Source organism: Acromyrmex echinatior, chromosome 18, assembly GCF_024713525.1.
Source record: "Acromyrmex echinatior isolate Ae372 chromosome 18, ASM2471352v2, whole genome shotgun sequence".
In the NCBI taxonomy this organism is placed as follows: Eukaryota; Metazoa; Arthropoda; class Insecta; order Hymenoptera; family Formicidae; genus Acromyrmex; species Acromyrmex echinatior.
Window position 1 is genome coordinate 6,041,770 of NC_141869.1, and position 1,086,515 is coordinate 7,128,284.

The following is a 1,086,515-nucleotide window of genomic DNA, read 5'->3' on the forward strand; positions in this document are numbered from 1 at the left end:
ATTTTGTAGAAAAATTATTCGAATTTATGATGTATTTCCATGATGTTTATTGTAATAATTAAATTAATTTACTTCTTTTTCAATTTTAATTTTTAAAGCAATTCTAGTGTTAAGGAAGCTAATTAAACATAATTTCGATAACTATAATAATTATAAAATAACTGGCAAGTAATTAATAATCCTATCAATTTCCAGTAATATGTATATTAAAGTACTCAAAATGCTTTGTAATTTTTTGTAAAAATCATTCAAATTTAAAACGATCTGTTTTCTAAGATTTTTTTGACGTTTGTCGCAACATGTGATGATAAACTTTATCTCTTCAGTTTAATTTTTTTCAACTAAATATATAAATATATAATACATATAGTATAGATTTTAAAAAAAGATGTCCAAGTAATTCTAATATGAACAGGCTACTGTTTGCACAAGCAAATATAATTTCAGATTATAATAATTATGAAGCAACTGACAAAATTAATAATTCTATTAATTTCTGCAATATAACATATAATTCAGACATTTCATATAATTTATATATTTATTTATAAAAATATTTGATATCATATTCTTAAACTTTACACTCGATGGCTTATGTTTCAGAGAGCATCCATCGACCATAAAGAAACGATTTTTTAGCGTATTTATTATGACTCTTGTTTCGCCGATATCCTTGTACTTTGGATTAAATGATAAGATACTTCAAAAGGTATTTTCTGTTTACACGTGATTTAGCTTTTACTATTCTCTATAGATAATTATTTTTATTGTACCTAACAGATAACCATTTGGGAAATATTGGGCCTTCGATGGACGGGTCTAATACAGGCGACTGTGATATCGTTGCTCCTAACGATGATCCTGTTCCTAGGTCCCTTGAGTTTACAGGGATTCAGTGGGCTATGGCGATTGTACACCGGTTGGTATCCGAACTCGACTTGAGAGTCTAATGTGCGTCCATTAATATAGATTAACTTTAATTTCGATTCCAACTTACTCTTCCTTTCCTATTTCTAAAAATTAAAAAAAGTTAAATTGTAAGTTGGGACTAAAATTAAAGTTAATCTGTATTTATGGAAATTGGCATTAACGTATAACAGTTAATAGCTGTACATTTATCATAGAGCCCATGTATTGGCTGGCGAGCGTACAAACTTTAACTTGGTGGAGAAATCAAGTGGTCGCTCCATTATCCGAGGAATGGACCTTTAGGGCTTGCATGTTGCCGTTACTCCTGCAATGCTTCACCCCGACTACTGCCATATTCGTGTGCCCTCTATTCTTCGGGGTGGCTCACTTCCATCATGTAGTGGAGAGAGTAAAGATGGGAATGAGCATCAAACACGCATTGTTTATATCTTGTAAGTTTTAAGGTGAATACTTGGAATTTATGGCTTTTCATTTGATAACACAAGTTAACACAAGTATCGTTCTATTTTTGTTACTCATTGAAGAAATGATGCTTATATCATCAAATGAAAAGCATCTTATAATATCCAATGAACTGAAATAAATTAATTACATTGAATTTAGGTTTTCAGTCTACGTATACGACGTTATTTGGAGCATACGCGGCCTTTCTTTTTGCGAGGACAGGTAGGATCATTTTACTTTTTTTTGTCCTAAAATTATTAGCGAAAAAAGTTTTTCGATTTCATATATTTTTCTTAGGACATTTTGTTGCACCATTTGTTGCGCATTCATTCTGCAATCACATGGGATTTCCTGATCTTTCTGAGATAGCAGCATACAAGAATCCATTGAAAAGAGCTGGATTGATGTGTCTGTTTGTGATCGGTTTGATCGCCTGGTGTTACTTGTTGATGCCGATGACTCATCCATCATTGTTCAATAATAATTTATTCTGGACTAAACACTTTATATGAGACACGTCCGATCTCTAACAAATATTAGGATATAACAAATACTAGGGTTAAATGTTTTTATGCAGAATTTACCGCAATTATTCCACCGATCTTCCGGTTTACACACACATTGTTGTGGAATATTTTATATTTATGTTTAACAAAGAGTACAATACTACTATCTGTCGAAAAATAATGCAGAAATTAACATTACTCTAGACTAATTTTAACTATATATTCGATAGATTTTAACTATAATATTCATATAGCTGTAATTTAACTAATCGTGCAGTTCGGCATTGTTACAAAGTATATCACCGTAGTGCCTGAGAGTTAAATTTTTATAGTGGTGATTACGAATGTTACAACTGTTAGATGAACTTGTTCGCAAAACCAAAATGCGAAGAATCCAGCTCTAATTATTATTTACGAATTGCTGCACATACTTATATGCCGCAACATTATATTATTTCATAACCAATTCGTTAAATGTTATCGATTTTCAGACACAGAGAAAGATTTTTATAAACAAAAATTATAATATAGATTATTATAGAGTTAATGTAACCTACTGAGAAAATTTCTAAAACGATCTTTCTAATCGTCTACTTTTATAACAGTCTCTATGTATAGTGTATATAAGATGTCCATATATATATGGCAGTGATAAATATTCAAACAATAAGTATGCATCTCCATACATATACCAATGGTTTATTTAAATCACAGAAGTAACGCGATTGCGCAATAATATTACTATAAGTTTTATATATGTATATGTACACTGATGAACACGTATACATTATATATGCAATGAAGCTGTAAGTATTTATGTATATAATGAGAGTACAATTCGATCTTTGAATATATGTGTAATCTTTTAATTGCATATATAATGTATACTATTCTTTAACCAAGAAATAAGTAAAATCAACTTCTTAAATAATATTCAGGATATAAAATGTTGATACAATGTTGAAATAATGTTAAATGTTTTACACTCGAAGCAAGATCGCTATATAGAAATTGATATACATATAATGATGACATAATGTTGGTCAACATTACCGATTTACAATGTAAATCTATCAGAATTCGAAACTATTTGGTAATCTTGTTTCGAGAAATTAAAATGATGTGACAAATAACATGATTCCGTGCATGATTCTACGCATCTCGTATTTGATTCATTTTATAACATTGATACAGAATATATAACTGAATATACATATATACATAATATATAAACAAAATGTTTAACTTATATTATCTATCAGTTCTTGATTTTGTCAAATATCTCTTCCTTCCCTTATCTTATTAAACGATATACGAGCCAACATATAAAAGTTTACATCGAACAATATCAGTATCATAAAATCGATCTCTCTTAATAGCCATTTTGCAATAAAACAAATAACAATAAGTAGCAAGAAAAAATATAATTATGAATTTCTAGACATTTATAGAATTTTTTAAACAGTAAATTTTAGAAAAATTTTTGTTATGATGTCAACAACAATATTCTTGTGTATAATATTCAAAAGCGATAGTGATGTTATCAAGCTTTCTTAAAAATAATTTAATAAAACAGTATATATATTTACGCACAAGAGCAAATTTCTCTATTAAAATAATGATTTCAACAATAATGGCTACAGAGTTTATAAATGCAGTCATATCTTTCGTTACGTTATTTTTAAATTGCACTGTTTGAGTAGACAGATAGCAAACTTCGGTCTCATTACACATTGAAAATACAAAGATGGCGATTTAGGAACTATGGCTACAGACTTTTTGATGGTTTATAATAAATAAATAATTAAATAAATGCAGATTCTGTTTGTGTGCATTTTGGCACGACATACCTTGCATCAGGCACATCCTTACGTTTGACTTGGTCCAGGCGTTGATTCTGGATTTTGCGATTGATTGAGAAACAGTACGTTACTTGACTTAATTCTAGGTCCAGCTGCAAGCAAAGAAGGAGACGGACTAATACAAGGCGTTGAGCAGTGGCTGTTGCTTAGATCACATTGATCCAACAACTTCCAAAGTTCTTCTGGCGTAGGTCCACCGGAGGTATCTATTGTAAAAAAGACACGGAGAGATAATAAAAATCTGACAATACATTTTAATTCAATCGACGAAATTAATTACAAAAAGTCTTGTAGAAAATTAATATAAAATTAATATTTATCATAAAGAAATAATCGCAATAATTTATATAGAGGCATTTTTTTCCTCTCTAAAATACAATCTGAATAATAACAAAAATTATTAGAGAATAAATAAAGGAAAAATATAGAATAAACAGAATAAATATAGAATAACATGGAATAAATATAGTTTGTTTGCTTCCTATAGAACATTTCTCTTAAATATATGATTTATGTTAATTTTCTACTTCCTACACTATTTCGTATGTGAGTCATGCTCGCTGATTCCGTTACGTCATACAACGGGAGAGAGTAATGTACCTCGAGTGGCATTGAAAGACGGATCCAATGCCGTTGTGAGATCCCACATTTGAATGGTGCCGTTAGAATGACCAGTGAATATGAAACGTCTGGGCCTTGAGCCCATACGACTAGAACCTTCACACTCGTGTACATAGAATGAGCTTATGATGCTGCCGTCCACCGACTGTATTACGCAAACTCTTTTCCCATTCGACGCTAATCGTACAAATAACTGATCAGTTTCGGGTACGACTTTTTGTACGAATACTTGCTCGTCATCTTGTTCGCCGAATGGTCCTATGATATTTTATTTATATATTAAATAAATCAAAAAGATAAAATTCGCATTTTAAAAGATATTTAATAAAAATAAAAACGCGTTAAAATATACATATATATATATAAAAAGTATTATTTAAAAATAATTTTAAATATAATAAATTATTAAAAAGAATGGTGATAATTTAAGAGCTGCGATATTACAACATACCGAAATCGTTGCCGGCATTATAGCTAACGCATGAGTCAATTGCTTCCAAAGAAACAATTTTGAAGCTTGCCTCTGGCGTCGATCCCGGTTGAGTCGAAATCATTCCGCGGAATCTGGTCACTGCCCAACTTCTGACGTGATTATATTCCGAGCAAACCGATACTAAGTATTTTTCCGAGAGTGTTACCTGTAATATAATTTTTGCACATAAGTTAATATTGTAATTTAATGTACAATATTAATATATTAGGTGTTGGAATTAATTCGTAGCGTTTTACAAGAGATGGGAAGTACTTTCATTAATGTATTTTTTAATGCTCATGTGAAATAAATAACATTCTTTCATTAAAAACGCTACGAATTAATTCCAACACCTAATATAATTCTATTGATACTGAATGTACTTTGGTTACGCTGCTTTGATGCACTGTAAAAGTTTGGAATAGTTGCGGACCGTGGCCAACTGTTTCGGGATGCTGAACGATAACTCTGACACTTCCGGATTTCGTGCCATAGGCGATTTCTATCCAATTTCCGCAGAGACCTATGTTTGGGAATTGATATACTTTAAAAAAATGTGCTACATATTGCATTAATCACCTGATACACTTTAAGAATTAGATTAAATACATCTCTGATCATACATATAATTTTAACACTATTATATCATTAAGATTTTATTAAGATTTTCACTTCAATCTATATTTATCCAATTTAATATTGTATGAAATTTACGGATAAAAAAATTTTAATAGTGTATCAAACGATTAATTACTGATATAATAACTACGATAATGAAACATTTCAAAAATGTAGACGTAACGTGAAGTAATCTTTAAATAACATACATGTTCAAATGAGTACTATTAATAAAAAATAATGTTTATGATGTTTCAAAGCTTACAATGCCTCATGCTGCACATTGCAACAATAAGCAGAAGCCAGTTATAACAAATAATGTGTGTGTATATATATATATATATATATATATATATATATATATATATATATATCTAAAATTAAAATTATATCTTATAATTAAGCAATAACACGATGTGGGCAGTAATTAATGTTATTTAAATTTAATTTTTGCATAGATTTAGTTAAAAAAAAGTAAAAATTACCTATAAATTTGTCACTACCAACGAAAAAAAGTATACAAGCAAAGATACATGTTTTCTATTACCTCCCTTTCCCCTCTCAGATGCTGGCATGGAACATATTACTATGAATAGAAAGAGCAAGCAAGCAGCTAAATCAGATTAACTGAATCCACTGCGTAAAGTATGCGAAAAAATAAAAGAACATCGCGTTAGTACAACTGGACGCATAAGGATAGCAGGGTTGTGTATAAGTTGTGCAATCTAATATCATTTCATAAGTCCCATGTGAATTCGTACTCTCGCACATACAAAAAGACATGTGTTCACATTCATTCTATGAATTATAAAATAAATAATTTTGTCACAGAGACATTTCTATATTTAAGTATTTCTTTTTATATTTTAATACGCAAAAAATATATGACTATGCGCCAGTGTATCGATATAAAATTTAACGCTATCTGGAGAGGAAGAGAGTATTTGCTGTTTAATCGCACGAATCATGTTTGATGCAGTCAACACAAAGATGAAGGCGGATGACGCTTCGTTTTGTACGAGTTGAACGTGAGAAAGCAGAAAGTCTGCTTACATCGACCCATACTTGCCTTGTGCTATTTATCCAGTTGTACGAGAAATGATGAAGCAAAGAATGTAATAATAAACTCTCATTAATATCTTTTAAGGACCAACACATCAAACCTTATAATATTCCTATAATATCTTAATAAATAAAATAGACGCTGGTTAGTAGACGCTGGTAATATAAAAAAACATTTATATTTACACCTATATATATATATGTGATTATTAATGATTTGTTATTGTGTTTAATGTATGCACAGCAATTGAAAAAATGATCCTTGCAAAATGAAGCTGCTGAAATAGTGACGTTTGTTATTACATTCTGCATTAAGCAGCTTTAATAAACAATCTTAATAAAATACGTCACTCGTTCGAATCGGTTTTTAACAAATAGTCCTAGTTGTCTCTAAAGGAAAAAGTTTTTACTTTGGAATTCTAGATTTTTATTATTTAATGACATTCTTACATTAAGATAAGAATAATCATAAAGGAAGACTTACTAGTTTTCGGCGTCAAATACACAGATATCGCAGTTATGGGATCATAACTCGGATCTCGATATAACTCGGTCACGAGTAGGTCGTTATCCTTCATTCGCAAAGGAAATTTTTGCATGTCTGTAATTCATATAGTATTCGAAATATATATAATTGCATCATTCTTTAAAAATTAGCTTGTGATCCAAAAAAATCCATGATCTAAATCCATTAAATATTTTTTTAATGATTTAATTACTTTTAATATTTAAGGTTTTAGAGAATATAATTTTTATACTCTCTCATAACACTCTTCTAATATATAAATTGACAATTTGTACTAAGAATTTTACTTAGAAATATAATATCTTTTTTGCTTACCAATATAATAAATAGAACCATTATTGCAACCTAATAGAAGAAAAGATCCAGCCGTGTCAAATGACAGGATGGGCACTACGTCCTGTATCTGCCAATGATGAGTCATTGCATGCCACACACCGATTTTTCCAGTCGGCGATAACGCAACTAACTGACTGCCAATGAAGAATAAGTATTCTACACGCACATTTAAATTAAATGTGCCCACATTGATTTTGATCCCTTCTTCGGACACACCCCAAAGTCTTACTTGACTGCCATAGGAGATCGCAACCATCTTGCCATCTGCGCCACTTCCCATCTTTGCATTTATCGCCACGCGCTCTATTATGCATTCGATATGCGGACTGGTGAACACGTGTTGCCATCCAGACGAGTCCTTCAGCCGATAGCATGTGATAAAATGCGCGTAAGCGATCACTATCCAGTTGTGATGCGCTTTTATGATTTGTACTCTCAGAGGGTCTACCCATGATGAAACTGCAATTAAGTAATTTTATAAATATTAGAAATGAAAAGCAAAAAAATGGATATCATTTTACAAAAAATGATTCATTGATACTTACCTTGTTGTGATCCAAATATTAAACCAATATCATTTTTATATAATTTATTCAAATCAGCCGAATTGTTCCTAGCATGTCTCAGATCTAAAGATGGTGTGCGAGAATGCGGAAGACCGCGTTGTGGCAATCGGTAATCTAAAGAAGAATTTCTCATATGGGTTCCCAATACCCCTTTATGATTTTGTGACCCTACGGCAAAATAATTATTTGTCAGTTTTAATGTTTTTTATGTTGAGTTATTCGACGCTAATTAAATATTTTAGATATTCATCTATTAACCTTTTACAACTGATGTCAGAATTTGTAAAACTCATTTAATTTATGTTGATTAGAAGATATTAATTAATTCAAGGAATCACAAAGACACCATCAAAAAATATTACATTTCTAAGTAAAATTCTTGGTATAATTTTGACATAATTTCTATAAAAAAAGAATGGACACTCTTTCTCTAAGTTTATTTATAATTAAATATTTAAAAAAGTCATAAATATTGAGCAGTTGTTCCTGTGACTTAATATTTATGTTGTTGTAATTTAAAAAAAAAATATATATATATATATATATTTTTTTTATCATTGTTTTTCACATTTGATTCTCATTGCCCTTTTTACTTTCTAATTATGAACAATAATTCAAATTTGTAAATGTAACATAAAGAATATATTAGAGTAAGTCCAATAAATTCATTGTCAGCTCTGGAGTGTTAATAATAAATCAGTGATAAAATCTATAAATACCGTTAACATTTTGATTAGTAGAGTTAGTGGTTGTCATAGATTGCGAGGTAGAGGGTCCATCGACTCTAGAGTTTGAAGCTGAACTAACTCTAATATGAACTGATACATCACTGACATTTGATGTTACTGCAACAGGTTCTTGAAGTGGTATACCTTTAAATAAACAGAATCATTACATTACATTCTCATATAACAATTTTGCTTTCCCACTTTACGTTTATTACAATATGTGATAAATAATGATTAACACACTTGGAGGTGGTAAGTAACCATAAAACAGTACATCGCCACAAGATGATTGAGTCAAGTCTTCACAGAGTATCAATCGTTTAACTAAGGGAGTGATGCCATAATACTCTGCTTCATGCCTTAAAGTTCGAATATCTATAATTTTCAGATCAATGTCCTTGGTACGAAGATAATTCAATATAACAGAGAACAGCTTTGGATCTCTATCTATAAAAAGTGCACCAGTCTCATCCTTGTGACTGTCGATTCTATTACTTAACAATGCTGTAAAGAAAGAATCCGGGATCCACGTCAGAGTTTGACGAGACGTGGAGAATCTGAAAAGAGAAACGATTTGATGCTGTCAAGACATGTCAAAGATCTAGTAAGAGATTAATGAAAAAATCTAACAAAAGATCCAAGAAGCAGTAAAATATCAAGACAAAAAATGTAAAATAATCTGAAAGATATAAAATCTCTTAATATATAAGTGCAAGAATTAGATTTTACTTAACGGGATCAAGTAAAAACAGATGATAGAAAAACTGATAACTGGCGAAATTAATCTACCTAGTGCCGCCAACGTTCAGATGAACGATATCGCTCACGCCTAGATAAGGCGCAGCCATTCTCAGGGGCTATCGCGTATTTTTATAATGATAACTCATATCCTCGCGAGATCGTCGAGGATGTCACAATTATCACGAACGAAAACAACCCTCTTGACAGTCTTGATTGGTTCTGATAGGTTATGCATGCGTCAGCCTGATTCCACTGCGCATGCACGACTTCGCCCAGTGATTCTCAACCAAGTGTGAAGTGTGAAGTCGGAGCACAATTTATCGATCGTCTACTTACGAGATCGAGAGATCAAAATTTGAATTCAAATTCAAGTCAAAATGTTTAAAAAGAATATATATTTTACATACAGAACAAGCCTATAATACAACTGAACGCGAGAGATTTCTTGCACAAAAATAAAATTACAGGATAAACTTCTTCCGAGGCTTTGTTGTATAAAACAATTTCTCTCTTAAGCTCGGTTCCACCAATATGAGATTAACTTTAATCTCGGTTCAATTTACTCTTTATCTTATTTAATTTAAAAAAATTAGAAAAAATAAACAGTAAGTTAAATAAAGATTAAAGTTAATCTTAAAATAATAAAATTAATAAAATTTAACTATTTGTCACATTTTCTTAAATTTTGCCATTCATAAAGTGGACGTAATTTAAACATTACAAATTTGTATACAGTGTCTTTTCACAAAATCTTCATTGAAGACGCGTAATACTGAACACAATTTTCACAAACTATATTCTCGGAAATAAAACTTCAAACAAAAAAATAAATAAAGTTTATTCTAAACTTATTTTTATAAAAGGAATTACTCCCCATACGGTTTATTATTGATTCATCCTCAACCCGTATAAATCAAACTACTTTAAAAAATTACAAAAATATATTAAACAATATAATAAATAAATGGCTAAAAAGTAAAGACAAAATTATAACAAAACATAAATAATGCGTAAACAAGATATAATTGAAAAGTTATCTTTGTTATTTCTAGCATTATGCAAATAGACGCATCTATAAATTTATATAGTTTATACATTTATGCAATAATATCGTCACATTGAATAGATGCATATTTATTACTCGGTAGAAACTTCGATCGTATAAATAGCCAATAAATCCATATGTATTTATGCATAATTATCAAAGCACAAAAGAAATATATATTTTATTTTCAAAAATCTATTATATTCAATATATTCTTTACATACCTTACTTGTTAGCACAAAAGTATTCTTATGTAATTTTCCTTCTCCTTCACTATTCCATTTATTTTTAACGCAAAGTACAAAACGTTCAATGACGCAGATAGCCCTCTTTCTAGCGCAAAATTCCCCTGTAATAAAATCACTTACGAAGATAGAACTACTTGCTCTCAACTATTACCTTCTTACTTCCTACACGCTTACCATGATTACATAGAATATTCGTAACTACATGTTACTTCCCTAAGTCACTGGCGTAGAATCTAAAATAATCCTTAACCACGCACAGATCAACATTGAAGTTGTCATACGAATAATATTAATCAATTATAAAAATACATGAAAATGATGGAGAAATAGAATATCCGATTTTTATAATAAATAATAAATTATCACACAAAGATTCGCGTAATTTCACGTTAAGAGATGACAATGCATTTTTTTTTTCCCATCGAAAGGGAAACAGGTCGACATCTATGCACGCGAGAAGTTTGCCCCGCCCGTTAGTGGAGAGTTTCGAACTTCGGGCATTATGCCACCTACGAGAATGATATCCGGTTATCTCGTCATTCGTGCGATCGAATCACGAGAATAGAGGGGAAGAAAAGATTGGCACTTTCGAGATTGGCACATAGACTTCTCGCCGGTCAGCGAACGGTGACGGACTTCCGGCTTTTCCGCAGTCACAAAAAGTCACGAGTCGCGATCGCATCATCGTCGAGTCGCATTGATAATGGGTCAAAGAAGAGAAGACAAGAGTACGCGTCAAGTGGAACGTCAAGTGGTACGTCAAGTGTACGCTGATAAAGAATACGACGAGTTAATCAAGCCCGTCATGATAGCTGCTAAATTCGTCTCCTTTTGGCCTTTGGAGAGAGACCATTCAATTAGCGCGGAGGTGTTCAAGACTTGTCATGTGCTCTGGTTCTTTTTCGTAGTATGCAGAATTAATACCTTGCTTAACTCTTCACCGCAATATGAATTTTAACTCTTCCATCAGCAATAGGGGTCTTCGAGAAACAAAGTAAATTTAATTTTTCTTTTAACAATGAATTTTTATCATTCTAGAAGTATTAGATTGTATTTTATTTACAGACCATTTAAATTTATCTACCAAAATTTGCAATTAAAAACCCCAGTTGCCGAAGGAGGTTTAATTAGACGCAACAAAATTTTAAGATAAAGAAAAGAGATTTATTTCTATTAATATATTATATTAGTATTCAATATTTTAATCTTTATAAGTAAAGGACTCTGCACTAATTATATACTGGAAAAAATGATATTATACAATATTATATCAACAGTATTATTTTATTAGGTGTTGGAATTAATTCGTAGCGTTTTACAAGTGATGGGAAGTACTTTCATTAATGTATTTTAATGCTCATGTGAAATAAATAACATTCTTTCATTAAAAACGCTACGAATTAATTCCAACACCTAATAATAAAAAACATTTTATTTTATTATAATATTTATCAAATTTTGTTAATTTATATGATAACACTATTAATTGACAAATACGTCATGCTCTTATTTTAAAAATTTTATTTCATTAATACTGTTATTGTGGATCAAGATTATTTTCAATTAAAATAATGCTGTTTCAATATCATTTTTTGCATTTTAATATAATTTTTTTCCAGTGTATGAAAAATCAGTGAAATGAATTATAGTTTTATATAATATAATATGATGAACAAAAAGGACTTTAATGAATCAACATTTTTAAGCTATCTATGATGTATTAAAATGTATGCTTTATGAGCATAAATGTTATACTTTTGATACATTTTTGTCTTTTCTCTCGTAAACTTTTTACAATTAATAAATAGATTATCACTGAATTCTCTCATGTAATTAATATAAACATTTTGGATCTATTTTTTGAATAATTCAATGTCATTTGCAACATATAGCTCATCTCAATGTGTATCAGCGTGACGGCCGATATAGTTAACAATTTTAACGATTTGGACGAACTGACAGCATGCGCTTTAACGGGCTCCGCACTTTATCTCGCCACGTTACGTCTCATTATCTATACGACCTCTCAAAAAGATATGCTATATGTGGTCGAGATTATGAGAAAGGATTGGACTTGTTCATCTTATGAAGATAGAGTCGTTCTAAAGGAGAAATGCTTTTTTGCATTTCGACTCGCAAAATGCTTTATAATTATGGTAATTGTAACCGTAACTACCTTCTCATGCATACCAATTTTAGAGGTACGTGCACACATATTTAATATTTCTATTGTGACGTACACAGATTGTCTCTAAATACACAAAGATTGTAAGAAAGTCTACTTTTGAATTTAAAAGTAATTTTTCTTAAGATTCAATTCGCGCAATTGAAAAAATTTCTGTTCATATATCTTTTATTTCTAATGCTGAAAATTTAATATGATATTTTCAAGGTTCTTACTCTTCGTAGAATTACAAATTTTCAATTTTATGATAATAAAAGATCTATTTTGAATTAAATATGAAGTGACATTAGAATATCTTTTATATAAAACTTAAAATCTCCCTGAGAGCTCCAGCTTATTGCTTCAAAACTTCGTACTTCTCTCTTTATAACTTTTTAATTGACTCCGTTATTAAATTGTACCTGTGGACCAATTAACTGCAGAAGTTTCTTTAAATCTAACTGCCTATTTTCTTAATAAAACGATGTTTAACGATAAATTTTAACTGCAAGACATTTATAAAACAAACATTCTCAAACGAGAAAAACTACTTTTGCAGATGTCCATTTCATGTTTTGTGAAACGACGGTGATAGATTGACATATGCAACACGTGCGACAGGGCAACGCAAATTGCACGATGATTAACGCTGACATTTGTAGCTTTTCGAAATTCCATTTTTTTCTCTTTTTGTAAGGTACCGTTCTCCCGAAATTGTTTATTATCGCTTCGCAAATGCGTCGGTAGTGCCTTTACACGGGAAATTGTTTTCCGATGGTCGTTTCGCTTTACGAGCCTTTCGAAAACACCTGCACACGTACACGTACGTTACATAGATGTTAATCCCTTCGCCGTATTTATTTTTCCGATACATAGGTAATTAAATTGTTAATAAATTATTAATAATTATAGAAAATTAATTTGAGCCGGGGAGAGGGAAATACGAGACAACACAATAATAATCAATACTGAATAATATAATCTAAAAAGCAAGATCATCACAAACTTCGCAATCAACTATAATTGTTATCAATTATCTTGTTTTTATTTTCGATTAAAACATAATCCTTACACAAACAATAAGAAGATAATTAATTAACTATAAAGAGCGATAAAGAACTGTCCTAAATATTATTTGCTTGACTAGGCATATGTTTTTGGAAGAGAGAAGACATTTCCTTTCCGGGGGTATTTCTTCGTCAATCAATCAGTCACACCCGTCTACGAATGTATCTATGTTTTCAATGTAATGGGTGGCTTTTTTGGAGGTGGCACGATAATCGGCGCGACCAGTTTCAATTTTGTCGCGATAACGCATGGATCAGCGAAATTCGCGGTGCTGCGAAAGAGGCTGGAAGCAATGAATAGCAATGATCCCAATGCTGACAGAGCAATGGCAAACTGCATTAAAGATCATCAAAATGCTATTACGTGAGTATTTATATTACCTGTATTAAGTACAAAAGATCGATTTGATATTAAAAAATGCGAGAAGAAACAATTTTTGAAATAATTCTTTTCTAATAAAATGTAAAATTATTTGAACAGTAGTAATTGATAATTAAACTTATAAAACTACACTATTAAAAAGCATCTTTGCATAAATATATTAGTGTAAAATTTGTCTGTAATACACAAATAACGATTTTGCTGAAATATCTAAAAATTTAGATATAGATCTGAAAATAATTACACAGGAATCTTAAGCATTAAGCAATTAATGCAGCAAAAAGTTTTGACATTTTTATATAATTATTTCGATGATTCAACAAAATTATTTTCAGATTTGTATCTCGAGCTAAATTTTTAGACACTTCAAAAAAATCATTTTTCAGCATATTTCAGGAGGTTATCATAAATTCATCCTAAAATTCCATAACTTTTCTCTGATTTCCAGATAAAATTTTATGATTTTCTCTGATATCTTCAATAATATTTTTAATTTTTTTGTATTTTCGTCTTTTTTTTTTAGAAACCATTGAATATTTTGTTGATAGCAATTTAACATAGCAATGCAAATTACTATTAATGTTACCAATACTATTTGCATATTCCTAAATTGCGTAGATGTGATGTACGCATATAAAACTTCTTTAAAGTCAAGAATTTAAATTTTCCAAAATATCCTGCTTGATTTTTCTCTGATTTTCCTGGTCGTTTTTAATTTTCCTGATATTTTCCTGATTTCCAGTTTTAGACAACACTGTAAATTTACTGTATACGTAATATATAGTAATACAATTCTTGCCATCGTTCTTTGTTTTCTTTGTGCTTCAGTTTCGCAGATGCTCTCGAAAGAATCATAAACATCTTAGCGTTAGGACAATTCGTTATCAGCACCGGTTTGGTTTGCTTCGCGGGATTTCAAATTACTTCGGTGTGTTCGCTTGCTAAAAACGCGTTATAACTAAAAATATTATATTGCAAAATGTTATTCTAGATGATGAAAAACAAGGCACGCTTGATGAAATACTCGATGTTTTTGAACTCCGCTGTCCTGGAGCTTTTCATGTTCAGTTTCAGCGGACACGCGTTAATAGACGAGGCGAGTATTCTATATCTAATTACACATTATTTGATCAAATAAAAACTGAAAGCTCGATAAGCAAATAAATATTTAAATTAATTTTCTAATTATAATTAATCGATTTATTTGGATTGCAAATTGGTTATTATAATGTCTGGCTATTTTTTGCAAAGTAAAACGTCAGCATAAAATTTAGATTAAATTAGCATTATGGCGCAAAATTTATGCATCTTATTATCAGTTCACATTATAATTACGTCATTATATACGTAAATTTTTGTTCGACGTAGATTATTAGATAACGTATCAGATTGCAAGCGTATCGCAATTGCACAAATTTTAACGAGCGATGGAAGACTGAATGCATGATAATCGTATCGACTGATTACCAACGCATATATCTTCATTAGTACATAGTTCGTTGAGCTTACAATCGCCTGTAATTAATTTACGGCCAACGCTTGTAACGAACCAGAGCGATGCCGTGAGCAAGTCGGCTTACTGTAGCTACTGGATCGGTGGCACTTTCGGTCGGAGTCTGCAGATCGTGATGATGCGGTCGAAAGTTCCTTCCAGGATCACCGCCGCGAAGTTCTACAGCATGTCTCTCGAAAGTTTCTCTCAAGTGAGTAGATTATTGTGTCAAACAATAACTAAATTTAATTTTAGGCAATATACTCCAAGACTTAATTACATTATAATTATCTTGTGTATGTTAAAATACAATATTTGATGTTAATGATCTTCTTTAAATCAAAATTTTACGAAAAATAATATCAAATGTATATATGCAAATATATTTTAGGTATTATAAAAGAATTTTATTTAAAAAATATTTAAAAATATTTAATATTTTCTAATAAATAAATTAGTAATTTCAATTAGTTCTTAACTTTTCGCCGGCAATGTCAGATTTTAAAAGCACAATCAGTTTTTTTTATTATGAATTCTAATGAGTTGTGGTAGATAAATTTAAATCTATAAAAAAATTAATAAAATAAAATTTAATTTGATAGTAAAAATTCGCGTTGTTAAAGTTTTCACGGAAAGGATTTTGCTGAAATATCTAAAAATTTAGCTACATACATATCTAAAAATAATTTTGTTAGACCATCAAAATATATCACGAAAAATACTAAAACTGGTTGCTAGAGTGTCAAAACTTTTTACAGCATTGTTCATTATGCTTTAGATTCCTATATAATTATTTTGATGGTCCAACAAATCTATTTTTAGATCCGTATTTAGTTGAATTTTTAAGTAAGTACTTTAAAACAAAATCGTTCTTTCCGCAGTATGTAAACTTTTTCAGAATTCTATACCGTCTGGAATAGTATAAAAATTTATAAGTTCAAAATTTAGGTTACTAATAAAAGGTGCAAAATTAAAACACATATAACACACAAATAAAACACATATATTATAGAATTATATACGAAGAGTTAATTTATAGTAATGTTTAAGTTACATTACGATATACAATATGATAAATAATATTATATAATATTATATTGTAGGTTCTCAGTACGTCTTTCTCCTATATAATGGTTTTGATGACCGCAAGCGAGGAGTAAGAATCAGCACTAGCAATCGTAGCGCTAGCTCTATCTCACAGAGAATATGCTAGTCGATCTGCTAGCCCGAAAATATCATGCGCGGATCAAAGAGGGATTTCGTCTGAAAGTCGGCGCACTCTTAAAATATTATAAAAGACAGATGAAGTACTTCAAAGAAATCGAGATGAAGATCATGCGTGATGAAATGGAATACACATACAAAGGGAACGAGCCGCGATGACCCGAGAGAGCCTTCTTAATGACTGTACGTGCTCTCTGTTAAATATTGAGAGACGTTCCCTTCCTCGCGGGCGAACACAGGCACAGTAAATTACCCTCTGACCCTCTGATTAATTCCCCACCGATAAACTCGCGTTAAGTCGCGGTCGTCACCACCGTGCAACACGGTAACCCAGTAACTCCGTTAAACACCGAGACATGCCGGTGACTATGCCCTCGTTGTACGAAGGGAAAGGGGGGTAACATAATCAACGATACCGCAACAGCAGCAATTTGTCTTTGCTCGTTCCGCCGAGTTCTATTTGCTAAATTACAGGGCGATTCGTAAGTCGCGGCTTGTTCCACAATAGGAGATTTAAATAAAATTAAACGTGCGCATTATTTATGTCAAACTAGCAATTTTGAGTATTATACGCAAAATTCCTTTTGTAATGAGAATCAAACTCCAATAATATCTATTATTATTATTAATTAGCTTCTAATACAGAATCTATTAGATACATCCTCTCTTAGAGTCTTGCAATATTATATTTTTTAAAGATCTTGATCTTTTCTTAAATTTATAAATTAACAAATGTATAAATGTTCAAAATTTTTAGATATTAAGATTCGAGATTATTTTAGATATTTTAATTTTTTTAATTCGTTACGTTTGCTTATGACGTTTTCAACCGTAGCAGGTTTAAATCAACTTGGTTGAATTAATGACATTGCTACTATTGGTTGGCATTATATATATGTTCTAGCAATAATAGAGCACGCAATGTCATTAATTCAATTCAGTTTGGTTCAAACCCGCTACAATGAAAAACACTACTAAATTTTCATATTTTTAGATCTTCGTATGCTTGTGCTTTTGGAGTACTAGATCTTTGAACTCTTAGCTTCGAAGTTTCAAAGTCCTTATATTTTTAGATTCTTAAGCTCTTAAGTACATAGATCTCCAATTCTGACATCCTTGAGCACTCAGCTCCAGCAAGCACTTAAAACTCTCAATTCTCACATTTACAAATCCTTTGTACTCTACAAGCTCGATGTGGCAAGCTGTCCAAAATCGTTTCTTCCAAATCCTAATCATATTTCCCATCTGGCGTTTTATGGAACGCCTTGTACACATAATTCGTGGTGCTCTCTTTTCCGTACTGGTGTCGTCGGAAGCAAGGAATCGGATAACATTCAAAAGCAAAATGGCACAGTGAGTTCGACCGAGGTACTCACTAAACTCGCTCGTTCGTTCACTCGCTCACTCTTGGTGGGGTAAACCACGAAGCGGGATGGTCTTGGGAGCGACTCGAGGGTATTTTCATCGCGGTAGTGCAACACGTGCACCCAATACTACCGGTGCACGCATTCGTCTCGATCACTCTCTGCCAGCTCACGCTACCAAATTTGTGGAGGTCAGCGGATGCATTCGATCTCCGAAAGATGTGATGAATCGCATTAGTGATCGTTTCCGTGCATTCTGTCGTTAACTTTTCACATCCGTGACGACCTGGACTTTTGTGCCTCATCATCGAAAAACATCAGCGAAATGTAGATAGCCGGATGACGCCAACATTATTATTCGCGAGATGGTAATATGGCGAACATCAAAGTGGCCGTACGCGTGAGACCGGTATCTGCTAGGTGAGTATATTTTTTTTGTTTTGATGAGATATTTTATCTTTTCACAAATATATAAATCGCCCGCTAAATAATAACTCAAGGGACATACCAAGTCAAGAGAAAGTCAAAATGATAATTTTTTTTGTTACAAAATTTGACTGTTTATTGCTGTTAAGAATCAAAATAAAGTCATTTTGGTTTTCTTGTTGACTTTTATATGCTTCTTGGGAAGTGCAAGCGTTGAAATTATTTGGAGAATAATTACAATATATCTAATAAATGTTATCTTTATATATCTGCTATTTCAGTTATATTTTCATATAAAGTGTGGTTCTATATTTCTATTGTATAATACACTATAAATAATAAGATTAAAACACGAGATGAGATTGTCATTTTAGAAGTCATTTTTAATTAAAAAAAATACATGTAATGCGATTTCCTGAGGATATTTTAAAGAAAATCTAGTTGAATAAAAGAATAATAAAATAATCACAGATATAATATCGATAACATAAATATCGATATGGTTTCTAGAAGAAATATATCTTGAACTGTGCGTGTTGTCAGTGGAACTGAAAATACTACTCGGTTTGTTTTACACTGAAATTATATATTGAGTTCTCTTCAGTTAATCGATTAAAAAAAATAATAAAAGATGTAACAACTTCCTATTTTGAAAATAAATTAATTTCAATGTAATGTAGTTTAATATGTTGATAATATCGGATAATTGGATTTTTTTGCAAACGCATTTAATAACAGAAAAAATCCAAACATATATGTTTAAAATTATTAAATAAACAGAACAAATTGCATATTCTCTTCTTTTATGCTTTTATGAAGTTCAAAGTATACCAATGTGGGTCAAGGCTTACCTACTGCTTTTTTCATTACCCTTTTCTTGCATTTGCATATAATGTTGGTATATAATGTTTTAAGAAGATGAAGATTAATAGCTATTTTCAAGCATCACCATTACAAATTATTACAATAATAATGCATAGTAAATTATTAATTAAACGAAAAAATTAAGTTGTTCGAATAATAAGAATATCAAAGTAATGCTACTTGGACTTTTTCCCAGCAGGTACCTAATATCTAGTGAAGGTTAAGATTTATGATTGCATTTTGAAAAATAACCATCTCAATTTGTTTTACGCTTCAGACTTCGTAGAATTGTAAATTAAAATAGAAATTGAGACACGAGAGGATTGAAACATTTAAATGTTTTTTTTCCAGATTTTCCCATTTCATGATCTCAAATCTTTTATTATAAAATCTTTAATAAAAAAAATATAGATATGATAGGCTCTTTGAACAATTTAGATATCAGGCCCTTGAGACTATACAAAATTTGATTTATGCATCAAGAAATTTTTACATCTTCGAATTCTCAATTTACGTACTGGTGCACGGCCTCAGTCGGTGCAAACACTTATGAACTCGTTTCTATACTTAGCCTACTAGGGTCGCAGCAAAAAGAGAGAGACGAGCGCGTGCGTTCGTCCGCGAGCAGTAAAGACGACCGAAGCGAAGTCACCGGAAGCGCAGACAAAAGTAATTGAGCGTCGAGAACTTGAGGATCTTCTACGAAGGTTTCTGTCGCAAGTTATTGCGCGTTTATTCGCGTTACAAATCGTAATTAAAGCGTGATTCATTGCGCCGATGTACCCCGTCGCGCTGCATTAGATGAATAATTTAGGAGTGTTAATTGTAGATACCTTCTTTGTATCTCAAGACATTTAGTTGATTCTTAAATATTTTCATAATGTTCTTTATTTACACGCAAATCTTAAATTATCTTTTACGAAAGAACGCCAACTATGCACGAATAATGTAAATAATAATTTTAATAAAGTTTAATTTCTCGAAAAGTTGTTTTGAAATTTTCTAAATCTATCCTTCCATACAAGTGCATGAATCGAATGCAATCGGAATTTAAATTTCAACCGCGGGTGTATTTAAAGGTGTAAAGTGGAGTTTCTCTCACGAAATTCGTTTGTAGCAGGAAATGAATGATTTTGCATGCCGAAGCCTATTATACGTGGTCATGCAAGGAGTGTTTTAAGTTTCGTTGAATTTTATTCATCTAGATATATACACACATATATATATATAGTTTATTTTTTACATGATATATTGCTCGAGTTAATTTTGAGATTGTAGACAAAATCTTCCTTGTGTGTCCGGACGTTGAAAGAAAGATGAAAAGATTTTTTAAAATTAACAGATTATTTGAAGACTTAAATCTTTAATTCTCTAAATTCTTAGATCATAAAATTTTTATATTCTTGGATCTTTTAGATGTGTATTACACGCAATCTCTATATATTTTTAAAGAGAGATCTCCCTTTAATTAAAATTACGTGTTTTAATGTAAAAGAGAATAAGGAGTCAGTTCATAATTAATAATAAGATCCACTTTGAATATGAGACCGAATTTAATTTTGAAACCGAATCTCGCAAATTGTATGCTTACTTCAGTTACCTCACTCTTGCACTGAAGCCTGAACGCCTCAATTTTCTTCGTGGATAAAGAGACGTACTCACTATTTCTCTCGACTAGTCGAGGTCGCTTAATGATTCCGAGAGCGTGTTCAACGCCGAAAATACTTCCATTGACTTAGCGTGGGGTGCGACCGTATGGAATATTGAGAGCGGGACTACGACTTTGTGACGGAGCGCAGAGCGACCTTAGCTTGACAGCTGGCGCATCCGTTTCGTTTATAGTTGCCTCTGCTTGACAGGTATGCGAGAATCGTCTTAACGCGTTAGCATTGTTATTTTCGGCCTATAGCGCCGTGAAATGCGAGAATCGAGAGGGATATGCGTATTTTTTTTTACATCAGTATATGCGTCGGCCAATGCAAGCGCAATGGAGATGGCAAGTCTCAAAAGTATTCCGTAATTCATATAAATCCGTTGAATGTATGTAACAATGATTTATATACTTCTTAAAAGAGCGGTTTATTGATAATGCAGAAATTTTTTTCTCATTTTTATTTTTAATGAGGAAGGTAAATGTATTTTTATTTTTTTTGAAAATTTAAATTTTAAAAGCTTAAATCCACGAATCCAAAAGTATAAAACAGAAAATTCTAAATGCAAAATCTAGGAGTCTAGGAATAAAGATTAAAATGTTTAAGAAATTTAGAATTTAAAAATTTATGAATTCAAATTGTTTTTGTTTCTATTTACAAATTTATTAATTATGGAGAAGAAAAGAAAAATCACTTGAAAAGAAAATTATAATTGAGGCTTAGCAAAAATAATTTTTTGAGGGCTTTTTATGTTCATTTAGTTTGCCAACGACCTCGTTGAAAGCAATCTGTTTCTAGCAAGCTACTCTAAAGTGATTAAAGTGCGAAGACAATAAACAGAGCTGAGATGATTCAATAATCGCCCTTACAGTACCATAAATCCCATAAAAATCTATTTTGCGTATTTTAAAATCTTCTGGATTGAGCCTTATTTTGTCATTAATTTTATGAATTTATAATGTCTTCTTTATATTTCGTTTTTATATTATTTAATATAGAAACTCCTGATATTTTCACCAAATATTTCATTATAAAAAATCCATTTTTATTTCAATTTTTAACGTTATATTAAAGATAACATTGATATTAAATGCATTAATATCAATAAAAAAATGACAGTGCGCATGATAAAAAATGTAAAAAAAAAAACAGATAATCACAATCAACAATATTCATAATGCTCAGTATCATTCGTGTGTTGCATAACAGGGTTGCCACAGAAAATGAATTTTGAAATTCCCTGAATTTTCCAAGTTTCCCAGATAAAAATGGAAAACTTTCCACGAGTAATATAAAATATGTATTAGGTGTTGGAATTAATTCGTAGCGTTTTTAATGAAAGAATGTTATTTATTTCACATGAGCATTAAAAAATACATTAATGAAAGTACTTCCCATCACTTGTAAAACGCTACGAATTAATTCCAACACCTAATAAATTTTTACATTTCGACTCAAGGTTTGTAGGAAAGCTAGTCTATATTATTAAAAACAATAGAAAAAAGCTTAGTAGTATATACAATTTTGGGTGCAAATTCAAGCCAGCAAAAAATAAATTAGTTTTTGAAAAAAGGAATGTAGTTATGATGAAAAAGAGGAATCAAATGAAAATATTAATTTTAATATAATAAAATATAAATTTTAATTATTTTATTAAAATCGTTTAAAGTTTGTGTGAATGTAAACGTATTTGAATATAAACGTCAGATATAATATTTAAAAAATTATAACAATTACTTGGAATAGAAGCAGTTTCAGGGAATTGTGAGCGAAATTCTAGACTTTTTTACATTTTCCCTTGACTTCTCGGTTTTCCAGATTTGTGGCAATCCTGATACATCTCCTTTCATTTCAAAATATGTCTTTTTAAAATTTAGTTTTTTTTTAAAGATACACAGATGAATTGTTTCTTGTCTCTATAACATATTAGTAAGAATTTTGTAACTACACAATGCGAGACGTAGCTTGAAATCGAAACGGAGCGTCCAATATTAGGACAAGAACGTGTCTAACAGGATCACGAAATCCTATTACAGAGTTAAAGCACCGCAATGTTCACCTTCGCGTATATATTACATGCACCGAGGATATCGCGTACATAACGCGGTCCTATCCTGACATGCAAAATGCAGTGTCACACGACACTGACTGACCCGAAAACGCGACCGCCTATGAACCTCACGATGTAAACCTTGATGTCCCCGAGACTTGTTGCATGTCTTCGGAACAGAAGACATTCTTTGAATCTATGAATGTATCTTTTCTAGCAAAGATCCATCTTTAGATCTTTATGGTTTCTCAATGTTTATTTTTTTCATCTAGGATGTATATATTACACGCGTATATGTATATATTTATGTATAATATATGTAAATTTTTCACAGAAAGTATAAATTTTCAATTCTAATCATTTTTTGCAAAGACTATATATTTGATACATCCTTCAATTCCTTGACTGTTTCCTAAACCTTTCAATATTAATTTTACATTCCAAAGTCGTGCAGTGTTTTCTTTAAATAATAATAAAATATTTTCATAATAATTATAATAATTATAATAAGAATAATAATTATATTATAATCACCGTAATAAGATTCCTTCTAATAAAATAACTTAAACGATAATAAATTAATTAATTTAGGGCATTTAGGAATCCGCACTGTAATGATGTCGCGTTTAAATCACTGGACGAACTTCAGTATACTTGAATGTATTTAACATTATTGAGTACAAATATGTTTTGGCTAAATTCTAGCCTTCTTCAACTTGACAATAGAAACGTTTACACACGTGGAAAACTGACTGGCCTGTTCCAGTTTAACATGACTCGCAATCGATAAGATCGTTGTTTAGCAATTTATATCATCGATATTTCTATATTATTCGTTATAGTGGATTTTTATAATTTTGTCTGGAATTTCTGCATACGTGCTTCCTGAGATCTCGATCTCCATGCGACCATCCAACGTATTAATTGGTCATGGATAATAACTAGAAGATAACCAAAAGTTTTCCACGTAAACGTTTCTATTATCAACGATGTCAAGTTGAAGAAGGCTAGAATTTAGTTGAAACTTTACTTGTACTCAATAATGTTAAATACATTCAAATATATTGAGGTTCGTCCAGTGATTTAAGCGCACCGACTATAGCGCGGATTCCTAAAAATGCCCTAAATTAATTTATTTATTAAATAATTATATTCTTCATTATTATTGCAGAATTATTGACATTACATCATTACAAAAACAAAACTCGGATTCTCAAATGTATTTATAATTAAATCGCTTATAAGTTTCTGTGCAAATTTATTAGGTTGGTATGTAGCTAACAATATTATATTGTACCTGTTGCGAAAGTGTTACATGTGTCACAATTATAAATTAACAAAATATTGTTGCGTAAAGCAGATAATTTTTTTATAAAACAGTCGGCTGGTTGCGCGGAATGCTTCGAGAAAATCGGGCAAAGCCCTCTATAGAATAACAAGGGGGATGCATACCCCCGTGAACGCCACGCACGGTCGTATGCATCACCGCTGCTGTCGCTGTCGTTGCCGCCACCGCTTTTCGATGAATCGATTCCGATCCACGAAGCATGAAAAAATGTGCTTGATAAAAAAGGATGAATAAAAAAAAGAATAGGTACGAGAGAGCGAAGTATGTACATACATGCAGACGAGGAAGGCAGAAAAACGATGCCGGCTTCGAAAATGTTGGCAAAGCTGCTTGCAGTGCATGGATGAGTTTATTGACTCGCCCTCGCAAGTATTTTCGGCAATATCACTCGGTTATTTCTCGTTTGATCGTTAGATCGATCGATTTTACGAAATCTTTATAAAATAAATTTTGATAACATTTTTAAAGCTACTACATTATGTTTCGTTTGATCATTTTCATTTACATCCACAAGAAAATAAAGATCAGAAATCTATAAAAATTTCAAGCTTTTCGAAAGCATTTTAAATTCTTAAATTTTGAAATATTTACTCTCAGATTCTTAAATCCTTTTTTATACTTTCTGATTACTGAATTTTTGGACTTTTTCATGTTGTAATTTTTTAGACTTATGTATATAGATTTCTGAATTCTAAGTGCATTACTAATATATATTTTTTATGTGCAGGGAATTAAATTTAACTGGGTCTGCAGTGGTAGTCCGTGCAGAATCGAATGAGATTTCCTTGACGAATTTAAAGGTATCGTCGAGCAAGGTTGGGGACAGTCGCGAAAGAACTCGGAGATATGATTTCGACTACTGCTTCGATTCGTCGGATCCTGAAGCGAAGAATTACGCCACTCAAGCGACGATCTATGAGACACTCGGCCAGTCCATCTTGGATGCCATGTTCTCTGGATACAATTCTTGCTTGATTGCTTACGGACAGAGTGCATCAGGCAAAACCTACACCATGATGGGCACGAAGGTGTATAGTTATGCCGTATTTTATTACAATAATATAATAATAATAAAATTATATTATAATTATAATTTTCAGCTCATTATTTGAACATGAATTATCGTGGAAATTTCATTTTGACATTTTTATTTACATAAATATAATATAAACTGCTTACATGCTATATTAATATAATTTTTAACATTCTTATTAGTTTGAAACTTTAAATAAATTTATTATATACATATATACATAAATTTATTTGACGTAGATTCTCTCATAATAGGACGTATGAATAATTGAGTGTTTTGAACATAACTTATTTTGACTTTGTAATGAGACATGATATGAAACATAAATATGTGCATTAAACAATAATTTATAAATGTATATTATATAAACTATTATAAAATATTATATTGCATACTTAACAAAATATTAATAATATCAATATTAATAATATCAATTTTATTAATAATATTAATAATATTTTGTGTTTTCACATCGTGTCTAATTAAATAATCGATCAGAAAATGTAATTATTAACAGTAGACACTTGTAATTTTATCAGAAAGAAATAAGAAAAGTTTCAAGTCATTATATTATACTAACAAAATTAGCTACATCAAAATAAATTATATCAATAAGTTATTGATTTCTATGTAAAGTATCTCCAAGTTTTATTCAATAATTTTATTCACAGAAATAAGGAAAAAATTGCATTTGCGATTCAAAGCATGTCCTCACTGCCCGCTAAAACACATTTTGCATTTTATGTCTATTTTATCAATGTTATTTTTGTGCAGTGGCATTGCAGAACTCTTTTGCCGTCTGAATAAACCGGTGATGATGTATTTACGGGTCAACGTGCAATGTGCAAATTGTTTCGATTTATCTCGTAATAAATCTGATTGGCACTTTATTTTCATTTTTGTGGGGCATAATAGACCTCCTCCATACATCGTCGACCTGTGCCCCGTTTCGTCGATACGCCGGCGGTATTATTTTCACAAGCAAAGCGCATACTGTGCACGCGCGAGTCGAGAATTACTTTGATTTATCTCGCGTTTTATTAATATATCGCGAAATGTTATTTTTTTTTTATTTTCCGCGCACAATGCGGTAGAGCGGGCGCAATCTATTTGCTTTTATTTCAGTCAGACAGCGTTCCGTTGTCATCAGCGTTGTACCCGCTGACGTTTTCGCAATATCCACGAAAATATTCGTGCATACATGGATCTAAAAGTTTCGACTCGCAGATCCAACAAGGAATTAATTAATTTCACCGAAAAACTTTATTATCTTCTTAACTTTTTATGAAGATCAAATAGATAATAACTGATTCAATTCCTTTGGAAATATATTCTTTTCTTCAGCGATTCGAAATACTTTTATCTGCATTTTACAATCATAAATCTGCAAAATAAAGTTTTTAATGAGGCTGTACTGATACGTTGAAAATATCGATGATAAAATGCTATTGGCTCATTATATTATTGGCAAATATCTGTTTAATTAACAAGCTGTTAATTACTATATTTTCCACAATTCTGATTTTATTAAACATGCGCGAATTGAGCATTGTGCGTAGAGTACCATATCGAAATGTCAATATCAAGTTTTTAAAACATAAAAATTGACAAACATTTAAAATAATATTTAATGAAATTGAGCTGTTTTACTGCTTGACTAAATTAAAAGCTTCCTGTAGGTTCAATTTTTCATACCATGGTTAACAGATTTTACATTTTCATGAATATTTTAGTTACGATTATATAACAAACAAATTTTTTTTTATTCTCTCAAATTTCTCATAACCGATATAAGAGATTGATATTTGAATAAAAATATTGTTCTAATTTATTTATATTATTTATACACAATTTGTACTTACTTTAATATTTACTTTAATACATTTTCACTTTTTCTTAATAATTAATATACTTTTATACACTACTGTTATTGTTCTATCATTAAAATTTTAAATAATTAAAAATTATTCATTTCAGAATACTGTTCTCTATCTTTACATTTCTAAACTTCGACCTCTCATAAAGTTTTTATCTTTCAGTAGTAATCTTTTCCTGAGAACATGCCAAATGTAAAAAAATAGCTTGAAATATCGAATCGTTTCAAATGCAATAAAACTCATTATCACATCTGCACTAACACAATAATTATTATATTAATTTAAAATCTCACTTATCTTACTATTGTATTGGCAAACAAAATAAAATCGGCGGGATAAATTTTCCAAAAAATATTTAGTTTCCATCAACTCAAACGCTCTGGTATAACATCCTCGCAAAACTAGATTTTTTGCATTCTGCATAAACTGAATGCATATTTGAAGTTCAAACAGTATCGATCTGATTATCCGTCGTTTTCCTTTTCCCACTCTGTATATCTTCTTCTCCGTAGCAATCACATTCGCGAAATTATTATATCGCATTGCTTTAATTGGCCGACAAGAGAGAAAGAGACTCGTTGCCGGATCGAATCGACGTTCCATTTCTCGAAAATTTCAAACAGTAAATTGAAACTGTTTTTGCGGAATGGCGTTTAATTAAATTGTATGGCGACTTCCGCAGGCGTATTCGCGCGCGTTTGGGAGATGCATCTGGGTGAGAGGGGATGCATGGTATGAGGGTGAAAAGGTGGGTGGCGGAAAACGAGGGTGGGTGAGCAGACTTTTAAAAGCGCAGCACGTGTTGTGGCTGTACAGCATACTCGTTTGTCGGATTTCAATTATGAAAGGACGCTTCGAGCGCTGGTTAATAATGCATCAAATTTCGAAATTGACAAGACCCCCCTCGTTAAGGTACCACGCGTTGTTTCCGGTCTGAATAGATTTTATTGACTGAACCTTCATTCTTTCCACAGAACAAATTCTCTCGTTTTGTTTCGGCCGTTTGATATCTATGCAGAGAAATGATCGATTGAGATAAACTGTAGCTAATCTAGAAATATTATAATATTCTGGATAAATCTTGTCTTAAATAAAATATTTATTGTTCTATCATATCATATTTTATGTATCATCTTATGTATTATCTTTAGATAATATATCTATATAACAATATTATATTTCTATAACGATAAAAATTATAATTAAATAACGAATATTAAATTCAAATGTTTTCTTCATTTTGAAATTTGCGATAATTTCATCATTATATATAGGATAACTATGCTATACAATATAGTTTACTATTCCACTATACGTATGTATCACGAAATAACCACTAAGTCTTTTACACGTCCTACAGTAATGTAAAATTTATGTAGACTTTAATTTATAGCGTTACTTATTATAGTGACAAATCGATTCAATTCACAATAATTTCATTAATATTAACAGTAAGAAACTGAAATCGTAACACAATACTAATATAATATAAAGACATGTAACAGAATAATTGCGGGAAAATTACCCCCACTCCTTTTATTTTTTCTGACTTCTGCGGGTGTAAATCCCAACGCGGCGTATTTGCCGGAGTTACCCTAATCCGTTTTTATTTTTGCAGGAGGACCCAGGACTGATTCCACGACTCTGTGAAGGAATTTTCTCAAAGATCGAACAGGAGAGTGAGCATGAGAGGATTTATCGAGTGACAGTTAGGTAAATATATTTTTTTTATCTGACAAAAACTTTTTAAACTACTCCGAAAATAAACACGCGAAGTTTTTTAAATCCTGATTTTGAAAGTAGATTTCCCATTTTAATTAACCTCTTGTTATTCGCACAAAAAAGAAATAAAATATAATCGCTTAACGATTCAATTTAATGCCCGCAAATTGTTGTTATTCTAAACAAACGTATCAGAAAATAAAATAATACATCTTTGATTATTTTAATAATCATTAAAAATAAATTAGTACCAATAGATAATATATTTCTTCATTATTACGAAGAAAATTGTAATAATCCTCGATATCCTGATACTGTGGTTAACGCGATAAGAACGAAAATTGCGAGCTATCGATAGAAAACTTTCCGATCGCCACTTAAGATGCTCGAAGTACTCCGATACTTTGTACTAAGTATTCCGAAAGATACTTGCGAATCGCGTTGCACGTGCCTTTCCTTTCGCCACTGGAATTTTGCCGCATCTTACCACAGCTCACAGTTTCGATAAAATCTGCTTGTATCCTTTATTTTCCCTATCACCGGCGCTGCGCGCCAGATTTTCCTTGCAAATATATTAATCTTTTTGCAAGAATCAATTTCTTTATGAACTTCTTCATTTTTCGATTTGTCAAATTTTAAATTACCAATTGCATATATATTATTTATATGTATATGCAATATACAATATATTTTATACAAAAAAATTTAATTAAATATTTCAATATCATCGACAAACATTTTTCGACAGAAATAATTTTCAAAACACACATCATAATTTCAATCCCGTGATTATGATTTGGAAAAAAAAAATGTATAAAATTGATTCGTGTAGCTTGTTCTCTTTAATTGAATATAGAATTATATGTTCATATGTTAATGACTGAAACGATATACATATAATACTTTATCTATATATAATATGATAAGAGATATAATTAACGACAACAACAGTATAATGTTGTTGTCGGTGATTAACATTTATGCTAGATACAATATTGTCGTTATTAGCATATATTTGCAGAATAGTGTATCAATTTAATCACGCTGCAAGGCGAACAGATAGCCTTCGGAATGCCGATAACGTGACCGCCTTGATAACTGTGGGAAAATCAACACCCTCACGTGGGGCCCTTTGCTCGCAAACACCACACGAATACACGTACACGAAATGTGGATACAGAATGATCGAAAAGTCACGAAACTAAAATATATACGTAGTATGATAGTTATTCATTAAAAAAGTGCGTAAAAATTATTATTAACTGTTATTACGATATGTTGTCAAATATATCAAATCAAATGTAATTTAAATATCTCAATATATATATAATATTTTTTAACAGAATATATAAAGATCTCTATTCACATTACCTCTCATAAAACTAGCAGTATTAAAATATGTTGCTATATTCAACAATCGCGACAACTGTAACAATGGAATATTTGATTGCGTGATATATGTGTGTGACACAGGATTGGAAAGCTTCACTTTACAAATTACTTATAAAGTACTCTTTATTACAGAAATTAAGTACAATAAGTTAATTCGGATATTTTATTTTTTATATTAAATTTTATCATTATTTGCTCCAATTTTGTAGTAATTTTTGTACTCAATTTCTATAACAAACATATATAAGATAACCTAAAAAGTAATTTATGTGTAAGTAATTTTCCCAATCTTGATATAACAATATAACATATTCATATATGTTTAATATTGAAGTATGTTATTAGGTGTTGGAATTAATTCGTAGCGTTTTACAAGTGATGGGAAGTACTTTCATTAATGTATTTTTTAATGCTCATGTGAAATAAATAACATTCTTTCATTAAAAAACGCTACGAATTAATTCCAACACCTAATAAAATTACCGTAATAACTATAGATTGTATATACATAAATTTTCGATCATTCTGCATGTCGACCATCAATACTAGCAAAACCATTGATGGCTTCGGTCAAGGCCCGTCAATCGGTGCACTTTTTATCTATTACCATCGATAACTTCAAGTTCATTCCTTTCGTGTCGGCGATTACGACGTCGTTTCGCGCCTAATCGCTATCGCGAATTGCTCCAACACTAGCAAGAATCCTCCCCACAAGTGTAACAATGACAAATTGATACTGCATCGAAACTCTGCGCTGCATGGATCGCAAAAGTCGTTTCGCCGATCTATCGCCGTCGGCATGCGGATTTACTATTTATTCCGCTTTAATCGCTTTTACATCGTTGTCCCGTGTATCGAAATAGTCCGCACTTGCGGGAACAAATCGCTCGCGATAATTGCCAATCGGCAAAAAAATCCGCCGAGACGCAGTGTATCGAAGTTCGTGACGCGAATAAATGGATAGTCCGACTTCGCGTATTTTTGGCAGTCGTTAAACGCGACGCTAGATGAAATCGAGGATTAGTTCGGGAAAAGCTGTAACTGCGTTGGCATAAATTCAATTCCGCAATCATTGATCGTGTTGTGAGCGTATCGAAAAGACAAACTTTGCGACAAGTTGTAGCACGAAGCTTTCGAGTTTTTCGGATGCATGCTCGTTGAATTCAATGAGTTGAACGCCGTAAAATTAATTAGGAAAGAGTTTGAAATTCAAGTATCGGTATTTTAGATTCAAACATTAGAAAATTCAAAAATTTCAGGTTCTCTTTGATGTTCTAAATATGGTGTTCTAAATATTGTAATATTTAATATTATAATATTTTAAAAAACTGTCCTAAAAATTCCTACATTATATATGATTGATAAAAAATGTAAAGATAAACATCCAAAAATAGAGACGCGTACAACGTGTCAGTCAATTATTTATAATTTCTAAGTAATAATAATCGCAATCTTATAGTAAATCTTCTTTCGATGACTCAAGAAAATTTAGGAAGGAAAATACCGTGAGTTAAGTGAAGGGTTGCGATGGGCGATGGTGGAAGGGAGAGACGATAAGCGAGCTTACGAGTCGCGAGGTTTGCAAGCGCGGTCTGTTGGCCTGGATGTGTCTTGCAAGCTCAGTGCCCCGTGACTCGCAATCCTAGACGGACGCAATCTCGCTACAGCCTGGTAAGAATTATGCACCTTGAACATCGAATGTGCACTGTATCGAATTTCCTATGTTTCTTATGTTTCACGTATTTCGACCGAAAAACACGGTAAACTTAGATTCATGGTTCCTCGACTTTCCAAAGCATTCCTAGACCGCTTGGAGTCTGCAATCTTCAGATCCCCGATAAATTCTTAGAATTTGAAACTCTCAAATCTTGAGTTGTGTGGATTCGTGGATCTGCAGAATTTTTATGTACTTCCTAATCTTGGATTCATTGAATTTCTAGCATTTCTAGATTCTCTCATTCCAGAATTGCTTTTCTTATAGAATATGTTTTAAAATTTTCAAAAATTCTAGAGCTTTCAGATCTCGAGATTTTTATGTTCTAAAAAAGTATTGACTTTAGAATATCAAAATCATCGAATTTCAGAATCTCTAATTTCTTAAACTTTTTTTAGTCGTGCTTTTTTTTTCTTTCGCGCGACTCACGGATTGAAGTAATAGTAGCCCGCGGAGTATAATTACGATTGCATGTCATCGAGAAGGGAGGAAGGATCTTTCTTTTCTCATTTCTATAAAATTGTTCTTTTATCACTCTGACATTTCACAAAACAGGGTTTCTAATTTATATCGTATAAAGTACAATATAAGCATCTTGTATATATTAATGTTATAATATATTAACTTTATAATTCGATAAAAATGCAAATTATCAAATACTTATGGAAATAAATAATAGAACATTATGTCGAGACACTTTTTAAAATCACATAAAAAATAAAAAATAAATCGTTTTATTGTTGCCATTATTGCACGCGTATAATTTCACAAATAAATTTTCGCGTTCAATTAATCTCTCTTTCTTTCGACAATTAAGTAAAGCATTTTATCATGCGTATCAACGAGCGGTTAGCGAGATAAAGGATAAATGGAACACTCGATAACGATCGAAAAAAATAGATAAAAGTATTCTTTTTCCTACTTTAATCTTCCTCCTCTCGATAAAATAGTAATAAACGAAAGTAGATATTCTATATGTTTAATAATATAAGTATAAGACAGTAGTAGTCCCTGCATGTCGACAATAATAAATTAAGGAAAAATTCATAATAATTAAAAGAAAGACGGCAATAATTTTGGTGTCGATTTCACACAAGCTTATATATTGGGTTCAATTTGAAAAAGAGAAATCAGTCGCGCCACGTTTCGTTTTGAGGCCGATTCCATCGGCCCATCAGAGGCCGGACGTAAAATCGTTAAGTGGGTCGAGCAAGAAAGTTCGTCCGAGGCATTTCTACTTGCCACCGTCGACTGTTTAGGGGTAAATTAAATTCAGAGGGGCGGGCGACGTAGACAGACATGTTGCAAAAACTTTGGCGCTCGCGTTTCCTATTGAGCGAAATGCTTTTCACTAGGTAATAATGATCGGAGAATGGTTGTGCTTGAAAGAAAGTATCTTCAAATTCTTCTAATATGTACGATCGTTATAAAAATAAATTGTCTACCAAGCTGCGTGTGCCCCAAGTAAGAATAGCGCGTGCTAGTCTAAACGCGAAAGTTTCTTACCGAAACTTTTGCATGTAAATTTTGTAGACATTTATTCGATAGATACGTTGGCATAAAAATATATTTCTCATAGATGTAACCGTATTGTTTCTTGCTACAACGTTGTATCGCAACAATCAAAATTGTTCGCCCCGATATTTCAACGGAATTAATCGTTGCGATAATGGACTGTTCGACACTCGTCGTGTGTAAAATGCGCGGCGCCTCGTAATTGCGATCGATATATCGGCGGTGTTTGTGAAAAATTGGGGACGCGACGAGCTTTCGATTTGAAAAAGAGCCGGAAGTCATAGTGAAATATCACATCGCGGATTAAATGTGTGTTAACAGCAGCACGGCACTGCTCAGCAATCGATTCCGACGCGGATTCATCATTGAAACGTGCATCTATAATCGATGGACGCATTAACCCACTCGAGTCAGCTGCCCAATGTACCCGTCAAGCGTGATTGATCGGATATAAAGCTTCATCCGTAATCATCAAACAATACAGCCCAAGTGAAACGCATCGCGAATGTAACTGACGGATGAGAAATAATGTTGTAGCGATCTGCACGTGGATGTTAATGTTTTTATACTAGAAAGGTAAGATCTATAAGCAGTCGTTAAATCTTCGCAATTAGTTGGCGATTAGTTGGTTAAATTCAAACCAAATTATTTAAGCACTAAAGATCCAGTTTGATCACTTAGGACCTTTATTTCCTACCTGTTGTATATTCACATTATAGTCTTAAAAGGTATTTTGTTTAATATATTTTAATATTTTCTACCTAATTCACGCACAAAATCATCTTTCATCAAAAACAAATAAATGCACGTTCAATTTTTTAATTTTACATTAAACTTTAAAAAAGCTTTTTTGTCCGGCCGTTTTGGGACGCGCAAAAAATGCAGCTACGAAAAAGAATTTCGCGATGTTATTTCGCCCGTATTGGCGAAAGGATACGAGTCGGCTTTGAATTTGCAGCAGCCTGTATCGTCGGATATTAGCGGCGATGGCGCGGTATCACGGTGGTATGATCTCGTGAATCCGAACGATAAAACGCGATGGCGTTTTGCACACAAGCATTCGCGCGATCGGGCATATGTACATACGAAACAAATACCATGTCTGTGATCTGACGAGGCGCAGAAGGTGTTGCACGCAACACGTATAAATAAGCAGCTGTCCCGATATCTATGTCTGCATGCGTGATTTTTTCGAGGGAAACGTTCGAATAATCCGCAGTTTCTATATGTGTGTCAACAAAACCATCAAACGCGTAAAATAAATTCAGAGATAGCCGAATAGTTTTTGAATTGTCTTATACTTATATTACATAAAAGATTTTATGTAATTGAATTTTTAACTTTGCATCAAAGTATACGAATTCTGATTTTTCTACTTTAAATGATGTACTTTAATAATGTAGGAGATTACCAACAGTCTTTAAGTTATCTAATATATTATATAAAAGCTTTTATGTCATTGAATTTTTATATTTTTAATTTTATATCATTAAGATCTTCTCTAATGTATTAGACAACTTAGAAACTGTCGGCAATCGATCTCATTAAAGTAACTGTAAAATTCAGCATTTATAGATTTTCGAAACTTGGGATAAAGAGCAAAGTTGAGAGCAAAATTGAGGCTCTAAACTTTTTTCGTATAGTGCTAGAATTTTATAACAATATTACAAAAATGATTATATAAATTCTGATCTTTTAAAATATTTAAATCGTATGATTTTTTAAGATATTTTCAAATTATCTGAATTTTATAAATCTGATATTTTATTCACGTAACTTTTACAAATATTTTAGATCTGCGATTTTTCGCATTACCATCTGCTTCGAATTTGATCTGGGAGATTGCAAATTGAATCATATTCTGCAAAAGTATCAAAATATTGATATCTATTAAAATATTAATTTAATTCAAACGTTGCAAATCATAATTTATATCTATCAATTTTTAAAATTTATTTTATATCTCGAAGAATTTTATTTTCTCTTGATATGTAAAATCTTGAAATTTGAAAAGAATCATAATAACATTTTGAACCCTTGCGATCTCGATGACGGAACCGATGTGCTCCGTGAGAACGATGAGCTCGACGTGCCGTGAAATGACACGGCGCTGAATATTGGTCTATCCTAAAGGAAGGTCGCAGAACCTCCATTGATATGCGAGACCGAATTTCATGATTCCCGACAACACATGAGCTTGTGCTGTCTATACCGGAATTGAAGATGACGCGCTTGTTCATGAGAAATGTCGATAAATAAAATTCGATCACACGAATTGCTATGCGTCGATCGATTTATCCTTGTCATATGTTTCGTTGTAAAAAGAATTGGAATAGAAAAAAAAGTTTAAAGAACTAAAAAGAAAAGAAAACATGTCAGTTGGCAAAAATGAATAAAGAAAATAAGGAATGGAAAAGAGAACGAAAAAAATAGAAACAGAAAGAGTAAAAAAATTGCTGCCATATGACTTGAAATGTTAATTAATATTAATTAATATTTTTGTTTTTATGATATACATTTTTTAGAGAAACGAAAAAAGTTTGAGATCAGGTAAAGTCGAGAATGTTATAATTAAGAGTGTTTTGCCTATAAAATATTAGCTAAAAGTATTAGCTAAAAAAAATCAATATCGGCCAATATCAATCAAAAAATTTTATCGTAAACACGTCCTAAAATTAACCGCAAAAAGCAAAAATTGTTTGACTTTTAATGATTTATGCAGTGCAATTACCATATTTTGCTACAGTTTTAGATAAATAATTTTCAAACAAACAGATGAATCTCTCTTTCTCTCTTTCTCTCCAAATGAACCTTTGCACAAATATTTATTAAAGTTTTATTAGTTATATGTAATAAATTTGATTTCATTCACTATTTCTTCATGCAAATAAATACTACAAAAAGCGATTTTATATAACAATCAAGGCAAACGTGTGTGGCAATCGTGGCGTAGAATGTAGAACGGCTATTTTTTAAAAGAGCTAAAGAGTTCAAATCCATCCAGAACAAAAATTTGATTTGATCTCTCAGAAGATGGAAAACTATCCAAAGTATATTTGCCATCACCGTTTGAAACCGGCATTATAAACTGTAGATCCCATATATCAATAGGTACATGTATTGATTTCCCAGATTGGAGGTTGAACATTAGCTTAACAATCTTCTAATTCTGAAAAAAATCATTGTTTCGGAACTTCATCTAAAGGAGGCCTAAGTTTGATTTGGACCGTAATGCCCTCGAATGGAGTGGAATGGATTAACACAAACAAAAAAATTATATAATTTTTAAATCAATAAAAGAATTGTGCTCAAATTTTACATAAATACTCAAATGTAATAAAAACAATCTATAAAATTTTTATATATTTATGGTAATCCTTTGAATTGTGCTATATATTGTATTTCCTTAAGTAAGTTGGTCGTTTAAGGATCAATATTTTAAATAAAATAGCAAACAATAATACTAAGTAAAAATTATAAATATAATGTTATCAATGTCATTATGTAATGACAGCCTTTCGCCATTTCATAGCAGGACTAAAGAGGATTGAAGATGATGAAGTAGATGAAAATTAGAGCCATAAAAGCCGATGCTCAAAGTGGAAAATGTCGAAAATGACAATTAATAGAATTAGCGAAGCATTTTCTCGCTGGGGTAAGCTTCTCCTTTCTTTGGAAGTGGCCTTCAGTCCTCTAATCGAATCTGATTTGGCCGTAGGATAAGAATCGAAGAGACAGTTAAAGGATACAATAAAGGCAGAATGGAAAGGGAAAAGTGAGAAAGAGTCAAATGAATTTTATTTTAAGCATCCCATTTGTGGTGCTTAAATAATCAAAAAAACCTATAAATATAAAAGTTATTCGTAATTGCTGATGTAAGTGTTCGCATTTTTATGCCAAATTTTCATGGCTTTTATAAAGAAATCAAAGTATATATTATTTTATAAACACATTAGATTATAATTTTCTCACATTGATATTTGAAAAACAAAACAATTGTTTGTAATTCATAAGAGGAAACAAAAAAGTATGTTATTAAAATTCGTCCTTTCAAATTATGAAACAGATTCTTATTTTGACTATATTGACATTTTTTTAAAATAAAATCGGTTAAAAGGAATGACAAGCTGAATAAAGCTGTAAGATCGCAAAGATTCCTTCCCAAAGCAGCGGCTTTGTTAGATGCGAAACAAATGTATACACATTTATCAGTAACTGCAACTCATTCGCACTTGCTCGAGGAACTAATTAACTACTTTCTGCGAAGGGAAAGCTTTTCCAAGCAGCGATCAGACCGTTTTATCTACGAGCACGCGTCCCGCGCGCACTTTCATTATCACGTACGTGAATGTTTACACAGACAAACATAATAACGGATATACGGGCAACGCACGAAGCGCATGTACCGAAGTGTATCCTGTGAAAGGGGTAGGAGTTTGATACACATGTTTTGTTGCACAATTAATTATATCTATTAGCGAATCGTGCCCACGTCAATAAACGCTCGGTCGAGCGAGGTATAATTAAATTCACGAGCTAACGACAATAGTACCTCTGACGCGTGCTTAAACGTCGATACGTCATAACATACTAATATCGTTTGGAAATTGTCACGTGGCTTGACATTGGTTTCAGGATATCCTGCACATTTTCTCATTATGGAAAATTTGTATCATAACAGATCATAAGCTATCCTATTAAAATAAATAGAATAAAGCTGTACTCTAAATTAAAAGGAAAAATGGTTACAATTATCAAAATTTAACTACAGTTTATAATCATTTTTTGAGATAATTATATATATATATTTATAATTGTTTTAATCATGCAAATATAATTAATAATATGATATTATATAATAAGCAAACACGCTGCTTGAAAATCTTTAACTTTTTCTACATAATACATCTTTTAGTTATTATTATACCACATAAATAATAAAGCGAACTTAAGAAAATAGTTATAATCATTATAATTATGATTACATTTACGGAATAAATATTTATTTATATCTTGATGTTTTACTATATTAATATTTGAAATTATCATAATATAGTACAATTTTTTCATGTTTTAGAGAACTATAAAGATATGGTTATTATTAACATTACAATAGTAATAAAATAAATAAAAATGGAGCTCCTAACTATATTTATTTTATCTATGTATAATTATAGTCTCTAATACCAAACATTTTTCTCTCAATATTCTGTCTATTTTGTTAGATAAACTTTCATTCAATAAAAATTTTAATATTTATTTATATTTTTTAATTAATTTTCTCGTTGTCTATTTTTAAACTTGTACGTATACAATATGCATTTTTCTTTTCCATATCTAAAAATGTTATGAAATACGCGAGTCAACCGTAATTTAATTAGTGGTAAAGAAAACATTGTTCGTAGGCAAATTTGTGCAAAGCAAATGCTAAGGACGAAGATTAAATCGGTTTTATGTATTTTTAGAGAAATTGTATGAAACGGTAGTAATTTTCAATCGATCTGATAATTTCATGTCAAATTGAATCTAATTAGAAATTAATAACAGTAATGCGAACTTCGCTTCATCATCCATTTATAATGTCTAGCAATATAATACTTTGCAAAAAATTTCAAGTTTCTAATTTTATTTTAGATAAAAGTCTGTTTTTTCTAATAATGCATATTAATCTCTCTCAGCAATGAATTGAAATATCTAGAAAAAATTAATTAAGATATATATCTTTCTTTTATGGATACCATACATAACGCAGAGACACAATATGAACATTATATTTTCTGTATTTCTGTAATAATATTTATCCTATGACAAGTTGGACATGCATTGTTTAAAAAATAATGATGTTCGTTCTGTACATGACTGACGTAAAATACGAGTTGAATCGAAAGTTACGTCCTTTTAGATTAAAGTGACATTTCACATCACAAAACTTGACTGTATTTTACTTCTCAATATCAGAAGAAACTATTAAGTGTTGGAATTAATTCGTAGCGTTTTACAAGTGATGGGAAGTACTTTCATTAATATATTTTTTAATGCTCATGTGAAATAAATAACATTCTTTCATTAAAAAACGCTACGAATTAATTCCAACACCTAATATTTAAAAATTTTCTACAGATAATTTTTAATTAATAAATATTGAATATGGTATATATTTTATATCGTATCAATTTTCTCGCTACTAGGAAAAAATCTCAGTTAAATGCATTCTATAAAAATCTCTTGTTTTACATAAATTTCCTTTATCTTTTATAAAATACATTTTTACGAAATTTTGATCTATTATATTTGTTAAAAATTAATGAAAAATTTTATTAAAAAAACCGATTTCATAAGAAAGAATCAAAGTATATATCAGATAAAGTTCTTCAATAAACGCACATATACGTACGTATACGTACACATTTCCTTGAATTACTACGATGATTACTATGTAATTACGAAAAGGACTAATTTATATCATAAAGAAAAAATTTTTCCAGATAATATATTTATAAAAAAATCAAAAGTATTTTCATGTAAAACTAGAGACCGTAAAACTTTTTGAAAATTTTCTATATAGGTTTTTTTTATGTATATACGAGTGTATGTATGTGTTTGTGTATACATGTATGTGTCTGTTCCTCAGGCGGAATGATGCATGCGCTAAATGATGGCCCTCGGCAAATAGAGACGGCCGAATACCGATCGAATTGAATTTGCGATTCAGTCGCGATCGCGTAATGACCAGGGCGGTAATCGAAAACTCGGGGTCGAATTAAAGCTCCGTCGAGTGAGAGAGGGCTAGAGAAAGACGAAGGCACGTAGAGAGTGAACTCTATCGATCAATCAGCCATAAGTAATGCAGAGCTTTTGATGGCTTACCGTTTCATTGCGGACGAAAAGAGCCGACCAGCATGCTATCACATGGAATGCGACTTTAGTTGCATTAAACATCAGCGCCTAATGATGATAATTGTTGATCGATGGTGCACTCAATGGTTGTTTTGGTCCCATGAGGATAACTCCGACACTACGTATACATTGGTTTATCGAATGATTAGAACCGATAGTTTAACATCAATTATCTATGTCCCCATGTTAAAGAAATCGATGATTCTTCCTAAATCGATGTTCATTAGATATTGTCTGTTACTGCATGGAAAGAGCGATTTTGCTGAAGTAGCTAAAAATTTACTCTGTAAATCTGAATCAGGATAATCACTGATTTTTTTTTTTACCCAATTTCTTGGCATTGAGTAATCAGTAAAATTCAACTGAAAAAGAAAGAAAGAAAGCTTCAGCATTATAATTAAAATACCGATATTCGCTAAGTTTTAATATACATGAATTTATATACTAAAGCAAGGCTAAGTTAAGGATTCCACGTTTCATTGATTTTTTAATTGAATTACACTGTGAATTCACTAATTATCAATACATATATAACTGAGATATTCTCTAAATTTGAATTAGTAGATAATCACTGACATCAGTGATTATCTAATTCATATTTAAAGAATAATTAGATACAAAATAATTTTATTAACTAAAATAATGTTCCAGCAAAATAAGCAATACTATAAAAAGTTTAGACATTATTATAACTATAGCGCAAGCATCCTACATGATTATTTTGATAGTTTAATACAATTATTTTCAGATCAGTATCTAACTGAATTTTTATATTGATATATATATATATATATATATATATATATATATATATATATAATTTTAGTAAAACAGTTCTTTTATGCAAGAGATATAATTTAAAAAAAGAAGCGATATAACATACAAGAATAAAAGATTAATATCGGAGGTGGAGTTTTGACTGCTTCCAGCGATGCGCAGTTGGATATAACAATCAAATGTAGCAAATGAATATAATTATGCCTCGCGAATATTGTATGTTAAAAGTATTTCATTACAAACGATCGTAACGCAAAGCCGCGTGACATTTGCGTTTATTCCTCGATTACTACTATGTTATTGATAACATACGAAATTTCTCGTATTTGCATTGTAAATGCATGAACAGAATCATTTTCTGTGTCCGCGAGCTATATCTATATAAAAGAACTAATTGAACAGATGTCATATTGTACGAGATATTATATACGTGGCTCAACAGATACTATTCTGATTTATCCTAAATAATTGGCTTGTTATATCTCAAAGTAGCAAATTGTTTATATTATCATTTACTCATTTATGTAACAGATATTATTCTTTTAATTCCTTTTTTTTTATTTAAACAATGAAAATAAACTATAAAAATATTTAAATCGTATTATTTACAAAGCTAAATCTTATTAAAACGCAATTTTAATTAAATGAACAATTAAAAGAGTAAACGTCGATTACCTACGCTGTTTATCTAGTTTTTAACTAATATAATTATATTAAAAATTCTGTTATTATAAAAAAAAATTTTCCATCAAAATTATGTTGCACCCAAATTCGGTGTGTTACCTAACAACTAAATACGAACGCAAATAGAGCATACAGAAAACGTTAAGTCAGGTCAGTTAACCCTGAGAGATCCCTTTGCAGCCTTTTACACGTAGGGCTATCGAGGGTGATCGGAAGTGTCTTTATCACGAGTATGCTGCTCGTTGAAGCTTATAACTTTCACCTTTATCATTCTCACCACTCGAAGCCGGAAGCCCTTTGTCTCTTTGTATCTTCTCTCGTCTTTCTCTTCGTTTGCTCACCGACGAAGCGATGCGTAAATCATACTTTTAAAATTGTTACTCCCGAAAATATCTTCTTTTTGTCCGTTTAAATGATAATCTTGTTTTATGTGTGTTTATAATTTTTTATTTATTTTGTTCACATATTCTTGATTCTTGACAAATATAATATTAATATTTATTAAAAAAGGATTTTCAATTTCTCAATTTAAATAAGTAAAAAATGGAACATTAAATTGTTAAATTTTCTATAAAAAATTTCTAACTAGTTTATCATAAGAAAAAGCAAGAAAATCAAACAAAAACGTTTTTCACTACAATATATATGAACATTATTATTTATATTACATCTATTATTTATTCCTTTTTGGCCTTCTTTTAATTTTGCTTTTGTAAAGTAAGGAGCCGATTTATATTCACGTTAAAAAAAATTAAAAAATATTTATTTATTATATTTTTATAGTAAAATAAAGAAAATCTACTGCACAAGTAATAACTGAACACACTAATTTTAAGTATTTGAATAATACTACATGTGTGGAAAGAATGATTTTGCTAAAGTATCTAAAAAATTCTCACCTTCATCTACTCACCTTCATCTACTCACCGATCTGAAAATAATTTTATTTTCAAACGGCAAAATAATTATGAGGAGATCTGTATCTAGCTCAATTTTTAGATACTTTAAAAAAATTATTTCTTTCCGTGTAAAATGAAAGAGTGAAAAGCAAGGATTGCACCGCGCGACAGGTAGAGTGTTCAACACAATTCCTTTTCTCGCGATCGACATTACCCATTTTCCAGGCATCAGGGCTGCAAGATCGATTCTCATTCCGATGGCGTAATATTCGTCAGGCACGAGAGAAACGGCGCGGACGGTCGCGTTACATGGCGCAGCGCCGGCTTTCATTTACGCGAAAACTAGTTGCCCCTCGTCTCATTTTCAGTGCTCAGGTGGCAGGGAGAGACGAAGGATACTCGAAAAGTTTAAGGCTGGTAATAAATGACCCTCGGCGCCCCTCGTCCGCCAGGACCTGGCGCGCCAGGATATCATTAATTAACAGTAATTAACGCGCGCGCCGGCCCCTCTCGGCGAAGTTTCCGCCGGCAGTCGCGCGTCTTGTCGATGAGGGATGAAATCCGCACGCGAACTGTCCGACGAATTCGGTGAGCTATAACGTATCGAGGAATATATCGTCGATGAATCCAAGTCATCTATAACGGCTGGAACCGGAGAGAGAATACATATTTCTTCTTAACATCCGTTATAATATCTATCCTATCGCGTTCAGTTAAAATAACGCGTCATATTTCACGAATTTTACGCGAGGCGAATTATCAGAGTCGCAGAGAAATTATTATATACCTGTATGTACATGTGAAAGTACACAAATTTACTTAAATATAAAAATACCTTTCACGCTCGATCAATGTCAATGAGAAATAATGGGCACGGGAAGTAGATCGTCCTGTTAAAGTAAACTAAACAACGAGATGATATTCTGAATGTCGACAAAATTGGACATCATTGATTAGCGATAATGCAATACGGGGCATTAATTTTCATTAACTATCGGATATCGAACTTTGTTACCATGTTGTGTCGGATATTCTCGAAGGAGTCTACACCGCACCGATTTTCCCTTGAGAAATCCAGTATCCTCGATGAGGAGATAACAGCAAGTTTGGAGAGACTTGTGAGTTGTATGTCAAACGAAAATATACAATGCATAATTATCATCAACACTGTTAAATGTATGATGTCAAATTATACATAATTTAAGTTATTTTGAATCACTTCTATATATAGGACGCCTCTACTCAATATATTGTTAATTTAATTAAAACAATTAAGTTAAATAATTAACTCAAGGAAATGTATTAAATTCGACTCAAATTATTATTTATTAACTGCCCCTCTGAGTGCGTTAATATGGACGTTGTTTACTTTGAAATTAATAAATACTACATAAATGGATTGAACATAAATGAATTGAACAAAATGTTATTTAACTCAAGAGATGCTATTGCTCGCTTTGATATCTAATAATGAAAACTGCGCTTTATATTAACTTACATAATTGTATTGGAAATTCTAAATTATTTATTATATTATTGCGACATTACCTTGTTACTATTAATTTATTTTTAATAATTAAAATTTGAATTAAAACGCAAAAAATTTTTCGTTTTCTTAAAAATATGTTCAATATATCTTCTTTTACACCAAGATTGTGAAAAGCGGTAGATCTTTTTTTCGTAGAAAATTTCTCCGCATTTTAAGTAATTTATGTTAACGAAGTTCATTAAAACGTAACACGCTGGTTTCCAGGTAAGAATTAAATTAATTTTAAATAATTTGCTGCCATGTAATAAATTTTAAATTCATCTTTCTCATCTTTAAACTCATCTACGAAAGAATCGTGAAATGCGCATCAATAATGTCAAATCCTCATTGCGTGACGCGAACGATATATTTATCGTTGCGATGCAGAAAGAAATGCACGACGTTGTACATTTCGCGTAATATTCCTCGCAATTTTTACATCTTTCTTGAGGCATTATCGAAAAAAGAAATTCGCGAACGAGAACCTTGGCAATTGGTGAACGTCCAATCCAACGCGGCGACGTAACGATTCTTGTGAATTTCATAGTCGTAACTGCTCTTTGAACTCGAGAAACGTTTCTCGAGAACGAGGCTAGATATCGTAACACAGTATTTCACTTGTCTGCAAATTTTCACTGCAACGTAATTTATGCCATCGTAATGGCCGTTGTTCCGATAAGGGGGTCACATCTTCAGATCAAGGAAAATGAACGACGAAACTTTTTTTTCAAAAAAAAAAAAAAAAACAAGGAATACACCAACGTAGTTGGTCGTAAACAGCTTACAAAGTCGGGCAATCGTACAATTCTTTTAGAGACTATCATTCTCAGAAGAAGACAGAACCTTAAGATACGAGAAAAATAATGGAATTGTAAATAAAAAAAAGAAATGAATTAAATTATCATTAAGAAAAACGGAAGAGAAATGAGAGATAAGGCACGATGTAGTACACAGAAAAAAAAAATAAAAGATTTCTGTTTTAAAATAATGGATGTTAAAATATTATAAGCAACGAAAACGTTACAATTTCTTTTATAATTCAATTTGGCATCGCTGTATAACATTCGTTCAACATTAATCTGGAGAAACTCTTCGTATATTGTCTGTTAAAGAAAATTTGGGCTATTTATCTTATACGTTACAGATATCTTATACGTTCATGATCGAAATATATGTAGTCCAGATGTAAGAATATAAGATGTTTCACTCCTGAGATGCATAGTCGATGATTATAATTACAAAAAAATGTCCAAAATGTTATTAATACAGAAGCTATTAGAAGCTATTAGAAATTTATCACAAAAGAAATTTTACCAAAACTATAATATTTGACCGCCATTATGTGCAATGAAACACCTTGTTCTTTAGTCTTCACACGATGCATGTTTTCCTGGAGTAAATTACTAGAAACTCTATATTTTGTGTGATACAATTCTACTCTCTAAAATTTTTAGAGTGAATTGTCATTCTGAAGAGTGAAATCAGAATCAATTTTCAATCTCATTCTTAGATTGAAAATTGAGCCATTCTTTTTCAAGACTTCTTTATAGTGAGATTCCACTCCAAAGAGAGTAGTAATTTACTAAAACGCAAGCAATCCAGCAGGAAAAAACAGCATCGTGCAGCAGACTTTACATCACGGTGTGGCGTAGATTCGTGGATCGCGTTGCGTTGAAGAATGCAACAAGAGAGAAAGAGAGAGACCGCAAGAGAAAACAAAGGGAGAAGGAAAGAGAGAAACAAACAGGTCTCGGGAAGCAACGAGAGTGTTTCACCTGGCAAACGTGACCGTGTGAGGCCGCGATCGCCGTTAAGCCGATTTACGGGCGCACGTGCGAGAATTCTACGAGCGCAACGGGACGGATAATGACGTTAAGAGGATCCATAGGAGCTTCCGCACTCACGTGTCGTGTATGTGAGATCTCCTCATGTTCGTCTTCGTCTTTGCTTTGTCGCTGCGAGTCACATCATGTTCGCGTGCGTCGTGCCGCTTTGCGCCGCGACGCTACGCGACGCGACGCGCTAGCGACACGTTCCGAAGTGCATCGTGAGATGTATCCACGGCAAGAATCGACGCGTCGCGATTCTCGCGAATAATGTCGCCAATTCAATATAAAACCCCTTTTCCCGATTATTGATAAATAACGAACCGGTGAATTTTTCATGGTAATTTATAATCAGTATCTGAGCTGAAATTTGATTGTGCTAAGAAGACTAAAGGTAGTGTCGATTTGGTGATTATTATAATAATGGTGTTAATTTTGATGGTCTCTACTTATTCTTTTTGCCTCAACATCGTATTGCATATAAATTTTAATTTGTAAAACTCACTTTAGAACATCTTTAATTTATATTAGCATATAATTTGTATGCGTCATATGGCTCTTTTGATCAGTCATGAATCGTAAACTGATGTCAGTTCTCTCAATCAGCTAAACAAATTTTTAGTATAAGTCGTGATTACATATATTATTCTCTTCCCATACTTTATATACATTTTACATTCTAATTAATTATTCTATATATAATTCTTCAATTACTTTATCTATTATATAACATATTATATAACATATAATATTATAAATCACACATCTAAAATGAGCTTAAAAAAATCAATGACACATTTATGAAATATGTAATTTTTTTAAATTAAAAATATTTTTCAAAAGAGTAAGTCATTCTAGTTCATTATTCTATTTATTAGAATATTGGAAAAACATTATTATATAATTAATGTTATTGATGAACATTACTCATAGCTGATCAGAATCGGTGTAATTATTCTCATGCAATAATTGTGATATATATTCTCATCATTTTATATATATAATTATGGAAAAAATATTTATATAAACAATTAAAAAAGGATGTAAGAAAAGCCATAAGAAAGTTCACAAGTGATTATACAATTACAATTTTATAAAACTCCTTTTAAAATTGTACGTATGGATCTGTTTCAGTTATTTGGAGATATATAACGAGAGAGTAAGGGATCTCCTGAAACCGTCGACGAGCACGAGCGGTCTCAGAGTTCGAGAACATCCTCGACTAGGACCTTATGTTCAAGGTACTCCGCTCGTTTACTGTGAAACGTCGCGTATACCGAGGACGACGGCTAAAATTCCTCGAGAGTCTTCTTACTTCAGTGTGTACCTAAGTCTGGGCTATTTGAATCTTCCCCTAATTCGCTCTGCAACCTTCTTTCCCCACATTATAATGTTTCTCTTATTTAATGCATTATTCACTATATTGTTATAGTCCAATATAAAAATAAATGCAGTATATTAAATATTGTATATATTAAATATCGCATTAAATATATTATTAATTTCATGAATAATGTTTGTAACTTTATTTTAAAATTATTCTTTTTGTACGATTATTAAAAAATATGAATTATATCTTTATTAAATTAAAATATTTATTATTTAATATCCATTATAGTCACTATTGTTATCTATATACAAATAAATGTATTTCGATTTTTTAAGCCCTCTAATCTTAAGTCATTGCGAACTTGCACCCTTGAGCTTTCGATCGATTTAACTATTCCCACATTGTAAAATCCTTGAATGGATTGATTCTCGAATCTTGTCATCTTCAAATTCTAGAGTGCTAATATAACTTTTAAATTCCTGGATTCTCAATTTTTCGACATAATTTTCCATCTCGAATATAATCATTTTTTACAAATTTCTGCATCGATTCACGCTAATCTATTCATCATTGTAATCCATTGTAATCTACACGGAGAGAATTATCTTTTAAAATTCGTCCTGAAAATTAATCAAACTCTTATATTTTATTATAGTTTCATTAATGAATGAGAAAAATTTATAAAATTCTTCGAAATACAATGTTGTCTCAGAACTACCATATTTTCAAGATAAACTCTCAGAAAAAATTCTCTCCATATACTTCACAATGAAACTTAAACTGATAGATCTTACAATTGTGATACGAATTAATATGTTTCGCTATCGACAATTCTCTTGACTATCCTCGATCGAACGATTTTTGTTCGTTTTAGGTTTAACACACCATGTAGTTCGCACCCTGGGGTCGTTGATATCATACGTGGAGGAGGGCACGAAGGCCAGAAAGACAGCTTCGACACTTCAGAACCCTAGTAGCAGCCGTAGCCACGCTCTGCTGACGGTCGATCTCTCGCAGGAGACAACCGAGCGTCAGTGTCCCAGCAGCAGTGGTACTTCCTTGTCCTCCAGGAGGCAGGACGCCACTCTGCACGGCGGTAGCAGGTTACACCTAGTCGATCTGGCGGGCAGCGAGAGCGCGGCCACCTGCAGCGGCGTTCATCGACTGAAGGTGAGTCATTTCCTAAAAATAATATCGTCCGCCGGAATATTCGCCAGCTGAATTTCGCGCGATGAAAATCGATATTCGTCCATTTCGCGGATGGATAGAGCTCCGTTATCAATCTCGTCCTGGCCGCCGCGTCGCGCGCTAATAGACTCGCCTAATCGACCGTCGGAGTTACTCGCGAAAGTAACAAGGGTGAAAGACGAGCGCGAGAAAGTGTTGATGCAAATTTAAAACTATTTTTTTATCGAAACGTTTTTATATTGACAAACTGAAGCTACTTGAATTTGTAATTATCAAAATATAAGTGTTTGAAGAGGTTTTATGCATCAGTGATACTTAGCATCTATCTTCATTTTCATCGCGAGTTTTTTGTGATATATGTGTATCGTATGAAAAAATAAATTTATTTTCGAAATGGATTTAGTATATCAGATGAAAAATATCATGTAGATAAAGACAAAATGTTAATGTTCTATGCCTTAATGCACGTGCAATTTTGTCATTGTGATTGATCGATGTTGATGTGATCATGCCTTCTACGATACGGAAAGAATCATCACGACGTAGCAAAAATTTAAGCATCATCGCTAATAGTGTTTCGCGTATGAAAGTAAAAGTATGTGCTTATTATTACGAAAATTCTTTCGTTAAGTTAACAAATTTCATAAGTGCATATATACACTGCTATTATTGACAGATTTGCATTATCAATTAAAAAAATATATAGGACAGTATCAAACTGATTATCGCAATATTTGTCGTATAATTTACTTCGATAGCACATTAAAAGCCAGGGCTCGGTAAAATAACTGATGTGACTTATTTAAAATAAAAAATAAGTTTTAGAAACTAAAATATTAAATAAAAAATAGGTCACAAGAAATTATTTCAAGAAAATATAAAATAAGCAATAAGACTCAAAAATATATTAATTTATTTAAAATATAAAATAACTTTTATTTAAAATAGAAAAATATAAAAATTTAAAATAAGAAATTGCCTTCGAAAATTTATTTAAAATAAAAGACAAATTATTTTTCTATTTTAAATAAAATTATTACATATTTTAAATAAATTAATGTCTTTTTCGGTCTTCCTAGTTTATTTCTATTCTGAAATAAATTTCTTTGTCTCTTTTTTTATTTAATATTTTAGTTTCTAAAACTTATTTTACTTAAAATATAAAATAAGAAATTGTACTTTAAATCAATGTTTCAAATAATAAATACAAAATATTTTAATGATTTTGATTATTTAAATATATAAATATACATTTATGAGTATAACGGTTTTTTTATAACTATAGCCTATAATTAATATTTAATAGTATTAACTCTTTGCGAACCGCAGGTGGAAAATTGAAACATAGGTCATATGTGGGTGTATCTTGTACTCCACACATGCTATACTTCATCATAAATATACTGTAATTTAATTACTCATCGTCACTTTTATTGACGGATCGGTAACATAATTGATATGATTTATTTAAAAATATAAAATAAGTTTCAAAAACTTATTTAAAATATTAAATAAGAAATAGGTTAGAAGAAGTTATTTAAAATAATAAATATTAAATAACGTTTTAATTTTTTTTAAATTTAAAATATATATTTTAAATAAATTTATTTGAGATAAGACCGAGCCCTATTGAAAGCAGATGATTATCGACATTAAAAATTTGTTTTAGGAAACTAAAGATTTTAAATTAATATATTCAATGAAAATATCCAATAAGCTTAATAATTTTAATATTATTTTCGCGTTTTGTTATTGTTCGTAGGAAGGTGCGAATATCAACAAGAGCCTAGTGGCTTTAGGGAACGTGATATCCGCACTCGCTGAGAGAGGCTCAACCGGAAGTAGGCCAGGAAGAAGATACATCCCTTACAGAGACTCTTCGCTTACTTGGCTGCTGAAGGATGCACTCGGCGGAAATGCCACCACCATTATGCTCGCCAGTAAGTGTCTGTCGGTATTTTCCTTTTGATCTTTCCCTTGTCGTCCTCCTAAACTCGTATTCACTCCCTTTTTCAATCTTCGCGATCTTAGAATGTTCCATCGACGTTAAAAGGTTTCCTTCCAGGAATATTCTACTCGTGCAAATCGCGTTTCGCCGTGTGTATTTTCGTGAGAAAATTATGAGTTCACTTTTCCCCTCTTTTGATCTCGAACCCTCCATTTTAATATCCTTTCTGTTGCCAGAATGACGCATCGTTCTCGCGCGCAAAGATTGAAATCCAACGACTAATTCGACATTGCTTAATTGGCCCTTTTAGTACGAAACTTTCGCGTTCAAAGAATTAATTACAATCGGCTGTTGTTAATCGACTGATTTACTTCAGGTTCTTTTGCCTTTTCTCGTTAAAGATTGTTTAACTCGTTCAGACATTTTCCTCCGAATTCAGATGTTTTCCTTTCCATGATCGTCGGATTACGACGAAAAGCCGGCTATTTCTTTCCTTTCTTTGCAGCGGCAATTTCTCATTTTCCCATAAATTCCACTAGTTATTGGAGAAGAAATATTATCGCGAGATTTGTGAAATTATTCCCATTCGCGATAACCCGGGCTGGATGTAATTGGTTTAAATGCTTTTCCAGGCGAGCTAAGACGCGGAGATTAAATTTCAATAGAGCCGAGATAGAGAGACGCGAAAAGCGGTAAATAAGAAATCTGTAGTGAGCTTGCGACAGTAGCTACGTGATCGATCCATCGCCAATATTCTTCGCCCGCAGTATATGGTAGTCGTTATCGAATATAATTTAATATTTTCAATAATATAATATAAAAATTGATGCTTTATATACATATATATGTTTATATAATCGGTTAAAGCATAATGCGATTATAATATAATCACAGATTTAATAAAAAATTATTAAGAGCCAATATGAGCAAGTTAAATTAATACGAACGCTAGCAATGATCGTACAAAATGTTTTCTAAGAATTAATTTAATTAATTAATTCAATTATGGAATAATACTTAAATATGTTCAAATTTTTATGTAAATTTTAGTCATGCATTTTGAATAATATTGTTAAGAGCTTTGTAGAAGGCATGTCAGAAATATTTAGGAACTTAACCCGACTTCTCTAGAGTAAACTGTTCATGACGGATTTATCTAAACATCGCAGCGTCGTCACCTTAGAAGGGTTTCGCCTGGTTATATTCGACTCTCTTTGATTGTATTAATCTGCATAACAGTTTCTCTCGAGGGAATAAATGTTATGCGAACTGAATAGAATATTAAGAAGATCATCGTAAATGACAATTAAATTGCCAATTTAGAACAGGGAAACGCTATTTTCTTGTAGAAACCTATGGTAGTTAGATAAAGCACGTAGAGAAGATTGTGTTACACAGTACTGTAATAGATAAACCCTTATTTGAGCCATATTTTTTTCGAATCAAAATTGATCTTTCTCTTAGATTAAAATCAAATCGGATTCAAATTTAAAATAACAATAAAATACATAACGATAAAATACATAATTTACGGATCTTTACTTTGGAGACGGATATAAATGCTTGAATATATTTTAGGAAAATATTTTCGAATATTTTCCTTAGGTTTATTTTTCTTAGATCAAATTTGTAACACAATTGCGCATTAAAAAATTTTAATTTTTAAGATACGTTATTGTATTTGAAATCATTGGTCTCGGAAAGAAAGGCAAAATCTATACTTTCAATTTAACTGTTTACTTTGATTCGTTGATCGTCGCGATATTTTTATCTTTTCTATCGTTCTGTGATAAACCAACGAAACTGACGTAATTGAGCCGACGGCGTAAAAGAGACGTTAATCAAGGAAAGGCGCGCTCTTCCCTCTTTCGATTAGTCACAATTAATTGTTGAAATGAAAGAGTCGATCGCACGATCTGTATAATTGGCCGGGAAACAACGGAGAGTTTTGCAAATACTTCTAGCCGACCTGGCGACGTGTATAATTAATCGTAGCGGAATATTCCAAACCGCTGATCATCGGCAATTAATTGAATTGCTAATAGCATTTCGGTTTATTATCGGGGAGACGTTTAATATTCAACGGGTCCACATTTGTGATTGAGCGTATAGTGCGTAGATGAATAGACATTACATTATCTCACGGACCGCATACTCTGCCGCCACGATAGTGATAGATTTTATATGTCGATTCCACAGTACGACATCCAGAAAAGTTGCCGTCCGTTTGAAAATTCATTTCAGATTATCGAACTTTCGGCGAGCCGTGAGTTATTTCCGGTTGACTTGTCTACGCGGAGTTTTCATTCCGTACATTTCCTCTCGATTAATTTTCAGACAGACGCCCGTTGTTGCAAGTATCTGATTATCTGTATGTCTACGGATTTATGAATGCAGCAAATCTTATATAGATCTGTTTCCAAAGAGTAAATAACATTGAAAAGAGTTTAGTACTAGCTACCAAATGAAATAATATCAATTAAATGTTTAGTTGATATGATATAATAGTTACTGTTATTAATTACATTAACTAAACATTTAATTGATATTATTTCACCAAACATAGGAAAGTAAAATAATTTTTAGTTGTATTAACTATCATTTAATTGATATCATTTCACATTTACTAAACAGTTGGTAGCTATTATCAAACTCTTTTATCATTAAACAGAATATACATATATATTTCTATATTGAAAGAAAATGCAATCTCTTTAGTGAACGGAAAATATTTCGGATGGTTTCAAAATCTTTGAATAGACAAATAGTATTTTGCGATGTTTCGCAATAGGCACGTTTAGTAGATATTACCTATCATATCAAGCAATCTTCCATTATCGATATCTAATCGCTGATGTACGATTGTACTTAGAATGCAAGTGTGCCGCAACAGCTAGTATTAATCAGGAAATCGCACTGTAACGATTAAATAGTTGTAGTTGGAACGTACAATAATTTTATCATTTATTCTCGATGTTAATACGAGACTTACTATTTTTTTCAGCGATATCTCCAGCCAGCGGAAGTTACAACGAGACCGCGCACACCCTACGATTCGCGCAAAGGGCGCAGAGCGTGGTCAATCGACCAGTGGTCAACGAGGATCCGGTGGAGAGAATTATTCGTGAACTAAGAGCTGAAGTCGCCAGATTGAAATCTTTATTACTGGAAAAGGCAAGAAGCTTACGAATATTTTACTCACATGTTGGAAAATTCGTGTTAAATTTAACATTTCACGTATCTCAAACGTATCTCCACTCAAATTTGTGTTAATTTAAGATAAAATGTAAAAAGGGCAATAGAACATAAAGATTTTTTAATACTAATGTAATTTCGATAAAATATTAATTATTTGCACGTTACACGCATTTTATTTCACAAATATCTCTTGACCCTTTTTTGCAAATTATCTGTAGAGGTGTTATTTTAATCGAATAAAAATTAACACCACTTTCTCGTTTGTCTTGTGACGCGGCTGAAATGAAAAATCGAGCTTGGCGGAAGCGAGGCTGAAAACGCGAAAGGATTTAATCCTCGGCCTGATGTTGATCGAGCGACTTTATAACGTAGCCGGAGATTCGCATGCTGCCGGCAGAAAATATTAATGAGTTTCGAGTAGCGCGCGATCGGTAATAACGCGGCATTATAAAACAAATTTCGCAATTTTGCTCGACATAGAACGCGCGGATCCGCGATAAATAGTAGTCGATTTTTCAGCCGCGTTTTAACTCGCGCGCGAGAGGGTGGTGCAAGTTTATTATCAGGGTTTACCAATACGAGCGGTGCTGTTATATTGTTCGATGTCATTACGCAAATGAGATTCATTGATCGTTTATTTGACACTTATTGAGCGCCCATTGCGAGCGATTGGCCGAACGATTGCTGATAAAATATAGCACGCCGATGTGTTACGCTTAACGAGCGAACAGCGTTTCCATTTCCATCAGGTAGTTTCCATCCTTCATTTCCGCACGTTGCATAATCGCCGATTAATTAAATTCCTCATACTTCGTCCACAATCGCAACTTCGTTGACTATCCACGAGCTTCCGGGTCCGATTTAAATCCGAGATAAAATATTATTCATGGACAATAATAATTTCTTTTGAAAGATAGAATATCATAATTGTAATGTATATTGGAAATGGAAATATTGAAACAAAATCAAGCGCTCCCCTTTTTCGTCAAATATAGAAAGCAATTGTCAATTTAAGTTAATATGATTTAAATACTTAATTTTAAGCATCAATTTAAATATTAATTAATAATTTTTAATTACATATTTTATAATTTTAATAAGAGTGAAAGTTATTGCAAATTTTAATATATGTAGGTATAACAAAAAATTTAAGAGATTATTTCGAATAAAAAATATTCATGGAAAAAGCGTATAATTTGAAGTATGCATAATATGTTGAAAAATTCCCATATATCGAAGCTCGCAGTAACAACGCTGCAACGTTGTAATATTACTACAATATTACTGCAACATTAGAAACGTTGCTGTAATTATCTGTGTTGTATGGATTAGAACTACACAACTTAATAAAATATATATTTCGTTATTTAAATATATTATATATTATATTCATTTTCAGTTTAAATTAAAAGTTATACGAATCTTATTGCAGGATATCGACCAGACTAAAGCGCCGTGTTGCTGCGATAAAGTTCAAAGTTCAAAGGATTCCTCGACGGATCCTCAGTATCGTGAAGAACAAGAATTGGTCAACACTTCACAATTCGAGGAATCCAATCGTAAAAACAAAACTGTACGATCGAAAGATAATAAAAATCTCGATACACTTCCGATAAGAAGATACAATTCCAGTGATAGTGTGACGACTTATGAGACGAACTCTTCAAGAGCTATCAGAAAATTCAACTCTTACGAGCATCTGCAACTTCCGCACCGCTTCATCGGCAATTATAACCAGGCCAAAGTCACTGAATTGAATGATGAAGATGACGAGGTGGTGAACGAGATCAAGGAACCTGTCTTTGTGGATATACCGACGCTGGTGGCTGTATTGATTAAGCCAGACAATAACTTGCAAGAATCATCTGCACAGATCGAGGAAATTTGTTCCGATGAAGTGCAAGAAGATTCGATCGATGCGGATTTTATAGAAGGCAGTAACGAAGATTTCGAGGGATCGGAAAGAATCGACGACGTCGATCCTGATGATTGCAGCAGTTCAACGAATTCGTGCATCTTGAAAGATTCAGAGATCGGTGATCTCCATCAAATTACCTCAAGATGCCCTCCACCAAGTCCGGTATCTGTTGGAAGAAGCAGACCGAGAGGTAAGTTCAGTAAGCAAAATTCGATCGATTTACCTTCGTCCAACTTGAACGTCTCGAAGAAGTTTGGCTCTATCGAAGGAATTAGCAAGAAGAAGGAACCAATTTTTGGCGTCCAGCGATCGCATACGAACTTAGAAAAACGCCCGCTATCCGAACGGAAGAAGCTCAATAATATTCGCGAGATCGATGATCGTAAGGCGAATGTTAAATCGAATAACATCTGGAGAGCGATCGGCAGTAAAGATCATCTGCAGAGAAAGAGTAGCAACGAGTCCGATAAGAGTTTGAAGGACTCCATCAGTGGCAGAACAGGTAGCTATAACAGTATTGGCAGAAAGTCGAGTTTGGAGAGCTTGAAGAGAAAGACCAGCAAGGATAGTAGTTCAAGTAGCTCTAAAGACGAACAGATTTTGATCTCGAGTTTGACACGCGACAAGGTATCACGCAGAAAGAGCTCCTTGGATCAAGAAGCAGCAGCAGCAGCAGCAGCGGCAACAGCGGCGGGCGGTGTAAAGCACACAGCCATTCAGAAAGTGAAACGCGCCGAAATTGTGGCAGCCGTCACAGAAAGACTCTATTCTAGCAGAAAGCACACAGAAGAGACTAATATGGCGAGCAGCAATACATCGGGTATGCGTTCACCACCGGAAGGTATCGATGTGAAGATGCCAAACAGTCTCATAGCGCGATCGCGACTTCAGGAGATTTCGCGAAAGATGCTATTGAGACGACGAAAGATCAATGTTGATACTCAAACGGAAACGGCGTCGACACTGCGCTTCAAGGATACAGCGTGTCTGACGGATCAACCTAAGGTGGTTCTCCAAGACGCAGCGGTTCTCACAGATGATCACGCGGACAGAGATGTCGCGATAGTTGCAATGGATCGTCGATTACCTGTTCTTAGAGTAAAGGACATGGCAACGTTGACGGATCGACGGCCGCCAATTAGCATCTTCCGCTGCAAGGATGCTGAAAGCTTAGCAACCGATCTGGACTTCGATGACTACGAACTCCACTCGCCGCGAAATGATTCTGGTATACTTTCTGACGATGCGCAGAATTACGCCGAGAGTAATCTATCCAGTGCTGATGTGTCTGAACTTTACCCGGAAAGTGGTGACAAAAGAGTACCATGCATGGATAATTCGACCAACACGTTCCTCACATCGCCGGGAAGAAATTCGGCAGTGCAAACGACGGTGCGACGATTGGAAGCAGCGAATCGGCTAAAAGATAATTCGGAGAATAGAAGCTATAGCAGGTGCTGTAGTTTGATTCACGAGCTCAGTCAACATGCACGAACAAATAGTCCCGAGAAGAACGTCATCTCCATATCTCTACCAGAAATGATTAGTATAACTATTGAGAGCACAAATGGTTTAGAGTCAAGAATCGCTGTGATAGACGGTAGTGACGCCGTACAGGAGAAACTGAAACCCATTTACAGTGACAAGGCAGCACAGACGGATAAAGAGATTAAAAATGAAACTGAAGGATCCTTTCTAAAGGATTTTGCAGTCAAATCGACGGCCATTCAGACGGACGGCAGAGTTTTCAGAATCGAGAATATCTTTCAAGATCCAAAGAGCAAAAGCTGCGATGACGCGTCTTCCAATGTGAAGAAAGAGACTGCGATGAAGAAGTCGGTAACTTTTAGAAGTTCCTTAGGCACTTCTTCTGTCATCGAGACAAAAGAGAATAGCACAGAGACGGAATGGAATGGAATATACAATGGTGATGTTTGTCAGGAAACGTGGCCGATTCCGAAAGGTAGTTTAACACAGGCTTTCATCATTAAGAAACGTAGCTACAGTTCGAGTCCTAGAAGACCACACAGATTTGCCGATCATGATCTATGGAAAAACTGGACTCTTCCGTGTCTAGAAAGATTGAAATTTATCGATCATAATAGAGAGATAAAGGCTATGCCACCTTCTACGCAACAAGATCTTAATTTAGAATTAGTTGATAATTTATTTTCTTCTATGATAAACAACGAATGTTCTTTTGTCGATACAATTCCAGAAGATACGGCTCAGAACTCATGTAATCAAGACTCGAAAGACAATTGCAAGAGTTTGAAAAAATCAAAATCTATTTCGATAAAGAATTTATTAAATTATGATCATAATTTTTCAGATGATAGTCTTGATTATGATGACGACAACGTCGCGAAAAAGACAGAGATAAAAACTATGAATGTGCATGACGATAAAAATTATGAGAGCCTTTGTCCTCCGGATGTCGTTGCGCACACGAAGAAAGAAGCTTCGAAATCGATAAATCATGTAAATTCAACCGACGTCGAGTCCTCGATGTCAGTCGAGGTAGACGACGATTTTGATGATATTCAGATAGAATTTCCAAAGAGAAAACCTGATGAAATATCAAAAAAAAATCCATTGCAAGATTACAAGGCGTTGATCCTCGGGACATCATTGCAAGTTGTAGATAGTGATTCCGAAGGAGAAACGAAAATCAAACAGCTTGATGATATTAGCAAGAAAAAAGTATCTTTTTCAAATCCTAGTAGTCTCGAGGAGATAACTGATGTCGTAAATAATCATAAAATTCTGGCACCAAAACAAAATTCAGAAATAGCCTTAAAGCCTATTATAAAGAAAGTGAAGAAGAAGAAGCCGGTTGTGACTGAAAGTTTGGATATCATTCGATCGAATGTCAAAATCGATCAGACTTTACAGCAGAAAAAGATAGAATCGACGAAGAACGAAGAAGTTCTGCCTGCTTTGAAAAAGAAGAATGATTCTAAGAACTCTGAAGAATCCCTTAACGACGAGAAGACGGAATTCTCCAACGAAGATCTTCGCAACGAAATTGTCGAAGATAGTGTCGACAAAGACGCTCATTCTCATACAGCATCGAAGAGAAATATTTTTGAAGAGTATCTGAATGAAGCAATAACTTTCATGCGCAACATGAACTCTATCAACGAGTACATGAGTGCCACAAACATGTTGGAGAACTATGGGAAGCGTCGCAGAAGACGAGGAGGTCGTCGTGGGAATAATTTAAACACGGATAAAGATTATACAGAATTTCGAGGACGCAAAGCGAACCTGAAGGATGACACCGACAAATACTTGCTGCCAGACAATGATGAGATCGTTGCTATCGAATCTTACGTAAAATGTTTGAAAGGCATCGAGAGATTGGAGGCATGCATTGATAATGTCAACAAGCATAACCAGGTCCTTCGAGACAGATATGGCATCGATGTTGAGTCTGCTGGCGCTAAATTCAGTTTAGCGAGTTCCAGTGTAGATTCTAAGGTGTCCAACATCAGCGACGACGCTATCCATCAATGCGAAAACGCAGTTTCCGAAAATGATGCTAAGAATTGCGATGAATCCAATCTTTCCAGGATTTCTTTACCGCTTTTGTCTTCCACTCGAACTGACGTCGCGAAACGATTAACGTTAAATGAGACAAAAAAGTATCAAGCTGTTACTGAGATAGATGAACAGGATCTTGACGACAAGAACAACAATATTACTGAGGATGATCTCGAGCGTAAAATCTTCGATCAACTAATGCGCGCGGCCGATCTTAGTAAATGCTGGAGTCTGAAACAATCCCGACAGGAACGCCCCCGGAAAATATCCGATCTTAGATCGCAAAGCCCGACAACTTACTCCAAGTTACGAGGGACTTTCCAACAGGACGTTCATGGCATCCTTAATTTCGACGAAGTTTCCACCGAGGATTATCTCGACCGCATTCACGGAATCGAGAGTAGCCCCTGGACGTTTAGGAAAACGAAACTATCAGATCGAACGAACGATATTAGTTCGAGGACATCGATCGGTTTTGAAATTGATTCTGAAGCATTTTGCGGCAAATCAATTTCAAAACCGGAAGACAATGGTAATTTGTCAGATATCGAGATGTCGAACAAATCGACGATTTTTCAAACAAAGCATCATGATTATCTAATAGATCCTACAAAATCGATAGAAGCAGGGCCGCCTTATAAAGAAAAGGAGATGGTGCGGAAATCAAAAGATAGTTTAAGAACTGAGTTAATAAACTCCAGATTTGGAGATCCTTTTACTGTGGAATTGAAATATCCTGGTAGCCCAAGAGCAAAATTTTTGGAGCTTTTAAGTGAGAGAAGACGTATCGTAGAAAATAGCAGGAGTACGAATGTATTTTAAGATCACTGAATGATCTTTCTTCTTAAATTGTAAATCTATTTTTCACATATATTTTGTATTTTAACAATTATTAGAGAGAGGGAGAGAGGGAGAGAGAGAGAGAGAGAGAGAAAATAATTATAGTAATCGGTTTAAGTATAGAAATAACTTACAAGAAATTTGTAAATAATGATGTAATATAATATTTGCGCGCGTTTCGTATGCTCTAAAATTTTATCAGCTTTTTAATTTAATAATTTACTTTTAATATGTAATTATAGTAATGACTGTACCAATTTATATGCAAAGTATTAATGGATCTTAACTTCTATAACAATACATATAATATTCAATTTTTACATTTAATACTTAATATTTAATTTTTTGTTATCAGTTTAATATCTGCAAATAGCAAATTTTTCTAAAAATATTAATTTAAAAGCGATTAATACTTTTCACATATTATGATCATACATATAATAATTAAATTAACGATATCTTGTACATAATAAATAATAATATGTATATTATTATTTTCAAATTAATAATGCACGATTCCCAATTCTACAAATTTTTATACAACTTGTATTATAAAAATATCGTAAAATGTTTCAATTAATAATAAGCTAGAGTAACTTAATTTATAAGAATTGTATTTAAAAATCGTTAATTATCTTTATAAAAATATATTAATATTAAATATCATAAGATAAAAATAATTACTGTATCATACATAAATATCATTTAATAAAGATTATTTTATGAAATAATAAATTTAATATTAAATTGTTATTCGTTATGATAAAGAGAAGAATAGCAAATTTTATAATTATTCATTTTTTTCTTTTAATTACTCTTCACTAATTTATTATTACTTCTTACTTATAATTCAATCAACATAAACTTACAAGTTTGTATGCATTTATAATAATTTTATCTTCTTTATGGCACAGTCAATCTTTTTTAATGAGTTTGAAATCAAGATCCAGACGTCCAAATGTATAATAAATTCACCATTATATTTTATTCAGTACAATTCGATTTTATTACCCGGAATAATCTTGCGAAATATGCCACAAATTCGTCGATTATTCGTTATTCGACGACATGTGTAATGTACTGCGAATCTCATCGATAATAATTTTACGAGACAAAGAAACTCGTATTTCGTGTCATGAAACGACAGTTAATAGCCAACGCGAGCCGTGCTGTTTCAGAAAAGAACTGACGCATGTGCCGCGTTTCGTGCAATGTTGAATGTTCCGACGCCGGCAATTGCGATCCTAATAATGTCGAGTAAAGCGAAATGCCGCCAGTAGAGCGACAGCTTACAACGGCTGTTTCATTTTATTGCGTGATAAATCTCCGATATGCGAAAACTCTCAATGCACTCTGATTCTCCTATTGTGTGTCCATTTTCGTTGAACTTCTCATTCAAAAGTAGATTCCATTTATAAAAATAATTTTTGTCTAGTTATTTTATCTCTTCACACTTGTTTTCTTAAATATATATCAAATATTATATTTTTCGAGTAAATAAAGTTGTAACAAAGAAAAAAATGAAATTGAAGATAGCACTAATCTTAATAAACCACGCGAGTGATTCTCATAAAACTAACAAAAGTAAAATAATCATGAATGCAATGCGTATATCAATAATTTTTTTCTGTTTGTTATCAATTGAGAAACATATAATTTTAACAATAGATTTTAAATCATACTGCTATATTATAGCCAAAAAAGACTTATCTTATTTTACTGATTTAATTTTTAGAGTGTTTCTAATCTTATAATATAGTTTTTACAGTTCACGATCAGTCTTCTTTTATGCATGGACCACGTGATCAAACGTCAGGATCGTCGAAAGATTTTCTTACTCCGCAAAAATAATGTGACAGAGAAATGCGCAATGTCATCGAAACACAGAGACCTAAAATTGTATATGAATCGCAAAGAGATGTAGAGGCTGATAATTGCATTTCTAGACCGTCACTTCCTCCACATCGATAAAGACCGATCCGATGCATTATGCGTGCAGCACGTTCTGAAAACTGCCGCCACGTGTCCTGTTTTCTGCTCGTCGTATTTGTCTTTGATGCTGATGCAAGCATAACGAGGCTCGTTTACTCCCGTACATCGTATGTGCAGATAACACGGCAAAGCTAGCAGAAAGACACGCGAGGATCGTAGTAAATTTACGCTAAAGGCGCCTCCAGATATGGTTAGTGTATACACCAACTTTGTATACATTCGCTAAATTGGTCCACATTCAATATGGATAATTATCTATGTCATGTATATATATGATATTTGCTGACGTTGGCGATATCTGGAGGCGCCTTAAGAGACTCGTACACCTTTTTCTATCTCCATTTTGCAATACGTGAGTTTACATTCGTTCACTTTATATTATATGCTCACGGTGTGACATGTCTATACGAATAAATCACGAATTTTCGATTTATTCGTTTGCTATTTTACGAGCGTTGCATCGCGACGTTGCTTCACTGCCAAAAAATGTCGTGAAACGATCATCCGACGGTTCGCAAATATTGCAGATGCATTCACGTATCTCCGTCATGCGTAACTCAAGTGCCGCGTATCTGTGATGAGAAATAAAACTGAAAATGTCTCGTAAACGCTTAAGATGTTCTTACATGTTATATATATGTACGTGTTATACATGCTTGCATATTAACTGTTAATCTATTATATTAATTTATCGGTTGAAAAATCAACTTAATTAATTAATCGTCGAGTTTAACATTTTCGGTTACTAATTTATTCCTATTCAAAAATATCAAAGGGACTTTAGTAAAAACCTATGCAATTATAAAAATCTGCATTCTAATTTGAAGATCTAAGTTGTGGATAAAGATTAAAAAAATATTTAAGAGATTTTAATGAAAATTTAAAATTTGCAGGCCTAAGCTGCGAACAAAAGATAAAAATTTCACATTGCCGGGAAATTAATATTAATTTATCAGATTCTAATTAATTAGTATAAATCGCAATGTTTATTCTTCTCATTAATTTTTTCTCTTGTCATAAATATCACAGGCAGATGAATCAATTATAAAAAGAAGAAACGCAGTTCTAAATAAATCAAGTATATAAATTCTTAAAATCGCCGAGAACAATTTTATAATCGCGCAACGACGCATATAGATAAATCACATGCTTCTCAAGAACCTCTGATTAAAATAAAACAATAAAGAGCGAACGGCCGATGCTCGTTTTGTCACAATGAAGTTATAACATATAAATCCACAATTCAGTCATTCGATCGAATAAAATCCCTGTTGTTGATCCGGAATTTTATGCAACGATACTCGAGCGCTCGCCACGTGGCGCGGCGTCGCCATGCTATTTTTCTCTTGCCGCGTTATACGTGGGCATGATTGGATTTTTGCGTAAGCTCGACCGGCCGTAAACTTCACTTTTAGGAGTCTGATTACGGGAGGAGGAATGGGAGAGTACCGATATTGCGCTAGTTCGCGTCATCGTCGACGAGCTGCATTCCGAATGAAATTCCGACGCGATGCGTGGCGGCGATCAATGACGCGACAATCAATTCGATTAACACATCGCGGTTTTATCAAATAGATCTAGCCTGATCTAGCCGCGAAATCCATAAGTGACTCTATTTCAATTGATGGTCACACATTATTTGATTAAATATTAAACAAAACGATATAGTTGCTTAATACATAATGAAGATATAATGCAATATTTGGGTATAAAATAACATATATAAGGTTTTTTAATGCAATATAATTATTTTGTGTGTTACATAATTACAAAGTAATATAATAATTTTTTTGTCATAATGTAATTCGTAATGCAATATAATTGAAAACAGCGACAAATCTATTTTTGCTGTAATGTATATATATATATATATATATATATATATATATATATATATATATAGTAGCACTGTTTATAATCCATTATTAAAATTATGTTTCTCAATTTTTAATAAATGGGCAAATTTTTGATTTATATTTATGATTATTTTAATTTGAATTCTTATTTTTTATTTTATTATTTTATTATTCAAAATTACGACTTTGCGTCAAATTTTTGTCTAAGCAAATATCAAAACATACTTGTACAATATTCCATTATAGACATAATAATAATCGATATTTTATACGTATAACTTTTTCAATAAGTAAAGTTTTAAAAACTTACATCACTAAATGCGATGTTGTGCTTTTCATTTACATGATAATAATCGTTGTCAAAATGACCTCACTGACGTACAATATAAAGCCACTGCATATACATGCATAATACACGTAAAATACAAGAGTCCATCGATTCCCGAGCACCCTACGAGATGGCAAGAGCGCGAACTGGGCAAAGAGAAGGAGGAGGATGGAAGTTGGCCTGAATTTACAGCATTTAATATTGGCAAAATGAAGTACGACCGCGGGAGGAGAGCGAGTAAGGAGCCGTCGTTTTGCGGCATCGATAAATTCATTTTATTGCCGTGGTTTGTAGGCGGGTGGTCTAACTTCGACCACCGCCCGCCGATGTGCTCGCGCGTATCTATCACGGTCTTTTCCAACGTATCACAAGAGAGAAATCTGAGAGAGAACATGAGGCCTTTTTCCTGCAACCGCAAAATGCTCCCGCGCACTATTGCCCTATGAAGAATGGATGTAAATGTGGATGTAAATTACAATACAAAACAATATCCATTTTTTTGCGGTGCTCCAGGTGGAAATAAATCGCAGAAAAATAACTAAAATCTATCAAATTAATAGAAATTCAAGTTTCTCTCTGTTTGTATTCAGATCTTATATTTAAGACCGTCTTCTTAAGTATTCTTAAGACGAACCAATTAGAAAGCAATATTAGCATCTTAAGACATTACTTAAGGTCTTAAAATAAGATTATGAATACCGGCCTTAATGCCTATTGCACACTGGACGCGATGAGAAATGAGCGATATCCAATAAGAACTTCGCTTTTTATCATCACGTGCAAAAAAGCAGAGTTTTTACGATTCAGAGTTGACACATAATGTAAAAAATTTATTTTTGTTACCTAATACCTTTAAAATAACTAATTTTAATTATATTATTGAAATTTAAAAGTAACACAAAGATATTCAAAATATAGGGCAGAAATTCCTTAAACATGGCGGACTAATCAATGCGCTACTTTATCATATCATGCGACTCTTCATTGGCAAAACTGGAGCGCACTCAGTGCACATTAAAGCCGTTGTATATTAATCTAATCTGGGTATCGATCATGTAACTTTTTTTCTAGGGCGGAAACGTGAAAATTGAAAATTTATTGTATGTATGTATGTATATATTCATACATACATATTATACATAAGAATTTTTACTTTTCATATTTCCACTCTAAAGGAAAAGTTACGTGATCGATACTCTGAATGTAAAAGCGAGATATCTCAATTGATAATTATATATAGTATATTTTATCAAATAGCACGATAAAATGTATTGAGAATTTTGCGATTTAATTCGTTTCTGTATTATCGATTTACAACGGCTCTAATGTGCACTAAGTACGTACCAGTTCTGCCAATGAAAACCGTTATTAGATTTTAGAGGCCACCACCCCCGCCGAACAATTTCATCGGCGATCCTCTTTTCTTTATAAATATATTCACCCTCACCAAAAAAACGGCCTATCATAAATTATAGCGGCTCTTTATAATATATTCATTTTTTTATTTTTTAAATAAAATTTAATTACCCGATCACGAAATTTATTCAAGTACCATTTAATTTGTAATAATTTAATTTTTTAATTTAAAATTATTGTGTTTATCCCTGCCTATATAATCCCTACCTATCCGTATTTTCATTTAGTCGTGCCTATTCGCCTATCTCTACTCGTGTATTTTTACTTAAATTACTTTATAAATGTGTAATAACATCGCTAATACGCGTTAATGATGAATACTGCGTTCAGCAGAGAAAGCAGCTTCGCAAATATAAAATTCTTCAATACGATTGATTCTTGCTTTTGGTTCTTTATGGATTTAAATGTGTAAACTAATCACATTGAAGAATTTTACATCAGTTGTAAAGCTGATTCTTTGCTGAACGCAGCAACTAATGCCTAACTATGTCTTGTCGCGTACTGATAAATTCAGCAGGATAATCTAAACGCAATCATATTAAATAAAAAAGGAATAATTAAAACAGATTCTTAATTTTTAAGATACAATAAAATGAGAATCAAATAATCAAGCTCAAATTTTGTAGATTAAAAACTTTACAAAACTTACATTTGATTATCAGCACTGGCTCTCATTAGCCCTGTTATTTGTTGGTTATTTTTGTATTTTAAATGAACAATATAAAAACTTGCAATATGCGAACAAGTCTATTCAGAGTTTATCTTTATATATCTTTCAAAAACTTAAATTGGTGTTACGGACCAACTTATTTTGTTCAGATTTTCTTCTTTCTTCTGATCAATATTCTGGCTTAATATACCAGAAATCGACAAGGAGAAATACTCCTTTTTGCTATCGACTAATATCGTCGACAATAAGCGTAAGATTTTACGCTTTTGTATGATGCGCGAAACACGAACGCGTCGCGAAGGGGCCATCATATTAATGAAATTAATTAAATATTAATATGAACAATTATCAACAATAATAATTTCATTAATACATGAATAAATTTCGCGTTTATTCTCTATTCGCGTCTATTTAAAATTAAAAATATAAGTATTTAACTAAAAATAAATCTAAATTTAAAAAAAAATCTTTATGTGGGATATTCTCAACGTTTTGATTTTCTGAATCTCGAATATAATGAAATTAGATCAAATTTCATAATGTAAATTTTATAATATAAACAACAAAATTTCAATTTAAAAATAAAATACTGAAAATTATTAAATCAATTACTCTCCGATTAAATTTAAAGCCCACGTACGTTCTTAACGATTCGTTGCTTTCTCATCTTAAAGCATGCAGAGATGAGAAATTCAAATAAATGATGTAAGATCCAAAAGGGATAATTTTCCCTCACATATAATATATCAATAAATATATCTTTTATATTTTGATATTATTATAATAATTTTTTGTATAATTTATTATTTCAAAATTAAATACTTTACGAAAAACTCTGAATATGATTTTAAAGTAATTACGAGATAACATTCTTTTATTTCTTAACAAAATATATATTGGATCTTACATCAAGTTACTACTTTAACTGGTTTAAAATCCAGTTACATATGGATAAGTTATAAAAGTTTAGGCTAAAGTTAGTGCATTTAGATAATTTATAGTAATAATTAATAACTGTAAAATGTATTTTACCGTTTTTATAAAAAAACGAAACCAATAAATTGTATGACTCATGTGCTACATTAAAATATGTGTTATTTCATTAGTAATATATACAAATAAGTGTAAAACGATACAAGAAATATCTTAGAAAATAATATGAAATATACACATATATGTGTATACATGTGTATTGCTTTTTTGCACCAACTTATGTAAAATTTAATCCTAAATGAATATTTAAAAATAGAATAGGTAGGAAGAATAATAAAACAATATTTATTATACTATAACAAACACTTTTCAATATTATGATATTTAGAGATAACAATTTCATTTACTCTATTTGCTTTATGTGTATATTTTTTAATTTCCTATATTTCATATATAGGATCATTTAAAAAAATACAAATATTTGATTATCTTTTATTTTTATGTGATATTATAAATTTTACAGTGCACAATAAATTCCATAAGAAGAAGCATCCAGGATTAAATTTATCCTTATGTTCTAACTTATCCATTTTAAGGCAACGAATGCATGGAATATTATACATACATTTATAGATATATTTTCATTAAATTGATGCATATATGCATCTAGATATATAATATATTAATAAAATTATCACACATCCGTTACCTTAATGAAAACATTAATTCATCACTCACCAATTTGATGCGCAACAGTGGAGTTATATCTGCAACGTCGCTACGATGATTCTATAACAAAGAATATAAAATCTAAATTAAAACAGAGCAGAAAAAAATCAATCAATATTTAAAAAAATATTTACTAAACGTAATTCTCTTGAAAATAATCACATAATTATCAAAATACATAATTTCTACAAGTATGGAATTTTTTAATTTACCATTTAGTTAGATATTTATAAAAATAATTATATACCAAGAAAAAATGTTAAAAAATATATTATGAAATATATATTATTAAATGTATATTATTAAATATATTATTAAATGTTAAAAATATATTATTATATATAATATTATATGTAATATTATATTACATTATATCATATATTATAAAATATATTTTTATATTATACAGGGCGTCTGGAAATAATCACCAAATATTTAGTTCAGAGAATTTTTTCAGAATTTTTTAATACCGTATTTCTCATGTCGGTAAAAAAAAAAAAAAAAAAAAAAAAAAAAAAAAAAAATGCATACCAAAAAATTGATAAAAAATTCTGAAAAAATTGTTAGAATTTTATGAGAAGAAAATAAATGATTTTTGTCTTTTGCAGCTTTTCTATAAAGTTGATAGTATTTGAATAAAAAATTATTCAAGACCAATATTTGGCAATTTTTAGTAATTAATATCTTGTTAACTATTGCGAAAATTGCAAAATGGTAGAAGACTTTTCGACTCAGTTTAGTCTTCTCTACTTGCCCATGAAATATTTGGCGATTATTTCCAGACACCCTATATAATTATATATTACATTATATAATATTATATTATTATATTAGGTGTTGGAATTAATTCGTAGCGTTTTTAATGAAAGAATGTTATTTATTTCACATGAGCATTAAAAAATACATTAATGAAAGTACTTCCCATCACTTGTAAAACGCTACGAATTAATTCCAACACCTAATATAATTATATACAAAAAATGTCAATTTTATATATATATATGTATAAATATATACAATTTTATATAATTTTATACAATTATATATGAAACATTTTTTCCCGGTCATTTCCTAAAAAAAAAATCTTAAAAATACATATTTATATAAAATTTCAAAATTATTTTAAGATAATTTTTTTTCTAATTATCATTTTTAAGTCATTGTAAAATAAAGTGAATAAATAGAAAAAAGATATTGATTTTACAACAGCAAAAAATGATATTTACCGCAAGGTTGCTCCACTGGTGCTCGATGCCTCTCCCAGACCTCCTCCTCCTCTCAGAATTGGGTTGACATCCTCTCGCACTGGACACTCGCGTAAAACACTCGCGAATAGTACACTGTAATCGCGCGCGGAATGTAACTTGAGTCCGATAACTTGAACGGCACTCCCGAAACGCGCGACGCGACGAACCGGCTGCGATTCGTTCGTTCTCAAATAAATCGGCGACGAGGGTACGTTAGCTTCCCCGTTGGATTTTTACACGAAAAGAACGATTTTACTCAATATCTAAAAATTTATCTAGATGTATCATTCAGATAGATCTGAAAATTTTTAGATATTTGAGAAAAACCGTTCTTTTCGTGTAAATGTCCTCTGAGTACTGAGTCCTCCCACCACGTCAAGGTGTACCCGTGAGAGGGAAGGTAATCTGAAAAATGTAAAATATAACTATTATCTACATTACTACGATCGGTTAACTTTTAAAAGCGAATATCACGTCTGTAATTCGTTATCATTGCGAAATAAAGAATTCAGAACATATAAAAAAGTTGAATCTATTACAATGTCTGTAAGATATGATTAGTCAATGGAGTGAGCTAGAGATTAATAAAAAAAGAGATATTTCTTTTATTACTGATAAATAGTTCTAAAATTATGCTCAATTTTTTATCATATTATTAGGTGTTGGAATTAATTCGTAGCGTTTTTTAATGAAAGAATGTTATTTATTTCACATGAGCATTAAAAAATACATTAATGAAAGTACTTCCCATCACTTGTAAAACGCTACGAATTAATTCCAACACCTAATATAAAAAAAAGTTGTGCAAAGACGAAAAATTAATTAAATTATTAATAGTACAATCATATTAAATGTGAAAGTGTATAGGAATGCATGAATTGCGTGATACAGTTTGTAGTATAATTGAGAGTTACACTCAAGCGAGAGGAAAATTTTACGTTATCATGAAATAGTAATAAATTCTGTTTTTCATTGCGTTTTAATTTCAAATGAATGAACCGTACAAAATATGTTCCATGATACATATTATAATTGTCATCTCGATTTTTTTATAAATAATTAAAATTTAACGTGCAAGTTATTAATCGTATATTGACTATTCATAAAGTTTTAACAACGTTTCGTATCATATTTAGCATTCATCGCGATAAAGTTTTAAAAAAAGAAAAATGCGAAGAAGAGCGGCACGCGACACAGCTACCTGCCTGTACGAGTTTCAGCAACGGAATGCGCAGTGACTACGCATTAACATGACGCATTAACGTGACGCGCCAACCGTGCGGCTCGTACCACCTTGTGCATCCCCCCTGCAAGGTCACGCGCCAAACATCTAATTGTCGAAATATTAACGCATATTACGAAGTAAGTAAAATAATATATTTTTAAATTCTTTTAATGTTCTCCGATGAATAAGCCTTGTTGCACGGTTTTTGTTTTATTTCTTAAATTTGTTGCGCATTCACACAGCTCATAAATATCTTAGTTCAATTATGTTACAATAAATAATTATTAATTTGTAATAAATAAAAATTACAAATTTTAAAGGAAAAGAATATTATATATATGAATATATTTTGTATATAATTATTAAGTGTTGGAATTAATTCGTAGCGTTTTACAAGTGATGGGAAGTACTTTCATTAATGTATTTTTTAATGCTCATGTGAAATAAATAACATTCTTTCATTAAAAACGCTACGAATTAATTCCAACACCTAATATATATAATTACATTTGAAATATTTTTATTTTTAATAAAAGATTGACGCCTTGCTGTTTTTATGTTATTTTTAAATTGTTGAATTCTGTCATTCTAAAAATAAAATATTTAATACATATTATTTTAAATAACTACACTTCCGATTTATTTCTTATTTAATATTTCTAATGTTTCCGAAATTTATTTTATATTTTTTATTTTAAACAAGACGTATCAGTTTTTTTTTACTGATATCTACAATTTTATATTTTAAATAAGTTTCCGGAACTTATTTTATATTTTTTATTTTAAAATAAATCATAACAATTATTTTATAGAATCATGATCGGCATTATACGTAAGTTTAAAGAATTTTTGATACACAGAATAATTTGCAATAATAATAGTGTCATAAATTTATTTTTTAGCTGAAGAATTAAATAATGATTAACAAGATATTTAATACTTTTAGCCAGAGAGATATTTAGCGCATTTGTTTCGCAATATTAAGAAAATTTGCAAGTATTTTTACATAAAAGATATATAGAATATTATCAACCTTCATTTAAGTATAAACCATTAAAAAGAATAATGAAAATTAAGACATAATGTTAGAATATCAAAAATATCTCACGCGAATAATTACTAATTACGTTTAAAAGAACCGTGCAAGTAATATAGAATTGAACAGACATACCACAAAGCAAAGCGCGAAATGTACGATGATATCCGTTTCTCGAAATCATGTAAAATAAGTAATTAAATAAACTGTGAATATTTTTCATACGCGATAGTTGAGCATCCGAACGGCGCGATGGCGGCGAAGTGCGAACAGCGAGGGGAGCGCAAACAAGGGAGAACGAGGGGATACGTCATCACTTCGGCATTCGCTCGGCGACTTTGGAGGGGGACGGCAGTAGTACAAACCGTTCCGGGTGTCGCATTATTTCGCGAAAAAATGAGTTATCTACGAACGTGAATTACATAAGGATATTCAATTAGTAAGGTTGCCAAAAACTATACAGTGTGTACTAAGAGTTAAAATAATAGATGACTGCTTTATTTCTTTTATTCAAAATATATATTTTAAATAAAATTGTTTTTAACACGACCGATCCTTGATTGATATAGTTTATTTAAAATAAAAATTTCAAAATATATAAAACGACTTATTTAAAATATAATTGAAAAATAAGTCAGAAGAAATTATTTAAAATAATAAATTTTACATATATGTACATAACATTTTCCTCTTTTTTATTAAAAATATATATTTTAAACATCTTTATTTTTTTAAATACGACCGAGTCCCGGTATATTAGTATATTGATAATTAGACTTTATATATAATGCGAAACAAATTAAAATCCAATCAATATTTCGTCGCGGAATTAATGAAATATTTTCTTTTATATTTTTCAATTTTCTTAGAACTCAGCAGTATAATTTTAGCGGCACAAGTCGATTAATGTGATGGTAATTATACTGTGGTACATCGAAAAATATATTTGATATTTATTTTATAATTTCAAATATTTCGTATCAATTACTTAATGTGTTGACAAAAAGTAAGAGATAAAAAGTGATTTCTTTTTACACAATTGCTCACGTAAAATATTTTCGACATCCCAACACTATATCTCAATTTTTATTGCTCTCTTTGATGATTTAAATAAATATAATTAAATAAATATTAATAATAAGTTATACAATGTTTAAATAAAGATAAATGCAAATATTTTTTTTAAATTATAAAACAATTTGGACTAAATATAACAATGAGTATAAGTAGCATTCATACCCGGGAACAAATATTTTATATACGAACATATTTAATATATAATTATATTGCATATTATAATTGTATATAAAATACGTCAACTTTTTACATAACTATAAATAATTTTATATATTTTTATATATAATAATTATATATAATTATATATGAAACATTTTTTCCGGGTATCCATTTTAGAGATATATAATTTAAATATAATTTACCTATTACTTTTCCCGGATTGAGTAAGACGTAAAAAATGACACACACACAGAAAACATTAAACAATTTAAAAGTAATAATTTAAAAGCTACAATTAAGGCTTTATTAAAAATATTGCGTACATTACCGGATTTCGTATAACAAAAATGATTATAAATTAATAATCGCTTATAATTGTAACACAATTTGAAATATCTAAGATTGTAGATAAGTTGTGTGTAACGGATCCAAGAAATAAAGTAAAAATCATACAGTAAAGCCTATTCATTGCAGAATATTAAAAATGTAACGAGATTAATTATTTTACTTATTTTGCAATATGCGTTACTATTTCGACACTATTTAGATGATCGGCGCGCGACCTTTGGGATTGTTTTGGCGCCGAAGGGGAGCGGAAAAGGTGCGACGCGTCACGTTAATGCGAAGTTATCGCGCAGTCATTCCATTACTGAAGCTCGTACAGGCAGGTAGCAACGTCGCGTGCCGCTCTTCTTCACATTCCTTTTTGAAACGTAATCACGACAAATGCTAGATATAATACGAAACATTGTACTTTATAAATATTCACAATATACAATTACTATATAGCTCGCACGATTAATTATTCATAAAGAAATCAAGATGACAATTATATGTCATGAAACAGATATATCATACGTTTCATTCATTTGAAATTAAAACACGATGGAAAGCAGAATTTATTACTATTTCGAGATAATTACGGACTACAATTATTTTTGTTTAAAATTTTTCTCTCTTGAGTATAATTCTCGATTATGCTCTAAATGAATGAACCATACGAAATATTTGTTCCGTGGTATATTATTGCCATCTCGATCCTTTTATGAATAATTAATCGTGCGAGCGAGTAATCGTATACTGTGAGTATATATAAAATACAACGTTTCGTATTATATCTAATATTTTTTGCGATTACATTTCAAAAAGAAATGACGTTGATTCGACGTTTAATTGATATTCATTTCTTGCTAGGTAATTAACAATTTATTCATAAAGAATAAAATAGACTGTGTTTCTTAAAATTATATGTAAAAAGATGTGTATTAATTACAGAAAATATATCATTTGAAAAAGAAGGAAAAATAAAAAATTCTATTGTTTGGATACTCAAAAAATATTCGTACAGTCGAGAAATTTAGCTTCTAAAATCAGGAATACATGTGAAGTTCGTTTGTTTAGAACAGAATATGTTCATTGTATAAAATTGTTAACTAATGTTTATTTTTTAAAAATAAGATATTTTTTTATACAAAATTTCCTTATACGAATATTTTCTGCTCTCACTGCAGTTTATGTAATTAATAATTTAATTAATTTTTTGTTTTCGTGTACCTTTCGTTATACGATACGTACAAAAAAATTAAGCATATCTTTAGAAATATTTGTCGATAATAAAAAAAATATCAATATTTCACTTTTCTATTAATCTCTAGCTCATCCATTGACTCTAATCATATCTTAGACAGACATAGTAATAAGAGATTCTGCCCTTTTATCTGCTCTGAATTTATTTCGCAATGGTGGCGAATCGACATGTTTTTGATATTTGTTTCTAAAAATCAATAACTGCATAGTAATTAAATATATGTAACTATAGTTGTACAGTACGTTTTTTAGATGACATCTTCCCTCTCACGGGTATACCTTGATGTGAGAGAGCTCAGTACCCGGAGGATTACACGAAAAGAACGATTTTTCTTAAATATCTAAAAATTTTCGAATCTATCTAAACAATATATCTAGATAAATTTTTAGATACTTGAGTAAAATCGTTCTTTTCGTGTAATCCTCCGGGTACTGAGCTCTCTCACATCAAGGTATACCCGTGAGAGGGAAGATGTCATCTAAAAAACGTACTGTACAACTATAGTTACATATATTTAATTACTATGCAGTTATTGATTTTTAGAAACAAATCTAATTAAAAATCTAATGATGGGGAAGCTAACGTACCCTCGTCGCCGATTTACTTGAGAATGAACGAAGCCGGTTCGTCGCGTCGCGCGTTTGCTTTGGGAGTGTCGTTCAAGTTATCAGACTCAAATTATAGTCCACGCGCGATTAGTATACTATTCGCGAGTGTTTTACGCGAGTGTCTAGTGCGAGAGGATGTCAACCCAATTCTGAGAGGAGGAGGAGGTCTGGAAGAGACATCGGGCACCGGTGGAGCAACCTTGCGGTAAGTCATTTTTTGCTATTGTAAAATCAATATCTTTTTTCCATTTATTCGCTTTATTTTACAATGACCTAAAAATGATAATTAAAAAAAAAATTATTTTAAAATTATTTTGAAATTGGTGAGTGATGAATTAATGTTTTCATTGAGGTAACAGATATATGGTAATTTGACTAATATACTATATATCTAAATGCTTATACGCATCAATTTAGTAAAAATATATGGATAAATGTATTTATAACGTTCCATACATCTGTTGCCTTAAAATGGATATGTTATAACAGATTAGGATAAATTTAATCCTGGATATCTCTTTATTATGGAATTTATTGTGCATGCACTTTTAAATTTATAATATCATGTTACACCCAGTTTGAATTATTTTTAGTCATTTTTTATAATTCGCTACTGCTATTACTCCCAATATCTCGTTAATTTAACTGAAATAAGTAAAACTATTTATATACACATGGAAACTATTAAAGATTCAAATTTACTAGTTGTAAATTCATACGTTAATGTGAACAGTTTGATACTAATTGTAAGTCAAACTCAATAATATAATAAGAAATAAATTGATTCGATGTGGTTGTTTTTTTAACATGTTTTACTAAAATCTTGACACACTTCTGTCAATTAAAAACAAAAGATAATAAAATATTCGTATTTTTGATATATATGAAATACAGGAAATTAAAAAATATAAAGAATATACATAAAAAGTAATTAGAGTAAATAAAATTGGTGTCTATAGATGTTATAATATAAAGAAGTGTTTGTTACAAGTATCTATTGTAAGTATCTATTGTTTTATTATTCTTCTTGCCTATCCTATTCTCAAAATTTATTCAGGATTAAATTTTAAGTTGGAGCAGGAAAGCAATATACATGCACACACATATATGCATAATACATATTATTTTCTAAGAAATTCCTATTGATTCATGTTCATTTGTATACTTATTTGTATATATGTTAATAATGAAATAATAAAAAATATTTTAATATACACTTATGTCATACAACTTATTGATCTCGTTTTTTTACAAAGACTTTAAGACTTTTAAGATTATAACTTATTACTATTTACCTCAATGCACTGACTTTAATCTAAATTTTTATAACTTATCTATACGTAGTAAAGATAAACTGAATATTCGAGGGAGTAATTTACTCGCAAATTGCGTTATCTTCTATTTTTTTAATTATTGTTTATTTAAATTACAAAAATAACCAATAAAGAATTTAAAGAATAAGGCTAATGAGAACCAGTGCGAATAATCAAACGCGAATTTTATAAAATAATTATTTATTGAAATAATTTTTTACGCGTCATGCTTAGCACCGAGCTTTAGCGCACTACCATATCTCCAGATAATTTAGGTAGGAATACACGAATAGAGATAGGCGAATAAGCACGAATAAATGAAAATATGAGTAGGTAGGACGAAAAATATGGATAGGTAAGGACTGTATAACTGAGGACAATAAGTACGAATAGATAGGGATAAATAGAATAATTTTAAATTAAAAAATTAAATTGTTACAAATTAAATAACACTTGAATAAATTTTGCGAGCGGGTAATCAAATTTTATTCCGTTCTAGAGAAAAAGTTATATGACAGATATCAAGATTAGATTAATGTACAACGGTTTTAATATGCACTAAATGCGCACTAGTTGTGCCAATAAAAAACATTAGATTCACGATATGATAAATCATCTTAAGTAACGTCTTAAGACCAGTATTCATAGTTTGTTCTTATTTCAAGATCATCTTAAATAATGTCATAAGATGCTAATGCGATCCTCTGATGAGTTCGTGACACCTCAAGACAGAATTTAACACTATCTTGAATATAAAAACTGACTTGAATATAAAGACTATGGATACCGGCCTAAGATAATGCTAATATGACTTTCTGATTAGTTCATGGCATTAGACTGTATTTAGAAATGATCTTAAATATAAGATCTGACTATGAATACAAGCAGAGAGAAATCTGAATCTCTATTAATTTCATAGATTTTACTTATTTCAGCAATTTATTTCCATCAGGAGCATCGCAAAAAAATAGATATTGTTGTGTAGTTACATTCACTTCTTCAGACGGCAATATTGCGCGGGAATATTTTACGGTTGCAGGATCAAGGCCTTCATGTCCTCTTTCAGGTTTCTCTCTGATATCACTCTTTTAAAGACTCATTTTAAACTTGTGTGCGCGATAGCAAGCACTGTTATTTTTTTAAACAATTTCGCAAAAATGGAATTGTTATAAACTTAATTGAGAAAACAAATCGTTCGCGGAAAGAACGATTTTGTTGAAGTATCTAAAAATTTAACCAAATACAAATCTAAAAATAATTTTGTTTGAAGCATCAAAAGAATTATGTAGGATGCTCAAACTGGTCCCTAGAAAACTTTTGTATTGTCAACATTTAAGCGTACTATATAATTATTTTAATGGTCTAACAAAATTATTTTTCATTTATATCTAACTAAATTTTATTATACTTTAGCAAAATTTCTTTCCGTATTCGTTTGTTAATAGTAGCATTATAATCCTTTTATTAGAATCAATTATAAAGAATTAAAAAATTGTTTTGAGAAAAAATTCTACCGATTAATTTTGTAAAGTCATTACAAATCGTTGCCAACTTGTATAAGTTTGCTATAAATATACTTTGCTATAAATACTTATATCGTATTTATAGCAAAGAAAACTCGAAGACGAGTCGTTAAGATTTCTCAAGAAAACTTTAGAATCCTTGTCGAGATGAGGGTTAATACTGCAATAATCCGGACTGTCGGGTTGCAGAATGACTCACCCCTTCGCGGCTCTCTTTCCTTCGTTTTTTAACTAAATCTTAGCGCGCATTGAGAGAGATTCGTTGAATTTATGAGACTTTGGCTTTAAGGTCGAGGAACTCGGCGGGGGATTAGCTTTGTCGAGCAATTCTGTAGACTACAAGCGAATTTTGTGACCGGGGGAAGATACATTTCTGGCAATTAGCCGCTCTCGCAACCGCGAATTTATATATAGATACACAAAGTACTCTAAAAGAAAAAGAATAATACAAAATTAAAACAAATGAAATTAAAATCGATTAAGTTTTATCGAAGATTTAATACAAATTTAATGCTTTATTCGTTTACTTACGCGATCATGTTTGTGCATGTATTATAAATAAATAACAAAAATTTTGTAAAATTTGAACGAAACGTTTTTAATCCGAGAATAGTTCACCTGAGGTATTTTTTTGCATGCCAGCGGCGAAAAAGTGTGAATTGTTGTAAAATATTGTTTTTAATAGTATTGTTTAACATGTATTTTTTTCTTTTTTAATAACTATTCTTTACAAATTTTTCAATATACAATTCCATCAAAATGTATAATAAAAAATCATTGTATTAAAATCTTTATTTTTTAGAAACAATATCGTTATATTTTTCATTCTTTAGAAATACTGTCATAATAAACTACATAACGTGCTTATTCTATTCAATATTTGTTTAATTTTTAACTTTTTTAGTTAAAATTATAATTAAATGCTTATCCATAATATTTTTAAGTATTAATAAATCGGGAGGCAATCAATAATATACAATATATTATTAATAAATAATTTTGAATTGGGGTGTAAATTTCAGGTGATCGTGATACAGAAAAAAAATCAGGTGACTATTCTGGATTAAAGAAACTAAAAAATTAAGCGATATATTTTATCTAAGAACAAAATCAATTTACGTTAATATATAATGCTGCAAATATTTATTCCATCTCTAAGATTCTCTAAGACATACGCTTTTAAATTATTACGCATAGTATTCCGTAAATCATTCCGCAGACACTCTATAAATGCGGAGACACAGTAGCAAGATGGAAGAACCAATTTTGGTAGCAAAAAGAATGAAAAGATTGTACAGAGAGAAAGAAATGCGACGAAATATGAAAGATACAAAGCAAGACGAAGAAAAAGGAAGCGGACATGGCTAGGCGGCAGTTACTTATTAGTTTTTAAGCTGTCTGTGCTTCGCGTCGTCATCGCGAAATTAACGAAAGACAAGTAAACTTCTTTCGAAAGAATGACACAAACGAAGACTATCGGTGGAAGTTGAAGAATCAAAGTCGCAAGATCGGACTTGATATTCCATCAGTGTACAAAAAGTCGCTCTTTTCTCAGAATTTCAATCCTTACATACCGAGTAGAAGCAGCGATTAAGTTTTGAAAGAGATGAAAAATTCATCTTCCAAATGTAAAAGTTAATAAAAATCGAAAGATATTTCGCTCTAAATTATTTTATATAAAATTCAATAATTAATCAAATCAGTAAATATCTCAGTAAAGATTATATTGTAAAAATATAACAGAACTTACCATGCAGTAAGTTGTAGAATGAAACGTCAGAAGCTTGATAAGAGAAGCAGTTGCCATTGTCCTGTAAAAAGATTTGCGAAAATAAAATCTCGAGTGATTAAATGTGTTATAGATTTTCGAAGAAACCCAATATATAATAACATTTTTTACAATCTGCTAATTTTTATCAACTAATTCAATTTTTTTATCTAGAAAGATTCGAAAATCATTAGTTTTTAAACTGAAATAGAAATTGAAGTTTTTAAAAAATTTGATATTTTTCTCATATTTATGAAGAGATAAAAAAAAAAAGGAAATTTATTGTAAAACTAAATGGAACAAAAAAGACTGTTATCAAGCTGACATCAGAACAAGCTTGTACACCAAACATAGATTGTGAAATAAAACTGAATCGAATAAAAACTGTTATCAGGTACTCATATCCAATTTATTGTAAAAGTTAAATTGAATAATAACCTGTTATCAAGCTTGTACCAATCAAACTTACACCAAGTTGATTGTAAAACAAAGACAAATTGAATAAAAAGCTGTTATATAAAATACCACAATTACTTTATACAGTTTGTTTAAACGATCATTACTCGAATGTTGCAAAACTTTCAATTTGTCTATTTTTTTTCGTAAACCGAATTTATTGAAAAAGGATCTCACATATGTTATATCAATTTATATTTTATCTTTTATATATATATATATAAAATCACATATTTTAATAATTATTTTAATAATTATTTTTAAAGGACACACTTTAAATTTTTTTCTCTTTTGTAGCAAATAAATTAATATTATAATTACTTAAAAAAAAAGAGAATAAAACTATATCGAGATTTGTGATCAAAATTCAGTGTATATTGCATTATTGAATAAACTAGATTCAAAATAAATGTTTTATGTTTAAAAGTGAGATTGATATTGAAACATGTAAGTATACATATATAAGTATACATATATAAGTATACATATATAAGTATACATATATAAGTAAATATATAAATATAAGTATTTATTCACCAGTCAATATCTCGTTATTGAAATTCGCCACATCTCAAACGTTCACTCATACGTGACAGGACATTTCCGTCAAGAGAGCACATGTAATCTGTAATTACAATCATGAATTAATGTTCCATGATACCAGAAGCAATATAATTATCATTCGTCAGATATACTCACATAACACCCTTTTTACGGCATTTTGAAAAAAGTACAAGAAATTCGACATCATATATCCATTCTATCATGAGTTTTCTCCAAAATGAGAAAAGTATGAGGCATGGTTGTAGATTAATCCTTAATTCACAGAGGTGATTTTCTGGTCCTTAAATGATTTTTCGGTCCTTTGCTACACACAATAGGTTTGGAATAATTTTCATTATTTTAATAAATATACAAAAATTATTAAATATGATTCTTATAGTATATATTTTAACATCTTTATAGAAAGTATTTGGAAGGTTATGTATTAAAAAAAAAAAAAATATATATATATGTATAAATATTATAACTATTTATTTAATGCTTTTACTGGCAGATCCATAGGGATCATAAAACCATGCTCTCTTCTTTGGAATCTTCTCTTAAAAAATATTGATAGCAAAATGTATATGTGTATATTTTTAATGTTTCTGAAATGCTTAATTACAATTTTAATATTCCAAAAATATTTTTTAAGGAAATCTTGTATATAAAAACACATAAATTTCATTAGATTATATCATTCTTTTTTTATAGTCAGAATATAAGTTAAAATGTTTTATGAATTATACATTTAAATATATAGATACATTTTTTTTATATAATAATTCAAATAATAATTTAATATTTTATCTTTTCAATTCGATCTTGAAAAAAAATTTTGCTTACAGCCAACATTGTTAAATCTATAAGTAATATAGTGTCATATTGAACCCAATTTTAACTGTTCATAACAATTATTTTAGTATAAAATAATGATATATTGAGTAGGAGCAGTGGCGACTTAAATTAAATTAAATTAAATTAGATTAAATTAAATTAATAATTTAACTTAAATTGGGTTAAATTTGACACTGTAGATTTAATATTGAATGGCCCCACACTTTTATAGGTCAGATCGATTAACGACAATGACTACATATAAATATCATAAATCTCATGACTGAATAACGTTTTCCATATTGCATGACACATATATATAGGATGCATTTTATTTGGACCTTATGAGCATAATTCGTCCTTATTTAACATTTGACAAACAAGGATGAAATAACTCCATGAGCGTTATGAGCAATAAATAATGCAGTTCGAATATCGCATACCTCGAAATTCGATGTCACGTTGAATGATGTTAGTTACGTGTTCTTGGAAAAGGTAATCGCATGCCATATTAACAAAGAGCTGCAAGGAGCGTCGGATGATCACAGCAAGTCGAGCGATCGTCTATTCTCAACCTGGCGTCACAACATGGCGACGATCAACAACACGATCTGTTCGTAATGTTTACTGCTCGCTTGCTCGACGGGAGAGTCCTCGGTGTTCTTTCTGCCTTTCCCAATAGATTTCCAACCGACAAAGGCAAATCACAGTATCGTGAACATTAAAAGTCCTTTGGTTTATTATTCGATATCGGCAGAAGGAAGCGGATTGCGCGGGAACTTTTCGCGCGATAACTAATGTATCGCGATACACTCTGAAGTACGTCGCGAATGTGTCGCTTTGTTACCAACATAGGCGTATCCAAACGGGGGGGGGGAGGCAGAGGAGAGGAAAGCGACTCTCTTAAATCTGAAAAAGAACAAAATAATTAAAGTTGTTTAAACGGATACGCTTAATGAGTATTTACAAGAAAAAAATTATTTAATTAATTTTGAAAAAAAAAAGAATTTAGAGATGAAAAAGTTGCATTTTCTGAGAATCCAAAACAGCTAATGTTATAAATCTAAGTTTTCCAGGTCAAAGAATCAATTTATAATTGTAAGAAAAAAATTAAGTAAATTAATAAATGAAATATGTGTGATTTTTCTGCTAGTAATTAATTAAAAATAATATCTCAAGCAGAACAACGTCAAAATGACATTAAAATGAATCGAAAATGATTGAAAAATGACTTTTAATGATCATTTTGTAGTCATTTTGATATCACAATGACTTATTGTCTTGCTTGGGATAAGATAAAAAACGCTTCAACTTTAATTTGACTCCCCTTTCTCTAAACAAAATTCTGACTGTCAATGTGTGGTGTGTTCTATTACTTTACATTCAAGAAGTGCATTATATCAGCAAATAATTCACTATTCAATTAATCAATTTCTTATGAGAGATTTAAGATTCAGACTTTATGATCACTATGATTTCTATTGTAGACTCCACATTATTTTTCCTTGAAGTCCATTGTAAGTATCTTGGATTATTAATATTAATTATATCCAGTTAGGCCCGGCTTTTCATTATCTGGTTAACTTGTAGTTAGGTTTAATCTGATATTTTATTCAATAGGCTTTATTTGTGATGTCATGGATGAAGCATATATTGAATGAAACATCAGATTAATCACAAGTTAATCAGATAATAAAAAACCAGGCCTTAGAGTTATTTTTAATCATTTCTGTAAGGTCGTCACTGCTTGTATTCAATATGACATTAATTTGACTAAAAACAGTGGAATTAAATAGTTTAACTCAAGAAATTAAAGACTAAAATTTAATTTATTACTTACCAAGTTAATGGATAATGGAAGAAATGGATTGATTTACATTTTAATACATATGAAAGCTAAAAATAACAAAGTGTTGTTTAACTCAAGAGATTGGGTTTCATTATTCCTTTGATATCTAACAGAGTGAAACGAGAAAATAACAAAAAGTGAATGATTTACTAGGATATTTACAATTTCATTGTCAACTCTGTCTGTTCACTTTTGTAATTTTCATCTCGTTTCACGATACATAATCGACCCTCTTGTTTTACGTATAATGAATGATAAAGATATAATGATATAATAGTGTTGACAACGTACCTTCCGAATGCATGTCCTATGTCATTAATCATTAATTACACGATAGTCAAATAACCGACAGTATTATTTCACATTGAAATGTAAAATGTAATGTAAAATAATATCGCTCATTTACTCTAATGACTCAAAAAACAAAGCTTTCCAGAAAATGAGTTTGAATGATGTATTTTGAGTCATTAAAATTTTGTTAATATTAAAAATGCAATTTTGCTGCAATAACTATAGTTAGTAAAGGAACAAAAATATTTTCTTTTAAAGTTGTTTTTCTCTTTCTTTTTTATGTTTGTATTTTTTTCTGCAAGTAACTAAAAAATAATAATTTCTGGAACTTTATATCGTTGTAGTAAATGATAGCAGTAGAATTTGTATAGAATTCATATTGTATCATGATAACTGATAACTGGTATTTCAGTGGTTAAAAAGTGTTTGAATGCACGAAGCACGAACAACGAACACGAAAATATTTCCATATTCACTTTATGATACATATTATTTTCCGAGCCACATAAATATAATATATTGCACATTATGTGTGCATTCCATCTGCACATTACGTATTCTGTGTTTTATATGAAATAATGTGTTCAATTTTACGTATTTTTTCGCATATTTTTCAAATCTAAAACATTAATTTATTATTAATCTATTTGTTAAAATTACGTAATGATTCGCTATTTCATTCATTTATTCATAATTGTGATTACACGTCAACCAGAATATTGGATTGATACAAGGATTAGCTTAAATCTGTTATAACGATATTATACGTATGTAATCAAATAAACATCTGTATTTCTACTTTTTTTTCGTGAAAAGTCATATCGACAATATTCAGCTTTAATTTTTTCTGCATATTTTTCGCTTTCATATTAAAAGTAAATTATCTAATATTTCTCCATTTCTATCAATATGGATTAATATTAACTTTATATCCCGATAATGTTGAATTTTAAAGGCACAGATGATTTTTTTCATTATAAATTTTTATAAATAATAAGAGACTATAATTTTTATTGCAATCGTTCAGGGATCGTTTTATTTCTACATTTTTTCATGTATTTTTCTTTGTAGAAACAAAAAATTATAATAATTTTACATTGCCGATAGAGAATTAATCTTTGTTTAACTTAATCTCCGATAAAAAATTTTTCATGCATAAATGTATAAACATTTCATGTATAAACATACATAAATATTCATAAACATACATAATTTTATATGAAATATGTCCATATCTTTCTCTCTCTCTTTTTTGTAAAATTACTTTTTAGTGTAATAGAAATAACAATAGTAATGTGAAAATATAATATTAAAAATAATTAAAAGGATAATTTTCACACTACTTATTTTAGAAAAAATCAAATTTGAAGAAATTAAATTAAGTTTGTAAAAAAATTACTTATGTATAATTATATATAAAATTATGCATAATTGTGTATGAGCAATTTTTTTAACATTTTTTTCGAACTTGTTTTTTTTAAACGAGCAATGCGAAAATCTTTTTAATTATTTTTTACGTTTTCATTACTATTGTTATTCCTATTATACTAAAAAATAATTTTACAAAAAAAAGGGATGTATGGATATATTTCATGATTATACGTGTTTATGAATATTTATGTATGCTTATACATATTTAGATATATTATTTCCAGTTCTAAAAATTAGAAAAAGATAAATAAATTAAACCGAAAAAGATATTAATAAACACAAATGAATTATTGACGTGTGTGTTCGCATTTTCGAAATTGTGACGAGTACATTCGCACATTTACGATTGTATTATTAGACAATTAATGCAAGTATTAATTTAATCGCATCGACAGTATCTTTATTCGCGTAGTGAGTTTAATTGACATTAAACTAAAAGTATCGCCATTTCTCGTGAATTTTCGTTTCATTGATTCGGTTTTGAAATACTTTCGCATTCTTTCACATGGCTGTACAAAAATCACCCAAGCAGAACAAATCATAATAACATTAAAATGATATTAAATTGGAAATGATTGAAAAATGTCTTTTAATAATTATTTTGACATCATTTTGATATCACAACTTGTTGTTCTGCTTCAAATATAAATATAAATGAACGATCGACATGTATTTCACATCCATTATTTGATATGTAAGATAAACAATAGAATAAGACTCGGTTGTTCCACCTTTTGGTAAATTTTACTTATTGGATAAGTAACAAGATTACTCAATTACATGCGCGGATTGTCAGATTTACTTAACAGGTAAAATTTATCAAAAGATGGAACAACCGGCCTTAAGACGATAGAAATATGGTAACAGTTAAGTAACTCACGGTTTAGCGATGCGAAAATACCGCGACCGTTTTTTTGAAAATGTTAACGGTCAATTATCGGCCATGATTATCGCACGACGCAACGTGTGACGTCACGGGTCTATCGTGCGTCAGTTCGCCGGGTGACCCGGTACTGCCTGGCACGCGTTGGTACGTATTTAACGTCTCGCGTCGTTTCGTGTTTCGTGCGTACTTTTTCTGTTCCAAACGAGCCTCGTATGAGAAATAAGTGTTATAGGATTGTCGGGAACATTAAATCTGGCGATAAATGATTGTCGTGGAGCAACGCGTGCAGCCGCGGATCTTTTTTTTGCCAATCGCGAACCGTTGGCTCGTTCGGAGAATCGGAGTGAAGTTGCCGCGGTCTTACTGGTTTCTGTAGTGTATTATTAGGAGTGTCGGGAATGTCGAACGATTATCACGGAGCATAAATTAGTACGTGTGACCGCCAAACGATCCGTATTTCGCGATATCAATTCCGCAGACCGAGTGGCGTTGCTCTGGTCGGACCGTTGGCGCGTCGAAAGTTCTAGAAACGAAGTGAAGTTGCCGCGAAAATTTTCCGAGCGTCTTGAACAAGTCTTTAGTGCATCAGGAGTGTCGAATCTGGTAGTGAGTGATTGTCGTAGCGTAAATTAGCATAAATTTGTATGTGCAGTGGTCAAACGCAATTTGAATTGACCTTGACCTCGCCCTGTTGCGTCGCGTCGGACCGTTGGCGCGTCGAAGCTTCGAGCATCGGCGTGAAGTTGCCGTTGTCTTTCGAATTTCGTAACAACGTATCTCGGATTCGGACGCGTCGGGATTGCCGGGTTCGATAATGAGCGATCGTCGCGAAGCGTAAATCAGCGTGCACGTTAACATTTTTTCGGACATTTGCGATTTTCGGACAGTTACGTCGATCGCGTCGGTTATGTCGGACATTCGTGGCTCGTCGAAGGTTCAAGCGTCGGTATGAAGTGAGCGTCGGTATGAAGTGAGCATCGCTTGTTTGATTTTCACTTGACTCCTTTGTCTGAGAAATGAAAGTCGATACGATCAGAAAAGAAAGGCGAAAACTGTACACGAAGTCGTAAATGGTAAAGATTCTATAATATCTGTGAGTATTACATTGTTGGAATAAGGAACCATCCCCTTCCATAATATTTTGACGCCTTCTGATGACGTAAAGTTTACGTTTTTTCGAATTGCTCAACGTAATTCTCAGAATTGTCAGGAGCATCGAATAAACTCTCGACAGTACGTATTATCAGTCGACAGTACATATTATCGCATGAATCTTTCTATTTTTCACAATATTTCTATTCAACGTCTTTTGACTTTACCGATTTTTTTTGTCAAACATTTTGCATTTATAACAATTGCATTCGTTTCAGAACACTCGTTTAAAAATTGTCACATTTGTGAAAGTCGAGAATACCACTCGGATTGATCGTGAACTAAGTGATAATCCCACGAGTTTGGTCAGCCGTGTGATGTTAAAAGCAGTGGCGGAGTCAACCGATAGCAGCGACGAGACGTAATTATTTTTTTCTATTAGGATAACTTAGTATAATTACTCTCATGCACCTTCGAGCCAACTTGTTCTGAATCATTACTGAATTAATCATTAAATTGTAGTTTTTTTTCTGCTTGAAATCGATATCGGTTTTTCACTTCTTTTTCTTGTAATATATTTTTAATCTAAAGATGTTAATGTTTTATGTTTTTGATAAAGTAAAGAAAATGTTTTATCCGTATTCATGTGCGTTCTTTTAAAGAACGCTGCTCCTATTAATTAATGTGCCTTCAATTTGTGTATATTCGCATTTGATTTATTTTAACAAATAATTGCTAAAACAGATGTAAGCTAATTGTTTAAGTTAATATCGCATAAATCATTATTTGAATTATATTTACAATTTCAATGTAAAATATTCATAACACAACGTTCTCAGCACCAGGGCACATTAATTGGGACAAACTTAAAATCTTGTGATATTATTGGACTTATATTTGTGAGATTTATCTTTTGAAAAATATTTACTATTTTTATTAGTTAAAAAACATTATTTTTGTTTTATTTATCTTTTCTTATTTATTTGTGCTAGTTTTCTTTATAACTTATTTAAATATAAAGACACATTAGAAAGAACAGACACAGTAATAGGGACAGTTATCGTACATAATTAAATTGTTTGCTTATTTGTAATATTTTGATATCATTATAATTATATCATAATAAATATCATAATAATTGGAATTAATCTGTAAACGATTACAAATATTAAATTATACAATTAATGTAATAAAATAATTTATTTGTTGCATTGTAAATCAAGTCATGAAAATAATTAAAATTGATTAAGGTAATTAAAAAATATTTACAATTGCATTATTCTAAATTTTTAAACTAATAATAGCTTTTAATATCATTGTAATAACAGAAATTAATCTTTAAACGATTACAAATGTTAAATTATACATATAAATAATTTAATAAAATAATTTACTTGTTCTATTGTAAATCAAGTCTTGGAAATAATTAATTAAAATAATTAAAAATTATTTATTATTCTGTCAATTGTATTATTCTGAATTTAGCATCTTATTAAAAAGAAAGATTTTACAATGTTTAATCGAATATGACTCACTGAGAAAAAAATTTACTAAATTTTAATAAATATTTTTTTTAATAGTCCTAGCGGAATATTTACTGAATGTAAACACATATTCATTAGGCACGAAAATCATTAGTTTGATTCAGCTATCATTTTTTTATTTATTTAAATATTTATTTACTGTAAGTAAATATTCCGTTAGGACCATTCAAAGAAATACTTATTTATTTAAATTTAATAAAACTTTTTTTTAGTGTAGGTGTACAGAGAGAATGTTATAAAATATAAAAAATATATTTTTTATTAATTATATTAATAATGTGAATAAAAATAGATTTTTCTAATTTAATTTTAATTTTTTAATCATTTAATAAAAATATGTATATCTTAATGAGTGTGCAATTAAAATTCGTATATAATTTTTGTTTGTGATTTTATATAATTATAAAATCTTCAATTTTTTTATAAACTTTATCTAATTGATTTTTTAATGTATATTTAATCACAATTCGATTCTTTCTTCAAATTTTTTCTGTTTTTTTGTAGATGAACCATTACATCGCTCGTCCAGTTTCTCCAGATATTTCAACTCTTAGTGCTTCAAATACTTCAGATACTTCTACTGTGAGTCTTACTTTATATGCAATTATATTTGTGTCGTCATTTGTCTTTGATATCTATTAACGACAATAATTACTCGGCACGCTTCAATTATACATAAAGCGATCCGAATGAACGCTTGGACTGTCGCCCATAATTGACTACTTAATAAGAGTTTTGCTAGAGCGTGGAATGCAGTTTTTGTGTCGAGATCTCTTATTCCTCAGGAAATTTTCACGCGCAAAGTTCTTTCCAGTCCTTAGGAAATTTTCGCGTGCGACTAATGCTGCTTGATTGAAGATGAGAAATCTTCGATATTATCCGTAAATGTTACATGGGAAAAACGATTTTGTTGAAGTATCTAAAAATCTAATTAGATGTAGATCTGAAAATAATTTATTGGCTCATCAAAATAATTATATAAGACGTTTAAGCATAATGAGCAATGCTTTAATTAATAGTAATTTCAATCATTTTTATAGTTATAATAACTAATTATAATCATTTTAGATTGTGAACTACGTACATTTGTTGCTAGAATTATACATGTTTATTATTACTAATATTATAGTTGCTGTACAGTAGTAATAATCCTAATTATAATAATATGTTATTATTAATGTTATTATTAATAATTACAAATGAAAATAAAGGATTCTTAGTATTAAATAATAATAGTAAAAAATAAAGAGCATATAAGAGTCATGTTCTAAAATTTATATATAAAGAAATATATGACCATGTAATTACATATTTAATTAGTCAATTCTAAATATTACAATATACAATACATATTACATTCGGCATCATGATCGTGCCATCTTCAGATATATAAAATGTGCACAGTAACAATGTTGTTAGATATTAAAATTTTATCGCAGAGATTTGTTTTTGTTTGTTCTCTGCACAATTACAATACCGAAACATGTAATATGTATATTGTAATATTTAAAATTGACAAATTAAGTATGTAATTACACGGTCATATATATTTCTCTAAATTTTAAGACCTGACTCTTGTATGCCCTTTACTTTTTGACATTATTATATAATTATGAATATCAAACATTTTTCTCGCAGTGCAGCCAGTTTGAGCGTCCTTTATAATTATTTTAATGATTTAGCAAAACCAGTTTCACACACATATACACACAAGTCTGTATCTAACTAAATTTTAGGCTGTGTTCTAAAATTTACTGTCAGTTCTGAAAATCTATAGTAGTGCACGTAACGTAAACTATAAATTTTATAGTACTGGCAGTAAATTTTGGAATACAGTCTTGGATACTTTAGCAAAACCATTCTTTCTTCATACAGATATCTTACTCTTGACTTGAGTACCTTACTCTTGACTTGAATACCTTACTCTTGACTTGAATCCATACTAGAATAAATTCGTTATAATTTTGATGACTCGTGAAACGATGTAAGTCGTGTGAATTATTTTGAAAAATAACGTAACGTTCCAGGAATGTTCAAACGTTAGGACATCTTTCTTTTTAAACGTTGTTTGGATAGCCGCAGAATCAACATTAGTTTTCGCGAAAACGGTTCGTCAAACATTACACAGATCGCGACCGTTTCCTGCTTTCGCTCGCTTTGAACAGCTAGTCGAGATGAAGCGTTTAAAGCGGATCGCGCAGTTGGTCACTCGCGTGATTTCGCCCCTTTAAGAGTAAGTTTTGGAGATGCATCGGATGCAACTCGTTCGCAGTTAAGAGAGACTGCAGCCCGATGCTCGCAGATCTCTCGGTCGCGTAACGAACGAACGGGCACCTCCTTCGGCGAGGCGCGCGCTGATTCGCGAAATTTATTTGTCGAAAGTTTGCTCGTTAAAAGCGCGAACGGGTACGCGCACGGTTGTTCCAGAGGTCTTACTTGTATACGTTGGATAGTACTTTTCGCGCGTTGCCCTCGTTTCTTTCATGATTTTTTACCCTTTTTCCTCCTCCTCCCCTCACCGTTGCCGGTTGCAACGAACATATCTGCCGGAGAGATAAGCGACGAGAAAAACCGGACCGAAGGTTTCCACGATTCACGCTCCTTCCTTTTGCACTCTTTTAGTGCGAGTGTCTCACTGTTTGTTTCTGCAGTCTTTTAATCCTTAACTGGACGGTGACTCATTTGAAGACGTACGTCGCGTCCGATACGCAGTAATTTATGACTGGTTTGTTCGAAAATGTATATAATAATTTTATAATCCTTTAGAGATCAAAAATGTAATCATATCTTTGCAAAATTTTTTATACATGAATATTGAACATTACAGTACACAAAAAATGTATATTGAAATATAGGATATTAAAGTTACAGTACATATAAAAAAAGAATACATATTAAATATAATATTTTTTATTTTTATTAAACAAATTCGCGAAAAATATATTTTTACATATACATTTTATTTAAAATCCTTTTATGAAAAGGAATGTTGTAAAACTTTTTTAATAAATGAAACATAATATCACTTGCCAGAACATTACTTACCAGAATTGCAATTGTAATACTCATATTTTATGTTCAGTTAAGAATTAAATGCTGCACTTTTAATTCTTTATTCAGCCCTGTAAATATATATGTAAATTAAAATTTGTTATATTTCTTATATTTTTCAACTTTTAAATAAACTTATTAATGTGGTGTTTTTTAAACGTTTGTAATAATAATTTTTGTAGTAAGATGAACAGGGCTGGAAATAATATAATGGACGATGCATTGTAATTATCGATTTTAAACATGTGGCTCGTGAAGAGAAGGGAAAAAGTTTCTTTCGATCGTCTCAGAGTTTTTAATTTTTGTGAGATTAAACATAATTATTTCCGTCGCTTCTTTTTCCCGTCGTCGTGCGACTCCGCATGTAATTAGCAAATGGAAACTAATTCACAGCGTTTCCTTGAAAGGGAGTCCTTCCTTCCTGTCGTTTGTTTCTATTTCTTTCTGCACAGTTCTTGCATTTTTACTTATTTGTCCAAAGTATGATTTACTCGAGACTGTAATTAGCGAAATCTCTCTATGTAGCCCTGTCGAGATTAATACACCCGTGAAAGAAACTTTTTCCTTTCTCGTTCACGATGGAAATTAAGATGCGCGACAAATGTTTGAAGATAAATGGTATTTTTTTTCTTTAAAATCTTGATGGATAGAATACTAATATAATTCGATATAAAAATAAATCTTTTGGCAGTCTATTATTTTATTATAATTATTATTCAATACGAAAAATTAAAACTTTTTTTCTTCATAAAATCATAAAAACTTTTGTAAATATATAGTTGAACTGTTGTTTAAGAATAAACAATTTTATTGTGCTGCTTATAATGGCTCATATAAAAAATATATAATAAATAGTTGCAATGAATTTGTAATATACACGAGCATGGAAAGTTACAGACATTAAGATCGATATACGGTTATATAAAGACTATAGGTTGCACTGTACAACAAAGATAGGGTTATATATACCGCGAATATAGTTTCCAATTTGCCGCTGTATCGTCAATTTACGGCTAATCTGCATTTCTATGGTACTATTTACTCCGTTTGCCTCCTTTGAAGCACATATGTATACATCATTTACAAGTTATCGAATATGTGTACTAGAGAATAGCCAGTAATTTGAAGTTTGAGTAGAGATATTGCTATATTTTCTGCACTTCTCTTGCTGCAAATTGTTTTGAATCGAACAGTAAATGTTTCTTCACTGATAACATTTAATTTGAGAAAAGGATTTTCAATTTAATAATGCAACTATCAACAACTCTTATTCATCTCTATTAATTGAAATTTTAATTTACGATTTAACAAATTTAAGTTATACGATACGTAAAAGTGAAACGAGATATCTGACCACGATGATATTTTTTAATTTATTGTAAATATCGTTAACTATTTGCTATTTGATATTGTTTGCATCATTTGATCCTTCTGTGTCAGATATATATAGAATGGATTAGATGACGAAAATAATATCACGTATTACTGTAAGTAATAAAAGGAACTTTCATTTATATATATTTTCAAAACGTACACGCAGGGAATTTTCTTTTAAAATTTATTCTGAAAATCTGATAGTTGTGGTACAATATAATATTTTAAAGATTTTCATCATGCACTTCAGTAAAATTAATCAAATTTATTTTATACCTTATTATAGTTTTATTAATGAATGAAAGAGATTTACATTAAAATTCTTTGAAATACAATGTTGTCCCACAACTATTATATTTTCAGGCGAAACTCTAAGAAAAAATTCTTTCCGTGTAGGTACCATAAAATCGATTGCTTATTTGCATTTATATAATATTATTTATTGATATTATTTATATAATATTATTTATGATTCTTTTTAAGAAAGCGAATAAAGCACGGGCTCAGCTAAAAATGATCTAAGAGTGAAAAGAGAGAAATGAAAGAGGCAATGAATGGGCGCTTGTTGCTTTGTCTGATATTATATAGCTTACCTTAGATACTTATTGAATATCATTTCTGTTTTACGATATTGAGACTAATGAGGCTGTAGGAAGGAATTTTCAATCCTAGGGATTGGAAAATACATCGTGCTTTTACGAAAATTATTCTCATTTAAAAAAACCAAGCACTTTTTAATACTTTTAGCGATCCCTTTCAAACTTTCATTGCTCGTTCCCTATTTTTCTGTTATGTCGAAATTATTGAATACCGTTATCGTTTCGTATTGCGGAGAATTTATCAGTAGAATAAAAAAATCAACGGAAAAATCGAAATTGTAGGAGCTCGAATTTTCACGTGAAATTGCACAAAGTATCTCGTAACATGTAACAATTGGCGATACCAAATGACTCGATGCAACTTTATTTTATCTAATTAATTATTAGTACTTTACTCTGATATATTATAATGGATTTATGACATTTTAAAATGCTTTATTCGGATTACGAATAATCCAAGCTCGATAGATATCTCAATATACTGTTTTACCAGTGAATTACATCGCTACGAGTATGTATATCATGTCAGTAAGCATCTTTTACTCTCATCACCGTGTTCCATGTAACAAAGTTAATCGTGAGACGGGTTGTAGCGACGACATTCGTGTGAATAAAGCACGAGATCAGTAACGAGCTTAGCGAGCGAAGTGATTTCGGGCACGGAACGATGCCGGATGCCTATCTATGCGGTGTATACCTGCAGTTAAATCCACCTGCCGTGTGCATCCCTTGGCCGGGGGGTTGAAGGGTGAGAGGATTGCAACATGCCCCTTCTGGGCCGTAACAACGGCCACCAGAGCGGCCGTCGTGACGCACGTAACGCACGTAACGCGGCACCAACGCGGGACGACGCGACGCGACGACGTAACGCGGAAAGCTCGACGGCCATGGCTGAATGCTAACGTCCGCATTAATACAAACTAGGCAGCGGGATGTAATTAGTGGCACAGTCTGGCCGCGTCGCGTTATTCTAATGCGCTTGCCAGTTGCCACACTGTTCGCGGACAGACGTCGTGCTTCGTTCTCTTTCGACACGTCCCTAAATGCGGTTGCGATCGAGGTGGAAAAACATGGTGTTTTGGGGGAAATTTCATTAGGACGAAATCACGGAGAGAGAGAGATTTTGGTTTATTTAAAGGTATTTTTTTTAGGGATTATAAGACCTTTGCGCACGTACACCAAACAAGACACTTTCAGTAAAATACTTTAATTGATACTAAAGGAACATAAAAACTTTTTATAAATATAATTTTTAGAGATGTGAAAAAATGTGTACAAAGTTGCAAGAGAACGATTTTATCAAAGTTATAAATTATTTTATAAAATGTTATTTTTTGTTTATCACGATTTTAGGCGAAAAATTTTAAAAAATTTTCAATTTTCCGGCATTCTTTTTATAAATGGTATCTTTATTGATTGAACTTCTAACATAAATAAAAAAAATTCTTTGGAAATGCAAAAAATTATATTTACCAGAAAAATCGGTAATTTTATTTTAAAAAATGTTTGGAACTTTTATAATATTCAATTTATAAATACTTTTAAGACATGTAATTTAAAATAAAAAGGCTTGTCGATGTCTATCCATTTGTGAAATGATCTTGACAAAAATAAAAAATTGATGTTTTTAAAATTATTTATAACTTGTAATAAAATTATTTTTTTCTTATGAGCATTATTTTCTCACAAAATTTCTAAAGATTATGTTTATAAGAAGTTCTTCATGTATCTTTAATCCTCAACAACAAATATAAGTAATTTTACTAGAAATGTCTTTTCGTATGCAAAAAATTTTACCTTAAAAAATTTTCCAAAAATTCTAATTTTTGTTGATATAGAGAGATTATGGTGCTTTGAATGTTTTTATACTGTCATATTTTAGTTTAAATTTAATGTTTTTATTTAAATCTGTCAGAACAATTGTGAAAGAAAGCAGTATTCTAAAATGGATAGAACTAATTATTATAAAAATAATTGTTTAGTTTAATTAATGAAATAGGATCTTTGTGAATGTCACGAAATCTACATAAATCTTCTTGACGTTTTTCAAAGACTATTTCAAGAACATTTAACTGATTCTGACCGAATCTGTAACCGTATAAAACTTATTAATTCTCAAGTTTCTCGCATTCTACGATTCGGAAAATTCAATTTTTTTGGATAGTCGTGCAACGCTGAATCTACGTAAACGAAATAATCGTGGCACGAATTCACGGATGATGGATATAAAGCGGATGGAAGTTACCGTGATACAAAGCAACGGGATAAAAGTTTTGATTGGGACGACGACGAATCGAGTTAGTCACGAGAAATACGTATTTTACAACTGGACTTCTGTCGACGACAAGTCGGCGAGAGAATCCACGCCCGCGATTCTTCGTAAAAACTTGGTCGGCGAGGAAATGCTGTCGTCGAGTTACATTTCTCGCGGCGACGACCCTTCGACGTCTCTTCGACGAGACATCGCGAATTTTTTCGAAAGACGACACGCGACGTCGCGTTTTACGACGCCGGTTTTGATTTCTTGTACGGTCTTCTTGATATTTGGTAAACGCGAAGTTGAGATGTTCTGCGCTTTCATCTGAATCCGGCCGATCGGAACCAGTCGCTTGCGAGCGTTACATTTTATTTTTCCTGTCACTAAGATAACTCCGGAAATTTGCGGAAAGAAATAGTCCGATCTTGGTTTATGATCAATGATAAAAAGGTTTTCGGAAAACTCAAATAATAATTCAAAATAAAAATTTACAATAAAACATTATATGTCATTTTAAACTTAACACTCTAAATTCACACTTAACTCTAAATTTTTCAATATTGTATGATAATATTTGATTGTTAAATTTTAGTAACCATTATTTGCCGAAATAATTAATTTGTTCTATATAAGCGTCGTTTGTCCTATTGAATATATTATTAAGATTTATCTAGTGATTATTATTCATGATACATTAAAAAACGTAGGGACATAACATCGAGTTGTAGGCAGGCAGGCCAGCATCCGGCCTGGTATTAGCTCCGCTAATGAGCGACGTTACCACCTCGTTCGAGTAATCCACGCAGGTGTCTCTACCGCGAAAGATTCGTAGAAGGCAATCACGTTTGACAATCATGTTACAGTCGTGCTCAAAACACTTTCTCTTAAGTCATAAGTGTAATGTAATTTGAGTTAATATTTTTTAAATGTTTTATCTTTGAACGGTTTGACGTTTTTGGAATTTATAAATATTAATTGTTATGCTTTATTAATATTAAGAAGAAAATATTTTGCTAAATTATTAATTGTAATCGTAAAACACGTTTAAAAGAATTATTTTGATAATGATATAAATGTTTAAAAAATTAATACTTGTAAAGAGATATAAAAAGAATAAATTCTCTGTATTTTTATATTAAGATTATAATTTGATAAATAGCAATAAATTAAAGACAGAAAAATTTATGCTATTATTAGTCGCCGGGAAATTTTATAAAATAATTTTGAGATATCTATTGACTATTCAGAAGTTTTTTTGAAAGATTTTGTTATAAATATAACATATATTCAAGTTCTTAGAGTTTTGAATCTTTGGGTCTTTTAAATCTTTTGAATCCATACAGCTTATAAGTAAGTTTCTATACGCGTACCATTTGTCTTAGTGTAAGAAATAAGCCCGGGACAGGAATATACACTAAAGACAAACGTAAGAAAGGAGAAAAAAGCGTCGAGTTGACTGTACGGTTCGCAAAGCAAATAAAACTGAGAGAAACGATCTCAACGTTCGATACCTTCGAGCCACGAAAGAAAAACGTCGTCGAACAAGTCACGTAGAAACACGTCTGTCCGAAGTCGTTCTAATGATCTCGGATGTGGAGACTCGAACGTTATAGTCGTTAAACTTCTCTAACTTAAGACAACTTGCTCCAAGATTATATAATATATATTTCAAATATTTGATATTCGTCATCTGAGGTAATCTGAGAATCATAGATATATCCGAAATAAAAATTTGTTGTGTAATATTCTTGAAATATTTGGGAAAATTCGATATCTTGTTTGTGTTAATATAACGTATTAAATATAACGTATTAAATATTGTAATCAGGATTAGGAAAGTTATTTTACAAATTATTTATAAGTAATTTTATTTAAGAAATTGAATCCAATGAGTTTGGATACTTTATTTTTTATATTATATTTTATCATTATTTGTTTCAATTTTGTATTACTTTTTGTATTAAATTTCTGTATAAACATACAAGGTAATTTAAAAATTTATTAGTAACTTAAAAAGTAACTTTTCCTGATTATAAATATTACAATAGATATTAATTAAAAGGGGAAACGGAAATATTATACATTATTGATATTAAAATAAGATATAAGAGGAAATGGAAATATTATAGGTATGTTATAGATATTAAAATAAAATAAAATAATCGTGGTAACAGATAATGCCAATAAATTTTGCGCGAAATAAACTTTCTTCCGTAAGAAAAATCTTGAGATAGTGTTCGATCATTCAATTAAAATTACATCAAAAGTATTCTTGCATTAAAGGATTTCCATAAATTTCATATAGCGTTGATTATGATCGATCCCAACAGGATATTCATAATTACTCAACGTAAATAATCGGTTGTATGTAATTTAGTTTGCAACGTGAACAACGCGTCACGTCGGAGCATACCATTGTGATATTATGTACACGTAAATTATAATAGATCTAATTAGTGTAATAGAAATTCCGTTATTATGCTATTCGTTGATGTATGACCAATTCGTTGTTTGTGAAAATTGTTGCAAAGCTTTACTTAAAGAATCATAATGATATGCAAACTCTCTCTGCATAAATACGATCGATGTATTTCTGAAAAATAAGATTTATAATTTAGAAACATATTAGTTTTTAGAACCAAAAATTTTAAGATTTACTATATTTAATAATCCAAGAATCTCATACAATCACTGTAAATTATTTCCAAAGCTATTTGCGCGATTGTTGCTTTTTCTACTTCGACAACTCGTAAGAGTTACAATAGTTCGATTCCAGTATCGGTAAACGTTGACGAAGAAAATCTTCGTGGCTTCCCAAATGACCGATGCAATTGACCTTGCAAATGGCGACGATGGCCATCCAATCTAGACCGACACTCTTGTGTGACCTGTAAAGTGGATGAATACGAGGTCGGAAGGATGTCATTCGTATAGCTTCCCGACGGTACTCTGACCGGCTCTCGATTGTTTCGAGTGAGCTCTAGCTACTTTCTTCGAGTGCTGGTTCGATCGAAAATACACCACTACTCGATCTTCTCTCTCAATATCGTATGTTTCTGTCGATCGGTTTATAAATCTTGATCGTGGTAACAGAAATTCATGAGCATGGCTAATTGCCATTCGGGCATACTTCAATTTTGAATTAAAATTAAAATATTTAAAATTGAAATATTTATTAAAATAAAATTAAATTGAATTTAGGTTTTTTTGAAAACATGCTTTTAAATGTTCTGGACCGACGTTTTTGTGTGATCTACAAAGTGGATGAATACGAAGTCGTACTACGAAAATACCTTCAAATTATTCGAATTAATGTACCTTGAGATAATTAAATTTAAATATAATTACAATTATAATCTGACTAATTAATATTAGATAATCCGTTTATGAATCAATTTACAATTATAATCTGCCGATAGTTTACATTAATTTAGTCGGCATTTTCCAAAATCTGAATAAATAATCGTAGTTGTTTCGTTTCTAAATCTATTTTTCTTGTTTTCAACATAATTTCATTTATTTAGAATATTAGAACGAGGTATCTACTCATATCTCTGTTATTGTTTAACAAGCAGACCGTGTAGAGCGCATTTAGCAGTAAGGTGAGGTACGATCCTAATTAAGAGGAATGCTGGCATTACGTTCTGTTCTTACTCGCGGTCGCAGTTGTTCGCCTGAAGAACGACGGGCATTATCTTTAATGAGAAATTGCGTTCAAGCCGGGTGTATCACGAAGAATCTCTGGTGAGTGTACCAGTAGTAACAATTCTCTTGACATTACGTGCCACGCGACACGATGTCAAGAAAATTGTTTTCCCAGTAATAGCGCGGTAATTCGATGTTATCAATTTTATAATAACGTCTTTTGAACAATTTGATCTATTGATCAGAAATTTAAAGCAGAGATGTATTTTAAGTTATAAATTTAGTCAAATATCAATATTGATTGGAATCTTTTATTGGATATTGAAATTAGAAATCTGTAGTAATGTGAACATTTCAAGAATTCTAACAGATGAAATTTATTATTAGCTTTATAATTGATTTAATTTTAAGATAATATTACTTGATTAATGCCTTTCATAAAATGTATTTTAATTAAATTTGTAATTATAATATATATTATGTAATTACGTTGTAAAATCGATACAATTAAGTAGCAACAATAATTTTAATTGTAGTATATACAATAATTTTGATTTAAAATTTGATTGGGAAGTTTATCCTTTTATTTTTTATATTTTAAACGTATTACGGATAAATCTAACTTTTTGAAAAACATCTATTACATTCATGCAAGGCAAATTTATTATAATTAACAAGTTTATTAATTAGCAAGTTCATTAATTAACCGATGTATAAAGAATAGCAATTTACTGTTATTGTAAACGAAGCGTTTCAATGATTAAAATTACACACGCAGTCAAATGTAACTGAGACAAATTAGAGAACACAGTTCTTGCTTCTTCTTGAATCGCATCAAAGTACTTTTTTGATTGAAGAAAAAGTCTCTGTAAAACAGATGTAGCTAAAGGTAACCTTGGCGAACGATGCATGCCAGATGCCATGTCGCTCTGATTTAATAGTCGCCGATGAACGGGTGCTAATAGCCAGCCTTCTTTTTCATCCGAGTGAACACGGTCGCGTCTGGTGGGGTTAGCGCCGGAAGAGAATCAATTACGAGCTTTTAGTCTCGTTAGCGAGGTGACACGCCGGCGCGTCGTTATTCCCTTTAAAGATAGAAAGGTTATTAATAAACGTCACGCGCAGATAGAGCCGTCGTCGTAACGAATGGCGCGAGCGGCATAAATTTCCCGTCTTGAAAATATCGTCCAAGCCACTGGTTGTTGTTGTCGTTCTCGTCGTCGTCATCGTTGTCATCGTCTTCATCTTTGTTCCCAGTATGCTGGGAATAAATTCGCTTTCTCTTTACGCAATCCTTTTATTAAGTGTTAAAGTGATTAAACGCGAGATTTTTTAAAGGTCTCTATATGTATATATAATTTGTCATTTGTAGCATTGTTTAATGTGCAAAATTGCACAAGGTGTGTTTACGTATCGTTCGTGTGAGATCATCTTTGATGTTGAATAGGCACTGAGATAACAGTTTTTTATATTTGTGACTGTAATTACATATTATCATAATTATGGTTATTCCTATTATGTCAGTGATAATAACTATATGTATGGTTCTATCAAATATTTTCAGAAGAATGAAAAGCTATATCGCAAAAAAAATCATTTTGCAAAAAAAAAACATGCAAAAGTGACGTGACTTTTTTCAATAATCGCAAATTTAACGAATTAATAAAGAAGTTAGTTGGATTTATTTTGAATGAGACGAAAATACTGGAGGATTAATAATGTTCGTGGACTCGAAGAATCACCAAAAGAAGGATCACCATTAAAAGGAAGCGAGCAAGATGGGAGAAGGGGAAGATAGGAATGGGAAGCGACGAAGAAATGGAGAGGAAGATGTGATCCTGCGTCTTCTGGAAGATGATGCACGAGCACGCGGGGATGACAGCCACATCCGGTGGTATCCGCGGCGGGATGAGCGTACGCAGAGAAATGCATTTCCCGGGGTTTATTTAACTGTGCCACGTTATACGCCAGATGATAGACCGCCACCAGTGTTTCTTGACTAATGCGCCGTACCCCGCTTCTTATTTCCTCGACGCGCAGTTTTTGTTTTGTATTATTTTATCATAGTGTGGCCGTCCGTCCTCCGGGATCGCGTCGTCCGATTCTAAATAAGTGAGCTAAACGCTCCGCGAGAAAAGTACGAGCGTCATTCAATCACGTTGCGTCGACGAGGAAAATACGATACAATATATTTTACCGCTGTCGCTCGAGTAATTATTCATTCGTTTGATGTGGTAGAAGAAATATGATGCCGTTTTTCGAGTTGTCATATTTATTTGTCGGAATATTACTTTGATTTGCTGTAGACATTAAATTTTTTTCTTATAAATTTGTTCAAAATGCAATAAGTTTTTTTTACAATGAAAATATAACATTTTTATACATGATGAGGTATTATTGAATTCTATTCGCGCGGATTGACATTTTTTATAGAAAAGTAGAAATTAAAAGAATCAAAAATAATCGCAAAAGGAGGAAATAATGTCGATAAAAAAGTTTGAGGCTTTTTGCTAATTATAGGATTATGTTAAAAAATAAAAGATCATTTTATAAATATAAGAATATGATCTATGGGCTTGGACAAAAAATCGGTGACATATTAGTGTACTCGTATAAATGTCAGTGCATTAAAAGGATCGTGATAAAATTATATTCTATAGTTATATAACTGTAGAATATAATTAAGTAATAAGAATTTGCTAGCGTTTACGTCACATCGTGAAAGAGTCATATTCGAGGAAAATAAGAAAAATGTAATTAAATTCGGGACATAATAAAGCTGAATATAGAGACAACAATTTAATAAGAAAATTAGTGCTAAAGAGAGATCAGATCTTTATGACTACCGTCGGACTGCGAATAAAAATGAATAGTGGCGTGGATTAATTCGAAATTCTCGCGAGTGCGAGCGAACGTGCCTCGAGTGTGAGGTAAAAATTTAAATTAAAAGATTTTATGCATGGAAATATGGCAGGTATGAAATAAGACGTGAGAACAATGCGGAAGTTCGCCTGATTGTTGTTATAATACTTCCGACGAACAACGCAATAAAAGTGTCCGCGCTACAGCAAAGAAGATTTTATGCTCGTGCTTCTGATAATTCGTTCGCGGCTGTTTACTTCATGTATGCATCTCGTATCTCGCAATACGTTTCGCATTGCAGTTTCCTCAATAAAATTTATCACGTCCTGGTTTATTACGGTTCAATCTTAGTGACAGAGAAGGAAGACGAGCAAGGAGGATGTGTATTGGCAAACGGATCAGGAAAATCTTGGAAATGTGTGTTCGTTATCTACATTATGGAATATATGTCATTGTTATTCATGTGATGGAATGAATGAATATCGCTGTTATGTGATGGAATAAATATCGGGGAAATGTCATCTTATTTAAGTTTCAACGAACGTCGCATATTGTTTTTCCGTTTTTCACTACTAAAGCATTGTCATTTGTCATTTTTTTGTATAGAATATTAATTATGTACATTAAATTTCATTTAAAAGTTTGTTGAAATTTCGTTGTAATTTGGAAAATTATAACGACGTATTGTCTGGACTGTAATGATATCAATTATTGAGGTTCCTCTATAATTTGAAAATACATTTTGTTCAGGAATAAATTTATAAATACAGATACATTAGTGAAAAAGATATTTAATATCTTTTAATGTAGCTAACTGACTATATTTAATCAAATTAATTTTGTATGGATGAATATATCAATATAATATATTGATATCGACATTCCATCAAAAATTTAATATTACACTGAGATTTACACGCGAATTTGTCACCGAGTTTTTTGTGCGAACTCGTAAATTATATAATTATACTTATAAAATAGATATTTTCTTTTTTAACATAATAGTTCTGTAACTAACAATAGTTTAACGTTTTTTGTTGTTACTGGAGTAATTTGTTAGATATGTTATGTGGTACAGGACAAGAATCTTCATCATTGTTTTATGCGAGATTTTAATTTTCGGTGGCCGATAATATAATCACATTAATGCAATAATTTAAAAAATGCGAATTGCATTTTTTATATACTCCCTCGTTTTCCAATGGATGATAAATGTGATGCACGGTAATGTGTCATTACTAATGCAAAAATGTCCGTTAATTAACGTTGCGCGAAAATCCAGCCGCTTTTCACGATGGTCATTCGCTACGCGATTTTGAAATTTCTGCATTTCCGCGTTGCAACTACAACGAAGATAAATACGATGCGCCATAATAATTCACGTGCGAAGGATTTATCTGTAAGATGATTCGATGGTCGATAACTCCAGTCGGGAGATAGCTGGTGTTGATAAAGTGTGGCAGGGCAGTGCTCGTGCAACACTGTGACATATGTAAATCCACTCATTGTTTATTGTAATAACAATGGTGCGTGTGTGTCATCGTGGTTTACCTCTACAGATTGCTTCAAAATACGTAAAGCTTTTAAATTTAATAATTTATACGTTCAACAGTATGATAATTTATGGATTTATAGATATGTATAGAATCCAGGAATTTTTTAGGATTTAATAGAAATTTTTCACTTTATAGGTGTCTAAATATTTGGAAATCTAGGCATTCGTATACAATAATACGTGTATATGGCAGCAATTTATATAGATTTAATTCAAGTTTATCGAATCAATAAACATTGTTTTACAAATTTATAGACCTTTAAATAGTTTAAATTTATAGATACTTTATAGATATTTCTAGAAATTTGTAGATGTTATAATTGATAGATCTTTAAATATTTTAAATGATTTTTGTGTTAACGAATTTATTTATGAGATAGAGCTTTAGAATTAGATGACGTTTAATGCGTTTATTTAATTTATTTTATTCGTATTCTAACTGTGATTAATATATTTAATCGTCAACGGTCTGCGTTATTTTAATTGTCTCTGTACAACAACGCGAAAACTTTGCTTAATTAAAACGCGGCTTGACATAGCTCGTTCATTATTTTTATGTTTTATATCATCACCGGCGCGAATACTCATCTCATGTTAATTTTACGTTTTGAATAGGACAATGAGATGGAAATCGTAAGTCACTTTCATGTTTGCGTGAAACAATGTATTCACTGCTGTTCATCCGCGTGAGCGCAATCCGTATTCGTGTGTACTTTATTCTTTTCCGTTATACTTCACACTTTCCGAGAATGGCCAAACGTTACGGCCATACGCAAATTTTTCGAATTTACTTCTTAAGTTTACAAGAATAATATTGCAAGGAATACATTTGGTAGAATTATTCACAGATTTTTTTTATTTTGTCGGTTATGTCAGTTATAGTGAATAACTGAAATAATTTTGATGAAAAGCTAATGAAATTTTACATTTTATTTGATTTTAAATAAATGGAGTATCAACTCAAGACTTTGTTACTTTCCAAGATATTAAAATATCAGATGTTAATATATGTATTGTATTATATATATTATACAAATTTCTGTTGTACCATGAAATTTTTATTAGATATTACAAATCATGATTATCTTAGAACTTAGTTTCTTATTATTCTGTAATTCTTATAGAACGATATACTTAAAATTTTCTTATATGGTATGTTCGATGCACTCGCGCCTGCAGGTGCAAGTTGTAACATGCTGTTGCGTGTAATCATGCACACAATGTGCATGTGCAATTTACTGTTGATGGAAGGTAATTTCGCCGACTGATAATCGCGACGATATCCGGCTAGTATAATCCATACAATAAATACAAATGCTTAGCCAACGGAAGATTAATGGTAACTCCGCACTGTTGCTCGCATGCGGACCTCAAGCTTTGTCGCTCTTCAGGAAAATGCACGTACCGTGAAGTGTGTTACCGCGCAATTTTGTTCTCTTTTTGCGGGAAAGAAAAATCTCAGCTTTTATGGCGTGCGAAAAAGATATTATGAGACAAAATTGCTATATCAAGAAAACTTTTATAACTACATACAAAAGAGACATTTAATCATTAAAGAAAATATACTAGAACTATAATACCAGACATATGTATTTAAAAAATGTATTTATTATATTATACATTATGTCCACAGGGAACTGAATCTTGAGATTCGTGACTTAAAATATCACAACAAGAAAGTTTTGAAAAATTGAATAAAAAAATTATTTGTAATATTTTACTTTAAGCAATAGTTTTTGAGATATAAGGGTTTAAATATGGTCAATTATAAACTAGTTTAGACTGCCATCTGCGGCATGTGTTAGTGAATTGTTGGTGAACGCTCACTTCGACATTTACTAGTGATAGTCTAATTGTAGTTTGTTGTATTGGCCATATTTAAATTATTATCTAAACAATTTCTGCTTGCGTATGGCCGTAAAATAAAAAAAACTACAAATAATTTTTTTATTTAATTTTTCCAGGACTTTCTTGTTATGATATTTTAATTCGCGAATGTCACAAAAAATGTTTGCATTCTTTTATCTCAGCAAGTACAATATTATAATAATTACAACAAATTTAGCACTTGTAAAAGATAAGTAGTGTAAATTATATTATGTGAGTTACACTTGTAAAATATAAAATATATTTAGTACCTGAACAAATCCGTCATCTCTGAGCGCGAAAAGAGGAATAAACGTGTGTCGCGCGGATTGTGGATTCGTGTCGCTTGCTCGTAACCGTGGGTCGTTTTTAATACCGCCATTTATGGCGCAGGCAGTAATGGAGCTGTTCAACAAATAATCCGTCCGTCGTATAACACCTGAATACTCGCTTATAGCTCCAATTTACGATAATCTGTGGTCGAGGTGATATTTTTTCACATAGCTAGTGTGCTAATTTCCTAATCCGATTTCTTTTTTGCACGTTACATTTGTTATTATTTAACGTTGCAATGCTTTATATCCTTTAGATGTATCGCAAAATTAATATCGAATTTCGTGTATTTTTTTCATTTCAATTTGTGAAAATGACATAACAAAAATATTTTTATACGTTTATTTGATAGTTGTTTTTTTTTCGATTGTTCTTAGGTATCTGTTTTTTATAGCTGAACTAGTGTACACTTTTGTAACTTAAAATGTGTATACTTGATATTTGACTAAAGTGAGAAAAAAGTTTTAATGCAATTAGTGTACGAATAAAAAACAAACCGTTTTATGCGTTATTGGAAAATGTACATATTTTAACAATTGAATATTTTGAACGATATTTATTTATATTAATTAAATTGATAATTTTAAACTTTTTATTTTATCTATTAAATGCACCACAAAAACATAAAAGTTTAACATGATCGGTTGAATGAGTAGCTTCAAAACTCACATAATTTCGAAAACTAGTGAATTTACAATTTTAATCTTATCAAGATTTTAATTATTTTTCAGTTTTAATCCGACATTATTCTCGTTTATATTGAGTCCAAGACAAACAGACGATAATTACGGCATAACTATTTATACATGTGGTCTGTGTTTCGTGTCGTAATTCACATTGTTAACGTGTGATTTGCGCCAACAGAGCACAATTATAAAATATGAGACAGCGTCGGCCTGAAAAATGCAAGCGTGCGTGTATTCATTTTAACAAGATTGAGTGGCAACGCGCAGCAGAACGACGTGCGCAGACACCGTTTTATGACAAATATACGATTTTAAATTATCCGCATCATTATTAATTATTAGAGTTTCAACCGCTATCGATGTTTAATGTGACTTAATTAATTTGTGATGCCGGCGAGCGACGGACGACCGTCTGGTTAATTAAAACGCGCGAGTAATACGACGCATATTATTTTGTCTCGCAGTCTTGTGGCACGTTTCATTCCTTGTTAATTTCGTGTCCTCTGGACAGAACAACAGGCTGTTGGAGACCGTAAGTCACTTTCGCGTTTTTTCCCGGTTCGCGCGATGTACGGCATAGTTTTAGCGATGTGGTCGGCAGTAGCGGAAATGTATTCTTTGACACATTTGCAGTGCGTATTCTTTCTGTAAAAATTAAGTGACTGTTATAAAGTTATTTGCATGTAAGATTAAAGGACTTTGCCAAATTATGCATCGAGGAAAATTCTGACTAACCTAGTTAAGGAATTAAACAAGTGACACACACACACACACACACACACACACACACACACACACACACACACACACACAAAATGTTGTCTGTTCGGCTAATTTTACGGAGCTTTAACAGAAACTATATTAAGAAATTAGACGCAACTCTTAATTATTTTCTTTTGTCTTATTAAAATAAGAACAATTTTAATACATACATTCTAAAAAATATGGATGTTAAATATAGTTTTTACCGTGTAATTTAATATAAAATCAACATAGTGTGGACTTAATCATGAGTTTTATCAACCATGCTGTCAAATCCACATTCGTGATGTTAAATTCTCATTATAATGGAATTTAATATATTAACATCACAACACAGTGAGAATTATATAAATATTATTAATTGTCTGATATTAAATCCATATTTTTTTAGAATGTACACGACTGAATGTGCAAACTCTTTTCATTGACAAAAGTAAAATTCTAGATATTTTTTTATCTTTTAAATAATTAGATTAGAACTTGATCGATTGAGTCTGCGCATAATTTTTCGGATTTGTTGAAATTAATATAACGCTATTAAAAAAAAAAAAAATTATTTTAGTAGCATTTTAATAGCATTTTTTTTATAGTTCTTATAAAGTTTCTTATAAAAATGAAAAATTAAAAATGAAAATATGGCATGCTAATTTTGGTTTATTAGTGCTTATAAAAATACGGAATTTTTTTTGTTTTATAAAGAACTGTAGAACTATGAAAAGAGAGAGAGTGCTAGTAAAACTATAATTTTTTTTTATTAATAGATATTCTATTAATTTCGCGGATTCACACGCCGAAGCGTCGACAACTTTTGCACCGCAAGTTTTAATGCAAGTTACATTTGCACATCCGCAATGATTCTATAGTTCCTAATAAGTTTCAGAAATAGTTTTATTTATTTAACTACAAAAATAATATTTGAAATTTAAGGTGCTCTGTGAGCATTAAAATTCAAAAAAAAAATTATCATGAAATTTTATAATTTTTTTTTTTTTTGAAGAGTTCTATAATTCTTGATAGATTTTAGCGATAGTTTCCGCCTTTAAGTGTTTTTAAATAAATTTTTAATGTGCGCTGACACCTCACAAGAGTTTTATCATTTTTCTATAGTTCTGCAATAGCATTTTTCTATAGTTCTTCAACGCTTTATAGGTTTTATCGGAAATACTTTCCGCAGATGAGATGATAGAAAGGGGAGGACGGGAGGAGAGAGGGGGGGGGGGTACTTAAATTTAATAATTATTTAAAAATAATTATAAAAGGTCAGAATTTTAGATAAAACCTATAGAAAATAGCGTCAATTCAAATTGAACGTGTGTCGCCCATTCAGTTTATCATTAAATCCTCGTGAGGGTAATGGATTACTAAATGCAGACTCATTAAAAACATACGCGTGACAAAATTTCTTCGCACGACTTAGTGACATGCACCGCGAGGGTTGCAGAATGGAGTTGGTGTTTTATAACTGGCACTCGTTAGTAATTGAGTGCTCCGAGTAGGAAACGCGACGGTCGACATTGTTCACGGAAGGCGTCTGTTCTGCAGTCGGTCGTAAAGTGCGATTCACTTGAAACGGTAGTGTGCAGACTAAAAGACGATTTCAGAGTTTTACGTCTTATAGCAAACATAAATCTTAATATTTAGCAAGCTGCGGTGTAGATGTATACTTTTTAATTGTGTAGAAAAAAGTAATGTAACAAATACAATAATTACATGTAAGCAACATAAATGTAAAATTGACAGTATATTTAACCTGTAAATGATACCTGGATGCAAATTCGTACCAGCATAATTTTCAACTTGTGAGTATTTGAGAAAATTGGTTTTGCTTAAAATGCAGATTTGAATGAACGTTTGTTTTTCGAAAATTCAATATTACCAATCGATTGATTAAAAAATTTTATATTTAAAAACGTTAAGTTTTACTTCAATTTTGTTTTTAATTTTTATCAGAAGATAGGAATCATTAAAAATGCCTGGTGCGAATTCGTACTCAGGTGTTCTTTTTATGGATGCTCGAAAAGGACGTATCTTCCTTACAGATCAAAATTATTTTAAAATATCGAAATTATTTAGAATTGCTTTGAAAATTTTTAATATAAAAAAATTAAAAAATTCCAATTTAGTATTTATAATTATTTTATTTATAAATATTAGGATCGCTAATAAATCAGTAAATGATTTTGTCAGTAAATGATTGTCGTTAGATAGGGAATGCCTGTTGTCGAAACGAGATATCTGTGCGTGTCGGTATTTTTCGGAATACGCTTCTATGAAGAAGCTCCTCTCGATCCTTGGGTTACGTCGGAAGAGGATGAGATCGTGCGCTCAGACAGCCCGGGGAAACATTAGGCTCGGTTTCGGGCTTGGAAATTCGATAAACCTACCTCGTTGCGACTGGCCAATAATTTTGCGGCGATGCTTTCGCGCAGACTTCCGGCGAGTCGCGATATATCAGTCTCGGGGGTCCGGGGCGAGCCGGAACCGGAAACCGTCAATCATAGGACTAAGTTAACGCCGAGTTCTCTCCGCTCGCCGCTCGCGAGTCTGCACACCCCGTGCCATCGTACGAATCGTTTTATGGACCCCAACGTATCCCCATCTTCTCGTTCTGTAACTCAGACTCTCTCTCTTCTAACTCTCTCGTGCCGTCATCCCTCTAAAATATACTTTCTAGAAGCCGAGCATCGATTTTTTCATAAATAACGGCCCACTTGATCGCCCGCCGACCGGTAAATCTCTCGATCTGCTCTCACTCTCATTTAGCCACCTCTTTAGACCGTTTAATAGCGCGACGAAGCGCACGTAGATACAGCGTAAAGCACTTTACGCGACAATGTAGCGGGATTATGTACAGCGAGTACCTCGAAGGGATCCAGCTCACATCGTGTCGGTGGTTTTCAACCCTTTACTAGGGCATTAGCAGATTGTTCTTTCTTGAATAGGGATATGAGGGAGATTCTACCAATGAAATAAGTTTCTACTGCTAGAACGATATATATTATCGTTTTGCTTAATTTTGATTTATATAAATATAATTAATCTCTGTGCTGATAATTCAAATTATACAAAAAAAAAGATTTTACTGAAGTATCTAAAAATTTAGCTAGATACACTCCTGAAAATTATTCTTTTGAAAGAACGGTTTTGTTGAAATATTTAAAGGTTTGGCTGAAAATTACAAGTCTGAAAATTTTATTGAACTATCAAAATAATATTAATAATATAATACTTTCACGGATATTTCTTCAGAAGTGCTAAAGGGTTTGTAGATTATCGCCGTGTTGTAATCCATTGCTAATGCCATTGTTTAGTGAAGCTTGCTGTTCACTTCATCAGGGTGAGGTTCACGAAACGATGGCATTAGTAATGAATTACGACATTTGCAAATCCTTTGGCACCTCTGAATATAATAATATAATATATACACACAAGCTTAAATTGATTGTTAGAATATCAAAATTTGTACAGTATTTTTTATCATGTTTGAATTTCCTACATAATTATTTTCATTCAATTAAATTATTTTAATTAAATTTGTATTTAACTGAATGTTTAAATATTTCTGCAACATCGTACGTTCTCTCTTTCTGTTCGTGATGGCACACGAAACAAGTATTTATAATATTTTGCATTATGCTGTCTGAATTGAATCAATACAGCTATTTTGAGGGGATTAGTATTTCATGATCGTATTTGGAGATATTTATTTACGATAAATAAAAGAATGAGAAGAATGAATTCGGTCATCGCTGCCAAATTCAGCATCGCGAAATTTTTAAGTTTCGTCTGGGGACGCGTTTAACTACGTATCGAATAACGTGCGACGAATAATCATCAAGTTTATCCCCCAGTCTTCGCCCTCGGAAAAGAACAGCGCTGCACAACCTCTACTCTCTCATAACGGGTGAAATTTTACGGACCGTTTTACGCCCGGTCATTAGCGAGATCGGTGGTAGCCTCCGTTTCTCGCTTTTACGAGCAATCCTCGCACTGGCAATCGTTTGAAAAAAAAATAAAACGCCGACGGCACACCGGCGACACGATTGGCTCTTTCGGGTGTTGCGTGCAGCAAATTCTGCCCGGTGAAAACTGCACCAAAAAAAAGAGCTGAAATTGACTGCGATCTCCAAAAAAAATGTGGCGCTCCTTGAATTTATCCGGTTTTAATTCCAACGTTACACCTTAATGCTTTATACACTGTTAAATTCACGTCAAATTATATACTCAATTTGAGTCATTTCTATAGTTCACCATTACTCCTACTCAACATATCGTCAACTAAAACAATTAGTTAAACAATTTAATTGAAGAAACTGTATTAAATTTAATGCAAATTTAGTTTATTATTTATTAAATGTACACGTAATATGGACGTTGTTAAAACTAACCATAAAAATGAATTGATTTACATTTTGACACACATAGAAGTTAAAGTAAAAACAATCGATCGAATTTGATTTTATTTTAGTCTTTAATTAAAGTCTTTAGTGTATTTACATATGCGAAATAATTCAAGTTTCTTTGTACTTAAATTATTCTTTGTACGTAAATTTATGAAAAATTTATTATATCATATTGCTTATTCTGTGTGACAATTAGATATCATCTCTGGAGTAATTTTTTTTTAAATTAATGTAATTAATACTTAATAAAAATTTCGAAATAGGCTTCTCTCTTCCTCTTTCTTCTTTTTCCGCTTTCTCTAAAAATTCGAGATGAAATGGACAAAACGACAATAGTCCTCATACATCACATCGGGATGGCGTGTTATCCGTCAAAAAGTAAAATCTGCCGATCGATTGCTAGCGGCCGATCGCCCGACAACATCCGCATTAATTAATCGTGATGTAACGGGCGTAGCAATTGCGGTCGCGACGAGAACGGCATTTCCGGGTGAGATGTTCCCAAGTGTGCGCACGATGAAATATCACGACGTGTCTCGCATACGTGGCCATTATGCAGATCCCGGGAATCGTAATAACGACAGCTCGGATCGACGGCGCATTTTTATTCCGCGCATTTCCCTTTGCTCTTTTTTTTCCTTTTTTTTTCCTTTTTTTTTTTTTCATCGTGTCTCTGCCGCGCGACGACCAACCGGCTCGTCACGAATCCCGTATTTTTCCGACGTGAGTTACGAGCCGATGCGAACAGTGGTTAAAACCAGCCGGACTCTAATTCTTCCCGGACGTTAACAGCCGCGAAAGGATAGCCACGTACGGACCATGGCGCGCGTGATACAAGGATGGCGCAGGCACATCTATAATTCATGTAATCAATTGGCGAAACCAGCGATAACTTAGCCGCGACTAAACGTTCGGCTTTTACGAGCGCTTTCGCGGGAAAAAGCGCGGTCTCGTTAAGAAAAAGACGCCGATGTAGAGTCCTTGGACGCATCCGTGTTTTCCACACTGCAGTTTCCGAGGATTCTGTGTGAATTCGGAAAACTTTAAGAGCATTAAACTGGCAAAGTTATAAAATTTTCAAGTTAGTCGCATAGTCGTCGTAACTTTACGATCAATTCTTGATGATTATTAGAAATAAAATTGATTGAATAATATAATAATTTTTAAAAAATTTAAAGGGGTAGGGGAGGATATTTAACATGAGAGTCACTTAATTTTTTTAAACGATGATTTAAAGCGTTTTTACACTCTAATTAAAAATTACTACAATTAACTGAATCGATCTAACGCGCTCCAGAATGTCGTCGACAGTTATCTCCTGATTTTCGTAAAAGATCAAGATGCTTGTGACAATATTTCACTTTGACGAGATGTCACGCCTCTCTATGGCAAAAAATCTGTCTCTTACCTTTCGTTCTTTTTCGCGAGCAATAAAAGTTGACTTTCTATTGAAAACTTTTCAGTAGAAAATGGGTCTCCATTGCTCGCTAAAGAAATTGACAATGAACCAAGAGATCAGAAACAGATTTTTCTAGACAAGCGCAATATATCTTGCCAAAGTGAAAATATTATTTCACAAGAATCTCCATTTCTTACGCAGATCAGGACATAAAGTTGGCGGGGGAAGTTTTTACGATACCGATTCGAATAGCAACAACTATATCGAATGCTCTGTAAATTAATCGTATTAATAAAATTGTGATCTGTCAAAAATTAAATGGAGTAAGAAACGTGTAAATAGACACATATATCACTGATATAAGTATAAAAACTGAGAGTACTATTACATAATTCAACGTATTGTCAATAAATAAAAATTGGAAGTAATGCTTAAAAAGATAATAAATACCTTGGCAGAAATATTCATAATCCTTGTATATTAAATTTGTTTTAATCAACATTGTACTAAGACTTCGTATTGAGCTGTTTTGCGAGGTAATAAGTGATCCGTTGTGATTAAAGACTTAGTAACTTTAAAATGAGAAGTGATGAAAAAGCCGAAATATATGGAGATCAAAAAGAAGGGAAGAGGAAAGATAAACTGAAAATAAGATATGGAGAGGGAATACCAATAACACTTAAGAGAGGGGTAATAATTGTATTATAGGAAGATATGAATTAGGTAACGTAATTAAACGGTCCCAAGCTGCCAATCCTTGTCAATCATCTCGTTTATTAATAAAGACATTCTGCCCTGTCTTTGTAGTCGTATGTGTAACTAACAGCTATGATCAACTCTAGAACACGCTACTTGGTCATTTTCGAAGTTTAGTCGATGGCCCATAAAGAGCCAGCTGAAATTACGTGCCGTGACACGGTGGTGGTTGTAACATGTTCAACCCCATCGCATACTGCAAGAGAGAAAGCGGGGGCCGTAACGTCTTCCACGTCCAAACCGCCTCAGTCCTACTACACTTAAAGCGTAATACCCGGCTTGGGAGTACACAGCACGGCGTGCTGGCATAAACTTTACGATGATGAGGGTGGATCGGGCAGAGTCTTCGAAGTCCTGTGGCCAACCTCCTTAACGGCACCTTGTGGCGTTGGTATTCAATACCTCCTTGAAGCTCGTCGATTTTTATATCGTTGCTTTGCGATAATGGGAGAATGTAGCGATTATCGTGGTGACGGTATCAGGATTTGCAAACTTTGGAATATTGGATATGGTCGGAATGTAGTCGGAGGAAGTTTAGCTTACATAGGTACATTCGTATCATAAATGAGCAGAATTAATTAATTTTAATTATTGAACTCTAAATAATTAACTGTTAATATTGATTAGCACTAAGTTAACGTTATTGACGTTAAGTTAGCGTTTTCAAGACTATGAAATAAAACTTAAAAAATATAATTATAATAATAATAAAATAGATAAAATTTAAGTATTCTTTACCATGTTTATTTGCTTCTATTGTGTTTTTGAACTTAGAATTTTGGTGATGTGGTGAGACATGACATTACAGGTTAGAAATTTATTCAGATTGGTTTTATAGAATTAAAAATCCTTTCACATATTTAAAGTATACATCCAAATAAACCCCGGGGGATGTTTAATTTAAATTTAAAAACAGAAAAATTACAAATTTATATAAATGTATAATTTTTTATTTGTTTTGTTTTTAAGTTTAATTTGAGTAATTTCAAGGTTTATTTATTTGTGTACTTCAAACATATAAAAGATTTTTTAATTCGGTGAAGCCAATTTGAAGAAATTTCTAACCTGTAATATTGATAACTCCGTCACGCCAGCATTCTTTACGATTTGATTAAACGTTTCCAAATCAATGGTTATTCGGCAAAGTATATGATCTTGTTAACCGATGAAATTACACCGAAATCCTCTATAGAGAAGGAATCAATGCCCCTCGTCACGGAATGCCCCCGTTTAGGAAGTGTTTATACTCGCGAGAGCGAAGGGGCGCTTTTGCGTTAATCCCAACAATTTCGATGCGCGATTCCGGCGGGAACGAATTCGAGCGCCATTGTTCTGCGTTGCTGGTGCAAAAAAAGAGATATCCGCATTTGCATGAAAATATCCGTGGCCCCAGCGGGCCGTGCACCCTCATCGGGTAAATTCCCGGTCTGGCGTTCGAGTAGGACACCTCTACAATACCGCAAATTTCGCGCGAGAAGGGTTGATGCTTGACAAGAGAAAGGAGTCGGATGAAGGGTCGACGTGTACATGTATACTTAATGGCATCTTCCATTTCAAAATCAGTAACATCCCTGACGATGAAATATCCTGAATAGTCCTTGTTGTGTATTCCGAATAGGTACATACATGAATGCAAACAACGGATGGTAGTCATCTTCATTCGTCAATTTATTTTATTAAGTTTAATTTTAATTTTTAATTTTATACGTGTGACAGATGAAATACGAATTGCAAATTCTTAAACAGTTTATATCTCCGCGAATATTTAACTGCATAATAGAAGTTGAAGGAAATATCGAGTTTTTTCCAAATGGACGCGAGGCTCTTTGTAAAAATTCCGTTTCTTGAAAAGGTGCAACTTTTCTTCCGCCTGAAGTCATTATGCGTTCGGAGAGTTTCGAAATAAATAAAACGGTCGCGCGGCAGATTTGTATCGTTCTTTTAAGTAAGCGTGTTCATTCTAAAGGCGGGTTAAACTTTTCTGATGCACCTTAATTAGGAGCCGCCTTCCTAACGACCGATAAAAAGATCGCTCGCGCGACCGTGGAGATGGGGAAAATTGCACGGCTGTTTTTAAGCTCGTCTTTACTTCGTCTTTACGTGACGTCGAACGCGGCTAAAAGCTTCCACGATGCGGATACTTCGATTTTATAGACCAGGTATGCATAATAGAGAAGGTTATTGGCGAAAGTGGTGCCAGTCATCGACCGTGCACTCTCCGCTCTGCGATGCTTTATTCACGTTGGCGATATGCTCGCTGGTTTTTCCGCCGCTTTAATGGCGACATCAAAATCGGTTCATCTATCCGTGTATCGTGGATGCGAGTTATATCTGGATTGCAGAATAGCGATTTTTCTTTTGTTCCAAAAATTTATTTAATTGATCGCTACATTCAGAAAAAAAGATAGTGATAGTAACTGTAAAAATAACAAGTATTTAGATTTTATATATAAAATTAATATGGTATACATAATTGAATAAACTATTTTATAATTATTGCAATCATAAAATAATATAATTCAATTATTTACATTAGTTTATTCAACTGTGTACAGAACTTGTATAATTGTTATTTTTATAATTGCTATCACTATTGTTTTTCTTTGATGAGTATAGGTATGCTTTCTAATTACAGAACACATACATTAGAATAATATTTAAAAGAAATAGAGCTATGCAATTTTCGACATAAGACATATTAATTTTTTATTATTTATTTATTTATTTCTTTTATTATTAGAATTACAGCGAGTTTTAATTTATTGATCCTTAGATATTCACTAAAATATTTACTAGAATATTCACTAAAATTCTTGCAATTTAACGATAAGCCCTATGACAAACCCTTTCTCTTTTCTTTGAGGATGTAATAATTTTTTTGCGATGCAATTCTTTGCGACTATGGCATAGAACGCCATTCGAGATATTAAAAACGAGAGATGTAGCGAGGTACATGTCGCGAAGAGAAGAACACCGGTCGTTCCTTTTATCATTAATCTTTCGATCGCGACGTGCTTAAGTGGATTTTCGAAGCAGTCCCGCGAAACGGGGTCAATTACGTGAAAACTGCTTTACGTGCCTCGAAGACTTCGTATATTCGACGCGGAAGTTGGGTTGACGCCTTCTGTACTATATCGATCATCAGTTCAACTGGCCACTGCAATGCACCAGTCGGCTCTCAAGCCTCTCTCTCTCTCTCTCTCTCTCTCTCTCTCTCTCTCTCTCTCTCTCTCTCTCTCTTCCTCCCTTCCTCCCCTCTCTCTCTTCAATTTGCATTTCACGATTCCACTACTAACAGATATTCATGTATCCATTTGCATTTCCTCCGCTATCCTCGCTACCCCTATCTTTTTGTTTATTCCTTGTCCCTCCTCAACTTTCTTCTGCGGTTTCGCAAATTGCTTTTTGAGATGCTCAGATTTATATTTATTCGCTTGAGTTATTTAGTGAAATACAGTTACATGTCAGTTGCACAGATCTTAGCAACATGAATTGTAACCTATTGTTGTTTGTTCCCAGATTGAAAAACGAAGAATAGTTTCTTTTTATATCAATAGATTTAATGCAAACAATGCGATGAATAAAAAAATAAGAGAGTTTTAATAGTTAAATTTAAAAAATCAATTTTTCTATATAATGTGTTATTTATCATCTTTATTTATCGGTATTTAAATTATTATTGATAGAGTTTAATTTTTTTATAGATAGCAAGTAAATTAACTAATTAAATGAATTTTGTATATGGCATTACAGTAATTTATATGAATATCGATTTACATCGTATAATAAGTATCATATTGCATGATTAATAATTAAAAATGATCACGTCCTTTCACCATAATTAAAGACAATCTCGGTTGATTACTTTTATTGAAATTTTGCCTTTTTATTGTTTATGTATGTACAGTCGTAATTATAATAGAGCCAAACAAGCTATCGTTTTACGTAGATTCGATTTACATGCCGATATAATGAGGAAGAATTAATTACTCTAATGAACTGCTAGTACCTGTATTCGCGATTAATCATGATACGCGTATAGAACTGACATAATGTGGTAGATGAAGTAGAAACTTGCCGCGTTGGGCAGCCATTGCTAGACGCCTGTTGCCATGATCGCTCATCATACACCCAAATATCAAAGCAAAGCCATATCACGGGGGATTCCTGCTGTATTATTATACCGCTCAAGTTTAGCCCTGCAACTTGTGCGAGATGGTGAACATATCAATAGATTGCTATAGAATCTAAAACGATTTATTCAATTATTAATATCTTACATTTGAAACATTTTGAATTTTTAAAAGAAAATTGTAAAAAAGATTTCTGAAATATTTGGAATTTGAAATCTTTTTTATCCAACGCTAAAAAAATTTTAAAACCCGAAGAAAATAATATTTGAAGAATTTAATTTAATTATTATGTTATTTGAAATTTCTATTTTTTAAAAGCTCCAAGATAGTAAAAACTTTAAAATCTTACGATAGTTAATAAAGTCGGAGGATTTTCACTTTCATAATATTGAAATTCCGAAAGGAGTTCTGACTATATCATAAGTTAGAAGCCTTTAATGATAGCGTCTTTCTAAACAAGGTACTCGCGTTGGATAGATGCACTTGGTATAAACTGTTTGCCGGCAAGGATGGAACCCGGAGGAGACAGAAAGGAAAGGTAGACAAACAATCAGCCTTCTGGACGTTTTCGCGATAGTGTCGAAAGGTCGGATATATCCACTTGCAAGATCGTTTGCGCAGGAAAAGCCGGTAGTTGATGTTAATTCACGAAGTCAACTCGGGTGAATTGTCGAGCCCATTAGTTGCGCAATTTGGAGCTTTTCTCGATATGGAAATGGTCTGTTTACAGGATTACGGTTGATATAGTTTAGCAGTTTGCGCCGAGTAAAGACGTGGTCGAACCGAAATTTCATTCGTGTCGAAATAGTCAGAATTCGTTGAAGGATTCGACCAAGACGAAGGATCTATCCGCGTAATCGCCGCGTTAAGATCCATCGCGAAGCTCTTCGAGGATTTTACGGGCTCGTCCTAGGATTATCAGCTCGTCCTATGGAATTTTTTTGCCATTGCCGCTTGAAATCCCTCGAAGCGTGAGAGGATTATTTAACAGGGATTACGCTGACCGTGTAATGAAGGTCATTTTGCGATTAGCTCTTTTTCTTTTAGTCGCTGGCCTCGTCGCAGGTTATACAATATTTATTTGCTGCAGTTACGAGAAGAGAAAGAGAATACACCTTTAAATTTATGAAGAGTGTTCCTAACTTTTCATGTTCTACGTTATATACGTCCCATGCATGTGAAAGTTACATACATGGCATGGTGGAAGGGAAAAGCACATCCGGAATACCACTCAGTAATTAAATTTAATTAATTAACTTAAAACTTCTCTTGGTTATGACCATGATCCGCTTTTCTACGAACATTAAATACTCTTTCTAAATATTTAATGTTCGCGAAAAAGTTTACATAAGCACCTAAAATTATGTTGCTTCATTTATGTTATTCACGAATATAATTGCAAGAATTGTACATAAAGGGGATATTATTAAACTGTATATTTAGTATAAGGAGCACGTTTTGCTAATATCCATTGTACTAACATTTGGCTGTCTTTATTGAATCAGAAGATAAGTTTATATTTTATTTATTTTAATGTTTAACTCTTTGTCATGAATTATCTGTAATTTTATATCTTTCTTTTAATAATTATTCTAAATATTCTAAATTTTTTTATCAGAAAATCTGTTAATTGTCAATAAGAAATTTTATATAATGAACTTTTAACGCCATTAAATGCCAAGCCTACTTCTTTTAACTTCTTGTTTACGCATTTAATTATTTATGCTCAGTCAAGAATACAGAATTAATACAGAATTAAAAATTTACATTAGTTATATCTTTGTAAGAGATGGAAGAAAAAACAATGAATCAGTTAGGACTTCTGGATAATACTTTTTATTTTTCTTTTCCAAAGCACAAGATTTTTAACTTAATGCGTAGAGTGCTATGGCCACCTGTCTCAAAAGGACAATTCTGTCAATGTGTACTTTCTAAAATCTTTGAAGTGGAATTTAATTCTAAGAACAAAATAATTGAGCCAGTGTTAAAAAAGAGTAGCTCAATTGTTAATTTTTAAGAGTGATAGTTCTCATTCTTTAGAATATAAAATTCCACTTTAAAGATTTTAGAGAATGGAATCCTTAACTGACACAATTTTATATTTTTGTGCGAATTTTGTTATGACACTTCAAGAATCTTATTCTTTAAACAATAAAGAACAGTTTTGCACAAATTTTGTCTCACTTTTACATTACATCGCGGAAGTCTTGTAAAACACGATAGTGAAAGATTATACATTGACGGAAGTGAAATTTTGCATCAGCACCATACACATAACTTAAATTATCTTTGAGATCACATGACTATAAGTAGAGTTCGTAGATCCGATAATGATGTCCTTAGAGCGAACACTGTCTCTAAATAAAGTCATACGCTGATTAGTTCGTTGGATTACGTAGCGGAAATACCTCGCGATTCGCTGACTAGAAATCGGCGAGCTTGGAGTTTCCATTATCGTCGCTGTTCCATCAACGAGATCTATGAAAGCGAGTTTCCCGCATCTGTGTGCCCAGCGGAATATGCGAAGCACTTGATGACATGCATGAAACCCTCGCGTGCTTCTCAATCTCGTCGCGGCGCGCCTCAAGATATTGCTCGGCTCGGCTCGGCGCGGCGCCGCACTGAGACGTCCTCGTTCTGCATGAACCGTAGCTTGATGCAAATCAAGCAATCCTAGGGTAATCAGATCTGGGTTTATTATAGCTTACCAATTTCGCGGTAAGCATCGTGAAGCTTTAAGCGCCTGGGAGAAGATTGGTAGAGGAAACGAGATCTCTACGTTTGGCTCCGTTTCGTCTCTCTCGCTTCTTCTCTTTCTCTTTCTCTTTCCTCTTAATGGACCCGCGTTCACGCGTATTAGCTTTTGTCTTCTCGTCACGTTAAAAGCTTTCACCGTATCGCGAGATTCTCCGATACCACGATCTGATCCATAAAGCTGCAAATTATTATGTTCACCCATTCGTACATCCTGAAGTTCAGAGTACATTAGTTATCTAAGATTTCCCTACAATAAGATTGATAAATTTTTTTATGATTTCTTTAATGGAGTAGCATTCAAATAATTTAAACGATGTAAATTATTAAAAATATTGAAATTCAGATAATTATTTTCTTGTGTGAATAAAAGGCACCTTTATTGAGGCACCTTTGAGCTTTTAAATTAATCGTAGAACAAGAGATTTTTTTATAAAACTATTTTTATTTTAATTTTTATCTCAACAATTTACATTGATTATTATTCCGACCACTTCATTTTACCGTTCTGAAAGAAAAGACGTTTCGAAATTAGCGGCATCGCTTGTAGAGGTAGATGTTTCGATGATAGTCATTAGCCTAGACGAGAGTTAGATCGGTGCTACGTTTCGGTGCGATTGTTTCAACGGTCGCTCGTTTCAAGAGATCCAATCGATATCTCATCGGCATCAAGTCTGTAATTAGAAGTTCTGACCATAGCGTGTGAGGATACGGTCTCGGTCGACTAGAATACTTCAAAGAGATGGTGATTCTCCTTCGTCATAGAGAGCCAGTGCGAACGCACGATAGACGAGTACCTAGTATCATGAGAAAGGACTGCAGGAAAAGGCGGAACGTGTGAGGAGCGTTAAGGCCGTTAAATGGAGTTCGATGTAAGTAAAGGTCTTCTATCCGGTCTTCAAACGGGTAACGTGGTTGTTGGGTAGCTACGTTATAGATTAACTAGACTAGCATTCATTGGAATCTACTCTGGGATCAATAGCTTCGAAGCGAGTCTTATTTGTGAACCACTATAGTAGGTGCATAAATTATGCGAATACATTTATGCATGTGCCTCTCTTACTTCCTCTTTTTTTTTATACAAAATTGATTGTATTAATTATATAATTCTATAAAAATATATTTTAAGAGTAAAATTAACGGATTAAATATGACACGTATAATCATAGGCACCAATTTAGGGGGAGCAGACCATTTTTTGCCTTCCTTCCAATTTTTACCGTTTCGTTTTTTACAATAATAAAAAATTAATTTGCAATTAACAACTGCAAATAATTTCTATAAAATAAAAAAAAAACTGCGACAAAATGTCAGACAGGCTATGAAGAAGAAACAAAATTAAATTTAAATGCTAGGCATTGTTGACGAATTTGTCACTCGAAATAAAATCCGGTGAACAAACTTTTTACTGTAATAGGATAAATTATTAAACTTTCTTTTTTTTTTGTACACATTAAATATTCTGTATATTTTGTTTTACATATAAAAGTGTATAATCTACATATTGCTGTACACTTTCATCCCCTTCAGTAATGTAAAGTATATTAAAAAAAAATCCATTATTTGAAATACTTTCGCCTGCCTTCTTAATATTTTTTCCAATCGGTGCGTTGCATACAATCGGTGTTATAACAATCGGAAGCAGGTTCGTATCGAAAGCGATACGTACGTAAAGGAATTAAGTTGCGTTCCACGAAGTTGTCAGTTGCTGAAGTGGACTGGTTAGTTCCGAGCTAACGACTAATGAAGCGGTGCGGCGCAGCAAAACGAATGCATGGGTTTGCGGTGGCTTCCACTACCGATAGCGAGTATCGCGTGGAGAGTCACAGTATCCCCTCGATTTGAATAATAACGTCTCTCGAACCAATGTATATAGATATATATTTCCTTATAGGAGCGACAATATCTAACACGGAATTTCCAATTAGAGCAACTTTATCGCGGAGAATCGCTAACAAGCTTTGACCGAGAAACCGGGCCGTATCGATTACGCGGAAAGCTTTTCAGAGATTTATGAGTGACGCATCCAGCGTTAAAACTTTACTTTATTACGCCAAGCAATCGTTATTTAATCGCTATTCCCTTATATGTATCTAATTCTGATTCTATCTAATAATTATTTTTTATAATAATATATAAATACAATATTAAACAAAGAGTTTCTGGGACCGTATACGTAAACAACATGAAAAGAAATAAAGGAACCCCTTTAACGATTAATTTTTTTATTTTGAAACGCACATCGATTAAACTATAGTAGTAATATCACAAATTAAATCGCTTAATGATTTACTAATTTGATCCTTATAGACATCTTATAAAAATCTTAATAATGCTGGATAATATATTAAAATCTGTAAATAATTTCACAAAAAAAGTATTTAAAACATAAATATTTGATCACATTTGATTATTATTTTTGTTTATTATATTTAAATTAAAAGAGCTTAAAAATATGTTATTACTTGATTTGTATTATTGAATTGACTATTTTTAATACATTTTATTCTATATATTTATATATCTGCACTGGGAGGAAAATTATTTATTTGACTGAATTGATTTTTGATTGTCTTTATTTTTTCACTGAAGAATATACATATTTAAATCAAATGTAGTATAATATATTTGACTTAAATATATACATTCTTCGAAAGAAATAAAGACGAAATTAATTTAGTCAATGAACAATTTTTTTCTCAATATATAACGCTTATTCCATATCTTACAAGTAGTTCTAATTTTAATTTATTAATAGAATTTTGATATACATCACATCTCGATTATTAAATTTTTTAATATGTTTTTTAAATGTATGTTGTTTATCCGTGTTTAATATTCGATGAGAAAGGATAAAACTACATTTGGGTGCATCGATTTTAAACGTGGCCATGGATAGATTTTTATTTGTTAGCAATACCGATTATTTGCAAAAGATATAAACAACGATTTAGCAAATATGATTTGTATCGTACATAAATCTTGTATTATTTGTTATATTGAATAATATTTGTTATATTGAATAATGAGAAATGATTCGCAATAACTAATCGATTTGTTTTTTTTTTTACTAAATCATTTGTTATCAGGTTATCACTTTTTGTTTTAATAACAAACTCATTTTTCTTAGTGTCAAATAAAAAAATATAAGCGCTTTTCATGTTTTTATTAAGAAAAAATCAGTTAAAATACTATCGCTTGTCGCATTTTGCATCTTGTACATTATAAATAACTCTCGTTATATCGCTGAGAGAAATTTGAAATTGATTGACGCGAGTTTAATGTAAGCTCGTGTAAACTTTATTCCTTGCTCTTTCCCATAATGAGCTCGACGAATTGCGCAATTAAATTCGCGAGAATGTTTCTGCGCGTATATGGAGACGAGAGACGATGAGAAACGCATTTACTCCTATACGCCTGAAGTGTGAAGAAGGATACACTTAAAGGTGGTACATCGATGATGACACACGACAAGGTTGTTTTCTAGGTATAAAGCGAGATCGATGCAGACCACCAGCCTTGTTTTCTGGTTGTGCCCGACGGGCTCTCGCGGGTTTGCTCTTGTAATATCTTATTACACGATCACTGCCTTGCGGATTCATGTTGCGACGTATACAAGTTGCTTCAAATGTTAATATCAATCTCCAAAAGTTAACTTCATTAAAAGATTTTAAACTCTATATTTTAATCGATAAATGATCTAAAATTATTATGATAAAAATGATGAAAGTATTTTGAATTATTTGAGAGATTTTTTATAATATTTTGATAAGATTCGATTTCTTGACAGAAAATTAGGAAGATTATAATATTTATGTTTTTTTTTCTGCAATGTAAAAAAAAATAAGTACGAAATGTTGAACTAGCATAATTAAAGATTAAAGAGAAAATCAATTTATAATTTCTACAATTATTAAAGAGATTTGAAATATTTATTAATTATATTTAATTTATTAATTATATTTAATTTATTAATTATATTTATCTTTTATTGAAAAAATATTAAATTTTAGAAATATTATTCTCGCTTATCTTCGCTATTTCTTTAAGTATAAAGAACATATAACAGTAAAAAATTCAAAGTTGAACACGTGGGTTAATGTTTGTCGAGATTATCGGAGCCGCGTGCATTTCTTACATGGGCGGATCGAGGTGCATATCGTTCCCGCGAGCTTGTACGTTGTGACCGCGTGTACGGAGGACCACCGGCATTCTATATGAAGTTATTATCCTCGTCTTGGTTCTGGTACGACGACGATGACGGTACACGCACACCTCTGCATCAGAGGAGACCTGACGCAAAGCGTGTCGACCTTCTCCCGCTCAACGAACCTGCTTCTCGCGCAAGGGGAAAGAGAAAGAGGCGTAGGCAGCCCTTGAAGTCACGTTCTAGACCAGCCGCGATTGCCGGTATTAATATCTTATTACGGGATTATCGACGTAGGGTTTCGCACGCGGACGATCCGCGACTATGAGCGGGAATCCGTAGAAGAAGGCTGGCGCGACATGCAGATTCGTGAGTTGGTTGGCCTCGACTCAATGGTATTAGGCATCGAATAACCGACTGTCTGTCAATCCTTGTATTATCAGGAAAATCCGGGTATCTGTGACTATGTTACATCGATATCTTGAGACTGATACAAATTATTCGTTTCACGCGAAGATCTGAACGTAGAAGATATGCGATATAGCAATATATAAATTACATCAAATACGAAAACACATAGATATGTTATTTTTATGAAATTTTTTATTATTAAGCTGAGTTATTCCACCTTTCGATAAACTTCAGCTCACTGTTTTATTTTCTTACTCTCCTATGCTCTTACTCTTTTGCTCTTTTGTTTATTTAGTAGGTTATAAATTACCATATAGTTTATCCGAAATTGGAACATCTGGTCCTTAGTATTGTATTGCATTAATCTTGATTGAGAAAAGATTCGTGAACTCTACTTGATATCTGTGAATGTATTTTAACTAGAAAGGTCTCATCTTATTTGTTTTGCCAGGAAAATCCACCAGTCTGTGATCATATTGTTATATCAATGTATGGGTGCTGAAGAGTAATGAATGCTGTTCTGCAAGTTAGATTAAAAAAAAATTATTGGTATCACAGACTATCCATCTATCTTTGTTCTATTGTACTCGTCTAACAATATAGATCTATGTTCATATCATAGTCATTATCTTGCCGGAAAATTGATATCATTGTGCTGTAGAGAATTATATATAGACGGATGATTGCTTGAAGTATTGATATAGAGTATATTATTATACTAGAACTGAATTATGTATTCTGTTCTAGTATAATAAATCAGTTTCCAAATATATGATTCTTGGCTTGGATCATTATAATAAAGCAAAATTAATAAAAATTTTTTGAAATTTTCAGTTCTAATTAATTATATACTTCACATTTCTATACACATAACAATCTTTTTGAAAAATTAATAAAAGTCAATGAATATAGAACAAAATACCTATTTTTTTGTCGATGAGAATTATTAGACTGTAGTAAAGCGATCATATTTTTGTTGTATGCGAATTGTATTGCACATCATAGTAGACATTTAATTTCCGTTCGTTGGTGAGATATTCATTTGTTAAATTTATCATGTGAAATTGTATCCAATTTCAGTTATTTTTTTATCATTTCTAAAGATCGCCACTGCTTCTGCTTAATATGTCGTCAATTTAACTAAAATAGAATTAAACAATTTAGAATTTAACTCAAGAAAGAAAAAAATTTATTAAATTTGACTCAAGTATAGTTGATTATTTACGAAGGACATACATTAATATAGACGTTATTGACATTGAAATTAACCACAGAATGGATTAATTCACATTTTGACACACGTGAAAATTAAAAATAATAAAGTGTTATTTAACTCAAGGGATTAGGTTACTATCGCTCTTCTGATATTTAACACTATTAGTCAACATTTACGAATCGAAGTAAACAGCTCTTTTACCATGAAGTATACCTATTAAATTTTGCGAATGACAACGTCGAGGTCATTTCTCGAAGGGATCGCCGCGATGACGGAGGTTGTTGATCACTGTGAGAACCTCTGCAAGAACCGAGGATACGGCGTGTCGTGGCGGACGGCTGGATGGATGGACGGAACTCGCTCGCTTCGCTCACTCGCCCAGCTCGAAGGGTATTATTAGGACCGGACTCGAACGTAATGACTTAATACTACGAGGCTCTGTTAGTTGCCCTATGCTGGGCAACGTCTACCTATGTGCCCGTATCGACTTCGAGTTCCTTCGCAATAACTCTGTCGAGAAATCGAATCGAAGATGATATACCAGTATTTTGAAAGGAAAGCAGGAGAATTAATGGAAAAGACAGAAGAATTAATGGAAAAAGAAAGAAGCAAGAAGTGAATATACGAGAAAAGGATAAAAGAGAAGATAAAAAGAAAAGAAAGAAAGGAAAGTATGGCTCTTTGGATTAATGAAAGTAGCGGGCACGTACGGTCGAACGTATATTATTCTGAAATAGCTTAAAATATCTCATTTATCTCATACTTAATATGGGTAATATCTGCTACTTGAAAATGAACTTTCGCGCGTTCAAGATTCTTCATGAAAAGAATCGTTACTTATTTCCCGGGGTAGGCAATCCCATATATCTCGTCCGCGCAGCGATGAAATACTTAAAGTTCGGCATTAAAGCGAGACGTTAATTTCATTCGTGGAAAACTGGGTTAAATGTTCGCGCTTTTTTCTTAGTCGGAGCCGAAGAGCGGTTCGTTGCGCGAGTTGGGGATTGTAAGCAGAGTACTTTAGCACGAACACGGTTTAGAAGACCCTTTTTTCTTTCCTGTGCCAAGTCGTCCTTCCCTACTCTTCGCACCGCTCGTGTGTCCTCGGGGCACCGCTCGTCATCCTGTAAATCTGCTGCAAAAGAAAGGAAGAGAGAAAGAGAGAAAGAGAGAGGGGAGAGGGAGAGAGAGAGAGAGAGAAAGAGAAAGAGAGAGTAAAAGAAAAGGACAGCGATCCTGTATCCTCGACGGTCGATGGTACTGCAAAGTACTTTTCGGTTCTGTATTTTTTCCACCGTCCATTTTATGTCCAGTATGCACGTTTTTCATCTGCATTATTTTTGTTTTGGTCCTGGTATACTCTCATTTTTCTCTCGCGGCTCCTCGAGAAATGAAAACGTTGGGAATCGGGAGATAGACGGTTCTATTCCTTCGGGGTCTCACATATGTGAGAGATCGATTCCTCTTCCCGCGAAAGCCGCGCATTTCCTTCAACAATCGCGCGTACACACGCTTGTACAGGGTGATTCTATAAAAATATTATATCGAGTCGAAATATGTAGTAGAAATATGCTCTTTAATGAATTGTTTTCGATTAATGAATATTTCTGTAAATTACGTAAGTAATTTAAGTAATTTTGATTGAAGTTTTTATTAAAATAGAATTGTCTTAATATTTATTGATGCTATCAATTTGTAACATTTTTGAATCACCTTATATGTGAGGCTCTTTTTTTTTCTTCTTTTCTTAACCATACGCTGCATTTTGTATTATATTTGTTTTCTTACACGTATGCTCTTATACCATTTCCTTTTTCTTTCTTGTATCATACATCGTTTCCCGCGGTCGATACTGTATTTGTCGGATAACGATGGGAAGTTATAACTCCTGGAATTAGTATTCTTTGGTATGCTGGCTCTTATTTACACCGTTTATACATCGAAACTTTGAATTACAAAACGAATGTGGTATTTCCGGATAATTCTAGTAAACTAAAAAATTGTACACCATATCCAACAGTTGAAGTCAATAGCTGAAATTCAGCAGTTATATAAAGCAGTAAAAGATCTTTAATTAAATAAATGAAATTATTTTTCTTAATTAAATTCTGTTAATTAATTAGAATTTGTCAATATATCTTGGAAATTATAATTTAATTGCGATTGTCTGTAAAAATTTTATTTGAGGTTTATTGAAAAGTTGTGCATCTTTGTCAATTAATACGCTGTCATTAATTGAACATTCATTAAATATAAAATTACAAGAAAAGGCTTTTTTAATTATTGCTACTTTTAGTTACAGATTTGAGGTTTCGAACAAGAACAAAAGATGATTGTTAAAAAAATTATTTATTGATTGTCTAAATATTATTTGATAACTAAGTCTAAATAACTGGACCTGCAAAAATGCACCGTTAAATCGATTTCCTCCGTTACTCCACGATTTCCTTGATCACAAGGAAATCCACTCTTAATCTTCCCTCGAATTCTTTTTCTTCTTTCACAACCCTATCGGGTTTTTTTCTTCTCTCTCGTTCACGATCGCACAATTTGAGTTCTCGTACGCGAATAATTGCACTTTTTCCTTTTGCTCCGTGCAAACGTTCGATTAACGGCCGATTAGGCTCGTGTGTTTTACGAAGGATCTGCACCGGGCGAGGAGCAGAAAGGATGCTTGATCTTAATTGCACGTGCATTAATTGATCCATGACAGGCCCGTACGCAGGCCGCAGGTGCGCACATAAATTTCTTCCGGATAGTCTCGCAGCTTCCTGCACGTTTCCGCCTGTTATACCGGAAAGGGAATCGCATTTCTCGAATGTTACGCGATTATATTGTGCGGAAATATAAATGAATATTATCATGAATTACATATTGGCGAATATTTTATACTCAGACAATTGGATGAATATTTGCATAAATCGATTTATTATAAATTGCCAATATTCATTGGATTAAATTGATAAGATATTTCGATTTAATTGAGAAATTAAAATTAAATTTATTTTGAATTCATTGACTTTTCAATGAGATTTATATGATTTTTTGTCATTATATAAATGTCTTCAATTGTAATATATTATCCATATTTGATATTTCCTTTTAATAAATTGAGTAAAATTTGTATTTTTTTTATTTTCTATATAACTTTTTTTTTTACTTTTTTAATAATCTATTTATTCGCGTATCACACACAGTAATAATAACCGCATAAAGACAATTGTGTCATGTAATTAATTGCAAGCTGAAATAGATGAATACAAGTATAATTTGACCAATTAAGACCTGACTGTTGATGGTCCGTGACCGTAAATATGTTGAACTCGACCGTCTTTTCTACCTTCTTTCATGGCTTTTTTCTTGGTACATGCTGGGAATAATTCATCGACATGAACGTGCGAGGCGTTGGGTAATTACTTTAATTGCATCCTGCTTGTAATACTGCGATGAAGTTATTAGTTTCACCCGCGAAAGTACTCGCGGCTTGATTTTTTACCGTTATTTTTTTGGCATCGCATAATCGCATGGAATGCGGAAAAATTTCCATAGTGTAAAGATATTTTAATTTAAGTTATCTGATTTTTCAATTTTTAATTATGTAGACAGTAAAATCAAATCGGAATTTTATATGTAACATTTAGGATTTAAACAATTACATTTAATTTACGCAGGACAAAGCCGCTTAGTGCGGGGAACTTAGAACATTCTAACGCTGAATCAGTTCCCCAGTGTAAATCAACATTTTTAACTCGATATAACTTCAGAGTTTGCTTAATCGAATGAGAGGATGTAATTTTAGTAGAAGTGGTGCAACCGGGGAATTAGCAATAAACGAGGTTAATGCTTGTATTAATTTAGGGGTAACATCTGGTTGAAGTTTACAATTTACCTTAAGCAGTCAATTCTAAATAGCCACGTTACCATGTATGAAATATAGTTTATATATCTAAAATCTGAAACTACTAATAAAAATTATTTTAACTTCTTTAACTTGAAACTTTTAGACACTCCTTGTCTAAAAGTTTCTTGGCCTATCATGAAAATATAAGTTTCCAGATTCTATAAAATCTCACATTTTGAAATGATTAAATTTTAATACTGAAATTCTAACTTGAATTTTACAATGATACTTTTAAATCTGTTTAATTTTTAGGTGTGAAACGTATCTTATGTAAACTTAAAAATATATTAAAAATATTTTTTACAATATTATCCTTTCTGCATTTAAAAATCTGATACATGTAATATTTGTATAAGTCAGAGTAGAACGAATTAATTTCCGTATGAGCTAATCTCTCGAGAGGAAGAAATATCTTCTGTAGTGCGCTATAGTTTGTAATTAAAAAAATCAGGTCATAGGTCTTTAACTATTCCACGATGAACCGAAGGTAGCGGTCGTGAGGCTTGAAAATTCTTCGGTCGGCATTGCTTTAAGATGGTTGGTTTTTTGTGTAATTAGCATAATTATCGAGCTGGTTCACGAGCGGATCGATGACGGGCGGAACGAGCGGTGCCCGTAAAATCGGGACTCGCTAATGCGAGCGGATCACAGCTGCGGCCGTGATAAGATCTGCAGTTGCAGCGTAGTTGGAGGACTCGGTCGAAGTCGTCAAAAGTCCAAACGAGCCTCTCGTTTATCCATCAGGCTATCTTGCCTCTGGCCCGGCACTCCGGACTGGCACGCTAATCGCACGAGTCTCTACGACCGGCCATTTTGCTGGGGATTACAGCCATTCCGCGTGGCCGAGAGGAAGATGCGCCTGGATAGGCATCATTCTGTTGGCCAAGCTTTTATTTTAACACTCGTGGCGAAGATGCTTACCGATTAAAATCTGACGACTTAGATTGCGTACCGTAACAAGAATTTTATATTTTGTGATGTACATTAGTAATTGAAAAAGTTTCATACCTTATTTTCTATTTTTTTTATACATATAATGTATGATTAAAATTAATAATATTATCTCTTTCTTAAGAAATTTAGAATGTATTTGTTGTAAAAAAAATTATAATGCCCGGTTTTACACTTGATAATAAATTCTGTCAGCCAATTAAATTCCTGTATTTAATCGGATAAGAAGATTATGCTGATGAGCAATTTGCGTTTAAGCTTAATATTAGGCGACCATCGAAAAATATCGATTTAATAAAGCTATTACGAGATGAAGATTAATTATTCATTTGCAGTTTTATGATATGTGAATAATTTTTTTTTATCTAATTGTAAGTAAGAATATAAATTATATTCTAATATTTAAAATTTATTTTACTTTTTTGGAACATTTATATATTATAGATTATGATCAATATAATTCTTTCACGTTCTTAAAATATGGAAGGATTTATTTGGATTAAGAAAACTTATAATAGTAAATGTTTTCTGATATGTAATACAATATAACTTATGGCAAATTTTGGCAGACATTGCTCGATTTATTTTTGCGGCATATCTACTGATAGCGCATTATTGTTATATAATACAAGGTTGCTGCACTATCATTTTCGATGAGACTCGAGCAGATTAGTTCCGTATATTCTCTCATTAAGACGTGGTCGAATCAAGTATATGAGATACCAAATACGATTATTTCTCACGAACATTTAGCAGTTTTCGCAATTAATTAATATTTATGATTTATTACTCGTGATATTCGCGTATCAATGTGTGACAGCTATTTAGCAAATATCTCGCGCGATTTATTCATTTAAAGTAAGTGATATGGAATAGGATTGTAAATTACATTTCATTCCGATTTTATGAGTGATAATTGTATCTTTAAACGCTTGGATTCAAATATTGAATTTGCATCGTGTTTTAGTTAGTTTTAGTTAATTTTAATTAGAGTTTTATAGATTTTTAAATATAATTTCTTTATTAATTTTGAATTGCAAACATATTAGAATAATAGAATCGTGAGTTGGAATTATGATATAAGCGATAAAAAAGTGACATATACTGATCATTTATTTTTAATATATCTCTTGCGAAAAGTTTATTTCTTCAAACTATATTGCACGCGTAATATTAAATTTTGATTATATTTTTTGAGTGCTGTATTTTTATTAGCTACTTTTATTTTATCAATCACACTGAGAAAAAAATTTGTTCAACCAATTAATATTTAATTATTTGCAGATTTGGTTAATTCAACAAATTTTATTTAATTGAATTTAACTGTAGTCTGCTTAACATTGAACAATTTGTTAAGCAGACTACGGTTGAATTCAATTAAATAAAATTTGTTGAATTAATCAAATCTACAAACAACTAAACGTGTTTAGTTAATTAAACAATTTTTTTTTCAGTGTATCGTATAATATAAAATTAGATAAGTACTATTTTCTTTTGAATTTCTTCATGTTATTTTCGTGTGGCAATACAGTAAGTTATGTATTGCATTAATATTGGGAATATTACGTGAAGTATTATACAATATAATCATCATGTTTTATTAATTAATGTACACGCTATTGTAATTAATCGTATTTTTGCTACTGCTGTGTAAATGCAATGAAGCATGAGGAGGAGGAAAGGGTATCGAACGGGCATGTCGAGAGAAATTATATTTTATTTTAATTTGAGAAAAAGGATCTATTAAAATTTATTAAATGTGCATAATATAGCATTATATAGCATATACTGATATTGAGAATAAAATAATAGAGATATAATATCTATGATAATTCTATTACCTTAAAATAGACAGGTTAGAACAGATCATTATTAATATTAAATTTTGAGATCTAGATAATAATCTATTGTTATGCATATGAGACTGTATATGAGCTTAAAAATAGAATATTATACCAATACATTATGCCAATATATTATTTATTGATTAATTTTAGTGGTTTATTATACGATAGAATTATGATACACAGTTTCCTGAAATTTATAAGATAAACTCGTAACTATAAATAAAAAATGATAGGCGATATTTTATAAAATAAACTTGATAACAAGTAACATACAGTGACTAAGTACTTTTCGCAAAAGAAAAATTGTTTTTAAACCTGATAAAGATATTATCATGTCTTTCAATTTTTCCAAAGTACTTTGCACATAGACAAGATTATTAAAGAATTGTTAAAATCTCGATTAAGAACATCAGGACATGATTCAATTTTGTTATTAAATTATAATTAAGTTCTGACGTTCATTTTCAAATGAATAATTATAAAAATAAGAAAAATGAAAGTAAGGAGTAAATTGATTTAATAATTATAATATAATAGATAATTATATTTATTCTTGTAACGGAAAAATTTATATTTTCTAATTTTCATAGTCTATTTATTTATATTTATTAATCCATCCATCTAATGGCACTACGATCCAAATCGGATCCAGGCTTCCTCTAGATGAAGTTTAGAAACAATTTTTCCGGAATTAGTCTAATGTCCAACCCCTAACGTGGAAGAGAACGATGCATATATATCTACTCTACTAATATATATATAGGACCTAAAGTTTAATGCCAAATCTGAATGGCGCTGATGATCAAAGGTGATCTTAATCATCAGGTGAAGCCATTTTCGGCTCCTTAAACACGAAAAATCGCGTGTGTGAATGCAGGTGGTATTGAACTTGGATCTACAGACAGCCAGTCAATCGCATCGAGCAGCAAGCCACTCGACACCTTATATTTATTAATAACTTGTCTTTCTATTACATATTTTTATTGACTTAATTTATAAATTTGGTATTCTTGGCTAATCTTGATCGCTTATATTTTAAAACCCATTACAGTCTCGACGTTTTTATATTAGAATTACAGTACAATTATTTAATATTTTTCATATATTTTCAATTTCTACGAATTATTTTTTAACGATGGATGTTTACAATAATCCTAACAATACGATATCGATATATAATATTAGGGCAATAAAAGGATTCATTACATTAGTACACGAACGTACATCACGTTCGACTTATTCAAGATTAATCCAAAACTCTTAAGCCTAATTCCCTCAAAATCTCTCAGGACACAGTAATTGTTTACGAATGCTAACAGTTCCAATTCAGTAACGAAACTGCTGAATCGTCGAAATCTCACCCAAACGGAGTTAACCAAACTCCACGTTCGCTCCACATTTGGCGGATTAAACCGATTCTTCCGTGTTGTCGTCGAAGTTGTACTGGCGCAGCGACGCCACGCATATGCGTCGCATTTCATACGATTGCACATCTCACTTTGGAATGGGAGCATACCATGCATCTATTTTACAGTCGTACCGACATAAGCGCTTTCATTATGCCAATGTACTGGGCAGTTTCGGAGTAACCATGCACCTTTGTATACACATACCGCAACGAGAAACTTAATGAGACTACGAATTCATTTAGTTACAATTTGTAAACTAGAAGTTAAATTCCCTTTTGCTTTTCGCTTATTATTATGTCTGGTGATATTAATGCTAATAATATTGTTATTTGCTGATTATAGATTTACGAATTATAGATTTTACAAATAAATTACAGCTAAAAAGATTTTCTCATTGAATAATCTGATATTTTTAAAGTACTCTAGTTGACACACATATAATTGGACATTGGACTAAAGTTTTAGCATAATGCGGCTACTAAAAAGAATTAAGTATTTGATAATACAATTATATAAAATGATATAAATAATTATAATTATTAATATTTATATTAATAAATGTAAATATAATTAGGAATGAAAAATGATCGACACTATTTCTTATAATTCTTGTCAGTAAAAACTATCTTAAGTTCAATATAGTTCAAAGAATATCGAGATTTTTTTATGCGTTTTCTTATTTAAGAGATGATTGTGTACTACAATACGAATATACGTTATCTCGGTGTCAATGTACATATATTATATGTGTACACACAAATTAATATTTTATTGCCATTTTTTTGGCCGTTTTATAATAGAGACTGATATGCTAAATATCTTTATCCAGCATTGTAGTTATAACAATCATCTTATGTCTATTTTTACCAATGTAAATTAACTTTAATCTCGGTTGTGAAATCCTTTTCGATTTCTTAAAAAAAGATGAAAAGTAAGTTAAACCAAGATTAAAGTTAACCTGCAATGGTAGAAACAAATATTAGATATTTAAATTTAAAAATATCTGAATTTTAGATTTATGAAATAGTCGAATTATATATGATTTTTTATTCTAAATCTCTAATCTTAAGCTTGGGAAATTTAAGAGAATATCTTGAATTATCGTTTCACTTAACCCTTTAGATATCGTGTTTCGATTTAGGGCACTGCTTACATTTTTAAAGTCGTACATCGTCTTGGCCATTATCGACGAACGCCTCAACGTTTCTATCGAAGTCTGTAATCTGTCGAGGCGGCGGGGATGAAAAAGTTGGCGGACTTTTATTCTCGCGCTCGCTCGTAGTGACGGTGACGGTGACGGTCGGCCGTTGTTCGCTTAAGTGACGAAGCTTTAAAGACAAGTTAAAGCCTATTTGCCGCTGTCAGATGCCTGCGGTGGTCGCTCGTCGTTTGTGCTTCGGACGAAATGCCGAAGGCGAAACGCCCCGGAAAAGTTGGTTTAATTATCGATAAAACCGTCCGGGCGAATATAAGACGTTAATATAACGGAGTCGCTGCGAGAAGAATGCGAGCAGCCACTCTGCCATCGAGCTTTACGCCTCGCGCGACTCGCTTCATCTCGTCGGTCTCATCTCATCTCATCTTCCCCGACCGTCTCGCCGTGAAACTTCTCGTGGTTTTATATCCTCGACTAGTTTACGTGGCTCTCTTATGGGCATCAGCATCTCGTAAAAAAAACTTCCAGTACACAAACGAATCTTGTATTGACGCTCTTTGATGCGTCGTAAATCTGCTGCATCGTGAGCAAAAGATTTGCTGAGGTATTATTCGAATTAGGCTCTTTTATCAACTATAGAAAGGCTATTGCAAAGAAATTTCGTGTTATACAATCACGAATTTGATTTGCGTAATAGGAATTTTTACTTTCATTATTGTTATAGAGAATGATATCATAAACTGATATTAACAATTTTATAATTACCTCCGATTATTAAAAATAATTATGTTAAATAAACATAGATAACATAGATAACATATATATATACAAGTGTCTCGACTTTATCGAATTTATGTCTTACGTTTTTAATGTTATTAACTAAATAATTTTTATATGCATATAATTATAAGATATAAAGTTAATAATTTAGAAAAATTATAATTATAATCTTATGCAATTATGTAATTGTATGCAAAATTTTTTAAAATTATTAACTTAATCGGAGTTACGTTTAACAAAATCTGAAAAATTTGGTTATTTTGAGTTATCAAATTAGCGTGCATTTTTCGACTAAATTAATAGTTGAATGACATTTTAGAGAATTAATCAAGTCGAGCTCTTAGGAACGATCGCGTCTCTTTTCGCGAGATGAGCCTGCCATCGTAAATCCCGTTGGCGCATATCGACGTGCCCGGATATCGATGATACTCCAGAGAACGACGAGAGGCCGTCGTTGCGTCGAAGTCGGCGGGGCAATAACGCGAATGAAAATAAACCCGGCGCTATACTCGTCTCCGGAGTGTCGTTCGTTCGTTACTCGTGTCTTTTAAATCCCGGTTATGATGGCATATAACGTGCCGGAAATTCGAACCGCGCACTCGGAACGACGACTCATTTCGGGCCTTTATCATCCTTCGCAGAGCCATCATTTTTTCCTCGAGAACGGCGGCATAAAATCGACGACCGACTGAGATCCCTGCGCGAGCATAAAGTTCAGTCTTTCAGATTGCGTTTCATCTTGTGAACGGGTTAGGGATCTTTTCGCGTCGTTTTGCTTAATAACATGGACATCCGGTTCATTTCATCTTATATTATGATGTTTATAATTAAACGTTTTGATTTTGTATGACTCATCTGTAATTTAATCAACGCTAAAATTTTAAACAATTTTTTTTAATTTTCTTTCAAAGTTTTGCACTTTTTAAAATAACTTTTACATTGAGAAAATGTCTGTTTGGATTAATTCGAATTCTTGAAAATGGAACGAAATTTTCCGTTTAAATTTATTAGATTACTGGAATCTAATTGAGATAACTTGATCGATGTGATCTAAATCTTCTGATTCGTTTCCATCTTCTAGAGTTTTATCTGGATTTTTCTCAGTGTAGTAGTCTACGTCGTCATAATCATTTAAATTATTAAAAAAGAAAAATAAAATATGTTACTTTGAAGTCGAGTTAGGCCGTAAAGGGTTAACTATGCGGATCCAGCAAACAGAGGCGATCTCGCGGAAGACCCTTTTAATAATTACAGTTCGCGGGGCGTAAATCATTTCGCCGAAAGCAGGCGTCCCTGCCTCGCTCTGGCTGAACTAAGTGGCCTCCTGGAACGGGAAGGTCTTCATCGCGCCGCAGGATCGCACGGCCCGGCCCGGTTAATGTCTTTATTACCGACGACGACCGGCCGGCTGGACGACCAGCTATATCGCGAGATAGACAGTCGGGAGGAGGCGGAACAAAGATGGGAAAAAATATCGACTTTTTCCCGCGAAACGCCTGTGGGCTAAGCGGCGAATGAAGAACAAAGGAGCAGGAAAAAGATCGTTCTCGAAGATGCGTCTTCGTAAGTGCGACTGATTTCTCGGCTAATTATCGACTTATCTGTGTTATCTTTAAAGTGACGTCCAGCGTCGTGGATAGATGGATACATCAGTAAATTAGCGACTTAATTGATTGCGTGATCCATATGTTGGTGGCTTTGCCGAGCCGCAAATATTTTGATGTACAAGAGTCAGAATGCTTATGTTTCAATCTCGCAGTTAACACAAGTGACTTGTACACTGAAAACATTTTTTTTTATTTTTTGAAATCGCATTAACGGATTTTAAACTTGTTTTATTATTTTTTTATAACATCAAATGTCATTTTTATCATTTTTGTTTCACAGTCTTTAAAAATACAACTCTTTTGGAGAGTTTTAATTTTGATATTTCGCAAAATTATAACATCCGAAATAATTCATCAAGAGTGACATAACTCAAAATATTGTTAATAATTTCTATTTATCTTGATTAGCCAATATGACTAAATTCTAAATAAAACAACTTTTCTTCAAACTTTGATCTCTCAAACTGTCATTCTTAAATTTACCTATAAAAGTCTTCTTTTTATTTACAAAAATTGCACATCTCAAATATGTCACTCTTATTAGGAGACCTCTTTGAAAACCTTAAGAAACACAAGTGCTGTTTGGGTGATAGATTGTAATGTTATTATATTATTTATTTTTGATGATTGATAGAGTAATCTTTATACCTAATTCATTCATAGTAATAGCTCGAAAAGCACGTTTTTTTGATTGTGTTACTTTTGAAATAAGAGAACAACTTAGATCAACAGATCTTAAGAAATTTAATTTTAATTTAATGCATTCGTCTCTGAATTATGAGAGCTCTTCAAGTGTTCTAGGTCCATCTTTTCTAGCTGTCTTATTTTGATAATAACAGTGTGTAGGGTCCTAGGGTTACTTAAAAATACAATTCTCCACAATCACGCAACATCAAGAGATATATATCTAACTCAAAAACGAAATTTCTCGAGCGTTGTCGATCGAGAAGCAAGCCAGTATATGATAGATATAATTTTTTGTACAAACACTGGCAGATTGCAGGCATGCCATTATTAACTCGTGATGGAGGGATAATGACCGTGGCGCCAAGGACCCATTTCTGATTTTTCAGCCTGTGTAGGCTGCCGGCGATTATCACGGCGATTTTCCTATCGTCCATCGATCCTCGATCGATCTATATCCGTGAAATTGGGCAACGGCAGGTGAAATCCGTCTCGATCCATAGGCCAAGTTTTTATTTCCGTCGAAATTCATAAATCCCAATTTACTGTAACTAATTTACGACGGATTTATATTGTTCGGAGATCGCTAAAACCGTGCAACCAACGAACGACGCTAATTAATTTCGGCATGAAAATGCGCGCGCGAGTATTTTAATCCTTTTTCTTTTTCGGAGTAATGTGAATATTTTCGAGCACCAAAATTTTGTTGGGCGTCAGAAAATATTTATGTTATAATTATTCGGTTTATTTCACACGTGTATCTACGCGATTAATAAATAATTCTGTTTTCCTCGCTGGTGCATTTTTGATAACAATAAACACGACGCAGCAACGCGCGACGGAAACGCGAGCGACGTTCGTGGAGATATTACAATCGCCATGTTGATAAAGTTAATAATAATAAAGTAGATTTAAAAAATGCGCTGAAGCAACGCGTAGAGGAATGAAAAGCGGGGAAAATGGAAATAACGTATACTACGCTTCACTAACTTCGCATCGTGAACTGCAAATGAAGCTTCAATACCGCTTTTATTTCCGTCGGTTCTCTTTTCCGTAAACTACGCGAAATTCAATGTTAACGAGCGATTATCCGTGCGCCTCGCATTTTCTATTGGCTTTCGTATCCGAGTCGCGGTTCCGACATGTTCGGTTTCCCATTTCCGTTTCCATGAGTTTCGTTGGGAAGGCCGAATGAAAAAAAAAAGGAAAGGGATGAAGAAGAAAGCTCGAACGTTTTTCTAACCACTCTTGAACGCGCGAATAGTGTTCGGTTTCGCTAATGAGTGGAAAACGCCGTTAATATTAACGCGAAAATCTACTTGTCGAATACTGTCGATTGTTTCGTTAATGAAGCCGGTCGTTAGAGCGTGGCTGCGACCTATCTATTCGGTAATTACCGTATCAACCCGAGAGTAGCGGTTCTCCCTTTTTTCTCTTTATCATTAAAGACTGCTCACTCTCGTCATGATAGGCTTGCCTCGAACGTAATTATAATCGCATGGCAGATCGTCATCGCCAGAAAAAATGTTGAAAAAATCATCTTTGACGGCTTACGTTACTGCGCTCGAGCTGATAAAGAAATTATTATTGCTGCTATTGAGTGCAGTCGAGTGGGAGCTTTTCTTTCTGAGATTAATGTCTTTCCGGAGAAAAGTTCTTACCGACTCCTCCTGTTTTTCACGAAAGCCATTCTCAGTTGTGTCTCTCGAAGTCTTGTAATTATTCCGCGCGGATGACACCTTTCAAGGAGAATAAGAACCTTAATTATTTAACAAATATTTTCCTTCTCTTAGATTGGTCACTTGGGTTTTTTTCTAACAACGACTCTAGAACTGTGTTAGTGACAGCAATCTTTTATCTTATACACAAGTATTAACATCTAGTTCAGGCGTATCCAGAATTTTTTCGGGGAGAGAGTTATTATTCTATTATTATATAAACAGCAATTTTTTGCGTTAATAAAATGATTTTTCGAGTATTTTAGAGCTTAGAATGTTTCCTTCTTGTTCCTGATTTCGAATGGGAAAAATATTATATTAGATTTTGTAAATCATAACTTTTTTTCCCGAAGAAAGTTTAGGCAAAAGTTATTAAAAACGAAATGTGTAATTGTGAATGAAGTATTCATTAATATCTCGCATATATAATTCTATTTTTCAGCTCAAAAACCTCGCGAAAATTTTCCTTACGTGTTAGACATTCATGTCAAAACTCTGACTAATGGAAGTTACAAAAATTAATTACATGATTGTAACAGAGAGAACAAAATGCTTTATGTAGTAACATAGTCAAAAGTAAAGTTAAACTTTTTTATAATTAAAAATGAAAAATCTCATGATCTAGTTATATCTGATGTTTAGAATTGATAAAATTGCGGTGGTATCGCGCTCAAACACCCGCAAGAATTTCCGATGTTCTCTTTTGATTATAATCCCGCGAGTTTCATTCCTGTTATTTTTGCCCTTCACCAATCGTAACGTTAATGAATCATAATAAAGTCAGCAACGGGCACAATTATGGTTAACAACTCGCGTGTATTTCGCACATTTCGTTCTGCATTCTATTCGTGTTTGATGTGCACGCGTTGTATGTGCTTATGTGTACGCGCGTGCGGATTTCAGTTTCAATTATTAGTCGGAGCTGTGCGGGCTGATTATCTACCTGCTCACGCAGGTGCATTACGCGAAGGTAAGCTACTCCCGGTGTGGCCCGAAAATTATGTGCCCGCCGAACTTGTAGCTTCGTATGCGGATTCACCTGCTCGATAATGACTCTATCGAGGCGGTTAGAGGATTCCCGGAGCTGAAGGTATGAGACTTGTCGATTCGACTTTCCGGCGCACCTGTTCGTTCTCTGCTCGTTCTCTGCTCGTTAAGTAGCGTGTTTCTTAGATTTGGGGAATTTGTTAAATTAGAAAATTATACCAGAACGTATATCTTAATTCGAATGTTCTGGGCAAGAAGTCGCCTTTTGTAAAAGCTTTGTACCTACTAATTGAGAACATACTGTTAGATACCAAAGGAACAATAACTCAGTCCTTTGAGTTAAATAACATTTTGTTATTTTTAGTTTTTATGTATATCAAAATGTAAATCAATTCATCTCTGGGATTAATTTCAAAGTAAATATCTTCAAAGTAAATATTAACGCACATCTAGTTATATTATATATTTAGTAAAGAATAAACTAAATTTGGACTAAATATAACATTTCTTGAGTTAAATTGTTTAATTCTATTGTTCTTTAATCCGTTTATTTTTTAAATTATATATTGAGTAGGGGCAGTATGTGCAGCGATTTATAAAAATGATGAAAATAAAAAAAACTAAAATTGGATATAATTTGACATTATGAATTTAACAGAAATCTGTAAAAGAAAATATCGCCACATGTATGTATTACAAATTTCTAATTGTAATTATTACAATTAAATTTGAATAGAATGCAAAATGGGTGTATTACAGTAAAACATATTAGATGGCTTGATTTGCTAATATAATTGATTTATATCGTCTTGAAAGAAAGTTACAACACAACTTTCCACTTTACTATCGAAAAATTTATTACTCTTTCTCTTATATTTCTCTGTTTTCTTTACTGTTTAAAACTAATTCAAAGTTTTTTATTCCGTAACTTGGTCGTGGTCTCACGTTATCTCTTAGGGATTTTCGCGACCTCGAACACGCTTTATTCGGTCGCGCCTAAAAATTGGCGAGAAAACTTCTCGGCGGCCGCCTCCTCATTAGCAGTGCGGCGCGAGCGGCATGAAATTCAATTGAGGAAGTGCCGTCGCTGTCGGAATTTCCCGAGTGATTACCTTAAAGAAGTCAGGAGCCACTCGAGCTATCATTTTGCGAGAGTGTGGCGGACCGAAGCGGAGTGACAGCATAGCAGTCCGCACGCGAAGGAGGATGCGCCTCGATGGGGACGGTGGTGCCAGTGGGATGATGAAGGAAAGGAAGCTCCGGAGGAAATTGAAAAATCCGGGTAAAAAGGACGCAGGCGGGCGTGCGGACTGCGGAGTATTTAATTTAACTTTTTCCTCGTTTTAGCTGCATTTCCAATTTTCCCTCGTCCCGCGGCGGGCCGTAGGTTAAGCTGCGGCTGAGGCGTCGCGACGCCGACGTTCTAGAAAGAGAGAAAAAGAGAAGGCACTCATCCGTGCAAGCGGGAGAACGATACTGGGTATCTGGCGAGTTAGTTATTTTCCCGAGCGAGTGTACGGGGTGGGAAAAAATTGAAGTAGGTTATACAAAGGAGGATAAATTCCTCGGTCGAGCGAGCACCGAGCTGAAGTTACTTTAATCTTAAGCGGCTAATGTGCACCGTGAATAACTTCATTGACTCGTATATTTCGGATTTATTTTGCTATCTCCAATTTTGACTGAAAATTGGATCTGCTTCTCTCTCCCTTCGATTCAAAATAAAGCGAATTCGGTGATGTGTTTTGGAAGAGGAGCATACTTGTGAAAGCGAGTGGTAATTACAAAAATCGATAAATTGAAGAATTAATAAAGCATGAAGAGAGAAAGAGAGAGAGAGAAAATGGAGAAATATTAGATTCGAAAGAAGAGCTGTAGAGTCAGGATAAGAGAGGTGCGCAAATTAGTTAAGTAATATAATAATTTAACTCTTTGCCAGCAATGTTGGATTTTAAAGGGAAATTCACAGACCATTTTTTGATTGAAAATTCTAGTAAATAAATTTAAATCTGTAAAGTGTAAAAAATAAATAAGATACAATCCAATTTCTGTGACAGTAAAAATTCGTTGTTAAAACTTTTACAAGTATTTAAAAATTTTTCAGATTTTTATATAGTTTGGAACAAGATAAAAATTTAAAATTACCGATGTGAACTTAGCGCTCAATTTTATCAAAAATAAAAATGGTCAACGTTTCCGTTTGCGGACGAAGATTAAAAATTTCACATTACTGATGGAGGATTAATGATTAGTCAGCACATTACATAATTTACAAACCTAGCTGATGTTGAGTTAATGTTTGTAAGTTATGTAATGTGCTGACTAATCATTAAATTATATCGTATTACTCAATTAATTTGCGCATTTCTTACTGCACTAACTTCCATCGATCTCCTTCCGAGTACATTTAGTTTTAAAGGAATAAAATTTATTCCGATTTATAAAATGTTTTATTTTTTCAAACACATATTTGAAGAGGTGTATAAAATATGAAAAAGGATATCTGTAGTCTTTCCAAGATTTTTCTACGAAGTGGCTTGAAATTCGTGATCGCAATGTTGTACTCGCGCGGTGCAGCTGCAACCAACAAAAACTTTCCGAAACTCAATACGAACTTTACCCATAAATTCCATATTAATCTACCGTAAACTATAGGTGGAAGTATTATGCGCTATGATGGTCTCTCGTTTAACGAATCCTCTCTGTCGTATCATGCGATGGAACGACATAGATATAATTGAGTCCACTCTGCAACTCTGTCGACTAACGATATTGGCCATATGCCGTGTGCAAATTTATCCGTTATGTAGTTAAATTATAAATTAGTTTTCGAACAATAAGCTACTCTTATCTAATCATTTATATATATTCAATCTTACTATTGTATATATTAATATTGCATATCTACAAACATTGGTGGAATAATTTTTTTATTATTGATTACACAAAGAAAAGTGCGGTTTATCTTTTTATCTCGATATCGTCAATGTTTTTATTTAAATTTTAGTTTATTTTAAATTTTTGATGAATTAAAATAACATCTTTTTGCTATGAATATTCTAGAGATGTTCAGTCAATCAAATTTATGCAAATCTTTTTTTTTTTGGGTCGTACAATACGAATTTTATTTTAATTATCAAATCATCAAATCTTTATCTGTGTACATTTATTCCCGCGATATTCGCCTCTTTTCTTTCTTTGTATTTAAGTATGCTATCTCTCGACACATTGAGTCTACCGTCTAACTATTTGCGAGCGTTTTAATTCTTCGTTATATTGTGACCATGTTTCTAATTTTCCGCTTATCTTATCTGCTGTACATTTTAAGTATATTTTGTCCTTTTTCATATATTTTTAATTCTTTATTATATTGTGATCTATTGCATGAGATGCATTTCTAATTTTCCGTTCATCTTTTCCAATGTCTTTTCCAATTTCATCATCCAAATTGCACTAGTTTTTATCATTAAAAACTTTGCGCGAGTTCCGCAAAAATGTGGTGCGCGACTTTTATCAAATGTTTTAGTAAAAAGCATCCTTGAAGGTTTTAAAAGCGTGACTCGTCTTTCGCAGGGATTCATATACCGAGCGTTCGTTTGTACACGCTACATAATCATCTCACGCGTAACAATTTGTGCGTTGAATACCGAGAGGGTCGTCTCGTCGGAGATGATGCAAATGAGGCATCTGTAAGTGAGTACCACGTATTGCAGAGACTCGACGTGCCTCGCGAGAACGAGAAACGTGTGTGTAACATGGGGGTGGTGGCACTGGATGGAAAATGCCGCGAAACCGGATACGACAGACGGAGGCAGAGCGCCGTGAAATGGAAGCCCGAGCTCAGACACATCATCAATATATGGCGGGAGCTGTCAGTCTGGGGGCCCTTAAACTATGAACAGCACTCTCCCTTCGGAACCGATCCCTCGGGGACCGTCGATATTCCGGATAAAATCCCCTGCGCGCATTTTCGGCTCGCTTAATGCATCACTTTGTCAATGAGAGAATCTGGTCCACCGATGTCACTGTGATTTTCGATCATTCGATCGGTGAGTAAGCCGGTGTCATGCGAAAAGCAAAATGCTTTATGATGGATCATCTCACAGAGAAGCGAATTAAAGCTACCTACAGCAAACGAAATTTTTGTTGCATGCAATCTTGCGCAGTTTGTCGCATGCAGTATTGAGACTTAAAATAGAATACCCAACAATATAACACATATTGTATATGAGTTATATTATTGAGGCTCGGTTTTTCATTTTCTGATTAAGTTATGGTTAGACTAATGCAATATAGTTTAATTTTAATCTAACTAACTTTAGGTTTAACTAACTTTATGTTTTTCCAGTTCTGAGAATTGGAAAAAAATGGAGTAAATTAAAAACTGAGATTAAAGTTAATCTACATTGATAGAAACGGGCATAAATCTGATGGTTTTGTAACCTTTAAAGTTATCACTACAAAACCTTAAGTTAAGCTAGAAAAATAATAATAACATAATTTTTATCTTATTGTCAAATTGAGTGAGGTCAAATCTAAACTACAAGTTTAATCAGAAAATGAAAAACCGAGCCTGAGTGGGAAATTATAACTAACAGTTATGTTACTATTAGTTGGTGTTTGTTGAATTTTTAAATGCAAATATTATGAATATTACTGTTAAAAAAATTTCTTAATTGATACATAAATATGATATATAAATAATTATATTATCTAATAAAAATTATATTTGATATTATATGACGGACTGAAAGATCATATTTAACAAACACAGACGCAATTTGCGAATATGAGCCAACGAGTTTTGTGGTAGAGATGCACTCCCATGGGAAATGAAGACGTATGAGAAAAATGACGCAATTATTACATCTTGGCGAGTTCAAAGACGGGCCGAAAAAGAGACTCTCGGGAACGAAAGGTGTTACGAAGATGATGAATGCGGTTGTGAGGAACAAGTCGCGTATGACAACCCATATGGAGCGCTTGTAGGTACCCTGCGTTTGCGGTTTAAGATAGCGGGAGGCAAGATCAAAAGCCTCTATTACGGCGAGAACGCGAGCGAGGAGGAAGAGATTACGTATAGTAAAATGCGTGCGTTGCGTCTCCTCTAGCTGGTTTTTTTTCCGAAATTGCTCATTCGCGCTGGCGTCGAGGATAAATGAAATTTTCCGTAAATAAACCGACGATGAGCTGAGCGTTTATTCGCGACGATGTGCCGCGAGATTCGCCAACGAGATCAGTTTACCAACGAAAATGCAGACAACGTGAATATTGGAATCTTTATGACACGTACCTTTCCGCGTAACAAAAATAAATGTAAAAGCATAAATTCGTATTGGATTCAAATTATAAGAATTAAGATTTATATTTGAAAAAAATAAGAAAATTATCTTATCAAATGAATTTAATTGAGATTTAAATTATATTTAATATAAATTCTTATATTTAAAATTCATTTTTTTTTTCTTTGAATAACATTTTGCTCCATTCAGATTTTTTCCATACACATGCTCTTTTTCGCAGCCTTGACTTTGTTAGCCTTACTTTTCTTGTCGGTCTTCTCCGCGAATCGGACAAGACCTTCTCCCTCTATTTTCTGACAATATTTACGAGTCTCGCTCGATTTAATCACGATTTATGAGCGCGATTTAGCTGATCTACGATCGCGCGAATCGCGTTAAGTCACCGAACTACAACGACGACGATGACGATGTAGAGATACCGCTTTTCCTCGCCCACTCTTTTTGCCAGAATCCCGAAACAGGCGGGCACCTTTCGAAGTCTTTTTATTTCGACCGCCGTGAAGTCGATCACTAGCCCCCCGTTCCTCGAAATCACGATCCTCTCTGTGTAATCGAGGACGATCATTAATCATTGGTGCATCAGGTGTCTATCGATGATTGACGCGCTAGTAAAACGGCGTCCATGTAAAATAATTAATTCGCTGTTACGGTTGAGATTTTTGCCCCGTCCAAACGATGCTGAAATATATCCTGCTGCTGAGAAGCACGGCTCTTTTGTGGTACCTCCCGTGTAATGTAGATTAAGAGATAGGTAGACGATTATCGGCAATTTAGTCGAACAAACTTTTATTTTAAAAAATTATTTGAGGTAAAAAGGAATTTAATTTGATTTCTATATTGCGGAGTTCTTACAGTTCTTCAATTTAATCTAACTGCCTCGGCTATCAATATAAATTACGGCTAATATCGTAAATTTAAATGGCTTTGTTCCACGTGAATTTTGTTAACCACAATCTATTCAGTTCTTTCAATGAATATAATATCGTAATCGGTATCCTGTATATGGAAGATAACAGCTATAAGAGATTTTGAAAGTGGATTACAAAATTGCGACATCGATTTGCCGAGCGGAAGACAATAATCTCGCAGGAAATCGCCGATCGAGGTGATTGGGAATTCTCCGCGCTTCTTTGTCTGTATACGGAAGTTTCTTATTGCAGCGAGATACGGGAGCTGCTATATAAAATATCGAGATTGAGAGTCTCATCAAGCGCGAAGGCGAGATGGGAAAGTGGTGCGTAATTCATAGTCGTAATTCATAGTCGGCCGGACGAGTAGCTTGTTACAACGAGAGAAGCAGTCGTGCGCTCCTCTCTCGATAATCCTTAATAGTGAAACAGTCTGCGAAAGGAACTTTGCTCCCTGCCGGATGAATCGTCTTGGAAAGGAGCCCGTGCAAATTAACGACGAATGATAATCGCGAATGGACAGCTGACTCTGCTTCGATCTCGCCGTATAAAAAAAATCATCTCCGATGGAGGAGGAGGCGGGACTGGCGCTTTCTATTAAGATCCCTTATTAAAATTATTAATGAATCGCAACTGCTCGCGACGATGGCTCATCAACCTGAGAGTAGACGTCGCGTCGCTTCGCTCGAGAGAGAATGTTTCGCGACGAAAGAAATAAAGTGACGTCGATAAGAGAGTAACAAGAATCGAGGAAAATGCCGAGAAGACGAGGCTCATCTTCTTGAAAATTAAAGTGAAACGATATTGAGCGAAAATGTAAATACGCGAGAATGCGGTTATCGATAAGAATGCAGATATTTAATAAGCTCTTGGAGAAGCTTGGGGAAAGGCAATTATGATGCAAAATAGGATGTAGCTTTTGGCCAAAGGCGCATTTGTTATCATTTTCTTGATTATATGTAAAAGTGGGATTATAATAATTATGCAGATGTTTTATATCCTACGTTTATTTGGAAGTAACAAGATTGAGGATGACCGCCACTGTTTGTTACGACGTGTAACGCCTTCGGGCGATGTAATTATGATTACCTTCGCATCGAATCTCGTTTAGTGAAGCGAGCGTAGTATAGTGTTCTCGACGTGTATCATTGTTGGAGAACAAGATTTGATTTGAAGCAACAATTTCGAGCCCGAGATCTAAATGTTCAAACGCGTTCAGCTTCCGCCTAATCTTAACATGGCCGTTCCTTAACGAGCCGGCTTTCTTTCGGCCGTTTTATAATCGACCATGAAATTACGGGACCCATGAGAGGACGATAAAACATATGTCTTTTTTTCCCCGAGGACAGATGGACGAGAAATGAACCTATGTTTGACCTAAACTAGATTTTACCTGCTTTGATCTCATCAAACACATATGCACATGTATACAAGTTGTTCAAAAATTTAAATTAGATACTGGTATAACAACTTGTATAAACACACATGTATTTATAATATTTTTAGTATCTATATACATTAAAGAGTACTATATTGAAATGTACAAAGCTCTTTCTCTTTCTCTTTCTCTATCTCTTATTAATTTTGATTTTTTTAAAATCGAAACTCACAAACTTATTCTCTTTTGATATCCAAATTTATAAATATTATATTGATAGACGACAAATAGTGACTTTTATAAGAAGATGCTTTTAATGTTTAAGGTTTAATTATACGTTTGAACAAAAAATTGATGTAAAACATGGGGTTCAGATTAGTCTGTTTAATTTTACGGTCGATCTTTCATAATCGGAAGAACAAGAGGATGTTGTAGATCATTCTCGCGGAGTAGTCTACTCGTAGTAATCGACTCCATGTGTTTAAGCGTGTGTGTCATCGTGCGAGGGAAGAGAAAGAGTAAACGGCGCTGGTAATGTATGCATGGTCGCCGCAGGAGATCGCCTTAATGCTTTGGTCAAGTTACTACCCACTCGCATAAGACACCATGGTTATTCGAGTATCATAACTCTTCCCTCTAACCTGTCCGCTATGTAATTACCGACCTTCGATGGAGTTTCTCTGGGTGGAGATCCTGAAGAAGAGTAGCTTAAACTGCATCCCGATGGCAATGGCCGTGTGAAAAACAAACAGACATCAGAGGTGACGATTATATGTCTTTAAAAGGCATAAAAATTTAAGTGAATTAGGTAATTAGAACGACTTGACTTTTATGATAAATGGAATGTTGAGACGTAGTTGAAATCACATACATGTCTTTCGTGAGCACACATAAGCATTTTTTAATTATTATTTTAATATTAATCGCCTGAACTCTTCAAAAACCTATTATAACAACTTCTATACTCTTGCAAAGGAAATTAGAATTGTAATCAAAACTCTCGAGAACTAACGTTGGGATGCTAACTTTACATGTCTTAACTCATGTCAGTTTTTGTAAGAATCTCGTAGATTTAGGGATTTATTAGAGAAGATTGTAGAACCGAGAATCAGCGCAGGATTTTCCAATCTAAGAACTAAGTTTGATAAGTCAGATCTATAAAGGAAAAAATTTGTGGTATCAAGGATAAGCTCTAGTGAAGGCGTGGCCAGATGTCGAACGAAAGATTTATAGATCAAAAGATTATGATATGAGACTAGATTCAAAGATCAATATAGTTCGTATCTAAAAAAAGAAAGATTTGTGAAATCTTATTTATGAAATCGATAATTCAACGGTCTTTAGAAGATTTATAAGAACATTCTTTCTTACACTTTATAATCCATATCACAGGATTAAATATTTTATAAACTTTGAAATTATAACCGACAGCTTTTTTATTATATTTTTGAACAATTTTATTAATTTTTGTCGTCATGTAAATATTCAAAAGTTCAATATGGATAAATATATTACATGTAAAATGGATCTATTTTTATAAAATTCGCAAATATCATTAAACTTAGAATAAAATAAATAATTATATTTTTGATCGAAATAGATCTTGGTGCTTATAATATTCATGCAATGACATACACACACATATATATATACAAAACAAATATATTTTTCAGTTCTACAAACTGCGTATTGATTTGGTTTGTCGAATTTGAAATGCAATTCATAAACTGAAGTTGGAAATAATATCACAAATTGATAGCTAATTTAATAATAATGCTAAAATAAGCATTTTAAAAACCTGTAAATAATTAATTTGAAAAATATGATATCACTTCAGTTAAATATTATAAAAGTTTAACATCATTATGAGCTATTAGTCTGATCAACATTAACGGGAAAGAAATAATGGAACAGAATGCGGATTCATTTACTCTCGCGCAGTAGTGATATAATTTATCGGTCACAGCGAATGATCTTGCGAAGCAAACGTCAGTTTGGACAGACGGCGGAGTGCGTCGCGACGTCGGCGTCGTCAACGTCTGCGGTTTATTTCCTCCGCTCTATCACGCCTCCTTCGATTCCACTTCCGTTTTCTCTCTTTTAGATTTTTTTTTTCTCAGCTTTTGCCGACGCGTCGATCCGGGAATCTCTTCGGCGCTCTCCGCCGTCGCGAGATTTGGAAAATGACGTATCGGGGTCGCCTAAGCCGGCGGATGAGATCGGGATGATAGATGGAGTCTCCTTCGTACGGGTAATTCGATTGCATTATACGTCTAGCTGCGCATTTCGTCTGTATGTATGTATGTGTGTGGGTGTTGCCACCTGTAGGGTGGCCTTCCCACTACCATTTGCTTATTCCGCTACACCCCCGCCGGCGCTCAATTTATCATGAGATTTATATCCCTCGCACTCGGCACATACCCGTTTTGCCTTATCAGTCAATTCTCACAATTTAACTTTTATTCTCCGGAGAATACATTTTCTATATTTTTCAACATTATAATATAATTTCACGCGTATCTTTGATATTATAAATGTCTATGAATCAATCATGAAAAAAAATATGATGTATTTACTATTAGTTCATAATCATGGCAGTAATAATGACAATAACAAGTTATGATAGTAGAGATCAATTACATTGGAATTATGAATATAATAGGTTATTGAATTACTAAAGTCTAGTTTATTAAGTTATTGCAATATTAATATCGACCGTTATTGATATAACAGTACATAATATCAATGCATATTAATATGTTTTCTCATAGATCATATTAATTATAGAATTTCAATTGATTTTTCAAAATTATTTCTTATATTAAAAATCAAAATATGTCATTAATTCAATTGAAACAGTAAAATTAAAATTTTAACTTGAGGAAATATATTAAATTCAGTTTATTATTTATTAAATATAAAATATTATAGACGTTAATATATAGGCGTTATTTACTTCGAAATTAATCACAAAAATAAATTCTTTCACATCTAAAAAAGTATATGTCACGAAATAGATAAAAAACAATTAATTTAAGAAATATAAACTATACTGCATATGCATATTCTAGTAAGTTTTATGTAAGCATACTGTCTGTCAACATGATTCTTGGAGTTGCAGAACGCTTGGCGTGGTCGCGGAGAAGTCCGAAAGTCGATATGGATGAAATCACTTTCTCGGCCGACCATGTTTCAAACAGAACTTCGCGCGAATGTCTGTATCGGAACGACAGGAGAAATATTGCGCGGCGTTAAGTCAAATCGCGTGCTGCGCGAAGTTTACGCTGTGCCGGGGGTGGGTGCAAGCTCCAGTGTTCCGTCGTTATGACGGAATCAGGTCGCGTTCGTCCAAACTTGAAATATCGCTCGTCCGTCTCCGTCGAAGAGTCCGCCACTGCCGTTGCCGCTGCCGCCGCCGCCGCGCCATCGTGAATTTACTTTGCCCACCCGAATGTTTCACCCTCTCTTTCATCTACGAAACTGTTCCGAACGTGTTTCAAGAACTTGCGAATCGCGTAGAGTTACCTCGCTTGCACATTTGAAGTTTGTGCGATTTTCGAGAATTAGAGCATGTGCGCGTGTGAGCGTATCTTGAAAATCGACTCCTCCGCAGCTTCTCCTTTCCTTACATATGTCTTTGGGAACGTGTGGCAAGTTTCTTGAAATTTAAACTCTTCGTGGTATGAATCAGAAGAAATGAGAAAAATAAGGAAGCCATATTCTTTATTCATACTTATTTAATACGGAAAAGATCTTATTTCTCTATTTAATAACATCAATCTAGGAAGTCTTCAATAGTCTTTTGAATCATAGCATACAGAAAAATTTAAGACAGTAAAACGTTAAGCGAATCGGCCAAATGCAATAGAAAGCGTAAGGCAATAAGCAATAGTAAATAAAAAAAATCTTGATTTGTTTACTGCTTACACGGAAAGAATGATTTTGTTGAAATATCTACTCTCTAAATTTTTTGAAGTAAAAAGAGTTAAAACGCTACCACTATTGAAAAAGAATGAAAAATTTGCACTCTTAAATAAGAATAGCAAGCAGATTTTCACTCTTTTTAAATTAATATTTCACATTTTGGCGTGAGATTCACTCCAAAAAAGAAATGAGATTTCTTTCCTTTGGAGAAAATCTTCAAGTTAATAAAGTGCAAATTTTTCGTTCTTTTTCAATAGTGACAGTATTTTATCTTTTTTGAAATGAGATTTCACTCTAAGAAATTTTAAGAGGAAAAATTTAGCTAAAATACAGATCTAAAAATAATTTCGTTGAACTAACTCATAATACTTATGCGGGAAACTCAAGCATGATGAGTAATGTTGCAAAAACTTTGATATTCAAGCAACCAGTTTGAGTATCTTATATAATTACATCAGTTCAACAAAATTATTTTCAAGTCTATAACCAGTTAAATTTTTAGGTACTTTAGCAAAACTGTTTTTTCCGTGTATATCTTACTGCTTACATTTTTTATATGCTAGAGCCTTTAGATAGACTTACACTTCTCGAAAAAATAAATTTTTAATGTAAAGTATATGTATTAATGTGTACGTGACCTAGTTGTTGAACGAAGTGACATTTTAAATATTAAACTTTTAATGGTATGTATGACTCTAAATAAATTTGTCTTATTAAATTTTTATAAACAACGAATTTGTTTAGAGTCATACATAAAAAACTTGATATAAAATTTTTGTCACTTTGTCCAATAATTGAGTCATGTCCAACTAATACATTTATTTTACGTTTCTTCCTTTTCTTGTACAGAAATATCCAAATATCCAAATGTCTATGCTTCTACAGTCAAAAGACATATTCGTAGGAACCGCGTTGCGTCTAATCTTGCTGGTAACTATTCGTGCACAGACGCGAATCATGCGATGTGCCATGGGCTAAGTCAACCCGAACCTACAATCAGAGGACGAACGGCAAAGCATTGCCGATGGTAAGAGGCGGCGACGGAGAACGGGTCGGGCCTGTACGAAAATGCAATTGAATACGAAATTGCAGACCTCTCAAAATTCATGACGATTTATACTTATTGTATTCCCAATGCTATGGGCGTGCATCATGCGCAAGCAGTTCAGAGCCGTTCAACGAACTGCTATATATTAATTACACCGCGTATATAGAAAAAATTCCGTCAAGTTATCTTTGTATCGTTTTTTCTTTCTTTATTTCACTCCATTTGTTTCCATTTTCTTCTGTTTCGATTTCTCTCTTTTTATTCATTCATATTCTTCAATAAATTGAATCGAAATCTGTTAGCATCTTTAAATCTTTTTATTTTGTATCGTATTACCTTCCTCTGTCGATATTAATATTTATGTGCGTACCTAAAGATGCACATATAAAGAGATTAATTTTTTATTGTCTGTCCCTGAAGCAAAAGGCGATATATGAAGTTGCAATTTATTACGAGCGCGTCCAATCGCGAATATTGGTTTGTTGTGGGAGGCTGAAACGCGCGCGCTATCTCGACAACAAACGTCATTGACAATCTCCGAGGACGAAGTTTGGAGATGATCCTCGGGGGCATGAAAATTACCATTCAATAAATGATCCATCGAGTCTCGGGCTCTTTACTAAATCACATCGTGCGGCGACACGCCTCGCGCGCAACCACGCGTACGCGTGACGTATATGAATGCATGGGCGCGGTGAAAGCGATGCACAGGAGGATATACATACATATATTGTATCTCACTTCATTGTCACAAGTGACAAAAGAAAGCATTCAATGGAAATTATGTCGGTCAAAAAATCCTTTTAAAAGCTTTTTAATAAGCTAAATAATTCAGTTGATTTATGAAATTAGCAAAATAATTAAAAGCAAATGTGAACATAAATATGAAAGCCTTGTCCTAATTTTCAGATTTTTCAGACACATTATTCAAATGGAAGAGATTTTACAATAAAATACATATCGAGCCATTTTTTTATTGTATAACTTTGCTTATGTAAAATAAAATGTTAAAATTGCATATAAGATTTTTTTCATTAACGTTGTTCGTAACATAAATATTTCTTGATATAATTCTTAAAAAGATAAAAGTGTAATGAAAAAGCAGTTAAATTTTTAGCAAAATAATTAAAATAAATGTGAACATAAATATGAAAGCCTTGTCCTAATTTTCAGATTTTTCAGACACATTATTCAAATGGAAGAGATTTTACAATAAAATAAATATCGAGCCATTTTTTTATTGTATAACTTTGCTTATGTAAAATAAAATGTTAAAATTGCATATAAGAATTTTTTCATTAACGTTGTACGTAACATAAATATTCCTTGATATAATTCTTAAAAAGATAAAAGTGATAATGAAAAAGCAGTTAAATTTTTTCAGATAGATTGGATTGTTAAGATAGATTTTTTTGGTGCAACATGCGAGCATATATCGTACGCGTACGCCTTCGAATTTGTGCTCACGAGCAATTTATGCACGCGTCGGTTACGCCCAAAGTTTGTTCAGCGACGCATTTCTGCGTGAGAGATCAGTTTATTTACACGCACTGCGCTCGCGAAATTTGAATCATGAAAGTATTGGATAGCAGAACTGATTTAGTGATCAGTGAACATTTCGAAAAATTAGATTACAATATAAACTGAAAAAGAATATAATATTTATATTTTTTGTATACAGTGTTTATTTATTTATAAATTTAAAGCATTTTGAGTGGTTCATGGGTATTTTTTGGTATTTTTTATGCAATTTTCACGATAATTTTTATTCAGAATATGCTTGTTAAAATTAATGCAGTGTAATTCAAATTATTGATGTGCAAAAAATTGGTTAACAATTTGAATATTGACAGTTATAAAAAGGTTTCATAAATATGTGACAAGCAATAAGCATTGAACGAAATATAATTTATTGAATATAAATTTACAAGTTTCATAAAGAAATTTATTAAATTTATATGAAAAACATATAAATATATTTTCATTTGGAGCGAAATTCCATATGAATGTAAGCAAGGCTCCATGATTTTAAAAAGATATTTAGAATTTTTTTAGAAGTATTTTTTTAAAAGTTTGTATTTAATTGGACAAATGCATTAGTGTTGTGTGCTTTTTTTATAAAAAATATTTTTATAAAATATACGTGGGAACGATTTTGGAAGTATCTAAAAATTTAATTAGGTATAAATCTGAAAATAATTTTGTTGAATTATTAAAATAAGTATGTACTTAACCGATTATTCAGCTAGACTATCAAAATTTTTTGCTCTTTATGTTTAAGTTTCATACATTAATTATTTTGATGATCCAACAAAATTATTTTCAGATCTAGCTAAATTTTTAAATATTTCAATAAAATTGTTCTTTGCATTGTGTGTGAATTGTACATATGTATAGTTATTTTAGAATTTTATATTTAATTATTCGCATCTAGATTCGAATTAAAGGTAGGATAAAGTAGGAATGCGTGCAATTATGCAAGGGGCGGTATTTAATATAAAGATTTTGTGGGCGTGAGTTGTCGAAATCTTGAAATCTCTCCGAACGAACGTCGTTCCCGTGAGCTTCGGACGGCGCGAAGGCGTGTCAAACGGAATTCGATAATAATTAATAATCTCGATCGTCGGCCCCGACTCGATCAGGGGTTATCGAGAGCGTCTTGTAAAGCAAATACGATATATCATCCTTTTAAACGAGAGGCGCGGATCAGAGGAACGCTGTTCTCGGAAGTGAGCACATGGAGAATGGCTTACACTTGGTAGAATCAAAAGTTTGTGAAATACGTATCACGCACGACTCATGAAACACGCTTTAAATTGACGTCGCGATACTTTTCTCTCGTATACATCACAATGTGTCACTTAAAAGTTTTATTCTCATGCGTGTAACTTCTTGCAAAAAAACCGAAAACTTGTGGTAGATTATTACGTTTGAGATTTGCATCATTTTATTTATGCGATGTTCTCAACAGCTTATTGAATTAAACAGATATCGTGATTGCAGATATATTTTGTATTAAATTTTGCATTGAGAGAGAGGAAGAGGAATTTGTTAACTTTTATATTTAAAGTAGTATTTACTTTAAAATTTTAAATGTACTTTTTTATGTACATAATTTGTTAATTTTCTAATTTGATACCAATAATATTATTCAAATCAAAGAATTTTCACGATAACTATTTATTACATTTATTACTATTTGATGCTGAAATTTGCGTATCTATGTGCATATCAATGTTCGTTTCTACTAATGTAGATTAACTCTTGGTTTTTAAATCAAAATAGTTAAACTATATTAGTAGAAATGGACATAAGACATATTTCTTGAATATTGAGATTTACATTTTCTTTTGATTGACTTTTTCTTCGAAAACAAAGCATAGGAACCTACGAGAATTAGATATTATTTTGAAATAAAATTTGACTGTGTGTGTTTTATATATAAATATAAAATTTTTTCTCGATAGGATATTAAAATAACTTTGATGGTTTTTCTTTTATTATTATAAAGAAACAGATATTATGTTTGCACCTTTGGAAGGACTTCAATTTTCTTCATGTCGGTCATCTTTCGATTCTTAAGTCTAGTCACGTTATTACCACGAATCACGCTCATTGATGGACGTGCATGTCACGTGTGACCCATAAAACGTCTTCTAAATTGACATCCTATCGTCGCCTTGGCCGTGCGTCGATAGTTCCAGCGAAATTCAACCCGGGCTTTAACAGCACGGACAATACTGCTGGGACAAAAGCCGCCAAGATGAATATCCGTCGGTACACGACATGTACCAGCTACGGCTATGGCAAGACCTGCCTAGCTACGTTCTACCGTGGCGAACATAGATATCAGCTCTCGACAGCGTTAACAGGTTTGAACGGCGAGCATATTCGTTCCTTATAAGAAGCATTTGGCTAACAGGCTCTATCATTTCTACCGATCAGTATTAGCTTATACATCATGGCTTGTATAATAAGCTTTATATTATGATTGCTATTAGCATTATCGAAGATGAATCAAGATATTTTTAAAAAGTTTTAAATACATCCTGGTATATTGAATTAATCGAAGATTCAATAATGATTATCATGAAAGAGGAAAGTAAATGGTAAAAAGAACTATTTTTGGAGAAAAAATTGTCAGAACTGAATATTGATATTTCCATGAAATTTAAAGAAAATCTTAAATATAAAAAATTATTAATATTTAAAGGCCATCCGTGAAATTTTATGGATTGTGACACTTGCTTGAAGTCTTTTTTTTATACGATAAAATTTTTGAATCTAATTAAATGAGAAAAATCCTATGTTTAACTGAAACGGATTTTAGTGCTTAAATACATATTTCTTGTGTGAATTTATATATACATTCTGATTGTATATGTATATATATATATGTATATATATATATATATATATATATAATATATATATATTCTTATATATACATTCTTCGCATATATCGCGCGGCGTTATCTTTTTCAGTTTTAAAACGCCTAAAATTTTTATCAACAACAGTTTACATAGTGAAGAGAATTTCTTCCATTTCTATAGACATTAAAGTCTGTATAGCTATTAACACGTTTCGGCATTTACTAATTAGTAGCAACTACCACTATTTCGCAGATGCATTCCATTGTATCCTTGATTTTTTGTTCTTTTATTTTCGCCCGTTATGAACGCCGGCAAGAAATGAGTGTCAGAATTCGTCAGAGGTGTGGGCTCGCCGATGGGAGATACCACCCGGTAATGGTTTATTTAAATCAGTCGACCGGTCATCCCGGTTGCGTCGGCCGATGAAAAATCTTGTTAGATCGGCGTCCATCGTTTGATAGGGAGACTCCGGTCGGTTAATTGACGATCTCGACATTGGGTGATCGAACCGATAAGATAGGTAACATTGACCCGCCACTGAAATGAGGAGTAAGGAGGAAGATGTTCAAAAGAGAAGGAAGAACAAACGGGATGAAAAAGTGGGATATCGATCTTTGGCGGTATCTATCGATCGGATTCAGTAGTCCTTGCATTTGTTATGAAAGCGAGAGAAAAGGTTTTGTTCGAAGGATATTAATGTTCTTTCTTTTATAGTAGCGTAAGAATTTTTCGATAAGTTTTGTTTTCTAAACTATCTAAAGAAATGATTAAAAATGATTTTATGATTAAAAATCATAAAAATTATTTTTAAAATCTACACAATTTCTAATCTTACTAAACAGTTCTTAAAAAGAACAAAGTTTGTTGAAAAATTTTTTTATAGTATTATAAAAAAAAGAAACATTAATATTCTTCGAAATTGTATAGACTAAAAAATTGATTAGTATAAATGTTGTGCAGATTTTAAAAATGATTTTGACTTAACAAATTATTTTATTTAAGTAATTCATACTCGATATATAAATATAATAATCAATATTTTTATATATTCTTATGAGAGTTTTAACTGATATTTTGATTAAGTGCAATATTTTATCAAAAGTATTAAGGCATTTTAATCGCGACAAAAACAAATATCCGCGTAAGAATAATCGATATTTCGATCAATGTGATACGTAACAGTCACAGCTCCAGCATTTATCCCGTAGTCTGTCCGTCGTATCGGAAGAGGAGAAAGCGGACCGACAAGATGGCGCCTGCGATTTTGATTTACGTGCGACAACAACGCGGCCCCGACGCGGTCCCGCGTGGGCGTCGATGATAAACCGCGAGATAGGTGCACGTGGGTGCATCGGTCGTCGGAAAGTCGAAACGTCTCGCTTCCACCATTTATCACACGCGGAAACGAGGGGATACGGGATCGGTCTTGTTTATGGGAGACGCGGTAATAATACGATTGTGCCGAGCTAATGAATGCGCGCGTGCACACATTAATGCAACTACAGATTATGCATATCCCGAGTATCTGTATCTGCGTGTTCTCTATCTCTTCCTTCCTCCCTCTCTTTCTCTCTCTCTCTCTCTCTCTCTCTCTCTCTCTCTCTCTCTCTCTCTCTCTCTCTCTCTCTCTCTCTCTCTCTATCTGTCACCCTCCACGTCGAACTCTCAGTGAATAATGGCCGCACCGAATGTTACGATCTCTCGCGTGTCATTAATAAAGACGTCCCCGTGCCTTTAACAAAGCCGCGTTCTGCGAATCTGTATCCCGCACTCAACTAATACGAGAGGAGAGTTTCTCACCCACGCGTCGTATGCGAGAAACGTCGGCAACGTTAAGTCATCCGCGAGGTCATTAACGAAGATTTATCACGCCGATGTTCGACGGATTCGGAACGCACTAAAACATGGACGAACTTCTCCGTAGCGGTAATGGGTGTTGAATGACATTATTCGCATATCGAAACTTCCGTGCCGTCTCTTTTAAAATAGGTCGAAATTTTCTCGTGGTGCAACCATCCAATTGTTACAATTTATAGGATTTTGACTGTCTCAATTAAGAAGGGAAGAGAGTGAGATGAGAATTTCTTCTCAGATATCTGTGTCCATGATATCTTTTTATTTTACGCTTTTTAATTCATGTGCCCTGTCGTTACATGCAATTAACAAATCGCGCTAATGAGTGAAGTTCATTGATGCAAAAATCGCGGATGGCGGGACGTACAGTTCGCCCGCGGCTTCGAAGCAGATTGAGTGCGATAATTACGTTACGAGTGCAAATCATGCGGGATTCGCGATTTACTGCCTACGTTTACGGTGCAATTTATACAGTTGAACGTAAATGTGGGGGATTTAATGAATTTGGAATTAGTTACACGCCGTTAGATGGTTGCATACACGTTAGAGGCTTAGTCGCATGCTACGACGTCGTTGACGAATTTTCGCGTCGTTTGTGCTATAAAGCCCCAGCGAGTTGGCGCGGATAGGGTAAATTTAATCTCGCGTAGAGGTAAATATATCGCAAAATACTGCAACAATGAGAAGATTTTCGCGTGTCTGCTGCGAAATGTCTGTATCTCCATGAAATCTCGAATGATTTCGTCAATTAATTATGTATTCGTTGCATTTTTAATCAAGATAATAGCTCGCAATTATTCGATTTTTTGCTGAAAATCTTGTTTTTTTCGTCGAGTATTATTGTTATGTATTATTAGTACCAATGTAGAGAATTGAATGCGAGAATCTGAATCGCGATTTTGTGAAACTTATCGAAAAATTTGAGAAATGATTTAATTTTTTGTTTTTGAATTTTCTTTTATAATTTGCATTTCTCAATGACAAGAAACATGAACAATACAGAGAAATTACTCCACATTTTAATTGTGATTTCCGAGAAAGTACATATAGTATTACTGTTTAATCACTATTCTAAAAGTACGAATCATTCGTTGTAATTTTAAGATGCACAATTTTCATTTAATATTAATCAAAACCCTGAAATTATATAATTGTCTCTTTTACTCTCTGAACTTTTATTGTAAATTTATTTAAAGTATCACGTTTGCAGTCATTTAATTATTTCTCTTTATAAATTTTAATTGTATTAATTTTTATTTTAATTAAAATAAAATACTGGAATTATGTATTCCATCCATTTAAGTCATTCATCTTTTTTAATTAACGTTATGTTATCTTTCCTCGAAGTTTCGGCCATTTGAAAGTAACTACGAAAGAGACACGGCTTTGCGATAAAGATAGTGAAAAGTTTACAACGACACAATCCCTTTAAGTTTACTCATAAAGTTAATATGTTTGTAAAACTCGACTATTTTACGAAACTTAAACACGTTAATAGAAATGTTACTAACATATGTCATTTAAATGGATCAATAAAATTAATTGTGGCTCTTTTTTATGATATAAATATATAACTTTTACAAAAGAACGAAATGTTTTATACACATATATGTGTTTTAATTTTACATTTTAACGCTCCTCTGGCAACATGAATTTTAATTCTTCCATCAGCAATAGAGATCTTCGAGAAACAGCAAATTTTTTATTATTCCGATTTATATAAAAATATGACAAAATTCATTGGATTGTATTTTACTTACTTTACAGATTTAAATCTTTACAAATTTTATCTACCAAAATTTACAATCAAAACATTGATGATGTCTTAAAAATTTCAATGATCAGCAAAGGATTATATTCCATGATTTATCTCTTTGATTCAGGCTCCGAAAATATATCCTTAACAAATGAGCGTGTTCATTTTGGATTGGCTTTCCTAGATTACGAGTCTCCCTCGTATTTAATTGGTATACATAGAAAGCGATTGTATAAAACATTCTACGAAGAGCGAAAGCATGCACTCAGCTGATGAGGCCTGATGATCGGAGGGGTCGAGAATGAATTACGTGCCACCGAATTAATAAACTTTTTTATAAGTACCTATAGGAAAGGAAGGGAGATTGACTGAGATTTACAGATACGACACGACACTTCTCGCAGTCAGCAGAATGATTAGATCACTAGCTCTTTGTTCTTTAGTCGCCTTATTTCATAGCTGACACGTGTCGGCTGTTTTAATTTCTTTGCGTTCTATCAGTGCAATATTTAAAAATAAATATTCGGTAACTTCTATTAAGTCAAACACATATATAACATATTTTTACATATTATAAAAAATTGATTTAATAAAAGGACTAATTAAACGATTAGTGTTATAAGCTTCATATAGACTGCATCAAGATATTACGTTATTTTTATACGCTCTTAAGATTGTTCTCATTTCTCTCTCCTGTTCCATGTCTTCGTCATTGCGATTTGGCACTATTGTAACTGCGGCACATATACATCACATTCTGTAGACAGCAATTGAGATAAAAGGAGCACCCAGTGAAATATCGCACTACCGGCATTATTACTTGTGGTACAACGGTTGAAGTACACGGGGAATGTGTCATTACAATGTTCCATGCATTACGTTTCTTGATAAAACAACGCAGCTGATTGAATCGATAAAGAACAATGGCGCCCGGTAATATAAATCGGGCGCTGCTTTCCCTCGACAGCCAGTGGCATTATATGTTCTAGGTAAAAAAATACGAGATACTGGATACTGGTCGTTGTCTCCGAGACACGAAGGTTTTCACGACATCGCCGCCATTAGTAACGCGAGATACAACTCGTGATCTTAATAAAAGTTAGCTAGTAAAAGCCACTTGGAATTATGTTCTTCGCGTGATGCGAGATGCATAAAATACCTTGGCCCCTTTTCAGATTCGGTCGTGTTATCATAAATAAAATATGATGAAGATGGACAAAAAGAGGTTTCACATTTAACATTAATGTTAAATTTACGATAGATGAAAAATTAGTTATAAATAATACCTTTATTTTGTTTTTGTGTAACTTTATTTTTTAATTATATTCAAGTCAGTGATATCGCAGAACATACGAAAATCTGTTGATCTAAGTTTAGACAATATAGTTGAATTGATTAGGACGTAAAATGATTCGTAAAATGTGAAAAATTCTTTAAATGGAGACGTTATGATTATCTGAATGTGATGATAAAATAGTCCCCCTCCTTTTATATTTTTACATAATCTGATTTTTTAGGACTGTTTGGACTTTCCACGAAATTCATAGGATTCGGAATGTGTTGAGATATATCGATTCATAAGTTTTTGCTTTGAATATGTTCTCCTAATAATAGTTTTGCGTTGATTCTGTCCTAAACATTTATTGAAAGTATTTCTTCTTCGGTATTTCTTATCACAGATATTTCTAAGGATTTCTTAAATTTTCGAATGATAGTAATTATTTCACAATTTCAATATCTATCTAAGAACAAAACTTATTGCAAGTATTAATTGTAATAGAATTTTAATTGAGCCTACATTATCTTTTTCTTTACATTTTGTTACATTGTTTTGATTTGTCTTAGATAAAAGTAATTTTGGGATAAGAAGTGTGATTCACGTATAAATCTACGGTTATCTGTAGTTTATATTTTTTTTTAAATCAACATTATAATCTAAAAAAGAAAAAAAAGCTTTAAGGTTGCATTAACGTCAATCAGTACTAGTCGGTTAAATTTTTATTCCATGAAAATTCCAAGGAAACGAGTTTTGTCATGGTAGAAAAATCGTATTTGATCATTTAATCCCATCTGGGGAAGGACGGCCAATTATATTTATGGGGAACGAAATGTGTGGCGAAAAGTGTAGACAAATGGGAACCGGCGAATGTCCCTTGGCCACGTGTCCATCAGATTTCACGTGTAAACTGGCAGCCAGGACGTTTGAGATTTCGTCCAGAGATATTGTCTCTCCATTCTTGAGTATCCATTCGTAGACTTTTATCTGATGGGACGTATCGATTTTCTACCATGCGATATGTCAAAATATCGATAATCCGCATGAACGGTTCCTCGAGTATGATGCTATTATTATCGGGAAATCTGCTGTCGCTCTTCTTGAGAAAATGGAAACATACGTCTAATGGTACGAGATGAAGTTCATGATACGAAAAATGGAATGTAATGCTATATTAGTAAATACTAACCATTCTAATTCTAGAGAAATAAATTTTAATTTAATTTATTATGAAATATAATTGGAAACGAGTTTGCAACAGAGACAAAGAAGGAGAAAGACTTTTATTGTTTTTTAATAATATTCAGTATAAATTTATTTTATTTTTTATTTTTCATGAATATATAAAAAAAATTAATACGTGTATATTTGTATGTGTGTGATAGTTGAATTTATTTAATTTTTACAAAATTAGAATGTATAAATGTTACAATAGTAAATAATAGTTAGAATTCTAGAGAAATAAATTGTATTTTAATTTATTATGGAATATAGAAAATTTCAAGTTTATAATAGAGAGACGGGAAAAGAAAAAGAAAGAAATATTTTTATATTTTTATTACATCATTTTTATTACATTATTTTATTACATTATTATTTTTATTACATTACAATTCAGTATAAATTCAGCGTAATTTTTTTAATTTTTCACGTACATATGTGTATAAAAAAATTATTACGTGAATATTTGTGATAGATAAATTTTTAGTTTTTAATTTAGTGTTATAATTGTAAAGAGATGTATAATTTTTTTCTACAATATATAATTAAAGTGTTACTAATTTTAAATAGCTCATTTAATAACAGAAATTTTAACCCTTAAATAATTTCATTAAACTGATTTTCTGTTTCTAACGAAAATAGATCCACAATAAACGACAAAATCATTATCGCAGTGCTTTTACTGAGCACTTGCAATTCCGGTTTAAAGATTAGCCCATTACCCGAAATATCGATTATTCGGACATGCTCCATCGTCTTCCATTAATTCGAGTAATCGATTTCCCACGGTGTATTCCCTTGGCAATATCTAGCTACATTGCGGTATGATCACATCGAATATCTCATTAGCTCTCTTGAAAAGAGAATTATCATTTAGGGGATCAAAAGATTTGGAAGAAGATTGAGTTCAGTTCTATTAATCTGCTCAATATATAAAAATTCATCTGTTGTAGGTGATGATCGTCTTCTCTTATGCCGTCAAAGACCATTTCTCGCGCCCTTCGTTTTTCTTTCGTGCGGGTGATCGATCAAAATCACGGAAACGCGTCGACTCTTCCTGGCCGACACCCGGAAGGAATGATAGAGTTGAATATTTATCAGTGAACTCCGCCTCCGCCTATCCGTAGGCACATTGTGACCACGATATCACCAGTCTGGCGTAAAACATCCTATCTGACATGAAAGCCACCCAGCTCCGTTTTACCGTAACACCGTCGTCACCCTTACGCACGCTTATTTTCCCTTTCACTCGCGCGATACCGCGATGAGATACGATCACGAAGGTATAACATAGTATTGTATCCCGTCCCCTATGTGTGTCTAATTTTTTACACCTCGCGCCGAGCCACGAAAGAGAGTTTCAAAAGAACGGTCAGCCCATTCGTGTCGGTTATGTGGTAAACTCTTCTACGTGAGGTCACTCACAAAAGATTACATTGTAGGTACATTTTCTGCGAGATGACGATGCTCGGGAAATGAAAGGAAAAGTTTTAAAGTGCTTTGATGGGATCGCTGTTGTTGAATCGTGACTATTACCGGACGAAAGCTGTGTTTTGAAAATTATTGGACAGCCGCATTTATTGCAGAATATAAGCTATTTCCTGAAAGATAAAAATTCTTTTCGCGTTGGAAGCGTTTCCTGAGTAATTTTATTATTATTAATATATTATTATTGATTATTAAGTAAAATAATTTTATTAAATACTCAAATAAAACATATTTGTACTTAATAATCAATAATAATATATTAATAATAATAAAATATAAAAATTAATATTATACATACTTGAGATTGTAATTTTATGAAAATTTCACGTAATACATTATTCAATTTCATAATTCCCGCAAATGTGCTGCTGCAAACAGCCAAGCTCAATTAATTTAATTTATTTCTGTATAATTATAATCGTAAAAAAAGCGTTACAACAAATATTCCTCACGTTATTTAATCTAGAATATTTGTAATTCTTACAATCGTGAAAACTACGATAATTGTGTTAAAACTCAATATACTTTACTTTACATAATAAACGTTTAAATGAAATATAATAACAATAATCTTTTAAAAAACTAAACTCACAAATACAGACACTTTAAAAAATCACAAAAATTACGAAAAATTGTTCATCTTTTGGACATAATATATTAATATAATTACAAATAACATTTATTCCAGGTGAAAATATCTGTATTTTTTAATCAAATTTTTTAAGTGTTATTAAAATTAAATCTATTTTCCTGTATACGTTTTTATTGTGTCAATTAAAAAATAACGTCCGTAAAAGAAAAACAAGTATTTTAGAATTAACTAAAAAGGGTTCGTGTTGCAGGGTTAAAAGCGTATAATCAATCTTCATTACCAGAAGCACGTTTAGCTCTAAACGGTCATCTACTAATCGCTTAGGACACGTTCCGCATTAGTTGACGGAAGTGTTACGGAATGAACAGTACATTGCCGCGCGGTCGCACCGCGCCAACGATATTGCCGTTTTATTCTGAACTGGCGGAACCGCGGCACCCAGCCACTTCCCGCTCGGGACATACACACACACACATACACACACACACATATTCCTACCTACGTACATGCATGTACATATGACGTATATATTCAGCGGTAAATAGCAAATACGTGCGCGAAGTGCATAGCGACGAGTTATCGCGGTGAACACAATTTCGCCGGCGTTTTCTGTTCGTACGAGCTACAAAGCCGACGTGGCTGGGGAAACGCCGCGAATTCCGTCCATATACCAAATATTTTCATATTCCATTCGCGACTGCTGCTCCATTCTCATCCTCTCTCTCTCTCTCTCTCTCTCTCTCTCTCTCTCTCTCGCTCTCTCTCTCTCTCTCTCACACTTTTATTCTCCCCCTTCCGTCGCACTGTCTTCGTCCTCTCTCTCGCTCTACGGCCGATACCAAAGGGTATTGGGATTTATAAGGAGGAACGAAAACTTCGCCCTTCCTCCTTTCCCTCAGTGGGAGGAGGAAAAGCAATTTAAATTCCGATCGTTCATAAAGCGGAACGTCTCCCTCTCTTTCTCTCACTCTCTTCTTCTCCGCCTCACTATTTTCATCCCCGTGGGCCCCCTCCCTTCCCCCCCTTTACTCTTAAGCTTTCTTTCGCCTCGCGGCTCTTGCCCCCCTCTTTTTCTTCCGCCTTCGTTATTTTGGAACGCGGTTTTTGGTACTTACAAAGAATGAAAACGCGCGAAGAGACCAAAGAGTGTCTTGCGAGAGAGAGTGGAGGTGGGGGGAAGGGGAGGAAAGAGATAGTTTTATTCTAATTCTCGACACACGTTGAAAATAGGTACATTATTGTTATTGTTAGGACATTTATGTTTAAAACCGACATTTCAATAAAAAAAAAAAATATAAGTAAAGACATATATCGTATAGTAATAAATAAATAAAAAAAAATTACTAATCTGTAAAAAATTTAATTACTTTAAATTGTAACTTTGATAATTAAAAAATTCTACATAATAAATCAAAATAAGTTTGTTAGCCTTATTTTCAGACAGTTTTTTTAAACAGTAATTAGCCAGCCTCTTTTTATCAGATTGATGTTTTTGAAGCGTATTTTATAAAAATTCAATGCGACTGATTAAATATTCTCAGACACGAAGCTAGCTTAGAATCTCTGACACGCATTTTTGCAACACTCTACGTACAAGTACGTAGACGACGAAGACGCGCTCTTGAAAATCCGGGGAAATGTATGACACATATGGGTGCATGTAGGTATACACGGTTCCTCTCCCGCTCTTCGCATTCGATGGAAGGATAGAAGAGAATACTGAGGGAGAAAAGCGATTACGGTTATTTCTCGTGGGAGAACACGCGCTCCTCTCCTCCGTCCTCTCTGCTTTGCTGCCGTTGTTGCTAATGGATCACATCTCTGAATTTCCCTGACATTACGTCCCTCATGTAAGATTTAAAGCGGAGTCCGTCTCTCTGCCCATCGAGACTGTGTGAGCTAATCTCTAGAACCCGAACGATAATTCTCCTTCCAGTTTCACTTCCCCATCCTCTACTTCATTCGAGCATATCTAATACACACATAATGTATTGGCAAATGTAGTGTCGTAGAAATCATTACTGTTTCTCCTTCGTGTTTGTGTAATTGGACTGGGTTTTCAAATTTTCAACTCTTTTTAAATTTTTTGAATATTTTTGAGCTTAGGGAGCTGCAACTAATTCAATTTTTCTTACGCCTAAAGAGTTTTAAAGAGTTTACTCAATCTACAATTAATTTCCATAATTATATGAAACATTAATATTTTTGAATCCCCGAGTTTTTCTACTCCGAGTTTTAATATAACTATTCAAATCATGACATATTTTGCATTAATCCTCTCACTCAAAAAAATCTCATTAACGAGATGAATTAATCCATGAAACCCGACCGTTTCGCTCGCATCCCTAGTTTCCCTTTTTTCCGCTTAAGTATATCGCACGTGCGGAAGGATATTCGCTTATTCTTGCACCCTTTTGATACATCTCGCCAATTAACAAAAAATTAATTAAGCCCCACGCAGAACGGCAAATTATGCGGCATTGCTTTTGCGATGATGCGGATGAATAAGAAAAATGGCAAACCCTTAAGGCTGCTTAATTAAAGTCATTTAGACTAACATTTAATTAAGACTGTGAAAAACCAAAATTAGTGGCTTGCACTTTTTTTCGAATTTGCCCAACATTCATGCAATGAACTTCCTCGGTTCTCCAGGATTTAAGGGTGGCAATTGCCTCTGTCCATCAACCTTAAGCTTTACAATCCTAGTGATAACTCTCCCTTTCGTTTAACTTTCTCTCGGTCTCTCGCATTTTCGTACGAGTTATGTTTATGGAGAAAGAAAACAAGGTGTATCATAACATTGCGTATAATAGCAGCAGTAAAATGAGAACAATCAATTAAAAGTTGATAAATCGTGAAAAATCAATTTCTAATTTCTATTAATTTTCGCCGACGAATGTCAATTTCTTTAGGAAATCTAAAAATTTAATTTTTTTCTTATATGTAGCACCGTCTATGCGACTTCATAATTTTTTTATACAGCACGTCGACATCTTGGACTTTTAACTCGTCTAATCTCTGGTTGACAGCGATTGACAGCTGATTTAACATAAACTGTTGGCAACTACATTTTTAGCATTTGTGACCTTATTCTTGATTGGTCAGAGAACATAGCTATTATTATATGATGAGTGCACATACATGGGAATGATACATCTTGTTTTCTTCTACTATAAATATATTCTCTCTTTGAGAGTGAGAAGCCACACATTATATGTTACACTTAATGTAATCATGCTTGCTTCACATTTCTGAGATACGTCGAGTCTTTAGATGAAAATATCGGTACCAACTGAAAGCGGGTCATCGAAGTTCACAAAAATTAATTAAAACGCTCGCCGCAAACTTTACGTCGTTTTGAGGCGTCACTAAAATCCACGGTGCATCTCAAGCTCCTTATGCAGTATTTAATTAAAAACGTTCTCTTCTTCCCGAAGCGACATAGGATTTTTCCTCAAATAACAGTGTTGACGTTGATGAAAGATCACGTTAAAAACTAATTATTCAGTTCCAAAAAAATTTTAATTATGAGATAATCCGCTTGATATTATAAAATTATTTTTAAAAATGAAGCTATCGATTTTGTCTTCAATATCACAATTATCTTAATTGAGAAACTAAAATACGAAACAATGTACGAAATCAAAATCAATACCTTGGTATTATAAAACTCAATGATATAAACTTCTATTAACACGAGACGTACAAAAAGATACTGTAAGACATGTATTATATATGATGCAAGAAAATAATAAAAATTTCTTATTAAAACATCGATCTCGATATTCTGGCGACGAAATATTTCGTGTGAATCCATCTTTCTGTGGCCAATTCCGATAATTGAATTCTCGAGCAATAGATTGCTCCGAATCCACCCTTGGTCATCCCTTCTCACGTGCGATTACGTTTAAATATCGAAAGCGCATATCAGGAACCAAATACTGACGCAGTGAGGAGGGTGGTTCGAACGGGAGGCAAGTTCCCAGATTTGTTTCCCGACGGACGTCGCGCGTTGAGCCGACGGTAAGGCTTGTCGGATTTTCGGCTCTCTCGGGCGACGTCCCGAGGGAGGAAGCCGCCCCGCGTCGTCGGGATGGTGGCGGGCTCGGGACGAGTTTCTGGCACTTTGCAGCTCAGCGTCTGTTGAATATTTGATTGTGAACGCCCCGACCCCGCCGCAACTTCCACATCGGTCGCTTCATGACTCAGTGACTTGACTGAATGATTGACTGGTGCATATCGCGTGAACAAGCTTTCCTTTTCGATTATATAAATTAATAAACGGTTTTGTCGCAAAGCATTTGTTACTTCAAAAAGAAATATGTCTTATATATGTTATGAAACAATAAAAAATTTAAATCTCGAAGTTATTTTCAAACTCTTAAGAGATACGCGCGAGCTGCAAACTTGAACTCTGGAGTGTGTATACCGTTTATTTATTTAATGAAAAAGAAAAAAAAGTATTACATCCTAAACTTTACAAATTGTGTACTTCATAAATACATTGACAGTTTGTATGTTAAAAGCGATAGAATGTTGTAATATCATAAAAAATTTGTGCAATATGATTGAAATTTCTCTTAACGCGATCAGAATTTTATCGCAACCCTTGAATTAAATGGCTAGAATAAATCAGTAAAACACAGTCTTCCACTGCGTCTCCAATAAGCTTCGTCACTGCTCGAAGCTGATTAACTGTAGCCCATGCAAAATGTCCGCGCCACCCTCGCAATGAGACTGATCCTACTTTACCCTCTCGTGCACCCTTCTCAGCCGTCTGTTCTATTCCCTGTCCCGCCGCATCAAGTTCAATGAAACTATACAAACTACGGTAGCGGTGTTCTCAGAGAGATACCGAGTCCACCCCCCTGTCTGCAGGATAGATACGAAAGGGTGGCTGAGAAGTGAAAGGGACTTCACCTACGAGCAGAAAAGGAAACGGAAGCCAGGCATCGAGCTACGAAAAGGTGGCTCCGAAAGACGTGAGAGGCAATAGATAGGAAGACCAGAGGAGGAAGAAGGAGAGAGAAGAAGAAGGAAAGAGGGAACGAGAAGGAGATTGATTAAAACGCTGCGGGAGTTCAGCGTTTTCCTTTCACCATTGATTCCGTTTACTGGTGGCCGCGCTGGCGCCTCTTTCACTTATCTGTCAACACTTACGTCAGCCAAAGCTCTCGAATAATGAGTTCCTCGTTTCAAGTACGATCGCGAACGTAGTTGTGCAGGAATCAGGTGGGTGAGAGAGGGAGAAGAGGTGTAGAGGGCTCGCGCGCGATCGGGAGGTGCCGGTGAGATGAAAAAAGTTTTCTATCGAACCAAAAAGCGGCCTTTATTATCGGCGCCTTTTCCCTACCTCCTTCTTCTTCACGTTCCCATTTCCGTTTAGCGCCGAGTAACGCCGAGTATTTCCATGAGAACTTTTTGACTAACAAACACCCGACGAAGAGAACATCCCGTTTGCTCGGCTTTGTTTGCCCAGCAGGATGCTCCAAGGTGATGAGTTGCTGTCGAACTCACGATTATTGTAAATTGTCGACATATGAAACAGTTTTAACTAACTAATGAAGTAATGATTGGCAAGTCTGAGGATTTTTGTATAGTGACGTATAATTTATTTAGCACTTTTTGAGCGATTTACAAAGATATACACGTATGTTTGTCATACGACACAAAATTGTACGTAAGAAACAAATTTAAATAATATCCAACTAATTAACAAGAAACAATCTATATTAGTTTTTTTTGCGTATAGGATAAAGTAATTAAAATTTAAAATTAAAAAACAAATTATTTAATAATAGTACCAAATTCTTTCTGAACATTTCTTTGCCATTAGATGATCATTTGATTACATCTAGAAAAAGAGAAATTACAAAACTGTAGTATCTCAAAAAATCAAGACATAATAAAAATATATATTTTTTTAGTTACAAATCTTAAATTGAAAATTCGAAAGAAATAAAGATGACTACAATGCTGCGAATTATTATTACACATAATTGACAATTATTGTTGACTGTTATTCGAATGATTATTAGAAAGTTAGCGCAGACGTAGGGGTGTAAATTTTACATGGAGAGAGCCACACGGTCTGCTGAATGTCTGCAACTAGTCGGATCACATACGTATCCCGACCACTTGGTGCACAGCTCAACGACTAGTCTGGTTTGAAATACTCGCGTAGCTAGTCTCGTAAGTACGTAAGTGAATGCATATGTACACGTATGAACATACAAGTACTCTATCCTCATTAACATCTAACTTGCAGCGACTTTCTCCCCTTCTAGGATTTTCCTCGGTTTTATTCACTCGACGAGTTTCCTCTATTCCTCTTATATATCTCAGTCATTGCACTTGCAATGGTTACAACCGAGAAAAAAACCTATATAAAAAAAAAGCTGTTAGTAACTATTTCGATGATTAAGATTTTTTTTGTAATAGTAACATTTAATATATAGAAGCAGAACTGACGATAAAATACATATATGTAATTTGAAATTTGAAATGGAAATTTTCAAATTTTTAAAATACTAACTTTATTTGTGTATGTGTTTAATAACACAGTTTAATGCTATAAAGACTTAATTATATTTTGCAAAAATACTTTATAAATATATGTGTGGATATATTATAATAAATATTAAAATGTACATAAAACATTCATGTAATATAACTATATTAGCATAATTGTTTAAAGATCACGCGAATAAAAGTTAATTAAGTAGATTACAAAATAATAACAAAAATTTTGTGTTTTTATTTTAATTTATATTAAATAAAATTAAAACATATAGATTCATACACTAGGAAGCATTGAATGAAATAGAGAAAGGGGGAGAGGGAGAGAGAGAGAGAGAGAGAGAGAGAGAGAGAGAGAGAGAGAGAGAGAGAGAGAGAGAGAGAGAGAGAGAGAGAGAGAGGAGACGTAAGCAAACATCTAGTCAAACAGGCAATTCCTTTGATTCACTTTCTTGCGATGTCTGGTGGAAAATAACACGATTCTTTTTTCGACGAAAATCGCCAAGTCAGGCAATCACTAGGATGCAATCGAGATTGAAATGGCAACGAAGGTCTCTACGGGTTTTTCAACTTGTGACATTGAGACTCAATCGTAAGAGAAAGATTTCATATAAATCCAGAAAGTGGAAGTGACAAATGTTATCCGAATCCTAATGCAGGATGATTAACTCAAAATCGTTAAAATAAGTCGTATGTAGGTATATGCGATGCATACAAAGTTTTACGCTATAATAAATTAAGAGATATTTTTATTTGTATAAAAATTTCTATTATTAAAATTTAACTTTTTTTCGATAAGAATTATTTTTGTGTGTATTATATTTTCTTACGGGTATATATTTAATCACAACAATTTTAGTATCAAGAGTAAGATAATTAGATACACTGAACATCTTTAATGACGGTTCTTACGAATTTTAATAACTATTATCAAGGTAGAATATATTAACAGCCGATAGTATAGGAAATAAGACATTTTTGGTCCAAGGACGAAAGGAGATCAAAATATAAATTGTCTTGGTTTCATCAACTTGGTTTATTTATCTCTTTTATTAGAAATAAAATCTCTTATCATTGTTTTAGATGTTATAATTACAATTTGCAATTGCATAGCAAAGAGTTTTGAAAGTAATGATACAGGAGCGCGTGCAATTATATTATTTAAGGGCGACCATGCAATAATCGAATAATTTAGATTTTAATTGAGACATCAGAGTTTCGACATATTTATGATAATACAGTGTATATAAATAGTTGTGGATTTTATACAGAAAATAGAATTTAATATTTCAGCTTTGCGAAACAGAGTTTGTTTGACGGAATAAGGTCGATAAAATAAAGTTAGCCAACTGGGAGAGGAAAATACATGTATATGAAAATACAATACAGCGGTCAACAAATTTATTTCACGTTTAGCCCGTTGACAATTTCTCTTTTATCTTGCCGAAATTGAAATCGCAAATATATCCGAGGGTCAAAATGTAGTTTCAATCGCACTACAATCGCGTACAGAAAGGGCTCTTTGTATATATCGTATAGTGCCAGTCAGTTTTAGCGATTTATTTAATTCCCAGAATGTCTGTGCAAATAGTTGAAATATATGCAGTTACAAACATCCCGCGGACACACATAATTGCTTTTCGGCCTATCCATGATAATATACGTAATATTGTGACCTACGTGGAATTTCAGCCTATTACTTATTTAATTATTCACATTGGCCGAACTGCGTGCGCGTTTCTCTATTTGAACGACCTACATCCGAAACGAGTTACTGAATGCTCCGAGCATTGCCATAATTCAAGCGAATTGCAATCGATTACACGGTTAACTAATGATAGTATCTCGATCTGGAAAATTAGAGGCAAATAACAAGAATGACTAATAAAATTGAAAATAAGAGATAAGCGAGAAAATGTAGTCATAACTATCATGCATAATTGGTAATTTGTAATGTACTTGTATATGCGCAATTATGATGCAATTACTCGATTATTTTATGTACGATTTAATCTTTGGCGACAATTTTGTGTCCAATTATACTCGAGTAATCATTCGTTTGTTAACATTCATGAATCGAACATATTTTTCTCATTTATTCTCACATTCTCGAATCATGTTTTTTAACGGGTACAACCTTCTCGATTTCCAACGAATCATCCCCCAATCCGAAACCTACTACGACCGCAACTATGCTTCTTCACTCCTCTTTGCATTCGCTCCCTTTCCCTCGGTGACATCTGGCGACTGGAAATTAGCGTAAAAATTATTCGTCACAGACCGAATTTTTTGGAGTCGGCTTCAACTTCGAGCAGCGCACGGGAAGACGAGGGGAGGCAGACGTGCATTGTGCATTGTCGTCGGATAAACGCGGGATGAAGAGACCGTTCCCTCGGGTGAGGCTTTCCGGTTAGGTCTACCTTTTTGGTTTACCTGCATGGATACGCCGCTCCTATACCGCGCATTCAATGCGCGGGATCCCGGAGGGTGGACCGCGTGTGCGCAAGGAACCGTAAAGCGGTACTAATTTCTCGAGGAGGGGTAAAAAGCGGCCGAGAACCGGCTCTACGCCGCTACGTTGGAAATGAGATTTCCCGAGGAGGATGTCGCCTCCGCACACCGTTGTCACTGCGAGTCCTTAAGATAAAGAACGACCGCACCTGGCTCGTCGCGTTCTTCGGGGGACCCCATTGGGACGGGAAAGTCCCGTGAAAGGGGTGGTAAAAGAGAAGAGAAGAGACGAAGGACCCCCGTGTACCGTCGCGCCGTGTCGCTGTAGAAACGTCCTAATAAAATCAAGCGAATTAATCTAATCTCACGTAGGATCCCTCGGGCCGCGGTACAAAGGACCGGCGCCCCGAGCCGGGTAATTCAATATGATTCGACAAACAGTTTAACGGAGATTACGCCGAGTGTAACTGAGCGGAAGTAATTGGCTCTGCCGTTTCTCCTCGTCCATGTCCTCCTCTCTTCCTCTATCGCGGCATGTCCTCGGAGACACGATTTCTACCTACCGATTATCGCCCAGAGGGACGGCTTATGGCGTAAAAATAGGGGATCGTTTCTACTTCTTTCTCGGAGTGTAATGGAAGCTTAATGGACGCGACGGCGGTCTTTTAGTTGATCCTTTAGTTGTTCATATAACGGAATCAAACTGAGTATTTGTAAAGAAATTCCGAGTTCTTTAAAACTTCCTCGCGCTTTGGAAGCTAAGTAGAAGCTTGTTCGATCGTATAATTTTTTAAATTCGAATTTATATAATGTAGTATAGTAGAAAAACACCTCGGTTAACGCGCAGCATTTCACGTAAAGGAGAATGGGAGAATTACAAACATGGAGTAAATGCTAATGATATTGCAATGCACTAGAGTAGTGATAACTTCTTATTTTTCATATTCAGCGATAGGTAGTATATTTAGTGACACACTATAACACACGATCATAGAAAACACATAGCTGTTTAAGATAAATACATTACATAATTGTTGATTACATTTTTGATATAAGGGAGAATGGGTACAAATATCTGAAAAGTTAAACAAAACCTATTTTTAATTAATTGTAGAGGTCTTTATTCGCAGATTATTTGATTTTAAACTGCAATAATTACATTTAAATATTCTCAATATAAATTATAATTTTAAATTAAAAAACAAAACCTATGCAATATATTGCTTCTACATGCGACGGGAGATTTCACAAGTAATGACAAGAGCTTTGTTTTTTGTTAAAAATTATAATTTTTTTTTAATAATACGTGAATGTTAATTATTATAATTTAAAGCCAAATAACTCGAGTTTCTCTTTTGAGTAAAAAATTTCTGCAATTGATAAATAATCAACTTCATTTAACATTTTTCTTAAATGTTTGCAGTCCTTATTTTCTCTGACATGGTGTTATCCAAAGTAAGACAAATTTAAATTTAGCCTGCAGTTCTTCGAGCTCACCTTGAGAGTTCGAATGAAAATTTGCGAAAACTCATTATCCCGAAAATTATTCGATATCGCGAGTACGTTGTAAAGTAATTTCTAGGCTGCCGCAGGTAGACATTCGCATAATTAGCATCTATGCAAATTGTTCTTCGCTTCATTCTAACGCTGCTTGTCATAGCCCGCGGCTATGTCTTGAGGAAGTTTCCTAATGTGAATGGTGAACAGTAATCTCGGGTGAAATTTCTATTCGACCTATTCGAGTAGGTTGCCTGGTAGTAAACGCGAATTTATTTGCGAATAAACCAACGGCAATTTTGCAAAAGGATGCCACAGTGATTCTAAATATTTCTTCATAAAAATTTCTTCTCAGGAAAAATACTAAAACAGCATACCACTTTGCTACCAGGAGCTACTGCCCTCTAGAAAGCGATATTCTCACTGTAGAGCGCTTGTTTCTCGTCGAGAAACGCACGTTTCAGCTGTGCTTTCTGGAAATTTCACATTTTATTTCACCGAACATGAAAAATTACATATACATAGTAAAATTAAAAAATAGCAATATTAAAAAAAACATTAAAAATCAAAACAAGGGGGCTACGAAAACCAAGCTGGATATTTAATACTAAATTTTTATAAACAATTAATCATATCTAAAACATACTTTTTGACCCTAATCGACTATTTTCAGTGTTAATAAACTAAATTTTTTTTTCAATTTTTAATGAATAATAAGGATCGTCTAAAATACTTGCTTTTGTAAAAATTAATCCATAATTTATTATTCTCTGCAATAAGTGTAGACAAAATCCATAAAGGCGATATCACAATCCATTGTTGTCGTTATTGATAATTAATGTAAACAGGAACAAATTAAAGTCAGCCTAATTTTTTTATCTGTATGTAAATTTTATGCAACCATATAACGCTGTTTGTATGTAGTCTTACAAAAAGTTAAACTAATAGCTATTTTAATTAGTAATACGTCTATCAGTTATGTCGAAATATCATCACAAAAAATTTCTCAAATTTAATATAAATAATCGAGGGATCTTGTAACTAAAGAACTCAGAAAAAAAATATGTAACTTATAAAATCTTTGATAATAGAATAAAATATATAATAAAATAAATGATAGATACGTGGAGCAAAACAAGACGATTGTAATAGCAAATATCAATTTTTATTAGAATTTCAGTTTGATAAGATAAGTTTGATAAGTTATTGCAGTGATAATAATAGTGATAATAATAGTTTTTAATCCGTCGAGGAACACGTTTCATGACGAATAAAATGCAAAAACATCTCAGAAGTGAGAATTCATATTGGTTCTCTTTGACTTCTATAAATTATTCTGCTCATTGACCTTCGTGAGTTAGGTGGTCCCGATTAGAACGCTGTAAATTCTAATCTCTCGACAGGAGGCCGGTTGCTCTTTCCCACTTTATCGTTCCCTGCCGCACCTCCTCTACCTTTTTAATTAGACGTTCCGGCGCTCGAGCAATAAATAAGAACGCGGGAGAAATTCCGGGCGCTAATAAGGAATTTAACTTGGCACTGTAGGTAAATCTTGATGGAGAACACCACGGAGATAGAGCCGAATATTGAGTAGCTAAAGTTTAAGTTGAATACGTTATATTAGACGTGTTTGTGTATCGTCTTATTTTATATATTGTTATTATTTTTATATATTACTATTATTTTTTGTACAATATTTTTATACTATATAAAATTATTATAATTCGAACTTTCTTCGAACTAATTGGAATTTTCTGTACTTTTACTTGAAATTTAACTTGACACTATAGATAAATCTGGTGAAGAACAGCGTAGAGATGAAGTCAAATATTGAGTACATGATAAAATACAAACTGCATATTATATTAAATATATAGCTTTTATATCATTTTATTTTATATTATTTTGTATAATATTTTTTATACTGTATAAAATGATGATAAGTCGCATTTTTTTCAAATTAAAAGAGATTATATAGTGCTGAAACTAAATGGGAATTTCTCTACTTTTACTAATAGACGATAAACGACAGAAACGCATAAATCACGGTGCGAAGAGAAGCGTAAATAGAGATCGTTGCAAAGAGTAAACAGAATATATTAAAAAACGTCCGTGTTGGAAGAAGAGCTGTAAGCGAGACGACGTCTGGATTTATGCGAACCTCTTGCCAAGACATTATAAAGTCGCAACAGGACGATGACGTTCATGGACAGCGAGGAAAAAATCGAAAAGAGAAAGAGATAGAGAGGGGGCGTCGCGGAAGAGGTTGCGGATGCCACAAACGAGGTAGAAATTAATGTGAACTTCAGGGAAGAGCCGGGACAAAGCTCCCAAGGAACGAAGAAGGCCCGGGCGAAAGGGCCGAGGGCAAACTCTCGCAAAGGACGACGATGAAGAGGTAAAGAAGGGGACGAACGTGGTGTGGAGCAGGTGTATGTAGACGAGACTGGAAGTTGGAAGATGGAGGGACTGCGGCGGCAGGCGATGGCGTGGTCGGCTGATTAACTTTTTCGCGTTTTTTGATCCTCATAAATTATGTAGGTACACGACGACGGAAGGTTCGCTGCGGGCGTTAAGGGGCTCGGGTTCTTTCCGGACGAGCGAGATGGAAGGGCGCGAGGAGGGCATGGAAATCCCGCGTATATATTCACGATATATACGATGAGCGAAAAAAGTACGCGCGCATGTTTCATGAGTTCCTCTCATCATGAACTCTCTTGGTTCGTGATCACGCCATGTTTTTAATGCCTTTATAGGTGCTTTGAACTTGCGAGAATCTGTACAGTTTTATCTGTATCAGTTTTATCTGTTTTGAATATTTTTATTGCGTAAAGAAAATTGCATTGCAATTTTGTATTAAATTACGATTCCTTGTACATTGTTATTGTCTTATTATATTGAGAGTTTTCCTATATAATTTAAAAGAAAATTTAATTTCTTTATTTAATGGACTGATTTTCTCTTACCATTATTTTAATGGATGTTCTTTAGTTTTTTCTAAATCTTTTATTATTCTATTATTTATATAGATCAAAAGATTTTACGTTTTTTTATCATTTTTTTACTATTAGTAATCGAAATATTCAAAGCAAGTTACTAGGTACTCTTCTACATTTACACCGTACTAATATATGAAATGTTTGCGTTAAAATTATAAGGGCAAGTGAATAATTTCTTTTTCACCGGGGTGCGTTACTGAATTAACAAGATTTATCCCAAGGGATACTGGTCACGGAATGCACAATGGTCTTTGTACCCTCGTATCCTCTACGACACGTAGGATTGAATTATTTTCTTCTCTTCGTTGTCGCCGCCGTCGTCGTCGACGTCGTCGTTGTCATTGTCGTCCTCGTTGTCGTCACCATCGTCACGACAACCACTCCCCGCGCCATGTAAGCAACGAATTACCCAGAAAACAGAAAACGTCCTGCAGGACGCGACCTGGTTAAAAAAATGAAGCGTTCCAACGGCGGCTTCCAACGTCTCGACTAATTCAATGGTTTCTACACAACGCAAGGCGGCAGCAACACGGATACCTTGCTGTACGAACATCTTTCCGGTAGCGTCGAGGGTGTAGTCGTGTTACAGCAAACTCGTAACTCTGTCGGGAGATACGCGGAGGAGAAGTCAAAGGAATTACGAACGGATTAAATTCTCCTGGACATCTGAATCATGGCAAGCTTGGAATTTTTTAAAAGCAAAACTGTCTTCATTGGTTACTGCTTGCAAATACACGAAGAAATTGATATTTTGGGCATGTAATCAATTGTTAAATTCTCGTATTATCTTAATCGCCATATTTGGAATGCAAATTGAAACATCAAGCAACAGTAAAGCGGACATGTTACGGGATATAAAATTTCCATACGAATGCGCAGATAGTACCGAACGATATTGGATTAGCAAACGCAATCTCATTACATGAAACACTCATTTCATATAAATATCACTCTGTTGCGATCCGTAACAAGGTACAAGTACGATATTTTATGGCGCTATTGGCCTCTTTTTAACGTCAGTAGAAAACGACACATATAACAGGCAGTCTGGTTCTGGGAACCATTTCAAAACGTCTGTATTACGAGCTCCGAGATTTAGTGGTAATATTCAGGATGTCGCGCGAACTTTCTGGCTTTGATCGATACGTCGTTGCCCATATACTTCCAAGATGCAAAAGAGCGATTTATATTTTCTTCGTGAAATGCCATTCGGATCATCTTCGCATGCTGGTTCTTTCGATCTTTGGTCGAAAGATATTCGCGATTCTTACCTTTAAAAGAATTCATAGACACAAAGTTTAAGCGCTTCTTTCTTGTTTAAATCAATGAAAATGTGATACGTTATTATTTATTTGCCACGCCTTCGAAAAATGTGAATTCAATTTTATTAATTTTTAGATATGTATATATACAAAAAATAATGACAAGATAATCCCATTTTTATGTTAATAATGATATTATTTATTTACTATATTAAAAAATATTATTTATTTATTACATTAAAAAAATGTTAATTTAATCTTATTAATTTTTAGATATATTTGAGATTTAATAGCAAGATAATTTAATTTCTTAAAATATCTCTGAGTATTTTGACTAATTAAGAGAGTGGACATTATAGTTTCTGTTAGATATGTGTGAGACTCGTAAAAAAAAAATACTTTTTTCATTAGATCGGCTTATCACTCGATGTGATAAGTTATGCGCGGACGCGTTATCTTTTTAGTATTAATATTTATATGGCCCGCGAGGATACAAGAGTACCGTTTTTGTGCTGCGATACGTCTGACATTCCTGGCCTCCGGGAGTAATAGGCGCGAGAAATATTACCAGAAAAACCGGAGAAACAAATGCACGTGCAAACGAGAAACTTTAAAGACTTTTGTAATAAAAGAGGAAAATCATATCCTATAAAGAAACCAGCGGAAATAATTAAAAAAGGATAGGTAGCTATTTTTACTTACACATTTACCGATTTATAGATACGTGGGTTCGTTAATTAACATTTCATGTTGACTCAAAGAATATCGCATTATTTCCATATGATTAACTGACGAAGCGGAAAGGAAGAGACGTCGAAGTTATCGACACGTCAACGCGAAGTACAAAGTTGGCGGAGTATTCCCCGTATCTAGAACGTTCAATATTCCGTTATAGAAATATGGGATGGTATGTAACTGTTTAAAATTATTATATGGAATACGCGAATACCGCAAATAAATGCGGAAAAGTGGACGGAGGAGACGCCGGCCGCCGGAAGAGAATCGTGATAATTTTGACTGCGTCTGAGTTTGTTCAGTTTCGACTGAGTCCCTAGGAAGCGGCGGTCATACTTTGCCTTTCCATTAACGGCGTCTCGAGTTTCGTAGGACTCACCCTTCTCCATTTGCGAACGATGGGAAATCTTCTGAAAAAATGAAGAAAATACGGCATCATCTTTGTGACTCGATTGGAGTGATCGAATGGAGTGTTTGATAATCGAGTTCCATATCTCAGATATATCTTATCTTCGTTTATCGAGATAATTTAGGTTGGACACTACGGTAAAATATACTCTCTGGGTGAGCATATTATCTCTTGGTAGTTCAATCCTCCATTCTTTGAGCCTTCCTTGGACCATAAATTCTTATGAACATTCTTATATAAACCGCAAGTGTGAGTACTCGACTTTGTCCGGTTTTCATCGGTAATGCGAGTTTTCTGCGTGAGTAACGGATGCTCTTGAGAGGGAGGGAAAAAAGAAACGAAAAAGTGGCGTGCAAGAGAGGAATATTTACGCGGGCTATGCGGAAACGCTAATGCAGGCTCACTCCGATAGCCGGAATAACTCATGTTTACCTGGGCCACGAATCGCACGTCCGACGAGCAAACTTACCGGAAGTTATGCGTTTACTGCTGGAGTTACGTGCATGGGTGCGAGTCGGCTGAGCGTTGCATGTTCGGCCAATCGCTGAAAATACGCGTATCGTATCTCCGTGGAAGGAAAAAATCGAAATGCTTTATCGATCGACAAGACGCTAGTCAGAGGTCGATGATGTACATTTACGCTGAATTTCGCGAACCTCCCGAATGATGTACTCGCGAAGCGATGTTGCCTCGATACTTTTAGAAACTTTTAGGAACTTCTCGTAGCAGTCTTCATTACTTATCTATTGCAATAGCTTAGATAAAATATGAATCATTTATTCGTGTATTTTTTATTCTATGCTATATTCAATTTTATGTATATTTTTATATCGAAGAACGTTGGAACGTTTACATTTATTATAAAGATCGATCGGAGCGAGATCTTTTCTATATTTCTATTTGAAGCAAATAATTTTCACGGATAGAGACAGATAAAAGCGCACAACTTTCCTTTCAAGTTAATGCAGTTTAATTATTTTTCATACGCGATTCATCGCGGGTTATTCATTATGCGTGTAACATCGATGTTAAGCCTGAAGCGTAATGGAAATTCATTAGCAGTGTCGATATTTCAAGCACCGCCCCAAGCTTACATTTATTTATTACAAGAGGCTGATAACTCCAAATGCCGAACCGTGTATCGATATTTATTGTTGTGTATATGCGAACATTGTTTGTCACCGGGAGCTTCGACTTCGCATAAGTCATCAACGCGACACCGCCATCGACGGATTTATCATTCGAGTTATGTGTCATTGTCCTCATGGCGAGGTAGTCGACGACATAATGCCGCGGTACGATATAATGAAAGGAATGTAGGCGCAGCCATTGTAATCCTACCATATACATATACAGTGTATCGCAGGAATCCAATTTTTTTCATTAGTCCAAAGATAACTATTTCTTATGAATAACTTTATTAATTAATTTATTTTTTCCATTGCGATTTTATAATCTTAAATAGTTTAAGAATTCACCTTAAATATAATTTTTATAACAACAGGGCTACATTAATTAATTTGCCTACATCTTGGAATTTTCAGGTGATCGCAACTGAGGTCTTCGTCCATTCCAACTCGGATTCCATCCGAATTCTACTGGCTGCGCGGTGAGTTTGAACCATCTTGTATATAATCTGGCATATACATATATATATACACACACACACACACACACATATATATATACGTCTATGGGATTGCCGAGTCTGTAATTTGACCCGTAATCCTTCCGCTGTCTACATTTGCTTTTGTAAAGCCAGTCGTGAATCAAGTCGAGCCAGGTATATGGATAGTGATAGGCCGCGAACGATATGGCTCTTTTATTTTTGGGCGTGCTGATCGCATGGAATAATAACGACGATTTTAACTGACCGAATTGATCGCTTGAAGAAAAATTGATTCTCTGTTCAATTCAGTTTAGACTCCTCATTTGGGAAACATGACTTAAACGTATAAGTAAAAAAAGTCAATTGCACATGTTATGGAAATGACATGATTATACACATGAATTGAAAAATTTGGTCTTCAAGAAAAAGTTCCAAATGTTAAAATTTAAATCGTCCGAAATTTTAATGAGCCAAGAATACAAAAATATTACATATATATTACATAATCACATATTTATTAAATCTTTTCAAATCCTATTATCAAAATAAATAAAAATTGTCTATCTCGCGAATTCCGTGAGTTATTTGCAATTGAATTTTATATTCTCCCCTTCAATTGTATGGAGAATTTTATTAAAATATACATATAAGTCCGTACTGTCTTCGTACTTGACAAATCCTGGAGGGTAGGTATTCACAACGTTTCGTCGAGTTAGTCATGTAGAGAGCAGCTTCCTTCGAAACAAAAATATACAAAACGTATCAGAGAGACGGAGGGACACGCTCGACGAAATCTCTCGCGGAATAGGACATGCCTGTGCGTGTTTGCTGATCCGGTGTACTCGAGCATGACCATGAAGAGAGGACGCAAAAGCCGGTAGCGCGACAAAAGATACGACAGCTTAAGCTGCTAGGCCCGGAGTCTCGGGAAGGAATCTATGTCTTTGGACACAAATAGTTGTGACAGATGCCGGGTTATGTAAACAGGCCTCGATGATACCGAGCATTGTGTCACCGCGATCCGAGGAGAAAGACACACTCGGTCGACCATTTAAGCGACTACAATAGCCGGGATTTGCGAAATAAGCGGGTACGTAAGCACGTCTTCTCGTCAGGATCGGTCGCCGTTTTGTGGTGTATTCCAAATAGTCTCCTTACGACTGTTGTATTACCTACGTGGTGAGAACACCAATAATATAATATTCAAATAGTCTGATAAAATATTTAAATAATATGATATCGAATCGAATTTGCTAAAAACGATAGAAATAAGAAAGCATAACTCTGGAACTTTTGAAAAAAAAAAAAATTAAACTAAATTAAACCAAATTCTACAAATTTTTTGCAATTTTTGATATTTAAAATCGAATTTTGAATTTATGGGTTTTGTATTTTTTCAAGTTCGTATTTTGAATTAGAAATTTATAATCTTTGATCTAATTAGACTAGGTTAAACAAATAATCAATTTACAATAGATGTATTTTACAAATACTTGTTATATATTTCATGAATACTTGTCATCGAACGCACCCTCTAATAGCTTTCAAATCGCGGGACTGTCCCATGTAATCTCTAAAGCTGTTCAACTATGTCTACCCTAAATGTCTGTCCCGACCCTGAGCTTCACTTTCGCTGTCGAAGGACACATCCATCCGCAGTCTACGCATATTGGAGACATGCAGGCTTCAATCCTCTTCCATCTTTCGTCTCTTCCATCTGAACAATTTTAGAGTCACGACGCTCACGGGAGAATGAGCTTCGCGTGACAATCGCTATCGACTCGCTCGATCTCTCCCGAATATTTTAACCGAAATCGTCTTCACTGACTGTGGAGAATAGAACGTAGAATTTTGGCCCCTCACTTCGCCAAGATAACTTGGAACCTCAGCTTGGTTCACCAATGCGTACGATCCCCAGTATTTGCCCCTCTTCTCTCTTTCTTTGTCTCTCCGAATCTGCGCTATTGAACTACTATTGAATACTTTATTATTCTCCGAAATTGATTACGATTAAAAATTTATGTTTGTGTATGCGAGACTTTATGCAGGAAGAATGATTTTACTGAGATGTCTAAAAATTTTACTACAAATCTGAAAATAATTTTGTTGGACTAGCAAAATACAATAATTATGTAGGATGCTCAAGATGATTGCTAGAATGTCAAAATTTTTTGCAGTGTTGTTTGAATTTTCTACATGATTTTGATTTGGTTCAACAAAATTATTTTCAGATCTGTGTCTGTCTAAATTTTTAGATACTTCAAGAAAATCGTTATTTCCGTGTAAGCATAGAAGATAATAAAGTGATTTTTTATTCTTGGTTGCAATATCTTAACTCTTTTTCTCATAAACACTTGCGATATGCTATCATAGTACTATAGATCATGTTTTATTATCTAGATAAATTCTCAGCCATCTACGATATTAAAGTATGATGAAGGGGGTGGGATCAACGGCTCATTGTGTTTCAAATATAGCTGGACAGGATGAGAGAATGACCGGTTAAACGACCATTTGAACCCGGGAAGGTTTTCGAAAGGGTTAGTCTTTCAGATTTAAATCGGATCTGTGATTCTACGAATACGGATTTGGGCCGGGTGATACGATGTAACTCGCTTCGATACCTGGCCAAAGACGGTTACGGTTGCGACGGGTTCCGATATCATCGTGGACCTCCTGCGGATTAACGTGGGTCAGTGCGGCTATTATTGAGAAATTAATGCGGCTTTCATATGTCTTCCGGTGTCGGACAATTCGGACTCGATTCTCAAGCTGCAGTCAGCGATATGTGACGGTTACGAGCAGTTGTGTATTACGTGACGCTTGGTTAAACGGAGTGAATAAATTTGGAAAAGAAATTTTTGCTTTCATCGTAAGCAAAAATTTACCCTGAGCTATCGAATTCTCTTATAGAGAGGACTCTAGAGTTTTTGATACACAACAAATAGAATCAATTTGATAAAATTAATTAAAAGGATCAAATTTGTACATATTATACATATTATATTTTTTTTAAACTTCATTTTTCGTTGTAATGATGAGATTTATATTTTTTGTTTCACAGTTAATGTATTCTTCGTCTTACAGATCGAACTATTGTGCGTTGCAAATGCCCGATAAAACGAATTACCCTCGCGCGTATTCACAGATGTTTAATCGGTCAGACGGCTGGGCACCCCGCGGGCCCTTTCGAGCGTAATGACCAGCGTTCGAATGTAGCATCCGAAAATTAGTATGGTTTTCGTACGGCGCGATATATACCACGGATGCGCGTTCTCCAATCTGTTCGGGTTAAAAGCCCGCGTCCAGCATCGCCGCAGGCGGTACACGCGGCAATATATCCTTTTACGTTCCGGCGTAGCCACGTGTGTTCTCGAGAAGATCGGGGAATGCCATTGTGGGTCGGACTCACCCGCTCTCTCTCTCTCTCTCTCTCTCTCTCTCTCTCTCTCTCTCTCTCCCTCTTTCTCTTTCTCTGATCACAATGCGCGATTCACGTAACACCGGCATTCATAGTCAAACGTACCTGCGGCATGAGTGAGTGAGCGAGCATCGCGGTTTCCCGCCGTTTCTCGATGTGCGAGTCACGATGTGTATCCTGATGCAACAAACTCCCTTCGGAAGTCTCCTCTCTCTCTCTCTCTCTCTCTCTCTCTCTCTCTCTCTCTCTCTCTCTTTGCCTCCGTCCTCCGCTCTGCCCTTTCGTCGTTCTAACACCTGCAAGAATTCGCACGGTAGGTGGCTGCTACACGGTCATTTATATACATACATCTACTGCATATATTGCATCGCACGCCGACGACTGTCGCGTTTGTATATGTCAGGACTCGGATCCAGGTTGGGATGGCGGTGTCCAGGTCGGGTTCAGGCTGGCTGGTACATGCATATTACAACATCGCGCGCGCTGGGTGACGGCGCTGGGCGGACGCGCAGTGCACCGGGTGCCGTGATTTATCTCGGTTCTCGGTTCACGCTCTCGCCAAAATGACGCTCCTCGGTGGTTTATATTTGGAAAAAAACATGGGTCATCGTCGCGCGCGATGAGGTGTGCGCGCCGGTTTTTATTTCGCTCGTTTTATGAATAATGGATGACGGCGGCGCGGCGGCCCGCGAGCGCATAATCTTCTTTGTGTGTTAATGCGACTGTAATTCTGCGCGCGGTATGCCGATGAACGTCCGGGATGTTTCTACGATTTACAGCGTACCGGTTCAGTTGAAAAGTATTAAAATCTAGGATCCTAACAGTAATGTCTCGTAATCTCGTAATAATGATACAATTTTTTTTTACACGGTTAATACCAAATAGGATTTAAAGTATTGTTATTTAAATAATATAAAATAATAAAAGCAACATCCAAAAATAAATATTGAAATAATTGTATTACACGAAAAGAACAGTTTCGTCAAAGTTTAAAAATTTAGCTAGATGTGTATATGTGAAAATAATTTTATTAAACCATTAAAATAATTATGTAGGTCATTCAAGCTGATTGCTAGAATGTCGAAACTTTTTATAACATTGCTCATTATACTTGAGTCCTACATAATTGTTTTGGTAGTTCATTAAAATTATTTCTAAATCTGTATCCAACTAAATTTTTTACTTCAGCAAAATCGTTCTTTCTATGTAACTGCAAAACAATCAATATTTTTACCAAAAAGTACCCAGAGATTGGATGTAGACTTTAATCGATTATAATTAAAATTTGATGGCAAATTTGATATATTCCCATTATATAAAAAAATATTATATTTCTATATCGCAAAATTAATTAATAAATTCGGCAATTTCTACAATAGCCACTTTATTGATTCTGAATAATCCTCTTCATCTCGGCTAATACTTGCTTTATTTTCTGTGAATTTCCGTATACTACAGCATCTGTTATATTACAGCAATGAAGACGTACATTCGTTGAGTAAATTCGTCGACAGAGTGGTTGCATTGTTTCGACGCGGTTGATGCGCAATGCGAGGATAACAATGGTTTAGGCGGGAACGGTCTGTTTGCCTGGTGGTATTAATTAAAATTGGAGCCCCAAGGTCTTCCGGTTTTCAAGGCATTTCTTCGCTCTTAGGAAGCGGCACGGGTGGCGACGGTTCGCTCTCGTACTGCAAACGCACTCGCGCTCTTTCTCTTTCGACGTCGGCAACAAAGGATTATGGGTAGAACTGTGTTATTCTTCCGCTATGCGGGTCCATTGTGCGCGGACATTTTAATTGAAATCCGAGCTATTTTCATTTTCCGCGGAACGGAGGCTGCGCCGCGCCGTCGGTTTTAATATTAATTGCCGCTTTGATCGTTCGCGATAAAGCGAGCGTTGCTATCTGAATTTTAACGTATACGCGTACACATGCACGTCTAAAATTAATAAATATATATAAGTATGCATCAGCTGAAAATTTGGAAGATAAGTGCGAGTTGCAAATAAATTCGCTTTATGTACATCGTATCTGCATGAAAGCATTTGTGTGAAAAAATCGAGATTAAGATACAAGATACACATATATTAGATGTATTTAACTATGTGGAATGTGATAGAACTCTTGCCATTTGTTCCGTTCATCTCTCGTTTCAATTTGATGCTAATTTGTTTCTATATAGAGAATCCCATTGATTAAATGCCATTTTTTTCTAAAATGTTTTCTAATTTCTATTGACAACACCCAGAGAAAAGGTTGCTTTGATTTAAAGAAATTTTTTTTGCTATACGGTTAAAGAAAAAATTTCTTTGACTTGTGACAAAATTTCGTTGATTTAAACATTATTTTTTTAAATCATCCAAGAAATGACGTTCAAATCAGGATTTCTTGAATTTGAACATAATTTCTTTAAATCAAATAAATTTTTTATATGATTTTAAAAAATAATGTTTAAATAAAAAAAATTTTTTCTTTAACCGTATAGCAAAAAAAAATTTCTTTAAATCGAAGCAACCTTTTCTCTGGATGAAGGTTCTCCTTTTAATTAATAAGATTTATATTTAATTCATCCGATAAGTTCGGACTATTTTAAGATTTGTAAACAATAGAAATGTCATTAGTATAGCGCAGACACCCGATATTCAAGTTATTGTAGCATCACGTTTCTTCCGTTTAACTGCAGTCGACCTAAAAAACGCCACACACTTCCGTAAACCCTGTCCATCTCAACTTAATGGCGACAAAAAGCAAACGTCGCGCAGCTGGAGGTTTCTGCCGAACGAAATCTATGGGGCGCGACGAATATGTTCGGGTCCTGAGGACCCATTTGGGCCCTGAGGAAATCCATGCCGCAGCGAATTCCCGTGCCCTTTCCGCGATTTTAGCGTGAAGACCGCGATCCCGTTCTACTTGTGACCGAACGCGCGGTCGGTCGACACGGAGTTGGACACGGAGCGCCAGTTTTCAATGCGATTAACGCCTGCCTTCGGTCGTCCCTTGCCTCACACCGGGAACAATGACTGAGACCCGTGTTATGCACGCTCTTTGCAATCCGAAGACCGACCTTACCGATGCAAGGCGACGTTGCATTTCTTCGAGGTAATCCAAACCGAGATCTCTCGCAGTGATCTCGCGATCGAATAGATCGACTACCTACCGGTTCTCGAAATCGATCAGGGAGAACGTTCGGAAGGTGTAACGCTTCACAGCGCGAAGAAGATTGTTGGTATTGTTCATCAGAAGTTAATCCATTAACGTCGATTGATGCTGCGTGCCCTCCTTCGTCATTTATTTACGGATAAACGTAGCGTAGTTACGGTGTAATAATACTATTGTGATATTTATTTTACGGAATAATTTAATGGAAATTTAGCGCTGGATATAAATTTTCTTTTCGTGGTGAAATAAAGAGCAATTCTTTTATCAAACAATATAAGTCGCGGTGTATTACTATTGTATAAAGGGATGAAAATGTTATAATTTATCAAAGTCTGCCGTTTAATTTATTCTGAAAAATCAATAAATTGTGGGTTATCATCCTTTAGTTCATTTTAAAAAAACGGAAACTTGCCAGCTATATTCTTTTCACTAATTTTTATAACAATCATCTATCAGTTATTATCTTTTAATTTATCTTTTGTAAAAAGAAAAACTAAATTTTACAGTATTCGCAGCTTATCGATTTTATCATAAATAAAAGCTAATTTTTACTAGAAATAATATTACTAGATGATTAAAGCTTAATTAAAATCATCAACAATTGAGAGAGAAATTACAATTAATAATTAAGAAATAACATTTTTCACTTTTCTTATACTTTATTAGTGAATTACGTTTTGGATAAAAGGAAAACTATAGAATTCTTCATAAATACTTAACCTGACTTTTCTTTGTGTCGATGTTTATTTTTACTCATTTCCGTTTTGGCGTAAACGAGAACCATCATTGATCAAAGAAATCGCAGTCTTGTTGAAATTTTACTTTTGCCTTATTTATCTTATTTATGCGACGGTCAATCGAGGCTAGTCCGTTTTTTGATCAGGACCGGACATTTCGCGTACGTGATCACTCGCGGAGAAGCTTCTGATTTCCAAAGCTTCCACGGAAATTCCCGGTCGCGAGAGGAAGTTTACTTCGGCAAGCGTCGACGGAATGAAATTGCACGGCCGAGGGGGCCCTCACCATTTCGGATTCGGGCACTGAACACGGTACGTGGTTATCGGCGCTTCCAGACCAGTTGGCCGACAACCGCCGATTGTACGTGTACGTATGTGCCACCTAAGTCTTGCAATAAGAACTCGGAATTCACCGATGACACACGTAACGCGGAAATAGATACGGGCAAAGGGTATCGGAGTTGATAGGAGATCGTCTTCGAGCTTGTGATCTCTTTGCGTTCTCTGTAAAAAGATTAACTCATTTTACGAGATAGATTCATCCATTGGCGTTTGACTTCCGACTCATTGCGTGACTTGATCTCATGTTTCTAATAATTTATAAAAGTTGTGTATAGAATTATATTTTCAATATTTTTTATTTAATTTAGAAATTAACAAACAAGGATATTTTTGTCATAATATTTCTATATTATGAAAGGTAATAATTTTCTTATAATGTTTAATATATTATAATATATTAAAGACGAAGAAGATAAAAAAAGATAATCATGGCGTAAGAGGGGGAGGGGACTGTGGTTTTTCTCTATATTTCAAAGAACAAATATAATTAAAAATGATTAGACGGATTATGTTTAATATGAGTATTTGCAAGGAATTAATTTTAGAAATGAAGAAAGATTTGGAGGTGAACGTTATAGAAAAATTTTCTGAGAATCCAAGACGGCTAGTGTCATACATTAAAATTTTTCCAATTCTAAGAATTAGTTACAATTTTAAGAGAAAAAGATTAAGAGAAAGTAAAAGAAAAAGTAAAAGATAAAGTAAATTACGTGTGATTTACTTGCTAGTAATTAAAAACAATAAAACAAAACAAGTCTAATAATCCATATCCCTCTCCTCTCAAGTTTAAAAATTTCAACTCTAATTTAGCCTCCTTCCCCAAACAAAATTCTGGCTACGCCCATAGCGTTAATAATGTTAGGTATCACACAATTTTCGTCTACCTGTCTAGTGCTGCAATCTTGCGGGAAGCCAAAGAAATATCTTTGTTTGGAAGTTGCTTCAATGGTCCACCAACATTGATAGTCGCGTCTCATATTAAAACTATTCTGACACGAATATTTTTACGTCTATCAGTAAAAAAAGAGAATAATTATCTATCATTGACAATATATAATAAACTATGAAATAATAATAAAAGATATGTTAATATTGGTATTATTATCAGGTAATTTAAAAAAGGTAGGAGTATAAGAAAATAATTTATTTCGATCATCTTTTACAAGTCAAAACGTGACATCGTGACAAATGCTTAACGGCGACGTTACGTTTCGCGTGAGTTTCGCACAATGCAATGCGAAAGAGAAACGGGATCGTTTCCGAGAGCCATCACGACGAGACATAAAGGTCGATCTTGTGCACGACCGTGCCATGGCCTACATTGCATTTTGCATTTATAGCGTTTCGTCGTAGTGGACCGACATTCGTCCATTCGGTATGTAATAATGCCGAGCTCTCTTCTTGCTCGTCTTTTTCCTCGTCTTTTTCCTCGGCCTCGTGCACGTTTGTGTGCAATACGCAGCCACTTTCGAGAAACTCGCATTTTCGTCGGCCATTGAATAGCCGCGTCACCCTGCTACAAAACCACATCGCGACGAAATGGGACAGGAATCGAGCGGGCTGACGATCATCACGGGAATACATAAGCGTGCTGTATATTTATGCGTCACAGGGTTTATTTGTCCGCGATTTGCATTTCGTGACACTTTCGATGATTCCTGAGCTTTCGAAATTATCCATATTATTTTTCTGTGAAAGAAAATCAAATATTAAAATAATTGTAAATGGCGAATAGATTCAACCTTTCAAATCTTGTTTTTCTATTGCATACTATTAGATTATTTGAAGCAGTCCTTTGTCGTAATTGCAACTGTCACAGTGAAATCACAATTTTTCCGACTGGAAAAAAAAAGATTTGTTAAAACAACTAAAAATTTCACTGATTTATCAAATATACAATCGTACAAGTAATATACGAAATTAGGTTTTTTATGTTAAAGTAGCAAAATGTGTAGCTGAATAAAATTAGCTATACACTTTGCTACTTTATAAATTTATAGGTAATCACATTTATTGTAAAACATGACAAATTTATTATTTATAATACAACATTATTTATAATACAGCAAAGATAACTTTCTATAAAATCAATCCAAAATATTGATCAAAATTTTTAACAAAATATATTAAAGTGGCGCACACTTTTGCTGCTGTAATAAAGAAAACTTATTACATTAACAGTTTTCATTATAGCAAAGAATTAGCTGAATTAGAGTACTGATAATTGTTTATAGATATAATTTCTTTGTCGAATCATCAAATCTTCTTAGTTATAGATGTTGAACTCGCACAGTAAGCTGTAGCTTTGCTGAACCAACCAATCTATTTTTTTTCATGGAACAGACGAGATACGATTCTATCTAATTTAGCTTCTGCCGGTGTTAATGAAACGCGAACGGCGGCAAATGGCATCGATCGCGAACGAGGATTCCCTGGCCAAGGAAATTATTCCCTTGTACGGCGAATTCCATTAGGCGCACCCTTCGATTAAGCGAACGGATCGATCGACGGCGCAAATATGCTGCGTAAACAACGCTCGGATTTACCTCCCTCTTCAGATGAGGAAATCCACGGGATCCCTTTGAGAAGACCTGTCGACGCCTAGTGCCGCTCGACCGACCAACGCGAGATCAAATTTCCTATTTCGTGACGGCGATCCCTTCGCCGTCGTCGAAGACCGACGGCGATCATCGAAATCGAAACCCCGGATTCGTCGGTCTTGCGGGCACTCATTAATGTCAACAGCTCGCGGGGGCGACCGGCTGTTTGCGTATTTGCGAATATCATGCCTCCCGATGAGATTTGAGATTTGCAATAGTCCTTGCTCGATGGTTTCCGATAAGCAAGATGATCACGATCTTGGACTGCTATCGTAGCCTTAGATAAACAGAAACGATTTATCTTATTTAATTGAAGGAAGAAGCTTTATAATCAACGCAGACTTCTCTGCCCTCTAAAGGGTTTTATCCTTACCCTACCTTTTAAATATCTCGAAAGAGGAACGATTTCTTAAGTAAATACAATCGAAATGATTGAGAGGACTTTAGAAATGTGAATATAAGCTGTACTATAAAAAAAATAGAAATTTTGCAAAAGAAAAAATACTTTTTGTTACAATACTTAATTAATACAATACTTAATTGATGATATTACATTATAGGTATTATATTTACATTTTTTATTATTTACAATTAGTTATAATTAAGAAATTCGTAGGCATACATATTTTACAGTGTTGCTTAAAAAAGTAGAAAAGATTAATTTTACTCCAATCCACATAACACATAAGATCAGTCTTGATTTTCTAGAGTAATCTCGATGAAAGAAAGCAAGCAAGCATGGATATTGCCTTTCTTAGCGCGAATTCTGTGCGACAAGATTCCCGATAAGCAATGTCGTTGACAATGTGACACGACTGTCAGCTAGCTTTTGGCGTTCAGAGAGTTCCTCCTCGTGTGTACACTTGAGACCGCCAATCATGCTGATTGTCCTGATTGTATCCGTGAGCCGTTTGCTCGCCGAGTCCTACTACGTTCCATAATTATATTAGCTTTGAGGGATTGGCATTCAAGGACCTCTCGCGTCCACTGCGCCACTCTCTGCCACCCTCTACTACCTTTCACCCTTCCGCGCATAGTTCATCGGTCGTGTCTGACTCATTAGCGATACTATGTGCAAACAGAACAATTGAAGGAACGCCGACATTCCGAAATTTATTGTGCACTAGTATTTAAATATTGCTACCTATATAACATGGAATATCTAAAAATTTAGCTAAATTCTGCTTAGATATACTGGTCTGAAAATAATTTTTGTTGAACCATAAAAATAATTATGCAGGACGCTCAAACTTACTAGAATATTAAAATTTTTTGCTCATCATACTTGAGGATTCAATATAATTATTAATAATTCAACAAAATTATTTTCAGATTTGTACACTAGAAAAAAATGTTTTGTTCCATAAATCAAAATTTTTGCTGTAATAACAAAAATTTGGTTTCCAATAAAATCATTTTCTATTTCTGATTTTAGATTTAGTATTTATTCAATAAATTTTTTGATGCCTTAACAAAATCATCCTTTTCGTGCATACATTATGCATTAATTATTTTACATTATATATTATGAAAAGAGAGTCAGTATCTTTATACATATAATCTTGATTTTTAGTCATGAATTATCTTTTCGACTTTCTATATTTTTTGCCATAAGTTCTAACATTCAATTGAATTAATAATAATTTCAAACATATTCAAACAGTCGTAATATATGAAAATATAGCTTATCTTATCTTATAAATATCTAATGTCTTATGAATGTTTGATATACATATTGAAACGTCGCGTTCGGTTTTGCATTTCAATTTCGATGAAATATGAAATTAACATTTGTTCGGAGAATCGTAACAACGGAAAGAACTGGGACACACGAAGCGATGTAGCGACACGTGACCGGCACATAAGTTGCTATTTGCCGCTTGTATATACCCAGCGGGCCGATGGGATCTCCTAACACCGAGGACATGGATGGAAATTGGCAATCGTCGGTATATTCTGTTTACAGGTGGACAATAGCGAATAATCAGTTCGCGTAATGGAATAGGTACCGAATTCTCTGCGATGGCTTAAGGGGTGAAAAGGCGATGAGGGAGGAGCAATGAGAAGAAGGGGTGGAAGGGGGGAGCAGATAGACTGCACAGGGTCAGATATGTAACCTGACATATAGATAGACGTAAAGGGCGCGATGCCAAATACGTGTAAGGATCTCGTATGTGCAGGGCATGTTATTACAGCGTGTAATCTCTCCATCCTATCTCGAGTTCGCACGGCCCTTTAGTCTGTAATCGGACCATGAAGGGCGCGGATCGCGACAGTTCGCGCTTGATTGGTTAATATGATTGGTTTGTTTTCCATTTTCTCGATGGAGAAAATGAAAGCGCATACTTGTTGATTTAGGTCTATTTATAGAGTAGAATATCTATATAGTGCAATCGTAGATGAGATTTCTGTAGAAATTGGTTATTATATATATTTGTACATGTTGTATTTCTTTGTATTGAATTGCAATTACTTTCTTTTATTCTTTTATATTCTTTTATTACAAATTTGAGTGTTATAATATTATGATTCGATTATTGTTATATAAATAATATTCGTAAAATTTATTCGTAAAATTACATCTAACTTTGCAAGTGCATGAGAAGAACGATTTTGTTAAAGTATCTAAAAATTTAATTATTAGATATTGATCTGAAAATAATTTTGCTCAATCATCAAAATAATTACGCAGGATGCTTAAATTGATTGATAAGTATCACAGTTTTTGCAGCATTATTCATTATATTGTACAATAAAATAATTTTTAGATCTGTATTTAATTAAACGTCGTTTTGGTTTCTAAGTAACATACGTAGTGTTTCATTATTCAAAAGTTTTATGGAAACCATAATGCTGCGCGTTAAATTCTGTTCAATGATTGTCTCTCAGTGCATCTTTCGACGGAAAGTTTGGCGAGCAACGATGCGAAATGTTCGTCCTCTTTCTTCTTCCTCTTGCTTGAAATAACGAATTAACGTACTTAAGCGAAGAACAGCGCGAGTTCTCATTAGCGACGAGGAGCGCGAGGAGCGGGGGACGAGTAGAGTGCATCAACTTCTTCGGTACGTAAGTTGTCTTCGCGTGCCCTTTTAATTACTGTGGGCGGGGGCGCCGGTGGATGGTGTATCGTACGGGGGCGGGTAAGCGGTACGTGCATTTGCATTTTCCGGAAGGGCCGTTTAGAAGTTACACTCCGCGACGTCGCGTCGCCCGGAAGCGGCAGTGCGGTTATTTAATGAATAAAAGGAGAAACAAGGGGGATCGGTGTTGCGGGGGTAAGATGTGGAATTGTATTTTAATAGAGGCATTACGGAATGTTCACCGTACCTCTCCCCATTTTGTCTCGAAAATACTCGGTCTCTTCTTTTGATATTCTTCTTTATATCCATATCTGAATTTATCTTGATCTTCTTCAGCTTTTGCATCATTTATGATAACGCAAGTCCGTTTCTCTGTCCATCTCCAACGAATTTGAATATTATTTTTTCATTTTAACCCGTTAGATAGAGGTTTATATTAAGTATTTTTATTACTAACTGTATTGTATTGTAATGAAGCCTATTCTACTCTCTTATTTACTTTTTGTTTCATATTCTCTTATAGTCACGGTTGTCAAGCAACATATAATAAGAGAGCATGATATATATGTCGCGAAATATGTGTTTTCATACTACAATGTAAATTGGTATGTATATATTATAAAAATTTATAATACAATATATAAAAGTTAATATAGAGCAAATAATAATAATGGTAATTAATTATTAAAAAAAGATATTAATATAAATAAAAGAAGGAATAAAGATAAATGAAGGCTAATAAATTACGAAGGCTATAAAAAGCTATAAAATATTATTTAAGGATATCTCTTGTTTACAGAAATTCCAGAATAATGTAATAAAACATTTTTACACTGAGAAAAAAAGTCACAATATTCGGAAGCAATATTATTTGTGATGTTTTCTTCTATTGGTTATAAAGAAATTTAATTATGATGGAATGTATATTTGTGTGTAATATATCTTATTTTTTATTAATTGTAAAAAATAAAATAGATGGTTTATTTACTAAGAATAGAAATTTATTTCACTATATTTAAATAAGGATTTATTTCAGTGTAAAATTTTTAATGACAAGTAGAAAATATAAAAAGATCTTTATTCAGTGTTGAATGACGAAATATTTATGTATATGATAGTACTAGATAAATGACATAGTTAAAATATGTATGCGTCATTTTCTTGTTCAAAGAATATGTAATGTGAACGAATAGACAAAATGTTCTTAACATTTCTTTTGAAGTTGGAATTTCTTCATGGTAGAGTAAAGCAAAATCAGTGATGGTTATTAGCAGGAATATCAAGGTTCCATCAGAGAAATAACTGTTGCAAAGGTCCCGCTGCGGCGGCTTGATGCGGGAAATTGCGAGGTTTAATAAGACATTTAAGACGGAAACTTTCATTGAACGAGATACAGAGAAAGAGAGAGAGAAAGAGAAAGACAAGCGCACGTTCGCGAACTCGCTTGCTTGGAAGAAGCTTCTTTTACTGAGGAAACTCTGGGAGAGACGCGCGTGTCCGCGAGTGACGTTCGTGGTATATTTCCTTTGAGACGAACTTTTGACGAGCAAATTCGTGGATGTATCCGTACTCTCGGCGAGCAGATCGGCAAAACTTGCATATCCTTATGTCTAGTCGTCTGAAAGGCGACATGTTTCAGTATCTGTCGTATGCAGTTTAAAGTTTTGCGCTGATTTTTTTAAATTAGAGCTATCTAACATACGTGATTCTTTATAATTGTATGCATCTTTTCGTATATCTTCTGAAATTTGAAGATAATATATTTTTTATATAAAAAATACAGACTTATAAAAGAGAGAATGCGCGAATCATGTGGGTGAATGTCGAGCTCGGAAACGCATGTGAATTTCAACTATTTAAACGCAATTACGCCACCGAGAGCGTGTACCATCGGGAGTTTTGTCGGTAAATACCTTCCTAGGTATTAGCATTAACATCCCGTCGACGAATTTGGCAATTAGAGACACTTTTCCGCACCGTTATAATTACATATGTCGTTTGCCGTTGGTTGAGGTCCAAAACTCTATTCGCAGAAAATTGAACCTTCCCGTCATATCTCCGGGGATGTTAAGGAGTGAATAAGAAATGAAGGAAGATATATGAAGCATGACGAGTAATATCCGTTCTATATAGCGTGCTCGTTGCGGAGTTACTAATTTTTTATGCGACCTACATGTGGTAATATAGCTATTAATTTCAAGTTTAGTATTAGCGCCAATCTTAAGTCTAGATCCACAACCTTGCTTTAAGAGATCATAAACCGTAAGTAATCATATATTGTAAGTGACGATATATAAGAGTTAGGTTTTGCTCAATTCACTTAAGTCTGACGGTTCACTTAAGACTAAAAATTGCGCAAATGCAGTTTAAAGATAGAAAATATAAATGTCATTCAACTCTCTTTCTGCTTATAGCTTAAGGCCTTTAAAGTAAGGTTATTAAGGAACCGAGACTAATTCTTTTTAGAGACATGCGATATACGCTATCCTTCAGCGTGAATTTTATTTGATCTAGCTGACTATAGTTTTTTTCTTATAATACCGAATTTTATATGGGATTTTTTTAAAATAATTAATTTTGAAACATAATAAATGCACTTACTATTATAGATATTAAAATTGTACATTATATACATTATTTAATCGTAAAAAAAGATTTTAAATATCAACGGTCGTATTATGCATTGCAAAATATCGATTTTTTTAAATCATCGAAGTCAAGTTAGTATTTTGATTGGCATATTTTTTTATTTTAGATCATTAATCATAAATATTACATACACGTACATATAATTTTGTAAATGTTCATGTTATACAGAACTGCATTTCTATTATGTGAATTTTTTGAGTAATTTCAAGTCGATTTTTTAATAAAAATGCTGATAGATTAATAGAATGAATTGCCTCATAAAAGATTTTGCTCTTAAAATTGATATTAATGATGAGGAAAAAATGTTGCAGCACGCTGTTGAAAAGCGTTTCTTTTTAAAACGAGAGAATTTATTGCGGAAAAACTGATGATTTTTTTTGCCGAAGACTAGAAATAAAGGGTTAAGTCCCTGTAAAAGCTTCAGGATCAATTCAATTTTTATCTCTGGTCATCCTATCTCTGGGAAGTTTCGCTAGCTCCGGTCGATTTATCGTTCTGCATCGTAACTTTCGTTATCCGTGGATGCCTTGGTATATTTCCGTCGCCTTTTTCCATTCTTTCTCTTTCCTTTAACCGGGAAATACCTATTGTTGCTGAGAAAAACATTTAAGCGTAAGTACATAGGACTTTTAGGATGAAACTTTGATCCACCCTGCGAGTGCCCATAAAGTGACTCGGTCGATGGAATTTCAGCTTTTTCGCGGTCGAACGGGTGTCGCGTAAACATCGGGAAGTGGAGTACGAAAAAAAGAAAGAGAAAGAGCAAGAGAACGGCGAATGTCTGTGGAATTGTGACTTACCGTCGATTTCGTGTCGGAATTGATTTACCGCGATCACCAACGCCGTTGGTTCGAATGGTCCCCGCGATTTACCTTTGTGGGGAAAAATTCCACGGCTGACGACGAATGGAATGCGATTGGTTCGACCTGGTCGGTTTTTATTATCCCCGTCCTAATAGCGAAAGTCGATGAAATACAAAACTTGTGGTGTCGATCGCATGTCGCGCAAAAAGGTAAAACTAATACATAAATACGAATATGATAAGACTAATACATAAATTATTAAATTTTTTATTAACCCTTAGTAGGTACACTAAAAAATCTTTTTTTAGGGGGGAGGGCGAAATGTTGCTCGTAAATGTCTTGTTACAAATTTTAATTTTTATTAAATAAATTAGGCTTCAACATTTTAGTTAAATAACTGTTTGGCAAATAACGTGACAAATCTATTGAAAAGTACTCCTAAATTTTTCTAAATTTTTGAAAGCCTAGAACATTAAAAAGATTTGGGCTGAACAAAAAAAAAACATAAAATATCTATGGAATAAGTAAGAATATGTGTGCCTATATGAAGCTAAGTAATAGTGTAGCATAGCAAACTACTTCATAATTTTACAGTGTTTGTCCGGCCATTCGTTCGTCCGATTATCCATCTGAAATATTTCTCAAAAACGACTTAATTTTTTCAAATTCTGTTTTCGGCAATAGATACTTAAGGACCTTAGCTCCAAGGTAAAGAATGAATCAAATTAGTCGATCATAAGAGGATCAAGATTTTCAGTCAAGGGCAAACCTTAGAAGAGAAGAGGAATTTAAAATAATTTTATAAGAGATTATAATGTAATATCATACTTCTTTTTTAAGTTCTTCCAATAGTTAAAACTTTTTTGTTGAACTATGTACTTACAATTAGTTACATTCATTATTATACATCAGTTTTAAAGGGTTCATTTCAATTCTCTAATAACAGCGCAAAGAGAATTACATTTTTTAATGATGGCTATTTAAATGGTGGATTAATACTCATTCTATTATATAGACTTATATTCTATTATATAGACAAATACTTCATTTTTTAGCTTGTACAATATTTGTGGAATATCGTTATCGTTTACTTTTTATTTGCGATCAGTATCCATTTTAAAAAGAGAAATAATTCTGTAAATAATTAAATGCATAAGCACGCTGATGTAATTTCGATAATATTTTTTAATAGCATTACCGCATTTATACTCATTATTCGCGAGAAGCGTGGGAAATAAAAGACGGTCGTGCTTACAGATCGATATCCGTGTCTATATCGTAGCGGAATCGCTGCGTCGGTTTAATTGAGTGGCCAACCGGTCGGCGCGTGTTCGATTGGAGAAAGGGTTGCTGCGGGAATCGCGGTGGTGTGCGGCATACCGGGAATTGCCCGACTGGGAATTCAATTAATGGCCGCGCGCGTCTTTCGGCCGCGCCGCGCCGCGTTGCACCGCGTTGCACCGCGTTACGTCCGCGATGCATCGGTCTGGTGGTCGGAGCCAGCCTTAAGGGGGGCATGAAGGGAGTTAACGTGTTTCGGTTCGCAGAGTAGCAGGGGGTGCCGCGAATCTTGCAGCTATATCTCGCATAACTATCCGTCCATTTGCGAACAGCCGCATAGGAAAACGATCCGGAAACCGCGCCTCCTTCCGCTGGATTCCGCCGTTTTCTCTGGCAATAAGTTACCAGACAGATCACGCGATCCCGGCATCCCTCGGATGCTGAACGCCCTGCGAATTTCGTTCGGGAGCATAGCGAATGCGTGAGTTTACGATCCCGTAGTACGCACGCAGTCGAGAAATGCTTGATTCGATTTATTGCAGTCGAACTTCTCGAAATTGCAAGCGATGCAGCAAAGTGGAGTTGCCTACCACTTACGCGATTACGAGTTTTCGGTGTTCAAAGCGGTGAACATTCATTCGTTATATAGTAAGAAAGAATACTTTGATTGAGAATAATGTACAATAAAGTTATGCTCCAATAAAGTTTGTTGCTCCAATTTAAATCAGTCGTATTTGACAGATATTTTATTTAATATGAAAATGATCACATCCAATCATGATTGTTTTTTATTATTGATGTATATTTAGAATTTCAGTATATATTTTAGAGTGTTTACTACTTGAAAAAATCTCAAACAATCTGAAATTTACAGAGCATTTTTTTATCTCCGAAAATCAAGGATTCTCAATCAAGGATGAAATTTTATTGGGAAATTTTTGGAATTTTATCGTTAAATTTAAATTCCGTCTCTTTTAAAACATTGTTTCTTTAATCATTTTTTTCTGGGGCAATGCAAAATATTAACAATCAATTAGTAATATATGGCATCCGCGTATATTTATATATATTCTTGTGTGTGTAACTAAATTGTAAAAATAAAAAAATCAAGGTGACAATAGAAGACAATAATACTCTGCAGAATAGAGTAGCTGATATTATTTTGTACTGAGTTTTTTTTATGCACTATCCTACAGATTTCGCGGTTCTAATTTTAGAAAATGATAGATTTTGAAAATGATAGAATTTTCAATATACTTATAATTTATTTACGTTGCTTCCACTTCAATTTATTTTAAAAATTGCATAAAGAATTTCTCTAATCTTACATGGAATTTTCAAAAGACCTCGAAAATCCAGAAAAAAGTTCTCATGGAATTTTTTTTACAAAATTTCAGTAAACAGTTTTCTGATATTTATGTTCGTAACTAGATTGTTTGCAATGCACGAATTTTTATTTCGAAAATGCAATTATATCATGCCAAAATCAAATTAAATTAAATATTTGCAAATTTCTAGAATACATACACGTGAGACTCACGTTAGTCACTAAAGTATTGAACACTATTCGATTTCAGTAGAACTGAAATATTTTTAATAAGTTAAAAATTAGACGAGTATTCCGAGTTTTGAGCAGAACAAGGATAATATCGAATTCTCGATTCCGGCAAACAGAATTGAGGATCTCGAGAGAACAATTTCTCCAATCTTTCGACTCGTTCTTAATGCGCATCTTTATCCCGTGAGAGAAAATATTAGAGATCGGGCAGATGTATGCGACCCGAGAAGATCCTCGTTGATAATCGGCACAAGGCGATCTTCCCTTTATTTTTCTCGATTACGAAAACAATCTCCGTTTATTTTCTATCCCTCTTCTCGAAGCGAATAGCCACGGAATGAAATAATATCGGGATGATATTTAACTTTCCTTCACTGTCAAAATAACGATGATAGATCAACACGAAATCGAGTATAGCATATTCTTTCGCTGCTTAACTAGTTTTCTTATATAATTACTTCGCGTAAGTTTACCGTGGAACAAGAGTTACACGTTTATTTATTTATTTATTTTTTAAACAAAAGGTGTTAAAAACTTGTAAGCAAGCGACGTAAGCTGCTTGATCCAGCTTTTGCTCAAGCTCCGTCGCATTTTTTTGCGGTCAGGACGAAGGATCGCCGTTAATCTAGTTAAAGCGGTCAAACGCCGTCGGAATAAATCAATAATGGAGCTTTCAACTGCGAACGGATAATATTTGCGCCCACTATCTATCCTTCGCTCATCCCCTTTACCATCAACTCGGTGCTCTTATTTCGTCGCGTAACGATGTATTTTGCTGGCAGTACCGTGAGACGAATTTTTCGTTGTTGGAACGATGTTTCGCGACATTGTACAATTTCGAATGAATTACAATGGACGATGAGCGACGCGCTGATAATTGCGGAAGGATGCATACGTGATGGTAATAATAGTAATAATAATAATAATAATAATAATAATAATAATAAATAATTAAGCTTCTGCTGCTCCGACATATCGGTTCTCTCGTTAAAATCCGAATAAATAATTTCTGTTTTATTGACGCGTGGATAAAAGCGCGGCAATTTGTGGCATACTATTGATTTATTTATTAAAATTTTATTTTATCTTCTCCTCTTTGTTTCTCTCTTTCCGTACAGAATTCCATCAATGCTTTAGTAGCACGTATACGCGATACTAAAATACATATTCGTATCATTAACTATGATGTATTATTCGATGCGAAATAATAGGTATTTCATTTATTTTTGAAGATTTCAAACGGGAGAAATCTTACTCCTCATGCTTGAAAAGTCGGGATTACTTTATTAGTCCGTATTAATTTGCGCTTCTTCTATATTGAACGAAATAATTTAACAGTTATTTTTATGAAGTTAACTATTGTATTAATCCTACTGTTCAGATTTACTATACAATTTCTTTTGATTAATATGATTAAAAATTTTTTAAAAAATATTTCACAGAAAAAATATTTTACAACAGACGAAGTTATCGAATACCTGAGAAAAAAATTTTTTGAATAAAATATCAATAAGGAAATAAGTTACATTTTGAGTCAAACAGACATAAATAGACCAACAGGGTTAATTGACTTTAACTTACAGATAGAATTATACTTATCACTATAGGGAATAATATTTGCTTATATCGCAAGTGTTGATGTCGTCTCGGATTTGAGGCTCCTGATCGAACGGCCGCAAGCGAATTTTTATCTGGCGTATAATAAATCGACTTTACGTCTACTCTCGACATAGGAAGAATTTTCCGATTCGAGGAGTCTCGTTCACAATGCCGCGCGCATTTCCAGATAAGAGAATCTTAAGGCCCTTGTCGCACATTGCCCAGGGCTGGTTCGACCGTCGGCCAACATGCCCGCGCGATCTCTGCTCTTAAATCATGCGGAAGAACTCTTTTGCCAGGACTTACGAACCGTCCGATACATTTTAAACGTCGCAAATATCAGCGATTATCGAACAAGAAAGTTTCGCCCAACGGCGAAGCATCCATCGTTTCAATAATGCTCGTCGTCGTCTATAAGTTCGGAACGCGAACAGGGCACAAAGGAAAAAATTCCTGATGAGTACATACATGAATTTATTCAGCGACCCATATGATAAATTTATCGTAGAAAAATTGAACAAAAATCTCAACAGTCGTATATAACTATTTAAATCGCTTAGGATATTCACTCGGGTTCACAAGTCGATTTGAAGTCGATTGATTTTTAGGACCGTTTGGTTTGATATCTACTAGATTTTCTATTGATCTTCGCAAGAAGATTGATATTTTATTGATGCAGCGTTGATAAAATGTCGATCTTTTTTGAAGATCAATAGAAAATGTAGCCGATATCAAATGGTCCGGAAAATCAATTGATATTGATTTGATTTCGATTTATGAACCAGGGCATAGTTGACGTTTATATTTAAAATCGTCTTAGGTACATTGAAAGAAAAGATTGGCTAAAAATGGCATAGCATTTTTAATTGATTGCAGCAACCAATTTCTGGTTGCATTAGCTTATCGAAATCCTATACTGACAATGCGAATAGGCTAACGTAACCAAAAATTGGCTGCTGCAACCACAAATTGGTTGCTACAGCCAATTAAAAATGCTATGCCATATTTTACTAACTAATTTGCTGCAGCAGCCAATATTTTCTTTCAATGTACAGTATTAATAAACTGTCATAAACCAATCATAGAGTCGTATTAACATCTTAAAACATTTCTTTTGAAACTTGAGATAAGAACTGACTATATGTTAGGTATCGAAGGAGCAAAGACAACATATAATATATTTTGTTATTTTTAACTTCCGTATGTGTCAAAATGTAAATTAATCCGTTTTTCTGAGTTTTAAAGTAAAGAACGTCTATATTAATGTATAATATTAATAAATAATAAAATGAATTTGAGTTAAATTTAACTTTATTGTTCTAGTTTAATATCAAGATATTGATAAAATAATGACCTATAAAAAAGATTAATAATAACTCAAATTAGATATAATTTGACATTATGAATTTAGCAGTGAATACTGAATGATTTAAATTACTTAGTTTGATTTAAACTTTATTTATAACAAGTTTTAATGGATTTGTTAAAAGAAATTGATCATTTTTCCGATAATTTTAGTTCGAATTTAGTTTGAAATTAGAGATGCTGCAAGAATAATCTTATTAAATCTCATTTATAGTTACATTTTAATAAATGAAAATTTCTTATGGAAAGATATTATACTTTTATTAATTTAATTTTTTATATGTTGCAATGTTTTTTAGTAATCAAGATTAAAATACCGAACTTTTTTGGATAGATATATTCTCTCATTAGAATGAAGATTTCTTTTTTATTTTATGATATGTCAAATGCATATATTGTTGCATATATTAAAACTTTCGTTTCTAGCATTTGCTAATCATTCGCCGTTTGGCAAATGAAATTACGTTAGCGATCCTTAATGAATATAAATGTCGTTCCTTAGTATCTGGCGGCTGAAATAATATGATTGAGACAGAATGAAGACGAAATGCGAAACTCGCAAAACTCTGATGTAACTTTGAGCGACTCTGCGACGTTATCCATTACGTAAAATAAAAAAAAAAAGAAATAATGAAAAAGTATATAAACGAATTGTTGATAAATCTCAGAAACGTACAGTGGAATCGCTGCGTCCTCGGGATGAGATCTTTGAAATCCTTATTTATACTTCATCGCTTTCTTTGCGGACTATCGCGAGCTCTCGGATTCGTGTTTCTCGGAGTTGCACTCGTTAAACCGAAATCAGTGACTAATCGATTTACGACGATACATTGCTAGCAGCAGTTGCGAGATAATGTAATCCAGGAGCACGATTTTCGCACGCGAGAACATCAGAAAGAAGAAAAATGATAACGACGAACTGCGGCGTTGTTCGAATAGCCGGCACGGCGAGATCGCATTGTTCTCGGTTATTTCGCCACGAAGTTACCCTGAAAATTTCCCCTCGTTTTCTAGTCTGAAGTTAAAAGTAGATTTTCCGGTAATATCTGCTGGAGAAACGGAAGAGAGATCGAAGAGAGACAATTTTCATTCCGCGCGTTTACGCTTTATTAAAAAATAATTCGTCCGCGGAGTCTTTAATATTTTTAGCATGTGTTTAAAAAAAAAATAGTTGGTTTTTATGTTATATTTAGTGTCGATAGATTTGAATTGGTTAGGAATAAACATTCACAAAAATAACGTTTGGAACGGTAAGATAAACACGTGTTATGTAAACCATAAAATATACGAGCGAGCGAAAATTTATGCGGCAACGTCGGCGAATTTTCGTGCAGATCGGTTTCCGGCGAGTGTATTTTTCTCACCGTTGAAAAATCGGTTTCACGTGCAAATTCGGGGAATCCGTCTGCCACAGGGAATGAAGCTTTTTCTTATTTAACCGACACTTCGCGCCCAATATTATATCTTTCGCCGTCGAGGGAGAGATGTGTAGTCGAGTTCGCCCCAAATTGTAGCACCGTATAACAGCGTGTTTTTCCGAAACAAAAAGAACCTGTCTCGCACGCGAACTAAAAATATGTTTGCCTTCAACCTATATATTTTTATGCCGTCGCGAATAACTATCACGTCTTCAGACGATGCAATCTGAACAATGCAGCAGGTGTCTTTACATATGCAGCGCGCGTATTTCTATAGCGGAAACGTGAATCATGCGAAAAATTCGGACGTATAAACAGTCGCAAGGGAGAATGTAGGTTACAAAACCGGGAATCTCTTCGTGAATCCGCGGATTTGTAAAGGCGAGAATATGTGACTCGAGGTATTTATGAAGCAAGGAGAACGAACATTTAGGTCACGTATGTACCTACGGATATACGGTATCAAGTCTTTAAGATCAAGGTGATAGAAAGACGCCAAGGATGTACGACTTTGAAAGATTCGCAGAGCTAACGATATTTTTATATTATGCGTTAATCCATGATATAAGAATACCAATGTAACTGCTATATAATGATGTCTGAATAGGTAATTTGTGGCCAATTTCTGATTGGTCACAAATGTCATTATTACCTTAATTCATTTAATGATTGCGCATTTATAGGAATGTAATGGGCTTTCTACAATAAGTCATTACCTAAGCTATAAATCGTAAATCGTAAGAAATTGACCAACCACAGAATGTATGAAGATTAATCGACTATGATTGGTCAATTTCTTATGACTTAAGACTTAAAGCTTAGGTAATAGTTTATTGTAGAAACACATAAATGCACAAGTATAACGTAGCTAGCAAAATTGTCTGAATTAATGAACATCCAGCATAAAGTCACCATACTGATTTATTTATATAATACGCTCATTGAACTTTCTACAATAACTAACTTTTAAGTTGTAAAAAATTAACCAATCACAGTCGAATGTGAAAAGAATAATCGACTATGATTGGACTATTTTTTACAACTTAAGACTTAGGTGACTTATTGTGAAAAGCTTATTGTGGATTACATCTCCGAGATTCTTACATCAAGCGTTGATCCTTGGATCCAATTGCAAAGCTAAAGAAGCTAACGATCGATGAACGCACACGCGAAACTGTGAAGTGAAAATTTGTGTTTCTTCTTCGCGCAACTGGATCCACGCGGGTCAAATTGAAACAGAGGCGCTCCCTTTTGATGCGCGCTAGCTTTTCCACTTCGATTCTTTTTTTCTCTCACTGACAACTCCAGGCTTAGAGGCAGTCGATGCCCAGGGGATGGTGAATGCACGATGAATACGAGCCTCGAACGCTAGGCGAGTAGCGTTCGAAATAAAAAAAAGTGGCAATGCGCGTTTTATACCGGAATCGAAGTAACCGTTGTCGCGATGTCGGAATGACCTACCTCGCGCTCTCTTTTCTCTTTATCTCTCTTTTTTAACCAGCTCTTCCCGCCGTTCTCGGAGCGAGTTTCATTGGCCGAGCTCGACGCTCTGACGAGCCCTTTGTTCGGCTTGTCATACAGACGCCATTATAGACGTGCACACGCTTCCACTTTCCATTCTCGTTTCTCCGAGCCGCGCACGAGCGTGAATTTGCGCGAAAGGACCATTACACCTCGCGCATCGGTCATGTACACAACCATTTTTTTCGATCAGGGATTTTATTACGTACGAACGTCCTTTTTTGAGTCACGAGCAGGAGCATTCATTCGTTTGCATAACGTTTTGATCGTTTTGCCTTGGCGTTTCTAGTTTTACATTCTAACTTTCGAGAATATTTCAGTTATATACCCGATTCCGTTTTATACCGGTTCTCAAATTTTTTCAAAACTTTTAATTTTATACAAAATTTTGTACAATATTTTTCAATTTTCTTAATGTATATATTGCAACTTTTTTTGTATTGTAATACAAAATTTTGTATTTTAATAGAATTGACTTTTTTTAATTTATGAATATCATAAAGTCGGCATCTTCCGACATTACCTTTTCCTATCTATGCTATGCAATTAGATTTGCAAAAGCTCTTTTCATCTTGACAACGTGTTTGCTAATGACTCTGTGACTCTCATTAACAAGCGACCGTATTTGCGACGGCGAATAAAGCCATGATATGATGGTTTGGCAGACCAAAATCTCGGCGACTTGGTGCGCTCAGGAGAGTACTCTTGCAGGTATACTCTCTATGTTCTATATAGGATAGAGACGTCAGGTTCTCCGGGTCGTTTCCGGACTCGGGTAAGTTCGCTCATTCGCCCGCAGTCCAGTTCCGAAGTCCTTATCTACCTTCCCCGGGAGATAGCCGTACAACTAACGACCGCGGAACTTGGCAAACTTCGCGAACCGCGTCCGTCCGGTTCCGCGACTTCATGGGAAAGCCGCGAGTCCGAGCCGTACAAACGTTTCGAAGATAATAATTGACGCGAGTCTCCGGGATAAATCGGAAGGAAATGAGTTTCGCGTACTAGATTAATCGACGTCGTATTGCTTGTTACTGCAAGTCTCAGTTACAAGTCGAAATAGAAATTAAAATCATTGTCAATAACTGCTATTTTATTACACAGACTGTACTACAGATACAATGATTTGTGCTAAAATAAAAATTTAGCTAGATACAGAGCTGAAAATAATCTTGTTTGATTATCAAAATAATTACGTAGGAATTTCAAGCAGTACTACAAGAAGTTTTGATACTCTGACAACTAGTTCGGGCGTTCTACATAGTAATTTTAATAATGGTCCAAACAAAATTATTATGTCAGATCTGTATCTCTAGATAATTTTTTAAATAAAAATTATTCATTAAAATTATTTTTCTGTATATACTGAAAAAGATACTAAATGTTAATAAATATTTGTTTGAATATTTCTAAGTAAATATTTACTAAATGTAAACATATATTTTATTTGATGCAAAAAAAATCATTAATTTGATTTAAGTATTTTTTTTATTGATATTTTTTTTATAAGTATTGATTTACTGTAAATTTATGTTTACTTAGTACTACTCAAAAAAATATGTATTAAGATTTAATAATTTTTTTTAGTCATTCAACTTCTTTAACTTTGCGTAGATACTCAATTAAGATATCATTAATTATTGCATTGTTTACATGAGAGAAAACAAAATTGAGTAAATATTTATGAATTTACTCAATTTATTTAAAAACTGAGAACTTGATTTTACTTTGTAAAATTCGATTCGCTGCACACTTGTCATTTAATCGTACTCATTTACGATCAATTGTGGCCGAACATTCCAAGTTTTCAATCGCGGCTTTCGAATTTAGGCCGACGAGTCAAGGTGACAATGGTCATTTATTAGACACTAATACCAACGAACGGAAAAGTGAATGCGACCAAGAATCGCTCGACCTATTGCCGTCGTAAAATGGATGCACCCAACGATAGGTGAACGACTTGGGTGACATCACAAGAAGACGCGCCGCGTCGGCGACAGCCGGTCCTTTGGTATCCTTTCTCGTGGCGGCGTACATCACAGGATCACGCGGGGACAAAACACGGCTGACAGGTGCGGAATAACTGAGGGTGAGAACAGCGGTGGTTTTGTCACGTCGCGGGGTTGCTCTATTGACGCCTAAACTGCGCCAACAAACCACGCCGTGGTCGAAAAGCCGAATCGCATCACAAGTGCGTGCGAATGTACTCATGTTGAGTGCGCCATAGATCTGGTACCTGCTGCGAAAATTTGATTGAAAAGAGTGCAGCGGCGCTGAGTATCTGTGAACAAATAATAATAGAGACTACGTTTAGAATGTCAAATATTCACTGCTCAATTTCTTTCTATGAAAGACGTCCTTTGCTTTGATTTCACCCGACGATAATATATCTTCAAAATTACTTTAAAAGAAGGAAAAATAATTTTGCTAAAGTATCTAAAAATAGCTAGATATAAATTTGATAATAATTTTATTGGACCATTAAATAATTAGCAGGATATTTTTATAAGCGTTTTATAATGTCAAGTATGATGAGTAAAAGTTTTGACATTCTAACGTTTAATTTGAGCGTCCTAGATAATTATTTTGATGACCTGACAGAATTATTTTCAGATCTATGTCTAGCTAAATTTTTTAATGTTTTTGTAAAACCGTCCTTTTTATAAAGATTAATTAAACATGATATGTAATATCATCAAATTATACATGATATGTAATATTAAGATGAAATATTTTTAAAGACGCTTTTCATTCTTTTAGACAAATTATTTTAGAAATATTTTAATTAGATGTGTGTGTATTATTTCGAGAAAAATACTTATTTGATTATTCATAAAATTCTGAAGTAATTCGGAATAAAACGTCAACGAAATTTGTTACAACGAATGGTGTTAACTACTACATGGAATCATACGGATTTTTTATTTGTCGGTTTAGATCTAAATCATTACAAATGGCGCCGTTCATACATTCAATCGCTATACGGGCCTCTACGAAAGAGCTTTGTGCTTGTTCGTCGTTTCCGGGGAAAAGGTAGGTCGAACGAGGAATCTTTCTCGCAACGCAGCTCTTGGAGCTCGTGAAAGAGAACGCTCGAGATTTGGCACCGGGACACCAGTCCAAAACTGTTTTCTCTTGAATGGTCTGGATACGTTCGTCGACTTCCGCGATTCAACCGGATATTGACTGTGTCAGTCAGAAAATTTCGATGACCGTAAGAGCGAGATTACACTAGAGATATTTCATCGTATAGTACATTTCATCGTACTTTTTTAGTAATACAAGCGATAAGAATTATTTAAATATTTTATTTAATCTTTATTATTAATTATGTAAACATATGAATTTTAGATTTATTATATCCAATATGATCAGAGCATTTTCGAGATGATTTTTTTCATTGTCCCATCGCTATACAGAAGGACTGGCTTTGCTCAAGTATCTAAAATTCAGTCAGATACAAATTTGAAAATTACTTTGTTGGACCAAAAATTATTATGTAGGACTTAAATTAGTTACTAGAATGTCAAAATATTTTCTAGCATCGCTCATTATGCTTGAGATTTCTACAAAATTATTTTGATGGTCCAATAAAATTATTTTTATATCTAGCTGTATCTAGCTAAATTTTTACACTTCAGTAAAATCGTATAGGTATCAAAATATATATGTGTGAATTATTTTTTTTGAAGATAAATTATACGTATATCTTTATATGTATATCTTTACATTAGTAATTATGTATATCTACAACATTCTCCCTATTTTTTTTAACATAAAACTATTTCGCTTCTTTATTGGAAAATATTTGGGGTCATATTTATTCTGTGCTCTATTAAATCAAGTGTTGTTTTTGTGTACTTGAAAAATAATTCGGTAAAGATACCATTATTAATTTATTAATTTTTAAGTAATATTTAAAATATGTCTATAGAAAGTTTGAAATCTTTTTTTTTGTATTGTTTAACGAATAACGTCTAATCATCAAATGACGTTCTATATATTGTATTAGCGATCTAATATTCCGAAGGCATAATGCGACATTATTCTGTTCACAAGTTGACCAGCGTTTGCCTAGTCAATGGACAGAAAGTGTTGTCAGATCGAATCAGCTACAAAGCAACCCCGAGAGAGATATTGTTTTATCTAGGGGATATTTTCCCTTCTTATATTCATGGACGTGACAGCGAATGTCCTATCATAAAAACGATTATAGTAATGCGTTAAATAAATAATGAAATTTGTCTATATTTTTTTAGAGATACAGCATGAATTAAATTAACGTTTTGTTATTAATTATATTATTTTCTTTATAGCATGTAATATTTTAAAAATTTGCTTGTTAGTTTAATGCAAAAATTGAAAAACGTTAAAAGTTTGATAAATTATGTAGGAATATAGATGTAATACAGATAGTAACACTTAGAAAATATCCTCCCAAATTATTTTCATCTCGTTTTTTCATAATAGTTTTTTTTTATACAGGTAATGCACCTTAATATTCGCGTTATAGTAACAATATTTGCTTTCGTAAATAAACAAGCTAACCACACATGTATGAGGAAAAATGGTAATGACTAAAACCAGGATTTTTTCAATGTTTTTGATACCATGTACTAACAGCAGAACAATAAACTCGAGAAGGTAATTCGAGAGAAGCGCCAAGAAGTTCTGCAATTATTGTAACAACTGTAACAGTATTCCATGGAGAAATTAGGATAAAATTTTTGCTTGGGTGTTGCTTTAACTCTTTTAGAATTTTCATGAGCTTCCGGTTACTGTACGTTTGATTGTACTATATTTGTCGATACAAAGAATTAATCCATTAGTATTAATTTCCTTCTTTTTCAAAATCTGATGAACTTTTAACGGAAGAAAAAAAACTCGTGTAAAATAAAGTTCTATATAAATTTGATATTGTAAATATTAAGTTTTTGAATTTTTGATTATTGAAATAATTATATATAGTCAAATTAATCGAAAGCCATTGATAAGAAAAAGATGAGAGAAGAACTATTTCCCTAAGAATGACATCGGAATTGTTGAGATTAATAAATTAGATATAAATTATTTATTGAATTTTGGTCAAAAATCACATTTTTTTTATTTTTTAATTTACTCTTATATTGATTAATCTAATAAAAAATTTATTGATGATATATTAATTATTTTCATATCACATATATTTTATATTATTTAATTTCTAAAAGTTCATTTATAGTCATCAAATTTTATTGCTATAATTAAATTCGTCTTTCCTTTAATTTTTATATTTCTCTATAAATCGCATAATGTAATTCATATAATATATACAAAGAGTAAAAAACGATAATGTAATTAATATATGAAAATATTTCATTTTTCTAAGGAGTAATTTTCAAATAAAAAGTTAGCATTATTCTTGATTGAACATCTATTGAAACTACGATATGTATGTATATATAGAACCTATTACGAAAATCGACTCCATTGGATATAACGAAGCATTGAATGCAATCAAACGCAATATAACAAACTAATATAACATGACGCAATGATCGACGTCGACGGCGGTAATTATCGCGATATTTCGACACGAATCGTTAATCGCTCGACATTTATCGGTTGTCGCGGCGACACGCTTTTCGTAGAGTGTCCAATATATTGTCGAGCGAGGCAACGCTTCGCGCACTAATTCGCGTTCGTAGAAGGTATATTTCTTATTAATCGTGACGGTCCAGAAATCAATATCTGTATATCAGAATACACTATTATATAATTTTATATAGTCTGAAATAATTAGCTTTATTTTAAATAGCAAGAAGAACCGAAGTATTTAAAATTTTAGACAAATTTGAAAATAATTTTGAACTGTTCAAATAATTTGTAGGATGCTCAAGAATGTTAAAATAAAAAAATTGTACAGCATTGCTTATTATTCTTGAGTTTCCTACATAATTTTCGTCCAACAAAACTTTCAAGTGTATCTAACTAAATTTTTTAATATTTTTGCAAAGTCGTTCTTTCTGTGCATATTTTTAATATAAAGTTTTAATATTATTAGACAATTTTCCGGTTAAACCTACTAAAATTTTAGTTGAAATAACAGAATTCTGATTGATATAATCAGAATCTTTTTTGTCTATTTTCAACCAAACATTTTTCTCAGTGTATAATTAATTAATTATCAGTCTAGTTAAAAAAAAATTTATTATTCTTGATTAACTTTATATTTATGTCAGCTTAATTTTTTTTTTTTTTTTTTTGATAGTAGGTATTATTTGCGGAGGATTAGTATAAGATTTCCTTGACTTTTACGACAATGATAACATCAAGTAACTGATATGAGGGGCCATAATAATGCAAAGATAGGAGCTTTCTAGCTTGTTCTGCATCGTACGCGCTTGTCTACCTCGCATATGACACGCCGAATGAACACGCGGGGCTTAATTAATATGGGTATCGACAGCTTTGTAACGTTCAATAGAAGCTTCAGTTTGCTGGGAACTTGCACGATTAACTACGTTTTGGAGCGATGGATTATCTTTTAGTCGATTAGGCGATTTCCGCGATATATAAAGGAGAGAGAAACTTAAAAAAATTATGTAAATCAACATGTTAAACGATATGTTAGATGTAATGCTCGTTAAAGATTTTATTTATGACGCATTTCATTTTTGATGTTTTTATAACCAAATGTGTATCAAAAATTAATAATGATTGAGGAGAAATACATGAAAAGCAAATTAAAAAAATAACGAAATAATGGCTGTAGGAGTCAGCGCGGGAGATGTGCGCAAATCAACAAAATCGATATCCGTCTCCCGCGCTGACTCCTACAGCCATTATATCGTTATTTGTTGTATTGTTTTCTGGAGTCCTTTATTTATTTTATTTGCAAAATAAAAAATTAATAAATAATGAAATATCAATACATAATAAAAAATATGTGCAGTAGTAAAATTTTATGTAAACTTATATTTGACAAAAGAATGGAAAAAAATAGTCATGTATAAAGCGATGTTCAATAAAGAATTTTAAGATTTTATTGTCAGAAAAGGTCATGTTTAAAAATATTTATAATTTTAATTTTAATGAAAATTGAAATTTAATGAAAATATGTAATTTACAATTAGTATTTAATTATTATGGTATTATATAATTATAGTAATAATAATATGAAGCTAATATATTACATTAACGCTTCAGCCAATAAATAATTTAACGCGAATCTTTTTTAAATTATTATCGATATAAAGAAAATAATGCATATAATATAGTATGATAAATATAAACATTATTAATATAATATTAATGTAAACATTATTATAACGTTAAATGGTATTAATATTAAACAATATTAATATAAACGTTATTTTTCTTCGATGATATTTTTTTAATTATATGAGTTGGTTTTTTCTGCACTTCCGGTTTTAGCCAGAGTAGTTCAATCGATTGTTCCTTTGTACTATATATATTGGAAATATCGGACTCGCGAACGATGCCAAGCGACTGAGCTCCGAAATACCGATGATCATCGGTCCGAGAGTTTAATAGAAGCGACTTGGGGTCGAAGTGAGAGAACGATGGACGTGCGGTGGTAGAGAAGGATCGATGAAGCTTCGAGAGAGGACTTCTGTCCTATTAATATAGTAGACGTACCGAGTCGACGCGAGTATTCTCGCATATGCATATATGTATATCTCTATTGAGTATTCAGGATGAGGTGACGCGTTTGATTGGCGCCTCTGGGATCATTCCGATGGATGAATGGTTCCTCTGCTTTCGTTCGCCGTGTCACATGGCTCGCCGAGAGCTTAAAAAAATTGATTGGCTCTTCAGGATAGCGCATCCTACAGATGCACTCTCTTCCACTTGCATTGTTCTAGGTGGGACCAATTTTCTCTCCTCTTTCTCTCTCTCTCTCTCTCTCTCTCTCTCTCTCTCTCTCTTCCCCCTTTCTCTCCTTCTTCCTTTCTGTTCGCTTCTCTTCCTTCTCATTCTTTTTTCTTCTCATATTTTTTTATAATGATAGAACGTCAGTTTTTATATTTAGAGGTACAGTAAATTATTAAGTAAGTTAAAAAAAATTAGGATGCTACAATATTGAAGCATATACAATAATTTTATAAAAGTTATAAAAATTTGAAAATGGGAGACTTCTGATGTTTATTAAGATTTAAAAATTTAAAACAAAAATGAATCCGTTATAAGAGTCACGGGAAACTCGAATTTTGAGATTTGTGTGTTATCTATTATACTCTAAAAGAAAATATTATAGAAGTTAAAATAAAATATAGCCAAATGATAAGACGCGATTCAAATGCGTGAAAAAATATTTACAAAATTAGGATAGACTGAAAGTTCCATATAATCAAAATTTATTTTGTAGTATATAAGAAGATGAGCAACACACTATAGTTACATGACATTCAAAAAATGTTAAAAAAAGAAAAAATTAAGGTTAAAACTGAATTTGTCTCGTTAAATATTAAACTAAATTAATTTTTTATTAGAAATCAAGAACGATTGGGATGAATTAATTAAAATTTGTGAGAATTTATATTTATTGTAATCGACTTTATCTCATGATACATCCATTTATTATAATGAGATAGATAAAGATTTGATATAAGTTTACCACATTTTATTAAACTAATTTTTTATTGGTATCTATAGAAAAATAGTATGCATATTTAATAGATAAGGATCTGAGTCAATGCATTGAATGCATGGTGAAGTAATTAGCAGGATTAGTTAGTCTGTCAGTAGTTGAGGATCTTAGTCCGTTACCCTTTGAACTATATCCACCTGAATAGCATAACAGATCTAGTTCAGCACGTCAACCTGAGATTGCCCGTGTATGACTATCTATTATCGATGCAAATCAAGACTGTCAGGTCATGTCGATATCCTTCAATATATAATCTACATCTTCAATATTGTTAAGATATTTGATACTTTTGTCTTTTTCGAGAAAATGTCAATGAAATATTAATAAACGGTATTTTAATTACACAATTGTTCCTTTTTAAAGTAAAAATAATCATTGCCATTATTACGATAATGAGCATTAGCCATAAACTATTAATAATAATAGTTTATGTATTATAATATAGATATTTTGTTGATAATAGTTTTATTTATTTTGTTTTTACTAATGGCTTGCAATGTATAACTGAAATTCTATTTATCTTTTTATCTACATAGTTTCATAAATAAGAATTGGAATATAAAAATAATAATTAAAAATTGAATTTATTTAAGAAACGATTGTTTGTATTTTAATTACATCTATATGTCTTGTACAAATTAATTTCTATTGCAAGTTTTCTTTTATAAACAAAACTTCTTGTTGAATGTTGTTGTATCTTTCGACATTTCTTCTCCATTTTCTGTAATGAAGACTGTTGCCATTATTATTATCATTTACATTTTAAGGCTTTCAATTTTGATTCCGATTTAATAAAAGAAAAGTACATTTTGTATTTATAGTAACCGATTATCTGCCTATTGTAGAACTTTGTCTCGCGTTTAATCGAGAAATTCCGTGATGTACAAGCGAACAATTTTTCGCAATGCATTTTGCATTGTTGTGGGTTTTCTTGATTTCGTTCGTAGAGGCAGAGAAAGAATTCGTAAAAATGTCAAGACGCAGGTGCAACGACGGGCCTGTGGAAAAATGCACACGGTTGTCGCACGGACAAGAATATTTGCGGCAAGCAAGCAGTGACCATTATCGTTACCAAGAGTACTGGTCGTCACGCTTGACATTGCTGAATAGAATTAATTCAAATATCCTTGCTGGCGATTTCAAATTGTAATTTGACGTCGAATTAGACGCTGCTTGCTGGAAAAGTCTTCCTTTTTACCATCGCATTTCGTTTGCGACATTGCTAAAAAAAACCTTACGTTCTTGCTCGCAAAGATAGTTACTGCTACAAAATCGTAAAACGTTTAATTACGGTTATATTTCAGAGATGAATATTTCATATTTTAATTATTCTTCATATTTGAATTTTAAATTGCCCATTTTTATTCTATACAAGTAAGAATTTTTGAAGCTATAATTTAAATCTTATTCCTTGGATTTTATATATTTTAATATTTTTGTTTATCAAAATAAATTATTTAGGCTCAATTTAGTTTAACGAGTTGAAGAAGTAGCTTGAAAAACGTAACTTCATAAATTGAGACGGTTCTCGATTATCGGGAACAATGATCACCGCGTAATGGAAGCTCGAAGAGAAAGTTTGTGTTCTATAGCACAACGGTCGTGAGTTGTTAAAAGCGAGGGTTGCGTTCGAGAATCGCCGTCGTAATTAGACTCGTAACCAGGTGTCGCGTTTTGTTCGCCATTGTCGAGATGATTCAACGAACGAGGGGGTGACGCTTCTACCCGTTTCTTTTGCTCCCCGATGGAGGAGCGTCCCCCCATCCTCATTGTCTGTTTTGCATTCAGCGATTTGATCACGCTACGCTAACTCGTCTAACGACCTCGACTCGCCTAACGCTTCGTACCATTAGCGATTTGCGGAATCGCCAATCTCACGGTGACGGCTTTCTCCTTTTCTTCTTTGTCTTGGTCTTGTAGAAAACACGGTCGAAAAGTCGCAGGTGGCACGTTGGTCCTCATGACTCAGGAACTTTCCGCCCCGTGGAAAATACGCATCACTAAATTGGCCAAATTTGTTGAATGCTTGTTGTCGAAGGGAACTACCGATGAATGAATCACCTGGAGTGAAAACTTGCAGATAATCCCCAATAATAACAATAACAGAATACGGGTACGCTTATCCTGTATTTATAACGAGTTTGTAATCCGTATGTCCGCTGACTATTTAATTTAGGATTCTGCCCAGTACCAGCGGTGTCTTTTAATCCTCAACCAGATCTCTCGGTTGTCATCTTCGAGAAGATTTCGTGTTTTCCTCTTAACCATCTTCCTTAACCTTGCCCTTTTCAGAACAATTCTATTATAGATTTGTCATCGTTTTCATTTGGGCTGGCTAACCATAAAGATAAAAAAGTCGTCTTTTGATTTTCTAAAGTGGAAGAAAGTATTGAGAAACGAATCATTATCTTCTGAAACAGAAATTTGTTTTTAAGCTCCTTTTTAATTTGAATTCTTGGTCGGTATATATTTATAGACGATTCTGATATTAAGACTGTCTTGAGTACAGTCTTAAGATGTCATAAACCAATTAGAGAATCGCATTAGCATCTCAAGACATTATTTAAGGTATAGTCTTAAAATAAGAACAGACTATGAATACCAGTCCTAGATGATGTTTGATTTGTAACATTTAATTGCAGCCGCTTGTTACACAATTCTGTTGATTAGAACTCGATTTCCGAAGATTAAGTCCTGCAACTAGCCGACCGGTTCACGCGGAATCGCGGCCGAGAGGATGACCGCGAGAAACACAAACTTATCTCTAGCCGGGATTCGCTTTTCCGAATTCGGTCAGCGGTGTTCCGTCGACCGAGGATTTTCGGTGCGGCGCCGCGCCCGGTCGTCTTTGTGTTGGTGCTTCTGCATTCGTGGCATTCCTCTTTTCAATCCGGCCGATGGCCAACGAAGCCACAACCGCAGCCGGACCACGTTTTCGTGCCGTGGTTGGCGAGAAGCAGAAACAGCAAGAAATAGCTAGGAGTGGAAATGGGTGGGAAAGAGACGAACAGAAACAGGAGGGAGGTGGAGAGAGAGATAGAGAAAGTACGTCACTGGCTTCGTGCACTGCTTTTGCGAGAAAACGAGAACTCCTCTCTTCCTTTGATGTTCGGCATCGGTATCCAGCGAAGCGTAAATCTAATGTTCCTCGAGAGCACTCTCGCACGATTTCGACTAGACTCTCTCGCAAATTGTAACATCATCTTCCGTCGAACTTCCTTTTATCGCTCCGCTTGCTCATGCGTGCGCGCGTATACGCACGCAACTGTGTAAAATCGCGCGGTCCGTTGCGTTCAAAAATTTAAACTCCGAAGAAGAAATATTTCTTCTTGCACATCTCGAAAAGAAAAGATGCATTCTAAGATAGATGATCAGATGCTGGAAATCGCAAACCAATAATGTATAAATGTACGATGTTTTATAAATGTCAGTCACAGACATCGGATGATAAAAATCGCAAGAAATGTATACAGACACATTATTTATATTTATAGAGTTTCATTTTCATTTATCTATTTTTTAAAAAATGTAGGCAAAATTAATAATTTTTTAAATAAGCAAGTATGTATTTTCTTTACCTTAATTGATCCATTGCATTATTCTGTTCATAAAAGTATTAGTTAAGGTACGCGCGATCATAAAAAAATTAATAGTTTACGAGATATTTAATACTTCGTTTCAATATATGTCAGAAAGTATAAAATATTTCGTAAATTGTTTTAATTTTTTGATATCTCTACCTTAATACTATTACATATGTAGAATAATTAGAAGAAAATCATATTATATAAAAAAAATTATATAATTCCATTTAAAAAAAGTAACCTTCATATTTTTTGGCGCCTCCACTTGGAAAAATTATTCCACTTTCGCCGAAATATTTTTTCATATCTTTCACATTTTTTAAGATATTTGTCTGGATAAATTAAAATGGTATAATATTAGCTGTTTAAGTTATGGTGAAATAAGATTATCAAGTAACATATAATATACATTTCAATTGTATGTAACTACGAATTTTGAGACAACGCAACAGCATTCATTATTAATTTTACAAATGTGTTTCATTAAGTATCATCATTTCGGATATTTGGCATTTTTTTTTAGAAATTAATTATAATATATTACGTAATAAAAAATACAAGCGAGTCTCTTGTGCGTACAGAAAAAAATCACTTAGACGATCTTTTGAAAAGTCGCACTCTTGTATCCATTTGTTGGAATTTTCTCCTTTCTCGGATCAAAAACCACACATCGAAGGAAAGCAGAAGCTGACGAGAAAGTCATTTTTCTTCCTCTATGAGGATGTATATATCACTTACTGCGTACAGACCAACCAAATATTGCGGTTCCGCGGGAGAAGCAGCGCCGGTTCTTTGAGGTGTCGACAAGACACCTGGACGTTGTTACAATAGCACCCCGTGGTGTCCTTGTACCTCGATGTGGCTTTCGAATCCAGTTCTGTCCTGCGGCAATTATAAGCTTCCGCTCGGTCGCGCGTATCCTTGTCGCACCCTCTTCTTCTGTCCCGCCGCAGGTTGCTACGTAGTATCCCGCAACCCCTGGGCGGAGTTTCTCGACAACATAATCGTCGACAAGCGCGTGAATCTAACTGAGAATGCATACGAAGAATCTCGACGACATGCCCCTTCGATCGCTCGCGACATTTGGTGTAAAGGTTTTCTTGGCCATCGTCGTAATAATGGCTTTTCCTGTTCAGATTTCTTAAGTGACGGTTATATTGCGATATTGAATACTATATATGTGTAAGGGAAGAGGAATAGTAAAGTAATTGACAAGCAATATAAACGCCAGATGTTTACGAATATGTTTAAATAATATTAAAAAATTTCTTTTACAAAGAATTATTGATTTCTTCTTTCTTTTTCTTTTCTTCTTCGTGATAATTGTAATATATGTATAGCTTAAATATAAGAAAAAAAAATAGATTGCGTTAGTATGATTTTTATGTTAATGTAATTTTATTTAAATAATTTTACTATTTTGTATTTTAATATTTTTTAAACTAAACGCTTATTATGTAATTTAGAGAGGCTTACTTTAGAGAGATGTTACTTTACTGAAAATTGCATTTTTAAGGAATAAATGTTCCCTTTTAGGAACGAAGCGTATAATTTCGCGTAATAGCGTGTAACAAGTGACAAGCGGACGTCTTAACAATGCGGATTAATTGAGATGCGATTAGACACGGCTGAGGTTTCCGATCTCAGTTTCTGACTAACCGGAATCAACGAACTCGGTGAGTGCGTATTCCACTGTTAATCTAGGGATTAAGCGTTTAATCTGCGACTGGGTACGGCGGGCTCGCCGTCTCAACGACTCTTTAACAAGGACCATCCTCTTGTGCTTTGTACTCGCGATAGATCCTTCGAGACGCACAGGAGCATCTGCCAACGCTTAGAAACCCCTTTCGAGTTATTCTCGATTCGGCCGTGTCAATGGAATCACTCGGCCCTTTAAAGGGAGGAAATCCAATTACGTAATATCGTGTCTGCGGTACGCCGAAGAAGCAGCCGCGATCCTTGATGACGGAGTTTCAAACCGAATCGGAGATGAATGAAGGACGTATTGAGAAGAGTGAAGGTAGACGGAGGAGGCGAATATCGGAATAAGACAGACAACAAGGTAAAGAGGAAGGCGAAAAGTAGCAGAAGAAAATTAATGAGTTAGAGAAGAAAAGCGAAGAAGGAAATGCAGCGGTAGAAGTGTGTGAAAGAATGAAGAAAATACGATGCAATAAGTGAAGATAGAAAACAGAAGTGTAGAAAGAAAAAAGTAGAAACAGGATGGAGAAGACAGAATGAAAAAATAAAAAGAAGGAATGGAAAGATACGAAAAAGTAAATAGTACAAAAAGAAGAGCGAAAGAAGAGACTGGAGTTGCAATAAGCAAAGTTGAGAAAAATGATGAAAAAGAAGACGAGACGAGAGAAAGAGAAATAAGAAGTTTTCGAATATTTCTGTCTCTCTAATTTCAAGTACATTTAAGAGAATTTAAATCTTACGCTTATTTAAAGAAGGTTATTTAAAGGAAAGGGGGACACCCTGTATTTCGGAAAGATGAATCCTCACGAGGGAAGACATCGAGAGGGTTTGTCTGGCGAACGCATCAAACATACCGGCGAACATTTCTTCTCGTGCACGAGGGCGGTCTATAGGGGTAGCCAGGTGAAAATAACGCGTATCTCACGCTGTCCTGACTCCATCTGCTCGCACGGTGGAAAGGCGGCGTCGCGAAAATAAAATCTTCGTTCGATCCTAGTCCGTGTCGAGGTGAGGAGGAAGAGGATGGAGAGTCGCCGCGGAAGCGATGTAAAGGTAACGTCGTCGAAGACGTGCGTTCGCCGAAAGTGCCCTAAGAACTTTTCCTTCTCCCTTGCAGACACTGCGTGCATTATCGTCATCGCTTCGTTCAGCCATACTTACTTCGAATTCATACATACGACAGCGATTTCGCGTTATCGGCGCGATAACGCATTCCGTTTTCCGCTAGAGGACTAAGAGAGCCGCAGCCGTTACGGCGTCTCGTTATCGTCGGGCCAACAGCCACTCCTGGAAGTCCTGTTTACGGAGTAACTTCGATATTGCGTTACGGGATGTTGCACTAACGGCGTATATCTCGCCGGGACGTTGTATCTTGTTGGCCCGAGCCACTATCGTGATGCCTTCTTTCAGAGGAATTTCATAGTCATCGCGTCTTATGGAACGTGCGAGGATTAGATCTTTGTAATTTCTTATTCTCAACAACCGTATCCTATTCCACTTTTCTTAGACATGTAATAAATTTCGATGCTTATTTGTCGCAGTTAATCAATTTTGTATCGATTTCTACGTTAATTAGATATTTGTTTGTTTTTTTTTCTGCTCTCTTGTGATTTATTTTAAATGGTCACGATTTCTAGGAAAATGGAAGTCTTATTCTTAGCGCAGTTGCTGATCGATAAACCAATAATTTTTTGTTAGAGGTACAGGAAAGAGGCGGTTGGCGATCGCCTTATTATCGCCTATGAATTCCAAAAGAAAATAATATCTGTGCTTATCTGGTGAGAAGCAATCATATACCGCTATTACAATCGTGTCAGCAAATTATAGATTGCGCCGTGTATCCATTTCACAGCTTAAAACGTGTAATCTAGAATGTTGTACAGCAAAACTGGTGGTGATCGCGTGAAGAAAGAAAGAGGTGTATCTATCGCTTACTTGAAATTTTTTTGTTTTGGTAATTCGTTTTAAAAAAAGAAAAAGAATGCATGTATGCAACTAAAATAAGTTGAATAAGGTGCCGAAAAATATTGTTAATTTTTTTCACATTTGATGCAATATTCAAATTTAATATATGTAATCTAAAACGAGAGATTATTTGAACATTCACATATTTACAATACCACATATTTACAGTACCACTAAAAAATTTCAATAAATACTATTTTTTTTTTCCAAAAAAAGATAACGTAAACTAATCGTTTGCCAAATGCATTTATCTAATGGATGTTGATCTTTTTTATATTTGAACTAAAAAAATGTGTACATACTATATTTTTATTTAGTTTCTATGCAAAGAAACAGAAAAAATAAGGAAATTCAAAACAGACACAGTGAGCAAATATTTAGTTAAAGTTAAAATTGAGTGCAAGCAACATATTCTATGCTACATGTAATCATCGGTTACGTGAAGAGGAGTGGAAAAAATAAATGTACAAAAATAAGTAATAATATGCTAGTAATTAAATGAATACTGATTAATGTTAGTATTAGTTCATTTTGTGATGCAAATTCTGAGAATTCAAATATTATATTTCATTTTTTTTTAATATACAGAAAATATTAATTTATATTATATATAATGTGAAAACAGTTTTTTCGTTTTTATTTTATTATTCTCAAAATTTGATCATGTAATGAATCTTTTGAACAATACTTTAAAATCGAAATCAATGTTTATAAAACGAACCGATATAATATTTTGAAACCGAATTATATTGATTCGTCACCATTTGAATATATCTGTTAGTTCGAGTAAAGATTCAGAAAATTGACGTATACGATTTCAGATATATTTTACCATCATAATATCGATCGTGCTCGATAATAGAAATCGAACTCGGCTACCGAGCGAATCCCACTCTCGATAAACGATCACGTCGATCACCACCGATTTCGCGGTCGTTAACTCGTCGATCGCGCGAGTTCCTTCCGATTATGTCGGCGATAGGCAACGAAGCGGATACACGAGACCACAGCACGATACGAGATGGAACGTAAAGGAAGCGAGCGACGCATAGGAACATTCACGTGGTTGCGCAAAAACATAAACCACCATATACTTATTTCTCTCGACTCCGAAATTGAAAAAGCCAATGGTAGTACGAGACGCAAAGAAAAAAAAAACCACAAGGATAAAAACGAAAATGTGAAATATAATCTCAGTGATACAACTTTGAATATATAAATTTTTAACTGCTTCAATAGAAGTTGTATATAAAATTAAATGATGCGTGTAAAATTAATTAATTAAACAAATTGATCAGTTAATTTTGCACCTGCTTCGAATTGCAGACGTGAAAGGAAGAGAAGCCTTTAACTTTTGAAAGAAGCTACGCACGTTCCGATGCGTATTATCGTTGCATTCATGTCTTCTCGTTTTCGTAACTCCTTCGCTTTTGCCTTCCACCTGGTTCAACCACGACTCATCATGTCGTAACGTTTGCTCGTTTTGTTCGGTATATCCAAAAGGCAGGAGTAACAGAATCTTGCGTGAACCTCCTCGCGCGCTTGAGGAATTAATTTCCTTTGTGAGCTTTCGAGCTGAGCGCTTAGCACGCGGTTGCTCTTCGAGAATGAAGCGTGGCCGATTGTGGGTCGACTGGTTTTACCATCTTACGGCGGGAGAGAAACGCGAGCGAGTAACTTTTAAATACGATTATACAAAGACGATATCTAAGCGGATCATATATATATATCCATTGTAGAACATGAGATTTTTCGATTTCTTGCATCCATAATCAACCGCTGGAAAATCCTATAATAGTAGGTATTAGGACGGCGATTGTAGATTCAGAAAGATTTGAAAGGGAACATTTAATGTGAGAAGATAAAGCATGTATTTCTTCTATTGTTGATAAGTATTTGTATTTTTTAATCTCGATTACGTCTATTTTATTTTATAATGAAATAATGTACACGGAAAGAACGATTTTGATGCTGAGATATCTAAAAATTTAGCTAGATTTGAAAATAATTTTGTTGAATCATGAAAATAGTCACTTTTGGAAAGCAATGCTGCAAAAAGATATTTATAGTAACCAGTTTGAATATTCTACACAATTATTTTCAGATCTGTATTTAAAGAAATATGCTAAACTTTTAGATACCTCAGCAAAACTATAGCAAATTATTCATTCTTTTCGTGTAGAGGATAAAATAAGATTGCCTTAGGTCTTGTATTGTATGCGCCTAGACAATCGTTAAATATTTGCGCGGCGTTGATATTTATTAAGTCTCCACATCGCGCGGCAACGACGATGATCGATTTTGCGCTTCCGTTGCCTAATGAAATATCATCTCGATCCCTCACTGTCCATAATAACACAGTGTATAAGGGATGTAATAAATAAAATGGATGCGGCAAATCTCTGTAACAACGCTTCGCGGGAATACACGCGGGAAAATATTTGACGTCGTAATCGCGATGGCCGGAAACCGCGCGGCCGTTTTAATGAACTTTCGTGGCATCATAAATTTCATAAGCGAAAATATTTGCCTTCCAAACGAATCGCGCCACTGGCTTTTTTTCACGGGCGAATGTTATTTTCCGAAAAGTGTCAACAGAAATTCCGCGGGTGATCTCGCCGGCGAAAATATTTTTCAGCGCGGGAACGATCGCAAGGATTAAGATAGACGAGCTGTACGAGCGCGATCCTCTCTTGCATTATTACTCGTCGCACAATGCAGTTTGTAATGAAAACGCGCTATGTGCAGATCCATAAAAGCGAACGTTAACATTTTCTCCTGCCTTTTAAAGCCGGCGAACGTGCACCGTAAATGTGTAGGAACGTCGATGGAAAAGTTTTACGAATAGATACTCCCTGTATTTTCAAGGGTCATGAATTCAACGTTTCTGCAAAATATTTCGTTATTAAAAATATGTTGAAAGTGATCGTCGAATAAGAGAATCACTAATATTTAAGTATAATAAAGATAATAATACCAGTTAACGTTCGCGATAGTATGACTATGATCGGTATTTATAATATAGCTGGTTTATATTTTAAGGCTATCATAAATAATATCTTATGAAGCTAATATGGCTCTGCGATTGGCTTATGACATCTTAAGATTATATTTGGGATGTCATAAATTAATCACAGAGTTGTATCAACATTTTAATATTTATCATAATATAATATTAAGTATTAAATATAAAAACCAGCTATACGATGGTGCTACTATCTGTCGAGATTAATTGGCTCATGATCTTTTTTGTTTTCACGAAGACTTTCTTCACCAAAATTATTAGATAAGTTCGTTATGATATAATTTACCTAATAATTAATTAATTATCCGAAGGGATCTCATGGTATCTCAGCGTCGTAACTGACTTGGAAATAGGCTGTTATTTCACTACGAAAGGAACAACAAGCGGCGTCTTTCCACGCGACGTACCTCGGAAAAACGAGGAAGAATCCCACGCGGGAAAGAGTGCGATGCGTTTCTGCAGGGGGTATGTAGTTAACCGTAAGCCAGATAATCCTTAAACGGAGCGGTAAGCAGTTTACACGCACAAGAGCTACCGCGGTGCCTCTTGTTGCCGGAGCGTTTTAAAACTCTCCTGGCGTCTACCGCATACGACACGGCGCCGTAATAACGTGTTGATAAAATTTCGTATGCGCGCGGAAGCAAGCAAAACGAAAAAAAATTCGTACGCAAAGATGGCAGATTTTTATGGAAGCCATGCCATTCGTCCGTGTCGTTCGATATCTGAAAATGACGCTCGGAACCGAACCGGGAACATTTTTTATGCAGAAGCAAAATCGATCAATTTCGTTAGTTTAAAAGAAAAGATTTTGAGAATTCTCTATCGTATCGTTTAGCAAATATTTTATATCGTGTGTTCGAGAATTTCGATTTTAATTTCAACGAAAAATATTTGGAAATTATACTTAGTTTTTTTATTTAAATTTCAAAATTTTTATTTCTAAATAGGAAGAGAATGTCACTTTCGACGTTGTACGACTCGGGTTATAATGGTAGTATAGGCAGCAAATTTTCAGACATCTTGCATATTCAAGTAGTGCTACCGAGGTATATTTCAATAAGGCATTCAGGTAAAGCCTCAAGTATTCAAGGTGTGGTTACGGATATGCAATCCGGAGGAGAAGCGACGCGATGCGCCGAAGAAAGTGCGGAGAACGGTATCCGAATTCATGAATGGTGAGGACATTAGTAACGCGTGGCTACCCTCTATGCCGTACTTCTTGGATCTACGGGGTTTGCGAACCCGTATGATAAAATTGCTTAATTTACCATGGAACCCGCCGCCGGCTATGAAACGAGGATGGTAAAAGAGCGAAAAGCGGGAGTGGGCGAAATAGCGGTGCTTATTCGTTCGGCGGAAGTGTTATAAAAATCTCGCGGGATGCTCGTGCACGAATCGTCGGGAAAAGGGAAGGCGGGAGAGATAAATGATAGATACAAATATGACATATTTTTTTAATATTTGAAATTGCATAATTTATCCGTTCTTTTTTTGGAGGATGTTAAAAAAGAGTCGATTTTTGCTCAAAAAGATGTTAGAAGAAGTAAAAGAAATAGTGATGTTTGTAGATATTGACCTCTTCTGGATACGATAAAGTTATTGAAAAGTTTGTAGCATTTGGAGAACACTTTGAAGATTGAGTACGAATATGATGTGTATTTTTCAATCAAATTTTCTTATTTAATTTTTAAAGTGTTTTTCAAATGCCATGATTTTTTTATTAATATTATCAGATTCAGGAGATCGAATTCTATAAAGAACACTATCTCTTTTTTGAACAGAAATTGCCTTCTTTTTAATATTCTCCTTAATTAAATAATAATAATAACTTTATTAAGTGTATACACAACTTATTAGGATGATGAGGTTATTGCGGATCAATTTAAATGCACCGCAAATGGCGAGACGACAGTAATACAGCTGCTACTTTAATTTAGAAACAAAAAGTAAATAAAAAGACACAATGCAAAAACGAAAAATTAAAAATGTATGAATAAAAGGTAGAACATAACGAAAAATAGCAGACCGGAAAACAGAAAGTGCTAATTGCATACTTTTCCACTTCCAGAAATATTTATGAAAATATTTACGAAACTGAATTTTCAAGTTGGATTGTACATTATTTGATTTATTGTATTATATTTTTATTTTCGATTTTCTTTATCTTTCGCAATTGCTTCCGTCGATGTTCGATGTAATACCTATTACTACAAACTCCAATATCGCAACGCTAATGTCACGCGAAGCTGAGAGAAAACATCGGTCTAACGCGCAGGAGGTCATTAGGAACAGATGAGTAATAATGCGTGATGAATTGTGCGCACGCGGCGTGCATTTGTTGCGCGGACGCGGCTGCAGTGTTGGAAGACAAAGTGCGGAAAATGATCTTCATCGCGAGAGAGCGTGCGTTCTCTCAGGCGCCTCCCCCCCCCCCTCCCCATGGATCGAGGTGCCTCAGCTTCACCCTTCAGCAGCGTTCTGCGGTTAAACTTACGATGAAATTTCGCGAATTCCTTTCACCGCGAGAACCTCCGAGGATCGAATCGGCGTAAACCGCTGGCGTGCGGTATCGGGAAGGCATTTATACTCGCTCGACGGTGAGATCCGCGCTCGCGGAATTCAACGCGGATCCGTAATCCGCCGGCGCGGCATGACGAGAGGCAAGGTATATCGGGAAAGCTCGGCTTTATATCTCGTTCGATGCCTTGAGTTTCATGTTCTCCCGTGGCACGATAAATAGAGATTGCATCATCGAGTCCCCGCGAGCGAATCCGTTATTATATTGTTGCAATTGCTGACATATAAATTGGCTGTACGAATTGTAAAAATAGATGCGATGAAAGAATATTAGGAAAATTGAAGAATCTATTTTATATAGAATTTCCCATATAGAAATGCCGTTTTTAATAGCGCCAATGCTTGCCTCAATATATGGTAACCAACTATTGGCCGATACTTGGTACCTTGTTCTGGACCATGTCTGACATATGACTGAGTACCAGTGATTTCCGCAGTTTTTTGTCTGTTATAGATACAGGGTGGGCCATCTATTGGTACGTTTTTAAAAATGCGATCAAATGAGCATACATTGATATTTTTTATTAATTTTTTTTTGTTGTGAAGCTAAAAGTATCCGCGTCAAGAATGAAAAACGATTTCGTTCATGTGGCTCCCTCTACTGGCCTTACAGTATGCCATTCGGTCACCCCAATTATTAATGACATTTTGGACTATTGTTTTTCAAAGCTGGAATTGTCTCACACTTTGGGCCACAGCCTCAATATTCTCGGGTGTGCGCACTGTCCGAGCTCTGGGACCACTTCTGTCATCCACTAACATCCCTTTCTCACGAACTTTCCTCACCAATTTGCGTATAGCTCCTTCGGTGCTCCATATTTCTTTTCAAAATTCGTACAGTTTCGGCGACACAGCACTGACTTTGAAAATAAGTTTTTAAAATTTCAAAACGCTCTTCAAGAGAAAACATATTGTTTCGTGCCGCGGACGGTATGACTAATAAACTGTCAAAATTTCGGGTCTGTAGCTCGTTCGGTGTTGCCATACGACGAAATTCAAAAACGTACCAATAGATGGCCCACCCTATACTTAATTTGTCGTGCAATAGTTATTGAGTCCTTATTATTAATAAATATGTCGAAAAATTGTTACAGACAAAAAAAGTTTCGAAAATTAAAACAATTAAAAATTAACATCAGTGATGAAAATGTATTAATAATATTGAAAAAAATGATAGTGATAATAACAGTGAAATTAATTGACGGTACGAACAATGTAAGTGAGGTTATATTAGATCACAATGGAAAATCCATTTATCACAGTGAATGACAGTGATGACAGTGAACATAGTGAATTATTCTTATTTGACAATGTTAAACAAAGATAAAATGATTCACTGTGTTACACTGTGTCATCTGTGTCTCTTGTTTGAAAGCATTTAAAATAATTGGAATAATCACGGCATTGCATTAAAACCATTATTGATCAAATATTGGCATGATAAGACAACCATTAATGGCCCAACATTGTTTTATCATATTTGGCCAGTATAGTTATCCATTATCGGACTGAAGTTATCATCCCATAGTATTCCCATTAGTGGACCAATCATGGTTGCCATTATCCCGCCAATATAGGCCACCTGGTAACCAATCGGACCAATAGTAAAATCCTATGTGGATTATTTCAACTTTAATTTAAATTGATTTGTATCAAGATTAACAAATTTGATAGCTTAATATATAATTTATAAGTGTAAATTAAACCGATAAGAATAAATTAAATAAAAGAATTAAAGAATCCTTTTTCGGTTGAACGGGTGTTGATACTTTATTTTCAATACAACGTATTTAATTATATTCGATCACAAGAAATTAAATTTATTGAATTATTAAATTTTCTTCTTACATCTTTAAATAATTGTATTTTGAATTCATTCATATTTTATCTCTCACATTTCTGATGTTTGAATCTTTCTAGAAATCTTGCAATGAAATTAAAAATAGCTACAGCACTTATCATCTTTACTTATATAATATTTCACACACAATTTTATTTTAAATGTCTGTTTAAATTTAATGAATGCGTCGAGACGGATTGGTGTCGATGACAAATACCGGAAGTTGTAAGTCGCCGATTGACGACACACTCGCGAATCTTTTGCGCTGGGACCAGATCTGCCTTTGTCGATGCGAGCTTTAAAAGCAACCTGTTGAAAGTTCCGAACTGTGCATGCAGCGTACGACGCGTGTCAGTCGTGGGAGTTTGAATCTGATTTACGTGTGACGCATCATGTACGTGCAAACTTTCAAAAACTTTCGAAAACGATTCCGGCGCAGCTCTCCGCATTTATTATCATAATACCGCATCATGGCATTATCGCTTTTCGGATAATGCTCAACTGCAACTAATCCGCGAGACGCGTTTGCATTTTGCATCCAAATGTCACTGACATCTTCCGGCCATTTATCGTCGTTTAGAAACAGAAAGCATCTTGTTTGATCATCTGTCATTTTTTATTAGTGATATAAAATTATTTTGAAATAATTTTACTGAATTATATTTTATAATAATTTTACTAAGGGCAGTAGATTAAACGCAGAATTTTGTACGAGATTGCGGATTCTTCAAATATATTTGCTATTTATTATCAGAATTTTGCTCTTAATATTGAAAGAATCGTGAGGCAAAGATATTTAAAAAAAGTTTAAATCCCTACAAATAATATGATAACACAGCTTCTAAACTTTTAATAGACGAGAGAAGCAAATGGATTATACAATTGTTAGAATTCTAATGTTACATGTTTGCGAAAACAATCGTGAGAAATCGATGGCACGTATTTGTAGGTATTTGCTACCTAACACTGCATGGAAAATTATGGCAGCTACAAATTTCACTTCCCGGTTCACTTAAGAGCACGGGCGGATAATCGCGTCCGGCGAATTCGAGTGGGCCAACAAATCTCGCTGGCCCGACCATAAAGGCAATCGCACGAACGAGAGATCAGTTCGATTTATATGAACGCCGGTGTTCGATACCCGGTGGACTCGTCCGCCATTAAATCGAGCGTCGCGAGAGATCGCTTTTCAAGCTCGCTCTCCGCTATTTTTCCCTTTCTCACTCGCGGCCGAGAGATTTCGTGGTTAACAAAGGAAGAAATCACCGCGAGACGTGTCCCGATAAATCGCCGTGAAACGGCGAATAGAATGCTATGGCTGAATTCGTACGAATCGTGCCTGTCGATCGCATACGATCGTCGGTCCATCGTGATAATTAGTGGATCAAAGACTCATAGCGAATATCAAAGACGATGAGCTCACAAACGTGCATTTGACAGTCGAGCTATGCTCGAACGAACGGCGTTCATTTCAATGAATTAACTGAAACGTTGCTGATTCGTATACGAGAAAATTACCTGTGTAAGACGGTATAGATATTGAACATTTTTTTCCTTTAGATCATAGGTGTATCCGCGAGGAGTTAAATCTCAAAAATGTACATTTTTTTATATAAAAATAAAATTTTATTTGGATATGTGAAGTAGCATAACAGTCTGTTAATACAAAAAAAATAATGGCTGCAGTTTCAGTAGTACACTCTCTCTCTCTCTCTTTCTCTCTCTCTCTCTCTCTCTCTCTCTCTCTCTCTTTCTCTCTCTCTTCATAGTTCTATAGTTTCTTATGAAAATAAAAGTATTTTGCACAAGATCTCTGAAAAATAGAATATGCATTAAGATATTATTGAGTTCTCCATTTACATTTTGTTTTTAATAAAATATATATCTTGCCTATATATAATATTTCCTTTATACAAGGAAAAAATAAGCAAAAATGAGGAAATATTCAATGTTCTAAAATATATAAAAAAAAATTCATTATCGCAAAAATTTGGCTGTGATAACAGAATTGATAAAAATCCCTTTTTGAAGAAATCTTGGATACGTCTAGATTATAATAAATTGTTTAATAAAATTGTGCAGCGCGATAAATCCTTTGGTAAAAACTCTGATTGCGTGTCATTTTGTTTAGAATTCTGTTTTCAATTTAATTGTCAGTTTAAATGATGATACCTTTTGTAGTAAAGTTGAAAGCTATTATAGAAGTACATGCTCTTTGTATTCGTTTATTTTACTCGATTTAGTTTCCAAAAATGAAACTTTTTCCGTGACATGTGAAAACTCATGAAAGGGAAATAGAGCTCTTGCTGCAAAGTATGACGTGTTTATTTTATTTTTAAAAATTAAACTCCAGAATGCAAAATCCCAGGACAAAGGAAATAGAGTTTGCGGAATAAAAAATAGCACGTTCATATGTCTGCGTTATTCCCAAAAATTAAATTGTTTTCGCAAAATGTACATACAGGAAAAGTAACATGATGGTTTCAAAATAAAACACGGCGTGACTACCTAGTTAATTTTATTTCAAAAATTGAAGCTAGAAGAGTACGATTTAAAAAAAAAGACCAATTCTATTAAGAAATAGTAAAAATTTAGAAATACAATATATTAGCCTATAATGAGTCGCGGTGTTTACTGTATAATTAAATTGAAAAAATAACTGCAATAATTATTGCAGTTGGTAATGCGTAAAACTATTGCATATTATAGACTTTTATAATATAATAATTGTTGCGTTTCATGGATATTCATTTTGCTTCGCGCAGTTTGAGTTTAAAATTTTAATAATAGAATTAGGATCTCTCTGAATCATGCACGATCATAGATCAGTCGCTTTCCTGCAATCGAATCGTGAATTGGCTCACTTGGCTGATCAAACGAGTTCTTGTTCGTTAGCGGAAATTGCTTTGCAAAAAGAGACATTGTTAATTATCGTGGAGCGAATTTGGGCGTCTTGGTACTAATTCTCTCGGTTTACGTTGATCATAATGCATGGAAATAATTTCTACTGTTTAATAATTTTGATAATTAGGTGTTTCATACAATTAATATTTTAAATAGTGTTTGTAAAAAAAAATTGGAATAAAAAATCTTGTGTAATTATAAAAAATATTAAATTAAAAAAATGATTAAATCTAATATTAAATCTGAATTTATGAAGATAAAATTTATTTTTATTTAAAAAATGGAAACTAATTTCTCATTATTATTAAGTTTTACATTTTTATATTTTAAAAGTTATGAAAAAATTGTATCATTTTTTTTTTAATAAGTAAAGATAATGAGTTATTTTTTTGCGGCGGTTTAATTTAATTTTTTCAATTTGTTCTTTTTTATTATAATCTTAAAATACGAAATATACTGATACTTATAGTATATTTATTATCACGATTTCATTTCTCTCGGAACATGTACAAGTTTGGAAGAAAATAAATAATAGATGTTTAATTTGCATTAAATCTGTACCTCTCCGATCAGAACAAAAGTAAACGTTGTTTTATCAATGAATGTTAGATTTAATGGATGACATCAACCCATTTATCAAAGTTAATAAAAATTTGAAATGCAGGAAATTCTCTCTCGACGTACGTTATTTTGTAATGTGTCAAATATTTCACTGCGGTGACGAATTGGTACGATAGTTGATATACATGCAGCACTCGATACTTGGTTTTTGTGGTGCATGTACAACTATTTATTGAAGTTCAGGAATTACACGCAAATAACTCTAATGTGCACTTTTGTTATATGTAACGTAAACTGTAGCCTAGATTTATCTGCATGAAATTCCTGAACATACTCCTGTATACACAAAGTTACTTCAGTATCGTTCGCGTGGTGAATCTCGAACTGATAGGCAACGGCGCGAGTTAAGTATACTGTGTCTATTATTGCTTTGTTATATACGTGATAATTGTGAACAGTCCACGATTATATTAATAAATTAATTAATTAACTTCTAATGATTAAATTTGTAAATGCGTCGAAGTGTATCTATCGGAAACAGATTCGCGATGTATAGATTTGAAGTAGCGATTAAAACAGAAAGAGATTAATCGCTCGAAAATTGTTCGAAATGATCCTTCCTTTCCCCTCAAATTTTTGTATTAACCTAATCTGTTTCAGTCTATTTGACCCAAAATGTAATTTATTTTTTAGTAACAATAAGATTTTATTTATAAACTTTTCTTCAGTATTTGATGATTTCATTGGTTAATATAAGATTTTTTCAATGAAATTTTTTATTTTATTTTTTTTTAGAGCTTTTTAATCGTATTGATCTCCAAACAATACCACCATTAAAATTTTAGCAGACCAGCGGGATTAAGATTTTCGACTCGAATTGCCAAGATGATTCTAAAAAGTAATTCTTCTAAGCTGTAGTTCTTAACAGCTTTAATGATATCATTAAATTGTCGTTGCACAGTTTGTTTACTATATACTATAAAATCTGCGCAATGTAATGATATCATTGCAGTCATTAAAAATTACAGAATAAGCCTCTTAGTAAAATTTGTAAATATTCAGACATCTTATTTTTAAGAATTATCTTATGAGATACTCGTTAGATTATTTTCGCCGTATATATTGTATTTACAAAATACGTGACTATACAGATGTGCGACGATTAGTATATGTGCAATGTCATAAAGTGTGTCATGTACGTTTAAACTGGACTAAAGAACGAGTACACTTCGGAATACGAAGGATGTTAAGGCAAAGAAACCGCAAGGTATCAGGTAATGTCGCGAAATACTCCGACCAGAGTTTTCTCGTGCTTGCTCTCGCCTGTGCGGGATGTCGTCGTCCCTTTGTTAGCGAGCGCTTTTAGTTCCCCTGTCTCCTTTGTGTTCTTTTTTTAACTGTAAAAACTTGTCTTGTTCTTTTTTTTTGTGCGTAAAAGTATCCCGGCTTGATTATTCTGGGGAGGTTGTAAGGTATGACTTCGGCAAGGGATCAGAAGCTTGATCCTTTGATCGGTGCATTAATGGAAGGCTCGCCACGTGTGACCGTCTACGAGAAGAACGATATCGGAGGAAGAGACCTTAATAAAATAAAGAAAGAAGGAAATGAAGAATTTAAAAAGGAAATTTTAAAAGTATAATATTTGAATTAATAATACTTACAAAACAGAAGAACTTGAATTTTTGTTTGCGAAATTGAATTTCGGCTAACATACATATATATAGCTGCTTATATTATTGGATTTTTGTACTGGATAACTCTGATGTAAAAATAAGTGTCGTCGTAGATGTGAGTAAAGTATTTAAAATGAAGAGAAAATACGGCATATATAAATAACACATATTATTTAAACTGAATTTAATTTCTTATTCTGCCGTCAGATTCCTTCAATTGAATGAGTATTGATCTGTGGTCGTTATAAATAATTCGTCCGGCATGTAAATGGCAGCTTCCGAGTGAAGTTCTGTTTCGAGAGAGAATGAGATCAAATAATAAAAGGTCACTAAAATAACATCCGCTTGCATTCTAATTTCAACTGAATTTAATTTTTATTCCAATTTGATCCGTGCGGTTGAAATCGAACGTTGCGAATAATTCGTTGGGGTTATAAGCGGTTCGAAGTGGATGATAGAAGGCGGAAAGAAAAGAGAAAGGGGAATAAAATAGCGAAGCTGTGTAAGATAACACCGTGTTGAAGTAACGATCGCGTTCGTTGCGAACTTTCCTGTATCCTCCTCCTCTCGTGGCTTTCGTCCCTTCGTACCACTATCGCCCTTCGCGTTTCCGGCATCCAAGCGTCAAAGGAGCGCAGCCACTGGCTAATTCGATAATGCATTTTCGGAGGGTGGTTCGGGTGGCGGAAAAGAGAAAGAGGAAGTGAGTGAGAGCTTTGATTCGCCCAGCCTGAGATTACAGAGGAGGAAATCGGAAACCGAATTCCCATGTCGCGTATACTTTCCGACAGATTTAGACGAACGATGCGCTTCGGAAATTCGATTGAATTCGGAAAACACCCACCGACTAGGAAATTATCTATAGATATACTATCATGTCATTTTCGGAGCTGTTCTCGTTGCAGTTTCGGTTACGATGATACACGAATAGAAATAATATATGCAAAGAAATTACATACACATCTTTCAATTTAATTTACATTGAATAATTTCTACATTGCATTATCATTTTTAATACTTTAATTAACATTTCAAAATTAAACTTAAATAAATTTTAAATTATTTTGTAATGTATAAATTAGTCGCAAATGAGCGTGACGATAATGAACGTGTTGACGCGCGCGCGCGCGCGCCTACCTTCGAATATTATTAATTAAAAATAATTTTTTGCAAGCTTCGTTGCCTTTCATATATTCTAATATGATTACAACGTCGTTACACCGACAATCTTGCCTGTGTATTTCATTAAATTCTCAGGACACTCGCGAAGGACGTCGCCACGTGTGCGAATCGAGCTGGATGCAAGTTTCATAAAGCGCGCTTCGTGAAATCGTAATTATTACGAACTACGTTAATTCGCTGCGCTGAAAACGTGGGAAATTACGTGAAGAGAGGAGGATTACCAGAATTTGTAGTCAAGTTGCAAAATTTCATGTTGTCGTTATACAATGAAGATACAGTATATGTATTTATAAGTATGGAGATACTCACAAATTCTAGATTTTTCTTATTTTTTATCAACTTAATAATAAATGTATAAAGGTGACAAAATGTCGTACCATTTAATTATTCAATTTTTAGACTTTGAAAATCAATTTTATACCATTTCTGTACTAATTTTATTAAAAATAAATGTATCACGTATAAACTAAATTATATGACATTTTGTCCGCCACGTAATTTATTTACTTTTCCTACCAACTGATCAATCTATAAAAACCAAAGATAACTAGTCTCACATTCCAAAATATCTCAGAGGAGCAGAGCAAAGTGTTAAGTTTCTGATGATTCCTTCTAACGTCAACGATACTCTTAGAATCGAATTCGTTGAAGGACTCTGTCTTGAATTTTGCATTCCCATTATAATGTGTACGAAATACACGACTTATTTTTTTCCGGATACTCTACGTCCGAAGCAAGCTGTAGAAATCGGAGAAAATGGTCCTCAAGTCGTTCCTTGCGAGCCTAATCCGTATCCGCACATCTCGGATTCACCGCGGCCGAATACGCAGTCGCGCTAGTTAAACCCGATAGTAGCGCCAAAGCTTTGAAACGAGAGATTTTGCGCGTTTATTTGTCATCGATATCCTGGACACTCCATTCCTACCTCTTCTCCGCCCTCTCCTAATGCGGCGTCGGATCCGATAAATCTCTTCTCGTCCGCGATATTGCGTCGGCCGATCCGGAAAAAAGCGCGAATTACACGCGCCAGACGTTCTGTGCTCCGTGCACAAAGACCAACAAATTTTTTTTTTTTTGCGACAATCACCGAAACTGTAAACGTTATCTTCCGATTAATCCGGGAAAAAACGCGGCAGTCGTACAATACGAGCGATATCCGATTTGGTTTTTATTTATGGATTTTTTCCTGCTAAATTGCGGTTGACGTGGATAGAGAATAATCTATTATACAGAAAATTATTTTAGAATTGAAATATATTGAAATTGAGAAATGCGTTGAGAAATCCGATCAGTGACATACGAAAGTTGTCTGTATTGAGAAACTTTGTATACCTAGAGTATCTATTAATTTAAATATAAATCGCATTAAATTAGACGTATAGAATTTTATCAAATACTTCATTTTATTTCCTTCCTACGCGCTGGAGCATTTTCCATCTCAATTGTACGTCTACATTTTTATATGACATTTTACTCAATAATAAACGTAATTTTAACGTTTTACGGATTAACAAACATTAACAGCGAGCGAAAGCACTTGGCGCGCGCGACTACAGGCTCGATAAAGCACACAACGCGACGGCGGCCCGCCGTACCCCTTCCAGAAATTATCTCCATTACCACCCCCGCGACACGCCGACTCACCGAGGTGTGTTTTCTCAGCACATACGCGCGACCACTCCGTTAAGAGGTCGAAGAGGCGGCAGCGACGATAATTTCCAACGGGAATATTTTCCGAGGGATGAAACCGCCCCTAACGCCACGCGTGAGAGGGTACCGAGCGAGTCTTTGCAGCCCCGCACCCCTGCGCTTTCCCTGAACGTTGAACGCGCTCTCTCGTTTCTCTCTCTTACATTTTCCATTATGTCCCGCAAGATTTCCCGCGTCCTCGAGAATCCACCCCCGCCGCGCGTGTAAATTGGCGGCTTTCATCGCGACAAGGTCGACGGGGTTGGCAGAGGACCGAGGCAGGAGAGGGGAATTCGGTTTTAACCTCCCGCCGTCTCTTCCAACAGGTTTAATGGCGCGCCTATGAGGAGGGCGTTAAATTTTGTCACCGAGCACAAAGGGCCAAAGGGTGAGAGCGTATCGTTTAGCGCGCGCCCGAGTGGGTGCCCCTGAAATTTTCGTCCCTTCTCGTCCTCATCTCTCTTCCTCGCCTCTTCGAAGGTTCGTCACTTTAAGCGTTAACGACGTTACTGATAATTACGATTTTGCAAAAGGTGTCTCTCGTGAAAGTCGCGACTCACTTTGCGAATAGATTGGGATTGCTGAGAATTATCGCAAAGGATTATCATCTAATTCATAGTAATAATTGTCAATACAAAATTATCAACACACATTATTACTCCGTTTTATAGTAATAAAATGATTTCTATCTTTAACAAACAGAATTATCGAAAATTTTCAAAATTTATTAGAAAGTTTTAACGCTAGAAATACCAACGTTTTTTTATTTATTAAAACAAAAATAAGCGAATAAATTATAATTACTATAATATACCTGACAAAGAAAGTGAAAAATCAAATATTTCATTAGTAGCTATAAAGAAGATAATTATTGAAAAGTCAAAAAATTTCAGAATTCTATTTTTACACAAGAAATATAAAATATAAATTTAAAAAATAGAAATGAAGCAATATAATTGCTTCTTTTATTTAATATTAAGCGTTATGCAGTCTTACATATTTCTCGCATATTTTTCTAGCAATGGATCGTCTCGTATCGGCATAATGCGCTATTTTGACGCGGTAACGTGAATCAGTTCATCGTTACAAATGTAATATGACCCGAGGAGGAGTACCAAATATATACTGATACATTATTCCTGCGGGTCATGATTACTATAACGTTATCATTCGTAACCAGGTGAAACGAGGTCTGGCTTTGTATACGTTGCCGCGCACAATTTTGCCGACTGTAATTAGCACGTGGTCGCGAGATTGAATGTTCCTCGCGGCGTGAAATTCGTGCAAACCGACTTTGATTAGAGTTTATTACGCGCCGTTTTTACCGCGTCCGTCGTTGTCAATTATCGCATAATATAAAACGGCATGGCGGTGCGCGTGCGGAGCTCTCGTACACGAGTTTACCGCCGTCGGCCAGTCCGAGCAAAATGTTTAATCATTTCCCCGGATTGCCCGGAAACAAACAGGAAATGGAGCGCTCGCATCGTTGATTCGACGCGACTTCTAATGAAATTACGTACATATATATGTCAATGGCACACACGCATCGCGCTTCACCGCGCTGCTTCGTTCGTCAGTTTGCAACTCGAAAATTGCCATTTTTCTGGAATAGAGGGACGCAAAATTCGCCCTGTTATAAAATAAAACCGTAAATAAAAACACTAGTATGAATAAATAACAAAATACGCGAAACAGGACAGCTGACCAATTTTAACTTTTCTCTTTTCGAAAAACAAAAATTCGACTAGATGCTGTTTTTGCATCCATTTAAGTACTTTTAATTACTCTTAATTACATTATTTTTCAAATGAATATTCTACTAAAGTTGAAATTCGCTTCAAGTTACCGTAGATAAAGAATAAAATTCGATTCCCTCCATCTTTCGACGATTAACTCGACAAATAGTCGCTTGATTTTCACTCGTTTGAAAAACTACCGATATTTCGTATTCGATACTGACGAGTCACAGCTCGTATTCTCGGCTTCGACGTGAAATCGAAGTTCCGCTTTTAAGGTCGGCATAATCCCGGAAGCTCCCGGAGTTGGCGTAAATATTTGCCATTCAAAACAGTGGGTGGATTTCGTTTAAATATCGATGACAGCAAGTACCGAAGGGTTCGTCGTGCCGGTCCCGTGAAATATTGACCGATTTTTGTGTATTCGCTGTCGGAATGTGCGGGGAAAATGGTCGGGAAAATGTCGAGAACGCGCAATCGAAAACGCGCGCGACATTTCGTTCGCTCCGAAAATCCGATACAGACCGAGCTCGTTCGTTTAAATAATCTCTACATTGTATTTATCGACGTCGCTTTTTATCGGTCGCGACCGACGCGACGTTACGTTGCTTTTAAAAATCGAGAACTTTTCCCCGATTACAATCGCAAATGCGTACAAAGAGGTCAGAGCTCGATGTGCTTGAAAAATTTATGTCTTGCAATCGATATCTCACGATTATCCCAAGTGCACACTTATAAACAATTTATTTGACAAATTATCCTATCAATAATAAAAATATCACACGATACACACCTATATATAAAAAGTAAAATTGCTCGGTATACAAAATAAATTTAATTAAATGAGACGAGAAACATTATCGCAGATTAAATTTCCATTTACTTAAAAACAGTTTACTCAAAGTTTCGCGATTGTAATTTAATTAAGTAATTTTAATATTGTTACAGAAACGCTTGTTTTTATAACTTTACTCACGCATACAATCCTTGGTCTGAGTAATATAAACTCCAATTACGTTAGCATGGCAGAGTCGTCGGAATACTATAACATAATTTTAAGCTCGCTTTTTTACTTTTGCTAAGTTCACGGTAGCCGAGAAGCTCCCGTCGGAAGGAATAAAATCTCATCAAGAAATTTTGGACGGGTCGAAGCCTAAGCGCTTTCTCTCGTCATAAAAGAGCCATTAACAAATCCGCGTAAGCCGTACCGTATCTGACCGTATCTGACGCACCCCTTTTTGTGAACAAAGAATACCGGGGCACAAATCGCATTTTGCGATCATAGCACTCACAATAAGAGATCGCGGAGTTCTCGCATTTTCACGCTAAATTTGTCCTACGTGACAATGAGAATCGCCTAAACGGCCGCCTTTCTGTCCGTAGAATTCGGCCATTAGACACCATTGACGGATTAACCCCTCCCCTCTATTCTCAGACGTCACCTCTGTCATCCGGAGTCGCCTTAAGTCCTGCCCCGAGGGTGCGGCGATTTTTTGAATATATATTCACGCGCAAAACGGTGACCGTTTAAGGGCGCTATTGTTCGCTCAGTGAGAAATATGACGGCTGCTTTCCCATTCTCTCGTCTTACTCCCGGATGTTCGGCATTTTCTCATCTCTTTCGTATCTCAAATCCCTCGAACATTCCTCTCGTTCGCGTTAATCGCTATTCTCTCATTTCGTTAATTCATAAATGCTATGATATGATCAGTTTGCTATAAAGAACAAGTAAGTTTTTAATGGGAGCATCTTTAACATGTTACCTATAAACGTACAAAAATTGTAAAAACTTGTAATCTTTTCTATTTATTCTACTCTTTATTTTGACTCGCAGCCTCCAATTTCAAACTATTTTTAATTCGTATAAATGCTGGCGAATATATTAAGATTAGATATCATTGATATCATTGATAAGCAGGATTGCCAGAAAAATGGAAATCAAGGAAAAATCAAGGAATTTTGCAAAATTTTCTGAAAAATAAAAATTTTTGATTTTAAAGAAATTTAATATACTTACGTGCATCATACTTATGCTGCTATCAATTGAACAATTAAAAATTCAAGTAGTGTCAGTAACATTAATAGTAATATACATTGTTATATTAAATTGCTCTGTCAACAACACATACTTATTTAATAGAACAATACAATAATCGGGACAAAAAATATATAAAATTCTTTAATATTATTGAAAGTGAGCTAAGAAAAAAATCATAAAATTTTGGCTGGAAATCAGGGAAAATGGAATTTTAGGATGAAGAATTTATGACAATCCTGATAAGTAAATTGAGGAAACGAATTCGACAGTGTAGATTCATCTTCCAGAAAGTCTCGTCGCGCTTCTCCCTGCATTACATTTTACATCAGTCGTTATGTATTTAAGGTAACACGTCCGCGAACGTGCAAATGCACGCGAGAAAATTGCGACGGCACGCAAATGGGAATCGGTCGCGGAAATCGGTCGCTTAACTTGCCGGGGATTGAATGTAAATCGTTACTTTGGCACTCGGCGCGGACGGTACCTGAAGGTGGAAATTCGTGTTTCCGGTCTATGTGCAATCCTTCCCTGCCTCTTTCCAGAACACGTGCATTACCAGCCGCAATAACGTCGCTTGGAAAAATGTAAGAGAGGCGAAATAAAGCAACCGACCAACCGCCGTCGCCTTTCTGCGGCGAAAAATGCGTCGTGCCTGGCAATATGGAAAATAAGAGCGAGTCAGCGGGGTTGAAGTATGGCTGCAAAAGAAACGGCGTACTGCCGAAGGGAAGAAAGGATTGCGATATAACGGTAAGAACGTTCAATCTATGTAGGGCGAGGATGGAGGCGGAGGTGAATGAATAATGAAAAAAACGCAGAGTGTAATAGAATGGATATTTATTTCGAATTAAGATCATACATAACGGTCGAAATCATTTTGCGTATAATAAACGGAGATACGAAGGAGGGTTTTCTTTGTCTACATTTTGTGCAGGCGCTTTTTTCCAACTCTCAAGCTACAGAATGATTACAGTATTAAAAATTTTCCTCACTTGGCACTTCAAAACCGCCTGCAACTCACGCGTACAATACTTGCAGTTGGTAATCCTAAAAACATTGTGTGAGCTGCGAGAAAAGTGCTTTATGATCATCCGCGTATATTCTGCTGCTATATTGTAGGTCGAGTGAGCGAGCGATAAAAAATTTGGCCGCGTTATTCGGAGATTAAGTTGATGCATTATACGAGCGCGCGCCATATACTTCTATCCGCGCGCGAACGGCATTAAATCTCTGCCAGGACGGGGAAAGAGACAGGCGGGGAGCTGCGTTGCCTATTAATGCGGAACAGAAATCCAAACCGATGTGTCTGGAAAAAAGAACGAGAGTGTTGCGAAGCGCCGTGGATACGGGAAACGAAGAGAGACAGAACGATGGAAAGAACGAATGAAGTTACACGACGTGAGAGCGTTGCAGTAATCCCGTTAAAGTTGGAAGGGTGCTATTGTGATTACCGATTCAGAACCAATTTGCAGCTGGATCGGTCTCGGCGTTCTTTCGTACGCGTGTTTTCCCTTGCATTAAGTATCGACGCGATTTATTCGACGAAAAACTGCACGCGTGAAACGTTTCTACCGTATTAGAAAAAAAAACAAGAGTGCGCTTCGAGAGGTAGATATTTTTAATTAACACAATAAAATGATTTCTCAGATTCTCAGAATTTAATAATTGATTTCGAGCAACTGGTAACTGCATTGATCTGCAGTATACGGTTTACGCTTTAATCCTTTTGTACTATTAAATTCAATATAATTTTAATCTTTAATCTTTAATCATTTCCACTGCTCCTATTCAATATGTCATTAATTTAATTAAAACAATTTAGCTCAAGAAAATGTATTAAATTTGACTCAACTTTATTATTTATTTATTATTTACTAAATGCATACATTAATATAGACGTTGTTTATTTTGAAACTAATCACAGAATTGGATTGCATTACATTTTGACACATATGAAGATTAAAAATAACAAAATATTATTTAACTAATTTACCATTATTTTTTTATTTGTAACAGTGCATAATTTTTTATTTTTTTACTACTATGTTTTTCCTCTATAAATGTTTTTTCCTCTAAAAGTGAAAACGAAATAAAATCTGTGCAAAACTGTTCTCTGTTGTTCAAAGGATCAAGTTTTTGAGGTGTCATAATGAAATTTGCACAAAAGTATAAAAAATATTACTGTTTAAAATTTAATTTAGGTACCTAGATATCTATCGACCAAAGGGTTTCAAATATAGAGAGGTTGCTTTTATAATGTATTTTTACTTGTACCTTTTAAGATTCATATTACACTTACGCGAATCTCAGAGATTCTTAAATGCAGCCAAGAACCGGGTGGACGCCGGCCGGTTTGTAAAATGACCGCTTAACTCTGCGGAAATTAGAATTCATTGCGCCGGTCCGAATTAAAGTTGCGAAACTTTTTAATTTCGTAATATGCAAATTAGCCCCTGCGACGCCGCGTAATTAATTCCGGGCGCGCGTTACACACGTATACGCGTGTCGGCCCGGCGCCGGTTTTTTCTTCCGCGAAAAAAGTCGTCCACTGATGAAATTTTTACGCCGCTGACCACCGCCAGGGATAAAAACCCCAAACCTGCGAGAGTTTTCGTTCCTTCCTGTTCAGCCATTTGCAAAAGGATTTTCTCAGGATGCACGCAAAGTATTATGACTATACCACATGTAATATAAACCAGGATTTTGTTTAAAATACAGCTATAACGTTGCAGTGTGTATATAATATTATTTTATAATATTAAATATTCTCTTAATGTAACAAAAACTTTGCACTTGTAATACATTTTTATAATATCAAAATTTATAGTATCATATAATATACAGAATGTTCTGAAATTCGCGAATTAAAGTATCACAGTAAAAAAGTTATTTATATATTTTTAATAGTTTGTAAAATAATAAGGATTATAATATGAACAATTACGGACTACTTTAAACGCTGAAATCCTGTTCAAATAAACGCGCGTTTAAATAGTACCACCCACATGATTCATGGACAGGTGGCCATGAAATAATCTGTAATTGACTTTATTTAAACTCTTATATCTCAAAAATTATTAGTCTTTTGTAATTTTTATATGTATTAGTCCATCTCGTTTGTTAATTATGCAATTAACTCTTTTTAAGAATTATTGATCATCATTGGACACATGTTTTTAACATTATCATACTTTGTGACTTCTCCGGTGAGTTTTATTTTGATTGTAAACGTTTATATAAATAGTCTTAATTGTTCTAAATTTTTTTATATTATTCATAAATTCATGGAAATTTTAACATTCGAGCAGCTGATTGAGAACAATTTCTGTCGGTCAATGTACATCGGAGATGGTTAACTTAACTTACCTTTATTCTTTTTTATCATTTCACTTTACTGCGATTATAATAAATCTGAAGATAACTCGATCAAGAAGCCGAAACATGTAACCGAGATATTTTATTGTTATAAGACATTTCATATGTTATACCATCAAAAATTTTTAGAATAATGATATCGAGAATAAGTATTAGTATATTGACGTGTATTTATTAGGTGTTGGAATTAATTCGTAGCGTTTTTAATGAAAGAATGTTATTTATTTCACATGAGCATTAAAAAATACATTAATGAAAGTACTTCCCATCACTTGTAAAACGCTACGAATTAATTCCAACACCTAATATTAAAGTTTTACTGACTTCTATGTGCCCTTTACTTAATTTTATTTTTATCAAAAATTATTTTTTGAAATCAAAATGTGTACATAATTTTTAATTTTTTGAATACTTTTTTGCTGCAATATTTCGCAAATTTCGGAACGTCCTGTGTGTGTTTCACAATAAGACAAGTAACGTTAGCGTTATTTCGATCCAAAACTCTCAAAAAATTTCTTTTTTTTTGTTATTGATATTTTCTCGCTCATCTTCATCCCGGCTAAAATAATATTTCACGTTTCTCGCCTTACTGTGTCTCTGGCATTGATCAGTCCTTTCCGACGAGCTGTTGAACGTGTACGAGGTACATAGATACATAGGGTGTATACACTTCGATGAATATTATCGATCAACTGGACGCGTTGACGACGGTCACGCGGGGAAACGTCCCAAAACGCTTTTGGGAAGTTCGGTGTCGCCGTTTGCAGAACGCGATAACAACTTTGACGTTATCCTTGCATAGCGAATATAACAGGTACTAAATTGAAGACCCCTGTTTATTCATGAAGAAACATTATAGAGGGACTCATTTAAATTCACGGCGAACGAGGGGTGGCGAATTCGTGTGTATATATATATATATATATGAAAGCTGTCATAACAATCGAAAATATTTTCCTTCTGATACTCGATTCAGTCTCTTTGTCTCACTATTCGATTCCGCAATATCTCCCTCAAGTATCCCTTACAACCAGCCAACCACTCCAATGACTAACGGAGAGAGACAAGACGCATTAGTTTCGAAAGCGTCAGCGCGAGCTGTTTCACCGACATTACGTATGGAGTGCGTAGATAATGTAGACGAGAAAGCTTACGGGTGGCAGGAGAGAGGATGAGGAGAGAAGATAGAGCTTTTCCTTCGTAATATGATCGGTAAGGGTGGGATAGTCGTCGGGAAGCGGCGAAAGGGTCGCTTGCCTGGCTGGTAACATCTTGCGCTGATGTCCCGATACACCATAAATTATTATATTCATATTATATCCCGTCCGATTCGTGTGTCACCCCTGTCGCGATTCCGTCCTGGACGAGGGCTGCTGCGTGCGACATCCCACCGCGTCGCGTCGCGCCGGCGTGTTTCGTTTTTGCGAGAGGATTTATCTCCTGCGGCTCGCACTCGATGGAACTGATCGCGACTACGTGACTACGACTCACCGTCGCCATTATGTGCATTCACGCGACGAGACTGGCGTACGAAATGGTGCCTTTTTGCATGACGCGATGATATGATTGATACGGCTTCGTTCGTGATGGGATAATTAGCGGATGCATCAATAGTTGCTCGATTAATCTTGTTCAAATAAACGCATTAGATTTATTGGTACTAGAAGCGCGCGATTGATTGGTTTAGCAATTTGAACTAGTTCTATTTAATTTAGAAGAAGAAAGAGAAATGGAATGTTTTTTTTTTGATATTTGTAACATTTATTTTTGCCTATTTAATGAATGATGAAGGCTGTTGGAATTCTCGGTTTATTAAAGTGTACAGATATGAATACTTTAGTACTTATAAGAAAACACATGAAATTCTCCTTTAGTTTTGATGAGTTTTTAATATGTTGTAGTCCCTATCAAGCAAAATAAGAGAAAAAGTACTTTTTTATACGTGTTTTTAGAAGATAAAACATTTTTTTGAAAAAATCGGTTAGTTTCTTTTGAAGTGAATATTAATCGAAATTATAAAGAATGGAGAAAATTTTTTAATAAAAATTGAATGATTTCAAGAATATTTAATAATAACAATTAAAAAATTTTTTTAAAAAAAAAAGTTTTTTTGTTCAGTAAGTTATTACATTTAATTATAAATTACGATTCTAAAGTACTCTCTAAATTATCTAACTTTTATTAAAAAATTTTTTTCTATGTTTTCAGTTTCAACGATATTCACTTCGAAAAAAATTAATTGATTTTTGGATGTCTCACCCTCCTTTAAAAATATATATGGGTAAATGCAAAAAAAGTAGCCCTTATTTTGGTCCAGACTACAACACATTAAAAACTCATTAAAATTGGAGGGAAAAATTTCCTGCACACGGAAAAAAACAGCTAAAAACTGATTCAGCAAATCTACAGTCATCATATTCGAACACTCTGCAGTTTTATCGTACAAATTTCCATTTTCATCAGACTCAACAATCATCACCAATAAAGATAAAAATACAATTCCTTTTCTTCATTTTTTTATCATTTAACAGATCAATGAAATCATGTACAAAGTGAACATTTACTTAGTCAATCACGTGGCTTATCTTAGCATGCAAATGAAATTCTTACGAAATTCGTGGAAAGAAAGAGACGGGTGAGAACTCTTCGTTAGACGGATTTCAACGTATCCATGACAAGGTGATTCCTTGATATCGCGCTTGTTAGCTTCGAAATTTCTTAAGTTCCTGCGTTGCTCATTTCCATTTTGTCCTTTCTCTCCGTACATTTTTACCGTCATCGTTCTCGCGACTTCTTTTAGGATTCTCATGAGCTCTCGCAACCCTCATCATTCTGACATCAATGCTCTGAGCATCGCTTTTCTACGTGTACGTACACTCAGCACGTCTATGCGACTCCGATATTATGAACGTGAATGTCCGCCTCAGGCTCTGTCTCCTTGCTGTATTGGATGCAGCTAATATTTTGATCCGAGATACGTGCTCGTGATGCTCAAAGACGTACCTCACGAACGAGGATTACCACCACGGAAACAGAATTAAAAGGCTCGCTCCGAGTCCAAGCAATAGAAAACGCGAGAGGTATTAGTGTCATCAGGTTCCTATTCACATCGTTCGTTCAACGCTAAATGTGGTTTTCATCTTGCTTACTCTACATTTTGCAACAAAAGTAGTTATCTCCGTGAGTCGAATGAATTCGGAAGTCTAGTAGTTGTATGTCATTTTTAGGATGAAGTTATATAAAGAGAATGTTGCTATTGTCACTCAAATCGTTTCTTAGAAATTCGGTCTTAGAAATTCTAGAATTTCAATTTTATAAAATAATTTGATTATCGTGAAACTCAGTTTTAGGAGGTTCTTGTATCGCTGAGTTTGAATGTAGCCTGAAAATGTCGAATTTCAAAAGGGTATAGTAACCTTCAATGAAGGAGGATCTGGTATCACAGGGTTCATAATCAGAGTTTGAAAGGCAGTTTGAAAATCAGTACTGTTTACGTAGCACTGATGAGCTTCATATAAAGCGAAACTGGAAACTTGATGTTACTTTGTAATTAGAAGTTCCCTAAAACCAAATTTTATGATAATCAAATTATTTTTTTAATTTTTGGTCCGCTATATTAGATTTACCATTTTTAATTTTTAATTTTTGGTCCCAATTCGAACAGAACATTATTAAATTATTCTATTAGGTGTTGGAATTAATTCGTAGTGTTTTTTAATGAAAGAATGTTATTTATTTCACATGAGCATTAAAAAATACATTAATGAAAGTATTTCCCATCACTTGTAAAACGCTACGAATTAATTCCAACACCTAATATAAATCTAGTTTCATAAAAATCGAATAGTTTATAAAATAAAAAAGGGATGATTTCAAATAGATTGGCTCGTCCATAGAGGATTAAGGATGTGTATGTTACATCTCAAAACATTACCAAAAATATAAAAATTTCATAGATTGTTGTATTATTACGTCTGAATATCTATAAAATTTTGTGCATAGTTCTCTTATTGATTAAAAAGTTGTTTAATTTTTTTTTTGTTAGTTTGATTTTTATATAAAATATTCATGTTTTAATACTTGTTTATAAATTTGATGACGAAGTAACATTAAAAATTAAATTCAATTTTAAACGTGATTAAACAATAATAAATATTCATGCAAATGTTTATTATTTGAATTCATTTATTTGTTTAAAAGTTATTGACCTCAAATTGCAGAAAAATATGTCACTTTGCTGTATAAAATCATTATAATAGCCAAATTTATTTGTTATTTTGTTTTTGCAGTTGATTTTAGAGCATATTGACGGGCTAATATTCGTTAAAATTATTTTAACGATATTCGTTAAAATTTTTTTAATGATTAGCTTACTTTGACTGATTTTTGACTGATACTTTTAGCTGATATTGTATAGCCAAAATATCGTTAATTAAACATTTTTTAATACTTTTTTCTTTCGATCAAATTCTCAATTCTTAACATGCGCGCATAGTGTTAACAACGTCGATTCGTGGCGTATTTGATATAACGATTTACATCGTCGATCGCCTTATCAAGCGCGCGTGATGAAGCGAATGTGCAGTTCGCGTACAAGGAACTCCTTACAAGTCATTCATCGAGTTCGTTTCTCGCCTCGCACCGATAAATTCGGCTTCTCTACCGCGAAGCTCCGCGAAATTCACCGGCGATCGATCAACGTCGAATGGAAAATGGGCTCGCGTGCCTCGCGACGAAGTTAATAGCGCTTCCCGCCGACGAAGAAATCGTCAAAAAACAAGCGCCGCAGGGCCAGGAGGATGAAGGGAGCTGCACAGGAAGGGAACTCGCCGTTCTCTTCGCCTGCTTCGTTCGCCAGTCAGGGGAAAACGCGAAAACACTCATTAACGTCTTTTGCGCAGTATTTACCGTGCTCGAGTACCGTGCGAGCGGTTCTCTGAAAGCTACAAACACTTACCAGCCCTGCAGTCTTACGTGCAAAATGCGCTGTGCCTTCGATGGGGTTCTTCGTCGGCACAATTTACTGCAACGTGACTATTCACGCGAAAGAAATGCTGAGAATGTATTCTCGGGAATCTAGAGCGATGAAGTTATATGCAGAAAGCTCTTTGATCTGCATGAAACATCGTATTCGAGAATAAAACGTATCCGACGTTCTAGTGGATTTTTCATAATAACGTTTGTTTGTTATGGATATTGCTAATCGTAGTCACGGAAATTATTCATCAGAAATAATCGATACTTATTGTTAGTCGGAAGCATGCTCTTCTCGAGAAATGTATGCAATTATTTATTTGTTACATGTCTCAGGAACATGTATTATTTGAAATATCAAAGACCAAAGCGATTGTAGCATTATAAAGCTGTTGCTCTCTTGGCTTTTCGAAATGCCACATCGGGTTTCAAACGAAATTTCACGTTTGATTAAATTTTCATTAAAGAAACATTATGGAATAAATTAAAGTGTATAGATGAAAGGACTGAATGCAACTTGCATATCAGTCCCAGTGCTTCAATCCTTTCTTGTTCTCAATAATATCGTTGAAACATTAATAACGACCAAATCCTTTCATACGCAATTCTATATCATTCTCCTCGCCGGAAAGTTTGCCGGCTCAAATAGACGCAACCAGCAGGGGGAAAATACGTGGCAAGACGCAAAAAGGGGTTCGGGAAAATTAGGCAGTCTCTGCAAGGGGAGCAGCTCATTCCGAATAACGCCGACGCATTCTCAAAGGAGGCACGAGCAATAAGGTACCACGGGTAAGAGAGACACGTCTGATAATCCTTTTCCTGCTAGGAGACTGTTGCATAATCTTTCGTCCGCCTCCTTCACAGAAAGTCGTTCTGTTTACCATTCTGAGGACGTCTTTAATATATAACGGGCAATTTTCCCACGCCACGCCGTAAACTTCCTCCCAAAAGAAATTGGATGTTGTGGAGTTGAGGGAAGGAAGAACAGCTAAAGACGCGAAGGAAGAAGTAGAGAAAGAAAGGGAGATCTTCCCTGAAAAATAAAAGTCACGGTCGCGATTCAGAACTTCATAATCTCCGTAGACCACGTTTCTCTGTCGATTTCATATACACACGTATGTCGAAAAGGATGATCCCAGGGCTGGATGGAAATCATTTTAATATCTGACCTCGTTGCAACCAACGTCGACCGACCGAAACTTTGCGGCCCTCTTTCCGTTTAGTCCTCTGCTCCTGTTTACCACCGAACGAACTGCCCTCGTTCCCGCCACGTTCTGCGGTAAATGCGCCAGGAAAATGTATGGCGCGTCGTTAACCTCCGTCGAGCTGGCGAGTCAGGTTCGTCGGTTAAGTCGCTGGCAACTTTCGTCTCCTTGTAGTCCCAATTTACCGTGGCAGCTCCTACAAGGAATTATAAGCTGCTGTCATTTTTGTGGAATATAGTGGGAACTCTAGAGAAGTTGGGGGTGATAACATTCGAAAGTTTGCTCAACCAATCCAGAATCAATTCATTTGATCTCTCATAGATCTTAGATGTGCCCAGGTGTACTTGGCAAAAGATCTGTTATATTCTTGAATTATAGTTAATAATGATGACCTTTTTAATCCTGAATTCATACCTGAATGATATTTAAATAGGTCGAGTTTAACGATTTAAACGAATATTTATCACATCTTTTTTTTTTACAGTTAAAATTATTCATTTCAGTACTGATATCATCAAGTTTGATTAACGTACTATCCAGATTTGTCACAATTATTTATTTTCTCTGAAAAGGAGGATACTTTGATTTATGTTCTTTAAACCAAGATTTATGCTTTGGTGGGAAGCTGTAACAGTCATTCTACTTAAGTATTGTTTAATACACGTCGTTATGGCATTTATCTTGCTTATACTTTGGCGTTGAAAATCGCTACGGGGATGCACAGAACGTTAGTTTATACGGGACAGAAATAGGCAGTGGTGCGAGGGGGTTAATACTCTGGAACGCAGGTGTGCGTGAAACATACCGCCTGCGTTTAATTTCTCTGCGTAATACCGCAGTAAAGTAGCTGGACTGTAACGGATTATTATACACGAGTCGTAAGCTGTTGAGAGAATCCCTCATACGCAAATATAATAATAATAATCTGAGAATATAACATGGATAAACGCAACGTATAATTAAAGTGAATTTGATTGAAGCTGCGGATGAACTATCGCTATGAAAACTTTAAGCTTCTTTTACTAAGCTTTTTGCACATTAATCTGCGATTAAATTAATCTAATTGTCAATAATTTTATGAGACAAGTATTGAATTAATTATCATCCTTCTAAACTTTTCTATGAGAAACAATTCAATTTGTAGAAAATATCGCAACGTTACATTATCCGTTATTTTCATTTGTTCCAAAGAATTGTCTTTTTCATACTTTATTTTTCTATTATTTCGCATTATCGACATTACTTCAACACGACGGGAGTAAATTTTGGCGTACTTTCACGGCGTTCGTGCAAGAGACGAGGGGGATTTCGTCTACGTAGACAATGCAGGCTGCATCGCTGTCGGTTGTGGACTTCGTTGACATAGTTCGCATGCCAGCCGCACTTGGGCCGTCGATCCTCCGCCTTTCTTGCAGATACCTACGTCTCTAAGCAGGTTGACGTGCCACAGCCTCATTAGAGACTCTTAGGAACGCGCTCGCGCGCAAGAGACAAACGTCTGCTCGGTCTTTCTCTCTCTTTCTCTCTCTCTCTCTCTCTCTCTCTCTTTCTCGCCGGAAATATTGGGAGGTACGCTCTCGGGATTTAGCACGCAGCTGTTCGTACCATCGACGAGCCTCTAGGATTATCGCGGATAATCTCACTCCCATCGTCTCCCTGGGGACCCCCTGCTGAACCTGGGGAAATATAATGATATAAATACGAACGTCGCGTGCCAAATGATCAGTGCATTTCTCAGAATCTTAATTTCAAGCGACTGATAACACGGTTCCGAAGAATCGTTTTCAGCTTATTATTTGTAAAATAAATAAATGTGTGGGTTATATAAATTTATTCAAAGTATGAGTTATGCTTCGTGTCTAAATTCAAATACACATACGAAAAAAATTTATTAAGTCTTAATATTTCTTTTGAATAGTATTAAGTAAACATTTACTTACAGCAAATAAATATTTACTCAAATAATAACAATTAAATCAAATTATTTTTATATTGATAAATATATGTTTACATTTAGTAAATATCTACTTAGAATTATTCAAATATATATTTATTAAAATTTAATATTTTTTTCAGTATAGATGCAGAGCTGAAAATAATTTTATTGGACTATCAAGTATTCATATAATTAAATAGACATTCAAGTATTTATATATTTAAGTTAAATATACGTGAGTCGTGTAAACAAAATCTAATTTAAAACATGTTATTTGTTTGAATTAATAAATATTTGCTCCACAATCCGTGCCCCCTGCATTCAGTTGAATCAATTAATATTTTTTTAAATCAGTAACTTTTCTCTCGTAGTGTAAAAATGTCAAACCTAATGAGCAATTAAAAAAAATTTTGGCGATTTAGCAACCAGTTTGAAAACCTTGTATAATTATTTTCTTAGTCTAATAAAGTTAATTTTAAGCCAAAATTTTGAATACTTCAACAAATCATTCTTTCCATATATTAAATTATAATTTTATCAACATAATATTCTTGATTAAAATAAAAAAAACATCGCTTTTTAAATATGTATTATATTTCTTTTTAAATGGTTGTTTTAAATTATGTATGATAGTTTTGCTCAAATCACTGATATTGATTATTATTTCGAGATTTGTTCACTTATTGCGTACACTGTCCTGAATAGAGAAACGCTGTTCGATTTTATCGCTCTTATTCGCCATGCTTCTCTGAGATATAGCGGATCAATAATAAATATAGAGCAATCTTTCTAATGTACCGCCGCGGGAGCTTTCTCGCGATCTCAAGCACCGCTGTTTGCGCGATGTACAGCGAAGTGATCGTACTCTCGTAAATTCTATTCAATCGCGCCGTTGCGGGACGAAGAAGAATGCAGCCCGTTTTGTTTTCGCGAGGTTTGGAGGTGGAGTAAAAGCATGTGGAGGATCGATTTGTAGCGTTGCGCCGAGCTGTCGATGGTCAATTCGGGCGTGGATAAATAAACATCTCGAAGAAGGGACGAGAGCAAGCTTTGCTTTGCTGCCACCGAAATATTCTATTCTTCGAGTGGTTTTCCTGAAGAGCGGGCGATTTATCAATCATGAAAGCTTTAAATACTGAATTAACGTTTCATGGATACGTTTCATTTATATATACGTTTTTATTTGACGTAAATAGAGAATTATTAATTATTGGAAAAAAGGAGGGATAAAAAATTTAAAAAAACAAATGCATTTTTTGTAGAATTTTCAGTGGACGAATATGATGGGGTTATAAATGTTGATAATTTCGATTAATTCCAGATTTGTTTCGGTTTAATATAATATTTGTGTGTTATACGAGAAATAAACATTCGTTTTCATGAAACGCCGTTTACGTCGCAATGGAGCACTTCGTTGGGTAAAAACTCGATTAGAAGTTGGAAGTTTGTCAAGACAACGAGTTTAGCGATCGAAAGCAATTCCCTTTAAATCCTTCACAAAGCAAATCGCGCGTCTAATGGATTCTACGTTAATCGTCTTTACCATGTCGTTAACTTGACACGGCGCTCCAGGCGACGCAACGATCATGCCCAGTAAAAGGAGCAATCGATTTTAGGCTCATTAGCAACGCACAACCCCGAGTCAATTACCTCCTTTGTTATCTTATCTGTCGGATCTCGCGGCTAGAGAAGCTGAAAACTACGTTAAATCGGGTTATTGCTTATTCGCATAGTAATTGCTATATTTATAATTAAATGGCAATTGCTTACGATTTCGTCTTTCTAGGAACAAGGTATTTCGTTTCCTTTTTAACTTAACTCTTCTGTGATATGCTGTTTCTGATACACAGCACAATTCTGATAACAAATTGATAATACATAAACTTCAAAATTTTAGAAGCACATCTCACAAGGGAGGACCAAAAGTAGAAACGCGCTTTGAAATGTTGTTTATTGCAAAAGATAATCTTTTGTATTCGTATTAAGAATCTAAAATTCTAGCTTCAGATAGTCTTTTAGGTTTCCAAAAAATAAACATTAAATATCAAAATGCCGTCATCGGATCAATTAATCACCACTTATGTAGCTGGGATAATAGAGTTCAAGAAAAAGAGGAAAAAAGTTCAGTATTACATGGAAAGAATGACTTTGCTAAAATATCTAAAAATTTATAACTATATAGATTTGAAAATCATTTTATTAGATCGTCAAAATAATTGCGTAGGAACCTCAATCATAATGAGCAGCATACAAAAAATTTTGACATTCTAACAACCAGTTTGAACATTTCTTGTGTAATTATTTTTATACATTCCAACAAAATTATCTTCAAAAGTTTCCACTTCCGGTCCTTATCAGCAATTGTTAAATGCAATTTTTAAATGATAAAAAAATGTGTTGAAAAGATTCGTGAAGCAGCAAGTACTCGTAATAATTTTTACATTTTCTGAGTGACTGAAGATCGCAGCATCACGCAAGCTTTTTGGTCGCACCCTCGCTTTTATGGTTATCTACCAATAATCGATTTAACACGTGTCCCGCTGATACTTCGCGGCACACCGCCACCGCACAGAACGCAAGAACACCCGTCGATAAATTCACGCGGCATGGCCTCGCCCCCCTGTCTCGATAAATTATCCCGAGGGATGACAGAGACATTATAATCCGAGGGTCTAATAAAAAGGTTCGGGATTCTCTGTCGTCGGTGCGCCGCGTCGTGTCGTTACTTAGCAATAATTCGCGTCCGCAAGAGAGACTCAGTGAAGCTAGCGGGGATCTGTGGCGAGAAGGGAGAAACCTTGGAAAAATGGAGAGATGAAAGGACGAGGTGTAAGGGAAGGACGCAGAGCGACGCCCTTCAGCGCGCGTGTCGCGTGTATATCGTCGGGAGGAGCCGCGTATCCTGCAGATGCCGATCAGAAGAATTCGGACAAAGCTGCGGAATTACCACAATGGACGCGAGCGCGGCCCACTCGGTTCCCTCTCGGATGATTTATCGGGCACTATTTGTGTGTAATATCGCGAACACAATCGCCGTCGGGGTACATTGATGATCTCCCGGAACAGAGAACGATCCGGGCGATTTTCATGAATTATGTCGAGCCATCGAACGTTCGTTCGAAAGTGACCGCGAAGAACGGAAGAGTCGATAAGATCGATCGTGTCGCTTATGTGCCAACAGCGCCGGGAGATTCTTGGTAGATCCTATTTTTCTCGAAAGATCCAACTTGCGGAAGATGCAAATCGTTTTTGGGACGATAACACTGTTTCGAGACCGATCGTATCCGAGGATCGTACGAAATTGAAACAGCCGAGGAGGTTAGTGCTGTTATCGATTCCTTCCCGGCTGGTTCCGAGATTCTTGGATTTTCTCTTCTGCGACGTACGTTTCTTGTTCGCGAACGACGACGGTGGAAATCGGTCTGGGCAACATGCCCGTGCCACGTGGCGCGTCTTGTAACAGAATTCCTGCCGCTCTACAGCATCGAGCGCGGGCGGGGGAAGTGAGGAGGAGATTTTCTCGAGTTTCAGAATCTAGCTACCGCGCGCCGTACCTTAGCTACCGCTCCTCGGGGACCTCGGGACAGGTGGCTGAAGTCTCAGATGAGACCCCATCCTCCAGGAGGCAGGAAGCGTCTCAGGCGCGTCGGTACGTTCGCTGTTCTCCTTACGTGCGGGGGAACGACTTCCTCGGTAACATGTGGTTGTCATAAAAGCGACGATCATCCCGCAGGAAGTTACCCGGGATCTCGGGGACAAATTCAAGCGCGAGAGCGCATCGCGGAGTTAAATGCAGCTCTGATGACTCCACTAACGTACATTAGCGGTTAGGCGCGTCCTACTTACATGCACGCATATGTACGAGCAACTGCACTTCCGCATTCCCTCTGCAGTATGTAGATCATAACGCTCGATTACGAATTCTACACGGTATAAGCGTTTGCGCATTTTGTAATAATTATTGAATACGAGGGCGTAGCTTAAATTTAAATGCGAACGTCGATAATCCTGTAATGGTTGATTATGTTTCTTGTTTTCTAGTTTCTGATTCTATATCTGGATAAATGCATAGATGAATTCCACGTTAAATACTTTTCTCTTTAATTTGAGAAAAATTAATTGAAATTAAGTAACGTACTTTTTATTAATTAAATATATTGGTGATTTTAAAATTACTTCAATCATATAAGATTTATTTTTATACTTAGTCCTAATTGATATTCGCGGGTCCAGAGGATCCAAACATTCTTTTTTATTACATTGTGAAAAATTATTTATAACAAAAATGTTCTAGTATTAAGTATTTTGGAGGGAATACTAATTAAAATTGGAAAAAATGATTTTGTTGATATTTAAAAATTTAGTTAGATCTGAAAATAATTTTATTGGATTATTAAAAAAGGAACTGAGAGAAAGCACGACAAGGAATGCGCAACGTTGTAAAATATTTGGATATTCTAACAATCAATTTGAGCGTAATATAATTATTTTTAGATCTTTATCTATCTAAATTTTTAGATACTTCAGCAAAATCTTTCTTCCCGTGTTATCACGTTTTTCACAAACGTATGTAGCAGCTAAAAAATGTTGAAACGTACTATCAAAATTTCCAATACCAATCGGATGCAGTTCGTGCGCTGCACGACATAAAGATGTAATTACGTCCGTATCCTTTTGAATAGATCCTTGGTGCAAATTGCGAGTGGTCCCTTTCGATAGCGCAAAGCGGTATCGGATGAAAACTAAATGAAGAGCGCCGCGTTATCTCTATATCAATCCGCTCGTTATCGCCTAGTGGCCGAGAATTACCTCGCACACGCGCTCATTGCAACACGAGACTCGCAATTCTGTCCGCGAAATTAGCCTCGTCATGCCACGCATAATTGTCCCGATGGACTCCCGATGAAAGCCCGTCAGAATTGCACCATTGCGCTCTCCCATAAACGCGAATGCACGTTTTCTCGCGGTGTATTAATAAAGGCCTCGATGAATTGTTCGCCCATTTCGCTACAAATGCATGCACATCAATTCCATCAAACCACGTTGCACCGATAAAGACGCTATATAGACGCCACGCAGCTTCCCGAAAGGCCGAAGCATAGATCGCTTTAGAGGATGCATTAACGGGAACAGTAGCAGAGAATGGTGAATTGCAAACACAGGGAAAGGTTAAATAAAGCCGACGATTATTTATTTATTATAAAAGTCTTTATTCAAAAGATGCTTTAGTTATTTAATTTTAAACTACAGTAATTAACATTTGTATATTATAAATTATATAATTTTAAACAAAAACGAAATTATTGCCGTTCGGAAAGGAATAGATATAATCGATTATTTGTTTTAAAAAGTCTATTATCCTATACAACAAAAAGTTCAAAATTGAGACATAAAACATCTTTTAATAAAATGTTTTTAAGATGTTTTTTTTAGGAGTTTTTAAGACATCGTATGTTTCGTTTTCGAATGTGCGTATTGTTTGGAACTTTTCCACTAATGCAATCGAGATGCAAATAATCTTGTTAATAACTCTTGTCGACATTCAAGACTAAAAAAATCGATTAATTATTTGAATAATTAATTATTAATCGATTATGCCCATAATCAGAAGTACCGTTGTTACATAAAGCAATGCCGAATTGGATTTTGGTTTTCTAAAATTATAGTTTATTTTATATTGATAAATGTTTGTTGTAGTCTAAATTATAATAGCTTTTGAAGAGAAACTTCTATAATTGATAAGTAATCATTGACTTTATTTTACTTTTTCCTTAGATATTTGTAGTTTCCCCATTCTCTTCCGTATACAACTCAATGGTTTACCGTTTAGCCTTAATAATTTGCTTTTAAATTTGTTAATTTTTTCACATTTTTGCTGCATCGCGTATCATGTATATATCTATTTGGAATATAATGAAAATTGCGTATGCGTGGCGTGTGCTTTGTGCTTCTTTATTTTTATCATGATGCATCAAGCATGAAATAATCGATCTCGAATATTAAAAACATGCAATATCGTTGGTACTGCGCAAAGTTTAATCTGCTAATTGAAATTTATACAAAGCATGTGGACCGCGAATATTTTACGGAACTGACTGACAGTGTACAGTCATTAAGTAATTAAATTCTTTATGCACAGCGCTCTAAAAATTTCAAAAAAGTGTTTTGACAAATTAATTTGCGATACAAAAATCCGTTAATTTGCAAATAATTCTTAATGTTCGTTCTCAGATTACGTACGCGATTTTTAGGTGTTGTATTCGTTCGAAAGAAAACATTCTCCTTATAGGATATCATTATCATTTTTCAACCGATCGTCAGGATTGTAATTTAGAATATTGCTGAAAGCTAACGTCGCTCCAGGAAGTGTTAATTGTTCGTAAGTTATTCTTTGGGCTGTGGCACATATGGGAAAGATCATTGGTGCAAGGAAGCACCATGGGACTTTCAACAGCCACGTGCTACGTATTGACCATGTGGTCGAATAAAGCATCTGATGGAGGATCCTGTTATATTTTTTTAGGGAAAAGTCACGAAAAAGTAATCCTCATCAAATAATATTAGGTGTTGGAATTAATTCGTAGCGTTTTACAAGTGATGGGAAGTACTTTCATTAATGTATTTTTTAATGCTCATGTGAAATAAATAACATTCTTTCATTAAAAACGCTACGAATTAATTCTAACACCTAATAATAAAATAATTTAGTTTTGTATTAAATTTTTATAGGAAAAAAAATATGAAATGTTAGTGATTTCTATTAGGTGTTGGAATTAATTCGTAGCGTTTTTAATGAAAGAATGTTATTTATTTCACATGAGCATTAAAAAATACATTAATGAAAGTACTTCCCATCACTTGTAAAACGCTACGAATTAATTCCAACACCTAATAGATTAATTTTTAAATTATGAAAACATAAGGTTTAATATTAATGTTCATTTTATTTTATTCTTGTCTTAAGAGATATGTGAAAATCACAAGGAAAATTGGTATATCTTTTATTTGTTTAATTATGAAAGTATGTTTGATTACTGGTAACAATGAGAAAAGAAATAATAAAAATATTACCATTAAAATTTAGCAATAAACATTTATTACCATAGCTTCTTATTTTTGTTATTTTGATTCTTAATCTATTTTAGCCTTGTTTTTTCTCTTTAACAATAAAAAGTTTTAATGTTATTACTATTTAACAACTAGTAATGAAGAAGAATTATTCGGAACGTTTCTTTCTAAAGTACTTCCTGAATTTTCGAATGTACGAAGGGTTAAATTCGCGTTTTCTCGGCGGAGCGAGAAATAATTACATCGTATCGCAATAAACATGCTCTCGTCGTTTTTCTCTTTTTACCACAGCTCGGAGAAGGAAAGTGGAAATTTTGTCTGATTTAAAGGACGAGATATTCCTGAATATACAGGATATTCACGTACCTAAAGGTTCAAAAAGAAACCACTACTGTTGCTTGAACCAAGCCGCAACGATGACGACGACAAAGCGCACATTGCTGCTACGAAGTAATGGCTTAACGCCTGAAGCTCTCGAAATTCCCGAATAGTTTTCGTCCGTCTTTGCGCTCGCGTGGCGGAATTAGAGTGGCGGGAAGCGATAACCATGGAATTTACGCACGACTAAGAGGCAGCTAATAAACGTTAATTTAACGAAACAGTGGCGCGCCGACTTTCGGCGCCGTTCTCGTCGACGATGTCGGCGGCGGAGGCGGCCTGCGGTACGTAATATCCAAGAGATCTGCGTGTAATTAGCTCGGGAGCTCGAATTAACGAAAGGAAACGAAACGGCTTGCGCATGTGGAAAATACGAACCTCCGCGAAATCGAAATCACCATTTCTCATGGATATTTTCCTTGTATATACGCGATGTATACTTATATGTGAGATTTGTCAAGATTTATCTTCACTTGAAATTATCTGCGAAATTGTGATTCTTCAGGTTGCCATATACCTGGAAAACTGGGAAAAATCAGGGAAATTAAAATTGGTCATGGAAAACCGAGAAAAGTCAGGAAAAATGTAAAAGAAATTGGAATTTTGAACTTTGTTCACAATTTCCTTAAACTACTCTTATTTCAAATAATTTTGATAATTTTTTAAACATTATATCTGATATTTATAGTCAAATACATTCAAAATTCTCTTAAAAACACTTTTAAAAAATTAAAAAAAATAATTAAAATTTGTATTTTATTTAGTAATTTTATTTAATCGCTCTATTTTAATAATATAAGCTTTCTTACAATCGTTGATTTTAAATGTTAAAATTTTTTACATTTTTTTATTATGTTAAAATTTGTATGTTTTATATTAGTCATGGAAATTTTTCATTTTTATCTGAAAAACCTGGAAAAATCGAGGAATTTTAAAATTCATTTTCTGTAGCTACCCTGTTCTTTTTTAAATAGTGCTGATTAAAAATAATATATTAAATAATTTTTTGATCAATCTTCCGATATTAATAATTTCTTAATAAATCTTTCTTAATAAATCTTTACAAAATTAGTGTTTGTTTTTAATTGAAACTATTGTTTCAATCAAACTTTCGCAACGGGATTCTATAAAGATGTCATGCATATTTTAAGTGAATTTTGGTAGATAAATTTAAATTTCTAAAAAATGAATAAAATGTAATTTGATGATATAAAAACTCATTGTTGGAACTTTGAAAAATATATTTGAATTTTTTCAGATTTTTATACGATATATTTCGGAACAATAAAAAATTTGTTGTATTTCTCGAAGACTTCTATTGCTGAAGAAAGAATTATTCATGTTGCCGGAAATTTAAATTTACCCTCTTATGTCTGAGAGGATAAATGATATGATAAAATTTACCACAAACTCACTTTTACATGTTATCGATAAAAACATCTTCGTAATATTTCTTTTGTATTGATATTAGTTTCAAGCGAAGAAGATAACATTGCTACCATCTTTATTATTATAACAAATTTGCGTTTTATCGGAAAACGACTATGTATAATACATATACTAATTTATCATTATTGAGATTTGCGATTACAATAAAGCGGTTGAAATAAATATTTTTTTCCAAGACTTTCAGGAAATTGTGTTGTAATATCAGTGATGGAATTTTATTTACCTCGCAGGAAAGGTATTTCGTAAAAGCGAAATACGGGAATTGCGCAAGAAACTTCATTCTCTCAAGTGATGCGTCTATTTTAAATATAAACGCGAAAATGTTACGCCATTCTGCGTTATTAAGACACTAATGAATGTTTTAAGAGAAAATGCCACAGCGTCTACAATTTATATGTAATCCAACGAAAACAGTTATTCTTATTATTTCTAAAGAAGATGTTAGCGTGCATTTCTCACTACTACATCAGAATATTTGAGGAATCGACCGCGCTATTATCGCGTGATTTTTACGTGACAACAGATTCTGGCGAAATCTATTTATTGTGATAAAAAGTCAGTCGTTTCATGCATTACAGTAAGAAGTTAAACGCACTTTCACCGCTCCTTACGGTTACACGCGAAGCAATGAAATCTACATACTGCCGTAAAACGTCAGTCGATCGGAGAACCACCCACTTCCATGATATTCTCGCGGGAATATTTCCGATCAGTCTCGTTACGAGAAACGGAGAACGTCACTGCAGTGACGCGAACCCTGTTCCGAATTAGATTTACGATATGGCCACAAGGTTCTAGAGAGTTTCACCGTATGCGGTCCTCTCTTTTGCCACGGTGTCAGTAGGGACCAGCGGACCGTTTATGGCCGTCAGGATCGTAAATAGTGCTGCTGCTGTTTGCTCGTTCATCTCGCAGCCTGTTTCGCGCCCACGATCCTAAATCACTCTCGGCCGCTACTTGCATCCGCATGAAGCAACGAATGAACGGTGATTACGAGCGAGGCGATTGTCACGTAGGTACAAAAGGGGTTGACAGCTCATTCGAGGGGTTGTGCAGAGTGGACGAGTCCTGTGGACCGAAGGAGCTTCTTCAGGGACTTACGTTGGGTGTTACGCTATAATCGCTCGCTTGTCGTTCTGTAAGAAAGATGTATTCCCCTTAGAAACTTTAGGAACCTTAGAATAGGAATGGAATTTATAAAAAACGTTCGGTAATTTATGACCATAAATTTTTAATTTCACGTAGCGATGTGGAAGACATAAATATTTTCCGAGGGGGAAAAGAAAGACATAGGTTTATAACGTATATTGAATTTTTTATTATACTTTTTATTAAAGTGATGTCACATGTGGTAACAATGCATGTATATTGTGACTCGATCGATGTCTCTATGACGTGTTAGAGTAAAAAATATGGCTGACTTTATGAGTCTATGTATGTAAAATTTGTTTTCACATTTTATGAGGACAATATTTAACTCGTAGAAGAACACAAAAATGCTTCTATAATAAATATTTCAAAATACAAATAGACTTTCTCTCTCTCTTTCTCTCTCTCTCTCTCTTTTTTCGCAAATCTAGTAACATAATAAAGTTATATTACAATTAAGTTCAGATAAATGCTTGTATTTAACCTGAGAATATCAACCAAAATGTTTTTATACCCCAGTGGTGAAACATATTATCTTTTTTTTAATAACAATTTTTTATGGACCTTTTAATATTCATGAAATTTTGAAACTCAATTTCTTAACATGTTTATTTTTTAGAAGATTAGTAAGTTTATATCTGTAATATTCTCAAATATTACTAATTGTAATTCGAAAAATAATCAATAATATATGTTGTTAATAATAATGATTTTTAATTGGGGTATAAACACACTCCAATTATACTCCAGGTAATCGTTGTTTACATAAAAAAAAAATAAGATAATTCTTCTCCCTGGTTAAATAACATTTTAAGAAATTTGTTTACAAGAAAATTTAATTTCATATTAAGAATTAGCACATATAGATACAATCAAATTTTTTTAAAATAATATATACGGCCATAAATCGACTGTCGATTAATTACGAATTCACATTATAACCATAAAGTATATATATATATATATTTGGGGATGTTTTGTAATTTATTAACTATGTATTTAGAACACATGATTAGGACGTTCATCGAATTATCGATAAAGCAACGTGGAGAGATTTTTATAAACTCTCAGACATACTTCGAGAAATATATTCGCGATTCTGATTCATTTTTGTTTCGGCAGTAGCCACGTAATGTGTTCGCTTCGCGCGACGATCCGAGACGCGAGTTTCGCTACAATGCTCCCTTGATAAATAATGAAATACGCGTGGCTCAGCAAGTCGCATGGGGTGGAGTGAAAAATGTCGAGTGCCCAGCGAAGACCATTCGCGAGCGCTGTGCGCTCAATTCGAATGACGCGAGGGATGACGGGGACCAGTAACTTGCGAGTCACGGCCATCATTTTTCCCCCGAGGTGTGCCGAAAGCCCTCGCGGGGGTAATAAAGGTCTCTGGATGTTGCCGATACAATTTCGACATCCCCGCCACCGAAGTGCCTTTGAGAGACGATCGATGGGCTTTATGTTTGGACTTTGCAAAAATCGATATCTCTCTTGCACGGTGAGAAATAAGAGTCATTTATTATCAATTCTTTCGACTTTGCGATTCTAGTTGAAAGAATCGCGAGTACGAAAAACATATATCTTGTATCTTTTCTTTTATTTCTTCGATTAATATCAAACGACTAAAATTTCGGCGCGCGTATAATATTCCAATTTATAATGTGATTTTAATTGAGCATCACATATATCTTTTCGTGTCGTTTACGTTATGATTATTATACTTTAATTAATTAATTAATTAATTTTTATAATCGACGAAAATATGTATGTACGATGGAGACAAAAATCAGGGAATTAGAAAGTAATGATCTAATATACTTCTAAAAATATTTGAATCCCTTGAAAAAATACTAAAGCGATTAACATTAATACTAATTATATCGCAAATTAATGCCATTCACTCTATATCATACACACTCTGAATGATGATTGTGAATAATTAAAGCCTGCATCATTATCAGTTACGCATTGCGATTCGCGCGAATTTAAATCTGATAAACAAACATGAGGGAGGACCATCGCGTACGATCGAAATGTTGGAGAAAAATAAGTAAATTATGCAGAAATACTCCAGGAATAGAGCGGCAGTAATTAATTCGCGAACATCAAACGATATCGCGGATTACGCATCGCTCCTCTCTTCATGTTTAATTTATGCCATTGCTAAAACGAGATGAACACGCGTTGTCCAATAACAATTAAAATTTTACGTCATCACTCATTAAAATCGTATTGTAATCTTGGTAAATTGCGGTTTGATAAGCAAATGGTGCATTAGTGGTGCAGTATTAAGTATTCAGCCACGGCTATTGTTAATAATAATACATAAATATCTAAATACTTTATCATTTATCTAAATATTTACACTTAGTGCCTAAAAGATTGCAACAATTTCTTTTCGATGAATTTCAGGATGCAGTTTACTTATCGAGTAATTGATTTTTATTTATGGATCCATAAGCAAGAACCAAGAATCGCTTGGGGAGTAGACTCTTCTACTAATTCTCGAAATACAGTTTGTGTTGCTTGCACTTTAATTTATTTTAAAATTGCATTCAGAAATTCTCTAATCTTACCTGAAGTTTTGAATAAAAATATTTGGAAAATCTAGAAATATTCAAGGAATTTTTTTTTACAAAATTTCAGTAGAGTTCCTGTTTCTGCTTAATTAATCACAAAAAACAGAATTCGAAGAAGGTTAAAGAAATGATTGGAATAATAAGCGACAATTCTCTCATCGAGGAAAAATCTCTTTGAAATTTAATAGACTATGCAGCTGCCAATATGTGTATAAATCGCCTATTTTTGTGCATCGCATACATTTTATCTATTACTGATAAATCAGTTCATTAAGATATGATCGTTGATCGAGCGCTGTAAAAGCGACGTTTAAGTATCTCGTCGACATGTTTTACGCGCTAACGCGAATTGCCGGAATGTTCTGTCCGATGGTTGTGCCGAAGTAAATGAGAGCAGGCAAAAAGAGAGAAGGGTCAGAAACGAGCTGTCTGATCATTTGCTTCAGTTCACGTACATTCCGATGCATTAATTTGCATGCCCCGGTTGCGCGGAGGCGGCTTTACATCTGTCTGGATTCGCAAAAGATGTTACTGTCCGATACCAGAATAAGAATTTCTTTCTCATAACAGCTAGAGAAACGATGGAAAAGTATAAGAACATCTCAATTAAATTGAAGAAGGAATTTAACGTTCACACACAACGCACAAGTTGTGCTAATTGTATGGTAGGCTCTAAACTCTAAAGGAACATTGTTAAACCTGTCTGTATTCTATAACTCGTTATGCAGTCGTTATGTGTTCATAACGACTGCATAACGACAGTTGCGAAGTTTTTTTCTACATAAAATATCTGCTCAACTGTCGTTATGAACACATAACGAGTTGCAGAATATAGAGGCTTGTTTAAAGGAACATTATTAGAGAGTAAAAGCAGTTAAAAATTAAGAAATCAAGTTTGAATTCAATCGACATTGCAAACTCCTTTATAATTACATAAGTCAACCTATTTTATAAATTCTCATATGTTGCAACATGGAGAAATGGAGATGATTCCCATCGCTGCGAATCGAGCTTTGGCCCGAACAATCTGATTTTTCCAAGTTCAAGTGTTGTGGAAAGATCAACTCTGTGAGTATCCATGCAAGAGAGAAGTTTTGTGTATTTATTTTAATCCCAAAATGCTTCATTATGGGAACAACACCATAATATATAATATATACTCAATCTAAAATTCGACCGCTTATAATTTTCATAAAAAACCAACATATTCTAAAAAATTTTTTTTTAATCGAAACGCCAGATATTAAGGAACATAACAAGCAAATGTATCTTTAACTTCTATTAACACAAAAGTATAAGCAATGGAAAAAGCAATAAAAAAGCATAAAAAAAATCGATATACAATATATCATCAAAAGGTGTTTAAGGATTAATTTGACACAATCACTAGGTTTACTGCAAGAAGTCTATCTAAAATTGGACATAGAATTAACTAATAATTTTACGTTCTTAAAAATTACATACCGGGTATGTCTTGAGTGTCATACCATATTTTATAGTATATGGCAAAGCAGGAAATACTTTAATTTATGACAATTTTGTCGTTTTCTATCTATTGAGAAACTTTGGATGTAGAATAAGATGCTTATTTCGAAAATATCAAGATTGATCTCGGAAATATTACGGTCATTAAAATGACACGCTGCAGTTTTAGACAGGATTTTCGACGTCGTATTCGCGTCACTTCCAAAATACGTCGCGCGGAAACGATATTTCTTCGACGGCGAAATTGAAGCGTGCATCTTATTAGACGGTCGATTATATGCATCGGCGCTTTCAAATTCCTCGAATGATTTTTCCGTGGAGTTGACTCTCAGCAGTCACCTCTCTCGTGTCGGCGTTCTTCAGCCTCCTTCTGCTCTTTTTTTTTTCTCGTCTTCGTCCTGTCCATAATTGATTCTCAAGCTCGGCATGCCGCTTCTTCGACGAGTTTTTCAAGGTGCAACGGTGCAGAAGCGACGAGAAATCGACGGACGCGATATCAGTTTCGTCCACACTTTGCACTCTTCCATCGTCCTCGCGACCGATTCTATCCCATTCCATCCCTTCCCTTCTCATCATATAATTTTTTTTATCACTTCTGCCGGGCAAATCCCTTTTGCGCGCTACATTTGCTAATAACGAACGATAAATTCGCTTTACGACTGCACTGGCGAGATAGGACGGAAGTGAATTCGCGCTACAGGAAGTGCATCCTGGGACACGATGCATCCTGCCTCCTTCTCCCCGCAGAGCTCCCGTTTCCCTCGTTCAGAGCTTCAAAATAAATCGGCACGCATTTCACTGTAATTTAATTTGCTGTTTCTGATGCTTGTTCTAAGCGAATTAAAACGATGAAATAGCGGAGTTTCTTCCAGAAAGATATATTTAGAAGGACGAAACAATATTTCTACGCAATTATTGCAAGAATAGCGATCGAAACACGACTGAGCTGATAATTTCTTCTGCAATATTAATTTATAAGTTAATGTGCCGGAATAAATACAGTCTTGGTCAAAAATTATTAGTCACCATGTTGTTAATCATTATCTAAAGTTTTAGTTAAAAAATTTATAGCATTTATTATAAATTGTTTTTTGTTTCAAGAACTCTTTAAACTTGTAATGCCGGTAATGAATAATAATACAGATAAAAGAATTTTCAATAAATGAAATAAATATAGACGCTTAATATTTTTTGGCTAAGGCTGTAGATAATGACTAAAAATAATTTTTTTAATAAATGATTAAAGTATTCGTGGAATATTTCTTCTTCACCTAAAATATTATTCACGGCGATTTTTTAAAGTATGGTTCGATTATTTATAAAATCTCACTAAGTATTCAATTATTAAATTATTGCTTCGCCAAAAACAATATTTTTCAAGAAGAAAAATCTGTTTACGGGCTGTTTACGTCGAATAGCGCACAAGCGATCTTTGTTTGGAGCAAATTCTATAAGAAAAAGAAACCGTATAATCGACACACACTGCCGCGGCTTTGCCACGCGAGAAACTACTTGGAGCCAAGTTCTTCGTTGTGGTTCTTTGCCGAAACTTCATCGGCGAAATATAGCGCCGTCGAAAGCGCCAAAGAAATTGCACGCGATGCGAAGTCCGACGTCCGTCGTAGCGATCATCCGTGAAGCTCGAAAAAAGCTAGAAGCATCGTATTAAGCTTAAAGCGAGCAGTTCTCATGTACGGCTTTGGAATTAAATAACTAAAAGGATACTTGTTACACAAAAGATATATTTTGCTCAAGAATAAGTTCTTTTTTATCGCAACTATTTATTTGTAGGTTCGTGTATAAAAGATATTATTTATTTTCATCTCTTCAAAATTTCTGGCAGTATTCCCAGCTTCGCAGTCGCTGATTATTCGAGAACTACTCGGCTATATTTTATTACACGAACATTTAAATAAATTTGATTATCTTTGTGTTGGCTCACAATTACATAAAACTTATTGTAAATAGGAGTAATAAAGATTTTACAATCGTTTATATACAATTAAAAGCTAAACTATGAATCTGAAACATCATGTAGACTTTGCAATGAGATGTCCAGCACTTCTATTTCGTTAATTATCCCTCGAGCACTCCACTTTACATTTTTTTTATTGCTATTTCTTTCGGGAATTTTTTTTCTTTCGCCTTGCCCTTCGTATTTCAGCAAATCCCTCCCCCCTTTTATTTTACGACTGTTTTAACTCACATGTTTCTCTCTCCGCTTCTGAGAGAGAGAGAGAGAGAGAGAGAGAGAGAGAGAATGGCCGAGACAGCGAAGAAAGATTCTAGCACTAGGTTAAGTAAGAACGTTTAAATTCAAACAGCCGTGACGGAGGTGTTCAAGATTAAGGGTCGCTAGACGATCTTTTTTTTCCTCCAGGCTGAGAAACGGGGAATTCCTGGTCGGCTTTATAAATCTTCCGCGCTCTCAAGCCAAGAAACGCGAGGAAGCGGAAAAGGCTTGCGAGATGAAGCTGAGCGATGGAAAGATGAGGGTTTGGGCAGGGAGGTGCGAGCAGTCGGGGCCAAATTGAAATAAACTTACGAGGTTTCTGGAAGGACCGGCGAATAATTCAGACTCTGGCTGCGAAGAGTTGTAAGTTGAGCCAATAAATGTCAGCTTCATAATTCCGCCGGCCATAACGGATACAAGCAACTTTCCTGTTCATATAGACTTTTCTGCTTTTCATCCCTTATCGACACATTGCCGTCATCTCGCGCGCAACGGATCAAAGAAACATGATTAGAACCTCTTCCCCCTCCCCCCCCCTCTCTTTCTCTCTCTCGCTTTCGTTCTTTTTGAAGCATTCATTTTGGGACATTGGCCGAAATAATTATGATAAAATTTGATGAATAAAATTAATTTAGTGAATAAAATTTTTTTACAAAAGGAGAGATTTCTAGAAAAATATTAAAAAACGGTTGTTTTTAATAACTGTAGCAACTTAATTTCTTGCAATATATTTAAATGTCTAATTTTATTTTTTAATCGTTCGAAAATCGCGAATTTCGGAGAATTTTAGAATTGTAAATCCTGTATCTTGTTTGTATTCGTTTCTCGTTCATATTCTCTTCCACACCGAACACGATTATTCCTGCATTCTTCGCGACGAGTGCATCGTAAAGTCGGATGCATTGGAGAGGTAGAATGAGAGAGATAGGATAAGATTGCGAGTGTTCTAAGGAGCGCTATCAGCCTCGGAGATTATTGGCTTTTATCGGAGTTTGTGGCACGAGCCAAGATACTACGTTCCTGTCCTTCATTGTATTTGCGTCCCATTTGGCAGCGCGCTTTCAATTCGACGCGACCGTGCATTTCGCGGATTCTCGATCATTTCCAGGGACTGATTGTCTCTCCTCCGGATGGACCATCGCGATTTTCCGTCGATTTCGGGTCACAGAATCGGGGACGCCGGAAATATAATGCATCGCGCTCGCTCCGTTTGATCGAACTCGGCGCTCGGCACAGTTTCTCGCGAAAATTAAATAACGATAATCTAGAAAGTTTATGGAAATAAAAATACGAGAAAAGAAACTATGGAATAATGTTAGTTATTAATGTAAATTTTTTTTATTGTAACGTAGTAAATCATATAATATAAATTAGGTTTTTGAAGAACTAATTGCACCTAATATCCTAACACTGAAAGAAATATTTAGTATGAATAATCATTATATTGTTGATATGTGAAATTTTACATTTTTGGAGTGAAATTCATTCCAAGAAAGGAGTAAGATTTCTTTTCTTTGAAATGAATTACTCCATTTTCCGAAAAAGGAATGAAAATCTGCCACTCTTATTCAGGAATGCAAATTTTTCACTCTTTCATTAGTGGCAGTATTTTAACTCTTTTGGAGTGAGACTTTGAAATTTAGAGAGCATTTAATCGAATCGAATCAAATATCAGTATACTTTCCATTAATTGAACTTTTATGTTTATCTCCCGTTTCTTATACACTCCATTCGCACACATTTCGTTTTTTGCAATACATGCTCTAATCGTACGGAACATAAAGATCCGCATCTCGGAAACTGCTATCGTACGCGCGCCATTTAACGCTCATCGTTTATACTAATTCACACGAGATCGAGCGGTCGATTACTTGAAGTGGTTAACGGTATTTTCGCTGGAATTATTGTCATCCTTTAACATAGGAAATATCACGAACGCTAGTGAATTGTTCTTTTCTCCTTCCACCGCGGCGTATTAAACATCGGAGTGATCCCGCGTCGTCATTGGCGGGATTTATTTCGCCGTCGGGCAACGAGCGATTAATAGCGGGCGCAGCACTTTTCGCTCGCTGTTAAACGCGCTCGAGCGCTCGCCATATTTCTCATTATTCCCATATATCCAAGGCAAAACAGCCGGTCGAGTGTCGAGCGAGTGATGGATATTCGATTAATTACAGCCGTCATCCCCTACCGCGCGATACTCGCCCCCTTTCGCGTCGCCTTTTTCTCTATGACGCACGAGCACCGCTGATAAAATAGCGAGCTATTTGCGGTCGCTCTTTTCGTTCGGAAACGAAAAAACGACGAGGAAAAAAGGAAATTAACCCACGCATTGGCGCTGCGCCGCGCCGCTCCGCGTCGATCGAGCAAAAATGTTGCGCCGCGGCCGGTAGGGGTGCGAACAACCACCGTTGAAATTAATGGACACTCGATCGCCCGATCTCTACGTCGTGGGCGAGCGTGATCGATAAACGATTGCTAAGCTGATTCTCTTGAGTGGCTTTTCTTGGCAACCTCTCTTGGCGCCGCTTGACACGGCGATTAGATTTTTTTTTTTTTTTATCTATAGTAAGTGATAAAACTCGTTTAGAACTGACAAAAATAGCATATCTCATACCTTTATGTATCTCCTTTGGACTTTTAAATTTTATTAAAGGAAAATGGGAAACCAAAAGAACTAAAATTGATCGTCAAACATACATATATACATATATATTGTCTACATTCATTATATTCTTTTCCAAATTTCCACTATTTACACCGAAAAAAATTTACTAAATCTTAATACATATTCCTTTGAACAATATTAATAAAATATTTACTTACAGTAAGTAAATATTTATTCAATAAAAAATGATAGTTAAATCAAACTGATTTTGTATCAAATAAATATATGTTTATACAATTAATAAATATTTACTTAGAACTATTCAAATAAATATTTATTAAAATTTAGTATTTCTTTCAGTGTATTGATGCGCGCAAAAACAATTTACCAATACTAAGTAATAAAACACACGTTTAGAACTAACAAAAATAACTCTTTCTGTATCGTCTTGTATTTTTTCGACTTCTAAATTTTACTAAAGAAAAATCGAAAGAGAAATCAAAAACCAAAAATTGATCGTCAAATATACATATATAACATACGTAATCTACATTCATTATACTCTTTTCCAAATCTCCACTATTTATCAATGCGCGCAAAAACAATTTGCGCTTCGAAAGCCGAGACAAACGAAACATCCGATATATCGGTGCAACGCGCCACGTTGCGTCGTCGAGAGCCAAAATATCGAGCTTCTCACACGGCCGCACAATTCCACATTAGCGGAACAAATTATCAGCCGTTTAAATATGCGAAATATATTGAACAACGCGAGCTCGCGCGTGGCTGAATATAATTAATAGGGGTATTATTTACCGCCAACGATGCTTTGTTAATGCTAATTATATCCCAACAAGCATCCCCTCTCCCACATCGTTTCTTTTACCGTTTCTCTCTCTCTCTCTCCCTCTCTCTCTCTCCCCCCTTCCCCTCTCTCTATCTCTTTCTTCCGTCGGTCTCTCATCTTGTCGTCACGATCGAGTGAGCAACTGGGATAGTCAACAGGGAGTCCAGAGCAAGCGCCATCAGATATTTATAACGCAAACGTTTACCTCCCAGATTAATAATCCACGCTATCGATGTGGTATGCCTTTCGAGTCTCTCCCATCTCGTTTCCGCGTGAAGATTTGCATAATTGTATTATCATAAGTCACGTGAGAATTAACAATTGGTTCGTGATTCTCATAAAACATTTAATAAAAACAGTTATGAATATTACCAGAAATTTCTTTATGATACACTGGGATAAAATTTCCGATCTCACAGTTAAATCCTCGTTTCAATTTTTGTGACACGAGAGTACTTCCGGTAAATATTCATCTTCACATTGATTAAGTCTTACGATGGACAACGAGCGGTTAGAGTTTTAAACTCGCGATAGCGAACGATTGTATTCGTATCGAAAATATATTCTGAATCCATCCTATCGGTTTATCGATTCTAGCAGGCCTACCTCGCGGTATCGCGTTTATTATTCATCGCCACCCGCCAGCAGTCGAGGGATTTGATTGACATCGAACGGAGCGCGCACCGGTGTGAGCGAGTAAAAATATTTAAGATTTCATTCCCGTAAAAGTTTAAGCTCGCCACTCGCTGTAAAGGTTCATTATTCGCTGCCTGCCTCCGCGGAGAATACGAATCAAGAATACGCGGCGTGCAACCCGTTCGTTCGCTCCTCGCAAAGCAAGCCGTAAGTATAGAACGAGCTTGCGGCGTAGTGGCTCCCACGTGAGATTTCGAGACACGAGTTTTCGAAAAGATGGCACGATAAATATTTCAATGTGGACGAGCAGCCTTTTCCCAGGATAACAGTCTTCCGAGGCCGCTACCTCGGATGCGCGTATAAACGTGTATAAACGCGCAGTCACTTCGTACAACGAGCTCGCCCGTTGCATTATTAATTAACGCCTACTCGCTGTTCCCTTAAAATCTTTCTCTATATCCGGGAGAGATTCAACGAAGTGACGTCCATTTCACCGAATGCAGAATCTTCTTACGGGGTAAATTTCGCCCGTTTAATACCGAAAAACTTCCGTACCGTTCCTTCGTCGCCATGTTAAATATTGCACCTTTCCTCGGTAACTTGGGTCTTTAAACTTCAGGGCTGATTTTTATATTTTTCTAGACTGTACACAAATCTGACAAAATCATCTTGTGTACTTGTAAAAATTTTAACAATGAGTTTTTATTGTTTTACGATTTTACGTTTTACTATCGTACAGGTCAAATTTGTATTTTATTTCATAATCAATTCATAATTAAAATATCGATTGTGACTTCCAACTTGGCCAGTGAAGGATTAATAGCATTATAAGTAAAGATTAATTAATAATTGATTAGTGAAATTTGTAAGTAATTTGAAGAGATTGGCTTTGGGATGATGACTCTCTTTCATGAGCGTGACTTCTAGTTTTATTGTTTAAAAATTATCACTATATTGCTATAGTATTGTTTACAAGAATTGTATCGCTGAAGATGATTCAAAGCCGAAATGTATGAGAATTAAAATTGAATTAAAATTCATTTTATTTGCGCTCTATATAACTATATACTTTTTTTAAGTAAGATGATGTCTCAAAATTTCTTATCTCTTTTTTTCATCTATCTTGATAGTTGATATATAGTTGGCTTCGACAAATACGTGGGATGCTTGTATTGAATTAGGAGCGATTAGGGATAAAGAAGGGCGTGCTTTCGACCCTTCGATCAAGCTTTAGACTTGCAAACAATGTCACGATGCCGGCGATTAATTATTTAACAACGATGCGAGCTATCTGACACGCGTCGACGTCACGTTATCGCCGATGGCTCCTCCGTCATTCTGGGCTCGCGGGTTGAGCTGCGTTAACGCGATAAGTCGAATTCCTCGAACTAATGAGAGGCTGTGCACGCCTCCCGATTAACTTTCGGCGAGCGTCAATATTTCAGAGAGACCACCGCCCGCGGTGCGACGCCTTATCACAACGCCGGGATAATTTACAGGGGCGCTTAATAGAGATTCCCGGGGATCATCGACTGCGCCAATAAATCGCCATAAGGCTGTAAAGACGAAGGACAAAAGCCGAAGAATGAAGAACAAAGAGGAAGAGAGCACGGAAAGGGGGATGTACTTTATTATTCTGAGACAAGTCTTTCGAAAGATAAATGTATATCATATTATATATAGATCTTTAATATAACGCAGGTAATATAAAAATATGAAGCGTAATATGAAGCATAAAATAAAATAACAAGATTTGTAATGTATATATTGACATATACTAAGAAAAATTGTCTGATTGGATTGAACCCTGGAAAATGAAAGAATTAGAATTTTTTGGTTAAATCTACTAAAATTCTAGTTGGGATAATTAGAATTCTGATTGATATAATTATTCTGGTCAAAAAAAAGAATATTAGATTTTATCAGAAATATTGTACCCATTAGAATTCCGATTATCTCTAGAATTATAATAAATTTAACCAGAAAGTTCTGATTCTTCTATTTTCAATCAGAAATTTTTTTCAATGTAACGTTTACGATAATTAACTGATTATGAGATCAAAGATTACGATTAATAAGGCAAACTGATATAATAATTTTGAGGAATGATGCGGAATCAGAATCTAAAATAATCCATAAAAATATTTCATAGAAAACAAGCACAGAGAGAGAAACTGTTTACTCAATATCCTGGAATAAACTTCGTTATATAATACAGAAATAAAATAAAACTATTGCAAAGAGAAACACAATTAAGAGATAGAAAAATTAACAACCGTTTCGATTCGTGATATAACATCTAAATAAAAAGTTATGAAATAAAAATTGTTAAAAATACGGGAAGAGGGAAGGACAGATAAGCGAAGTATCTCGATAATTTCACATCGTATAGGTGCGTTTTTGCGAACTCTGAAAATATGATGGTTGATTTCGGATGGAGGGGAATAGAGAATAGGGGTGTAGCATACTATACCCCTGCATATGACAAAAGCAGAATCGATACAGTTTACCCCGGCACGAGATTAGAAATCGATGGAAAATGCTCGCACAATGGAGAGAAAGCGGTCTCGGGGTTGCATATAGGCGTGTACGTCTGTTTCTACTGTGAAAGTGCGAGGCTTATAATGCAGCGACACATTAATGCATCTAGTGTGCAACCCTCTGCTTTCTGTCGCGTGTCGCGTCTGTTTCGCATGAAAGAAGGGAATTCGGGACGTTCAAATAAACATGGAAGTAAATACTTCCCTTCTTTGTTAACGAAATTATTAACAGCATTAAATGCACTGCCTGTGGATGCTCATTTTCACGGTACTATTAATAATTTATTCACAATTCATGAATAGAATTATTTAGCTAGATATCGATAATTATAGTTTTTGCATTATTTGATAAGCGAAGAATTGTGTAAGAAAAGTTTGATTGATCGTTTTTTCAAAATTAAATTTATCCGTTTGTTAACAATAAATTTGTGAGATTCTAAATCTAAATAATGTCTTAATTAATATTTTACTTTATTGAAGTTTTACCATCACTAAAATATTCAATATCTAATGAAACAGTTTTGAATTTTTTACTCTGAGAATTAAGAGAAGTCACTAATTCGATCAGATTGTTATAAAAAAGAAAAAAATTGCAAGTTAATCGATTAAAGACGGTCAACTAAATCTTACAGATATATGCTGCATATCATTCATAGCGTAAACGTCAGGATGTCACAGGAGAAATTATCGCGATCGCTTCTCGCGGACGGATCGCGCACATTGGACGTGACTCAACTGCCCTTTTACCTTACTGCACAAAGGGCCCGTTGTTCGACGGATATATAATCCCTATACACCGCGTCTATCTTGCCTGTCCTGCCCACTCGGTCCCTGCTGGGCCCACCCCTGCTCGGCGTAGGACTCACACAGCCTCCATTATGCGACACAATCACTAAATTGTTACAATTACAGGCTGCATGGGGCGGGAAAGGACGCCAGCTGCCGCGTCAGCTGACGAATTTGTCGTTTTCTCGTTGACGACGGAAAATTTGCGCCGTTGTAATTAATCTCGCCTGCGCGCAGGAAGTAGCAATCGCGAAAGCACACACCAGTGAAAGTTGCTTAGGAAGGTAATCATGAAGAAGAAATGTACAAATTTGTTATACAATAGCGATAAATTCCATTGTTGTATCGCAATGAATCCTGACTTGCGAAAAATAAAGAAATGAATTGAATTCTTAATTTTCTTCGCTAAATTAAATTATACGATTTTGCTAAAAAAAAACATAATTTAACCCTTCTGTTTATGCATGGATATCTGGGTGTCCGGATATCGAATTTCAAGTAGTAAAAATTTTTATATTTTTGCGTGAAATTCTGTTACGCTTCAAAAACCCCATACTTCGAATAACAAATAACAGTTTGAAAAACATAGACTTTATCTGATTTTTGCTTTTACATTTTTAGCGGAAACCTTGTGAAATACGATAGTAGAAAGGTGGAAAATTGCATTGACACATATTCTACATCTGTATTTACATATCGTACGTTTGCAATTTTCTAATTATAAAAATTATAAAAAATTATATGAATCGGACGGAAGAAACGATAATACTTTTTCAACAAATGATAAAGTGAGAGCTACAATTTTTAAAAGCAAATTAATTTTAGAAGAATTATTCATAATTTTTTTAACTAAAATCATCGTACCTTTTATAAAAAAACTTTTGATTCGAAATAGTCCATTCGATATAATAAACAAAAGAATTGCCAACAAAATGGCGCGTTAGATGGAATTGTCAGGGCGTATTGTCCGATTGGTTTAGGATCGATGCTATTGTTTCGGAGGAAAGTATGACGGAAATGCAAAGTGCCGACAAACGACGAGCGGAGCGAGGCCTCTCGAAACAATGGCGACGCTCGACTGATTGTTGTCGAGCATTCCCATGCACGCCGTCGATGATTTCCGGTGCTCATACCACGGCAGGTTGAGCCGATTCGATTACTATGTCATTCGTGCGGTAAATGCCCGCGGTCGACGCGTTTGTCATTTCGATCCGCCATTCGCCAATCTCACTGCCAATCACACTACAAATCTTTCATAACAGCGAAAGAAAGAAATTATGACGTTATTCGTTAATTTCAACTAGAAAAATTCATGTCGATATTCGTAAAAGAAAAAAACAGGACGTAAAGATTTTTAGTTTCTCGTAGTTCCGGGGATTGTATCAGTATTTGAATTATTGAAAAATTTCTAAATTATTATTTTTCTGAAATCGTAATTGAAATAAACAAGTTTCTTTTACTTTAGACTGATTTTACTTTAATTTTTAAATGAGGTGACCACAGTTCCCTACTTTAAAATCTTGTTTTGAAAAAGAAATATTGTTCAAATACCCAGAAGTTTTAAAAGTTCATTATTTTTACATTCCTCTATTTCGTATAAAAATATAGCTAATTTAAATTTAATTATAAATTAATATAGGCTAGTAAAAAAAATATAACTATAAAGTTAAAATTGTTTTGAGCACCCTATCTACCAACTTGCGTATACTGAGAGAAAGTTTTATATAACACGTGATTTACAAAAACTTTCTTATTTTTTAATTTAAAAATTTTGATTTGAACAATTTTTAAATTAAAAATTAATTTGAAAAAAATTTAATTTGGGATAAGCTCGGCAAGCGAATTTTAAGAATCATGACCTGTTTTGTGATATTCTCATCAAGAAAAATTAATTCAAAATTTCAAATCATATTTTGAAATTATATCGCCGGCATATGTAACATTTATTACGAATATAACAAACGAAATAACGGAAGTTGCATAGTCGACACAAATCAAAATATATTCGTGAGAGTGATCACACAAGGTAGCAATAGTGGTGGTCTGATAGGGATTGCCGGGGGTGTCGTGGAGCGGTATATCTGGACAGTCGAGGCTGGGCTTTACGAGGGTCAAGCATTTTCTAATTAAGCCAGGCTCGGCGCGTAAAACGTTATGGCACCGCTCGAGTGGTATACCCTCGGTATTTCCAAGGCTACACTTTACCCCCCTCGTAACATCGCGACGGGGTTAATTCATTCAGGCTCTCTCAGCTCCGATAAACGTGTGCGATGGCGGCCCGCAGAAATATACGTGTGACATTGTACAACGCTAGTCTCGTCGATGGCACTTATAAGTCCTTATGAAATTAAATTATCTATTTCCACTTCAAACAATAAGATGTATGTTCAGACCTGTATTTATCAAAATATAATATCTATATTTTATATATTTGCTAAATTATATCTTTAAAATTTTATGGAACTTAGTCGATTTTTTACCGACAAAATATTATTTCTAATTACTTCACATTAATTTCATAAAATCAAAATTTCTTTTTTACGATTAAAATACACCATATTTATTTATCTGGCTTTAGTGTATTTTGTGTCTAAAATAGAAAAAAAGATTTTTACATTCATTTTTACCTCAATGGCAACCAGTGCTGTCAACTTATCAGAACATTTACTTCGTAAAAAGTTTATGTAGGTTACATGCATGTACGAAATAAAGGCAGTTTCAGATATAAAATAAAACAATGAATATAGATGAGTTGTTAGAATTAAATTAGAAGTTGAAACAAAGATATTTTAGTATTCTATGAATTTATATGTACGATATTGATGAATAGTGATGTGTTAATATCTCATAGTCAAATCATATGTCAAATTATATGTTTATATTGTAAATAGTACATGTGTAAGTCGCATTTAATCGATAAAATAGGACAGTTCCAGCATCCTCTATAATAAATATATAATATTATAATTATTGTAGATACAATCATACAAAAAACTTTCGAACTGTACAAACCGATAATAACAGTTTTATAAAGCTTTCAACGGTAATTAAAAGAGCCCCTGCTACGTTTAAGATTAATTATACATTCAACACTAATGTCGGCGCATCGCTTGAATTTCGGCATTATACCAGCGCAATTCGTTAAACGGCTTGTAGAAATTTTTTTCGTATTTAACCGATTGAGAGAGACCAATGGCGTAATCTATTATCTATACTGGACTATCGCACATATCTATTGTACTGAACGAATCGATGAGATAACTTGGGTGGGATCCAGCCCATGCGCATGTAATCGAATTACATGTGACAGGTGCGAGTATATCGCCAGTGCGAATGGCTGCGTCGGTTGAAATGATAATGAGCGATGGAAATGTAATGATACCCAAACAGCGTGTTTTAGGGGTGACAGTATTCAGCGAGAGAGTGGAAAACCGTACATGTAGATACGAGTACACACGAATCTGCGTTAATTAGCGAGATTACGGGAAACTATACGCGAATTCAGGAAGGACTAAAAAATTCAGGAAATCGATGAGCATCGATATTTCGTTATCCCCGATACGTACATAAATAGTTTTATCAGTTCTAATTAAAACTGATGTATAAAGAATCTCGTTGAAATTGGAAGTTCTAAAAATTACCTAATTTAATATATTTAAAATGTTTTGTTAAAATAATTACTCTCAAACTCTCATCTCTTGATTTTTTCCCATATCGACTATTTGTAGGTCGACTGTATTTTTTATATCTCAGTTAATATATAAAACCTAATGAAATTCGAATCCTCCGCGTTTGTTTGTACAAAAGATTGCGTGCAAATCTTTCTCCGTGTTCGCTTTCTTGTCGGAGAATTTAATTTCGAGGCTTAGAGGGTACCTCCTGTTTCCGTTATCCCGTTGGGGGGAACGGCAAAATATGGCGCGGAACGATACAAATATATAAAGCCGAGCTCGCAATTTTCCGCGAGATACCGTAGGCGTGCACCCTCCGCGTTTCAGAATCCGCGCCACGCCGCTTTGCGAACGACCGCCCGTAGATCTTTTATTATGACGCAGCATAGGTTCCTGATTGCCCGCCATAAACTTTTTATGTACTCCTCTACATATTAAGAGCGTATTTACCAGCCGCTCGCGAATGCCGCCCCCCACGACACGTCGGGGGCCCCGTGACAGGTTTCCCTGTATTTCGCTCCCCTATTTTTTTTCCCTCTGGAATTCTTTCATCGAAGAAGAAAGACCGAATCTGTATTAGCTCATCGAAAATTCAGAATTTGCTTAGAACTTTTACACGATGCCTTTATAAACATATCGATATATAAAGTTATATAAAAAGCATACGTAATATATTATATTAGGTGTTGGAATTAATTCGTAGCGTTTTACAAGTGATGGGAAGTACTTTCATTAATGTATTTTTTAATGCTCATGTGAAATAAATAACATTCTTTCATTAAAAAACGCTACGAATTAATTCCAACACCTAATAAATAAAATAAAAAATAAAAATTTTTAAGATTTTCTAATGTGACTGTAATTATTATACAATCAAAAGCAACAAAAAATCCTTAGACACATAGATGGTATCAGAATTAAAATATCGCTATGCTATAATTGTAAATTACAGTCATATATAAAGTGTGCTATTTGTGTTTAATATGAAACAAATGTTTGATAAACGATCCAATAAAAGGCTTTATTCTTTTTCCATTTTTCCACAAACCTAAAAATTACTTGTATAATATAAATTCATGTTTCCCTTGAAAATTATTCTACATTTCCATTTACTTTAGAACTGATAATTAATTAAAACTTAATTACTTAATTACTTATTAATAACTTGCTTATTTTCATAAAAAAGCTCTACTTGATTCAATAAGCCAAATGCTTTTACCTTCGCCAAAAAATCTTTCGAGATTAAGAGTGCTGACCGTGAAATAATTTCTAACATATAAAATGATCAGAAATGAGGAAAAGAAAGGATGAATCAAGAAAAAAAAAGATAGTGTGACTGTACATTAAAGCCTATTGGGGTCTAAGGGCGCACGCTCCTAATCGTCCGAGCCCCTCGGTCTCTTTCTCCTAAAAGTGCACCCCCAATTGGCCAGATCTACTTCGATCGGAGCTGAAACTTTCGTACAGGGTGGTAGCCCGGTTACCAAGAAAAACAAACCTAACGTTATTTTTCCCTCGCCAGCCAATCCTCAATCCTTTGTCCACCGTTCATCCCTGCTTCGCTCTCGTCCTCGTCGATCCTGCTTTCCTCCGCTTTTTGCGGAGGGATCATTCAATCGAATTAAATCCTTTGAACTTTATTGGCCCCGGCGGGATGACATCCCGTTAATTACATGTCGAATTCGACCCCGCTTTAGCCGCCACCCCCGCTGCCGCTGCCTTCGCGCCGCGCGCCGCCCTTTCGCGATTCGATAACTTTTGCCGAGAGTCGTTTGTCTCTCACGTCCCTCGTTTTCAACTTTGCGATCCCCCCTCTTCATTCAGGAAACATTCTTAATCGCGTTTAAGTGTTTGCGCGTTTATTTATACGGGATATCCCGGGGACATCACTTTTATCTTTCTTAATCAACTTCAAGCCGATTTTTTTCTCGAGTGGAAATGATTCACCATAAAAAATTACGGGGTTTCAGATTGCGCAAATAAAACCTGCGTAATAGTCGTAATAATCTATCCTCTTGGAGATAATGACTTCGTTAGTATTATCTGAATACTGAATAAATTATTATAATCACCGGAAGAGAGATTATTTGTTATACATTATATTAGCTTTGTTGCATTTATTTGAAATACTGTTGATTATCGATTATTAATATATTAATTATCCAGCTTTATTTAAATAGCGGATTATTTACTCTATCCGAACGAATGGAGATTTATTATTCATTACGAGCAACACTTTCGTGATTATTGCAATACCTGTACCCAGCTCGAAATGCAACTACATCACAATAATCAGTTGGCATACCCTTAGTCAGAGCTATACGAATTTTCAGCGTGTCTGAGAACAATTTTGCAAATGGCGCGAATTTACGAGTAGGATGCATTTTATGCTGCCATCATTGTTTCCCCCTACTGGCTGTATGTTGCAGTAGTGAAATGAACGTCATTTCACTTTGTAAAAATCGAAGATAACGCCCGTCGAGGGAAATTGCGAGACTACATTATATATACCGAGCGGCCAAGATATCGTTTACACTTTGATACGCCTATGTGTCCAAAACGGCTTATCATTGGCGGTTACAAAGTGTATTTAAAAACTGATTTTTAATAAAATACGAAAAACTTCTTTTAAACATTTCGTCGAATTTTTTTTAGATCTCTTCATTGAATCAATTCCAGTGCCATAAATCTTGCTCGAGTTTCAAAAAGCTCTACTCACGGTTGAAGAGGATCACCCTGTATGCAGACGCGCGCGCCCTTAGAGATTCCGAATGCAAGTGCAGCCGCATTCGCGCGTACTTTATTTCGGTCACGTAGCGATACAATCAAACGTTAGGAGGGTGCGTGGAGAGAGCATCGATACAAAAACATCGGGTCCCACTCATCCTTATTTTCGCTCACCCCCTTCATCGCACGGATAAGAGAAACCATCGTAGTCGTTGGAAACTTTTTAGCCGGGGAATCGAGGGATGAATTCCGAGGGAATGGGGAAACTGGAAAAGGAAGGAGAAAGCGGAAGAGAAGAGCCTTTAGAGGCGCGAAAAATTTCAAAGCACGATAGCGTTTCTAACTCTCGCTCTCTCTCTCTCTCTCTCTCTCTCTCTCTCTCTCTCTCTCTCTCTCTCTCTCTCTCTCTCTCTTGATCTAGGAAAAGAGATAGACGCGAAAGAGAGTGGAGTAAACGCCTTCGACTTTACACGCGAGGGAAAACTTTCGTAATATTCCACCGCGTTTTCCCGTTCGACTAATGGCAGCAAAAGTGGCTCGTGCGCACAGTCCGCTATCGAAATTTTCATTTACCACCCCTTTCCAATTCCTAATTTTCTTTCGTTACACACAGAGACAATCGAGAGAGGGCCAAAACTTCCAAAATCGAAAAAAAGGAGCGTCCTCGTTCGCGTCGAATTCCACGGTGATTATCGCATTCTCTTTCTATATGCTCGATTTCATCAAGACAATTCTATCGCACAAGCGAAAAAAATCTTTTCTTGAACATACAGTGAGTGTAAAAAGTGTTTGTACAGATTTTTTAAAGAAGAATCTTATATTTTAAAAAGTGAACACATATAACTAGCAGTTCGTTAACAAAGAATAAAACGTTTACTTTTTTGTAAAAATTGTATTATCTAAAAAGATGTATAATAATTAAAATATTTTAATAATAAGCAAAAATAGAATTGTGTTATTTGGACGCACAAAAAGTATTCGTATAGTCGAGTTTATCTTCTAAAATCACGAACCTTTTTTTTTGTTTACCTTAAGAACATAATTACTGTTAATAAATTACTAATTAATGTTCATTTTTAAAAAAATAGACTTATTTTAACAAAATCTTTCTAGTACGAATAATTTTTGCATTTATTACTATATAAACCAGCCAGAACAAAAACTAAAAAAAAAAAACTTGTACTTACAGTTACTAAGAATTTGCATATCATCAGAATTAATCGCGAAATGAAGAGTTACTCGCAAATTATCGTTGAAATTCTCTTTCTTTTTATCTTCAGCTTTATAACATCAATTTGTACAGTCCCCCACTTTATACAACGTAATGGAGAACGACAATGTTCTTGCAATTTTACGCCAGCGCGAGCTTCTCGCGGCGTTTGCACATTTTCGGAGAGGCTTCTTTTTCTCCTTTCCACGTCGCCTTTCTTATTTCACGCGCGACGGCGTCCCGTCATCGAAAACGCGGATTAAATTAAGCACAGGTGTTAAGAAGGAGAAGAGAAGAGGTAAAACGCATTCTTGGCGTTTTCCGATGCTTTAATCGTCGCGGCGCGCGGCGACGGCGACGAGTTATTACGCACTTGAGCGGCGCCAAGCTGGTTCTCTTCGCCAATTCGAAAGGACGTGTCTAATGTTAAGCCTCTTATACAGAATAATTAAGGGAGGATCGCCCGAGGATGCGATGGTACCGGAAAATAGGGAATATATACCCTTGTCCCGTGTTCGATAAAACAACTGTGGCGTCCAACGCTCGATGTCGTTCCGTCTAAGAGGATTTCGAGATGATTATTGAATGAACGACCGCTAATGCATGCGTGAATAATTTGTTGAAAACGTAAAAACATAATAATATATAATTGATTTTGTGAGAGTTCCATATGCGCTGTACGGGACGTTTTATAAAATGTTAAAATCTCTTCTATTGGACATTAAATATGTATATTTTCAAAAATACGTAACATTATATATATTATAATTAAAATGTATAATCTCTGCTCTATATATATATGCTCTATATATAAAATGCTACACGTATACATGCATGAATAATCGTATAAATAAATCTGTGGAGAAGACATAATCAATTAATTTAACTGTAACTTTGTAGGAATGTAAGGTACTGCAAGTTTGCAATATATTAATATTTAATTAATATTATAACATATACGAACATAATAATCGTAAGCTTATATCATATATTAATTACCGGAAATTAACGATGTATGCGTTAAACATAACATATTTTTACTCATTATTCTGATGGAGCTTTAAAAGAGCCAAAGATCCGTTGGAGGGAACTCCAGAGTCACGTCGGAGTCAACATTAATTTGCAATCCGCACGCATAAATCTCTCGGGGCTTACATTTGTGAGCTTCACGCCTAAGAATCGAGAAGGAAAGAAAAGAGGAAGAGGATGAAATCGGTTTGAAGATCCAGAAGGAGATATTAAAAAACATCGTCGTGTTTACCTCATCAAATTCTCATCCGCTGAGAGTAAAAGAAAATGAGAGAAAGAGAAAATGATGGTAAAAAAAAAAGAAAAATTGAGATGGAAGGAGAAGCGTTGATTTTGTCGTAAGGAAAATCTCTGAAGACTTGCAAAGAGAAATAATTGTATAAAGATAAATGTGCATAAACATAAATGAGAAGAATAATGGAGTCAATCCAGTGCCACAAGGATTCAAGAGTCAGTATAGAAGAAGATTCGAAATTACCGTCCGTCGTGAAATGAAAGTTATGGAAGAACAGAAGAAAGAACGCGAATAGTCGATTGCAAGAGCGAGTTCACGCGAATCGGCGCTTTGGCAGTTATAAATTACGAAATTCATCCCTCGGTTGAGTTGCGTCCTATAATGGCGGCTGAATTCGAAAACTTTTTTCCACAACCGTTGATCTGCGGGACTTCACGGAGACGTCCTCAAGAAGGTAGGAAGACAGCCGTAAAATTTTATGATCGAATCGGAGATAAAGGAAATGGCGAATGCGTGAAAATCATCTCGTTCTCTCGATCGCAATAACGGACCGATGTCGAAGGAATCCCGAGATCATTTTCAGAAATGGCATATCTCGATATCGAGAAAATTAGGTGAGATATTTACATAAGTTTCTAATTGAATGAGTTACATAAAAATGAATAATAATTGACATAAATAAGTAATACATGGAAAAAATGATTTTGCTAAAATATCTAAAAATTTAACTAGGTACAGACAAATACACGAAAAGAATGATTTTGCTAAAATCTAAAAATTTAACTACATTCAGATCAGAAAATAATTTTATTGGACTATCAAAATTATGTAGAATGTTCAAGCAATTATGAGCCAATGCTACAAAAAATTTTAACATTTTAGCCAGCTACACTGAAAAAAATTCCTAAATTTAATTAACATTTTCTTGAATAGTACTAAGTAAACATTTCTTTACTGCAAATAAATATTTATTTAAAAAAAAGAAAATAATACTCAAATCAAATAATATATATTTACATTTAACAAATATTTATTTGCAGTAAGGAAATATTTTCCTAATACTATTTAGGAAATATTTTTTTAATGTACATAATTATTTTGATGATAGTCTAACAAACTATTTTCAGATCTGTATCGAAGTTTTTTAAATATAAGCAAATTGTTCTTTCGATCCATAATTGATTATATTTTATCTCCTTTATTATATAAAATCCCCTTTTATCATCTTCAAGTGAGTATTGAACAATCGATTCGTGTCTAATAGTATTTAATAGTTGACAAAAAAATTTTAATTTGATGAAAAGAAGCGTTGTACCGGTTTAATCTATATTGATTACGAGATACTCGATTGAACCTGTCGAGAAAGAGTAGGCAAGGTATTACCCCGATAAAAGGATGCATGTCGCGCTGCAAGCAACGAGGAAAAAGAACAAACGCCGTGGGACATCATGACGCGAGAGTAAACCGAAAAAAAGAGCGAAGAGCCGTACGAAGAGGAGCTCTTGCAAGATAAATGAACCAGCTGGCGTCCCGTGCGCGTCACGGATGAAGGTTACGCGACCTCTGAATACATTTCCTGCGCACTCCGTATGCATGAATCGATATACTCAACGACTCGATCCTGCGAGCCGCTTCTGAATCGCGCGGCGTTTAGCTTCCGTTCGCCTTTCATGGGACGGAACTTACGATCTCTCAAACGTCGACACGGCACGACTCGCGCCGATTTGTACACCGCGTCTCTCTTCCTCGGTCTTTCTCTTCTTTCTCTCTTTTTCCTCACTTTTTCTTCTCTCCTCACCCGATATCGCGTTACGCGTTTAAATTTATGGGAATACTTCGCAGCAGAATATACAACCAATGTCATTTCGTGACGTAGAAGCAAAAGACTGGTCTCGCATCTTTGTATATGAACTGTCACACTTTCCTTCACAAACTTCAATAGAGCTGGCACACGTTCTATTTGATCTATTTGATGTTTTTAAATAAAGATATGTATTTTTCGAAGAAATGAATTTTTATAAAAAATTTTAATGTGCAAGAAGAGATTGTTTACTTTACGAGCGAGAATAAAGTATTCCGATAAAATTATTGGTAACGTGTATAAACTGTAGCCACTCGGGAGGGATTAGAATCACGATGTAGTAGTCGATTTGCCATGGTTCGTGAAGAGTTAAATTCACTTTAGCCGGTCGATCGACATTTGATATAGCGCGCAATATATATTTAGCGTGCTTCAATACACTTCGCTCTTAAAATAGCAACTCTGGAAAACTTAAAAAGATCGAAAAGCGGGAAAAATGGTATTTTTTAAACTCAGATTTTTTTTTAATTAAAATTAGATCTTCACTTAAAATGAAAATTATATAAGTATACAATTTTTAATACTTTTATTTTAGAAAAAAAATTATAAAAAATGTTTGAAGATTAAGCTTTTCATAATTCTTCAATATACATACGATGAATACTTATAGCTTTGAAGCAAATTTTTCCATTCATACAAAATTCGTTTCCAACACACATTTAGTACTAAATGATTCGTATTCTCACACATTTAATATTAAACACGATCTTCTCCGAGATCTCATGCTCATATTTGATAATAAAAGTCAGGATCAAATGGCTCATTTAGCGTCAAATGTGATTTTCCGATTCTCACGGACGTGAAGCGTACACGATTATCATGATGTTAAAGGAACAAAATTCAGAATTAGATAACTGACCGTATCTCTCTAATTTCCACATCACGTTTACGCCAAACGTTATTTCCGTATTATACGAAGCTGAGAGCTGCATTTACCATTGAAAATTCGTGAGCCTCGCGGCCACATCCGGCGTTATCCGAGTAACCGCATCAAAATAGTTGGATCAAAAACTCGAACCGTATACCTTCCGTCATTCGTCGCAGTGGACGAGCAGACAGCAGTGGTTTTGCGTCGACGATGCAACAAGCAACGAAGCTGCATTCGTCGATGGCGAACGTCAATGGCACACACCGGCAATCTTTCGCGGCCGATTCGCTCCTACCATTCGAGCCAGCCAGCCAGCCAGCCCTTTTAGCTGGACCGGCACTTTTTGCACGGCACCACGATGACAGGACGTTTAACGTACGAGCACAAACGATCAACGACCGTGCACGCACGAGAGCAATGCACCAGGACTCCCCCTTTGTCGGGGCTCCTTTTATTTTCTCGACGATAGGCACCGGCGCGATTCACCGTCGTGATCGAATTAGAACTCCTGTTAACCCACCGTTTCGTCATCTCTCTTTTTCATCTCTACATATAAAGCAGAACTTTTTTGTTTTGTTATAGTCTGCATGAAAATCTAATAAAAAATATAAAGAGAATAATGTGCATGTGTATGTGAGAATGTGTGGTTATACCTTTATTGAATTTAGAACGAATTTCCTTTTCACTCGAGGCAAAAATTTTACTGTTGTTTTTGAATTTTTGTTTTTAATATTTATACGTGAAAATGTTTATTAAAGTAAAATTGAGATGAAACGACAAATTAAACAATTCGACTTTATTTATTTGTATATTCATCTATTTATCTATGTATTATTGAAAAAATTTGTGTAGAATTATTATTAAAAGAATAATTATTAAATACTGAGATCTCTCCTCTCTTCACTTTGACCGAATATAGAATCTTTCTCTTATTTGCGACATTTATTTATCGATTGATTTTCTGCTTATTGCTGTTTATTAATGCAATAAAATTTTTATTTGCATTTGATAGCTGTTTATTTATAAAATGTCGTTTAATTTTTCAAATTACATTTTGAGATAGTGAAAATACAACACATTCAATCAATCAATTATTTAGTAAGTCTACTTGTTATTAATTTTTCTATCAATGCACGAGTATCTATATTAAGTTTTAAATAGTAAAACTTTTTATATTTTTGTGTGAATTTCGTTATGATGCCTCAACAATTTCATCCAAACAACAGAGAATGGTTTTGACTATCTCGTTTTTACTTTTATATTTTCAATGGAAACCTTGTAAGACTCGATAGTGAAAAGATAAAAAATGATCTATTGATAGAAGAGTTAATATTTATCTATGTATTAATAATTGAATTGGAACAAAAGTTCGTAGCGCTGCAAGTTTCAAAATTTAAGTAGCTGTAACTTCGTTAAAAATGAATGAAATTTAAAAATTAAAAAAAATTTTTAAAGTTTAAAATCTTTACTTTCAAAAACTCATTATGTCCTCCGAGTTTTCGTAAGTTCGATAATTTTTACATACATAGAACATTACGAGTTGGACAAAATTGCAAATTTTCTTCTCATTTTGTGAACTCGTCACATATGTCTAAAATAAACTTGCAAAAACTTTCAACTTTCTAACATGAAAGTTTTCCTTTAATTAATTTTTAAATAAAAGAGAGTATTTTGATTTTAATTGCTCGTAATTTCGTTAAAAATTATCGTATATATTGTAATTTAAAAAAATAAAGTCTTAAAATTAAAACTTTGCTTTATCGAATGAATTGCTAATTTTTTCTTTAAAATATGTAAGGTACGTGATATAAATGAAGTAGCGCTACAAATTTTTTTATTCCAGCCTAATACTTAATGATACATATAATTATAGCAAGTATCAGAATTTATCTTCTTCAATATATTTTTGATTTCCCATCTTCCACGTCACATATTTAATATACATATGAAAATAATGAAACGCTGAACGAATATTAAAATAAAAAAATTCTGATCACAGAATGCGGAATGAGTACCAGTCATGTCGTATCCGGCGAATATCTGCATCCGGCTGGGACAGAAGCGGCATCGTTCCTACGTCGCTGCAGGCCGAGCAACAGGGGGCGATCGGTGAGTGTCCTTAATAGTAGCGCCGTGGGTTGACACGTTGAGTTTTGACAGACAGCTCCTGCCGGCACAATGGCGACTGGGATCTATTGTCCGCGCGAAATTATACATGCACGCGAGCTACGCCATACACCCGGTGGAAAACACGCGGTATAGAGCGTACAATAAGCGCGATTTAACCTGCCGGCCCTCTTACTTGTCCTTCGAACGAAGGACTTAATGAAGATGGACGGGTCGTCCTCGAGACGATCTCACCCTTCTCCTTCTTCTCGATCTTTCTATCCGCTCTTATACCCTATTCCTTCCTTCAGGCACTCCTGGTGACACTTCATTTGTGAAAGATCTTCGAATCTATCGCTTGCATTTAGCTTCGTTTTGTGAGATACGCGAGAGGGAAAGATTGAAAGAGAAAAAGATGGGGAGCGTGAAGGGTGATATAAGTGCAGCGATGATGCTGATACCTTTAGCCGAATTGTAACGCCTGCAAATTGTTGACAGGGAGAAAAGAGTTGACAGTAGTAATGTAAAACCGGGTGACTGATTTTCTTTCATTCAAAGTGTGAATGACACATTGGATAGCGAGAAGAAAGATTTCCACATTCTTTCAGCTTCTTAATGCACATATCGACTTTTTTTCTTTCTCTCTCTCTCTTTCTCTCTCTCTCTCTCTCTCTGTTTCTCGTTAGCAATTATAAAGAAACCTTTTCTCAATTGATTTCAAGGCGATTTCGTTTTTTATTTGCTGATCTGATCAGCAAAGTGGTCTTTATATTGAAACATTATATAACAATAGTCGATATTGTCTACAACCTTCTCCAAGAATTCATTACTGCAGCATTTTCCGATAACGATGTGATGTATATAAGGCGATCATTAGGATTGCGTCTGAATTAAACGGTTATTACTTAGCAACAAGTAGGCCGAACAAATACTTGTAGAGGAAATTTGTCAATTTCATTTGAGCCACAAATCAGATTTATGAGTATCATGATTACCATCGAAGGAAAAGAATTAAAAAATTAGAAAGAATTTTTTTAAAATTGTTTTTTAAAAATATTATTAACATGGGGATGAATAAAAATAATGTTATTAGAAAACTTTTACATAACACATTCCTTGTATTTTGAATAGTTCTTGAGATACAACGAAAAAAGCTAAAAACTACTTCATTTATAAAGAGTAATTTTACTCTTTAGAAACATTTTTTTATACCACTTTAATATTTTATAAATTCATTTATTTACGTAACCTATTTGTATTCAAAGTATCATTAAAATCATAGTTTAATAAAATCAGAATTTGAAACTTTTTTTGTATCTGTCTTTATTATGCGGAATCTACGGTGCTCCTGTATATTTTATTCTCTATTGTAGAAGCATTCAAGAAACATGCCTTTCTTTCGGTTAATGCTGGCATTCATAAACCAGCTTGTATAAGGCTAAATGAAATTGACAATCTCTCTTTACAAAATGACGGTTTTTTATTGTCGTATTCGGACGTTTCCTCCCCGGGGCGCGTATCATGTTAAGTAGCAACGATATTCGGAAACGACGGGAGGATCGAAAGGGGTAACGAATGCAAGTTGTCTCCGCGAGGGTTCCCTCCCTCGGAAGGTGTCACTGTTATTGTCACCGTTATTATTGTTACTGGCTGCGCTTTTGTCGCGCGTCGACCTCGTGATACGGCGAGGTGGGAGCGAAAGACGAGACCGGGTCGAAGGGATGTTTAACGAGTGCGGCCACGTTGTAACTCGAGACTGGAGAGCGACGAGGGTTGTTCCGACGTTTTCTCTCTCTTTTTTTTTTCCCCCCCAGCATTCTTTTTTAAAGGCTCAGCGTGAAAGGGAAGAAGAGCGACGTGATCACGATGTGACTTTTGTTACTAACGTCACAAAGGGTGAGACTTTATGGTCAGCGCGATTAAACTACTTCGCAATGGCAAAAATCACCGCTGTGTATACCAGATGACACATTTTCGCTTTCCCATTAATGCCATGTTTAACAAACGATGTTTTTCTCAGACTTTTTATTAGAAAGACTTCTCATCGAGCTGTTAGCTCTTTAATTTTCAACTTCCTTTATATAATCGAGTTTTCTTCGTGAAATCATATCGTATAATATTTTTAAAAAATTATAATGAAAGGAGAAAAGGCGAAAATTTTGAGAAACACAACTTTATAGTTAAATTTCATTTCTTATCTCTCAATTTTGAATTTTCGCGCAATGATTAACAAATTTTCGATATTTAAATGCTCTTATTATGTCATCCGTAATTAAATCCTCAAAATTTTGCGAGTGCCAACGGCAGCTACGGTCCAAACGAGGTTAATTAGGATATCGCTTATCATAAATTGTATGGAGGAAAAAAAGGAGGGGGAGAAGTCGACGTTATCGGGTGGAATGCGTGTTTGCGCGCAATGCAGCGCGAGTGCATTCAAGCTATTGCATTGTGGCGGTGGATCGCTTCGCAGCTTCCGTTAACGATCGGGTTCGCCCCGGTATTTTATTATTCGCGAAATATTCTGCACCGAGGCCGGGTTCATCGACGCCTCTGTTAATTAATTTTTATCGGTCGCTAACGTACATATATATAGCGCGACGCCGCGATCGGAATTCTGCATTATATACCTATCGTTGGGAGAAGAGGGCGATGGGGCCGCATGTGTGGATGCGCATAATAATAAAATCGCACGGGGTTGCGTGCCCCATCGATTGGCAAAATGAGAGTAATCGCTAGTAATTGCGAAAGAGCGAGAGACTTTTTGTTGTCATTGCGGATGAACGAGCCGTTTAGAGCGCACGGATTAATTAATATGGCGCAATTATCAGTTTGGGCAGTCGCGATATTAAAGGATTTTGGACGCGCTTTAATCCTCGAAAGAGAAACCAAATCAAATTTAATCTCAACATCGTCGCTGTTGCTCATTATAAGTGTGCGTTGTTATATGATTTATTCATTTTTTTCGCCCAACGGCGAAAAAATGGATAAATAGAGAACGGCGAATGCGGATATGAAGGAGTATGAACGTGTAGCGTAAAAGTAATACTGAAAAATTATGTAGCAGTAGATTCATATATGCTTTTAATGCATTCATATATAAATATGTTAATAGATTTTTTATCCTTATATAAATAAATATAAAATCTCTCTAAAGGAAGGTTTCTCCTAAAGGAAATGTCACTAGTGAATTCTAATTTTTCTAAGCTACTTTCTTCTAAAGCTACACACATACATATTTTCTTAAACATATAAAAAGATATATACAAAGAAGTATTGACATAGAAGGCGGGAAACCATAAAAGTATAAGAATTTTAGAGAACTTCATTGCCAGAAAATTAAGTTCCTACGTAAACAAGCATGAAAACCTGTTTGGAGGAGAAACATTACAAGATGGATCCGCCTTAAAATTTTTCCAAAACATGAACTTGTATCCGCCTCTCTCTATCTCAAGTTACGTCCGCCTATAGGCACGCGTGTAATTAGCATTGTAAGAGGGAGGAAAAAAAAAAGAAAAACGAGAAACAGGTGCGGTTAATGTCAGTTCGGCGGAGCATTATGCAGAAGAGACTGCCGCGCTGCAGGGCGAGCAAGGCGAGAAGACGTAGGGCGCGCCGCGGCGCCCTTTGTTCAACGCGTGTTCGAGGATCAGCAAGAAAGCGTTCAACTTTTTCGTCCCGCCCCCGCCGTTCGCCCGACGAATATATCGCAGCGTTGGTTTTTTTTATTAGCCCCGTTGTAAAATAAATTAGGGGTGAAATTATAAAGGCGCCCTGCCGTTCCTCTTCAAGTCTCTCCTGTCTCTCCCCTCCCTCCTCCTCCCCTCTCTTCTGTACTTTCGAGAACCTTCACTGACGCGGTTGTAGAATGTATAAGAACAAGGTCGTTTCGACGCGAGAGAAGGAAGCATGGTGGAAGGTTGTTGTTCTCCCTTGATCGTGGGATCTTGCGGCGAAGGCGGGTTCGTAGATACCCTTAATTATTACATTCAAGAAATCCAGGAACCCGCGTAAAAAAGGGTTAGGAACCGGTAAACCCTTGATTTTTGTCACATTTTCTATGTTCGAAGTAAAATAGACGCATGTTCGAATTTTGCAGACAGAATGGAGAAAGATAAAAATTATAAATAAATTATAAATGTATAAAAAACTTAAAAACTAATAGGTATATATATATATATATATATATATATAACATTAGTTATATGTATATATATCACAAAATAATTTCAAATCGAAGAATTAAATCTTACAGTAAATGCACACTTATACATGAAGAATAATTAATACGAAATTAATAAATTATGACAATATATATATTTTTTCGTAACTAGTTTCGCATTATTTTTTAATAGAAATAATCATGGTGCACTCACCAAAATCTCCACAAAAAAGAATGGTTATATTGAAGTATCTGAAAAATTAGATACCTCTGAAATTAATTTTGCTTGGATTATCAAAATAATTATGTAAAAAATATAATTATATAATTATGTATTGATTTAAACTGAATGCTAGAATGTTAAAACTTTTTGCAGTATTGTCAACAATGTTTAAGCGATTTACATCATTATTTTGATTTTAACAAAATTATTTTTAGATTTATATCTAGTTAAATTTTTAGATGAATAGATTAGTAAAACTATTTTTTCCATACACGAAAAGAATGATTTTGCTAAAGTATTTAAAAATTTAGCTAGATCTAAAATAATTTTGATGCACCATACTTTCTAAATTCTTGGAGTAAAATTTCACACTTTTGAAAATTCACTTAAAAAAATTGTAGCGAATAAAAATAATTACTTAAAGCACTTGGTGGCTGGGCGCAATGAATTTTTTGCAACATTACTAATCATGCTTGAGATTCCTACGTCATTTAATTATTTCGATGGTCCAACCAAATTATTTTCTGATCTGTAGCTAAATTTTTAGATATTTCAGCGAAACCGTTCTTTTCGTAACAGAGATTGGCAAGATGCAATTTTATTCTGTCGGTTGGAAGGATATCGCGAGGAATCTTATATCATCCATGGGGACGAGTTCGACACGGCGCTATAAAAAATCGTTCTGCCACGAAAAGAAGTAAGGATGGAAACCATTTCCAGTCTGACGAGAAGTCAGACTCGATAGGATGCGGTACGTCACCGTGCGAGCTCCTTTATTCTACCGCGAGACACCCGTTATACGTCAATGTTGGAACGAGGGTGGGTGGTTAGAAGGGGGACCGCCCTTCGAAAAATCTCATTTCGCCTTCTCTACACCGGGTTAACACCGAAAACACGTGCTGCCGACTTATGAACTTCCATTCTTAATGGTTCATGAAATTGCCTTATATTTCACGTCCGGCAACGCGTACATGGGGCGGAACGGATTTCGAAGGGTCCGTACCTACCGGTGGGGACAATATAATGTGGATTCGACCCCCGTAAAAATTCCAAAATTTTACTATGAGGGCAGTGAGGCTGCATTTCGATGGCGTTTGATCGATATGTGATGAAAATAGAAAAATGAACCGTAGAATATGGAAAGTATCTTCATTTGTCAAAAGAAACGATGTGGTTTACTAGCAGCGATTTATTTTACTGTGTAATACTTATAACATTTATTAATTATTACATATTTCTTTCTTACTTAACTTTTATAGGATGGGAAAGCTACTATAGTGGCGCTGAAACAATATCATATTTTGACGGAATATACAATTAAAAAAAAAGTGAATTATAACAAATTTTATTCATGAAAAGGCTGTAAGATTTAAAAAATAGACCTCCATCCCATAAGATTAATTTCTCCATAAATTATTTCATGTAACGGTATAGCTAGACAACTTTGCTGTCTGTGTCTCCTGTTGCTCGTGGGCTAAATTTAAACGACGCATCCAATAGACAATAGTCGCGATCGCAATAAACAAGCAAAAATTTCGAGGAACACGTACAACACATATCGAACCGGGACGACCGCCGAAAAATGGATTTCAATGGCGCAATAATTTCGACGGCTGGTCGTGCGCGCGTCGAAAGATAATTCAAGGCAAACTAATTTCGCGAATGCGCTGTACGCAGTAAATCCAAAAGGTCAATAAATAATAGCACGATCGTATCTCGACGGGCGGTTTATGAAGTGCCGTTTGTTTACCCGCTAAAGCGCACAACGTCGGGATGAAATGCTACCGTATCTGTTACCGCATACGGCACCACGGTAGACAGCCGCAATTATTTACCGTTTGATTTTTATGCGTATCTTGCTTGTGGCCGCATGTCCCTTTATCGACATTGGCGATCGTTATTATCGCACAGCCCAAAACACGACCGCGAGGATACGATATTGATGCAGGTGATCTCTAATCTGTACAGAAAAGATATCAATCTAAAATTCAATATTTTACGTTCAAAACATAAACGGAATAATTTCTAATTATAATTAAATTAGATTTTTTTTAAATCTTAAATTATTCTAAATCTCCCACTATTTAATTTTTAAATTCCTTTTCGATATATCATCTTTTTTTCATGCTTCTTTTATCGCTTACATCTTTTTTGTTAATAAAGAATATAAAGGTACATATATTTGCTTGGTATGTTATGTTTCTTAATATCTAACGTTTTAATTAAAAAAATTTATATGTTCATTTTTACTTTTCATTAGCAATTTATTCTTCGTTTATTTTTATTCCTCGAACTTCAGAGCAGATTTTTATAATATATTATATTCCGAACTGCATACAAATCTGAAAAAAATTCTTATGAAAAATTTAACAACGAGTTTTTACTATCATTGAAATTAAATTTCACTTCATTTATTATTTACAAATTTAAATTTATGTATTAGAATTTACAATAAAAAAAACTTAGTTATGTTTTTGAATCTAATATTTTCAGGGGATTATAAAAATTATAAGCAATCAAATTGAGTTTGTCATACTTGTGAAACTTTTAACGAGTTTTATATTAATAGAAGTTGAATTGTATTTTATTTAATTTTAATAAATTTAAATTTATGTATCAGAATTTATAATAAAAATTATCTATTTTTAAAATAAATTTGTTTGTTTCTACAGTAAGGCTGTTTAAGAAGAAGAGGGATTAATAATACCTGAAAAAATTTTCGGTAAAACGCGCTTCTCGCAGTAAGAGAAGTATGATGGATAACGTCCAGAAGATCCGAAATTAAAGATTATTTTTGCAAGACACTTTACCTTTCACCGTTCCATCCTTCGCCGATTACCTCAAGCATCTATGGATGCAAGCATCCATCTGTAAAATAGAGGATAACGTACGTCGATCGTTCGTCCCTCAATTTGAATTTAATCGAAAGTCTCTCCCGTTTAGTGTCATCATCAATCACGCCCCGCGTCGATTAATCGCAAACATTGTGTATGCAAAAAGAAAAGTAGGCAAAAGTCAAGGCTTCGAGGTATCGACGCGGCTGCCAATTAGCGTGCGTCTGGCGAATCTCCCGCGTGCGATTCGTATTCCGCCATCGCGTAGAAATTCGCCGCGAGCGAAACTTTGTAACGCTCGTTACCTTCGATTTATTCGCTTTTTCGTCGCTGTCCGCGCGCTCGTCCGCTCAGTTCTCGAAACCGAGAGGACAAAGTTGGCAACGGCCAACTCCGGCCGCATTAAAGCGCGGCTACCGGCTTATTAGTAAAAAGCATGACAAATGATCGCGGTTTAACCCCACCGGCATGGCTTAGCCCAGCCATCCGTGGCGGACCGACTGGCCCCAGTTGGGCCGTACAAGCGAGTGTGCAACACGGCGCGTGCGGTGATATACGACGATTTTTAGTTACGCTTTTATACTGAAATAAATCTACCGGTTAACGCGCGACGCCGATTCTCCAAATTCCCGTAAGCGCGCGCCCGATGCGCAAAACTAGAAGTCGTTGACTGAAGAATGAAATAAGGCTTTCCCAGCATATGCACGTAGCGTGTATAAAAGCTCAAATATACTTAATATAAAATAAAATGGAGATTATAAGATAATCTCGTATCGAAGATACCGCTTAAAAAAAAACATGAGGGTTTTGAGGATAATTAAAAGACAGAATAAATAGATTAAAGTTAAGAGTAAATGAATAGATGAAATATTTGCGAGAAGATTTGTTAAGTACTAATTTCTTCAAAAGGCTCAATCTCGAAGGGAGAAAATTTACAATAAATGGAATATACATTAAAATAGTGAATAAGGCAACAAATTAGCAACAAAAAAAAGCACTAAATGTATGTATATATTTGATTCAATTGTACTGTAATGACTGTGCCAACTTATATAGATGTCGCGTGCGGCAGGATGCAGATGGCCGACTTCTCGTTATCAACGTTAGACCGTTAAGTGATCCTAATGCTCGCGGCTTAATTGCCGCTAATACTGAACCACCATATCTCTCCCTGTCCTCTCCCTTGCCGTCTCGGGCATTGTCATGCACTTTGACTAACGTTTCTGACGCTTACCCTCGACCGTATCCCGTAATGAGGATTACGCCGATGGTCACGCGTATTAATCACCGTCGCTTGATGCGCACTACAACTGAATCGCGCACAATAATGATCGACGACGAATCGGTCGGAAGAGCCGTATGGATTAGCGCGACTGATCATGATTATCAAGACGCGAATGATATTTCAGAATGTATCCCTCTGTCGAATCGGGATTGTTATGGTGAAATTAATTTTGCCTCGTAAAAAGGAAAGCTTTTTTTTTAGAAACAATTTACTTTTCCAGATAGAATACAATATGTTATTTTTACACGAGAAACTAAATAACACACATATTGAAGTCATTTTTTACATTTGGATTTCTAGTGAGTGTAGCACATCCCAAGTGGGAATTCATACAGTAGACCGGTATTGAACCCTGGCGAAATACCAATTCTGTACCGAAAAATGTTTCTTTTTTCAATACTGGATCAGTATTTAAAGAACAATGATATGGTGCTGACCCAATGTGTGGATCAGTATTGAATAGCAGTATTGATCCAGTACATTACCAGTATATTTTCGGTATTTTGCGTCTATACTAAAAATATCCAAAACCAGTGTGTCAGATGTCAGTACTGAAATAACATACTGCCAGTATATTTGCAATATCATATCGGTAGTACAGTAATGTACTATAATAGTACAAGTTTCGACATTGTTACTTACATTGCTATATAAGTAACAATGTTTCTTCGAAAAAAAATTATTGATTGTGTTCTAAAATGGTCCCTAGATATCCAGTACTAGTTGTACAATTATTTTGTATAAGTATTGTATACTCTTTTTGAACAATTTAAATAATCTGAGAGCACAAATAGTCTTCGGACGATTAATAATATTGTGCAGTAATATCGTCTGGCGGCCGCTTTAAAATTAGAAACATGGAAATATTCTGCATTAAGATAGACAATAAGAAAAAAAAGATACTTAAAAAAAAGCCTTTATTATATCTGATATTGTGACGAAGATCGAAGTTTGGTATGAAAATTAGACTGAAAAAATTATCGATTCGATCATAATTATAATTTTTTTCTCGATTATTCAAACGCTGAGAAATCTTCTATTCCGAGATGTATAGTTTAACTGACTTAAGATATAGTGACGAATATATATGGAACATTTCAATCAATTTCATCCTCGTGGAACGAGAATTCCTATACGTCCTCAAATCGATATCCATTCTAACCGCGAAGCGGAGACGAAGGGTTTATAAAGGGAGGATGAGAAGAGGGAAGGACGGTAGCATGAGCAGACGGACGAGATGTGCTTCCTTGTTTGCCCGCGTCCATATCAGGATGTTATTTGTCCTGGATATCTCATGAGACCCGGTGACACTCGATCTCTATGTTCACGATGAGACTTAAACCCGGTTTCTGCGTGCAGGCTCTTTGCGCGAGAATATGCGATGCGTGCTTTTGGGTGCTCCGATTTATGACGTTTCGCAAAAGAAAATCATCGCTGTATTTGGCGGTACTATAATTGCGCTTTTCTTCCGTTTTTTTTGTGTTCTTACAATTAACTATTATTAATTTCAAAATGTTATTAAATTCGAGAAACTATTATAAAAAATTATTAAAAAATAAATATCTATCGGAGACACTATGTCAATAAAAGAGATAGAAATAGTAGGATTAATCTATCCCAAACTTTTATTGCATAAATAGAAAACATATTTAAATACTCTCAGAATGGTAATAATGAATTGAAAAGTGAATATATACATAGATAGATATAAGTGTGCAATTAATTAAATTGTTTCCAAAAATCAGTCTAAAATGATTAATTTATTTAACGTTTAGATTAAATTATGAAGATAAATTTAGTAATGTTAGACCGATTTCTTCGAACAATTTAATTAATTATGCATGTCTATCTGTTACGCTTAGATCAGAAAAGATATCATATATTTTACACATATCTATAATAAATAATTTAATATAATACAATATTAAAAATGATATATAAGAAACACACAGAAATACACTACATTAACAATGCATTATCAAACATATAAGTATTATAAGAGTATCCCTCTTTTTCAAAAATACATTATAAATCTTAATAAAATATCCATGTCCACTGCAATCGATACAAGGTTCGAAAATATTAACAATCAATTCAAAGAAGTTGAAGTGAAAAGGATCTTTATGATTTAAATCAATTTAAGTCAATTTTGTGACTTTGAAGCCTTTTTCTTCCTAGGAGGAATTTCAAGGGGAAGAGACGACGGTTAAATCGAGGATTGTTGGGCCAAAAGGACCAAAATTTTGCGATCGACGCAGCGAAAACCCGGGCTTCGCGCATAGAAGCGCTCTCACTCTTCTCCGGGGTAATATTTAATTTCTTGCCCGACTGATTCCCTCTTCGCCGAACCCTCGGAATGCTCCCCCGAGGACTCAATGTCGCACGGCATCCCGTCGCTGTGATAAAACGCCGAACGCGAAATGCGAACGGCAAGCAGGATGGGGAGGGAGTTACCTTTCCCGCTGAGGTACTTCCATTTTTTTTTCTCCCCGGAAGGGAGCAAGCCAATCTTCTGGCCGTCGGGTTATTTTGCGACGTGACGTATGCGACAGCGAGGCGCGGCTTGATTTGGCGTCCAGCGGCGCGTCGCGACGTCGACACATCGTTTTTTCGCCGCGACGAGTTCTATCGCTCGAGCCAAAGTTGAATAGCACGTATCTACAGAATGGTCGGGAAAATATATTCAAATTTCATTGCCGTTTAATTTACGGATTGATACGTTTGATTCATTGATCAAATATACTCGTAGGAGAATTTTTGCAAGACATTTTGCGTTCGAAATTCAACGTGGAAATTTTTGTAGCAGGCTACAATTCATAAAGTGATCGATCAATTAATTCTTTCTTCTTTTTTACTCTCTTATATACGTGCTTTGCTTTAATTTATCAGCAATTAGTGACCTGCATTATTAGCGTAGTTGTATCAGTCTATCGATTAAAAAAAAGAAACAAATAATTTCATCAAAAAACAATTTCAGCTCCTTTTAGAAACGAGTTTTTTATAAATATCTCGACAGTTAAAAAAAGATTCTATTAAAATAAGATAATTAAGAAAAATTCTATTAAAATAATTTTTATTAATTATTATTAATGATAAAAAATAGGAAGAATTTATAAAAATCAATGAAATTTTTTAGAAAATTTTGAAATGTTTCTGGAAAATGGTTAATTATTGAAAAAAGTTGTCGAAGGAATCGATCGTTCGTTTAGAGAGTTGCGGAGCCAAATGATTATTAAAAAAAATATAATGAAAAATATAATTTTTACGAGATGGACGCCTCATCAGGAGAAGTCTGATCGGAAGATGTAGGTAAACATAACAGTTTCGGTAATATTCCTCGCCTTTCTTCTCTCTTCTCATTCTCTCGCTTTTACCTGCAAGCTCATCTCCATTTTCGTGATTTACGATGTTCGTTCGCTCAGCCATTAATGGACGCATGATTAGCCGGCGCTCCTTGGCCTGCCGAGGGCCACGGATGCCGAATGGTGCAATAAATAGTAGTAGGTGTTAAGGTGTATTTAAATTTAGATTGGTATCGCGTGCGCCACCAAGTTAACGATCCGCGGTCCATCCGATACTAAGTGATCCTAATGTCCGGGCCTAATCGGCACTAATATCGACCGCCATATCTTTCCTGGACATTCTCACTTCTTTTCAGATCCGTGTGAGACTCGTTTACCGAACAACATTCCCGAATAAACGAATGCTAATAAACGACGTCGAAAACTGAGAACCGAGATAACCAGTTATGTTTGAATTTTAATTAATATCTTCAACGATTTCTTGTTTCTCCTGCTAATCTCTAATTTAATAGCGAGGCTATCATAAGCTGTAATGGATGTTACAATAAACGACTTGTCTCGGAATATTTAGCGTCGTTAAGTCGGCCACGCTATCTTTACAATATTAAATTTTCATTGACGTCAAAAAAGACGCTATTGCTGCATAAACTTTTAATGCTTTATTGCAAAAACTTTTCCTCAAAGAAGTTTTAGAATAGAATTTTGCTGAATTTAGTTTTTTTTATAATTAACTGCCTCATAATTAACTTTTTCAGAATGAATATGATTATTGAAATTTTTATTTTTACTTCAATGTATTGTTTTGGATTTTAAGAACCCAATCATTTTTTTTGGGTATTATTATTGAACAATATCATTGTTCAATTAATTTAACAACATTATTGATGCCTTCTCTAAACAATTCAATATGACTCAATATAACTTTCATTCAAGATTGTTACGAGCTTGACGTCTGATTTTAATCTCACATAGTTCATTAGCGACACATATCGATTTGACAAATTTTTTTAATGAGAATCAGTTGATATTTAATCACCAAACAAGTCAAAATTTAATGAAGATAAATTCTGTAAATTTTTAAACTGGATAACATTTTCTTAAGTGGAACAGCTGTCGTTCTATGTCTAATAATGAGCGTGAAAAGAGCGCGTTATAATTAGTTTTTTAGAAGATAGATCACGTGAAACTTGAATAGTCATATGATCAGAAATGACCATTCAAGTTTCACAATCTAGTCAATTTTAATAACGTGATTTATTAACAAAAATAAGCGTCGGTTATTATAAACTGGCACTTGATTGTCTAACAGTACCAACATATCAATATTTTACAAATTGCGCGATATACTTCAAAGAACTTTTGGATGACGTAATAATGTATTGCATAAATTTTCAATATTGCCTCTATAAACAATTAATAATATTGTGCAATATCAAATATTGTTTAATAATATTGATCGCCTATAATAGAAATCGCTTGATATTTAATTTTACCTTTAGGCGATCAATAATTTCGTGTAGTATTAAATATTGTCCAATAATATTGATCGTCTAGTGATCGTTTTGAACATAATGACTGCATTTAGCAGACTTAACAATTGAGTGAACTTTTATTGGTGTGTTCTTCTAACTAGATCATCCATCAGACTTTCAGATCTAGAAGAATACATTAATAGCAGCGAGCGTTGTGCGAGCGTCATTCAACTGTTGAGTCTACTGAATACGGCCATTATCTCTCGTAAATACGCTTATGCACGGTTTTGGCCAAAGGTTTATTGGTTTATCTTTCTCGTGCGACACGTACAAGTCATTAGACGCGAGAGGGTTAAGCGGATTTTTCACTTACAGGGGGATAGGCGGCGAAATCCCGCGAGCGCGAGCGGCTCGGCGCCGTTCAAAGCGAGTCGACAAGGGAGCTTAAGTCGGCGACAGACACGATTCTAATTAAACCGCCGCCTCTCCCGCTCCCCACCCGCCACTCACGTCGTTACGGTTATTGTTGTAATTATCGTCGGCGCGTGCACGACGTACTTGTCTTCGTCGCCGACGCCGCCGCCGTTGCCACTGTTGTTGTTGTAGTTATTGTTTGCCCCGAAACTTCCCAGCCACCCACCGGCGCGGTCCCGGTCTACCACCCAGCCTGTTCCTCCTTCTCCCTTCACCTCTCCCTTCTGCACAACTCCGTAGCCCGCATTCATCCCTCTGCGTTTGCTGTGTGTCTGCCATGAGTTTCGGCTGCACTCGCAACTTCGCGCGGATGCTACGTGTTTCGTTAACTGGGTTTACTGCGCTCGCTCAAGGGGAGGTTAACACCACCCTCTGTTCCTGCACGGGACGATGGTAGTTTCCTCGTTCGCTCCTGGCTTCTAGATACGATTCTTAACACTTTACCCCTATCTCCTGAGGCTTCTGATCTGCTGCAAACAGATTGGGTTGTGTTATTAATTTTAAACGTAATAGTAACAATTCGAGAACTAGAAAATTTTACGTTGAGAAGGGCTATGAGGCAATTTGGCTCGTAGCCCTTCTTAACATACTCTCTTTTAATTTTATTACTTGAATTATATTATATTATGTAAAAAATTTTAGTTATTTTAATTTATTTTAATTTTTTATCAAGATATTTAATATTGAATATTTTTTATACTTTCTGTTTGATATTTTATCGACGAGGAAAAAAAAAACTTGGATAGTTCGAAAAGTTCTCGGCATAACACAGAAATGACTCTACAAATATCAAATTGTTGTAGTTTTTGGCAAGTTTGATTCTACACAGGTTACTGTTAACTTTTCAAACAAATGCATTCATTAGATTTTTTTTGTTTCGGTCGTGTAAGGCAACCAACTTTTGATTCTATTCTGACAATGCACTCGTTCACACTTTTTCAATTGCAGTCGCGAAATTGCATGAATTGCACTTTGAATTGGTTCCGTACGCACCGTATTCATCAGGTTTAATTATATATTCAATGACTTTTTCCTCTTTTCAAACACGAAGAAATAGCTCGCAGGAAAAAGATCTGGCTCAAATATTGAAATAATCGATGAAACTAACGCTTACTTTGAAGACTTAAAGAAATCGTATTATACAGATGGTATAAAAATGTTAGAATATCGTTGAAATAAGTGTATTGAACTGAAAGGGAGCTATGTCGAGAAATTAAAAAAAATGTTAAAAATTATGTATTTTCTTTATTGGGCCAAAAACTGTTTGAACTACCCTCATATATATATATCTGTTTCACAAGCAGTCTTTTGGACAGAAATCTTAAATTGATATCACGGTATGCGATAAGCCTGCGGGAACTCAAAATATAAAAAAGATAAAGTTACTAGAGCATACGTCAAGTTTATGCACGTGGCTTGTCTAACATGATCGCGACTCCAAGCAAATCGAGTTGACGAGTTTGTCAAGTGGTCTCTTTGTTCCAACGAAAGGCGACCGCGTGTGCACCTTGTACGCGGATAGCCGACCTCCTTTTCCCTTGCCGAAGTTATACGATGAGTTTAGTACTTTGACGTAGCACGTAGGAAACATCCTTCGACGTGCACGTCGGCCGCCATACGTCGAATCCACTTAACTGTACGTAGAGTGTCAGAAGTCGTGTACTTTCGTCAAACCGCGTGTATGAAGGATCGAGTTGAACACAAGTGGTTGTATCGATGTCGAAAATATTTTAGGTAATTTTTCAGGTTATAATTGTTTAAAAGATGTCGATGAACGTGGAATGTCTGAAATGTAGAAATAGCGAGATCTCAGTTAAATTATTTTGTTCTCTTATTTCAAAAGTGATACCATTAAAAAAATATAAATTTATTATGAATGAATTAAATAAAGATTATTCTATCAATCATTAAAATTAAATTAATTTAATTTCATAGAGATCGTAATAATTCTAAACAAGACACATTTTATTATATTTTTATAAATAAAAAGGAGAATTTTCTATTGAGAATATTAAAGTTAAGTCAGTTTTGATCGAAGAGGAAGAGTTTGAGGAAGAAATTGTTTTATTTTGAATTTAGTCATTTTAGCAAGGTAAATATAAATTGTTGGTTATATTTTGAGTTAAGTTACTTTTGATTGATTATTCTGGATTTGTTATAATTTTGTAGGATATCAAAATCGTTAATTCAAAGAAGATGATTTTTTTAAATTCTGAAATAAAAATGACACGTACTTTGTTTCTAAAAGACTAAATGACATTTGCTTTTAAAAATATCTCCTTTTTACCGATAATACTTAATTAGTCGATAATTATTTCCTATCAAGTAGTCAAAAATAGTTTTTTATTAAAAAAAAAAACTTAATTTTTCTTATCTCTTGCAATAAGGAAATGATTTCAAAAAATCGGAATTTTAAATTTCGTAGAAATTCAACATTTCTTAAATCTGCGTACGTAAAAAAACAGAGAAAAATAGAAGGAGAAGATACGTGGATATTCTACGATTTTGAGATGTCTATATATTCGCATATACGAAGCTCGTGAAAATCGGAGAGAGATTGCGAGGGTTTTCTTGTGAGTGTCATAAGCGTCGACATCGTGACTCGTTGATGTCGACGATGACAACGACGACGACAGGAACTCGGCGACGTCGACCTGCTTCTTCTTCACGTACTCCGCAAAATTACACGGTAACTTTACAGCACATTTTGACATTACACTAGGCGAAGCTCGTTCGCTCGTTCGCTCGTTCGCGCTACAGGCATACTTTACCGCAGTTTTTTCTCGCCGGCGAAAAGTTTTCCGACGTATTTGTTGGGAAGCATCTCCGTGCGAGGAAAATCATAGTGCGCGTTGCTAGGAAATTATACTGAAACGTCACCGTTCGCGTGAGACGGTATCGTCAAGAAAGTTCGGAGCTACGTTTCCCTTGGAAAAACGAAGCGAATTGCTGCGTTATTCTGTTTTGCGACATTGTTTTAGCACATTGATTTCCTTTTTTTATCGAGGGAGAGTTACTAGTGCAAAAGTTTTAACGGTATTCTTTCATTGACCAGAATTTGCTCGGGAGATTAAGAGCGTATCTCAAAGTTCAGAATTTTATTTATTAAGATTCCAACCACGACCTTTCCAGCATTAACAAAAATAGTGATAAATTTCACAGAAAACAAATACTTTCTGATATTAACATGATATTAATATAATAGTATATTTAATAGTTATATATGACATAATATTATTATAATATTTTCAAGCCATTATGATGTTTAACCCACTTTGTCTGCAATCATATCGTTACTCCCTTCGTCTAGTTTAAGTTTTTTTTTAGGGGCGTCCAAAAAATATGATAAAATTCATGATTACTTTTTAACATCTTTATTACATTACTTCATAGTTTTTTTTAATATGATATTTTAGGAAGAGAAACTGGGCACTCCACTCCTCTCTCTCTCTCTCTCTCTCTCTCTCTCTCTCTCTCTCTCTCCCCCCTTTATTTCCGTGAAATTTTGCTTGTGCCAAAAGAAGCCCAGATTGCAGACAGAAAGTTAAAATTGTATGGGGTATAATACGTATCCTTTGAAACGATACAACTACTTCGAAAAAAAGGCGATTCCTTTTCAATTCGTTTGAGAACGATGAAAATGCGCCGTCGCTAATTTTAACCAACTTTTTTTTCGCCGTGAGGCATCCACGGAGATCGTAGAAAAAAGCTGGAAATTGATTACGGGACTACTTTTAAAGCGGGATTTAAATCGGTGATAAGAGCAAAGGAAATTGCTACGTCTCGCATCTCTTCGCTGAGAAGTTTATCGCCCCGAAGTACATTAACTCCGTATTCTCGTAAGCCTGATTACGCGCGTGTACATCGGTTGGTTTCGTCGATGACGAGCGCCTGCGGGAATCGAAATAACCCTGTTGGATTTTCGTTTAGATTGTCACTCTTTTTTCTCTCCTTTCTGACCGCTCTTACTTTCGACGACTAGCTGCGGTCCCGACCACCGACGGTAGCCGCGAAAGTTTTCGCCACTGTTCCACACCTCGCTGGTCGCCGCACTGGATGGTGTGGTAGAATTCGTTGCGAAAGTTGTTCAGTACAAATACCAATTCGCACTATTAATAATGCGCCCGCTGTGACGAAACTACAAGCGCCAGCGACTTTATTTATGCTTGTGTCTATTATGTGGATTCTATGCGGATTCTATTCTATCGTACACTCAAACGTGCACAGAAAGAATGATCTTGCGGAAGCATCTAAAAATTTAGCTATAGATTTGAAAAGAATTTTGATCATCAAAATAATTACGTAGGAGTTTCATAAAAAGTAACGCTGCAAAATATTTTGACACTCTAGTAAAGTTAATTTGAGCGTCCTACATAATATTTGATGGATTAACAAAATTATTTTCGGATGTTTATCTAGCTAAATTTTTAGACACTCTCTTAAAATGAATCTGAAAGATTTAAATCTCATGAAAGATTTTTAATGGATTTGAGATTTTAAATCATTTTAATTTTTAACAAACATAGAGAAAAATGGAGAATTTTTGAATGTAGCAGTCCGTTAGAAAAAATTTAACTATAATATATAGAGACGCAAATTTGAAAATAATTTAATTGGATTCGTTAAAATATTTATATTATGAAAACTCAAGCATGATGAGTTATGCTATAAAAAAAATTTTTGCTATTCTAACGATCGATTCGAGCGTCCTACATAATTATTTTATCCAATTATTTTCAGATCTCTGTACTCGACTAAATTTTTACATACTAACAAAATAGTTCTTTTCGTAAAGAAAATGTTAAACATGATTGAAGTCCCTAAGACTTTCTGCAGTAACGAGAAGGAAATGATAGTCCAACATTTACAGTAATTCCAAGAGCTTTGAAGTGTACATTTCGGAGTTAATATTCGGTGTTAATATCGCAAAAGACAGGAACGTCGCAATAAGACGCAGGTTCATGCCGGCTGTCCAAAACGCCGTTGGCAAATTCATAATATCCTCTCCCTTCCTTCAATGTAATGACATTCCTGCGGCACGTGGCGACCCGGGGGCACCCATGCTCACCTTATAACACACGTATAACCTGCCGCGAGATCTCGCTGGGTAGTCACGTGGCTGGGATCTCATCAAACTTTCATCCTTCGCGCGAGAAGACACAGCACGCCCGCGGTGCGTCGTTCTCTCTCCTCCTCCCCCTCCCCCTCCTCCTGCTTCAGCCCCCCGTTGCAGCTCGCATTAATGCATCGCCACGGGACATCGCTGGCATATTGCTGTTACTCGTGCCGTTACACTCGGTCCACCGCCTGTCTCCCTCACGTTTATCTCTCCTTCCACCGGCGTCCACGTCCAGGGGCATTAACTATCCATCTCGAAAGGTAATAATTAATTACACGCATAACGCATTTTTTCTACATTAGACGGTGAATATTTTTATTCAACAAATTAATGAACTGATAATTGCAATTGGAAAAGTTGCAGATATATTCAAGCTTGTATTTCCCTGTTGCATTCTCAATTCTAAGATGAGAACAGAGGCGCCTATGAGATGTGTATGCCTTCTCCCCGTCGCGCGAGCGACATTAAACGGGCCCCATAAAAGCCGACGCGCGTCGCACAATACTATGCTTTCGTCGTCGCGGGGGGGCTACCGGTTATTAAAATCGCGGCCAGGATTACGGGATCGGGGACGACATTAAGGACATTAATCACGCGCGTGTAAACGGAGGCCTCTCTCGAGGACGCGTTCCCTTCTCGAAATTGGGGCTCGGACAAGCAGTCCCGACTAACTCACGACTAATTTCTTTTGATTAGGGTCGACCTTCAGCCCGGGGGTGAAAAGCAGCGCCTTTTGTGCACGCGGTTTAATCTCGGAGAAATTGCTATTTATTTATTAATACAATTAACATTGTTCTTTTCTTTCATTTATAATCTCTATATTTTAATCAATGTAACATTTTTAACTAACTGAACCGGCATTCTTGTATTTCGGAGTAAAAGTAAAAATGTATTCACTCGATTCGCGAAGCGATTAATCCGATATGAACAACAAATATAATGATTCGATGCAGCACAGCGAAAAGCATCGATACGAATTAATGTTATCTAATAACAAAGTTCTTCCAGGCGCGGCGGAAGTCATTAAAGCTGCATTCTCATTAAGGAAACGTTACGGAATGTAACCGTGTTATGGAAAATCTATTTCCGTATCCATCTGACAATTTGCATAATTCTACTCGGCTCTCTGATTCACTCTGTAGATTGAAACTGCGTCGCACTTAAGGCAATAGAAATCAATGATCGTATGAACGAACGTTACTTGTATTGCCCGCTTTTCGTTTGCAGTATCGACAAAATATATTTTTTCTTGTAAAATCGTAATTAACGTTTCAATTTTCCTTTGTTATTCCAATTATTTCGTATTATTGATAGGAATTGATACGAGTTGTTCATACAATTCACGTTGATACACAAACGTTGTAACACATTCATGGTGTTATTCGAAAATGTTGATTATTTATACATATAAATCATTCATACAAGGTGTAGCGTACTATTAAAAGAAAATCCCCGGATTTGCCTTTAACAGTACTATGAGCTGAAATAAGAAAAAAATGTTATATAAACAATTCCTTAAATTAAAAAGTTACACAAAGTTTATTATAAGCTTTATTAAAAAGTTACAAAAAATACGAAATGTGTAAAATAAATTTTACTTAGCCAATTTTAAAATACCATCCGCTTATGTTAGTATAAGTTTAATATCGATATTTTTTTAAATTGATATCACCTTTTTCTTTTTTTATATTATAGAACATTTCCTCTATTCTCGAAAAATAAGGTAAAATTATTTATTTCTTACATATTTCACATTTTTATTAGAATTTTTAATAAAGCATTTTAGGACCTACGTTTATATAACATTTTTTTGTTTCAGCTTATAAAACATACTGTGAAAGTTTGTACGAAAAACGCAAGAGCACCCTGTACAGAGTTACACTAACTCCGTTACGAAAAGATTAATGAATATTTCAGGCATGCGATTCGCTACATTAAATTACAATAGAGTCGAAAAGTACAAAAATGTGTTGAACCAGTGTCTTTAGCTAAGTGCTACTTTGTACAACATTACGAGAATGCAAAATTTTTTATCCTACTATCTCGTTAATATATTTAATCTTTTTTCATTATTATTGTTTATCTAAATATCCATCTAAAAATAGCAGCACAAAATTTAACTTAAAAAGTATTTACGTGACAAGATTAAAAATTAGATCAAACACAAAGATTACACTGCTATATCTCAATTACTTTCTAAGGCGATTCCGTATTAAGAACGTATCTTAATTTTCCCCTTGTTTTTCTTGAGCTCATCCCGCAAGATGATTTAATGGCAATGTATCCTCATTTGTGCTTCGTTCATTTGGATACATGCTCGGCATGTACAAGATGTCTTTAGCGTTGAAAACGAGAACTTTTTACATGACATCTGGCGAACGTAGACGTTGCGTGGGCGAGAAATACCGTAGATAGTAGTTGCTTCCAGCTCGCATCGCGTCGAGAATCGTAACGCGACATCTGTTTGGAATGAGCGGGCGAAGGGGTTGAAGGAAAGAGAAGGCGGAAATGCAAAGAGAAACGCGGAAGTAGAGAAAGGGGTGAGAAAGGGGAGTAGTTTTTCGGACGCTCGAAGAGACGCGCTATCAGGGAGCAAGAACACGAAGAGAGAACCGCCCGACATTGCATTATCCAGTCTGAAAGACATTATACTCGCGTTGTGCGCGAGCACGATTGCGCCGGCTCCTTTAACTGGCTCGAGTAGTTTCGACTAGTGGAGTATTCTGCAGACGTGTTTGTACACTTGGCACGACTGCGCAAAAAACAACGATGATCGTTTATTTCAACGCCTGCAGAATAAAGTTGAAAGTTTCAATCCCCTACTGTATAATAGAAATTAAGAAAATTTGTATTTATGATTAAGAACAAATGGATAACTTATTTTGTGATCGAATGCAAATAAGATTTACTTTAAAGATATTGTTTGGACTGTACAATATCAGCTGAAAAATATCAGCCAAAAAGCTAATGTCAGTTTATATCAGCTAAAAGATAAAGAATTGTTGTCATAAATACGTTCTGCAAACAAATAAAACAAATAATTAAGACTATAATTGTTTTATGCAGCAAAAGACCATAATTTGCTGTAGTTTTAAGTAAATGTTTAAACGAGCAAGTAGATGAAATCATGCAAATGAACTTTTGCATGAATCGTTAAAGTTTTATTAGTAAGTATATATAAAAAACTTGATTTAATTTGTAATGCTGCGATCTTAGTAAATTTGCGAATAAGTACTTACTACGAAATGCAATTTTACGTAAGAAGGCAAACGTAAAAATTAATTTATTTTTAATAAGAGAATTATGCTTAAAAATTTTACCCAGACATTTAAACGTATTAATAAAGAACGTCTATGAAATTTTTATGTTTTTGATACTTTGAAATGCTGTGGTTGTATTTATTTATTGTTTTTGTAACATTTATATGAAGATTTATAGAAATAATGGATAACTAGATTTCCGACACTTTAAATAAAAAATATTCTGAGAGTAAAGAGATTCCATCTGCGCAGGATTAATCGCGGTCGGCACGAGGGAGTTTTCGTAGATTTGATTGTAAGAATTTATATCTTCGTTAGCCCCGCAACCATCTTCAAATATTTCTGCTCTAATCCAACCGAGTGCGCGAGGATTAATTCGAACGCGTCGGCTAATTTAATTAACGAGTGCGGCAGGTCGTTTCTGTTCACGTCGAACGAAACGGCATGGAAGATTTGCCCTTTCGCAGAATCATGATTTCGGAATGGTAATCGCGCGTACCTATCTACTGGCGAAAATGTCGATTCAACTAATCCGAGCGAATGACGGAAAGAGAGATAGCGGAAATCGGCAGGGTTTTGGGGCGCAGGATAGACGAGGCAGAGGAAGCTCTGGCAGGATGTGGAGGACCGAAGGACGAGTCGCCAACTGTCGCGGTGCCGGTAGCCTCGTCGGATAATCGCGAGGCTAAACTTTCTCCATAAATCACAAAACGGTCCGCGGATATATACCGTTGCTTCGAGAACGGACGGAAGAAGATGGCGGGTAGAGGTTGGGTGAGATGGTAAGGACTCAAAGTTGAGCGCGGATCGCTAGGAATATAATGGATATTAATGTCCCCGCTATGCTGATTTCGTCCGTGCCGCGCTGCATGTATACGAGAAATACGAAGAAAAGTATATAATCGGCTTATACTCGATATATCCAGCAAATGCAGACGCGAAGATGCGTCTTTCAAGTTTTTCCAAGAGAAACGGCTGTATCAGTGTAGTCCTGATTTAAAAATTAGAGCGCGAATTTAATTTAACTTTCAACTGTTACCTTTGCACTGTTAGATGTCAAAGATAATTCAATCGATTGAGTTAAATAACGTTTTATTATTTTTAACTTTATGTGTGTTAAAATATAAATCAATTCGTTTCTCTGGTTAGTTTCAAAGTAACGTATGCATTTAGTGAATAATAAACTAAATGTGCATCAAATTTAATACACTTTCTTGAATTAAATTCTTGAACGCTTATTTTAATTAAATTAACATTATATTGGGTGGAGGAGTAGAGACTCTAATAGAAAGCCACTTTTGATCTTGTTACGTTTGACAATTTCTGAAAAAGAAAAAGGGAAAAAATAAGAAAATGGTAGAATCGAATGTGAAAGAATAAAAAATAGTAAATCTACGTATCGTCTCTTTTGCAGATTTTTGTTAAAAATTTATATTCTGCATATATTATAAAATCACAAAACTACGGCTTGTGTCCAAACTCTTATTGGGAGGATCTCTAGATAGGAGCAATGGGGGGCGAACTATAAAAATAATTAATGACTCAAATTGGGTATATAATTTAACATTATAAATTTAATAATGAACAAGAAAAATCACTACAATGAAACTGTCATTTTGAAGCAAGGAATGAATTAGAACAAATCTTATTCAAAGAAAAGCTGTATCTTAAAAATAGCTGGATCTTAAAAATATCCTCTAAAGATTAATGAAAAAGAGATGATTAGCAATTAGTAGCGATTAATACTGTTGTATTTTTCTCTTTTCCAGTCATAGATTGATGTTGACTGTTTTCGTTCTCGTTAATGGTGTCAGATCATATCATGGACAAGAGAATCCATGTACTCGATGTAATTTGACATGATAGAGATGATAAAAATTCTTCTCCCTCTGTATTCTAGTCTTCTCTCTTTCTCTCTCGTACGTTTTGTTCTTACTTGCTTCGAATGGCGAGATATCGAACATGGGATCTGCCGATGAACAATGAGATACTGTCGTGTGCAGGGAATCGCGACACGTCCGAAAATGCACGGGGAAATAAGAGCGTAGCGACCGCCGCTAAGGGGTTGCTCTTTCGTTTCTGTCGGGGAAACGCGGAGCGCGCAACCACCCTCACGACACTCGAGGGATGGTTTGTTCCCGCAGGCTATATCAGTTATTTCGCTATTTTCGCCATGGTACCCGATGGGCGTGTCTCCGGTTTTGTTGCTTCTTTTTCGATGGCTCGCTCGCTCGCTCGCGAGAACACGTTATAAGGTGTATGTTGTATCGCGAGAATCATCTCAGTTGTTGTTTCGCTGGACGCGGATGATGATGAGAAAGATGACGACGACGACGATGCAGTACGGAATGCCGTCCGACAACATCTTCGGTAACGAGAAACTACCGTGCTTCTTCTGACGTTTATCTGATTCAATGCGACGTCGTTTACATCGTAGCGGCATTGCGTGTATATATGTGTGTATTATATACATATATATGTATATGTAATGCATAATAAATGTATCGAATCGAAGATGTGGCAAGTATTACTATAATAGTGATATAAAAGTGAGAGTATTGAGATACCGCGGATCAGGTTCGATATTAACTTAGATATCGAAAATAAAAATATACAATGTGATATTTTAAAGGGCCAGTAATAAATAAATAATAAACGTGAATGAAAATTGATTATTTATTTTCAAAATGAATAATCAATCTTTGTTCATCTTTTTATTTCTAAAACAGATATACATTATTAATAAAATGTGAATAATTTATAAGATACGGAATGTGATGTAGCTAAGAAAGATTTGATAAGAAGCTATTAAGGATTTAAGATTTGCATACCGATAAGCCATAGGTTTCAATTGAAAACATTGAAAAGGTTAAGAGAGTCCAAAAGTCAAGATTCAGAATTTGAAATCTAAATGTCGTAAAATTTAAAATTTTAAAATTCTTACGATTGCAGAAGTCCAATGAGTCTTCTAAAGTCTCACAAACTCACGAGTTGAACAATTTCGCAGTCTAACGATCTTGAAATTCATAAAATCGACGTACTTAAGGTCCGAACGCATAATAAAACGCAGGCATCGAAAATCTCATGAATGGCGCATATGCACCCGTTTCGAGATGCGAATTTTTTATTAAAATGTTAGATGGCACAGAAAGAGCGCATGAAAGAACAGTCTCGTCAGCGAATAATGGTATGGTTTCGCGTTTGGTCGAGAATTCCGAAAGATCACAGGAGCGTGTTAGATATGTGGAATTGCGGTAGTTTACCGCGATCTCTTTCTTTCTTTCTCCTCTCCCTTATCTCTCTCGGATGCTCATGGATCGAGTTAGGAGAATGGGCGATCGTGACAATCGTATCGCCCACACTTTCGTTCGCCCTCCGGGTTAACGTTCACCTTCTATTTTCCGCGAAGCGAATTAGGTACGAATAGCGATCTCAGTCGCCTTCAAACCCTTTCCGCAAATGCTCTTGGCGTGGCTCAACTTTGTCTCCGGCTCTAAGCTCGTTCAGGTAATTTTATCGTCCGTCTGCCAGCCAGCTGGCCGGCTTCTGCTCTTTCGTGACAACTAATTTATTTGGTCGCGAGAGCAACCGAAAGAGAGAAAGCGGGGGAGAGATAGAGAGAAAGAAAAGAGAAAAGAGAAGGGTGAGATTGAGACGAAGAGGTAAAACGCAAAGGGTTGCCGCGGGAAATCGATACAGCGCTCTTCCAGATTTTATCCCCTTTCTCCGCCCTCTTGTTCTATCCTCTCTTCTACCCGCTCTTTCTATTTCTCTTTCTCTCGCTCTTTCTCTCTCTTCGTCGTTCCGCCTCAATCGGCGTGGAGAAAAGTTTCCGTACAGACGCTTAGTTACAGCGGCTTCCGCGGATAATCCTTCCGCCAATTTCGCGAAATTATGTTCCACGCGGTCTTAGCTAGGGTTTCAATAAGGCGAAGCGTGGGCTGCGCATGGCCGCGAAGAGCGAAGTTAAGTAACACAATCTGCCCCCTAACTAGATATAATTCCTACGAGTAATTCGTGAGAATTTCGCGATTGCTCGAAAGAGCCGTTATACTTGAAAAAGAATTCCCTGACGAAATATCTTCACTGCTTTCCGCTATATTTCATTTCGTGCACGTGGATTTGTTGTCTTATCGTGAAATGTCGCGGAATTCTTTTTTTAAGATCAATTAGTTCGCCGGGAGAGATGAGAAGCCTTCTACATCGGACTTCCGATAACTGAATTCGGACTTTTGTGGATAATCCTCTTGCCAATTGCGCAAAATTATGTCACTTAGCCTTAACTGAGACTTCAATAGGAAAATGCGACATTGTGAAAGTTTCACAGAGACAAAAGGCCATGGTGCAGTTGCGTCCATTGTTAGAAGTTGCTTAGCAGTCAGAGTTTATATCGAGCGATAGAATTGCCGTAATCGGGTGCGCGAGATCAACTATAAATTCCTCCCGTATAGTGTAATTTGTGAGAATATTGCAATATTTGATAAGCATCGAATCTTTGCAAATTATTTTCCAGTTTTTCGAACAGAGAGAACATAATCGGATTCCAGCGGCTTAGTATTAATAAGCAACGTAATTAATATAAACATGGATTACATCGATATCGCATCATTGCGCGATGTTATTGCCTGCAAATGAATGTGATTAATGCCAAACATAAATCGCATACATTAACGCGGAGTACAATTTTCGGATATATGAACAATTAAGGAAATGAGTAGAAATAGTACAATGTAATACAAATGATAAAAATAAACTAGGTTTTTTTTTACAGAAAGTAAATTTTTATATCACAGCTAAAATATAATGTAGCAATATATTGAATATAATATATTAAGACGGTTTTGATTAATGAGAAACAAACTTAGAAGATTAAAAATTTTAATTTCATAAAGTGAAAATTAATTATATGAGATTGGCGAAAAATTTCCCTTTTCAAAGAAGTTGATTACAACAATCATTCAATTTTTATGATCTACATATAAGAGGCATCGTAATCTAATAAAGTAAATAGTAATAATATGTTCAAAAATAGCAGTTGTTAATTCTGTCATTGAAATTTCAATGCATCACTCAAGATTGCTTCATATTAATTCTATTCGGAATATAATTATTGACGAAAAGCGTCAACTGAAAGATAACTTGATTTGTTTTTGTATAAAAAAAAAATGACGTATTAAGATATCATAGAATGATTCGTTTTATATAAAAATTGTCAAATTAAATCAACTGTCGAATTCATTCGTCGCGATTACAGCATAGCCGTTTGAATCGGCAATCAGACGTTGATGCAGTTTCCTTCGGGAGATTGAAAAGTACTTTGGGAGCCGATTTCAGGAAGTCGTGCGACAGAGATGAGATATCAAAATTGTTTTAAAGTCCCGATCGAGTTGACGAGTCTTTACCGCGTGAGGTCTCGAGAGGCGGATTGAGAAGTCCTATCGAGGACGGCGCGGAGGCGTAAGTTCCACCCTCACAACCCTCGAGACGAGGATCCCGAAGACGCTTCCGTTGACGAAATAGGCTGTATACCCTCGAGCGACTTTCGCCTGTTTCGCCATCCTTGGCAATCCTCTCATTTACGGAAGTTACCACGAATTCCGCGTTCTCTCGTGTCTCTCAGGAGGGACGATGCTTTTCTTTAGTCTGCTGCGAATATTATTTGTCAATAATATTAGCGAGAAAGTACATCGCGCTTTGTTCTTAACCATTGAATTTCCTGCGAAAGAGATAAAGCAGAGTTTGTTAATTAAATCAGGCATTAAATGACTCGTTATTCTAGCGTTGTTACGCTCAAGTAATTTATAATATAATATTTTAATAAGAACACATTCCGACATAGAAATATACTAAGAGAGAATAAAGTACTTTTGCCAATCTAATTTCGAATTCTTCCTTTTGATGCTAATTTATTTGACATTTTCGAGACGCTTGATCATGTCGTCGTTCCTATGTGCGCCGTCAATATAAATTACGGATTTCGTAAATGTGAAAGGGCCGTGTGTACATCTTCCTTATTCATGACGAGGGACGCCCTTCCCGCGTATGTGCTGTGCCGAACTTTCATACGTGTCACCGTTACGACTGTCGAGAGCAAAAGCCAGAGTCGTTCGACGTGGGCGTGGTGCCACACAAGGGCCACACGCTTTATGTTTATGGCACGGCGGCTGCTACACTTCTAATTGCGTGCCACCTCGCCACCAAAACCGCCGATAAGAATCCGGGAACATCGGGACACCTACCTCGCCGTTTCCTGTGTCCCTAAAACGTGCTTTCTATGCAAACGCGGCACTAAAAAGTCGCGCCCTAACTATCCCATTCTCCGTTTATCCAGCAGACCAGGATTTTTTTTTAAACCTGCGTACATCCGAAGAACAGCCGTGGAAAAATATACAATGAAAATTGGGTCGAGTATTGATTCGAATGAAAAAATTCACCGATATATTCGATATTATTTTTAATTCGTTTTTTTTTCCGGAACTCACATATCGTGAATTTGCAAAATTTAATTCGTTAAAAATACGCGAAATAAGATATGTCAATGATTTTAAATAGTTTCGTTCCTTTTTATACGGATATTTATGGAAGATTTTTTTCAAAGTATAATAGAACGATATATAATAAATAAAAAAGGAAAATTTCTTTTGTTCGCAATGATTATCCTATATTCATTGTTGTGGATAAATCTAGGATAACCTTTTTAAACCGTAGTAACAAATTTTAAGCTTGATGGAATATTATTACACTGAGAAAAAAATGTAAAATTTTAATAAATATTTGTTTGAATAATGCCAGTTGGACATTGCTAAATTGATAATGTCAAATTATATCCAATTTGAGTTGTTTTCTGTCATTTTCTATTTACATTTTGATACAGATGAAATTAAAAAATAAAAATATGTTATTTAATTCAAGGGATTGAGTTACCACCATTCCCTTTTATATCGGGAATAACAATAAAATTTATTAAATGTAAACATATATTTATGTGGTATAAGAATCATTAATTTGATTTAACTATTATATTTTTTTATTTAGCAAATATTTATTTTTACAAATAAATGTTACATTTGCTTTTTTTTGTAAACAATTATTTATTAAAATTTAGTATATTTTTCTCTCAGTATATTTTAAGCCCTGAACTGATAATTTTTCAAGCGTAGGTAAGGCTTTGTTTTCTGAAAGAAGCCGTCAATTGTTCCGAGCAACGCTCCTTGATCCTTGTAGAGTAACTTTGAGGTCAGCGTCCGCGTTCGATTTCGCACATCCCGAAGAGAACGAAGGGCGATATTCGAGAAAGGGAACGTCAGGCAAGCGAGCGAGTGGTCGACGGGAGAGGGTGAAAAAGTTGAGAAAGCAACCGAAATCGAGAGGTCAAAGGATGGGGTGATAGCGAAGCGCCAAGGGTTGCTCGAATTCGGAGGAACCTTTTAGTCCCGGCGGGACCACGCCAGAACAGATTATCCGTCCATTATTTTAGGGTAGGCAGCGGTCGAAGAGAGGAGTGAGTGTTGCAGGATAGAAGGTTGATGGGGCCCGCTGCAAAAGCGACGGGGACGATTGGTCTGATGAAAAGCTGCGAGGGGTTAGAGAGGGGGTGAGGATCCTCTTGCAAACCAAAGAACCCGATGCGATAGAAAATCCCCTCGTGATGATCGTGGATCGCGAATGACATTCGCGATTCTTCGCGATTCTTCGCGCGAATTGTCGCCTCGCGACGAGGATAGGAAAGCACACAATTAATACCGTCGGTCCGGCTTTCGAACTCGCGGCTGCGCGCACAGCGCTCCTTCGTCCTTCCTCTCTCTCTCACTCTTTCTCTTTCTCTCTATCTCTCTTGCCCTCTCGTCCTCTAGCCTTCCTCCTCTTTCGCGCACCTACACACCCCCGGGCCTCCACCACCCTCTCACAGCGGCGGGGGTGGCTCTCGTTGCCGCGGTTCCGAGCCTCTCAGTCGCGCCGAGAGCCCGCTTCGCTGCGGGGTGACCTCTCCTCTACCTCGGCGAAGGTGCCTCCTCCGCGCCGGGTTCTCCTCTCGGAGTTCATCGTCGGGTGCTCGCGCGAGCGGACGGCCATTCGGATCGCAAGTTCAACATCCGCGCGAGAATTGAATAATGGCAACAATGCACTCATGGTTGAACAAGTCTTGTGTAGTTGCTTTACAATCCTCCTTCTTGAAGGATCTCGCCGCTCTTCGAGGTTCCATCGAAAATATTCATCGGTAATTTGCGAACCTTGTGAGGAACATCGAGAAACGTAACGAGAGCTTGGAATCGATCTGCTGAGACGTCCCCAGGGCTTCAGTTCATTAAAGTTGATTAAAGTTGACTCGGTGTCGATGGAGACGAATGGAGTACGTTTACATTTACGATTGCGGGACTCAATCAAGAGGAAGTGTACGCATATGTGAAGATTGATACATAACTTGGGTTAGATCGTATAATTAAAAAAATCGTACAATATAAAAAAAGGTGAAAGCGACAGGAACGCATACGTCAGAGAATTCAATATTTCGCCTGTATACGAAGAATTCGTCATCTGAGCGCTCTCGACGTTTTACGTAGAAATAGAAACACAGACGTCGCGAAGAATTCATATTCGAGGGCTTGACATACCGCGTAACGAAATAGGCGTCGCAAAGAGCGTGCGATGCGAGGGCTCGATGTTTCTCTTAGCTACGTGGCGAACAGCGTGAAGTGTATTTTAAGGCTTTAAGATTTCCTGCGCTATCTGCTTCGAGAGGTACCTACACCGTTTTGTTCCGCATATCGTGCACCGGAAATTATCTCGCCACGAAGAGTGCCTAATCGTCTACTCATAATTCACACGATAATGCGATGCTTTTTTAAAGATGACGCTGAATCGTCGCGCATTCGTTGCGATAAATCGTAACTCGGCGTCAGTGATCTCGTAGGAAACTAGCTCTCGAGGCGCATAATCCTCGCGTGCCCTTCGAGACGAGTCTGGATCAGAGAGAAAGGGAGTGACCGATCGATCGCCGTAATAAGGGAGCTTTCCGTAGAGGCGACGGCTTGAAGCACGCCCATCGTGCCGGAAAAAGGGTACCTCTCGCGAAGAAAAGTGGATGGCGACCCTCGTCCTCGCGTTCGATCCTCTCAAGAGTGAGCATCGAGGCGCGTAAGAAGCCTCGTAAGGGACCGTTCTCGAGACAAACCGAGCCCTTTTCATCCGGGAAAATCACGGGCGGACTCGAAGTCAAGTCCTCTCGATTGCTGACGACCTCGAGGAAGCGCGAGGACCCTGTAGGATTAAATCGGCGATGGGAGCGTTGTGGATCGTTTAATATCTGGACTTGCAGCGGCTTTGTTGTACTTTATTCCTCGTCGACGACTGGTGGTCCTCGACGGGCGAGTCTTCGTCATTCTTTGCTTATGTCGACATGGTGGTCCCTATTCTGTTGTGTATCATCGTCTCAGTCATTACCGGTGCTGCGTACGATAGTCTCGAAGCCCATAATTAAGGATACAATTAATGCCCCGCCAATTAAATATAATTAACTCGATGGTTGGAGCGCGGTGGCCACTGTCAGCCAATTAGCGCGTTAACGCCTTATCGATCATTGGCCACCTCGCGGTGCGCCTCGATTCGCCGATCGAGACAATAAGATCGATCGACAGACGTGCAAGGACGTGCAAACAACGGAATAAAATCGAAGAGAGAAAGAAGTAGCTTGAGCATTCGCGAAGAGAACGATAATTTAAGCGAATGGGAACATCCGCTCAGCGAAAAGTTAGATAATCGAGATAACGCGTTTACGAGGTACGATTAACGATCTCTTGAGGTCGATAAACGTGTCGTTGCCTTCGATGAACTCGAGCGCTCTTCAGGAACGCTTTTCCACGTGACTGCTTCCGGTAAAAAGAGGTCAGTCGTTTCTGAAGTCGACTTTTATAGCAATAATATATATATATACGAATTCCGGTGAAAAGGAGGAAGCTCATCGCGAATATCTAGAAGCGTACTATAAGAATAGTTCCTCAAGCTGCGTCCGTCATTGCGTTGAATCAATTTGTCGAGAGGCACTGGATAGGTTTTCTGGACAGAAATATAATTTTTTTTTCTCAAGATCGATTCGTTCCGCGCGACAGTGATCCTCGTCGGACGATCTTTTTACCAATCTTCACTGCCAGAGTTTGAAAGCTGAAGATGCGATTTCTCGCGGTCTAAAAGTCCATCAAGTCGGAAGTCGTCGGGATTCTGGCAAGGCAAACCAGCGAGGAAAACGTCGCGAACAGAAGGAGGAACGGAGAATGCCGACAGGGTGCACGTGACGAACGGGGCTTCCCTCCAGATTCGCACGGTGAGTCTTTCTCTCTATTCCGTCTTCCTAGATAGTACGTGGTTCTGAGCACGATTTGTGCGAAAAATGGAATGGCTTTCACGAGTTTCTGCGTGAGTGGATCGTCACGGCGATGCGGAAATTTCCGTGTGCACGCGCGCGCAAGATTCATCTCCGCAAACTTCCGCCCGAAGGTATTTTCAGCGGCGTGAAAGCTTCCCTACCCTAGGTGGTTTATATTCGCATGCGTGTTGACGTGCTTACGCGAGACAGAGGTGATTGAGGCTCCTGGGTTAGGCGGAGAGTAATTAATGCCGCGACGCATAACGAGACGCGTCTAAGTCGCGGTTCGAGCTGCACGCTATTGACGCAAAGTAACGATTCAAATTAATTTCGTACGTGTACGGAGTCGAGCGTGTGTCAGCATGGTTGTGATAAAGCGTTACTTAGAGCCTTGTGCAGAAGTAAATTTCCTTTTCTTTGCGCTTTATTATGCGCACGGGTAATTTTATAAAAGGCAGCAAATACAATGGAGCACATTTAATTCCCTTAGTTTTTGCTTTATAAATACTCAAAGTGAATACCCGACACTGAATTAAACGAATCCTATTTCTAATTAATGGAAGACACGTACCGTGAGGTTTTCTGATGTGTTTCCCATTTACATTTTCGAAGCTAGCCCGAGGTAAGGACAAAATTGAGCGTTGCAGGCGGGACTATCGATCTCGCACGCAGCCCCGATTAATTATTTCAACGACGATAACCCCACAGGTCGTAGGAAAGCACTCGACTGTCCCTCGGGGGACACCACGGCGGAAGAGCGTAGTATCTCGTAAGGCTCGGCTTTCGCGCGGTTCGTAAAGCCGTGCCACGAACTGGGGGTTGTGTACCACGGAGGTTCAGATTCTACAACGAGGCAATTTCGCCGCACCTGCGTCCGCGGGGGCAAGTCGACCGCGATATTAAGGGTCCCGTGTCCTCGCTCATTACGCCACCTGAGGAAACCGCATCGTATGTTCCGGCTTATCTCCATTAGGCGAACGGGAATTACTCGGCCTGAATCGCGTTTTGTCCATGTAACTCGTTCACGTGTACACTCATACACTCGTACGTTCCTCTCGTTAAAACCGTTCATGTTTAATCTTACTCGGCGCTTGTTCTAAAATCATATCTGAATCTTTGAATTATTCGAAAGTGAAACGTATAATCTATATTTATCTTCAAGACTATGAATAATATGCTTTCATTTATGTTTGTTTTTATTTAAATTTGTGTTATAATGATTAAGGAACATTAATTTTTTATTTATAAAAATGTATATATAGATTGTATTCCAATTCACTGCACTGCTGAAAATCTATAATACACGAAACGTAAACTATATATAGTTAATGACAGTGAATTTTGAAATTCAGCCGTAATAATATATTAATATATACGTCACAATGTTTTTTGCAAAAAAATAAAGATAAAAGTGCGATGCATCGCAAATAGCATGTATGTATTATCACGAAGAGAAAAATTCATATTTCCCTCAAAAGAAACTTCCATAAGGAAATTTATATTTTCGGAATTATCAATTTAAAGAGAGCTAATCTAAAGATTTATTAATTTCTCTCTGTAGATTAATTATTACTACTAGAATTAAAATTATAATTGTGTATCCTCGATTGTAAGATTATTTTTTTGACTTCATCGTAATGTTCTAATTTCTTCGCGGTATATAATATTATATATTTTCTGCAGCATCGCGTTCCGAGCTGAACGAAAGAAGAAAAGTTATTGAGCGACGGCGGACGGTGTCCTAAAAAGCGCTTCTTCTTAACGAGCGGAATCAGCGACAAAGTTCTGAATTATGTTCTAACTTCCGGAGTCGATCTACGTCGTGCTTCACTTCGCGCTGATCGCATTGCATAATGACGACCGCGTTCGCTGAGCAAGCCCCGTAACTTAGACTGATACAAAACGGTAAGTCTTTATCGTCTGATAAAGAACATTTTTGTACCGACCGGAGATCGATGATCGCTCGCTCGTGGCGATGAATCACTTTATTTTCGATTCGAATGTGACATAAAGACGATCGAAACGAGAAATGATCTGTAGATCGGTTTGTCTTTACAAAGTTCCATTTATAACTAAAATAGTTGAGATAACACAAATACATAAATATTTGTTAATAAAAGAGATATTTCTACATACGCAGAAATCTAACAAACAAATATCATGGAATTTTCTGATATTTTAATATCGTTTTATGAAATTTTACGTTACAAAAGTTTTATTCTATTCGATGTCGTTGTAATGAAATTCCATTAAACATTAAGAATTTTTATTTCGTTAAATTTCACAGGCATCATTGATTGTAGAATTAATTAACTTTGGCATCAGATTTTTATTGTTTTATTAACAGGTTTTTCTTCAGATCGAGTTTAGTGAAAATTCCTTTTACGTAACAAGGCGATCTTGTTACATTCAATTTGCTTTGCTTGTATTATCTCCCAAGCCAATCGACATAGCCAGTAGACTCATTACTACTTATTTACTTTTTAATTAAATAATAATTCAAATAAAATAATGATAAGAATAAATGGCCAATTATATTATCTAATAGTTCAGTAAAAGCAATATTTCTTCAAGAGGAACACTTGAGCACTCTCGCTATAAATTCTTGTAAAAAGCGAACTTGAATAATAAGATTCCCCAGTTCGACGATAACTTCGCGTTTACGTAAAACTTGCTCAAGCAAACAAGAACGTGGAATTTTCAATTTATTGAACAAACGCGTACCGTGAGGCTGTTAGTTGTCTATGTTAAGCGACTTATAGCGCGACGAAAATTTGACGTTGCCTTTCAAGATCGGAGTGTATTCGCGTTATTACACACACGACGAGCACCGTGTTTTCGTTTATTGACGGGCAGATAAGCGTGAAAGAATATTGACGTGCCGATGCACTCATTAACGCCTCCCATAGGTAATCGATACTCGGCGTGCGTCCGTCGTTGCCGACGTTGAAAATAAATGCGCGCGTTGCCCCGCGTCCCAAAATGAGCGGTGTCGTAATCAGAGTGTTCGTACGACAGGCAGGAAATAATAAGTCTTCCCAAACGGTCCTGTTTACAAGCTTTTTCACACGGCAATCGGATTTCCCGAGATTGCCGCCTGTTTAACTTCTTACGGTACTTTCCGTCCAGCATTTCGTTTGATCTCATTTAGAAATCATCTCATTTAGAATAGCTTAATGTGAGAGTATGAAGTAACCTTCTTCTCCAGTTACTAAACATTGATTTATATTATAGGGTGTCTCAAAACTGACGATAAATATTTTAAAGACAAATTTTTTGTAGTATTGTAAAATGAAAATGTCAAGACTATTATAGCTTTTCAATTTGAGAAATTCAAAAACTACGAATGAGAAGGTTAGAATTTTGTGCGCTTAGGGATGGCAAGATGATCGAATCGGTATGAAAGTGCTGAATTTTGTTATTGTCAAAGGCTGAAAGTTCGAGAAAGTATATCTGACCATTTGTAATTTTTAAACTCTTCTCATTTGAAAACTATCTTAACCTCGGCATTGTTAGATTTTTGTCTTAAAATATTATAAAGAATTATTATGTCTTCAAACTATTTATTGTCAGTTTTGGGACACCCTATATACTTAAACTTACACTCATCTCGATATTTTTCATGCTATTTCAACAAAGATACTAGTCTTAATTCGCGAATATAAACAGATAAATCAAGTAAAATTGTACATAAAGAATCACGAGCTCTTGTTAATTTTAGAACCGAATTTATTTTTTCACAAGGATTATTTTATAAACTTAGCACAGTAATATATACGTATATTTACCGCTGAGAGACAGCGTCAGTAATTTATCCCGCATTAATCATGTAGCTTATTTATTCTTTGTATATTTTTTCAATACACCTATGTATTTCCAGCGTATTTATAGACAGACGGACGTATTTACCGATACGTAATAATTTCAATAAAAAATTAGTAAGCGCAATAATGCAGTTTATTTACTGATGTATGTATTGGCATTAATCTGCATCAGCGGATTTATACACGATAATCACGAGAATGTGATCCGCGTTCATAAAACGCAATCTCCTATTTTCTCGGATACTACGAGAGGCGACAGGTTTATTCTCTCTTCAGAATTATTTTATATACTTGATGACTTATATACTTGATACAGCTACACACATGCAAACGGTCGAGAGATGCGTGGGAGACGGCGTCTTTAATCCATCACCGGTCGTCCGTTAATCACCTGCAAATCACCGAGGCTTATTTTTCCTCCGTCTACTCTCTCGACACAGCCTCTGTGGCAGGCTGGTTTACGCCCTCCACGTAAATCGTCCCCGGACGAGTTCATGCAACCCGTGAAATAGGAGGTCGGACAGCGCGGTCGGAAACCGCGAGCTCGAAGGGTTGGCTTCTCGCGGTTAAAGACCGTGCGTGTTAATCCAGTCGCTAAGTATTATTTAGTGTCAGCGACACCGGTGACAAGTCGATCTAATTTATATCCCGGCTGGATGGAGGCCCCCAACGTTCGCAGAAATACACACAGCAAGCTAAGTTCGCAAGCCGGGCATTTACGAGCCGCTCTGGACGCTCTGGAGACGTTCCAACTGCGACCAACAACGGCAACGCGAATACACCGGTGCATTCGCGATTTCGATTGAAATAGATTCTGTCCATATATGAATGTCTTGAATAAATTTGCGACATGAAATTTCCGATACGAAAACTTTTAGTGTTCAAAATTTTTCGATATCCGAAATATTCGAGTATTTTTCATTCTGATGACGAACACACTATATATACTGCATATCAATTTCGTTAGAATAATGATTACAATTAAAAAATGATGCCATGAATTTTCAAGGATGTATTATATGTATTTTTTAATAAATGATGAAAAAAATTATGAAAAATTACAGATTTTTTATATTGTATTTTTGAAAATAACACAAGAAGTTTGACGACTATTTAGAATTGGATTATTTCACTAACGTTCCATCAATTTAAGATTGACTTTAATCTCGGTTACTTACTGTTTATCTTTTTTTAATTTTTGTAATTAGAAAGTAAATTGCACCGAGATTAAAGTTAATTTTATATGGCAGAACCGGATCTCTAAGTAGACACATTTTAAAAATATAAACCATAAAATAAAGTGAGAAAATTTAAATTTTCATTTAAACTATAAAATTAGATTGTTCAATACAATAAATATTGAACTGTTTTATTTGAATATAACATTCACAGTTTTATATAAAATGAATAAATCTCCAATTCCAGTTACTTTTTGCAAGGACTGTACATTTGATGATACATTTTTAACTATATAATTATAAAAATTAAAGAATTTTTTAAATAAATTTTGTTATGTTAACAATCTCATTTTGTGGTAAATTTTAGAATAGTCTTTCGCGTAAACTGCATAAACAACATCTGAAAATTTAGATCAGAATGCCAGAAAATGAATCATCCAGGCAGACGCATTATTTCAGTATATCGCTACTACCGAATTTATGCATCTACTCGATTCCGGCCGTTAATATCATTCGTGATTTATCACACATCACGAATGGCGACGATGCCAACATTCACGGCTCATACTTGGCATCAGACGGAATTCTGCACTTCCACTTGCATCGCAAGATTTCTCGCGAAGAAAGGCGAACAGCGAACAGATCGGCTCTTTCGCGGTAATTACGTGTACAGAATTATCGAACGATGCGTCGCCTGGATCGTCGCCAAAATGACTAGGATTTTTGGGAAAACAACGGTGAGGATGACTAACGATTATTACGTATTTATCGCTCGTTACAGCGAGTTACATGTAAACGCGAGAGAGAGAGAGCGTACGCTTAATTAGCTCAGTACAAATGACACGACTATTACGTTTATAATAACGTGCATTATGAGATAATACAAATAATTGCTCGCGCTCGTTAACCCGCACTTGCATCTCGCCGATAAACCACTAGTAACGAATACCTTTATCTCGGATAACGGGAGGCTATGTACTCGGGAGGTATATATTCTCATAATATTAAATTTAATTATGCATATATGACCAATCTATTCCTATAAATAGTGAAACAATTTTCATGTTCTACATTATAGATATTCTTTTATATTAAATTAATGTAATTTATAACTATAAAAAGTTGCAATTCCGACTAATTATAGAGTAGACCAAGGTAAATCGGATCAATTTTTCTTCATTCTGATAAAAAAATAATTAAAAACTAATTTTATTATTAACACATGAAACGCAACTCTAAATTAACCCAATCACGGTTCAAAGTAAATCTAGATTTTTACGAAGGAAGGTTATTATCATAAAAGTAAAATTATTTGTAATTATACATATAATTATGATTATTTATGAAGTCACAAAAATCTAGAACTTCAAAAATCAAATTGAAAAATCAAATTGAAAAAAAAAAGAACTAATGTATCACAAATGGCATAGTCGCGGTTTTAATATTAAGTTTTATTATAAATTTTTAAACTTTGATTTGTTTCATATAATAAAATAATAAACATGATATTTCTTATTACATGACAAAAAAATCAAGAAGAGAGGAATATTCCAATTTGTGCCAAAATGGAAGGGCGAAGTAGATCAGCAGTTTACTAAATCAATTTAATAAACTATATACTGTAAAAATCATTTCTAATTTCTATAAGTTTCAATATACCTTTTCGTTACAAAATCATAAAATCCGTGATTTTTTTTAGATTTTATATGAGAAGTAAAATTTCTTCATTACGATTTTTATAATTTTCCAATTAATATTGAATCACTCGCAAGAACTGTTGTCTAGTATTTCCAGTGTAAAGAAAACACACGAAAGTAATAATAAAAGTAACGATAAAACAGCTTGTTTAAAACAAAAATCAACAAAACGGCAAATGTTATATTAATCTAATTCATCCTGTAATTCGATTTGTCTCAATTTATTTAAACAAATATTATATTCAGATATTAAACACTGTAATTATCTTATATTTAGATAAATATAATAAATAAAATTTTTCTTTATATAAATATATTTAGGTACTGTAATTGTCTCATATTTAAATGATATTATATTTATTATATTTATATAAATATAATAAATAATGTTCTTAAATTTCATTTTTACGAAAACTATTTATTATTACATTTTTTATACAAAATTTAAAATATGTCTGAGATCTATAAATGATCCAGATGTTCTATATAAAAGCCAATTATATAAAGCCGTTTTACGTTATATATTCGTAGATATATAATTAGACTCGAAATATATCGACTGGATTCTAGGATTATTACATAGATCCTTATCCACTCTAACGTATTTTACCCCTTCAACTAGCTCGCTCTCGAGCCGTTGCGGCCAAACTCCCGCACGAGTAGGTATAGCCTTGGAACTGACAAGCAAGCTTCGACGAAGATTTCCTCGTGTTGCGGCTCGAGTGCGTGTCTCACTCGACTCCCGTCTTGTTTGCGCAACGCGGTTACTCGAGGGGACCACCAAGGGTCCAATGCTGCGACATCAATCTTTCGGTCTCTAGAAAGAACAATCTCTGTAAGGCAAAGATCGAGGGACGTGCAGGTATTCTAAATAGATAAATATATTAGGTGTTGGAATTAATTCGTAGCGTTTTTTAATGAAAGAATGTTATTTATTTCACATGAGCATTAAAAAATACATTAATGAAAGTACTTCCCATCACTTGTAAAACGCTACGAATTAATTCCAACACCTAATATATGTCAAGCCTTAGGTAATTTCGTAAATTCCGGAAAACACTAGTAAACTATGTACACTAGGAAAATATTTCATATTTCATTTTGCTTGTAGCATTTCAAGCGAATCTACGTAACATAAGTACTCTTGAAATTATGTGAAGATATCATCTCGCGTTGTAAAGCAAGTGAATTTGATTTATGTGTACTTAAATCAGATGATACATCATAAAGTATATCGTAAAATACTAAACGTCGCCAATGTAAATATTATTATTAGTAGCCTAAAAAATATTAGAGATCCGAAAAATTACACAGTTCATCCCTCTATGTGAAAAAAGGAGAGAGAAACAGAGTCAAGGCTCAACCTCTGCAATCAAACAACGATCTACGCCCCTTAATGACCGAGTGACTGTCGTTGCTCCTTGATTCGTTTCGCGGGGTGTGGCGATTCATTCGCGTTGCGTGGGGTTGAAACAGCTGCGAGTGACACCCCTATGTTGTACCCTGTGTCGCGGTGTTGCTTCCCACCTCTTCTCTTTCTCTCTTTGTCTTTCCTCCTCACAGCCCATCTGAACCCTTGTCGCTCTCTCTTTGTCTCTCTTTCTGTGTCTCGCTCCCGACAGCCCTATACATAATTACCGGGTCTACCACTCGCGTCTGCGAAATTTGCATTATCGAGCTGCCTCTCGTACAACGGGCGGGGTCGAAATCCTGCAACGCGATTATTAAGGAATCAATCACACTCACGCTGGATCTCGTTGACCGAGAGGACTCATTGCGCGAGTACCGTCATCGCCCTCGATTCCCATTGTGCCCGCTAATAGGATTTCAGGCTGTTTCAGCCGGTTACTTCGTCGACGTTATTTCAAGGGATCGAGTAACGAGCCGCGCCCAGTATTTCGGAGACAGGAGAGATTAGCCGCGGAAAATTCAAAGGATCTCCATTTGAACTCACACGTCTGTACTAAAATTTATTCAGCCGCTTCTTACGCATATTGCATGTTTAAACACAAGTTTTGCAATCAAATTATTGATAAATACGTAAGAAGCGATCGATGTATTCTTCATAGATTTTATACTCGCTCAGGATAATAATTATATATGTATATAACTTTTTTTTTAAAAACGGAAACGTGAAAAGTAAAAATTTTATTATTACAATTAATGGAGATTTTTTTATTCTTTACATAGAGAAAAAATTACATGATTGGTAAAATCATTAACGTTTCTCTTAGGTATTTTATTTTAATATATATATATATATATATATATATTGTAATTGTTTTAATAATTGAATTAATTTATTGCAGCTGTTTTTATGTTCGTTTGCACTAATATAGATTACCTTTAAACTTGGTTTAATTTGCTTTTTATCTTTTTCTAGTTTTAAAAATTAGAAAAAGATAAAAAATAAATTAAATCATGCTTGAAGTTCATTTATACTGACACACTGAAAAAAAAGATGTATCAACAGCGCATTTTAATTTAAAATAATTTTGTCAATTCAATAACACCATTAATGAAACGAATACGTTATTCTCTGTTTTAATAATTTAATAAAATTTTATTTGTTTCATTAATATTATTGTTAAATCAACAAGATTATTTTCAATTAAAATAATGCTTGAAACATCATTTTTTTCAGTGTAGAAATGGTTATTAGACTATAAAAATTACACATATAATTTAGCACTGCTCCTCCGGTAAAAAATGAAACAAATAGATTACACTATTATTTACACTATCTAATGGATAAATATATTTTCTGAATAAATATATTTTAAATTGATTATATCAAACATTTCATAACATTCGAGTTATAAAAAATAAATTCTCAGCACATGCGTTTTGTCATCTATTGAGTCGTGCAGCCCAATAAATAATTTTTTATATAGTTTCTCATATAAAGAAACCATTTCTGACTTCTCCGGAAAGCAAGCTTCTTCTACTTTTAGATCGATAGTATTTTTTTTTTATTTATAAGCGTCTATTATTGCCTCTCGATATGTAACCATTAAGCAGGAATATAGGCGGAAACCGGATTCTCGCGCGACACTCTCGAACGCAGCAACAATGCACACAGCAAACGAAACTTTCAGATGGATCCTCTGGTCGGAACATTATTTATTTTACGCTTTTTCCATCCGGCAAACGATCCCAACGCTCGAGAGTCGAACCGCGGAGGCGTCCATTCGCGCGGCGGGATGTTGATCTCTATCGTCCCACCCAGGAGTTATACTCGTAGTATTTATTACACTCAATAAATTTGAATAAGCTGTAGCTTTTTTACATACCATAATTCACAGATAACATCGTGTAATTAGAATTATTTCGCTTTCCTCTTTATACTGACAAATTCTGTCGTTGAGGCTTTTATGCGATCAACGTAACCGCGTACCGTCTACGACTTTTCGAATTTTTCTGTATTTATGAATTCTTTTTCGAGTTTCACAGTTCCGTTTATTTTTCTAACCCGTCAGCTCTTTCTCGAGCGGAAAAAACCGGTCTTTCACGTCACTCTTCATTTTTTCAGCTTTTCGAGCTCCGCACGTCGTGCACCATGCATATGCACGCGGCATATCTCGGCGCGTAGATAAAATCGAATTAAAAGAATAATAATAACGCATTCTGCCTTCGTTTACAGACATTGTGCGCAGGAGAGAGCCGGCATCTGTCGCTTTATGGGGGAGGGGGACTCTCCGCGGTGCGTGTTCCATGGCGGTACTCATATACACCCTTCTCTCGTTTCCCCTTTTCCGATCCACGCCCAAGTGGAGACCGCGCGTGCCGTAAGGGCGGTTCGAACGAAATGAAACTGATATGTATGTAAATCACCTGTATCTCTATGTATGAGAAGCGAAAACGTTACGTATCCGCGCGTACAAAACGCGTTACGTATCGCCGTGACTCGTGTATCGCGACCTCGCGACTTTGCTCGCCTGTAAACGAACGAACTATCGCGAATTTACACGTTCGCCGTATCGCGAATGAAAAATAGCTGCGTTCAGCAGAAAAAGTAGCTTTGAAAATGTTGTAAGATTATTTAGTATGATTTAGTTTGTATATTTGAACCCAGTGAGGAACTATAAGTCCATATGGTAAGAATTTTATACGGAGAGAAAATATGGTAGTCGTGGGACAAAACATTGTATTTTGAAGAATTTTATGTAATTTTCTCTCATTCGTTAATAAAACCATAATAAAATACGAAATAAGTTTGAATAATTTTATTAAAAATGTGTAGTGAAAATCTTTGAAGTAGTTGTGGCCCATATTTTTAAAGTAAATTCTAGGAGAAAATATTCTCTCGCAATATTGTAAAAAAAGACATGTAAAATTACATACATAATATGTGTAAAAATGACACAATTTATAAAATATATAAAATTGTATATTTTTACAAAAATTAGATACTTGATACTTTTATATTTTATAATATTATATAACATAATTATAATGTATTACATTTGCATTTTTATGTTAGTACATAATAATACAGTTAAAGAAAAACTACATAATTCGTTGACGAATTAATATACTTAAATATTTCGATAAACTTATCTTTGTAAATTTACTTCTGCAAATTGCTTAATTATTAAAGAACAATAATTTTCTATGTAAGTTGTGACTTTACGTGTATATAATATAGATCTTTAATAGTGGATCTCTCAAATCTCATTATAGTATGTTGTAATTTTTTACAGCGAATCATATTAAAGAATTAGAAATTTTTCCAATAGTTGCAAAACTACTTTTTCTGCTGAACGCAGTTAATGTAGTTATCCAGTTCGCTTTGGACAATCACGCGAAATAAATCATTTAAAGAGCCGTCAAAGATCAATCGTTTCTTTTTCTTTTAGATTCCAATCTAAAATCTTTGAGGTCGAGAATTCTCTCTGCTTGTTCGACAAAAGCGGAGCGTGTTAGATGCGTCGTTGCTTCATGCTTGTGCAGGGACACGGGATAATTTTTGCGGGAGGTACGTCACCGTTTCCAGTAGATGTTTTGCAAATTCAATATTGCGAATGAAAGATACACCCCGGAGAGTGGACGTATACCACATCGCAATTCAATACGATCAGCGCGACACGCCGATGCAAGCATTCGCGGAATTACTGGTGGTTATTATCAGAGCCGCGATTGTCGTTGTTATTAATCAGTCGTTAACGCTCCCCGATTCGCGTATCGCAATTCATGCCGAATACCTTGCGTGCGTGGTATATGAAAGCGTTTAGCAAAAGCGAGTATGATGAAAGGCGAATGTATAGATTGCAGAACGATATAAATTTTGATATAGAGATTAAAATTTTATTTAGATAATAGAATTGAACTCTGTCTCTTTATATACATGAAAAACATAATAAAGATGCACATGTTCGATGCTTTATTAATTCAGGATATATCAGGTGTATAAGTCACTGCAGAAAAATGGAATTGGAAATTTATATTTTTCGTATAAAAATGAATGTTATATAGGTATATATTGAAACAATTATAATGGGGTCAATATTTATATTTAATAATACAATATATATATTTTATAATTGAAATGGACATTTTCTCATTTTATCTTAATTATTTTTGGAAAACATCTACTTTTTTTATTGAAATAATCCAAGTTCCAAATCACCGCTAAAGTTTTTGTATTACTTTTAAATGTAGTGTGGAAAAATCTAATTTTTTTATTTTGTTAAAAAAAATTAATGTAATCCATCCTGAATGAGTGCGCGCTATTAAAATCCGGAGATCTTTCGTGAAATTGCAAAACGCAATAATATTTCGACGTTTATCGTTATGGTTATTATTCGTTGAATTTCTGTGGAATGCCTGTGAATTTATGCCGGCAAATTTACATTTAACGATGCATCTCGCAGCACAAGGGCTTATTCATTCTATGCATAAGCGTTCGATGTTCACGATGATCATCAAGTGTCAATGACATCACGTCATCTTTATTTATTTCATTTATTTTGCGATAAGATGCAATCATAATCTTTGTGCAAACATCGAGGTTTTCTGAGACCGATTGTCCTGTGTTATCTAACCGCAGAGTGCAGCAACTGTTCCTGGTAGTCGAACGCGTTATCGAGTCGTCTCGTATAATCCATATAGTCTTGATTATCGCAAACGTGCGTGAAGATACGTGATCATCTGAGGTGTAACGTTGTTGCATTGACGTTAATCGTCATCCTTGCTGGACTGACACGAGCTCGCACACAAAAGCAGAGCAATATCGATTGCACGCGACGTCGTACTTGGCAGCTGGCCGTTTCAACTTCTCGATATCGCCGTGTAAACATACGTGTGACTCATAAGAGTAGAAGTATAACAATGTATAGGACATGAAATAAATTTGCCGAATGTGCAGCTGATATTTCAGGTCAGCGTTTTTTCAATTTTTTCCTATTTGCGATATGAGCCAAATTTGTCGAGTTACATTATTAGATGCACACACAGACACACTTCATTCTTCAACATTAGAGATCTTTTGTCAGATAACACTAATGTGACATTTAGAAACGGAAATTCTGAAGTTGCTATCTTTTTATTTTAGTATTTTATTCTAGTGATTTTATTCTAATAATAATATTGCTTTAAATAAGAGAAAACACAATATAATTTTTACAATTGTTAAAATATTTTTTTGCATTACTCGTTTGTACTATTTTAAAAATTTTTTCTTTCTTTTTATTTTTTTTGAAATTTTTGCGACACACCTGGAGACTCTGCAGACATCGGTTGGACAATCCTGTTTTAGACAGATTCTTGATAAATTCGAACATCGAATTTAAATATCGAGATGTTAATAGATTTTAATGAATATATTAAGACTGAGCTTGTAATCGATTATAAAAAACACGGTTTAAATTTTTCGGAGACGTACAAGCAATTGGATAAAGCTCAAAGTTCATTGGTTTTAGTTACTGATCCACTTTTTGTGGAGTCAGATTTTTGTGCCAAAAGAAGAATAATTGGCTTTGTGGGGGATTGCAATAAATAGGGAATTCTAGGCTATAAACAACTTTTCTTCGGATTTCCAGAATAAAATAAGATCGACTTCCCTGGGGCCACGTTTCCCTATGTCGCCAATCGCTGTTTTCTCGCTTACAAGCACTGACTTGCCACTCACCGAAATTACTTTCACGCAATTGAATCCAACTTCGAGCCGCGATGACGCTGTCGCACCGCGAGGGTCGAGACAACGAGCTCTTCAGAGACGCCCTTCGATACACTCGACGCGAAACGAGATTAACCCTACAAATAGCACGCTCGATCCAAGAAGTACGCAGGATTTTCCCCACGTCGGAGTAACTTCGTTTACTCTGCTTTTACGTCGCGTTTTGACACAAATAATTCTTAATTAATCGATATATTTACATTTGTGCTGTAATAATAAATTGCCAAACTTAGCGATATTATCCTTAATAATTTGCAAACCGTCAAAAAATGAAATACTTTACTTATTTCACTGTTTTTTAATACGGACAAAAAAGCTCTCTCACTTTGTCGTCTGGCAAACAGCTTGAATAAACGCCCGTGATTGGATCGGATGTATGCGCATCTGGCTACTAAATAAGGGGTGAGTCCCGGTTTTTTCATCGACTACACGAGCTAGAGATCAAGCTTTCATCCCTTCCCGCCCCTTTGCGAATCTCGAGTCTCAAAAGTGCGCCCTTCCTCGTACATAAATTCAGTCAGCCACCCGCGATTCTCTGCGGCTTCACTCTCCTTCGTTCCCCTCTTTCTTTCGAACTGATTTCCATCATGGGGCACAATGACGTTATGTTACAGCAGCCACTTTATCCTTTTCATGGACTCGATACTAGGGAGTTTTTAGAGAAAAATGGTTTACAGATAATATATCTCTGAGACGTGCAACATACAATTCGATCTAAAAATTACTCTTGTCTCTTTCTCTCTCCGTCTTCTAGTTTTCAAGAATCGAGATAATACAAGGCGTTTTGTAGCATAAAATTTTAGGAATGTTTCCCTCACGAATTTCTGGTTAACTTTCTTCTTCTGTGAAAATTTTAACCGAATTATAATTAGAAAGTTATATAGAACTGTAAAGACCTTCTTTCTCTGTTTCTCTGAGAGTAAACTTGGGGAATGCAAATATATAACAAAATCTTATCCTGCAGTTAATTTCAAGTGGCCTTTATCTAAAAGCATAATGCAGAGCTTACAATTATCATGATAAGAGATGTTTAACATCGCATAAAATGACGTGTAATTGAAGTTCTATATTGTTTCTAAATTTGTATCCAGAAAAAATTGAATTAATCACAGAAGTTTATATTTTCTAAAATTTTATAAAAATAATCATATATATATATATATATATATATATATGTATGTATATAATTAAAAATATCTAATTAAAATATATAATTAAAAATATTAACACTATTATTATAATAAGAATGTCTTCTACTCACGATGAAAAATTTTCAATATAAATTGAAGTATCATTCTTTCGTATAAATTAGAAAACTCATTATTTAAAAATATCAATCGTCATTTTATAAGCGATTGCGTTCTTTCGCTAAAGTCTTCTTAAAGAGAAATATCACGATCGATCGACACAACATTGGATTACCCATCCTTGCGGTCATCCCCTTGAGTTTTTACGCGCGTTCGCCATTTCATTTCTTTCCCCATTTCTACTGGCGGAAAGAGTGAGCAATCTTTGGCGGAAAACAACATGCCGAATAATATATCGACAGTGGGCCAGAGTTGGCGAGAAAGCGAGCAAGGGCGAGATTATCCCGTTATCTATCACTCTGAACACGCCACTTGCTCACAAAATGTGTTACAGGTCCAAATCTACAGTAATAGTACCTACTAACCTACGGAGTAATCAAATAGTGATTACGTAATAATATACTAAAAATGAACACCATAAAATGTGTGTACTACATTACATTTTAAAAGTTTCCTTAGTTACTTATATTTGTGTTTCTTTACATTTATTATATATTTTAAATTCAGACCTCGAATTCCTTTGACTTTTAATTTTTGTTTTAGTTCTTGATCGTTTATTGATTTAATTATATTATTTATTATACTAATTTTAATCTTAATTATGCTTAATTAATTATACTATTCAGTTTGTGTTTGTCCTGAGCATTTTTCCATTTAGTTATAACTATTTGGACATCATTTAATGTTGTATGTTTAATTTTTACAGAATTATAAGCAAACTATTTCCGAATTTATAATGACTTTGTTATATAACTAAAATGGCTATATAGAAAATGGCTTGAAATAGACCGAAATGTATGTTAGCTTAAGCATTGGAATATATGTATATATTAAGTATTATTATATAAGATTATACATTTGATTTATTTTCTAATATTAGCACCGCGCTGATTCTTAACAGTAATTATTTTTTAATTTTATTTAATTACTTACTTCTTTATTCTTAATTCTAAGCGTTATTAATTTGCAGTGATTCTTAAATACATAGTGAATAACTTTTACGTATAGCATACATTATTGTTTTTATTAATCCACAAGTTTGTTAAAATTAAGATCTATCTATTGAAAAGAAGATTTATCTATAAATAATAACTTAATGATGAGATTTTATTTTAATCCTTCGATTTTCGTTATGCTGAATATAAAAGGGAGAATTGAGATCTTAGCGTTCAGGTCGAATAAAGGAAAGCATTATTACATGTTAGCGTTAGAACAGCCGTGACAAGATCGTTACTACGTTGCTTACTGTTACAAGAATAGTTCTCTGAATCGTATCGCGGATTCCGGCGTTCACGGATTCGTACCGCGAGAAGTGTAAATCACATCGTCGTTGTCGTCGCGCACGACGACGGACGTGAAGATTTTTCATCCTGTATTCCGTAAAGCCGTTAGTAGATCGCCGCTAACGCGAGTATCACGCTCGTTTTATCGCCGGCACGTGATTCTTTTGGGAACGGCCTGTAACCGAACATTCGCCACTCGGTCAACGTAGCTTCCGCGTGAGCTTTTACCGAAAGTAAGTCAGAATTACGAAAGAGAGTGAACACGGTGACGTAAACATTTTCTACAATCACTCGCTGTCGAAAGGAAATAATTCACGAAAGTTAACTTAAAGTTTTGTGGCTTCGGTTGTCGTTGTTTTTCGATTATTTTTCCAGAGCTTTTTAAAATAATCTTTTAACACGTCGCGGTTGTATCCGTTATCCTTCCAATGGTAGGATAAACTCATTACAATATTTTACATTGTTGTCGCGCGTATAACTTCTGTTAATCTAATCCTCTTTTGTCAGACAGAGATTCGTATCCTGCGAGAGAGAGAGAGAAAAGGAGAAAGAAAAATCGCAAACAGTAGAGACCCTCCTCGTTCTCGCCTCCGTTTTCTCGAGGGACAGGAAAGTGCGGAGCGAGAGATATCGCAACAGAACTAATCAACGCGAGGCGGGGGCGATTTCTCCGTTGTTCACCCTCGTTCCTCCCCACTGACTCACCGGGAATAAAAAATAGTTCCACGCGATAATATCGCCCGGCGAGAAGATAAAATCCGTTTCCCTGTGTGCCCCTCTTGGAACGGCTTCGCCTCTCCCGAGAGGATTTCGCCGCGTTTTAATCTTGAACTCAAAAATGTTACCGGAGCGCTTCTACATGCGAAATCGAACGTCGAGACACATCGTTGCGATTTGATACGGTAGAATAACGTTCCTTACCCCGTCGCGCTTTGGGATTTAAAGCTGCTTTCGACGAGAAAGCAGTCTCTTCCAAATGGGGAGCAAACGACGGATGAAGCTGCGAGACTAATAATAACGAAGGGATTTTAAGACGGAAAAATATTAATAACAATAATAACCGTATTGAATGCATGCAATAAAGTATGTACATAGTCGAGTAAAAAAGATCCACTGAAAAAAATATTTGGTAAGTGTAACTATTTATTTCGTAGATATATGTCTAACAAAGACTCCTTTACTTTTTTATTTAAAAGTTATGTTATTCTAGCCAAATTTTTAAATAAAAAGGTTGGTCACATATCAACGAAATGAATCTTTCTCTCAATGTACAAAGAATAACTTCTAATTAGATAGCGATGCTCGATCTGGAAAGTTTTCTAGCAAAATATAAAATAATAAAATATATTTTTTTCTATATTTTTTAATACAGCAATGTGCAACCTACAGAGAACCCGCATGCGGCTCACCTGTGAATTTTTTGCGGCTCGCGAGCTTGTAGTTGAGAATATAAAATCATATTTTCTATTTGTTACAAACGAAATAAACATTATGCTGTCAGCAACACAGTTTACCTATTTTTGAAAAATGGCTTCCTGAAAATAATCTTTAAAAAAGGTTGTGTATCATTATTTTAATATATATTGTGTGTGTGTGTGTGTGTGTGTGTGTGTGTGTGTGTGTGTGTGTGTGTGTGTGTGTGCCGAATACAATTGAATCTCACAAAGAACCTTTCTTTTTCGCATAAAGCGTCGCAATTAACTCGATCGTCCGAGCATCGCCCATTGCTCTGGGGAAGAGACAAATTTGTATCTTTGTAATAAGCTCATCCGGTCCGAATTAATGACCGCTGTAAATCGCATAAGTATATACTATGCCCTTTAACATTAGCGCATTGCGCTCGTGTGTACGCTCACGCGAATCATCGTTACTACCGGATAAACCACCGGGCAAACTCTACGCTAGTCGTGCATAATTAATTCGGGGCGCGATTCATGCGAGCGCATACGCATTGAACCGATCGTGCGATCGATACGATCGGGGCACGCCGCTTCTAGCATACTCCTCGGCTTCGTAGATACAATATTCAAATCCCTCGATTAGCGAGTGACGTAAACTAGGTCATGGGACTACTGTCTAAGGTGTACTAATGTAATTAATGTATTTAGTACTTACTAATGCAGCGCATTGGTAATTAGACGAGCGTGGCAACTGGGTCGTCCCGTATTTAAGTACATCACCATCGTCCTTCTTCGCTCTCCCAATGTAAACACCACTCTCTTCCTTTCGAAAGCACTAAGCTTGTCACCGGAGTAAAAAGTTAAGACTCTAATGAATTAATGAGCGCCATGTTAATAGATCCATGTTAATCTATTCCACGTTGGCAAGTCCTGTTCATGTTACGCGCTCCCTTTCCAGAGTCACGCCCGAAGTTACGCCATTGAGTTTTTTTTTATAACATATTTTTCAGACGTATCTTCTACACTGAGAGAAAAGTTTTTGATAAACAGTTATAATTTTACAATAGTCACTTTAAACAGCAGAATTAGAAACTCATAGAAATACTATTGATTAAAAAAAAAGATTATTATACTGAAGAAAAATTTTTGGTATTTGTGACTATAATTGCAGAATAAAATATTGCGGTTAGAGCTCCGTTTTCACAGTTATTACTATAATTATAATGTTAGTAATAATAATTATATTTATAGTTCTGTACTATATACTACATAGACCTATAAATATATAATTATTAATAACGTTATATCAGTAATAATTATAAAAATCGAGTTCTTAATCGTAATATTTTACCACACATCAATAGTCACAAACACCAAAAATTTTTCTCTCGATATTATTTTTCAATTATTAATATTTCAATTAGTTTCTAACTCTGTTGTTGTTTGATAATCAAAATACTATTTGTACAAAAATATATGGATTATTTCAAAGTCTCTTTTTTTTATTACACAATAAAAGTTTGTTTATTGCAAAAGATTGAATAAAAATTGTTTTAAATTGCTAATTTGAGTATTGTATAATCGGGAAAACTCGGTCGAATCACGCGAAATAGGGGCACTCTTTGGATAAAGTGATTTTTTATTAGTACTTGACTAGCCAAATGAAGCGGGTCGAAAGTTTCGGGTCCACTCGATGCTCCTTCGTCACAATTCTCACTTTGAACCAGCCGCTCTCGCTCCCGATTCTGCACTCGTGCTCCATCATTCACACGCTAATTCATGACTCAGTCGAATAATTAATCAAGTTCATTCGCATCGTCCGTGGTTTCATTCGGTTGATCGCAGTTTGACCTCTGTGACTGTGTCCTAACCATGAATTTGTAATATTAACCTAACAGAGTATCCTACAACATTCATGGTCAAGAGTTAACCGAATAATATGCGCGATTGAAATTAACGTGCAGATAAGCATATACAAAATCGAGAAATTTTTTGCATAATAATAACTTTCACCGTACATCATTCTTTATTCTTTATTAAAAATATCTCGTGTTAATACCAGTTATTGAGCTAATAAATATTCTCGTGTGGACGGAATGAACGATACAATTAATATTTAATGTTTAATATAATTAATAATTAATATTTAATAAAAATTTATTGCCGTATACGAACAAGTAATAATTGCAGCAACGAATATATTAATTATTGCAACAGATTGTTGTGTCGCTATTATATCATAAGCACTCGCGACTTTCACCGCAGTAATTCTAATATACAGTTCATGTTATGTACGATACAGTGCGAGCAATGCAAGCTAACCGCATCGCATGCGAACGACGAGAATGAACTCCGACGTCAGTAAGATTGTTTTAGGGATCCTCAGGCATCAGCTGCTGTTTGTTAAACATCGCTCAAGCTGTCATCGTGACTGCAGTGGGTGCTGTTCGAGCACGCATCGTATGTACCGCGCATCCAAGAACTTGTGTTAAAACTTGTGTGTTTCCGACATCAAAGCTTGCCCCCTGCATAATAAATGTACTTGCTTAAATCTTATTTCGTTTTAACATCGAATGCAGTTCCCATACGCGAATCATACACGAATTGATCGACGCTCTTTTCACTCATGAATTTTCTGTAGATAGCAATCTTTTTTTCTGCTGTACGAAAAGAACGGTTTAGTTGAAGCATCTAAAAATTTAGCTGGGTACAGATCTGAAAATAATTTTGTTGAACTATTAAAATAGTTAGGTATGTAGGTTGCTCAACTAGGGTTGTCAAAACTTTTCGTAGCTCATCAAGCTTGAGTTTTTTACGTAATGAGATATAATTCAACAAAATTATTTTAGATCTGTATATACTCATTTTTAGATACTTCAGTAAAATCGTTATTTTCATGTAGCAATAAAAAAACGGATAGTTTTAAACGAATAAGATTAAATAAATTAGAGATAAGAAATGGACCGTTAATAGTAATTTTTTTTTGTTTATTTTTACTTGTATATTAAAACAGAATTGTATTCATACCTAAAATTAACATAAGAAATTCAAGAATGAAAAAAACAAATCTTCTTTCTTAAAGAATTGATATAAAATGAATTGATTAGTCCAGAAATGAACGAAACTGCCATAATTTTGTATTAAATTTACGAATATATTTAATTGATTAGATGAAGATCGATTGATAGAAGCTTCATTAAAGGATATTTACGAAGTACTCTTTATTTCTAGAACGTCTCTTTTCTTTTGCCCATTCCGTCCGATGCAAACCTCTTAATCTACGATTAAATCCGTGACAAGGACTTATCGGCGCTAATGAGGCGGTAACGAGAAAAATCTCGAACCCGAGATTATCGCGATCGCCAACCGTATAATGTTATGGATTGTTACTAACGGCACACTCTTTTTCATCGAGTCGATTTTTTTTTTATTAAGAACCCGTCGCGAGCGGGAATTACTTTTGTCTCCGTAATTGGTGCGCGAACGGCTCGTAAGTTTTATGTTATCGACAGTTACTAATGATCCCTACCACTTCTATTCACTTGCCTTTTTACATTGTCATTGCAAATATAAATTTTTCTAGAGAGTACTTCGATACGATCTGAGACATAATTAAATTGTGATTGCGATCTTACAAAGATTACAAGAAAAAAATATGTTTTTAATACGCATCTTATATATCTTTTTGCTGTTTTACTTTATCAATTGCATCCAAAAACGATTTTGCTGAAAAATCTAAAAATTTATTATACAGATCTGAAAATAATTTTATTAGACCATAAAAATTTTTAGATAGGATGCTTAATTAAACTGATTATTAAAATGTCACAATTTTTCGTTTATATAAATGGAACTTTTTCATTATTTATTATATTGTAATTCTCCACGTAAATAAGAACACAGTAAATATATTGTGCTGTTTAGCTTGTAAACGTGTTATGTTCACCACAGTTTATCGATACCTCCGTACTTTCAACAAAAGCCACAAATAGATTATGTTAATTTATCTATGATCGCAAATTCATAGGATATTCGCGTCCCCATATACAGTCTCCTTGGAAATTCTACAGAATATTGAAATATAAATCGTACTCCTCAAATATTGATATAATCGCGATGTAAGGTGGTCTCACTCTCTGCTATTTCTTTTTGTCGGAGGAATTGTCGAATACTTCGAAAACGATCCTCATCATTGGTCTCTGAAGTGACTGGGTAAATCCATTAATATAGTCGTGATCTTAATCGCTGTCCCTCGTATCGTTCGGTCGGTTTAACTATCTCGTTCATCGCGTTCGTTCACGCCGTCGACGCTGAAACGATGAATCGATGGCACCTCCTGCGGGATCGTGAAATTTAATCGGTCGAAAAGTTCTTAACGGCCTTTCGAGACTTTAACTGTCGGAGGCTGTCGTGATAGATCCGATCAGATGAAACGCCAATAAAGTGAATGAGGAAAGAGAAGCTCCGGTAAGTCAATTGCGTCTTCATTCTTTAACACCTCGAAGATTGGACGCAAAAATTATTTCGTCTTACCACTTATCTCTCTCCTTGTAGATGACATTTTCTATCTTGCAAATTGATCTCTTCATGGGTAACAGTGTTGATTAATCGAAAATATTTAAAATTACAAGAAGAAGAACAAAATGTAACAATTAAGAAATATTTAAATAATGGATATTATTAATCCTTCAAGAATCGGAGCTTTCTAATAAAATAATAATTTATAGAAGATTTCATTTTTTAAGAATTTTTTGGAGTTATTAAATTCGATTTTCTGACTTGAGAATTTTAAAATTTAAATTTAAAAAAATAATCTGGCTTTTTTGTGAAATTCGATATTAAGAGGTTCTTGATATCACTGAATTTGAATGTAACCTGAAAATATTGAATTTCAGAAGGGTAGTAACCTGCAATGAAGCAGGATCTAGTGTCACAGGGCTTACAATTCGAGTTTTGAAAATCAGTTTGGAAATCAGCCTATTAACTGTTTGCATGGCATTGATGAGCTTTAAATAAAATGAAGCTAAAAACTTGATATTATATATATTTTATATATAAATAAAATTAAAAATTAAAAAATTTTTTTAAATTAAAAATTTTTTTAAATCGAGTTTTATGATAATCAGATTTTTAAAAATTTTGTCCGTCGTATTAGACTGCCATTTTTTATTTTTGACTTCAGATTTAAATAAAGGATTATTAAAACATTCTGACATGCCAACTTTCATAAAAATAGAGCGAGCAGTTTACTACAAAATAAAAGGGGTAAAATAAAAGGGGGAGTAAACTCAAACGGATCTACAAAAGATTAAGAATATTTATGTTCGCAAAAGTATTCGATGTGTGCGATTACCCTTTTTACAAGTGGCAGAGATCCTAACTGTCCTATTAAGTAACAATGTTAACTTGGACATTTCGTAATAAAATACATGTAAACCGCCCCTCCTACCTTCGAGTTGGCAACACAAGTATCGCACGCGGAATCTGCCGTGTGTGTGTAACTAAAGTTAGGCTCGACCGCATCTGCCGACATTATTTTACAAATATTTATACACGCGTGGCCTGATATATTTAGTCGTCGACATAGTTGGTGCTGTAGAATCGCGGAATGACGCCGGGCAATAATTTCCCCGCGACGTGGTGGTATTTTTAGCAGGGATCCCGACTTTTTCCCAGTACCTCTCTTCGTCCGTCGACGCCACTTACCGGCTTCTCGTTTTTCGTCGCCTGGTGCTCATACGCGCGTTCGTCTGTCTGACATCGCGCGTCGACTAAATAATTATGATAATTGCGCCAGCCGCCGCGTCGCGATGGTTGAGATTTTATCTCGATATGTCTGATTCCGCGCGTTATCGGTATAATTACAAATGTTCTCCGCGCCGGGTGAGATTTTGCGAGCGAGGATTGCGAATTAGTATCCGATTATTAATTGTCACCGAGACGGTGAAGGTAGACGCAATCAAATAACAAAGTATATCACTTTATGGTAGAATTGAGAGAGAGAGAAGCGAGCTAATTGCGAATATAATCAAACAATTTTTAAAAAGATTGAATGTGAGCAATAAGCGAAAAATAAAACTCTGAAAATCTTTCCAGAAATAGGTGATAAGAACACATTTTTATAAGAATCATTTATAATATTAGGTGTTGGAATTAATTCGTAGCGTTTTACAAGTGATGGGAAGTACTTTCATTAATGTATTTTTTAATGCTCATGTGAAATAAATAACATTCTTTCATTAAAAAACGCTACGAATTAATTCCAACACCTAATAGTTATATAAATTTTAACAAGATGCCTCTCAGCTTGAAGAGTTACAGGATATTACAGTGTATTTTTTAAAAAATTTCTGAAGATAAATTAATTATAAATGAATTCAGTGTTTTTGTTTGAGAATGTTACTAGGAATAGTTATGTTGAAGTATTTAAGAATTTAGCAAGCTACAGATCTGAAAATAATTTTATTGGACTCCCTATTATAGTATACCTATTTTTTTTAAAAAGATATCTGAGAAGATATCAACTAAAAATGAATTCAGTGTTTTCGTTTTATGAAAATCCTAAGTACGTATAGAATGGTTTTGTTAAAGTGTTTAAAAACTTAGCAAAACCCGAAAATAATTTTATTGGACTATAAAAATAATTATATAGGTTATGATTTTTTTCAACGGTCCAACAAAATTATTTTCGGATATATCTAGCTAAATGCTTAAATACTTCAGCAAAATTGTTCTTTCCGTGTTCATTTCATGTTATTAGTAATTCTAACGAGAAGCTTGCGATATGAGATAAAGATCAGAAAAGTGGCGATCGGCGAGATGAGTTTTATTTAAATGACGTGAAACTAATTGACTATCCTAGCGCATTAATAGATTTCCGGGTATCCTAAGAAGTTCTATGATTTTTTTCTAAGTGTATTAATAATGCTGCACTTACAATACTCTAATTAAAGTACTCTCCCCGAGAAATTGCAGGCGTCCTAAATTATTTTACATACGTGTGACTGAATCGTGTGGCAGCCGAAGCGACGTCACGCCGCGTGCATAGGAAAGACATGAGCTATACATCGTCGTGTCTAGCTGCACTCGCCGTCTTTGGCCATCGCTTTCATCGTAGGCGTGTATACTCATTAATAATTTATGTCTCCCAGTAACCGTTACGTGTACCGGACGTGCCGTGTCCTAGCCTTACCTTCGCGAATGCCTCGGCGCGCATTGGTGTACACGAATTTCAGATGAGTGTTTAAGCCAAGCTCGTAATTCTTTACCTACAACCGTAGAAGAACGAACGTGGACAACGTTTGATTTACCATTCCTTTTTTCCGTTTTATTCTTTTTCCCTTCGCAAGAACGATATTCTGCTACTCGCCTAAAGTAGACCGAAATTTGCATATTGTTTGCAAACTGGTCATCGTTTGTTGAATTAAGTTGACGAATATCGTCCTGGGTGTATCATCGAAATGAAATTTGTTTAATTGTAGATCGCCTTGGATCTGAAAATTGATGAAATGTTCTAAACATAATTACTTAATTTTAACAGCGAATATTTTTTAATTAACTCAAAATCGACTGTCTTCTACTAAAATACAATACATAAAATAAAGTCATTCTCAAAATTTAGAATTATTTCATGAGAAGAAATCACGTAATTTTTGTTATAAATTTTAATTAATTGAATTAATTGAATTAATTACGTAATTAATTAATATATTTCTTTTAACTTCGCATATCTAAATGTAAGAAAAATAAATTGAAATTATATAATTAATTTTAAATCGTGATCAACAAAAAGATAGAATTGTACGAGAACAAATTTTAGAAGAAGATCCGAAGAATGTGTACGTTTATATATCATCTTTACTGACTCTCTGTGAGATGCAACATATTCTTCTACATTAACATCGAGGATAAATTGAAGGGGCTTCTACGCTCTTGTACATAGTTTTGCACCCTTCGTATGCACGCGCGTACTTGGCGCGACGCGCATCTACTTTAACAACTCACACCCTCGACCCTCACGCACAAACGGCTCTTCGCACCTACCCCTTCGAGATTGTTCGAGATCCTCTTAGCTCTCGAATAACGATCGCACGTGAGTGGAAGCCATGCGTGCGCCCGATAGTCGTGGCGAGCTTCGCGAAGTCTCGAGAATCACTTTATGCCGCTTAAGCCCTTTTATCGCGTCGCTGTCACTCTGCTTTTCTTTCTCCATTCAAATTTGTCTACGCTATTTCTCACTAGTTTAAAATTATAATTTGAAACAATTTAGACACGTTTGAACACACAAAAATAATCTATTTTTATGCGACAAAAAGAATTTGTGTGATTTCTCTCCCTTTTATAAAAATGTTAATTTGAGAAATTTGATAATTAATAGTTCTTGATTGCAGTATTAAATTATTTAAAACAAGTAGACGAATATACGTAGACAAGTAGAAATTTTATTTTAATTGAAATCTTATTTTACTTACTGAAGATAATGGAAAGAATGATTTTGTTGAAATATCTAAAAATTTAGTTATAGATATAAATCTGAAAATAATTTTGCTCGGACTTGAAAATAAATATGTAGAACGCTTAAATTGGTTGCTGAAATATTAAACTTTTTGTATCATCAACATTCAAACGTTCTATATAATTATTTTGATAGTCCAATAAAATTATTTTCAGATCTATTATAGATTTATCTAAAATTTTAGATATACTTTAGCAGAACTGTCCTTTTTATGTAAGTATTAATATGTAAAAATAGGATATATATTTTTGTATATTTGTTAGAGAACGCTATGAAAACATGTTCCCGATTTCTACGTCTCTAATATCGAGGTCATGAATCGATATCGTTTTTCGATCAACGTGAACGTTTCTTTAGTTGAAACCGGAATATCACCGGCAGCTGACATCTTCCTCGCTCCGCGAAAGTTCATAGCATAAGAACCCAAGAACGGGGATGGGACTTCTCTTTGCAGAAAAAGACTCGCGCTGAGTTCTACCTTAAGACTTCAGGAAAAACGCGGGAAACTCATTGGAAGCCTGAAATTTTAATACCTCTTGGAAATTTTTCCGAGCTCCTAAGGCAGACTTTTCCAATCCTGCAAGTGTCAAATCAAAACTTGCAACTCGTTCACTTGAATCTTTCGTGTACGTCGCACATTCTTTATGTATATTAAACTTTCATGTTGCATAAAATGCATATTCCGAATCGTAATATGATAAGTAATGAAGATTACAAAAAAGATTTGAGGAGAAAAATCTATCATATGATATCATTTAGTGCAAATATTTTTGACAAAATTTATACAACATTATTACAATTTTTTTTTGAAAAATTTTATAACATTATAAATTCTTATTCTAGACACAAATATGAGTCCTATTAATGATTTAATAAAAATACATGAAGATTGCGATCTTTTGCTGCGATCGCTCGATTGATCGAAAGGATCCTGCGAAGTTTTTTGCAGTCGAATAAAGTTGGCACGGATGGCGAAGCCGACGGAGAATAGGGAATACTCTTTGTTCGAATTTAATCCCTGCTTTGCAACGCGGAAGAGAGAAACCTTCGAAGACTTTAAATTTCGACTTTACTGAAGCGCGGTGGGTCGAGTCGAGAGCACGAACTTTCGCACTCTTCGAACATTTTAATCTTACAGAAATAATTATAGCAATCCCTGTGCATAATCGTATTTATCAGTATTATGTATACTTAATTAAATTAATATATGTATATATATATATATAAATTTAATTAGATACAGATTTGAAAATAATTTTATTAAATTGTATAAAATAATCTTATTGAATGAGAGATTAAAATAAATATATAGAGAACTCAAGGATAACAATGATGTAAAAAATTTTTATATTCTAGTAATCAGTTTGAGTGTTCTACATAATTATTTTGATGGTCCAAAATTATTTTGTAATATGTATCTAGCTAAATTTTTACACTGATTGTGAGTGAAAAACATTTATGACTAAATTGTATGATAAAATAACTGCTGCGATGTTAGTAAATAATAATCATTTATAATTCTCTCAAACATGAAAATTGTACTGTAAATTATAATAATTTTAAATATTAATATACGTAGAAAATATCAAGTTTTTTTTTTTAAATAAAATAAACATTTTTATTTAGTAAATACAATTATAATTACTATAAACATAATTATTGTATAACTATTTGCTTAAATTTATTTACTATTTATGTGATAATAACAATAAGTGAAAGATATGAAAAAATTAAAGATTTTCGAGCAATGTGTGTGATTATTATTAAAACAATTATAAATATATAGTTATCCCAAAAAACGACTATACATAAATTATAATTAAATATCATGGTAATTACAATCATTTTTTTTTATAGTGTAAATTTTAGCAAAACTCCATTTTTTGTGTATTTATTATGGGAAAGCAGATTCCAAACCTATCAAAGAATGTGATCAAATTGAAGCGATATGCATCATCGAATGAAGCGAAAAGTTTCATATTTTGCCAAAGTCAAGTTCACCTGCCGTTCAAATATCGTTGAATGCGTAAGTTTTCAATTAATCAGATAAACGTTTTCAGATTCGCGAAAGAACGGAACAGTACATACATTGTAGTGACGAAATTGTTCATTACGAAATTGTTTTCGTCGCACAAACGCGATCGTATCGCTCGGGGCCGTTTTCACGTTGAACTATCAAAGTCTCTCTCGCCGAACTCACCTCTCTCCTCACAAAATCGAATGGCGGAGTAATTAATATAAAAACATAGACGTCGAGAAAATGTTCGATGGATCGGTTAACGCAGCTGCGCCATGTTCCTTCGTTGCAAGAACTGATTTACGGATAGTCGTGCGCATCTGCAAACACGCGCACTCTTTTTATTTATCATTCTCTCCCTCAACCCTTCTCTCTCCCATTCTGAGAGTTCTCGAATCCTTCCTCTCTATCTATCTCGATAAATATCTCTAATGACTCCGTTTTTCGAACTGGCGCGAACATATTACCCGCGTCGAGCGTAGTAGAACAACCATTTGTCTATTTTCCAGAAAAATGGAAGAATTGTTTCGCGGAAATTTTAGATATTCGAGAAGATTTTAGAGAACCTCCGTCGATCGATCGATTCCGTAAGCAATTCAATCATCGTTCTTGTGCGATGTACCAGATCGATTAGCGAAATCGCGAACGCGAATTATCCGCAAAGGGGGGGAGGGAATGGGGAATTGATGTGTCGCTGCATTCCCGCTATCAACGCGCAATCAATCTAATGCACGGACGGCGAATATCGTCATCGTTATGCCGATGACAATGACCGGCCGCGTACAGAGCGACGTGAACTCGTGCATGTCGCGTTTGTACTCGGCTGTGACCACCGCGTCAGGATCCGCTTCATGAAAGCAATTCCACGTGCGTACCTGTCCAATCAAGATACCGGGGAGCGATTTCGCTCGGTGATCATACAGCGCCGACCATATTTTATCTCCCGTGCGACGTAATTGATTATCGTATGGCTGAAAACGCCCAGTGCCTCGTTTTAATTGTCTCTCTCGATTGCCGCGGGGAAAACGGTTTTCATCTTTCGTATTGCGTTGCAGACTAAAAATTACAATCGAATATAACGTTTCGAATTCATTACCGTTTCGATGAGGCGCGTGAATTGCAATCGTTTGGCGTTTCAATAAATTACAACGAATCCGACTGTTCAGCGTTTACGAATTTAATGATACCATTAACTTGCTATTTAAATATTTTATTAATAATTATATCGTGGAATTTCTACATTGAGAAAAATTTCTGATTGAAAATGAACGAACCAGTAGATTCTGATTATATATCAATCAGAATTTTAGTTGAGATAACCAGATCTAATTATGATGACAAAAATTCTGATTGATGTGATTAAGATCTACTAATTCAATCATTTTTAATCGGAAAGTTTTTCTCAGTTTATTTGTTAAGTATAATTAAGTACAAATTTTCAATTTTTTATCGACAAATAATCGGCGCGCAATTAGTTTGAATTGGAAATTATATAAATTCACAAAAGAAATAAGTAGAATTAGATACGAACAACCACCTTGACCAAAAAGAGCTTTTTTCACTTATACAAAAAAAAGCAATTTTGTTAAAGAATCTAAAGATTTAATTAGATATAGATCTGAAAATAATTTTACTGGATCAAAATAATTAGGTAGGATGACAAAATTGATTTCTAGAATATCACAATATTTTGCAGCATTGCTCATCATGCTTATGATTCCTACAAAATTATTTTGATGGTCCAACAAAATTTTTTTTGAGATCTGTATCTAGCTAAATTTTGATTCTTCAGCAAAATTGTTGTTTCCGTGTACGCGTATATCATCTTTTAATTTACGAATATTAAGTAGCTTTATTTGCTGTTAAAGATGCATATGTTTGACCAAGATTTTAGACCGGATTTAGTAATCCGGAAACGCTTTTCGCAGCTAGATACGTGACGTGTATCGTCCATACGCAGTTAAGCCTTTCCATCGGGCGGAACCATTTTTTTTCGCGTCGCGTTGGAATTAGTCCGGATATTTTTTTTGCGTCGTTCGCGAAAACGAGGATGCGGAAAATCGACCGAGTTTCGGATTCGAGGCCTCGGGCGGAACCATCCGATGCATCGAGCCGCGGCGAGCTTGATTTTTGTCAAGTGCAACGACTGCAAATAGAAACCCTCGGGCGTTGAAATCTGCCGCGATACTGGAAGGAGGAATAGCTATATAGTCGTCGCTATGTCCTTCCGGCTCTATTAATAGCGGTTTTATTACAGTAAAAAAATTCAGCAAGCCGATGTATTTTTACCTGTCAGCTATACCTACGCAATCGACTGAATGAAAAACCTTTCACAATAAAATGCGCAATCGATATAGTGCTTCAAGTAGAGGCACCGCAACCTTTGAATAATTTAAATCCATATTAATAAAGTTAATCGTTGCCAGCTTTCTTTCGATTCAATGACGACTGCTACAAGTTTATTGTATTTTAACGACATAATTATTATTGATGTCTACTTAAACTGAAAATCGTTGTTATTGTATACAATAGTTGATCGAAAAAAGCTAAATTTATTTTACTGCTTAATACGATTAGATACATCAAGTAAAGCATAATACGATTCTTGGTTATTTCCTTTATCAGTGCATAATTTTTTACTTTTTCTCTATCATGTTCCACAAGATTCCCGCTAAAAATGTAAAAACGAGATAAAATCTGTAAAAAACTGTTCTTTATTATTTAAAAGGATTTTTGAGACATTATAATGAAATTTGCACAAAATCTAAAAATTTTTACTGTTTAAAATTTGATACAAGTATCCGGCTACCCAAACAGTGATAGATCAATTTCGAGAAAAGCACAAAAAAAAACAGGAACAAAATGTTTAACAAGTTACGTTCTCTTCAAATAATTCAAACAGCAATCGGTCGATTCGGAAAAATAGTTTGAAATCTTCATGTGACATCAAGAGTGCATCGCCGTTGCTATTCGCGCAAAAGCCCACGAACGAGCCGCAGCTACGATGAATCATCGAGCAGAGCGGCGAGATGAGACGGGATGGAAACTAAATTGTAGCCTCGGCTCTGCGAGCTATCGCACTGCACAGACCGAGGTGCATCGAACTGCAGTCGCATGTGAAAACTATGTTGGCGTTCGGCAATGCACGTCGATTAGCCCGCCGGCGTTGCAGTTCCACTATAGAGAGATGTTCAACCGAGAAATACATTTCGTACACACCCGCATACGTGTGTTAACATTCGTGCACAATATGTACAGCGGCGCTTACAGCCGACAAAACGAGAATATTTTTCATTATGTAACAGACAGATGTTTTTTCTCGTGAATAATTTATGTCTGAATCTACCGACATACATTTTCGAAGATGAGATTTGTTTTTTCTCTCGCTTCTCGAGTGTAATTAATAAATTGCTGCTTGCGCGTTAAAGAGAAATTTTATCAATCCTCCGATGATAATTGAAATTTTTTAAGGCACCATCGATATCGTAAAATTGTGAATTTTGATAGAAAAAAAAAATCTGAATCTAAATTTAATCTGTAAAAAATAAGTAAAATACAATCCATACTTCTGCGACAATAAAAATTCGTTGTTAAAACTTTTATAAATATATCAGATTTTGTTTCTATTTTTATGTAATTCGGAACAATAAAAAATTTTCTGTTTCTCGAAAACTTTTATTACTAGAATTAAAAGGAAGAATTAAAATTCATGTTGCTGTTGGAGGTTAAGTTTCATTTCAAATATATTCTTTTTCCTTATACAGTATTTTTATCATTTAATTATTTCTTACTTTACTTTATACGCTGAAAAAATATTTACTAAATTTTAATAAATATTTGTTCGAGTATTAACTAAATATTTATTAAGTGTAAACATATATTTATTTGATACAAGACTATTATTATTCGACTTAAATATAACTTTTTTAATGAGTAAATATTTATTTATATACTGTAAGTAAATATTTAGTTAATGCTATTCAAACAAATATTTATTAAAATTTAGTAATTTTTTTTCAGCGTAAGCATTATACATCATGATGAGAAAATATGATTGGAGAGAAGCACTATCGGATATTAAAGAAGCAATGGTAACCTAATCTCTTGAGTTAAATAACATTTTGTTATTTTGAACTTTCATATATGCCAAAATGTAAATTAATCCATTTCTGTAGTTACTTCCAAAGAAAACAACGTTTATATTAACGTATGCACTTGGAGAATAATAAACTAAATTTGAGTCAAATTTAATATATTTTTTTAATTAAATTGTTTTAGTAAAATTACATATTGAGTCGGAGCTGTGACGACCTCTACAGATGTGATTAAAAATTTAAATTCAGTAATTTGACATGAATTTAACAAACAGAGAAAGAAGCACTTTAATTTCTTTTTGCAGTAAAAATTTTAAAACAATTTTATCGAACTTCTAACGAACGAATTTCTAATACTGTGAATGATAAAGGTCTGCGGCATTGAATTTCCGCTAACAGAAAAATCGATTCCGAATTCGTCAAAGAATCCGCGACTGAAAGGACACTCGATACAGACACCCTGTGTATGTTTGATTGTTCATCGACAAATACCGTGTGCATCGTGCGTACGCACGCTTTTGTACACTCGCACGCACACGGTCGCGCGAGGAAACTGCAAGCAACTGCATGCAAATAACGCACAAACGCGTTCACACAACATTCGCAAGCATATACATGGGTGGATACGTTATCTATGTATGACAAAGGGTTTCGCTCGCAAAATCCGACTGCATCGGAGGATGCTTTCGTTTTTTTTTCTCCTCTTCTCATCATTCAGCAAATTTAACGCGGACGGATTACGAGATTTGAGAGCGTTTCGCGATCGTGCGAAACAAATGGCGGGGAACACGACTGTTTGTTTACGATAAACAGAAATATCGCCCCCAGTTCGTCGGCTTCAACGTGACATACGCACATGGCTTAAACTGTTTGTAATTGGAGTGACGAGTGTCGAAATTTTGGCCCCCGACCAGTGCGGCGCCCGAAAATTTCCGGTCTTGCAAATAGCGCGTCGGAGAGATTTATCCACGTGGCCGCGTTTTGACGTTTTTCAGGTAGGATTCCACCGCGAGCCAGGGATGGTTAAAAACAAGCTCTTCGATTTTTTCAATACGTGCGATTAATGTATTTTGTCAAACACTGTGTCGACGCACAGGTAAACAGAGAATTAATTTCTTTGATTTCAGAAATATCATAAAAACATTTAACTGTTCGCCTCTTTCATCACTGTTATCAGTGTACGTGATGGAAGGATTGAAAAGCGTAATTAGTGATGAAGTTAATCACTAACGAAACGGCGAGATTAGATGGTGTTAAACCAATGAAAACTGTAATTTTTGAACTTTGTACGTTGCATCGCTGCTGTCGCGTCCATTTCACGCGATGATCTCCAGTTAATAGTTGTGTATACGTCGAAAGCGCAAAGTAATGAAATTAATTTATTAATTTGTCCAGGGCGAAGAGAGAGAGAGAGAGAGAGCTGGATTAGTCCATAGTCGATCCGCGATTTGAGCGAAACGCCAACCCCGAGGGTCGTCCACAATTCCGCGGAACTGGAGCTCACCTTTCGCGAGAGTTCGCGTTTGTGTGGCGGAGGTGACGGAGCGGTTAATCCGCCGGTAAAACTAATTACGGCGACGTACTCATCCGTACCATTTATTACTTCGTACCTACCGAGACCGATGACGCATGTGAATCGTCGTCGCGATTTATCGAACGCACGATTTCGCGCGCGTGGCAACCCCATCCCGGCGGTTCGTTATTGTTTTCTCTCGTTTTGCCACCGACAGCTTTTCGACATCGACTCGCATACCTCGCGATTCCGCGACCAACCGCATATCCGGCTAAATGCTTCGCGTTCCACGTCTCGTCCCCTCTTTGTTTATTTCGGACAATTTGCATATGGCGGCAATTTAACTTGGGGATTTCCCGCTATTGGTAGTCTGATTTATTCGCTCGCCCAACAGTATATGCTCAGTTAAAATCAACAATTTCCTTTGCAAAAAAGCAAAATTATTTTTATTATTAAATACTATAAAATAAGAAAATTATTGGTCTTTTCTTTGCTTATTTATGTTACATGAAGAAATATCATAGAAGAATCATATTTTTGAAAAATATGAATACAAATCGTTTGAAAGGAAAATACACTCAGAAAAAAATTTACTAAATCTTAATATTTTGTTTAATATAGTCCTAAACATGTTTCTTTTAGCAAATAAATATTTATTTAACAAAGAATTAAATCAAATTAATGATTTTTGTATCAAATATAAATATTCAGTTAGTATTATTTACTGAAAATAAAATCTGATAACTTCCAAATGTTGAGTAAAATAATTTTAATCAAATGTTTGGTTAATATCATCAAAATTAATTGTCTACACTAGAAAAAAGTTTGGTAATAGCTACATATTTGGTATACTGAATGTTAAGTAAAATAATTTCAATGAAATATTCGGTAAATTTAACTAAAAATAATTTTACTTTTCTAAATATTTAGTGATTTTTATAATTAATTCTTTAGGCACACAAAATCATGCAGCGATTATTACCGGCTCTGAATCTTCCTCATGGTACTGTGATTTTTTTTTCATGCTCTTAAGGATTAAATAATATATTATTATGTTTGATAATACTTACTTAATTAAAAAAAGTAAATTATGTTATGGTAATTTAACCGAACATTTGATTGAAATTATTTTACTCGATATTAGCTACTATCAGACTCCTTTTCAATGCAATTTTATATTTTTTATTATTAATCACGTTTTGAAATTTATTAGCTTTTCTTCGTTTCTGATTCACAGCGCTATTTTTCATCTCTTTTTCGTGATTTTAAATTCAATACAAGCCAAATGTAACATTATCTTTTGTAATAAACGATTTATTATGTTTTGTTTCTATATTAAAAAAAAATTTTATTGAAAATGAACAAAAGATTTTGACGATATTAATCAGAATTTTGATTGTCTCAATTAAAATTGTAATAAATTCTGATTTATTATCTATCTTCAACCAGAATTTTGTTTATTTTAATTAATGTAACCAGATTCTTTTCCCAGTGTACTTTTATCTCAATCTTTTTACGCAAATATACTGTAACCACTTTTAAGTGCCAAAATCAAGTGTCTCTATTGTACGGCATCGTCTTTACAGAACTACATGTATTTTTATTTTGTCCAGCTGTGCATGAGGAAGAGAGATAAATCCGGTGCAGAATATGAAGAGCGCATAAATCCACGGTTTAGAACAAAGAGTCTTGCAAGCTCTGTTTGCGCGCGTGAACTCCGTTAGGAAAACTTGACGCTTGAATGCGAACGATGTTTGTCGAGCGTTCGCACATTTTTTTTTTATTTTTTTCGTCTTTCCAACCGTGTTTTACTACGGCCATTTCCTTCTATCCTCGTTCTCTACAAAATATATGATTTCGTTGCGTTGAAGATCACATATAGTCGTTAAACATTTTATTTATTAATCCGTCCGAAATTTACAACGTTCAATATTTTCGTAATTAACTTTTTATTTAAATATTTGGTATAATAAGTTTATGTATATTATTATACTGGACCAGTAAAAAAAATGGAAAGATAGGATATACAAAAATAGGAAATCGTATTAATATCAAACATTATAAAACAAAATTGGTAAAATTTCTGCGAGTTTTATTGGAAGGATTCATTTTACCGGGAAATGATTTTCGGACACCCTTTGTGAGTTTAGAAGAACATCCTACGGCCGTTACTTGTTCCACCCTCGCATGTTTAACGGCGCGAGACGGCGATTTCTCTGTAAAGCTTCTTTTCGTGCGAAGTAACGAAACGCCATCCGGTCTTTCTATTTCCCTTATTTTTTTCATGTCTTCTCGTTTGTTTCTTGGCTCCAAAAAGTACAAATAAATATACGAGATAGCGGTGCGAGTAGTAGTCCTTAGAGGGATGAGGGCTAACGATTGGTTTAAGTACTAGTCGTTTCTCCGACAATAGGGTGTTTAGTGTCCCCCTCCTAACCAGACTCCATTTTCTATCCGGGCTTCCAAATTGGATTCCTATTTCTCCAAATCGAAAAAAGAAATCTCTCTCCGAATCGAAAGATCCTCTTCAACAGTACTTGCGTGTTCCTTTTTCCCTTTGTACTTTTCGCCCCTTCGACATTGCCCCTTTTCCATTTCGATCCCCGCTTTGGCTCCATTCATCTCGATACGTTATTACGCATTACGACTATTTCTTACGATTCAATCAATTTCATCCACGTTCTTTGTACTCGATCCGATCTATTATTCTTTACTTAAGATCCACTGAATGTTACAATCCGACTTAACGTCGAGAGCTGTTATGCACGATGTCTTTATTTTACTATATATCAAAGCATTGTCCCAATAATGTTAATCTAGGGTGTTAGAAAAGCTTAGTTCAGCATTTATACATATATATGAAGATAAGATTATTTTCAGAAAGAGATCCCTAATTGAAGCGATTTAATAAATGTTTTAATCTGATCGAAATCTGATCTATTTTTAAAAAGATAGATCAGATTCTCTTTCTCTTCTCTCTCTAAAATAAAACTATATATGAAAAATTTATAAATTATTTATAGCACCGAACAGTTGTGCAACATTCAGTATACAATAAACAAAATAAAGTATTTAACGTTCTCTATAAAATAAGTATCGAAATTCTATATTTACTCTATTTCTGACTTCCGCTTGTATTTTTCCCATGTTGTTTGCAAACAATTTGCATATCGTATCGAATTAGAGCGCAGAGAATAGTATACGTCATCAGACATTAATTGTCCTTGTTTGTGTACCGTCCAGTGGATAGTCTCGTCGAGGTGGTCTCCTGTGGCGTAAACGCACAGGACCCTAACTCGTCAGCTTCCACCCGCTCGCGAATGGAATTCCGCCCCTCCTTCCTCCCCCTATGACATTCAGGAAGACGCGGGAGAGTTGGAGACGGACCGGAGAGTTCTGATTCCCCAATTTGCAAGCGGGGACGTACTACCTCAGGGCACTATCGCGAGTTGCCGCCACAGCACGCCGGGATTCCACGGTTAATTTAGGTGTTGCGCTTCCTGAGGGAGTCGTCGACTACCACTCGCCGCGTTCTTCCAACCCTCGGGCCATCCCCAATGCCGAGGGGGACGATATCGTCACCGTCGCAACGCGGCGGACTCTTTTTCAAGTTTCCTACTGGTTCGACAAATCACTGCGAAGCTACCTTATCATTCAATTTCGTGCGTAATTCTCATGTGCACAGTCTCACAAAAGATGTGAACACAAAGTAGAGAGATAATCGTATTAAAAACTAGATTACATTTTATTGCATGTTAGAGTGTTGGCAAGCAGTTTTTAGTCTCGTCTATTTTTTTCTTCTTTTTTGTTCGCAGTGTATAACAATAGAAAAATTATATTTTAATTATTATATTTTAAAAAATATTTTGAATTTTTCTCTTTTGGTAGGATTTTTAATTCAGTGAAATGTTATTTGAAGACGAGGACATCCTTGTTAAAGCAAGAATGAAGTCAGTCTTTAAAATTAAGTAATTTTATTTTAATTTTAAGAATCAACTACTTATTTTTATGTTAATTTTATTTTTTTTCCTTTTCTTGGAAATGTAGATTTTTTTTATTTAAATGTAGAGTTATATATACGAAAACTGGTTAACCCGACATTCAGAATTAAAACAGAGTATATAAAATATAATTTCTTTTAAGCAGACATTTTCAGTGTTTTGGATAAATATAAATTCTAATTCATAATAAAAGAACAATACGAAATTTTGCAGCTATTTGTAGCTTTGAAAATTATCAATTGCGGATCGTTTTGTCTATACCCTCTCTCTCTCTCTCACTCTCTCTCTCTTCGAAATATTATCCGTTCGTGTATTATTACGAATGACACGAAAGAGACACGGTATTATTTGCATGAGTGTACGTTATTCAACAATAGATGTAGCTGAAATGCACCATTATCTGAATATAAACCTGCCTGACAGGATATCTGAAACACGATATAATATCTAATAATGCAGCATGATCTAATTGGAGTAATTGACTGTTGTCATAATTTTCAGATAAAGGTTACGTCATTAAACATAATACCATCAGTTTCAAATTGAAAGGATGGGCGGAATAAAGGCAAAATTTTACTTAGGCCTTTTTTTCTAGCAATTAGCTTTTTTAATTTTTTTTTAATATTGATTGTAATAGAGAAGATTTATAACTTCTTAAAGACATTACATAAATTTATTTAATATTGTATCTATTTATGTGTAACAAAAAAAGTAGCAAGTTATTTTAATTTTTATTAATATCAAGATTTTGCAATTAGGTCTTTATTCCGCCCATCCCCTCAATTATAAATAATACTGTTCAATTTCTGATAAGTATAAAAAAATGGAATAGTTCTCTCTCTCTCTCTCTCTCTCTCTCTCTCTCTCTCTCTCTCCCGATTCTGTACATAAATATTCAAATCATAATATTTTTTTTTAATTCACAAAATATTTTTTTAAGGTAAAAGATCAAATACGTTTATATTCTTAAAATTTTTTTTGCGTGATTTATTTGCTCCGACGTAATTAGTCACACAATTTCCAAGACGACGCGACGGACGGGTAATAGAACGAAGGCTCCACGATGTGTTCGCGTAATGATGGTGATCGATCCCGGTCAGAGAAGCCCGCGTGAGAGAGGATTCCTTGTTGACTGCTTAGAAGTCTATAAATACCGAGTCGAGTATCTTAAATGCAATCTTCCAGCATAGCTTTACCCTCGCAGAGCTTCCGCGCAGCTTTCAGGGCGGCGCGGACCCCCCGCAGGCTCCGGTCGTGTTTGCCCTTAAGTGGCACGAGAAACCCGCTTCTGCCAGGGTTCGCCCCGGAGATTCTTATGAGCGATCCGTGTCGTCGAAATGGGACTGCCATTCTTCGACGATCTTCCCGCCACGTCGGTGACGTTACTTCGCTCTCATTCGATCAGCCAGAAGATGCTCGACAATAACGAGGATCCCTTTACGGCATTCCCGTCGAGTTACGATCAAGTTTCTCGCTTTCAAAGGGAGAGTTGCATCTCCCTTCGTCGTTCGGGCTAACGCGATGAAATGAATAAAGTGCTGCGTCGCGAGCTGCGCATAGTATCGTGTCTCGAGTATCATCGACGACGTATCATATTAAATGTTAATTGATAGTTTGAAGTGTCGGTAACAAATCTTATCGGGATGTGATGCTGATGTAATAAACTATGTAAAGTAAACTCTCTTCGAAGGGAAGACATTGACCTTTCTTACAAGGAGTGGCACTGAAGTGTCGCTCTTCGATTTGATAAGCTTTGAATGTTTTTTTTTTTTTTTTTTTTTTAAATAAGAGGTACATATTTTTTTATACATTCGCATTTTTAAGAGGTGAAACATCCTTTAGGAAAACAGTTATTCTATTTTGAAGCAAATATTGTTGAAACTGTGAGAGATGGAAAAATGTTTGAAATAAAAGTTAAATGGTTTCAAGAGTACTTTATAATAATAATTTTAAAAAGTTTGTTTGGATAAAAAAAACATTTTTTTTTATAAGAAAATGATTAAAAAATATTTAAAAAATATAATAATTACGTACTCTTAAAACTATTCAATTTTTATTTTAAACATTTTTTCTATCTCTTATAGGTTCAACAATATTCACTTTAAAATAAGAATAATCGATTTTTTTTTCTAAGGAATGTTTCACCCTTTAAAAATGTGAATGGGTATGTATAAAAAAAATACTGTGTCGTTATTTTTGTGTAGAATACAATATATTAAAAGTTTATCAAAAAAGAGAAAAATACTTCAATATCTTTTCTTGTTAGTTTCATTAAGCGATGATATGCTTCTTCTGCATACTTCTTTATTGTCTTCTTTTCCTTCTTCTTCAATGGTATTGGATTTCTAATCATCATGATTATATAATATCATGTTTTCTTTATTATTTGTAAACAAATAAGTATACAACTTTAATAATAATATTCAGTTTTAATTTAATACTTATAAACAATGTAAAAACTCGAGAACAATTGAAAGAAATAATTTCATTTGTCGTGATATGAATAATAAATCACGTTGAAAAAAATATGGATGGAACATGTATTTATTTTTCAGAAGTTTTATTTTTATCTCTAGAAATATTATAAGAAGCAAATTATATGGAGAAGCATATCAATAGTTTTCATATTGAAAATAATAGATTGTAAGATTAAAATGTTAGAAATTTAAATAGCGATTTAAATTTTAAAGAAATAAATGAATATTAAAATTTTGTCGAGTTTAGTTTTTATCAAGAGAATTGTAATTTCTTAACATTTCGAATGTTGAAAAATTGAACAAAAAATATGATTTCAAATTAATTGATGGCTAAGAAAACATTTCAAAGAATATTAGCGAAAAATGCAGGATTTGTTGGACTTTCTGTATATCACGTTGTAAAGTCGTTTTGTGCGCGCGTTTCTGCAAGACTTCCTAATGACTCGGGACTGTCACGACGACACCAACGACTTCGCGTTCATTAACCGTAGCAACCGCCATGCCAGCCGATCTGCTCTTTCCGTTGATGCGTCTCGGGCCTTAACGCGGTCGCATTATTGCAGACTCGTGTTTTCAGCGGCCACACACGCGGATGCCACGCGTGAGTTTCTCGCCCTGAACATTGCCACCATCAGTGTGGACCACGGAATTTCTCTGGTCTATCCATTGTCTCGAAATTATTTTCCCAGAATCATTCGTACGAATTACACATACGTGACTACGTGTGTATAAATCAGACGTTAAAGAATTTAACTAACAAAGTTAATTAACATTGTTATTCGTATAATAGATTTGATTGAAAATATTGGAAAATTATATTTTATTTTTTTATCCATAAAAAGCGTTGTTTTTTTTTAGATTAATAATCACGAACAAAATTATTTATTGAATTTTTAATTGTATAATGATAACAAGATTAAATTTATGAAATCGAGAAGTAAATACAATAGAATTTTATTGAAATATTTAAGCTAAAATAAATCTTTTTCTGGAATCGATATTTAATTCAGATGTAATTTCATTTGTGATAATTTATTGTGTAATTCAGTTTTTTTTTTATAATAGAAGGGAATAAATTTAAAAATATCCACACATAAAAAAATGCTTTTTATATTGAGAAATTACTTTACAATCCAATTAATATACTTAGACATATATCGGCTAATTAAGAAAATTCATAAAGAGATTAGAGCATACAAATAATTATAAGATTTTGTTTTTTCTGGCATAGTGATGACGACACGTACTATCGAACGAAAAAAAATGATTATTAGCGAAAGAATCATCGTTTTGAATTAGTCGATTATAGTCATCAAATATTTTTTCGCGTTTATTTTGCATCCTTCTCGTTGGAATTCTCGTTGTTCGCGATACTCGAGATTCTCTTCGCTCTCGACGAGGTCAAAATTATCCCTCTCGTACCGTCTCGAAGCAATGTGATGTTTGTCTTTTATCGCATCTTGTTGCGTCGCGATGCCGAGTGTTCGCTGAACTCGATTTAAAACTGTTACTTTTCATTTTAATTTGTGACAACTAAACTCGTATTTAAATCTGAACATTCATTCTATTATTGTTTTGCGACTTTTGATTATCACAATTATAATTAACTTCAAATAAGATAAGGAAGTATTTTGTTCAAATATTTTTATTTTCCAAAATTGCATATCATTGCATTTCTCATCTATTTACTTGAAATTGTATGCTATTTCATGTAAAAGTTATGTATGTATATCAATTTCTCTCTTATAAATTTATTTTTTTGTCACTGCGTATAAATTGTAAATTAGCGTGACTTACGTAATTCTCTCTGTACTAGTATTGTCTTGATAAATGATTATAATAAAAATATAAATAAATAAATAACAATTATAAAAATAAATTTTAAAAAATTAAGTGTTTAAATTAATAGCATTTTAAATAAATGTATTCCGATCATTAGTAGAATTATATAACTGATTGCAAAAAAAATTGCGAGGATTGATCTTTTAATTATTTTTATTGTTTTAATTGCACGTGAAATTCTAGCTGTTGCAGCAATTATTTGTAAAATTCTATTGAATTAATACGGATTGAAAATTTTATTTCTGTTATAACTATTTCATGCTGTTGTATTTCAACCGATGTGTTGTATCAAACAATGATTGTAACGACGCAACGCGTGCAGTGTATTTGTAACGGTACGTAACAATGCAATGAACTCTATCATATACATTCGGCAAATTTGCATTGATCGTGCGTACGGAGGATAAATGCATCATCTGGAATTGGCTTCGTTCGCTCGTCGACGCCTACGATCGTCGGCGATAATGAGAACCGGAACCCTCATGCAAATCTTCCATTTCCGGCTCAAAACGGCAATCGCAAGGAATTAAGCGATACTATAAAATGACTACTGACTCGAGAATGAGAGAGATTACATTGTGATTCTTGTAATACTGTCTAGCTAACAATTTGCGAGCATCTATGTTGTCAACTGGATTTCGTATAGATGCGCATCTTCTGTAATATTTAAATATATGTAAATATTTACACGAGATATTGAAGATTTATTTCTCAAAGTAACGTAAAATATTACTTCAGAGGAATGCCGCACACATGCACCGTACATTTTTGATAATATTTAATATTAACTCACATAGTATGGAACATTCCGGCAATATTACAGCAGTGTTGTTGCAATATTGCTGAAACGTTCCACGCTGCCTGAGAAATATATCAAGAGAAATCTGAAAAATATTTATATATTGTTAAATATTATATTTGTATATAATTTCGTCATATAATTTAAACTTAGGTTCTTTTTTAAATGTAAAAAATAAAGTTCTTTTTCTTATGTATTATATGCACTACGTAATACTACAACGTAGTCTTTCCTTCCATTGAAAGCGTTAAGAGGTCGTAATTACGCTTGCTACTCTCCCACACTTATCATTATCATTTTATCGCTTGTACATGTCTCACTTTTATCTTCAATCCTCGTTTCACTTCGTAATCCTCAATTACCTTTCAAGAAGAGATGATCTCAAGATAGTTCAAAAGCCAACGGATAAATGGAATCGCGAGCTGAAGGCAACGAGAACACAGATGAGACATAGATGAGACGATCCTTTAAGAATTTCAATAATTGCACATTTCATTCGGATAATGTTATTGGTTTCTTTTTTTGCTTTTTTTGCTTTTTTTGCTAAATCCCCGGAGAATTCGCTGCAGGTGTAATTCATACATGGAATTATCTTTCGAAAAAGCTATAGTGAAATAGGCCGCATAATACTTGCGCCGGTTTCGTCGGAATATAGCGTTTCACATAAAACACGACAGAGATGCGGGGTGGGAGAGTGAGCAGAGAAGAAGGAGGGATTGCTGGATGCACCGGAAGCTGTGCCGTAACGATACTTTACGTCGTGAAGCGGCTTGCGTCCTCACCGCCACGCCCCCGTAAGAGAGACTTTAATATCCTGTCCTTTGATACCCTTAAAACTCGTCGCGTTCAAACTCGAGATATCTGCACGTACGATCCAATTCCCTGAATAGAGCGACTGAAACGAATGGGTGGTAACTGGCTAGACATAGCTACGTGCCAGTCTCTCATGTGTGGCTTGCCGAGAAGGATGTTCCAGAATGTCGAACTCCCACTCGGAGGATGTTCCACTATGCTTCGATGACAAATGGTTGACGCGAAAAAGATAATGAAGAATTACATTATCGTCAGAAAGTTTAAGACCAAGGATCTGTATGTTATTATGTTTTTAAAGATTAATATTGCTTAAAAGAATCAGATTTTACTTATTACATTTTGATAATTTGATCCATAAATTACACAGAAAGAATGATTTTGCTGAAGTATCTAAAAATTTGACTAGATACAGATTTGAAAATCATTTTGTTAGAGCATTAAAATAATTACTAAGAAATTTCAAGCATGCTGATAGTGCAACAAAACTATTCGTATACTATTCAATATACAAATTTATTATGTATATTATTTTAAAAAATCATTGTATAAGAATTCATTTCATCTATGATAGAAAAGTTGTTTTTTTTTATCTTACTATTTTGACATAATTAGTTAGTTCTAAATTTTTTCACGTGTGATTCTAGAGATTCTCGTTAATCTGTATTAATTAAGTTTTTTGAAAATATTTGAATCAAATTATCAATTTATGTAGTACTTGCATAACAGTTCACGTACATGTGTATTAATTATTATGTATAATTATTATGTATTATTATATATAATTACTATGTATATTTTTCTTGAAAGTATTATCAAAAAGTCTTACTATCAAAATATTGATCGCGTTAAATATCAGACAGGATGAGAAACAAGTGATGTTGAAACCTTTAGTAAATTAATTTAGTGTTTAAGCACGCGAATGTGCCATTATTATTGAAAGAAAAGTAAGGTAAAGAGGTAGTTTACTAATCAACGAGGGAGATTTCGCGTGCGACCAGGCTGCAAGTTAAAGTGTTATTCAATCCTCTGAAGGATTCGGGATTTAGGTCAGTTCTTTCGTGCCGAGTTCGATGCACTCGTTTCTGCAAACCATCTTAGTTTCAGTATTTTCTTTGGACGGACTCCAATGCGCTGGGCGATTCGCGGAAGATGATATAAAAAGGAAGATTCGTTCCGTTGATGATATCGTTTGCGCTACTTTGGGATACATTTCGTGCGGATCGAGTAAAGTGGCGGTCGACGTGTCTCGTTGATTGAAAGTATCGGTTTAAGTGCGAGGAATCGAACGCAGCTCCGTAAACGCAATGTCGTGTTTATATGATCGGTTAAAGTTTGAATTTGAAAATTGCTTTCGAACGAAGAAAATCTCTGTGACAAAAGTAAATTCATCCAAATTACGATTTACCGAATTAAATGGAAAATATCTACGCTAGAGGAGCAATCTTAACATTTTGTTTTAGAAGCTGAGACTTAATTCTTTCGCTCTGCTCATTAAGAATTGAAAAAAACTTTGAACTAATTTTAAATGTTTTAATATAACAATAAAATTAAATAGTCATAAAGATATGAGATATAATAATAATAAAGATACAAATTATATATTCATTTACTACACAGAGACATAAATAAAAAAATTTTTTACTTGCTTGCAGAATAGACATTTAAAAAAAAAGAATGTATTTGAAAAAAATATACGTCTATTTCTATGCAATAAATTATTACATCAAAATTGCAATTCAAAATATTAATGATTAGAATTATTCAAAATATTGAAATTCATTTTCTAATAAACTTTGTTTTTTTTTAAATTGTGTTGTATCGCAGTAAATGAGCGATATGCTTGCTTATCTATAATATGAGCATAATTGATTCCCTTCTCAAACTTTAATTAATTTAAGGGAAACTTTTTTCAAGTTCAAGTGAATAATATTGTTTTAGAAAAAAATATTTCTCTTTCGGCTTTTTGGTGATTGCAGCAGAGGCGACGAAGTCCCAGTTATTCGCGGCTCATCGAAGTTCCTCTCACTCTCTCTATCGTAGAGGCGATAAATTCCGATTGTCGGCAGGGTGAAAAACATCCCGGAGCGCCGTCGGGCGAAACTCGTATATTTTTTTCTTTTCCTAGACGAAACGTGAGAAGGTAGACAAGCGGTCAGACGTTGTTGTACCCGCTGGAAAATCACCTTGCAGAGGCCTTGGGTGACACGACCCGGGCGGGAGTGGTGCGAAGTTGGTAGTCTGGCTAACTCGCGGCAGTAGGGGGTTCGACCGACGTAGAGCGGCGAAGGGCGGCAGCACCCTTTGTCGGCCGACGGTAGCATTGTTTCCAGCGGCCATAAATTGTCTCCTGCCTCGCTAGGCCCGCACTTCCTTCCTTCCTTCCTTCCTTCCTTTCCCCGAGCTCGCAGACGCGCCTATGGCTGCCTTCTCGATCTTCCTTACCGCCTATTCCCGACCAAGCCCCCGATCCACCCTACGACAAGGATAGCATTGGTCGCAACGGCAACTCCCTTCATCCCTGGAACTATCATGGTCGGTGGTTTCGACCTGACCATCATTGTTTGCGCCAAGAAACACGTAAGCGCCTCATATGCGGGCACTGCCATTTTGTCTCTCGGAAACTCTACTATATTTAAGTTATGTCGGAAATGGATGACATCTATTTGCTTTTTGTAGAAGATAATCTTCCCTCTCATGGGGGGATCTTAATCTTCTGGTCCAAATAATCTACCACAAAAGTGTAAAGACAAAAGAAGTGATATAACATGTAGTTGCAATAAGTTTATGCGTCTTGTTCAAAATTCCCCAAAATTTTTACACTTAAAACAAGATAAATATATTTTCGGGCATTGAACAAAGAAAAAGCAAGGATTCTAAATGCAAAACAACGCGTACAATCAACGCGAACGGACCTAATATTACAATTAGAGGAGCACATTTACTATAATTTAATAAAGACCGTAGCATTTCCTTTCAAATGTCTTTTGAGACGATTGACGTGAGATGTAGGTAATACGGTAAAAAATGCACAACCATATTCTACGTTATATTATCGGAAGTAAAGAGCAGTGAATTCTACAATGAATTCTACATTTTATACATTTTTTCCGTCAAACTTTTACTGCATTAAATATATCGGTTATACTATGTAACTCTGTTGCTTTATGGATTTTGTCGTAAAATGTGTCACGATAAAAGCAATGTCTCGAGAAATGCGACATGACCAGAGACGTAGCCACGCATTGCTTTGTTGCTGTCTTTGCCGGCGCCATTTTCTTGAACTACCGATCATCCCTTAGGTGACGTGGTCTCCCAGCGAGCTTTCATGTATGCTTCCTTCTTCGAGCCGTACTATGGTACGTCTGTCCTTGTCCGGCATCTCCCCTTGAGGCCAACTTATCGACTTCGAAACAATATCTTCGACCTCAGGGAGAATGCCGCGTTCGTGTCATTTATATCGTTTATGCGTCTGAGCGTTTCGGAACGGCGGTGTGGCTGAGCTCATATAATACTGTCACAAAGAAATGAATAGAAATGGATAGAATAGACGAGTGAGTAATTTCACAAATAATTTGTACACTTCTAAAGAAATAGACACATCTTGAATAACGATTTATAAACTGTGGACCTGTAGAATTATATGTGGATCCTCAAATTATGACACTTCTGAGTTTTTAATTTGTAATATTAAACCGTTAATTTTTCTTGGAATTTTAAAAAAAGTTAATAAAAAATTAATATTTATCGTTGAACGTAAATCTTTGATTACACATTTTATAGCACATTGATATTCGTGTTTTTTTTTATTCTATCGTATTTGTGCTTGGATTCATATGTTAAACCACTCCTTTCGTGATTTTATAATCTTATACTGGTCCTATAATTTTTCCGTTGATATCACGATTCACTGATCTGAAGCGTGAAAAGTTGGACCGTCGCGATTAGGCCCCTCTTTGAACATAAAGCGAGAAGGGATGTGCGGGAGCAAACACAATGTATAACGCTGATAATGCGCGACTGTTCGCGCCCCGTGGATGCTTTATCTGAGATTTCCGCATTTGCAATAGCGAACTACCATAAAGAAGCGTGTTTGCACAGGGGAGCAAATGCGGCAGGAGAGGTTGCGGGATTGCGGACTTAAATCCGAAGGGGTACGGCGCGCGTACTTTTTCCTTTTAACGTTACACTCGACTTGGCCCTCGGGGGAGTTCCAGTCGCAAGATAATATCTCTCTCGACGATCGTGCCTCCATACGGATGCCGCGAGCGGAGTCCCGTCATTAATTCGATACCTCGCACGCGAAATACGTCCAGCCAAAAAGATAAAACTATTTCTCATGTGACAAAAACGTCGATTTTATTGATGTTCGAAATATTACCGGAACAATTTCAGTTGGTCTCCGTTCTCCAGTTCAATCGCGTGAGATACATCAGTTTGCGAAGCTTCAAAAAAAATCTGGACTTGGTGTATTTGTACAGAAAAGGTTTGCTGATAAAATAAATCAATTGAACTATTGAAATAATTCTTTCTATAGAATCCACTCATCGGATGAAAATTCGAAAATGTGAAAAGTTTTTAGAATTTTCTTCCAATTAAAAATTCCGAAATTGATTTTCCGATCATTGCTCCAAGTTGTAATGAATATTTTCTTCAGTCTGCTATCCTAAGAATATATCAGATGTTTGCAAAAAATAATTCAAATTGGAAATTTATTCTTTTTATGAAATGCTTTACCTGCTTCCATACAAAAATGAATGACCTTATTGAATTGTTTATATACACATAAAACAGTTCAATAAGATCAACATTTATAAATAAATAAATAAAAAAATATTTAATTAAATTAATAAAAAAATATATATTAAATTAATAAAAAAATATTTTACAATATAATTTCATAATAAATTAAACAAAAATTTTTTAATTTCATTTGAATTATTTTCTTAAAAAAAAAACATGTCTACTTCTTATTGAAATAATTTTTTATCTAGATTCTAAATTGCCAATTTTTTTGTTTCAAATTTTTTATTTTCAAATATAAGATAAAAGAATCTAAAGTAAAAAAATGTTTTCATAATTTTTTCCTTTTATTAAATCAAAAATTGTATAATACATCTTTAAAATAGTAGAGAGCAAATTCTTAAAAATTTTTGAAAATTGAAAACATAAATACGTTTGTAATCATAAATTAGAACATTTGTTTTCTTACGACTAGGCGGTTAAGAGACCGGCAGAATTCTTGGGCCAAGCAACCGTTGAAAATGTACGATGATCCATTTCCGAGCACATCGACTCTCCGACGGATTGCAATTGCATCTTCCTGGTGCGCACGACGACGACGACGGCAATGGCACCGTGTTAGAGACTTTGGTTGGCATCAGTCCAATCGCATGGATTATTAGATTCGCCCCCCCGAGTACACGTCAATCGATGCTTTTCAATATTGCGATTCACCGTTTTATCTCCCTTTTATGTTTCGTACAAGTAATCCATTATTTTTCTCAAGCACATTCCTCTCTCGCTTTGAAATCATTAATCTTTCGCTGATTCTTCGCAGCGAATAATCTAGCGGTATCATTGTCGTAAAGAATCTCATGTTTTCGTATTTTTATTCACTCCCAAAATTTTTAAATTACTATTCTTTCAACAAGTATACGTATATATGTATTCCATATTCGAATATCGTATTGTAACTATTGAACAATTTGTATGTTTAGATAAGTATATCATATCTAAAATTTAACCAGGATATTTAAAGTTTATATCTTGGTAATATTGTAGATAAATATCTAAGGATTAGTTTGCTATTAATGGTCGTTGAAATAAATTTCAGACGTATCTAAATTTTTTTACACGAGCCAAGCACACATACCGTGATGCGCACAATCTAATCTCTACAACGGTCGATTAACTCCAAACGGTTAATCTCCAATTGTGTATCATCTCTACGAGGGCGTTCAATTTTGGCTAACGTCGTGGAATGGGAAGTGAAAGTTGCGCTTGTTTTCGCCGCGTCGAAAAACTCACAGAGTATGAGCGTAAATATTCGCTGGCGTCGGTGCAAAAAAACAGAGATAATGGATTTTCAATTTTAGTACTTCCGTTCGAACGCGGGGCGGGGGAGAAGAATGCCACTACTAACACACAGAAAAAAGTTGCATCCACCAATGTAACCCCACCCGCGAGGAATAATATCTCTCGTTTGGATTTTCATCTTTCTCTCAGTAACCCATGTGTTCATTTCCTTCTACTCTTATCCCGAACAACAGTAAAAGAAGACTCTAAATTTGCGCGCACTCGATATTTCCGAAGGATACAAAACGATAAAAGAAAAAAAAAATGGAAAAGGATAAAATGCATTTATATTAATTAAGCAGGTCAGCAAAGTAGTAGACATTAATAATTAAAATTTTTATACAGATCTAATTGAAAACGTAAATAGCATCTAGTAAAAGAAATGAGAGAGAGAGATATTCTCAGAAAGTACTCTCTAAATTTCGTGGAATTTAGAAAAATGGATTTTATTCGAAGAGATTGAAAATTGATCCAGTCTTGAAAAAAAGAGTAAAACACTACTATTCTTGTTTAAGAATGGCAGATTTTCACTCTTTTTAGAATGAGATTTACTCTTTTGGAATGAGAATCACTCCAAAGGAAAAATCTCAATCCCTTTTTTGGAGTAAAATTTTATCTACCCTGGTATTACACACCAAAAAAGGGATGGAGAATTCACTCCTTTGGAGTGAATCTCATTCTAAAAGAGTAAATTCTAAAATCTCACTTCAAAAAGAATAAAAATCTACCACTCTTGAACAAGAGTGACATTATTTTTATTCTTTTTTCAAGACTGGCTCAACTTTCGATCTCTTCGAGTGAGATTTGACTCCACGAGAAGCGTTTAAAGAGGCAAAATGAAATAAAATGCAAAATAAGTATGAAATTTAAATGCATTAATTAATTAAAAATAAAGAAAGTTAGATTGACAAACGAATAGACTAGATAAGATCGTAGAATATCTTAGATCTCGGTAAAGATGAGAAACGTATTATTTAATTTATCAAGTAAAATACATTATCTCCCTTCGGGAACTTGCATAATTTATAGTCCTACATTCACGCGTGAAATGTTTGGCTGTACGCAAACAGGGAGTTTGCATCATGCAAACGTTTCCTCGGGTAAACAGCCGCTTTACACCATGCGGAAATTGCTAACACCATTATTCATAGCAAATTGATGTAAAATGCAACTGCAGCGGAGCGTCATTTCTCGTTTAACTTTGAAAGCACGCTGAAACTTCATGAAACTATGTATTATTACCACGGCAATTAATAGAGATTCAATTGTGTAACATCACTAAAAGTACATTAAGAATACATAAAACGGGCTAATTTTTTACTTTTGAAAATGTTTAACACACGAAATTATCAAAACAATATAACTTGTCCTTTTATGTTTATGATAACTTTTTGATGTTAAACGATTCTCTAATTACACTTCAGTTTAAACGTGGACTCAAAAGGAAGATTGATTCTCAAATTTGTGAAAAAACTTGGTTGAAATATATCGACGGATCTTCTAAACGTTCGCGGATCCATCTCTGTCCACAAATTTTGTTCCGCGTCGTAAACACGCACCGACGTGTTCTATGGATAGTCACGATAACTTCTGCCTTCTCGTAAACGTTTCTCCCTCCTTCCTCCCTCCACCTGAAAACTTTCTGAAAGCCGTACTGGAGTTCGGCGTTGAAAATCAAGCGACGGTATTTCATCCCGCATCAACGCGACGCAGCATAGTGCACGTTTCGTTTTGCAAATGATCATTGGTATACACGAATGTGTGCATAAGTAGGGGGGATGGAGGGGGGAGGAATAGGAGAAGTAGGGAGATAGTAATTATGGGCCTGGATTACACATTGGGAGTTTAGGTGAACCTCATTGTATGATCAACCCTGTATACACGTAAATAATGCAGAACAAGCCCGCAAAAATGGTCTCAGAAATGGTGATGACAGCAAATCTTGAAATAAACTGAAGTTATCTTTCAATAAAAATTGAAAATGAAGTAGTATAAATTTTAATTACTATTTTTTTCTATATTAACATTTCAAAATTATTTTATCTAATTTAATTCTAACTTTACACTAATTATTTATTTTTCGTATACATGGTTACGATAGGAGTAACAGGAGTTTAGAAAATTCTCTCCCCTCTCCCACCCTCCCGCTATCATTTTTTCAGTGCTTGAAAAAATTACTGTATTGTGATTAATTTTTTTTATCAATCGTAAATAAATTACAAATACGTCACTATTTACTCAGGAATAAAGATTATAATTACCCGTAATTGTTCCTTTATTTACTAATTTTACCAATAATAATTTCATTGAGATTTTCGAGACCTCGGTGAAGTGTGTATTAATTAGAGTTAGTGATAATAAATGTTTTGTAACGATTTTATTCTAAAATAGAATTCGAGAACTGATACCTCACTTAAGTAGGGTATAGAATGACGTTAAAGTTTAACTTTCACGTGTTAAAATTTTGATGTCTATTTCACTCTTTGTTTACAATCGCTGTTAGAAATTCCGTCAAAGCTCCTTCTCTGAGATTTATCATTATTTTATCGACTGACTTTACTGATGACTGAAGTAAATCGGGGGTTGTTACTTCGTGACTGTTATTAGAGGGTCTTTATGCGACGAAGCGTCTTCCACATTGAAGTTGTTTCCTGCGGCGGGATTCTACCGATTCTACGGAAGGATCTCGCTCGCAACTTACTAATTGAAAGCTCCCGGTAGAGACAGAGAGAGAGAAAGAGAGAGAGAGAGAGAGAGAGAGAGAAGGGAGCTTCTCTCCAGGCCAGTAATTGTCTTCCAGGTGGCAAAGAAAGCCTTCCTTCTCTCAACTCCTCTCGATTCACGTTCTCCTTTTTTCCGGTTCTTTGCCAGCAAAGAGATCTTTCGTCGCAGAGCGGAGGACGAGTGTAAACTCTTCTCCTGAATCTTTTCACGGATTCTTTGACCGAATTGTCTTGATTTGCGCGCGCAAAACAATTGACTGGCACCGGTAAAACCACTGCGTTTACACGACAGTAGAATCAGCGGAACGATGGTGAATTCAAAGAGTCGAATGGCCGCATCTCTACGACTGTAATTTCGCGATTATTTCGTCGAGAAGCGAACAAATACGAGTTGAGAAAGGAGAAATTCTTTTCAGTTTTCAATCGGTAACTTCTCTTCTCATTGTGGTATTCTAATTCCTACGAGGATTTTTCGAACTTATAGAGATTCGTCTTTTTATATATCTTCATGTAAAATCGATCTTAATCAGTGAACTTTACAGTATATACTGGAGTGAACTATCAAGGGAGAATCTCAATTCCTAAGAGCTAGATGATGATACTCTGATGCAAAGATTGTACTGTTCTTCTTCTCTTTGTCAAGAAAAAATTCGCTGATTGATTAATATTGTTTTACTGCTATAAGTTGGAAAACTGTTTGAAATTCCCAACCTCCGAAGCTTTTTATTCTCGATTTCACTGCACTTGTGGCGGAAGATTGAAAAGGCAAGAAGCAGAAGAAGAAGCAGAAGAAATCGTCACTCGCGGAATCGCACGATCTATCTTGAAGGGAATCCAGCCGACTTTTCATTGATCCTTTGACGCCGACATGGTAGGGTGCAAGTTTACTTCTCGCATGGGTGACGTTACTTGAAAAATTCACCGCAAAACTTTTTCTCTCTCATGGAAGGAGAGGTGTAGGAGGACGTACTTAAAGTGCCGTTAGGTGCCGTGAAAACGATGCCGAAGTGAGCTTCCGTAAAATCCTTGGTGAAAGGAAGGGCCCACGTGCGTATTTGTGCGTGCATTTGATCGTGAATGAAAGTAGCATTGTAACAGCTGAACTATAAAAACTGATTGGAATGTATTTTAAACAATTTTTGCAATCTCCTTCAATATTAGATCCTCCAATATTAGCTCTACTGTTTCTTGTTGACTTTGAATTTCGGTTGTTAATTAAACAGAGAACTTATGTTAGTTGATTTATGACGACAGAAGCTACTTTAACAATGTAACTTCTGTGCGGAACGATACGATAACGACACCCTATGAAATTCAAGTGAATGTCAAATGTAGAATTAATCCAATTGTTTTGACATATCTTTTCTCTTCTCTTCCATCGCGTGGTACGAGGAGCTAATTTCAATTTCAAATTCTGTTGAACTGACAGTAAAGTAGTCTTTACCTCCGAATAGTTAAAGGGTAAAGTTTTAAGTTTTCATTTTCGGAGTAATCGAAATTGCTAAAACGATTTTTAATTTAAAATGACTTAAGGAGGTTACAGGGACAACGTTTCCGCAATGCAACGATCTGTTATTATTTATTGCATGCTATATTTGGAACTGAGATACGAGCTTCGAAATTTTCGAGATATTGCAAATATAAGAGCATTCGAAAAGATATTCGCGTGCCATCGAAGTGACCATTTGCGGATTTAGAACGCATTTTATTGAGTTAAAGGGAGTGGGCGAATTTATATGCCTGTCTATAAGTACACCCGGCTGTGTGTGCTCTATTTTGGATGCACTATTTCTCAACGACATGCGCAACATCTCCTCTCTCGCGTTGATGAATGCGCGAGAACGTGCGCGCATTGCTACAAACTATTACGAGATGGCGAGCAAATCCTTGTAGAAACTAGTGAACGGAAATAGGACTGCGGAGGTGGGTTAATACGATCCTTTAAATGAAAACATCTCGTTCCTCGCACTTTCTGCGTACATCCGCGAATGAGATTTCTAGAGATTTGCGTGCAGAAAAGAAGGAAAGAAAAGAAATTTCGGTTATCATTGTAAAAGGATCTTTTCAATCGATATAATTGATAGATTTTAAAGGATTACATTTTACATTTTAATTCTGTTATATGTAACGATCTATTGTGCGGTATAAATCTGAGTTTTAATTAATTAGTTAAAAGAAATAATCCTATTTCCGGTCCAAGCGGATTTTGGTACTTATAATATTTAATACAATATTTATAATTTAGTAATATATTTAATATTTATATTAAATATTTATATTAAATATATTTATGCAAATTTTTGTAAATATATTTTTTAATTTTGTAATCTGCACATCAATTTGGTTTGTTGGATTTGAAACGCAATCGCGAACTGAAGCTGAAATATTAATTGAATTGATCATTCAATTTAATAATGACGCTAATGAGCACGATGGTGATAATTAGTCTTAATTGATACGTATTAATTTTTTCTATGGCAAAATGAAATATCTTGATTATATTATTCATTAATAATCGCTTTCAATCTGTTAAACTTTTTTTCTAAAACAATTTTCTAGAGGAGTTTCTGCTGGTTCGCAATATATTCACAATATGCTAAACAATAGACTAATATTTTACATACAAAGTGGAACTTGGCAGACCAAAAACCAGTCTATTCAGACTTATGAGACTGCCCTAAATTTTTTAGGTCTATGTAGAAATCTATTGAGAGAAACGAGAGAAGCACGGAGGTGGAAGAACGATGGCAAACTTGGCTAAAAAAACTTGGCGGAAAGTAAGGGTGGAGGTGGAGGCAAACGGAAGCGGAGATGGAGTGCAATGACAAAAGTGCAGTCATCATTCCCAAAGAGTACAAGTCGTGCTCGCTTTAGGAACTTGCTCGATCTTCCTTCGCTTGTCTTGTAATTTCGCGAGGATAATGCTCTCAGAAAATAGTAGACACGAGAAAGTTGGCGAAAATCGTGCCGCTCGAAAGAGCCGATATCATAAAATAGAACGGAAAAAGACGCAATTTGCAAGATCAATAAGAAATAACGCTTCCAAAGAGGAGAGTCAAACTTTAAGTACTGCTGTAAGCGTATCAAAGTCCCTTATTATTCGGATATTCTCCATTATTCCGCTTGAAATCCTTCGAAACAGATCGAACGCATTTGAGCAGCGTTTTATATAACACAGTGTGTTATAAAAAACTCTTTGCCTCTCTTCTATAAGGAAATAAAATTTATATTTCTAACTTTTTACAGAAATTCTATTAAATTGTCATAAAATCGCAAATGAACGTTTTTTGAAATAGATTAAAAATATTTGAAGAATTATTTTATATAATATAATATTTTTTAAATGAAGGAGAAGAAGTCATTTATATTAATAAATACATTATACTTATCTATTTCGCAAATTTTTCGGATTATACAGTTTCGATTTTGATGAAATTGCCGATGACGAAGAGGAATTTCAAGAAAGATTCCTCAGAAAGTATGAGGCTCTCTTTATGTTTGAAGGAGAAAATCCCCGGAAAATTCCAGAGAACGGGTTGAAAGACGCTCGCAAATGTTGCACTCTTTTGTGCGTTTTAACGACGAACCATGTATAGACGACATTCTTGCCTAATTGATCCCGTTTATCGAGCCATCATGGCGAATGAATTCTTTGAGAGGGAATTCGACGGGGGCTTCAAATCTCAAGGCATCGCGTCGTGTCGCGCCGTATCCAAGCCATCGATCGCGCATAGATGAAAAAGTTTTGACGGGATTAAAGTTCGCTTACATGGTACATAGTGAAATTCCGTCAAACTAGCGAAGCGTGAGCTTTGTAAACTGGATTTCGGGACTGATAAAAAAAGTCTGATCTTTACTTATCGAGTAAAATCGTTAGCATATATGACAGGCCGCGCGTGAAATATTGAATATTTTTCTATTAAGACAATCGTTTAGCTTTCGTCGATCAACAAAATGACAAAATTGATATTTTTAAAACGTAATGTTCTTAATCTATTCATATCCACAACACTGAAAACAATATGTGGTTGAATTAATTTGAATAACAAAGAATGTGAGAGTTTTCAGGTTACATCTACTAGAATTCTAGTTAAAATAACCGAAATTCTGATTGATATAATTACAATCTTCTGATTTATCTATCTGTTTTTAAGATATTTTTCTAGTGCAAGTTTTGACAAGCTGTTAGCTTGGTTTTCTTTTTTATTTTTTCCTATTATTGGACAATTTTCTCACAGGAACACTGACGTGTCAATCCCGGAGCAGTGACACGATTTACAATAATACGAATAATGATGTCATTTTTATAAATTTTTCTTGTAATATTATCTTTTTTGCTAAATATATTTATCGATACGAAATGAAACTTGACGTGATATTTTCCGATATTTCTTTATATTGAAAAGCTCTTTCTAGTTTGAGAGAAAATTCGGTATTGAATCGTAAGTCACTACTGCAAATTAAACATCAGTCGTATGTTAACGCTAAGCTAAATGCAATTTGCATTTTGATGAACATTTAGAGAGAGAGAGAGAGAGAGAGAGAGAGAGAGAGAGAGAGAGAGAGAACATGCAGAATTCAACTCTATTTTCCTCCTCTTTACCGATCTTGTTCAACGCGGTTAAGCCGGAAGCTCTTAATTAACGCCCCTTTCACGAGGCATTAAACGTATCTTTCGCTTTGAGAGCGTCACACAGCAACGTCGATTCGATACTTCGAGTCTGCCAGGTAGGAAGCTCGATGTTTCGCGCTCAAAGAGTGCGCTACACTGATAAGGTGATGTAAAGCCAATCTCTTTCGCATGAAATGACAGCGTCGATTGCTACAGCACGATACGCCCGCAGCCCCCGCCTAATTAGAGTTTCGTTCGCTCGCAAAACGTATCGGCCTTCCCCTAATTAGAAAGGTACAACCCATCCCGTTGATACCAGCCTCGTTTTGATCTCATTCTCGAATGCGGGTGCGATTATGTCATGGTACAGCTCAATCGACGAAATATACTCGTGATAAGATAGCAATTCATTGGATTAAAAGAGACATTAATGGATTATTAACTGCTCTCTGTATGATCTTTACTGATGAAAATGAGAATATTCCATGTGCAAAATAACCTGATAATACAATTTAATTCTAGATTAATTGTATGATGCATTCAGAACGACTTAAAGCTTAAAAATGATGGAATTAATAATATAAATTTAAAACAAATAATATAAAGAAAGGATGTATTCGTAAATTTGTAAAACTTGTAAAAATTTGTAAACTTTTAAAATTTTTAAAAAATCGTAATTTTTATTTTTTTAATTAACATAATTTCTATGTAATTTACTTTATAATACATTACAATATAATGTAAGAATTATAAGAATGAATATATATGTGTATTGATTGTCAGTTTTTTGCATTTGATTTACACGGGCAAATACATAGATTTAAAGAACGAAAATTAAAATTGGATGTTTCAATTTTTACAGAATTTTGATTTGAGTCTTTTTAGAGAAGTGAGTAAATTACGGAATTACATGAGCAGCGTATATGAGTATTCGGTTCAATGTAATGCAGTGAATGTTCGGTAATGCACCCATTAATTGGGTTACCTTTGGAAGGCTAGGTCACAGCCGCTAGGTTCGCATATATGGAATGCGAACACTTCTGGTTTAACAGCCGCGTATCCGCATTATCGGCCCATCTAGGGCGAAAATCGAATTCGTGCCTCGTATTAGCCGGTCGACGAAAGCTGGCAACATGAGGAGAACATCGATCGTCGATTTGCGTTCTAATATTGTCAGTCGTCTTATGTAAGCTTCACAACATTGTTTTTGAGTTTATGCATATATTTCGATATGACTTGGATCTCAACGCACTAAAAAGAATTGATTGAATTAATCTGAAATAATATAATCCGTAATAATATAACAACTAAACTGATGAAATATGATTAATAATTTTAGTTAAAATAATCGGACAAAATTGATTGCGTTCTAGAAAAATAAAAAAATTTTTGATTAAGTACGAAATTATTTAATTAAGATAACAAGAAATTCTGTTTAATTCTTTTTCAACCATTTACGTTAATCAAATTATCTTTTATTGCTCTTTTTTCTTTTATAATGGTAATAACTGGATATGTGGGTATTATTATAATATACCCAATCAATCAAAATTTAAATCTGTGTTCTGATTGTATATCAAAATATTTGATTGTAATAATCAAAAGTTCTGTTTACTTCTATCAAAATTTGCTCAACAAACATATTTTGTTATCATCCAATCATGATTGTTTTTTTTTTAATACACGTTTTAAGATTTAATATGCGCTGCATATAGTTTAGAGATATATTATATTCAATTTTTGAATTAATAAATTTATACATTTTATATAAAATATACTTTTACACATGTTTTATATATTTATATATATTTGCGCTCTGTGTTTTTTAATAAATAAAGACAGCTTTTAATTTATGCAGTTATTATTTAAAGGAAGTAGAGATTAATCAAAGGCATCCCTGATGCGCAGTGCGACAAACTGCAAATAATATTTTATTAATTCATCACTGCACCGTTTATTGAACGTTTTCGCAGCAAAGATTAAAAAGTTTACAACATTTAACCGCGAAGAGACCGCTAAGAGTTCTCGGTTAAACAGACTCGGTTTACCGCGTCTATTTATTTTAAGCACCCATGAATGAATATTTAAACGTCGAAGCCTCGTGATTTCTAATATGAATCTTTATCTTTTTCACGTTTGCAGCTTTTTGCAGCCGTTATCTCGGCCCCAGTGTATCCCGAACTTTCTGTCTCTCTCTCTTTCCTCTTTTTCTCTCTTTCTCTTTTCTCCTCACTCGCGCGTCACGAGATCAAATATTAAAATCTCGGCGGTAAGAAGCATCCTGGTTTTACAGCCGCGAGGGGTTGCAGCGTCCGCTCCCGTTGCAACATTCATGAAGGGGAATACCTCTCAAAAAGTCAACGACGTCGATCCCTGCGCTCGTTCCGTTCCCGCCGCAATGCGCCCACTTTTTACATATAATTTTTATTGCCCCAGCTATACATCTCACGAGCGAGATAAATGCGCGTAAAACGGTTATCCTTGATAATTTTATGCTGTACAAACTAACGCTGCATCTTTGTACCGGATAATTCTCTTAATAGATGTTTTTGTATTACGTAAATAAAATAAAAGATGGAAATGCCGAGAACGGTATATATATATATATTGTATAAGTAATACAAATATTTATCGTATCTTTTACGATATAATGCCGCGAGCGAATTTTATCACGATTATCTTTTCAAGTTCATATCGTCTACTTGAAATCCTTCCCGCAGCGAGTATCGGAGGGGATTCTGGATTTCTTCATCGCTGACAGAAATGGAAGAAGCTACGATCTGACTCGAATTTTCGCTGAGCCACTTTTGCATCGTTATAGCCTGCATCGCTGCTTTATATTTACGGTGCCACGCTCAGACGGTGAGAATGTAGAAACAGAGGAGAAACGAGCACGAGGGCAGAAGACGGTTTAGTAGACAGGCAGACATAATCCCCTGTCACGCCGCAGATAATCTTGCTCGTTTCCTCTCATCCCCTTCCATTTCTTCGACCCCTTTCTTCGTGCGCCGCGTGTGTGCTGTTCTTCACAAGTATGTGTCATGGAAATGTCAATAGTGTGGAAGGTGATATTCGTGCATCTAGTATTATGCACGCACGCATACGTAAGCACGTCTACGCGAGTGATGCATATTCATAAGATTTTTCAACGATACGGTTTAAAGTCGGCTTGGACGGTGTACTCACATTGTGCGACTCCTGTTTACATTACGTAATGCTAAATACTGTGACGACAAATAATGTCCATTTACTGTTAAGTTATAATTGCTACCGTATGACGTCTTCTGAAGAATGATAAATAGCCTTGTTTTTAAAGAAGATTATTGTGAACAAAATGTAAAAAAAAACTCAACTAATTATATATTTTAACATATGATCTAATATGGCCTACTTGATGAGTACTCTAAATTCTTTGGAGTGAAATCTCACTCTAAAAAGTGAAAATTCTGTCACTTTTGAAAAAGAAAGGCAGAATTTTTAATCTTTAAAGATAAGATTTTATTCTTTAGAGTGAGATCCTATATTGAAAAAAAATTTACGAAGTTTTAATAAATATTTGTTTAAATAATATCAATGGGATATTTGCGTACAGTAAATAAATATTTGTTCAATTAAAAAAAATACTTAACTTTAACTTATTAAAATTTAATTTTAAATTATAAATTTATTTATTGAAATATTGTAAATTTTTTTTAGTGTAACCCAAAGAATTAGAGAGTAAGTAATTTACACGAACAGTTAAAATCTCCTACACTTATTTTGAATCTGATTACCAGTTTTCAATATTGGATTTAACAAAAATCGCAACGCATAAAATGGGTCATATTGGATAGTTACTGTAATCAAATATACGAAAGAATAAAAATATGGAAAACTGAAGTGAAAAAAATTGATGCTTTAATGTGCAATGAACAGAAACATTTACAATTGCATCGAGATGATATTATAAAAACGTGCGAAAATTTCGCGTTAGTGTCATACCCGAGTGATATTTGTAGCAGCGCATGAATGATAGACATATATGATATAATAGACTGCGTGAATTAAAATAAAAAAAAACTCGTATCACATAGCGAGTCGTATATGAATTGTTCATATACGTGACGACGTTTGAAAATCATCCCGTCTCTAAATAGGTCTTTGAAATGTGACGTGAAGCACTCGCCACGTGTCATTCATGACTCCCACATGAGCACTTATCATAATAATACGCCGAGTTGCGTGGCTCACCATGTCGAGATATTATGCGGCAATAAATCTTTTCGCCTCTCCTTTCGCACGTGGCGACAACAGCGACTGTATCTTTTTCTCTCTTTTCCTCTTTTTGTCTTCTTCCTCTCATTTCTTTCTTCTTTTTCTGATTGGTTGATTTATCAATTATCAACGGGAAGTAGATAGTCAAAGAGAATTTATATTTCTCTGATTTAATTTTAAACTTAATTTATACAAAGTAATTTCAAAGCAATTAATGTACAGTAATTTCATTTTAATAATTTTAACTTTAAAAGTACTGTAATTATATATACTTTCAAATTATTGTCATTGTCTCATTAATTTTTCGAGCTAAAATGTATTTGTATAAATCCCTTTTGATTCAGTAAAATTGTGATTATTGCCATTTAATTCCAATTATATGGATCGCTCTCTGTACTTTCTTCTTTAGCTTACTATTTTACCTTCTTTATCAATTATCTTCGAAATCCTTTTATAGATATTTAAATAAAATTTTAGTAATATATGCTTAACATAATTTAATATAACTCTTAAGTACATTTCTCTTTTAAGTATTATTATGTTTTATTATTTTTAATTATCATACATGCACCTTACTGTATTCTGCTTTATTTTTGCCCAAAATCACTAACAGTATTTTATACATTTATCTCTTTGTCTCTTTTAATTTTATTTCTTTCTTTTTTATACGAGCATTGCGCGAATTCTAATTATATTTTTCTTTTTTAGTGTAGATTAATGTTCAAACGGTTTGCTTTTTTATTTTGTGCAGTTAAGGGATTACCAAATCCCTCAGTAAATATATGTGTTCTCATCCTCTCTCTCTCTCTTTCTCTCTCTCTCTCTCTCTCTCTCTCTCTCTCTCTCTCTCTCTCTCTCTCTTCTGCCTCCTTCTCTCTTTCTCTTTACGATCTACGGATGTCCCTCGTCACTTCGGACACGCGACTCACCGCGATTGCTTTAACGGGCTCGTTAAGCCAACGACTATCGGCTTTACGATCCGTCCACATGCCTTCCGGCTTCCAGCATCGTTCATACACCTAATCCCAGTCACACAGAGAATCTTTACAACCGTGTACCTGCTGCAGGTAGAAACTTGATTCGATATTAACGTCCCATTTTGAGATAGTTCTACATTATAAGCCTACAATCAGTTTTAACCAGCGATGAAAGAAAATACGATGGAAATTAATTTGAAACGTCGGATTACGATCGCGATTTATAGAAAGAAGTGTCGATGGATGACTAACGCGATTGTAATAATAAATGTATGCGGTTAACGATGCAAATTTTTGAAAGCTTTATAAAGTGATGCAAGAAATCTGAATGCAGAAATCTATTGCTTCGTACAAGATTTTGCATACACTAATTATTTCTGCGGGAGATTTCTCTTTTCCACATAATTGCATGAAATTTTTCAATAAATTGAATTCCCGAAGTTTATTACGCGATTCTCGAATTCGTACGACTCGCCGAGTGAAATTCTCTCTCTTTCTCCCTCGTGTGCGTTTTGTAAATTTGCAGCGCGAGAAGTTACGTTTTCCACGAGGCCGTTGCTGCATCGATCGGGGCTTTTCATTCGACCGCGCGTATCGAGTACATTTATACGTTATAAAGCGGGTAATATCGTTTCGCAATATGAGCGGCGACGAGCGTGGTAGAAAAATACGCGCGCGTGTGGACGCGCTATTATTCCAGGGAAGGGGCAACGAAGCCCGTTAAAAACTCGCCGTTCATAACTCCGACCCTTTGCGCCGACAAAGTTAACAATTTTAATGGAATATTAAAGAAATTAACGTAAAATGGGCTTTTCATACGCGGGAATAGGTGATTCATTAGCTACGTGCGCATACGCGGTACTGCGTACACTAAATCCCGAATGAGGTGATTTTAGCTCGTATTCCGAGCGCGAAAAATGTAGGTACATCGAGAGGCAAGATTGCATTTCTTTCAAAACCCCAGGAACCTTTTACTTCGGTCATGTTATAGCAGTTGAATTTCAATAAATTTAGTAAAAATTCTATTCCACGAATCTTATTTTTCACGTTGAATTTTTCTTTGCAATCATCTTTTTCTTGAGAAATTGTGTTTATTTTATGACAAATTTAAATAAATTGATCTGTCAGGAACAGTTTTGATTTTATTTAGGTTTACTCCTTAAGAAAAGATTTTATTTTTAAATGAAATGTTCTCCAGAAACCCATCGATATTGGAATAAATATGCATGTATATGAATGCTTACCAGGAATAGTCACTTAATTTTTTTTCTACGTAAATGATCACCTAGAATATTTTTACATCCTAATTAAAAATCACTATTAATGGATATTGTTCAAAAATTACTCTTGTCAACAACATCTTGTATTATTGATTTCTGATTTATAAATATTTGAGAATATTATGGATATAGATTTACTCATAATTTTCTAAAAAAAAAAAAGTAATAATGCAAAAATTAAACAAATATTACAAACGAAATAAGCAAACATTAAGTAACTTATTGTGACAGTATCTTTAAAAAATGAAGATATTAATTAATAGAATTTTTTATTACGGGTTTTTGATGTAATTACATATTTTAATTACATATTTGTAAACAACGTCATTAGAGAAGAAAGTAAAAAGTTATTTATATATATAGAAAGAAAGAAATTATATTAAATATTTCTCCTTCATCCATTTTATAATTTATATTATTTTTCTGCTAGGGTATCAAAATGTCTTGGGCGACTATTTATGGATTAATCAATACATTTGTGTACAAAGTATTTCGATAATACTTATCATTTATAATTTCATTTTTTAATTACACGGAAATCTATTTTTCTAAAGTTTTTTTTTTAACATTTACTTGTCAGTCATAGATAGATACAAAGCATGATATTACTCTTCTAGGAAATTTTCCAGACAACATGAGACACTTTGCTCGCTAGTCGACACGCGTTAATCATACGTGACGCTTGATGACAGTTGAGAGGATGAGAATTACGGGATTCTCGCTGCCTTGTTAACGTCTTTCAGTGCACTTGTAAAACGAGGCGAGACGTGTCGTCCGCAGCTCGCGAGACCACGTTAACGCAGCCGGACAAGGATATTCGCTCGAGCTCCTGCGGAACGTTGGTATACTCTCGGACATGCGACATCCAGTTGGACGAGGCATTAGCGCTCTCGTGGCCGGCTACGTCCGCGGAATGCGAGAGTGCACTCTAGTCCCTGACCGCAGGGTGCTAGGCAGCGGTGCAATTATACGGTGTACCATAGCCGCCACTCCTTTCGTTCACGGTGATATCGCTTGACCGGTTCGAAATAAAGAGTATCAAATATAAACAATCTTTGAGTATAATAAACGATCAAAAATCGTAGATATTCACTGTTTAAATAATAAACTAAATTTGAATTAAATGTCATACATTTTTTTCTTAAATTCGTCCACGGTGATATCGCTTGACCGGTTCGAAATAAAGAGTATCAAATATAAACAATCTTTGAGTATAATAAACGATCAAAAATCGTAGATATTCACTGTTTAAATAATAAACTAAATTTGAATTAAATGTCATACATTTTTTTCTTAAATTCGTCCACGGTGATATCGCTTGACCGGTTCGAAATAAAGAGTATCAAATATAAACAATTTTTGAGTATAATAAACGACCAAAAATCGTAGATATTCACTGTTTAAATAATAAACTAAATTTGAATTAAATGTCATACATTTTTTTCTTAAATTCGTCCACGGTGATATCGCTTGACCGGTTCGAAATAAAGAGTATCAAATATAAACAATTTTTGAGTATAATAAACGATCAAAAATCGTAGATATTCACTGTTTAAATAATAAACTAAATTTGAATTAAATGTCATACATTTTTTTCTTAAATTCGTCCACGGTGATATCGCTTGACCGGTTCGAAATAAAGAGTATCAAATATAAACAATTTTTGAGTATAATAAACGATCAAAAATCGTAGATATTCACTGTTTAAATAATAAACTAAATTTGAATCAAATGTCATACATTTTTTTCTTAAATTGTGTGACTCTATTGTTTTAGTAAAATTAACGACATATTGAATAGGAGCAGTGGTGACCTATAGAGATGATTAAAAATGATCAAATTAAGAATAATTTGTCATTATGAATTTAACAGTGTTGATAAACAAAGATATGAAAATTAAAATGCGTATACTTTCAATTTTCGATTAATTTCAAATATCTATTTTAGAATTAAATTATTGTTGACATTTTAATTTTCGATAAAGTTAAAAATAAGAATTTTTAACTGTCAATTAGTTGAATTATTTTTGAAGGATTCACACTGAGCATTTATTTACGAGGAGTCACCAAAATATCTCGATATTCAGCGATATAGAAGAGTCCCATGAGGTTTCCGTTTTCCTATGAAAAATCGCGTATTACTCGAAGTTTTTAGAAGCAGAAAGGCGGCCTATGAAGAATCGAGCCTGCAGAGGTTCCAATTCCTCGAAAGATGGAAGAGCAAGGCGAGATTTCATTGGGAGAGTCGACGTATACCTTCCCTCACCTATGCTTACCAATCTCTCTATTTCCCGTTCTTTTCCGGGATTCGGGTTCAGGGAGGAGGACTCGTGTTCACCAGCATCGAAGCGAAACTAGAAAGCGACTCGATGTCTTCCCGGCTACGGCGGAATTCACGGAAGGGCGGAGGAACGCAATTCCCTTAGGAATCCGTCGTGCGTATACATTTTCACGGAAGCGGCGGAAATATTACGCGGCAACAAATAAGAATATATATCGCGTCTTTGGCGTGAGGAGTGCAGTAAGCGCGTGACATTTTCTTCTCTGTTCCCGAGCGGGAGACAACGAGCAGAGTAGTTTGCGAAAATTTGGGAATTCGAGCTCCGGATGAAGCTCTCGTTGCGATCACAAAAGAGTCCGCCAATTTTTCTCTGCACGACTCATAATTCAGCGGATTCGAAAGGTGCTATAAATGCTCTCTAAGTGATTCATTCATATGCCTTTCATGATATACTATCTCTGGAAAATTTACCGAGCCGTGTATCATTCTGTATTTCTTGCTGACTTTTCGCATCTCATTTCTTAACTCACGTGATTTCAAGTTTTCTTTTCCGAACTATTCTGATCATGAATCTTTTAATCCCACATTTATATGTAAAAGTGAAAAAAGCTTTTTGCTTCTTCATTGATTTATTATCGTTTTTTGATTTATTCGTATAAGCGGTATAAGTAAAATTTTATTATTGCAAATAAAATTAATATTTTTAAGGCTTCCACGATTATTTACTTCAAAGATGCCAGAGTTTGCTGATTATCGCCATGTCATAATTCATTGCTAATGTAAATACAATTTTTTTAAGCATTTCATTCCTAGTCTTGATACAAAAAAAAAGCGTGATATTCTTTTAGATCTTTTAGGAGATCTTCTTAAATTAGATAAGACACTTCGCTAACATTAATAATTAATTTAGTCTATATAATATGATCATCAAATTTACGTCTGTTTCTATTATTTTAACAATACTGACGCAATTTAGAAACTATGCGATATATAGTGCGAAGGTGATTCAACATTAGTAAGTTTGTACCTTATACTTTTTCTTTACCAAGCAAAACCCTAGACCCATTCCTTCTTATGGTGTCGCAGTTTTCGAAGCGACGAGTGAAGATGACTCGCCAGAAATATCCAAGAATGTCGACGTTGTCAAACTACGGTCCGCATGCCAGTTTACGTAATACTAATTACTTACGGGAAAACGTTAACGCACGACCCTGTTTCTTCTGGAAATTCTTCGTCTAACGAAGCTTAATTAGTCGGATCATTAGCCGCGGCGCGTTTAGGGAACGTTAAATCCTCGATACGCCTGTCTCTAAATTTACTTCGCGAACAGCTTCTTGGCGATCTTCTCTCTTTTAATTGCCCTTCTTAGCGCGACGTGAAATTGCGAATGAGCACGCCAATGAGCAATTAATGATACAAATATTTAGAATCTTATCGATCACATCGTTAATATTTATATCGGTTTTAGCGTCGCGCGATGTCTATGAAACATTTATCGGTCTTCGGTTCTACGATCGCGCGACTCATTAATAAATCTCGCTTAGCAGTAGACTCTAGTCCACTCGTAGTGTTTATTAATCCGCTCGCCATTATTACGGGCGCGTCCTCTCTCGTGCAGTGCGCCCATATAGTGGTTATTACTATCCTATCGACCCTCATTCGAGCTAATGGCCCGCGCTGTAAATTACACGGGCCGGCACTTAGGTTACCGTCGATAAAAGTACATTATTCTTTACATTAACCTTAATCGAGCATCCCTTGCGATTTATTAGATCCTAAATGCCATTTCCGGATGTTCGCATAAATCATGTTTGTTATTTATCCCAGGGCCGAGTGTTACATTATAATTATTAGCGTGACTTTTTTTTGTGTCGGTTATCATTATATATATTATTATATATTGCAAAGACAAAGAATTAATAAACTTGTGAATAGGAAAGAGAAGGCTTCTCAAGCCAATTCTTCGTGTATTAAATGATTCTTTTACCTAAATGAAATATCGATTTGTGCGAGAGAAGAATTTTCTCGAATATTAATTTTTTCTATACACACACACACATACACACACACACACACACACACACACACACACACACATATAAAGCACAAATATTAGTTTTCCATCTAATGATTTGAGCTGATCCTCCATAAACTCGGTTTGTCGCAATATCTAACTAATGCAGGATATTAGTGTTTAATTATGTTCCTAGCTGCTCATGACGTATAATGCTGTTTTCGTTGAGATTTACATGATTATTACGTATAGTGAATATTTAATACCACGGAATAATCCCGTTATAATATCACAAATATTCATTTCATATCGTAATAGTCATTTGCTTAGTGATGATTCGTCGACTTCTAGCTAACGCATGCATTTATGTACCTCATTACATTCAACTGTAAAAGATTTCATTCCTATCAACTATCGAGTTCCATTCATCCTAATGATGGAATATAAGGTATCGTCGATCGGATCGCGGCGATAGGATCACGCGATTGGATTGGTAGTGAACCGGGATAATCGCTCGGCGCCTTCGCAGCAGTTTTCAGCTCCGCGTTTTCGGCCACGTCATCGTGCCGCATTTAGGATTAATTGCGTTGTTGCGGCACAGAGAAAACGATGAGATCGGTTCGATTCGGTGGCGTGAGGCTGACGGCGGCGAAATAGGTGGTCAAAAGGTGAGCGAGAACGGTCTTTCGATCCAGAAGGGGGTTGTCGAACGATTTGGTACGGCGCGGTAGCGGCAACCGACTGATCTGATTATGTTAATGCATATCGAGCTCTCTCGATTGATAATTGCATTTGGGGATCGCATAGAGAGCCAGAACAGCATTTCGCCGGCCTAGGTAGGCTCCCGTGAGTAATTATCTATGCTAAACGCTTGGCTTGTTAATTGCTCCAGAGTGGCGCGTCCACCTGCAGTCGAATGTATCGTCCACTTGCAGGCTCTTTTCTAGAGAAAACAACAATGTAGCGGCTGCATCTCTTCAATCAAGCCTACTTTTATCATTCGCGAAGAATTATTCGAAATTGGTGACAAATTTATCATTTTAATATATTGAATATCTTCAAGACCGAACATTAAATTGAATACCTATTTTTATTTTAATTGCATTCAATATATGAAACTTCAGAAATTTAAAAATCATAAAAAAACGCCTGATAAGATTTTTATTATTAAGGAATTATCATCAAATTTGCATCAAATTATTTGCATCATCGAATCCTTCACTTGCAGCTCCTTTTTTTAGAGAAAACAATGATTATACATTTCTTCGATCAAGTTTCTTTTTATCATTCCGAAATGCTTCAGAATTAATTTAATGATAAATTTGTCGTTTATTAATATCTCTTCATGATTAAATATTAAATTATTTTAATTATTATAATATTCTACTGCAATATTTTAATTGTAATATATATTTTTAATATTTAATTAGACACATCTAACATATTTAATTTTAAAGATTCAAAAATCATGAGAACGTCGAGAAAGATTTTTATTGTTGAAGAATCGTCGTCAATTAATCGAAAATGATTGGCTTGCGAGGTTCCGTTGTGCGGGAAATTGGACGAATTGAAAGCGATTCGAGCATTTAATTGGTTGTCATTGGAAGAGAAGCGTAAAATTTATTAACATTTTTTACGGTATCATCTGCCGAATAGTATTTAAACGTTGGCTTTAACAGCATGAACGAAAATTACGGGACACCTCGCATAATAAGCCGGAAGGGCGCAAATAGTGAGGCGCAATTGGGCGCAACGGCATACAGCGCTTTATCACTCGCGTCGTGAAAATTACAGTAATCACCGCTAATTCGACTGTTTAATTAGTCACCGACTGGAGAAGTAAACTATAAAACTGTACGTCCATATGTGCGCGCCATTTACTCTATTACGGAGCGTAATACATTTGCTTGAATTTTAATTTAAAATTCTGTACGGATAATCCGTGATAATTTATCGAAGATCATTTTCGCGATTTCGTATATCGTCAATTTGAGCGCGTAAAATATCTCATTAGATTATATCTCGCACGACTCATTATAAAATCCTAATTAGTTACGGGGAGATAATTAGTAACCATCAAGACTAAAAGTAAAAATTAAATATGGAAAAGAGTTAATGTATTACATACAAGCACATATAATTTCTGTTTATTTTAATTTCATTGTAATTTGTTATACAAAAGGCAGATATATCTGTCAAGATATTCACTGTTATAAATATCTATAGTGTCAAATTTAATCTAATTTAAATCGCCATTACTCCTACTAAATATATCGTTATTTTAGACTAAAACAATGGATAAAATTGGTACTGTAGTGTCAAATTGGCACTGTATAATAATTTAATTGTGTTAGTATCAAATATTGTTAGTATATAATAAATATTGTTTTAGTATAAAATAACGATATATTTAATAGGAGCAGTGGTCAAATTTAACTTAAATTAAATTAAATTTGACACTTTATGGATTGAGCACTGATATTTACATTTGCTTCACTGCACATGCTTACTATTACGTTTGAATTGAATTTTTCAAAAAGTTTATTCGGCTTTTCGATATACACAACATTCATTTTTATGAAATCGGGCAGAGAACTCTCGTAGAAGGGCGCTATAAAACCGTGATGTAAATGCGGAGAAAAACGATCGTTTCGAACATACGCGTGCGAGCACGTGCAACCGTCGACCGCGGAAACCGCTCTGTTTTTCCAATTCCGAGTTTGACTCGCGCATTAATTCGCCCTCCGTACACAATTCTTTTACCGCCGCCACGCGGCTTCGTCGCCGATTCTGAATGCAAAACCCGCGCGAATCGAAGCAATCAGCGGGTGGCGATGTTTGCGCAGTTAGGTTCGACAACAATCCTCGCGCGTTGTTTCAGCGTGTTCTTCCTGCCGTATTTTCTCCCTATTTTATGCCTTCCTCTTTTTCTCCCTCATATACACGCGCATGCATATAGATCGTATCAAAAGTTGCGCAGTAAATCCAGGTTTCTTCGGGAATTCGAAGCCAATTTATCAATTATCTGCACGTGCCAAATATATTACTTGTTATTAAATTCCACGTTTGTGAGAAGAAAATATTCGCGTTGAAAATTAAAGCTATATATTTCAATAAAGTCTGTTTCAAATTAATTGATATTTCATTTCAATTCTGATGTTTAATTCGCAAACGTTGTCTCATTATACAAACTTTACATTTCTTGAGCGATTAACGCGGCGAAATTGAAACAAACGATATTTTCTTCCACTATCCTATCTTCGTCTATCCCAGCTTTTGATACATTCTGTAGGCTAGCTTTATATATATATATATATATTTTTTTTTGTCGTCTCTTCGCACAGCCACGTAGAATCTGTTGTTGCGAACTGTTTAGCTGAATCAATCTCTCGCCCGCACGCGAGCTCTCGTTCGTCCACCCTGTGCACGTGGGAGGAAATAATTAAAAGTTAGTGTTTGCTAAACGAAAGCAATCGGTTGCCCATCAGCGGCAACAAGCGAATTCAATTATAAACCCCGATTCGCCCCGCGGGGCCACGCTATTTTTTTTCTTCTCTCCCAGGTCAACTCGTCCAACCAGTGACATGGACGTCAACCGACACGTCTAAAGACGAAGGGCTATCGAGAGAATTTGCGCGCGCAAGGGGTTGCTCCTGACCTATCGCCCTGCTACGCCTGTCTATCCGGCAGATTTAATTGGAAGTCCACGTGACAATGGCTACCCTTTTCCGCCACCTTATCCATCACCTCTCGATTTTCCCGATTTCATCTCGAAGGAAACGAGACTCCGAATCCTGAATTTCTCGTACGATATTCAGCGATCATTCAGGTCGACCCAAACTGATCTTTACTGGATGAAGATTATCGGAAAATTTTTCCTGCCACCGCCTTTCGTCCCGCGAGAATCAAGACTGAGGGATTTAATCTCTGCTGGATCGAGTAGATCTTTAATCTTCAACCAGCGACACAAAAAGAAACGCGGTCGTCATAGACGTCGGGGAGATTAAAAGTCACGGCGTTGGAATCGGTCTTCGTTTTCTTAGATGCGGGTCAATATTCCGCGGATCACTTCGTTATCGGTGGTAACTACTCCCTTTCTTACATCCCGCCGCGATCATATTTCCAATTAGAGAGAGAATTAACTTTTAATCCGTGCAAAATGATCGCGCCAGAAAAAAGCCTCCGTCGTTGAATAGTGTTTTATTGATTGCCGCGCGATATCTTGACGGATAAAATTCTCATTAACCTAGAATTATCAACTTCGTGAAATCGCGAAGTTAAAAGCAGTTAAGGAGTTAAAGCGTGGCGCTGACTGAAACTGGGACTTTACACGATGCGCACGAAAGAAGAGATCTGTGACGAGTTTGGGATCAGTTTTTGCCGAGCGACAATTTTATTAGTGCTCTACTTGTGAATTATTTAGCATTAAAGATATTAACGAATCTGAACGAGTTGAATTTTAAAATCACGTCGTTTAGCTTGTTATACAATTTCCATCCAAGCGCAGGTGAAAATCAAATTGCACGAATTTTCCACGTGAGCGAAGTGAAAAAAGGAGATTCGTTCCCGTCGCGATAAAAATCACTTTTTCACTGGAAAGAAGGATTGGAATAAAGTGAGAAGAGATAAAAAATACATTGGACAAAACATGGCGCGTGCCACCGATCTATCACCGCAAAATCTGGAAATCCTACTGGATGAGGGTAGCGCCAGGAGGATCAAAGGACACGTCCAATTATCGGCTGTCACAAAGTACTCGAGAGTAATGGTGCAAGTGCAAGCGAGCTTTCTCCTTGCCTCCATCGGACTCAACTTCGACCTGGATCACCAGGATTTTCGTCCTTTCTCGTCGTCCGACAGTGACGAACGACGGCGAGCTAGAAGCCATGAGATCGCTAAAAAATGGGAAGTTTGTCACGTTAATACCGATCTAATTTAGCGCCGTGTAACATTGATTTAGTATGACTTGAGTTTTATATTATTGGTATAATATTCTTTCCTCTTTTACGATTTTTCTTCAATTAAATTGATTTAATGCTTTTGGTATAAAAAGGATCAAGTTTATATTTTATTGAAAAGATATAGATATTCCCTTAATCCGGGAATAGTCACCTCATTTTCTTTACGTAAATCATCACCTAGAATATTTTTATGTCCTTCACAATTAAAATTATTATTAATAACAACATGTATATTATTGTTTTCCGATTTATTGGCATTGGAGAATATTGAAAACATGTTACAGATTTATACAGATTTAATACAATTTTCGGAAAAAAGTAAATAGAAATCAAAATATTAAACCAACAAATATTAAACCAACATTAAAACAATTATTAAGCTTATGACAGCACTTCTAAAAAAAAAACAAAGATTTTAATTAATATTTTATTATTACGCTTTTTTATTACGGGTTTTCGGATGGAAATGCATAGTTATTAAAAATGAAAGAAAGTATGTCCAAAAATATGTCAAAAAAAAAAAGAAAAGAAAACAGTGGTATTCATTTTAAAACAATTTACATTTTTTCGACATGGCTGTAAAACACCTCATCATGTGATTATTTCCGAGCTAATATAAATTTTGACTTACTTTACGAATTAACCATTATGTGCGATTTTATTCATGATTAATAACATTAATTTATAAATACATTTTGTTATAATTAAAAATATTTGAAATTTGCACTTATGGTATATGTACGCATGCATACTTTTTCCCGTACGAAAATTGTCCGAATGTAATTGTTGCTTGTTAGCGAGGTTGTGCGTACTCGTAAAAACGTCTACCACAATATTGGATCACACAATAACATTATACTTTCAAAAGGGCCGCATGCAAAATTCATTGACACAACCGCGTCCGTTGACGAGTGACTCGATTATTCAATTTTCGCCGAGCACTTTTTCGTCGAGTCGCCGAGGGGCCGGCGAATGAATCGCCGATTGCAGTTTAAAACCATTTACATTCGCCTGTGGTCCATGAACGACCCGTAAATACCAAATATGTTCCATTTATTGCTTACAAAATTCGCTGAATGGACATTCAGAAAACGTGCTCTCACGCGCGCATCGACGATGCGTGCACGCACTTTCAGTCAATAGGAACGATGATGAGCAGCATGATGACTAAAATGCTCAATGAATTGCTCTATTATTGATGGACCGAAAAAATAAAATCACGATGTCAGACAGATGTCGATTTTTTACGGCATCGTAAACGAACTGCGAGTTTCATACGCTGATAAAATAATGAAACGATCACGAAGCAATGAATTACATCGGACATTTACGGACAGTGAAATTGCTGGATTTATATAGGAACTAAATTACGTATGCCTGAGTAATTGAAGAGATTAACTTTTGCAGTATTATATTTAATAAAGAGAAATAAAAATTGATTTTACAAGCGCTATAAAATCGTATGAAAATCCTAGAGAGACGCAATAAACATAAAAATTCGTGTTTAATAAAAAAATTGGTGGCATAAAGAATTATTCCTTTCAAAATTCAAAATTCACCGAGAGTTTAACGAACGTCTGTAATTGCTGCGATCTTAACGACCGCTGTTGAAATGGAGCCTCTAATCTTGGCGAGGATCATTAACGAGATCGAAATAAGCGCGATTTCTTCCCTCCCTCGTAAAGAAGCTTTATGCTAGGCGAGAGTCGGTGCGAGATTTAAACGCTAGCACGTGACGGCGTCAAAGGGGTTTACCTGGCGTGAGATGGAGATGGAACAAAGGCTTTCCCTGGCACGTGTGCAACGTGCGCGAGATCCTATCGTTATGCAACCGACTCCGGGGCGCGTAGGTGGGTAGGTAGATAGGTAAGAGATGGTTCCTACTCGGGTTGAAGGCAGGCCACGAAGCGGGCGAAGTAACGAGAGCCGTAGATCAGGCTCAAGTCTTCCGTCGCGCTCTTTCTTTCAGGGATTCCGTCGAAGCACCGCAGAATTATAGACTCTTTCGATGGCGCGTGGAGAGAGAATAGCTAGTGTCGTATAGAGAGAGAGAGCTGTCCTTCCAATATACCACTCGTTCTTTCGGAGAAGTTCTGCTAAAACGTAGTTTCATCGACCGACAGAATAACGATGCGCTTCCCGAACACTGTTACCGCTAATTGAATCCATATCGATTTACCGTGCAGGATTCTGTGGGTTGCTTTGTATTAATTACATTAATACAAAGCATATTAATATAATTATTTTTGCGTAATACTTTATCGGTATTACTATGCGAGAAATTTAACCGCGGCATAATTAATAAGCTCTTTAACGTGAACATTATAGAAGTTTAATAGAGCTTATGTTTTAATCCTGCTAATCAAATTTATTATAAATGATCATATCATTTGGGTCACGTGATTAAAAAGCTCTAAAAGATAAAAAAAAATTTCAGAGAAAAGTCCTATATTAACTAAGTCATCAAATAGAGAAAAGAAGTTTTTATATAAAATATATTGTTAAAAGAGATGTAAATTAGATTTTGGATCAAATAGATTCGAACAGACCCAGCAGAGTTAAGTGAATAATGTTTTTAATAAAAACTGTTAAATGAATAATCCACCGAATTTGCGCAAACAAATGTATAACTAAAGTTCGATGGAAATATAAAAAGAAGAAAAAGGTGGACAACGAAACGTGTTTGTGTTGCGTGTTAACGCTATCGGCGACTCATCGATAAAGAGAACAGGATCTTTACGATTCGTCGTTGATCGTCACTGTTTCATTAACGCTCAAATAGAAGCTGCGCTATTTTATCTTTTTTTTTTATTCCATCCGCTCTCGCGACACCCCCAACAGCTACCGTAAAATCGTGAAAGAGACGTTTTCCAATCTCGGTCTTCAAAGAGTCCGATAAACTCTAGTTATTTTCCCCTGCTTCAATCGCGTGGCGTTCGAGAGCACTCTCCTTCCCTTTGCCGGCAACCTCGTTTATTCTCTCGAAATCATCGGACACCGATTCTTTCCTGATTGTTTATCGAAGGTGAAAATACCGCACAATAAAGGAACTGTGCTATTTCTATAGTAACTCTTTTCTCGTTTGAGATATGTGTTTGCCAAATTGTATCTTGCTTCTTATTTTGCTGTAATTCGATTACGTGACTGTATTTATTCTGATAGTGCTAACAGAAATTCAATTTTATCTCTTACATAACATCTTAATATACTTCAGTTTACTGTAACTTAATCTAATATTCGACGTATGTATATTTGACCACATTTTGAATACTCAAGTTTCTCGATTCTTTATTTTAAGAAATTTGTTTCAACAATTGATTATTGGCTTACTTCATTTTACTGCGATAATTTTTACCAGAATTATTACTAAACCTGTAGCTAATTTTAACGTATATAATTTTAATCGATTCCGAAGAAGACTTCAAAAAAAGTTGAAATGTTTATTTTTTTACTTTAATTATATATATATATACACACACACAGTGATTCGCATTAATATTCGGACATCATAATAATAGAGAATTAATATTATTTTTGAAATATAGTTTTTATAGGATTAAGAAATTTACGGTTTTTTAGTCATTGGAAATGCTCATTATAGAATACTCATTGTAAAAAACATTAATTTTCTTTATTTAACTAATGTAGTTTTCAATGTAAAAAATATTGAATAAGTTAATCCTGTAATTTTAGAATTCGGACACTCATTATATTTTATATTTACTGACCCTCGGAAATCAAGTTAGTTTATTCCTTACTTGTTTGTTCACACCGTGAAGTAAGTTATACAAAATGTCTGACTTATTTTATATTGAATTGAGTTAATCTAATTTTTCTAAGATCACACAAGTGAAAATGGGAAATAAAGGCAAAAACAGCTCATTTGATAAACGCCAACTTGTTATTTTTTATTATGAAAAAGACAAATCATATTAAGAAATTGATAAATTAATAAATTTGAATAAGAGTATGATAACAGATTGTAAAAAGATATGTTCGTGAAGATCGCATTGAATCAATACCTCAGAAAGGACATCCAAAATTACTTGACTCACGGAATAAACGTAAAATTATTATGAAAATAAAAATTAAATCCTAGATTAAGTGCTACAAAATTGAATTCAGAATTATACGAAGAAACTAACAAGAAGGTACATACTGATATAGTTTGTCAGTTTTTTTAAAAGAAAGTGCTTACAACGGTAGAGTTGCTCGTAAAAAGTCGTTCATAAATGAAGCGAATCGGAAAAAAAGATTAATTTTCGCCAAGGAATTTATTTCTAAAAAACAAATATGGTGGAATGATGTAATATTCGCTGATGAGAGCAAATTAATAAAAAGTGCTAATAATATGAATATACGAAGTAATTTTAAATTTTATCAAGACAATGATCCAAAACATAAGTCACGAATAGTACAAGAATATTTATTATACAACTGTTCAAAAGTATTACATTCTCCACCACAGTCACCAGATTTAAATCCCATAGAAAATTTATAGAATTTATTAGATCGTAACATTCGGATTACGCCTATAAGATTAAAAGAACTAAAATTACGATTAAAAGAGGAACGGACGCGCATTACATCAGATTATTTAACAAAAATTATTTCTAACATACCTAAACGTTTGCATGTTATTAAACAAAAAGATTATTCAACAAAATATTAAAATTATTATCATTTCGTTTATAAATATTTATATTATTATATCTTCAGTGTCCAAATATTTTTGCGATGCCAGAATTAAGCAAAATTCTGTCTATAATTTAATATATACGAAACTGTATTATATAAATAGTAATTATAGAAATAAAATTTATATTTCTAATAACTATAATGAATTTTTCATTTTAAAACAAAAGCCATAAATTTCTTACTCCAACAAAAATTATGTTTAGAAGGTAATAATTTCTAAAGTATTATGATGATTCTAAAGTATCCGAATATTAATGCGAGTCATTGTGTCTCCTAAGTTAATAAACTTTACATACACATTGTTCGCAATTACCACTACGTTGGCATTATCATTACATTTTCTATCTTTATAACGTTAGAATAATTTTTTATATATAAATAGAATCGACAGCTGCTTGTCTAGGACACATTTCGTTTTCGAAAGGGGCTGCTTTTTCGCAAATTCAATGCATTTCTCTGTTTTGGCGAGAATCATGGGGAATCGTAGGGCGATGTCGCTTAATTTTAGCGCCGGTTCCGATGGGGACGACGAATGGCGGCCTGTGATCTCGACGGGACATATATATTTTCGAGTCGACGGGATGCGTCGACTGCGCGGCAGCGAGCCACGACGCCACGCGTCCACGCCGAAATCACTCGGCACGTCGTTGGGATGCCATCGAGACGCATGAAATTCGCCCTCCACTGCGCCACTGTTACCCCCTAATCTCTTAACGAGCTGCGTGAAACTCGCCCCGTACGAGTGATCTATGTTTGCATCGCAAAAACACTTATTTTTATTCAAACACAATAAAATTTGAGTCAAGCTATGTTTTAATGCTATAGTTGAATAATAACGTTAAATTACAAAGTGGAAATGTTACAGTAATATAAAATATATAATCTGACAGATGTTTCGACCTTTACTGGATTATCCTTAGTGCTGTACAATAAGATAAAAGATAAAAGATGAATATATAATATATAATTATATTAATGATCGCAGATAACGTTTTGTATAACTCCAATTAAGGCTACATTTTTTATATAACTCCTTTCAGTATTATTAATATTAAAACCTAATTTAACTCAGAGCTTTTAATTTTATTGTTTGAATTCACTGAGTTTCTACATTAATTTGATTTATTTTTATAATTTAAAAATAAAAATATTGATTTTTGCAATAAACTGATACATTAAATAAAAGTCTAATTAAAAAGACTTTAAGTTCTTAAAGGATTAAAACATAGATGAATAAGAGAGTAAGTTTAGTGATTAAAACTCATGATGATTGTTAAATGTTCCTGAAATATTTATAATCGCATAAAAAAGTATGAGAAATAATTATATTTCTTTTTTAATAAATAAAAATTTGAATTGTTAATGAATTTTGGAACTCATTAGAAAAATATAAAAGGCCTTGATTAGAATTCAGGTTTGCATTTTTAATGAAAAGTCGAAAAAATGAGAAGAGATTGGATGCAAAATCATTTCAGAATTTTCGAAAGTGTCGGCTTATCATTTATGGTCAGCTTATTAAGTGATCGCATGCAATCGTGAAATAAAGCACTTGCACGTAAATGATACTTAAGCAGGATGTTTCTTTCGCATCGTGCGTGTTTAGGACACGCGTCAGCGCCTTGGAATACAAATATGCGTTATCGGCACAAGCCGGTAGTCGAAACGTTGATGTCATAGCGCGACATGCGAAGCAGCTAACTATGTTTGAAATATGGCTGCGATGAGACTTTCTCGGCAGATACGCGCATAACGTTTAGAATTCACGACGGCAATGTACAAATTCACGAATGTAAGAGACTCGTAAACAAGGTGTTGGTTGAAATGTGACTGAATTGTGTGACATATCCTTCAACTATGCAGTGTGATTTACGATAACGATATTACGTCCGTTATTTTGTGGATCTTCTATTTATAAACATATTTATGAAGCATTTATTAGATGCTATTTTTATGTAATAACATTCTATTCTCTGATATAAAAAGCTTTGTGTAGATATAATCCTATATTAACGAAATATTAAATGAGATCTTTTGACTCTTTTTGAGCACTTTGTAGTTGACCCAGTTTCTTCCTAGATAATAGCACACTCTCTTATGTAATATATTTCTCTCTCTCTCTCTCTCTCTCTTTCTCTCTCTCTCTCTCTCTCTCTTTCTCTCTCTCTCTCTCTCTCTCTCTCTCCGATACTCTTGAAGAAATAAGAGCTATCATTATTTTCCACGGATGGATGAAGGTACGCTATTGTGCCGGGAAGAGAAATATAATGCTGAAATGAACTCACCACGTCACGGTAACAAGCGGAATTCTAAGCAGTAAAGGTTCGCAATAAAGCAAGTAGCTTCTCGAGAGTACACTACGGACAGGACTTTATTTATCGGAGGTTGTATCGCAAAGCACGAACTTCTTGCTACGCGCATTCGTGACCGGAGTATCAATTTCTTATTCGACGATAATTTGCGATCTATCAAAAAAAAGAAAGAAGCCAGATCTTATTTCGCGCTCTGTTGATAGAATTACTAAAAGGATTAACTCTAAGAATGAAATTACAGGACACTTATTAAGTATCTATAAAACAGTATCTCGATAAAATAGTATCTCGTACGTTTTCGAAAAAATCTATATGAAGAATATAAATAATAGATTTCAATTTCTACAGTTTAAAGTACAAAATAGAGATTATTACGAAATTTAATTTTATCCTTGGCAATAATTAGTGAGTTGATTACGAAAAGATTGTGGAAAGAATGTTAACGATGCTTTGTATAAAGTATGTGGAAGTTACTATTCAATGTCGAGAATAATTAACACTTCATGCGAAGAAAGAAGGGCAGAAGTGTTAATTCTTCAGGGTAAGTAAAGGGAAAATGTAGAGAATGCGGATCGCGTTAACAAGCACTGCAAAGAGTTCATGGTGAAACAATCCCCGTTGACTGTCGCACGACTCTCTGTCTCTCTTATTTATCGAAAGACTCTCGCGGCGGATACATGCGAAGTTCCAACGGGGCGTGCCGTCGTATCAATCTCTCCAGCCGTTGTCTTTGATCTGCTAAAATAGCTGCCGTGCGCTCGGCTTGCTGTCGTCGGTTGGGGATTTAGCGTGGTTCGTGTTAGGTCGAGGAGGTTCTGCCCGATTAAATTCAAGCCGGAAAAAGAAGAGGACGAACGAAAAGAACGAGGGAAGGGGGGAGTAACGAAAGAAAAAAAGATGGTGAATGCATAAAAAACAAGTTCACTATAAGGGTTCGTACAAAATTTACAGAATTGCACAAGTACAGTAGTAACTATAAAGTAAGAGGAATAAAACATATATTTACGTACACAATTGTATATCTTAAAATATAAAAAACTTATAGTATAAAAGTTATTACGGTAATTGCTATGAAAAATAAATAATAGAAATAATAAGAATAAAGTAGGAAGTAAGGAAAATAATGAGCTGTATAGTGGCATTTATAAAACGAAGATGGGATGAGAGAAAAATAGAAGGTATGTATTGAAAGGCTCGAGCATCTAGTTATTAAAGATAAGAGAGAGAGTCTCGATATTCCTGGAAATTATTTAGATTGCATTATTTATTTCCAAACGATGTTTTTCTCGAGCTCTTCGATTGATTGTTGTTTTCTTTTTGAGAACGAAGGATAACGAATATAAAATAAATGAATGATTAAATTTTTGTCAATTAAGTGTTACATATATTACTTTTAAGATTTTATCATCTAAATAAGGGAGTTTGTTAGTATATTTTATATTAAAAAAATAGTGTCACATTTCCATCCCTTTTTTCACAACAAGGCAAACAGCAACGCGAATCCATCCTCCGCTCACTCTCGTCGCTTACAATCTCAAAAAAGCAATTTGAAGACGCCACTCATTGTCAGATCGTTCGATCAAAATCCAATTTTTTCCTCACAAAAAGACTGCTTCCAGCTGTTACTCGAGCCCTTCTCCCGGCTGCTCGGATACAACCTGGAACACGCCTCGTCAGGATCTACAAAGGTGAAGAAGGGATACCGCTGAAGAGAAGGCGGATCAGGACAAAGCCTGTGCAGGCAGACGACAGCCACGAAGACGAAAAAGAAAAGATAAGGGCGACAAGGGATGAGAGAGAGGGACGCATCGTTCTGACGGACTTAGGTCGATGCAATTTTCGCGAGGATCCATTAAGGCGCTGGGCGCAATTAGTGGGTGCCTTAACAAGGCCATTGTCGCGCCCAGCGTTTCGTCCTGCCATCCTATCTCTTGCCTTACCTCCCACGAATCGTCCCTCTCTGGTCTTACGATTTTACTTGCGAATTTAATTTGCCTTTTTCCTAGCCTGTCCCCGAAACAGCCGTCAAAGGGGTGGCGGCTTCCAGGCCGCGCCTAGAGGGTTATCGGCCTCGGGCCGCATCGGGTTTCATTAAGAGCATTGTACGCGGGGAGAAGGGGAGAATGGAGTACTCGTCACGCGGCAGGCAGGTCCGAGAGGGGGTGAGGGGAGGTTGTCTCGTCGGTACAAACAACCTTCGTCAGGCGGAGGCAGGCTGGATTCGATACTCTACCGTTGGCAAGCGGTAATTTTCTCTGTTTACCCCATTGTTAGCGTGCGCGTGCAGAACACAACGTTGCATTAGGCTTTGCTCCATTTGTGCATTCGCTACTTGCGCGCTCGATAATAATTGCAATATGCCGATTTAATACGTAGATTGCTCCAATTACGAGAGCGTATTAATAATTGAATTTTCTAAAATTTTCACAACGTAGTTTGTTTTTCTAAAAAAAAATCTTTTACACCCTTTATAATAGAAAGTTCTACTTCAAAACAGAATTCGAGTTCTTCCGCTCAATTGTAATTTCTACGGCAGCAATTGCAATTTCCGAAAGCAAGTTGTTTTCATTGGAAGTACCAAAGTACCGAACTATGTAATAACGATTTAAGTACACGAATTGCTGGAGAGAGAGTCAGTGTTGAAGCGTATATACACGGGCAATAAACGTCCATGTTGCAAGCACAGAAAGAGTCGATTAATCGGCCCGATTAATGCCGCATGGTTACCATGAAATTCGAGCGAGCGTGCGCCACTCGCGCGTTAATTGCGACCCGGACGAAATTTCGTCAAAGCGGATCGTTATTATAAGGGCGTTAATTCAGGGCCCGGTGAGTGCTGGAGAGCGCGTTGTTGCGCGAACGAACTAGGCTGGGTCGCGCGCAAGTGCGCCACTTGATTAATTCAATTAAAACGCGCGTCCGCCCGCTCGCGCCAGTACGGCGGCCGGTATTTCGCGCGAATAATTAATCTTAACGCGAAATTACTACCGGAGGAGGCCGCGCGGTGATTGTCCGGATGAAGTGCCGTCGGTGCGGTTCATAATTATGCGTTTCTGGTCGTTTTGTACCGCCGCCCCGGCGGCGGTGAGAACGGGCTGCTTGAAAACGAATTAAGCGACGCCTAGCGTGCATCTAGTACGCGCCAGTACTCGCGAAAAAGGAAAAAGGAAAAAGGAATCGCGTGCGAGTTTTACAGTGGCGTTGTTATTCAAGTAATATATCCCTCGGCTTATATGGGATGACGATGCGAAACGAGATACGGAGCGTCAAAAGCACGCAATTATTCCTATTAAAAAAGAGGAATATTATGAAAGAATAATTAAAAAAAGAGGGATAACTCTTGATTTCAACTTCAATCATTTAAAGAGCTTGATTTTCGATATCGTCTCAATGTTTTTCGTTTTATGATAATCTTTAGATAATTGATAATTAGTCGATCGACTTAATTGAGAATTAAATCGAAAGATACATAATAGATCCCGTTAACGAAATTAAATTACGAAAATTATATTACGAAAATTTAACCGCCGTGAAATTATATCGCTTACACTGTAAGCGAGATCTCTGAAATGGGTGTCCGACAGAATTCGAGCATCTCGCATCTCGGTGGCGGACTCGGCGATTTTAATTACAGCCGACGATCCGCGTTACCTTTTCTATGAGCTCGCTCGCTATTAATCTCGCGATACGAGAGCCAGGGCGGCACCGAATTTATTAATCGCGACGAGAAGAGGCGTCCTTATAAGCGTCGATGTTGTGGTTAGCGCGTGAAACGCGGTCGAACGATAAATCAGATTTACGAGCGTCCGCTCGCTCACTCGCGTCCCGAAATTATTATCCACAGCTACGATCCCAGCCGCCAGATAAAAACGCGAGCGCTAATTATTTCGGGCTACGTCCTACGTCGTGTTCTCCATTTGTTCGTCGCTCGTGACTTATCGACGGCGATGTAAAGCCGGATCCAGATCGAGCAAACCAGTACCGTTCGCACGCTCACTGAAGCAAATTGATCATTCGTGTTCGTTCGCGTTCGTTTGCTGCGTTGTTCGCGCACGATTTCATTCATTTCACAATGTAGAGTGCAATGTGCATTGCCTTGCTCTATATATATATAGTTTTTTTTTTTTAAATTTCTGTGACGAACCCACAGAATTAACTTCGCTCGGCGAATATTTCACGACGACAGAGAGCGCGATCAGCAGTTGGCGCACGTACTTTCCGGACGTTTGAATAGCGAACAGAGATCCTTTTTTACGGTCAACTTTGTCGTTTTAGCGAATTTGTTATGACGAATGGAGATGAGAGAGTTCGGGCTCCCCCGGGTTTAAATTGAGGAAAAGAATAGACCATAAAGAGCAACGAAATAAAGCGAGGAGCGTTTCGCGAAACATTCGTGAGAATTCACGTTGAAGATATAGGTTGTAAGAATTATAGCTTGGTAAGAAAAAAAAAAAAAATTCGTTAGGCAACTCCGTTTGCAACTGCAATTACAAGGTTCGCGGGGACTGTTTCTTCAGCTGCCGTTCACGAGGATAAAACGACGAAAGTACGCAAACAGATGAAAGATTCACTCTAATGCCATTCTTTTTTCCGCTCTCTCGTTTAACGAAACATGTGGGGAATGCGTTATATGAGCATGCTAAAAAAAGTGCGGCTTTGTGTCGTTCATTAGCGAGAATATAAAGCTTGGTGGAGTGTACTAGAGTGCGGCGAAATTTAAGATTATTCTTTGGTTAATTGCAAGTGGACTGCATTAAAAGAAATTAAATATTGAAATGATATCTTTGATTTTCAACATTGAATTATAACTCTGATTTTTTTTTTAAATTATTTTTATGATGTATTGTTATTAGTTTTTGTATCAAGTATATATACCCAGATTTTTAATAAAAAAAATATCACTTATGAGATAATATTCTCTATTATTATTTTATCTGTATGTAAAAAATTTTTCATATTTTTCCATTTCAATGAAGTTATTATTATTATTATTAAATACCAAGAATTATATAAACATACGAAAAAATACATACACAGATATATGTATGTATACAAATAATAATTACTTGTTTCAAATATTTCAAAAGTTCATATATCCGTAAATCTATCACAAGTTTATCACAAACATATTCAAAGTACATTCTGAATCTTAGTTCAATATTTCAATCAATTTTATAATATTTTTCAAAAGAAAAAAAATTCTTATTTTAAGTATATAATAATGAGTTTTTCTAAAATTTTATAAATAAAATAAATATATTTTAAATGTATTATCAAGAAAATATTTTTTGTTAAAAATAAAATACTTGGAAGGAAGAAAGTAAATTGAGTAATCACTTTTCTTAGCAATAGAAAGATATTTTTCCGTGTGAACCATTGTGAAGAAAAATGGTGTTCTTTTTGCTAAAAAATTACACAGACTGCAGATTGGTGCAAAGATCGATATGTGAACTAAAACGAGCTATGAAACACACGGGATGGTCATATTCTGTATAATGTATCGTGTTCGCAATTTATGTCGAATGTTCCCCGTGAGTCAGACCAAGTCTGCTTCATAGCGATGAGAGCTGACCGTTCCCATTAATGGATTTGACAAGATTGAATTATAGACCACGCCACCGTCCGTCTGTCCGTCGTCGGCAATACGTTGTGAAGCGGGGCCTGAGGGGTCCCGTGTATACCAACGGCCCATTCGAAAGTAATGAACCAAGGGGACTGACACACAATTTGAGTGAACACACGCGACCGCTGCCGATAATTGCACAGCGCGTCGGAAATTTCGTGTCGATTTATCGCCCAGTCGCGGAAAAAGCGAATTCGATGGCAACAAGAGGAGTGCAGGGTGACGACGGGACGTCGGCGTCGGTCGGCGTCGGTTGGCGTCGATCGGTCAGGGGAGAGGTGGCGATAATGAAACGGCAGAGTTTATTACCGGCGACTTCCTTCGAAGAGTATATAGAAGAGTATATACGACGATCCTTAGTGTCCGTCTGAGACTTCCGCTGAAATGACCATTTCGACGGATTACCAATCTAATCGAATGTTTGCCGCAAAAGGTTTATTGTGGTTCTCTTTAGCTCTATCTTATTCTCTTTTAGTAATAAAGCCGAAATCGAGAAAAATTGTATTATAGCAAAAATCACGTTAATACGTGACGATATAAATAGAATTTTGATATAAATATAATTTTTATGGATCTTTGAATTTATTACTTGGTCCTTAAAGCATAAAATTGCGAATTGTTTAAAAGAAAATTTATTAAAAATAATTATATATATATATATATATATTGTGTATGAGATAATTCATATTATATGTAATAAATCGTTTAGAAAATTTTCTCTTAATTAGTGTATAATGTACGTTTTTTAATCTTGAATAATATATCTATCTTTAATGTGATTTTTGTATTCTTTGTTTCAGGTAAGAATTAAATCTATGACTAGAACGTGTCGGGCGATCAACAAGTCATTACACATGTATGTTATATAAGTATTTAATTTATTAACACATAATCTTAGAAGAAAAAATTTCATTCTCTAAATCAAAATAATAATAATCTAAAAAGATACGAAATGTACGAATGTACGATAGGATAATATTTTAACGAGACGCAAGTATGAACATTACAACGACTTCATTCACAAAAAAAAAAATCAGGAAAACGCAACCACGCTCAAATAGACCGTTGTTTTTCTGGCGTCTGAATATACATGAGTAGTACGATCGCGTAAACTAACAGAGAGCGCAAAATAGCCTCGGGAAGAGTAGAATCTCTCTCGGTAATTACGGACGTCGTGACTAATTTCTCAGAGAGAATTAGGACAGCTGGAATTTTCCTTAAGAGAATGAGATCCGAAGTGAGACGTTCGGTGGCAGTATTTCAGTTACTTTCATTAGACCCTCGATGGAAAGGGGAAGGAAAAAAGCAAAGAAGCCGAGATCTAATGGGAATAGGACTTTGACCCCAATTGGCCTCAAACAATTTGCCTAAAGCCCGGTCCGCTCAGTATTTTCCGACTATTCCACTATTTGATCGTAACGTTCCTCGTACGAGGATAAAAACTTGGATAAAAAGACAGATATTTGATCATAGGCGAAGCGACTACAATTTATTTTAATTCTTAAAATAAATGCAATCGAATTTAAAAATTGAAAGATATTAAATTTTGTCTAAAAAAATTAATTATATATTAAAAAGTTAATATGTAATATTCAAATAAGCTATACATAGATATTATGTTTTAATATTTGTCAATAGAAAAATTTTTAAGAACATTATTTTAAAATAATTAAGGTTTATTTGAATCTATTTTAATTATTTTAAAATATTTTTCAAAAATTTTCAATTAACAAATGTTAAAACATAATATCTATCTTACTCATTACTGAATAACACCACACTACGAGAATAACAGATATTTGAATATGGCATACCTAATCTAATTTAATGACTTACTTTTATAAAAATGAAATATTATAAACAATTTGTTTCAAACGAAATGCCAAACATCAAGAAATACCACCAAGAAAATATATCTAGCTTTATTAATAAAAAAGTTACGAGCAATGTCGAAGAAGGCAGAAGCATTCGAAAAGCATTAGAAAAAAAAGTTGGATACGCCATACGAAAAGTCGTTTAAGAATTAAGAAGTTAAGATAGTTACGAGGGCTTTGGTCTCCAAAATGAATATTAGGGGCGAATCGAAAACTTTTCTCGAACTGCTGTTACCCCTAGCTACCCCTAAATTCGGCGTCCATAACTTTCTTGTGTTTCTACTCCACCCTTTATTCTCAAGAGACGTAAGTTTCGAGTTTCGCATTAAAACCGACCGTACACGCAGGTCGGCGTAAAAATTGCCGTGAGATCGGATCGAAGGGAGAGATCGGAGGGAAAAACTTTACTTTTCCATTTCCGGGTGCGGGTAACCGGAAACGCGCGCAGATACGGCAGTCTTGGGCGTACGAATGAACTTACGAACACGCCGAGACCCCCGCACGCGATAATAATGCCCTTAAATTGGGGTACCAATGGCGCAAAGCTCGGGTGTCTGTGTGTACGCGCGCGGCGCAATGCACGAAAGTTCTGTCTTTTATTATCCTACTAAGATTACATGTTCTCGCGCGAACTTGCAAGCTTAACCGTAAAGGAAGTCGTATTCGCTCCGCCGAGAAGTAGATTTCGCTCGGTCGACTCATCTAACTGCAGTTGCGGATCCGTTCGGCTCTGTTTGCAGTATTTCGGGGCTTTCGAAGAAGCTGCAGCCCCCGCCGAGTGTTACCGAATAGGTCGAGTCTATTAAGGAGAGCGATAGTAACATCAGGTTGAAAATTAGACTTTAACATTTCCCAGCGGTAATGCTTGTTTCTGAGTTAATGTTCTACACATTGACTATGTACATCCGTGATAACGAGATAATAAAAACTACGATTGAAAATTGATTAAAAACTTTACCGATCTAAAATATATCACATTAATTCGTTGTTGAATAAAGTGACGAACCAGTCATTTCTTTATTTAAAGAAACGGAACAAGAATTTACAAAGATTCCCCAATTAATACATTTGTTGATCCTTCCTTTTCCTTTTCCTGCAAGATAATTTTATTACATCGTAAACTCAAGCATTAAAAATTTTATTATAACAAAACAATCCGTTTCTGTACTCTATTTCTCGCCTAAGGGCGTTGAAAAATATTAACACTTTTTAAATGATGGAACATACGCGATCGTGATTGAATCGATATTTCGACCGAGATTGCCAACATTCGCGGTCGTGTATATGAACGTACGGCAGCTTATTATTGTTTGATTACCCTACAGGAGTTTGTGATATTTCGTAAACAAGCAAAGGGTTGCGACGAGATTGGATAGCAAACGTGTTGTTTAACCGAACAACAGCTTACGTATAAAGTGATTGCATGTCTCAGCTGTGAACTATGCACGTGTATCCACGCGTACTGCTACATAAAGCGAAATCTGACTCATCGCATGTTGAGGGATCTTAACTACTTCATTTGTTCTGCATCAATATACCGAAAGTAACGTCAAACAGAGCTTAATTTAAAAGCGCTATTATGATTGTTAAATCATTATTTTCTGAATATATATTACAGTATCAGTGCGCTTCTCGCCCTGATGAAGTGAACAGCAAGATTCACGAAACGTTGGCAATGGATAACTCGCAAACCTTCTGGTAACCGTCTTTTATATATTTGTCAAAGCTTTTTCAATCTATTGTAGCTATTTTTATTACTTGTGAATATAAATTTTTTTATTGCACCATATATGTGAAATCTTTATACATTTTTAAAAATGTCTGTAAGTGAATTCAACATCCCATATGGATTTAACACTCGCATGATGTCTATATAATTCTCATTGTGTGTTGGTGTTAATATCAACACCAATATATGTAGATTTCAAATCTCTGACGTTTATATCAACACCATCATAGTGTGAATTTAAAATATGGTGTTAAATCCATATGATATTGGTGTTAATATTAACATCAATACAATGAGAATTATAGACTATTTTTTAGATTGTATATCTTCAAATAAAATTGAAACAATTATAAAATAAAAATATTTTCTGCATACCTTTTTCTAGATCATTTTAATTTCTTTTGGTCTGCAATGAACGGAAGATGTATTTCGATGGTACATTATATATCTAATTTGTTTATTTTCTTAAAAATCCATTTTCTGCCTCGTATACCAAAATAATCTTTATCCTGTTCCCTCTATTTCCTCAGAAGGAAATTTCAATCGAAACGCTTGCTATCCAACCATCTAGGATGGAATTCAACTTCTCGCGGCCCTTACCAAACGTACGGTTCCGTCTATCGGCCATGCACGTTTTCTATTTCGCGTACAGTAAACAGCTCTAAATAGAAATCACCTATCCCACACGATATCGAGATGCGATATACGGAATGGCAGGCTAAACCGACTAGCGCACAGCTGCTTGAGACGTTTCCGCCTTGCAGTGACTGCAAAGTTATACTTTACGCAGGAGTTACTAGAGCGATGAGGGTTCCCGGTCGGGTTGGCAACCAGCGAAAGGACCTCTGTCCCGAAGAACTTCCGTATGCTATATCGAACAAGCGAGAATCCATCCGTCCCACGACTATCACATCTCCGCACGAATTTAGAGAGAGAGAGAGAGGAGTTCTCTTTTTCCGTTTATACCAGCATCGAGTCGACGTATCAAGGATGAGATATATCGGCTGCGTTTTGACGATGCATTTTCACAACGTACTAGGAAAATTCGCACATGCTGAGCGTGGAGGTATTGATACAGAAGGAAGTTATGAAAGACACGCGATTCATTGTGTATATGCGAATAACGTTTTCAAATATCGTAAAAATGGAAATTCTTACGAATAAGTTCCGTGCTGTATTTTACATATTTCCATATTGTCACGAAATGCTTTTCAAAAAAGTATTTATCCTAATTTCAATCCTTATGGAATTTTTAACAATGAACCGGATCACTTCTGAAATTTTTTTTACGATTAAGATTTTCTAAATTTCAACGTAAATCAATTTTGCTCGAGAGGTACTTTTAAGGATTTATAATGATTGTAAATTCAATAACAAAGCGTGTAAGAAATGATTGCAAGGAAGTTAGATGAAGGAAACTTACGAGAGAATCTCTGGTAACAAGTAACAGAAACTAATCACCACGGGGATCATTATCGTTTCTTCGCTTTATGGACAATGACCAGTGGATTTAAGGTCGCATGGCACTCGGTTGGGTAGTAGAACATAAAGCTCGCTACACATCTTGTATCTGCACTATCTACGGACTAGTACGCCACGATTAATCCTCTAACCCAAATTACTTTCAACTTGATAAGAAAAAACACATTGCCTCTTCATTTATCTAATGGAACCGGAATCCATCACCCCGAAGTAATGGATCATCCTGTCTATTAACTACAAACATAACAGAATGAAAAGAGAATGGCTCTCTTAATTAATTCTATAGTACATTGAAAAAATACGAAATTTTAATTAATTATTTGCTTGAACAACATACGAATTAAATATTTAATAAATATAAATTATGTTTATTTGGTACAAAGATCATTAATTAGATTTAAATATAATTTCTTTTTATCACATAAATATTTATTAAAATAATATATATTTGTATTTATAAATATTTATTTATCTTATTTAAAATATTTTTTTCTTTGTGTACATATACATTGAGACAAAAGTTTCGTTAGAATGACCAAATTTTGATTAGAATAATACAATTTTAAAATGAAAAAATTTTTGTTACATGTCAACAAAATAAATTTCTCTTTGTGTAACCGTAATGTACTTATTATTAAAGTACTTTATTAATATCGAAAACGTGCTCACGGAAATCGAAAGCTAAGCGATGAAAATATTCTTTTTTGGCTCCACAAACATCATGCGATAAAAGTGATCTTTCTTTATTCACTTGTAATAATAAGCACTCTGGGACAGCGGTACAAGCAATGTAATCGACAAAGGTCCGCGGTTGAGTTTGCTAACTACGCGGACACTCGCAGAAAACGTACTGGTTTACACGTGTAAACACGCGCGCGCATAGGACCCGGTTGGGTCGTAAGACGTGCACAAGGATAACCAGAGCGAAGGAGTCGACTGGCTGCTGTTTCTCTCGGTCGTTGCGGTTAGGGGAAACACGAGTACTGTTCATCCAGCCGCGACCCGCTTCCTTCTGTCGCTCTCTCTCTTTCTCTTTCTCTCGTTCTCCTTGAGCATCCTATTCCCTTTTGTACGGGAACCATACTTTGACGTGAATTAAATACCTCGGAGACGGTTATGTGGCATCACAACCTTGCGTTTGCTCGCGCGAACAAGTTCTTTTTCGTCCAAGTCTCTTTTCCCTCGTTTTCGTCGCGCATCAACGCATCACGGAAAGCAGCTGAGCACTCGCTTCTGCCGTCGTCGCCGTCGTCGTGAAATAGTTATAACGCTCGTTTCCCAGTCCACAGGGCAAACGGAATCTCGATGTAACCGCGGCGAAATGCAATTAACCCCCCAGTATCATAACCCGATTACTCCCTTACCTCTTTTACGCGCGATGCTCCGGAACTGGCCTTTCCTTTGAGTAACGTGCACTTATGCCTCGCGAAAACTTCATCTTCTTTCGTAATTTCGAATTTTCGGAGTTAACTCTATACTATACCGTTATTAAAGATCGTGAATTACTACAGTGCAGTTTTCTAACGTAAATTTTAATCTAGAATTATTATTTATATTGCCGTTTCTCGTCTTTCACGTCGCAGCGTACGAAACGACAAAGAAGGTCATTTATTTAATATTAGAACAGAGAAATGTGTGTGGTGATTCTGTCATTTTTTAGCAACAAAAATACAAAACGTCACAAAAAGACTGGAAGAGTCCAGTTAGATGTTAGATCATTCCTGTCTGCTTCATTCATGCCAATCAAATCATTCCTTAGCCCATTAATGTAAGATTAACTTTAATCTCGGTTTGATTTACTCTTTTCTTTTTCTAATTCTTAAAATAAAAAAAGATAAAGAGTAAATTAAATCGAGATTAATTCCTAGAATTAGAAAAAGATAAATAGTAAGTTAGACCGAGATTAAAGTTAATCTTATACTTTGATGCAATCGGGCCTAAATAGTGCAACGTAGCACACTAATTTATAATTTCACAATGTTGACCCAACTTTTTAAAATTCTATTGTTTTCGGCAATAGATACCTGAGGACTTTAATTCCATCGAGGTAAAATATGAATCAGTTGACTGTAAAAGGAGCAACGGTCAATGAGATTTTCAATAATATAGGGAAAAGGAGTTTAAAATGTTAATTTTTGTAATATATCATATTCCAACATTTTTAATGAAGTTCTTCCAATAATTACAGGTTTTCGCACTACTTAAGCCCGTTTTCATAATACATGGTTACTTAAAAATTCGTTCATGAATTTCTTGATAACCTTTATTCTTTAAGGTGACAATGTATTGTGAAAACGAGCCTTAGTTGCATACGTTGTAAAGAATTTATCTGTCATCGTTTCTCTCATTCGATAATAAATTCGGAGTTATTTTGTTGCAATATAAATCTATTCTCACTCTCATCTTTCGTACTTGTCGTAAATAGTTTATCTCCTTGTTTCGTACGACACTCTGGATTGACCTCGTGTTCGCCCTCGTATCTATAGTTTTTGTGCCACAGCGTGACGAGTCGACCTGTCGTAAAGCTCGCGTCATAAATGTATCGTGAAAAGTGGAAACGAAAATAGTTTTGACACATCGTTAACTGTTGACTGAGCGCACACACGCCGCGTAAAAGCCTCGTCGGCGTATAACCTCGACTTATAACTTATAAGAAGCGTCCTGGCCGGCCGCCAGGTCCATTCGCCGATGGCTGCTACCAGATTTATGTTTGAGTAATATCCGCTTCGCTCGCCACGCATACGCGAATAGGGATCAGACGGGTCTACCGTTTTTGAAATAAAGGACGCACTTCCGAGAGCGATTGACATCTAATTCTCGCACGTTTAGATAAAAATATTCGAAAAGAATTATTTTCCTGATGTATTTTAAAATTTGATGTAGATACAGATCTGAAAATAATTTTGTTTTGGATCATCAAAATATTTACTCATAGGAATCTCGAATATGATATCCAATACTATAAAAAGTTTTGGTATCCTAGCAATCAGAATGACCTACATAATTATTTTGATAGTTTAACAAAATTATTTCAAATCTATATCTAGCTTTTTCAGATATTTCAGTAAAACCGTTTCTATAACAAATGTAAAATAATGTATATTATAAATTATCTATAATATATATCTCTTAAATGTGATACATATATTAATAATTTAATCTTCTAGCTGATTCTAGCGTGAAAATAACAACAAATGGATAGCAGAGTTAAAATATGAGGTGAATAGCCGAAATATATTTTTTTTCTCAATCAACTTCTCCCCGATCGCGGAATAGGATACGATGATATTCTCTGCGTTTCTTCGAATTCGCGAGGAAAAATTTTGCCGAGCGTACCGAGTTTCCACGTGCGGCAAAAAGGATCGGGCCCTTAAGCCAAATCGAAGGAACCAGTTCGAGCGTGAACGAAGAAGTTCCGGGTTCTGCCTTCTGGCTCAAAGCTACCTCTCCGCTACTCGCGCAGCTTCCACTTGAACGATAGATAGGACGGCTTGTTACACTGATTTACTTACAGGACCAGTACTTGGTTCGTTACCTGTCCTCGAGACTCTGTAATATTATAAGGAAGTCGACATGTATGTGGATATAGGTATACGGTAAGTTTGCCGCGGGGTCGAAATTTCACACGTGAGTATGTTTGCAGCGCTTCCCGGAAACCGGTGAGAAAATGAACTTACCGGCAAATTGAAACGTCAAATTCATTTTGCCCAGAACTTGTTATCACTGGATATTTCTGGGAACGGATATAGGTTTCTAAACAAAATTCTGTTCCGAGAGAGAGAGAAAGAGAGAAAACGCCGGTCCATTTTTATTCAGTTGATGACATGCGCACTATTTTTCCACGTCGTTATATTTAATTTCCTATTTAATTCTGAATTATATATGTGACGATTGTGGACAAGGACTCAGAAATGTTTTAAATATCAGAAAATATTTCTCATATGAAGATATGGTTTATGAAAGATATAACTGAAATAGTTTTTCAAAACATTTACGTTAAATACAATCTCTCTTATTTAGATCCAAACTGGTCCAAAATATAAATATAATAAAAAAAGTTTTAATATAATTTAATATAATTTTATCTAAATTACGTGTCACTAATATTATAAAAAAAATGTTACATATTCTAAATATAATTCCATTCATTTTTGTTTTTTTCTAGATTTTATCTTAATGTAATACATATTACTGTAATACATATACCGTAATAATACATATTAATATGTATCATGGTAATAATTGATATTTTTTTACGATTAATAAATCTTTTGTTTGAATAATTTGCTTTCAAAATAACTTATATTCCAGTAATATAAAATAATGATTTGAGAGAGAGAGAGAGAGAGAGAGAGAGAGAGAGAGAGAGAGAGAGAGAGAGAGAGAGAGAGAGAGAGAGAATAAAATAATATTTATATATTCTTTCATTATTATTTCGCATTTATTCTCCGTAAATCAACCAGTAGTATAACTTGGACGGTTCTCGAGGTTTGCTCAAGCGGTCCATTATCTCCTTGCAAAGTAAAAGCGGGCGTGTTGCATTTCTAGAGGCAGCGTTGCTATACCTTGCTGCAGCAATACGCCGGAAAGGGCCGGCGGCAGCGACGGAGGTGGTGTAAAATGTGAGCCCATAACTATCCGGCTCGGTATATCCTTCGGTAACGTTATCTATCCCCGCGGTTAAGCCAGACGCAGACGTAACGGCGTTCCTTCGCCGGCGGTCGACCTAATCCGCAAATCCCGGGACACGTCCCGATCCATTGCCCCGGATATCCCTCACGCCGGTGGAAGTTGCCGCCGGCAGCTTGCGGTAAAAGCTCGGCCGAACCTATCTCATAGTTATTGATACAACCCTGACTCTTCCTCGGACGCAAGGGAGGAAGTCTCCAACAGTTTCGTGGCTGATGTGAACTTGACAACGATAACGATGTGTCTTGCATCGTTGAGTTAGGAGGTCCACACCTCTCGGTAGTACGCTTTACACGCTTGCTTTGTATCTCCTTTCTCGGTATGGAACAGGAATACGTGCTTGTTTCATCTCAAGCGTGGAAAATGCAACTACAAAGAAGTGCACTCGAAGTAACAGACTGGCGAAAATAACGTAGAGATGAAAGAAACACTCTTTTTCTGAGGAAGTAATTACCGAAATGTAAAGCGCACATGTGCCATCCTCTTTCTTAAAAATACATATAGATATAATTTAAACGTCAATTAAATAAATAAAAAAAATTGTACTTATAGATATAAATCGTTTTATTAACAAGATTGTCTTTGTGGCATGTAATTTGCGCATAGCAAATTAATTTCAAATTAACAGAACTCAAACTAAGAAAATTTAAGATAATATATATTTGCTTTCGTGCAGTTCCCAAGATCCACGATGTACTCTGTACGAGTATGTACTTACTTACCGTAGTCGCAGTCGCGAGTTCCGGAAGCGGATCACGAGGGTAAACACACGTGCGTAAAATTAAAGAACTTTTAATTAACCTCAGTCGCGCTCGAGACACCGTGTGTAATCTCTCCTTTCGTTTTTCCTTCGCGTAACGGACGGTTCGCAGACTTCGATTAATGCGCGTATAAGGAACACGCGTAACACGAGGACTTTCGTCCTCCGAGGCGAAATACTCGCGGATCCTTATCGCGGAAGTTCCTAAGCGCGATATTCGACTAAATAACTTGTGATCTCGAAGACGGTGCTCGAAGAAGTGCCGTGAGCACCATCGGGATACCAGATATACGTTACTTACTACACACCGGAATGAGTTTCGCTAAGCGAGCGAACGAACTTTGCGAATCGATTTTATCAGGTGCCATTCGTCGATGAGATTAATCGATGGAAATGCCGTAAAGAGAACAGCGTCGCGGTTATTAGCCCGGCAAGTCGGCTTAATGGCATACCTAACCCGAGTACTCGACTCCCTCGCAACTATAAGGCACGTTCCGCCCTTCCGCGTTCTCTCATCCTACCTCTGTGTTGCTCAACCTCTCCTCCTCGCCTCTCGTTGTCCTCACGGAACTGGTGAATTTGCAATTCTGATAAAGCAAGTGCACTCGTAGAACACAAGCGAAAGCGCCGATGTTCAGCATACATCTATACATCGGTCAATATTGTCGCACGATATTGTTATCCACAACTTTCCTTTAATGTCCCTTGATATCCAAATTTTATGCACACATAATGTTAAGTCTCTTTTTATGTATTCGACACTTAGCTAGATTATTATGAAACTTTCGTAATAAGTTATTTACAGTGCAATAAGTTAAGTACAGTGTGTTTAAGATGTTAATATCATTACGACGATTAATATAGTTTTGATTATTTTAATTTTGATTTAAGCGTTGCAAATCCAACAGTAAGCGGCACGCAGTTTACTAACTGAGAGATATATTTAGGAATTACACATAAAAAAATATTAAGCACAATGATCTTGATAGTATTCGCTTTTTCTTTACTTGTTTAAATTATTATGAAATGTTATATGAATACATTTTAATTTTGAGAGAAAGAACTTAATTTTTTATACTAATACATTTTTATCTTGTATAAAATCATAGACTATAAATAAATAAATGCAAAAATATATAAAATAATTATTGTTATCCTACTTTTTTCTTAATACAGAAATTTGATTTATGCAAAGAAAGATTATTAATTTTTTCAAATAATGCTAAATAATACATTTACAAAAATAAACATCTTTTTTTAACGAGGAACTAAATATATTCGTTTGTTTTAAAAAGACGAATATATTTAGTTTCTCGTTAGCAATGAAAGTCGAAACATCGTGCACTATAATATTTATCGTACGGACAGTAACGATACGTTCACGTTGTCTCTACGGTTGTAACTTTGTCGTTTAGAAGATACATGTTGTGAAATTATTTGGACGGTCGAAGAAGCGAGCGCAGAAGATTAAGACACGGAACAATTGGAGAAACTCTTCAGATGCTATATTGGGCGAAACATAATGTACAGAATAACCGGGGTTCCGATTAAAAACGTCCCCCCCGAGACTGAATGGGAAGAGGATGGTTTAAATTAATATTCTACTGAACTCAAACAAGCGCATAGGAATTCTCTTTGGACGCACCAAGGAATTCGTCGCGGCTGTCTCGAGGGTCTCATTAAGAGATTTCGACTGGATCAAGATAGGCTCCGGTAATTGCAGTTTTTGGCATTAATTAGTATCTACAGCAGACAAGCTTTCGCGAGAGTTACTTATTTTGTCAACGCCGTCAGCCTCCGTATCGGCTTACCTCAAACGCATTCAATATGATAGCAGGGAAGTTAAGATCCTTTCATTTTAAATCTTCATTAATTTACATTCTCAACTTATTTATTATCAAAGAATATATTCAAATTTAATTACTTCCATCAAAATATCCTCAGATTTTCACGATTATTAAAGACTTATTAGCGATGCTAATATATGTATCACATAAAAATATATGTCGCAAAAAAAACTTGCATATTAAACGTAAACAATTTAATTTGATGATGCATTTTGCAATTTTATAGACGAGTTTAATTGAATTCTCAGCGAAATGCGAGATTAAATATGAGTCATTTGGTTTCAAAATTACACGGATCGTATGTATAAAAGATGATGGATTTTCATGTTATGCGCATATATACTCCAAGGAAATTTATTAAAAACCGAAAACATAATAATATATTATTTCAAGAATTTTGATACGATGATTATACATGCGTAACGTTTATCTCCAAAATTTCGAGTAATCTCGTTCCATCAGAAGGGGTGCATCTCTTTGTTAGTACGCCACTCGTTTAGTAAATGAGTACCGTGATTTTTATGCGTGGCGCATTGAGATTCGTCGGAGGACGAGGATTCTCCGTCCAACAGGGTCCTCCGAACGCGAAGGACGCAAAAAGGGAAGCGTCGCACGCGCCCTGTACTTACTCGAGTGCCGCAGTCTAATCAGTCGGCGGCGAATCGATGGGTTTAATTAAGAAAACGTCTTATGGCGCGCGCGGGCCCGGTTGTATAAAGCCCGAATGTACACGACGGTACGCGTGCTGAGATACGTGTGTGTTTTTGTGTATATGTGTGCGTGTGTGTGTGTGTGTGTGTGTGTGTGTGTGTGTGTGTGTGTGTCTGCACAGGTGCGGTCGCAACCTTTACATGTGCATCGAGTTTCGACGCACCCAGACGTGGCGCAAACTCGGTGCTCATTCTGGTTGCTTTGCTAAGTACCTATCGACCTCCGCCAATGTTCCACAGCTCTTCGTAAGGTAGCTCCCATCTTGCCACTTTAGTTTATGGTATTTTCACTTGCATAGAATGCTCAGAATTACTTAGAATGCCTCGTGTATTTTATTGTCAATATTAAATATAAATTAATTTTTAAAGACTCTTAATGATACGAAATGGCTGGATATAACAGGGCAATAGGAGTCAAGTTATTGACGATATTATTTGTCATTAAAAACGATTTTGCTGAAATATCTAAAAATGTAGATACAGATCTGCAATTTTGTTGGACCATCAAAATAATTATATAGGAAACTTGAGCTTGATGAGCAAAAGTTTCGATATTTTTGCAACTAACTTGAGTGTCCTACATTGTTAAAAATGTTATGAAATTTAATGTAATTTTAAGTTACACAAGTACATTAAATTTAATGCATTTTGTAACTCAAAAATATATTTGTGTACATGTGCACGTGTGTACTTTCCATAAAATTTTATATGAATGTGCATGAAATTTAATGTATACGAACATTAAATTTAAGTTACTTGTAACTTCATTTTCATAAACAACATTAAATATTGTTAATGTACTTGCTTGAAATTTGTTTACATTACATATAACAGAGGCAAATGTACTTTTTTTAATAGTGCAATTTTACATATGGATATGAACATATTTCTATTAATCAGACTATCAAAATAATTAATGAATTTTTTTACATCTGTACGTAACTAAATTTTTAGATATTTCAAAATCGAAATACGATTGTTTCTGTGTAATATTTATATTTTATTTACTATTTTGAGCTACAACTTGATCAATCTCACTTTTACCGAAAATAAGCAGCTTGTACTACTAAAAGATACGATATTAAAATATCGATCGTGAACGCTATTATCTAATATATTATCTAAAAATATCTCTCTCACTCTTTCTCTACTTTATCATATCGTGACCCTAATTTTACCCTCGAGAAAGCGAACGAATAAACTTCGCCCTACGAATTACATTAAGACAGGCATGAAGCCTTCACGGAACTCCGACTGGGACTGATTTGATGCGACAGGACAGCGGATTGAGCTGTTAGATTGGATCCTACCGATCCCATCTCGATAGGAAGCCGACTGGCTATTAACACGCCGTCGATCGACTGTATATGCGAGCGAGAAGAGGCGCGTGCATGCACACGCACGCGTGCGTGAAGTCGATCCCATGACTGCCGTCTGTTTTCCCACGAATGTTATGCGTAGCACGGCGAAGACGAAGAGAGAAACCCGCGGAGGGTTAATCCGCTTAGATCTCGTCCAACACGCAACGTGCAGCATTTCTTTCTCTTAAACACCGACACGCAATCACGCGGCGCGACACGGCACGCGTACGCGGCGAACCACCATCGGCCGCGGTGGAAATCGTGGAAAATTGTGATTTGCACGCCCGTCACACGCCATTTTCGGTCGATGATTCATCGAGGAATATAAAAGGAGGAGAGCAAGAGAGAAAGATATGGAGGGGGCTAATTTCGAGGCACTCTCGGGATATGAGAAAATACGTATTATCGGTGATGAATGGTATGTGTACCATGTATGGCCACAGAATGTGATCTCAGTAATTGATTCGGCGCACTATTAGGGGTTCTTTAATTATATCGACAGGATTGTCTGGGACCAAGATATTTTATTCTGGAACAATATGGTTCTTACAGTTAGGGGTATAAATTGTGCAGGAGATTTTTAATATTGTCAAAATTAATCAACTTTTCTTGTATTTCATCTATCGTTAACAAGCTTGTATATCGTTAAAATAAATATTTCGATAATTAGCCTGGTGTGTCGAATTCCCCGAATTTTTAATTAACCTTTGCAACCCACCGGCCTTTTGTACGCGCAGAATGCGACACCGTAATGGTTCAACACGCCTGTGACACCAGCGTTCGTTCGTTCGTTAGAGTCGATCCATTGAGAATTTCGTTAATTAAAAATTATTATTTCAGCCGCGTTTGGAACGGGGGCAACGGATGGAACACTTCGGTGCGGTCGCCATGCCGCCGGTGTATGATCGTCAAATATTTTTCGAGGGAGAGCGTTATTAGTGGACTTCAATATCCTGCACAACCGGTGCCTTCGGGCTGTTCTGCGCAGTTTGATGCCGGATATGAGCAACCAATGTCACGACCCTGATAGGCGCGATATGAGCCGAACTTTCAACCATTTCAACAGCTGTCGCCTACTTAGGGAGGTTATCCGAGTTAATCGACTTTTCGAAAATTCATCTATAGTCGATCACTTTTTCTCCCCACGTGTATATTTTCAGAATTCGCTGATGTGAAATTGATGCTCGAGAGATTCGTATTTCTTTCTCATAAGTGACGCTATAAGGATCAGCTGTTTGAATTTTTCTTCGAAACTAATACTAACAGAAACGTGAGGGTCGTGGAAAATTTGGAGATAAAAAAACAGCGTAATGTGGAAACTAAATAAAATTTACAGTAAACAATAAGCAGAATTTGTTGTGGATTCAAGGCTAATATTCCCACTCTCTGCAATACACAAGAGCTACAAACTCGAAAGCTGCCAATATGTTTCATATCATATAATGCTAAAATAATCAGATCATGGTTGTGTTGAACACGCCATATCGTGCCCACTAATTATATGGTACATGTTAATTACGTATAATTTCTCCGTATTTACCAATCTCATGATAAGCCGGCCCCATTGCGCTTTCCACCCAATCAAATTGTGTTCCTGCTTACAATACTGTCCATGCCAGAGATTCTCAATCGTACGCTGGACATTGCGACGCATAAAACATAACGCATAAAAACATGATGCTAAATTTCGTTTTGCCAAAACTATTATTAATAATAGTATTTTCATGTATTTTTTGAAAATATGAAAAATAAATCATGAAGAATTTCTTGATTAACCGTGCGTTTCTTAATCATGCGTCTCGATTACGCGCAATAAAAAGACGCAATAAACCCCTACAGTTAATTATATATCCATTAATTATTATTCTTACTTCCAAATGCAGAAATGACAGACAATCGTTGACAGTACGGTCGATTGAGAACTTTCACGCGGCATGATTGGCGCATGCGTTTCGAAATTAAGAGTCGTTAGTTGGATAACTATCGACTGACAAAATAGCCAACCACCGCATGCGTATTGCGTACAGGAAGTGGGTCGGCAACGGTGCGAAGCAGCGGGACCCGCGTTTCCGGTCGATCACAGGGCCCGACGTAAATATTGTATGTTACGCCAAAACGCGCGTGTATTGGATCTATCTACTTACGTGCGTGTGTATATCTATACCAGGAAGGGGAAGGGGCAGGGCACGCCTTTGCGTTTGACGCGTCGGTTCACGTCGCGCCTGGGCGGCCGGTTTATATCGACACTGATGTCTCAATTAGAAGCAGCTGGCATCTGCCCCTTCTCCGGAAGAGGGCCCGTCTGGTTCCCGCGCGCGAACCCGGAGTGCCCATTAAGGGAGTTCTTCCTTAACCCTATGATTTCGTTCGCCCTCCCGCGGAGCCCTGTAATTAGCGATCGAGTATCGATGTTAGTATGCGGCGCATCGAAGACGAAGGTAGAAGAGAAAAAAAGTAATCCAAGGGAGGATGTATTGGACGTCCATCGTGCCGGTGCGAGTGAAATCAAAGAGAAGACGCGATGTTGGAAGACCGAAGTTGCAATTAACATCGCTGGACTCGCAGCTTGCCGTAAAAAAGAAAAATTGTGAGGTAGTTTATACTATTTTACCTTGGAATATATCGAATTTTTATTGTATTATATTCTTTTATATATTTGCGCACTGGAAAAATTACTGAATTTTATTCAATATCTGTTTGAATATTACTATCGAAATATTTATTAAATGTAAATATATATCTTTTTAAGTATAACTTTTTTACTTTGAATAAATTAAAATTACTGTAAGTAAATATTTCATTGATATAATATTATTCAAACAAATATTTAATAAAATTCAGTAAATTTTGTTTTCAGTGTGTGTATGTCGTAAATTATAAGGGATGTAAGTTTACATTCTAAATAATAAGATAAACATCCCAATGATCAGACATTTACACAAAACTTTTATTTGTTTATTTTATTATTAATCTGAAATGCTTTTTTTAAATATAGTATTATAATTTAATTGTATTCTTTAAATATAATTATATTAGGTGTTGGAATTAATTCGTAGCGTTTTTTAATGAAAGAATGTTATTTATTTCACATGAGCATTAAAAAATACATTAATGAAAGTACTTCCCATCACTTGTAAAACGCTACGAATTAATTCCAACACCTAATAATTAAATTATAATATTGTAATTAAAAAAAAAGCATTTGAGATTAATAATAATAAATTTTTTGTAAATGTTGCCGGCACAGATACATATCCAGTCGCTGAGACTTTCATCTTATTATTTGTTATTGGAGGTTTTAATGTAATACATAAAAGTCGCGAAGGAGGAAAATGAATGTCATGGAAAAAGAGCAAACGCGTGTGGGAACAATAGCGTCCTCGCAAAATTTACAAGCATTCGAGTAGCGCGAAAGGCGAGCTTTCGCCACGGCAGTAAAGAATTTATTCGGCTCGTTTGTCTAACACGAGAGAGGCTCGCGTGTCAAGAATAATCAGCAACGATAAAACGTCAATAAAACTTCGCAGTTCTACCACCGATTAAAACGGTTATTACGTGCTCGGCCGACGAAAGACTCACGATACAGCGAAATACGGCATCGCTGCTGCTTGTATTATGCAGACTGCTGTATACGCAATAAGTATAATTATAGGAGTTGCGTTCACAGTACGGTTGTTTTAAAAATAACGTCGATTGAGAAACCGAATTATTATTCGTACACAGCAATGAAAAAAAATTTGCACCTTTTCTGGGATAAAAATTTGAAGGACTTTCTTTAGACGCCTATTATTCTACATTTTGCAATTGCACTCTCATACGAAAAGAATACTCTAGTCTCTAAATTCTTTGAAGTGGAATCTCACTTTAAAGAGTGAAAATTGAGCTAGTGGCTCAGTTTTGAACCTTCAAGAATGAGATTTATTCTAAAAGTTTTAAAGAGTAGAGATCTCTATTCTCTAATCTGTTTTTTTCTGTATATTTAGAAACTCTAGTCTCTAATCAGAATCTGGTCATGAGATAATAATTTATGATTGTCCGACCTTTTTCATTAAATTATTTTTTTTCTTTAGTCAGAGATAATTTACATACACTTATCTTTGAACATATTTTTTTCTCATATCATTACAGGGCGAGATAAAACATCTTTTCTCTTTTGCAGAGTGAGATAAAACATATCCTCACTCGTACAATTTTAACGAAAAATGTCGGACCCCTTTTGATGACCTGACTCTAATTATCTGGAAGATTTCTAAGAAAGAGAAGAGTTTCGCTAAAGTATCTAAAAGTATCTAAAGATTTAACTGGATCTGAAAATAATTTTGTTGGATTATCAAATTAATTATGTAGAATGCTCAAACTGGTTGTTAAAATGTCAAAACTTTTTACAGCATTGCTTGAGTTTCTTACACATTTATTTGGATGGTCCAACAAAATTATTTTCTGTATCTCTCTATATCTAAACTTTTTAATACTTCAGCAAAATCATTCTTTTTAAATAAATATATAATGATCAAATAATAATGGAAAATTTCATTTTTGAAATCGCACAGCTAACGATTCTCAAAATATTTTATTCGCATTTGAGATTATCGTCGTTACGCTGAATAAGTTAGAAATTCTGAAATTTTCTGGACCACCACGATATCATTTATATAACACTTAGAATAACACTTAGGATATTAAATATGAATAACGTGCCGATTCTGATTGCAATCAAGAGCAGATCCGTTGTGCAATTTGCGAAATTATTTCCGAACGTTACATTGACCGCACGTAGCAGATATGATGGAGCGTGGGAGAGGGCGGAAACTAATGGAAGAGGAGAAGAGGACCGACGACTGGTGCGGTCGCGACCGCCGGAGTTGGACCGAAATGCAAAGCCGCTAATCTGATTCGGAGGCTCACGGAAGGCGGTGTAGCTTTTGGCCCCGTGTGGCCCGGTGTGGCACGCGGATTCCCGTCAATTATACATTATAAACAGTCATAAATATGCAAACGGTGGTGGTGTTCGCCGGTGGTGAGGCGATTGCGGCCGTCGCGACGCGGGCGTCTCCCACGCGGATTTGCAGCTTCGCTTTCTGAGCTTCCACGTAAAAGCCGAAGCGCGATCATGAGAGAGCCGTAAGCCCGTATCTTGATACACCTAATACCATCTAAACAGAAACCTCTGACTGCTACATTCGAAAATCCTTAAATCTAATTCATGCGGATTTCTTCGGTGGATTTCAAATCAGTTACTTTTCAGCAAAAATTTGCGGAACAAGTTAAATATTTTTTTAATAAATCAAAATTGGATTCTGAAGAAGCTGTAGATCCACTTGAATTGTCTGCAAATATCAAACTTTTGTTAAGTGTACGAAGTATGTTTGAGGCAAACGAAATCAAGATTGAATCTAGATAGAGAAACTAGGCATCAGGAGACTTCATCAGGAGACATATGGATGTAAGACGTTAAGAGAATTAATCTCGATAACGGGACTTTAATCGTGTGGATACTCCTCGCTTCTGTATTCCAATCAGCTTATCCGGATAAACGCGTCAGACAAGCAAATGCATCTACAGCTTGAGATTGTGCATCCTCCCATTCACATGAGAAAATACATATGGCAATCACGTATTAACCGATGAGAGAGACATTACTTTCCCGCTGAGTACATCGACTATTCAATAATTAAACGCAATCTCTTTCCATTTGTACTTTGTTGTTTCTAAACAAATGTCCTCAAGAAATCTATGCACGCTTCGAAACAAATTATCTTTAATTTCTGATGCAATTTGCCTGCTAATGTGTTGTTTCTAACATTTTTATTACGTCGTAATGATGCGCCGCGACTAGACTAACAAAAATATACGCGAGACACTTTATTGTTCATGAAAGTTACCGTGCATTTGCAATTAGTCCAGTTTTTTTGCATAATTTATATTATTAAAAACGTCATAATACCATCATCGTTTTCTTTTTTTAATAATATTATTAATTTTATCTGTAACCTGGCAAATAAACTATTATTTATCATTATTTTGATGACAACAAATAACGTCAGCTTGTTTGCTGGATCACTCGCACATGTTTTGTAAAAGATTCTGATCTTAATTCGAAATCTTGAAAAAAGGAAGTAGATTACAGCTGACCCTCGAACCGTACGTTCGTTTTTATGTCCTTACGGTTATCCCAACTGAAAACCTGGATGAACGGCGTATCTACCGAGAGAAGATCATGGAATTCGGATCAGTTTTCGCTATCTCGCGAAACGATACACGCGATTTCGCCATCGTCCACGCGAATCCGCGCAATTACGGGGCGCTCGCGAGAGAAGCTCGAATGCGACGGACAGTTTCAGCTGTGTGGTCACAAATGGCTAATTTTCTCGTTAGCGACGATGCTCGTGTCCAACACGATTTTCCCTCGGTGGGTCCGTGTTGCAACCGGTCGTTTTAGAACTGCTTACACGACGCTTACGCGAGAAGAAAGTTTAGCTGACGTTGCCGGAGGTGTTCTTTGACGATTTTTATCTCTGCGAAATGCGGAAAACAATCCGAGTGTACAATCCGAGGAAATTAATTTTACTCCAAGGCAATTTAGAATCGAACTAATAGAGGAATATTTCTTTTTAAAGAAGAAATATGTGACTTCAAATTTGTATATTGTTATTTCCGTATTATAATTATTTTTATATCTACGAGAGCAGGTTATTTTTTAATTAATTTTATACATTAATATTAGATTCTCTAGATCTTTTAGAAAGTTGAGAAAATTTCGTAAAGGTTTTACACACTTGAGAAGTTGAGAAAACTTTTGTAGTATCTTTACGAGTTTAATGTTAAATTTCTCTCTATGTGAAGAAAATGTATGTTCCATCTAATATCTCTAATGTCCTTGCGGAGAAAATTTTGTTATATAATTTTTCTACAATTTTTTCATCATCCTTAGGGATTTTTTTCGTAAATAAGATAAAGCTATCAATTTATCTATCGAGACAACTTTAGTCCCTCCTTGCGGATTTACGACCCATCGTTTTGCACCGAATGATTCCGTTGGGAAAACGAGTGATCGGGAACGCCAGTACGTGCGTGCAATAATGTGAACTTGAGGTGGAACGATTAACCAACTTTGCGGCCAATTGCCAACTTTACTCCAAATTTACTTTGAGGATTAACAGACGTGTTTGCGTTTCTTGTATTTTATTTACTTTTCAAATCAGAAGTTTTCAAAATTTATTTTTCCACAGATCTTTTTTTTTCTTCTCTCTCTCTCTCTCTCTCTCTCTCTCTCTATCTAATCATTCTAATCTTTCTTTCGTTTTAATATGATTAATGAAAATTAGGTTTTATATATATATATATATATATATATATATATATATATATTAATGATACAGTGTATGTGTGTGTATGGAATGAGAGAGAGAGAGAGAGAGAGAATATGTCTAGCTTTTAATTATTACATTATACAATATATCAAGAAACTTTAAACTAATTATAACATAAAATTAACAATAAGTACGTGTAAAATAAATGCTAAAGAAAACTTAATTTTTTTAATAATTTGAGAATCATAATGGACGAACTAGAAAATTCCGATTATCACAATTAAAATTTTAGTAGTTTAACCAGAAAATTCTGATTCATCCATTTTTAACCAAAATTCTAATTATTCCAACCAGACATTTTTGTCCGTGTATTTATTTTCACAATCTTACAGAATTTTTTATTATTTAGTTTTTCAAATCATTTCGACGGCTTTGAGGTCAAGTCGTCTTGTTATGTCGCCTGCAATCATTTTACTCAGCAAGCTAGTACATCAAAGTTAAACGCTAAACTGGTTACGGGGATACGTCATCGGTTAGCCAGTAAAAGATCGAGATGTCGGTATATCCAGAAAGGGTTAAGTTTCTCAAGAGATCACTCGTCTCGAAAGGGCCACTTTTACCTTGATCTTAATCATGGATCATCGGGATTTCAAAGAGATCGAACACACGCGAGATTTCGAACGGAAGAGTCGATCAAACGGGATGGCCGGACGAATTATAGCCAGCTCGGTAGTCTGGTAAAGGGGTGATGCTGCCCTTTGCCGAGGGCGACATCGAGATGTTCCCTCTGATCTTGCCCGGCAACGATTGATAAGTGGATAAAGAGGCTCGAGGAAACGGAGTGTCTCGAAAGTTCGGTTAGGTTAAAGAGACAGGTTGACAGGAAGGAAAAACGAAGAAGATATAGGGTTCGCACAAATGTCGACGATCGCACCCCTGCGAGGCTCGTTAAGCATTGACAGAAAGTTGCGAACATAAGCAACAAGTTCGCGTTCTCGCTGTTTGCTCGCTTAATGCGTTCCGAAAATTTACTCGTAAACAGAGATTTGCATAAAGGAGCAACAATTTCCTCGCACAAAGGCGTTTGCTGTTTCTCGTGACTCAAATTCACACTAAATGCAATAATCATAGGATAAAAATGAAATAATAATTATAAATTCTCAAGCTTCCCATAACAATTAAGCTACATAGTTGCAAATTTTGCAAATTGCATGTTTTGTAAATTTTTGGTATAACTATAAGTTGTAATGTAAAGATATTATAATTTAAGATTGAAATTGTTTAAGTAAAATATTTCAGTGAAATTAAAAATTGAAGTCTAAAAATAGTAAAAATAATTTTTTAGAAATTTAATAAAGAAATTTTTCTGATGATCTCTCAAATTATATCATTAAAACTATTGTTACTGTAACTTGTACGACGTGGAGACGAAGTCAGACTTTTGTTTACGACTTCCTGCCTTTGACACTTTTGTAAAACTGGTGTCAAAAGAATCTCTATCCACTACGACAAAAATGCAATCCGACATATAGAAGGGCCGCGAAAAAATGTGCGGTCGTTCGCGACATTCCCTTCAAAATTTCCGCGACGAGCGCCGGAAAATTCAGACGCTGTCGGAAGCGAGAAAGCGGACGAATTCCGGAGATCCTGGCGGAACGAAATTTTCTGACGTCTCTCGTCTCTCTTTGTTGTTCGGCCTTTTGTTCCGGCCCGATGGAAATGTTGGCCGGCGACCAAATTGCGTAACTCTCGCGAGAGTGTCGCGGAAGGTTGAGTCGGTTGAAGTTCGAAGGAGCAAAACCTCGGAGAAGGGACTGAAGGGAAGAGATACGACGTAGACGACGGGGGCGGTGCCGGGTAGTGTTTGGACTCCGTGGAGAATATGGAGGGTATGAGAGAGGGTGCTGGATGGATCGGCGTCAAAGTGAGGCAACCTGATGTATATGCATGCTACTCTCGGGTCAGCGGGATGGCCTGAATTACCATAAACATGCTAGATAGTAGGCTAACTGCCGTTGTTCCCGTCTCCGACCTGCTATCACCCTCGCATCCACTCGGTCGGTTTACCCCCTTCGATTTGGCAGAGCTATAGTGCATTTCTGTCTCTTGTCTTGGTATGCAAGCGAACGTTTCGTGCCCCTTTGTGCTCGCTTTATGACATTATCGATACGATGAAGACATTTATAAACGATAAAATATAAACAGTAGTTGATTCGATCTTGAATCGCGCTCCTTTTAATTACGAATATTATGTAAATCTTTAAAATCATAAATTTAAAGCATACTAAAAATATTTGCCAATATAATGAAAAGAAAATTACACTGAGAAAAATGTACTAAATTTTAATAAATATTTTTTTTAATAGTTCCATCTGAATCATTTACAGTATATACAGATAAATATTTATATCAATAAAAAATAATTGTTAATCAAATTAATGTATCAAATAAATATATCTTTAGTAAATGTTTAGTTGGTACAATTCGAATAATTGATTTATTAAAATTTAGTTTTTTTCAGTATATATATATATATATATATATATAAATACACATGATAAAAAATACGTGATAAGAATAATATATAAAAATATTATATAAATATTATAGAAAAATATCGCATTAATTTTGAAAACGTTGTCACTTATTATGAAAAAAATATAAAGGTAAATGTAAAAAATATATATGCATGTTTGAAAAATTTTGCTTCATCATAGCAATAGTAATAGCACGAAAGGACGTTATATTTTTTACAGGGAAACTTGATCGTAATTTTATCGAGAGAATACATCCGTATCTAGACTTCTAGAGAGAATACATTTGGTTGCGAAACAGGAGAAAAGGAGGAGGCGACTTTGATGTTCGCTTTGCACAGTGAATTTACTGATGTGTTATTTCGCAAATAGCTCGCTATTTGTCATGGCTCCGAAACTCGATTCGCACTCTCATATCGCGCCCAACTTCGTGTATCTAACACACGAGTGTCTTATTTATTTCCTAGTCATGTCGCGTGAGTTTAGCGCTTTCATCGCTTGTAAGGTGTTTTTGTCATAAAATTAATCTTTTGCCAGATTATTTATTTCGGCTAATCGTTTACAGTTAATTTTGCGGGACATTCGAGTGATGAAATTAAATTTCTTATGTAGAAATTATAGTCGTTATAAAGAATTCCAAGTTTATTATGATATACATCGTGAAAACGAACGTAGTTATAATTTTAAAACGTATAAAAAGAAGAGCATATAAGAAACTACAGTACAAGTTATAGTTTGTAATATTTAATTATTATTACATTAATTAAAACATTAAACGTTTCGGCCACAATCTGGCCATCTTCAGTAATTCAATAATATTCTTAAAACGCAGAGTTACATCTAGTTGACATTAAATTCAACCGTCGTGTGTTGTAATTATATAAACGTATTCTTTTCTATGTGAAGATGCTTCATACAATAATGTTACAACGCCAATTGTCATATCACGAAAAGTGTAGAACAAGAATTTCCAGATTCTAATTTAAAACAAATTTGTATATCATTAATATCTTCTAATCGGAATATAAAGGAATAGAATCGTTACCTGTTTTACAGCAAAAAGATTAATGATGAATCTCAAGTACATCCTTGCAATTAGAAATTTGTCGTGACATTGTGTGTTGTTATTTGTCATATCATATATTTTACCACTATTTATATATATGAGTCAACAGTTTAGAAAGAGTTAGTCTAGAATTATTTATTAAAAGAGAGAGAGATTTTTCTTAAGAAGAGGAAAATAAACATCAGGCAAACCTTCCGTGTCACTTTGCTGATACCTCTTGTTTGGCTTTTTATATGTATCATTTCAGAAATTTTTCTTTTCATTAAGAATTTTAAACACAGAACAATCATTAATGAAAAGAAGAATTTCTGAAATGATACATATAAAAAGCCAAATAAGAGGTATCAATAAGCAAAGTGACATGGAAGATTTGCCTGATGTTTATTTTCCTCTTCTTAAGAAAGATCTCTCTTTCTTTTAATAAATAATTCTAGAACTTTCTAAACTGTTGATTTATATGTATAAATAGTGGTAAAATATATGATATGACAATAACAACACACAATGTCACGACAAATTTCTAATTGTGCAAAGGATGTTGCATGCTTGAGATTCATCATTAATTTTTTTGCTGTAAAACAGGTAACGATTCTATTCCTTTATATTCCGATTAGAAGATATTAATGATATACAAATTTGTTTTAAATTAGAATCTGGAAATTCTTGTTCTACACTTTTCGTGATATGACAATTGGCGTTGTAACATTATTGTATGAAGCATCTTCACATAGAAAAGAACACGTTTATATAATTACAACACACGACGGTTGAATTTAATGTCAACTAGATGTAACTCTGCGTTTTAAGAATATTATTGAATTACTGAAGATGGCCAGATTGTGGCCGAAACGTTTAATGTTTTAATTAATGTAATAATAATTAAATATCACAAACTATAACTTGTACTGTAGTTTCTTATATGCTCTTCTTTTTATACGTTTTATTATGATAGTAAATGAGCTTTGCCTAATAAACAAACGCGAGAGAAGGTTGATGAATAGGTATTCTAAAGCAAGCTTTTAAATATAATTATATTTTAAATTATTACAGCAAAATACATTTTTAGAAAGAATCTTCCTTTTCTCACATTGATACAAATTCTTTGCACAATTTCAAATAGATTTTTCTTTATATAATTCTCTATATTATTTTCATAATTTATATTATTATATCTTTTTGGTTTGCAACATTATCAGCTAATCTCTTTTTAGAATTTTAATATTTTTCATAATTCTCTTCGTTTGCAATTCGAATTTTTTTGACATAAGGGAATTTTATTATAAAATTTCACTGAAATAAAAAAAAGTGAAATTTGATTTCCTTTTTTAAAATATCTTGTTAAAAAACTATATGATAATGTAATAGAGATGTTGAAAAAAAATAATCTTGAATTTTTACAAGTCTATAATATAATATTTTTTAAAAGTCTATAATAGTAAAAGAATTTGAGCTGGACGAATAGTTAATTCTTAATTTAATGGTAAAATTCTTAATTTAGAGAATTATATTATATTATACATATTATAGAGAATTATATTATATATATATATATATATATATATATATATATATATATACATATGTATAGAGAGAGAATTATATTATACATATAATATAATACATATATTATTAAGAAACCTCCTGTCTCTTCCTCTCATATTTTTTTCACATAAATACGAAATATGTTACATAATTATACTATTCCATACCTTTTTAAGTCTTGTTAGCTTAAAGACAGATGTAAGAATAAGGGACAGCTACTCTCATATCCAATCATCTTCTTATTGTTAGTCCACAAAAACATGAAACACAGAAACACAAGAAATGCAACATTTTATTCACTGAAAATCACTCTGACAATAAGACTGATGGTAAATTCGGTCACTCAAAAAAAATTATACTGGATTAATACACATTAAATGCATTACTTTATATAAAATATCTAGATGTAGTAATATAACTTAATAAACTTTAATAATGAAATAATACATGTTTATTCTATTAAACAACGTGACAATTATATTACCATTCCGTATTTAATTATTTAAAGTATTTATACAGTGAGAGCAAAAAGTATTCGTACAAGGAAATTTATTATAGAAAAAGCCTTATTTGTAGAAAATAAATATAATTAACAATTTTATACATTGAATACATTCTGTTCTAATATAAACAAATAAGCTTAGCATGTATTTCTGATTTTAGAAGCTTAATTTCTCGCCTGTACTTTTTGAGCATTCAAACAATTTATAATTTTCATTTATTTTTCGGATGATATATTTGGTATAATTAATACATATCATTTTGGTATAATTTTAAGAAACAGTCTATTTTATTCTTTATGAATAAATTATTAATTATCCAACAAGAAAGGGTCGTTAATTAAACGTCGAATTGATGTTAAAATCATCGAATTTATATCGATTCGATACCAATTTGATGACTCATTTCTCGCTGGATAATATTAACTTTTTAAAAATAAAACTTTTTTAAAAAATATTTTCTCTGTACGAATACTTTTTGTACTCACTGTATGTTTGTATAAAAGCACATATAAATATTTTAAATAATTAAATATCTAATATTGATATTGTTATGTTATTTAATAGAATATACATATATTACTTCATTGTTAGTTGATTTTATTAAATAACGTAACAATATTATTAGATATTTAAAATATTTATACGCTTTTATAAAAGCGTATAAATATTTTAAACAATTAAATATGTACCTAATAATAATATTGAGTTAATTAATATATAGAATATACATGTATTATTTCATTGTTAAAGTTAATTACCTATATTACGCTACTGCATACTTTAAACGTATATGTTGCTAATTTTATATTTAGATACATATTCAGCTGCTATAACAGTTTTTAGTATGCTTAAGAGGATTATTCCTTAACTCTTAACGACTGTAACTGTAGCATTACAGTGTCGTCACGCAGCTTTTTTAACTATGTACAAAACTTGCACGATGACACGCCATGTAATACTACAATTCTAGTCGTTAAGAGTTACAGAATAAGATCCTTAATCTAGTGTAATGCGAATAATCGAGTTCGCTATGAAGAAACGTAGAATATTTCAACTTACATTTTTTTGGGAACGCCACAAATATTCAACTGGCACGGAGCAATTGTTTTTGCGTGTCGTCACGCTGTGTCCGTAAACAAGGTCACCGGCCGGCCGACGTGTGGCGCTGCGTACTTAACTACGTATGTGTTCGTTCGTGTGGCGCTGCGTACTTAACTACGTATGTATTCGTGCGGCGAGGCTCGAGCGGTGCGGAATTCCTGCGACGTTCCTGCGTATTTTATCACATTATTATTTCGCGTAACGCGATCGCGACAATGAACATCAAGTCTTGATGACTCTGTCGAAACGTTCGTATTTTCCGTGTGTCTCCTTATCTTTTGAAAACTTTCTGATAAAACTGACCGAGAGAAACTTGTCTCGTACGTTAACGTTCGCTTTACAATTATTTTAGTACTAGAAATAAAAGTGTGACACACACACGGGATGAGAATTATATGAATTAGCGTCTCGTCGACATTTTCGTCGGGTAATTATATATCTTTGATATTCTTGCTCTCAATTTATAAATAAAAATTGTGCTATTCTTGAGTTCAAAGTAAGACTCGATCGCGTATGAGCAATCTATGTAACGAGAAAAGCCGTGATATATAATTTTTCTTTTGAATAATACGCGTGTCTCGCGAAATTCGAGATGTATTACGCATTCAGTGCTGAATCAGGCCAGGTATTATTGGACGTCCCGTCGCGTTTCGATTAATTCGCCATTAATTCAGTTTTACCGACCGCATTAGGATAATGTCTTATTAATCGCGGCATCGATCTGAAGTTGGCGAGCTGCTTGAAGTTCACTTCGCGTCGTTCGCAGTTAGTAACGAAGGGTCGCTGGTGTGGAACGGATCGGCTCCGCGTCAACCGTCGTCGTGACGACTTTAACATGATAAGTATCATTCAAATGAAGTCTTTTGTATTTCAATATTTGTCAATCGCGTGGTATAAATTCGATACGTGCATATCTATGTGTTTCCGAAACGCATATCTCGCGATAACAGAAGTAATTCATCATGCGAACGGAAAACGACGATCATATTCTCCATTCTTCCGATATTTGTGCTCGAAATATTTCACGATGCTTGTCGTATAACTTTCATTCGCGTACGTACATCTATTTCGTGTATTATAATACATGTAATAAAGATACAGTAAGCGTATGCTGTTTGCCATTCAAAGCGCGAAAAGTGCACGGAAATGCGGTTAGAAGCAACAGGTGTAGGCGTCGCGTCGCCGCGGCGAGTAGCGCCTGAAGTTGACCGCGTGATTTTTCGACTCCGTCCGCCATGTTGTAGATTCGTTCGTCGCGTCCGTTGCGCCGCATCGAACGTCGCAGTTGCGAGTTCTGATAGTACAATCGCAATTTTCTCGCGTTTATTCCGTCGTTACGTCGCGCTATCGCGTTGTCGGGAGTGCCGCACGATCGTCTTTTGGTAATTAGTGCGCGTTTAATTAACCGCGCTCGCGAATGAGTGTTGTGCGAGTGCATTCGACGAAATCTGAGAGGAGGAAGAGGCCCGGGGAGGCATCGGGCGTCAACGGAACAACCGCGGAGTGAGTATTCATTCTTTTGTTTGTCATTTCTTACTTGTGGAATTAATCGCATTTATTTTTGCGACAATCACGAATATTAGATAATTTACATAAAAGATAATCTTTTATTTAAGGATGTATTAGGTATCCAATTTTAGCCACTACTTTGTACAGATATATAGTATCTGTACAAAGTAGTGGCTAGATTTGGAAATTTATTCTTTTCATGTAAAAATGAATATTATATATGCATGGAACATTTCAATAAGTACCAATATTTATTTTAGATAACGATACAATTTTATAGTTTGAATGAAAATTTTTTTATTTTTTTAAATTATTTTTTTAAAAAACGTATCTATTTTTTATTGAAATAATTTTCGATCTAGGTTCTAAATTACAGCTAAATTTTTTTTATTACTTTTTAAATATAGAATATATTTCAAGAAAAATCTACAACTTTTCATAATTTTTTCATTTTGTTCAAAAATATGTAATACATCCTAAAATGTATCAAATTGTATGAAAGCTCATACTTGAGAATTTTTGGAAAATTATATACATGTATATATAATTAATTTTATAAATTCAAATGTTTAATATCAAAATATTAAACATTTGAATTATAAAATAATTATAATAATTATAAAATAAAATTTTGTATAAAATAATTATATATACATATATATATATATAATTTTTGTCAAACATAATTTAATGTGTACAATAATAATATTTAAAAAAAATATTAATTATTTTAGCCAACTCTAATTTGGAATATATTTATGATTTATAGGCGATGTTTTGCAACTCCGTTGCTGCGCATTGTATTGGTGAGTCTAATTGTTAATTTTTTTCTAAGGTAGGGAATCTACGAAGATCATATTGGATAAATTAGAAAAATATATGTATAAATGAAACACTTCGTAGATTCATTCTCTTGAAATGGATGGACTAGAATTAAGTTAAAATAAACATTTTTCTTAGAAATCCTTTACAATTATTCATTGATTTATTATGCTTATAACATAATGAATTATAATTATTGATTGAACTTATTCTAATTCTAATCTTCAATAAATTCAAATCTTTTGTAGTCTATCCATTGATATTTATAGATTGTTAATTGTCTTTATATCATTTGAAATAAATTTAAATAAAACATGAATGACAATAAATTTCGTCGTGATGTAAAAGAATTCATTATTAAAAAATTTCATTTCAATTAATTCGCTTAATTCGTAGTTGCTATTTCACTTACTTTATAAAATGCAAATGCAAATTTGCAGCAAATATAATCGAATCATGAGCTCTACATTGACCGCATTGTAATCACGTTTCGCATGCAATACAAATATAACTAAACAATTCCTATTAATGAAATTATGCAAACAACGATAATAGACTAACTGCAAATTATCTCGTAATTGTATTTAAATAGGCATCTTATCGCGATATCGACTAGGCCAATAAATTCATGTTGATGCGCTTTTGAAAATCGCATCTTTCACTCAATTAGTACAAATTTTTTTTTACAAACTTTGTTTTATATTATTGCTCGTGTAGCGACTCTAATCGTTTCTGAGGAAAATAATGTTTCTAATAAATTATGGATATTTTATTTATTGTACCTGTAAAGTGTGACTGATTGAAATCAAAACTAAAAAAATAACAAAATTTTTAAATAAAATATTTAAAAAAAGTTAAAAAAAATTGCAATGTTTTATGCGAATACAAAAACATATTGCGAAAATTATCTACTTTTTCGGAGATTTGTTAATATTAATATATTGCATCTAAAATATGAATTTTTTTTATAATAAAAAATTATTTATTATTATACAAAGTTATTACGTGAAAAAATAAAGAATATATCTTAAATTATTTTTAATAAAATATATTTAATTTTTAAAAAATTGATGTATCCTCGTACAAAAGCCACGCATATCACTATATATTTTAAGTTCTTTTAAATATTAAAAAATTTTAATATTCCACCATATATTAAAGAAGAAGCTTAGATTTAATATGCAGCTTGTATCAAACATCTGTGTTGTATTTGTTCTTATCATATTTCTTGGGTCATCGTACCTTTTATTAAACTTTCTTTATCATCAGTCATTCTTTTTAAAAATAAAAGAAGAAATAGGAATTTCGTGAAAAATTTCGCTTCTGAAAAATATTGCTGTCTTATTGCTAGTTTAACTCAACTCTTAGCTCACATAATTGGATCGTTGTGTTCCGCGCATATTTTTCTTTGAAATACTAGGAACATTTAAGTAATTAAGGTCTCTATCTTTTTTTAAATATTTTTTAGAAATATTAAAGTATATGTAATTAATAATTTTAGAAATTCCCGTTTATTGTCCCATTTATATTTGCAAAAGTAATGAAAATTAACCCAAGACACGAACGTTGTAGAATTTTAATTTCATATGGACCTTACAGAAATAGTAATTAAATTAATATTAACCCATTTATTACTGAAAAACAGTAATTAATTACTTATTTAGAGTATTAAAAGTATTAAACAGTAATAATTTTCAAATTTAAAATAAATAATTAATTATTGTCTTTCAGTATTGACTACCATTAGATGTCGTAAGAGGATCTATCATGTGTAAAAAAAAATCATCGTGTATTAACTGTTAATTCGTTCCTAAAATTGTGTTATCTAAAAATTCTGTCATTTTTCTCAAGCGAAATAATTTTTAATTGTTAAATATTTATTCCATTATGTAAGGTTCTCGGAAACAGTTTACTGTTATTTGAGTGTCAAGAGATTCTCCTCGAGGATCCGATCATACCGATACTTGAATGCGATTAATTGCAGGAGAGAGATTACGAAATCGCTGGAGGGTAGTTAACATTACGCTGTAGGCACGCTGGTGCAATCCGATCTTGACAATAAACGGGAATTTCTGACCAATTAGAATGCGGTATGCTGCTGATGATCGGATAACACCGCGTCTACCTGTCAGAATCTCGAGACTGCATTCTGTCTGTTCCGCGGTCACTATGCCGAGGTTTAGGGAACATCAGAAACCAGGTATAGGAATACAACAATTATTGGAGACTAGCAAACATCGGTTATATATACAATAATGTTATCAAACTCGCGGTAAAGTTAAGAAGTACAATATAATTATACTATTATATTATGTATATGAATATTCGACTAATTAACTTGTTAGTTTGATAAAATAATTTCATGGCTCGATTTAAATAATATAGAATAGAAATCTGAGTAGCTTCGCACTTTTTTTCCTCCATTTGCGTCTGCGTATATACTGAAAAGAATGTTTGATCGACTGGTCCGATTTTTTGCCTAACTGTTCGATAAAATTCTATTAAAAATTCGAGTAGCAAGAGAGCTGTACTCCACGAGATTAAACCGTGCCAAGGGAGTTGAAGCACGAGACAACTTTATCGGGAATGGACGAGGGAGGGGAAAGTGAAAGAGTAGATTTACCGAAGGTTCAATTATCCGTGCGCGCGTTATCCCAGTCTCTTTTTTTCGGTGCCGCGGATTTACACCGTGCTGGACAAAAGCTCCTCGGTCTCGGGCTTATCTGCGACGGATAAAAAGGCGGTTATCTCCGCACACGCGCTGCACGGGACCGCATCGAGATTTCAGATAACGTTTTAATAGGATTAGGAGGCGATCGTACCCGCGGTCGTCCTTCCAAATGGGCTTGTCCTTTGCACAGTAACAACCTTCAGCTTTTTAGACGATAAAGGGTTCCTCGTTGCACGTGATTTTTTTCGAACTTTTGACTTTTGAGATCACAATTTTGTGTAAAAGCATAAGTATTTTTTTTTTTTTTTACAAATAGCTAACATATACATATTCTAATTTTGAAAACAAAATTACAAAAGAAGGAGCAACATAAGATGTAGTGTCGTAAAAATGTATAATATAATTACGTTTATTACTGAATCAAAATTTTTAATTATAAAACTAAGAAGCTATTTTTTTTTTATTTACAAATTTTTGAAACTCAACGTATTTACATAATGAAAGCTAGAGTGCGAATAAAACAATTTTTTAAATCGCGTAAAATTTTACTCAATTAAAATATTAAATATTCAAAATGTAAAACACTTTTAATAATATTAATGATATTAAAAGTGATAATATTATTACGAAATAATTAGCATTTATTTTATAATATCCATAAAGTATCTAATTTAAAAAAGTGGCTATATTGTATTATACTTATGAAGTACTTATTGCATTACATTATGCAAATTATTCAAAAGTCCCACTTCGTTTCGTTTTAATTCTACCTTAAACGCTTGGCGCGTGAACGACTTTCCTGTGATTCTATCTCGAGGAAGATGGAAGTCACGTCGCGAAAACATGGAGTTCCGGGCCACTTCGTGAAGCATATTTCAACGAAACGCGGAAGCGAACGATTCGAGGATATTCAGCGTACAGTGGATTCCCGAGTGGGTCAGAAAGGGAACTTGGAGGAATGCAATTTTCCTCGGGTGCACTTTGAAGACCCCCGCGTCGTTTGGCCGATGAACCTCCTCGTCAAGCTCGCTTAGGGACCAAGGGGGCATGATCGATACATTGCTTTCTCGCGGTCGCAATAGCGCTGTTGCAGCCAGCATGCTGTTATCGATCGTATCACTCTTAGTCCCTTGCAAAAACGAATTTCCGGAATCTGCGGAATCTTTAATCTCGATGGAGTCTCAATCTCGACCGTGACGTCCGCATGACTTATGCAACGCGCGGAATTATGAAATATATGTTTAGAAAAATGTTGGTGGAGTTTATTATTGACTTGTTCGAACGTTGAACATATATATCCCTCGATTCCCTTTGATTCTCTAATCTAAAATAAAAAGTGAGAACCGTAATAAAATTAAATTTATTGCTAGAAAGTATTTGCTAAAAAGTATTTGCGATTTCGGATAAAAAAACATCAATTTATAATAATTATGATTACTTATAATAAATAAAAAAAATGCATTATATAAAAATAATTTATTGATTAAATTTATGTCTATGATTTATTCGATAAAAATGCAAGAATCCCATTTTTATAAGAAACAATTAATGGGATAAATTATTTTTACATAATACATTTTTTTATTTAAGTAACCACTGTAAATTGACGTTTATTATCCGAAATTGCAAGTACTTAATTTTTAGCAATTAAATATAAATACGGACAGGAATAACAAATTCATGACTAGGCCATTATTTAGCTTATTGAAAAGGGCGGGATAGACGATAGAAACGAAATCATTAGTCTCGAAATTATTTAAGAATTAAATTAGCAAATGAAAACATTGACTGTATGTAACCTTTAGAAGAAAATCCAGCAGAAAAGGCTAAAGAAATAAAATAGTTGACTTGCGCGAGAGAAAACTTAAAGAAAAAAGACAAGAAATATAGGATGATGAAGAAGAAGGAACGGACGACAGGATGAGGTTCGCGACTGTAAAGTGTCCTTGGAAGTAAGGTGACCCCAGTTAGAAAAAGTAAAAAAGAAAAATATGGTACGAGAGTGAGGGAAGAAGCGAGAAAGATAGAAAGAGGCTGAAAGAACGGAGATCTGATATCTGCTCGCGAAGAGAGAGACCGGGAACTTTTAAAAGTTATTTAAATTAAATAGACTGCGGAGTGCGCGGAAAGGAAAATGCGAGAGGTAGAGGGCAACACGAGGAACGAGATAAGGGTTGATTGCGAGAAGGTAAACCCGGCGAGACGTGGGAGAGTAGCCTCGACGGTATTGATAGCGACAACACACCCGGATGAAAAATAAGCGACGCCTCGCCTTTAGAAGGAAAGACGGAGGATGAAAAGGTGTCTTCAACCCCCTTCTTTCCCTACCCTTTAACGGCTCTATACCCGCAGGGCGCAAATACGCAGGAAGGCCCTTCGGAGAGACACGGGTGGTGGTTCTCCCTTCGCAGTTACTATCTCGTTTCGTTCTTTTCGATCCCTCGCGAAAAGTGTAAAGGGAAGGAGGCAAGAAGGATACGCGGGGAAGTCCGATAATAACTCCCCTTAATGCTTTTTTACTAGCACATCCTTCCCAGATGGGAGCGGCCATTAATATTCGTAAAACTGCCGTTTTCGGTGGCGTTTCGTTCGACGTTTTATATGGAATCACGAAAAAATTAGGGCTCTTTGAGAATTGTTCGTCCTACGTGAATTTTCGTAACACGCCTCAGCGGACACGTACGATATAAAGTTTATCAATTGCGGTAAAACAATGAAAAATTATAAATTTTTGTCAATCTTCTATAAATCGGAAATTTTGAATAATGTTAGCTTGAATATACGAGAAGAATTGCGTTTCATCAAAATGCATAGAAATGAAGAAATTGCGCTATTAATTCCATAATATTAAATTATATCTTAAATTTAAGATATTTTTAATTATTTTTATATTTTACAATTGCTCCTATTTAATTATGTCATTAATTTAATTAAAATATTTAGAAAATTTAATACATTTTTTGCACATTAAATTAATTCCATTATTTTAATTCCATTAATTAATTTAATGTGCAAAAAATGTATTAAATTTTATTCAAATTTTGTTTATATACTAAATGCATATATATATTAATAGGGCCGACATTTACTTTGAAACTAATCATAGAAATGGATTATTTATATTTTAACATACATGAAAGTTCAAAATAATAAAATGTTATTTTTAATTCAAGAGATTAGATTACCATTGTTCCTTTGACATCTAATAGTGTGAGTCTATTTTTGTATGAGAATATTTTTTTTAATTTTAAAAAATTTTTTAAATCTTTATGTGTGTATAATATTATATAACTGCAGTATAATATTATAATTTATACATATATTATTGATACACTGAAAGAAAAATGTTCGGTATTTGTAATTATAATTACATATATTACTTATACAATTATGATTATTACTATAATATTCTTAATAATAATTATGTATAGTTCTAAAAACAAATGTATATAGCAACTTAAATTGACTATAATTATATATTATAACCAAAAAAATTATTGAAATTAAAAACGATTCAAATGATTAGGTATCAAATTATAGTATTTTGAGAGAATCATTTTTATTTAATTTCACACACCCATAGTTATATAATTATAATTAAAGTCATTTTAGGTTGTCAACTATATTTGTTATTGCTAGAACTGTACATATAGTGACTATTACTAATATTATAGCAATAATAATCACAATTATAGTAATATATAGTTATAATAATATTTTTCTCTCACTGTACATTTTTCCATAGAAGGCAAACTTAAGAATGAAATTAGAAAAGTTTACTCCAAAATCACTCAGCGGTAATGCAGATTTTCATAATCACGCAACTTTTTATTATTCACTGATCGATCCTTGCGCCTGATTCGATTCATAAACCTCACAACTTCCCACAGCGTATTAAGCGAAAAGTCTTCTCGACGCTTCTTGTAGCACCGTGATGGAGGACCAAAGATCGCTTTATCGTCGCGATTTCCACAAACTTCGCGGAGTAATATCTATAAGGTCGCACCGAGGCTCGCGACGAGATTTATCAGGTGCCTCGTAAAACCTTCATTACGACCGAACTTCGTTATCCGCGTCTCCCGTCTTCTCACGAAGGATCACGCCAAACGAATTGTGAGTGTTTGCTTATCTGAGTGACCTGATCGATCGATCGATCCTAAACTCATGCCCGAGTCCGAGAACAAGCGCAGCATTAAATTCCCGATAAAAGCAGAAAGCGATCCGCACATCTTGCTGCATCCTGCAAGGCTTCAAAGAGCTACGATTACATCGGAGTTTCGACGAAGATGACGGACAGGCTACCCCGAAACTTTGGCATTGTTTTATCTTTCATGTCTTTTCATCTTGGGAAGCTCTCTCATACTTGTTATTAGTCCTTTGCGGATGACGTAAAATGAATGAACTTTATCGATAACAAAAACGAGATCTTACATGACTGTGAACGTAATTTTATATGTCTTTTGATGGTTTCTGGCCATAAACGAGAATCTTTAGAAGAAGAACGGAATATTTTAATCACTTTTAAAAATATTTGTTCTAAAATGAATAACTCAATGAATAACCTAATAAATTGATATAATTTAAAGAATTGCATATACTTTTTATCTAGTAATCTCGTTATTATCAGTTATATTTTTTTTATAACAGTATTTTTTTTATTGAATTATTTAATTATTATATTATTCCTCGAGATATATCAAATATTCTCACAGAAGAATTTTAACTTAAAATTAAGAGTAATCTTGTTTCTTCTTTGATCATTTTAAGATATGACGATATAATTTTTTATTTGCTTGAACATTCCCATCATGACTCCATCTGGCATCGAGGATGTACCGGATAAAGAAAAAGTGATGAGTCTAAGAGAGGTTCTCGTGCGACCGTCTCGATAAACTTGACAAAGATACCGTCGTGTTGGTCACAGATGCACTTCTTGGTGCACACGTTCGTTAACTCGCTGAGGTTATTGTGACAATTAACATGGTACTACTCATTCTGTAGGTCTAGTTTTGTTATATTGGTGTATATTGGTTCTTTTCATTGCGATGGCAATTAACTACTATGTGACTAACTAACATCTGACTTGAACGGTCGTTGACTCTTTAAGCGAATTTCTGTCGTATCTGTATGTCTAGTAACAGTATGTTTCTTTGCCTCTATCCCATGAAATAATTTATTATTACACGAAAATGATAGAACTTGAATTCTTAAATTCTTCTTGTTTGAAATAAATTTATTTTTAAGATTGGGGGAGGGGGATACCTATGAAGACAAATAATTTTCATATTTATGTATGACAGTAGTTTCCTCTTCGTGAATTTATTTTTTTAAATTTTTTTAATTTAAAATAACAGACTTCAAATAATTTTCATTTCTTAAGGTAACGAAAGGACGCTGAATTAGAACTTTGCTCGAGTTATATTGTAATTTCTGTTTAAATGCATGGAAGAAATGACAGCCGCTAATAATATACTGAATACGAATAACAGGAATAATCGTGATAATAGAGAGGAGAGAGAGAGAGAGAGAGATGAATAGGGAAAAGAGGGTGTACATATCTGAACACATATTCAACCGTTTTCTGCTATATACATTAGCTCTTGTACTATCTTAGTGGTAGCAACTATTCTGCTGGTAAATGTTGGAAGATAGCAAAATTTAATTGTAGGAAGCAATCTGGCTTTACTGCCTTTTAAATAGCATCAATTTAGCAGATAATTAAATATAATATTAGGATGGCGTTAAAACTGGATTCATCAGGTCTTGGGTTATTCATTATTATTATTATTATTATTATTATTATTTGCCCTACATTGTAAAACTGAAATTAGTTCTGCACTTTTGCTGTTTGCGATGACTCGTAGCTCGTTTCGTGTATATGATCACAACATAAAACGATGTGATCAAATAAGGTTGAAGATTATTTATTTATAATTGAATAATAATACTGTTTGGAAAAAAATTTATATAAAAACATGTGAATCTGATAACTGGAATATATGTATTATGGATGATGAAATTATTTAAAAAATTTCACACTTCACGTAAAATAAAATTTTTTTAATTCTACCGTTATATAATGAATAAATATTAGAGATCTTTAGAAATTATATATAATGTATAAATTGCTGTAAAGATTTCTAATATTCACATTTATTTAATTATATTAAAATAATCCCATTTTATTCACAAGATATATTAATTAAATTAAAATAAAAATTTAATTTAATTAAGATAAAAAAATTGATTACTCAAATTTCTTACTAAAAATCATAACTTATTATTATTATTTTATATTCTCATACAGTAGCTCAGTAGCTTAAATGTATTGAGACATTTCATTGCCAAAATAAACTCGATGGTAATCAGGCATTGATCGTTAGTTTCCTCGATGTCACCAAATGAAAGGGCAAGTGCGAAACGCGCTTGGTACAGTTCGACGCATCGGGCTATCTCTACACCGAAGGGGATGCAGAATGTCAGGAGGGTTAGCGAGAGGGATCGGTGGGGTAGCAGGGCGTAATTTATGGCGCAAGTTTTGATATACTGCGCGTTTAGGGTGGAACTTTAAAATATTAAAATAGCCGTGGCGATACGATGGAGGCTCGAACCGCGACGGGAGATTTATCATGCGACGAGAGATACCGGCCCGTGTGTATACCGGGTGCGACACAACAGTGCGACACGTCTCTCCTGCGACCGCGAGATTCGCCGCTCTCTGTCCGACCCCGTCGTTGTACGTGTCATGAATATATCGACCGATTTAACATCAATTTCCGCAATACGATTTCGAATTGAGCATCTCTGTACATCGGCAGATACCTCAGCGCTCTGCGTTTTCGATCCGTGGAACTTGGATTATACATACATTATTAGGCTAAGATACTGTTTAGATGAAAATGTGCGAAAAACAAATTGCGCACGTCGTATTATCTCGATGGCAATTTATATTGTCATAAATATTAAAAATAGTAATAGTGCAAAAATTCGAGGCTCGTCATAATTTTATGGCGACAGTAATAATATTACATGAAAAAATAAAAGTATTTTAATTTATGTAGTTTTTCCACTAATGAAAATATATTGTAAGAAATGTGTTATTTCTGATCTTGTTCCACAAATACAAAAAAAAATAGAAGTTTGACATGTTATTTTTTAATATAGAACAATACAGATTTTCTAGAAGATATTAAAATTTTATATATTTAAATATATGACATTTTAGTAAAGTAAACAATATTAAGTGGAATTTAATAAAATAGTTAACTAACCATGCTGTTGAGACTTTCACTATACGTACATGAATGACTATAGGGAATATCCTACTGGATTCGGTTGATCGCGGAAGCAAAGGATTATTGGCGAGCATAAAATCACGATATTTCGAAGCATTTATACACCATGCGGAACGAACGCGTACAAAAAGTCATTCGTTCAGTTTCGGAACATGCAATCGATAATCGCCGGCGATAAGTCACATGAATCACGTGTCGGGGTACTCGTTTCAACCCAAGTGCCACGGTCTTCATTATGTGCGCCCTCCGCAGTCGATAATAGATCAAGGAAAAAAAGAAGAGAGAGAGAAAAAAAAACAGCCGCCATCGAGGGGTTGACCACCCCGAAACGCATCGGCGCATCACAACGGCGGCATGTGGGGCCGCATATGGCGCGTGGCTTCCCATTGTTAAGGTCGCGGCTTACCTAACTGACTTTATGGTCGACCGTATTTTCAGGATGAATCCAGGGTAGCTGCCCTAGTTGGGGGTGCGGGCCAAGTACGCAGGTGTCACGGATCGATAATTATATCGTTCGATATTTTCAACCTTCATTCATCGGAAAAGTGGAGTATAAATTTCCTTTGCGTCTCATATTTTAAAATCTAAATTAAATGTATTAAATAAATAATAGGAGAGATAGAGATAAAAAAAAATGGGATACCAAAGTTTTCAATTTCAATGAGAAACATTTTTCGATTTTAATGTCTTCGCGCATTCAATGTCACGCGATGCGATACGTCCGTGTGAATCGCGTTTGTGCGGGACGATTTATACGTTAAATAATGATTTTCATTAAATTCAGCTTTGACGGATACGCGTCGCGGGACGATCAGGCAGGAGAGTACGGATGTCGCGTTTGTGTCCGAGATAAAACATTCAGCGTTTTATATTGCTATCGGAAAAACATGGGGGAGGGGGAGGAGGGAGGGGAAGGGGACAAGCGTCAAGCGCGTGTCCGTCGCTCACTTTTTGTACATTTCTGCAATTAAAACGATCGATTAACGTATCGTGCTCATTCACCATGTTCGCACGATCACGATGATTCCGGGTGCCGCGATATTCATTTTAAACGGGAATCACAGGGATAAGCCGGTACTAACGTGAAAATGTGACGTGGATGCATTCAACCGCGTATTGTGTTGAGCTGATCGAGAGTGCAAGCCGATTACTTGTTTTCATAAAGCCAACAGAGGTTTATGCATATTAATAATAATTAAATGTTGATTAAAAAAGAGGTTTTGGAGGACGGGTATATAAATAAAATTTATGGTCCTCTTTATGGTCCAATGCTCTCTGTATAATCTATGAGAAATGTATAGAGAATTATCTATAATAATGCGAAATTTTAAATAGTTTCTGTTTTCAATGAAAATTTACAAAACAAAATTAATATTATAAATATTGAATGTAATGAAAAACCGATACTATTTCCAACATTTTGAAAGAAAATTCTGGAAGGAAGGCATTCATTTTATACGCAGAAGTTACTCATCAAATTTGCACAAGATAAACGGGAGTAATCTGAGATTTCCAAAAGCCAATCTTTCAGGGAAAGTTATTGGGAAAAGTTTTCATGTTATCGAAAGTTGTTCAACGTTGAACGAACGGAAATGCTAGTCGATCGACTGCCAATTAAACGCGCTCGTCGATACCGTTACATAATAATCCCCTTGTCAGGCAGGAGTTCAATGGGAGTCGATTAAACTTTAAACACGGTGATCCATGACTCGATTATGATCATCGTTCGTTAATTAAACCACACGACGCCCTGGGGCCGCGCGCTTTGTCGAAGTTAACTTTTAATCCCATTGAAATCCTACGTTGTCCAAATAACAGAATTCCATTGCTGTGCAAATTACGTTATTAATCATTGAAAGAACATCATCCCGGCCCTAGTAGACTTGGCCTTGTCTTCAATTAATTATACGTAATATTCTCTAATTAAAGCATTATTTTTAACGGGCTCAAGTTTAGGATTATTATTTAGAGAGCTAAAATTCAGAAATATTGCAAATTAAAGATTTATACGCAGTTGTTGGAATTTAAAATCGTCTAAATTTATTAAGTAATCAGTTATTTTTTATATACTAGAGATAAACTAAGATCGTAAAAGAAATTTTGATATTTCAGAAAAGACAACAAAATCGTTTTATTTAAAATTATAACATGAGAGAGAGAGAGAGAGAGAGAGAGAGAGAGAGAGAGAGAGAGAGAGAGAGAGAGAGAGAGAGATGAAGAAAACAAGGAAATTGTATAATAATAATACTTTTGTTGATAATATATAATATATATTTCTTATAATCCGCAGCTGTGCTATTCTTCTATATCTTTCGATTTATCGCAAATATTTCAAATCGCACTCTCAAACTCTCGCCGTTGATACGTCGCAATACGAAATACACAGGCGGTCGCGATGCCTCGCCGCCGAATGGATGTTGTTTCGAGCGTTTCGGGCAATGCTCGCACTGGATCGAAATTCGCGTAAATCAAAGCGCCGCGAAATTCGAGCCGCCCGTATATTACGTTGGAAAACTGTTCCCGTTTCCAGGGGAATTCGATTTATCGCTTTCGGCCGCGCATTACTATCGGGCAGTACGAGATGCAGTAGCCGTAGCCGCAGCATATCGCGTTCGCATATCCATGGAAAAGTTTTTCAACTAGCGGACGCCGTGTTGCCTCGCGTCGCGTCGCGAGGAATGAACCGTGAAAGCCGGGAAAGTATATGAATGCTAAAGGCCCTCCGCGATTCACCGGGCAGGTACTCTACTCGGCATAGCAATCAGCAATTCTTTTGAAAAGGCGGGAAACTGGGACGCGGGACATTTAAATTATGCATTTCTTGCTGACGAGGACGAGTCGCGGAAGCTGGAACTTTGAGAGAAAGATAGAAAGGAAGGAGAGAAGAACGCGAGGCTGCGAGAAATCGTGCTTGCATAAAACGCAATGCATGAATCGATAGAATTCACAGACAGTATATGATTTCTGCAATGAATTGCACATATGTTCATATTTTAATAATTAAACGCTTAATCCGATGTTATAAGATCAAAGTGGAGCTTTTATGAGCTTCATTAATTAATAATGCCACTCTTTTATATTCTCTTACATTCTGTAACATCAAATACTTTATGCCTGTTATTCTTGTTTTCATAATTATTAAACGTATTTTTATATTTTGCATTTGTCATATTATCCTTGTTTTTATAATTGTTAAACGTATTTTTCGTAGAATTTTGAAGACTGAGAAACATAGTGTATTTTGAGTTATTCGTTCTTTCATGAAAGAATCATGGGACAGTTAGAAATTTCGATAGCTAGGGCGCAGTAGAAGGAAAAGAGCGAAAAATCGTGTTTTCGCAAAGCGAAAATATACGAATCGATAGACGTCATCGTCTTGTGTTCAATTTCCCGCAGGAACAGTCATTCAATGTGTATCCCTGATGCGTATCGAGTATTGTGGTGTAGAAAACACCGAGCCTTTGATTGCATACGTGCAGGTCTTTTATCGACTGCATACCGTTGCGGTAATGCGTTTACCTCGTTATACCGAATTTTTCGCTCCATCGTCGTCCAGAAGTTCAAACGCAAATAGAAACTCGCGATTGAAAGATCAAAGGGTGGAAATGGAAAAGCAAGAATGTAATTAACCATCGATGAGTATAGTCTGAAATCTTTTCTCTCCGCTTCCTTTTATTCGATTTTACATGTAGTTTTCATGCATTATACGCGCAAAGAGGAAGAGGAAAAAAGGAAACTTTTTAAGTTAAATCTTTTGATCTTGCGTCTTAATAATAATTCAATTTTTGAATATTCGCACATAAGAAAGTGAAAATAAATGACGAGATAACGCGATAAAGCTATAAATTGACTGATTATTTATTCATCTATCCATCGATAAGCATTGCGCAAACGATAAATCTGCGTCGATCCGCGTACAGTATGATTCATCATACAGTTATCGAATAATGTATATTTTGTTGAGAATTCATGTATTTATAACTTTTTAATTTTGTTTAATTATCCTTATGATGCAGGATTCAAATCCATCTTCTCTTTTCCAACAATTTTTTTAAGTAAGAATCTTACTACTTCTATTTTCAACAAAATATCATCAAACTCTCTCTTCTTCTTTCTTTTAAAATTTAAATAAATAGCCTTCTATTATGTTTTCTTTTCGATTTAGAAATTAATAAAATATCGGTTTTAATTATGAACATTAATTTTGATGTTGTTTATATTTTTCAATATAATACTTAATTTATGACTAATAATATATAAAAGTATCAAATATTTTGATATTACACTATTATAAGTATAGTTTCACGAACTTTAGTTCTTTCGAAGAATTTGTGAGCATGACTATATACAGCAGCAGAGAGATGGACTGTTTATCCAACTATCTGTCTATCTTGCTCGCGCCCAATTAATTATTCCTAATCAAGCACGTTTGCAGACTGCCTGTTCACAATTCAATAATGTCATGATATCGCGTTTCAATACGTGAATATCGAGAACTGAAAATTGGTGCAGCGTGCGCATCATCGATCCTCAAATGATCGCTAATGCATTCATCGTGTGATGGTCTCCTGTAAGAGTAGCTTTTCATATAATGATCTCTATATCGTTTGTGCACCTGCTGTGCAATATCCATTTAAATCGCAAACACGCTACATTAACTATTTCGAAATCTCTTTTTAGGAAAGATCTAATCTTTTTGTCGGGGATTTTTAGAAGATTGTAAATATTAAGAAATTTTTAAAGAACTTTTAAGTGATTTACGTTATGCACAATCATCAAGGAATAGTGTTAAATTCTAGAATCTGTCTGAACAGTTGTCATGAACCGTGTGAATTCACCTTTAAACGAAATAATTCGCATAATTCGCATAATTCGCATAATTTATCGGTCGATTCAACGCGATCGCCGGATGCAGGAAATGCGTGTCTGCGCACAATCCGAGCGCGATCGGGCGCGCGAGAATGTGCGCTTAGCTGTGCGCAAATATGCCGGATACGCTCTCGGGAAATTTTATTTCTCGGTCGCAGATGCTTGTAGAGATACGCCGTTGATGTATGTCCTGTGCATTGCATTTCTGTCGTATATATATATATATGATTGGAAGGAACGATTGACTGTATGAGCCGCGTAAATAATGAATGAAAAAGCATATTGTGATACATAACGGTGCAATAAATGAAGACTGATATAAAGGCTGTAAATTCGTAAGAAATTTCACTTTGTCGAAAAAAAAACTCAGATAGTGTCGCGTTCTTCCATTTTTTTAGAGATTAGATGTATAAAAATGAAGACTACTCGAGGTTTTGTGAAATGTATTAAAAGTATATTCCTTTCATATTTTAGAATTTTATAATTTTAAGCGTTTTATTAGGAAGTGCTTACAAAAAATTTAAATTTTAATACATATTTCTTCGAATAGTTAGAAATTTCTTTAATATATAATATTTATATTTTACTTATAATTTATCTATTTACTTTTAACTTTTTTTTAAAAACAAATGTTTATTTCCATTAAAAAGCATTGGATGTATGATTTGGTGTTTTTTTTTAAATAAATCATACATAAATATTACAGCAAAAACATCAAGCTGGAATATTAATAATAATTGTACTTTACAATAATTCTGGAGAAAATATTAATCTGTTTGTTTGTGATAAACGCATGAATTATATGATAAAATACTAATTATTTATTCAAAAATTTATTATACATAAGTACAGAGTAAAATACGTTATTTATTAATATTATGAGTAAACAATGTTACGTATTAAGAAGCTTTTTAGAGAAAAGCATACCTGAAATCGATACACTCGATACGGCGAAACACCGTCAACGAAATGGACGACGTTTTAAGGTTTTCTACTTCGCGTAGAACTTTGCTTCGTAGCAAAAGAAAAAAAAAAGGAACTAAAAGTAGCTTATGCTTTAAGAAACAGAGAATTCCGAAGACAAATCGTCAGGCGGACGGAAACCCGATACAGCCCGCGGTAACGTTGAAAGCGGGGAACTGGTAACAAAAGATAAAGCGGGGGATGATGGAAGACAATGCCACAAAAAGGAACCGACAAATCAAGCAGGAGAAACAAGTCAAAGTCTTAGCTGACGCGTATCGAAAAAGTGCCAAGAACAAAGACACGTAATTTTATACAACGTACGTTTCATAAAGAATTAATTAAGATAAAAATATAATTAATTAAATTTTTATTATCGTAATTTTTGTAGACTTGCGACTTTTTAATACATGTTTAATAATGCTATAATTTAATTATGACATAAAAATGTATCTCAGACAAGAAATATGCTTTATATTTAATTTAATAAGTTTTGTTTAATTAATAGAATCATTTAATATGAACATTAAATCGTAAATTACAGGAAGTGCAAAGAGCTTTGTTTGAAATTTGTTAGCATTTCAAAATTAAATTTTATGAATATCGCTAGGTATTGTTTTTTTCTTCTATTTATTTACAACAGTAAACATAAAACTTTAAAATAATTTATAGTAATTAATTTTTATTTATTTATATAACTATTATTAAATATATATTCAAAATTTGGAATGCTCCAATTTATTATAGGAAATTATAATTTTTAAAGTGATATAGATATATTAAATTGAAAATAAAAGATTTAATTGAGCGTTTAATATTATAATTCAAATGTCTAAATAATATTTATGAGCCATTAATGACACAGACATTAAATTAGCCATTATTTATTATAATTATATTTATAACTTATTAAATGCATATTTAGTGATGTAGAATCCGCAATTTCGCAGGATATGCTTTTGGATCCTATGTATATCCCGAGATTAATTCATTTGTTGCCATAATCTGGTTAGCCAACGCGAATGGATTAACAATGTATGAGCATTTCTAAATTTATGTTAAGCTGGCATTTAGAACAAAGGTTTTCTAAACTTTCCAATCTTACACTCACCATTTCCTGAAATAACTAGATTTTACATTGAGAATATAAATATGCATCTACAATTTAATAAGATTTTAATTAAATTTTTTAATCAATTAATAACTTAAGAAAGAAAGAAATATTTATTGCATATATTTTTATTTTTGAGTATCTATTGTTTAACTCTCTTACTCAAAAATATTAAATAAAATTCTTCAAAAATATTTTGAATAAAAGAATTAAACGATAGATATCTAAAAATAAAAATGTACAATATGTAGCAAAAAATATTTTTTTTTTAATTTTAATTTTAAAAAATGTGGAAGAACACTAAGTTATTCTACTGATTCTACAAGTTAAAAGTAAGTAATTGAAAAAATTTGGCACTTTTAGAGAGATAGCTTTTGTAGTAAGTTATCGAAAGAACGTATGTATTAAAGAGCGGTGTGCAATTATCGATAATTGAAATTATTATTAGCTGTAGCGCTTGAGCGAACGACGCTGGCGATTAATTCGATTATCGTTTCCTTCCGTTCTGACGGTCGAGGAGCCGCTCTAAATCGAGGTCGCTTTCAGCAAAACAAGGCAGTACGCGAAAATTAGATTTACGAGCCGGATAACTATGGGAAAATCTGAAATTTATAAGCAATGAAAGTAATGATTATGTTTGTCCGCGCAATATCGGTAACCATATTAGAATCGATAAGAATAATAACCAGGAACAGTCAATACGTAAAAATTTGTGGAAATTGAGAAAAGAACGAAATGAATAAATAACATGTTTTATATATATTTATTCTGTAAACAATTTTTTATGAATTCAAGAATAGAATATAATGGGAAGTAGGAGGCTGCGTTAATGTTTAACATATTCTTGAATTTATTAAACATTGAGTCTTATATAATTATAATTATTGTTAATTTTTTATAAAAACAATTTTCTGCAAAGGATTTTCCTCCTATTTCACATATGATTCATTAATAATGCAATGATTTTGATTTTTTCTTGTTGTTTCACTCGATGCTATATATTTTTTATTTCGATCAATCTATTCGATGAAATATGAGAAAGAAAGATCCTCATCTCGAAGAACTTAAATTACGTATTTAACTACAACACGATGCTTTATGTAAGGAAGTTGTTTCGTAGACAAAAAAACTTTAATAACGTCATTAAGATATTATTTCTCATTATATGAAAACTTTCACTCATTTCCGAATTATTTAAATCAGCAATAATATTGTGACATTGTATTTATTTATATTTAAGATAATTATTACGCTCTGGTGATTTCCTCTTAACGAGTTTACTCAGCAACTATTTCTTTACACAAGATGTTTAATTTGATATGAACTGAATTCGTTTCTAATGCATCTTCATGTTGTTATCTTTTCTACTTGATGTACGATATTCGATAAAGTTTGTAATCAACAGTAAGATTGCTTTTTGTAAAAAATATTTGTAGTCAAACTTTCCTCAAGAAGTAGAACAGACTATCTTACATAGATTTTCTCTCAAGATTGTTAAATCTATTTACAACTTTGGAATCTAATAAAAATTGCAAATATTCGAGATGATGTAATATCATATTTTCGAGATACCGCGTATAAATTTTTGTTAAAGGAAAGTCAGCTTCAATATATACGTTGGAAAGTATCTTATCAATTATGTCACGCTCCATCGAACACTTCGTAAACTTTCGCGTATTGCGTCGAAAGCTTGTTCGGCATTTCTCCGTAAACTATCGGCACACGCAAACGAATAGTGCTCGTCACACTAGAAGGAAGATTCACTAATAATAGCTTTATAAGTGCCTGGATATTTAATTCATCACGCGCTGTCATTGAGCTGGCCGTCGCAGGCACGTTCCACAAACAGATACGCTCGGATGGCGCGATACATATGCAGTGAATACGTGCATAAAAGTGCGCCTTGCCATCTCCATTCGAATAGGCCGGTATAATTTTCATAATACCTAAGAAGGAACAATCCCACTTTACCATCTCAATACTGCTCGGCTACTTCGCGGCACCTGCGCGCCTCACGAACGTTCACTCGAGCAGCAATTACCGCATAAATTATTCCGTTATACCGGAACAGAACGTTCGCCTTGTCACTATCACTTCCGCAGACCTCGTATCTCGAAAACTGATTACGAGCACTTTATTGATTCATGTGTCGCCGAAAATGTTGTTTTATAAACGAGAGCGAATTCAATTGATGCACGAAACCAACGGTTTTATCGAAATATCTGAAAAATTAGCTAGACATCCCAGATAACACAAAAAGAATTCAATCGCATGTCATCAATTCCGAGTTCATTTTCAGAATTGTTATCAGAAAAAGAATTCTTTTTGTGTCTGAAAATGAATTCTAAATTGATGATATAGCAACTGAAAACTCTTTTTGAATTCTTTTTGAACTCTCTGTGCTATCTGGAATAAATCTGAAAATAATTTTATTCGAACTATTAAAATAATTATTTAGGATGCTATCAAGTTGATTGCTATTATAGAATACTAAAATTTTGTGTAACATTGCTCATGTTAAATTTCCCGCGTAATTATTTTGATGGTTTTAACAGAATTATTTTTTGTACCTATAGCTATTATAAATATTTAAATATTTCAGCAAAATCATTCTTTCGCGTAAATCAAAATGTGTTGAAATAAAACTGTCATATATGGTAGTGGCTGAATTTGTAATGTAACAATATTGATTCGGTGAGAGATTGGTTTGGCTCCATTAATCGTTCGCTTTTTTATTCTCGATATTAAATATATACCCTACTGCATATCAACATTCTAACCGTGACATGAATACAATTGGCAATCGGCGACATCGCGAATCATCTTGGGATGACCTAATAGAGACTCGTGGAACGTTGAGGTTCTAGAATTCCGAATCGACGATATCAGGCCTGTCGCCGCCGGCTCCGTTCGATGCTCGGTCGCAAGGCAATCGATAGCTCTCGAATGCCTCGACGCCTTGCCTTGGGGCAGTAGCGAGGCGAACGGAAACTCGACTTCGTATCCGGCGAAACTTATATTATATCGATAATTCAGTAGCGGAAGGCGGCCGCTGACCGGTCTTCCCGCTCACGGCGTAGTTCGCTCGAGACTTCTTGTGTATGCGTTCGCCACCCACGTGGGTGGCTCGGGGCGAGACGAGGTAGGTAGGTAGATACTTCCCAGGTAGGTGTGCGGGTTGAGATTTCGGTTCGCCGATATAATCGATAGTTACTTGCTTACCGGTACCGGTCTTCGGGGACTACTGGCGCGGAGCCAGTCCGGTGGTAGAGGAGGAGACGGTATCAATGAGCCGAGATTCCGGTTGCGGAACGATACCATAAAAGATTCCTGTCACGATAGACTCTGACTTTAAATCGATGGACTCGGGTGCGATTAAAATGAGAATTGATGCCGATCGAAATGAATCAAAGAGAAACTGAGAACGAAATCATGCCAAAAAATATTAATCCGGAAATAGTCACCTGATTTTTTTTTTACGTAAACATGGGATATTTTTACATCGCAATTAAAATTACGAGTATTAATATTAACAACATATTATATGTTATTGATTGTTTTTCGGTTTGTTAATATTTGAGAATACAATATGAATTTAATAACAATTTTCTGGAAGAAGTAAGTAGAAATTAAATAAATATTAAACGAAATAGGCACGTTAAGTAGTTTATTACGATAGAATTTTTAAAATTTTTATTATGGGTTTTTGATGGATTTCCATATTTTTAAATGCTTATAAAGAGTAGTTATTAAAAAAGAAAGAAAATAATAAAAATTTGTTTAAATCTGAGGACTCTTCTGTTATTTTCAAAGAGACATAAAAAACGAGGGCAATTAGAAGTCGACGCAATGGAACCGAGCGCAGTAATAATCTTTTATATATCAAAAATATTTTTTTAATGTGTCACATTACAGTAACACCGACGAGAAGGAAAATATGTTAAACAATATCTATACGAAACAATATTTCATACTTTACAATAATTCACACTTTTTCGCCGTTGAGGTAATTATATTTTAAAAACACCTAGTGATTATTCTTGGGTTAAAAAACAAGTTAATTTTTTTTACTCCTTTGACGCATACGGCACAAATATTTATCATCTATATTCAACTACCTCATCCACGATTTTTAATGATAAATTATGTGTGATAATATCATTACACACTGCAATAACATATCGCTGCAGTTAATTTCAATCGTGTCAGGCTTTTGTCATCGCGTTGTCGTGCTGAACAATGATATACATATATCATAGGCATTTAGTGCTGTTAATAATACACATTAACTCATGCTGCTATGTTCACCATGCAGTGTGCGTAACCAAACTGAGAATAAAGGAAGAAAATGAATTTCCAACCACATTATATGTCATGACATTGTGCGCGCGAGTGCGCGCTCTCGGGTTTCCCACACAATCCGCGCGGTTCTCGCGCTCTCACGAGCCTTGATTAAAATATGGCACAGAATCGCGCTCGACGGTAATGCGGGCAACCAAAGCGAAATTTTGCCACGGCATCCACTATTGCGCTCGCTTCCCGCGCCAACCGGTTGCAAACATTCCGCTCTTCGACACTCGATAAATGCCGGTGATATCGTGATTAAATGGCTCGTCTATGATTAATGCGAACCCGCTCTGGTCTCATAAACAATCATTAAAGATTACCGAAATTATGTATTAGATAAGCATATAGTAATACGTTCATTTCTGCTTCCACATACATATTTTATGATTCCAACGATCGTTGATCGAATGTGTCAGGCATTGGCGGATTCAGAAATTTGTCAAGGGCTGCCTTTGGTGCGCCATAAGTGAAATTTTTTTTTGAGTGAAATATGAAAAGATATGATATTAAATTATCATTTAAATTATTACATTGACAAAGTATTATTGAAATGTTATAATTCACAAAACATTTTAAAATTGTATTGATATATTAATATAAAAAAAGAATAATATAATGGAATTTATGTTTTTTATATTTATGAGTTTCTAAATTAAAATATATTTTTGAAATATCAAAATTGTGATTAAGCATTTCAGAAACATTACAAATATTATATTTTCTTATAAATTAATTATAATTTTTAAAAAAGGAGACTCTAAGGGGGGAATCATCCCTCCTCATAGATCCGCCAATAGTTAGGTTTACAAACGTTTATTCTGATTTTTAAATCTGTAATAACACGTAAATAATAAAATTTAATATAATCCTATAATCTTCGAGCTACTTTATAATCCACCAAGCCGATTAGTGTATAAATTAAATAGCAATTATCGCGAACGGCGTTTCCTCGTCAAAGACAGCGCCTGCAAGCGCGGTTTTCGACGTCGTGTCAACCATTCGACTTTGGGGCAGCCGGTATTCGCGGTTGCGGTCTGGACGTCGCGACGCACCACGTCCTATGCCATGTTGCGACGCGTCACACGCACAGACACGTGCGTAGACCAGCGATGATCTCGACGGAGCTTGTCGGGTCTGCACCCGACACTCTGCACGTGCTGCGCTTTCCCACGTATGTCAGGTCGCGTGTCCGACGGCTTAACGGCAACGGGGTGCCGTATCCCGAACACGGTTACGTGCGGAATCGACACGACGCGTCGCTCAGCGTTACTATTAATACCATCACCGCTTTGTCGTTCCGCAAATTCGTGGCATCGAATGCATGCGAATTGCTCGACATGTAGTGAAGTAGAGAATTATTTGAGCAATGCACATAGACAATTTGTATCATTTATGATAAAATTGCAATCAATTATTTACAGGTTTTAAAATCTAATTAACTTTATTAAAATGGACGATCAATGTAATTTGAAATATTAAATAGCAGTTTATAAAACTGAAGTAATATACTTGCAAAAAGTATATTATTTTAGTTATAATATATTTGCATTTAGTGTTAAACACTAAGATTTGACTGAAAATAGGATTATTTCTATTTTAATTAATCTCTTATAAAATCTAGAGCAGAATTATACTTCTTATTTTAAGTACATATTTTTACATCAGGCAACATCTAAGAATCAAGACATATATGTATATATAGAGCGAAATGTATAAAATTAATATTTTGTCTTATAAATTTCGTCATAATTTATCGATTACATAAATAGAACACAAAATCTTCTGATGAAATAAAAAAATATTAGACAAACTTGTGAAATAATTTTATCAATAAATAATTCTCATTAGCTATCTAGCATTTGTCTATACATGGAAAATCGTAATTTTTGCATGTAGAAAGTAGATCTACAGAGTAAAGTTGTAGTACAGAGTGTTATTCTATCGTTTACATATTTTGAAGCTTCGAGTACATTGACCTTAAAGGGATACGAGTTGAAAGTGAGATGAATCGATGAGTACCGGGTGTGATTCTAATGAGCAGCGAAAGTGTATCGAAACACCTGTCAAAACCAATATTTGTTTAGTAACCATTCCACTGTTTGTTTCCCTTCGAAATGCTTTCACTCAACAAGGCCTACGATTATTTATTCGGACATCACGCTCGATATGATGATATTTGAAGTTGCAATACAATGTTTTATATTTTAATAATTAAAATTAATAACGACGGTATGATTAAGAAAAATATCTTCTTTTCGCTCAAAATCAATCTATACACAAAATTGTGATAAAAACATTACATATAATATAATAATATAAAACTTGTTCTTGATATTATTATAATGATAACTTCAAATTAGAACAATTAATGTTTTATGTCTCGAAACAAAAATGAAATAATAAATAACATTGATTTTTTTTTAGTACGTATGTCAAAATTCGCGATTCAAAATATAATATAGCAAAAAACATCTTAAAGAATTAAATAAGAAAATATATTCTGGGATAATTTTTTAATAAAAAGTAACAAGAGAGCCACAATCTTCTTTATGGAATTCCAGCTTTCGGATCGATTTTTTTTAATTATTACACGTGCGATGACTTAATTAAAATGTTATACGCGTCCTTTCCTCTTCTCTATCGATATATATCTCTGGCAAAACCACGAAGGGCGCGATGCGAAATGCGTGACTGGAAGGCGAAAGTCCGTCGAAGCACCTGTCAAGCCCATTGTCCACTTGACGCACCCTCCTTTCGGATTCGCGTCGGTTATCTGCGCCGGTGACATTTCAATCAAGCCGACATGCGAATCCATCTCCCACTCGCAGATATTAGCATGGCGGCTATAATTTTATTCTATTGTCCGAATAACAATGAGAGGTGGACGCAATGTAGATGGCGATGCGAGATCATGAAAGACGCGCATCCTCGTGCGCATTTTTGCACCATCAAGGCGGAAATTTTTCACTTAATGTGCTGATTAGTACCCAGATTCTTTCTTGTCATCCTTGAGTTCAAGTATTTTTTTATCTTTCTTATGGAGTTTGTCAAATAATAAAAACTATCAAGATAATTTTAAATTCTGAAATTAGAATTACGAGTACAATGTCGAATTTTCAATCGAAAAAAAGAGAAATAAAAAGTGTGTTAGAAAAATTCAGATTAAAGTTTTAAACTTTATGAGAGTTCTACGAAGAGTATTTACTGAAATAAATTAACAATAAATAGTAATGCAATTAATTGTAACTTTATAAATATAAAAAAGTTAATTATGAAAAAAAAAATAGTTAAGATGAATTTTAAGAAAAATTATTACGCATAACTTAATCAAAAATTTGTGTATTTCACAAATTTCACATTTGTGCTGGCAGTTTTTGGAAAAATTCTTGCAATTTTGAGCGATATTTTAAAATATCGATCGCGGGACGATGAGAATATCACTTTATTCCGCTCTCTTCGTTTTTCCTGCTTTGACTTCACGCCAAGATTCCGCTCTTCGCCCTTTCTCGTAGGATTAGCTGTGTACTCGCATTCGCGCTTGCACTCGCACTGACTAGACTACCGTACAATTTACGATTGAAACTCCGTTCGACCGCAGAAAGGGCAGAGACAGAAAGAGAGAATGAGAGGAAGAAGAAACAAGAGTAAAAAAAGGACAGCTCGGTCACAGCAAAAAAACGACGATGGAAAATGGCGCCGTTGTCGTCACGAAAGATGAAAAGGAAGGAGGCATTGCTCGTAAAATTTGGCATCTGGCATAACCAGACTCAGCCTCCGGGTCCTCCCATCTCTACTCTTCTGAAGCCATGCAGTTTGCTTCTTACGCTCCGACAGGCTCGGAATAGGTTTTCTCGGAGTAGAGGAACGTCCTCCACGGGAATCCGAGTTCCGGTGTTCCGCGCTGTCTAACGTCAAGTGGTGCTGGACGAACGTCTTTATACGCCTCTCTTCTGCTCTCGTTTTGTCTCTTTTGCTTCCTCTCCTCGACGAAAGTACACAGCCAAAAAGAGAGAATTCTGAGCTGACGACAGTTCATAAAGTTCATATAATTTACCTCTTAAGATACATTGTAGAATTTCAGAGTCACTTATGTAACATTTTTGTTTGTATAACTTGTAAGTCAAATAATAGATAGATGATTTTTTAGTGAGTCTTCCTAGTTTCTACAAATTTGTAATATTCTCTATACAATAATAATTTGATAAAATATTTTTTAATAACAGAGTGTAACGTATGTATATACATTATTCTCAATTAATATCAATCGTAATATTAGATAATTAATTTAATTTAAAAATTACATAATAATTGATCAATCAATTGTAAAATAAATATAATGTAATAATTTATGGAATGAATTATTGACTGGATATTCGTCTTGCTGGGATGGTGTGCAAAAAACCGAAGATAATTCCGCGAAATTCATAGAAGTTAATAGAGACGTAACGATTTTACGATCCGCTATCGAGATTTAGGAGTCGCGATTAAGGCGCGATATCTCGGGCCGGGCCTGCGAGGAAAATACTTAAGAACGCAATAAAGTGGTTTATACCTCTCTTGGAAGCTGGCGTCGAGTCAGTGAGTTAGAGCAGGATCGCAGCTCCTTAAAAGCGGTCAGATTTCAAACAAAATTGCTTTTTCCGACAGCTCGGGCGCCAATTTAAGTCTTCGCAGTTCACTAACGATTCCGGCGGTAAAAAAGAAGAGTTTGAACGGGTTGAACGCGGAAGAAAGCACGGAGAGAACTTATATTATTTAGTGCATAATATGCATACATTTGATGCGCTGTATCTGTATTTATGATTAATGATAATTTTTTGATGATAATTTTTTTTACTTGCAAGAGATTCTTTCTTTGAAAAAAATGTGGAAAGAAAATATAATTACGAAATTTAAGAGGAATGAAAAAATTAATCCGGGAGAAAATAAATGGATAACATAATAGGTATTATATTTTAATTAAAAGCTCTAAATTAATTTGAAGAAGCCACGATTTTAACAAACGCACATAATATGAAGCTCTTTTTCTTATAAAAACATTATACTTAAAAAATAAAATTAGTGGTTAAACTGATGATTTTTAAGAAACTCGTTTTTTTTTTCTAATAAAAGTGATAAAATAAAATATTTATTGACTGCGTCATACGAATGTTACAATTTGTAATTGCATTTTAATAGTAATCCGCTCGAAGCTTTTAGCAAACACATTGGCCTGTAAATTTTAATTACTTAACATGTATCGTAATGGGAGAATAAATATGCAAGTTAACCGTTACAAAAACGATGAGGTCATTTAGGCGTGGACATTACGTTGTCGAATTTTTGCAAAAAAATACCGATTGAAGATTATACGGCTGTAAATATACGTTGTCGAATAATTTAAGCGGTCATAACGGCGGTCACAAATAATTGATTTAATTGGCAGCGGTTATCCATATCTGTGTTTTTTAAAGTGCATTTGGACATTTATGCGTGTATAAATGGAGGAAATCGTGCACTTTGTACGTATGATAGCGCGATACACAGTTGAGTACATATAACCGATTGCACATGAATGTTCATGCGCGCGAACGAGCACATAAACACGTCCTTATGTATTTTATGCGTTTACGACTAGCAACTTCGGGCGATATTCAATGTTATTGATGTAACTCGTAATTTCGAATAACCTCTCTGTATTCTATCGACTTGACTATATCGATTTCTCTTCGTATGAAAGCAAGCTACCATATAATGTGAGAATTTACTTCTGCAAAGTTATCGGTCGTTGAATAGCACTATATTATATCGCAAGTCACATTTGCCTATCGACAAGAAGCGTAAATAATATTCTCGAAGTTCAAAAATTTTGCATACATTTACAGAGTGCTTTTTCAATCAAAAATACTTGTTAGGTGTGAAGAGATTTTTATTACAAAGCGACACTCAACGTGTTTGCATAAAAGATTTGATATTACTCTGTAAATCCTTTTGCAATAATATGTGGTCGAAAAAGCTTAAAAAGGGAATATACGCTACGTGTTTGCTAAAGCGCCTTGTAACTTGATTTTATAAATAGAAATACCGAGCAAAAAATTATTTGTCAAACGATTTTATAAAAGTTTACTTTTTAGGGGAAAATCGGGGTTTTTATTGAGTATATTTATAGATAAAAAGAGGATTAAAGAGATATATTTAATTTTCCATCGACAATATGTAATTTTGCACCTTCAGTCAACGTTTTAGGTCTTTGAACTTAGTGCAGATTTTTTTGTATTATCCCGGACTGAATAAAAATCTGAAAATATTCTTTTATATTTTGCGAAAGCTTTTATAAAGCTTTTTTATTATTATTATAGAAATCACATTATATTTTACTTTTTTATTTACTTTTTATTTATATTTATCTATACGAGAATTCCTAGTTAAAAAATTGATTGGGCTTTCAAAATCCCATATTGCCGATGGAGAGTCAATATTTAATTTAATTTAATTTTATCTTTATTACATTTGCACGACATAATAAAATCACAAAAATAAGTGACATAAAGAAATATAAAAGAAATATCAAATACTCTCTAAATCTAAATGAGTGGATAGTTAATTACCCAATGGCATACTTGGCACTGAATAATTAGTGAGGTTCAACTAAAAAAGGAAGAATGTTTGAGCATTATATAATTAAAATGATATATTTGCACGTTAATTTAAATCTTCTAATATTATATTATTCGTTGAATTTATGAACTATTAGGTGTTGGAATTAATTCGTAGCGTTTTTTAATGAAAGAATGTTATTTATTTCACATGAGCATTAAAAAATACATTAATGAAAGTACTTCCCATCACTTGTAAAACGCTACGAATTAATTCCAACACCTAATACAAACAAGATTAAAACAAGGTTAACTAGATTTCCGATTATTATTAATACGTGGAGAGCTGACTGACAGCCTATACTCAGCCCCACGACAAATTTTTTTTAGTTAAACGAAATGAATGCTAAAATAGCGCATTATTATATAATTTATTCATTATATGATTTGGTTAAGTAGGGAGGGGACAGCTAGGCAGACGTGACAAAGTCGAATATTTAAAAGTACTTCTACAGTAGTAAAAGAATTGTTAGTTCAAGTAAATTATGATTTGAGTGCTGTTGTAATTTCGTGAATTTCATTGAATATGCGAATACCGTTCCGAAGAGACATCGATATAGGGCTATACCGCTGGCATCCCCTCGCATTCTGCATTGTGGAATGACGATGACAGCGACGACGACGATGATGCCATCACCGTCGCACCATCTCGTTAATAACGGGTCCCATTGCGGTGATGAAACGACCGCAATAATTGATGCCACTCGAAACGATTCGATTGAACACGGCCCGAACGTACGCGAGAGCGATGCCATTCGCATCAATTCGATTTTTGGTTAATAGCCGCTCAAGTAGCCCCTAAGTGTTCATGAGATTCGTGTGATTTCTCGCAACATGATCGATCGATTTTAGGAGGGTGTGATTGATAGCACGATTAAAAAATGTAATGAGTTGAATAGAAAGTAATTTTCTCTCAGAAATATTTATACTTGTAAAATCTCACGAGATAGCATATATTTATATATATTTTTGAAATATTGTTTTGAAATTAATCTTTATTTTGAAACTAAAAGGGAGTCTGATTAAAACAGATTAATATTGCAATGAAATCCACTAATACGATGTTACGTGACGACAGCGAGGTCTCATTAAATTTACCTTGAGCTTTTTCATCGAAACAAGTATAATTTAATATTTATTCTTAATTTTTATTTCAACTGGTTGTATATATTTCAAGGTTGTATATATTCTGTAATGCCCACGACGAGGTATTCGATTTCTTCGAGTTTTCTCACGATAAATTATTTGAGGTTGCATTCCGCCGCAGGGATGTACCGGCACTCTCTCCAGCAGATTCGTATTCGATAGACTCTCAAAGCGCGATTGCGAGATCGAAGCTCGCGATGTGAACGCGATTACGTGGTGTGCGACGTTGCACAAAACGCGGACGAAGAACGCGAGCCTAGGAAACTCTTCGCAGCTTTCTTAAGTCCTCCTCAAGGATCGAAAGAAGTTCTGGAAAAGAGGATCAAACTTTGGTGGAGTGGAAGTAATTTTTTCATGATTTAATATTTTAAAAATATTTATACATATAACAGGACATAGGAATTTATTTTGACAACAATGAATATACATGTATATTCTTCAATAAAAAGTAGGAAAATGTATATAGATAATCAATTTTTTAAAAGATAAAATCGTCAATTAAATGGCGAAGGGAAGAAAACTTTTAAAATGATATATAAATTTAAACTACAATAGAAAAAGTCGGGATGACAGACATAATAATAACGTAAAGGTATATAAATCGATGTAGAGATAGAAACCACATGCGATTTTTCTTGAAATTTGGTGTTCGATCAGGCGAAGACACTCCGTAGATGCACTATTTTCAGTGCAATATCTCGCGGCAGTGAACATAGGTATGTTGTTCCTGAACGAAGAACGTGTGGCGAAGTCGAAGAAGGAGCTCGGCGTGGTGACGGTGGGACAGGGATGGCGATGGTACCTGGGCTATACTATGTAACCCAGGCACGGCTTGGTGGGAAATGGTCCGTGAGGCTCGAACGTGTATCTCGGGCCACGTATTCCCGCAAGCACGGCTTACGTACACTTACACACTTGCCCAACAACTGATAGCTCGCTATTCCCCGCATCGACCTCGTACACAACCACCAATTTCGCATCTTCCCCCACATGTGCGATATTTGCGATACAATCGAGGCTCGTAAGCGAAAAATATTACGGTTGAAACTTATGAATTTTACACAAACAATTGCTGGTTTTAATTTCACGCATTGAGGATATTGTGAAAAAATGCCTCTTTTATGTTTTAGAAATTTTGATGTGTAGAAAACATATAAAAAATATTATACGTATATGTTACATGCGATTTTTTGCAGAATTTTTTAGATAAATGAATAGAAAATATTGAAATATTTAATACTTGGACAATAAATTTTATAGATCTAATACACATAGATTTCGATATGAATGATGATTTTTTTAGTGAAAATTCTATATGTAGAACTAAATTGATTACAATCTTATAACTACACATATTATATATGTGTAAATATCTGCTTTTAATAAAAGAAACTATTTAATATTATTTTTTATTACTTTGACAGAGAAGATGTTTTAAAATTTTTATCAATTGATAAACATTGCTTAGTATTTTTCAATGTATTAGCAGCTTGGAAAGAACAATTTTACTGAAGTATTCAAAAATTTAGGGGTAGATACAGATCTGGAAATAATTTTGTTGGGTCATCAAAATAATTATGTAGAAAACTCAAGCGTGATGAGCAATGCTGTAAAAAGTTTTGACATTCTGGCAACCAGTTTTAGCATCCTACATAATTATTTTGATAGTCTAACAAAGTTGTTTTCAGATCTGTACCTAGCTAAATTTTTAAATACCTTGGCAAAACTGTTTTTTCCATATGAAAATTAAAATTACGTTAGGCATAATTAATGGCCGAGTTTTGAGATCTATCCTTTTCAAAAGGATGTTTAGTGAATAGTGAGGAAGGGAGAGAAAGTTACAGTGGAAAAATCAAGTTCTTCGAGTGGCCAGTACAAAGAAAGAGAGCGGCGGTTCTTGAGCAAAGAGGGTCCTCCTTATTCGAGCGGCACATTTCCCATGGAAGGAGCTATAATAACGCCGTTCTTAAGGGATGCATTTACTCGGATAACACTGTAAAGGGAGCAACCCGGTGAACACGATGAAGAGTAACGAAGCGGCACGATGTAAAAATCGAGGAAAAAAATCCGGTCATTTCTTTCGCTTCGCAGAAGTACAAGGCGATCAATCGAGCTTTTTTTCGCGAAATTAAATACTTTGAACGTAATTTGTAGCACGTAATTAGTGGTTACTGGCCGAATCTTGGAGATATTCTTGTTTTCTAATAATTTATTTATATGTTGATCAAAAGCTGCAACTATTATATTTATTATTTCTGTACCAATCAAATTTAATTATATATTCTTTTAGTATTTATATTTGCTTTTAAAATGGAGCATTTAGATTTGCAAACATTCAAAAATTATAGTATTAGGTGTTGGAATTAATTCGTAGCGTTTTTTAATGAAAGAATGTTATTTATTTCACATGAGCATTAAAAAATACATTAATGAAAGTACTTCCCATCACTTGTAAAACGCTACGAATTAATTCCAACACCTAATAAATTATAATAGTACCTTAAAATATTTAGTCGAATTTAAAAATTTAATAATATAGTAATAATAAATTTAATAGCACATTTAAAATACATTATACAATTATAATTGTATTTAAATGATCATAAGAATACTTTCAAAAACTGATTAATTTATTATTACTTTTATTTTTTTTTTAATTTATTACTACTCTAAATTATTTATGCGAAATATATAGCGCGAACGAGTGATCATAGATACCTATCTTGTACATCCGATCGCGTACCGTAAATACTAAAACAGCAAAAGTACCTTAGCGTATCGATCGAAAGTCCTTTCAAAGAATTTCTCGAGCCGGTCGAGCACAACCGGAAGCATGATAAACCGTTCGTCTTGAATTCTTCTTCCTCGCGAGCATCTTAATGGCAGTGTACTCAAACGTGCTTTCCCTGCTAAAGCAGCTCGAAACAGAACGCGATCGCATAAGAGGATCGATCGCGAAACGTTATTAAATGAGAAAGATGTTGATCCTTAAAACGAATGAAGAAATGCCATCCATTGCCGTCGTTTCGAGCGCAGTTAGACCGGCTCAAGTTAATGACACAACCTTTTACTCAACTAAGAATTTGCTCCAAGCTCAGAAATTAAATGTATCGCTTGTTATTGCAGGATTATTCGTACACTGTAAAAAATAAAATGTTAATTTTGACTTAAAAACATAATGAATTTTCTGAGACATACAAAAATGTTGAAATTAATATTTTACTTTTTATAATGTATGAGTAATACTTTGAAATGAATGAATAATACTTTAAAAATGAAAAGTAAACTTTACAATACACTTTATAATTAATAATTAAAAATATAATTAGACAATTAAAAATATTTAATTAAAAATTAAATTTCATTATTTTATATAACTAAAAGTTATATATTATAAATTTATCTACATTTATCTACATATCTACGTATTTCTTTGAATTTAAAAAAAAAGTGAGATGAAACTTCGTCGCTCAAATTTTTCTGAGACTAATTAAAATGATACGTAAACTATAAACGTGTAACGCGCCATTCGAAATGCTAGAGAATCATAAAATAATAAAGAAAAGGAATTTTTTGTATGTGTATATATATATATATATATATATATATATATATATATAGGGTATTCATGAACTGGTACAACCAAGAAGAGAGCGATTTCACATGAAAAAATAAGTCGAAAATATAGAATAACATTTTTTAATTGAGTTTAATTGATAAATTAACATATCAAAGAAAGCATTTATAGAAATTTCTTTCGAAGAGCAAAATTATGTATTCAACAAAGTGAACATTTTTAACATTTATAAAATTATAATAAAAGATATTATGCGTGAGTAATCTGTTTTTATTATGTATTCGCGTTCTCGATTATCCAGAACAATAATAAATACAAATAAAGATAAAAATCCACAACGAAACATAATTAAGTACATTCGGTGAATATTTAAAATCGATTTGAAACAAAGTCTCAAGTAAAAAAAAATTATTTTACGTTTTAATTCATTTTTTCATAATATGATAATCACTCGTTTCCTATTGTACTGATTTAAGAACACTGTGTGTATACATGTATACATGTATAGATATACATTTCTTAGATTTCTGAAAAATTCCAGCAGTGTCCACGTTCGGTGTACTTGCGTCACAGCCGTATTCTGTAACTATTTCAATTTTCCGCTCGTCGTGCTCCTTCGTGCGACTCGAAAGTCCCGTGGAGATATCACAGCGGAAGAGACCTGGTGTACGTGTTTGGTCGCGTGCACGTGTATACGTGTGTATGTGCAGAGCACCCGCGTTGCACGGCACCCTCTTTGGCCGCACTCGTCGTTTATTCGATATCTCGCGTTTCCCTTTCCTCTCTTACACACATATCCCGTTTCCGTTCTTCCTCCTTCTTCGTTGCAGCAGCCAAGCGCGACATGCACATGCACGCGTGCGTGCACATTCGTGCGTGTGTTTGAGCGAAAGCGGTGTGCTCGACTTGTCGCGGTTCCCTGCCGATGCATGCAAATCCTGTCTCCAAACTTAGTAAGTGCACACGCGAGTGTATTACGGACGAAGGCGAAGGAGGATGAAGGAGTCAGGGGAAAGGGGTCAGAAGGGGCGATAAATTGTGGATCGAGTCGTGGAACTGTTACGGGATCGCGTAGACGTCTGCGAAATTGTGGCTGCCACGATATTGACACTTCCGCACCGACATCTAATGTCCCATGAAAATCTCGTTAGCTCCGCGGTACGGAGATTATCGGTAATGTCGTATGTTTATTCAACATTACATCCGGGAAATAATTACCGTGGATTTACAAGGGACATTTGAGCGATGGCGTTGTATTGAATGGGCGTCTTCGCCCGCGATTCTTAAAAAACAGTGTATATCCTACATTGATTCTGAGCTCGGCTTATCCTCGAAGATTCTAATAACTGTTCGTATAATTTTATTCAAGAAAGAGAGAGAAGAAAAGCGAGAAATTTTATGCGAACGCATTCAAGCTGTAATCACGCAATTTCTGTTGGTTTATAACGATAGAGATTAGACTTAATAAGCTCCCCTTTCTCTGAATGCTTTAATAAGCAATCGTTGGTCGCTCGCGCGAGTTAAAATCGTGTACCACGACGATCATTGTGGGTATATATAATATAAATCAGTTCGGAAACTTCATATCTGATTTGACACACCATCTCGCGACTCGTGACTTCAGTCAAGTGGATATTCCCGCGCGTCACGCGATGTCTCGCGAATGTAAATGGCAAGAACAATGGCGCAGACAGCGTTGAAGGTAATCCGCAATGCGTACAGAAGCTTCACCGTATGCTTACACGTTAAATGTGGAACGAGAACGTGGTTCTTAGTATTCCGCTTATATATGAAAGACCTAAGTTTATATAGCTTTACCGTCGTGAAGAAAGAGAGAAAAAGAGAGAGAGGGAGATTTTCAGAACCGTCCACGTAAAATATTCTCGTACGATCTCTTTGCGGAAGAAATAATATTTTCCATGTCGATGCCATCATCGTCTTTCGATTGACCGACTTCGACATCGCACGAAAGTGTTGCCTCTATCGTGAAGATTTTCATTCTTCCGCATTTCCGCGCAACGTAGGCTGTACAAAAAGGAAGGGATGAAAAATGTTCAGAACACAAATCTCTCAAGAACACGCATCTCTCGAGAACATTTATTTATAGTTATATTTATGGTATATTAATTACATTTATATCTATCTAATTATATAGATGGTTCTATTTAATTACATTTATTTATGCTGGCCGAAATGAGATGTGTCATCATTCATCATATTATTTACTTTGGTTTAAATAGTTTCTTTAAATTTATTTTTGTGACGTTCGGATATTTGTTATATGTATGTAGTACTGAGAAATATATGTTGATACGATCGCTCCAATTATTGCGAATTTAGGCTCTTAATTGCTCGTTTTTTCATTTATTATTTAATTTTTATCTCAGGAGTCCAACTTTAATTATTCTTCGTTACATTTATACGTACGAATTTTAATTTAATCATCTCTTTATGAAAAATTAAATAAGGATTTTTAATATTATTTTCAATATTATTGGCTATTTGAAAAAATGAATTTAATTTTAAAAGTGTAGAATTTTTTTGGCTTATTTTTTTTTTATTAATCATACATATATATTTACATTGTATTTCTGTACATATTACATATTCAATATTATACATTCAATCACAACGCATAACGTACATTTTATCCACTCGCTTAAGCTTTCGTATAACTCCCTATAAACTTGTAGTTATTTCATGTATAAAGCTTTATCTTGCAGAAATTAATCACGACATAACAATTTAACCGATTTTGCTGTATTTAGCGTAATACTTCTCATATTGAATGCCGCTTGGCTTTTACAACAACAATGAAAACTGTCCTGTCGCGAAATGCTCGACGTCTAAATAATTAACTTAAACGCGACACAAAGTACCGGTTTACATAAATAAGCGCAGACGCGCGTCGGTCGGTTTTAATCGTGCGTCAGGATCGGCTCACTAAAAGTAATTTGCGCCGATTAGTCGGAAATCCAATTTACATTTAACGTAAAACGGGGATTCCGCGAATTCTCGACGACCGACAACTGATGCGTTTCGCACGCGGCGGAACAAGGAAAGTTGTTAAGGTAGAAAGCTTCCGTGAAAGATAGTATCGTACTTCTGCGCGAACAATTCTAAACCGTAATGGACCCGAATTTATGTAGATAATTGGACAAGCCAGAAATAGAGTCTTATTAATGAAATCTAATATTATATTTATTACGTAATATACAGGATGGCATCAAATTTCGGCCCCATCCATCCTGAGCAGGTAGAGCAGACTAAATTGAGTCGAAAAGTCTTTTACCATTTTGCAGTTTGCATAACAGTTAACGAGATATTAACGTCCTCTCTACTACCTGTATAAACGAATAAAATAATCTTCATTAATTGAGATCATCGTGGCTTCCCTGTGCATAAAATTTTTTTGTCGTTTTTGTTTTTATTTAATGTGATCAAATTATCCATCTGTATTGTTTTATTTTATATAGAATAACATATCATGATTGTTTTCCGGTACTGTTGCATGTGCATTACACGTATCGTGTTTCGATGATAATCTATTCGCATATTAAATAAACTGCAAAAATGCACGGCGCTTTGCACGATAAGCTTATAGGCGATGTAGAATCGAATCGTTTGTTTCGAGAACGGCGTAAATCAATTTTCAAAAATTTCTAAAATATTAAAAATGGTTACGCCTCAGTGTATATTGAATATCGGAAATCAATAATACGTTGTATATTTTTCGACGAATATTTAAAATTAATATTTATTGAAATATAAAAAGTAGCAAAAAAAAAACAATTTATATTCGGGAGATCTTATTTTTCAATTAATTGCAGACGAAAATTTCTTTTATTTAAATTATTTTTATTTAAATTTGTGAGAATTAACAAAAAATTATTTCGAAATCATTGAACAATTCTCTCCGGTTTCTTTTCAACAATTTAACAATAAATAGATGAAAGTCAAAAATCTTTCTCTCTCTTTCTCTCGCACTTTAGAGGAAGTGTACCGAGTGAACACTGAAGAAACTACTTCTTAGCGAACAAGCGAACAGAGGAGTTAGTGGAGGAAGTTGAAGTGAGTTAGTGAAATAGTTTCTAATTTAAAATCCGATTCGCCCTCCATTTCCATTCATTCGCTGTTACTATACGTCCAAAACTTGTATGACCTCGGTTGGCGCTTAAATTCACAATGTTTCCAAATCGAATTTTCACTCCTTTCGGAAACTTACTGAATTGATTCGAGGAACGCATTAAGTTTATTATACATATATTGTACATCTTTATTTATTTATATTCGTATATTACATAATTCTTCTTTAGCCTGTAATATCTCCCATTATTCTTAGAATTACGGCCATAAACCAAAGACTTACGTAACTTTTGCAAATGTTTTTTAAAAGATTGGTTACGAGCGCAGCTGCGAAAGCACAATTTCACACGGCGGAATCATTATTCTCGCGCGAGATTTTATTAGTATTAAAACCGGAGTTCGTGCTTGAACGTTTGCGCAGCCGATTCGCGAGCGAAATGCTTCGCCCAAAATAAGCCTCGTAAAGCGTCCTAGCTTTTATTCTAGCCTTTAACCCTCCGATGCACTCCGGGAATAAAAATGGCCCAACACGCCGCGTATAATTTCGCTTATCGCACATATAAATTTTAAAAATACTCGCTCCCTTTTATTTTATTCTATGCCAATCGAATTACATTCCACGAGCATTTCTGGAAAAGATGCATTTATTATTATACAGTATTACGTTACGTCAAATTTTTAAACAACATAAAAATTGAATGAAAATTGGATATTGTATCAGAGAGAATTAACTCCGATGAATAATATGTCGCGGAAACCACAAAAATATATCGCTTGAAGAGTGAATGTTCAGATTTGGAAAATCGATTGTCAGGTCGACAGTCGATTTCCGCAGACAGATTATTTTGGAAACCGTTTATTATATTATTTGTGCGGTATTGTATCTACAATTAGAGTTGTCATTTCCATTCTAAATTCGTTGATCATGATTTAAATAAATAAATTGAATTTTCACGTATCTCGTCTCTGGTATAATATAACTTAATTTATAGACATAACTTTATATATATAATTTTATATAATTGTACAAAGAAAAATAAGAAAGAACTGTTTAATTTGTTACATTTTCATTCATTTCAGTATTTTTATTTTGATGATTTCACTGATTTAATTTTGCTGAGATTTTTATGTTGGCCAAGACGTACGGAGCGCAATTGACCGTCAACTCTTTAACTATCAACCGTATGAATGTAATTGTGCAATGCACGACAGCACGTGGAGATAACAAAACATTTCTGTTATGAAGTTTTACTACTCTACGACCACTCTGCGTAATTACGCTATCAAGAGCGCAGTCGTTTCGCGTCAATCAAAAAGCACACGGAAAACCGTGGTAAGCTTGGCTTTAGTAACTTTTACGCGCCAGTGTTTTCTCCGACGCGGGAGAAACGACGAGGTTTATCGGAATACGTTCGTTTTAAGCGCGAGAAATCGGCGAGCCATGGCCGATCTTTACATAAAAATGTCGAATTCCGCTTGCACAGCGCGCTGATTCCATTCGCTTGTCTACTAAATGCTGCGTTTGTGTTCTCTCCGCGTTTGGCGCTCTGTTCTTCTCTCTTCCTCTCTTTCGTTCTCATTCCGCACGCGCTTGCGGGGTTTACAATCTCTGTAACGATTTCCATTCAGTAACGATCCGCCGCAGACGGCAAATCCCGAGAGGCGCTTCGCGAGACCAAACTCTCCTCTCGTAAAAATGATCTGCGCGAATCCGTGGAACATGCGGGAAACCGCCGCGTCTCCATTCATTTTCTGTGATGAAGGGAGCGCATGGTATTCGCTTTAAAAAATAAAAAAATAAAAAGTTTTACTATTCTAGCATTGTGAAAATTTGCGAGACTTTAAACAAACAGCATTACTCTTATTTAATTTCAAAACGTCATTACATACGCTGATTACATTAAAGTTCGGAGTTGTATTAAGCTGGAACGGTGTATTAAAGCTAGAAATGGACAGCATTTATGCGTGTAAACATTTACGTGCAAACATTTTGCCGCGTTGTGAATATCAGATCTTTCTAATTTCAAAATGCACGTGCTACGAATTTTTCCACAATCCCCTCCTGCATACCTTTTTTTTTTGTAATTATGCAAATACAATGCATTGTCAATTATATTTGAGATTAAACTTCCTAGCTTTGAAACACCACAGCTGACTGAGAATTATGCTCGTCGAGCATAATTTTACATTTACACATATCGCGAGATAAGAGTTTTCTGTTCTGTTGCTTGAAATCTCTAAATATTTTTATACTTAAAATAATATAAATGTATATTCGAACGTTGAAGAGAAAGAAAACGAATACATGCGGAACACACCAAATAAAGAGAATGATTTTATTTTGACGTCGTGAAAGTCAAAATGATTTTTGGTTACAAAATTTGACTATTTATTGACGTTAAGGATCAAAATAAAGTCACTTTGATTGTTTGTTGACCTTTATGTGTTTCTTGAAGCTGAATGCAAAAAGTGCAAGCAACGCGAACAAACCTAATCCGTACATTAAAAAAAAAAAAGAAAGAAGAAAATCCCAACAAGTAACAACGAGATATTTCGCAGTCTCGCTTATTCGAACAAATAAAAAGCACCATGTCGCTTTTGTCGCACAAAGCGAGAGAAAGGGCGAGAGAAGCAGCAGGGTAAGAAAGGGACGTCAGCAACCGAGGGGTGTCTCGGTAAGGTGGGATGGCAAGCGGGGGTGAGAAGAAGAACAAGACGGTGCGGATCTCCCTTGGCCGCGCCTTTTCCCCCCTCCTGGGGGAAATCACATGCTTCTCGGTTTTATGAGTACCTCCCCCAGCCCCTGGCCCCATCGTTGACCCGCGGGAAAGTCTTTCCCGTCTTGCATCCCCTTCTCCCCTGGAACAGCTAGAAGCACGTTACTTCTTTCTGCCTTTCACTCCTTCTTGGAAGGTTCCTCTCTTTCTTTTGGACGCCGTCCTGCGCGCCTCCCTCGGGATTCCGCGCCGGTCGATCCTTTTGTCTTTCTTTCCGGGTTATACCGGCGATATGCTCGGATGTTTGAGATCTCTCTTGAACACCTTTTCTCCGCTTTCATCGCAAATTCGATGGGCGCGATGTGGACGCACTTTTTATGCTCTTGAGATTCGCTCGGATGCGCGCGATTATCTTCAGCGACTATTAACCTTCGCGATTTCACGCGTGACGGAAAATATCGACCATAAAGATTCAAAGAGAGAATCATGAAATTGCTCGACCTCTCATATTCAATCTTACATATTTGCGCGAAAATTTTTGGAATAGCTTTTTCACATTCATATTTATTTCTCATAAAAATTACGAAGTGTAATTAAATATGTCTGCTGCGATATATTAAAGGATATTTACGGCGGAAGAATTCGTTCGTTGTAGCGGGCTACTTGAGCTCATTAAAATTCCGCGCGGCGGAGAAATTAATTTAGTAGCGGTATTAATTAGCGCATTATTGTACCGTTACAACGTTTCCCCACTGTCAGTCCATTCGCTGTTTTACGAATGCTCTTCGGGAAAATACGATGAAAATAAAATAGCGACAGAAAACACGAAACGACATCCATAATGAGGCAACGCTTCGACATTACGACGGAAATACATTTAAAGCGTTAATTACTCCTACCATCGAAAGATCAGATTTGAGCTAGACGGAAGTATTGGTGGAGTGTTTGAGAGACGATTTTATCGGAATCCTCCGTGGAGCTCTCATTCACTTCCAGAGAAAAAAAGATTTTGAAAATAAAAAATTTTTTTTATTGTTGATAACTTGATTTTAAGAGGCTAAAGGACTTATTCTCTTTTCTTTCTTTGCTTTCACGTTTCATCCAGAATTATATGACATTGAGAAAGTTTTTTTATGGAATAATTTTATTACTTTTACGACTTAAAGGTTCACATGTCTATACGAAGAAGCAGTTCTCGTACAGTAAAATTGAATGAGAGAATATCTTTATCATAATTTCATTTCGCTGAACTTTATGGATAATAAAGTATGGATAATAAAGATGTAATAAAATGTACATCTCTATTGTTTCGTCCAATTCAATCAATGTCATGAAAATTAGAGCTTGCTAATATTTTTCATATTCAAGAACATATAAGTTAAATTAAATAGTTATTAAATGTTATTAAATAAGCATCAAAGAGTCATTAAATGCCACTTTCAATAGAAGAGCAATTTGATTTGGTGCTCACTATTTTACTATTTCGTAAAAATATTTCACCCATCTCTTTTTCCTGTCATATAGAATTTTGATTTTGATTTCCACGTATAATCATTAATATTTATTCTATATTTGCGAATAATTTCCTCGTTCATCACATTTGAATGTGTCGGAGGACGCATTCCTGAGATCTTGTCCGAACATCTGGGGCCCACTAAGTCGCCAAAGTTACGCGACGTCGGCGTCGGCGTCGGCGTCGCGCGCGTCGCCGGAGACTAAGTCGTTGCAGCGAGTTAACTCGAGATAATTAAGGTGACTATTAATCACGGCATTTGAACGCGGGGGCAATTAGTCCTTACATCGCCAGCATTCTCCCGGCATTCTTATCACGTAGGTAATATAAGGGCAACGGCGGTGAGACGCATCTCACGAGTGTCTTGCTTAGGCGTCGCGTCGTGAACAAGCGCGTAATTTACACTGAAACTGAATTAGCAAAACTACTATCGTGGCAGACTGCGTGACAGTTAATAGTTCCATAATCCAAGCCGCGTTTTGCGCCAAGTTTGCTCAACGTCGTTAGTTTGCGCAATCCGTTTCTACAGTATACATGCACATTATCTACGTCTATATATTTTTATCTATTACTCTTTAAATCTGAATTAGTGGATACTGGGACTAATTACCCAATGGAATTGAACTAAAAAAAGAAAGGAAGTTTGAGCATTATATAATTAAAATACCATTATTTGCACGTTAAATTCAATCTTCCAAATGCCACATTCATTGAATTTATGCATTAAAACAAGGTTAGTCAGGTCATATAATAATAAAGGTTACCTGGATCAGAGATATCACATTTCATTCACTGATTACCAGTGGCATACTTGGCACTGATATCAGTTCCAATTATGTCACTGGTAATCTGTGAATTCACAGTGAAATTCAACTTAAAAAAATCAATGAAATGTGGAATACCTAATTTTAGCCAACTTTGCTCTCTAAAAGTGAGAGAATTAATGTATTATTACTGGAAAACAGGAAATATTTATCGACTATTACATAGTTAATGACTGATTCACTCTATAAAATATTTAAATGAATAAATTCAATGTGTATGGAACTGACGTTCAAAAATATCAGTATTTTCATTATATAACTCAAATTTTCTTTCATTTTTAGTTGAATTTCACTGATTCAGATTTAGAGAGACGTGCGCTGTTAAATCTAATCTATTACGTATACAAACCGCAACTATTCTCTGACAATTTTTTTACATACAAATCAGTTCAGTCGTGTCACATGTAAAACAGATTTTTCAATAGAAAATATTTTGTTTCGTCAAACTTTTGTAAATAAATATTGTTTCGTTGTTAAAAATGATAATATAGAAATTATCAGCGAGAACGAATGTTGCTTGGAGCAGAAAACTAGATTTGCAGAATTTAGAAGATCTATGCGAGAGCTAAATTCTTCCTCGAGAAGGGAATGGCAAGATCAAATACAGCATCGATTTTGTGAGCTGTTTGTTAATGCGCTTTAAAATAGGACAATCGTGGCAGAAACTTCTTACAAAACTCCGTACGATATTTCTCGAGAATCAAACGTATTCGCACATACATTGTGAAGACAGCCACGGAGCGGAAGTGACGAAGAAGGGGTCGAAGATGGTAGTGGAAGCCGCGGGAGTTGCATACCTACGTGTACCTACTCCATCTTCGGCGAGGCGTAGAGATCGACGGCTGGAATATCGATTGACTACCGTATCCGCGGGATTCCGCTTCTCTTTTCCACCCTCCTCGCGATCTCGCAACTACTTTCGAGATTCTTCGATCGTATATGTTAGTCGTTCACCATTTCCATGTGCGCCGCACATCCCCGATATCACCTGCACCCTCCGACATCCCGGTGCTATTATCACCTCCTCCCTTAGACCTCTGCTGCACCTACTTGCCATTACATCTTTTTACATAGCTCGCCAATAGATCGAATCCGCTCGGAAGCGTTCAAGTTGTTATGTCTCTCTCGTGATAGCGCTCTCTGTCTCCTCCCGATACATTTTGCGCGTAATAAATCGAATCGGGAGTCTCTTTATTTCTCCGAGGATATCACTATTAGAGTAATTGTCCCTATTATTGTATCTGTCCTTGTTAGTATGCTTTTGTATCTAAAGAAGCGATAAAGAAAATTAGAAATACAAATAAATAAGAAAAGATTTTTTTTTTATTATTAAATTAAGTTATTAACATTTACGATATCAAAGATAATATTATATTCTACGTATTTTGTAACTCTCTGTTATAGTAAAAATTTTTCGGAAGATATCATATCACAATTTACAGGAATTTATTTGAGTTGAGTAATACCGTAAGATTTTAAGCATTGTAGTATGAATGTAATTGTCATTGAAATTGTAAGTATAATTAAAATAATGATTTATGTAATATTAGCTCACAAACAATTTACATTTTATATCTGTTTTAGTAACTATATGTTAAAATAAGTCAAATACGAATAGCCACACAAATTGGGGGCATATTGATATATAGAAATAAAAACATTTTCTTTTTTTTTTTACCAAAACCATTATAAAATTATTAGTATATTTTTAGATTTCAAGCAGATAAAATTAAAGCTATAATAATATTTAATAATTAATTTAGTAATGAACAAGTTGGTTTAAAGGCACATTAATAAAGTTACTCTATATACATGTCGACATTGCCGATTGCCAATTAGTAACGATGTGGTTTGTGACGTAATCGATCGTGTTATCATACACATATTCTAGAAGCGAAAAGAAAGATGCAAAGTAAATTTATTCTGGTTTTGCGTCTATTCTCATCGCGTCACGTGCTGATATTTTAGACCTACGTGCGAACTTTGGCGCGATTTTTTCCGACAACGGATCTCATGCTTTTAGATACGATTCATCCGATATTGTAACACGATCGCAAGAGCGCGGAACGAACACTCATACGCCGAAAATAAATCTACGAGGAGCGATAAAAAAATTGCAATATTCGCGCGGGGCATTTCGCTCGAGTCCATTAGGAATTTTAATTGAGGATCCTTTTCTCTCTCTCTCTCTCTCTCTCTCTCTCTCTCTCTCTCTCTCTCTCTCTCTCTCTCTCTCTCTTGATTTGACTCGCTCGAAATTCCATGTAACGTGTGGTTACGTTGTGCCATCGAACGCATTTAAATCGCATTTTCGTCAGCATATACGTGCCTATTGTGTTTTTGTAATCAAAGTAACCGGCTTGAACAAAGGCAGGAGATGGAAAGTCTGGCTATCCCCAAAATTCGTGGCAATTCTATTCCGTGTAAATTCGATTATAGCCACGGTAATTAGATACCGCATATCGCATTCCGAACGTTGTTCATTAATCATATGGAAAATGTGCGAGATTCAATCGTAGAATTGTTCTCTGTAATATATTTGAGAGTAGTATGAATTTAATCCCTTACTTGGTCATATTATTTTCAAACAGATCAAAAAATAATATACAGAAATAAGTAATAACAGAAAAAAACAAAATATGGAACAAATTAAAAACATTTTTCACCATTTTTGGTTACACTCTAAATTATATATAATCTTTTAATAAAAAGTCCTTTCACAGTTTTCGTATAACAAAATTTTAATGGAACATATAATCAATATATACGTATATAGATATTTGAATTTTTGCAGAGTCGATTTTAAATTTGCTAGAAAAAATTATTCACTGTTGCCAGACTTCTCTATTTTAATTCACGTTTGCGTGTCATAATGTGTTTACAAAAGCTTTGCACGTTTGCACCACGCATTATCATTTATTCCTGTATTAAGAAAAACTTTAATGAATAAATTCGCGATAATATTTGGCCTCACATATTCATGTTATGCAAAACACTCCCGTCCGGTCGAGAAAACCATGAATAATAATGCGATAACGAATGCTCGCTATATAACATCTGCCTCTCTGTAAAAACAATATCAGTTAGAACGCGTTGTACATATTATATGCAGGATCTCCAAAGTCAAAAATTTTCTCGTGATGCATAATCGGTCATAGGTTCTCCATTAAAATCGAATTCTCTCTTTCTATAAGGAAAATGGTCGACTATGTTACGAAAATCAATTTAAAAGAAAATGAATTTTTTAATGTTAGATAGAAAAAATTGTATAATAATATATATAAAATATATGTTGCAAAATATATCAAATATTATATACGTATACGTTGCAACGCGCTTCCTATAAACGTGAGAGAAACGAATTTCCTAAACACTCTATACATATATGTGATCTCGCAGCTCGGCTAAAAATATTTTCCCAACGCTTTACATCGGAGATACTTGCCGAGCGATATTTTTCGAAGCTCGCGACTTTTGCGAGAGTCTTTTCAATACGTGTGCACATAAAGTGTTCAATCACTCCCAAGTCTGCATCCCCTGCATTTCAGCATGCGTGCCACTCTGGTAAAAGCGTAACACACGCCAACTCCGACCGAAGCAATTTACAGAATCTCATCCTGTTTATCGAGTTGCACGCGCCTGTAACGCTATAGATATCACCAAGATGCGCGATCTGGATATTACGTGCCGGTAACGAGTTTATATTGAATGTACGTTGATCGCTTCAAAAAGTGCATCTAAAGTTGCAAGTTATGAGTTACGTCACTCTATCCTGCGACCGTATCCACGCGCTCTGAATTTATCTTGATCCTCGAGAAAATGCTATAAAATGTGTGCCAAGGCTCAATGAGAACGGTACATTGACTTTGCGATGAGTTTACGATGAGTTTACAATGAGTTTACGATGAACTTGCTCGGGCTATAGATAAAGGAAGTCAAAGTACACGAGTTAAATTGTAGCAAATAGGACAAGCCAGGTTGTTGCAGCTTTTCGTTATACTACAAAAGGAGAAACGATATACCGAGAGAGAGAGAGAGAGAGAGAGAGATTTAAGATTTTTTTAAAATTTGATGTAATTTTAATAATACGATTGATGCATATGAACAACAATCCAAAAATAAAAGCTAATCCTCTTTGATGTAGATGCGTGCGTGCCATGTAAACGAAACTTTTACGGGTTTGTCATGTTTCATCTTTCCTGATATCTCCATGACGAGACCGGACGAAGAGTTATGTCATATTGGTTTTCGATTTTCGATAACACGGACTTGCACACATCTTTGTTAAGAATAATACACGCAAGAGACATATCTTATCGCATTGACCGATACAGCGCTACATATATGTAGCCTAACTGATCTAATTTTCTGAAGCTTCTAATGTGATTGAAATCTTTTGCAGAGATTGTTGTCTTCATAAAATAACTTTTATTTTTCTAGATTATAATTTCTATTTATGTTTTTATTGCATTAATTTGGCAACGATATTTATCTCATGTATAAATTATAAATGTATCGTAATCTTTGAGAGAATTGATATTAAGATCTGTTCATGTTGCTTGCACTTTTTGCATTTCAGAATCCTCGCTTTTTCTTTCTTCAACGCTCGAATATATATCTTGTTTTAAGTTCAAAAATTTTATAGGACAATTTCAAACAACGCGAACAGATCTTAAGTGATATTTTGTCTCTTGTTACAGCTAGAATGTAATAGAAGTCTGAACTATATGCGTTTATTCTATGATCACACACAGACTTCCCAAGTTTCCGCTAACGACAAAAGTGCGGAACAGTGAATTGTTTTACTTCGCGTGTAAATTTATCGTCTGCGATTTTACATTCATCGTACGAGCAGTTTCCAATCCCGCCACTGTCGACAAATGGAATTACGATGGCGCAGGGGGTTGAATTCGGATCAGAATAAAATCAGAAAACCCTCCGTGATTTTTCTTTTAGAAGGATTCGGTCGTTAAATTTCGACAGAAAGGAAGATTTTATCGTGGAATTTGATCCTAAAAGGTTGCTCGTGATCATTTACATTCAATAATGTGCTGTTTGATGTTAAAATTGAAGGAACAGCTTCTTCGGAATAAAATTAAATTAATTTGTGCATCCATTTAATGCAATTGTTTAATGTGCATCGTTTCATACATGATTATCATTTAAAGCTGATCAACATTTAAGATATGATCAAAATCCAAAATAATAGCGATGCAATTCTTCTATGAAATTTTATGTATGTACAGTAGAATAATTTAAAGAATGTGTAAACATATTTTAGAGCAAGAGAAAAGGCAGAAGAAAATATAGATTATAGCGATACATATAGGTATGTTAAAATTTTCAAAAAGGATAATTTAAAAAATTTTATTCTACTTCTTAAACTAAACGAAAAGATCAATTTCAAATTAATTAAAAAAAGCGTATAAACGATAGCTTTTGCTTAAATTCAACTAAGAACATTTGTATGATTTCCATAACGCAGTGGATTTAAAATCACAGAAAGAAAATGAGCGTTTCTTCCTGATAACATTCGCGGGATGAATTATGAACGACAAGAGAGAACAGCGTGCTTCGAATCGCTTAGGATATTGTCTCTTACATCTCATACTTTCTTTCTTTTTCTACTCTCCCGCCGTGTCTTGTCAGCCTTTTTTTTTCTCAGAATCTTACAGCTCAATAGGATTATCTCGTAGAACTTGCTGCTTTTTTTCTTATCGAATAATCAATATCGCCCGCAGGCGTTTTCACCTGACTGGCATCTCCGAGTAGGAGCGATGCTCAGCGATGTTTCGTGATTTAAGTTTAAGTAGAAAAGACTTCAGAAAAGAGCAAAGCGTACAATCAGACAACCCTTCATTTGTATAGTGACAATAGTTACATATACACGGTGTAATGTGGAGAGAAATCGAAATTCTTGATATATTCCTTGTTTTAATGCTGCTTTTAATACTTAAAATCGAATATTTTATTATCATCCATGTCTTATTGAATTGTATTTCATCATGAAAATGTTTAACATTAAAATATTAATCTTAAGATAAAAATTGCAGCACTAATAAAATATAACCTTGCTAGTTTAGTTTGAATCTATTTGACCTCTATTTATAACCTAAAACGTGATTTATTTTTTAATAATATTTTATTTAAGAACTTTTTTTCTAGTATTTGATTGACTTTGTCTATTAACATAAGATTCTTTTTTTGTGAAAATTTATTTTAATCGTATAGTAAATTTTAACAGTTCAACAAAGTTAATAAGGCATTTTTACAAGCGTTAATTTGAGAAATTAAGTATTAATTTGTTCATATGAATCGAAATCTAACATAGATTTTTCAGAAAATTTAAAATGTTTCTTTAATGACAATTAGGAAATTCTTTCAAAGAAGATAAGAAACAGATTATATGTACAATAAATATATAATCGAATTGGTTTTATCAATTAAAGAAATTGAATATTATATTTATATTCAAGCTAAAATTCTAATCAAGAAAAGATGATCACGATTTAATATCAATTTATTCTGAACTTTTCTCTCTCTCTCAAAATAACTTTCATCAATATCCTTATCACACGTAATTTCGTTTGTTCGCCTTCGAGGATCGCTGGATTTACAAATCGTATTCGTGAAAGAACTTTCTTTTCTCACCCTTGGTTGAAACCAAGCGGGAAAGAAAGCACACAGAAAGACGCGGCATTATTTACAAAGGTTGCGCCGGGACTCGAATTGAAAATCGTTCGTGTCTGTCTTGTTTCGTTCCTGCTCGTAATCGATGCGTACTTTTCGTCGTCTCCGTGAAGGAACCCCTCGGCATTATCGAGGGTGGTGAGTTTTAGGCAAAAGGCGCGTTTTACCTCCGACTCCCTTCAACTTTCGGCCCTTCTCTCGAACGACAACGTACATAACTCAAGCGTGCTTGAAAGTTTTACGATACCTTGGTCCATGAGGATGAGGGACACAAGCTGTGTAACGGGAGGGAGTCAGAAGGAGACTAACCGGAGAAGTGCAGGAAAGGCCGATGTGCGTAGGCATGGGAAATTATTTATAAAGCCTTCTTCCAGACGAATTTTAGATCGCACGAAATCTCACGTTATGATATATGCTATAAATGTAAAGTCTTATGTCTTCTCGTTCGATACTCTCTAAAATTTCATATGCTCATGGAGAAAAATTTATGATAATCGTTAATCATATTGGATGGGAAGATATAGGATTTCTATGATCTTTGAGAGATGATTACGAATATTAGAGGGAATTGTGATATCATGAAAGAGAGGAAAGAGAGGAAAGTGGTGAAATGCACATTTTCAATGCATCGATAGTTCCGTGTAAATAGAAGTGTGTGATTAACGTTCATTATGTAATCATCTGAATAATATTACATTATTCGGCAATAGTTATTCTGCTCTGTGCATCATGTGGGTGATGTGATTGTTGCATGGGGTCAATGATCGAATAACTGAACTTGCATATTAATCATTATGAAATAGCTGGCGGGGTTTAATTATTTTAATGGTAGTAATATAACATGGTGGCAAAATACATGATATTATATTAATTATTATATGTTTATAAAATTTATTAACATTATATATATATATGTATATACGAGAAGAACGCGAAGACAACATATGAAGAGAATAATTAATATTTATCTAAATTTATTTATTATTTATCAAAAAGAGGCGCGCGGAAAGGGGTTTAACAGCGAAGTTAAACAAACTTACGAACTAATTAATAATCAATGAAAAACCAATTAACCCTCTCTCGAAAATCCCCATGTAATTTCACTGTCTATTATTATTGGCCACATTAATTCATTATCGGCGAAACTGGTTACAGCCGCAAATGAGTTCGCGAGCCGCAAACTCGCTTGGCTTGCTGAACCCATGAATAATCAACGAAAAAGTATCTAGTTTTCTTTTTCAATTTTGCACGTATAATGTTGTTATCAGAGTCGCTTTTAAAACCGCTCTTCAACGTAGACCGGCCCCGGACGTGATCGTAAGAACTTGAGAACCGCACGAGAAGTTGCATGACAACGCGCTCTCCTGTACGGGAGGGCTTCTTTTAATTCTATCGTATTTCCCGGGGCGCATCACACCGGAAGTTGTTTCAAATGCGCCGCGCGAAGAATTACCAAACCTCGCGGAGCAACCCTCTTTGAGTAGCTGTTTAGAGCAGCCCACAATTTTTCTTCCGTTTTCCCAGCCGTTTTCGCGAGGGGCCGACGAAGATACGACGCCGACCAATTTCCTCCTTCTCGCGGCTTAGCTCGTTTTTCATTCTAGTCGATACAGTTGAGTTCTTTCACAAGATGAACAGGTAACGAGTACCTGTCGTATACCGCATGATTGCCTTCGGTCTCACATTCACGTACCGGCGCGGCGTTCACGTAGGCGCAGGACTATACTCGCGTGCTACGAGGACGATCGAGCGAACGACGTTCGTGCCTTGCCGGATGGTCGGACACTCGGCGAAGAGATGACAAGTGTAGGCAGCTCGAGGTAAATTCCCGGATCCGCATGTGGTGCACGTACCGGTTTGATATTCGCAATATGGCGGATCGCTGTGCACACTTCTTTCGTCGTCTACTTTTGCGAAAACTACCCATGAAGAAATATCACGTGACGTCGCTCGAGTTTTGCGAGTAAAACTCAATAATTTGTTGCAAAACGAAACGTATTTCTTTTAATAAATTTCATTGTTCTGTATAATGCTTTATAAAAGATTCAGCTGAGGATGATTTGGAGGAAGCCGAAATGTACGATTTTTTTATTGGGTGCAACTACGAAGTAAACGTATTCTTTATTTATTCTCTAAATTCTTTGGAGTGGAATCTGAATCTCACTTTGAAAAGTGAAAATTGAGCCAGTCTTGAATAAGGTAGCTCAATTTTCAATCTTTAAGTGATAAGTCACACTCTAAAAATTCTAGAGAGTATAAAAATCCTTTGCACTAATCGCTCTTTAATCTTTTTCTTTTCAATTTTTCTTTTTTGTTTTAATAATTATTGAATCAGCTTAAGAATAAATATTTGATCACGATTCGCGAAGAAAAAGCCAACTTCTTAGTTTATGGTCGATAAGAATTGTAGGTAGAGCCTCTGATATATACATTACATGTATCTTTGTTAAATGAAGGGTTTAGTAAAAGGACTATCGAGCATTAAATCACCTGTTCGAAGATGCACTAATACCCGAACCCGTAATTTTCATTAAATTGCGGGTATGGAGGATGCACTTCCGTCGATGCGTCACATAATGTGTTAGTGTTAACAGACCGTTACGTTTCGCCTGTTGCACAATGTAACATCAGAATAACTGTGCGCACGTGATCTCGCGAGCGAACGTCGCGGCAGGTGTGTGCGATTCGTGTTTCAAATTCGAAAATTACAATTGAGTGCGTAATAGCGATGTTCGCTGTTACGTGCATCGCTCTCGAGTGTGCAATCGATCAAACGTCGATTTCGCTAACCACGCTCGACTTGGAGGCCAATTGTGTATCCGCTTTTGCGAAAGTTCACGCAAGTTAAATGTGCGATCAAGATCGCTAAATGGATTGCTGCTATAGATCTGAATATTAAATGTACGTAGAACAGTTTTACATGCGCTGAAGAATCTAAAAATTTTAGTCAAATAGATCTGGAAATAATTTTGTTGGATCATTAAAATAATTATAGCTTAAATCTTAATAATAATGTTACAAGTTTTATTATTCCAAATCAATTTGAATGTTTTACATAAGTCTTTTGATTGGCCAAACAAAATTATTTCTAAATCTGATCGTATCTATATTTTGTTGAATTTTTCGATTTACTTTGGTTTCCGTGTATATTTAATATTCTAATGGGTTTTTGAAAACTGATATCAATGCATTTCGAGGTTTGTCGCACAGTTCTCGTTTATTTCGTTATTTCTACCATTATTTTGTATTACTACGCGATATCACGAGTTGATTTCTTTCGAACTTATTATTAAGAGCTGTAATTATTTTTCGCGTGTGAAGGCGATCAGTATGCATTTGTGAGATACATTCGATTTACATAATTTTAGTATAGCTATTGGTAGTTACATGGCACGCGATTGGTCAAATCTCTTTTCAGAATTCAGTTTAACCAATTACAGTGAAATGAGGTTCAATTTGCAATTTTTACGGGCCAGTCGTGTCGAAGAAAAGAGTGTATTGTAACTTTCATTAAGATTCAGATCCGCGGGAGTATATACGTATCTGTGTGTGGCATAGCGTTTTATCCAATATTCCATTTGTGTGGGCGGCGCTTTGACTTTGAAACGCCACGAAAGCTGACCGCAACCGATCGATGTACCAGGCTCTCCCCTGAAAGGGAAGCATGATCAAAGCGCCGTAAACGCTTGTAAGCGCGCATCAGAAATCACGCCTTCCACGTAATGTCAACCGTCGAATGCTATTTCGTTGCTGCCACCGGGCATTTCGCAGAAGTAGAGAATACCGTGTCGACGTAAACCGAAATGAAAACGCACGCACGCGACCGTAAGCCGCATAACGACTTTACGTCAGCAATGTAATTTTGCGTAATTGATCGTCGTCGTTATCGAGCGAATTTGACCGCGTTAAGTATGATCGAGACAATTGAGGTACCTGTATTGAATCGCGCGAAATTACGTAGAATTTTAGCAACGTAATGCGACCGTCATTTTGCATTCATCGTCGTTGCGTAAACCTCAAATTTCCGGTTTATAAATTTTCCTGTTAACAAGTAGGTGCTCTCGCTTCATCACGTTATTGGTTTCTCTCTAAATTCTTTGGAGTGAAATCTCATTCTAAAGAGTGAAAATTGAGCCAGTCTTAAAAAAGAGTGGCTCAATTTTTAATCTTTAAGAATGAGATTTTACTCTAAAAGAATTTTATAGAATGCATTCAACAGGAAAAGCAGCTTTGTAACTAATGTAAAAATTCTTTAACATGACTAGTCTTATCCTTAGTTTCTCTCTGGGTCTAAATGTATAAACTATTACAAACAAATCATGTTAAAGAATTTTAAAATAGTTACAAAGCTACTTTCTGCTAAGCACAGCCATTGTATGCATTAGATGATTCAATTTCTACGAGACCAATTTCTTAGAGACCAAGTTTTCTAATATCACTTGAAAAAATGGAGTTTCTTTCAGTCTACATGGTGATGAAATTCGATAATCATTTACCCTTTCGACATGACCGATTGGTTTGTAACTAACTCGCGTTAAAAGTGCCGAGAAGCAAACGGCTCGCCCGGCTTCGCGGCGATCCCACGTCCCATAATGAAACATTGGAACGCAATTATATTTCTCATTTCCATCGGCGAGGATCTCCCTCAATAAATACGCAAACAGCCAATAACAGCTTTATCGGGAGAATTCAGAGCCGGCGGCAGCAGTGATGGTGGTGAACGAGTGAGTCGACAGCAGGTAGCGCCGTAATGGAACTTCGTAAAACCGATTCGGAGGATCTCCCTCGGGCGAATTGCACCGGTGCAGTGCACACCGATGCGCCCGACCGCAGCTTCTGCTCGTCTCGTCGACCGACCATCGGCATCGCCCCACGTCTTATGGTTGCATTTTAAAGTTGCAACTCGGTCAGCGCGCATCGCGGTTAACCGAATGCTCTTCGCTCCTGAACTCGTGAATCGTATCTGTATTTTCCAATTGAAGTAGATATATTATTCTGCGAATTTTAATCCGATTTCCGGAAAACGTTAAGTGTGCACATTGATCGCTTCCTGAAGATATTTTTCTGAAGAAAGCAATTCAGAGACGTTACGCAATGCAATTGCAATGTTCACAAAACGTTGGCATTTGATAGGCTTCCTACAATAAGCTTTTATCTGAGCTTTAAGTCTTAAGAATAAGAAATTGACCAATCATTGTCGATTATTCTTCTCACGTTTGACTGTGATGAGTCAATTTCTTACTTAAAGCTTAATTTATTGTAAAATACCCATAACAATGTATCAAGATATGAATCAGCTAAACCGCAAACCGCGTAGCGCTCTCTCTCTCTCTCTCTCTCTCTCTCTCTCTCTCTCTCTCTCTCTCTCTCTCTCTTCTTTGAGTAATTTAAATTACTTCCTTCAAGAAAATTTCTTCAAGAAGCGATCAATGTAAGAGTATCTTAATAGTAGATAATTACAATCGCATGGCTTTTTTCGAGAAAATGCCTGTGGAAGCTTTAAAAGTATTAATTTAAATCATATATTGCTTCCTTAAATTTCACGTCAAGAATCAATGGACAGATTTCAAACAATAGGATGTAGAAGCTACAATCGGAGAGTTCGTTAATTCGGGATAAAGCCTCGCGCACTACATCTCCGGTAAAACGATGCGCTTCGAGAGTGGACGAAGGACAAGGACGATGTAAATGAAACTACGCGTTTAGAGCGAACTTTCGAGAGGGAAAGGAGACAAGAGGAGACGCAAGCAAGAACACGCGCGCGCACGAAGGCGGGAAGTGACAGGACAGAGTCGACGAGAGGACGCGAGGGATGAGGAATAGAGGTAGGGGGTTGTAAGTTCGTTGCGAAAATGAAATTACCGCACCGTGAAAGCAGCGCTTTGCATGAAATCACGCCATAGCAAGGCAAGGTGAGCAAGGTAGAGAGAGAGAGACAGAGAGAGAACGAGTCGGAGCGATGGCATTTCAGACTCTATTCTCCTCCTTGTCCTCTCCAGTCTTCCCAAAGCAATTCCTCCCAACCCCCCTCTAAATAAGTGAATTTTCACATGTACTTCTCCTGGAGCTTTGCGTTTCCCCAGGGGTACACCTGCCACGCAACACGACAAAGAGCGCGACTTCGCGGATTCAACCGTCTGTTTTCTTGGGGCCAAGATTGAAGAACAGGCATTGACTTTCTCGCCGATTGTCTTGCTTTCCAAACATCACATTGACGTGCTAACATCATTCATTGAGATTGTAGATAAATCCTTGATGTACGATAACTCAATTATTGATTAGAAAAATAAAAGAAAAATATAATTTTGTAAATTTAAATAATTTTAAATATTTTAAGTTTTTTAATTCATTAATCAGTGTTGTGTCAAGTCTGTGGAACTCATAAAAAAATTTAAATTATATAAATTAAAATTATAAAAATACATACGTCACAAAAAAATAAGACCTTTCTTCAATAAGGGAATTGCCAGGGAAGAGCCAATTCTTTATATTTCTCTCCGAATATTATACAGCAAATTTGTATACATTTTTAAAAATATTTTTGTAGCTTTTGTGAATATAATATCGCGGGCAAAAACTTTACATTTTATATTTTCCAATTTGCAAGAAGTTTGTTGGTCTCATCCAAGAAAAACGAGCCTCTTCCCTTCCCTCTGTCTCGCATAGTAAAGCCTGTGATAAGGGTCGCGCCGGAAACAGCAGTTAGACACTGAGGGGGTTGAAACACCCGGGACGATGGAGCGAGGAAGAGAGGGAATGAGAGAGTTTGTTAGCAAGTTTTATAGACTATCAGTCGACTCGTTAAGCGGCAACTAGGCGACTCCTTTCCGTCCGCGTTATTTCCATTCGCACCCCCTTCTCCTCTCCCTCCGGCACTCGACGAACGACGTTAGACAGACCGTTGTCGACCTAGTCGGCACGTTACCCGCTTATCCCGCGAGAACAACTCTCCTCTTCCTCTCAAGCTCGTTGGTGGCGGCCGTATGCTAATGCCGGCGGCATTAGCACGCCGCGGAAACTATGCGAAACAAACAACCGAGAAATTCCGTCCAATGGCGCGTCCCCATCCCTGTGTTGAGCACTTGCAATAACTCTCGAGTGAAACGTAGGATAACGCAGCCACTCGGTTTGGGGAGCCGTTATATTTAACCCTTTCTCTCACGTGGTAATTTGGTCGACTGTTACAGAAAGACAAAATAAAACGCGCCAATTATAAGGTGAAAGGAATGTTTTATTACGATATAATTGCCAAGACATCATCTTGGAGTATTTAGAGTAATATTAAAAATCTTCTGTTAGTGCTGCATTATAATAATAATGAAGGTACTTATGTCTACTTTAAAGTGCCAACAAAAGGCATCGCTAGATAATTACGTTATTAAGAAATTACGTTTAAAAAACGCTGTATAACGTGGTACAGTTAGAAGTAATTATTTTATTAATTTTTCCAAGAAAAATAATAGCGAAAAGCTTTATGAGTCGTCATTAAGTGAGCGTTTATGTATTCAAAATGAAAGGAACAAACTCCCGCGTCTACATGTTATTCTCTTCACAAAAATTCCTTCTGAATGAAGCTATTTTCTTCTGCTTTGTTGCAAATAGTCGAGATCAGAGGTGAGCGGTACATCTCGTCGGATTTCGACTGGCGGACAATGGTGCGACCGGCATAATGAAAATTAATCGCCCTTGTAGAACGTCATTGTGAGATGGCGGAATCCTCCTCCTACCGGAATGACTTTTCTCTCTTTCTCCACACATACACAGACGCACACACCACCCACACACACATACACACCCCCATTTTCTCCTTCCGTCAAGATGAATCACGCGCCAACCCCGGTTACGAGGTAGGAAGAAAAAAGGCGAGAGGCGAGATCGCTGGGAACAATATTCCTTGCAAATGGATACAAACGAGGTGATTGGCCCGGGCCAATCCATCACGACGCGCTTTGCTTTTTTACCCCCTTAGTCGGCCGCGTGGCTTATTCTAGTCTCTCTCTCTCTCTCTCTCTCTCTCTCTCTCTCTCTCTCTCTCTCTCTCTCTCTCTCTCTCTCTCTTTCTCTCTCTCTCTCTCTCTCTCACATACACATTCATATACCCCCCTTTTTCGCGATAGAAGAAAACTTACCCGAAGTAAAATATATTCATGTGTAGAGTTAACTGATAAACAAGCTCCGAGTACAGCACAAAGTATATTTTTTCGTACGCCAATACGTCATACATGCATTAGGCATTACATGACGTGTTTCAAAAATATAAGAATTATAATCGAGTTGATTTTATTTTGACAAAGCTTTGCTTAACTTTCAATTCGAATTGTAGATATTAATTTCACAATTGTACATATCGTAGCATTAATATTCATCAGTTATGTGAATATAATTTTATATCATTAATTTAATTTAATTTATTACGTATGTATAAATTTTATATGAGAGAGTTATAAGAAAATATGAACACGTAAATGATTAAGACGCGTTAACAAGGTATTGTACTATTATAATGCCTATCAGGTAACTTAAAGCGAATTCGATTGGACGCACTCGCAGTTCGCATGTTCGCATGGGTGAACATTAAAACCGTCGTACTCAAATTGATGTAAAGATGTGTTTAATTAAATAAATAGAAACGAATTAAATCACGAAATCCTTAATATATACTTTATTGTGTTGTTTGATAAAATATGTATTTTGTAATTCAAAATACAATATTTGCATTTCACTTTTATACTTATATTAATTGGAATATATTATACAACTGCTTTAATATGCACCAATGCACACTAGTACATCCAACTGAAATTCGCTATTAGATGAACATGTGGAACGGAGAGAAAAGAAAAAATAATTATACAGAAAAGTTTTTTGAAATTTATTATATATGTATACATACATATGTATACATACTCCCTAAATCTGAATCAGTAAAATTCAACAGAAAAAAAGAAAGGAAGTTTCAGCATTATATAATTAAAATACCGATATTTGCACGTTAGTTCTAATATTACATAGCTACAATACAATTAATACACTAAAGCAAGGTTAACTAGACTAGAGATTCCGCGTTTCATTGATTATTTTAAATTTCACTGTGAATTCACTGATTAAAATTAATAAATAGTCGGACTCTCTCTTTCGAGATTTAAATGGCAATGAAATAAACGGGCAAGTGAAAGTACAATTTTTTTACGCAGTAATTCGTACGTTGCAAATGAAATATTATTGTTAAAAATGTTCAAAATTATCGGGTCGACACGTTTCCATGGAGCTTGAATATTCTATGTAAAAATTATTAATTGTTGGAATTTTGTCCTGAAACGTCGTATAATAATCATAATCTAGCTTAAAAGAAACGGAAACTCGATAGATGTAATATTCAATGGCATCTGATACTTTAGAGGAAGTTATGTCGTACTGGAATGTGAAGTTAGCACGGCATTTCTTTATTTTTTTTTTATATTAAAAATGAAGAACATTTTATTATTTTTGAAAGAACAGTAGAACAATGAAAAGTGCTACCGAAACAATAATTATTTTTTGAAAAATATTAAAATGCAGTGCTAACTTCACAGATATGGACGTCTTGTCCATAAAAATCATCTCCTATAGTAACCAGCGTCTATTTCATTGATTATTCATAGTGGCATAATTGAGATTGATATCAGTAATTAGCCAATGATTCAGATTCAAAGAATATATGTTACGAATAAATTCTGTTCTACTTAAAGATTAGTTGACGAAAGTAAAGAAAGATGATTACACATTCCGGGAGGCCATTAACTCTTTCGTCAGCTGCAGGTTACGATTGTATCGTACGGTGGATAGATACAGTCACACATGGAGTATCGTCACGCATTGCAGTCGCAACGCGACACACTGCGCGACCGTTGCCGGAATGAAGGTGCAGATGTTGACGGAAACGTTCGTTCGTTCGCTTTTCAGAAGCGAAAAATTGTATCACGCGAACGCCGCGGCCGCGGCCGCGACACAACGACATGCCAATCGGTAACGATGTCACTGCACTTTTAATAGCCGTTTTTACGAGCTGCCTTTTAACGTGACACGGACGCCACGTGCGTGTATGCCATCAAACGCGAAACGACCGGCGAATTGCGCGTTTGCGACATGCAATTTTCTTTAAAAGCGGTGGTCGATTGTGAATTCATCAAAGAATACGTCGTCTGCAAAAATGGCTTTTTAGATGGGTTTTCTACAAAATAGGATTCCTATGAAATTCTAGCTTTCACTTGAAAAAAGTTTGATGAAGCCAAACTTGATCAGTGTATGAAAATTTGATGTATTTCGAAAAATTTGATGTTTTTTTGTAAAAAAAAGTCAACAATTAAAATAAACAAGAGAATCTTTCCAATTTAGATGATTAATGATACTTTATTTGAAAGACATTGGTATTCTTTAAATTCTTGGAACCTTACTGTATAAAAAATAAAAATTAAGTCAATCTCGAAAAAGAGTGATTGAATTTTCAATCTTTAAGAGCGATGTTTCACTTTATAGAGTGTAAAATTTACTCTAAAAGTTTTAGCGAGCAAGGAACAATTTTCTCTCGGAGATTCTGGAACATAATCTGTATATCTTTATTATTGATTATTTTTTTCCAATTCTACCATTTATTATCGCAAAAATATTTCCTGAGAGTACTAGAAACGATATTACCTCTGTACTTTTCGAGTAAATAGCTAATATTGGCTATTCTTAGAGTACATATGAAGAGGGATGTGCGAAAAAGAGAAAGAAACTCATACTCTGCGCCATATTCGAGTTAATCCCCGATGTAGATGCAATCGCTGAAAGCTGAAAAGGATATCGTCAACGTGAATGGTACGGTGAGTCTCTTCGAGCGGGATTTCCGAAGTCAATTCGCATAATCCCGTACGGCCGGTGCACCCGTGGGACACGTCGTAATGCTACGGGAGATGCGTCGTATATGTATGACCGAGAAGGTCATACATACCATATCGGAGGACGCATCGTAGTACCATTATGCCATCGCGTTACTGCGGATCGAGGACATATAAAATCTGCGCGGTCTTATGTCGGATGGCCATCTCGTAACGCGTCACAGGCGATCTCGCAGCATCATAAAGGATTCGCGTCTCCGTTTCCTTTCCGGAGCTATTCCGGAACTGCCGATGTTTATCCCTGATACTTTCACGCTCGTGTATTCGCCTGGAATATCACCGACACACCGGCGCGATTCGCCGTCGTTTAATATTAAATTGAGCGCCAGATGCGACCAGGAGTGGCAGACTTCTAATAATAACGAGTAAAAGCGAGGGCCAAGTAAACTTCATTGTAGCGCAGATTAACTAATCTACATTATTTACGCGCACAGTCTGATAATTTAATTTTACCTGCTGATAAGAATAAGAATATTACTAATTAATAATAAATATTATAATGAAAAATGAAATTAATAATTATTTTAAAGAAGTTACGCAGTTTATTTTCGTGTCTTGATACATTGTTAAATACCAACGTTGCCTTCGTCGTGATGAAAAGAATTGCAGTGTTCACGAAGCACGTATTTAACGATATATTACATTCGTACTTCCTAAATTCTTTGGATTCTCATTATGAATCTTATTCCAAAGAATTTAGGGAGTAAACCGTGTAACATCTTTGAAAAAAAATCCCAAAATATCCTTAAATATATTAACAGTTATTTCTTCGTTTGTAATTTTTCTTGTAATTTTTCTCGTAAGTCGGTCAATTCATTTCCGTGTTTTCTTTTTGTTTTCTCCTGCAATGGTTTACTTCTCCGAAGAACTATTTGAATATTTACTTCATTTCCACAACAATGTCGTGCGGGGAAATCGAGATACGTATGATATTCGCCTGGGCTTGCGATTTACGAGACGTGCAACGAGCTGCGCTGCTGCAGAGGCTGAAATGTTCTCCGTGTCGCGAAACACACGTCCGCATCCGGAATGCAAGATAGAATGCATCCACCGGACTACGTCTAGTACCTTGTGCAATATCGGAGACGAAAACGCGGGATTTACGGCACTGGTTGCTGCATGGTAACGATACCACTCTCCGTGATTACACGACAGCCATTACTTTCGGGAATTCGAAAGTATTTTTCCGTTTCATGACGAGTTATCCACTGACGAGTTATCGCAGTCATTAGGGACTTTGGATTATCTAATAAGAAATATCGGTATAGATTTAGATAGGAAGAACTCTGCACATTCTAAAAAATATAGGTATGATTTAATACTATAAGTGTTAAGTATATAATTTTCATTGTGTTGATATAAACTCCAACGTGATGCGCAGAAAGAACGATTTTGCTGAAGTATCTAAAAATTTAATTAGATATAGATCTGAAAATAAATTTTGTTGGACTATAATAATAATTATGTAGCTTAAATTGATTGCTAGAATATCAAATTTTTAGCCGCATTGCTCATCATGTTCGAATTTTCTGCACAAATATTTTAATGGACTAACAAAATTATTGTCAAATCTGTATCTAGCTAAATCTACTAAATTTTTAGATATTCCAGCAAAATCTTTCTGTGTGGATTTAACATAATGGACGTGAATTTAATGTCATAGATTATATTTTTAACCATGGTGTTAAATTCACATTATATTGGTGTTTACATAAATATATCAACATGATAAAAATTATATTTAATATCATAATATTAAATCTACACCCATATTGTTGAGAGTGTCGCATTCTCTCTATAACAGATCTAAATAAAATTTTTTTTTCAAGAGCACTTCCCACACTGCGTGCATTCCGTAGAAATTCTAAAATATTCTTTCGCAAATGTATACGTTTCCTGAAAAGTTTGTGCAGCGATGTGTTAAGCGCATTTGTGCACAGCCCTTCGCCACGTCGTCGTCGAGGTGTACGTCCTATTCTGCACGCAAACAACGACGACATCGACTACGAATGATGGTGCCAACACCACTACCATTGTCACGTCCACGACGACAACTCGGCGGCCATCGCACCGTGTTACCCGCGAATTTACCGTGCTGCACATCCTTCGTGATGCATTCTCCGCGTAGAACCTCGTCTCGTCGACATACGGACAGAACGCTAACCACTAACCGCGTCTTTCGCCTCCCTCGAAATTTCCTTCCTCCCTCTCTCTCTCTCTCTCTCCCCCCCCCCTCTCTCTCTCGCTCGCTCATGCATTGTCCACCAGTCGTCTCGTTCTTCCTTTCGGAAGAACTCACTCGCTCACGGCGTAGCCGGAGGTATGTGATATTTCAACGAGTTACCCGCGAAGCATGGCATCTCATTTACATACATTAAGGAATAGATCGCTGTCAAGCGAACGGACGAGCGAAGAATCGAGAGAGAGAGAGAGAGAGAGAGAGAGAGAGAGAGAGAGAGAGAGAGAGAGAGAATAGAATTTGTTGCATGTCATAGTATTCTCTCGGAATATTGTACGTTATTTTATTATTTGTAAATAATTGACAATAATATGAAAGGAAATCGAGCATTATAAAAAAAAACAAAAATAAAAAATATATGAAACATTAAATATTTAATTATAAAAAAATACACAATCGTTATACGAAGATAGACGGAAAATATGTTGTGACGTTGTATATCGATCTCCATGCGAAATAATAAATCGATAAAGAATATCAATTCGTAGAAGTATAAATATTTTCGACGCCCAGGAATAAATATCACATAGTATCTGTAGCATTTTGGACAAAAAATTTGTTGTGCATATGAGCGCGAGATATTTATCTAGTGATGTATAGCTGTCGCGTGTATGTGCAGAGAAATTTGGTGAATCCCACGCGCCCGCGGTTTGCAGACTTTTATACTCATTGGTAGCTGACGCGTCGCAAATATTAGTTCTGAACATATATTGGCTTTTAGCGATCACCCGATGTAACATCGATAGCATCACTTGTCAAGTATCGACGAATTAGTAAATAATTCCTGCACATTCGAGAGACTCAATAGATACTTCGAAATGTAACTGATGTCGCTAAATTGAAATAAAATTCAACAGTTTTGAGAGGTATCATCTAAAATTGACAATTATTATTGAAGACTATAATTTGTTCTTGTTATTAATAAATATATATAATTTCGTGATAAATTCCTAACAAAAATCGTACCCTTGATCATAATTGCTTTCAAATTTTCTTAAATATGTAATATATTGTGTATACACACACACACACACACACACACATTTAACTACTGAATATATTCATCTATTAATTTTATATATATTATATATAATATATGAGTATGGATGTATGTATATATAATGCCAAAGAAAATTTATATACTTGTATAATTTAAATTAAACGAGAGTAAGATTGAAATTATTTTACGTTAAATGCACTGGATCAGATTTTCCGCGTGAAGAAATATTCGGTCTAGCGTGCCACGGCTCTTCAAGATACGGCATGCTTTGCATAATCGGTGCGTAAGGCTTTCACTCGTGGAAGAGTTAAACCAGGAAGGGCCTATCCGCATTAACGAAGTTAATGTTGCGCTTAGAGTGCGAAAATAGCAAGACATCGCGTTACTATCTCCGGGAAGAAAGGCATGTCTAAGTCACTTTCATTGTCGACATGAATTGTTTATGACATTCTTTAAAGTGAATTTTAGATCGCGATATCAAGCCCTTTTTTAATCTTTTTAGCAAAGAGAAATTTTTAATCACATATTGCATCTTTAATGAATAAGAGTCTTAACTTTTTAAAATTGTATTTATCTTTGAATTAGATTAAATTAAAAATATATTTCTAAATATATCTCGTTCCACACACATCATGCGGTACTTTAATAATATGTATATTAATCAGACAAAAAAACTCTTATATGAAATTCTTATATCAAAATTATAATAATTCTTGAGCTGTACACATAAGCTTATAATATTATAAATATTAAATTCGAAGAACTTGTTACAAGATTAGTTGGGATTGCATAGAGTTCGTGAATCGAGGCTCATAATTACATTTATATGCGTTTAAAGGGTCATTTATTACAATTTTTACGATTTAATAATTTGTATAGTGGTGAATTATTTTGCATTGAGAAGGCAGAGAATACTTAATTCATGCAGGTAAGAATTATAATTCATGCAAAAGATAACCCTGAAAAATGTAAAGTAATGTGCTAGAATTCTAGTAAATTTTATGACAAGTACATATAGAGACAAGCAACCACTTATGTAAAATTTACTTTTCTGATAAATGAACGATCATCGTATAGCCATAATATAAAGTACTTTTACATTTCGTAAAGTAAATTTTGAAAGTTGTTTGAGCATATAGTCTTGAAAGTAATATGATTTACTTTACTGTAGAAGATAATAATCATTCGAATGGATTTATTATAATTGTAATGTACTTTTTACTTTACATCGATTTTATTTTATTATTACTACTATTTTCAGGCAAGCTTGTCATAAATTCAATAGAAATAGCCAAAATTATTTTTACTAATCTTGTAACGTTAAAATTATTTAACTATTTTTTTCTTTGTAATATATGATCGTTTGTAACAAATCAATTTGGATGCTAATAACATATTTGAAAAGCATGTATATATATATATATATATATATTATATATATATTATATATATATTTATATATATATATATATAGTAAGAATATTTATATATTTCGTAATTTCGTAACGTATTGTCACGCAGCGTTCGCCAATTGTATTCACTGCGTATATAAATTGTCGTGTTACGTCATTCGTCTGACGAAACTCGAGCGAGTAGGCAACGGTAATGTCGCTCCGCGTATCGTCGTGTCATTATCTCTTGTATCGTAAACGCGACAAGTATCAGACGACGCCAACGGCGATTATTCCTTATGAACAATTTGCGATTGTCAGTTTATTCAACTGATTAACTTCTTGCATGCGACTGCAATGACTTATGAATATATCGAAGCGACATCGCTTTTGTCGAAGCAGGTATCTCACGGGTAGAAACAGAAGCGTCAGGCGAGATAGGAATTATGAATCATATTTTGTGATATTTATAGGTTATTTGATACTTGGATTCGGATATAGTTCAAATCACACGTTTTCAATTCGATATTCTTGCTCGCGATTCTCGAATTCGGAGTAACACGCAGATTGAGTGATCCACGTAATGGAAAGCTCTGATATGTTGATCGTTTGTAAATAATACGTGTGTCATGAAATTTGAGATGTTATGCACATCCAATACTGAATTCGGATCATGTATATATTCCGGCCAGTTGCTTCTCGATTAATTCACCGTTAATTCACTTAACCGCATTGGGATGAAGATTCTATTAATTGCAGTCAGATTGAAATTGTTGACACTTTGGATTTTTTAATTGATAACGCAGGACATCGATAACGTTGAACGAATCAACTTCACATCGATCAATGTCGCAACTCGTTTAATTTGATTAGTTTTTCTTAAAATACGCATCTCTCTCTCTCTCTCTCTCTCTCTCTCTCTCTCTCTTTCTCTCTCTCGCGAGATTTATTCCATTGTAATTTATCATGCAAAAGCGATCAATAGAATGCCAGTTATATTTTCGAACATAGTTATAGTTCGAAATGTTTTACCTGTAGATATTTATCTGTAATTTTAATTTAGATATTATATATATATGTGTGTGTGTGTGTGTGTGTGTGTGTGTGTGTGTGTGTGTATGTATTTATTCATTTATATCATAATACATGTAAAACATACATAAAGGTCGTATGTTATTTGCTATTGAAAGTGCAAAAAATGGGTGAAAGTGCGGTTAGAAGCAACAGGTAATAGTACGCCGCAAATGGCAAAGTTCGCTGTGCGATTTTTCAATTTCCTTCAGCATATAAGATTTGTTCGATGCACTAGTTTTGGTAAGTCGAACGGATCACAGCTTTATTTACGTATTTTTTTTTTATATTGTTTGTATCATAACATAATATATCAAAGTGCATATGCAATTAATGTCGAGAATATCATGCAAATCCTTATAGAAATTTAATAAGGTGGAAGGTAATAATTAAATTGTTTTAAGTATTAAAAGTATTGTTCAATACTTTTAATTCTCAAAATAAGTAATTAATTGCTATTTTGCATTATTCATCAATATTTGATTTCTGTGAGGGAAGTTCATTTTTTTATATTTCGTGTGCATAATTAACCGCGTTTTTGCGAGTGAATATTATGTAAGTGCATGAAGGAACCTAGAAAAAGGAAAAACATTGTGAAAGCGAAAAAGGTTTAGAAAGCATTAAATATCGATGAAGCATCTATAAAGTGAATAAAAAAATTATCATTTATTCATTAGATATTTATTATTTGTGAAATTAATTGTGAATGTTGTGAAAAGAACATATTTAATTAATTTATAGTATTAAAAAATTGTGTATATTAAATAAAGCAGCAAATGTTAACAAAAATAATAAATTCCAAGAAATCAATTTAATCCAACTTAGATGGCCGTAAAAATCAATATCACATTCGAGCTGCGACATTCAAATGAAAAGTTGATTTAAATGCATATTTCAATGCGCAGAACTCACATATTATTGACTTTAATTGTTTTTCAAATTGCTTGCCATTCAAAAACCATTGTGACTAATTTTTGTATTTGAATTTTGCGATTCTCTCTCTCTCTTTCTCTTTCTCTCTTTATAAAATACTAGTTGTTAAATATATTATATGATGATTGCGAAACTTTACATAAAAATTAAAATGGATATAATACGGATAAAAAAATTAGATTGTAATAATTAAAATTTAAATTTAAATTCAAATTTTCGAAAAAATATAACAGATGCCTCGTATTTCTATTTTCGCGATAAGTATATGAGTTGTGTAGAAAAATCGTGTACATTTGAACATTCAACAACCTAGAAATGCAAACGGGGATTAAGATGGTACGTACGAAGCGTTGTTCTCTCCGTCTGCGGCGATGAACCCTCCTCTAAATATGCGCCCCGTATGCCGCGCACATAAGACAGAATCACGCGGGGGCGGGAAACAAGAGAGAGGGTCGCGTTTCGATTAAACTTCTCAGACAGAATCGGGAATTATCGTCGTCGCGTGACGGTCGCTGAGAATAATTCCGACGCCCGCGACGCGACGTTCCACGCGGAGGGCAATAAGCGGAATTTCCGTCGTATTACGAGCCGCCGTAATGGATCGAGCCGATGAGCGGTTACGACCGTTTTCGAATAGAAGGCGCAGCCGGTCTCCCCATCTCGGAAGGGTTGAAATTGTTCCCGACTGACTGTTGTAAATTGTGCGCCTAAACTGCACGGTATCCGGTTTATGCGCCATAGGTCGTAGTACTTTGATATGAGTACTTCGTTGATAATATGTTAGTCTCAGGACATTAATAGAATTGGAGAAGGACAAAGGGTTTTAACCCTTTAATGTTATTGTACTGCGAAGATAATGTAGTGTCATAGATTGAATATTTGAAATAGATCGAATATTCTTTAGACACTTAATCTTTCTTCAACGAAAATTCCACGATAAAATAAAAATTTTTATATTTTAAAGTTAAGTTTTCTTGATGATCTTATAATTTTAACTGTAATAGAATCGATAGAATATTTATTCTTTTTTTTTTTTACTTTAATTTAATTCAGTTCGGTTTCTTTATTTTTTTAAGTTTAAGTAATTGAAAATTTATTTCACACTTTCCAGGCGATATCACGAGTGTCCTACTTTCAGTAAATCGATATAAATTGATAATACATTTTCTAAACCGTGTAATTCATGTTTTCATCGCTTTTTAGAGCTACGAAGGTTACAATACACTATGACAAATTGTCGCGGACAATTTGTTACGGCAAGCGTGAAAATTACATTCAAAAAAGAAGAAAAGGAATTGTTGAGGCATTAAATTCCAGTTAAAATTACCTGTGCATCGGACCACACCTGCGAAAGTTCTTGCGAGACGTCGATCGATCGTGTGAAGTATGACACGAATTTCATGTGAATTACGAATACACTTGGAAATTAACATTTCCGCAGTTTTCTCTTGTGCTCGCCCTTTATATTTTCTGTGCGCATTTTTCCAATTCCGCTACGTACAAATGTCGAGAAATATGCTCATTTGCGTTTCACGCCGCTATGCAAACTCGCTATTTTTCCCGCGACTTAAGTTACTTTTTCTCAACCCGAAAGTTTTGTCAGAAATATTATTCCGACGTGATGCTCGGCATAACTATGTAATGAAAAATCAATGAGGAACTAAATGTTATTTTTTAAATGTTAAAATTTTTATATTTTCAGTCAATTTAAATTTATTATTTTATTCACATCATCAATCTCTACTTTTGATTACTGTAGATACGTATATTTATGTGCATTTTAACTATCTTGGCACATAATTTATATTTTCTAATTAGGGTAATTCCGGCAAATACGCCGCGCTGGAATTTATGCCTTAGAAGTCAGAAAAAATAGAAAGAGTGAGGATAATTTTCTTGTAACTATTCTGGATACGAAATATAAATATTTCGGATTTCCAATATTTTTTTCATAATAGTAGACAGTATAAAATTTTTATTGATGTTCGTTTAATTTAAACATAAATAATATTTAATAAATTAAGTTTTTGATAGGTGCGGCGTATATACCGAAGTTACCCTACACATGTAATTTGGAAATTCAAAGAATAAATTCAACGCAAGTTTTCATATGAATTCTTTTACGAAATTTTCCTGCATCATTATTTTATTCTCAGTTTAATTCCTCGAGGAAAAGTTTTTTTGTTACGCGGAATGCGAGAAAATTAAACGAAGATATTTCGACTCTAGACGGTTAAAAAAATGAACGGTAAAATGCAGCAGGCGTGAAAATTACAGTTTACTCCCCTGAAGAACATCGATATTTGCCGACGCAAGAGCCAATTCGACAGGACATTTTGTACGAAAAAAAAGCAGCGTGTCCCTCGTCGAAATTTCCATGCCCCTAATTTATAGTAGAGCTAACCCCATTCCTTTTTGTCGCGCCACCCCCTTTGGCACGTTCTCTCGGGCGATAGTTTTCGTTGCTTCCCCCACCTCCCCCGAGGATTAAAATAACATCGTGCGTGCCGAATCGGCAACGAACGGAAATGAAAAGGCAGACGAATTAAAAATTAACGATCTGGCATACGTCACGCTTCGTAGGAATCCACAGGATTAAATGTAGGGTTGTCGGGGAAAAAGCATAGGAGTCGAAAAGAGAAACTCGTGCCAACGGGGGAAGGGAATAATTGAAATTTTTAATACCATCTTTCTCTCTCTTGAAAATATGAGTATTCAATTTATTCTTTTTTTTTGTGTCATTTTCATTTCCAATTAATGCTACGTTTTATGTTATACTTTCATGAAATATTTTACTATTTTGCGAGATATTAAGCATTTCCACTCTCAAATCGTTCAACAGAAGCTCTAATTATATTAAAAAAAAAAAAGGTAAATATTTAACCCGTACTTGTGTAAATCCAGCTTTATTTACTTATCGTTAGCGGTAGATTTGCTTAAATGGCTGTCACGTCAGAAAATTAGTACCCAGCGTATCTACTCTCCTTTCTTCATGGCATCCTGAAATTGCGGCGTCGATAAAAACTGACTCGTGTATTCCGTGAGGAGCCGTGCTTTATATTGCCGCGAGGTACGAGAATAAATCGCTTAAGACGCAGAAGCAAATTTCGCTCCTTAAACTGGACGCGCGTCTTTCAGACACGAGCAAATTTCCACGATTGAATGCGAGGCATCTTTGATCTTCCCGAGAAACTCGTTATAATTCACTGCCTGGTAATTTGCTCGCGTCGAGTTTAAAGTACGAGCATGAAAGTAAACGCAATATTTTCATGTTGGATCGAGAATAGCATGGAAATTAGAGAAATTCAATCTCAACGATAATTATTTTGCAGTATAACATTATCTTGATAACAACTTCATTTAATACAAACATGTAATATTTACTTTAACAACGTACTTTATGATATAAATTTAATAGCATATGCTCTTTAATACTTGCTCGTAATATAATCTATTTTAATATCATTGTTGTATTATTACCCTGCTTGCCATTTTTACTTAAAAATCCTACTATTAAACACGCGATATTGTACGAAGCGTTCTCAACCTACGACCGGAGACCTTTTTCACTCGATTTCCTTCTCCTTCTCCCCCCCCCCTCCCCTCTCTCTTTCTCACTTACCCATTCACTTTCTATCCCTCTCATACACACACTCTCTCTCCCAAGGGAGAGATGGTTGAATTCGGGTATTCGCGGGAAGGAGACTTTCATTGGAACGAGCCAGCAGCGACCGTTACCGCGTCCGACTGCGCATAGATATGTATATGTGAGAGAGAGAGAGAGCTCGAAGTGAGCAGAGAGCGGAATGCGCATATGAAATTTACAGCCGCTATAGCGTAGGAAATGCGCCGTCGGCCACTCTCCGCTCTTCCGCACCCCCGAGCCTATATCGCCTTTGCATCCCTCTCTGCATCTCGTTTCGCCGCGTCTTCTCTCAGTTTCGTGAGAAGCTTCAAGTCCTTGATATATATGTTCCTTTATCGAGACACCGCGCGTTTATTAAATTTTTAATATTTGACAAATATTTCATTTGAAAAATAAAATTTTTATCTATTTCTAAAAATTCGTCCGCTCTCGCTATGGTATTAGCGTCTAGAAAATATTCATTCGCGTTGTAATCTTTCTGCGTTACGTGCGCGAATATATAAAACGAATAAAACGATATTACGTTTCTGTTAGAAATTTCCGCTAATGAAATTTTCGTGGAAAGCCGCGCGAGTTTCTAATATTCCTTTATCGGGTCATCCTGTGTACCAGAGTTTTACCGCAGTGAAATTACTTCTGAAAATTATGATATTTTCGCATTGCTAATATCTTTCCTCTCCTACACGTAAATAAATGTCTAAACAAAGGTGTAATATTTTGTTAGAAATTCTCATTAATACTTTCGTCGGAAGTGTGATATCACCGTTTTATCGCGGCCGTATTATTCTCATAAAGCTATCGTAAAGATTTGTATCTGTTTATCGTGGCGCCATTATAATTAAACAAGCATTTAAACCTACATCCAATTATATGCACAGAGGAGAGACTCGAGCAAATATTTCCTTAATTAATTTTAAGAGATAAATAAAGAGCCGAGCAAACATTTCTTTAGAAATTACCGCTAATGAAACAGCTTTTCTTAAGACAGATTTATCTGATCACAGAATATTAAGTTACCCTGGCATGTCCGCTTTAGATCTAATTACAATCCGCGTTTTATCATTTCAAAAATAAGCAATTGCTATTTTATATCTTCCTTTTCTTCCCTGCGGCTTTCGCCTCGGTATTTTCCTCAACATCCCATTTGAAAGACGCTCCCACGCACACACGCGTACCTACATACATGCATACACACATACACACATTTCCACATTCGCATATGAGACGCGAGGACACGTAAATGCCGGTTTTACAGGAAAGCAAGGCGCCGACGAAGTGTCGGCAGGTACCAGCGCAAGCTGTACAAATGGCCGCATCCTGTCGACGTCTGAGGGAGGATAACTGATTTGAAATGCGAAATAGTAGCGAAATGCGCGCCGAGCAGTTCATCTCGCATCAACGTTTCGCGTATGAATATAATAAACGCATACATCCATATTCCCGCACCGCGACCTGATCAAATATAACGTATAATAATTGCATCGCTTAAATTCAGATTATATCATTGAATTGGTAATCTCAAGGTAAAGGGAGGAAACTTCTCTTGCCTACTTGAAAGTTCTTTCAAAAGTGAAAATCGCTGTCTGACTGCGACGAAGATCACAGTCACGTGTGCGAGTCTATTTTTTTAAATAAAATCCTAAAAGCCGATTGTCTCGGAATTATACAAAGTATACAATTCTTTGGGCGGTATTCATAGTCCGTTCTTATTTATTTTAAGATCGTCTTGAGTAATCGTTATGATCGTCTTAAGATGCTATTACGGCCCTCTAATTGGCTTTTGACATTCTGAAACTATACTTAAGACAATCTTAAATGTAAGAATCGAATATGAATATCGGTCAATATATCTTTTTTTATTATAATATTTATTATAATATAGTATGTTTTGAGAATATCTTTTCAAGTATTGAAATATGTGGAGAAAGAAGTATCGATTAGAGCGTGATACGACGTTAATCCCGCACCAATGAGAGCGAAGCGGGCTGCATTAACGAACAAAGAACGTGGCGGAAGAGGGAGTTTGAAGATTTCTCGCCGACAAGAAGGGAAGAACATCTCGGCACCTCGTAACCCGCGAGAAAGTCAATTGACTCCCGAGGGATTGAGGGATTTACGGCAAAGACAAGCAGCATCGTAAAAGCCGCGAGGCACAGCGATGTCGTAAAAGAAGAGTTTTAATATCCCTTGTGGACTCCACAGGCGCTACTAAAGGTGTATTTATACAGCTCGCTTCTAATAATCGTGCTGAAGGAATTTAATTGAAAGCAAACACATTCAATAAGCATGTACTGGAAAAAAATTACTAAATCTTAATACATATTTCTTTAAACAGTACTAAGTAAACATTTACTTAATGCAAATAAATTACTTACTCAATAAAATTTGATAATTAAACCAGAATAATTTTTGTATCAAATAAATATACAGTTACATTTAATAAATATTTATTTTGAACTATTCAAACGAATAATTATTAAAATTTAGTATCTTTTTAGAATGGTTTTTCAGACACGTCAAAAATAAAAAGAATTAAATTTAGAATTTAGCTTAGGTAAAAAAAATGTAATTTGCTTTATCATTAGATTTATATAACCTTCAATTTTTAAGACAAAAATTTATGGACTTAATATGATTATTTGACAAAATAATTATAATGTTTTTAGATTATTTTTAATAATAGTATATTTGCAAGATCCTACCTTCTTTCCTCCTTTTCTTATTCGAAATGATTATCAAAAGCGAACCATGTAGATTCACTTTAAACTCTTCGTATTCTTCGTGAGCGAATTCATTTCTCCGGAATGATAGACAAAAGCGGAAAGAAAGGCGGGTGAAAAATCAATTTCCCGCACTCCTGAAGGAATGCGAAAGCAAGTTGCATAAAATATCGACGCTGATAGAGGGACCATGGTAAGGGCAATTTCTTGCGTGCCACGCAACCATTAAGAGAATATTCATGACAAAAGTTAAAAATATATTCTACATCTTAGCCAGAGGACGAGTTTTTGTTTGAAGTAAAATGAATTTGTGTCATAGATTTCTTATATTACAATCTTACATGAAAAATGCAGTCATAAATTTTTTTATCAATTCTCACAGAATATAAATTTTATTACGGTATAAGAAAAACTACATCATTCGTACAGTAATAGTAAGACGCAATCGCTTCGGTAAGACGGGAGGAAGTATTTTTGCGATACCGTTGCCACGAAAAATGTACTTGTAATACACATGACATTTATACTTACGAATGAGGTAAAAGTTCTTCGTATAAGCATAAAGTATCTGAAAGAAATAAAAATTTCATGATTCGCGCGGCGAGTAAAACACGGAGCGCCGAAATAAAAATCGCGTACTCCGCGGCCTGCGAAATAAAAACCGCTTCTAAGTGTTACTATTATAGCAGTCGCCTCCCCTCAGGCCATATGAAACAGTAAACCGTGGCTTCAGCGAATACGATATCCGCTTTTAGTGCCACGAAAACAGGAGCTCACCGAAAAGTCACGACAAATGAAAATTCATCTCTCCGATATGATCCCGTCTGTTTATCCGGTTTCAGTCGAAAATTACGGCCCACTCCGATAAACCGATCTGTGAAAAATGTCTCGATTATTTGAGAGAAACTCACATATAATATTCCGCGATTGCGAATCCGTGATCATAAATCTCCAGTTTTCCAATATTCGGAAAATGTCAATGATGTGTAAATCAGTAGATACCCTCTGGAGTGAGAAAATGATCCACGTTGCTTCATAATTTAAAGACAAAATATAAAATAGATATTTTAATATAAATTTGAGAAATAATTTTAATAGGTTTGTACGATTTGAAAATAATGGAAAAGCTTTGTGTGCATTTTACACTCGATATATTTTCTCAAAGACTCAGATGTTACAGGATATAATAATAACGAATATATTGTAATATAATATATCATTCCTCCTTTTTTTTTTTGCGAAGTGAGAAAGCGTTTACGAGACTCTTTTGCCGGCACGTACTGATCGAGAAGGAAATCGAAAATCGCAAGATGCCGGCGAGATCGATTCGTAGGACTTCTACCATGTCGAGGAAAACTCTTCCTTCGATGCTTAGACATTTTACGAGATCTTACTGCACGCTCGAGTTTTACGCGTCTTTTCTATCGCATCCCAGATTATTCCCGACGTAGGCGATGCGCGTCCAGGAATTACATACATCCTCTACTTCATATCGGTACGTCCGAAGAATTATATTCTTCGTCTCGCGTAAATGTAAAAATCCACATGAAACTTTCATTCATGGCCTCATTTGCCCCAATATCGTTGCCCTCCGGCACGTCTCAACAAATCATATTTCATTCAAAATACGATATTCCTTTCGTGATAGCAATTTTTATCATTTTTTTCTTTTTCTGTACCGAATATTATTTATTAAGGGTATTTTATTTATTAAGGAGAAAAATAAGTTGAAATATACAGGTATGTATCGACGTACTGCGAATTCTTGAAAAAGTTAAATAGACTCGAAATTTCTCTAATCATAAACAAACTGTTTAGATAGTTAGACATTGATGTTACTTTTTATACTTTTGTTTTTACAGCATACTAATTAATATGCTTTTGATCTTAAAGTTTCCAAGATTAATTTCCTTCATTTTTTTTTAGAATAGTTCACTCTTTACAGAACAATTCTAAGAAAAGAACAATTTTACTTAAATATTTAAAAAGTTGGATATATAGATAGAAATCAAAAAATGATTTTATTGGAAGTATTTTTGAAAAACTTTATTTTAAAAAAGTAAACATTAATTAATTTATTAATAAAAGTAAAATAGATTGTATATTTCTCAAAATTATATTATTATCTAAAAAGATGTGTAATAATTAAAATATATTACCTTAAAGATAAATGAAAATAAAAGATTGTGTTATTTTGGACTGTATACGAAAGTATTTGTGTACAGTCGAAAAATTTAGTTTCTAAGATCAGAAAAACGCGCGAAGCTTTTTTTATTTATATTATGACAGAACATATTCATTGTTTATAAAATTGCTAATTAATATTTTCTACAAACAAGGCTTATTCTATAACAATTTCCCTTGTATGAATATTTTTTGTACTGTATGTAGGAAACTCAAACTGAATTATGAGTAATGCTGCAAAAGTTTTGATGTTCTAGCAACCAGCTTGTGAATCCTATATAATTATTTTAATAGTCCGACAAAATTATTTTCAAAACTGTATCCAGCTAAACTTTTAAACATTTCAGCAAAACGTTCTTTTCGGGTACAAATCAATACTATTTTCAATAAAAAAAAAAAAAAACCTCTTAAAAACACATTTTAGACATATTAAGACTAACTGTTTCTAAGATAAGATCATTTATATATAACGACGTAGCGATGACGGACGTATTTTTTTGACAGCTCGTGCTCACATGACATGTAAGGGCAAGAGCTGTAAATGCGTCGACGACATCGCGGCGCCCGCTTTTCGCTTCTCCCGTGCACACATCGACAGCTTCTCGGCGAGGCGTTTTACGGCGAGGAGTGTGCTAGGTGCCATCTAAATATAATGTCGTAAGTCTGCTCTGACTTGACAAGACAGTGACACGGCTGGTGTAGCGACGGTCGAAAGCCGTGCAAGGCTGACGGCCTGTCTTGGCTGACGCCGGGGCTAATGCGTTGTCACGAGTCGCACGTGTGCTGCTTTTCTGCTCGTCTCGAGATGCGTGTATTATTCACGCATCTCGATGTTCCGTTTCTGTTTTCTCCTTTCTTGCGCCCGTGTTGCTTACGGTATCGCGATGAATCCGGCGATTAGTCGCCTCTGAATGTGGCGCCCGTCCGGAAATTGACCGACAATCCGTTTAAATCGGATCGCGCGCCTAGTTACGGCTCCATAAACAAACCGGAAGACACACCGCCTTTCTTTTTCAAGGCGGCTTTCGTCCCTGCTCGGAAATTTATTTTTAATACGAGCGCGCTTAATGCAGCCCGACGTAATACACGTCAAAATATTTTTACGTGAAATTGTGTCACAAAAATTTCCCGCTTGACGGTTATACGGGGAATTTATTGTAAAAACTTCGGAGTGCCTGATTTCTCGAAAGCTAAACCAATTTTATAACTTTTGATCCCGTTCTCCTTATCGTTTAAAACTATATAATGTACTTTTGTAAAAAGAAAAACTTCTCACAGTTCTTTTCGGGGCGATTGCGATTTCAGCATTGAGATTTTCGTAAGGACTCGCATAAAATTTGTTCTACTTTACTCTAGTAGCCTGCCAAGCTTCGTTAAAATTGTGAAAGAAAGGTTCGAAACGAGAACATTCTTTGATAGTATTATAATAAGAAGGCATGTCGCGATAACCTACCTGCCCGTAACAGTTCTCATTCGCGTAACGAAGGCACAATGCGGCCAGGAGGTCCGTCTTTCTTCGTAATATCAAGCGGGCGTAACCATGCTCGGGGACAAATTCGAAACTTTCCGGAACTACTTTCTGCATGTTATCGAGTTCGAGGAAGCGTAAAGCAGGAAACGCCTTCTTAAGAGCATTTTTCTTACGTAGCGGAAAATGAGTTGAAAACTTATGTGAAGCCGGGGCTATCCCGCGGAGATAATAAAGCGGTGCCCTGGAAACTTGCTCGGGCGGCGTTCCCTATCCCCGGCGAATCAGCTCTAAAACCAACAAACGGTGCCCGTGAGCAGCCCGGCAAAACCCGCTGAAGCGGTTAACGAACGAAACTTGCGCGACATACCGGCGACGCGACATCCATAATTGAAGTCACGTGTACGGGAATGCCTCTGTCGTGCGACGCGACTTCTACGCACCGTCGACGAATATTCCCTCTTCGTTACTGTCTTCACATTATAATTGAATCGACAAGTCAGAGCGGTAAATTTCACGCATTTTTTTCACGCAACGAAGGAAATTTTCCTTCCTGAGAGATCCAAAGGTGTGTTTCAGTATATTTTTCACGCTTCTAAAACTGTTGAAAAACTGCTGAACACTTTTATACTTGATGGAACCTGTCAATTCTTGGAAGATTCGCAAATTAATTTTTTTTAGCGATAATAAGGACGATGGGAAGAGATATTAGAATTGAGAGGGGTTACGCGAGATTTACGCGTTGCGGACGATATTAATGAACGACAAGATATCCCGGCGTCATCGTTCGTCACGTCAGCGACTATCGGAACGCGCCACCACGCAAACCCAGGCGCGTCATCCTCGAATAATTTGTCACGGCACGAGCAATAATTCAGGAACGACCTCCCTCCGATCCCTCACACGGTTGTTGGCTTAAACCAGCAATAATAGCTGGCCATTTGTCAACGAGGGCCACGCGCGCAAATCTAACACGGTATAGAGAAGAGATCCTTCCTCGTTGGAAGTGAGAGCGCGATGAGAAGCCCAATTCTTGCTGCTCCACTTTCGAAAGTCTAGGAAGCAAAACCGGAGCAAGGAAAACAGGAAACAGGAAAAGTTGGCCAACTGTAAACTGTCGCGAGAGAGGAAGAAACCCAGACTTGGACTTTCCGCGCTCGAGAAAAGAGCAGCGGTGATGCGAAATTGAATTAACGTCCCGGGAGGCTGCCTTATTACGCGTCCTTGTACTTGCAATTAAAATTATAACTGTAATTAAATCGATAACACATTCAAGCGTAATCAAAACGGTGTGACCGCTGAAAACACGTTTATCAAAATCTGTAGAGTTTCATCGATTGATTAACTATTTCTATACATTTAGTTAATAAATGAATCAGTCTATCTACGCAAAGTATTTTTTTTTTCTGTAGTATCGTGCATGCATTTGTCTATGTAGTACTAATTTCAATATAATCATTTTTAATAAATTAAATTTAATACCGCAGTGCCATCAAATGTATCCATTTCGAAATCACATACTGTATAAATTTCGATATTTTTGATCTGGTCAAAGAGAATTCATGGATAAAAGGACATCTTTATAACATATTGCATATTATATGTATTTACAATTGCAACAATTTCAATTTTATTGAATTACATTAAACTAATGAAAATTTAACATTGCTTTAACATCATACATACAGTCATAAAATTAATTGTTTGAACTGTTATTTGAATGATAAACATTATAATTTTACGTCCACAACTGATAGTTTATATTTATATTTAGATAACTTAGTTGTACATTGAAAAAATGTATTAACTTTTAATAAATATTTGTTTAAATAGTACTAACTAAATATTTAGTAAATATAAATACATTCAAGTATATAAATACATTTAATTGGTACAAGAACCATTAATTTGATTCAAGTATCACTTTTATTGAGTAAATATTTATTCACTGCAAGTAAATGTTTAGTTCTTATTTAAACAAATATTTATTAAAATTTAATAAATTTTTTTCAGAGTGAAAATCTATCAATGTCATAATACGTGGAACCACAATTTTTGATACCTAAAAAAGTAGTTTATGAAGAAATCGATATAATTGCGCACTGTCCGACAATTATAGTTTCGTAATTATAAACTTCGAAACATCTTACTTAAATTGAGTGTGAAATCTTAGATAAAACGAGTAAATGATATTTTTATGATGCATACGTGCATACACCCTACAATTAATATATAATATTAATTTCAGTTCTATTAAATTTTGAAAGTAGAATATTTAAATTTAAATTCTATAATAATCTTCCCAAAAGTTTAAATATGAAGTGGCGTAACGTTAAACGTATGTATTTCGAGATTATTTTTTTACATTATGGTTACAAAAACGCAGCGAGAAAATTATGAGAGGAGTGAATATATGAGGATGGTGAAGCTGCAGCATGCAAAATTCGTAAATACTTGCGATAGCTCCGTTCTAACCCTTTCCTTTTACGATATAATGTCAATGAGAACTTATTTTTGCCTCAATAGGCATATAGAATATATTCTTCTATGTGACTACCGACTGATTTACCAGATGGATTTCGAACATTCTGGAACTCTCAAAAAGAAAAGACACAGGATTGTATTGTAGGGGCTCGTAAACCTCTGTTGGATAGGGTCTTCTTTATCTTTGCAATTGACCACATTATTTTCGAGTCACCTCGCGCGATGCGAAGAACCGGATGAGTTGAGTATATGACTAGCAAAATGAAAAGAAAATCGAATGAGTTATGATTCGCACTCTGAATCTACCTCAAGCAAACCCATATGTCTTTCTGGTCAAACTGTCGTAACTCCTTTGCGATTTTCACTCCGCATTTCGCCTTTTGAATTTCATGCTCTCGATCGTTGACATTCATATCTTAGTGCATCTTAATTTAGATGTATTAGCAAGCTCAGCTTAGTCTTTGAATATATATAGAAAAAACGATTCGTTGGTCTAAAAATTTGAACAGATATAGATTTGAAAATAACTTTAGTGGATCACAATTATGTAGAACACTGAAGTATATAATGATCAGTGCTGCAAAAAATTTTGACATATTGAACATCCTTCATAATTATTTTGATGGCGACAAAATTATTTTTAGATCTGTATCTACCTAAATTTTTAAATGCTTCAACAAAATCGTTTTTTTCCATTTAATTTTCTTATATTTTATTTTATTTTGATATGAAACATCTCCTATTTTTATAGAAAAATGACTAAATTTGTCTATTTATATATTTCCAATTTATTTAGATTTAAATATTTTGATTTTTTTTTAATATTTCTTTCACAAAAATGATATTGCAACAACAATTTAATCTCCCATTATTTAGAACTTTATTTGTCGTATCATGTGACAAGATCACGCGATTGGTACCAATTCCGTGATTCTTATGCATATCCTCAATCGTTCTCTCTTTCTCTTTTTCTCGGTTCCGCTTGCTTTTTCCTAGTGTTATCGTTACTGTTTGTTTCGACTAGAGCTACAACTAGGTATCTTCGCAAGCTGTAGTATTTTGTTTCGAAACTTCTCATCAACTTCGATTTTCTCCTTCCGCGAATCCCTTCAACGAACAGAGAGCGCACTTCCTCTCAACCCGATACTGAACATCATCATCCTCACCGGAGTTTAGAAGCAACTAAATCGCAACTGCATCGTGAAGAAGCGATCTGGCTGACCTTCCGCTCGACCTATTTTCCACGCAAAGTCCACTGGGAAATCGGGTATTGTCAGAAGTTTCTTCGAATCTTTTTCCCTATTGATGCTACCTTTAATTTTTCGGGCGTGCACGAAATAAACTATTCTTTTAGCTCTCGAAAAATGTCTTAACATGAAACAATACAAATCAGAAACAGATTGAAAGAATTCTATCTCTGAAGAGATTCCAAAATTGTACTTTCTAAATCTAAATCAGTGGATAATCTCTCTGATATCAGTTCCAATACCATTAGATAATCAGTGAATTTACAGTGAAATTCAACTGAAAAAGAATCAATAAAACATGGAATTCCTAACCTAACCAATCCGGCTTTATTGTAAATTCAATATATATGGTATTGGAACAGACGTGCAAATATCGGTATTTTAATTATATAATACTCAAACTCTCTTTCTTTTTCAGTTAAAAAATCCATTGACCAAGTATGTCACTGGGTAATCAGATTATCCACTGATCTAGATTTACAGAGTATTCAGGAAAATGAAAATATTGACAAATCCTTATTTTAAAACCGTCTTAAGAGGAATGTCTTTGCTAATACAGTCCTCTGATTGGTTTATTACATCTTAAGACTGTACTTGAGACAATCTCAAATATAAGAATCGACTATGAACTACTTATACGCTACATGGTACATAGCGCACGGATTAAAAATGTCCGAAACGAAACTCGGTCGGTTTCATGACACTGTCGCAACGAGCGAGCCGGACGGACGGCCGGAGATAGTTAATCTTTATCACGGGAACAGCTGTGTCGCAGTTCTCACCGCATAGATGTCAGTTAAGATCCAGGGTGCGGGGGTGCCGTCGCGTTATGTCCGCGTTACCGCGATCGCAGCCGCTTGATAAGGTATGCACATAGAAAAGCGAGGCCGCTGCCCTCGGATACGCAACTTTCGCGCGCTCGTACATCACCGGACTCTGGAAGCGGAGGCGACCAGGGAAAGAATTTACAAGCCGAAACGCGCCGCATTCTTTACCACCGCGGTCCCGCGAAGTTTCGTTTCGTCGTGAATATCACGACAGCGTGCCAGCACGAGATAAAGTCTAAAGTACGACTTGCGGTTGCGACTCCGCCGAGTTCGTTATTCAGCAACGATATGACACTCGATAAACCGTCGTGAGAGAGAGCATGAGCGATTATCGCGGATGATAATTTCGCCCCTTGTTTAATTTCGCGCGAAAAACAATAGTTAGCACGAACAATCGGTTAAGTACTGCGATTTAACCGAAGTCTGAATTTTTTATTTTCAAAGTTATTTGGTTAAATTACTTTTTTGTCTACCGTTTTTGTAAAGTAATTAATTATAAAAGCTTAATTTTTTAACAAGTGAAGTTTATTCACTATTTACATGTTTATTATTACTCTCGCGGAAAATAATATCAGGTTTTTGTTTGAATAAAAATGTTTTCTTGTTAAATAATAATAAAGGTTCCTTTTTTTTGTTAAATAATAAAATATAAATTATATTGGGTGTGCAATGTGAATTAAATGCGAACGTACATTTGTACATTAGCGAATACAAAAGAGGACAAGGAAATTCTATCTCATTCGGTGAAATCGGCGGAATTCTGAGGGGCAACGACGAGACGTGTACTTGCTTTGCCTTCTGCCGGCTGCTCACCGTCAACCTCCGGTAGATGAACAGAACAAATACTCGGAGTAATTTACAGCAGTGTTTGCTTGAAAATTCATGCCGGACCGCGCCGCGCCGCGGAACAAATGTGCTCGGAGTAATTTATACCCGTTTACTTAAAAATTCCATTAGTCCGACGACGTCCGTCACGTGTGGCATGAAAACCTCGTCGGTGTTTGTTTGTTTTGATTAATTAAATTCCATAAGAGAGGAAGAGAAAAATTCACAAATATCCAACCAATATGATTATTAGTTCGTAAGCATTCTAATGTTCTTTTAGCCACCAAGTTTTTATTCCGCGAAATATCGATAATTCTAAAATCTTGGTAAAAAAATTAACTTTTGAAAATTACTCTTATAATGTGACATTCTTAATATTCAATTGTTAAGATAAAATGTGGATGAAAATCTTGGTAACCGAGATACTAAAAAAAAATGAACTTTTTATAATAATTGTTTTGATTTGATATCAGTGTTATAAGAAATTTGCTATCAAATTAACTTGTCATCATTTTTTTTAAATTCGTATCATAAATGTAACCGCTATTTCACTATAAAATTTAGATAATCTGTCTCTTTCTCTCTGTTAATTCTAAAAAAAAAAGAAAGGCGCCAGAAGTAATTTTTAAAACGTGTTCGTAATTCGACGAAGAGACATTACTCCAACGTGCCATGTAAATTCGCTCCGAGGGTGGTGACGGGTGGGAAAAGGGCGATGAAAAGCGCCGAAAGGGCACGATGGGTGGGAGAGAAGTGAAAAGGGAAACTTGACGCGCGCAAGGCCGCGTACTGTACCGATGCGGACGTGCCTTTTATTACCGCATGCATTTAAATACAAAGAGACCTGGTTCGTCGACGACACGCACGCTACTTCTATGGAATTTGTCGGATATTCCTGAGGGAAGCTGCGTGACGCGCGACCACCCTCTCCTGTATGGGGGGGATGCACTTTGTGCACACAGTCCCGTTCGTCCTCTTTCTATCTTTTTTTCGCCAGCGACAGTACGCGCGACATTTCTCTCTATTTATATCATTTTTTTTTTATATTCTTGCAGGTGAGTATCACAGACGAGATTCAACCAGCGGAGAAGCGGCTCTTTCGTTACTCACACTGCACAGATTCAAAGAGACCAGACGCCCGCTTGACTCGCGCCAAACACGAAGGAAAGCCTTGCCGAGACGATTTACACTGGCGAACGTAATAGTGAGTCGAGATTCACGATATTAAAAAAAAAATAGGATATGAAAAATTAAATAGGATAAAGCAGGTTATTTGAATGGGTTAACAAAAATTTTTTAATTATATAAGAAATTGAAGTTCCGTAAGTGTATTGAATTAAAAATACAGAATATTGGTGCAGTAGAATATGTTTTGTATATTTGATTGAATACACTTTGTGACAGATTACCCCCCGCTCCCCAATTCGTATACGAGAAGATTGAGCTAAATTATGATTTGTGATTTGCGAATGAAAAAAAAAATAGATATTTTAAAGATCACATCTCTGAAAAAAATATACTTCGGCTAAGACTTTTAATTAGAAATTACTTTGCAATAGAATAATATCCCTTCGATCTACCCTACTTGGCGATTCTTCGTGTGTTTCAATTTATTCGTCTCGTACTCCGGATCCAATAAAGTACATCCAGTATAAACACCAATAAGTCGGATCCTTAACGGTTTCTCGCGACGAAAGTAAAGGAATCGTAACGACTTGTACGCTCGTTTCTACCTTCTCTTATCTTGTTCCGGCAAAGACGCGAGATAGTCGACCGGAAGACGAGGAAATGGCGAGAAAAGGATCGCGAGTTGGGGCAGCAATTACCAGCGAGTTCTCCTTGAGTTTATATCAGGTGTCAAACCATTAACTCGTCGCGATGCCGCTTCGATTCCTTTCGCGCTGATACAGCTCGACTGTTTCTTCTCGTTCGTGAATCGTCACGAACGGAACTCGACGAGGTCCACTGAATAAATAATTTCTGAGTGAGGAAAGGTCGATGAACTACTAATCGCGAAGACTATTTCGAGGAATATCGATCGTGCTCGTTGATTGAATGTTAAGTGTACAATAATTTATAGAATGTCTCTTGATGAATATTATTTGGGATCGGAATCTTACGTTTTTCTAGCAATCCACTGAATTAGATATCAAAGAAATAATCCAATCCCTTGAATTAAATAACATTTTGTTATTTTTAACTTTTGCATATATCAAAATATAAATTAATCTATTTCTGTTAGTTTCAAATATCTCTATTATGCATTTAGTAAATAATAAATTAAATTTGAGCCAAGTTCAATTTTTTTTAGTTACAAGTTTAACTTTATTGTTTTAATTAAATTAACGATACATTGAATAGGAGCAGTAGTGTCTAAATGAATTAAAAAGAATTCAAATTAAGTGTATAACTTAACATTAATGAATTTAACAATGAGAAATAATTGTTTATTCGTATCAAAAATGAAAAAGAAAACAAATTTGTAGAGAATCGCATAACCATTTGCCAGATTTTCTTTGGGCAAATTCGAAAGTTTTAAGTTTACTTTGTCACTATAACTGAAGCATTTCGATCGTAGCAAAAGCGAGAGAATCCTAGGCACGATCGGTGAATTCGCAAATATATCTCCACCGACGATAATGGAATCACGTAACCGTCCCTTGGCGTCTTCGCGTCCTCGGGGTGCGACCCTGCAAGTAAGTACCGGACTGCGGTACCACGTGGTCGTAGGATGCTGGAACGAGTAATGTGATCTCGCAAGCCTCTTCTCGTAACGCAGTTAGCATGGCAGGGTCAACTCGCTAGTGACTCTAATAATTCGTGCTGCTTGTAATACGAGCTAGTCGCACAGGTCGCAGGTACATCAGTCGTCTCAGGGGTGATCAATCTGTTTTAGTAACAGCTGAAATATCACTTTCATTTAAGAGTTTCTTTGCGTACACATATTATTATTATCTAACAGGATTATAGAAGAAGAATTTTTATTATGATTTTATATTTTATATTATTCCGACATTTTTTTAATAATATTTCTTATTATTAAATAAGAAATATACTAAAAGATACCGGATAAAATTATCATACGGTATAATATCTATACTATTTCAACATTAAGATATAATTCATGTCTACATAAAAAACATTTCATTCTTATTATTATACATAGCAAATTATTAAAAAATCCTAGGAACGCGTATATCTAATTAATTTGATTTTCATGTCCGCTTTTTATTCGAAATTATTTTTAATTCACTAAATCAAGACATAATTCTTTTATCATTTAGCATAAAATATATTTGAATGAATATATCTGATTTTTGACTCATATCTTTTAAATAATAGTATCTTTTTGTTTTGTTTTGTTTTAAACAAATAAAATTTGGTCAGATGTACAAATATTTTGTATCCATTAGAAAGATACGAGCGAAGTCGGTTGACCACCCTCGGGCCACTCCATTTATCCACCTCTCGCGTGTTCTCACGTTCTTATCGCCCACACCGCATGATCCACCCATGATGACCTTGCCGTGAATCACTAATGTAGATCTCCGAAACAGTCGTACAAACTTGAATATGTTTTGCTTTAAATGTAGTAATTTTCTTAATAAATTATTTGACAAATTATCTAAAATAAAAAATAAAGGAACGAAGAGTTTCTATTATAAGAAACAGAATCTCGGACTGAATTTGGAACAATTGTTGATATTAAAATAAATAATAAAAAATCCAGTAATAGGCTTTGAACATTTACAAAGTTCGCTCTATTCGCAACAATTGCATTGATTGCCTGTATCGAAAATCAATATCTAAATTATCTCTTGTGCCGTGGAAAAAGAGATCACCGTGCTAACTTTGTTGAAGAAATTTGATCATTGAAATTTGATGTCGCGCTAGTGATGTCCTATATATATACTCCGTTTATTAGACACCCCAGTTACTTGGTCGCAGACAGGTGGGCACTTTAATGGAGTACATATGTACTCTATCTACCGCCTCTGTTTCCATCTCTTGGAGAAGACGCTCCTCTTGGTCACCGCGACGTCCCGGGCGCGATAGTTCTGAGATACGCTTAAGACTTAATTGAATTCCGACCACCGGCAACTTGAAGTTGCCCAGTCCGCCTTGCCGGGATAGGTAGATGGTCGCCCTTACCTAAATCACATCGCCATTTACCGGAAGCGAGGAGAGGAACGCGCGCTCTCTCCGTCTGTCTCTTTCTCTGTCTCTCTCTTTCACGATCAATGAATCAAACGCAGCGGCGGTAGCGGCGTCGTTCTTCTCGCAAAACGAATGGAGATCAATGGCGACGTGACCTAAATTTTTTTCACCATCAACGTGGCGATTTATTCGCGGCCCTTTCTCGTGCGCGATAGCTTCCCGTGCGGAAATTCGCAGTAACGAATTGCGGGTAATTGCACCGCCGGCGTATTTCATTGTGATCGAATCGAATTGCATCGTAATATCGATGCGTGTCATCAGGCAATGGCTGTAATTATCCCTCTTGATATTTGTAAAAACAAATGATTGATACTTGTAAAAAAATATATCGCTCTTTTACTTCAAAAGTGATACTAAAAAAACGTGAATTTCGAATTATTACGATGAATAAGTTAAATAAATCATTAATCATGAAAAGTAAACTAACACTACAAAAAAATTGTTAAAACGTCACAGTTCAAAATACGTAACTTAAAAAATAATCATCAAAATTATCACAACACAAAGAAACATAACACAATATATGATTTTTTAAAGATTGTAAAACAAAAATGACAAAAATGACATCAAGTTAAGAATATTTTCTTTCTTTTGCTAATATTTGATCACTCGATTTTCTGTAAAATTAAGAAAAATAGTTTTCTTTTTTCTAATAAGCTTAGTAACTAAAATAGTTTTTTGAAATAAGCGATACAATCATAAAATATAAAAAATGCAGAGTGAATAATCGACAATGACGTTCCTTCAAATAAGAATGTTCCCGATTTCGACAAATTCGAATCAATAGTCCATTTTCAATATCTTTTATTTTGTAATATTCAGGAGACTATCTAATGCATTCACTCCATATCGATCAATCTTGCAACTTTAAGATCAGTCTAACATCATTACAGTCATCTCATCCTTCCGAGTATTAAAAGCTACCCACGCGAGGGAGTCGCTCTGTGACGGATGTGCGATTCGAAAAAAAGATTTCTTTCTCTGTGCTAACGTTTTCGCACGCGAAGATCGATCAGCGTCGGTTGTCAGAATGCCAAGTCAATGCTTCTCTTTCTTCTTCCATCGTCCTCCTTTACTCCGAAACGAATCCCTCGTGAATGTAAAGGAGGGTGTGTGTAACGAATGATCCACTAAGAAAATTCTCGCGACTTCTTCGGGGATCTTTTTTTTCAAAATTGCTGATCGACCCGGAGGGAGAGATTCGGTCGATTCGAGACTTTGCCGGAGCAAGGAAAAGGATAGATGAAGGGTGAGAATCCCTTCTTTTGAAACACCTCCCTCGACTACCCGCGTGACTTTTCTTCGTTTCCTCGTCCTCACGCGACATCTTGCATTCATCCCGGCAATAAATACTGAAAACAACTCTGGCGGCAGAGTGTCTAGTCCTTGGATAGAAACGCGAGAAATTTTGCTCATTAGCAATGTCTTGTAAGAAGACGAGTGGGTTTGATGATGCTGCCACTCGCAAAGTTTTCGAAATTGCGTTCTGACAGACGCTGCGAATGAATGCGTTAGTCTGAAAATAAATATGTCTGCAGGGATCATTATTGGAAAACAGAGTATACAATGAACACATAAATATATTTTTCGTAATATTGTGTGTATATTATAATAGTGTTATTGCTAAATTAATATTCATTAATTATTTACCTATAAATAGGATGTCAAAGATAAGGTGAAGAATAGGAATGAAAATTTTCTTATGTCTAAATAAATACGTAGTTCTAAATAGTAGTTACAAAATACTTTATGTATTTTTATTTATATACATATTGAAGAGAGAAGAAAAAAATAAATTTAAGTTTACACATATTTTTTAAATTATTTTAATAATAATAATTATAATTAATAATAATTATTATAATTGCAAAATTGTTTAAGATTAAGAATTAAACATTGTTTAACATTGAGAATTAAATGGTGAAGTCAGTTTTTATAATATTTATAATGAAGAAAATAATTTTTTTATAAAATCTATAGTTATGCAAGGAGAGATAATATTAAGAAGAAAAAAACGATTAAAAATTAGATTTGTTTTGAGAATCGATGAATGCGTAACAAATTATAACTAATGATAGAAGCGGTGATTCAGCAAAGTATACAATAAAGAGGGTGTCTTACAACATTTCAAATCCAGGACCAACCCTTCGAGTTATACGGCTCGATATATCAATTGATTATCGATGAGTCAAGATTGATGACGGGAAAATTTATTTCCATGTTTGTGTATGTATGTGGGTGTGTGGGTGTGTAATGTCTCGCTATCTAGCGATTTACCGTCTTCAGCAGAATGCATTTGCATAAATCCCGAACGTTACTAAATCAGACCTCACGCGACCCGATTTATTCTCGTTAACTTCTTTGTTTCATGATCTTCTAGAATAATATATCGATCTGAAGGAGACACAAATAAAATTATTAACACATACAAAGCTGTACACACAGCATATAGTTCAAATCATTATCTTATAACATTTAACATTTTTCTAATTATGTGAATTAATCCTTTATCGCAGAATGGACTTTAAAATGTTGAACTTTAACGCTTTTTTTTTAGTGTGCATTCCTGTAGATGAATCTAAAAAATGAATAACATACAATTCAACTTCTATGATAGTAAAAATTCGTTATTAAAGCTTTCACAAGTATGTAAGAATGTTCTCAGATTTTTATACAGTTTGGAACATAATATAAAAATTTGCAGTGAAGTTTGAAAATCCAGATTGCGAACGAAAGGTGAAAATTTTGCATTGCCAACAAAGAGATAATATAAGTTAAAAAATTTCACGTAGTTTTTGTCATACTTGTTATGTTTCGTGTTTTATATTTACTTGTTTTATTTATGATTAACTTTTTTTCATACTCACGTATGCTTTCATATGCGTTCCATTATTATGATTTATTATTAGAATCCATAACAATCAACATGACGAATCGTAATTAATTATACTTTAGAAAAAAAGGAAGAAGAATGATGGTAAACAATTGTCTTATTTATAAAACAATGAACACTCTTCATTAGCTACTATCAATTATTACTGTTTACTTCGTATTCTTCCTTAAGTGCACACACACACATACACACACATCGATACACGCAATATTGTCATCTATCCAATATCGGAAGGAACAGCAGGTACCAGTCACCTGCGTTTCTTCCATCTTCTTCTTAACGACCTTCCGCGAAAGAATAATACAAATCCTAGGGGATACTTCGGGGTTTACGAGCAACCACCCTCGACCACCCGCTTGTTCTCTTTCTCGGTTTTTCCGTGCTTCTTTCCAGCAGTTTCCGGAACTCGGTCTTCTTTTCTTTCTGAGCATGGCCAACCAAGATTCGATTGTGTTTTTATTTACCCTCCCTCCCCTCCTGTGGACTTGGAGATATGTGGAGGACTGGTGGTAAGAACTAACTTGGATACTCTTATTGCGGTGATATCTTTACCCTCATCTTCGCCGTCACACGCGTCCTAGAAAAGCACTATCCTAAGCACGCTATAAAGTCCACACGCTGCGACGTCGGCTAATCACCGCCGGCTCGTAAGAAACCCGCGGGATAACGCCTTAATAACGCAATTCGCCGTGACTTTATTGCCGGGACAGACGCGAGAATTTATAACGAACTTCTTATTCCCCGAGCAATCACCAGACAAAAGTGGAGAAGTGCGCTTTTCTCAGAGGATCCCCAACGTCAACGAAAATTTTCCATCGTCTCCTATATAGAGGAACACTGAAATGAAGGAGAGGAAAATCTTAATAAAAAATAATCATGATAATAATCGTAAAAACTTGCTAGCTTGGATATTTGTAATAATATAATTTATTACATATTATATTACTTATATATTAACATCTCCCCCTGCGATTGCTATTAGTAGATAAATATAAATATCTAGAAAGTAAATGAAAAGTCTCTTTTTCTTTTTATAAAATAATTTCTTGACGAATAGGCTTACAAAGATAAGGTTATTTTATTTCTTCAAGATTGCCCAGTTTAAGGCTGAGCGACACAACTAAACGCTAGTAATTCTCTTTGCTTCTTCGGGCGAACATCCACCGGCGATGGATGAAAGATGGCAGGACAGGGTGCATTCTTATCGCGATATCTGCTTTGGCCTTACAAGCCCCTAAATGAGTTTCGGCGAGTTGTAAAGACAGGACGAAACGTCGGCTCGCGATAGCAAACGAGGCTAATCTTGAGCGAAGATACGTTTACACGCGCACAGGATAAGGATGAAATGGGCCATAGGCAGCTGTTCCATTGAGAATGTTCGTTACATGATCCTTGTCCGTAGGACAGAAGGATCTATCGCGCGTTTTACGACGCGTTCGAGGACAGGATGCGACGCTAATTACCGTCACTGGCGTGCTAGCAAATAAATATCCATTATAGTCTTAAGTGAAACGAATGTTCTGTTAGAGTTTTACGGGTCTCGTTTGTGATAAACGTATGAGGTGAGCTCGTCTAAGCGAACTGTCGATGAGTGTCCATGACGAAGTATTGAATGTGTCAAAGCCAATATCTCCCACAGGAAATCGAATCGAAATGAAGAAAGTTTAAGTGCTGAAGCTAGTATACACTTAATCAGCTACTAACTATGTCTCTTCTATTTTAGAAATTAATTTTATTTATCGGTGAAAAAACATTATTTTGAAAAACGAATTTATAGTATCTTATAAAGCGTACATAAGATAATAATTGATTATTAAAAGTAAGAGAATAATTAATTTCTTAATTAAATAAATAAGAAAGTGTCAAACACATTTGAGATTAGATAATAGTGCCTAATAATACTTTATGTAACTTTAAATACATCTTTCAATTTAAACTTCACGCCGATTACTGTTGGATTTGCAACAAAATTATAAACTGAAATAATAAGTTACATTGATCATCGATTTGATAATAATACTATTAAATTGTTCGTTAATAATACTATTAAAACTAAATCTTTAAAGAACTTACTGTGAAAAATATTGTCTCAACCAGGATTTAAAAAAGGAGCAAAAAGTATGTTTGAATAATTTAGAACAATGGAAACTCTTCAGCATCCAGTGTACTTAAAAAAAAATCAAGATCTATATTCTGAAGAAACATTCTGTGTTTATCAATCACCGTCATCGTCTTTTCTCCACAGCTAAAGTTGTTATCGACAGCGATTCCTTCGACGTGATTTCCAAACGAGGCGACGACGCGACGAGCATGTTAGGGTATCACTCTAAAATCCACCGAGTGGCCAGAAGGAGATCGGTTGTTCGCGAAAGGGGTTGAGATACAAGTCCGATAAGTGAGAGGCGTCGAGGAACGGAACAGAAGGAGGAGGAGAAGGATTATCTGGACGAAAGTCCTACGCTTGAGGAGTCTCGCGGGACGTCCAACTCGGACTCGAAAAACGGACCGAGGGAAGAAAGAAAGGAATAAGACTCCACGACACCGTTCGAGAAAGCGACGACACCTCGAACTCGCTCGAGGGGAACTATTCCTAGTTTAAGATTCCCCAGCACGGACGTTCTTGGAAATACTTGGAAAAAGACAGATAAGTAGAGAGAAAGAGAGAAGGATGTGGACAAAATAGAAAAAGAATCGCTGATAGATTACGAGGATATACCGTCTCTACGAGGTCGAGAGATCGTCCAGATCAAAGAAAATCTCGTTTAGCGTCGCGTCGTTCAGAGTTAGACGTTAGGATTTTTTTATTCTAACTTTCGCGTTTTTGCTCGAATGTTATTTTTCAAGTTATTTTTCATATTTATATATGCATATATTTTTAACAAGATAAAGATCGCTCAGAAAACCAAACATAGTTCGTCAGTAAGTCATTTATTTGCGAATATCTAATCGTTGTACTACGTTATACACCGAGAAACAAGTCGCAAATTGCAAAATTCCATATCGAAAGTCACAACAATTGATCGCAAGTTGCGACCAAGATAGTAAGATATCTCCTCTCTTGCGGAATCATCTCCTTTTGTCCTTTTGTCGCCTCGACTCTTAATTGAGCGATCATTGTAACTATATTGGCGCCAATATCTTTGTGACACACGAATATGCCCGCGCCGCGGAATTCAGCGCGCGAGGTACATTCTAAGGATGAACGCCGACGAGGACATTGGCAACGGGCGCCAAGGGAAGTTAACTTGACACGGCATCTTAAGAGGGCAGAGAGGGTCGATCGATGCCCGCATTGTTTCACTGCGGCCTTGCGACGACGAACCCCTCCTCCCCCCTCCTCTCTCTCTCTCTCTCTCCGGAAGATCGTTCTCTTCTTTCCGCCCATCACCGTCGTTCTCTTCTCTCGTGAGAGACGCAGTGGCGATGAGAAGGGCAGAAGAGGTGCAGACGATGTTGCTGAGGCAGCATCCGCACTCTCATTCGTTGGCGATGCACTCGGTTGCACTCATATGCACCACGTTGCAGATCTTCGAGTATCGCCTCGAATATCATCGCCTGTACCACGCAAATATCTTGCAGATTCTCATGACGAAGACGAGACGCGGTTAAATGATGAGCTAAATTAAACCTGAGCTTCTAAGATTGACTCCTAACAAACTTATTCGAACCTCTTATATTTAAAGAAATCTCATTCATATTTTAATGATTAATGAAGATAAAATAGTAAATGTGATAAATGATTCGTGACCAATTAAAGAATTTTAGAAGTGAATTAAAATGAAAGATTAAATATAATCATCTTGCAAGTCAATCTTATTCCGAGAAATAAAGTTTTGTGAAATTCATTTTATGGAGCGATAGTAATATGTTTTTTTACCTTTTATCGGACGAGAAGTAAAACTTGATTGCTTCTATATAAAAGGAACTGAGCGCTAAATTCGTGCTTTATTTTAAGTCGCTGGCAAATTGATTTTTATTGTGGATATTTTATCTGGAATTTTTAAATTAAGAATTTCATTACATCACATACTGTAAAAATTACCTTACAATACTAGCGCCATACAATTGATTATTGTCATGATACAAAGTCAGCGTTATAATTTTATCGTGCATGTTTATCAAATTTAAGGGCACCATTCAATTTGAATTGTCCCGTTGATTATAATAATACAATAATTGTTGACAAAACTGGTCGAGCAAAAGCAATGCTAAATTTGATATCAAAGGTGCGCGCCTTCAATGATTGAAAGCAACTTCGAAAACAAGCTTATTCGATGGTCGCCATCGATCAATTAATTTCGAAATATGATGCGAGAACGCGACGTGAATATTTTCATCGTCGAGTGCACAGCTCTTTCTGTTTTTCTTCAACAAAAAATGAGTGGAAACGAGCAATTAAAATCGCATCGATCGGGCTCGCGCGGACTCGGCGGAGCGACGTTTCTCCTAAAAGCGATATTCGCCGAGAAATTATGCTCCAGCGCCATTGCGCGGATCGAGCTGCACCGAGATATGCGACACGAAGTGACCGTAAATTAATGTCACTTAAAACTCACCTCACGATGTGTCTGCACTAATTGCACATTTCAAAACTCATTTTTGCGCTCCCATTATTCGCCGGCGTATTATTTATATGATTTATTATTTGTACCACTTGCCAGCCCTCCCCGCGATCTATTCATGTTAATCATAATTCACCATTGCAGCATTGACTTCGTTATCGCGTGTGTTATTCATAGGTCACATAACTTATTTACATGGGCATCACGATTGATGCTTTCACGATTAACGAAAATCCAATGCGCCATTGCGATTTATGATAGATAACATGAATTTTTAACAATAGAGACGACAAAACTGAAAAAAAAGTATTGAATTAATGATTGTAACTTTAAAGAATCCCTAAATTAACGTGTGATTCATCATTTTACCTATCTCTCTTTTTTTAAATCGTTTTTCAGAAAAAATTCTCAAATATTTTATCCATGTTGTTGATATTAACTAAAATGTCGAAAGTCTCAAGTAATTCCACTGTGCGGTTGTAATTATACTACGATGAATGTACGAGTAATGCGCTCGTTAACGGAGAAAACACCGGAAGTACCGGCGCTTTTATGCACACGTATGTTGTAAGCGGGATTAAACCGCGAGCTTTAAGCCCCTGTCTTTACCATAATACCGCCCCCGAAAGTCTGCCTTTGCTCGTCGGAGGGCTCTAACGCGATTTCGGAGCTTGAAGCCGAACACATCGGCTTGGTGGAGTTGCAAGCTGCGTCATAAGCGAGCTTCATTGGTGGTCCAATGACACAGAGAGAGGCGAAGGCAGATTAGTATTTCGTGACTCCCGCATGCAGCCGGCATTGCATTTAATCGCTACCGCTAATACGACTGACGTTTGTAAGTACGTAGTTTCTCGTAAAATTCGAAACAACGCACGCGCGTCATTGACTTGCCATAAATGAACTTTCCACATCGCTTAATTATCACTGCGATATAAATTCGTAATTAAACGAAATTCCGTGCGTATCCACCCTCCACAAAGGTTCATTCGTAATGTATCTTTTCACTATGCTATAACGAGCAAATCGCTCGAATAAATTGGATAAAATTAATTTCTTCGCTAAAGCAAGATCTACATTGAGTTTCAAAGCGCAAACTTAAGTTTTAAGCCCTAATGTTCATTTCTACAAATGTAGATTAATTTTAATCTCGGTTTAATTTACTCTTCATTTTTTTCTAATTTTTATAGAGAAAGATAGAAAGTTAAATCGAGATTAAATTTAATCTACATTGATAAAAACGGATGTTAAATCGTAAGAAATTGATCATAGACAATTGTTCTCTTTACATTCAATTGTAATCGGTCAATTTCTTACGGCTTAGAGCTTAAAGTATAAGATATAAAATCTCATTGTAGATGCCGCTTAATATGAATATAAAAAATAAAAGTTAAACTTACACTTTACGGAATAACTAAACTATCTAACACAGGAATGATAAGAAATAATAAATGTTTTCCACTTTATCATCAAATGTTATTTCCTTCACAAATTACATTACGCTTCCGTAATATTGTTAAAAACGTAGCTCAAAAATATTAATTTGAAATACAAATGTTTCAAATCTTTTAATTCTGCTTAAAACCTTATTCTCATAGCAACAATTTATCTAACCATTTCGTGATCTCAGTTCAGAATTTTCATAAGTTTCCAAGACATACCCTCGCCATCGAACCGCATCGCGATTCGCAGCCCAAGTTGAGATCAGAAAGTCACGTAAATTGGCCCGTTTAACGGACCGAACGCAGAAATACTCGAGGCGCCCATTAGCTTGCGAACTTGCGGCATCTTGCGTGGCACTCGAAAATAGAGCGATGTCAGGAAAGAGAGGATAGTATAAGAAAAAAAAAAAAAGAAAGAGAAGAGAAAAGAACGATTCGATCTTCCGTGTGGTGAGACGACGAGGCGTTCGTTAGTTCCGGAAAATTCATCTCCACTTCGCACAATTAAGCGCCGATACGCTCGCTAGGTTGTTTTGTTCGTTAACTGGTTTGTTTTTTTCGTCAAGATAAATCAAACCGATATTTTGTGTTCACTTACGAATTACGCGAGTGCTGCTCTTCTCGATGGGATTCGAAGATACAAATGTAAAGTAAACGTTTTGTTCCAAATGAACTCAATATTAGGTTTTAGAAAATTATGTGATTTGAAAGGTAATGAGAAGAATCAGAAAAATAAGTAAGATTAGTAAAATATATAATTATTTATTCTGAAAACATTATAAAGCTTTTAAAATTCTGTAAAAAGGGATATCATTGTATTAGTTGATGTTATTTTATGGGATAGATATGTTATCAATAGTAGAATAAAGATCAGTCACCGATATGTTCTAACAAATACAATGTAAATATAGTTCAACGACACGATCTCAAAAAGAGATTTTATTTTATTATTAAAAAGTATTTAAATTTTAATATAAAATATTTTAATTTCAATTTTTTTTAATCGTTTATAAATATAAATTTACAAATCTAGACGAAATGTTTTGCAGAATGTATCCTTCAATTTATATTTTTAAATAATTAAAAAATTCACTTTGAATATATGATCTATACATTTTATATATTATATGTATATATTATACGTATATTATAGTATATATTTTTTCCAAAACCGATTTACAATTTTTAGGTTTTGTTACCTTTAATAATATATATTTTCATTAAACTAGTTTAAAAAATTAATTTTATACTGAATTTGTAAAATAAATACGAAGAATACATTAAATGAAATTCAAAAGTAAATATTACTGTAAATCAAGTGAACTATTTTGCACACAATTATCGCTCGAATATAAATTTTATAAACACATTTTTTTTAGGGGGGAGGAGAGGAATTGAATTTCTTTGGAAGAAGAGTCGCATGTACATAAAATTACGATATATACTACCGTAAAATATACTGCAGCGAGTAATATATTTGATAAGGCGCATCGAAATTACCGCACTCGAAGTCGCATCGTGCATCGCGTGTAGTCAGCGATGACCGCGTTGCATACGACGTTCTCTGGCGTGCAGCCGTATCGCGACCTATCTCTTCTTCGTATCTGGCTTTTTCTGTGCGTTCTAATTGTTCCGCCCACGACGTTATCAGACCACCACGTTGACGTTCCGTGTATCTCGTGGATGCCGGAACAAGATCTCGCGGACCGCGTAATCCTCCATAAATTATACTATCTCCATCCATCAATCTGCAGAGCTCTGCAACTTCCGAAATAGCGTATCCTACATATCTGCGTTTCTCGCTCGAAATGCACGTGTCTTTAGCCTGAAGAGAAACTCGAGTCGTTTAACTTTTGCTTTTTCAACAGAGATTTTTATGAACTGAACCACGTAAAGAGATAATAATATAACCGATATTTACATATCTTTGGAGATTTATACTTTTAATAAATTCTTAAAATTTTTGAGACTTTTATGTCGAACGTTTGATGACACTTGGATGAATTTTTATATGTTCGCGAATTTGTACTGCTACCGTAAAAGTACAATGCGGTTTGTTCGCATCGAAAACGAGAATTACTTTCGGAAATGCGATCAAAATATATGGCGCAATATCTCGTACATAAAGACAACTCATCTATGCGAGATCGTGACGATGATTCTTCCCAGAATATTATAGGCACAAAATCGCTCGTTACAATAAATTCCGCCACGCCGATGTTTGTTGTTCTCCCGATAATAATTCGCGTTTTTCGCGAGTACTTTTACTGACTATATATATATATATATACGTATGCAGACATGCGTGTGAATAAAAAGAGATAGAGAGAGAAAGGAGAGGCGACACGTGCAGGATAGGGATGTATGCTCCACGTTGTAGGGCTTTTATGTCATATAATGGTCTCACATCGCGTCGTCAGGTAGCTGCATTCGACAATCGGAAGCAACGACATAAAGTTTATTACGGGACACGACTCAGCTGTATATCGCGTAAAATGAATCTCCAATAATCCTCCGCGATATCTCGTTGAACGATAGGCGCGCAGCGATGGCATCGAACATCTCGTGCGAGGTTTTGAACTAATAAGCACTTGAATGAACGAGAAGTCATACGGTTTCATCGATCTTCCGCATTTCCCTTAGACAAACATACACGAATTTCTACAGTAACAAACAAAATTATACAGTCAAATTTTCTACACTTTTTATGAATAAAAAAATCCGACTTCAAATCGGTCAAACTTTAATCGACAACTTGATAGATGAAGGGAACAGGACAGCTAGTACAGCATATAAAATGACTAACACATGACAGTACTCTGACAGAATAATCTTGATATTCATTTTTCACAGTGCACGAATAAAATATCAATCCGTCAAAAGCATGAAAAATCGATAAGGTATCAAAGTGTAATCAAACCGATGGAGAGGCGTCAAATACGAACACGTAGTAATGCCTCTTTTATTTTGTTGTCAATCATGCTATATATATATAAATATTTGGTACAACAAACGTCAAATGCTTCGCGTAAGTATTCATTGAAACGGATTCGATTTCAGTTCCTATATAACTATGAATTAAATCAAGCGAATGGAGACTCGTCTTGTTCGAATTCTCGTGAGACTCGTGATATTAACATGAAATATGTTATCGATAGTTCTAGAACTAGTGTCTATTTGCTTTGTTCGAAAATTGCAAGTAGGTTTGAAGGCCATCGCTACTGCCGATATGTATTTGTGTGTATGTGTGTGTGTGTATGTGCACTTTATATATTGTGCATTTGTTGCTATACACATCGGTTATGGGTCGTAAAGCACCGATGTGAATCTGAATCGTGTTCACTGTTTTCAATAACTTCGCGACGGTGATTCCGCTATAAACTGGGTCACAGGCGAACAAAGTTATATGGAGAATTTCCAAAGACGCGACAGATCTTTATACGTATATTTCTCGAAAATGCGCCACTCTTATTCAACAAAAATTACGGCTTGGAAATCGGATTTCTTACCGCGAAATCGACTTGTCGCGAAAATCTATAATCCAAATATTCGACGAGAGAGAGAGAGAGAGAGAGAGAGAATGAAAAGTCAAGGTTCGCAATTTTGAAGAGATACTCGCAGAGATCTCAAGAAAACATTACTGAAGGAACAACTTAGAGATTCAATCATATTCTTACACGTAAATTTACAACCGTTAAATCCCTTTAACGTTTACGCCGTTAAATCCCTTTGCTTACGGCAATTGCTAGTCGCGTAGTAACGGTAGCGCTCATCAACTTTTTAAACCAAAGTGATCGCCGTGTTGCAGTCTTCTCAACGTCAAGCTTGACCGCAACTCTTTGCGGATCATTCTCTTATTTACACGTCGGCCGCGCCGCGGAACTTCGTTAACCCCGTTAACTCGCGGCAAACTTCTGACACGGACAGGGATCCTTCGGTGGCACGTGAGGGGAGCTCGTGTCATCCCTCAGGCGTTCTCCTGTTTCCCGTTTAATGAATCCGGATACAGGCCGATCCGATCGCTCGCCGGAGGAACGTCAGCTTGTCGGTCGATCTGCTAACCGGAGTCTGATCCACCAATTACGACTGTCCGACTCCACGTGGTCGCGGTTTCTCTCCATTTTCCCGCATCCGGCTGGATTAACGTCGACGGCGATCAGCGGTGCCTATGCGTCCGAACGCATATCGATGGAAGTGTCGATCAACGGCGCCTGAACTTCGAATCGATCCGAACGGGAACTCTCCTGCTTGCTTAACTCGTGTCCAACTGTCGAAGCTGACGGCAAATTTATCGGTTCTCCACGAAGTCTTTGTGTCAAGCATGATTTGGGACGATATTCGGCTACCCGAATTGATTTCGCGGACTCATAAGCGACGCGTGACGGCGTTACATCCTGGATCGAAGATGATTAATTAAAATGATTAATATTCGTGGCTTTCCATACAAAGATCCTCAACATGAGATATCCGTAGAATATTTCTTTCGAATCTCGCAGTGTGAGAATACACTGGAAGCGTACAAAATCCTTTCCATGCGTGATAGACTGTGAGTAGTGTGAGTGGAGGTAGCGCTAGAATTGCAGCCCCCAATAAAGCTCTAAATTTCATGGTTTAGAAATGAAGTAGTAGTGAACCATCTTCATTTTGTACGTTTAAAACCGCGCGCTGTTATAAGGTTCCAATGTAGATGAGCTGTATAATTTGGGAAAATAAGTCGGAGGCATCTAATCCTTCCTATCCGGCGAAACATTGCAAAAAAAATCGAATCTCGCGATTTCAATTGATTTGAAAACGCGAATATATCGATGTAAAACCAGATCTCCAGATTAAGCCAGCCGTACTGGCAATACCGTTGCACTCATTGATTTATCAGAAAAAAACAATTTTGCACAACTAAAACTACTGTAAAATTTTTTAATATATGATTGATCTCGCCCTTAGTTCCTCACTGAATTTAAATGGTATAAACCAATTATATTACAGAAGTTTTACAATCGTTGTAAAGTTGCTTTTTCTACTGAATGCAGCCATTGAGACGAGTTTACAGTTTATTCGTGCTTGCTAGTTTGGATCCAATATTAGATATCTGACAGCTACTTTGCAAATTATTTGGTAGAAGCCGACAGTTATGTGCTAAGTTCATGACTAACCACATTTATTAGTCACCGGACGAATTCAACATAACGCGTTTGGCGTAACGTGTTTGCGTATAACACCGACGTGTGGAATGGCGACGATCGATATCGGGCAATCGAGTCCGCCGTCTGTCGGTGGTTAACGGGGACGTGGAGCGTAGACCTCGCAGCTCCACCGGTTCCCGGTGGGATACGCCTTTGGTGATATATCGAATTATTGTCTAACCGGTAAATGTTATTGCCGGCGCAAACGGTAATCGACGGATTAGCATCGACTATTATCGTAATAACCGATATTGTCGGAAAAGCGAATGCGCATATACGATAAACGCGCGCTTTCATGCTATTGGTCTTATACCGCAGTAGTCACGTAAATTATTTGTATAATATATCACAAGCACTTAATCGATCGCATGCATTCCTTCTATTGTATTATTCAGGTGCTAATATAGCCTTTAATTAAATGTTCTGGATTTTTTTTTCTTCTTCTTTTGCGTTTTATAATTACGTTATAAAGAAAGCCATTTCTTTTCGACGGAATATAGCGAATTCATTTTTTAAAATATTTTCCATATTAAAATTGCAAATCGAGCAACAACTTATTCAAACACGCAATTTAAATTAAACACAATTTTTGTTAAAAATTTATTAAATAAAAATCAATTTTTGTAAATAAAGTTGTGCATGTAAATTTATAAAAATCGTAATATAAGTTTATTAATTTTGTTTCTCCAATTTTATTTCCTTCACAATTTAATTAAACGTAACGTTTGTATTTTAGTCAATAAAAAAGAATTTTCGTTATCAGGATTTATTTTGAAATTTTTTAGAATCGTAATTGATTTAACATTTACTAAATTCAAAGAGCACCCGTATGACCTACCTTGTCTGATCTGATGTTGTCAAGGATAGGCAACATCAGTCGTATGACGCTTCATTGTCAAGTACTCGCTCTTCTGAGGAGGTCGATCGACGCGGTCTCGTCGTTTCTCGGGGGGATGAATGCGACGCGACAGACGATGTCGAGCCGCATACATCGCATCGCTACGAGATCGTCGAGGGAGGTCGACGATGGCGTCTCGTTGACGTGGCCGCGTCGCGCGAGATATTCGCGATGCCTGACGGATGGAGCATCCATCACGGGATAATATCGTTCTCTCCTTCGCGCACGGAGATGGCGAGAGGTGGTCGGGAATTGGTGCATCGGGCGCGTGCACTCAACGACCGCTCGCCATCGAGATGCACGTAGCGTGCGTGGCTGCGTGCAGCTCGACGCTCGCACGTCAATTGCAGGAGACAGCCATCAATAGCCTGTACCTCGTGATGCATCGCTCCCGTGCGCGCTTCGTGATTTGTGCTCGTCTCTCTCATCACGGTATATACGTGCGTAGACGCACTTTTCCCGGCCGATGTCGGCGTATGCGTGTGTACGTCGATCTCTGAATAGATCGTGCCGATGGAGCGTGAGGGAGTTTGTCGAAGAGAATGCAGAATGCACGTGAAGGCATTAGGCGGGAGAAAATATCGAAGATCGGCGCTACCGGACGAACGATTGAACAAACGGGGATGCGAGTGATTTGTTGTCGATAAAACGTCAGTCCGGGAATTATTTAAGATATCTCGTATCCGAGAGATTCGCCGCGGCGATCTGATGATGGATTTAAATGCGAAACTTTCATAGCTTAATCTTGAGTTTTATAGTTTTATGTTTGAATTATTTTACGACGCGAACTCCATTTATCTATTAAACATGAAATTCCACTCTATTCATAATCGTAAATTTAACTCGCATCAATTTTCAACTTCTTTCTTTACGTAGTTTTCTTCGAATCATTGGATTAATGTCAGTCAATTGTCAAACTAAAAAATTTTTAAGATACTTCTTACTTGCATTATGCATTGAATTTAAATGCAATGCTTTTCCGATGTAAGTATAAATTCATATTACATTTACCTTTTATTTCATTATCATAAATGTGTTAAATTGTCATCTTTCGATAAGAGATGTATTGTTGATACTATCTCAGGATTTTCTACTTTTTCCTCAATAAGAGATAAAACAATTTAACATATTTATGACAATGAAATGAAATCAAGTCATAAATCATTAATAAATATCGAGTTTCTCATCTCAAAAGATTCTAATTTTTTATTTATTTTATTCTTAATATTGGACATAAAAATATCAAGTTTTTTAAATTATTATAAAAAATAGGATTTGCAAACATTACAAAATTAGTAATTATTAAGTAATTTATATATTATTTTTAAACGTATAAATTATTTTAAAGAATTATAATTCTGGACGGAAAAATCGGTTTTACTGAAGTATATAAAAATTTAGATATGAAAATAATTTTTATTGGCTTATTAAAATAATCATGTAAAACCGCTTAAATGTTATTGATAATACTGCAAAAAGTTTCAATATTCTAGCATTCAGCTTGAACATCCTATATAATTATTTTAATCCGAGTTGTCACAAAATTGGAAATCAAAGAAATCAGGGAATTAGCAGAGAAATCAAAAACGATTAAAGAAATTAGAGAAAAGTTAGAGAACTTTACAAAACTTTGTAAAAAATTAAAATTATTGGCTTTAAAAAAGTTTAATACATATCAGACCTATAGTTTTGCAATATTATCAACTTAATAATTAAAAATGCAAACAATATTAATATTAATATTGTTGTTAACAATATTAATTTACATTACTATGTTAAATTAATCTTTCAACAAAATATTTGACGGTTTCCAAATCAGAACGAAAATACAAAAAATTTTGAAATCTTATTAAAGTTAAAGAAATATTCATAAAATTTTGTTTCGACATTAAGGAAAAATAATGGAATTTTAGGATAAGGAATTTATTTATGACAGTCCTGTAATAATCCAAACAAAATTATTTTCAGACCTACATTTAATTAAATTTTTAGACACTTCATCAAAATCAGTTTTTCTCCAAATCGTGTCGATGAAAGAAAATTTTCAACGAGAATAGAACGATGGTGATAATTCAATTCTCTTCTTTTGATCTTATCGAAAGATTTTATACGGATAATTCATAATGGCTGTTCGCGTACGAAATTCGAAAAATCAACACAATTCGTTACGATGTATTGATAACAAAGAAACCAATAGTAACGATAGCTACCGATAGCACTCAAATGCGCTCGCGGAAAGCACAGCGATACGCGGATTCGTAAGAGTGATACACTGGCACGATTCTTAACTCGGTGTGTTACAAACACCGGATGGAAAAATTTGCCATTATCATAGAAATGGCGGGCAAACTCCATTGGGAGATAATAAAAGAAGAATTAGAACGAGCGCGAGGTACATTTCCATAATTCGATGACGTCCGCGCGCGTATTCGCGACAACAAGGCGAAACCTTGACGCTCAACGTCGACGGTAAATTACATGCGGCGATACCGGAGGCATTCGAGACGCACACTTCTATTTTATAAGCATTCTCATGGCTTTTTATTTCTGTCGGGCAAAATTACAACATTGTTCGACCGAAGCTGTACAATTTAACTTGTATATCAGAAATCAAAAATTGTTCACCACACACACAGACTGATGGTCGTTAGCTTAATAATTTTACCATTCTGCTTTTATTATTTATTGAAACCTTTTCATACGAAGCTACGATAATATTCGAAGATTTAGTAGGGATATAATAGATGAATATTATTGACCAAGAAATTTTTTCATTACATTTGACTGAATATTTTTCTCAATTGAAACATTTACTTCTATTTATTTATTCTTTAAATTCTTTTAAAGTGGAAGCTTCTAAAGAGCGAAAATTGAGCCAGTCTTAAAAAAAGAGTCGCTCAATTTTCAATCTTTAAAAGTCAGATTCGTTTTTCAGAGTGAGATTCGCTCTGAAACTTTTAGAGAGTACGCATCTGCATATATTATTTACAGAAAAGTACTGATATTAAATTGCTCGAATAATCGTTGACATCAAATGTAACTCTTGGATCGGAAGCTCCTCCAATCCTCGAAAATATAATCGTGGACAATCCGAGGGACCTTCGGCGAGCCGATAAGCAGCGAATGCACTCAAGGGGGGTAGAGGAGGAGGCCCCATTAAAAGACGGCCGACGAGGAGTAATACGTGAGTCGAATAGTCTGACGAGCGGATGAAAGGGCTTCTTCCGATAAAATCGGCACGTTCCGAGAGAGAGAGAAGAGTTTCAAAAGCGCTTCCCATTTGACGCGAGATACTACACCGAGATATCTATACGGCCGAGAATCGGAGGAACGAAAGGGGTAGGCGATATCCTCTCCTCCCTCCCTCATCCCCTTCTCGTGAGGTATCGAAACTGAGAAGGTACTTCGTATTGCCCCGTTCAAACTCTCTTTCAAGAGGGACTTTTCATGCCTGCTCTCCCTCGGGAATCGAACGCTCCACCGGATTTATTATACTATCTAGTAGCATAATAAATCGATCTCTCCTGTTCGTAGCATTGATTACCGCGTAAATATTATTCAGAGATTTGCAAAAGTGACGTAAGATTATCCGGAAACTACTTAATAGAGAATTTTTCTATCGCGACGATAAAACAAATAAATTTACTATAATTTCAAATGAAAAGAAATGTGACGCTTCTTTTTAAAAAAAAAATGTGATTTTATTAGAAAGGATTATGTACAATGAATTTTTAATATTTAAAATTAATAACTCAATAATTACATTTTGGATCAAGGTATTGAATAAATAAAGTGCACTTGAATTTTGTTCAATCACAAGAGTTCATTAATTATTATTGATGTCTGGACATTTTTCAACGTTTCAAGGAAACAAATTGGTCAATTCTTAAGAATAATAATGAAAATTAACTTGAGAAAATAACTGTTGATCTAACAAACGTTTTCCATAATAATTTCATAGATTCCTTAACTTAGAAACCAAGAAGCATTCCAACATTTTTAAGAATTCAAGATAAGAGAATTTGCAAGATTCTGTTACAATTGAAACGATCTTGAAAACAGTATTTGCCCAAGAAAAATACCTTGTTAACAATGGCAGCGTAATTATACTCCTAATCGATATCGGAGCAGTGCATTTATAATGGTAGTTGGAGGCTCACATTCGTGCCGCAAACATGATGAATTTTTATCCTGCTGGAAAATTTAGTGCAACGTCTTTCGCTTCAGACGCAAAGGAAAGAAAAAGAATAGAGGTGGTGGAGGAAGAAAACAATTCCTGACGTTTCTACGAATATCCATCTCTTTCTACCTCAAGTCCAGCCGTACGCGATACCTCTCGGGAGAATCTCCCAAGTTTTTTCTCCGCTAGTGTGAAGTGAAATGTGTGTGCCACGTCTATTCAGTTGTATAACTACTTTGTCAATTCTAGCGCGATCGTCGAACAATCGTGTAACTCGATAAAGGTACAATTAACCGGTGAGCGGATTGAACGCTCGAAAATTGTCAAAGGTGATTCGTACTAAAATCTCGTTCGTTAATACTTCTATTTATACTGCATTCGTGTTAATTGTACTGATGAAAATCCAACCCAGTTATATACGTTTAATGTAATGTCAATTTTCTACGAGTTAATAGATCAACCTTTCGATGAAGAGGTGCACACTATTATTAAATTTTATTTGTCAGTAATTTAGATACCGTGTAAAATGTCATTGAGAACAAAGTAAAATAGCGTATATAGCAACGCCAATAATGTTGAGATAATTATTTTTATCCACAGAGAGAGATATATAAATTGTGTGCATTAATTAAATTTTATACGGGAAAATGGAACTGCGAACACATAAAAAAAATTAAATAAACGATGATTTATCGATTAATAAAAGTCTCTATTTAAAAGATATTGTAATCATTTGGCTTTAAACAACTGCAATAATTAGCATTCACAACATGTCAATATAAACTATAATTTAATTTAAACAAAAAACAAAACTTTCTGAAATTATCCGCCGCTACGCAGGGCAATGCCGAATTGAATTTAAAATTATAATTTATATTAATAATATATAAATATTAATTAACTATGTATATTAAACCCAATATTCTTAGATTAAAATTCTTCTATAATTTATAAATAATCATCGATTTTATTTAATTTTTCCTTTAGATATTCGCAATTCCCCATTCTCCTGTACACCAAATGAAACCATATAATCAGGAGACACGGTAGTGTATCGGAGTAAGCTAGTATTTACCTTAAATGGCATATGCATGGTAATATGTATAGTGTGGCACTAACAGTAAGTGTATATCAGCGAACTATCACTAATAGATATGAGAAATGAACCAAGAAATGAATGGTCATCTCTACTCTAATATGCTGCAATAACATCGTTTGTTCACCCTGTATTCCTCATTTTCTCTAGATTAGTTCTACATAATATAATATTATTTTAAATAACATTCATATAAAAATAAATGTTATTTAGAATAATATTACATTATGTAGAACTTTCGAAATGAAATTCTAATCATAGAATAGCGCCATAGGAGGCTACTGTTTATTCCCGGTGAAGAGTTCTGTGTGTATTTTTTCTGCGTGTAAAATATTAAATCGCCTATCAGTCACACTGTTCCCCGAAGACACCGTTAAGCAGACACCAGCAAATCCCAGAAACGCTCCCACGAAGGGAAGGAAGCGCCGCGCGGTCCAGCGTTCTCCGCGTATCCATCTTCATCTTGGTTCTGCCTCGGATGCCAAGGTAAGATGGTCCTCGAGGGAATCCCTAAGATCTTCCTCTCTCCACCTCCTGCACTCCGTCTCTTACGATCTCTCCAGGAAGCGATGTCGCTTCTGTCTCGAGCCGTGTAACCAGTCATTTAATAGCTACTGCACGCGGAAGCACATTATACGCCGTTGCGTATTATATGACGGGGGCCGGAATACACAACGGTTTTCAGCTTCAAAAATGGTTACATGCAGAGAGGAGCACATGTGCAGCGAAACAACGGCATACCGAGAACGTACGTCATCTCTCCTTTTCACGCCAGCGACGTCTTTTAGCGAGAATAAGTGGCTAACTCTCCTAACTTCTTCGAAACTCTTCCTCCGATTTCATTAATTACATTATATTCTTAATTTTAAGACAAGCCTGTCCAAAACTTAACTCGCGAACTAAATTTTTCTCCCATCTCTCCATCGTCTTGTTGAGCGGGATAAAAAAAACAAAAAGGGATTGATGTCAGAGCAACCAGTCAAGTGAGCAGAGCTCTAGCGTTTTTTTCTTTTTACTTTCTTTGTTTCACTCAAGGAGACGATGAAGAAGGGGAGGGGTTTAACTCGCGAGCTAAGTTTTCGACAGGCCTGATCTAAGAATAAGTTTTTTGAGATTCTTTTGTCTAATGAATTTTTTCTCGCTTCATCTTCACCCTTACATGTCTACATCCTTACATGTCTATTTTTTTAATTGGCTTTAATTTTCATGACGGAATATTCCTGAGACTATTTGAGATGTAAAAAAATATTGAGTCATTCATGATAACTGACATAATATAGGTAATTCGCTTCGGGTCCCGATGCTTATGAAAAGACTACTTTGCGTAGCACAAGATGCTGCAAGCCTCTTGCTTGTTAGGTATTCCATAAAGGTGTCTGCACGCAACGTGGTACTCATGTACGCGCAATAGGTAGTCACGATCTTTCGTCGGAAGATGCAGGGCCGGTTTAATCTCTGAATAATCTGATGTAGACAGTATCATTACTATCGTCATTTGTTCATATACTAGCTGCCTTAACACCATTCCCTTTAAATGTTTCAATAGTTTTACTGTTACATGCGAAATCTATGTCTGAAATTTATGTCCGTATGATGTAAACAATAATGCCGATATAATTAGACGAATCTATTTAAACATCACACCGTATGCGTGGCCGACCCCCGAAAATAGCCACACGGTGTGTGGTCTGTAACGAAAGCAACGAAGGTTTTTTTAGCACCTTCACTCCTTCACTTCATTCAGAGATGTATTATTAAAGAAAACAATGTTAACCAATTAACGCGTATTAAATTTGGAAAACTTTAACTCTGTTCTTACAAAAGAATAGATATTCCGAAAATTAATGCAGTCGAATCGTGAGTCCGTTAAACTCTCCTACTTTGCATGCTGAGTCACGCTATCGCAACATCTACTGCAATATTAATCCGATCCTGGCGAAACCACCGTAAAAATCAGAACAGGCCACTTGTGCCGAAGAAGTTACGCTCGCAACATTGGTGATCCTTAAATATGAACATCCGTTAGTGAGACGAACGTTTATGGCTCCCAACGCTGTTGCAATCTGCCGCTTATGCTTCCGGTACGCTTTCGTACAATGTCGTTCGTGATACCTTCATATAACGCGCAAAGTTTCTATTACAATGTTCAGAATGCGGGAGATTTAGAATGTAATTCAATTTTTAGGAAAAGACTTTCTAATCTTTATTCGAACAAGCTTTTACCCTAGAAAGGAAATAGCATTGCGTTTTAATTAAGATAGTGCGTTTAACCTTTGCACAGAGTTGCTACAAAACTGGAAGTCAGGGAGATCAAAGAATTGTTAAAGAAATATAAAACGGCCAAGGAAATGAAGGAATTTTGCAAAATTTCCTAAAAAAATCAAAATTCTTGTGAAACTGTGAAATTTTAAATATAGATGTCAGCCTTCTGTTATTTCTGATGAACTAAAAAAAAAAGCAAGGAAAAGAAAAGATGCAATAATTAATGAAACATTTTTTTTAATCCAAATTCAGAGAGCGATAATTTTTGATTCTATAGAAAATAATGAGTGATTCGCCATTCGATCAGGATAGAGACGTTAACAGTATAAACATTCGAAACGAGCGCCCTTTGATGAACGCATTGACGGCGCGACCACCGATAGAATCGAAAACCCTGTACCCTTCTGTTTACGGTGACATTGCACGTGCATCGCGTTCATCGCCACGGTTGGGCGATCCACGTGGGCGATTCGGTCGATGCCAAATTCGATTAGTCGACGACAATGAGCGCTGATGATCCCTCGTCTCGACGCGAGTAGCACAATGGTTGCAACATTGCCGTCGCTAGCTCGTGTATTACACGAGGGTAAAATCGTACTTCGGGGGGATGTGTAGCCCGAGTGATAGAGGGATGGAAGGGTCATAAAAATCCGCAGCATATGTCCCCAAGCTCGAGGACATTGCTGTCCGTCTCGTGGAATCATTGTCAGCGTCCACCTGATCTCCTTCTGTCCTATAATTCTGTCCTGTGCGTACAATGCGTGCAAACGCACTCGGCGTGATATTCTGATCAATGCACGATGCAAACTGAGAATTATTGTACTTGAATAATCATAAAATAGAATGAAAGTAATAACATTATTTATCCGCTGAATCGAAATAAAAATTTAACATTTGACAGGAACTTTTATATAGAATTCTCAATATTTTTTACTAAATCTATAGAAAAAAATGAAATGTATTCATTTGTCTAAACAATTGTGTTATACATTGGAAGAATTTCTTTTTAATAAAATTTTTAAGAAAAATACATTTCATTTTCTTTATGATAGAAATTATTGTAAAGATGAGCGCGATTGAAGAAACTATCGAAAGAACGTACGTATTAAATAATGACTTCCTTGCGTGCTTCAAACAATTGAAAGAAATCGTTAGAGATAGACATTTGCAAGATGTGGGTCAAAAACAGATACATTGCTTCCTCCATCAAAAAAATATGTACAATTTTTTTCTTGTTTCCTTCGCGAAAGATATAATTGCAACAGATGCTTCCATTTTCTTTAGTCGCAAGATATATGTGAGGTTAAAAACGAATATATGTAATTTCAAAAGTTCCTTCCTTCATCAAAAAAATTACGTACAATGTTTTAGTAATTATAATTGTTTTCTGCATGAAAGATATAATTGCGACAGATTCTTAGATTTCCTTTAAATAAAAATAAATCTAAATAAAGGGCACATAAGAGTCAAAAAATCAATAAAACTTGATTAAAAATATGTAACTATAATAATACAGATTCTCGATATCGTTCCTCTAAAAATCTTGATGATATAACATATAAAATATCTCAGGACAATAAAATATCTCGATGAGAATCATAGCAAACAATAATTACATGTTTCGGCTTCATCGAGTCATCCTCAGATTTACTACAATAACAGTCGCAATTCGTAGTAGATGAGTGAAATGATAATACCAAGTAAAGATAAGTTAAGTTAACAATCTCCGATGGATTGTACGTTGACAGACAGAATTCGTCGATCAGCTGATTGGGAACAATTTTTGTCTGTCAACGTACAATCCATTCGGAGATCGTTAACTTAACTTATCTTTACTATTATTACAGTAAATCTGAAGATGGCTCGATCAAGAAGTCGAAACATATAATTATTATTTGTCTAAATCGATATTTTATTATTCTGAGATATTTTACATCAAGATTTTTAGAGGAATAATATCGAAAATTTGTATTACTATAGTTACATGTTTTCAGTCAAGTTTTATTGGTTTTTTGACTTTACATACTTTTCTTAGATTTCTTTTTATTTGATAACAAGAGTCTTTATATAATTTCATATTTGGAATTTCCTTTAAAGTCAAGATATAACGGTAACAGCCGCGGATTAAAAAGTACCGTAAGTATGTCTGGCAGAAGTTTCTTTCAAGTGCAATCGCACGTAGGTAACTATAACGCGATACTTGTCGTGCACGTGTTCGCTCGCACGCGCGTATTTCTCGACGGAGCGTAGACATCGGGTATAGATTGTGCGTACATACGTATTGTGCGCGCGTACATTCGTAGCTGCGTTTGTGTGCTATCGAAGCGGATACACGCGGAGGGGAAACAGATGTCCTTTCGCACATTAACATGCATGGCCGTGCCGGACCGATACCCACTCGATCAATTGGCATAATTAATTACACGCTGCTGTACGGGGGTCGGGCAGTTCAGAATCGACGCTCGTTCGAGCGAAAACGCGGATAACCCACTTACGTTCCGTCGAGCGAATGTTCGCCGATTTCGGTCTGTCGTACATACACTCGCCGCTATGATCGTGGAAACGATATTGTTTATCCCGTTCCACACTAACGATAATAACTCTCGAATGACTTCATTGAAGAGCTCAAAAAAGCGAGAACGAAAATTAGGATTTTAATTGTGATATGCAGTCTCTATCGTAGCATGTCGTTATTTGCATATTTAATTGACAAAATTTGAGAATTCTGTTAATATATACATCTAATAATTACTCCGGGAATAGTTCTGGAATGTTTTTATACCGCAATGGAAAAAAAATATAATAAATGGTTATAAAATATTATTTTGTATGGATATTGTAACATATATTTTCTTTCATTTTAATAACTATTTTTACGAACCTTTGAATGTGCAATTCCATCGAAAAGCCGCATTAAAAAAGCATTATTAATTAATATCTTTATTCTTTTGGAAATATCGTCATAATAAGCTATATATATATATGATATGCTTATAACGTTTAATATTTCTTTGTTTTTTACTTTTTTCAAAAAATTGTAATTAATTCATAATATTCTCAAATATTAATAAATCGCAAAACAATAGTATATAATACAATATACATTGTTAATAATAGTGAATTAATTGTGATTTTAATTGGGGTATAAAAGCACTCCGGGTGATTGTTTAATCACCTGGAGTGTTTTTGTACCCCAATTAAAAATAATTAAGTGACTATTCTCTCGAGTTAAAATTTTTTTAATTGCGTGGCTGAAAGAACGCACTTTTAAACGATGCATAATTTTCATTTAGCACATTCGGATTAACTATTAATTTTTTTCAAATTATTTCTAGTACTAAATATATCGATAATTTTAATTTTGAAATTAGAGTTCTATATAAATTGAAGTTAATATTAAGTCAATTTTATTAAGTTAATCAGCGTTGCGTTTGAAATTCCTTCGGATTCCAATCTCATGATTCAAAATTTTCCTTTTCTGATCAGAAAGAAAAAGCGTGTGATCTGAGATGTTCGAACGTATCAGACCATCAAATAATTTTACAGCTAGTGTGCTATACTTTTGGGGAGACACTTGTCATTTATAGCGACATAAAATTCGACTCGCTTCAGATGCGGCGATATAATCCAATCGTGAGCACGTGCCGATGAGCCGAACTCGAAGAGCGATGTTGTTTCCACGTTTCCGGAAGTTCGCGTCGTCTCTCTCGCACTCTCGCAAGGCAGTGCCTTCACACTTTCGAAAGTTGGTCGAACGATTTGTAACCACCACGCGACGCACTTTCGGATGCCGGTTACGGATCCTCATCGTCGTAAAATCCGGCTCTTCGTCGCGAACAATCCGGTCTCCTTCCATCGCCGGAGACATTACCGACACGCTGTACATTCCGCACCATCTGACGAGCCGGAAATCGTGATCCTGACGATCATTTGAATAAAGCGATCGGTGCAGCTCCTCCGAAGAGAGTCGCAAGTTAGAGACGGACGATCATTGATTCTCCTTAATGTTCTCGCTCCGATTGCCGAACTCCTACGTTAACGTTAGCGGCGACAGGCAGCCGGAAGCCGACCGTCCTAAGTAGGTCGAGGCACGCGAGGGAATCTGGAGATAACGGCTGAAAATTAAGAAGGAAGAAAGAGACGGCTCGCGATATTGGCTCGCGAAAGAAATATCGCTTAGATATCGGGCCGAATCAAATCGATATCTCGTTGGAGCCCCTCCCGCAGATTCTCGTTAGAAAAATAGTGCACTACTTCCGCTTGAACGTTATTGAAGAATTATGCGTTAACTCTTCCAAGCTTCCGGATAACAATCATCTGTTTAAATTCTTAGGTGGTTTCAGTTAAAAACTAGGACGAGGTCTAATTTGATTGGTTTTTCTCTTACGTCAATTTATCTATTCTACTCCATATTTATGATGATCTCTTAATTATTTATGTTTAAGTCCAGTTATGCTTTTTATTATGTCGGAAATTATTATTATATATATATATATGATTCTCTTGATATTCTGTGCATTATATATATTAATTTTATAATATTACATTATTAACTTTTAGGATGCTAGAAAGCTACTATAATGGAAACAATATCTGATTTTGAAGCAAAAAATACAATATGAAATGAAGAATTATAACGAATCTTATTTAAAGAAAAGCTATAAGATTTAAACAATGGATCTCTGTCCTCTAAAGATTAAGAGAAAAATTAGATTATATGAAAAATTAAAATATAATTTTTTTTTAAGTGTTTAGTACATAATTTCAGCTTAGAATAATTGTATCTCGGTGAAAATTAAGAAAAATCTTTTGAAATTTAAAAACGACAATGTGTACCTATTAGACATGTTATTTTTGAATAGAAGGAAGAATAGAAACAGGACTAATGTTTTTTCGTTCGACGTCGCAATGGCGTAACGATTCGCGGAATAAGCGGAAGTATAGTGAGACCAAAGTTCGGTTTGCGTGCCGTAGATAATGCATAAGAATGCGATTTGAGGAAGTATGCAATGAAATTACAGTGCGATTGCCGCGCGATATAATTTTCGAAGTAGATCGCTGTAGAAGGACGTTGAAAGAATAAACTCGTCGGCCGTGGTGGTTAGCAGATATCGCGCAGTTGCACAACGACTATTAACACCGTTATCCTTCTTTAATCCAGACGGTCGCAGTTCGACGACGCTCGCGAAACCAAACGGGTCACGTAAAGCATTTCGCCCTAGCCGGTTAACAGATTTTCAGAAGTAGTTAAGCGCGTTCTGGGAATTTTGAGACGGGTGTAATTTCGCGCTGCTTTTACGTTTCACAAATATGAAACTGATAAAAAAGAAAAAAGTATTGTGTAATTGGATGCACGCCACTTCCGAACAATTTTCAAGCCGTTTTCTCAAAATTCAATATTCTCGCAACGTAACCGGAGTGAGATCACTTAGTACTTACTTGTCACTGCACTGAGATAAGTGGCTTCATTGGAAAATGAACAAATCAGAATTCCAATTATTATTAATAATTATATCAATTAGAATTTTAGTAGATTTAACCATTTAATCAGAAAATTTTCTGATTAAATCTACTAAAAGTCTAGTTGAGATAACTGAAATTCTGATTGATTTAATCAGAATTTTCTGATTTTTATCCTTTTTCGACGAACTCATTTTTCTCGATATAGTTATCTAATTATTGCGACAAATATTTTCACATGCCTTGCTGGTCGAATTGACATAACGTCTATTCTGAGAGGGACTTCCAAGTCACAAATTCTAGTCGAGGGATATTTTTGTAATAACTTTTTTGCAGATTTCTCGATTGTATTCTGATATTCACTGCTAGTTCTAGAAATCTATAGTACATGTAACGCTATAAATTTTCAGTGTCACTGACAGTGAATATCAAAACGCAGTTTTTTAAAGTGCTCATTAGCATCATTATCATATTGACGATTAATCTAATTTGAAATCTTGCGTTTCAAACCCAACAAATCGAATCGGTTTAAACTGAAAAATGTATTTCCAAAAATTTGTACCTAAATATTATTAAAAACCAAGATTAGAGCTTGGACTATAAATAAGATTATTTCTCTTAATTAAGATTTCTTATGTTGTCAATAATAATACGATGATTATTTCATTCTTGCGTAGACCGCATTTCTGGAAAACGGAGTGCATTCAAACTGTCTATCGTTAGACGTAACCCGCGGAAGTTTCATGGAAATGTGCGCGCAAACGCATGCATACATCATTCCATTCTAGCGTGTAGGGAAAAGCGAGGTGAGCATGAATACGTAATACTCGGTAGGTTGGCGATTCGAAAGGTCGCTGGCCGCAAATAGTTTCCTTTGAAGATTTCCTATGACCGACGTACAATGACGTCATATTTGCATTCGTCATAGAATATGCTATCGTCATTGAGACGTCATAGAGCGCGGCATCGTCATAGGTCATAATGGTCGCGATCGATTACGTCAGAGTTATATACGTCGTGGCTATTACGTGGCTATCAATGAGGAAATGGGAAATATCGCGACGAAGAATCGTCGGTAATTTCAGGAAATATTTCACCATCAATTGTGCATCGTACTGTTACCGTGACGTCTCTTTTTAATATAATTTATAATTATTTAAGCGGTTAAAATAAAATGGAGAATGAGTAATTAATAATTCTCTTTGTGAATGGACGTGTTTATTTAAATCCTAATTAGTTATTCGCGATGCCTGCTTAATTATATGTTATTCGACTGTAATGGATCTGTCATTACATTGTAAAAATTCGAACTCGAGATGCAGACGGGATATCGATGAGAACACACGTTACCTACCCGTTCTTTTGTGACAATGCTTGTTCGCGTGGAACGTTTCATTCACTGAATGTACAATAATGTCGAAGAATGGAAATAAATTTGCAGAAGACCGACGGATGTCGGTACACATATTGATGTTTGGAAACATTTATATTAAGGGAACAGTTCGATAATCGTTGTACTGGCTTTCGTATAACTTTGTATAATTGAGATAATTGGTTATTTTAAAACGCCATCTGAAAAAAATACTTTTATTTATTTACATTTGTGTAATTCATAGACATAAACTTTTCTTAAGCAAACTTATGTTTAATAATATTGTTTACTTGGCGAATTTGTTTAAATAAATGTTATTTTTAGCTGATTTCCATTAGTTTATCTTTGTAAATATGTTAAAAAATGAGAACAAATTAGCTAAATAAATGATGAATTTTATTTTATATTCAATTTTTTTTTTGACTTCACAAGTACGTGAACAGAAATTGAATTTCTATGAATCTTGTTTGTTATATTTAATGATAGAAAGTTATCACTCGGTGACATCTTCCTTAAAAAAGTATTATCTCTTCAAATTGATAAAAAAATATTAATCTGCGATAATGACTCATATTGTCATTTGAAATTCTTAACGTATGTTCACATCAAAATTTAACATACTTATATAATCGAAGCTTTATTCTATTAAACTTCTTAATCTATAATTTTTTACGCAACAAGTTCTGTAAGTTAACTCTTAAGCCCTTTTCAAGTCATTATTATTTGATCGGAAAATCCATGAACGAAAGAAAACGTAATGAATTTAAACTGTAGACAACTCTGAACGTTTCAACTTGAACGCAAAACGGTTGCATGATTTCCAGCAGGGAGTGCCTAGCAGATTTTATGAGAGCTAAGAGTACAGGCACAGCTGCAGAATAAGAAGGGGTGAAACGATGGGAGGAATCAACCCCCCCGTATTTCGCGATCGTGCCGTTCAAGGGAGGAAGCCCGCGTTTCGTCGTCCAATGGCTGTCGGATAAGGCAAACCGACGCTCGTTATCCACACGCGATTTCTTTTCCGTGAACCTCCTATCGCGAAATCGACGTTTATCGTGCCATTTTTTTTCTTTTTGCCTCCATCCGACTAACGACGGCGACTCGACGATATGTATATACGAACGTAACCCGGAACTAATTACTGAACGTAATAATCGTGATCGGTCGACTGGTGGATAAATTCAAATTCTGGGAATTATGATGGAAAAAAATGGGTAACCACACACGGTGGATAGGTGGCCAGTGGTTGGTCTTAGGGGCGGTTCGACGCATGCCGGGTAAGCGTTGTCGAATTATCACGTCTTTAGCATCAGCGACATGACGCTGTTTAAACGGTGATATATTTACATAACTGCTTTTCGTTTATCATGATTTCGATTAAAACTGTTTTGCTAAGTAACAAGTGAACTTGACCATAAGAACCTCGTAATAGAATCTAGTTTACTCATTTAGTAGAAAATATTCGATTAAACATATTTTACATAATTTTCTCAACATTAAAAAGATACGAGATAAAATTAGAAAAATCGTAAGTCTATGAAAAGTATATAAAGTTATAAAAATTATAATAATTATAATCTCTTCCATACAAACCAAAATCTTTTTTTAGCTCATTACCTTTTAAGCTACAAATACACGAAAATTCACTTGAGAATTTTTCTCCTGAAAAGGAGAGATGACTTGACAGTAAAGAGGTTAATCCATTTCCCAATAATGCAATGAATTTGATTGAAATTACTGACACTCTCCGTTGAATCATTAAGCCAATTTAAAATATCGCCTTTTTTCCTCTCAGTTATCTGAATATTGAAATCTCAGCCTCCCTTCTTTTTCCTGACTAACTTTTTTCTTTTTTTTCAATGACTTGATCGCGAGTTGGGTTCCACGTGGGCGGCCCAAGTGAAGTACCGCGTTGGGTACGAGGACAGTGAGCCTCCACATTGGAGTCAATTGGCTCCTTGAAGTGGTCAGCCATCGCTCGTACGGAGTGACTCGTCAGGTACGCGCCATAAGGTCCCTCTTGTTTCCCTCTCGTTGCGTCTGCGAGCGGCGCAGACTTCTGGGAACACCGGTGCATGATCGACGATCTCAGACAGCCCCGTTATTGTTTCCATCGCGTCAAAAATACCTCGCCCGAGCACGCCATTATCTTCGCGGCCGATGCACGCGCGTCCACCCCACTGCACTGTCGGCGAGACGTCTCGTCCCGCCTCGTACTCGTCACGGAACATAAGCGCAGTGAATATCTCGCGGGGATCGGATAGTTGTGTCTAGGAATAAACGCGAATTCCGAAGTTGCTGTGAGTTGCTGTGTCTAATTATGATTTTTTTATGACAAAAGAATTCCCGCTTTGAAAAATGTACATCAGTAGTATTCGACTTGTATATCTAGACGTTTTAAATAATTAATTGCATTAAAATTTTTCTGCAATTTTGCGTTGCATTGAATATAATATTTAACGCTCAGCATCATGAATGTAACTTCCGTTAATAACAATAGGGATCTTTGAGCAAATTTTTTATTATTCCGGGTACAAAAGTTTGAAAAAAATCTGGTATATTTGTCAAAGCTTTAACAATAAATGTTTACCATTATAAAAGTTGAATTGTATTTTACCTATTTTTAACAGATTTAAATTTATTTACCAAAATCTACGGTCAAAATATCGATGCCTTTAAAGACCTCAGTTGCCGATGAAGGATTAAAAAATAATAATTAGAAAGAAAAAAGGATTGTTTAAGAGTTAAACGTGATTCTTAATATAAAAAATATAACGATTAACATTTAAAATTATAATTTTAACGTTTCGTTTTAATTTTGAGTTATCTTCAGTAGTTTTACAATATATGAGTAATATTGCAATATATATTATTAAAACTATATTAATATATATTAGGTGTTGGAATTAATTCGTAGCGTTTTACAAGTGATGGGAAGTACTTTCATTAATGTATTTTTTAATGCTCATGTGAAATAAATAATTCTTTCATTAAAAAACGCTACGAATTAATTCCAACACCTAATATATTGTAAAATATATTATTAAAAATATATTAATACATTTTAAAACTGCTGAAGATGGCTCGAAATTAAACCGAAACGCTTAAATTATGCATCTTTAATAAACTGTATTAATCGTTATATTTTATGAATTAGAATCGTAATTGACTCTTACTAGTCCTTTCTAATTATTGTTTTTTTTTTATTTAAAAATCCTCTTAATCTTTTATTAAATACTTATGCTTTCAAGACACTTAAAATGAATAGATGAATTTATTTTATCATTTAACACATTTACTTTCTTAACAAATTAATTTTTACTAATTTTTCTCACAATTTATTTTTTCTCGGATAACTAAGACAACTCTGATGTGATTAGCGAACGTGACGTGTGAACGTTTATACTTATTAATATAATGAATAGCAGGAATATGAAATTTTAAAAAAGACGACTAATCTTTGCTCAACGACGCTATTTCGCGAAACCAAGCAATATCTTGGATTCTCTGATTGTTACGGCGAGGTGGAAGTCAAGCGAATAAAGGATGACTAGAAGGCGGAAGGAAAAAAGACTACAAGGAATATTATTGCCCCTCTCTCTCTCTCTCTCTCTCTCTCTCTCTCTCTGTAACCTTTCATTCCATATATAGAAGTCAGCGACAGAACTGACCTAGTCAATGCATTCTAGTGAAAAGCGTAGCACATGATCGTGTCTTTGGTTTTTCTCTCGAGTTTCCGCTGAGCGAGACTATATAGTGTTCGCGATAAAAGGAACTCCTTGAACAGGTCTCGCGTAATAGGTCTGTATGTAGGTCTGTCGTCTGGTGTAACTCTGTATCTTGGTCTTGTCGAGCTTTCAGGCAAACTGAATTCTTGAGCTCGAAGACTTTTAAATCTCTTCGGTTCATTCGATTTAACTGCAACGTTCTCGATAACAATATCAAGTAAAATTTCCATTTATACGTCACAGTTTGTATGCTAAAATATATATACTCTCGTAGCGTTTTACACAGTCCCTCTCTATTGTATTCGTGTACTCTCGACCATCGCGCGGTCGAGAACTGCGGTCGGAAACGAACCGCGCGCGTTCAGCTTTGGCGACGCGCGGGAAAACAATTGGTAGCCACGGAAAACTTGGCTTGTCTTAACTGCCAAGAGCCAGCGTGCGGCTTTTACCGCCATCGACCCCGTTCTACGGGCCTGCAGACACGACCGACCTCCTCTACCTCCGACAGAGCGTGATACCAAGGAGATGAAGGGGAGGAAGGGGAATTCTGTCGCTTTGTTCACCGTGCCGTCTCCATTGCTCCTTTTTCCTCCCCTGGTAGCCGTCCACGACATTTCGACAATGGAAACTGCACAAGCGAGGTCGCTCTTCTCTCACTCGACCTCGTTCAGGACGAGACTCTCGAATCTGCTCCCGACCAGCCTGCCGCCAGTTCCGCCGTGCTCTTCTCTCATCTTTCCGCTTCTCCCTCTTCCCCCCCCCTCTCTCTCTCTCTCTCTCTTTTTCTCTTCATCTCTCTTCTTACCCTTATTCATCGTCGACATGCTCTGTTCTCTGTGTCGATCGAGGCGGCATTGAACATTTTATATTCTTCCTCTGCTCTCACTTCCATTTTCCTTCGCCACGCGAAATCGCGAACTCGGGACGGACGTCGCAGTCGTTTTCCTAGCATTTTGTCGTTAATTCTTTCGGTTTTCATGGTGGCAGGCTTCTAGCTTTTACGGTAATTGCGGCAGGATTTGAACGTCGTCGTTTCAATGAGGAAAGATTTAGCTGATTGTTAGCATTGTTGTTAAAAATCTTGATCTTTTATGTTTTATACTGTTTTATATTTACACTTAAAAAAAGAGATTTTGTGTGCAAAAATAGTTACATTTTTCTCTTTTCTTTCTTATTTTGCATTTTTTATTGCAGAACTTTATTTTGTATATTGTATTTTAAAAGGTAATACAGGGCTGAATCGATTAAACTGAAACGATAACAGCTCGAAAAAAAGAATAAATTTATATCCGTGCACGATACCTATCGCGTTGTGTCGAACTTTTTTTTGAATATCTTCAGCAATATATGGCGAATAGCATATAAATTTTTTTGGTTTTAGATCAACAACAGTGCACACAGGGGCATCTATATGGAAATTTGTACTACAAATTACAACAGTTTCCACGGCATTTTCGTGAATACGGATGCACGTTTAACTTTGTTTTTGTGTTTTGTTGCGATGATGAAATCATTCGAGAAAATTAATATAATCTGCGTGTTGACGATTTAGCTGTCACGTTGAAAATTTTTTACGTTCTCTATATTCGAAAAGTGGAAAAACAAACATTTTATTCCGTAATAAAAATTGGAGCATAACTTTATTGTACACTGTAAAAAAAGTATGTAAAATTCATAAATAACATGTGTAAAAATTACACAATTTATAGCAGAAATATCTAAAATTGTATGTTTTTATAAAAATGAGTACTGTTACTTCTAATTGTGTAAATAAATTTTTATATTAAACAAAAAATTACAATAACTATTATATTTTTATATTTTTTACGTAAAATACAAATTTTTGTAATATATTTATAATATATTACAGTAATATTACACAACATGTCATATTTATATTTTTATGTTTCTATATAACGTAAGAAAAATAACATTCAAAAGAGAAAATTTTACGATAATTTAGCTTAAGAAAAATTGTCTGCGAATTTGTTAGCGATTTATTACGTCAATATTTCTATAAACTTAAATTGTAAATTTACTTTTGCAAATTGTTTAATTACTATATAATTAATAACTATATAAGGAAGATATTAAATTTATTTGTAACTTGTAGGTTTATTTTCAAGTGTATAAATATACACTTTTAATAGTGAAACCCAAAATTATCTACAATTGTTGTAATTTTGCATGTAATTTTTTGCAGTGTATTGTCGAGTACATTAATCGTGCCCATGTTCTTAAATAGATTGTTAAAGATATAATTCAAAACGTAGAAAAAATAGGATTATCACGCTGAAGTGTTGGATGTATTAGGTGTTGGAATTAATTCGTAGCGTTTTACAAGTGATGGGAAGTACTTTCATTAATGTATTTTTTAATGCTCATGTGAAATAAATAACATTCTTTCATTAAAAAACGCTACGAATTAATTCCAACACCTAATATAATAATAATAAAATTATTAACACGAGGGATTGTTTTTCCTCATGTTTGCCTATTTTATGGCAATTCTATATTTTTTTAATACAATTTCATTAGCAAGCATTCTTGCATTGTAATCTAGCGTAATGCCTAATGAATAAACATTCATGTATTACATCTAAAATAATCAGTGTAACGTAATCACATGACATTCTCGTGATATTTTTCTACATGTTTATCGCATTTTGCGCGAGTGTCTGGCAAAGTTACAAGCATCGTTCTCTAGCACGACTCACGCCGAAAGCGACCGTATTTACATGCAAAAAATGCATCTAAAAAGATTCCAACGCCCCTCTCGTCATCCTCGCAATAAAACAGCGATATAAATTACATATCCTATCTCGCGTTTCAAACGCCGCATCTCCCACCGTCGTTTTCGCTCAAGTTTTCATCTGCGATATAAAGCCGGTATATATATATATATATATATATATTTATATTTATATATATATATATATATATATATATATATATATATATATATATATATATATAGACGCATTTTTTTCTCCTCGCTTTGTACGCATTCATCGCGACCTCGCGGAATGTGTCCGTAAATCCGCCGGATGAAAATAATTACAGACGGTTTATGCAGTTAAAAAACCACTGACGCATACTTTAGCGATGGTTTCTTCGTATCGTTTGAAGTTAATTTTCCTCTCAGCGAAATTCAGCGGAGTTTTTTTTTTCCCCCGTCGGCAATTAAATACGGCGGATAATCGAGAGAGCTCCGGATCAAAATTTCATCGATAGAAAACTCACTTAGGATTAATAAAGAATTGTTCGATGCTTTCCCTTTATACGATACAAAGCTGATTTTACCTTCGCGAGAATCATGCGCGTATAATCGCGCATCGAGCTGTGTACGTGTCGCATGTTTCAAGCGATTCCGCGATATCCGTCATTAAAATCCGGTATCTGTCATTAAAGCGCAGTTGCCTCGTTAACGAAATTATCCAAGATGTCCCAATGGTGCGCGATATTCCGTGTAATTTCATTAACCATTCCATCCAACTAGGAGAGGCAGAGAGGGAGAGCCTCTCGGGCAGACCAGCGGCTCTAGCTGGTCGATGCCAACAATCGGCGGCTTTCCGATGCGCGATAAATAATCGCGACGTGTCGTCGCACTCGTCAGCCGTCACACGGAGTACATTTTGGCGTGACACAGCCGCATCATGTCGCGTGACACGCATCACGGCCGTGACATTCTCTCTCTCTCTCTCTCTCTCTTTCCTCCCTCACTCCATCCTCTCCCGCCTCCTCTCACTTTCTCTTCTCTCTTGTACCTGCTCTCTGTTTGCATCGACAGCATGCACCGACCGAACGACCACCATTGTTCCATGCCCTCGTACGTCGTCAAATCTTGTCAGCTTAATTATAGACAGACATCGTACGCGGGACGCTTGTCGTTAAGCCGTGCCATCTCGCGTGTTCCTGTACGCGTGGAATCACGCACCGTGCAATCTGCAATTGACACGGCTTTCAGGGGGCATCGGAATCGACTGATCCAAGTAGACCTCGACGGAAGCGTACTCGAGATCGACCTTCATTCAGCCGAGAAACGTAAAAACGCTCGGATGAGACCGGTCCACACGGAAGCTGACAACATTTACGTAGATCGCGAATCTTTTGGATTATATTTCCCGTAAAATATTTTCCCGAGATGATAATTTCATTTCTTGAATGAATGCGTTTCTTAATTAAGTAGTTTTTCCATTCATAAATTGTATTTCGAAAATTATATATAGTCCAAAGTGTCATGTAAAAAAGGTGTCACAAAAAAGAAAGATATTCTAACCATCTATACACTTTTTACGTAATTATCCTTTTCTGATGGTGCGATTTGAACTGACCGTGTGAGTTTCATTGGACTCATATACACGAAGACTGGAAGTGGGTGAAAAGAAAAGTTGATACGATCATAGAAAGATCCCGATACTATCGCGCAAAAAGTCATCCACGGTATTATTTTGCGAGCAGCGGAGAGAGAAGGGAATAGATGAGAATAACCGGGAGAGAACGAGATTATCAAGTTCAGTAGTTCGAGAACACCGATTCATGTTCCGGATCTCGAGTTTCCTCGAGGTCGCGCTAATTAACAGATTCCGAGTTGCCTCGAAGTGGCGCCCTTCATTGATACCAGCAGCCAGGCAAGAACAAAGCTGAGAAGAAAGTTTGTAGACTGTACCAAAGGACAAAGGCCTATCTTTAACCTTAAACGAAAAAAAAAAAGTCTCCGAAATTAATACAAATCCGACGTAGTAAATTAGTGCATTAACCAAATTGCAACGTTTTATAAGTAATTTATTTGTTTTTTTTTTTTTTTACATAAAAGAATATTTTTACGCTGAATAATATTAATCTTTTCTCTCTCTCTCTCTCTCTTCCTCTTTTGAAACTCTCGCCATTTCATAAAATTTATTCGACGTCATATTCGATTCACAGTCGAGTTCTGGAATGGTTCAGTCTCGTATACACCTGAAGATTGATGACACGCACAAATCCTTTTTTTCATCTGACAACCTCAATTATTGTGTAATATTTTATTGCTGTTGCTTTGAATCTTTAACGTGAAATCTGGTATATTGCTGCGGAGAGATTTGCAGGCGAGGGGATTAATCGTACTTTATGAACACTGCACATTGGAACAACTGTCGCGCGCATTCGGTACGATCCACCGTGCCACATTCCGACGCTATTTATTCATATGCTGCAAATAAAACACGATAGCGATTGACCGACGCGCGCGCGCGCGTCAAATTTTGTATGATGAAGATGAAAAGTGACGACAGCTAATTTCATGATTCCCTGATTAATCCCCCCGTCAAAATCCATCCGTGTGATGGACAGCTATAGTATATCGGTGACACAGAGAAAAAAGTTTCGAGAAATATGATACGCATGTTCCATCACATTCGATGAATATGATTTATACTCTACTCCGTGCATCGTTAGTTCTAATGTTGAACGACGAAATTAATACGACTGTTACAAAAAAAAAAGAGAGATGCGCTCAACTCATACTTGAAATTTTATTACCAACTTTTCTTCTAATTATTATTTACATTTATAATGTCGAGATGCTGCTGGATGTTATCGCAACTTGAAGCTTATCATTATATTTGGTGACGGAATGCTTAACATCAGAAAGGATTTCGTGTAATGTTTCCCGACACGGCGGGGGATTAAAATATTAAACGCCGGCAACACGAGGAGACAGTTTTCAACGTTGTCGTGCTGGTACGTGTCGTCGTACGACAGAGGAGAATTTGCCGACGGCAAAAATAGCCCGAGTACGGCCGAGAGGGATAGATCGGTGTGAAGAAAGCGCCGGTGATGGCGATGGAAACTGGAGCGAGGAAGTGAGAGGAAGAAGCTCGATCGCGCGTAATAACGAGCACGATGGGAACGAAGACCAGACACACGCGAGAAAGCTATTGATGGAGATAGATGGTAGATTAGCTTTGATTTGTTACACGTCTCATCGTTATAACATAGAAGAGAAGCTTAGAAGAGGAGCGGAGAATAAATAATTTAATACAGAAATTATTGAAATATGTTAATGATAAAAGTAATCGGACTAATTGTTTTCGAGGGAAACTTATATGGAAAGAATGATTTTGCTTAAATATCTGAAAGTATAGATATAATTTTGTTGAGGATCATTAAGACAATTATTGAGTAATAAATATTATTAGTAGGAAATTCAAATATAATGAGAAATAATGCTGCAAAAAGTTTTGATAATCTAGCAATCAGTTCTTTGAGCGTTTCCTACGTAATAATTGAAAATTATTTTCAGTTCTGTATGTAGCTAAATTTTTAGATATTTAAACGAAATCCTTCCTTCAGTGTACATTTCTGTTAAACACAATTTATCCGATTACTTTTTAATCATCGTTAACGCTTGAACAATTTTTTAATTGTATTATTTATTTCCCACTTCTCTTCTGTCACTTCTTTTTAGACACTTCAAAATCGTCCTTTCATCGTGTAACAAAATGTTATGAGATGTTCATAGAGTCGTATGTAATTTTTATGCCGACGAGAAAATGTTTAAACTGAGTTAAGTAACGAATTTATATTCTTGGATAAAACCTAATCTACGCTGAGATCTGGAACTGGAAGATGTGTGTGAGTCTTAAACTGTTAATCCATGAATCTGGTAAGACGCTTTGTTGAACAGACACGAGACTGTGTCTTTCGAGAGGGTATCACTGGAGATGAGGGAGTAGCGAGAGAGATACCGGACCAGTTTGCGCGTGGACAGAGAAACGTTTAAATTGCATGGAAAAGGACGGGTATCGTGTTGTATACGCGACACGCTCTGATGTGGCTGCGACAGCTGGACGGCTCCCGTCTTCTGGTTTCTGAACGCCACATCCTCGTTCTCTGTACAGGGTGTTACCGGACGATTGTATAACGAGAATATTTCTTGTTGACAGTATCCGGAGTTTTCACTGATGAGAACTACAATAAGTTAATTTGAGAGGCACTGGAATCCGTTTTAAGTAAGAATTTGCAAATTTTAATTCATGTTCTATTGTAAATATATTTTATTCCGACAGTTTAAAGATTCATTTAAATATTTATCTGAGGATCTAAATACTCCAATATAGAGACATTAATCTTCAAAGATTTAACACACGGGACCCCGTAAATTTTATGGATTTAAAATTAAAAAGTTTTTTTTATTTATATTTTAATTACACTTAATTTTGTATTTCTCGTTTTTTTCCTTCCATTTAATCCTCGATTCTGAGCCCTCAATAATTTCCCACGAATGAATCCTCTTTTTAAATCAACGCTGAAAACGAGGCTGAAATCCGTCCAAAAATATATCGCCGACAAAAATATGCGTATTTTTAGAGCACCCCGTATAGATCGCTTTGCTTCTCTCGGTTGTGCCGCGTGTTCCGCGAGCAGGCTAAAACACAATCGTTTGTATCAGTGAACTCGTAACTGTCTGCCTCCGTCGTAGTGATTTACGTACTACCGTGTTATAGATATGGAAGGCAGGAGGGAGAGAAAGAGCGCCAGCACGTGGTCGCCTTCGGCTTAACAGCGACTTAATCTTATTTCCCGTCCAGCATCGTGCCGAGAGTGGGCGATGCAACGACGTCGCTTCGCGATTACGCGGTGACACCGATTGTCGAGCAAAGCTGAAATCAAGTTTCCTACAAATCAAGCTCGTTCGAGGCACCGTCAGTCGTGTCTTAAACTTAGGAATACTGCAAGGAAAGTACAGTGTTGCTAAAGTATCTAAAAATTTAGATAGTTTTTACTTTTTCTATGGAAAAAACGAGTTTTACGAAATATCTAAAAACTTGGCTAGATACAGATTCGAAAATAATTTTGTTATATTATTATAATAATTATGTAAAACGATCGAGCTTGCTAAAAAGTCAAAACTTTTTGCTACTTTTTGCACTATTTATTATATTTAAGCGTCCTACATAATTATTTTGATTGTTTAACAAGATTATTTTTAGATCTGTATCTAGCGAAATTTTTAGATATTTCGTAAAAATCGTTTTTTCCATAGAAAAAAATAAAAACAGTACGTTACAGTTGAAATCGAATATACAATAGAATTTGTGACGAAAAATAAAAGTTTTATTCTCTCATTGATCAAAACTATAAATGCTTTTATACTTTGTTACAGAAATGATAATAGTGAATTGAAAAGAGTAGGTACATATATAAATGATATAAATTGAAATTGAAAGATAGAAGTGTATCGCTCGTGCAGAATACATCAACAAACCTGCATTTCAAGAAAGAAAAATGAAAATTGGAAACTTAAGAACGCATCTTAAACGCTCGTAACTCGTCCTTTGATGCAAAAGAAAAAGTGCAAAGTAACAAAACTGAGAGGAAAATGATTCATGCGAAACTCTTTATCTTTTATATATAAGAACGCTTATGTAAGCACTTCTTTGTATTATGTTAAAATATTTCTTTGACACACTTATATAAATAACGATAAAATATTCAATTCGAAAAATATGATGAAGAAATAGCTCTATTTAAGTTGAGTACAACCTGAGTCGTAAGAGTAGAGTGGATTAAACGAGTTCTCATTGAGTTGCAAAATTATCCGTATATCGTCCGGCGTTCATGCTTGTGGTTCATAAATCTACTTTGAGCACGGTGAGATGCGCTCATAATTTCGTTCCAGGAACGACGTCGTTGTCGTCGTCGTCGTCGTCGTCGTCGTCGTCGTCGTCGTCTCGCGAAAAGAGACATCTCATGGTTCCAACACCGTCACGGTTCCCGAGCCGGCAAACTCTTCGCCGACGGCAAACCTCGTTGCTTAACAGAGACGTCTCGATTCGCCTGGCGAAACCGTGAAAATCGCCGTACGTGCTCGTGAGACGACAAAAAGAAACGACGAGAGAGCGACTTGTGCTCCGAGGCAATGTTGCCTCAGTCGGATGAGTTGTGCGTTTCAATTCGCGAAACTTTACTCCGCGAGCAGATTCGTCGGAGGAGCCTCGGGTTAATCAAAATAACCTCGATGAGATTTCGCAACTCATCACGTGATTTAAAACCTTGCCAGAGACCTTTTATTTGTCTTGCATTACTGCGAAAAATTGAATTTTTTCTTATTCGCATAAATATGTATAATACAATATGAAATATATAGATTTGTTTTTTTTTATTCCTACACTATAGACTGTACTCTCTCGTTTTCGTCAAATATCAAACATAAAAGCCCATCTCACTTTAAGTTCCAAAAGTATGCATTATAATACACTTCGGCTACAGAAAACAGATCTAATATGAATAAAATTTAACGTTTGATTCATCGCCTCATTTAGAATCTCCGAAATTTTTAGAATTTTTTTACCTCTCAGATGATGTGCCATTTTTATACGGAACTTTCGAATTCCATCGGTGCAACAGCCTCGATTCTCCGCGATTAATAACCACTCTGTACTAATTATAGCCCCTCCGAAAGCGTTGACCATATTACACGCTTGCCGAACGAGTCGACGTCCTGGTAGACACGCCAAGGAACATCCGTCGCTGCAACGTCGACACTAAACGGACGTAACGTTGATTTATGAACGCGCTCGCGACTTCACTCGTACAATCTAATCGCGACGATTTTCGGCCCACCGGTAAGGGCTTCGACGACGATGCGATACTCTGAAGATCTGTGAGGAAACGAGAAGGAGACTCCCGGCGTGACTCCCGAGACGGAATCATTAATCCTTCTAATTGCCACTCTAGAGTCACGCCGCAAAGCGAGCGCGTTTTTCTTCTGGATTCCGCTCTTCTCCTCCGTCTCTCCCCCCGTTTCTCTCACATCGAATCTTCTTCAGCCCCCTGGAATTCGAGCTTGAGCTTTTCTTCAACATCGCATTGCTTCTTGCGTTGCTTTTCGGTCGAGGGAACGCGAGTCGAGCCGTGAGACGAACGAATTGACGACGATTGTCGGGGACCGAAGATAAACCATGTCTTCTTCAGGGTCCAGGGGGAGGCTGGAGAGAGGGGAGAAAATTGAGAGCAAACTTGCACCGGAAAAAGGAACCAGGCGTCTGGCTGCGACTCGGTAACACACACTCGGTCGACAGATGTAGGATTGTTTATTTGATTAGCGGAATCATTAATCAAGAGAACTGCGACCTACCCTGAAGAGAAACGCGTTCGATCGTCGTTGTTCCTCGTTTACGAAATGAAGATGAACGCACCGGTGCCGATTAGGGTGCGTTGCTCGACACAGTTATCGATCGAACGGTAGTAATAAGGATATGTTGCAAGGATCTAATACGGGATAAATTTAGGCTAGTTTAGGTATTGTTATTTGCCAAAAAGTAAGATATATATTCATGCGTTAAATCTTTTATATACTTGTTTCCACCAATGCAGATTAATTTTAATTTTGATCCTACTTACCTTTCATCTTTTTCTAATTCTTAGAACTAGATAGAAAAAGATGAAGAGTAAATTGAATGTAATAAAAACATTTTATTTGTGTGTTGTAAACAGTCCACTCAATTTTTTGTATTGGATTTTTAACACATTTTGTTAATTAAATATTATGCTGTTTAAATATTTTTTGTGTTAAATTGTTATTCAACATTTCTTAGTGTCAAAGTAATACAATTTATGAGTAAATGAATGAATAATATAAAAATAATGTGTTTCAAATTTTAAGATGAATGAATAAAATAATTTAATACACATAAATTAATTTTATTGAAACAAAAATATGCTTCCATATTTGTTTAGAAATTGTGTTAGTATTACTCTTTTGTTTATTTTTTAAATAATATCTATGTTACCTTTTAACATATTCATCTTATGTTAAATTAACACATAAATTTGAGTGGACTGTTTAGGACACCTGAAATGTGTTACATTTAACATAAATTTTAGAATGTATATTAACTCTAATCTTCATTCAACTCTTCATTTTTTTTTATTCTTAGAACTAGAAAAAGGTGAAGAACAAGTTGAACCGAGATTAAAATTAATCTTCATTGAGAGAAACTATCATATATGTGCGTTACATAATCATATGATTAGGCAAGAAATAATCCGAAAAATCAAGAAGTCTGAAGAGGTAACATCGGAGAGACCGTATCGTGTAAACTTATTAAATCAAGGATTTGATCAAGATTCATAAATTCAAGATTCCAAAAGATTAACATTCTGCTATTTGAGATCACAAAAATTCATCGAAGAGATCATAGAACGATCCATAAATTTTTCAACTCAAGAATCCCGTATTCGGAAGACATATGGTTACAAAAATATCCAGAGTGTTAAATATTTATATTTTGCTGAAATTCCAGTGGAACAACGATGTACACATAGAACGGAAGATTTACGTTCCCAAAACTGCAACTGGAGTAAACGGAGAGGAGGTGACGTGCGTTTCTCCTTTTCTCGCTTCTCCACGTTTCTTTCCACCTCCCGAGGACAAACAACGAACGAAGCGCGTAGAGCAGAATGAAAATTTGACTAAAGAGGACGAAATTCGTGATCGATTTCTGCCCGTGAGAATAATCCCCGATCATCAGTCAAACGCGTCGAGCGTATCGTTACTGTCGGCACACGCGATGTGTCGCGCGCGACTGATTGTGAGTCGCGTTTCCTCTCGGCGAGGATCGGCGCAGGCGAGGTCGACGATTCTCTATGGCGTGGACTCCGTGATTTATCTATTTGTCCCGCGAAAACACAAGCAGAAATGTCAAACGCGACGGTACGCGCGTGGTCCGCCTGGCAAACGACAGCGTGCATATCCGCGCGACCTGGATTCTCGGAGCTGGCCACCAACATTCGACCGCAACAGATTCAAATTCCCGAATCCGAAAGCGGATCTGCGGACGATATCTGCGCGTGATACGCTCGTCGCTTTCGCTCCCGCGTGACTGCCGCGATCATGGCGCGACTTTTCGCGGTGGAGCATGAGCCGCAGACTACTCGCAATTTTCAATCAAAGCGAAGTCACAAGATACGCTCGCGGCATTGTGGTTGAACGTATTGGGGTATCAACATTTCGTATTTAATACTGAGACACAAAATTCGGGCATGGTAGTGTTTTAGCTAACTTTAATTCGTGTTAATTTCATATCGATAATCTAGAATGGCGATATTGAATGAAACATGTGTGAATTCTATTTATTTGTGAATGATCTTCATTCAAACACAGTAAAAAATATTTCGTATTTGTGTTGGAAACGATTCACTTAAGTCCTAAGTTAAAACTTGATGTTGAATTTGTTCTTAACATATTCGAGTATATATTAATGTTAAACTGATATTCAATATTTCTAATATTTCTCAGTATCAAAGTAATATAATTTATGAGTACCTAAATTGAATAAATAACATAAAAATAATCTCGTTTAAAACGTAAATTCTAAGACGAATGAATAAAATATGGGTTAATTTAACATATCATAAATGTTAATTTTATTTTTAAAAAAATATGCTTCTATGGTTTGTTCACAAACATATCATTATTATTATTATATTTTTTTGTGTTTATTTGTTTAAATAATATTTTATTTTCTAACACATTCATCTTGTATTAAATTAACACATAAATTTGACTGATCTGTTTAGGACACGTAATGTGTTAAATTTAACATAAATTCTCCAACGATATAATACATGTTTTGTATAATAATTAGATATTATTTTATCATATTTTGATAGATAAAATATCTTACACGCATTGGCTTACGCTTCCAGCTCTGCGGTTGATCATGAATTGATCGGAATATTAACATTTCGCATTTAATGTTGAGACACAAAATTCATTTGATATTATTATACAATATTTTAGTTAGTTTTGATTCGTATTAACTTCGTATCGATAATCTAGAATGGTGATATCGAGTGAAACACGAATCCTGTTTACTTGCGAGTGATCTCCAATAATTTTGTATAATAATTAGATATTATTTTATTATATTATTCTAGTAGAGAGAGAAAATAACTGCACATGTGGGCAGAACGTGGCTTTCATCGATAAATGAGCCGCTTGTATTTCTGAAATTCTATAGTAGATATATGTAACGTATATGCACGTTAATATCATTATAAACACATTCAGAATACAGGCGCTGCATAAAAGAAAAAATTATATTTCTTATTTGAGTTACATGGATAATTCACAAATTCAAATTTAAATTAATATAAAAATAAAAATAATTTTATGTGTGGCTCCAAGAATAAATCAACTACAAGTAATATGTAGCCTATGTATGAATCTTCGCGATTGTTGGTGCGTAAATAAGATATCCATGAAGCAATAAAAGAGGACGTGCATTCTACTTGGCGCTCACAACACTTGTAAGTGTTATTTGTCCTTGTTTAATATTTGATAAACAAGAATAAAATGATTCCATGAGTGTTGCGAGTGTTAAGTGGACTACACTTAATACAATTCACAAACAGTTGGAATGTACTTAACCAACGAAGTTAAATGCGAAACGTTTCCGATTCTCTGAATATGAAGTCTCCTCAGTGTAGAAAAGTATTATACATGAAAGCTAAAGGATATCGGATATAAGTACCCTGCTTCATACATAGATAAAAAAAAATAGGAGATAAAAGGCAAGAGGAAGGGTAGAAAGAGAGCTCATGTATCAAAATGATGAATAAAATTGAAATAAATTAGAATCCAGAAATTTTAGTATTACCTTGCAAATTAAATTTAAATCATCTCATTAAATATACTTGTGTTCGAAAGATATCTGTAATTCTGTCTTTATGTTTCGTATATTTTTAACAGCAACGAAACATAGTTTGCATGGAAATAAAATTTAATACACCCTAGTTCTCGACGAGCATTCGATACGATCAATTCGCGTTAAAAGATAGATGTAACGAGTGTACGCGAAATGGAAAATACTTCTACAATACGCGGCCGCAGAATGCCGTTGGAATTACCAAACCGCCGTTAATAACTGCGGCAGTGTGCGGCTGTTACCCGGAAGATGGACGAACGATTCTCCTCGTCATCCGACGGGTTATTACGGCAGTTTACGCGCGCCAATGATCTCGCGACGCAGATAAAGTCCGACGTCCATGATTGGGGGAACGCTGATTGCCTTTTCGGTGGTCATTCGCGGAAATTTAACGGGATTGCCGATGGTCCAGATCGATGTGCATCGAGTTTATTTGCGTATAGTAACGAATATACAGGCATGTTTTTATTAAATACAATATGACATACAGATAAATCATCTTCCCTTCCCTTTAATAATAGATGATCTCGACAAAATTGAAATTGGTTTCTTTGCGACGAAGATCGTTGGGCTGGATGATTCAGCGTTATTGAAATTGAGAGAAAAAAAGGATCTTATTACTAATATTATGCGTCAATTTGAAGTCACATGGTTTAGTAAATTATCGTTGTTACACTTCAAGTCTGAAAATTATAATGATGGATATATGTTTTTTTAAACATATTTTCTTAAAAATCTATGTTTTTTAGAAAAATAATATCTTGTACATATCTATATAAATTATAATTATACGATTTTATATAAAATCGCGAAACAATTTATTCACAATTTATATATTTTAATTCATGAATTTAGTTTATTTAGTCATTTCGAAATTCGCAAACATATACAAATTATTCACAGTAAACTGTCAACACACGGCGTAATTTCACAGATTAGAATTTTCCTCGTTTTCCGAATTAATAACGTTTACCTAATAAAATCATGCTTTTTAATTAAAATTAAACGAGATCTAACAATAAGTTTAACGATATCTAACGTATATTAAATGACAGGATTTCGATCACTCGACTGCGAGGTCTGGATTCGTCAGGCTATTTACGCTTCCGAACATCGTGCTCGGAATTCCAAAGATCGCGCGTGTCGCCAAGAAACGGATCATCTCGGCAGTTACAAGCGTGTTCCGGGCCCGAAGACGACGAGCTCGTCAGCGGACAGGTATTTCGGGCTGCTGCATAATTGAACAAGACATTCACCGGAGCACTCTACATTTGCCTGATTGGGTTCAACCGCATTACTTTAAGATCTCGTCGCTAATCCTGAAAGAAACTTTCTTTCCAGATTTTCGCACCCATGTTCTTTAATGAAATTGTTCCTTTGGCACTATTACAGCGATTAAATAATTTCGAGTTTTCGAAAGAATAAATTACACGTCGATTATTATATTGTATACATATATATATTGTTAAAATTAATTTAAGTCGCCACCGTTCCTACTAAATATATCATATTTTATATTGTATTAAGTTTAATCATTATTTTAGTATAAAATAACGATATATTTAGTAGAAGCATTTAAATTTGACATTATAAATTTAATAATGTACACTCAGAGAAACAGATATACTAGTGGTAGCAACTATAAAAGTGACAGTTATACAAGTTTTATATGTAGAATTAATGCATATAGTTGAATAAACTATTTTATAATTATTGTAACTATTAAATAGTTTATTTAATTATGTACATTAGTTCATTCAACTATATACACTGATTCTGTTTATTAAACTTGAGTAATTGTCACCTTTATAATTGCTGACACTATGCTTTTTTCTGGGTATACAATCTACATAATTTAAAGATGTAAATGTTGCAACATTAAGATAATTATAATCGTATGATACGCAATTTTGCGAAATTCTAGATTTTTCGAATTTTTAGACACCAGTCTTAAATGTCGGGCGTATTGAAGTTTCTTTTGAGTATTCTAGCCGCAGGCTTATAATCGTTGGCATTAAATCATAGATCGGTGTGGAATCATAAATCCAGTTTGAAACATAAATCAGAAAGGTAAAACTTTTGTACTCTTTGTATTGCAAAAATCCATTCATTTTAAGATTCTGAGACCTCGAATTTTTTAATTTCGAAAAATCGCGAATTTCCGGTCGTTTGGTCTTTCGCGTACAAGGACGATCCTCGAGTGGGATTCGGGAAAAATATCCATGTACAGAACTGTGTGTTGTGCAAAACTGCGTAGAGAAGCAGCGGGAAGCGGAAAAGAAAGAAAAGAAAAAAAAAAGAAACCAGCCGCGGACCAGACACAAAGAGCCGTTGCGTCGGTAGTTAACGAGTCGTCCAGTGCCTTTCCTTAGCTTTCGGGTACGCGCGAAAGCTCGAGCTCTCGCGAGCGTTTTTCCTCTAAGACTCGACAAGCAAGTCCTCTTCCTCCTCCTTCCTCTCCCCCTCCCCCCTCGTGCAAGTAGCGAATCGGCAGGAAGAGAGGATACGAGGGCGAGGATAGAACGGACCGTGGCGGGAAGGAGCGGCTCGGTTCTGAGTCTGGGGCTTATATATCTGCCGGAACTAATTGTCCCATAATTCACTCTGTCCGGCGGCAACGTTGCTCGTCCGCTTATCCGCGACCGTTTCTTCTTCCTCTTCGGCTTCGTCGTCGTTCCCCGCCGACCGTCGCTTGGCGTCTACTTCGCGTTTTGTTGCAGACTCGAGAAAAAAAAAAAGATACGCACGATCAATATGAATATTTATTCAATACTCGTCGATATCCTCCAACGTTTGGAGGATATCTCAAAACTATAGATCTATTTTCTGTAGCTAGTATAAATTTTTAGAACTTAAAGTGAGATAGATGTACGTTTGATATTTCGTGAAAGCGAGAAAGAGAATTTTAGTACAGTCTAGTAGAAATAAAAAAACAGACCTATTGTGTCTTGAGACGGTTCTTTATCTTTAATTTCTTCAGGTCATCATGTAAGGTCATCAATAATTGTACATGATAGATACACTTTAGAAAAAAAGTTTTACTTAGAAACTAAATTAGATACATAATTATGTTAGTTTTCAACGTGCGGAGTTGTTTCTTTTAAACAAATGTAAAATACTTCTCTTAAATTTCCGGAATATTTTGACACTGAAAGTAGCTTTCAAGAGATTATCCGTTTATAAAAGCCCACTAGACTTGAAGAGTTTACTAAGCCAGTCTGGTCAGTGTCAGTAGTTACGGTAATTACTCTGAAGGCCTTCACACGAAAGCCTCCACCAGCGATTATATTTCGCATTACATTTGAAATCTCCAACGCTGCAGCTTATCTGTACAATGTGGTAAGTGAGAACATATCACATACGAAAATTATTAAGCTCTTCATTCTATTACATCCAAAATCCGCGATATAAACGTATCTACCTAATCCGGAAGCGCAGTCGTCACTCCAGTAAAGGAGGGATGGATTATACGATCTAGGACGACTGAACTTCGTCGCACAGGATGGATGAAGTCCGCGACATACTTCGCGAAGCGAACGATTAACCCCGATGATGCATTCACTCGTTAGCCTTCATTGGTGCTTCTTATCGTCGACCGATCGACGGAGTTCCCGTGACTTTTTGCGAGAAGCCACTGGCGACGCTTCGGTTTTGCGAGATCGCGTTGGACTTCCTGAACGTTAATGCACTTTGCGTTCAGGCAGTGGCATACGCGGTTCCTGTCGATCCCGAACTTTTGGAGCACTTTTCGTCCTCCAAATGGTTTCGGATTTTTTATCGCTCGCTTTCTCACATTTTTCTTCTATGAAACCGGCGTACTACGAAGTCGTCACGTTTAAATTAAGCTTATTGATTTGAGAGTCTATCGAAATTCTAAATTACTTTCTGTTTCATTTAATATAATAGTTTGTTAATGTATTAATAATTAATTTTTTTATTTCTTGCATTTCTTAATTTTTCTTTACACGTGATTGTATTATGTAAATATCGATGAACTGGATCTTGAAATAGAGAGAAATGACGATATGTTCAGATGAAACTATTTCATTTATCTCTTAATAGAAAGATGTATAAAAAGTAACTTTATTCATTATTTCGTATTGTTTTTTATAAATAAAATTGTAAAATTATACACGTTAAATGAATTACTTAACTTAAATAATTTTTTAATGGATAAATACTACAAAGTTAGTACGATAACTGTACAGTTTGGCAAATTTTTAGTTTATCGAATAACAGTGAGAGCAATTTAGGGTACCAGATGTATTTCTACACATTTCACAAGTTACAAAATTGAATTTACTGATGCAAACGGCTGATATAAGCGGCCGATACACTGAATGCGAAAGTTTAAATAATGTTTTCGGTTGGTGAAATAGCATCATCCCATTGGAGCCTCGGGAGTTATTTTCGTTCGCTTTCAAGCTGACGCGACGAGCGTTATTACATCCACGAACGCGGCAAGCAACGTGTTCCGACAGAGCAACGAAAATCCAATTCATGAATTCGCGCTTCCGGCGATCACGGGAGTACCAAGAGATTGACGATACTAAGCGTAAATAAGATGCGTGTAACGCACGATTAAATCTACCAGCATTCTCTGTGCAGTGCACTTCCTCTTCGAAACTTGTCTATAAAAATCAATTGACTGGGATTCTTTAAAGTTCTACTTTTATTATTATTTTCGTTCTCTGTTAGATTTCAAGCACTCAGAGGAAATCGACAATGTACACTCTGAGAAAAAATTTTTTTCAAGTTTAATAAATATTTATTCAAATAGTGTCAACTGAAATTTATTTACAGCAAATAAATATTTACTCAATAAAAAAAATAAATCAAATTAATGATTTTGTACCAAACAAATATATCTTTAAATATTTAGTAAATATTTAGTTGACGCTATTCAAACAAATGAATTATTTAGTATATTTTTAGTGCAACAATATGATGACACTAATAATAAATTCCCTAATGATTATAAGATAACTCTTATACGCAACATAATTAAAATTTTATAAAAACATATTCTAAAGTTTAAATATTTGGAAGTAATTTTTTTTCCGTTGTAAAAATATTCATAAATATTTGAAATACTCGCGAATTCTATATATTTCGAGTTACTGTCAGTAGGAAATGATAAAGCTTTAATATAAATCCACGGATTCATTAAAATATTTAAAATGATAAAATGTATTGTAATTTATATTTTTCACGGTAGAATTTCTTGTCGAAATATTAATATTGCCGCAAGATGTTCCTTCGTTCGGGAGAAACGCGCCCGACGTTCTTCAGGGTTAGTCCCCGTTATGATGGAAGGCGCGTCCGTGACTTTCCGACTTCTCGGCGAAGTTTTCGCGGCGCGCGGGAGGAATAGACGTCGCTCATCATTCAGTCGAGACATATGAATAACGCACAAGTTCGCTCGTGGACACAAGGCACGAAGCGGAGAAGCCGAACATAACGGAAAGGGGACCGGGAACAGTGTACGTAGGCTACGGTTTCATACATAAATAAACGACGGCTGGACGGAGTTTCAGTTTGTGCTGCGGTACTTTCCGCGGGGAGAGTGCCAGCCAGACAACCCTTCACGGGGGATGGCTCGGCGCCCGGCGTGCCGCACCCCTGAAAACTATAACAACGACAACGACCATGCAGTCGTTTGTCCTACCATCACGAAATTCACTTTTGTCTGCCTTTTCGCATACATTCAATTGTGAGATGGTTATAATTATTGCATCGTATGCATCTTTCTTTATTTAGGCAAAGCATCGTTCCGTCTTCAATTGAAAAGCTTCATCGATTATTTATATATCGTTGCCTTACTTTAAAAGTAAGACAGCTCAAAAAAATTAGATTTCTTAGAAAAGGGAAAAAATTATTTTTGAACTTTGACAGAAAATTATTAACTAATTAAATAATGTTGGCAAAAAGAAGTTCTTAACGTGATCAAATCATGTCATTTTTATCATTTTTGCAAGCCTTAAAAAAATCACCCTTTTTGAAATGTTTTGATGATTTTTTATGAAGTTGTGTCAGTCCATTTTTTTCAGTTGTGTCACTTTTAAAGTAAGGGACGATATGAGTTTTATATATTATATCATACTTTTTATTTTCAGTTTTTTAAATATAGAAGACGATAAATGATGATAATTCAGCTAGAAATGAAATTAATCAACGTTGAAATTAATCCTAGGTAATCTCCGTCGTCATGTCCGTTCATTTTTGAGCACCGCTATGCGTTGCCGATCGGTTTATTTCACCTCATGGGAAATATTTTAAACACAGCTCGGTCATATCATGTGCAATGCACACATTCTGACACTAGTAAATCCCATAAGACAATATTTAACAATTCGCACGCACACCCTTCTCTCGACGTATACTCTTTATCATTCAACACCAATTGTCGTGATGTGTGATTAAAAAATCCTCACGATGATATAAACGCGCGTTACACGGTGTGTTCCATCGCGAACTTCTCGTAGGGTACATACCCGCTCTCTTCAAGCCCTCCAGCGTTTCCCAACGCCGCCGCATTATTGTCATTTCGTGACCGCATTCACATCCCTCGTGTACATAATATCCCGGAAGTGCATCCATGCCGCGCGTTTACATCACAGTGTATTTTACGGTACACGTTAGACCGCTGATAGAGTGAGCTAGACAGAGGACTCCCATGTGTGACGTAAAGGCAAAATTCGTTGCTTTCTCGAAGACATATATATGACACATGATTAAGAATGCCAAATTTTCAAAATTGATGCTAATATCAAAATCATTGATTTATTATGTAGCTCCTAACAAAACATTAGAGTAAGATTGTACATCAAACGATATATATAATTGGTAATCGAAATTACTATTATATAGAAGATACAAATATTAATAGATACAAATATTTCGATTTCCAAAATAAGCATCATCAAGCTAAGTTTCTTATGGTTATTACATCTATATTTTGGACGTCGAGGACGTCAATTAGATTAGTTTCATATAAACGTGTAAATTAATAAATAAACATATATTTAAGTGTGCCTATTTTATACACAGAGAGTATAATGTATTATTTTTACACGGAAGTCATACATATATATCGAAGCGACTTTTCATAGTTGGATTTGCAGCGAATGAACACAGTCACTACATTTAATTTTACAATTAATCTGTATTCAGAAACTTACGTGTCGCCCGATGATTACTAGCGTTATCGCTCGCGCCACGTGTGTCTCAGACACAAACTATGGTATAATGTCAGATTAGTAGAGGTTATAGAAGTTTAACAGATGCCCACCATTACGTTACTTATGCGCATTGATTTAATAGAAGCAGAGACTTGTACTAAAAGGGCTGACTTGGAGAACAACTAGATTAACGTGCGACCTTTCATCCGCAGGCTCGTTTCGTCTAATTCGCGGTTTCGTCGAATCTTCAGAAGTCACGAATAGTAGTGGGAATTAATGTTCGCAAACATGCAGCACGTTTATCTACCCCTCTCGCCGAGCTCTAACATTAATTGAAGTTACCCTCGAGTAATGTCGGTATTACACTAGTTAGCGATTGAAAATTGCGTCTGCGTTCGCGATTGCGTCTTTTGACTAATCAGAAAGGAAGAAGCTTTGACTAGCAGATTTCTTTTTAATTGGTCATAACACAAACGCGAATGCAGACACAATCGCTAGTGTGATACGGACATAACGTAGCAGTGAGACAGAGTTCGCGATGGTTTCTTCACGAACGAGCTCAGGAGCAGCTACAGATTATGCGAGATAGAAGTTTGCATGTGAAGCACCCAAAACGATTTAACGCCATGTACCATTTCTTAAGAACACATTGCTGTATAATGAGACGTGCAATTTTTCTTCTAAGATCTACTTTCTTCTCGAAAAATTTTTAAGGGCTATGAGAGAATTTAAAATACATGTACCAAAAAATAAATGTAGAAATATGTGAAAAGAAGAAAAGAGGGAACAATATGTAATAAACGTTAAATAAATATAAATTTTATTTTAAATTCTACTTACAATTAGTGAATATTTCAACTCACCACACAAATTTCCTTCAGCCAAATTATTAGCAAAATTAAATAAATTACGAAATATAAAAGATGAATAAAATTTTCGAAAATAAAATATACAGAAAGCACGAAGACAAAGAATGAAAATCGTAAGAGCCAAGTCTAAGTAAAATACACACAATAATAGAACAAACTAATAAAGTTAACAAAAATATTATGTCAAAAAAAATATATATATATGTACACCTAATGTATAAATGTATTATCTACTCTTTTTTTTTAAACTTAACAATGAATTTATATAATGTTATTAATATAAATTTATAATTTAAATTATTAACTTTGTCACTTTAGTATTAATTTAATGCTGGAGCGAGAATTGACTAGCTTTATCCAACAGCTAGTGGCTTATACATGCAATCACTTCATTTTCAATAATTGTTGTTCAATAATTGTTGTTTTGGATGTAATAAATAAATATTAATCAATGTAAATATTATTAAAATAAAAAAAAACATTATCGATTATTATTATTGAGAAAAACAGACAAATTTGCATACGTAAACAAAAGGTTTGCTCTCTTTCGCGTAGACTCTCGCGGGCGTGCTGCGACATTAGCATTTCAAGTGGCGTGTCGCACAGTCCATTGAATATTAGCATCTCACATTGTTATTATAATATAATTCGGTGCGGATACGTTGGCGTTTAATGGAACCGAAAGCCGCGCCATTCTCTCGGCAGCAGTCAGTCCGTTTCGCCGAAGACAATAGAATTTAACGTTCGCTCCTCGGCGCCGTCTGCCTATCTTACGGGATTTCCGGTCCAAGTGATTCGCTCGTATTATCGCGCGAAGTCTACACTTCGCGTAAGTACACGCATGTGCGTTTTCTCTTTCCCGCGCGCAAATCCCCGGGGTGCTTTTGTATCGATGCATACACTTTGCAGTTAATTCGTGCACCACCCCTTTTTGTATACAGCAGCGTAGATCTCGTTACGATTATTTGCAAAGATATTTCGTATATTATAATGCACAATGAAAATTGTTTAATAGTTGTGACTATAAAAAATAATAGGAAAATTATTTTGAGCAAATAATTAGGTACAAAATAAAATTACTAATATTTTTTGAAATTAATTTTTTAGTAAATACTAGTTTTTATTTTTTGACCTAATTATTTGTTCATCGTTGACCTTCCTATTACATTTTATTGAGAAAAATTTGAGCTTGAAAATTGATATTATTTTTATTATACAATTGCGTAATAAAATAAAATTATGACTATAGAAGCTTCACTTTTTTTATTATTAATGCTTAATAGTAAGTAATATTGATAGTTGAGTAATAATGATTATTATTAACCATTATTATATTTGTAATTTTATCAAAATATATATGGTTGACACCGAAAATGATTATAAATCATAATAAATCATTTTCTTCCTTTCAGTGCGAATATAAAAAAACACTATTATGTTCCTTGACTTTGAAATCGAATTGAGCCTCTCATGTAGAAGTTATTGTTTTGCGAATCGATTTTGCCTCAACTATTACATTATCCAGTTTTTTGGTTAGTTCAGAACTGGTATTAATGTGAGAGATGGGAGTTTTCGTGAATTAAACTACGAAAGGGATATGCGATTTATCGATTACGCCGCATACGCCGGTCGGTTTAATCCTCGCTCATTAGAGAACTTCCGCAGAACGCTGCGATAATTCACAACTGATCGCGAAGCATGGCGTAAACCACTCAGGAGTAATTAAGAACTGCATCCTATTAAACGAGAGGAATAAAATGTGGGAGCTTGGTGAGATAAAAACAAAACTTTTCACGAAGCGACGAAGTCTCCCGTCGACGACGGGAACAGCGAGATGCATTTGAAAACACTTTCAGGGCGATCGGCGAGAAGATGGTTGGGCGGCTTGCGGATTACAGTTTCAAAGTCGTCGAGGCGTGAATAAATTCGTCCCATGCCGCTCTCGATAAGGAGCTTTCCACGAAACTGGCTTCATCACGTCGATGCTCATCGCCTCCCGCTTTTTTTCCCCGTCTCACACCGCTCGCTCATCTCGCCGTCGAATTGTATCGAATAATACGTCGTCTAAGCCACCACCGCGCCGTCGCGTTCCCTCCCGACGCTGGAAAATCGCGAACAACTAACTCGATTAATCGAACCCCGTCTGTCCCTCACCCCGCTCACGCCTGACTGAATTCTTCCGGTCGCATTATTCCCGAGGAACATCCGGTGTGCCGCGCTATCGGGATTCGCGCCAGCAGGACGCTGGGAAAAACTCTGGGAAAAGAAGGGAATGGACGCGGAGTTCTCGCCGTCGTCGTTGCCGTTGCCGTTGCGAGATAATGTTGAAGCATTATTAAAATTTACATCCTTTGTGGTGCAAATTTTTTCCGAACTTTTCCGAGGGCCACACGCGCACGTCGTCATGACTGAAATACCGGGCCGCTTAACTAAAGAAGAGTTAACACAGGATTTAAATACACCGCGGATTGACGCGAACAATTTCTCGTTAAACGTGAGAGCGATATTATGAAATTCATAAAAGTTACACCACTTGCCGTGATAATCTATTATATACAATGGTGATAATATATTACGTACAATGGTGTCGCTCATAAACGTAATTGAACGCCGCCGAAGTTGGTACTTGATTTCTCCTTAAATTTGCGATTACACAGTTATGGAAAAATTTTTAGTTGAAATTAGATTAGAGATTTTCATAAAGAAAAAAAGAAATACTTTTAAAAATTATACACTTTAATTATATAACACTTTATTTATTTTTAACATTACAAACATTTCTCTTTAATTCGAAAATTTTTTAAGTTTTAAAGCACACCAAAATTAATACTTTTTTACTTCAAAGCTGTGTGCGATTTAAAAGACTGCAAAATTGAAACGAAACGGATTATATGTTACTTTAATATATATAATTGTGCATTTTATTATATAATTTTGTAATTTATAATTTTGTATCATATTTATTACATTTAGGTATATAAAGAATCTAGATTAATAAGCGCGACTAAATAATATTCTGTATGGAGCAAAAGCCGTTTATCGCGTCTATCGCAATTAGCGTAATATGGCAGTATTGACCGTGTAATTATGCCAATCACTAATTCCGTGATCGTAACCGACGAAGGAACGTGATAAGCGAATCAAGCTGCCGAGTCAAGCACAGAGCGGACTGTCGTTGAAAACCGTGCCATCTGGCAAACCGGTTAGCCTCTGATTCTTATATACTTGTCTGCCGCCTCATGAAGACATTAACACGCGAAACCGACAATTACGAGCTAGACAATCGGACACGGGAAAGAATTCAGCACAGTCGTGTTAACGCAGCGACTTGCGACACGCGATGATGCCGGACACGCGAATAGTGCCAGCTATTTCTAGGAACTGGTGGTTTTGTGGATTTTTGATTGCTCACGGACCACCTTCTCATCAGATCGAGCGAGAATGTTGTAAATTCGTTTTTATTCCATGAGTTTAGTACCTGGCAAACCGGTTAGCCTCCGGTCTCGGCAGATCCTTGGAATCGTCAAATATATAATGGTGCTAGATCGAATCTGTATATCCTTGCAGGTTTCGAGGAAACATAATCAACACAGGAATTCGTGGTTTCGCCAAGACCTTTCAAGTTGTTGTCTTAATCATTCGTACCTTTTGAGATATTAATGACTGTGTTTGCGCAGAATTTTAACTTGCACACAGATGCTCGTCATGAAATAATAGAGCTAGATCGAATCTGCATATCTTTCGTTCCGAAAAGATATGATTAAGAGAGAAATTCTTGGTTTCGCCAAGACCTTTCACATTGTTGTCTTAATCATTCGTACCATCGAATTTTCAGATATTAATGGCTGTTTTTGCTTAGAATTTGAACTTGTATACAAATGCTCGCAAGCGTTTATCTGTAGTATATTCCTTTCAGGAAAAATTCCACGAGAATCGGTATTTCGATTCTGGGCGCTTCGGCAGCAGATAAATTAAATGTTCGGATTCGACGACGATTACGTGAAAATGAAACTGTCGGTTTAGCAGCGCAAAGTGGCGGTTCGCCGGTCCGACGGAATTTTTCAGTTTTCAATTTTTGACAGAGTTTTCCACGCGCAGTTTTATTGCGAAATGAGGCTATTGGATCGCTTACCGCGCGAAGCACGTCGCGTCGAGTCGAGTCGCGTCGCGTTCCGCGAAATTTTTTTCGGGAAATCGCGAAATCGGTAGTTCATTGGTTGTGATCGATCGAACGGAACTTTTTAGCTTTTAATTAAACGCCGACAGATCGGGGTCGTTAGCGCAGAGAATTCCGCAACGAGAATTTCGATACGGATCGCGCGTGAAAAAACCCCGCCCCGTTTGTTTCCCGGAAAAATCTCATCGCGATTTTTTATAGTTCGGTACGTTGATCTTCCATTTCACGTTTCCATTTCATGTTTTTATCGCGAAAAGCTGTTGCAACAGCTCTATTACTTGTGTGCCGACAAATAATTAAAAGTACGCAAATAGAATCCGTTGCGCCAGTCTATTTGGAATAAAAGGGTAAAATCTTCGACAGCGTCGAATGGTCGAAATTGCGTTTTGTGCAATGGCGCACGGTGATTGTCAAAGTACTGAGTGTTGAAAATTTTCAGGGCGGGAATATTACAACGTCGAGAGGAAAATGTGTCCCCTTCACACGCGATAATCTCATTCGTCACATAATAACGAGCCTTTAAAGCGTCCCAAAACTTGATTTACAGCTCTCACCGAGGGACGCACCCTCCGAATTAATGTGCAACCTATTGTAATATTCGTCTTTATCAAGAAAACTACCGTCGTGATATTTTTTTTCTTTAACAAAAAAAAATACATACATTTTTTAAACTAGAATTTTTGCTTTAATTTTTATTTATTTAAAATTCAACATATGTATATATTTCTCTTTCATTTTTTATTCATTTACCTATCTTTCTCTCGCTACAATGTACTCTCTCATCATCGAAACAATGCGATGAAGAGCTCTCTGTTGAAGTGCGTGCGAAATCACGATGTTATCGGTTACTGCGAATGTTAAATCTTCATGTACATACATACTTTAAACAGCAGAATCTAAAGATACGAGCGCTTAGGCCGGAATTCATAGTCGATTCTTATATTTGAGGCTATCTTACAGTTTTGCGTCGTCTATAATTATGAGGAGTAATCTTATCGTTAGTGTAAGAAGTAAGACTAAAATAAGTGTACCAGTTAGTGGACATGAACCAGTTATTGGATAAACTGATAAAACATTCCAAATATTAAGCTTTTAATGATATATACGATTTTAAATTTTAAATAAATTCATTACTAAATTTTTATAAACAACAAATTTATTTGGAGTTGTCATTTATCATTAAAAGCTTAATGGTTCAAATTTTGTACCACTTTATTTAATGAATTGGATTATATCCACTAACTAGTACATTTACCTTAAGAAATTGACCAATCACAGTCGATTATTTTTTTCACATTTCACTGTAATTGGTCGATTTCTTACTTTCCTTATACTAAGCTAATTCCGTATATAGATGACTCATTAAGATATTATAAATCAGACTAATAAGGCTGTATTAGCATCTTAAGACATTACTTAAGACATTACTTAAGACAGTTTTAAAATGAAAACGGAGTATAAATACTACCCTTAGTATACCCTTTTATATTCCAAGGATTAATCTACTTCGATCGGGCTGGACTGGTCGCGTGATTCGGGTGTTAACCACGTCGGTGGTTTTCGGGCCAGGATTGGTGCGATTCGGTTGAGTCACGAGAGAAGCACGGCGGCAGGTCCAGGGAAACAGGCAGAAACGGGGAAAGGGCGCAAAAAGCACGTGCGGAGTGGTGGAGGTGCGGGTGGCAGCGACCGCGGACGGAGGACGACGCTTGCGGCAAAAAACGGCTCTCGGCTTTATTGGCCGACCGGAACGCGATACACCGACCCGACCGACTCTCTGTCCACCCCGGGACGAGATAATCACTTAATTACGCCCGATGCCGGCCGTCGTCCGCACGCGATCCTTCCCGAAAGGATAATAAAAAGAAGTCGCCGGTGCACCCGCTGATGGTGTTCGTTCCCTATATACGTGGTGTATCGAATCAATCAATACGTATCGTCGGATCGAAATCAATATGTCGGTCGCGTGATGATTCCAGAACGTATGAAAATTTATATTGAACGATTGGGTTTTAATTAGCAAGTTTTAAGGGAGTTATCCTCGATCGAAAGTGCTTTAATTATACGAACTTATATGAAGTGGAAATAATGTATTTTGGTTTTCATCTTGATAAGCGATTTTAACTTGCAGCTTAATCGAAAATGACAAATATTTTGATAAGTTCAAGAATCTCTCGGACACCCTATATAGAATCCGATTCGGGGAAAACGCGTGAAGTTCTGAAGGCACCTTTAACAGATATGCGTTGCGTGTTGTATCGTGTGACCACGCCTGCGAACGAAATCACGCGATGACCATAAACGTCAACGGTTGGCGACATTACGAATGTATGACAAGGACAAAAAATTTCCTAAAGATAGAAGGAGAAAGAGTGGGAGAGAGAGAGAAAGCGAAGACTCGCGATATGAAAATCCATCGAATGGAAGAAATCCGCTGTCGACACTCAACGGAAACTCAACTCAAACTCTAAACTCAGCCAACGTTAAATCCAACATAGGATAGTCTCGACCGCGATAAAATATCCAAATATCGTCAGGAAAATCTCCTCTCGCCGAATCGTCTCAATTAAATCCGCCTTGCGGGTGATCGACGATAGCCATATTCAGCATCAATGCTCGCTCGAGAGAGAAGATCCTTCTTGTGAACGATCCACCCATCGGTGTGAGCTTCCTTCCGTTAGATGGGCAGCAGGTTGATCGTGTTGCCACCATGGATGATAGTGAGAGCGAGAATGGGTAGACGACTAGCATGAGCTTCTCTGCAGGAAGCGAAGCAAGAGGAGAGAGATCTGAAATGACAAAGAGAGAAGGGAAAGAGAGGAGGAGAGAAAGAGAGAGAGAGATAGAGAGAGAGAGAGAAAGGGAAAGAAAGAGGACATCCAAGAGGGAACTCGTACGCCAGCCATATGTCACGGCGACCTTACGTAGGTATCCTCGACGTATCTTATCTTCCGCGCTTATAGCCGCGAGCGTAATCCAAGCGGAAGACAAACGCGCACGAAATAAAATCCGGACCGGTTCCACGGGACTTCCTTACTCTCCTTTACGTCACGCGCACTGGCAAGCCAAGGAAGCATGATGCTCGCCTCCCGTTTCCCTACATCCTCGGGAGAGAAGGAGGCCATAAGCTCGACGTTTTCCCGGAAGCGAGCACGCGTTTTTCCTGTATTATGAGAGAAAGCTCCGTGTCGCGCCATGACATCGTCGCCGTGACATTATCTCGGAAAATCGAAGATTGTCTCGCTAAAGCAGAAGGTGTTTCGATTAGTCAGCGCGAAAAGCGGAAGTAACTTCGCTCTAATTTAACGTATGAGAACTCTTGCGAAAAGAGTGTCTTGCTGCAATTAAATATGTTGCAAAAGGGTGAAATTTTGCAAAAACCGAAACGCGGAGCGGAAAACTGCGGCTGACATTGATTTAATCTCGCGCGGCGTTTTCCGCGCGGGATATTTTGTAAAGTTTTGAAAAAGAGCATTTCGCTGGATGTTTTAATGACTCACGCACTTCCAACGCACGCGCGCGCCTACCGAAAATTTCAGCGAAATAACCGCAGAATGTACCTTTCGGACCGTGTCGGAAATCCGAGTCGTTTCAAAATAAACTATCGAGATGGAGATTGCTATGGAGATTTCTGGGACGTTGAACCACGTCTTGAAAATCCTGACATTAGGCGATTTAACGTGGACCATTTAGAATTTTCCGGCATTGCTATAAATTATTCGAAAGCAAATCTTACCGGCGTGGTTACGCGAACCCGCAATCGAGGTGGTCGGGCAGGGCGGGGGGAAAATCTGGAAAGTCACGTCCCGACATTCTCGAAGTCCTGATTGCCCGGTCAACCCGGGAACTCGAGGAGGAGGTCGTAAAGAAAAGGTCGCGCGACTAACCTCGCGCACGAGACCGCGAGCTCTTCCGGAATTTAGGATCCCGGCCTTTCGTCGTCGTTCACGACCTCCCGAAATACGACAGTACGACGTTTAATCTGAAGACGTGCGTGAAATAATATTCGAACTGGTTCCAGACGAGTTTGCTACCTGCTCTCTGGGGATGATCGAGACGAGATGAGTAGCAAGTAGTCGAGTGCGTTTCTGTCTGAATCTCGATATTTTTGCCAAAACCACAGATCCCAATTTAATTAACAAAGCACATTTGGTATAATGTAAAATTACATATAAATACACTGTTAGATAATTACGGAGCAATGGTGACTCAGTCCCTTGAATTAAATAACATTTTGTTTTTGGATTTTCATGTATATCAAAATATGAATTCATCCATTTCTATAGTTAGTTTCAAAGTAAACAACATCTATATTAATATATGCACTTAGTAAATGATAATCTGAATTTGGATTTAATTTAATACATTTTCTTGAGTCCTGTTGTTTAACTTCATTGTTTTAGTTCAGTTAAATTAACGACTTTCGTTTAATTTAACTAAAACAATGAAGTTAAACAATTTAATTCAAGAAAATGTATTAAATTTAATTAAAATTTAGTTTATTGCTAAGTTAGAGCAAATTTATAGAAATAATTCAAAATAATTCAAGTGGATACATGGATTCATTTAAAAGTTATGTTGTCTTAACCACAAAATTTTGATTAGGATAATACAATTTTTAAAATAAAAAAGTAAAAAAGTTTTTATTAGTCTTATATCAACGAAATAAATGATTATAGATACCAAACATTTTTCTCAGTGTATAATTTGATATTATGAATTTAATAGTATATAATACAAAGAAATATATAGATACTCTAGTAATAACATTCCGTGATATGAACACAATATAGAACAACCGACTCAAGATTTTTACTTAAATAAAAAAATATCAAGGAAAGCTCAAGGCATGTAACGTAAATTCAGCTTTGCAGCCGGGACTCACTCGTGTTCTAGTTTTCCGAGGAGGGTCCGATATGGCGGTACTCAAAGACCGTTGGTCCAAAATGTGACACAAAGACGAATGGCGGATTATTATGGAAATTGTCCGGCTTTGTGTCGTGGGCACGGGCTTATGCCGCATGAGGCCACGCGAGAGGTTCAAACATCCTTTCAACTTATCTTATAAAGGGACAGCGAGAGAGAAAGAGGGGCGCCCTACTATTTTCGCTCTAGAACAATCCCTCACTATGGGAAATGGCCGAAAGAGATACGTATCCTTTACCGCACTATGCGTCACACACGCGTGTGAGAAATGCGCAACGCGCGTTTCTCCTTTTCCGGCCGCGAGATCGAGAGGCGCGACTCGTCGCTCGTTAACGACCGTGAAATCTAAATCGAATGGAACAAATGGCACGTACTCTCAGACAAACGACCAACGCTAAATGGACATTTTTCTTAAAATGCATAAATAATAAATGCTCACAAAATTGACAAAGGATTAGCGTACAACGATGGCAAATATGAGTTAGGCGCGCGGTAATAAATTAATAAGAAATTAATTAGTTCAAAATAATAGATAATAATTAGATGTTTCATCTTTCTCTTTAAGCTATCTTTAAACCGTCTCTCTTAGAAGAATATGTAACTTCGTTGGTTTTTATAAGACTCAGTACAAAATATGATTTCTTTAATGAAATATTCAGAAAGTGAACGTAAATAAATGAACATACAACTTATTATTACAGAGACCATTTAGACTTAAGGCGCTATCACGGAGTCAGCATATGTATCTTCTGTCTTTCTCTATCTATCTACTCCTCCTGCTCTGGCAATGTGAATGCAACGCGTTACAGCGGATGTCGTCGTTGAAAGCGGACAGACCGGCCGGAGATTAGAAATTTTTGCAGTAAAAGTGGAACGTACTTGGCGCAACTAGTTTGCTTGCAAACGGGAAGTGGTTGTCGCAACTACAGCCAACTCGAGAGAATGCAATCGCGAAATGCAATCGTATTCAGATCTCTGTCTTAATAAAAAAAATGAGGAGTCTATTTCAAATAAAAACGTTATATCGTATTGCTTAACAATTTGAAAATAGACAATGGAAAATTATTCGCTTAAATTCAGTTTACGGAATTAGATTTCGGAATTACACGCCGACCTAAATAGGAAATGAAGGCGAAATTAGAAGAAAAGACGAAAACATGGGTTACCTCTCGGAGAGTTGATCCGGTGGCAATCGTGCTCGCATACGATTCACGTATCCATCGTAAAGGTGGACGGTGGAAACGAAGAAAATTAGAAATATCCGGACAGCGAGGATCCGGATGCGTCACTGGAAACGTGCTCCTCGCTCTAGTCGCGGCATTATCGTTACACGTGCATCTGTGTGTATATACGTGGCACTGCTCACTCGGATCACTCGTGCACGTTTCACGTGCAATGGGAATAGCGAAGGTGGTACTCCTCTATTTCATTTTTCACCTATCTCCTCCTTCCGTGCGTGACATTTCCCGGCGGCGTCGATACGTCGCGTCGATCGTGTCGAGAGCTGAGGTGTGATTTAATTAAATACGACGATATCGGGCGAAATTGGTGATTACCGCCGGCGTCGACCGCGAAATCTATCGAGAAATTAAAGACGGACGCGGCGACGGGATTGATTACGGCTCGTCTCTGGGGAATGTACGTGACGTGGACATGCAGACGTACGGCTGAAATTTTTTGACGTTATTTCGATGATCGAGTCACACGACGAGAAAGAGAGAAACAGTGAGAAACGTAATATGTAACGAAATATAAAATTAAAAATGGTGTTAAATATAGCAAAGCAAGAAATATCGTGAGACATTCTCGAAGTATCAAGTCAAAAAAAAGTCAAAATGATAAATTTTTATTATAAATTTGACTGTTCATTAAGAATTAATACAAAGTCATTTTGTTAATATAAAGTCATCATCTTGCGTTGTGGTGTATATCGTTAAGAAATTTGTTGTTTTGAAGTCATTTTGATTTTTTTTTATTTTTATGTTCTTTGGGCGATAAAGGACTGATAACGGGATAGTTCTATCGTATATATCTTTCCATTTTTCGCAAAAAAAAAGAAAAATAAATAAAATGGAGTTCCTAATGATTATTCAGAATCAGAAAAAAAGTTAAGAGAAGATTGGGCAGTCAAATTGTTAAATAGTATCTTAGGTTTTTTTTGCGAGAAATCGAATAAATACAGTTTTATTCTGTAATAAGCATTCGTCACCTGTCTGCTAAGAATAAACGTCTCTGAAAAACTCATCGCGCGGCGATACGATCAGCCTCTGAACGAAGAGATCTGAAATCTTCATATTTCTTGAACTAAACAAGCGGACCGCGGGATGTTCCTTGATTTATCGCGATGATGAGTCTCCATTGTTCGACGCATCCAAGTAAAACGGGCGGCGGAAGTTTCGAGGCTTCATGTACATGGGCGTTAAATGGAGGCAGAATAACTTTGACGCGCGAGAGGAAGGGGGTTGACGGCCACGTGGACGGAGAACAAAACCCCCCGCGAACCTAATTCCGGTGTCGACGTAATCGCACGGCTGGCGAGGCAACAATAACAGGGTTGCCGTCTCACCCGTGATTTCGGCAGGTGATGGAAGAGGAGGGAGAAATTATGGGTTATCGTTCGCGAGACGAGATGATCGAGTCTGCCGAAGGATAATAGCAGTGCAACCAACCATTCTCGAACGATGCTTGAAGCCCCGCAGATGACGTTTGAGGATTATAATAACTTTTTGTCGCGAGCACCAGACACTCGAAAGAGAGATCGAGATCATTGTAATGATTTGGGTTGATTCTCAGAGGATGCGGAATGTCATATCTTCAAAAAAAAAAAAAAAGTTTAATTTTAACAATAAAATCTTCCACGAAGACGATAATGATTGAAAATTTCTTCCCGAAGTACTATCTTTACTTTATTCTCAGCATTAAACATCTTAATATTTAAAACGTGGAAAATCTTCCCAGTCGACATAATTAAAAATAACATAACATGAGTGTTACAATTTTATACTCTTAGCAATATAAATATAATATGACATATGATGTTACATAATAATTACATTGTTAAGTACGAAATTATAATATTAAGGTTTGTTTGTGCAGCACCTTCGCTTTCTCTCCTTTCAACGACCAAAAATATAAATTTATTCTGCTTCAAGTGTAAAAACTTTTAAGGATTTTAAACAACGTGAAAAAACCTAGTTGTGTCACTTTTAGTATCAACTGATTTTACGATCTTACAATCATTTTCGTTGACCAGCGCAAATTATTTCTGATAATCCTTAATGCATTAAGATTGCTCTGAATAATCAAACCAGTTTAATATTACTGTTAAATTACATAGTTATCATGATTTATGCCGTACGATCCCATTACAACTTCTCGTATCGCATATACAGTCGCAAAAAGGAATGGCCGGCATCAATGCGCCGGGTTTATTCCAGTCGCGGAGTAAATTCAAGCGCATTAATAAAACCCTGAATAAGCAAAAGGTAAGGTCGTCGGGGCACATAAAGATAATATAGCGCTTACGAAAGGGCCGGCGTACGCAATATGCACGTAGTGGACGAGTCGTGTCCACGGAAAGAAAGGGGCCGTACGTGTCGGTTAAAAGCTCGTCGACCCTCCTATAGTAGTAGAAAATCGAGTCCTCCCGACCGGCTCTTCCAGGCTCTCTCTCTCTCCTCTCCTCCCCCCCTCCTCTCTCTCTCTCTCTCTCTCTCGTACATACATATGGTACGTATGGACGTTATTCTCGTACGCGGGAGAATTTCTGTTGACGGCGCTTCGTCGCGATAACTCGATTACGCTATCGCGTAGAACGCGGCCTACCGAAGCTACGACATGCGCTGCTTTAAACACGAACAGTGCTAAACGAAAGCCAAACCTGGATATTTTCGGATCCCGTGCTAAAGGCTTCACGCGAAAAGCGATTCAGAATAAGGTCTTTGGAATGAAAAAAAGCGACGCGCAGATGCATTAAACGTGGACGAATACTCCACTATTGTTACATTCGGATAATAATAACGTAGTATGTGTATCGCTACAAAATTGCAGAAGTACGTGCTCCCGGAAAGGATGCGATAAATTGCACGTTTTCTTCAAATAATCTGTTAAATAAAAAAATCTTAAGTGACTTTAAACTTTGCGAAAAATGTATGCTGTTTATATGGTAAAGTACTTGTTCTGGATTTACATAGTTGCTATATAGATGTCCCCAAGATCTCAGGTATCCTGAAGAAGATAGTAAAATTTCTGAGTTTTCTCAACATTCCCTTGCACGCTTCAGTTAGAGAATATCTTTCATAAATCCTTACATAAAATTTGCATATTTTTGTATTCTTTACTTTATCCTTCACAAGATCTCCTCGCGACTCCGACTTAATATTAAGATGTCCATACGTTTCCTTCAACGATCTGCTCTCGATCGTTCGGAATTCACAAAAGCGAAGCGAACGGTCTAACGTTCCGAGGGACGACTCGGGTTGCGCGTCTCGTATTCGGGAGGACTAACGAGACTCCGACTTCAATTCCGAGACTAGGTACACGCGAAGATCTTTTCCAGGCCGAGGTGTGCTTACGACGTCTCCGGAATCGATCTTGCTCCCTCTCCTTCTTCCTGCTCTCCCGTCTCGGATATAAAACCCTTTCTCGACACTGAGGTCCAAAACGAAGAAATCGAGGGACGCATTCCACTTCCCGTGAACGATATCGTTTTCAGAAACCGGGACCGATCCCTGCGTCATCCGGGACAACGCTAATAGAGACGCCAAGGAAAGGGACAGTGATTATATTCTCGGCTACCTGCGCGTATATGTTTTTGTACACGCGCGCGCGATGGTGTGTGCGTTTCAGCTTCCAACGACGTCGGCGGTTAGCTAAACCTTTGTTCCAGCAGGTACACTCCGCAAGTCCGTCCATCGTTTCTCTTTAGTCAGGTGTGCGCGCTTCTCCGACCAGCAATGCCTCTTCCCTCGCTCTTGTTCTCTCTCTTTCTCTCTTTCTCTTTCACTACCCCCTTCTCTCTTCCTCTCTCCCGAGAGGAAGAGGACCCTCCATGGCGAACAAGCTGCCTGTGAGACCATTACAGAGGACTTCGCGGACGCTCTCTCGAGATGGAAGCTATCTTGGGGAATGACGGACAACAACGGGCGATTATACCTGTTAGCTCGCCGCCGCTGCGATGATTATGCGGCGCTACATCTTGCACACACATACACACAAACACACACATACGCGTGCACACACATCATGACCAGTTAGAGTCGTAATAGAGCCCCGATTACCTCGCGCGGGATAGTCGCTGGATCAAACGATGAAATATCGCCCCAGCTTAGACCGTTCGATCGTAATCGCATTATTAATCGGTCCACGCAATCCGAAGCACGGATTAAATGGTAAAATATCGCTCGTTCAAATTACGTTTGATTAGGGCTATCGTAATTAATATAGGTGAGCGAAGTAATTGCCGGAATAATTAACTCACGCGTTACAGCTTTCCGCAAATGTTGGCGATAAATAATGAAGGATTACCCTTGGACATTTATTATTGTTTAATTAATCTCCGTATTATTTAGCTTTTGCTTCTCAATCTGTATTTTTCAGATGCTTAAATACTAGTTAAATTGTAATCACATCGCGTCTCAAATTTTGATTAATAAATCCTTGACATTTCGAAATACTAGGCTACGGGTTTACAACTTTGTCTAATTAATATATTTTGTAACTCTCTCTCTCTCTCTCTCTCTCTAAATCATTAATAACTAAGCTTCGACTTGGGACTTCTCGCTGTTGTGATATTATCAAATAAATTCATCACGTTTCAATAAAAAAGATCTGGACCTTCGTCAAGTCGTTTTTCCATTGTTTTTGTTTTTCTCCTTTAAAAACCTTGTATAGTTAGCCTAGCATCCTTTGAAAGGTCCAATTATAAAGAACCATGACATTTTCGCGGCTTCGGGAAACGAAAGACAAGTGAAAGAAGCGTGGCAGAAGCTGACAACAGCTGGGGAAAGGTAGGAGAATTCAAGCTGAGAGCATAATGAGCGGGCAAGTAATGAAGACCGCTCAATCTACCTTCTCTCGCACGCGGTCTTTCCCAAAGGGCATACTCGCACTCCCTTAACTCCGATGCTCGCCGCTAATCCGTTTAATCTCGACATAATTAATCACCGTGACGCTTTAATAATTCTTTGACCTACGCATTATCCAGTGAAATCCGAAGAAATAGAAATACGACGAGCCAGAGGTCCAAAGGATTTACGTATATAGAAATTCCAGAATCAAGCAGCTTATAGGATTTAGGAAAAAAAAAACGAAGCGAAGACAGAGATTTTAAGATTTCCTAAACCGCATGACAACCGGCTTGTTCGTTCAAATATCATGACATCAGAAAATCTGAGAGATATTTCGAATAATTCTAAAACGTGCACCTTCTCGAGAAATTCGAGAGCTTCACGAATTAACAGTCGGAACATTACATTATACGTGCACACAAATCATATCGAGAGCCACGTCAATCCGACAAATCTTTCGAGTAGGCATCATTTGCATTTTTCGTGACAGAAAATCTGAGTTGCTGTTTGCCAACGCATTCATTCGATGCGTCGACGGTATTATCGATCGCTCTTCTCAGTTTCTGAGTTGCCAGGTGCTTTCGATTTTTTTTTCCGTCCCTTCAAAACGACCATCAACGAGGACGATCCTCGTCGCAGTGACAGTTTGCAGAGGATTTTCCATGGGGTGGCTTTATCCCTGCGCTCACGTGGACCCTCGATACTTTTGGGGACGTGTTTGTGGACTGACCCCTCCCACACTCTAAATGCACTCCGCGATGTTTGCACTCGCGGGATCCATTGTGGGCCCTTGCGATGATTTTCTGTTTAGGCAAATACGGGCGCTTGGAAAACACTCAAGAGAAAGTACAGCACTTCGTACCACACAGTTTTGTGACATGTAAACTACAGCTTGATTCTCTCCTACAATATTTTCTATGTACCTGCGTAAGGTGTATCTCAAGTTCTTAATGTTCTAACGAAACATAATATTTGAAAATAATGTATTTGATCAAAGAGAATACATTCGGTTTCGATCTAGGAAGAGATGGAATACAGACGGCTTTTCGAAATGTGATCTAAATGGAAATGCAGCTCCAATTTGCAGTAAAATTGCATTCGATGCATTATACAGCGTATAATCGATTTTGTTTTAAAGGATCATAGAGAAAAAAGATTTGTCCATGTTAACAAAAATTTTACGTTATTTATTATATCTTGCGATTGGCGTCTTCGCTTCGACGAAGTTACGTCGAAGAGGATATAAAAGCGGCTCGACCAAACTGCATACCTGACCGCCAATTATTCCCGCATCTCATCCAACTGCTCCTTCCAACGTCTTCCTCTCCCATCCTTCTCTTCCTTCCCAACCTAACCCGTAGTTCTCGGTGTTTTAATGGACCACCTCAGTCCAAAACATTGGAAGGATAATTCAGATATCATCCCTCCGATAGCTCCGATTCCCAAGCAATCCAGATGAACGAGGAAGATCGACCCATGTCGACGCACAACACGCGGGGTTGCCCCGGGGACTCGCGTGCCAACTGACGTCTACCAAAGCGGGCCAGATTATAAACCTGCGATTATACTGACCGACCCCGAACAGCCGGGCGAAGCGCAGAAAAACAGGGTTCCAAAAGGTGGTCGAAGAAAAAAAGATCTTTAGTGAACAATACTATTTGAGTGCATCGATAGAAAATAATGATAATAAGAGATATGTGCGCGAGATTATGGATAATTGAAGATCGGATTGATAATAAAACAGAAAGAGAAAATTGGATCAATTGATATTACGAGTTTATTACGATAAAATACCGTATTTTCAATTGAAAAACAAATTTCATTTCATTCAAAAGAATCACAGGAAATGCACAAGGGAATCACGAATTTTCAATTTAATTATTAAATTTTCTTATCGATTATCGAACTATTGGTGTTATCTCTCGGCATACAAAAATTATACAAAATTTGTTCTTGACAGGAACAGATTTTTATGAGCTGACGTGTGACGCTTTTTTCCATCGGGGACACCTCTCGTATGTGTCTCCTCTCCTCTCAACTCATTGAAAGTGCAAATGGCGATCATCGGTCACACCACCAGAGACAGCATTCCAGCTAAATTCAGGTACAAAGAGCGACGGAGAAGAGTGCGAGTGGGAGGATAAGGGCCAAGTGGAGTGTGCTCGTGAAGTTCTTCCTGCTGGGAGTCCCGAAGCCTCGAAGATCAGAGCCGTGCCGAGGGATTAAAGCGTTAAGAGCGCCGATTACACTCACGACGAGGCGTGAAGCCTCGCACCAGATCGATCTTCAGGGATTTCTTCCGTAGCATAGCGATCAAGTGCATAGCAGGAAGGCCTGAAAACAAAACCTCGTAACTCGTTCATTTTATTCGGGTAACGAAAAAACGAGACTTTAAAAAGTAATTATTATTGTATTGTATAAAATATTTTTAAAAGGCTGGAATCATTGCTTGTTAATAGCATCATAACCTTAAAATAGAAATTAAATATAAATGTATATGATATAAATGTAATACAAAAATAATATTGATTGTTAATATTGACAAACAATGGCTAATATTAGAAAGCTATTAAAAAAAAATATCATTAAAACGGTTACTATTGAAATAAAATTAATTATAAAAATTCACAGGACTTTAATTACGTATCTGCATAGAAAGAACGGTTTCAAATTTAGCTAAATACAGATTTGAAAATAATTTTATCGGACCATCAAAATATTTATGTAGGACACTTAAATGATGGTGGCAAAAAATTTCAACATTCTAGTAATTACATAATTATTTTGATGATTCAAAAAAATATTATTTTTACGACCTTGCTAAATTTTTAGATATTTTAGCAAAACTATTTTTTTCCGTGTATATATTTGCTGTATCATAATGATTTATTGTAATATTTGGCTACAAGTCTAACTAAGAACTTTACTCTAAGTTGATTTTAAATTACTTCGATAAATTTATCCTAACCAAGAAAGTGAGAAAACTTCTTCCTCTTCCCTTCTCTCTCTCTCTCTCTCTCTCTCTCTCTCTCTCTCTCTCTCTCTCTCTCTCTCTCTCTTTCACGAGCGATTGAGACGTGAATTCACATCGGGACGGCAAAGTGCGTGAATCGCGTCGGACGGGAGAGTCCCGCGGCAGGATTTACTGCTTTGTTAAGTTTCCAAATAAGCCAGCACGCGAGCACTCGCAGCTCAACGAGAACGATGGTTCACGAATGCGTTAGGCGTGCAAGAACGATGGTTCAATTAAGGATGTACTGTCGGTTACTCTTGTGTCGAGTATAATCCCTCCCGGCATCGTCTCTCGAAACTCATCTTTCTCTCTCTCTCTCTCTCTCTCTCTCTCTCTCTCTCTCTTTCTCTTCTGTACGCTGGCACTGTGAAAACTTCACGGCCATCTCTTCTCCGGTTCGAGGAAAACTTCCGTTGTTTCCCTCGCTGCGCGAAATGCTGCCGGAAATCTCGAATTACCGAGGCGTTTTACGTTAAGAGCGCCGGCCATTTTATTCTGAGATAGGGATACACGAGGCGGCTTTACCCCTTCTTTGGGATATTAGGAAATGGAATAGGCCAGTGGCATGTCAAGTTTTGGTACCAGCCAGAAAAAAATTAAGGCGCGTCTTTAACGTCCGAACACGATGAAATAGAGGAAATGGGGAACGTATAAATTAAGTTGTCGAGAATAATTATATAGACACAGCCTTCGATCGCGTTAAGGAAACAAAAGGAAGAAAATTTAGGATATAATTCGATTTATGACTTGGAATTTATAACTCGATTAAATAACTTACACTGACATTTATTTAATGTAATATATTAAATATTATATTAAATTTAAATTAGATATAAATTTAAATACACACAGAAAAATACATACTGTAATAAGGTAACAGTTACTTAATCATATATGTATGCTTATTTCAAATATTAAAAAAGATCATATATCCGAAAATCTATCATAAATTCATCGCAAGCATCAAATTTATTCAAAATATATTCCTAGTAAGTTTAATACCTTAATCAGGATTAGTAAATTGAAACAATTTCAATTTGCTTATCATATAAAAACGCTTCTTGATCAATTTTGTAGTATTTTTCAAAGTAAATTCTTTTGAGTATACAATAATGAGTTTTCTAAAAATAGGTATATTTTAAATAAGTATATTTTAAGATTAGAAAATATTCTTTACAAAAATAAGTATATATTTTAAGATTGATATATTTTGATTGGTATATTTGATTGGTATATTTTAAGATATTTTAAATAAGTATATTTTAAGATTAGAAAATATTCTTTAAAAAAAACATCTTTAGATTGATTATAAATTATGTTGTATATAAAAATTTTAAGCATTAAAACTCTAACTTGGTTCGCTATATTTTGATTTTTAATTTTTCTTTACTCTAAAGATAATTTAAAAAGATTGCTTACTAAAAGAAAAATGATAAATTGAGTAATCACTTTTCTTATCAATAGAATGATATTTTTCTGTGTGTATCCAATTTTGGAATATTTAAATTATCATGAAAAATAGAAATGCTCGCTCGTCTTCAAGTTATCATACGTTATTGTACTAATGTAACATTCTTTTTTTACTCTTCTCATATATTTTACTACGGTTCTAGCCTCTTTGTTGTTCATTTATACTGTGCTCTACATTCGCAAAAAAAATGTTTCCTAACCGGAAACAGAAGAATTCCTTGACGAAGTCGTGTCCACCCACAGTGGACATTTGATCGTCCCTTCGAGATAGTACGACATGATGCTATACCGGAGGTCTCCCAAGAACGCTCTTCTTGGAAGGTCGCACTCATCACCCACGTGGCGAGACTGCTGAAAAAAGGATACGCGAATGAACTCCGCGACATTGTTCCCGCATCGACGCCCCGCGGCGGCTCTCATCGCCATTCTGGCATCTTCCGCGCGGCCGTCGTCAACAGTCGAGTCCTGACTTGACGGATTTATGCGTTTATGGTCGCACCCTGAGTCCACGGGTGGCTAATTGGCGGCACCATGAAGCCCATGAGTCAAAAAAAAAACGGAATGAGAGAGAAACGTTGAAGTAGAAGAAACGAGACAAAAAGTAGGAAACAAGGATTCGGCAGTTATGTACATTTATGTTATTTTCTTTACGAAGGTTATGTTGTTTTCTTTGCGAAGAATAGGTTGTCATGATAATTAAGTGTAATTTTCCAAATATATTATTTAGGGGGGCTATTTTATGGGAGGATCAATCCATGTTTTTACCTTTTACTGACGTTGTGGGAAATTACGTTAAGTGTATTGTGTATTTTATAACTGATGAATAATAAAAAGATGTTTTTTCAAACTCTACCTTTATTGACCAATTGAAGTCGACAAATGATGATGATAATATTATGTCATTAATGAAATTTCCTTAACCCTTTAAAGTAAATTGAGTTTTTTTTTTTACAAATACATTTTTAAACGAATTTCTATTTTTCTTTGTTTTCGAAATTTTAAATTTTTCACTTAATTTTACATAATAATTACCACCTCTTTCCCTTACGATTTTCAAAACATCTTATATAATCGATTGACTACTGATATGTCGTTAAAATCTCACATAATCTCTTAACATACATTTTCATACCGTTAACGCCCAGTTCCGATATCTTTCGTGCGATTACATTTGTCACACAAACTTATCAAAGCAAAACAGCCCGCAGAATTTCGACCAACCGTGCGGACGAGATGTCGGGTATCTCTTTTACGGGGGAAAAAAAAAGGAACAAGCGCACTCGTGTGCCCGGCGAAATCGGTGGAAGATACCGGCGGAGAAAGACACTACCCTCATTTTTCCTCTTCGTTCGCATACCCGACAGACCCGACATTCGTCATAAGGGCCACTTCATATTGCGCGCCGGGATGAATTACAGTCGCGGGAGTCGACGGTGCATTCTACGGGCGAATTCGCCGTTTTTTTTGTCTGTCCGTAAAACACCGTCGCGCAATTCCCGAATCCGGCTTTTTAAATTCTCACGGACGGGTGTATAGCATCGAAATGTATACAAGCGGTGCCGAAAATAACAGCGCTCGCTCGAAATACCGCAGCGTTTCCGACATGAGAAACGTTATCGCCATTCCATGTATGCGTCGCGATAACTTGAATTGCCCTATGAGAATAATAGAGACGTATAGAGAGAGTTAATGGCAAACTATAGAAAACGTAACTTTGAATTTCTAACAATAGTTGATTTTTCGTAATGTAAGTTTCTACATTAAATGGATTAGTAAACCTGAAGTCAATAGATATATTGGGTCATTTAAAAAGTATCCGCGGTTTTTCCATTCAAAAATTGAACAAAAAACCGCGGATACTTTTTAAATGACCTAATATAAAGGCTGCTTTCCAACAAGAAATACAGTATAACACGATGATTATTTCATGTTTGTTTCACATTAACGAACAATAAGGCTGTAATAATTCATTGTCATCTCTTGCTGGAAAGTACCTAAAGTAAGTACCTAAAGTCAGTCTATCCGCCATTTTGCCTTAAAACATGACAACACTCAAAACTGAGTTCAATTATCAGGTTAATTGTATTTAAGTACAGATAAGGTACACAAAGTGAGCATTATATGACGCTAATTTGGCTCAAAATGTTTAAATTGCGCTGCTTTATGTATCTAGCGACTTTGATCAAACTCGAACAAAAGTGTCCTGTCGTTTTTCCTGACGTAACTACAATCGTACAATATATAAATGTATATAAGATATAGGATTAAAAATATTTTAAGATAAACAACGACAAATCAATTTTTATTTTAAAATTATTACAACTGTGTAATATAATATCCCTCGCATTTTTGTCGATATTTTAACGAAGAATATCGATTATTCAAACTCCAATTAGATTACGCATTCCTCGTAACGAGCATAATACAATTTCTTTCTATTCTTGATCATGAAACAAGAACAGGCATTTCAATCCCTAACGAAGGTAACGCGCGCAAACATTCGGTCGGGAATCGCAGATTCTCGCAACGTTAAAACAAACCCCCGGAGTATTTACTCCCGAAGGGCGCGAATAAAACTGCTAAACCGTCGCCTAGCCGGCGGCGGGTGTAACAAAAAGCTCGCGATTTATTAAGTTTCCGGCGGGTGCGTAGCGTGCAGAGAAAAAGAGACAGTATCGAAAGAGAAAAAAAGAGAAGGTAAAAAAAAAAAAGAAGGAGCGAGTCAGCGAAAGCGGCTGCTGCGTGCGACGGATCTGGCGATAAATCCGCGCTGCGTTTCAAGGCTTCGGGGTTTCATCGGGAGTCTCAGAAATTTATAAACCATCTCTCTCCCCCTTCTCCACCCTCTCGGGACATGTATGCATGCGTACGTACGTGAGTATGCAGAACCGCCGCCGCCGCCGTCGATCGTAACTATGAATTCCGGCTGATTTTTCCATCCCTCCCTCACCCTTCTCGCATTTCACTCTTCCCTCTGTCTCTCCCGCGTGCCGTCCTCCTCGTGTATGGAGTGACGACCTCTGGCAGCCGTAGGTATCCGCAATTTATTCCCGGACGATAAATCATCGTCCACCTACGCCGGCGACTTCTTTTTGCACCATAAATCAGTGAACCGAGACTCTCCTGTACGTAGACACCTGCGACGCAGGGGGTGCGGACCAGGTGAGGGGCACGCACCAGGTCAAAGGGTGGCGTTTAATTCGTGTCCGACGTCGTCGGCACGATCGCCAAGTGTGTCTATATAAAGACGAATGTCGTCGGATACGTTTATTGCTTTTATTAATTTTTAACACGCAAATAATCAATGATGACGAATGAGTCCGGCTCTCTCGGGATGTAAATTTAGATAGAGCAAGGTAACAAATTTATATTTAGAAGCGGGAGATTCATTCTCGTTTGTTCGTTATGTGTCACTTTACATTAAGTACCTTGACTATCTATATCTAAAGATACGAAGAATATCTTGAAACCACCGGATATCCTCTTGATATTCTCGTTCTTTAATGAGATTAAATAAATATTATCTTTGGCTCTTATAGGTACGATTAAATAAATATTATTTCTGGTTCACATAAAATTTAAGCATAATTTTAAAAATCATTCGATTAGTTAACAGAAAATTTATCGTGATTATTACTTGTTATTAGGGTCGGTTTCATCATCTCTGATTAGTTTGATCGCTTGATTATATTTAACACTGTTACATTTATAATGTCAAATTATATCTAGTTATTTTTATACGTCACCACTACTTCTATCAATATCGTTAATTTAACTAAAACAATAGAGTTTAATAAATTAATTTAAGAAAATGTATTAAATTTGAGACTAACATTTAATTTATTATTTACTAATTTGTAAGTGCATACCTTAATATGGATGTTGTTTACTTTGAAGCTAATCATAGAAAAAGGATTGACTTACGTTTTAACAAACATGGAAGTTAAAAATAAAAAAATATTATTTCACTCAAGGAATTAGGTTATCATTGCTCCTTTAATCTTAATATCTTAATTATCTTAAATATCTTACCAGTAAAGTACTATCAATTTAGAACTAATCATATTATTTTACTTTCCTTGTCTATTGTCAGCAAATTAAAATTTATTTACGTAAATTGTAATACTTTTTATTAATAATTAAGTTTAATTAAAATAATTAAGAAATTAAATTAGGGAGTTTTAAAATTGGCAATTCTTAAATATAATCGGTCGTAGAAGCTAATCGGAGATGGTGAAATCAACTCTCTTGGTCGCGCAGTTCATCGACTGATAACGTTTCGATAATTCACGTTGTAGCAAACTCTATTCGAGCAGGGAGGGAAACGTGAAAGGATCGACATGAAACATCGAAAAGTATCGGTAAATCGGACTGGGCGACGATGGTTGGCATCAAAAAAAGCTTTGGCCGGAAGGGAGGGTCCTGACAAGGCAGGAGAGAGAGAGAGAGTTCTCGCCTGAATAAATCGAAAAAGATTTACATGCGGCTCGTTTGGCACATCGTGTCGAAACGCGCCGCGAGACGTGCGTCAATGCTTCTGTCGGCCAGTTTTACGTGAAGGTCGTGGTTTGGATGCGACTCGTTGAAATTGCAGTGACGTTTCAGACTTGATTGTGATATCTACAACTATGGTATTTCCATAAATCGTAACACCATCAGTTAAGATATATTTTTATTTCGGAGTTACTTCCTTTCCATTAAAACATATTTCGTGAAACTCAATTTCATAAAAAAATCGAAATAAATTATTTTTGCTACCAACTTATGATTTATTATTCGGGATTATTTTCGGCAAAGAGAAAACTTGTTCAAAATGGAGAGAATATCGAAGTTTATAATATCAGTATGTTTGCTTGGGATATCGCTCTGATATAGCTATTTCAACAAGTTTTGTGAGGAAGATACGTGTCTCTCTTTATCCTATAGAGATATTTTGAAGTAGATTAAATAAAGCTGCAAGATGTGTGTCAACGAATCGAAGATTACGCGTGTTTACCCATTGATGATGCATCATCGCTCGCATGCAGATAGTAGTTTATATGACTTTTTTTTTCAATAATTTAAAACTTAAAAACTCAATATTCTTTGCTTGTACCATATAAAATAATTTCATTGAAACGATTTTTTTATTTTGCATATTACTTCGTAAATGTTTATTATTAAGAATTCATATAACATTATAATCACATCACAAGTAAATTCGTAAGATCGTATAATTTAGATTTAATACCACTTGATATAATGTTAAATTTTAATAAATAAAAATATGAAAAATAATGAATATTCGAGAACGAATTAGATGATTCTGAGACAATATAGGCATCAACGAATTCTCTTATTGGTTCCATATTTAACAATTTGGGAATGAGATTTGTATCTTACAATTTTAACTTGTTTGTCACGAATCGTAGATTTGAGTCGAGGATTTTCGATAGGACGTCCCATTTTTTTCCAACGAAAGAGTCCTACCCGCTTAGAATATGTACATTAACGGCGACTAACTTGCGAAAGGCTACGAAAAGTATACTCGCGCCAGGATAGTACACAGACGACGAGGATGTTTAACAAACACTCGGGAAATTCGCTGCATCACCTTACGGGGCAGCCGTCGGCAAACAAGGCACGCCTCGAGTGCTTCCAAAAAAGCTTTTGGCGCCTACGTTAGGCGCCATCAATGTACCTTCACTCCCTCAGGGAAAAAGAGGGATTATCTTGTTTTTAAACAGCACCACCATTATCTCGCATTATTCTTTTCCATCCAGCGTTTACGACCGGCGTTAGTTTCCCGAATTATCGCACTATCGCTTTTAACGAAGCTATTTCTTATGGCTCTTTAGTGATTTCTCAAAATTTTTGGTGGTTTCTCAAAAGAACAATAGGCAATAAAACGTCATTTACACGTCTAGATTGTAATATATATAGTTGTAATCTAATCATACCCACTTTTACTACATATTTTTTTCTAATCATATGTTCCTTATATACGTAAGTTTTTTAATCTTTAAAAGGATGAGGCTATTTCTAGAATTTTATAGCTTTTCTTGAATAAGATTGTTATAATTTCGTTAATCATTGTTTCGTTGTATTCCTTGTCTCAAAATATGACACTGTTTCAGCGCCATTATAATGACTTTGCTATAAAGATTAACATTCATCATTTAAATATTCATCATCATCCAATTTTTTTATCTGAAATTTCTCAATTCATATAATTCCACATTTCTCTCCATTTTATTCCAATCCCCTTTTTTATAGATCTTTAAATCACATTCATTTTTTATCCCGATTTTGCGTTCCATATACAGAAAGAATAGTTTGCTGAGGTGTTTAAAAATTTAGCTATAGATACGAATTTGAAAATAATTTTATTTGGACCATCAAAATAATTATGTAAAACGCTCAAACTAGTTACTAAAATATTAAAACTTTTTGCAGTATTGTTATCAATTAAACGTTCGACATAATTATCTCGATGGTCCACACAAAATTATTTTTAAATCTACACCTGCCTGAATGTTTAGATATTTCAGCAAAAGCGTTTCTTCCGTGTAATTTTCCTATCGCTAAAATGAAAAAAGCCACAAAATGTATTTCCACAAACTTTCGATTGATTATCGATAAAATAAATACACGGGCGAACGTTGATCGAACCCACCCACAATTTGGCCGCGAACTTCTAATTCTCGAATCGACCGTTCTCGAACTAATTCCTACATGTTTTCACACCGCTCGTACGGGATCAAGCAAATTGCCGGCGTCGAATCCGTCGATTCTCGTCCATGGCACAGCGGCCGATAGTTTCATAAACATCGTGGGAGCTTTTTCGAGCATACATGGACCAGGAATATCCCTCGGGAAATGCCGACACGCGGACGAGAGCGGCAGCAATGGCGATCTGACACGACGTAGTAATATTTGCAGTCGGCCTGGCCCGGGGTCGCGCCGTTGACATCGACGCCCGGTATCACCGACAACACTCGGGTACCCCGTCGTTTCATCAACCACACCTGCGGTCGTGCGATATCTATGACGGAATTTTTATCTCCATCGACATTTCCTCGTTACCGAGGAAAACATGTCGGCACAGCGAACGAAACAACGGCAGGGACGCATCGAGCGATAATATTTTCGCGTGATTATCCCGTTATTAATATCGATAACGTCCAAGAACGATGGATTTATCGACATATATTTATCGAGTGACGAGGAGATAAAGGACTTCCAAATTGAAAGATATAACTCGTTAGATTGTCGGAAAAATGATGTATCCAAACTAGAAATATATTCACTGTTAAATGTTAATCCTGCTGCTCTGTTTAGATTTGAGTATTTTTAATTTATAATACAATATAAAATGTAATTTATTTTTTTACTGATGTTATATTTGAAAACTTTTCTTGTTTTTTGTGATTTTATCTGTTAATGTTTATGTGAAAATTTTTTATTTTTCAAAACTTTTTAATTTGATCTAAATAATATAATTGTACGTAGTAAATTGTAACAGAACAGCAAAGTTAAGGGATCGAGTTTAAATCAATTCCTTAAATTAAATAATATTTTTTTAGTGATAACTAATCAAGTGGACTCTTAAAATTCAAATAAATTAATCGTAAAATATGTTTTTATTTTTAACTTCCAAATGTGTCAAAATATATTAATTTCATACAAAGCGTGTGGTTAAAAAAATAAGCACATTTAATAAACCCATGCATTTCTGTGGTCAAATTGTTTATTGTTAGTTACAAAGTACAATGTTCATAATAACGTATGCACTTGGTAAATAATAATAAACTAAATTTGAGTCAAATTGATATATTTCTTGAGTTAAATTGTGTAAGTCCATTGTTTTAGTTACATTAACGATATTCAGTATAGGAACAATAGCGATCTATAGAAATAACAGAAATAACTCAAATTGGGTATAATTTGTCATTATGAATTTAATAGTACATTTAGTAACAAATGATACTCGATCGGTATTTCAACAATGTTTCATTTTATTTTCCACCGTTTCATTTTTGACCGATATAACGGCGAGGGTGGTGAGAAACTTTCGCGACCGCGACTACAGAAGAGTGGGGCGGTATAGATTTTTTTATACGTTTCAAGTGCCGGAAGTTTTCAGCGCGATTTAGCTGGAGTTCGGGGGCGTCCGCGGGTTCGAAAGTTGGAGAAAATTTCTCATCGGGCTCTTCGCGTTGCCAGAGCGGATCCATTAAACCGGAGCATAACTTCCGACCTGCGGCATTCTTAGCACGCTCACAGGATACTTCACATGTGCCAACAAAGCTCCTAAGTTACCCACACGTTCTCCAGGCATGTCTTCGAGAACAACGGGTCGAGAGTATCGACCTGACGCGCCAACGCGTCGATATTTGCAGCCGACTGCCTCCTCTTTCTCTTTTCCTATTCATATCCATCCATCCTTCTATAGTTTTCTACCTACTATACGCCCACTTTACTCGATTCCATTGAATTTATTAAGTATTTAACAATCTGACATGCATCGAATGTATCTACTTGTAATACTTATCCTTTAATATATCTGAAATAATATTTAATCAATCGGAAGTTTACGAAAATACTCTACAACTCTTCATTTCAATGACACAAGTATGTTATCTTCTTTGTATTTTTCTGTGACATTTATTCTGTCTGAACCACATAATTATTCATGATGTCCATCGTCTGGTTACTTAATATTAATAAACATCTATCTTCTTTTTGTGATTGCATCTAAACATTCAATGGTAACCACACCGACGTGACATAATTCGTTAGCATGTCATCGTAACTATTTCTGTGAATCGTCAACTTGTTCGTGAAGCCTGCCTCTATTCGGTCGGGCTCGCTTTGACATTGTGTCCAGCATTGTCCACTCTCCTGTACGCGCGGCTTAGTCTGTTCCGAGGGACGATTTGATCCCAAACTGCTTGGTAAATACATCTCTTCGCCTCCGCCCCCTCCCTTCCTCCCTCCTTTCCAAGAATCTCTCATCCCGAAGACCCGTCTTCGGCCTCGTTTGACGAAGTTTTCAATGCCGCCAACCAGCAGGAGGAGCAGCCCGACCGGTCTCGTCCTACATATATATATATATGTGTATATTCTCCTCCCTTTTTCCAATCCTCTACCCTGCAAAACGCGGTCCTCCAAATACTCGTCCGCGGTATTTGCGGATATCCGCCGATAGTTTCGCAATACCAGTCGCGGATTGGGAAGGGGTTGACGCCGGGAGCAACGAGGGACCAGCAAAAGGGACGACAGCGGGTGGAAGACCAGGGTACGGTCGGTCGTATGGTGCAGAAGAGGGGAGTAAACAACGGAACCCCCTCTCTCTCTCACACGGGGCGCCTGCAATTCGATCCTCAAAGCCCACCGAGTAAATACAGCAACGACGATGGTGGTGGCGGCGATGGGAAACGGCAGGGTTTGAGGGGACGAGGAGTGGCAGCGTTTAATTAATTCCATCCACCGCGTCGTTACGATTGTATAACACAGCCGGTAACCCCCGTTCGTTCGTTTTTACCGTTCCCCGCGTCGCGAAGCGGCACGGCCGTTCGTTCGGTTTCTGGGGAAAGGAGAGAGGGGTGAAAACGTGTGCACGGTAGTTGCCGGATGGAATAACGAAAAGATTGTGATAGTCTGGGGAGACGTTTCCTAGCTTTAAAGGGATGCTAGCGCGATTCTCTCTGGAATTACCAGAGATTACAATGCGCCTAAAATTTTCGAATTGGGTTCACGGATTGCAAATTTTTTTTTTTACAAAATTAAAGTACGCACAAGCAGAAAATCCGAGTGAGCCAATTTCACAAGAAAATCGAATAAAAATTTAAAAATTTATTTTTGGATCATGTAACTGTCATCTAAGATTAAAGTTTGCTTGACATAAAAGTTTTATCAATTAATAGAGAGAAAACATCTTATTGTTGTCAAAAAATGGATCTTAGTGCTTAATAATTCTATAAATGCAATTTTTTACAAATATATTATTTAGTTTTATAAATTGCGTGCTGATTTGTCGAATTTGAAACTCGATCGCAAACCGAAGCTAAAATTAATATTTCAAATTAGATTGATCGTCTAGTATTTAATTATGATGTTAGTAAGCATCTTAAAAATCTGTAAATAATTTAATTGCGAAAAATATTACCTTAGCCGAAGTTTGAACCTGGAATTTCTGATTTTTTCTGAAACAGGCGTTATACAATTCGATCATCGAGGCATGTATAAAGTTTTACAGTTCATACGAATAACATAAACGGATTTCGGATTACTTGTCCGAACGAACAATACTGAGTTTGTAAAATTGAAAGTATAGAAAAATATATTAGCTTGAACGTAATTTATGTGTATACATATGTATGTTTAGCAAAGATTCAAAATGGTAAATAGAGTAGTAATTATGTCTAGCAGTAGGTGCTCGATTTTGCAAGAGATGACGTTACAATATGTTAGATAAGGACAGATGTACTTGATTGAGCAAAACGATAATGTAAGAAATAAATTAAAAATATCTACATTTTAATTTGGAATTTAAAAAAGTCTGTACTATCGACAACCGATCAAATTCGGCCATCGCGTTAACATCCCCTTAATCCTTGACTTCCTGTAAATTAACAATAAAAAAATAAAATAAATTCGAATAATAATAAGCAGCTTACGATAATCAGCGCATAATTTTCCAAATGAATAAACATTAGCGAAGATTATGTTATTAATAGATTATTAATGTATTAATGTAATTTTTATACAAATATGTATGAATAATTATAATTTGTGAGAGATGCAAATAGGACATATACATATCAACAATTTTTGATAAAATCACATATGCATTTTTTGAAGAGTCCCTCGAAAAAGAATGAGACAACACCGAGATTGTGATATTATGCAGGGAAAGTAGGTCACGTATAAAAAAAGCTAATAATTATGGAAATAGCATGCATTATAGACGAGATACTCGTACAGGACGAGGTGTCCTAGAGGTCCTCATATGTGAACACATTTGTTTTTGCACGTTAAATACAAAGGTGGATTATGCGTTAAAGGATGGGACATTTTCAAAAAGGACTTCGTACTCCGCTATTACGTGAATTTTATTTTGTACAATTTTCCGCGCTTTGATTTAGAATACGTCACGCCTACAATAATGAATTCCATTGCAGCGTTATATCTCGTTTCCATTGTGTTGATGAATTATCTTATAGGTTGCATTCAACTGGAATTGCGTTAGCGTTTGTAGAAATTAAATGAAAGATGGAAGGAGATTTTTCCTTCTGTTCTGATGTATATTATTCTCAAATCGCGCAAGCGAGACGAACCCTGAGACGAACAATAAAATAAATTCCTTCGAATGTTTGTTCGCAACTCGTTCCGCAAACGTCTCGCAACTCTGAGGTGAGAATTGCTTTTCCCGCTCTCTTGTGTGCAAGCGAGAAGGGAGAACACGATCGCGCGAAATCGAAAAAATGAAAACTATGAAAAATCGTATCATATGGCGTGGGGGGATAAAATTCTTCCCTCACAATTCTTTATTCTTCTCAAGAGTAATGGTCATTCTGACACGTTTCTGCTCTGACACGTCTCGCCGACGGGAGATCCCCGTAATATTACGGACGCGTCGAAGGCTCGGGCACGTTCCTGGTCTTCCGAGCGCGCCGAGGATATCCGTCCACGTGCTGCATATCCAGAGCATATCCCCTACGTTCGTTCTTCTCTCCACCTTCATTCCTCTCGCTGTCTCGCGAGAGCTAAATGACCCACATACGTCGAATTATGGTCCCGCGAGTTCCGCGGGAATCGGAATCCACGGATTTCCGCCGTGTCGATAAGAAGACGGACGTTCCGTTACCTCGTCCATCTAATCCGACTTACCACGATTGAGGTGCCGGTCTGATAAGCGGTCTTCAGATAAGAAAAGCGTACTTTGTATAGCAGTCGCCTAACTCCGCGTGAAAATGTTGAGATTCCGAGAGACACGAATCTCGATAAATCAATATCGATAATTAGAGAACGAATAGAATATATATATTTATTTATAAAATAGGACAATAACTTCTCATTGTATAAGAATACACGCGAAATTAAATAAAAAGACCAATTCTGTGACATAAAATATCTGATCTTTAATCATAGAATGCTATCGAATATTGAATGATATATACAAGTATTATTATTAATAAATTTTATGTACAAGGAAATAGGTCACTCTTAATTAATATAACACAATATTTATAATATAGACCTATATAAAACAAATAACCTAATTTATTAATATAAAAGGAAAGAAAGATTAAGCATTCTATTAAATTTAATCTTGAAATAATATAAAGCATGTAATCCAAGTATGTATATTCTTCATTTAAATAAAATATGGAATAACATAACCTACTTAAAAATTGGAATCACTTACCACGCGCTCTGTTAGACCGTTACAATACTGATGACAGGAAGTTCAAACTGATATGTAAAATGGACAGAATTTTTAAAAGCTAACTTGTTCCAGCTTTTAGTATAGCAGATTAAACTCCTAATGGCCACTAAAGGCATACTCGCTCACTTGTACATAAAATTTATGTATCGATAGCGTTTGAGGATTAAAATCATGGACTATTCTCTTTTCTTTTTCTATTTCCAACACATAGAGAAAAATATTTATTTTAATAGATTTTAATATCCTGCGACTTATTATCATAAAAATGAATAAATAGACAAAAAGAAAATCCAATATATTATTACATAATAATAACCTGTTATTTCAAGATTACAAATTCATCGCTAAACAATTTTCTATAGGTGCATTTTAAATGACCCACGTTTTGCAGAGTAATTACAACGCGTACCGAGACGCAAGGTGATCATTATCGGTTACGTGATCCGTTATGCACCGCGGGCTTGAAAGTGCAACGTGGCGCAATCGATATCACTTAGCAAACGGTGGGTTCTTTTACGGTCTTTCGTGCAAAGGAATCCGCACGGGTGATGCGGAAAAACTTTCCTGAAAGATTAGGCGAGGTGGCGTCAAACGCAGCCAGTCGATTAGGTTTCCCTTGGGAGTCGTTGTCTTTCGACGATCGATCGTTCCCGGATTCGACGACCAGGAGATGATTGTCGTAACAGGAAGGCGCATGGAAATGATGCGATTCGCTGTGTCATAGGATTAGTGCGTTTTCCCGCGACGACGTGAGTTCCCCTGTTTGAACTGGTATTCGTCTGATACTCGCGTCTATAATGTAAAACGTCGCCATCGTCGCATCTCGTGAAATTCACAGTACCCGCTTACTGTCTCTTATTTACAGACTCCTGCGACAAAACGCACTCTGTCGTTTCTTACTTATGGCTTCGTCTCATTGTGCGAGTCCAACGGTGCGTAATCGTCGCAAGCTAGATGTAAACTCGCGCGTTCGCTTAAGGACTTCAGCATAAAGATGGTAACTGAGTTGTGAAACGTGAGTCATAGTCGTAAGTCAACGCACAATGTTTTGGTCAATCTATAACTACGACTTACGTTCCACGACTTAGTTACAACAATCTTTGTGCTGAGGTCCCAAGCCATAACCACAGTAGATTACACGATTGTGATCAATGATTGACGATTATTTTTCAACCAATTAGAGCAAAACAGTCACTGATTGCTTTGCTCTAATTGATTGAAAAGTAATCGTCTCTCTCTCTCTCTCAATCACCAATCACAATCTTTTTTTTCACAATCAAAAACAATTATTTATTTATAATTAATTATTACACTTAATTATTCACTTAAAATTATTAATAATTACAATTATTTTGAAAAGTCAAACATTTTAAAATCTTCTATCTTTTATACAAGAAATATTAGCTTAAACAATAAAAATGATTAATAACGATGCAAAAAAACTGCTCCCTTTATATTTCTAGTGATAATTGCTTTTGTATTAAATTTTTAGCAAGTATTACGACAAAATAATGTTGCTATAATGAATATTATTCGGTTATATATTGTCTTTTGATCATCTCGTGTAATTTTTTATTCATACTATAGTAAGTTGAGTTATAGATCTTATATTTAATAATGAAACTTTAAAGCGATGTTAATCGCATAAATATGTGAAATATCCTTCTGTATACACGTAATGTCCTGTCACGATTGAGAGGGCACCACTATGCAGGCAGGTATAATGATCCTTCAAATATATAATGCCTCTGAAGGACACCAAACTGGATCGACCATGAAACGTGATACACAGAAAATTAATCCCAACCCAAGTATATAGCTTAGAGACTTTTTTTTCCACAAAAAAAAGTCAAATTCACGCGATACCTTAGTAAATGAAATTTGTAATTTTTATAATTCGATTGTTTGATATATAATTCGATTCTCTTTCAATTTTATATGAATTAAAAGAAAAACAAGTACATAGATTTAGAAAAGTGTAAGAAAAAAGTCTTTAGAAAATTGCAGAATTTTACGATATTTGATTACCTTTATAACATCAAATTTAGAAGAGAAATTTGTTTATGTTTTATACTTGTACACGCATGAAATAAATAATACGTTACGTTAGATAATTTATTATCGATCGAAAACTGCTAAATAAATATTCCACTGTGAAGACGATAAAAATTAGTAAATATTTTCATATAAGTCAAATCCAACAATCAAGAGATCATCGGTATAACAACGGGTCTTCCTAGACCCCGAAACCCAAGAGGACGAATCGGAGCAGCGTACAAATTCGAGCTCTCCATCCCCTCGTCCGCCCCTCTCCTGGAGTACATGTGCGTCGAGAGGACGGGACCGCCCGTTCCCCTCACCCTGTATCCCTTTTGCCCTCCCGTGGGTTTTGTGTCCGGCACCCTTGTGAAAGGAGTCCGCCACACGCATCCGAAGAAAGAAGAGGAATCGGTCGACTCAGAATAGGGGCGCGGAGAGGGGATCGCCAACGCAATGGTACATGGTGGGGTGGTCTCTTGTAGGGTAGGGTGAGTCGTGACGGTCTTGGTGGGAGCCAGCGACCGAGCTCGAAGCGACGGACGATCGTACGGAGCAACAGTGTGCCGCGCGCGGCCATGAAGCGACGGTCGTTTCAACAACAAGAGAGATAATAAGGGAGAGAGAGTAGAGTGTTTGTGTGACGACAGGCAACAATAAAGTCAAGAATCTAGAACGATCTAGAAAAGTTTCAATCGCAAACTGACTTGGGTCGAGGTGAAGTTTCGGAGCACCTCGATGGATTCTGCAACACCATCATTGATTGGAGTAACACAGTGAAATAAAACAAGAAGTAGCATCTTATCGGTCAATGTTTCTCGTGTTAAACCTAGTAAGTGAGAATTTGGCAGAGATCTTCGTCACCTCGCCTGGAATTAGGGCAAATATTTCGCGCGGCGAAAAGAAACGGGAAGTGCCGAGGAGGTTTCGATATACGTCGCGGGAAGTGAACGTGAAAATTGAGTGATAGGGGGAAATAGGGCGGTGGTATATTGGCGAGAAAAAGGGAAAGAGGAAGAGGAGTCTCGTTTGCCGCCGGTCGAGTGCGAAAATTCGTGATCGTGAGTGAATGGATCTCACCGACGAGACTCGCGGTTGCCGATATCTCAAGCTAGAAAATTCAACCTGGTAGCTCGCCCCGATTAGATTTTCCACGTCTCGCCGTAGTAAAAGAGAGAAGTTGTCCTTCCGATCCGCTCCAGACAATCCGGCGAATTTCGCCAATTCCGTCGCGAACGTGAGAAATCGACTCGGTTGTGAGTAAACTCGTTCGAGATCATCCACCTCCGGACGGATCTTTCAAATCCTCTCGGAGCAAGTAGAAAGGTACAGCAACAAGGTGAATCGCAAGATCCGTGCGATGAAAACTGACGAGTGAAAAACCACGTTCGACGTGCCTTCGACGATTACGTTGCTCATCTCAGGATAAAAGGAAACGCAGTCGAAGTGCTTCGCGAGTGCGTTTGACTTGGAGAGAGTTCTGTCGCGAGTAACCGTATGATTTCTACCCCGTCTTTCCGCGGCAAGCGAGAAAGTACCCGACGCTTTGCCGCCGGTCGGAGTTTACTGACCTCAGCAGTACGGAGTTGGCGACTGCCCTTCGCGACGACGAAGGGAGGCGACTAGACGGCCCTTTGTGCCGACTTCAAGAGTGTCTCGCAACACTGCAAACAGGGCGGAATTACCTTTCTCGGAGCTGCATATGGCTGCCGCATGCGGCTTTTTAGATTTCCCTCTATCGTCTGCGAAGACTCATCATCAGCTACATCATCTTCGTACCGCACGTCTTCGTGCTGCGTCATCAACTTTGCGAAGCGATTTCACGTGTGAGGATCGACGAGTGAAATATCGCCGAGTGAAGTGTCGTGCGATTTTCCTCTGCAATCTGTGCCCTTAGTGTTATCAGCAAAGTAGTTTGTGTGACAACGAGGGAGAGGGTTGCAACGACTTGCAACTCTGTCACGCCGTTCGCGAAAAAGTGTTTCGCGCGAGCGGAATCAAGTGCAAGGAAAATCGTCCGCGGCAGAGATGCGCTCGTAGCGAATCGACGACTTCGTCACTGCAGTCGGAGCCGGATTTCTAAGGTAAGTGACGCACGTTTACCATGTCGTCGTCGTCGTCATTGTTGCTTGGAGACAACGAAGGCTGATACCGTGGCTTATCTCGAAAGTGAAACATATCGGACTTTGATAAAGATCAGCTTGTGTTCTCGTCGATAAACGAGGAATCCCCACGAAAGAAAATAGAGCAGGTAATTGACTCGAGAATACAACTCGACAAAAATAGAAAGTACAAAAGAATACTTGTAAAAAAAGTGGAAGATGTTCGACGTGTCTTTGGTGTCTTTGACTGTGAATAATATTGGGGGGAAAAAAACGTGAAATTGCCTGAAAATTTTAAGAATGTATAACGTAAAAAATTCAGGGTTAATGCGCAAAAAAGTAATCGCGGTACTTGTAAAAGACATGAATTTTTAACAGCGATGTAACGAAGAATTTTTTAATTCTATTATAGTTCGAATAATAATGAGAGTAAAAGAGAATGAGATTACGTGTTTAACGGTACAGTGCCGGCCAGTCCATTCAAATAAAATGCAAACTGAAACTTTCGAAAGGTCAGTAACTGCAATTCTCGGGATAAAGGTATCTGGAAACGAACGTTCGTAATTGGTACAGGTTCGTTTTCATTGAGGACATGTGGTTTGGATTGAGAGAGTTTTTTGTTTTAATGAAAAGCAATAAAAAACGAGGAATTAAAAATATCTTTTTGCGAGTGCGAATAACGCGTGCATCACGTGGCGAGTTTTGGAGCGTGAAGAACGCGCACCATTTTTTCGGGTCCTCCTTCGACCGACCATCGTTACTGTGTTCCTTTTTCGCGCAACCCGGCGCAAAGAGGATTACCTCGAATCCGCTCCTAAAAGCATCTCGACGAGCGACGATTTCCATCGCGAGGGGCCTCACCTCGCGCGGATGAATGACCCATTCCGCGTGGATTATCGCGCGATCGATCGCGGATTTGCGACATTTCGTGCTGCGAGATCCTTCTAGACTAACGACCTTTTCTTTGTTGATAATAATTTATTTGTCGTAATAATTTAGATTGAAAATACTTCTCCAGAATCCAGAATATGCATTAGAATGACATATTGCTCAGAAAAGAATTAATACAATTGAATGAAAGTAATAATCATGCATAGAATGAGAAGATTTTACATTTAAAAATTTAGCTAGATACAGATATAAAATAATTTCGCTGGATCATCAAAATATTACAATTATGTAGGACACTGAAGTTGGTAGAATGTCAAAACTTTTTGCAACATTGCTCATTAATTAAACTTTAACCTAATGTTTTTGATAGTTGAACAAAATTGTTTTCAGATCTGTAGCTACTTAAAGTTTTAGATACTTTAGTAAAATTATTCTTTCCGAGTGGATTTCATTTCAAAACTTTTAATTCTTTAAAATAATATAATATTATTTATATATATATAGAATTTGTCAATATTATGATTTTGTTAATGTTATGATTATCTTCGGATTTCGTATCACAATTTAATTGATTTAAATAGCAATTTGATCAGATATTATATTTAAACTACAAATTTAATTTAAACTACTAACAAAGTTTTTTTTTACATTCTAGCAACCATTTTGAGCGTCTTAATTATTTTGATAGTCCAACTAAATTATTTTCAAATTTGTATCTAGCTAAATTTTTTAATGCTTCGATAAAACCCATTCTTTCCATGTAATAGTAAAAAATTAATGTTTAAGAAAATAATAAGTGCTTTTGAGACATGCTCTCGGTTTACTCGACATTGCGGACTTGACAAAAATCTTAGATTTCAGCTGTTTCGGGAAGGTGTGCTTTCCCGAGGGAAAATCCAGGACAGGCGATAAAATTTTACTACCGCTCGAGCTGCTGAGAATATCGGCGAACCGAGGTTTTAACGCATCGTGGTCGCGACTTTCGCATGTACTTGCACTTTTCATCGACTGCGCGTCTTGGAGCATCTTGCGAAAGCATCTCGACGATTGGGAGGAATTTAGAATCGGGAGCGTCTCGTCGTTCTGGAAAATTCAATAAAGTTGGAATCTTATCGTAAATTCACGTGAAATACACGTTACATTTTCACGAGAAACTGTCGTTTTTGCGAGCCACGTGTTACATCATGCACATTACGCATCTCGTACAACGAGGTCCGATTCTGTTCCCTTCCGTTAATTCCACGAGAGTGCATTCTCCGTCATAGAAATTTTTCTCATCGACCTCGTGAAGGCCACCCATGCCACGTTCCGACTTCAACCGATTCCAATCGCCCGACTTCTTGTTATTTTCTTGAGTGCATTTGAGCGACAAGGATTTTTCCTCGACGACGAGTTCAGCCATCTCACCATAGCCTTTCCGAAAATAGTGAAAATTTCAGGTTACGCTCGACTTGTGCTGCGCAACTTGCGCTTCTTGTTTTCCAAGCACATCGAGTGACAGGATCTTTGTTGTGAATTAGTTCCACTTCAATTCTCTATTCCGAAAGAGAATATTTTTAAAATACCTGCGTTCTCTGTCGATTGACATCACGGTTTATTATTTTTTTAACTATTTTGATGTTTTTTTTTCATCAAAAGATTGACACTGAGAAAAATGGTTTGATTGAAAACGGACAAATCAGAAGATTCAGACTAAATCAATCAAAATTCCGGTTATTTCAATTAGAATTTAAGACAATTTTCTGATTAAATTTTTAATTTCTGATTTAAGTTTTCTCAGTGCAGTTTCTTACAAGGTGATACGAAATATTATTGTCAAATCATTTCCCTTATATATATCACATTTATTTTTAGCAAAATTAGTATAAAACTACTATAGAATTATTAAAGCCTGAAAAAATTGGATAATATATCGAATAAATAAATAATTAAATAATAATATGATATTTTGTATGCCACCGCGTATTATATATATATATAAAATATGTGGAAACCCGTAAAAATCGCTACGCAAGTCCTCGATTGAGTCAAGTTGTGGCTTCTTGTTATTTTCTCAAGTGCATTCCGACTGAATTTTACGTCTCGACACGAGTTTCCCAATACAAGTATCATAATACAAGTATCAAACTGCGCGTTTGAAATCCGCGAAAATCTCCATGGACGTTACAACTTCAATCGAATAAATATCGCTTATTTTATGTATATATATTTTTTTTTAATGTATATTATATATATAATATAGTGTCTCACAATATATATGCGATATTATTTTTAAAATATTATTTCATCATAATTAAAATAATTTTTTTAGATTCTTATAGCATTCAAGTAGCATTTTTATAGATTTTTTGTGATTTAGAATATATAGGTATATAAAATTCTAGTTATAACTGTAATAAATTTAACATATATAAAATAAGATAAAATTAAAAACTCTTTAAATAATCATAAGAATAACTTCAAATATCAACAATGTATAATAGCAAAATTGTGTTGTTCTGCACACATTAATCGTTATGTCTGAGATTTATCTACTTTTTATTTATTTTTCATAAATAAAATAATAATTTATGTTTTTATTCCTTTAAATGATACACGATTCTCGCAGAGTTCCTTGATGATCTTTTTGGAGTCTCATATAGCGTTCCATTCTCGCGACAGGTTGATCGAATCAGCAAGACTGGAATTTTTTCGCGGTAAACGTAACACGATAGCTCTACGCTACGTCCAGATCCAATACCGTGCCAGACACTAGAAAGAAAAAGGGAGAAGCGTAGAGAATGCCGGTATGATCTGACGACTAAAAAAATGTAGGAAAGTAGAGAGAAAAATGGAGTAGCGTACGGATAGTGAGAATGATGAAAGTAATCGTAAACTTCACGAAAAGATAGAAACATGAAAAATTAATTTCGCCCTTCTAAATAACAGAATGTCACATCGGTGATTTCGAGAAAGAAAGTCAAATCGCGATCTAGCTTGTCAAGAATTAATAACGTCACGCGATGAAAGAGCGGAAGTTAATTAGCCGAGTTCGCACTTCGCCGAGCTCGGATTTCTTTTCTAGCAATACAGAAAGAAACGGCGTATCTTTCTTCGCGCGAAGAACGCGACTCTATTCTTGGATTAAAGAGAGTTACGACGCAAACGTACTCAGCCAGAAGGGTGGGTGATCTCGGGATTAATCTCGTCGTGGCGGCGAAGGAATCCCGGATCCGGGAGTTTATAACTGCGACTGACAGTTATTAGAGACAGTTATGGGGGTGTCCTTCGGCGAAAATGCGAGCATGTCCCGCGGTCTCCTTATTCGCGGCACTTACTTTATTTCAGTCCTCTCGAACGTGATATCGAGTCAGTGTCCTCATAGAGATAAAGTGCACGTTCTCGTGTAGAAAATTACTATCCTCTCTGTGCCCAACGCTGTCGGTGCCAAAAGCGATTTAGTCAACGACGCCGGAATCATCCTGATACCTCCTGACGGCCAACGAGCGGATTGAAAACAACATTGTTCGCTCGATCGTTATTATTCTGTCAGAAAATCCTGGAAGAAATGGCACGCCTTGACGAACGTATATCGGACGGAACGTCCTTAAGCTAAACACGCTGAATGAATTTTTGTCGAACGAGATATTCGTCTATTGTGTTTCTTTTTTTGCACGGTTCTGAAGAATTATATACAGTCCTGGCCAAAAATATTTAGACACCTTGTAACTATTAGGTGTTGGAATTAATTCGTAGCGTTTTTAAATGAAAGAATGTTATTTATTTCACATGAGCATTAAAAAATACATTAATGAAAGTACTTCCCATCACTTGTAAAACGCTACGAATTAATTCCAACACCTAATATTATTTGAAGTTCTAGTTAAAAAATGTGATACGAATTTAGACCGAGGAGAATAAATATAATTAAATACGAAAATTCCTATGTTCAGTCGAAGGATCTTAGTGCTTAGATATTTCTGTGTGAATTTATATATATATATATATATATATATATATATAATATCTGATATCGCCGAAATCTTTTTCAGTCTTGAAATGCCATCATGCAGGACCAGAGTAATAATATTATTTTGTTAAATTGACAAGCAATTTAATAATTTGTTAATAGACATATTTATAAGAATATTAATAGTTAGATGTTAATGAAAATTTTAAAATCTGCGAATAATTTATTGCGAAAAATATTGCCTTAGGTCAAGCTTTGAACCTGGAACTTCCCATTTTCCGGGCTTTAGTTTAAAAAGTTGATTTATGACATTTGTTGTAAATTATTCCTTATTTCAAGAACTCTTTGAACTTATGCATAATGTCGATAACTGCAATAGATGATAATACAGATAAAAGAATTCCAAATAAATGAACAAAATATAGGTGCCTAATATTTTTGGCCAATGGACTGTACATTGTAAAATATTTAAATTTGAAGAATTGATATATTATAATTATTATAAATGTCGACACATAACGTCGAAAACTTTTTCTTACACAAAATCGATAGTTTTTTGGAAATTCTAAATTGCAATTATGTCCCAAAAGCAGAAATACGTCATATAAAAAACTACATTTCTGTAATCGCGAAAATAATTCACTGATTCAGAGGTTAAATGAATCTCATTCTAACCTGATATGATAGAAAGAGAAATCTATATTTAAACCTGCGACGTTATTCTACTTCTATCTCCAAGCCGCGGAATAATACGAATGGCTTTAATTATAAACTACACAACTGAGTAGTCAGTAAGTTTATGTCTATTCCAACATCGTATAAGACTGGCGTGATAGAAACGAGAAATATTTAGTTAATCAATCAGAGCAAAATTCATATACAAAAAAGCTGCCGAGAACGTACGTGCGTATATTGGAATTTTAACTTTTATTTTTCCAGAAAATAACCACATGAAAAAAAATTGCTAAAGCTAGATGCAATCTCATCGAAAAAGTTTGCTAATATTTATAATTCTGTATACAAACTGAAATTGCTCAAAATGGGTTATTTTACTTGCTGTCGTTATAAGCTCGAAAACATTGCGAAAAAAAAAACGATATCGAAATTGCGCAAAAAAATTATTTTATTATATTTTTTGTTTTTAAAGTAGAAAAATTACACTAATATTTCGAGAACATTTCGAGAATATGTGTTTTTATACAAAGTATTATTTCGAGAAGGACAAATGGTATGTATTGACAATTGGTATGTATTAAAATTAAAAGAAATTCTTCACGTGGTTGGAGTAGATGAAACGAAAGTGTGGCAACTCGGCACGAGATGGAGACACAAGCCGATGCACAAAGATGCGTTTGCATCTCTTCGCGCTCTAAAGAAACGTAAAAGAAAACTTCCCTCAAAAAAGTTGTTTCATAAATTTTTACAAATTATTCTGTTAGTTTCTATAAAATGTATTTATGAAAAGTTATTTTACATAAAGCTGTTAATACATCGTTTGATTACACAGTTTCGTGGTATATTTTTATTTTACAAAAGAAATATAATTAAGCATGAAGAACCATCTTGTTGGACTGTGACTTTTTCACTTACTTGTGTTTATATTTCGTATTATAAAATATCAACTAAAACGAAGACCTCTCTTTATTTCATCATCACTTTATTTAACTAATTGATCTAATATTTTCCGGGACACCCAGTATAGCGTGTTAAGGTTCTGCTAATTCACGTCTACTCGGATTAATGTACGTACGGACGAAATTGCTGAAATTTCCCGTATATTCGCTATACCGCGTAATTCACTGCGAATTTCATGCCAGCTATTTCTGCATTTATATACCGTATACCGTAGTCGAACAGGGCTGTATCAAGAAGGATCTAGCCATGTAACCGACACGTGAAATACGACGATAGAGGAGAATATAACTCTTTCTCACTATCTTATTTTATCTTGCATATACGATATTTTGAATCTACAGTCATTTATGTAATTTTGAAAATTATATATCTCTCGTACATCGAAGGGGAATATAAGATCGTTATTATCAAAACTCAAGTAACGGCTGATTTTTATCAGATATGCATGAATTTTTATAAAGAAGAAATAATTGAATATAAAGTAACGAAATATAATAATTCAATTGAATAATATTTCTACATTGAGAATCGAGAACACTCGCTGATTACATTTCATCGCTTCCGCTAATTTTCTTTCGAATATCTAGAATTTATGTATTGTATTTATTAAAACCTTTCCTCGCTGAGTAGAAACGGAATTAGAATAAACAGTTTTCAGTGGAAACTGAAAACTGTTTATTCTAATTTCGAATGATTCCGCGTCGTTTCGTTCCTGTGGCTGGTGAAATGTTGCGGACTTCCTCGTCGCGGCGATTCCACTTAAACCGAGTTTACGACGGACGGGAGCCAGCAACGTTTACCCGATGGACATACGAGCTCGGGCTTTATCACTCGTTAAGCCCATCGCGATTAGTGTCCCCGGTCCGGCTGGTCGTCCGCTCGCTTTTCCTCCTCTTCCTTCTCTTCCTAGACTAGAGGAAGTACTTTTACGACCGGGGTGGAGAGAGAGTCCGCGAATAATGGGCGATTCCTGGACGACAGCGAGACGCGTTTCGGGTAACCGGAAGTTCCGATACGAGCGCGCGTTAATGCGATGTCGCGCGTGATAAAAGTTCTTCATCTCTCGTCGCACGCCTCACGTTTCATGGACTCGTATTCGCGCTTATTATCGAGATATAGCGTGTCGAAAATGTAGAATAAACGATATAATTATTCACTGAGAGAAATGAGCTGTTTGTTATACGAATAAAAAAGGGATGATAAATATGTGATGATTTGATTGGAAAATGAATCGATCAGTTATTATTGCGAATAATTTCTCATTATCCGTTAATGTAACAAATAATACACGATTTACGATATAAATCAAAATAATTAGTTTACTAATTTTATTACTAGCTAATAAAAGACTATCAAAAAATAGGTGAGATTTTACATAAATTGCTTCTATTACTTATAAATGATTGGAATAGCAGACTAGCAGCAAATCGCAACAAATTAAATCAATATAATTTGTTGTCTACAAATTATTGTTAAAGTTACTGGTGTATGGCTTGTTAAATTAACAGACTCCTTTTTCTTCGTGTTGATCACCTAAATAATATTGTATGTTATTTTCCTGCAATTTTTATGCGCTTTCTGATATAAAAACAGAGAAAATAACTGAAATTCTTTATGCATGTACGCATTTTTTTATTAATGCACTGCAAATTCTCAATCTCTGAGACTAAATTAAATCGCAAATACATTTAATTCATTTTTATTTTTAACGTATACGCAGATTTTCGACAAGTTTGAAGATAAATAAAAAAATTCTTATTACAAGGTCTGTTCGTGTTTACATTTTTTGTATTTTAGAGAATTTTTCTTTATTTTCTCTCTTTTCAATGCTTGAATACATTTATCTCGTTTTAAGTAAAAATTTCGGAAGATTACAACGTGAACAAACTTATAGATAGAGAAAACTAATTTTATATCCAGTGAAAAGTATCGAAATTCAATGAAAAAAATCGAAAACGTTGTTTCCATATTTGTTACATTCTTTTGCGAAATGTAACTCAACTTTACATGGTCCAAAACAGTCTCGTTATTTATGTATCCATGAAATCACAAGGTTGCTAATGCCCGTCGAGGCGTACTAAGATTAGCAAAGACCAAGATTGCCTTCACTGAGATCACGTCGGTGTCCTTGGCATCCCTTAGCGGCGTGCTCGCTATCCTGTTAGCGTAGCATGCAAGCTTGCCAAAATCGTTTCCATTAAGGGGAGAGACTTCGGCTTAATAAAGCACCGGTGAGAAACTCGAGATACGAGTGCGTGCAAAAGCTCTCCCCGCGGATTTACAGGGGTAAAAGTAAGAAGGAGAGGCAGCGATGGTGGCTGAAGAACTTACGGGGGTGACTTGCCGGCGTCTTGAGGGTGACGGAGTTTTAGGTATCCCGTTACCTTCCCTTTCGACGCCGGCGGCAGCTCGAATTAAACGATCTCCGGAAGGAGTTCGTAACTTCTAACCATTGCGGGGAAGAGGATGGAGGGCAACTCGATCGAGATCTCGCCTTGACGAGAGGGTGGCTTACGATCCGACGTGGTTGTTATTACCGACGGTTACAGCACTGTCATATGTGTTTAATGACGACTCTAGAGAGTCACTAGAAACTGTAGAAAATTTAAATTAATATGCTTATTAATTCTTAAGTTTATAATAACTACGCTTATTAGAATCGTGAATCGCAAAATGTTTTTTTCGATTTTGCTTTGTTTTTCCAGTAAAACGTTCAATGCGAGAACGAGAATTAATACATATCACGTGAATGAAATAGTTTGCAGGGGATACATCTAACGGAGAGATTGAAAGAACCCTCGTGGAATTTCGATAACGACGAGGGTGCCAACTTTGTTTCTACACTTTCGCGAGACCTTCGACCGAAACATGTCGTCCCTATTCATTCTTCGAGGTTTCTATCTGGTAATTGTGGGGTTTGTGATGGAAGTATCGACGCTCCCGTAAGGGACGATCCGATAAGATTGCCAAAATATTTCGATTGCCCTCCACGCAAAATTTGTGGAGTTAGAAAAATGACTCGTATACAACTGAAGTAACAAAAATTATTGGAAAAATTATGATAAAAAAAGATTGAATAAACATTAGAATTTGTGACTATTTAAACTCATTTAATTAAATTGCAGAATTTCTATAATAATTTTTTGATTGTCCCTTCGAATGATTATTCTTTCAAAATTGGATTTTTGTTTGTTGCATCAACAATCCTCTCGATTTCGTTACATTGTCCAGATGTTCGTAAACGCAAAGTCCGGACCGGATCGAATATGAATCGGTACTTCGAACGACCTATCGAAATTTGAATCTGAATGGCCGACCATTCGACTGCGCTAGGTGCTGTTCCTCGTTTCACATGAGATACAAAATCCGGCAACACGTTTTACCAGCGACGTAAATAATTGCGGTCATTAAACCTTTATCCCGAGTCATTTTTCAAGTGAACTTTTTTTTCGTGAGATGGTCTTTGTGCTAAATTTTAATTCTTCGAAAAAAATGGTCGCGACAGAAAAAATAAATATTCGACTGAGAGAAACAAGAGAGTGAGTTAATAATCGCTTTCGACAGAATGCGCAAACGACGCTATTGTGGAAAACAAAATGGACTGAACTGATAACGACGGAAACGAGAAGCAATTTCTATGTAAAAAAAAGAATAATAGACAATTTCAGTATTTCGCGAATTTCAGCATTTCCGATTTTCGATTTATGTGAAATTCGATGTTCTGATAATTTCGAATAATTAAGTTTTAACGTGAAACGACAATTCGTAATCTGGAGTTTTAAGCGTTTCTAAAAAAGCAAAAAAAAATCGTTACTATTTCATCTATCTTGTGCTAATTTTTCCAAATAAAATTTATACAGAAATTAATATATATCTGCGTTTGAATATATAACATATTATATATGCATCATCATCAAACATTTAAACGAGATAAATGAAAAGAACTGAATTTAATCAAATGAACAGAAAGATAACCATTAATTTAATATTTCAGAATTTAGTCCAAAATTCAGATTATGTTAAATGTTGTATCAATTAGTTTGCAAGTTATTTGATCGACAAATTCGATGAAATTCTGCTTCGTCAACTGTATCGATTTCATGTGTATCCTTTCGATTTTGTGTCGGTTGAAAACCTTTGATTTAAACAATTCAATGGACATTACGAAACGCTTGCTATATGAAAAGAGAAATCGCCCGTCGAGGTAGTTGCGCGAGAAAGAAAATGAAGAAGAAGACGAAGGATCTTCGTCGGCCGCGGTGGCGGTGGTTTCCGTCAAACGCGTTTTCAACGCTGGACGCCGGAAGTGCTTCTTCTTCCTGGCGGCAGTGACGTGCGGCCAGAAGAAAAGCGCTGGAAATAGAGGGAAAAAGTCATTTAGACGGCACGCATCCCTACCACACCGTAGAGACGTTATCGGGGATAGAGCTTGAGTGGGTGGATCGTGGAGAGAGGTGGATCATTCCTTGGAGAAGACCCCACCGGGTGCAGACGTTATTTCTAGATCGCGAAAACTTTTAATAGCTTTCTGATAGCTTATTGGCTGGGCTTGTAAATAATTTCATATCTCATATCGCGTTGAGCTTTCCTGACTCTTCTCCCTTCTTATATCTTTCCGATCTCGCTATCATTGACCTTTTGGTAGCCCTGAAACTTTAAGGTTAAGATTCATAAAGTGGTTCGTAAAATATGTCGATCAATATCGTGAATGTCATATTTCATTCTTCCTTGCTTGATATATGTATAGAATCATTCGAAATGTCGACACAGAAAGAATGGTTCTAATAAATATTTTAAACACACTCTAAATAATAAATTTGAAAATAATTTTGTTGATCTATCAAAATAATTATGTGAGACACTCAAGCTGGTTGTTAGAATATCAACATTTTTTATAATATTGCTCAAATTTCTTACATATTTTGATGATCTAATAAAATTTTTTTTTAATGTGTATCTAATTAAATTTTAAATTACTAATCATGCTATAATTTCATTTATTTTGTTTGGTTCCTATTGTTGTTTTCAAGTTGAGAGTCCATGTCAAAGTTAAAATTTTTGGAGGTAAATCTTAGATAGAATATTTTATATTTTTTAAATATTCCAAAATCATTCTTTTCATATTTTTTATAAAATTTGCCATTAATTTTAATGAGCAATATACATTATTTTTCTACATTTATTGCAATTAATTTTGTTCATAATTTAATGACGTCAACTAAGATTTTTGTAAAAACTTGACTACAAATATTGCTAACTATGCTATACTCTCATTCGCCTTGTTTCTATTGTTATTTTTAATTTCGAAAATCCACAAAAAAAAAGTTATATTTCAAAGTTACATTTTTAAAAAGTTTAAATCTTACAATTAGATATTTCAGATTTTTTAAATATTTCAATAACCAACATCATTCTTCCCATGTATTTTTCATAAAATTTGCCATTAATTTTAATGATCATTAAACATTATTGTTCTACATTTATTACGATCAATTAATTCATAATTAATGACGTCAACTGAAATTTTTGTAAGGAACAGCTTGACTATAAATTAAAATGTCTTTTCTAAATTTCATCCCTCGTAAAAGATCCTGTATTCGATACATCTTATTCATCTCTGACACGTATATCGCGAGCCATCCGATCGTTTAAATGCGACTCATAGGTGTAGGCGCGAAACATACGATAATAAAGTCAGCCGTGATGCCGAATTGCGTCGTGAAAAGACGCGCGCGTAAATTCGTCGCGTTTAACGATCCGTATATCTGCGAAGGCATCGGGAAACGGCGAACACCTACGTGCTATAATTTTCGCGCGTAACGCACGTGCGTGGCCGGGGAAAATCCTCGCCGTAAATATAATATGAGCGCGAGCGAGCGCATAAAGATGCGTGTTGGTGTCGCACACGTTTTAATTCCTTCAACCATAAACGCCGAAAGATTCACTCTCCCTGTTACACACGGACATTTATTAATATTTATGCCCGTTTTCAACGAGACGTCTCTTCGACCTAGCGCTTCTTTTTATCGCATGCTATATTCTCATGCATGATTTGCCAGGAAACGAGTACTGATCATGGAATTAGTTCACTAAATTTAAAAAAAAAGAGCGTTTTAATTCCCAAAAAAGGTAACATCTACAGAAAGTGAATGTTCGTACACTGATTTGGTACTATATTTGATTTTCAATCATTTTAACTGGCATTAAATCTCGCAGATTATTCTTTCTCTAGCCTGCTTAGGCCAGATTTTTCATTTCCTGATTAACTTGTGATTAGACTTTACTTCACTTAACCGGATAATTATTTTTTAAGGTCTCTTATTTTCTCATTAGACTTAACCTGATGATAATGTAAAAATCATGTTTTTTTTTTCACCTATGATTAATAACTAAACTAAAAAACTTAAAACTTTCTCTATAACCATCAGTTTAGTTAAACATGGCTAGAAAAATACAAGATCTAACCACAAGCTAATAAAAAAAATGAATAATCGGGCTTTATTCTAATTTATTATAATTTAACTAACTGTTAGAATAATTTTATTAACTGTTAGAAAATTCATGAAAAGATATTGAATTAGTATCGATGATCACAGAAATCATTATCGGTATCGCTCATGACATGGAAAGTAGTACCTTAAAACAACGTCGAGGCTGACGATTTTTTTTTTTTTTTGTTAACTCTTGTCTTTCCCGTTCTCCGTCGCCCACGATACCGATCGCGAACGGTGCTCACTTGGTGCGTATCCTATTTCCAGTCGCGCGAACAAATATCGCGGAGTCGTTTGCGTCGGTGTGGTCCACCAGGTTGAAGTCGGACTAACCGGCTAGCCTCGAGGCCGCAAACGAGCCGCGCGAAGGAGAAGGAGAAGGAAGACGCATTCCTTGGTCCTTCTCTGTAGGAACGCCTCGAGCTAAGGGCGCGGAGAGTTTTCGTGGGGCGGAGGGAAGATTAACATAGAGATGAGGTCGCCTTGAGTCTTTTCCGCGAGAGTTATGTTCTCATGATCCTCGACGTCTCTTCGTCTCCCATCTACCTGGTGTACTATAGCCACATATCTACACGAAGATTGTACCAATCCTCTGATCTCGATAACAAGTAGGGACGTTGATATTTATTATCTATTTGGACAATAGAAAATCGAAGTTTCTCATTTTTCGAGATTCAATGGATACAAATATCCAAATGGAATATGGAATTTAATATTTTGGTTATTTTGGATGTTGATGTATGTTATATATTTATTCAACGAAATATTCGACTTGTTTATCTGATGTTGATATCAGGAAAGAAATAAAGTTACGATAAAGATCCAGAGAGAATCGACTAGGGTTCATTCATAGAAATAAATCCTCATTAATGCAAGTCAACAGCTGCGGAACACTGTATACGTGTAAGAGAACGAGACATATATATATATACTAAGATTATATATACTTCAGGACTTATTATACAGAAAATGAAGCGCATATGTTATGTAGCGCGCTGCATTACGCTGCATAAACCGTTAGCTCGTCATATTCCTCTCAGTGCGGGCTCATTGTGGCGACCATGTTTAGGTAAAACAGACCTGAAGGGTTGACAATCATAAGTGCAGAACAATCAAAAACTCTCGCAAATCAGATGTGTGTATACATTATATTATATAATAAAACGCATAAATGTAATTGCGTAAATATAAGTATGATTCATGGAAAAGATAAATAAGAAGTTATAATTCAATTGTAATGTATGATATAATAATGAGAGATTCATTATTAAAGCAATTTTCAATGATAGTGATGTAACTGTTAAAACAATAACAATTAAATTAATTACCGAACTGGAATTATAATTCTAAATTAAATTTTAACGTTTTTTAAATTTCCAATGTAAAATTAAGTGTGAAATAAAGGATTTTGCGTTAAATGATATTTAACGAAGAATTCTGCATATGATGAATGTATTAATTGTTTAAATAATTAATTACTAATTATCACGAGTTACGCGTATCAGTCGATCGAAAATTCTGCAAAATATCTGGAAAGAGATACAAGCATGCAGTGATAATTCTAATAATTTGTAATTCAAAGCTTTGCATTATCAAACCGTGAATTAACTTCCTCTATTAAATATATGGTTTTATAATGTTGATGAATAACACAATTTGTGCGTGACTCATTAAAAAGACTTTATTCATTATGTATAATAAATGCAATTTTATATATATATAAAATTATCATTTTCATTTAACCAGTAATTTTGAGAATTGCCAAAAATTAAAAAAAGAAACGAACTAAAGAAAAATTTTCAGCATATGTTTTGGATTTCAAATAAATTTATTTCATTTTAAATAAATTTCAAAACGCCGAGTTTAGAATAAGTTTAGAATAATGTATTAAAAGTTACGAATAATATATTAAAAATTAATATATTATTCGTTCTTGCTATTGTTACAGTCGAACCATATTGTTTCGCGTTTCTACATTTTATATTCCAAGTGGTTCCCTTAACGTGTCGTAGTTTACGAAAGGGATGGCGCGTAACGTCGCAGCATGCTCATCGGGGCCTTTGTGAAACGTCGTTTCAATTCCCACCCCCTTGCTTCATCTCCCAACCCGCACTCGCTCCGAAGTTACCGGAATGGTACACGCGTGATTGTATCACTGCTGATTGCATTACCGTTCTGCCGGCTGTTTGCAAACTGCAGTAATAACCTGCACTGATGCATTAGGTATACGCGCAACGGTGTAGATACTCGTACTATACTACCTCCTCCCTCATCCCTTCCTTCGCCCGGATCTTTCTCCCTTCGGCTCTCGCTCCTTGCTCCTGTATTAGTAGGGCTCGTGTCACTTAACTGGGAGATACGAGCCGAATGAGTGAAGCTAATGTTGATATAATGCGACAACTAGCCGCTTGGTTCGTTTCGCGCTGCCGCACACCGGAAATGGTAACGCACAGTCACTGGTACGTGGGAAGGTAAAGCCACATCCACGCGCCTTTTTAATTAGACACGTGTCTAGGAACGCAGCGAAATGATCTTTGTTTGTATTCCGTTTGTAAAGACCAACGTCATATCTCACGCTCGTGTAACTCATTATTAGATATATCCGCGTACATTATTATTTCGAGTGTTATCTCGACTGTCGCTTGAAAGGATCGGAAATCCTTCTTGTGAAAGGATTAGAGGTTGAATAAAGGAATAAAAGAAATAATATAATTGTCTTATTTCTAGAAAACTATACGGCAAATCGAATTTACGCCAATAAATGCAGAGCTTACAAATGCAGATGTATGTAACGCAATTATATTTTCTATGTAACTTCTCTTTTGCAATTGAATTCTTTGTACGTTACTTTCAATACTCTTCAATTAGTTTAGATTTGATTCGCTTCCGAAATACGACTTACTATTTCTACCAATGTAGTTAACTTTAATCTCGGTTTAATCCTTTTCTAATTCTTAGAAAAAGATGAAAAGTAAGTTAAACCAAGATTAAAGTCATCTACAGTGCCAGGAAAGGGTAATAGAAAAATAATCGGAAGTCCAATTTTTTTGTATCAGCACTGAACAGTACACTAAATATTGGGAAATGTCTCAGGAAATGTTTTCATTTGAAAGAAAAAAAAGTTTACATTTCTTACTTTGCTTCGAAAATATTTCGAAAATGCGAATCGCACTCACGGGAGTGGCAAGCAGGAAAAAATAGAGCAGATCTTTTTTGAAGCGAAATTATTCATACGTCGTTTCGGTCTGAGGAATCTCCATCTTTCTCCTCCTCTTCTCAGTCTTCTCTGCCGCTAATGACTGTATTTGCCCAATTACCGCCGGCGGCGGCAACGTGACGGCGAAGTCATTTGGGCTCATTATTTTGGCGAAAGATGGCGAACAGGAGGAATTAACGCCGCTCTTCGTTCCGGCAAGATTTTTTTTTTTTTTTTTTTTTTCGTTTCGGCATGTCTCTACGCTGTTTCCTCCCTCCCTTCTCTCTCTTTAAGATTCTGTCGAATCGGCTGAAGTACTGCTCTCAAATTCCACGTGTTCTCGATAAAAGTTTGTTTCGTGTATCTTCGGTGTCGCCGAGCGGGTTAACGTCCAATTAAAGGAGTTCCTCGTTAGCGCAACGCGAGCGAGTAGTAACGACGATGACGACGACGACGACAGTTCCCTTCTCCAGAGGCACCCGCTGAAATCTGTTGACACTCGTATCTGCTGCTGCTGGTAGTTGGAACTCCCTGTTCCTCTGTCTCTTTCTTCTCCCTCTTGCATTATGTCTTTCAATGTGCGAGTATTATTATATCCGCGGGCAAATGGAAAACTCTAACAGTGACGTCTGTAAGACTCATTGCCAAGTATAATAAACATTAAGAAAGGGTATGGCTATGAATATTATAAGTAATTGTTAACAGTATATTATTTCAAAAACTTGTACTTTTTTAAAATATATTATACACATTATATACAAATATATAATATGATAATATATACTGTAGTATATTATATTATATTAGGTGTTGGAATTAATTCGTAGCGTTTTTAATGAAAGAATGTTATTTATTTCACATGAGCATTAAAAAATACATTAATGAAAGTACTTCCCATCTCTTGTAAAACGCTACGAATTAATTCCAACACCTAATAATATATTGTTAAGTCTAGACAGCTAATTCCATGTTTATGGATATGCACACAAGTCTTCCTCTGTTTTATTTATGATGTATTGTATATATTTATTATTTCATTTACACTTATGTCTTTCTGTTCAAATTACACTTCAATAATAATATTATTATTATTATAGTCAAATAATATGTCAAAAAGCTCAATAAAAATAATATAAGAATATAAAAGAGGGCTACGAGCCTATTAGTTCTCTCTTGTATTCTTATATTATTATTATTATTATATGTACTAATATATATATATATATATATATATATATAATCTATATATTATATTATTGTATATAATTATTCTGATATATAAAAACTATTTAATATCTAAAAATTAATCATAAATAGTTTTGATATTATGAACAAGTATATGATAAGTTGTTATGTTTTACATCGTCAATATCAAGCTGTATTATGTATATAACAATTCACATTAAATTGGCTCGAAATAGGATTCATTTATCTTATTTATGTATAATTGAATTCTTAGAAACATAGGTGAATTATAACGCGACTCATATTCATACTATTCCAAAAATCTGAGAGATTAAAAGTTCGAGAGAGACTCTCTCTCTCTCTCTCTCTCTTTCTCTCTTCTTCTTCTTTCCCATGATAAAAACACGATTAACTCCAGATATACATTTCGCGGAAGTCAGGCCCGACTGAATTATTGCTGCGGGAGGAAAAGTCCGGAGTTATTTCCCTCGACACGCTCGCCGCTTGAAAATTTGCAGCCGACGACGTCGCCATATCGGACGTCACGGCGCGATAATGTAATTATAATTATTAACGCGACGGCCGAAGTTTCCGCTTTAGAGAGCGAGACGGCTCGCGCTCGAATTCGCTATAAGTTGAATTCGCGCATTTCAATTTTCGAGGAGATCTCTCGAGAAGATGTATCCGCGTTCACGTAACTTCGTTTGAAAAAAGTAACTATTAATAAATGTATTTTAATAGAACTGTTGGATAAGGTATTTCTGAAGGAATAACGTCATCGATGATATTGAACGTCACGATAGGATGATGCGACGAGATCTCAGGAAGATTTAATGAAGAGGAAATTGCATGTTTTGAGTATTTGATGTTTATCATGTCACGAATACGCAAATGAATATCGATGACAAATAAGGATTGATGAATCTTATAAATTACCTTGCCGATTTTCCTCTGGAATCGAACTGTTTAGCTTCGTAGAAAGATGTAGCGCATTTCCTCGGAGATTCGCACAACAGTTCCGCGTTACCACATCGCGAAATCCGCGTTTTTTCTTTTTTCTTTTTTTTTTTTTTCTTATTAAGCGATTACCGAGCCGAAATTTCGCAAGGGCGAAACTGGATTAACGCGAAACTCCCCCGCCGCAACGTTTTCAGCGGCGTTCGAGGTTAGTTCCGGGGCTAATCTGATTACTTAACGTCGGAACTTAACAAGAGCGCCGACGAAGTTTCCTCGATGCCTCTCCCCTCTCGCCAGCCACCCCCCCTCTCCTCCCGCGGGATTAAAATGACTTAATTTAAACTTCGTAACGCCGACACGGACGCCGCGCAAAACGACAATCCGGCGATTTTATCCTTCGCAAAGCCACCCGCGCCGCCCGCATTTAATGCAAGCTAATTCGGCCCTCTGTATAAAGCTGCATAAAGAGGACCCACCTCTTGCCAAGTCCTTTGCTTCCGCTTCTTCGAAGTGATTACGAGGTTTGCTCTCTTCCTGGAGAACACCTTCCTTGGTCCCTCCTTTGGAAGCTGAAGAAATCCGTTCGCTTAAAATGTTCTTTCTCAATTTTACGGGGCTTAAATTGGCCCGCAGCAAATTATTCTCTCAGTTCTTTTCGGAAATTCTCTGTACCTACTATCGAAAACGGCACTTGTCTATGTAACTATAATCTCTCGTCTTAATTTCAACACTTTTTCTACGCTGCAATTTTTCTTTTTTTACAATCGACAATGCAGAAATGTTATAAATTAACCATAACACACAAAATGTCACATCATGTTTAATTGGAATAAACCGTTTGGACTAATATTATGTTACTTTAAATCTGAATCAGTGAATAATTACAATTCACAGTACGATACTGAGTACCTCGCTTGGTACTGAAGTAATAATCAGTGAAATTCAACTTGAAAAAGAAAGGAACTTTAAGCATTATATAATTAAAATATCGATATTTGCACGTCAATTTCAGTATAATATATTAAATTTATACATTAAAGCATTACATTCCATGTTTCATTGATTCTTCATGTTGGATGCTGATCCAGTTAATTTATATATACATGTACATCCCTATATTATAGAAAACCAGAGATTCGTTATGGAAGAATGTGATCTGATTGGATAATTTTTGTCGACCATCGTTATATCCGAAACAGGACGGAAAAGGAAGAAACCCCGCGGTTACAACATGAAAAAATTGTAAGCGTCCGAAGTGGTTTGCGGTGTCGCGCGATGATCATAACTTCCCATTGCCTTTTGCAGACCTGTACAAGACGAGAAAAAAAAAAAGTGTCGGCTGCCAAGCCGAAAAGCTTGCACCGGAGGAAATGATAAATATCGGTGCGCGAGTACGTGACTGGGTCATTCGTGGATTTTTCAGGACGGTGAAAGAGAGTGCAATGGGTGTCGCGTCCGGACGACGAGGAGGCTTTATCGTGACAAATGGCTGCGGGACGAAAATTTGCCTAATTAAAACGTGGCACGGTCAACAGCCGCGTACTCCGTATACGGTAGAAAGGGATTAATTCTCCTCCCGCGTCGTTGGTACGACGGAATTTAACCCTTACTCGCCGCGCGCAATCTGGGATCAACGTGTTTTTATTTCAAAAAAGAGACGGAGAGAACGAGAGAGAAATTACCAGATTGGATTTGTTCGTTTGTTCATTTCCTTCGTATTGCTTAAAATATCACTCTCTATGTCTCTTTCCTTTTTTTTCTTCTCTCCCTCTCTCTCCCTCTCTCTCTCTCTCTCTCTCTCTCTCTCTCTCTCTCTGTCTCTCTTCATTTGGCGTGAAATAGATTTATTCATCTCTCTCAATTCAGAATTTTTTAATCTTAAACTTGTTTTAAGTGCGCAAAAACAATTCTAGGCTAGGTATTCATCTCGATATTCATAATCCGTTTTTATCTTAAGACCATTTCAAGTCATGTCATAAGATAATAATACTCTGACTGATGACATTTCAAGATGGTCCTAAATATAAAAACCGACTATAAATATCGGCCCTAATCTCTTGGGATTTAAGATTTATTGACACGATATGCTATTTCCACGACAAAATATAGATTAGCTTGATCGTATCATCCCTGACAATTTACTTCGAATCAAAGGAAGGGCCCTCCAAGTAAACCTCGCGCATTTAATACAATCGATCATGCACCAATAATTGCAACCGCGCCGTTTCCCGTCTCGCCGGGCCGTTTCTTCTAACTCGATAGCTTCTCGAGGACTCGGACGAGGTCCAATTGGTGAAGAACGCCGTTCGATAAATCCCTCGACAATTCTGGCGCGCCGAAAAGAGCCGCAGCCAATCCCATCCCCCAACAGTCGATTCGCTCGCTCGGCCATTCGGAAAAAGCATCCCAACCACTTTGCGGTGTCCCCCTTGGTTTACTCGTTTTTTTGCTCTTTCCTTTCTGCCCGCATGCTTATCCTTTTCTCTCTCGTTGTTACTCGCAAGCTCGAGGGTTACTGTGCTTGCAACCAATGTGACTTTTGACTCACGCGACGATTGTATCGATTCCGCTTGTTCAATTCAAAATTTTATATTCTCTCTACAGGATTCAATTACATTTAAAATTTATACATTTATATTTAAATTATATTTAAAATCATATTCCGGCGGAATCCAAATGTGCATTAATAATTTCGAGTATTTACATTTCTATTGAATAAATAAAAATATATATATATATACCGTTTAATTAATTTTTGACTCGTAAAAATTAATCGTATGCGGTTGAATATTGTTACGATTTTCGTCGATTTTGTGTGTTGCTTTGCAATGTTATGGCGCATTTTGTGTTCTGATAAATAATCTAAAGCATGAAAGAAGTTTTCCATGAAAATGCGCATGCGATAATTAATTATATAACTTTATAAATCCCTAGTTTGTTACGAGCATCCCACTCTTTCCTGCTCTGTTTTATTTAAATTAATACTACACTGGACTGGCAGCAATTAATACGAAACTGAACAATTTAATTTGAAACTCTGTTTCTACTTGTGATTCATCATACCGTTCCGAGTATTATCTTCCACTTCATCTTCACTTCAAAGTACGACAACCACACTCGCGTAATTTTACGGGTGTGCGTTTCTCCATTTCGCCTTAACCATTGGATTCATCTTAATTAAATCAAAAATACATCTAAATGAAACGTCAAGTTCGAGACAAAAAAAGTAATGTTTTATCACCGGACATCTTTTTCGCCGAGTTCTAAACTGAAATAAATTATTTTAGCTTATAGTTTTTTTTATATTATTCTCTTAAACGAAGAACATTTTGATATTATTCTCTTTCTCTTTTAATAATTAAAAAAGTATAAAATATTTCCTACTCATTTTCATCAAGTATCAATTTTTTTATCACTCTGTTTTTTTTTTCTAAAAAAAGAAGTAATTTAACTTTTCCTATCATACACAATTTTAAATTATTATCACCGTCGCGAAGGATAATCGGAAATTCATGAAAAAATAGTTCAATTCTCAAAAACGACGGTCGGGTTGCATCTACATACAGCAGGCCCTACAGCATTTGCGCGTAATAACTGCGATTCGATCGTGCGAGCTCGCACACAAACGACGCGATCGAGAGAGGCTAGGCATTCCGGAAAATTCTCTCTGGAAGAAACGAATGTCGATTGACGTGCGCGGGTGGGAATTAAATAAAAATCACGCGAATCGTAGATTTGGACCACGCGCACCCGGAAACGAGATGAGCACCGAGCTCGCCTGTTCGCTCGGCTGGTCTCTGCATGCGAATGAGGGAAACGTGCGGTGCGGGGACGAAGGGTGGAAGGGACACGAAAGGAGAACACCTCGAGGGTGGGAAGGGTTACAGTTCCTCGTCGCCGAAGCCAAGTCGAGCCAAGAAACGGAACGGAAGGAAGACTGCATTTATTAAACTGAGCGCAGACGTGCACATCACCCCTCTTCTTCGGCTCTCTACATCCCCCGTCTTCGTTCGTCTTTCACCCCGCGGAAACTACGGGCTTTCGCGCTCGAGCAATCCCTCCCCCACACCTCGACTTCTCCTCTCGCCACTCTTTTCTTCAACCCTCCTACTGTTCGTAATTCCTGGCCGCCGCTACTACCCTCCCTGGAATGAGGTCGGTATGTGTAAAATAGTGCCCCGATACGCTCTTCATCACCGAGTCGCTTCTTCGCCGTCCGCTTTATTTCTTCCTCTCGCTTTCTTTCGCTTGTCCCTTTTATCTCCACTTTACTCTCTATCTTCCGCTCTTTCTCTCGAACGTGTTTCTTCTGGCTATTGTCAATAGTTGCCGCTTTGCTCGAATTTTTCGCACATTTCCGTTTCCCTTGATCTTCTTCGTGTCATTCTTCTCGAATAACGTTACACTTTTTTTTTACAATTTTTTCCCCTATATTTTGTATGCTCCTTTTTTTGTCATATTTCGCAATCTTTTTATTTTTCGCTCTTATTTTTCTCTTGTCCCATTTTTTTCCCTTCGGATCTTTTTACCTCGACTCACTTTTACCACCCCTTCTCGGACTATTTATGGTTTTTCAATTTGCTTCGGTGCTTTCTTCTTTTTACCTTTATCCCTCCCTCCAAGAATCCGTCTCTATGTACCGCTTTTCTGGAGCAAATGTCATGCACTAACACGATTGAAATGCGAGTGGTCCGACTGTGCTCGGTATTTAGGTTTGTACCACATTCACCGACGAGAATTATCATCGGTGAAAGCCGCCGGAAGTATCGATCGGTCGGGCGATCGTGGATGACGAATATGCGCCGGGCGTATCGCACCCCCGTGCTGTTTCTCTCTTTCCCTCCTCTCATACTCTCGCTGTCTATCTCTCTCTATTTGTGCGACGTATACTGGTGGCACTGCGTCGCGTGTGGGGGAAACGAGACAATTAATCAACCGACACAATCGCGCACCTACTCGCGCGACTCGCTCGAGCCCCGTGACTGATTCATTATGAGACCTTAATTAAGTCCCCGGACATTAGCATACCGACCACGCGGCAACCCCCTCTCTTGCCGCCGCTGTGCTTCTCTTATCATCTACCCTTCGCTCGTCTGTATTCTTTCGGTACGATGCACGGTGTTTGATCTTCTGGAATTCGCGAAACTGGATCAGCTTGACCCTCGACAGGAGCAAAAAAACGATCTTAATCGAAATAATTATTCACGGAAGGTACTCTCGGCAAATTATACGTCCAATTGTAAGAATTCTAGACTGGTTAATAATATGATTAGAAGAGAGTTCTGTTAAATTAATCATTCCGTTACAATCTCTATCGCGGAGACTAAAATGTTTTAAATGAGTTTGATGCGCAATTCAGAATAAATCTCTTGTCAGCCAATTACAAATTTGCATTTTACAAATGAAGAAAAAGTACGTCCACGAGAGCGAAAGGTTTGAAAATGAGCGCAGGTGTGTCCGTCTGGGGTAGTTTTATCTTATCACGTGCTGGATGGCTGAGCCTTCCGACGCGAGAATTCTTTATTGGGCAGTTAGACACCACTGATAAAAACGCGCCGTTTTGCCGCTCATACTAATGAAATTTTTTCAGACAGATTTTTTTTCATCGTGAGAGCTGTTAAAAGTCAACTATTATTTCAAAGTCTACTAAATTTAATCCCAATCGATATTTGCAGATCCAATGAACCCGGACATTTTTTCACCTACGTTGTGAATGATTGTTTATAATAAATTTTCCATGACTTCACATAATTTTCTTTTTCAGATTTTGATCTTCATAATGAAAAAAAAATTGTTATATTAACTTTAAACAAAGATATTGATTTAAATTATACTAGACTCGCGAATATCATCAAGAAAATTTTCGAGCTAATACTGATTAAAGTTAAAAATCCGTATTAATATTTATGGCTCCAATTGCGTCAGATGGTACAATCCAAATTTCGCGTCGGTCGAAATTTTCTCGCGAAAAAAGAAAGGCATTTTCTTTCCTCCCGCATTTCCGATTAACGAGTCTCCGTCAATAAGATTAATCGGTGATCTTTTAATTTTTCAGCACGCTGAGGTGGAGGATGGAGGAGCTGGAGACGCTGGAGAGCACGGAGTGCCCGGAGTGCCCCGGGCCACCCCCTGAGTTCCGGTTGCCGCCGCCCCCTCGACCGCCCTTCCTCACCGAGGGCACCTTCTGCTCGGAGTCACCCCTCGCCGAGCTCGAAGACTGCGTTGCTATCCCGGTAAGTCCGACCTTTCGATCTTTTCTCTTGATTCTTCTAAGCAATTCGATTTACTGTGCAGCACTGATAAGGAATGATTATATTTCCCTTGTCCGTGGAAATTTTTCATTCACTTTTCAGCACGATCGCAATCGCAGGAATTACTTGTAAAATGATAGGGAACCGTTAGTTGAATGTTTGAATGATTTTCTCAGAAATCGAAGAAAGAAGATTAATTAACTTCAAAAGTATTAATCAGTTAAAGCGGTAATACATTTTATTACGTTTTATCTAGTATAAATATTAAAATAATATCTCAATTACATATAATATGTACTGACATAAATATTTTACATTACGCTAAGTACATGATTTACGAAAACATTCTTTTTAATTTAAAAATTGTTGTTCTACAATCTAATTAAAAATTCGGTTATTCTAATCAAATTTTGATTCGAACAACAAAATTGAAAAATTAAAGTGTAAGAAAATTTTTTTGTAAGTCACATATGTATCATGTAAAACATTTTTCTCAGTATATCTGTAATCGCCATTGCGATATGCGTGCGAATTGTTTCGATGTAGAGCGCGGCCTTTACTCGATGTTACTATACGTTATTTCCGAGGAAATATCCGTGTGTTCGATAGTTCGATATGCGCGCAGTCGGTGACCCGTACTAATCTGCAAATCGCCTTTGCCTAGCGTTCGTCGAACGACGTATTCGGTAATTCCCCGACGCGACTCGCTACTTCACGTCCGTAACTAACTCTGTAATTCAGTCTTCTTTCCACGGCTTACATCGATCTTCCGTACGGTCGATTCTGTGCTCCCGAGACGCGGTGCAATGTACGGGAGGGTTGCCGCTTTTACCGTTCGCTACCCATTCGAGGAATATTTGCGCGCCACGTTCACTGTATTCGCGAGAGCAGCCGGAATTCGAAGATCGATGGTCGGAAGTTACAGCGGCTCGAATCGCGAACTTCGCTCGAGTTTCGCGATTATTAAAATGCCACGCGAAAAAAAATGGCGAAAAGTTCGAGGGGGTTCAACCTCGGGTATACTTAATCGCGCGGAAAAATTATTACGCGACGTAGATCCTCCCCCGGGAAGATGCCAATCTATTTAGTTCGTTCCTGGATGTAATCCAACAAATTAGTTGCGTGCTCAGAATTATAATCATCGCAATTATCTACTCTAATTGAATATGCATCATACAGACGAAGTCGACATCAATCGCAAAATATCAATGATTATATTATTCAAGAGAATATCAGTAAATCAAATATACATGACATTTGCAATGAATAGCTTTTATCGATGAATTTACCTTGAATTTGGTGACCCATTTCAAGCGTGGCCAAGACGCACGCTGTTCGCGATTTCGAAGTGTTAAATTCTTCTAATTATCTAACACGCTCCCGTTCTTCTCTCTGCTGAAAAAAAAAAAAAAAATCAACATTAGGCGAATACTTGAGTGAGACTCCTGCACGTCTCGTAAAAAATTCGCTGCCGAGTACCGGGCATTTAATTGCAAGTACAATCGAGAAAGACTTCGTTCTTTCCCCGCGTAGGAGATAAATTGGATATCCTGCTGTTATCTCTTTGATCCGCCAAATGCGCGCAAGAACTGTCTTGAATAATAGAGTATCATGGAGAAATAGATGGCAGAGGAAAAAAGAGTGGGAGGGACAAAAAGAGGTGGTGCCCTGGAACAGCCAAGGGGAAAGGTTGAAGTTAATGTAAAATACATAAACGGAGTACTCGAGCAATTAAAGCAATCAGCATTCGCCGAGATTTTTCCGTCTTATCAAAGTGCCTTTTCCTGCGTCACCGCCCTTTTTAATCTTCCCAGTATCAGCATGATTCGCATAATATGTAACAGCCTGTATTTCTTTGGTAATTTATTGCTCGTCACGCTAGAAAGCTTTTATTGAGCTTTCATTTGGATGTTGTTTCGAGATATTGTTACGTTCCAATAGCGCGGATGTAAATGTCTAGTTTATTCTTTACAAGCTCTAGTAATTTGTCGATCATATTCGCGTGCACGGCACTAGCGTTAATTAATTACAATAACTGTGATAATAATAATAATAATAACAGGCATCGATGTGCAGCACGACTATGATTTCGACTTTTTATTGGAAGATAAATAGAGCATGTCGGCGGACACACGTCGAGCGCGATTAACTCTTATTTCATTTTACATCTGCTAATGGATTACACTGCGCGAATGCGCGGTATAAACGTTCAGTTATTATCGCAAGTGTTTCCATATGAAGCTTTCAGATGTAACGCGAGTGAGATACCGAGTTGGAGGATTAAGATGAGCGAAAAAAATATTGAAACTCTATACATCCTGTAGATTAGATTCCATGGCTCTAACATTTTCTTACACTCTTAATCCTGTATCGCGTAGTACTTCCATAAATTCGAGGTACCAATTTTTTAATGAAAATGACATTTCGAATTATACACTAATAGGAGATTTTTTTTATTATCGTATGTATTTTTTTTCTCGATATATTAGCACGAGATACGAAATACACGAGATAATAATGAACACGTAATTATTTGAAGGTGAACTTGCGGTACTTTTCTTTTAGAGATGTAAAGTAAAGCTTATTCTACAATTGCGTAAGTTATAAGTGGTTGAATTGATTAATCACAGTCGAATATGAGGAAAATATTCAACTGTAGTTGATCTATTCTTATTACAATTAAACCACTTACAATTATGCTTCCGCATTTGTAGAATAGGCTTTAAACAAATGATAATTGACAACAATCTAACTATTTATATGTTATTGGTTATCATGATTATATAAATAAAGTATCGGTATTAGGTTTAGATGGATGATTGTAAATTTTTTTTCTCACAATGGAGAATTTCTGATTTCGTACTATTTATTATTTTCCCTCTTATATTTGGTGCTTATATCTCTTGTAATTTACGAAAGATTTTTATTTCAATGTATATCTTCAATTTTTGATGATATAAAAAGAGTGTGGGTGTTTCACATTGTAACTCGTTGTACAATTTCCTTTGTTCATCAGCGTGATCTATAAGGCACAACCGAAGGTGTGAACGAAGCATCGCGAATAAGGAAAAGAATTCCAATTAAAATGCGCCCCACGCAATTCTCTCGCTGGCCAATATTTTTCCCGGCTACTTCTCTTTAAGTATGATAACTCAATGAGAAGTATTGCTGTAAATTTTAACATCTTGTCGTTGCAATAATTGCATTGCGTTAGATAATTAAGTATAACTGATTGCTGCAACTATGAAGAATTTAATAATAATGTAAAATAATAATTTAACATTTTTTTGGATGCGAATAAAATAAACGTGAAATATATATAAGAGATACGCACAGAATACTACACGAAATGAGAACGATTTTGAATCTAAAAATTTAACTAGATTTAGATCTGAAAATAATTTGATTGGATCATCAAAATAATTTAAAATGCTTATACTAGTTGCTAGAATGTTGAAACTTCTTGCAATACTTGTATTATCAATATTTAAGTTATACAGTAATTATTTTTAATCCAACAAAATTATTTTCAGATCTGGACTTAAATTTTTAGATATTTCAACAAAACTGTTTCTTTCGTAAAAATCTCACATTCTTTCCTTTAAACTGGAGAATCAAATTCACGAGAGAAACGTTTGAAAACTGTATCCTTAGTTTTCTGTTCTGTTAAAAATGATCTCATTAGATCACGAGAGAACGATCTCGCCAGAGTTTTCCAAACAAGAATCGAAAGTGAAAGTGCAATCGCGAAAATCCGGCAAGTCGAGCTTACAAAACGGAGCAGCTTTCTTGACAGCACAATTGCCATACACATAATAATCGCTCGCGCGTTACATCTTACCGTTGGTTAAATCGAGCGCAAATAAAAAGAGCGACACCCGACGCAGCTGGCGTTAAAAGTGAGCGGGTGGTAAGAATAATCGTCGCGACCGATGTAAATAGAGGGAGGTCACCGGACGGATGGGCGACACGAGAGAGCGTAGTTTTGGTATTGTCTTCAGCGGATGGTCGGCCTGTAGAAAAAAAAGAAAGAAGAGAGAAAGAAAAGGGGCGTATTTAACTCCGAGACGAGCACCGGGCACCGTTTCTCTTCCTTCGTCTTCTTCTTCTTTGGATCCTCCTGATCCTCTCGTCTCTCTCGCGACGCTAAAAACAACGTACGGCTATTAATAGGGAAACATATGTCTCCCGACCTTGTTGCACGCCACTCGACCCATTATCACCGCGCGATTTTACATCATTACAGATAATTGGAGACACGCCGTTTTCCGCGCTCCTCCAGGCGTCTCGATGAGAAGATATATTTCAGGAAGTTAACACCGCGTGACCCGAGATCCGATAGAGTCAATCACGTCTCTCTACAGTTTATACCGTTAGCCGTTGCATTCACAGGATACATTCGGTATCAAATGCAATCGATATTTTTAAAGCACATGAACGACTTTGTTAAAAATATAAAAATTTAGTTGAATAATAAATCTGAAAACAATTTTTTTAGACTATTAAAACAATTATAGAGAAAACGCTTAGACTGCTATTTAAAGCTTTTAGCAGTATTGCTCATCACATGTTCGAATTTCCTACATAATTATTTTAATAGTCCAACAAAATTATTTTCAGATTTATCTATATCTAAATTTTTAATAAAATCTTATACTTTAATAAAATCTTTTCTTTCTATGCAAAATAATTGAAATAATTGAAATAAATGTCTTCATATCAAAACAACGTACTTGTACTTTATTGTTAACAAGATATATATATATATATCGATAGATATATATCGCTTAGCATTATTATATCATTTAAATTGTGGTATAGCTAAACGCTGCAGTATTGATCATTCATGGACGCAGAATTACGGTTGATTAATATCGCTGACGCCACAGAATAGAGAACATCCTCTCAGAAATTCATTGAGATGAAATTAATTCGAAGTTGCAGTCGGAGGTACTGCTGTTCATAGTTTTGCTCGTCATTAAGTCGCGACCTAATAAAGATCGTGGTCAGTACTAGCATCGTCTGCAACGTGTTGACGAATTATTTTGACGTCAAGCCTGTACCACGACCGTAATCGAAATTAATTGCCTGCCGGATAATAAAGGCTCCATTTCCCACAGTATCGCATCTCGTGAAACGGCAGGAGACGTCGGCGTGCAATAAATACAAACAGCGCGCGGGGACCCAATTGTTAATTATTTTCCATTGTCGCCGCTGAGTAATGGCGTAATGTGAAACAACCGACTCGTGGCTCAGTTGTCGTGTTTAATTTAATAACATCGTCCGTCGTGGCCTTTCTCAATTCTGCACTTTACTCCTCCTGTGGAACTGTGACGATGGGTCTATTGGACTCACTCAGTATATAAATCCCTTTGTCAAAAATATTAGTATTCATTCCCTTTATACGAGTTGCCATTTTGGTTCCTTGAAATTAATTAGTGCCTTTTAATTAACATAAATTCAGGTCTTACAGATTCAGCATTTGTGTTAGAAATTTTGACGTCAGCTTCAAAGGATTGAAACGAGACCGCAAAGTCATGTGAATCGAGCACGCGATTTAACATGCATCTAATTCACGAAACATCTTTGAAGCTTGTGAGTCTCTCATATTTTCAATTAATCAAATCTCTACTTAATCAAATCTCACCGTTTATCTCCTTTATCCATTTCGTGGAGCTGTCGCAGTATTTAGGGGCTTAATGTATCGAGTATTCTCCGTAACGTGGTGCGCTTCACAGGTTCAACGTCGTCGACGGATTAACGTGGAATGAACGACGCGTCGTTTATTCTGATGCACAATGCAGAGGCAAGGCGTTGTGCGTGGCAAATGCACACGTAGGACGACGACGCGTCGCACCGCGTCGCACAAATCCTCGCTGGTTTCCACGAGGAAAGCGCCCTTTTCCTCCCCCACTGGTGGTTTTTGCGCACTCTCGTGTCCGGCTTTACGGGGCGTTAAATGCATCGGGTAAGTCCTTAATTGAATTCTCGCCCCCACGGTCGTTCCTCGCTCCTCGTCCTCTTTGCGTTTTCCAGCGATAAAGGTCGGAAACGCAGTGAGCATTCTGTCCATCCGCGGTTCTCGAAATTGGGGTGACAATGAAGACAATTTCGTAAATGAATCTCTCGTGAATTTCATACTTTATAATCACAGAATCCCTCTTCGCAAAAACTCTCACTATTTCTCTCGCGAAAAACGCATTTTTGCGCACTTTTCGCATTTTCCCTGGAAAAATACTTTTCTCAGAATGGCCGTAAATTTTCTTAAATAATCGCACTATAATCGTTTTTCTTCCGAGAAATATGTATCTACTTTTCGAAGAGTGTTACGTTGCGACACTCGGATGAGCGTTTGCGTTTATGTGACGCACATAAAAGTGCATCAAATGCGTTTTGCGGACGACGTACATTTATTACGTGTGCGGAAGAATGCGCGGAAGGTCATTTACGAGCCATTCTTACGAGCGAGGGAAAAAACGCGCACGAAAGTGTGGCTTGCGAGACGGAAGAAAATAGTGACAGAGAGACCAAGCGAAATAACAAGCACAGAAATTGTCTTCGACGAAGAGGAGAGAAGTAGGGAAATATTAGTCCACTATGTAAAGCCAAAGCCGAGAGAGAGGGAGAGAGAGAGAGAGAAAGAGAATAACCCTCTTTGTGAAGAGCTAAATTTTTTTCTTGCACATCCTCCCCGTCCCGCGGAAATTCTGTTCCGCGGAGAAACAGTCGTTTCGCGCTGCACGAAAGTCGTGTTACTTTAATTCCCGTCAGATTATCTCGACTCTCGTTCGCTGGACTCTCTTATCGCGCGGCTGTTCTTGAGATCATAGAACTAGACGCGACGGTAGCGGCAGTTGCATTTAATCCGACATGAAATTTCCACGTAAGTTGCGTTCCGAGTGATTTTTAATCTCCTCGTTATCTTTCCTTCTCTCGCACCTCAAAAAGGGCAAAAAGCAGGAGCCGCGCTTCGCGAAATCCATTCTTGAATCTTAATCGAGATATAATTGTACCGCTTCAGGGCTGTATTTGCCGGCTGAGAATCTCCTCTATCCTCTCTACGTTTTCGCTCTTCACTTCCGATTCACTCTTCTGCTCTGTTTTCTTCTTCCGAATCCGCAACATATGCAAAAATGAATCTTTCTGTGAAATCGAATATATCTCTTGAGGTTGGCAAGATAGTCGCATTATAATACGACTATTACACACAAAAAAACAAAAGATTTTGCTGAAGCATTAAAAAATTTAAAGGTAGATGCAAATCTGAAAATTTTGTTGGACTAAAAATAATTATATAGGAAACTCATAAAAGTATAAAGAGCAATGCTTAAAAAGTTTGACATATATTCTAGCAATCAGCTTGAGCGTCCTACATAATTAAAAGATTTATTTTCAGATTAGTTACATTATTAGATATTTCAGACAAAATCATTCAGTTCTTTTTCTGGATAAATTTAAAAAAATCAATCAATTCTTGATTCATTTTCAATTCCTGCCTGGTCCAATCTGCCGAAAATACATATTTAAATTTTTACATTTCAATTATTTACGCGATACTAAATTTGTTTTCAATAAGATTCAAATTCGTTTTTTAATTAAGATGCTCTTATACATATATAAGTACTTCAGTTTATCATCAAAGTAGTTCTAAAATATTTTCCGAGGTAAACTATGATATCTATAGAGACCATCTTGTTAAAAAGCAAATTTACCGCAATTTCAGTTGTTTAATTTCATTTATCTAAATATTTTTGAAACAACATATCTAGTTTTGTCTATAGAGAAACGAATTTTAATTGGCCGATAGTTGTAAATAACTCTGCTTAACTTGATTTTTATTTCTATATTGCGAATGTATTTCGGTCCTCTAATACTTAATAGTTTATTTATTGCGAAAGTAACTTGGCTGAAATGGCACAAAGCGAGTATTCCATTTCATGTTCAAGCAGAATTATAAGCTTCGGATTATTATCCAAAATACATCCACTATCTTTCTCGATTTCCCACCCCTGGTATGAACAAATCCGCTTTACAAGACTTTAATATATATCTTTCAGAATTTATTTGTTTCATTAATATACGAACGGAAATATTTTACGGAGAAATTTTATTTTAACTACATTTACTTATATCTTATTTCACGCCATCGCTTATTAATCTGGAAATCAAGGCAGGGTTGGACGCCGTCATTTATCACGGACAATTCGCTCGTACTTTCGAGACGCAAATTAATTTGCATGCACCGCGCGCCGCGACTACTCGTTCACTTTTCTCATCTCGATCCTTCGGGCTGCTGCACCGCAGTTCCGTTTCCGCGTCAGGGTAGGGGCGGTATTCGCGATACGTTCGTGCTTATAGGATTGGTAATTTAGCAACGTAATTTTCTTCCCGTCCCCGTTTTCCACGTTGTGCGAAAACTCCCGGTTACCGCGAGATGCAAGTGTTGCACCCCGCGGGAAACGACGAAGAAATCTGCGCGGCATATATTTCCGCTAGCGGAAACGCGCGCACACACACACACACGCACGCGCGCGCGAACGATTGTTTCAACGATGGTACCGCCGTTCTGAATTTTGCTTTTACCTCGGCGACGACGAAAGTTTGGATTAAGTCGACGGTATAATGCGACGAGCGCGGGCAATTGGACAAGTTTGGATTTGAATTATAGCCGCTGTGAGATTGCGAAAACCATCCGGCGTTCTCACCTCTTCTCTCTTCTCGCCTCCGGCTAAAGGTGGCAAGAGATATATTCTAAGATGTTAAAAAAAAATGAATGTACACGCGAGTTTCCAAAATGAATCAAAAACCACGTTAGAATCCTGGCTGAGGCAATATTTTTCGCGATAAATTGAATTATTTACAGTTCTTGAGATGCTTAGATTAGCTTCAAATTATTAATATCTTTCTAAGATGCTTATCAGCATCAAAAATTATTAAATCGCTTGTCAATTTAGTACGTTATATTATTATTCTAATTCTGTAATCTTCATGATTACGTTTTAAGACCAAAAAAGATTTTGACGCGCGGTTTGCAGAATTGGAAATTCACTCTAAAATATTTAAGCACTAAATTTGTTTTATCTTAAGATCCGCTTTGACTGAATATAATAAATTTAGTTCTCTTTATTTATGAATCAACGTTCAAGTCAGAGAATACTAACGCGATTTAGCTATTATTGTTATAATTATTAAATATGCACGATTGCATGAATTTATAACTTGGAAAATATTGCCTCGTGTTAATTTTTAAATCGACGGCTAATCTAATTCGATTGTTTTTAAATTTAGTAAAAGCAAAGTGAACTATAAGATGCATTAAGGAATAGTAATCATAAGTTCTCAAGTACTGCCGTTTAAAATTGCAAATGTCGGACATAAAGCTGCGAAAAGCCTTTCTCCGATTCCAATACAAGATTCCCCGTCAGGAGGGAAAGAAAGGAGGAGGAATAAGACTGAATGGCTAAGGAGATGACGGGCAAAGAAGCGAACGGTCAAGCCTTTTTACGCCGAGCGAAGTCTCTTTATTACGCGAGGGAATCCGCTTTGTTTTCGCCGACGCCTCGAGAGTCGCGAAAAAGAGAATCGTGGACGCCGGAAAAAAGAAAGGAGAAAAGGGAGAAAGAAGGAGAGAAGCGAAAAGAAATGCGAGAGGAATGCCACTCGCGCTCTCGCAGTCTCGACGGAACTTCGCGCGTCTTGATGGGAATTGGAGAACTGAAAAATGAGCAGAAAACAGGATGGCAAAAATAGCGGAAAAGGCAACTCGCATCATGTTGGTGTATTCGATAGGATACAGGAAAGAATTTGTTTCCCGCTACTTTAGAGAATGCTTTCATGCTGACATGAAAGAGGTGCATTCGATCACCGGAACGAAAAATCAATGTCGTGCGATCATTCTGTTTGAATCGAAAACTGACGCAAGGTATTATAAAACTAGGAACTATAGTATCAGAACTTTATCGCACGTTAAGAGAAAAATATTTGGTATCTGTGTGACTGTATAATTACGTGACAAAGTAATTACTCTCTAAACTTTTAGAATGAAAGTTCATTCTAAAGAGTGAAAGCACTCTTAAAGATTGAAAATTGAATTACTCTTTTTTGAAGACTGGCTCAATTTTCCTCTTTAGAGTGAGATTTCACTCTAAAGAATTTAGAGTGGAATATGATTAGGGGAGTTTTATTTTTGTTGTACTTATTACTGCTGTAATGTTAATAATAATTACATTCATAGTTTTACCGACAAAATATTGTTGGCAGCAAAAATGATTACAAATTATAGTTACATTATAGTCATTACAATCATTTTTTTCTCTCTGTGTGAGGAATTTATATTCAAATCTTCAGAAAAATTAATTTGTAATGTTAATCGTGATTTACATGAAGTATAAATTATTATTCAAAATTATACTCCGGAAATTCACTTCGGAACGCTTGAATGACAAAATTACGCGGATATACACTCGCGAATTTTTCAATCACGTCGATATAATATTAATATTATACTCAATGTCCATCGGAGTGCACGAGATAAAGCCGAGATGATCGCGCCTGATAAACCAATGCAATTCCGATTTCAATAATAATAACCATGCTGCATTAAGCGAACATTCCATGGCTATTGCACTCGTTCGATATCATGATAATAACGTAATAACGAGACGTGCGCTAACAAATGTATCCTTTGATCTGTTCTCCAGAAACGGAGAAGCGCGGAGAATTCTCTACGCTCTTTTGCGCCTCGTTTTACCATTTCGCCATGCCGTTTCGCCGTATATGGCAAATGGGATTCGAGCTGACATGCCGCGTGACCTGCGTGCTTTTGTTCTCGTTTAGCATACTATACCAGGCTACGATTTATTTTCCCTTGCCACCGCGATACTTTTCCGCATCGCGAATACACCGCAACGGCGGCGTATCATGGTCGTCGACGAGAGGATTCTTTGGTGTCTGCCCTTGGTATCCTCCCTTCCTTTAGCTGATTTGCGTCTTTTGATACCGGCAAATAGCGGCGAGTTACAACCGCGTTCCCTCGTTGATCTCGTTCACCAGGAATTCTAGTGTACGATAATCGCGCCTTTCTGGGACTTTAACGGGATGCAAGTAACGACGTACAATTTTGCAATCATCCTCAAAGTATTCGATCGTTTCCCGCGCGTGATGATAAACACGATCGTGAAAATTTTATGCTGGTAGAAGCTTATAAAAACATCTGCGCGGTTATGCATAAAAAAATATACCTGTAAGAGAGTGAAAAATTTAAACTTGTTTTTTTTTTACTCGATAAAAGAACATACTTTACTAGATACGGAATTTATCTTCATAAAAATATAATTTGACGCTTTATTTTCGAAATAATTAGCATTCGCGACTGCGCAATCGAAAATCGATATTATCTGAACTGTAAAAGTCGATAACAGGAAACAGAGCGGTGGTTGACTGCACGGAATAATTTTGTTGAAGTAACTAAAAATTCAGTTAGATGCAGATTTGAAAAGAATTTTGTTGAACCATAAAAATAATTATGTAGGACGCTCAAGTTGATTGCTAGAATGTCAAAACTTTTTTGCAGCATTGCTTATCATGCTTGAATGTCCTATATAATTATTTGAATATTCCAACAAAATTATTTTCAGATCTGCGTGTGTATCTAGTTAAATTTTTTAATGCTTCAGTAAAATTGTATTTCGCGTGCCTATTCGCTTATAAAAAATTATCATTATAATTCAACACATATTCGTGTTAAAATTTTAGCTGATGTCCAGAATACTCAGAAGGAACAGTTTTGTTGCAAAGATATTTAAACATTTAGCTGAAAATAATTTTACTGTACTAAAATAATTATGTAAGGTGCTCAAGCTGGTTACTAAAACTTCTTGTCAAAACTTCTTGCAGCATTACTCATTATGCTTGAACATCCTCCATAATTATTTTGATGGTCCAACAAAATTATTTCCTGATCTGTATCTAGTTAAACTTTTTTAGATAATTTTAATAAAATCGTTCTTTTCGAGATTCTTTCCATATAATTATCAAAATGCTCTACAATTAGAGTATGGGACACTATAAATATTTTCCATTTGGTGATATAAGTCGGCTCAAGTATCGTTCTATCTTTATTATCCTAAAAAATGATAGACTTAATACTTGTGTTGACTTGTGTCACTAAGAGAAAAGCACCCTCTATGTAAGAGGGAAAAAATCTAAATCGGAGATTCAGATTCCATGGTGTCGCCGGCGTTGTGACGTGCTTTTCGTGTCATCGTTCCCTGAATAAGCGTAGCTAGGTCTGTCATCTGATTATAATTAGACTCCAGAACGACGGGCGCGTGGAATCGTGCAACAGAAGCCAGACGTTGGGAAGCGGAGCACATCGTGTTGGCAGGCTGTTTACACAACGGGCTTCCATGGAACAAGCGCGTGAAAACTTTCACGACCTTGCTGCGAACTCCGTCAGTGTCGTCCTCATCATCTTCATCGTCGTCGTCGTCATCGTCGAAAGCTCAGTGTAAAGCCATGACCCGGCTTCTCTCTCGCGATCCGCCACAATGGCGGCAAACGAGCTTGGATGAAGTCAACTATCCTTTCTCCTTTCCCTCTTGCGGCGTTCCTCCGATCATCATAAGCAACATTGTCGATCTAATGGACTTAGAAAACAGACTGACTATCGTACATACATATTGACGCTTTTTTGTGCCTTTCGTGCAATTACTTTCATAAATCTTATTTTACTATATAAAATACAGTTCGATAATTACTTGATGATATAACTTGATGATTATGTATAATAATAGAAAGAAAAGATAATTTTGTTTTACATATTAATTGTGGCTATCTACGCAGAATATAAATTAATATAAAAACTTCTTTTGTAGTAACAATCACACACACGTTTTATTTCATTTCGAATAATAAATTATCTTGATTATAATTTTTTTTTTTTTATTTTAAAAACTGCAATCTTGAGAAACGAAACAAAAACGACGATTATCGTTCATTCGAACTGCTTTATATCTCACGAATGAAATTTGTCTGAATGCGTGTACTAGTTAACGATTTGTGTCACTTCCGGAGGGAAGTCAAACTCGAGCTAATTGCAAACCAACAAAGCACCGCGGAGTTCCAACTCGATTTTCGCGATGCACGTCTCCAATGGCGATTAAAGTTGACTTCCAAGTTTTACGACGACCTCGTTCGCGATGGCAGAAGTTAAAGCCCTGTCCGCAAAATATTATTGCGCCGGCCGTCGCGCGAGAGAGCTATCGAAATTAATTCTATAGCGAATTAAATTACACTCGGTCAGTTAAACATCCCGGCTATGTTTCATTACGACCATAACGCAAGTTAATTGCCCTCGATTATTCATATGTATGAATGAACCGCGTTTACCCTTCGCTGCACTACCATTACGAGCATTAAGAACGTATTTAGTTATTAAAGTAACTCATACCAGAATTAATGTTGCATAATTATTCTATCTCGCGAATAATTCTAATGTGGAATTATAAGATTAGCGTATTACGATGCATATATTATTTCCTTGCAATTTCTTTCCTCGTTAAGATATTTTATGGCATGGAGTCACCGTTCTCATTTCTAACTTGATTTTTATGACGTCGAAACGACTATCTCTACGTATATTTACATGTAAAGGAATTGTCGAATCGTTTAATTCATTATTAATGTTGATACTGGTTAGTGTAGTATTGACCCGGTTTCATAGTGTTCTTTATAGCGTAGAAATGTTATTCTCACGATACCGTAGTTACGAATGTTTACGGGAGCTTTACGATTTCTCTCCCACGCGAAAGGGATTGATGCAGCCGGATTGGGTTCGATGTTTACGCGTATCCGGAATAATCAAGGGTGAGGCTGGAAGACATTAACGAGGGCGTTGGAAAACCTCAAACGTCATCTCTATCATCCCGATTCTCTTCTCTTCATAAGCACTTTTCCCTCTCATTTCAATATACGTGGTTAATCGTCACTCGGGAAAATGAGTATGGAAAAGTACGCGACTTTAAATCCGGAAGTTGAGATCCATTACAAACCGGACGAGCTATATCGAATGGTCGGTTGATTAGTTCCATATTTTTATTCTATTAGTAAATCTTTTAGTATGAAATTGTTTATTGGTGAGGAGGATAAAATAATTTTTGAAAGCTTTTAAAATTCGACGTTAAATATTTTATCATAGTCTCTGAATTAATATCTGGATAAATTGAAAACATGAGAACATTAAGAGAAAGAAACTTCGGTGAAACTCCTTTATAGATTCGCGTCTTCAGATTTTAACGAGCGAAGAAATCCTACGATTTTGCAGGATACTTTTGGCAATTATCTTGTTTACCGAATGGAAGATAAATATGAAGTTTGATCGAAAGCGATGACTAGAATTTGGAACGATCGTCGCGAAAGAGAGTCTAATGTTTGACAATGTCCGGACAGTTCCTACCCGGCAATAAGAACAAATCACTTGGAAGTTCGAGACGAAGATCGAGCGATCGTCGTCGATCCTCCGTGAATTATATAAAACCCCTCTGAGGCGGCTTCGAAGGGACATTATCGGAAAGCCATTAATTAGCATTCAAGGTTCACTGCATGCAAGGTCGTTTTGCCAAGAGGATACGGATGAGGGCGAAGGTCGTCGAGGAAGAACCATCTCTCTCGTCGCGAGGGATACTTTCAACTCTTCCGCCCCCGCGGAGTACTTAATTAACCGCACCGTAATTAATGATGCATCGCCCTCCTAATCCTTCTCGTGTTCTCACGCATATTTTTAAAAGCGCATTCACGCAAAAATTTTCATAATTAACATTCAAGGTACGATGCAAAAAAGATCCGTAGCGAAAATAGTTTAATAATCCGTTTAATAATAACTAATCTGCAATATTGATATTAATAAAGTTTAACGATAATTTGAGATATTCTTTTAAGAGTTATCCTTATCGAGTTGTGTTTTAACCCTTCACTACAATCACTTTTTTCACTTCCTCCATCTGCAATTTCGATCTTTTTTGTCCAGTTCAAGTTTTTTTTACTGTTTTAGATTTTCAAAATAAAATGTAAAAAAATTCAAAATTTACTTTTCAGTATCTCTATTACAATTACATTATCAAATAGTTTTTAAAGCTCAAATGATATAATCATTATTTAAAAAATAAAAATTTATGAATATCTTATTTAAAAGTAAAGATATATAAATAGTAAAATAAATTTAAAAAATATATGAATAATATAAAATAAATACATAAATTCAAATTTGAACAAAAAAATGAGGAAAAATGTAAATTTACTTAAAGATGTATAATTTACAATTAGCAATAAGGAGGCCGAACTCTGCTCTCCTTTATTTCGGAGAAATTTGAAAGTGAAATTTCGCTTATTCTAAAAAAAGGCTCAGATTGCAGACAGAGGATCAAAGTAATACATCTATCCATAATATGAGACGTTCTCGTCTATAAATACGAGTAATATTCCCGCGTAGCATCCGATTATATCGCATATATTCTAATACGCGAATCTTTGATCACGTTCACGCTACGCGTTCGGCTTTACTTGCAAGATGTCATTAACGTTACACGGCATTTAACGACATCATTAACTCCTAATGAACACAAACTTTAACGACGTTACACTCTATCATTGTTAATTTTACAAGAATCCGAATGCGAATTTGACTGGTTTGTCGCATTTCTAAATTACATGTAAGGGTATTAACGGATTTTAATAAAAAATAATCATAAAATAAATGTACAAAAGAATGATTTTGCTTAAGTATTTAAAAAGTTAAAACTTGTAGAGTAAATCTCTATAGAGTGAAATCTCACTCCTAAGGATTGAAAACTGTGCTATTATTTTCAAAACTGATTTAATTTTCACACTTGAGAATAAGATTTTATTTCAATGAATTTAGGAAACAATTAAAAATACAGATCTGAAAATATATAATTTTGTTGGACTATCAAAATAATTATGTGGAAGCTTAAACATAATGAACAATGCTGCAAAAAAGTTTGATATTAGTTTTAGCAGCTTGAGCGTCCAACATAATTAATACTTCGATGAAATTATTTTCAAATTGTATCTATCTAAATTTTTTAATACTTCCAGTAAAATCGTTCATTCCCTGTAGTATATAATTGGTGTTTGCCAAAAGGGATAAACTACCCTCCCTACTTTATTACATTCATAAAAGAGACGATGGGGAACTGAATTTCTAAAATTAGTTCCAATATGAAATCATTGAGATTATATTATTACAACGTGTAACGAACTCTCAGGGGGCCACGTCATCTGACGAGACTTCAAAGAGAAAATTTAAAGGGTTAAGTTTCGCTTATATTCTCTTCGGAGAAAGGCACGTGGCGTGTCTACGGGTATCTTCACAAGGAGAGAAGCATCCATATCCTCCGCGCATCATGCCGGGGGACATTGACGGGATTCGATATTCGATGACGGGTTCGTATCCCGCGGCATAACGCGGGAGATACATCCCTTGATTGGCTGCTGTCAAGGGCGGCTTCCACAGAGGCGTGAAACAATATCACGAGAATGGCAAGGACAAAGAGGAGCCGGCGGACGCATTCGTCTTAATTTTCCAGCCGGTAGCACGCATAGAGCCTCGGCTTTTTTCCCTCATCTTCTCCGCCCCCTATTGATGTAATATCTAATTCTCGGAGGGGTTTGCGGTGAATGAAGCGAATACGCCGAAAACAAGAATTGCCGATTCGAGGCGGTCGTGCGAGATTTAACGTCGGTTCTCCGCAAATCTACTTGTGTACAAAGTAAAGATTCGAAGAGACAGAAATAAATTCGAAAGGAAATACCTGAAGAGAGTATATTCGAACGGAAACCTTTATTATATGTATATCTTTTGTTATATATTTTGAATAACACATATTCAAAATTGATACAATTTCACATCGATCTTTCTCACAAACAAGAATTATTGCATTATGTTAAGAATGTATCCCAATTAAAAATCTGAAACGATATTCACACATATATGTAATTTACGTAATAAATATCCGAAAACGCGAGAATTTCGCGAAAGCGACGTAAGACACGTGTAATGCACAAACGTATATACTTTTACTTTTTTTTTTTTTTACGGTACATGCAGTCCGACAATTGGAAGGCAGAACGTTACGACAGTTTTTCGTGCGGATATATCTCTCGAGAGAAGATAAACTCTCGACGCAAACTCTCGGATAACGACTGCAGTCGCGCGAGCGAGGAGTTGGGGAAATGGTGACGAAGAGAAATAGAGAAGGAGATAGAGATCCTCAGAGTACTCTGCCTAGCATATCCACGTGATAGTCACTCATAGTCTTCAACTGAGCGTGCCCGATCCTGCTGCTTGAACTTCCACACCGTTCTCCTACACAAACCGCCGATATAACTATGAGAACGGCGGCTCGAGAGCGCTAAATTATTCAGAAACGACGCGATTCCCGCGCTTGTCGACGACCTTCTGCGCTCACGAGATTACCCGGAGCTTTCACGGTAGACATGGGCAGCCTCTTAAGAGCTTTCGACGAATCCTCGTCATGTGAACAAGCGGATGATGATGATAATGATGTCGTATTGATAATAACAACAAGTACATATGTTTTCTTAACTGTAATTACGTACAAAGTTGTCAAGTTTCATCAATCGATACAAAAAAATGAATTTATTAAAAAAATTGGTTAGTAATTATAATCGCAATCCCTGAGTAATCATATAAGAATAGGATTGCCATAAATTCCTTATCCTAAAATTCCAGACAAAATTTTATGATTTTTCCCGACTTTCAATAAAATTTTGAAATATTTTGGATTTTCGTCTCGAGTTGAAAAACATTAAATATTTCGTTGACAAAGCAATATAATAGAGCAATGTAAATTACTATTAGTGCTCTGTTGATACTGCTTGCATTTAATTGTTATAAGTTGGTAATATTCTAAAGGTGCTCAAACTTTTGAAAAATTTTTATTTTTCGGACAATTTTGAAAAATTCTCTTGAAAAAAAGACCTTTTTTATTTTCCTAACCATTTTCAATTTTCTTGAATTCCAGTCTTGTGGCAACTCTGAAGAAAGCTTCGTAATCTATTACAACAGCAATTGCAAGAAAAATACGTAATTAACGTAGAGGAAAATTTACGAGATATAGTAGATATACTGTGTGAGTTGTTGCAATTAAGGATCTTTGGGAACTCATAGGACTTCGGAGTGTGCTATCTCCAAGATTAAGAAACTACGGTGAAAATAAATCGTAGCCGATCCAAGATTCTTTCACGGCACGAATCCTTCGAGTCCTTAATCGGATACGCGGCGGAATCACCGGAGATTGATTTCTCTTCCGTTCTCAATCTATGGGATCACCGATCATACTCGGGCAAGGTCGACGTAGCGGCTTATTTATTACAGATAATCCTAGAATTGAATTCGGCGGAACGAGAGGAATCTTTCTTTCGTCTCGTTGCGGAGTAGCACCCTTGTTTCACGGTATAAGGATTTACTTAGAGAAAAGAAGTAGAATCGGAAGAACGAGAAACTGGTCCGATGATTGGAAAGAAACCTTTTTTAACCCTTCAGACCCTTCGAAAGAATAAAAGCTCACTCTACAGCTCTCTTTTTAGTTCGACACTTTCATTGTTCTCTAGTCTTTTCTTCTCCGTCACGAATGTAAATATCTAAATTATTGTGTCCTTCGTTACAATTATTATCTAAATTTTGTGTAACTTTTACAAGGATACGTTCCTGCATTTATATATCTTTATTTTAACTGCACACGTCCGTTTTTTTAAACGATTGTGTCTTTCATCAAAAGCTTTAGTATATTGTATTTCCAACAGCACACCGAATATACGTAACGAAAATACATGCCAAATCCCTGCGTGCATCCCATAGCCATCATTCCTTTCGATCGAGGAAGGCATGCGTTTTCCCGCTTTCCGCATTGGTGGAGGTATCGTAAAGCTTCGTCGTGTCTAAGCAAATTTTATGGCAGGATTTCGCGTGTTGGCGTTATAGCGCGAGGCTGAACGAAGCGACGATCGTTCGAAGTAAACCGAAGAGACGGCGAAATATCTGTATTGAATGATCGACATTTTCGTTTCACTTTGGTAGCAATTTAGGTATTTTATTTAGTTTATACTTAAACGCTCCGGTTATTAATTTAGTAACCACGCGAATTGATCAATGTATATTAATGAGAAAATTCAACGTAACAAGACCAGTTTTAATATTTAATAAACGACAGAAAAATATGTATGGATTATTTGTTAAAAGTTTTGCAATAATTCAACGGTAGCAAAATATTCAGTCTCTAAATAAATGTCTATTAAACATATCGCTATTTTTTCTATCGTGTTAAACTGCAACTCTTCACGTTCGAGTGCATATTCCAATATTTTTATGAGCAGTAACAAAAAATCATCACTATGCAAATGTAAACGAGAGGAAGAGTGAGAGGGGAAGGGGAGTAGCACGATGAACAAAATAACAGCATACGCTTGATAAATCTTTTATTACGATGTACAATTTATCGTTTGGGCTTTCCCGTCTTGCGATTTATTGCAGGAATTTATCGTGGAGATTCGGGCTGGTCCCCGAAAATTGCTACGATTTCAGAGGAGGTCAATTCGAACGGCTCGTCAGTGTAAGCCTCTTAATTTCGCCCGGAAACAATCGAAAACCACCGACCGCCATCAAAACGTCGAACTCAATCATTTTCCTCGCCCCATCTCGGACGCAATAAAACCACATCGCGGGGGATGAGTCGTTCGCGGGAGGTGGCAGGACGAACTTGCAATGGTCGTATTTTAATCCTTGACGACATTTAATTTTTGCATTGCATTGAACTTTAAATTATTGACTGACAAAATAGAAGGTATTCATGATTCCCATCGGTTTTCAATCGCATTTATACTCGATTGAAAATCGATGCTTGACGAACTTCGTATATACGCTGTTGTGGTTTAAAATCTTCAATTTTCCGCGTGTATTGCTGTTAATAATTGCGTGATAATTCAATCGTACCGTTGTCTAGTTTCAGAGAGGTAGAAAAAAGGAACCTTTTCAATTAGAATCTAATGATGCGGAGAGATCGGCATTTCGGCTGCGTCGAAATATATTGCCGCTCGTATGCGTTCCCGGAGAATGAACGCGTCGATAGAACTCGCAGCGTGTACATTCCAAATTTGATCGCCGAAAGTGGACCATTATTGGTATTGCAACCGCGCGTTTCAATATTGTGCCGCCGCGATTAAATGTTTAACATCAAACGGCAAATAAAATATTGAACGTCGTACCGTCTGATCGAATGAAAATATTCCGCAGCTCTCCCTTAGAAATGTATTTCGACGTTCAAACAACGTGTGTTGTTAATAAATAAATAAGCACAAAATACAGGGCCCGAAGGTATAATCCTCCGGCGGATTGTCGAGCTAATCAAAAATTAATTTACACCCATTACGCGGTCCTGATTATTACATCATATGATTTTCGAATGACAGTTCGCGGATTCGTCAAATACAAGCCAGTAATTATCGCATTTACAATTAATGGTAAAATAGTGATTATAAAATTAATAAGTTTAATATATACACTTATTATACAAAGAATCATATCCATCTTCTCTGATATCTAATTGAAAATTACATTAAAACCATATATCCGTTACTCACCGCATATATAGACGAGCGCAGTTAATAATTAACTGAAACCTTCCTGTCCCTCGTCATTTCTCGAAATCAATTGCAAACCGCAATACTTTCCTCCTGAACGCGCCGCACCACAGGGGTGATTCGCACCCCCGCAGAACGCAGAACGACAATCAGGCTCGACGGAGATGGTGTGGGGTTGCGTGCTGCGTGGGTGTATTTAATGACATAAAGAGCAGCGTTCCGCACACGCGTTAATATCCGTCGTCCGTTCCGTCCGAGAGAGAACGATCGTCCCTCGTATTGCTATAGTCCGCCTAAAATCCGCCCGCTCTCCCTCGACGGTGGAAGTTACACGGTAAAGCCTTCGTCAACCCTTCCCGGTCGCGTGGCGGCGACGGCCCCCTGCGGGTGGCGAATTGTTTTTGATATTCGAAACGGAACGAATCCCGGCACGTCGCGCTTCGCCAAGCGAACAGCGCGAAACGAACTCGAGCAATTCACCCCTTTTTCTCCATTCCCCTTTTCTGTTCGTTTCTTTCGTGAAGTTACGCGGGGTAGATGTATCGAACATGGGACGCTGATAGTGACGCTGATTGGCGGAGGCTTTCAGCAAAATTATTAGACAGGCGGTAGAAGAGAGAAAAAGAAAAGGTAAAATATACGACGTAGGTATTAAAGATTTGAAATATAATAGAAAAGTGTGATAAATCGAGTGTTTTAAGAAAAAGTTCAACATTTGTAAATGTTGAACGATAAATTGCGCGCACGACGATCAATATAATAATAAATTACGCAATCAATGTACCATAAAGATTGATATATGATTATATAAGAGATGGGAGATTAATATAATTATAAAGAAATATACCACATATTTTTTCTAGCATCGATATTAATTTTTGCTGAGACTGCAAACCTATTTTGCTTTTGAGTTTCATATTTCGATTTTCGTATTTCATTCTTCCTTTTTCTCTTCTACGAATGAATTGTACATTTTTTACGCTTCAAATATCTGTACATAGAGATGTTCTTAACCCAGATTTTTCGGCGCGCAAATAAATTGAATGATTATGAACAACGAAGGCGTGATTCCACCACGGAACAAAGCTGACGAGGCAGGAAATTAAAAAAAAAAAAAAAATTTACACGGGGAAAGTGTACCATCGAGAGCTAACGCCGACACGAAATACGGTACGAAAGATTGAATCTCGCGTCGGTCGGTGAAACGGCGCTCGCGTAAAAGAAATAAATGCAGAATGAAATTCTCATTTAAAAAAATTTGTTACGGAACCACGCGCGCATGGAATTAGGTGACTGTAATATTTTCCAATTTGCCTTCGTGCAATATTTACGGGCGCATAAATGAATCGCTCCCGTAAATCAATTTGTATCTCAACGAAAAATGTCATGAGCGCCGCGTATTACCGCATTAAATGATATCATTATATCGACATTGACGTCAATCTTATCATTAATTATATCTCGTCACTATTCAATCCCGATGAGAATCGAGCCCATTAATTGCACGGTTTCGTCGGTTTAATGAGGTTGTACGATTTTTATACTACTTATTGAATTGTCATTTTCAATAGACATGATGGACGCGAAAATGAAATATCTGTTTATTAGATCACCGTAAGTTGCACACTCTCGCGTGCTTTAATAATAATTTTTAATTTCAAATTTAAAAACCATATTTTTTTATTCCGGATGTTTCTCTCGGAGTATAATTTTATATTCGTTCACAAAAGAGTATAAGGATAAAATGTAAAAATGAAACCATTTAAATTATAGAACCTAATAAAATACTAACAATTTTACTGTTGCATTTAGTTAAACTTGCCATATTATTAGATAATAAGCAACAAAACAAATAACATTTAACACTACAATGCACGTAATACTGAACGCGAATATTGTTTGTATTATGGTCCATACATTTTGCTGCGATTGTAACGAGCAACTAGTACACCTCACTAGGTTACTGGATTACAATCAATCACGGTCTGATAACGAGCAACACTACTCCCAAGTGCGTTTCGAAAAGCGAAGACAAATGCATCTCTCTAATGCTTCATCCTGCTGCGCACCTCGTGCCCTTTTCGTCGTCATAGGCCAACTAAAGAAGAAATTATATAACGCCCTTTGCACTTCTCTCTCTTTTCCCCTCAATGATATTCTTGCCGCAAAAGTATCTTCCGTGATGCTTAGCATAAAACGCAACTCTACACTATAACGTGAACTATAAAATACTTTACCACATTCTCTCTCTACGAACAACTGCGGTCCCCAATTCATCATGTATATATATATATATATATATATATATATATATATAAAATTATACTATATACGAGCTTAGCTGAGATTTTTTTTATTTAGTCTAATAATTTAATTTCCGGAACGAGAATTTTTTCAAATTTATAATAGAGATTATATTTTTTCAAATAAGAATTATTAAAACTTATAAAAAATACATCGTTTATGAGATATATTTGGTATTTCAAATATCAGCTTCTGTAGCGAGAACAAGCTAAATTAGAACGGAGCGATCAATACGAGAATCGTACGAGGATCATTACTCTTCCGTTTTCATATCGTTCTGTCATCCTTACGAAACCGTAGGATTCGCGACTAAAAGCAACGCCTGGCATTCCGTCAATTCCATGGCAGTGGGTTAGTGGCCCGTATAACCAATCGCACAGTAACTCGCGTTAAGTCACACTCTCAGGTGCGAGGTTTCGGCGTGCGAAGACAAATGTGCTTCACCCTCCTCGTACAAGTCCTCCTTTCACCCCCTCTTCGTGCTCGGGGTTGGAAAATTACGTGTTGCGCGTAACGAACATTAAAGCCAGTAACATTGTTCACGTGGGATTAGAGCTAAAACCGCGAGATCTCATTCTCTACGGAACGGAGGACCCCGCTGTAGATTTCTTCCACGTTTCCTCCTCAGTAGATGTCGGCCGATTCGTTTCGCAACGGATGAATTTTCGTGATAAATCGACTTCGAAATTTATTACTAACCTCTGAGAAAAGGAAAGGAAAATATTGTAGGATATAATTTCTTTTTTGTTGTAAAAAAAAAGTGATATAATTCCGATATCCTTAAATACGTATTTATCAAGAAATATGTATAGAAATATGTGAATAAAATATCTCGTCGAAAGTAAAATCGTGCAAAAGTAATTTATGAAGATGAAAAAGTAAGGGAAATGAAGGAGAGAGATATTCGCGCTGTTACATGCCAAGCGAAGGCGTGAATCATCATAGATTCCTTCGATAGAATTATTCTGGCTTTCACGAGGCCGGATATCATTAGACTCACGGCGAATGACGCCTTGATCTAGTGATTACGAATGCAGAATGGGATGATTTGCATGACGTCGAATTTAATGTAAATCAATCGCATCAGCTCCAGATCGAATTGCGCATATAGGTGGTCAAATGATATCCCTTTCCTCGTCAAATGATAACGTTATGACGTGAAGAAAGAATGCTGTGAAATTATTCTTAGAAAATTATTCTAATATTTCTATCTTTGCATTAAAAATATAATGATATTAATATTTATAAAATATTGAATATTTATATTGAAAATAAAATTATTTTGAAAAGGAGCTTCGTTGAGATGTTCTTATAAAATAATTTAAAAAATTTATATTTATGAGTCTTGAAGAATATTATACTTGGTTTTATTTCTTGGAAAAAAACATTTTTTTGGAGAACGGTAACATGAAAGGAGTCTCTCGTGGAATTAAAGGGGAATGATTCACAGATGCTACCCTTTCCCTTAGTGATACCTGAGCGGTCGTCAAAGGCATCATTAGGAAGAAAAGGGCGCTGCGATATTCTCCCCTTAAAATCTGTAGGATGGTAGACATTACGATCGAGGGAAAACCGAATTTTCGGTAAAATTGCATTGAAGATTCGTTCCATCTCGAGTGGACGTCCGTTCTTAAAGAGTTTTTTATGAAACCCGGAAACAGACAAAATTGCACCATTTGCTATTTGAGAAGCCGCTTCCAACTGTCGGTGTCTATTTTGTGGCAAATAGAAAAACGAGACAGATTATTTTTTACTGTATCTTTCGTCGGAAATTTATTGCCCAGAGAAAATGGAACTTTCAGAGCATCAAGAAAGGCATTCCAGGGATAATTCCATCGATATTCATATTTTCAGGAGATTATCTACACATTTTGTTTGACATTTCGCGCGCAGTTATGCTGCGGGTAAGCAAACAGATCGACTGACTAATATGCATCCCCGTTCACGCCCACGCTCGCACGTATCACGTCGCATTAATTACGCACGTTATTCGCATCCGACATGTCGGATCGCGGATAAGGAACTTTTCATCGAATCTCTGTAGGTGGAGCACGTGGGCGTCGGTGGGCGTTCTTCGATAATAAATGTAATCCGAGGAGGGAAAAGGCGGTGAGGAATCCTTTCCTCACCATTCTTTTCTCTTTTTCTCTTTTCAAGGCGAGTCCTCGCCTGGATTCCTTCCGCACGAATTCTCTTTGGCATCCTCGCGACATCCGAGAAGCCGCCAAAGGGATCATTAGGGACAGCGAAGAGGGACGTGATCCACCACTCTCAGGTGTATGCACCGTCTTTAATTCTGCGGCCACTCCCGAAGTATAAAATTCGAGATCGGCTGTAGAACATTCCTAAGTTACATGCTAAGAGTACCTTTGGAATTGTCATCATTCTTTTCTCAAGACAATGTATCGAAGAATAATCCAAAGGAAATGTATGATAAATGTTCTTCAGATCTTTAATGATACCTCTTTAAAGTCGATATTTCCTTATTGAAAAACATTTATGTTTATAAAGAGAAAGAATTCAGTCTTTAAGAGTCGCATTCATAGTCGTGATTCAACCTGAGATTCAATTCAGGCTAAGTTTCAATCAATCTTTTATTTCAAAAACGTTTCTCAAATCACGATTTAATGAATTCGATTGATTCAAACTTTGGTTCAAACTTAGTTCGCCTGAAATAAGAATCAATCGTGAATCGATTTACAACTACGAATACGAACTTTAAACCGTTTAACATTAAACGCTCCAAATGATTTAATGATTTCACTAATCAAGTGATTTCGGTGATTTAATCTTCTTTTTCCTTTAATCTCAATTGAATTTTAATTTCATTTTAATTGTTTATTTACAAATCTTGCCAAGAAACAGCCTTTTTTGACAAACGCATAAGTTGCACCAGTCTGTCAGACTTTGGAATACTAGAGGAGTAATCTATGAACCCGAGGGAAACACCTTTCACCTCCATCCGGAAGAGGACGAGACCAACCCGATATCATCTCCCTCTCTTTCCTGCTTTTTTCTCTTGCTTTTCTGCCTCCGGATTTTTCATTCTACGACGGATCCGAGCGATAAAACGCGCGCCGAAATCGGCACGTTCGGCCAGAAATTGGAAGGATCCTCCATTCTGTCGGGCTTCGACACGATGTAGGATTTACCGTCCAAAGGGAATAAGGATCGCGCCGAGAGTCCTTCTCGTTTCGTTCTGTACGGCAGCTCGTCGTTACACATTCATCGTTTTGCGCAAGGAATTTCTCTCAAAAATTTCCTTCTAAGATAACATTTAAGTACGAATTAAAAATTGGATAAATCTTATCTTCGATCTTCTACTCTTTATTAAAGTGTAAAATTAATTTAATAATCGAAACGTAATCACGGCGTGTTTACTATCTCAATTATTTAAAGAATCATTACAAATACGTACATAAATAATACGTAGATACGGTCCAGTATTTCTATCGTGATGGTGATCTATTTCGATTTGAGTCTGAAAATTGCGGTGAAAAGGGTCGATTTTAGGTGGAATTCAGCCAGCACGGCCGATCGTAATCGGAGAAAGTTGCCGATGATTCACGTTAAGCGCCGAGCTAACTCGAGTTATCCACTTACGCATGAATTAGGCGAGCCCACTGGGACGCGTTAAAGGGAAACCACGTCGAGAAACCGCACACCTTCTCTAACCTTCTGGGAGGGGAAAGTTCCTTCGTGTCCTCATCATCATTCGGTCGGAGAGAGATCTCGTTGCCGGGAACTTTCAGGACTAATCGTTATCACCATCCGGTTGTCTGCTATCACTTTTCACCTCCTTCTCCTCCTCCCCCTCTTCTATTCTATAGAAATGACTGATTCATTGTACGTGTACTCGACCGGATGTGTTTCCCTACCAATTTCCTCATAATCACGTTCCTTGAACCCTTTTCTTCCCTTGTCTTCCTTTTATCTCTCCTTAGGGTGCCTGAAGGTCGAGGACCTCCTCCTGCGGCGAAAATGCATTCTCAAGCTTGGTAACTCGACTTAAGTAAAGGTTAAATAGGATTTACTCGTTCATGGAAATACAAATGTTACTAAGAGCGTTACGAAATATTGACAGAATGTAGCTGTCCGATACGCATATTAATTCAATGAATACAAATATTAGTTACCATTAATATAATGCTGTCGTCTCCTAAAAAAACGAGAATTCCCATTGGACTTTAATTCGAAGTAGAACTCGAACTTTTTGTATAAGAATCGTCCATTTAATTTCTATGCGTACCTTCTTCTTTTATTTGAAAGAAGTAATTCATGTATGAAAACGTCAAGATTCTTCTCCGGAAAGAGATCGAAGTACTACCACTTCTTCGTGAAGAAAGAGCTCGGGGCGATGTCGAGTTCAACCGCATCATCTCCTTGCTCCTTTTCCGCACTCCTTCAGGCGATCGATTCGATCGGGTGAGGGCGACCGGTTGCAAGCAACTGAGCGATGCGATTGATCGAGTTACGGGGGCGACTCAGAGATCCACGATCTCGTTTGAAATCCGGAGACGGGGAACGTGGATTCGCTTTTACGCGGAAAAATCTGTGTCATTCGTTTAACGGAGCCGCGCACTGGCATCCGGCTTTTCCACGGGATTGCAACGTGCGATTCGATTCGCTCCGTAGGCGAATTAATTTTATCCTTCGCTTATCAAGTTGCACGCGCGCTTTAAGACGATTCTCTCCGGAAGAGTGCTCCGGAAGAGTGAAGCTCAGCTTTCCAAGAAACTCTGAACGTTGTTGATAGCAGAGTAGCCGCTTTCATTATCTTCTTGTGTCCCTTCGTACGGTCCGAGAAATTTATTCCCTAGAGGTATATATATATATAATATTGAGAGTTTGTTTCTTTTAATTCGAGCAAACTAATTAAAATGTTTCCATTTACGAAATTAATACGACCCATTTCCAGTTCGATATTATATAATAATCGCAACAATAATGATGCATTGAAGATTTGTCAATCATTGAGTGCTACAAAAAAATTTTGACATTTTAACAACTAACTTTTGACGTCCTACGTAATTATTTGAGGATCTAAAAAAATTATTTTTAAATCTGTATCTAGCTAAATTTTTAGATATTTAAACAAAACCGTCCTTTCTATGTAAACTACAATAATTCGTCTATTTTTAAGTGTAGAACAATCAGTCTGCCTCGAGAATTAACGTCTATTCGCTTTGTTTCTAAATTATAATTTTTTTCTTACTATTTTCTAATAAAAAAAACCGATCGAATAAAGTATAATATGATTATAAATAAATGATCCGAATATGATAAATTATGATTGTGGAAATCAATTTATTCTTTTCGCGTATAAGGATTTACATGTTACATCAAAAGGATTATCATAGAGGTATTTCGTTGATATCAGCCGTGGATTCCTTGATCCATATTGTCGCATTCTGATAGTACGCATTACATCATACATCAGGGAATACGAATCCGTTTCCGATCGTGTTGCAAAGGAACGTCACGGCCGGCCAGCATCCGTTTTATTGGTTACCATTGGTCTCGATCGTGCGCGTTCCAGTGCATTGACTCGCCATCGACAAAATTCGACCGTCCCGGCAACGTCGTTATGCTCGACCACCGCCGTTGATACGTCCGCCATGGAAATTATCGCGACTATGGCGAATACCGGCATGTGCTTAACAGAGCTTAACTGAGCTTACGACCGGCCTCTCAAAGACCTCGATACTACGAAAACGTATCGCTTCCACGAAAATTCTAAATCCTCATTCAGTGCACGTTGGGATTTTATGCGTTCCGACACCGCCTGCTGATTGCAATTAAGAATTTTTTTTATTCTTCCTCTTTTCTGTAATTCTATTTGCGGTCGAATACGAGACTTTCTATGAAGAAAATAACGTGTACTTTGTCATAAAATAAAATAATAGTGATATGTTTGCTTTATAAATAAACTTTTACAAATTAATAAGAATTATAAGTAATTCATAAAAGAATTGTGTAGATGTTAATTGATTCAAATTTCAAAATTATTAGTTATTTGTATAGCTAATAAATTTGAAGTAATTAATTATAATCTTTTGAAACTCTTCAAGTAATTATAATAAAAATACCTATTTTATTAATAAAAAATAAAGAAATGAAAGAAACATATGCAATCATCAGATTTACGAAATGTAATCAATGATGCATTGTATAATTGAGATACACGCATATCGATCGTGATCCCGATTGGACCGTTGATTGCGCAAACGGCAAGGTCCCGTAACGAATCGTTGTACACACTATGGGCACGAATTCTCTGTCCCTCTGGCGCTAGAATAACGCATGCAAATCCCTGAACAAATGCGTAATTAACGTGTCCTAAACTATCGTGAACCAGTTACGGTAAAGTGCTTGTCAACAGAGAGTAGAAAAGAGAAGAGAACGATGTAGGAAGAGTGTAAAATAAAATTTGTATTCCTAATAATGTTCTAGGTAATCCAATTTTTTTTTAATTTTGCTCTGAAGAAGAGAATTAGTTGCATGATCTAGTCGGTTATCTTCGAGGATGAACTTAGGTGAAAATTTGTTAGTGATATATCGGCGATATCATTGGAAATGATTAAAGAAAAGATGGAAAATGGAAAATACGATCGAGAATCATAAATAAGGAAAAGGAAAGAGAGAGAAAGGGAGTTAAATCAACGAGATGATTTTCGATTCAACTCTCAACATTCCGCCACCCTTCTCCCTCGTGCATTTCTATCTGTCTCGTAGTCTCATCTCCTGCTATTGTTGCCCCCCCGCGGTTTATGCTAATGCCGTGCCACTGAATTTAACGTCTCGCGTGTACGCTCGTTTGCGTTTTGTGCGTCAGACGCGGATACGCCCACGTGCGTATGAACACCCTGTGGGGGTCGCTTGCAATTGAACCACGGGGGTGAATATTTGAATCAATAATATATCGTGGACATTATAATTGTAGCAGGACATTGTTAGACATTATTGTTATATCAGTCATTGTTTAATGTAGCGACGATGCAATTACCATTATTTCGTTATTCAAAGAGTATACAGGAATACGAAAATATATTTAACATTAAACAGTTTTCCTATTTTCTGTTAACCGTATATTTCTATGCAGTTTTTTAATATCTTGATATTATAAATTTTTCATTGAAAAAAATTCCAGTTGAAAATGGACGAATCAGAATTTTTCTGATAAAATTTATTAGAATTTTAATCGAGATAATTCCGGAATTTTGGTTGATACAATGAGATTTTGGTAAAATCTATTAGAATTCTTATTTTTACAGGAATAATTATATCAATCAGAATTTTATTATCTCGACTAAAATTTTAGTAGATTTAATCAGAAAATTCTGATTCGACTATTTTCAATCAGAATTACTTATTTAATCCAACCAGACCACTTTTCCCAGTGTTTCTTTGTGTATTTTTTATATACACAAATAGAAAAATAAAAAATATACTCTTTCCAGATTAATATTTCTACACAATTTACCATTTTTTTGCTAACAAGCATCCCGAATAGTGAAACAAAGGTATAATCTATAGAGAACATCTCTCTCTATCTCTATCTGTTTTTGCATCCCCAAAGTATTCAATTCATAACGCGACGTGTATTATTCCTGCGCGCACACGCGTACATATATGCATATATACGTATTCGGAAACATATACCTTCGGTAATATAATATGTATACATGTTTCCCTGCACTCAGGCCGCGAGATCGCATTACGTGATATCGATTGTATCCAGTGCGAAGCGAAGGGGAGCATCCTTTTTCTACTTCTCCCATTCAACTCCACTGTCTGTCTCTTCCCTGCGTCATCCCCCTTGTTTTATGCACGCTCGAGCTTCGTTAGCGGCCGCACGCTAATTAATCGAAACGTTGCTTGATCAAGATGCCAAACGATACTTCGTTGTAGCACGCGGATTAAAAGAATGGAGGAGGAGAGAGGGCAACTCCAAAACTCATCCGATCACAAGCGAGGCATCTTCGGTCCACCAACAAGATCGGCTTCTTCAGGTATCACTGCACTCGTATATATTGTATCCACCCCCGTCGCGGTCGATTATGTGTACAAACCTCTGGAGAGAACCTTGTTCGAAAATCTGAGATTATCTAGAGTTTCTAACAAGACAGGCGCTCGCAATTTCTTTATCACTAATATCATTTTTAATAGAATAATCGTTTTTAATAGAATAGAACAATTAATCACAGCACTGCAATAACTCAATCAAAGTTATATTTAAAAATTGGATATTTATTTCCTAGGTGTTTCAGTTGACAGGTCTTCTGCTTCAATGAGAATAAATAAGAACGATACGGGGAACTCAAGATTAATTCGGCGTACGTCACGTTTCACGCTGAAGAAACATTTTTACATTCGCGAACGAGCTTACTGTGAATTACGCATCGGCGAGCCGATAGCGCGCGCGATGAACGAACCGTTGAAAACGGTCCTTTTTTTTCCTTTTCTTTTTTTCTATTCCATGAGACGAGCAATTTCAACGGGAGCAGATGACGTCTATCCAATAATGCACACATCGCCTAGCTGGCCGGCCGAAGCGCGATAGGCGACCGGCGGCGCCGAAGAACAGTAGCCGCTCACCGATCCATAAACAATCCCGCGATGTTATCGCTTCTCCACTCTCGTGCACGACAGCGAAGGGAATCCTCGAACGAGGATCGATCGATCCTCGCGCCATTCTGTCGCTACACGGTTGTGTGCGTACACGCGTCGAACGAACTCCGTTTAATTGATATATCGTTGTCTGATCGGAGAACGCTATCTCTCAACTTTCATCTGATGGTACACCGGCAAAAATATACACGCAACATCGAGTACATTTCGCAAATAGTCGAAGTTACCTTCACGAGTCGCGGAGAATAGGAAAAACAGAGGTTTCTCTCGATTCCTTAGCGCTAAACATCTTGTTATCACTCGTCGCGATCGCAGAATATCTACTTTAACTCTCCACCTGCAATCATATTTGCCCGATGAGAGAACGTTATCTCTCAACTTCATCTGATCTTGTGTGGAAATTTATCCGAGAATTCCATACTTTAATACTGGCCCTACATGGCATTACTGAAGCGTCCAAAGCAAAGGTTTGTCAAACTCGCACCCATTTAGGGTATAGTTAGGATAGTTTAACTTAAGTTTCTTAGTCACGGCCCGTGCAGAGCCTAGTTTGGATTCCACTTTTTCCCCAAGTATAATAGTTATACTTAAGTTTGCCCAGTTGCAGCCCATATAAGGCTCAATTTTCTCAAATTTTCTCTGATAATAGTTTAATTTATATAGGATATCCTATAATTATGCCTTAAATGGGCTCGAGTCTTATAAATTTCGCATAAAAATTGGTTAATGCTAATTTTATAAAGTAATATTATTTCTACTTAAGAAAATAAAAAAAAAAGTCAAATTTTAAACGTCTCAAATTCACGAGAAAAGAAACTAATTGGACATCCTATACAGATGTATGGAAACTCGAAGATCCGAACCTAAATACACTGTCGTGTATCCCTTTGCCGTCGCTGCTATCCGCTTCCGCAATCAGGGAACTTTCACCCTCTCTTATGATGCAGTTCCGTTCGATTACGACCGTTGTTACGTTCATTGCGCTACACGCGCAGGGCTTTCCACAAGGAACCCATTAATTGGATCTGGTGTCGGGTTACTCGAGCTTCGATTCGCCCTATGTTCCGCCGTGTAAATCCGGAAGCTCGTATGCGTTGTACCGACTTTGGCGGTGTCGCTCTTCCCTGTTCGCGAAATACAACGTTCACAAAACGTCCACGGAAAATACAACGTTGAATACAAAAATTCCAATTTCATAAAGCCGTCTCTCTCACGCATCATTTAGTATTCGTAAATCTATTTTAAATAACGGGCAGACTAATTTACGACGTCCAAAAATTCACTTTTTGTCCTTAAGAGAAATCGCAAAATTAATTTAAATCCACAATATCGCGAACAAGAAGTCGCACATGTACATAAATTAATTTATGACGTGATGAATTATTCGATAATTGCTCTGTTTAATCTCGTGAGCGTGATTGTGATCACGTAATTTACCAAAAACGCATCTAGAATATTATTCATTCTCGAGTACGTTTTACCGCGGGCGGAGTGGGGAGTATCGTGGTGAACCGCATGCAGCTGCAAGTGCAACCACATTGTGCGTCACTGACACGGTGCATCGCGCGATACGTTTTCTCTTCGCAGCGGCAGAGTGATATTCGGTGACTTTTCCACTTCTCTTCTCCACTATTTTCCGTTACCTCTCACGTAGAAATCCCTCCGCTCTCAATTTTCAAGAATTCGAGCACGAATTTTGTTTCTCTTTCTTGCCTTTTCCGGAGTCTATCTTCCTGGTGAGAATGACATAATACATCACGGCATGCTATCGGTATTTATTTTCCGAATTCTACCGCGCCAGGAAAATGGGGAAGGGAAAGATGAAGAGAGGTGATCACTTAGAGGAAGGGGGATTCTCTTACTGACGCTGGTCTCTCAACTGAATCCATTAGCCAACGCCATTAATATCACGGTAATGATGAGCGATGAGCCACCGCGCGGAGGACGAAGCGGATCAGAAGAGGACGAAATACTTTCGGATAACGTTAAGAGAGAAGGAGAGAGAGAGAGAGAGAGAAGGAGTAAGCAAAAAAAAAGGGAAAGATGACTAGGTAGACAGATAGGTAGATCGATAGACAGATAAATAGGTAGATGTATGTTACGTTACGATAAAAAAGAAAAATCTTTTCTTATAAAATCAGCATAACAAATGGATAAAAAATAATTAAATTAAATTAGTAGATAATAACTAACTGTGAGGGAATAGTTATTAAGTGCAGAATTATATGCAGATTATATGCAGAACTATAACCAACAATTTTCTTTATCAAGATTATCAAGATACGTAAGATTAGGCGATAGGCGAGCGTGGTATATAGCAACATAATAGTATCGAGCAACATAATAAGACAGTAAAATTTTTAATGGAAGCGTAAAGACTTTTACGTTCGTTGCATAAGCGGGCAAATTTCAATGCCAATTCAAATTTTAATTAAAATTTAAATTCGCAGAAAAAGAAAAAGAAAGAGAGTAAGCACGGTAGAGGCAAAAGGGCACTAACACGTCTGCACTTCCACAATCGTTGCCATATAGGTGGCACGTATATTATATACGTGCTTACAGGGGCTTTGATAAATGCTGCTTTACTTGGCCCACTGCCAAATAGCATGCCGCACAATGTATCTCATCGCTCGTGTATTCCTCATCGCGCCTTTCATGAGACGAGATACGCTCGTGTCGCGGTGTATTAAACCTTCACACACGCTAAATATTATCGGTTAGCGACGATTAAAAGCCGGCTATTATAGCGCTTCAATTATTTAATATCACGAGAGTTGCCAAAGATAATCCGAGATTTTTTTCTCGTTTCGAGAAGGTGTGTATGTTATTAAAGGCATGTATGTTCGTAAAAATAAATAATAAATCTTATAATTCCTCTAATGATTCATATGTATCATTAAATATTGATCCTGAGACAAATAGAAATTTTCTTTCCGTCACTTTTCAATTAACTGACAATCCGTCTCGCAAATTATTTGCGATACTTCGTCGAAGGACCAAATTAAGGTTCAACTTTCGCTCCCAGCCAAGAGAAATAATTAAGCGCTCTTTCATAACGATCATTACTCAGACTCGTTCATTCATCATTCGACCTCGCATTGAATATGTTCATCTTGGCGAACTCTAATGTTACGAATGAGTTTTATGAACCTTGCAAACTTCCAATTGAGCAAAGAAAATGTTTTCAAGGATGAGATCCTTCCTTCAGATGAGGAAGTTTCTGTCCACGTGGCCTTTGGTAGATATTGCCTCCCTTTATGACGTTCCAAATAACGTAGCAAGTTATCTATCTCATTCCGCACCGTTTATTGTATTCCGTGTCCCTTTTTAGCAAGAGACTTATCAGTATGTGTTTAACCAATCCTCCAACCAACTAGCACTCAACCATGCCTCTTTCAAGGTGTCGCCAGGTAAATGAGAATCTCGATCTTACAATGCTTCTCGATCGATACGTCGAGGGACCGAGAATGGAAACGGTGGCGGATCCGATCTGACTGATCGGAAGTATCTTTCAGTCCCGAGAACCCCCATCCTTTTTCCATGAAAATCACTTTCCCTTTTTCGCAAGCGGCCCACGTAACACACTGAGGAGCCCACCCCTCTCCCTCAATGCGCTCCCTTTCCTTTCCTTGCGTTCATCATACCCGGCACGTGTGCCCGGGCACTTCCCGGCGTACCTACGTGCCTCTTATGAAGAATCCAGTCACAATGGTGGAGGGGTTGGAGATTCCGATACGAATTTCCGGCGTTCCGCTACGCCACCGTCGCCGATATCGAATATACCCAGTTCGAGAAACGAGGAATTTCAGCCGCGAAATTCTCCACCTCCTGTGCCTCCTTTACCCTCCATACCTCTACCTCCCCGCGCAGAGACGTAAATGAGGGTTACGGTATTTCGCGTGGTTATCGATATGAAGGATTCACGATTGATCCCCCGGATCGGCCCTTTCGCAATCCTCCCTCCTTCTGCGTCATAACTACCTCGAACGAGATCATCCGGGTATCAAGGCTGGAAGTCTTCTTACAGGATATCGAGAAAAATGAATTTTTAAATCATTAATCTTTTATAAAACTCCGGGAAATTAATTCTTGAATTTTTTATAAGAGTTTAATTGAACCGTTTTAAGTTTCTATTGAACTATATCAGGTTTTCGTCGTTACACAGAAAAGACGGTTTTGTATCTAAAATTTTAGCTAGATGAAAATTTGAAAATAATTATGTAGGATGCTCAAACTGGTTGCTAGAATATCTAAACTTTGCAATAATTATTTTAATGGTTCAACAAAATTATTTTCAAATTTGCATCTGGCTAAATTTTTAGAATTGTTCTTTCCTTGTATGCATTCCTTGTATGTGAAATGACTCACGTTAATTATAAATTATTTTGAGAAATTAATATGTGGAGATCGTGACTACAAAAAAAAACTCACCAACATTTCTTTGTAAAAGCATTAAGTTATTTTCCCTGTAAATATAGATATGGTTTAATGCTTGGCTCAACTATGGCTGAGCAGTCTTGGCGCTTTAAATATTAAATGCCACAAATATAAAGATAGCGATAAATAATACTACGTATACAGGAATAAACTAGAAATAAAAGCGGAGGTGTGTAAGTAATAATTCATGTTGTTGCGCAAATGGCGGTTAACGTGCAGGTTTCCCTTCATGTTCAGAGTAAAAGCACATCTTCACGACGATGGCAGCACAAAGCTGCTCGCTGTCTCGATTAAGTCTGTCGGAATGAACGAATGAAGCTGTTTCCACGGCAATTAATTCGCCTCTTCCGGTATTATCGCACCCGCGACGGCCGCATAATTACACAACGGCGTCGCATAATACCATACTGCGCGATGCCCTTTTTGCAACTCTCTTCGGTGAGAAAATGAGAAAATTTATATCCGCGATCTCATTATCGGTCATTGCCGACGAAACCAGTTTTCCCAGTTACCTTAAAGTGTCGAAATCCATTCGACAAACACAAAATAGATAATTAAAAATTCGACATAAAACTATTCTCACAACTATTGTATGATTCTACAAGGAAAAAATGATTTTGTTAAAAGTATCTAAAAGTTTAACTAGATACAGATTTGAAAATAATTTTATTGAACCATTAAAATAATTATGTAGGACGCTCGAGCTAATTGCTAAAATATTAAAATTATTTGCAGCATTTCTCATTATGCTTGAGTTTCCTACATAATTATTTTAATAGCTCAAAATTATTTTCAGATCTGTATCTACTCAATTTTTAGATATTTCAGCAAAATTCTTTCCACAATATAAATATCCGTGCCATATATTGCAATACGTTCGATAAAATAAGCAAGTCTTCATAAACAACTTGTATAATAATATTGTTTACAAAATAGACATTTGTAAATATTTTTAAGCTACTCGAATATGCTCTAACGATGATTCTCTCTTTTCAGATGATCGACGCCTCCTATCATACAAACCCGTCGTTGCAAAGCACTGCCCTAATCATCACCTGCGCGGTGGTCCTTCTACTAATGGCCGCGATTGTATCCGTCGTTTTCTGGAAGTAAGTAGATTTCTCTGTTATTGTTTTCTTTTACCAGACGATATCATACAATACCAACAAGTATGACGATACGATAAAAATCTCTGCAGCGAAGTCCTCGAGCTGCCAATGGTCGTTTCTCACAATAAAACGACCGTTTCTTTCATGCTGTGACATCGTGCAGCCTCGTGTTTTCGAGATTCGAGGTCATTCAGCATGCAACCGTATTTTAAGGAATTGAGAGCACAGGCCACCTTCGGATTCTTACGCGACTCGTAGAAATAAAAAGGGACGACCACATGGGGAGCGAATAAGGGCGAGGTTGTGTGAGGATATGAGAGAGAGCGTTACCGATTGCTCCAAAATTAACCAAAAATAGAACAACGAGCTAGGACGAGGAAACGAACGTTTGAGCATCCGTCGGTTTGTTCTCGACAGCGCCCCGGTTGTTCTGCCTCCTCGTACTGGACGATGATCTATAGCGCGGTAAGCCGCACCAAGGGGGAGCTTTAGGTCTACTCGGAAAATGTTACGTCACGGGTACCGTAGTCGATGGTCAAAATGTCAGATATCGATTTTTGATTTAGTGAAGTCTCTGTTTCCTTCAAGAATGCACTCATTCTGTCAAAAATCTGTTTCTTTCAAAAATGCACTCATTCTGTCAAAAATAATATAGTGGTCCGTTTGAATAGCATTCTGTAATATGTTACTTTACATTTTGCAATTATTGTTAGAAGATTTAAAGTTTGCTCCCTAAATATTTCTTTCAAGAAATGCACTCATTCTGTCAAAAGTAATATAGTGGTCTGTTTGAATAGCATTCTGTAATATGTTACTTTATAATTTTTGCAATTATTGTTAGAAAGATTTAAAGCTTGCTCCTTAAATATTTCTTTCAAAAATGCATTCATTCTGTCAAAAATACTATAGTAGTCTGTTTGAATAGCATTATATATTATGTTACTTTACAATTTTTGCAATTATTATTAGAAAGATTAAAATCTTGCTTCCTAAATGTCGAATAGGACAGTTTTGCTAAATATTTTTCTTGTACATATATTTGTTTTATTGTATGGGAAGAACAATTTTATTGAAGTATCTAAAAATTTAACTAGATACAGATATGAAAATAATTTTGTTAGACCATCAAAATAATTATGTAAGAATGCTAGAATGTCAACTTTTTGTAGCATTGTTCATCAATGTTGATATTACTACGTAATTATTTTAATGATTTAATGAACAAAATTGTCTTCAGATCTGTATCTATAACTAAATTTCAGATACTTCAACAAAATCGTTCTTTCTATACAATAAATCAGTATGTATACGTTAAATATGTACAAGAAAATAGATACTTGACTAAATGAATCGGTCTTAAGAAATCTAAAAACAGTTCTCACAGAATTTTCACATAGTTACAGTGGGTTTACGTAGTCAATTGAGTTTTTATGATACGATTATGTAATTTTCCCACTTTTCTGTTAGTGAGCGAAACGATCGAGAGCACGTTGCTGAGATGAGAGCGTTGCTCTTGAGCGTATCCTAAATTACCCGAAAATGGAGCACCCGAAGACGCGGTGAGAAAGCCTGCCACTTTAATTAATACCTAACCGTGTTTCCGACAGCCTGTGGCTCTGGTTCCCATATCGTGCACCTAGATCTAGGTCGCGGTGAGATTAGATGATGACTTCGTAATTAACGAGGATGCCATCTTGCGCTTTCGCGAAAAAAAAAGGCGACCGCGCGTAATATCGTTATATATAACAATTAGTGAAGATGACGTTGCATAATAAATAAAACGCCACGGTTATTTCTCCATTTGAATTTTCGCCTGGAATTTTTATCTGTGTCATCTTGAGATACAAGCAGCGAGGAAGGAAATAGGGTGACGTCGTCGCACTAATGGGCCCTAAATTAGCCAAAAACAAAGCTTCCCCTGGTTTCACCACTACTACAGTCTGCCGCAGACAACGTTGGTTCTTGCTTGCAGTACCGCGTGCTGATCTACAAACAACCATAGTAATTTATTTAGAGCACAGCGGTAGCCAAGAACTTTTCGACCGTTCTCTCCCGAAATTTTAGAAATTCGCACGATATGTTTCGCTCCTTTCATTCTTTCAGACACAGGATTTTTCTCGTCGCTCGTCCTTTGAAAATTTTAGAAATTGGAGCGTACTTTTCTTCTTTGCAAATACATGACACTTTAGAAATATATGAGGCAACTTAGAAATCGTCTCACGAGCATTTCGACCTTTGCCATAGAGTCTCAACGAGAGAACAGTACGCCTAATTGGCATTCCAATGACTCCTAAATTAAAGCAGAAATAGGCCATTCCTGAAATGGGCGTACGCCCAGGCGCTGTTACGTACCGCCGACAGCGGAACAACGCGCCAGTAATTTGTGACACGGTGGCTCATGCTAGTCGGCACGGTTTCGTGGATCCGCGGGACATGGGAAAATACATTTACCGACGTCCGGGGTGGCTTACTTGGGAGATTTACGGACACAGCCGCAGGCGAAAGCTCCGTTGCGCCGCCGTTGTCGCACGTTGATTGGACGCGCGGTAAAAAATGGAGCGGCTCGATAAGACGAATAGGAGATGCGTGGAGAAGTTGACAATTCGAAGGGCGGGACTTTCCTACACGCTTTCAAATGCTATACTTTTTCGTATGAGAAACCACGCAATTTTCACAATTGTGAACTTCTTTGCCGAACCAGCTTGTCGTTCTTTTCAATTCTCTCTAATAAATTCAAACGACAGAAGCTCATTCTTCATTTAATCTTGAACAGAATAAGAAAACAGTGTGTCGCAATTCTTTGTAAAAGCAAAAAGGTTCTAAAGATCTATACAAGGAATTTGCGAAACGGAGATAACATCAGCGACGTGAAATTTCCTGTGCATGGACGAAGACACGGGATGTCCGTCCAATCATATCGGTTAATATTTGCCTTGCACGCTCCACTTGTAATCTTAAACACATCTCTCGCCTAACTGGTTCCGTCCGACCGTCCGCGTCATCCGATCTCTGGATCATTCGAACGGATTGTTAACCCACGATTAACTCTCCGCTAATGAGCAGTGAATCCGCGTCTCTCGTGGTCCTATCTGATGATCGATCGGTGAACATCGGACTAGAAAGCACCGGTCAAGAGGACAATTTTGGGCAGCACAGTGCCTCGCATTCACGACTGAACGGTTCTATGGCAGCGACTCTCGAAGGCACACTCGTCGTGACAACGGTGGCCCTGTTTTCGCGCGTTTTATCGTAATGCCTGGTCATTATCGACACAACCACGCCGCTAGTATCTCAAGTGTTACTGGTTCCCCATATTTGCGCTTTGTGGATGGTTATCGTAAGTACGACTCATGCTGAACACTCGTACGCCAGAGCGAATTAGGATCGACCACAATAAAATTAGACAACTGATAGAGGGGAGTGTCAAGTACTTTCTTTAGTTACAAGTTGCTCATGAAAATGGCATTATAAAGCGTCAGTCTTTATGTTATGTAGAATATCGATCATATTTGTTTAATTTACTCAAAAAAATAGAAGAGAAACATCGAGATTTTCATTCTGATATTTTTTAAAAAGAGATAGTCCCTAAAATAATTTTAAAAAAAGTATATATATCTTGGTTTTAAATAAGTAAAAGCTTTAGGTGGAGATTTGAAAGGTGGAGTAGTTATATATAAATATACATATATATATATATATATATATATATATATATATATGTATATAATTGATAATTTTAAGAATATATCGAATATATTCTTTAAAAAATTAAAAATATTAAATATATTGCTCTCTTTTATAGATTTTTTTTCAATTATTAAGAATATAGAACTGAAGCCAATAATCGATTTCCATATCGTTCCCATGCAAGTTCCCATGTTGCGAAAAATCGACGGAGTTTCTTTACCATTCGGGACAATCGTGACTCTGTTTTCGCGTTTATCGTAATGGCTATGGTCCATTATCGAGCGTGACGTCTCGAGTGTTGCGGCGTCTCGTGGCTCGTTGCTTTGTGGGTGGCATTTCGGCCTCCTTTTCTCGGCATTTCTCTGCGCTGTTTCACACGCTCTCGCGGTTCCTCTCTGTCCTCGTGTCGTTTGGTCGTTGATTCTCCATATTATTGCGGATCTCTCTCGGTGCTTGTTCCTACGAGGCGCAGAACCGTAACCATTATTCCTGAGTGAAAGCGATTTAAGTTTAAGATTAAGCGATCTAAATTTAAGACGACAGTCTCTTTTACGAGGTCTTTATTTAAAGTGGAATTTTTTTGTATAAGAAAATTTCTACATAGAGAAATTAATTACGAACTTGTAGATCTTGTATTAAATATATTTTTTTATCTCATCTTGTTTATATTTTTTTACGTACATAAAGAATGCGAAAATATAAATTTAATTCATCGTTACTTGATGGATTAATACCAGAATAATTTAATTTATAGCATTGTTATACGTTATGATAATTTTATTTTGCTTTTATTAATTAATTAAATAAATTTATTAATTACCTATATATGTATACGATATTTTATATTTAGATAGGAAGGCAATAAATCTAATTTTTCGCCGTAAGACTCAGCAACTTTAGCTACGGTACTGCGCACACAATCAGAACGCAGAGAACCGACACGGCCGCGTGTAGTTTGTATGCTAATCAGAGTCGTGTTCTCTTCCCATCCGTACATCCTCACCACTATCTTCGTCCACCATTGCAGTACTATCGTCAATTCTATTTTCTATCCTGTCTTAACTTCGCGCATTTACACTCTTGTTCAGTGCCGCGTTTAGCACCGAATGCGGCTATCCGATCCCGAGTTTTATTTAAAGATACTGAGATCATGTGGCGTTCGACGTAATCGAAAAACGAAAAGCGAATGGTCACATTTATCGTCGAATGTATGCAAATGCAACTCCTAACCACCTCTCGCTGTTGAATGATACAGTATTGTTGTTGATAAATTTACATACAAGGAAATAGGTCACTTTCAATTAATATAAATAATACAAATTTCATATATTTCATACTTTTGATAACAAAATATTTATGACCTAAATTTTTATAAATACAAATAACCTAATTAATTTAAAAGGAAAGAAAAGATAAGCACATTATGATGATGAGCACATTATAAAATATGTCCAGTTGTTTCTCTTCATATACTTAAATAAAATGTGTAATAGAACAAAATATTGTAATAACAAAACTGTTTAAAAATCAAAATTACTTACTTATGTTCTTTGTTATAATATTGATGACTAAAGAGTCTAAAGTTATATACGTAATGGAGTAAATTTTTAAAAGCTTGTCGGTTATCCTAGCTTTTAGCATGGCAGATTGGACTTCTTAATGGCCACTAAGGCATAGCTTAGTGCTCAATGATCTCGCTCACTTATACGTAAAATTTACATACTGATATTACAGTCTAGGATTAACTCTAAAAGTAACTCTTCAGAATCAGTATTATTTTTCTATGACACAGTCATCATCGTAAAAATATTTAAAAACTATTTTGAATAAAAAAAGATACTCGTAAAATGGCACGTTTCAAAGCCGCGTATGTCAAACAGAATGTAATTTGGTAAAACTGGGAAACCCGGTTTATCAACATTTTCCTGCGTAGAATAACGTCACCCACTGCGGAGTAAATCGGAAGAGACGAATTGCGGAGAGAAAGAGAGAGAAAACGGAAACGAACGCGGGCGCCCGTTTCTCTCGTGAGTGCTTCCTCGCCGGCTCTTTTCCCGTTTCCTCCATTTCCCGGCCGCCTTACTATGCTTTGTCTCCATAAGCCACATTCGGGTCACCGGCACGACGAGGTTGCTTTAACGATCTGCATTGCATGAGCGTTTCGCCCTCTGGTACTCCGTTCGTCTATCTTTATGGAGAATGTCGGTGTCAAACTGAGAACGTGAGAGATTTTCAGCGACGTGAGAAATTTTTAAAATGTTTAAAAGGAAACAATACTATAACCACAAAAAATAATACAAGAATCTTAAATTGCGAATTTCAAACATCAATTACATTAAAACATAATAAAAATTTAATTAAAAATTTTTTTTCAAGAAAGAAACAAAATTTTTTTGTAAAATATAAGGAACTGAATCTGGTGTCTCATTTTGGTAACTCTTGTACTTCAATCGAATTTATTTAATACATGTATTGTTTCTTAAATATTGAATATAAATAATGTTAAAAAAAATGAAGAACGTCTATTTAAAAGGAAGAAAATTAATTCAAATTTCGAAGTCCAAAATTGTATCTCATAAATTCCGAATATCGTGTTTAATATTCATTAAAGACGAAAGCAAAGATATTAAATAGGAGAATGAAAGCTGATAAATTTGGCAACCGTTGTTTTCTTTGAAGAATCCTTCTCTCCTCTCTTATCTCATCCTTTCAATTCTTTTCCGCGACACAGGTCCAGATCCGTATATGACGGTTGACAAACAAACCCTGGTTATTTTTATATAACAAACAAACGAATCGGACGATCGGCTTTACCTTGTTTATGCCTTCAGTTCGTTCCCAGGAAATCCGATAGCTGTTTCTCAAGTAACGTTGAGTTTCAACGAAATTGCAACGTCGCAATGACGATGACAAGTAAACATGTAATAGCAATATAATAAACAAGCGAATTAAAAAGCCGCGAAATCAGGTCAATGTAAAATTGAATTCTTAATTCGCGAAATCATAGCCTGATACTAAAACTTTTAAATCCCTTTGCATTCTTTTTTTTTTTCTTCTAAAGAATTAAATAGAATTCTCCTGTTGAAACAGGAGGGGAATTATAACGAAACAACCGGAAATTAAAGAGTTAAAATTTCAGTATCAAAGAAAGTAAAATATCGTACCGGAAACGCTCTCTTTTAACTAGAAAAAAGATCGACCGAATTAAGTTCCTTCAGTCGTATATTTTCTTTTTTTTTTTCTTAATTTTATCTTTTCTTACAGTGATAGTAAGTTTCGCTCTTATCACTTGATGTTACTTATATCTCTTTTTTAACCTGTTCGGGCTCTTTATACTCTCCATAGCTAAATATGCTTTTGTATGTGGATTGCACAAATAGTAAATAACATAATACAATATACAATATTTCCCACGGGGAATTTTCACAAAGCACATTCACATATATGACTATATGGAAAACAGCAATTAGATAAAGTGGATGCAGCCTCGCGCTACACTTAGACCGTCACTACTTTGACACAACGTGCGCCTTTCTTCGTCTACGTCTTCGCCATTGCAGTCATTGCTTGTTAACACCGCGTCTCCGGGTGTCTTAAAAAATATATACGACCGGTTCTCCTTTTCCCTGACATCCCTTTCCCTCCCTTTCGCGACACGACAAGACATCGGCAAGAAGGGTGCGCACAAGAAAATCGCGGGATGCACTTACGGATATTACTGGGAACACCGACGGGAAGATTGCCAGACATGGCTGCTGGGGATCATTAGAATTAAACCTTCGCGTGTAGCAAAAGGGTGGCACGAAGGCGTGAAATTTAAGTGCGGATCTACGAAATCTCAAGTATATGTACATACAACGGAGATAATTCAACACTTAGAGATTGAATTTTATTACAATTTTATAGATTAATAAGATATTTAACTTAAAATTGTATAGACATCATCTTATTATAAAAATTTGTAGAATATCCCCTCTTAAAATTATGAAAGAATTGTTACGACATTCGTAAAAATTCCATGAAGATATTTCTTGATATACATATATATTTAAGCAAGAGAGAAGATAAAGAACCTAGGATTTACTTAAGCTTAATCTGAAAAGAGAAAATTCTGTCTGATTTTGAGAGAGAAAGAATTATTTCTCTTCTCTCACATACACACACATACAATCTCAGTCCGTTCTTTAATTTTGCAACGAATGAAACTTATGAGAGCTTTCGGTCAGTTCAAGGACAATAACGTTCTTGAATAGAATCTCCGTGGAACGTCTTCGTGAATAAATCTCTTTCGACTTCGCACACCTCGGACACAGGGATCGCTGTCGTTTTAATTTTGCATTCGCTGGCGCGCAGGTGAAACCAACAACAATACGACATAGCGAAGTAGCTCTGATACCAAAGAAAAATAATGCGGCAAGGCAAGACCTGCAAGATAAATCGAACATCGCTCGAGAATGCTCGCTTCGTTGAATATCTTGTGATAATACCCGTAAAAGCTCTTTCCTCCTTTAAAATATTTGACGTCGTTGCTCCATATATAAGTAATTCACTGTTACTGATTCTTTTCCTAAAGTAATGCAGCGTAGAAAATTACTTTATCATTTCACAGTAATTTAATCGACCGTTCGTCCAATTGTCCATCTGTAAAGTTTTTTCGAAAACAGCTTGATTTTTTTAAATTCCATTTTCGGCAATAGATACCCAAGGACATTAGTTCAATCGAAACAAAATACAAGTCAAACCAGTTGATTGTAGAAAGGTTAAAGTCAATAGCTTCAGCAGAAAAAAAACAGTTTTGCAATTGCTGTAAAATTCTTTAATATGTTTGATCTATACAATTAAAAATTCAGTTAGAAACTAAGGCAAAATTACATTATTGAATTGTACAACACTTGCAAAGCTTTATTTACTGGGCGCAGCCATTGAGATTTTCAATAAAGGGCAAACGGCTTAATTTTTTTAAATTCTAGTTCGCTGTGATACTTTACTATTACAGATTTTTTACGGTTATTGATTAGCTTATTTTAGAGACACTCTTGTGCAATACCCTCGCGAGTAATCAGGATCCTATTGTATGTGGCGACTGAGGAACGGCTGGTGCAACACTTTGCAATGCGTTGCATGCGATATCGCTTGCATTATATGCGCCGCTGCAATTTCTGCGATTCGACGAATTATCGGGGGTGCGACGCTGGCGATGCGAGGACAGGGATGCGATACGAGGAGAGCGCGAGAGGGCACACAGCCACTGATTCACGTTCGTTGTTTCTACATACGTAGTCAGAAGGGACAGTCCGGCCCGGTCTATGGATAATTTAACTCACAGTGTGGGTCTGAATGGGTTATAATTGGTGATGACAGGTCATCAGGCGACGGTAGGCATTCACCTTACCAAGAGAGGAAGAGAGAGAGAGAGAGAGAGAGAGAGAGAGAGAGAGAGAGAGAGAGAGACGAGAGAGAACGTTTTCGAGAACACATATACTGTTAAATATCAAAGGAGCAATGATAATAAATTATTTTTTTTCAGTTCAATAACATTTTGTTTAGTTTTCACTGTCATAGGTGTCAAAATGTAAACTAATTCATTTCTGTGGTTAATTTCAAAGTAAATAACGTCCATGTTAATGTATATACACTTAATAGATAATAAACTAAATTTCAGTCAAATTTAACGCATTTTCTCGAATTAAATTCTTTAATTTTATTTTTAATTAAATTAATTAAAATGATTATTATTAATAAAAATTAACATGTTGAATAGGAGCAATGACGACCTATATAGATGTGATTGAAAATAACTTAAATTGCATATAATTTGATATTATAAATTAATTTAACAATGTCACGAGTCCTTTGCAAGCATTGACGGAATCTTCCAATGACACTTCCCGTGATGCAACTTGACACGATGACGTGCACACAAATTGCGAGCTTTCGATCATTCATACTTATAAACTTTTAGATTTTTTTTAACGTGAATTCTCTCTCCTCGCCAAGGAACTTTTCGAATCGTCGATCCTTCGAATTTTCGAGTTTTACAGAGTTGCTAAGCTTGCGAGGTTTTTAATGATATTCCGACTCGCGAGCTTACGTGAGACTCGTCAGACCGATGTGGATGATCGCAGCTTACGAGTTTAATGAGATACAGAATATAAGTGGCTGGTAGATACGTTCTTCAATTTGCGCGAGACTTAAGCTCCTTTACGAAGATCTCGCGCATAATATGAATACTAATCGATCCTCCGGTCCGGGGCAGCTCCGCACGCGCAGTCTTTATTCCACTAAATGAATGATCCTCGAGCTTTTCCGTCCGAGAAGTTCTTTTTACTCAGATCGATGAAATCTAACTTTTAACAAGCCGTATTGTCGCGCGTATTCTTCGATTAAAAAAAATCCTTCACGTATAAAATAAATATCTGTATGCGTACTTATAAATGGTTAGTCGAGATATTCGTTTAATCTGGAAAACGTTCGTTCGATATATCTTTAAATCTATAAAAATAATAAACATCGCTCGCTTAGTCGCATGAATAAGATCATCCAAGCATGATTTTTCAATCTCGAGCATCTTTTCGTTACGAACGTCATGCTAAAAAGTTGAGAATGAAAACAACATTTGTGTATCTCCGAAAGCATAGAAATATGATGAGTAAATAACGTAAATATCCTTCCTTTCTCTTACTCATTATTTTTACTTCGTATAAAAAGAAGAAAGATTTTGCTGAAGTATCTAAAAATTTAAACAGTTAGAGATCTGAAAATACTTTTGTTGAACTATTAGAATAATTATATAGGAAATTCAAATATGATGAACAATATTGTAAACCGTTTTAACATTCTATGTAGCAACCAATTTGCGTGTCCTACATAATTCTTTTGATAATGCAACAAAATTATTTTCAGATCTACATTTAGCAAAATTTTTAAATACTACAGCAAAATCGTTCTTTCCACTTTCACACTCAAAAATACACGCACACACACACACACACACATACACACACGTAGGCGAACGTATGATGATTCTATCTCGCAGTGAAGAGGATCGAACGAGGGCCCGACATACCATCGTTCGTGATCGGTTCGATTCAATTACGAAAGTACGAGGCTGCTGCATTGCAACGCGGGATAGACGCACGGTGCGTCTTTCACGAGATGCACCAATTCGCATCCGGCTGTGTCCCGACGTGATGCAGCATGCATGTCGGCTATGCCACTGGTTTTGGCGAACGTTGAATACGCCAACTGTCCCGCCGTCGTTTCGGCAGTGATATACTCGCGGACGCGACCTAAGAGGAGAATAATAAAGGGAATCCTGCAGGAGGTGGGTAGTACGAGAGGGTGCGTTACAGTGTTTCTCATTTATGTAGAATTGATCATCAAGGATAGTTAAATAGACTCATAATGGCAAATAATAATCACTCATATTTCTTACTTTTGTATCTTTGTATCTTCCAACTATTAAAATTCAAGAGCCTCAGAATGCTTACGGTCAAGCATTTTTTTTAGATTTTTATACCTTTGAGCCTTCAAAGATTCTTTCTCTGATTCTTCAGATTAGATAGGACTTTCAGATCCTTGCATTTTCTATTCTTTGCACTCCACAAACGTCTTTGAATCGTTTCGATCTAAAGGTATTTCAATTTTTATACTTTCAAGAGTTCTCAGATTTTAAAATTCTTGAGACTTGAAAAAAGCTTTGTAGTTTTAAACCTTCGATCGTAAAATTTTTAATTTTGCATAAGCTTAAATTGTATCGTCGAATCCGCAGATGTCGAAACTTTAAGGGTTATTCTACAATGCGACACAAGTCGAGCGCAAGCATCGACATATACAATAGTATTGGATGGAACATGCGGCGAATTTTCTTTTATCTTTCATCTTGGCGGACCTAGAAAGAGGAAAGTAGATATGTAGGTATACGAGATTCTCTTTCTACTGTTGTCCTATTGGTCAAATTTAGGAAGGAGAACCACACCCACACAGTAGCGTATTCTTTCAAGTCTGTAAGAGCCTGCTCAATGGAACAAATATTAGAAATAGGAATATAATATTAAAATTTCAAATTCTCTATCCGAAATTACAACGAAAATAATACATGATTTCTGATAAGTTAGAGTTTTAATTTTTATTCTTATTCTTAATATTTCCAGTGCTACACTTATAATTGATGTAATCATCAGCGAATATTTACCATTTTTCGAAATAATAATACACCGATTTACTTTTAAAGATTGTAATTTCTGAAATGCATTTCAATCTACAGAAATCATAAGTGAGAATCAGTATATTATTACTGAAAAATATTCGCTAATGATTACAATTATGTAACACTAAAGCCACTGATTCACTTTTAGAAGTTACGAGGTTGTAACAACATTGACGACAGCCTTGGGTATGCTTGTGTGTGAGTGACTTATAAAGTGACACATTGTAAAATACCCTTAACACGACGTTCTATATTTTGACATATATGCCTAGACTAACGTCAGATAAACCCACGTAATTAGAATCACGTCGGAGAGGAAATTGAGAAACCCTGTTCAAGAGATAATGCGTATCGCACGAAATGCGACCGTTATCGCAGTCGCATTCCATTGTACTCTCGCAGACAGTGTTATTACCCTAACCGTCCATAATTACGTCATCGTTATTGTCCTCACGCATGTATCCCCATAAATGCCACGAACCCTTGGCGCCCTGTGGTCCCTTCCATGTGACTCCTCCCCGCCCCTCTCTCTAACGCTTCCTTCCTGCCTACGTACCGTCGTCAGATTCGCGATATTCGTACAAGCAACTATGCACTAACGTCGGTTCGCCAACTAACACGCGCCGCACGTGGACACGCGGCGCGATGCGTCACCGTTTACCTGTATCTACATAGCACTGAGTACCTGAATACCGCAATACACGCGTATGTGCGGGTAACACACACGCACTAAGAGATTCCTATGCGTCTCCACACTCACGTTTCCATTTTACTCGTACACGAACACGCGCTATCGCACTGCACGGTCGTGTACTGACGGCTTGATGCACCCACGTGCATTAATAACCCTAGCCAGCTCGTAACGTTCATGTTAAACTACTCGTACAAACTGGAAATAATTCTATGTCAAAATGCAACGGGATAAAATAAAATACGTAATTTACGTAATTTAATGAGATCTCGTAAGCGCTTTTCCTTTAAAAGATACTTCGTTCCAAAGATCTCTTTAATTTTAGTTTGGCTACTGATATGAAATTAATAGCTGTACTTGGAAATTTAATTCTCGATTAAATATCGAGAGATTATAAACGCCGATAACATCAACGATTAAATGTTCTCTAAAAATACACTTGACATTTCCTCTCTTGAAATTTGACTGTACACGCCACTCCTCGGATCAACTCTGTGGCAGCCTCTACAACGAGATCGCGCGCACACGTGCGAATATACGCACGCAATACGTGAGCGTACGCACAGCGGCACGCAGGTCGATTAATCGGTATACATGCGGGCTAATGTAACGTTGCGCGCCAGTTATGTTACCATGTTACGTCGGGTATGCCGACCACACACTCCGAGTACGCAACCAAGGGCTGAGTTGGAGAACCGGCGGAGGTGAACATTCCTGATAGCGAGAGAGAGAGAGAGTGTGTGTGTGTGTGTGTGTGTGTATGTGTTGTGCACCTGACGGCCACGAATTCGCTACCTGCGTATTAGACTGCATTTCGCAAATTATTGACGCAATCCTGGGTTCAAGACTCCTCCTTTGCGACCCCTTTCCCATATTCTCCTCTCTGAACTGGACACAATGCGTTCTATCAGGATGGCATGAAGTCAGGAGCATCTTCCGGAATCTCGGATAGATTCCATCGAAGAGAATTGTTTTGGAATCTTTTTCTATTTCTTTCTCCTACTCTTTTCCTCTCTTCCTTAACGAATGCCTCCTGTCTAACGTATTATTCCGCCATTTCTAAATTATTATGCACTGTTGGCTCTTTTTAGGGTTACTCCATGGTCTGATAGACTGAAAGGCTTCGAGAGTCATTGAGGCTGGTTCTCCGGAAAGATAGACAGAGGAATAACGAGAAAATTGTAAAAAGTGCGAATAGTTGTCAGTCGTTATTCACGTTTCATTATTAATATTCAGAAATTGACGTACTTATAACTTTTATTTATTTATGCATGAATTCTCAGTGTAACTTGGATATCTCGTGGAAATTGTAAAATATCGCGAAACAATGTTACATGTTATGAAAGGATAAAAATGCAGAAAAAAAGAAGAAATAGAGGAGATGTGTTATTAAAACGTTCTTTTAATTAATTGCAATGCGTTTCTAATACGATTAATTACAAAATACAATTAAAAGAAAAACACAATTTCTCATATGTACATTTGCAATAGCAAATAAATCCGCCGCGTGCCGCAAATGTGAAAGCATATTCCCATGCACTTGCGTGACGTGCACTCGTTTAAAATAACGAGGAACCGCGGAATTAAAAAAGAGACGAGAAAAAACGCAAGAGAACGACAGATGCACCACAGCGTTTGAGTTTTATAAATGAAATTATGCTAACTACACTGAAGGAGGCTCGAATTTCTCCATAATCAGGCCAATAGGATTTCATCTAATGCTTTGTTCATCGTCTCTCCCTCTCTCTCTCTCTCTCTCTCTCTCTCTCTCTCTCTCTCTCTCTCTCTCTCTCTCTCTCTCTCGCGTTCTTCACATCTTATATCTCCCTTGATAGGCTGCGGAAAGTGAAAATTGCTCGTCCGTGTTCAGAATAATCTAATGCAATCGGAGCTTACATTTGAGCGAACGTAAGCTGCGATTGCATTAGATTGTTTCAGTGAACTTCGCGCCCGACGTAGGATTAATTCGTTACAAGTGGTTACAAGGAATCGGTTGCGCGAGTTTCGCACGTACATCAAATTCTGTGTAGCGAGCGAGATGCTTAATTTGAGAGCGAATTGTGGATTAAAATAGAATATGATATTAAAAGAACCTCGAATATTGCGATCGTATGATTCTTCATAATAATAAAATATTATAATTTTAATAAAAATAATAATTGCAATCTTATAATTTCTGATATCTTTTATTGTAGATCAGTTAATATATAAAGTTATCATATCTCGATGCGCGTGGATTATTCTTTTATTTTATTCACTTTATAATAGTAATTTTATTAATTTTCCGCTGGCAATATTTGACTTTATTATATTCCGAAAATGCGGATATTGTATTCTCACGGACAGAAAAGCAAACAATTAACGTTTTACCTCATCTCTTTTGTTTTCCATTCAGTAAACGTTCTGCTTGTTACACAGAGCTCGATGTTTAAACGCGAATATTTTCCCACGAAAGCCACGTGAGCATTAATGCCAGAATTCAAATAAATTAAGACGCAAAGTGACGGCTGACGGTTCACGAGGCTCTTAATCACCATCGTCGTTTAATTACTCTCTCACATAGCAATAACGTGGACTCCACTGACCTCATTTTCTCAAAACATCATCATCCGGAGTATGGCAACCAGGGCGAACTAATGACGGGGAAAGACCATCACTCGGGGACCGATTGCTCTCCCTTATTGAGCCTCTAAATCGCCCTTACGATCTATACGACGACACCGATGAATCACCATCTATCGTGAAATGTCACGTTTATTAACTTTTCGCATTTAAGATGACTTTCGTCATTATCGACAGTCTTTTTGTGTCTTAACCTTTTTAATATAATATAATCTAATAACAAGTGTTGATGTCATTCATAGAATTTTACACGAATTCAAGCTATTTTTAAGACGCATGTTTAACTTTAGGAAAAAAAAACAGATTGAAGCCGTCGCTCTGCGAAAAAATCGATTTTAATTAGATGAAGAATTCGCTGTTGAAAGACATATCGATGGTGATATCGCGGACTCGCTTAGTTTGATCGGTCCATGCGATAAATGAATTCGCGCCGCGCGCGTGGAGTACGAAAATTTAATTTCCCGCGCGTAGAACATAATCCTTGCTTAGGAAATTGGCTGCTCAATCGCGCTCCTCCGGCTTCATCCCATCCACCCCCGCGATCTTTTGTTGAGCGGCACACGAGAAGCGGTCCCGATGCGAGACGCGGGATTTGCTGCTGCTGATCCGACCGGCCACGCGAAATAAAATAAAACGGATATTAAAACTTGGGCGAGAGCTAATTTCCTCGCGTTTCCCCTCTCTTCTTCTACTCTCCCCTTCTTCCCTGCACTTTTATTCTCTTATCACCGAGTTAAACCATCTATCGAACGAACGGCTCCTGAATATTCAGCGATGATGAGCAGATGCGACGAGAAAGAGAGGAGATGGGAGAAAGGCGATGCATGAATAGGCGACAAAATCAAGTTCGGAATTCGAATTTGACGAATGACAGTCATGTTCGAATCAGATTAAAGTCTGCTAGGATGCTAGTGTGACACTTTTAAAATGCGAACTCGCTTTCAGATCCTGTGACCGACATGCTTACGTGCAAAGACGTAATGCAAATAAATAAAATCTCTAATTAATTAGAACGGGACGTATTTGTTATTTATCAAATAGTAAACACTTTTGTGAACGTTAAAAAATTATCGACTGATATTTCCCATATTAAACAGAAATTAATTTAAATGTTGTCACTTATATACCGTAGAGTTAAGATAAATATGATCCTTCTTATATCATGTTCTTATATCTTGTAAGCAAACCAATATTGAATTATTGCATAATTACCTTCTTATAACGAGAGAATAATATTATTCTGAAATCTAAGATCATACGAAAATATGCCATGCTTCGTGCATGCTTTATTACATCCTGTACTTTACGTTCAGACAAATTGATCGTTCTACCTCCGAGGTACCAATAAAACTTTATATTCCGACGAGCGTAATTATTTCCCCTCGCTCCATTGGAAAATACAAGTTTGTTCAATGCCATCATTATGGGCTCATATAGCGTTCCAAGATGGAGGACTGGTGTGAGATCGATCGATCGGTGCATACAAAGTATCTCGAGGTAACGATCTCGAGGAAAATCGACAGCGACCCGTTAGAACGACATTAATGTCCGGCGTCAAAGGAAAGAGCCTCTTCATCTATATGTTTACCAAAGTACAATGCACCTACCCGAATGTTGCAAATCTTATCGTGAGACATGGCGAAACTATGAAGACGCCTTCGTCTTCTCCAACCATCTTTGAAGTCATTATGACATGCAACAACCTTCTTTATGTTTGGATGTTTTTCTCTTCCCCCCCCCCCTCTCTCGTTCTTGCCGCAAAGATCCTACTGGATAGCCAAACGGTTAACGTCCCGTTTCACTTACTAACCCTTTATATTATTCTGCTGGTACTTGCATTTAACAGTCACCTCCGTTCTCTTCTCCTCCTCTTGCTACTGGTGGTTGATCCACCATCTCTCAATATTGCGAATGGGATTAGTTACACATGATTATGCAGCGAAACGTGTTCCATCAACGACATCCATCGGGCTTCCACAAGATTCCAAACACGGATACTCCTAGCACTATTATACACTAAACAAGAATATAAAATTTCTCAAAAAATTTTAAAACTCATATCTTTAATAAAGGAGATATAATAAATCGGATGATTTTTATACTTGTTCATGTATTTTTATATATTTGTCTTACAATATATAACTATATATTTTAAATTTTCAAAGTAAAAACAGATAAAAGAGATAAAAATATAACAGATAAATCAGAGATTTTAAGTAAACAGTAGATTTAGATAAAGAACAATTTTAGGTAAAGATTTTATTTGTTCATAATTTTATTTCAGTAAAAGAGCATTACGTCATTGGTTAGCAGATATTATAAGTTTGCATAAAACTGTTTTTCGAGGCTTAATTCATATAGGTTTCCTTATATAGGTTTCGTGGCGCGATCTCCTTTAACCCTTTCTCTAATTTACTATTTAACAATTTAACAACAAGCATCATGTCCGAAAAACACTAACAAACAAGAAACAAAAGACTCCCTTATATTCTGGAAAGCTCCCTGAGAGAGTTTGCTTGCTTTCCCTTGTGAACGTTCGCTCATTAGGCAAATCTCACCCTCCCAGCTCATCCCAAAAAAGGCGTTCGTGCCTCTCTTCGACCTTAGCATACAAATTTATTCGTAAACTTCCACAATTTAAATGTCCGCGGTGTTTCAATCAAGGGGAGTAGCCATTCTCTATCCCCGCTCTTTCCACGCGCGTATAAACAATCTGGATTAGTTTTCCTTTCTTCAATCTTTTATCAGCCCCCCCCCCCTCTCTCTCTTTCTCTCTCTCTCTGTATTCCCATTACTTCTCTCTTGCGTCCCCCATAATTGAGATATCAACTTTCCTGTTGTGCGTCAAATATCAAGTCTCATTTTCATGCCACAACCAGTTTAGAAAATGAAAGAGGACATCCGAGAAGGGCGCGAGAAAAGGCGGGCTCATGCGGCTCCTTAAGAACTTCGGAACAGCTTCGGAACTCGTTTGGAGACCTGTGATCCCTGTCCCGCTAGCCCAGTATTTCGTAACCCATAATTATATTTGCTCATTAACCTTCCCCGTCTCTGCTATTTTCGTTCTTCCAGGTTGTTTCCTCAGAGTTTCCATGAGGGAAGTTGCCTCCGGGCACTTACAAAAGCGAATCTAGGGAATTTTCAAAGGATAATCTTCAAAATTAGAGATAAATCCCTAAAAGAGTTCTCTTGTAATTACTATTCAAATTTCCCACAATTTACATTTTTTGATAATATTTTGACTTTTTTTTTCAGAAATAATGTTAACAAGTTTTTTTATGGGTAATTTATTTTAAATATTTTTTATCATTTTTAATATATAAAATCTTTCCTCCCTCCTTTCTCTCGTAATTAATCACGGTAATTAACTGGAATACTTGAAATGAAATGAAACACGTTTTTTATATCCCTATTTTTAATGCGCCACTTAAAAAGGCAAATGCAGAAATGAAAGAGTTTTGTAAATTACCGTCGCGCGCGCTAATGCCGCGTTACATATTTGTCGGATTTCCAACTCGAGATTGCCAGCTTTACAGAGCATAACTTACGTATCATACAGGATAGCTGTTAACGTCTCCTAGAGAACCATCCTGGCAAATGGAAACTCTGACTGAACCGAAACTACATCGCTGCAGTAGTTCCAGATTCGCGCGCGAATTAATGCGAAATCTCGAAATTGTTTAAACTTACTTATGTAAATAAAATTCGCGAAATTCTCGCCCTTGTTTCCGTTCCGATAAATGATTTCGATAAACGCCCATACCTTTCGCTGGGAAAATTTATTGATATTTTACGTGACATTTTATTCGTGCGGCATAATCTACAGAATTTAATTACATTCAAAGCTTCGCAAAAACATATTAATATATTTTTTTTTGTTAAAATCGACAGAAAAATATTAATTTTTTTCTTCCTCCTATCCAATCATATGTTTCGCTAAATTTGCGTTTTCATGGATTAGTTTAAATTATCTACACCTTGTTAATTCTCTCTGCTGAATTGTCTCCAATTGCAGAGCGAGAGCTTTCTGGTTGGCGTTCGGTTAACATTGCGCAATCGAGTCGCGACAGATTAGGCAATGGATAGCGTATTAATTATATTGTTAGCGGACGATCCGAAGCTCGGCTCGACCGCGGCGGTTTTTCTGGCGGTCTCGCGTCCGGACAGTGCAAATTTGCGGACGAAACCGCATGTTATTGGTCGCCAACGCACTGCTTGCTCGTGGATATCTAGCATAAACTTGTCGGCGACATTTCGGCCATACACACATTCAGAATTTGTGTAATGCTACTGAGGGCATTGAGGCGCGTGCAAAATTCGCATATGCACCAAAATATTTTTTCTTCGAATATTTATTCTTCGCCATTTTCCGTGCAGTAACATATTTTTTTTTCTACACGTTCTAAGAAAATATATAAATAACAGTTTTTTTATTGATTACTCGATGCTGCACGTTTTGACATTTTTGCTGTACTTACAGCGAATTTATGGATAACATGAGATTGCATTTTTTTTCCTATACAACTATTCAGACTCTTCGTGTAGATGAATAAAACATGTATTTTATTCTATTTTATCAATTTATACAGCTTCTTGCTATTACATCCCGTGAAAAAATTGCACAATAAATCCGACGATCAAAACTGTCCTTCGTATAAATAATTACCGTACTAAAAAGCCTGTCTTTCGGGAAATATAAGAAGCGATAAGACGATGATCCTATTTTATTGGGACATAACCGACGTGCCGACGAAGGAACACACCGCAATTTCGTTGTAGTGGTGGACTAAAACATCGGCACCTTCTATTGAGCCAGCTTGTTCCTGCGAAGGTTAAACTGCTTTGGCTGGCAAGTACCTACCCGCCGTCAATCGCACCCTTATGCTCGTTACCCTGAAAAAATTGTGGGCCATAAAGGTCTTCCTCATCTGTTTCACGCCGGTCGCCAGTGCAAGGCTATCGATCGACTAGGGATGCGACCAGCCCCGAATACCCGCATATTTTAAGCGCGCGTCATGCACACGCTCCTTGCACAGATTCGACGGTTCTTAAAAACCACTCGACATACCTTTGCCCCGCGGATTTGCGTTTTTCTACGGGCGAATTTTCGTTACCGTTCTCTACCACCGAATCACAATTTGCATAATAACGAACGCGACGACAGGAAGAAAATAATAAAAAAAAAAAAAAACCGAATAGAGAAAGGAAAAATGAAATGGGGAGCAAGAGAGGAATCTCCTGATATCTATCTTCCATTTCGAAATTCAAAGAATGATATGTATGAGATGTGCATTCGTAACGCATCAAAATGCTTCGCGGCGAGGTGCAGACATCCACGTGTATCAAAAGCACATCAACCATGGTATGCTGCACTCTTAAGCGTTAAATAAGAAAACGGCGAACGTGCTCAAAGTCATACAGATCGCTCGCAGACGATGCGCTTTGTAGTTCTAGTTCCCGGATATTGGAAATGGGAAGTGTTGCGCATCACGGAAATTCGGATATCCTGAGTATCGCGCACGCGTATCGCTGGAATAAATCATTTTTTTTTTTTCGTAACCATAAACCCGTCCTATAGATAGGAGCTCGCGTACGTGGTCGTAAAGGGTTTTGGAGTGAGCTCGTTCACGAAAGGACTGCTACCCCGGGCTACAGAGATCGGGTAAGGATCGATGAGGACCTCAACGGGGCCGTCACTGATAACCGGTCGCTCGCATGACCGAACCGGAATAATGCTCGCTGTATGCTAAACCTCGCTGATAAGCGCGCGTCGGCCCCTACGGTGCGATAGCAGCAAAACAATATTCCTCTCCCTGCGTAGAGATACAAGATAAATTCGGTTTTACATCAAGCTATCAAATGAATGTACCAAACAGATTTCGGAATGATGCTCGTAATGATGATACTCTTGGTAACAGCAATGGATATTTTTGACGACAGTATTTACCTTCGATATTAACTAGGGGGCTTATCGATTGCTACAAACTCTATTTACGTCCAACTTCACATCCATATCCATTTTTACTCTCTATTCTATTTTTAAAAATTCGATATAACTGATACAGTCATGGTTCTTCCCAAAGAGGATGGTCCCTAATATACGTATTTTTAAATAAAGATATTCTGGGAGACAGAAAGAAAGAGAGATAAAGAATAAATTTGAAACGATAAAAGAACAAAAAGGTCGCGGCGATATTTTCCTGTTCTCCGATAGAAGAATCTCAAGTTTCTACATATAAAAAATTTTTCTCTATTATATCTAATATTTAAAGTTCTCACGTAAAATAAAAAATTTGTTTCTATTAGATCTACTATTTGAAATCTTCACGTATAAAAAATTTATCTCTGTTAGCTCTAACATTTTTTTAAACACGGTTAGTGAGGTTGGGAAGTTTATTGAGACGATGGATATATCTAATGCGCATTGTTATGCAAAATTTGTAGTTTCGAGGAACTCACGAGAGATTCGGGCGCGTGCGCGCACGTGAGAACGACGAGTAAACTTCGAGATCCTAGGTGTTTCAGGTTCTAGCTTTATGATCGGCCTCAAACCTTTGGTGCACGTACACATGAGTATCGGATGTGACCCTCCGGTATACGAAAGCTCGCTAATCCGCTCCTAAACATCCCCACACTGTTCTCAAATCCGCCATAATCTTAAACTTGCTGATTTAAGATTATAAAGTCACTGTATTTGCAGCAGAGAATAATGAAAGGTTTACGGAATAATAAAGAAGGCAGTTATTCTTGGAACAATTAAGTATCTTGATGTTGTTGAAAAATAAATTTAAGAGCTTATCCTTTGAATTTTCATGTTGTCAAATTATTGTTATAAAAAGTCATATACTCAAATACGAGAGTAAATCAAATATATACGGCATATTTTTTTATCATCTATTGAACGAGAATAAAAATATAAAGAATATAAATTCCCTGCTACATTTTTGCCAGCGGATAAGGAGTTTGGCGATCGCATTTTCATAAAAAGTAGTAGATTGTGTATGCAGTTAACTGCGCACAATTCTTCTTTCAGCGACCCAAATAAATGATAATCACATGGAAAGATTTGTCTCAAATGTCTGCCATTATCATTTGTTTGGTCCACTAAAAGAATTGGGAGAATTCGAAGACGATGCCAGTATAGAGAAATTCGTGCGCAAAACTAAATTAATGTAGCAGGGAACTATGTAAAAAAATAATTTGTTTTCTTTATATTTTTATTTTCGTCCAATAAATAATAAAAGTTTCCCGTTTATGTTCGATTTACCCTCGTATATAATAAAATTTAATAGAATAGATTATAAGTCTTTTATAAAAATATAGAATAACAAATGTAATTAAAATAGATACCTATTATTAAAAGCAAATGATAAAAATAATGAATAGGAAATAAATCCTAACAAAATAAGATATATATTCATATTTCACAAAAATATAACAATGCATCAATATAATAAAAATGAATGAATTTCAAGATCAGTAACTAATAAAGTTAACACGTGTTCATATTTAACACTTTATTTACTTTTACCGATTATCGACGTTCTATCACTCGTATTATTCTCGCACCAATGATGTATCAAAAGCGCATTCGGATGACTGGCAGATCGATGCACCGTCCCTTATCTATGCCACACAAAGATATGTGTGAGCCGGAAAAGTCAGAGGAAACAGGGAGAAATGTCACGAACGAGCGACGGAGAGCGCGGATGGGGAATGGTAGTTAATTAGTCCGAGTTAAAAGCTCGACTTAAATGACCTATTCAGCGCTTAGCATCGAGTGAATTCACTTTGGTGCTCCCTCGACTCCACCCGCTCGAGGAAGATCCCGAGGACTACTGCATCGCACACGCCGTCTACGTTATCCCGTATCTTGCAGACTTAGGCCACTTTTATAACGGAAACCCGTCGTATCGTGCAGTCGCACGTTAAGCAAATTGAAGTAAAAAAAAAACGATATCTTTTCTACGAGTTATTCAAAAGATATATATATATATATATAAAGAACTTTCTCGTAGGAATGCGAACATTTACAATTTTCTCGAAATCTTTTTAAATAAGAAAAATACTTCTGAAGAAGTAATATTTTTATGAAGTTAGTAACTTAAACTTTCTTCCAATTTTTCTTCTCGGGATTTCTTTTGCGCCTTTAATTCATTCGAGAAATTAGTTTAATTCCTTCAGTATACTTTTGGAAATCGATAAGGACGTGAACATGGCTTGAATCGTTTCCTGCGTTACCACCCGAGCTTTTTTTCAATCTTCGTCGCACTTCGACGACCATTGCTGTTCCCCGTATCATCATGACTAAATAAAATCTATTAGGAAATGGAATAGGGCGCGGCGAACAGTTGTGAGTGTAATGAAAAATCTTTACGATGACGAAGCACAGAGGAGAGAATTGACGTTGCAGACGCAAATGCGATATCGACAGTGATGTAAAACAGTAAAATCAGAAGGGTGTAGTTCCGCTCCAACAGAACACTTAAATTTGATTTATATCTGATTTGAGAATTTAGTGAGGTGTATAGCAAGTGCTTCGAGAAATCAAATTTTCGCCATTTCTAAGAAGTATCACGTCTGCTATCGAATAATGTGCACATTTGTATGCAAACGTAATACTACAAATCTACTTTTAAGTTGTCCGCGAATATTTACACAATGCCCCTAAAGTCGAAACTTTATACGTGAGTACAGTTACGAAGCGGAATTCATATTCAACGATCTGATAATAGATCAGTATTTACACCTACCTTTCCCTCGTATCGTTTCGCTCTTTGTTCCCTTTTCGATTTAAAAGACGCGGATCTCTCCTTTTTCTCAACTTCATCTCGACCTACTGCTGAAAGTGCAGTGGGAGTTGTTAACCTTAGCTTGTGGTTTAATTACACGGGCAAATATTATCGAACTGACGGAGTTAATTAGATAATTAAAACTTGAAGGGTAAACTACTTTGCGAGCCGAGCGACGCCCTGGTCTTTGAATATACATGAACATATACAGGCAGATACCATCGGTGTGTACGTTGAAAGATGCAAGACGGAGGATCGCTAACTGAAAATCCTCCATGTTTGAAAATATAATTATAAAGAAAAATCGCAATAGAAATTTTATTTTCGTAATATTCTCTATTTAGCAATGAATCTATCCACAGAATATATTTGAAAATTGTAAAAAAAATTACAAGTTTTATAAAATAAATATAAGAATATGATTTTATGACGGAAAATTTTTATTTTATAAAACAATGTTAGTAATATAACTCATAATTAACTGCTAAAGAAATATTTCACAAAATTACACATATTTTTACTTTCAAAAAATATTTTCATTTATCAGAACTCTTGTGAATTCCTTGTTTTTCTGAGAAAATTGAATATTTAATTTAGTGGTCTATGAAAATCTGAAAATGGTTAAAGTTTAATTTCTGTGAAGTTAGCATTTTTTATCTTTAAAAAAAAAATTGTTGTTACAGTTCTTAATGTATCTCTTAAGAGTTTTAAAGTGCCTTAATAAAATTAAATATAAAAAGTATTATAATATAAAAACTTACTGATGTATTCCAAAAGTTACAGTGGAGGATACTAATATTCTTTAATTACTCAACGCAATATTCCGTGATGAACTTATAGGATTAAATAAATTACACGTAATTTCTCTCGTGATTTACGACTATGTGGCGTCAACTGTACGTTGACGAAGAAATCCCTTTAAAAAGGAGGAATTCTAGCGGCCGGAGATCAGCGGCCGTATGTTTCCGGCATCATTATCTCCGGTCGGCAGAACTCTCGGGACCCTCGTCAGAGTCGGCGTTTATATCGCGAATCCTCTCTCGGATAAGTGAATCCCTACAGTCGGACGAGCCGAGTTTAAACGCTTTAGCGCGATCTGCGATTAGTGGAGAAGATGACTGTGACTGTGATGGACAGGTCAGCGATGTGCATGTATCGCCTTCAAGGCTCTGCGTCGTGCGAAATTTCACAGTTAACGCTCAGCAGACCACCAGTTTTCTCTGAATTATAGAATTTACACGAAGGAGTAGTATAATATTTTTTATTTTTCCTCCACACTCTTGAAATCTGTTTTATCGTGTCCAGAAAGAGTGTGCTTACAGTGCGAAATGTTAAAATATACATGAAAAAAACTGTCCATCTCGATGACTACACCAGGTCTATCTCAAAACTTTATGAACGATGAACTACCTATAATAATGATAAGACTGAATCAGGTTAAAAATAAATTTATTGATATCGGAGCATATCGATACAAAAATGAAACTCTATCGTGGTGATGAAAATGTCATGCAGTCAATAAAGAACAAGAACGAACAATCTAGAACTGCGCGTGCAATCAGATTGATAAATTCGACATCTTCAACACGACTATCTGCTCTCTAATTTTTTAAATTTATTTCGCTACCTTTTTAAGATGAATTTCAAAAGACACGATGTTTATGTTTTGATTTAACAGCGCAAATATGGCTACTTGCATATATTAGATTTAATATAATTCAGAATTAGATTCCGCGCAAGATGCAACGCTAATTCAAAGTGAGAGTATGGACCAATTTACGCGCGTATTACAGATGTGTATTTGCACAATCGCGCAGATACCGGCCAAGAAGCAATCACGACCGCGTTATTATGCGCTCGTCGAGCATATGTTAATTCGCGTAGGAGATGATGAATGCAGCGAGGAACTGGCAGATATACCGGGTATCTTGAAATTATCGTATGTCCTGTCTCTAATATTGAATATTAAATTTAAATTAAATCTTTATATATTTTTATATATTAAATAAAATCCTTTTAAAACTAAAAATATCATTATTTCCATTTAATCTTCTGATTACAAAAAAAAATGTCGGTGTTAATACGTGATGAATTTTATTATTATCTAATTGCTCAATAATTATTCAATAATTGCCGATAGTTTTATAGTATATTATAATATTTTTATAGTAATTTAATATTTTTATCGATGAAAACGTCAATAAATGTCGTAAAATGATCAGAGGGTGAAAGATATGACGATCCCAGGACACCCTATATACATATAAAACGATGCTGATAGGCAAACGCAGTGCCCGATTCATTAAAGTTTACATCGAGGAAAGCTCTCGAGCGCGCCCACAGCAAAGCGCCTGCCTGTACAAACAATTGCAACGAGCTCCCAACTAATCTGGTGTGTCGACGGAGGCTGGTCGACGGCGGGGAGAAGAGAAATGGGAGAGTGGGAGATGAGAGCAAAGTAGAATATCAACATCCTCGTCCAACTTGAGGAATTTGCTGGAAGTTTTCCGAGATGGTGTTTCGAATGAAACCAGAAGCAACATATCCACAGAATCGTCCCGACTGACCGAATTTAACGTACGCGTGTCTATGAATTTGCAAGAGTTATGCGAAAGGAAGAGGATATTCTAAAGAAAATTCCTTCCATTATCCTCTTATAAAACGTAAAGTTTCATTTATATCCATTATCCAGCTTAATCGTGCAGAAACAGATTCATTATTATTTTGAGAATAAGAAAATTCAAATTTAGAATGACTAATATTCATTTCTACTTTCTCTTAACGTAGATTAACTTTAATTCTCGGTTCAATTCGCTCTTTGTCCTTTTTTAATTCTAAGAATTAGAAAAAAATGAAGACTAAGTTGATACGAGATTAAGATTAATCTATATTGGTAGAAACGGACATAAATATCACAATGGTGTAACGAATTTTGATTTTCACCAATCTCGTACAACTTTTTGCTCTTTAATAAGACTTTTGTATTCCTTTTATATTCTTTAATAAGATCGTTGTCTAATATCATTGTTCCTTTTCTGTTGCAGGCACAAGCGGAAAGTGCAAAACCTGCTGCCGTGTAAGAGCGCAGCGGGCGCGGCGGCAGTCGCCGGACGGGGTCGCGTGCTGCCAGACGGCCAGCCGCATCCGGGCCCCGGCATCGGCGGCGGCGGCGCCGGTGGCGCTGTTCTTTACGAGGACCTGCAGGATCATGCGGTGTCGCATTCGCAGCTGCACAATCACCTGCCGACGAGTCACGGCCAGGCGCCGACGATCGAGGTACGAAATTCCGAAGCCCACCCGCGGGTCACCCCGCTGCCACGCGAACCACCGCTGCTACCTGCACGCAGGGAAACGAGACCGCCGCCGCAGCCGCATCATCTCGACTATCTCGACTATCGCGACCCCAGGTCGATACTACGTGTCCAGGACAAGCCGTCGCGGGCGGTCCTGGGCGGCTACCGGACGCCGCGCGCCCTTTTAGCCAAGTCGCAGGGGGTACCCCTGTCGATCACCGCCACCGCCCAGTCGTCCGCTGCTCGACTTCCGGGCGGTACTGGCGCGAATAGTCCATTATTATTGCGGAACGAAAGCAACCTCCTGCGAGACAGCCACCTGCTGCTAGCTACGCAGAACGCCTTGATCACGAGCCAGCGGCCTCCCTCACCTCCTACTCCACCCTCACCTATGCTTTCCCGCGGAGAATTTCCATCGTGTCGAAACCTCGATGTCAGCTTGACCGCCGATGGCTATTCGGCCGACCGCGAGTTACCGCGAGTTACCGCGAGACCCCGTGATTCCGGTATCCCCATCACTCCCACCCATCGACCTGGACTGCGCGCCTCTCCCGCTCGAACGCCGTCGAGCCCAAACGGGTCGGCGAGCCTCGTTGCGGTACCGAGGCTCACGGTCCGAGAGGAAGACCGCAGGCGGCTCTCGGTAGACTCCGAGGGTTATTCCTATATAGATTTCAAAGACTCGGATCTAGAATCCACGAGATACAGTCGTACAGAGATCGCGAATCCTCCCATCAACAGCAGGCGGCTGTTGCGATCGATGACTTTGAGATCGAGCTCGATCGATTCTGACGGTTACTCGTACATCATCGATTACAGCAGAAGGGCGCCCGGCGCCGCCAAGAGGCTCGTCGCCGACGGCACCGAGGAGGAGGTCTGTCCGCTCTGCACCATGCAGCAGATACACCACCTCCTCAGTCAGCCAGAAGACGTCTACTTGCACATCCAGAACACGTGACACGTGCCATCCTGGCCGTCGGTTGACAGTCTCGTGGCGGCGTAGGGGCACAGTCGGTTCTAGAGATCCTCAAGTAAGAAATTAGACACCCTACCTTTGATCTAGCATATTTTTCAGTATCTGCTTAAGGTAAAATGAGATATCCACGCATCTCATTCTATCTTAAGTGGGTCCTGAAAAATATGGCGGATCAGGCAGAAACGAACACAGTTGTCTAAACGATGTCCAATCCCTTACGTGAGGATCTCTAGCCGGTTCTATCCCAAGGAGGTTCAATCCTAAACGCGTAACCCGAGGCGGAAGCTCCAACATATCTTCATGAGTATCGCGCGTCGACCAAGGGTCGACCGAGCGACATTCGATTACCGAGCGTCGTGGGCTATCTTCCTGTTCCGCGGCCGTGATGTGACACGACGTGAAGTGACGTGACGTGACATGACGTGACGCGACATGAGGCGACGCGACGCGATAGCGTAGCGTGAAAGGGACGCAGCTGCGTCTCTGTAAGGTTATCGTCGTAGATTATCTGGCGCCCTGCGGATTCCGGCGAACGGACGGAGACCACCAGGTATTCCATTGACATTGACACTAAGGCTGTGTGTGCTTCGTGATTCGAACTTTGTTTCCTCTGCAAGAGTGTGTGCTGCCGATTTCTAATTTAACATTTAGTTTGTAATCTTTCTCGTAAGCTTTAATATACCGTAGTTCTGAAGCAATCACGAGACAAAGGGGCTTTAATAAATTGCGATAAGCATAACGGTCAGTATTTGCACATTCAATTTTTATACAGATTTCTAGTAAATGCTAGAAATGAAAATGCTAACAGTTTAAGTTATTTGAATACTGATTAATTTAGCTTAACGCTATTTATTAACGTTAGTTTTGGGCTCTTAGCTGAGAAAGTTCTGAGAAATTCAGATCACACGATGCTTCCTCACTGGCCTCGAAAAGATTGTAGCTAGTTTTTTCACATTTCTAGAGAAATGGTAGTTAGAAAAGAAAAGCTATTCTATATGCACTATGCTTAAAAAATGGATTCACTATTACATAATTATACGATGACTAATTGCTAAAGGAAAGCGTCTTGTAATCCGAATGTCAGAAGAAGATATTAAAATACTTGAAGACAATCGTGATAATTGTTCGAATGCTTATTCCTGAAAGAAAGAAGTACAATACACTACTTTATACACACGATAACAGAAATAAGCATTTATTCTCGTCATTTATCGATGCATCCAAATCTCTCGCAGAGGAAACCGTTCTCGTATAAATTATTCTCGCGTACAGAGGAGAAACTTCTATTGATTTATTATTGATTACTTTGTCAATTTTCAATGTTCGAGTCACGTGAGCTTTCACTCATCAATGGGTGTCCGTTTGTTCGTTCATTCGTTCGTTCGTTGCCGCCGCTCGACGCGGAGACGCCAGGACGGGCTAGTCAGTATTTATTTTGTTACTTCGGAGCCGTGCCCGCGCAACCCCTAACAAACTAACAAATCGGAGGAACGCTTGACGTGTAAGAGAAAGGAAAACGAGAAAGCGTGACGCGAAGGAAAACAGGGCAGACGCGCGGGGCCTTATTCGACGGTTGTGCAGGCACGGCGGCCGGGCGCACTCTATGGTTGTAAATAGATTAGAGATTAGACCCGTAAATTTTGTAAATAGTACCTACCGAGAAACGATATATAGACAGGATATATATATATAGATATTATAAAGAATATAGATATTATAAAAAGGAAAAAGAGGATACCCGCGAGAATCCATCAGAGCATCGCGAAAAAAGAGAGAGCTTGATTTCCCGATTTGTAAATTAGCATTATCATTATAACTGCGAATAAGGGGCACCACTATTATTGTCGCCGTCTTTAGTACTATTACGATTATTACGATTATTATTAGTCTATTATTATTATTACCGTTATTTATTACGCACCTCGCCGGACGGTTGGCAACGGTGTCCTGTAAATAACGTCGCGAGCTCGACGAGGCGAAGAGCGAAACGACGGTCTTGTGTATATCTTGAGTTAATGGAAGAAAGAGAGAATTTGGAGGAGAGACTTGAGAAAAATAAAATTACTTTGCTGAAAAATTTGACGAGGAGTGGTTATTGACCCGGTCCACAATCCTGTCCCATCCTGTCGCATCCCTTCACGACACGGCTACAATCAATAAAAGATCACGGATTATTCTAAGTAAGCATCTCTCGAGATCGGAAAGAAACTCGGAAGCGCATACGCGCGACCAAGAGAGAAAAATAGACGCCATGTTTTTTCTCGCGTACCAAAATCGTCTCCCGATACACAATGATAATACGTGGACACGGAATAACCACTTCTGTGTTCAAACTTTTTCTTCTACTGTCTGACTAAAGATATGCAACGGCCTACATCGCTCATTCGATTACAGTAGTATTCTGGTATTTTTCGTATTAATTGAATAAGTTTGTTAGATGAAAGGTCATCTTTTTTATCGATTTAGGATTTCCCGTGTAAACAAAAAAAAGGAACGAAAATTCAATGGACCAAAGTTCTGACCAACATTAACGCGAGTTTCGGTGATGAATTCTCACACAAATGAGAAAAGATGGGAAAAGAAAGTAGAACAGGTCCACACAGGATAGAAGAAACGGATGGGAGGTCAAAAAAGGAGAATGAAGGTGGCTTCTGAAGGGAAGGTGGGCAAGCAGAGGGTAAGAGATTGACGCGTCACCATTGTGCCACGTCACCTTTGCTCCCCAAGAGCGATTGCCATCTCTCGTGGACGAATAGATCTCTAATTTCGCAAATGGAGCCGAGCAAGTATCCAACGACACGACGCGACGCGGCGCGTCGCGGTGCAGCGCGGCGCGTGAATCTTTTTCTTCTCTTACTTTCTGTTCTCGGCACAGGCCAAGAGTAATTTAATTGCTGAATGGTTGGCAAACAATGGTGCATATATCTCATGTCCCTCTTTTCGTCTCCGCACGAAGCGCAACAGAACAACTGTTACTAGTAGAAGAAAAAGTGATAATTTGGACCATACTTAAAAATCTATTATAATTAACATGAATTTTAATTCTTCTATCAGTAATAAAAAGTCTTCGAAATTTTTCAGTATTCTATCTTATATATAAAAATTTGAAAAAATTCTGGTATACTTGTCAGAATTTCAACAACGAGTTTTTATCATCATAAAAGTTAGATTATATTTTATTTATTTTTTACAGATTTAAATTTATCCAAAATTTACAATTAAAATAGTGTTTTTTTAAAGATCCCAGTTGACGAAGCTTAATATCATTTCTTAAAAGATTTTTTTACTAATTTGTTCTTAGAGAGAGATGACTAAAGTTGTGAAAACAGTTGCTGTCACGTCTGGTGTGACCTTTTTGTTGACAATTGATGTTTACGAGGTTTTATATAAAAGTCCTTTCGCATTATTTTTAATGCCAAATTTAACGTGATTTAAAGTAGTTTTTTAAATAACAAATTTTGTGTGTGTTCTAATTCTTAAAGTGCTATTTTTTTATTTTGAGAAAATAAGCTTGAATAATTATATTTTTGCCGGGACATAATTAAATGTAAATTTTGTCAATGTTCTATATTCAGACCACTAATAAATGGATAATGTAGGCTTCACAATTTTTTACAAAAACATTGCAGAACGTTATTTTTCGTTAAAAAAATCTTGATAGTTATAATTTTAAAATGATTTTAAGTCTTTAGAGGTAAAAGGGAAAAGTGCTTATAGTGAACATTCCTAGTCGAGATAAAGTCGCAAGAGTATTAAAAGAATGTATACTCATGAAAAGAAACTTTTGAATATGACAATATCTCATTATATTCAGAATTTTTTATGAATTCAAGCTATTTGGACTTCATGTCCTAATAGAATTGAAGTATCATATTCTGTAAAAATATGGAGAGAATCCATTTTCCATCACGTTCAGATAGTCATTATAATCTCTTTTTATTTAAACAATTTTTTCCATTTTATAAATTATGTTTATTATTTCAAGTGTATTGTATATCTAAACTTAGATTAGTAAATTTGCGATATCATTGGCTTGAATATAACTAAAAAATATAAAATAACAAAAAACAAGATAAGAGACCATGTTATCACCTTTTCTCTACCATTGATCGATGCTCGAAAATCTCAACAATCACACGTCGCTGATTCCGACTTACGTGGCTCTCTCTTTTCGCACCGTGAGATAGCTGACGCGACAGCTTGTTGATTCGCTAACAAACAAACAACATAAATATTTGAAAGACACGGAAAGAAGGCAACTTATGATTTTCGAAGGAAAACAGCAAGAATAATAAAAAAACACGGAGAACATAATGCTCCGATCTTGAGTTTCGTCATGAAAAGACTCGAGAAATGTCTTGATGCTTCGTTTTCATTGATATCCATTTTTGTCACATTCGCGATTTTTTCGATAAAAGGAGTTTAAAATATTTTACTTCTTATCAAGATAAAAAGGAATTTATATGAGATAAATTAAATTTTAATTTCCAATTCTATCACGTTGAAACGAATATAAAGAACGAAAAAGAGAAATCACTAAAGTCATAAGTCTTGGATTTAAAAAAATAAATAAAAAAATTCGGATATATATATCTATAAATGAAAGGATCTGCAGATAGGCTGGTACACCCTGTATATTTTCCAAGATCTGGATTTCATCGAATAGAAGTAAGAACTGAAGGGAAGTAAAAAGTATTCTCCCACTGAATAATGGCACGGATTTTCTTTAAAAATCCCAAAGTGGAACAAGAGACTTCATTGTTTCAATTAAAAGTTGATATCTGATTCTATTCTACTATATATGCAAAAAATTAGTGAAATTAGAACTTCCTTCTCAGGTAATAAAATTCGATGATCTCGACAACGTGTCAATTACATTGCACTTTTATTTAGCGCTTTTGCAGAAAGCTTTTTATCGTGATCTTTCTGAATTGGGTGACAGCTTGTCGATTTACAAATATGAAGTCGAATCAGGCTTAAATATTTGAATGTCAGCGAATCAAAAGAATTTGGTAGATCAGAAAATCCCGACAGTAACGTGTCTCCAATTTACCGACCATTCTGTGTTGTACGTTTCTTTGAAAGAAGTTCCTTTTCTCTAAAAACTTCCTCTTGAAGCGAGCGCTCGGAAAGAGGTCAAGTAAAACTCAAATATTTGAATATTATTAAATTGTTCGCGTCTGTCGAAATCACATATGTAATGACATTTTCAAAACGTCCGTTTGTCGTTTAAATGATTCAGCTTCAAACATATGCCACAATTATCTCTGCATATATACATAAGAAGAGAATAAAAGAGAATGCTCTTAAATATTGCAGACATTATAGACTTCAATTATTATATATTCTTACTGAAAAAATTGTGCTAATAGAATTGCATTTATAACTTTTAAGAAATTACATTAAAATTTATAATCTATTGCAACTTTAGATTCTTACATTGAGACAGAAAAGAAACTTTTCTCTTTACATATTTAATTTTTTCTCTAATTTATGTATTATTCGATAAACTTAGTAAAATTAATTAATTACTATTGAAACACATTTTCTCTTTTGAGCAATCGCATCGATTCTTTAACTTTTATTTATTCGATATGGTATTTGATCCTCGTTAAACTAGAAAATTCATTAAGAATCTCGAATGACGATAAGAAAATTTTCGTGTTCCCCGTGCAGTTTGAATACAAGCTGTGTTACCAAAGTTACATGCGTGATAAGGAAATTACAGGGATCGTTTTGACTACGAAAGTGTATTACGGAGTTAGAATCGTGACGTGTGGGGGTGTTTCGCGCGCGTTCATTCGACGACGACTAGGCCGTAATTATTTCGTCCAGGTTTCTTTTTACCATTATCGATCCCGTCATAAATCTCACTATGCCGCACCGGATAAGCCGCTAGACGGCCAATCCACTGACGAAAGTCTATCGATCTAACATCCACCTGTTGTCAGCTCGATTACGCGCGTCGGTGCCGCGTCGTTAGCCTGGGACGTTGGTATCTGCAAAGCAGTAGCGACATAACGATGGAGGAGCGAGAGGTAAGGGCTGGCTACCCGGACTTAGAACCTAATGCAATTGGCGCAGTAACTAACAATTAGCGGGTTACGGTAACGGGATACAGTCACGACATATTGGCACATGTATATATACGAGTATATATACATATATTGTGTGTATATATATATATATATATATATATATATATATATATATATATACAGTATAATATCTATACGTGCAGGTACACACAACCAGCGAGCTCCATATTATGCGTGGTATGTAGGACGCCAGAGTCAGTGATTGCTCCGCTTGAGTTTACAGACATTATGTATTCGAAATGATATGTCAAGAAGCATTAGATATGGAATTAGGATGCAGATGAGATTATACATTTTAGATATTTGAGAGGAACGTTGTCTATTTCGTTACAATTGGATAAAAAGAAATAATTGAATGGAAAAATAGCACAAATATACCTAAAAAATGGATTTTTTTTTAATTATTGTGAATATTTCTCGTATCCAATTTTTCGACGCTTTTAATGTGTTATTAATTCCGAATATCTGTAAACTCGTTTTCCTTCGAAAAACACGTTTCTCTGATGAATGAAACTCCACCTGGTGAAGTACCGAATTTTTCGATTGAAATTAATTCAAGAAAGTTCCTGATTATTTATGTCGCGAACTTTTGCCGTTAGGTGGAAAGACGAGGCGAGCCCTCGTCTCCCTTTTATGTCGGCTAAGGCACTTTAAGTATGCACTGTTGCCGACGTCCAAGAGATCTAAGTTTAGCGAGGTGCCGGCCGCCTGAGGGGGCTGTGGGATCATTAAAGCGATCAACTTTTCAAAGGCCCCCGCGAGCACCAGCCCAGCCATTATGGGGGACGTATAACAGACATAGAATTTTAATCCTGGCGAAAGAAGGAAACGAGGAAGAAGAAAGAGGATAAGTCGGTCGCATTTTTACACGTTCCGCTTCTTTGACCAAGTAAAACTCGCATCAGGTACCGTAAAATCATTAGGATAATCAGGTTCGCACACGCCAATGAAACTGGCCGAATATCGAATTCTTAGCCGGAAGATTGAAAATTCTCCGAACGTGTGGAACTCTGCCAACTCTAATAACTCGCCTAAAAATGCGGCAGTGCTTTTACGAGAGCTGAACTGAGGTCTGCCTTCTGTTCCTGGTAAATGCGAGATTATTTTATCCCCTGCCGAGTATCCCAAAATGAAATTGCAGGAAATAAGAAATTTAATATTAAAACTGAAATAGAGGCGTAATCACAAGTTTAAAAAAATTACGTAAAATAAATGATGAAAAAGTTTACACATTAAAAAGTTAATATGACCGAGTATGACACGTTTCACGACAATTCCGACCTCGTTTATTTGTTCTATCTTAAAAAATTTGATTACTCGCCTAGAGAGGAAGTCTTCTTGCCATTTTGCACCGTTTAGATGAGCTATGAGCGGAAGTTTGATTCAGGAAACCTGGCTCCGCCTTCATTCTATCTCGAGCTCGCGCTAATGGTGCCTAACTCAATTCCAAGAGGTCGAAGGTTGGACACGCGACTTGGCGAACTCGTAACTCGACTTTCGAAAGAGCCGACTCTATTTCTCGTGAGAGGACATTTAAGTAAAAATTATCTTGTCAATGGAACAAAGTAAAAATTGTGAAAATTATATTTCAGTATATATACATGCTACAGTAATTTAGTTCAAATACGCTAAATAGTATTTTATAGATGCCAAAAAAAGTTTAAATTTAAATATTAACACATTCACAAGTAAAGACAATATTAAAAAAAAAAACAATTATATTTTTATATTTTAGAATAAAAAACACTAAATATAACTAGCTTAGTGTTTAATAGTATTTGTATGTGAATTTTTTAAAATATTTTCCACTTCGTTGTTTGAAGAATTGGAAAATGTTTTGGAAGATGTTATGGCTGTACAATATCGGCTAAAAAATTTTTGTCATAATACGCTCAATTGACCAACTTCAAAAAACAAAATAAATAATTTTACTTATAATAGCTTTATACTGTGAAATGACTATATTTTGCTGCAGGCAAACGATTTTTAAACGAGTAAATGGATCCAAATAAACTTTTGCACGAATATTTATTAAAATTTGTTAGTATATATAAAGTTTGATTTAATTTGTAATGCTATGATCTCATTAAATTTGTAAATAAATATTGCAAAACGCAATTTACATAAGAATTAAGGCAAACAAAAAATTAAATTAAAAAACTTTGCTCCAATTTTACAGATATTCAGACATAATAATAGAATAATCTATGAAATTGTTATATTTTTTTATAATACTTTAAGTGTGATAATGATTGAGAGATGATACATACATCCTTAAAAATTCATATACAAATATATTAGGCATCAATCTAACCTCGATCGTTTTTTTATTTATTTGATTTATTCATAGCGTCTAGTTCAACTTATTATTTATTAAAATTATATACATCATACTTGTATAATTCCGCGATTTAGTATACTACAATATTTCTTTTCGCAGGCAGATAAATATCGACAAATTTACGATCAATAAAACAACAATAAATTTTTATGTTCGGTACTAAATATATGGATTAAAGAGCGAAAAAGTGAGTAAGCGCTCAAAAAATCGTAGACGCCCGGTTGACAGTTTTCACAAATTAAACACAATAATGAATCTTAAATGCCCTTTTAAGATCGCCGGCACTTGCCAGTGGAAATGAGGGATCCTTTTTTTTGTGAACGATAGCACCGCCTTGAGAAATTCAATGGCAGGGCATATAAAAAACGTGTCGGTTTCCTTTACCCTAATCGTCTGCACGCGGGACCACCGAGCAGCTAACTTGATTCTGACAATTTGTACACTCATTCGAGTCCCATCTTACGAACACTCGATTGCGTCCCAGATAGAAGACCGGATTACAGATATTTGTACTCAAGAGCTACGAGAGTCGTTAAAAAAATCGTAAGCATTTCCGCAACATGTCCGAAAGAGACACAAAATGCCAGAAATTAAACTGAGATAGTTTAAATTCCCCTGCAAAATTAGATATAATTAACTTTTATTACATCTCCTCGGAAAAATATTGAATTTATATTTGGATTTAAATTTTATTTGAATTATATACGAAAACTCTTCTAACTTTAATCTCAATATACTCTTTAGTAGTGAACAAACAAAGAATATATGTATATAAACATACATAGCAAAACACGAATCTGGTGCAATATATTGGTAAATTGAGAATATTTCAATATGTTTTCGCATCCCACGATTGTTGCAACATAATACGCTAACCGATAGCGTGCGCAAAATAGTATTTTATTCGGGTTATACGCGCGTGGTATCTACATAAAACTGTGTTTCGTGATATTTCTGTACACAATGAAACTGTGCAATCGATTGGCCTCGTAGACTGGATGCAACTCGACAGAATGCATTTATCCATTATTTTTCCGATGTTTTGTAAAATCGACGACGACGTTCGACCTTTCGGCCCACGCTACTATATATCAATGCTTTTAGTATACAGAAGGATCTTTCACGCGTTCGTCATATCATCGTCGCGACTCGCGACAGATCTCGTGAGAAATATGGAAAACAGACACGTATGTATATATACCGACACATCCGATCGGATCCATTTGTCCATCCGGCCGAGGAGCAGGCGGCAGGAAACGCGACTCGCGCAATTCGGGAGATATAATTTTAGATAGAAACGTAGACCGCGTACCACCCTCGCACGAACCTGATACTCCCACTCGCTATCAGCGATGTTTCAACCCCCGTACGGGATAGAATTTACGTCACGCGTCGCGATCGTCCCATTTTACGCGAGACTACATTACGATTCGTTTGAGATAAAAAGTATCCTCGTAAAAGAGGCAACATTATAAATTAATGTTCGCGAAGAGATCTGGCGGAAAACCACGTGGGTGGTTTCCTGTAGATAAGAATATCGAGATTATCGAGGAAAAATTTAACTCGGACGTGTCAAGGAGATATGTCGAAATGAATATAAGTCGCGCGTGGGATATACCTGTGGAAATCTTTCAATCGTTTCAATTAATCTATTCTTGATATTGGTTTCTTCTTTCTAAATGCAACCTTTTCAGGACATTTTTTTAATTTAGCCTTAATCTTCCGTCCGCAATCGTACTCTTATTCCCTCCATTTGCAATCTAGATTTTTGTCCAGACCAAGTTCTTTTACTATTCTACGTGAAAAAAAAAATTTAAGATTAATACTTTTCAATATCTTTGTTACATTATCAAAAAGATTTTTAATTCAAATGTTAAAGCCTTTATTTAATAAAAATTGAATTTCAATAAAAATGAAAATGAAATTTGAAAATAAGATTTCGTTTATTACTCCAAAAATTTGGCAGACGTTAAGAGGGTTAGGATATAATAAGTCAAACTGAAATAACGTCGGATTTTCGCCGAGAAATGTATTCGATATATATCGTACGGGAAATTGAGCTCTTCGAAATTAGACCGGTTTCAATTACCATGCGTATGGTATCCGATGGGATCACAGGACATTATGAGCCCCCGGACGAGTGAGAGTGATAGCGAGATAGATTGGGGATCACAGTGCGTCATTTGCGCCCGTTAACGCGACACCTCGACCGAACTGGAGAGCTGGTGGCAGACTTTCAACTCGGAAACCAACACAGGACATGGATCCCACCGCTACGGAGACCGGAAACCGTTTGCGGCAGGGTTACGACGACACACGAGGCCATTACAAAGACGAGGCAAAGGGATTAAATCGAATCCTCGATTATGTCGCGTATCTGTTACGCTTCTCCCTGCTGTCCATTGGACGTTTCGATTAACCCTCGTGTTGTGATATTTCGGACAAAGATATTCCGGAAAGAAAACTCTTCCATCTAGCGTCTTTTCGAGATAGATAATGAAGAATCTAACGCATCAATAATTGGGAAAATATAATTTGGCAAGAATCATAGACATTTTTTATTACAGAAGATTCAAAATTTGATCAAATTCGTCTTGTTCATCGAAAAGTGCCAATAGAAATGAGATTAGCTATTGAGATAAATGTCCCTATCTCTTTCCTTCTCTCTCTCTCTCTCTCTTTTGCGCGGCTTTCCTTATTATCCCGCTGTGATGTATAAGCTGCTTGCCAATTTAGGGATTAACTTTCAACACCCTCGCTTTTCCGGTGATCGAGTCAGCGTTTCCGAGACTGAAATCCCAACGCGAGTGACGAAGGGCGAGAATTCCAAAGGGAAGGAGAGGTAGAGGAACGAGTTAATCGTCGACCGGAAAACACGGAGGCTGAAAGAGTGTTAAGGTTCTCGTCTGGTACCCGTGCCAGTCATCCCTCAAGTTTCTTCTAGCTATTCTCCTTCCATCTACTCTCTCCCCCCGTTGTACCCCATCCTCTGCATCCCTTTCCTTTATTCGCTAATTGTTTTCCAACGTTGTCGTAAACAAGTCGCCGTTCCTAAAGAGTCTCGTAAAACAAACGTGGAAACGCGAACCTCGGCTCGTTTGTAACAAGTTGACCTATTTTAGTCACAACTCGGGACTAATTACCTTTCAACCCCGCGGAGCGATGAAGAAAATGGCGGCGGTCTTAATTCTCAATCGGAGTACAATTTATTATATTGCGATAGAATTGAGATTGATTGAATGTGAAATTAATCACAGTGTTCCTTTTAATTATTCATGGCCAAAGCTTCTAATACTTGCGTCACCCGTTATACTTCACATATACTATACTATACGAAAAATGTAAGTAACAGTTACAAGATATTATTCAATAACACAAAAAGTGCAACGTTTAGAAATATTACGACATTATTTTCCGCGTCACGTCGTCCGTACCCTTTTTCTCTAACTTATACTTTTGTTATCACGACGCAGATGCTGGACGTTAAGGATGGCGGAAGAGGGGTGTTCGTCTGCAGTAGCCCCGGTCCTGATCCTTACACATCGCAGGACCTTTATAATCCTGTCTACGAGGAGCTCAGCAACGGTAAGTGCCGATAATCGATGTTTACTTTGGCCGGCTTTGTCCGGGCGTCTCCTTTTACGCGTCGCAGTTTTTTTACGGAAAAAATCTCGGCGGAAAATCCTGAGAGTAACAATGCGACAGTGCAGAAGGAAAAGTCAAAATTTTCACGAAATTATTTGATTTTAAAAAGATGAATTCAACGAGAAATCGAATTTACCGCAAGATTGTTTTAGATTTTATTTTATTGAATTTTCATCGGTTGAAAAATAATAAAATAATTCTTTTGTTTTCCTAGATAAAAGATAATCTTAGCAAAAGATTATCTATAGGAAATAAAAAGAAATAAATCTTATTATTTTTCGACTGGACCAGCCAAAACTTTATAAAGATAAAATCTAAAACCAGTTATTGAAGTTACGCGGGAAGAACGATATTGTTGAAATATATAAAAATTTAAATAGATTAATTAGATACAGATCTGCAAATAATTTTTTGGACCGTCAAAATAATTATGTAGGAAACAAGTGTGATGAGCATGCTGCAAAAACTTTTAATATTCTAGCAATCAGCTTGAGCGTTCTACATCATTATTTTAATAGTTACAACAAAATTATTTTTAGATTTTTAGATTCAGTAAAACGATTCTTTTCATACACTGAGAAAAAAAGTTAGTTGTTAACTAAATGCATTCAATTCGTAATGATTATTTAATTCAAGTATTCGTATATTTAGATTCACAAAATCTAATTTAAAATAGATTATTTCTTTGAATTAATAAATATTTGCTTGACAGCCCGTGACCAGTTTAGTTGAATCAACTAATATTTTTTTGAAAGAGCAACTTTTTTCTCAGTGTATACTTTAAAAAAGAACACTTATATATAATAAAACATTATTACATAAATAATACCATTAATAAATTTTAATAAATTAAATCTTAAGCACATTTTCATGCGACTTTTATAATAATCGACGAAACGATACGAATATTTCGCGAGATCATCAAGCTATCCCGTTGCCTTCTCGATGAAACCCTAACGTTCCCATGCAAACGCAAATCACGCACTCTCCTTTTAGATGAGACTCGCCTCTGAAGACGCTGGGGAGTATCCTCGGGGTCGAACATGTCCGCGGGAAACGCATAGGTACGGCACGAGTATATGAGTTTTCGAAACGGTGTGTCCGTCTGTCGGTTGGCTTAATACACGATTAACATGCGGCTGCGTTAAACTAGCGTTAAATCCCATCGACTAACGCGCGCTTTGCGAGACTTCCTCTTATGTATTCCCCCCCCCCCTTTTTTTATTTGTTCCTGGTAACTACGGGACTGCATTTATCAGAATAATCCGGCAGATTCGCGTGCATCGCGATTTACGAGAAAGTCTGCGGCGTGGGAGATTTATGAGGCAAAAAAAGAGTCGATGGAACTTTTTAAGGACGTTGGTACGAAGGATTTTGGAAGCGAGAATCTGCGTGTCGCAGAAGTTCCGGTCTGCGGAGTTCAATGAGTTCGCGAGATTGAAAATGTGCGAAAAAGAAAGATGGGATTTACGTGAATAGAAATCTATAAAATTGAAAAAGGATAAATCTCTAGAGAGTGAAAAATGAGAAATAGGATGGAAATATATATAAGGGCACAAGAAGCACATAAATTTTTAAATTATCGAGAAAGTTAATGAAGATCTTTGTGATCTGAATGAAAGCACAAAATTCACATGTGAGATCTGTGCTCTGCAAGAGCAAATCTACATGATTTCTAAGTAATTTTCATACTTTTAAAATCCTGACTCAATATTTATTAAGAATTTACAGGAGCAGATATCTAACATCTAAAAATATACATATATATTATATATATATACTTAAGAATCAAGGAACTTAAAAAAATAAAGATCAACAAAACGTACAATTCACGATACTAATATATCTTTCTCATAAAGATGTAATCAAAGTGTGAGTTTATTCAACAAACGAAAATCTGATAAACGCAGTTTTACGTTGCATCTTCTCGTCTGTTTTTCTCTCATAATTTCTTTAAAATCGTTTCTCCTCCCTTTCTTTTTCTCTTTCTCTCTTCCTCTCTTTCCCTCCGCTCTTCTTCGCCGTCGTGTATTTTACCGAAGGAAGATAAGCATGACACGACCTCTGACTTATACTTCCCATTAGTTGGACGGCTAATTAGTATGGTGATGAGGCTTTCGACGTTTGACGAGGACCTGGTAATCGAATATACATGCTGCACCGCGTGCATTAGTCGTAACCACAAGCTCGGCCCGCGTATATACGCTATGTACGCATCATCTTTCTCCAGTTTCGAAACAAGAGAGAACGTCGATCTCGAAGAGGGTGGTCCTGTCCCTTATGGGCTTGTAAAAAATGCCAGAGAATTTAACGGATCTACTCGGCGATCACTCGTCGACGAGGAGGATAACTCGCGCGTTACAAAATTCATGGAACTGATCAAATTGAACCCTGCCAAAACAAATTGCTTCTTCTTGACAGGATAATTTCCAGTTGCGAAAAATACTTTTAATAATTGTCAAAATAATGTTCGAAATATATATTCTTTCATATCTTCCAAAACATTCAACCTCTTACTTATTTCCCGATAATCTATAATGTTATTTTATATAATATATGTATAGTATAAAAATATTATTTTATTACGCACTTTATATCAAATTGATATACACATATTTTAAGACTTATATTTTAAAACTATATAAATTATTGTGTATAAAGATTAGATTTATTTAGTCACACAACAGCTCGAGCTGTTATTATTGGTTAGCACATATCGTGTTATTTTTGCAATCGTGAAATCGGAGATGACGGAAATTGCAGAAAATCCGAGATACGTCTCGATCAACGTCGAACAATGTCGATTAACAAGCTTTCCTCCTATCCTCGATGGAAGCAACGGAGGATATTTCGAGAGGACACTCGTCCGAGACGACGTAGAATATCTCAAGTGGTTTAATGGTCAACGAAGTGCGGACTTAATGTTGAAAGTGGAGCCAGTCCGATAACACCTTCAATCTGTTGAAGAATAATTTGGCGCGGTACATCCCGTCTATCCCGCCTCGTTTTCGATCGAGCCCTCCGATCGCGTATCTTCCGCTCCTGCCGTGAGATAAAAATTAATTGGACGAGCTCGTTCAATTTCTCGCGGCGACCGATTTCAGCCGCTGCGCGCGGCAGCATATTCCGGTTCCGTTTCGAAATATCCGTTTTACACTGCGATTATTTATACGATGTTTCCTTTTTTTAACGTGCGTATACACGCCCCGTTGTGTCGTTAGTATTGATCGCGGCTCAACTACGACATTTCGGTGGAATAACGTGAGGCAATTAATGGAGAAGCGAAGCGAGTTTCGTGTTGCCGAATCGACGAAGCGAAATTTCAACGCAAAGCTGAATTTGAAGATCAGCTAAATAGATCGTGGGTTACTCTATTTACATTCAACGGTGAAATCTTTAATTGTTACAATGCGTTTCTTATCCTAAATCAATTTTGTCCTGAAACTTCATTGTCCAGATTGTCCGTAAATCGAATAAAATCCTTCGCTCCGTAATCAAAGAGACAAATCCATTTTCTTCGTTGATATATAGTGGAATGGAATGGAATTGCGATTGTTGCTCACATGAAACTTTACGAGACGTTCTTTATTGGATAATTATGCTTCTTACAAAATAAAAAAATCAAATTATGAATATTATTAAGACAAAGATAAGTTTTAATGAAAAATAAAATTTAATAATTCTTTTAAGAGTAAAAGTAATTTTAATTTTAGAACGCTGTTGATAAATAAATTTTATGTACAAGTGAGCGAGATTATTAAACACTATACTTTCATTATGATTATTGTGGAAATAAGCTTTTCACAAAATTTATATGTCAATTTGACGTCCCAAGTGATCAGTGTGTATAACAAAGCGTATAAGTGATACAATTTTTAAACAGTTTTGTTATTACATATTTTATTTAAATATTATAAAGAGAACATATATATATATATAATTGAACTACATACTTTATATAATTTCAAAATTGATAGTACACTTATATTGTTTCTTCCTTTTTAAGTTAATAATTAAATTATTTATGTTTATCAAAGTCTAGATTATAAATATTTTGTCGTCAAAGTATGAAAAACTTGAAAAACTTGAAAAATAAAAGTATGAAAAACTTGTGTACGTTAATTAAGAGTAGCCTTATTTTCTTGTAAATTTACATATCGATAGCACTATTATATCACTAATCAATATTGACAGTGTTTTGAAGTTAATCAACTATTAATATTTTTATTTTAAAAAAAGATTAAATATATTATAAAATTGTGTATAACAGTTAAAATTTATATTGAGATCTAATAATATCAAAATAATTAATATAGCGTACGTATAATATTTATAGGTGCACAAGAAAGTTGAGTATAAATTATTTGAGCTGCAAAAATCAATAACATATAAGATCGATGAACCACTCGGAATTGTGATATTATTAATCAAATGACATACGATTTAAAAACTATTAATACCATAATACAATCTTTACAAGAAACAATTATTAAATCGCGAGAAACAAAATTTACATGAAGACCATACCTATATTCCTTACATTACCATACCTAGTTCCTTACATTAATCCTATTAATCCATATCATATCTCGAACTCATTTCACCTGAATTTCTCAACAGAAGTGTGACTACAAATACAAATCTATATTTCGCAACCTTCTCTTAAACATATCTTTCTAAATAATTTACCTTCCCAGAAGCTAATTATCCATCTGATTAATTTCCACCGCGCCTTTGCCAAGGAATACTCTCGTTTTCTTGCGTCCAATTAACCTTCTCTGATTATCTCAGACAGACTTTATTCGCGATTAATCAACATCCCGTCTCGCTAAGAGTGAAATCCTGCTCTTATCCTTGTAATCATCATCATACCGTTATGTTAAGCTCTTAAACGAATTTCAATTCCCGCAGGGGACCATCCGGAGACGGACGAGGAGAGCGAGTTGAATGCTCGCAATCGTCTACATCATCATCACCATCATCACCGTCACCATCACCGTACGTCCAGCGCGTCCAAACCAGCGAGCGAGGATGAATTCGCCGAGGACGAGCTGTCGGTGGGTGAGCCATCGGAAGCAAGGATGCTCACTTCGAGCGGCCCCACCTGGGGTACGTGCCCGGCTGGTGGTAGACCACCGCGCGAACGACGCGGCCGCAGCCCCAGGAGTCTCGATCGACGCAGACGAGACAAGAATCACGACATGGGCGAATTCCACGAGGGCATGCTGCTGGACGCGTTGCTTCAACTCTATCCTAGCGTCGCAGGCAAGTCTATCGAATTATAAAAGACTCTACAGGGTGCATTCGGGGAGACGTTATTAGCGCTATTCGTGTTATTCTATCTTCATCGTTTATTAAATGTAAAACAAGGAAAAGACAATAAATAACAGTAATAGTGTCTCTCCGAACGCATCCATGATATAATAGATATAGAGAGCCAAGAATCCTATGATCATAATATTTGCTGATTAGCTTGGAGTGAAAATTTTATTTTACTTATTTTATATCTAATGATAAGTTTTATGTTTAACAATAAAGATAGCATAACATAATACACTGCCAATTCAAGTGTGTAAAAAATCAATATACATATGTAATTTACTTTCCCGTAAAAATAATAGATACTATAAACGTTTAAATGTATAAATCCATATTTATATACAGTATGTTATTTTTATACAGGAAACATTTACACACATATATTGAAGTTACTTTTTACACTCTTGGATTTGTAGTGTAATCGATGTGTCATTCTATCTTTGTCATTTATTAGACGTAACAAGGATAAAATATGATTTTTCCAGCCAAATATCACGATCACGTAATTTTTAGCGCATTTCCGTTAAACTGTTATAAGATCTCTAACAACGATATTTTGATAGAAAAATGAAAAGATAGTTGTGTAAACGTATATAAAAAGGATGATAGAGAAAGAAGATAGACTATGAAGATATTTCCCAAAAAAATTAATTCTGCTCAAAAGGTTTTTCATAGTTGTAGTGCGCGCTAAACCAATATCTCTAAACTAACAATGATGTTTGCTTATCCGCTCCGTAATTGTTTACTGTTCTTACGTTATTGGTCGGCGACACATCGGCCTCTTGACTCGTTGGTGCTGCTTTTTTTCCTTATTTCTTGAACTCTCCGGCAACGTTTTTCTACCTGCTCTTCGAAGAACTGTTTGCTATTTGAATGTTTACCTAGAGTGCGTAGCTTCTTTACACAATCGAGTAATATAACGTTTTTAAGTTCTGGATTCCTTGAAACCTGTCGCAATATATCTACGTATAGATTCTTCTTCTCTTTACTTACTTAATGAAATTGAGTCAAATTTGATAAACTTGAATCAAAACTTTTCGAATATAATGCACTCTTTTATATCAAAAGTAATCTCTCGTCCTTTTTCTATCTTCAATTCCTATATCAATTTCCTATTTTGATTTCCTATCTCGATTTCCCAACTCGATTTCTGTGTTAACTTTTCAACTTTGTTACAGCATTCTAGATATGTAAATGCATCTCCGAGTTCCTACTGATTCAAATCTCCGGTTTCAGGCGTGGCCGGTACGCGAACGGGCAACGGCAGTACCCAGCGTCAGCAGTCCGTCCCGTCGGTGGCGCACAGGTTACCGTACTTCGTGCCACCCTTGCCGGCTGCACAGGCTCCACGGCTCGAGGAGAACCCTTACGAGAGCGTGCCGGTGCTGGGCCCCCTGCATCGTTACTCTAGCCAGAACAGGAGCAACAAGGAGCGTTCGCGCAACGGCAAATCCGGCAACGACAAGTACAAGTACCTGTCATCGCAGCAACAATACAGCGGCGACTATTATGGTCTGCAGGGCCAGTCCGATGTCACGACGCCGCTCTACACCCAGGTGGGCGGCGAGTACTCAGACACGTACTCGCAGCCAACCGATCGGCTGTTCGGTGACGATAAGTACAGCCAGCCAGTGTATTACACGAACTCAACCCGAGACTCGGCGTGCGATCAAGTAACCAATGCCGGTCGATTGTATCAGGGCCAACCTGACAGCAGTTTCGGTAGCGACAGCGGTTACAGTCATCACACGTCTGGTACCACTGGTACCACTGGTACCAGCGGCACTCGCGGCAGCAATTCCCGGACGAATCATCGCAGGGATAAGCAACGAAATTCCCATCACTCGCATCATTCTGCGGATTACATTGTGTCCTAATGGAGGACCGATCGCGACGTCTCTGAGAGCTCTCTTAAAAATATGCTCTCGCTAACAAGAGAAAAAGAGAGACAGAGAGACAGGATGAGACCTCGTTTCCGTCATATTATTGTCGCGATAGAATGATGATATCTATCATGCACGTTCGTTAATGGAGAAAACGGCTGATGCCGATTCGGCTGTGCTGAACTGCTGTATTTTGATACTTCGACGTCCACAGTTAAGAGTCAATAAAGGTATTCTTATCGCTTCGGCGTATCAAGTTGCGACGATCATGTTGAGCGATTTGATCGTCGAAGCGATGAGGAAACTCGCGAGCAAGTGACAATTCGGACTTGACGAGAGAAACATAGTGATCTGTTAGTGATTTATACATGTAGCTGACACGCAAGACTATCTAACAAATTTATTTGTAATCCAATGAGACTCAGGCTGGTACCAAAGGACGCTAACGATTACTTTTACCTTTTTAGTCTACAATCCTTTGTAATTTATATACGTAGAGAAAGAGCGTTAACCGCGGAACGAGCGGACTTTGTTCTCGTCGTGATATCGTCGCCTGTAAATCGTGCGACTACCAATCGCGAGAATACGCAGAAACAGTGTTAAAATTATCTAGGCGATTCCATCGTTCTTTCAAGCAATTCACAGTTTTGTAGACTGACAAACGTGTGAAATGTTCAAAGTCGAAACCCGCAAAGTCGAAACAAAAATTTGCAAATCTGCCTATTATAAGATGAAATTTGATTTGTTTTAAAACTGACATCGAGAATCGTTAAATCCGAAATCTAAGACATCAAGAATGCGATATTTTTAGACCAAATAACGAGGTTATTTAAAATGAATGGCGCAAATTACGAAATAAGCGGGTATCGATTACGGAATTATGGCGTTTTTTCCCTTCAGATTAACCGCCAATCCACTGCCAATCCTATCCTAAATGGTCGGACATGTGCAGCCGACCAGCAAGTTTCGTACAAACTTTGATATGACATGTAATTTTTGTCTCGCCCTCGGAAAAAAACGGATCCGATCATATGGTAAGGAACGTTAGATAGTATCACGCGGTTGTCTAGTCCGATAATAATCACTTTTCATACCAACGACGCTTTAAAGAGTCTTGTCAATGTGGCACTCATGCACGCTGATGATAATCTTGTAACAATAAATGCACAGTAAACGCTGAATTCTCAAATTATTTGTAAACAGAAAAACAGAACGATATATGCTGAAATTTAATCGCCAGTTAAATTATGACAAAAGCATTATGCTGTTCTTTATCATTCTCAAAAAATTATGAAATTATTTTAAAAAGATATAATAGAAACAACTTATTTATAAACAATGTATTGTTTATGAACTGTTATATAATATAAACTAATGTAAGCAATATTTTAAATTACAATAAATACATTCCTGAACTTTTTAAATTTGCAAGAAGTGTTGCACGATTTCGATACAATAAAATATATAATAATATATTTTATCGAAGCAGAGTATTATTAGTGATTCAGCCAAGTAAAATAAAGTAAAAAATTCAATTTTATTTTCAAATATGAATTCTCTTTCTACTATTGTTTACTTCTGCATAGATAATAAAACGACGCGAGATAAAGCGAAATAAAGCAGGTTGTTTTAATTAGGTTTCAACATACACAATACGATTTCGGGAATCGTAGATGCCACACGTATTACTAATATCATCGCTACACTGCCGTTAAATGTATATACATATACATTCGCGCTTCCACGACTGGAAATTTTTGGGTGCGCGCGAGCCTTTTATTTTTATAATCCCATCGCGGAAATGTAAAACTATAACAGTCGCTCGATAAAAATAAGGGAGTAAATTTTATTTCCGAGGAGAGAATCTACCTTTTCTTGCTCTGAAAAAACTTTCCAATGAAGCCGCGAATTTTCGTTCGTGATACTTCTCATAACTTCGTTCCTTCTAAAATCAAAGATTCCTGACTGCAAAAATCTTCTTTCCCAATCCGGTAATACGCTTTCTAGATCGCGAATGGTGTACTTCCAAAATAGAAACCGAAGGCGAGGCACCATAATCGCACTAATGAAGTCTCGCTGTTATCAATAATGTAACAGTGACCGCGTGTTAGAAAATTCATGAGTCGCAATTGCGGCATGCTCGTAACTCCTGCTCCATTCCAAATCGCCATTTTGGCGTATGTTAGCTTTATTGTAGACAAAGACTCAACGAAGCAACTCCGCGAATGGCCCAAATTACCCACGTGCATTATTAAGTACATTATTATCGCGATCGGGTCCGTTATATCGAGCGCCTTTACAAACAATTCTTGATCGGTAGTCGCACGTGGACGACTTGCGAGCTCGCAGATTGTGACAAACCAACGTTGATTTATTCCTCAGGATGTTACTTCGTCCCGTTAAATTATTGATGAATGCAAAATCATTTTGGATTATGTCGTTCCAATTTTTACTCAAAGAACGAAACGCCTTTCAAGAATTGCAGTAAATCTAGTCACAAAACATACATGTTAGACAAATTGAAAAATATTGTGATGTAGACATACGTTTCTTTTTTTTTACGTCGGAACGAAGTGACTACCGGAGGTGCAGGACAGTTCAAGCTTTTGGTACACTGCGAAATAGACCAAAGCGAGAACGAGACGCGAAAGAGTGAGAGGGAAAGTGTTCGTGCTAGAATGTACAGGCGCACGTTAGTACACCGTAAAAATACCGCTATCCCTTATATACATACCGCATGTAAGAAAGTAAACGGTAATCGACGAGCAGTGTACATAGAGAACCGGGAGGAGGTAATCCACCCGTGTGTAGCATAGCTGTACCATAACGTTACCGAAATCTTTTCCCGTGCGCGTACAAGAACGAGAAAAAAAGATTGAAATTTAATATATATATAAAAAAAAAGCTATGTATAGAGGGAGAGAGGCGCGAGAGAAGAGATTATAAATACGAATATAATTTTTAAATTATTTGTAATGGCAGACGCACGTCGCAACCATGGCGATGAAGATAGGAAAAGGAGGAGAATTCATTGTATCTTTCCTTTTCGGAGCGAGAGGGACGAATCGCAGGAAATAGGTGTTTAAAGGAGGCCCTTAGAATTTTCTGAAGCCTCCCTCTCGCTTCTCGAAATAGTGCACGCTCTCTTTTTAGACGCGCCTAGACGCGAATACCTCAACACAAAGAAATAATCGCTCTGTTGTAAATATAATTTTATATGTACGAGCCGGCGAGATTACGGTAGTTTGCACGATTGACAACAATGGGCCGATTCAAGATTGCCGCAAACATTAAGATTCCTGAAATGACGATTGAAAATGTAAACTCAGCTCTCGTTCATCGAACGTGTTTCTACTGGAATTTGTAGTTTGTTCGTATTTTAAGATTGTCTTAAGTAATATCTTAAGGTGTTAATATGATTTTGTAATTAGCCTATAACATCTTAAGACTACTTAATACGATCTTAAATATAAGGACCGATAAAAATATGAATATCAGCCTATCTTCGTATCATTAAATCGTTAAATAAATTATTTTGAAATACGAGTCAACGAGAATGTTGCGACTGAAGCAATTATTATTGCACCAGGTCATTCGATTCGTTAAAACACATTTACGATAGCTTGAACTCTCCAATACTTTCATTGCTATTAATTTAGAAGAATGAATATTTAAAGCCTGGTTGTTAAAAAATTTTGTATAAAGTAAAGGTGTTATTGGCAATTTTAAATTTTCTATATTAAAATGTTTCCACGTTAAAATCGGCCCTACGAGTATCGAAATATATCGTTTAATGATAATTCGCGCAAATCGAAAATCACGCGGCGCAACAACAATTTGTGTTTTTATACGGAACAAATCGATATGCGCGAGTTTGCATTATACTCGGGAAATTGGTGGATCGCGCAACGCTGCTGTTAATGTTATGCCAATCTAACGCTCCCGAAAGTCGTGCTCTCGATCTTAAATTATTCTAGATTCTAGATGATACAGTATAGCACCAGCAATAACAGTTCGAATAATCGAAATATCCTTTTCAATTCTTTATTTTTATTATCGTTCTTCTTGAGTAAGTTGAATGTGCACCGCGTTTCCTCACTTTTATTAGCACAATTAAAGTGATTCATCAATTTATCGTTGATTATTTTCTTGCGTCCTTCGGACTTCACAAATTACAAAAGATTTCAGCAAACAAGCTAAATTAGTTGGGAAAGTGCGAAATAATCGAATAATTCTATACTGATTTAATTTCAAACAAGGGAAAGTTATTTCTTTCTCCGACATGATCTTTGACTTTCCTGCGATAAACTACGAGCAGCTTACCAGTATTATTTAATTATTTCGTTTATTAATGAATTAACGAATCGTAACGAAGCGACTTCGCAAATTACGTTATAACGCTCTTCGGAGCACCTTCGAAGAAAAACTCGCATCCGAATCAGGAGCGAAATTTCTGATTAACTAATTAGCTCGATTTCTTAAATTAGACTAAGGCAGCTCTCATCGTTCCTCAGGAAGTGTATATTCGAGCAGAATAAAATAATATTAAATTGCGAGAGCATGACTGACTAGAGCGCGAGAGCGAAAGCGGGAGAATGAAGGTGTACAGTGTGTACTTATTAGGACGAGAATCACGCACGATCAAAAAGAAAACACTGCATACAATCAAAGTGCGCACACGATGCGAAAATATTAGGCGATTCGAAGATCGAGAAAGATCAATAGAAATGTGTAGGAAAAAGAAAACGAAAGGCGGATCGAGCTTTTGTTTCTTTTTGCGTTCATGTTAATTGAATGTTTTGCGTTGTTGTTTTATCTTCTTTTATGCATAGCTTGTATAATACGTAACAACGGAAATCTAAGTTATTCTTGTTCTTATTTTTAATGGGGAAGCTCGAAAACCCCGATCGAGCGCGGGATCTTCGTTACGAAGATCACGATTAATCGTTGCATATCGAATGTAGTGAGTGAGCGAAGTGCAAAACGAACCATGCGTGATCCGAATGTATGCAAAATATATGTCGATAATAGGATAACAAGAATGTGATAGAATGCGTTCATAAATTGTTTTTCATAAACTAATATTTGATTCGCACACTTACAAGGTGTTCGACATTGAATATATCGAATTAAATTCTCCGAGAAAGTGTAAAATTCATTTAAGATCAGTTAAAATTAATTTTCTTAATTGTCCATACAAAATTAAATTCAACAAATATATAAATTGGTAACGTTGGCGCTTTATATTGAATTATAAATATCAGGATCTTGTATAAAAATTGCAGAAAGAGAGGAGGTATCAAGCATGAGTCGTTTAGCGTATGCGTCGAAGTGTTTGATTTATAAATTCGTCGTCTTTTGTTCGCCGTCACAATGTTTTATTGTTATTGCGTACTATGCGCGAGGATAGCGAGCTTTAGCTCCAAACATGAGTGAGAGAGAGAGAAAAAGAGAGAGAGAGAGAGAGAGAGAGAGAGAGAGAGAGAGAGAAAGAGAGAAGGAGAGAGAGAGGAAGGATGACGGGAAAAGAAGAGACGGGAGAAAAGAGAGAAATAAAAAAGAGAATGCACGAACGAAAGTTAGAAATAGAGAACGTTTCCTTACCTTTCGAAACGCGTATACGATTCGCGAGATTATTATTATTTATTGTTGCGTTTTGTATGAGGGGACAGAGGATCACTTTCCCCTGTCGCTTTTCCTCAGCAGTCCCCCTCCCCCTGTCCCGTTTTGGTACCGTCGTTTCTTAGCGGCGGTTTTAGCGCTGTAGGCAGAACAGAGGACACAATAACATAGGCACTAGAGTACCTCAAGAGGAGGTAACAAGTAGCATCTCTTTGAAAGTTAGCTCGCACGGGCGTTCCGCCCTTTCGTCGCGCCGGGGATGCTCAAAAATGACGACACATGTATTCCAACACGTGTTCTAGAAACGCACATTTAACGGTAACAAGATGTGGCCTTTCGGATCCCATCTCACGAGATTTATTTCGTGTCGAAACAATTTTAATTTTAGAAGATAAAATACACAAAATTATACAATCGTACTTTGCGCTAAATATATCTAAAGTAGATTGTCCAAAATTTGCTCGCGAAGAGAAGCTATACGCTTTTCTTTCTTCATCGTTTCGTTGCGAGATAAAGAGTAAATATAAAGATTAGATGTTAGAGCTCTATCTAATGCTATTGCTGACTATCTGTTTAGTGCCTATCCTTTTTATTTGTGAATCAATGAGATGATGGAGAAGTGGGAGTTAAGTTTTGGACAGACTTGAAATCCTATAGCATAGATGCGCCAAGAGTCATGATTTTATGTCTAATAGGCTTTCTACCATAAGTAATTATTTAAATTTGAAGTCTTAAGTCGTACGAAATTAACCAATAATCTACTATTCTTCTCACATTTGACTGATTGATCGATTTCTTACGGTTTATGACTTAAGCTTAAATGATGACTTATTGTAGAAAGCCTTTAAGGGCAGGAGCATAGATTCTTGCATAACGCATAACACTTAAAGCATAAGAAAATCATTTAATCACAGTCTTTTATTTTATGAAAAGAAATGAAACTCTCCCGTCTTAATGAATAATAAAAATAGAAAGAGACACACTATAATCAATAGGGCGCTATAGAGCCCTAGATTTGACCTGAGTATTTCGTCACTGTTCTCATTAAATTTCCAAACAGCGCATACTGACATACAAGTCCGATTGTTTAATTCTTTTCTGAATAATACATCAAATGTGGCATATATATATATATATATATGTGTATATATATTTATATATATTATTAGTTAAACAAAAAATTAAAAAATATTCAAGTTATTTAATACTTATTCACAAAACACAAACTAACAATAACATTACATTAATATTAAAATTTCTCATTCAACAATGTAATATAACATGTTGTACACAACAGTTACATTGTTGAGTAGGAAATTATAATATTGGTGTAATGTCACTATTAATTTTTCTTCTGCGGATTAAGCAATACTGGATGTTGCATAATTTGATCTCAAATTTATTTGTTCAACGGAAATAGCGGCCAGAAATCACATCGTATTGAAAACGTTAAAAGTGCTATTTGAACACGCTCGTTTTACATCTCATTTCGACACGGATTAAATCTCCGTTTGGTCCGATTTAACTTCTCCAACAATTCAGTTCGAATTACTAGTCGAGGGTTAGCGCGAACGACCTGGTCAACGCGAAACCCTATTCGGTGAAGTTCGGTCGAACTACTGTAATCCAATCGATATACGGGTATTCGGTATCAATAGCCCTGAGCGTCCCACAAATTCCACCGTCCATAGTAGACCTGTTCTTTTCACCTGAACTTCTTGCACGGTTCATCTTTGCTCTTTCTCTCTCCATGTTGGAAAGAAGAAAAAGAGAAAAAATTAACGGCAAAAAGTTCAGCTAAAAATTACAGATCTAATAAATCGAGGTGTCGATCCTTGATAAGGAAGATCCTTAAGGAAAATTGAGGAAAATCCTCGCAAAAGATTGGCTCTCAAGTTCGACGGCGGCGACGAAAAGGCGGAGCACCAGCTCGCAGAACAGGGTAACTAGCTCTAACACCTATCTCTTACGTCAGCTAAGGAACAAGAAAGCTCTGTCACACTCGTTCACGTCACGGTATCACACCGCCGCGATCTAGCATTTTTAATCAGGAAATGTCTAGGCGGCAATCTCGAGACACTATCACACACCTTCGTACTAATAAACGATTTACTATTCGATTTCATTGCGACGTCTATCATTATTTTCACCTGATCATAACTGCACCCCTGTAGCAAGTTGAAATCCTAACGAATTTTTATCACTTTCTAATTTATTAATTTGCCAAAAAATATCCATTTTATTTAGATAAATATTTGGATAAATATATTCTTTACAACTTTTATATTAATATTTTAAAAATACTATTCGATTTATTATTAATCATATTCACTGTGAATGTTTTGAAAAAATAGATCAGTGCTAAGTATTTTATTATTACTTAATATATGCTATTAAAATTAATATTTAGGTCTAATCTAGAATATTTGGTAGTATTTCATGTTTAATCTTTTAAGAAACATATAATTTAAAAATTATAATTATAATGATAATTTAATTTATATACAAATTACAAATTACTATTAGAGATTTATATATTAATTGCATGTTATATAGACATTTTAAAGATCTGTTTCTTTCCATGATATTTTACATGCAAGCATAATAATCTATATTTCATTATCATGATCTATATTTCATTATCATGACGAGAAAAGCGAATTGACAGATCATTGAACAGAATAATAAGATAGGTAAGTTAACAAAAAAATAAAAAGTGTCTCAAATTGCAGCAGCGTTCAAAACAATTAATATTTAAAAAAATAATCGCGGAATTTTATTCTTTAAATTAATATTTTACAAAAAGTTTCATAATTTTTGAAACTATATATTTTTCTCTAAATTGGTATAAAATCTGCTAAATAAAGATTCTTTTGTTCCAAGTAATTAAAATAATTAAAATAATTAAAATTCTTCAGACTGGTAATTAACAATATTCAAATTATAATTACAAACAAATTCCAAATTTATTAATTATACATTTAGAATCACATTTGTATAGATTTTTAATTACTTTATTTATTAACTATTAGTAAATAATTATTTTAATTATTTTACTTAAAGTACAAAATTAAATCTTTATTTATCAGATTTTATAAAAATTTAAAAGAAAATATATAGTGTGTTTCAAACAATTAAAAAATATTTTAAATCTATAAATATAAAACTTAAATTATGATAAATTTAGGCTGCAAATATCTTCCCAAAATAATAATTTTAATAAAACTGCATTATAATAACGATACAAAATTGTATATTGTTGAAATAAACAACCAACAGAGAAATCACAGTAACAAATAATTATCTTTTTAATAAGCTGTAAATTACTTACTTCGCAATTATTTCAACTGAGTCTCTCTCTAACTTCCTCCAGGTTTCTTACTTCTACATGGCGGATTTTTCATATAAGAATTTCGGCAGCAATACAGGGATCACATCAAAATCCATCAAAATGTTTACCACTGCTTTCGGTACTTTCGTACGCGCATTCGCGAAACGTTAATCATGCATGATCGTTGCTAATCATCACAATTATACAATAATCGCGGGCATTTTATGCTCCAATATTAATTGTTCGTAATACACATTCATCGAAATTAAAAATACGCGGAAAGAAGTATCACGCGAAATGATGAGCGATCTTTTGACAATCCGTGGATCGCGACGCGACTCGTTACAGTGCGACGCACGAATCCAAGATGGAGTTCATAAATTGCGCGGCCAACTTCATGCACCAGCTGAGTGAACTGAGGCGCGCGACGATGATGTTCTAGCTGCACTTATGTGCACTTTTATACACTTTCATACGTTTTGACTAAAAAATAATACAAGTTTGTGCTTGTCAGAGCAATTATTATCTTACATTATAATATTAATAAAATAAATCTTATATGAAATATAGAATTGAGAATATATTCATGGAATAGATTATCGAAAAATATATACTACTCGTCGCTCATGACTGGCGAGATATATGAAACTTCAGTGGAACATAATCGTTGCGAAACACATCACCGATATACGAACGCAAAATTTATACTATGAAACTGATAAATATTAATTTATGTAGCTTATTATGGGATTACTCACTAATTATTGAACACGTCGCGACGCCAGTTGCTTTTGTATCGATCTGTTCTGACGTTTCGCTAAATGCCTAAATTATATATAAGAAAATAATTTGTGTTTTTAAAATAAATAATTTGTATTTCCAAAGCAGAGAATTTTTAAAATTTATATAAAAAGAAATAATGCTCATTCAAATACAAATTAGCACATAATATTGCACTCGCAAACGCGTTCCGGATATTTTAATGTTTTTCGTAGAAAACAAGCATTATTAGCGGACAATGTGCATATCGATTCTTGCGTGGGTATCGCAACTTTACAGCTACTTCTAGTATTACTGAAAGATCCCACGCCTTTAATCAGAAATGGCGAGCGAATAAATTTAAATCAATAAATGAAATTGCTGAAAAATTCGAAGTACAAGATAAATTAACATCAATAAGAAAATAATTTTTTTGTAATCCAAATTAATTTCGATAAATGGGCTGTCATCGTACATTTCACGCTTCGTCTCGTGGATTGTTCAGCTTGAAAGTAATGATTAATTCTATTCGATTAAAACGGGAAGTCTTAATGGCAATATCGAACATCGCATCTAACAAACACATCCAATCCGATGAAAAACAATAAACGCAAACTCAATGTTCGTAACGCGTAGGTTACTGTTTCAAAATTGTTGTCCTATTTGTATGCGAATTTCCGATATTTATCGAATTTACACGTTACACGGTCAACACCGAGTGTTTCTGCAAACTCGTACACTGAATCCAGTTTAATTACACGATTGCGAGCGCTCTTAAATCGTGGTCATTACTTTGCACGCGCTCGCATCATTCGTGAACGCTTGCAAATATGAAATCTGGTTGTTTGATCGATCAATAAAACTCATCGCACCAGCTCGAGGTATCGTGATTTCCTTCCCTCCTTCCCTTCTGCCTCTGTGTCCATGGATGCATCGCTAATAATTAAACATGATGACGAGGGATGACGTTGTTTTAATCCTCTCATTATACCCACAAGGACAGTGATCACCGCTAACCGAGGTTATTTATCAAGAGACAAGTCAATTACAAGAGAGAGAGAGAGAGAGAGAGAGAGAGAGAAAGAGGAAAAGTGCATTATCGAGTATCCGTATAGGGTGCGAAATGAAAACAATATTTCGATAATATCACAGACCTGTATACCTGCCTGAATTCACATAACGAGTCTACCCTTGTTAGACAACAACGAATGCAAATTCAGTAAATTGGGACAGGATGAAAGGATGCAACTTCGACGGATTTCATCATAAATTAACTTTGCTTTGAATTGTGATACTCTTCTCACGTTTCAAACTTATTAAGAGATGCAAATATTAACCAGATTAAAAAATCATCTACAATTCTTTTGTATTCAACAGAATATTTCCAGTTTTCTATGCATTGCATAGAAAAAGAAACAGAAGAAAGAAACAAAAAATGCAGACAATTGAATTAATGAATAATACTGTGCGTTATGTCTTCGCAAAAATTACTTTGTTATACATAATGCCAATTCTCGTGTTTTGCGAGCACGAAATGATTAAACAATATTCAATAATTAATTACTTACAATAGAATTATTACAATAGAATTTGACCGCTGCATAATGGCACACTAGATACCATTAATGCAACTCACAATTATGTATGATCCATAAAACATGCGAAATTTATGTTATTATCATAAATTATTACAATATAGAACAATTTTTATATGAGATAATTATATTGACTGAGCAATTAAACTAAAAAGAGTATAAGTTAAAAAAAATATTACGTTCCAAAAAAATATTTATCTAGAATTATGTTTTTATAATTTTTTTTTTTTTAATATATCAAGTGCGTATAATATAACCTTTATAAAAAGTGATTGGAATTGGAAAATTATAATTTCCATATAAAAATTAATGTTATATATAATACATATAAAACATTTTAATAAGATCAATACTTATTTAACAATATTTTATAGATTAAATAAAAATTTTTTTAATTTTAACAACATGTTTTTAAAAACACATGTCTACTTATTCAAATAATTTTTCTCCAAATTCTAAATCGCTGCCAAATTTATATTACTTTCACATACAATTTAGAAGAATCTGTAATTTTTTCATAGTATTTTATTTTGTTACAAAATATATATAATACATTCTTAACTCTATAATCCCATTCCAAACTATCCCGATCAAATGGAATTTACTTAATCATTTTGCAAAGAAGATACACCTTCAAATAAAGGTATTTGTGATTAAAAATTTAAATCTACATGCGTAGACCATGGCGATAAAAAATTGATAACTCGATTTACAAATTCTATCTCAAAAAAAAAAAAAAATTTGATAGCAACTTAATATTTAAAAAATACAGACTTGTTATTTTAACATATTTTTTAACTGAATTTTATAAGTATCTAAAAATGATTCTGAAAACGAAAATATTTTATATATAATTATATAAAATTACAATACATATAATTTTATATAAATAGACATATTTTATATACAATTGTATTGTAATATAATATTATATATACATATATATAAAATTATCTCATATATAATATTATTATCATATATAAAATTATAATAATTATTAGGTGTTGGAATTAATTCGTAGCGTTTTTAATGAAAGAATGTTATTTATTTCACATGAGCATTAAAAAATACATTAATGAAAGTACTTCCCATCACTTGTAAAACGCTACGAATTAATTCCAACACCTAATATATATAAAATCTGTCCATTTATATATATAATTATATATAATTTTATATAATTTTATTTAATTATATAAAAATATTTTTCCCAGGATTAGTGAAAAAAAATTAATAAAATTTTGTAACTGTTAAGCATAAACAATGATTATAAAAATAAATATTATTAGATGTTGGAATTAATTCGTAGCGTTTTTTAATGAAAGAATGTTATTTATTTCACATGAGCATTAAAAAATACATTAATGAAAGTACTTCCCATCACTTGTAAAACGCTACGAATTAATTCCAACACCTAATAATTTAAACGCTCGTGATATTTTTTGCTGAAATATTAATTTGGGATGTTATTATAATAAACAATGTTATATATTTCTCTTCTTATGTGAATAATTACAATTGAGAATTACGGAACTATATTTACTGATAAGTGTATTCGGATATGAAAGGTTTTTTGCACCTTCAGAACAGATTTATTAGTAAACTATATTAACTTTCAGTAAATTTATATATTAGCTGCGTTTTAAAGAAAAAGCAGCTTTGCAACTGTTGTAAAATTCTTCAAGATTCATAAAAATCACATCGTTCACACGATCACATCATTCATGTATGTGTAAAAATCTTATTATTGTAATATTAATGTTAATTAATGAAAAAACATTTAATAAGACGAATAAATTCTTATCTCAGAATATTATATTTAATTGATTTCATGATTAAACTTAAAAAAATTATATTGCCGTAGTCGTTAACTTATTGTCGAATTGTCATTGGTTTCAGAGAATATCAAAAAAACCCTTAATTAATTAATTGATTAATTTCAGCTCTCCAACGAGAATTCCTAGATTCAATGAAGCACCGAAATAGGCTCGAATGAATGCTACGCAAGCATAACTTTTTACGTTAAAAATCATTACTCTTCATCGGTACGAATTACATTTATATGTCTATTACTTGCTAGGAACAGCCACGATCAAGCCCCAATTATCGTATTTATGAACATGAAAATAATGCAGTTTTTGCATTAACTTTTAATGATTTAATACGAAACATAATTTAAGAATTCGATTAATAAATATTTAATATTATATACTTCACGAGTTTCATCATAAAAGCAAGATAAAATATTAACATATTTAATACGAAACATAATTTAAGAATTCAGTTAATAAATATTTAATATTATATGCTTCACGAGTTTTTATGATGAAACTCGTGAAGTATATAATATTAAATATTTATTAATCGAATTCTCAAATTATGTTTCGTATTAAAAGTTAATGCAAAAACTGCGTTATTTTCATAAAATCGAAATAAAATAAGATGTTTTGCAAATTCTATAACAAGCTCTAATATAAAATTTGGGACTTCGCAAAAATATATTAAATTTACTTGTATCACATCGTGATATCTAAGACATGAATGTTAATTTCGTGAACAAAAATTGTATACACATACCGTCATTGTCTTCAATTAATTATTATACATGCCATATGAATTATAACTTTTAATACGGAATTTTAAATAAAGTATTTCCCGAATTTTTATTAACAATCTTTTGGTAACAAAAATATTTTTAAACCTTCCAAAACGAAATTTTAAATGCGCATCGATCTTTGTCTTATTAATTCGAATTAATCCGATTACATAATAAACATTATTTGCAACTATTATTACATAAATTACAATTACAATATATAGTATTTCCAATTATATTATTATATATAAATAACACAATAATATATATACAATTATTATTACATAAATTACAAATAGAATACATAACATTTACAAAAATATGTAATATTTTGTCTCTAAGAATTAATTTAAAATTAATAATATAATTTTTAAATTGTTATTATTATTAAAAATATAATAACAAATGCAATTATATATTATTATTATATTTTATATAATAATAAATAATTTAATATTTAATACAATAATAATAAATATATTGATATATTTATAATTATTATATATAAGTTATTATTATTTTGTGTATCTATAATAGAATCTTTTCAAGTATGTATCTATAATAGATTCTTTTTATTTTTCAACTCAAATTATTGACATATCAAACTCCTACCTGACCGAATCCCTACTTATCCGTATTCCAGTCTATATTCCTACTTGCCCATATTTTTTTCCATTTACCTACCTACCTGCATATTTCAACTTAATAAAAAAAAATCTTGAATTAAAATCGTGACGCGATATGCGACTTACTAAGGGAACCGATTTGTTGGTTAATCCAGCAAAATAGCTGAAATCTACTCGAGCGATAAATCTAAGAGTCAGAGTTTCAAATATACGCGCACGATTAGAATATAAATTGTATCTTTTCAGTCTCGTATATATGAGAAAATAGAGGAAAATATAGAGAAAATCAAACAAATAAATAAATAATAATTTTGTACATTATCTTATACTCCATGTGATCAAAATTGATCACTTACCTTGTTTCTTCAGGCCAGATTGGACTTATCTTTCGTCACATCTGATCATAGATTGATCGCATTTCAATTAAAAATCGATAAGACAAAAATATCTCCTTGCTGTTATTATTATTGCCGACAGACAATATTACGTTTGATTCGTGTATAGTATATACGCGAGAAGATCGTACCGAAAAATTTAAACTGATAAAAAATTATTTAAAAAGAATATTGACAATAATCGTAAATTGTACAAAACTGAAGATATGTTCACAAATTTCATTACTTGCATGAGAATTTTGATCGAATATTTCTGCACGGCACGCGTTGTTTAAACTTAAAATTTTATTTAAGTTTAAAAAAACTTTTGTCGTATTATATGTGTATTGATGCCGTCTTAAACAAAAAACTTTACATATTTCGCGTAAAATTGAAATTTATAATATTAATAATATTCTAATGATCAAAAATCGATAAATAAAAAAGTAATAGAAAATTTGACGACAGTGAAGATATAATGCATGTTTATATATAAGCACCTCCAAAGCATATCAAGTAAAATACACAAAACAAAATAAATGACATGAAATCCGAAAAAACTAAACATACGATATTATAATTAATTATGTGCTGCTACGAATAACGTACATATATTAGGTGTTGGAATTAATTCGTAGCGTTTTACAAGTGATGGGAAGTACTTTCATTAATGTATTTTTTAATGCTCATGTGAAATAAATAACATTCTTTCATTAAAAACGGTACGAATTAATTCCAACACCTAATATAATTATAAGATTACCGATATAAATATGTTTTACTATTTCTCATTTCATATTCAGATTACTTTTAATATAAATTAAATTTTAACATAAATTAAAATAAGTTACATGTAAAATCATAATTATGAACAAGAAAGAACTGTTGAATGAAACCAGTGAACCAAGGTGTTATTCATATTTCCAGTATATTAAAATATACTCTAGAATACAGATAGCTTGAAGTTATAAGATAAGGAGAAATAAGTCACAATCAAGTATACCATTAAACGTATTATATTGATGACGAATATTCAAACATACTATTATTTACTGTGTGTAGTCTGCAGTTACATAACATATTAAATTTGTAGTAATTGAACCAACCATGAACAAAAGACGTTAATAAAACTATTGATAACAGAATTTAGAAAGAATAATTCAATCACCAAATCGCTTTTTAAATCTCACAAATGTAATTATCAAAGCATAAAAAAATAAGAAACGATCAAGGTCAATAAATGAACGAATTACCACTTCCGATCCATAACAATGACCAAGACGAATATTGATAACAGATATTCGTGATAGAAATATTCTAATTCAAATAACTCCTATTTTTTTTTTCGTAAAAAATTTCCTCATTAATAATTCAACAACTTTAAAAAAATTAATAATCATCAACCAATATTGAAATTATTGATATACGGAATTCGGATCTCATGAATGAAAAGTTGAATTTAATCAAGGATCCTTCATTTTCAACGAAGCGTTAGAAATTGCGTATCTCAATAAAAGTCATTACGAGAGAGAGAGAGAGAGAGAGAGAGAGACCGACCCCACAAATATTTTCTTCAGATTTTCCTTTCATCAATGTATTACTAGATATCAGCAAAAATAACCTTAAAAATCCGAATTTATATAAAACAAAATTTTATATTGAATTAATTTCTCTCCCACATAATATTTAAATATTATACAAATGTTTTACAAAAATATTACCACGTTTCTTCAATAATTGCATTTATCTATAAGATATATAAATTATACTAAATCTTCATTTTATCCACGATCTCTGTCTGCTATTTGAATTTCGCGATTCATAGCTAAGAGATTTTTTTATAACGCTCCACCTATAGGGTTCCCTTTGATTATCATTCTTTACTTCGCTTTCATCAATTTTCCTTTCGATAAATTTTTTCAACGTCTCGCGAATCACTATATATTCTTGTTGCAGATCCTTCATGACAAGTGCAAACGACAGTTCGAATTGCACGACACGCAATGTAACTGACGATTCAACGGCTACGATCAACGCAACGGATGTGGAACCGACAGTGAGATCGTTGCGAATACGGCCGAATTCTCGTATCACGTTTTACGCGCGTCTAACGCCGACGAGGCCTTCATAACCACGATACTCTGCGAACCACAATAGTTGTGTCACAACAAGTGCGTAAATCGCTCGGCTGATAGACGCGACGTGAGGCAATCCTACTTTCTGGGGCGGTATTGCCCACATCCCTCGTGCAATAATCGTGGTTAATTCGGCTTATCGGCTTGCTAGACGCTAGTCTTACGAATCAAGCTCAGCAGACCGGTAAACGTGGCAAGAATTGGACATGAATTGCAATGATCACGCTACTCGGACCGTATCTCGTATTTATACAACGTTTATGTAAAACCCGGAAATGTTTCGGAAAAAACGCACCGTTTATTCAATAAAATTCAAATTTATTCAATTTAATAAATTTTATTGCATGTGCCATGAGGAAACTGCAATAGAGATGTTAAATGACACATGAAAAATTAAAGAAAATTTATAAAAGAAATAAAATATTGAGAGATCCGAGATGGTGGAGCTATTTTAGAAGGAAGGTGAATAAAGAAATGTGTGACGGGAAAGGAGAAAAGAATAATTCTTGAAAAATTACGTGAATCGACGTTTTACGATGTATGTATTAGAATTGCTTTTTATAATTTTATATTTAATTTCGGTTATCATTTTTCAATTTCATCTTGAATGCATATTAAATGTGGCATTAAAACATATTAATTTAAACTAAATGTAATAAATTTAATAAATTTTTTATGATAAGTAATATACCTAGGTATTTTTTTACATTTTTATCTTCATGTCACGCTATATGCAAACGCTGTTGTGACTTGCTTTGTAAGTATTTCTATATAATATTTAACATAATAGTATAACAGTTATTTACATTTATATAAAAATCTCTCTGTATTACCATGACACCGATCACTTTGTCCATGAACATATTACACACGTTATTAAAATAAGTTTCCATTTTCTATCTAATTTTTGAAAAATGTGTGTAAACTCGACATAATTATGAAGTTATTTCTAACGCAGTTATTTTATTTAAAAAATTTCTTAATTATGTAATTCAGAATTTAGCGGTTTATATTAGTTTTACAATAATCTTAAATTATTCCTAGAACTCTTGTGTTTGCACAATATTTATATGAAATAGAAATGACTGCAAAGATACAATGAAAAAGGAATGGCAATAAAATTAAATCATCATAGACCCAGTGTATTATGATTATATTTATAGCATCATCTAGATAATTCTATTTGTTTTAAGATGTTTCATAAATAAATCTGTGAAAATCTTTGTACTCATTGCGCTAATAATAATTTCATCATATTGACACTCCATCATTATTTTAAATTATATATACATTATATACTTGTTATCGTTTTAATATACTGAAAATGGCCCAGTTTTGACTGAAACGTTTATATTAGATCATTTAAAAAGTATCCGCGGTTTTTTCATTCAAAAATTGAACAAAAAACCGCGGATACTTTTTAAATGACCTAATAACTTATTATTTATATATGTACATTTAAATATAACTACTGCGCGAAAAAACTCTGTATTGTGACTTATAAGTTCCTTATCAATTACATTTATATCATTGTTATATCATTTATATCTAGTTGTAATATGCATTATATGAAAGTGTCTTTTTTATAGACAAATTTTAATGGAACCGTTAATATAATTGGAAAAGTTCTTATGTTGCGCGACGTAACTTATGGGATTTTATGTCAATTATTTTGCTTTACTTTTAAATTTATTTTATCAATCAATCAAATGAATAAGTTAGAAACTATTAAAATTGATGCTGTGTGTTCAAGAATTAATTATTTATAGTCATATATAGCATTGCATTTTATATGTATGTGTATATATGTATATACATATACATATGTAAAATAAGATTAGTCAGTCGTTGTATAACATTATTATACTTTTTTTATAAAGAAAGACAATTTTTTTATTTGCATTCAAAAGATATTTTTGAAAATATACATAACATGTTTTTTTTTGCACCAATTTATATCATATTTAATTTTGGATATTTGGAAACGGGATTAAGGAAAATAAATGCGTAACTTGTTTAATTACAGGTTTGCTATATCAAAATATAATCTTTATTTTTGTTATATATATATATATATATATATATATATATTGAATATGAAAATATCCTATAATACAATTTTTTTAAAAGATATTTGTGGAAATTTTTGTATTTTAAAATTCATATTTTGTTTATACGAAAATTTATCTTTTTTACTTCATTATTTATTTCATCAATTTTAATTTAAAAATCAATTATTTCAATAATTTTTTTATATCTATCAAACTTATTTTTATTGAAATGCAGTTTTGTATAAATATTTTTTTTATTTATATTGCCAATAAAGGAAATTTTGTTGAATATTCTTTTGAATTAAAAAATTTAATCGTTTCTAATATATGTGAATCATATAATATTATAATTTAATAAAATTAATTTATGTTCTCTTACTTTGATTTTATTAATACTATATTTATAACACTAATTCATCATTAAATTCTATTTCATTTTTTTTTATGTGTATACTTATGTGAATACCCGGGAAAAAAAAAATATATATATATATATATATATATATATATAAAATTATATAAATATAACACAATTATATAATTATATATAATTGTATTATATTTATATAATTATATATAAAATATGTTAATTTTTTATATAATTTTATATAATTATATATGAAATATTTTTTTCCTATAAACATAATAGTCTCAAGCACAATAACACCAAGACCAAGTTGAGAAATAACAATAGACAAATCCAAAATTAAATATGTATCATAATTGTTTATAGCCAATCCATTTTAAAGTAACGGATTTATAAAATATTATATTTATTTCTAATATAATGATGGATGCTACATTTTTCATAAATTCGTTACCTGATAAAATCTTTGTCACTCACCGACTGATGCGCAGCAGTGAAGTTATCAACTACATGGCTACATAGTTCTGTAACATACAAACACAAGATCCAAATTAAAATAATGTTGAAAATAATTAATAATTCAAAAAATAATTTTTATACACATTGAATTTTTCAATTATATATCTAAAAATTGAAAAAATAATTATACATTTTCTCAAAATTGTCTTCATGAAAATAAATTTCCATAATACTTTAGATTAATTCTTTTTCTTCAATTATTATTTTTAGTCATCGAAATAAAACAATCTAATGGGAAGAAATGATTTATTTTTTATTCAAGTAAGTAATAAGCTTATTTACCGCAAACTTGGTCCATCAAAACTCATTGTTTTTCCTAAGCCTCCTCCTTCTTTTCCTCCTCCTCCTCACAGAATTGTCAAGCCTGCTTCCCGTCTCTCTTCTCTTCCCATTGCTTACTTTGTCACATGTAGATGTGACATGTAGGTGTGTACAGTATCTAGTTGAAATAAATCATTTGTTAAAATTAAATGTAGTTGCAAATAATTACTAAAGATGTGCTCTGTTTTGTACAATACTTGTAAGTATCATTTGTCCTATTTAATATTTGATAGATAAGGCTGAACATGCTTACAACATATGAAAGTGAAAGCGGAACGCACCCTAAATATTATGTGACCAGGTCATATCTTGTTCGTATTGTCAATATTATGATATATGATATATAATTCATGTTGCAACAGCAAAAAAAAAAAGAAAATTTGTCATGTTTAATACTTGCAATATTTTACAAATAAAATTTGAACATTGGAATGCATCTAAAAATAGTGAAAAATTTCTGGACAGTTGACTTTACGCATCAAAGACTATTCGGCTGCACAAGTATTGTTAAATACGTGCTTAAACGAATTATCAATATAAAATTAACATAAATTTTGCTTACCAATTCAATAAGTCGCTACGCCATTCATTTCGAGCCGACCATCTCGTATTCGCCGCATTCTGCAAATAAAACATAAATAAATTACTGTATCGAAATGATTTCGTCTCTCGCGTGATCAATTTCACACGCCAAGAGCGACATGGTGGCAATCCGCGTCCTTCTCTTATAATTTGTAAGTGAATATTGAATCTGTAATTGCGCGAACACTAAGTGTTGCAATAAAGAACAAATACAAGATTAATATAAATTTCAATTATCATTTGATCGATGTCATTTGATCTCGTCTCTTAATTATATTTGCGTTTCATTTACAGATCGAGATGTGTAAATGAATCGTTGTTGTAATTAAGATGACGAGACAGCTTCGTTTTTGCACGGTTAACTTTGGCGTACCAACATCGACGCGAACGTTACGGCGTAATGCACTTCTCATTCTTGGCATCGCATTCATGAATTTTCCGTCTATATGAATTTTCGAGATATATTTGATATATTTGAAAATATTATAATATACGAAAATATTATAATATACGCTTGTCTTTTATGATTATTATTTCCGTATTGCAGATTGATATTCGAAAATCTCATTGTGAATTATTCAAGTGATATATTTTCGGCGAATAAGTTTTACAAAATACGTGTTCGAATGGATTATTAATATGCGATTACTAAATCTATAGTCGATAGTTAAATATCGCGTATAAAAATATACATTCAAGTTATATATTCAGGTATTATATAGGTTTTAATTACCATATTTGATCGCGCACTTTCACTCTGAGAGCCAGTCCGTTCCGCCGTGTCATCCCCTATCCGTCGCATTTCGCGAATAAAATGTGAATGCGATCGAAATGGGAAAGCGGCGTCGTTTTCCATGTGCGGTCAACTTCACGCGTAAGAAGCGACACGAAACGCGATGACACGACGCGACATTGCGCGTTTTGATTTTCGATCGAACGAGTATGCGAGAAATATATTTTCAATCGAATAATCAGTATGCTATTCTAGAATTTGCAATACGCGATATTTACACTGTTACGAGAAGTAAAGGTTAAAGTTAATTATTGATTACCTTAGTAAAGAAATCCGATGAAACAATGAACGATCCTTCATGCCGTTTCTCGTCGTTTTATATTCTAAGAGATCCTGTTATTACTTGCCAGCAAAGATTAGAATATGCAGAAAAAGTCACAATCGATTCGAAAGCAGGGTTGCGAACTTTTCCAACGTTAAAATGACAGGACATACCCCGTCCCCTGCTCGAGTCGCAAAAGCGCGAGATCGCGAATTACGCGATATTTATATGAGCCGTCAAACGGCGAACCCCACCACTCGCACGCCAGCCAATGAGCGCGATGCCTCGCTGCGGATGCTTATTGGCTCGCGCTAGCTTCCGAATATGGTATATAAACGCTACGCGCAAGAAGTTTCAGTCTTTTTCGGAACTTGGGGCCATGCGCTTCATGGAGATAGAGAAATTTGTACGCATTCGGCAATCGCTTTTAGCGATGTTAGCATGTATTCAGTACATAGTTTATATTACGTACTGTAGAATTTCAAACATAAAAGAATGTTTTGAATACGCATTAGAAATTATATTTTTTCTAAAAATTAAAAACTAATTAGAATAAATAAATGAAGGCTACTGAAAAAAATTATATGAAAGAAAAATTGAACTTGTAAAATAATAAGCAATTATAAATTGTGAATCATTTAAACACCGCGCAAGTATAGAAATGTACTTATTACTTAAAGTTCTATAATAAAATTTTAAATCAAAATATTAATATAGCAATGCTACTCCACTGAGTTTTATTTTATTGTTAGGTATTAAATATATTATGATAATAATTATTACGCTCACTTATATATGAAATGAAAACGACATTATGTTTTAATACATGCGGTGTTGGAAAAAGAACTTAACGAAATTATATCGACGGCAGAGAAAAACCTGAGAGAGGGCATATTGTCGTGTAGTTAACATCCACTTCTTCAGAGGACGGTAGTGCGCGGCAGCATTTTGCAGTTACAGATTTTGGGCCGTCATGTCCTCCCTCAGGTTTCTCTCTGATCGAATTGTCAAGCGCATGCGAACGCTGGCGAAAACGTTCCAAGCGCAAGTAGGAGGCGTAGAAACAAGCTTGCGTCAACATTGTTTACTTTGGTTCGTTTTTCATCAAACGCGTGTTACGGCTCGTGACGTACACAGTGAGAGAATTATTTCATCTTAAATTATTCGACGAATTTTCGTTGATCGCGTGCTGAACACGTGGTCATCTTTTTCATCAGCATGGAGTCTAGTAACTCGATGCCGCCAGAAATGGATTCTCCCGGCGAGGACATTATTCTGATGGAGACTGTAAAGAATATGGTGTCGCATGAAGGGCGCAATGAAGCAGAGGGAACCGAGGAGGACTTCTTCCTAATATCGCAGGATCAGGCTGTGCAATATCCCGAAGGGAACATCGAGGAAACGATGTCTCACAGGCATCAGACGGAGGTCACATTGGCGTGGATGCATCTCTGCAGGATATGCGCTAACGCGAGCGATCGTATGATATCAATCTTTGAGGGCGAGGGAGCGCAGCATGACTTGATCAGTAAAATACTCAAGTACTTGCCGATACACGTGTGTACAATAAACGTCGAGTTTCAGTTCAAGTAATTCGATAAACAATTCGTTGGTCATTTGCTTATTGTTTTTCACAGGTAACCGAAAGCGACACTTTACCATTGCAATTGTGTGAACGTTGCGCAAACGTTCTGATGGCTTGGCATGAATTAAATGAGGGGTGTCTAAACGCGGAGAGGAAGCTACTGGAAATGCAAGATTCGCACCTACAAAATAAACAAGAGGTAAAAAATGCATAAGAAGATTTAAGAATCTCTGATTAAGATTTCGAAACTGATTAGCAAGATAGTTAACTATTCACGAGGAAAAATGAATTAACTGGATTTCTAGTTGAGATAATCAAAATTTTCTAGTTAAATCTTCTTTCTAAAATTCTAATAGACTTAACCAGAATTCTAGTTGATTTAATCAGATATTTTTCTCTGTATTCTGAGAGTTCAAAAATAAATAATAACATTTGTTTGAACCAGAAATTGTAAAATACACACAAAAGTATTATTAGGCAACAAGACTCACTTTGACTTCATATGATTTCTTTTGCTTATTTGTGTTTAAAATAACAAGGTAAAGGATTTATATTGCTACTTGTCTTTTTAGAATTTAAATGTATACTTCTTTTTTTTTTGAAAAATTTAACTCTTCACTTACACTCTGTCATTGCATTATGTTCATGGAGCTTCTTTAATTTACTAATCCTGACTAATTTTACATCTTACTTTAGAAAACATGTTTTTCTGTTATAGATATGCTTAATTTTATTCTATTTTTCTGTATCCATTTTTTCCTCATGTTACTTGCTCTTAAGATTGTAATCAATTTTTTTGTAATTTTTGTTTTTTCATTATCAACTATACGATATTCTAATTTTATGTTTGCAGTATTACAATCCTTCTTTGGATAATTTAGAAGTTACTGCGCCTATGTTTACAACAGCCAGCACGACCATTGCGTCTAATATTACGACTGATATTACGTCTAATATTACGGATCCACTAGTAAGTGTGATTAAACTAAAAAATAATCCTTTTGAATCAGAAACATAAGAAATTTAATTAGAACGTCTTATTACAGCCAAGTCAGCAGGACGATGACAAAAGTGGAGGTTGCAGTATCGAAAAAATTAATAAATCTGACAGGTAATGATCTCATATATTTTCATAATTTGTTAACTAAACAAAAAGAGCACGAAATTCTCTTTCTCGTTACCTGTTCCTCAATTATGTGAACGTTTGCTCATGGTCATCGTATTTTTAGCACATAGATCATAGAATATTAGAAATATAATGCGAATAATATGTATGCAAGTGTCACATAGAGCTTGTTAAACATTTTCCGTGTATCTTATGAAAAGATGAAGACTGTTCGACATCGACTACATACGAGCAATCGTGATACGCGTCATAACGAACTGTGAAACTTCGCTGAGCCACTTTTTATAAGAAAACATAAAAACTGAACAATTTGTCGGCGTTGGATATGCCAAGAACATTTTTGCTACAACTTAACGAAAGATTTTGAGCAAAGCATAGAAAGAGAGAGGTAACGCGCCGTAACAGCCGGGGTGGTTGGCTTTAGCGATTACCTAGAAAAAAAAACGAGCGGCTGTGACAGCCGATTCGAAATCGCAATCCTCCATTGCATCGTGCCGCGCAATCGCAAAACCTGGAGTCAAGTTTCGGCTATTTTGCAGGTCGTGCGGCGTCCGGACACCATTAAAAGTGTCCCCGGACACGCCGAAAGCATTTTGGAAGCCATACAGGAAACGGTCCCAGCCGAGAATCCGCAACCTGACAAAGCCGAACGCGACTGTCGAGGATTCCGACTCGGTCTGGATCGCCGTCATGGACACGGCGCACGATCAACCATCTACCGTGTCTGAACAGCCGGAGAGTGTCTGTCGAAACGATCAGTTGCCTGTCGAAGTGAAGGGAGAACCTGTTTCGATGCACCATTCTATAAAAAATTCTGATCTCGAGGACAACAACGAGGTGAAGAAAAGCGAGAGAGATCACATTTCTTCTGACGACAATTCGATGCATTTGATACTTGATAATGAAAAGGATAGTAAAGATCTGTGCAAGATTCTTGGAAAAACGTCGCATAAAGAGAATACATTCCAATGCGCCGAATGTGGTAGATGCTTCAAGCTGAAGGACTCATATTTACGACACATGAGAATCCACAAGGATGAGCGACCGTTTACTTGTCACGTGTGCGGCAAACAGTTCCGTGATTCTGGAGGACTGACCAGGCACCTCAAAGATGTGCATGCGAAGGTGAAGAATTTTGTATGCGACCTATGCGGCAGATCGTTCGCGTCCAAGGCGACGCGAGACGATCACCGACGTACTCACACCGGTGAACGACCGTATATTTGCGATTCATGCGGGAAGACCTTTAAATCCAAAGCATCCTTGTACATTCACAGCAAACTACACACTGACGTGTTCCCGCACACGTGTTCATACTGCAGCAAGCGATTCCGTCGGCGGCAGGAAGTGCTGGCCCACGTGACCACGCACACCGGCGAGAAGAATCATGTGTGCGACGTGTGTGAGAGGAAATTCCGGGTCAAATCCGAACTCGCGCGGCACAAACTTATTCATTCTGATAATAAGCCGTTTGTCTGCGTTCATTGCGGTCTCGCTTTTCGGCAGAAGCGCTACCTGAACAATCATATTAAGAGCCGGCACAACGAATCTCTGCGAGTGTCCTAACGATAAGGAACGTTAGAAATTTAAGCCGAAAGAGTATCGTGGCCCTTTCCTTCTCTCTGCTTCTCTCTATGTAGAGGCCTTTCGCGCCTTCGACGAAACCGATTCAAATCTGCCGCCTTTGTTGTTTTTCCAGGTGCGAGCTGGCAAAGGAGAGATCTTTCACGACATACCATTCCTCGTGTAATGCTGCACTGTGGACAAGTAATGCCACGATAAAGTATGAAAGCAATCCGATGAGAAGCATGACGCTGATTGCTAAAGAAATTTCGAAAAGAGAAACACGCAATTTGTCGGATAATTGCACTGCAGAAAAATATGTCGAGAAAACGGACTCAAATACTTCAAGAGATCAAGAAAGAAATGAATTGACAATTCTACAGTCAACGAGTAAATCTGTGAAGAAGAGTTATACTTGCAATAACTGCCAATGTGTCTTTAAAAGAAAACACCATCTTATCCGCCATATGACAGACTGCAAATATCACGATTCAGCCAAAGGAGATTCGTCAAGAACGCATAGTAAAGTAACAGAAAAGAAAAAGAAGACCGACTACGGTATGATAAAAAAGAAAAACCGGTTAGTAGAAGATATTAAGAGCACAAGCGACAATGATGAGACTTGCTTTCCATCAGTAAAACCATTGAAAAAACAATTCAGAACTTATCCATGCAACTATTGCGAGCATACCGCGCAGAAAAAGAAACTGTTAAAAATTCATCTAACGGAGGCACACCCTGAGGTCGTAAATAGAAGTCGGAAGTCCTTTGTGGCCACAGAAACAGTGCTTCGCGCACGGATAGAGCACGACGGTAAGATTTACTATCATTGCAGTGAATGTGGCAAGAATCTGAATTCACCGTACACCTTCTACTGGCACTTGCGCATCCACACGGGCGAACGACTATTTACTTGCCACCTATGTGGTAAACGGTTCCGCGTGAATCAAGGTCTGACACGACATTTGAAAGACACTCACGCTGGCATCAAGAACGTACCATGCGATCTGTGCGGGCGCATGTTCTCGACGCGGCGCAACGTCGAGGATCACAGACGCATTCATACCGGTGAGCGGCCATACGTCTGCAACGTCTGCGGCAAAACGTTCAAGCAGAAGGCCTCCTTGTTCGTGCATAATCGTACGCATTCGGACGTATTCCCATTTAAATGCAGTTACTGTGGTCAGACCTTCCGCACGCGACCGCCATTGATGGTGCACATTACTAAGCACACTGGTGAGAAGCCGCACGCGTGCGATGTGTGCGGTCGTTGCTTTCGCATCAAGTATGAGCTGAAGCGACACCGATTGATTCATTCCGATGAGAAACCCTGGCGCTGTACCGATTGCAGTCTCTCGTTCCGCCAAAAGCGCTACTTAGTTAATCATAAGAAGCTCAATCACGAGCCACCACGAAGTTTGGCTGCCCCCCAAGTAACGGGCTGACTCTCTTTTCAGATGTATGCATCGAATGTCGAAAGACGAATCGGAGAAACTCAACTCGCCAAGGAACGAAGAGTCTGAAGAATACGTTAATGTCGGAAAAGCTCAATCGGTATCCAGCAAGAAATGTCTGTCATCGACGCATCTTAGCGATTTTGACGAGAAATTGGAAAGATACAATTCGGCAAATTCTCCGAACAACTCTGAACAAACGCAGAAACCTCAAGAGAAACATACGACGAATTCCCAAGAATGTACAAAACAATCAAAACAATTATTGAAACCACACGTCAAATTAATTCGCTCGAAAACGACGAAGGGTGACGAAAGTGCTTCTCACAAGTGTGAGGAGTGCGGAAAAATTCTTTCCACATCGTATAATCTGCTAATTCATCATAACATTCACGCTGGCGTACGGCCGTACATTTGTTCCATTTGCAACAAGAGTTTTCGATCAGCATCTGGTCTGAACAGGCACGTGCGCGACGTCCACGACGGCGTTAAAAATTTCGCCTGCGATATTTGCGGCCGTCATCTTGCCTCGAAAGCATCGAGAGACGAGCACAGGCGCACTCACTCCAGTGAGAGGCCTCACGTGTGCGAGACTTGCGGCAAATCCTTCAAGCAGAAGGCGTCCCTGCATGTGCACCGACTCTATCATTCCCAGATCCTGCCATATCATTGTGTTCTGTGCGACCGTGGTTTCAGAAGAAAACAGGAATTGGACAAGCACGCGATTTGGCACTCTGATCGAAAGCCGTATGCCTGCGATATCTGTGGCGAGCGTTTCCGCAGCAAAGGTTGCATCACCCGTCATCAACGCACTCATACCAATCAACGCTTGTATGGTTGCGTAATCTGCGGCGCCAAATTTACTCAGGAGCGATATCTGAAGAGACACTGTGGCAATTTACATACGGCTGTACGCACATAAAAGACAAGATGCAGGATTTATTTTTGGACGAATGAAATTGTGGAACATTTGCCGATTGTTAAACTTGATGCCATCAATACACCAGCTATTAATCCTTCGAATACTTTAAAATTAGATGAGAAAAAGAAGAACTAAACAATCCTTTATCTTACAAAAAAATCATTCGTATTGATTTCATTATATTTTCTGTATCGAATCGAAGGGAGTTTTATGCATTAAAGAAAAAAAAATCACAGAGATTGCTTTTCTTGGTTAAAATAATTTCAAATTTATTGACAAGATTATGATAAAAATCATAAAAATAAATAAATAAAATAAGAGATTAAATATTACTAAGCAAGAAGTATTTGAAATAACTGAGAAGCGATATTCTTTGAAATCCTGCATAAAAAGAATTTAATATCTGACAATTCTCGAGATCATCAAATAATACAAAAAGAAGCTGAGCAAAGGAAACTGTAAGTAAATTTCGTAAGATATATCTTGTAATTATTAAAGGAAACTGATAAATATATATCGTGTTAAATTTTAAAAAAATCGAAAATTTTTAATTTCAATGCACATTGTCTACAAATAAATTTTTTTTTTTCACGAACTTTATGATTTTGTAATATAAATATATATGAAATTAACTAAAAGAATATTTATTAAATATTATTTGTTTAAATAACTTAAATACTTTAATCTCACACACACACACACACACACACATACTATATATAAAATAATGATATGATAAAAATATATGCTTGTTAACAAAAATGGTTACTTTTTTATTTTTACAGATTAAAAAATGAAGTCATCACACACGATCGAAAAATCGCCCACAATTATTGCCAACGAGTGTATAAGAAGGGAGAACAGAGAAATAAAATCAATCCAATCCAAACTAAAACGTCCAATGTAATCGATGAAAATTCAGAAAATATTTTTTCTCCTGCAGATAATATCGATAACGATATATTAACCAAATGTTCGTCTTCCACAAATACATTATCTACAATGTCCTCCTCAGATAACTTGACAAATGACAATAAGAAGAAGAGTATGGAAGATGAAGGTTCTAATTCTACTAGTCAGATGCGAACAAATTACGCGAAAGAGACAACATCAAACGAGGCTACGCGACAGAATCTTATAGCGGAAGTAAACGAGTCCAATGAATATCTAGAGAAAAACGTCAAACAATCCAAATCCAAAAAAGTTGTGTGCACCAGTCCGTCGATAGTTTGCAAATTTTGTAACAAGAAGTTCCGTTCGCGCAAAAATCACTGGGCTCACGTACGCACACACTCGGGTGAGAAATCGTATACGTGCCACATCTGTGGGAAGCAATTTGTTCAGGGTGGTAGTCTATATTATCATCTGAAACACGTGCATGACGGCGTGAAGAATCACACCTGTGATATATGTGGTCGCAGCTTTGCCATGAAGACTGCCATGGAGGACCACCGACGTATCCATACTGGTGAACGCCCGTATGTGTGCCACACGTGTGGCAAGACGTTCAAGACCAAAGCATCCCTCTATATACACAGTAAGATCCATACAGACGAGTTCCCGCACAAGTGTACTTATTGCGCGAAAAAGTTCCGTTGGAGACAACAAATGCTGGGTCATTTGACAGTACACACAGGTGAGAAGAATCATACGTGCGACGTATGCGGTAAGGGTTTTGGCGTAAAGAACGATCTAACCAGACACAAACGCGTCCACTCCGAAGAGAAACCGTATACGTGTCAGAAATGCGGTATCAGTTTCGGTCAGAAACGTTATCTCAAAAGTCATGAACGCTTAAAGTTAGGGACGTGCGGGTACTCGCAAAGTGAACTTCGAGACTTGTGTGAAAATCGTATCGAGTCTGATTAGTGTCATCGAATAAGTTAGGGTCGGAAATAAACAAAATTTAGTTAATATAAATGTTCCTGATATTAAACACTTTAAGTTGTTCAAAAGGTCTATGATAATGTCTAAGTACTTATACAAATGTATTTAAGATACAGACAGGGTAGTTCGTTATTAATGTTACAATTGAAAGGATAATTCTAAATGGAAAAATATAAAATAAAATTACACCTAAAATGTAAACCTAAAATAGAATTTTTTAATATAAAATCTTGTTTTTAATTAAATATTCTGTTTTAAATTTGAATAACTTGTAATAGTAATTTTCTATAATAGTCAATTATATGAATAATTAGTACTTGTAATTATTAAAATAATTATAAATGAGCAATTATGAGTATTGATTAATTGGTAAAAAATAAAATAAAATTATAACATATGATATCCGTACATATATAATATATAAAATATATATGTGTATATATATATATATATATATATATATATATATATATATATATATAATAAAATACGTATATATAAATACGGATATGTATAAATTGTAATAATTATTTTATAAATATTATTAATTATATGATTTAATCTATAATATCTTGAATTTCAAACACTTTTTTCAATGTTTGGGAAGAATATTTATATATAACTTTTTGACATATTTTTCTTCAAGTAAAATTATCCTTTTCCTATTTGTATCTATAATATATTATTGTATCTATAATAATGAGGAATGTAATATACAGCATGTGTGTGTATGCGTGTGTGTGAATATATTTTTCATGAATATTATTTTTAAACATACGCTAGTAATACTTAATGATGCGATGCAATGTAATGCAAAAATTTAATAGATAAGGATATTTTGAAATTTCATAAATGTCCATAAATCAAAACCAAATTTTTAATCGTAAATAAAATGCGAGAATGTTAGACGTGTGTCTTACATGTGTATTACATTAATCTTATAAAAAAATTGATATTTAGAAAAAAATTATTCTGAAATAGATAGGTATTATTTATACTGATGTTAATTTTGACATTATAGTTTTACTTTCCGCATTATATTATAGAATCAATTCTATTATACATATATATATATATATATATATATATATATATATATATATATATGACGTGTGATATTTTAAAATAGATCTTTTTCCGTATTTTTCCGTATTTTTTCCCATATAATCAAGTATTAAGTAGATCATAATAAAGAGAGGGAGACAGAGAGAGTGTGTGTGCGTGAAAGAAAAAAAGATAAGTATATTACATGTAAAATAAAAAACATTCCTATATATATATATATATATATATATATATATATATATATATATATGTATATGTAAAAAATTTTGTAAGTGAAAAATGACTAAAAAACGAAAGTCTATAGCTTACTTTTGCCAAGAACCAATGTGTTAAAAAAATTTTTTACAATATACTATATGTTTACTTTTTAATAAAATATTAAAAAATCATTGTTTTATTTAAATAATCTCTTAAATAACTCAACGAGAGATTTACCCCTCTTTATAGGAGGCGATATATATAGTAGACAAAGTAAGATATCTAGAATCGTAAATACGACACGCTTGGATCTGGGCTTAGAAAATTGAACGGGTAAAATAATTTTAACGTCCTCACTTTGCTGGCTATGACTCATATGTACGAAGGGAAGTATCTGTCTCTTTGAACTGTATATATATATATAGGGCGGTACTTTAGCAGTTTTCCAATTAACGCTTACAATGCTTGTGGCATCATTTTATCCTTGTTGTTTATATATAAATATTAAAGAGGGACAAATGATACTCGCGAGTATTGAGCAAAAATGGAATGCACTTTTTGCAGTTCAAAAAGAAAATAGTAACAAACCTTCAATATATCAGTAGAAACTTTTTGAAATTAATATTGATGAATACGAAAAAGCTTATAATAAAAAATACGTAGATATTGAAATGTACATATAATACAATTATTAATTATTATATTTCAATTTAGCAGATTAAATGAATAATGTGATTCTTCAAATAAGATACAAATTTTTATATTTTAAATTACTACTAGATTATTATATTAAATTAAAAATAGACATGTACATTATATAAATATGTATATAAATATAAAAGTTTTTAAATAAGAATTGACTGCAGAGAAAAAAATCAGAGATTAATTTTTCTTAAAAATAAATAGATTAAATATTTTTTACAATATTTTTATCTCCTAATTAAATATTAAAAATGTGCTTAATTTTGATAATCTTTAACCAACTAAGATATTTATTTGTGTATATAGCTTAAACAAAAAACAATTGTGTATATAGCTTAAATAAATTGTTTTGATACTTCGATATTTGCACATTTCTGCAATCATACTTACATCACTCACAATCAGTGATTACAAATTTACTATAGGTTTATCTAACAATAGCATCTGAAGAAGCAATACAAAGTTTGGATACATATAAACAGGATTTGTTGTTTATTATTAAATGTTTAGATGAGATTCAGACAAAACTCGTATACATTCATCGGTCAAATATCGGTCTAATACAACAGAATTCCTCATACTAAGTACGTGCTGTGATATTGTTCTTATCGATTTTTTGAATCTGCAAAATTCAAATTACCTGAGATTTTACATATGAATTAGTACGATTTCGATACAACCTGTAAAAAAGTGCGAGAAACAAAATACCGAAAATTATAAAACTACTTGTTAACAACAATTTTTTCAAAAGGAATTGAATCATCGCCATCATCATGGGTGCCATCTTATCAAAGAAAAGAGAAAGCAAAGATAATCGTCCGTATTTTATTCCATATCGGATCATCTGCTACAAATGTAACGTTCACTTTAAAACAAAGATATGTTTGGATGAACACATGCAAAAAGTCCATGACGAAACATCTTACATATGTGATTATTGCAATTCAATCAGCAGGACTTGGTTAATGTTCCAACAGCATACTTCTATATTTCACAAGGACGTGGCCTTTTGTGCTTATTGCTATAAAGCGTATACCGAGCAATCAAATTTATTTCTGCACTGGAAAACGCATGGTAAGAACAGATATCTTTGTCCGTGCAAATAATTCTTATGTATCGAAAAGAATCGTATAAAGAATTTGCAATTTTTGTATAAATGTTTGCAGAACCGTTCGAGTGCAAGATATGTGACGATACGTTTGTTACTTCACAGAGTTTGAGGGAACATCGTATTGCATTACATCAGAATGTACCATTCCAACGAATGTTTTTCCAACGTTTTAGAAGATCAGAATAAATTAGAAGATGCACGACAGACGCTTTCATTAATTTTTGCCTATGTGTAATTACATTCAGAAATTTATGGATACATCGATAATGACTTTTTATTCAGGAAGAAAATATTGTAAGATATACTGTTAAAAAAACAAAAATTTGCTTCCGTTACGTAAGCAAATTTCAAGCAGATACATTATTAGAAATACTCTTAAATTTCATTAAATTTTAAGTTACACAATTTGAATTTAATTTCATGGCATTACATTAAATTTAATATATTTATAACTAAAAAGTATATTTGTGTACATATACATAAAATTTCATAAAATGACATGTACATGTTCATTACATTCAAGTAATTACTGTAACTTAATTTTCAGTTAAAACATTCATTATTTTTAATTTTATTCATAATCACGAACTTCTTTTATATGTAAAGGAAGCTCATGGTTACATTTCTAATAGTGTACATTAAAAATATTTAATGTTGTCAATGAAAATGAAGTTATAAATAACTTAAATTTAATGTTTACTTATGTTAAATTTCATGCAAATCTAAAATTTAATAAAAAATGTACTGTAAACGTTGTAAAATTTTATGAAAAAGTAAAACTAAATTTTGTGTACATGTACACAAATACTTTTCAGTTGCAGATACATTAAATTTCATTTAGCGTCATAAAATTGAATTTAATTTAATTTAAAAGTACATTTAATTTCATATAACATTTTTAACAGTATTTTTTAAATATAATATGTTTTATAGATATTGAATTGTCTTAATTCATAATGACTTGGCATAACTTAATAGCCTAACTCACAATAGTTTAAAAAAATATAACGTTTATTTTTATTCTCGATTCTATTAGATCTTAGCATTAGGTTCTAATATGATAAATTTAAAGAAAAATCCATTTTCATATATTCGTAAAAATTTGTAAATAAAAGATTGATCAAAGTCGAAAGATTTGAAATTAATTCTTTTTAAAAACAAATAAATTTTAAATACTTTCCAAAACACATTAGCGTCTTCTTATCTTTATTAATATTTGTGTCCTATTTCTTTTTATATATAAATACTTACAAAATTTATAAGAATGAATCCAGCACGCGAAAGACTCATCGTGTGTAATAAAGGTGTGAAAAACCATGGTGCATATTAAAGATTAATTTTATGCATAACTAATATTTAATGATATCTGCTTCAATTTATACTTTCGAATTTATCATTGTCCGAATGAACTTCATTGTTTCCCGTAATTTTTTAAGTGTTAATTCAGTCAAGATTTAACAAATAATGAACTTTCAATAAAATCGACTGTAACATCATCACTAACACGTGTGAAAAATTTGTATATATAATTTCGAAAGTTCGCATAGAAAACGTTATAGTTGGAACAACCTTGCACGCGTACGTAATACATCGAAAACTATTTATAAATGAAACACCGCCATCGTATTATTGCTCGAAATAAGTTACCCAACATGCGACGTCCACACTTCTGATGATGTTTGCGTACACAGTGTCCAGAAAGAAACGTGTTTTAATGTCATATTTTTCAAATAGATTTATAATCTTAACAAACGATCTTGTCATCCTAAATGATTTCTTCAATTTAAAGATATTGATAATTATAATCAGCCTTTTTCTTTGATAATCCTGTTTCAGGTTACCTTGCATTAAAAATTTCTCGCCGCAATATTTAAAAAAAAAATTAACATTTTAACTGTAGAATATTTTTACCTAAATGGTGAATAATAAATTGGATAAATTTCTAAAATTCTCATTAAGCAAAAGCCGGACTCGATTAGAAAATGAACTCTGTTATATTGTTTTTTTTTTCCTCTTTTCCCTTTCACTTCCTTATTTTCCTCCACACAAAAGAACGGAGATGAGAACAGCGCGCACGCTCTTCACGCAAGAATAAAATAAACGAGACGTCAAAGAGGCGGACTGTAAAATATATCTGTGGGGTCCCACGCAATTTGGCGACGGCGAAGACAGCGGAAAACGGTCAGCTCTATCGTCTTCACGATCAAAACTCGCCGTGAGATTTTCCTACATGGTGACAAAGTGTGGTCCAAGTGGACGTATCGCACGAAATCTACAAAGATTTATCGTCAATTTAATAATCTTGTTATCCAGATAATGTGATTACTATATTGGTGATTTAATTAACAGATTTAATTAGCAGAAGTGGATTGTTTTCGCGATTCGCCATATGATTGAAACTTTCACGAAAATAGTATACGGAGAAATATCTTGTATATTACAAGAGTTTTTGTTGATTTAATAAATTTAGGATTTAAAATAAAGTTTGCGTAATTGTGATTTATGTTTCGTGCACACATTTAATCTAGAAATGCACGAATGTGAATTCGTTGGGTTTGTATAAGAAAAATCTAGGTCGAGCTTTCATATTTTAAAGCTGTCCAATATGTGGCTATACAAAAAGAAGAATTTAATCTGACAAATACGTACAACACGATAAAGGATGATAGGAGGAATCTGTCAGTAATACTTTTGAACAGATTTCTACAAAGAACACCCCGCGAGGATGCAGCGAGTCCTTAGTCTTCAAATGACTCGCAATATTGGCGAGTCCAGTGAATACGTGACGAAACGATTGTGTTTCTCGTTTCTCTTCTCGGTTGGTTTCCTATGTCTCCTATGCGGTTTTCTGCTGGGCCGCTTCACCGTTGAGAGATCGTTGGAGGCCCAGGCACAAAAGATGCGAAGTGAATTAGCCGGAAATGGTCTCCAAAACACAGAGTATCTTCAGGAAATACTGCTCCAGGAATTGGAAAGAGCGTCACTCGACTATGATCGCACGACGTATGGTGTCTTAATATCTTATCATTTTTATTATTATATATGACAATATATCTGAATATATTCTCATTTATATACGACAATATATCAGAATATAATACCATATGGTAGATTAATCTTTATGAAAAAATTCCATGAGAAAATTATCGAATTAAATTCTTTATTAATAAATGTTCGTTATTTTCAATTAGAAATAGACAGACGTCAGATGAAGATATGCGACGCATAAGTGGGCTCTTTTCCAACTTATCACTCATTCATAAAGTGTACAACCATGCACCATGCATTCATGCGACTGTCCGCGGTTCACGAGAACCAGGTGAGTCCTTAATGTTTTAGTTATATTTATTTGGATAAAAAATGAAGAGTTTACTATCGACTTTTAAACAGTTTCAAAATAACTTTTTATTCCATTTAATATATTCGCAAATCATTTTGCAATTACATTTTCAATTACATTTACATGCAATTCATAAACAGTCACATGAAATAATCTTTAATCTTTTTATAAACGAGTGATCCTACTTAAGAATCATTTACCTCCTTTTATTTTGTAAACTAATCTTTCTATTTTTATGAAACTTGACCTATAATATGGAATAATTTGATAATATTTTCGCTTTATTTTAAGCCCATCAATACTGCACAAAGTTAAGTATTGGTCCATTTCCAAATGGACCTCCAAACTAATTATATTATGAATCCTGTAAACTCCTTCATTGCAGATCATCACCTTTTCAACATTTTCAGGCTACATTTAAACGCAGCATCCAAGAACTTTTTAAAATTAAGTTTTACTAAGTTTCAACTAAGATATGATCAGATTATTATTGTTTTTATTTTGAAATGGAAATTTTAGAATTCTGAAGCTAGAATGAAATTCAATGATTTTGAAAATCTTTAAAAAATAAATTCTTCTTTAAATTTTTCTTTGTTAGAAAGTTCCCATCCTCAAAGGGTAATCATGTTTCGAATAGGCCGGCCTCGGAAGTTACTTGATACCCGAGACACTATCTTCTAATTTTATTATTGCATATATTTACTTAAAGAAAAACAATCTTTTATCTCTTCTCTCGTCTTCTATCGCATAGGACTTTCATTTATTCTACTGAATTGTTTCAGATAGATATGTTATCTTATCCGTTAATGAAGACGGTATAACATTAGCTCTGGAATTGGCGCAAGTTCTAGACAAAATATGTTCAGGGCACAATTGGCGACCACGACGAAGTTTAATCTTTTGCATGTCTTTTACATCTTCGGATATTTGCCCACAAGCTCTGCCTACATTTATATGGCGAAGAGCTGTAGCTTACGTGACGGTGCACGGTCGTTTTATGCGAGGTTTACTCGAATTTTTATTACTTCCGTGTTATGAACATTATATAGGAAACACAAATATAAAGAATTATCTGATTTCAGCTAACAATCACGCAGTTTTATTCGGATCAGATATTATGCGATCCATAGCTGTCGAAGCAATCAGGACAATACCCGGCGATAATAACTGGACATATCTCGAACACGAAGTATTCGGTCCCCGCCTTTCTCTAGATATTCCGCAAGTGATATTTTCGTTCGTAAGTAGCCTCATTTCATGCAAAGCTCTTTCAGAATTCCATCAATTCATGTTGCATTTATTTTTAATTTAATAACATGTATTGCTATATTTTAGATTCTAAATTAAGATTTGAACAATTTTATTATTAAAGTATCTGCTTAAGACTTGTAAATATTTTATGAAATGTCTATTTGATTAATAATATTAAGAAAAAATTTCTATGCTTTTATCTCTTTTTTTTATGCAGAATGATAACAGCCCTGCGAACAATCATCACAATCAAAATTCCCAACTACACGACATAACTCTGGCTCAGATGGTTGGCCAAACTATATGGCGACTGTCCGAATGTACAGTTACTCAATGGAAACCTAAATATTTTAACGAAACCGTTAATGAAATATTGGCGTCTATTAACACTAGCAGATTTCAAAACGCAAAGGGTATTTTTTATTTCTTTTAATTTCATTAATTTCCAACAGGAGTGTTAAAGTCTGAATTAATCATTGTTTTTCTACATTACACCTTCAGAGAAACTGAAGAAAACATTAAGAATATTGCTCACAGCCGTGGAAGAGCTTAATGCAGAAATCAACATGACAGATGATATCCAGTAAGTATAGTAAACTCAGAATTAATTAATGATCAATTAATTAACAAACTTAATAATATCTGTATGAAACCAATGACGCGGATATCACAGAAATTACTAAAATTAAAATTATTGAGAAAATTGTCTCATATAACTTACCAAGATAATATGATTATATTTTAATACGACGAAATATTTTAGGATGCTGCATATGAGGATATGGAATGATCTGCTTCTGGACCTGGATAAGGCGCTTCTGTGTCCTGATAAAATCGATTCGCATTCCAGAACTGATCTAGTGCCGTTTCGGAAATTGTCGCACGATTCTATTAGTGAATCTACCATATTAGCTTATCTCGACCAGATGACGAAATGTTATGAGGACGCTATAGAAATTCTGCAAGAGAGATAGGACAAAAAAGAGAACCTTCTCTCTCGAGAAGAAAGATTTCAGAAAATACATATTATAGATTGCAAGACATCTGCTTCTTGATGTGACAATATACATTTTTCATGAATTGCTCAGTCTCAATTGTTTTCTACGCAAAGCAACATAAATGACAAAACGAGAATTAGTGAGTATAAAGAGTCTATAGCTCATTTTTATAAATAGTACATGAAAATCGTTTTGGCATTTCCTTTGCTTTATCTTATTTCATTATTGTTCAGCTAAGGACAATTACAATTTTACAGTTGAATGTAAATAAAATATATATTTCTATCTCTCTGTAAAAATTTACAAAAGTAACATATAACATAATACTTATTTTTATACGTATAGCTAACATATGCTTTCGCTATCACATTTTATACTTTTTTGGAACTACTATAAAACTTTGTGGAATTTATATATATATTCGTAATATATATATTTCGTATAATATATATATATTCGTAATTTGTATCCCATATGTAAAAAATATTAGATTCTCTTCAAATTAAATATTAAATTAAATAAAACTTAGCTTTTAAATATATATAATATACTAATTTAGAAGAGTTAAATGTAATTCATATACATTTATGCTCATGTAACATTACTTTAGCTTTAAATCGTAAAGCTATTTATCTGACAATGAAAATGTTACATATTCATTTCCACATTAAATAATCCAATCATGACGTAAAATAGATCGGGATGCGAACAACATCAAATCTGTATTCAGACTTTCCTGATTTATGTCAATTTCATCGTATCCCTCCTATACCATATCTTATTTCTTTTTCAAACTGTGATGCATCGAGAGTACCCTCTATCGCCTCACAATTCGGATTGAAGACAGAATAAGCGCTGGGTTCGCCGCGTCGTTTCGGCCCAGATCTGGTGTTCAAGCAGATAAAGATCAGAGCTGACAGTATGAAGTAGACAGCACCAAACTCGTACTCCAATGCAATCATATATAACGTGGCCCATAACAGAAAGTATAATAAATAGATTACTCGTTTTAACACTGTACTTTGCGATTCCTGCGTGTTGTCCTCCTCTTGAACGTCGACCTCCTGGACATCCTCTTCGACATCCACAGACTGTTTGCACAGTTTAACCTAGAAACAAAGGACGAAATTTATATTCCTTCTTCATCTAAACATCTTTTAAAACTTCCCGCAACTTTCTTTATTTTTTTCCCTCATAAATGTCAACCGCAAAATATAACCTCACCTGCTCCTCCTTCATCGATTCTTCAAATTTCTCGATTCTGATTTCACGATTCCATGAAAATATATTTCTCATTATGTTCTTGATCGATTCCATCATTTCCTGTCTGCGCTTCTTGCGTCTATACGCCTCCAATCTCTCCTTCACCGTCATCACGATTATTTTGAATTCATCACGATGATGCTTGACACATCAGGTGTTTACAATTGCTACCTGCTATCAATCTGCCATTGTTAGCAATAGTGGTATGTGGCAAACGCGCTGAAATCGACTGAATCGATTTCGAGATATCGATACCTCAGTCAAGTTCTGATCGAGAAATCGAAAAATTAAATTTCAATTTCTCTAATCAGAGATAGCCGAAGTTATGTTGCCGAGGCGAGTGTTGGTCAGACAAAGAGAAAATTGAGCACGAGACTACACGAACGTATCTCTGACATCAAAAAGAATACAGGTTCTCCTACTGTCATAACTGATCATCGAATCAATTTTGATCATAATTTCAAATGGAATGATGTGAGAATTTTGGACTGCGAATCTTCTTACAATAAGAGATTGGTGAAATGATTCATATTAAAAGACAGAAACAAGGCCATAATAGACAAAACGATACCGAATCTTTACCCGATACTTATTCACAGATCATCCAGTCTCTTTCTCCCTCTTGATTGCTTTCCCTTCCCTATCCTTCTCTTCTCTCCCTACTTTCTCTCCCTTCCACTTTATTCTTTCCTTCTTATTATTTTTTTCCCCCTTCCCTTTCTAGTTTTCCATTTCAACCTTCTTGTCTTTATATGTCGTACTTTATATCTTAGCTTCTTAGAGAGACGATCAATTTCGATTCCATTCGCATTGCCTAATCTATAATACATCATTTCGACACACACATAAGGTATTTATTATGAATTTATTTGTTCTAAACTCATCATACATATACAATGCATGTTGGCAATTTACTCTTTTTTTCTTATGTGCTTGTCTTATAATATCAAAGATAATTTTTGCCTCTTTCTTTTAATTTTGACTTATTAGGTGTTGGAATTAATTCGTAGCGTTTTTAATGAAAGAATGTTATTTATTTCACATGAGCATTAAAAAATACATTAATGAAAGTACTTCCCATCACTTGTAAAACGCTACGAATTAATTCCAAACACCTAATATTATTTACGACTTATTTGTACTTTCCTTTTTACTGTTTGCGACTCGATTCGTACTTTTCTTATTATTCTTATTATTTTTATTTACTTCTACCGTTAATTTATTATTACAATTTATACTTGCTAACAGAAACATGTTCGTCCTTATACACACATACGGTTCGGAGGAGCACATTTTTGTCAACTATAATCGTTTGTTTGATTTCCTCTCAATTTGGAGCGAGCTTTATAGTTAATTTGCGTCCGAATGCGAATTTTACTTGATCTCTTATGTTTTTTATCTACGTTATAACTCTATTGTTAATTACCGTTGTTAATTTATTTTGTCACACTAATTTATTTGTCACATTGAAAATGATCCAACTAGGATCGAAACGTTTGTTTTGTTCACCTTCTGATTGTCAAATTATATTTTACGTTTTTAATTTATGACATAGTTTTATTTCAAAAAAATTTTTTTAACTACTCATACAGTTTGTCAATTTATGTTTTAGGCTCGTAGCCCTTTTTCCTTTTTACTTATTTTGATTTATTGAGCCTTATTATTTTTATAATTTTTCCGTATCTTTCATATTTTACGAAATACTCGACCCTATGTTCGATATTACGTTTGAAATTTTTTCTGTATATAATAATATATTATATTATATTATATTATATTGTTATATTATTATATATATTATATTATTTATTATATTTTTAATTATTAATTATTATTATATAACATAATAACATAATATCAAACTTTGAAAATTAATTTCCAAATTCATAATATTAATTAAGATGAAATAAACTAATAATTATAATATAAAATAAATAACTTTCAAGGCTTCAAGTTATTCGTTTCAGCTTCTTCTTGGCCATAATATTCGTTCTTTTTTAAAATGCGTTCCAAATGCATTCACAATGTTCGCGAATGTTATTTGTTTTTGTTTAACATTTAATAAACAACAAGAATGATATGATTTCAAAAAATGTTTGACCCATTTAAAAGTTATTATACCACGAATATTTGTTCCGATTTACGTATAAAGCGCATAAATATAGATCATACATACATTTATGAATTAACACATCAGACGCATCAACTGCCTCAAATCGGAATAAAAGCAATCAATGCACTAAAAGAATTGCTAAGAATTTATAGTATAAACAATACAATCTAAGAAATTCTCAAAACAATTCCAATACACTCATTGATTAAATCGAAACGACTTTTTATGTATAGTTTACATGTATAGTTCACATGCTTGATACGTAACTCCGAATGTTGCTTCCCCCAGGAGAAGCAAAATTTTTTTATAATTATAAATAAAAAAACAATGAAAACTTAATAATCATATGCATCTTTACAAGATGCTTAATGTATCGCAGTTATATTTAATGATTATAAAATAATGTTATTGCCGAAAAAAATTATTTGTTTAAAAAGATCATTAAAAAAATATCGTAAATCAATGAGGGAAAAAGAAAAGAAACTAATACCTTGAAAACATTTAACAAATCGAATGATATTTAATAAAGTTTAAGGACTTCTATATTTAAAAAATTAAGCAAATTAAAATAAATTGACATATGCTTTTTTATACATAATAATTTATAGATAATTTGATCATTTCTTTGTAAATACTTTATCTTATTTTATAATAATAAAAATCCATATTGTTTAATCTGATGAAATACTGAATATACAGAAAGAACAAACAAATAAATGCAATTTTTTCCACTTAATATGGTAAATTCTATTATAAGCAGAAAGAAAAATAACATGGGATGTATTCATTATCTTACAATTAACAGCAACGTTACGTCGTCATTTATTTCTAGTTGTTTGTCATCGTCTGTTAACTGTGTTATTGGAAGATAAATATCTCACATATCGTCACAATCATAAAGTCACAGCTAAAAATTTGTCTCTCTTTGTAATTCTCCTTGGGAGAAGGGCTTGGGATTGGCACGTTATAATAGTGTATGTATAAGACTGAATTACTGTCGAATAAGCTGCTAACAGATGATAACAAGTGACGTGGTAAGTTTCCTTCTTATTCATCTATTTTTATTCTATTTAACCATGAACAAGAATTGAAAAAAAAAATACAAAGATAACCACAAAACTGGCTCTTATTTATTAAGATCAATTTCATTAAGATCAATCTAAATACAAAATTAGAACTTTTGATAAATAATTAAGGATTATAGATATTTTTTTTAATCAAACACAATCAAAGACAACATTCGCAGACAATAAAAATTGAAGATAATAATTCATAAAAAATAATATAAATCTTTCAAAAATTTAAGAAATGAAAAATATTCATTTTATTGTCTGTTTTTATCAACGTACGTTTAGTTTTTTTAGTTCAATTTACTCTTGATTTTTTCTTTAGTTCTTACAAATCTACTTAGATTAACTTTAATCTTTGTTTAATTTACTCTCCATCTTTTTCTAAAAACTAGAAAAAATAAAAAGTAAGTTGAACTAAGATTGAAGTTAATTTGTATTGGTAGAAACAGACATAACTACAGTTGTATACCAATTCCTGACGTCAGTGCAAACAAGATCATGCGACACCAGTCGGTCTTGCAATCAGTCTCATAGAAGTCATCGAAACGGCTGCACGTGCGTTATGTCATCGCCTAGTAGGTCAGAAAATGTTTGTGATAACGATAATAATGGTAGAAACATAGAAAGTATTAGAAGAAACGTCACCGGCAGGATGGCCAATGATAACGAGCAGGAAGGTCGCGTTCTGGTGCTTTACACGGGTGGTACGATAGGAATGATAAGAAATGAACAAGGAGGTGATTATTTCATGAAATTTAAGAATTACCTTAGATGTAGATTTCGAAGAAATCATGAAATCTTGCGCCGTAAAATTTTTATCACCATAAATTTCAGACACAGCTAAGCTTTACATACGAATGTTCTTCTTCATTTTTTATGAAATCCCATCCGATCTCGAGGAATCTCCGATTTTGTACATCCTTATTTTTCTCTCGTTTCACAGCTCACGCAACTTATGGATTTTTAGTGTCTTTCGTCCACAGATCGTTGGTAGAATATATTCGTATAACTTAATTTTTAATGATAAATGGATTCCAATGAAGATTTTAGATCCAAAGAATGATTTATGTAATTTGTCTTGGATCTCTGGTTTTATCTTTGCTACAGAATTTTCGAATATAAATCAAAAGAAAATTATAAACATAATACAATTAAAGCTCCAAATGTGATGACAAATAAATTAGAATAATAAATTTAAAATAATGTCATAATTATCTCCATCTTTATTATACTTTGCTGACAACAACAAAATGACTGTTTTCTGTAGCACTGGTGCCATTAGCCAATGCATTTATAAAAAACCTACGGAAATATCCACAATTGTATGATCGAGAGTATGCCGAGAAAAGATTTGGGGCGATGGGACCGCTAGTTTTGCCGTAAGTGTTTAACGTTTAATATTATTTGCAGATATTATAATTACCCATACAACAATGATTTCTATAAACTCGTTTTATCAATTAAATTTTTGTTGGAATTTTAACTTTGAACTTTCACTCGTGAGAAAAAAATCGGATATTAAATAAATCATTTAAATTGTTTCCAAAAATATAATTCCTTAATAAAATTAGTATTTATAATTAATATACTTATATTTAAGATTGTCTTGGAATAAGAATGAATTATAAATACTAAGACCTTTTTATTATTTTTAAGTTGAATATAACAATTTTTATGACAAGATCAATCACTCGATTTATTGTAAAAGATAAGTAATTAAGCAGCATTGGTTTTGAAAATTGAAAGTTTCTTCTGTGCCAGTTTTTTTCAATCCGATTATTTTCCGTAGGGAAACATAAACTGTAAAAATTCTACCCAATTTGCGGAAGAACCGGTTCCTCGCGTACCATTTCGCTTTCTCTTGCGCAATGTTAAAAGTGTTTTCCTCTTAATCTTACAGCGTGACTGCAACTGACAATCGTCGGGTTGTTTACAACGTATTCGAATACTCGAATCTCTGCGATTCCAGTAATATGACCATGGATGGTTGGATTCGCATTGCTAACGATATTAAGGTATGTTAATTCAGACATAAAGATAGAGCAACTTAAAGAAAATACGTTGCTCTCTTATTTAAATTTTTTAATTCAATGTATTTTTTTAAAACAATAAGTTCTTAAATTACGCAATTTTAGACACAAATGAAGATGTATATACAATATATTATATATCAAGCGATTCACGTTCGATACTTTTAAATAATTAATCTAATCCAGTTAATCTAATCTTACTCGAGTTAAAATCTAATCCTCAAGTTACAAGGAAAGATTACAAGGAAACTTGCAACCAAAGCTGTCTACGTGTTTAATAAAATTGAAGCATACTCGAAAATAAATTAAATTATGGTAAGGCCATTCTCAGAGCTTTTCTTTTGTAGGAATCTTACGAGCGCTTCGACGGATTCGTAGTCCTTCACGGCACCGATACTCTCAGTTACACTGCATCCGCTCTTTCTTTCATGCTCGAGGCTCTGGGCAAGACTGTCATCCTAACCGGTTCACAAGTACCGATTTTTGACACGAGGAGCGACGGTCTGGACAACTTCCTCGCGTCTCTTGTAATTGCGGCGAATTACAATATACCTGAAGTATGCGTGTTCTTCGGTACAAACTTGTTGCGCGGCAATCGGACGAGCAAGGCGTCTGCAACATCATTCGAAGCATTCCAGTCACCAAATTTTTCACCTCTCGCTATGGCGAACGTCAAGATTGAAGGTTGCTACATAGATTCAAGACAATAATATAATTTTCTTGAGATTTTTCTAAAGTTTTAGTGAACATTAATTTTATTTATGAGAAATTAAATCATAATTTGAAATATATATATATATATATATATATATATATAATTAAATTATTATACATAATAATCTATTATTAAGCATTGCCTATTATCAATTGTTTGCAGATGCATTCAAAAAAGAAGTGTTCAATTTTAAGATATTCAAATATCTCCGTTTTTTGAACTTACTTAAAAATATCGTAGTCTTAAACTTTTTTAATAAACAAAACAGTATGTGTATTTGGATTTAAAATACTAAAACGTTTAAAATTACAATATCTTTTATTATAAATTACAATATCTTTTATTAAAACGTTTTGCAAAGATGTTTTAAACATAAACATTTTAAACATCGCACTTCTTACAGTGTGCTATAAATATTAACATTTTTTTTTCTCTAAGAAAAAATCTAACTTGATTAACACAATTTACGAGACACATTCTAAAGAATTCAAGACTAATATTCCTTCGTAGTGGACTATCGTTTGATTTTTCGTCCCTGTACTATGGAAAAGTTCTACGTACACGCGTCACTCAATCGAAACGTAGGCCTGCTCCGATTATTTCCCAGTATCACTTCCGACCTGGTTAAGGTGTTTCTTCAACCACCCATCGAAGGAGTCGTGCTACAATCCTACGGTTTGGGGAACATCCCGACAAATCGTGATGATATCATCCAAGAACTTAGCGCAGCGACAAAGCGCGGTGTGATTATTGTGAATATCACACAATGTACGACTGGGTGTGTCTCGGATACGTACGAGGCTGGAAAATTGCTCCAAAAAGCTGGTACCGTACAAATAAAAATACTGATTCAAAAGAGGATTAATCATTTAAACATATAGAGATCTCTTACCTAAATAGCTTAAATAATACTGAAACTTCCTCGAGATTATTAGCAATCTTAATTCTTTCCATTAAATCTTAAATCTCTCCATTAAATTTTATCTTTCTCTTTTCAGTAAAATTACAGATTAAGATTGTAGAAAATGTTACGGAAAACTTGCGTAATAAAGCGCGAGTTATAAACATAAATATTTTCTTATGTTACAATATAATGTTACGTATTCTACTTCAGATAAATTTTATTTTAAGTTGCGATAACGTTACGTATTCTACTTAAGATAAATTTTATTTTAAGCTGCGATAGCGTTACGTATTCTACTTAAGATAAATTTTATTTTAAGACTCACAATAATTCGCTATCAATGCGCAGGTGTGATATCGGGCTTTGACATGACACCGGAGGCCGCGTTGACGAAACTCGCGTACGTCTTATCGAAGAAGGATTGGGATACGGAAACTAAGCGACAAATGATGCAAACGAATTTACGGGGCGAACTGACCGCCGGTCGACCGCCTACAATACAGGATTGGGACTTAGTGGAAGCTGTCGCTAGCTCTTTGAGATTATCCTCAACAGTAGAACTTCAGGAATTGGGGTCGATCCTGTTTCCAGCTATGCTGAACGCCGCAGTAGTGAGACGCGATGTTGTGAAACTCGAGTCTTTAAGAGGATACGTCAGTAATCTTCAATATTTAAAATTTTACGTTACTGATAATTATTATCTCTTTCAATAAGCAACAAAAGTTGATAGCCTCTGAAGAATATTATAAAAAATTAAACATCTTTAAGAATCGTTCGCTCTTTTCCATCACAATGTGTTTCCAGTAATCGGGAATGGATTAAAATGAATTGAAATTTTTACACGTATTTTAAATCCATTGAATTCAGTTGTGTGAATGGTAAAAAACTTTTTTTCATTTAGATTCAATTGGATTCAGTTAGATTCAGTTGGCTTAAAAAACTGCATTTCTTATTTAGAATTTTGAATTAAAAAATATTCACAATGCATAGAAAAAGCTAATATTAGTTTTAGATTGAAAGGCATAGAAATGCGTTTCATGTATTTCTGTAATAATAAAAATGCATTTGGATTGAAAAGAATTTATTTTAATGTTCGCGAATGTGAATGTAAAATAAAAATCTAAATCCATGTCAAGCCATTTCAATTCATTCTTGTTTACTGAGTTGCATTCGTGACAAAATAGTATAGTGTGACATTAACTGAAGGATTAGTTTTCTATCGTTGAGAATCTTAAAATTAAAGATTAAAATAGATTTATATTAATAAAAATATTAGGCTTTGAAAATATATGTCATTAATAAGCTAATTACACTAATTATATACGGCAATATAATATAAAAATAATATACATTTGCAGCGTATTACGGATGAGTTTCTGAATTATTTACTAATTAGTTTATTATTCTAATCGGCTTTTTCTATTTAGGGCGCGGATATCTCGCAAGCAAACGCAGATGGTCGAACGGCTTTACACATAGCCTGCTGCGAAGGAGATTTAAAAGTCGTGCGACGTCTTTTAAAAATGGGTGCGAATGTTCACATTAAGGATCGTTTTGATCGCACGCCTCTCACTGACGCAATTGAATACGATTATCATGAGGTGAGACTGTTCTCCAGAAATTAAATCTGAATTCCAATCCTATCATATATCTTTATACATATTATAAACAAATTTTAAATACTTGATTGAAATCATAAAATAAATTGTTAAAGAGAATCTTGATGATCTCACAAGAAGATCAAGTAGTGTATACGAAGGAGGATTTTGCCCAACTTTAAATATGTTTTAATATTCTCACTATCTTCTACTAATTCACGAGTAAGTGGCACAACGCAATATTTAAATATTTGCGAGAAGTTTGCATCGAAAGTTTCTGTGCTTTTTTTAATACTAATAAACTTTTTTACAAAATTATAAGTAAATTTAAATAATTAGATATTTAAATAAATAATTAGACAATGTATATAATAGAAAAATTATTATCTTATAATCATAACATTATTTAAAAGCCTGCAACCATATAATATTAATAATATTAATTCACGACTCAATTAAAAATTTCAAAACTTTAAATACAAATTTTTCGAGAATACTTAAATATCGTGCCACTTATCCATAAATAGTGAGTAAAACATACCTTAAAGTTAAGTGAAATCCATGTGTGCATTATGTACTTGGCGCTTCTCTTGTTATATCATCTTTACCGAAAGGTATCTTGTTTTAATTAGCGGACTAAGATTCCATGATCAAAATATCATTATTGAAAGTGCGTTTTATGATTTTCTAGATCATCAGGATATTACTGCAATGTGGAGCACATCTTCATGGCGATGCTGTGCTGATCAGCGAGAAGATGTGCATGGCCGCGACCGCAGGAAACACGAAGCGTCTGCAGTCGTACCTGCTGGCTGGTGCTGATCTGTCGCAAAAGAATTTTTCTGGACGCACGCCACTGCATTTCGCTGCTCTTCATGATCGCACGGAAGCGATTGAGTTCCTGTTAGATCATGGCGCAGATCCGCATTGCCTCGATATGCTGGGACAAACCGCGATGGATCTCGCAGAGGCTACGCGAGCTGCGACAGCCGCGCGTTTGTTAGCGTCTTTCAAGCAGAATGCCGACCACGATGACGACAAAATTACAGCGTGAATACAAAATCTTGTACTGCTTGTCTACATTTTAGATTCGAGTGTACATTGCTCTAACTTTAAACAAGACTTAAACTTTTTTCTCTCTCTTTCTGTCTCTCTTGGCTTGAGAGAGAGAGAGAGAGAGAGAGAGAGAGAGAGAGAGAGAGAGTTTTAAGCCTTTAAAGTTAAAGTAATATTATAGTGTAATCGGGCTTTAATTATCTAAATCCGGAAATAATTTTTTCAAAGGGATTCAGAGTAAAATATTTCGACTGACTGTTGATTTGTTCTACCTGATTCTTCCGATTTAAAATATATATAATTTATTGGTTATGCTTTATTGCTTATAGTTTATTGCTTATCATATTGTAAGCGAAAAAAATTATTTAACTAGCTTGAATGAGGTCGATGCAGTCGAGTTTTAAAGATTGAAAAGTACGTGACAGGATTTTGGAAAGGGATAGACGCGTCATACGTGATCTGCGCAATAACATTTTTACTATATACTATCGAAATTGGTAAATTTATAATTTATAAAATAAATATGTTTATAGAATTAAATGTATTTTACAATAAAATTTATAAGTATATAAACATATATATTTTTGATGATTATAAATAAAAAGCCAACGATTCTCGGGAATTTCTCGGGAACTAAATTTTCTATCTAAGAATCCTTAGAATTTTAGAGTCCTCAAATCTTCTGTATTATAATTTTGTGTCTTATTTTAATAATATTTGTACGATTTCATTATTTAAAATATAATATCAATAATAAAATAATAATCCTATATAATAACTTTAATTAATAACAGCATGTGATCGTTTGAATTAATATTCATTACTTACATTATAATTTAATTAGAATATTAGAGCATTTATACGCTTCTTTGTATTAAATATATTTATTATATATTTTTAAAATAGTTTTTATCTTGTACGTAAAAAATAATCTACTGCTATTATTTATTTGCTGTGCTGATGACTAATTTTCTCCAATTTTTTGAAAAGTTCGAATTTTTATATTTTGGAGGACATCACGCAGAAAAATTTAATGTAAGCAAATCCCTTTAATTTACCTGCGTTGTCACGAAGAAATCGTTTATTTTAAATGAAACTTTTAAATAAATTAAATGAAACTGATAAATGAGAATAAATTAAATATGACATCAAACTATATGTTTGTCAAAATAACAGTGGTTTCTAACAATTTGCGTAAAAGCAAAAGTGAAAGCGCCATCATCTAAATATGCGACGAGGTTTCTCTTAAGCGCGACGAAATTTCACACCTCGTGCATCAGAATAATGAAGATCAGCCATCCTGATGTAACTCATTCGTTACACTGTGAATGATTTCAAAATTGAACGTGAAACAGATTTGCCAGGTTAGAGGGTGCAAAATTTTCACAAAATCATTCTCGACGCGTCGTTCGCTTCGGCAAAAAGAAGATATGTGATAATAAAAGACTACTCAAACACTGTCTCGCGATTAATAATACCTTATTTACAATTTACAATTGCGAACATCATAGCATCAAATTACGCCGATTTGCGCCATCATACTTTTAAGAATGTTCGGCGTCACAAAGCATTCCTTGTAGATGCGACTACAGTCGTGGTGCCCTTCTCGACCTACTCTGATAGCTTCCTGAAGGACTGTGCCATTTGTGAATTCCTTAAACCACTTGTGACTGTTTGAGATAATTAAAATAAATTCATATAATTAGAATTCAATTCCTTATGTAACCAATTAAAGAATTTTTCCGCATATATTCATTCATTTGATTCAATAATCTTTATATATAATTTTTCTTGATTAAATAGTTAATGTGCTTTGTTATAAATTTTAATGTCTTTGTAATTGGGCAAAGAGTAATATACGAGTGTAATTCTCAACGATTATTAAGAAAAAAAAAAAAATTTTTACTCTTACTTTAATCGTTATTTAATTGTAATGTATTTTCAATATGAATGTTATTAATTAGTTATCTTACTCTTAACATATCACTTGTCCAGTTTATTTCTTTAATGTCTTTCCCTCCAAATTTAGCAGAGTTTATTACATATATATCCTATTAACTTGATTGAATTATTAATGTAGTGAATACTCATTAAATAAGCAAATAAATTTTTCTATCTAAAATAATATTATTATTTAGTTAATTCTAAATTAAAATAGTGGTTAAAAATCTCAAAAATATTTTATATATTAATAGTTGTTAATTACTTATTGTTATAAAAAAATAATATTAAAAATTAATCGTACCTTGATAATCCATCGATAATCTTATCGGTACTCGAAGGATTATCGGAATGACTCGCCTCGGAAACGATGGTGCAAACAATACGCTGGACGCAGGGTGCGATGTATCGATTGCTAAACACAATTTCGTTTATCGTATCTCCCATTTGCGACCATTGCGAGTCGAGACCTGACACAGAAATTCACACTCCAGGTAATTCAAGAATGTTTACAATAAATTTATTATCTTAACACAGAGCAGTGAATAGGAATGAAACTCGTACTTCGATATTGCATTCCCGGGCCTGGCTTTGATAAGAGGGGCACCACCAAAGTGAGAATGGCTGTTAGCACGCCAGCGATTGACAATCCTTTCGTGTTAACGTTAAGCAGTGGTAACACTTCGCCATTCTCGCTCACGTGATTCATCGGTATCGTGAAGAAGGGTACCGATATATCCCAAGTGATCTGAAAAATTCAAACAGGAAGATCTCTCGAACGATTTGAAATCGAATTCTTCAAAAATGACTCGAAATTAAAGGAAAACCGTTCAATTATATTGTACAATAAGATTAATTCTCGTGGAATTTACGTGTTTTAAAAATTTCCACTCAATCAACTTCGATATACTCACATCGACTTCTCCACCTTTAGTGTCAAACGAGATGAATTGCGGCTTTTGGCCATTAAGATTCATGAACGTCCGTGAATTGCCGTCGCCAATTACTCGCACGAAGAACAGCGCGAAGGGTAGAAGAATCAGAGCGACCGAATCCGTTGGTGTGGCCCTCATGTTTAAAGTCTCTTTAAGAATAATTGAAGTTAGGAACAGTTGAAGATAAAACGTTGACACTTGCTTTATCGGATTCTCGATATCCTCGACTTTCTGCCGTCCGCGAAGTAATGAGATGCATTTGTGCTACCCAAGTGCTTTTCAACGTTCCAGTGCAGCAGACCCCCACTAATTTGTCCCGTTCGTAACAGGCTCGTCTGCCCCTATCAAAACAGGAAATACCGATTTCTCGCGACGGAATTAACGAACTCAAACGGCGAAATCCAGAATAATGTATTATTAATTACTGTTGCATTTGGCGAGTTTCGCTTTTACATTTTGCCGCGCATCGCGGGAGAGATAAAGGAACCCAATAATTATGGACTTCTCGTGACTTATTATAAACATAATTTTTCATCTGCAAAAAAAGGAGCGAATGTGACGACGAGTCAATTAGAATTATAGACTCGGCCAGCTGTAACTTTCAGTGAATTTCCCGGGGCACCGTCTAGAACCGACTTCTCCGTCAAACTCGAAACGGGGAAGAACGCGACACGCGAGCTTCGCGAAAGGTGACTTTGATTCGCGCTCTGGCTTCTTCCCGCGCGATTTTTGTAGCGAACATGCAACGTATAGATGGAATTTCTTTCCGAGAAATTTCCGGAAGAATTCCGATATATGATCTCATAGCGTGAACTCTGCTACTTACATACGCTTTCGCGGTTTCTTGCATTTAAATCCTTAATCCTACTTTCGATCTTTCGTTTGGTCACTTCTTAATTTGTATCTCTTTGATTTTATCGACTAATCGTCGATTTTTATATAAATCTGTTTAATATTCTTTTCCCCACATGGAAAAAATGTAGGAAAGTAATATGAGCTAATAAGGACAAACACTCACTTATGAAAATTTATTTTACTTCTCTGATGAATGAACGATCATCATATAATAAGGCTATATTATAAGATACTTTTTACATTTTGTAAAATAAATTTTGAGAGTTGTATTCATGCGTACAATTTTGAGAATAGTATGATTTACTTTATTGTAAGATAATGATCAGTTGAACGGATTTACAATAATTATATTTTTTACCTTACACCTCTGATATTTTTACTTTCAGAACAAGTAAAGTTTGTCATAAGTTCGACAAAGATAGTCAGAATATTTTTATTAATCCAGTAAGGTAAAAATTATTCAACCACTTTTCTTCGCATTTTTTTACTAACTTACTGAATTAAAATTTTTTTTTTACGAACTCTACAAATTTTAAATGTAAAATTTTAAACTTGTCTATTATATGTGCTTTCTATCGATTTATTTTTATTTCTTTTTTTTGCAAATTGGGATCATTCGGAGCGTAAATTATGTTAATATTATTCTGTTTAATCGCGCACATTAACGATTATTAAAAAATTTAATTTCATCTTTCCAAATCAAATTGCATCATATGGTTCTTTGGAAACGTAATCAAAATTAGTTACGTAAACAATTAGGTAGATGCAAGTCATAACTACCCCAAAGTTCCACACATTTCGTAACGCGCTACAGAAAGTCGTAACATGGACAAGATCACTTCAGCCGCGAGAAGACGGAGATTGAAATCGCAAAATTTCCCATGTCAAAAGTCAGTGAACATCTTAAGAGAACATTGTTGACGGCCGGCCATTATTTCAGCCTCAGAATTTCAAACGGAGTAACCTGATGACAACGTGGTTGCAGTCGTTGTAGAAGAAGAAGAAGAAACGGCCTTCTCTTCGCCCGCGACGACGAAGGCGACGACAAGGAGACGTCATGCACCACAAAGACCTAACAATGAAAGCGAAACCGGGACTTCAATTATCATCCACGACTTGTGTTCAGACGACCAGAGCGACTATATATGACTGAAAGCAGACATCACACAGTCAGTCCGTGACACTGAATCACCATATCTCATCCTAGGATATATCTCAGTTCCACGTTGTATCTTAAAGAATTCGCTTTTCCTTTATCGAAGGTATTTACTTGATCCACTTTAAATAATTATGTTCATATTTGCCCGATATATGTCACGAGAAAGTCTTCGGAAAATTGTTACCTTGATTCATCGTAACGCAATGTTCGCAAAGTATTCTAAAAGATCTATGACATATTTTAGAAATTTAGTTATTCATCTAACTGTAAATAATAAAACTGTCGACTCAAACATTTAATTTTTGATAGTATTTAAATAATATTTTTAGCTTTACAAAAAGATATGTTTTTTGTTGTGAAATATTGTAGAGTACCATATTCGTACAATATTTATTAAAACACGTAAATACTGTCAACATTTAATTTATTATAATATATTAATATATTAATATGATATGCGTGTTAATCCATTGGTTCACCGAGAAAAATGTTCAGTTGGATTAAAATTCTTAAAATAGACGAATCGGAATTTTCTGAATAAATCTGCTAGAATTCTAGAATTGAAGTAATCGAAATTCAGATTAATATAATCTTCTAATGTGTCTGTTTTTAACCAGATATTTTTCTCAGTATTTATTTTAAGTTTTTTCTCAGATGACATTTTGTATCTCGCGAAGTTTAACCGTGACAATAATTAGCTGCTTCGCCATTCTGGTCAATTGCAGTCCGAAGTTCGATGATGGAGGGTAAGTCTCATTTTAACGATTAAATTTTTAATAATACAAGGAATTTGTATTTAATATCTTTTTACAATATGTTCAACATTTCTTCCCAAATGTCACAGAAGTGCAAATGACGCTTAAAAGGCATTCAAAAAAGGTTTAAAAATTAAAAAGTATTTAGATATCTAAAGAGAAAATTAATGTAATTTTTTATCGTTAAAATATCTGTGTTATATATCTGTCTTTGTACGATAGTTTTGTGCCGAGTTCTATCAGCTACATGGAAAAGCAGGCGAAAGCACAGGATCAAGTAGCCATGCCGTCTCAGATTAAACAGCACGACGAAGCGTCGAAACGCGAACCCGAGACGAACGACATTGCAGATCGTAGCCAAGAGGCACGATTTGGTTTCACCAATGTCGGAAGTACAGGGAGCGTAAGTATTCTTCTCGATCGAGTTTCTTTTCCCATTTCTTTTTCACATTTTATTATAGATATCTATTCTTTTGGGACATAGTGCCACACTTCGTCTTTATCTCTTATTTCTACAATTTCTTTTCCCTCTTATTTCTTTTCCATCTCCTATTTCTATCTATCTCCTATAAAATTTTAGAAAATTTTCTCTAAAGTATCGTCGCACTCGATATTACTTTATCTTATTATTTTCGATAATAATTGAAGTCAATTAATCGGAAACTCAAAGTGGCGTGTGATTTAATTAAATTTACGTAATCAACTAAATCCGAATCAGGGTTACGGCGTATCACCTTATGCGCCGGCGAAAATAGATCTTGGAGGACTTCTCTTGGGAGCTATCATAGGCGTGGGATCGATTCTCATCATCCCAAAGCTGCTCTATATCCTGTCGGGAACTTATGGTGCTTATGCGAGAAGTAAGTATTATATCCATTTATAAAATCCATGATATAGAAACGTATTCTTCTACCATGATAAAATCTATATATATATTGACTAAATCCCGCTGTTTATTTTATTTGTTTTTAAATTTACAAAACTCAAATTTCACAGATCTCTTCCTCATGAAGCTTAACGTTTTTTCATGACCGAAACATTAATAATTTCCGCGCTGTAAACCACTAAAGAATCTCTCAGAATATTAGTTGACGTGATTTTTCAACTTCCATTCAACTTGATGGATTTCTGATTCGAAACTTGATCAAATAAAATATGCAAAAATTTTAAACAATGTCATCCCTCTTTCTTTCTTCAATTTTCGTTAATTTCAAATTTCGCAAGAAATTTTCCGTGAACATTCCGTTCCTATAGTATCCATAAAATACCTACTAATATAGTATATCAATCCAACGCAGGCGAAGATAATGGCTTCACGCAGACTCTGACGAGAATCGATGATATCCTGGCTCGCCATGGCATCGACACGACCTCGTGCATGCAACGTGCGATATGTACCTACTCGCAACAGGCGGCCACCGCAGTCGGCGACGAGGACGAGAACAACGGGAACGAGAAAGACCAGAAGGTAACATCCTTTGAGAAGATGGTGAACACAATCACCAGCAACCAGGTGTTCCGCACAGCTATGCAGGGCACGGCGATCGAGGAAGCGGTGGAAGCCGGAAGAAAGGGCAGAAACTGTTCAAGATCGTATCCACACTGCGGCTTCTCGATGGAGACCATGCTGTCGCTGTTGGCTAACGTCATCGCGACGGTGAACGCGCGCGTCGCGACGCCCACTGATTCCTCGTTGTAAAATTGCTTATGTAATTTTTTTTACTCTTCAGAGAAAGACGATTATAATTTAAATAGCAGATTAAATCATGGAAAAAGAAAAGAAGCGCGTAAAAAATAAGCTCGCTGTATCTTGCGTATACTACACTATGTGTGACAAAGAAAGAGGCAAGATAAGAGTTTAACAATTTAACAGGCAATAGATACGTAGAATTATTTATCATGAGCGGTGAAAGTCTCGGTAGCTTTTGCAGTATTTTAATTGAATTCGTACAACGATAGCTTCATCTTTATTTCGTCGAGAATTACATTTGTGTGTGTCGGGTGTCTGTATGTATATTTACAAATTAACAAAAAAGTGAAACCTCGGCGCAACCCCCGTGCTCTCACGTGCGCTCAGCGTGACACGCTCTTCTTTCTCTCTTCGGCTACACATAGAAAATGTTATATAGTCTAATACGGCTTTCACATTGAAGAAAATAGAATCGACCAGAGTCGCGATACGGTCGTAGGCGCATTGCGCTTAATACGTGTCAACAATCAGTACAGGCACTGCCCATGACGATGTCGTATGTACTTACATGTTTATACAACATTCTCCCCGGACAACACAGCACGCATACACAGGCGCGAGGATGAATCGGAAAGTAAAGACACGATGGTTTCCCTACTTATTTCACTCTTCCGGCTTGTCACGGTGCAAGGCAACTTGAAAAAATGACTCCGTTTCAAGCATTATCTACCTATACGTTATCGCCTAGAAAGTTAAATCGCATAATAAAAAGAGAGAACATTTGAATTATTTATCTAGAAGGTTTGGAAAAATTCACAAATTAATGCAAAAGTTAAGGTAACAGGTTTTAAATTTATCCTTTTTTTAACACGTCCTACAGAAGACGTGCTTTAAGTAGAAGAATATAATTTCTATATGTATTACAGATACGTTAGTTGTTAGTTATAAAATATAAGAGACGTGTATCTTTACTTTTTCATTCACTTTCGCGTATTATTTTCGGAGCAGGACGTTCGTGTACGAGGTATTGATTCCTAGGAAAAAAGGACTCGTTCTTAAAAGATACATTTCTACCCTCGGATTGTCTTCACTAGTAAATGAAGGTTAAATTATTTTCATATTTAATCCGAAGAAAGATAAATATTGAATACCTTCTACACAAGGGAAGGTAACAATGAGGAATGTATACTTAATTATTGAATATGGTATGCTCTTATAAAACGCGTCTATCGTCAAAATGACGTCAGGAAATCGATCGATACGTAATACTTAAAAATTAATAGTATGACAACAATAGTGCTACAACAATGTGTTATTATTAAAAGACTAAAGATAGCGAAGAACGTTCGTGTGAATAAAAAAGCACCATTCGCACGAAGATATCCTTTCCTTTCCTTCATCACGTTTCCAACATTTTACATAGAATTGGTCCTTGCAAACAGGTCGCGACTGAATCAATAAAGTATAGCGATACATTTCTGTATTCGTGCGATTAATATAGATTTTTCGGAATGTCGATGTGCATTTCGAAAATTCTTCTTGGAACAATTTTATAAAATTCAACGTTAATTTCAGCAATAATTTATATTCTCTATCGATATTTTCGCACACTCTCAAACTTTAATATTTACATTCACTAGGGATTTTTTTTCTATCGAGAGTTTAGTGAAGAACGAAAATATCTTAATGTCGATGTTACTTTCTTTGGAATTTCCTTATTAGTTATTAAAATGAGCAAGAATTTCTTTCACGGACGACTTAACTTGATTTAATACTGTCGTTGAATTTATGTTGTCGCATTTTTATTGCTAAATGTGTATTATTGATAAATCTCTCGAGTTAATTCCGTTTCTTCGGAATACTCTCGATATATCTATATACTACTGATACTTTTTTTAGAAGAATAATATCTCTTATATATACATATATATATATATAATATATGCGTAAGAGCGTCATATTCGATCGATCGAACAACTTTGTTACGAAGCGAATCACGAGTATATGCGATAAAGATGAGAAATAAACTTTATAAGAAAAAGAAGGATATAATTTTGATCTCTCTCTCTCTCTCTCTCTCTCTCTCTCTCTCTCTCTCTCTCACTCTTTCTCACTCTCTCTAACAATAAGTTTTAATCTATTAAGATAATTCTAATAATAAAATGCATATTGAATATATATAATTAAATCGATATAAAATTATAAATAAATACTTCTTTTTTAAACTATCTTCAATATATGATAACATATCTTTGCATGCAAGATGCTATAATTAAAACTGGTGCTTGTGATTCCTGTCGTACAAAAGCCGATTCGTCGATGATATCTATCTGTGTTTGTATTGTAATAATTTCCCTGATGTCTTTGGTTACCTACTATCACATCTCTTAACTGTCTCTATACTATCTTCGGTCTCCTTAAAACTCTCCTGGATACGTACGCGGCACTTTGACCATTACTTCATGTACTTGCGCTTCGGCAGAAGTAGAATAACCCCTATGGCCACGCAGATATGCCACAGACTATGAATGAGATAATAATTCCTGCGCGTTTGCAGGAACGCGTAACAAACAAGACCCAGAGTAACGAGAAGAACTCCGGCCGGGAAGTAGATGGTCCTAGAAACAGAAATATCTTGTGCTGCAATAAAGCAGGAAGAATATAAAATGCAAAGAAACATACAACTTCGGTCGCGTCATGAAAAGATAATACTCCTGACTTTACTCCATTATTTCGACATTGTCTTATTATGAATTTATAGATACATTCCCAAATAGCCTGCAGAGACAGATTTTGGACACAGTATATGCTATCAATTTCTGATGATAGAAAGGAACAAATTTCACACAGTCTGTAATATTTAACTCAACAAATGCTAGAAATAGGATAAAGCTTGCTGCCAGTTTACTGTCAGAGTGTCCGCACACGTAGATCCTTACATTCGGTTTCTACTATAAATCTACTGATATAGTATATCAGTAGATTTTGTCGACAGACAAGACCTGAGCTTAATGCAGATAGAACAGTCGACATTAATAAAATAAAATCTATAGATTAGTTATGTTACTTTTAGTTAATGTTGACTGGGAGATTGCTATGGATGCTGCAGTGGGAATTTAATTGAATTTACTGCCAATTTGCCAACAAACTATTAGCATTTTGCTAACTGAATTACAATGATCTATTCTATCTAATTATCTCCATTATAGAAAATTTTGATTTTTTTTTATCAAGCAGTCATTTTATTATATAATATTTCTAAGATAAAAATTAAATTTTTTCTCAAAGTTTTTCTTTCTTACCTATACGGACGCGAGGGATATCTGATGGTGCGCTTTCTCTTGCATCTAAGCCCCCAAGACAGCCCGATTAAGGCGGAACCAGTGACGGCTGGCAGTAGGAACACCCAAAGTGCCGTACGGTCCATCTCGGCGCCCATCGCGAGTACAATCGCACCAGCCACTTGACAGAAAGCGGTCAATCGTGGCCCGAATGACGCCATCGCCACTAAGGTCACCCAGATAGCGAGCAACGCATTGAAGAAGTCGCAGAATTGTAGCACACTTAATCGCATGATGCACATACTGTAGACCTCCTCGCCGGCTTCGCATGCGTGATAGAACGTGGAGAAGAACATGACCGCGACGTAGGCGACTGCTTCAGTGAAGTATTCGCGTTTTACAGCAACGTAGATCGAGCCAAGGAAAGCGAAGTTACTGAAGGTGAGGGCGAGCAGTTGCAGAAGTATTCCGCTGGTGCTGAGAACGTACGTGTTGTCCGCACAATCGAAGCCGCGATAGCCGCCTGTGCAGTAGCACGCCGAGAAGACGAAGCCGCCGCTCATGTAGTGCATGCACTTGCCACGATGTCCGCAACGACCCTCGATGCACGGCGATGACGATACGATGCTCTCCACCCGGACGGCGGGGCAGCGCGGCAGACAGTCACACGTTTCGCACACGACGTCGCCTTGCAAACAGGTGCGACTGCAGGAACAGGAGCTGGTGCTGATATTGATATTGGCACCGTTGAGCGTTTTTTCCTCCGCTCCTTCCTTTTCCTCCTCGGGGCAGAAGACGCGAAGGCTAACGTACCAGGTACCTGCCTCGGGGAAGGGCACGTGCATGTAAGCCGGTTCAGTCGCATTCACGTACATGTCCGCCGTCGTGAGACTCCGCGCGCGGACGCAACCACCGCCAGAAGTGATGTTCGTGTAGTACCCTAAAGAATTTCAAAGGAACGGAGAGGATAAAATGATGTGTAGTGAAGAGACTCTAGAAATTAATCTTAATAAATTTTAATTTTATATAAACTGTGCATGCTCTACTTTTTTATATTATTATATATTAAAAACAAAGATATTTGCAAAATAAGATATATTATTATACATAAGCGCGACTGATAATCTAAGTTTAACTTCAAACTATACTCGTTGAAGAAAGTACCGAATTTTCTATTTTAATCTTAAAAGAAATTACTTTATTAGAGGTAACTTTAAGACACAAGAACCAACCTAAGGAAACACAGGCCACGAGGACAATGTTCTTTTTGTACTTCTCCTCCACGTCGATCAGCTTGAAGCCAAGAGTGACCGTGCCGCCGACATCGTACACCCGACCGATCTCGAAACTAAGGACGGAAAGAGCCTCGGCGGTTACATTAAAGGGTTGGGGCTTCGTGTCATTGCCAAGCAGGTGTTCGTAGTCGAAGAGGAAAAACTCAGGGAAGGATTTTCGCGACAGCACCACCGGCGTCACCTGATCGATTCCGATATCTGTTTGATGGCTCATTGGCAGTTGCATCGTCACATTCGACGCATTTCCTGATAATAGACGAAGGGTTACAAAGTGGAAGTTGTCTACGTAAGGCTTGAAGGGTAGCGACATTGCCGTAGAATTGAGCAGGCCATCGGCGAGATTATCCTCCGCCGTGACGTAGACGACAATGTTACAATCTTCGCCGCAAGACGACTTCAAGAACAGGCTCAGTTCCTCGAGACCGACGTCCGGTACAAGATATTGTACTATCGCTGTGTCGGAGGTCTCATCTAGCTGCACCTTATATTCAATCTCAGAATCTACTAATGACGTCGTAGCTGGCATCTCCACGAACATTTCAGCGTCCATTATGGTCTCACAGGATGCACTGAGACCTGCGAACAGCAGTTTCTCGTTATCTTAAAGAAGCTGGCAAAATCCGGCTCCGTTTCTTTAAGTTTTGCAAAAATAAAATAATAATAATAGTAACTTTATATATATTTATGTGCAATAATATAAAAGAAAAGAAATTATACAGCAAAAAAGAAAAATGAGAAAAGAGATGCATAATGAAAAAGTGAGGTATCAGCAATAATATTGTCTAAGATCTGAATTTGAACGTAATTTGTGTAAAATAAAATGTAAACTAAAGTGGAATTAAATCACAATCTAAATTAAAAGTAGAAGTCACTTTTACTTATAGATATCAAAAAACGATATCGCTTTCAAGAAAATATTTTTAAGAAATATTTCTACTATTTCAAAAACATTGTTGTTATTAAAAATTATCGGACAAAACACGAATGTTTATTAAAATACTATGCAATTAGCCAATATATTAGATAATATAATTTTATTTTATTCTTAATTTTTTATTTATTAAAGAAAACGTAATAAATTGCGTTTTTCTCTACCTTGCTGTTTGATCTTTCCGTCTTCAGGATCGGTCCAGGAGCGAAAAGCGATCGCGTACCAATCGCCCGCCGATGGAGCCTCTATCTTGATTATATATTGCTCGCCGTCACTCTGCATCTCTAGACTGTATTGTCGCCGACGTTTCTTCTTCTCTATCAGCTTTGCAGCCACCTTTGATCCATCCGGACAGACAAATGGTAAACTGGCGGATTTTAGATATAATGAAATGTTGAGCGGTGTACATCTACCTATCCCGCCAGTTTTTTCTTCTTTTGCTGTGAATCTGAAGCACGACAAAATATATATCTTCATAAAAGACACTTAAGAAAACGTAGATAACAGAACATTTTACTTCAATGAAAAGTAAATCAAGGAAAAAAAATAAGATGTATAAGATACATTAAATGATTTCATTAAAATATATATGTGTGTAAGATGATATTAGAATATATGTATGAAATTCAGAGATATAAATTTTTAAGGTTGCTTCCATTCCAAAATTGAAGAGAACTAATGAGGATAAATAATATTTGTAGACAAATAGTGAAGAAAAACAAAATTCTGCTGCTGCACGGAAAGAAGAATTTACTAAAGTATCTAAAAATTGTCCTATCACAGAGAGAATTTTTTTTTAGAGTTTAATACTATATTTTTTACTACCATAATTTCAGGGTAAATTTTAAGAGAAAATTCTTTCCGTGTAGATATAGACCTGAAAATAATTTACTTGGACCATTAAAATAATTATGTAGGAATCTCAAGCAACATTGCAAAAAGTTTTAACATTCTAGTAACCAGTTGGAATATTCATAATTATTTTGTGGTCCAACAAAATTATTTAGATCTGCATCTAGCTAAATTTTTAGATACTTCAGCAAAATCTCAACTGCGTGTAATATATCCTCGAATTGCACGTGTTAAATACAAGAAGAGTAAGTTTTTTCTCTAAAAAACGCAAAACATAAAAAATTTCTTTATTATCTTCAAAAATTTTTACATTTTACGTTTCCGCTATAAGGAAAAAATTACATAATCGTTACCTTAATTTCGAAAAAGACCCTATCGATTCTTTCTCGGTTAGATACGTACTTGAAGGCAACCGCGACGGTACGTTCGGGCACATTGAAGTGGATGATCGAGATGTGACGGTAGGCGTAATAATCTACCAAAACATTGCTTGGTTGTTGGGCGATCTTCTCCAACTTGCCACATAGCCCCTGCTGGGCTGCAAGTGTCCATGCCAATAGCACGGCTAAAGCGCTTTCTCGCATATTCCGATGTCTTGCTACATAAGGAAGGTGTCCGTCCGATTGAAAAAGTTGCTGCGAGAGAGAAGAAATGCAAAATGCATTGTCAAAGAACAAATTTTCTCATTTCCTTTTTTGTATGATTTAAAACAAAAATCATTTTCGATAGAATTAACTCAATGTGACATTATTAAAGTATATTTTATTATTATTTGCGTATCAATTACCGCGACAACTTCTATTTCACATTCTTTAATTTGTCTTTAATTTGTTAAAAACTACCTTAATTGCGATAGCTTATATGATAGCTTATAAGTTTTTTATCAGGAATAGTGCTATGATTAGTGGGAGCTTTTTAAGATACACTCTGTATATTTATGTATTTCTTTTACAATTGAATTAACGTTATACAGAAAAATGTTAGTAGCGTTAAGTGGATTTTTTCGCATTTAATCTTCGTGCATGCTTTGTATAAAAAAGAAATAATATATTGTCGAATTGTTATTGAATTGATAGGTACTGAACATTTTGTGAACGCGCAATAATTTCATTTCACAATCGATAAACGGCAAAACTAGGAAATTCGATAATCACTATAGAAACTATCTTCAACTGCAAGCTAGGCAGACTCTCTTTGTTCAGTTTTTATTCTAACATTAGTTTCATCATACGATCGTGGCAATTGCATCACTGTTAGCTGTAAAGAATTCTAAAAGGACTCCAAGTAAAATCCACTTATTTTTGCAATAATAAGAATTTGAAAGTCTTTCGGCGAAAGTTTCATTTTACGTAAGACGTATCACGATAAAATATTGTGCCATTTTTTAAATTTTTGAGGAGAAAAACAAAATTTATTTTCTTGAAAAGTGTGCTGATTCTGAGAATCAATTTAATAATAAAATAATTAATAAGCTAAAAAAAAGCCAAAAAAATGCGGATATTGATGCGCAATATCGATTTATTAAAAGAACATATTTACATAATTAACAAACTAAGAATAGCAAACATTTTAATCAAATTTTTGGTCCTTCCCTTTGTTTTTATTTCAAACACATAGTTTTTATTAATAATCGCGTTAAAATCGTTCCACAGATTATTATTAACAGGCTGATGTTCGCAATGGTCATCTCTGCCGACTGATCACTGTTTGTAACCATCCAATGGACTTGTGTTGACATCTGTTTTGTTGCGGTAACAAGAAAAAATTTTTAACGTGTTTTCAGATTGACTACGTATAATTATTTTAATTCGTGACGAAAAATATTAGAATTGTTTTATTGTTAAATTGTTTTATTGTTAACAATAACAAGGATAAAAAATTCTTGAAACATTTGCTATTCTTAATCTGTTAATTATGTAAGTGTCCTTTTAATAAATCGATTGCACGTCAATATCCGCATGGGCTCATCTTGGCTTATTAATTATTTCATTATTTTTTTATTATCACTTCAAAAATTCTACGATCAATTAAACGTAAATAAAAAAATATGAGCAATCAGTTTTTGCAAAAATTTTTAATTAAGCAGTCCTAATTTTTCAAAAATCTATTGAAGTTGGAATGTCTCTTATCACATAAATGTCTCTCCCTAATTGTTTAATTCAATATTTCAAACCATTTTAAGGTTTCAATAGCTCTGATTCATGACAATTCCGTTTCCATCATTTACATCCTTCTGATGTTGAGCTTTCAATCAATAACTATAGATAGAAAATATTTTCCTGCATTTCTGCTTATAAATAAAAGTATTTTTTGCTCCACATCGCACGAGAGATAATTTCAATAAATCTCTGTGAAAAAGACATGTGATCTTCACGAGATTCATTCAACCATTACTTAAATGGAGTTTCACGGCGTTTCTTCGTAAGTGATCCAACTGCCTTCTTGCATCTGACGGATGAATTTTATATAATTCATTTAAGAGATTGAAGGAGCAGTAGATTTATATATGGTATGCACCGCCAAGTAGGTCAGATTCCATTGTTAATTCACACTTCCTGCGGTTGACAGTGCAAGAAGCAACAAGCTGTCCGCATGCTTATCATCGAAGAAACGCGTGAATGACGTTAATGTTGAGCGTCGCAAACGATTTCTTTTAATCCTTTGTTCCCGAGATTATTTTATATTCTTGAGATCCCGCATTATGAATCCTTCCGTGTAACACGGAAACCCTGTGATTTAATTACCATGAGTTATGTGGCGGAAAATTAAAGTCGCGGGATTACGAGAATTGCAGATTTAATTTAAATTCGCAAAAATCCAGAGTTGATAAATTTTCGTAGAAAATCAAGAGGAAACAGAAGCTTTTTGTTGCTCATCTCTAATTATTTACAATCGGCGATTGTTCATAGTGTAAAATAATTACCGTTATACATGTAAAAAATTAACAAAATATTTAAAAGCTTTTTAAATCAACTCTGTGTATATAAATAAAAGTCTCAAATTAAATTTTAATGTAACGTAAAATGCGCGTAATGTTCAGAGGTGAACAGATTTATCTTTCTCCTTTTTTTCCAACATAGAAAAAAGGAGAAAGATAAATCGTACAAGAAATTTAGTTAAAAGGAATAAACTTTTGAAAACTAGACTTTTCTTTCGACCATATTACGTGACTCATAATCGCTCGATAAGATATGTCGATGAATCGACAATTGCGGAGCCGTACTGAGAGTCGCTAAATGACAGCTGTGCATATCACGGATTAATTAATCCAAACTATTCAAGCTCCACCAGCCGAAGCTATTGAATAAAACATCGACAATTGATAATCGATATCGGTAAAAACAAGATCGGTTATCGATATTCCACTTATCTATCCGTATATTCACTTATTGTCGTTTCGGGATGACGTAACTAACAATAAGTAATCTACAATTATACTTCCATAGAGAGCAATGTCAAAAGATCGAAGATACATCCGAGTATCTTCAAACGTTTTTAGTGATTGAAGCGAATTATTCGATTGTTATTTTATTATCAGCTGTTTGAAGAGAAAATTTAAATAATACAAGAATTCAAATTTGAAAAGAGACTGAAATTAAAATAATACGAGAAATCGAATAAAAAAATTGGAAGAAACTGACAGAATTATGAAAATAATTTTTAATATTATTGAATAATGATAATTTGATAAATTAAAATTCTAAAAATTTTAAGCTTTTTCTATCTTCTGCATGTATTTTTTATTATAAAATAAAATGAAAGTCATATAATTATAAAGTGAAGACTTATACTTTATTAGCAAGATTATCGTATAAAGTATAACAAGAAATATATATATATATATATATATATATATATATATATATATACTTGTTATACCTTAATCAATAATTAAGCGTAAAAATAAACGTAAAATAAACGAGATTAAAAAAAAGATTTTTCAAATTTAGAATAATTGATTATTCGAAGAAAATGCATTTAAAAAACTGACGAAATTTTTCTCTCTAAAAAATTTAATTCTTAATATTATTCAAAACTATGAAATAAAAACTTAAAGAGTTATTTTTTCATATTGATCTTTGTTTTACAATAAAATAATCATAATATTATTTCGTTTCTAATGTATTTTATCATGTTTTAACCTATAATCGTTAAAACGAGATCGAATCTGGCGATTAGAATATAGCGCAAGCTGTTGAATAAGATTAAATCTACAAACTTACCTTTTCACGAAGCGTATTTAGGTTTATTTAAAAAAATATACATATACGCGTTCCGCGTCTGCTGACGCAAGAATATTATAGGCACAATTTCTTTTATAATATCTTATCAACAGTAATTGTGCGCATTATATACACAATGTTCAAGATAATCGCGTTTTTTTCGTTTCACTCGCCTCGTGCACGATACGCTCTCGATGCGTCGACGCGACGCCTTGCGCAAGTTGTCGTCGCGACGCTCACGAGGTTCGCGAGGAGAGGAGCACCGTGTCTGACAGTGAAAGCTCTTCACCTGGATGTGGTCCAGCCGTGACGTGATTCCAGCAACAAGTGCTTACGCACGAGCGATCGCAATCGCTCTATTTAAACGGAGCAAATCATATCTCTCCGCGCGGCGAAGTCACTGATAATTTCGCGAGCGATTTTGTTATCCCTACCTATTTTCGCGAGCCCGCAATATGTCGAGCACGAGCGGCCGCCAACGCGCCGCTGATTGCAGCATCCGCTGATCCACCGCGACGCTGGACACCGACCACGTCCGGACGACTGTCTTGCGACGGGCCGCCGGCGCGGGGAAGCGCGCACTGACCGAGTATCCGAGAGCGCGTCTCGCCCTGTCCCTCGGTATCGTCGTCATCGGAGGTGGTGGAGGCGGTGACGGCGGCGATACCGCAAAGGGCGATGCGGTACGCCTGCGTTCAATCTTTAATAGTGGTAGCAAAAGCTCGCGCGCGCGCGATAAGCTCGTGCGATATAGCTTTTAAGCGCGGAGCCTTTAAATTTGACGAAACGAGCCTTTTAGCGCGCGCGGCCACCAAGCTCAAACCTGGAGAAGAATTCAAGAATTCAAAATATTATACATTATTTTATTCTGGTTGTTCGCCGAATGTTAAACAAAAATAAAGTGATACCTGAGTGTTTCCTGAATGTTGAATGAAATTTCTGAATATAGCACAGGAAGAATCTTCGAAGGAGAAGCCTTCAAGTTCGAAGCTACTCATCGTGAAGTTTTCAAGCTTATGATGCACTTTTGTGGATTTTTTTTCTAATACTAAGCTTTCGAATTATACCTCGTTTCCAGCTTTTCCGTGGAAATTCTCTTGATCTTGAAGCTATCTTTCTTCAGCAAAAGCTTACACTTTACTGAAGTAAAAAACACAGCCTTGCCTGTCGGCTACCCACGCGCTTTCGTCATCGATAAAAATGTGTAAGTGTATACGCACATACGCGTTCTCTCCGATGTGATGTATCATTTCAATGTGTATATGGTCACTTCTATTGACCCGCATATCTCCACGATAATTCTATAATTTTATGTGATCATTTAACGACTGACATCCGGCTAGATTTTCGCGAATTACGATTATCGTCTTATGTCCATTTCTATCAATGTAGATTTATAATAATTTCAATTTAATTATTTTTTTCTAAAAAATAGAAAAAGATAAAAAATAAGTAAACCAAAATTAAAGTTAATCTACATTGACATAATTAGACATTAAAACGAAGTTTCACAGAGACAGTTGGAGATAACGCATGTAGTATATTCATGGCAAACAATGGCCAATATGTGACCGAAAGTGGGCATGGTGGAAGCTTATCTCACAGCAAATGTGCCTATATATACGTTCTGTATACAGAATTATATTATCGTTGCAATGTATTACGATATAAATGGATGATATATTGCGGCAGGGTGATATTATCGCTAAGAGTATGCTGGGCACGTACAAAACATCACAGGACAATGTACCCGGTTGTAATATCAAAAAACAAATACATAGAGCATAGTTTTATTTTAGAGAGATATGTCGTATTGTTCTTCGCAAATATATCTTTGGAAAAAATTGCAAAGGAACCCATTTTCGACGGAATGACTATGGCACGAGTGAAATACTCAAGTTACAACATCGTTTCACTATCAAACTACTTTAATATTGTACGAATGGATTATAAAAAATATAAAACATTGTAAAAACTACATACAATTTGTAGAAAATATAAATAATATAAATAAGATAAGCATTTCCAATATCTCAGTCATTGTCAACGATTTAAGTTAATATTCTTATATACATACAATGTTAGTTGTGTATACACATACAGTATAAAATAGTATAAAATATACTCTGTCATTAATTGCACAGTAAAACAAGTATATGTATAAAATACTTTGCGTTGTGTTTAAGTCAGATTTTAAAATTCCCAAGATTCCATCCATCTTAAAGAATGCATCGAGCTGTCGGGATCCATGGCAGACGGACCGTCCATTCCATAAGCCAATGGCGAGAACAGATAAAAGCTGTAATTTAAATTAAAAATATAAAATTTGATCAAATTAATCTCTCGATATCATTTCTTAAAAATTTCTATAAAAATTCGAAAGAGTTCTAATTTTTAAAAATATGTATTAAACATTATTTCATTGTGAAATTAGAATTGAATGAAAGGCAACCTTTACCTGTAAACAGTACCGGAGATTACAATTCCTAACATGACATGATAAAACATATTTCCCACTTTGCCGGGTAACAGCAGCAGGAAGCTCTCAATGACGTGATTCAATGTAATCCCGGTCAGCATGGAACTGTACAGTAACGCCGGGAAATAATGGTGAAAGTACAGTACCCTGGTCATCGCCCAAAAAGGTGCATAATGCAAGATCCATCCGAGGAAAAGCCACTTGCCAGCATGCGTTATTTTGCTCCGCTGTTTGAACATGATAGCATCGTCGATACAGCCCCGTTGCTCACGCACGGAAGCGTGGACGTAAAGAACTATAAATATTACAAGAAAAACTATGTTCCCCCACCAAATGATAGGATTGCCGAGTAGATATATCCTTTGATTGTTCCCGGAAAAGAATTGCCCCTACAAAGAAAAGGGATTTTTTTTTTCAAGATTTGCCTTCAAAATGACGATTGTATTAGCAAATAATAGTATATAAATTAATTTACTCTATAATTTATAGGCCACTGCCACGGTCGTGAGGACACCTCTCCTTCCTTTACTTTTAGATCCGAATTGCCTTGCAACATCACGGCATGCGATTCCAGAAATCTATCAAGGAATCCTGGCGCGTACACGCGGAAACTGACATTTGGTACTAACAAAAAACAGTACAGTGTTATACATCGCTTTAATTATTAATGATAAATTCAATGGCTTGTATCACTCGCTTACATTTGGCGTATTGATTGTCCTCGATGTTCCATAATCCATTTTTATCTCTCATATTAGGATTACAAGAAATCTCTTGCTGGCTGTACCCCCTAGATAAATTAAAAGTTGATCGTACAATAGAAAATTTTATTCTACGCGAAAGATTTAAATTTAATGTAATTTTTATCGCTACCAACCATTTCGGTAACGTTTTGCCGCTACATGTTAACACACAATGATGAAGATAATGCACGAACTTTAATTTACTTGTCACTGTCTCAACCACGTCGCCATCTCTTCCGTTCGTTATCAATATTTTCCAAACGTCGTTAGCATCGCCCGTACCGTTCTATGAGACAAATAGGAAATACGCTTGATAAAACCGAAAGCAATGCCACAATCACGTTGGAATCTTTCTTTACTTACTTCTCCATATCCGGTAACTTGATAATGTTTTTTTGATATTGGTGCAATCTCCTTGTGCGAATGTAAATTCCGTCTCGTCGTAATGTGCTCCAGACGCACGAGGTCGCCGTGTTTAACCAATTCTGGTTCTGGCGGTATCACATCCGTGTCGAATTTCTTCACTAGCCATAGATTGTTATCGTCTTTGTGAGAATAGGTCGTGATCTGTAATCAGATACGTACGTCAAATACTAGGAACTTAGTTTCACTTAATGTCGCCCACTCAAATCATTCTATCATATGCGTTTTCCATCTTTTCCAGATGAAGTAAGATATATATATATATATATCATTTATTTCAATACCTGACAAATTATAAATCTACATCTTTTATATAAATTCATTTTTATATTTTTACTTTTCTTTATGTTACTTTGTACTAAATGTAAGTACTTGTATATACATATAACAACCTGTTGCTGTCTGGCGCCGATTCCTTCAGGATATAAATGCCAATGAGAATGCAAGTAACCACCACCTGTGCGATGATTTTTTAACGTAATAGTAGCACCATACGCCAATTGCCGTGGCATCGTCGCGTTATACAACGAATTTCCACGTAATAACGATTGAAATTCGGAACTGTAGAAGCCATCGCCACTACCACTAAGCATAACAATGTTTATTTGTAAATTAAACATTAGTTTGTACACATAATTGTAACTTAAATTATACAGGACATTCTAAGAAATAAGAAAAAATTAACATAAAATTTATATAAAAATATTTGACATTAATAGTAACAGACTATGCTCTGTAAATTGATGCAATAATTCTTACCTTTTATTTAAAACGGAAAGATGAATATAAAAAAATAGCATGTAAAGTAAAATCGGTAATAGGATGAGGCAAAAGCATCTTGCTAACAAATGTTTCCCCACATAAGACTGCAAAAAGCAAAATCAAAATTGTTCTTTGGAAACTTATAATCGTCCATTCTCTCAATCTCATATTAATTATTAAATTAAAAGTAAACTTATTAATTACCTCATTAATCATGTCAATTAAAATGCAAAGCATTGCACTATTTACGACATTACATAAGTTTAATACTAGAAGATATAATAATTAATTATTTATTTTGAGTATTAGAAGCACTGAGCAATACTTTTAATATTCAAAGTAATTCAGTACTATTTGTCAGTATTAAATTGGCTAGTATTAAGCTGTATTTCTTCTATAAGAGTAAAAGTATTGATATTGAATTCTCGTGAAATGACTTACAATAGGCTTAGACAAATCACCCAATTCTCGCCAGAGTTCGTACACGGTGTAAAGACCCACAAGCAGAACAACAAAGAGTCCGACGAATTTTACACTGATTGTGCACGCAAGTGAAGCTCCGGTGAATGATAACCACAACCACCAGGATCTTGTGAACGGTCGATCTCGAAATGATGATACACGCGCCATGCCCCATGTCGCACACATCATAAAACATAACAATATGGGATCTAGCAGAATGTACTGATTCAATGTCAACAATCCTACGTCTGCAAAGAAAAATGAATCATTTTGTTAATTTGACAAAATTCAAGATTATCTATATCGCAAGAACATTACAATTTACCACATAAGATGAAAAAGGCAGCAAGTGCAGATGCGCAAATTGACTTAGTAAGATCCCATACAATAAGATATGATAGAGGGACAGTGGATGCACCCAGAATTGTACAGAACTAAGCCAGAAAAATTTCTGATTAAATCTTTGCAGCTTTAATGCTTCCGATAAATTTTCTAAATCCTTTGATAGATCTTGTTTTATTTTAATTGAAAAAAGCTTGCTCAACTTACAATTCTCATGCCAATGTAATTAATATTTTCAAATTTATCTCCTGGTTTTTCAAAAGCAAATGTCCCATCATAACCCGTCATATATCCCGACAAAGCAATGAGCATCTAAAAATAGAATATAAAATATTTTTAGTCTCATGTGATAGTTATATTTTTTCTAGAGAAAATGTATAGAATTTTCTTTGAGAAACCTACCTTTCCTAAAGGTGGATGCACGTCAAAGAAAAACGTCCTATTTATGTACCAACTGCCCATTTTGCCAAAATGTGTTTCGTCCCAACTGAAAGAAGTTTCTAAGAACTTTCTCTTAAAAAAAAGCTTAAATAAGAAATATATATTTTTTAATAAAAATCCTTGATTTCTCTTACCATACATGTTGAGGTTCTGTAACTTTATAAAATCTAGTGATTAAGGTAAATACAGTTATACCTCCAAACAGGAGCCACCAGTCTCTATAAACATAAAACCAACTTGTAATTATGTTGCAATATCTTACTTATTTCATGCTAATTTATCACATTAAAGAATAATATTTTCTTTTTTTTTTGCAATAATTATTATATTCTGTAATTATTACTAGTAAAGAATTTTCTTTATAGAAAAAAGAACAGAAATATAAAACATAATTTATAGAAATATTTTTGTCGAGGATAAAATGAAAAAAAACCTAGTATCTCCAGCATTTTAATAATTTTTATATACTGTAATAAGAAAAAAATAATTAATTGAAAAGCAAACAGAATCGTGAGATGCATATGAGATGCATTAAAAAGTATATACAATCAAGATAACCACATAATTTTGATAAAATTATAATTATACATACGTCCCACTTTCTTCCTTTTCGTTCGTTTTCGAAGTCGTCGCATTTTTCAATTTGCAAGCGGTGTCTTGGGTACCGCTTCTCATATTTTGCTTCGTTATTATTTACTTGACAAGTAAAGTTGTGAAATACGTTACTGCATTTGGAGTGAAATAATTACGTATAAACAATAGTGGACGGCCAAATATACGATCTACTGAATTATACTGCAGCAATTATTAATTTGAGCGTTCAAACAAATATTCATTATTCCACATTCAACACTCCGTTATGCGACACGTCAAATCTGCTGTCAGAGGACAGAGCTATGATACACGAGGCAATAAAATCCCGTATATTTGGGGAGGAGAAGGTTTAGAAATTATGGCGCCCCCCTGCTGTGACACAGTCAACAAAATGGAACTAACTATCAAAACTTGTCGGTAATATCAATGAATTTTTGCAATACCATGATTCTATTACAGAGTATCAATCATGAAACTTTTTTCCTAGGATGAAAAATGAAAAGGGAAAAATTTTTTCATTAACTTCAATGGTTAAAATTTTCACTTTCCATCCTAGGGATAAAGTTTCATAATTGATGCCCTGATCACATCAGTAATACAGTTTCCTGTCAGATCGAGCGTGCAATAGACCTGTTCTTTTTAGCTGAACTTTTGCACCAGTTCATCTTTCTTTTTCTTCTTTCCTGCTGGAGAGAAAAGGAAGAAAGATGAACCAGTGCAAAAGTTCAGCCAAAAAGAATAGGCCTACTGTCACGTGCGGTGTATCACGTGCACGAGAATGCGGATCACGGATCCGCAAATAGAATAGAGGTTACGGGAAGAAATGTGGGACGGAACCGAAAGAAAAGGGTCATCTTCCTTTTTTTTTCCTCGTCGGAGCGAACAATAATAGACTCGGTCATGGGCAAGTCTCTCCAAGTCTCTCGCGATCTCTCGTAGGTCGCCACGTGGGTGGAACTTCTCAATTGAGAACTCTTAAATCTGGCATTTTGTCTCTGTCTTATTTTCTATTATATCCGAACGTTACAGAATATGGCCCGTATTCAGAACGCGTTTTTATCGATAAAAGCGCGCTTTTATCTCTGAAATTCTATAGTATGCGTAACGTAAATTATAGCATGTTAACGTGCTACATCATTGTAAGCGCGTTCTGAATACGAGCCTATATATTTAATATTAACAAATAGAACTTTTATATCTCCGATTTATTACGGAATTAATCAGGAAGTGTAATTTTATCCTATTTTTTCTTTTTGATGAAACAGTATTTTATTAAAGAACTTTCTTCTATTCTTGGAGAAAATCATAAATATCCTCGAAGCAGCTATAATTCACTTTCCTTCTGTAATACAATAAATTAATCACGAATACTGTGTGTTGTGGACAGAAAATATCATATGAGACAATACAGTTCTAAAACAATTCATTTAAAAGAACTCACTAATTGCATGTAAGAGCGGATATCCAAAGTTTAGAGCATATGTTAGGAATTATTTAGTATTTGCAATCTTCCCGTTCTCTTTAAATACCAAATACTTAGACAGCCACGAGACATGCGCTGGTACAGCAGGAAAAGCGAAATGTGGTGAAATGTAAGAATTCCGGGAAACTTAAGAAAACGAAAACGGAGAGGTGCGGCGGCGCGCCTTGTTATGGACGCCACCGCGTTATGCGGCATAACGCGGTGGGGATAAAATCCCGAAATATCGTTTCGAGAACGAAAAACTTGAGATGAGACACTGCGTCGATCGTCACCGGCGAGGTTCGCGTCCGAGCGCGCGGAAACGAATTCTCTTTATCTCCGTTGAGAAACACGGTAAGAACACCCTTCTCATCGCTCTGCTTCCTTCTTTCCATTCGTCGATTTGTACTCCGATTTGTAGTCACCTGTCAAAGCAGGCAGTAGAGCAGGATGCATGATTGTTTGATAGACTTTCTTTCCACTACAGCGGTTTGTAATATTCACAATTGTAATGGTACGTACACGTGTATTCGCAGCTGCATCCATATCCAAGATATATTTATAAATATATGAGACAGGACATATATCAGATTTAAATGCAGCTGAAAAAAAGAAAGAGAGATATGTACTATGTAGAATCATAAGCTGTCATTTCATTGTTGTATCGTAAGCTCGTGTAGTTCATTTTTGTATTAGAGTGTATTTTTAGATATGACAGGTGGGTATATGTGTGTCAAACGAGATGCGATTGAGGAAAATCAAGTAAATATATACTAGAATAAAGTTTGAGATTTTTACACAATATAGTAATTAATAAAAGCAATAGTAATAATCTAAAAAAAAGATATTTATTTCTATATAATAATAGAAAACTAGAAGTAGAAAACATGATCATACTGATAATTAAATGAAATAGAGATTTGAATAAGATTTACACTTGAATGCAAAGAGATTTAGGATAATTATATACATGAAAAAATAGTAATACTTCAAGTATACATACACCAGTAATTGTAATAAATACTATTACTATTAGAAATATATTAATTGTGTGTGTGTGTGTGTGTATATATATATGTATTACTATTTATATAGTTATATATATATATATATATATAACTATATAAATAGTAATATATATATTTAAAGACACTTTTCAATATTTTTTACAAATTCAACAATCTAATTGATCCGACTTTGAAGTATCTAATAATATCCAATTTTGCAGGCAGATATGACGGAAAGTGACGTTAAGTACGTAGTGATACCTCTTCACCATCGGCCTGACTTGATTAAAGACTGTTGTAAGTTGCTTAATTCTGAATGGCCTCGAAGTGAAACTGCACGGTGTGTTATTTTTCTTCTTGGTTTCAAAGATTAAGGAAAATAATGAAGATACATCGACAAAACTGATTTTCATATCATTATATTACAGAATGAAATCTCTAAGTGTGTCTTGTGACGATTTTCCCACATGTTTAGTTTTAATTAATGGCGAAAACAAGGTTCTCGGGCACTGCAAAATATCTCTGGTGGCTAGATCGAAAATTAGCTGTTTCATAGAGTCTGGTAAGCAGAAATAGTAGTAATTTATTTTAATGGATATACATCAATAGAATTAACAAGTAGAATAATTGAAAACATATATGTTAATAAATCAAAAAAGATAAATCATAATAATACTACATATCTGCAATATTTCAGTTGTAATCGATTATCGATGTAGATCTAAAGGATTAGGGTCTAGACTGTTGCGTGGCGTGGAGGAGTATGTCGCAAAAAGAGGCCTGAAGAACATCTACCTAAAGACAGATGGTCAGGAAATGTTTTACTATAAAAACGGATACAAGGTGTGCGATCCATTTAAAGCGTATGGCATTAATGATATCATAACTGCCAGTCCACCTCTCGGTAGGACCAGATTCAAGGAGCGAAATGGCGATCAGTCCGCCGAACAATTGCCACCGCCGCCTCCGCCACCCCCGATGCCAGCCTTTCAATTGTCAAAGTTTTTCGACATGCGAATGCTGTCTCAAAAAACACACATGGTCAAGAAATTATGATACTGGTATTATATTAAATTTTAGAGTATGCTCTACTCGCACTGAAAACGAGAGCTTTCACAAAATTAGATACTTACAGAAAAACGAACTCAATTTTTTTTATTTAAATAGAATAAAATGAGAGAATAGACAATTTAGCACATTGCAACTTAACGAAGAACTTGAACTCTTCTATTTAGGAAATTATTAGTCATGTAAATATATCATGTAAATAATTTTTTCAAACATGAAATCATTCGTTTGAAATCATTCGCGAATAAACATGCATTTGTCTTTTCAGCTCGAAGTATTAGATACTTCAAATTTTAAGCCTATATTCTTGAATCTATGTACGAAAATCTATAATATACATAACGTATACTATAATATTATCGTATGCGATATTTTTCGAGAATAAAGCTTCTGTTCTTATTATAAGCTGCAAAGTAGAGTGCCGTAGACTTATTTTTCTAACTTTACATTTGTAATTCTAATTTATATATGAAGGTTCGACAAGCAGATTCATTGTTTTTTAGCGCCATTTCTCTCGTCTAGATTACATCTTTATTGTAAATATTCCTTCTTCATTCGTTGTATTCTAGCGGCAGAACATGATCTTTTTCCATCCAACACGTACAATTCGAGCCAGTTGCATAACTTATCAAACGTAATAACAATTTATATAAATATATATATTTATTTTTCCACTAGAAAAAAATACATGCATCTTATTATTTTTACATTCCTACCATTTCTCGCATCATGACACGGTCGCAATGCCACAGATCTTTTGATAATAATTAGGATTCTCAAGACATTCGACAAGAAACGCACCCAGGTCATATTTGGAGATTACTCGTCCAGGTGAAGAATCGAATGTGACAGTGTATCTGGACTTTGGTGTCTCTGAAGAGAAAAACAATATCTCAAGATTATTACATACTTTATCTCTTATTATGTAAGCATACCTGTAATGTGCGGTGGAAATATCGCTATCCATTTTAAATCGCTTGATTTGATCAAGTCGAACATGCGCTGATGATCTTCAGTTACACTTCTAAATATAGTAGGCACTGCTTCAAGTTTGAAGAATAAAAATGCTGAAAGTTTAGGCAATGAACATTAGAAAAGAGTATTGCATATACAATAAAGTTAAATATTTAGAAGAGAAGTCCCAAATAACAAGAAGTTCGAAATGTGTCAGAAGTATCAAAAGGATATTTTTTTCATTAGCAAAATTATACACAATAATATATTTCTACATTAAGTCTGTTCTTTGTGATTGAACTAGTGTACATTCATATTTAAAATGAGAGATAGATATATTTAAAGTATGACAAAAGTGAGATAGAAAGGGCAGTCTAGTGCAATAAAAAATAAGCCTTATAATAATTAATATTAGGTGTTGGAATTAATTCGTAGCGTTTTACAAGTGATGGGAAGTACTTTCATTAATGTATTTTTTAATGCTCATGTGAAATAAATGACATTTTTTCATTAAAAAACGCTACGAATTAATTCCAACACCTAATAGTTTTGGCAGGTATTTAATATCTTTGCTTTTACAACATATTACAATACCTGATAGGCATATAGACACCAATTCAACATTATGTGCTTTCATGGCTTCTATTATATTCTTCATGCCTTGAGACATTACAGTAGTACGACCTTAAAGTAGCATAAAATGAATAAGTAGAATATATTATGAAACAACGAAAAAATATATACATATCTATTAAAAAATATATATGTGTTGCTTACGCAAGTCTGTCCTGGTACCAAGTATTACCACAACGGCATCTCTATCAGCTACCGCATTTGCAACCTCTTTTGCATTAGTAACATCTCCTTCAATTAGTTCAACTTTATTTCTAAGATCTTCAGGAACCTTGTCCTTGTCTCTTACAAAAGCTCTCACCTCCAGACCTAAATAATAGAGATAATCGAGAAAATATCTATATGTATAATACTCGATTTGAATATCACAGATAAAAAAGAATTAATTTATTATGCACAAAAAATTACAAAATCATATACACAATAATTATATGTCACGAGTACACTTTGATAGGAGGAAATATTAATTATATCATTTAATGAACTCTGATTTTTAATTATAAAAAGTAGATCTATAAAATAAATTTATATAACTCATAATTATATATTCTAAATTATTTATGATTACTGATCTTTTAAATTGTGATCTCGAGTGACAGAACGAGAAACTTTTTAACAACAACTACATGTAATATGTATAGGTTCGTTCTTTGTAGCTGAACTTTTTGTACTTTCTATTCTTCCTCTTCTTTTCTATCTAACGTTTAATTATATATATTCGCCCCGTTTCAAGTGCGAAAGGTGTAATGTGGTGCAAATGCGAAGAGCACGCAGCACATTGTTGGTTGGAAAAAAATACATAATAAAAAAAATACAATAATAGCGCATATAAACAGCAGAATTACCATTTTCCACGGCGGTTCTCAGAGAACAAAGACCGGTGTTTCCAGTGCCGCCAAATAACACGATTCGTTTCTTCAGATTCATCTTGCAGCTGAGCTCGTGATGCGCGTTATGAAACTACGTGATTATATCTGCCTTGCGAGGATGACGCATCATTTATCTTTTTCTCGTTTTTTAACAAGCTCTATTAGAAGAGAATCGACGATGCGTCGCCAGTACTGTCATGAGTACTGATTATACTGATAACATGATGCAATGATTAATAAATAGCGATATTTTTTTTCGCAATATTAGCCTATTATGTAAGGTTTAATGCATAATGTAAGAAGATAAAATTGTCGACAAAGTCTTGTTTTCTTACATCATGCATTAAAGTGCATTTTAATAATTATTAAATATGCAGCCTCTTTCAGAGATGTATAACGTGAATAGAATAATATATTCAGCAAAAACATGTTAGATAGTAAATGTTTATTCTAATGATGTTTCTTTGTACAGAAGTGTATTTTAATTGTTATCATACTTATTATCACGATAATAATTTAAAAATTTAACCGTTTCTTATGTAATATCATTTGTTTTTTAATATCAGCCTAAATATTTAGACAATATTTTAACAATATTGTGTATTATAATTATAATATAAATAACAATTAACACTATCATTTTTATTGGCAAAATAAAAACTAAATGATTATAATTTACAACAAATTAACTGAATGTCTGAGTTAAATTTAAATTTTCCAATATTTTTATAGTAAAAGTATATTATTTATAAAATAATAGATATAAAGTTACAATTCTATCTTATCAATTAAATTTCCAAACTGACCGTTTTAGTTTAATAAAAATGTCCTCTACTTGTTTATTTTGTACATATATAGTGATTTTTACTTATGATCGAGATATTTAAATTTTCCTTGCATAAATTTTTCTCTTATTATAAAATTACCTTATCTTGTTTTATATAAAATGTATTATAAAATTGGGAAATGATTAATACACATATATATAAACCCAATGCTAAAAGAATGGTTTTATTCTATTTTCTCTTTTTGCTAGATACAAATATTAATAAGCATTTTTTTTTTATGGAAATATGTAGCATATACATATAGAACATAACAAATATTATAATTACAATATATATAATATAAATCTAATTTTTTAAATATACTTTCTTGCAATTAATAGAATAGAATATATGCAATTATATTGTACATACCTTATCATTAATGTAAGTACAATATATAATTATACAATATATTATATATATTAAAGTCCTAGAAAATCAGAGATACAATATTTGAGTCGGTTAAATTCAGTGAACTTTCAGTAATATACTAAAACCATTAGGGCTTTAAACATATTAATATGTTCAGATTCCAACTCGAATGCTACCTAGATATCCATTCTTGTTATTTTCCGAATGTTAAATAAGGATAACAAGTATAACCTTCGGGGATCACGGGAATCTGAAGGTCATAACAAGGTGTAAGGAGTGTCTCAATTATTATAATAGATCAATGCCGAGATTTTATTATTAACTTCTTTTTGTTAAATTTTTTTATCTTTCTAAACGCTATTTTTTTTAACTTTAATTAACACGCGCGGGTTGGTGAAGTAAAGGGCAACAACCAAGTTGAAAATCAGAGGAAATGTGCAACTAAATCTCAGCATTGTACTAGATAATGATACTCTGATGCAAAGACTATATTTCCAAGCAGAACAACAAGTTATAATATTAAAATGTCAAAATGACTGCAAAATATCATTTACAATTCATTTTAACGTCATTTTAACATTTTGACGTTAAAATGATGACGTTACCGTGACTTGTTATTCTAGTTAGGTTGTACTTTCTTTTTTTATCGATCAAATATAAAATAAGAATACACGCAATAGCATTATATACTAAGTTTGTCAACTTTCCACGTTCATTTTTTAGCACTATACGAGCACCTATCACACAATCACTGAGCTTTTCCAAACTAATCTTTTAATGTTTAAGATTTTATAGAAAAAAAAATATTAGCGTCTAAACAGATAAAAAAATTTAAAAAGAAAAAGTTAATATAAAATTTAAAAGTAACTACATTAATTTAAAACATAATTTATTTAAAATTAATTAAATTAAGCTAAATATACATTATTAACTTTTTAACTTCTATTTGACATTAAACTTATTATATAACTAGTTACTATCTTGCATATATCGTTTTTATCAGATTATATAGAAACAATACTACTAGAAGACAAAATATGCGCACCTCCATCTACAGGCAATGTCACCCCTGTCATAAAACTAGCATCGTCACTTGCTAGAAATGTAATGGCCTTCGCGACTTCCGAAGTATCACCATTTCTTCCTAGAGCATGTACCTTTTTAAACTGCTCGAAAAAGTTTTTAAGCTGTTCTTGATTCATTCCAGAGTTTCGAAAGATGTCTGTTTCTATGACGCCAGGATTTACGGCATTCACTCGCACCTATTTTTACATTTAAAATAATATGACGCAAAATAATACTTAAAACTCTCATTGTTGAAAAAAAAAAGAAACAGTCATTATTATCCCTATACGCACCTGTTGTGATGCCAATTCTAAAGCAATGCAACGCGTAAATTGGTCTAAAGCCGCCTTACTCATGTAATATGCCAGAAAACCTACTCCTGGTCGTAATCCAGCTAAGCTAGAAACGTTTACAATGTTGCCTTTCGTTTTGATTAAATGTGCCACTGCTAGTGCTGTCAATTGGAATACCGAACGAACGTTTACGTTCATAACACTGAAAACAGATTTACGTTAAAAATACGTTTTCATATCTATGTGTTTTCAAATAGAGAATATAATTTATCAATATTCATACATGTTTATACATATAAACAAGTTACTTATTAGTACATACTTATCAAACTTTTCCAAGCTTGTGGTCTCTATACCACCAGGTTCCCAAATTCCAGCATTATTGATTAAAACATCTAATTTGCCATAGCGCTTGATTGTCGAGTCGATGATATTTTTCACGTCGTTCTTATTGGCTAGATTTCCCGTTACAATGAACGGCTTGGATTGCCCACATTGTTCGGCTACTTTTTCTAAATTGTGTTTATTACGTCCTGTTATCGACAATGATGCACCAAGTTGAGCAAAGTGAATAGCTGTTTCAGCTCCAATTCCTGAACTGGCCCCTGTTATTAGAACAACTTTTCCCGCAAAAGACATCTAAAATAGATAACATTTTTCAAACTAGATGTATTCAATAGCGTATCGCTCATCAAGCGACTAGTTATAGCAGTAAAATGTTGATTCTTATATAAATCCAATTAATCACATTAAATTACTACGTTATGTCATATAATCTAAGACATTAAAAATGTAGTATCAAAATTTGTCATACATAAACATGTATAAATGTTCATAAATATATATAATTATATATATTATGAAATATGTCCATACATATTCATCCTTTTTTCTTTTGTAAAATTACTTTTTAGTATAATAGAAATAATAATGTGAAAACATTAAAAATAATTAAAAAAGTAATTTTCACTATTTATTTTAGAAAAAATCAAGTTTGAAGAAACGTAAAAAAATTACTTATGTATAATTATATATAAAATTATGCATAATTATGTAGGAGCAATATTTTTACATTTTTCCAAATTTGTTTTTTTCTGAAACAAACAATGCAAAAATTATTCCTTTAATTATTTTTTATGTTTTCACATTACTATTATTATTTCTATTACACTAAAAAGTAATTTTACAAAAGAAAAAGAGAAGGATGTATGAACGTGTAAGTTTTTCGAAAGGAAGAAAAAAGAAAAGAGACATTTGAAGGCATGACATTTATTGTTCCGAATTATGTAAAACAATGATTTATATTTTAAAAAGATAATATTATAAATACTTACTGTGATATTTACAATGATATTGAATGATTTACAAAATACACATGCAACTCAGATAATTTCAATAAACGCGAAATACGTTTGTAATAGCGAGATGCAATAACGAGATGTCTTTAACACATTGATGATAAGCAAACGTTATAAACCAACATGATTAAATTGACGCTTATATACTGATCCCTACTCTTTTTTTGCTAATAAAGAACGGTATAAAGTTCGTTCATGTCATAACACTTTATTTTTGCTGTAAGATACGTTTTAAATTATCTATATCCTTGTACATAATTAATAATAATATTAATAATTAATTATAATTCAAAAACATGATAAAAAGTCATTAATGTGAAAATAACTCCAAAATGATTGTCAAAATTAAGTTATTTTTCGATCAATTGCGATTTATTTTAATGTCATTTTAACATTATATTATAACCTGTTTTGCTTGGAAAATTTTCTCTTTTGTAATTATACGCTATGTAAATGTAATTATACGATGGAAAATTTTAAACTTGCTTTATTGAGAATAAATTAATTAGATTTTTATTTACTATTTCTTAATATATTTCATCATATCAAAGATAAAAACAAATTACTATAAGAATTCTATCTTAATGATTAAATTCGCTTTCAATAAACTCAATAAAGAATAAAAAAAACGATAGAAGAAAACGACATTTCTTTCGGAATATTATTGTATAAAATGATAAATTACAATAAAATATGAAAAAATATATGGGTTCTATTACGAGCAAAACTACGCACCGTAATACCCGGTACAAAATTTTTTATGCATAAATATGTATAAATATGTATAAACATAAATCAATATTATACGCATAAATATTTATCAGGAATGTTCAGGAAAAAATGTATAGAAAAACTTTATGTTAAAAATGTGACGTTAACAAAAGTGACATAACTCTCGAAATTTAAACATCAAAATTATATAAATAACAGCACTAAATATGCAGTTCTAATTGCGAAATGAAAAATCTTGTATACAGCAATGTTACATATATGTAGGGGAATTATTACATTATGTAATGAACACTATGTAAAATTTATTTACTTTGTTGAAGGCCAGAATTTAATCGAAACATTCGACGATTGTACACGATATATATATGCGATATATATGATACATATAAACGTATTTTGTAATTGGTTATAATTTAAAACTTTGTATCTCTAAAACTAACATTTAAAATAAAAATATACAAATAGCTTTACCACTAAAACTTAATTTTTGAGATTCCTTGCTGTAGTATTTTGAGTAACGAATTTTGGAACATCCCATGCACTTTATGACTGATATTTATAGTCCGTTGTTTGTTTCGCACTAAAAATTCAATTTTACATAAAATAAAAAAAAAATAAGAAAAACAATCTCCAATGGCCTAAATCTTGACAAATTTTAATATCCAAAAATGTAAAAAATGAATGTGGTTATAATTTCAAAAATATATGAAAAGAAAGAGCATAAAGAACCACAGCACAAGATGTAGTTAGTGATATTTAATTATTCTTGCATTACGAATTACAATAAAAAACATTAAACGTTTCGGCCACAATCTGGCCATCTTCAGTAAAATTAATAATATTCTTAAGACGCAGAGTTACATCAAGTTGGAATCAAATTCAACCCTCGTGTGTTATAATTGCAAAAAACGTGTTTGCATCAAATAATTAATCTCAGTGGATGACCTTCTTTATGAATTTTTGACAGTCCGTAAGATCTCGGAAGTTCGCAATCAGAAACATATAATTTTTTGTATATGCTTGGGTCAATGTACCCCTTATTTTTCCAATTTTTTAATAAATTCCTAATTTCTAAATTTATCTTATTTGTAGGATCTTTATCTATTACCTTATATGTCGTCTGATCGTTAAGAATTTCATATATTTTTTCCGATAATTTTCACGATTCATGATTACTGTGGTGTTTCCTTTGTCCGCTTTCGTGATTAACATCTCAAGATTCTCTGAGATGAATCGTTTAAGACTTGAGGATGTAGGATGTCTCATTTCTGACCGATTTGCAAATATCCTCGTCAGCTTTAAACAAATTATGTTCAACGTGTTTAATGAACTCACATGTAATTCGTTCTTTATTCGTTAAATTATTAGATAAATTAAAATGCTGACCCAATTGTAAAACTATTTTAGCTTTACTTGGAATGTCAACCTCACTCAGATTAATGAGCCATTTCTCGTTGGTATTTGAGATATCAAATTTTGTATTAAAGCTACTAGGATCGATCTTGATATTGTATCTTCCTCTTCTAAAGAAAGATCTCCCTCGCACTTAATAAACAATTCTAAAACTTTCTAAACTATTTGGCTCATGGATATAAATAGCCGAAAAATATGATAAAAATGCGATACGACCAATAACAACACATAGTGTCACGACAAATTTTTATCTGTGAAATGAGTATACTTGTAATTCATCGATTATTTTGCTGTAAAACAGGTAATGTTTCCTTTGTTTTATACTCCGTTTTTAAAAAAGATATTAATAATTAAATAAATTATTGTAAATTAGAATCTGGAAATTCTCGTTCTACACTTTTTACTACATGACTTCTGACGTTCTAACATTATTATATGAAGCAGCGTCGCTTTGATGCAAACACGTTTTTTGCAATTATAACACACGAGGGTTGAATTTGATTCCAACTTGATGTAACTCTGCGTCTTAAGAATATTATTAATTTTACTGAAGATGGCCAGATTGTGGCCGAAACGTTTAATGTTTTTTATTGTAATTCGTAATGCAAGAATAATTAAATATCACTAACTACATCTTGTGCTGTAGTTCTTTATGCTCTTTTTTTTCATATATTTTTAATATGCAAATCTGAACAACAAAAGATTTTAAATTCTGAATTCAAAAGATTTTAATCGTCATATGACGTCCCTTATATATGAATATACATAAAAAGATATGTATACCATGTATTGATTAGAAATTTAGATAAATGATATAATAAGATTTTTAGAAGACAATGGAGGCCTTACATTTAGACTTCTATACTGGAATTTGGTTTCATATTTGAGGGTTACTAAGTTTCTGAAATCCGCTAATTTTTCACGCTTGAAGAAAAAATCGCAATGAACGAATAACGAAAATAAAAAGAACAATTTTACTAATTTTAATAATTTTATATTTTATTTTTATATTTATCTTGATACCTGATACATATATATTAATAAAACATATTTCATTTTTTGTTTGATATATTGTGTAATAATATATTTTGTAAATACTACAACATAAAATTTTCTGATCTCAATTATTGACAATATTTCGAGAAAACGTATGTTTAGTATATGGACGCTTTAAAAATTCTAAAAATTATTAGTGTCTATTTAAATTTTGCGCTCTTCCAAATTTTGCGCCCTATGTTATAGCTATATCACTTTAGTGCATCGCAACACCTTCGGGAGGCACAACATGCCAACCTCCATCTACAAGCAATGTCACCCCTGTTATAAAACTAGCACCGTCACTTGCTAGAAATGCAATGGTTTTTGCGATTTCCGAAGAGTCGCCGTTTCTTTCTAAAGCATGCATCCCTTTCCATTGCTCGAAATGGTTTTTAAGCTGTTCTTGGGTCATTCCAGAGTTCCGAAGGATATTTGTTGGTACAGCGCCAGGATTTACAGCATTCACACGTACCTATCGTATTTTAAAAATAATAATACGACGCGTAAATTAATATTTATAATCTTATTATTGAAAAAAGAAAATAGCCATTATATTTACACGCACCTGTCGTGATGCCAATTCTAAAGCAACGCAACGTGTAAATTGATCCAGAGCTGCCTTACTCATGCAATATGGCAGATTATTCCTTAGTGGTCGTAATCCACCTATACTTGAAACATTTACAATGTTGCCTTTCGTTTTGACTAAATGTGGTATTGCCAGAGCTGTCAATTGGAATACCGAGCGAACGTTTACGTTCATAATACTAAAAACAAATTTATGTTGAAATAACGTTTTTGTGAAGTTAATATATTTTCAAAATAGAATAATTTATTAATATCCATACATGTTTACACATATTATTGAGTTGTAACAAGTTTATTATTTGCCGATAAATTCTTTGAATTAATGCACGTGGTGTCATGGTGGAATTAATCCACCATATGCACGACGCAATAGATTAAAGTGAAACGTATATTTGTTTAACTTGATCAAATTATTATACCATGTGCAGTTCCAAAGTGTAACTGAGAGTAACTAAATCTTTATAAAAGACAGATGACATGATAAGTTGATAATATATATAAATACTTGAAACTTATTACATACTTGTCGTATTGTTTCAAGCTTGTAGTTTCTATATTACCGAATTCTACAATTCCAGCATTATTAACTAAAACATCTAATTTGCCATAATGCTTGATTGTCGAGTCGATAATATTTTTCACATCATTCTCATTGGCTAGATCTCCCGTTATAATAAACGGTTTAAGTTGTCCACATTGTTCGGCTATTTTTTCTAAATTATGTTTATTACGTCCTGTTATCGACAACGATGCACCAAGTTGAGCAAAGTGAATAGCTGTTTCAGCTCCAATTCCTGAACTGGCCCCTGTTATCAAAATAACCTTTCCCGTAAAAAACATCTAAAATAGATAAGATTCTTTAGACTGATGTATCAAGTAGTATCACCACTCCTCAAGCAACCATAAGTAAATTAAATCCGATTACATTGAATTGCTACATTATATTATATAATTTAAGATACTAATATTACGAATCTAATGTAATTATTATGTAGTTAATGGAATTATATTTGCATTTGCAAAGATAAATTGTTCCTTTTAAAGGGATTAGGTTTTGTGAAAAGAAAAGAAATCAAAATATGTAGAATTAAAACACCGATTATTCTTTCGAATAATGTAAAATAATGTGTAAAAATTTGTGTTTAATAAATGTAGAATTACTTACTATGGTAGTACAATGATATTAAATAATGTTCACAAAACGGCGAAACTTATAATTTCAAGCGATACGAAACGCAATATTACATTTATAAGAGCGAAACCCGTATTGTAACGATGTATATATGTACATATATATATATATATATATATATATATATATATAAAAGCACGATAAAAGTACGATAATGTGATATTGACGCCAGTTTATATATTTTTCCGTCCCACTCTTCTTTTCCAGAACGATAACACGTTCATTTGATCGTGAATTTATAACAGATCGTGAAACATTCCCCATCTTAGCATATTTTAAATCATCTGTCCATGCATATAATAATTAATAATTATTATTATTTAAGCAATTAAAAAAATCATGTTAATATAAAATAGCTCCAATGATTGTCAAGATTAACTTACTTTTCGATTAATTAGGATACATTTAATTTCATTTTGACGTAATCGCGTAATCTGTTCTGCTTAGAAAGTTTTCTCATTTGTAATTATACGGTATGTATATACGGAATTATAAAATTACATTTTCTTTGATCTCAGTTATTGACAATATTTCAAGAAAATGTATATTTAGTATACATGAACGCTTTAAAAATTATTGGTGTCTATTTAAATTTTGCGCCCTATATTATAATATACCATTTTAATGTATCGCAACACCCTCGGGGGGCACAATATGCCAACCTCCATCTACAAGCAATGTCACCCCTGTCATAAAACTAGCATCGTCACTTGCTAGAAATGCAATGGTTTTTGCGATTTCCAAAGAGTCGCCGTTTCTTGCTAAAGCATGCATCCCTTTCAACTGTTCATAACGGATTTTAATTTGTTCTTGGCTCAGTCCAGTGTTCTGGAAGATATTTGTTTGTACAGCACCAGGATTTACAGCATTCACACGCACCTATATTTTAAAAATAATAATATAACGCACTAATTATTATTTATATATATCTATTGTTAAAAAAAGAAAACAGCCATTATCCTGTTTACACGCACCTGTCGTGATGCCAATTCTAAAGCAACGCAACGCGTAAATTGATCCAGAGCCGCCTTACTCATGCAATATGACAAATGATTCCTCAGAGGTCGTAATCCAGCCACGCTTGAAACATTTACAATGTTGCCTTTCGTTTTGCTTAAATGTGGTACTGCTAGTGCTGTCAATTGAAATACCGAGCGAACATTTACGTTCATAATACTGAAAATAAATTTATGTTGAAAATATCTCTACTGAAAAAAATCATGTCACAACGTTACATGATGAAATCATGTAATTAAAATATGTAAATCACGTTACGGATTGTTTCAAATTAGGGATTTTTTTAAATATAATTTGAAAAATTACATGATTTTACAAATAATTTTATCCATTATGTTATTTTATAATTATTGAATTTTAAAGAATTAAATGATAGAAATAGAAGAAAAAAGAATATATTTTATCATATGATTTTTCTAAATACGTAATTTTAAAATCACGTATTGATTTGGAATAATCTGTTACGTAATTTACATAATTTTAATTACATGATTTCATCATGCAATTTTGTGACCTGACCTTTTTCAATCCAAATGTTTTTATAAAGCATTAATATATTTTTAAACTGGAATACAGTTTATTAATATCTGTACGTGTTTATCAATATCTGTGGTTACACATATTATCGAGTTATCACATCGTTTATCATTTATCGATAAATTCTCTGAACTGGAATTAATCTACCACATACAAGATGCAATGAATTGAAGTGAATTAAATATATAATTATTTCACTTGATCAACTTATTGCGCATCGATTTCCAGTTCAGAGTATAACTCAGAGTTTTTCGATAGGACAGACAATATAATAAGTTGATAATATATGTAAAGACTTGAAACTTATTACATACTTGTCGTATTGTTCCAAGCTCGGAGTTTCTATATTACCGAATCCTACAATTCCAGCGTTATTAACTAAAACATCTAATTTGCCATAATGCTTGATCGTCGAGTCGATAATATTTTTCACATCATTCTCATTGGCTAAATCTCCAGTTACAATAAACGGCTTGGATTTTCCACATTGTTCGGCTACCTTTTCTAAATTGTGTTTATTACGTCCTGTTATCGACAATGATGCACCAAGTTGAGCAAAGTGAATAGCTGTTTCAGCTCCAATTCCTGAACTGGCCCCTGTTATCAGAACAACTTTTCCCGCAAAAGACATCTAAAATAGATAAGATTCTTCAGACTGGATGTATCAAGTAGCGCATCGCTCAAGCATCCATAAGTAAATTAAATCCGATCATATTAAACTGCTACATTACGTCATATAATCTAAGACACTAATATTACTATCTAATGTAATTATTATGTAGTTAATGGAACTATATTTGCATTTGCAAATATAAATTGTTCCTTTTAAAGGAATTAGGTTTTGTGAAAAGAAAAGAAAAAAAAATAGAATTAAGACCAGTTATCTTTTCGAATTATGTACAACAATAGTGGTTTGTGTTTATCAAATGTACAATTACTTACTGTGATAGTACAACAATATTGAATGATGTTTACAAAACGGTAAAACTTATAATCTCATCAAGCGATACGAAGCGCAATATTACATTTATGAGAGTGAAATCCATAATATAACGGCATATATATATAAGCAAACACTGTATGATAATGTGACAGCGCTAGTTTACATATTTATATCTGTCCCACCCTTCTATTCCGGAATGATATCAGTTTTAATAAGTCATGACTTTGTAACAGATCGCAAAACATTTCCTGTTGCAACATATACATATACATTTTATACTTGCATATAATTGATAATAATTATTATTCAAGTAGTTCAGAAAGCGTAATTAATGCAGCATGTTATATCCTTAGCCTGTCTGTCTATCCGAAAACATTGGTAGTTATTAACTACTTGACGTAACATGTATAAGTCGGTATTCATAATCGATTCTTATTATATTCTTGAGATTGACTTAATAAGTATCTTATGAAACGCTAATATATAGGTTGTCTCAAATTTCACAAAATTCTAAAAAATTAAGTAAAATATTATTTATAAATTTTTATTTTAAGTAGTAATTTTTTAAATGATAAGAATTTAAACATGGCTATTGTAATTGTCGATTATGTTTAGATGGCTATCTTCTGTCTCTGATGAGTCACTTGTAATAATATTAATTAAAAAAAAAGTCCTTCAGCAAGCTCGCAAATGCGAGATCTATGCGGCAGGCAATCAGAATCAACTATTGATGCTTTTGATTGAGTGTTGCAATCACTCTTGCGACTTTAAAACGATTTCGCGAACGCATTGTGAATCAGCATAATCACTCATAAGTGATTCTTTAAACGTAGTTTGTAATTGATCGTATTTAAATATCGTTTGTATCTCTAAAACTAATACTTGAAATAAAAATATACAAATAATTCTTTTTCAGAAATTTTATTTTTCGAAAAATTTCTTGCTACAGTATTTTGAGTTACAAATTTTGAAATATTTCATATGTATTGCAGCTTTATGGCTGATATATATGTAGTTCGTTATATATTTTGCATTAAAATTCCATTTTTATGAAAAATGAAAATAAGAGGAATCTCCAATGGCCTTGATCTTAACAAATGTTTATATCCAGGTCATGATTCTGAACAACATTCAAAAGATTTTAATCATCGATTGGGTAACCTTAGATAATGATAACGACAGTGGTACTATGGCATTCAAGCCTCATAACTCGAAAAATACTTAATGAAAACATATGATGATACAGTATTTTGAAAAACTCTCAAAATAAGCTACAAAAATAAGCAAAAATTGGGATTTCCATTTTAAAAAATAGATGTGATCTTGTCGTAACCTTGGCGACGCCAAGATCAAACTGATAAGACCGATAGACAGACCTCTTTAAATCCTACAATTATTATCTAAAACATTGTTTCATGAAACTTATATTTTTCGACATTATTTCGGAAGCCTGGTATTCTTTTCTATATATATATATATGTACATGTGTATGTATATATATGACATACATAATATATACATAAAAAAATATGTATTGTTTAGAAGTTTAGATAAAAAGATAAAAAGATAAAAAGATTTTTATATCTAAGACTTGAAAGCGTTACGGTCTTAGACGCCCTACACTGAAATTTGCTTTCGAGTCTCAATTAGAAGATCACTAAATTTCTATAACACAAATCCGATAATTTTGTAAATTTGAGCCCACTACAATGAACGAATAACCAAAAAATAAAAGAAAAATTTCACTAATTTTAATAATTTTATCTTTTATTTTTATATTCATCTTGATATCATGGATATATTAATAAAACATTTATTTCATCCTTTCTTTCGTAATAATATATTGTATAATTATGACAATGTATATTTTCTTATCTTAGCTTTTGAAAATATTTCGGGAAAACGAATTTTTTAGTGTTCGTGGACACTCTAAAGATTACTTGTATCTATTTAAATTTTGCTTCTCCAAATTTTTCTGTATGTTGGAGTGTACATTTTATTGCCTGGTAATATTTAGATTCGATTGAGCAGACGTAGCATGCCAACCTCCATCTACAGGCATTGTCACCCCTGTCATAAAACTAGCATCGTCACTTGCTAGAAATGCAATAGTTTTTGCGATTTCCAAAGTGTCGCCGATTCTTCCTAAAGCATGCCCTTCTTTCAACTGCTCCAACAAGATTTTAATCTGTTCTTGGGTTAGTCCAGTGTTCCGAAGGATATTTGTTGATACAGCACCAGGATTTACGGAATTCACACGCACCTATATCATATTTTCAAAATAATATTTATTGCTATTGTTGAAAAAAAAAACAGCCATTATCCTTACACGCACCTGTCGTGATGCCAATTCTAAAGCAACGCAACGCGTAAATTGATCCAGAGCCGCCTTGCTCATGCAATATGACAGATTATTCTTCAGTGGTCTTAATCCAGCCACGCTTGAAACATTTACAATGTTGCCTTTCGTTTTGATTAAATGTGGCACTGCTAGTGTAGTCAATTGAAGTACTGATCGAACATTTACTTTGAAAATACTGTAAACACATTTACATAAAACACACGTTTTTGTTATATCAGTATGTTTTCAAAATAAAACAGAATTTATCAATATACATACATGTTTATACATACTATCAACTTATTATTACATACTTGTCATACTGTTCTAAGCTTGCAGTTTCTATACTACCGAATTCTGTAATTGCAGCGTTATTAACTAAAACATCTATTTTGCCGTAATGCTTGATCGTCGAGTCGATAATATTTTTCACATCATTCTCATTGGCTAGATCTCCCGTTACACTAAACGGTTTAGGTTGTCCACATTGTTCGGCTACCTTTTCTAAATTGTATTTATTACGTCCTGTTATCGACAATGATGCACCAAGTTGAGCAAAGTGAATAGCTGTTTCAGCTCCAATTCCTGAACTGGCCCCTGTTATCAGAACAACTTTTCCCGCAAAAGACATCTAAAATATATAAGATTCTTCAGACTGGATGTATCAAGTAGCGCACCACTCCTCAAGCATAAGTAAATTAAATCCGATCATATCAAATTGCTACATTATGTCATATAATCTAAGACACTAATATTACGAATATAATGTAATTATTATGTAGCTAATGGAACTATATTTGTATTTGCAAATATAAATTGTTCCTTTTAAAAAGATTAGACTTTGTGAAAAGAAAAAAAAATCAAAGTATGTAAAATTAAAACACCGGTTATTCTTTGGAATAATGTAAAACAATGTGTAAAAATTTGTGTTTAATAAATGTAGAATTACTTACTATGGTAGTACAATGAATAAAAAATGATACTGAACAATGTTCACAAAACGGCGAAACTTACAATTTCATCAAGCGAAACGCAATATTACATTTATAAGAACGAAATCCGTATTGTAACGGTATATATATTTACATATACATATATATATATATATATATATATATATACATATATAAGAGCAAACACGTACGATAATGTGATATCGACGTTAGTTTATATATTTATCTATCCCATCCCCTCCCCCCTTTCTATTCCGGAACGATAATGTTCATTTAATAGTGATTTTATATTAGGTTTTTTGTTCAATTTTTGAATGAAAAAACCGCGGATACTTTTTAAATGACCCAATAACAGATCATGAACCATTTCCCATTTTATCATATTTTAAATCATCTGTCCTCGCAAATAATAATTAATAATTATTATTATTTAGGCAGTTAAAAAAGTCATATTAATATAAAATAGCTCCAATTATTGTCAAGATTAAGTTACCTTTCGATCAATTAGGATACATTTAATATCATTTTGACGTTATCACGTAATCTGTTCTGCTTAGAAAATTTTCTCTTTTGTAATTACACAGTATATATATATATATATATATATGGAATTATACGATGAATCACTCTGAGCTTCCATTATTGAGAATGAATTAATTTGATTTTGATTTATTACTTCTCAATATATTTCATCAAAAACCAAAGAGAACAACAAATTACTATAAAAATAATATTCTAATGATTAAATCTGTATTCAATAAAATCAATAAAGAATAAAAGGAAAAGAAAGAAATGATATTTGTTTCGGAATATAATTATATAAAATAATAAATTACGTTAAAAAACGATAAAATTACCTTGAAAATAATATCACTTTCTCCTTTTTTTTCAATATTTTTAAAAATATGGTTACATAACAGCAATCGAAATGTTGTGTACATATATAAATTCTAATAAATAATAGAATACCGTGAGATATTTGTAGAATAAGAATACGTTTACACATCATCATTAATCGGGTTTAATAACAGAGATAAACAAATTTTCATATGACATGAATGTTTCCAATATATTCGATGCTGTAAGAATTGCGACAATATGCTATTGATTTTATCAATAATAGAGCGCAATTGATGCAACATGCTATATTTAGCCTGTCTGTCTATCCGGAAACATTGGTCATTATTAACTACTTGATGTGGCATGTATAAATTGATATTCGGTTCTTAATAAATAATATCTTATAAAATGCTAATATTTAGATTGTCTCAAATTACGAAAATACAGTAGCAAGGAAGTTTTAAAAAAATTAAGTAAAAAATTATTTGTAAATTTTTATTTCAAATAGTAATTTTTTAAATAATAAGATTTTTTAAATAATTTTTTAAATATAGCCATTGCAATTATAGACTACATTTAGATGGTCTGTTCATGAGTCGCGAATGTAATAATATTAATTAAAAAAAAGCTACTTCAACGCGCTTACTAATGCGAGATCTATGTAGGCAATCAACTGTTGATGCTTCTGACTGGCTATTGCAATCACTTTTGCGACTTTACAATGATTTCGCGAACACATTGTAATCCAGCACAATCACAAGTGACTATTTAAACGTAGTTTGTAATTGGTCGTATTTAAACTCTTGCATCTCTAAAATTAATGCTTGAAATAAAAATATACAAATAACTTTTTTTCGGAAACTTAATTTCTCTAAAAATTTCTTGTTATAGTATTTTGAGTTACGAATTTTGGGACATCTCGAGCATTGCTTCATGATTGATATTTATAGTCCGTTGTTTGCATTAAAAATTCATTTTTACGTAAAATAACAAAAAAAAAAGAAAAATAATCTTAACAAATGTTAATGTAAATTAATGATTCTGAACAACATTTAAAAGTTTTTAATCGTCGATCGGACACCTTGAATAATGCTAACGCCAGTGGGAGCGTAACTTTAAAGTTTTATAACTCGAAAAATACATAATGAAAAAATATGTTGATTTAGTGTTTTGAAGAGCTCTCAAAATAAGCTACAAAAATATGGGGATTTCCATTTAAAAATAAATGTAGCCCGATCTTGGCAACGTTACCCAAGGTTAAACTGATAAGACTGGTAGATCTTTTTAAACCTTACAACTTTATCTGAAACAATTTTTTTATAAAACATATTTTTCGAGATATATCTCGATCCTGCTATTTTTTCCTCACCCAGTATGTATAGGTATATATACTTTTAATATATGTATATACATAAAAAAATATGTACATACCACGTATTGATTAGAAATTTAGATAAATGATATAAGATTTTTAGAAGACAATAGAAGCTTTACGCTGTCTTAGACGCTCTACACTGGAATTTGCTTTCATGCTTCAATTAGAGGATTGCTAAGTTCTTAACACTAATCCGTTAATTTTTTAATTTCGATGAGCCCACAACGAATGAACAATCAAAAAATAAAAGAAAAATTTCATTAGTTTTAATAATTTTATCTTTTATTTTTGTATTCATCTTGATGTCATGGATATATTAATAAAACATATTTTATACTTTCTTTTGTAATAATTATATATTGTGTAATTATTAGAATGTAAAATTACATTTTCTGATCTTAGCTTTTGAAAATATTTTCAGAAAACGTATGTTTTAGTGTTCATGGACACTCTAAAAATTACTTATATCTATTTCAATTTTGCACTTCTCCAAATTTCTCTACATTGGAGCGTACATTTTATTGCCTCGCAACATCTAGATTTAAGCAGACATAACATGCCAACCTCCATCTACAGGCATTGTCACCCCTGTAATAAAACTAGCATCGTCACTTGCTAGAAATGCAATGGTTTTTGCGATTTCCAAAGTGTCACCATTTCTTTCTAAAGCATGCATCCCTTTCGATTGCTCGAAAACGGTTTTAACTTGTTCTTGGATCAGTCCAGAATTCCGAAGGATATTTGTTGGTACAGCGCCAGGATTTACGGAATTCACACGCACCTATATCGTATTTTCAAAATAATATTTATTGCTATTGTTGAAAAAAGAAAACAGCCATTATCCTTACACGCACCTGTCGTGATGCAATTCTAAAGCAACGCAACGCGTAAATTGATCCAGAGCCGCCTTACTCATGCAATATGGCAGATTATTCTTAAGTGGTCGTAATCCAGTCACGCTTGAAACATTTATAATGTTGCCTTTCGTTTTGATTAAATATGGCACTGCTAGTGTAGTCAATTGAAATACTGACCGAATATTTACATTGAAAATACTGTAAACACATTTACATAAAAAACACATTTTTGTTATATCAGTATGTTTTCAAAATAAAATAGATTTTATCAATATTCATACATGTTTATATAATACATACTATCTATATATAACTTATCATTACATACTTGTACTGTTCTAAGCTTGGAGTTTCTGTACTACATAATTCTACAATTGCAGCGTTATTAACTAAAACATCTAATTTGCCATAATGCTTGATCGTCGATAATATTTTTCACATCATTCTCATTGGCTAAATCTCCTGTGATAATAAACGATTTAAGTTGTCCACATTGTTCGGCTACTTTGTGTTTATTACGCCCTGTTATCGATAGCAATGCACCAAGCTGAGCAAAGTGTTTAGCTGTTTCAGCTCCAATTCCTGAACTGGCTCCTGTTATCAGAATAACTTTTCCCGTAAAAGACATCTAAAATAAATAAGATTTTTCATAGTGGATGTATTCAGTAATACACCGTTCATTAAGTTATAAGTAAAAATTAAATCCGATCACTTTAAATTACATTATGTCATATAATCCAAGACAGTGATAATACGAGAATCTAATCTAATTATTATGTAACTAATTTATATTTGCATTTGCAAATATAAATTAGCAAAAATATATATATAATTTTTTTTAGAGAGATTAAGTTTTTTGAGAAGAAGACAAAAAGAGATATATAAAATTAAAGCACATGTCGATTATTGTTTCAAATTATGTAAAACAATGCAGTTTGTGTTTAACAAATGTATAAATATTTACTGAGGTAGTACAATTGCAGCGGTAATATTTCGATATTGAATAATAACAAAATGGCGAAAGTTATAATCTCGAGCGATATAAAATGCAATATCATATTTGTGATGGCAAAGTCTGTAATGCAGCGGTATAATATGTAAGCAAATATTATATAATAATATGATATTGACGCTAATTTTACTTATTCTACTCTCTTTTATTCTCCAACAATAATACACGTTCATTTAATCATGACTTTACAACAGATCGTACAACATTTTACAAGATTGTCTTGAAATGATATATTGCTTCCTATCGTTATCTTTATTTTTTTATCTTTATTTGCTGTTATAATATATAAATTTCTATATATGTTGCAATGAGATAATGTGAAATCTGTAGACTAAGATTACGTTGCACATTTGTAATCATCATCATTAATCGGATCTAATAATATAAATAGTTATTGACTGCGTTCAGAAGAGAAAACTGACATTTTACATCAGTATATTACAGTTATTGACAGCGTCTATTTTATCTGGCAAAATCGGATAAACTGGATAATCAAATTTTATCCAGAAATTATTTCAACCTTAACAAAGAGATTGAAAAAGTAAAATCTAATTGTTTAAGTTATATTGTTATATATTATATGTGTTAATTAATATTTAAATATTAATAAAAAAATATGTAGTTTTTTTATATATTGGTCAAATGTACATATAAAAGAATATTTAAAAAATTTAAATTTTTAATATGTATTATAATTATGTCTATCCAAATTATAGAAAATGACTTTTTCATAATCCGGCCAGATAGTTGAACGATCCGATAAGGAGCACCTATCATGAAACAAGTTGAAATTAATTCCAATCGGAATCCATTCCGAATAATTCCATAATATCGAGTATGTAACTTTTTCCTTAGGGTGGAAACATGAAAAATGAAATTTTTTGTATGTATGTGTGTATATGTACATACTTACATACATCAAAATACATAAAAATCACTTTCACATTTCCGCTTTAGAAAAAAAGTTACATAATAGATACTCTGATGGCCGCACGGATTATAAAATATCGATCGAACATATAGAGGCCGGATATCCGTTGCATGTTTAGATCAGAAATATCATATTATTTAGATAATATTATAATCACATTTATCTAAAATATTATATTAAAATATTGATGAATATTTCACATAAAATCAATATTTCAAAATTTATCAAAGTTTATCTAATGTTTCTTGCTTACTCTAACGTTTCTTGGTTACGTCATGTGTTCTAAGGTAGTAATATTATAAATTTAATGTTATTGGTTGCGTAAAGCGCATGATGCGCACGACATATCATTATTTATTCTTGTTGCTCATCAAATATTAAATAAGGATAAAATAGACATCATGCGCATCGTACGTTTTATAGAACTCGCAGCCATTATAGCTAATAATATTATATTTGTATTTGCAAATATTGATTTAATTATGTAACAATAGTAAATTGTGTTTAAAAAAAATATATAAATACTTACCATAGTAAAAACGATATTGAACGATTCACAAAATTTATAATTTCGAGCGAAAAAAGATACAATATTGTATTTGTAATAGATGCGTATCAGTGCATGATAACTAAACACGCTATACCATAAATGCATAACTTAAATTGGCACTTTACATACTTATAAGACATATCCCACTCCTTTATTTAAAAACAATAAGACGCTCATTTAGTCACGATTAAATTATAACAGATGACAAAACGTTTCCTGTTGTAAGATATATTTTGAATTGTCTATCATTAATGCGCATATAATTAATAATTATAGCCCAAGCAGAAGAAAACATCAAAGCAGTTCGCAATAAAAAATTTTTTATATAAGAATATACATATATATATATATATATATATATATATGCATATATGTGAATATAATATATATATATGTATAATATATATATGTATATATATATATATATACATATTATTGTATATGTAAATTATGTATGTAAAATTATGTACGATATAAATATAATATATACATAAAATATGTCCATATAATAAAATATGTCTCTTTCTTTTGTAAAGTTATTGTTTGATACACAGAAAAAAATAATAATAATGAATTAAATGATATCCCGGGAAATAATAGAATATTTGACAATAATGAAACATTAACATATTCTTACCATATTTTATATATTGGGTCATCTAAAAAGTATCCGCGGTACTTTGTCACTAGATATATGACCATCAACATACATCTAGTGACAAAAAACCGCGGATACTTTTTAGATGACCCAATACATGCACTAAAGATATATTCACACAACTTACATAACCGTATAAACGTGTGCATAGAGAAAATTATCCAATCGCATTTCTCCTATAAAGACGCACGTAAAATTTGATAAGCGGGAAGCACAGACTCTTGCATACACGTTATGCATAAGAAAATCTACCAATCGAAGTTCTCCGTTTTTTTTTTCTATGAAATAAAGAACTCTGATTAGTTCGATTTCTTATACCTCATGTGTTATGCGTTATGCAAGAGTTTGTGCTCTCCGCTATAAGATAATTTTCGTTGTGCATACGTTTATACGGCAATACAAGTTTGTATGGATATGTGTGGATTAAGTTTAACTTTTGTCGCGCGATAGAAATTATATATCTATTATTTCCAAACAACCGAGGCGTTGATTGGATATTGCACCAACTTCCACCACGCAGCAAACGTCCTGTGTGCAGAAGCCAAAGAACTAGATCCGCCATTTTCTATCCAATTAGAACCTATGCCAATGGGCGAGTTTAAGACAGCAAAGCGGCTAGGTATACTTATCGAGCGGATGAATATGATTGATTCTTATTTGTGAATCCAACCAATCATTTAATTGCTCAACGAACAGACCTAGTCACTTTGTCGATTTGAATGCGCCCATTGACTGCATTCGGCGAACTTCTTAGAGCATATAGACATGGAAGGAGCCTATGTCTCCTGTGACTCAAATGTGTGTTCAAGATGCATGTGAGAGAGAAAGATTACATGGAACTTTCGTCCTCTATGCGTCCATGTGTCAACGATGCAGACACTGGCCTAGTTTCCATTGAGCATTCTAAACTACAATTGAGCATTCCCCTGTCGTTCGACTGTAACGGGACTGTAGTTGATTGGTTCTTACATTCTGATCCAGTTTAAACGCTTGGTGAAAACTAGGCCATTATACAATAGTTAGTATAATATGTTACGTTACAATATAATTATTATCAGCATTTTAAAGCATGCGCAGGGAGAACGAATGTTCCTAGTATATATTCATCTTTTTTACACTCATTTTCTTATATATCTTTCTCTCTCACACGCATCTTGGAAACAATTGAACGACAATGCTCCCTCCATGTTTATATGCTCTAAGGCGAACTCAATAGTTGAGTGAGCGCTTATTATTATTGGTGTTATTATTATTCTTTTAGATCATCCAATCAGCAGTTTAGACTTGGAAGAATACATTAATAGCAGGAAGCACTCACTCAACTCGAGTTGAACGCGCCCATTGGCTCCTTTTAGGCAAATATTACATTTGTCATACAACAAATTTTTCAAGCGTGTTATTTGCTACAAAATACAGAGGATCTCGGATCTCTTTGTCCTGTAGCCAATCAACAGACTTGAAAAATTTGACATATAACAAAAAACGAACGCATGTAATATTGGCTGCGAAGATTCGATAACTTCTTTATCCTGTAGCCAATCGCAGGCTTGAAAAATTTATCGTACGACAAATATACAATAAATCAGCCTTAAGCCTAATCTAACTAGCATTTCCACCTAGCACTTGTTACGTGTATTAACTAGTAACTTTCTATTAAATTATATCAAGAAACTCACTAGAGAGTCGATTATGTATCTTGGGCTATGTTCTAAAACTTCCTTTCCGAGGAAGATTTTACTCTATATATTATAATATGTATTATGTGTACTATATATTTCCTATAAGTAAAATTTTCTTCGGAAAGGAAGTTTTGGAACGTAGCCTTAAAATGAGATAAAAATTACAAAAGTAAAAAAAAAAACACTAAAATATTCATAATTGAATTAGTCAAAACCTAGTAATCGTTGCTCACTTTTGTAATTTTCATCTCATTTCAAAAACACTCAACACAGATTGAGCAATTTAGAGCTAAGAGTAATTTCTTATATATAAGGCCGTGGTGCAATTTATGTTGATAATGTTTATGAGCATCATTTGTCTTCGTTTAATATTTGACAAACAACAAGGATGAAATGATTTTTAAGCGTTGTGAGCGTAAATCGGACCACGGCCTAATACATATATGTATAATATTTATATTTTATATTTAAATTATATTTAATACATACTCAATCCTGCTCACCACACCTAGCTCTGAAATCCACCATCCTCCTCTCTTAAGCGTGGGTGAAGGACTGATCTTAGTCGCCATCTTAGTCGCCTAGTTCTGGCTTTCAATGGCTGCGTTCAGCGGACTCAAAAGTTGAGTCTGAATTATTAACTATAAGGCTGCTTTTTCATACTGACGCTTGACGCTCATTTTAGCGTCAAAAATTGACGAATATCAAACATTAATGGCTTAGTTTCCACCAAGGATTTAAACTTCATATTTTGATCCGGTATAAACCCTCGGTGGAAACTAGGCCAATTTTGATCACGTGACCTGTTTGACGCTCGAATTGAGCGTCGAACGTCAAAGCTGAACTCATTTAGCGTTTTTGATCAGACTTGAAAAATTTGTCATACAACAAAAAACGGATGCATGTAATATTGGTCTAAGAATACAAGGTGCCTATTGTGCATAACAATACTGGAAACAATCAAATTTTATAAACTAGGCCACTAGGCCTTGTGGTTTCTATAGAGCACTATAATACAGGTTCGCATCCACCATTTTTAGTCCTTTCCCCTCTCTTTGTTCTCTTTTCAATCTTCTTGATTTAGCGACAGAGTGGAGAAAGAGCAAGGGATTGAGGAAAGGAGCAAGAGAGTGAAAAAAAGACTAAAAATGGCGGATGCAAATACTCATATTATAATGCCTATATATCTCTGTTCACCCTCATCCTTCTTATCTACGCACAATTCATGCTAGCGCTCATAATCGCGTGCGCGCGCATGAGCCGCCATTTTGTCACGTTTTATTTCTACGCGCATCCCCCACCAGGATTGAAAACAAGCGAAGGTCGACGCTGCTCGTCGTGATCGGGGACTCAGCGCATTTTGGTTAGGTTACGGACTGCGTTGTTACGTCTAGGATTTCGAAATAGTAAGTAGAACCGTTCCGTAGCCGTTGTGTTCGTTTCCACGTCCGCGTCTCGCCGGTTATGCTCGGCGTGTCGTCCGCGCGGCGACGCTGCGCCTCTGCTTGAGCTCCGCGCGCGCGGTGTGTTTCACTTTCTCACGGAAGAGAAAGAGAGAGAAAGAGAGAGTGAGTGAGAGAAAAAGATCTTCTTAAAGGCGAAAGGCGGCCTTGCTTGGAAGTTAGATGTTCGCGGCCGGATGGCTTAAGCATCGTCACTTGGATAGCGTTGATACCGTTGTCGTTATCGTCGCCGCCACTACCGCTCGTCGCGCCACTCGACACTCCTCGTCCGGCGTCACGACGCCACCGTCATTCCTCGTCGACGCCACGTTACGAGGAATGCAGCACGTTCTGTTTTCATTATAACCTCTAACGCTCGCTATAACCTATATAATTATAACCTCAGACCCGTGTCAAGACACGACCCGACGCCGATCGACCGAGTTTGGGCCGATCGCGCTGCTGATTCCACGCGATTATCGTTTGTCTTGTAACCGACGAAGACTTGGTCGGTGGAGGGGGGAGGAAGAGGGGAACCTCAGTTTGCCGATAATTATTCGCCGTAGTATGTTGCTCGTAATATCATGACGCGTTCCCGTTGTGCTTCTCGGAAGGGATACGCGAACGTCGTTCACGTATCTACGCCGTAAACTGCCTTATGGCGGCTCGCCGCATGATGTAACCTCCGATTCGCAGAGGATCACTCGCGTGGAATCGTAATCTCGAGACAGATCGCCTTAATCACCTTGTGAGTTCTCGTAATGTCGAGCCATTTTGCAATAAAAACGTGCAATTTGCGAATATTGAACAATAAATGAATTCTCGTCGATCGTGTAGCTGCAACAGGTTTGTGAATCTAGCGTCCCATTCATCTGACTTGAATTCGCGAGATCAATCGTACGATTTATATGTAATGACATTCTAGAGCCATGCAAGCAGGCTTTCTTACTGTTTTTTTATGTTTCCTGTGATTTCAGTGATGAAATAATTTAAAGGCCAAATAAAATGGATGTTGCCGGAGATTTGAATCTACAATGGGTAGGAGACGTAGAGCTCCACGAGGAAGTAATATGCGGCCTGGAGGCACAACTGGTCGCATCAGAGGAAGAAGTGATTGGTGCTTGCGAGGAAGTGGCAGTGGAGGAAACCGTCGAATCCGTTCCTGACATAGTACCTACCACTGAAACTGAGATACTCATGGTACCTCAATCCAATGATATGGAATCGATCTATATAGTACCACAAGATCAGGGGCATGACTATCTGAATATACAAGTCACTGAAGAAGTAATAGCCGACAATTGGGACAGATCTGGTCCAGATGATGGGTAAGTTTCAATATACAATATATATATGAAAGATGTGTTCTTTAGATTTTAGACTTTTTACTTCATTCTTTATATATATATATATATATATATATATATGTATATATATATTAGGTGCGCAACTAAGTTCTCGCTGTTATTTTGATGCATTTTCATCAAAATAACATATAACAGCGAGAACTTAGTTGCGCACCTAATATATATAATGGATGTATCCAAAAGCATAATCGTTCACTGAACGATCAGTGAGTGGTCATGTTTTTGAATGCACTTATTAAGACAGAAAGAAAGAAAGAAAGAAAAAAGTTGTAGAGAATTCTGTGCAAGAGATTCACCTAAAAAAAATAGACCTTTTGTCGTTGCATTGGATCACAATAAAATTTTCTATCTACTTCAAATGTAAATCAAGTTTCTTTTAACTCTAAGTGTATATTAGTTTAGCCATAAAGAAGAGACTTAAAATAATCCACTTCCCTTTAATAAAGTCTTGTTATGCTTAAACTTTTTACTGTTTTAATCTAAATAATATTTTTGTATTTTTGTGCGTATCTGTAAATTGAAAAATTATTCTTTGATTCTTTCATAGTTTGCCTACTATGAATAAATTATTTTTTTTTAAAGAGTGGAGATTCCAGAGGCCAAGGTGACTAATGAAAATCTCCTGGAGTACGATGACATGGAAATACCATTGCCGATTGATCAGGATTCTTATTCTAATGCTCGGCCATATCCATGTGATTACTGTAGTCGCAGGTTCCGAAAGAAAGCAAATTTGATGAACCACATTGTGGCACATCAGACAGATCGGCCGTATGGTTGTAATCTATGTGGATCACGCTATGTACGCAAGTGCGACTTGAATAATCATCTAAAAGTCCATGCATATGCACCATCATCACAAGATGGTCTCGAGGACGACCTAAATGATGAGGACTCATTAGTTGCGGAAGAGGACGTGACGACTGGTGGCAATAAAGGCAGGCGCAAAAAGGTGCAATCAAGTGCACCGCGCAAACGGAAGAACAACACCGCCGCTGGTGCGCTGAAACGCAATTTCGAAGAAGTCAAGATAGAGATGGGCAAGTATGTGTATGAACCAGACAATGCTTACAAGGACACATTATTCTACGAGGACGAGCTGACTGATGGTTATTCTGCACGCAGCGGCAATTATGCATCTAGCTCGAAGTGGCAGATGGAGGAGATGTCTTCTACAGGCAGGCAACAGCAGCAGCAACAACAGCAGCAGCAGCAGCAATGGCCTATCACCGATCCAACAAAGCCATATGTTTGTCAGACTTGTGGCATTGGCTTTGCTAGAGAGAAGGCATTGGCATCACATGCTCGCATTCATGGTGGTGATAGTCCGTTTGAATGTACTTCATGTGGTGATATGTTTTGGGATATCAACAGTATGCGGGAACATGTGCGTATCAAGCATGGCGGAACCATCTCCCAAATATCTGATGCAGAGGAATATGAGAATGATGCCACTTACACAGGCGATAACGAGAGGATCGGCGAGTTTTATTGCAATACCTGTGCAGTACCGTTCCATCGTTTGGATTTACTTAAACGCCATCAGAAGTAAGTATTTTAAATTTGCACAGAGTATTCTAAAACTTGTCTCAATGAACGTAAATGTTTAGATTATATTATCCAAATATAATGATATTTTTAAAAGTAAAATGTTTCAATTCTGAATATGGTACAATTTTGAATGAAATAAAATTTGAATCCAATTTTTAAAGTCCAAGTTTGATTTTTTTCTGTTAGGTATCTCCTTCTGTATAATAATATCAGGATTTCAAACTTGAACCTCGAAAATTAGATTCAGATCTTATTTAATTCAGAATTGTATTATGTACGAAAATATTGTTTTACCCTAATTGAAAGTTTATAAATTTCATAAACATAAAATGTTATTTTTGATTATGGAATATATTGGGTGCATTCCGTTTTCATATTCATACGTTGTAAAAAGCAGTTAATCCTTGTTCATCAAATATTAAATAAAGACAAATGATACTTATAAGCACTGTAAGCGCAAAACAGAACCTGACCTATTATCGTGGATGTGATATTTGAAAATTTGTTTATGTGAAGTTTAATATCATACGTAGAATTCACTTGAAGCCAGAGATTACAGTAGAGTCCAGTCAGCATCACATGTGCAATGTTTGTGGAGAAGAGTTTGAGGAGGCTCTAGCACTGTTAGCACACGCGGAACTTCATGCTTCAAGGTATTTCCGACTTTTATTAATTTACTATTAATAATCAATATTGCAGAATCAGTAATATTCAATTTTGCGAATTTATAATAATATTTTGTCAACATAATTTACTGCTCGAGCTAGAATTGGTAGAAGAAATATGTAACAATAATATTGATTGTATATGAAGCGATTTCGTTTCTTTGAATTGAATAAATTTCAAATGCATTTATAGAGCATATGTATACTTATTTAATAATTTATTTAAAACAAGATCTCCTAGTCGTCGTTGCCTATTATGTGGAGCAAGATGCCGTGATGAAGCAGAAGTCGCGGAGCATATGCGACAGAATCATGCTGATGATGCACCGCCAAATACATGTACATTGTGTGGAAAGACGTGCAAAGACAAACGCAGTTTATTGAAGCATTCGTGGATACATAACGTCGATAAGACCTTCGGTTGTACAAAGTGCACAAAACGCTTCCACAATAAAGCTCGATTACGAAGGTATAAATGAAATAATATAAATAAATTTTAGCTTTGCAGATTATGCATGTTATATCATCAAAATATATACATTAGAATATTTTATTTATTATGATTTCTTTGCTAAAAATATAGCTCTTTTATTTTTCATAGAATTGTTTTATTTCATCGAAAATATATTGTGTTACAGACATATGGTATCACATCGCAACAAAATGGTAGCATGTGACGAATGTGGTGAAGAATTTCCTGATGGACGCGCTCTCGTAAGCCATCGTCATTCACATAATAGGGAATTAGGTGGCCGTTCTTTCCCCTGTCGTGAGTGCGGGAAAACCTTTGGTAGTCGCAGTTCACAGCAGATTCATATACGTATTCACACCGGCGAAAGGCCCTATGGTTGTCGATTCTGTTGGAAGGCTTTCGCAGACGGCGGTACCTTGAGGAAACATGAGCGCATCCATACTGGCGAGAAACCGTATGGATGTGCGATTTGTCCTCGGGCATTTAATCAAAGAGTGAGTTGATTGTTATAATGTACGAATAATGAATATGCATTAGTTAAAAAAAAAATAGTAAGGCATATTGCATAAACTATAAGTATCTTCTCTTTTATGGAACTTTTCATGTCAATGATTTGAAAAATGAGTTTAGTTAACTATATTGTTCCAAACCAAAATAAATTATAATTTAGCAGCTATACATATAAAATATAGCTGTTTAGTACAATTTTAAAGCAGAGATAATGAAACTGTTCTAAAAATTATATATTTTCCTTTTTTGATTATCAACTTAAAATAAAATTTATTTTTTCTACAGGTGGTTCTCCGAGAACATGTGCGTGCTCATCATTCCGGTCCGGATCCAAAATGCGTGGGCAGTGCAGAACCGTATTTGTGTAAGGTATGTGGCGATTCATTCAGCACTTCCGAAGAGGTAGTAGCACATATAGTGCAGCATTGCGATGATAATACTGCGTTGAAACGCCAGCCACAGACTGGACCGCGCAAGTATAAGAGAAGACGCAAAGCAAAGCCTCTTGAGACGAATACAATGGTACGTAGAAATGAGTTCACGTACGACATGATAGAAGGTAGTGGTGCTACCGGTACTGGTAGTGGTAATATTGGCAGTGGTGGTGGCGGTGGCACTGGCACTGGCGGTTCTGATTCGGAAGACAACACGAAGCGGAAACTTGGCAAGAAGAACAAGCAACATCGATCGAACGTCGAGGAAGGCTATCAGAATGTATTAAAAAGTTTTGAAAGCTCTCTACAGAATATAAACTCTATTGTGAGTAACTCCAAGTTGAATGCATCCAAATCGAAGGTCTCAAAGAAGAAGTTGCGCAAAGAAGAAAAGAAGCAGGAAACGCAAACATCGAATCAGTCAGGCCGGCCAAAGATGATACACACACAGAAGACGCGGGTGCCGGTAGAAGTGGGTAGTGATGGCGCGAAAAAGGGCCAGAAGACAAAGACGATGGTGACCCGAACGCCAAAGGTAATGCCGAATGAGCACAAGTCTGGCATTTTTCCGGGTGGTGAGCGGAATCGGCCACGCACAAAGAATGTCAGTTATCACATTGAGGGTAAATCACAGCTCATACCGGCAACGTTCTCGACGAAATCAAAGGAGAGTATGTCTACGATGTCGACACAGCAATTACTGGCGAATGTCAAGCAGGAGCCAAGCCACGTGCAAAAGGCCACAGGTGACAGTCACAGGAATAACAATGGTAACATTTTAACTCTTGGTAAAATTCAGGAGTCATCAAACAAGAAAAAGTCAATTACTACTAAGAGGACCAAGAGGCAGAAGCACCCAATAAAGCAGGAATTGAATACGTTGATAGTAACGGAAGAGCAACAGCAGCAACAAGAACAGCAACAGCAGCAACAACAACATCCGCAGCAGCAACAGCAGCAGCAGCAGCAGCAGCAGCAGCAGCAGCAGTTGTTACAATTACGTAATAATAATAATAACAATAACAATATCATGGAGATCAGTGACGATCAGGTACAACTGATGGAGCACGCAGTGGACGGTAGCAATCTGGAAGTAGCTTTTGAGGCAAGTGTCGTTACTGCTCAAGAAGACGAGGAAGAGAGCATATTGCCACACAGCACCGCGCATGAGATGGACAACGGAGCAAGAGATAACAACGTTAAGCTTAGTGTCAAAGTGGAGTCTGCGCCGCCGAGGATGCTCGCTATACATAGTGTTATTGCGTCAGTAGATGATGTCCCGGAAACGATAATACCGGACAGGGTGGAGTATACGTGCGAGATGTGTGCCGCGGTGTTTTCCAGCCGTGCCGAATTATTGGTGCACGTGCCGATACACATTTGATTTAATAATTTGTCCGAGCCGAAGAACGGCGCGGAGGTTTGTTCTACTTTAGTATATTTGTTTAAACGAATCGCATAATTATTTATCACGGATGAGATTTGTTGTTTTACAAGGGAAAAAGTGACGATTGTTAAAGCCTCTCTTATCATCACCGCTATCTCATCACTCTTTTCCTTCTTATTGTATTCTTCGATTCTCTATCAAGCATCACAAAATTCCATCGACTACATATAACTTCTTTAGTTGCAATTTGTTTTTAACATGTTTCGCATATTAATGGATTTATTGAACATCTTTTAATTCGATTAGTATCACTTGAGAATTATTTCAGAAACTTTATATTATACTGTAGACTCAAGTTTCATTTTTTTTTTAATATATAATATATACGGATAAATAATCGAAATTGTGTTGATAACAGGATGGATATTACAATATATGTATATATATATATATATAATATATAATTGAAATTTGTATTGAAATATAACATTGATAAAATTGTAGTTTTCGAGAAAGTACTGTGATGGATGTTGGATCGAAGAAGAAAATACATATAAACACAATTTTTTATGTATTCATTACAATATGAACATTATGAAAATAAAATGGAGAAAACAGATCTTAAATTAAACATTGATTATACTCCATAATACACTATATTTTAACGTTATTTTTTTTATTATTATAATTTAATTTTAAGCATTACACATAGAAAAACTTAAAACATAAAACCTAAAACTTAAACCTAAAACATAAAACTTAAAACATAAGACCTAAGCAATAAGGAAATCAACATGTTGGATTCGCTATTTCTTAGGCTTCAAGAGGATGTAAACCGTAAGCTATAAATTGTAAGTGACGATATATCGGCCACAGAACTTATGTTTTTAGGCCGTAAGAATTGGATTTTGCTCAATTTGCTTAAGTCTAACGGTTAAAGCCTGAGGACAGTTTAAAGACAGAAATTATTGTCTTAATCTCTTTTCACTTATAACTTAAGGTCTCTTAAAGCAAGATTGTGGACTGAGACTTATGATATTACGGTTTGTACGATATATGATTGAGATCTGGTCGATTCACTTACTTGAGTCTTAAGTTTTTCTATGTGCCATGGCTTTTAATCCATGGAGTTTTTTATTTTTGGATTACTGAATTGATCGAACGAAGGCAAAGAGTAAAGTGTTGAATTACTATGCGATCTTTATTTTAGTATTTGTTAGTTGCAATCAATATATATGATTAACATCTATGTGACATAAAATCTTTATTGTAAACGTTTGTTATTCTATTAATCCAGTTTTTCCAATTTTTGTTTTTTCAAAAAGAGAAAACGGGATTTAAAGAGGATATTTATTGTGTCAAAACGAAACAAGCATTGAAACGAGTATTGAATACAATACGAATTTTAAATGATAATATGTGAATGCTTAAAAAACATTGGAATTAATGATGATTATAAAAATCGTCATAGACGACTTGAATAGTTTCAAGAAAGAAAGATTAACTGTACACATAATATTTGTAAAACACTGCACGTAGTAGGATATTTTTGTGTGAATGTTAATTTCTATGTAATGATTCATAGCGAATTCGATTGCACATTAAAGCTGTCGTATACAGATTAACATAAAAATGTGTATTTAATTAATATAGATATAGAAACGGATAAAACCGTGAAATCCTTACTTTATTGTGCTGTTAGGTAAAATATGTATTTCATAATTCGAAATATTTGCACTTTTACACTCAGAAAAAATCAGTATACAACGGTTTTAATATACAGTGTGCATTAGTGCATCAAATCAAATTCGCTATTAGTATATATGTTTCGCGAGTGGTCACATAATCATCTCTCTCAATCAATTTGAGATGCGACATAGTTATACATATAATTTTACAAGCAAACAAAAAGAGAGAGAACCAATTATGATATAAACACTGTCTCGAATACTAAGCAATCTACCGCGATACACCGACGGTCCTGTAAAAATGGATTTCTGTTGGATCTGCACGTCAGATTTTACAAAATTAATGACTATGTTCTTGTACATATATTAGTTATATTCTTAAGTTGGCTTTTTTGGTATCATATATAGAAAAAAGAATATATATATATTGTGTGTGTGTGTGTGTGTGTGTGTGTATGGTGTGTTATATATATATATTACATTATGTATTATATATAATATATGTACGCGTATATGCAATATATATACATATATACATATATATATATATATTCAAAATTGTAAAATATGGAAAAGTAAAAAATGCCACATTAATATGGCTGTTACATTCGACGTATAATAAATGACTATTGTTATTTCTATTACGTGGCTGAGAGTTATGAGTTTTATCTAATTCACATCTTTTTTTTTCATACATATAGCGATTATATAACGCATAAGGAAGAGATCTCATTTAAGTTTCTATAAAATAGACACATTAAAAAGAAGTGTATGTATTGATATAATATTATGAGAGATTTATACATTTTGTGTTTCTTTTTTAAATCTTCTCGAAGACGTGTATTTCTCTGTATACTTCTCACTACATTGTATAAATATTCGTACATTTTTCATATATAAGTTATGAATTAACGTCATTGATCGTTAATTGAAAACACTCGGCGGTTTACATATAAAAAATTACACAATTCTAAAATTATATAATTCACGAATAATTGTGATGTATGAAATATTATTCTTCAGATTTATTTAAATCTTTTTTACGAGATGATTATGACAAGATGGAGATTAGATTCAGTACTTCTGTCGTCTTTCTAATTTTTCAAAAACCTATATTTGGATAACATTATTCTAATAGTAATTTTTTTTATTGTATCGTGTATTTGAAGTATTAATTATCGAAAACTGATCTCGTTTTTATATCACACAATACAGATAACTAGCGTTGATAGAGTGATAGAGAGAGGAGAGAGAAAATGGGACAGAAAGAGAGAGCAACGCACATTGTGTAATATGCTGTAGTAGAACAATTGTTGCCGAATGTTTAGGAAAAAGAAAGAAACACTTGAATGTATCCTCCTTAGCTTGACGTTGATACGTATTTTAGACAACTGTATTTATATCTCCACGATGTTGATTAAGGCAATCAATCAAAAAAAAAATTGAAAAAAGTAAAAAAGGTAAAATGACAAAAAAAAAGAAACGAGCGCGTGTTCTATTTTTGTATAACCAAAACGTATTTTGAATACGATAAAAATTTTCACATTCTCAAAATGCGCGTTTTTTCGCAGTAAGATGTACATTTTATTGTTTAATACTGTGATGTGACAAAATCGGCGGCGTGCAGTGCCTACCCAGAACTTCATTTCTATAGAGGGGAAGGAGGAAGGAAAAAAAGTGAAAGAAAGAAAGAGAACATAGGATTTTCAAGAGAACGAGAGATTCTGTTGATTAAGAAAATATTGGCGAAAGGAATCTTGAATATCGTGAGATTGGACGAGACCGCATCGTTAAAAGAAAGCTTCACATTGTAGTGAAAACAAGAAAAATCGATTTACAAAATCACTATACAATTTTGCCACTTTATCGTCTGCTAAGGATATTTTCTTTTCCATTTTTTTAATCTTTCTTTTAATCGAATAAGTCCTAAAATCTGTGATGAGTGTTGAATAAATCATTAAAGAAATCTGAAGAAGTCGTAAAAGATGGTAAAAAGACTAATCTAATCGGCGCGATTTTATCCAATCTTTACGATCTCTTTCGAGAGGTGCTTATTTGTTTGTAGCATTTTCTATCGCATGCATACACGCTGCACGACAAGGTTAACACAACTTCCTTTTAGCAATACTATAGATTTATATATATATATATATATATATATATATATATATATATATATTATGTATGATGCGAAACAGCCGCTCTGTGCAAGGGAAAAAGGCGAGTTATTATAATAAAGGCGTTTTTTCGTTATCTAATCAGAAGCTATCACAATTAAGGCTATCTTCGTCTTCAAGGATCTGAAGATGAAAATAACCTTAGCCGTAGTTGCTTCTGATTGCTTCCTAACGAAAAAATGCCATAACTTGAGGTGCCCTTCACTTGTACAGTTGCAAGAATTACGCTTTAGGGACGAAAATCATATGACCAATGTAAAATAAAAAAAATATCGGAAAAATATATATGTAAATATATACATATATTTACATACACGTATACACAGGAAGTAGTTAATGCGAGAGTTGGACGAATAAATCGTACGATTTTCGCCCTTCTGTGTAAAAAAACTACTATGTGATAACATTCATGTGTCACATCGCTACGGATTTATCCAAACCTCGATTGGATGTTTATTCAAATAAATTGATATATATCGTAAGGCGATTAAGCGCAAATGCGATTACATCAAGAGACTAAGATGTGCATCGGTTGTAGACGATGCAAGCGAAATGAAGAGAAAAATGTAGGTTGCAGCGAGAAAGAGTAGAGTAGAGCAAAGCGAAATGAAGTAACGTTATATATGTGAAGTATATATGTACACACATACCTTTTTCAAGCTCGAGAAGCCACCCGTACATAATGTAAGTAATTGTGCAACTTCTCTTTAATTATAAGGCAGAACGTAGAATAAGATTAATCATAGGGTATAATAAAATATTGTATGATGAAGATTTCACATAGTTCGAAAGAGGGAAAAAGATGGTAAGAGTAGCGAGTGTTTATGTACGAGAGAGGAAGAGAAAGTGTGTGGGTATATAAGAGAGAAAGATGTATATGTCTTATGTTATATTTACCATTCGAAAAGTGTAAACTAAATCCTAAAGTATATATATATATATATATATATATATATATATATATATGTTATATATATTATATATAGATTTATAAGCACACTGTCAAAAGCAAAAAGAGGTAGATCCATTATCCAGCGACATTAATAGGACTGATGCGCAACCACGCGCTTTTGTCAGGGACTACAGTAGACGAAAAAATATCCAATGTAAATAATTATATATTACTTTTTCGATATACATATATATATATATATATACATATATATGTATATATATGAGATATAGCGATTTACTCTGTTAATGTAGTTGTATCTTTTTTTCCCATTGAATAAATCATCGATAGATATTATATATACATGTATAAACGAGTTATACACGTGTATTTCTCTTGCTATCCAATTATCACCTATGTATATATTTGCACGCATAAATTCGTGAAATTGATTATATATTATTATTATTATTATTATTATTATTGGTATCATCGTTACTGTTACTATGACTTATATGTTTACTTTTATTATTATCCACATCAAGATTTTAGATAATCTAGATGATTGATGTTCATTATATCTTATTTTAAGCAATATTAAGAAGAGATAAAAAAAAATCATTTATAATCGAATATCGAATACTTATTAATCGGTTTTTCAAATGTGTTTTTCAATGATACCAGAAATTTGTTTTAATAAAAAATCGAACAGATAAATGTTCATTGATCTTAATATTATCGTTGAAAATTTATTTATATTTAGCGTCTTAATTTTACTAGTTTTTGATTTTTTTAAAAATATTTTAGAAATATTTAAAAATTATATTTTTTAAATATTTTAAAAATTAAATTAGCTCTTAACAATTCTCGCTTGCGTCTATTACGAAATTCGCCCGAATGATTGTTTCATTGGCTAAGGAATGAAATCGCAGATCGCGTAGATTTCCTTCTCGAAACCCATGCAGACAACGGAGGAGATGATGAGGATCGCACCGGTTAGACTGGTCGACGTGGGCTTCTCGCCGAACAGGTAAACCTGGATCAGATAGGCCAGGATGATATCTAGCGATCTGGTGACCGACACCTTACCCGCACCCTCAATCTTAAGCGCCTTTGTGACCAACACCTGACCGGTAAGGCCAGTCAACGCCACCAGCAGGATCTGGCTCCAGGTGAACCAATCGTGTGGTAGTCGAAACTTGTGGAGCTCATGACTGATACCGTGTCCGGACACCGTGAAGTAAAAGAACACGGCAGAGGCGAACGACCAACACGATAGATTTAATACCAGGATGGAGTAATGTATCTCCGAACACTTTCTCATGACGACGATGTTGAGCGCCGTGAAGAGAGTGGCCAGGATGGCACACAGATATCCCATAAGATTATAACTCTCGGCACGATGCATCTGGAAGAGAAAAATCATTCTCAAGGATTGGAGAACGAAGACTATGGTGAGCGATTTTTTCGAAATCATTATTTGAATTTAATAATAAAAGAACAAGAGCATTTTTTTTTAAACAAAGAATTTGTATATTTGTATAATTTTATTTGACCCTTTGTACGAATTCTTTGTAATTTGAATGACATTTCAGATTATCAATTATTAATATCGCTCTACATAATGAATGAAATTTACTCAGCTTTGTCTGTTGTGCTCGCCCTCGTCAAATTAATTTAAGTCAAATTTGTATTCAGTGATAAAAATTAGATTACCTGGAATAAAAAAGGTGGTCTGGCAACGAGGACAACGCCTGTCAGGAGCGTGCAGACTACCAGTATGCGCAGAACACCGCAAGGTTCTTTTAGGAAGAGGAAAGATAGCGCGATGACGATCACCGGTGAACTGAATATGATCGTGGTAGCATCACCTAAAGGTAATTCTCGAAAGCTATAATACAGCAACGAGAGGGTCATACCACCTACTAGGCCCTGGAAAAAAGAAAAAAAAATGTAAATTATTATAGTGGCGTAGCGATCGCATAAAAAACAGAATTTTTCGTTCTAAAAAATGCTCTTTAAATTATTTGTATTGATGATAGTAGTACATGAAAAGAGTTTATATATTAAAGAATGTGAGCTTTGTTTTATTATCCCTTAATTTTTCTGAAGGGTTTAGCTTTACTAATGCATGTGAACGCAGATATTGCAAATGAATAATATTCGTCGCCGACTTTCCGGCTTAATGCAATTAACATGATACACGGTGTAGAAAAACTGTGGACATAGATATATCCTGCAGATAAGCTCATGCTCATTTACATGCGTAATAATCAGATAAGAAGAGAGTGACTAGTTTTGTAATGACCGACATTTTTCTCATGAAGATAGATTGAGTAATACTAATTATGTTACAAAATTAAAAATTTCAGATCCAGACATCTTAATAAACCCAGAGACTGCATTGTCTTTGCAGATGATTGTATTCGGACGTGCAAACTTTACCTGAAAATGTATGAGTATTCTTTGGCCGGAAGGACCGAAAAGATTGCTGGATGATCTGCAGGCCACGACAGCCATTGCTAGGATCTGCATCAAGGCGCGAATGGCCAGCAAAATCATGGGGTCTACGTTGCGAATCGCTTTGACTAAGGCGGAACTGATGGTGAAGAAAGTGCCTGATATAAACGCCAGGAACACCCCATACCACTTGGTGCCGTCCCGATAGGTTTCGCTATTGTTGGCAAACTGCTCAGTGTAATGATAGGCTGGGTGGATGCTGTTGTAAGAAGCTGTGGACTCTATGCTGAACTTCATCGCGGTATGTATACTGAAACTACTGAAGCGAGAATACACGAAGATGACTGATACTACGTAGTTCAAGCATTACTGTCATCGTCCACTCGTTGACACATCTGCGATTCTGTCTGTCCGCAATTAGCATAACTTAGACGACCAACGGATTATTGCGGATTAATGACGTTAGGAAGATTCGGATGAGTGGAGCGACGACCGTGAGGATAAGAGACTTGCCGATAAAAGAATACACGCTGATAAAAGAATAAAGAGATTGCTTTTTGGAATACACAGAAGAGAGTTGCAAACGTGATTATCCAATTGAGAACGGGATATATATATTTGATCGAAGTCATCTTTATTCGATTGCAATTTTTCAAAGTAATCAAATTAAAAACAATTTTTTTTAGATATGTTAATAACTGACGTGTTTTATTGCTGATTAACATTTGTTTTATTTATGATTAAAATCAATTTATTCCATAAATAACAATTAAACTTTTGTCTTTTATTAGTGTAAAGATATAAATTAATCATGATAGAGAAAAATATTTTCTCTATAATAGAGATTATAATAGAGATTACCCAGCAAACGAGAATAGATTAAAATGGATTGAAATTTTTTTCCATCTGCATATTTTAAATAGCGAATATTTTTTTGATTTAATTGGATTCAATTGGATTTAATTAGATTTAATTGGATGCGATTGAATTAAAAAATTGTATTTGCTATTTAAAATTTTGAATTGAATAGTATTCAATGTGTTTGTGTCCAGAAAAGCTAATATTATTTTTAGATTGAAAAGCACAGAAATATGCTCCATGCAATTCCTATAAATGAATAAAAATATATAAAATTGAAAAATATTCATTTTAACATTCGTGAATCAATACTTTTGAAAATCTGAATCCATTTCAATCCATTCTCATTTGCTGGGGAATCAATAAAAATAAAAATTGCTTGAAAAAAACATGGAAAATACGAGAAATATAATCCAAGATACAAAAAAAGAGAAATTTAAAAATGATAAAATTATAAAATAAAAAATGTCACAATTACAACAACATATATAGTCATATATATAGGACAATTGCTCCAGTACGTCTTAGAAAATTCATCATTAGAGCCCGGATTATCTGTCATATCGATTCGAATTGACCATAGTGCGTTCCTTACTGCCATTCGCCCAAAGTCACATCGGTAATTCTCAGAACTTTAATCCAGGCTCTACTCTCATCATTGGTATTAAAACTTTTTAAAATATGATAAAGCAAATAGTCTAACGTCATTAATGCTCTTGTTAATTTCTTAAACAAGCAAAGTTTAGCATTTCATGAAATACAGGTGCGGGATTAATACAATAGAGCTTCGTTGCTGGAGAAAAATATCCTAAATACTCCGTATTACTATTATCCGGTTCAGTTTCATGATAATACCCGCCGTCGGCGTTAGACTTAACATGGACGTGCGTTCGGTTAAAGTAAGTACCCTGGAAAGTATCAGTATTATTACGAATAATTCACGACATATTATTTTGAAGCTTATAGACATCAATATTATTTTTTTGAGTGGCATTACTTTGTATCTGTCTGCGCTAACAAACGTGGCAAATGCTACCATAGGCGAAGTTTGAACTTCCCTATATTTAATGCAATAATGCATATGATTTTTCATTGTTATCGGAATTCTCCAATTATTTTTTATGTTATGATATATCGTTTTCCCGTTTTTTACTATGAATGTACCGCCGAAACCTGTAAGATCAAAAAATTCATTTGTCTTTTATTTAACGACAAGCTTAATTAATATATCTCTGTGAATTTCTTCTGGTAATGACTAGAAAAGAATAGATAATTATATGTTCAGAGATTCTCTTCCTTTTTTTATAAATTTTGAATACAAAAACAAGAGACACGTATAAAATAAATACAAGGGACGATTTTATAAGCATTTTTTTAGCACAACTAAATATTGAAATAATTTCTCGTAGCTAATATCTTTTTTCTTAGCGACTATTATGTCAGAATTGTCAAGTACATGGATAAATTTAGACAGAGATGTCATAGCATTTAATGTATAGTTATACATTTAGATTTTTTAAAATTCATATTTGTCGAAATAAAAAATTACATACTTTTTAATTTCAGCTATCCAACAACATATATAGTCTTAAAGCTAATTAAATTTGGAGGAACATAGTCTTACATAATATTTCTTTATACATATGTGAATAGTTTACTTCTTACTCATGATTTTTGAAAATTTTGAAAATCGTTTAACTGCGTGCTGCAGTGCAAATATAAAGTCACGACCTGTGCGATGCTTAACATGTACTTTAAGAACTTGTTCTCGCAAACCTTTGCTGACGAAGAAGTTCCCGTATATATTGCAATAAGGATTAGGATCAGTTAAGGATTCCAATACAAATTTTTTCTGTGGCATTTCTATATACGCGAAGTTACTTTTATTTTTGACTGTGGTCATTTCATTCTCTGCTGGTGAGAATGACGCATTCATAATCAGCTACAAAATAATGTTCGTGAGAAATGATTATAAAACAACAAAATCAAATAACAGGTTTAAAGTAGAAACAAAATTGAAAATATTAATTTAATAAGAATAGCTAAGATATAAATTAAAGAAAACACAGAAATTAATGTGTTTAATGTTTCATGGAAATATAAGCAGTACATACTTCGCCTAATGTATTTGACTGCTTTATTTGACCTCCTCCGATGATCAAATTATCATTTAGAATACGATCAAGTTTTTGTAAGATATTTGTGAAGTAAATTTTACTTTTGAAGATTTTATCTTCTGTTAGTAATGGAAAAAGATTCGAGATACCACCGATATCTAAAAGTATTGTATCACCGCATAATCCTATACATATACATATATTATATTTTATTTTACAGAAAATATTAAGGTGCAATATGCATATTATTGAGCCGAAATTCTTCAAGAGAAACAACAAACAACTTCAGTGATTCCTTTATGGATATATTCAGCTCACGATTCGAAGTTCGAAGTTATGCTCGAATTTAGGTACATCTTTATAGATACACAATAAATCTCTCACCTGGTGCTGCGAGATTGAAAGGTTCCTGAGTCAAATCAGGACAATCCACCCATTCGACTGTAATTTCTTCAAAATCTGAACACAACTCATTCTGCAAAACTATTATCATAAAAAAATATATAATAATTTTATTGAAGTACAAATAACAAAAAAGTATAGGAAATCAACATTACATGATATCGTGCTCTTCATATATAATTTACATTAATAATCTACAATTATATTATGTGTATACCTGTAGCTAGTTCAGTTTGTTTAGGTACATCCAAATTTATTGGTATTAGTTTCATAATATACAATCTATAATTTATATAAAGTAGAAAATTTGTATGTATACTGGTAATCGAAATATTTAAGTGAACCAATTATAATCGTGTGTTTAATTCAGTATTGTTCAGAAAAATAGTCACACTGCATACATATATAATTTATTAAAGTATATTTCGCGTATATTCTAATACGACGAAAGAAATGAGTCACATGTTAAATATTTAATACATCATTTATCAATTTATATAATGCAATTAACTCTCACTAAACATATATTGCGATACGATATAATTATGAGTGATATAATTATAATCTGCTTAAGTTCTGATTATATTATATTAATATAGATAATGAAGTGGTTTTTTTTAAACCGCAGAATCATAATAATCACATAAAACACTTTGATAACCGTAATCTTAAAACATGAGAAACAGAAAAAGACAAAATAAAAATATAAGATCATAACAGTCATCGATCAACATTAATAATAATATTTCGGAACAATAATATTATGAAATTTGAAACAATTTTGAGAGATCTTAAATTAATTTTGAATTTGTCGAATTGATGAAATTTTATATTAGATTTGTTTTATGTATGTAAATAGAAAATTAGTTAAGAGTAGTATCTAAACAGAAGGCATCGTGAATTTTATACAATTGCAATCTGCTAAAAAGATCTGCTAAGAGTCGACATAATGAATTTTATCTTATTTTCTATGAATATTTACTTTATTTGTTGTTAAAATCAATTTTTTACACATAGATTAGAATGTCATGTTACATTTGTTATATTATAAAAATATAAATTAAAATTCTTAAAACTTATCAAAATTGAAGCAAGACAATTTTATTAGAATATATTTCTTTATAGTTTATACGTAAATAATTTATCCATGAGTTACGAATCAATTTTACAAGGAAATAGGATTAACTGCATATTTATTTATTAAAATCATATTTATTTTTATGTTTATTTCTTAATCATAAAGAGGAATGTTAAAATATAAATTCGTATAAATTCTAACAAAATATATTATCAACTCAATTAAATTTGTTTAAATTCTATCAAAATATATTATTTTCTTTTGGTGTTCTTTTGCAGCAATTTCAATGGTATAAAAGTGATTTTATAAAATCCAACTTGTAATAATATACATATACATATAACAATATATACAAGGTTAATCTTTCCCAAACTGTAATTTATTGGGCGGTTGATCGACACGATAAAGCGTAGCTGCCACATTGAAGTAGCCTTCGTATTCGATCGTATCTGGCGTTGTATCAATATGATAATGTCCACCCAATCTGTTCTCATCAAAAGCACTATGAAAATGCTGGACCCTGAGATCTAAATCCTGAAAGACAGAAACAACGAGTATTTTAATTCACAATAAAAGAAATGAATAATGGTTTAACATCAATTTATAGACTGTTACTATTATAGTTTGAAGATAATTTTTTCTTATCATACGTATTGAATGTCTCTAAAGCTTACTGTTTCGGCGCTAACAAATGTGCCAACAGCTATCAGAGGAGTCTTCATATCGTAGAAACGTAACCAGTTATTAAGCTGGGTCTCGCTAGTCAATGGAGTATCCGAAAAGGCTGGCATAATATGCTGCTTTACTTTTCCATTCCTTACTTCGAACATGCCACCTAAACCTAAGCTTACAGATATTCGACAATCAGTCAAGTAATGAATTGTTTAACTTTATTATATACGATAGTTCGTGATAGACTTACCTACGAGCTTATCCTCATAATGTTTTGTCAATGCTTTTTGCATACACGATATGAAGTCCAAGTTGCCTGTACGTTTTTTAGCGCGCACCTTTATAACTTTCCCCGGTTTGCCTTCGCACACATACAGATTAGCCAACAATGCAAAAGTTGTTTCATCCTCATTAGCAACTATCCGTTCAAGTATGCACTCTCCATTAGACTTATTTACAAATGCATAATGCGTTCCATTTGCCACTCCCATGCCAAGTCTATATCCTGGCGAGACTTTGTCGTTTACTATGTTCAACTTCATAATAAGCTGAAATAAATATTGTACATATTTACTTTCTCTTTCTTTTAAATTAGAGCAGATTATTCATTCCATTAAGATAATTTAATTACTAATACATACTTCACAATTGCAACCTGTATGTGGCCAAGGTCCAGCTCCTGCGCCAATGACAAGAGTATCATAATTGTAATTTATCTGTCGTAGCAACGACTTAACGTCATAAAATTTGTCTGTTTGGACAGTTGGTAGAAGATATGCTGGACCACCAACTTCCAAAAGAATCGGATTACCACACAAACCTGAAGGAATAAAAAATATGAGATTTGGAGAAAGATCAAGTGTATCTTATACCTGTTGTTTTTCTTATACCTTCTCGATAAAAATTATAAGGCCATCCATTAAAATTAGGACAATCAGCTATCTCGACAGTAGCCTCCGCAAAATTTGCAGTCAATCCTCCTGCTAGGACTATGATAAAAATATTATATAATTATTGCCAGCTGTGATTTCTTATTGCGAGTTCAGAACACTTTATTATTACCATTCATTAGCTCGTCGAGAGGCGGTTGATGCAATGTTCTTGGTGTGATGTTTATTTTGGATGGATCCAGAGGTTCCACGTTTCGATTCATCTTAGAAATCAGTATATTAGCACACAGCAAAAGAATAGCTAAGAATGATGTTGCTGAAAATTGCGCATAATATATATTCGGTTTGTGATAGTGTTATCTAATCACCGGATATCTTGTTTTCTTTCGTAATTTGTAAGATTTCTCAGTCTTCTGAAAAAAGAAACAAATACATGGTCAGGGTATATCAACACAACTTGCATAGGCTGTGGTCAAAGTCTCGCTACAAATGCTTTGAAGCATTTGAGGGACCAATTAGAAGAAAGAATTTTACAAACTGAGTAATTAAAAAACGCTTCAAAGCGTTTGCAGCATCGTTGACCGTACCCTAAGTCGGTATTCATAATCGATTCTTAAATTCAAGCAGTCTTAAGTCATAATCTTAACGAACCAATCAGAGAGCCGCATTAGTGTCTTAAGACATTACTTAAAATAGTCTTGGAATAAGAATCGACTATGAATACTGGCCTTAAATATTAATTTATTATCTCCAGTATTGAAAAGTGGACAATGTACCCTAAGAAAAGTGGACGTTGCTATGTAATTTACATTCACTTTGTCAGAGGACAGTAGTGTGCGGCAGCATTTTGCGTTTACAGGTTTTGGACTGTCACATCCCTTCTCAGGTTTCTCTTTTTGTGTATTAAGAGTTAAATAAAGTTATTTAAAGAATATATTTTAAATAAAAAATATAAAAAGTTATTTAGTATTTATTATTTTACAATGGTAGTTTTACAATAACTACAACTTATTTCTTATTTAGTATTTTAAATAAGCTTCTTGAATCTATTTTACATTTTTTATTTTAAATAACTCGTATCAGTTTTTCGATTCCTACGGTTTTATATTTCAAATAAATTTATGAAACTTATTTTATATTTTTTATTTTAAATAAATCGTAACAGTTATTTTATGGCCGAACCGGCATATATACGTAAGTTTAAAGAATTGTTGTAATACAGAATAATTTACAGCAATAATAGTGTCATAAATTTATTTTTTAGTTAAAAAATTATATAATAATTAATAAGACAATATTTAATACTTTTAACCAAAGCTGTATTGAGAGTAACTTGTTTCGCAATGTTAAGAAAATTTGCATGTATCTTTATGTACAGAATGTAATTATCAACTTTTATTTAAATATGAATCATTTAAAAGAATAATAAAAATTGAGACATAATGTTGGAATATCAAAAATATTCCACGCACGCACGCGAACAATTATTAATTACGTTTACAGAGAAGAGAGAACAGCAAATAATATAGGATTGAACAAGTGCTAGAGATGCCACAAAGTAAAGCATAAAATAATGTACGATAATACCCGTTTGTCAAAATTATTCAAAATACGAATAATTGATTAAACGTGAATATTTTTCGTTGAGTATTCGAACGGCGAACAATGAGGGGTGGGGGCGCGCGGCGAAAAGCGAGGAGAAGCGTGGTGGTTGACTACGTCAGCACTTCGGCATTCGCTCGACGACCTTAGAAGGGGACGGTAGTGATACGAGTCGCTCCGAGTGTCGCATTAATCTACGAAAATCTTTTCGAACGCGAATTACCTACGTAACTTTTAGAAATGAATATCAAAAGACTGTCAATTCGCCACCATTGTAAAATAAATTCAGAGCTGTAGATAAAAGGACTGAATCTCTTATTATTGGAAGATATGATTAGAATCAATGGAATGAGCTAGAGATTAATAAAAAAGAGAAATATTTCTTTTATTAATATAAATAAATAATTTCAAAGTTACACTCAATTTTTTATTATATCACGAAAGATGTACGAAGACGAAAAATTAATTAAATTATTAATAACACAAACTATATTAAATGTGAAAGTGTATAGGAATCGCATGAATTGCGTTATTTAGATGAGAGTATTTATTAACGTTGGATTTTGATTCGTGTAGTGATATCGTTCAAAGAATAATCAAGAGTTATACTCAAATGAGAGAAAAATTTTACGTTAAGCAAAAATAATTGTCGTCTGTAATTATCGCGAAATAGTAATAAATTCCGTTTTCTGTCTATCGTAAGATTGCCTAAAACTAAAGTGTATACTAAGAAATAAGTAAGAAATCATTTAAAATAATAAATTTTAAATAACTCTTAAAGAATTTTTGACATCCCGATTTAACATTATATCTCAATTTTTATTGCTCTCTTTGATGATTTACAAATAAAAATTAATAATATGTCATACATTCTTTAAATGAAGATAGATGCAAAAATTGATTTAATTATGAAACAATTTCGACTAAATAAAATAATACATATAAATAGCATGCACATATATTTAAAGATATGTAATTTAAATACAATTTACCTATTATTTTTCCCTGTATTAAGAATGCGGAATAAGACGAAAATGAGAATACAATTCAAAGTAACAAAAAGCTACAATATGAAATATCTGAAAATAAGAATCTCATTTTTATACCGTACATGTGAGAACACATGAAATGAATCTAAGATTCATGAGCTGTGTACGTGTGCAATGAATCGTGCAATAAAGCCTATTTATTGGAGAATATTAAAAATGTAACAAACAGATTATTTTATTCGTTTTGTAATATACGTTAATATTTCAATAGTTAAATGATCGGCGCGCAACCTTGAGGTGTGTTTTGACGCGGAAGGGCGGGCAGGCGGGTAGACGGCGCGTCATGTTTACGCGTAGTTATCGCGCAGTTATTCTCTTAACAAAGCTCGTACAGACAGGTAATTGTATTGCGTGCCGCTTTTCTTCACATTTTTTTGTAAATCTTATCGCGAGGAATGCCAAATATAATACGAAACATTGTATTTTATGAATACGATTACTCAGTATACGATTACTAATTGGCACGTTAAATTTTAATTATCTATAAAAGGATCGAGATAACAATCGTGTATCGGAACAGATACTTCGTACAGTTCAATCATTTGGAATCAAAATGCGGTAGAAAAATAGAATTTATTACTATTTCGCGATAATTATAGACGACAATTATTTTTGTTTAACATAAAATTTTTCTCTCGCTTGAATATAATTCGATTATTTTTCATACGGTATCATACGAGTCATAAAAAAAATCTTAATAAATACTCTCAAGTAAATAACGCAATTCTTGCTTTTACAATTAATATAGTTTGTGTAATTAATAATTTAATTAATTTTTTGTTTTTGTGCACCTTTCGTTATACAGTACGTATAAAAAATTAAGCATAATTTTGTCGATAATAAAAGAAATATTTCTCATTTTTATTAATCTCTAGCTTATTCCATTGATTCTAATTATATCTTACATTGTAATAAGAGATTCAGCCCTTTTATCTGCTCTGAATTTATTTCGCAATGGTGACGAATTGACGCATGCTTGATATTTATTTCTAAAAGTTAATCGATAATTACATAGTAATATGTATAATTATAATATGCATATTATGTTTTTCAGATGACATCTTCCCTCTCACGGGTACACCTTGACGTGGTGAGGGGGCTCAGTACCCGGATATACACGAAAAGAACGATTTTTCTCGAGTATCTAAACATTTTCGATCTATCCGAATGATATATCTAGATAAATTTTTAGATATTGAGTAAAATCGTTTTCTTCATGTAAAAATCCGACAGGGAAGCTAACGTACCCTCGTCCGCCGATTTAATTGAAAGTGAACGAACCGCAGCCGGTTCGTCGCGTCGCGCGTTTGCTTCGGGAGTGCCGTCAAAGTTATCGGACTAATGGACTTTTAACAAAACCCATTCGAATGGCATTCTAGTTCGACGATGAAATTACATCTTCGATGTTTCGACAGGAAAGCGGAACTCTCATTGAGACGTTGCTTAAGTGGTCACGGTCACTGCAACGCTCTCACGCCAAGTGCCCGGGCACGAGATGATGCCGGCCGCGTAATGTCACGCACTTCGTCATGGTGCTGTGTTCGCGCGGTTAGCAACTACGTGTTGCTGTCGGCTGATTGAGGAACACGCTCTGCCTGCCGACAAAGGGTTCGGCCCTTAGCGGTAAGAAACAATCGATTGGCTCGGATTCGTCTCTGGGCCTGTATTCTGTAACCCGGATTATGCAGTCGTTACGAGCACATAACGATTGCATAACGAGTTACAGAATTCCGCCCTGGTGGGTCGCTCAAAAAGGAGTTGTATAACTCTGGTCAGGGCGCTCATTTCTCTGCGTTTATCTACCAGCATCTAAATGATTCTCGCGTTTAATATGACTCAGTCAGAGCCTAGCTCTAGTAGTCTTGTAAAAGGCTAGCTCGTGACGAGGGGTTGGAACCCATTTCTTGAATTATCTAGATTGTTAGACAATCGGCGATGGTACCAACTTTACTCTTATTAGAGGAGCTTGTCACGTCTACCAGTCTCTTGGCATCGCTCGTGGTACAGCACCACTTGTGTCCCACTAGAACTAGCAGTTAGGGCGTATGACTGAGTCAATGTTAAACGTGATGTAGGCGTAAACCAGAGGTGACGGACTCGATACGATCGATTTCGTCTTCTTTCGTGTGGGGCTTAATCCTTGTTTGGCGTTTACCGTGTGTTTTGCAAGTATTCGTCGACGTGTGGTGTTAATTCCACCGATCGAAATAGCAATCCTGTCATGGGTTTTGAAAACGTGGAGTGCCGCAGTGTCGCGCGAAAGACTTTTATAAATGAATAGTCCGCGCGCGATTATAGTACATTATTCGCGAGTGTTTTACGCGAGTGTCCTGTGCGAGAGGATGTCAACCCGATTCTGAGAGGAGGAGGAGGTCTAGGAGAGGCATCGAGCACCGGCGGAGCAACCTTGCGGTAAATATTTTTTGCTTATGTAAAATCAATATCTTTCTTCTATTTATTCTGGAGTCGTTTTATTTTACAATGATTTAAAAATGATTTAAAAATGATTTTAAAAATGATAATTAGAAAAAGGATTATGTTGAAATTATTTTGAAATTTCATATATACGAATTTTTAAGATTTGTTTTAAAAAACGTATAATTATTTTATAAACATCTAACTTAATGTTAAATTGAAAAATTCGATGCTTATAAAAATTATACATTTTGAAAATTATATGATTATTTTAAGAGAACTTTTTTTTTTTTTTTTAAATATTGTTTGTGTTCTTTATAGTTTGTATTCTTTATAATTCATATTTTATATTTTTATGTTACAGAATCATCGTAGCGACGTTGCAGAACTCCGCTGTTGCGCGTCGGGTTGGTGAGTGACAAATTAATGTTTTTATTGAGATAACGGATGTGTGGTAATTTTATTAATACAATAATATTATATATCTATAAATGCATATATGTATTAATTTAATAAAAACATATGGATAAATATATGTATAGCATTCCATACATCCGTTGTCTTAAAATGGATAAGTTAGAACAGATTAGGATAAACTTAATCCTGGACGCCTTCTTATTACTGAATATATTGTACATGCACTGTTTTTATAATGTGACATTACACATACCCAGTTTGAGTTATTTCTACATTGAAAGAAAAGATTGGCTGCTGCAGCAAATTAGATGGTAAAATATGGCATAGCATTTTTAATTGGCTACTTCAGCCAAATTTTAGTTGCTGCAATTAATTTTTGGTTGTGTTAGCCTATCCGCAATGTCAGTAGGATTTCGATTGGCTAATGCAACCAAAAATTGGCTGTTGCAATCAATTAAAAATGCTATGCCATATTTTACCATTTAATTTGCTGCAGCCAATCTTTTCAGTGTAATTATTCCTATATGCCGCCACTGTTTTTATACAATATCTTGTTAATTTAACTATAAGAATAAAGTAAAAACTCAGGAAGAGTATTTAATTTAGTTGAAATTTTTTTTACTAATTGTAAATTTGTATGTTAATGTGAACGCTTTGATACGAAGTAACTCAAGCTCGGTTTGATACTAAATAATTTAAGCTCAAAAATATAATAAAAAATAGGTTGTTCCGATGGTCATGTTTTATACAATATTAAATTACTCGGAAAAAAATATTTTATATATAATTATATAAAATTATATAAAATTTCATATAATTTTATATAATTGTATATATAAATGAATATACAATGAATTATATACAATTATATATAAAATATGTCCATTTATACAATAAAATAAAAAATAATAAAAGTTCGGATGAGGCTAATGCCCATTTATATGCAATTATAAAAAATATATATATATTTTTATATAATTATATATAAAATATTCTTTCCCGGGAATACATCTTGATATGCTTGGAAATAAAAATAAAAAAGAATAAAATGTTTGTTTTTGAATTTTTAAATATTTGAAATACATAAAATAAAAAAATATAAAGTTTATATAAAATAATAATTAGAATGAATGAAATATTATCTATGAATATTATAACACGAAAATGCGTTTGTTACAGTGTAACAAACAAATATTATTTTATTAATTTTCCTATCTATCCTATTCCTAAATATTCATTTAGGATTAAGTTTTATACAAGTTGATGCAGAAAAGCAATATCTGCATACACATATATGTATAATGTATATTGTTTTTTAAAAAATTCCTTTTATTGTTTTACACTTATTTGTATATACATGTTACTGATGAAATAACAACGAAAATTTTAATGTGATGTATATAATTTATTGATCTCGTTTTTATGTAAAAAACATTTTATGTTTATTAATTGTTGTTTATTTCAATGCACTGACTTTAGCCTGATCTTTTATAACTTATCCATATGTAATAACTGGATTTTATACCAGTTTAAAGTAGTAATGATGTAAGATCCAAAATATATATTTTACCAAGAAATAGAAAAATTTTATCTTATAATTATTTTAAAATCGCGTTCAAAGTTTTGCATAACTTAAAATACTTAATTTTGAAATAATAAATTATAGAAAAGATGATTCTAATACAAAATACCATAGAAATATATTTATTGACGTGAGGGAAAATTATCCCTTTCGGATCTTACATCATTCATCTGAATTTTTCATCTCCGCATACTTTGAGATGAGATTCAGCAACGAATCGTTCGAATCGTTAAAAATACATGGGGCTTGAATTTTAGTAATCGATTTAGTAATTGTCTGTTATTTACTTTTACATTAAAGTTTTGTTGATTACATTATAAAGTTTATATTAGGAAATTTATCCTAATTTTAATATTCGAGATTATCAAAATGTTATTAACGTAAAGATTTTTTAAATTTAAATATATTTTTAATCGAATACTTATATTTTTAATTTTGAATAAACGCGAATAGAGAATAAACGCGACATCGATTCGTATATTAATTGATAATTGTTTATATTAATATTTAGTTAATTTCATTAATTTTATTAATTTCATTAATTTTATTAATTTCATTAATATTATGGCCCCTTCGCGACGTGTTCGCGTTTCGCGCATCGTATGAAAGCGTAAAATCTTACGCTTATTGCCGGCATGATAGCCGGCAGCAGTCGGCAGCAAAAAGGAGTATTTCTCCTTGTTGCCGATTTCTGGCATATGAAGCCAGAATATTGGCCAGGAACAACAAAAGGTGAGTTCAATCTGGCCAGAAGAAAGAAGAGAATGTATACAAGGTAGGTTGGTGTGTAACATCAATCTAAGTTTTTAAAAGGTAAACTGAATATTCGGGAGGGTAACTTACTCGCAAATTGCGAGTTCTTATTATATTTTTTAAATTATTGCTTATTTAAAACACAAAAAAAAACAACAAACAGGGTTAATGAGAGTCAGTACAGATAATCAAGCGCAAATTTTGTAGATTAAAAAAATCTTACTTAATTATCTGCGCTGACTCTCATTAGCCCTATTACTTGTTTTTTTTGTATTTTAAAGATTGAAAGCCTATTTTAATTATTACTGTTTATTACTTATTTATTATTAGTACACTGAAAAAAGGATTTGCTATTGCAGCAAATTAGATGGTAAAATATGGCATAGCATTTTTAATTGATTACAACAGTCAATTTTTGACTGTGTTAATCTATCGAAATCCTATACTGACATTGCGGATAGGCTAACGCAACCAAAAATTGGCTGCTGCAACCAAAAATTGGCAGCTACAGCCAATTAAAAATGCTATGCCATATTTTACCATCTAATTTGTTGCAGCTAATCTTTTTTTTTCAGTGTATGATCGCGATTAGTATAATCGCGATTCATCTTGTTGAATTTATTAATATGCAATAAGACATGATTAGACATTGGCTGCATTCAGCGGAAAAAGCAGCTTTGCAACTATTGTAAAATTCTCCAATATGATTGGTTTATATTTAAATTCATAAGGAATCAAAGCAAGAATCAATCGTATTAAAAAATTTTACAACAATTGAAAAGCTATTTTCTCTGATGAATGCAGCCATTAACGTATTATTCGCAATTGTTGCACATTTATGAAGTAGCTAATGTAGGTAGGAATACACGGGTGGAGATAGGTATACCCGAATAGGCAAATAAATGAAAATACGGGTAGGTAGGACAATAAATATGGAGAGGTAGGGATGGTATAGTTAGGACGATAAATATGGACAGGTAGGAATAAACACATCTATGTATGTACAATACTTGATAATTGGAAAGGAGGAATTGAAAATTTTAAATTAATTTTAAGTTTTATTTAATTAACGAAGATTGGAGTCAAGAATAACATGGGTAAGTTGTAACACTTATATAAAAAAACGGTATAAACAAAATATGCAAGTGTAAGGAAGAAATACAATAATATATTATAAACTAATAAATATATTATAAACTTCTATCTCTTTCTTATGTTTTATATTTTGTTTATAACATTTTTATATAAGTGTTACAACTTACCTGTGTTATTTTCGATCCCAGTCTCCTCTATCAGCATCCCGTTCTAATTATCAAATATGAAGATAAAATAAATTAATTTCAAATTTTATTGAATTTTCAGCTACCCTGAAATTAAAATTTTTTTTTATAAAATTTTATACACGTACAAATTTTGTAACGCGTTAATATTATAATTAATTATATTGTAAATAAATGTATATATACTTATAATAGTATTATAATATAGATACGTATTAGGTGTTGGAATTAATTCGTAGCGTTTTTAATGAAAGAATGTTATTTATTTCACATGAGCATTAAAAAATACATTAATGAAAGTACTTCCCATCACTTGTAAAACGCTACGAATTAATTCCAACACCTAATAATATCAAATTTATGTAAACTCTATGTCCAGATAAATGCATCATATATACTTACTTTCATAATTTGCACAACGATTATTAATAAGTTATACATTTACTGGAATATATATCCGTATTGAATATCTATTCAATACAGATTGCGTTTATCTCGTCATAGTAAATCAAATTGTTGTGTAATTAATGTAAATTATATGAAATCGACGAAACATATAATAGTAAAAATTATTGATTTTTTTAAATTTATTAATTCGATAAGTTTGATAAATATTTAATTTTGAAACCTTTTTAAATTTGGATTTTATTTTGAATATTAAAAAGTCATTAATAAAAATGTTAAGTAACTTATAATTAAAAAAATGGTTTAAAATAATCGTCTATTTTTCTTCATATTTATTAGTTACAAATTTATTAAATAAGTCATAAAGATTGGAGCTTTGACTGAAGCATTGATTAAATATTAACTTCTTACTTGGTTTTTAACATTTACATTTTTAACATTACAGAATTATAAGTATATGTTATAATAATCAATTTATTATATGTAAGGCCTCATCGCTGTCTCTCGCGTTAGATGGACGCCAGTGATTGCGTAGTTTGTATTGATAAAAAGTTGAAGTTTATTTTCATTGTGGAGAGTTATTCTTCGTCGCTTTTCGTGAAGTCTAGTTTGATGTCTTTTCGGAGATTCTTGTAAAGGATTGGAATTAATCCCGCGTTTCCTTATCTACAAGTTCTGGAAGTAATAATTTTGTTAATGAGTCAATGACAATTGCTATATATTTTGAAGTCAAGTTACTAAATTAATTCAGTATATTTTAGCATACAATTTTCGTCGCCTTCTTTGTTTTATTAAATGTTCTCCCACTAATAATAATAATGATAGTATTATTACTGTTTTAATTTAACAATAGGAATTTAGTATTATATGATTAAAATATGAATAATGATTATTTGTTTAAATTATTAAGTAAATAAATTTAACTTTAAGATATAATTTAAGTTTAAAAAATTTGCTTATTTTTTTATGATTGCTTTAACAAAAATATGGTTACGAATGTATATATTTAATTTTCTAATTGTTAAAATCATTTTTAGGTATTGGACATCCCATCATTCCAGAATATTATTAATTATTAATTTATATGTATACATATATATACTTTTCTATGATAAAATACATGTAGATATTATGAGATATCATATTTAACAAATTTTGATCATTGTCGATTTAGATAATTTTTACAAAATACTTTATATCGTTTTAATAATGTTATCGATTATATGAATTTAATTAAAAATGTGTGGGTACAAAAAATTTGAGATAAGTCGAATGGGTACCCTCATATTAACGGAATATTAGTAATTAAAATTTTTTAAAAATACAAAATACAAATAAGCATTTATTAAACTTTATATAATAAATTTTTCAGTATAAATGTTCTTTAAAATTCCGTTATTATCGGGTTCGGCTTATCTCGAACAGTTGGTACCCGAGAAACTTTGGTACCCATACATATAAAAAAATTACAATACGCATGTATTTTATTATTATTAAATATATTCCTTCGTAACCACTATTCCATAAGGAAATCATTCAATTCGTTTATTTTTAATAAGAGATGATTTTTAATGATGTGTGGCAGAACATTTTCTCGCGAATTTTATATTAGATATGTGATAAAAATGATAATTGTAATTGACATGCTATCAAAATTATTACTATCATAAGTGATCTGGAAGATTCACACCCTTCTGTAACAAGATCGCTGGTATTTGATGGATTGTTTTTTTTCTTTGCGATTGGATCTTGTGAATTTGACGTAGAATCGGAATATACATTGCGTTTACTCTCCACTATGAAGATTGTTCTTCTTTATATTAACTCACATACCACAAGGTGGAAGAATCCTGATATGAACAATTTATTGGGATAGTTATTTTGAACGCGATGAAAGTACTGTCGTAAATATATTAATGACTTTTTATTAATAAGTTATAAGTTTATTAAACATTGGTTTAGAAAAATTTGTATTATCGTATGTTTTTTCGACGTTTTCATATAATACCGTATTACTAAAATTTGTTAATTATGCTCCTATATTATCATTTTTATTATAGTTTGGACAGCGTTTATAATTGTATTGTAAACAATTATTAGGTGTTGGAATTAATTCGTAGCGTTTTTTAATGAAAGAATGTTATTTATTTCACATGAGCATTAAAAAATACATTAATGAAAGTACTTCCCATCACATGTAAAACGCTACGAATTAATTCCAACACCTAATATTATAATTGTAGTATTGAATTGTATAAAGAATTATAATAAAAGTTAATATAAACAAAATTATTGTGTAATATGATTAGTAAAATACAATAAAATAGACATAAAAATAAAAAAATAAATTAAAACTATACTTACTTGCAAAAATAGGCTATTAAATTTATTAGTAGCTCATTTTTTTTACGGGTGAGTATACTTACAAAGAAAAGAGGACCGCCGATAAAATCGGCGGGGGTGGTGGAGGGCCTCTAGCTCGTTTTTGCTAAATTAAATCTTAATTTAATGATATGATTGAAAAGTTTGAAATGTATTCAAAGACTCTATAATTGCTAATGATTATAGAGATTTTGGAATATACTTACATTATAATGTAATAATGTAATCTAATAATTATATTTGGTAAAAACGGGCTAAAAATTTGCATAAAAAATATAACTTCGTAATTCCATTTTTATGCAGACGCGTATTATAAGACAAAATTCGCTAAATTAACTTGTTTGAATATTCAATTTCATTTATTAAAATTCAACAACTGTTATTATGTATAGTAGAAGATGTCAAATTAAAATTTTCATTCAAGGACCTATTAATAAACACATTGTATTATTAAAAGATGTGTTAAATAAAAATATAAAGATTCTTATGGTAAAATCGGAATTCGAATTTTCTTGAATTATATAAATTTTGTGTTGTGATAGGCATACATTTTGTATACGAGATATCTTATATTATAAGCAAAATGTATAAACAAAAATGTTGTACAAATATTGGGTCATTAAAAAAGTATCCGCGGTTTTTTGTTCAATTTTTGAATGAAAAAACCGCGGATACTTTTTGGGGGTGGTGGAGGGCCTCTATAAGTTGATTCGTTTTTATTTATTTAAATTTTCTTTACAACTTTAAATTAAATGTAGTTTTTTTTACAATTAGAATTCCAACTTTATTCTACTAAATATTTAAATATATTTGCAAATTGTATACGTGCGTGCGTGCGTGCGTACATGAGAAACATCATATGAGGAGCAAAAGAAGTGAGATTTAATTTCACTTCTTTTTTGGAGTAAGATTTCACTACTTTAAGGTGAAATTTTATTCAAAAAGTGACAATTATCACTCTTTTTCAAGAAGTGAAATATTTTCATTTTTCTCCAAAAATTGTCGTATTTTTACTCTCTTTAAGTGAGATTTCACTCAAAGAAATTTAGAGAGGAAATCCTAATTTTTTCCAAATCAGCAAATAACAGTTTTAAAATGTTTATAAATATTATTATATTAGGTGTTGGAATTAATTCGTAGCGTTTTTTAATGAAAGAATGTTATTTATTTCACATGAGCATTAAAAAATACATTAATGAAAGTACTTCCCATCACTTGTAAAACGCTACGAATTAATTCCAACACCTAATAATTTTTTTAAAATTTTTTTAAATTAAAATTTTGTATAATTTGTCATAAAAATGACATTCATTAATATATTTATTTTCCATCTGTTATTTATTTGAAATAATAATTTAAAGAAAAAATATTTATTTCATTGAAAAAATATTATTCATTTGATATTCGTTTAACATTAATTTAATATTTTACATTAATTAATTAGTAAACAGTACGCGTTACCATTGCTATTTTTCTTGACTCAATGCTCGCCACTGCGCAATGCTGCGGAAACTGCACATACAGAAACTATAAATTTCCAATAATATTTTATCGTACATGTATGGTACAAACATGTACACATGAAGGAGGGGAAAGAAATAAAAATGTATAAAGCATGTTCATAAAAATATCCGCTTTATGTTTTCAACTTTTCGTGTCCCATTCGATATATACGACACAATTATAATAACAAATATAACCAAGGCCGTTTATCTTTCAACATCTTTTGGAACTTTCAACTAGTTTTTAGGAATAGACATGACCCTGAATGTAACGACAATGACGACAATACTGTATATTATATTAAGTACCGCAGTAAGTCGCGGATCTACATTTCCAGCGATCTGTGATTCTAAACGATTAATATTCCTAGAGAGATCTCTTCTCAAAGAAAATTCGATTTACATATACAACTCGATTTAAATATGTTATGTACGAATTTACAAATATATTAATATTTAACAAAATAATGAATATAAATATTAAAAATAAAAAGCAAATTAAAAACATTTTATATAGTTTAAGAAGAGTGATAATCCTAATACAATAGCATCGCATAATATCGCGAGAGGACACATATTGTTAAGTTTATTGCACCGTTATTTATAATTCGGTTGCTTATCTAAGAATAAGATTACAAATCGCGCGATAGAAAAGTATTCCCATTGTTCGCAAGTTGGGATTCTCATATCAAGAAAATATTCAGCGCATGTGTCATGGGAAAAGAAGAAAATGGAAATGTTTCTCTAAATGCCTACATAAAACCGACTACAAAATTAAGACGCATCAAAAAAGCATTCGTATCTTTGCTCGCATTCTTTGCGTTAGAGTAACATTGCGCAATATCGTGGAACGTTAAGATGAGCAATTATCCTAATAGAAATGATCATGTCTCACCATGTCTCACTAAGAAAAAAAAGAAAAGATATCAAAAAACAAAAAATGTCTCACTAATGTTGGATTGGTAGACAATGGAAGAAAATTCCAGAAAGAGAAATCCACAATTTAGTGAAATGATTAATTGAAATGATTGATTAAATCATTAAAATATTATGGTGGAAGAAACCCAGATGTACGTTCTTCTTAAGACAAATTTCGTATGGTTCTGTTCAGACGTGGCCATATTTAAAATATTTGCGCCGCGATAATTCCATAAATAACATATTGAAATATTAAAATGAGTATGTAGATAATACACTCGCAACAATAATCTGTTCTTTTTAGTTAAAGTTTTTGTACGATTTCTTTCTTTGCACTTATCTTTCTTTCTTTGCACTTATCTTTCTTTCTTTCTTTTCTTTCCACATTGGAGAGAAAAAGAAAAAAGATGAATCGTGTAAGAAGTTTAGTTAAAAAGAAGAGGTCTATCATCCAAAAGTTAAGTTTCATTGCGCTCTTATTGGCGATATTCTCATTCCTGCTAATGAAAGAAAATTTTTAATTGCGCCTGTTTAAACGTACGAAAATTAATTCAGATAGACCTAGATTAATGTTACCAGATGCTCACTGGCCATCCTCCACTTTTTTCAGTTGCCTATACATATATGCCGAACAAAAGCGAGATTATATTTTTTTCATAACTCTATTTTCTGAACTAAACGGCAAAAAATTTTTTCACAACATCCATTTCATACTCTTTCATCACATGTTCATTTTTTATTAACATTTTATTAGTTTAGGCTCTACAAAAATAAATGTGACATTTTCATGAACTTTGTATAAGAAGTGCAGTTTTTAATTGCTTGTGTCCCAATAATGTGGTCAATCTCATTATAATTGCACAAGCGTGCCAAAATCTTCTAGTACAATATATTTCAATTTCAAGAAATTCTGACTGTTTTTAATTCGCGATTGTACTATCTTAATTAATAAAAATATATAAAAATTATTTCCGAAAGAAAAAAACGTTAGTATTCAAAGGAAAAAAAATTTGTGAAAAAGAAAATGTCAATGTTAAAAATGGTACATATGAAATTAATACATTTTTACTTACATATCATATACATGAAAATAACATATTCTATACAATGTCTAGTATATATATATGTATTAGGTGTTGGAATTAATTCGTAGCGTTTTTTAATGAAAGAATGTTATTTATTTCACATGAGCATTAAAAAATACATTAATGAAAGTACTTCCCATCTCTTGTAAAACGCTACGAATTAATTCCAACACCTAATAGAACACATCTATTCCGCTCATTTTGATGTAGCAGCATATAAAAGAGCATTTGTGGATGCAATCATTTTTAGCTGTTCATTGCAAAAAAGGGGACTAAAGTCTAACACAGTTCCACGCTGAATTTAATATCAACCAGTGAAAGTATGTAAGTAGCTTCATCAGTATTCAAGAGTGTATTATATACGGTTTATTGCAGCGTCATATTTTTTCGTGCAGCAAGCATTACACAATATGTTATTAATTAAAAAAATTTTTTTATACATTCGTAATTTCTTCCACCATGTAAAATATAAAGCATTTCAATGGTGAACGTGAACTTCATCTATCTGCGATTATTTATCACGTATACAACACATATATTGACATATGTATATTAGATTATTCAAAAATTAATGAAAGATTAACTTTTTAATAGTAAAAAGAGCTTTCATTTGGAAATAATAGCCTTTTATTTTTTTATATATTTTTCCTGGAGTCCAAAATATTATTAACACTGACGCATTTTTCACTAGAACTCGATGAATTTTTTACAGTTGACATAAAATGAAATATACATGAATCAACATTATAAAACTATTATATTTTTAGCTCATATTAAACAGTCATTGTCGTCTTTCACTCGCCATTCGAACTGCTATTATATATCAAACCAAGTGACGATTGAGAGCCGCCATTCGAGTGCAAAGGCTTAAAAGCAGAAGTTTTTTTTAAACGATGAACTTTTTATTAAAAAGTGAATACATTTAATTTGCACATTTTTAATAACTTCGTTATTTTATTTAATCATCGACTAGATAATCCTAATGAAAAAAAATTCTTATAGTATCTCATAATATTTTTAAAAATTTGTCATTTTTAATTTATAAAAATTTCTGAAAAAGATGTTGAATGTTGTTAAGCAACATATTTAATAATCTTATTCATATTTTTTTGAACAATCTAGTACATTTGCAGATATAAAGGTATTTTCTTCCTCTTCTTTCTTTTTTGAGAAATATAAAATAGATTTAAGAATAGAAAATACGCACACACGCGCGCACGCACGCGCGCACGCACGCGCGCACACACACACACTCTCTCTCTCTCTCTCTCTCTCTTCATATTTACTTCCCTTATTTTATCTATCATCGTATTCCTTTCAAATGTAGCCTCGACGATTCACAAATCGTAGGCGCATTCGTCATAATGTAGTCTATCACGATTTATCCTTAGTCGTATTCACGAGAAGACTTATGGAAAAGAGCATGCCGCTCCTCCTCAGTAGATGGGACTTTTGAAATCGCGGACCTCACTGCTCTCGGCATTTTGCTCACTGTACTGAAGTCTCTGTTGATTCCATTACCCCCGGAAATTCTAAAAAAGAAACCAATATATTAAAAGAATTTCAAAGGGAAAAAATTAAGCAAGTATTCATAGTACAAAATAGTCATTAAAAATCTAAATAAGATAGTCTTTAAAATATAACATTTTGCTGCATTCGTTTGATTGTTGAATTCGTTAAATCTTTTATTTTCGATGTTAACATGCATTAACTTGATATATTTTATATATAAATATGCTGTATACAGTAAAGCTTGTAGTTTCTTTTCTTGAAAAACATAAAAAACAAAGGGATAAGAATTTATGTGTAACAGATTAATTTGATACATACACGACATCGGTCTTGTCGTCTTCGTCATCTGGTTCTATGTCGTCGCTCGGTACTGTGAAATACGTATTTGCGGACGCTGGTCGAAATTTATAACCTGTCAAAACGAAAAATGCGTAGGTTGCCATTTCCCGGAAGGTTTCGTCCAACCATTGATAATCAAAACGCACCGTAATCTATAAAAGAAAGACTGTTATCGAAATATCCAAATACGGTTTGTGATTCGCAATTATTATAGGATTAATATACACAAATCATCATAAATCACAAAATCGCGTACCTTGAGTATGTACATTATAATACGAGTGAAGTATATGTAGAAGACTATCATAATGTAGAAATGTTTGAATAGCATGAGCTTGCGCAAGTTCATCGCCGCTTTATCATTCGTGCGAGCGACCTCCTCTAAGTGCCTAATACTCCACACTACCGGAAATAGAATTGCACCACAACACACCAAATCGATGAGTATAAACATGTCTCGTGAAGTTTCGCGACGTAAATTACCTACGTCGCTTTCCTCAATTATTATTTCAGCCACATTTGCCAACACCTGTAGAGAAACACATTTCTGTTACTATATCATTAGTCTATATCAGTTACTATATCATACATCAGACGATTACATGTGCAATTTGCATTTTCTTAGCTTTCGATATTCAATACCTTGAAAATAAAAAGAAAATATAAGTTTTTGAAGCTTCTACAAATACTTTCTACAAATACAGGAACTACGCGTTTTATATGGATTATCTTCATGTTCAAATCCATTATTAAAATGTCTAAATTATTAGAGGATTTTTTTAACAATAGACACAGAGATAAAAATGAAATGAGTTCTGTATAAAAAAGAAATATTTTAAAATTTTGTTAAACTAATTTATTCCAAGTTTTTGGAAGAACGAAGTTTGTATTTACATTTTTCAAGGTTAATGTTAATGATTTTAATTTTAATCAAAATATGTTGCTAAAAAAAAACAATTGATTTTTATAAAAGATTGATTCCAATTGATCTTTTTACTGATGCAGAAAAATTTATTTAAACTATAAATAAATAAAAGACAGCGATGTTTACTTGCAATGGTATGACCAACATGAAGAGTTTCTTTTCCTTGTCTGAGAGAATGTGCTTTATAAAGTTCCATCCCGTACCAATAAGCACAATAGTAATAAAGAGAACGGCGCCTTTGAGCAGATGAGTAATGTAGTATAAAATCGCCCACGCCTCGACATGCTCACCCTTAGTTTGGATAAAGTGGTAATTTATACCATGGAACAGCAATGAGAAAGACTTCAGGTACACCAGGACAGCCATTAAGTAGTGAATTTTAAATACAGAATGCCTGAATATCACGAAAGTAACATTTACATTCTGTTCAACTCTGTTCTACTAATGTCTCGCATATCTATGTCATTTCTCTTACTTGCTTTTATTAAGAATAAACACCCAGAAGCAGCCAGACAAGAAGAAAAGTAGCGCCATCGTAAAGTATAGAGCTGGCAACGGCATTTCACCGGCGCTGAGGAAGTTGTCGTTATTAGTCTCTGCTATTTCCACCTATGAGAGAAATGTTTCTTCATCGTGACGAACGATCGTCCAATCTCTAATTGTTTTCTTAGATAATCTTACCGTGAAATCTACGAGTAGTGGTTCCTTGTTATTATCGTAATTCTGACAGTTATGAAAATAGAGATTGTACAGGCCCTCTTCATCCTCATTGGCGACATACATAACGAGGCTCGTATTATACGATCTCTCGCCCGTGGACGTCGTCTCCATCGTCATCGGTAATCTGAGACGGGAGCACGCGTTGCTATCCGACCTCAGCCTCTGGTCAACGCCATGAACAACGGCCTTCTCGACCACTGATAGAAAAATCACAAGTTATATTAAAAATAATATTTATATTAAAAATAATATTTTACTGTGAAATAATACAAGTATTTTTTTTAAGCATACAGTTTAACATTTCAAGAATTAATTTTTGAGAAGTCATTTTATAAAGGAAAGTTCATATGAATATGTATATGAGCACAAAAAGTCTGATTTAAAAAATCCAAGGTGTTAAAAATTCTATGAAATTATCGTTTTTTTCTTAACTACAGTTTTTAAATGAAAAGAACGAAGTTGCTACGCTGCTATAATATTCTACTAAAATGTTCTATGCTATCTGCGAATTATTATATAAAAATACAATTTTACATATTATTTATAACTAATATAAAAAAGGAAATTCAAGTCAAGGCGATATATGTCCTCTTTATATGAATTTTTTATTCGCGCATCGCCTTATTATTATATTTGTCTTTTTAGTTTAATTTATTTTATATTGAAAATTTTTATTTAACAATAAGTTCTTGAAAAAAAGGATTGAAAGACTCAACTGACAGGTGGAACAGTCTCATGTTATTGCTTGGATGAGTCAGCATGTTCGCGAATGACAATTAAGATGAGATGTTGCCGATGATAGATGTATTAATGTAAGCGCAAAAGAGACAGTTACCTAACCGAACCTTTCAAAATACTTGAGTTTCACGTTATTTATAAGATCGGGGACGAGTTGCGTTAATTATAGCATCTCTCATCTTTGGCGGTGTTCGATCATCGATGTCGTCTCGTGACCGCATGATGCTCATTGATCATCGTTAAAAGCATCCATCCGAATAATGCGCGGAATATGCACCTCGAATATCGTAAATTCACTTATCATATAAAATATCTCTTCAAATTATATAATTTATATTTATAAATTATGTAGTTTATATTTATACGAAATATTTCTTTAAGTATTTCTCTAATATTTTAGGAATCGATTTCTGAGATTATTTCATGAAAAATTTATATAAATATATATGGTCTCAAAGATCTTGTTTCAGAGAAAATCCTAATGTCAAAAGTCTTATAAAGCTATTCTTCTTTTTTAGCTGTTAAACAATAAGAGAAATTTTTAAAAATTATTAGGTGTTGGAATTAATTCGTAGCGTTTTTTAATGAAAGAATGTTATTTATTTCACATGAGCATTAAAAAATACATTAATGAAAGTACTTCCCATCACTTGTAAAACGCTACGAATTAATTCCAACACCTAATATTAAATATAGATAAAGTGTATTATCTTCATTTTTTTTGTTTATAATCGTTGTTTGATCAAAAAAATTTGGAACAATAATGTACTACACTTAAATCTTATTTCGACGCTATTAACATTTTATAAAACGGCTATATATAAAAAAATAAAGGTATTCTGCCTATTTACTGGTTCAACTGAAAAAAACTCTTTTCGTTTAAAAAATAAAAAAAAATAATTTCATATAATTTTTAACCCTTTTATCTCTAAGATTTTTGAAACCATCATATACAAATTTTTCTTCATGAAGTGACTTCCTAAGAAGTCAAGTTCTAAAATATTAAATAATATTTAATGAGCTTTCTACAATAAATCATTAATGTCTTATGACTTAAAACTTAGGTGATCACTATTGTAGAAAATCCAAGAAATACTCTGCATTAGTTTACTTTATTAGTACTTTATTAATACTTTATTATTATTTTACTTTATTAGTATATTGATTCAAGATATCGTACTCTTTGTGCGTTGTTTGGCCTCTTTGCAAACATTCTTAAACATAATATAATAATAAAATTATAATAATTATATATTTAAGGTTTTTCTTTCATTTATAATATTGCATTATTTTTAAATATGCGCGTCGTAATATTGTGGAATGATAATAATCAATTGCTGTGTCTCAAAATGAAATTGTCAGGATAATAATTGCTGTATGGCAAATGTATGTCTCATCATATCTTTCAGGATCATAAGCCAAGTCTCCAGTTTGCACCTGTTGTACCCGTTGCAGTTTACATTTCTAATGTTGGGCGGTGGGGAAGTGTCGAAAATATCTGGCAAATGCCGTGATGGTTTATTTTCGATGTACACCACACGAATTGCTGATAACATTTACCAGACCTCGTTTTTGCGTATGTCCTGGATAGGATTTCATTGCTCTATTCATAGCAAATACTAATGGCACTTGGATCGAAATTTTTCAAGGCAAATCGCATATAAGATCAATCCGTGGATTGTGTAACGCGTGGAAATGAGATATTTGTTGTAATTTATCTTTCTTTTCATATAATTACCATGTTTTTAAAAGCATATGCCAAATGTTGCAAGCCTAATGCATATGTGACACATATTGTGCAACATTTTCAAGTATAAACGTAGCTTGCATCATATTACAAGTGAGAAATATTATCGGATTGACATGAAAAATCGATGAGACGCAGACGCGACACGTGTATGTTCCGACATTTGTTAGCGATATTTACTCTTGCGCTGACATGCCACATCATGCATAGCTTTAGCTGCCGCGTGAAGGGGTGGAAATAACTTCGCACGCAATCTAATACATAATGCGACTCACCGTGCGACGTATTCCGTTTTCTCCGTGGGAAAAGCGCGGTATCGCTGAATCTCGCCGACAGCGAACTTCTCTTTGTTCGATACATTAACACCGCACTGAGATCCCTGTAAATGTGCGCCGCATGCACATTGTTACTGCAGTTCACCTGCATCCTGCAGCATTGAAATCGAATTACAAATCTCAAAAAGTGTTACTCTTCTTGTATTTCAAAGCGTATTAAAATGTCTTCGTATATGTGTTCGCTTTCATAGGTTTCCATATAAAAATAACATTATACTACATACAAAAATTTACATATTTAAAAGTGTAGTATACATACGTTAAGTTTTTCAAGTCCATGGTAAAATATATAATCGAGCTGTCATCTTTCTGTTCTGTCCTGAGGTTCGAAACATTTTGCAGCAAGCATCCGTCCAAATGATTGTGCACGTATGGATTGATGGCATCGATGAGCGTTCGACCCAAGCTGAATCCGAACTGCGAACAAAACAAAAATGCCATTCATATCAATCTCATGATTTTACAATCATTTATTGTGTTAATAGAACAATGACACATCTCAGAATTAGCAATTTTTCAATAGAATATTTTTTAAAATTCTTTGAATTGAAACAACGTTTTAATTACATAGACGCCAACTTAGGAGAGGCAGAGCACTTTTCGCCCGCTTTCCCCATTTAAGTTATTTTTAGTCCTCCTAAATAATTTTTACAAAAGGTTCTTTTTAACTACTGCAAATAATTTCTGCTATCTAAACTGCAGAAAACATTAGTCAGAAAACATTAGTGATAGGGTAAGATCGCTCAAAAAAAGTATGCATGCACTATTTAAGAATACACATCTGGAGACATGATAGTGTGTCAGCTAAACAAGCGCAGCGATTTGTTTGAGTTTTATGGCGTAACTATTAGACCGCAGCAGCTGTAACTCACACAGAACATGCCTTTTTGGTTAGCCAATTTGTGGTTAGCCAATAAAAGATCAACGCGTTAATCTATGGGCGAGCTTTTGGGGTTTGAGTTCTAGGGCGTCGAATAAGTGCCAGGGGGATGCCACAATTTAAAAAATGAAAAGAATTATTAAGTTATTTAAACAAACGCATTTGTAACTTTACGATTTAGTAAAATATTATCATTGAATAATCGATCAATAGCAACTATCGTTATTAATATGCGTGTATACTTGGCGTATGCATTTTCTCATAATAACAATTTAATAATAACATTACAATTTTTCATGAAAGTCGATTTCCTTTCATTATTTAAAAAATGCTAATTTTTGCGTTACTTTTCCAACGCAACATTGTACTTGATTTTTTTATTTTGCTAAAAAGATAACGCGTTCTCTATTATATTTTAATAAAGCGATGTATAAATAAAGTTATAAAATTAGAAGTAGATAAAAAACAAGGATTTTTCGCACAAAGAATAGATAACATGATGGTTCAAATAAGGATTACCGCTTCGGAGATAATAAATCAATGACAACATGAAGTACGAAAGAAGTGACAGGTTTCATATGGCAGTTTACGCTCTGTGCTACAAGCCTGAACAAGTCACTCATGAGTCTAACAAGGCGATGATACATCCGCATACTCGCGCACTTATTTATAAACGCGGGTGGCTCTCCTCGTGAGTGCGGAAGACAGAAACAGGTGTCTGTTGCTGTACAACAGAGCGATGTATCGCATTGTTGCAAAGTCACTATCTCTCAATTAAAATTTAAAGCTTAAAGTTACTAATATATATATATTAGTAACTTTAAGCTTTAATTGAGAGATAGACTTGAGCTTTAATTAACTTTGAGCTTTAATTAGCGATAATTTTCCGTTATAATATTATTATATATTATATAATATTATTATATTATGACGGAAAATTATCGCTAATTCTGAGACAATATTGCAAGACATCAAAATTAAAAGAGCTATGTCAGGATTGATTTCCTTACATTTCACAGAACAATTCTTCCCTGGCGGAAAAGCTTTTATGAAAAACTAATTGAAACAAGATTTTAGACATTACTAGTTTTTCATAGAATATAAAATTTTTAAGATCTCGTCTCAATCTTTCTTTACTAATTAAGTAATTTTTCTTTACTTTCTCATACAAATTTTTTTTCTTGGCCAGGGTTGTTTCTCTAATAATTTCTTAAAAAAGCATTGCCTTGAAAATTTCTTGCAAATTTTTTGAAATCCAAATGACTGCACAATGTACCGCAGACGCACAGAAATGTATGCGTATATAGTTTGCGGAAATTACAGGCCGATTATTATTAGCAACTTACCACGGCCTTGCTCGCGCTTTCCGGTGTCAGCTTTTTGTTGACGTCCGCCGGCTCGAACTTGAAGTTCATGAGATTCACGGTCAGAATGCCGCCTTTGTAGAAGCCAAATGTGCTCAGGGTGATGTAGTGCCTGCCGTCCTTCTGAAATACGAATGATACTTCCGTGAGCGAGAACGAGTATGCATTTTGGCAAGAATGAGAAGGGAGAGCGAGAGAATCAAAGAATCATTCTTCGGCAGAGGATCTGAAAAAGAACAGATATGTGCGAAGGGTCCGACGACTCGTACGTCGACATTTTTCGGCTTTCCTCTTTATGGGAAAACCTCTGGAAATTTTTCCTAGGCACATACTACGTAATCGCACAAATTAGAGTAATTCGTAACAGTGTACATTGCGATTGTCCACATTCAGAGAAAAAAATGTAAGTGACAACTGTTTAAGTGACAATTGTACAAATTTTGTATATATAGAATCAATGTACATATATATAATTGAATGAACTATTTTATAGTTATTGAAACTAGGTCTGGTGATTTGCTTCGAAGGTTTCGAAGCAAACATTCAAACTTCGAAACTACGATCTTTAAAGCTTTGAAGTATCGAAATTATAATAATTAATTTAATGTGATGAATAGTAATACATTTTCGTTAAAAATATACGAATATATTTACGAATATATATTTGTTATTTTCTATTGGCACAAATATATTTTTCGAAGATTTAAATTTTTTCAGTGAAGCTTCAATCTTCAAAATTGTCAAAATTAAGTAATAACCCTAATTGCAAAAATAAAATAGTTTGTTCGATTATGCACACTAATTTTACATATAAATCTTGTCAAGAGTAAAATAATTTGTTATTTGAAGGAATTCTCTGCATTTAAAGAAAAACAGTGGCAGTAACTATAAGGGCTTTTTTTATTTTATACAAATTTTATATGTAAAATTAATGTGCACACACATAATATTTCTAAATAAACTGTTTTATAGATGTAGTTATTTTAAAATAGTATGTTTAACTAGAATTAATGTATATGTGTGTACATTAATTCTATATAATAATATATAAAACTTATGAAGAAAAAATTGTCACTTTTATATAGTCACTATAATTTTCTCAATTGAGTGCATATAATTGATGGCAGATAATTCTTTTTAGAACTATCCCAGATAAAAAACTTCAAGTCAGCTTGCTATCTAGTGATTGTTGTTTGAAGGAATTCTATTTATTCAGAAAAACAAGTGGTAGCCATTATGAATAACATACGATAACAATTTTTTGTATAAGCATATACATAGAATTAATGTACATAGTTATAAACAAATTATTTTAATTGTAATAATTATATAAAATACTTTGTTTAACTAATGTATGTGCATTAATTCTGTATATATATATAAAATTTGTACATAGTTATCATGTGTTTCTTTGAGACAGACGATTTCTTCTATAATTATCCTAGACAAAAAATGTCAGCTTTGCTAGTCTCAGACAATCTTCATGTCAGCTTATCTTCATGTTCGGATTCTTGTTTGGATCCTCTGCACTCAGAGAAAAAAAAATATATAGTAACTATAAAGATGACAATTCTATACAAGTTTTATACGTAAAATTAAATGTACACATACAGTTAAACAAATTATTTTATAGTATTGCATATAATGGTTTTATTATATAATAGTTTGTTTAACTATAAATAATATGTGCATCAATTCTATATACATATAAAAATTTGTATAGTTGTCACTTTCATAGTTGCTACCACTATGTTTTTTTTTGAGTGCAAAGGATGTCTTCTAAAACCCAGACAAAAAACGTCAGCTTATGCTACCTAAGATGATTCTTCCTTTGAAAAGAACCATTGCATAAGCATCAGTCAGATGTGTCTATCAGCTGTCTAGCGTCAGTTACAACCGCACAGTTGATAAATCCGACAATCATGACGTAAACTACATCAGCGTAATAACGCGTTGCGTTTCGGAATTATCGACGCGCGCACGATATTGTCGATGACACCGTTCGTTTCGACGGCTTTGTGGCCGTCGTTTTATATGTGTGTATCGCAATGTCCTTCGATTTTCCCGTCGCAGGACCTATTTTGCATCGCGCGTAAAAATTGCCCACTCATCAATAAAGTGACACTCGATAAACTCGTAGACACGTTTCGAAGCCCGTGCGTGTCACCTTCTTTCTCCAAGTAGCAATCAAGGCGCATGATAACGATAATGACGGACGGCGCCGTCTGGAAGACGTAACCAACCCGTATGTCCAGCTTGTGGATCCTCGCGCTTGCCACGGCCACCAGCAGCAGAAGTGACAGGCAAACGCGCGCCAGGACAACCGCGCTTGACCGCTGCATTTTCTTTTCTCGGCTCTTCTCGCTGCCGCACCGTCGATTACTACACCGGGTGTCACATCACAAGGGAGGACGTCGCGCGCCGCGTTAGAAAATCCTCTTCGCCTTTGCTCGTCGATACGCGAGCAGGAACTGAGGTGGTTCAGGCAATCTCGGTTGACTGGACTGGTACGACCGGAACCATCGGACTGGACCGCTGATACTTTGCGTGATCCGCAGTGTTACAGTCAAACAGAACAACTAAAAATCATGATGACATTATAATATTCAAATGGCTCCAAAGTGATTATAAAAAGTCACTTTTCGATCAATCGGGATTTATTTTAATTCATTTTGTCGTTATTGTGATGACTTGTTGTTCTACTTGGAGTAAAACGAAGGAACATGTGAATCGGACCGCGTGCGCCTGAATTTTAATTAGGCCCAGCGCGCTACTCTGGCTGGTCAAGAAAAACGTCAAACAATTTTTCTTTTCTTTTTTTTTACGCGAATCCTGTTGTCGTATCGTGGACTACGTTCCGATTTTCATTGCCTGTACTGAAAATCTATAGTATACGTTACGTACACTATAGATTTTCAATACTGGCATGAATATCGAACGTAGCCTCGGTTTCATTGTGTCCGCCAGGGCCGGCCTGTTAAACATTTTTTTCAGAATTTTTATACGAATTGAACATGTTTTCGAAAATATTGAGAAAGTCTACAGCCTTTCTTAGAATTTTGTATATATGTCAATTCTGAAATATTCTAAAATTTCTGAGATTTCTTATTCTATTTATATTTTTTGAAAAAAAATTACATTAAACTTTTTTTTTAGAATCAATAGAGAAAACGATTCAATAGTTCAATAAATTAAATAAAATGAGATTACGAACTACTTTGAATGTTTTGTAAGATTTTTTTATAAACAACAAAATTCAAACAGATGTTTCGACCTCCATCGGGTTATTCTCGATGTTAAAAATTTTTTTTAAACTTTTTAATATTTTATCGGAAATTTTAGAATAAAAAACTTTAGAAATCTAAAAATGTTTCAGTGTTCATATTTGATAAGAATTCTAGAAAAGATGCAGACTTCGACATTTATTCTGAAGTGTTCCAATTTGTATATAAACAAATTAAGAAATTATTTATATAAACAATTAAGAAATTTTCTAGAAAATTATAAAATTATTTAAAAATTTCTAAACATTTTTGAAATTTATATAAAAATTTTGAAAAATTTTGAAAAATTTTAATATGAAAAATTTTAATATGAAAAATTTTCATCGGGGAGACGGCGACGCCCTGTAGCTTATTCTTTCTTCTTCGGGCATGTTTGCTTTACAGTTTACACCTTTCGGTCCGCGAGTGTAGATAATACAATGTAGTGTAGCTTGAAAAAAACAGATACGTTTGATCTTTCCAAGTTTGCACTTTAATTTTTACATTACAAAAAAAATCTAAAGGCTGTGAGAAAAGATAAGTGTAATTTGATAATTGGGCGAGGAACTTTCAATAATTTTGTCATTCATGATAACTCGAAGTGATAGATATTAGATGGACTAGATCGCTAGCGTCGCGTATCCATATTTTGAACATAAATAGGCTACTAGGCTATGCTGGCTAGGACGCTCGACGAAGGAAGTGATCTAGGACGATTGGAGTTTTTGTGACTACAACCATATGTCAGCTGATCGACTCACACTTAATTCAGTTGCGGTACTTGCGATAGTTGCGTTTGGAATTCGAGTTTCGAGTTGAAAAAGCGTTTCCTCACTCATCCCGAGTCTTAATTTATTTATACGTTGATAACCAAGTGTGATATCCTAATTCTCGAGTACTTTTGCTCAATTTTGCTCAACTCAAGGTAAAAATGAAATCAGATAAATTCTTTGATTAAAGATCTCTCGGAATGTTCCGATTTGTGGGGCAAAAACGAGGGGCACAGATAAATGTAAACGTGTTATTATAGTTTATAGGTTATTTCTTATTGTCATATGTCTTTCTCGCAGGAAACCTTAGATCTTCTTCGAAATATTATGGAGGAGGATAAAGATTTCAAAAATATTTGGAAAGTTTATCGTTCATCTGAGACAGAACGAGTTAGATCAAATACTTTACCTGTATTGTTACCATCCAATAACCAATCGTTGAAAAACGACACGAGCGACAATTCACATGCTTTAATCAGACCATACAGTTGCGAACTGTATGGGAGCAACAAAGAATTAAGGTATTTTTTTTATTTGATAATTGTGCATGGAGGAATCAGCCCCCATAACCTTGACTTTGATATATATTGTTATGACTGAGTAACCTCCAACATGTTTTAGCTATCATTCGTTATTCATTAAAAAATTAGCAAAACAATTTTGATAAGTAAAAGGTAATTTTTAAACACAAAGTATATATTTTATTATATGTTTTTCATATATTCTGCTATATAATTTACATGATACTCTTCTTTTATGTCAAAATGGTATAAAGATATTTTATACAAAGTGAGAGCCATCTAACGCTTCTTTCCTGCCAAGAAGTGTTTGACTTAATTGTTGACATAAAATTGACAATATAAATGTGTCTTTAATATTTTGTAAGTAGAGGGAAATGTGAGATAAAGTCAAGAAAGATAAATATGTTTATATACATATATATGTGTATATACATACGTTAAGCTAAATATGTGTAATTTTATATATGTATAAATATTTCATATTTATAAAACTTATTTTATTAATAATTTTTTAACAAATAATGAGCGATTACTAAAATTTGTTAGAGGTCACTTAAATCTGCGGCATACGATATGGCATGCTTATTTTCCTGTTGAATTGCTAGCTGGATTAGAATCTTGACACCGTATTGGCTGCGATGCTGTTAGTGCCAGTATCAGCCAATACGATAATAAGATTCTAATCCAGCAGAAAAACAAGCATCGTGTGCCACAAATTTTAGAGACATGATTTTGAGAACATATGTTAAGATAAGGTCATTGGGACTTCTCCCATACACAATTATTGCTGTGGTAATACATATCGAATTCATAAAATGAATGCTGAATTCAATTTGAACATGACACATGTAATCAATATGACTTATAGATATAATGCCGAATGGATAATAAAATATTATTTGCAGCATAAGATTCCAAGATAGGATGTTGAAAGTTAACAGTGACCGTGTGAATACATGGATTTTTCCACACTACAATCATGGTATTGAAAACCTAAACTGGAGCATGCAATGTAATTCAGGATCGTTTATAAGAAACACTACATCAATGAAAGATCAGTTGGAAGATATGGAAGTTGATTCAGCGAGTCAATCAACAGAAGAATATACTATATGTCAACCAGAAGAGGCTGGTACAATTAAATCTGTTATTTTTTCAAAGAAGACTAGTTTGCGCCCAAAATTGAAAATAAAATCTGAGAAACAAAAACCTGAGAAGAGACAGGGCTCAAATCCTGTGAACGAAGACAATATAACACCTACGAAAAAATGGAAGGATGATGATGTATTAGACAATCTCCATCCAATTGCTCCGTCTGATTCTTCTGCCATTTCTACTGCTAATAGCTGCGACAAACGCGAAGATTCTCAAGCTAAACGTCTACTGAAAAAGAACTTTTTCTTCTGCAAACGTTCTATGTTTTTACTATTATTATCTACGATACTCGTGACTTTTATCTCGGTGTACTTGTATGAAAATCAGGAGACTCGCAAGCATAGCAATGATTTTGCGAATGCCGTTGTTGAATTGAAGGAACGGATTTATGGTCACAACAACTTGCAGAAACTCTGTGAATATCTTCAGAGTGATGTACCCTCCTTCAAAGTGATAGTCCTCTTTGGTGATACAGGCGTCGGTAAATCATACACGGTAGATATTATAAGAAGGAATTTCCCGCGAAAGTATGCTATTCGTCAGTATTTCCCGCCATTGGAAGCCGTGAACGACATCAACGTTCCTCTCTTATATCCGAATCTAATTATCCTGGAAAATTTGAAAAAACACGATTTGACGGACTTTGTAAACTTTCTAGAGGCCCGTCGAGACACGTATAAGAATCACTTCGTGACCGTACTGGCCATTTTCAACTTCGAAGATTTAAATAACCTCGAGATACGAATAAGAAATCGGCTTTACGATGCAGCCGTAATAAAAAACGCTTTTCTCAACAAAAGTATCGAAGTTGAAATTTTTTTCTATGAGTCTTTGAACGAGAATGCTTTAGAGGGTTGCATTATAGATGCGATCAAAGAGAGCAAGTTGACGCTCAACGAAAAACAATTTGATCTTGTTAAAGAGAATCTGTTGATACATCAGGCTGGTTGTAAAAGGGCCTACAGGTATGTTCAGCTGATCGGTAGGCAACATGAATGAATGTAAAAATTGATCGATAGAATTCCTTATAAAGACGAAATGAAAAGACTGATGAAATCATTATGTATTTTATGACTGACATAACAAATATCTGACTTCGACGCGCATTTTTTTGTATATATACTTTATGTAATTGTTTCAATTACTATATGAGTACTTTCCAATTGCTTAACACAAATGTACACATATTTTAACACAAATGTACACAGGAGTAAAATGTAGCATTGTGACGACTCAATTAGAACAAATGCGTCGCTGTACATGATTTAAGTATAAAATTAGGTTAAAGATAATTTTTTTCACCTGTATTGAATGAAGGCCATTATCTTCCAATCTTATTTAGTGATTAGTAATATGTAATTGTCACAAAAATACAAGCTTACATAATCGACTAGTAGCTTTTGGACTGAGTACAGATATGTGTCAATGACGATAATTAGAACTTTGTGTCGCCGTGTTCACGAAAGTGTGTAATGATTTTACAATTGGAAAGCACTTTATGTATTGTGATAATCTTAAGACCTAATAAGTAGTTCTTATTGAGCGAATATATTTTCTGAATGTAAATATTTTTTAAAACGCATTTTCGCTTTGATTAATTAAATGATTGTCGACCTTCTCGCCGATTTTTCGTTAAAGGACAATTTTGATAATTTATGGAAAGAGATCGAGCAGCCAATTTCATTAGTGAAAGCCAGCTTGGACACGAATATGACGTTCACGGTCTATGGACTTGAACGCATGATGAAATTTTCATGTGCATTACTTCCGGATTGTGAATATTGAAGATTCGAGCAGTAATTTTTGCAGGCGATATCGAATCACTTACGTTCGATGAAACGCGTAATCTACTCGTAGTTTCGCACGATTGAGCGAACTCATATGGTTTAAGATTTCCAATACACGACATATACGACATATAAAATGTCGCGGACTTTGAAACTTTCTTTCTGTATTGCATTTGGACTCATAATAATTTGTAAGCGATATTACGTATGTTAACTAATGACACATTATACCCAAAGTATGAATGTTACGTTATTACTACTGATCACTCTTGTGCAATCAAAAAGTCGCTCGATTGTATTTCTAGGTAGGTAAGTAAAATTTTTCCAAGATGTGAAAGAAAGAATTTCTTATCGATTACATAAAATAGTCGTGCGGTCGAGTTGCCGCTATGAATGTTTCGAAGCATTATTCGATTGGTCAATTAGTAAAATTCTTTCTTCCGAATGGTCAATCAAATGCTTCAAAGCATTCGTAGTGGCAACTCGACCGCACCCATAGACATCATTCTATCTCTACTTAGGAATAAGTGAGGGAAGAATTAAGTGTCAAATCTTGAAAAAGATTATTAAGAATATTTTATTTTTAAGTTACAAATTTGATGATGATGAGTCAGAATGTGGTCAGAATTGCAGTCAGTGCCTTTAATTAACTATTCTCATCTTAGGATAGACGTCTTTTAGAGGTACATTAAACTTGCTACTTGTATTTTTGGGAACTATTTTGCTCAATCTATTTATATTTCAATTTATAGTAATTAGATTATGTAGATTTACATTATGGACAAATTATAGAGTTTTCGTTTTATACTTATGACTTTTAAATATTAATTTATGAAAAATAAATAATTCAACTAGAACATTGATTATACATATAGCGAAAAGGATTTCTTTAGATTGATAAGAAAAATTATAATAATATGAAATAATATAATAATATATAATGATAAGAAAAAATATAATAATTATAAATTATAATATTATTATAATATAATATAATATATTATTATTATGTTATATATTATTGTATTACATATTATTATATTATAATAATTATTATAATTAAATAATATAATAAAAAAAAATTTAATATTTCTTTGTAAATAAAAGTTTTCAAGCAAAGAAATAAGAGAGATCGGAGAAAACGTTAAAAATACGGAATTGGTAGTAATTTTGAGCGACTCTATTCATATAGTTAGTAATTCTCTTAGATGTTACAAGTTGTGGTCGACTGATGGACGCGGAAGTAAGTTGAATATTTTGTAAACGACTTTGTACACATTAGCATTTACCAGTGCTTTTCTAATATACAGGATTATTTAATCATCAAGATGCAATCTTAATCTTCATTACAGCCCATTTCTTTTTCCCTTAATTAAGCCATTATGTGATTTTCTTGTGACGCAACTTAAAAAGAGGGATCAATCAGTTAAAATTTTTATTTTGTGACGTTACGTCTGCAGGATAAAAAAAAGTATCTCTCATTTGCTTCTTACGTGCACCGATGAGATGTGACGCAACTAGTCAGAAGTTACGTCCGTCTTTTAACACGCAAAACTATGTGTATTACATGATTACATCGTAGGACTTACAATTCGCCCTCTTTACATCACTTCCCCGAATGTCTCGTGACGGGAAATAGAAAGTTCATATACGTATTTGTATATATTTATGAAAATCGATTAGTTTATTATAGCAATCCTTCGATGCTCTTTCCCCCTTCCTTGGAAAACGCGAAACTCCAAGGGAACCTGGAGAACATTTCCTGTTTGTCGGAATGAAGTTAATTTTTGTTTGACTCATCTTTTTTAACGATTAAGCTAAAGGCTTGTGGCGACACAGACATCCTGTGCGTACACGTGACTGCTAAGGTGTCACCGAAGATAAACGCGAAGATTAACGCGAATTCGAACCAACAATTTTCAGCTTGGTTACCTAGCGTCATTCCTTACATCCGTTTTGACGACATCGGATAATGTTTGCTTCTCCCGATTCGAGGATGTTTTACGCAATGACGTTATCAAATTAATTAGCGTTATGAACTCTTTCTGTAGAGAGACAAAATTAAGTTAACTTTCTTCGAACATACATACACTCTCTCTGTCTCTCTTTAAAAAAAAAGTGGTTGTATTTGCCATACTTAATTATAATTTATAGTAATTTTTGCCAACTATATTTTTTTGTTAGAACTTTTAATATGTATAATTATTATTATTAACACACACTATAGCAGTAATAATTATAAAAATACAGTTCCTATTCCGTAATTATGTAATCCCAGTACAGATAGTACAGATTTATGATAAATATTCGTAAATATTTAGTAGGTATTATTTAACTTTATTCGAAAACATTATCTAATATTTATACTAAATATAAATTAATATTTTTTAGTTGAACTATAATGTTTTATTAAATATATTTTTTTCATAGCATTTACATAATGTGTACTATAAATATTTCATATTTATGATTTAATAAATATAAATATTTATGATTTAAGATAAAAATATTTACAAAATATTAAAAATAAATCTTACAAATAATTTTATATAAAATTTTTATATAAAATTTATTTAATAAATCTTACAAATACTTTTGTAAATGTTTTGTAAATATATTGTATGCTATCTAAGATTATTTAGACAGATCAAAAAATAATAAGTTCAAGATGACATCAAGAAGCCATTTCAAAAAAATCGCTTAAAAATTATAATGTCAAGAATTTACATAAAATTATCATAAAAAAAAGTGTATCAAATGATATTATTATGATGTTTCTTAAAATGACTTCTACTTGCTGTTATCTTAATCTTATTACATGATATTGTGTGCTATAGTCAAATACAATTTTTTCTAAGTGTAATGACTGCGTCAATTGTACCCCATCAAATTTACTGCTCATGCAAACATAAATTGGGCAATTCACCAGTTAATTTTTTTTAAGCCGTTTGTATAAGCTGTATATCTTATTCTACATTTTTTTTCTAGTTTTATTTTTTTTAATTATCCTTTTCAAAATTATTTATGTGCTGCTATTATTGTTACATCTTTTATAATTATTGTATTATTTTGTTATATTATTTTATATGATATGCAAATTGAATAAATTCACAAAAAATATTATTATATACGATGATCGAATATCACTTTGATTGAATATAGCGTTTTTCACTCGTGTGTTTTATTTCATCAGTCGATTTTTATTTAACATCAGTGTTGGAATCTATCGAGATAAAAGTATCTGATACAGTATCTTATAGATACTTTAGTTGTATCTAAATACCTAGATTCTTATAGGCAAGATACTTGTACCTGTACCTGGATATTTTTTGTATAATATCTTTTAGGTTTAGGTACAATACATAATTTATTTTTACTTATTATGTTATTATATTAGAAACTTAATATTTGATTATTATATAAATTATCGTTTTTCTCTAATTCTCAACGTTGTGCAAGTATTTTATCATCTAAGTAATTTTGGTTTTTACTATTTAGTGAATGATTCTCAAAGAATCTCATAGAAAAAGGCAAATGTTACATTTGTCGTATAACAAAGCATTTCAAGCCTATTGATTGGCTGCAAGAAAGAAAAATTGTCGAATCTCTCTATCTTATATACCCAAAGAAATATTTTACCGATAAGCGGAAAATTCTTAGCATTTCCTCTAAGCAGAAAAATGTTACATGAATCAGGAGTGTGTATTTATAATACGTATTCATCTATAAAAATGAGGACACATAAGCTATGATTAAAAATAAATTCTTCTATAAAAATTCTATTACAATAACTCGAATAATCTTTTGAAATAAGCCCTGATGAAAATAAAAATAGGATCGTAAATTGAATGTAATGGGAAAGTAACAGAAGCGTAAACGAAACTTTTAGGAGGTGAAAATTGAAACATCAAAATGTAAAAGAAATGTAAATGCTTCTTTTACATTTCATTGTTTCAATTTTCGTCTTCTAGAAGTTTTGTTTACGTTTCTGTTACTCTCCTATTACATTCAACTTACGCTCTGATTTTTATTTTCATCAGAGAGAGGATGTACAAGATACTAGCGGCATGCTTATTTGTTAGCAGAAGATTGTCATTTACGTTCTATCGTGCATATTCAGATATTCTTTCATTGATATGCAAGATATTTTTTTATTAAGAGGATTCCTAAAAAAATATTAAAAAATTTTTCATGCATGAATATGTATAAACATACATGACACGCATAAATATTCATAAATGTGTATAATTATATATAATTATATATAATTATATGTCCATACATGTTTATATATCCTTCTTTTTTTATAAAATTACTTTTTAGTGTAATAGAAACAATAATAGTAATGTGAAAACATAAAAAATAATTAAAGAGATAATTTTCGCATTGTTTGTTATAGAAAAAAAAAAGTTTGGAAAAATGTAAAAAAAAATTGCTCATATATAAAAATTGCTCATAATTATGTATAATTTTATACATAAGTATATGTAAGTACATAATTATACGTAAGTAATTTTTTTACATTTCTATAAACTTGATTTTTTTCTAAAACAAATAGTGCGAAAATTACCTTTTTAATTATTTTTAATTGTTTTCATTAGTATTATTATTTTTATTATAAAAGGCAATTTTACAAAAGAAAAAAAGATACATGAATATGTATGGACATTTCATATAATTATATATGTTTATGAATATTATGCGCGTATATTTATACATATTCATAAAAAATTTGTTATCAAGTTGCAATTTAAAATTCAGCACTTTATGATTATATGAAATTTCTTTATTTTATAAAGTATTTTCTTGAGATTGTATATAAATGAAAAATCCTCTGACATTAACATGCTAAATGACAGAATTTTTTTTTGTGTACTCAATGAACTTAAAACTTTGTCGTACGACAGGGGCTAATATATTCATTCCATCCAAAGACTAATATTTATCCGTTTTACGCTTTTCAAGCCTGTTGATTGGCTGCAGGATAAAGAGGTTTTCGAATCTTTTTGGTCTATAGCCAATTAATATGCTTGAAAAATTTCGTACAAATGTAATATCAGCTTTAAAAGAGTGGCAAATTGGTCATGCAACGTGTACTCCTCTTTAGATCGATTTCAAACATAAAGTGTTATAACCTATTATGAACAGAAAAATTGTAATTTGTCGTGTTAGTAATTGTTTTGTAATCTCTACCATTGGAAATTAAAAGTTGAACTAAGTTTTCTTAGTCTGTACATTTTTAACATTGTAAGTCGGAAATTAAACTAAGTTTTTTTTACTTATTCATATCTTTATCATATCTTTATCAGGACTTTTAAATTTTTATTTTGAATAGAGATCAAGCAAACAACTTTAAAGATTCAAATAAAAACAAAAAATAAGATATTTTATAAAATACATGACGTGCATAGCGATGACGTATGTACAATTATAATTTTCATTATTCAAATATTTTTGTATGTATTACATAAATAATAGTTTCATATAAAATACAATTTGTTTACGCAGCTTGTTGTTTTCTTTTTCCGTTCTTTTCTCTTTTTTTTTTGTTAGAAGTATAAAATATATCTAAATTTTTCAGGTACTTCTATACTGTATCTGTATTTATACCCAGATAATTTTTGAAAATTATATCTATATTTGTAACTAAATATTTTTCCCACACAATATCTATATCTGTACCTTTCGAACGGTAATACATTATTTTTTCGTTATTAATGTCTTCTTTGTGCTTTACTATTTAATTAATTTATATTATCTATATTTGATATTATTATCTATATTTGAATTGTCAGCTATTAATTTGCAGTTTCTTTTAATATACCACTTTAGCCTTAGCTTTCCAACTTATTGTAATTATAGCTTTCAGGTTTAGGTTTAGATTTCAAGCAGCATTAAATGGTTAAACTTCGTTTATTGTATGTGCAACTTTATATATTGTGTCTTTGCTGTATCACATTTTCTGTAATTATTTTCATTAATATTCTTTAATTACAGTTATTATTATTATTATTATTTTAACATCTAATATCCTTTAATTATAGTTATTATTACTGTTATGTTAACATTTCCTATTTTATATATTAACGAACAACATCACTGCATCACGTTAATACGCCATAGGTTGCATTCTGCTACGCGAAACATATATAGTTATCACAATTAGAGTAAATGAACTTTATAAAAATTTTCCTTGTATCAGATTCACCTTCAACTAACCGGTTGAACCGGATGTCGAGTCAGCTAGAAGATGATCGGCATCCGGACTAACTCGAATATACAGTCGGGGATTGTTATGAAATTGATAGAGCCGCATTCTATACATGTATACTATTTAAGTATCTATAAAAGAGGGTAGAAAGCAAGCATAGTCTGCGAGTTCACATTCGACGGAGCTTAAACGGGAAAGTTGGATTACGTTTGATTCTCCATGCGTTAGGAACAAAGGCGAGGTCACCTTCTTGTACTCTGAAGGATTCGCGGGTCTCCGCGAGGACACACTCGTTCGCGATTGGAAAAGAGGTGTGGAGGAAGGGCAACGGGCTGGAAATTATAAAAGAGCCATTGACCAGCAAGAGTGGGGCAGTCGCTTCCAAGTGTGCACCTGGAGCTCGACAATCGGAGTACGTTCATATAATCATATAGGATAAGTGCTTAAGACATAGATCCTCATCGCTTCGGTTTCGCGCGCGGTTCCTCAAGAGGTAGATTGAGTAAGCGTGAAAATAGGACTTTTTTTATTAATTTATATAATTTTAATTAAATACTTACTTAGCATATCTTATTTTTAATCATTTGTGTGAAATTGGTTTATTTTTTCTTATAGTAATCATTAAGACAATCAAAATATGCATATGGCATGATTTTTGTTTGATTAAAAAAGAAATAAACTATGATAAAACATATAAATTTGTTTCATATTATACATTTTGAGTTTTATATGTTACAGCATATTTTGCATATTTCACACGCAAGAGCATATTTTTGCATATTTCGCCCATACGTGCACAATATTTATATATTTTTTTTATTTTTATTGTATTCATCATTGTATTTCTCATCGTGTTTTAATTTAAATTTATAATTAGTTTTTCCTGATGTAACAATAAATAGGATTTCTGAAATCAGTTGTTAATCAGAAATATGCTACATCATATTTTATATTTTTGAAAAAGGAATTGATTAGATAAATGATTCCTACACGCCGCAATGTATTGCGCAGTGATGTCAGAGAAATCACAAAGAGAAAAAGATTTCGCGCTTTTACGTTCAATCTTCTATATTTCTGTGTCATACAATACATAACATCAAAGATTCTCTCTCTCTCTCTCTTTAGAGTCACTATAATAAATAATATGTATTTGTTTAATTTTAATGCCGTAAGACTAATTACATTTTTTTTTAATGTAAACAAATTCTATCAAATTTATTTTACTTTGTTATTATAAATAAAATTAATAATTTGAAAATTTGTGCGATAAAAAATAATTTCTAAATGTATATTTTCCTTTCTTTAGAGCATTTTTTTCAATTTCACAGAGCATATTTTAGGAGTTTAAAAAGAGATTTTTACAGCATAATTTGTTTTGATTCCCTTAGTAATCGTTGTTTTTCAGTGTCTACATTTTTTTATCTTTTTTAATTATAAAATAAATATTAGGAAATCATAAAAAATTTAAATTTGGAAATGGAAATAGTATAGACAAGATTTTTATTTTAATTTGTCTTATCAGAATATGATACACTTTAATTTAATAACTAAAATACTTGATGCATGATTTCCTGTTCTAAAGATAATGGAAAGATAAAATTTAAATCGATAAAAATTTATAGAGTATATAAAAATTTTAGGAATACATATATATTATAATTTATACAGTAATCAATTATGTTCTCAAGAATCAAAGATCAGTCATCAAGATGTCTGTGTTTCAGTTTTATAATTTTACTTACAAAAAGAAGAACATAAAACCACAGCACAAAATATTGTTTTTAAATCATTACATTAATAAAAAATTTTCTTTAGACGTTCGGCCACAATCTGGCCATTTTTTAATTTGAATCTAGAAATTTTTATTTTACATAATTTACAATATGGTAATTGGCGCTGACTATGTTTCATAACCTTTACAAGATAAATATGTATACATAAATAATTTATGCATATTTCTATTTTTGACGGCTTTATTAAATTTAATGATCAGATTTATATAAATTCTGCGTTTTACTGATATTTGTTCTTTTATGAAGATGGCCTTGTGATTGTGACTGAAACATCTAAAGAAAAATTTTTTATTAATGTAATGATTTATTAAATATCACAAACAATATCTTGTGTTGTAGTTTTTCTTCTTTTTGTAAGTTTTGATTTATAAACCATATTTGTTATAATTATATATTTACGATTTTATATTAGCGTTTTAATCCTACATTACTCAAGTGAGATGTAATATATATATATATATATATATATATATATATATATATATATATATATACATGTATAGCTTAAAGATGTACTAAATTTGCCAAGTAAAACTTATTTATTGAATGAGTACTATACTATTTCACAATTAAAGAACTTCTTTATCTAAAAGATACACTGTATCAACGTTTATTTTGTCATAATTTATTTAAAAAAACAATAAAATTAAGATAATGGTTGCGTTTGGAAACGTTGCGACGCGTCGCTCGGATGCTTCCGATGCCTCGGATTCATCATCTGTCCTTGTTTAACATTTAATGTTAAATAAGGACAGATGATGAGTTCGAGGCATCGGAGGCATTCGAGCAACGTTTCCGAACGCAGCCAATGTTGAAATAAAGTATATCTCATTATGGGTAATTACTTTAAAAAGAATTGCGCGAATATCGTAATGCATAATAAATTACACACAAATTTGTTATTGCGAATATTCCGATAATTAGAGCTTTTCTTTTATTGAAAAATTAATAAATTATACGTTTGAAATATCAATATTAATATTTTATTAGTTAAATCATTTTTAATATTTAAATCACAAATTACATCACGCTTAAGGGTTGAAATTTACAATTATACGGCGACAACATAATGACATTGTCTGTGACGTCAGCGATAAGCTTTCCAATCACGTTCGCCAGAATAATTTGTCGAATCGATTAACGTTGCGTGAATTTTAATTGCACAATGATCTTCGGAGTAATCCATCCTTGTCTCATCCTTGGTCATAAAGGCCGACGCTAAAGGTTGAAAATGGAACGCAAATAGTCATTTTTGATTGCAAAATAATATTTTAAATTCGGGTTCAAAGAGTGCGAGATATTTATCTTGCTTATTTAATGGACTACAACAAAATTAACTGATCGTAAAAATCGTGACATAATTATCGTAATATATGAAAATAAGTATATAATATTACATGATCATCATGCTGTAATAATGAGCGGTAAAATCTTCTCTCGTGCAACGACATAAAAACGAAAGGATAGATATCGACGTGATGTAATCGACGTAATCGACGTAACTTAGTCTCATATAAAAAAAAAGCTCTTACGTGCGCGACCGACAACGCTTGAGAGATGAAAGCTCGCGAGTAGTACGTGATAAGTGGCACTTTCTACGCGGAAGAAGATAGTATACCTTTAACCGGCTCTATCATAATTACAGTATGCTTTGTGCGTGTGTCGTGATTACGTTCATCGCCGTAAGACGGACACGGATATAGCATAGAGCAAGATACGTATCCAGAGACATGATAGTATCTCGACACTAATGTTCCTATTATTCGACGATGGCTACTTTTCTCTTCTTTCTTTTTATTAATAGTTTTCTTGAAACCTGACATGCATCTTATAGATGCATTCACCTGCTCTTATCGGTAAATCTTTTTATTTTTGACTCTACAAAACTTGACGTTCTACAAGCGATGACATAACTTTACAGATGTTACGTATGCTTTATATTATTTTTGTGGGTCCAGTTACGCTTGCAATATGTAAAGACAGTATTGCAACAAAGTTATACAACCTTAATTACCCTCGCTCTAATATACGGAGATCCATGATTGAAGAAATAGAAGTGAGTGGTCCAGACGAGAAAACAAGCAATCTATCTCTTTCAATAATAAACGCAACTTAGAGAAGAGAAAGTGAATAGTTAATTTTATGGTGAAATGATTCTTGCGCTACATAAAAAGACAGTGTTCCAATTTTGTATGGATGTCTTATTCTCCACTGAAAAAAATATTTTAGTTACACTAACAAGACCCTCAAATTAAAAATAATAAACATAATATCCTAAGCAGAACACAAGTTGTCATAACATCAAAGTGATATTTAATGGCAAAATGATTAATAGAAGTTATCTTACAATCAATAACATTCATTTTAATGTCATTTTAATGTTATCGTGACTTGTTATTCTGCTTGGGATGAAATTTTACGTTTAACAACGTAATTGTTATATGTAATACATGTGTTGTATTGCATTTATATTGTTGAATGTGAGATGATAACATTAATGTTATGTTATTTTAATTGATATTTATGATTGGGAAGTACAAATAAAATTCGTTTATAGATCATACAATCAGAATTTTAATTACCGTAACTGAATTTGTGGGTATATCTCGATTAAAATGTTTAATAGATTTAATTATCTAATCTGCAACTTTTGATTAAATTTATGAGATTTCCAACCTATGCAGTCAGATCTTTCTTCCGTACAGATAGCACACAGAATCATAATAAGAGCGAGATAACATCAAGTAGAAGTTATTTTTAAAATTATAATAATTATTTGATATATATATATATATATATATATATATAATATATACATTTGATGTTATTTTTTTTAATAAATTATTAAAATGACAATGACTTTAAAAGTTTTTTTAGTTAAAAAATTAATTATTTTAAGAAAAAAATTATAATAATGTCATCAAAATTATATTAGGTGCGCAACTAAGTTCTCGCTGTTATTTTGATGCATTTTCATCAAAATAACAGCGAGAACTTAGTTGCGCACCTAATAATAATGTACATTTTTGATGATGATTTTGTAATAAATATGGCAATGATTTTTAAATGATCTTTTTAGTTAAAAAAGTTAATTAAAAAAGTTAATTAAAAATTTCAATCATTGTCATATCAAGAATTTATATAAAATCATCATCAAAAGTGAATTAAATCATTATGATTTTTCTTAAAATGATTTCAACTTGATGTTATCTTTTCTATTAAAATTTATATCTATATTATAATTGTGTCCTGAATAGCTTTTTCGCTTCGTGTCGCAAGAGAAAAATGGGATTGTCCATCACCGCAATAACGCTTGAAACAACAATTGTGAGACAGGAATAATAAAATTAATGTGACAAGATGGTAATGACACATCTCCCACGGGAGTCGCGCGCCAGCAGTTTGTTTCGGTGAACAAAGATAGGTGAACAAAGATAGGTGAACAACCGGTAATTGCATAATCGGAGAAAGTTATTGCGAAACAGGTCGGTGCATACTATAAACGCCCTGACTTAAGCACGTGGCTCAAGCGCGATGGTACCACGCTAATCGTTATGTCATAAACTGACGAAAGGTCCGAGACTTCTCGTCCAATCGGCTGACGACGCAACCGATCCGCTCCTTTCCAACGAAGTGAAAGAAACGAGCACATTTCTTCCGGACACCTTCGCCATTGAACAGAAACTGTGTTAGCCGGTCACCAAACGGTATCGTTTGGCGTCTCGGAAAAAAGTGAAAACACGCCGTACCGCGCATAATTAAATTGAAAATTATTACAAGAAGATAATAAATAAGAATAAATATTCTCGTTAAGTAGGTAATAACACCCAACGCGCAAAATTCCGAAAGAGGAATCGTGTATTTTATTGGGAAATATAATTTGCATATGACAAACATACTTACAGCATAAATTAGCATAGCAAAAATTCAAATTTTTTTTTATGAATATATAAATTTTAAGACTGTGATTTTTAAGTTTTATTTCTTTTATCGTCGTATTTTTTCGCAAAGATTTTCAAAAAGATAAAACAAATAACGTGAGAAAAATGAAAAAGATATCTGTTTAATTAAAAATTCAAATTTTACATATTTTTAGCAAAAATTCAAATTTTACATATTTTTAATTAAACAGATATCTTTTTCATTTTTCTCACGTTATTTGTTTTATCTTTTTGAAAATCTTTGCGAAAAAAATACGACGATAAAAGAAGTAAAACTTAAAAATCACAGTCTTAAAATTTGTTATATATTCATAAAAAATTTTAAGACTGATTTTTAAGTTTTACTTCTTTTATCGTCGTATTTTTTTCGCAAAGATTTTCAAAAAGATAAAACAAATAACGTGAGAAAAATAAAAAAGATATCTGTTTAAAAATATGTAAAATTTGAATTTTTGCTATGCTAATTTATGCTGTAAGTATGTTTGTCGTATGCAAATTATATTTCTCAATAAAATACACGATTCCTTTTTCGGAATTTGCGCGTGTTATTACTTAACGAGAATATTCTTATTATTCTTAATATTTATTCTTATTTATTATCTTCCTGTAATAATTTTCAATTATATAAATATAATAAAAATTTAATAAAAATATCAACAATATTTCCAGGTGTCTGTAAATAAATCATTAACGTCTTTCGAACAAAAGCAAGATGGGAGCAGTCGAATGGGTAGCCGATGAGGACACTTATGAATGCCCTCTCTCAATAGAAACTCAGAAGATAGCGAAAGAGGAGCTCAGAGAGGACAAAAACACCAGAGATCAGGCTCTCGAACAGATGCGCAATTGGATCAAAATGAATCCGCGCATTCAAAATTGTCGTCTCGGTGAGGCTATATCATCAAATGGCAATCAACGCGAATATTAGCGTAAAGATAAATTATCCTTGTCAATTTACCTTGGAAAAAGAACTTGTAAAAAACACAGTAATTTGACTAAAAATCCAATTAAATATCTAATATTCAACTAATATCCAATTAAAAATATGATTACATTGATAATAACTAATTGCATAAGTCCGTAAGTGGCCATAATCGCTCCACGATTTTGTAAGATTATAGGGGTAATTTTATAGATATTTTAACAAGCACTCTCGAACCTGAAATTGCACATGATATGTATCAATAGTGTGGCTAATTTGTTATCTTTTATTAGATGCACGATTTTTACTAAAATTCTTGCGATGCAAGAAATTCAATGTCCCGATGGCTCAGGAGGCTACTGAAAGATACTTGCTGCTTCGCCAGGTGTATCAACAAGCATTCCATGCATTGGATTTCACAGAACCGAATATGGAGGAGTTACTATCACTGGGGTATTTTTATGTTATTTTTATGTTATTTTATGATATTGTTTTATTAATCATAGAATTCTCCAATAAACAAAATTTCAACAATGTTATTAGAATGATGTTTTTAAAAAATAATTGAATAATGTATTAAAATAAGCTCTAATATGTGAATAACAATTCAAATATATATATCGTGAGAAACTATCGGAGCTTAATTAACGTGTGTTAAATATACTCTGTTCAATTCATTATTTGTTATATATATTTATGCTAATTATGCAATTGTAAATTATTAATATAATTATAATTGATTAATATAATTATTAATATAATTATTAATATAATTATTATAATTGATCCACGTTTTTCAACTCGTTTTCAACAAGAGAGGAATAGTACATTTAATGCAAAGAAAATACATTTATCTATACCAGTGATGTGTTCGAGCTGCTAAAATGGAGTAGAGAAATATAAAAATTTGATGATATTTACTGATGCTGCTCGGTGTAGAGAAAAACATATGAAATAAAAGAAATGGAAATAAAATAATTATCTACACTTGTGTACCAACAATTGCGTGTGATTCTCAAAATATATATGTTCACTCTTATCTTAATTTATTAGTTTAATTAAGAGAGTCTAAGAATTTTTTAAATATAATTTGGTTCGTTGTTGTTTCGACATTCTGTATTACATTATAATTTATTTATTTGAAATAATATTATTAAAATATTTTTTTAATATTTAAAAAATATTTATAAAATGTTATATAAGAACATGCATAAAAAATTCATATAAAATTAATGGCGTTCACTAATTAGTTTTCTCTGCTAAACGCAGCCAATATTTTAAAATGTTATTTTAAGTTTTTTATTTACTAGACCATTTTACAATCTCTTCTTTTAGATATCTCTTTGCTGCACCCGGCCGTGATGCAAAAGGTCGTCGTGTTATAATCGCTAGACCAGGTATATGTTTGTACTTTATATTATATTGTACTTTATATGTACAGAACGCTGAATGTTATTACATAAATGTTATTATATAAATTTAATAGTAAAGTAAAATAACAGATATAAAATATTGAAAATATTCGGAATTTTGCACTTCTCCCGTTAATTTGTTTATTTCAATGAAATACTATTTATTACGTAATTATTTTACAAAAACTGTAAAACAGTTTAAAAGTGCATAAAAAGCTATACATAATAATTTTGTATGTTTCTCTTCGTCACGTTTATTGATTCGTATATGTAATTCGTTCGTATATGTAATTTCCGTCCAAGGCGTATTTGATCCTCACAAATACACGAATGTGGACATGTGCAAGATCCATGCTATCACTTACGAAACGTTAATGGAAGATGAGGAGAGTCAAGTGCATGGCTATGTTCATTTCACCGATGGTGCCGGTGTTAGTTTCCCTCATTTGACACTATTTACTCCCAAAGAAGCAGTGCGCATCGTAAAAAACGGCGAGGTGAGATAAAATATATGTAATCGTAAATATATTAAATTGACATAAGTTTAATGAATGAAATCAAATAGATAATAAATTTAATAATGGAGTATCTTTTAATCCAAGCTTATTATTTTCTAATTCTTCTAATTCTAATTTTCTAGTATTACTGTAAATTTACTTAAATATTTTTAAGTCAAATATAGACGTTTAAATATTTGCGTAACAATCTTCTCATTTAAAGTTTAATCCATTTTTAAATCTTGTCTAAAATTCTTTATTATTTGCTTCATTTGATTACTTAGGATAATATTTTTTTACAAATAATTACAGATAATTATGTCTCTTTTATTTCTGATATATATCTTATTTAACCAACAAAACTATTATGTTTGATTTCCGCAAAAATGTTTCATTTTCTTCATTGAAATATAATTGATTCAGTTGTGAGTTTAGATGATGCCATGCAACAAAATTTCAGAATTTTTCAAAACATAAGACATAAAAACCAGTTTTACATCTTTTGTCTATTACGAAATTGATTTAAGTTAAAAGATTTTTAAGAACCTATTTAAAAAGAATAAAATAAAGCTTATTTATGAAGAGTTGAGTTATGAAGAATATAAATGGATTTCTACTAACAAATTATTGAAACAGTATTTTTTCTGCTATACTGCAGATCAATTTGGAAATATACGTTTGCATAAGTATTTTATTGTTTAACTAAAAAATACTTTACCTTCTAGAAAAAGACTTCTAAAAAAATATAAAAAAAGTTTACAAATGGAATCAAATTTTATTCGCTCTCACTAGTTTGCAGCAAAAATATTATTTTGAACTAGATAAGGTATTTTTTATACATAGATTTGAATGTTAAAAACGATGCCACAAAGTCAAATTTCTTTAGGACATCCAGGTTTCCAAAATAATTAATCTTAATAAAAAAAATGATTTCTTTTTAAGCAACATTTGATTTTTTTTTGTAAGAAATTATAATAACTGTATATTTTTAAATAGTTTTTGATTAATGTAAATGCTGATAATTATAGAAGAAATTTTATCTTCGTAGAGACAAATTATCACCGATTCGAAAAATGCACGTTACTTCATTATTCTTTCTTATAAATATATTCCATTGTTATGTATTTTAAATTTCACATTTATAATGTGTATAATTACACATAAAATCAGAAATGATAAAATTATATAAACTAGAAATTTAATGTAAATGTGGTTCTTCATCTATTAAATGTTTGAGAATGTATATGTAGCTTGCATGCAGATTTTAATGTTTTAAACTATTTATATAAATATATTAAACAAAATAATATAATATTAAGGGGACCGGAAAGTAATGTCGTTTGTCGCATGTCGATATTCGTTTGTCATTTATCAGCTCATTGTGTACTTCAAAGTCGTACCAAAGACATTTAAAAAAAATCGACATTACTTTCCGGTCTTCCTGATATATGAATATATATAAATTAAAGTTCTAACTAAAATGATAGAGTATAATGACAATATAAGAAACTACTTTTTGTATTTCATCTATGTTTTGAAGCAGAAAATGTTTTAAGGCAAAAAATTGCTTTTGTTGTTCGTTCGCGCGATTATCGTAATTTTGAAGAAAAAATTGTGTAATGTGTATACTAAAATAATAATGGTAACGATAATAATAACAATTCGTTTTTAGCGCACTGTACCGATGAGACATAAAGAAATCTATGGGATCAACTCACATCCCTCAGTAAAATTTGCCTTGGATTTCGGGATGTCATTGATTTCCGAAAAGATCAGAAATCGCGTGAAGATTTATACGAGCCTCGAGGATGCTATTAATCACAAACTCGATGTCACTATGCTGCCTAAGGAATATGGCGGTACTATCCCTATGAAAGAGATGATCGGTAATTCATTTTCATATTGTATTCTTTGAGCATTATACGTCGTGTTGTTTCATGTTTCATCGTAGAAAAAGATAATAAAGTAATTAAATCCTCTTTTTCAATGCAGATCTATGGCGGAAAGAATTATTGGCATCGAAACCAATATTACTGAACAACGATAAAATGAATGTCTGTCTTGAACTGTACTCGGAGAAAGCGCGAGAAGGTGCGGTCTCGGCATTGAAACAAGGATTCGGCTGTTCCAGCGTGGGATCCAATGATACTACGATGTGCGGTATAAGTGGCTCCTTTAGAAAACTCGAAGTCGATTAATATCTTAAATGTTCTTTACTTATAAATACATTTTCTACTTAGAGATAAGCAGCACGGGATCATGATATAGATTTTGGAAATCGCACAGACTTTTAGATTAGCCTTGGTATCAAGAAAACATAATTTTATTTTTGTATTATGTAGATAATAATGTGCAATATAATATAACTGATGAGTATTATTTAGAATCGCACTATATATCGGATATTGTACATAACTTTTCATTAAGATTTTACAATTAATACAACAGAGAAAATACAACAGAAAAACATCATTAATTTTTGGCATATTCGTAAGATATTTGACAGGAACTTTTATGAGGAAATCCATTTGCCAATTATTTTACGAATCTTTGCTCTAGCTGCTTTCAAATTGTCCGGATCCGTGGTTACATCGCTATATAAATCACGACAGTGTGAAGATCCTTTAAAATAATCCACTATTATATTATCTTCTTATATTTAAAAAAAAATGCAGAGTTTTAATGTTTCTCAGTATGTTGCATAATTACCATTAATGACAATAGCGGGTGAAAAGGCATTTAGATCTTGGAGCACCGATAACGGATGCCATGGATCGCTATTTCCATTTGTGAAAATGACGTTTCGTAAATCCGGTAATTTTCCTCCGTACATTATATTCGTCCTTCTCACATGTGAATCCAGTATCTTTTTATTATGACTAAAATTGAGTTTAGCGTTTCTCACTTTGAAAATAATTCAATACTTTATTCAATACTTCGACTAACTATAATTAAGTAATCATAAGTTCGATAATAAATTATTTGATATTTAAAGAAATCTATATTCTTTATGAAGATATATTTTGTATCACGTACAATATTTGTACAAATTATGAACATGGAAATAAATGACACTTGAGAAGGAAAATATTAGGTCGCTATTTTTTAAGTACTTACTAATCGCCATACAAATCGGTACACAAATTGATGAAATAATTTAGGGGAAACAGCTTTCCAAAGATTGATTTATTTGAGTTTGTCGTTTGATAGTAACCATATTCCGTGCAGGTCTGATGATACCACTGTCTCACTGTATAATAAACATCATCTTGTTGTACAATACGTGTCATATATGATGTGCAATTTAATTTATCTTGTTAGCTATTTCAACTCACTGATACTCGTGGCTGCCGGCGAATCCCACGAAATCTCTCGATATGTCTTTAGAAAATTATTATAATTTACATCGTTACACTTTTTCTGATTCGAAAAGATACGCGCGAGTCTCTGTAGGGGGCTGCCTAAATGCTTAGCTGTCATTTTATTACACAATGCCGCAATTCCTGTTTCGCTATTCTCGATTTTATTATACTGAACGACTCCGGCAAATATCTAAAGTTCAAATAAAAATGAATAGAAACAGATGAAGCAATATCTTCAATTATTCACGTACCTCTGACAGCGTATTCATGAAGTAACCAAGATCACTAGAAGACCTTACGTCAGGCACGTGACATAATCTAAACTCGATATTAATAAAAAAAAAATAAAAAATAAAAAAAATAATAAAAAATTAATAATAATAAAAAATTATGATTTCTGATTATTATAAATTATTTGTCCTCTTTACTTTATTGTCCGAGCGCAAATTAGGTATTAACTAACAAATAGCACGTGGATTCCAAATCATGTTTAAGCTTACTTGAAGAGAAGTTTAAGTTTTTGTGGACCGGCTCGCATGGCTAATAATTCCTCTACCGATGCGAATGCAGTTTTAACAGATTCAATGCACGTTTTACTGTATTTGCCGAGTGCATCTGTCACGACCTCGTAATATTCTATGAAATCAAGTAATTTTAGTAATATTTTTAGGGATTATCAGTCGATCAAATAATTTACCATAAAAATCAGCCTTTGCCCGAACCGGAGCACTGCTGGCTAAGGCTCCCTGTGAAAAATATTTTTCTCTAATTTACCAATTCTTTTCCATCTTTAAGATATAAGTATATAAATAAGAAAATAATATGAACAATACTTGGATGAGATGGGGGTATTTGAGGCGTGCCCACGCCGCCATATTTCCAGCATAAGAGCCACCAACTACTATTACGATACTCTTTTCTAAGTTCTTTTCCTTTTTCTTCGTGTCAATAAAATAAGCAAGATCGGCAAGTGCCTGGTCGGCGTTTAAGTATTGTAAATTCTCTGTGCTAATGTCTCTAAATTTGTATCGTGCAATATTAATTTAAAAGATCGGTTTTAAATGTCAAACGATAAAGAACTCTCATAGCAAAAAAGTCACATTTATATTACAATAGACTTATTATAAGTCAGGGAATAAAAATAACTACTGTAATTATCGTTAGGTAATTATTTATCTTGTTATTTAGTTATCTTGTAATAACAATTTGATAATGATGTTGCGAATTTTTTATGATGACAATGTAACACCAGAGTTGGAATAATTATATTTTTCGCAATAAAATTGTTTACAGATTTTAATATATTATATTATTTAGCATTATTAAGATCGTTTCTAAGATGCTTATGAGCTTTGAATTATTAAATTACTATAGTCAATTTAACTTGCGATATTATTGCGGTATAGTTGTTCAGTGGAATTTGTGTTTCAAGACCAAAAAATCATTTTAACCCATAATTTAAAGGATTACATATGTACATAGTATATAAATTTACATAGAATTATACAAGCACTTAAGATCCATCAACTAGATCGTTAAAAAGCATTTACCTCTTATTGATTGTGTACTCACATTTATAATTTGATATTCTTAGTTTAATATAGTCAATAATCACTTATAATGGATTAGAAAGACCATTCATTACTGAAAAAAATAACTCAATTTGTAAATTGTCATTTTTTAAATAATTTTTTAGTAACTTGTAATGTTATTTATTACTTTTTTTCAATAAATAACGCGTAGTGACTTTCCTAATCTTAGCGTAACCTCAGCGTTTAGATATTCATCACAGTCATAAAAATTGCAAGCTTTTTGAGCAACGATGATAATTACCATCGACCAAGTGCGATTGTCGCGATGATTGAAATGATCGAGAGGCTGAGTGATCCAACTTTCAACTATATTCGTGCCTACATTTTTTGTTAATGATTCTGGCTCCTCCAAACCTTTAAAAGTAAATCCTCGAAAACCTACCCCGTTGACGAGGGGATGGACTGAGCATAGAACGAACAATATTTTTAATGCGATCATAATCCGTTTTTCGTTCACAATTGTATAACATCATTATTAAATTATTATTATAAAAAGTAACTGTAAAAGCAACGGAAAAGTAACTCCTTTATTTCCTGCTACAATCACGGATAAATTGTGATATAATGAGATTATCAAAAAATCACAATGATATTACTGTGATATTACGTATTAATCTGTGAATATCACTTAATCTGTGAGTATCACAGCATGGGAGTGTCGCAATGAAGTGCAATTTTTATCACAGCTTCATAACGATATCACACATGTGACAAAGCAGAAATTTACACGTCACTATGACTCTGCTATGATGTCACACCGTTAAACTTGTGACAAAATAGATATTCGCATGTCACCATGACTTTACTGTGACGTTACCGTGACCTTTTTTGCTATGGGGAAAGTGCTACGGATTACATACTTCGTTGGTCTGCTCTGTCCATAGAACCGATGTTCGGTGTAATACATCAAACCGTGGTATTTTACGCCGAGTTCGTACATCAGTCCACCTTGCAAAAATCCATTCGTTATCTCCCATTCTCCGCCGATCATGATCAGTATAGGGCCATTTTTCTTCAGAAATGCGGAATTTTCTTTGTAACGCTATACAACAATCGATTAGTGTTAATAAAAAAAATAAATGTTTTAAATAAAACAAGCTTTTTGAGCAACGATGATAATTACCATCGACCAAGTGCGATTGTCGCGATGATTGAAATGATCGAGAGGCTGAGTGATCCAACTTTCAACTATATTCGTGCCTACATTTTTTGTTAATGATTCTGGCTCCTCCAAACCTTTAAAAGTAAATCCTCGAAAACCTACCCCGTTGACGAGGGGATGGACTGAGCATAGAACGAACAATATTTTTAATGCGATCATAATCCGTTTTTCGTTCACAATTGTATAACAGAGAAAGTTTCATATACTTTAAAGTACACTAGATTAACGCTGAAATGCGACTGATTATTACTTGTCACTTCTTTTAGTTATGGCTAACAGTACAAATCGATACGATATCTTTCATTAATGATCGATAACGCTGACACTTTATTGCATTAGCTACTCTTAGAAGAAACGGGAAATATTCCGATAATAAGAAACAGCAAAAATGATAATTGAAGAATGTCTATCGACTAGAATGTGCTATTGCTTGAGGCACAGATATTTGTATATATCTTTATCGCACGATAAAAGGTATCATTTTAGCTAAATACACAACTTACGTAACGTATAGCAAAACAATTGAATTTAAGCAGAAACTATTCTGAAATTAAATAAAAAGCATAAGTATTCGACAAAGAATTTGTGAACACAACTTTTAACATCGGCGTTTAATGCAACTAAATTTTGTATGAATTTTGTAGTCATTCTGCATTTGTGAGATCTTATCCTTTTTAATTAATTAATTTTATTAAAGATAAAGATATTATATGTTTATACAAACATCAAATATTTGTTATCAAATAAGAAAGAATATTTCAATTATCCCTTTAAAGCAGGTCAGATATCGAAATGCGATTAAAATATCTGCCGTTTCTTTTCATAATCACGTATGATATTTTCCATCAACATTGATAATATGGTCATTTATTGCAATATTTTTACAATTAGAAGAAATGCGAAACAATACTTTGATTAAATATGCGAAGAAGAATAATCTGATCTGATGATTATGGAATGGAAAATTATATAGTTTTAAGATTCAAACATGATTGCCAACACGGAAAAGTCTTTATCGCGCGATAATAGGAATGATTAAATATTATTTATATGTTTCAAACAAAAATATCTAATCTACGTAACTTCATCTACATTGGACATTCTTGTGTACATTGGGCAGACAAAACTGAATCGGTCGGGTAAGATCACCTTGGGATTACAAACATTTGACTCATTGCAGAATGCATAAGCTTTGAATGTTTTTTCGGGTATGTGTTTATATTTTTGCCTGTCGGATCTACATGTATTTCTTCTGATGTTCTCGCGCGCGCGAATGCTTTCTTCTAATAACTTTCATGACTGCTTCTTATCTTTCTTTCGTAATTTGTTTAGAAGGGTCATCCTCAGATTCATCTTTTTAATTTTGATGTTTGTAATTGTTATGATTCAATTAATAATATTCCATTTATGACATTTTAATTTAAAACTTTCTATACTTCTATCTGCATGATTTTTTATGTCATTTTTTATGTCATTATATCGTGCGGGAATTATTGCGAGTGTTCCTTTTTTGTAGAATGAGAATATTTTGTCTTCAAACTTGTCTTGCAATCCAAATTCAGTCATAAGTGATTTGGATAATCACCTCCATTTGCGATTTTTTTTATTATCTTGATCGAATTCTTTCTATTTTGATTTACTTTTAACAAACAAATGAAAAATATTAAATAATGGTAAAAAAGCTTTTATCAATTTATTTTAAATTTATTTTTTGCTTTATTATACTACATAATTCTTATTTTTTCGCAATATTATTTTCTGATGAGAATAAAAATCAGAATGTAAATCAAATATAAAGGAGATTAACAAAAACATATAAATAAAATTTCAGGAGAACATAAATGCAAAGAAGGAAATATAAAAGAAGCATTTTAAGAAGCAAATATTTCTTTTATGATTTAATTTACGTTAAATAAAATGAAATTTACGTTTTTATCATTGTCTCTTTATGGATTGAATTTACAATCCGATTTTTATTTTCGTCAAAATTATTCATATTTTTATATATAGCTTTTTATATGTATATAGCATAAATAAAGTAACACAAACCTATGTTTGTTTAGCTTGTCAATCAATTGCTTTTTTCCTATTAGAAATTTTTGATGTCATACTTATTGTGCAGAATTTTAGAGATGTGAAGGTAATTGCATTTTTCATTGCTCTTTGGACAATTGGTTAGACTGCAGACAACGGATCTCAAGGATTTCACATTGATGAACTTACAAACGAGCGGCTTGCCATTGTAGCAACGTCCCTTCAGATTTTTCCAAGCTTTAGCCGCTGCTCTTTTTGTATCATACTGAACGTACAAATTTGCGCGCCAATGTTTCTTATTCCTCCAATAACACTTAAGGGTCTTAATCTCGCCGAATGACTTGAGTTTAGTTATTATGTTATCATAGAATTTGCAAAAGTAATGCCACATTCCTGAATTTTTGAATTCGAGTGCTACATTAGTGTTGCTTTCCATCGGGTTTTTCTCGACAGAAAAGTTGAAATATAATCCTATTATCAAGATCACGTTGCTCAGAAAGATTTCACGATGATTTTTAGAACACTTGTTTTTATGCCTGAAATCAATTACGGATGAATACATTTTGGAAATCAAAATAAAAATTTAATTTTATATTAATAATTGAAGTTGATTTTAAGTAAGATGTTTCGTTTTCTTAAATTTTAATTTATTTTGATTTAGTTTCATTTAATGCAAAAACTCTTAACACAATTTTTTAATTTTTAAGTGGAAAATTTTTTTGCAAAACATATGACGAAAAGAGTTAATTAAATCACTTAAATATATTAAAATTTTTAATATTGTTATAAATGACAAATCATTATAATGACAAATCGTGAATATCTCTACACTAACCGGCAAACACCTGTTAATTCAAAAGATGGGCAAAGTTTCTTGGTAGAACGACTGTCTACGATTCGGCGTAAACCTTCGGGCGTTTTCACTCCATCAATATAATCGTTGATATCCTTCTGTAACTGTTTGCTTTTACGAAATTGCTCCTCGCGTTTTTTTTTTATCTCCTCTATCAGAGATTCGCGTTTTGTCTTTTTTTTAGAATTCTTCTTTTCATGTTTTTTATACTTTTTTCTCGATTTTGAAAGAATTGTAATCTTTCTTTGTTTTTGGAGCAATTGCCATTTTTTTTGTTTTTTTATCTGCATAATTAAATAAGAGACAGTACTCAATTATTTAAATTATAAGCTTACTCATTTATTTGAAACTCATAGAAAACAATTTTTTTTCATATCCATATAAATTCCAATTATGATATTTTATGAAGGAAATTAACTTAAAAAGTAAAACAAATTTGAAAAATTTAAAATATACGTTATGTAATAAATATACGTTTATGTACATTTGATTAAAGTAAGATAAGTAGATCTTTGTGAAAGGAAACAATTATATAAGCACTGATTTCTCTTTGCCACCTGTTGTTACTAACACAAATGCTTTATACAATATTTATTTTATAAATATATATTATTTGTTTCATTTTAAAAAAATTACAATTTTTAATTATAGTATAGATTTATTCAAAGTATAAATTTATGATTGATTCAAAGAATAATTAAACGTACAATTAATATTACACGATAACTAATTATCAAAGCAATTAATATTCAATATTTACTTATTTTTATTTACAATAAATATTTCGTAACATTTATAATAAATATTTATGATGGTGCAAACTAAATCACAAAAATATTCACAAAATATTTAAAATAAATCATAAATATTTACAAATTTTTTATAAATATTTTATAAATATTTTATAAATATTATATACATTCTGAAATACGTTACTATATAATATTAATTGCTTTAACAATTGGATATCATGTAATATTTATTACATCTATGCTTTGTCCAAGCTAACATACGGAAATATTCAAAAGGAGCTTTTATTAAATCTTATAAGTGAATTTTATTTAATAGAAAGTAATAGAAAGTTAATTATTAAAATGTTAGAATTTGAACATGAAAAATATATGAAAAAAATTAAATTAAGGTTAATAATTTTTTTGCTAAAAAATAAATTTAAAATAGCTTTTTACTTCTTCTTTTAGCCAGTCTAATTCTGTGAGAAACCGTCTCATCCGTTTGTAAAGTTTCTCCATCGCAATGAGACGTTTTTCCTTATGAATGGGATTTGTCGAAAGACATTCTTCCATCCTCGCACTCTTTCAGGAGCAATAGCAAATATGATCAATGTCCGATACACATAAAAACAATTTCTATTGAAATTAACCGGCGATCCGATATCTGATAATGAGGGAGAGAATAATGTATCTCTATTTTATTCCTTACCCTTTTAGCTTAATGAAATATACCAGAATTAAAAAATTTTTTTGTTCGAATGCGTGCAATTTAAGCAAAATATATTCTAGAATTAAAAGAATATATTTAACAAGAATTTAATAAAGTAGTTTTTAATTTTGTATTTCAAGGACTTTACTTCTTTATTAACTTTATTAAACATAAGAGATTGTAGCATAAAAATCGTCGATTTTATCTCCAATCGAAAAATAAAATTTGTTTAGTTTAGATTAACAGATTACGTGGTGTAATTAAATTTCCATAAATATAAAGGGAATATATTTACTTCATATATATTTATAAAATTAAACATCCCTTTCTATTAATGTTTCAAAAAAATAGTCTAGTAATAGTGTAGTTTATATGATAAATTGTTCAAATTGTGACGTAACATATTATTATATTGGATTATTGAGATCAGAGTACTCAGAGTACTTTATTAAGGAACAAAATTGATGTGCTCAGAAATAATATTAGAAGAAATCAAATGGCCGTTTCGATTGGATCAAATTTTAGATAAAAAAATTATCTAAACAAACACTTAATCTCTGAATAAGTGATATATTTAAAGAGGCGAAGCAAAGCATTAAATTTTTAGAGCGCGACACAGTTCTATTAGATCATATTTATTTTAATTTGATTTGTCAGTAGTGGATTATGAGTTTTCCAATTTTTGTTATTGTTTCCTCTTATTCTATTATTTCTTCCTTGACTATAGACAAATTAATTGTAGAGGAAAAAAATCCTTATTTATGTACAATGTTCGAATCTTTGCGTCAAAACGTACGTTATATGATATATCTTGGAAAACGTAATCTCTCTTTTTCCTTTGTAAGTTTTTTTAGCAATTTTTTAAATTTGTATTTAGTTTCTGTAATTTTATTTTAAGAAAAATTTTATCACTTTGACTACAATATGGTTAATTTAGTAATTTTTTAGTAAATATTAATTAGACTCTAAACAGTTATAAATTTTGGCGAATTTCTAATCAGTTTTTAACTGAGCCTTCCCAACAATTTTCTTTGAGAGATGATAAATGTCTCTTGCGCCCTAACCAGAGAAAGCATGTGAAGGCACAGTTTCCGCATTTGTAAAGAAAAAATGTGGTTGTTCTAGTATGAATTCCAACAATATCACTATAATGTATGGCATAAGCGACTTTTTTAAAAATTTCGAAATTTATTCACATTTCAAATGTTCATTTCACAAAAAAATACGAGATGGTCAATTTTCGTTAAATTAACTTTGCACTTTTTTTAATGAGTATTTCAATTGTATAAAAGGATTTTATAATCTATAAGTCTATTTGGAAAACTTCCTAACCTGTGGTATCGATAATTCTGTCACTTTAGAATTCCTTGAACTTTTTAAGGGCAAGTGTTGCAAATTTGCAATGTTTACCTTAAAATTAAATTTGAAATAAATTCGGGATAAATTCGAGATCTCTGCAAATTATAGTTATACTTAAGAATTGAAGCTGGAAATATATAGCATTGAATACTGAAACATAGTACTTCTACCTACCAGAAAGTTATACATCGGAATATATCGATAGTGTAAATATCGATAGAGTCTTTACAATAACAAGTTATTTTTTTTAAAGCAAAAGTAAAGAAAAAATTTTTTTTATTAACAAGACGAAAGGAAATATAATACATAAAGAGAACGTAATTTTATTATATTTTATAATTTATATTATTATATTTTGCATATTGTATTTTGTAGATACTCTGGCAAAAATAAATCGAAGCAATCGAATGTAAGAGTATACTCTTTAAAACTTTTAAAATTATTACTCTGAAGTGAAATCTCTCTTAATTGAAAATTGAGCTATCCTTTTTAGTCTTTTTTCAAACTGACTTAATTTTCACTTTTCCACTCATTTTTCCATTCAAAAAAATTTAGATAGTAGAATAATAAAAACATCAACGAAACTTCTAGGAGGCAAAAATTAAGACAATAGAAAAAATGATTGATAACGGGTGTATATGTACATACATATTGGAAAATTCGGCAAGTACTTTTATGAAGAAATCTATTTATCATTTACGTCGCGAATCTTTGCTCTATAGCTTCTAAAGGTAATAATATCATTATAAATTACCAGATGATAAAATCTGGTTATCTGATTATTCGGTAGTAATAAATGTCGCATTATCCGGTTATTTGATAAATTTATTATCCAGTACATCTTTATACATATGTATCGATATTATATTAGGTGTTGGAATTAATTCGTAGCGTTTTTAATGAAAGAATGTTATTTATTTCACATGAGCATTAAAAAATACATTAATGAAAGTACTTCCCATCACTTGTAAAACGCTACGAATTAATTCCAACACCTAATACAATACATGATCGTTAAGTTACGACACACAGTGCACGTGTGTTTTCCTACTGGATTGCTTTTAGAAAATTATTAAAAATTCTACATTCTGGTACAATTCTAATAGTTTACTAAAACGCAAGCAATTCAGATCATTTTGATAAAAAAATGTATCGTGTGCCTCTGGCTTAGACATATGTTGCATTAAATATGTATATATATTTTGTCTAACAATAAGGTAACATTTCAAAATTATAAAAAGAATATTATTAAATTCTATAAGTGAATTTTATCGTTTCGTTATAATGATAATTGATTATTAAGATATTAGAGAAAACTGTGAAAGAAAATTAAAAACCAATAAAAAATTTGTAGTTAAAAAAGTATGTAATTTGTTAAATGAAATTTTTAGCACGTAATATACAAAAGGCACATTTATCACGATTATATGAGATAATATTTGATTAGATCAACTCATTACAATATCGTTAAATTATTAAATGATAGCGTACGCATAACATATGCATGCTATCATTTAATAATTCAACGACATTATAATGAGTTGATCTAATCAAGTATTATCTCATAAAATCGTGATGAATACCTTTTGCATATTACGTGACTTTCAACTTGGCATCTAATAGTTAGTACTTGAAATTGCAACAGTTACGATCATGGTTGATATACAAAACGCTTTTCGACCTTTGATCTTAGTTGTTTTTATTCTTGGTTTAGGAAATTTAAGATATCCCCTCAATTATTTGAGATATCGCTTAAGTGTCTTTTACATAATAATGGTATGGAGTTTCTATGCCTTTGCATTTCATATTATGATAAAGAAATTTTCGCCAATAAGTATATTTAATAATTCTTTGACTTTTATAACGATAAGTACAAATATTCTTGTGACGATAATATCTGTAACTATTACCGGTCGCAAACACCAGGTATATTTTTTATTCATAAATATGAAATTTTAATTTAATACATACATAAGGCACAATAATATTACTTGTGATTTTGGAATTAATTTTATTTTTATTTATTTAGAAAAGTCAAATTTAATTAAAATTTGAACTAAACACAAATCTAATTTTACATTCACGTCTTATGTTTTTAAAAAAATTTTATTTATAAATATTAATTTTTAGAGAAGAAGTTTTACAAAATGTTAATTAAGAAATTTTGTATTCAATCTATCAGATAATATAAAAAGTTTTAACAAAATTTTTATTAATTGATACGATAAGATTTTAGATCAATGAAAATAAATTTAATTAATTCTTATATTAGCATCCAAGAAGAATTTTAACGTTGTTCACATTCAAGTATCTACAATATTCGAATTCCTTGAATAAATGCATTGATGGGAAACTTGATTTTTTAAGATTATATTCAATTTTCAAGGTAGAAGAGGTGCTAAAAGATCTCTTCATACAGAGTGTGACTAATATAAGGTAACAAACTTCGGAGCCGAACTCTCCACATTAAACATGAAAAAAAATCATATGAACATATATCCGCAAACTCACTGTTACTCAAAATGTTTATTAATGAAGGAAAATAAAAAATTAATATTTATTATTATTTAATATAATCTATTTTCAATTTTTAATTATAACAATGTTTGAAGTGTCTCCCATTTAATTTAATACATATTTCGATATTATATTTGAATTTAATACACGTCGGATTATGGACTGTCGCACTTTTTCAAAGATCCCAGGGCAGTTGTGAATGATATTATAAACATTAAAGATGCATTGGCGTAATATATTTTTATTGGCGATCGAAACTTCATAAACTAAGTAAAAATAAAATCTAAAGAGGATAAGAATCTTAGAGGTTGAGGGATTATACATAATATACTTAAACATTTTGAGTTACATCTCAATAACAATGTATTTGCGAACGTACGTTTATATGAACTCTTTTTTCATATTTTGTTGTGGGAAATTTGGTTTCGAAATGTGTTATCTTATTTTAGTTACACTCTTTATAGTCGTCGGATTGATGCAATTATTATTTTTGTATGAGTCGAATTTGACGCGCGTATTGGTTTGAAGTGAACATTTATATTAGATATTTTGTGTGTGTGTGTGTGTGTGATTTTTTTCTATAAGATACTATTTGGGCATACTATAAGATCTATTTTGACTGAATATAAAAATTCTCTTATTTAATGAGATTTATTCTTATCAAAATTAGTGCTTTATTATTAAATATATTATTACGTATATACGTATTTTTGGTATATTGTTATACGAATAATATGATTTATGTATTCTTTTGTCAATAATATCTTCAGAAAATCCATATGTGTATAAAAAAACTTTGTCTTGTGGATGATACATTGGAAAAACTTGGGACACCTAAGGAATATCACACAATTAAAAAATTGATAAGATTAATATTAATTATATATTTCATAATGATTCTCATATTATTTACTACCGATTCTATTTGGAATATAGAAAAGCACAACAATATAAATGCCATGATTATTAGTCTCATTGTGGGATATCCTTTTTATGTCAACACTATCGCAGATATAACAGTTGCGTGTTTTCTAAGGTTTGTAAACTATTATTTGTTTAAAGCTATTATTAATAAACATTATTAATACTTTTGATTTCCATAGTACTTTCAATATAGGAGTTACTCGTTTCGCTGGGTTTCTTTCCGTATCTAAATCCATTATACGAGAATGTCAGTTTCATGAACATTGCAGTTCATTTTATTAGAAAACATTTCTCGCCCCGGATATGGAGATAATCCCCAAAACGAATAGCTCTTGAATAAACACTATTGTTAAAAATTCAATAATTTTTGTAGATTTTAATTATAGCTAGATTTAGCCAAATTTAAAAATTAAATGTATTATATTAAATGTGTATATCTTGAAATTAATTAAATTATTTCATAATGATGTCATATATATGTCACCAATTATTTGATAATTTAATAAAATAAAAATTTTTAATTGATTACGTAAATTCATAAGTTTGTGATTACTATTTATATAAATTTATAAAATTTTAATTGTAAGTAAAAAAAAGAATTTGAAAAATATTTCATTTTTTTATTCTATTGTGTTCAAAAAAATACTATTTAAAAACTTTTTAAAATATTTTTTTAATAAAAAATCACAGATATATTGGTACCAGAGTAGATGAAATAAATGGCTATATTGAACAACTATCAGACATAGAAGAGTATGGGCTGAGATGCAAGTGGAAAAAGTCTCTTATTATTCGCTATTATGTTCGTAGTGCAGAGAATCGCAAGCATGTATTATGGATTGTAATGTAAATTGATAGATACTAAAATGTTACAGAAATATTAAGAAGGCAATATTTCATAAAAAGAGAAAGTTATTATATTAGCTATCATAAATGTATAAGTATCGCCATTTTCCATATTCTGTCTAATATAATGTCACACACAGCATTAATTTAATGGCAGTTTTGTATTTGTCTATAAGCTATTAAATTTTTTAGTTGTAATTTACATATCGAATACACATTAATTTTATATTATTTTAACAAAATTTTATGTAAATCCATCTTCGAAAATTATTTACGTACAAAAAAGAAAAGGAATTCTAAATTAGAAGTTTTAATATAATTTAAATTTCTTCGTTTAATTTATATTGTTGAAAGACTTTTACTATTGAATTAAATTTTTAACAAAATTTGAATCTATTATATAATATGTTACGTATCTATACGTTACATATTTTTGCAGTAATAATCAAAGTAAAATTATTTCTACGAAATTGCATTGCTCAGTTTAAATAAATAAAAACTTTTATAACTATTTATGCTAATATAAATTATCTATTTATAATTGTGTAATTTTTATTAATTTTCATAGATCTAGAGATCTAATGATCGTCGATTCATTCAGAATTTTATACACATAGAATATTGTCTAATACCTATATGGGGGTCCCAAAAGTATTCTATTTCTGCCTATATATTTGCCCTTGGTTTTCTACAAAACGGGCAGAAAGAGAGAGGGGGGGAGAGGGGGGAGGGAGGGAGAGAGAGAGAGAGAGAGAGAGAGAGAGAGATGCCCAAAAACAAACATATAGGCAGAAGTGAAATACTTTTGGGACACATTTCGTTTTGTAATAATTTCGTAATAAATGTATATTTATTTATTAAATAATATTGTTCTAGGCACCTTCATTCGGAACTTTATCGAATATCTCGTGAAGTGAACGATTTATTCGGAACACAATTTACGTTGCAGATGTTAGCTTACTTCATTATTTTTGTTACAACATTTTATGTTCAATACCATATAGTACTGTGCCTAACACAAAGATATACGACTGATTTAACTGCATTGAAATTTATTCTTTCCACTGACATGTGGAACATAGTACTTTTAACAAAGTTTATATCAATGAATTACATTTGCGAAAGTGTTTCTGCCAAGGTAAACTAATTTTTATATATTATAAAAGGAAAATGTTCTGACAAAAGTAGAAATTAGGATATTTCTTTCTCTTTTCGCTTTTCTTCTCTCTCTCTCTTTCTCTCTCTCTCTCTCTCTCTTCCTCTTTCTCCAAGATGACTTAAAACTTTTTTTTTAGAAAATATAAATAAAAATTGATAAAAAGATTAAATACTGTAAAAATAATCGAATTGTTAGATAAAAAAAGCATAAAAAGAAGTCAACGCTGGCTCTTTTTAACAAAATTATTCTGTTGTTATTCAAATCATTTAAATACAAATATTTCGATCTCATTATTAAGTAATGGTTGAAATCCATTTTAGTTACGGATTTATTCTTGTACGCTTTATTACATTCCCAGCTACAAGTAATTGATCGATCAATATTGAATTAACGTCAATCGATGTTGAATGAATATCGAATTGACATCGAGTGACATTGAATCAGCATCGATTTGACGTTGATCAACCATTTCTGACTGAGTTGGAAAACTAGCTTACTGCCAACGTCTACTGCCTCTATTATTACTGTTTATTGTAGACAATGCTTAATGCATGATCTATAATGGGCAGTAGCAGTAGTGAATTAAAGAATAGGTGTAAAAGTCGACAATCATAATTGAATATGAGAAAAATAATCAATTATGATTGGTCGATTTCTACGCCTACTCCTTAATCCACTACTGTTACCCATTGTAGACCATGCATTAAATTTCCTTACTGCTTACGTTTTACTAGCTTACGTTTTTGTCTGTAAAATATTTTGTTTATAAAATTTAATGCGTCGTCTACAACACACGGAGTAAAAAGTAAGAGTAATACATTGATGATATAAAAGTTGATGATTATTCTTCTCACATTCGACTCTGATTAATTTTATCTTACTCTTACTTCTTAGTCCGTGTATTGTAGACAACATATATAACTGAGACGATAGATCATGTTAGGCTACTATTGGAGTTTCCCCAACATAGTATGAGCACACACTTTGCACATGTGATTTTGGCTTAATTATTTGGATCTATGCGATTATTGATAGATATACAATTATTATAAATTTTAAAATTATAAATAACATAATGAACTTTATATTATTTCAGCTGCAAGAAACTAAAGCTTTGATACATAAATTAACAGATCTCAAACGCTTTCCGGAAACGCGTAAAGAGGTGAAATACATTTTTTAATACTTTTCTATATGTAAATAATTTTTAAATAATTTTATATATCATAGTACTTTCTGACAAGAATTATATTATATTATAGATTTATCAGTTTCTTTTGCAAATGATACTTCAGCCATTGGAATTCCGTGGAATGAACGTGTTCCATTTTGGCTATAAATTCATTAATAAGGTTAATTTTTATAATCTTTAAAATTATTCACATCTATATAAGTTTATACAGAAAAAACGATTTTGCTGAAATACCTAAAAATTTAGCTTAATACAAAATAACAGTAGGATCTCATTATTTTGTATTAATTTGCCTACAGTATCGTTTGCTTACATCACTTTTACCGATAATTTGTTTGCGCACTAAAATTATTTAGTGCGCAAACAATTCGATTGGCTACATACACTTTTACGCATAAATAAAAATTTCAAAGAAGTTACTCTCTGTACATATTATTTATTGCAAAGAATATTGCTAAGACTTTGGTCTAAAGGTTTACAACGCTTGTACGGAATTAGAGATCCTAATTCGATTCCTGATCAAGGTAATAGTGTTCGTAATAGTTTCACAGGTTTTAAAATGTATATAATTATAAATATGGAAAGATTATTAATACTTTAAATGGATTGTGTTGAAAGTCCGATAGTAACAAAGCGTAATTATATTTTTTAGATAAATTAATAATTAATAATTAGACAAATTCATTTAAAAAATATGTATATGTATTAGTTTAATTAGTTTAACTTTGACCATTATGTGGCACTTTTTGTATTTAAGAAAAATAATTCTGTTAAACCGTTAAAATAATTATGTAGAAAATTTCGGCATAATGAACAATAAAAAAATTTGTTGTTCTAGCAACCAGCTTCAGCGTTCTACATAATTATTTGATAGTTCAAAATTATTTTTTAGATTAGTGAGGGAGACTGAAGCTTATGTGTTGGCATAAGAGGCAAATTAGCATTGCGTTCCATATTATGTATTTGTGATAAAGGAAACAATGGAAAAATTACTGCAAAATATTTTTTTTACGACATAGATGTTTCTCTCTAAGTTTCATTTAAATCAAACAAGTATTATGATTAAAATTGGATGGGATGCGATTGGATTGGATGGGATTGGCTTATATCGTAAGAAAAGATTAGATTAACTCACACGCACGTGTGAACATTTAATTACAATTTAATTCTGACCAAATATTTTATATTTATAATATATTTTTATATTAAAATGAGGTAGAATTAAAATAATTTACATTTATTTTTCTGTAACAATATTTAATTTGCTATTTGATCATTACAAAATAATTTTGAAAGATATAATTTTTACTAAAAAGTACATATCTACTATCTAATTTTCATTTCTATTACTTTTCTATTATATTTTTGTTAATTTAATATAATTTATTTTAGAGGCAATTTATACTGTGATATGTACCAATTTATCCCACATATCGGGTTAACTACAATGCAGCATGTCCGTATTTCATTTATTGTAAAGAAACTATATAGTGTATAGAACCATTACTGATATGAAAATGTAGAGAAAAGGTTCTCTCCATCATATTGATATATTTTAATCATAATAATTAATTGTTTAAAAAATTAATGTCAAAATTGTGAAAACTGTGTCAACGAGATCTCCCTTATCGAGTTAAATTTTTTAATATTTTAGCAAAACCATTCTTTCTGTGTAATAATAATTTATCATTTATATAATCAATGAGTAAGAAAAATTATAGTAACGATATTTATAATTTGTGCTTTTTTCTAGTTTTTTATCTGGATACTTAGCGTTATTGTTTTTATATTACAAATGGATACTTCTCCTATGTCTCAATTACCAAAGTCTAACGGAATTAATGAAACATGTTTGAAATATATATAGAAAAGAAATATATATTTATATCTTCCGTATATTATTGTATTTTTGTAACTTATTTATAAATTTAATTAATATAAAAATAAATTTTATATATAATTATTAACTAAATATTTATTTAGTTTATCCATGTATATCACCTAAATACTTTTATTCATTTCAATTTATTTACACATTTTTTATGAATACATATCACATTAGCAAAAAATTATCTTGAATCGGATATAGGTGTTTCTTATAGAATATAGACTATTATATGTTGAAAATGCTATTGCAAGCCAAAAAATTCTAGTAGTAATTCAAGTTTTCGAACTAATTAAGATTTAATGTTTAAAAAATAGTTTTTATGACGATATTTAATATATTTTTGTAAAGATTAATATTATCTTGAAATTCTGATTAAACGCATCAGATAACAAGTTGTTGTTATTTGCGGTCAATTGGACATGAAAATGATATTAAAGATTGCTATTTTAACATTAGAATGACGACAAATAATGTCAGCTTGTTACCTGAGAGGCAATGAATGTGTTATTTATCCTTTATAAAATCTCTTTTATAAATCTTTTATACATTTTACGTTTTAACCATATTGTGAAGGATTAAAGTACATGATTTTCCTAAGATAACATGTTTTCAGCTTAATGTTGAAATTTAATATATACAATTTTTATTGTAGTTTTTGGCTTTTTAGCCTTTTATAGTCGGCTTTTTGGCTTTTGATTTTTTGGCAGTTTTTCCACAATTTAAAAAAAATAAAGTTCGAATACTTTTTGATCACAGTAGATCAAACTTTTTTAAATGTGTGTTTTTTTTTAGATATTCAAAGTAGGGTAATTAAAATGAGACATCCTGTTATATATCTGTTATATATTGTATATACAGGGTGATTCAAAATAACCTTTTATCCTTAAAGAGACATATTCCTGGCCATATTCTGAGACGACTTTTTCTTTGGCAAAAATTTGTCCAAAGCTTAGTTTTAGGAGGGAGGCTCTCACTGCATCGCAACTGTAATCACGTGAATACGTTTCCATGACATTAGATTTAATTTATTGAGATGACTCAAAACATTTTATAAAAACTTTTCACGTTATTTCAGTAAGTTTTGCGCAATTTATTTTCAGCGCTGACTCCTAATGCCCTCGATAAATATATTTTTTATATATGATTATATATGATTATATATGAAACATTTTTTCCCCGGGGCTGCATAATAAATATACAAGAAATGTGCAAAATGCAATTCAAAAGAAAGTGCAAATACTTCGAATACGAATCGATTATCTCAATTGTGCTATGTAATTATTTAAAGATATTTGCTATATAATTAGATATATTCCATTATAGTAATGAATGTATTATAACGTTTGCAGAATATCAGTTTTGCAATTTGGAAACTTTAACAGTTAGCACATGAAATTGCGAGAGTCATCATCATGATGAATAGTACAGAAAAAGCATTAAGTCCTGTTTTCTTAATTACTTTTTTTTTGGGTCTTGGGATTCTCAAATATCCTTCCGACCAATTAAAGTATCGCTTGAGTCTTTTCTATATATTTATTGTGTGGAGTGTTTATACTTACGCGTTATATTATGCAATAGACCAGTTTTCAATAAAAATTGTATTTAATAGTTTAATACATTTCTTTATAGTAATAGTAAATTTGCTTGTGGCACTGATGTCCATAATCATCTCTATCTACAAACGCGAGGTATATATTTTATATATGTTTTATTTGTAAACGTTATTGTTTTAATACTAGTGTATCTAAAATAGAACAAATAATGTCCAATATCATCGCAAGAATATCATTTTCTAACATGAAACAAATAAACTTTATTATTTATTTAGAAATGTGATAAAATAAAGCCATAATTATATTGAATTAGATTTTATACATTAATGTTTACTTGTATAGAATCTAAAGCTTATGAACAGTAAAATTTTATTTAAATATTTTTATATTATATAAGCTATCGTAATTTATATTTTAATAAAATTTTTATTATATACATCGTACTTACTTCAGAACGTGCGTATATACAAAGAGCAAACCAAAATTTTGGTATGGTCTGCGAGAAACCCATATCAATTTTTTTCCAAGAAAAAAGAAAGAAAGATGTTTATATGTTGATTTTACTCTATTTATTCATCAATCTTTAGAAATTAATATCTTGTTTACTATTATGAAAATTGCAAAATGATAGAGGACTTTTCGATTTAATTTAGTCCGCTCTATCTATATAGCATTTGGTCAAAATTTACCGGATATTCTGTATATAAAATATTTTTGTCCGGGAATTTGTCGTATAAAATTGGAATTTATTCAATATTTTGTCATTCTTTCAATATTTTGTTTTCATTTCTTAACTAAGTAATAAAAAACTTTTTAACATTATAACTTATGCTTCCTTAAATTCCTTAAATATTATTGAATCTCAAAGCTTCAAAATAAAAAAAAAGTTTAAAAATATTAATTTGAATTGAAGTTACAGCCATTGAAGTTACAATCAAATTTACAATGAGCCTTCCATACTTATGGTGTGTTTTCGGAATTTTTCAGAAAGTGTGTGTTTTAGAATTAAAATCACGTATATATCTTATTTATTAATAAGAACAGATCTCACAGTTTTAAAAATTCTATTATTTTTAGAAATATCGAGAATATATACAAAAGTTCAATCACATGGATGATACATTGGAAAAACTTGGAATATCGAAAGACTATTCTAGAATGCAAAATTTCGTAAGACTGACTTTGATTACATGGTTTTTAATAGTCAGCACATCATGGATTTTCGATTCCTTACAATTAATTTCAGTATATGATATAAAAGCCATACTTATTCCTAGTGTTTTAAATTATGCTGTATACATTAACACCATCACAGATATAACGTTTGTACTACTTTTAAGGTTTGTAAATTTTATTGCAATACAATCATATTATTTTATAGTATTAATTTTAATAGCATAATATTAAGGCTAATTTAAATTTTTAGCGTCTCAAAATAAGTATATATTGTATTAAAGTATAATATAATAATAGACAAAATGGCATATGGGAGTCAAACGCTCAATTATCTAATTCTCAGCATTTCATGTAGTCCTTTCACAGGGTTAAGCAATCATATGTAAGCGATGGGATGATTGTAAATGATAGTAATTCATTATTATTTATTATTAACTGCTTCTTACATATTTATTGGGGATCTAAAGATGGCTCAAAACAGAAGTCGAAACATGTAATTAATTTTTTGCGTTATGGTTATATTAAATGTTATTTCGTATTATTTAATATTTAGAAAGTTTTTCATTTGCGCAATAATTATCGCACTTGATTCCTATATGCTATTTTAACTATGATTTTATTATATGATAAGGAGCCGTTTGTTTATATTAAAATTAAATTATAATGTAACAAAATAGGTTTAACTACTTTATATTAATACTCCATTCTGTAAACACGTATTAATCTGCTATTATATATTATATTAAATTCGAATTATTTACTCTAATACGTATGCATAAACTCGGAAATTTGTAATATCTTTATATTTTTACAAAATTGTAAAATTTTAAGCAGAAAAAAAATTTTTTAATTTCTACTTAGCTATATGCGTATGTAAGGATTTAATTACGTTTTTTTTAAATATTTTTTAAATTTCAGATATATTGGTATTAAACTGGATAAAATAAATAATCATATTGTACAAATATCAGAAATGGAGGACTATGAATTAAGATGTAAATCGAAAAAGATTTTTATTGTTAATAGCCACAATGTCCGTCGTGCTAAGAATCACAAACGTTTATTATGGATCGTAATGTAAATTATTATTAATTTTCTTATTTATAATATAAAAATTCTTGTCTTAATAAATATTCATTTCTTGTTTATAATATTTATAGTATAAAGATAAATAAAAATATAACAAATATTTTATAAAATACAAATATAATAAAAAAAATAATTTAAAATATAAGGTAAATAAGAGGAATCATTAATTGACACTTAATAATTAATTAATTAATACCTGTTTTAATACTTTGTTGAGAAAAAGATTAAAGTATTTAATAATTAATAATAATTAATAATAAAAAGATAAAGACGTTGGAATAAAATTGCCTTTTAAATTTATTTTTGAAGTTAATATTTGTAAACATATCAATTATTAGTTTTATTATCAATTATTAGTCTTGCATTTTTTGTAGTGGTGTGATTTTTAAAACTTGATAACTTTTTATAAAAAATTTCAACTTAATATATATATATATATAATAAATGTAAGATATTCTACAATAAACCTTCTTTTATATATAATAATTATCCTATCTAAAAATTCATAATAAACAATTAATTCATAATTACATTATGTTATAGCTATATGAATTGATTAAAAATTAGCATCAGTTGTACCTAATTTTTCAAAATTGTTAGCATGCACAAAACAAGATGTAACCTTAAATTTTTGTCTACATTAATCATTTCTTATTTCTTTCATATTTTTATATCTAAACATTTCATCACATCAAAACAATATAAAACATTTTGAAGAGGTACAATATAGACTACCAGTACATCTTCAGCAACTGTCTCCTATAATATATTCTAGAAATAAAAGATTAATATAAGTACATTATTATTAAAAATATAAGTATATTTTTAATAAGTATGTCAGCGTTTTTGTATATTAAGATGTATTTCTTTTTAGACATCTCCATTTGGAACTTTGCCGAACAGCTCGCGATATAAATGGCTACTTCGGAATACAAATGACTTTGCAGATGATATCTTGTTTCATTATTTTAATTGAAATGTTTTATCTTCAATACTGCATAATATTCCATTGGAAACTAATATACAAAAATAATGCAATATTAATAATAATGATTAATAGCTACGGATGGTTTACCTTTTATTTAATTAAGCTCATATCATTGAATTATATATGCGAAAGTGTTAGTACTAAGGTAAATATTTTCAGTAATAATTCAGAATTGTAAAATAGATAATTCAAAATATTAAAATAGATCAGATCATGCTTATAATAAAAAACGTTGCATAACATAATAAATAATATAACTGTCAATTTTCCTAAAAGATAAACAATTGTAAATGATAAAACAAACTTTCATCAAAAGATAAATTTTAGACATAAAATAAAAAAATTAAACAATTTCTCTTTTATGTAAAAATGTTAATTTATTATTAAAGTAATGGTAATTAGACCAATTTATCGATAATAAAGTTTTTTCAGAATTTTTGTGTTTTTTTATGGGTAACTTGATAAAAATCTTTGAATAACTCTGATATAATAACATAATCTATTGGATTTGGGGGACATCCAAAAATATAAATATAATCTGCTTATTTTAAATAAGATATTTGTAAAAGCTCAAATTAGAAGACATCGCACCAATGACTTCGACCCTTACATATGTTGTCAAGATTATGGCCTTGAATAATCTTCAACACATATTAGCCATCGCTCATTATTCGTTAAATAATTATTAACAAAAAAAAAATTAAAAAATAACGTCTTATTTCTGCTACATACAATGTTAAAAATTATCTCAAACTTTTTCCCTCCTTGCACAATAATTTTTTAGGCGAAGCAGGGTCTGTTCTTGCTTACGGGCATTCGACTTTCCACGCAAAATAATAGCGTTTTCTCTTGGGATACACTGGGCGCTGCCTCTCATCGCATCAATTGCGTGTAAGCGCTACATTCACAGCTACACTACATTAGAGTGTACACCATGGTGTACATTATTATTACGCTAAAACCCTGTTCCCACTTGATTATCATTTTCAAATTTTAAATGTCACACTGACTCTACATCATCCTTTTAAGACGATGTAACAAAATCCTACTTTGTGCATAAAATTTGCACTACACCGTAGCCACAGAAACACGATACACCAAATGAGTTCGCTTACTACCATGGAAAGACAATATACCCCACATAGGAGTGTATCGTCCATCTCCTGCATAGGAGTATACGACTTTTTTAATGCAAAATTAGGTTTATATTACACCCTTCCCTCTTTCCATGAAACATTCGACGCGAAGCGAAGACTATCCCATTCCTCTTTTTTACAGAGCGTAATGACTTTTTATTGGAAAACAGTGGATGATAAGTCCTTATTTCGCATGATAAGTCGGCGACATTCCTAGGTAGGAAGTATGGGATGGACTTCGCTTTGCATAAAAAGTTGGATGCCCCTTAGCAGGGGTGGATGTGGGGTGAACATTGCTTAATGTAGAAAATATAGATCATATCTTTAACAATATATGTCAAGGTTAAGATTATCATGGTCTCCTAATTAAAGTTTTACCAAATTATTTAAAATAGGTTTCATATTTTTGGATCACCCTCGGTTAATTATCACTATCAAAATAACAACAAAGATTTCTTTTACATAATAAATATCAAGATTTTCAAGATTATCACAAAAATCATAATTCTGAAAAGGTCTTATTATCGATAATTACCAAAGTAATTATTATAAATGTAAAATAACATAATTAACCATTTCAGGCGCAAAAAACCAAGGAAGTTATTCATAAACTAACAAATTTTAATTCTTTTGTTGAGATACGCGAAGAGGTAAAATAAATTTTCTATACAAATATATCTAAATAATCTTTATATTTAAGTAAAAATTATATACGTCATGCAACGCCAATTGTCATGTAACGCAGATTTATCAGTTTGCTTTGCAAACATCACTGCAACCGTTGAAGTTTAGTGGATTGGGTTTATTTTATTTTGGCTACGATTTTATTCGTAAGGTTAATCTTTGACATCATTAATATTTTTATGTTTAGTATGTTGCAAAACTTTTCTAACAATAATGTTTCTTACATATTTTCTTTTAGTTTTTCATGTGGATGATTACCGCTATTATTTTCATGGCGCAAATGGATTTTACTCCTATAGGGTCCCATTTCATAGATAGTATAATACAAACACGCACACACACACATTATAATAAGTCCTCCAGTGTTATACATTTTTATAAATACATATGATAACTTCTGAGACCAGTGTTTGTACTTATTTATGAGGAAAGAAATAAATCTTCTATCAAAACTTTACGTAATCAAAATTGTTTGTGTAAAAATCAAATTTTGGTTTATTTATTTTAGAGTTTTATATAATGCTATGAATATATACTATTTTATATAACTGTATAATGAATATACAAGAAATGTGCAAAATACAATTCAAAAGCAAGTGCAAATATTTCGTATACGAATCAATTATTTCAATTGTGTTATTTAATTATTTAAAGACATTTGCGATATAAATAGATATAATCATTCCATTATAGTGATAACCGTAATGTTTGCAGACTATTAACTTTGCAACTTGGAAGCTCTAACAGTTAGCACATAAAAGTGTAAGAGCCACCATTATGATCGATAACATAAAGAAAACGTTAAGTCCTGTTTTCTTAATTACTTTTTTTTTGGGTCTTGGGATTTTCAAATATCCTTCAAACCAATTGAAGTATCGCTTGAGTCTTTTCTATATATTTATTGTGTGGAGTGTTTATACTTACGTATTATATTATATAATAGACCAGTTTTCAATAAAAATTCTATTTAATAGTTTAATGAATTTCTTTGTGACAATAGTAAATTTGCTTGTGGCACTGATATCCATAATCATCTCTATCTGCAAACACGAGGTATAAATTTTATTTGTAAATGTTATTAGGTGTTGGAATTAATTCGTAGCGTTTTACAAGTGATGGGAAGTACTTTCATTAATGTATTTTTTGCTCATGTGAAATAAATAACATTCTTTCATTAAAAACGCTACGAATTAATTCCAACACCTAATATTATTTTAAAACTAGTGTGATATCTAAAATAGAATAAATAATGTCCAATATCATCGCGAGAATGTTATTTTCTAATATGAAACAAATTAACTTTATTATTTATTAAGAAATTTAATAAAATAAAGCCTTATATTATTGAATTATATGGTAATTATACGTATTAGAAGCGAACTTACAAATTTCAATGATTTTAACGTACGTTGTCAAGATCATGTTCCTGAGTCACCTCCGACAGATTTTAGTTATCGGTCATCATTCGTTTCAAGATTATTAATAAAAAAATTTTTTTTAAATATCTGATTTCTGCTATATATAACATTAAGAACTGCATCATATGTCTCTTTGGAATGTTTTATATTGAAAAACGGCACGTAAAGTATATGCGTGGAGGCACGTACTGCCATACTTTATATCGCGGTACAAGGATTACCCCACCTTCTCTTCTTTCTAAAGATGAACTTTTCTTCGCATGGAAAGTCGTACGCCTTTAGGCAGAGGAAAGAGGTGGAGTGAAATTCGCTTCACGTGGAAAGTCATTACGCAGGGGAGTGTATGGGATAATTTTTAATATTGTATGTGGCAGAAATAAAAAGTCATTTTTAACTTTTTTTTATTTATAATTCTTTAACGAATAATGACCGATAGCTAAAACCTATTGGAAGTCACACTTAGGGTCATGATCTTGATGACATACATCAAACTCAAGGTCATCGGGACGGGCTGTCTTCAGTATATTTACCTATTTAATTTTTGATATATTATAAAAACATATTCTGTACATATTTCATGTAAGCATTATTCGAAAACATTAAAACACAGACTAAATACAATTTTAAATAGCATTTATGGTAAATATAAATAAATTTTTTAAATAAATGTTTTTTACTTGGATTATAATTTTTTGTTAAATATTTTCATAACATTTACTACAGTATGTAATAAGTATTTCATAATTGTATATAATAAATATATGATCTGTGCAAGAGGTATGTATCTCCATCTTTAATTTAGATAAAAGAAATATTATATCTTTTTCAAATTATCTTAATATGTAGCATGTATCTCTCAGTATAAGATTTAAAAACATCTTTCTTATAAGCCGGATATTTTTATATTTAATGTTCTCAGATCAGGATTCGCAATTTTATCAAGAATTCATAATTTTGAGCATTGACTTGATGTATGTTATCACTATTATCTTCTTTTATCCATCATTTAAAAAAGGAAATACTTTCAATACTGAAATACTTTTATATTTAAAAGCTAAATCTAAAGAATTACACATAGAATTAAAGAATTACACAAAATCATTTACAAAATTTAAAATTATTATTAAAAATATATCTAAGAAATATTTTGTAAAAATATTTTTTATAAATATTGTGTGCTGTGTCTGGGTTTCCATCCGTCAATTATACATCTCAAAACACAATATAAATGTTTTACAATGTGACTCAGCAATATGTCAACAGCACACATGCAGCAAATTATCTATTGTGCAAATTATTTCTATTAAAGAAGATACATAAGATTAACATTATATAATTGCAGTTTCATCTTTAATAACATAAAATTTAATAACTTGATGTACAATAAATATAACATAATACTTTAATGTTGTTGTATATATATTTATCTGAAAAACACATTTGCAACGAAAGAAATAAATCTTAAATGTCTAAAAGTGAATATTAAAAATACGCCACATTCACTTTGTTTAATAATTATGTACTTTGAAGAATTTTAAATATCACATATTGAAAAGTACTAAATGTTTCAATTTTCAACATTTAAAGCTTTTTTTTACTACAATGGGCCTTTCAGACTCATAGTATGTGTTTTCGGAATTTTTCAAAGTGTGTGTTCTAGGCTTAAAAGTATCATGTATATATCTTATTTATACTTATAAATTATTATCATGTATATCTCTTATTTATATTTATAAATTACTATCATGTATATATCTTATTTATACTCGTACTTATTAATAAGAAGACCTTGCAATTTTACAAATTCTATTTCTTTCAGAAATATCGAGAATATATACAAAAATTTAATCACGTGGATGATACATTGGAAAAACTCGGAATATCAAAAGAATATTGTAGAATGCAAAATTTCACAAGACTGATTTTAATTGTGTGGTCTGTGTTAAGTTGCATGGCATGGATTTACGATTTCTTTACCTTATTAGCACAGTACAATGATATAAAAACCATACTTATTTATTACGTTTTGAATTATTTTACATACATTAACACTATCACAGATATAACGTTTATCCTACTTTTAAGGTTTGTAAATCTTATCGTGATATACAAAATTATTTCATAGTGCATAATAGTAATTCGTTCCATAAACAAGTATTGATTAATCTGCTTATATATTAAATTCGAATTACTCAGGCTAACACGAACTCGGAATATTTACAAAATTGTGAAATTTTAAGCAGAAAAAAATGTTTGTGTTCTTACTTTGCTATATTTGTATATAAGAGTTTACGATTTTTCTGAATATTTTTTAAATTCCAGACATATCAGTATTAGATTGGATAAAATAAATGATCATATTGCACAAATATCAGAAATGGAGGACTATGAATTAAGATGCAAATGGAAAAAGTTTCTTGTTGTTAATAGCCACAATGCTAAGAATCACAAGCATGTGTTATGGATCGTAATGTAAATTATTATTAATTTTCTTATTTATAATATAAAAATTTCTTGTTTATAATAGTAATCTTATTTATAATACATAGAAAATAAAAATATAAAAAATATTTTATAATATAAAAATGATTTAAAATATAAGTAATAAAAAGAATCTTTTAATTAATAATTAATTAATAATATCTAATAATTAATTAATATCTATTTTAATATTTTAATAAGAAAAAGATTAAGTATTTAATAATTACTACTAATTAATACTAATTAATAATAAAAAGATAAAGATGCTGAAATAAAATTGCCTTTCGAGGCTGTCAGTATGTCTTTAGTAAATCTATTCTATAATGTATTCTAGAAATAAAAAATTAATAAATAGAAATGTGTTATTAATTATTATGTTTGCTTATTATTTTGTATTTTTTTAGACATCTCCATTTGGAACTTTGCCGAACAGCTCACGATATAAATGACTACTTCGGAATACAAATGACTTTGCAGATGATATCTTATTTTATTATTTTAATTGGAATGTTTCATTTTCAATACTGCATAATATTCCATTGGAAACTAATATACAAAAATAATGTAGTAAAAATAATAATTGCTAGCTACTGGTGGTTTACCTTCTATTTAATTAAGCTCATATCATTGAATTATATATGCGAAAGTGTTAGTACTAAGGTAAATATTTTCAGTAATGATTCAGAATTGTAAAATAGATCCGATCATGCTTATGATATTGTATATAATATTGCATAACATAATAAATGACATAATATCAATTTTCTTAAAAGATAAATAATTACAAATAATAAAACAAATTTTCATAGAAAAATAAATTTTAGATATAAAAGAAGTTTTCTTTTATGTGAAAATGTAAATTTATTATTAAAAGTAATTAGACCATTATCGATAATAAAGCTTTTTCGGAATTTTTGTATTTTTTTGTGTAATTTTGATAAAAATCTTTGAATAACTCCGATATAATAACAGTCTATTAGATCTTGGAAACGTCCAAAAATATAGATAAAAATCTACTTATTTTAAATAAGGTATTTGTAAAAGCTCAAATTAGAAGCACCGACCTTGACCTTCACATATGTTGTTCAAGATTATGCCCTTGAATAATTTCCAACACATATTAGCCGTCGCTCGTTATTCGTTAAACAATTATTAACAAAAAAAGATTGAAAAACAACATCTTATTTCTTACATACAATGTTAAAAATTATCCCAAATCCTCCCCTTCTTGTATAATGATTTTTCAGACGAAGCGGATTCCGTCCTCGCTTACGAGCATCCAACGTTTCACATAAACTAATGCCCGTGTCACTATGTATTGGAGGTTAATGATTGCAAATTAAGGATTAGAATTCGATCAATCAAATAGTTTTAATTTTAATCCGTTTCGTTCTAATTGGCTGAATTGTAATTCTCGATTTGTGCAATCCTCAGTCTCCAATGCGTAGTGTGACACGGGCATAAGATTCATCCCACATCTTCTGCATAGGGATGTACGACTTTTAATGCAAAACATTCATTTTACATTCCTCTATGTTTAAAAATATTCGACTTTCTATGCGAAGCGAAGTCTACTCCTTCGTTTTTTTTATATGACATGTCAACTTTCTATGGAAAGATAGTGAACCTTGTTTCGCATGACAAGTTCGAACGTTTCCTAGGCAGGAAGGAAGTGTGGGATGGATCTCGCTTTACATGGAAAGTTGGATGCTCCTTGGTAGGGGTGTATGTAGGGTGAATATTGCTTAGCGTAGAAAATATAAGTCATACCTTTAACAATATATGGTTAAGATTATCATGGTTTCCTAATTTAAACTTTTACCAAATTATTTAAAATAGATTTCATGTTTTTGGATCACTCTCGGTTAATTATCGCTATCAAAATAACAACAAAAATTTCTTTTACATAATAAATATTATCAAGATTATCAAAAATCATAATTCTGAAAAAGTCTTATTGTCGATAATTACTAAAGTAATTATTATAAATGTAAAATAACATAATTAATCATTTCAGGCGCAAAAAACCAAGGAAATTATTCATAAACTAACAAATTTAAATTCTTTTACTGAGGTACGCGAAGAGGTAAAATAAATTTTCTATACAAATATATCTAAATAATCTTTATATTTAAGTAAAAATTGTATATCATGTAACGCAGATTTATCAGTTTGTTTTACAAACATCACTGCAACCGTTGAAGTTTAGTGGATTGGGTCTATTTTATTTCGGCTACGATTTTATTCGTGAGGTTAATCTTTAACATCATTAATATTTTTATGTGGAAGTTTAGTAAGTTACAAAACTTGTTCAACAGTAATATTTTATATATATTTTTCTTTTAGTTCTTCGTATGGATGATCACTGTTATTATTTTCATGGCGCAAATGGATTTTTCTCCTATATTCTTCCGAAATTTAAACATTAATAATATAACATATTATGACAAACTAAACATATTATGACTAACTACTATAACACATAATACATTAATACATTATTATATTACTTTGCCATCTTGATAAGTAAATTACGGCTGTTCGCGCTTTACGTGCTTGCTCTTATTGCCTATGCGTTCATGTCCGTGCGTTGAGTGATGTAGCAGCGGTTTTTGATTTTGTACGTTAAGTAGACCGTTTTTTCGGTTCGTTTCCTTCTGTATGGCGATATACAATACATGGAAGTATTCAGTAAGATTCTTGCCTCCCAGTCAATCTCTAAGTAAACCTCATAAATCAAGAGGAACACATCAAAGGTAGCCACAAGGCTAAATAAGAAAATTTGCGTGCACATATGCAAAGGATCTCAAGATCTATCACAAACAACAGCTATAATTGAGACTTTTGTCAGCTTCGTATATTAGTACATGACATCGGTTTGCGACATACGCATAATTATGTAACTATTGACTATTTTAGAACAGGCTTATATATCCACTGATTCTGATTTCTCTATTAGTTTAGGAATTTCCTCCCCAAAAAAATCTTATTTAAATAACTTCTATCTGACATAATAGATTATTTATAATGATTGCTTTTTTATTATATCGTGACATTGCTGAAAATACATATTCGATTAATTGTAGCCTTTTTGAAAAGCTTGGGTCTTGAGATTGATGCGAAATATGGCTATTATAGAAAAAAAGAGTAATTTATAGTTATTATATCTTTTCCACTGTTATTATGTCTTTTAAACCAAAAAAAGAAAAAAAAACAAATGTATTTTTTTAAAAAATTCGAAACGAAAGAGATCGTTTTTAAAGAAAGAAAGAGAGAGGGACAGGGAGGAATAAAAAAAGTACTGACATCGCGTCGCTAGAATCTTTTGATTTGCGTCATTCCTAATATTGATGGTTCGAAAGATATTTGAGAATTTCGAGATCAAAACAAAATAATTAAAAAAAATAAGACTTATCTTTTTCTATACTACATCGATCATGATAGTGACTCTCGCAATTTCATGTGCTAACTAGAATTTGCAAGTTGCAAAGTTGATATTCTGCAAACGTTATGTTCATCATTACAATGAAATAATTATATCTGATTAAATCACAAATGGCTTTAAATCATTAAGTAGAACAGTTGAAATAATCGATCGTATGCAAATTATTACTTGCACTTATTTTGAATTGCATTTTGCACATAGTAATAATAAATTTGTTTGTGACAATGATGGAATGACTTTGCAGATGATATCTTGTTTCATTATTTTAAATGGAATATTTCATCTTCAATTCCACATAATATTATATTGGAAACAAATATACAAAAATAATAGAGCACTAAAAATAATGATTTCTAGCTATGTGTGGTTTATCATTTATTTAAATAAGCTTATATTATTAAACCATATGTACGAAAGTGTTGGTACCAAGGTAAATATTTTTAATATTATTCAGAACTGTGGAAAATTAAAATAGATCCGATTATTCTTATAATTAAAAAGTTGCATAACATAATAAATAATATAATTCTCAATTTCTCTAGAAGATTAATAATAGCAAACAATAAAACAGACATTTATAGAAAGATAAATTTTAGTCATAAAATAAAAAAAAAATAATTTTTTAAGTTATTCTCTGATTAATAGATTCATTGTATTATGAAGTAAGTTTATAAAAAAGTTAAACAATATATATAACTCTAATGTAATGATGTATAAATTATTTTTTGACCTTGATAAATTAGCTGCATGTTGGCCAAATGAATAATCGTATGTCCAATGGACATACGATGTCAGTTTACATTAGAAACGATAATGAAGAGTATGGTGAATTGCATAGAACAAGCTATACATCCTTTGTTCCTAATATGTCATGTTTTCGGTTTAGGCACCTATAATACTCCAAAACCTTATTTGAATACATTATATAATGTGACAGTGTGGTGCGCTTACAGTTACCTTTTTTATTATACAGTGTTTGCTGTTAAAGCAGAAAAATGATTTTTAGCAACTTCTACTTTAATCAATAATGGGACTAACTTACTTGTCACTATTACATCTGTTATTATGAGTTTACATCAACATAAGGTATGTATATATATATATATATATATATATATATATATATATATATATATATATATATATATATATGAGGAGCAGACTATCAAAATGCGTTCAAAATTTGTATTTTTCAGGAAATGAGAAAAAAAGAAATTCCGCACACAAGAACTTTGTTCACTTTACAGAAAATAACATATGTTAATTAGTAGGATGTGAAATATTAAATTATTAATTAACAAAATTGCTAAACAATTGCTAAAAATGTTAAATAAATGCATTTTGTTTATTTCTAGTTAAAAAACATAATGCACTTTAAAATATCTATGTTTTTTCAACATATAAATTAATGATGAAATAACGCTTTCTTAACATCTCAGAGTAGCTCATAATATGAGTCTTTCAACACTGAACACTACGCCATCTCTAATTAAAAAAATGAAATTTTTGACAAAACGCATTTGGAAAGTCTGTTTCTCATATATTCAATGCTTAAATTAACTTACTTAAATCAATTCTGTAATTCCTAATAATAAAAATACAGATAGGGTAAGATGTGGTATTATGAACACTTTAAGGAAACATTTTCATATATCTAGCATATAAAAAAATTAATAAAAAAATCTTGTGCATACAATTTGACAAATTTAATGATGTTTTATATATTTTGGTATTGAAATTGATTATTTTTAGTGTAAATGTTGAAATAGTGGCGGATGTTCTTATTACTCACCCAGTGTTCATATCCTCTAGATAGGATATATGAGCATACAAAATTTTTTGTAAGAAATTTTGCAGAAATGAAAGATTAAGATATATGTATATCTATATATATATAACATTTTATTAAAATAAACATTTAACATGTCAATATAAATAAGTGTTAGCAGAAAAATATAAGCAATAAAAAAATAACTGATTACTAATAATATCTGATTAATTAATATGATAAATTTTCGAAGTACATAAACTTAATTCAAACATTGCAGCATATTGGAATGTCACGAAAACAGATGTATCTTTTTACAACAACTTTTTGATACTACTAATCATCGCAGAAATATAAAGAGTGCTCATCTTAACTGTAGTGCTCATAATATCCAATCCTACCTTATATATAAATATAATGTTACGTAAATACAACAATAAATAAATAAATATATATTCTTATCTAATATTGTTCAGAGATTGCAAAAATTCATAAAGAGACTTGCTGCTGTAGATGATACATTAGAAGAATTGGGCACTCTTAAAATATATCGAAAATTGCATATACGTATAAAAAAAATATTAATTGGATGGCTGGTGTGTACTCAAATAGCAAATATAAGTGACATGATATGGTTTTCCCATAATGTAGGGAGTTCATGGTGCATGATCACGCCTTGTATTGCGAATCATATTCAATATGTCAACATGTTCGTGGATTTAATATTTACAACTTGTCTGTGGTTTGTATATTACTTAAAACATTTGTAAATAAACAACATATTAAATCATCAATATCTATTTTGAAAATAAGTAATTATTATAATGTAAATACTTTTTTAGAAAACTAATATTTTTAAATAAAAGTAATTTAATGGCAAATATATAATCCGTATATAATTTTGAAATTAAAATAATATTTAACACAATATTTTCATAAATTTAAATTAATTCTTATTTGAAGTCTAGATATATATATATATATATATATATATATATATATATATATAAATAACAAATTTATACATACTTATATATATATACTTTTGAAGTTATAACTCTTATTCATCATAAATTTCAAAATTATAAAATTTTTCTTTTGCAGGTATATACCAAATTTGATAAGTTAAATGAACGTATAAGGTACTTGTTATTAAGAGAAGAACATGGTATAAGATACATACAGAGAAAAATAGTAGTGCCTATTCATCAATATATCATGTGTATTAATAATTACAAGCGCGTATTTTGGATCATAATGTAAATCAATATACAAATGTACTTGGATTGAGTACACAGGCCCACAAAAAAAAGTACCCTGTGCTGGGGTGGAGACCCAGTCTTATGTATTTTGAATCGCTGAATACGAATCTGACATTAAAATAGGCAATCCAAAGCAAATTTTTAATCTAATAAGAGTAAAAAAATGGGTCAAAAATGGGAAAAAATGGATCATTTTTTCGCTTTAGATTGAAAATTTACTCTGGATGGTTCTATTGATGCATTCAGATTCGTATTCAGCGACTCAAAAAATACATAAGAATAGCTGGTCTTTACCCCAGCACAGGATATTTTTTTGTTGGGCTTGTGTTATTGTTACTATTATTGAATAGATCTTGGTCTGTATAAATGTGCCTATACAGCACATTTTATCAGAAAAGCATTCGCGGAACGTCCTTAAAAGACATTCGCAAAGGACATAGGTATTTATTGTCCTCTGAATATTTTTAAAACGTTCCTTGAAAGTCTGTGTTTTAGGGGACTGCATTTAAAATTTGGCGGAAAATTAATTTTATTAATTAATACACAATCTATTTAGATAAAAGGTTATTTTTTAAAATTAATATTTTTTATATTTTTATTAACAATTTATATGTTTTGATATTTTTATGTAGACATCTCCATTTGGAATTATGCCAACTTACTCGCGAATTAAACGCAATATTTGAAATACAGATAACTATGATAATAATAACTTGTTTGACATATATAACAAGAATGTTTCGTCATATCTTTATACGTATAACAGCAAACGATAATTTCTTATCACTAACAGATTGGATTAACATTAATATTTGGTTGCTTTTATATGTAACTAGAGTTTTTTACTTAAATTATGTCTGCGAGAGTGTTAGTGCTAAGGTAAATCTATATATAATTTTAAATATACACCCCCGCAGCTAAAAGTTTGGAAACATTTTTGTTTCTTTTCGCGTTATATAAAAAAATTAAATGTCTCGATAAAAAAATTGCAAATAAGTTTTTGATCATGCATCTTAAAGCGCAATGGTTACTTTAAATCTGCATTTGAATTTTGTTCCTAAATTATATAAAACAGAAAATTGATATTTTTTTGCAATACTGCTTTACTTTGAAGCGTTACAGTTTAGTAAAACACGATCGGAAAAAATTTAATATAAAAACATTTTTAAGTAGGCTCTCTTAAATTGCTTTTAAAAAAAATTGACTTGCTAATTTTTTGCAAACATGTCGAATTTTTTCATTATGTAAAATGTTATGGAACTTTTTTAAAATTGATAGTCGGTGAAAGTTTCTTATTAATTTTGAAAAAATTTATATGTGATCAAATAAATTAAACTAAAAGTACACTAAAACTAACATGTTGTTCTCCCCTCCTTTTTTTAGAAAAAGTATATACAATAAATAAAATATTACATAAAAGAAGTTTTCAATTTTATGTAATTTACAAACAAAATGTCATAGAAATAAAGTTTGAATTCAAATTTAAAGCTTTATTTTTGAGCTTTAAAATGCGTGGTTAAAAACTCACTACAATTTTTTTTACATCGAGATATATAATTTTTTATGAAAGACAAAAAATCCAAAGTATCTCTAAAAACTTAAAAACATTAATTTTCAAAACTTTTGGTTCAGAGTGTATATGTGTATACAATATGTTTATGCATATATGACAAATTATTAATTTTAGTCTAATGAAATGAATACGATGATTCATCGATTGACTGATGTTCCTCAATATATTGGCATTCGCAACGAGGTAAAATAAATTTTAATAATATCTATGAGATAACTGGAATAAATTATTTAAATTTAAGTAACAACCATTTTATGCAGATTTACCAGTTTACACTACAAATAATACATCATTCATTAAAATTGTCTGGACTAGGTCTCTTCGATTTTGGCAATGACTTCTTGCGAAAAGTTCGTTTCTATATTTATACTTTTATCTTTTATTAAATTTTAAACATTTTCATTTTTATATTTTACATTCGTTATCAAACTGTATACTATACTTAGATAAATTTTTTTTTATTTTATGACATATTTGAATGAAAATATAAATCTACGTATAAAAAACCGGCCTAAATATTATCTTTATTTTTTATCAAAACTATTAAAATTTACTCAACACTATTTCCTTCAGATTACCATGACAATTATGACGATTTTGATTATCATAATCCAAATGCCTGCAGCATCTAAAACTTTTAAGGGCTTTTAAAAATATGATAAAGTTTATATCCCGAAGAGATAGGGTAAAAGCAAGGAATATAAAACTTGATAAATTTTATAAAAATATTGTTTTAATAATTGCAAACACACACACACACACACACAAACACGCACACACATCGAACGTAAAATATTTTACAATAAATCTTTTTATATAATAATGTATAATACGTATTGTATAATAAAAAAAAATCCTTCCATTTAAAAATACATTATAAATAATTACATTATGTTTTCAGCAATATAAGTTAATTAAACATTAATTAAATATTAATTGTTTAATTTTTTTGCTGTAAAACAGGTAATGATTCTATTTCTTTATATTAATGACGACTAGAAGATATTAATGATATATAATTTTATTTAAATTAGAATCTGGAAATTCTTGTTCTACACTTTTCTTGATATGACAACTGGCGTTGTAACATTATTGTATGAAGCATCTTCACATAGAAAAGAACATGTTTATTTAATTACAACACCCGACTGTTGAATTTAATGTCAATTAGATGTAACTCTGCATTTTAAGAGTATTATTGAATTACTGAAGATAGCCAGATTGTGGCCGAAACGTTTAATGTTTTAATTAATAATAATTAAATCTATGTAATAATAATTAAATATCACAAATTATATTCTTCTTTTTATATGTTTTAAAATTATAACCACGTTAGTTTTCAAGATATATATTAATTGAATCTACTTTTTTAAAATGTCGTTAGCACGCTCAAATCAAAATGTAACTTGTTAAATTTTTATCTATATTATTAATTTTTATCTATATTATTTATATTATTTATATTATCTATATTATTTTTATCTATATTATTCATTTCTTATTTATTTCGTATTTTTATTACTAAAAATATTGCTTATATTGAAAAATAATATAAAACATTTTAATGAGATTTAGACTATACCTTCAGCAAGTTTCCCCCCAAAATGTATTTTAGAAATATAAGATTAATAAATATAAATATATTTTTAATAATTACATTTATTTATTACGTAATTTTTTTTGCTTTATTCGGAACTTTGCCGAACAGCTTGAGACATAAATGACTACGTTGAAGTACAAATGATTTGCAGATGATATCTTATTTCATTATTTTAATTGGAATGTTTTATTTTCAATTCCACATACATTAGAAACAAATATAAAATAATAATACAGTACTAAAAATAATGATTTTTATCTATCGGTGTGATTTATTATTTATTTAATTAAGATTATATTATTGAATCACATGTGCGAAAATGTTAGTACCAAGGTAAATATTTTTAGTATTAATTCAAAATTGTAGAACATAAAAATAGATCCAATCATTCCAACTATTCTTATGATTAAAAAGTTGCATTAACATAATAAATAATGTAATCCTCAATTTCTTTAGATTAATCATAGCAAACAATAAAACAGACATTTATAAAAAAATAAATTTTAGCCATAAAATACAAAATTAAGTAATTTCTCTAGATTATTCTCTAGATTATTCTCTAGATTAATTATGTCATGTTTACATAAAAGTTCAACAATATATATATATAATGCTAATGTATTGATGTATAAATTATTCTGTAGTCTCGATGAATTAACTGTATGTTGTAAATGAAGTCCAATGGACATACGATGTCAGTTTACATTAGGATAATGATGAGTATGGTGAATTCCATAGAACAAGCTATACGTCCTTTGTTTCTAATATGTCATGTTCTCGGTCTAGGCGTCTATAATACTCCAAAACCTTATTTGGGTACATTATACAATGTGACAGTGTGGTGTGCTTACAGTTGCCTTTTTTATTATACTGTGTTTGCTGTTAAAATAGAAAAATGGTATCTAGCCTCTTTCTCTTTGATTATTAATGGGATTAATTTACTTGTCATTATAACATCTATTATTACGAGTTTATATCAACATAAGGTATATATATTCAACGCTTAAATTAATTTATATTAGTCGGTTAATTTATTATAATTCTTTATAATAAAAACGTAGATAATAAAAACATAGCATAGGATGGGATGAGCACCTCAAGAAAACAATTTTGATATATCTAGTATATTAAAGAATAAAAAATCTTATTCATACAATTTTATGTGCAGACAGATTTATTGATGTTTTATGTATTTTAGTATTGAAATTGAATATTTTAATGCAAATGTTGAAATGATGGCGGGTGCTTTTATTACTTGCCCAGTGTTCATATTACCTTCTGGTAGGATGTATGAGCGCAGGAAATTTTTTGTAAAATTCATTTCCAGGATTAAAGTATAATAGTCACTTAACACTTGATTTTGAAGTAAATGCCAAAAACGACAAAAAATTTCGAAAATGAAATCCTAAGAAAAATTTTTTATAACATTAGATTGTGGCTTAATATTAATTTATAAATATTACATTGAACAAAATATTTTATCTCAATAGAGTAGGGGAAATAGAATTTAGAGAAAAACGTAAGAAATAGAAAAATAACTTGCTTAATTAATATAAAAAATTTTCAAAGTAACATAAACTTATTGTTAGTACAGTGTTTATATAATGTCCACACATTACCTGCAGTGGATATAATGCCTAATCCTGTCTTATATAAATATAACTTGTACGTAAACAACTTACAAAAAATAAATATACATATATATTTTTATCTAATATTGTTCAGAAATGGCGAAAATTCATAAAGAGACTTGCTGCTGTAGATGATACATTAGAAGAGTTAGGCACACTTAAAATATATCGAAAATTGCATATACGTATAAAAAGAATATTGATTGGATGGCTGGTGTTTACTCAAATGGCAAATATAAGTGAAATGATCTGGTTTTCTTGTAAAATAGAGAATTCATGGCACATGCCTTATATTGCAAATCATCTTCAAAATGCCATATTTATGGATTTAGTATTTACAACTTGTCTGTGGTTTGTATATTATTTAAAATATTTGCATACACTACATATTAATCAATATCTGTTTCGAAGATATAAGTATTACCATAAATATTTTTTAGAAAACTAATATTTTTTAATAAAGTAATTTAATGATAGATATATAATTCAAATATAATTTTTTCAAACTAAAATAATATTTAATACAACATTTTTGTAAATTTAAATTAATCGTTCTTATTTAAAGACTAGATATATATAACAAATTTATATATTTTTTTAAGTTATCTGTAGCTTATTCACCATAAATTTTAAAATTGTAAAATTTTTCTTTGCAGGTATATTGGCACCAGATTTGATAAGTTAAATGAACATATAAGATACTTATTGTTGAGAGAAGAACATGGTATAAAATATATACGAAGGAAAATAGTAGTGTCTATTCATATCATGTGTATTAATATTTACAAGCGCTTATTTTGGATCATAATGTAAATCAGTACACAAATGTATTTGGATAGATTATTATTTGGATAGATTATTATTATTATTATTGGATAGATTTTGATTGGATCTAGCATTGTATAAAAGCACCCCATACAGAGTACTTTATCATAGAGATATTTTAAGAACGTTCTTAAAAGACATTCAGAGGACATAGGTATTGTCCTCTGAATATTTTTAAGACATTTCGTAAAAGTTTTAGGGGACTGCGTTTAAAATTTTGCAGAAATTTAAAATTTAATTAGTTAATATAATCCATTTAGATAAAATATTATTTTTTTAATTTATTGTTTTTTATGCTTTTATTAACAATTTATATATTTTGACATTTTTATGTAGGCATCTTCATTTGGAATTATGTCAACTCGCTCGCGAATTAAATACAATATTCGAAATACAGATAACTATGTTAATAATAGTTTATATGACATATATGACAAGAATATTTCGTTATATCTATATATGTGTAACAACAAATTATAACTTCTCGCTAACAGATTGGATTAATATTAATATTTGGCTGCTCTTATATGTAACTAGAGTTTTTTACTTAAATTATGTCTGCGAAAGTGTTAGTGCTAAGGTGAATTCACACACATACATAATTTAAATATACATCCCCTTCTCCGCCGCGGTCAAAAGTTTGGAAATATTTTTGTTTTTTTGTATTTTATAAAAAATTAAACGTCTTGATAAAAAAAATCGTAGAGACGTTTTTAACATTTAATATTAAACAAGAACAGATAATTAATCTGAAGCATTGGAGACATCCAAGCGATGTTTCTAAACGCAGCCTGTGTATATAGTATAAACTTTTTTAAAATTGAAGAAAAATAAAAAAATTTTTTAAAAACTTATACGAATCAAGCATACTATTAACATTTTTCCTTTATAAAATATAAATAATAGGGAGCATACAGCCACAACGATAGAACGTTAAAACGAAAGTCATATATTTAAAATTATTATATAAAAACGTAGACGTTTCGATCAAGATTTAACCATCATCAGTACATCAAGATAACAAATAAAGAAATACGAATTAAATATAGTATGCTATATACCAAATCTTGTATTACCACATCTGCTAGAATTGGAAAGAGAGGAGATCCTATGAGACCGAATATTTGTTCGTAAATTTCATCATTAAATTTAAAAAAAGTCGACTTTAGAATAATTGCTATTTTAAACTCGTAGAACGGTATTATCGTGTTGTTGCATATCCCATCTTTCCAAGGCATTTTTTAAAGCTAAATCGTTAGGAATATTTGAATACATAGAAGTGATATCAAATGATACAATTTGATAATTTTCTTGTAATGGGATACCATTTAATTAATTTTTTAAACAAGATCGAAAATGTTTTTAACATAATTAAAATTTTTTTTAATGCTTTTATCAATAATGTCTTTCTATTTGTTATCTTGATATTGTTTTATCTTGATACTGTTTTATCTTTTTGACTCTAGCGATTTTTGCTTAATTAATTAATTTTTTATATTTCTTTACTTGTCATCTTGATGTACTGATGATGGTCAAATCTTGACCGAAACATCTTTTTATATGATTTTAAATAAATAAATTATATGACGTATTATATATATTCGATAATCTTTCTATGTCGCTTTGCTTATTTATACCATCAATTTATTTTTTAATAAATATCTTTCCGAAATTATTTTTTTTTAAATAGATAGTTCCGTATCTAAAACATGGATATTACACCAACCTAATTTATTGTTCATTAACAATTTTATGTAATTTAGAAACAAAATATCAAAAAAAAATTTAAACGCAGATTTAAAGAATATCTTTATCTTTGAGTTTTAAAATGCGTAGTCAAAAACTTCTTTATGATTTTTCTTAACGATATATAATTTTTTATGAAAAAAGAAAAAATCGGAAGAGTTTCCAAAAACTTAAAAAAAATATTAATTTTCAAAACTTTTGGCTGGGAGTGTATATATGTGTATAATATGTTTATGCATATATGATATGTTTATACATATATGACAAATTATTAATTTTAGTCTAATGAAATGAATACGATGATTCATCGATTGACTGATGTTCCTCAATATATTGGCATTCGCAACGAGGTAAAATAAATTTTAATAATATCTATGAGACAATTGGAATAAATTATTTAAATTTAAGTAACAATCACTTTATGCAGATTTACCAGTTTACATTACAAATAATACATCATCCATTAAAATTGTCTGGACTAGGTCTCTTCAATTTTGGCAATGACTTCTTACGAAAAGTTCGTTTCTATATTTATATTTTTATCTTTTATTATTATTATTAGCTGTTGGAATTAATTCGTAGCGTTTTACAAGTGATGGGAAGTACTTTCATTAATGTATTTTTTAATGCTCATGTGAAATAAATAACATTCTTTCATTAAAAACGCTACGAATTAATTCCAATACCTAATATTTATACATTTTCATTTTTATATTTTGCACTAAATTACATTTGTTATTAAATCGTTTATTATACTTAGATAAAATTTTGATTTTATTGTACGACATATTTGAATGAAAATATAAATCCACATACAAAAAAAATATTATCTAAGCGGCCTAAATATTATCTTTATTTATTTTTTATCAAAATTATCGCCATATTAAAATTTACTCAACACTATTTCTTTCAGATTACTATAACAATTGTGACAATTTTAATTATCATAATCCAAACGCCTATGCGCTTCCACGCGTATGAAATTTTAAAAGCTTAAATATAAGCTAATAAATAATAAAGCTAATATCTTGAAGAGAGAATAGGATACAGGACTGTGGATGAAAACTGTCATTTGCAAATTAAAAAGATATTTTCTTATTTTATTAACATTTTTCGAATATAGTGAATCGCAATATTATGTTGCTATTAGTGCACAAATTCCTTAAATTTTAATTATTAATATTTGTCAAATGATTCATTGTAGATGCATATTGTTTCCTAATGACATGAAAATAGAATTAGAATTTTATTTAAGTTAAACAATAATATTGTATATGTAAAAATAATTACAAATTATTTATTTCTCAGCGCTATCTAAAAAAAGCCTATCATAAAATTTTATTGTAAATCTTTCAGCAAATTCTTGCGTGGTGGTAAATTATAATTTGTTAATAAAATATTGTACTATTTAATAGAAGTGTGAGTAAACAATTTTAACAATTATATTGAAGTCACTATCTTTTTATTAATCAAGAAACCACAATACTACATATCAAAATACTCCGGTTGTGCATGACAGTTTTACAATGAATTATAATCTATGAAGAATTACTTAAAAAGATGACTTGAACTTGCACAATAATCTGACAATTACGACATTTTACCTTTAGACACTTTCGAACAGAATGACAATCTGGTAGATGCTGTTATTACGTCCAAACCTTTGGAAATTTAATTTAGGATTTAATTGAATAAACAAATAATGAAAATGATGAGAGTATGGAACGCTCTTTGTTTCGCAGGTTTTCGCACAGAGACTAATATCCCGAGTCGAATGCACTTTTTATCGCTCCGGAATATATGTTAATGTCCCATAGGGACCTATTTTCGATGAGCAATGCGATTGTCAGTCCAAATTTCGAATCAGGGAACTTAATCCTTATCACTCGGAACTGGAACATGTGCAATCTTTGCAAAGCAAGGGTGGTGAGATCTTTAAATTGAGAGAGAGAGAGAGAGAGAGAGAGAGAGAGATTTAAATTAATAAACAATGAAATTTATTATTAACAGTTTATTGTCAGTTAAGAATATTCACAATAATGTAGCAAATGAATTGTTTGGAAATGATTAATTGACATCAAGCATTTATATTTTACGCATTATAAAAAAGGTGGTATGTAACGACGTTGATCGATTATATATTACCTACGTTTATAAAGGAATTATATAATTCATGATACTATAATGCATAATACATTAATCCACTATGTCATTCTGTCATCTTGACAAGTAAATTACGACAGCTAAGTGAAGCTTGTGTCAGCTTCATATACGACATCAGTTTACGACACGAACAATAATAGAAATAACCATATAACTTTATTGAATATCATAGACTGTACATTTCATAGGCTGTACATCCACTAATTCTGACTTCTCTATTGGCTTAGAAATTTTCTTCCCAAAAAGATCTTATTTAAATGACTTCTACCTGACATTATGAATTACTTACGGTTCCCTTCTATTATATCGTGACATTGCTTAATAGACATTCGATTAATTTATAGTTGCAGCTTTTTATGAAAAGCTTGAGTCTTGGGATAGATAAAAAATATAACTTCGAGAAAAACGTATTTTTGTAAAGTTTTGCTATGGTATTATAAGTAGAAAAAAAAGAGTTTATTTAAAAAAAGAATTTATTTATTGTTGCCCACTGTTATTACATCTTTTAAACTAAAAAAAGAACAACAAAACGTATTTTTCAAAAAAACTCGAGACGGAAATTAAGAGACCATTATTAAAGAAAGAAAGAAAATGAGAGAAAGACGGGGGATTATTAATTTTTTTTATTTAAAATAAAAAACAAACAAAAAAATACTATAATTGAAAATATAAAGTTAATAAAAGGAATCATTAGGCGATATCATAGATTAATTGTGTCATCAAGTAAGTACACAAAAAAATTCATCAATTCATATGTATAACGCTAATGTAGTGATGTATAAATTATTCTGTAATCAATAAAAAATTAGTTGTATGTTAGCCAAATGAAGTCGAATAGACATACGATGTCAGTTTACATTAGGAACGATAATGATGAATATGATAAATTCCATAGAACAAGCTGTACGTCCTTTGCTCCTAATATATCATATTCTTGGTCTAGGCGTCTATACTTCAAAACCTTATTTGAGTACATTATACAATGTGACAGTGTGGTGCGCTTATGGTTACCTTTTTTATTATACAATGTTCGCTGTTAAAGCAGAAAAATGGTTACTAGCAACTTCTACTATAATCACTAATGGGACTAACTTACTTGTCACTATTACATCTGTTATTATGAATTTACATCAATATAAGGTATATATATATATATATATATATATATACATATATATATTCAACGCTTAAATTAGCTTACTTAAGTCGCTATTGTAATTTTTTATAATAAAAATACAGTTACAATATATAAATATAATTTTCGCGTAAATACAACAATAAATAAATAAATTATGTATTCTTGTCTAATATTATTCAGAGATTGCGAAAATTCATAAAAAGACTTGCTGCTGTAGATGATACATTAGAAGAATTAGGGACTCTTAAAATATATAGAAAATTGCATATACATATAAAAAGAACATTAATTGGATGGCTGGTATACACTCAAATGATGAATATAAGTGACATAAGATGGTTTTGTGACTACATAGGTGGTCAGTGGTGTATGATCATACCTTATATTGCAAATCATATTCAATTTGTCAACATTTTTGTGGATTTAGTATTTACATCTTATTTGTGGTTTGTATATTATTTAAAATATCTGTATAAAAAACAAGTTAAAAGAAAAAAGGCTACGAGTCCTTTTATTTTTACGAGAAAATTTTACGTATAAAATTGGCAGATAAGTAAAAAAATGTCTTAATAAATTACTTAAGAACTTTAATAACATGCCTGCTAATGAAATGTTTCGATCACGATCGGATCATGTTATCAATGTTTACAAAATATGTCTAAACGATAGAAAACATAACATAAATTCGATCGAAAATATATTTCGCATTATATAACTATATATTGTTGGTATCAATAAATTAAGATGAATCTTCGTCTTGTTAGTTAAAATAAACAGTAATATACATAAAATACGTACATTACAGAAAAGTAATATTTTTAATAAAAGTAATTTAATAGATACAATCTATATAATTTTAAAACTGAAATAAAATTGAATACAATATTTTTATATATTTAAATTAATTATTCTTGTTTAAAGACTAAATATATGTAACGAATTTATATGTATATACTTTTAAAGTGTAGCATATTCACCATAAATTTTAAATCTTTCCTTTGCAGGTATATTGACACCAGATTTGATAAGTTAAATGAACATATGAGATACTTCTTGTTGAGAGAGGAACATGTTGTAAAATATATGCAGAGAGAAATAGTAAAGCCTACTCATCGTTATATCATGTGTATTGATTACAAGCCGATGTTTTGGATAATAATGTAAATCAGTACACAAATGCACTTGAATAGATTACTATTACTATTATTGAATAGATTTTGGTCTGATCTATAGCTATATAAAAACACTCCCTATAGCGTACAGAGACATTCGGGAACATCCTTAAAAGATATTCAGAAGACATAGATATTGTCCTCTGAACATTTTTAAGACATCCTTTGAAAGTCTATATTGTAGGAATTTTTAAAATTTGACATAGAGTTAATTAGTTAATATAATCCATTTAGATAAAACACTATATTCTAATTTATTCTTCTTTATATTCTTATTTACAATTTATACGTTTTGATTTTTTTATGTAGGCATCTCCATTTAGAATTATGTCAACTTGCTCGTGAATTAAATGCAATATTTAAAATACAGATAACTATGTTAATAATAGCTTATTTGATGTATGTGATAAGAGAATTTCGTTATATTTTTGTACATATGACAACATATGATAACTTCTCGCTAGCTGATTGGATTAACATTAATTTTTGGCTGTTCTTATATGTAATTAGACTTTTTTGCTTAAATTATCTGTGCGAAAGTGTTAGTGCAAAGGTAAATCCATACATATTTTTAAATATACTTCTCCCCCCGTAGCCAAAAGTTTAGAAACATTTTTATTTTTTTTCGAGTTTTATAAAAAATTAAATATATCGATAAACAAATCGAGGAATTCCGACTATGCATTTTAAAGCACAAAGTTAGTTAAAGCTTTAAATCTGCGTTTGAATGTTTTTTGTGATATTTTGTTCCTAAATTACATATAATTAAAAATTGTTATTTTTTTCAATATTTTCATGTTTCTTTGAAACGCTTCATTTATAAAAAAAAAAGAAAAAATTCAAAAGAATAAAGCTTTACTTTTAGCCTCTAAATGCGCGATCAAAAAAATTTGTATGATTTTTTTTCACCAAGATATATAATTTTTCATGAAAAACAAAAAAATTGGAAGTGTATCCAGAATTTCAAAAAAATATCAATTTCCAAAACTATTGGCTGGGGATGTATATATTTATTTGGTTATTTATATATGACAAATTATTAATTTTAGTCTAATGAAATGAATACAATAATTCATCGATTAACAGATGTTCCTCAATATGTTAGTATTCGCAGCGAGGTAAAATAAATTCAATAATATCTATTAGACAACTGAAGTAAATTATTTAAACTTAAATAACAATCACTTTGCAGATTTACCAATTTACACTACAAATAATACATCATCCACTAAAGTTATCTGGACTCTTCGATTTGGGCAATGACTTCTTGCGAAAAGTTCGTTTCTATATTTATACTTTTACCTTATATTAAATATTTTCATTTTTATATTTTGCACTAAATTACATTCAAACCGTATATTATACTTAGATAAATTTTTTTTATTTTATGGTATTAAAATGAGAATACAAATCTACATATAAAAATTCAGTTTAAAATATTATATTTATTTATTTCTTATCAAAACTATTACCATATTAAAATTTAATCAACACTATTTCTTCCAGATTTCCGTGACAATTGTGACGATTTTAATTATCATAATACAAATACCGAACTCATCTAAAGGCACTTTTAACGGTTTATAAAAATATTATTTGCAAATCAAAAATATATTTTCTCATTTTATTGACATTTTTCGAATATAACGAATCGCAATTTAATAGTGCGCAAATCCTTAAATTTTAAAATATTCCTTAATTATTAATATTTGTTAAATGATTAATTATAAATACATATTGTTTCTTGGTGATACAAAAATAGAATTAGGATTTTATTTAAGTTAAGGAATAATGTATGTATGCAACAGTAATTATCAATTATTTACTTCTCAGCATTATCCATTTAAAAAAACAATCCTGTCATAAAATTGTAAATCTTTCAGCAAATCTTTGCGTAGTAGTAAAATTTATAATTTGTTAATAAAATATTGTACTATTCATCAGAAGTGTATTGTGAGTAAATATAATAATTTTAGCAATCACATCGAAGTTACAATTTTTGAATTGTATTAAGAAACTACAACATGACAGCCTTACAATGTTCATATAATTATTTGGAAAAAGTCTAAGTTGCACAATCTGACAACATTTTACTTTTGAAAAATTAATATATGTATGTATTCTCTTATAAAATTTGCGATTTGAATAACTAATTTATTATTAAATTAAAGTATTTAATTACATTGTGTTAATGTAATATACATATATTATATGTAATGTATTATATATATAATCATGAATTTATTACCTTAATTTTTATCGTTCATATATCTATATTCGTATAAATTAAATTGAACCTTCTTTAAATATTCATTTATTACTTTCCGATTAGTTAATTATGTAACATACAAAAATGAATTCTTTTATTCAGAATACATTAATTAATCATAAAATATTATTAATTATAAAAATATGTTCATCTAAAAATTAGTCATTTAATTAAAAAAACTATTAATTGCAAAAATTACATATATCGTTATTTAATCAAGGAACGTCCAAGCCGGAAACACTTGCTGTAACATTATGTTATTATTCTTATCGACATAATAGTGTTATCAAATAGGACAGAAAAATTTGTCAATATATATAACGCTAATGCATTGATGTATAAATTATTCTGTGTTATTCTAGGCCACAAAACATTAGCTGTATATTGAAGTTCGGTTGACATACGATGTCAGTTTACATTGGGAATGATAATGATGAGTATGAATTCCATAGAACAAGCTATACGTCCTTTGTTCCTGATGTATCATATTCTTGGTCTAGGCGTCTATACTTCAAAACCTTATTTGAGTACATTATACAATGTGATAGTGTGGTGCGCTTACAGTTACCTTTTTTATTATTCAGTGTTCGCTTTCAATGCAGAAAAATGGTTTTTAGCATCTTCTACTTTAATCTGTAATGGGATTAACTTACTTGTCAGTATTACATCTATTATTATGAGTTTACGTCAATATAAGGTACATATATATTCAATGCTTAAATTAGATTACTTAAATCAAAAAGTTAATAATTTTGAGATTCATTGGGCTAATCATTACATAGCTAATGGCAATTGGATAAAGAAAAATTAACTAAATTGTCGGGAATCATTAACTTGGAATTTGCGTTATTTATGTAACTTTGATTTATATGATACATTGATAAGGATCCTAATTGAAGACCTGAAACGTATATTTTATTCGTTCTATTACATTCACATGAAAATAAAGAATTTTCTGTGCATCTGAACAGCTGATGTAGGGCTGCACTGATGGGCTTTTTTACATTTAGATTCTTTCGAATTTCATTTTATATATGTGATTATTTAAGTCGCTATTGTAATTCTTTATAATAAAAATACAATTATATAAATATAATTTTGGCGTAAATACAACTAACAATAAATAAATAAATTATATATTCTTGTCTAATATTATTCAGAGATTGCGAAAATTCATAAAAAGACTTGCTGATGTAGATGATACATTAGAAGAGTTAGGCACTCTTAGAATATATCGAAAGTTGCAAATACGAATAAAAAGAACATTAATTGGATGGTTGGTGTGTACTCAAATGGTAAATATAAGCGACATGACATGGTTTTATGAGAATATAGGGAATTCATGGTGCATGATGATCATACCTTATATTACGAATCATATTCAAAATGCCAACATGTTTGTGGATTTAGTATTTACAACTTGTTTATGGTTTGTATAAAATTTAAAATATTTGTATATACTACAAATTAATTAATATCTGTTTTAGAAATAAGTTATTAATATAAATATTTAAAAAAAAACTAATATTTTTTTAATAAAGTAATTTAATGGTAGATATAACACAGATACAATTTTGAAACTCAAAATTTAATACATTTTTATAAATTTCAATTAATTATTCTTATTTAAAACTGAATATATGTAACAAATTTATATATACTTTTAAAGTTATCTGTAGTTAAATCACCATCAATTTTAAAATTGTGAAATTTTTCTTTTGTAGGTATATTGGTACTAGATTTGATAAGTTAAATGAACACATGAGATACTTGTTGTTGAGAGAAGAACATAGTGTAAAATATGTGCACAGAGAAATAGTAGTGCCTACTCATCGATCTATCATGTGTATTAATAATTACAAGCGTGTATTTTGGATCATAATGTAAATCAATACACAAATGTATTTAGATAGATTACTATTATTGGATATAAATTTTGGTTTGATCTAGCATTGTACAAAAGTGTCCCATATAGCATACTTTATGAGAAAAACATTCTGGGAACGTCCATAAAAAACTCTTAGGAGACATATGATAAATATGCCATCAATGGACCGAAGCAACTGACGGACCGGTTTAAATATTTTTGTTATTGTACATGCTCGTGCCATATGTGGTAGAGGAAATATAAACTAGTAAAGAAATAGTCGCTATGTTAATTATATTCACATAAGCGCAGCAAAGACACTGCAATTTCGCAAGATTTTTTATCATTTTGATCTTGTTTTTCTCGATTTTGCAAAGATTATGGAAACTATTTAATGGAAATATATTTTATTAATCTCTATAATCCATTAAAGTTAAATATACGTACGTTTTAAAACAGGATATTCTTTATTTTTGGCAACTATTTACATTTAGACATAGTATTGTAGATAATATTTATATTTAGCATAGTATTGTAGATAATATATAGATTATGTGATGTATAATTGTTTAATATTCGATTTTCAGGTCAATTTTTGGTCAAATGATGGATAACCAGTAGTCCATCTATAGCAACATAATCCAATAATCACAAAAAATAAAATAATAAAATAAATTTTAGTCTCACAAGATGAATACATTTTTTTTCAAAAATAATATTTTCATAGCAAAAGATTTTCGAAAGTATATGCACTGTACAATTTGTTTTTCGGCATAAAAATAGATTTCTTATAAATTAATGAGCTTAGGAGATCCATTGATAGCGTACTTACCCTAAGTGTCCTCTCGACATTTTTAAAACATAACTTGAAAGTCTGTTGTAATGGACTACGTTTAAAATTTGGCAGAAATTTGAGATTTAATTAATTAATATAATCCATTTAAATAGAACATTATTTTTTTAGTTTATTATTTTTTATGCTCTTATTAATAATTTATATATTTTGACACTTTTAGACATCTCCATTTGGAATTATGTCAACTTGCTCGAGAATTAAACGCAATATTTGAAATACAGATAACTATATTAACAATAGCTTATTTGACATATGTGACAAGAGATATTCGTTATATATTTATACGTATAATATCAAAGGATGACTTCATATCGCTAGCAGATTGGATTAATCTTAATATCTGGTTGTTTTATTATGTAATTAGAATTTTTTATTTGAATTATATTTGCGAGAATGTGAGTGTTAAGGTAAATCCACACATACATAATTTTACATAATTTTAAATATTCACCTCCCCCCCGCGGTCATAGTTTGGAAACATTTTTGTTTTTTCGCATTTTACCAAAAATTAAATATCTCGATAAAAAAATAGTAGAAAAATTTTCGACTACCCATTTTAAAGCGCAAGTTGAAGCTTTAAATCTATGTTTGAATTTTTTTCTGAGATATTTTGTTTCTACATTATACAAAATGGAAAATTTTTACAATTTTATTACCTTTCTTAGATGCATTACGGTTTGGTGAAATATAATCCGATAAAATTTAATATAAAAGTATTTTAAAGTAGACTTCTTAAGTTTTAAAACGCTTTTAGAAAAAAATTAATACGCTTATTTTTCGCAAAGATGTCGATTTTTTTTATTATAGAATTTTATAGTGTATATAAACTTTTTTTTAAAATGGACAGTTGGAAAAAATTTTTTTTAATTTTGGAAGAATTGGTACAAATTAAGCACATTATAATTAACATTTTTTCTTTTTTGTTTTTATTTTAGATAAACTAAGTTTACACAATAAGATTTATACAATGAAATAATTCAGAATCTTTGCCGAAAATCATCGTTATTATATCATCGTTTCTAAATAGCATTTTAAACTTTCAAAAACCTATTTTAAATTTTTTCCAATCAATAATTTCACTGAACTAGAGTGCTTCGAGAAAATAAAAATATTGGAAAAATAATAATTTTCTATTTTATGTAACTTAGAAACAAAATTTCATAGAAAAAAATTTAAATACACATTTAAATTTAAAGTCTTGTCTTTGAGCTTTAATCAAGAAATCTTTTACGATTTTTTTTTATTGAAGTATGTAATTCTTTGTGAAAAACGAAAAAATCGAAATGTTTCCAAAACTTCAAAGAATATTAATTTTCAAAACTTTGGTATATGTCCATATATTTATTTTGAATATTTATATATGACAAATTATTGATTTTAGTCTAACGAAATGAATACAATTATTCGTCGATTAACAGATGTTTCTCAATATGTTGGTATTCACAATGAGGTAAAATAAATTCAATAACTAAATTCAATATTTATGAGATGCTTAAAGTGAATTACTTAAACTTAAATAACAACTATTCTATGCAGATTTACCAGTTTACACTACAAATAATACATCATCCCCTGAAATTGTCTGGACTAGGTTTTTTCGATTATGGCAATGACTTCTTGCGAAAAGTTTGTTTCCGTATTTATACTTCTAAATTTTAGTAAATGTTTTGATTTTTATATTTTACTAAATTACATTTGTTATCAAACGCTTATCACAGCTTAAAATAAAATTTTGATTTTATTTTATGGCATACTTGTATAAAAATTTATATTTACATATAAAAAAATATTATTTTTATTTATTTTTTATCAAAATTATTGCTATATTAAAATTTAATCAACACTATTTCTTTCAGATTATCGTGACAATTATGACGATTTTGATTATCATAATTCAAATGCCTGGAACATCTAAATCTTTTAAAGGCTTTTAAAAATATGATAAAATTTATATCTCGAAGAGATAGGGTAAAAGTAAGGAATATAAAGCTTTATAAATTTTATAAAATTACATCGAAGTTATAATTTTTTAACTGTATTAAGAAACTGTATTAAGTTAAAAACTACAACTTCAGCGCATGACAGCCTTACAATAGATTGTTCCTTACATGGAGTTATAATTACTTGGAAAAATAATCTAACAAGGGAACAAAAGTAAAATGTCGTAATTGTCAAATTGTGCAACTTATAAGGGAACACAATCAAGTGGATCTCTTCGATTCAAATGAGCTTTTAGTATGTTATTTTATGGACAAAAATAGGAAAAATGTATTTTTTTATATGTGCGAAGTCGCATGTTAAGAGGATGAAATCCTCCCTTGAAAAAAATCGGTTTTTTTCTTTCAGATTGAATATCGTCAAAACTGTGAAAGATAGAGAAAAATGTTTTAAATAAAAATTGAATAGTTGCAAGAGTACTTTATAACTATAGTAAAAAAAATTTATTTATTAGGTGTTGGAATTAATTCGTAGCGTTTTACAAGAGATGGGAAGTACTTTCATTAATGTATTTTTTAATGCTCATGTGAAATAAATAACATTCTTTCATTAAAAACGCTACGAATTAATTCCAACACCTATATGTATAACGCTATTTAATCAAGGAATGTACCCAAGCTGGAAATATTTGCAATAACATTTCGTTATTATTCTTATTGACATAATAGTGCCATCAAATAGGATCATAAAAAAATTCGTCAATATATATAATCTCTAATGTATTGATGTATAAATTATTCTGTCATTCTAGGCCACGAAACATTAGCTGTATATTGACCTAATGAAGTCCAATAGACATACGATGTCAGTTTACATTGGGAACAATAACGATGAGTATGATGAATTCCATAGAACAAGTTGTACATCCTTTGTTTCTGATATGTCATATTCTTGGTTTAGGCGTCTATACTTCAAAACCTTATTTGAGTACATTATACAACCTGACAGTGTGGTGCGCTTACAGTTATCTTTTTTATTATACGGTGTTCGCTGTCAATATACAAAAATTGTTTTTATCATCTTCTACTTTAATTTGTAATGGTATTAACTTACTTGTCAGTATTACATCTATTATTATGAGTTTACGTCAATATAAGGTACATATACATATATTCAACGGTCAAATTAATTTATTGAGGTCTGTTAATTTTTATTATTACTACTTATTGTAATTCTTATTGTAATTCTTTATAATAAAAATATAGTTAAATAAATATAATTTTGGTGTAAATACAACTTACAATAAATAAATAAATTATGTATTCTTGTCTAATATTATTCAGAGATTGCGAAAATTTATAAAGAGACTTGCTGATGTAGATGACACATTAGAAGAGTTAGGCACACTTAAAATATATCAAAAGTTGCATAAACGAATAAAAAGAACATTAATTGGATGGTTGGTGTATAGTCAAATGGTAAATATAAGCGACGTGACATGGATTTATTACAATATAGAGAATTCATGGTGCATGATCACGCCTTTTGTAACGAATCATATTCAAAATGCCAACATGTTTGTGGATTTAGTATTTACAACTTGTTTATGGTTTGTATAAAATTTCAATATATGTATACTACATATTAATTAATATCTGTTTTAGTAGTAAGTTATTATCATAAATATTTTTTAGAAAACTAATAATTTTTTTAACAAAGTAATTTAATGATAGATATAATACAGATACAATTTTGAAACTAAAATAAAATTTAATACAATATTTTTATAAATTTAAATTAATTATTCTTTTTTAAAACTGGATATAACAAATTTATATATACTTTTAAAGTTATCTGTAGCTTAGTTACCATAAATTTTAAAATTGTGAAATCTTTCTTTTGTAGGTATATTGGTACGAGATTTGATAAGTTAAATGAACACTTAAGATACTTGTTATTGAGAGAACAACATGGTATAAGAAAAAAATGGAGAAAAATAGTAGTGCCTCATCGATATATCATGTGTATTAATAATTACAAACGCAGATTTTGGATTATAATGTAAATCAGTAACACAAACGTACTTGAATATATTATTATTACTATTATTGGATAGATTTTGATCGGATCTAGCATTCAATAAAAACATTGTATAAAAACGTCCCATACAGTGAACTTTATCACAGAGACATTCTAGGAACGTCCTTAAAAAACATTTAGAGGACATAGGTATTGTCTTCTGGACATTTTTAAGACGCCCCTTGAAAGTCTAAGTTATAGGGGATTGCGTTTAAAATTTGGCAGAAATTTGAGATTTAATTAGTTAATATAATCCATTTAGATAGAACATTATATTTTAATTTATTTTTATGGTGTTATAACAATTTATATATTTTGACACTTTTATGTAGACATCTCCATTTGGAATTATGCCAACTTGCTCGTGAATTAAACGCAATATTTGAAGCACAGATAACTATATTAACAATAGCTTATTTGACATATGTGACAAGAGAAATTTGTTATGTGTTTACACGTATAATTTCAAAGGACTTTATATCGCTAGCAGAATGGATTAACACTAATATTTGGTTGTTTTATTATGCAACTAGAATTTTTTACTTAAATTATGTCTGCAATAATGTTAGTGTTAAGGTAAATATACACACACATACATAATTTTAAATATTCACCCCCCCCCCATCCTGCGGTTTGGAAATATTTTTGTTTTTTTGCATTTTATCAAAATTATCTTGATAAAAAAATAGTAGAGAAGTTTTTGACCACCCATTTTAAGCGCAAGTTAAAGCTTTAAATCTGCGAATTTTTTTCTGAGACATTTTGTTTCTACATTATGCAAAATTGAAAATTTATATTTTTTTACAATATTATCTTACTTTGATGCACTATGGTTTGATGAAACATGACAAAATTTAATATAAAAGTATTTTAAAGTAGACTTTTTAAATTTTAAAACTTTTAGAACAAAATTAGTATTTATTTTTCGTGCTTATTTTTTGCAAAGATGTCGAAATTTTTTATTCTATAGAATTTTATAGTGTATATAAACTTTTTTTAAAAATTGACAGTTAGAAAAATTTTTTTTAATTTTAAAAAAATTTGTTCAAATTAAGCGCATATTAATATAAACACATTATAATTAACATTTTTCCCTTTTTGTTTTTATTTTAGATAAACTAAGTTTACACAATAAGATTTATACAATAAAGTAATTCAGAATTTTTATGGAAAATTATTATATCATCGTTTCAAAATAGCATTTTAAAGTTTAAAAAGCTTCTGTAAATTTTTTCCAATCACAATTTCATTAAACTAGAGCGCTCCGAGGAAACTAAAATATTGCAAAAATAATTTTTCATTTTATGTAACTTCAGAAAAAAAATTTCAGAAAAATATTTAAATGAAAAATATTTAAATGCACATTTAAAGCCTTGTCTTTTAGCTTTAAAATGCGTGGTCAGGAATTCCTTTATGATTTTTTTTTATTGAGATATGTAATTTTCTTTGTGAAAAACAAAAAAATCGAAGTGTTTCCAAAATTTCAAAGAATATCAATTTCCAAAACTTTGATATATATGTCCATGTATTTATTTGATTATTTATATATGACAAATTATCGATTTTAGTCTAACGAAATGAATACTATAATTCATCGATTAACAGATGTTCCTCAATATGTTGGTATTCGCAACGAGGTAAAATAAATTCAATAATATTTATGAGTGAATTCATGAAATGAATTACTTAAACTTAAATAACAATCATTCTATGCAGATTTACCAGTTTACACTACAAATAATACATCATCCACTAAAATTGTCTGGACTAGGTTTTTTCGATTTTGGCAATGACTTCTTGCGAAAAGTTTGTTTCTGTATTTATACTTCTAAATTTTATTAAATATTTTATTAAATATTTTTATTTTTATATTTTACATTAAATTACGTTCGTTATCAAATGCCTTATAACTACTTAGATAAAATTTTGATTTTATTTTATGGCATACTAGAATGAAAATTTATATCTACATATAAAAAAACCTGTATTTATTTATTTCTAAAAAGTATTATCTTTATTTATGTCTTATCAAAACTGTTGCTATATTAAAATTTAATCAATACAATTTCTTTCAGATTACCATGACAATTGTGACGATTGTAATTATCATAATCCAAATGCACACATCTAAAAACGCTTTTAAGGGCTATTGATGTAGGATCGAGTTAACCTTTAATACACACTTTGGTTCATTCGTGTACTGCACATTTTTTTTCTTTGAAATATACTGAGTACATCTGGTCAAATACCGATCTCTTTTCTATTCCTAAGAAAATATTTGGCATCAAGAGAACAAGTTTTCTGCGTTATCGATCTCAATTCGTGCGTCTTTAACTAGAATAATTCTGAAGTTCACTTCTGGATTTGAAATGACACATCGCGTGTATAAAGTGAACATTTTTGTAACTAAAAAATTTTTTTTTCTGTATTTTAAATTAATTCCCGTTTGTATTGCAAAAATACAAACATAAATACTAACTTAATATTTTATTACATAGCATTAATCTATTATATATATTATATGTGCAATATATATTATATTATTATGAACTTATCTTAACTTCTATGTTTATATATTGTTCATATATGTATATATTAAATTGTATCTTTTAAATATTTGTTGATTACTTTCATTAGTTAATTATATAACATATAAAAATAAATTTCTTTATTTACAATATCAATTAATCATAGAATATTATTGATAATAAAAGTATATCAATTTAAAAATTAATCCATATTTATTAAAAATATACGTATATCACTATTTAATCTCTATCACAATTTTAATAACAAGTTTAATACGGAATTAAATATTTTAATCAAGGAATGTACCCAAGGTTGAAATATTTGCAGTAATATTTGTTATTATTGTTAGGCGACATTATAGATTAACTGTGTCATCAAATAAGTTTATAGAAAAGAATTCAACACTACATATAATGCTAATGAATTGATGTATAAATTATTCTGTGGCTTCGATAAATTAGCTGTATGTTGGCCAAATGAAATCCAATAGACATACGATGTCAGTTTACTTTAAGAACGATAATGAGTATAATGGATTCCATAGAACAAGTTATACGTCCTTTGTTCCTGACGTGGCATATTCTTGGTCTTGGTTTTTATACTTCAAAACCTTATTTGAGTACATTATACAATGTGACAGTGTGGTGCGCTTACATTTATCTTTTTTATTATATAGCGTTCGCTGTTAAAACAGAAAAATGGTTATTCGCAACTTCTACTTTAATTTGTAATGGTATTAACTTACTTGTTAGTATTACATCTATTATTATGAGTTTACGTCACTATAAGGTACATATACTCATATTCAACGCTCAAATTAATTTCTTTAGATCTGTTAATTTTTATTATTACTACTTATTGTAATTCTTATTGTAATTCTTTATAATAAAAATATAATTAAATAAATATTAGGTGTTGGAATTAATTCGTAGCGTTTTTTAATGAAAGAATGTTATTTATTTCACATGAGCATTAAAAAATACATTAATGAAAGTACTTCCCATCACTTGTAAAACGCTACGAATTAATTCCAACACCTAATATAATTTTTACGTAAATAAGATTTGCAATAAAAGTATAAATTATGTATTTTTGCCCAATATTGTTTAGCGATTGCAAAAATTCATAAAGAGACTTACTGCTGTAGATAATACATTAGAAGAGTTAGGCACTCTTAAAATATATCGAAAGTTGCATATACGTATAAAAACAACATTAATTGGATGGCTGGTGTGTACTCAAATAGCAAATATAAGTGATTCGACATGGTTTTGTATCAATTTTGAGAGTGAATGGTGCAGAATCATGCCTTTTGTAACGAATCATATTCAAAATGTCAACATATTTGTGGATTTAGTATTTACTACTTGTTTATGGTTTGTATATTATTTAAAATATTTATATTTACGTATTAATTAATATTTGTTTTTGAGATGCATTATTATTATAAAAAATTATTTTTTATAAAAATAATATTTTTTAATAAAAGTATTAGGTATTGGAATTAATTCGTAGCGTTTTTTAATGAAAGAATGTTATTTATTTCACATGAGCATTAAAAAATACATTAATGAAAGTACTTCCCATCACTTGTAAAACGCTACGAATTAATTCCAACACCTAATAATTTAATGGCAAATATCATCCACATATAATTTTGAAAATAAAATTTAATACAATATTTTTATAAATTTAAAATAATTATTCTTATTTAAAACTAGATAAATGTAACAAATTTATTTATACTTATTTAAAATTAGATATATGTAATAAATTAATATATATACTTTTAAAGTTATCTGTAGCTTATTCACCATCAATTTTAAAATTGTGAAATCTTTCTTTTGTAGGTATATCGGTACTAGATTTGATAAGTTAAATGAACACATGAGATACTTGTTGTTGAGAGAAGAACATGGTATAAAAAATATACAGAGAAAAATGATAGTGCCTACTCATCGATATATCATGTGTATTAATAATTACAAACGTGTATTTTGGATCATAATGTAAATCAGTAACTCAAATGTACTTGAATATATTATTATTATTATTATTGGATAGATTTTGATCGGATCTAGCATTCAATAAAAGCATTGTATAAAAACGCCCCATACAATGAACTTTATCACAGAGACATTCTAGGAACGTCCTTAAAAAACACAAACAGAGGACATAGATATTGTCCTCTGAACATTTTTAAGACGCCCCTTGAAAGTCTGAGTTAGGGGCTGCGTTTCAAATTTGGCAAAAATTTGAGATTTAATTATTAGGTGTATGACTTTGCTCATTCGGTTTTCGTATAGATGGCTTTAGCGGTAAGTGGTGATCGAAATAAATAGATCATAGACGTCACACAATAAACTTGGGAATCTGTCAACATAATCTAAAAAGAAACATTAGTCGATTTGTGTCTGCATCATAATGTTATTCTCGATTGAAAATGTCAGTTTACGAGCCAAATTTGCGGGAGGTTTTAATTTTCTGCTTCAATATGAAGAAATCTGCGGCTGAGGCTCATCGAATGCTTTCAAATATTTATGGTGAAGCCGCTATTAGTGAAAGAACGTGTCATAAGTGGTTTCAACACTTCAAGAACGGTGATTTTCACGTCGAAGACCAGCATAGCGGTGGAAGAGAGAAGATTTTCGAAGAATTGAAGGCATTACTTGATTAAGACTCTTGTCAAAATTAAAAAGAATTGGCACGATCGTTAGGAGTGACTTAATCAGCCATTTCAAAACGTCTCAAAGCCATGGGAATGATTCAGAAGCAAGGAAATTGGGTGCCGTACGAGTTGAAGCCGAGAGATGTTGAACGACGTTTGTTTGCTTGTGAACAGCTGCTTGAAAGGCAAAGACGGAAGGGCTTTCTGCATCGCATTGTGACGAAAAATGGGTTCATTACGATAATCCCAAGCGCAGAAAATCATGGGGAGTTCCCGGCCATGCTTCCACGTCGACGGCCAAACCGAATATTCACGGCTCCAAGATCATGCTCTGTATTTGGTGGGACCAGCTCGGCGTAGTATATTATGAGCTGTTAAAACCGACTGAAACAATCACAGGCGATCAGTATCGAACGCAATTGATGCGTTTGAGTCGAGCATTGAAAGACAAACGGCCGCAATACAACGAGAGACACGATAAAGTGATTTTGCAGCATGACAATGCTCGACCCCATGTTGCGAAAGTGGTCAAGACATACTTGGAAACGTTGAAATGGGAAGTCCTACCCCACCCGCCGTATTCTCCAGACGTTGCTTCCTCTGACTATCACTTGTTTCGATCAATGGCACACGACTTGGCTGACCAGCACTTCCGGTCTTATGAAGAAGTAAAAAATTGGATCGATTCGTGGATCGCCTCAAAAGATGACTAGTTTTTTCGACGCGGGATTCGTATGCTGCCCGAAAGATGGGAAAAAGTAGTGGCCAGCGATGGACAATACTTTGAATCATAAATGTATAACCAGTTTTTTACAATAAACCCTCGAATTTCGGAAAAAAACCGCATGAGCAAAGTCATACGCCTTATAGTTAATATAATCCATTTAGATAGAACATTATTTTTTTAATTTATTATTTTTTCTGCTTTTATTAACAATTTATATATTTTGATATATATTTATGTAGACATCTCCATTTGGAATTATGCCAACTTACTCGTGAATTAAACACAATATTTGAAATACAGATAACTATATTAACAACAGCTTATGTGACATATGTGATAAGAGCATTTCGTTATATCTTTATACGTATAATAGTAAACAATAACTTCGACATAATAGATTTTATTAACTTTAATTGTTGGTTGCTCTTATATGGAACTAGACTTTTTTGCTTAAATTATGTGTGCGAAACTGTTAGTGCCAAGGTAAATTCACATATTATTTTAAATGTACACACTCTGCGACCAGACATTTGGAAATATTTTTGTTTTTTTTCGCGTTTTACAAAAAATTAAATATCTCAATTAAAAAAATTCTAAAGAAGTTTTCGATCACGCATTTTATAAAGTTAAAAAGTTAGGGCTTTAAATTTACAGTTTGATGAAACATGATCGGATAAAATTTACTCTAAAAATATTTTAAAGTAGACTTTCTAAATTTTAAAATGTTTCTAGAAAAAAATTGGTACGATAATTTTTTGCAAAAATGTCAAATTTTTTTATTGTGTAAAATTTTGTATATATTTTTTAAAATTGATAGTTGGGGAAAGTTTTTGAAAAATTTTGTAAAATATTTATACAAGTCAAGCACATTATATTATAACTAATATTTTTCTCTTTTTTTTTAGAGAGAGTAAGTTTACACAATAAAATTTATGTAATAAATAACTGTGTAAAAAACCTTATATTAACTTTTCTAAATAGTATTTTAAAACTTAGAAAACCTAAATTTTATCCAATGATAATTTCACTGAACTAGAGCGCTTCAAAGAGACAAAAATAAAAAATAACAATTTTCACTTTTTTGTAATTTAGAAACAAAAGATTATAGAAAAAAAATTAAGATTTAATAAATTTTAGATTTAAAGCTTTATCTTTTAAAGCCTTAGCTTTAAAATGCATGGTCAAAAACTTTTTAAAAAAATATCCAAAATCAATTTTCAAAATTCTTGACTAGAAATGTTTATGTATATATATTTATTTGATTATTTATATATGATAAATTATTAATTTTAGTCTAACAAAATGAATACAATAATTCATCGATTAACAGATGTTCCTCAATATATTGGCATTCACAAGGAGGTAAAAAAAATTTTAATAATATCTATGAGACAACTGAAGTAAATTATTTAAAATTAAATAATCATTCTATGCAGATTTACCAATTTACACTGCGAATAATACATCATCCACTGAAATTGTCTGGACTAGGTCTTTTCAATTTTGGCAATGACTTCTTGCGAAAAGTTCGTTTCTATATTTATACTTTTATATTTTATTAAATATTTTTATTTTTATATTTTACATCAAATTACATTCTTCATGAAACGCTTATTATTTAAATGTTATTATTTAAATAAAACTTTGGTTCTATTTTATGGTATATTAGAATAAAAATATAAATTTACGTACAAAAAAACTAGTCTAAAATATTACATATTTTTATTTTTTATGAAAACTATTGCTATATTAAAATTTAATCACTATTTCTTTCAGATTAGCGTGACAATTGTGACAATTTTAATTATCCTAATCCAAATGCCTGGCACATCTAAACGCTCTTTTAAAGGCTTTTAAAGGATTTAAAAGTACATTAGTTAACCTTAATACACAATTTTGGATCATTCGAGTCCTGCGTTTTTTTCTTTAAAATATAATACTAGAGTATCTGGTCAAATACCGGTTATTTAAAAAAAAAAAGTTTGGCATCTAGAGAACAAGTTTTGTGCGCGTTGTCGGCCTCATTTCGTGCGTATACTTGAACTTCGAATTTCACCTCCGAGTCACAAATGACTCATCGTGTGTATAGTATACTTTTTTGTAACTCAAAAAATTTTCATTTTTTTTCTTTGTTTTCAATTAATTCTTGTTTGTATTGTCGGAATATTTGGTAAATTGTTTAAAAAAGAATTTAATTCTGGAACAACATATTATTCCTTACTAAACACGATGATTTTTGGTCTAGTATTAAATATTGTCTGTAATATTATATATTATGTTGTCTGTAATGTTATAAAAACATTTTAATAAATTATAAGTTTTTTTATTACAATAACAATAATAAAATTGTTTGTATGTTTAATGTATATTGTTTAAAATGTAAATGCAATATATATCTATTCTACAAAATTGAAGATAAAATATCTTCAATTTAGAGAACCATTCATGCATATTAAAAAAATATTATTTTCAGGTTACTAAATAACTAAATTTTATGGACAGCTGACATTTGAACTGTTGGAACATGTGTGTTGATTTGCGATAACTGCAGTTTTGTTACCCCAATAATTGAGAATGGATTAAAATGAATTGATATTAAGTATTTTAAGTACATTAAATACAATTAATAAAAAAAAAATTGTTATTTAATTTAATTCAATTGGATCAATAAACTACATTTCTTATTCAGAATTTTGAATTGAAAAATATTTACAATGCACAAAACAAGTCGATATTATTTTTACATTGCACGGCATAGAAATATGCTTTATGCAATAAATGAATAAAGATGCACTCGAATTGGAAAGGATTTATTTTAACATTCGCGAATACATATTTCTGAAAATCTGAATTTCTATTTCCATTCATTCTTGTTTACTAGGACGCATACGCTCCAATAAACTTATACAAGCGGCCTGCGTTGTAGGAAAAATGTTTGTGGGAAAAATGATAATAAGTACAAAGTAAAGATATTGATAAATAATTTGAAAAAAATTATTAATTAATTTATTGTCATCAATATATATATGTATATATATATATATATATATATATATATATATATATACATATATATTGCAGGCATATATTCTGTAACTCTTAACACAAAATTTCGTTACCATTATAATGCCGTTGCACAGTTCTTTTATTATGGCAAAAAAGCTGTGCAGCGACTTATAACAAAACTTGAGTTATTTACAAAATAGGTCTGCTAGCGTTTTCCTTTAAAAGAATTAGAGTAGAAACGGAGCTATTCCATCAGTTTTAATTTTAAAGTAATATGAAAAAAAAATTTAAGATGGCAATATCTCTTTGCAGTGATGTACTTATAATTACAATATTATGATTGCTTCTTGAATATACAAGCACTATCTTTAAATAATCAATATATGCTGTTTAAAAACATAAATATTATTATGAAAAATGGATGAAAAAGCCCCGCTATACTCTATTTATTACTAAAATGAAAAATATTGATAGAAAAGATTATTTTTTTATTTATTCGATTATCGTCATATTCGTAGCTTCAATAAAATTATCTCTTCTGCTTATATATTACATTAAAATTAAACTTGATTCATTTTTACAGCCTGCATAAACTTTGGATCTTTTTGGAAGGGAACATTTAAGGAACATCTATTCTGTAACTTTTAATATCTTTAATAACTGTAACTATAACGTTACAGTCCTTAAGAGTTACAAAATAGGCTCCTTACTTCTTACATCTAGACATTTTTTTCTTTCAAATCTACATCACTTCTGATATTTTCGACCTTCGACTTCGAATATTTTTGCTTTTAACGGCTTTTCACAACCGATTATCATTTTTCAAAAGATTTCTTCTTCTTCTTTTAGAAGGGCGATCATTGAACGTATCTTCTTTATTTTCATCTTTATTCTCATGGATCCTTTTACGATGCGAATGATAGTGATGTTTCTTTCTAGATGATATTTTAATTTTAGAACTTTTTACAGTTGATTTTGAATTCTTTCTCTGTCTTTTATCGTGCGTGAATCTCTGCGATTGTTTCCTTTTTGTAGAATGAGAACATTTTATCTCTTTCATGCGATCCAATTCAGTCTCGGGAGATTCGGACCATCTCCAGTTGCGATCTTTTTCGCTATCATCTCGATCAGATTCTTCCCATTTAGATTTACTTCTGAAAAAACAAATGAAAAAGAATTAAATAATAATAGAAACTTTTATCACACACAATTCATTTTTAATCTACTTTATTACATCGCATTGACTTATTTTTTTATAATATATTATCTCGCGAAAATGAAGGTTAAATCAGTTTAATTTAGGGCAAAATAATAAACACAAATAGAAACTTTTAGGAAGTATATAAATTTGAATTGCAAAATATAAAAAAAATATTTTAAATAATAAAATTACGTTATGAATCTTTCTTTTCACTAGAATTATTTTGCATCGTGTTAAATAAGTCAAAAACCTTATTGGCAAAACAATTTTATCTTTATGATACAAAATGCAATAAAAATAATTATTTTGTCTATATATAGGACACGTTTTTGATTGTATAGTAGTGTGGGATAAATAGTAGCACAAACCTATGTTCGCTTCGTTTGCTATCATTCGAATTGTTTTTTTCCCGTCGAGGACTTTTGATGTCGTATTTATTGTGCGGATTTCGAAAAGTGTGAAGAAAATTACAGAATTTACTGCCTTTCGGACATTTGTTTATGCCGCAGACGGCACCTCTCCAAGATGTGAAGTTAACGAATTCGCAGTTGAGTTGTTTTCCGGCATACCAGCGTCCTTTTAGGTTTCTCCAAGCTCTAGCTGCTTCTCTCTCCGTGTAATATTCAACGTACACATTACCGCGTAAGTGAATCTCCTTGTTGCAGCAACATTTAAGGGTCTTAATCCTGCCGAACGATTCCAGTTCAGTTATTACGTCTTCATAGAACTCGTAAAAGTGATGCAACGTTTCTGATCTCTCGAATTCGAGTGCTACATCAGTGTCATATTCCGCTAAGTTTTTCTCGAGAGAGAAATGTGAATAGAATCCGGGTATTAAAATTACTCTGCTTAAAAAGAATTTACGATGATTCTTGGAACACGCATTTCCATACCTAAGGGCATTAAAAATCAATTACACAGAAATATAAATTTTAAAAACAAAAATAAAAATACAATTTTAACTAAAGTTGATTTCAGTTTGAATAAAACGTTTCAATCCTAAATCTAACTTATTTCGATTGAATTCAATTCAATTTTAATTTAATTTAATACAAATTAATTTTTAACAATTTTTTAATAGCATCAAATGAAATAATTTTGAAGTTTAAAAAAGATATGGCATTCTTATATCAATATATTCAGTCATTCATCTATATTTACTAGTAATTCATATCAATATATTCATAAAAAATATTGAAATTTGAATATATTCAATATACTCAGAATTTTAATATTGTTAAAAATGAAATAAGATTAAGAAATTATGATATTATAATATTGTGAATATCTCTATCTATACTAACCGGCAAACACCTGTTTTCGAAAAAAAGGGACAGAGTTCCTTGGTAGGTTGATTGTCGACGATTTCGCGTAAAACTTCAGGCGTTTTCACTCCATTGTCGATATAATCATTAATCTCCTTCTGTAGTTGTTCCTGTTTACGAAGTTGTTCCTCTTGTTTCTTCTTTTCCTCGTCTTTTTTCTTTAAAATTGCTATACGTTTTGCCTCAAATTCTTTACGAATCTTCGTCTCCTGCTCAAGTTTCTCTTGTTCTTCCTTTGCTTTTTGTTTCTGAAGTTCTTGCCATTTTTTCTGCGCTTTTATCTGAACAATCAAGAGACAATAATCAAATATTTGAATTATAAATTTAAAGCAATAATTTATTTCAAAATCGCGTATAAAAACAATTTTTTTTTATCTTAATAAATAATCTTTCTGTTATATTTCTTATGGAAGAATATAATTTAGGAAGCAGAACAAAATTTGGAAAATAATGAAATAATAATTATATATAATCAAAATATTTTTACTTATATTCATTGATAAGACAGAATTTTATGTAAAAAGACAATTAGATGTTTTTTCTTCGCTACCTAATTTATATATATGTGTATGTATATGTATATATATATAAATATATATATATATATAGAGAGAGAGAGAGAGAGAGAGAGAGAGAGAGAGAGAGAGAGAGAGACATTATTACTTCACTAATTTTATTTTGTTTTATTTTAACTTAATATGTTGAAAATATAAATGTTTTACTATTTGGTAATTTTTATACACAATTTAAATAATGAATAAATATATAATGTATTATTATATATCAATAATCAATTGCACCGACGAAACTATTCAAAAACAACCCTGAGCAAATTTTCCCAAAAAGAGCCCCAAGAGTAATTGAAAAACGGTGACATTATTTGATATAAATTTGCAATTATTAATATAAATATTTGGCTAACACATTTAAATTAAATTTATAATTTTTTATTATATAAATGCTCTATAAGTATAAAAAATATTTAAATACATATACATGTCTACGAAATTAATAAATTATAAATTAATTAAGTAATTAATTATTAGTTTCTTAATCACCTACGCTATTGCAAAAAAATTAAGATTCGTATTTTCTCCATATTAACATTTCAAATTACAAAAAGAAATTTCGTTAAATTTTTTAAATAAGCTATTATAAAAAAATTTTTTTATCAAGAAATAAATGCAATAATGTAATATTTTGAATATAACATTATTGCATTTATTTCTTATATCTTGATAAAAAAATTAAAGAAATCAATAAAAAAATTCCTAAGAAAATATATAATTATAATACACTGTACAAGTATATTTACTTCTTCTTCCAGCCAAAACCTTTCTCTTTCTGCATGTTTTTCTTGTTCTCGCGCTTCTTTTTCTTTCTCTTGTTTCTCTTTTTCCGCGCAAAATTGCATATATTCCATATTGTTTTCCAGTGCTGCCCTCAAGCGTTCTTCATTGGCGTCACGTTCTTGTGCCATTATCTGTCGTTTACGCTTGCGACGCTCTTTCTTCACAATGCGACGCCACTCCTTATGACTGAGCTTTGTTTCTTGTTTTGAATATTCTTCCATCCTCGCGTATCCTCGGAAACAGTGGCAAGGTTGGCAGGTATTGTCAATAACGTACGAAACACTCAAAAATAATCACATTGAAATGAGCTGCCGGTCAACTGTTAGCATCGATGTATGACTATGTCCGACGCCATATTGATTTCCGAACAACTGCGTGATGCAATGCTGTGATATGATCGTCGGTATACAAAATCTTTGAAATAGAAAAATGCTAATTATGTGGAAGCTGCAAAATATTATTTGTGATATCAACATTTAGTGCAACACTGATTTTTTTAAAATTCTATATTAATTTTATATTTTGAGGATCATACTTTAAATTTTATTAAAGATGAATTTATTATGTTTTTATACATTGTTAAGTGTTATTATTATCAAGATTATTTGATAATATATATTATATTACTTACGTATTATTAAATAAAACAATATAATTTTTATAATATAATATAATGTATTTGTAAAATAAGTATATCATCTGTAGATAATGTTACTATTTCACCAAAAGATGGAGACACCATGACCATTCTCGTGCGCAGATATCGGCAGAATGGAATATCAATAGAAAATTAATCGCGTCAAAAAAATGAGATTTTTAAATATTTTATAAGAGCGTGTAATAAATTTAATATCAAGCAATATTTTAAATATTAAATGTACTATTATATACATAATATTAAATTATATTCTTGAAATATTAATAAATGACTAGATGTCAACTATTCATAATGATTATGGCTATTAAGAAAATAACATCGTTTAATTCGTTATTGTAATATTATATAAATATAAAATTCTGAGAATTTTATATTTATATATATTTATATTTATATTTTAATAATTCCACGAATATCAAAAGACTAATATGTAAGGATATTATGTAAAGTGGACATGTAATACCAAAAAAATATGCCTTAAAAAATATATAATCTCGAAACATAATATTATTTAATTTTTAATAATATTCGTGTAATATTTTACGAATATTTTATGTTTGTATAGTTAAAACTGGTATACATAATCGATTCTTATACTTGAAAAACCGTCTTAAGCATATAATTTAAATTGTCATAATCCAATCACAGAGTCATATTAGCGTCTTGTCTACAATACACGGAATAGAAATAAAAGTAAGAAATTGAATCACAGTTCGATTATTCTTCTTATGTTCGATTGTGATTGATCAATTTCTTACTTTTACTTCGTACTGCTTATATTATAGACACATAATAAGACATTATTTAAAATTGTTTTGAAATAAGACAATGAATACTTTATGAATCGTTCTCCGAAAATTTTTGTGCTAGCTCACTTAATGTGTTTTACGAAATAAATAATTATAGGACAATGTCTTGATTCATCATTATGCTAAAAATGTATTGAAATAGGTATATTTTAAATCAAATAAATTTATTCATTGAACTGTAGTTTACTGACATAAAAGCATATTATTTTAATAAACACAATTTTACACATATAATGTCTTCTGCAGACAGGGCAACTTCCTCATTTACATTGACATTATTTACATCAAGCACTTAATATGCGTATTAATCAGTAACTTTCTATAAAATTATTTTAATTTTTTAATTTCGGCGTACAAATGTATACACGATATGACTATTTAATTAATTATCTAGATGCATAATGTACCAACTTAGTACACTATTCTTTAAATGTATTGTCGAAATTAAGATAATTTAATAGAATGTTACTATTTAGAACACGTATCAAGTGCTCAGTAAACTAGAACATTAATTCCTTACACTTTTATTTTCCTGTTCGATCATTTTCAGAATAATTATTAAAGAACATCGCCTTTGCATTTGATCTACTCTTTTATTGTTTCGGCAATTTTTTATATCTATTCATATTTTATGTAATCATAAGAAAAGGAAATAATTTTTACATTATTACTTTTACGTGCAATATGCAACTAATAAAGTTTTTGCAACTGACTTTGATTACGAGTTTTCACAGTTCTATAGCAATTAGAACTTTAAGTTTAAATACGAAATGTTTTAGGATCTGAAAGATTTAAATAGAATATTGATATATAATAGAATATTGATATTTTGTCGAGCCTTGATATTTTATCTTAATAGTTTCATCTGTTGAGTGATACGTTCAAGATGATCTGACGCACTTTTAGGAATGTTTGATAAGTTCATTATTTTTTCTCCAATCGAATCAGAACTCTAGAAATACATCTATAAATACGTTCTTTGATAAATAAATTTTTCGATAAAATAAAATTTAATTATTTAAAAAATCGATTTTTTATTTGTTATCCTGGTACGTCCTTTTAAATAACTCAAATTACCAAATATGTTATTTTTGCAATAAAATTAAGCGTTTTTTCTGTAATATTATACAAGAATTTTATTTCATTATTTATTGTATGAAATATAATACACGATTGATTTTATTGGTGATCAGCGAGTTCAACATTTTAAACATTTTAAAAAGATTATTTATTAAAACATAGTATGATATAAAATATATCGTAATTAAATGATACAACTGCTGTTACTAACAATGCAATTGTAAGTTTTATAAATTAATAAATGTTTACTCAATTTGCTTTTATGTTTTCCTTCCAGCAATTGGTGGATTATTTCCTTATTAGGAATATATACATTTCTGCTTGCTACGTCCCTGAATTGATACCGTTATACCTGGCGGAGCGTTGAACCAGAAACCGGTGCAGTGGAACCACGACCGTCATTTCACGATATACCACTGACAGGTGTACCTGAGTCCAAAAACAGTAAAAAGTTATTTGCGTGTAAACTTTTATTTTGCCTGTGAAGATGTGTAAATGACGACGACACGGTAGGACATGTAATTCTTCGCGTAGAATTTCATAATATCTCCGATCAGGACAAGTTGTCCACGCGATTAATCGATAGTGATTCAAAATGGGTATTTTGTGACCTGTTGCTTTAAAAGATAACATGGAAAGAGCGAAAGAAAATGGATTGGGCGTGCATGATCCGGGGTACAAAAGTGTTAAAACTAAGTTCTGGGCTTATTTTTTCTGGTTGTTCGGTGGACTCTTCGGAGCACATCATATGTACCTCGGCAGAGACGATCAGGCATTCGTGTACATCAGTACATTCGGCGGTTATATAGGTTGCGGTTTTCTCAGGGACATTTATAGGATACCTGCGTACGTGGCTGATGCGAATAACGACCCGGCGTTTATCGAGGATTTTAAACGAAAAGTCAGAGCTAATCGAAAGGTAAATAAATACTCGTTTAGAATCCACAGACTAGCATTAGCCAGTGACGTCGCTAGTCTTGAAATATACTTCTTAACATCAACCTTACACTACGATTGATGTCATTACTTAACTTGTTCTGCATTGCTGTTATTCGAAGAATTGATGACGTTGCGCATTATATGATAATCACGTACATCATACAATAATCACATAAATGTTGAATCGCAATTTACTCGCTGACACGTACAGTAATTAAGGATGTAAATGGAAATTGGCAAAATAAATGCGATCCGCGGCGGACGCTTTGTAAACCGATGACGAAATCGAATTTATTATTATTTTTTTTTTACAGCCGCCGTTTTCCGCAGTGCGATTTGCGGCGCAAGCTGCGGTTGCTTACTTATGGGCCGAACTGTTCAACAGTGCGATCCCACAGGAGGAAGTGTACGGTATTAATTTCAGATATCTGCTGATTTTAGTACCGGCTGTGATCGCGTTAGGTAAGAATAGTATATTAGAAACGAAAAAAAAAGTTCATTTCACTATTATCACGCGCGTTTTCTTATCGCGCGTTTGTTACAAGTCGGTTATTTCGAATGATAATATTTTAAGGTCGCAATATGTGACGTATGTCATTGGTTAAAAATAATCGCTAATGATAAATAGAAAACTCGACACTAAATCTGTTTTTATCTGTTTTCTAACGAGTTCTTTTTTAGAATACTATATCTTAAATTTTTTCAATGAGTCTTTTTTATTTAATTTAAATAGAATTCAGATTTTCTTTGAAAAAAATTACGGAAAAAAATATATAAATGGACGTATTATATATATATATATATATATTAGGTGTTGGAATTAATTCGTAGCGTTTTTTAATGAAAGAATGTTATTTATTTCACATGAGCATTAAAAAATACATTAATGAAAGTACTTCCCATCACTTGTAAAACGCTACGAATTAATTCCAACACCTAATATATATATATATATAAATAATTGTATATAAAATATGTTAATTTTTTACATAATTATATATGAAACATTTTTTCCCGGGTATTTTCTTAGAATATCGCATTATTATTGTATAAGTATTAATAATTAAATTATAATATATATAAAATATATATAAAATAATTATATTTATATAAATTATTATAAATATATTTGTTATTTATATCTATATAAATAATATATAAATAAATTTTAAAGAAGTAAATTAAATTATATTTATATTTAATTATATAAATTTATATATTTATAAATAGATTTATATTTAAATATTATTTATGTAATATATATATATATATTTATATACATATATGTATATACATCTATATACAGAGTATATAGATGTATATACTTAAGTAAATAAAATAATTTAAAGTGTAAAATCATTCGTATTATGCAAACAACAATTAAATATCAATAATCGAGCCAATAAAAGTTTCTAGATTAAATGTAATGAGTAGGATTTATTTGTTATTATTATTATAGGATTATCTGAATATGTATAATGTATTGTTATTTATATAAAAGTAATATTAAATTATATGTATATAAATAATTAGAAAACAGAAATTTTATTAGAAAGAAATATTTTGCTAAAATATATAAAAATTTAGTTAGATAATAATTTATTAGACTGAAAGTAATTTTTTGGATTATTAAAATAATTATTCAAAAATCTCAAGCATGATGAGCAATATTTCAAAAAATTTTGATATTTTAGCAATCAGTTTGAACTCTCTAAAATCTTTAGAGTGGAATTTAATTCTAAAGAGTGACAATTGTTAGTGATGAAAAAGAGTGACTCAATTGTCAATTTTTAGGAATCAGATTTTACTCTTTAGAGTTAGATTCCAGTATAAAAATTTTAGAAAGTACATAATTATTTTGATGATTTAACAAAATCATTTTCAGATCTGTATTTAACTAAATTTTTAGATACTTCAAAATCTCTTTTCCATGTAGAAATATAAATATTTTACAAAAGGCTTTATTTATTTATTAATACTTTAATAGGTGTATGGACGGTCGGAAACATTGGGAGAGAACAAGGTTCGATATGGATAGCTCTTGTTACAGCTTATCTATTTTACCCGACCTTATATTACATCGCCGACGATACCATGTGGATCTTCCTCATGGTGGTTACCTCGAGTCTCAGTTTCGACACCTTCAGCAAGCAATGGCGGCTGAAACCGAAAAAGAAAAGAAGCTTCTTCCGGCGTATAGTCTGCTTAGGCTTAGCTCTCATGCTCTACTTCGCTGTAATCGGTAGCTACTTATATTTCAATGCGGTTATCACAGATAGCGAAGGCGAGGAGATTAAGCTGTCGGAAGCGGTGCAACACTTCCTCACTTCGCCAATTTGGACAGATCTCAAGGTGGTCTACGATAAATCTTTTGAATTTTTAACTCTCCAAAGTGAATGATGGACCTATTGAACTCACTCAATTATATTTTTATCCGCAAATTTCAATTATTATTATTAAAATAAGTTTATTGTTAGTATTTACTCTTTTTTATACAAGTCATGTCACTTTGATTCCTTGCAACTGATTAGTACCTTTTAATCAACATAAATTAAATGGATCTCATAATAAAAATCAATAGATCCAGCGTACAGATTTTGGCTCTGGAGGATAAGCAGTAAATTTTTTGAGATTTAAGAGATCTCTTTCATGTGCTGACATTCTTAATTCTACAGGCGAGTTTGGAGGCTACGTGGAACCAGGCGAGACATCAAGGCTTCTGGGCAACGTGGGCGCAACTGGTAGACCTCACGGATCCTCGAGGCGAGATAAATGCTTACAAGGTCGGCTGTTTATAAAATTTTATTAGATTTGAAATTCAAATTTACAAAGAAATAACTTAAAAATGTATCAGGTGATATAGTCTCTACAAAAGCGAGTAAAATGAGGAATTTATATTTTTCGTATAAAAGTTGATGTTTATATACATATTGTTTATATACATATGAAATAATTCAATAAGATCAATATTTTTATTTTATAATACAATTTTATAGTTTAAATAAAATTTTCTCATTTTTATTTTAATTTTTTTTTTTTTAATGTTACTTTTTATTAAATTTTTTTTATCCAAGCTTGCCGCCAAACTTTTTTGTATTACCTTTATATTATTTTCACACACAAATACAATATGGAAAAATTTGTAATTCTTTTATAATATTTTCATAATTTTTTGTTTCAAAAATACGCGTAAGAAATCTTTAATATTTTTTCTATTTTTTCATATTCCGCAGGTCCTGGGTCTTTCACAAACCGCTTCACAAAACGAAGTCACGGTACGATGGAGAAGTCTATCCAGGGACAATCATCCTGACAAAGTTAAAGGTTCAGAGGAGGAAAGGCGCAAGGCTCAAGAAAAATTCATGGAAATCCAACAGGCGTATGAAATCCTGTCTCAGGCGAAGAATCGCCGGCAACGACGAAATCGTCGTTCTGAAAAATGAGCGTACTTTTGATTCGAAGGATCAATAAAAAACAAAGACTCGACAAAAGAATCTCCAAATATACCAATCTCTGTGCATAATCAAAAGACAGTAACTGATTAATAAGACATTTATTTAAACAACCATCTGACAGTAACTGCATCGATATAAAATCTTGTACGTAAAACGCGTGTATTATAAGTTAAGAGGAGGCCTGCGACACATTAATCGCAAGTCCATTTGATTATCTTTAACACTTTAATCGGTAAGAAACCTCTGAAGCTTCGCTTCGGCGCGTGCTTCAAGTTAAGCTCATATCAGATTAGAGATTAAGATTGAATTTAAATTTGATCAATCAAAGCAAAGTTCTAAACTCGATATAATTCTCTTTCTTCTAATCGATTAAAGCCCAATCCAATCGTAATTCCAATTTCTAGTCTGATACGAGTATTACACATTCACGTTTCCTGGAAAAAATTGAGATTCCATTTACCGAGGTCGGTGGGAAGGAGGTAACTTTCAGTATCACGATTAACGCGATCTCTCGATTGTAACTTTGCGATCTTCTGTAAACCGCGTTTGCGCGTGCACAGCACCTTGTTTCGTCACATCTCGCGCGCAATCCATTATAAGTCTAAACTAAAAATAAGATTCGACCGTTCCGAATGTTTATGCGTCCGGCCATGGCGGCGGTTTACATCGAAAACAATCTCAAGTACGAGGACTATAAACATAACTTCAACGGCAGCTGCCGACTGGATCGTGGTTGAATCGGAAACGATCGAAGTTTCGAAGGTCCTCCCTTTTGATCTCGCGAAACGTCCTCTCGGGTGAAATGCATCGCTAATATTTCTTGGCGAGGTAAAAAACGAACAACCTACGATCTACTTGAGGGACCGCGGCTCCGAACGATCGGCCAGGTTACAGGCAACAGCGGAATCGGCAAATGATAATATGCAAATGATCTCAAATGGATCATAAATACTCTGTCCGTCTCGCTGCTTTATGTCAAACAGACTCGATTAAACCTTTCAATCTCCGCTCGCGTGTGTTCAATGCCAAACGGACGACTAAACGCGGCCCATAATTTTAATCGCGAAAGCTTTACATTCGACTACTTGCTCTTCTTCTTCGACCGTGGCGGCTTTGCCATGGAGTTTTCGATCTTATCCGTAAAATTTGTCCCGTACTTTTCAGACGTTTTCTCCAGGAAATCCTGCTGCGAAACCAACGTCACCCTGAAAAATAGCACAAATTTTTATTTTCTCTTTTGAGTTTACATTTACTTTAGAATTAAAATTATCAAATAAACACGCGATTTAAAGAAAATATCCAATCAATATTTTAATGTTGTCTACTTCTTCTTAAAGCTGCTTGTAATTTTCTACTAAACGTCAAAAACATTGCAAAGTTTGCATTCATTGACAAATGTGATTACAAAGTATTGATCGGCATGACTCAGAAAGTTTTAGTTCCTTGACGAAGGTCGCACCTTAATTGGGGCACGCTCAACGGTCGCAGAAGACTTTTCACAACAGGTGACGGCTTCGGTAAAGCCGGACTGCTCGCGCACAGAGCCGCACTGGTGAGCTGCGACACCAGAGAGAAGGTTCGATCAGGACTGGAGGTGGTGCGGAAGACTTTTCTTATTTTCGACTTTAGTCCCGAGGGTTGCGGCAGAGACGTTGAAGGTATAGGCGTCACCTGGCATAGTTTGTAAGGATTACGTCTTCCAAAATCCGAAAGAAATCCGATCAAGAGGAGATTTGACATATCGGACTATTTACCTTTCCTTGTAATACTTTCGCAGCGAGCTCGGGCTCGCTACCCCAACGACAAGACGTCGTTCTCTCTAACAGACGATGTCTCGCGAATCTCTCAATCATCTCGGCGCACACATACCTGCCGCAAAACCTCGCCCATTGCTCAGCTCTTAGGCCTCTACCGTGATCACGTAGTGTGGGATTTGCACCTAGGAATTCACGAAAATAATTCTCAGGCGGCGAAATATTTTGCGATGCTTTGTAATCATATTTTTATAATATCATAAAATGAGGTAACTTTTTATTTTAATATTGCCCAGAAGGCATGTATATCAAAATCAGAGTATAAAATATTCAAAAATATTCTAAAGACGATTTAAATTAAAACTTCTTATCCTGATGATGAACATGAGTGCTTTTAAGACATTTTTTTTTAATTAAGCCAAAGTTACCCCATTTTACGATTAAAAACATTTGATTTTTATTAATTGAATGTTATGGATTTATTATTTTACATTAATATTTATGTTTACTGTATTTTATTTTATTATATTATATATTATATTAGATCATATTTAGATCATATCATCTAACGTTATTATTTAAAGTAAATTAGAATTAATTATAAGATTATATTGAATCACTTACTTGTGTGCCAGCTATGCAGATTTATTATCTTACAGATTATTATACTCGGAGTAAATTAGACTTATTAATTAATTATAGTCTGCACTGAATTACTTACTTACCGGCGAATAAGAGAATCTTCGCGCATTTGGTTCTACCTTGAAGGGCGGCTTTCATGAGCGGCGTGAAGCCCAAGGTATTTCTAGCGTCTACCTCGATATCCGGACATCTCTCCAGAAGGATGTTGAGGCATTCGGTCTGTCCTGTCCACAGATACGTAACAGAGACCACTGTACTGACATCATCGGTACTGATTTTATTCGCGTGCGAGACCTCATATATTTCATAACTCGTGATGTTTTGGCTCGGAACGTTTTTCAGCACGCGTCATCACATAGTTGCGCGTTTATTGCAAGAGGCGCTTCGATGTTCTCCGCTATTTTCAGCGATTGTGCCACGGTGCAATGGTATCCCCGTGCCACGTCGGTGCGAAAAATCCGCCGGCAGATTTGGTATTAGGCATATTTTCAATACTTTCCAATGGCTCTTATCGCTATTCCTTGCACATTATCCCCAAAAATATAATGGAATCATAGAATCTTGGAGGACGTTTGACAGACAACAGATTACTTGACGCCGATTAAATAAGCCGTTTCTCTTTTCTAAATATGCTTTCCGTATATTTTTCAAATTAATATTATATTTTTATTAATATTATATTTTTCTATGCTGTATTAAAAGAATATGTACAGTAAAAAATTAGCATTACGAAATGAAAAGAAAAGGTACAGATCTAATAATCATTTACTTCTAATATAACTGCTTGTTATTTCTTACTTTATTTGAGCCTTTAAACGCCATGAGTTATAAACTTAAATAAGTATCTCTTAAACTTTACCCTGTTATTTTTTATATTCATGATTAATCCGCGACTGTGATGGATGTATATAGTTATTTTGCAGCCATATAGCCGTTGGCCACTTACTGAGGGGGGATGATTATGTGATGAAAAAAAGTAGAAGTAAACATTAACGCCACTTACCGAAGAGGAATGATTATGTGATGAAAAAAAGCAGAAGTAAATATTAACGTAAATTACGTTCTAAACCATTCCCGGTATTTTTAAGATTCCTATAAAAACTATAACACTACTTTAACTTCAAAAACTTTAACTCCTATTCATCGCTACGTTTATGCCATAAGATTGATGCAACACTTATTCTTGTCATTTTCTCTATGAATAAACGCAGCCATCCTACTCTTGCATCTCGCCAGATTCATTTTTGGAACATTGGTTATAAATTGCCAAAGATGATAGTCAGAGTTCCGGAAAAAGAGAGAAAGAAGCGTAAGAGAAAAACGTTTCTTTAAGCTATTTCTAGAGATGCTTGAAATTATTTGTAGAGATGTTAAACTATTCAAATATGAATCAAATGAAATCAGATAAATATTTGAATCTCCATAATTTAAATCTCAACTCGAAAATTTCGAATCTAAAAAGTATGAATATGAATATATTGACAATTTTATAAAATCATATTTCTAGTTAATAATTATTATAAAATAATACATCATATATGTACAATCAATATTATTTTTTACGTTTAGAAATGTTTTAATTATCTATACATTAAAATTCAATTTAATAATAATTATGTTATTAATTAAAAGTTATATTTCAACGATTCGATTTAATTAGATTCGGATGTGTCGATTTAGTTCAATTCGGATTCGAGCAAAGAAATGAAATTCAATTTTAAATAATCACTAAATAATTAAAACATTTAAGATCTGCTTCTCGAACGAAAATAGGAATTCTTTATACTTAATGAGAACAATTGAATTCTATTCGGTGTCAAAAAAAGATTCGCATATCTTTAAATATTTTACTACTCAAACAGTGTCTAAAGTACTTTAATGCAATATCTCATACTGTATTTGCAACGATATTATTATACTTAACCATACGATTCCGAAATATTTTTGAAATCGAATTCTGGAAAATCGCAGGATCAAACGGATTGATTTCCGCAATACGTCAATGACATTTTCCCGGTATCTCGTATACGTTTCACGTAATTACAGTAACTTGATATTCAAATGACATAATCGATCACTCACCAGCCTGAGCGGCAAAATGGAGCGGTGTATTACCCTCATTGTCAGGCAAATTCGGGTCCACACCTTCAAAAGAGAGCGCCAGCTCAAGCATCGCCGCTGCACCGTTCCCAGCCATGTAACTTATGGCCGTCTGCAATGGTAAACAAATAATTCCCGGGCTAGTTTGAGTCAAAAGCACGCCCGATTATGTAAACTCGTGTTTCGAGCGGGAAACATTATTCATCCCTCTACCCCCTTCTCCCCCCACCCAACATCAATGTCTCTTGTACGGCGTTTAACTGTGACATGAAAATCCACGCAATTCCATGGCACACAATCGCAGATTTAATTCGCTAAATCGACACTGATGACTAAACATGGAAAGACTAAACACGAATTTTAATTTTACATGGAAAGGACGATTTTGCTGAAATTTAGCTAGATCTGAAAATAATTTTATTAGACCAAAATTATTATATACGAAATTATTATATATTGTAATTATATAAGAAATTCAAGATTGATGGGCAAGATGTATAGTAAAAAAATATTTTGCAATTATGTTTTTGCAAACTGGTTTTTGTTAAAACTTTTGTGTTGAATCTTCGATATATCCAAGTTTAGTTTTTAATATTAAAATAGCACAATTTATGAATAAAACAAATAATATTAAAGTGATATACTTTGATAAGTAAATTCTAAGTCATATAAATAATATATGCTAATTTAACATCTTATAAATATCAATTTCTCTAAAAAAAAAATGCTCCCACAATTTGCTTACAAATTGTGGAAGTGTTACATTTTATGTATTAATTTTTATATACATTACATAATATTTGCGTTACTTTTTATATATTTATTTTGTGTTAAATTAATATAAAAATTTGGGTGGACCATTTGAGACACGTGAAATGTATTAAAATATTAAATTAAACATAAATTTTCCAATTATGGGCTGCAAAAAATTTTGATATTTTAGCTTGAGTGTTTTATATAATTATTTTAATAGTCAAATAAAAATTATTTTTATTTAGCTAAATTTTGAGATACTCCAAACCGTTCTTTGCATGTAGGATTTGCTAATTTCCATTGATCTAAGCTAACTAGATAAAAAATTGTTCTGATCGAGAAAATGATCCTCCTCTTATTGAATCGCTATAACATATCCCTTATATGAATTGTTAATCGGATTTATCTTTGAATACCGCGCTTCGCCTATTGTTGTTACACTCGACTGACATATAAATATGTTGAAAAGGGAATGAATATCGTGTTTTATATCGCGATTGTTGAGAAGTACATATGACACCTCGTAGGAAGACGTTCTCATTCTGCCATTGTTTGCTGCCTCCACAGACACCGAGATGCACAATGGACTATCCGTTAAGAATCAATTTATTAAGTGGCTATTGACGTTTGAACGTTATTGCTTTACTTGCGTCAGCATGTGCCGGTATATACAAACAGGCGTTGAAACACGGACTGCGCCAACAAACGCTCGGAAGAAGACGCGTTTGCCTTGAAGACGACGCGCGAACTGTAAATCGGTAAACACGAGTTCTATTTTGTTCGTTTTGAATGAAACAGAACACGTGGTTTAAACACTTATTTCACATTTTCCTCAATAAAATGTTTGAGGAAAATCAGAATATCTTTATATTCTTGCAGATTGTATACTTTGCTAACGTCAGTAATACTAAATATAATAGAATAATAAGATTAAAAATAAATATAAACATAACAATAATATTTTGTACCGAGTTTTATCATCAATTATGGTTTGCCTAAATAATTCAAATTTAATTTGAACTATTAAAGATTAAAATTCAAATTTAATTTGACATATTAAAGATTAAATCGAAAAATGCTACTTAATTCTGTTACAACTCGAGTGAAAAGAAATTCTCGTGAGACAACATTTGTGATATTTAATAATATTTTTAAGGATTTGTGATATTTTGAATTTATGAAGATATCTGAAAAAAAAAATATATATATATACTTAAAAATTTATCAGATTTTACAAGGTTTTTTTACGGAAGTTATAAAATGAGAAATCTTAGAATACTTCAGACTTCACTTGAAAAATTCTAGATAAACTTTCTCAGCATTACAGAAAAGTTCCAATTCGTATAAAAAAAGTCTGAGAAATCTTTAAAAGTTTTTAAACTCAGAAAATCTAAAATCTATATGAAAAAAAATTTTCAAAAATTATTTAAAGAACCTAAGAAAAATGTAGAACAGTAATGAGCAACTTCAAGTCATTATCTCTAACGTTTTATTTTTACACATAACATGTTAACCTCGCGCGAATTCTTTACTCCGCAGCCTCGCTGAATCATCGTCCGCGTTTGTCCGAGCTGATGTCACTTAAGGAAATCGCACATTTTTCCGTCAGGGTTGATTCGTAACCGATCGTTTTAAGCCAGACGATTCGCATAATCGAGCTCAATTCCTCGGCCTTATGTACGTGCGATCGTCTCTCTCGTGTGCAGCCTTGAAGAGCGGCGACGTTACCGAGGGCCTCGGGATTATCCATCACGATTACATGGGACATCTACGTTAAGTTTCCGTTCGTCCTGGCCTTAGTGCGGCGTTCACCACGATTCCACGTAGGACGACCGCATTTCTATCTACGGAAGAAGAGACGGAGCGAACCGACTTTAATTGCAACGCGACACTGCTGCATTTGGAATGCGGTCGCAGACTCCCATGTGGGATCGAGATTAACGTGTTTTCGTATCGATCCTGACGCGGGAAAGCGGCGGTCTATTTGGAAGAGACGAGCGTGTCTGAGACACCAAATTGCGCAGCTTCAACAAAGCGCAAAGTTAACAATGTCCTCCTTTTCGAAAGAGCTGTTGACGATTTTGTCCTGAGCATGAATCGTTTGATAGTAATGAACGCGAGTCATCATCGCTGGACGTTAAACTTGTCGTATCATGAATATTCTTCGAGATGACGGTAATTACAACGTCTAGTTATACCGTTTCACGAACTCCTGTCACTCATCGCGCTTTTACTGCCGGCACGGTTGCCTTTTCATATCTAAAACGCGACATTGTATGTATGAAATAAGTTTGTTTTTCCTTCGTTCAATCTTCATTTCATTGCGCTTTAATTGAAAGATGGCATGATTCTCTTTACATGAAGATTTATAGATACATGGATACAAAACCATCTTATAATATTATAGTATTTAAAGTATTTTACGTCTATTCACTAATAAGCTAAATTTTACTCTTAATTTCATAATGCCAAATTGTACCCAATTTAAGTTATTTTTAATCATTTTTATAGAGATCTTACTCAATATATCACTAATTCAACTAAAATAAAATAATTTAATTAAAATGATATCAAATAATTTAACTAAAAAATGTATTAAATTAAATTGAAATAAGTGCATACGTTAATACAAACAAAACCGTTTCAAGCTGTGTAATATCTTAATGTTAATATGGCTCTGTGATTGGTTTATGACATTTTATGACTGTACTTAAAATGAGTCTTAAGTATGAAAATCTATGAATAACGATCTTATTAAATTTACTAAACATCTTTAATTTATGTATATAAAGTACGTGCTACAAAGAAAATTGTTATCGAAAAGAATTACAATTCCCTATCTGCTAAGAGATATCTTCCAATAGTTTCTCGAGCGATATCATATACGTACATTTCCTCTGGGAACGCAACCCATCTTATTCCTCCCGGAGAGCAATTTTACACCCGGCTTGTTGCAAAAGTGAGCAGAGTTGGACGCCCGACAGGCAATTCGGTACTTTTCCATGAGACTACATGAGTACGTGTACGAGGGGATCGCATGTCAACGCTAATGAAAGTACCATGAGCATGGAATTTTTGCCGACCTCTGACGAACTGTGATGGTCGAATCCGTTTCGTCGGATCGATTCTCCGCTGCTTAATCTACGCGCTGGCCGGAAAACTGCCTGGTATAATTATACATAGTTATACAGTTTCATCAGCAATTAGAAAAGTTCTCCTCACGCTAGTTACGCCGATTATCTGATCGAGGTGCACCGTAGAACGAAATAGCACGAAACACAGCCAAAAATTTTCTTTAGGGCCAAATAATAATTTACGTAGAATGATAAAAAAATCACAGTGTTGTTTACTCTTGCTCTAAGCTATTCATGAATACAATGTATATAAAATTAAATGGTATTAGTGTTTTATTTTTTGCGATGTAATAATGAACATTCTTAATTAGCAAGCTCTTTATATATACACTCTAAAAAATATAGGTGTTAAATATAATTCTCATCGTGTTAGCGTAGATATAAATATCGACGTAATATATTATATATTGGGTCATTTAAAAAGTATCCGCGGTTTTTTCATTCAAAAATTGAACAAAAAACCGCGGATACTTTTTAAATGACCTAATATATATATGACTTTTAAACGTGATAAATTTACACCATGTTTATATCAACATTAACACGGAAGAATTATATAAATATCATATAATGTTAAATCCATATGCCCATATTTTTTATTCATATTTTTTAGAGTGAAAGATTTTTAAGTGAATTGTGTTATTCGCTTTAACCTCATTTCATCTGACGGCTGACGAAAAGAACAGAGTGATGAGTGAAAATAGTAATAAAATCTCGAAACTTTACGCTTCTGTTAACTCCCAACCGTCTGCAATCAATCGTCGAGGATCCGCAGAGGGTTGTTGTAGTTGTATATATTTTTGCATAACTCGCGAGAAACGAAACTCTCTCTCTCTCTCACTCCTTGGAATCACCGGAATCACAGTCGGGCAATTTAAAAATAGATCCATTCGAAGGCGAAATTTGTTTCCTGCCGTCGCGCGCGACTCGCTCGCCCTTAATTGCACTTTCATCGATCGCGAATCTCGCGCTGTTAATTACAAATCGCCACCGGCTTTCCAATCCGTCGGATTCGTTTAGTGTGAGCCATTTCGCCTAAACGACCATCACTCGTTCCCAGGTTGCAGTTTCGAAAGAACTTCGAACTAGAGCAGTCAATTCGAATTTGTAAAATAATTTGTAATTATTTGAGTCAATCATTAAATGTATATTTAGTAATTGCTCGTATATTTTTTTAGTCTGCACATCGAATTAGAAAAAGATGATTGGGAGTAATTTTATGTTACACAATCTTATTTTTTAGAGTTTCGTTCTACTCGTATGGGCTGATAATCGTACTTTATGCTAATTTCTGAAACTAATAAGAAAAAGCTTTAGTGAGTTCCACTCATCCTTTAGTATAGTATCACAAAAATATGTGTTCCTGTTACGAGTTAGTAACATAAGCATTCATAATAATAACTCGAAAATCACGCTTTTTTAGTATCATTTTTTAAGGGAGCAATGTTTCTTCTGTGCTTTTTCTTTCCGTGAAATCGCAAATTTTAATACTATTTCGACACTATTAAATTTTTTACAATTTTATAAGGCACACATTTTTCATAGAAGCACGCAAACACATCACGTCGATAGAATAAACGACAAAGAATATTGTAAAGCAATTTTTAAGTTACGAAGTGCAATGGCAATTAGAGACTAATTCAATTAATTAGAAACTTTTGTACTCACCCTGCCGCTACTGTCGACCACGTTGACATCCATGCCTTTCAGACCTACTTTCCGAGCCTGTGTGACGATTTCCTTGAGACCAGTATCGTCAGCCTCTCTGGCGGCCCTCAAAAGGGCCGTAGGGCCCCCAGAGGGTATTTCCCACGAGGGCGGCACTTTTGATTTGATCGTCTCTTTGCGTACGTGATCTGCAAGATTTACATTTGCCTTATGTATAATACTTTTCTGTTACTTTTTTATTATTTCAAAGCTAATTACTAATTATGAACAAATTATATTAGATTAATTGCGCAATTATAACTATCTAATATATCAGAATTTATTATTGGATACTGTGTAAGTTCATATGATAGACTACGCTTGTTGAAATTGGCAAACTGTTTCAAATTTTATGGTCATAAATTACAAGTTTTAAAGCTTGTGATATTTTTAAAACGAACTCTTTCGACATTAATCTTTAATACGATGGGTCATTCATGTTCCGTGCATTTCTTTTCTTTGAAATATTAGGAGCATCTGGCTAAGCAATAGTCTCTGTCCTTTTGCTAAAAAAGTTTAATATCTAAAAGACAGGTTTTTGATGTGTTGCCGACTTATGCATTCACATTATGAATGAATCATCGTGTGTAGAGTGAGTACTTTTCTATAGCAAATTTTTATTTTTTTTTTATTTTTAACTAATTCTTTTATATTGCAAGAATTTCATAAACTATTAAAAAGAACATTGAAATTTAAATGACAATTTTTTACTAAAACGTTGAACATTTCTATTATCAATTTAGAATAAAGAATATATATATATATATATATATATATATATATATATATATATATAATATAGGACTCCTAATAATTATAAAAATATAATACAAATTTAAAAAACAGATTTAAAGGGGCTACTTTGGAATCAGCACGGTAAGAAGTGCGCAATCTACACTTATATAATTATTAATAGTGTGTATTCATTAATAAACGTGTATTAAAAAATGTTAGTTTGAACGTTTCGGTTATCGGTTTTAGCCATCTTCAACAAATACATAATTAATATATTAATAAAAAATATCAGAATATCTTCTATCCAGTCGGAAAGCGAGAAAAGCACAAACATCGTACAAAGAAGTTGCCTGTTTTCTTGGTTAAGTGATTGCGTTCTAATAAAGTTATTAAAAGTTAAAATTACGTAAAGTTAACATTAAAATTGTACAAAGAAAGTGCTTACCTCAATCCCATATAACACTGCAGTTAAATATATTACAATATTGAGTAAATGAAAAAGATATAAAACATATTATGATGAAACTTAAAAATCGTCAAGATGTATCGAATGTTCTTAACTGTTGTCTAAGAATATAATAAACAAGATGTTTTTAAGATACTGAAAGGACATAGAACGATGTTGTCATTGTGTAAGTTAAATCTAACTTTATTTACATTTATTAAGAATGTCATTATATGTTCGATCTAAGTCATCTATGTCTTTTTAAAGATTGAGACCATTTGTTTGTCATTTCTATTATATTTGCGTCAAATATTACAAATAATATTAAGAAAAACATTATAAGTACAATATTTTTCTAATTTGTTGAAAGTTTTTTATTGAAATATCGATAATAAAATACATTGTTAAAAATGTGAGTGCAATATACTAAATCAAAGTTTTAAATTTTTATATTAAAAAATACATTCTTTTTATTTTATCGACTGTAATCACTTATAAAATTTAGATGCAATTTTTGTTTAATACATAACTTTACAAATACTTTCAAAAGTATATTTAAAGTATATTTAAAGTATATTTTATATAGAAAGAATTATCTAATAATTTTTATACACTTATAAAAGTAATGACAATTGAAAATTAACAATTAACGGAACAATCATGTGTAATAAAGGACTAGAAAATCATTGTGCGTACTAAGAGTTAAATTACTCAAACATCAACTTCATGAAATAAAAAATAATATGCTTTTTGATAAATTTGTGTCCACAATTTGTTAAATATCAATATTTGTTGAAAATTTTATATTGATCCGAAATGTATCTTCAGATTTCAATATGAAATAAGCGGTTATCGAGATGTAAACGTTCTTCTTATCAGTTAAAACATTTTATCAGTAATGTCACACGTTGGAATCAATTTATCGGTGTTAATATCTAAATGACGTACATGTCAACGCGAAAAGTTTATGCACATAACAAATCATTAGCAAACAATCTCTTGCGTAAAAGCAACAATTCAAATATTTCGTATCACATTTGGTACATAAAGTATTATTGGATTTTAGATAGCTTGTAATTTTTCTTTTATTTCAAAAATAGCAAAAGGCTATAAATTTTTATTTAACTTTCCTTCGACATTGGATTTTAAAGTCAACACAGTCGATTTTTTATCGTAAATTCTGATGAACAAAAAATCTGTAAATATAAATAAAATGCAATCCAACTTCTATAATAATAAAACTTCAATGTTAAAGTTTTCACAAGTATGTAAGAAATTTTTCAGATTTTTAATTCGAATAAAGTATAAAAAATTGCATTACGAAGTTCAAAGACTCGGTTATAAACAAAGAATGAAACTTCCACATTGCTGATAAAAGATTAGCTATATTTATTAAAACAGATATTTTAATTACAATTAGTAAAAACTAAGTAATATAATATTGTACTAAAATTTGCGAAATTGCCATAGAGCAAATGTCACAAGACGCGCAGAACTCACCTTGAAGTACACCTTTGCGATATACTTTGGCTTCGTGAACGGCAGACTTCCGGTACGGCGCGCGTTTCTCCTCGAAGCTGGTGTCGGAGCTGAAGGAAACCGATTTCTTTACTCCGACACCCTTCTTCTTGAAGCTCGTAGATAACGTCTGGACACTAGGTGACGGCCGCAGAGCACACAGTTCTGCGTCGTCGTCGTTAGTCAGAACCGAGAAGTATCCCTTCAGATCGGTATATCTCGAGGAGCCGCGAAGCTCGTAGCCATCCGACGAAGTTCTGAGGAACTTGGTCAACTCGTCGTCCGGCGAATTCCTCTCGGCGAGTTTGCTGGAGGGATGATGATGCGATAGACTCGCCAGGAAGGCGGAAGACCTCTTCAGAATTCCCTCCTCCGGTACTCGTTGCAACGTTCTTTCTCTTACTGGAAGACCTGCGGAGTCACGGCTCTATATTTGGCCGGTGTTACTTCCTAAGACGTTTCGCGCCGCGGCGTCCTCAGCAGTCTGCAGTTGCAGGCTTAAATAGATGTATTTAGCGGCGCGCGGACGCTCGTAGATTGCCATAAAATATTTCGCGCAAGTAAACATATCGTGGAACAGATCGCGTGAGCACATAGAACTTTGCGCGGCGTTATTAAGATCGATGTGAACCGAAAGTGAATATTTATTTCGTTTCGTTTCTAGCCTGAGCCGACAAGTCGCAACGCGTGCATAACGAACGAGTTTTAGAAAATTAAATTGTATAAATAGAAAAATGTCCCCTTTTACTTTGAAACAATTATTGGATTTCGGTAAGAGATTAGCCAACCAGAACAAGTCATGTTAACGTCAAAGTGACGTTAAAATAAATTGGAAATGATTGAAAAATGACTTTTAATTATTTTGGAGTCATTTTGACATCATTTTGCTATCATAATGACTTGTTGTTGCTAGAGTATAATTAATTTGATTTGTCTTTTATCGAATAGAATGTTTTCATTAATTTTTAATCAGTTTGTTTCCGTTTAGTCTCGTGCTCGAAAACGAGTTGACCGTGTTGAGACTGTTATGAAAAGGTTCTGTGTAACTCGTAGTTTAATTTGCAATTCTAATCAGAAACTACGAGATATGATTTTCGTTAGATATTGTTGTTTCGTCAGTGGTAGCCCGTGGGGCGAAAGAGGTGAAAATATAAATTATCACGGGATGCACGTCAGCATCGTCATTTCAATGGCCAAGTAGTCATTAGAGGGATACAGATAGTAAGGAAATTAACTTTTCTGTCGAAAATAATTTCGTTTCCTGGCTTTTGGCGTATACTTAGAATAGCTGATGACGATAATCTCTCCTTCCAAATCGAATAAAAGGAATGTTAACTACGCTTCAGGTATCCAGAAAAATGTAAATGAACTGAGCACAAATTTGCCAAATATCGAATAAATTAAGATGCTAGTAGCATCCAATCAACAATCTAATTTAATTTGGGATGAAATTATTATTATTTTAGTTTGATTGTATTGCAAGTAATCGACGCGTATTCATATATATGAGATAAGTTTGTTTAAAATACAGTGAATGCCAAAAGTGTTTGTACAGAGAAATTTTTTATAAAAAAGTCTTATTTGTAAAAAGTAAACATTAATTAGCAATTTTACACAGTGAATATGTTCTGTTCTACTAAACAAATGATGAGCTTCGCATGTGTTCTGATTTTAGGAGCTAAAATTCTCGACTGCAGCTACTTTTTGTGCATCCAAATAATATCATTTTTAATTTTTCTCTTATTTTTAAGATAATATATTTCATTTAGTCATTACACATCTCTTTGGCACAATAATTTTGAAAAATATACAGTCTATTTTATTCTTTATATGAATAAATTGCTAATTATCCAATAAGGACAATAAGAAATAACCATCATTAGGCGTCGAATTGAATTGGTGTCGAAATCTTCGATATCTATTAAACATCAATTTGATAAATCATTTCTTGCTAGATAATGTTTTTTTTTTTAAATAAAGCTTTTGTAAAAAATATTTCTCTGTACAAATACTTTTTGCACTCACTGTATATAGATGTATTATTCCAACGTCTAACTTTAACCGTACATAATCGGCGCTTTTCTTAGTCGATGTATTCATACCTATAATCAGTTCTAAGCTTAATACTGTCAAAGTCATAAAAAAAAATCGCGCAACAATTAGTATTTGTTAAAAGTCTTGAACAAGTATCGACACTCATTAATTGGAGTTTCTCTTGTAAACAAAATAGTAGTTATATTTCGATTAAAAAAATGAATATAAAACAGATTAATAAATAATAATAAGCGACGATAATTTTCGTTGCAAGTGTATCAGTATTTGTTAAATAACTTGAATTTTTCTTCTAAAAAAAATTAGCAATTACATTTCGATAAAAATATAAAATAGATTACTAAATAATAAACGATGTGTAAATTTCATTGATAAGTTTAGAAATTATGCAACATACCTTCCTTCAAATCCTTAGGCACTGAAGTAGACTTGATTATACCTCGCTGGATGCTCCTTGAGACGCCTGATCTCGTCGAATTTTTGGACACGTCTTTCGGCTTCCTCGACTCCTCTTCTGTGACGAGGATGCCACTCCGAGCGGACTCTTCCTTGGAGTGGAGTCTTCCGTTTACGATTGACGACGTTCGTCTCTTGGTGGTGACGCTGGTCGTCGTCGTTTCACTCGTGGCACGGTTATTTCGAGCAAGTTCGCCCCTAGAGGCGACGATGCTGTAGTTGTTAACCACGCAGTAGGCAGTACTCGATGATGTACATTTCGCGCGTCTGCGTGGGTCGCTTTCTTGCCACCTGGCCTGCTCCTCGAAGATCCGTCGGACTTTCTGCCGAACGTACGAAATTAGTCTCGAGGGAAAACCAAAATTCACATATCGATCGATGTCTAGTTCAAATCGTACTCTGTCGTCGATTATCCGTAAATTCAATAATTTGTCCAATCATTTTTATTTTTATTTATCATCGCCTGAGATTCTAAAGCTTTATTTAAGAATAAAATTATATTTCTGAGTTTTTAAGTTTAAGTTTTTAAAAAATATATCTAAAAATATATCTCTCTAGTTTTATAGAATTTTAACTTTTGTAATAGTAAATTTCGAGTAAAAAATGTTATTTTAATTGAAAACTAGTGACGCACAATTTTAAAAAATCTATTATTAAATATATATATATATTTTTTATTTAATTTAATTTATTGCATATATATTAAAGAATTACATCCAGGAAAATACATATATGTTCGTATATCTAATTTATATCTTCTCCAAATTATCAATAAAGAATCATCTCTCGGTCGAACGCGCTCAGAATCTCCTCGCACTATAATGATGAATGCTATATTTATGAATCACGAGTGTCACGAGCGACGGAGACATGAGCAATGGAGACTCCAAATTCACAACATCAATTTATTCATTCACATCACGAGTCCGAATACCGTTACCGACATCGAAAAAAATGATTAACGAATTACACGCACTTCGAAAAGGAGTTCTCTTCTGGCGAGATCTCTGACGTTTTTCGATCACGTCGATACAATCGCTGGATCCGTTCCAGTCGCACGGTCTTCCTCGGAAAGCGACTCGTGCCTTCCTGACGGTCTCGCAAGACGTACACGCGGGAAAATTCTAACCGGCTCTCTTTAAATGCGCTATTTATACGTCAGTTAAGCTCTCACGTCGGTCGGTACCTCGTATGTGTACTTACACACACGAGTTATTAAGGTACGAATACGAGAGCCACACTCACGTTTTCCTTATACGTTCACAAATGTCTTCGTGTAGAGTGTCCATTACGCATTTACACGTTTTCGCCACTTCCAAGAAACCTCGTGAAAGATAATTAATAAAAAATTTCAATTTATAAACCGCAGAGCAATTTTGATTGATCTAGTAGACGGTTTAAAGATATACGCAAATTGATAGGTGGAGTGCTCAGAACATCAAACAAAAAGGTTTTCAATTTTGTTATTATATTTTTTTATTGATATATTATATTATAGTTAATTTTTAAGCAGGTGAGTGGTGCTCAGAACACCCGAAACAAATTTTATTTTTTTTTTAATAATATGCACAGAATTATAAATTTATATTATTTACATTTTTATGAGATAGAAGCATGTAAAAATAATTAACTTTAAAATCTTGGGCAATTCTTTTTATTTTCTTTTTCTAAAACAAAGTTTTTAACATAATTATGCGTAGAATGTTGTAGCCTACCTATTTAAAGATTAAATTTACATTATAACTTCATGAGATAAAGGAATATAAAAATGATGAACTGTAAGATTTCTGAACATCGATTACGATAATACTTTTTATTTCCTTTTACTAGAACAGTTTTTATACAAGGTTTTAAAGAAAACTATACCTGGGGTGTTCTGATCATTCCATCTACTCACAAAAGTTAAACTTTGGAATTCTCTTTAACCATGGAGAATATTTTCAAAATTAAATCCCAACTAAACGCACAACTTTTATGAATGTCCAAAATAAACACTAAACTAAATGAAGTCTTTGATCTATCTTTAGTAACTGTCTATCTTTAATAGCTGATAATTGTGTGAATTTTTATATAAATCATTTAAATTTATTATTAACCCTTCAGAGCTGACGCCAAACCTACAACAGTTACTAATACTGAATTCATAAGATCTATTTAATCTATGTTAATTAAAAGACACTTATTAATTTCAGGGAACTCGAACTAATATAAAAACAATAAATATTAAGTATTTTAATCAAATTAAATTAAATTTGCTGATATAAAGAAAATTGATTTGATATTTTTTATAAAGACATTTATAATTAAGTGAGATTAATAGACACACCGTTAGCTTTAGAAGAGGTTAAATAATGCTAGTTATATTTATTTGCTAATAAAACAGAATAGTGAGAAAAAGAAATTTTCTTCTTGACAATGTCATAATAGTATTGTCGCTCTTTACATCGTTGCACGTTAGATATATGTATTTAAGCACCGAAAGCTCACCAAAACTGGAGTAACTTACTTCGGAAGCGAGATCTAGATCGCTTCACTTGAAGACGCCGTAGCGAAGTCTATCTTATTGTACGCGTCGCGTGTATACCATACAAACTCCTGTCAACCGTGCGCGGCAACTTCGTTTTTTTTTTTTCGCTGAATAATCACAATGTTGCGTCTAACTTCGAGAACGTTGAATGCGCGAGAGTCCGATATCACGCGACGACGCGACACTTTGCGGAGGAGTCGCGCGTCCCGCGAGATAGACTACCGCTCTTCGCTCTCCCGAGGCCGCGAGACGTCGCGCGACCGACCCGTCGACGTGATACGCGTCGACGTAATGAAAACGAAGATGCACAACGAATGAAAGAGAGAGAGAGAAGCTTACTTGCTGAGTGGTGGTCGGTTGTACAGTGGAGACAACGACATTGTTGTCGCTCCTATTGGTAACGCCGTCGGTGACCATGGACGTGGTGGTAGTTTCATTGCTCGTCGTATGCTTCACCCTATGACCACCTACCATCGTCGAAGGTCGAGACTCCGTGATAGGCTGGAAGAAGCTACTTTTCGCAATTCCGCTTTATGGTTCTGAATAGTAATTCGATCTCGACGCAGCGAGAATCGAAGTCAATGTAAAATGGAAGAGGAATATAAGAACGAATTTTTGCCAAGGTATTTAAAGATTTAGGTTGATAGTGATTTAAGGATAATTTTGCTGACCCATCAAAATAATTATGTCCTAGCAAATAAGTTGATGTTATTTACGATCATTTTGACAAAAACGTTAAAGAAGATAATTTTAAATCCAAGTTTTGAAATTCTAACAATTAACTTGTCCTACATAGTTATTTTGATAGTCTAACAAAATTATTTTTCTGTTGTATTCTGTATATTTATCTAAATTTTTAGGTATTAGGTTAAAACAAAAGTTTATTGTTATTTCATTTGTATTATGTCTACATGTTTTTTTTTTTATAAAAAATTTGGCAATTATATTACTTGATAAAGCAATGTTTTAATTTTAAGAATCGGCTTTTTTTTATTACAACACAATTTTTAACGAAATTATGAACAATCAAAATCAAAATAAATGCTTCTTTTTAATTAGTCCGTATATAACTCAATAATAAAAAATCTTAGGAACATTTTTACAAAATAATTTTGTAGCAAAAACTTTAAGCTTTCAGATAGTCAAAATTTTTTATAAGTTTTTTGAACATATGATGAATCCAAAAACAGAAAAAAAATTTTTTCCCGTTTTGTCCAACTCCAATAATTTTGTATGTACAAAAAATATCAAATTCATTGAAATTCAAAAGACATAGTGACTTTCTAAAAGCAGAAAATTTAAGCTCTAAATTCTTTTTAATTTAAATTTTATTTATTTTTATTATAACAAAGTTTAAGCCGCTTAAATTGGAAAATTTGTAGCGCTATAAACTTTTGTTTCAACCCAATATTTAAGGCAAAATTGTTCTTTCCATGAAAAAAACTTCGATATAATTACGAGGAATTTATTTTCAAATTACTTACTTTTCCTTTCTTTTCGTTTCTAGGTTCGTCACGATTACGATATCATCATGAAATTCAACTAGAGAAAGGAAGAGTGTTCTATTAATAAAGGATCAATAGACAAACCATTCTTTAGAGATTCTTTTCCCGGTCGAAATTTACGCTTGACCGAGAAATCAAATAGTAAGAGGCGCAGAGGCTGTAATATAAATTAAAACGCACTCACTGGGAAACACTTTTATCACCGGGAACTCGAATCAGTTCTCCTGTCAAACGAACGTCGTGATTTCCGCTGAAGCGCGCGCTGGAATCGCTTCTTCAACCTACATTTCTTTTTATTGTTCCACGATTCATCGATACATACACTGAAAATTATGAGGAACACGTGACAAAGCTCGATCGGGAAATTTTATTATCCTAATCTGTTACATGTTCTGTTCTAGATTGAATTAATGTCTACTGTTAGATATTTTAGCTTAATTATATTTTATCTCTCCTCTAATACATTTTTATATAATTCTGTTACATTATTTTTCAAATGTCTTATTATCTTATTTGATAACTATATTATTATACATTGTAATTCTAATAAATATTTTAAGTTACATAAATATATCGCACCCTTGTTTCAAAAGTGGAACAATTCAAAATAATATGTTTCTTAGAAAAGAGGGAAAACTATTTTTCAAGTTAATAGACAATTATTAATTAATTAAATAATATCGGCAAAAGGAATATATTCTTAACATAATCAAATATTATTTTTGTCATTTTTGTTCAACATTTGTTCACTTAAAAAAACTACATGTTAATTTTGAAGTTTTTTTTAGCTACTCTTTTTATAAGCTACAATGTTTTGACGATTTTTTATAAAAGTTAAATTCACGTTTGATTATTAGAGTAAAGTTTATCTATCTTATTCATGATAATAATTCAAAAATCATATGTTTTTATTTGTATCACTTTTGAAGTAAAAGAACGATCATATTTAATTATACTTGTGAGCTCTTTGAGAGATTGTTCCAGAATAGATAGCTTCCGAAAGAAGGAATTTCTCTTTTCATACTCTTTTAGGATTTCTAATCAACCAAATGCTACAATTCTTCCGACGAGAGCACGTTTCGTGAATTGAATTGCTCCTCTCTTTTTTTCCTTCGTACTCGCTGGCGGGTCGTTAACTTCATGGTCGGCGGAAATTACTCTCCAAATCCGAGGCGAAAAGCGAGCGAGGCGATTCCGACGGTAAATCTAACTCTTCAACGGTGTACCCGTATAAAATCACGCTTTCATCTTTCGAACACGCGGTTATTCCGGCGCCGTAGCAGCGCACGATATTATCCTGTCATCGTATAGCTTTTGGCTGTTCGCCAATATTTTGAACTTTCCAAGGTACACCGGTTTATCGATCTCCTTCGACATTTTCGGAGATACTTCGAACGAGAAAGATGTGTGAACAAAGGAGAAGTTTTAACGAAAGCTGTGTTCAAAATTCTTTCAGCAATATTTTAAAGAATTTTTTTTCAATTTTTTTTCTTTTAGAGATTTTCTACAATAAGCCGTTACTTAAGCCTTAAGTCTTCAGCCGTAAAATTGATAGAGTAAGATGAATAAAATAAGTATTCTAAGTTAATTTAATGGTTTGTAGATAGAAGAAGTAGAGGGATCAAATAAAGAGAATAAATTTATTCTCATTTTCAGTAATTTATGGATTTATTTAAGTATGAGAAATTTTTTTCATTAAGTAAATAAGTAGGCGGTAGAAAAAAAAGTTAATGAATAATTAATAATAATATAATTAAAAAGATTAATATTAAAATTCATATTACAGGATTAATACAATTGTGATTCGAGATATCTTCCATTACAGAGATTTCTCATAAAGAGATCTCGCTTCACTATCGATTATAAAAAAAAGAACTTCTTGTAAAAAAAGATGTTTCAAATGTACATAGAAACTGCTTGACATTCAATACAGTGGACATACTTTCGATTCAGAATTGACAGCTAACAGTAATAAATATATAGACATTTAAATAAATATGCTGTATTGTCAATATATCAGATAAAATATCATACAATTGTTGAATCGAAATTAACATATATAAATGTAAAAGATTAAGGGGTGATTTTATCATATTGCATTGCAAATTGTAGTTACTGCAATATTATAATGTCAATATAAATTGTAATATTATATACTGGGTGGGTAACTATTAGAAAATGGTTCGAAAAATAAGCCAAAATTATAATATTATGTGCAAACCCTTTGGATCTTTAAAGAAGATATCCGCGAAAGCTTCAAAAGTATTATTATTATTATTATTGTTATTATTATTAGAGGATCCTTTCTCTTGTTTTAATTAAATATAAAAGGCTTGCGAACAAATAACGCAATAATATTTATCCTAAAGATCATTTAACTCTAAATTGTCAAGCACGGTTCTCAATAACCGGCAACAATTACGAGTGGCTCATCGGAACAGAATTCGTGTGAGAGAGCAATGATAATTGCAATGATAATAATACGTTCAATGAAATAAGAGACCTCGAGATTTCGCCTCGTTATGTGAGTTAAACAAAACTGACACGAGCCGACTACAATAAATGGGTACCAAAGTTATCGTCCCAGTTTTCGAATTTTCGTCGCTCGATTTCGCAGTGTTTGCTCTCTCTCTTTCCCTCTGAATAGACTGTTTCATATCCAAACAATTGCGTCGCTCTGTGAAAAGCTTCCGTCGGTGTCGGCACGAGCATACCGTATGGAACTATATCGGATGCTGTAAAATACGGCGTTCGTGCATTTATCCCACGCGGGGGATGATCGGTCTGCTGCTGGATGATCAATGTCCGGAAGAACGATCGCCGTTTGTCACAGAGACCAGAGAGGAAAAAAAGAAGCTTTCTTCTCGTCACGGATAACAAATTTTACGTGGGACACTTTCCTGAGGTTTTTCGTTTATGCGGACGATCCCTACATTCGGCAATCGCGCCGTCGCGTCGTATCGCGTTGTATGATAAGAGTATGACTGATTAATCAAAGCGACAGAACATTATCGCGACGGAGTATTAGTCGTAAGTGTCACATCTCGCCAGCTTGCGGCTAGAATTTCAATGATATGACGTCAGGTCGGAATTACCACGTTCCATCGGTGATAACACGCATCTTGAGTGAATAAACTCGTGTTTGCATAAAGTATCATTTAATCCCACATTTGCAAGACAAATATCGCAGATTTGAAAAATTATTCTTTACACAGCGTATATCATGCAAACTTTTTTTTTCCTTTTCTAATTATAGCTTTTAAAATAGCTTTGTTAGTACCTATACATTTTTCATCGATTACTAAATCTGACGTACACGGGAAGAACGATTTTGCTGAAATATCTAAAAATTTAAGTAGATGCAGTTCTAGAAATAATTTTGTTTGGACAATCAAAATGATTATGTAGGAAATTCAAGTATAGATGAGCAATGCAAAAAGTTTTGACATTCTAGTAATCAGCTTCAGCTTCCTATATAATTATTGTGATAATCCAATAAAATTATTTTCAGATCTAGCTAAATAATTTTAAATACTGTAACAAAATCGTTTTTTCTGTATATAAGACATGCAAAGTTTGAGCAATAATGTAAACCTTTCTCTCTCCCCGGCAAAATGAATATTTCAAATTACCAGAAACGGAGAGTGGGGTGCGTTCTCAGACGCATCATGAGTGCACTTACGAATTAACAAGGCTCGCATAAGGAATATCCATTTAATGCTCCACGAGAGGCCGGCTCTCAACCTCAGATTCGATATCGAGATCGATATCTTGCTCGATGCGTGTAACGCGTTGATTTATAAACGCTAAGCGCGTCGTTTAGGATGCCGTAACTCGATCGAGAGGAACGTCAGTGATCAGCGCCAAGCGGAAGCTCTGTTAGATTGACTTTTAGTTGTGCGTGCTTTCTGACATTGATTGACTGTATTGCATGAGAACCCGTCGTTCTGGCAGCCACTACGTTATGGCATACGTAACGTCTACTCGAAAACCGTTCAAGTCTTATCTATCATTAACCGTTCCCGTTGGCGTCTCGTGAAAGACGCGAAATAGTTAAACCATTTCATTTTTAACACGACGTTGTTATGTTCATTTGGTACATATGTAGAATTTCCCAGAACTTTATTAAGAGAGGAAATCTGTTTAAATAAATAAAATTTAAATAAGATATTTAATCTTATATTATTTGCGTAGGATTTTTTAACATAATTATGTGTGTGTTTTAACATAATTACGTGATGTGTTTTCTCACATCCCAACATTATATTTCAATTTTTATTATTTCTTTTTTATTGCTTCTTTTTTCTTATTTATAATTAAATAAAAATTAATAATATTTAATAAGACAGTTCTTGGAATATCGTTAATATCAAGAAATCGTAAAAACAATACTGCTAGACACATTTAAAATTCTTAACGCTTTTTTAATAATGAATTGTCATCTGACTTTTAATTTTTAACTCCACACTTTTAACAATTCACTAGACTTCTATTTTTTAACTTAATAGGATTTTCGCCTTTGTAACCAATGAATCTGTTATTAACAGCGAAAGGCTAAATACATCATGCAAATAATAAAGAATTAAATTTAGAATAAATTGATTAAAATTGTATATAAAAGACGTTACGTCAGAGAGGCTTATAGATGTTTTAAAGAAATTTTGAACTGTTTTAATAGCTTTAGAAAAGATATGATACCAACCTAACATTAAAAAAACGATCAAAAAGATAATCATGTTTCAGGAGAAAGATATAGAGCAACACTTATGCGGAATGCATCGTGTAAAATGTCATTTGGATTAAGAGTGACATTTATGAGTAGATAAGACTGTATTTGATGGGGATCGAGAAATGGATGAGGAACGTGTGCCAAATGATAGAGCGAGGGCACCGATAAGAGCGTCAGGAGGGTGAGGTGCACAAGAACCAAGCACGCAAGCTTCTAATCGCCTCGTCTCGAAAAGACGCGACGCTTTTCGTGCCAAGGTCGGCACCCTCGACGAATTCGGAGCGAACTCGAGCGCAGAGACACGGGCTCTTTTTCTTCATTATTTAAAAAAGTTTCTCGGTGAAAATCATTAAGCCGTAGCAACGAGACACAGAGAAATGAGGCGCTCTTTTTTTAAACTTTTTAAACTCACGCGATTTCCGCGAACTATCTGTCTCAGGGGTAATAAAAAAAAATAATTTGTTAAGTACTAGATGAATTAGTACGTTGCACTCGTAATTCTTGTGACATTCAACAGAACGAGAACACGGGAAGATCTCTCTATGTTGTGAAAAAAGTACTTTTATAATTTAATGTAAATTTAATCATGTCGTTTGCCTGTATATATAAAACGTGACATTTATTATTTGTAGTATTTTAATTTTACTATTGTAATTACATTAGAAAGAGTTTAAAATTAATTCTTTTTATATTAAGAACATAAATTACACCACTATTTCTCTAGGTAATATTATTATTTTATTGGAATAAAATTATCATTACAATGCGAAACAGAACAAAAATTTATCTATTATGTCTCTTAATTTATTATTTATACATTGTTTTTGGTTATCACACATCTTATAATGAAAAAAATATAAAAAAAATAAGGAGAAGTGATTTTAAATATTATTTAAGTAAGTTTCGTGCTTAAAAATGCAGCTAATATTAATTAAATTCAGATTTTGACGAGCAAATTCCGACACACACACACACACACACACACACACACACACACAACACCGTAGCGAGCATGAAAGAAAGTATAATTTTCTAAAACGCGATATGACATATTAAGATTCCGCACGTGCCTATTCATCGAGGTTACTAATAAATGTTAATAAGTCTCATGCGATGTTATCATACTGAAATAATAGTGACATTCATTTCAGAGTCACGTGCATGGTCGTGTCGTTGACATTTTCAAGATGCGATCGTAATCTCGGGAAGCCAGTTCCGCGATTCGTCACGATTTTAATACTAATAAATACATGTGTGTGTTTCACGGAAAAGACATGCATATTACTAACCGGTTTAAATCTGATCGTAGACGGTGTGATAGCCAAGAAGCTGGAATCCGTGAGCGTTCCGCTCAAGACCATGACCGTGATCGCTCACGTTGTAATTTGCTCTTCCGGAACACTGAAATCAGTTGAATTTTTCATTCCGTCTAATTTAACAGTTATTTATACTTCATTACAAAGCTTTCTAGAGCTTTATTACAGAAATAATTTTCAAAAATATTTTTCTGTTTCAGATAATCTACTTTAAATGTATAATATATATATATGTAACGACACATAATCAATATCTTTAATATATAATTGAGTAAATATCTTTAATCAAATTGTATTGCGTTGTTTTGTGTCAAATTAATGTAAATGTATTTAATCGTATATATATCTAATTGTATAATAAGATATATATTGGATGGCAGTATACGATTAATTAATATTAATATGGTGATTATAAGTAACAATTTATTGGCAATATATTAGTTAAACATTGGGGATATATTGAGTTAAAATTGAGCTCATATTTAATTTTAATAATAACAATATTGTACATTGTATTATTAAGGTAAATTCTAAAACATTTTGTTTGTGAAAAGTGCAAGTGAATTTCTAACTTACGGCGATTGATAAAAGAAGATGCAAAATTCTTTTACGTAAAATTTAGAACCTCATAATATAAATCGCATATATTGTACAAAAATTTGCCAAAAATTTTCGCTTCCAAATGACCTGTTGCTATAATCGAAAGTTAATCATATATTAATATGATTAACTAATATATTAATATTATAATATTTATTATTTATTATAGTTTATGAAACAAAAAATTTGTTATGACGTATAAATGCATAATAGTCTAGTATTACCATATTTGATACAATTGTATCAAATTTGGTATGTTTTGTAACTATATTGGTAATCTGGTATTATATACATTTAAAAAAAGACAGTGACAATTTGATACAATTTCTGATATAATATTTTAAAAAATTAATGTTTACAATCTAAATACAAAAACAATATCAATTATAGGAAAGTATTACTATATTTTTTCTATTTTATCGACTATTTGACTCTATTTCAATTATAGAAATTCTAAGTTAATCAATTCTAAATTTATCAATTAAATGATTAATTGATTTAAAATTTTATCAGCTTCATATGCAGCAGAATATATATATATATATATTTAAAAGAAAAGACGAAAGAGAAAAAGAAAAGATTATACATTTTGTTGATACAAAATATTTTTTATTCCTTGCAATAAGACAGAAAAAACTCGCTGAAATAATTAAAGTATAATTGAAAATGACTTTTTTACGCTTACAGGCTTGAACTTAAATATTATTCACACTCGTTGATGTGTAGATATTGTAATTGCAACCGAAACTCAAAGCGAACTCTACCGTGAGAAAATTTAACATGACCTTTCGACTCGGACTAATCTCGTGGTTTGCGCCTCTGGGTCATGGTCTGAAACGTGATTTCGAGTATCTACACTCAAGCTGTATACACAAGAGTGTACTACGCCATGAGTGTTCTAAATCCGTATCACGTAATTAGGCGCCTTAGATGCGAGTCAGTCTCGTATTCTTCACGCGACTACTCCGTGTGCAAAGTTATAAAACGTTATCTCGAGTTCTTATCACATGTAATAACGGAAACTTTATTATGCAAAACTGTTTTATCATTTACAAATACATTAAGTGTTAAAAAATCAAATAAAAAGTGATATATATTTAAAATGCATTGATCTCCGGTGCGGAAACTCGGATCTCCTGAGAATAAACAAGGTACTCTATTTTTGCAACGTCGTGGCAGCAATCGAGATCGTCGGGGTGAACAGATGTACGGCATAGCCTAAATCTGTTACCTTTGCGCAACCGGTGTCTTCTATTCTTGAATTACGATCGAAACGCGATCCTCGCGGGGGCACTCTTCGGAAACAAGACGACGGCGACGAACTTTGCGGCACGAATCGTACCACATTTGCGCTGAACGATATCGAAACGCGCGCGAATCGAGCCTATAGTTTCCACCACCGGCCGACTTCCCCGAATCGTTCGCTCGTCAAGGGGTTGATTGGCTACTGGGCCAAAGTTTAAATTGCACCCTCGCGTCGAAAGTCTCACGAGGGCTAGCTGGAGGCCTCTGTTATCACGCAGGCGCGAATTTTAGCCAGGTGTTACGATGCCGCGCTGATGGAAAATTAGAATGTGCATCCGCGCGAATTTGAGGAGGCGCGCGTCGCATTCCCAGATACATGCAAAACCTCGCGGCGGAATTTTAATTACATCGCGATTTATGGCGATGTTCGCGTATACCTAATCTGTATACACATATTGAGACGCGCGCGCGGATTCGTGATTGATTAAAACGGGCAACATTTCATTTGGCAGGAAAACAAAGAAGCTGTTCTAACAACGAATTTAGATCGATGTAATCTTGGCGAACTTAATTTTAGCTCCACGGAAAAAATAAATTTCCCGTCAATATGCGTTTTTTTTCCACGAATAAGAGCTGGAGGATTATTTTTGTATATCAAATTCGAAATCTGAAATCGCGATTATATCTACCCCATGACGTCACAGAAATTTATTTCTCTTTCTTTAATGGACGGAAATTTTATTTTTTGCTTTTCTAACGTTTTCTTTAAATATTCCTGCATTTTGACTTGTTTAATTATTATATAATCACAGAATTCTGTTTCTGTTAAGCCAATTTCTAGTAATACGATACGTCGGCGAGAAATCGATAGCAACAAAAAGATTTTGCTAAAGAAATTTAAGAATTTATAATTAGAAATCTGAAAATAATTTTCTTGGACTATCAAATTAAATAATTATGTAGAATAATATTCGAGCACAATGATAATCCTGTAAAAAGCTTTAATAATCATAATAACCAATTTGAGCGTCCTATCCCAACAAACAGGCTAACTTTATTTGTCATCATTTTGACATCAAAATGACGTATTTAACGTCATTTGATATCAAAACGACCTATAATATAATGACAATTAAATCACATTAATCACATCGTTCTGACATCAAAATAACATCAAATATCATTAGCTTATTTGCTAGGATATAATTATTTCGATTGGTCCAACAAAATTATTTTAAATCTGTATCGAGCTAAATTTTTAGAAATTTCAAAACTGTTTGTTCTGCTGCAGAAATTATGGCTTCAGATCCGAAATTGTACATGGCGAGACAGAATTAATCTCTTCAGTTATTTTCTTCTTTTTCATTCTATATTTACGTCGCAGCACGCGGTCGCCACATTGCAATAGGTGCACGTGCTCGCGGCTCCGTCTGATGATTCAAGATCAATTTGCTGAGAAAAACGTTTGGTATAAATAACCATTTATTTTTTTTTATATGTGACTTGCAATAACTTTTTAAAATTTTAATTGAAAAATTTCTTGTTTTAATTAAAATTTGATTAGAATAATGGTATATTGGAGAATCAAAAATTTTGATTAGAACAAAATTTTTTAATTAAAAAGTAAGAAAATATTTGTAGGTCACATATACAAAACATTTCTCTCAATGTAAAACCTACTATAATTAAAAATATAACACCTATAACCTCCTTATAACTCCTCCTCCTCCCTCATATTCGTTTTCACTTTGCAATTTTTTCAAGATTGCAGGTTAATTAAGACTGTTATAAGAACTTTTGACGTTAAACGGAAACTTGTCTATGAGAAACGTAACTTGTTTTAAACACATAATAAACCCAAGTATTGTAATTTTTCTCCTGAATCATGATTGCACGCCAGCGACGTTATCACACTTGATCAAGTGCAACAGCTGAGCAAATCGATTTAAAGGTATTAGTCAGGGAGACTAATGCTTTTATTGTTTCACTGTGAAAACCATACAAACTTTTTGACCATACAAACTAGGTGTGCCTTGTGATATCTTTATCAATTTTATTTTATCTACACTGAAAGGTGTATGGTGTATTACATTAAAAGCAAAAATGAAATGAAACGAAAACTTGTCATGCTTTCGCTAGTTCAGGTTTTTTTTTTCAAAACCATCATTTTTTTGAAAAAACTGTTGATGCTTTATACTAAACAATTAGTAGAACCATTTCCCAATGTACGCCAATCCCAAAATTGGGCTTACCCAGAATTATCAATTTTCTGGCTAAATGCCGGTAGTAGCCATCAGTGTCATCGTTAACCAGAAATGTCGGGTGACAAGCATTTACATAACGTTGCTCGACTGGGACGTCCGTGCGATTGATGATTCGCCTATTAACGTCGAGACGATGCCCCAGATCACGCTTGATCTACCGCTACGGGCGATTGCGTCGTGGAAATATAACTCGCACATACAAGTATAACGCCCGTAATTCGCGCGAACGGTGGTCACTTCCGAATTATTGTCGTTCATTGTACCTGGCCGTACTAAAATGATCTGGAGACAGCACTGCGGCTTCATGTGGAAACGAGGTATCGGGCTAGTGAGGAGCGCTTATGCTATTTTTGCCGATCGTTTTTAGGATCGAGCTCTATTAACAAAAGATGACCAATGAAAAGCGAGCGTATGCCGATGATCGGACAATAGTACACGACGAACTAAGAAAAAGACAATATACACGACAGAGAGATTTAAATATCGTATTGCCCGCCATTCATGCAGCATAAATTTGGTCCAATGAATTTGCGCGGGATTTTAAATTTTGATCACCAGACCGCGAATGACGTGTCGTCAAGTCACAATAGGCGAAGATAATTTTATGCCTTGCCGCAAGGTAACAGTAAATGTCACTGAACAGTTTATCAGTGGTTTTGGAATTTTTTGTAAGTAAGTTCTGGATTATATTCGTGAAATTTCTGACAGTCAATTTTTAACAGTAAATGTATCACAGTAAATGTAACAGTATATCACTAAATTTATTGCTAGCGGTTTTAAAATTTTTTGTAAGTAAGTTTTAATTATCATATGTCTAAATGGAAACTTATGAAAATATTTTTAAAGAGAACGAAAGAAACAGACACTTTATATAGTGTATCATGAATTTTAATTTAATATTTTTAATAGTCAATTTTTTTTATCAGTAAATGTAATTGAACATTTTGCTAGTGGTTTTAGAATCTTTTATATACATATTAAGTTTTAAATATCATTCGTGGAAACGAAACTTTTGTCAGTATTTTTAACGAAAGCGAAAGAGATAAATGCTTAATATAACCCAGCAGTGTATCATAAATTTTAATTTAATATTTTTTTTTAATAGTCAATTTTTAACATAATAGTAAATCACTGAACACTTTCCCAGTTTTGAAACTTTTTATAAGTTTTAAATGTCATTCGTAGAAACGAAACTTTTGAAAGATATTTTTAACTTTGTTAAATTTAATTATAATTTAAATTAAAATAGACATTTATATAATTTAAATTAAAATAAATATTTTTAAAGTAAAATTCAATATTTTTAATAATAGTTCCGATAAATTTGAAATTAATTACACAGAGTACAGTTGAAAATTTTAATTGTTACGATTTTATGGAATAATTTTTTGGAATAAACGTTGAGTTGGTTCGTTTGTAGATGAAATTTCTAAAAATCTAAAATTACAATCATAAAACTCGCAAATATAGAGAAATATAGCTCACTCCTTAATTTTCATAAAATGAAATGTTGTACAATAAACATAATGTTTAATGAACGAAATTTTTGGCTTTTCTCACGAGTTTTGATTCGAGGCATCGCAGTTGTCGCGGCTATTTTTGCCAATTTCGTGTATGTTAAAATCAAACGGATACACGAAAACCGCAGGCAAGATGATAGACAACAGTAACGAATCGTAAAACGAGGCATGCGATCTGAAATTGCATTACGTGTGAAGTAACACGGCGATTTATGCATGCGAAAAGTTGGCCGAGAAATTCTGAAATCTCAGCGGCATGTATGTATGTACATGAACGCGAACTGCTGCACGCACGCGAACGTCGTGTCCGAGAATCAATATTTGCAGACGCTTCCAATAAAGGAGCTCGTAATTTCGAGAGGAAGTCGTTGGCGCGAAGAGCAAAGTGGTTTCCGTGCCTGCTCGTGACGGGCTATTAGGAGTTCTCTGGTTAAATGTAAGTTGCAGTTTTGACACGAATGTTCATTACGTTCCTCGGTGCCTTTTGACAAAAAGAAAATCAATACGATACATTAATTAATTCTAGAATGATCGAGGGAATCAGAAACTGTTAACAAGAGAACATTTCTAATCGATAAGAAAGCTCTTTGACATTCTCTCGCGCTACAGATTTTTTATTAATTTGAAACTATCTCGAATGGTCTAAAAACACTTGACTATCAAAATAATTGACTCAATGATTCCATTAAGCAATTGTAGCTTTTTTTTTTTTATTTTAAGACAAGACGAGAATGAGATATTGAAGCGCTCCGTCTTCGGCAAACTGTGTCACAATGCGTTTCGGAAAATCTACGACACCAACTGTGCCTAGGCCACTTATTTTTATACAAAACTTCGTATCTGTGTGATTTTTTTCAGGTCAGCTCGTTTGACACTGACCTTGGAAGTAATGAACGCAGAAAGAAACTGCTATGCGAAATTAAGGCACGTGAAACACGTCAGCTGTCTATCAACGAGCTCGCACGAAGGCGTTCTCTGTTTTATTCAGCATGCGCGAAGCTTCTCGGAAGATTATTTTTCTCAGTATGATATTTCAAAGATGGTTCTCTCATACTTATGATTTGCTTGAATGATTAGAAGAGACGTCATAAGAAGATTTCTGCAACACGTTTTCTGCTACAGCATATTACGTATGTTACATGTATAACAATGTGTGAATTAATGTTAATTACAAATAATTAAATTATCTTCTTCAATTAAATTACTTTAATTAGAGTGTAAAAGAGGATGGGTTATCTTAATTGCACATTCAAAGTTTAATGATATATTTCAATAACATGCAGAGTTTACATCAAGGGTGAGTTATGTAACGTCAACTCGATAGAGCGTATAGCTTTTTTTCTTTCATTGGCATTCCATTGTCATGGAAAAGAATAAAATAAAATAGTAATATTGTGGTAATGCTGACCGAGTGGAAAATACAGTAAATACAGTGGAGCGATCATTTCGGTCGCATTCTAGGTACAATACTTATTTGGCAACAATTAACAACAATCGAGATCAAAGATCATCCACGTAGTGATTCTCCCAGCTTTGACAAAGCTTCCAGAGCAACCTCGGCACAAGTACCATTTTATGAGTGTTGATCCCAAGGTATATGCGAGATTCTCATGGTCTCAAAACTGGAATTTCACACAACGCACAGTGGGGTATTTGTCATGATTTAGGCGGCCAAAAGTCAATTTTTTAAAACTTATTCCAAATTAAAATTAAAGACTACTTGAGAAAGCTGAAGAGTTAGAAAATAAATTGACTACCTAATGTTCGTAATTAATAAACGTAAATAAGCGATCAGTCCAGTAGTCGAATCCTATCGTTATTTTCTTGAGCAAATTTTAATAAAGAGAATATTAATACATATAAGTAGGTCTTCTGGGTGTTTCTCAATAATTTTTTATTTTAATAAAAAAATGAAAGTTTCCACTTCACGATTTCATAAAAATCAGCCGCAGAATAACGCGGTTGTCCATGTAACATAGCCAATATAAGTTTATTGAAGTATTAAATAAGAATTTCTTGACCTCTCGTGTGTTTATTTCTGATTTCAATTATTTGAATTTTATTTTAGAGTCACTGTGTGTCAAAATGATAACTCGATAAAAGTTGTTCAACTGATGCAACAGATGCAAAATTTACCAAACCTAACAAAAAATTAGAATTTTTAGAAAATTATCTGTTAACTTAAATTATTTAGACGAACAAATAAAGAAGATAGAGCATAAAAAAATTATAACGAAACTAAAAAACTAAAATAAAAAAACAAAACAAATTAAAATTTTTAAAAATTAAACTAATTAAATCGAAATTTTTTAACTTAATAATAAGATTTAATAATAATAATAATAATATTTTTTACTTAATTAAATAAGATTTAAAAAAAAATAAGATTTGATACATATATAGCCTGTAAAAATTAAACTATATTTTTATATAGAAAAAGTATTTCCTACAGCTTAAAATACAATGAATTAATAAAACGACATTTCAGTCCACTTAAATTATAAAAATAATTTAGGCCTAAATTGGTCAAATACTCAATTGTGCGACGTGTCGATAGGACGTACAGAAGAGATTCGCGATGAGATCGGAGATCGCGAAGAATACGAGATCTCCCGCCGCTGGTGAAACTTTTGGCAGTAAGGGTTCTAATTGTAAGATTAAAAATGCGCGGAGTGTCGCTAAAACGTTTAATAGATCCGGAAAACAAGAATTGTGGAATTTGAAACGACTTTAAACCACTTGGAGCGTATCATCGAGATTACTTCAACATTTCATACTTAGCTATTTAATCTAGTCGAGGAGAAGCGCGTTGCGTTCCTTTCGCGATCGATAAATCGTCACTTACGAATCAGCAACGATCATCGTCGACGAACACACGGCATCCGATAATAGAAAATTTTATTTAATTCGTTTTTCAAAACGGATAAAGACTCGCGAACGCTCGAGGTACGAAATTTCTCTACGAGTGTAAAGGCGCGATAACGTTCTAGGTGGTAAATTGCAATTCGGTGAGACAATAGACGAGAAATATACGTTCTTCGCGGGGAAGCAGAATTAAAGTGTCGTCGAGCGTCGCGAGAAACGCTCGATCTCGTCAAATCGCAACGAATAGTCGCGCGTCTCTAACAACGAAACCCTTCTCTTCCGGCTGTTTTGTTCCTCGAACTTTAAAGATCATTTTATTGAACCCACGAGGCTGGTACCCAAAGCGGCTCAGATTCCACTCGATGGATTGCGTTGATTAGTTGCTCGAATGTCATGGAAAGGTCAGCGTTCACAATCACCTCGTCGAAAAGGTGAGAATACAAGAACTCTATTCTTTCCGCACTGTGCAGGATCTCGTGGAATTCTTCGTCCTGCAATAGCATATGAGATTAATGATAAAATACAATCCTGAACTTATTCTCTTAAACTGCAAAGATGTTTATTGTTAACCTTTCGGAACTGACGACAAAATGTAACACAGTTATTTCTGCTGGATCTGTGAGACTTATTTAATTTATGTTGACTAGACAATAATTAATTTTAAAAAACTAAAATAACATAAATTTAATTAAATACGAAAATTCTTATATTCGGTTAAAGTATCTGAATTTAAAATATGTTCTTAATAAATAGCTTAAACATAATTATTCAAGAATAAACTGTTTAAAAATAGATAAATAGAAGAATACTAAATTAATATGCAAATATTAATTAAATATTAATATGCTCTGAAATGCTCTTTTTGAAGGCGGCTCATAGTGCTTAAATATTTCTTGTGTGCATTTACATATATATCTGATTCTGCATATTACGCGCTGAAATCTTTTTCGGGCTTGAAACGATATCATAAACAGAACCAGAATAATAGTATCACTTTATTAAATTGACAAGCAATTTAATAATTTTTAATGCTAATAAGCATCTAGTAAGGATATTCAATTTGATGTTAATCATCTTAAAAATCATCTTAAAAACTGGCAATGATTTTATTGCGAAAAATATTATCCTAAAATGACATGACTCGTATAAAGAGTTAAATATTAGAATATGGTTAACAAAAAGATAACAATAAGTAATACTTTCAGTGCCATATCACGAATACTTAGGTGTCGCATAACATTCATAAGAATTCATTTATGACGATTTTATCCAATTAAGAATGATTTTATTAAGTGTAAGTGTTTCAAACATTAAAAAACATTAAATATAAATTATATTAAGATAATAAAATATTAAAATAATATATTAAATTCATTAAGCTCAATGTAAAACATCAGCATAGCAGTCAGAATAGATTTAAAAAAGAATCAAGTTATGAAATCAAGTTAGAAAATGGTTGTGATTTTTTTGTCACAACCCGTGTAAATACAAATTTCCAACCATACCGTGAAGCCTCGAGAATTACTCTCGTCAAAGGTCGATCTCGCTCGTGCTTCGTTTCTAGTATCTTTTAGCACTTCGAACGTCGGTGGTTTCACATATATGACGTATGGCCTCAATTGCGGTGTCCTTAGCATCTTGAGGGCTTGATAGTGAGGACTTAAGAGACACACGTATCCGGCGTTCACGAGCGAGCTGACGCTCTCGGAACTGGTACCATATAAATTTCCCTTATACTCGCCATACTCGATGAACTTTCCAGCCTCGATGTCCTCCTCCATTTTCTCCCGAGTCATGAAGTGGTACTCTTTGCCGTTTATTTCACCTAGTCGCGGTGGCCTAGACGTGTCTGATAAAAGAATTATTTCGTTTAAAAAGAATACTAGATTAATAAATTAATTGGATATTTCCTACACTTTACAATTATTTGTAAATTAACTTTTTTGATAGATTTACTAAACACTTTTTATTTTGATTCTCTTATTTCTCAAATTACTTTTATCTCGTGCTTTATTCATCGTTGATTTAATTTTCTCATTACAGTTTTCTCATTTCTTAGATCTATTGGAGATAATATATATAATTTTTCCACTTTTAATTATGTCATAATATTTATGAATTTAATCGTTCTCTTAATCTTAAACTTTTAATTAGTTACGCAAAGTCACATTAGTTACGCGATCCCTGTTCATTTTATTTAACGACATAATCGAGTATTTCCGCATGATTAACTAAAGGTTAAGCTAATCTCTCCCTTCTTATTTTAAGAGTAGCTGTGAGTTTCTTGGTAAACTTACAAGGAACAGGAGTCTTGTACTTTTCGGTATCAGTCGCTATGAGCCGCCTCTTCAACTCGTTCCTACCGACTCCCGGTGGTCCAATGAGAACCACTGGCCGATACAGGCCCGGCCTGGGGTAGAGTTTCGCGACCTCTTCGTAGGTCGGTACCTCTTCCCGGTCGAAGTCGTCGTTCTCTGCAGCGTCATACATGATTTTTTTAGTTTTAGTTCCCTGCAAGTTGCACTTTGTAGGCGAGGCGTGCAAAGAGGTACTGGGACGGGGGCACAATGCGGGCAAAGGCACTGGAACAGAACACAAGCCTAACCGACGGTTAGGTCGTCAGGCCATCCATTTGTTAAAGAAGCGCAGCCGAGATTAGCTTACTGAATTAACGGGTAACCACCTCGGACACAAATCTACCGCGCACTCAACTGACTGATCCTAAAGTGTACTTAAGGTGGTCACTAACGAACTTAATTCATTATGCAACATTGCTACGCCAAAATCAGCGGTAAGCTTTAATACAATATCAGCCTTCAAACAGAGCATTCTCGGAGCATATTGGTATTTTACACATTAATTTAGTAATAATTATGTTTAAATTATTTATGAAGGAAATAATTTTGATTTTGAGAAAAAAGATAACATTCGGTACTTTTTTTTATGTACTTGACGTATATATGTATATGTATGTATGTCATGTTTCAATATTGGCATTTCGCATGTTATGTATTTTCAAAAAGTTTAAATTAATTCTGGAAATGTATTTTAAAAAACATAAAATTCTCCAATCAATATACTCCAAGCATCTATTGACATCTATTTCAGTAATAATTGCAGATTTCGTGCAACATTGATCGATATATATCTGCCGCTAAATATATATGTATAAACATCAAGAATATGAAAACACTCGACAATTATATGACTCGATGAAATGAATGATTGCGAAATAAGATCAAGACAAGCGAGTTATTCAATTCAACAAACCCATTGACATACTTATATTGTCTTCTTCTGATTTCTCCTTCTCTTTCTCCTTCCTTTCAAGAAGAATTCTACGTTCTTGAAGAGCTCTGCTGGGGATCAAACCTGCTCTCATATTTCTATCACCTTCTCGCCTGGCTTGCCACCTATATTTATAACCAGCATCATTATAATTAATATTAAGTAAAAATGTGTAAAGACACAAATGAGTGAAAAAGGTTATATTCGATCAAAGCCATTATAATTCGCCGTAAATGTATAGATTACACTAACAATAAGTAATGAAAAACCTACATAATGAGCTTATATAAAATTCACAATGAAATATTCAAGCACTAATTGTAAGATCATTGCTCAGTTTATATCATAGGCTTTACATTATTTAATTATTCACATATCACTTATGATATTTTGCATTTAGATTATATGACAAATATCTTACCAATAAGCGTCATCTTGACTGACAATATGCAGAACGTCACCCTTGACAAAATCTAATCCGGCTTCTTTACAGGGAATGTAAGGGTCGTCGGCAGCCACATACGAAAAATGTGCTTTGACGCGAACCTAAAGTTATACATATTTAATTTATATTTGCAATATAGATTTGTTCTATCAAAGATCTGTCAGAGATTTATTGTGTTATTGCGATTATTACCTTGCTTTCCCTGATTCCACTTTTGCTATCCGCGGGTACTATTTTAAAAGTGATTGTCCCTTCTGAATTTTGCTGAAAAAAAATTAAATTACGTAAGAATTTTTAATAATGACGCTCTGTTTATTTAAAAATCAAAACAGGTACTCAAATATTGTATCTTATTATATCAGTAATGAACGTTTAAGTAGAAACTTCAAAATTTCGCATGGTCTCTTTAAAATAACAAATTGAATATACAGTATATTATGTATTATTATTTTATAAAATAACAAATGTAAAAATAATCCAAGTTATCTTGAAAACTTCATTGAAATACACTACTGCTTAAGCTGGGAGCTTCTCAAATTTAATCAGTTTTATTTATTAACATTGTAAATGAATAAAAATTTGTTTCTATAAATTTTATTCCAATAGTGTACATAAAAAAATTGATGTTTTTAATAAAATAATTATATTTAAAAAATCTTATGCTTTTATATGTAAAAATTACAGTTTTACTATTTAAACTTTTGAGCGGTAGTTGTGCCTCTTATACTACTTTTATTTGCCGTATTTGCTAATGACGAGATAAGAAAATGTTTAGCCTACCAAAATGTGTAAAACAAAACTAGGTGTCTTTCCCTCGACGCTGATACCGTTGACTTCACAGACCTCGTCACCGACGTGAATGAGTCCGGACCGGTCGGCTGCGCCGCCGTGCATTATCCGTGCGATTACAATCTTGCCGGTGATTTCGCAGGTTTTTATGGTCGCCCCCTAATGTCAAGATGTAAAATCTAGTATTGTCATTGCGTTGTATGTATTTCGCGCGCGAACGCGCACTAGGGAGTGCCTTCTATCACTTCTTAAAAAAAAATGGATAAAAATAAAAGTCTTCGTAAAGAAAGGCAGACGCGATATTAAAATCGGCATGCGCCCGACGATTTTTTCATGGCACAATCGATCAATTGAAATCGTCGAAATTGTGCAACACAAAAATAGACGAGCACAGGGCGCACCGATAACATGAATATCCAAAGGATATCGTAAGGTTATCTGAAATGATTTGATTTTTCAGTTATCAATTATTTGTAACGAATCTTTTAAAATCTCCTTTGAAGATTCATATTATTTAGAGTACTTTCTGTTCTCTGTGCATTTCCCGAGATAAACGGAAATAGGCATTTTAAATAATTTGCAAAATAAATGTAACGAAGGTCAAATCGCATCTCGAGAAACACGTACCGCGAAATGCAGTTACCGGTGATATTTAATTGTGATTGCTCGAAGAAAAAAGATAAATTTTATTTAATATCTCGTTGTATTCGTGTTTCTTTGACCACGATCTTATATTTATTTAATGCTTTGCATATAACAAACTTGTATTTCTTATATATTTTCAAAAATATGAAATTACAACAAATAGTGAGTTTTATTTCTATTTTCATTTATATCTTTGAATTTTATACGATTAAATTTTATTTACACAGAATATTTAATTCAAGCATATTTTTTTCAAAACGAGCTTTTATCAAAAGGCAACTCCATTTCAAGATGCATCAAATACAGTCATGCAGGACAATAACAACAAATACAGTGATACAACAGATTTTATTTACAAAGCAAAAGAACAACTCAAACAAGACACAATGCAATGAAGACGCAACAAAGGCAATCAACCAAATCAACAAACTTGTGCAAGGAAGGAAAGGACATAACAACGCTTAATTTATAGATGAATTTATATCCTGTGATCGCAGTTGCGATAACGAAGAAGAAGGAAAGGATTGATTAGAGATCTACGTTGAAGCAGGGATTGAAACCGGTTTAAGTCGGATTGATCTTTGTTTAATCCAGATTGTTCCGAATACTCGTAATTTCCGTTGCCGCTCCTCGCCCGGCTTACGACAACGGAAGTTGGCACGCGATAAAGTTCTACCAGTTTCGATCCCGACGCTAAAGTGAGCGGTGAAAACGAAAAGAATGACGGCTGAGGTACAGGGCAGTTTCGTACGACGTAAAGTCAGGTGTTCATCACAGGTGCTCAGCACATGTTCTACGGCATTCAGGCGACTTACCACGATCGGTTCAACGCCGGCGTCGCCCTTCGAAGCAAGTTTGACGATGAAAGAAACACGTGATTACTTGGTTACTTTTTCTTCGCACTCGTGAGGCTACTCGTTATACACTCGGAGGATTCTCTCAGTATCCAAGTTACGATACTATACGTGACTCGCCTGTCTACGCCGATACTGGGGAGCGTTTTACGCGTCTCATGCAAGTCGACGCGAATGTACAACCATGTGTGGGCGGAAAAACGAATCTTTAACGCTCTTGCAAAAAAAAGTAAACTACTTTTGACAAATTTCCCCCCTCCCTTCCCCTCCCTACGGCTTCTTAAAAAACACAAACGCGTACATTACACTCGAATTGCTACTACTTAATTGACAATTAAGCAATTTTCCATCTCTCCCTCTTACGCTATTGCTCACACTCTTGGGTTAATTGAGTAAAAGACGCTTAGAAAAACATTGTTATTACAAATGCCGACCCAACGATCGATACGACGTACCAGGGGCTCGTTCGATTTCACTAGCTGGACGATCTTCACCGTTTCCTCATCCTCGTCTACTTCCAATGGAATATCCGGCAGCCTTGGATAGTAGTCCTTTTGCGCCACCGCATCATGAGCACAGAGGAGACCCTTCGGTGAAGAAAATTGTTTTAGAATACACTCTCAGAAATATTCATTTCTTTATAGAATTATTAAATTGCAAATAATAAAATGAATTGACATTTGCAAAGAAAATTTGCAAAAAAAATATTTCTTATTTCAAAAGTCACACAATCCAAAAAGATTACTTAAAAAAAAAAGAGGGAAAACTATTTTTCAACTTATAACGGAAAATTATAAATTAATCAAATAATATCGGCAAAAAGTATATATACTTTTAGAAGTACGATAAATGTTATTTTTGTCATTTTCGTTTGATAAACCTTAAAAAAAAAATCTTTTAAATCATCTTTTTTAAAAACTATAAGCTGTGATAATTTCAATATCCTATAAAATTATAACAAATTCAGAATGATTTATCAAAAATGATTCAAAATATCACCAACAGTTTACTTATCTTGACTAAATTCAAAATAAAACAATTTCTTCTTCAAACTTCGATCAAAATAGTCTTAACTCGAAATATTTTTAATAGAAGATTTTTGTTTTTATTAATAAAACAACACACAACATTAACTTAACGAACAAAATATATTCTATATATTATTATTAATTACCTGGATGTGTGGTTTCTGCAACAAGTGGAATAACTCTTTGCAATCGGACGAGACGTGCGTTTTGGTCGACAACAGATCGAGAACTTCGACATCGATGTCCATCGAATTTGAGAGCACGGGAAAGAATTTATCATCCTTAACATTGTTGAGGATTTTATTATGAACGTTCACCAAGGCGTTCAGTTCTTTGGACTGCAGCAGCTCACTGAGAAATCCAAATTCCTCCTCGGTACAGCTGGGTATCTCCGACTTGTTCTCCTGCAGCGAGTTCAGCAACTTGGACAACGCTGGAATAAATGAACAGATTAAATCTGAGATACAATTGAAAAGCACAAGCAATAGAAATAGTTTGAAATCTATTATTCCCTTGTTTCTATTGGCTGTGCTTTTCAATTGTGCTTCAGGCTTCAGATTCGATTATCTGATAAAAATATTGAAAATTCGCTGAAAATATTGAAAATGACGCAGTTAAATCCGACCTCCGTGTTAAAATGATTTATAAAATTAATTAAAATGGCGATTAAATTTTGAAAAATTATTGTTTCTTCATTTAAGTCCGCTTCTTTTATTATCTTTCGCTTTATATGAACTTCAGCGTAAAGTATATTTGCGCGTATTATTAGAATCGAATAGCGCTAATTACGTTCTCCATATTTAAATGCGGAAGTACTAAAATTGGAAACGGTGTAACGAACTCTTATCTCTTTTCTACATAAATCTATAATTATTTTAATTCAAAGGCACAAGGATTTCTTGTTTATGCATTTATGCGCCGATCGATGTCATCGATATCGGATTCATTTTTAAACGGATCACTCGTTCGAAATCTCATTTTCATTCAAGCAAATTGGAACACGCGGAAATGTGCGCGGTAGCGAATTGGAATATCGGCACACCAGCGTTTTATCAGAAGACCCCCCGTTATTACTCGTACAGTTTATTTACTCTGCTTTACCCTCGCTCTATATTTATAACGTACCACGCTCGTGCCCGACACGCAACGTTTTATTAATACGTCTTTGAAGAGTATTCAGTCGCGTATTGGATTATGCTCCGTAACTTGCTCCAGTAACTCTCTCTCTCTCTCTCTCTCTCTCTCTCTCTCTCTCTCTCATCACCTCTCACTTATACGGAAACAACGAGGGAGGTCTTATCGACACGCCGCCGCCACCACAACAATAGGTCAACTTCGTCGAAAACACCCTCGCCGCGCGAAGCACCACCATCTTATTATCTCGCTGCGCAGTACGATTGTGTTAAGGGTGAAACGTAAAAACACGTGACGACAACATCCCCGACGACGCTCCGAATCATTCGGAACTAAGTTTCCAAAGGTGTCCAAAGCAACGTATCTCGACCTGCCGTCCGTCGACTTACCGGGGTCCCAGTTAACGTTTTCCATGACGACCGCCGCTGTCATAATTCGCACTTGGCCCGGGCGTGTCGCCGCGTTTTCGAGGCGAGGACGACGTGAGCGTAGCGACGCTCGGCGTTCGTTTAAGCGACAGGTATCAGAGACGGCGATAGCGGGATCCGGGTCGGCGTATTTCTGTCGGGGTCGCGCGCTGCGCCGTCGCCGCCGCGTCGACGGCCCTCCCGGCGACGATGCTGTTCTGCTGCTGCTGCCGCTTCCTAGCGTCAACGTGTCGCGTTCGCGCTGTCTGGAGTGTCGTTATCATAGCGAGAATAATCCGTTACGTAAGCAGCCTGTCACTCGACACGGGGTAGGATGACCGCCACCGGATTGGCCTGCCGTCCCTGCCCCGTGCGATTCCTCGGTATAGTACGCTATCCTCTCTTTCTCTCTCTCTCTCTCTCTCTCTCTCTTCCTCTTTCTCCCTCCCTCTCTCTCTTACTTGCTCCTTCGATCTCTCTCCCTCGCGTTCTCTACGTACGAAAGCTGCTCCGAAATCCGACGCACTCTCCGAAGATGCACTTTCACGCGTTCACGACTGAGAAACCCCTTTCTCGTGCACTAGTGCACCCCCGCTTGCACGTTCTTCACGTTTCTCCGACGCGGCAGCCGCGGCACCGGTGCCATGTTGAGAGGCGCCGCGGACAATACGCTCCGCGCACCCTTCGTTGGCCTCTGCTCCGTTTCCGACTTGCCCGACGACAGCCTGATATCGTTCCTTCTCGCTCTCCCTGCTGCTTGCGCGGGTAACGAAAAAGAGATGGACGATTCTCGTCGAAACTCGACCCTATCTTTGTATTCACACAGGGACGGCATTGGTCGAAAATCATATGGTCATCTCGAAACTGCATCCTACGATGCCAAACAGATTTCTTTCCTAGTTTGAATTTATTGTATTGTTAAATACTAAAGGAACAGTGGTGCATCCAATCTCTTGAGTTAAATAACATTTTGTTATTTTTATATTAGATTTATTTTGCATTGAGAAGGATCGAAAATGTTGGTTAAAACGTCGGTACAGTAAGAATTTTTTAATATAATAAATATTATTTACGCACTGACAACTGCACTCTTAATTGTCTTCTTTAATTCTTTTTATTAGATTTATTCTTAGAATATTTTTCATATTGTTATATTCTGTTATTTTAATTTTCACGTGTGACAAAATGTAAATCAATTCATTTGTGATTGAATTGCTAATTTCAAAATAAACAACGTTTCTATATTAAGTATGCACTTCGCAAATAATAATTTGAGTCAAATTTATATATATTTTTAGTTAAATTGTTTGACTTCATTGTTTCAATTAAATTAACAATATATTGATTGGGAGTAAATCTATAGAAATGATTAAAAATAACTCAAATTGAATATAATTTGATATCACAAATAGTATATAAATATAATAGTAATAAGTTTGAAAAATTAACGATATTTTTTTAACGTCTTTGGTGTATGAAAAAACTTTTGTGTGGTGTATTTATAAGAAATAAAAATCTCAACACAAAAATCTCAAACGAATAATGCACTTAAAATCGCGTGATTGATTATGATACTCACAACAAAATGTGCTCTATGTATGTATACAAAGTACTAAACAAAATACAGAAATTAAAAAAATACAGATTAAATTGGTTGAATTATTTAAACAGAGAACTTTTTGTGTGAAACGTTGGATGTATTTGTTTCAATAATTTTGTTAAAAATATATAAAAATTTTAAGAAAAATAAAAATAGATTATTGAAAAAAAATTCTTCAAATTATTGAATATATAATTTTATATAATTTTATTATATAATTATATACCTATAAAACATTTTTTCCTTTATAATTTAAATGAAAATCTCATCATTTTATCTTAATTATTTTTAAAAATCATTTCTACTTCTTATCGAAATAAAACTTTTGATATTTTTAATAACACTTTAATAATAATAACGACTTCAGTAATACTTTCGATCCTGATTCTAAATCGCCACTAATTATTTTTTTATTGCTTTCAAATATAGTATAGAAAAAAATCTATAATTTTTTTCGTTTCGTTAAAAAATATTCAATACATTCTTAAATATGGAATGTTCATGAAGAACATAAAATGTATTTGAATTAATAATTTCGTTTATGATCAATACAAAAATATTTATTAAAAAAACTGTTAATTAAACAATGTAAACTGTTTAAAACTGCTTAAAATAAACTCGCGTGATCGATCAGATAATAATTAGAGCGGAATGCTACTACTCCATTCCAGGAAAAAATGTTTTATATATAATTATATAAAATTATATATAATTATATATAAAATATCTGTTTCCGGTATGTAAGAAGTTTTAATAAAAAGTACATATAAAAAATATATTTAGAAATTACAAATGCAAGATAAGACAGAATCAGTTTCTTAAAACGCAGAACGATAGTATAGAGCATAAGTTGTATATATTCGAATTAATTAATAGTCTTCTCTATTCATAAAAGAATACATATATTTGCGAATTTGATCTCGAATTTAAGTTTTACAGAATTATATAGTCGTATCGGATATGTGGCGCCATCTATCAATGATTTGCAAAACATAATGCAATGCAGCGTTAGCCGATAATAAACAATATTGCATTATATTAATCATATTAATTAATGTATCAATAAATTAAACTATCTGATTACGTCTGATCGCATCAGCTCCATTGTGCTGATGGAGGCTGCGGAATTCTATTCGAGATATAATCTAAAATATCTCGTTTATTCTTCATCCTTTGTCTAGAGAAGAGACATCGTTATGTACATACAACAAAACTTATTGTCTACAAGCTCATTTTTTTTCTTCATTTCATGAATGAAAATGTAAAAATATCGACGCGATATTTTACAAATGAATAAGCGAAGCCTCCAAGAATCGCGAATTCTGCACGCGCGCGTTTTCGTCAATGTTGAAAATCGCACATAACGCTTTTTCTCGACGACGGAGAAGCGACGAGAGGAACAGAGAAGGACAGGGCGAGCTCTTTCCTCCTCCTCCTCCCGCACCGAGTCGCCACGCAAGTCGCAACACAGTGCGGCATCGCGACGACGACGGCGCCGCGCCGCGCCGCGCCGCGTCGCGGCGCCACCGTCGCCGTGTGTACATGCAGTTGTCTGTAAGCGAAACGTCTCGCCGCACGCCTCCCGCGGGCCGCCGTACTTCTCATTTGATTTCCCGCGGAGTTTTCGCGCGGCGAATCGCGCCGCGCTGCTTCACACGGCCCGCCGATCCGTGCCGGTCTCCCGAGTTTCGGTAAGCTCGCCGGTTTCACTTTACTTTCCGCGCGAACCCGCCGTGTAGCGTTTGACATGGCGTGTGTTTGACATACGCGCGCGCGCGCGCGCGCCTTCTGATTTTCGCGACGTTTTCCAGCGTGTGCGCGCGCGCGCGCGCACGCACGCAACTCGTCGATGCCCGTCTCTGGACACGCGTACGACGACGCCTTCGTCGTCGTCGTCGTCGTCATCGCGACGGCCGATCTAGACGGACGCCGACAACGAAAAAAAAATCACGGCGATCCGCCGACGCGGCACACGTTGGTGCGACCGGGCGATCCACAAGTGGTTGGTTGCGTCGAGGTGCGCGCGCGTGCGCACGAGCGTCCGCGGATGTGGGTGTAAAGGAATGCGTGCGTGCGTGCGTGCGTGCGTGCGTGTGTGTGTGTGTGTGTGTGTGTGTGTGTATGAGGCGTATGTGTGCGTGTGAGGCGACGACGAAACGTCACGTCGCGACGCAGGTCGCGCCGCGACGCGACGTTCCCGAGAGGATCGGTCACCAGTCCGGAGCACAGGGCCGCAGCTAGATTGTTTTCGCAGAGCATGTATTGTCAAGATTCGAAGAAATCTTTGTGTTGGAAAAATCAGATGCCGGTTCCGCTGGTTTTGATCTCGAAAGCGATCTTAACGTTTCGTCTTCGTGAATATTTCTGTGCGAAGGACCGAGTGTTATTTTCTACCTGAACCTAGAATATCCAGATGAATGAACGATCGAATCGGCTGATGTTTGTTGTGTTTATGTTAGGCCTTAGATTATTATTAATCTTGTTTATGTCAGCTATGTCCATTAAATTATTATCACCTATGTTTGAAAATTATTAAGCTCTGTTAGATACGATGAATAGATCAGGTAACTACATGTGCTTACAATTAGCTGCCCGAGTCACGAAGGTGTATGATAATATCTCGCTAAAAGAATAATTTTAATTTTTTTAATGCGAGATATTGTAGTTCTTCGTGACTCGTATAGCTTAATTTTTTATATTGAGAAAAAGAGAGAAAATCGCTACATTTCTTTCACTCAATTCGTGTAATTTAAAAGTACTTCAATTATATTTCACACATTATTTAACACAAGCATTGAAATGTAAATTTCAGTTTGTTATAAACAATTTTCGTACAAGTTTTTGAAAGGACATAAATATTTCTGTGCGAAGAATTTTGTTACTTTTTTATTTTCAAGCTTATCGAAAACAAAGTTGCGTTTAATTTTTTAAACTTTTCAAGTCTTTCTTCTAAGATTTTTACGGATGTATTACACATATTTTCAAAATAATAAAAGATTACTGATTAGTCTACATAGAAAAAATGATTTTGCTGAAGTATCAAAAAATTTAGCTAAATACTTTGAAAATAATTTTATTAGATCATAAAAATAATTATAATAATACTGCAAAAAATTTTAAAATTCTAACAATTAAAGTGTCCAATATAATTATTTTAATGGTCCAAATAAAATTATTTTCAAATTTGTATCTAGCTAAATTTTTATATATTTTCGTTTTTTTTTTTGTAGATTGTTTTTTGGCATTCCGGTTGGCAAACCGGTTTTTTGGCATTCCAAAGTAATACAAAAAATTTTGCAACGGTTTACATCCTGATCAAAAATTATTTCAATGTAAGGAATATTTTTCTATTTTTGCTCTAATAGAAATATAAAATATATATTATAAACAATAACAAAAATTTCATTTTTGAATATACATACTTCAGTATTGAAGATTTATGTACTTTCGTTACAATCCAGAAATTAGTTCTGTCAATAAACAGGATTTATTTATTTGTTTATTCACAGAAAACTCATCTCTGCATCGCAATGAAACTTTACATAAACCATTTTGAATACTTAAATAAGTAGTTATACAAAAAAAAAAAGATTTTTGTCATTACATATTTTTAAATTATAATAATGAAGATTAACAAATAAAGTAAACTGTGTTGCTCAGTAAAAATAAGATATTATAAACATAACTTTTATATGTGTATAGCTTTATTTAAAGTATAAATATCAATACATTTATAAAAATTGGTGTAATATATCCTTAAAGAAGAAAACAAATCAAGTTTAGAAACGAAGCTGCAAGGCTCCGAAAATATTTTCCTTTTACAGCAACTGTTTCCTTCCTTTTGTACGACGATGCTGTAATGGCTGTAATGTAATATGTGACATTTGTAAATAAATTGTATCCATCCCGACGATCGATAAGGCGTTGATTATTGTTGATTACTCGCTCGAAAAAACATCCCCTCGAACTTTCCCGCATTTTTATTTACAAAGTTCTTTTTCCATTGTTGCAGACGTCTCCTCGCACATTTTCGCACCTCCCACTTCTTTTTCACTCATCGTTTTGGTAAGCCCGATATATTTTATTTATTTTCTCCTTCAATATTACCCGTATTGTTTTTTTTTTCGATTTGTTTACTAGCTTAGTCATATATTTCACGCTTATCTTTTATCAACGATCGCTTGTTTTGTACGTCTGAACATATTTTCTCTGATATGTATTTCGTATCGATGAGAAAACAGTGAATCGATTGCAACAGTTTGATCGCCTGCGTTACCGTATAACGTCAGAATCAGAAATGCAGCTCGTGTTGCAGCTGAAAGATGTCGCCATCGGTTCCATACTAACACGCACGTTATTCTCTCGACTTCCGTTCCGCGTTCGAGAATCAAAAGCATTTGTTGGAAAGTCGGAACCGCTTTATAATTAATTCGTTTTGTAGATAATACAATTATTGATAATTCCAATCGATTTCCAGCATTTATTATTTACACGTCGTAATATTAAGCGACGTCGTCGTAGCAGAGTCAGCTGAATCGGTAAGAATAATTGCGGAATTTTACGGAATTAGTAGAACAAATTAAAAAAAAAAAACTCGATAAAATTAATAGATTGACCAAAGTTTTTGCACGACGAGTGTGATAATATTAAATTTGCAAAGCGCGTTACGACGGCGAGGATCGTACCGTACCGGCGATATATCGAAAGAGAGATGACACTTTCAAACGGTATGGCAAATCAAATTTATACGCAAAACACGACTCATTGTTAAAAATGCGCCGTCCGTTTCCGGCGTTGCTATAGAAAATATCGCGATATTAAAATCCAAACAAAAATATCGACGTTCGTCGACCGTACGGAACGGAAGGTTCATTCGTACGTCGCGAATAAAGGGTGCATTCTACCCGGCCCTTTCTGTCCGGTAGGAGGAAGAGGAACGACGGACGAAAAATAAAATTCCGCGAACACGGTCGCGTGAAAAATTAAATCGCGTTTATACGGTGTCGCGTTATTTCATCGCGGACGAGCGCGGCGCGTATCGAGATCTGGGCAAACATTTTTGGCGCCCTTTCAGGCGAATTAGCAGAAACGGCTGCGACTTTTTCCGCGTCCGCGTCGTCGGAAATATTTCACGAAAATTTTTCCACCGCGGAAGACAGTCTCCACCCGAGACCGTCGAACATTTCACTCTCGCGAGATACAACGAAGGGGGGGGGGGCAAAAGGGGGGTGACAGCGCGGGGCACGCGAAGGGGGTTGGGGCACGTGTCAGGCGAGTGTTTTACTAGCCTTAATTTCGTGTGCTTTCGTAGCCAATATGTCGGGGCAGTAAATTCTAAACTTTCCGCTCGGCTTCGCGTTTCGGCATCGCGCGTTTTTGCGATCGCGGTTTTAACGACCCCCCTACTACCCTATCGCCCACGCGGATCGCCTCCGTTTCGTGAACCACTACCACCCCCTCTTCGCCCTTTCGACTAACGGAGGTCCTAGGAAAAGTTGCCGGATATTAATTTTGTAAATAACGAACTTCCGGCGTCGACGAGAAACTTTACCCGTTCCCTCCTGTCGTTTCGTCCCTCTCCCTCTCGTCGCGAGCCCCCGCTTTGCGGGGGCGGAAAGGAGGTCCGCGCGCTGTATCGTTATAACTACGAGAGCGTATCTCACGGGCGAGTCACGGAAATTTTTCCTCGGCGAGACTCAGGCGAGGCGGCACTTGCAAAACAATTACGAATCGTCGCTATTTCCTTGCCGCCATTGTATGGCCGGGGCCCGTGAAAGGAAGGCCGAACTTTGAAATTCATTGCGCGCCATTGTGCGCGGCCGCTCTTATTTCGGCACGAAAGGGGTGACGAGGGATGGGGAGGGAGCGCGTACGACGCACTAAAAATGAATAAGACAGGGCGATTAAATATTCGCCGAGCGCCCGGTACAAAAATTCACCTCGGCCCCGCACACATACATACATACATACATACATACATACATACATACATACATACATACATACATACATACATACATACATACATACATACATATATACATACATACATACATACGTACATACATACATACATACATACATACATACATACATACATACATACATACGTACGTACATACATACATACATACATACATACATACATACATACATACATACATACGTACATACATACATACATACATACATACAATACGTAGTAGCACACATACACACGTATTAAATAGAGAAAGGGGAGAAAGAACGCGGCAGGAGGGGGAGGGGAAGAGAGAGGAGAGCGAGAAAGAGAGCGAGAGAGCTGTGTGAATCGATTGAACCAACATAAACGTGGTGGAGGACTAATAAAAAAAAAACAGTAATTTACTTACTAAAACATAAAGCCACGTCCGTGGCCGGCGAAGGAAGGCAAACACATTAAACATTTAGAGGGCATAATAACCCGCGGCATACGTAATACGGCTGGCGCCCTTTTCACGATAGCCATGAATAATGTACACACGCCAAGGTATGACGTAGGCTCGCGCGCTAGACTTGTGTGTATTTCACGGCGAGGTAGATCGACCGGGCTATTTCCAATAACCGGCACTGCGCGCCGGCAACGCTATCGCGCTATCGGGCTATCGGGCTATCGGGCTATCGGTCTCGCCTCGCGCTCGCTCGGCGAGCGTAAGACCATCGCGAGATGGCAGAGGGACGGGGACACCCCGCACCATCGCACCGGAGCCCCCTTTGTATCCGCTTCCGTCCCCGTCGATTGTCGTCCACGCTCGTTCATCGTTGCCGCTCGCGCCACTTCGCCCTATCTGTTTTACACGAGTTAGCTCTCGAAATTGAGTTATCAGACAGACAGACCAGTTGTTAATAGGGTCGTGGAGAGCTAAATGTGTCGCGAGCTAAAAACTCGACTGACTTACTTTCGCTTGTTGGAATTCCCCCCCCTGATTTTCCCCATCACTAGGAGGCATCCGAAAGAACAGCCTACGCGTTGCACTGCGACAAAGGTACCTCTGTGATGAAAGGATTTCAGATCCAGAGTGAAATAAAATAATGTATAATATTTCTTACAGATTTTCCTACTACTTAATACTTTTACATATGAATTTTTCTGAATAATTTAATTACTTTATGAAAAAATAGTCCTTTTATCTCTTCGCCTCGAATAACAAGAATAATAGCATGATAGTATAAGGTAACTGCACGGAATATGATCTACTTGCTGTTTGTAAGTATAGTGGACAGTTAAATCTTTACTGCACCCATATAAATGTTGAAAATGTCATATTGTCAATTAATGTTTATAAATTTGTCCTATTTTGAATCCGACCATTAGTTTTTAATGTTGAACTTAGCAAAAATTATAACAATTAGGTTATATTGAGTAGCTCGTTATCATCAAACTTTGGAAAAGTACAAGAAAGTGATCTTTGCACTTACTATTCTAGACGGTGTTATGTTTGATAGATAAAACACACCGATGGGAAATTATCTCGCGTCGAGAGATTTCTGAATAATCACAGCGTAAATGCGCGCAATTTGAAATAATCGGTTAATACCGGCGAACTCGCGAGATGCATACCGAAGATTAGGTTGATGATTAGCGTGTACAAGTTGTACAAGTTGTCGCGAATTACTAGCGCGGATTACCGGAAGGGTTACGGCGATTGTACATCGTATCGACGCGGCGCGACGTGCGTGCGACAATGGCAAAGTAATGAAGTTCGCATTCCAGGCTATCTGGAGCGTAGAATGACAAAACAATAAATCGCTTATCGCCCAGGGTGGCCAGTGGGTGCTCGCGTGCCGTCTCTGCCTCGCCTTCGGTCGTTCCTCGCCAGCGACGTAAAGCGACTCGCCGCGTAATTCACGTAGACGCAACACGCCGCGATAAGAGTTCTGCCGCCGTTCAAAGCCTCACGAGCGTAAATCCCCTCTGAGACGTACGATCTGCAAGAAAATTAAATTTCACGCAGTCGAGCCTCTCTCTTTTTCTCTCTCTCTCTCTCTCTCTTTCTCCCTTTCAATGTTCTGCAAGCTAGAGAAGTTCTAGAAAAGGAACCCTTTGTTATTATTCGTGGAACACCTTTGTCTTATAAATTTACTAAATTTATAAATGATATTTATGAATGGTATTTATACACATTATTATTTAGCATTAACTGTTTCATATAATTTAAAAAAAAATTGTATTTATCTTGAACACTCTAAAAAATATGGATGTGTGAATTTAATACCATGGAGGTGTTAAATATAATTCACACCCTATTGAGGTAGATATAAACACCAAGTATTGAATTCATGTTTGGTGTTTATCAACTTCAATTCAACATAGTAAAAATTTACGAGTCGAAAAAAAGACTCTAAATGATCATGCTAGATCTTTTAGTGCTTAATTTCATGAATTTTTTTTTATTCGTATCCAATTCTGCAAACTGCGCGCCGAATTTAATTTTTAGTCTTGAAACGCAATCCTGAACTAAAGCAGTAATGTCACAAATTGAATTGACAGCAATTTAATAATATTGATGTTAATAATATTTTTCGCAATGAATTATTTACAGATTTTATGCTTATCAACATCGTGTTATTAACATCTTCTAAGATGCCTATGAGCATCAATTATTAAATTGTCAATTTAATTTGAGATATTACTGCTTTAGTTCTGTTAGGATTGTCTTTCGAGACTGAAAATGAAATTCGGCGCGCAATTTGCAGGATAGAACATGTAGTATATAAATTTACACGGAATTATTTAAGCATTAAGGGTCCAACTTGACCGTTTAGGACCTTTTATTTCCTATTTGTTGTGCATTCACGCTCTTAAAAGATACTGTAATTAATATAATAAAAATTATAAAATTATAAAAATTATATATAAACACTATGACATATTAATTTTACACCTACGTTTTTTAAAGTAAAGGATATATATACTGGAAAAAATTTCTGGTTGAAAATGGACGAACCAGAAAAGACATTCCGATCATATCAATTAGAATTAGAATTTATCTCAACTAGAATTATAATAGATTTATTCAGAAAACTTTTAACAACAATTTTTATTGCTATAATAGAAACCATACTGTATTTTATTTATTTTTACATATTAAAATCTGAGTAAGAGTTTTGAGAGAAAACGTGATATTGACTGCGCCTTAAAAGGCATAAAATGATCCTGAAGGATTAATACAACTAGACTCTTTTTCCAGTGTAGAATATTTTATCATTTTTTATTTAATTATAAATCATGAAGAGAACAATGAAAATTGAGATAATGTTGGGGTGTCAGAAACTCCCAACACGAGTAATCGCATAAAAAAAGATACCGATGTAGGATTGACGAAAACATCGGATTTTTAATGAATCTTACATTAGATAATTTGCGACTTTTTAAGTAATTTGACATCTAGATATCTAAGTGTACAATTTAATTACCGTCTGAAAAAAATTGTTCGCTATCGTCCGTATCGGATCGGGAAGCGAAGGCGACTCGTTCTACTTCTGCGATATGCCAATTGTAGTGAGCATTGTGAGCTTAACAGGATTAACACCGCAGTCTCGGCTAAAATGCGTGAAGAAGGAAGAAAGGGTTTGCGGTAATGTCGGCATGTCGGTGCCTCGCATTATTCATCAGCGTCCAGTCACATTACTCATAAGTCATTCATTTTATCTGGCGTCCAGTTTTTGCCAATCGTAATGGTACTTTTATATCTTTACAACTCTGCCATTCTATATATCTAAAAAATACGGTGTCTTTATATTTTTATCTGAGAAGCGATCTCTTATATGCATAAATGTTGCAAAATCATATTTATTAGAAGAAGTGCTAATGGCAAATGCTGGCATTACAGTCGATTCACGAACGATTTAATTAGACATGATGATTTTCTTATCTACGTAAAAGCATGGAGGAATCGCGACGTGTCATGCTGAATATACAATAGTCATAACTATTAGGTAATATTGATGAAAGCAAAGTTCCCAAAATTATAGCCGATCGATAGATTTAAGAGCTAATTTCATTAGGTCCGATGATTTTCTCATTTCTATAAAAGCGTGGAGAAATTAATTCATGTGTCACATTAAAATATATACAATAATCATATCTATCAGAAAATTCTAACAAAAGTGGAGTTTCCAAAATTATAGTCAACCAATTAACGATTTAATCAGGAGCGAGATTATTTTCTCATTCGTAAAGGCATGAGGTAATCTCGACATGTGATACTAAAATATACATAATTATATAGACATATATAGAGAGGGTCTACGAATGCCTTGGTCAATTAGGAATGGTCAATCGATTTTTCCTCAAAGAAGTAAAGTAGTACAGGGAACATCTTTAAGATACATACCTATATCAAAGTATTCTAATCATGTAAAATTTACAAAACCATCGTCGACTGACTGATGACTTAATTATAGCGATTAATTATTATTTTTGTCGGTGAAAAGCAAGATCGAATTCAGCAGATTCGCCGAGGGCTTTAAAAAGCTTCAAGATTTCCGCGCAATTAAGAATATTTATTTCCCGCGGACGGTGCTGATCGTTCGTATGAAGACAAACGCGGGAAAAACAGCTTGCGATGTTTCCGGCGACGGACAATACGAGCGGAATTCTTCGGACGTTCAACAAATGCGGCGGGGGCCGCCGCGTATTATTCAAAATCATTGTGAGTACCGACGCTGTTGATAAAATATACCGCGGTGCAGCTCGTGGAAACAGGCCGCGATAAGGATAACTAAGGAAACGAATGGAGGCTCGCGCGGCCGATAAGAACCGCGTGATTTAATCCGGAACGAGTTTACTGTTCGTGAAATGAAATGAAAAAAGGTAAAGGGAGAAAAGAAAAGAAACGCGGCCGCACGTAAATGAATTGCAAATGGTAGCGAATGCTCGTTTGCAGCCGCTGTAATTATGTGCATCGAATGGCTTCGTGTTTGTAAAGTCGATCTGCGAATTTCGAAATTACTAGAGACATCGCGTCGTGGGCGTGTATACTCAAACTTCCGTTTCGAGATCTGATTATAGGATATTGAAATCAAAAAGATATAATATGCATTACCGCTCAAAAGTTTCAGTTTATGAAAATTTCATAATATAAAAAATACAACATTAATACAGTTTATATTAGTTTTTAAAAATTTATTATTACTTTAAAATTTATTTTCATTAAAACTGGAAAAAATAATTATTGAATTTTTTACTTCTCAAAGCCCATTCTTCTTGGGCTTTGATAACAAAGCTAAATTCCTGGCACTTCATCAATAAGTTTATCTTGTTTTAATCAAAGCGACTTGTGTCAATGTAACTTGACGCTCAATTTCTGCGAGAACATGTTTACATATCCACTCTTTCAAATGTTTGTCAATATCCAGCGTAAAATTTAAAATCGATATTTCTTTCAACTGATATACATTTGTCCATTTAAGAAATTTACTTATAATTTCCGTTTATTTTTCAATATAATTATTTTTCAATTTACTTTATTGAATATTTCCGTGATCAAAAATAAGAAAGTATCTATATTATAATATTATAATTTCATATTTTATATATGAAAAATGGAATTATTAGCAAAAATATAAGGCATGCTGAAACCTTTGTGAACGATAGTATATATTGATCGTTCGCAACAATAAACGCAATTAAAAAAACAAAGTTTTTCAGAAAATAAATTTGCATGTTTTAAATCATCAAAATTTTGTAATTTAATTTTGAAATGTAATTTTGGTGTGATAATCGATTATAGAGGAGTATAATGTTTCTTTTAAGTTTTTTATATTTCTGTTTTTTTTTTACAAGCAACTAAAAATAGCAATTTTTTAGTCATATATTGTTATAGCAAATGAGCGATATACATACTTTAATATATAAGGGTGTGTATATTTAACATGCGATGTAATATAATTTTCATAGTTGATATAAATATTAATATGATGAGAATTGTATAAACATCACATGATGTTAAATCGGCACTCATGTTTTTAGAATGTATATATTAATCTTAATCATAGAATGCAATACGTAAATTTTACATACAAATGAATGAGATCATTGAGTGCTAAACTTCAGTAGTCATCAGGATCTGTTAAAGTTAAAAGTTAGAAAATAAAGTGTAAATAAGCTTTCAAAAATGCTATGCTAGTTTAGACTCGTTGGTGTCGTCAGTATCGTAATAGAGAGAAAACACACACAGTAAACAAACTACACATACTCCATATTTCAAAATTGAATTTAATAGTGTGCTTATTCTTTCTTTCTTTATAAATGAATAATTTGGTTATTTGATTTGTAAAAGTTTAGATTATAAATATTTTGTCATTAAAAGTGTGAAATGTAAGAAAAACTCGTTCTACGAGTTTTATTTAATTAAGGGTGATCTATTTTCTTGGTTGTTTGAAAATTTATGTATCGATAACTACATTACTCAATAATGATATTGTTCTGAGGTTAAGAAATATATATTATAATATATATATAATATATTTCTAAGACAAAGTTAATATTATAATACAATAACTACAGCCTGTTGAAGAATTGGTCATAAAATTAATACGAGACTGCTTCGCTGCTTTGTGTATAATAACGACTACAACTATAAAATTGACGGGGCAATCTCGCAAATTTCTCTCGAATACCAATAGTTTACATCGTCATTATTCGCCGCTAATTGTATTTTCCGGATAATCCGGATTTGCACTGATTGACGTTAGAGTTGGAGTATAAATTTACCGAAAAAGCCAGGGGTATCATTGCCGGTCGCGTACTCTCGCGCGATCATTTTGACACGATCTCCTATATATACATTTTGCCCCGTGGTGTCGTCGCCGAAAACGTCGCGCCCTGGGCGCCAGATTCGCTGATGAGGGGGCATCCGGCTAGCAAACCTGGATCCACAATCCGAAAAGCAGGGCAGAACGAGAGCGAGCGTGGTGCCCGATAAATCGCCGTCCTGGTCCTAGGGGGGACTGCGCGGGGAGGATTAGGGGAAGCAGGCGGATATCGTCATAAAGGCCAGCTCAAAAGTCAATCAAGCGGGCCGAATTACGTCGAAAAGCGTGGCGGGGGTGCGAGAGCGTGGGTGCTCGCGAGCGCTCGCGAGCACCGATATACAACAAAATGAAAGCTATCAGAGGTGACAATCCGCGGACGACAAATCAGCGTGTATATTTAATGCCCGTGGTGCCACCCCCGTCCCCGGAAAAGCCCCCGACGTGGAACAGTTTTCCCTCTCTTTCCCTCTCGCTCTCTATCCTTCTATACATCGATGTCTCTCTTCTCTATCTATATCTGCTCGTCTCTCCCGCTCTCGGTTTCTCCCCCCCCATCACCTTCTCTCTCTATCTTTCCCTCTCATTCTCTCTGTTTATCACGCCTCATCTCTCTCATCCCCCTTCTATATCACCTACCCCTACGCTCTCGCTCCCACGTCATCACGTTGTTGCTCTCGGATATGTCACTATGCTACCGACATAACCAACCCGCCGCTCTCTTCTCTCTCTCTCTCTCTCTCTGTCTCTCTTTGTATTCCTCTTCTTCTCGCGCATTCACTCGTTCGGCCGTCCTCTTCGCCGCACTTCCCCGCCGCGTTATTTGCAACGTGTATCCCCGCTCGCGCATCCCCGCGATCTAGCGCAATCAGTGCTATTATATTAATATTTATGCCAACCCCTTCCCCCTTTTCTCTCGTCTCGTCACATTCTCTCGCGTTTTCTCTCGCTCTTACCATCACTGATGCCTCGCGGCGGAAAAGCCAATCGAAAACAAATCCACTGAACACCCATTCCTCTAAACTGCTCGACATTTCCGCTTGTTGATCCTCATAGATCGAAAGATATATTGACGGATCTGAAGAATAAATCGACCATGATGACAGTGTATTTTCTTTATGGTCGATTATGATCCATCCTATTTTCGTTAGAATGCAATCTAGCTCTAAAGAATGTATTAAGAACCACATAATAATGATGAATAATGATTTTTTTTTTTTTTTTACTAAATTTAGGAGAAAGATTTATGTTTTTGATGAAGACTATATAATACTGTAATTTATAAATGATACACGTTTCTAAGAATTTTAGCTATGAATTAATTTTTTAGACATATACATAGGGAAGAAATGAGAACGAGCGATGTTGTAACGTTATTATATAAATTTATAGATATGCAATATTATTGCAATTGTAATCCTGTATTATCGATGTAATGTTGCCATATGAATGTACGTCACGGCATAAGATCATATAATATCATAGTGGCATGCAGGCAATAACAATTATACGCGAATACTAATTAAAATTATTGAAATTTATTGAAATTACCATGTTGCCATGCGACATAAGAAACGTTCATGCGGCACAAAGCACTCGTATTAGCTTGCGACATTACTTAAAATTACCAGGTTGCGCTCTTGATAGATAGCGGCAATTATACGGGTTGTCCCAGGTTCGCTGTCTGCCCCTTTAATAATAGATTCGTCGAACTTGCAGTCAATGCTCTTGCTGTGAATTTAAAACTTGCGAAGACAATAAATTTCATATTTAGGTACGTCACATGATCCTCTCGGTCCTTTCGTAAAGTAACAAGATAAACGAGAAACAAGTAACATTTTTTTTTATGTTTAAATTGCGAAGGCTCAAGTTTGAGATATTTAATTAAAATTCAAGGCCAACGATATAAACGCGCATTTCTCCGTTTATGCTAATTGCTCGCGATCTTGAAAAAAGAGATAGTAAATTTGAATCGACTGTATCTACATGCATGAGGTACTATAGCAATATTTAACGCTGAAAACGAAATAGCAGAGTACTCACCGGCAATCAAATTGTGAAATTGTAGGAGTTTCACGATGACGTTTCGCGAAATGAGTAGGTAATCTCACGGGAAAATCAGAGCGGCGATTTGAGCGTGAGATCGAAGATCGAATGGATTGCCTTTCGAGAAAGATGATTTTCGCTTCGGCGGATGATTAGAAAAGTGTCGGGGAACTAATATTTTTATCTCTCGATAATATTTTATATAATATATTCATTAGCCTTGCTCGGAGACGACCCATTTACGCCGTATGTAAATGTATGCGCGATAGATTCGATTGTATGTAAATAGTAATAGGAACTCCGGTCCTTTGCATAACACTGGGCGTTAACACACTTCTAGCTTTCCACGCGCGAAGACGATTATTATTTGATTTACATAAAAAGCGAGGACGCGTTTTTCATTGGCGTAGAGAGATTGCCGAGAAGCGATGAGAGAGGCGCCTTCCCGGCTGTAACGCTGTAATGCTACAACAGTAACTACAAAAACGACCGGAAGCTTCTACGTGATATTCATAGAGTTTCGTGATCTAAGATTAGAATAATGCTTTCAATAATGTAACCCATATTATTTGCGATCTGTTATTAACACAGAATATTTCTGTTGCTAATTTTTGCAATTAATTCCTGTTATTAGCAGAGAAATATTAACATAAAAATCGATTGGTTTATATTTTCTTAAAATATATAATCTTCTATTTTAAATTGTTTGAAGGAGTTTCGTGCTCGTTTATTTTGCTCTTTTAATCTAATTTACAAGAATTCTCACGTTTCCAAATTAAATAATTTTATAATCCTGCTGTACCTTTAAATTTTCTAAAAGATAACTCAGCTTGAAATTTGTAAATACGCTGTAACGAGTTTAATTTTACACAATTCTCATATTAAATAGAAAATAGTTCATTATGAATTAAATAGTGCTTTCTCGTAAAAGCATTAGGTACATAATTTTCTTCAATTACATACTCCGCCTTATTGAAAATGACATAAACGCAACTTGAAATAGAGAGCTCTCGAATTATTAAGGCATAATATCATATCCAATCCTTACGGCTCAATTGATCCGTTAAGAAGGTTCACGATGTCGGTTTACGAGCGATTACGCATTTCTCGAGCCTGTCGAGCTTCAGTCGAGCCGACGTGCCGCGAAACCGCGACAACTTTCTCACTGCCGAATCGAATTCATTCGAGATACTCAGAGGCGGATCCCCGCATCCGCGCCCCACGAGATTAAAGAGCTCACGTGATCCCGAAGCTTTCTCCCGGATGGAAAATTTGCGATTTGCCCGACAGATGCGCCACTCGAACACCCCGCGGGCGGGTTTTTCTAAATTTCCTATTGGTCAACTAGATCGGGGATAGATGTTGTAATCGGCTCTCTTAACCGAGTAATCGCTTTTTATCTCTGGGGCCTGCCGGCACGACCACCCCCGGCGCCACCACCCATCGTGCTTTTCACCCCTCGATGTTAGTGCCATGGCAGGGAAGCCCGCGCCGCTCGATGTAAGCCAGGAACACCCTTCGGCACTTTGCCGACTAATATTTATTGCCGTGCTACGGATACAGTTTGTTTTAGCGATTGCAGATTCACACTGTCGCCCATTCTTCGTTTTTTATCCTCTTCCAAACAAAATAAAGAATAAAATGAAAAAGTTTTTGAAGGATAACTTTGTGAGAATTATACGTGTAAAGCAGTCTCTCTCTCTCTCTCTCTCTCTCTCTCTCTCTTTTTCTCTATGTATACTAACTACAAACATCTATTTTTTTATTCTCGTTTATTTTATTTAAATATACTTTTTATCGCTACAGTTAATCGCGATCAAAATTTACATTTCAATTTCGCACCTTTGTTTGAATATTTATATTAAATTGATGATAATATTGATTAAACAAACTTTAACATATTTATTATATTTTATTGAACTTTGATACATCAATATAATTTTGACATATCAATGATATATCAATATTGTTTTGCTAATAATTGTATCTATATATTACTGTTACAATAATATTTATCGCATGAAATGCAATTTATTGGCAATTCTATGATTTGGACGAAGCGTAACTTGAACTGACGAAAGTCAGTATAATTTTCGGGACACTTGTTCTCTAATTTGTCTGGGACTCGTTGATGTTTTGAATGCCGATTGCAAGCTCTATCCTGAGTGTCGACCCCCAGCTGAGCAAAAAATCAGTGCCTACTGCGAATTGCAGGTTAGATTTCGACGGGCGGCGACGGGGCGCAGCCGTCGATCGAAATCGCATTTCCGGAGGTACGAATTGGCTGCCCGGGGTGCCTGCTGTCCCGTTTGGTGCTCTCGGACCTACTGAAATTCGATTGAGCACGTTGTTAGAAGGATAACCGTGAATTTCGTGGCACGCGCACGACATACGCGCCCCAAACGACTCGTGTGGGATTTGATGCAATAGAATCTAGAAAGCGGAGCAGTTGCCTCTAATATTGGTCAAATTTCCCCAACTATTTGCCTACTGTTATTTATTCACGGTATTGCGTTAATTGCGATACTCATAGTGATACGAGTGATCATTCATAAATTCGAGTTGTTATAATAGTTTTATTAAGAAATGTTTTTTAATATTCTTGTACACTCTGTCTTATAGTAATTGAAGAGTTTCTCACAAGAATCAAATAAGTCTATTTTTTTTTAATCTGAATTACGACGTTAATTGTTGTGTAATCGTGAATAATTTTGTTCTGACCAAAATCAAGTAGAAAAGAGGAAATATAAGAATTTAACATTTTTAAAGGTTTTTATTAAAGCAATTTATAAAATTTTGTAAATTAGACGCGTGAAAAAATTATTGCTTTATATTTATATATACAATTATATTGATATTTATTGCTTCATATTTTAAATATTATTTCCTTCTTTACTTTTGCCATTATTAATATTATAAAAAAAGATAAATGTAAAATATTATAGGTGAAATAGGTAATAATATAAAATTTCCGCAGAAAATAAGTTCAGACAGAGATTTTACATTTTTTTTAATAACCTTTAAAATATTAATTAAAGTCTACAACTTTGTTTTTATACCTATTATATGTCCGGAGAAAAATTACCATATTTATATCATATAATGGACGATTTAAAAATGAGAACTTTTATCCTGAAAATTTAACTTTTTAGAATTTTGTTTAATTTTTATGAAAAAATTCTTCAATTGTTTTGAGAGTACAAGTTACTCAAAAATTACAGGAGTTTTGGAATTTTTTCTGTTTTTTTTTTTTATATTGAATTAAAATGATCACTTATTTGTTTTTTCCCACATTAAAATTGCATAAACATTGCATTAGAATCGTAGCGTTTTAATAATTAAAATATTCATGAGAAGACATTAAAGAAGTAGATACATTTTTTTGTTGAAGTTTCAACGTTAGTTTCGACGAGTTAAAAGAAAGTGTTTGTACTATAGATTTTTATAATAATGCTGCAGTTGTGCCATAAAACAGAATCATTTCTATATCTCGGGAAAAGTGCAAAGATCGAAGAAAGAACTTTCCTCGCGTGATCATCCGAAAGCAGTCCAGCGAGACATTCCTCGACCCCTAGCTTAACTCCTTGACCCGCGAATCGCCGTCTATACCAGTAAAAAGAGAAAAAAGTTATCGGTGGAACGAGAAGCGAGAAGGAAGAGAGGAGGTCGCGCAAAACCGCGAGCGGTCGATCGTGGCCGAACATTTCTCGCGGAACGTTCTGAACGATCTCTCTCTCACGATTTCTCCCTGTGGAGGAGGATCGGCGCGCTCGTTGACCGGCACACGGTAATTCGTACATGATCGTATACGATAAATACGCGAGAAGGAAAGAGCGGCTACTCTTCTAGGTGCTCTCACGAAGCAGAAGACACAGTCCTCCTTCCTCCTCGTTCTCCACGAATCACGAATCACCGGCATCATCGCCGCGGACGATCGGCAACCGATAACGATGCAACGGCGTCGAGGCGCAGACCGCGGGCCATAGAATTATGCATTATGCCGAATGCACTCGATAAGCAGTATGATCGGCTCGAATGGCGCGGCGCGGCGGCAGCGGGCTACCAAGAGGGCGAATGGCGATGAAGAGCCGGGAAGGGAACGATAGGCGGAGGCTGTCGATGGTAGATGATTCTCGTGATTTCATGATCCGATATATCGAGGGAGAATCGGAGGAGGAAGGTGGGGAACCGGTAACGAGCCGATCGTGACTCGCCGCTTTCGTACGGTAGCTTATTCGCGAGAGCTGTTGCGGCAACCGGCGCGAGCGGGATTCGCTGTCCCATTGGCGGATAGCCTTCCCTCGAAGAGCGCCGAGATAGACAGTGAAAGAAAGAGAGAGAGAGAGAGAGAGAGAGAGCTAGACAGAGTAGAGAACTACCACTTTATTGCAGCCACTTATCGAATCGGTTCACCTCCAAATCGGCCCAGCGATTTAGTCGGTTAGAGATGTACACGCGCGAACAGACAAAGACGGTGAGAAAGAAGGAGGAGACGGAGAGGATGGAAAACATTACACGAAAGTGTAACGTTAAAATAATATGCTCTTTCGATGGGAATATCTCTTCGTGCTCCTGAATTTATTTTAACCGATATTATTTTCTACTTACATTACTAATGTTCTTTTATCAATTCTCGTCATTTTTTTATTTTTTTAAAGATAGAATATTAATCATGTAATTAGACAGAGTCAATTAATGACAACAATAAATTAGAAGAATTAATTAATAATATGTCATAAAAGAACTATAAGAGAAAGTCATACAATAGAATGGAATTTAATATAGCCTTAGTCATAATACAAAGCACTTTCAATTTTTGCATTTTTTTTTTTGTAAAAGGAGATTAATAAAAGCCAAAAGAGGACTAACAAATTATTAAAATTGTCATAAAAATAAATTTTGCTTTTCAATAAAACTGTCTTTTAATTTATTTGTTGTCAAATATAAAAAATGCTTACCTCAATTTGTGAGAGTGTTTTATATTTATGGCGAAAGCTACAGAAACCTTAAGATAAATTTCTAAAATAATTATTGATGACGATTTGCTCTAACGAGATCGTTTTTCGCACTCCTTGAATAATTTCGTTCGAGTCCCTTCTGATTTTTCTTTTATGTCATTATAATCTGCTCGTACGTACACAGATGCGATGCACCCCCTCGTTTTCTTTTCTCTCTGTTTACACGCCGTACGGTGCCAACGTGAAGCAGGGTCGATACCGGCGATCGATCGTGACATACGCATAAGGGGATGGAAGAGCCACGGTGGACGGACGGTGGCACGACGAAGGAACGAGTCCGATCAACCAAGCAATCAACCAACCGAACGACCGACTGACTGACTGACTAACTAGCGGGGAAGTTTATCGAGTCGATATCAAGTGAAAAAGAATATGCTAACGACGCCGGCGTAAATAAGGATCCTCGTCGGAGGATTTGGTACTATTAACGGGGGTGATTCTTGTTAAGTCTCGAGACGAGGAGACTCATCTCTCGTTAAGTCTCCTCGTCGAGCCTTCGAGGGGGCCGCTAATCACCCGTGTCTCTTGATGCAAGCTAGATTGCTCTCGGCCGGCGCTTGTACTTTCCCAGTTGTGGAATTCTATCGTAATACTGCTTAAGACCGATACATTGATTGCCTAATGCCCGTTTCTATCAATGTACTTTAATTTTAATCTTGGTTCAACTAACTCTTCATTTCTCTTTTTCTAGTTCCAAGAATTAAAAACTAGAAAAATAGAAGAGAACGTTTTATTGTTGGATAATATTATGCATTTTTCAAATCAAAATATGATTATGACTCTAGCTTGAAAAAAATACATGAATCTTCATCTTTCTTCAAATTTCATAACGCTGATTTTTGTATTCTTTACTTTAAGCAATAGGTTAGAGCATTTATTAATGAATTAATAATGTCATAATTGACGATTTAATTGTATTAGTCACAGACGTGATTTTATTTAATATTAGAAATATTAAATATCGAGAGTATTTTTGGATAATCTGTTGCCACACGAATCACTACGCATCGCACATTTAATTTATCACGGTAATTTTCATTTCTGATCTTTTTCAAATACTGTAATTATCTTTAAATTATGTACTGAGAAGGAGAAATAAGGATCGAAACGTAAACTCTCTATTTATACACTCTCTATAAATTCACTATTGTATGTACCATTTAGTGTCGACTCTTATTGGCACGATTTTACGATTTACTTTCTCTACAGAACAGTGTGATTGTTTTATATTTCAAAAGATTATGAAATTTGTTGACGTATCGATAATCATATCCTTTATAATGAGATATTCATGTTTTCATCACTTTCTTTATTTCCATAAATATTTCATAACAATTTATTTACTTAGTTCTTTTAATATAAGAAGCGATGACTTTCAGTGTTAACGATCGGGCGGAAGGTACGATTTAGATAAATTAATCGATAATAATGAGCGTCGATATTAGTAATTAATGTTCGTAATTCGATAACGAAGATAGGTCCACGATCAAAGCACACGGGCACTCGTTCTAATCTCCGTGCGCGACCGACGTTTTAATCATGTCGTCCGATATATAGCGCATAGGGCATTCGTATTAACCAAACTTCAATCTACGCCCTAACGCCGAATTATCGAATAATATAACGTATTAGCGTGATCCTCGGTCGTGCGGGTATTAATAAATTAATATCGAAGGCACAGGGCGCGTTCGCGCTCGCCCTCGTTACGCATTCCTCTCGTTGTGCGATCGAAATTGTAATCTTGTCCAATAAATTGAGGCTCCTGCCTCTTCCCCCTCTCCTCCCCTCCCCCAATGGCATTAGCTCTTAGCCTAGTCATCACTATTAATTTTAATTATAAAGGTATCGTAAATTGTAGTAAAGGAAGGTATAAACTGTGTTTTATACAAGCGTTTTATGTACGCGCAAAATATCAAGCGCAGAGCTCTTTTAATGGATCGTATAAATATATTTTCCGAAGCAGATATGGAAAATTAACGCCGTTAACCCTACATTACTCGCGCGGTTTTGTTTTTAATGTAATTACTTACGTGGAATGTTTCTGACACCTCAGTATTTATATCTCAGTTTTTCATTGTTCTCTCTTTAATGACTGATTTACAATTAAATAAATATCGATGATATTTTATATATTCTTTAAATAAAGAGATAAATGCAAAAAATTTTTTAATTGTGAAAAATTTGCGCTAAATATAATAATAAATAGTAGTAAATAGCATTCATGCATTCAGCTAATTTATAAGGCTAGAATATTTTGAACGTCCCGCGTATTTAATAAAAGTTAAAAGAAAACTAGACAAATTCTGACAGTGCGACGTTCATTCACAAGTTCCACTTTGCACTTTGTGCTTTGCTTCTTTTTCATTAAAGATATAGTTCACAGACACAAATAATAATACTAGGTAAAGTGCGGTCATGATATCGTGACGTAACACAGGCTACAGGTCATTGAATAATGCTTTGCATTTTGTCGCTTGAGACATCACTCAATAAATTTATACAGCATTGTTAGTTGGACTTATTCCGATCAAATTCTGATATAACGCAGAGGTACAACAAGGTCAAGTTTACCTGTTTCTTGTCTTAATTATCTTTGCTAATTTCTCCTAAGGACGCAGTTCCGTTCATATTTAACCAAAGACATTCGCGGCCTATTTATTAATTAAGATAAGTATTACGAGCGTTAATTATCACGTATTATATTTCTTCGAATAAAATCGCAATCTCAATTATTTTATAAAAGTGAATATATGATTAGTCAAGTTTATCAAGATCAAAGTAATTGACACTTATATTTTTCTCATTAATTTCTCATTACACTATAATTCCAAATATGGTAATGTTATGAGAGAAAATAGATTTGAAGCATTGTCCAGTTTGTTGGACTTTAGCACTTAATGATCTCATCAATAACCGTGCGTTTCTAGCGTTGTAATAGTCGCATATTAATCAATTCGTCTATAAACCGTTGCTAGATGACGAGAGAGTAACGCAACGTCGCGTTATGCTTTATCGGCGGTCCGTTAACAAATTAATGCACCGTGCGATCCTCCTCTCTCTCTCTCTCTCCCCTCGTCTCTCGCCGCCCCCAGGATCGCCATTCCCCAGTTCCGGTTTAATGAGTCGTCCAGTATACGCATTAAAATCCCTAATTCTTATTCATCCGCCTCCGTGGATCTCCACAATTCGGGATCTCGCAACAAACCGACGATTGTTTCTTCTAGATCGGCCGCGGTTGATGATACGTTACGCAGAGGAGAGGGTTGCAGACTTGGCGGGAGGAAGAGAGGAGGAGGGGAGAGGGGGGGGGTGGAGTAGGAAATCGGATCGCATGTCTACCACGAATCTTTCCGCCATCTTGCGGGAATTCTTTCCATGGCAGCGAGCGACGAGCGGCGAAAACCGAGCTCTGCGATTACATTCCCTTATAAATATGCAAATATGGCGGCACGGTGCACGGCGTTGGGGAGGGTAGGAGTCCGGGACGATAGCAGAGGAAAGAGAGAGAGAGAGAGAGAGAGAGAGAGAGAGAGAGAGAAAGAACGCGAGATTGAAGGAGAAAGACGGAGGGGTCCTTGGGCCTCTTCGTGGTAGGGGACGGGCGAGAAGGGGGGCCCCGGCTCTCTTTCTCTTCGCAAAAATAGAGTCTCGCGGTAATAATTATTGATTAGGTATTCGTGACCGACTCGACCATTGCTAGAACCGGTACGGTGCATAAGGCGGGCTAAGTGCACCCGGCTCGATCTCCATCCACCACGGCGTCCCCCTTCGTCACTCTCCCTTCATCCCTATCTCCCGTCCCTCTTGTCGTGCCCACCCTCGTTTATTCTCCCTTCTTGCGCACCCACACTCGCCTGGTCTTCACATGTCGTGTCCGTACACGACATCCGCGATGGAGATGTCTCGGGGATTTATCGGCCCTCGCCGTAAACGAACGAAATCTCCATTCCGTGTAACGCCGTCTTATCGTGCGCGAAGATGCTCGCGCGGCGAAACTTACTCGGGAGAGAGAAAAGCTTAAAGGCGACGGTGGCTGGCTGACTGGCTACTGAAAGATCCCTGCTTTTATACGTCTCGCTGCCACCGCCTCCTGATGGCTACAAAAACTTTATTTTCCTACGTGCTCTGCGATTCCGCAGACTTCCTCCGCAATACGAGAGGCTGCTAACTTCCCTATATCCCGTTTATGTCGCGCGTCTTCCGCAAAAATGACGAGAAAGAGTAGAATCATTTACTCGAACCTTCCAAGCTGATCGTAATCGTAATAATTATGATCGATAGTAGAATAAATGAATAATTATTTAACTTGGTCCCTACTAGGGTAACGGGTCTGTTAGACTTGTCATAAAAAATAGCAATTGCAATTACTTCTTAGATTTTTAACTCTTCTACTAATTTCGTAATCTGTATAATATTGAAATATTACGGATTGTAATCTTACAGTTGATCGATTACAATGTCACATTAAATATAATTAGCATTCCATTATTTCTGTACTGATGTGAGTATAAATACGAGACGTCTAATCTGAGATGTCTGAGAGCTAGGATTTATCGGGAGATCTCGACGTTGGGGAATTAGAGAACGATCAGATCGCCGAAGATCGGCTACTGCACTGCCGATAATGCATCGATGCGCCCAGGACGACCCGAAGGTACGAATAATAAAATCGGCCGGGTAAAGACTGGTAGCCGGATTCCAGGCGGGCCCTTATCCGAAACCCAGAATTATCAAAATTACCGACGCGGCGTAAGGGCAAGGAGGCGCGCAAACGGCGCATTATGATCGGGCGTGTTTCTGCGCGAAATCATCTTTCTTCCTAGAATCAAAATGCGCGGGGTTCGATACGCTTCGCGTGATTTCTTTAGAGTAGAGAGATAAGTATATACGTAGCGCGCAGGAGCGTATGTGCGCTGGTTTTATATAAACGCCGCTATTATTATTTAATTATACACGACCGCCGGCCATAATTTTTACTTAGCGCTCTTGATAATCTCTTTAATTCCGCGATTCCGTCTATTATCCGTACCATTTTATGGATCCTTGAAACTTGCATAAGCATTCCAAAACTATTGTTTTTAACGGAAATCTGCACAATTACCCGCAATACTTTAGAATTATACATTTCTACATAGTTTTCAAATATCTTCCTGTCGCATATTTTTTTTTTTTTTTTTTTTTTTTTTCCTTAAATCGTTCGAATCTCGTGTCGAGTTTCGGGGCACTCCGTTCTTGGAAGAGATTCAAACTGTTCTAATTTCGAACCCCGGTTCAATCACCCGCAGTCGATTGACCGGACCTCGCATCGTTCGGAACCGAATAACGAATCATATATAGAGGAATGCGCCGCGGGAAGGCACGGTAAGTGCACGCGGCATTATCATTCACCCTGCCTATTATCCATACACCGGCACCATCGACGAACCAACCCCTAACGCTGGCTTGCTCGGCAGTCCCCTACCTCGCGTTCGACGAGATGGAAATTTAGCGGAATCATTCGCGATTTACGATGGGGTGAAACGCACCGCCGCGCCGCCCGCGTGCACTTACTTCGGTTTATACGCGAGCAAGATGAACAGCGTTATCCGTCGGTCGGTCCCTCGACAATGACATAACAGACATTGCAGCGCATTCGCGAGCGAGGATGATCGTGCCGTATTTCGAAATAGCCCTGTAATAATAATGATCGTTATTATTAACGTAACGCCGTATCCATTGTGACGTTATAATAATATAATGATCACCGTTGCGATATAATTATATAGGATGATTCTCGGTCGCTGTTTCTGAAATGGATAATGCTTGCTGAAAATGATTACGTGCGCGATGTACATATATATATGTATAAATATATATATATATATATATATATATATATGTGTGTATATTTACACCTATATATACATAAGCCTTGGTCATAAGTCAAGTATAAAGCATTCTCAATTTATTGCATTTTCTTGGAAAAGATGATTATAAAAGCCAAAGGAGAACTAACAAAATATTAAAATTGTTATAAAAATAAACATTATTTTTCAATAAAATTGTCTTTTAATTTACTTTTCATTAAATATGAAGTGTTTAGATACCTCAATTTGTAGGGATCCTTTTATGCTTATAATCAAGGCTGTATGTATATATATATATGTATATATATATATATACATGTACAGAGTATTTGTGAACTAGTAGAATTGGGAAAGAGATTTTACATGAAAAAATAAATGAAAAACGTAAAATAAAACTTTTCATATAAAGCTTTGTTTTCGAGAAAATCGGTTTTAAATATTTGCTGGGTACGTGTGCACTTAACTATATCTCGACTTAATGGATCTCGCTGTAGACTATTATCTCTGCTCATGTTTCTATTTTATATTATTGTACTGTGTAATCGAGAATAAACAATAAAAACACGGTATTTACACATGATAAACTTATTACTTTTTTGTTAATTATTGTCCATTTTTTTAATTAAATGTCCATTCTATCGAATACACAATTCTACTTTTCGAGGTTTTGTATGAACGTTTTTTAACGTGTTTGGTGCTTTATTAATTTGTCAATTAAATCCATATCTGGTGAATCGAGTTTTTCGAAAACAAAGCCTTATATGAAAAAATGTTATTCTACGTTTTCGACTTATTTTTCGTGTAGAAGTCTCTTTCTGATTATATCATCAGGATTATTCACATCCTTTTACATTGTGGATTATGTGGATGTCGATGCGTAACAACAATGTGGCAGCAGCAAAGAACCGAATAAATGGAAATAGATATGAATTGGAGAGGCAGCTTCGAGCAATTGTCGAAAATTGTTCAAAAATTCAGCTCGTGCACTTTAAAACTTAGTTATGATATGTTTCTAAATCCGATCTCGATACGGCGTTTTAACGTGTATGATCTGAAACTTGAACGATATTGTTTAAAATTTAAGACATTACAAATTTATGACGCTGCTTCTAACTGCAAAGACTGTGTATATTCCCCGTCTCTTAAACTTTTCCACAACTTATTCTTTCTATTTATTATTTAGAAAGTAATTAGTTTTGCGATTTAGTTGCTTAAGAGTCGTTTATTTTATAGAATAATAATAAACGCTTCCATTTTTTTCCTTTCTCTGCCTCTCTGCCATCGTTTAAATAACGTCGGGTTTTCGGCCACGATAAAATATGCGGATCACGCGTGCTCTCTCACCTCTCGTTGGGATCTTTGCCCGGCGGAAGAACTTCGCTCTTGCGTGGAGAAATTTGAATATTTTCGCGAGAAGCGCGTAACGCGAGAGAATCGATACGCGCCGCGTACGCTTACGCTGCGTATCACGTAGTGATAATCGACGCGGGCCGATGTCGGCAGGAACGAGTCCGCGTACTTCCTCGTAGAATAACAGACGCGGATGAGCGTTCTCTCATAACACTCGCCGTGCGAATATTATCGCTCGCCCTCGACGCACCGGTGCGGCTCGCTCGATCAGCTCTATGCGCGTACCTCGCCGGCAACAAATAACTCGCCGCTTCGGCCGATCCGCCGCCGGATCGCTCGAATTATCTGAAATTACAACAGCTGCCCGCGGAGCAATAACAATCGCGATAGGAGCACTCGGAGACGAGGACGCTGCATCGGGGTGTGGTGTTCCTTTCCGGTCAGTAAAGAAAAACGATGATAGGAGTGTATGAACGAGAGGAGTTTTTTAGCACACGCAATATTTATCGTTTTTTAAAATATTATAAATTTTAAGAATAAAAATGCGTAAATAGCGACGGAAAATAATAATTTACCGCTAATAATTTATTTTCTTGAATAAGTCAAAGCGCCAAATATGGTTGAAATTGAATTTTACTGACTAATAATATTTCTATGTAAATTTTTAAATACATCTTACAATTAAATTTCGCGCCGATTACTGTTGGACTCGAAACACAATCATAAACTGAAACTGAAATAATAATATCACAAATTAAATGGATCGTTAATTTAACTCGTAATAAAAACACATTTTTTTGCAAAACTAAAGGAACATATATTTGGAACCCACTAAAATTTTTTATTAATTTTAAGAGAAGTTTTAAAATATTTAGCTACATAAAAAAAGTTGCGTCTGAACTTAGCATAAATATAGTACGATAATTAGTCTACATAAATAGAACAAAATAAGATTGTATATTTACACTGAAAGAAATGTACTTACTAAATTTTAATAAATCATTTATTTGAATAATATAATTAAATATTTACTATATATAAAGATATTTATTTAGTACAGGAATTACATTAATTTAAATATCAAATTTTTTGAATAAATATTTATTTACTGTATAGGTATATTTAATTTGTACTATTTAAATAAATATCTATTAAAATTTATTACATTTTTTCAGTATAAAATTATTTCAAATATTATTACACTATTTAAAAATTAGAAAAATGTTCTAGGATCATCAGGAGAGCCATATAGTTCCAGTTACGGGTTAGTAATAATGCTAATAAGCATCTTAAAACTATAAAGTTTATTTAACTGAAAGATATATTTAAAAATTTAAAAAAATATTATTAGCCACCAAAATCCAACTTGAATCGTATTTAACGCTTCTTACTTATTTGTGTTATTCACACATTGTGATCTAGTTTAACTTATTATAAGTAATTTTCCATTCAAATTTAAATTGTTCTCAATAGAGATTTGATTCTCAGTTCTAGATTTAGAAATTCGAAATATGCATGATGTATTCACAATGAATATACGAAATCCCCATTTTCATCGACACCTTTAATTATCGCGTCTCGTCGAGCGAGGACTCGACAGTGGAGAGTGAATTCAAACCTCGTCGATATTGCTACTTCGTCATCAATGAGACGTTCTGCCTCCTTTCTTTCCGTATATATGTACACAATGTAAAGAGGCCAAACGTGTAAATTATTGTAACCGCACGGTTTCACCGGATAAACTGTAAAGTACGCCCCGACCACGCTGCCGCGGGGCCGTTTATTTTATTACATACTTCGTGGCTGTATGCGAAGCACAAACACAACGGTAAATCACACATATCGCCGGGATGGCTGTTAAATTTAATTTACGCGCGTATTTGTGCATACGACTTTATATTTCCCATTAGCGGGATAAACTGACCTAATTCGCGCAGACCTCGTCGTGCACGACCGTATGTGTGTCTATGTATGCATACACTTGGTAAAAACAAGAAGGTAAGAAAAAGAACAGTAAAGGTGGAAGATATACGTATATGTATGTAGAATATGACCCCCAAAAATTATTAATACTGAACAGTGGACTGCAAGCTATAACCATATATACAAATGCTCTGGATGGAAAACAACGGAAGTTTTACAATACGGACATTTGTTTTCCAAACTTCCTAGATACATTAAATTAGTCAAGCGAAATTATTTTTCGATTAATAGCAGTACCTACGCGGAAAGAATGGATTTTGCCGATGAATTTTGCTATGTAAAAATAAAGATAGTCTAGATCTGAAAATAATTTTGTTCTGTGTATGGACCATCAAAATAATTAAAAAATCTCAAGCATGATAAGCAATGCTGCAAAAAATTTTGATTCTCTTATTCATTCTGGCAACCAGTTTGAGCGTTCTAAGTAATTATTTCGATAATCCAAACAAAATTATTTTTATATTTATACGTAGCTAAATTTGTAAATACTTGAGCAAAATTCTCTTTTTTATAGACATGCACCTAGACGGAGATAAAAATTTTTGTGAAAGGTCGCTTCCGTAAGTGTTTTCACGCCACCGCTCTTTATTCTAATCCATCATCGTGCTTCCGCTCGAGAAAACGCGAGACGTCGAGTGAAGACGCTCGTTCGCGCTATCTTTACGATTTCTGAATTGCGGTGTCGCGCGTGCCTCGCACGCGGAATCGCTGACTAGAGAACGCGTGCTTCAGATTTTAGAGCTGCGAATTTTATCGGGGCCGCGCGCCGATAAGCCGAACGACGCTGTATACTTGTAAAGCGATTTCAGATAACCGCGGGTATCGTGCCGCGCGTAATAGTGTCGCGAATACGATTACGATTGTTGCATAATCACCCTGTGAAATATTGCATCGATCGGACTTATTTACCAGCGACTTTTCAAACGACAGACATGACGGAACATGCGTGTCGACATTTGTATAATTTGTTAAAGGATACCTACATCGAAAATCTTCGTTTTATTAACCTCGCGCAATTAACTCTCTTAACCCGAGGCATTGGTGTTCGAGATACAACGGTAATTTGTAAGCGGTTCAATTATGCAAAATGTTTATCTTTATCTATACATTTATTTTTATCTCTTTAAGCTATTAAGTAAATGAGACCCATTTTTGCATACACTTGCTACTCTTGTTAGAACAAAATGACTCGCGGGACGATTTTAGACGTGCATATTTTTATAGTAAATATTATAGTACTATAATTTTTTTCTGGAGGTTCTGTCTAAGAATTAAATCTCGCGATGCACATAGAATAGAGCATCATTTAAGAAGATATTTTAATAATAATAATAACTTAATTGAGTCGCAATAAAATAAACTTGTGCAAAAGAGGATCAGTTTAAAGTTGCACTACAATTTAAAGTTGCGCTACAAAAAGCAAGCAACAGTGTTGTTTATAAACCTAAATCTAAAGCTAAACTAAACTTGAAACATAAACTAAAAGAAAATAATAAGAAATATTATTGCTATCGATAAACTAAATTTATATAGTGATGTAATGTATTACCTTTTTTCAAAAGAGTGACAACTTAAAGAATGTGATTTTCGAGTTATTATCATGAATGAGTTAGGTAAAGATTACTTTGCCAATCAAAAGTAAATTAACTTAACTTTACAGTCCACCAAGTAGCACTTGTGTCGTTCTTAAAGTCTTCAAAGAGGTTAATACTTTCTACAAGACACATTTTGAGTTGTGTCGGTTTTATAAATAAAAAAACTTTTCTACAGAGAACATTTAGAATTAAGACGATTTTGATAATTGAAGTTTGAAACTATTTTATTTTGAATTTAGTCAATTTAACTGATTAAAGTAAATATAAGTTATTGGCGATATTTCGGGTCATGTCACTTTTGATGAATTATTCCGAATTTGTTGGGATTTTATATAAAATTGTTACTATTCAAAAAAAGTAATTTTGTAAAAATTGTGAAACGAAAATGATAAAAATGATCGTGTCTCTAAAAGTATTCTTTGATTAATCAATAATTTTCTATTAAGTTGAAAAATAGTTCTTTTCGTTTTCTGAAAAACTTAATTCTTTGTGTCACTTTTGAAATAAAGGAATAATATGATAAAGTGATTTGAGTACGAAGTGAAATAAATAAAATAATAAAATAACTGTATGAAATAATACAGCATCAAAATAATAATAAAGAAAAATACAACATAAAATTACATAGACAGTAAAACTGTAGAGAATATATTTTATGTGTTTGACAAATATCTTAATTTTTAATATACGGTACATTCCACATAGCTTTATCCACAGATTGCTCAATTGGTATTAATAGCACGCAATTGAGATGAAAAGACACGTATTGGAACGTCCTGCATTTCTCGCTGTGCGATCAGACCTAAACATGTGCATAATTGCGTCGCGCAATTGCGCCTTTTGTCGAAACGCGTCGGTCACTCACTCGTAAAAGTAATTCGACAACGTCAATTAGCCGCTGGCCAAAGATTTCGGGGGTGGTTAGAACGCCCGGAGAACGCGAAGGGCGAAGGAGAGCGGGGAAAGGGTGCGCAAAGTGCCGAGTAATTAGTTTACATCGTGCGACTCGCGCAAACCCCCGGCGCTGCTTGTTGATTAAATGCCGCCGCCGGTAGCCATCGTTGTCGCGCGCACGTGCGCGATTAGATGCAGCTCGATCGACCTAGCTGCATTTCCTAGCCTTTGCTCTGCCGATAGAAATTGGCAGGTTAAACGTCGACAAAAGCAACAGTCCGGTTTATTGAAACCGCGTTAATGTCTCTGAATGATGCCTCTTTCACACAATCGACTCAAAGAAAGTCTACTGATGGGTGTATTGCTATTTCAGTTACTGACGTGTAACGCAATTCCAGAGAAATAATATTCAACAAATTGGTCTATTAATATTGGCGCGTTAATTTTCCTACGACTACCAAGTATTTCATTTATCAGTCAATGTCTCATTCATTTAGCAATGTTATTCTTCAGAAATTATTATTCATGTCCGAGGGAAAAGACAGAGAGATAGGTAGACAGATGAAGGCGGTTATTAATATTCTACCTCTATAATAATAAAAAAAATAATAAGTGAAAGAAGAAAATGAAAAAGAAAAGAAGCGGTAATAAAATAATAATAGAAAATAATAGAAAATAAAATTTAAAAAATACTAAAATGTAAATATAAATAGACTTATGAACCAGAATTGAAATTATGAACAAAAAATTAATAATATTAATAATATTAAAATAGAACGTCTCAATACAAATAAGTGAAGAGGTCCATTTTCGGTCAAGGAGGATCTTGGCGTCCAATAATGTTATTGTGAATTGAACAGTTTACAAATATATGATAATAACATAAAGTACAGGCAATAGGAGTCAACGCTGGTTATAATTAGCGCAATTCTTTTTAATATTAAATATATAAACCTTGACCTTAAACGTTTCCACTCATGGTTTGAGTCTTCATCAGCAATCTTTCCCCCTAACGATTGGATTATTGCATTACAAAATAATATCTCCAACGTTTTTCCTCTCAAAAAAATTGATAACCAGCTAATTGATAACCAGTATTGACTCCTATCGCCTGTATGTTATTATCATATATTTCTAAACTGTTCAATTAAAGGAGTCTATGAAAAACTTATTAGTTTTGTGTTAGTTTATAATTTCATTGTTATTGTATGAATTTTTATGATTTAAGTTTAAACTGTACACCGATTATTTGTCTTGAAACATAATCTTAGACTGAAGCCGAAGAACGTGATGTCATAAATTAAATTGACAAGCAATTTAACATTACCGATGCTAATGAGCATCATTAAAACATTAATGACAATTAAAGTGTCGCTTAAAGCGTGACAATTGAAAGTCATACAAAGTAGTCAAAGTATTATATAAATTTCCTATTCTTCTTCTTTCCTCTTTTTTTCTTTCTCCTTAAAATAAGAGCCAACTCCAAAGTTTTCGCGAGCCGTAATATGCGAGATATAAGAGAGCCCGCCGGAGGAAAACAAGACGTTTTATTTTCACGCATGTACGACCAGCTTTGCGTGTCATTTTCTCACTCTCTGGGAGGAATGCGACTTTTGCGCGCGCAAACACCATGACTTCTCTTTCTCTATATCCACCGTGAAATTGACTTCAAAGAGTTTCCGGATGGTGCGAAAGGTCCATCATTTTCCACCCCTCGCGGAAGCCGGGGCACCAGTGCACGCGTATATACAGGGTGTCCTAGACAGTGCGCATTTTTTTATAATTCTGTCATTGATTTTTTTTTTCGATTGAATTTCACGAGATATCGATTTTTTTAACTTGAAAATTAATATTAAACGTTTCATTGCCGTTCGTAGACGGCAATAAATTTAGCAACCTCGTCGCAAATATGACAATTCGAACAAATTTGTTTCCATGTTCAATCATTAAGGAAGAAATGATTCGACTATTGATATCTCGTTTTTAAAACTCGCGAAAAACGATCGATATAGAATATAATCACCGAAATAGAGCGCGGGGACAGCGTGCAAGGTTGAATAAAAGGCGAAATTTCGGAGCAAAGAATTTTATGAAGCTTGCTTATTACATCTCGTAAAATACCTTTATGGGACGGTATACGCTGTATCGTCCGGGGCACCTTGTATAACGCATATATATTCATATATACATATAGAAAAGGGTGCGAACGGACGAGCGGGAATGGGCGGGGCTGCAGATGCATTGCCGTGTGCATGCCGGGCTTTCTAATCAGGCATAGTACTTCTCGGAACGCATCCGCCTATATTCAATCAGTCGGGTTATAAATTTTCCCGGTGGAAACCGTCGAATATATACATATATGTCCGGTTCGACGAACCATCGAGAGTCTTATTCGCTGTGTCTGCACGTACGTCCGTGGATTTTTCCGCATAAATACTTGGTCTCGCGTGCGGTCTCGATCGCTCTCGTCGCGCCCGATTGTCGCAAAAAGACACGGGACCGTCCACGGTAATCGGCGCGCGAGTAATGATACACCTGGGCCACGACGCAGAAGCAAGTGTACTGCAAGAAAATACACGAAGATTCCTATAATTTGCTGCCGTCGTTGAACTGATCTCATTCCCGTCCCGCGCTGCGAATTCTTCAAAAGACATTCGCAAATCTGTGCGTATCGCGATGCGTACGCGTGCAAATAGCACACCCTGTATAAGTATACCGTACAGCCTGCTGGATGCAATGGAGATATTCAGTGGATGGCCATTCATTGGATATTCCGATGGCTCGCGGCATTTTCTGCGAACTTGTTCATTATTATTGTTAACTTAGGCGAATTTAAACCTACATAAATTGATGAAAATCATAGGAATACAAATCGAAACAATTTATCATTCGCGCAAGGTGGGAAACGAAAAGAAACCTCATTCCAGGGATGAAAACATTAAAACTGTGGAAACAATCTAATTATTCTGTTACCTTTGTTACAACGTAGAATGTCTGGAATTATGGTCTTTATGGTAAGCATAAACATATTGTTCCGAGCCTCACACGGTTTTTCCCTCGTGCGCAGCTCATCGTGTTACTGCCCGGGGCCCTTCATTTCATTCCACATTTTCCGAGTAATTACTGAATGACAATTGAAGGGAGTTACGGCTGTTTCATCCTCTCGCCGGGAAAGGTGGGGCGATACGATCGAATTGTAAGACGGCGCGTAGCGTTACTATTTGCACACACGACGCCGCGCTGTGTACATAATATTTCTACGCCGCGAAGCGGAGTACGTGGAACTGGCTGCATTATTCAGCGACAGTCAAAGCTTAGTTACGTGCATTATGATTGCATAACTGTAAAACGGTCGCGTTACGAGCGCGATTCTTGGGCGAAAAATTCGCACGTGAATCACAGTGCCGGCCGGCCGACCCAGGAGAGGGAGGGGGGATACCTAACGTAAATTTAATTAAATTCTATGGAACGGCGAACGGTTAGAAAAAAAAAAGCACCCACGTCATTAGCCGTTCGGTATAACTTTGCCGCAAAAGTACTGTTTCTGTGAATGTCGGTCTCTAGGTGTAAAGGGGCAGCGCGTAAACGGTTGGTCGGTCGCTCGGTCGGTCGGTCTGTCGGTCGGTCGTTGCAACCCGCTTTGCAACCCGCTTTGCAACCCGCGATTCCAACGCCTCGTCCAGCGTCCTTTCAAACACGGCACGGCACAGCACGGCACGGCACGGCACGGGAGGTGAGCAGTGCGGCTTGTTTTCCACCCTTAGTTATAACCGCCTATGACGTTCCCATGGCATAAACAAAGCGCAACCGCCAATTCCGAAGATGAAATATTATAAGTAATAACATATATCTATACCGGGGCAGAAAGCCGGTGCTCTCTCGCTCCGCCGTACCTCTCGCGCCGCCTTCGAGACGAGAACGGGATAATAACACGGCACTAAACTATACCGGGGCCATGGATACACCGTATACCTACATGTAATTGTATAATTATTATTAATGATATCGGGTCTCTTACCGCGGCTTAAACGCGCCAGAGAGATATCCGATCGAACGACGCTTATACTTACTTACGGCTAACTTATACCCGCGTATTTCCTCGCGCCTGCCTTCTCTCTCTATCTCTCTCCCTTTTCCGCTTTCGTATGTGCGTGCTCCAAATGGCGGTTGTCAACCTCTTCGATTCCCAAAGAACGAAAGCCGACTAGTGTGTCAGTCTATCATTTCGTTCCGGACTCGGAAACATTTCTATGTAGTGTTCTCTTAAGTATTTCCGCCAAAATTTCGCAAATTCCGCAAATACTACAGAAATGTTTTGCGTACGCATTTTGATGATTGCTGTTCGCAAAAATAGGATTACGATAAATTTGGAAAAGCGACGGAGAGGAAATGGAGAACGATAAAGTTACATTTGCTGCAACAGAGAGATATAAAATAAGAGATTAAATTGTTACTTTCACAAGCGAGGTTACATAGGAGGCGTTGGCAGAGAGAATTTTTTTTAAACGACGGAAGTAATCAAGCTTTAACGAACATTTCGATCAAACAAATGGGAATTCGTGAGGCAAGCTGTCCTCGTATTTCGAACTGACAACCATTGAAGCGTTGAACTTCGCGAGCCGCGAAGACGTCCAGTAATTCGCGGCGTTATTTATTACGTCGATGGTAATTTTTCGATCGAGGCAGGCGGTCGATCTATCGGACGATGATAAATGGCCCGTTGCAAGTTCGGGCTGAGAGAAACGGCTAATGCCAGGCGGAGAATCGAGACTGTTAAACGCGAGAACGCGTGATTCCTCTCGTGAGTCTTTATCGTGAGTGGCGAATTTATTCTTCGTCTCCCGCAATAAACTGGCTCTTACGTAAGTTTGTCGTTTCATTTTCAAGAAGAATAGCTTCTGTTTTCGGAATAGAAAGTATCGGCCAATTCCAGAATGGCGTATGGAAGATATTCCGCTGTATGGAAGAACTTGCGTAATCCTTGGCGATTGTTATCGATTCCTCTCGTTTTGCATTGGTTCACTCGAAAAAAATAGTTTATTTTCATCTTCACATACGAGGACAGTTAACCCTCCTGAGTTGACACCAAAACACAGTTCCTCATTCTTAAAACAATGTCAAATTATATACAATTTGAGTTATTTTTAATTATTTCTGTAAATTTTCACTGCTCTTACTCAATACATCATTAATTTAACTAATGCAATATAGTAAACAATTTGACTCAAGGAAACACGTATTAAATTTTAACTCAAACTTAGTTCATTATTTATTAAGTACATACATTAATATGGACGTTGTCTTAATACGTACTTTGAAACTAATCATACATTGTTAGATATCAAAGGAGAGCAATGATAACCTAATCCTTTGAAATAAATAACATTTTGTTCTTTTTTAACTTTCGTATTAAAATGTAAATCGATCCATTCGTGGTTAGCGTCGACGTAACCAACGTTCATATTAACGTCCTTAATCAATAATAAACTAAAGTTGAGTTAAATTTAATATACTTTCTTGAGTTGGATTATACTTAACTCTATTGTTTTAAGTTAAATTAAGAACATATTGACTAAACATTTGAATAAAAATGGTGACAATCTATAGAAATGATTAAAAATAATTCAAATTGATTACAATTTGACATTATGATTTTAACAATGCAGAAATGGATTTATCTATCTTTTGACACACATAGAAGTGATAAAATAATAAAATTGTCATTCAAGGGATTGGGTTATCACTCTTCTTTGATATCTAACAGTATTGACGCTGAGTCTGTAAGACCACGTTTTATTTATGTTCATTAAAAGGCACTAATTAATTTAAAGGGACCAAAATGACACAGAAAATAAATGCTAAGTGAATTGTAATGAGAGAATAATCCAAATTTGCAGACGTAACGCAAAGAAATTGAATTATTTGACATTTTTGACAAAGAGATTTATAAGTGGGTACAACAGATTCACGTTGGCACGAAAGATTAACAATGGGGAGATAAAAATATGAAAAATCACGGCTCGATAAGAAAGCGACTTTAGCGAAATCTTTCCTGAGATGCGTTCACTTGCAAGCGATTATGTGCGTTAAACGACGACTCACCGAAAGTTTGTAACGACTTGGCAACGAGTTTAGCCACGCGATCGAAGAAGAGATGAATTAATTCCCGCTTTGTAATGGCAAACATTGCTCGGACGTGTCGTGCGAGGAGGACGGAAGACGGGGAGAGTACACGACGTGGCGCGCGGCGGATGAGGGAGATGAAGAAGAAGGAGACGAAGAAGTCGGACGCGCGGAATATTAAGAGCTCATTAACATAAGGGGACAGAAGCGTGCGTGTCCTCCGCGATCGTGACGACGTTATCGATTGTCGCCGTGGGTCCTAAGTACGAGCACGTTGCGCGTGTAACAAACGCACCCACGAACCCACGACGATGAGGTGGACGAGGTTAAAGACACGCGTCGTGTAACGGCCGCGTGGTAGGGGGAGAGACGTTGCCGAGGATAAAGAGAGTCACGCGTGAAAAAGAATGGACGAGAAAGGATGACGACGACGACGACGACGACGACGACCGGCCGAAGAGGCTCGAACAAGGTTTGGGGGTAAGGAGGGTTCTGCGGGTGCCTCCCTCTCCTCCCTCTCCCCTTCCCGTAACAAGAAGTCGCGGCATTGTCAACCGCGGGACCTGTACGGCGCGTTTACTGGTAACCGTAACTGTACACCTGCATTCCGATCTTCTGAATAATGCCGGAATAATACTCCGTGCAAAGAAAAAGGAGGTACGGGCATACCTTGGACGGCCGAGGCCACGGGGAGCGTCAGCCGACGTTTTCACGCGTTTACTCGTCCATGCGTGTGTATGTTTGCCTTTACGAGTTCTTGGAAGTAATTGTATGAGTAATATGATGTATAGTATATAAAAGAGAAAAGAATTGTTCTCGATGTTAAAGAATTGAAATTATATGTCACTGTAAAGTCTACATTTGAAATTTAAATTATTTAAAAAAAAAATGTTAAATTATTTTAAATAGATGAATTTTTTAACCTAATCGGTATTCATTCCGAAATTTCTTTAATTGATATTCGTGAGTGCATTGTACTTTAAATTAATGCTTAATATTATGTGAGATTTTAAAAAAAACCTGTTTGTCATGAAACAATTTTTTACAACGTAGTTGAAAAATATTTAGGAACGAATTACCGATTAGAGTAAAAAAGTATAGAAGGATATAAAATATGAAAATTATAAGTATGGAATTATATAAATGAAATGTTAGCAGTGGGTTAAAAATGTGGTATTAAAATGATTTGCCGTCTTAAATTCTCAATATAGAAAATATACAAATGGACAAACGTTTCGATAGATCCAACGCGTCCGCATCGTCCGGTTTCTTCTCCACCTAAGGGGTCTTAGACATAAGAGATGGACGGTAGTCCATCTCCACGACTCACGTACCCAAAGCATAAGGCCCAGAAGGAAGGCCCATTCTCAAGCGAGAGAGACTGCGGGTGCATTACGTGGCGATGGCTTTCCATGGCATTCGACTAATTCCAGGCTCGAAACGTTCCATTAAAGATTCAGCATGTAATTGCGTGCGATCGTAGGAGATCACTCTCTTGGTCCTCGCCCGTACCGTCCACCACCTTTCTCCTCCCCCTCCCCCCCCCCCTCTCTCTCGTCCCCAAGCCAGACGTGCCGGAGTGCCCAAGGAATTATCATCGAACCGAATGATCGCGCGTAACCGTCGTACGTGAGGCAATCAGAGGATCGCTCGGCGGAAAATCCGTCCTAATGATCCCTCACCCACCCCAGCCCGGTGGTCTGTCTACCCTGATCTGTCGCTAAGAGTTGTTTTAAACCTTCGCCGCATACTCTCGGGTCTCGCACGATTCGCATTTAAATGCTAAACACACTGTCGGATCGGGATGGAGTGGCGTATCGAAACGAAATAAACCGCAGACTTTACGTTTAATTCATGTTTTCGTCGGAACTATTATTTTTCTATTAAGCAAAGAACAAAGAAGCGATGTATGTTCAATTCGTAGGAGCACAGACTTTGTGACGCAAAAGAAATATATGGAATAGTTAAAATTTTCTGTTAGTAGTGTTAGAAATATAGTGTTGGAAAAATTTTTTAAATTTTTAATTATATAAGAAATTGTAAGATTTGCACTTAGCATAACTATAATGTGATTATTATAGGCCTATATAAATAGCAGAAAACTGTGAAAAATAATTGATTGTGAATCTCATAAAATTATTCCAAACCAACTGTACTCTTTAAAAATTAGAAAAATATCTCAGAATCTCTCTCATCAGGATTTATATGTTCCAATTATGTGTGAAAAAAACAAGGTGACGTTATTAAATTCTAAAAGAATATTTCGTACAATTTTTATTGTTGGAGTATGATGTGTGGAGCATCATGTTGAAAAATTTTCTGGAAATAAGAAATCTTTTACACTTTATTTAACTTTCCTTCTTATTACTAAAAAGATTATAATACGTTAAGTAATCCAATTATTTGGTATAACTGGATAGTCCACGCTGCAGCACAGCGTCATTGGCCATTACTCACATTGCGGAACTTTATATTAATTATTACGACGGGACGCAGTTCAAGCAATGAAAATCCGTCGAGGTTTCCGCTACTCTAGCGATTTAGAGCGAATCTTCTCTCCGTCCTTCTCTCTTCTCACGCGCTGTTCCGTCGAGCTGCTCCGGTACGAGCGAGAGCGACTTTCCGAAATTCGAAATTCTCGACGAGAACCGAGCGATAAAGCGGACCGTTTCCAGCGGGCACTTAGATACCGCAATTTGCTAGATGGTCGCCCAGGGCGACCCATCCACTCCGGCAACCTTTGCTTTGTGTCTCCGGCGGACAGGACAGCAGGGGAATTCGATTTAACTACCACGTGTCCAGAGACGCCACGTATACGTGTGCACGTTTCTCGGTGTACCCTTCTGATCTACAGGGTGCGTGCGAATTTCGGGAACACGTTACTCTGGACAATCTCGAAATCGTCTTGGATTATCGTATCGCAGAGATGTCATCTCTACAGCGCGAATCGCCATTCTTTCACTGATACAACCAACTGCATCGTAGAAAAAATTCCGATTCAATTTAGGGTTAACCATTTCAATCCGTCAACCCACCGTGGCGATCGTGGTTTCTGAGGTCACGGTAGTTCTGCTACGGACAGTTCCACAGTCGGCCACCCGGTACACCGTTTCGGTGCATCGCGCCGGACAAAGGACAGGTATGCATATGCACCGCGTCCCTCGTCTATCCGCCATGGAAATGCAATGTAATTTAATGCGGGACGTTTGACGTCGGTTCTCGATGTCTTTGCGGCCGCAACATTATATGTATATACATATATTCCGTCCCAGCGACATAAACGATAAAGAGGTTTCGTCCCGGGACCGCTCCTCGTTCCGCGCCTTACGGGCGATTTACAAAGGGTAAGGACAGTCGAAATTACGTTCGACCGTATCGAAAAAGGGAAAAGCAGCGCATGGAATACAAGCGTAAGAGGCTTTTGTGAGGGTCGCTCCAAGAGTATGAATAGCCCAACGAATTTGTGAAACTGCATTTTAAAAATCTTCTTAGAAATTGCAATACGTGAAATTAATGTATTATTATTATTACGCGAATAATACATCAATTTCATAGCGAACTGATTGTTCTTCTCTCGTAGTTAAATACATCATTGTATCGAGAGAAAAATGTTCGGCGATAAATAAAATTATTAGAACTTTCGGAATTTAAACTTTTAATAAAAGAATGTTTACAATCAATATTTACAATCAGGGCAAAATAAATCTACTTCTTGATTGCGATTTCATAAAAATTAATAACAATCAAGTTTTTATGGATGTAATCAACAAATAAATTTATTTTACACCGTTAATTTTTTGTGCATCAATTCCTGCGTTTTATTTTCCATTGCTTTATGAAAAGTATTTGATGTTTGTGACTATAATTGCTGGTAAATTAATCATAGTTAGGAGCTCCATTTTTTATAATTATTTTATACTGTTAATATAATAATTATACTTATAGTTTTACTACACTGTGTGAGATATAAAAGGAGAAATGGTAATCTATTCCCTTAAGTTAAATAACATTTGATTTTAACTTCCATGTGTCAAAATGTAAATTAATCTATTTCTATGATTAAATTTCTTAATTTTAAAATAAACAACGTCCAGTGTTAACGTATACAAGTAAATACTTAAATCAAATTTAATACATTATTTTCCTCAGTTAAATTATTTAACTGTATTATTTTATTACATTAACAACATATTAAATAGTGATCAGTCTATAAAAATGAGAAAAAATACGCAAATTATATAGTTGATATCGAAAGTAATTATAAATTGTAGTTACATCATTGCAACTATTTTTTTTTCTTCCAGTGCAACTTTTTGTGCAGATGTCGAATTATAGACGTCAAAATAGATCGTTATATTTACGATACGAATATAAAGGATATTATTTCCTCTTTGCTCTACATATTTCCACATAGATGAATTATACATTTACAAATTATTAAAACAAAAACTCTTTTTCTTTAGAATATCTTAATTATATTTAAACAAATTGTTTATGGGATAATTTGATGTTCTCTCTCAGAGTCTCTGGGTACCTTTACAGAAAAACAGCGCGATAATCGGAATTATAGAGAATCTTTCCCGCGGGAGAATAAAAGATATGCATAATCTTTTGCGGAACGATACCGAAGGGAATTTCTCGCGAGGGGATTCTCGTTCTCGAAGTAAGTCATCGAGCACGCGAGCCGATTACGAACTCGGCCGAGCCCGATTCCTTTTCGTGGTGAATGTTTTCCTCCATCCCCGACGTCCGACGTCCGACGCCCGACGCTCGACGCTCGACGCCGCCGAGCAACTTATAAAATATCATCAATCTTCCCGACTTTCGGTACCGGCGGACGCGGTCCGCAACGTGTGTTTACGGCGCATCGCGCGCGTCCGTTTAGGCGTGATTTATCGCGGCGGATTATCGGAATGCCAGAAATACCGTATCATTATCCCGCGCGTTCGCGCTCTCGCTTCGTTCGCGCGCGTACGCGGAGAATTTACAACCAGAGGATATCGAGCGAACTCTCGATCGTGACGGATTATCCTGCGTGCCAGAGATCGATCCTGTTCCTCGCGTTATCTTGCAATCTGCCTCTCCCAATGTGGTCCGAGATCGTCGTTCTAGAACACAAAATATATACCGCGCCATTTATCTATTTTCTCTTCAATTTTGCCTCCCTATTTCGCGTCAGTTCCCAGTTGCTCATAGGCGCAAACGTACAGCAAAGGTAGCTCCTTCCTCTCTCTCTCTTCTCCTCTCCTCTCTTTTTTAACGCGGTAATTAACCCTTTGCTTCCTCCCCCCTCCCCTCCCCCCTTTCTCTCTCTCTCTCCCGCATTCGGACCATTTGCCGTGAAACAGCCAGTCGGCCAATTATTTCTGAAGGGCGTTTAAATATTGCAGCTGGTTTTCGCGGGCGGACGGCGAGCGCACCGCCGCCCTGGCAAATTTACGATTTCTATAAAATTTCTAAGGTTATTACGATGAAATTTTTACGGCCGCCCTTTTTAAAACATCTCTTTGTGCTACGCTCTATGTACGCGCGTGTGCGTGCTCATAGGTGCACGCGTGTGTACGCCGCAAGCTCAGCTCGTCGACGTTACTGCATTCTACCGCGAATCGCCAGGGAGGCTGCCGGGGTGGGCGAGCAACGAGGGATTGGGATCGCCACAAAAGTTAATTTGCAATTTTAATATCCCACTTTTTATTCCGACAAAGTCGGTTGGCAGCCGTACGGGGATTTAATGAAACGAGAAGGTTACGTTGCTCGCGGCCGACCGACGCGGTGTTACACTGTGTATAAGTATCGTCGCAATTGTCTCGTTACAGTCAACAATGCAACCGCAACTGACCCAGAATTCGTGTGTCCGGACTTTATTGAATGCGCTGGCGAATCAAAACGCGTGATCGCGGAAACGCGTCCAATGTTCCTGCCACGGAGACTTCACCACGTTGATAATTATTAAGAACGGTGCTTTCGTAAAATGGATATCACTCCTAATTATTACTTGATGCTATAGTTTAGACGAAGACCAGTCGTTAACCATGTACAGTTATTCAATTATAGTCGTAGTTATATAAGTCCAGTTAGAGTTACCCAACTATAGTTTTTAACTCTAGTTACTTGCGATCGAGTTTTGTACACCAAAGTCTATTACGTTGTACAAAAGTATTTTTTATTACATGCATTGATGAAGTTATCAATTGGACTAACAGGCCTATTAACTCTTTACTATCTTCCTTTGAGTATCCAAGATATTCGACTTATATAAATTCGCTAAATGTATAAATGCTATTTGTAGACATTATTAAATTTAGCATAAATTGTTTCACATTTAAAAGAATTATTTGCATTTATCTAAGAATATCAATTGTTATTTAATTTTAAATTATCAAAGAGAGAAATTGAGATAAAAGGTTGAATTGTCAGAAACATCCTACGCGAGTAATTACATATTTAATTTAAAAAACCACGCGAGTAATTTAAGATTAAAGTAATGTGATGTTACGTTAAATGCGTTACCGGAAGATCGAATTTATACATTCTTTACGCTCGCAAAGCATAATATGTATTGTCGCGAATAATAATCAATGTTACGTCCGATCGATAATAGAAGTGTCTCGATTCGGAAATCGAGTCTGGTAGGCTTCTAGAAGCGGAGTCTCTTTATCGCGATGTGAAGACTCGATTAACCTCCTTACGTCATTTACTAAACCATTGCGCTTACAATAGTACGGAGTTACATTATTTATCATCTACCATTCCTTATAGATGAGATAATACTATAACAAGAAGCGGTAAAAATTGCAACGCTTCGTCTCTAGAAGTTAATAAAAGATGAGATTTTGTACGACGTCCAGTCTCCCCTTCTTGATATTGTCAATTCTGACATCGAGAGTTTTATTTTTCATCAAACGCATCAATATTTAATCGTTATAAAGGTAAATTCTTCTAAAAGCAACGTTACGCAATTTTAATTTTTAATCAATTGTTAATATTTAAAAGGAGAGCTGAATCTTTACATACATTACTATGTGATTTCGGATTTATAAATTAACTGTCGATATTTAACTATTTATACAGAAAGTAAAAAAGTATGCAAGTATAGCTTAACCGCTCCGATTACGTCATAATGTTTAAAAAATTATAAATGTGTATAATAAAATGAGACAATTTATATAATGCTGAGATATATTTAAATTCTTGAAATATATAAAATATACTCGTAGCGAAAGATCGTCCGAAGGAATGAATTTCGATCATGGAATTCGGAACTCGGTTCTCTGAATGGGATTTCGGATTCGTGGTTTCCTCTCGAGATACCTCTTCTCCATCCCCGCCGCGTCGTGTGGTCTCCCTCGGCCTCTCGACCCTTGCTTTGGCTCCCTCGACGGAGTAGGTATGAGGCCACCTTTTCCACGGGCGCACAGTGAACGCGCGCGTATCGATTCGTGGCCGCAGGTGAGAGACCGATGATTATATCGATCGAGTCTTAGTTCCGCGGACGGACGGCAAGGGCGGGGGGGAAGGTAATTTCGATATTCGGCGTTTCGGTACCCGGTAGCATGATCGGCGTAGCCCTTATGCGCGCGCTGTTTGGACGGTGGCGGCCTCGGGGCACTGATATTACCTACCCCCGTGATCAGCGCCTACATCGAAAATCACGGCGAGCGAGCGAGCGAGCGAGAGAGAGGGAGAGAACGAGGGGCAAACGGAGCGCGCGCGCGCGCGCGAGAGAGAGAGAGAGAGAGAAGGGACATTTTACTCCTGAAACGTCGAAGTCGACATTTTTTGCGTCTAGCCGATTGTAAGTGTAGGGTGTAGACTCCTTACGTCGACCGGGAGGAGGAGGTGGACTGGCTGAAGGGGGATAGAATCGCGAGCTACCTATCGAGTATATACGCGGACCGAGAAATTCGGAATCTCGCCAAAAAGGGGCGAAAAACGTCGGAAATTGCACGCTTCGAATGCAAATTCGCTCTTACCGTTCCCTTCCTTCCTTCTTGTTTCCTGTTGCACCTCCCTCCTCCTCCTCTTTTGCTAAAATACCGGGTCCCCCTTTTATTGAGCGTTGATTCGATTTTTGGATTCTCGGGATCTCCTTCGATCTTCAAGGTCGGGCAGCAGTTAAGAATAAACGCCCGCGATATACTCGAGGGATGTGAATTCACGCTGATGAATAACGTCCAACGAAGCTGAGTTACGTCCACATCATACGTTCGACCGATTCCCTTTCCCCTTTTTCATGAAAGAAATACATGCACGCAGATATCATTTATTATTAGATCACGCGTTTCGAGGATGGTTCCCGGAGGAATCAAACCGCTCTCAATTAATGTACCGTGCGACCTGTTTGATCAACAAGTTCGAAAATGCAAGCCGGCGTTACGCATCGGTCGCTGAAATAACCTATTCGCATGGCATCATTAACATAACTCGACTTTTTCGCGGTGCCCCGGTTTCATCGTGTTAGTCGGCATATATAATATGAGCGCGATTTGGCGGAGTCAGATGATGAGGGTGGACGGAACGGCTCGGGGGCAAGGGACGAAGGGGATGGTCGAGTGTACAAATACACGCGGTGTATATACTTCGCCCCGTATATATTCGTTCAATCGTGGGCACGCCGAGAGAGAGCAGGTAACGCAACAAGTGGCGGTTTTCACGGGTTTTCCCGGGGATGAAACGCGCGCGGTCGGGCCGGTGGTGGAGTCCCACGCCACTTCCACTTCCACGGCGGCGAAACCGCCACCACCGTCGCCGCCGCCGCTGCCGCCGTTCTCCCTCCCCCCTCCTCCCTCCTTCCCGTCCACGCCGCGCCGTACCCATGCCACCCCTTAACGGCCACAAAGCTTCTGTCCGGAATTTAAGGGTGGAAGCCCTTACGGCGTGGCGGCGGCGGCGCCGTCGGCGGCAACCTCCGTCCCTTCGCCTGCGTCACGGATTGAGATAGGTCGAGCTGCCACGGTCAAGGCTCTCGACCTCTCGCGATTAGGGGCTGCGGAAAGGATGGAGAGAAAGAGGGTGAGAAAAGAGAGAGGACTGCGACTGATTTTAAAGGGGTCGTACCGTATCTACTTGCGCATCGCGCGGCACTCGTTTCCCTCTCGTCCGTTTTCTTCTTTCGCACTCAAAGCCTCGCGGTATCGTCATGGATCCAATAATATGCTTCCTTCGTGTTTCGTATTGGATTAAAGCCGATGTAATGTTTCGGCGATGTTGTTTGAAAAAAGAAAAAAATAATGTATTAAAATATTATTCATATATTTTTGTGTGGTATGATAATATAATAAATAATTCTGTATGAATGAATTATAGTATTTTGCATTACAACATTATTTATATTTAAGTTTTATATAGGAAACTTGGGTATGGTCGTACAAAAAGATGATCATAGGCTGTAATTTCTCTTAACTTAAGTGTACGTTTCTTATATTTCTTTAATCACATGTGACATCGTTAATCGCGATAGTGTAGCAATAAGAGGGTGGAAGTGTTGTAGGAGCGATAAGACTTACAATTATTTCTGTTTTATTATTGGAGAAATTTATTCCTTCATCCTGAGACGGCAGAAGACGTCTCTCTAGTTTCTACTTAGGACGATCAGTCGTACGGTTATGAATGTGAAATGGTTCGTTGCCGATTATAGTTTTCTCGGACGTGGAGCAGTATACATTTCCGAGTTTAGCGCAACACCGCTGGAAACCATTATTTGAAATCGGCCGACGCGATTGGCCGGCACGAAGGCACGGAGAGCGGTTCGCATGATTAAGATCATCCAATGATTCCTTCTCTATAATGATAGGCTCTGGCATATGCCCGCTCCCGCTTCCCGACTGGTGGGGAAGGCAAGTAGAGAGGAGAGAGAGAGGCATTATGCGAGATTGCTAAAAAGAATCTTATGCTAATGAAAATGCCCCGTTCCGCCCTTTTCTTCTCTTTCTCTCTTTCTTCCTTTTCTAGACTCCTTCACCGGCTTGTCTGAATGTCAAAACGTCGTCGTCGTCGTCGTCGTCGTCGTCGTCGTCGTCGTCGTCGTCGTCGTCGAGGATCGACTGATGATTTTTTTTCTTGTCGTCGTGCTCGTTGATCATTACGGGAAACGCTTCAGGCCGCGCAAATGCAAACGTGTAGTATGTGAAATTGAATGTATCGTAACATGCCATAGAGGCAAAATGTAAGGATGCAAAGCCGACTACGTTATACATGATAATATTTTAAAATCGAATATGTTACACACGGATAAAAACGGAGATCTAAACAATGTAAAGTAAACAAGAATATATTTTTCCCGTATTCTAAAATAACGAAAGTTAAAAAGTGTATGAAACTATAACTTTATAATACGGAATAACGTCCTTTTCATTAAAAATAAGTAGGGAGGGAAAATAATGTTTAAGTGAAAATAAATCTAGAAATGTTCAACACAGATGAGTGAAGAGGACCATGTTCGGTCACGGTGAACTTTTTGCCTAATAATATATATATATGTAAATTTGTACAATTTACAATTTAAATAAATTGCGCACAATTGTACATATATTATATATTTGTCGATCTTGAAACAGTCTTAGAGTAAAGTATAATATCACACATTAAATACACAAACAATTTAATATTATTGATGTTGATAAACATCTTTAAAATACTAAAAAATATTTATTTATGAATTTCAATAATTTCAGAGTAAATTCAATAATTTATTGCGGAAAATATCATCTCGGGATTTGAACTTGAATCTTGCGAATTCCAATTTGACTACCGAGACATGTAATAATATTAACCATAATAACCAATACGTATATGTAGGAAAAACGACATAAATATATAATACGATATTAAGTGAAAATGGACCGAGAAATGTTCAACACGAGGAGGGAAAAGTTATTCTGCGAAATAGAATGCATCGTATTGCCCAAGTTAGTTGAAAATACTCTGAAATTTATAAAGTGGCGAAAGAAATACGACAACACGGACTTGAAGCGGCAGTAATCGAAAATAACGGGAACACGCAAACGTCGGAAACGCAAAGTTATTAATATTATCAGTATTAGTAAGTTATTACTATCCAGACGATCGCTGCGTCTAATGAACGTTCCGCGATTTCCATCAGGGACAGGACAAGTCGTTCATCAAGGACGAGAACACGATTCCCATTCAATGTATGTATAAAGTAATAAGGGAGGACGACTGGAGAGGAAAGAGAGGGAGGGAAAGAGAAAGAGAAGCGGAGCCAAACGAAGAACGAAAGAAGGAAAGGAAGAAACAGCAAACTACACGGACTCGGATAAATGGCCTTTCTTATTATTTTCATTACGGTTATAATGAAGTATTAATGGCGAGGCGGTCGGACGAGTCGGTGGACTGTGCAGGAACAGGCGGGGTGAAAGGCGGGGAGAGAAGAATGGGAGACGAACGACCGACGCAGGCGGACGGAGATGGACGGACGGATTGAAAAAAACCATTTAGCAACTGGCCATTATAATAATACGTGATTCGTTTATCTCGGTACAGTCGCGGCCGGACTGATTACCATTCTCCCTCTGGATCACCATGGGAGATCCCACGTTTCTCCAGAGAGAAAGAGAGAGAGAAGGAGAGACGATAGAGCCTGGCATCGACTCGCTCGATCCACGCTCGTCATTTCCGGTTTTCTAATCGTTGTCCGTATCCGCCGTACGGTTGCTTGCACACACGGATGCACTTTTGCGCCCATACGAATGGACAGACTGAACAGACGGACGAACGGACGAACTCAAGCACGTACGGACGATTTTGCATTTCCCCGCGACGGTGCATGTAATCCGCGACCACCCATACGGCTACGACTTAATATTTCGCGTATCCCAAAGGGATCCCTTTTGCCCCCTGCATGTGCTCTCTCGGTCGTTCTCGGTTCGAGAGGGATCGCCCAGAGAAGCTCGCCTCTCGCGTTCTTCGCGACGTTCTTTCACGAGGAGAACTCGTCGCTGCCCTCGCCGAGGGGGTTCCGGACAATGAAGAAATATATAATATATATATGTTACATCGCGAATAGGGCAGAGGGGGGACATGACTCGTGTCACGGCCGTATATACGTAGCGACCCGTTCCGTGCCGGGAAGCACGCTCGCGGAAGCGCAGCACACGGCTGCTTTCGCGGACTGTACGATAATACAACGGGATGGATACCTCAGCATTACAATATGAACTCGGTCCGCCTCGGTCACGTTCGCCTGACGATTGTGTGCGCGCGTCGTGTATGCGTACAAGCCGTGTATGCGTGCGTGTGTGTGGTCCACCTCCGATTCCTTCCCGCCGTGTATCCCCTCGTTCTTTCTTTTTTACTACTTTCCCTCTTAACCGATGTTCTCGTTCTCTTCTTTTCATTTCTTCATTTGGTTTTGCTGCACGTAAAATGATAGAAATTCATTATCTATTACGCCTGGCATCCGTGAGCGACGAAATCGTGGTTGGTTGGTCTCATTTTAGTCTGAGATTTCAAGAAAAATCATAAAATCGCTCTCCCCGGAATGTAAAAAATACTCCCGTTCTACGAGAATTCAAAAGCTGATCGCAGTGATGTCCTTTAATTTTCATCATCGACTACCATGTTAAATTCATAATGTCAAAAATTATACGCAATTTCAGTTATTTTTAATTCGTTTCTATGAGTCTATTGCCTCCACTCCGATACGTTGGTAATTTAATTAAAACAATGGAGAACAATTTATATAATTTAAGTAAATGAAATTTATTAAATTTGACTCAAATTTAGTTTATTATTTACTAAGTGCACATGTTAATATGGACGTTGTTTATTTTGAAATTAACCGCAGAGATGGATTTATTTACAATTTGACACACATGAAAGTTAAAATTTTATTTGTTTATGCGGTTGAACGTAACTACTCAAACACCTTTCTATTAATGCATGATTTTTCTACCCCCTTTTTTACTACCGTCGTCTTTTCACATGAGGGTTCCCTAAAAAAATATAAAAGTGGAAGCGGGATAAAGTCTGTGCAAAATTGTTTCTTTGCTGTTTAAAGGATGAGGCGATTTCCAAGGCGTCATAAGTTGCATTAAAAAATTCGCACAAAAATATAAAAATTTTTACTGTCCGAAAATTTGATATGAATCCCCGGGTATCCCCATGCATTGAGAGGAGGTTAATTGAACCGCTGTAAACGCATATATTATAATGCAAATTCTCGAGAAACAACGGCATAATGCTATTTTCTCTACGCGGCTTTGAAGCTAGTATAACAACGCAGAAATAGCCGCGCGTGAAATTATGAAGACATTAGAAAAACAATCGTTGTGAAGCGGAACAGTCCGTTATCAGTGCGGGGAAAGAAAAAAATAGACGTGACGTCCTAATGAACGGCGACGGACTCACTAATGTCTTCCCCTTCTCCGCTCGTGAATCCACCGAGGGATAGAACCATAGAACGTACGAGGTTTCTCCCGGGTTTTCCAGCGCCCGTCACGGGCGTCTTTACACGCAGGAAGAGGAAACGAGACCTTGGCCGGCGGGACAGGCATAAATTTTTCTCTTCCCCGGTGAAGTGCGTGCCTTGAAATTTACATAAGACGCACGCCGTACCGTATCATTGCGGGAGTCCGGGGCTGGCCGGGACGCATCGCTCGCTCTAATGACCGAGCGTTCAAGGATATTTACCTTTAATATTATAGAATCCCGGCCTCTTTTTTCTCTCTTTCTCTCCCTCCCCCTCTTCCCCCCCCCCTCTCTCTTTCTCTTTCTTTCTCTTTGGCAGATCGGTGCGGGCGAGCGAGCGTCCACGGTTTGTTGGCCGTTTTCAATACGCGCAATTGGAAACCGCGCAATTTTCGCGGTGATTGCCGTGCGGCGACCGAGGACACGCCTTTTTAAGCAGCCGCTGCGTAAACACGCTCGTGTGCTATCTGCACGCTTATGCTTATATGGCGGAATCGCAACGCAACGCCGCGGCACGATCGATCGACCGGCGAAGGAGGATCTCGTAAATTACCGCTGAGATACGCGTGCGCTTCAAGTAAAACCGCTGCTGTTTGCTAGAAGTGGAGAGATACTAACAATCTCGGGAGTCGGTGGCGGATTAAAACGGATGAATAAAATGCTACCGTTCTATTACCATTAAAATTCGAGAGGGCCAGCAGAGAATCTCGTTTATTAATAAACATTAAAAATGCTGCATAATTGCGCGGATTAATTGCAAGATTTAATCATCGGGATATTTAATGTGCTTAAGAAAGAATAATGATAGTTTGCGATTAAATTTTTATCGAGGTAACGTTGATCTTAAATTCACCATGGTCGAGAAAGGAGAATGATTTTCTAAGATGCACGCTCTATCGTTTCCTTACGCAACTTAAAAAATTTAATTTTCAAGAAAAGGGGAAAAATTACTTTTTAACTTGACAGAATATTATTGATTAATACAATAATATCGACAAAATTAATATATATTAATGTATATATCTTATTTCTCTTAATATGATCAAATGTTATTTTTGTTATTTTTTTTCTTAAAAAAAAATTACCCTTTTTTAATAGTGATAATTTTGATGAATTTTTTAAATCACTTTTTGAATTATGATAATTTTTTATGAGGTTAAGTTAGTTTTGATGGTTAATTAAATAATATCGACAAAAAGAATATATATTTTTACTTTCCTTAATATAATCTAATGTCATTTTTTTAATTTTTGTTCCATAATCCTTAAAAAAAAATCACCTTTTCTGAGTTATGACACTTTTTATAAATTTTAGTTTGTATATTTTTGATAGATATTATTTAGCTCATTCATAGTAACAATACGAAAATTATGATTTTGTAATTGTGTCACTTTTGAAGTAAAGAATGATATATATATATATATATTGTGAAGATGAATGTTTTAAAAAAACGAAATACGAAGTTTTTATTAACTCATCCTATGTATGTGTACACACACACACACACACACACACACACACACACACACACACACACACACACACACACACATACACGCACAAACTTCATAAGTCTTTATAAGTCAATCAGAAATGGAATTTGTATCCTTAACTTGATGATAGACATTTCGAGTCAAAGGTGGACGCAGTAAAATTAAACGCATAAAAAAATGGACATATTATCATAAATTAAGAATGCAATATTATAATTATTGCACAATAATAAAGCAAATGTCTTACCCAACCTTGAGAACGGTTGTCTACAATTCGAATATTCATAAGTATCATTGCGCAAACATATTGTCAATGTATAAATTCTATTCCGTCGATTCAATATAAATCATTAAATGCGCTTATAACGCATTTATGATTAATGCAGGTCGTAACCCACTATCGTGCTTAAAACATAAAACAACATTTATGCTATTATCTGTGTAAATAACGCCGAGTAATTTCCGTCATTAATTCAATATATAGTTTATCCTATAGTTTGTCGCGTAAAATATTTTAATAATATTCTCTCCAATCAATTTCGATTAGTTCTTTCCTCGGTGGAAAATTTTGCAAAACCTATTCTATTACCCTATTAGAACATTCGATATTCAATATTCTTCGATGTAAATCGTCGTATTTTTCATTGTCGAGTTCTAAACACTTCTTTTATCTTCAACTTAGTTGTATTAAGTCTATTTTCTATGGTCGAACTATGTACTGTACACTTTTGAAAATTGAGGTAGGTACATACTTGACATTTAACGGAAGCGAGAAAGTTCTAATACAATCTAGTGTAGGAATAAAAAATAGACTTATTATGTTAAACATTACATCTTGTTTATGTTTCATTATATGCGCATATAATTTTTTCTTTTTCGCATATATAAATCTTGTGTACGTGCGAAATATATTAAATTATTTTAAATTAAATAAAAAATCATGCATGTACTGAGAGAAAATTATTTGATATTTGTGTTTAATTGCACGGTAAAATAATTACACTGAGAAAAAAATATAGGGTAACTCTGATATTTACGCCGCAGAAGTCAGGAAAAATAGAAGAAGCGAGGGTAATGTGCACGCAACCATTCTGTTATATACCTTTATGTTATATTAGTATTGTATTATAATTTCAGTTCCCTACTATATTAATATTAATAAAATTATTGTCAGTTCGTGAATTGATTTATCAGTGTAGTGAATAGCGCAATCAAATATCATAATCCACATAAAATGATTATTATAGAAATTGCAAAAAGCTTAATGTAATATCCATTTACACTTATGTGTAAAGGGATAAAGAATGGAGTACAGCAAAATACAAGTGCTTAGCTCTTATATTCTTTGTTTAGCTTGAATTCTTGTATATTTCACCTGTTTGGGATACACGGTATTTTTAGCGGACAAGATTTGTGATCAAAGCATACAAAGTGCGCAGATTGGATTCAGACATTCAGTACACTAAATGCAATAAATGCATTACATAAAATACGTACCTCATGTCATAACACTTGTAAAAGTAATTATTATCTATTACTTCGTGTATGTATATATATATATATATATATATATATATATATATATATATATATAGATAATATACACATTTATCATTCTTATTCCTTAATAAAATTTTGTAAACGTATATTATAAATTATTGTGTCATTTTACGTTTTATTTATATTTGTAAATTTGTCATGAGCCGTACATCCCATTCTTTCCCTCTATGAATAGCTGTATATCTCACCCCTATGGAATATACAGCAAAAATGCAAGGATTTCAAAAAGTTCTGTTTTTAATACAAAAAAGAAGCATTTCGAATTTCTGATATTTTTTTCATAATAATAGATAGTGCAAAGTTTTTACTGTTTTAGTTTATTTACCTTATGTATACCTTATATAAACATAATAAATAATACTTAATCAATTAAGTTCTCGTTGCGGCGTATATATCGGAGTTGCCCTACTAAATTTTAATAAATATTTGGATAGTACTTGCTGAATATTTATTAAATATAAACATATATTTATTTGATTTAGCTATAATTTTTTTATTTAATAAATATTTATTTATCATAAGTAAATATTAAGTTACTACTATTTAAACAAATATTTATTAAAATTTAGTACATTTTTCTCAATATAAAAATTCCATTTTCATAACTATTACTGTTATAATATTAGTAATAATAATTACATTTATAATTCTATCAAAGAAATACATAATTAGCATCGAAAATGATTATAAATTATAATTAAATTATGATGATTGTAACAATTTTGTCTCAGCGTATAACATACTAATCCCTCTTACAATTAATATATGATTTTGTATTAATTTTGTACATACTTAGTTCTAATCAATCATTAATTCCAAAATTAATTATTAAGACACTGAAAAATGAAACTATCGCGAGCTAATTGGTATTCGTTTTCTCTACAGGCAAGTCCATAAGAGAATTTAGCATTGAAGTATTTTCCAATGTGGGTGAGATGTCTCGTAGAGTTATCTTTAGCTGTCCCAACGTTCGGCCGGCCGTTCCCGATATTCTCACCGTTATTCTTTGATGTATTATTGATCATCGCCACGGTGACGGTGCTTTTTGCCCTTCGGAGCGGAGACGCCGTTGGCGTTCACGCCGTTCGCATCACATCACCTCGTCTCGCTTCGCTTCGCCTCGCCTCGCCTCGCCTCGCCTCGCCTCGCCTCGCCTCGCCTCGCCTCGCCTCGCCTCGTACCGAAACGCGCGGAAAATCGAAACTTGATGAAGATTTACGCGAACGAAGACAGATCGGCTGCTACGGGAATTTAATCGCCTAATGACAGCCTGCCGCCCGCTGACACACCGTGATTGGCGGCTGTGCACTTCTTCTGCGAGTATCATCCCCTTTCTCTTTCTCTTTCTCTTTCTCTATCTCCCTCTCTTCCTCGTCGCTTTCCTGCCCGGCATCGCATGCTTGTAATTGCCCGGTGTTTCCGTGTCTGTTCGTGAACAGTCTGGAAAACGAATAGAAACGTCTTACTGTCGCCTCCCAGCGACTGCTAAATACGCTAAATGCGCCGAGTGAGGTGTAACAAGGGCGTTTCGGCCACAGTAACGTCATACACCTGTAACAAGAAAATTTTTGAATAATGCTAGCGTATGATAAAATACTTTTGTCACTTCTTTTATGATGCAGCCACCGTCATCTTCGATCTTGCGTCAGGGTAATAAAAATAATTTCATTAAGTATTCCGAGTATACCATAATTATGTGAAGATCTATAAATATCTAAGATTATTATCTACAATTTATATAAGTTTTAATACATCTACATAGTCATTGCCATAATTTTTTTTTAATAATGGATTTATTTTATAATTAAAATACACAGCAACGTAAAATATTTACTCGTTCTACTAAATTGATCAGTAACAAAATAAAAATGATTATAACTATTAGAAATAGCTACTTTTTGCTTTTACAATTTTTTTTCAAATTCTAACAGTATGTAAAACTCTGTGTTAAGTGAATCAATTTTTTTTTCAAATCTTGATATTTCAGTAAATTTAAGATAAGCCTTTTCCTCTAAAATTTATGTGAAAATGCTTGCCCTAAGTCTTATCGAAATATTAAATTTTGATAAAGGTTTCACAGCAGCATCGAGACTCTGCGTGCTGTGAGAATTTTAAGTCCAACTATTTGAAGAAGTTTATGAAGTTAAAAGTGGACATTTAATAGTTATGATTTACATGTTGTTATTTTGATCGATTCGATAGAAACGATCGAATCTCTCTGAGCTCCACAGAGTACAATAATAGGGACAAATAAAATCTTGCGATATTACTGGATTCACATAAATTCCTTTAAATGGTGATACTTATCTTTCAGAAAATGTTTATTATATTTTATATTTTAAAAATAGAATATTACCTTTGGGATCGTATAAATTTATAATTTAACTTAACAAAAATACTTGTTCTTCATTTGTACTAATTTTCTTTATGGCTTATTTAAATACAAAGATACACTAATAGGGACAGACACAATAATAAGAACAATTACCCTGTATATATACTGCAGTTTTTTGTACTTCAATCATATCCATTATGAATCATAGATTATGATCTCTTTTACCGAGTTTGTCATTTCTCGACCTTTGATGATCCTCCTCGATAACTCAGAACCAGGTGATCTCCCAGCTTTGACAGAGACTCGAGGGGACTTAGCAATAGAACAAGGGATATGATAAAAGGGAGGAAGAAAGGCCTGTAAACACGACGTAGTTATGGATTAAAACACAGCACTCGGCCGAGTAACGCTGCTGTGATCCGCGCGTGCAACCCCTCTCGCAAATAATACCGACGAATTATGCCTATAAGTCTGCGCGAATGTGCGTGACGTGTCCGGGGGCGGACGAGGAGCTGCCGAGGGTGACCCTCCGACAATGTCGATCCGTCCAATCGCGACGCGCCGCCAAATGGAAACCCAAAAGTTTTGCAACTCGTATATCGGAAGCTTGTCCACTATGTGCAACGCATGTACATACACACACGCATACACACACACACGCACGCACACATATATATATATATACACACACACGATGCACATGGAAACGGCGGCGGTTACACGCGCACGTGGTCGCACGCCGCTCACCCTGCGCGAAGTGTTTTGGTAATATTTACACGACAAACAATATCCCGCGGGATAGAATCGTCGGGGTTTTATAATCCGTGATAGGAAAATTACGGTCCGCGCGGACCCGAAGCTGCGCGCAACGCCGCGCATCGACACGTCTCACCGAGTCGAACCGGTTCGTGCCAATTCGATTGACGCCGCGTGGAATGAAAATGAATCTTACGCATTAAAATCGCGTGAGAATTACCCGAGCACGGGAAATTGCAATATCGTTTTACAAGCCTAATCGATATATGAACGATAATATGAATTATTAATTTTTAATATCTTAATTTATTGCGCAGGTACAAAATTTATATGGAAAGGGAGAAAAAAGTTGTACGCGAAAAATTGTTCAAGTACCAGCAAGATGTAACGTTTTTAATTCTTGTGAAGAATCAAAGTATTCTGATAAAGTAACTTATGTTGAAGATGTTTTCTAAGGATTTCCGCTGAATTCGATTTTGATCTCCTAGAATTTTAAAATTATAATTAAAAAAAAATCTGATTATAGAAAATCTCGATTTTAGGAGATTTTTGATATTGTTGAATTTGAATAAAAATCGACTTTTGAAAGAATAATAAGAGGAGGATCATAATCTAGAAGAAAAATCTAGTGTCACAGAGTTCATAATTAGAATTTAAGAATCAGTTTGAAAATCAGTACTAATTGTTTGCATTGCACTGATGAGCTCGAGGATGAGCTGCAAATAGAGCGAAACTAATAGAGAGAAACTTGATATTTTAAAAATCTCGCAATTAAAAATTCTCTAAAACCTATTTACGATGTGTGTCATAGTCATTATTTTTTTTAATTTCTGTTTACCATTTTAAATTCACTATTTTGAATTTTTTATTTTTGATCTCAGATTCGGATAAAACATTATCAATTAGTCCCATGAGTCACGTTTCATAAAAATCGAGCGAACAGTTTACAAACTAAAAGAGAGTGATACTAAATGAGATCGCCTGTCCACAAAGGGTTAATGTAATTGATAGTTAAAAATATAAGTGTTTGTGATTCTTTAATCTGGCAATAAAAAAAAGCACCATGTATACTCATGTAAAAAAATATTGATTTTTAAAATCTACATATTCTAAATCCACAAGTCACACGCAAAACTTTTTTCGAGGAAAAAACTGATGGAAAAATTTTGATTAGAGTGAAATTTTATTAAATTTTAGTAATTTTTCTTTTCTTTTATTATCACTTTTACATAACATACACACATACGTCTCAGAAATGTTTTACTGCGATGCAGTTATTTCTGTAGGTGCGAAGTAGTTTCTTTTAATAGTACATTGTTGCTTACAAATAAAATAACATTCTCTTCTCTAAAGAGAATATTCAGTTGTGACAATAGCCATGCTTTCATAAAGTATTCTCCTCACATTCTTTTTATAAAGGCTGTCTTTCTGTCGTAGCTAACGTTTAATAGTAAATTCTTTGATATATTTAGATCCACATTTCCTAAGGCTTCATAATTTATTTATCTATTATATTTTTATAATAAATGAATATTATTATATTATTATTATTATTAGACGCTTTGTTCATATTATTATACTTTTATTTTTATAATTACGAAATTATAAATTAAAAATCAAATTAAAAGGTTGATTTTATCAGCTGTACATTGGAACAGGTGTTTCAATATTTTTTGTCGAGAAAAAGTTATTAATCCAGAGAATTGACAAGAAAATCCGGCATAATAAAAGTAATGCGACAAAAAAAGTGGGACAATATAGAAGCTCCGTTCGATTTATGGAACCGCAAGCGTGAACCGTTGCACGATGCATCGTGTGCGTGTTCTCGTAAGCGACACATCGAATCCTCGCGAGCCGAATTTCGATGGGTGAAGAGCGGACTAGTACACTAGCTTCGAGTGAGGGGTGTATGCACCCGGTAACCTAGTGTCGTGACCCACCATTGGAAGCGCTGAAGCTCTCCCGTGTTTGCGATTGATTCGTTCGTCAACCCCTCGGTTTTTCATTCTCGGCCCTTGGGGCGCGCCTTTCGCTGCCTCTTTCCAACTCTCTCTCTCTCTCTCTCTCTCTCTCTCTCTCTCTCTCTTCCTTTCTCGAATGCTATTACAGTGTCGGTCGTGGAAACGTAGTTATAGCACTCGATGAAGCCGTAAAAAGCCTCCGTGAACTGGCTAAGAATTTTTATGAGACACTTGCGAGCGGGTCTCATCTCGTTTGCGAGTAATAACCCTTCCCGACCTGACGAAATGAGTAAGGTCTGCTAATCGGTAATAAAACGTAGGCCTTGCTTTGAGAAACTTTTTTTTATAACTTGTAGATTTTTTTTAGAAACTATCGTATAAACTTTAAAGTACCTTATGATAATGAAAAATATTTTTTTATTCTCAAAAAGTTATGCAGTTAAATTTTAAAATTACAATTTTACGGTTGTATAAGAAATTCATTAATACGTTTCGTTTCAATATTTTGTATACTTTACGATGTTAAAGCGATAGCAAAAAAGATATGCGAAGAATTAAATTTGGCTCAATAGTTTATTGTTGTACAGGGCAATGATTGAAGCCTATAAAGTTAATCTACTCGTATCATTTATTTATCTGATATTTATTAGAATATTGTTCATACAATTTGAGATAGACAATCTGAGGCTGAAATTAAAAAGAAACGAAAACAAAACCTGTTCTTCATGATATCCCATTCAATTACCTTCGGCGATCCATCCAAGATTGACGATGGCGTGGCACGATAAGAAAAAAGAGGAACAGCCGCATTTTTCAATACGAAATGCTGATCGCGAACGTTCGATCTCTCGCTTGCAGCGGAAGAGGCTGAAAGTACGTACGCATATACATACGTACGTTTCGTATCGTTTCGTATAATGAATTGGTCCTCGATTTATGGACGATCCAGGGGATTCCCTCTAACGCGCAGATAGAGTTACTCGTTTCGCGTAGGTGAGTTTGTTTCGATCGAGAGGAAAATAATTTAAGCATCGCGAAGCCGGTAATTAATCCGCGGGTCGGCGGGGGTCGCGGGATAGGGGCGGGCAGGACGAGAGAGAAAGAGAGAGAGAGTGCGGGGCTGCGCGGGTGGGGTGACGAGGGGGCGAGAGGGGGAGGGAAACGGCCCTCGCTGGCGCCCAGATACACTTGATTAGCGTTTCATTATTATCGCACAATGAAGACACTTGGAACGCATTGCCCTTTATGATTTCCCACATGCAGAAACAATCGATGCAATGACGTGTGCGCGCACGAGCGCCACGGCTATCAGATTAGAGACCGGGAACGGGAATAATTCGTCGGATCTTTGTCCCTAATCACAATTGATACACCGACGGGGCGGGTTGCACAATGGAGGCGTACCACCCGGTATATATGTGTGTACATTTTACCATTCGCCGCGTGTGACACATCGGGTGTACCCTACCTGCACCCCCGCGTAACCCGCGAGCGCGAGCGCGAGCGCGCGCCTGCCCGCCCGCGTACACTCTTGTTTATCGCTCAAATAACCGCCTATAGGCGTGATCCCCACACGCCGCCCGGTATATTTAGGCTTTTCGTTTAGGCGCTCACGCGCGCTCATGCGCGCGCGCGCGCGCGCGTACATATAATATAACCGTTCGATATGCATTATACACTCTCGCGCGAGTAGTGAGCCGCCCGTGTATACATATACATATATAATTATACGAATACACACATATGTATATGTGTACACGTCGCGTACAGCGTGAGTGGCGCTCTCACTCCCTCTCTCTCTCTCTCTCTCTCTCTTTCTCTTTCTCTCCCGTTGCGTTAACCAACCGTCGACGTCCCTCGCCATTCCGCGTATATTGATATCGATGGACGAGAGCTCGAAATCCATGGGCGCTTTATTACGACGAACGATATGTAAGCGGCACTCCAACGCGGAATCCTATTATTATACCGGACAATTATAATAATTATTTACCTTTCCCGTCGTAACAATTAATATCGCGAGCTCGCGCGCGCGCGGACACGTGGGCGACCGAGCGTGCGGCCCCGCGCATGCATGCACGCACGCACGCATGCTTACCTTGGTGCGTGTGCACGCTTCGTAAATGCTAATTTTCCGATCGGCGTGTATGTACGCGTACGTAAGCGCACGTCTGTACGTGCGCACCAATATTTACCGAGCGCTAATCACGCGACCTGCAAGACCCGCGAGTGCTCGCCCATTTGTTTAGAGGCAGTTTGGACGTTGTCGACGATTTTAATTAATATTAGCAAGAATAACGGTAATTATCATAATCATCACGGTATATCCGTACCGATTATTTCGCATTCGGTATTCCTTTTTAATTTGTCGCGATTGAAGAAGTCGCGATCGTTCGAAAATAGAGAACATTCCAGCGAGTATATCGTTTCCTTATTTTAAAATACGACTAAAAAATTTAAGTTTCTCAGGAAACGAGAATAACTATTTTTCAATGACAGAAAATTGTTGACTATTTAAACGGTTTTTGTTATTTTTGTTTTATAAAAAACATTTTATTTTATTTTAAAAAATCACTGTTTTTTAGTTGTGGTGATTGTATTTTTATAAAATCATTCTTTGTGACGAATTTTTCATTGAAATTAAGTTTTATTAGCTCATTTTTTATGATTAATAGTAGTGTTTATCTAACTCATTTATGTGATACTAATAACTAAAAAATTACGATTTTTAATCGTGTAATTTTTTTAGCAATCGATCGATATATGCCAAAATTTAATTTATTTAATCTTTTTGTCTTAATTTTCACGGTTAAAGATTATTGCTGCGGTAACGACGTTAATCACAATTGTTACATTAAGCGTTCAATTGTCTGGGAATATTTTTTTATCCTAAAGTATGTCCATGTTGAGCTTTAAACCTATTTATGCGCCCGTCGGCTTTGAAGAGGGATGCATCGGATCGCGGGTGTTACAATGGTTGATCATAGGCAGCCCGTTCGTTTATTTGTTTATTATTTGCCAGAATAATTCCGTCGCCGAGCGCGTAATAACATTGTCTGTTGTATTATCAAGGAATTTGCATTTCCGCACGCGGTAAAGAGTAATCAATTGAAGTATTGAGAACTGGAAGCGATCTCAATCACAATCGTTAAATCATTTGGCGGATAGACCATTTACCATTTGCAAGCTGTAACAGAAACCTCCGATTCATTGACAAATTCAGAATTTATTTTTCCTCGCGTGCAATTTTCATGGCATATTCGATGCTCACGGCAGAATAAACTGCAAGGGAGCAAGTATTAATTTCCAACCCGTTCCCACATCTGACATCACGAATAAAAATTTACGAACCCATTCGAAAAATTGAATTGTATACGGAAAGAACGGTTTTGTTAAAAATTTAGCTGGACGCAGGTCTCTCTGAAAATAATTTTATTGGACTATCAAAATAATTATATAGGACGTTCAAGTTGATTGCTGGTAAATATCAAAACTTTTTACGGTATTGTTCATTATGCTTGAACATTCTACGTAATTATTTTGATGGTCCAGCAAAATTATTTTCATATCTGTATCTATTTAAATTTTGGGGATGTTTTAGTCAAAATCATTCTTTTCGTGTATCATCAACGTCATATTAATTTACTTATCACATAAAAGTGAATCTACGTTACTAAATTCGTTCTCTTTTTAAATATATGTATAACAAATTGTACACCAGCTTGGTAGGATAATTGAAAGGTGAGGAAATTGTTCAAGTGTGCGACGGTGAAATTCGGAAGTTTTCCCGCGAATTTCGGATTTTCGAGGAAATCTCGATACGAAGAAGACCAACCTGGCATCGCCAGTAGCACTCGCAGCAATAATCCACGAAGAAACCGTGGGGGATGATTTACTGAAAAACCGGCGGCGCGTCCCGATGCCTCCGAGGGGTACGCGGGGATAGCGGATGCAAGAAGAGATGGGACGAGGAGGGGAGGGGGGGGAGGGGGCCGAAAGGGGGCAGAGGTAAGGGGAACGGGAAATAGCCGCGCGCTGAAGCCGGCGCGTAAATAATTTCTGATATAATACGGTTAAAAATTACCAAGTTTAATATTAAATAATTCATTTTAATACTGGCTGGCGGCCGCCCCCGGGGGTGGAGACCGCCGCCGTGGAGACGGCGGCAAGGGAGATGAGGGTGGGCGCGCGGAGGGTGTTGGATGGCGCGGGGGACGAAGGGGGGACAGGAACGTAGCTACTCGCGGGGGGCCGACGGGGCCCGCGCCCAGGAGGCATCTATAAATTTCTAAAGTTAATAAATACGTAATGGCCAGCCATGCTTTGTAGCCGCCCGGCGCTCTGTAGATTTTACTTTACCGTAAAGGTAGCGCTGTCTCGCTCTCTGTCTCTCCCTCCGGCTACCCACTCCCTCCCCCCCCCCCTCCACCCTTTCTGTCTCTGTCTCCTTCGTTTCTCACTCTGAATCGGATCTTTCGATCTCGTGAAAGTTTCACGAATGAAATTTTGGCTGTGTCCGTCCTCCTCTGTCTATCCTCTAAAGAATGCACCGTCTTGAGTAAATGATCCACAGGAAGGTTATGACAGTATAGTAATGACACTAATAACGCAGCAACAGCATGAACAACATTTTGCAGTCACTATATTATATCAGCGTGACCGTTATCATATTAATGTTCAGAGTTTCCTATTCAGATAACATCAATCCAAGTAACATGTGTATCAACATAAATTAGCTCGCTACGAAATTCAACGAAATTATAAATACGAAACAAATTTACTGTTTACTTCTTCTTTCATTAACTTCCAATAATCTTTTTTGCAATTGTTCTACTTCTTATATTAAAAACAAGAAGACCCAGGACACGAATAAATCAATCGTATGTACTAATAGTCAATTTTCCGGAATTTATCTGATTCTTTATGAGCAAGTGCGTAATGCGTGTAGCATTAACTTAAACAGCACTTCGACAAGGATGAAGCGGAGTTTAAAACAAAGTCGATCGCCGTGGAAGTCACTGGAGCTTGGCTCGATCACGAGCCGCGCGCACGACAATACATGAAATCTCGTCTACAGTCCCCCCCGGTTTGTGGCGTAGGTGGGTTCCGATAAGAATCAGGCAAGCGTGAATGGTAACGGGGAAAAGAGACATTAGTCGAGCATTATCGCGTCAAGCGACGCACGGTCGAACTGCCGGAAAAAGAATGCAGACACCGTGGCGTATGCGAACGCTACCGGCGTTGCGATGTTACTGGCGAACCCCATTGTTGTTGCACGAGTAATATAAACAATTGGCCCTGTCCGTCTCCCAGTTTCCGGCCGTCACTCGGAAGCTCCGACATTTTTATGGATCGCGAGGGCCGCGCTCGGGGTCTCTCCTTCCTTGAGCCTCCTGAATATTAATGCACGAATTCCAGGTCTATGTATTATTTACGTGCGTTCCCGTCGAAACCGCGCGACTACGTTCTTTCAGGATTCGCGATCCCACGCGATACCACGCGAAAGAAAAATATCTCTGAGTAATCTCGGGAGTTTTATCAATTTCAACGTGTAAAGTATTACAGACTACGCGATAACACAATAAGAATTTTGCATTTGTATAATTTATTTTGTATAATAAGATAAATGTCTCAATGTTTAACTATTGAGAAGATTAGCTTTATATTATTATTGATTATTAGATAGCGATATTACAAATGAAATTGATTACACTTATTAAAACTATCTATGACAAGAATAGGATAGAAATGTATTTTACAGATTTTGATCAGCATTTGCGTGGGGCATTAAAAAATAATCCTTGTTGGGAGAGAGGAAAGGGGAAGAGAGAGAGAGAGAGAGAGCGCTATAGATTCCATCTTTGTGTGATTTTTATAATCTAAAATCATGATGTTCTTGTAAAATAATCACGGAAAAGTGAAACTTATTGCTATCTTCTTTACAGGGATTATTTTTAATGTCCTAGAATAATCATGCAAAGGCGGATTAGAACCCGTGAAATACATTTCTAAGTTTTTCTTTATAAGTTCTAAAGCGTGTGA

General features: G+C 34.2%; 41 protein-coding genes and 4 long non-coding RNA genes across 119 annotated transcripts in view; 25 read left to right on the forward strand and 20 right to left on the reverse strand.

The window, feature by feature from the left end:
• Sras (Ras converting CAAX endopeptidase Sras) overlaps positions 1–3,129 on the forward strand; it is a 4,186-nt gene extending 1,057 nt beyond the window's left edge. Inside the window, exons 2-6 of the mRNA XM_011053986.2 lie at positions 604–709; positions 781–919; positions 1,125–1,361; positions 1,534–1,596; positions 1,672–3,129. Coding sequence (XP_011052288.1) covers positions 604–709; positions 781–919; positions 1,125–1,361; positions 1,534–1,596; positions 1,672–1,886 — 760 coding nt within the window. The 3' untranslated portion in view covers positions 1,887–3,129. The remainder of the gene's footprint in view (positions 1–603; positions 710–780; positions 920–1,124; positions 1,362–1,533; positions 1,597–1,671) is intronic.
• On the reverse strand, positions 2,560–9,677 carry LOC105144815 (BTB/POZ domain-containing protein KCTD3). Its single transcript, XM_011053988.2, has 10 exons — positions 9,461–9,677; positions 8,915–9,228; positions 8,663–8,815; positions 7,923–8,111; positions 7,357–7,836; positions 7,000–7,116; positions 5,219–5,358; positions 4,815–5,001; positions 4,343–4,621; positions 2,560–3,948 (listed from the first exon to the last, which is right to left on the reverse strand). Exons 1-10 carry the CDS (start codon positions 9,517–9,519, stop codon positions 3,749–3,751), a joined length of 2,118 nt encoding a protein of 705 aa, XP_011052290.1. The 5' UTR covers positions 9,520–9,677; the 3' UTR covers positions 2,560–3,748.
• A 1,430-nt stretch (positions 9,678–11,107) lies between these two features.
• On the forward strand, positions 11,108–17,584 carry LOC105144813 (4-vinylanisole receptor). 6 transcript variants are annotated; one of them, XM_087415509.1, is made up of 7 exons: positions 11,114–11,612; positions 12,598–12,861; positions 14,017–14,300; positions 15,147–15,246; positions 15,310–15,414; positions 15,872–16,021; positions 16,914–17,584. In XM_087415509.1, the coding sequence occupies exons 1-7, from the start codon at positions 11,409–11,411 to the stop codon at positions 16,968–16,970; spliced, it is 1,164 nt and encodes a 387-aa protein (XP_087271635.1). In that variant the 5' UTR covers positions 11,114–11,408; the 3' UTR covers positions 16,971–17,584. The 6 variants fall into 6 exon arrangements, with proteins under 6 accessions (XP_087271636.1, XP_087271635.1, XP_011052287.1 ...); XM_011053985.2 differs by having other exon boundaries at positions 11,117–11,459; positions 12,598–12,906; XM_087415508.1 differs by having other exon boundaries at positions 11,118–11,612; positions 12,598–12,906.
• Positions 17,585–18,303: 719 nt separating this feature from the next.
• On the forward strand, positions 18,304–62,096 carry LOC105144812 (uncharacterized). Its single transcript, XM_011053984.2, has 8 exons — positions 18,304–18,818; positions 25,466–25,766; positions 29,267–29,361; positions 47,737–47,843; positions 48,807–49,102; positions 50,883–51,060; positions 54,073–54,242; positions 55,699–62,096. The coding sequence occupies exons 1-8, from the start codon at positions 18,772–18,774 to the stop codon at positions 60,550–60,552; spliced, it is 6,048 nt and encodes a 2,015-aa protein (XP_011052286.2). The 5' UTR covers positions 18,304–18,771; the 3' UTR covers positions 60,553–62,096.
• Positions 62,097–89,475: 27,379 nt separating this feature from the next.
• pxb (putative Hedgehog signaling attenuator pxb) lies at positions 89,476–737,172 on the forward strand. 6 transcript variants are annotated; one of them, XM_087415727.1, is made up of 9 exons: positions 89,476–89,549; positions 184,752–184,816; positions 294,325–294,434; positions 644,517–644,694; positions 681,757–681,869; positions 708,915–709,146; positions 722,052–722,163; positions 727,135–727,488; positions 728,779–737,172. In XM_087415727.1, the coding sequence occupies exons 3-9, from the start codon at positions 294,346–294,348 to the stop codon at positions 729,417–729,419; spliced, it is 1,719 nt and encodes a 572-aa protein (XP_087271853.1). In that variant the 5' UTR covers positions 89,476–89,549; positions 184,752–184,816; positions 294,325–294,345; the 3' UTR covers positions 729,420–737,172. The 6 variants fall into 6 exon arrangements, with proteins under 6 accessions (XP_087271853.1, XP_087271859.1, XP_087271858.1 ...); XM_087415729.1 differs by lacking the exons at positions 89,476–89,549; positions 184,752–184,816; positions 294,325–294,434 and adding exons at positions 441,346–442,673; positions 443,449–443,485; positions 525,955–526,103; XM_087415732.1 differs by lacking the exons at positions 89,476–89,549; positions 184,752–184,816; positions 294,325–294,434 and adding exons at positions 322,331–326,877; positions 525,955–526,103.
• On the reverse strand, positions 301,466–752,022 carry LOC105144806 (uncharacterized). 36 transcript variants are annotated; one of them, XR_015548164.1, is made up of 11 exons: positions 751,356–751,642; positions 750,284–750,342; positions 749,683–749,839; positions 749,359–749,405; positions 646,002–646,107; positions 441,129–441,339; positions 439,734–439,801; positions 429,259–429,499; positions 346,435–347,310; positions 345,501–345,809; positions 334,016–334,435 (listed from the first exon to the last, which is right to left on the reverse strand). It is a non-coding gene; the product is annotated as an uncharacterized LOC105144806 (long non-coding RNA). The 36 variants fall into 36 exon arrangements; XR_015548167.1 differs by having other exon boundaries at positions 334,007–334,435; positions 345,501–347,310; positions 439,734–439,804; positions 751,356–752,022; XR_015548163.1 differs by having other exon boundaries at positions 334,007–334,435; positions 345,501–347,310; positions 751,356–752,021.
• A 252-nt stretch (positions 752,023–752,274) lies between these two features.
• LOC105144809 (uncharacterized) lies at positions 752,275–760,282 on the forward strand. Of its 5 annotated transcripts, none has more exons than XM_011053974.2 (6): positions 752,279–752,494; positions 752,576–752,915; positions 752,996–753,142; positions 753,797–753,913; positions 753,990–754,054; positions 755,769–757,231. In XM_011053974.2, exons 2-6 carry the CDS (start codon positions 752,577–752,579, stop codon positions 757,075–757,077), a joined length of 1,977 nt encoding a protein of 658 aa, XP_011052276.2. In that variant the 5' UTR covers positions 752,279–752,494; position 752,576; the 3' UTR covers positions 757,078–757,231. The 5 variants fall into 5 exon arrangements, 4 of the variants coding, with proteins under 4 accessions (XP_011052277.2, XP_011052278.2, XP_011052276.2 ...); XR_015548161.1 differs by adding an exon at positions 758,794–758,955 and having other exon boundaries at positions 752,281–752,915; positions 757,090–758,466; XM_011053975.2 differs by lacking the exon at positions 755,769–757,231 and adding an exon at positions 758,794–760,282 and having other exon boundaries at positions 752,275–752,915.
• A 173-nt stretch (positions 760,283–760,455) lies between these two features.
• On the forward strand, positions 760,456–763,175 carry LOC105144811 (zinc finger protein 639-like). Of its 2 annotated transcripts, none has more exons than XM_011053982.2 (3): positions 760,456–762,444; positions 762,612–762,934; positions 763,027–763,175. In XM_011053982.2, exons 2-3 carry the CDS (start codon positions 762,634–762,636, stop codon positions 763,155–763,157), a joined length of 432 nt encoding a protein of 143 aa, XP_011052284.1. In that variant the 5' UTR covers positions 760,456–762,444; positions 762,612–762,633; the 3' UTR covers positions 763,158–763,175. The 2 variants fall into 2 exon arrangements, with proteins under 2 accessions (XP_011052284.1, XP_087271861.1); XM_087415735.1 differs by lacking the exon at positions 760,456–762,444 and having other exon boundaries at positions 762,638–762,715; positions 762,816–762,934.
• Positions 763,176–765,471: 2,296 nt separating this feature from the next.
• Positions 765,472–768,642, forward strand: LOC105144805 (uncharacterized). The gene is made up of 7 exons (XM_011053970.2): positions 765,472–765,974; positions 766,163–766,290; positions 767,094–767,315; positions 767,394–767,551; positions 767,780–767,975; positions 768,064–768,145; positions 768,326–768,642. The coding sequence occupies exons 1-7, from the start codon at positions 765,697–765,699 to the stop codon at positions 768,534–768,536; spliced, it is 1,275 nt and encodes a 424-aa protein (XP_011052272.1). The 5' UTR covers positions 765,472–765,696; the 3' UTR covers positions 768,537–768,642.
• A 175-nt stretch (positions 768,643–768,817) lies between these two features.
• Saysd1 (SAYSVFN motif domain containing 1) lies at positions 768,818–770,048 on the reverse strand. The gene is made up of 2 exons (XM_011053969.2): positions 769,785–770,048; positions 768,818–769,669 (listed from the first exon to the last, which is right to left on the reverse strand). Exons 1-2 carry the CDS (start codon positions 769,932–769,934, stop codon positions 769,313–769,315), a joined length of 507 nt encoding a protein of 168 aa, XP_011052271.1. The 5' UTR covers positions 769,935–770,048; the 3' UTR covers positions 768,818–769,312.
• A 311-nt stretch (positions 770,049–770,359) lies between these two features.
• Positions 770,360–779,885, forward strand: LOC105144803 (L-asparaginase). Of its 2 annotated transcripts, XM_011053968.2 has the most exons (9): positions 770,360–770,673; positions 773,450–773,743; positions 774,274–774,385; positions 774,907–775,021; positions 775,384–775,720; positions 776,262–776,576; positions 777,004–777,308; positions 778,083–778,256; positions 778,945–779,885. In XM_011053968.2, exons 2-9 carry the CDS (start codon positions 773,569–773,571, stop codon positions 779,305–779,307), a joined length of 1,896 nt encoding a protein of 631 aa, XP_011052270.1. In that variant the 5' UTR covers positions 770,360–770,673; positions 773,450–773,568; the 3' UTR covers positions 779,308–779,885. The 2 variants fall into 2 exon arrangements, with proteins under 2 accessions (XP_011052270.1, XP_087271852.1); XM_087415726.1 differs by lacking the exon at positions 773,450–773,743 and having other exon boundaries at positions 770,361–770,673.
• LOC105144801 (uncharacterized) lies at positions 779,417–782,997 on the reverse strand. Its single transcript, XM_011053965.2, is given in 5 exon segments — positions 779,417–780,979; positions 781,555–781,720; positions 781,815–781,998; positions 782,165–782,350; positions 782,352–782,997. Coding segments are annotated over 5 exon segments (786 nt in total). The 5' UTR covers positions 782,445–782,997; the 3' UTR covers positions 779,417–780,822.
• Positions 782,998–783,467: 470 nt separating this feature from the next.
• Positions 783,468–786,776, forward strand: LOC105144802 (uncharacterized). Its single transcript, XM_011053967.2, has 5 exons — positions 783,468–784,302; positions 784,854–784,945; positions 785,177–785,357; positions 785,673–785,814; positions 786,253–786,776. Exons 2-5 carry the CDS (start codon positions 784,854–784,856, stop codon positions 786,651–786,653), a joined length of 816 nt encoding a protein of 271 aa, XP_011052269.2. The 5' UTR covers positions 783,468–784,302; the 3' UTR covers positions 786,654–786,776.
• A 122-nt stretch (positions 786,777–786,898) lies between these two features.
• On the reverse strand, positions 786,899–798,282 carry LOC105144799 (post-GPI attachment to proteins factor 6). Of its 4 annotated transcripts, XM_011053962.2 has the most exons (7): positions 798,135–798,282; positions 797,661–798,049; positions 793,406–793,638; positions 792,316–792,599; positions 791,158–791,796; positions 789,947–790,865; positions 786,899–789,262 (listed from the first exon to the last, which is right to left on the reverse strand). In XM_011053962.2, exons 3-7 carry the CDS (start codon positions 793,585–793,587, stop codon positions 789,100–789,102), a joined length of 2,187 nt encoding a protein of 728 aa, XP_011052264.1. In that variant the 5' UTR covers positions 793,588–793,638; positions 797,661–798,049; positions 798,135–798,282; the 3' UTR covers positions 786,899–789,099. The 4 variants fall into 4 exon arrangements, with proteins under 4 accessions (XP_011052264.1, XP_011052266.1, XP_087271608.1 ...); XM_011053964.2 differs by lacking the exons at positions 797,661–798,049; positions 798,135–798,282 and adding an exon at positions 797,516–797,645; XM_087415482.1 differs by lacking the exons at positions 797,661–798,049; positions 798,135–798,282 and adding an exon at positions 797,400–797,522.
• An 854-nt stretch (positions 798,283–799,136) lies between these two features.
• On the reverse strand, positions 799,137–804,060 carry twisted (Protein O-mannosyl-transferase 2). Of its 2 annotated transcripts, XM_011053959.2 has the most exons (14): positions 803,471–804,060; positions 803,013–803,096; positions 802,840–802,924; positions 802,645–802,749; positions 802,421–802,529; positions 802,075–802,343; positions 801,631–801,737; positions 801,264–801,456; positions 800,812–801,015; positions 800,583–800,734; positions 800,407–800,495; positions 800,181–800,329; positions 799,685–800,094; positions 799,137–799,525 (listed from the first exon to the last, which is right to left on the reverse strand). In XM_011053959.2, exons 1-14 carry the CDS (start codon positions 803,551–803,553, stop codon positions 799,420–799,422), a joined length of 2,145 nt encoding a protein of 714 aa, XP_011052261.1. In that variant the 5' UTR covers positions 803,554–804,060; the 3' UTR covers positions 799,137–799,419. The 2 variants fall into 2 exon arrangements, with proteins under 2 accessions (XP_011052261.1, XP_011052262.1); XM_011053960.2 differs by lacking the exon at positions 803,471–804,060 and having other exon boundaries at positions 802,840–802,937.
• Positions 804,061–804,199: 139 nt separating this feature from the next.
• Positions 804,200–807,422, forward strand: Naa80 (N-alpha-acetyltransferase 80). 5 transcript variants are annotated; one of them, XM_011053952.2, is made up of 5 exons: positions 804,200–804,407; positions 805,013–805,288; positions 806,167–806,281; positions 806,370–806,503; positions 806,639–807,422. In XM_011053952.2, exons 2-5 carry the CDS (start codon positions 805,204–805,206, stop codon positions 806,995–806,997), a joined length of 693 nt encoding a protein of 230 aa, XP_011052254.1. In that variant the 5' UTR covers positions 804,200–804,407; positions 805,013–805,203; the 3' UTR covers positions 806,998–807,422. The 5 variants fall into 5 exon arrangements, with proteins under 5 accessions (XP_011052254.1, XP_011052256.1, XP_011052258.1 ...); XM_011053954.2 differs by lacking the exon at positions 804,200–804,407 and having other exon boundaries at positions 804,808–805,288; positions 806,639–806,784; positions 806,850–807,422; XM_011053956.2 differs by lacking the exon at positions 804,200–804,407 and having other exon boundaries at positions 804,808–805,288; positions 806,163–806,281.
• A 95-nt stretch (positions 807,423–807,517) lies between these two features.
• On the reverse strand, positions 807,518–809,626 carry LOC105144797 (flavin reductase (NADPH)). Its single transcript, XM_011053958.2, has 6 exons — positions 809,442–809,626; positions 808,741–808,905; positions 808,558–808,647; positions 807,945–808,076; positions 807,726–807,882; positions 807,518–807,633 (listed from the first exon to the last, which is right to left on the reverse strand). Exons 1-5 carry the CDS (start codon positions 809,521–809,523, stop codon positions 807,737–807,739), a joined length of 615 nt encoding a protein of 204 aa, XP_011052260.1. The 5' UTR covers positions 809,524–809,626; the 3' UTR covers positions 807,518–807,633; positions 807,726–807,736.
• Positions 809,627–810,460: 834 nt separating this feature from the next.
• LOC105144794 (uncharacterized) lies at positions 810,461–813,516 on the reverse strand. Its single transcript, XM_011053950.2, has 4 exons — positions 813,357–813,516; positions 812,345–812,661; positions 812,023–812,224; positions 810,461–811,926 (listed from the first exon to the last, which is right to left on the reverse strand). Exons 2-4 carry the CDS (start codon positions 812,659–812,661, stop codon positions 811,669–811,671), a joined length of 777 nt encoding a protein of 258 aa, XP_011052252.1. The 5' UTR covers positions 813,357–813,516; the 3' UTR covers positions 810,461–811,668.
• Positions 813,517–816,521: 3,005 nt separating this feature from the next.
• Positions 816,522–818,431, reverse strand: LOC105144792 (uncharacterized). Its single transcript, XM_011053948.2, has 4 exons — positions 818,317–818,431; positions 817,675–817,991; positions 817,129–817,330; positions 816,522–817,035 (listed from the first exon to the last, which is right to left on the reverse strand). The coding sequence occupies exons 2-4, from the start codon at positions 817,989–817,991 to the stop codon at positions 816,778–816,780; spliced, it is 777 nt and encodes a 258-aa protein (XP_011052250.1). The 5' UTR covers positions 818,317–818,431; the 3' UTR covers positions 816,522–816,777.
• Positions 817,861–821,648, reverse strand: LOC105144793 (uncharacterized). 2 transcript variants are annotated; one of them, XM_087415519.1, is made up of 5 exons: positions 820,840–821,648; positions 820,212–820,528; positions 819,318–819,519; positions 818,961–819,222; positions 817,861–817,991 (listed from the first exon to the last, which is right to left on the reverse strand). In XM_087415519.1, the coding sequence occupies exons 2-4, from the start codon at positions 820,526–820,528 to the stop codon at positions 818,965–818,967; spliced, it is 777 nt and encodes a 258-aa protein (XP_087271645.1). In that variant the 5' UTR covers positions 820,840–821,648; the 3' UTR covers positions 817,861–817,991; positions 818,961–818,964. The 2 variants fall into 2 exon arrangements, with proteins under 2 accessions (XP_087271645.1, XP_011052251.1); XM_011053949.2 differs by lacking the exon at positions 817,861–817,991 and having other exon boundaries at positions 818,950–819,222.
• Positions 821,649–821,745: 97 nt separating this feature from the next.
• On the reverse strand, positions 821,746–827,014 carry LOC105144929 (uncharacterized). 3 transcript variants are annotated; one of them, XM_087415516.1, is made up of 4 exons: positions 826,914–827,014; positions 823,496–823,812; positions 823,176–823,377; positions 821,746–823,103 (listed from the first exon to the last, which is right to left on the reverse strand). In XM_087415516.1, exons 1-4 carry the CDS (start codon positions 826,917–826,919, stop codon positions 822,837–822,839), a joined length of 792 nt encoding a protein of 263 aa, XP_087271642.1. In that variant the 5' UTR covers positions 826,920–827,014; the 3' UTR covers positions 821,746–822,836. The 3 variants fall into 3 exon arrangements, with proteins under 3 accessions (XP_087271642.1, XP_087271644.1, XP_087271643.1); XM_087415518.1 differs by having other exon boundaries at positions 826,865–826,955; XM_087415517.1 differs by lacking the exon at positions 826,914–827,014 and adding an exon at positions 824,135–824,279.
• LOC147906779 (uncharacterized) lies at positions 825,009–829,843 on the reverse strand. Its single transcript, XM_087415520.1, is given in 5 exon segments — positions 825,009–827,130; positions 827,204–827,404; positions 827,535–827,627; positions 827,629–827,834; positions 829,679–829,843. Coding segments are annotated over 5 exon segments (636 nt in total). The 5' UTR covers positions 829,805–829,843; the 3' UTR covers positions 825,009–827,120.
• A 3,442-nt stretch (positions 829,844–833,285) lies between these two features.
• Positions 833,286–843,035, forward strand: LOC105144791 (uncharacterized). Of its 5 annotated transcripts, XM_011053947.2 has the most exons (8): positions 833,286–833,442; positions 834,456–834,806; positions 835,428–835,889; positions 835,971–836,393; positions 836,930–837,049; positions 837,294–837,530; positions 837,700–838,027; positions 838,329–843,035. In XM_011053947.2, exons 2-8 carry the CDS (start codon positions 834,484–834,486, stop codon positions 839,859–839,861), a joined length of 3,426 nt encoding a protein of 1,141 aa, XP_011052249.1. In that variant the 5' UTR covers positions 833,286–833,442; positions 834,456–834,483; the 3' UTR covers positions 839,862–843,035. The 5 variants fall into 5 exon arrangements, with proteins under 5 accessions (XP_011052249.1, XP_011052245.1, XP_087271630.1 ...); XM_011053943.2 differs by having other exon boundaries at positions 835,428–836,393; XM_087415504.1 differs by lacking the exon at positions 833,286–833,442 and adding an exon at positions 833,471–833,604 and having other exon boundaries at positions 835,428–836,393.
• A 1,762-nt stretch (positions 843,036–844,797) lies between these two features.
• Positions 844,798–847,440, reverse strand: LOC105144790 (solute carrier family 35 member G1). The gene is made up of 3 exons (XM_011053942.2): positions 847,067–847,440; positions 846,338–846,553; positions 844,798–846,029 (listed from the first exon to the last, which is right to left on the reverse strand). Exons 1-3 carry the CDS (start codon positions 847,376–847,378, stop codon positions 845,535–845,537), a joined length of 1,023 nt encoding a protein of 340 aa, XP_011052244.1. The 5' UTR covers positions 847,379–847,440; the 3' UTR covers positions 844,798–845,534.
• An 84-nt stretch (positions 847,441–847,524) lies between these two features.
• Positions 847,525–850,759, reverse strand: LOC105144928 (beta-keto L-gulonate decarboxylase-like). 2 transcript variants are annotated; one of them, XM_087415505.1, is made up of 7 exons: positions 850,676–850,759; positions 850,441–850,539; positions 850,054–850,241; positions 849,605–849,881; positions 848,892–849,112; positions 848,673–848,832; positions 847,525–847,589 (listed from the first exon to the last, which is right to left on the reverse strand). In XM_087415505.1, exons 1-7 carry the CDS (start codon positions 850,728–850,730, stop codon positions 847,525–847,527), a joined length of 1,065 nt encoding a protein of 354 aa, XP_087271631.1. In that variant the 5' UTR covers positions 850,731–850,759. The 2 variants fall into 2 exon arrangements, with proteins under 2 accessions (XP_087271631.1, XP_011052492.2); XM_011054190.2 differs by having other exon boundaries at positions 847,569–848,847; positions 848,937–849,112.
• Positions 848,716–851,819, forward strand: LOC147906780 (uncharacterized). Its single transcript, XR_015548099.1, has 2 exons — positions 848,716–848,838; positions 850,277–851,819. It is a non-coding gene; the product is annotated as an uncharacterized LOC147906780 (long non-coding RNA).
• On the reverse strand, positions 851,788–853,756 carry LOC105144789 (beta-keto L-gulonate decarboxylase). Its single transcript, XM_011053941.2, has 7 exons — positions 853,637–853,756; positions 853,271–853,511; positions 853,099–853,197; positions 852,850–853,028; positions 852,459–852,756; positions 852,211–852,377; positions 851,788–852,070 (listed from the first exon to the last, which is right to left on the reverse strand). Exons 2-7 carry the CDS (start codon positions 853,359–853,361, stop codon positions 851,894–851,896), a joined length of 1,011 nt encoding a protein of 336 aa, XP_011052243.1. The 5' UTR covers positions 853,362–853,511; positions 853,637–853,756; the 3' UTR covers positions 851,788–851,893.
• Positions 853,757–866,601: 12,845 nt separating this feature from the next.
• Positions 866,602–879,532, reverse strand: LOC105144787 (protein GPR107). The gene is made up of 10 exons (XM_011053940.2): positions 879,292–879,532; positions 877,031–877,171; positions 875,064–875,221; positions 874,745–874,896; positions 871,946–872,181; positions 871,740–871,873; positions 871,391–871,658; positions 870,596–870,868; positions 870,319–870,491; positions 866,602–870,020 (listed from the first exon to the last, which is right to left on the reverse strand). Exons 1-10 carry the CDS (start codon positions 879,388–879,390, stop codon positions 869,876–869,878), a joined length of 1,779 nt encoding a protein of 592 aa, XP_011052242.1. The 5' UTR covers positions 879,391–879,532; the 3' UTR covers positions 866,602–869,875.
• Positions 879,533–879,679: 147 nt separating this feature from the next.
• Positions 879,680–885,871, forward strand: LOC105144786 (uncharacterized). The gene is made up of 3 exons (XM_011053939.2): positions 879,680–881,236; positions 881,382–881,602; positions 882,508–885,871. Exons 2-3 carry the CDS (start codon positions 881,409–881,411, stop codon positions 883,754–883,756), a joined length of 1,443 nt encoding a protein of 480 aa, XP_011052241.1. The 5' UTR covers positions 879,680–881,236; positions 881,382–881,408; the 3' UTR covers positions 883,757–885,871.
• A 5,188-nt stretch (positions 885,872–891,059) lies between these two features.
• Positions 891,060–902,408, forward strand: LOC105144784 (clavesin-2). Of its 3 annotated transcripts, none has more exons than XM_011053935.2 (7): positions 891,060–891,167; positions 897,159–897,376; positions 897,705–897,864; positions 898,747–898,808; positions 899,127–899,320; positions 900,993–901,206; positions 901,313–902,408. In XM_011053935.2, exons 2-7 carry the CDS (start codon positions 897,202–897,204, stop codon positions 901,516–901,518), a joined length of 1,011 nt encoding a protein of 336 aa, XP_011052237.1. In that variant the 5' UTR covers positions 891,060–891,167; positions 897,159–897,201; the 3' UTR covers positions 901,519–902,408. The 3 variants fall into 3 exon arrangements, with proteins under 3 accessions (XP_011052237.1, XP_011052239.1, XP_087271610.1); XM_011053937.2 differs by lacking the exon at positions 891,060–891,167 and adding an exon at positions 891,182–891,257; XM_087415484.1 differs by lacking the exon at positions 891,060–891,167 and adding an exon at positions 891,231–891,248.
• On the reverse strand, positions 901,833–905,704 carry LOC105144785 (putative serine protease K12H4.7). The gene is made up of 10 exons (XM_011053938.2): positions 905,398–905,704; positions 905,135–905,316; positions 903,516–903,699; positions 903,380–903,428; positions 903,183–903,318; positions 902,934–903,000; positions 902,656–902,872; positions 902,438–902,570; positions 902,030–902,199; positions 901,833–901,942 (listed from the first exon to the last, which is right to left on the reverse strand). Exons 1-10 carry the CDS (start codon positions 905,593–905,595, stop codon positions 901,833–901,835), a joined length of 1,446 nt encoding a protein of 481 aa, XP_011052240.1. The 5' UTR covers positions 905,596–905,704.
• An 8,696-nt stretch (positions 905,705–914,400) lies between these two features.
• On the forward strand, positions 914,401–925,165 carry LOC147906781 (uncharacterized; the record flags this gene model as incomplete). The annotated part of the gene is made up of 3 exons (XM_087415725.1): positions 914,401–914,715; positions 920,441–920,454; positions 924,341–925,165. Coding segments are annotated over 3 exons (621 nt in total), but the record flags the coding sequence as incomplete, so codon positions are not given.
• Positions 916,330–919,650, forward strand: LOC147906782 (uncharacterized). The gene is made up of 4 exons (XM_087415540.1): positions 916,330–916,547; positions 917,665–917,733; positions 917,831–917,920; positions 919,514–919,650. The coding sequence occupies exons 1-4, from the start codon at positions 916,359–916,361 to the stop codon at positions 919,625–919,627; spliced, it is 462 nt and encodes a 153-aa protein (XP_087271666.1). The 5' UTR covers positions 916,330–916,358; the 3' UTR covers positions 919,628–919,650.
• Positions 919,674–924,370, forward strand: LOC147906783 (uncharacterized). Its single transcript, XM_087415542.1, has 3 exons — positions 919,674–921,336; positions 922,279–922,541; positions 923,296–924,370. The coding sequence occupies exons 1-3, from the start codon at positions 921,061–921,063 to the stop codon at positions 923,456–923,458; spliced, it is 702 nt and encodes a 233-aa protein (XP_087271668.1). The 5' UTR covers positions 919,674–921,060; the 3' UTR covers positions 923,459–924,370.
• A 146-nt stretch (positions 925,166–925,311) lies between the features above and the next one.
• LOC147906784 (uncharacterized) lies at positions 925,312–934,193 on the forward strand. Its single transcript, XM_087415541.1, has 8 exons — positions 925,312–927,192; positions 927,289–927,327; positions 929,512–929,777; positions 930,015–930,164; positions 930,578–930,833; positions 932,191–932,259; positions 932,336–932,425; positions 932,520–934,193. The coding sequence occupies exons 1-8, from the start codon at positions 927,052–927,054 to the stop codon at positions 932,637–932,639; spliced, it is 1,131 nt and encodes a 376-aa protein (XP_087271667.1). The 5' UTR covers positions 925,312–927,051; the 3' UTR covers positions 932,640–934,193.
• Positions 934,194–934,341: 148 nt separating this feature from the next.
• Positions 934,342–938,872, forward strand: LOC147906785 (uncharacterized). The gene is given in 7 exon segments (XM_087415535.1): positions 934,342–934,704; positions 935,863–936,132; positions 936,491–936,645; positions 937,281–937,527; positions 938,336–938,404; positions 938,482–938,571; positions 938,795–938,872. Coding segments are annotated over 7 exon segments (1,218 nt in total). The 5' UTR covers positions 934,342–934,395.
• A 1,620-nt stretch (positions 938,873–940,492) lies between these two features.
• Positions 940,493–946,789, forward strand: LOC147906786 (uncharacterized). The gene is made up of 6 exons (XM_087415536.1): positions 940,493–940,807; positions 941,547–941,803; positions 942,109–942,261; positions 942,614–942,857; positions 944,305–944,373; positions 944,451–946,789. Exons 1-6 carry the CDS (start codon positions 940,493–940,495, stop codon positions 944,583–944,585), a joined length of 1,173 nt encoding a protein of 390 aa, XP_087271662.1. The 3' UTR covers positions 944,586–946,789.
• A 3,180-nt stretch (positions 946,790–949,969) lies between these two features.
• Positions 949,970–957,491, forward strand: LOC147906787 (uncharacterized). Its single transcript, XM_087415537.1, has 3 exons — positions 949,970–956,583; positions 956,770–957,035; positions 957,332–957,491. The coding sequence occupies exons 1-3, from the start codon at positions 956,317–956,319 to the stop codon at positions 957,489–957,491; spliced, it is 693 nt and encodes a 230-aa protein (XP_087271663.1). The 5' UTR covers positions 949,970–956,316.
• Positions 957,492–958,002: 511 nt separating this feature from the next.
• LOC147906788 (uncharacterized) lies at positions 958,003–961,645 on the forward strand. The gene is made up of 4 exons (XM_087415539.1): positions 958,003–958,081; positions 959,074–959,142; positions 959,222–959,311; positions 959,581–961,645. Exons 2-4 carry the CDS (start codon positions 959,083–959,085, stop codon positions 959,656–959,658), a joined length of 228 nt encoding a protein of 75 aa, XP_087271665.1. The 5' UTR covers positions 958,003–958,081; positions 959,074–959,082; the 3' UTR covers positions 959,659–961,645.
• Positions 961,646–966,906: 5,261 nt separating this feature from the next.
• Positions 966,907–970,534, reverse strand: LOC105144783 (uncharacterized). Its single transcript, XM_011053934.2, has 4 exons — positions 970,277–970,534; positions 968,941–969,242; positions 968,005–968,529; positions 966,907–967,589 (listed from the first exon to the last, which is right to left on the reverse strand). Exons 1-4 carry the CDS (start codon positions 970,532–970,534, stop codon positions 967,238–967,240), a joined length of 1,437 nt encoding a protein of 478 aa, XP_011052236.2. The 3' UTR covers positions 966,907–967,237.
• Positions 970,535–970,626: 92 nt separating this feature from the next.
• Positions 970,627–971,880, forward strand: LOC147906789 (uncharacterized). The gene is made up of 2 exons (XR_015548096.1): positions 970,627–970,716; positions 971,019–971,880. It is a non-coding gene; the product is annotated as an uncharacterized LOC147906789 (long non-coding RNA).
• A 1,283-nt stretch (positions 971,881–973,163) lies between these two features.
• wus (TM2 and DnaJ domain-containing protein wurst) lies at positions 973,164–977,328 on the forward strand. Its single transcript, XM_011053932.2, has 5 exons — positions 973,164–973,779; positions 974,114–974,261; positions 975,787–976,151; positions 976,475–976,582; positions 977,033–977,328. The coding sequence occupies exons 1-5, from the start codon at positions 973,492–973,494 to the stop codon at positions 977,240–977,242; spliced, it is 1,119 nt and encodes a 372-aa protein (XP_011052234.2). The 5' UTR covers positions 973,164–973,491; the 3' UTR covers positions 977,243–977,328.
• A 9-nt stretch (positions 977,329–977,337) lies between these two features.
• Positions 977,338–1,007,017, reverse strand: LOC105144780 (uncharacterized). Of its 2 annotated transcripts, none has more exons than XM_087415497.1 (11): positions 1,006,725–1,007,017; positions 1,002,601–1,002,712; positions 995,417–995,578; positions 992,492–992,873; positions 990,025–990,453; positions 987,306–987,493; positions 981,733–981,862; positions 979,734–979,874; positions 979,009–979,193; positions 978,714–978,925; positions 977,338–978,459 (listed from the first exon to the last, which is right to left on the reverse strand). In XM_087415497.1, the coding sequence occupies exons 2-11, from the start codon at positions 1,002,670–1,002,672 to the stop codon at positions 978,336–978,338; spliced, it is 2,025 nt and encodes a 674-aa protein (XP_087271623.1). In that variant the 5' UTR covers positions 1,002,673–1,002,712; positions 1,006,725–1,007,017; the 3' UTR covers positions 977,338–978,335. The 2 variants fall into 2 exon arrangements, with proteins under 2 accessions (XP_087271623.1, XP_011052231.2); XM_011053929.2 differs by lacking the exon at positions 1,006,725–1,007,017 and adding an exon at positions 1,004,459–1,004,696.
• A 698-nt stretch (positions 1,007,018–1,007,715) lies between these two features.
• On the forward strand, positions 1,007,716–1,009,677 carry LOC147906790 (uncharacterized). The gene is made up of 2 exons (XR_015548108.1): positions 1,007,716–1,008,692; positions 1,009,115–1,009,677. It is a non-coding gene; the product is annotated as an uncharacterized LOC147906790 (long non-coding RNA).
• metro (membrane palmitoylated protein 7-like protein metro) lies at positions 1,009,505–1,020,654 on the reverse strand. Of its 5 annotated transcripts, none has more exons than XM_011053925.2 (11): positions 1,019,694–1,020,654; positions 1,018,317–1,018,603; positions 1,017,598–1,017,729; positions 1,017,104–1,017,130; positions 1,015,635–1,015,802; positions 1,015,047–1,015,118; positions 1,014,831–1,014,955; positions 1,014,404–1,014,534; positions 1,013,419–1,013,721; positions 1,012,627–1,012,970; positions 1,009,505–1,011,612 (listed from the first exon to the last, which is right to left on the reverse strand). In XM_011053925.2, exons 1-11 carry the CDS (start codon positions 1,019,734–1,019,736, stop codon positions 1,011,436–1,011,438), a joined length of 1,809 nt encoding a protein of 602 aa, XP_011052227.1. In that variant the 5' UTR covers positions 1,019,737–1,020,654; the 3' UTR covers positions 1,009,505–1,011,435. The 5 variants fall into 5 exon arrangements, with proteins under 5 accessions (XP_011052227.1, XP_011052229.1, XP_087271651.1 ...); XM_011053927.2 differs by having other exon boundaries at positions 1,013,419–1,013,595; positions 1,019,694–1,020,641; XM_087415525.1 differs by lacking the exon at positions 1,019,694–1,020,654 and adding an exon at positions 1,019,296–1,019,673.
• Positions 1,020,655–1,086,515: the final 65,861 nt, after the last annotated feature.

Excerpts from the sequence above, each read along its gene's own strand:
- LOC105144812 (XM_011053984.2), top strand. The coding sequence starts at position 18,772 with ATGGCGAACATCAAAGTGGCCGTACGCGTGAGACCGGTATCTGCTAG. Across the intron at positions 18,819-25,465 it reads GTGAGACCGGTATCTGCTAG|GGAATTAAATTTAACTGGGT; the intron begins GTGAGTATATTT and ends TTTTATGTGCAG. Across the intron at positions 51,061-54,072 it reads CACCACCATTATGCTCGCCA|CGATATCTCCAGCCAGCGGA; the intron begins GTAAGTGTCTGT and ends TATTTTTTTCAG.
- LOC105144780 (XM_087415497.1), bottom strand. The coding sequence starts at position 1,002,672 with ATGGTCTTGAGCGGAACGCTCACGGATTCCAGCTTCTTGGCTATCACA. Across the intron at positions 987,494-990,024 it reads TCGCAAAGGTGTACTTCAAG|ATCACGTACGCAAAGAGACG; the intron begins GTGAGTTCTGCG and ends TAAATCTTGCAG. Across the intron at positions 978,460-978,713 it reads TTGAGCGTGCCCCAATTAAG|GGTGACGTTGGTTTCGCAGC; the intron begins GTGCGACCTTCG and ends GCTATTTTTCAG.
- LOC105144815 (XM_011053988.2), bottom strand. The coding sequence starts at position 9,519 with ATGGCTGCGCCTTATCTAGGCGTGAGCGATATCGTTCATCTGAACGTT. Across the intron at positions 5,359-6,999 it reads GTATTTGACGCCGAAAACTA|GTCTCTGCGGAAATTGGATA; the intron begins GTAAGTCTTCCT and ends TCCCAAACATAG. Across the intron at positions 3,949-4,342 it reads GTCTTTCAATGCCACTCGAG|ATACCTCCGGTGGACCTACG; the intron begins GTACATTACTCT and ends TTTTTACAATAG.
- LOC105144785 (XM_011053938.2), bottom strand. The coding sequence starts at position 905,595 with ATGATCGCATTAAAAATATTGTTCGTTCTATGCTCAGTCCATCCCCTC. Across the intron at positions 905,317-905,397 it reads ACAATCGCACTTGGTCGATG|CGTTACAAAGAAAATTCCGC; the intron begins GTAATTATCATC and ends ATTGTTGTATAG. Across the intron at positions 903,001-903,182 it reads AAACTTAAACTTCTCTTCAA|ATTATGTCACGTGCCTGACG; the intron begins GTAAGCTTAAAC and ends TATCGAGTTTAG.
- LOC105144929 (XM_087415516.1), bottom strand. Across the intron at positions 823,378-823,495 it reads AGCTTAGAACAGTATGACAA|TATTTTCAAAGTAAATGTTC; the intron begins GTATGTAATAAT and ends ATGTGTTTACAG. Across the intron at positions 823,104-823,175 it reads TAGAATTGGCATCACGACAG|GTGCGTGTGAATTCCGTAAA; the intron begins GTGCGTGTAAGG and ends AATATGATATAG.
- LOC147906782 (XM_087415540.1), top strand. The coding sequence starts at position 916,359 with ATGTTAGCTTACTTCATTATTTTTGTTACAACATTTTATGTTCAATAC. Across the intron at positions 917,734-917,830 it reads TTCCGGAAACGCGTAAAGAG|ATTTATCAGTTTCTTTTGCA; the intron begins GTGAAATACATT and ends ATTATATTATAG. Across the intron at positions 917,921-919,513 it reads GCTATAAATTCATTAATAAG|TTTTTTATCTGGATACTTAG; the intron begins GTTAATTTTTAT and ends GCTTTTTTCTAG.
- Naa80 (XM_011053952.2), top strand. The coding sequence starts at position 805,204 with ATGAGACACTGCGTCGATCGTCACCGGCGAGGTTCGCGTCCGAGCGCG. Across the intron at positions 805,289-806,166 it reads TATCTCCGTTGAGAAACACG|ATATGACGGAAAGTGACGTT; the intron begins GTAAGAACACCC and ends TTTTGCAGGCAG. Across the intron at positions 806,282-806,369 it reads CCTCGAAGTGAAACTGCACG|AATGAAATCTCTAAGTGTGT; the intron begins GTGTGTTATTTT and ends ATTATATTACAG.
- wus (XM_011053932.2), top strand. The coding sequence starts at position 973,492 with ATGGAAAGAGCGAAAGAAAATGGATTGGGCGTGCATGATCCGGGGTAC. Across the intron at positions 973,780-974,113 it reads AAGTCAGAGCTAATCGAAAG|CCGCCGTTTTCCGCAGTGCG; the intron begins GTAAATAAATAC and ends TTTTTTTTACAG. Across the intron at positions 976,152-976,474 it reads CAATTTGGACAGATCTCAAG|GCGAGTTTGGAGGCTACGTG; the intron begins GTGGTCTACGAT and ends TTAATTCTACAG.
- LOC105144794 (XM_011053950.2), bottom strand. The coding sequence starts at position 812,661 with ATGTCTTTTGCGGGAAAAGTTGTTCTAATAACAGGGGCCAGTTCAGGA. Across the intron at positions 812,225-812,344 it reads AGCTTGGAAAAGTTTGATAA|TGTTATGAACGTAAACGTTC; the intron begins GTATGTACTAAT and ends ATCTGTTTTCAG. Across the intron at positions 811,927-812,022 it reads TAGAATTGGCATCACAACAG|GTGCGAGTGAATGCCGTAAA; the intron begins GTGCGTATAGGG and ends ATGTAAAAATAG.
- LOC105144797 (XM_011053958.2), bottom strand. The coding sequence starts at position 809,523 with ATGAATCTGAAGAAACGAATCGTGTTATTTGGCGGCACTGGAAACACC. Across the intron at positions 808,906-809,441 it reads GAGAACCGCCGTGGAAAATG|GTCTGGAGGTGAGAGCTTTT; the intron begins GTAATTCTGCTG and ends TCTATTATTTAG. Across the intron at positions 808,077-808,557 it reads GGTGTCTATATGCCTATCAG|CATTTTTATTCTTCAAACTT; the intron begins GTATTGTAATAT and ends CTAAACTTTCAG.
- LOC147906783 (XM_087415542.1), top strand. The coding sequence starts at position 921,061 with ATGATGAATAGTACAGAAAAAGCATTAAGTCCTGTTTTCTTAATTACT. Across the intron at positions 921,337-922,278 it reads TCTCTATCTACAAACGCGAG|AAATATCGAGAATATATACA; the intron begins GTATATATTTTA and ends TATTATTTTTAG. Across the intron at positions 922,542-923,295 it reads ACGTTTGTACTACTTTTAAG|ATATATTGGTATTAAACTGG; the intron begins GTTTGTAAATTT and ends TTTAAATTTCAG.
- Saysd1 (XM_011053969.2), bottom strand. The coding sequence starts at position 769,934 with ATGACGGTGAAGGAGAGATTGGAGGCGTATAGACGCAAGAAGCGCAGA. Across the intron at positions 769,670-769,784 it reads AATCGATGAAGGAGGAGCAG|GTTAAACTGTGCAAACAGTC; the intron begins GTGAGGTTATAT and ends CTTTGTTTCTAG.
- LOC105144789 (XM_011053941.2), bottom strand. The coding sequence starts at position 853,361 with ATGAATCGAAACGTGGAACCTCTGGATCCATCCAAAATAAACATCACA. Across the intron at positions 853,198-853,270 it reads TCTCGACGAGCTAATGAATG|TCCTAGCAGGAGGATTGACT; the intron begins GTAATAATAAAG and ends TTTTTATCATAG. Across the intron at positions 853,029-853,098 it reads TTATAATTTTTATCGAGAAG|GTTTGTGTGGTAATCCGATT; the intron begins GTATAAGAAAAA and ends TTATTCCTTCAG.
- LOC105144791 (XM_011053943.2), top strand. The coding sequence starts at position 834,484 with ATGGATGTTGCCGGAGATTTGAATCTACAATGGGTAGGAGACGTAGAG. Across the intron at positions 834,807-835,427 it reads AGATCTGGTCCAGATGATGG|AGTGGAGATTCCAGAGGCCA; the intron begins GTAAGTTTCAAT and ends TTTTTTTTAAAG. Across the intron at positions 837,050-837,293 it reads GCGGAACTTCATGCTTCAAG|ATCTCCTAGTCGTCGTTGCC; the intron begins GTATTTCCGACT and ends ATTTAAAACAAG.
- LOC147906784 (XM_087415541.1), top strand. The coding sequence starts at position 927,052 with ATGATCGATAACATAAAGAAAACGTTAAGTCCTGTTTTCTTAATTACT. Across the intron at positions 927,193-927,288 it reads TTATTGTGTGGAGTGTTTAT|GCACTGATATCCATAATCAT; the intron begins ACTTACGTATTA and ends AATTTGCTTGTG. Across the intron at positions 930,165-930,577 it reads CATGTGTTATGGATCGTAAT|ACATCTCCATTTGGAACTTT; the intron begins GTAAATTATTAT and ends GTATTTTTTTAG.
- LOC105144799 (XM_011053962.2), bottom strand. The coding sequence starts at position 793,587 with ATGCGAGAAAGCGCTTTAGCCGTGCTATTGGCATGGACACTTGCAGCC. Across the intron at positions 790,866-791,157 it reads CGTGGCCTGTGTTTCCTTAG|GGTACTACACGAACATCACT; the intron begins GTTGGTTCTTGT and ends GAAATTCTTTAG. Across the intron at positions 789,263-789,946 it reads TATCCCTCGCGTCCGTATAG|GACCATCTACTTCCCGGCCG; the intron begins GTAAGAAAGAAA and ends TTCTGTTTCTAG.
- pxb (XM_087415727.1), top strand. The coding sequence starts at position 294,346 with ATGTCGTATCCGGCGAATATCTGCATCCGGCTGGGACAGAAGCGGCAT. Across the intron at positions 709,147-722,051 it reads GCCAGGCGCCGACGATCGAG|ATGCTGGACGTTAAGGATGG; the intron begins GTACGAAATTCC and ends ATCACGACGCAG. Across the intron at positions 722,164-727,134 it reads CTACGAGGAGCTCAGCAACG|GGGACCATCCGGAGACGGAC; the intron begins GTAAGTGCCGAT and ends CAATTCCCGCAG.
- LOC105144928 (XM_087415505.1), bottom strand. The coding sequence starts at position 850,730 with ATGAAACTAATACCAATAAATTTGGATGTACCTAAACAAACTGAACTA. Across the intron at positions 850,540-850,675 it reads ACAAACTGAACTAGCTACAG|TTTTGCAGAATGAGTTGTGT; the intron begins GTATACACATAA and ends TTATGATAATAG. Across the intron at positions 850,242-850,440 it reads TTTCAATCTCGCAGCACCAG|GATTATGCGGTGATACAATA; the intron begins GTGAGAGATTTA and ends GTATATGTATAG.
- LOC105144802 (XM_011053967.2), top strand. The coding sequence starts at position 784,854 with ATGACATTTTGTATCTCGCGAAGTTTAACCGTGACAATAATTAGCTGC. Across the intron at positions 784,946-785,176 it reads CCGAAGTTCGATGATGGAGG|TTTTGTGCCGAGTTCTATCA; the intron begins GTAAGTCTCATT and ends TTTGTACGATAG. Across the intron at positions 785,358-785,672 it reads ATGTCGGAAGTACAGGGAGC|GGTTACGGCGTATCACCTTA; the intron begins GTAAGTATTCTT and ends AATCCGAATCAG.
- metro (XM_011053925.2), bottom strand. The coding sequence starts at position 1,019,736 with ATGACAGCGGCGGTCGTCATGGAAAACGTTAACTGGGACCCCG. Across the intron at positions 1,015,803-1,017,103 it reads CCGGCGTTGAACCGATCGTG|GGGGCGACCATAAAAACCTG; the intron begins GTAAGTCGCCTG and ends TCTTGACATTAG. Across the intron at positions 1,011,613-1,012,626 it reads GTAATTCTCGAGGCTTCACG|GACGAAGAATTCCACGAGAT; the intron begins GTATGGTTGGAA and ends ATGCTATTGCAG.
- twisted (XM_011053959.2), bottom strand. The coding sequence starts at position 803,553 with ATGAGAAGCGGTACCCAAGACACCGCTTGCAAATTGAAAAATGCGACG. Across the intron at positions 803,097-803,470 it reads GAAAAGGAAGAAAGTGGGAC|AGACTGGTGGCTCCTGTTTG; the intron begins GTATGTATAATT and ends TTATGTTTATAG. Across the intron at positions 800,496-800,582 it reads GGCAAAACGTTACCGAAATG|GGGGTACAGCCAGCAAGAGA; the intron begins GTTGGTAGCGAT and ends TAATTTATCTAG.
- LOC105144786 (XM_011053939.2), top strand. The coding sequence starts at position 881,409 with ATGGAGGAGGATAAAGATTTCAAAAATATTTGGAAAGTTTATCGTTCA. Across the intron at positions 881,603-882,507 it reads GGGAGCAACAAAGAATTAAG|CATAAGATTCCAAGATAGGA; the intron begins GTATTTTTTTTA and ends TATTATTTGCAG.
- LOC105144793 (XM_087415519.1), bottom strand. The coding sequence starts at position 820,528 with ATGTCTTTTGCGGGAAAAGTTGTTCTGATAACAGGGGCCAGTTCAGGA. Across the intron at positions 819,520-820,211 it reads AGCTTGGAACAATACGACAA|TATTATGAACGTAAATGTTC; the intron begins GTATGTAATAAG and ends ATTTATTTTCAG. Across the intron at positions 819,223-819,317 it reads TAGAATTGGCATCACGACAG|GTGCGTGTGAATGCTGTAAA; the intron begins GTGCGTGTAAAC and ends TTTAAAATATAG.
- LOC105144809 (XM_011053974.2), top strand. The coding sequence starts at position 752,577 with ATGGAGTCTAGTAACTCGATGCCGCCAGAAATGGATTCTCCCGGCGAG. Across the intron at positions 752,916-752,995 it reads TCAAGTACTTGCCGATACAC|GTAACCGAAAGCGACACTTT; the intron begins GTGTGTACAATA and ends TGTTTTTCACAG. Across the intron at positions 753,143-753,796 it reads ACCTACAAAATAAACAAGAG|TATTACAATCCTTCTTTGGA; the intron begins GTAAAAAATGCA and ends TTATGTTTGCAG.
- LOC105144783 (XM_011053934.2), bottom strand. The coding sequence starts at position 970,534 with ATGGAAGAATATTCAAAACAAGAAACAAAGCTCAGTCATAAGGAGTGG. Across the intron at positions 969,243-970,276 it reads GGTTTTGGCTGGAAGAAGAA|ATAAAAGCGCAGAAAAAATG; the intron begins GTAAATATACTT and ends TTGATTGTTCAG. Across the intron at positions 967,590-968,004 it reads AGCAAACGAAGCGAACATAG|AAGTAAATCTAAATGGGAAG; the intron begins GTTTGTGCTACT and ends TTGTTTTTTCAG.
- LOC105144813 (XM_087415508.1), top strand. The coding sequence starts at position 11,409 with ATGGGTCAAAGAAGAGAAGACAAGAGTACGCGTCAAGTGGAACGTCAA. Across the intron at positions 14,301-15,146 it reads GATCATCAAAATGCTATTAC|TTTCGCAGATGCTCTCGAAA; the intron begins GTGAGTATTTAT and ends TTTGTGCTTCAG. Across the intron at positions 15,415-15,871 it reads GACACGCGTTAATAGACGAG|AGCGATGCCGTGAGCAAGTC; the intron begins GCGAGTATTCTA and ends GTAACGAACCAG.
- LOC105144792 (XM_011053948.2), bottom strand. The coding sequence starts at position 817,991 with ATGTTTTTTACGGGAAAGGTTATTTTGATAACAGGGGCCAGTTCAGGA. Across the intron at positions 817,331-817,674 it reads AGCTTGAAACAATACGACAA|TATTATGAACGTAAACGTTC; the intron begins GTATGTAATAAG and ends ATTTGTTTTTAG. Across the intron at positions 817,036-817,128 it reads TAGAATTGGCATCACGACAG|GTACGTGTGAATGCTGTAAA; the intron begins GTGCGTGTAAAT and ends AAAATACGATAG.
- LOC105144784 (XM_011053935.2), top strand. The coding sequence starts at position 897,202 with ATGGGAGCAGTCGAATGGGTAGCCGATGAGGACACTTATGAATGCCCT. Across the intron at positions 898,809-899,126 it reads TGTTATAATCGCTAGACCAG|GCGTATTTGATCCTCACAAA; the intron begins GTATATGTTTGT and ends TTTCCGTCCAAG. Across the intron at positions 899,321-900,992 it reads GCATCGTAAAAAACGGCGAG|CGCACTGTACCGATGAGACA; the intron begins GTGAGATAAAAT and ends ATTCGTTTTTAG.
- LOC105144787 (XM_011053940.2), bottom strand. The coding sequence starts at position 879,390 with ATGCAGCGGTCAAGCGCGGTTGTCCTGGCGCGCGTTTGCCTGTCACTT. Across the intron at positions 875,222-877,030 it reads AAAGCGCGAGCAAGGCCGTG|TTCGGATTCAGCTTGGGTCG; the intron begins GTAAGTTGCTAA and ends TTTTGTTCGCAG. Across the intron at positions 870,021-870,318 it reads GACGACAAGACCGATGTCGT|AATTTCCGGGGGTAATGGAA; the intron begins GTATGTATCAAA and ends TTTCTTTTTTAG.
- LOC105144805 (XM_011053970.2), top strand. The coding sequence starts at position 765,697 with ATGCAGCGAGTCCTTAGTCTTCAAATGACTCGCAATATTGGCGAGTCC. Across the intron at positions 767,316-767,393 it reads GCACGGTCGTTTTATGCGAG|CTAACAATCACGCAGTTTTA; the intron begins GTTTACTCGAAT and ends ATCTGATTTCAG. Across the intron at positions 767,552-767,779 it reads CGCAAGTGATATTTTCGTTC|AATGATAACAGCCCTGCGAA; the intron begins GTAAGTAGCCTC and ends TTTTTTATGCAG.
- LOC105144803 (XM_011053968.2), top strand. The coding sequence starts at position 773,569 with ATGTCATCGCCTAGTAGGTCAGAAAATGTTTGTGATAACGATAATAAT. Across the intron at positions 774,386-774,906 it reads ATGGGACCGCTAGTTTTGCC|CGTGACTGCAACTGACAATC; the intron begins GTAAGTGTTTAA and ends TTAATCTTACAG. Across the intron at positions 776,577-777,003 it reads AAAATTGCTCCAAAAAGCTG|GTGTGATATCGGGCTTTGAC; the intron begins GTACCGTACAAA and ends ATCAATGCGCAG.
- LOC147906787 (XM_087415537.1), top strand. The coding sequence starts at position 956,317 with ATGAGTATGATGAATTCCATAGAACAAGTTGTACATCCTTTGTTTCTG. Across the intron at positions 956,584-956,769 it reads TGAGTTTACGTCAATATAAG|AGATTGCGAAAATTTATAAA; the intron begins GTACATATACAT and ends AATATTATTCAG. Across the intron at positions 957,036-957,331 it reads GTATTTACAACTTGTTTATG|GTATATTGGTACGAGATTTG; the intron begins GTTTGTATAAAA and ends TTTCTTTTGTAG.
- LOC147906786 (XM_087415536.1), top strand. The coding sequence starts at position 940,493 with ATGAAGTCCAATGGACATACGATGTCAGTTTACATTAGGATAATGATG. Across the intron at positions 942,858-944,304 it reads GCGAAAGTGTTAGTGCTAAG|TCTAATGAAATGAATACGAT; the intron begins GTGAATTCACAC and ends TATTAATTTTAG. Across the intron at positions 944,374-944,450 it reads ATATTGGCATTCGCAACGAG|ATTTACCAGTTTACATTACA; the intron begins GTAAAATAAATT and ends CACTTTATGCAG.
- LOC105144811 (XM_011053982.2), top strand. The coding sequence starts at position 762,634 with ATGGGTGCCATCTTATCAAAGAAAAGAGAAAGCAAAGATAATCGTCCG. Across the intron at positions 762,935-763,026 it reads TCTGCACTGGAAAACGCATG|AACCGTTCGAGTGCAAGATA; the intron begins GTAAGAACAGAT and ends AAATGTTTGCAG.
- LOC105144790 (XM_011053942.2), bottom strand. The coding sequence starts at position 847,378 with ATGAAGTTCAGCATAGAGTCCACAGCTTCTTACAACAGCATCCACCCA. Across the intron at positions 846,554-847,066 it reads GAATACTCATACATTTTCAG|GGCCTAGTAGGTGGTATGAC; the intron begins GTAAAGTTTGCA and ends TCTTTTTTCCAG. Across the intron at positions 846,030-846,337 it reads GACCACCTTTTTTATTCCAG|ATGCATCGTGCCGAGAGTTA; the intron begins GTAATCTAATTT and ends TTTCTCTTCCAG.
- LOC147906788 (XM_087415539.1), top strand. The coding sequence starts at position 959,083 with ATGAATACTATAATTCATCGATTAACAGATGTTCCTCAATATGTTGGT. Across the intron at positions 959,143-959,221 it reads ATGTTGGTATTCGCAACGAG|ATTTACCAGTTTACACTACA; the intron begins GTAAAATAAATT and ends CATTCTATGCAG. Across the intron at positions 959,312-959,580 it reads GCAATGACTTCTTGCGAAAA|ATTACCATGACAATTGTGAC; the intron begins GTTTGTTTCTGT and ends AATTTCTTTCAG.